This window comes from Saccopteryx bilineata, chromosome 2, assembly GCF_036850765.1.
Source record: "Saccopteryx bilineata isolate mSacBil1 chromosome 2, mSacBil1_pri_phased_curated, whole genome shotgun sequence".
Classification (NCBI taxonomy): domain Eukaryota; kingdom Metazoa; phylum Chordata; class Mammalia; order Chiroptera; family Emballonuridae; genus Saccopteryx; species Saccopteryx bilineata.
In genome coordinates, this window is record NC_089491.1 from 107,657,049 (window position 1) to 108,649,405 (window position 992,357).

The window sequence follows — 992,357 nt, forward strand, 5'->3', positions numbered from 1 at the left end:
CCAGTAGAAGACCAGATTCAGTCTAGGTTGTCAGCACCCAATAAGGCATTTTGCATCCACTAACACCCCCAACTGCTCTTCTCAAACCTTTGAGAGGGATTATACATCAATGTCAGTTTCCTCTGTGGAACTTTCTGCATTTTAAAAGTATGCTAGGAGAAAGAATTCTTCAGATGCTCAAAAAAAACCAAACAAAAAACAAACAAAAAAACAAAAAACCCAAAGTATTTGATTATTACCAGGAACAGGCTTTTTGAGATGGAAAAGGGGCAAGATATAGCCCAGTACCCGAAGGGGGCGCTGCCTGTGGCAGTTCTAGAGCTTGTATTGTGCAACAGAAAGGTCCAGAATGGAGTGTTAGGATGCAAGCTTGGGCTGGGAAATACTGAACACGATTTGAATTTTACAGTTTTCACCGGAGGACTAGCAGTGACTGGAAAAAGAAGGAAAGTAGAAATGGGGAAAGGGAGTCAAACGGAACACGCCATTTACAGAATGGAAGAGAAGCGGCAGTTCCGAAGAAATGGCGAGCCCCTCTCCTCTGCTCTCCTCTGCACTTGGATTCTTGGTGGTCATTTCTGCCCGAGGTCACAGGATAAACAACCTGGCACACGTTGTAAAACCCTCACCCCGAGGAGCTCCTGGGGCTGCAGGCCTCTCTGGGGCTTTGCTATTTGGCCCAGCTAAGAGGTTTCATGTGTGTTGTTGTTGTCCTTTGCCCTCAGCCATTTAACCCTTCCATCCCTGGGGCAGCAGCCTTTTCTCCAAGGAAACCTGCCCCACCTCAACAGACAGATTGTCCTCTTCTTTTATCTTTCTTTTTGGAAAACTAATCCAGGCCACACGAGGCCTTGAGGACATTCCAGTCTTCTAGTCACCGGTCTAGTTCAAGAAAACCGGGGAGGGAGTCCTGGCTGGGAGGGCAGGGCAGCCCCCGGGGACTCCGGATGAAATGCTTCTTCCGTGAGAGCCGCGGGCTGGGCCTGCAAAGTCAAAGAGGGAGAGTAATTGGGGCTAAATTAGCTGAAGATTTTTTAGAAAAATAAGCAGAGAGTTTTTGTGGGCAATTTCGTGTAACGATGAGATTTTTACTGGATTGAAAATTCAAGTGTGAACTTTGGGGAAGCAAATCTCATCTAAAGCTCCAGGTGGAGGACAGTTAAAACAGAAAGAGAAAGTATGCTGATAGGAGCCAAAAGGACAGCTTTCTCCTGGATATTCCTCCCTTATAGAAAAGTGAAGAGTTTAATTCAGACATAGGAAAACAACCTAATTTCCTCCCTTTTAATTAGCCTTTAAGAAACACCCAAATATACGGGCTGGTGTGTGGTGTCTAAATTAGGATATGGCTCTCTTTATGTATATATGTTTCAAACATATATTTTCAGCTGACTCAAAATATGACCAACTTTATTCATTTAGAAAGTTATCTTTTAATATTACAATACCAGGATCCTCTCACATTGTTTTACAATACATCTGCCTCTTTACATTTAAAATATACTTCTTAGGTTTACATATAAAATGAAAGTACTAGGATTATTTACAAAAATATATTAAATACCATTAACATTTAAATGCAGCGTTCCCACTTTGTTTCAGACAGGAATGAACTTCTTTTGATGATGGCAAAAAAAAAAAAAATCACAGTAAATAAAAGTAAATATATTACAAAAACCAACCAAACACAAAGAAAGTAAGGCTACTAGACCTAAGTCATTTCCTGTTCCAAAAAACTAAAGCCCCAAACCAAAGGACTTTTACTTCTGAGCGTGCACAACTGTTTCGGAGAAGTTTCTTTGTGAATGTCTCCCCTTCATAAAGTCCTGCGTCTGGGTTTCTCAACGTTAATGTAATGTGATCTAATCCAAAGGATTAGGCGAAGAAGGGAGGGTGAGATCTTCCTGCTGCGGTGCACACCGCGAACACCAGCTCCGAGTTACTTCTCCACCACCTCCTCCACGCAGGGGAGTTTGCATTCCTCCGAGGAAATACTGTCCACGATGGAAGAAAGGCACCGAAGGCTGCTCGAGGCCGACGAATCGATGCTTGCCCCTCCTGAGTGCAGAAAACACACACACACATAGCACCCAAGGAAGGAAGAGACAGCTCCGCGTCCTGCTCCAGGCCTCTTAGGGAAACCAGGGAGCTCAGGGTCCCCTCGCGAAAGGAGCGCACTGCGCCCGGGGTGCGTCCCTGCTCTAGCTCTGAGCCTTTCCTGCCCCGAGGAACCACCCAGCCCCCTCCCGGGGTGTTCCCTAGCACAGCCCAGTGCCCTTTCTTTTACTTTACCTTCCTTAGCATTTATCACGAGCCCCCTGGAATGATCCGAAGCACTTGGCCACTGGGAGCTGCAGGTGCGCAGGAAATCCGCACCCTCGAGCTGGAGGAAAACCAAGCCAGCAGATTAGGAGAGAAACCTCGGTTCCGGAGGTTGGGGGTGCCTTCGTGGAGACGGCTCCCCTGCTTCCTCGAGCCAGGTGCTCATTTCCTGCCGATTGCAGGCACCCGGCGCCCACGGGTCACTGGGGGTTCACTACAGAAGGAGCGGGAGGGGCGGGAGTAGAATGGGGACGGGAAAGGAGACCAACCAGCTGGATGTTAAAGCCCCAAGGAAAGCGTCTAATCAGACTGTGCATTCCCCTACCCGGGCAGCATCTGGGCTTACGTTCTCTTGCTTGGGTCTGTAGTTGAAGGGGTCCACCCCTAGCTCCTGCATTTTCTCCTGCTGATCCAGCCGGTGCAACAGGTCCTGCAGCCGCTCAATGTAGTTGATGGCGCTCCGTAAAATCTCCACTTTGGGCAGCCTCTGGTTGGGGTTGGCCACAGTCCGCCGCTTCAGGGCCTCGAAGGCCTCATTGATTTTCTTTAGCCGCCTCCTCTCGCGCAGGGTGGCGGCTTTCCGTCTGTCGGTGGGGGCAGATTTTCTCTTGCAGGTCTTGCAAGCCCAGATCAGGCATTGGCCTGGACAGTGGGGAGGCTGTAGGCCTGGGGGCGCCAGGACATGTTCCTCTCCGCTGCTGTCGCTCCCAGCTTCAGGGGGCATTTGGTCCTGGCAAGGGGATAGGGTACCATCACTCCCTGGATACAAAGGAGAGCCTTCTGCCACTTCTAATGGCTGCAGGGTAACATTTTCCCCGTCCAAGTAAAAGAAGTAGGAGCCAGTTTCAAAAAGGTCCATCATCATGTTCTCCTCCTTGGCCTCTGACTCGGTCTGAACTGGGTGATGGGCTCAAAAACCCAGAAGAACCACGCAGATGGCATTTAATTAGTGCGGTGACATAAGTCACCCCAGCTTTATATATAGTAGCTCCTGAAACTCAATCCAACATTAAGTGTCATGGAGCATCAGTCTCCCAATGTGGGTACAGCCAGGGTTCTTAGAACATCTAGTTTGAAAGAAAACTTAGAAATGTCACTCCCAGGATGATGTGACAATTTATATGCCGAAAAGGTTAAAACAAAATATATAGAGAAAGGCCCAATTTAAACTTAGCATTGAATGCTTCCATTTGGGACAGTTTAGATGCTAACCTACTTACAGGACAACTTCAAAACAACTGGGGATTAACACTACCCCATACCCCTCCCCCAGGCTCCTCTGAATTCTAAGTATAGACCCATGATGAAAGATTTCAAAGGCAATAGCCATTGCTCCAAAATAGGCTGCTTAATATTTGCAGAGTGGTTCAGTTCTTTTCTCTCCTGTCTGTCAAAAAGATGTTATTAAAACCATTACAGTCCTTCAAAGGTTTTGCATGACGTTCAGGCTGCAGCCTCAGTAGCATCAGGTAAATCTCTTTCCCTTCTTTTAAATAAGACTGAAGATAATTTGGGAGCCGAACAGAACACAGTGACTGGAGAGTGCTCAGATTTCTTCTTTTGCCTTTTTTTTTTAGAGTAGGTAATCAAGAGCTGAATTCGGTACCTCTCCATGGTGGAACCTATGAGGTAAGGGGTGGAACAAAGGATGTGAATGCAAAACAGGTAATAACTTCTGTTTAAAAATAGTTTTTAGTGGAAACAAGACTCACACTAAAGCTAGATGATGTTTCAGGATTCCATGTGGCCCTGACTCCAGGTGCCTCTGTTATGGCTTCTGTTCTGCACACCGTGCTCATAGCATTTTCATTGGTGTACTTGCTCTCCATTACCTCCACATTACTTGTTTCATAGGAATCAGATGAGGCACAAGCAAGGCAATAGAATTTTTAATTGCAGCTTCCCTGTAGTCCATGACACACAAGTATGGTGGTTGGGAGACAATACAACATAGGAGGAAGTGCAGGGGCCCTAGATTCAAAGGACTCCCTTCAAGTCCTAGCTTAGTTCATTTCTGTTTGTGTGTGTATAGGAAAGTACTAGATCTCAATTTCTTCAAGATAATAGTGGTTGCCTCCTAGAATTTTTGTAAAGACTCAATCAAATGATAGGCATGTGAAGCATATAGCCTATGCTAACTGCTTGATGAACGTGAGTGCGTAAGGCTGTGTCAAGGCTAAGCCCATTTTTTATGAAGGAAATAAAGCACAGCTATTGCAGAGGCTCTTCTTTTATTCTTGTTTGTTATTGTACTCTTTCTTTTCTTGTTGTTCCTTTTACTTCTCTCTGCTTTCCTTTCTGTTTTTTTCTTTTAGAATTTTGGAAGGACCCACTCCACCTATAAGTGGTCTTTGGAATGCAGTCCCCTTTGGTTTTGGTCTTTATAATCAGTGCCTGAACAACTAGATGGAAACCAAAAGTCTTCCTATTCTACTCCAAGCAGTGACAATTATAAGCCATGTTCAATATGACATCATTTTCCTAAGTGAGAAGAGTGAAGACAATGTCAGAAATCAGTGGTCAGACAACGTAGAAACTAGCTACATTTTTGAGTCAAGTCACTTATTCTAGAAGGTGATTCTTCATGTCTCTTTCTATTGAGTCACAGATTTGAGGCATTACGTTGACATTTGGGATTTTTTTTGTGTGTGTGTGCAGTTGAATAATTCCTATCAAATTTGAGAATCATCCTTAGGTTTTTGGAGAAGTAGGAAGCACAGGAAAGAATAAGAAGAAGTCAATACCCCATTTCTGATATTTTCTCCTATTTTTACCAGCCCGCTGGTTGTGGTATTGTCAGCAGTTAAGACCGCAGATTGGAGGCTTTAATAACTCTGGGTATTGTCTAACATCCATTGTGGAAACTTACTCTATGTTCTTAAACAAATATTATATACTACATTTTATATTGTGAAGATAAATAACTTGAACAAATCATATTTGACTAATAAAATTGTATAGTATAATTGCAAAGGTTACTAAGATAATAACTGACATTTGTTCAATATTTTGTGAGTACCTTCTAAAAGCCAGATAGTGTCCTGGATGCTGAGGATAAAGCAGTAAAAAATGATTCCTTTTCTCTTGGAGTTTGAATGCAGAAATATGAGTGAAATTGAGTAAGGTATAAAAAAAACGAGGAAGAATAGCCCTGGAATTAGGGTATGCACAGGCTAGATTCTAATCATTTGGGGCCTGTGAGAATTTAGTCAATCCTAACATCTCAAATTCTCAGGGTTTTTTTTTTTTTTTGGACCCATAAAATTAATACAATGACAAAAGACAGACTATTCTTATAGGCCGTGATAAACATGAAGTTTTTAAAAATGTAAAATCACTTCAAAAATGTTGCATACTCTATAAAAGTACTCTTACTGCTGAAATTAGTTATAGAGAAAAATGAGACAGGAAAAATAGTCTTACTAAGAAATTATGTTGCTTGGATAATTTAAGGTGGTACTATTCTTAGACTCACCATTGATTTTAAGATGTAACAGATAGATGTGAGAGTCTACACATCATGAACTGCTAAAGAATAAGAAAATGTGCTCTTTCTTCTTTATTTTTAATTCATTCAAGTGTCACCACTGGAGAAACAGTGAGTTCAAAATGTAGAAAAAGAAGATTCTAGAAAACAGTAGAAAAAATCTCCAAGGTGCTGAACAAGAGTAACCTCTCAGACTGATGTGGCATTTCCTGTGTTTATTCAACCTTCACTATTGAATTATCATTTCTTTTTAATTTAAAAAGCCCCTTAAGTCATGGCTGCATTGCTTAGTGCATAGAACCTCCCCTCTCTCTGGCACCCTGGAGGTTGTGGGTTCAATCCTAATCAGTGCACATTCAAGAAGCAATCAGTGAGTGCACAACTAAATGGAACAATGGATTGATGCTTCTCTCTCTCTCTTTCTCTCCCTGTTTATCTCTCTTGCTTCCTCACTCTCTCTCAAATGAGTGAAAAATTAAAAAAAAAAGTTACAAAGCCCCTTTACCAACATTCTGTAAAACTTAGGCCAGTAAAATTAGTGGTGGTGTTCATCTTGGGCTAAAAAGACATTTCTCTCTTGTGTTGTTTTGAGGTGAGAATGAGAGGAGAGAAAAAGGAAATGCCAGCTTGAGAAATAACCGTCCTTTATTAGATTAGGTAATGGGAAAATACACAATGATTCAAACAACAAGCTAGTGAACTCTTGGAACTCAAACTGTTTGCAAAATATGAGATGCCTGTAATTGCAATTACATTATTTCTCAGTAGAACTTGAGAGCCACAGACCTTGACAAGTGGTCAAAACAAGTTTGTGAAAACTGAAATACCCCAGGCTTTAAATAATTCAAATGTATTTTTACATATTGCAGGAAAAGTAGGCAATAATAATAAGATAATAATATTAAGTATCAATAAATCACTTTGGGAGCCTAGATTCATTCAAACAAAATCTGAAACTAGGTGAGTGATAGAACTGAGTTCTCAACTTGTTTGCCACCCGATTATTCTTGCTTCATACTTAGTTATTTGTGAATGCATTTTTTCCCCACCATTTCCACAAAAGATTGAATAGGTCTGGTTCCTGGTTCTCTCCTTGAGAAGGAGCTGGAGGGAAGAACTATGGCTCTTTCAGTCAGTGGTGGATTTTAACTCAGCCTTTGGAAAAGTGCTGTATGTGATGGAAAAACAGAGCTTTGGAGTAAGACAGAATGAAAGTCCTAGCCATTCTTTCTTGTATGTTCCAAGCTTCAGTTTTATAAGTGATCACATACATCACAGGCTTGTTTTTAGCATAAAATAAAGTAATATATGTTTAACTGTGACATGAAATAACTCAACAAATGTTAATTTCCATTCTTCCCCTACTAAATTCATAAGGCCTCTGATTGAAAATAGCCCTAGTGAATTTAATAAAATACCTAGATTTGGTGAGACAGGTGTTTATAATAAATTAGAAATTTATAATAAAATTAATATTATAATGAAAGCAAAAATAGTGAAACTAGTGACTTCATTGTGTTTCAGGTATTTATGCCCTCAACACATTTCCAATTTACTGGGGGACAGACACTAATTTAAAAATCACACAAAGAAATAACTGAGCTAGGGACTTTGGAGGAAAAGAATGTGGTTCTACACAAGTGTGTAACAGTGAAGAGTTTGGCATGAATGGGAAGCTTGGGAAAGGGGACAGAAGTTCCTGAGATGTTGGGTTGGTATTTCTAGGGAGCAAAGGTGAAGTTTCTTCACAAGCCTGTGGATTGAAACAGTGACAGTAAGAAGATGCTCCAGGAAGAAACAGACACGGATGAGGGTTTGTCAGAACCTGGCAAAGAGACTTTGGTGAGTTAACATCTAACAGATAGGACTATTCAGAGAAAGCAGTTTCAGTTATAACTAAGCAAGTAGAATCGAGAGGCCTGGACAGAAAAGGGATGTCCCTTCCTTCAGTACTGGAAAGAAAGAGAAGAGAGAAAAGTGTTAGAAGAAAGAGGGGCTTAGGGGAAGGAGAAAAACTGAGCAGAAACTAATCGATCCTTCAGGTGGAAGAAGGATCAACCAGCAAGGCCAGCGAGCAGGGAATGGAAGGTGGAGGAGGGCCCGCTAACTGAAAGGGAAAATTCTGACGAGTCAGACGAACGCTTTACACTTGTGGCAGCTAAAAGGTAACATGAACCTGTGCACCTGTAATTTACCTAATCTGCCGACAGTTTGTGCCCAGAGATTCCCAAGCACTGTGGTAAAAATAGTTTTGTGCTTAGACTGACAGAACATTCCAGTCACTTCAGAGACGCTGGGGGAGGGGCACAAGCCAAGCAGAGGAAAAAGGAGAGGTTTTAAAGACAAATCCCTGGCAGACCGTGGCGGTGAGAAGTTATGCGGAGAAATGAGGCAGCGGTGCAGCCGCCCTTTTCTGTTCCGAAGAAATGAGCCTGTGACAGGCGCAGGAGGAAACAGGGAGGCTGCTCTGCAGATCTTCCAAGAAATATATTTTTTATTCTTTGCTCTCACCTCTAATGCCCTTCCTTTGGGGGTAGAACTTCCACAAAAACCTGTGTTCGGTTCACAGACTAGCTGCAAAATGTTACTACTTAAGAAGGCTGCTTGCTGTTCCTTTCTTAGTTTCTCGCCATAATTTCCAGGGAAAAAGACAATGAGTGCTCTTCTACCTGAGAAACATTCCTTGGTGCTTAAAAATGAAGTTCTCTTCATAATTCCTCATCTTCCCTATTTTCACTTGGATTTACGAATTGTGAGAGTGAAATTTATGAACCAGTAGATTCTTTCCAGGTTAAGTATCGCTTCCTGGTGGGTTACCAACTGGCTGGCATAGGTTTGCTTAAGGTGGGTCCCAGGAGGGTCAATTTATACTCTAAAGCTGGGAAATCCCAGACAAATCAGAATGAGTTGTCACTCTATTTCCCAGAAAAACGGGATAGGGTGCTATTCACAAATAAGAGCAATGAACAAAGTGCAGGATATATAAAGTAAACTTTTTGATTACAAAAATTAAAGTACTTTCAAATGCAGGGTTTGATGTTAGATTTTAGGTCCAGTTCTGCCACTTGTAGATAGTTAACCTAGGAAAGTTATATAACTTCTCTAAGTCTCAACTAGTTCATAAAGTGGAACTAATATTACCTTATAAGGTTGATTTAGAGATGAAAATAATGCCAGTGAAATACTTAATGGACAGTGTCTAGTAGATAATAAATACAAATAAGTATTATATTTAACTTTTGATTGAGGAAAAGAATCATCATCTACATGTTGCCTCAATAAAACATACTTTGCTTGTTTTTGTTTTCTGTATGAACAAAAATTGTATATAGTGCAATATTACATAATGTAAAATTTGTATTATATTAGTTTAAAAATATAAACATAATACAGTATTATGTCTATATTGGCGCTGTCACTGAAAATACTACATAAATATTTTTCCATGCTATGTATAACTAATATTTAAAATGTTTAGGATATCTAAAATGATTTTTCAAAGTTGTTTACATCTTTTAAAAACTAAATGAATTGTGATATTCAGATGATCCAAATTACAGTAGTATCTGGTGTTACTAGCTTGCTAAGCTAAACAGATGTCTCTACTATACAGTAGTTAGCCAAGTATTTTGTTACTGCCCTCCAACTGGCTGGTTATGACATATTGTCTAAAATAGTTGGTGTGTTAATACTTATGTCAGAGCCTACTGTGACAAATAACCACCACTGTACAAACATATTTATTCCATAGTTTTTCTACCAGTTCGGAGAAAAAAAGTTGTTTAATCAGACATACACATATTTTACACTTTTCAGCTCAGACAATTTTGCCTTTAGAAAATACATGTTAGTTTTGAGACTATTAAGTAATAGAAAAATATTGAAAGTTATAATATGTTTAAATTGCATAGAATATGAAACTTTTAAATCATATGCTTTATATACCTGATTATCCTAATTTTATGATGTGGGCTAGATGTGATTGGTAAAGCCTTGCTATGTAATTTTACCATATAATTATGTTCTTTTTATTAAACCATGTAAATAGAATTTTCATTTCCTCTATTTAAGTGTAAACTATTATGCAATTTAGGATGTTTGACAATATAGATTCAAGAACTGGTGCTTTTAGAATATAGAACGAAAAATATGTAAATGTTATTACTTTGTAAACTGTTAGCCATTGTTTAGCCATCTTTTCACTCTGAAAAAAAGGCAGCAGGCTCTGTGTTGAAATGCTTTAAATGAGTGATCTTATTACCAAGTATGTTATATAATTATCTTCTTTTTAAAAAGAAAAAAAAAAACAAAGAGAAATTAATCTCTTTGCCCAAGGTTACATGCTTATGAACCAAATCCTGGCCCTTCTAGCAGGGATTTACATGATAAAAAAAAATGTTTATTCTGAGCTCCTTATAGTGAATAATAAAAGAATGGTCTTCAGTGAAAAAAAAAATCTAGGACAAACTAATTTAGAGGAGTGTTTGAGTATTTATTTGCCCACCTGCAGGGTAACTTACATTTTGTGTACTAGAGTAGCCAAAACAGGCACCATCAATAGCTGTTTTTTTCTAATGGAGTGACTAAAAGAGGAAGTGCTGATAGCTGTTGACTGAGATTTGGAGCTGCATACTGTCACACTGGGAAATAAAGATGCAATGGTAGTTTTCATGCGTACTGCCATGTACAGAGCTCTGCCCTCTAGGACAGAGTTTAATTTCTTCTAATTTCTATTTGCCTCTGTTTATCCCTTGTTCTTTGTTTATTTTTGAAAGTTGGCATTTTACTTATTTATAGTCCCCAAATCCAAATCTATATTCTTACATGTAATTTATGTATCCACTAAAGAAAAACTATTACTCACTAAAATCCTTGAATTTTTAGATTTTATGTTATATTACAAACATTGATATGGTTAACTATTGAGCAATAGATCCGAGTTTATATCATCATGTCTGCATTCTGTATTTATTATATATTTCTTAAATTTCAAGATAACTTTTTCCTTTAAAAATGCATCCTTTCCAGTTTTTTTTCTTTAATTAACAGACTTTTTAAAGGAGCAGTTTTATTCATAGACACAGTCAACAGTACGGTAATTACCAGAGAGAAAGGTGGTGGTAGAGTAGTAAAGGGGGTCACAGAAGTGATGGTTTAAGTCGAATCAAAATGCTTGAAACCCATGGTCTATTTCATTATTTAAAAATACACAGCAAGAAGCAAAGGGGAAAAGATGGAGTAACTAGGTTAGCACACTTACGATAGGGTAAAAGTTGGGTAGAGAAACCATACCATCCAAGTCTTGAGTTATACAATGCTCATATATCCTGTCTTTCTCCCTTACCCTTTAGTCTACTCCACTTACAATAGTTATAAGGACTAGAATTGTGGGATTTCAGAAGATGGAAGGTATCTGGAGCCAATACGCAAATACTCTATATACCTACTCAAAATTGATGTGCTATATGCCATTGAATTGGCTCTAACTTCTGGTGACTCTATGAACAGAGTAATGTCTACAGTGTCTTTCCTCAATAGTCCTCCTCAGCTTCTGTTGACTCATTCTATGGCTTCTATTATAAATCAATCTATCTCATATTTGGTCTTTCTCTTTTCCTGCTGCCTTCTAGTTTTTTCCAGAATTATTGTCTTGTCTAAGAACCCTGTCTTCTCATGATGTGCTCAAAGTAGGATAGATTTAGTGTTTTTTTGTTTGTTTGTTTGTTTGCCTTTAGCCATGGTTCAGGCTTAATTATCTCTAAAACCCACTTTTTTTTTTTTTTGGTTCAGGGTATCTGTACAGCCTTCCACTAACACTCTATTTCAAATGAATTAATTACATTCTTCCTATCAGCCTTCTTCACAACTTTCACATCCAGACATAGTAATTGGGAGTAAGAGATGATCTTAGCTTTAATCTCTAATGACACATCTTTGTTCAAAGGCTCTAACTCCCCAATAATCTATTGGGCAGCCATGGCTTTAATTTATGTGCTTCAGAATAGATTTTGCCAATGAGTGGTTCAGTATTAGACCTCCTGAATATTGGGTGTCTCTGATGTATTTGATGATTTGATGCTTAATCCGTCTCTTCCTGTGTTGACAGGCATAGGCTACACCTACTTTATCTATGTCTAACATGTTTACCAAGCTATTTGCTTTCATGTTTAGCTTCATCTATTCTCCTTGTTTTCTCCTCTCTTCTCTATGGTAGAATTGAATAATTTTATATAACAGAAAATGCATATTTTTATAACCGTGTCAACTAGAACTTCTATTTCTTGATGTTTTTAGTTTCTTAACTAATTTGTTTGAATTACTTAACATAGATCTGTCTTTATAAAAGTTAATTTTGTCTAATTTCTATTTGCCTCTCTTTATCCCTTCTTTGTTTGTTTTTGAAAGTTGATATTTTACTTGTTTATAGTCCCCAAACCCAAACTTATATTTCACATATAGTTTATGTACTTGCTGAAGACAAATTATCACTGTAATCCTTGGATTTTTAGATTTCAGGTTATGTTACAAACATTGATTTGGTTAACTATTGAGCAATAGATCAAAGTTTATTTCGCCATGTCTGCATTCTGTGTTTATTATATATTTTTAAAAATTTCAAGATATCTTTCCCTTTTAAAAATACAGCCATTGAAATGTGGGGTTTTTTTATTTTTTAAATTAACAAACATTTTAAAGGAGCAGTTTTACTCATAGACACAGACAAAAGTCTGGTGGTTACCAGAGAGAAAGGAGGTGATAAGGTAGTAAAGGGTAAAGGGGATCAAATATATGGTGACAGAAGGTGATTTGACTTTGGGTAGTGGGCACACAATGCAATATGCAGATGGTGTATCATAGCATTGTACACCTGAAACCTATATAATCTTATTAACTGTTGTCATCTCAATAAATTTAATTAAAGAAACAAAATAAAATAAAATAAATAGACAAGCAGTTTTAGGCTTACAGAAAAATACAGTAAAATGTACAGAATTCCAATAAAACCCCTTAGTTCTTCCCCCACATGGAATATTTTTAAAATTCTCCTTTTATTATCATTCCCTTTTTTGTCTGTTCCTTAATATGCCTTCATTTTATGCAAAATTTGTTAATTTCAGAAAGATCAACATATTACTTGCTTTCATATAGTTTACAATCTAATTAAAGATATGAGATGTATCTTCTGAAGTATTTCTAATTAGTAGTAATAGTACTACTAATTAATATACTGTAAAGTGAAATTCCAAAATGAATAATGTAGGGAATATGGCATAAATGAAGGGCTATTTGAATAACTAGAGGATCTCATGGAAAGATGAGATTTTTTTTAAGGACCTAGAAAGATGGGCAGTATCTGAATAGGAGATGACATGAGGACAGGACATGACCAAACTGTGATGAGAATGGTGAGATAGACCTAAAGGTATAAATATTCTGACTATTGGAGTTAAGCTTATAGGGAATAGAGATCCATTAGACATTTTTGAGATTAAAAAACTGCATGTTTCTACTGGTCTTCTGTGAAAATTTGTCATGGTATCTATTGTGGTATCGTCAGTAAGAAAGTCTTTTCCAATTGGACATCATTTATTTTTAGGGTGGTTTCTTTGAAATTATTGAAATGTCTGAATGCAAATGTGGTCAATGAAATAAAGAAAGATACCAAAACAGATACTGATCTTATCAATTTCTATGAAACACCACATTGGAAAAAAAAGCATTTCAGGATCTTTTGAAAGAACAATTTCATTTTTTAAGCCCCCCATAATTTCCATGTGCTGAATGAAGCAAATTAAATTTCAGTATAATTGTTTTTGACATATTTGGTTTATTGATGTAAATTACATTGAATTTTAACAGATTATTTCATATAAGCCACTCATAAAGAAAACCTTTATTAAGAAATCCCTTTAATATCTTCCTAAGATAAAGAAGAAACACACTTTAAATTTTCAAACAGTATTAACTAATTCTATAGAAACTTTTAATAATCAACGTGAAAATGTTTATTTACTTTTATTACTTCATTTATTATTAGTTGACAGAAAAGACAAGACTTAGGTTTCAATGGGTTACTACTAAAAAAGGTTAGAATTTAAAACATTTTAGTTCCAAATATTTTTTAAATTCATTCAGAAATAGTTTGGGCTTGAAAGAGTCTTTTATTTCTCAAAATGGTGGGCACATTTTGGTCCAAGAATTACCACATTGGCTGAGGGTAGAATTTCTTTCTAAATTTGTGTCCAAGAAAACAATCATATGCTGTTGGAGATCAAGAAAATGAGTTGCTTACGTGGCCCGAAATGAAGTATTCTTTTCTGCTAAACACAGACTAATGTGGATTGTGACAAGCATAACTCTTATGATGGATATTTGTGAAGTACGATGTTCTTTTCATACAAACAGGAGCTCTGTTAACTTGGTTGTCTCACTCCACTTCTTACTTCCAAATCCTCTAGGAATTGACACCAACTGTCCGTTTTGACACTTGTTCATTAATTTCCTTTCAGTTGAACTATTATCTTTTTCTCAGCTGTTGCAATTTAACGTTTTAAAACTTTTGTAATATAGCTCTTCATTGAAGACCGTTTCTGTGTTCAGAAGACTGTCACCAGCGCCGTAAAGTATGTCACAGTCATTAGTGCGTTTGCCACTTGTTCCGTCACCCATTCTCACAGAGGGAAACTTTAGCTTGACCTCTTAAAACGTGAAAAGAGCACAATTAGTTCTCTCTACCAAGACTCAGTGGTCTTGATGGCAGTAAATCTGTGCCAACCTGTAACGTTCCACACACCTGACCTGAGTGGATCCAATAGATCCCTACTTATAAATTTACAGAAAATCCCCCTCCTCAAATTGGGAGACAGTGTGCGCATGCTCTGTGTGAGCCAAGACTGAAAGCACTAAATCCCAGAAAACGGAGAATGATTGTGTATCCCTTTGTGAAATATGATGAACCTTGCTAATTTTTATTTGTGATTGTGAAACCCCAGCATTTTGAGGATGTAAGAGCATAAAAAATGAATAATAAAAATAATGGCTGTAAATAGTATATTTGTTTTGTAATAAAATGAAGTTGGACCCGGCAATGAGTGATGTGATTTTTCCATGGCAAAAGCTCTTGTCTTGTGTCTCGGTTTCGTTCTGGATTAGTGAGAAACATCACATCACAAAGAAAGAATGCAAGTATCAAGGGTTGCTTTGCACTTGACCAATCTGTTGTGCCAGGCAATTTTTGTATTTCAAGTTTGCAAAAGGTAGCAAATTTTTTTGTTATTATGTTTAAAAATAATGTAAGTGTAACAATTGATATTTGATTGTTTTTATATTCTTTTATCATTTTATGCAGATAAATTAACAGGGTTTAATCTTTTAGACTTTGTAATATGTTTTAACGTAATAGCACAAAGAACACATCCTACATTTTTTAAAAGAAGTAAATAATTTCAAGATATTAATTCTTTATTGTTTTTCATATGATTTAAGACAGCCAGACTTCTTAGGTTTCCAACTTTATTTTTACTTCTTTGAGGGTTTGGTATTTTATATAGCTTTCTAACACTCCCATAACAGAATTTTTTTTTCTTTAATCTTACCCATTTCAATTCACCAGAAAGCTTATTTTTTTCTGACTTTGAAGAAAATCCCAGTCTTCTCCATGGAATAAGTTATCTTTTGAAGATTAAAGTGATGATTAAAATCAGCTTTTGGACATATGATAATACTATAATACTATTTTTGGCAGTGGTGTGTTACTTAAAGAGTTTTATAAATACATTATCTGAGCAATAACTTCAGCCACAGGAAAAAATGAAGCATGATCTTATAAAATCTTATAAGATTAGTGTGAGATTTCCTGAGGGTGCAGTAATTTAGCTCTGCCTTCAGAAGTGGGCAGCAAGACTCTTCTGGGGCTCTGATGCTTTTAATAGTCCATCTAGAGTAAAGGCGAATGATTGAGAGAGAGGAGGGGGAACAGGAGGAGAGGGAGGGGAGAAAAAAGGGATGAGAGAGGGAAGGTTGGAAAGGGGAAAAACTAGGATTGTAAAATCATTCTGAGTTCAAAATTGACCACCTTAAATCAGCTCTTTAAAAAATTACATTTTATATTTCTTAATCCCTTTATGTTTTCACCTAGCCCCCAACCTGCCCTCCCTTCTGGCAAGCATCTGTCTGTTCTCTGTATCCATAGTTTCTTTTTATTTTGTTTGTTCACTGATTTCACTTTTGGATCCCACATATAAGTAAAATGATATGGTATTGTCTTTCTCTGTCTGACTTATTTCCCTGAGCATAGTACCCCTAGGCCACAGAAAAGTCCCAGGAATGTCAAGTACAGCATAAGAAATATAGTCAATAATATTATAATATTTATGTATTGTGCCAAGTGGGTACTTAAAATATCAGAGGGGAGGGATGCTTTGTAAAGTTTGTAATTGTCTAATCACTATTCTGCACACCTGAAATTAATACAAAATAATATTGAATGTAAACTGTAATTAAAATATGAAATAAAATAAATTGTATGTGATACAAAAAAATCACATTTTAAAAAAGATTTTATTTATTCATTTTAGAGAGGAGAGGAGAGGGGAGGAGAGAGAGAGAGAGAGAGAGAGAGAGAGAAAGAGAGAGAGAGAGAGAGAGAAGGGGAGGAGCAGGAAGCATCAAGCAGGAAGCATATGTGCCTTGACCAGTCAAGCTCGTGGCTTGGAAATGGCGACCTCAGCGTTCTAGGTCAATGCTTTTTATCCACTGTGCCACCACAGGTCAGGCTAAAAAAAATCAGTTTGAAAATAAAAGCATAACTTGGAATTAAAATGTGCAGCATTGCTAGATTGACACAAGAAACCTTACAGTAAAGTACTTTTTTTAAAAAATTATTTTCCTCCTTTGACTTTATTTTTTTAAAAGTATTAGTGGATTACTTGTTCCTGGCTACCTACCTCCTGAAGACCTGGCCTTTCTTTTTTTTTTTTTTTTTTTAAATTTTTTTAATTCATTTTAGAGAGGAGAGAGAAAGGGAGAGAGAGAGACAGAGAGGGAGAGAGAGAGGAGAGAGAGACAGAGAGAGAAGGTGGGGAGGAGCTGGAAGCATAAACTCCCATATGTGCCTTGACCAGGCAAGCCCAGGGTTTCGAACCAGCGACCTCAGCATTTCCAGGTCGACGCTTTATCCGCTGCGCCACCACAGGTCAGGCACCTGGCCTTTCTTGATGTTCCTGTTCTCCCTGTCAATGTGTTACTATTTCAGCTAGCTGACTGCAAGAGGGAGAGCCTCAGCCACGTGGCTATCTTACCCTTGGGCACTCTTCAAGGCACTCTCCAGAAGCTGATCTGTGTTTCTATCTTTTTACCTCTTGAACCCTGCTGATTCAGGCTTCCCTGGGTACTTGAAGGTGGTAAGAATAGTAAGGAAGCCAGCATTGGAAACAGTAATCCTAACTCCCCTCTTTGTATTCTTCAACTTTCTCTGCAAAAAGTTTTGTCTTTATAGTAATCAAAATATTTTAATTTACTTTAAAATAACCCAATTTCATAAAATAATTGCACCCTAGCAAAGCCTCATTTTAAAAATATATCATAAATGTTACATACTGGATAGCCCATTTATAAGGGGACTTTGACATAATCACAGTAATCTATTGTATATAAGGTGCTATTGAAATAATCAGGTTTCAATAAACTTAAAGAATCCATAATAATGGAACACTCAGTGAAGAAGGCCTTTCCTTTCAATTGACTTAATGTAGTAGAATTTTGAATGGATTCATTTATTACTTTTTTTTTTGTAAAAGACAAATAATTCAAATCCAAACTTTGAAAGCGAAATGGTTACATTTCTAGCCAATGTCATAAACTCACCAATTATTAGGTATCATCATGAAATCTTGATGCACTTCTTTCAGTGACCATAATCAGAATAAAAGAATAAAAATCACCACTCAAGACTCTTAATAATAGCTGTCCTCCGGCCAGGAGATTTGCAGCAAAGTTCTCTTGATGCTGATGATCCAAGAGTATTGAAGGAATATACCTTTAAATTCTCTAGACAAGGACTAAATTCTTCCCAGAGGTTAGAGTGAGGCTGAGCTTTCTGGTTAAATGGAATTGCTTCTGATACACAGCGATGTGGATTGTGGGAACAAAGAACCAGGTGGCTTGCTCCAAATGATAAGCTACTATTATATAGGAAATTCAGTCATATGACTAAGAGCCTTCCTAATTTTTTTTTTCTTTTCTTTATTTATTTTCTGAAGCTGGAAACGGGGAGAGACAGACAGACTCCCGCATGCGCCCGACCGGGATTCACCCGGCATGCCCACCAGGGGTGACGCTCTGCCCACCAGGGGGCGATGCTCTGCCCCTCCGGGGCGTCGCTCTGCCGCGACCAGAGCCACTCTAGCGCCGGGAGGGGAAGAGAGAGACAGAGAGGAAGGGGGGGGGGTGGAGAAGCAAATGGGCGCTTCTCCTATGTGCCCTGGCCGGGAATCGAACCCCGGTTCCCTGCACACCAGGCCGACGCTCTACCGCTGAGCCAACCGGCCAGGGCCATCCTAATTTTATAGGGATTATGTTTTATGTGACTTTAATTAAAGTTATTGGACTGGGAAGTAAGGTTGCTTAAAGTAGCCTACTAGTCTAAACTTCAGCTTTTGTTTTTGGGACATACTTCTTTAAATTTTTATAAATTGTGAAGAAAGTGTAAATGTCTCACGTGTGGTGAATTTTGATTTTTTTTTTTTAACCTCTAAAATTTCTCTAATACTCTACTTATTTAAAGCATTTACTCATTCATTCACTCAGTTAACATTTATTTAGTAATTTTAAGCACTATGAAGGAGCGATATATATAGATAGAGGTCTATCAGATAGAGGTCTATCTATCATCTATCTACCCATTCATCTATTTATCTGTCTTTAGGAAATGAGAGGTCTGCCCTAAGGAAGAGAGCCACCTCTGAATCTTGTGGTGAGTGGAACCCTGCTTCCTGCTGAGTCACTCCCCTGCCTCTGGCATTTTTGGATCTTTACAGGGCTAGTTCTTGGATTCTCTTTAGCTTGCCTGTTACGATATGTTACCTCTTCCTAGTCCACCCTCATGTGTCCTGTTGGCCTGGTTTGCCACCTGCTGCTTGTTACTGTCTTCTCTGAACCTGTGTCTGCCTCTGAGTATGTGCACATTGGCCATAACTCCAGACCTGCCTCGACCCTGTGGGCTATCTTGTTCCAAACTGCTTCTAAAACAGGGGTCGGGAAACTTTTTGACTGAGAGAGCCATGAATGCCACATATTTTAAAATGTAATTCCTTGAGAGCCATACAACGACCTGTGTACATTACGCATTATCCAATAAAAATTTGGTGTTGTCCAGGAGGACAGCTGTGATTGGCTATAGCCACCCGCAACATGAACATGAGTGGTTGGAAATGAATGGATTGTAATACATGAGAATGTTTTATATTTTTAACGTTATTTTTTTTTTTTATTAAAGATTTGTCTGCGAGCCAGATGCAGCCATCAAAAGAGCCACATCTGGCTCGCGAGCCATAGGTTCCCGATCCCTGCTCTAAAACCTCCTCGCCGTCTTAATCTCATCAGCTTTATAAATTCTTCAAAAGAACATGTTAAACTCATTCCTGTCTCCTTAAAGCAGAAATATAATGTAACTTAAAGAGGGGAAAAATGTGTTTTCTCACAAAGGACTTAGATTGTAATATTTATTTTTGTTTTATTTAGTTGCTATTTATATATGTTGGATTTCAATAAATGGTCCTGGTTTTTTATGTTTTGAAGGCCTATGTGCTTTTAATAGAAAGGTGTGTGTGCATGCACATATGTATGTGTATGTATACACAATATAATGATATAAACCCATTAGCTTTGCTGTTTCCAAACTCCTTTAACTGGAAAAGTCAGTATGTTGAAGTATCTATGATGTAAGAAAATTAAAAAGATTTGATGAACTTTTTAGTAAGTTGCCAGTTGTATAGAACTCCTTCTTGTCAACTTCAGTTGTTAAAGAGTTTTTGCATTATATTAAGATCTTGGTTTCGTTCTGGATAACTGAAAAACCTGAAAAAACCACACAGGACTGCAGGTCAGTATTCTCTGCTCTCCCACTGACGTTTTTCTCTAATCCACCAGTGTGTGTTTGCTCTTTGATCAAAAAGATATTCTTGCATGTGCAATATACAGTCACATAAGAACATTATTTTACTTTTGCTAAGGCAAATTTTCAGTTGAACATATTTGCTTACTTTATCTCATGTATGAGATAGTACGCTAAGTGCTAATTGGTTAAAATCATGAGAAAGCCTGACCTGCGGTGGCTCAGTGGGTAAAAGCATCAACTTGGAACACTGAGGTCGCCGGTTCAAAACCCCGGGCTTCCCTAGTCAAGGCACATATGGGAGTTGATGCTTTCTGCTCCTCCCTCCCTTCTCTCTCTCCCTCTCTCTCTCTCTCTCTCTCTCTGTCTCCTCTCTTTAAAATTAATAAATAAAATCTAAAAGATAAAATCATGAGAAAAATCTAGTCCTTGTTCACAAGTAGCTGACAATCTAGTGAGTGGGGAATTCCAATAGATAAGAGCTATTGAGGAAATTGTAGGCCTGAAAGCATGATACTGGGAATGTGTAGGGTGTGTCTTAGTACAAAGCAAATATTCTAGTTTGGTTTTAGTACTTGGAAAAAGGAGCAATATTCTAGGGAAAGAATCATCTATGAGTTTAATTCCATAGGCAATGAAGGGCTACTAAACAGCAGTAAAATGACCAATTTAGAGCTAGGGAGATTAATCTAGCAACAAGTTGTAGAAGAGAATTAAAAAATAATACAACTTGGTTTGGACCAAATATATATTGGAGAAGACAACACATAACAGAAAGAATATTAGACTTAATACATGAATTCAAAAGGCTAGTATTTTCACTGACTGAGTATAAAGTGGTCTATTTTTGAAGTTATCAGAGAAATTTCATTTTTTGAAGATGGGAGTAATTAGAGTTCAAGTGTGTTATACATGCCAGTTGGTAATATCAAAGATATTATGATAAACCTGATGGTCTCTAGGTAACATAGTGAGGTATGGGCTTTTAAATTAGGCCTCTCGCATCAAGTCTAGGATCGTTCATTTACTTAATGAGTAACCTTGAGCAGGGTATTTAAAATTTCTTTTTTGTTTTTGCTTCTGTTTTCTTACGTGTAAATGGCAGATTGTAGCACCCACTTCCAAGAATTATCAGTAATAATTAATATTTGTAATGTCTTTAGAAAAGTACCAGCACATAATGATTCAATAAAGACAGCTGTATTAATTGCTGTAAATAAAACTATAATATTCTATTTCCTGCAAATAATCCATACCGCAATTTTAAAGTATAATCCTTAAAATGTAAATTTGTAAAATTTCTGATGTTAACAGCCAGGAAGTAGCCATTAATCCTGTGAGCATGCATCATCAGCCTTAGTGATGATATGGTGTGCTCAGCAAGTGACGTCATTATCTCTTTCGTGGGAATTCACCTGATTATAAATGCTAAGTGAATAAGAACTTTGCGAATTCTCTGAAGAGCATTCGGAGCACAAGTTTTATTTTTAATATTAGAACACTAATTGTTCGTGCTTTGGGAATGGAATCACTACGTAACAAAAGTATGTAAAGATTTCTCTCTGTATCACACTCATTCAAGTAGGAGGGCATGACACTTGGATAGATCTGTGAAAATAATCCATAAACATTTTATGTTACTTTAATAAGTTGTTAAAGTTTAAATTTTACTCATATTTTAAAAATGATAAATTATTTCAAACACAAAGAAAACTTTTAAAAATAATATAATAAATATTTTTGCTCATTATTTAATTTCAACAATCCATGCTACCACATATGCTTTAAGTTAAAAGAAAAATTTTACAAATGCATTTGAAACCCTGTTGATCTCTGATTCCATGGCAATCTGTCTCCCTGCCTGCATTGTTCCCATATGAGAGGAAACCACCATCTGACATCAACACTTACATTCCCATTCATAATTTTATGTATGAATCCATAAAACGCTCCTTGTGGTTTTAAAACATTATGTAAATGGCATATTGTAAATGTCTTGAAACTATTTTTTCATTATCCCTGTTTTTTTTAAATTAACCTTACTGAATTATAATTTACATGAAATAAAATGCACTCATTGTGTGTACAGAATTTAAAGCATTTTGACAAATGAAGATATCAAACACTAATCGCTCCCCAAAAGTTCCCTTTTGCCCACTGCAGTCAATCTCCACATATACCCCACTCCCGGTATTCACTGATTTGATCTCTATCACTATAGATTAGTTTAACCCGTTCCAGAGCTTTACTTAAAAGGATTTTTACAATAAGTATTTCTTTTTGTCTGTTGTTCCAATCAACATGTTTTTGAGTGTTTTCCTGCCTGTTCTATGTGTATCAATAGTCCATTCCTATTTTATTTCCACGTTGTATTTCATTGTCCAAATATACTACAACCTACTCATTAATTCCTGCTGATGGGGATTTGAACTCTTTTTTTTTTTTGGCTATTGTGAATAAAGCTGCTAAGAATAGTATTAATATATTGTGTAAAAATACCATGGAAATATTTTCTGAAAATGTACTTTAATTTCTCTTGGATAAATGAGTAGGCATGCTGGGTAATATGGTATATGTTTAACTTTATAAAAAATTACCAACTTGTTTTCCAAAGTGATTATACCAAATACTTTCAGGATGACTTGATAATAATAGTCATTTAAATTTTTATAACTTTATTGGTATAATTATTTAATTCTTATTTTAATTTGAATTTACTTGATGACTAATGATTTGAGCATCTTTTCATGTATTGGCCATTTATGCATATATTGTTCTGTAAATATTTATGTATTCTGCAAATGTCTCAGTACTTGTATCTTGTCACATGTAGTGTGAATATTTTCTCTTCTTCTCCCAGCCTATGCCTCGACTTTGCATTTTCTCAATAGTGTCTTTTAAAGAGCAAATGGTTATAATTTTGAGAAAGTACATTTGATCAATTTTTTTAACATTTTATTTCTTGTATTCTAAGACATCTTTGCCTATCCCAAGATCATGAGGATTTTCTCTTAGTTTTCTTTTTTCCTATAGGTTTCATAGTTTTAGCTTTCACATTTAAACTCATGTTCCATTTCAAGTTAATTTTTGTATTTGCTATATGAGATAGAGATGAAGATTCATGTTTTTCCGAATGGAATACCAGTTGTTTGAACACTAGTTATTGGAAAGGCTACTCTTCCTCATTGACTTAAATTTTCACCTTTGTTGAAAACCAATTGACAAGTAACATGTAGATTTATATTTTTAACTTTCTATTTTTTCTTTGAATGAGAAATAGTATATATCTATACTGTAAATCATTTCTTTCTGTTCTATTTAAAAATAGTTTTGCCTATTTTAGGTCTTGTGTAGCATTTCTATAGAAATTATAAAACAGGTTCATGATTTCTAGGGGAAAAAGCCTTATGGAATTAAGAATTATAACCTGTTGGATTTATATATTAATATAAAGGGAATTGACATCTTAATATGAAGTAGGTATTTGAGTTCATGGGCACGCATTTTAAAAAACATTGAGTCTTCTTTAATTTTTCCCATCAATATAATTTTTGGTGTATAGTTTTTGCACATATTTAGTTAAATTTATCTGAATCATTTCATGTTTATGGGTGCTGTTGTTAATGATATTTTTAATTACACTCTCCAGATGTTCATTGATAGTATGTATAAGTAAAATTAATTTTTGTATCTTGGTCTTATATCTATTAATATTTTAAAGTTATTTATTATACTTGGCAGCTTTTTCTTTGGTACATTTCTCAGTAATTTCTTCATACATGATTATATCCTCTATTCATATAAACAGTTTTGTTTCTTCTTTTATAAATCTTATGCATTTTTTTCTTGCCTTATTGTAATAGCTAAGAACACCACTGCAATATTGAATAGAAGTTGTAAATATTGGCATTTTTGCTTTTTTCTTGATTTTAGGTTGAAGTCTTTTATTATTTCACCATTAAGTATGTTATTAACTCTTTATGTTCTTAGCTCTAACTTTTTTATAGTTGCCCATAATCAGGCTTAGAAGGTACTTTCAGCACTTAGACTATGTCATTCCATTTTCTTTTGGCTTTCATTGTTTCTAAATAGAAGCTGAAATAATTTCTTATCTTTGTAACCCTGAACAGGTCCCTATTTTCTTTGTTGCCATTAAAAATTTTACATTTATCGTTGACTTTCAGTAACCTGATTGTGATATGCAGCTTTGCCCTTACTAAATGCAGTCTAGAGCACAATTAAGACTTATCTGTAATATGGAACACTATAAGTCTTAAAGGATTTTGTAAGCATTAATCAAGATGATGAATGCAAAAGTATTTTAAAAAGTTTATTTGTTACTATAATTACTTCCCAATCCAAGAACAAATGGTCTTGGACTCTAGAATCATAATTTTGTTAATAGAAATAAATTAGGCCCTTTGTTACCTTCTGTTAGGTTACAGGTTTATTTTCAAGTGGTTATATCTCAGACACTGATTCAGAATGTCCTGTCAGAATGTCTGTAATGAAAATTTTCTTGACTTGTTTTCCAAATCATATTTTATGTTGTGTACATGTTTGCCTACTCATTTTAGTCCAAAAATTCCTTGAGAATGCTCTTAATCATTCATAGAAATATATCAATGATCTTATTCAGCAGAAGTCAATATAATGGCCAGAATTTTCTCTTTAATCCCTACATGTGAAATAGACATACAAATATAGCACTAAATATCACAAAGAACAAGACAATCCTAAAATTGGATACATTATCTTACTGATAAATATTACACATTGACCAGCCTGGATAAAATATTACATTAACTTTAAAGAATTGATTGTACTTTTTAAAAATACTTTCATTAAGTGTGAGCTAATCTATTCTTCAGAACATCTTCATGAGCTGGTGTGCATAGAAATCCTGATTCCACATGGACCCTCAGGCATATTTATGAAGTCATTTACCATGAAATATTACCGATCCTAAGAAGGCAAGCTTTTTTGCCAAGATTATGCTTTATAAACTTTTTCATATTTTTATTTTAATACCATTCTGTTGAGACTTTCAGATCATTTTGTATTCCCAGCTTTATCAAATATTTTACTGTGACATTTCTAAAAGCTGACCCATGAAAATGTACTTATCACAATAATGTCATAGACTTGTAGAATATTTTGCTGAACTTAAATCCCATTTCAAAAATCAGTGTTTGGTACCAGATTTGGAGAGTGAATCTCCCTTACAAAAAGAGAAAGATTTAATTAGTATATTTTTTCTCAAGAAAAACCGATAAACAGTTTACCTATAAACCAAAAGAAAATAAAATTATGCATATTATAGGATGAAAGCAGAGGTGATATCCACAGCTGCTCTTTTCTCTGGCAAACCATTCTGAGAGGCTCCAGTTTCATTCGTTTCAGCTGAACACATGTTGCTCATTTACTGTACATGTACTTCAATGTATTTTGACAAATCAGATCTAAAAATGTTACAGATGGTCCTCGTTATTTTAATTTGAACATAATAGTCACTAATGGAACTTGGTTTTAAACTAGTCCTTTCACAACATAATTAAGAGAAAATTTAGCTATAGTTAATAAGTGATTATCCATTCAATTTCAGTCATAGTTTCAAGACATAGCTAGTAAGCTACGCACACTTACCAGGTGCTCTGTAGTAATTTTTCTGATAATAAAGCCAAGCGTTTTTTAACGTGTTTCAAATAATTTCAGGTGAACACAGAATTATTCTGATCCTAGTGTCTTTTAGAGATTTTCTATTCAATCTATGGCCTGAGATCAGGCAATACTATTATAATTTTAGTAGTTGCTAGAAATGAAGACTTCTCCAGTTCTACCCTAGAACTTCTAAAGCAGAATCTGCATTTTAATGCAATATTCAGGTGATCTAAAGATATGATAAAGTTTGATAAGCACTGTTTTAGAGGAAGCCTTACATTAAATCTCCATTTTATACTCACATATGTGTGTGTGTGTGTGTGTGTGTGTATATATATATATATATATATATATATGGGTCAAACCTGGTACTGTATGTTGCGCACACCTGTTTTATACAGATATAACAGAAAATTGACTGGCCTGCACATGGAACTATTTTTTTTATCATTTAATACATTAAAAATAATCTCATCAATATTTTTCACAGGCTGTACCTGTCTTCCACAAACACAAAAACACACAAATATCAGCACTGGTGTGCTACGTATTTTCCATGACTGACACATGAAACAAAGTGAAGAACTTCTAATTCCAACCTGAGTCTTTTAGAGTTCTCACCATATCTTATCATTTTCTGAAAATTTCTATGAAATAAATTGTTGGTTGGAGCAATAGAGGGCTTATATTTACTTATACTTCCTTGCCCTGAAAAAACAGGAAGCAAGGGTTCTTGCAAGACTAAAGGATTTAATTTCTTGAATAATAAATTCAACTTAGAAATCATCTGTATGTGCCATGGGAAATGATAATATCTTAATTATTTATACTATCTTATACTGTACTTACATAATATACTTCATTATATTATAATAACTGTATATAGAAAATCAAATTTATATTTATAAGGATCTCTTAAATCACACCGCAAAGTAACTCAAATCCTTAATTCAATTTTATTGGCCATCACATTTCCTATATTTATATTCCAGCAGAAATATGCAGAAGATATCATTCCTATCATAGAATTAATAAAATAATTAATATTATTTTGTTTTATGACTCAATTGAAATTTGACAAAATAATAACATATAGTTCAAAACTTACTAAATACATAGTCACTATCTAACAAAAAGGAGGTTGAAATATATATATATTTTTTAATCTCTAATTTGCTGTAACCTGGTTGATTTCTTTGTTTTTAGTTCCACCAAATCCACTCCTCAATAACTGAACGTGGGGAATAAAATAAAGACTGTATTCTGTAACCTATCTGAAGTCTCTGTTGGCACCATGGGAGCACAGCATTAGTTTACAAGCTTGCAACACATTACATGTTTTTATTATTGTTTTTATACATTTCTGCTGAAGAAAACCTTCAGAATTATAAATATTAGGTTGCATATATATTTAATGGACAAATACTCTGATACATTTAACTATAAATTTAAATATACAATATAGTGGTACAGTTTGTGCCTGAAACGTACAAATGTACACAGGCTAGAAAAGTCCTCTACAGCTTCATACGAGCGATTGTACTGCCTAATTTTTCTTTCTTGTTTTTTCAAACTAAAGATCACAATGCAATTTAAATAGCCCTCAGTGTCCCCGAAGAGCTACTGTGTGTTGTATAAAAGCGAAGTAATCCCAGCAGTGTCAGGGGTTACTGTTCAGCTGTTCGAGATCATGAGATGATATCTCAGCACTCATAAAACAGAGGATTCAAAACACAGCGGTGGACATGGAAGTACAGATCATTATGACAGTCCTGGAAGTTATCCACAAGAAACGTCAACACCCTGGAGGCCAAAATAGCACTACTGAATCAACATTTACAACTTTTGTTCAAGATTAAATCCAATACATAGGGAAAATTCACATGGAAACAATGCTATTATAATAATAATTTTATATTTGGCTCATTTCAAAAATATGGAAGACTTCAAAAACCTCTGGGATATTTTTGCTTAAACATTCTAAGCACATAATATTTATTTTGTACAATACAAATAACTATCCCAAATTAGCTACTTATGAGAACTGTTCATAAAATGTCACTGTATTTAGTAAGGCACAATTGGGAAAGCATAGAAATTTCTTTAAGGTAGCACATTTCATGATTCAGAAGAATGAGGGGTAATTTTGGCTTTGGGATTTGAAAATATCTTCCAGTTATAATCTTTGGTCTGAATATTTACATGGTGGTTTCTTCCCATTCAAGCTCAACATCACCTATAATATAAAGAAACATATCACAAGAGAAAACTGAAGTTAATTAACAGTTTAAAAGATTTAAATATTTCACAGCAAAGGTATGGTGCAAATGGAAAAGCTAGTCTCCTAACTTGAATTAGAAATGAAAAAATTGATGAGTGCACCAACCAAGCTTCTCAAACATTTTCAACATATGGTTATTATTAAATTAATATTCCCACTGTATGTGGCAAAGGGCTAATAAATTGGGTACACATTGCCTCTGTTTACCTTCCATGGCATCCAAAGAGTCCATCTTCTGAAGGGCTGAATAGTTAACAAAACAGATGGGCTGATTACTTCCTTTACTTGATAAGAGATCCAGAATGCACTGGTGTAAAAAGATATATTGTGCCTAGACACAAAAAAGGGTGATTAAATACATGGATATGGTGGAGATATTACCTATAAGGTAAGCTACACTGTTACAATAAAAATTAATATTGAATTTCACAAATGTTAAATAGCTACATTAGAGGCACAGAATTTATCATGTGTGTAAATGATTTTCTACCATTTCAAAGGTAAGGTTTTCCAAATTCCTGTAGCTTCATATAGCTTCAGGTTTCTCTAAAAATTCTTATCATTGAAATCCAAATGTTAATTTACTCTTTCTTGCTATGATTATAAGAACTGGCAAACTAGATTATGTAAATTTGTTTACAAGTTTCCTTTTTCCTATTAGGTCTAATTAAGTAATTTTTCTTATAATAGTTTTCTTGTTAGAATGGTTACTGGGATGCAGATGATACATTTACGTTCAAAATCTGGGAGTGAGCATATCCACACACCATCAGCATATATAAAACATGTTTATCAGTTCTGGTAATCACGTAACATTTAGCCTACCTATTGTCAAGTACCTTGTCTCTAATTGTAAATAAAATGCAGTAGACCATTGAACTATCCAAATAGCCAAGTGCTGGACAAGAACTCCCAATTCATCTGAATGCTTTGGCTAAATTTAGTTCCATCTGAGTGTTTTAACTTTATTCAATAAAATTTAATAACTTATTAACATTTCTGAGTTTACAATAATAAAAATCACACTTTTACATAGGAAACATACCTGACATTAAAGGGAAATAACTGAATGCTTAAGATATATAAGTATACAAATAGACAATTGATTTAAATAGAATGTCCTCTAAGTGACCATCTTAAGAGGTTATATTTATATCTATTGCTACAGTACCACAAAACCTTTTTGAAATCTTTTATTGAAATTGTCTTAGAAATTGTTGGTCATTACCAGAAATATCTATTTCTTTGTGGATTACACAATATTTCCACAAACATCTCATGACCAGGATGTTACTTCTATGAGGGCAGAACTCTCATATTCACTGCTAAATTCCCATAGCCTGTAATAGTGCCTGGCATGTCATAGTTGCATAATAAATGTTTGTTGACTTAGTCTCATTTAATTCTTACCACTAAGCCAATCTTAACCATTTAAGGACAGCTTTTATTTGGAGAACATCCAGAAGTCATTAAGGATCAACTTTTATAAGTGAGGTGGATGATCACGTTACAGAATTCAATTTTCGTAAGAAATGAAGTGTTGTTATAAAGTAATGCAAATTCTACTGAAATTGCTAGTAAATCATTTCTCAAGGTAATTCTGAAAGAGTATTTTCAAACAATTATCCAACAATGAATAACATTATTGTTAGAAATATATCGACACACTATAATTTCTTTGAAAACACCAATCGAGATTTATGAGGTCTGGTATTTTTTTTTTAATAATAGCATTTGAATTTGAAGTCATATTTGATATGTGAAGCTTCTGACTGTCTCCATCTCACCTCCACTGGAAAGAATGATGGGCGGAAACTCTGCCTGCAGGGCAGGCTGTGCTCCATGGGGCAGCACTCCGTTTTCCAAGGTCCCTCAGCCACGGTGTGTTAGTGCCAAAGAGACAGTGAAGAGTGCAATTTCATATTCTCCCCTAAAGCATTATGTTACCCTAAGAATTAAACTTGTTGATGTTCAGTTTTCTCATCAGAGGATGATAAAACCTAAGTGGTAAGATTTAAGGGACTTAACATGTAAAGTGCCTGCCAAAAAACCGGCACCCAAAATATATTAGTCTTTTTTCCTTTCACTTTCTTTACATCAGTAAATTTCCAGGAGATCCTGAGCAAGACAGAGGCTCATACAAACTAACTCTTATTTTGAAGCATCAGTAGTAAATATCTCAGGGTATTATATCACCATAGAGTACTCTTTCAGAAAGTCCTTTCAAATCTCTTGAGGTTGCAATGAACTCTTTTTGCTAGACAGTGACAGATGAAGCTCTCTCCTGGGGTTTGGGCTGTGCCCTGCGGGTGCCTTTTTGTGGCAATATTTTGCCAGGGTCCGCATTCCCCTGCCCCTGCCCATGGCTACTGTAATATGTGCTGAGATGTGAGCATTCTTCATAGAAACTGGCTTTACTCCCTGGTGCAAGAGAAGAAAATAAGAAACCACTCTTGTGCAAGGCAATGCTGCTTTGTACGGATGGGAGCCAAGGTGTGCTCAATTTCCTTGTTTTCATCACAGGGAAAGGACAGTAAAGAGCAAAATCTCTAGGAATGAAGGTGGGTGAAAGAGCTTCAGAGGACCAGCTTTTCAGAAAGGAGGGACTTGGCAGAGTCTTGTCGGACATTTACTGTACACTGGGCTTTGACTACATGCTTGCTGTTTTAGATACTTTTATTTAATACTGACAACGAACTAGTGAAAAGCATAACATGACTATTTTACAAAAGAGAATTAGCCCAAAGAGGTTGATTTCAGAAAGTTGCAGAGCCTGTAATTAGCAGGACTGAATTCTTCTTCTTCCTCCTCTTCTTCTTCCTCTCCTCTTCCTCCTCCTCCTCCTCCTTCTTCTTCCTCTCCTCTTCCTCCTTCTCCTCCTCCTCCTTCTTCTTCCTCCTCCTCCTCCTCCTCCTTCTTCCTCCTCCTCTTCTTCCTCCTCCTCCTTCTCTTCTTCCTCTTCTTTCTTCTTCTCCTCTTCCTCCTCCTCCTCCTCCTCTTCCTCCTCCTCCTCCTCTTTCTCCTCCTCCTTCTTCTCTTCCTTCTCTTCTTCTCCTCTTCCTCTTCCTCCTCCTCTTCTTGCTTGTTCTCTTCCTCCTCCTCCTCCTCTTCCTCCTCCTCCTATTCTTCCTCCTCTTTCTTCTTCTTCCTTCTTCTTCTTTCTCCTTTCTTCTTTTTTTTTTCTTTGTCCAAGTGAGAGGATGGGAGATATAAAGACAGACTCCTACATGTGCCCTGACCAGGATATATGTGCTGACCCCTGTCTGGGGCCCATGCTCTGCTCATCTGAGGCCATGCTTGCAACTGATTTTAGTAACACCTGAAGGGGAGGTTCCAGGGAGCCATCCTCAGAGCCTGGGAAGATGTGCTGGAACCAATCGAGCCATGGCTATGGGAGGGGAAGAGAGGCACTGAGAGAAAAGGGGGAGAAAGGTGGAGAAGCAGGTGGTTGCTTCTCTTGTGTGTCCTGACTGGGAATCGAACCTGGGATATCCATACTCCAGGCCAATGCTCTACCACTGAACCAACCAGCCAGGGCCTGTATTCTGAACTCAATTCTCCAACTCCAAAATTCATGCTCTTTCCATTCCCCTACCCAATGGCAACATTTTGCTCTGGTTGTTTAAATAAGTATAATATATGAAGATTATAACATATACTGAATACTAAATTGTGTGACCTTATTACTAGACATTCTTGAATACACTCTTTACAAAGTTCAGTTCTACAAAGTTGTACAGTATGGCAAAATTATTTTCAACTTTTATTTTTTGATTGACTCTAACCTCTAGAAGGATACAATATCTGAATCAGTCTTATACTCTATTCTATTCAAAAGAGCCAACCAATCTTGATTAATGTCAATAGCATGGTCACCAGTGCACATGTGCATATGTGTACCCAAACACATGAGAGGAAAATCAGCTTTCTATTTATTTATTCTTATTGTTAACTAAAAATATGAAACAATTTGAGTTTTTTTTTATTTTATTTTTTATTTTTTTTTCATTTTTCTGAAGCTGGAAACAGGGAGAGACAGTCAGACAGACTCCCGCATGCACCTGACCGGGATCCACCCGGCACGCCCACCATGAAGCGACGCTCTGCCCACCAGGGGGCGATGCTCTGCCCATCCTGGGCGTCGCCATGTTGCGACCAGAGCCACTCTAGCGCCTGAGGCAGAGGCCACAGAGCCAGCCACAGAGCCATCCCCAGCGCCCGGGCCATCTTTGCTCCAATGGAGCCTCGGCTACGGGAGGGGAAGAGAGAGACAGAGAGGAAGGCGCGGCGGAGGGGTGGAGAAGCAAATGGGCGCTTCTCCTGTGTGCCCTGGCCGGGAATCGAACCCCGGTCCTCCGCACGCTAGGCCGACGCTCTACCGCTGAGCCAACCAGCCAGGGCAACAATTTGAGTTTTAATAATGATTAACAGTGTCTTGATAGTGGAGCCCTTATAAGACCTCTGGATAAGAATCAGCTACATAATGTTGCACGGCCCACTGCAAAACGAGAAATGTTCTCTTTCTCAAAAATTATTAGATTTTCAAGATAATGGAAGCAAACATTAAACCAGGCACAAGGCCCTTTTGAGCATGGGGAGCTGTGAGCTGCATAGGTTTGCATTCCTATGAAGCCAACCCTGGTCATATTCTATTGTGGAAGTAATGGAAGAGAAGAGTAATATTTATTTGCTCCTTTTAGCATATAAAGGAATGGATATGGATTAAATTTACACTTTACCTAACTATCAGAGCATTGATGTGGCTTAAAAAGATCCCTACTAACAGACTGTAGATAATATTTATTATATAAGCCCAAATGAATGACAAGATAATGGCAGGGGTGACATTCTTTGTGCTTGTAGAATAGGTAATCCATTTGTAGTAAGCTAGATTACTTAAAAAAAAAATAGAAATAATTTAAAATATGTATTTAACACCACTATCAAAACAGAATTAATCTGTGCTAAGTAAATATCTTTTTTTTTTAATTTTTTTTATTTATTCATTTTTAGAGAGGAGAGAGAGAGAGAGAGAGATGGGGGAGGAGCTGGAAGCATCAACTCCCATATGTGCCTTGACCAGGCAAGCCCAGGGTTTCGAACCGGCGACCTCAGCATTTCCAGGTTGACACTTTATCCACTGCGCCACCACAGGTCAGGCCTAAATATCTTATCTTTTAAAAAGACCTAATGATAACTAACATAAAGCCATCACAATTAGCAAGATTTTCAAAAAAATAACTTACCTATCTTATTTATGTTTTTATCTTATTTTGTATACATTTAATAATTTATGTAACTGTACAATCTACAATTAAAAAATAAATACATATGTATTGGAGTTGACTGCTCAAACATTTTTCTTAAAAGGGATGTGCAGTCCAAAAGGTTTGAGGTTTCTGGTCTAGAGCAACATCTTGCTAAGAACATTATGTCCTTTGATGTGGCATTATAGGTTCTGGTATAAAAAAAGGTTCAAGGATTTCACAATCATAGGTTTAGGAAAGGTAGCCCATGTGGGAGACTCATTTGTAATTTTCAATGTGCATTAATATAGAGGCTCTAAGAAATTCTAAAAAAACTAATTTAACTTCTCAAACTTATTTAGCACACTTGTTTTCTCATACTTTTAACAACTTTGATGCCCCTCACATTTTCTAGGATGTACCTTGGAAAATACTGTTAGAAAAGATCTGTATATTTACTGTGAGAAAAATCTCTACCTGTATAGCATACAAATTCAATCCAAAAATACAGATAGGAACATCTTGTATATTATAGTTAGACTTGGGTTTGGCTCTGATAGTTATGAATAGTATAACCTTGGCATATCACTTCACTACTTGAAACATCTGCTTCTGTGTTTGTGAAGCAGAGCCAATAATACTCAGTCTACTGATTAGTTTTATTGGACCTACTTTACAAATAAAGGATTAAACAAGATAATACATGTAAAGAATCTAGTACAGTACTTGGAACCCACTAGATGCCCCACAAAGGAGATTTTAGTCTTATTATTATTATTATACTATGTGATTTTTTAATGAAGAAAAATCTACCTATTGTAGGAATATTTTTACTTCCAAACCAAAACAACAAAACAAAGACTCCCAGTCAGTTAATACATAATATAATAATAATTATTGGCACTAATATGCAATTGGGATAAATATAGACAAGTGAATGAAATGTGTAGTACCTCAAAACAGCCAGTATTGTAAACTTTTCCCCTATTATGATTGGAAGCATGTTTACAAAAGAGATTGACTTGATTCATTTTCTAAACTACTCAAACTTGCTAAATGTTAAAAATAAGTCAATTTTATTAATTATTTTCTCTATGCCTAAAAGTGTGAACAAGTTCTGATGATGAGTCAAGTAACATTGTTGAAGGATGACTGTGGCACATGGGCTTTAGTTTTCCCACAATCTCCATCAGCTGCTCTCCCTAAGACACCCCCTTTCCTTCACACCTTCCCCCAAGGAGGTTCATGGCATAGAAGAAGAGACTTTCTGCTATGCAAAGACAGTTCAAGTCCACATCCGGCCAGACCGCTGCCACTAAGATCCTCCCACATAGAAATTTGGGAGTTGACGCTGCACGCAGTGTTAGATCTTACCAGGTTCTGTACCATGCACATTCTTTCACTTCTCAGTTCAGCCACCAGTCCATATATATCCACAAAATCATGATCGTTTATATGCTGTGTCAAGTGGTCCAGTGCAATAAAGACTCCAGTTCTTCCAACTCCAGCACTGCAGCAGAATGACAGTACATGAGAATTATCTAGCAAGAGGTGGTTCATGTTGATGGTGATGAAAAAAATAAGCTACAGTAGCAATACATTCTAAACAGTTTCTTTTTTATTTGGAGGTAGTTGTTTTTGGGGTTTCTTTTTTTTTTTTTTTTTTTTTTTTTGCATTTTTCTGAAGCTGGAAACAGGGAGAGACAGTCAGACAGACTCCGCATGCGCCCGACCGGGATCCACCCGGCACACCCACCATGGGGTGACGCTCTGCCCACCAGGGGGTGATGCTCTGCCCATCCTGGGCGTCACCATGTTGCGACCAGAGCCACTCTAGCGCCTGAGGCAGAGGCCACAGAGCCATCCCCAGCACCCGGGCCATCTTTGCTCCAATGGAGCCTTGGCTGTGGGAGGGGAAGAGAGAGACAGAGAGGAAGGCGTGGCGGAGGGGTGGAGAAGCAAATGAATGCTTCTCCTATGTGCCCTGGCCGGAATCGAACCCAGGTCCTCCGCACGCTAGGCCGACGCTCTACCACTGAGCCAACCGGCCAGGGCATTTTTGGGGTTTCTTTGGATTTAAATTATTACCAAGAGTGTTCAGACAAGGCAAGATCATTATTATCAATACTCTTTCAAATATGGTTTTTTAAAAAAAACAAGTAACACTTCTCTTTTCATAATATTTTAAGGGTTGTAGATGGAGAAGTATGGAACAGATTTTTAAAAATATTAAAATTCTTAGCCCTGGCCAGTTGGCTCAGTGGTAGAGCGTCGGCCTGGCGTGGAGTCCCGGGTTCGATTCCCAGCTAGGGCACACAGGAGAAGCACCCATCTGCTTCTCCACCCCTCCTCCTCTCCTTCCTCTCCGTCTCTCTCTTTCCCTCCCGCAGCCAAGGCTCCACTGAAGCAAAGTTGGCCCGGGCACTGAGGATGGCTCCATGGCCTCTCCCTCAGGCACTAGAATGGCTCTGGTTGCAGCAGAGCAATGCTCCAGATGGGCAGAGCATTGCCCCCTGGTGGGCATGCCTGGTGGATCCCAGTCAGGTGCATGTGGGAGTCTGTCTGACTGTCTCCCCATTTCCAACTTCAGAAAAATACAAAAAAAATGTATATTAAAATTCTTAACACCAGAAACTTTGTATTGAACATATTTTTGGTAACTAATAGGAATGCTAAACATTAAAAATGTCAAATATTGGACCCTGGCTGGTTGGTTCAGTAGTAGAGTATTGGCCAGGCGTGTGGATGTCCTGGGTTTGATTCCTGGTCAGGGCACACAGAAGAAGTACCCTCCCCCCCTCTTTTCTTTCTTTTCCTCCCTTCCTCTCCCACAGCCATGGCTCAATTGGTTTGCATGCATTGGCCTTGGGCACTACGGATGGCTCCATGGAGCCTCTGCCTCGGGTGCTAAAAATAGCTTGGTTGCAAGCATGGCCCTTGATGGGCAGAGCACCGACCCCAGACAGGGTTGCTGGGTGGATCCCAGTTGGGACACATGTGGGAGTCTCTGTCCTTCTATCTCCCCTCCTCTGACTTGGAAAAGAAAAGAAAAGAACATTTTAAATGTCAAATACTTAGCCCAGATAGCATTTTCTCTGCATGATATTGAAAATTTTTCTCAGGTGTTACTACGTTTTCCCACAGGATTTTTTTCTTTTTTACTTTCTATACATAATAAAATTGACAAGATATTTTCTTTTAAAATCTTATTTTAATACCCAAGGACAGGTATGTGCTCCACAGAAACTTTTAATTGATAAACCTGACAAGATTAAAAAACTCTCTTTAGAACAATTAGTATTTAAATGATTACTATAGTAAGTAAATATTAAAAATAAAAAAGACATTTTAAAGGTCACCTACTGTTATAAATGTTACTTTAAACAACATGAAGTGCCATTTTTGTAGATAAGAAAAGTTTGAGAAGTCATTGATTTCCTATGATTTGACCTAAGAAATAGTGAGCATTATAATATAAATCCAATTACATAACACATATGCCAGAACAGAGTAATAACTGATTACATCATTCAATATATTGAGTGTCAGACACTGTCTTAGGCATCTAGGGGTGTAACAGCAAACAGTACAAAGTCCATACACATATGAAGCTTGTATCCTAGAGGATGGATTATAGTGTTACACAAACAAACTTGAATAAGTTAGAAAGCGCACCGTGTGGGTATCTGGGACAGGAGCACAGCAGCTGGAAGGAACAAAGAACAGACCTGAGCAGGAGAATGTTCCATATGTTCAGAGAAGAGCGTGGAGATCAGGGTGAGGACAGTGGAGTGGAGTGGAGTGGAGTAGAGTGGAGTGGAGTGGAGTGGAGTGGAGTGGAGAGGTGACAGGGGCTGGGAGTCAGAACTGGTGATTGGATGTGGAATATAAGAGGAACAGGAAGGTCAGGATGAGTTCAGGTTTCTGGAGCAAGCAGAGGAAACTTGCTGTTTACAAACAGGACAAGGAGGAATGAGTTTGGAAACTGAATCAAATGATCAGTTTTGGACACATTTAATTTTCAGAATTTTCTGGTCTTTCAGGTTGTCAGCTGAATTGAAAGTTAACTAAGTAACTATATATAGTTGATTGAAGTGAGAAGTCAGATTTGGAGATAAAAGTTTAGTAGGTTTAGAATGATATTTAAAGGTGATTATTAATATAAGCATACTTTCCCGCCTTTATCTCTTTTATTTATTTAAATCACAAGGGTGAAGGGCTTTCCTTTTCCGATGGGTTTTAGTACCAGTGGCAGTGTATATAGAAGATACGGAGAAGTTAAAGGCAACTACTATCTATAATTGTTAATGATGCCAGTTTAAAATCAATCACTAAATTTAGAAGTCGTGTCAGTTATACAATATACTACTTTGTTAAAAATTGTATGTATATGAAAGGAAAAATGGAATTGATAGCATAAAAATGAGGCCTTTACTTTTTGTTCTATGTGCTTTTTTAAATATAAACATTGTTCAGGTATTTTATCTTGAGCAAGCATTTATGTATTACGCTTATAACTAAAAGAATCCAAAATATTCCTGAAAGATGTATGATCATTTAAATTACATATTGAGTCATTTCCCCTAAAAAAAATAAAAAGACTAGATAGATATTTTCTTACTTATTTAACCACACTAATTATAGTATATACACTTATTAGAAAAATATTAATAAACTAATTATTGGAATTATAATTAATGATCAAATTGATTATTAATGTGCTCAAAAGATACTGCTAATTAAAAATGTTTTTAATGTAAAAGACATACAACATAAAACTGACTGTTTTAACAATGTGTAATACATAATTCAGTGGCATTAAGCATACTAACACTGGTACAATCATCACCACTGTCAATTTTCAGAACTTTTTCATCATCCCAGACAGAGGCTCTGTATCCATTAAACAGTCATTCCTCATTTCCTTCTCCCCGAAGTCCCTGGTAACCACCATTCTTTCTGTCTCTATTAATTTATCTATTCTAGGCATCTTATGTAAGTGGAATTATAAAACAGTATAATATCCCCATTTTTTATCTAATCTCTTAATGCCAATTGTTGAAGAGAGTCAAGTTGAAATTGATTTAGATACATAATGTTAGAAAACACAAGTCATATCCTTCTGTCCAGGAAAACTCTGAACACTAACCAACCTTAAGTTTTATTTTTAAGAGTATTAAAATTTTATATTTAAGAGTTTTAATGAGAAAAAAATCTCTTTTATACTCATAGTCTATTAACCATGTTCAGAAATTCAAGTCAAAGGAAGACATTTGAATAGCAAAAATATTGTAAAAATTTGGAATTATACTTGGCTTGGTTATTTAACTTGATCTTCATTTTCTTTTATCATTTTTACTCCAGTCTAGAAATTTGCTTTTAAAGAAATGTTTGAATTATAATAACAGTATACTAATACCAATTCAAATAAAAGATCAGATGTTTATTCATAAAATTCATAAAATCTTACATAAACACACTCACATTAATGATGGCCTATAATTTTTAATTTTTAAAAAGCCTGTAAATGCATAATCCAATCAAGAATAAAAGAAAATTTCTGTGCTGCTATATATACTTTTTCTTTTCTTAGACACACTCATCACTCATTTCCGCCATCTGAACTTTTAAAAAGCTACATCTTCATTTATAATGGCCAGTAAAATATCTGAAATGTTAAAGTTGGAATGAATCTACATTAACTTCTGCCAGAAAAATAATCAATGGTATCATGATAATAAAAAGACCACACTAAATTTAAAGACTATTTATAGTATCTCATATAAGGTTTGAACAATGTATCTTTCTTACCTGCAGTGGACAACCATAGGTGTGGTGTCATGTGCTCTGCTTGCTCGAACCAACTTCACAAAGTGAACTAGAGGGGCACTGTTTTCAGGAACCCCATGCTCAGGCCAAGCAGTAAAGTTACACTGTCGAACAGTCATGCAATCCCCATGCTAAACAAAGTGACAGGTGAAAGAAGCATGATACAATTATTTAAATACCACAATAAATGCTGAAGATAGCTGATATCTTAGCTTTTGAAGGTGATCTTTAAAAAATGACTGTTTACCATACAGAAGAACTGTGTTCTCTTTTATCCTATAAGAAGGGTCTTTTATTACTGCTACCAAAAAGAAAATCGCCTTTTAGTGTGAACAGAAACAATATGAAAGCTTGCAAAGAGATAACAATATAGTTTATATTCAAATGTAGCATAACATTTTGTAGAATTGGACTAGTAAATTTTGAAACAATTTTGATCCCAAACAGAAACACATTCACCAATTATTTAAAACCCAGTATTGGTTTCTATTAATGTCAGAAAGTATAAAGATCCTTATATTAATTTCTGTATATATACATATATAAACTGATAAAGTGGGATCCTATACAATCACTTCTGCATTGGTTCTGAATTAAATAGAAAATCAAATTATTAGGATGTAAACAGAGATAAGTGACTTGAGAAATTCTTGCTTTGAGTCAAAGATTAAAGTTTCTTTATTAAATAAAATAAACCTAATGATCTAGTTGTTTCTTCCTTTTCTTCCCTTATCTACCAAAGAATTTGATGCTTATTGGTTAATATAAACACTAGCCACATGATTTGGAATTCAAGCGCAATGACATAGATACTAAAGTCAGATAACAATTCTAAACTTCTGTTCAAGAAAATAATAGGAAAGCATTGTTGACTATATAAGTATCATTGCAAAAAAGATTTCTAGAAATTAATTTTACTTTAGATATTTAGAGCACTCATATTTAGTCAGGTTTCTGACCCTATCATTTTTACCCTTTCAATTTTCAGATCCCTGATGGTCCAATCTATTTGAACATCTTCCATTAGCTTTGTAATCACTATATCTCCAAACACAGTCACTGGTTTGTTGTCCTCTGGCCAATACTGGTGGCATCTGATCTATATTCAGAGAAAATCACTAGTTATAAGAACCGCTATTATATGGATATATATCACAGTTATTGCTACTAAGTTAAAACTGCCTTATTGATGAGTCACAGTATTAGCTAAAATGCCACACATATAATAACACAATTGTAAAATAACATTTTGTAATAAGATTTTCAAAAAACTTACCCGCCCTTTTTCAAAACACTGTGTTAGCATTACTAATGTTTTTGCTCTGGTTTCCCAAACCATTCTCCAAAAATCCCCAACTGTTCCTGGTAATGGACCTTGAGTAGCAATAAATTCATTTGGACATAAGTAACCCTGGAAGGACATGAATACACATTGCATCAATATTTACATATATATAATAGTTTTAAGTTATTGAGCATTATATAAGAAATATACTAGTTGTAAAATGATCTAAAATATTATGTAGTTTGACTGATAAGTAATATTAGATACTCAAAATTTCCAACATCAGACGAGATCGGGCGTGTTCAGGGTGGTATGGCGGTAGACATAATAATTGAATGACAAGATAACCTGGAGATGTCTTCTTTGAATATATGTACCCTGATTTATTAATATCACCTCATTAAAATTAATAAAAATTTATTTAAAAAAAAAATAAATAAAATTTCCAACATCAAATTTTAACCTCACAATGTGATATACTATACAACTAATTGTTCTTAAAACTTATATTCTAACTTTTCAATAAAACATTTAGGACTACATAAAGAAAACAGCAATAAAGGCGACCTTAATTAAATGCTTAATATATATATATATATGTCAGACAATATACTAACCAATTTATAGTTAGTATTTTAATTCATTTATTTTTTATAAAACCCTTGTGAATTAGTATTATTATTGTCCTCATTTATGAGATGAAGATGCTGAAGCTTAGACATGTGAATCTGCTCAAGGTTTCACAGTTGTTATGAGTCCAGAGCCGGCATTCTTGCTCATTTCACTATTTTGTCATATATTTATGGGTTTTGCAGATATTTTCATACTCTTCTTCTAAGAACTTACTTATCTACTTAACCTGTGGCATTAGTAGTTGCTCTCCAGAGCTCTAATCCAAGAGTAATGTGGGGTACAGATCCAGAGACCAGACAGACGGCTGCCAGAGGGAAGAGAAACGGGTTGGGGGACTAGGTGAAAAAAGTGAAGAGATTGCAAAGTACAGGTTGGTAGTTACAGAATAGTCATGGGACGTAAAGTGCAGCACAAAAATATAGTTAATAACATTGTAATGACTATGTATGGTGCCAGGTGCGTACTGGAAATATCAGGGGGATCACTTTTAAAGATGTGATTGTGTAAGCACTATGCTGTTCACCTTAAACAAATACAAAATATTACTGAATATAAAGTGCAATAGAAAAAAGTAAAAAATAAAAATAAAATGAAGAGGATAAAGAGTAATGTGGGGTAATATAAAAGTTTATTTAACTAATGTAAGACCTGAGATTTGTCTCAAACTCTATTGTGACAGCTGTTGTACATTTTATCAAATTATTCTAAGCCTTGGTCCATTCACCTGGAATGTAAGCAGGCAACTTGAGCTGAATCTGTGGGTTTTTCTTAAAGAAAGGTACTATATTTTAAAAAAAAGGGTAGTAATGGAATTATACCTATTCTAAAAATAAAAATGTTTAAGGAATAGGAATAAAAGGTAAAATTTCTTTTCAAATCAGAATTATCTCAGAAGTCAAAATAGAGTGTTATGCAAAGATAATATACATTTTAAATTTCAAGCAATTTATTTTACTTGAAAGAATAATGAGGCACTTTCAGTGATTCTTGCAAATCACAGTGCTAGCCAGTAACAGTCTCTGGGATAACACTTGGAGTTTCTTAAATACATTATATGTTAAAGCATTTCTGTTTTTCCAGTCTTGGTTGAAGTAAATATGACTATTAAATTATTTTACATTGAAAAGTTTAGGATTTTTTAAGCTAAAAAAGAAATATATATTCAGTACATAATATTTCTCCCAATCATTTGCATTTCACTTTTTTCAGGGACTCAATGTCCTTAGGTATAATACTTTCTCATAATGGGAACAAATTTGATATTTCTGATATTATTATTGCTCTTTTGCATCATAAACTTTTTTAGCATCATAACATTTTTTTGTGTATGTGACAGAGAGAGAGAGACAGAGAGAGGGACAGATAGGGGCAGACAAGCAGGAAGGGAGAGAGATGAGAAGCATCAATTCTTTGTTGCAGCTCCTTAGTCTCCTTAGTTGTTCACTGATTGCTTCGGGGGCTATGGCAGAGCAAGTGACCCCTTGCTCAAACCAGCAAACTTAGGCTAAAGCCAGCAACCTTGGGCTTCAAGCCAGCAACCCTGAGCTCAAGCCAGCAACCATGGGGTCATGTCTATGAGCCCATGCTCAAGCCAGTGACCCCACGCTCAAGCTGGTGAGCTTCTGCTCAAGCCAGATGAGCCTGTGCTCAAGCCAGCTCCTTTGGGGTTTCAAACTTGGGTCCTTCACATTTCAGTCCAATGCTCTATCCACTGCACCATTGCCTGGTCAGGTCAGCATTATAACTTTCCATCTTCTATCTTTAATTATGGTAAAATTATTCTCAAGTTAATATAAATTTCAGACATCCAGTTGACAAGATAGATAATTTTTAGGGTTTGGGATCTTCTTCTTGTCCCATTACACAGTGTTTTCATTGTTAGCATTCTTGAAAACATTGCTAAACTCATTCGTATACTTAGTGGCTGTTTTCAGGATGCAATATATCTTTTCCTCCCTACCTCTCTCCCATAGTCCATTCTTCATAAAAGTTTTCCAAGCTCTCTGTGAGTCCTAGCTCCAGGAGCACAATTCCCAAGAACACCCAAAGGCAGAGGGATGCAATATTTATATTGATGGTGTATATGTGTACGTATTTAGATAGATAGATATGTTATGTATTTTTAATTAATTAATTTTTAAGTGAGAAGATAGGAGAGAGTGAGACAGACTCCCATATGTGCACCTACTGGGATCCACCATGCAACCCCTGTCTGGGGCTGATGTTTGAATCAACCAAGCTGTCCTCATTGCCTGAGGCCAATGCTTGGACCATCTGAGCTATCCTCAGCACCCCAGGCTGACACTGGAACCAACTGAGCCATTGGTTGCAAGAGGAGAAGAGGGAGAGAAGAAGGAGAGAAGAGGGAGAGAGAGGGAAAGAGAAGCAGATAGTTGCTTCTTTTGTGTGTCCTGACCGGGATTTGAAGCTGGGATGTCCATATGCCAGGCCAACACTCTATCCACTGAGCCTATCAGCCAGGGCCACACTGATGGAATATTTATCTAGCTACAGACCCTGGCCTGGAGTTCCCCAGCCTTGAAGTATATCCCTCAGACCACTTGCTGGTGCTCCCCTTTCCCTTTCTGAGACCTCATTTCTTTGCTTTCCGATCCGCATATACTCGTGGTTTTGCTTTCTTCCCTACCTCCCTCTATAATTCTCCTTCCCTTTCCTCTAGCTTCTGAAGAAACAAGCATCCAGAATCCATTTGCAGATGGAGTCTGTCTTTTGCTCCTGGTACAACTGTTCATGAACTTTCAGATGGATGCGCCATGGAACTAAACTGGGGAGTTGGGGAAACTGAGATGTTGGACTCCTTTCTGATGTGAAGACTGCCTGAATTTGGAGATGGATAGGTGAGGGCCACCATACTGTCATGGTTTTGTCTACTTCTATCTGTTTTTGTCATCTCAAGCAAAGGAGACTTCCCTGAAAGTAAGACTACAGTACATATACTGCTCACTCCAATACTGACAGCTGCCTTAATGTGCTTTACATTTGGGCCTGCTTACCATGCAGCTCAGTAATGAGGCATGCCACTGAATTTGGGTTATAGTGATCTTGTTGTAAGACTTATATTATAACATCATTTGATTACATATATATATATATATTCAGATTTCTAAGTTTATTGTTTATCTTGCATTATCATCTTCTCATAGTTGTCTCCTGACAACCTATAATATTAGAGCTCATAGTGGGGGTTCAAGAATATATTCCTTTGCTTATGTCATCTTTGTGTTCAGTTAAACCTACTAAAACTCTCTGGTGTCCTTCCTAATCATATTCATATCTTATGCTGTCACCCCTTATATCTCGTTAAAATTAGAGCAGTGGTCCCCAACCCCCGGGCCATGGACCAGTACCAGTCCGTGGGCCATTTGGTACTGGTCCGCAGAGAAAGAATAAATAACTTACATTATTTCCATTTTATTTATATTTAAGTCTGAACGATGTTTTATTTTTTAAAAATGGGCAGAGTCCCTCTGTTACATCCATCTAATACTAACTCTTGACGCTTGTCTTGGTCACGTGATACATTTATCCATCCCACCCTAAAGGCCGGTCTGTGAAAATATTTTCTGACATTAAACCAGTCTGTGGCCCAAAAAAGGTTGGGGACCACTGCATTAGAGGATGTAAAATATTAATTTGTATCTATTTATTAGTAAATTTAAAAAATTGTACTATCTATAGGTTACTGATATAACTATTTGCTTTTTCCTGTTCCCATGTTTTCACAAGACATAGGATCATTAGAACACTGATTAAATTTAAATATCTAAATGCATATATGCCTCAATATGTGAATCAAAGTAAAACTTCAACATGCTATAGTTTAGGCTACAATGAAAATTAGTAAGCACAGGATTTCACCAAAATCTTTAGAGGAAAATTATATTTTCAAGAGAATCAATCACTTGGTAAATAGATAAAATATATATCATAATAATAAACTTTTTTTTAAATACAGATTTAAAGTTCTAGCATAAAAATAGGGTGACATTCAAAGGATGCCTTAACTTCCTCAATCCCCCTACACTGCTTTCCTATTGAATAATCTTAAATTCTCCCATTCTACATTCTTTTCACAGTAAGACCCAATATATGATTGGTATTTTGGAGAGATTGTCAACCAATATAGAATTTAGAATAAATCACCTACTCAAACTTGGAGGTAATAGGACACAGAACACTTACATTTGATGTTGGAGAAAGGATTGAGCATTATTACATAAACAGAGCCCCAATGGAACCAAGGGAAAGGCAGGCCTGGGTGAGAAGGCCCATGAATAAGAAAAAAATAAAAGGCCTATAGGAGTGTGGGAAGAAGAAGAAACCATCAAGTATCTGTAAGATCGCCATGATAAAGATGATAAACCTAGCTATGTATTAGAATTGAACCCAGTGGGAGAAAATATAAGGAATAGAGCTCATCAAAGAAACAAACATCAGTAAGAGTTGATCAGAAATAGAATCATATGCCTTAGAATGCAGTGGATGAAACATTGCCAAGAGAAGTAACATCTAATTATCAGAAATTTTAGAATACCAAAGTGAATTGTTGAATTAACCACAAAGGCAATTTCTATTCTGAAATTTTGTGGATGTATCAACTTAGGTAGAGATCTTGTATGCAAAGAAGGTTTCTATGTACCTCTGATAGTGATGAGGATTGATAGAACAAAAGAGCCATGGAGAATGAGAGGGAGAGAGATCCCTAACAACTTGGTTTCATTCCATTTCAATCCAATTCAGCAAGCATTTATTATCTGTAATTGTGAGACAGTAGACTAGGCATGTCATGATTCCCCCATGATGGTTCATTTAAGACATATTAAAATTTTTTTTTAAATTTTATTCATTTTAGAGTTAGAGAGAAAGAGAGAGAGAAAGAGAGAAGGGGGGAGGATCAGGAAGCAGTAACTCCCATATGAGCCTTGACCAGACAAGCATAGGGTTTTGAAATGGTGACCTCAGCATTCCAGGTTGATGCTTTATCCACTGCGCCACCACAGGCCAGGCACATTTAATATATATTTACTGAGTAACTACAATACAGTTCACATTTGACAAGAAGGTGAGGATAGGGAAAAGAACATGGCATCATAGACCCCTTAAAGGAAAGTAAATCTAGAAGGGAAGAAAAATATAATAGATTTTCATATTATATAAACATGACTGTCTATTCGACTAATTTTTCTTTGAGATACTGGCAGGACTCGTTGTACACAAAGAATATATTGAAAAAGCATATGAAATAGTAAAAAGAACAAGCGGCTATGTAACCTGCCAGTTACTAGTGAAATGATTGTTGGGATATTGAAATCTCTATTAGGAGCCTCCATTCCCCATCTATAAAATGGGAGTACACAGCTGTAAGGAACTGGCACCTCAAGATCCAATGAGAGATCTCAAGGTTGTAATGAATTTGTTGTTTTAAATAGTTGAAAGAGTAATATAATTTCAATATTTCTGTTGTAAAAAAATATAACATATACAAAAATAGCAACTTACAGAAACATAGCTGGCATTAATATAATCCGATCCTGGAATACTGGCATCGGCTATCAGCTTCACTCTGTTGTTATTATCTGAAAAAAATATATAAGAAATCAATGCTAACTCAATTTTAAATGTCACTACTTTTTCTTAACCATAAACATAATACAAAGTTTATGATATAACATTCTATATTACAGGTGGGTGTACAACTAAAGTGAAAGTTCTCTCAGCCTATATTGCCGCCACCTAGAAACAAGAACTATTCTTTTGTACTTGCATATGTTTCCAGAATTTTCTGTGTATCCTAACAGAAAATTAATCACAGGGGAATGATATACACTTTGTTCTGCAAAATTGCTTTTTTCATTTATCTGTATCATTCCATATCAAACTAAACAAAGATACTTAGCTCATTATTTTAGGGAGCCAGGTAGCATTTCATTGTTTGAACATGTCATATTCAAAGATTTAAATTAATCTCATTTTACTTTATAAAATGCTGAATAAACACAAATGAACATTTTGCATGTGTGTTGGAACATATTTTCACAATACATTACCAACAATAAAATTTCCAAATCATATTATGCATCTCAAATTTTGAAATATATATTCCAAAATTGTTCTCTAATTATATCAATTCATACTCTGAACAAAAATGTTTTAACAATTCTGTTTCCTCTTACTTTTACTACCACATTATATTATCAAATATTTTAATTTGTGATCTTTTGATGGATACAAATTAATATCTCATAGTATTTTTTTAAGTGAAAGGAGGGGAGATAGTGAGACAGACATCCCCCATGTGCCTGTACCAGGATCCACTTGGCAACCCCCATCTGGGGCCGATGCTGGAATCAACTGAGACACTAGTTGCAAGAAGAGGAGAGAGAGAGAGAAGGGGGAGAGGGAAGGGAAGAAAAGCAGATGGTCACTTCTCATGTGTGCCCTGATTGGGGATCGAACCTGGGACATCTGCATGCCAGGCAACACTCTATCCACTAAGCTAACCTTCCAGGGCCAGTATTTCATAGTATTTATTTATTTATTTATTTTTAATTAATTAATTTTTTTTTTGGTATTTTTCTCAAGTTGGAAATGGGGAGGCAGTCAGACAGACTCCTGCATGCGCCTGACCGGGATCCACCCGGCATGCCCACCAGGGGCGATGCTCTGCCCATCTGGGGTGTTGCTCTGCTGCAACCAGGGCCATTCTAGTGCCTGAGGCAAAGGCCATGGAGCCATCCTCAGCACCCTGGCCAACTTTGCTCCAATGGAGCCTTGGCTGCAGGAGAGGAAGAGAGAGACAGAGAGGAAGGAGAGGGGGAGGGGTGGAGCAGATGGCGCCTCTCCTGTGTGCCCTGGCTGGGAATCGAACCTGGGACTCTTGCACACCAGGCTGACGCTCCACCACTGAGCCAACCGGCCAGGGCCCATAGTATTTATTTTTATCTCAAGTAAATTTGAGTTTCTCTGCTTATGTATTGGCCATTACAAATACCTTTTATATTACTGACTTTTTATATTATACCATTTTCCTATTCTAAATACTAAAATCAAAGGTTATATGTGGCCTATTGGAGTATGTATTAAACTTTTCTTCTTAGTTTGTCGTTTGTCTTTGAATCTATCAATCTAGCTAGCTATCTTACATTCATATAATTTATTTTTGTAATCAAAATTTTTATTTCTTTTCATTATGGCTTCATTATAGCTTCTTGTGTCATTTATGCAAAGGTTTTTGTCAACAATATTCTTATTTTTATTTTATCCTATATTTTTTAGCGAGACAGAGAGAGGGAGAGAAAGAGAGAAATGCAGACAGGCAGGAAGAAAGAGAGATGAGAAGCATCAACTCCTAGTTGTAGCACCTTAGTTGTCCATTGATGGCTTTCTCATATGTGCCTTAATAGGGGGATAGAGTGGTGGGAGGAGCTCTAGCCGAGCCAGTGACCCCTTGCTCAATCCAGTGGCCTTGGGCTTCAAGCCAGTGACCATTGGTCATGTCTATGATCCCATATTCAAGACAGTGACCTTGGGGGTTTCTAATCTGGATCCTCAGCATCCCAGGCTGACACTCTATCCACTGCACCACCACCCAGTCAGGCAACAATATTCTTATTTTCACAAATTAATTCATAGTTTCTTCTGAAACTTTAATGTGTTTTCCTGCTTTTGTTTCAAATATGTCAATGTTTAAGCCATTGGGATTTATTTATTTGTTTATTTACCTACCTATTTATTTATTTATTTTTCACAATGAGGTAAATCTATTCTTTGTTGTTTGTTTGCTTATGGCCATTTGAAGTGACATATAACAGATTTTTAACATTTCACCTTTCCTCTTATTCAAAATATCACATTTCTCATATACTAGATTTTTTTGTATATTTAGGTCTATTTCTAGACTATTTATTCTCTTCTATTAATATATCTGCCTATTCTTTATTTAATACCAAACTTTAATTTATGATTCTTTAGAATATTTTAGAATCTGCAAGAATCCATAAAAGAGTAGTGTCCTTAACATGTTCACCAAGACCAAGTTGGCCCCATCAACATGCCAAATCCCTGAAAAATGCAACCCAACCACAGTTCAGGCTGTTAGGAACTGTCACAGGGGGCAGGAGTCCAGGAAAAGTCCACATCCAGGAAAAGTCCGCATGGCACTGGAGTTGTTATCACCATTCTATACTTTGCAGCTCATGTCCAAGTCCCAATGACCGCTGCTTCTAGCTGGTAATGATTCAGGACAGGAGTGTGGTGGTTACGGGGGGTGGGGGGAGGGAAGGAGGGAGAGGGAGAGGAGGAGGGGTAACAAAGAAAACTGGATAGAGGGTGATGGAGGACGATCTCTCTTTGGGTGATGGGTATGCAACAGAACTAAATGAAAATATAACCTGAAAATGTTTTCTTTGAATATATGTACCCGGATTTATTGATGTCACCCCATTAAAATAAAAATTTATTTATATATATATATAAAAGAATATTTTAGAATCTGGAAAAAGTGAATAACCCCTATTTATTACGTTTCTTCAAAAATATACTTTTCCAGAGAAATTTTTTTACTAACTGGTATTATAATTACAATGTCCAGTGCTAATTTTAACTAAACATGAAAATGATAAAAGTAAAATATCCATTACTACTTAATTCTTTGAAGGTTTATTATTCTTTCTTATGTCTCTCTCTCTTTTTTTTTTTTTAACCTCAATGGGAAGGCACTCAATAATGAAGGTAAAATAGGTAAATGGGTTGGGGTGTGAATTCCAGATGATCTATCTACCATAAATACAGCCTTAGTGAATTGTTTGGCTTTTCTGCTCATTTGTTACCCCAGCTATAATATGTAGCTATCATATTTATTTTATAAAATCCTCTTGAGAAAAATTTATTTGAAAGCCTATAGTAAGCACTCAGTACATTTTCTCATATTCTTAAACCTAAGCACATAATTATATAGTAAAATGATGTAGCCATATTGTTAGTAATTAATTTAGACCTGCCCAATGGGCTTAAGGTTAGAGATGGGAATGTTTTAGCAAATTCATGCCAATAATTATGTCTTGAAATTTTTGAATTTGGTATAATCTAACTATTTTAATCGTGGCTAGTCCTCTAACTAAGAAAGGGAAGCCATCAGGTTTCTATCACTTGATATACCTGCTTATAACTATCTGAGTCAACAAGTTAAATATTTTCTTCATAGTGTTGGAACACTTCTGAAGGTCAAAGTGTCCTGTCAAACAGAGATTTGCAAATCCCTTCTGCAAGTATTTGTTGCTAAGTCTAGTATCTTAAAGCCCTGTAAGCCAATATCTTCTAAATGCACTGGGATATTTGAAATCCTACTTCCTACATTACTCAGGGGAAACAATGCACCTCACTTAGCTGGCTCCAGTTAAAATTCAGACTCTGTTAAAATGAATTCATTCTCTACAGAAGAAAACATGTTTCTTCGGCATTACAGCTTCCCTGCAAGCACAATGGGGAAATATATTTAGTCTAAACATCTTATTTGCTTATTCCATGTGTGAGGGGGGATGGCTGTGAGTTTACCCCTTGCCTTTTAACCCAGGCTAGGAAAGTGGGCTTGTTATCCCCAGACTATAAACCATAAAGGCCTATTACTAAATCTTATTTACCTGGAAAATTAGTAGTTTTTAAAAATAAGCAATCTTTTGAAAACTAACATTTATTGAATGTTTTCCTTGTTCCACTACTGGGCAAAGTGATTTATGTGATTATTTCATCTGATCTTCACAATAACCGTGAGAGATAGAGACCAGGAATAATATGTCCGGTCACTAAGATAGTGGGTAAACAGAATCACAACTCAGGGTGTTCAATTAGAAGCCTTGTGTTCTTAGCTTTTTTTTTTTTTTTTTTACTATACAGCTGACAGTATGTATTAGTTGAATTAATTATTCTAATAATATTCTTGAAAAATATAAAATTTTACTTAACAAAATTATTTCTTATAGAACCTCTCATTCTTTAAGAGAACAATTAAGGAAAAGTTTTTCCTAACAAATTTGATAAAGTATTTGACGTAGATGTAATATATTATTTTAAAAATTACTGTAGGTTTTCAGTACTGAAATTAAGAAGAAAGCAGAAAACAATTGGACATTACTATTTGACTCTAGCAAAAAAAAAAAAAAATCATGAAATGTCCATTCTAACATCCTTGGTTTATAACCTAAGTTCATCATGAACAATTATTGTTTGTCTTAGCTTCAGAAATGAAAGGTTAGGGTAGTCATACTCTTCAGTTCTTCTGTTATTCTAATGTAATTTAGTCCTATCAACCATTATTCTCTTTTTATCCTATAAGTAATAAGCTAATATTGTCCAATTTTCTTAATAGCTATGATGTGAATTCAGATAATGCAGCAAAATCTTAATAACAAAAGATTTAAATATCACATTAAAAAAAGTTCTCTAACATCTGAAATTTTTACATATTTAAATTAGATATGTTTTGATCCTTGGCAACTAGTTAGACATGCCTGAATTACTTATTTTTTTTTTTACTTTTTCTTTTTTTTTTCTTTTTTTTTTTATTTATTCATTTTAGAAAGGAGAGAGAGAGGGAGAGAGAGAGAGAGGAGAGAGATAGAGAAGGGGGGGAGGAGCAGGAAGCATCAACTCCCATATGTGCCTTGACCAGGCAAACCCAGGGTTTCGAACCTGCGACCTTGGCATTTCCAGGTCGACACTTTATCCACTGCGCCACCACAGGTCAGGCGAATTACTTATTTTATATGTACTGATATATAATAAATTAACTCAGCCAACTATGTAATTATAAATGAGTATCACATATTACAGTGTAACTGTCCTTCAATTAGACTTCAATTATTATTTATTTTTACAGAATATCTCTGAGTAAACATGAAGCAGACAGTCTGAAAGAAATTTAGGTACAGATGGGCATAAAAACATGAGAATTTCTGTATCTCTTAAGCTTATGATGCATCCAACCCAGGTTAACTCTCTGAAAGAAAAAACAAGAGCCTTTTCAGAAAGGTTATGCCATAGAGATTTGGAGTTGTAGAACATTTCTTATTTCCTAGAATAATGTCTTATTTGTCAACTGCTCTGAAAGTAATTTACTTATGATTTGTTTTGTTCCTGAAAGGATTTTAGGATTAAAGCTATTTGTGTTTTCATCCTATTTTAATTCTTGGGTATTAGCAGATTCCATTAGATTACTACCTCCTATATCATGTTTCCTTAATTTTTTTTATTTCATGTCTCAGTTATCCTCTAGTTCTAAAATATCAGAATTTGCTTCATTTCTTCCTATTCATATACATACTTTATGATTATACATTCTGTGATTGTATCATTCTCTAAGTCTCTATCTTTTTAGACTAGAACACACCAATTTTTAAGTATGGAATCTTCTTCAATATAGCTTTGAAAAGGCATAACACAAAGAGAAAATTATAATGTTAACTCTAACATTAAAAATATTTCAAAACTTTAGATTTGAAAAAATATTGACAATATTTTTAAACATCAAAATAGTCACTTTTTGGTTTATAATATAAAGAGTATAAAACTAGAATACAGATGGCATAAACATGTTAAAAATATAACATCAAACATAGCTATTATTAACAGAGGTGTGTCATGTTTTTTTCTTTAATTCTTAAAGCAACAATACGGTTTCTTTCCTTACTCATTGAAAAGCAAAGCCAATTTTAGTATGGTAAAGCACAACTCAGTCTTATTTGTAAAACCAATCATGATAAGCATATATATAAATATGTATAATATATATTAATAAATTTGATCTTCAATGAATATTTTGTAATGTATTCTTATATTCCATAAGAAAACACTGCATTGCTCTTAAGGAAAACAATTGCATGAAGTTGCATGTGAACTTTCTCTTTTCATTTGAAAATGAGGTCTATAAGAAGATGTTAGAGAGTTTTGTTACTTGGATTAGATTACAAAGCTAAGAAACTATTAGGTCTACAATTTCTTGCACCTGCATTAAGTGAACCCTGTGTGAGCATGCTGAAAACCATGTACATTAACTTTAACAAAATTAACAAAGCAAAAAGCTACAATTTGAAAGTTGCTGCTAACAAAAATATAGCATTATAATTTAATTAATATGCAGTAAATACATTTAATAAATTAAAAAATGCTAAAATGTATTTTGTGGGCATGTTAAAGCATTTTACAGCTAAAACCAGAGACAAAAAGTGCACATACATGGTTTTATGTTCGGAAAGCGGTTTTTTGCTCTGTTCCATGGCAGATCGGCATCAGTGGAAGAAAGATCCTGAAGAAATTTTGGTAATTCCTGCGGGATGAAGTCATTGCAAAGTTTACACTGATTTCAGCGGTAAACAAGAAATTCCACGTAGTAAAAGACAATTCTTTTTTCTAAACCCTTTTAGTTTTAAATTGAAAATACCTCTAATAACAGTGAAATTAACCTTAATGAACTTGGGTAAACTTTCACTATAAATATCCTGAATAAAACTGGTCAATTGAGCTGTTGCTCTCTGGTATAATATTTTTTTTTTTGTAACTTAGAAAACTCTAATATTTGGCAACCATATTAGTAATCCTTTAATATATTTTTCTTAATGGTTTTGTCAGGTACACACATAATATTATTTAACATTTTAATGTCTACTTAGGAGGAGAAAGGAGTTCAGTGATTTATTTTTTGTTTTTTCTCCTCAAGCAGTGTGATTTCATGCCTATTAATTGGTACAACACTGGTCAGTTTAAGAAGATGCCAAAAGTCAAATCTTGTCCTCAGAAGGCATTGTCAATTGGTAGTAGAATGCAAAGGTGTGATTAAGAATTATCAGACACAGAGGAAGGGTCAAGGAGACCTATTATTGACATTTTGGTGAAAAATCATGATATCTAATCATCATTAAGAAATCTGTTGCAAAATATACGTATATTCATTATTTTGTTAAGCTAAGACTTACATTTATGAAATTTTTACTTTTTCATTTTAGAAATGTCTCCACTTGCAAAATTCCTTAAAAACTATTACAAACATTTGGTTTTTACAATTAATTCAACCTCATTATAAATCACTTATTTTAACTGGATAATTCTCCCTTTCCACCTTATTTTTCCTCAGAAGGAGAATCTAGACAATCTGTTGCAAGTGGATATGTATGTGTTAGAAGAGAGTGACAGTGTAAACATCTGAATTCTGGTGTGTTGGCACCAGAGGCTTAGAAAAAAATTAAACAACTGAGGAATCTAAAACAGCTTTCATGTGTCAAGGTTTTAGGAGCCTACTTATAAGAGACAAAGAACTATGCGGGGAAGGGGGAAGAAAGGTGAACTGGAAATGACCTAAAGAGTAGTACTTCTGTAATAATTTCACATAGAAATGCCCACTGATAGATTTAAAGGACTCTGGCCTTGATAATCAACAACCAATTACCAGATTGACTGCCTGGACACCACTGTTACACTTGGCGGCCGTATTCTTATCAGGGCACACAGGGCTTCCACCATCCTCCCTGCCATTAGCTCTTTCTCCTACTGTTTCCTGTTTCCAGTGGGATCACAGATGAGTTGGACTGTTTTTGTGTCCTTACATTTTTACATTCACTCCATCTCTCTGGAATACCTTTTCTCCTTTATCTACTCATTGGATTTCTGCTTTTCTTAAAGTTCATCTCAAAAGTCACGTGTTTGTGAAGTCTTTTCTGACTGCTATCCAGGTTTGATCCACATTTCTTTATAAATAGCTCTCTCATGATATTTTCTTATACATGTCTGCAGTTCTTATCATAATATGAGCTTCTTTGGGGTAGGAATAACTGTCACAATAGCTAACACTTGTGCCAACCACTATTCTTAGTACTACATGCATTTAATCATTTTAGCATTTACAACTCAATGAGGTAGATACTATCATTTTAGATATGAGGATATAGAGGCACAGAGCGTTTAAGTGATTTGCCCAAGGTCATTTAGCCATTAAATGTTGAATTGATATATATCAATGTGCCAATACAATGCCTATCATGTATAATAGGAGGTTATAAATATTGAAAGCATAACAAGTGAATATAACCTAAGTTATAAAGTTTTTTAAATATATGCATCAAATAGGCATTTGTTTATTAAAACATAATGTTACTTAAAAAATTTAACAGCATTAGGATAAAAACAATTTTAAAAAGCAATTCCATTTATATTCTATATACATAAAACCTAAATATTTATATAAAAATACACCAAGATCTTAAAACCATAATCTCCACAAAGGCTAAACTAGAAAGTTTCTCAATATAATCTATGTGAAAATGTTATTAGTAATAACACTTTTCATCTACTTCAGTCATGCATAATGTAATTATATTCGCTTCTATTCTAGTGAAATTGTACTTTTGCTTCTGAACAATTGAGAGTTTTCAATGCGTAAATGCTAAAAGGAGTTTTATGGTACCCCTGATTTTGTTAAGTCCAGACCAAGATTACCTAAGAAGCATAACCAAAAAGCTGTAGGAAATACCATTAATCTTCCCACATTTTTTGATATTATTCCCTGAGAGACTGAAATATTATAATCCTGAATTATTCAAGCCAATTGCTTGATTCTTTGTTTCATAAGTTCACACACCATGTGAATTTCATAGGAAAAAAACCCCCAGAAAGTTTTGGTGACATTTAGAAATCTGTTTTATTTTGATAATATAAAATAATCATGTAAGTAAGGAAAGATGCTTACAAATTTTAAAATAACTTGCAGACTTGATATTTACCTTATGTTTTAAAAGAATTTCAATTTTATAGGATATGAAATTGCGCAATAAAATTATTCTTAACTTTTCAATAGTTTTTAGGTGACAAGTTCTTTACTTACTCTCCATAATAGGAATTAGCATTATTTTCATAGTAACTTAAAAATAGGCCCTGTAAAACACTGACATTGCTTATCTATCTTTATTATTTTGGATAGTTCTAGAAGTAACATTTGTACAGTTCCTAGAAACATCAACTTCTGCTCTCAGGTTCACCTATACTGCAAACATAGACTAAGCAGTCAACAATAAATTGGAATTCATTAGTCTCTCTATCTAAAATAATTGTTTACATATAAACTACAGGCCTTGTACACAAACAAAAACTAAAGAATACAGCATTGTAAATTAGCATCTACATCTGGATGAGAGAGCAGCGAAGAAATGAGGCCAGGATGCGTTCCCCGGGAGGTCTGAAGAAGTGCACCTTTTTCTGACACAGTAGGTGAATAATTCTGTTCAGGTTGCACCAGAGGCCGCCCAGTATAACATTACTATCCAAACACTCAACCTGGTAATTGGGTATTGATTATCAAGGCCAGAGTCCTTCATGGCCTTGCATGCTTAAAATGGACATGAAATGTGACACATGAAACGACTGGAGGTCTGGCAATGTTGTGACAACTGCTAGTAACATACCAAAAATTCTTCTTGAAACTTTAGGTTGTTGTTTGTGCAAAGCTCTTCAACATGTTGTAGAAAGGATTTCTTGCTTATCGGCCTCCAAGCAAGGAAAGGTAAAAAATGGAGTCATGTTAGATTGTGTTCTTCCACTTTAGCATTGGCACTGGTTAACCAGTTAAAAGAACAATGGACATTTCAAAACCCATAAACCACCCAGCCCCAGAAAGTCACTCTGTCATACTTACAAAATTAACTTTTCTCCTTTAAGTGCACTTTCTTTGTATTCATGGTTCAAAATTCCTTCTATTTTTTTAAGTGACTTTAAGTGAATGATTTAACATTTTAATGAAAAATTTTCTCAAGTAAATGTAAGGGCATAAAGTTATCATTGAATCCTAAAGCACATAATACCTCTTTGTCATACAGAAAACATTTTATACATTACAAGGTTTTAGAAGATATAAAATATTGCAGTGACCTCATTCTCATAATGACATGGTTTCTAAACCCCAAGGAGTTTAAATATCCCCGTATTACTTCCCAAGCTAAAATACAGACATGCAGACTTCACCCCAGAGAGGGAGAGAGCATTTCTCCAGTTACCATGCAATTAGTCATGCTTTTATGATTTATATCCAGCTTGGAGGTTTTTCTAACAAACATACAAAAAAGGAACCACACATTAAGATTCATCAAATCAGTGAGTCTAGTTGATATTCAAAAAGAAGAAAAGATATTTGACAAACTTACTTGATGGATTTTCTATAACTAAGTAACCTGCAATAGAGATTGTGTTAAATGTATTATGAGTTGAGGGTATGGCTCTGTCTAAGAAGAGTTCTAAATTAAAATCAGAAAAAATATAAAACCAGTATTGTATAATGTGGAATGCCTTTAAATGACATGTAATCCCTTCTTTAAGTTTACATTTTATTTTAAAATATTATATATTATTTGGACCCAAATATAAACAAATAATAATAAATTTAGCTTTTCTCTCAAGCTAAGAACTTTTCTATATTGTTAGGCATTTTGGGTACTACATTAAATTTGAGTCACTTTTTAATATATTGCATAGTATTTAATGGTCTAAGAAAGTTAATAATGATTTAAAAGAATATTTTCTTTGTCCATAGAGAGTGTTGAACCAAGAATGGATTATTGAAAAATGGAATAATATTGCCTAAGTCCTGTTTCATGAGTGAGTTTTGATGACTACATAATCATAACAAAATCACTATCATTTTAGGTTCCTTTAGATATACCATTTGGGACAGTTCATGGGTCACGTTATTCATACTCTGAAAAAAATTGAAATTATTTTTAACAGCTAAATAGACTATGCACACATAAATTCAGAGATGGGCACATCTTTAGTAATACATTTGTCATGCACAGCAAATTAGCACTGCAAAAACACAAAAGGCACAAAGAAATATGAAATAAAACACATAACTTATAAAAGCTTAAAAATTTAAATATTATTAAAGATAATTTTACTGTATTTCTTTAGTGAAAACTATTTATAAAAAGATGTGAACTGAAGTAAAGGATGAATGAAAGAAAAATAATTAGATTGAAAAATGTGGCATAATGAATATTAAGAAAATGGTCACAAAGGGGAGTGTTCAATGATGAAAACGAGACAAAAAGAAGTCTTTTTCATTTTAATGCAGGGATTGGTGCAAATATGGGGGGTAGTAGAACCAGTATTATCAAAAAGAATGATGGAATCTTGGTTAATGCTATATAGGTGTTCTTAAGAAGGAGATATCTCCCAGATTCTTGGGCTATATAACCTGGTTGAGCATCCCACTATCTGACATGGCATGACAGTGATAAAGTAGCAGTGTTTGAGCAAAGTCTTGGTGGATGAACTTGTGGGCTTTCCACAACAAGCTCTAGTGATTCTAAGAAGGCCAGAGAGAAATCTTGACTCTAACCAGATGGATATGGAGATGGCTGGAGGGGCCAATGAATCAGAAATATCCTTGGTTTTGGAACAGGAAGACAGAATCTAAATTGGAGGCCTTGGAAATCCTCTGACATAGTAACAGCAGGGACTGAGGAAACAACTGGAAATAACTACCCCTGATCAAAGACCACCAAGAAAAAAAGACATGATGGACTGAACACACATTCTAAAGACACACTACCCAAGCCCCCTTGGATGTCTGATGCCTCTATGTTCCTTGACCATAATGTTCCTCAGAAACAAAAATGGAAAGGGTAAGGTTAGCTTGGGCAAATCTTAGTTAACTGAGCTTCAGATGGAAATAAATGAGGTACATAAATCAGCAAATCAATTTCCCTGCTACCAAACACATGGAAGTTCTTGAATTGCACAGAGATCATTTGCACAGTAACGAACATTATTTGGTTTGTGATTGGTGAAATTCAAACAAACTACATCAGATTTAATTACAGGCTGATGGTCCATCTATTCAAGGACAATCAGACTGCAAATATTCTCTCTTTTCTCAGAAGATCCAGGATTACATGAGGATCCAGGCTGGACTGGTAAAATATTTTGACTAGAATATCTAGAATCTAAAATAGAGTTAGTTTCTGGGCAGCTATCAGTAAGTCATTTGAAGAATTAGTTATGTTAATGAAATTTCCAAGAGATGTTAAACATGAATAATCAAATTAAAATATAAATAAACAAGAAATAGCTAAAGCACCATGTTATTACTCACATCCTTGCTTTTTCTTTTATTAATGCTCTCTATCTCAAATAGAAATTATAATTGAATAATTATTTTTCTTTTAAATCTGTTTCTTTTCAGTGAAAAATACTACAGAAAGTTGATTTTACTTTACTCCGCATTTGAAAGCTTTCTCTAATGATACTAATTGGACTTAAGTAAATATTTGTAAATTCATTTCTTTTAAAATATGATGCTATTAATGGCTTCAAATACCCATTCCAACAAATACCAGTTACATTGTCTTGAGCAAGTTATTTGGTCTTTCTGTGCTAGGTGTCCTAATTTGAAAAACGGTAAAATTATATAAATCAAGATCATATACATATGTAAAATGTTCAGAAAAGTTCCTGGCTTTAGTAAGCAATACATAAATGTTAGTTACTATCATTAGTACTATACTTTTTCTAGTTCATTTTGTATAACTCAAGCTCCTCTTACGCATTGTTTTTAAAATTTATAATGATATAGAGAAGTTTTTTCTGTTCCTACAAGAATATTCTGTCTTAAATTTACTCAAAAAAGGGTAGACTAGATTGTGCTAGATTAAGCAGTAAGATTTCAGATTTTATTCTTCCTAATCCAGGTTTCTCCATAAAAAGTGATTAAAAATATCTAGATTTCAAATGCAAGTCTGATTTTTAGTTCTTATTTCAAGATCCTAAATGAATCTGTTATATAATGGCTATAATAACTGTTTTCATATAACCAATGAAAGCATTTCTAATCATGCCCACATTTTTTGACATCATTCCTTACAATTCCCCTTCATATTCTGTGTTTGAATTCCAGATGCTCTCTTGGTATTTCTCCCTCTCAGGACCACATTCCAGGTGTTTTCTCACAACCAGAATTTAATTGATTCCTTAATAGCTGACTCAAATGCTAATTCCTCCATGTAATTTTCCCTATTTTATGACAGAAAAAGTATCTTTCTTCTAAGAAATCAAATTTCTTAGGAAAAATATCTTCTATCTTGTATTGTAGTTATTTAACTATATATATTAAGGATACATGCATTACGGTTCATGTATACTTTAAGGCAGGGGCAGGATTAACACTTAATTTACTACAAGTCCCTCATAACCTTATATTAGACAATGAGTAAATCATTGTTAAGTATACAAGTGGATAAATTCAGATCAAGATACACAGTAAGTTAGATATAGGTGCTCTGATTACTATATGAGTATCTGAATTAAATTAATTTTTTATTAAAATATTAAGCCATTGAGAATTTTCAGAAGGTCCTAACTCAAAGATCTGGATAAGTATGATCACTATATGTATCAACAAACAATATAGAGTATAAACAAAGCCCAAAGTTTATAACCTAACATTAGAAGTTAACAGATGCTAGATACTTTGTTAAGAAATTAGATATAGGAACAATACACTGCTCTTGCCTACTTAAGTAATAAAATTAGGTTTTAAAAAAGGTAGGGTCTGTTTTGGCTTTATTTTCTTTTGTAGTACTCTCTTTATCTAAACACAATCACTTTATTTTTTAAAATTTTATTTAGAAAATTAAATCTAACAAGATGACATTGATCAATAAGAATACATAGGTTTCGGGTAAACATTTTTATAGCATTTGAACTGTTGATTATGTTGTATACCCATCACCCAAAGTCAAATCATTTTCTGTCACCTTATATTTGCCCTTATTTATACCCTTCCAACCATACCCTCCCTGAACCCCCCCTCCCCTAAGTCATCCTCCCTCTGGTAACCACTTAACTTTTATCTATGTCCATGAGTCTCAATCATTTTATGTAATGTCTTTCACATTTAGATTTATATAATGAAAGAAATAAGGCTCTAATAGTCTAATTCTTATGTCATTGCCCCATCTATGCTTATATCTCAATTATGTTTGAAATAAAATCTTCAAATACCTATTTGGATAGCTTAAATTTATGCCAGAATGGGCATAAATTACTTATTTCACATAATAGTTAATTGTTTTCTTCTTGTAGTCTGTGGTATCCACAGACTCATATGTATGCCTCATTATAAGGTTTTATTCTCCTCTTAATTATTGGCTATGTTCTAAATTTTGTATTTCTTTGAGATTTTAAAGTTTTATTTTTTAAATAATAAAGGTTATTAATTTGGACAATTAGTATAGAAAATTTGAAAAGAAGGTGGGACATAATATGAGAAAAATAAATTGACTTATCACTGATGAGGTCATTGAAGTTATTTAGAAAAAAGTGTTTCATTAAATACATGTAAAAATTTACACAAATTGATGTGCATGAAAGTCAACACTGTTATTTTGGAAGAAGAGTTATATTCAAATCAAGTGTTCTGTGGAGACCACTTAAAGAAACTCAAACAGAACACTTATTTTTATTAACATTTAAAAATTTTCTAAAAAATGTAATGGAAAACATTTTACTGGTATGGTACTCTTGTTTTACTCACTTATAATATTTAAGGTTGTTGTTAAATCATATTCAGCTCATTAGTATATAAATCAATTTGGGAACTGTCCAGATTTCAATAAGATAACTGACCCCTTTTCCAATATTAAAGGCTAAACAGTTTTATTACATGAATCTTAGCTTTCTTAAATCCTGTGCCCTTTTGCCGAAAAGGGTACTATTTCATGTCTGGTCTCATTTTTAAAAGTCTATCAAAAACTTAAATTCCACTCAGATTACTCTTGATAGATCCAGAGAGGAACCATTTATTTATGTTGGCAGTGGTGATTGAAGACCATATTGTCACAGAGACTCAGCTTTCCCTCAAGGTCAATTAGTTGAAATCTATAGGGAATTATAATATAGTCCAAATAGAGAGCCATAGATGATAGTGTATAGATGAGTAGCTTAAATCAGCACTACCAGTGGCATAGGACAAATTGAGAAACTTTGCGTTTTCTGCTAATCAGTTAGGCAAAAAAAGAAAAAACCCTCAAATTTTATTGCCTTGATGTAAAAATATGTAATTTGCACACACTAGTATGTACTTATTAGTCAAATAAAATTTGTGAACCCTCTATCTTTCTGATAAAGCAATGTAACGCTTTCAAAGGTGTCTAAATTTATGAATTTTTACTGTTTTTATCTAGCCTTTAAAATAGCATCCTTTCAGATTCTTTTTCATTCTTTATAAAATTACCAATAACTTTTCTGTGGTCTTCAATATAAATTAAAAATATTATCCTAACCAATGGCTGGTACTATTTAGCTGATGCTAAAACTTCATTTTATAAGGTAAACATACAATCTAAATAACTCAGTAATGTAATGTTTTCCTTATTTAATTAGAAAAACAATCAATTAGTAAGTGATATCCAAGTATACTTTTTCAGTATGTCTCCTCATATCTGCAAGGACAGCTTGGATAAAAAGGAGCTGAGCTCTTTGAAAGCAGCTCCTTGAAGGTAATGCCCCTTTCTGTTTTATCACAGTATTTCCAGAGTCTGGAACAGTGCCATGCACTCAATAGGTACCCAATCATTACTTCTTTATTCAAGCAAGGTGAAATGGACTTTGGGATATAGATGGGAAGGCAACCTTCTTGCTGATGTCAAAGAGCTGAGATGAGATTCCCAGGGAGCAGAAGTCGTATTTTCCTAATTACTAAGCCTCTCCACATTAGCGCATTTGAAAACAAATTCTTGACACTTGTTTTGTCAACCATGTATTCTAAATTAAAACCATGGATGTGAGCTTGGCTACCGCAGGGGCAATAGGGCTAATGTAGTACACAGAGAGGATGAGGAGACTGCTGACAGCTGTGTGATGAGATTGGCAAAGTTCTCAGTGAGGACTTAATGAAGAGGAGACAGATGGCATAACACCATTGGAAAAAACATCCTTACAGCCAGAATTACTAGTTAGTGAGCCAGGTAAGCACTGAAGTTCTGGTAGGGGTTAGAAGGCAACTTCAGAAAACTAAACTTGGAAGAAGACCACATCTACTTTAATAAATATGGTTTATACTGAGGTGTTCTATAAAGATTTTCATTAGCCCAAACTATTATGTTTAGCTCTGTCAAAGTAAGGCTCTGACTGAGCAGGAAAACTATTCAGGATGTTGGAAGAAAAAAAAATTGATGCAAGAGGAGAGACAGGATTCTCTGAAAATGGAAGCATTTGTCTCTGAGGTACTAATGGCATAAAGCAAAAGAGGTCAAAAGATCATATTTAATGATGATGAAGAAAGAAATTCAACAGAGTTGCCCAAATAGACCACTTGTGCTTCTGGAATGCTGAGAGGTCGGCTTTGAGGGCTGGTTAGGGATGGGTTTTTTAGATGTGACATGATCGCTTCAATCTTCAGCTCCACAGTGTCTCACCTTGACAAATGTTTGAATCTAATCAATCAGATCATTTGAAAAAAAGGTATTTTCATAAAACTATTTTAATTATGTCAATGGGAACTTGACAATTAGTGAACATAAAGTAAAACAAAGTTAATTATAATTCCAAATTATTAATGTGATTAAAGTGAACTAGATGTGCTTTCCTCTGTTTTGATCATGCTGAGTACTATTCATGGTCGATAAGAATGTCAGGAGACTTGGCCCCATTCAGCATTGTGGCTCATGAAGACCAATTCCTCTGTAGTAGATTTGAGATTTTGAAATCAAATGTGTTTTCACTGTCTGACTCCATTCACATCCTTTGCCAGAATTAACTATCTCTGGTGTACTCAATCAGTTGATGGGGACCAATCTATTGTTGACATTTTGTTATCAGAATACATAAAGCAATTCTTGTGCTAAGTTCAAAATGACATTTCAGAGAATCACAGGAGTGCCTGGGAGCATGCACAGTTGGCTATCCAGTGATCAGGGTAGAAGGAAAGACTCCATGAAATGTACTCTTGTGTATGCCCCAGATTCAGAGAACAGGAAATGTCATCGTCTTGGTCCTTACAGATTACCACCTGTGGTAGTTGAAATGAGTTTGTGCAAAGTCTAATAAACCCAGCCTCCACTTGTCAGATGGCAAATTCAACTCTTGTATCAATGTTATAATAAGACAAGAAAGCATGTGAAGAAATTTAAGTGAACACTTGTTTTACTATCAAAGCTAACACAACATGAGAACACAGCAAATTCTCAGGATACGCACATTGGGAATCAATGTGCATTTTGACAAGATCAATTTTACCATATCAATAGCATGCAATGCTATAGAATACATATTACAAGTAGGAAGCACAGAGGATGGTTTTGGAAAAAAATGTACAGTAAACAACAAAATGCTCAATAATATGTATTTTAAAATACAGAGCACAGCACTTGACAAGATTAAAATAATCACAGCAGAGCTCTGCATCACCACAGTAACTTACTGAATGACAAAAATCTCCTTGCGTCTAAAGAAAAACGAAGAGTATCTGGAAGTAAAGATTCATTAATTTAGTATACAAATACTGCATTACTTCTGATTTGCTACTACAAGAACAAGTCCATTAGATATCTTAAGCTTTTATTCTACATATTGGTCACACATTTCTTATTTGGATTCTTATATTTTTGCCATTGCTTGTAAAATAGTTTATGATAGAAGTAAGATTAACAATTGGAATCTTCCAAAGAACTGATGGCAATGAAAATACTATTTTATGTAAATTTCCTGTATCAAATACTATGTATTCTTATTAAAGCCACACAAAAAGTTATTATACTACTGAAGATTTTCCAGTTTCTACAAGTTTGAGATTATGCTCAAATTCCATTACTGCTTTGCTCCATGTCACTAGAAAATAAAAAATTCAAAATAAGTTTTTCCCTTAAAATTATCTCAATTTAAAAAAAAATGCTGCTTGAAGAATACCATGAGCCATTGTCTATTTGAATGGGTTTACGTATATTGAACTCATCTACTATGCCTCAGAGCTAAATACTCTCTCTCTCTCTCTCTCTCTCTCTCTCTCTCTCACACACACACACACACACACACACACACACACACACACACACAATCTTGATATCCCAGAATCAAACAGACCTGGCTAGGATCATAGCTGTCTTATTTACTAGATGTATGACTTTGAACATTTACTTAAAATCTCTAAGCACCTTTTGGTTTTCATTTTCAAATTGAAGACAAGAGTACCTATTACACAGACTGAAAGAGTTACTTGAGATCATTAACACACAGAATTTAACACATAGTGACTACTCATAAACAGTAGCAATTATTGTATTAGAAATTCCTATATGAAAGTAGTTAGAATAATTTTTAATTTTATAAATATTATAACTAACAACAAAACCAAATGTATTTTGATTTATATTCAATAGTTTACAAAACACATTCATATGATTCAAATGGTAAGCTTCCTGAGGACCCAGCTATACATTTAATAAAAATTCAACATGCAAATATCTAAAGTTATTAAAGAAGAAAAGATACTCTTAAACTAGCAATTCATCTATTTGCTTCATTTTGTTGAGAATTTTAATTCCATTCATTTTTACTGGATTGGACCTTGAGTCTTAAAAAAAAAAAGTACAATTATAGTTATTCAACTAAAATAGGCAAAATCATTAGCATAAAAATGATGCACAAAATTTCTGAAAAAAATTGAGGTTTAGAAGTAATTGTCAAGTAAGAATACTAAAAACCCCATGTTCATAGCAGCACTGTTCACAGTGGCCAAGACATGGAAACAACCAAAAAGCCCTTCAATAGAAGATTGGATAAAGAAGATGTGGCACATATACACTATGGAATACTACTCAGCCATAAGAAATGATGACATTAGATCATTTATAGCAAAATGGTGGGATCTTGATAACATTATACGGAGTGAAATAAGTAAATCAGAAAAAAACAAGAACTACATGATTCCATACATTGGTGGAACATAAAAACGAGACTAAGAGACATGGACAAGAGTGTGGTGGTTACCAGGGGTGGGGGGAGGGAGGACGCAGGAGGGAGGGAGGGAGAGATTTAGGGGGAGGGGGAGGGGGAGGGGCACAGAGAAAACTAGATAGAGGGTGACAGAGGACAATCTGACTCTGGGCAAGGGGTATGCAACATAATTTAATGAGAAGATAACCTAGACATGTTTTCTTTGAATATATGTACCCTGAATTATTAATGTCATCCCATTAACATTAATAAAAATTTATTAAAAAAAAAAGAATACTAAAAACACTGATTAATATTATTCTACTATTTTTTTCTGATTAGGTCACCATAATAAACAAAACTTCTATAACTTAAGTTTGAAAAGGAGATGAAAAATAAACTTTTTAAATGAATAAGAACTCTATCTTGTGTTATAACTCTTTGGGCAGATAGTCTGTGTTACATTTAAATTAATTGAAAAACAATCCACAGGGTCAGTCTTGACAATCTTAAAGAAACAGATCTCTGTTTTACCTGTGTGTGTATTGCTGATCTTGCCAATATATTCCCCTGGGAACCTTTTTCACTTCAATGAATTAAGTGGCTGTGTTTTGAAGAAGTCATCACAAAATGTCATTTTGTTCATTTGTTTATTGTATAACAAAACCCAGGGGTCATTTGCTAACCTGGTAACCAAAATTTAAATATTCTTCCTAAAATATAGAGTTCATGTTATTTAAACTTAAATATAAAATACAAATAATAAAATAATATAATGATCATTCCAAATAAGAAATTTTAAAATGTTGTTTAGGGGTAGCCCTGAATGTTCTCTTTTTGAGTTTTGTTCTCCTTTGCCAAAAAAAAAAGTATAAAGAGAATTCTTCAGATCTTCAGTGAGACAAGGTAAATTATAATTAAACAATAAGTTTATATATAGCAATTATAGGCTAAATTTTAAAATGTAAATAAAAAGGTAAGTAACAAAATAGTTAAATAATTTCTGAACTATAAAATCCATCAAAGGATTTAGTACCAAGCATCATAATTACTTTGTTTTGATAAACTAGGTAACTTCCTAAAATTAATATAGACTGATATAGATATATTCTTTTATCATTCTCTTATAGACATGTGGGGACATATAGCACTGAGGAAAACTGCAAGTCCAATTAGCATGAAGAAATTGAGTGGGTTCTATGGAAAAGAACATGCCTGAGCTTCAAGTAGAAAAGAGCATATATTAGCTGGGTAGGCTAAAAGAAAATTAGCTAAGTTCTTTCCAGCAAATAACAAAGAAATATGGCATAAATTACTGCACACTTTGGAAGCTAACTCCAACTCCCTGATTCTTCACTCCCAGAACCAACTATCTACCCTCAATCTCTGTGGTTCTACCCTCATCGGACCTGTATTGTTTTTGAACAGGTTTAGATTTTCCAACACCTAATTGTGAATTGGTTAATAAGTATTTTTTCTAGTTTTATTGTCTAATGTGTTAGTGACTTCATTAAGATGAAAAACATCAATGAACAGTAAAGCTGTAGATAGATATTTATAATGAAAAGCCACTTAATAGCTATCTTAATAAATTTCTATAATAAATCAAGGAAATAATATTATTATATGCCACTGAAATTACAAACTAGAATGTTTTACAGTCACATATACTGGAACCATAACAAACAACTGAGAAAAGTAGAAAACATGGACAGTAAAATTTCCAACTTTGCTATTAATAGGGGTAATATATGCTAATATTTTATGCACAAAAATAAGAGTTACTTGAAATATATTTATAAGATATTTCTACATCTTTTTACAAATAAAGTGACGTATAAATAAATAAATAAATGTGAAAGGCAAGAAATATATATATAACAAGGAGTCAAAGTTAAATAAGGTAGTTCCTGAATTATAAATACCGAATAATAAATAATCTGTACAGTCCGCTCCCACCTTCTGTATTAACTGCCATGACAATTATTGTTAAAACATCAAATAAACAAGCAAAACCAACCCTCTACCTTTGTGACAATGGCTGTGTTCAGAAATGGAGGAAGGCACAAACTGAAGAAATGCAGAGATCAGGGGCTCTGACCCCACCAAAGCCTACATACAATTATAACCTCCTTAATAAAGGATACTGTCTTTGATACTGCTTAGCTTTTTTATCCCCACGTAATTATTTTATATCTGCTAAAAATCTGCTTACTAAGGACTTTGGGAATTAATAAAAAAGTCTTTTAAGAAACTCTCTAAAAGTATACACTTAGAAGTTCACATTTTAGTATGAATAGATTCAACAAAATTGTTTCAACAAGTAAAATTAATGGCACTGAGAGATTTGAAGTTTTATCACTTGCACACTTTGGGGTGTAGAAGAAGAGAGTGGGCCCCCAGGCTGGTGGAGGGGCACCACGACTTGAGAAAGGAGCGCAGAGTGATGGTCGGAAGAATACAACTGAAATTCAGTTGGTCCACAGGTGAAAGGATCAGAAACTTCCTTTCAGTCTGCAGTATGAGCCTTCAAAGACTCAGAGACATAGCCTCATAGCAGCCATGCTCTACTCTTCCTATGATGTGGTTTCACTTTGGCAGGTTACCCTGGGGAGCTGCTGATCTTTTATACATAACATTTCTTGTGTTGAAAATTATGTCCTGGGTAATATATAACCATCTTATACATAGTCTTTGGAGTAATATCCATTTTAGATGGGAACAGCCTGTATTAGAATATTAACACAAATGTCTCAATAAAAGTGAGTTTTCATATCCAAAAGACCCCACAAATTTCCATGTAATTTAGTGATAACACGTAATAACTTTCATTCTGTAGCATTTGGAAGGCCCCTGCTTATCAGATAACACTTCCCTCTACAGCACATTTAGACATGCCGAAAATACTTTGCAAAGTCAATCTATTAGGAAAAGGCCAAATTTTGTGAGAGATAGATAGATATATATATCTATATATATATATATCTATATATATATAGATAGATATATATATATAAAGGACAGCTATAAATGATTGATTTCCTTTTAAGTTCAAGATCTTTGATGCCATATTTTCAGAGTTAATGATTTTTAAAATTTCATTTGAGTGGTTTGGTAACAATTGCCTTGTGTTTGCTTAAGCATTACACAATATTGGCTATTAAAAGAATCTAAACTTGTTAAGAAAGCCTGATAATAGTATTTATTAGTAATTTGATGTTATCTTAATAGACAGAATTTTTTCAAATGCGCCAATATTTTGAATGATTTATGATGACAGCAGTGTAGTGATTGATGGGGGGTGGGGAGGTGAAGGAGAGTATGGAGGGATAGATGGTGGACAGAGACTTGACTTGGGGGAGTGAACACACAATACAGTGTACAGAGATGTATTGTAGAATTGTGCACCTGAAACCTGTATAATTTTTTAAGCAGCGTCACATTAATAAATTCAGTTAAAAAATAAAAAATAAAAGAAGTCAATATTAACTATTCTTTAAAATTAAGCACTTTGCCATTTCCAATACAATTAATAAAACATACTTAATGCATACATATTTACTTTTCCTTCCAAAGGTAATTTTTACTTTGTATTTAATTTTTAAATAGTAATTTAAAAAATAAAGCTGCAATATATAATTTATGGTTTTAAGGTAATTTCATACTAAAATAAGGAGTTATATAGAAGGGTTTTCTAAAAATAAACAATATCAAGTAGCTACATATTTAATTATCTTAAAGTTGTGATTACAAATGTGAACACCTCCAGTAAGTCTGCTGTAAAGAAAAGGTCTATCATATGAAGTGAATCATTAAACATAATTTTAAAGGTTTAACATGTAAAAATATGTCTCAGAAAAAAAAGCTTGGTTGAACACTGTAGTCCGAGGTTCATATTGAACTTTGAGCATTAAGAAGATTAAGTGATTCTCCGAACATCAGTGAGAAGTGTGCAGAAGATGGAGGTCACCCTTTGAAAGAAGATCTCTGTGACCTGTATAAATAGGAGCCCCACAAACACTTCCAACAAGCATAGGTCAGAGTAGGGTCATGGCTCCAGGCCCTTTGGACCACTGTCCGCCCAGAGGAGTGTGCTCACCGCGTTAATCTCTCGTCCTTCAGTTCCAGGTCTGCCACTGTGATGAGCTGATCCAGCTTGAATTTAGTGTCAATGATTTCTGCGTCTCGAGGAGAATATGTGCCGCCTTCTTTCTGCTTCTGACGAATTCTAAAATAAGTGTAGTAAAGTTCAAGAATGGAATGCCACAGAAAGCACCTGGAGTTAAGTCTAGTTTTCTTTTTGAGTAAAGACATGAGTCAAATAACTTCTTTGTTGGAATTGCCTCAATGAATATACTGCAGGTTTATAGTGACTCAATTTCTTTTTCAATTTGAATATCATAGAACCTATTCCACTACATATTTTTTAACATGTTATTTTGTTCACATTTCAAATTTTAATGAGAATTAGTTGACGAAGGCCTGAGCTACTGGCACATTTAAAATATAGAGCAAATGGGACTGATTTTGTGAGATTTTTTCTCCTTCCCTCCAGCTGTCTTAATTTATTAATTATTACTTAGTGATTATTTGTTAGTTAATTATTGTTTGCTGCTGCTGAATTGTATGTAGTCATGTGAAGTCCAGGTCTAGTCAATGATAATATGAGCAGTTATAGGCTTTGCTGCTAGCAATATTGAAAGAGCCCTCTCTATATTAAAGTGCTAAGAGTCCAAGTTCGTTAAGACTGAACTAAATTTTCCTTCGTTTTTCATATATTGTTATTTCACTTTTCAATAGAATTTATGAAAATCAAGTATAACTATGACAATGTATTAACAGGAGTGTATTATCCATATCTCCTTATCTCAATCAGCAGACTCTGTATGTCTTTTTAAAACATTTTTTCTCAATACTTTATTTTGTTATGAATAGAAAATATGCCCAAGTGAAAATAGCTCATTGCTTTTAGTACTAGTGCTAAAAGACAATGCTTTGCTTTTACATGCAAAAAAATTTTTTTTACATATATAACACAAAAATGTGTTTTAAACTGTCTTACTGACTTTTAATTTTTTGAAGTTTTTTTATTGATTTGAGAGAGAGAGAAAAATGAGAGAGAGAGAGAAATTATTTGTTGTTCCACTTATTTATGCATTCATTGGATCATTATTGTATGTGCCCTGACCAAGATGGAACCTGAAACCTTGGTATATTGGGAAGACTCTCTAACCCTAACTGAAATACCCGGCCAGGGCTCTCTAATTGATTAAAAAATATTGTGATATATATTATTATCTTGATTTACAATCAGAAAACTCAGGTTCAAAAATAAAAGTCACATAAATCTGAGAATCAAATTTAAAATCTTTTCAGGTTAAGTCATTAACATGATTATATTTTGAGGACACAGTATAGAATACTACAAAGTATTATTTAGATATTTTATCTATACTGTATGTTTCAAACATGTATTATTTATTATGTTATGCATTAAAGATGACAGAGGAAGTATAAAATATTGTCCTTATCCTCAAGCACACTACAATTTAGTTGAGAAACAGGACCTAAATTTAGAAACAGCAAATTATAATTCATATAACAATACCTGGTTAGTTAAAAAATGCTACATAAGTGGTTAAAACTCATTATTTTGAGGAAGAAGTGGGGTTTGACTTGCATGTTCTAGAATGAGAAGGAGGAGGATATACATTTCTGAATGACTGAACAAAAACAGAGTTGTATAAAAAGTCCAAGGTATGTTTAGGTGAGAACAGACCTGTTTGACTAAAGAGATGTAGGGATGTTGTAGGGAAAAAGGGAAAACTATTTCCTGCTCAAATAAGGGATTCATTCTATAAGGATATGAAAAGTCAAGAAAGATTTTAGAGCAGGGAAACAATATAAATATGGCTGACGTGTGCCTCCTTAGGGACAATGCCACATCTTACACAATATAGCTTTAAAATGCCTAAAGTAATGACTTTCTCTCAACCTCTGGCTGAATCTGAGAGCAGTATATGGTATAAGAAAAATATCTTTTCCAAGAGCCTTTCAAATTATCCCTCAAAATGATTTAAGAGATTTGAGATGAAATAGATCGTGTGTGGAATACAGAATGCAGAACAATGTTCTTCAGATAAAATTAAAATATAGCCTAGTGAATTACTACTTAGGAAATTAGTAGAATAATATTTTTTACAAATATAGGGTCCTTTCAACTCAGCAATCTATATTATAAAAACAGATTTTAGGGTCATCACTAAGATTACCCCTGAGGTCCTGTAAACAACAGATGAATTAAGAGATGAATACTCAGAATTTGGAAGGACATTTAGAAAATATAGTACAGACATGTTGATAAAGCAAATATAAGAAAAGGGCCCACAATAAAAAGAAGTTGGACAGCTTTAATGTTGTACTTACTGTAAAAATTACCTGTTCTGTACAAACATTAAATTAAACTTAAAATATTTCTAATTAAACCTATCACTCATAAGGGATTCAAAAAATGTAGAAAGTGAAAACTACCACCATGCTAAGAAAACTGAGAAGAAAACAAACAAATCAAGACTTCAAAGCAGCTCTACTAGAAAAGCCAAATCCGACAGTGGATTACAAATAACAGCTGATGCCAACCCAAGAAGACCTAGAAATAACACAACTGAAAAATTGGAGGCAGGCAACACCAAGCCTAGACTCAACTAGCTCTACGACACACCCAAACACAGAGACATAATGAGAAGACAGAGAAGTGCAATCCAAATAAAACCACAAGACAAACCTGAGTGATATGGAAATAACCAAACTTCTGGATGCAAAGTTTAAAATAATGATTGTTAGGATGCTTAGGGATCTTAGAACAATGGATGGTCATTACAAACACCTAAATAAAGAAATAGCAAGTATAAAAAAGGACATTAAAATATTAAAAGAGAATCAGTCGGAGATGACAAATACAATATCAGAAATAAAGACCACAATGGAAGGAATTGAAAACAGGATGGATGAGACTGAGGATTGAATCAGCGAGTTGGAGGACAAGTTGAACGAAGGCATGGAAGCAGAGCAGAAAAAAAAAGATACTCAAAAAGTCTTAGGAAACTCTAAGAGAGCTCTGTGACAACATAAAGAGAAATAATATCTGCATCATAGGGGTTCCTGAAGAAGAAGAGAAAGAACAAGGGATAGAGACTTTGTTCAATCATATCATAGCTGAAAACCTCCCTAAATTAATGCAGGAATAACTCTCACAAGTTTAAGAAGCAAAGAGAACTCCACTAAAGAGAAACCCAAAGAAATCTACACCAAAACACATCATAATTAAAATACCAAAGCTAAGTGATAAAGAGAAAATATTAAAAGCTGCTAGAAAGAAAAACTCTACCACCTAAAGTCTCAGTCAAAAAACTACTGGACCTGATAAATGAATTCAGCAAGGTGGCAGGATATAAAATTAATACTCAGAAATCAGAGACATTTTTATACACCAAAAATCAATCTGCCCCCATAAGGCTGACATCTGACTTCTCAACAGAAACACTTGAGGCCAGAAGGGAATGGCAAGAAATATTCAAAGTAATGCATAACAAGAACCTAAAACCAAGACTACTTTATCCAGCAAGGCTATCATTTAAAATTGAAGGAGAAATAAAAAGATTTCTCCCCCCACCAAAAAAAACTAAAAAAATTCATTAAAACCGAACCAATGCTGCAGGAAATGTTAAGGGGCCTGTTGTAAACAGATCAAAGGGGAAAAAGAATATAGCTAAAGACAAATACAGCTTTAAAGAATAAAATGGCAATAAACAACTACATATCAATAATAACCTTAAATGTAAATGGAATAAATGAGCCAATCAAAAGACATAAGGTAGCTGCATGGATAGGAAAACAGGACCCAAACATATGCTGTCTACAAGAGACTCACCTTAGAACAAAAGATGCATATAGACTAAAGGTAAAAGGATGGAAAAAACCATTTCATGCAAATGGAAATGAAAAAAAAGATGAGGTAGCAATACTTGTATCAGACAAAATGGACTTTAATACAAAGATAAAGAGATAAAGAAGGCCACTACATTGTGATAAAGGGAGCAATCCAACAGGAAGATATAACCATTATAAATATCTACGCACCTAATATAGGAGCACCTAAATATATAAAGCAGACTTTGATGATATAAAGGGCGAGATCAACAGCAATAGTAGTAGGGGATTTCAATACCCCACTAACATCACTAGATAATTCCTCAAGAAAGAAAATTAACAAAGAAACAGCAGATTTATTGGACACACTAGATCAACTGGATTTATTTATTTATTTATTCATTCATTTTAGAGAGGGAAGGAGAGAGAGAGAGAGAAAGAGAGCAAAAGAGAGAGAGAGAAGGGAGAGGAGCAGGAAGCATCAACTCCCATATGTGCCTTGACCAGGCAAGCCAGGGTTTTGAACTGGCAACCTCAGTGTTTCCAGGTTGAAGCTTTATCCACTGTGCCACCACAGGTCAGGCTAGATCAACTGGATTTAATAGATACCTTCAGAATCTTTCACCCTAAAGCAGCAGAACATATAATACATTTTTTTCAAGTGCTCATGGTACATTATCTAGGATAGACCACATGTTAGGGCACAAAAGCGGTCTCAACAAATTTAAGAAGATTGAAATCATATCAAGCATTTTCTCTGATCACAATGGCATGAAACTAGAAATCAACCACAACAGAAAAATTCAAAAATTCTCAAACACATGGAAACTAAATAGCAGGTTGTTAAATGATGAATGGATTAACAATGAGATCAAAGAAGAAATTTAAAAATTCCTAGAAATGAATGATAATGAGCATACAACAACTCATAATTTATGGGACACAGCAAAAGCAATACTGAGAGAGAAGTTCATAGCACTACAGGCATACTTTAAGAAGCTAGAAAAAGCTCAAATAAACAACCTAACCCTGCATCTAAAAGAACTAGAAAAAGAACAGCAAGTAAAGCCCAAATGTAGTAGAAGGAAGGAAATAATAAAGATCAAAGCAGAAATAAATGACATAGAGGCTAAAGAAACAATACAGAAGATCAGTGAAACCAGGAGCTGGTTCTTTGAAAAGGTAAACAAGATTGATGAACCTCTAACTATACTCACAAAAAATAACTCAAATAAATAAAATTAGAAATGAGAGTGGAGAAATAACAACTGACAACAGAAATACAAAATATTGTAAGAAAATACTATGAAGAACTGTATGCCAAAAAACTAGATAACCTAGATGAAATGAACAAATTCCTTGAAACATACAATCTTCCAAAAATCAATCTGGAAGAATCAGAAAACCTAAACAGACCAATTACAACAAATGAGATTGAAACAGTTATCAAAAAACTCTCAACAAAGAAAAGTCCTGGGCCTGATGGCTTCACAAGTGAATTCTACCAAATATTCAAAGAAGAACTAACTTCTATCTTTCTCAAGCTATTTCAAAAAATTCAAGAGGAAGGAAGACTTCCAAGCTCCTTTTATGAGGCGAGCATAATTCTGACTCCAAAACTAGGCAAAGACAACACAAAGAAAGAAAGTTATAGGCCAGTATCCCTGATGAATATAGATGGTAAAATCTTCAACAAAATATTAGCAAACCGGATCCAGCAATATATAAAAAAAATCAAACAACATGATCAAGTGGTATTAATTCTGGTGAGGCAAAGCTGGTATAATATTTGCAAATCAATCAATCAATGTAATTCATCACATAAACAAAAGGAAGGAGAAAAACCACATGATAAATTCAATAGATGCAGAAAAAGCATTTGATAAAATCCAGCACCCATTCATGATCAAAACTCTCAGCAAAGTGGGAATACAGGGAACATACCTCAACATGATAAAGGCCACCTATAACAAAACCACAGCCAACATCATACTCAGTGGGCAAAAATTAAAAACAATCCCCTTAAGATGAGGAACAAGGCAGGGGTGCCCCTTTTCACCATTCTTATTCAACATAGTTCTGGAAGTTCTAGCCACAGCATTTAGACAAGAAGAAGAAATAAAAGGCATCCAAATTGGAAAGGAAGTAATACTATCATTATTTGCAGATGATATGATATTGTATATAGAAAACCCTAAAGTCTCAGTGAAAAAACTACTGGACTTGATAAATGAATTTAGCAAGGTGGCAGGATATAAAATCAACACTCAGAAATCAGAAGCATTTTTATACACCAACAATGAACTGTCAGAAAGAGAAATTAAGGAAACAATCCTTTCCCCTATTGCCATAAAAAAAATAAAGTACCTAGGAGTAAATTTAACCAAGGAGATTAAAGACTTGTACTTGGAAAATTACAAAACATTGATAAAAGAAATCAAGAAAGATACAAACAAGTGGATGACTATACCATGCTCATGGTTAGGAAGAATAAACATCATTAAAATGTCTATATTACCCAAAGCAATTTATAAATTCAATGCAATACCAATTAAAATATCAATGACATACTTTAAAGATATAGAGCACATATTCCAAAAATTTATATGGAACCAAAAAAGAACACAAATAACCTCAGCAATCTTGAAAAGGAAGAATAAAGTGGGAGGTATCACACTTCCCGATAATCTAGTTATAGAACAAGACCACTGTACTCAAAACAGCCTGGTACCGGCATAAGAACAGTCATATAGATCAATGGAATAGAACAGAGAACCCAGAAATAAACCTACAGCTTTATGGACAACTGATATTTGACAAAGGAGGTAACAGCATACATTGGAGTAAAGACAGCTTCTTTAATAAATGGTGTTGGGAAAATTGAACATCTACCTGCAAAAAAATAAAACTAGACCAGAAACTTACACCATTCACAAAAATAAACTCAAAATGGATAAAAGACTTAAATGTCAGCCATGAAACCATAAGCATCTTAGAAGAAAATATAGGCAGTAAGCTCTCTGACATCTCTTGCAGCAATATATTTGCCAATTTATCTCCACAGGGAAGTGAAATAAAAGAGAGGATAAACAAATGGGACTATATCAAACTAAAGAGCTTTGCACAGCTAAAGACAATAAGAACCGAATAAAAAGACAAACTACACAATGGGAGAACATATTTGACAATACATCTGATAAGGGGTTAATAACCAAAATTTATAAGGAACTTGTAAAACTCAACACCAGGAAGACAAACAATCCAATCAAACAATGGGCAAAAGAAATGGATAGACACTTCTCCAAAGAAGATATATAGATGGCCAATAGGCAGATGAAAAAATGTTCAACATCACTAATGATTAGAGAAATGCAAATTAAAACCACAATGAGATATCACCTCACACCAGTCAGAATGGCGCTCATCAACAAAACAACACAAAATAAGTGCTGGCGAGGATGTGGAGAAAAGGGAACCCTCCTGCACTGCTGGTGGGAATGCAGACTGGTGCAGCCACTGTGGAAAACACTAAGGAGATTCCTCAAAAAATTAATAGTGGAACTGCCTTTTGAGCCAGCTATCCCACTTTTAGGAATATACCCAAAGAACACCATGGTACTGTTTCAAGAGGAGAAATGCATCCCCATGTTTATGGCAGCATTGTTCACAATAGCGAAGATCTGGAAACAGCCCAAGTGTCCGTCAGTGGACGAATGGATTAAAAAGCTTTGGTATATAAATACTATGGAACACTACTCAGCCATAAGAAATGATGACATCGGATAATTTACAACAACATGGATGGATCTTGATAATATTATACGAAGTGAAATAAGTAAATCAGAAAAAAGTAAGAAGTATATGATTCCATACATAGATGGGGCATAAAAATGAGACTCAGAGACATGGACAAGAGGGTGATGGTTACAGAGGGGGGGCATAAGGAGAGGAGGGGATGGGATGAGGCAAGGGGCACAAAGAAAACCAGATAGAAGGTGACGGAAGACAATTTGACTTTGAGGTATGCAACATAACCAAATGTCAAAATAACCTGGAGGTGTTTTCTCTGAACATATGTATCTTGATTTATCAATGTCACCCCATTAATATTAATAAAAAAATAAAATAAAGTAAAAATGTAGAAAGCCTAGCAGGCTCTGCTTTTATGTTATCACTTTTTTGTCTCTCAGTTCTCAATCACTCTTCTTTGTCCTGCTTTTTGATATTGGAGCTAGACAGTAGAGCATTTTTTTCTTTTCCAGGAAGCGAGACATGAAGCTTTGTCAATAGAAGAGACTGGACTGATGCTGCAAGGATATAGGGACAGGGAGACACTTCCCCTGTGGCTCCATGCCACAATATTATCATTCTCTGTCGGATCCCAGCAGCCCACCTGGATGAATTCCTGCTGCCTATGAAGTGCATGCTCTTCCCACAGGTGAATGACAAGTAGGTCCAGCTCACCATGACATCCAGCAAGAGCGGGCTGCTTCTACAGACTAGCTCTGGTGGTCTACCCTCTGATAATGCCAGGCAGCTTCTAAAGAACAGCTCCAGCCCCTTCCCTCCATCAGAGTTCTCTGCCCACTAAGAGGTAATAGGCCATAGGTGCTTGCAATAGCCATTCTTTGTCAGTCTTGGGAATGGGACCTTTCTAGTTCTTAGTTCCTTTATTGTCCCCCCCCCCTCTCAGCCTAGAGAGAGCACCTGTTTGGCTGCACTTACTACTTCTAGACCTCGTAAAGTTCTCTTTATCCCCTCTAATAATTAACTATTTCTGCTAGTTAATGAGCCTTCTAATTCCATATTTCCTATTCAGTTGTGGCTTCTGTGTTCTGATTTGACTGTAACTGAATAATGCCCACAAAACGTAACTAGAAATGTGAATGCAAGTAATTCTTACCTTGCAAATGCAAAAATAGCTGTTCCAAGAAGAATAATGGAGAGGATACACAAAGTGACTGAAAGAATAATCTCCACAGTTCTTTCTGAAAGGCCTTCACCTGAAAAGGAGGAAGAATGACATCATCATTCATTATGATTATATAATACTGTCTTGGATCTCAAAACAAAAAATATTTCCTTGGAATATTGCTCAAGAATGGTAATAAAATGTACAAACTTGTTTCCCTTCTTATCCTAACTCTTCTAATTTTGGGGCTCAATCCTTGCACCTCCTCTTCTTTTTTTTTTTTTATCTAAACTCACTCCCTTGGTGAGCTCATCCACCCGCATGGCTTTAAATTTTATCTATATAATTTTGACTACTTAATTGTTACCTATTGAACTTACTTTAACAACCAGCTGCCTCCTAGAAGTGCAATTAAAATCAAAACATCACTTTTTCCAAAGCTAAAATCCTCTATTTTTTATCTTTTGAGTGTATCCCTCGACTTCTAGTTGATGGCAACCCTATGGCTCCAGTTGCTCAGGCTCAAAACCTTAAAGTCATACTTGTCTCTCTCTTAGAACATATCCAAAATCTTTGAGAAAACCCTGTTGGCTTTAATCTTCAAATTATATACTATTCTCAATAAAAAAATTAGGAAAACTTGGATGATAATTCTAAAGTGAGAGTAGGGAACAAAAGGAATTCACTTATCTAACGGGGCACAACAGCTAAGAAGCATTCAAAGACTAATAATATGAGAACAAAAGGTCCACTTGAAGAGGTTCTTATTGGCCAAAGAGGAAACAATTTTAACTTTACAATAAATAAAAAACTGAAATTAATTGAAATAGTCAGTATATTAAAATCCATACATTCTAATATTATTCAATGAAAGAAAAATAAAAAATAAGCAAAAATGCTAATTTGTAAATATTAGCCATAGCTAGAAAACCATTCCTTTACTCTAAAAATTGGTAATTAAAGGGGAAAAATTAGGCTTTTTTTGTGGCAGAGAGAGAGTCAGAGAGAGGAACAGATAGGGACAGACAGAAAGGAAGAGAGAGAGTGAGAAACATCAATTCTTTGTTGCAGCTCCTTAGTTGTTCATTGATTGATTTCTCATATGTGCCTTGACCAGGGGGTTACAGTAGACCGAGTGACCCCTTGCTTGAGCCAGCGACCTTGGGCTCAAGCTGGTAAACCTTGCTCTAACCAGATTAGCCTGTGCTCAAGCTGGAGACCTTGGGGTCTCAAACCTGGGTCCTACACATCCCAGTCTGACACTCTATCCACTGCAGCACCACCTGGTCAGGTGAAAATTAGGCATTTTTATCTGGCTTTCTCATATGAACTGTAATTTATGAATTTACAACAATAATTTTAGTTAAATAGATCAAGCTCCTAATTAAAGGATAATTCTGTTTAATAACAGTGGAAGAAATACTAAAATTAGAAATTCACAATATTACATTTCTACTGAAATACCTGATTCAGGTAACAATCATAACTACATCCTTAAATGATTAGGAGGAAGGTTGACAGGAAATTGGACATTTATAGAATGCCAAACTAATACCCTGCAGATGATTTGCTGGTTATAACAAGGGAGACAACAACTTTCCAATGAAGGACCATGCTGTCACAACTACTAAACTTACTGATCAATTTTAGTATCATTGAAAATGTGACAACAAGATACTATACACCTTCTGAAGTAAGGCGTTTTGATGTGGTAGCAACACCTTTAAATTATCCCTGCCAAAAACATTGATTGTGAATATTCAAACCTTTAGATCTTATTTCTAATTTAGATGAAAGCACTGGAGGTAAAAAAGAAATGAAGCCAAGTGAAAGTAATCAGACAAATTCAGAATATGGGACCTCCTACAGAACAAGTATCTGGTTGCTTCAATTAGTCTGTATCATAGGGAAAGAAAAAAGGGAAGAGAAGTCTCTTTTATGTAAATGAAAAGAGATTAAGAAACTCAACAATCAAAGATAATGCGTGAATTTCTTATGTGGATTCTGATTCAAACAAAATATAAAGAAAAATATCAGAGGATAATTTGAAAATGTATGCAACATTATGCACTATCAAGGATTTATTATTTATTTACATGTGACAACATGATATGTATGTATGTAGTAGAGAAACATTGTTCAAGTATCTCAGGGTGGAATATGATGTTTTCTGTGATTTACTTTAAAATACTTCAGAAGGAAAATAAGTAATGCATAAATAAAATAACGTGGCAAAATGTTAAAATTATTATTCAATTTAATTAGTAGGTTTAGGGGGGTTCATTATATTCTTCAAAACTTTTGGGTATGCCCTTCTCATTTCTTACCACCTCTGCTGGTCTTGATCCAAGATATCATCCTGTTTTACATGAAACACCCAACAAGTCTTCCAGTATCTACCTTTGTCTTTTTTCCATCTATTCTCAACAAAGCAATAAGAATCGTCCTTTTAAAGCATTACCTCTCTACCTAAATCCTCTTCTCTAGAGAAAAGTAAAAAGTCCTTATATTCAAATATTTGACCTGGTCCCTCATTCGCTGTCTGGTTCTCTGTTAACTCTGACTCCTCCCTCTAATCCTTCCCTTGTTTGCTCCTCTGGAGCCAGACAAGCCTCCTTGTTCTTCCTGGAACACACCAAGGAATTTTGCACCAGCTTCTTCCTCTGCCTAGAAAGATACCTTCTTGTATATCTGCCTGGAGAGCCACTGCATTACCTTGAAGGGTTTGCTTCTCAATGAGGCCTATGCTGATTGCCTCTGATGAAAATACAGGTGCTTCCAAAATTCTTATGTTGAAGCTTTAAGCCCCAGAATGAGTACATTTAGAGTAAGGAAGTAATTAAGTTTAAATGAGGTCATAAGAGTTGGGCCTCTAGGATTATTACCTTAATAAGAAGAGACACCAGAAAGCGGGCTTTCTCCCTCTGTACACATACATTAAAAAAGGCCATGTGAGCTTAATGGGAAGGAGGCCTTCTACAAGCAAGGACAAGAGTGCTCACCAGATACCAAATTGACCAGATACTAATTTGCAATCTCAATATTGCACTTCTAACCACAGAACTGTGAAAATATAAATTTTATTGTTGAAGCCACCCAGTCTATGGCATTTTGTGAGGGCAGCTCCAGCCAGCTGAGACACCACCATTTAAAACTGAAAGATACAACTAGCTCACTTCCTGCCTCCTCTCTTCTACATCCTTCATATAATTTTCTACTTTTTCTTTTTTCCATAGCCCTTGTCACCTTTAATTTACCTCACAATTCATTTATTTATTATCTTTGTTGTTTATTGTCTGCCCAGAATGTAAGCTCCCTGAGGACAGGGGTCTTTATTTTATTTAAAACTACATTTCAAGTCCTGGCCGGTTGGCTCAGCGGTAGAGCGTCGGCCTGGCGTGCAGGGCTCAGCGGTAGAGCGTCGGCCTGGCGTGCAGGGGACCCGGGTTCGATTCCCGGCCAGGGCACACAGGAGAAGCGCCCATTTGCTTCTCCAACCCTTCCCCCTCCTTCCTCTCTGTCTCTCTCTCCCCCTCTCCTGCAGCCGGGGCTCCATTGGAGCAAAGATGGCCCGGGCACTGGGGATGGCTCCTTGGCCTCTGCCCCAGGCGCCAGAGTGGCTCTGGTCGCAGAAGAGCTACGCCCCGGAGGAGCAGAGCATCGCCCCCTGGTGGACAGAGCATCGCCCCTGGTGGGCGTGCCGGGTGGATCCCGGTCGGGCGCATGCGGGAGCCTGTCTGACTGTCTCTCCCCGTTTCCAGCTTCAGAAAAATACACAAAAAAACCCCCCACAAAAACAAACAAACAAACAAACAAAAAACTACATTTCAAGTTCTGAGAATAGTACCAGGCACATAATGCATGCTCAATATATATTTGATAAATTGACTAATGAACAAAAATGTAGATTTTTTAAACAGATATTAAATGTTTTCAGGTTGGAGATCAGGCATGGAACTAAATAAGAATATATAATTTATTAATCATATATTTTAGACAGCTACTAATTAAAACTGTAATCAATTTTAATTTATTGATTTCAAATTTTACTGTAAAAACCATTAAAGCCAACTGAAAAAATCAAGTAGGTTAACTAATTGTAAAGTAGGCAGGATTAATGTTTTATATTTTTCCCCTGGATTAAGGCTTCTGAAATGTTAATATGAACAGGTTCCTATAGCCATCTTGCAGGTAGATTTGAATGAACACTAAATCTTAGAGTTACCATAGTTTCATGGTCTTCTAGACTCAACAGCAACATTTAGAAGACACTAAAGCAGCAAGTACCTTGTAAAGTATTTTGGATATATCTTTTTTGTAAGTTAAAATACGAGTGGTTGGTTTGATGAATTTTCACATGCGCACTTTCATCACGTGTGCTTGGGACAGGAGCACGAAGATGAGAAAAGGCTCTTTATCGGGTAATATTGAATCACTGGCCCTTAGGACTCAGTAGGGAAAAAAAATTATTTCATAGACCACAACAAGTTTTTTCAGATTAGATTACCATTTCAAAGCATTAGCCAAGTGAAGTGAAGAAATGACATATAGTGTATTAATAAACAAGATGTAATCCCATGGGCACATGTATTAAAAAGGACAACTAGGGAAGGACAAAATGTGCCCTGACTGTGAGAACAAATTCTGACTCACTGCTCTGCACGCACACACAGAGCTCAGGCAGCAGAGAATGAAGACGCTCTATAAATCCTTTTGTTGGGAATTAAATTCTTTCACCTAAACATATAAACATAAATCTTTTTGAAATAAGCAGAAATCATTTCCTCGCTGGAGTTAAAATTTGGTAAAAGGTCAAATTAAATGATGTCATATTTGCATAATAAACTGTACTACTGTAATTAAGCAAATCATAATTATGAAATACTAATTAGGTTTTCATCAGGATTATCTTTTGATTGAAATTAACATTATTTAAAATAAGCATATGGATCTGATTTATTAAACCAGTTTTATATCTCTAAGAAACTTAAGTTAAAAGAGTTATATAGGCTTTATAATGCTTGGCTCTTGAAAGAGGTGCATAGTACATGATCTTATTAATATTATTATTAACCCTAAAAGAAGACAAATTCTTTCCACAGAACTTAACTATAAGGGACCCTTCTCCTTTGACATAGTTATCCTGGGTATTCTAATAGTACACAAAAATTTACCAAAAGTTACTCAATTTTAAAATTCAAGAAATATATAAAATAAAAAGAAACAACAAAAAATAACCTAGACAGATGTAATTTTCACACATCAGATTGGCAAAATTTTAAAAGTGGATAATAGATAGTAGTTTCCAAGGTATAAGAAAAGTCACACTTATTTGTTGCTGAAAAAAAAATAAAAAAGAATGATTGTATCTCTATGTGTGAAAATAAAGCATACTCACTTGTGAACGTTAACCTCAAAAGCTAAGACAAGAAGGTGAAAAGAGAACAGCTAGAAATAATTTAAACCGATGTGAAGGAAAAATGGTACAGCAAGAATAGGAAGTCTGTGGGAGCAGAAACACATCAACAGTAATGAAATTGAAAGCTCCTAGGGCACTTAATGATTTTCAGGCAAGGTGGCAACAGTGGTGACAAGCTGGTGCTGCCACTTCCTAGCTCAGGAACCTTGGGCAAGTTGTTTAAAAAGCCAGCTTCAGTTTTCTTACCGATAAATAGATGATATTTATAAGATGGAGATCATGTTACAGGGTTGTTGTGAAGAATGCGTGAGGTTACATATAAAAACTCTGAAAACTCTTAGCACATAAATAAAGACTATTTAGAAATTTTTAAATTAAATTCATTGGGTGATATTCAGAGTCATTCATCCATTTATCAGATTTAATGTCTCAGTTATTTTCTAAGATCAGTATTATTCTTCTCATTTTGGAAATGAAATTTCAGAAGTTAATTTTTAAATAATTAACCACAGGTCGCATAAATTCAATATATGCCCAAAGTCTCTGATATATGCCAGTTTATGAAGTCTACCCCTGCATTACCACTACCTCTTTAACATAATAACATTTTCCCTATATCTCTGCTGTTTGAGGGACAAGCGATTCTTTTGCAGCAAACAATACATAAAGATTCCCCATTTCTGTTTCTACAATAAGTGAGCATATTGGAAATTTTCATTATTAGCTTAGTAATTAAAAGCAATGTGTATGACAGAAGAAAACAATCACAGAGTACCTTCACCATGGGGTTTAAGGTTGCATTTTGTTTAGCTTTGATGAAGCCCTGTAAGGTGCAGAAAGGAGTGTCTGTTTTTCAAAGCACAAGAATCCTCTATAATTAAACCTTGTAATCAAAACATTGTCTACAAGCAGTTTTCATAAACTGATGTGCCTAAGGAGCATTTTCAAAATGAGTTTAATGGGGATTTTTGTGAGTTTTGTTAATAAAAATGCTAATGCTTAATCTTGAGTGAAAAAACATCCAATAAATTGTATTTCTTTAGGGTTAAAACAATGGTGCATGTCATTCCCACGTTTATTCTTTCACACCATAAAGATTTCCCTAAGTTCAAACTCCTCTTACACCCACTCATCCTCACCCAGCTAAGCTCTGCCTGCTTCCTTTTTACTTGTACTTTTGTTAGCCCTTTTCACTAAAGTACCTTTTAGTCTATCAGTCTATAGAGATTTTTTTTGTTCATAATTTTAACTTCTGAATAACGTGTCTGAGAGGCATAGCCACTATCAAAACGGCCTGTTTTAGAAGTGTATGCCTTGTACTAATTTGGAAACACAGCCTTGCAAAGGCTCTTATATCCTAAAGATTGGCTTGATAGGCACCTCTGCTTGGAGCTCACTGCTTGTGGTATGCAAACTACCAGAGAATGAATGCATTCCTACTGGTGGTTTGATGGCCTAAATGAGACCTATCCTTTCACTGAGGGTTGGGATCACATACACACATAAGTCGTTAGCAGGCTTGTTAAGAATGTTGAGAGCCTCTAGCCCATTGTGAATGCTATTATTGATATAAATCCCAATGCATGGCCTATTTGAGAGTAAAAAAAGGATTTGAACATGTTTTGTAATTTTATGATGACATCAATGATATTGTATAAATGCATTTTATTATTTGCTTGCCCCCATTGTCACAGTTATGAAATCATTTTTGGCTAAGTTTACTTTTTTAATCCCACAATACCTTTCTCGGTAATGTACTTTTTCTAAAAACTCTTATGACTTCATGGCCTTTTATTAATGTCAAATTATGGACTAGGGCTGTTTCTGGAGGGTGTTCTTTTGTGCCTGGCTCATCAGGGTTAATCTGATCTCTAAAGAACCATAATAAACAATAGCCAGGTAGAAAATAGATGTGAGGACAGAAATTGATGGTGTTAAACCCACACATCAGTAAAGTGGCTGGACTGCTTTGCTAATCATCAAGGAAATCCACTCTAATGGTGCACTCCCTTTTCCAAATATGAACATATCATTTCACCAAAACCCAGGGTTGCAGTCTTAGTAATTTCCACGACTCCAGCCTGTCACTGTTTTACTAGCCATAAATGACAACAGAGAACTCCACGCGGTCAATCCAGAATAAGCATTCAGAGCAGAAGCCTACTTATTACAACACCGTTATTTATCAGAAGAGATCTCATGGAAGACCCTCCAAGGAGGAACCTGAAACACTGTCCTCATGTCACTGGTTTACAAATAATGTATGAAATTTGATCATAGATGTATGAAACCCTTTCTTGTCACCTCCCGTTACCAACCAGCACCTTTATACCTACTGCGTCCAATATTTCCTTCTTCCCTAGCCTTGGCAGGATCTTGTGCTCTGCCCTTCATTCCACATTTTAACATGCCTTCTAGATGCCCGTTGTTACCAGGGCACATAGGCATTAGTACCTTGACAATGGACAACGGGGGTGGTGGTAGTTATGACTCCAAAGAAAGAACCCAAAACTGTGTATTTCTGTTATTTTCTAGAGTTAATTATTGTGTTCCAATCCCTAGTCTGTGAGAGAAAGGAAGAAAAAAAAGAAGACAATTGCCAAGGAGAACCTTGAGCCAAAACCCCATCCTTGGCCAGAGGGAAGTCATTTAGCTGTATCACAAGAATTGAGTCCCTGTACACCACGGTCCCTGATGCTTACCTCCCCCCCCCCCTTTTATGGCTTTTCATTTTCATTTCTATTATCTTGCATGTCCCAACTTTGTCTCTCAGAGAACAGACTGAATGTGCTGTCCTCTCAACAATAATTTGAATGAAGCCAGCAAGCTATGAGAGATGCAGCACATGGCACATGATGCAGCACGACACAGTCATCTCTTTTCAGCACTGTTACTGCAAACTGTCATCTCCATAAGACATATGAGCCATGCACTTTGTCTTTGTCTCTTCTCTTCCATCACTAAGAATACCAGGATTACTAGTTAGCTGTGGTAATAGTCTTTGAATGCTGTAATCTCAAGGAAATTATGTTGATGCCTCCAAGGCATTTACCAGGGTGGTTTGTATCACTGTGTGATAAAATCACCTATCAAATGAAGTAACACACAACATTATTTCAGTGTCAGGAGTCTAGTTTGCCAGTTTTTAAATGACTAATGTGTTGGGTAATGTTAATCAAGCCAGTGATTTTATGAAATTAGGATAGCCAAAGAAATATGTTATTCCTCTAATAAACATTCTTGTAGTGAATCACATGCCCTTTCTTTATTTCTTCAAGATCCAAAGTTTTATTAACTAAGTGGAGGCGGTAGAAGCTACACCCTCTACACAATTAATGTTGAAAAACTTGGTGAGAATTTATAACTAAGAATGATAGATAATTTATCTTCTTCTAGCTAACCATCTCATGGAAATCTACTACAACTCATGATATACCATGTATCTGAGCAAAATACAAAGTTCCAAACTCTCGAAGCTTGGTGCAAGCAAAACTGGAAGTTGTGATCCACTCAGAGAAATTCCAGGCAAATATTAGTATATTGCTAAAGTCTTTAGTTGTAATCTATCCAAAAATAAACTATTAAGCATTTAAATTTTTTATAACTCTAAAATATGAATGCCTTTATATATGTTAATTTATTTAAATCTTTCAAAGTAGATGTGATCATCACCATTTTTCAAATCGGAAACTGAGCTTTACAGATATTAAATTATTCTCCCAAGTGGAGGAGCCATAATTTGAATTCAGGTCTAAGTCTTGTATTTGTAGTATAATTTGCTATGAAATCTGTGCTGGGAACCTGGTCTAGACACTTAATATGGGCCTTCGTTTCCTCCTGTGTATATTGGAGTTAACATTAGCATACGACAGGGTCTCTAGGCCTCAGCTCTACTGACTTATGAGTCAGATAAGTTTTTGCTGAGAGAGGCAGTTCTATGTATTGTGGGATGTTCAGCAGTATCCTTCACTTCTGCCCACTAGATGCCAATAGCTCAGCCTCCACGGTAATGACAAACACAAATGGTTCCCACCATTATCAAATGTCACTTAGAGAGTAAAATCACTTTCGTTGAAAATCACGGATCTAACTTAAAGGATATTTGGTGAAGAGCTCATCCATTAATACATTCAAAAAGCTTAAAAGTATGTCTGGCATAGATATTTAATGTTAGGTGATGGTGGTAACAAAGAAGAAGAGGAGGAGGAGGAAGAGGAAGAAATATACTTGCATCTGACTAAACTGTATTTGTGTTTTACTCAGATATAATAAAAAAAACTCATGAAAGAGTTGATTAGAAAAAAAACAAAACTAAAGAGTACCAATAAATGTCTAGTTTTTTAGATTTCAGAAAAAAATGCCATAAGCCTTTTTCTTTAATTAAATAGAAACATTCTACTGTAAGAGTGTCTATTAAACAGACAATAAATATTTTCTTAGTATAAAATAAATATTTCCTTAGTATGTTAGTCCACATCAGCATAGAACCAATACCATTTCAAAATCAATGTTCAGATTCAAATGGCTAGAACATCTATCTTTAATAGGATATTACAAAATATTAGTTTTTCTTAATCAGGTTAATTAACCTTGAAGTGATTTTATACTTGAGAACATTCAGTCATGGATGAATACATTTACTAATAAATGTCGCACCATGATTAGCATATTGAGATTATAAATGAAAGTGAATGACAAAATACATCTTACCTAAAGTCTTAACAGGGTCAGAGTAATCAGAGTCAGTAAACTGTCCCATGACATTTGTGGCTCTAAATTTAAATCTGTGAAATAGAAAAAATAGTAAAGACAACAATTTCCATGCCATATAACCTTTTTCTATGACTAATTTAGCAAATGGCTATTAAAAACACTTTTATTCAAGATAAAATGAATTTTAAAATGTAAACTTGAAATTTGATTACTGTCAGGTCAAATATACGCTATCTTTCTGTGAGATGAGAAATTCTCCTGTACATGAACCTCATGAATTTTATGAGAGAGTGACTAAGAATTTGGGCTGATTTGTGAGCAGGTAAACAGAAGCAGATTACTTTCTTCACAGACTAGTTTGGATGAAATAATTTAGTGTCTCTGAAAATGTATTGCGCCTGACCAGGCGGTGGTGCAGTGGATAGAGCATCAGACTGAGATGCGGAGGACCCAGGTTCGAGGCCCTGAGGTCACCAGCTTGAGCGTGGGCTCATCTGGTTTGAGCAAAGATAACCAGCTTGGACCCAAGGTCGCTGGCTCGAGCAAGGGGTTACTCGGTCTGCTGCAGCCCCATGGTCAAAGCACATATGAGAAAGCAATCAATGAACAACTAAGGTGTCGCAACGATAAACTAATGATTGATGCTTCTCATCTCTCTCTGTTCCTGTCTGTCTATTCCTGTCTATCCCTCTCTCTGACTCTTCCTCTGTCTCTGATAAAAAAAAAGTGTATTGCATGAACATACTTTATAAATATAAAGCATAGTAATTGTTGTAACCTGACCACCTTTGAAAATACCAGTGAACTAGATTTAGAATCATATAAAACTGTCTTGTTAATATGTACATAATTAACAACAGTATTTCTTAATTTTGTGTGTGCACAGCTGTAGTTTTACTTCCTATACTTTTATGACACATGAAGAAGAGAACCAATCTCAAAAATTACCAAGTGATTCTAATATCTGCAAAGACAACTGAAACACCTTATTTGAAATCTATAGATATCCAGGCATTTAGAAATATTAAATCAATTAACATTAATTTATTGCAATGTATTTCATCTTAATTATTTTTAAATTCTCATGATTATATTGATTATATGAAAAGTATTGATATTTGGGAAAAATATGCAAAATAAAAATATCTGAATAAATGTTAAACTCTGATATACCATTTCATAACTGCCATACATATAATGATTACTTTGCAACCAAAGTAACTGTACTTAATAATAGAAAGAGCATTTTTAAAAATTACCTAACTTCTCTAACTTTTCTAATGCTAATTTGGAGAAGGATGTTTATAAAGAATTTGATCATGCTTACAGTAGCTGGCAAGATGTGACTAGATGCATTTTTCAAATTTAGTAGTAAAATATTATATTTTGAAAATGAAATAACTTAAGAGTTGTGTTTTTTTGTTTGTTTGTTTTTTTTTTTTACAGTGACAGAGAGAGGGATAGATAGGGACAGACAGACAGGAATGGAGAGAGATGAGAAGCATCAATCATTAGTTTTTCGTTGTGACACCTTAGGTGTTCATTGATTGCATTCTCATATGTGCCCTGACCGTGGGCCTTCAGCAGACTGAGTAACCCCTTGATGGAGCCAGCAACCTTGGGTCCAAGCTGGTGCGCTTTGTTCAAACCAGATGAGCCCGCGCTCAAGCTGGTGACCTCAGGGTCTCAAACCTGGGTCTTCCGTATCCCAGTCCGACACTTTATCCACTGCGCCACTGCCTGGTCTGGCAACTTAAGACTTTTTTTTTTTTTTTCATTTTTCTGAAGCTGGAAACAGGGAGACACAGTCAGACAGACTCCCGCATGCGCCCGACCGGGATCCACCCGGCACGCCCACCAGGGGCAACGCTCTGCCCACCAGGGGGCGATGCTCTGCCCATCCTGGGCGTCGCCATGTTGCGACCAGAGCCACTCTAGCGCCTGAGGCAGAGGCCACAGAGCCATCCCCAGCGCCCGGGCTATCCTTGCTCCAGTGGAGCCTTGGCTGCGGGAGGGGAAGAGAGAGACAGAGAGGGAAAGCGCGGCGGAGGGGTGGAGAAGCAAATGGGTGCTTCTCCTGTGTGCCCTGGCTGGGAATCGAACCCGGGTCCTCCGCACGCTAGGCCGACGCTCTACCGCTGAGCCAACCGGTCAGGGCAACTTAAGACTTTTTAAAAGATGTCATTTTATGACAGAAAGGTAATAGTCAATTTAGTAGAAAAAAATAAATTTAACAAAGAAGTTAACAAAGCAAAATATCAGCACTGATTTTTAATGTTATTCAATTATTAGGCTCTACAAAATGCCAAATATTAAAGTGAGTTGTAAAGATTTTAATCACTCATTCAGATATTTGATGCTATAAAGAGCACAAAATTATCGCTGTGAATAAGGTAAATTAAAATCATCATTAACCAAAAGTCTAAGATAGTGTTTCTAAAAGCCTGCACATTAGAATACATGGTAAAATAATGAGTAAAAAATACAAAATATTACAAATTAGTCACATTGTCCTCTGCAGAAAGAATTAAATTCTCCTATCTATACATATTTTCCAAGTGCAGATTTTTCATATTGACCTTATTTCACTTCTCAGATCAAATCATAATTACATTTAGTTTGCCTGCTTCTCCTATAGAACTGTATGTCTATGCAATCTGAGAACAATCTTCTGTTGATCTTTACATTCCTAGGGCCTAAAAAATCAGGTCACATGATAGATGCCCAGTGCTTACTGGAAAGATAAAAGAATAGGCGGATGGCTAGATGAAAGATGTCAACCAGCTTGCTAACGTGCATGGTAGGTATAAACTGTACTTACAAGTATTGCTTTTTTGGCTTCAGAGGCCCATTGCAAATTTTGTCTTCATTGCCAGGAATCATACATGCATGATCAGCACCTATGATGTAGATTTCTTCATTGCTACTGAACTTTGTCTTTCCTTCTGTACACGGAGGGTTAGGAAAGCCTTCGTTTGTAAAATATGGCCTTGGCTTGTTAAAATATGCATCATACCACTTTGTTACATTTCCATCATGCTGAGCTATTTTCAGGAAAAAAAATGGTGATGATTACAATAATATACACATATATGTTCACATTTACAAAGGGTGCTTTCACTTGCATGAGGAAAACCTGGATGAAATATCTCTCACTCTATGAACCACCAGGGATGATTCAGCTGATTTAAGTGGATATGAAGCTAGAGAAAAAAAACATCCCTCAGTCAAAAGTAACTCTTGTGTGCACACTTCCAAAGAAGCCACCAACACTCCATCTTGTCAAAGGTGGAACAATCTTACCAGCATATGGAAAAAATAAATTGCATACTTCAACTATGCCTTCTCTTACTTTTATAAAAATTAGGCATAAATATTTATATATGATTAGTATACTTATTGATAATATTGACAATCTATGAAGCTCAACAGTTATGTGATATAATAATCAGGAGTCATATTACTAATTTTGTACTGAAATTCAGCAATTAATACTTTATAACTTAACAAGATAAGTTAATATGATATTTGATGATACCTCCGACCTCTGTGACAAGCACTTGTACATTTTTGATTGGTCCATGATCATCATTGTAGAAACATATTGGCATTCTGATTGTAATTGTTGTTGAAGTCACAAGCAATTTTCCTGTGGCATCATAAATAGGGGCTGGTTTGGTTTTTGGTCGTGCTGGAGCTATAAACAAAGAAGAAATATTATAATTAATTTTTTGTTTCTGAAGAAAAAAAATATTTAAAATTTTTATTTTGTGCAAGTAATTGACAGATAAAGTGATGACATAGAGAACAAATGAAACAGTTTCATTTTAATAGAGCAAATATTTAGCAATTATTATCTCCTGATGGTATAATTACACATTTGAGATTCACTTGAAATAATGGGACTCAGGTGTGATTTTCAGATATCTGATTTATCTTCATATATTAAATAAATTCAAATTATATAGGTTCTCATTCATATGTAATTTTCATCTAATAGTAACAAATACCAGCTGTTCGAGTACCAGCAAGCTGCTTAATCAAATTTCAATTTCCATACTTATCAAATAGTAAAAGCCCTTTCAATAATGCTATAAAATTGGCAATATTATTTCCATTTTACACATGAGGAAATGGCCTTGTGTCACTTAGCTATAAAAGGGAACCAGGTCTTTTTGACTTGATCCTTTAGCTCATTCCTGATCCTGCAATATTAAATGTGTAGCAAGTTTACTGGGTAAAAGATCTTGAAGAGCAAAAGGACAGTGAGCAGAAGTAACTGGCGAGGGCTGTTGGACCCACTTCCCGGGTCTGACACCTGTGGAAGGGGAGCAGGAAGAAAGAATGCAGCAGGAAGAGCCTCAGGTTTCAGGGAGTCCTGAGAAGCTCTCAACTAAGCACCTGCAGAGTCCCCAAGAAAAATCTCCCGGTTAGAAGAACCTGGCATTGGACATTCCTATCCAAACTGACACCATCTGTCAAAGGAAAACTATTAATGAGACTGCTATGAACTCAATGTCATTCCATGTTACTAATGAAATCATTCACAGTCCTGAGGAGAAATGAATGTCTCCAGGACCTCACCACTGTCGCCAGTCCTCCTACACCTTCTCTAGTTAACTGGTCACATGTCTGTCTTCCCTGTCTGAAGAGTGGACAGTCAGAATTAATCCTCTCTACCTGGGATGACCAAAGCATCAGAAATGGGAAATTTTTACTAAAAATTAACATAACACATCCATTGTTAACTGTATGCATGTCTACTGCTGAATAATGGAGATTATTCCTTTATCAGGAAGTCACTTTTAAAATAGCTGATATTTGAAGACTTTATGTCTTTGGATAGTCTAAGCACATCATTTATCACTTAAAAGCAAATAATAATTACATGTGCTACTTTATGTAAACTACTTATTGATGAAAAGATAATATTTATCAGCTTCATCTTATTGAGGATATTTGTTATTCTTGATATTACTAGGTTCTGGGCACTGTCCTGAGGGTTTTTCAAAGATTATCTCCTTTAATCTTCACAATAGTTATGAAGTAAGAACTAGTATTATCTCCACTATACAGGCTTATAGAGGTTATGACACTTGTGCAAAGTCAAATGGATATTAAGAGGCCAATCCAGGATTCACTATCAGCAGTTTGACCCTCCACTCACCCTAGAGCTGGCTTTTCTTCACTGTGCTCTGCTGTCCTTACCAAAGACTAAGAAGTTAGTTCTTGCTTTAAGTAGAAAAGCATCAGACGGTGAGATTCTACTAAAGGTCTGCTTAAGTAGAATACACTTAAGGTTTTTTATTGTTGTTGTTTGTTTTTATTTTTGTAGCTCTCTGCAGGTTTTATACATATTTTTAGAGAGATGCACAAATACATTCATGTTTTCTTTCTTTTTTTTTTTTTGTATTTTTCTGAAGCTGGAAACGGGGAGAGACAGAGACAGTCAGACAGACTCCTGCATGAGCCCAACGCCCGACGGGGATCCACCCGGCACGCCCACCAGGGGCAAAGCTCTGCCCACCAGGGGGTGATGCTCTGCCCCTCCGGGGCGTTGCTCTGCCGCGACCAGAGCCACTCTAGTGCCTGGGGCAGAGGCCAAGGAGCCATCCCCAGTGCCCGGGCCATCTTTGCTCCAATGGAGTCTCGCTGCGGGAGGGGAAGAGAGAAACAGAGAGGAAGGAGAGGGGGAGGGGTGAAGAAGCAGATGGGCGTTTCTCCTGTGAGCCCTGGCTGGGAATCGAACCCCGGACTTCTGCACACCACGCCGACGCTCTACCACTGAGTCAACTGGCCAGGGCCCATGTTTTCAATCTCAGGAAGAGAAGGCATTCTGAATAACTGTATGGCTCTAAATTCTTCCTAACAATCTTTTTTAGTTTTTGTGGATTTAGGGTGAGGGGCTCCAAATTTAAGTTATATTTTCTATAAAAATTAACCATCAGAACAATAAATTGATGGATAAAAAATTTTATAGTCAGAATCATAGAGCTGAATACATGGTAGTTCAGTAAACACTATTTGATTAACTGTAAAGAACCTGACTTTCAATGAAAATAAAGGTCATTCAAGGACTCTAATTAAAATTAGTCAGCTTCTAGCCATGGATAATTTAAAGAATGAGTTTTGAAATATAATGGACTATAAAATTTGTCTCAGAAAAATTTAAATTTAGAGGAAAAGAAATATACAAAAAATAGCAGGTGCGCATTCTCTTTACTACTTAACATAGTAATATGTATCATCATTTAGGCATTTTAACTATGGCTTTAATAAGCATACATTATTATTTAAATATGTTTATTATATGCACATGCATCATTTAAAAGCTGGACTACATCCTTAACTTTAATATAGATTAAGACAACTGCACTTGTGAAAAGGCAGCTCGTGTATGTACCTTTAATATCCATGGTTATTCTCATCTGAACCTTTGGACCTGCGCCAGCACTATTGATTGCATAGACCTAAATAAAAGAAACATCTTGTTAATATTTTCAAATTATGGCTTGTGTATACATAAAACTGACATGGTAATATGTAATTTTAAAATGATTCTACTTTTAAAAACAATTGCATATAGTCTATCAACTTTATTTTTCTTGTATTCACTTAAATGCTTATTATATATGGAGGAAGAACATTAACAATAAAGTAATTCTTACAAATGATCTTATGTAAGTAAATCCTGAGAACACAGGTTGAGTAACCTAAACAAGTCCATCACAGAGACTAGGAAAGGACTGTGCCTTCAATCGGAACCCAGAGGAGAAAGGAAAAGAAAAGACCTTGGATGTATTCTCTCTCTTTGTCTCCTCTAACATCTGTTCCTCCTCTCTGTAAGCTGGGCAACTGACTTTCTGTAAATTCATATTCAAGATCCCCTTTTTTCCTTCTCTGAGATGAAATCCTATGCCTTCAGCCTCCCAGTTTTCCTGTATTAAATCATCCCTCTGAACATTGCCCTTTATGCCCTTCTTCACCCCTGCCCCAAAGTATCTGACGCTATAACCTGCATAATGCAGCATATACACATAAAGCATTTCTGTTTGTATATACAGAGGGTGATTTACACAGATGTGGATCCTTTCAATTAACTTTGCGCTTAGGAATCTGTAGGAACAGAATCTTCCTTTATTCATGTTATCTTGCTCTATAAAACAAAGACTATATTCTTGGTTAGTTTCATGGTACTTCATAAAAAATTCAGAATATAATTAGTTTATTGAAATTAATTAATTTGTTTACCTATATATTAGTGACACACACTCCATACTATAGATAGTTTGATTGAATTAAATTATAATGATATATAACATGTGGTAGTTATGCTAAATAAACCAAGGCCCAAATATTTGGTTAAAAAATATCTAAAGAAAATACTTACTGGCATTTGTAAATTTAAGAAAGTATCTACAAAAAAAATGATATAATGGTGTCCTTCATTAATTTTATTTATTGTACAACCTATCATTTAAGTGACACAATAAAGGATGAGTGCTTTACAGACTGCATTGTGGAAAGAAGTCTCTTGGAAATCCTGTTAAATAAAGAGATGTAGAATTTGATTCAGCAGATGGCTACAGGTGCTAAAGTTATACATTTCTTGTAACCTTAGGAGTTGAGGATGCTGGAAATTGCACTTGGAGAGCAATCAGAGAACATATTTCTTATTCTTTAAATTATGAATTAGTTGTGCTTTTTTCCTATGTATTTTTTTCTTGCATTCACAATCAGCAAAACGAATAGCATATTCGCTAATTATCATTACTCATTATCATTTAACACTCACAACATTCTCATAAAGAAATTATTATTCTTATTACTAATTTTTCAGATAAGGAAACTAAGATATAGATTTAAGGAAATTGACCAGATACAGAAAACAGCAAAGTCAGCATTAGAACCAAGGTCATTTTATTATCTTATCCACCGCTCTTACTCTAATAGATCTTTCACAATGGTAGCCTATTAAATGATACAGGCAAAAAGAGTTCTAACAAGTCATATCATATAATAAGATACATAGTAAGCAAGGGAAGAGATATAAGATACAAACACAAATCATTGATGATAATATTCAGTTAATTTTAAAGGGTTGATAGAATTAGTTAATAAGCTAATGAAAGATCACTTTCTGAATCAGATAATTCTATTTGAAAATTGAAAGACATGCTACAAAAAGCATCCAAGGATAAAACAAATTGTGTGTGTACATGTTTGTATATAAGCATATGAACTCACGTACATGCTTACTTCCCAAAATGGATAATTTAAGAATAAACACATAAAATGTTGCTAGCTTTTTGTAAGAGTTATGAGAAATACCTGTGAATTAAAATCATGTAAATAGTAATTTCTGCTCTGTCTGTGTACTTTGCTTTTCTATTTTCCATTTATAATAACACATTAACAGTTTTCTATTTGGCAGGATTATCTCTTTATATCACTGCTCTTGCTCTTTTGCTTTTAACATGCACTTCCTTTCTCATCTTATTTCTGCATTTCTACTATAATCATACAAATGATTTGATTATCTACATATTTCATAGGGTTTGCTGTATTATAGTAGGAAATCAACATTTCTCTAAATCGATTTTCTGCTAGCATATCTTAAACATCTCACAAAAAGCTAGGAAAAATATAGTGTGTACATAAACTGCAATGTTTTTGAATGCTGAGCTTGTAAACTGACTTTGTAAAACAGATGAAAAATTAAAAGCTATGAGTGCTTACGCTGATATTGTATGTATGTCCGCCTTTTAGTCCCTCCAACATTGCAATGACGGATGTGTCAGTTTTCTGGATAATACTGAGGTTGTGAATCTGGACAGCAGTAGGATCATCTTCTTGGTAAACTAAAGCTTGATATACTTGGATATTTCCATTCGGTTGGGAAGGAGGAAGGAATGTTAACTGAAATTTTGTAACTTCATCTGGTATCTTCTGAAATGTCATGTTGTTAGGTGGATCCTTGGGGACTAAAATAAAATATTTAGCAATTAAATTTTACCAACAAAATGTGTTCTTTTCCACCTGCATGTAAAACTTATTTCAAATTTCCATTTGTAAAGACTATTACACAGGTCATTTCAACCCTAAGAATTATGGAAACAAGCAGAATGGCTGGTGCATTGTAAAATCATTGACATCTATAGGTCACAGGAACCATAATGCTGATCCAGTTCCTTTGCTTATTTATCTTTTATTCATTTAGCTCTATGTATGCATTTTTTTATACAGAACACACTTCCATGACTATTTGAATTGAATTAAAAATAATATAGGCTCATAGAAACTTGCAAAAGTAATACACAGTCCCTAGTAACCTTCTCCTAGCTTTCCCTAGTGATGAAATCATATATAAATGTAGCTTAATATCAGTCCTGGAAACTGACATTGGTACCACGCTGTTAACTACAGAACATAATCAAATTTAACCATATTTTCATGCTTCTTAGTGTGTAGTTCTATGCAATTTGATCTCACGTATAGATTCCTATAAACATTACCATAAAGGAACTTCTTCCCAGCACCCCTTTGTATATGGTCCCCATGCCTCCCCGCACACTAATCACTTTCCATCTCCACAATTTTCTCATTTGAAAAACACAATTGAGAAACACAATGCATAATGACTGTGAGGTTCATCACAGCTGTTGCATATATCAATAGTTCGTTCCATTTTTATTGTCCAGTAGTGTTCCCTTATATGGGTGTACCACAATTGGTTTAATCATAAAATTGGGGGCGTTATTTTCATTTTTTTGGTTATTACTAATAAATCTGTTCTTAATATTTACATACAGGTGTTTGCATGAACACAAGTTTTCAGTTCTCTACGATAAATCCCCAAGAGTGTAAATTGCTGGATCATGTGCTAAGCACATGTTTGGTTTTTATAAAAGATTACCAAACTACTTCCGAATGTGGCTCTACCCTTTTATATTCCCACTAGAAATGTATGAGAAATCCCGTCTTTCTGCATCTTTGCCAGCATTTGGTATTCTCACTGTTTTTAAAGTTATTATTTTATCTGTGCTCGTAGACACATATTAATATCTCATTGTGCATTTTAATTTGCAATTAATATCTCATTTGCATTTTCCTAATAAGTAATGATAGTGAAAATCTCTCTTATCTTGAGTTTATTTGCCAATCATATTTTCTCTTTGGTGAAATGTCTTCTGTCAATTTTCTAATTGGATTTTTGAGTGTTGATTTTTGAAAGTTCTTTATATAGTCTAGATATTCAAATTTCTTTTTCTTTTTGGATTTTGAGAGTATGTTTATTGAAGCCGGGACAGTGAAACAAGGAAGGATGCTAGACAGAACAAGCAACAGGGTCAAGCCTGAGCAGGGCTGCTTTGTCTCACTGAGAAGCAGAGTAAAAGGGGCCTCGGAGACAGGCTGAGAGGGTTAGCCTGGGCAAGCTGCCACCGCCCACTGCTCCCCTGGTTGCAAGTCTCTTGGAATCTCTTAGAGTTTAGGACATGCACACCTGTGAAAGAAGAAGTGGCAAAAAGAACGGCATGTTTGTGCTCTCAGGATAAATGTTAGCAGTAAATTATTGTGAAAGAAAATGATGTATATGAGGATAAAATTACTTTATGAATATAATTCACAATAAAAATATATTTTATAAACTAGTTCTTGTATACTATATATTAGCATTCTTTATTTGATTGAATGAATATATTTATTTTGATAAAACTGAAGTGGGTATATTCTTCCATTCTCAGTAAAGAATTTCCATGAAAAAGGTTGTTAATATTTGGCTGCTAGTAGTTCAGGTACAAGCTTTGTTTTCTGGAAAACATTTTTAGAGATAGTGTCCTGTAGCAAGCAAAAAATATGTTAACAAATAACAGTAAGAAAAAAAGAGAGAATCAGATAACATGTTATGGTGCCAAATATCACATTTCAAGTGCAAAAACTGCATAGCTAAAAATAAAGTTTAAATTGGTTCAACACACATTTTAGCAACATTAACTGTCAAATATTTTTAGGATATATGTGAAATACTTTGTATATTTTCTTCTTACAAGAGATGTTTCCCAAAAATAAGATCAGGTTTAAAGTCAAATAAGTGGAAGAATTATATAAATGCTAGAAATAACTTCCTATTCTGAAAATATATTTGGATTCATATCTAAAATTTAACCATAAGATGTTTAGTAAAATTTTATTAAAGTACCATATCCTTGGAAGAGGTAGCCCATTAAAATTTGCAACCAATGCTTTATGGTACAAATGTGAACAAGTTCAGCGGCCTCTTTCCTCACAGACAGGTAGGATAATCAAGGAAAAGTGCAACAGGTTTAGTAAGAAAATAGATTCTGGAACTTACAGGACAGAAAAATGGAAACAAATGGAGTTTTAGGGTTCAGAAACTAAAATGCACCTTTAATTTAGAACCATAACAATAGACAACATAGTAGATAACAAAATGAAAAGACTAACTAAAAATTATTTTTACCTCCTATACTTACCTTACAGATAGCAACAAATAAACTATAGCAACACATCCCTTCATGTGCTCTTTCCAAAGATATATCTGGTGACAAAGAACATCAGGAGTCTGAAGGAGGATGGGGCAAGCGAGTTCTGGGAAGTTGACTTTCCACATTAATTCTTATTGGTTACAATCTTATTCATTCAGACCCTGTTCACAGAAACTTGAGGAAATCTGTGTGGATTCTGACATTTATCAAATAGATTATATAATAAAACATGTCACTTAACTAAGCGAAGAAAACAGATATGGTAAACATGACCTGGACTCTAACTTTGAATTCTGAATTATTTAGTAACAGAGTATTATTTTAATGTGAATTTAAATCATGAGACAGAAATAATTAAAATGGAATTTTAGGTGAAGCATTATTGGCTGTAGTCAATGGGAAAATGATCTCTTCAGCAAGGTAACAATTTCTGAAACATTTAGTGTTTAAGGAAACGCAAAAAACATCCAATTGAGTTTATTATGAACTAATTTGTGTTTACAAGGATTGATTATTCTACATAACTCCACTTTGCCTCAAAAATAGAAGCTGCACTTTTGTCAATCACAGTGAGTTGCTGAATTTTATATTTATATGTTTAAAATTTTTTTGTAACACATACCTTTTTTTTAGGGTGGGATGTGAAAAACTGTAAGAAAAAGTAACTAGGTTAATTTTTAGCAATAATGAAAAATGCGTCTTACCTGATTCTAAAGTAGTGACAATCATTTCAGCACTCGACTTTCCTTCTACATACGCAGCACTAACATTTCCAGTGAACGCAGTGATCACCACAGCATATCTTGTGAATATTTTTAAATTTTTAATTTCTATGGTCTTATTTTCTTCATTTGACTTGATTAAGGAAATATTAAATTCATCACTATCTACCTATGGAAAAAAAATGAGCAAACAGTTAAAGGAAGCAGCCTTTGATATTCAAATCACCAAAATGTAATAATTCAAAGCTATATAAAATATAATAGTAATTGATATATTTATCTAATCAAAGTTTAAGATAGAGTTGATCCTTGAACAACATAGGTACACACTGCATGGGTCCACGTATATGAAGATTTTTTTTAAGTATATACCTGGACTGTTTATGATCTGAGATTAGGAGTCTACAGAGGCAGTGGGCTGACGGTATGCATTTATCTATGCAATTTATGTAGGGGACTTGAACATCTGAGGACTTTTATATCTGCAGGCGGTCTTGGAACCATCCCTGTGGATACTGAGGAATAACAAGTTTTGGTGGAGAGGAGTAAAAAAATATATGCAGATTCTCAACAGTGGGTTGGGGGGTGTCAGTGTCCCTAACCCCATGTTGTTCAAGAGGGAACCAAATTTCTTAAACAGATTGTCCCAGGAAATCTAAAGTGTTACTTTAATAGTTTTCTAATTAGCAATTATTTCAACAATTAAAAGAAAATAATTAACCCATCAAAAATCATCAACAACAAACAAAAGTCATTTCTGCAGTCAGTGAAACACCAGTTTCTACTACAGTGCTTTACAGAAGAAAGAACACAGCTTTTGGTACCCTCCTTCAAGGGTTCAAATTCCAACTTAGTCACTTAGTAGCTCCTATATAGCATTTGTCAAGTCACTTATGCTCTCTGTCTCACTTTCTGTGTATGTAAAACTAGGGTAGTAATATGTACTTACAGTGTTTTGTTGAGATTTACAAAAAATAGATCTGAAGTATTTTTTTATACCATGGCTCACAGAAAGGATTCATATTTTGTAAAATAATTTAGGATATTTGTGTGCTTATATATTCATATGTATATTTCTTTATACCTGAAAAACAATTTTCAGAAATACAACCTCTTTTTGAAATACACTTGGTGTTTTCTGCTCTTTTTAATTTCATTCTAACTCATTTGAAAATGCATGCCTTGATTGCAATTTGAAAAAATCTGATGCAGCACTATGCATGGCACTGGATAAGAACTCAGTTTGGATGTGATAGTTATTAAATGTGCACAGATTAATACCCATAGGTATACTAAATATAGTTGTATAATATATTTAAACATGGTCTTTCTTTGATGGAGAGTCTGGCCTATTTACTGGAGGGATTAAACATAGCTAAAGTTTCTAATACTTAGTGGGCTTTTCCTGAGATGAACATCAGGAAATGTGATATCCTATTATGCGTGCTCCTCTCAGGTACATGATTTTGAAACACTCTAAAATAGGTTAGACACACTATTTGCAGTATTAAGTTCATTCTCAGCTTGAGATGGTAACTTTGAAAGGTGGCTTTTTATTCAGTATATTGTTTTCAAAAAGTCTTTTCTGAGAGCTTTTTTAACTTGATCCAACATACTCAGCAAAAGGCTGATAAATAATACCCGCATTAAAAAAAAGACTAAGATTGTTCCTACCTTAAGACAGTGGAAGATGTTCCACTACTGTAAAATGGCAGAAAATGACATTAGCTTAGCAATTCAGTTGAGGTGCATATTCCCACTGGTAGAAAGTGTGTGTGTATTTAATTAATTGTCAATATTTAAATATCACATGAACATCTGGCTTTAAAATCTGTTCCTAAAACTAAGCTTATATTCATGTTGGGTAACAATTATCTAGAGATGAGTAACAGTTGACTCTTATAATGGGACATGGATCTCCAGTTCATCATTGCCCCACCCAGTTGGCTTCATTTTGAATGCTCATTAATGTTATTGATTTATAGAGTTGAGGTGAATTCAAAGAGATTCCATAACAACTGAGTAGCTAACATAGGATTTGCACTTAGGTGTTTCAATAGTCCAGAACTTTCTACAATACCATAATTTCATTGAGCATAATCTTATAAAGTAAAATTAATCTATTCAATGCCTTTTCTGAAAATAATGAATAAAAAATCAAGAAGTAAAAATAAAACATAGCATGTATATGATCTACTATATCTTAAAAAATATTTACTAAAATCCAAAAAAGAATGGTATGTCTTCAAATACTACATGTGTAAAATTTATTATCTTTCTTCACTGAACCTCTCTGTCTTTGTTATTAACCAGTGTCTGTCCACTTACCTGGAACTTATACCTCTGACCTTACTTATTTATTTCCCTTTAATCAGTTCCAAGGTTGTTTGCTCATACTATATTTCATTACCTATTTTTATTATGAAATGTTTATATTTATTTTTGAAGTATGGTAGTTTTATATACAATATCAGTAATTAGACTTTTTTCTCTCCTTCTTCTGTCCAATCTTCATCCTTCCCCACTTGGTAAACCCTTGTTTACTTCTCAAGCCCCACAACAAATTTAACTTGCTCTGTGAAGTCTTGCCTATATTCTATGACCCCCCATAACAGAAAATTTAATTACTTTGTTAGATTTTATTACTATTTCCTGCATACCTCAAACTCTGTAATTAGCTGTATATATTCTAGTATCTCACACGTAAGTGTGAACTACTTGAGAACAAAACTACTTTCCATCTTTGTTTTGGTAAATAAAGGTGGCTCAACAAATATTTATTATTTTGAAAAAATAAAGACAATGAGAAAATCACTACAAAGTGCATCACTTTTCAGTAGACTTATCAAGAATGATATCTGTGTTCATAGATTTTTATTTAAGATGGTGAATTTTTGCTTACTTTGATTTGTGTAGGGGGAGACTTGTATGTTCTTGTGGCTAGTATTGGGCAAAGTCCAGCCTATACTAAGAGTCCTCAATTCCATGATATATGTTCTTCCTGGGTCTCGGAGCCAATAATTTTTGAATATAGATAGCTTATATTCATAAAATGAGAGTTAGATCAGCTCTATAAAGACAGTGACCACATCAGCTTATTCACTTTTACATACGCAGAATCTAGATTAATGCTGGCATGTTGGGTTTACTTAAAATTTTGTGTTAAATCAATGAAGGGAGGAAGGAACTAAATTTTGAGAATCCCAGGGAAACTGTAAAGTGTTAACATCTGTGTCAATTCTTGCTATCTTTGATCCAAAGTGGTTCTGGAGAGTGTATAGTTCAATTTGACTAATTTTATTTGCTATTTAATGTTTTTTTTCTTTTTCCTATCACATCATTATCTGCTGGTCTTACCAGGTTTCAGCCATGTGAGAAATTTTTTACCATGTCTGTGCCTTAGTTCTTTATACAAAATGAAGATATTAAGATTTACATTGTGTTGTTATATAAGGTGTGATAATGCACATGAGAGGTAAGATAATGATTATATATTTAGGATATGTTCTTCTAATTCCCTTCTCACTTTTCATTTGATATTGACTCCTTTTCTTCTGTATTTAACACAAATGTATTATTATCAATTTGACCATTTTTCTATATACATCACCTGCATCCTGAGGATCAATATAATGATCATGTTAATAGTATTTTGCATTTATTGAGTACTTATTATGTGTCAGGCAATGTTTTAAGTTCTTTATGCATATTAACTGATTTAGTCTTAACAAAATCTCCATACTCTAGATACTATGATCTATTATTAATTTTTATTTTATAGATGTGGACACTGAAACATCAGTTAAGTAAGTTACTGAAAGTCTAACAGACTGTGAATTAAAATGAAAAGAGTTTGGTTCTAAAAACTGTATTCTTTATTTTTAATTAAATCTATTGGGGTGACAATGGTTAATAAGATTATATAGGTTACAAGTATATGATACTGATACACCATCTGTATATTGCATTGTGTGCCCACCACCCAAGGTCAAATCTTCTGTCACTGTTTGACCCCCTTCACCTTTTACTACCCCTCCGCCCCCTTCCTTCTGGTAACCACCATACTGTTGTTTGTGTCTATGAGTTTTGTTTGTTTTTCTTGTTTGTATACTTCCATGCTTTACACTGCCTATTGTAGAAGGTAAGACAAGCCTTACCGATTTGACATCTATCAGATAAAACGTTGGCCCAGTAATAACAGCAGGTTCATTCCAGCTGATGTTGATGCTAAAGGGTGAAGTTGCCACTACATACACATTTTCAGGAGGACCATCTGGAGCTATTAAAATAAAAAATCATTTACTCATTTATATTTGAGTTAGTAGTTGCTACAATAGAAAATATCATGAAAAATGGATAACCATAATGATTTAATTATGCATTAATTTATTGTGCACAGCATGCTAAATATTTGGCAAATAAAAATTTGTAATCCCTTTGAAAAGTACTATACGTGAAGAACTTCCACATAAGAAAATAATAATCATAAATACAAGATTTTTAAACTAAAATAATATTGAAAAGACAGCTTTACTATTGCTAAAATAAATCATTTTTAAATTCTAAAATAGATAGCCTAAAAATGTTGTTTTAAGAAAACTTGCAAACATATTTGACCAACACAATGTGAAACTTGCACAAAGTAATCAGATTTAAAGTGTACTGTCATGTAAGTGTAATTGGGTTGACTTACCGTTTTCACTGACGGGGTAGCAAAGTAAATAAGTTAAATAACTGCTCTTATTGTTACAAATGTAAATATTTGCTGGATTCATTACAATTACAAACAAATTCTTTAATTTATTCTACTTTTATTATTGTTTTTTCATCAAGAGTGCAAAACAATAGATAATGTTTTAAGAAAATGATTAGTAAAAACCCTTGTGTAAGTTTTCTTTTTTTATTAAATTTATTGGGGTGACATTGGTTAATAAGACCATATAGGTTTCAAGTGTAATTTTATGATACATGATCTGTATATTGCATTGTGTGCCCACCACCCAAATTCAAATCATCTTCCTTCAGTCAGAAAAAGAACCATATGATTTCATTCATTCATATGTGGGATTAAAGTTTTCAATTTGTGAAAACCACTAAGTATCAGAAGGGTTTAAAAATATTAAGAAGTGGAGGATGACGTCAGAGTAATGGCGGAGTAGGAAGCGATACCGATAAATCTCCCCCAAAACTCAACAAGATCTTCAACCAGAAACAGAAAAACCTATACTTGGAGCTTCCAGATTCTTCGCAATACACCCAAAGGTATGATTGAGTGAAAAATTGGCTAAATATATAACCAAACCCCGAAGGAAATAGGGAGTAAGAAATGCTCCGCCTTCCTCACTAACCTAAACAGGGCGGCTTTTTCTGGTAACTGTGAATTTAGAAACTGAGGCGGGCAAAGGGGGTGAATAGATCCAGGCCACCGCAGCAAAAACGGCCGAACCAGGCTGTGGCTCAGAGATCCAAGCCGAGGAAAATCTGATCCTGTGGCAACCCGGGCAATACAAGCTAACACTCGCGCCAAACCCAAACAAAGAAAGACAAGCGGAGCGGCCATTTTACCCAGTCTCCTGGTCGGTGCGCAGTTAGTGGAAGAGAGATTTCTTCCTAAGCCGCGGAAGTGGGTGCCCGTGTTGCCCCACGGAGAGGCAGGGTCAGAGGCCTTTCTGTGGGCTGAGGGCAGAGTCTCTGGGCAGCCCCAGCGCCCTGGGAAAGCCACGCATGGGAGGGAGTGAGAACTAATCCCAACGGTGGAGATTTTCCGTGCTGGAGGCTGTTTCACTCAGAGGGAACCGCGGCCGGCCTCATATCCTGGTTTGCGCGCGCAGATAAGGAGTGAGCGATTCCTCCGAGTGCCTCGGCAGTGCGCGCCCGTGTTATCGCACAGAGGGGCAGAGTCAGGGGCCTTTGTGTGGGCCAAAGCGGAATCTCGGGCTGCCCCAGCGCCTTGCAAAAGCCGCGCACGGGGACGGAGCGAGACTCAATTCCAACGCTGCAACTTTTCCCTGCGGTTGGGGGTTTCACTCAGAGCGTGAGACTGCTGGCCGGATATCCTGGTTGCAGACAGTGAGTGAGAGTTTCCTCCAAGCGCCCCGGAAGTGGGCGCCCGCTTGTGTTACCGGATAGAGTGGCAGAGCCAGAGGACTTCGAGTGGGCGGAAAGCCCGCCTGATTATGCTAGCAGCTCTGACTGACTGAGCCTTACCCAGAGACCTGTGCTGAGTGGAAATAGAGTGGGGAGTTGCCAGCAATTTGAGCCTCTTACTATCCAGGCAGAGGCAGCAGCAACCCCATACCTGGACTATCAGGCTACTAATTGAGGAAGGAAAGACTAGGAGAAAGGCTCCAGGAACACGGACTCTCTCACTGTCGGAGCCTATAAATGCTAATGAGCCTCGACTCCCAACGAGAATAAAGCACAATACATGACATTGCCATAGAGACTTATCAACTGCAAACCTCTACCTGAGCGTGCCAAAGGGGCAGAACCCGGGGTACAGAGTCACCGACCAGGAAGAGGGAGAGAAAAGAAAAAGCAAGAAGATAACCTCTCAAAATCAAGAATAATCTGCACACTTTATAACCTATCCCATTTTATTATATTTGTTCGTTTGTTTCTCTTATCTTCATTCTTGAGACTTTTTTTTCCTCCTCCAATTTGGCCGATTAACTCTCTACCGGTCTTACTCTCTCCTCTCCCTGAACTACACTACCCATAAGTGTTACATCTCCCATTATCATTTCTCTTCTCTTCCTTTCTCTCTATGAGGGTTGCACTCCAAAACCCTTAACTCTCTTTCTCTCTCTCCTTTCTTTTTTCTTCTTTTAGTGGTTCCCTCTTTTTTTCTCTCTCTCTCTTTCTTTTCTCCCTCTATATTAGTTTCTTCCTTTCTCCTTTACATCTCCTCTCATTCAAACCTCAATAACAAACAAATTATCTTATCTGGGACTCAAACCTATGTTTGTGGCATTTTGGGGGGTTTTTACTTCACCTTTTTAACTCACTAGCAGTGCTCCCATCCCTGACTCTCCATATTATCTAGTTCTTGTTCCACTAAATACAATAGTAAGTTTTTAATTTGTCCCCCCATTTTTCCATTTTCCTCTTATTCCTCCCATCATAACTCTTAGAAAACCAACACCTAAAAGCAAATCATTTTATTCTTGACCCAAATTTTTTCCTTATTTGCTTTTTGTGGGTCCATACGCTCTTTTTTTTTTCTTTTTTCTTTTTTTTTTTTTCCTTTTTTTTTTTTTTTTCTTTCTCTCTTTTTTGCCCCTTTATTACTTTTCCCCAATTCAGGCCCTCCATCACAGGCATTGTTTGTTATAACTCACAGTCCACCACAAGATTTTCTCAAGAAAGAGGGGAGAGGAGAGGAGAGGAAAAAAAGAGGGGGGGAATAATTTCCTTTTTTAAAAAATTTTTATTTTATTTTATTTTTCTTTATTTCATTATTAATTTTTTTTTAAAAAAACAACTCTTTTTGATTTGTTATTTTTTTATTTTTTTTAACTTTTTATTCTTTATTAAATCTCATTAATACTATCAACAAAACCACCATCAGATGCCATTAAGGAAGAGAAAATCGAATATCATGGATACAAAAGAAAGAGAGGTAACACAGCTAGATGAGGAAAAATCTATGGAGAAAAAATTTAATATATTGGAAACCTTGGAGCTAAATGACAGAGAATTCAAGATAGAAATCCTAAAAATCCTCCGAGATATACAAGAAAACACAGAAAGGCAATATAGGGAGCTCAGAAAACAACTCCATGAACACAAAGAATATATGTCCAAGGAAATTGAAACTATAAAAACAAATCAAACAGAGATGAAAAACTCAATTCACGAGCTGAAAAACGAAGTAACAAGCTTAGCTAATAGAACAGGTCAGATAGAAGAGAGGATTAGTGAAATAGAAGACAAGCAACTTGAGGCACAACAGAGAGAAGAAGAAAGAGACTCAAAAATTAAAAAAAATGAGATAGCCCTACAAGAATTATCTGACTCCATCAAAAAGAATAACATAAGAATAATAGGTATATCAGAGGGAGAAGAGAGAGAAAATGGAATGGAGAACATACTCAAACAAATAATAGATGAGAACTTCCCAAGCCTGTGGAAAGAACTAAAGCCTCAAATTCAAGAAGCAAACAGAAAACCGAGTTTTCTTAACCCTAACAAACCTACTCCAAGGCATATCATAATGAAATTGACACAAACCAACAGCAAAGAAAAAATTCTCAAGGCAGCCAGGGAAAAGAAGAATACAACATATAAAGGAAGGCCCATTAGATTATCATCAGATTTCTCAGCAGAAACTCTACAAGCTAGAAGAGAGTGGACCCCAATATTTAAAGTCCTGAAAGAGAGAAACTTTCAGCCACGAATACTATACCCATCAAAGCTATCCTTCAAATATGAAGGAGAAATAAAAACATTCACAGATACAGAAAAGATGAGGGAATTTATCATCAGAAAACCCCCACTCCAGGAATTACTAAAGGGGGTTCTCCAATCAGATATAAAGAACAAAAAAAAACAGAGCCACAAGTAAAAGCTCCAAGAAGAACACAATAAAACCAAATTTAAACTGTGACAACAACAAAAAGAAAGAGGGGGAGAAGACGGAGATTAACAGTAGCAAAGGACGATGGAGTGCAAAAGTACTCACAAAATAGTTCGCTACAATGAACAGGGTAGGGACCCTTTTCATTACTCAAAGGTAACCACCATTGAAAAAACCACCACAGAAGCACATGAGATAAAAAAGATAGCAACAGAGGAAAGATGTATGGAATACAACCAAATAAAAACAAAAGATAGAAAAACGAAAGAGAAGGATCAAACAAGACACAAAACTAACAGAAAGCAAGATATAAAATGGCAATAGGGAACTCACAAGTATCAATAATTACACTAAATGTAAATGGATTAAACTCACCAATAAAAAGGCACAGAGTAGCAGAATGGATTAAAAAAGAAAATCCAACTGTATGGTGCCTACAGGAAACTCATCTAAGTACAAGGATAAAAACAAATTCAAAGTGAAAGGCTGGAAAACAATACTCCAAGCAAATAACATCCAAAAAAAAGCAGGTGTAGCAATACTCATATCGGATAATGCTGACTACAAGACAGGAAAAGTACTTAGAGACAAAAATGGCCATTTCATAATGGCTAAGGGGACACTGAATCAAGAAGACATAACAATTCTTAATATATATGCACCAAACCAAGGAGCACCAAAATATATAAGACAGCTACTTATTGATCTTAAAACAAAAACTGACAAAAATACAATCATACTTGGAGACCTCAATACACCGCTGACGGCTCTAGATCGGTCATCCAAACAGAGAATCAACAAAGACATAGTGGCCTTAAACAAAACACTAGAGCACCTGGATATGATAGACATCTACAGGACATTTCATCCCAAAGTGACTGAGTATACATTTTTCTCCAGTGTACATGGATCATTCTCAAGAATTGACCATATGTTGGGCCACAAAAACAACATCAGCAAATTCAGAAAAATTGAAGTTGTACCAAGCATATTTTCTGATCATAAAGCCTTGAAACTAGAATTCAACTGCAAAAAAGAGGAAAAAAATCCCACAAAAATGTGGAAACTAAACAACATACTTTTAAAAAATGAATGGGTCAAAGAAGAAATAAGTGCAGAGATCAAAAGATATATACAGACTAATGAAAATGACAATACGACATATCAGAATCTATGGGATGCAGCAAAAGCAGTGATAAGAGGGAAGTTCATATCGCTTCAGGCATATATGAACAAACAAGAGAGAGCCCAAGTGAACCACTTAACTTCCCACCTTAAGGAACTAGAAAAAGAAGAACAAAGACAACCCAAAACCAGCCGAAGAAAGGAGATAATAAAAATCAGAGCAGAAATAAATGAATTAGAGAACAGAAAAACTATAGAAAAAATTAATAGAACAAGGAGCTGGTTCTTTGAAAAGATCAACAAAATTGACAAACCCTTGGCAAGACTTACCAAGGAAAAAAGAGAAAGAACTCATATAAACAAAATCCAAAATGAATGAGGAGAAATCACCACGGACACCGTAGATATACAAAGAATTATTGTAGAATACTATGAAAAACTTTATGCCACTAAATTCAACAACCTAGAAGAAATGGATAAATTCCTAGAAAAATACAACTTTCCTAGACTGAGTCAAGAAGAAGCAGAAAGCCTAAACAGACCTATCAGTAGAGAAGAAATAGAAAAAACCATTAAAAACCTCCCCCAAAATAAAAGTCCAGGCCTTGACGGCTATACCAGCGAATTTTATCAAACATTCAAAGAAGACTTGGTTCCTATTCTACTCAAAGTCTTCCAAAAAATTGAAGAAGAAGCAATACTTCCAAACACATTTTATGAGGCCAACATAACCCTCATACCAAAACCAGGCAAGGATGGCACAAAAATAGAAAACTACAGACCAATATCTCTAATGAATACAGATGCTAAAATACTAAACAAAATACTAGCAAATCGAATACAACAACATATTAAAAAAATAATACATCATGATCAAGTAGGATTCATCCCAGAATCTCAAGGATGGTTCAACATACGTAAAACGGTTAATGTAATACACCATATCAACAAAACAAAGAACAAAAACCACATGATCTTATCAATAGACGCAGAAAAGGCTTTCGATAAAATACAACACAATTTTATGTTTAAGACTCTCAACAAAATGGGTATAGAAGGAAAATATCTCAACATGATAAAGGCCATATATGATAAACCATCAGCTAACATCATATTAAATGGCACTAAACTGAAGGCTTTCCCCCTTAAATCAGGAACAAGACAGGGTTGTCCATTCTCTCCACTCTTATTTAATGTGGTACTAGAGGTTCTAGCCAGAGCAATCAGACAAGACAAAGAAATAAAAGGCATCCATATCGGAAAAGAAGAAGTAAAGGTATCACTTTTTGCAGATGATATGATCCTATACATCGAAAACCCCAAAGAATCCACAAAAAGACTACTAGAAACAATAAGCCAATACAGTAAGGTCGCAGGATACAAAATTAACATACAGAAGTCAATAGCCTTTCTATATGCCAACAATGAAACAACTGAGAAGGAACTCAAAAGAATAATCCCCTTCACGATTGCAACAAAAAAAATAAAATACTTAGGAATAAACATAACAAAGAATGTAAAGGACTTATATAATGAAAACTATAAACCATTGTTAAGGGAAATCGAAAAAGATATTATGAGATGGAAGAATATACCTTGTTCTTGGCTAGGAAGAATAAATATAATCAAGATGGCTATATTACCCAAAGCAATATACAAATTTAATGCAATTCCCATCAAAATTCCAATGACATTTTTTAAAGAAATAGAGCAAAAAATCATCAGATTTATATGGAACTATAAAAAACCCCGAATAGCCAAAGCAATCCTAAAGAAAAAGAATGAAGCTGGGGGCATAACAATACCTGACTTCAAACTCTATTATAGGGCCACGACAATCAAAACAGCATGGTATTGGCAGAAAAATAGACACTCAGACCAATGGAACAGAATAGAAAGTCCAGAAATAAAACCACATATATATAGTCAAATAATTTTTGATAAAGGGGCCAACAACACACAATGGAGAAAAGAAAGCCTCTTCAATAAATGGTGCTGGGAAAACTGGAAAGCCACATGCAAAAGAATGAAACTGGACTACAGTCTCTCCCCCTGTACAAAAATTAACTCAAAATGGATCAAAGATCTAAACATAAGACCTGAAACAATTAAGTACATAGAAGAAGACATAGGTACTCAACTCATGGACCTGGGTTTTAAAGAGCATTTTATGAATTTGACTCCAATGGCAAGAGAAGTGAAGGCAAAAATTAATGAATGGGACTACATCAGACTAAGAAGTTTTTGCTCAGCAAGGGAAACTGATAACAAAATAAACAGAAAGCCAACTAAATGGGAAATGATATTTTCAAACAACAGCTCAGATAAGGGCCTAATATCCAAAATATACAAAGAACTCATAAAACTCAACAACAAACAAACAAACAATCCAATAAAAAAATGGGAAGAGGATATGAATAGACACTTCTCCCAGGAAGAAATACAAATGGCCAACAGATATATGAAAAGATGCTCATCTTCTTTAGCTATTAGAGAAATGCAAATCAAAACGGCAATGAGATACCACCTCACACCTGTTCGATTAGCTGTTATTAGCAAGTCAGGTAATAGCAAATGTTGGAGAGGCTGTGGAGAAAAAGGAACCCTCATACACTGTTGGTGGGAATGTAAAGTAGTACAACCATTATGGAAGAAAGTATGGTGGTTCCTCAAAAACCTGAAAATAGAACTACCTTATGACCCAGCAATCCCTCTACTGGGTATATATCCCCAAAACTCAGAAACATTGATTCGTAAAGACACATGCAGCCCCATGTTTATTGCAGCATTGTTCACAGTGGCCAGGACATGGAAACAACCAAAAAGCCCGTCAATAGATGACTGGATAAAGAAGATGTCGCACATATACACTATGGAATACTACTCAGCCATAAGAAATGATGACATCAGAACATTTACAGCAAAATGGTGGGATCTTGATAACATGATACGAAGCGAAATAAGTAAATCAGAAAAAAACAGGAACTGTATTATTCCATACGTAGGTGGGACATAATAGTGAAACTAAGAGACATTGATAAGAGTGTGGTGGTTACGGGGGGGAGGGGGGAATGGAGAGGGATAGGGGGTGGGAGGGGCACAAAGAAAACAAGATAGAAGGTGACAGAGGACAATCTGACTTTGGGTGGTGGGTATGCAACATAATTGAACGACAAGATAACCTGGACTTGTTATCTTTGAATATATGTATCCTGATTTATTGATGTCACCCCATTAAAAAAATAAAATTATAAAATAAAAAAAAAAAAAAAAAATTAAGAAGTATTTAGTCCCAGTGAATGGCGGAGTAGGAAGCGATACCGATAAATCTCCCCCAAAACTCAACAAGATCTTCAACCAGAAACAGAAAAACCTATACTTGGAGCTTCCAGATTCTTCGCAATACACCCAAAGGTATGATTGAGTGAAAAATTGGCTAAATATATAACCAAACCCCGAAGGAAATAGGGAGTAAGAAATGCTCCGCCTTCCTCACTAACCTAAACAGGGCGGCTTTCTCTGGTAACTGTGAATATAGAAACTGAGGCGGGCAAAGGGGGTGAATAGATCCAGGCCACCGCAGCAAAAACGGCCGAACCAGGCTGTGGCTCAGAGATCCAAGCCGAGGAAAATCTGATCCTGTGGCAACCCGGGCAATACAAGCTAACACTCGCGCCAAACCCAAACAAAGAAAGACAAGTGGAGCGGCCATTTTACCCAGTCTCCTGGTCGGTGCGCAGTTAGTGGAAGAGAGATTTCTTCCTAAGCCGCGGAAGTGGGTGCCCGTGTTGCCCCACGGAGAGGCAGGGTCAGAGGCCTTTCTGTGGGCTGAGGGCAGAGTCTCTGGGCAGCCCCAGCGCCCTGGGAAAGCCACGCATGGGAGGGAGTGAGAACTAATCCCAACGGTGGAGATTTTCCGTGCTGGAGGCTGTTTCACTCAGAGGGAACCGCGGCCGGCCTCATATCCTGGTTTGCGCGCGCAGATAAGGAGTGAGCGATTCCTCCGAGTGCCTCGGCAGTGCGCGCCCGTGTTATCGCACAGAGGGGCAGAGTCAGGGGCCTTTGTGTGGGCCAAAGCGGAATCTCGGGCTGCCCCAGCGCCTTGCAAAAGCCGCGCACGGGGACGGAGCGAGACTCAATTCCAACGCTGCAACTTTTCCCTGCGGTTGGGGGTTTCACTCAGAGCGTGAGACTGCTGGCCGGATATCCTGGTTGCAGACAGTGAGTGAGAGTTTCCTCCAAGCGCCCCGGAAGTGGGCGCCCGCTTGTGTTACCGGATAGAGTGGCAGAGCCAGAGGACTTCGAGTGGGCGGAAAGCCCGCCTGATTATGCTAGCAGCTCTGACTGACTGAGCCTTACCCAGAGACCTGTGCTGAGTGGAAATAGAGTGGGGAGTTGCCAGCAATTTGAGCCTCTTACTATCCAGGCAGAGGCAGCAGCAACCCCATACCTGGACTATCAGGCTACTAATTGAGGAAGGAAAGACTAGGAGAAAGGCTCCAGGAACACGGACTCTCTCACTGTCGGAGCCTATAAATGCTAATGAGCCTCGACTCCCAACGAGAATAAAGCACAATACATGACATTGCCATAGAGACTTATCAACTGCAAACCTCTACCTGAGCGTGCCAAAGGGGCAGAACCCGGGGTACAGAGTCACCGACCAGGAAGAGGGAGAGAAAAGAAAAAGCAAGAAGATAACCTCTCAAAATCAAGAATAATCTGCAGACTTTATAACCTATCCCATTTTATTATATTTGTTCGTTTGTTTCTCTTATCTTCATTCTTGAGACTTTTCTTTCCTCCTCCAATTTGGCCGATTAACTCTCTACCGGTCTTACTCTCTCCTCTCCCTTGAACTACACTACCCATAAGTGTTACATCTCCCATTATCATTTCTCTTCTCTTCCTTTCTCTCTATGAGGGTTGCACTCCAAAACCCTTAACTCTCTCTCTCTCTCTCCTTTCTTTTTTCTTCTTTTAGTGGTTCCCTCTTTTTTTCTCTCTCTCTCTTTCTTTTCTCCCTCTATATTAGTTTCTTCCTTTCTCCTTTACATCTCCTCTCATTCAAACCTCAATAACAAACAAATTATCTTATCTGGGACTCAAACCTATGTTTGTGGCATTTTGGGGGGTTTTTACTTCACCTTTTTAACTCACTAGCAGTGCTCCCATCCCTGACTCTCCATATTATCTAGTTCTTGTTCCACTAAATACAATAGTAAGTTTTTAATTTGTCCCCCCATTTTTCCATTTTCCTCTTATTCCTCCCATCATAACTCTTAGAAAACCAACACCTAAAAGCAAATCATTTTATTCTTGACCCAAATTTTTTCCTTATTTGCTTTTTGTGGGTCCATACGCTCTTTTTTTTTTTCTTTTTTCTTTTTTTTTTTTTCCTTTTTTTTTTTTTTTCTTTCTCTCTTTTTTGCCCCTTTATTACTTTTCCCCAATTCAGGCCCTCCATCACAGGCATTGTTTGTTATAACTCACAGTCCACCACAAGATTTTCTCAAGAAAGAGGGGAGAGGAGAGGAGAGGAAAAAAAGAGGGGGGGAATAATTTCCTTTTTTAAAAAATTTTTATTTTATTTTATTTTTCTTTATTTCATTATTAATTTTTTTTTAAAAAAACAACTCTTTTGATTTGTTATTTTTTTATTTTTTTTAACTTTTTATTCTTTATTAAATCTCATTAATACTATCAACAAAACCACCATCAGATGCCATTAAGGAAGAGAAAATCGAATATCATGGATACAAAAGAAAGAGAGGTAACACAGCTAGATGAGGAAAAATCTATGGAGAAAAAATTTAATATATTGGAAACCTTGGAGCTAAATGACAGAGAATTCAAGATAGAAATCCTAAAAATCCTCCGAGATATACAAGAAAACACAGAAAGGCAATATAGGGAGCTCAGAAAACAACTCCATGAACACAAAGAATATATGTCCAAGGAAATTGAAACTATAAAAACAAATCAAACAGAGATGAAAAACTCAATTCACGAGCTGAAAAACGAAGTAACAAGCTTAGCTAATAGAACAGGTCAGATAGAAGAGAGGATTAGTGAAATAGAAGACAAGCAACTTGAGGCACAACAGAGAGAAGAAGAAAGAGACTCAAAAATTAAAAAAAATGAGATAGCCCTACAAGAATTATCTGACTCCATCAAAAAGAATAACATAAGAATAATAGGTATATCAGAGGGAGAAGAGAGAGAAAATGGAATGGAGAACATACTCAAACAAATAATAGATGAGAACTTCCCAAGCCTGTGGAAAGAACTAAAGCCTCAAATTCAAGAAGCAAACAGAACACCGAGTTTTCTTAACCCTAACAAACCTACTCCAAGGCATATCATAATGAAATTGACACAAACCAACAGCAAAGAAAAAATTCTCAAGGCAGCCAGGGAAAAGAAGAATACAACATATAAAGGAAGGCCCATTAGATTATCATCAGATTTCTCAGCAGAAACTCTACAAGCTAGAAGAGAGTGGACCCCAATATTTAAAGTCCTGAAAGAGAGGAACTTTCAGCCACGAATACTATACCCATCAAAGCTATCCTTCAAATACGAAGGAGAAATAAAAACATTCACAGATACAGAAAAGATGAGGGAATTTATCATCAGAAAACCCCCACTCCAGGAATTACTAAAGGGGGTTCTCCAATCAGATACAAAGAACAAAAAAAAACAGAGCCACAAGTAAAAGCTCCAAGAAGAACACAATAAAACCAAATTTAAACTGTGACAACAACAAAAAGAAAGAGGGGGAGAAGACGGAGATTAACAGTAGCAAAGGACGATGGAGTGCAAAAGTACTCACAAAATAGTTCGCTACAATGAACAGGGTAGGGACCCTTTTCATTACTCAAAGGTAACCACCATTGAAAAAACCACCACAGAAGCACATGAGATAAAAAAGATAGCAACAGAGGAAAGATGTATGGAATACAACCAAATAAAAACAAAAGATAGAAAAACGAAAGAGAAGGATCAAACAAGACACAAAACTAACAGAAAGCAAGATATAAAATGGCAATAGGGAACTCACAAGTATCAATAATTACACTAAATGTAAATGGATTAAACTCACCAATAAAAAGGCACAGAGTAGCAGAATGGATTAAAAAAGAAAATCCAACTGTATGCTGCCTACAGGAAACTCATCTAAGTACAAGGATAAAAACAAATTCAAAGTGAAAGGCTGGAAAACAATACTCCAAGCAAATAACATCCAAAAAAAAGCAGGTGTAGCAATACTCATATCGGATAATGCTGACTACAAGACAGGAAAAGTACTTAGAGACAAAAATGGCCATTTCATAATGGCTAAGGGGACACTGAATCAAGAAGACATAACAATTCTTAATATATATGCACCAAACCAAGGAGCACCAAAATATATAAGACAGCTACTTATTGATCTTAAAACAAAAACTGACAAAAATACAATCATACTTGGAGACCTCAATACACCGCTGACGGCTCTAGATCGGTCATCCAAACAGAGAATCAACAAAGACATAGTGGCCTTAAACAAAACACTAGAGCACCTGGATATGATAGACATCTACAGGACATTTCATCCCAAAGTGACTGAGTATACATTTTTCTCCAGTGTACATGGATCATTCTCAAGAATTGACCATATGTTGGGCCACAAAAACAATATCAGCAAATTCAGAAAAATTGAAGTTGTACCAAGCATATTTTCTGATCATAAAGCCTTGAAACTAGAATTCAACTGCAAAAAAGAGGAAAAAAATCCCACAAAAATGTGGAAACTAAACAACATACTTTTAAAAAATGAATGGGTCAAAGAAGAAATAAGTGCAGAGATCAAAAGATATATACAGACTAATGAAAATGACAATACGACATATCAGAATCTATGGGATGCAGCAAAAGCAGTGATAAGAGGGAAGTTCATATCGCTTCAGGCATATATGAACAAACAAGAGAGAGCCCAAGTGAACCACTTAACTTCCCACCTTAAGGAACTAGAAAAAGAAGAACAAAGACAACCCAAAACCAGCCGAAGAAAGGAGATAATAAAAATCAGAGCAGAAATAAATGAATTAGAGAACAGAAAAACTATAGAAAAAATTAATAGAACAAGGAGCTGGTTCTTTGAAAAGATCAACAAAATTGACAAACCCTTGGCAAGACTTACCAAGGAAAAAAGAGAAAGAACTCATATAAACAAAATCCAAAATGAATGAGGAGAAATCACCACGGACACCGTAGATATACAAAGAATTATTGTAGAATACTATGAAAAACTTTATGCCACTAAATTCAACAACCTAGAAGAAATGGATAAATTCCTAGAAAAATACAACTTTCCTAGACTGAGTCAAGAAGAAGCAGAAAGCCTAAACAGACCTATCAGTAGAGAAGAAATAGAAAAAACCATTAAAAACCTCCCCCAAAATAAAAGTCCAGGCCCAGAGGGCTATAGCAGCGAATTTTATCAAACATTCAAAGAAGACTTTGTTCCTATTCTACTGAAAGTTTTCCAAAAAATTAAAGAAGAAGCAATATTTCCAAAGACATTTTATGAGGCCAACATAACCCTCATACCAAAACCAGGCAAGGATGGCACAAAAATAGAAAACTACAGACCAATATCTCTAATGAATACAGATGCTAAAATACTAAACAAAATACTAGCAAATCGAATACAACAACATATTAAAAATATAATACATCATGATCAAGTCGGATTCATCCCAGAATCTCAAGGATGGTTCAACATACGTAAAACGGTTAATGTAATACACCATATCAACAAAACAAAGAACAAAAACCACATGATCTTATCAATAGACGCAGAAAAGGCTTTCGATAAAATACAACACAATTTTATGTTTAAGACTCTCAACAAAATGGGTATAGAAGGAAAATATCTCAACATGATAAAGGCCATATATGATAAACCATCAGCTAACATCATATTAAATGGCACTAAACTGAAGGCTTTCCCCCTTAAATCAGGAACAAGACAGGGTTGTCCATTCTCTCCACTCTTATTTAATGTGGTACTAGAGGTTCTAGCCAGAGCAATCAGACAAGACAAAGAAATAAAAGGCATCCATATCGGAAAAGAAGAAGTAAAGGTATCACTTTTTGCAGATGATATGATCCTATACATCGAAAACCCCAAAGAATCCACAAAAAGACTACTAGAAACAATAAGCCAATACAGTAAGGTCGCAGGATACAAAATTAACATACAGAAGTCAATAGCCTTTCTATATGCCAACAATGAAACAACTGAGAAGGAACTCAAAAGAATAATCCCCTTCACGATTGCAACAAAAAAAATAAAATACTTAGGAATAAACATAACAAAGAATGTAAAGGACTTATATAATGAAAACTATAAACCATTGTTAAGGGAAATCGAAAAAGATATTATGAGATGGAAGAATATACCTTGTTCTTGGCTAGGAAGAATAAATATAATCAAGATGGCTATATTACCCAAAGCAATATACAAATTTAATGCAATTCCCATCAAAATTCCAATGACATTTTTTAAAGAAATAGAGCAAAAAATCATCAGATTTATATGGAACTATAAAAAACCCCGAATAGCCAAAGCAATCCTAAAGAAAAAGAATGAAGCTGGGGGCATAACAATACCTGACTTCAAACTCTATTATAGGGCCACGACAATCAAAACAGCATGGTATTGGCAGAAAAATAGACACTCAGACCAATGGAACAGAATAGAAAGTCCAGAAATAAAACCACATATATATAGTCAAATAATTTTTGATAAAGGGGCCAACAACACACAATGGAGAAAAGAAAGCCTCTTCAATAAATGGTGCTGGGAAAACTGGAAAGCCACATGCAAAAGAATGAAACTGGACTACAGTCTCTCCCCCTGTACAAAAATTAACTCAAAATGGATCAAAGATCTAAACATAAGACCTGAAACAATTAAGTACATAGAAGAAGACATAGGTACTCAACTCATGGACCTGGGTTTTAAAGAGCATTTTATGAATTTGACTCCAATGGCAAGAGAAGTGAAGGCAAAAATTAATGAATGGGACTACATCAGACTAAGAAGTTTTTGCTCAGCAAGGGAAACTGATAACAAAATAAACAGAAAGCCAACTAAATGGGAAATGATATTTTCAAACAACAGCTCAGATAAGGGCCTAATATCCAAAATATACAAAGAACTCATAAAACTCAACAACAAACAAACAAACAATCCAATAAAAAAATGGGAAGAGGATATGAATAGACACTTCTCCCAGGAAGAAATACAAATGGCCAACAGATATATGAAAAGATGCTCATCTTCTTTAGCTATTAGAGAAATGCAAATCAAAACGGCAATGAGATACCACCTCACACCTGTTCGATTAGCTGTTATTAGCAAGTCAGGTAATAGCAAATGTTGGAGAGGCTGTGGAGAAAAAGGAACCCTCATACACTGTTGGTGGGAATGTAAAGTAGTACAACCATTATGGAAGAAAGTATGGTGGTTCCTCAAAAACCTGAAAATAGAACTACCTTATGACCCAGCAATCCCTCTACTGGGTATATATCCCCAAAACTCAGAAACATTGATACGTAAAGACACATGCAGCCCCATGTTTATTGCAGCATTGTTCACAGTGGCCAGGACATGGAAACAACCAAAAAAGCCCGTCAATAGATGACTGGATAAAGAAGATGTCGCACATATACACTATGGAATACTACTCAGCCATAAGAAATGATGACATCAGAACATTTACAGCAAAATGGTGGGATCTTGATAACATGATACGAAGCGAAATAAGTAAATCAGAAAAAAACAGGAACTGTATTATTCCATACGTAGGTGGGACATAATAGTGAAACTAAGAGACATTGATAAGAGTGTGGTGGTTACGGGGGGGAGGGGGGAATGGAGAGGGATAGGGGGTGGGAGGGGCACAAAGAAAACAAGATAGAAGGTGACAGAGGACAATCTGACTTTGGGTGGTGGGTATGCAACATAATTGAACGACAAGATAACCTGGACTTGTTATCTTTGAATATATGTATCCTGATTTATTGATGTCACCCCATTAAAAAAATAAAATTATAAAATAAAAAAAAAAAAAAAAAATTAAGAAGTATTTAGTCCCAGTTAATTGGCTTAGACATTGACCTAGGAACACAGTTGTTGTATCCATCCTGTCCCTTTCAGTTCCTAGTTCATTCTAGAGACATAAAATATTTGGGAAATATGTATTTCCCAGTATTTCTAATTTTTAAATTAAATAAGCAACTATTAATGGGAAAATATTATTCCATAAATTCTGAGAAGGTATACAGAAGAAGATAAAATATTTTATTCCTCAAATACTTTATAAAAGGAGAAAGTAATATGATCTTGGTCAAACAACAAAACTTCTGGATCTGTTTCCTCTTCATATGCATATTTCATAGTATTTTAAAAATAGGCCCTGGTCGGTTGGCTCCGTCGGCCTGGCGTGCGGAAGTCCTGGGTTCGATTCCCGGCCAGGGCACACAGGAAAGGCGCCCATCTGCTTCTCCACCCCTCCCCTCTCCTTCCTCTCTGTCTCTCTCTTCCCCTCCCGTAGCTGAAGCTCCATTGGAGCAAAAGATGGCCCGGGCGCTGGGGATGGCTCCTTGGCCTCTGCCCCAAGCGCTAGAGTGGCTCTGGTCGCGACAGAGCAACGCCCCAGATGGGCAGAGCATCACCCCCTGGTGGGCGTGCCAGGTGGATCCCGGTCGGGTGCATGCGGGAGTCTGTCTGACTGCCTCCCCGTTTCCAGCTTCAGAAAAGTACAAAAAAAAGAAAAAGAAATATGAAGACAAAACATGTGAAACTTGCCAGTTTAGTGTTTGGCCCATCATTATTAATTAATATAATAAAGAGTGAAGTAAGATAAGGACTAATATAAAATATAAATAATCTATGAGAAGGCAAAGTGGTGAATATAGATGGGGTAGGAAGTCAAGGTGAAACTGCACAGAGGAGATGGGAATTGAATAGGCTTTGAAAGATGAGAGGGATTTTGATAGAAGAGCAGTTTCAGGGGCACTTCTATGGGAAGAGGATCATAAGCACAGCCGTAAAGACATAAACAATACAGTCCACAAACAGAATTTTATTACTTTAGAGCTGCTTTCTTAGGTTGTCTTCTGTTTATTATACTTTATACATCAAAAATATTAATCTAGGAAAGGGTCCAAGCATTTCACCTTATAGCCAAAAGAGTCCATGGTACAGGAAAGATTCAGAATTCCTAAATTCAAAGAATAAAAGTATCACAGAGAGACCAGTATTCATGGAAGAAGATAGTAAGGAACAAGCTTCAAATAGTATTATGGGAACTAAGTCAAGGAGCATTTGAATATTATACTAAGGAGCTTGAAGTTCATTATTTAAACAATGGGATGCCACTGAGGTTTTTGAGAAAGCACAGGAAGTTTTTAAAAAGGTAAGTGCTCTCAAGCATTAAGTCCATGTAGGCTGCTTCCAAAAAGGCAGGTGAGATATAATGAGACACTAAATTAAAATAGTGACAGTAGATACTAATAAGATGAGAATCCTAAAGTCATTTAGAAATTCTTTTTTTATTGATTGATTTTAAGAGGCAAACAGAGGAGGGAGGGAGAAAGAAGGAGAAAAAGAGTGTGTGTGTGTGAGAGAGAGAGAGGAAAAAAAGCATTCATTTATTGTTCCAATTAGTTTTGCATTTGTTGGTTGCTTCCAGTAAGAGCCCTGACCGAGGATTGTACCCACAACTTTGGTTTTTTGGGATAATGCTCTTACAGATTGAGCTAAACAGCCAGGGCCTTAGAAAAAAAAAAAACAACTCAAAAACTTATAAGCTTATTAGATCTACATACAAACCAAGATAGAGGAATTAGTAAAAAGTAATTCATGTATTAATACTAGGAGAATGCTCATACAGTTCACAACAATAGCACATTAAAAAACAGATAATGGGTTTGGGGAGGGATAAGACCATGGAAGGAGATGATAAATTTGGATTTGTACTCATTGAATCTGAGAAGTTCACAAGGACTGAGGTGCCTACCTGACAATTAGAAAGATGAGACTAAAATGAGAAAGACAGGATGGAAAAGGTTTCTGTTGTTGTTTTTAATTTCAGATAATTTCTTACAAATTGCGATAATATAAATATGGCAAGTATATTTACTTCAAGTGATTTCCATGTTCTGAAGAGAGCTTAAAGGTATTTAAGATGTTAATAGTAGTGACACTCTTCAAACTATGAATGAATTACTGGTACTTAGAACATATTTTTAAGAGAGAAGGTGTATGTGGAATTTAGTGGTAAACTGAACTCAAATATTTTTAATAATAATACAATATTTTAATGATGGTATTTAACTGTTACTATAGAGCAGCAATTTTCAACTGGTGTGCTGTAAGAATTTTTAAAACATACAATAACTGACTATTTAGTCAGGGGCACTGACTTCTTTGTCAAATAAAAAAAAATAACAGCCAACACAACATTCATTTGGTGTAAATGCATCAAAACTATACCCATTTTTGGTCATATCAGCAAAAAATATATTTTATATAATATTTAGAAATTTAGTATTTAGTTTATATGTGCCATGAAAAGATTGAAATTTACTGCTATAGAGCAATCTAGCAAATATGTATAAGAAAGTTTCTGTGGGAAAAATGCCTTTGGGGTACCAAACACATCCTTGCTACTTGTACCTCTTTGGACCCTTGCACAATACTCTGACCACTGACTCAGAGATCCAGTCCAAACGGCCCAGGGAAGCATCCCAGGAGGGAGTGAGGAGGTGATGGATGACCCAGGATTCTGAGATTTGATGAACAAAGAGGTGCTAATAATGATGACAGAATTGGGTCCAATGACTATAGCAGAAAATATGATGGACTCTGCATAACCTACCATCTTCAGTGTTATTACTTCTAGATTTATGAAAACTGACTCAAATTGTACATAATTTATTGTTACTGTACATAGCAAATGAGAGTGATGAGACCTCTTTTGCCACCAGCATAATTAATTGCTTTTCGGTGTCCTCACAGAATAATCCACTTTATTTTCAAGAGTGGCAACCCTTTTCCTTTCAAACTGGATATTCCTTATAAATGCTATGCTCTCCTTCTTCTTAAGAAACACCAGCTCTAAATCTTTTTATTCAAAATGTTAAATGAGTGATAGGCTTCAGGAACTAGTAAAACATTACTGATAATTATTACATACTTTCCCCGTAGAGAAACCTGCTTTGAAGAATAGAAACTGTTTTGTGGATTTCAGTCACCTATCTTCTGCCTTTGAATCTTGAAAAGAAAATGGGCTGGAAGCTAAGTATAAATTTATTAGGCCTCCTGATTATTAATGTTTTTGCAAAACCTGCCTCTAGCTCTGTAGAAATCATTGTGGGAGAAACAATTTCCTGACAGGCCACACATTTCAAGTGGTATAAGACACGGAAATATTTTTCACTTCCTTCTCTTTGTTTGTACCCAAATGTTCTGTTGGCTCTTAGATGAAGTTATGTATTCATTCAACCAACAAACATTTATTGATCACCTTCTATGTTCCTGGCACCAAGAAAACACAAAGCCCATAGAAGCAATCAAGGTAGGTATGGACCTATCCATATACAGTTCTGGTATAAAATGGTTCTCCTTCCCTAAAGAGCTCTTTAGTGAACACCTACTATGTGCTAGGCACTTTGGAAGTGCTGGATATAGAGAAAAGATACAGAGACGGATATCATGGAACCTCTATTTTAGTGGAGGGAGACAAATAATGTATTAGTATAAAAAATTGGATAAATATCAATACATGAGTAAAAACTATACCATGTTAAGAAATAATACGTACCATTGTAAACAATGAAGCGCAGTAATGAGAATGGGATGCTGATAGGAGTTGCTATGTTAAATATTGTGTTCTTTCTAAGCTGGTGATGTTCAAACAAAGCTTTGAAGGCAGTAAGTGAGCATGGGGTTGTTTGGAGAAATCGTGTCATGGGGAGGAAAATGGATAGTGCAAAGGCTTGAGGCAGGATTATGCCTGGCTTGTTCTAGAAATAACAAGAACTCCAGTGAGTCTGGAGTTAAGTCAGAATGAAGGTTGGTGAGAAAATGGGGGTCAAGGTATGTAGGGCCTTAGAAACCACTGCTTAGGTCTTTGTGAGAACTGTTATCACAGGAAAAAGAAGAAAAACTCTATAGTTCATTATCATGAACTAGAAGGGGCCTCTATAGATTTTGGTGCTTGGTATCTGACTTGTACCAGTAAAATAAATCAAAATGTATTAGATCAAAAAGGGCAGACTAGAGGGGCAGCAAGACGGTGATGGAGTAGGTGGACATACCAACTTCCACTTCCCAGAACCAAAGTAGATTACAATTTAATTTTAAGAACAATTATCTGGAAAAACCAACTTTGGACTAAACTAAGAGGACTATTTAACCAAGGAACACTGAAAAAGGCACACTGAGACTGGTAGAAAAAGCAGAAATGTGGAGAGGGCTTCCCAGCTCCTGGGAGCAAATGGCAGCCCAGAGGGACTCGCAGGGTGGGAAGTGAGTTTAGCGGAGAGGGGAAGGGCCTGGGCCCAGGAACAAAGCCCCAGCCTGCAGTCCCAGAGCCTAGAAAAGGTGTACAGATAGTATTTAGCTGCGAAAAAAGCCAGGATACTGTTTATGAGAAAGAGACAGATTTCACAGACCCAGGATTCATTTTAAAGAGACTGTGCAGAAAACCTCTTTCACTACCACACACCCGGGGTTCTGTGGTATGGAGAGAGCTGAGAGGACCAGAGTAGCAGGAAGAGAGTGTAATCTAGGAGGCATAGGGAGAAATACTTTGAGGGATAGCCACCCTAACCCCTGGGCTGAGTCACTCCCCAAATCTAAAGTGAATATTTTCCTGGACCAGCAATACCAGCAAAGGGAAGCAGGTCACCAGCCAAATAGTAGCTCTCCTGCTGTAATCAGAGCAAAAACTCACTTAGAAACAGGGAGCCATCAGGGATACAGTATTGAGTGCTAAGGTCTGAGCTGCATCATCCTGTCCACACTGCTGAGTGCTTGCCAGAGGGTAGGTGGCGGCAGGATGTAGAAGTGCTGTCCTGTTGGTGGGGGTGGAAGCTGGGGGCTGGACACAGCTATAGTCTGGGTGTGAGAGCAGTCTGGCCCATGGGGGTGGAAGCTCAGGTTGGTCATGACTGAGGCCCAGCATGAGCTCAGTTCCACTTGGCAGGGGTGGAGGCCAAGGGTGGCCAGAGCAGTGGAAGGGATACACAAAAGAAGTCCAGCCCGCAGAACACTCCGCCTGTAGTCCCACCTGCAGGGGCAAGGCGAAGGCCATGGAACTGGCTGAGAACATGAAGCTAGGTGCAGGAGCACAGTCCCACCCATGGAGGTGGGGCAAAGGCCTGGTGCCGGCCAAGGCTTGCAGCCTGGACACAGGAGCACAGTCCCACCCATGGGGTGGGGTGGAGGCAGGGGGCCGGCCAGGGCTTGCAGCCCAAACACGTGAATGCAGTCCCACCGTGGGGGTGGGGCAAAGGCCAGGGACCAGCCAGGGCTTGCAGCCTAGGCACATAAACACAGTCCCACCCGTGAAGGCAAAGCAGAAGTCGCAGCGGCTATAGCAGTGGGTCAGTGCCAGCAGCACCCATGCCCAAACATCCAAGGCAGTGGTAGAGGGGATGATGGGTCAGTTGACAGACCACACCTAGGGAACACAGAGGCCACACCCATCAGACTCCTGTGGCCACATTCTTCTTATACAGAGACAAAATGGGAGGCAGAGAAATGCAACCCAAATGATTCAACAAGAGATATCCCCAGAAAAATATTTGAATGAAATGGAAATAACAAAATTACCAGATGCAGAGTTTAAAATAATGATTGTTGGGATGCTCAAAGATCTTAAAGCAAAAATGAACGGACATAATGAGCACCTAAATAGAGATAGCAAGTATAAAAAAGGACATTGAAATAATAAAAAAGAATCAGTCAGAAATGACAAATTCAATATCAGAAATAAAGACCACACTGGAAGGACTTAAAAGCAGAATGGATGAAGCTGAGGATCAAATCAGTGAGTTAGAGGACAAGATAAAAGCACAGAAGCAGAGAAGCAAAAAGAAAAGAAGCTCAAAAAGTCTGAGGAAACTCTAAGAGAGCTCTGTGACAACAAGAAGAGAAATAACATCCACATCATAGGGTTCCTAAAGGAGAAAAGAAAGAACAAGGGATAGAGAATCTGATTGAAGAAATCATAGCTGAAAACTTCCCGAAATTGATGAAGGAAAAAGTCACACAAGTTCAAGAAGCATAGAGAGTTCCACTAAGGATGAACCCATAAAGGCCAAAACCAAGGCACATCATAATTAAAATACAAAAATTAAGAGATAAAAAGAATATAATAAGCTGTAAGAGAAAAGCAGTCTATTATCTACAGAGGAGCTGCCTTAAGGATGACATCTGACTTCTCAACAGAAACATTAGAGGCCAGAAGGAAATGGCAAGAAATATTCAAAGTAGTGCAAAACAAGAGCCTACAACCAAGACTTCTCTATCCAGCAAGGCTATCATTTAAAATTGAAGGAGAAATAAAAGGCTTCCCAGACAAAAAAACAACAACAAAATACACAAGGAATTCATTATAACCAAACCAATGCTACAAGAAATGTTAAGGGGCCTGCTATAAACAGAAAAAAGGAGAAAAAAAAATCTAGTAAAAGAGGAATGCAGATTTAAAGAATAAAATGGCAATAAACAACTACATATCAATAATAACCTTAAATATAGTGGATTAAATGCTCTAATCAAAAGACATAAAGTAGCTGCATGGATAAAAACAAACAAACAGGACCCATACATATGCTGTCTATAAAAACACCCTCAAAACAAAAGATACACATAGAATAAAAGTAAAGAGATAGAAAAAAAATATTTTATGCAAATGGAAATGAAAAAAAAGCTGGGGTAGCAATGCTTATATCTGATAAAATAGATTTTAAAACAAAGGCTATAGTAAGGGATAAAGAAAGTCACTACCTAATGATAAAGGGAGCAATCCAACAGGAAGATATAACCATTATAAATATCTATGCACCTAATATAGGAGCACCTAAATATATAAAGCAGATTTTGATGGGCATAAAGGGTGAGACTAATAACAGTACTCTAATAGTAGGGAATTTTAATGCCCCACTAACATCACTGGATAGATTCTCAAGAAAGAAAATTAACAAAGAAACAGCAGACCTAAAGAACACACTAGATCAACCAGATTTAATAGATATCTTCAGAAACTCACCCTAAAGCAGCAGAATATACATTCTTTTTAAGTGCTCATGGTACATTCTCTAGGATAAACCACATGCTAGGACACAAACTGAGTCTCAACAAATTTAAAAAGATTGAAATAATATCAAGCATCTTCTTGGATCACAATGGCATGAAACTAAAAATCAATTACAATAGAAAAACTGAAAACACTCAAACATTTGGAAACTAAATAGCTTGTTATTAAATAACAAATGGGTTAACAAAGAGATCAAGGAAGAAATCAAAAATTTCCTTGAAACAAATAAAAATGAACATACAACAACTCAAAATAAATGAGACACACCAAAAGTACTGTGAAGGAAATTCACAGTACTACAGGCATACCTTAAGAAGCTAGAAAAAAGCTCAAATAAACAACTTAACCCTGCATCTAAAAGAACTAGAAAAAGAACAGCAAGTAAAGCCCAGATGTAGTAGAAGGAAGGAAATAATATAGATCAGAGTGGTAATAAATGACATAGAGTCTAAAAAAAAATACAGAGAATCAATGAAACCAAGAGCTGGTTCTTTGAAAAGGTAAATAAGATAGATAAACCTTTAACCAGACTCTCCAAGAAAAAGAGAGAGAGGACTCAAATAAATAAAATTAGAAATGAGAGAGGAGAAGTAACAACTTACAGAGCAGAAATACAAAGGATTGTAAGAAAACACTATGAAGAACTGCATGCCATAAAATTAGACAACTTAGGTAAAATGGAGAAATTCCTAGAAACATATAATCTTTCAAAAATCAATATAGAAGAATTAGAAAACCTAAACAGACCAATTTCATCAAATGAGATTGAAACAGTTATCAAAAAACTTCCAACAAACTAAAGTCCTGGGCCAGATGGCTTCACAGGCAAATTTTACCAAATATTCAAAGAAGAACTAACTCCTATCCTTCTCAAGCTATTTCAAAAAACTCGAGGAGAAAAGACTTCCAAACTCCTTTTATGAGGCAAGCATAATACTGACTCCAAAACCAGGCAAAGACAACATAAAGAAAGAAAACTATAGACCAATATCCCTGATGAACTTAGATGCTAAAATTCTCAATAAAATAGTAGCAAACTGGATCCAAAGATACATGAAAAAAAATCAGACATCATGATCAGATGAGATTTATTCTAGGGAGACAACACTGGTACAATATCCGCAAATCAATCAATGTGATTCAACACATAAACAATAGAAAGGATAAAAACCACATGATAATTTCAATAGATGCAGAAAAAGCATTTGATAAAATCCAGCACCTATTTATGATCAAAACTCTCAACAAAGTGGGGATACAGAGATCATACCTCAACATGAAAAAGGCCATCTAAGGCAAACCCAAAGCAAACATTATAATCAATGGGCAAAAATTTAAAAAAAAATCCCTTAAGATCAGGAACAAGGCAGGGGTGCCCCCTTTCACCACTCTTATTCAACATAGTTCTGGAAGTCCTAGCCACAGCAATCAGACAAGAAGAAGAGATAAAAGGCATCCTAGTTGGAAAAGAAGAAGTAAAACTAGCATTATTTGCTGATGCTATGATACTGTACATAGAAAAACCCTAAAGTCTCAGTCAAAAAACTACTGGACCTGATAAATGAATTCAACAAGGTGGCCGGATATAAAATCAATATTCAGAAGTCAGTGGCACTTTTAAACACCAACAATGAACTGTCTGAAAGAGAAATTAAGAAAACAATCCCGTTCACTATTACAACAAGAACAACAAAAATAAAGTAATTAGGAGTAAAGACTTGTACTTGGAAAATTATAAAACAATAATAAAGAAAATCAAGGAAGATACAAACAAGTAGAAGCATATACCATGTTCATGGATAGGAAGAATAAACATCATTAAAATGTCTATATTAACCAAAGCAATCTATAAATTCAATGCAGTTCATATTAAAATACCAATGACATACTTCAAAGATATAAAACAAATATTCCAAAAATTTATATGGAACCAAAAAAGAACATGAATAGCCTCAGCAATTCTGAAAAAGAAGATTAAAGTGTGGGGGGGTTTCACACTTTCTGATATCAAGATATACTACAAGGCCATTGTACTCCAAATAGCTTGGTACTGGCATAAGGACAGGCATACAGATCAATGAAACAGAACAGAGAACCAAGAAATAAACCCACACCTTTACGGACAATTGATATTTGACAAAGGAGGTTAGAGCATACAATGAAGTAAAGACAGTTTCTTTAACAAATGGTGTTGGGAAAATTGGACAGGTACTTGCAAAAAAATGAAACTGGATCACCAACTTACACCATTCACAAAAGTAAACTAAAAATAGATCGAAGACTTAAATGTAAGTCATGAAATCATAAACATCTTGGAAGAAAATATAGGCAGTAAATTCTCCTATATCACTTGTAGCAATATTTTTGCTGATTTATCTCCACAGGCAAGTGAAATAAAGGACAGGATGAACAAATGGGACTATATGAAACTAAAAAGCTTTTGCACAGCAAAAGACACCACTAATAAAATAAAAAGACAACCCACATAATGGGAGAATATATTTGCCAACACATCTGATAAGAGGTTAATAACCAAAATTTATAAAGAACTTGTAAAACTCAACATCAGGAAGATAAACAATTCAATCAAAAAATGGGCAAAAGAAATGAATAGACACTTCTCCAAAAAGGACATACAGATGGCCAATAGGCATATGAAAAAATGTTCAACATCACTAATCATTAGAGAAATGCAAATTAAAACCACAAGGAGATACCACCTCACACCTGTCAGAATGGTGCTCATTAACAAAAACAACACAGAATAAGTGCTGGAGATGGTGCGGAGTAAAGGGAACCCTCCTGCACTGCTGGTGGGAATGCAGACTGGTGCAGCCACTGTGGAAAACAGTATGGAGATTCTCCCTTTGATCCAGCTATCCCACTTTTAGGAATATATCCTATGAATACCAAATCACTGATTCAAAAGAAGAAATGGACCCCCATGTTTATGGCAGCATTGTTTACAATAGCCAAGATCTGAAACAGCCCAAATATCCGTCAGTAGACGAGTAGATAAAAAAACTATGGTACATACACAATGGAATACTACGTGGCCTTGAGGAAGAGGGAAATCTTACCTTTTGTGACAACATGAATGGACCTGGAAACTATCATGCTAAGTGAAATAAGCCAGGCAGAGAAAGAAAAATATCATATGATCTCACTCATATGAGCAATCCAATGAACAATGTGAACTGAGAAACGAATAGAGGCGGAGGTGGGATCAAAGGAACCAGAGGGAAAGCTATCAGAGGGAAAGTAGAAGAGAAGATGGAATCAGACAAGAGAAAGAGATTAATTATATATACATAACACAGCATTATAGAGAACAGGACAGCAAATCCTGGACAGAAGGGGGGAAGGCATTGGGGGGAAGGGGCATGAGGGGGCCGAGGGGAATAAGGGGGTGGGAGGAGATATATTCAGTGGGACACTTGAATCTATGTAAACACAAATTAAAATCATAAATTTTAAAAAAAAGGACAGATTATCTCTAGAATCTATTTTATTCCTGTACCTCAATAGAGTATACCAACTCAATGGCTGTCAGGACTACATTTTTAAACCTAATTCATTTTAACAGGCAGACAGGTGGTGCATGATTATTGTCCAGTCATCACAAACATCTTACTGAGAATTTTTTGTGGCTAAGAAAATTGACAAGATTTTTCTGTGATTATCTTAATAGTAGCTTGTAGTTGGAAATATTTCCAGGGAAATATGTCCATGTCTTCTCAGCTCCATAGTCTAGATCTTTGGGGACTCAACTAAGGAGAGATCCAAAACTATTTCCCAAGGAGAACCTTGGCTAGTTTTGCAAATATGTCTGTACAACAACTCAGAAAGAAGTATAATGCCTTACTTCAACTTCTAGTTTTTCACAGTAAAATGACAATCCTGTAATCATTCTTTTTTTTAATCATTCTTTTAATACTAGCTATCAAAGCCCTCATCAGGGAGTGTCTGCTATCCCAAGCAGATCCGAAAGAAAAATGACATTCAAAAATAACTCTTGGCACATAGTAACTACTTACACTATTAAATATTTTAAGGTCTATACAGTATTCAATCATTATGAAAAGGCAAAGTATTTAGCCTCTTGCTGAGCTGTACTTTAATAAATGCCAGTTCTTGAACTTTTCCCAGTTTCTTTCTTTCTTACTTTTTAAGAAACAATCATTCTACACATTTGCATTTTTAGTAAACTTGATAGAATTGCCTGCAATGTTGCAATGGTGTTTTCATTGTTGAATCCCTTGTGAAAATTTTCTCTTAGAATGTATTATTCAATTTGTATACTTGAAAGATGAGACTATGATGGAAAAAGAACTATTAAATCTGAACTAAAAAATAAAAGCAAACATATATAACTGAACTGATATATGAATATATTATGTGCATATAATATATGATATATATTTCATCTGTATAAAGCAATGAATATGACTATTTGATTAACTCAGGTAATTTGAGAAATATTTAGAATACTTATGTTCAAATCTATGATAAAACAGCATCAAATTGTTTTTGTATTGTCTAAATATTATAGTGTACCTATAAGTATATAAAAAATTCAAGTTTCTTTTAGGTAATTTTTCCTTGGAATTTACCAAAATTCCAAAATACATAATAAAACACATCCAGTATTATCTCTTTTATCACAGTGTGATAATTATTAGACTCATATAAGGAGAATACAAAATTAGAGTTATGAAGGTCAACAATTAAAATAATAGAAGTTGATGGCAGGGAAGGTAGGGGAGTTGAAATATGTCACTTTAAAAGCTTAGTAACTTATAAGCATCCTTGGGAGACTTTGCTTGTCTCCCCATAAACTGTCACGTTCTGATTTAGGATTGTTTGTGAAATGAATCTAGTCAGTAATGAGCCAAGATATCACTATACCCTTTCTCTTATAAATCACAGCAATTTACTCAGTAGGAATGATCTATCCCCCCATAATCCAATCACTTCCTCTCATAAGCACTTTCCCTCTGGTTTTCACAATAATGCATTTTCTGTAACTAACAAGCATCATTTCCTGATTATCATGCTTCTATCCTTGCACAGGAATGTGGGTCTTCTGTGGGTCAGGGTCATCTTTCCCATCCATCTGTGTCCCCATGCTAAGTGTGTTAGCTGAAAGGTGAGTCTGGATAGACCATCATTTTGCCTAGTCTATACAAAAGTTTGAATGCCTCCAAGTCTGCGCCACATTGATTAAGAACCTTCAAATTTTGGTGTGTCTAATACAACACTTTCAGAATAAGCACATTCTAAGATGTATTAGTAACTTTTGACTTCTGCATATCCTTGTGAATTTCATTTAATGATGAAAAACATTGTAGAAAATACTCTGTGGTTTTTAGTGCACCATGCTAAAGTGACATTCCTACAAGAATAAACATAAATAAATGATTTTACAGCATCTCAAAGGATGGAAAATCTTGTGCTCTGCACACAAATGATTTAAATTGTCTGTACAGTATTTGAATTTAAGGTCAGTTTAAAGTTTATTTAAAGGGCCTACCCTTCAGGATATTTTAGTTTCAGAATTTGGTACACTGTACCATCAGATCCCTAGCTATTGTCATCACTAAATAAAAGACTGTTCTTCCTCAACTATACAAATATTAGTGACTTCTAAAATTGTAAATTGGCTTTGAGTCAGCATGCTTGTAAGAATTTGCTTTGAGTTTTAAATTTTCTCAGGCCTAAAAATGTGGCTGGGTAATTTGGGTATATATCTTGTGTCCTATATAATACAAGGCATCAAGGGCCTTGAAGAAATTGAGCCATTAGCTTAACCATATTTATACAGGCCAAGAGCATCTCAGGACAAATCCCACCAGTTATAATACTACAGTAATTGAATGTCCTACCCTAGTGTTAGATGTTTCCCTAGAGCCCAGTGATTTCTTTGCCCAGGATGGGAGACTACTGCTGTCGTATTAAATCTCCTACTGTTTTTACAAAACTTTCATTTTATTTTGTAGTTCCATTTCCCAACAGCAAGATGATATAACAAAGGGCAAATACTATAAGCCTAAGAATCTGTCTGATTAGTCTACTTGATAAGTACTAAGGATGATTCATGGCCATCTAAAGCATTAGACTTCATTATATGACGTTTTTATCTGGTGCCTAATTAGTAGTTTTCTGACTCATTTCAGACTGGCTTAAATTGAATTATCTCTCTCTCTCTCTCTCTCTCTCTCTCTATCTATCTATCTATCATCTATCATCTTCCTGCCACTTTCATTACTAGCTATGCAGATAAGATTGAGCATTTTCTAATATTAATACCATTATTGTTAGAATCAAATAACATCATTTTTGAAATAGTATCATATTTATAAAACAACTTTCTACAACAGTGGTTATCAAAATATGATCTCTGAACCAGCAGCAACAATGTTACCTAGGAAGTTATTAGAAAACCAAATTCTGAGGCCACACCCAAGACATACAGAATCAGTAGCTCTGCGTAGGCTCCAGCACTCTGGTTTTGTTTTGTTTTTTATTTTTTTGGGTTTGTTTTTTTTTTTTCCCACAGGAACAAAGAGAGAGTCAGAGAGAGGGACAGATAGGGACAGACAGACAGGAATGAAGAGAGATGAGAAGCATCAATCTTCAGTTTTTCATTGTGATACCTTAGTTGTTCATTGATTGCTTTCTCATATGTACCTTGACTGTGGGCCTTCAGCAGATCAAGTAAACCATTGCTCGAGCCAGCGACCTTGGGTCCAAGCTGGTGAGCTTTTTGATCAAGCCAGATGAGCCCACACTCAAGCTGGCAACCTCAGGGTCTCGAACCTGGGTCCTCTGCATCCCAGTCCGACGCTCTATACACTGCGCCACACCTGGTCAGGCGCACTCTATGTTTTTTTTTTTTTCTGTATTTTTCCGAAGCTGGAAACGGGGAGAGATAGTCAGACAGACTCCCGCATGCGCCCAACAGGGATCCACCGGGCACGCCCACCAGGGGGCGACGCTCTGCCCACCAGGGGGCGATGCTCTGCCTCTCCGGGGCGTCGCTTTGCTGTGACCAGAGCCACTCTAGCACCTGAGGCAGAGGCCACAGAGCCATCCCTAGTGCCCAGGCCATCTTTGCTCCAATGGAGCCTGGCTGCAGGAGGGGAAGAGAGAGACAGAGAGGAAGGAGAGGGGGAGAGGTGGAGAAGCAGATGGGCACCTCTCCTGTGTGCCCTGGCCAGGAATCGAACCCGGGACTTCTGCACGCCAGGCCAATGCTCTACCACTGAGCCAACCGGCCAGGGCCGCACTCTATGTTTTAACAAACACTCTACCCCTCCTCTACCTCGATGATTCTATTGCCTGTGGTACAAGTTTAAGAACGACTACTCTACAACATCAATATACTATTTGAAAAAATAGTGGCACTGCTTTTCAGATTAGGTTTTAGTTGTAATTCATGATTACAACTCTTGGTAATAAGGTCAGAAGGGGGGATTAAATTTTTGCTCTGTGAAGTCAAGGAAAGTTGTGGTGGAAGGCTTGGGTGCTGGTGATAAACATGGAAACATGCATCTAGCCAACAAACACTCTATGAACTGGTCTCCTCCTACCTTCCATTCATTTTCATTCTAGATAAACAACCAAAAGTTCTTCCTATCATCACCCCCTACAATTTACAAAGTTCCTAGAGTAATAAAAGATCAGCATGTTTCATAAGAACATAAGAAAACATCATTAGTTCTACTTTGAAGCTCTGCGTTTGGAACAACGTAGAATAATTTAGATAAGGCTATTGGCATAAGAGTGTTAGAACCAGGATAACTGTTGCTATTTTGTCTGGCCATTCACTCTATGCAGGGAAATTAAGGGTACAATAAAAAAGGGAAAAGAAACTAAAAGTGCAGTGTGGGGTTATATGAGTTAGGGGAAATCCTATCTAATTTGTTAGGGAAGGAAGATGGTTGAATTACTTATTAAGAGCTTGTATAATATCTCCAGCTCATTTGTATTCCCAATTGTCTAAATTAATATCACATAGTGATAATCCCTAGCATTTCCTTTAACTGTTTAGTTTCTAGCACTTCTGATGAAAAAGATATTCCATTTTTTAAGCAAATGAATTTTCAATTTTTTTTATATTCTGGAAAACTTGCGTAACAACCAGGCAAAAACTTTGATATGAAATAGAATTGAGTGCTTTATTAAAGTTTAATTTTATATGCTTAGTATTATTTCCTTTATACTATGATTCCACCTGAATATCTCCTTTTTGTAATCCTACTAAGCACCCCTCCACTTCCCAGTACTTTCATACCAAATGAAGCTTTGCCCAAGTCCTAGTCTAGATCTAGGATCACAGGCTCTACCCTAGAAAGGAATGAGGTTCATGAATGAATCAAAGTGTGTAAAGTTTTTAGAATAGTACGAGCATATAGCAAACACTTGATAAACTTAACTATTGTTATTATTCTTAACAATCCATGCAAGGGCTCTCAAAGCAATTACTGGGCCCAATCAGAAAATACCCTAAACTACCAGGCATAATAATCCTGTGGTTTTTTCAGAATTGGGAGTTTTCCATAATTAAAACAAAGTTCTCCCCACTTCCTTCGTAAATGTAGAAGAAAATGGAGCTGAAATTTTTTTGATACAGAGCATAGTACTTAACAGACCTCAACTGAGGTCAATGACCAAAATCACAGAGAATGAAGCTTACTGCACACTTCTCTCTAAACCAAGAGCAAGAAGATTCTCAGAAGAGTCAAAATATATTTAACTCAACATGAGATTTGACATTTAAGATGAGAAAGTGAGAGAATTCATTTGAATTTTAAAATGATAAAATACAGCTAGGTATCACTGGAGGAAAGACTCTTCCTTAGGAAAATCAAGTTTTTTATAATATTGATATTAAAATATAATATAGTGATGATTCTCATAATTTTCTTTGAATTTTTGTGATTCTACTGAAAAGAATTTTATATGCTTACATAACGGGGTTTTAAAATATTTTTAATTTAAATTCTGAACTTATTGAATGATCTGATAATAGCTCTTTTGAGTTAAATATATAGTTGAAGGTTTTATTAAATACTTTAATTTTATAAGCTTAGTATTATGTCCTATAAATTATGATTTTACCCAAATATGTTCTCTTTGTAATCATACTTAGCAGCTCAAATTTAGACATTGTTCTCCTTTGTTTTCTTCATGAAATATTGACCTATTATGATCTAGCTTGCTATACAAATTCATGAACAGTTTATTATCTCAGTTAATCATTTAGGTACAGTTAATACTTCAACCTATTTAAAATAGGCATTTATTATTTTTATTTATTGCTTAAATACTTCTCTATTTACAAAATGCATATTTTTCCTATATTCAGTAATTCATACTGCTTAAGTTCATGAAAAGGGAAAATAAAAAATACTAACAATATAAAATAAACTCATCTTATTAAATAAAAGAAGTTGAACATGTATAACATGGCACATTTTAATTTTGGCAATAACCATGCAAGTATTTGAAAGGTAAGTTGGAGAAAAAAAATGATGAAAATGAGTATAAACTATTTTCAAATATGGAGAATTTTGACATTGAAATTTTTTCACATTAAAGTCAAATACCTTCTTGAAGTCCAAATGCCAAACTCATTCAGTCTGAGTAGGCACGAAAGGTAGAAACATATACAAGACATAATCACCTCAGAGTGATATCTTGTGGGACTCAGAGACATAAGAAGCTCTGAGTTCCACAAGAGAGAAAGAAAGAAACAATTATGACACTACATAATTAGTATTTTAGAAACTGATGGGAGAGTGGAGAGGAAAGATGAATTTTAGAAAGCTACTCTCTAAAAGAAAGAACTATAAAAAAATGAAGCACAAAGAAAAAAACCAAGGCATGACAGGGGATATAAACAAAATCATAGGACCTTCTATAACATGTAAAAAGTACGCAATTTTTTTTGGCCCTGGCTGGGTAGCTCAGTTGGTTAGAGCAGTGGTCCCCAACCCTCGGGCCACGGACTGGTACCGGTCCATGGGCCATTTGGTACCAGTTCACAGAGAAAGAATAAATAACTTATATTATTTCTGTTTTATTTATATTTAAGTCTGAAAGATGTTTTATTTTTAAAAAATGACCAGATTCCCTCTGTTACATTCGTCTAAGACTCACTCTTGACGCTTGTCTCGGTCACTTGATGCATTTATCCGTCCCACCCTAAAGGCCGTTCCGTGAAAATATTTTCTGACATTAAACTTGTCCATGGCCCAAAAAAGGTTGGAGACCACTGGGTTAGGGCATTGTATTAATATGCTAAGGTTGTGGGTTCGACCCCTGGTCATACAAGAAGCAACCACTGAATGTATAAATAAATGGAAAACTAATAGTCTCTCTCAAATCAATAAAATTAAAATAATAATAATTTTTAAAGTATGACTTTTACATACACAACAGGAAAACAAAACTATCAAAGATTTTAAGCAGAGGAATAACATAGTCATATAGGTGTATTTAAAAATGAGTTCTGGTGTGGGGGGGTAGAAAAAAATGAGAACAGAAAGACCATTTAGATATCTTTTGTAATACTCTAAGAGATAAATTTTAAGGGTCTGGATTTACAAAAATAAATAAATTTGAGAAATATTTAGAAAGTAAATTCAATTAGACTCAGATATGGACTTGGAGGTGAGGATGGCTACAAAGAATTTAAAATTATTCCTAGATTGCTCATTTCAACTGTCAGATGAATAATTTATAATACACTGAGACAGGCAACACACAGGAAAAGCTCTGTAGTGGGGAAAAGGTCATGGTAATATGGGGTCTGAGATGTCTGTAGAAACCTAAGTAGTCATCATACTACAAACTAGTAACTTCAATCCAGGGGTCTAGAAGAGAGATGTGTTATCTTCAATTGCACATTTGGAAGTTTCAGACAATTAACTTAGAAGACTTTCAACAACATCTAACTGATATCATCATGTCTAGAATAAATTATATTCATTTTCTCCACTGGCAGTAAGATAGAATCTATTCTAAAAATGCATCAAACCAAATGGGCTTCTTTACGTCTTGGAATGTATTCTTCTAGTATTTATGTATGGCTTCTTATCATTCTATAATAGCTTCTTTATTGAAGGATAATATCTACCTCTGTTATGATAGCATTCATTTCATTATAAGTGCATTACACCATAAAGTAATTGAATAACTCATTAACAATTGCTTATTTAAAAAAAAATGTTACAGCACACTTTGCCCTCTATTTGGTTTGTCCTCTTTTTAGATTATAAAGTTGCATTCCTTGGAAGCTTCTTTGATGAGGCATGTTTTGTTGAATTTTTTTTTTAACTTAACAGATGTTTGGGTAGTTAAAATTCCTCATGAGGATGGTATCCTGTGGTTTTTACAAACTAAGTGCTACCCCAGGACTTTTCCTTCCTTGCTGTCTTCCAGGCCTGGTGGTCCATAGGAGATCTACATTATAAGAGTCCCATTTCATCCATACTAATTTCACACCCACACTCCTTTAAAGACGTACATTTCCTCAGCATTACAAGTACCTGGTGTGCCCCGCAGAGCTATTTAGCAGCTTTCTACTCTATATTCTTTCCCCTCCACACACCCAACTCAAATTACTTTTGAGTATAGGAAGAATCAGAAAAACAAGAGATTAGTAAAATGATCTATAAGATTTTAATGTTTCAAGTTAAATATTTCTGTCATTTGTAATTTTTGTGCTTGTTTGTATCTAGATACACTCAACATGAAGTAGAGAGTTATGGCTATTATGCAGATGAGTTAAGGAGAATAGCAATTTGGCTTCAATTATCTAGATCAGATTATGTGGGAGAAAAGAAATGTTACCTTGTGTTGGCTGAATATTGTTTTCCTCATTCACTTTAGTGTACAGTGGTAGATTCAGGTTCAGAAAGTAACCCAATTTAATTCTCAATTGCATTCTAACTCTGCTTCTTGGACCTTTAATTTGAATTTTTTTTTGTTTCTTTTCTTTCTTTCCTCTTATTTTTATTTATTTATTTGTTTGTTTGTTTGGTTGGTTGGTGAAAGACAGACAGGAAGGGGAGAGATGAGCAGCATCAACTCATATTTGTTCATTTATTGCTTTCTCATATGTGCCTTGAATGGGGATTTGCGGCTCCAGCCAAGCCAGTGACCTCTTACTCAAGCCAGAAACCTTGCGCTCAAGCCAGTGACCTGGGTCATATCTGTGATTCCACACTGAAGCCTGTGACCCCATGCTCAAGCTGGATGAACCTATGCCCAAGTCGGTGAGTTGGGGTTTCAACCCTGGGTCCTCTGCATCCCAGGCCGATGCTCAATCCACTGCACCACCACCTGGTCAGGCTGGAATTTCTTCTTTACTAGCTCAGAGAGAATTCTATAAGACATTTTAGAATATTTAAAAATAATACTTATTATACAAACTGGATAGTCTTTTATTTGAATTATTCAAAGTCAGTAATTTGATTTCAAACTAGCTGTCAATGCTAACTCCTTACCAAAAAGCTCCAGGTTTTCATAAGAAGTTCTATTTGACTGAGTTTGGACATAACTAGGTGCCATTAGAATAAAATACACATATCTGAAATAGTAATATTATATTAATTTATATTGCTGTTTTGGCCTTTCTATTACTCAGATAAATTGTTCACTTTCATAAGTTTATCTTCTCATAAATTATGAAGCAACAATTTTTTTTGAATCAGTGATAGATAATAAAAACTTACTAATTTTTTTATCCAGATTATTTATGTTTGCAAAATATCCATGTTTGTTCTAAAGAATCAACATCTAAGCATTATTTAGTTTTAATTTTAAAAAATTACTAATTTCAAGATTTTTGTTTCTTGACTGTTTTGATTTTATTCTTATATCATATGTTAGTACAAATACCTATTATCTCTCAATAATATATGTAGTATTTTTTTCTTTTATATCAAATGTAATCTCAGATGATCTCTTTTTGGCCTAATATAATAAATAAAATTTTTTACTGTAAAATCATGAAATTCATATATTATCATTAAAAAAGTTTCCTTAATTCCTGAAATAAAAGGGAAAGCAACCAACTTATTCTCTTGACTTATACGATTAAAATAATTTACTATTTCCACCTACATATAAATACTCAGATGAAAAGCTAGTAATTTAAAAAATGTTAAAAAATTATATGTATTATTACACATTCTGAAATACCTGTTGGGGCAAAAGTAGGTTTGTAGCTATTCATATGAAAAACAATAAAATAATTAATAAATAGTAATACTAGAATAAACTGTTTTGCATACTCACACATATAAATCTACTTTTGCCAAATCCTGCATATAAATCTTTTCACTGTTTTTTTTTTTAAGTGAGAAGCAGGGAGGCAGAGAAAGAGACTCCTGCATGTGCCACGACCAGGACCCTCCCAGCAAGCCCCCTATGGGGTGATGCTCTGCCCATCTGGCACTGTTGCTCCGTTGCTCGGCAACTAAGCTATAATATTTTAGCACCTGAGGCAAGGCTATGGAACCATCCTCAGAGTCAGAGGCCAGCTTGCTCCAACCAAGCCATGGCTGTGGGAGGGGAAGAGAGAGATAGAAGGGGAGAAGAGAGAGGAGGAGGTGGTAGAGAAGCAGATGGTTGCCTCTCCTAGCTGATGGCTCAGCAGATTAAGCGTTGGCCTGGCATATGAATGTCTCAGGTTTGATTCTTGGTCATGGCACACAGGAGAAGTGACCATCTGCTTCTCTCCTTCTCCCTCTCCCTCTCCCCTTTTTCTTCCTCTTCCCCTCCTGCAACAGCCAGTAGCTCAATTGTCTGGAGTGATGGACCCAGGCACTGAAGATGGCTCAATTGGTCAGAGCGTATCAGCCTCAGGTGTTAAAAAAAAGCTTGGTTGATTTGAGTATCAGCTCCAGATGGGGTTCCCAGATGAATGCCAGTAGGGATGCATATGGGAGTCTGTCTCACTATCTCCCCTCCTCAACAAGAAGGAAAAAAAATTAGCTGCCCATAGGCCAGACCTGGGCTATTGATATACTTGGTTTAAACAACTAAATGTTTATAAATTAAAAAAAAATAAGAAGTGAGTAATATCACATTAAAAACAAATCTAACTTTCTGTTTCTTTGAAAACATCAGAATTCCTAAAAACCCAAGCTGTCTATAAGAGAGTAAGAGGCCAGAGGCGAGTAGCAGCTGTCCCTTTAGATGGTGCATCTCCGTGAATGTCACATGGCTTCCACCGCTCCCAATTGCCTTACATCAACGGCTTCTCTCATTATGGTACTTGTTTGACCCCTTTAAGTAACTGCTGGTTATCCCTGAGATTTTAAAATTTATTCACTCAGTCAATCCCATTTTTCTATCAAATCTGCACTTATGATTTTATTTATTCTTATTGGCTAAAGCCAATAAGTAAAGTCCCTAGCTTTAACTGATCTGGAATCAGTTAAGGACAGGCATGCCTTGTAAAGAAGATGGTCATGGGAAAATAAAGGTGAAAGATTATTCTAGTCAAAAGGAACAGAGAATGCAAAGGTCCAAATCCTAGGAGTTTAGTGTGTTCAGGCAACAGAATAAAATTGTCCAATGAGGGGAGAGTAAGGGTAAGTGAGAAAGTGGTTATAGATGAAGTTAGAGTATTAGGTAAGAACCAGGTCATATAGGGCTTGTTAATCATGTTAACAAATTAAAATTGCATTCTAACAACAATTGGATGGCTTTAAAAAAGGAAGTAAAGTCGCTTGATTTAGGTTTAAAAAGATCAGCCTGCAAGCTCAGCAGGTTAGTAAGGTTAATATAATAACAGTAATGAAGAATAGGACTAACCCTGGTAGTTGGCTCACCACTAGAGCATCGGCTCAGCATGTGGAAGTCCCGGGTTTGATTCCTGGTCAGGGCACACAGGAGAAGTGCCCATTTGCTTCTCCACTCCTCCTTCCCCTTTTTCTCTCTCTTTCTCTCCCCCCCCCCTTCTGCAGCAGTGGCTCGAATGGTTCCTGTGCCCCCCCCAGGTGCTGAGGATAGCTTCATGCCTTCACCTCAGGTGCTAAATTAGCTTAGTTGCCAAGCAACAGAGCAGCAGACCTAGATGGACAGAGCATCGCCTGGTAGGGGCTTAGGTGGATTCCGGTCAGAATGCATGCAGGAGTCTGTCTCTACGCCTCCCCGCCCCTCACTTAATAAGGATAGGACTAATATGTTAAGAAAAGGGCACAGTAGAAATATATTGTTGGCAGAGTTGAGGAAGAAAAGAACACTGCCTAGGTTTTCTTTTCCTGCAACCAGATGTTCACTTTATTAAGTGGTGCACTTTACTAAGATAGGAAATGGTGGTGGATGAGAAGGTTTGGTGTTTAAGACCATGCTAATTTGGGGAGATGTATTTGATACACATGCCTAGTGATATCAGTTGAATAGGTACATATATTATTCTAAGTTCTGAGGAGCAGTCAGAGCTTGAAATAAATAGGTATTTAAGAATAAACACAATATACATAGGATTTAAAGCCATAGAATAAGAACATGTAAGAAAAGATCCCCCAGGGGTTGTTTGTTGATAAAAGAAAAGTGCCAAGTATAAATCACTTGGTGCTCTAAAACTTAAGAGTTTAAAAAAAAGGATAAGCAAAGAAGGCTTAGAAAGAGCTACCAGGAAGGCAGGAAATAAACCAGAAGGACAGACTTTATAGAAACCAAAAGTCAAAGTACTACAAAGAGCAGAAGTTGGACAATTGTGTCAAAGGCTGAGTTGTCTAGATTCTATCTCAAATGTTGAATTGCATTAACATGTATTGGATATATACTATACAAACTTGATGCGAGGTATTCTGGGAAATAGAAACAAGAGACACATTTAGTGGCCTAGAAGATAAAGCCTCTAGATCAAAGCTTATTTCACTCTCTATAAAGGACTACACCAGCATCCATTTATTACTGTAAACCTTGTGTGTGTGTGTGTGTGTGTGTGTTACTCTACTGATAGATATAATAATTTGTAAAGAAAATGTGATTTGGGTTTAAAAGGAATCACCTAGTAAATGTACTCGTTAAGATAGGAGGAAGGTAACATAGGCCCCCACTATATGGAGGGTTTATGTAGGATGGTGTTGGAATGGGTGACCTGGCTACCTAAAATTTGCTCTGAAGAGTTTGGGACAGTAAAGGCATTGCAAAGACAGGGTAGCCACCTCTCAGAGCTCTCTGGCTTGTAGGACTTGTTTTACAACTTATTTCTCTTGCATGGAAGCCATCAAAACGATATACAGATATTATTCTATTTAAGTAATAGAAATATTTACTTAACTCTGGTTAATGTTGTTAAGCTAGTATGGTAACTACCTAGATTTAAAATATAAAACTCATTGCAATCTTTACCTACATTTCGTGATTTCTCTAGAATAGCATTTGAAGAGTGTTTACTTCAAGGCACAAATTCTGAAATATGCATAGATGGCAGAAAAATCTTGAGAGATTATTTTGTGTTTCTTGTCTTTATTTTTGTTCTTCTCCCTATCTCAAGCTGTAAATCATACCCTGGGTATTCCTTTGCTTCAGAATCTTGTGTAAGTGAAAAGCATACACTGAAAAGCTGTTGGAAGATAAATAGATCTGTCTGGGCTATAGTAATTATGTGTGCTCATGTGTGTGTGAGAGTGTGTGTGCATATGTGTGTGCAAGCCTATAGTCACCGAAAAGATTGTAAAGTCTGGCTTCATATCCACCAGATGTAAAGAAAAAATGTAGGCATGGACAAAACGTTCTTGATATCAACCAGTACAGTCTAATGAAGGACCACAAGAGAAGACTAATGCTTTGTTGCAATATAAGACTCTAGCACCTTCACAAAACTGAAAGTTTTTGAGAAAAACCTGAATAATGATAGAAAATGACTTTACCATTGGTGTTTACTTATATTAAAAGTAAATATGTTATTACATGAGTTATTTTGGGTACTAACTCAGTAATTTTTATGTTCAGTGATTTTATACAGAATTTAATTAAGGAGAAATCAATATATAGATATAGAATGCAGCAGAAATCAGTGTGTGTATATATGTTATATATACAAATATATATATGTGAGTATATACTCTCAGGTATATGTATGTATGTGTGTGTGTATACACACACATTGGATGAAAGCCATCACAATTCTATGTAGACAGTACTCAGAAGGTAATAATAGAAAATTATTTACCTAAGGTTAATGATATTGTCACAATAACTAGAACAGTTAGTTTTAGAATAAAATTTAACTTACAAGAGTAATCTTTACCTAGACTCTGAGTAATTTCTATGGAAAGCCATTTGAAGAGCTTTATTTTGAATGCAAAAACATATCCATATATGGGACAAAACTTACGGCCAGGCAGGGTTCGTGTAGATATCCAACAGGAAGCGTTGCCGTAGCCAGCGTTGGTGCTGGCGGCCACTTGGAATCTGTACCATCTAAATTTCTTTAATTCATATACTGTCTCTTCAGTGAGGTCAGCTTCATAGAGGTATTGAATTTTCTGGTATTCAATACATTCTTCAGAATCCCAATCTCTGCATTTTTGAGCCTGAAGTTGAGTGGTAATCTTGTAATTTTGGAAGTAACCAAAGATAGTGTCAGGTCTCATCCATGTCAATGTTGCACTAGTTGACTGAACATTAGAAAAAGTAATATTTGTGGGAACACTGGGAACTAAAAATTAAAAAGAAAAAAGAAAAAATATTTGGAATTACTAGACAATTTGTAGTCAGAAGTTAAAAAGGGAATCTAAAGATACTTATACTTAGTGGAATAATAAAGTACCTTATGACAATTGCCCTTAGATTAATATCCCCACATTTAATAAGCAGAACCTTCAGGTGATGCTTCAGAGACTACTAGTTCTAACAAAATAATTATAGTTAACTTTATTCCTAATTTTTCTCCCCCCCCCCCCAAAAAGTACTCATAATGTAAAATTTGGCTTCATATACAAGCAATGGTACAAAAGAAAATTGCATGCTCATATAACCCTATGTTCTTTTCTAGGTATGGTCTGAGTTTTCAATGTTCAGTTCCTAAGAAAGACATTCTATATTTAAATGTCTAGACAGACACAAATGCATCCTATGTACAATAACTGTTGATTATGAAATGATTTTAAACAAGACTATTAAATGAATTAAATATATAATTAGAGTTGATCTTTATTATATCTTACATATATTTAAAGTTAACAAAACCCTTTCTAGAACATCATCCAGCATACTGATATTAATACACACACTAAGGTATCTGCATATCTTCTATAACCACATGGTCTACTTGGAGTCATTTACTAAATTTCATATTAACCATTGCTTTGCTATACTCATACCATGTGCCAGGCTCTGAGCCTGTTTAAGGCTTAAAGATATATAAAGCTTATGTCTTGGTTTTAGAAATAACCATTTATTAGACAAGAAATATAAGCATGTTATGGTTAGAAATATGAAAGAATAATGTAATAAGTGGTATGTGAACTTTCTTCAACTCTGCTTATATTATATACAAGGGCTTTTGCTCAGAAGGTTGAGATACAGTGAACAGTAGCAATGACATATAAAAATACATAATTTATAAAATCTATATGTCAACATGTACTTAAAAATAAGACAATAAATAAATAAATAACTCATTCATTTCTAAACATATCATATTAATTCAACATTTATTTAATAGCAAATGAGCACCCAATTTGTTTCAAGTACCATTGTAGCTGTCGGGAATACAACAAAACAAACCAAAGTTCTTATTTTTGTGTAATTTCCATTCAGAAGGTTGATATATCATAAAAATAAAAATAATTATTAGACATAGTACTTTGGCTGATGAATTATGTTATAGGAAAAATTAAGAAGTGAAGAAGGAGAGTTCCAGGGATATTGAAATTTTAAATTGAATAGTTAGAGAAGGCTTCACTGATTAGAAGACAGTAAATAACTGATGGAGGTGGGGAAACTAACCATGTGATAACTTGGGGGAAGAACATTCCCAGCAGAGGAAACTGCATTATTAAGGACCCTACATTGGAATCAGGCTTGATATATAGTATTTAAAGAGTGACATGGGGGCTAGAGTGGCCAGTGACTCAAGGCCTGAGAAAAAACACTGAAGGTTAGAATATATACAATACTGTAAGACATCATGACTTAAACTTGAATAGAGGAGTGACAGGCTCTGAGGTATGTTTTTATGGAATCAAATGAGCTACTATGTTGAGAATAGACTAAGGGAGACAAGGATGAAAACAGGGAGAGTAAGTAGGAAGCTATTGCAAGGTCAACAGAAGAGATCATGATGGCCTAGACCAGGAATGCAGCAGCAGAAATGACAGGAGGTATTTATATTCTAAATACAATTTAAATGAAAGAATATGAGATTTACTGATGTGTGACATGTGGGGACTAAGAGGAGAAGAGTAGAGAAAAGCTCTAAGGTCTTTGGATTGAGCAAAAAAGAAAAATGAAGGCATTATTAACCAAAAGGGGGATGTGCGGAAGAAGTAAGCTTCAAGGAGAAAGATTAAGAATTTATTTTGTGTGTTTACTTTGAAATGCCTATCAGATATCCAGAAGATGTCATATAGTGTATAGATACATGGGTCTGGAGTTCTCTAGCGAGATCTAGACTTGACTTAAAATTTTGGATTTCCTCTTAAATTTTTACTGAATTATCTACAGACATATTGCTTGTGTATTTGCCTAAATCTGGAAGTGAAGAGAAAGTCTAATGCAATGGAAAACAAGTAAGATTCCATTGATCAAATACAATTTCTGTTTTCAATATTAATATTTATCATAAAATATTACTGCAATTAAGCAAACATCAACCATTAAAGGAGCATTACACACAGAACACTGACACACTACTTGTAATATCTTTCCTCTTCTATTTTTAGTTATGTAGAAAAACAATTATAGAAAAGTTACTTTTTAAGAAAAATTGACCTTTATAGAAGCAATTAATTTTAGAATGGGCTAAAAAGTAGGATTTCCATAATTTACTTAAATCTCTCAGCCACTAAGTTTGAACTCAGACTACTTGAAGAAAAGATACATCTTCCAGATATTTGAACACAAAGCAGAGAAATGTGACTGGTTTGGGAGTTTATGAAAGATTTTAAGAGAAGAAATGGCATATGAGATAAGACTTTTATTGATTTTAAAGGTAGACATTCTAGAACAGAAGTAATGCAATCTAAGCCAAGTTTGGCCATAACATATAATTCCTATTGGAAATAACAAATAGAAAGACTTCACAATAGCCTGGGACAGACTGTGTCAGCAGGACTTTAGATAGTTTGTCAGGCAATGAGAAGCCATCAGATTGTCAGAATAAGATGTTCAGAAGTACACTTTATCAAGTGCAGTTTGGTAATTGCACAGGAGGAAAAGGAACAATTCATAGACCTATTTGATTTGTTCAGGAAAGAAGAAACAAGCTGGTAGCAACAGAATAAAAGGTAGTTTTAGATCTACTTTGATGGTTGAATTCATAGAATAGGCAAATTAATCAGAAGATCACAGAATCAGAATGTGAAAGAAGTTTTGATGTGATCTTGGTCAACTTGTCCTTTTATGATTGACCTTTTTGTAGGCAGATGTTCCCTAAGATTTAAACAGCTTCTTCCAGTTTTTCAACCAAACACTGAGATAGCTGCTGATGTGATGAAATTGTCCCACTGTAATTGACTCCAAATAAGTTTACTTTCAAATAGGGAGGAAGTATAAAGTGCCCCAAATTTTATAAAATGAGACCTGTAGAAGCAGAGAGTTTTCTTTGACTAGTTATAAAATAGAAGGTAAGACACTTTAAAAAAAGAGATAGATTTAATGCACTGAAATTTCTCCACTGCTGGCTTTGTAGAAGGAGGGGGCCATATTATAAAGAATTTAGGACATTTCTAGGAGCTGAGAGCAGCCCTTTGCTAAGAGCCAGCCAGGAAATGATGATCTCAGTCCTAAACTGTAAGAAACTGAATTCTGCCACAACTACATGGGCCAGGAAGGGGACCTGAGCTCTACCTGAGAGTGATACTAACTGACACTTTGATTGTAGCTTTTGAGACTCTGCATAGAGAATTCAGGTACAGCATGCCCAGACTTCTGACCTACAGAATGGTGTGAATAATTGAAGTTTTAAATTACTAAGTTTGTGATAATTTACAACACACAATAGAATATTAATATACTCTTCCTCTACAAAATGACCAATCTCTACTTATCTAGCCTTTGTTTAAATATATACAAAGAGAAACTCAAAATATATATTTTTATATTAAGTGAGAAGAGGGGAGGCAAAACGACAGACTCCTCCATGTGTCCCAACTGGGATCCACCTGGCAAGCCCACTATGGGGCGATGCTCTGTCCTTCTGAGGTGGTGTTCCATTGCTCAGCAACCAAGCTCTTCTTAGTGCCTGAGGTGGAGGCCATGGAGCCATCTTCTGTGCCTGGGGCCAAATTGCTCCAACTGAGCCATGACTGCAGAAGGTAGAGAGAACAGAAGAAAGAAAGAGAGAGAGAGAGAGAGAGAGAGAGAGAGAGAGAGAGAGAGGAGAGGGGGATGAATGGAGAAGCAGATGGATGTTTCTTCTGTGTGCCCCTGACTTGGAATCAAACCTAGGACTTCTACATGCCAGGTTGATGTTCTACTACTTGGCCAACAGGCCAGGACCAGAAACTTAAAATCTTAAGGGGCTTTATTTTAAAATTTATTTTCAGATAATTCTGTTAGTTTGTTTGGCCTTATTTTGATCTGATATATATCATCCTATAATCTATCTTTCTATAAATCCTAGATCTACACTGAAAATCCACATCAAATAGGCCTAATATAACTGTCATCTCCACTTCACTCCAACATTTACACCAAAGATCTAAAAAGGTTCTGATTTTGATCCTGCATTCATTTCTTTAAAAAAAGATTGAACACCTACATGTATTATATCTATTTGTATGCATACACACACTCTCTCTCTCTCTCTCTCTCTCTCACACACACACACACACACACATACACAAATGTCTGTATATCTATTATATTGTATCCCTGAAGATCTATATTAAGAATTAGAATAAAGGAGGCATTTAATAAATAATGTTGAATGTATGAACAAATAAATGAGAGGGTATAACAGGGACTTGATTTAGATAGATGGTCAGGAAATAATTTTCTGATAAGTTATAATTTGATCAAAGACCTGACAGATAAGATGTAGCTTCCCAGGTGAAAAACAGCAGGATGTGTTCAGAGTCTGAGGGAGAAGAATGTAGTACATTGGAAACACTGAAAGAAGTATGCTGGGCACACAGGGAGATGCACAGGAAGATTGAAAGTCACTGATGTAGGTCAAAATCAGGTAATGTTGAGCCTTCTAGACTAGATTCAAGAGTTTTATTTTTATCTTAAGTGCAGTGGGGAGACTTGGGAAGTTTTAGATTGGCTTTCCATTTGCATTTAAACCATAAATTCTTTTTTCCTCGTGAGAGCTAGGGAATAGAGATTTCCCTTCCTTTTGACTCTACCATCAATCATTACTTCTATGTTTCAGTTTTCTTTACCAAGTATTTGCAAAGCAACTAGAGGTGGGGGGGGGGAATGGATGCATTAACTATCCAGTAAACTGGAGAAGTAATAGGGTTACACTCTTCCCATTCCAGCAGTAGGGATTACTAGAAGTTCATCGTTCTATAAAATATGTTCCTCCCTCTCCTAAATGTTCAGATTTTTTAAAAAAAGACTTCAATGGCAAACTTTGTTCCACAGTAAAAAATAATTTAGTAATATTCTCCTAAAAGTGTTACAAAGAGGTAAATATCTAAGTAGAAAAGTATTTTAGCTTGACTAAGAAACAAGGTCATACAAGAGCTATTTTTAATCTGGCTAAAGAATGAGTAACAAAAATTGCAATTGCCTTCCATGTGACAGGTACAGTGATGGACCCTGAACAGACATCTAGTGTCTGACTCGGTAAATGTTGACTATGTAATCAACTAATGTTTCATGGAAACAGTCATTGAGTTTTCATGTAATACAAAAGGATGTCCACATTTTTTAACCAAATGCATTTAAAAGAGTGAACCAGAATTCTGAGGCCAAAAATTTAGTACAACTCATACACAATTTTTTTAACATGGCTACCTCAGAGGCACTCATTAAGGACCAGCAGTAACTCTCATTTATATCCAGTATCTTCTCTTTTGATAAACTGTGTATTGCACTAGACTATTTCAAGGCAACTGCCCTATTGAATTACAGATACAAAAAGGATTACACTCATTTTAGCATGGAGAATCCGATTTCCATTCTTTAAGAATGACTAAAAACCTCAACCTCTTTCTATCCACAGATGGTACTAATTTGAACACATCATTCCATGCTTCCTGGGGTAATCATGCAGCTTGCTTAGATTTTCTAAACATGACTGAACTGTGATGAAGCGATCAACATTCACTGCCAAGGTATTCTGTAAATTACATTTTTATTCATAAATTATTCTTATCGGTGAAATACTTTCATCATGGTTGAAATAAAAGTCTGTCGGTCTGTGTCAGTAAAATTTGTTACAGGTTTCAATGCATGTCAGTTTTAGTGACTATTTCATAGATTCCACTTAGAGGATGAAAATGTGTGTAAATATAATTATTCTCTAAACTTATGAACATCAATTATTAGAAGTTGCCAACCCTTATGATAGGATTCTTATTGTAGTTTTATTGACTTCTCACTGAGCTGGGTTAGTATACTAACATGAAAGACAAGTTCCCTTAATTCTTTACTTATGACTATATATTTTTTTCTTCAAGCACAGATGTACTACTCTCTTTCAAGCGAAGCAGATGTCTGAAAATGTATATTTATAACAGTACCAATATAGTCTTTCTTAGTTTATTAAGAATATTTTTTGTCTCCTCTAATTTTAAATAATCTACAACCCTTTTAGAAGCACAAGGAACAAATACATAATCTGAGCATACACAAATAAAGGTATAGTTTACTAACACCAACATAGTATGGCTAACTATAAAAATAGAAATTCCTGCAAAGTTGAACGCAAAGAAAAATTCAGCATATTACATATAAATTTTGCGTGAACTTGTTTAATCAATATCATTTATTGGACGTTCACACTGAGTGGTATGGGCAAGTTATCTCTTACTGTATCAGCTCCTTTTCCTACATATATGAAAAGCAATTTAGCTAATGGGAACCAGCACAAATTAGGTGATGACAAAAGGTAAGACTCAATGGGAGGGGAAAATTTGGGAGCTATAATTTGAAAGTACAACTGTGGATTAGTGGAGATTGGGAAAAGATGTTTAAGCAAATTGAATACGACAAGAGATATATAAAAGGAAATAAAATGTTTGTCAATGGCTGGAAAGTATACTAGACTAGAGAAAAGAAAGTCTGAGGAAGTAATATGAAAAATAGGGGGCCATCAAGTGTGATATCAAGGAACTGGAAGTTTGAGAGATGAGTTTAGATAACGACTGTATTCAATAGAGGACACCAGCAGAGATTAATTGGTAAAGTATAAACAAAGAAAAGACTGAGCCTTGATTTGGCTAGTTACTGGAAAAAAAGTAAACTTGCTAAAAACTGATTGGATATTGTATATATGCAGTACGATGAAGTTTAAAATGATGGCAAAGAATAATTAAAAATAAAGCTAAATAAAAGACAAAGGAATGTTGGCAGAATGTGATAAATTATTGGGCATAGAGGAAATAGGAGTACAACAAATGAAATGAGCTCAGGGATTCAGTCAATAGATAAAATATATGCTGCATATTTTCTAGAAGTAAGTTTTGATTTTACTCTGAGTGTTATAGCAAATAATACAAAAAATCTACATAAATCTCTGTGGCAATAAAGACAAATGATCAAGAAAAATGCAATAATCTCTGGTACTAAGATCAAAGATATATTTTTCTCCTGAAAATCACATAAAGGATAGCATGTAATTTACAATGTCTTCAACAACATTCTTACATGGGAAATGATAAGTACTTTTGACTTAACTCTTTCTTATAATATCTCTCGGTGTGAGTAGGCAAAATAATTATCAAATATATTTTTTAAAACTATTTCTTCAGATGTTCTAATTATTTAATTTAGGTATACTTCTCTTGGGTACTCTGGGTTAAGCCAGAGATAGATTTTGGAGTAGCTGGAACAGTATTTACCAAAATATGCTACATAAACATGATTTTAGGTGAGAGTACAAAGCTGAGAATATCAATTGACACACTTATTACTGTGACAAATTAAATCATCTTAACATAACCATTTACATGAAAGGAAACTATGAGGAGAAAGTGTCTATAAGGAAGGCTGAGATTTCCTAAAAATTTTTAACATGTCTGCCCCAATGCATGTATATACACAGACAACTAAGGATCTAAAATTCTATGAATAACAGCTATAATAATATTAGTTTTTAAACCAGGTATTATGATCACAGAACTTATTTATAAAACTATCTCAGTAATACTTCTGGGGAAAAAAAAGGCTTTTGTTTTGGAGACTATTATAAGGAAAACTGATTATACATGTCTTATTTGGAGGCAAAATGAGTTATTTATTTTATAGAGTCATTAATTTGACAGCTATATAGCAAATTATCTCAAAATATCTATCAAAAATGACAACTTTGATTTAAAATAGTTTATATGAAATAGTTTTTAGGGAAGTAATTACATAGTAGAGTTAATTGTCTATTAAGACTATTCCTATAACACCTGGATACTAAAGTGAACCATTAGTACTGATGAGGAATGGGAAAGATGTACTGGTTTATAGGGATTCACACGAGGATAGATATAAGTAAATAAAATGTTTATTTATATGTTGTTAGCATAGATAAATAGAGATGTCTGGGGAGGAGAAGCTTAGGTTAGAGTAAGAGGTCAGGAAAAAAATTGAGGTAAATATGTATACACAAGCTTTGAAATCATAAGCCCTAGCCTGTTGGCTCAGTGGTAGAGTATCAGCCCAGCTTGTGGATATCCCTGGTTTAATTCCCAGTCAGGGCACACAGGAAAAGCACCCATCTATATCTCCACCCCTCCTCCTCTCACTTCTCCTTCTCTTGCTCTCTTTTTCTTTTCCCCTCCTGTAGTCATGGCTTGATTAGAGTGATTTGGCCCTGGGCACTGAGGCTCCATGGCATCTGTCTCAGGTGCTATGAAGAGCTCATTTGCTGAGCAATGAAGCAACACCCTTGATAAGCAGAACATTGCCCCCCAGTAGGCTTGCCAGGTGGATCCCGGTCAGGGCACTTGCGGGAATCTGTCTCTCCACCTCCCCTCCTCTCACTGAATAAAAAAAAAAAGAAGAAAAAAAAAAGAAATCATGGGAGTGAAAGAATATTTAAGAGAAGTTTTTATAGTGTCAGAGCAGCAGATAATTAGAACTCAGTAGTTAATGGACAGGGAAGTAGAATAGGAAATGTGACTAGAATTGTTAAAATCATACAAAAAATAACTTTATAGAAGCAGCCAAATTGATATCAAAATATTTCAATGCACAAACAAAATAAATTTGCAGAATTTGTTCTGATGATGCCAGAATATCTATATCAGACTAGTCCTCCTATAGATAATAACTTTGAACTCTGGGGAAAAGAAAGCAATTTTGGCTTGAGGTGTCCAGAATGGGAAGCAAATAAAAAGAATGGAACAACAAAGGAGTTAAACTACATTCTGGGTCTAAATCACCTGAAATCCTTGGCTAATCTGTTAATTGTGCACATATAAAGAGCAAGAGAAGGAGTGCAGTGGAAAGCAACATATTAAAACTGTGTAGAAATTTTAGTTATTTCCAAATGCAAGAGTGACAGAATTTGGAAATTGATAGATAGCTCAGATCTTATTAAAATCTCAAAAGGGCCACAAATTTACTTTAATGTATGTTGCAGAATTAAAGAATTTTTTATATAAAGATAAACCCCAAACCATACATTTATGAAATTACCATTCAGTAATATAATGATCTCTTAGAATAAAATCCATACACTTCAAAAGATGATAACAAAATCCAGAGTTTCTGCAAACATCACCAACAATATCCAACATAAGTTTAAAAATTACTAGTAACGGGAAAATAAGACTCATATTCAAGAAAAAGGAGTGTTAAATAGAAAAAGATCACAGAATAATTTTGATATTGAAATTAGCAGAAAATGTGTTTTAAAAAGCTATTATAATTATTTTGTTTAACTTAATGAAAACACAGTCATAATTAAAAAGCAAATGGGCAATTTCAGAAGAGAAATGGAAATAATGAAACAGATCTAAATAAAAATTCTATAATTCAAACGTACAATATCCTAAATGAAAAATTCATTGGACATGTTTAACACCAGATTAAAAATGACAAAATACAGAGTTAATCAACTTGCTGACACATCAACAGAACTCCAATCTGAAGAAAAAAGAAAACAAAAGTAAAAAATTTAATAAAGCTTTTAAGAATGTTGCCAAGAGGTATCTATCTAATTGGAGTCCCAGAAATAGAGGATAAAAGAAGGCAGAAAAAATATTTGAAAAAAATAATGGCCAAACATGTCTCCAATTTTGAAAAACTATTAACTCATCAAAATAAAAAATTCAATGAACTCATAGTAAAACAAATACAACAAAATATATATTACCCATATTATTGTCAAACTGCTTAAAAGTAAATATAAAAAAGAAATTTTAAAAAGTGCTATAAAATTATACTTAACATATAAGAACTAACATAAATAAATGGCAGTTGACAATTCATCAGAAACAAAGAGTATTAGAAGAAAAAGGAATGACATATCTAAACTGAAAAATACTGGGAATAATGGAGTGGACAACAATCGATTTAGAATATTACATCTATAAGGAAAAAAAAATTCTTTAAGAGTGGAGGCATACTAAACCTATTTTTTAAGTAACAAACATCTGAAAGAACTTGATGCTAGCATATCTGTACTAGAAAAAATTCAAACTTGTTTACCTAAAAGAATGACTCTAGTTGCAACTCATAACTACTAGAATAAAGAATGCCACAAGTAGTAAGTAAATACAAGAAATATGTAGCCTTCTCTTGATTTATTTAAATATCACTGGCTCAGTAAGTAAAAATAATAGATTAAATTGTGGGTTTTACTATGTACATAGATGTAAATTATTTAAAGTACACAATTTGGCAAATGTATGAAAACAATAGCAACTTCTAAAAATAATTAAATGAGAAAGTATAAACAAAAATCCTATAAAGGAATTAAAATAGAAAGCTAAACTCTTCAATTAACTCACAGAATGGCACAAAAGAAAGAACAAAGGAAGTAAAAAAGAGTGAGAGCTCATTGTCATTCGTTTCTAGGAATTTCTTTATTTCTTCTTTGATCTCATTCTTAATCCATTCATTATTTAACACCCTGCTATTTAGTTTCCATGTGTTTGAGAATTTTTGAGCTTTTCTGTTGTGATTCATTTTTAGTTTCATGCCGTTGTGATCGGAGAAAGTGCTTGATATGATTTCAGTCTTCTTAAATTTGTTGAGAGCACTTTTGTGCCCTAACATGTAGTCTATCCTAGAGAATGTACCATGAGCACTTGAAAAGAATGTATATTCTGCTGCTTTAGGGTGAAATGTTCTGAAGATATCTATTAAATCGAGTTGATCTAGTGTTTCCAATAAGTCTGCTGTTTCTTTGTTAATTTTCTTTCTTGAGGATCTATCTAGTGATGTTAGTGGGGTATTGAAATGCCCTACTATTATAGTATTGCTGTTGATCTCGCCCTTTAAATCCATCAAAGTCTGTTTTATATATTTGGGTGCTCCTATATTAGGTGCATAGATATTTATAATAGTTATATCTTCCTGTTGGATTACTCCCTTTATCATTATGTAGTGGCCTTCTTTATCTCTTACTATATCCTTTGTTTTAAACAACTCAAAATTTATGGGACACAGCGAAAGCAGTGCTGAGAGGGAAGTTCATAGCACTACAGGCACACTTTCAGAAGCTAGAAAAAGCTCAAATAAACAACTTAACCCTGCATCTAAAAGAATTAGAAAAAGAACAGCAAGTAAAGCCCAAATGTAGTAGAAGGAAGGAAATAATAAAGATCAGAGCAGAAATAAATGACATAGAGGCTAAAGAAACAATACAGAGGATCAATGAAACTAGGAGCTGGTTCTTCGAAAAGGTAAACAAGATTGATGAACCTTTAAGTAGACTCACCAAGAAAAAGAGAGAGGACTCAAATAAATAAAATTAGAAATGAGAGAGGAGAAATAACAACTGACACAACAGAAATACAAAATATTGTAAGAAAATACTATGAAGAACTGTATGCCAAAAAACTAGACAACCTAAATGAAATGGACAAATTCCTTGAAACGTACAATCTTCCAAAAATCAATCTGGAAGAATCAGAAAACTTAAACAGACCGATTACACCAAAGAAGATCGAAACAGTTATCAAAAAACTCCCAACAAAGAAAAGTCCGGGGCCCGATGGCTTCACAACGGAATTCTACCAAATGTTCAAAGAAGAACTAACTCCTATCCTTCTCAAACTATTTCAAAAAATTCAAGAGGAAGGAAGACTTCCAAACTCCTTTTATGAGGCGAGCATAATTCTGATTCCAAAACCAGGCAAAGACAACACAAAGAAAGAAAATTATAGGCCAATATCTCTGATGAATATAGATGCTAAAATCCTCAACAAAATATTAGCAAACCGGATCCAACAATATATGGAAAAAATCATACACCATGATCAAGTGGGATTTATTCTGGGGAGGCAAGGCTGGTACAATATTCGTAAATCAATCAATGTGATTCATCACATAAACAAAAAGAAGGAGAAAAACCATATGATAATTTCAATAGATGCAGAAAAAGCATTTGATAAAATCCAGCACCCATTCATGATCAAAACTCTCAGCAAAGTGGGAATACAGGGAACATACCTCAACATGATAAAAGCCATCTATGAGAAACCCACAGCCAACATCATACTCAATGGGAAAAAATTAAAAGCAATACCCTTAAGATCAGGAACAAGGCAGGGGTGCCCCCTTTCACCACTCTTATTTAACATAGTCCTGGAAGTCCTAGCCACAGCAATCAGACAAGAAGAAGAAATAAAAGGCATTCAAGTTGGAAAAGAAGAAGTAAAACTATCATTATTTGCAGATGATATGATATTGTATATAGAAAACCCTAAAGTCTCAGTCAAAAAACTACTGGACCTGATAAATAAATTCAGCAAAGTGGCAGGATATAAAATCAATACTCAGAAATCAGAAGCATTTTTATACACCAACAATGAACAGTCAGAAAGAGAAATTAAGGAAACAATCCCCTTCACAATTACAACCAAAAAAATAAAGTACCTAGGAATAAACTTAACCAAGGAGACTAAAGACTTGTACTCGGAAAATTACAAAACATTGATAAAAGAAATCAAGGAAGATACTAACAAGTGGAAGCATATACCGTGCTCATGGTTAGGAAGAATAAACATCATTAAAATGTCTATATTACCCAAAGCAATTTATAAATTCAATGCAATACCAATTAAAATACCAATGACATACTTCAAAGATATAGAACACATATTCCAAAAATTTATATGGAACCAAAAAAGGACACGAATAGCCTCAGCAATCTTAAAAAAGAAGAATAAAGTGGGAGGTATCACACTTCCTGATATCAAGTTATACTACAAGGCCATTGTACTCAAAACAGCCTGGTACTGGCATAAGAACAGGCATATAGATCAATGGAACAGAACAGAGAACCCAGAAATAAACCCACAGTTCTATGGACAACTGATATTTGACAAAGGAGGTAAGGAAATACAATGGAGTAAAGACAGCCTCTTTAACAAATGGTGTTGGGAAAATTGGACAGCTACCTGCAAAAAAATGAAACTAGATCACCAGCTTACACCACTCACAAAAATAAACTCAAAATGGATAAAAGACTTGAATGTAGGCCGTGAAACCACAAGCATCTTAGAAGAAAACATAGGCAGTAAGCTCTCCGACATCTCTCGGAGCAATATATTTGCTGATTTATCTCCATGGGGAAGTGAAATAAAAGACAGGATAAACAAATGGGACTATATCAAACTAAAAAGCTTTTGCACAGCTAAAGACAACAAGAACAGAATAAAAAGACAAACTACACAATGGGAGAACATATTTGACAATACGTCTGATAAGGGGTTAATAACCAAAATTTATAAAGAACTTGTAAAACTCAACACCAGGAAGACAAACAACCCAATCCAAAAATGGGCAAAAGAGATGAATAGACACTTCTCCAAAGAGGACATACAGATGGCCAATAGGCATATGAAAAAATGCTCAACATCACTAATCATTAGAGAAATGCAAATTAAAACCACAATGAGATATCACCTTACACCAGTCAGAATGGCGCTTATCAACAAAACAACACAGAATAAGTGCTGGCGAGGATGTGGAGAAAAGGAAACCCTCCTGCACTGCTGGTGGGAATGCAGACTGGTGCAGCCACTGTGGAAAACAGTATGGAGATTCCTCAAAAAACTGAAAATCGAACTGCCTTTTGACCCAGCTATCCCACTTTTAGGAATATACCCCAAGGACACTATAGAACGGCTCAAAAAGGAGAAATGTACCCGCATGTTTGTGGCAGCATTGTTCACAATAGCGAAGATCTGGAAACAGCCCAAGTGTCCGTCAGAGGACGAGTGGATTAAAAAACTTTGGTACATATATACTATGGAATACTACTCAGCCATAAGAAATGATGACATCGGATCATTTACAATAACATGGATGGACCTTGATAACATTATATGGAGTGAAATAAGTAAATCAGAAAAAAAACTGAGATGAACCCATACATAGAAGGGACATAAAAATGAGACTCAGAGACATGAACAAGAATGTGATGGACCAGGGGCGGGGGGTTGGGGGAGGGGGGATGGGGTGAAGAAGGGGAGAGGGGTTAGGGGAGGGGAGGGGCACAAAGAAACCCAGATAGAAGGTGACAGAAGACAATTTGACTTTGGGGGAGGGGTATACAGCACAATCAAATGTCAAAATAATCTAGAGATATTTTCTCCCAACATATGTACCCTGATTTATCAATGTCACTGCATTAAATTTAAAAAAAAAAAAAAAAAAAAGAGTGAGAGCAAATAGAAAATAAATAGCAAACCAGAAAACTAAACTTTGATTAACAATGACTTGAAATATAAATAGATAAAACACTTCATTTAAAAGGCAGAGGTTGTCAGACAAGATAAACATAAAAGGCTCAATTAGATGCTGCCCCAAAAAGACATATTTTGCTATCAGACTCATATTAAATATGACATAAATAATTTAAAGTAATAATAGAAAAAAATATATAACATGCAAACAGTAAAGAATGTGTGCTATATTAATACAAGCAAAAGAATCTTTAAGATAAGGAGTGCTCCTAAAGAGATGACAGTTTATGAGTAAAGGGTCAGTTAGGAAATTATAACAATCATAAATATTTATATATTTAATAAAACTTAAATACATAAACCTAATGCTGACAGAATTGAAAGAACTAGACAAAATCACAATTGTTGTTGGCTATTTTAAAATCCTCATATTAGCAACAGATATCTCAATAATAGATAGTATAATAAGCTACAATGTGGTAAGGATATAGATTTATCAACCATGAAACATCAACACCACACTGAACTAATACAAAGAACATTATGACCAAAAGGAAGATGTATTATTTTTAAGTGTACATGAGAGAACATTGAATAAAGTAAATTCTATGCTGAGTCACAGGAATTGTCTCAACAAATTTCAAAAAAATTAAGTCTTACAGAAATATCCTTTGAAAATAATGGCAATAAATTAAATCAATGATTAGAAGGCCTTAAATTTTAGAAATTAAACATGTTTTAAAACAGGGGCCCCCAAACTGCGGCCCCCTGAGGCCATTTATCCTGCCCCCGCTGCACTTCCAGAAGGGGCACCTCTTTCAATGGTGGTCAGTGAGAGGAGCATAGTTCCCATTGAAATATTGGTCAGTTTGTTGATTCAAATTTACTTGTTCTTTATTTTAAATATTGTATTTGTTCCCGTTTTGTTTTTTTACTTTAAAATAAGATATGTGCAGGCCCTGGCTGGTTGGCTCAGTAGTAGAGCGTCAGCCTGGCGTGCGGGAGTCCCGGGTTCGATTCCCGGCCAGGGCACACAGGAGAGGCACCCATCTGCTTCTCCACCCCTCCCCCTCTCCTTCTTCTCTGTCTCTCTCTTCCCCTCCCGCAGCCGAGGCTCAATTGGAGCAAAAGATGGCCCGGGCGCTGGGGATGGCTCTGTGGCCTCTGCCTCAGGCGCTAGAATGGCTCTGATTGCAGCAGAGCGATGCCCCAAGATGGGCAGAGCGTCAGCCCTTGGTGGGCGTGCAGATAGATCCTGGTCGGGCACATGCGGGAGTCTGTCTGACTGCCTCCCCATTTCCAACTTCAGAAAAGAAAAGAAAAAAAAAAGAAGATATGTGCAGTGTGCAAAGGGATTTGTTCATAGATTATTTTATAGTCCGGCCCTCCAATGGTCTGAGGGACAGTGAACTGGCCCCCTGTGTAAAAAGTTTGGGGACCCCTGTTTTAAAATAATCATGGCTCACAGAAGAAACAGCAGTGGAAATTTGAAAATATTTTTTATCTAAAAGCAAAAAAATCAAAATTTTTGATCTTTCTTAGAAAGAGATTTATAGGTATAAAGGATTATATTTGAAAAGAACAATGATTTAATATCATTATAAGTGAAATAAGCCAGACAAAGAAAGATGTGTGCATGATCTCACTTGTATGTCAAATCTAAGAGTCTAACTCTAGAAACAGAGTAGAATAGTGGTTGCTAGAAATTGGGGATGGGAGAAATGGTGGATGTAGTCAAAGGATAAAAATTATATAAGTAAGTTCTGGATAGCTAATACACAGGATTAGCTATGTTAATAATGATGTATTATATAGTTGAAATTGGCTAGGAAATAGATCTTAAATGTTCTCACTACACACACAAAGGTAAATATCTGAAGTTATTATCAGGTTAATTATCTTGACTGAAGAAATCATTTTACAGTATATACATATATAAAAACATCACTATACTGTAAATGTATACAATATTTACTTGTCAATCATATCTCAATAAAACTAGGGGATCAAGACAGAAAAGAAAGATAAAAATAATCATGATCTATATTTCACCATAAGAAATCAGAAAAAAAGCATATTAAAACAAAAATATTCAAAAGAATGGAAATAATAAAGATCAAGGTCAATGAAACAGAAATCAGATTAGCAACAACAAACATTAGCAAATTCAAAAGTTAGTTCTTTAGAAAAATTACTAAAATTCATAGATACCTGTCATACCATGTATAAAATGATTATGCATCTGACCAAGTGTCATCAATCATGGCAATGTAAATATATATAGCATTAAAAATAAAATCATGTCATTTACCATAGTAACAAAATAAAAGACAAAAACAGTATATGATCATGGGCATTTACAGAAATCTTACAGCAATCATCATATAAAATGATGAAGGACTAATGCTTCTCAAGATTTGGAACAATCCAAAGATGTCTGCTTTTACCATATCTAGTATCAAAGATGAATACAAAAAGTCAGAGTTCAGAAAGACAGAGATAAAAATGACTTTAATTGTAGTAAAATATTTTTAATGGAGACAATGCTAAATAATCATATTTTTAAAACCCTTTTAGTACTAATAAGTAAATTTAGCAGTTGTAGGATACAATATCAATATACAAAAGCAAGTATATTTGTATATTCTATATAAAACAACTAGAAAGTAAAATTAAAATAATTCTGTTCATAATAACATTAAAATTAAATATCTAGGTTTAATTTTAACAAAAGACATGAGAAATACATTTGCTGAAAATTACAAACCATTAATGAAGAAAATCAGAGTCTAAAAATGAAGTAATACAGTATTTTTCAACCACTGGTCCATGGACTGGCACAGGTCTGCCAGAAATTTTGTGTGGTTTGTAAAGGAGTTAACCACTGTGAGGTTGTATGAAGATATAGAGTCTATAATTACTGGATCTATATTGAGGACTGGCAGTTGAAAAAACACTGAAGCATACACCATATCTATGAATCATCAGATAACTTATTTATTAGGATATCAATTCTCCCCAAATGCATGTATAGAGTCAATAAAATCCCAATGGAGATGTTACAGAGTTGTTTTTGTTTGTTTCTTTGGAGGGGTGATTAGAAGAAAAAAATGATATAAAAATGCAAAGAACCAAAATAGCTGAAGCAATCTTAAAAATTAACATGTGCCGGGTGGATCCGGGTCGGGCGCATGCGGGAGTCTGTCTGACTGCCTCCCCGTCAGAAAAATACAAAATAAATAAATAAATAAATAACATGTGTTTAGAACTTACACTATCTGATTTCAAGACTTTTTGTAGAGTTATAATGATTAATACAGCATGGTATTGTCATAAAGGTAGGTAAATAAACAAATGGAGTACGTTACATCCCAGATATATAGAAATATTCAAGCCTAGGGTTAATGATTATTGACAAAGCTATCAAGGTAATTCAATAAAGAAAAGTCTTAAAGAAATAGTTCTGAAAAACTGAATAAATATTTGGAAAATACCTTAAATCATGCCTCATACTACATACATGCAAAAAAAATAGAGAAGAACCATGGACTTAAATGTAAACTCTAAAACTATAAAATTTCTAGAATAAAACACAGGAAAATGTCTTAGGATCTTGAAGTTGACAATATTTCTTCAGTAAAAATGTACTAATGTAAACTTTAAAATTGCTAATTTAAATATCTGCAAAATTAAAATCACATGCTCATCCCAAAGTACATTAAGGAAACATAAAGTCAAGTCATTGACTAAGATATTTATTATACATATATTTAATAAAGAACTCATATCCAAAATATATAAAGAAGTCCTATAACAATACTAAAAAAAAATAAAACTGAAGAAAATAATGGGCTAAGACTTGAATATAAACTTCACAAAAGAAGATAGGACAACCCTCACTTAGCATATTCCACCATGTTTGAATTTCTGTTTCTATGGTTTAGTTGAGTAACACTTGTCTGTCCAAAACAGTGGTTAAAATGTGTTACCACTGTATATTAACTATGAGTATTTGCATAAAGTGAACTTTGCTGCTAGCTCTTTGTCTACAAAATTGCTACATAAGTAACAGATGTACCTTATAATCTGTGACCAATCATGGCACTTCATTTAAAGCCTATCATTGATTGGTCACTATGAATCTGTTATTTAGTTCATGTACAGTCACCAAAGTGTGTAGTTATATTGCTTCCTTGTCTCCCATGTGTATATGTCACATGCCCATATGCATGTGACATATTGAATAACAAAGATGGCAGCACAGCATGCTGGAGGTAAAATCTGAATAAAATATAAATGGAGTTTTAGAATAGCTCATCATGGGAATGTCGACATTGCTGCCATTTAAGAAACTTTAGATGTACAGCCAGAGAAACTTAATAAAAACAAGCTAGGTGGTGGTGAACATGGAGGGGAGATAGAGACAGAAAGAGATGTTGCTAGGGGCAGGGGGCACTTGATGCTGTGAGATGGTAATTTGTTGAGTTCTGCACTTGAAATCTATATGGTTTTGCAAACCAATGTAATTGCAATAAATAAAATTTTAAAAAAGAAAACCAATAACAACTACAAAAATTTATGAACATATGAAGAAATAGTTATATTTCATAACATTGAAAGTGTAAGGGATAAAATGTTGGAAGCTAATCTACACTTTGAAAGGAATATAAAAATTTGCCAAGTCATAGAAAAGATGGTCTCTCTGTATTGTAACCTAAACAAAAAATAAAGCAACCACTCAATAACTTGTTTACAAAGAAATCAAACACTTTAATTCTCAATATTTCTAATCTTTTAAATTGAAGAGTAGTAAATAAATAGTGGTCCTATTATTTTTCATTTTTTATATCTGACAGTAAAAACATTTTTATTATAGTGATAAAACATTTTGAAGATCAATGAACAATCAGTTTTCCCCATTGATTATGAAGATTACTTGAGGCATATTCAGATTACAGTTTACACTCTAACATGTTAAGCAAAAATTGCCTATATGTGGTCAATAACCATGTTAAAAATTTAATATACTTAATAATCACTAAAATGAAATTAAATTTATAATGAGACTGACATTCTTTTACACCAACTAGAATATCTAAAATTAAAAATAATACAAAATTCTGCTGATAACTGAGAAATAGCACCTCATACACTGTTGTTGGATATGTATCTAAAATAGTACAACCATTTTAGAAAACTGTCAGTTTCTTGAAGAGCTAGACATTCCACAGAAAAGATTTATACAATAATATTGATAGCAGTTTTAGTGATAACACTTATTTTAAAACAACTAAAAGAAAATACACACACAAATAATGGGATAGTCATATGATGGAAAATCACAACATTAAAAAAGAATAAATTAATGAAACCCTCAACAACATAAGTTTCACAATTATGTTAAATAAAAGACCATATATAAAAGAATACATACAGCTCAAGAATAATTAATTCTATGTTGATTGAAATCAGGGCAGTGTTTGCTTTGGGGAGTGGGTATCAAGAACCTCCTATGGAAAATGGAAATGTTCAACATGATGTTGAGTGGTGGTTACACAGGTGTGTGCATTTATAAAAACTCACTGAATTGTACACTTACGTTCTGTGCATTTCACTGTACAAAATATGATTTCCCATAAATGAAAAACATAAAATCATAAAAATGTGAAAAGAAAAAAGCTTTCCATAAAAATTTCACAATAATGTTTAAAGTGAGTCATATGTTACATTTATATAGAAATTTAAAACACTAGACCGTAATATTTTCCAGCTAATAGAATAACAATCATGAGTTTTATTAATTTCTCATATATCTATACTAGAAATGAAGTTTTGTTAGCCTAAGTATGTGAACTACTTTCAAATACCTTTTAGTAATTATTTAATCTGCAGATGAAGTTCCTAACAGTACTTCTGAGAATAGAATTCTATCCAATTTTTAGGAGTATGTCATATATAATTTACCATTTCTCTGCAATACCATTTAAAAAAAAATTTCAAGTTTCAACTTTAAAAATGTTAGACCTTTTATACCTAACAAGTAGTAATAATATAGTTGCATTTTAAAAATTACAAACAGAATCTTGGTTTTAAAAAAATCCTATTTAGTCCTGGGAGAATAGCTTGCTTAGTTAGAGCATCATTCCAAAGCACAGAGGTTGCTGGTTCCATGCCCGGTCAGGGCATACACAGGAACAGATCACTGTTCCTGTCTTTCTCTCTCTCTCTTGCTAAAATCAATCAATTAAAAATAGTTTTAATCTTATTTAAAGTAGGCTAATTTGATTAGTAACAAACTTAAGAAAATTAGGTTATTGATTTTTAACATATTCTTTAATTGGTATAGATTTCATTGTTACGTTCTCTATGGGATATTTGTTATCTTTCTAACACTGCCATTTTTTTTAAAGTACTACTCTTTCATAATGTATCCAGGCACAGAATAGGTCACTGTTTTCAAGGCTGCAGTGAATAAATAGGTCATAAAAATTTAAGTTAAATGCTTCTATATTTGAATTTTGAAAGTGTTTAATTTTACAGTGTCTGCTATTTATGCATGTCTTAAATTTATAAAATAGCTTCTTCCATCAAAGTTGCTTTTGTATACTATGAAACTTATAATATCTGAAATTTACTAATTTGAGTTAACAGTAATGTGCACTTTATATTCAAAGCTTTTCTTTATATTTATATAGCACTAATTTAAAAACTGAGTTAAATTAAGGTCATGTTAGTAATAAAACTTTGCTGTCATTAAAATCCTACATTCTACAGTTTTTATACCATTAGCAAACATCTTCTCCGGAAGTTCAAAATCTTATAAAACAATAGTCAAGTTTCTGAAGCTTGTAAGTAATATTATTATTAGAAGGAAAGAAAGAGAGAAACAAGGGGGCTTTTGCATGTACACACAAATGCTTAATTTACTTAAAAAGAGAAGTAAAAGAAAGTAAGAAAAAAATGGGGTGAAACAGGGGAGGAGGTTGATATGTAAAGGCTGTTTGAAAAGTATCAGCTACAGCTGCATACTACAGGAATGGAAAATAGTGTAATAAGATATGCCCCAGTTCCTAAATAAGTTAATAAAAATGCTGCTTCAAGAACAGCTGGCTTTAGCTGGAGCTGGGATGGAGAAAAGAGTCAATTCCTGGAGTCCACTTAATGAAAAGTATTAGAGCATCAATGGGGTCAAGAAGAATTATACAGAGGAACTCAAATTCATTTTTTTTTACAGAAAGAATTACATCTAAAAGGACTTTTATATTTATAATTTAGAATCTGATACCTAAGACAATTTCATAACAGCAGACATTACACCTTTGGAACCGATCCAGGATAAAAAATGTGAGATGTCTCAGACCTTTACAATGTTCCCAGAATGTATTTTGCTTCAGTATTTTACAGATCTTATCATGTTAGCTAAAAGAATTTTTATTATCATAGGTTAAATATATAATAATAGAAATTTAGTTTTTTCTGAATTTTAAATCTATATTTGGGTAAGTAAGTATATTTATGCTTACATCATAAATATATCTATCTGTACAAACAAAGAAATTCATATAATGGACCCAAATTTCCCACACTCCATAATGACTTGATTTAGATTCTGTAAAATAATGGGAAAAAAACTATTCAATGATTTGTTGAAATTCTAAGGTAAGAAAGGTATTGTAACATAGTAGAAAGAGTTCTAGATTAGTAAGAATTTTGCTAATAATAAGTTATAATACATTTAGCAGACACATCACCTTTTTGTTTCATTTCTCATGTATGTGAAATCAATGATTGACTTACATTATCACTGAAATCCAATGAAGAGCTAAAATTACATCATCCTAAATTTTAAAAGCATGGGAAATAAATTTGTTTCATAATATTCTTCCTGACCCTGGCCGGTTGCTCAGCGGATAGAGCATGAGCCTGGTATATGGACATCCCAGGTTCAATTCCCGGTCAGGGCACACAGGAGAAGTGACCATCTGCTTCTCTCCCACTCCTTCTCCCTATTCTCTCCCTCTTCCCCTCCTCCAGCCAATGGCTCAGTTGGTTCAAGCAGTGGCCCCTTGAACCACTTCAGGGGGTTGCTGAAGGTAGCTCAATTGGTCCAAGCATGTCAGCCTCAGGTGCTGAGGATAGCTCAGTTGATTTGAGCATTGGCCCTAGATGGGGGTAGCCCGATGGATACTGGTCGGGGCATATGTGGGAACATATCTCTCCTCCTCTCATTTAAAAAAGATTCTTCCAAACAGACTCTCATATAATATGTATTAAATAACTTGATCTTGAATATATGGATAAAAGTGGTGCCACATATAGAGAATAAACATATTCCTATGAATGGACTTCTGCTTTAAAGAAGACAGAGGAGAGGCATTCTCCCTATTCCTCCCATGAAGTGTAACTAAAACTGTGGACAGTAAATATAAAACAAACATAAGATCCTGAAAGGTAGCAAAAGGAAGGCAGTGCAGCGAGGGAGCTCGGGGCCCAAGGAACAACACAGTGGTGAGTTTCCCAGGTTTTCTTTTTGACTCATATATCCTAGAAGCCAGCAACCTGGAAATGACAATCAGCTCAGCCCAAAAGACCCAATAAAAGCTTCTCTCTCTCTAGCCAAAAACAAAAGAGTAAGGCCTAGCAAGATAGAAAACTTTTAGACAATAACAGCTCAACCCCAGTACCACAGACAACAACTGTGACCCTGCTCCCTCCCATAGCAACAAAGGTCAAATGGGGAAACGAGTACACAGCAGAACCTTAAGGCTGTTAAGAGACAGATACTCTTGTTCCCATCAAAATCTATCTACTGTTTGTTGCATGATTTTACATTCCACTATCCCATAGTCCACTTAATATAATTATTAAAATAGCAAATTTACACTTGTCTGATCTGGAAGCAAAACTGACATGTGGTGTGTCTACCACTGCAGAGTCCAATATGGTAGCCACTAGTTACATGTTGGCATTTAAATTTAAATTAGCATAAAATGATATTCTAAATATTTAAAAACCAAATTAAAAAATTTAGTTATTCTGTCTCACTAGTCTCGTTTCAAGTGCTCTATAACCACAGGTGGCTAGTGGCGACCATATTGAACAGTAAGTACCCAGAAAGAGCTAACCCATCACTGCAGAAAGTCCTCTCAGACAGCACGGGTTTAGGAAGTGGCATTACTATGCTTGCACACTCTTGTACTATGGTATCTTATCAAATGTCCAAAATAACACTGCAGGGTTTCATCCATATTTTCCAAGTGAGGAAAGGATCTCAGAAAAGTTAAGTGGTCCTCTGCTCATGTAGGGGCCACTACAGAATCCTGAAAGATGGCTGTAAACTAGGAAATGAGAATGCTGGGATTGTTTGACCATGAAACCCAAATGTTTCCATTATAACCAGGTTCTGCTCCAGGATTACTGCATTTTGAAATCAAGCATTTGTAAAAATTCTAAAACTACTCGTAAAAAGAGAAAGTTTCATTTAGTCTTGAAAGGACAAGATATGTAAGTGGACACCCAGGTTGAGTAATGTAACTGAAGAGTGACTACAAATGGATACAGGGTTTTTTATGAGGTGATAGAAATATTCTAATATTAGACTGGTATAAATTGTGTTTTGTACATTTATTAAAAATGATTGAACTGGCCCTGGCCGGTTGGCTCAGCGGTAGAGCGTCGGCCTGGCGTGCGGGGGACCCAGGTTCGATTCCTGGCCAGGGCACATAGGAGAAGCGCCCATTTGCTTCTCCCCCCCCCCTCCTTCCTCTCTGTCTCTCTTCCCCTCCCGCAGCCAAGGCTCCATTGGAGCAAAGATGGCCCGGGCGCTGGGGATGGCTCCTTGGCCTCTGCCCCAGGTGCTAGAGTGGCTCTGGTCACGGCAGAGCGACGCCTCGGAGCAGCAGAGCATCGCCCCCTGGTGGGCAGAGCCTCGCCCCTGGTGGGCGTGCCGGGTGGATCCCGGTCGGGCGCATGCGGGAGTCTGTCTGACTGTCTCTCCCCGTTTCCAGCTTCAGAAAAATACAAAAAAAAAAAATGATTGAACCATACATTGAAAATGTATGAGTTCTATGGTATGTAAATCATACCCCAATACCCAGACCCTTCCATCATGTCAGTGGAGAACATGTAGGGAACAGTAATAAGGGCAGAGCCTGGAGGCCTTCTGAATGATGGCTAGTGGCTAGTCCTCTTTCCCATGTCCATCCAGAATCCTCTCCTGGGGGGCCAGCAAAGACTGAGATGGAGACTTAGATTCCTACCTCCATGGGACGGGATGGAGAGGTGCCCTCCCTTTGCTTACCAAAGTGGTATCAAAGAAAACCATTAGGAATTTAATGATCTTAATAGTTACAGGGCTATTCAAAGTATCCTTTCTGTTTTAGGACAGCTGTGGTTGTTGTGCTTTCTCAAGAATGAGTCCATTTCATCTAAGTTATAAAATGTATGTACATAAAATCATTGGTATTAGCTCCTTATTCTTCTTTGAATGTCTGCAGTGTGTACAGTGGTTTCATTGCTAAATATTGGTAAATTTATGTCCTCTCACTTTTGTTCTTTGCCAGGCTTACTAGAGGTTTGTCAATTTTAACTTTTCAAGAAGCAGCTCTTTGTTTGTTTTACTGACTTTTCCTACTGCTTTTCTGTTTTTAATTTCACTGATTTCTATTCTTATTTTTATTATTCTCTTCCTTCAGCATGTTTTGGGCTTATTTTCTTTTTCTAGATTCTAGTAGAGGAGTGGAAAAACAAATGATTGATCTGAGGTGTTTCTTCTTTTCCAATATAAGCATTGAGTGACATAAATTTTCATCTATTTACTATATTAATTATATTCCACACATTTTGATATATTATATTTTAATTTCATATCAACTCAAAACCATTTTAGTTTACTATATTTCCTCATTTGTCTTGAGACTTCCTTTTTGACAAATGGATTATTTAGAGGTATCGCTTTTTGCAACTAGTTTGATATCACATTTCAGCTCCAACTTTGTATCCTGAGAGCACTTAAACATAATTTTAAAAGTCCACAAAAGGAGATTTCCAGCCCAGATAGTGTCACTTGAGAACTGTATCAAATGTTTAAAAAATTAATTAACACCAATCATATACAATATCTTCCAGAAATTAGAAGAGATTCATATTATGAACGTAGTGTTACTCTGATACAGAAACTAGACAAAGACAGTGAAAAATAAACCCACAGAAATATAAACCAATATCCCTCATGAATACAGATGTAAAAAAACAACAAAATATTAGCAAATAGAAATTACTAATATATAAAGAGATTATACCATGGTCAAGTGTAGTTGATTCCAGAGAGCAAAGCTTGCTTAATATAAAACAATCAATCAATGTAATCCAACCACATTATCAAATTAAAGAAGAAAATCACATAAACATGTCAATCATGCAATGAAATATTTACATACCATTCTTATTTTTAATTGATAGTTACTAAGTCAGACACCATACATAAGAGGAAAAAGAAAACCTTACAAGATTCATATAAGGTAAGTACTAGTGTCCTTATTTGAGGGAGAGTACATAGGAAAACCAAGGTTGAGATAGTTGAACTATCTGGTTGGTGGGGAATCTCTGACTCACAGCCTTGTTTGTAATCACCAAGATCTACTAATTGCTAATTTTTGTTTATTTGTAAACTACAGAAACTTGCTATAAAAAAATACAGCAATACAAAACTATAAAATCTGGCTCTGGCTGGTTGATTCAGTGGTAGAGCATTGGCCCAGTGTGTGGAAATCCTGGGTTTGATTCCCAGCCAGGGCACACAGGGAAAGTGACCATCTGCTTCTCTACTGCTCCCATTTCCTTTTCGCCCTCACATTCTTTATTTTCCTCTCCTACAGCCATGGCTCAACTAGTTCAAGCAAGTTGGCCCTGGGTGCTAAGGATGACTCCATGGCCTCGCCTCAGGCACTAAAATAGCTTGGTTGCTGAGCAATGGAGCAGCAGCCCCAAATGGGCAGAGCGTCACCTGGTAGGGGGCTTGTTGGGTGGATCCTGGTCCGGTACATGAAAGAATCTATCTCTCTGCCTCCTGCCTCTCATTTAATAATAATAATAATAATAAAACAAAAACAAAAAACTATAAAATCCTAATTTCTCTGAAATCCTCTTCCTAGTAGTAACCACTGTGTTTAAAGGACTTTTATTATTTATTAATTTTTACTTTTATTTTTCAATAACAATTTATTTACTATTATTTTGTATTAGTATCATGTGTATGGCACAATAGTTAGACAATCATATACTTTATAAAGTGTTCCGCCAATATTTCACATTCCCAGATGGTACCACACATAGTTCTTAACATATTATTAACAATATTATTATTACAATATTATTACTCCCTATGCTGTACTTTACATCCCCATAAGTATTTTTCATATAACATTCAAGAAATGACAAAATTATGGAAAATGGAGAATAAAATAGTGATTGTCAAAGGTTTAAGATAAGGGGAGGTGCAAGGAGGGTGGGCATGAACTGTGTCTGGCTGTAAAAAGGCAACATGAGAAATTATTTCCATGAGAAAATTTTCTCTACTTTGATTGCATCTATATAAATATTGTTTGTGATATCGTACTATAGCCTTATAAGAAATTACCATTAGAAGAAACTGGGTATGATTACACAGGATTTCTCTGTATTATTTCTTATAACTGCATGTGAATCTACAACTATCTCAAAATAAATTATTTAATTAAAAAACTACCCCAGAGGTTATGTCTCTCTTAGATATTTTACCACATGATTGTGTAAAAATAAATTTTTTACACAAGTTTCTACATAAGGCACCCAATGTATGCATATTGTGCCTTTCACTCTTCTTGGCCTGTATATTTATTTATTGATTGATTAACTCTTTCATAGTATATTGATGGAGCATCACTATATGCCAGACACATTTCTAGGTAATGGAAATAAATGTCAAGTACATGAAGAAAATTTCTTGTCCTCATTGATAATGCACTGTAATGACTACAGATTCATGGACAATGACACGCGTGTCAAAAGGCAGAGCAGGAAGGGGGATAGAAAATTCCAGCTGGAAGGAAATTCAACTGTAAGTCAGTCAGATCCTCTTTGAAGAGGTAGTATTTGAGGGTAAATTTCAAAAGACGAAGGAGAAGAAACATATTTAAATAAGAGAATGATGAGTTGAAAATAAATTTGTGGGCCATTAAAATGACTGTGGAATTAGTTATTTGTGACTTGAGAGGCTCAGTAAATAGGTAATGAATAAATCCTCCATCTAAAAAGAGGACTACAGTGTTTTAGAAAAACGGCCAAAAAGAATCACTAATTTTTTAGTTACTATGTTATTTCTTACTCTAAATTTAGTAGAATATCTGATTTTTTTTTTTTTTTTTTTGTATTTTTCTGAAGTTGGAAACGGGGAGGCAGTCAGACAGACTCCCGCATGCGCCCTACCAGGAACCACCCGGCATGCCCACAAGGGGGCGATGCTCTGCCCATCCGGGGCATTGCTCTGTTGCAACCAAACCATTCTAGCACCTGAGGCAGAGGCAATAGAGCCTCTGCACCCGGGCCAACTTTGCTCCAATGGAGCCTTGGCTGCGGGAGGGGAAGAGAGAGACAGAGAGGAAGGAGAGGGGGAGGGCGGGAGAAGCAGATGGGTGCTTCTCCTGTGTGCCCTGGCCAGGAATAGAACCCAGGACTCCTTCATGCCAGGCTGACGCTCTACCACTGAGCCAACCGGCCAGGGCCAGAATATCTGATTTTCTATGATAGTATACTTAAATTTCTGCTGCAATTAGGTAAAACTGAGAGCAAAGGCCCACTTTATTCAATATCCCATCTTATACTCTTTCCAATGCTCTCTAGTCAGATGTCCATCTCAGCATGGACCCTTGTATTACCTTCTTTTCTTATTCTGTATGTTGGGGTTCCTATTTACTCTTCTGTATCTATTAATCTCACTATTTTCATAAAAATGAAGGTGATGGTGCCACAGGGTGGTTTGCTATGAATTCATTAGCACACCCATAATCTTCAGATCTCCCTCACCCCCAGCACCTAAAAGAGCTCAATTTTCCAGACCTGTGGTGGCTCAGTGGATAAAGTGTCGACCTGGAAATGCTGAAGTCGCCGGTCCAAAACCCTGGGCTTGCCTGGTCAAGGCACATATGGGAGTTGATGCTTCCAGCTCCTCCCCCCCTTCTCTCTCTCTCTGTCTCTCTGTCTCTCCCTCTCCTTTCTAAAATGAATTTAAAAAAAAAAAAACAGAAAAGAAATAAAAGAGCTCAATTGAAAATAAGAATTTTTTTGGATACGCATAATTGACATTTTTCTCAGAGCTTACTGAAAGAACAACAAAAAAAGAATATTGAGAACGCATGACTACTTTATTGGTATATATCAGACAACCTAAACATTAAGTATACCTGCTTCTGAAATTCAACGTTCAAGACCATATCATTACCTGCCAGTTAGGTTACTGAGTCTAACTTTCTCCTATAAGCAATTCTGAAGCTATCAAAGAGCAAAATCCAATTATTATTCCACCTAATTATGGTCTGCAATAAAATCTATTTCTCTTAAATTCTTATTTGATTCACTCCCTAATATATATAGCAGATATATTTATGTAAGTTTACATTTCGTTGCTCTATATTTATTGGACATGTCTTTACAATAATTGTGGAGTTATCTGGTCATGTAGAACAGAGATCATCAATGCCATTCAGGACTCAAATCTGGCTCTTGAACCCCAAACACAATGCTGCACAGGGTAAATATTAAATATGTATATATTGTCAAACATCCACCACACTACAAGTGTAAAAGATACTTCTCATCTGATGTTCATTCTTAAGAAAGTATTATATTTTAAAATTAAATCTGTGAGAAAGATACTTTGGAAAACACTTGAATTTCAATCAGAATAGCAATGCTAATAAGCTATTTCTCTCTGATCTGTGACAGGCATCTCTAATGGTTTTTGTGCTTTCAGCAATTACTGACTGGTAAGTAGAATGTGTCAATTCCCTTGCTTAAGAACAAATAGGCTCCTGCAATTTTCCTGCATGCTTGACTTCTCATCTCAACTGAGGAGATGGGTGAGAACTGGGGAGGCAGACAAAGGAACAAGTGAACTTTTGTATTAGTGCAATAATTTGCAACCCTGCGAAACACTTTCACCACCTACACTCAATCTATGAAACAGTACTTAAGAAAGGTATGAATCATATAAATGACATAAATATATATATGTATATATATATATATTTTAATCTGGTAAATGGAGATCAGATTTAGTCATAATCACAGTTTGTACACTAAATCTCAGCACTGCTCAGGGAGGTCCCCAAAATAGGGGTCTGAATAAAGTGTATAACAAAGGGCTTTCTTAGCTTTTTCTCCCTTTTATAGTGTATCATTAATATAACTGTAAGTTCAGTGAACTTCCAGTGAGTCCCTACAGGTACCTGATCTCTTAGCTAATAAAAAAAAAAATCAATACTGAAAAGAACATTCCTTAAAACTAAACTGTATATTTCACTTTCCCTCAGTTAAGTTTTGGTCATCTGAAGGACACAGCTCATTTTGTTTTTTTGATTCTAAATTACTGAACTTGAAAGAGCTTTAAATAAATCCCAACTCTAAGGTTATCTTCCAAAAAAAATTAAAAACTCAGTATTAAATCACGACATTTACTAAGATTTGAAAATAATATGGATCAGTGCGTGCAGTTTGGACTAATTTGAGACTCTAAAAGATAAGTCTTACAGGCACATGAACTTGCTGTAATATTTTTTATTGGTACATATGATCTATTTGGACATAAAATGCTGTTAAAAGTACAAGTTTGGGGGCCTTCACCTATATTTGCCCTATCCCACTGGTTTGACTGTGACAATGGAACCAGTTTAGACACCAAACACTAATCTCCTCATAAATTCAATCATCATGATGCATGTTTAACTGTGCTCAGATATGACCAAGTTTACACTGAGAAAAATACCCAATAATCCCTGGAAGGAATGTTAAGGTCAGACACTAGGCAGTGAGAGAGTGAGTCAAATTTGATTTTACTTTATGTCAAAAATCAGCAGTCAGTGACTCAGAGCTGACTATACACTGTGACTAATCTTAGACTGCCATAAATTTCAAGTTTGCAACAGCTATAAAACCGTTTCCATTCTGAACAATGAATCTTTAGTTCTTACTAACATCTACTGCCTCAGCAAACAATTCATGTGAACCCAGATGAAAGCAAATTATTTCCCTAATAAGTATTGTAATCATAAATACAATTGCAAACTAGACCCCAAACTTAATTTTAAAGATGAAAAATATATTTAAATATCTTTGAAGCCACAATTAATATTTATGTTCCATATAAATGACTCTCCTTAATTAAAATAAAACTTTTATATCTGCCTGAGAGGAAATATAATTTTGCCTCACAGTTATTTGGAAATAAATTGTTGCAATGGAGTAGAACCATTATGAAAAATTATGAATTTCATAAGAAAACCCGTTTCTTTTTTCTACAAATATTTGAGTGCCTTACTGAGCCCAAGGCTCTCTGCTAGGAGCTAGGAGCAGAACAAAGACATATAAAACACAGTCCCCCAAAGCAAAGAATTTACAGTGAAATAGAGTGGTTCTCAACCTTCAGCACTGCTTTACCCACATATCCTGTGAGTCATAATTTCCAGATTCTGATTCCAAAGGTCTGGAGTAGGACCTCAGAGATGTGCCCGCATTCTGCTGCAGGGAATTGGAAGTCCAAGTTCTGAGAACCATTTGTTTTTAGTAGCAAGAAAGTTCATAGTACATTGTACAACATATATAACAGCTGCCGAATTAAATGATTTAGAATTTCTTCAACCTCCACTCACAGGTTCTTTCAATCCTGAGGTAAGGTTTAATTCAAATCTTTCATTAAAGAATGTAATAAAAGAAGACCAGACCCTTAAGTTCAGGTGTCTCTGTGTCAAGTGCACATAGTGCACTGTGATCATGTGTCTCGGTTCTATGAACTGAACTTCTGGTTGATTCCTGTGACTAAGTGGTCACCTTAAGTTCCAGTGGACTCAGTAATAACAAGTCATCTCCCTTATTTCCAGAGTCCTGAACCTCTCATTTATCTCAGAATTATTGTTCTATCTTTTCCCCCAAGTTTTCTAAAATTCTGCTCCTGTCCAGTAATCAAGCCCATTTTACCTGTTGCTAGACGACCCTGATGCAGACCACCTGCTTGGCCTTGAACATATTTTCCTCTCCCAGACTGTGCATAAGCAATGATCTGCTGCCCACCCACTGGGGAAACACCTGTCACTCCTTTCTGGACTTCTCTGACACTGTTTGCCTGTCCTCACTGCTACATATCACCTGCCATCAAAGTTTCTGGATAATCTACTTCAGTATTCCCCAAAATGTATAGCACATCATGTCACCTGGAGAGATGCTTAATAGTTAGTACAGGTTCTTCGGCTTTATCTTTTGAGGCAATGATTGAGAAGTCTGGGGTGAAGTCCAGAAATCTGGAGCCTTGGACTTTGCATATCATTGAAGAATTAAAAACAATAACACACATTTAAACTGGGCTTTTAAGAATTAATACAATCATGTGTGACATAGAATGGGAGGACAATAATGTAATAAGAAGTGAAGCAATCTGATCGTGAAAAGTGCTGAGTATGTTTAAAGAAGAGAATCTAAACAATGGTGAGTCCATAGTAGGTACTTAATAAATGTTTTTGAATCAAATACAGGAAATTTAATGGGCCAGATAAATGAAGTTTAAAGAAATGTAATAGAGGGACATAAGGATACAAAGCCGGACAGAAGTCAGATTCTAATAGGTGATGAGTTCTAGGATGCATTTTGTAGACAATGAGAATAAGGGAAACACTGGCTGTATTTGCGGCCATCTCCTATACATTGTGCCTTTCATTATCACCTCTATGCTCAGATACTCAGATCCACACATCTAATTCTTATCCTTCAGATAATAAACTTCAACAGCCAACACATAAATGCTCTAAATTATATACTGGAGCCAATTTAATCAGAGTAAGTGTTAGAAAGATGAGGCTGATGGGCAGTCTGGATGAGTACGGGCGATAAGGCTACTTGAGGGTATTATTACAGGAAGCAGCACAGGTCGGAAATTAGATGGGGGCAGTCAAGCTGGAGAAGGGGAAATCTGCAGAGCCATGGCAGTGATCGGAGTGATAAAATACAGTTATATGTAGGAGAGATGGGAGAAAAATGTCACATGAGAATATGAAGTGTAGTGTCCAACTGATTATAAAGAACAGGCATAGAAAAGTAAGAAAGAAAAGAAGAATTTACGCAACATACATAATTCTATCTTGACTATATTTGGGGTTGTTATACCAACCTGGTCCGCAGTTGAAATTTTCTGTGTGCATGTGTGTGTGTGTATGTGTGTGTGCATATGTTTATGTGTAAGAAAGAGAGGCAGTGTGTGCATGTACAAGAGGAGGGGGGACAAAGGATAAAATGCAGAGAAATGTAGATTAAATTGACAAAGTAATGTTCTGCAGGAAAAATGAGACTGAGCAGCCAGATTCCTGAAAGGAGGAAGGGAACGGCATTGCTGAGGGCATAAATGTACAAGTAAAATTTGATGGAGGGTAAGTCAACAGTAAAATGAATAATAGCATCAAATATGGATAATAAAGGAGTAGACTACATTCAGAACGAGAGCAGAATTTTCCTATGGAAAACTGATGGAGTGTAAAGAAGAGGTGTACAGAAGATTGTGTAGCAATGGGGAGACTTGGTGAATTTATAGCTGAACAAAGAAGAACCATTCTATTTTTTTTTTTTCTAGCACCCTTCATCAGTCAGAATCTGGTAAAAACAACAGTAGAAATCTGTCACAGTTGGGAGTCTCCTGGAAGATGAGCCACAACGACATGGTTTGAGATCTAAGGACCAGGAGCAAGGTGTTGAAGTGTATCCATTGCAGCTGGGCAGGGAGAACAATGAAGTCTGAAGTGATGCTGCATTAGAAAGATTACAGCGGTTCTCAACCTGTGGGTCGCGACCCTGGTGGGGGTCGAACAACCAAAACACAGGGGTGGCCTAAAGCCATCGGAAAATACAAAACACAGGCCCTGACCGGTTGGCTCAGTGGTAGAGCATCAGTCTGGTGTGCGGAAGTCCCGGGTTCGATTCCTGACCAGGGCACACAGCAGAGGCGCCCATCTGCTTCTCCACCCCTCCCCTTCTCCTTCCTCTTTGTCTCTCTCTTCCCCTCCCACAGCCGAGGCTCCATTGGAGCAAAAGATGGCCTGGGCACTGGGGATGGCTCCTTGGCCTCTGCCCCAGGCGCTAGAGTGGCTCTGGTTGCAACAGAGCAATGCCCCGGATGGGCGGAGCATCGCCCCCTGGTGGGCGTGCCGGGTGGATCCTGGTCGGGCGCATGCGGGAGTCTGTCTGACTGCCTTCCGGTTTCCAGCTTCAGAAAAATACAAAAAAACAAAACAAAACAAAACAAAAAACAGGGGTCGCCTAAAGCCATCGGAAAATATAAAACACAGGGGTCGCCTAAAGCCATGTATTTTCCGATGGCTTTAGGCGAACCCTGTGTTTTGATCCTTGGACCCCCTCCGGGTCGCGACCCACACACAGGTTGAGAACCGCTGGATTAGAAGGAAAGGATGCTGAAAGCAGGGAGATGGTACCCGGTGTCTTGACATTCTGCAGTTTATAGCCTCAAGGGTAGAAAAGTGAAATAAAAGGGAAGAAATTGACACTGTTTTCAGAAAATAGTGAAAGGTTAAAATGTTTCCAAGATGAAGGATCTGGATGTGCAAGGTAAGTAAGTACGCCAATATCCACAGTCTCCAGTAGGGAAGACACCCAGGGAAGTGGCCTTACCGGGAAGGAATCAGGTCTTTATTCTGTGAGCAGGTTCAATGTTGGAGACCGTAGAGGATGAAGGAGATTATAACAGAAATGGACCACTGTTAGGGAAAATGAGTTTTCTTTGTATACTAGAGTTTTGTGACCGGGATATTCTCATTCAAAAAATATAAAACATAAAGCCTGGCATACAAGGAAGGATATAGGTGAAAGTGAGTATATAGCCACAGAATGGAGAACATCCAGAATCCCATAAAATCAATTAAGAAGAAAAACCAGGGATATCTAAAAGTTTACATGTTCATTCTCTATTTTAAATTATGATAAAGCAAAATTAAGTAAGTTTGGATAGAAAAAAAATTGGCATTTGTGGAAACACAATAAAGCAGATTTTCTCTTTTTATCTCCTTTCAATCTCCCAATGTTGTAAAGAGGGGTAAAGGTACAATACACCTGGGATTCTGGTAAAATATGGCATAAAAATGTATGTTTTGCATTTTTTAATATTTCTTTCATAGCTTTAAATAAATGTGCTATGAAGATCAGAAAAGGTGGCCCTGGCCGTCAGCCCGGTGTGTGGAAGTCCCGGGTTCAATTTCTGGCCAGGGCACACAGGAGAAGCGCCCATCTGCTTCTCCACCCCTCCCCCTCTCCTTCCTCTCTGTCTCTCTCTTCCCCTCCCGCAGCCAAGGCTCCATTGGAGCAAAGATGGCCTGGAGGCTGGGGATGGCTCCATGGCCTCTGCCTCAGGCGCTAGAATGACTCAGGTTGCAACAGAGCAATGCCCCAGATGGGCGGAGCATCGCCCCCTAATGGGCTTGCTGGGTGGATCCCAGTCATGCATATGCGGGAGTCTGTTTCTCTGCCTCCTCGCTTCTCACTTCGAAACATACAAAAAAAAAAAAGAGATCACAAAAGGAAAAGACAAAAGTATGACACAATCCACGAATAGTTGCCTTTTTCAGGATAGTTATCTCTTTCAGGTAAATTACCCTTCTGGATCAGTTACCTGTTTCAGGGAGCGTGCTGACATTGCACGTGCTTTCATCACCTTCACCAGCTGAGGTTGAAGCTGTGATTTTAAAGACATATGAGGTATTGGCAAGAAGTTTCATGAAAGCATACATGTGATCTTGGGGAGAGACTTTTGTAGAATTCCTTTCAACTCTTATCATATAATGTGTAATAATCCCATTGGCCTTTCTGGGTGGATCCCACCTCACCACAGCAGACTGCCAGCTGGATGCTACACACTGTATGTTCTGGACAACCTCTGGAACTTAAGAGATAAATGCTCAAAGTTAAAATTCATACACATGCAGTAGATAAATCACTTAATTAGGTGATTGCTAAATAAATCATGTTTAGGAGAAGAGACAATAAAAGTTTAACCTATCAATCCTTCCATTTGTGCTCAGGAAGTTCTTTACAAAGCCTGAATCAAATGGCAATTGACCTATTTTCCTTGCTATTATGTGAACCCTTACAATACTAAATCATTTTCTTAATATTTTCCTAGGGCAATGCAACAGTCACTTCCTCAAATCCTCAGAGGGAACTGCATAGCATGAAGTTCAGGCAGCGAGGGACTGAAACATACTCTCTCTCTCTCAATCAGAAAAACGTTTTAGCAATACTTTATTATGGAAACTTTTTGTGCAAAACAAAGATGTAGGTGCTACTCTGATATGGTACACAAGGGCCTCACAGTATGAGCAAACATGCAGCTAATTTAGGGAGGTTGCTTTATATTTAGATGGCTTATTTGGAAGAATCGTGAAGACTGGATTCTTCAGTACCTTTTGATAAATCATTGAAGAAAAAATGTCAATCAGTTCCAGTTTATAATTCAGCCCAAGTTTTTCTTAGAGCTTCCCTGAATTCACCTGGAAGTGACCCAGCTTCTCAGAGGTGCACTCTATCTGGTAGACCTAGTTAAAGAGCAACCAACACCCCAAGACCACCAGAGTGACTGCAGTCTGGAGAGACTGGCTACTTCCCAGGCAAACGTCGAATTATATAATGGCCCCTAATGTTAGCATAGATTTCCCATTACAGTGAAAAGAGGATGGCACAGGGAAATTAGCATATAGTCAATTTGTGGATTGCAAACTAGTAGTGAAAGGAACCAACTTGCTGTCATCATGTAAAACATAGTCATTGAAAGAATCCTGAAGTCAACTGTGACTTGCTGATAGTTCTCTCCCCTGGACTAAATTTCTATCTTTACAAATCCTTCCTCCTCTGGAAGATGAAGGCATCAGAACTAATGGAGAATACTTAACAGGAGGAGTGGAATTTAAAGAAAAGACCATTTCAAGTTTGGTCCAGGACTCTAGCAATCAAATATCACTAAATATTTGCTTCCTTGGTTTCAAAAGCATGTAACAGTATTGTCATAAAATATGCTAAAAGAGACAGCTGACAACTTACTGAAGGTTAGTTTACAAAATTAAATTTGGTGACCATCTATTTGATTAAGTCTGAAGCTAAAAACAATTAACCAACTGATATTATGATCCTTAAAGTTGAAAACTTCCTTTTATTTAACCAATCAGGGCATAAATTTTTTCTTCTTAGGAATTAGGTAATTTTCACAGATGCAGGCATCGCCAAACTACAGCCCGCGGGCCGCAATGTGGCCCCCTGAGGCCATTTATCCAGCCCCCACTGCACTTCTGGAAGGGGCACCTCTTTCATTGGTGGTCAGTGAGAGGACCACTGTATTTGGCAGCCCTCCAATGGTCTGAGGGACAGTGAACTGGCCCCCTGTGTAAAAAGTTTGGAGACCCCTGAAGAGCCTACTTTGTTCCTAAACTAGTCTTTTATTTCAACTTCCTCAGTTCAAAAAGAAAATAAAGTGTGAATATATACGTATGTACATTTGCTAACAGACAAGACTGAACCTAGCTTTAAAGCACTGAAATTTAACTTTCTTTTGAGTGAACTATTAAGTAATATTTTATCACATAAACTGAGAATGAGAAAAAAAAAAAGATTAAATACAAATGAAATATTTTAGGTTCAAAAACCTGTGTCTCACCAGATTCTTGGGTTGTGAATTTTAGTACATTACTAAATTGATTGCCATTTCCAACTTTGGTGAAGGCAGAAATGCTGATAGAATAGGTGCTGACCGGTTCCAGTCCAACAAGTGTGGCTTCAGTTTGAAACCCTGAAATATTCTGAAAAGCAGAAAGAAATTCCTAGTCACAATGCATCATCAAACACTTGTTTGTAACCGGAAGACATATTTTAACACTTCAAAGTTATGCCTTCTATGTTTAACATATGATTTAATAAGCATGGGTATTTTTAATTAAAAGAAAACAAATATTAAATATTTTTTGTGGCAAAAGGTATGTTCAGCTGATGATACAAGGATAAACTGGACATTCTTTCAACCATGAAGAATTTCCATTACTACCATTTTTAAAGAAGCTGTTTTGTTTGCATTCTGCCTCCCAGATTCTTACCCAGAGTTATATACTAATTACTTTCTTTAAATCTGCTAAAAGTAAAGTCTCCAATTTAAATCTGAATTATAGGTATTCCATGACACTTTATTTTTTCTTTAATTTTTTTACTGTCTTTTTTTTTAGGTAAAAGAAGGGGAGCTAATGAGGCAGACTCACACATGCACCCTAACTAGGATCCACCCAGCAACCCTAGTTTGGGCCAGTGCTCAAGAACTGAGCTATTTTGAGAGCCTGAAACTAAATCGAACCTGAGATGTCCATAAGCTCTATCCACCACTGGCCAGGGCTACACTTGACTTTTCTTGAATTCCTCTAAATTTATTTTAAATATCCAGTAACATTTTATGTAAATAAATCTACTCATCACCTATTGTATGCTAAGCACTGGGAATACAGTAATGACTAAAACAAAACCTCTGCTCCTCCAAAGCTTAAGCTATGACTTTTCCCTGACAACTCTTAAATTTCCTATTTTGACACAATCTTAGGAAAAAGAGAAAAGGAAGAAAACAGTACAGTTGCCCAATGAAGAATATGTTTTTTCATGGAAAATTTTTACCATTAAGTATGAAGTTTTCATTCAAAAGTAATTATCCTAACCTAGAGAGTAGATAAGATTAATTGGTTATATGAAGAGTAAAATCTCCAGTGTGGTGTAATTTTAAGAATACTGCATTATATCTGACACCAAATATAAAACACTTTGACATCTCAGTAGCAGAAATTTAGCAAGATTACTAACTCTTGGGATACTTACAATTAGAATCATATTTTAAATTAATCTCTTACAAGTCCTTGACATATATTAGGAGCTCAGTGCTATTTCCTTTCTCTTTTTAATTTATTGATTTGAGAGAGAGAAACAGATGGGGAGAGAGAAAGAGAGATCAGTATGTTGTTCCACTTATTTATTCATTCATTGGTTGATTCTTGTATATGCCCTGATTAGGAATCAAATCTGCAACCATGGTGCATCAGGAGGGTGCTGTAACCAACTGAGCTACCCAGCCAGGGCCTTTCTTTTCATTTTTTTCAAACTTACTATTTACAAAGCATAGTGTTAGATAACCAGTATATTTAAAGATATATAACACATAGTCCCTGTCATCAAGGAATTTTAATAATGATAAAAGTCTACAAATAGTTGTTTACTGAGAAGAAATTAAATGCAATGAAGGTAAATTTAGATTTTGGTTAGAAAGGGCTGGTACCCAGAGAAGTGACTGTAACTCAAGTTCATAAAGAAAGTGTGAGAGTGGATAGGCAACAGACTGACACAAGAATAGTCGTCGTAAGAAGGAGAGATAAGTGAGAAATATTTCTAAATGTAATGTAATAGAACTTCTTACTGAATAAGCAACTTCAGGACACACGAGTATTCTGAGTTACCCACACACCTGGATCTTATCGATCTCACTGTGAACCACCCTGGGATGACCAGGATGGCAGAAACATTTGGAGTGGTCCTAGGATTATTCTGCTGACACAAACCCACATATAGTATTAAAGAATTAAAAGTAATAGAAACCGTACCATTGTGACAATAGGCCAGTGCCCATTTAGATGAAAACATAAAAAGAAATATGTGAAAATGCACTTACAGAGAAAAGGAAAACAGAGGGAGGGAACTAGATAAACTAGATGTTAAGTAAGAAAAAAATAAGGCGCAAGAGTATATTTAAAAGAACTTGAAAGAATACAAAATTATGAAAATTGATGGAAGAGAAAACAGAAGTAAAAAGAATAACTACAAGTAGCAGATTAAAGAAAAACTACATTTTCCATCCAAAAAATGATATATTCAATACTTTATGGTATAAAGATTATATTTTTGCTACTAGTGGAATATTAATGGCAGCATTTCTATTGAGAAAACAGAAATGTCTGAAAAAATATATAACAATATAACTTATTTTCATATTCAGGTAATAGCATATCATTTTAGGCTTAGTGCTATTACATTGCTGGATGGATGTTTTTCATCCTTTTTATACCTTTGTATAATAATAACAATAGCTAACACATTTATCACATGCCAAGGATTGTTCTAAATGTTTTTTATAGATTTTCCCTTATAATCCTCACTTTTTTAAGGTATGCTTATATTTTTTTAGGTGAGTGGAGGGGAGATAGTGAAGCAGACTCCCACATGCACCCCTACTGGGATTCATCCAGCAACCCCATCTGGGGCCAATGCTCAAATCAACTGAGCTATCCTCAGTGCCCAGGCCACGTTGAACCAATCAAACCAATAGAGCCACTAGCTATGGGAGGGGAAAGGGGAGAAAGGGAGAGGGGGAGGGGGAGTGAGAAGCAGATGTTCACTTCTCCTGTGTGCCCTGACTGGGAATCGAACCTGGGACGTTCACATACCAGGCCGACACTCTATCCACTGAGACACTGGTCAGGGCCAAGCATGAATCTTTATAATCCCCATTTTGCACTTGAAGAAACTGAGCCAAAAGAGGTTACACAACTTATCTAATGCAGCACAGCAAGTCTTAAAGGCAGGGCTACAACCAGGCAATCTGATGCCAAAGCCCTTGATTTACCACTATGCCAATGTTGTCAATGCTAGAGGTCGCTGTTCTGAGGAGAAAAGATCACAGATAGATGTCCACGCCCCAATACACAGTCACAATTATCCTTCAGACATGATGACTAAGAAAATGATTCCTTTATCCACTCTGATATCTATTTCCCAGTGACCGACGCAGCCAAAGCAGTTAAAAAGTGGGAACATGTTAAGATTAGACCAGAGATAAATATTAAAGGGATAGAGACTCAGTATCATTAATATAATTTCACACCTTTGGGAAAGAGATTTCACATTTACGGATTAATAAATATAATTCAAATTCTACTCAGCATTTCAGATTTTGAAGTAACACCTTGATTTCAGGAAAGAGCACTGTTTCTTATGACATAACCTTAATCACAGCTTTTGATCCTTTTACCATTCATTCTGTAAGCTACATATGCTACAAAAATGATATATCATCAGTAATATATTCAAATGCATATTAACAACATTGGGAACAATGTTTATTGCAGTTTTTGCACTCTTCTTTGTGTAAGTAAATAAGGGCATTCCGGTGCTTCAATTTGCCTTTGGGGGGAAAAATAATGACATTTTTTTAAGTAAATGCCACATATTATAACATGTTTTGGCAATTAAATGTTAGAAATCATAGAAGTACATTTGATGCCCTTTGCTACATCAGTTCTTTGGGTCTTTCTTTTTCATTGACTCTGAAACCTAAACATGGAGGAGGAAAAGAGTGTTTAGTGTTGCAAACTAATTTGTGTTCAAAGTAAAGGATAAGGATATATTTAAAAGACCAATTAGTGTGGGATTATACCTTATCAGGGAAGATTACCAGAAGTCCAGTAAAAACACTTTTCTGAAAAGATTAAAACCATAAGCTTGGCACTTCTTTTAATAACAAATAGAAATATATTACATTTAAGATAATGACAGGTTTTAGTCTGAAAAATATTTTACTATATACTTTTCAGCATTCACAAAATGGTGCAATTATCTCTTAGAATGTGGACATGTAGATATTAGAAATTCTACATAAATCATTCTACACTCTTCAGCTTCTCTATTTGGCAAATGTTTTCTGTGATCTCCACAAGCATCCTTAAATGGTAGGAAACAAAAAAGGTTTCTTAAAAGAGGGTCCTTTATTCATTTAAAGCTGCCCATTTTCCCCCTACTTGTCAAAAGTTTTAACTCAATTTATGAATTTTTGAAATAAAGACATACTGTCATAATCAACGTACCTTATAAAATATAGTATCAGTTTCATGTTCATGAATTTTAAAACTATATACTTTAACAATACCGCCTGGAACAGGACTCGGGCTCCATCTCAGCCATACAGAGTCTGAAGTGTAGTTGATTAAAGTCAAATTTTGAGGAGGTACTAAAGGCACTGTAGGAAAACACATTATAAAACTTACATTCATAATTTTAACATAAAAATAGCATCGTGACTGTAGCTTCCTGAAGACACCAATTAAGAAAGATTTATAAAATGGTCATATTTTAATTTCAGAAATACATAGCATGAGTAACTATGTCTCCATCCTGGAACTCAGTAGTTCCAAAGTAGCTTTAAACAGAACACTTGGTTCTGAATCTCAAATTTTTTTTTAAAAAAGAAAAAAGTCCAGCAAAGATGAATAGTTGTCAACCTGTTACAAACAGACATTCAAGTTATCCTCCCCTTTTCCATGCGGTTCCTTTCAAAAGAGAGAGCAAGTGCTGCAATCGTGCATCATTGCAAGAAACAGGAAGTCGGGCTTACCTGACTCGTCTGTGTAAAAGAAAAGAACACTGGGAGGACCGAGTCCTTTTCTAGTTCTTGCGGCAGCAAAGATACTATATAGTGTAAATGGTGAAAGCTCCTCCAATATTATATAGTTATCAGAAGTAATGAAAGAGTAATTTTCATTTGGTCCTTGTAAAGTTAAGTCATAACTTATTATTGCACCATTTGGTTTTACTGGGGGATCCCATGATAAGAGAACTGAGGTAGAGGAAAGGTTTTTAAAAGTGTTGATTATTGGTGAAGTTTCTGGGACTATAAAAGAAAAAAAGAATATTAAATGAAACAAAAGTGAATTAGCATCAAAAAGAGGCTTTAATAATAATGGGACTTCATTTTAATAGCATATAATTATTTTTTAATTTTCGGAAATTCAGAGCTTGTGTTTATTGAAAGATTTGTTACTTTAGAACAGATATTCTACATAATTATAAGAACAATGTTTTCTATCAGAAAGCAATATAAATTTTTAAAAAATACTAACAATCTGCTTAATAGTCAATAAAAGGATCCAGCCTACCATCTTCTTCAGTTTTGATGTGTAGCTGGGCAGTATAGGTATCAGAGTATCCCTTTTCTGTTGATGGAGTGATTTTTAATATATAATCAGTGTATTTTTCCAGATTATCAAAATACATGCTTGTCTCATACGTAACTAGAGGATGTCTTACGTGGCGAGGAGTCTGCTGTAAGCTCAGAGAAACATAGTAGAAGACTACACCGTTTGGTTGAGATGGTGGGCCCCAGCTTACATTTATTGCGGTTGATGAAATGGACTCGTAAGTCAGGTTTCCAACAGGCCCTTCAGGTACTATGACAGGTAATGTGCAAAATATAAAAATTATCAGTCACCCTAAATAAATTTGAGTAAATTCACAAACTGAGGATAACTGTTGAAATCGCAGCGATTATATCATCAGTTCTTAAATTATTTACATGAGGACACAGTAAACATCACCTGTTATAAAGTCGCTTCTAAATAATGTTAAAAATCATCCAAATAAAACCTGTCATCTCACACATTTAATATGTGTAAGAACTGTTTTCTATACTATTCTCTTGGCTTGTCTTTCTTACAGCATGGAGATTATGAGTGTATATATACACATACATGTGTGTATGTATAGCATATATTTAAATGTTGTAATAATGTATATTATCCATAAAATATTTTCTGTTTCTATATTCCAAATTATCCTTATTGTACATACAAGGTCATCTAGGACTTCTTAGTACAGGACATGTTTATTATTCATGGTGCTATAATAACTCATAAAAGGTTATAAGCTGGTAAAAATTTTGGGAGAAATCTATATTTAAAGAATGCCTGAAATGATATTGACCACATATTGCACTAAAACACTTTGTTAAAGACTCTATAAACATACATTTCCATATATTTTATCATATTTTATTCTTTTGGTAAACTCATGAACTATTTAAAAGATTGTTCCAACAAGAAGAGTATTCACTCCTCACATATATAGCATCTGTCAATTTATAATCTTAGATAATAACCATGGCATTTTACTCTCAGCAGAAGTATCAGTCAATATCATTTCTCAATAAGAGAATAGTCTTTAAAAAAAAAAGTGGACAAGGTAGGGTTGGAGGACTGGGTGTAAAGGGTAAAGGGAATAGGAAGTACAAATTGGTAGTTACAAAATAGACATGGGGATGTAAAGTACAGCATAAGAAATATAGTCAATGATATTGTAATAACTACATAGAGTGCCAGATAGAAACTTGAAATATTGGAGGGAACACTTTGTAAGATATATGATTGTCTAACCTATGCTGTACACCTGAAACTAATACAAAATAATACAAAAGTAACAACCAGAAGAATAGGCAATAATCTATGCATCACTATATTCTCAAAGTTGAAACCTAAAAAAAAAAAAAAATCAAGAGTTGCAGTTATAGTTTTCTGGATGCTTAGCACAAACAAGATTCTGCAAAAGCCATATACAAGAAACTTCTCGGGTTAAAAAAAGAGAGAGATTCTGGGTATATTAGTCACAAGTACAATAAGAACAAAGATGTTGTGTACGGTCCTATGTGGATTCAAAGACTGAAACAAAACAAGTGGCTGGAGGAAAAAAAATGTAGTTCCTAAACAGATGGATAAGCTATTATAAAATCCGCCCCATGTGCACAACAGTATTTTTCATGCCCATTAACGGATGGCTGTGGCATCTTTTGAAGAAATAACAGCAACACTATTTTCATGAATAGATGATAATTTTTTGAAGAGAAAAGGTTGTTATTTAATAGTTTTATAGCTATGTTAAATGGATTTTCAAACTTCAATAATGACTAGTAAAATATGCCTAAATAAAATGTAGATTTCACTACTGATACATACAAATAGAAAAGTATTGTAAAATAATAAAATTTTAAATTAATCCTATTAAAAATTAGTAAATACATTTCAATTACATACTGTCTTGATCTGTGTATACTTGAACTATGCCACTGCTTTTATTCCCATTTCCAACTGAAGTACTTGCTGTTACCCAAAATGTATAGTAGCTGAATATTGCCAGTTTATCTATTATTGCAGATACGGTCATATTGTCAAAGTCATTGGTGACTTCATGGAGTGCAAAATTCTGAAAAATAAACATATTGTGTTCAGAGTATAGTTTTAGTATACATGAACATTTCAAAATAATTATTTATGAATTGATTGCCTCATTATTTTAATATGTTCATCTTTGAAGAAAATCAACATAGAACATTTTATTGCAATAATTAAACTGGGAATATGTTTATACTAAAAGGGGAATAGATGGTAGTATTTTTTTACTACAAAATTAACTATACACTAGCAAAGAATAAAAATGCCCAGCAATGGAGAAGGCCCAATGGTCAACTGAAAATGTTACAACTGTGCTCACAGTGTTAGTTTTCCTAAGAAACATTCAAGTATTTTTCAGAACGTGAACTACATATTTAAAGAAGTTTGAGAATATCATGAAATTTAATTTTTTCCTTCCTGTTAAAGATGAAGAAATTGTGAAAGTGTTCACCTATTTCTATTAACTCCTCTGGATATAATTATTCATCTTTAATGAGTTCTTTTCCACAACCATGGAGAGAATGGGAAGGCAGTTTGATGCACTTTCCTATATGCAGAGTAAGAGACATTTTATAATTATCTGGCCTGACTCCTAGTTATATTTGTCCCAAGGCATTTTTTGAATTATTAGGAAATTTATGCAATCATTTTCTGTCTGAGCATATATTAAACACAAGACATACTGTCAAACAAAATAAATTTTAAAATAAAGAAAAACAAACTGTTAAAAAGACTTGGCAATTACTGTGAATGATTTTATAATACTATCCATCTACACTGAGAAATCTAAATCATCCAGTCTACATAAACCTGCATTCAGTTCTGGCAGGGTACCTCTGGAAAATCATCTAAACTCAAAGCTTCTCCTCTTCAACTATAAAATAAAAATAATCATTTCTACTTCACAGAGAGCTTTAGAGGATTAGATTAAATGAAGCACAGAAAGCAATTAAAACCATGTCTGGCACATAATAAAAAACCAATAAATGGTTATTAGTTAATTGAAATTAATGAAATTGAATAATCAATTTGACTAAAATTTATCATTAGGATGGTTTTACAAAGTATCAACAAATTAAATTCAGCAAGTTTTTGTGGTTCTTTTGCCAATATTGGGGAGGGGTAGAGAATTAGTTTAATAAAAGATATATTTCAATTTTGTGGTGATTTATTTAGAAATGGACAAGTTAAAATAATATAACAACCACAGAAAATATAATCTGTGAACTTTAATATCTTCTAACATGTCTACTTTACACATGGAATAACAGGCTTATGTAAAGTATCACATAAAATATTAATGTAGCTTCTTGCCCTGGCCGGTTGGCTCAGTGGTAGAGTGTCGGCCTGGCATGCAGGAGTCCCGGGTTCAATACCCAGCCAGGGCACACAGGAGAAGCACCCATCTGCTTTTCCACCCTTCCCCCTCTCCTTCCTCTCTCTCTCTTCCCCTCCCGCAGCTGAGGCTCCATTAGAGCAAAGTTGGCCCGGGCGCTGAGGATGGCTCTATGGCCTCTGTCTCAGGCGCTAGAATGGCTCTGGTTGCAACAGAGCAACGCCCCAGATGGGCAGAGCATCGCCCCTTGGTGGGCGTGCCGGGTGGATCCTGGTTGGGTGCATGCAGGAGTCTGTCTGACTGCCTCCCCGTTTCCAACTTCAGAAAAATACAAAAAAAAAAATAGTAATGTAGCTTCTTGGTGTGACTTTTAGTTTTTCTTTGTTAAAGAACTTATTCTGATTACCTATTACCTTGACGACATTTAAGTAACAAATTATTTTGAATTAGCCAAAAGTCACTCATGCGGAGTGTGCATAGACATGCAAGACATGCACAGACATGTAACAAATTTAGAATTAGATCAATTATCTAGATTATTTCATTCATCTATTTATTTTTAGAAAAAAACATCATGTGGTTCAAAGTATCTAATAAAGATTTACTCTCTTGTATATATAAATGCAGTCAGAAGGTATTTATTAAAAACTTTTCAAATTTGGTTAATCAGCCAGTACTTATTTTGCACTTTATAATATAATAAGACTAAGTCAGGCACACTGAGGAGACATAACATACGTGGGTAAAAGTTAAAATGTTGAAGCATTAATACATTATACAAAACACACATGCAACAACTGAAGGAAGAATAGGATGGATTGCCCAAGTTGTAGTAAAGAGATTAAACTCCCCAAAATAAAAAGTAAAGATCACTACAAACTCAAGTGCTCCAAAATTACCAATAAGTACTGAAAATAATGTTAGTCTATTAAAATAATTATGTTCTTTCAATTAAAATACTTATTGAGCATTAAACCTACATATGATTTAATACCAGAGAACTTCAGGAGATGGAAAGATAAGTGTCACATGACCCTTTTCTTCAAGTTCTTACAGCATAAGGGAGCCTAAGACAGGTCCAAGATACCAGGAATAAAAAGCAAAATTTGATGTGCCACGTGTGAGCTATTCTACAAATTTCGGTGAGAAGGGGGAGGAAAAGAAAGCAGAAGACAAAAAGTTACTTATTCTGCTATATAACTTTTATTTTTAAGGATTTCTTCTATTCTTTAACTCCAAAATAGAAAATTAAATAGTGAAGATTTTGATCTATATTTAACACTGACTTCAGGAATAAATTAAAGCACAGATGAACTTCACGCAATATGAGAAATGTTTTAACATCATTAGTCTGTGTCCTCTTGCAGCTGTCACACTTAAAAGCATTCTTAAGATTATTTAATAAAAGATTACATTTTCTAAGATAGATAAATTGCAAAAGGGATCATATTATATACCCAAGTTCAAAAAAGTAGGTTCATAAGATTGTGTTGAAATCAGAATTAGATGTTTACACTTGATTATTTAGATGTGGACAAAGAGAACTGAAATTGAACCAGATATAAACCATAAAGTAAACTGTACAGAAGCAAATCTTTGCTAAGATTCAGAACTACTGATGCCACTTTGCCAAATATTTATTAAATGGGTGAAGGAAGAAAAGTCTGCAATTCCAATAACCCGCATGACATAATGACATTGTTCAATGTATAAATAACATTGTAGTTAGAAAATAATAATAAATTGCATACTAATCCTCACATATCTTCCCCAAAAAGAGCAGAACAAAAAGGTCTACCAAAAATTGCTTGATGTACGGACTAGGGGGAACAAAAAAGGATCTGCCTTTCTTAGAGAGCCTCCACTCTAGAGGGCCTTGAACAGAAAGTAAAAACCAAACTAGCCCCTGGACTTTCTTTTATTCGCTGCCGGCCCACTCCTGAAACAGCTTGCAAAGTTCTGCTCTGACCCCATTCATCAGTGTAAACTCTACTACTGACACACTGCAGCAAGTCACACTTCAGCCCTAGACTAGAGATTGCTGTTCACCAAGAGTGACTCTAGTGACTAAACCTGGATTGTCAGTCACAGATAAACTCAGGCACCTTGGAACGACTATGATTTGTGTCTATTGTCCTGCGCAAAAAGATACAAAGAAATAAGAATGGCCAGAATCATAACCAAATGCATTCAATAGTTTTTATCAGTAAGGTACATATCAGTATATTGCAGTACTTTTTCTAGATTAATGTTTTCCATATTTTAGTCCAACTTTCCCCATTCTTGATTCAGTCACAACTGTTTCAATTTTATTCTTTTAATATACATTAGTTCTGTAAAATATTTAGTTTAGAGAAATTTTCCTGAAAAATTAAAAAATATTTCTCTAAACAAAATGCATTTTAGCTATTTTCATAACTATCATCACATCCCAGAAATGTCCACCTGCAAGCTGTGTGACCCTAGTACCTTGCATATTACATTTCTAATTTTCATTATATCTGATAATAATAATAATAGTGATAACCTTTCCTGCTAACAATTGAAAACATTTATTTAAATGAAGAAAAACACACAAATACATCCAAACATAAAAAGTATTTCTACTGTACACAAACAAAAGCAATATTTTTTAGTTGAGAAATAATTGAGGGTAAATGAACCATCCACTCTTTACAGAACTCTTCTTGGAAGAATGGAATTGAGGGCTATATTTATGCTCAGAATTTTTAATAAGTAGCAGCTTCATCGCTGATAATACCTTTGAAGCTGATACAGAAATGCATGTGTGTGTATCTGACATTTCTCCACAATGTTTTTCTATGTCAATGGGAGTTGTACAAAATGTCTACATGTAATTATCAACGTAAAATAAAAAATTTTTTATACCATGCCCAGTCCATATTATCAACAAAACTGAAAGATGCAAATAAAGAACAAGGGGATTCACAGGGATGGAAAGTGCAGCATAGGGAATACAGTCAATAATAGCTCGGTAACTCTGTACTGTGACAGATCATACTGGACTTTTTGTGGCGATCACTTTATAAGGAATACAAATGTGAAACCTCACTATATTGTACACCTGAAACTAATATAATATTGTATGCCAACTACACTTTAATTAAATTTAAAAAGAGTTTTACATTCCAGAATGAAATTTAGACATGAGAAGAAAAAAAACAGAACTAGGAGAAAACTCGGGTCTTACCTGTACAAAAGTACCTGAGGTATTTCTGTAATAAACAGAATAATATTGTATAATCCCATTAGGTTTCAAAGGAGGCGTCCAAAAGAGAATTATTGATGAAGAACTGATATTTGCATAATGAACATCTTTGGGAGGATCACTCGGTGCTATATAAAAAGCAATTGCAAAAAAAATCTGAACCACCTGGCTTCAAATAATATCTGAAATGTTCTAAATCTTACCTGCCTTTGACAAGTGATAATTATTTTTTTTAAAAAAAAAAACCTTTAAAAAAACCCTTAAATTGGAATAATATCTAATTACAAGTCAGAAATGAAATCCGTAAGGCTTATTAGGTAGTCCCTCTAGCACTATAGCAATATCCAAGTGGAGAAAAGGTAAATTTCTTATACACAAAACACTATCTTAGCTCTAATATGTCTACTGCTTTGCATTTAAGAACAATGCTATCACAAGTTTCTAGTATAGAATACGTAATATAAAATTTTAACTTAGAATTTTAAAATTGAAAAATAGAAGAGAAAGGCAAAGAGCCAATTTTATGCATTTTATTTTGTTTCATTTAAAAACACATAGAATGCTTACTAAGTATTCAGTTCTGTGCTGAGTGCATTTACAATATCAACTCATTTAATCCTCATAGAACCTTGTGAAGTACATACTGTATTGCTTCCATAATACAGATAGTAAATGGAGACACAGAAATAGCAACTAACTTTACCAATATCACACAGCTAGGAAGTGACGAAAAAGCAATTTTGCATCCAATCATTGATAGATATTAGGTTTTATAATACATATTTATGTTTAACACTTATTTTATATGGGTGGAATATTCTACTTAGCTTACATGGATAACAACTCACCTCCCTCAGGTGTTTGAAAGTTAATGATATTGCTACTTTTTTTTCCATCACCAAATCTGGTACTAGCCGTTACATATGCACTATATTCAACATTATATTCCAAATCTGAAAACTCCAATGACATTTCAGTTACATTAATAGTTTTTAATGATGACCTATCCCTGTAAGTAAACAAAAAAGATTATCTGTATAATTAACTTTTAAATTAAATATTGTCTATATTTTAAGCAGAAGTACATTGAAAATAAACACATATGCACAGAAATTTATCAATCCAGACTAATGAGTAAAGATACCACTTATCCTGAAATGCTAAAAAGAATTTCAGAATAATTCAATAAATGAATTTATTTTTAAATATATTCAGTAAGTCAAGCAAGTGTTAATAAGATCTTTTTTATTAGAGTTGGCTTAGACTGATCTTAATTAATCTCTAGGGGATACTGTATATTCAAAGTAATCATAGCATTTCTTTTCATACCAACATTTTAGTTGTTCAAATATTTGTTATTTTAAGTCTTGGCAAAATCTTATTTATATTATATATTTATCAAACAAACTCATTTTCATATATTGTACAAAAGTAACATCTACTTCAGACAAATTCAAATAAATAAATAGTAAATATCAGAACAGTAGTATCTAAAATAGCCTGTGAGTTATTGTTTAATTAGAAACAAGACTAAAAATAATGTACATATAACATATAGAAAAAAATAGAGTTCACATCTCTCACTCAATTAAAATCTTAAGAGCATTTAAAATGTGAATACATAAAAGAAAGTAAATATTGACTCAATACTCCATAAGGTAGTACCAAAATCTCAGAAGGAAGGGAAAAATGTCTAAAGAACAAAATATTGCTATGTAAAAGCACACTACGGTTATTATCTCATTTCAGTTATGTTAGTTTAGCCTCCATAGCTTTCTATTGGGTATAGATTAGAACTTAAATTAATGAATAAACATGCATATAGAGGTGCCAAAACTATACTTAAAATAATTTAGATTTTAAGAGCAATAAATTATAAAATCATTTAGATAAGGAAATATGACCAATATCACAGAAAGAATACATGTTTTCCTTCAGAAGCACCAGATTTCCAAGATGTAAATGGATATTTCCCTCTGAAGCCAAAATGTACTTTCTTTACTATTGGAATATTTGAATTCTTGAATAATGCAATTATTCTTGAACAATTAAAAGAAATAACAGATTTTTGTCTCTTTGTATCCACAAGGTGACATTTCAGCCATGGTTTTACCATTCCATACATCAATGCACTCCAAATATAAGTATGGTTATCTGAAAAGTAGGTGGAAAGCTTACCATAGTAAGAAAAATATTGATTTAGAGTCTGCTATTGGAGACAGGCAGAAAGAGCCAAGCTATGAAGCAATTTGAAACCGTTGGATCAGATCCCATTTTTCAGAGGCAGTAGGGGCGCTTTCCTTGACTTCACTGACCCTACAGGGTAGGGTCCCTTAACACTCAAGGCTTTGGCTATTAGTCCCATACAAAGAGACATAGAAACATTACCCAATTCCATATTCCTGTCATCAGAACATTACACTATAGCTAATCCAATTCAGATCTCTAAGGCTAGAAAATTAGTTCATCTAATTAATTGCATTATATCTATTTTTCAATTCCTTATCAAACATATTTTTCAATGCTGTCTACTGCTTTGCATCATCTTCTTGCTCTGATTGATCTTCACAGTAAAATGTTGCAGTTAAGTATCTGCCAACAATGAGAAATATCGTGATTATGTTCCATGGATAGTGCAGAATCAAGGCAATTCTCATAAAAATGCAGATCAAAATAAATTTTGTCTCACACTTTTGAGTATTTCAGTAAAAACAGAATGGTATTTATAAATTATCTAAATAACACTCATTAATTCAGCTCAGTTACCATATATACCTACAGTTTCTATAGCTATCCTGGTTCACCTCCAGAGAATTTTTCAGGTTAACAAAATTTTCCAAGTACTAATATGTCTTATCTGTGTAGGGTTTATTTGTTTTTCTTCTGGAGTTCAGGATTGTGGCCAACATTTTCATGACTAAAGTAAAAAAATATCTGAGCATTAATGAACTCTAATTGGAATTTTAACTTTCAACACAACTTGGGAATGTATCCTTTATATAACAGCCAGTTTGCCATAAAAATGAGAATGGAGACACATGGAGAGGAGACATGTGAAGCTGTCCCTGAGGATCTGATTTCCTCTTCCTGGCTCTTATGCTGTTACCTGATTGGAAGAAACATACGTTAACGTTTGTGCTGGGGCCTGAGCTCTCTGCTCTCCAAAGAGCTAGCTCAGTGAGCAGTCCAGCAGTGTAGAGGGCTTATGCTTTCCCTGCAGGGAAGCCCCGCTTTGACACTGCTATAACTAGTTGTTACACTTGGTTTTAACTGGTTTAGTTTTAAAATCTGTTTTGTTCTCATTAGTTTAAAAATATTATAATAGAATTATTATATGTTCCATTATAGCATTTTATTTCCATACAAAAGAATATGCTCTTCTATATCTTGATTATTTTTCTCCTGGCATATGAATAACAATGATCTATAAAACTACGTTTTTGTAGTTGCCTAATTTGAATGTATTATAGGTATTTAGATATTCTTCTTTAAATTAATATTTAAGTTGTCTCTCTTTTTTTCTTTAGTTATTACTAACAATAATGTAATAATCATTTTTACACAAATACTTTTTCATGATGGTAATTTTATTTCTGCAGGCTAAATTCCTAGTAGTGTATATGATGACTGAATCAAACGGCTTGGCTTGAATTTTTTTATTTCAATGATTACTGTTCCAAAACAATTTCTTTTCCAAATTATAACTTATTATAAATTAGAGTCGCCACAATAATGTATGAAAGTACACATTTTGGCAAACTATCACTACAAGACTAGATATTAATCTTCTTAACTTCTGCAAGTTTAATTGACAAAAAAAAAACCTCAATGTAATTTGCACATTTCTGGCCATGAGTATGATACAATGTTTTCTTGTATTTATTGGTCACTGTGGTCCATTTTTAAAATAACTTATTAATGTATTTTCTCTTCTCTATTTTATTTTCTCTTTTAAATGGAGAACTATACACATTAGAGTTTGGGAGGCATTGCTTTTTTAGATAGTGCTCTGAACAAACAAAGATAGCTTCTCCACCCTCTCTGAATTTAGAGATGATATGTATGCAATCAATATTCAGCCAAATTCAACAAAATTTATTGAGTCTCTACTTTATGTCAAGAACTATATTAGACATAAATACAAATAACGTATGGTTTCTATCCTCAAAATAAAAAGGGAAAGCAGTAAATAATTACAAAACACTTCATTAATAACCATGTGACCTAACAATAAAATTTCCTGCCAGTGCCTACCAGCAAAAGAAAAAAGAATGAGCAAAAAAAAAAAATAGTTTTGACTAATGAGTAGAAAAGGAAAATAAAGCCACAAATCCTAAAGAGGCAGAAAATTGTCTACTAGAGAGCTTGTTTGTAAGATCTGAGAGTAGAATAGAGGACTGAGAGGGGTGAGAAGAAGACAGTAGGCCTACCTGTCAAAGCAGGTCTAACCCACACATACCCAAAGTCGCAGACTATATATAGACATGAAAGGAGTGTAAATGTCACACAGTACCACTTAACCTCTAAAACAGCTCACTTTTCAACATCTGCCAAACCTCCTGATTGGTGCAAATTTTCAAACAGAAGCATGAGGAAATCTTCAGTGCAGGTATTGCAATGATTTAATTCCAGGAATTTATAACATTTTTAAAGCTGTTTGGAATTCAAAAAATCTATAGTATTCAAATGACTCAAATTATTTGAAAAATATGTAATTTGGCAGGCATAAATAAATTCTAAAGCATAAGAGCAGTTCCCTTGCTCTGCTTTAACAATTGTTTTGCCTAACTTCTATCACATCAAGACTACGCCAGGCAGCAATTGCTTATGAATACCAAAAACCCAGGGGAAGACTTAAACAATTTTTTTCATTTCCCTAAGTGTGAACATAAATGGCTTTCTACACAAGGTCTGACATTTATTGAAAGGTCATCTTCATTCTAACCTACATCATTTTATATTTTGTTATTTATGGGCAATCTACTCTGATGATACATCCATCTCTGTTCATTTCTATGAATTCATTTTCAAAACTTTAATCTAGATAAATTTTTTCACTCACTAAATACCACTCCCCAAAATAAAGACTTTCAACATCCATTAATGACATCCATTAACTTGACATTTTATCTAATCTTTCTCTCTTTCATATTTTCCCACTCCCAGAAAACTCTTCAAGAAAGCTTTTCTATGTTATACTTTAGAATAATTTCTCTGCACAGCCATGTAGTAGCAATATTTTAGTAGTTATGTATAAAACAGCCCCAAACTAGCAAGGCATAATTAATTTCATTTTCTATGATCCTAAAGCTTTTCTTGTCTCAGAGAAAGTATGAGTCAACATAGGGTATTCAAGCTGTTATTGCTCTTATTGTCATCATTTGGTGTGGTTGATTTGGTTTACTTTTGTTTGTTTGCCTTAAGCAGAAAAAGACACATTTAAAAGATAAAGAAAAAATCCACTAAAGAGAATGAGGTTGAAGCTGAGGATGAATGCACTTAATAAACCAGAATCTGGAGAAGACATCAGAAATTAGGGTCCAAAAGAAAGAGAAGGGATTGTGCTTGGCAGGGGTAGTCAACCTTTTTATACCAACCGCCCACTTTTGTATCTCTGTTAGTAGAAAAATTTTCTAATTGGCCACCTGTTCCACGGTAATGGTGATTTATAAAGTAGGGTAATAACTTTACTTTATAAAATTTATAAAGCAGAGTTACAGCAAGTTAAAGCATATAATAATAATTACTTACCAAGTGCTTTATGTCAGATTTTTGCTGTTTGGTAGAATAAATCTTCATAAAACAACTTACTATAGTTAAATCTATCTTTCTATTTATACTTTGGTTGCTCCACTACCACCCACCATGAAAGCTGGAATGCCCACTAGTGGGCGGTAGGGACCAGGTTAACTACCACTGGTGCTTGGGTTGGAGAAGGGTGTGGACAAAATCCCTCAGGCCAAAATAAGGAATTTGCATTTTATTCTAAGAGTAATGAAAATTCTTGGAATGTTTTCTCCAAGAGTGTGAACTTTGGATGTATAGTTATATTAAACTTTAAAATCCCATGAAATACTGAGATTAATTTTCTCTGTTTCTCTGTCTGTCTTCAGCTCTCTCTCTCTCTCTCTCTCACCTGTGGTGTCTGGCTCACCACCTCTCCAGCTTCAGCTTTTCCCATTTCCTCCTGTGCCATTATACTCGAGACACATAGCCATCTTGTTGTTGTCTTCGCCAAGTTTCTTGCTATTGAAATTATTTGAGGTCTTATATTCAGTTAGTATATCCCTGGGGTTTTTAGGTACATGTGTCAATAAAATCCTATTTTTGCTAAAGTCAATATAGGTTGAGTCCAGTCATTGGAAACTAAGGAATCTTGACTAATTATTATTCCTATTCTTTTAAATGTTTCTCATATGCATTGGTCCTGAGTATTTCCACCCTATCACTCCTCCCCAAAACAAGCTCTTTTTTGTCCATATACTATCTAAACTGTGGGAACCAGTAATCCAACTTGTTTACACATGAAACAGTGAAGTTTTCTCTCATAATAAATACAGTCCTTTAACTAATGCAGACCAGTAGCAAGCCAATGATATTTTTGCTAAAAATATTCCATATGAATGAATTGATACAATAAACAATTTATTTGTACTCTGTATTTACCACAAATCCTTTTATCAAACTATGAATTTCCAAATTCTGTAAGTATACTGCTTAGTTTTTAAAACAAAAATAAATTTAAAATGATCCCTAGTGATGTAAGAAAAGCAAAGCATGGTTTGGGAGTAAGACAGATCTGGGTTTGAATTTGATGCTGTCATATTCCTGTTCTGCAAATTTAAATTACTCATCAAGACTTGATTTCCACATGAGGATAACATGCTTCTCTTTCTGACATTGTTGTGAAAAATAAATTAAGAGACCAAACACAGTATCTGTCCCCAAATGGGAACATCTCTACTACCATTCTTGAGACCTTTTCTTTAGGTCTCCAAGATATTTTGTTTGCCAAATCTGTTGTGCAGGCAAATCACAACCTCTCCCAGTATTGTGCGTTTCACAAATAGAGTGAAGAGATCGCCTAACTTTAGGGATTAAATATCTGAGCTCCAGACAGGCAAAATAAATGACTAAAAAGATTGGCCTTAGAGCAAGTTTTGGTAGAAACTGTGGTAAACCACAGGGCAAATGCTCCATGTAAAGACAGCCTGTATTCAACCCCATGATTTTGTCAGGGGGAATATAGCAGATGTATTCTTATTTTTGTAAGAAACAAAGGAACCTGACTTCTTGCCAGGTGTCTAGTTCTTTTTAAGTGCTGCTGTATTTTTATTCAAAATTCATTAACAGTTTCCAGGTCCAACAAAACATGGGTGGTTCACACATAGCCTGTTAGTGACCTTGTCCCTGAGGCTACAACCAAGTCACTAATTAAAAATGACTAGCAAGAATTTAAAAATACATTTTTTTAATTACAAAAGAAGGTATAGCACCTTGGTCGGCAAACCACCGCTCTGGAGGCACATGCGGCTCTTTGGCCCCTTGAGTGTGGCTCTCCCACAAAGGGTACTCCATCCTAATTAAGTTAATAACAATGTACCTACCTATATAGTTTAAGTTTAAAAAAAATGGCTCTCAAAAGAAATTTCAATAGTTGTACTGTTGATATTTGGCTCTGTTGACTAATGAGTTTGCTGACCACTGGATAGCATAATTTGACATGTTTTAAAATTTATGTACATGGGTTATGCTCACCTGTTCTGCTATTCATCTTTTTTGTTTATCATTATGTCTTGCTATTTATCAAGTACCTGTAGCTCAAGTTTACCCATTTTAACTGTCTTATAGTAGTCCACTGAATAAATATTCCTCATTTTTTACTAATTAACCTACTGTGGTTGGTAACTTAGGTCTTGTGGTGGCTGGGATGAATGCTGTAATGAACATTCATATTTATCCACCTTTCTGCTCAAGAATAAGTGTTTTATGAGGGTCTGTAACAAGAAGCAGACGCATAAAACAATAAAACTTCTATATCCTTGTGTAAAAAAAGACTTGCAAGAAAGAGCAAAGACAGAGCTTTTAACATCTCTCTAGCAACCTCAAGTTGAAAGATCAAGAGCACCCTTCTACTCAACTACTCCCTCTATCGGTGTATCAGTCATCATCTCAATTTGGCTGCAATATTACATTTCTATAATGCTGTTTATCAATTTCTGATACAGTGCATTCATGCTGCCTCTGAGCATTGAGATGTTCTCCTACTTATGAAGCTATCTTTACCCCTTCATTCTAAAAGCAAAGTAAATTCATGACATTTGAAATGTCCCTTTCCCATTTCGTTTATCGATATGTATCTATTATATGCTCAAACCATTGGGTAAAATTTTTTTGTATTTTTCTGAAGTGAGAAGCAGGGAGCCAGAAACAGACTCCTGCATGCACCTGACTGGGATCCACCCAGCATTCCCACTAGGGGGGGATGCTCTGCCTATCTGGGGTGTTGCTCCATTGTAACAGAAGCCGTTCTAGCACCTGAGGCAGAGTTCATGGAGCCATCTTCAGTGTCCGGGCCAACTTTGCTCGAGTGAAGCTTTGGCTCTGGGGGGTGGGGAGAAGAGGAAGAGAGAGATAGAAAGAAAGGAGAAGGGGAAGGGCAGAGAAGCAGACGGGCATTTCTCCTGTGTGCCCTGGTTGGGAATCAAAACTGGGGCTTCTACACGCCGGTCTGGCACTCTACCACTGAACTACCATTAGGGTGAAAATCTTTTAAAGGGCGAAAATCTTTTATAAACTAGAAGAAATAGGTTAAAAATGCTTTTTAGCATAGGAAAGGCCATTTTCAAAGGTTAAATTTTTATACTATAGGGATGTTACTTGACTAGTGAAATTTGATAAAAAAAATTAAAATTTTTCATTAGAATTGTTTTGACTAACATACTGCTTAGCAAGTATCTTTAAATTATTTTACATGAGCATATTTTATCTCCAATTAGTTTACAATCATTTTAAGGTTCTATATATTTTATATCTCCCCAAAGATTTTAATAAACATCCATCAGGCTGATTCAAAATTGCTTTTCATAATTACTGCTAAGAAAAGTGAGAAACAGCCTGACCAGGTGGTGGCACAGTGGATAGAGCGTCGGACTGGGATGTGAAAGGACCCAGGTTCGAGACCCTGGGGTTGCCAGCTTGAGCGTGGGCTCATCTGGCTTGAGCAAAGTTCACCAGCTTGGACCCAAGGTCACTGGCTCAAGCAAGGGGTTACTTGGTCTGCTGAAGGCCTGCGATCATGGCACATATGAGAGGGCAATCAATGAACAACTAAGGTGTCGCAACAAAAAACTGATGATTGATGCTTCTCATCTCTCTCCCTTCCTGTCTGTCTTTCCCTGTCTAACCCTCTATCTGACTCTCTCTCTGTCCCTGTAAAAAAAATTAAATAAATAAATTTAAAAAAAAAGAAAAGTGAGAAACATATCAAAGTCAAGATCCATGCACGAGCTAGAATTTTCAGCATTATTTTGTTCCACAGTCCCTTAGCCAAACCTGATAAAACATTCACTCAGAAGTTTTATAAACAAAGGAGAAATTTGCTGTTACATTTTACTGACAATATAGAAGTAAAATTGCTAAACAAATCCAAGTTGAATTCAACTATAAGTAAATAATTAAGTTTTATATCAGTCTACTTAATCCATAGTGTATAAGTAGAATAAGCTTACAGTGCTCTAATAAAATTTTATTTATTTACATTAGTTGCTCTAAGAATGCAAGGATTATGTATTATGTGAAAATATTAAAGTAAAATTAATATAATTAAGGAAAAATGCTACTTTACCATCTTGCTGTATAATAAAATTTATTCCACAAAGCAAATTTTAGAAGAAAAAATTAATTTAAAATGTCATGAGTTAAGATAGATTTCTGAGCACATCATATGCAAATTATAATTTGTGACTCACATAGTAGTGGATATAAAATGATTACACATATCTCTCATGAGATATTTTATAAAGAAATATTTATGACAGAGAGGTCATCTAATATAACAAATGTAATAAGAAGTCTGCATTTTTAGGACATACAGAGAAAAGTAAATATTCAAAGATGTTATTTTTCAGAAAAAATAAAATATTTGGAATAATTAAACAAGGGAAATAGAATTATGAGACAAATATTGACCTCTGAAATTGGAACCCTGCTAATAATGATAGCCACACAGTATTTTAAGAGAACTATACAAATAATTGTCAGAGTCAGGATTCAAACCCATCTCTTACTGAGTCAAAAAACCCATGTGCATTATGTTATGATATACTTGCCTCCTATTTTCCTAATATAACATATGGCAAAAATCCTGAAAAGCTTGAGTGATTCTGAAAGAACCCCAAGTTATGAGAATTATGATTATTCTAAATGAGCTAAAGCTTCCAATAAGTACCTTCGAAGATGCTGGAAAATTTAAAATATATCTATATACTTCATTATCATTACCATATATGTCAGTCTGTTATAGATAATAATCTTGAACATTTTAACATGCTTTCTCATTTCCATTCTTTCTTTATATGATCTCATCCTACTTAGCTTGAGACATCCCCTGTCTCAAAGAGCATCACTACTCTATGGCAGAAATTCAGAGAGAAAGTCAGTATCAACTTCTAACTCTAAAAATATACCACTACTCCTAATTCATCCATCCATTCAAAAATACTATCTCAATTATGAGATACTATCTCATTAATGAGATTAGTTCATTATAACTAATTAGGTTTCTATTGTAGATACAGCAATGAACAAAATAAATATTGAAATAAAATGGGTCTCAGTCTGTGTGTGTGTGTGTATAGCGATGGTATAGAGAAGAAGAAATATATGAAAAAAGAAAGGTCCTATCAATCAAGAATTAAAAGAAAAAGCTTTACGCTACTGAGAAAGTGGAAAAGGAAGTAAAGGGCAAGGCAGTCAGACTAGAGTGTCCTGGGATCTTAGGGTGATGGTAGAGGTAAAAACACCTAAATAGGCTTGTGAAGGAAATACCACTGTAAAGGGCTTGTTCCTCCTCAGGATGGAGAGCAATGACAAGTCTCTCAGAAAATCCTTGTTTTCTATGTATATAGTATCATGTCCAGTAAGACCTTAGGGCTTCTCTCTCAGGCCATGAAGAGCTACGGAAGGTTGTAGAAGTCACCTTCTCATCATGCATACCACAGATGGTTGCAGAGAAAACAACCAAGAGCATCTGAGGCTCAAGGATAAAATAGAAAATAAAAACCTAAAAATTAGAAGCTATGACTGCAGGTCAGTGACAGGATCATCCACCAAAAGCCAGGTGAGATGAAACACAGTATCACAGACTTGAAATCCCCTCACCCCAGTTCCATTTGGCTTCTTCTTTCCTAGAAGTGAGACAGAAAAGGTATACTCTTAAAAAAAGAAGAGAAAAACACTGTTCGGGAGATGAACTTAAAATTGATTGGATATTTATCCAAAAGAAATTGAATTAAATCCTGGTAGGTTGATAAAAAAAAATGCGTTACCCTGAATCAGTGCCATCACTGCCCACACCAGCATTGCAAGATGCACAAAGAAACAGTTAAAAAACATAAAAAGTAATGTTTTATATATCTGAATTCATATAAACCATACAAAATTCTATAATCTCGCTACATTCCGAAAAGGTAGTATAATATATATAAATGTCACTATTTATTTCAACACATCTTACTAGCTTTATAAAATTTAGAATTAAAAATAGATAACTTAGAAAATTATAGCTAAATTCTTAGAGTAGATGGTACCTATGGACTTTAACAGTTCATACCCAGAAAGAAAAGAAGCAGGTAAACATAGCCTTCAGAATGCTATGTAATCTCATGTGCTTAGGTGCACACGTGCTAAAAATAACATGGAGCTTTAGTAAGACAAGCATGATTACTTCATAGAGAGACAATATTGTTCTCTCAATGTGTAATTATAAACCCCAGCCAGAAAAATGGTAATCCTTAGTTTCACTAATCTCACTTTCAGTTTTGTCTAACTCAGTAAAACAGTGTCAAAAAATTGGAGTGATTGCACCTGATTTAAAAAATCTAGCAGTTATCACTGATTTCTCTTTTTCTATCCCTTCAACCAATCCATAATCAAGTCCTGTCAACTCCTCTTAATAACTAGCTCAAAGTGGCCCATTTTTTTCCCCCATTGCCAATATCATCTATTGCCCAGACTACAAAAATAGTACGCCTACAGGTCCCTGATAAGCCTTTGGCTCCCTACAATTCATTCTCTTTAAAGTATCCAAAATGCTTAAAATTCTCCAATAACTTCCACTGTTAAAATGAAACCAAACCCTTACTGTGGCTTGGACCCTGACCTTTGTCTGCTCCCCCAGTGTTACCCCTCCTGCCTCTGTTACCCTAGCAATGTTGACCTCTTTTCTTGTCTTCAAAATGGTAAGTTGTGTTTCCCCACAGAGCCTATGCAGTTGATGTCCTTCTTCCTGGAAAACTTTTACCTGCAGATCTTCACATGACAGGAAGCTCTATGTTCTCCTCAGATCTAGGCAAAATGACTGGGAATCAGGCAGTAAGAACGTAGGAGATGCCAAAAGTTTAAAGAGAGATTAGGAAATGAACTATATGATTTTATGCGTGGTAGAGTGGAGTAGAGCGGGGACAAATACACGGTGACAGAAAATGATTTGACTTTGGGTGATGGGCACATAACACAATCAACAGTTCAAAAGCTATAGAAATATTTACCTGAAATCTATGTACTCTTATTGCTCAATGTCACCCCATTATATTTAATTTTCTAAATAAAATTTTATTTTAAAAATCTGAATTTAGAAGAAAGGAAAGTATATTTCTTTAAATTGTTGTAGCTTCTAAATGCTGGATCTTTCAAGTCAGGAAACTAAAAGTGAGAAATGCATATGATCTATGTTCATAAAATATTGTATAAAATGTATTTTCTAAGTTATGTTTAAAAATGCCCTGGCCGGTTGGCTCAGCGGTAGAGCGTCGGCCTAGCGTGCGGAGGACCCGGGTTCGATTCCCGGCCAGGGCACACAGGAGACGCGCACATTTGCTTCTCCACCCCTCCGCCGCGCTTTCCTCTCTGTCTCTCTCTTCCCCTCCCGCAGCCAAGGCTCCATTGGAGCAAAGATGGCCCGGGCGCTGGGGATGGCTCTGTGGCCTCTGCCTCAGGCGCTAGAGTGGCTCTGGTCGCAACATGGCGACGCCCAGGATGGGCAGAGCATCGCCCCCTGGTGGGCAGAGCGTCGCCCCATGGTGGGTGTGCCGGGTGGATCCCGGTCGGGCGCATGCGGGAGTCTGTCTGACTGTCTCTCCCTGTTTCCAGCTTCAGAAAAATGAAAAAAATAAATAAATAAATAAATAAAAAATAAAATGCACTAGGAAATACATTACATAACCGATGAATCCTTTAAGAGCATTAACATTAAATGAATTTAGGATTTTTATCTATTGAGTTTTCATGAAGCAGTATAGCCATGTTGTTAATTGACATGGGACACACTATGAAGTTTCATCTTTTTCACAATTACACAAATAGATAATGAGGTGAAGGTGATTAGAAAAAAATAAATCCTCTGTCCACATGGCAATGGAAAACTGACCTTAAATAACATTTTTAAAGAACTATCTTCTAGTAAAATATCAGTTAAAATTATGTTCAAGGAAACCAAAAAAAAGTAATATAGAGAATATTTGTATAAAACTTCCAAAGAGTTGAAAATTATATACTGTATTATTTAAATTAATCTAATCTTTAAAGAGCATAAATTTAGTATAATTATGCATAATACATAATTGTTTTTATTTTAATTATAAAAACTATATTACAAAAAAATTTATATTCCTTGACTATGCTTGGATCTCTACATGTAAAAAACTTGTTTTTTAATAACAGCATATTAACTAGCCTATTAATAATCAGGTTCCTAATGGGGTATCATATTTTGAAATAAAAAAACTACATTCCTATTATGTTACAGATTAATACTTGTTCTCAGAACTATTTCCAAAAAAAAAAAAAAATTCTTACCAGACATAAACTGTATAATAGAGGATAATTCCATTTGGCTCTAGGGGTGGTTGCCATGACAACTTCACTGTGACACCAGACAACTGTTTTACAGAGAAGTCATGGGGAGGAGAATCAGGAGCTGAAAAGTTAAGAGTATAGAATAATGTATTTTATTAAACGTATATAAAAAAGGTTGAAATAAAGATGCACAAAATTTTTATTATACACTTTCTGCTAAGTGAATCAGGTATAGCACTTTTCTCCATGGACATGGGCAACTGATGTTTACTTTCAAAATGAGATGATAAAAGAAGATTTTGCACGGTGGTGTTAGAACATCTGTTTCTGTGATTCAATGGAAAAAAACATTTCATGAGAAAAAAGAACAAGGGGTATGTCACAGTGATTCACCTACTGCTCAAGTACATCTTGGTAAATTATCAGTCTCTAATAAAAATAAAACTATGAGTTAGATAAACATAATATACAGCAAAAAAGCTCCTCCCAAATAAAAGCAGATAGAAAAAAGTCATACATGTAAGAAGTAGGAAAGTTGTAAGCAGAACATTAGGACAGTAGTTAAAATAACTAACCTCATAGCCCTGGCTGGTTGGCTCAGTGGTAGAGCGTGGGCCTAGTAAGTGGAAGTCCTAGGTTTGATTCCCAGTCAGGGCACAGATGAAATGACCATCAGCTGCTCCACACACCTCCTCCATCTTCTCCTCCCACAGCCATGGCTCGAATGAGCAAGTTGGCCCCAGGCACTAAAGATGGCTCCCTGGCCTCACTTCAGGTGCTCAAATAGCTCCACTGCTGAGCAACAAAGCAGCGACCCCAAATGGGCAGAAAATCAGCCCCAGATGGGGGTTGCCAGGTGAATCCTGGTCAGGGTGCATGTGGGAGTCTCTCTCTCCTCCTCTCTGCCTCTCATTTGATAAAAAAAAAACTGACCTCATAAAAACTACATTCCTCAATTTCAATTTTATCAATGAAATGTAAAATAATACCAAAATCTGTTCATATAATCTTCAAAATTGAATGGTTTAAAAGGACACACCGGGCCTGACCTGTGGTGGCGCAGTGGATAAAGCATCGACCTGGAAATGCTGAGGTTGCCGGTTTGAAACACTGGGCTTGCCTGGTCAAGGCACATATGGGAGTTAATGCTTCTAGCTCTTCCCCCCCTTCTCTCTCTCTGTCTCTCCCTCTCCTCTCTAAAATGAATAAATTTAAAAAAAAATAACAAATTTTAAAGAAAAGGGCACACCAATGCAGCACATAAACAGGAAAATACAGTTTAAGGTCTACTTTTAATTCTGCTATAATACTATAAGGATTCAAATACTTTAGCCATTCTGTATTGAATAAGCACTAAAAACATCACTGTAAACTAGCTGGCCAAGTTTATATCTCCATTTAGATCACAGAACTGCTGATTTAGATAAAACATTTAGAATGGCATTTCTCAGCTCCTATATAACAGTAATGTCTTAGAATATTAATAAACAACTTTTTGCATATTAAAGGGTATAAGTTACTAAAATCTTGATCATTGTTATAGTTTTATATGTAAAATGAAGAAATGGAAAGCTAACAGAAATTCTGATAATTTTTTATATCTTCAAACAGTGTTTATTTATTAATTTGTATATGTGCACAACACTTTTACCAATAATTTGGAAAAAATACTACCTAAATTATTTTAATTTTTATTTTCTGAATAATCTCAGTTATAGTTGTGTATGTACATATGTCTCTCTGTGTGTTTTCATTATTTTGGTAACAAAAGTTTTTCAAAGATAAAAGTACATTGAGCAGAGAAAAGGTTTATGAGATAGTTCTAATGAATAATGGTGACAGCTGATTTATATTTTTCAATTGGTATTTTCACTGGCACTACAATAAAAATGCTAACAAATTCTAATTATCACAAGAATCCATATATCATTTGGAGCTGTCTTTTTCCCAAGATAGGCATAGCCTATGATATTTTCCCTAATAGATTTACAGAACTTAACTTTTGTTTATTATTGAAAAAAAAGAGATTTCAATCAAAAATAGCACTGATTCAGAACTTGATTTGATATAAGTTAGTATTTTTATTATATAACATGCCTTAAGATATTTCTGAGAAATATGAAATAATTCTTAGTGTTTTATATATAATCTTTAGAATATCCTTGGGTGTTTTCTTTTTATGTAAAACTTTGTATTGCTTAATAAATGTAATTAACATGCCTATCTAAACAAAATACTGCATATCTATGACAGCAGAAAGTTTTGATTATTTTGGCATTTGTATTCTAAAATACAATCTAAAAAATAAAATTTGAAAAATAAATGCAATACATTTTGCAATCTATCCAATTCATCACGACAGAGCAGATGAGAATATATGAGAAGGGTCGCCATAAGCTTCTTACTCTCTCTGCCGGGCATGCTCTTTCCTATCTCTCAGGCTCCCTCTTACTCATCTTGCTTCAAATCACAGCATCAACATTAACTTTCTCAGCTACACTTTGGCGATTGCCTCAGAATTACTAGAGACCCTCTATTGTCCTGGTGAATACTTTTGGGCAACATTTATACCAGTAATTGAATTATAAAAATTACTTGTTTACACATTTATTAAAATTATATCTCTTCTACTGAACTGCAAGCTCCAGGAGGGTGAGGAGCTCCTAACACCCAATAAAGCAAACTTTCTCAGGACTCTTGTAATTTTTTGATAAGTTCACACTATTCCTTAGCAATTAGAGTGATGACTATGTCAAGGATTTAGATGACAGTTTACCTTGACTCCATATTTTTAACAGCCCAGGTGTTCAGATAATTAGAATAAGTTGAAACTTGAGAGGTAAAAAAAACTCTGATTGTTTGAAATATATGTTCATTATGTTATTTCACATAGGACCTCAACATCTCAGAACAATTTAATTAGATTTAAAAAAAGGATTGGATAATACATCCAGAACCACCCTGCTAAAATGTTTATATATCTTCCTTGGGTATTATCTAAGATAGAAAAGAAATCTAACATTTGCTAGCATTTAACTATTGTCCCGTGTGGGAGGAAGAATTGATTGATTAAGTCATTTTCACTTTGAGAACAAGATAAATCTAACTATAAAAAGTACAAATTTGGTTCCATTTCTTTCTTTTTCAATTTCTTCAGTGTCTTACAGTTCTTCGAGTACAGATCTTTTACCTCCTTTGGTTAAATTTATTCCTAAATTGTGGGGTTTTGTTTTTGGTTGTTTTTGGTTTTTTTGATACAATTATAAAAGGGATTGTTTTCTTAGTTTCTCTTTCTCATAGTTCATTAGCGTATAAAAATGCAACCAATTTCTGTATATTTATTTTGTATCCTGCTACTTTACTAAGTTTATGAGTTCTAGTTATTTTTTGGTAGAACCTTTAGGGTTTTCTATATATAGCATCATGTCATCTGGAAATAATGACAGTTTTACTTCTTCCTTTCCAAGTTGGATGTCTTTTATTTCTTCTTCTTGCCTGATTGCTGTAGCTAGGACTTTTAGTACGATGTTGAATAACAGTGGTGAAAGCAGACATCCCTGTCTTGTTCTTCATATTAAGGGAAATATTTTTAGTTCTTTCTCACTGAGCATTATGTTAGCTGTGGGCTTGTCATATATGGTCTTTATGTTGAGATATGTTCCCTCTAGATCCATTTTGGTCAGAGTTTTTTAATTTTATTTTATTTTTTTTTTTTTTCATTTTTCTGAAGCTGGAAACAGGGAGAGACAGCCAGACAGACTCCCGCATGCGCCCGACCGGGATCCACCCGGCACGCCCACCAGGGGCGACGCTCTGCCCACCAGGGGGCGATGCTCTGCCCATCCTGGGCGTCGCCATGTTGCGACCAGAGCCACTCTAGCGCCTGGGGCAGAGGCCACAGAGCCATCCCCAGCGCCCGGGCCATCTTTGCTCCAACGGAGCCTCGGCTGCGGGAGGGGAAGAGAGAGACAGAGAGGGAAAGCGCGGCGGAGGGGTGGAGAAGCAAATGGGCGCTTCTCCTGTGTGCCCTGGCCGGAATCGAACCCGGGTCCTCCGCACGCTAGGCCGACGCTCTACCGCTGAGCCAACCGGCCAGGGCCGGTCAGAGTTTTTAACATAAATGGGTGATAGATTATGTCAAATAATTATCTGCATCTATTGATCTGATCATATGATTTTTACCCTTCATCTTGTTTATGTAGTGTATCATGTTAGTTGATTTGCAGATATTGTACCAATCTTGCATCTCAAAATTAAATCTCACTTGATCATGGTATATGATCTTTTATTTGTATTTCCAGATTAATTTTGCCAAGATTTTTTTAACTTCTTTTCCAAGTGAGAGGAGGGGAGCTAGAGACAGACTCCCACATGTGCCCCAATAAACTACACCTGGCAACCCCCAGCTGTGGCCAATGCTCTGCCCATCTGGGTTTGTGCTTACAACTGAGCTATTTTTAGCACCTGAGGTGGAGGCTTCACAGAGCCATATTTAGCTCCTGGAGCTTATGGACTTGATCCAATAGAGTCATGGCTTCAGGAGGGGAAAAAAGAGAGAGAAAGAAGGGATAAGAGAGGGATGGAGAAACAGATGGTCGCTTCCCCAGTGCGTCCTGACTGGCAATAAAACCTGAGACACCACATGACTGGCCAAAGTTCCACCACTGAGTCAGCCAGCCAGGGCTATTTTGTTAAGATTTTGTTAAGCATCATTGCATCTATGTTCATCAAAAGTATTGCCCTATAATTTTCTTTCTTTGTAATCTCTTTATCTGCTTTTGGAATTAGAATAATGATGATCTCATAAAATGAACTTAAAAGTCTTTCTTCCTCTTGAACTTTTTTGAAATAATTGAAGAAGGATAGGCATTAGTTTCTCTTTGAATGTTTGGAAAATTCCACCTCTGAGGCCATCTTGTCCAGGACTTCTCTTTGCTGTAAGTCTTTCGATTACTGCTTCAATTTCAATAGTTACAATTGGTCTGTTCAAACTTTGTTTCTTCTTGATTTATTTTTGGAACATTGTACATTTCTAGGAATTTATCCATTTCATCCAGATTGTCCAATTTGTTGGTATATAGTTGTTTATTATATTTTCTTTTAATCCTTTGTATTTCTTTGGTGTCAGTTGCTGCTTCTCTTTCATTTCTGCCTATTTGATGAGTCTGGTTAAAGGTTTATTAAACTTGTTTATCTTTTCAAAAGACCAGCACTTGGTTTCATTGAACTTTCATATTTTTTTTACACTCTATTTCATTTATTTCCTCTCTGACATTTTTTGTTTTATGCAGATAGAGAAAGAATCAGAGAGAGGAACAGGTAGAGACAGAGAGACAGGAAGGAAGAGAGATGAGAAGTACCAATTCTTTGTTGCGGCACCTTAATTGTTTATTGGTTGCTATCTCATATGTGTCTTGACCAGGGGCTACAGCAGAGCGAGTGACCCCTTGCTCAAGCCAACAACCTCAGGGTTTAGACCCTGGGTTCTCTGCGTGCCAGTCTAATGCTCTATCCACTGCACCACCGCAAGGACAGTGGTGTCTACTCTGACATTTATTATTCCCTTTCTTCTACTTACTTTGGGCTTGCTTTGTTCTTCTCTTTTTAGTTCCTTTAATTGTAAAGTTAGGTTTTTTTTTTGAGACTTTTCTTGTTTCTTGAGATAGGCCTGTAATGCTATGAATTTCCCTATTAGAAATGCTTTCACTGTGTCCCATAGATTTTAGGTTATTGTGTCAGAATGGCTATTATCAATAAATAAACAACAATATAATGGACATAGAAGGAATTATGCTAACTCAAAGTCAGTCAGAGAAAGATAAATACCATACGATTTCACTTATATGAGGAATCTGAAAAGCAATATATTCCTACAGCATAGGAAAAGTAGTCAATAATACTGTAGTTACTATTTACATTGCCAGGTGGGTACTGAGAATATGAAAGGGGACAATTTGTAAAGTGTACGATTGTCTAACCACCGTGCTGTACACTTGAAACTAAAATAAATTAATATTAAATGTAAACTGTAATTAAAAAATAGTTTAAAATTTAAAAATACAGGTTTGGGCAGATACAATTTGATGGCAAAACAAGCATAGTAAGTAGAGGCAATGACTAAGGCAGACAAACCTTTAAAAAGACTTAGAAACTGGGGCCACCCAGAGCACACTACCACCGTGCTTGGTGAAGTAATCTGGGGGAGGCGAAACCATGAGGGACCGGAAATGGAGGAAGAGCACTCCAAAGACGTTACTATGGTGAGTAAAATAAGAGCAACGCAGAGAAGAGCCTTCCTGTAGAACTGTACAATGCACTTTTTTTTTCTGATGAATGACTAGAATCTGAACATCCACAGGGTACAACCTAAGTTGAAGTTGGGAAAACTTGAAAGAGAGAGAGAAAAAAATGATACCCTACAAATACTTATAATACAGACAAGCCCACCTTGAGTGGCAATGTGGCTTCCTTTTACAGGAAAAAGGTAATAGTCCCAAAGCACACAATGTATGAAACATAAAATGCAAAACCAAACCCAGTGTATATTATTCAAAAGTAATTTTCTTAACATGATATGCCTCTAACGGTGAGGTACCGACGTAAAATGGTCTCAGTAATAAAGTTAATTTTATTCAGGTTAAGAAAACGTATGTTTAAATATTCAATAGGAAGGCAATTAACATTCAGAATTACCATGTTGCAAATTATGTAGCAAGCCTAGAAAATAGCCTGAACTCATTAGCGAACTAATTGTAATATGATAAAAAAAAGATGGCTGCATGTTAACCTACAGAATCTACTATAAAACTTATATAAATATCTAGTCTTATGAATATAAAAGTTGAAAAATAGTTAGATATTCAAACCAAAATTTTGACCTTAAAAATTTAAATAAAATATTAGTGATCTTTTTAAAGAGCACAAATGACTCCAGAATAGTAAAGGAAAAAAAAAGGCATTTTACTTCTAATTTTCTTGAACATATTGATATATCTGACTATGCTAGCTTCTTTTACAGCATGACAATGAAATCTATGTAATGTGGTGTGGCACACAATAGATAGTCAAAGACAAGGGGTTGGGGCGGTTTATAAGTTACATCTTCATCTACATTCATACCTTTATGAAATGTGATGTATTCAAGATACATCACAACCCCCTACTATACTTACCATCCTCTTCTGTCAGCACACTTATGGGTGTACTCCGAACCCCTTCCCCTTTGAGGGTACTGGCAGACACCTCGATCGTATATTGAGTATATTTCTTTAGTCCTGAATACAAATAAAACTGATTAAATTGAGACTTAAAATATCCTTAAATAATATGTATGAGGCAAACTATAAAATGTCTCTTACCAATCTTTCAAAAGTAAAAGCTAAGTGAAATGCAGAATTTTGAAATAGTAACTCCTATTATGAAGATAAAATAATACAGGGTAATGTGGACAAGGCTTGACCTAGAATATTTTCTCACGTGACCTGAAATAAGCTCCTAGCTTATTTAATCAGAAATCCAGAATTACTATAGTCTGTATAAACCTACTCGCTCTTACCATTTCTACTATAACAAGCTAATCTTTTGTGGCCACTTTGTCAATATAAATATCTAATATGTTGTGTATGTGTGTGTGTGTGTGTTTTACCTTTAATGCTCTGGGTCAAAGAGGTTGTCTCTATAGTTCTGTCTTCATTTCCATTACTTCTCTTGAGATAAATTGTATACTTTTGTATGATTCCATTGGGACTACTAGGGGGAAGGAATGATAGTTCAATCTCTCCAGAGGAAATATTTTTGTAAGTAATATTTTCTGGTGCAGTATCAGGCACTAAAAATAAATAAATAAAATAAAATAAGTGCTTAAAACAATTTCAACCTAAAAATCGATTCTTCTGAAGTTCTCATCCAAGGGCCCTAGGATGTGACCGTAGAAAATATCCTAAATGAAGAAAGGTGAAGATGAATTACTCACTAAAATGGGCATAAGAAAAATTACATCTTGTGAAAATATTCATACTATGATTTTACAGAATAATGTTTGTAGGATAATATTTGAATTCAAATACTTGTAACAGTATCATGCTATCCTGTACTGCAGAACACAAAGATGAAAGAAAGAGGACTGAAAAACATGTTAAAATGATTCTATATGTGTAATCTTTTATATATATAAAAGATTAATAATTAGTTTTGGTCTAAAGCAAGATTTATGACAAGGCAAGTAATTTTTCCTAGATATATTGCCACATATTATGACCTGGAAGGAAAAAAGTCTCCTAAGGATACAGGATATCATTAAATAAAACACTAGTTTTTTGTGCCTCTTAATGTTTTTACTGTTCTAAATTAAATTGTCGTAAATGGTTCTCTACATGTATTCAAATACTAACATGACATGTAGGATTCCAATTCTGGCAAAACACTGGAATAGATACTCTTAACTAAATGACTATTTTAATTAAAATAATTAAAAACTGAATAAAATTAAAATAATATTTTCTTTTAATTATTTCTGAGTTGACAGGAAAGTTAGAAACCTGTGAAATAAACAAACTAACAAACAAACAAATAAATAAATAAAGTAAAAACAGGTGTCCTGCAATAAATGCTGGTACTAAAGACAGCTTTGCCTTAGGATATTTGTCAATCCTGGTGACTTCAAGTTCCTGTCTTAATATCTGTGTGGAGTTCTAGAGAATGCCTTGGACCAGAAGGATGACAAGAAATATTCTTGCATAAAGAGCTAGAACCTGCCTGACCAGGCCATGGCGCATTGGATAGAGCGTCGAACTGGGATGTGGAGGACCCAGGTTTGAGACCCTGAGGTCACCAGCTTGAGTGGGCTCATCTGGCTTGAGGAAAAAAAAAAAAAAAAAAAAAAAGCTCACCAGCTTGGACCCAAGGTCGCTGGCTTGAGCAAGGGGTTACTCGGTCTGCTAAAGGCCCGTGGTCAAGACACATATGAGAAAGCAATCAATGAACAACTAAGGTGTCTCAACGAAAAACTAATAATTGATGCTTCTTATATCTCTCCCTTCCAGTCTGTCTGTCCCTATCTATCCCTCTCTCTGACTCTCTCTCTGTCCCTGAAAGAAAAAAAAAAGCTAGAACCCAGAAAGAATGCAATTTCAACCAGAACCATTTTCTTGGACAACTCTAGGCAGCACCTTGAATTCATTTGCAGAGTGCCATAGAATTCACTGTGAGTGGAAACTTTTGGACTAGTGCAATGTTCATTCACTCTCAGGAAATGAAAAGTTAGAAGTAAACCCACTATACAAAAGAGGACAGAAAACAATTTTTTTTCTCTTGTCATTCCTCTAAAGAGGTGGGAAAGGAAAAAACCAATTATGCAATTTTGGAACTGCAAGTTTGTCCCTATGAACCTATGTGGCCCAATTCCATGATGTCTATACAGCCTGGAAAAAACCTCTACTTCAGAATTTAGATTAAAATAAATGTGTAATCCTGAGTTGCTATCATTCAAAAGCAAATAGCAGAAGTGAACATAAATCTTCTTTGAAGAAACTGAACTTCAAGTCAGGTCACATAAATTTACCACAGATAAAGTTTCAAGGAGTATGAGCTCACTGATAAAATCACTGAACACCCAAGCAAATCAGGCACCAATAGCTAAAGCCAGCAAAGCAAAAGAAAAGAAAAGAACACATACACACACAAACACACAAAAGACTTCAAAACACACAAACACTTCAAAAGACTTTAGCTATTGAACTTACTAAAAAATAAAAATATAGATGTTTAGTATATTTCAAGAAAGAAAACATATTTTAAAATATAAACAAAGAATCTTTAAATAATAATATAAGTAACCAAGCAGGACTGATAAAGAACCAGACAGGCTTTCTAGAAGAGAAAAACAAAATAACTGCAATTAAAATTCTCTTGATGTATACAAACAGATTAGATAAAAATGGAGAAAATTTTAGTGAAAGGGATAGTATTAAAGAAATTATCAGAATGTAGCTCATAGAAAGAAAATATGAAAAATATAAAATGTCAGTTAGACATACAGTTTAGAATAAGGGAATCATATTTGAAAATATAATGGCTGAGAACTTTCAAAATCACTGAAAGGTATCAAACTTCAGATTTATTAATTCCAATAAATCCAAAGCAAAAATTTAAAATAAAAATAGTATTTAGAGACTTCATTGTGAAAAAAGAGATTGTCTTAATAACACCAGGAAAAGACCTGAAGTTATTCCCTCTCAGATGGATTATAAGCTTTCTTTTTTATAAGTTATTTCTATCATTTTATACATGTGCTAAACACACACATTTTATCTATCACAGTAGAAAAAGAAAGGACTGATGATTCTACTTGTTCTTTCAATGATTGCTCTGGTCAAAATTCCTCAAAATTTACTTTATTCATTTTATCCATTTTCTTACCTATCATTCTCCCTTAATTCCACATAAGTTAGGCATTCACCACCCTACTTTTTCCATGAAACCTACTGTTGTGAAATCATCAATGGTTGCCATGTTGCCAAATCAGTAATCAATTGCATGTACCCTCATCTTACTTCACTGTCAGCAGCATTGACATAGGAAATAAATTCCTTCCACTTGAAAAATCGTTGCCTTTCATAACATGACATTGTCCTGATTTTCTTCCTACCTCAATGGCCATTTCTGCTAGTCCTTGAAAGGTTTCTTCTCAACTTCCTAAAGTCTATAGGTTATATTGCCCCAGGACATAATTGTAAGTTTCTTTTCATATTCAGGACACTCACCCTGTTGTTACTTCATCTCATCCCTTGACTTTTATTATGATGATGCCTCAAATTTATGTTATCAACTCTGGATTCTTTCCCTGACTTTTAAACATATCACACACACACACACACACACACACACACACACACACACACACACAACTTATAGACACAGATAAGAGTGTGGGTAATGCAGGAGGGAAAGTGGGGAGGAGAGATGGATGAAGGTAGAGAGGGAATAGATGGTAATGATGGGGGACTTGACTTGGGGTGGTGAACACACATGTAATACACAGATAAAGTATTGTGGAATTGTGCACCTGAAATCTATACAATTTTATTAATCAGTGTCATCTCAATAAATTCAATTTTAAAAAATTAAACATATACCCAACTGCCTTCATGTCCGGAGCTTGAATATTTCAAACAAACTACCAAATTCCTCCTAAGTCACCTCTTTCTTACCTTCCCATCATTTATTCACCCACATATTCAGACCAAAACCCTAGTAATCTTGATTTATCCCTTCACTCCCAAATCCAACATATTCTGCAGCAGTCTTCTATAACTGCCAATCACAGTAGGTTCTTATCTCATCATTTTTTAACAGTTTCCCATTAGAATTAACCAAACCTCCTGCATTGTTGGCCCAAAGTCTGCATGGTCCACCTCTGTCTGTCTTTCTCAGATGATCTGCTAATTCCCTCCCCCATAACTCACACTGCTTGAATGACAGAAATAGTCTATTCTTCCTCAACTGTATAAAGTGTCTTCTTACTTCAGGAACTTGGCAATTACTATTCCTCCTTCTGCAACACTCTTCTTTCTCATTCTCCTCTAATTTAATCATAGAAACTATTAATATCTCTGAGTATATCTAACATCCTCAGAGAGACCGTTTCTTAGACCTCTATCTCAAAAAGATGCTCACTACTCTATAACTCTATTTTTTCCCTCATATTTTTTTGTAGTAGAATTTACCACTACCAAAAGTCATATGTATTATTTTTTACTGGCTTATTTTCTGTGGCCCTTCTAAAAATGTGAACTTCCAGGAGGTAGGTATTTTGTCTTATTGTTATATCCACAATGCCTACTGGAGTGGTAGTATATGATATGGAGTCTATAAATATCTGTTCAATGAATGAAAAAATACATTCAACATGATATGGAATGTATTAAAAACAAAGCAGAAACTCACAACTAAGAAAAATAAGTAAAATTGAATAGCTCTTTAATAGTAAGAAAAAAGGACTTAGTGATGTTATGCTCTAATTTATACCTCCAACTTCTGATTTTGAAAAATATCATTGACATTTTCTAAGTTGTCCCTCTGGAGTTGCCCGCCTCCCAGTAAGTCAGGATATAAATATGCACCCCTGACCGAGTCTGTCATTCTTTGCATTTAATTCATTAATCCTTAGAGGATCACCAGTGTTGTATCTTCAGGAGAAATAAAGCAAGACCAACTTGATGACATTAATTTTGGAGATTGATGACGCACTCTTCAGTTTTCTGAAATGGCATAGTATTTCCAATTATAGTAGTGTGTAAAATAGATAACTCAAGAATAATAGGTAATTATTATAGTTAGCTGAAATAAGCTAAACTGCCTGACCCGGTGGTAGTGCAGTGGATAGAGCATCAAACTGGGATGTGGAGGACCCAGGTTCAAAACCCCAAGGTTGCTGGCCTGAACACAGGCTCATCTGGCTTGAGCATGGGCTCACCAGCTTGAGCATGTGGTCATTGGCTTGAGCATGGGATCATAGACATGACCCCATGGTCACTGGCTTGAGCCCAAAGGTTTGAAGCCCAAGGTTTCTGGCTTGAGCCCAAGGTCACTGGCTTGAGCAAGGGGTCACTCACTCTGTTTTAGCCCTTGGTCAAGGCACATATGAGAAAGCAACCAAAGAACAACTAAGAAGCTGCAACAAAGAATTGATGCCACTCATCTCTCTCCCTTCTTCTCTGTCTGGCTCTATATGTACCTCTCTCTGTCTCTACTGTCTCTATAAGAGGAAGGAAGGAAGGAAGGAAGGAAGGAAGGAAGGAAGGAAGGAAGGAAGGAAGGAAGGAAGGAAGGAAGGAAGGAAGGAAGGAGCTGAAACTATATAAAAATTAAAAATGAATAATTTAGATCATGGGGATACTAAAATAGAAAGTGGGAAGTCATCTTGTGTAAGCCAAAAGATTGCTGTTTGGCATACATAGTTGTAATCTCATGTAGATAAGTTTAAAATGTTATTAATTAATATAAATGCATAGAGTCCTCCACAAAATTTTGGTCAACAGTTAAGTTACTATCCACTGATAGTTGTTGCCCAAAGTCAGCCATATTCAAGGCATTTGGTTAAAGGTTTACTGTAAAGAAAGTTATGTCTTAAAAAGGAAAGAGAATATATAGATCATCAGAGGGTAATTTGTATGGAAACGGAAGTTCTTTATGTGATTATTGCACAGTAAGTATAATATAAATAAAATATAAACTAAAATGAAGTTTGCTTATCAACTGTACATTATATATGTAAGCATACACACAGAGTCCTGTATTGATCTTTCCTGTTTCAACATAAGAGTTTAGTATTTTACTTTCAAGCATTAGTAAACTCTGATTCCCCAACCAAAATAAAACATCTGAACAAATAATTTACTCCTTTTTGTAATTAGTACTATTAACACATTACTGAATTAGAAAATTTCTCCATTTCTCATGAAACAATAATGAAAAGTGGGCTCTTTTTTTTTTTCTATAAGAGTAAGGATAAAATTGTTGTATTTAATAAGCATAGTGAGCCCTGGGAACAGAAAGGTTTTTTTTTTTAGCATATCCTGTTTCAAATGACACTTTAAAATTCTAGCCTCCTCTTTTGCAAAAAGATATATACTGGCGGCTCAATAGTAGTAAAGATGATCTAGGGAAAGTCACTAATGTAGATTTCATTGTCCATTATTTCCATCCTGATGGAGAATATTTCACAAACTTTGTCAGTACCCTAATTTAGGACAGAGAACTAGAAATTAGGACTATGAGCATTGAGTCCTATGCCCTACTTTTAGACTTCTTTTGATTCTGAAGTGTCTAGTGTAAAGATGACCCAATTATATAAATACTAACAGGGGGGCGAGCTAGTAAACCCTACCCTTCTCTATTTTTCTCCCTTCTCTATTTTTCTCCCTTCTCTATTTTTCTCATGAGCTCAGGAGCCTTAAATGACTGTCAGGACTCTTATTTTCAAGTCTAAACATTACTTCTTATCTACAATAATTTTTGAGTCATTTTATCCAAACATGCCTAGGTCTCCTCATTCATGAAATGTTTCCTAAGATACTTCCAATACAAAAATTTACATTTTAAATGACATTTCAAGTTAAAGTCTTATATTCACTTATAGTTTACTATTATCCCTACCTTAGAATTAAGCTCATACAAAAAATAATGAAATAAATATCCAATTTACTTTTAAATACTAAGTAACAAACTGTATGTATGTAATAATTAGCGACCAAAAAAAAGATTTTCTATACAGAGTCATAAAAGTAAGTTATTCGTGATGCTGTGACCACTTAAGTAGTGAGAGATTTGATGTGTTCGTGAATATGGTTATAGTTTAATATCATAACAAAGCTTTTTTAAATCTCACTTTCCTTCCTAATGCTGTTTAGACCCCAAAACAGCAAAATATCACTGGTAACACTGAACAGAAAGATCCTAGACATATTTATGTTACCAACTTTATTGATGACTTCTAAAACAGCACATGTTATGAAATGGACTTTACAGTCAGAGAGATTTGGGTTCCAATTCTAGCGTCATCACTTACCAGCTGTATAACCTTAAGCTATTAAATACCCACCAATTATTATTAACTTTAGGTGGGTAAAAATTCATTCTATTCTCCAGTGATATTCCCACTGGGATAAACTTCTCAGATCTCCATTTTTCTTTAGGCAAGGAAGATAATAATACCTTAATACTTTATTCTAGAATACAATTAGGAAATTTTTGAGAAAGCCAATAGCAAAACTAATGACATTATATCAGTACTTAAAATATGCTTGTTTCTTTCTTTGACCAAGGGTAAAATAAAGTAAAACTAGCCCTGGTAAAGAGTAGATTTTTTTCACAAAAATATTTAAGTACAATATCTATATAAGCAATGAAATATGAAAATGTGGAGTTTAATATCAAATATGTTTTGCTTAACAGGAGGAAACTCTTAATGAGACAAAAATGCTCTTTTCATCACTCTCTTGTTTCTGCAATTATAACCAATGCCACTCGCTATGGGCACGGTGCCATTTCATTTAATTAATTTCTTTGGCCAGTTTCAAAAAGATACTTTCACTGAAAGGAAGGTGGTTTTGCTAGATTTCATGATCCTCAAGGTCAGCGACGGTCATAAAGGATCTGGTGGAGCCATTGAAGTCGCTGAGATTTGGGCATTAAGCTACCGTTCAGCCAGTTGCTAGTCAATAAATATATTTTACATATGGGGATAAAACAGTAAATTTATATTTAGTTCTTAATTCTCAGCACACACAATAAAGTTGACATAAGAGCAATGCTCCAATACATGATTATAAACATAAACAAAAGAACTAAGACCGTCAAGTAAAATATCTTCCTTTGTGCTGTCTGTCATCGCATCAATGAAACTCAAAACACAAGGAAGTCCTTGCCTGCAGTAGTTCCTTTAGATGAGATATCCCCTCGCCATCCACCATGCGGCCACTAGAAGGTCCTCCTGCCCATTCCAATTGATTCCTTAAGCTACAGGTCAAGGCTCCCTCCTCCCTTAGGCTTCCCCAGGCGTGCCCTCTGGTGCTCCCGCTAGGCACTTCTATGGACACACCTCTTCAGAGTATAGGGATCTATTTCTATAAGCCTGTCTCTGCTTTTGCCACATTTGAAAGCAAGTAGATATTAATTCCCAAATTTACAGCCACACTAAGAAACATCTTTAGTTTCTCAAGACCTTTCATTTATAAAATTTGCTGATTTTTATTTTGGAGTTCTCTTTTATGCAAATCATACTTTTAAAAAAAATTGCATGGCAAAGCCCTTTCCCACACTTTTGCCAGAAAAAAAGCAAATAAAATTTTGGATTACACAGATGGAATAATGGGGGGTTTTAGGTTAAGTAAAATAGAAACAATATAGCAACTGTCAGCCATGTTTACTTCATTACTACATATTATTAAACAAAGAACTTACCAGTCTCAGAAGTCCTGACAGAGAGTAAGGAAGATAACTGATTGCCATGACCTAATCTGGTATACGACCTCACAGAAATGTTATAGAGGGTGTAAGGTTTTAAGTCCCTTAAAATTATATTTGTTGTTGAGGTGTTCTTCATAAATAAGGTATCTATATTTTTATAGAGAACTTCATAAGCAACAATAATGCCATTGGGCTTCTCAGGTGGTGACCACTTCAAACTGATTTCATTTGCAGTAACATCAATAACTTCCACATGTTGAGGTGATGATTCTGGTTCTGGGGGAAGAAAAGGAAATTTGAAATACATGTATTTTTTTAAGCTTATGGCTTCAGACACAAAAGGCAGCATGACCTAGTTGGCAGTGAGTTTGGAATGCCACTTGCTTGTTTGTATTAAAACTGCCCCAATAGTCTTACCATCTTCCGGAGTTCTCACAAAGATGTCATTTTCTTCAGACAAAGAACTCTCTCCAACATGGGTTGAGGCAGTCACTCTCATTTTATATTTTGTGTATTTCTTTAACCCTATAAGAACAACAGGCAATTTGTTTAAATTCATTAAAACAACACTCTTATATTAGTGCCACTTGTCATAGGAATAGTGAAAATAATTTACTTGGGAGACTGACTCCGCAAATCAGTTTCCTTATAATCCCAATCTCCCACAATTCCTTGGGCTTGAGAATCTTTCCATGTTGATGATGCTTTAGTTCTTTCCTAAAATATTACAGAATAATTTGAGGCTGGAAAGTAATTTTTGGCACACTGCAAAGGGTATATAGCTGATTTGGCACAAACACCATGTTGGCTCATTTACTTGAGCTGATTTTCACATTTATTCCTTCAAGCCTTCAATACTGAGTTATTCTAATATACCAGAAATAAGATACCCAGGATTAAGTAAATTCCTAAAATACTTGTTATTTGATGACTTTGCTTCTTTGTAGATAAATATAAAGAAAACACATTTAATCAAGTTATTTCTTCAGTATTTTTAAAGATATCCATGGCAGCATAGCACAACAAAATCTGAAATGAGGAAACACCATTCCTGCAGGGCATTAGGTATCTTGTCCATCGGAATAGAAATGGTTTTTTTAAAAAAGCAAAGCTTAGTTCTACCTGTGATGAGAAAGCTGTTATCTACAGTGGTCATCTGGAATGCTCTGTTCGTATCCAGTTCCATTGCATAAATGGTATAGTGAGTTATTTTTCCGTTGGGATATTCTGGAGGATCCCAATATAGCAAAACAGATGAAGAACTAATATTTTTATAGTTTATAATGTGAATGGAGCTTGGCACTTGAAAAGAAGAATGAACAATTAATATGAATGAAAAGAAAAATGTATTACAATGCGCAAGAGCAATATTTGCAGGAAATTAATTCAAAGGAAACGCATTCCTACCTTGCTCAAGTGTCCTAACATTGAGAACCGTTGGTGGTCCTTCTCCCATGATGGTGAAAGCAGATACACTAATCATGTGCTCAGTGAAAGGTACGAGTCTCCTGATAACGTAAGACAGCTGTTCAGCAGTGATGTCAGTGATATACTGATTCCATGTAGTTCCTATTTGAAATCAGTGTGTTTTTTTAAAAAAAAAAAAAAAAAGGTGTTTGGGTTTATGATCAAAATTATTTTTGGTCACACAGTGAAATCTTAAACCTGATTTCACATTATTCATCAATCTCTTCATTGCTCTTTTATATGATAGGTTGATATGTAAATAATATTAACTATGCTGAATTCTGTACTCTCCAACAATATCTATAAATATTTTGTGCTCATAATATGGTTTTGCTAGTTTTTAAACACTATCCTAGAAACATGAGATTTGTGTTTTGAGAACATATAACATGCTAAAAGGGACTAGCTAGGAATTTTTTTTCTGAAAAGACAGACTAGACAATGATATCAAATTGAAATATTATAAATCATTGCTAGATTATAATGTGAAATATAAAAATGAGACCTTTATTTGAACTCAAAATTTACCATACCTTCAGTAAACCCAGTAATATTTTAAAGTAAGCATGATTGGATAACTGATACATAAATTTGCCTGAATAAGGATTTCAAAAAGCGTGAAATTCTTTTATTTATTTAGTACTTGTACTTCCAATAATGTTAATTAACAATTAGGCCAAATTTCAAGTGTTTAAGGAAACACCTGTATCAGAAAACATGGGTCTCTTCATTTGTAACATTGCCTCCATATTTCTTTGTACAGAAAAATGAATAAATCAATAAATGAAATAAATGTATACTGAAGGTAATATGATTTTTTTTTACTAATTTTACCATCAATAAAAAAAACACTTTTAATTTGGAACAGGACAAATATCAATCAGGGAAAAGATAAGGGAAAAATGTTCTTCTCACTTAGCATTTCAGAAAAACCAGAGATATCATTTAAATCTGTGTTATTTAACCAAGTATTTTTAATTTGCTATAAATGGCATTCTTCTTTTAGAAACAATAAGATCCACTGACCCTCAAGAGCAAGTGTATATACTAATGACATCACCACATCACTGGGGTCACCTACACCTGTTTATTACCGCATGCACTAGAGTTGTAACTTTCTGACCTATTTACCCTTAGTGACATTTGAAAACCTATTAGTCAAAAGCTGCAGAGTGTGTGAGGCCTGCAAATGATTTGAAGATATGTTAATCCCTCCTCATCACACCTGCTTTGGCAACTGTAATAACTGATTGTCTATGCAGCTTGGCCAAAGACTCTAGGGTGCTACTTTCTCTAGGAGGAAGGTCAAATGGGTTAGGAGGGGCCAGCTCCTGCCTGTGTGGCATTTCCATTTGTTGCATGAGGTTATCCGACAGTTACAGAAGAAAAAAAATCTGACTCCAGCCTATGAACCATTAATAATTTGGTGGAACTCTATGCTAAGGTTGATATCTGTGATAGCTCGTACTGATGGTTTAAATGCACTTCATGGAACATAAAAATTGTACCTACCAACTGCAGAATGCCGGTCTTCAACTCTGTTCCTCGGAGGAAAGTTATTCTGTGCATGATTGTTATACATAACTGAAGCAATCGCATACAGGTCAGAAGATATCTCTGCTGAACCCTCGAATAATCCTGCCATTGATTCCACAGTTTCTGGAGTGATGGGATCATTTATAAACTGTAATTAAAAATAGTCATTTACAAAGACTGCTTATAGCCATTATATTTAATGACTTTACTCAAGTATTAAGAAACTAGTAACTTTGGCATCACACTTTTCTTTAAAGATAATATTATTCCTCTAACTCCTGTCTCATTTACATTCCAAACTTTCATTCTGAAGATACTAAAATCTTGTATCCCTGTTTAACATACTGCGGTCACTCCTATGTTGTAAGGGATCAATATTGTATTATGGGAAGAAGTAGATATTTGCTTCTGACTGCAGTTATTGTAAAATTCAACATCCTTATGCAAAGATGTCAGGGCTAAAACATTTTAAGTGCTTTCCCCAAAAAAGTTAAGTATTCTAGGCATACTGCCTTAAACCAGATGTGAGAGGCCTGCATGACTGCTTAATACATAATAGTAGTTTATCTAAGACCAAGTGAAATTACAGACACAACCCAAACTACACGGCAATAGTTTTCAAACGGGGTTCATGGCAGACTTAGCCAAAGCTAAAGACCTAAGAACTATTTTAAGTAACAGCTATTATTCCTAGGTCCCACAATGTATTTCATACATGTCAAATTCACCAAAGTGGCAGATATTGAAGTAAAATGTAGGAGGAGCAGAGTATGAATATTTAAATGTTCTTGTTGGGATAACAAGATGACTTTCTCCCTTTTCCCTCCCCAAACAGCATAACTGATTACACCAGCATGAGAAAAGGGTGTTTTGGCCAAATACTATTAGGTATTTTGCATAGACTGTCAACCTTGAAAATAATACTAAATATTAATAAAAGAAAATGCTGCCTTAAGAGACTGAATCACCAAATGCAATGTGTGGGCTCTGGATTCTAATTAGAACATACCTCCAATGCAAGTTTTAAAGATAATTGGGGCCCAGGCCGGTAGGCTCAGTGGTAGAGTGTCAGCCTGGCGTGCAGGAGTTCCGGGTTCAATTCCTGGCCAGAGCACACAGGAGAAGCGCCCATCTGCTTCTCCCACCCTCCCCCTCTCCTTCCTCTCTCTCTCTTCCCCTCCCGCAGCCGAGGCTCCACTGGAGAAAAGTTGGCCCAGCCACTGAGGATGGCTCCATGGCCTCTGCCTTAGGTGCTAGAATGGCTCTGATCGCAACAGAACAACGCCCCCGATGGGCAGAGCATCACCCCCTGGTGGGCATGATGGGTGGATCCTGGTCGGGTGCATGCAGGAGTCTGTCTGACTGCCTCTCTGTTTCCAACTTCAGAAAAATACAAAAAAAAAATTATTGGAAAATTTAAATATTGTCTAGATCAGTGGTAGTCAACCTGGTCCCTACCGCCCACTAGTGGGCATTCCAGCTTTCATGGTGGGTGGTAGTGGAGCAACCAAAATGTAAATAAAAAGATAGATTTAACTATAGTAAGTTGTTTTATAAAGATTTATTCTGCCAAACTTAGCAAAAATCTGACATAAAGTACTTGGTAAGTAATTATTATTATATGCTTTAATTTGCTGTAACTCTGCTTTATAAATTTTATAAAGTAAAGTTACTTCCCTACTTTATAAATCACCATTACTGTGGAACCAGTGGGCGGTTAGAAAATTTTACTACTAACAGAGATACAATAGTGGGCGGTAGATATAAAAAAGTTGACTATCCCAGTCTAGATGATTCCAAAATAATATTAATAATTTTGTTAGTTGTGGTACTGAAATAATTGAATGAATTAAAACGTCCATGTTCTTCAGAGATTTGTACTTAGATATGTAAGATCAAAATGATGTGAAGCCTGGAATTTATTTAAAAATATGTTCACAGCCTGACCTGTGGTGGCGCAGTGGATAAAGCATCGACCTGGAAATGCTGAGGTCGCCGGTTCAAAACCCTGGGCTTGCCTGGTCAAGGCACATATGGGAGTTGATGCTTCCAGCTCCTCCCCCCTTCTCTCTCTCTGTTTCTCTCTCTCCCTCTCTCTCTCCTCTCCAAAAATGAATAAATAAAATTAAAAAAAAAAAAAAGAAAAGAAAATGTTTAAAAAAAAATAAATAAATAAAATAAAAATATGTTCACAGCCTGACTGGTGGTGATGTAGTGGATAGAGCGTCGGACTGATATGCAGAAAACCCAGGTTCGAAACCCTGAGGTCACTCACTTGAGCACTGGCTCATCCGGCTTGAGTGCAGGGTCACTGGCTTGAGCGTAGGATCAGAGACATGACCCCATGGTCACTGGCTTGAAGCCCAAGGTCGCTGGCTTGAGCAAGGGGTCACTCGCTATGCTGTAGCCCCCCAGTCAAGGCACATATGAGAAAGCAACTAATGAACAATTAAGGTGCCGCAACAAAGAATTGATGCTTCCTATCTCTCTCCCTTCATGTCTGTCCCTATCTGTTCCTCTCTCTTTCTCTCTGTCACAAAAAATAAAATAAAATAAATAAAAATAAATAAAAATATACTCACAGAAGTAGCAACAGCAATAGCAGAGAGCTAAGTCTAGAATGGTAGACTGTTGATAATTATTCAATTCTGCTAATGGATAACAGAGAGTTCCTTATTCTCTTTTCTCTACTTTTAGGACTGTTCAAAATTTTCCAAAATGAAATATTTTTTTTAAAAGTACAAAAGCTTATCTCTTTTTGTCTATTTCTTTTCAAGTTGTGCTTCAAAATTCACTTCAAAAACTTTAAAAAAAGAAAAATTACCTTATTTATTCTAAATTATAAATTTCCTCAGAATTTATAATTAATTCACAATATAGCTTTTATTTATTTATAAGTTACGGTACAGCTGTCTTTTAATTATCTTATATGTTTTTGGGTTGTCTTTACTCATAGACCCAGAAACAGGGTCTATTTTTATTCCTTTTTAATATAAAACACTTAGTATAGTTTTTCAAAAAACAGTAGATGCTCAGGAAAATACATCTCAGGAAAACAAGATATTTTAAGGCAGTTTATTTATTTAATTATCTACAAAGGGAGGTTATTTAAAATACTAACTTTTTTGAGAGATGAAAGAATGGAGAAAAGATTCAAGAAAATGTCCAATTCTCCAAATGATATTTTTGAGATTAAATGATCTAAATCTTGTTACACATTTATCCAGAAAAGTATCTTGATGAAAAGCAGGAAGACACTTAGATGCTCTACTCAACAAATGTAATAAGAAAGCTCTGGGAAGGGAACTGTATATGGAACAAGTGAAAGGTCTCGTGTCTTCCAGCGGCTCGCTTCAGCTCTACCTCCACAGGAAAGTCAGGGAGGATGTGCACCACACACACGTCATTCAGAGATGCTCTGCTATTTCAGTCAATGGTTTATGCCCAATCCACACAGCTGTTTCAGCTATCAATCAGCCCCTCTGAGAATCTCATGTACAAACCACTGTAGAAGGCGCAACATGGTACTACAAAGAATTTCCCCCAAACGATGATTTTGCATTAAATCTTTCAATAGTAATACCCATGTCAGATAAATTATTGAGAGTAAACCATAGCATCCCATCAATTAACTAGGTTAAGCATCTTTGTTGACATACCACCATTTCAAGGTAAGAGTTGGCCTGAATCTGTAATTCTCCCCAGTTCTGGAATTCATTGGAAAGACCTTCCTTAACTTGGGCAATGATTTGAATAATAACTGGTTTAATAATAATGCAGAATGTTATTAATTATCACAAAGGGTGCCATGAAATGATATTTCTCATACTTTGCCTCTATAAAAAGAAGAAACATTAGATATTAATCAGGTTTTTTAAAAGATGAAAAAATACTTTTTTTTAAATATGGCTTTTTTTTGGGGGGGGCATTTTTCCAAAGTTAGAAGGCAGAAGGCAGTTAGACTCCCACATGTGCCCAAACGGGATCCACCCGACATGCCCACTAGGGGGCGATGCTCTGCTAATCTGGGGCGTTGCTCCATTGCAGCCAGAGCATTCTAGTGCCTGAGGTGGAGGCTATGGAGCCATCCTCAGTGCCCAGGCCAACTTTGCTCCAATGGAGCCTTGGCTTCAGGAGGGGAAGAGAGAGAGAGAGAGAAAGGAGAAGGGGAAGGGTAGAGAAGCAGGTGGGTGCTTCTCCTGTGTGCCCTGACCGGGAATCAAACCTGGGACTTCCACACACTGGGCCGATGCTCTACCACTGAGCCAACCCTCCAGGGCCTGAAAAAAAATTTAAGAGCAAAAATGACAGGAAAGAATTAGATCCTAAGAAGTAACAGGAAGGGGCAGTGCACAGCAGAAGTAGAAATAAGGAAAATGCAGAGGAAAAAAATCCATTGCAATATCTGAAAGTCTGGGACTCATTGAATTTGCCCAGGGTTCTCACCTGCAGCACCACTGACAATCTGCTGTGTGCACTGTGGGAAGTTTAGAAGATCTCTGGTCTCTACTCACTAGAAGCATCCTTCTAGCAGTGATCACAAAAAATTTCTTCAGAGATTGCCAAATATCTCCTGGATAGCAAAATCACTCCCAGCTGAGAACAACGAAGTCAGGGAATGTCACAATTAATCAACATGAAAGGCCTCTCATAAACTACCCAGGAATCTTAGGAATTTATGTGAAAGAATTAGAAGTCCTTAGAGTTAAATTGCAAATCCACCTGAATAAACCAACTTGATTCTACATGCAATAATCTTTTCCTTTTAAACTTTATTTTATTTTTTATTCATTGATTTCAGAGAGAGAGGAAGGGGGAGAGAGAAAGAAAGGAACATTGAGATTTTCCTGTATGTGTTCTGATCAGGGATCGAACCAGCAACCTCTACACTTCAAAATGATGCTTGTAATGCCAATGGCGGAGGCCAGGCAGGCGTACATTAATTTCGGGCAAGGTAGAGAAACTGCAGAGCCAGAAAGCACTGGGCCATTCCCGTTTAATAGAGTTTCAAAACGGCTGATGAATGAACAAGCAGGGGAAAAGCTCTTCTCATGGCAGCAGGCGAACAGACAGCAAAAACACTCCTCACTGTGGCGGGCTGGCAATACACCATCCACCCTGAGGGAAAGCACCCATAGCCTTACATAGACTGTGCACACATGGCACAGCCATGTGCTCATGCACTAATCACGCAAAGTACAAGCGACCAAGCCTAAAACACCTGTTTTCCCCAAAATGCTCTAACCAACCAAACTATCCAGCCAGGGCACATGCAATAATCTTCATTATAGTTATTCTGATTTATTTAATACAAATGCAAAATATATATCTATCTATATTGCTCTAAATTATATCTTTCGATTAAGACTCTCTGGAAGTATGCAGAATCAATGAAAATTTAGATTTATTCTTAAGAAATGCTTCTATATTTTATTACAGTCTATATCAGGATTTATGTTATCTATTTTTAAGCAATGATAAAAAGAAAAGTTTGCAATTAGCATATGTTTGGAAACATCCTAATGGATATCACATCATTCCACACATTATTTGGGCAAAAAGAGCCATAAGGCTTTATTCTGTTCATGTTCTTAATACTCAACAGAGTAAACTTATCTCAAGCATTCCTAAACTCTATTTGAGTACTGTCCTCAGCCTCATTCCATAACAGCTGGCCAGCATCGAGCTGGCCTTCTTCTTATGTTCACCAGTGACAAACAGCGATAAACTTGAGAAATATTTTGGATTAAAAAAATGTATCTGTATGAATCTTAGAAATTTGTAACGCTGGGTAGCAAGAAAATGTCTTTTGGGAAAAACTGTCTCAGGGTTCTACCAGAAGAAAAAGTACGAGATGAGATCTGTGTATAAAATTCAAATAACAAGCAGTCCATGGAGAGATGACTTTAGGGTACTTCAGACTTCAGTCTCAGTAGAGTGAGTCCCCCACCCCAAAATTAATTCTGTTCTTTGAATTAATAGAAGCAGGAAATCTACACCAAAGGAGAAAATACTTGTGTTCAGTTTGACTCTAGTAAGAGTACAAATGGAATACTGTGTCCAGCCAAGTAAGAGGCTTCATTGACGAACAGGAAGATATATATATATATATATATATATATATATATATATATATATATATACACACACACACACACACACACACACACACACACACATACACACACAGTAGAGTGATCAGAAACAGGGAGGACCTATGAACCATGACTGAGGATAGACTGAAGATGTTCCTCATCAGTCTTCAAATGATAAAAAGTAAAATTGATATGTCTTATTATTACTACTGTAAAGATAAACATTTAAAGTTACTCTGTGTCAAATAACAGTTCTAAACACTTTTTTTTAACCCATGAGCTATCATTTCACTATAGCACAAAGACATGAATATTCGTATCTCTATTTCACAGTCATTTGTTCAAGTTCCCATTACCAGTGAGAGCAGAGGCAGGATTGGAACACATTTCTCTAGTTTCAAATCCCAAACTCAAAGCTACTATAATCTACTGCATGGGTCTAGAGAAGAGAGACAGGACATACCAGTAAATACTACAGGACAATTATTTAGTTCAAAATAGTAAAAGAACAGGGTAGTTTCCTATTCATCTATATATTTTTGGACCTAACAAAATACCTGAAATTTTGTAGTTCATTAATAAATACTTATCTCAAGTATTTATACTTATCTTCTTTATGAGACCATAAAGAAGAATGTCTTAAAGTTTATTGACAGAATCCAGGCTTGTGGTAGTGGATGCCCTGTGATCAGAATTGACCAAATATTTTAGCAAAGGCTGGATTTTCAATTTAGTAGGAACATTATAAATGAGATTCATAGATAAGTTTGGGAATTAAAATAAAAATCTTCACACCCTGAGATTTAAGTTTCCAATGTATTTTTTTTAATTTTTCAATATTGAAAGTAACATCTTACACATATTTCAGCTTGCTTAAGTAACCCTTATTCATTAAGAAACAAATAAATGATTAAGGAGTCACTGGAAATTTTTTTCAGAAAGTGATGATACTAGATTAAGCCTAGCATAAGAGTATATTTTAATATATTTTTAAAGTTTCATCATCATAATATGTGCACATGGTTAAAAACAAAAGAGATGATGAAAGATTAAGATAAAAATTCCTTTTCATGCCTTACTAACTTCCAGTATTACTCATGACTAAAATCACTAAATAATATGCTTATTATACTTCCTGCTAAGACTTACTTATTTTAGACAGTATCTATTGACTTTCTGCTATAGTGAAGACTTAGATTTCATAAATAGATACATACATACCTTCCCTAGCTGTTCTTAATTTTTGTTTGATTACTTTTATAATTAAAATTAACATACTTAAATCTGAAAAAAAGCTATGCTAATAGGTATGTGAAATATAAAGTAGTATACCGAGAGAGTATGGTGGGTAGTCTCTCTTCCCCCATTATCCTTCTTTTTTGCTCTTCACGGTCCTGTGTAATCCCCTACTCTGGACCTGGGTGGGATGTATGGTTTGCAGCTAACCAACAGAATAAGGCAAAATGATGGACTATCACTCCCATGATTGCATTATATCATATAGACTCTCCTTGCTGGCTTGATAAAATGAATAGCCCTGTAGGGGAAGTTCGTGCGGAAAAAAACTTCCATGAGCTGGAGTTAGGGTAGTCTCTCCTCTCAACAGCTAGCAAGAAACCAGGTCCTCAATTCCATAGCCAAAACAGAAACAAAATCTGCCAAAAAAAACTGAGTGCCCCTAAACAATGCATTCTTCCTTATTCAAGCTTTCAGATGAGCATACAGCACAGTCAGCCCCTTGATCGCAGCCTGGTACAACCCCAAGCAGGAAACCCATCTACATTGTCTGGACTCCTGACCCACAGAAACTATGAGATGATAAATGTAAGTCGTTTTAAGCTTATTGCAAATTATTATACAACAATGGAAAACTAATGTAGTGAGATAGCAACAATAGTCTTGGCAAGAGACAATGCAAAATCTGGGGAGGAGGGGGACACAGAAATGAAATCTAGATGTTTGAAAATCACGCTCTGGGGGTAGAGATAACTGGCCTTAGCACTGAACGGCAGATGGATGCTAAATATAACCAAAGTCAGAGCCAACCCTAGGGTTTCCAGCCTTGTGACAGAGAATATAATGGTATCATTATCCAAAAAGAGAAATATAAGGCATATAAAAATGCCATAAAAGCCTTCTAAACACTTAGACAATGACCTTCAGGTCAGAGCTCTGTGTTGTGTCCAGTACAAGGAGTGAGGGAATTCGAAACCTGTTATTTGGTCTCTTGGCTTTCAGTCAGCTTCTCTTCCAGCCTTGTTCTTGAAACCCTGCAAGTATTAATTGCCTGGACATACTTTCTTCTCCTGTGTCCCGTGGAGATATTCACAGGTCCTCTTCACTCTCCCAGGATCTCTGCTCCTCCTCCCACTTCATACTTTCTGACTATGAACCAGATGCCATTATCCCAAATAGCACTGGAGATCATTATGGGAAGCAAGGCAAAGAGTCATGCAAACAGAAAGCAGTGACTGACATTGGGAGACCATCAAAAGAAAGGGTAACGAGATAGCTGAAAACAAAAACCTATGTACTCTGATTGATCAATATCACCCTGTTACATTTAATTTTCTAAATAAAATAAAATTTAAAAAAAACCCAGAAACCTTTGGAATATCTTTATAAGGAAAGAGTTAAAAAATTGTACAGAGAGAATTAGCTTTTTTATTTTCTTCAATGTCTACTTCCAAGGACTAAATTTATCAAAGCACAGTATACAAAAGTGAAAGGAGTTTTAGGGAGCAAATAATTATTCAATATGTCAAAAGCGGAGAGTAGGGGGCTGAGTTTGGAGGAGACAGGAAGATAAGGATGGTTAAAAATGTGTGTAACCACTTATTTGAAACTTAGGAGGTCACCAGTGATTCTAATAAGATTTCAAGGATTTAAAGAATTCTTAAGACAGGATGTGAAGGCTACACTTTGAGAAGTTTAAGAATAAACATGGGATGGCTGAATAGATAACAAAACAAGACCCTTACATATGCTGTCTAAAAGAGACTCACTCACTTCATACTGAAAGTAAAGGGATAAATACAATTCAAGAAAATGGAAACAAAAGATAGAAAAGTTGGGATAGCAATACTTACATAAAACAAAATAGACTTTAAACCGAGAGACAGATAAAGTCCCAGCAATTCACCTCTGGGTATATACCCGAAGAAACCCAAAACGCCAAACTGAAAAGGCATATGCATCCCTATGTTCATGCAGCATTATTTACAATAGTCAAGATATAAAAGTGGCTTAAGCTTAAGTGTACACCAACAGATGAATGGATTAAGAAGTGGTGCATATACTCAACCGAATATGACTCAGCCATAAAAAGAATAAAATGTTGCCATTTGCAACAACTTAGATACAACTAAAGGGTATTGTGCTGACTGATATAAATTAGAGAAAGACAAATACTATAGGATTCCACTTTTATGTAGCATCTAATATAAACAAACAAACAGACCAGAAACAGACTCATAGATAAGATCATTTTGAAAGTTGCCAGATGGGAGAGGAGTGGAAGAGATCGGTGAAAATGGTGAATGGATAAGAAGTACAAATTGGTTGTTATAAAACAGTCATGGGGATGTAAAGTTCAGCATAGTCAGTAATATTGAAATAACTATGTATCATGTTAGATGGGTACTAGATTATTGGGGTGATCAATTCTTAAATTCAATAAATGTTTAATCACTGGGTTGTATATCTAAAACTAATATAATATTGCATATCAACTGTACTTTAAAATATATAGTATATATATTATATTTTTAAATAAAAAAGAGTAAATGGAAAAAGGAGTCCTTATTCTAAGGAAGATAGCAAGGTCAAAAAGAATAATAAATAAATACATTAAGCAGAAGTTTTATCTGTTATCTCATGTATCCTTCAGCCTATGACGTTGATATATACATCTATTACCAGATATATAGAGATATATATAAGTCCTGCTTTAAAAATGAAGGTGCCAGGGCTAGGAGGCTGGTCCATTTGAATTTAGAACTTAGCCAGAGCTGTCTTCCCACATCAACCACTTGCAAGGTGAGCCCAAACACCAATAACAGGTCTGACTTATAAAGAAAGATATAAAAATGAAAGAGAAGTGTAATGTCTCCTTTTAGAGAAATTGAGTGCCAACCAAGGTGAACAGTTCAAAACCATGATTTAAAATCAAACAAATTGCCAGTTATAAAAACCAGTCATGGAGATATAAGTACAGCATAGAGTATATAGCCAATAAGTTTGTAATATCCATGTATGGTGCGTCAGACTTATCGGGGTGATCACTTCATAAGTTATATAAATGTTTAATTACTATTTTTACTGTATACCTGAAACTAATATAACACAGTATGTCAACTGTAATTAAAAACATTTTTAAAATTAAAAAAAAATTCTTTGCTAAAAAGGTAATCACACACAATAGGTCTCAGTTATTTAGCATAGCACTTATTACATGCCAACTACAGTTCTAAGTTCTTTATCTACATTAATCCATGAAATCCTCATTGTCAACCTTTTGTTTTAGGGATTTATAATCTCTATCTTATAGAGTAAACTGAAGTTCAGAGATGCCAGACCAACTTCTCCAAGCTTAAATCATCAGCAGAGGCAAAAACAAGGTTTAAACCCAAGTACTCTCTCTTAGGTCAGGGGTAGTAAACCTTTTTATACCTACCGCCCACTTTTGTATCTCTGTTAGTAGTAAAATATTCTGGCCCTGGCCGGTTGGCTCAGTGGTAGAGCATAGGCCTGGTGTGTGGAAGTCCCGGGTTCGATTTCTGGCCAGGGCACACAGGAGAGGCACCCATCTGCTTCTCCACCCCTCCCCCTCTCCTTCCTCTCTATCTCTCTCTTCTCCTTCCGCAGCCAAGGCTCCATTGGAGCAAAAGATGGCCCGGACACTGGGGATGGCTCCTTGGCCTCTGCCCCAGGTGCTAGAGTGGCTCTGGTCGCGACAGAGCAACGCCCCGGATGGGCAGAGCATCGCCCCCTGGTGGGCGTGCCGGGTGGATCCCGGTTGGGCGCATGCGGGAGTCTGTCTGACTGCCTCCCCGTTTACAGCTTCAGAAAAATACAAAAAAAAAAAAAAAAAAAATTCTAACAGCCCACCAGTTACACAGTAATGGTGATTTATAAAGTAGGGAAGTAATTTTACTTTATAAAATTTATAAAGCAGAGTTACAGCAAGTTAAAGCATATAATAATAATTACTTACCAAGTACTTTATGTCAGATTTTCACTAAGTTTGGCAGAATAAATCTTTATAAAACAACTTATTATAGTTAAATCTATCTTTTGATTTATACTTTGGTTGCTCCACTACTGCCCACCATGAAAGCTGGAACGTCCACTAGTGAGCGGTAGGAACCAGGTTGACTATCACTGTCTTAGGTCCATGCTTTTCAGCTCTCTGCTGTAGCCCAGTAAGTGACCAAACCCAGGTTTGTGAGGTTCCAAAAGATCATGTTCTCTACACTATGTTACAGGGATTGCAGAGGCAAACTACAAATTACAAAGAAGCCTCTCTAGAACCTCTTCACTTAAACAGAAAAACAAGTGTGGCTATTTAACAGATGTCATTACCGAAGCGGGAGACCTGTCACTCAAGTCCCAGAGAAACTAAGTATCTAATTCAAGACCTTCTCAGCAGGGTTCAAGGGCTGAACTTTTGCCCTTTACCTGAGCATCAGAGAAAGCATAACTCTGCATCTTTTCCCAGAAGAAAGGAGTAAACATAGAATTCAAATGTAACCTTCGTCTGGAGATGAACAACTTGGCATAGTAACTTTTGGGAGGCCAGATTGCACTGAGCACCTAGTAAGGTTAACTTTCAAATAGACGCCAGAAATAGAAAAAAAGACTGGGACTAGGAATATTGTGAAGAACATATGTAGGAAAAACAGCAGCGCAATTAGAAGAAGCAGTGGCTGTGAACCAAATCAGTGGAAGCCAACTACTGAATACCCATTGGGCAGTGCCTCCAAGGTGCTCTGCCTGATGAGCTCACTGGTCTTGAGTACATTTATTCTTTGTGTGCCCAGGGACTTGACAAGTCTGGAGGCTTAGAGATCTTCGGAGGGGAAGAGCTGGCTAGGTGAGGTGAATGAAAACAGTGATGGGAAATCAGTGTTGCCTGTGCTTTTTAACAAAAACAGAGGGAAAAAAATATGGTTTCCAGTATAAAGCAAAAACTTTGTCCTCTTATTTTATACCTATGGAATGATTTAATTTCTTTTATTTAGTTATATAATTTCTTTAATAAAATGTATTTTTTAAAAAAATAAAGCAAAAGGCAGCCGTGAGAAACTGATCTTCCTAAGACTAAAGACATAATCATTTGTCAACAACAGCTACTAAGATTATGTATCCTTATTTGCAACTCTTCCAATCGCAAGCATAACCTTATAAGTATTATTTAAATCATAATAGGGGTTTCCAAACAATTTATTAACTGAATTACCATAATAATATTCACGTATAAAAGTACCCTTTGTTCTGTTTAATTGCTCATTTAACATTTTTCATATGCTGGAAAGGAATAATAGCATTTAACTAATAATATATATCCTAAAATAAAATATGATCCAGTGACATTAGCAACAAAGTCCAAATTTACTTCACATTCCACTATAGAGCTTATCAGGTATTTTGTTTAAGCACTGGAAAATCTTCCAAGTTATTGGGCCCAGAACCAAGCAGAAAGCGCTCACCAAAACATAAAATCAAAGGGCGGTACCTCATCTTTTCCTGTGAGCAAAGTATTTTCCAAAACTACTCCTGTCTCTGAAATCAGCACTTTCACTCGGTATTGGTTAATGATTCCATTCGGTTGTCGTGGTTTCTTCCAAGTAATTCTTATTTGCGTGGCTTCTACTTCAGCAAGCTGTAAATCCAATACTGCACCCGGAACTACAAGTGAAAATAAAAATAAAGAAAGGAGACATATTTAAAATATATTTTCAATTTTAAAATATCCTAATTTTTAACTCAATTAAAGATATGTAAAACATTCTACTAGAGAACAGATTAAAACAATTTACTAACTTATTAATAATTTAATATGTGTAAGACTATTTATTTATTTATTTATTTATTTTGTGTGACAGAGACAGAGAGAAACAAAGAGAGGGACAGATAGGGACAGACAGGAAGGGAGAGAGATGAAGAGCATCAACTCTTCATTGCGGCACTTTAGTTATTCATTGATTGCTTTCTCATATGTGCCTTGACTGGGGGGCTACAGCAGACCAAGTAACTCCGGGCTCAAGCTGGTGAGCCTTGCTCAAACCAGATGAGCCCTGGCCCAAGCCAGTGACCTCAGGGTCTCGAACCTGGGTCCTCCACGTCCTAGTCTGACACTCCAACCACTGCACCACTGCCTGGTCAGGCTATGTAAGACTCTTTAAATACATATTTAAAGTTAAATTTCTCTACAGTGTTCTCAAAAAAATAGAATAATGGGGAATAATTTCTCCAAATAAAAATGTTATAATATTTGTTCAATTTCACTAATATAAATAACTTTCCAGAGGAAGCTGCTTCTGTTGAAGGTTTTACAAAAATTATCACAAAATATCAAAAAATAATTCTAGAAGACTTGGAATACAATAAAATGTAGTTGGTAAATTCAATTAGGCTATCTTTAAATTTATTACATTAGATTATTATTATTATTTTTTTTTTTTTGCATTTTTCAGAAGCTGGAAACAGGGAGAGGCAGTCAGCTGTCTCCCGCATGCGCCCGACCGGGATCCACCCGGCACGCCCACCAGGGGGCGATGCCCTGCCCATCCTGGGCGTCGCCATGTTGCGACCAGAGCCACTCTAGCGCCTGAGGCAGAGGCCACAGAGCCATCCCCAGCGCCCGGGCCATCTTTGCTCCAATGGAGCCTTGGCTGCGGGAGGGGAAGAGAGAGACAGAGAGGAGGGCGCGGTGGAGGGGTGGAGAAGCAAATGGGCGCTTCTCCTGTGTGCCCTGGCCGGGAATCGAACCCGGGTCCTCCGCGCGCTAGGCCGACGCTCTACCGCTGAGCCAACCGGCCAGGGCCTATTACATTAGATTATTTAAATAGTTGATTGATTGTTAGCTGCTGATTTTACAAATTACATGAGTCTCAAATTTCAGGTGCTTTTACCCTTTGCAGTAAAGAAAACAGGGACAAAGTAACAATTGGTTTAAGACAAAGCCCCAAATCTTAAACAAATTCTAGATATAAAGTCACCAAGAGTGACAGCTAGAAAGCCATCCAGTGCCAAAGGAGGAATGGATCAAGAATAAACATGCCCTGCTCTACAGACAAAGGCTTAACCATTATTGCAGAACATAATCATAGAAAAGGTATCATTTTTTTAATTTTAAATTTATGTAGGATCTCAACTTAAGAAGCCAATTTAATGACTATATTGATCAGATTAGTTAGGCAATGAAACCCTGCCTCCTAGAAAATAAGTGAAACAGTCAGTTCCATTTGACATTAAGTGTTCATGTAGTAAGATACCCCAAACGACCCAGTGCAGCAGAAAATAAAATGTACGTTTCACTGTCTCTTAGTTAGTCAAAAATAGTCATCAACAGTTTCATCTTCTAATTTATAAGCTGTTTCTAATATAATTTAGGATTGCCCCATGACACAAATGCCTAAAATTATAAGTCAAGTAAAAATTAAGTGTTTCTGTATAATCTTAACAATGTACCTTAAACTTGTATTAGAATGACTGTAAACCTATCTCTTTTTCTTTTCGTATAAAAGAAAAAGCTTAGAAGGTAAAAGAAATGAAGTAGATAGCACTGTATCTTGTCTTTAGAGAGGTATTGGATCTGTCACATTACAAATTTTTAAAGGGAAACCAGAGACATGAGGATAGACCAAACTCCTTTAATATTGATTGATTCTAAATTAACTAAAGAAAATCAAACACACGAGGCAATTATTCATAGTTCAGCATCAATTCTGAGGGTGTTGTCAACAGGGACTACCTAAAACTCATTCTCAAGTCAATACATCTATAAATTTTACTCATAAATGAGAAAGAGAGTAAAATATATTTTTAAATGATTTTAAGTTTTCAAATAAAATAATATTAGAAAAAAAAACAAAATAAAGACAAATGACACTGGGGTAAAGAAAATATATTAAAATAAGTTTTGCCATTATGAAATAAATTAAATTTCCATTAAAAGTGCATTTGAAAAAATCGGTTGAAAAATCAAAGTCATTAAAAATCCTGAAAAACAGAAAGTTGACAGCCTCTCAATGATTTCCCTGCACAAGATTTTACTACAATTTGCAGAAAGTAGCAAGTTGAAATCACTGAAAACAAAAGGTTTCACTTCCAAAGCCTATTTCTGGGGAAGTAAATATGGCTTTCAATATTTAGTTTGCGTTTAAGAAATGATGTTAAACTCCTTAAAAAATATGTGACACTTGTGACAAAAATGTTATTAGGGAATATTGAAACACAAAGTTTACTCAAGATTTTTTTAATCCCCATATAAATAATAATAATAAAATGCTGTTGCTTATATTAGATTCAGCAGCATTGTCTCATTTGGGAATAGGTAACTCTATGACATTTTATAGCACTGGAGATTATTAAATTTTTAATTTTTTCCAAAATCTATTTTTTCATGCTTATATAAATATCTTTTCAATAAAATACTAAGCAAATATACCAATCTCATGAAATATATAAGAGAATTGCTATAACAACATGGCATTGATTTTCTTTGATGATCAAAGTAGACTATGAACCATAACATTCTCAGTGTTAATGAAATCAGCTCCATTATAAAGTAATAGCAAATATTATGTTCTATGAGAGGTCAATTCAAGATTTTTCTATAAATATCTGGAGATTTGTTAGAATCCCAGTTATTTTGAAGGACATTAATTGAAAAGTTTGTCCTAATAAATTTTTTAAATAAGCTATAATCTACTTTTCAATATAGAGAAGAAAATAGAGTAACCTTAATAAGACTAGAAAGAACTCTGTTGTATAACAAAAAATTATCTAAAATTAAGATACTGAATTTTAATTGAAAGGATATAGTCCTAATGAGTTATTAGAGTATTCTCATATAATTTAAAGATTCCTATATTACAATGTTTTCATTAGTGGCTCCAGGATTCATTCGTGTCATCAGACATAGAAAGCTACATTCACTGCATTTGATAAGAGTATTCCAGTGAAGCCCTTCCTTAAGCTGAATTATCCCCCAAGAACGCCATAGAGGAAGCTGACATGCAGAGGCAAGAACCATATTATTCCTGCCTTTACTAGAGTCCACCTGTTGTCAATGGACTCTCCTGAGAGCCAACTAGATGACTACACCACGCATACTAGATGTATGGTGCATAGCTCAAGAAGAAGGTCAGATAAAACTCAGGATAAAGTGCCTATTATAGAGGTCATGAAGAGTCATCTACTCAAACTAATTTGCTGTGAAAAATAACCCATATGATAGATATTGAACAATGTCCTTAAAGCTATACTTATTATTTTATGAATAAAAATGCAGAAATAAAGGAAGGGAATTGAATATTTAAATGATACTCAAAATAAACAACGTGGCATTTTAGGTGGCAATATGTTACCTATTTTTCTATTTTTGTCAAATGCTGTAGGCCAAGAAAGAGAACAATAAAATAATAATCTTAAATTATGGACTCAGTTCAGAACTACCAAAACTGGCTTGACTTGAATAAAACAAAAGTTTTGACTTTTCTTAATTGTATAACATAAGAATAAAAATCAGTTGGTCAATGAGGTTGATTGAGAAAATGCTGTTGTGACCAAACTCAAGCACTCTAGTCTAATGAGGGACAGGTCATTCTGCTGTGTTTGAAAAATACCCATAAATCTGTCTAGCTTTTTTGGAAATTCTTAAGAACAATTTTTAGGTGGAGACAGAGAAATATTACAGTCTGATGGAGAAGACATAAAGCCATGATTCTTTTGATAGAGAAACACAGTAAAAAACTTTTAATATAAAAAATATGAGAACATTTTGCTCATGAGTATGTATATTTTAATAAGTATATTGAAACTATATACACATTAACATTTTCATATGAAAGTGATATAAAACATAATTTTTATGTTCTGTAAATAACAATTTATTATCAAGGTTGAGCTTTTTTGAAAGGGAATACAAAATTCCCTAATAGTTGCTGCCCTCTAATGGTCAACTGCTTGAATGACTCTATCTGATGATTGTATGCCCAATCTTGTGTGTGTGTGTGTGTGTGTGTGTGTGTGTGTGTGTGTGTGAGAGAGAGAGAGAGAGAGAGAGAGAGAGAGAGAGAGCGCACACGCCCACACACACACACACATGTTCACACAAGTATGTATTTAATTCTTACGTTACTCTATGTTAGGTATCACAGAAACAAACACTGCTAAATTTTTCAAGTGTGAATATGGTCACAAAAAAAATTACTGTATTTTTTTTTTCAGTAATTACAATCCCTAAATAGAAATGAAGATATTTAGCAAGTTTGATGTAGAATGAGAAAACAGGATATGAAATCGTGTGGTAATATTTTCTAAATACTGTATTTCTCCTAAAACTGTGATGTTTAATACATACAAATAAAAACGCTTCTAAAGGAGAAATATTGTTGTAATAATTTCAGTATATGCTTGTAAATTTGTATTGTGCACCCTCTAGGATTTCTTACTTACTTAAAATACCCCTTTGATTATAAATATTTTTATTTTTTAAAATTAATTTTAATATTTTTATAGGCACTGTAAATATATAGATTCCTCTGACATTAGTCTGTAAATATAGAAATATATTTCTACACTAAATAATATGAGTTAAACAATGTTAAATGCATTTGCTTGTTTATTTTAAGATTTCTTGAGGTTTTGCCAGTATTCATTGTGAACTTCTAGCAGGTTTCTTAGCATATCCATATGCAGTACTTGCTACCCTTGCTCAATCTTCAGTCCCTCTTATTATGAAGCATGCTATGTATGGGTCTAATGTTCTGAGAGACAGGTTCAAATCTGATAAGGAAACATAAGAATTAAGTAAAGATAAGCCATCTAGCTTCTAATGTAATGCTTAACCAATACAATAAAATTCACCAGCAGAGCACACACACCTTACTAACACACTAAAGGAGATTTTTTTCTTACCTTCTGGGGGAGTGAATATTGAAATATTTGATTTAGGTCCAATCCCTGCACTGGTTTCTGCCGCAACATACACATCATACATGGTAAACGGCGTTAGGTTAGTGAATGCAAACTTTAAGTCTTTTGTGCTGTTATCTAAAATTCGACCTGCAAAAAGCAAAAAGTACCTGAGGATTATTTTCTCATTGAGCATGTATATAATTATTCTCACATTTAAGTATAGAGCCAAGGTTAGCAATTGAAGTGCTAGCTTTTCTACTCTTGGTTAATACAATTTTTAAGTAAGCGTACTTTAACATTTAGCATAATCATACATTGATATCAATTTAATTAAAACAAAATAAATAACATAAAAAATCTTCCAGTGTTTAAAATGACTTTTATTAAATTATAGTCTTGTTCAATTGCCATGTTAATTTTTAACATATTTAAAAGAACCACATTAGATTTTTACCAGGATAAAAACAGTAATGGTATTTTATACTCAGTTAAAATGCTAAATGTTCTCATTATCATCTACAGAAAGATTTATTTTGAAATTAGTAATAATTTAGCTTCTGAGAAAAATTCCTTAAATAGTTCAATATCAAAATTTCATAAACTCTCAACTTTACCAATAGTTTTTTCACCCTATTTATTGTTCCAGTTGAAACCTGCCTGTCCCCTAAGAACACTTCTTCTGTTCCTTAAGCCTCCCCAATGGTGACAGTCTACTTTTTCCTCATTACCCTCACACAACTAGGGCTTCAGGTGTGGTAAGTGTTCTCCTTGCTCATGACCCTGTCATAGACTATTCTAGCACCCTCCATTATAAAAGCCCACAGTTTTAAATCTCCTGCTATAACGACATCCACTAGTCCTCACTGTTGTAGTGACTTTCTAGTCCCAGGTCTCTCACAGTCATTCTTGATGAAGTAGTTTTGAATTCAATGTCACCATCTTAATTAGTGGTGATATTGAAATCACCACTAATATCACCTGGTGATAATCCTTAAATCACTTAGAGCTTTTTAAAAAATAATGTCATCCTTCACCCTATCTCAGTCACCATCTCATGGTTATAATTTGGTTATCACTATTACCAATAACTGCAAATCCCCCATAATCTTAATTTCATTCAACTCTCTCTGACAATTTTTTTATCTCCTGTTCACTTACTCTAGAACCCTGAACCAACAATTCTTTGAGTCCACTGAGACCTCCAATCCATTGATCTTACAACCTCTTCTATTTTATTTCATTTGGTCCCTCACCACTTGATTCCCTCAATGTCACTGTCAATTATAATCACTGCCTTACATAAGCCTTCAATTCCCCTGCCCTCCTCTTATTAAACGGAACTGGAGAAGAACACAAAGCCACTCTGACTGATATCACTTGATTCATTACCATATCTCAAATGAGCCTTTAATGGTGCTTAGCACTTTACTTAGTTTCCGTAGTCCAACTACCCTCTACTCTTATACATGATTATTTTGTACCTCCTATTTCATCCTCAGACTTCAAAAGTCTTTCTGCTCCATTATCATTCCCAATTGATAGTCTTACTTCCCATTTCATTAAAAAAATTAAACCAATCAGAAAAGATCTGCCACAAAGTCCCACCAACAAAATTACCTATTAACCAGCCTCTGTACCCAAATATTCTGTCTTTCTGTCTGTTACTATGGGCAAACCACCTGTATTCTTTTTTAAAAAATTATTTATTTATTTTTTAACAGAGACAGAGAGAGAGTCAGAGAGAGGGATAGACAGGGACAGACAGACAGAAATGGAGAGGTGAGAAGCATCAGTCATTAGTTTTTCATTGCGCATTGCGACACCTTAGTTGTTCATTGATTGCTTTCTCATATGTACCTTGACCGCAGGCCTTCAGCAGACTGAGTAACCCCTTGCTCGAGCCAGCAACCTTGGGTCCAAACTGGTGAGCTTTTGCTCAAACCAGATGAGCCCGTGCTCAAGCTGGCGGCCTCGGGGTCTCGAACCTGGGTCCTTCCACATCCCAGTCCGACGCTTTATCCACTGCACCACCGCCTGGTCAGGCCCATCGGTATTCTTATATCAAGCTAATGCCTTCATTCAAGCAAAAGATCTCAACTTCTCTCTACACAAAGACATCTTCCCAGTAATTCTCTACTTTCTTGCATCATTAATTTTTTTCTTTCTTCATTCACATCATCCAACAAACAAGCATTACTTGTTTCTTCTCCAAACAAACTTGTTGCCACTGCTTATACCCATCACCACTCTCTTTCTTTTATTGCCCCTCTTTGCAACAAAACTCAAGACTTGTCTGTTAATCATAGCTCCAACACTCTTCTCCCATTCTCCCTTCAATCCACCCTAATCAGTCATTTACCCCCATCCTTCATTGTAACTGTTGCCCTGTCAACATTTTGTAAAGTAATACCAGATAGAAAATGTATGTGTCAATGTATTGTATCTGTTACTGTGTATGGGGGAGAGAGAAAGGGTTGGAAGGGAAAGAAAGGACTATCATTTCTTTTAAAAACTGCAAATACTTCAGAACTTAGGGATAAAAAATATACTCATATGATTGATGAGATTCCTAAAAGTTTCAAAATGAATAATTTGGAATTCTATTTTTTCATTCTTTCAAATAAATGATAATATGTTATTTCATTTTTATATGAATTTAACTTTTTTTATAAAACTATGAGGTCTCAGATTAGGAAATAGTTTTAGATTTTATTTAACTTCCAATAAGATAGTGTTTGAACCCCTCAAAATGTCTCTGAAAAGTAGATGCCCAAGTCTTAGTTGTTCACAAAAATGGAGAACTTGACATGTCATAAAGTTGTCTATGTTATTTTCAGAAAACTCTATTAGAGATGGCTTCCTTACTCTTTTTTTTTAAAGATTTTATTTATTCATTTTAGGGGAGAGAGAAAGAGAGAAGTGGGGGAGGAGTAGGAAGCATCAACTCCTATATGTGCCATGAGCAGACAAGCCTAGGGTTTCTTATTCTAAGCAGAAATCTGATTTAGTATATCCTAAGTCAATTATTCTCCATAAATATATTTGTAATTAGAGTAAGTCAAGGTTCTCTTGTTCAAATATTTAAAGATATATTTTCGCTAACATTTTCTTCATGAGGGGTTATCTCTAATTCTTTTAGATCTTCCTTGTCAAATATGGAACCTTGATATTGTTTGGCCATCCTTATACTTATTTATGGTTTTAAACAAAAAGTTCAAAGAGCCTTACTTTCCTTAATAATTTTCAGTTATTTTCTACAATTGAGTCTTTAAAAAAGAATTTGATACTTGAAAATTTTTATACCAGTAACATATTTTATAAATTCTTACTCCAAAAGGTAAAAAAAAGACCAATTAAGACTTACCTGATGGTCCATATAATTCAACTCTATAACTAAATTTCCCTGTTACTATCGTTGGTGGATCACATGAAATTGAAAAGGACTTTCCTGTGATGTTGCCTGTTACACAGTTTTGCGGTGGTCCTTCGGGCACTAAAATGATCATAGGAAAAAAATAAATAAATAACAGATCTATATTTATCATTTAAAATTACCTTATTAATATACATAATAAAACATGAAGTAAGTCCAAAACAAAATAAAATATCACTATAACAGCAAAGGGTTCTCTTAAGAAAAAAACAGAATTGAAGCAATTGAATAGGACATGCTAGACCATCAGATGAACTTATTTGCAACAATTACTAGTTTTATTTAATGCTGTACATAAGTTTTGTTCCTATATAGTTCAATGTAGAGTTACACTGTCCTGAGACATTTATATGTACTTTTTATATTGCATTCAACAAGGCCTGGGTATCTGATTTGATAAATACTCCCCTCCTAGTAGACACAGGTAAAAGGGTCAGTGAAATAACTCAACTTCAGAATCTAAAGGCAATGATCTTTACTTTTTAAATCAATATTTGCATTTGGTTCTAAGAGGAAATTTATAATCTATAATTAGAAGATTCTAATATAACACTGGTACCATGTAAGAATAATAATGATAATTTATACTAGACTATTTTTCATAGATGTTTTTCTACATTTCACCCTTTCTTTTACTTGAAATATTTCAAATATCTTTTCAAAAAAAATTGTCTACTAAATCTCATTTTGTGTGACTGACCCTCATGAAATTATTTTATCTTATAAGAAGTAGGAGTATGGAAATAGGAAAAGTTTGTTTTCAAAGGTGGTTATTGAAATCAAGAAAAAATTAAAACTTACATGTTAATAAAATATATATAAAGCTAACAGCTATGACCAGAAAAAAATACTATGTTTTAATGAATTTACCAGTAATAGTTTCCAGTAACCTCAAATATTACCACCAATCACAACTGAATGTCTGATACTATACATTAGTATGGTATTATGTCAGTATCCCCATAAATTCACATATATATCCATAATACCATAATTAAATGTATTTTCTCATACCTAGAAATAGTCAGTACTTTTTAAATTTAGTAGCAATGATATCTAATTATACTTATTGAATCCTACCACCACTGCCATAAGGAGTGCCCTATTACAGTCTCCATTTCTCACATGAGAAAACTGCAGAGCAAAGAGGACCCTAGTAGGTCTATTTGTTAACTATACTGTGTTATTATCTAATATGGAAATGCTAATCACATGACATTTCTCTACTGCAGGTGTTATTCTCACTTTTGGTAATAGCAATATCAGGGAGAGGATATAGGTGATTATATAAGATGTAGAAGGAAAGAGATGATTATGAAAAATTGTTGAGATCACAGAATAATAAAAGCTGATCTTATAATCATGGTTATTAGCTCAAGAATCCTTTCTTTATGACATTTATCCTTTTAGATGCTTATGTTATAAAAGAGAAATAAAATTGAAGATGCCGCAGGTGAAATGCCTACCATCTGCTACTAGGCGGAAAAAGTTATTGAAAAGAAAGAACTATTTTAACAAAAATATCTGTATTGAAATAAATAAAAGACCATTCTCTCAGTAATTTAACTCCCTCCCTCCCTACACACATACACACACACACACACACACACACACACACACACAAATCATACCTGATTCTGGTGTTCTGACAATTGTACTATCAATATAACCTGCTTCCGTTGTAACAGCAGAAACTTCAAAAAGATAAGTCGTATAAGGTCTCAAATGTGTCACTACAAAACTGATAGGTTCTTTCCACACAGAGCTTATCTTACTCCGTGCCAATGTGCTCGATGAATATGTGGTACGTGATGGAGGTGTACCTCTACTAAGGGTCGGAGAAGGGCTGGTTGTACTCCATAAAAATGATTCATTATTCTCCTAGTAATGAATAAAATAAATATTAATGAAAAAATGTGCTATGTTTTCATAGACATGAGAAGTGTATTTTTTTCTTTATACTATAAATATTCTTAAATTTTGGTATGTGTATGATCATTTAAGATTTTAACAAATTAATCCATTCAAGTTATGAAAAAATTTGCTAGACTTATACCCATTTATGTCTACAGTTTTAGAGAATAATGTATATATGTACTACATTCTTTACACCTTAATCTTTCTGAAAAATAGGATTTCAAGTGGCTTAGAATAAAGGTAAAACTCTAGAAAAATTGTTAGTAATGTCTGACCAGGAAAGTGGTGCTGTGGATAGAGCACTAGCCTAGGACACTGAGGACCCAGGTAGGAAACCCTCAGGTCACTGGTTTGAGAACAGATTCATCTGACTTGAGTGCAGGGTAGCCAACTTGAGTGTGGGATCACAGACAGGATCCCATGGTCTCTGGCTTGAGCCCAAAGGCCACTAGCTTAAAACCCAAGGTCACTGGCTTGAGCAAGGAGCCACTGGTTTGGCAGAGCCACCCGCCCCGGGTCAAGGCACATATTAGAAAGCAATCAATGAACAACTAAGATGCTACAACTATGAGTTAATGCTTCTCATCTCTCTCCCTTCCTGTCTGTCCCTCTCTTTCTCTTTCTCTCTCTAAAAAAAATTGTTAATAAGAATTTTAAGGCCTGACCTGTGGTGGCGCAGTGGATAAAGCATCGACCTGGAATACTGAGGTCGCCGGTTCAAAACCCTGGGCTTGCCTGGTCAAGGCACATATGGGAGTTGATGCTTCCTGCTCTTCCCCCTGTTCTCTCTTTATCTCTCCCTCTCTCTCTCTCTCTCTCTCCCTAATAAAAATGAATAAATAAAAAATCTAAAAAAGTAAATAAAAAAATTTAAAAAAAAGAATTTTAAAAAATCATGTTACAAGTATAAGAGCCAAAAAGATGACATAGTTCCTTGTTTGTAAAATTTCAGGCATAGGTCACTTTTTTGCTGCTACTATTATTTTTTTCTCATAAACACTCAAAAGATAAAACACATTGTATATGTGAGTGTATAGGCATGTGTACATGTGTGTTTGTATTAGAAATATATCCTAATTTTTAAAATATTTTGGAACTTATAAAACTTGAAGTATTTAAAACAAACAAAATTCAGTTTGTATCTCCATCAGCATTATCACAAAGATCAACAAAATTATTTTTGGAAGAGCATTATTACAGTACTTCCAGGAATTTCTCATCAATGACTAGAGCAATAATAAATTCTTCGCTAAAAATATGCACACACAAAAAAATCTACTTCCACAAACTTAACCTTCTTGTCACATTTTTTTCTACTGATAGCCTACACTTTCATACTTCAGAACTTTATAAAGCATCCTTCACCTAAAATGGGCCCATCAAACAATTTCTACCTGTCCTTATTCCAAGGTCTATCACAATGCTACTCTTGTCATGAAGTCTTTCAAGAGTTCCCTAAGCAATCCTGATATCTTACTCTTAAATTTTCAAACCCTTCTCTTAATCTACCTTGCATAACATGATACTATAACCCAATACTATAAGTAATCAGAAGCTATACTTTGGCAAAATATATATATAGTATCCAGGTGCTGGAAACTTTAAAATATAAGTTTAATTAAAATTCTTGAGACATATAAAGTGTTTCATGATACTTACGTTACATTCTGGCAATTTCCCAGTCAAAATGTCCTCCACTCTGATTGAGACATCTTTCACTACTATCCCACTTCTTGCATGTTTGACACTAATCTTGAAACTGGTAATTTTGCCATTTGGTTGCTGAGGTAAATACCAAATCAGGTTTACTGCTGAGTAGTTAAAGGCTTCAACTGTCAGATTCACCACTTTTCCTGGAGCTGAGGAAGTAAGAGAGATTAAAGGGAGAAAAATACATTGTTATAAAACTTAGAATGGCATTTATATAATTTTGGGATATTAATTTCCTGGGTTATATAAAATTAAACATACAATACATTGGGGTAAATCTACTTGGTTGAGATGGTTTAAAATATATTTAATTAACTTTTGCCTAAAATAAGGACCTAGAAATTAGGCCCATAGAGTTGTGTTTAAGAGGCAAATAAGCTTTACTTTAGGATTATTTAATCAACACGTCCATTGATAAACTATTTCAAATATGTCTGAAAAAATCAATTAATAGTTGTTTATGAATATACAAAAAAACCCTGAAAAATAAATCTCTTTTTGAAATTATCTTGGAATTATATAGATTCTTTAAATAATTTGAAACAAATATCTGACCATCTATACTAAAAAACATTTCTGGAATATATCTAAATATCTAGTATCTAACATAAAGTTGATACCACTCAATTGGTGTGGTTATTACATTTTTAGATTCCCTCAAAATTCACTTTCATTCAGAATTCATGATATTTTATCAATTATTAATAATCTTCAACAATATTCATCAGTACACTATTTTAATTGAGATGAAACAAAAGGACAGAATGAAAGAAAATGATGCCCATTAATTTTAAGATAAATGATACAAAACTAACAACTAGTAAATAATCAAGATGCTTTAGAATATTAAACAAACATGAGAAATCACTAATGAAAGAAATAAAAACAAAACAAGATATTTGGGGTAAAACTTTAGAAATGATAAGAGAGGTTCCTAGTATTAAGATACCAGAGAGATCCAAGATGGCAGTAGGGTAGGTAGAAGCTACACTCACTTCCTTCCAGGACCAAACTGGAATTACAACTAAATTGTGGAATAATCATCCTGAATAACCAACTGAAGAATAGCTGAAGAGAAGTTTTACAACCAAATGTTCACAGAAAAAGCCACATAATGACTGGTAGAAAGGGCAGAGATGTGAAAAAGTCTGGTCCTGCTCTTCAGGGGTACAGCCGTGGTTCCAGAAAGATATCTCAGTTTTGGGGAGGAAATTCCTCTAAGGAGCACATGGTCTAGAAAAAAGCCAGACTTCTAAGCCCAGAGCACTAGAACCAGTAAGAGGTACCCACCTAACATCTGCCTATGAAAAGCAGTTGGGTTTCTGTGTGGCACAGAGAGAAGGGAGTGTGTAGAAATACAGGTGCCCTCTGAAAGAACCAACACACAAAATTTTGTTCATAGCCATTCACCCAGGGTTCCTGCAGAGAGAGGGAAGAGCAGACTAACGTCACATGAGAAGCTTGGGTTTGAGGCTCTGGAGAGGAAGCTGGAGGGACCACTACCAGAAACCCTGTGCTGAGTCACTCTACTGTATGGCAGATACCATCTTTCTTGGGTAGAGCACTCTGCTCCCTGTGGTATCAGCCTGGAGGAAAGCAATAGCCTCACACTCTGGCCTCCCTTTTGTCCCACCCTATGGAGCTTATGCCTTGCTGTGGAATACAGCCAGAGGCGCTTTCAGTGACTAGCCTAACAGGCAGCAGACAGGCCAAGGCATGCCAAGGTAAAACTAAGAAGGGTGACTTTGGACTTTTGTGAATCTTCCCCAGGAGCCAATACTAGTAAAAGCTAACCTTGGTGTGTAATTTGGTCCTTTCCATGTATACTCACAAACTATGGATTACTTTTAGTTCTAAACAAATTACCCAGGAACAATCAAAGGTAGTATCTTATGTTCGACTACACTAGAGTCCCACCCAAGAGGCCTAGAACTGACACATACAGTGGCCAGCTTCATAAAACATCAGAGCAGGATCCAATTAGCTTCATCATATCCAAAGGGTAATCTCAGCGGGCACCAAACTGTGCTGAGGCAAATTCAACTTTGTATGGTTAGCATCTGCACAGAAGCTCACATGTGTGGTCAGGGTTGAGCCTCCCAATTATCCAGCCTGAGTGTCAATCCCATGCACAAACAGGCCAATAGCATTCAAGACTCAATTACAATAGGAGAGCCCACATAATCCACAATAAAACAATCCTGGAGCACCTAGCTCAGATGATCAAGGCGATTGCACCACCGGTCCCCAAAGGACACATAATATATAAGGCCACCTACAAATGGGAAGTTATAACACATCTATCTAATACATAGAAATAAACACAAAGAGGCAGCCAAAATGAGGAGTCAAATAAATGGGTCCCAAGTGACAGACCAGGAGAAATCTCCAGAAAAAGAGCTAAATGAAATGGAGGTAAGCAATGTATCAGATATTAAGTTCAAAGTAATGGATATAACAATGGCCAAAGCATTGAAAAGAACATAGAAACCATAAAAAAAAGTCAGAAATCAAGAATAAAAATTCTGAAATGCAGAACACACTAGAAGAAATAAAAAGTAGATTAAATGAAGCAGAGAACTGAATCAGGAATTTGGAAGACAAGGAGGAAAAAAACACCCAATCAGAGTAGGGAAGAAAAACATAATTTAAAAAGTTAGGATAGGTCAAGGGACCTTTGGGACAGCATGAACTGTAACTACATACACATGATAGGGATTTAAGAAGGAGAAGAACCCTGGCCGATTGGCTCAGCGGTAGAGCGTCGGTCTGGTGTGCAGGGGACGCGGGTTCGATTCCCAGCCAGGGCACATAGGAGAAGCACCCATTTGCTTCTCCACTCCCCCTCCTTCCTCTCTGTCTCTCTCTTCCCCTCCCGCAGCCAAGGCTCCATTGGAGCAGGGATGGCCTGGGCGCTGGGGCTGGGGATGGCTCCTTGGCCTCTGCCCCAGGCGCTAGAGTGGCTCTGGTCGTGGCAGAGCGACGCCCCGGAGGGGCAGAGCATCGCCCCCTGGTGGGAAGAGCGTCGCCCCTGGTGGGCGTGCCGGGTGGATCCCGGTCGGGCGCATGCGGGAGTCTGTCTGACTGTCTCTCCCCGTTTTCGGCTTCAGAAAAATAAAAAAAAAAAAAAAAAAAAAAAAAAAAAAAAAAAAAAAAGAAGGAGAAGAGAGCACAAGGGATCTAGAACTTATTTGAATAAATAATGACCCCAAACTTCCCTAACCTGGTAAAGGAAAAAAACATGAAAGTACAGGATGTGCAAAGAGTCAGAAACAAAATAAACTCAAAAGGCCCACAGTAGGATACATCATAATTAAAATGTCTAAGGTTAAAGACAAGTGGAGTACCTTAAAAGCAGCAAGAGAAAAGCATTTAGTTAGCTACAGGGAGCTCCCATAAGACTGTCAGCAGATTCCTCAACATAAACATTTCAGTTCATAAAGAACTGGCATGAAATAGTCAAAGTGATGAAAAGTAAAGATCTAACACCAAGACTACTTAACCCAGGTTATCAGTTAAAATTGAAGAAGATATAAAGAGCTTTCCAGACAAGAAAAAGCTAAAAGGAGTTTGTTAACACCAAACCAGTTTCATAAGAAATGTTAAAGGGTCTGCTTTAAGGAAGGAAGGAAGGAAGAAAGGGAGGGAGGGAGGGAGGGAGGAAGGGAGGGAGGGAGGGGAGGGAGGGATGGAGGGAGGGGGAGGGAAGGAGGGAAAGGAAAGGAAAGGAGGGAGAGAAGGAGGGGGAAAAGGAGGGAGGGAGGGAGGGAGGAAAGAAAGGAGAAAGAAAACAGAGTAACATAGTTAAAAAAATAGCAATAAATATATAACTATCACTAATCACTGTAAATGCAAATGGCTTAAATACTCCAATCAAAAGACGTAGAGTAGCTGAATGCAACAAAAGCAAGACCCATATATATACTGTCTACAAGAGACCCACTTCAGAATGAAAGACAGACACATATTAAAATTAAAGGAATAGAAAAAGATATTTCATGCAAATGAAAATGAAAAAAAAAAGCTGGGGTACTAAAATAGACTTTAAAAGAAAAGCTAGGCCTTGGCTGGTTGGCTCAGTGGTAGAGCATCAGCATGGCATGTGGAAGTCTTGGGTTTGATTCCCAGCCAGGGCACACAGGAGAAGCACCCATCTGCTTCTCTAACTTTCCCCTTCTCCTTCCTCTCTCTCTTTCTCCCCTCCCTCAGCCAAGGCTCCATTCAAGCAAAGTTGGCCCGGGCTCTGAGAATGGCTCCATTGTCTCTGCCTCAGGTGCCAGAATGGCTCCGGCCACAATGGAACAATGCCCCAGATGGGCAGAGCATCGCTCCCTGGTGGGCATGCTGGGTGGATCCCTGTTGGGTGTATGCGGGAGTCTGTCTGACTGCATCCTGCTTCTAACTTCAGAAGAAAAAAATACAAAAAGAAAAAAAAAACAAAGGCTATAGTAAGAGTCAAAAAGGAAACTAAGTAATGATAAAGGGAACAATCCAACAAGAGGATGTAACCCTTGTTAGCATTTCTGCACCCAACATAGGAACACCTACATATGCAAAGGAAATCTTGAATGGATATAAAAGGAGAGATAAACAGTAATATAGTCATAGTAGGGACTTTAACACATCATTGACATCAATGGATATATTTTCCAGACAGAAAATCAAAAAGGATATGGTAGCCTTAAGTGACACATTATCAGATGGATTTAATTTATATCTTCAGAGCATTTTACCTCAAAGCAGCAGAATATACATTCTTTTCAAGTTCACATGGAACATTTTCTATGATAGACCACATGTTAGAACACAAAAGAAGTTTGAAATCATATCAGGCATAATCTCCAACCATAACAATATGAAACTAGAAATCAATCACAAGAAAAAAAACTGAAAAACACATGAAGACATGGAGGCTGAATAACACATTACTTTAAAAAATGAATGTATTAACAATGGGATCAAGGAACAAATCAAAAGCTACCTTAAAATAAATGAAAATGAGAACACAACAACCCAAAATCTAAGGGACACAGCAAAAGTAGTCCTAAGAGGGAAATTCATAGCATTAAAGGCCCTATTTCAAGAAATAAGAGACCCTGGCCGGTTGGCTCAGTGGTAAAGCATCAGATCATTGTGTGGTTGTCCCAGGTTTGATTCCCAGTCAGGGTACACAGGAGAAGCGACCATCTGCCTCCCCACGCCTCCCTCTTTCACTTCTCTCTCTCTCTCTCTCTCTCTCTCTCTCTCTCTTCTCTTACTCCCCTGTAACAAAGCTCAATTAAAACAAGATAGCCCCAGATGCTGAGGATGGCTCCATGGCCTGCACTTCAGGCACTAAAAAAAATTGGCATCGGTTGCAAACAGAGCAAAGGCCCAGGTAGGCTGAACATCACCCCCTAGTGAGCTTTTCAGGTGAGTCCCGGTCAGAGTGCATGTGGGGAGTCTGTCTCTGCCTCCCCTCCTCTCACTAAATTTAAAGAAAATAAAGAAGTGAGAAAAATTCTCAAACAAACAATCTAACTTTACACTTAAAGGAACTAGAAAATAAAGAACAAACAATACCCATTCTGAGTAGAGAAAAGGAAATAATAAAGATGAGAATAGAAAAAAAAAATGAAATAGAGTCTACAAAAGATACAGAAGATCAGTGAAACCAAGAGCTGATTCTTTGAAAATATGAACAAGATTGACAGACATTTAACCATACTTATCAAGAAAAAAAGAGAGAGGACTGAAATAAATAACATCAGAAATGAAAATGGAGAAGTAACAACTGACACCAAAGTAATACAAAGGAGCATAAGAAACTTGTTACAAAAAAATATACGCCAACAAATTGAGCACTCTAGACAAAATGGAAATTTTCTAAAAACATGCAATCTTCCAAAACTGAATCAGGAAGAATCAGAAAATCTTAATAGAAAGATTACAATTAGTAAAATTGAAGCAATAATCAAAAGATTCTCAACAAAGATTCTCTAAAATAAAATAAAAAGTCCCGGACTGGATGGCTTCACAAGCAAATTTTACAAAACATTCAAAGAAAAGCTAACACCATTCTTAAACTATTAATAAAAAATTCAAGAGTAGGAAGACTCCCAGCTCTATTTATGAGGCCAGCAGTATCCTAAATCAAAACTAGATAAAAACACTATAAAGAAAGACAATCACAGGCCAATATTTCTGATAAACATAGATACTGAAATTCTCAATAAAATATTAGCAAACAGGATCAGGCAATTCAATCAAAATCATCATATACCATGATTAAGTGGAATTTATTCCTGGGATGCAAGGTTTGTACAATATCTGCAAATCAATAAATGTGAAACACCACATAAATAAAATGAAGGCTATAAATCACATGATCATAACACCAGATGCAGAAAAAGCATCTGATATAATCCAGCACCATTTATTATAAAAACTCTCAACAAAATGAGAATAGAGGGAAGATACCTCAACAAAATAAAGGCTAAATATGACAACTATACAGCCAACATCATACTCAATGGGCAAAAGCTAAAAGCTTTTCGCTTATGTATAGAAAGAAGACAGGGATGTCCACTTTCACCACTTTTATTCAACATAGTACTGGAAGCTCTGGCCAGAGCAATCAGACAAGAAGAAATGAAAGGCAGTCAAATTGGGAAGAAAGAAGTGAAACTGTCATTATTTCCAGATGACATTATACTATATAGAGTGAACCCTAAACACTCCAGCAAAAGGATTAGATACAGAAGATGTGGTACATATATACAATGGAATACTACCCAGCCATAAGAAATGATGACATATTGCCATTTATGACAATATGGACAAACCTTCAGAATATTATACTAAGTGATTAAGTAAATCAGAGAAAGCTAAGAACTATATGATTTTACACAGAGGTGGGATATAAAAATGAGACTCATGGACATAGGTAAAAGTTGAAGTGGTTACCAGAAGGATGGGATGGGACAGAGTAAAGAGGGACAAATATACAGTGACAAAAAATGATTTGACTTTGGGTGATGAGCACACAATCAATAGTTCAAATGCTATAGAAATGTTTATCTGAAACCTATGTATTCATTGATCAATGTCACCTCATTAAACTTAATTTCTAAGTAAATTTAAAAACAATAAAACTATTAGAATTAAAAGAAATTAAGTAAAGTAGTATGATACAAAATAAATACTCAAAAATCAGTGCCATTTTTATATACTAAAAGTGAACTATCAGAAAGGGAAATTGAGATAAAAAAAAATCCCATTCATAATTCTTTCAAAAAGAATAAAATACCTAGGAGTAAATTTAACCAAAGATGTAAAAGACCTGTACTAGGAAAATTATAAGACACAGAAAAAATAAATTGAAGAAGACACAAGTGTAAGTAAAAGCATATACTGTGTTCATGGATAGAAGGAATTAACATCATTAAAACATCCATACTACCCAAAGCAATCTATAGATTCACTGCAATTCCTATCAAGACAGCAATGGTGTATTTCACAGAACTAGAACAAATATTTCAAATTTATACAGATCCATAAAAGACCTTGAATAGCAAAAACAATTAAGAAAGAAGAACAAAGATGGAGGTATTATGTTATCTAACATCAAACTATACTACAAAAGCATAGTAATCAAAACAGGATGGTACTGGCATAAAAACAGACATATAGCTCAATGGAACAGAAAAGAGAACCCATTAAAAAAAACCAATGCTTTTATAGTTTTGTATATAGTCGATTAGTTTTTGACAAAAGAGGCAAAAACATACAGTGGAATAAATATAGTACTATATATTTAATAAATAATATTGGTAATATCGGGCAGATATTTGCAAAAAAAAATAAATCAAACTAGACCACCTATTTACACCACACAAAAGAATAAACCCCAAATGGATCAAAGACAACTAGTAGACTTAAAATCATAAAAATCACAGAAGAATGAATAGGCAGTAATATCTCAGCCATTTCTCATAGCAATAATTTTTTATATATCTCCTTGGGTATCAAAAACAAAAGAAAAATAAACAAATGAGACTATAAGCTATAAAGCTTTTGCACAACAAAGGAAACCATTGACAGAATGAGAAGACAACCCACTGGATGGGAGAACATAGTTGTCAATTATACATTTGATAAGAGATTAATATCTAAACTTTATAAGGAATTTATACACTTCAACACCAAAACAAACCCCAACAATTCAATTAAAAAATGGCCAAAGAACCTGAAGAGACTCTTCTCCAAATAGGACATACAGATGGCCAAAAGGCATATGAAAGATGTTCAATCATCAGAGAACTGCAAATTAAAACCACAATGAGCTATCACTTCACACTTGTCAGAATGGCTATTATCAACAAACAACAAGTTTTGGTGAGGATATAGAAAAAAGGGAACCCTGCTGCACTGTTGGTGGGAATGCAGATTGGTACAGACACTATGAAAGCAATATGGAGTTACTTCAAGAAATTAAAAATGAAATACCTTATGACCCAGTAATTCCATTCCTGAGAATATATTCAATAAAGCTTGAAACACTAATTCTAAAGAATATATGCACACTTATATCCATTGCAGTGTTATTTATGATAGCCAAGATTTGGAAGCAGCCTAAGTGTCCATCAATAAACAAGTGGATAAAAAAGCGGTGGTACATTTATGCAATAAAATATTACTCAGCTGTAAAAAAGAAGAAGAGCTTACCCTTTGCAACAACATGGATGGACCTGGAAACCATTATGCTAAGTGAAATGAGCCAGGCAGAGAAAGGCAAGTAAGTACCTTATGATTTCAATCATATAGAATCAGATAAACAGAATGAACTAATAAGCAAAATAGTGACAGACTCTTAGATACAGCATGGTGAGGGGTGGGTGGAGAAAGCCAGTGGAGGGGACAGTAGAGCGAATGTGCAAAAATAAAAGAAAAAAGAGAGAAAAAAATCCGTGGATATGGAAAACAATGTGGTGATTTCTGGGAGGAGTATAGGGGTATAAATGGTGATGAAAGGAGAACTTGACTTGGTGTGGTGAACACATAATACAGCATAGATGATGTGTTGAAGAATTGTGAAACATATAATTTTGTCAATCAGTGTCATCCCAATAAATTCAATAAAAATTTAAAAACAAAAATAAAAGTAGACCCAAACATGCAATATCTTTTTAAAATTAATTATATAATTTCATCACTTAAACAATAATTAGTGAGAAAGATGATATTTTTATTAACTCGCTTTAAATTAACTTTTTTCTCAATAAAATCTGTGTGTTTTCCTTTTGAGCCAGAAAGCAACTGTATGAATTCAATACAGAGATTTTTAAATGCATTTTTTTCTGCATTTCTAAGAATACACTGAGTTGGGAATGAAGGTGCAAGAGTTATTTTTAATATTGTGAAGCCAAAATTAATTCTATGTTTACCTGAAATAATGTTGCATGGAAGTTGAAAAGTTGAGCTTTTGTGCTAATGGATGAAATATTAGCTCAATATGGTACAACTGGTTACCTTGTACACTCCCCCAAACAGTATTTTTATTTATGGGGAAAGAAATTACTCCTGATTGAATAATAATAAACGCACAGAAATTTTCCTTAAATCTGGATTCTATGCAGCATGAATAATAAAAAGAGTATTTTGGGGAAAAATATAGAGATCACTATTCTAAGTAAATTTAGATTTACATTACATTTTTACCTCTTTTCATTTACCAGAAAAAGAAAGAAAGAAAGAGGAGGAGGAGGAGGAGGAGGAGGAGAGGAGAAAAGATATAGCAAGATGGATTATGTAGATTATGTAATTATGCAATCTACCTGAGAACACATAGCCAATGAGAAATAGTGAGATACCTACTCCAAGATTATCACTGCCTCCTAGAGTTTCTCTGGTTTCTCTCAATCATAATTTGCCAGGACAGTTAATATCTCTAGAAATGATGCAGAAGTATGGGATATATAAAGTTCACAAAGATCAGTGTGGCTGGAGTAGATGGAGGAAGGGAGAATGGTAAGAGATGAGGTCTGAGAGAGGAAAGAGCATACTGAGCCCGTTAGGTCATGGGCAGGACATGGTCTTATTCTGAACCATAGAGAAGCCATGTTAAGAAGAGAGAAGTAACATAATCTGGCTTGTGTTTCAAAAGAGGACATAGCTCTTGTAAAGAGAGTAAACTCTAGGCAGGTAAACTGGAAAAAAAGAAAACCAATAAGGAGACTTTTGATTGTTCAGACAGAAAATAATAATAGGTTTGAGTGATTAGCAATAAGAGTGAGATTCAAGCTGCATTTTGATACAGTGCTGGCGGCATTTGCTGATAGAATAGAATATAGTGTGCAAGTCAATAACGACTTCCAGATCTTTCCGCTCTGTCACTGGCAGAAGGAAGGTGTCTTTAATTGGTTTGGTAATGACTACATGTTGTGGATAATAACTGTTAGAACCCATATTTCCAAAAATGTAATGTCATATATATATATATATATATATATATATATATATATATATGCGCGCTTATGGCTTGATGTTAACAGGAAAATGCAGGATATTAATGTGTATAAGTAGCACAAGCCTACTTTCATAATCTAAGTTATATAGAAATACATTCATGGGGGGAGGTGAGGAAGACCAGCTGGATATGCACCAAAATGAGAACAGGATTTTCTTTCTTTTTTTTTTTTTTCATTACAGAGCAATAGATAATTTTTATTGCACTTTTTTTTCCTGGGTTTTATTTTTTCGGTTTCCTAATATTGCTTTTATAATCAGACATAATAATATATATTTTAATGAAAAAAATGAACCATTTTAAAAATTAAAATAATTAAATGGTCCTGCTGTTGAAAATTTTATGCATTTTAGCATCAGATTTTGTTTATATATTAAATGACAAAAAGTCATAACCAAGTTAATTCAGAATAAAAGATGTAAGAAAATTACCACTTTCTGCAGTTTGGAAGAGAAATGGGTCACTAAACACACCAATGCCAGCGCTGTTTTCAGCAGCAACCTAGAGTAGATCAAAAGAATATTCCAGCTTTTTATTCTCTAAAAAGAATCTGAAATAATAAAACATTGACTTGTCTTATTTGTCAAGTGGTAAGGATATTTTCCTTCTAATTCCTACAATCCTCCCAAAGTGTGAGGCACATACAGACCTAGCCCATATTTACATTTCCCCTAGAGATATATTTGCAGCATAGTTTGATTCAACACACTTCTCATATTTCTAATGAAAAAAATAATAATCAAATTTTACAGTCTGTTAATAGTAAAAATAACAATTGTTATTCATGGGCAACGTCTATGCACCAGGAAATCTTTGAGTAATTTTAAAAATCTAATTTTAGCCATATAATCAAAACATGAGGTATTGTTGTCAGTAATCCATGTATTAGAAAACTGGTTAAGACAGGTCAAGTAACTTATCTGAAATCTTACAGAAATAAGTAGTAGAACCAGAATTCAGCTGAAAATGTGCTTATTTTTAAAATTCAACCTCTTTCTACTATAGTCACTCTACACAAGACACTACAATTATTTCTGTATCATAAAAATAAAAGACCATAGCTATTGTATCCAGCTTTAGGGTTTACAATTTAATCAGGCAAATAAATACTCAGGAAAACAATTTTTAAAATAAGTAGGTCTGATTAACCATTTAGACTGAGGACTCTACACTTTAAAAGACAGAAAAGTTGTTTTTGACTTGGAAAGCTATTCAAATAAATTGGAAAAGGTAGAGAAAGTGTCATAAAATACATCAAGACTCTTAAGGTCTTCCAAATGCCATGACTGGAGTCAGACTCCCTTGGTTTAAATTGCAGCTCCACCAATTCCCAAATGAATAGATTTGATCAATTAAATACATTGTTCTAAGTCACATTTCCCTTTACTTTAAAATGGGAATAATACTGTATCTATGTCATATAGAGAACTAAATAAAATAACACCTGTAAAGTACTTGACAGGATTTTCCCATTATAATGTAAATTTAATATATGAAATTTGAAGATATCAAATGGAGTGTGCCAAACCCCCTTTGGAATTCTGCAATGGTGAACATTTATTTGAACAGTGTAAAGGACACACCATGATTTATAAAGGGTGGGATGGAAAGAGGAATAAATGTTTCCCAAAAGGTCTAAAATAAGAGATATCAAAGGAACAAAAAGTCAAACTCCATAAAAATAGATCTAAGCAGAACTAGGTTGGCTAAATCTCCTTGCTGTCAACAATAGCTTCTTTTATCACATTGAAATTTAATCATTGTTCATCACCTTCAACCAGATATTTTAACATATAAATTAACCTGAATCTTTTGTTTATAAAGAAATATCTGTAGTGTGTCATTTTCAGCTGTCTGTTAGTAAAAGGTTTCTTATTCTTTAATATATCTTTCTACAATGAAATGACCATCACAAATCTTTGATTTTGACCTCTGTATCAGTAAAAGTTTGTTTTTTACTTTTCTCTTTTGGAGGACCCGTACTATTGATACATGCTCTCAAGGCTCTTTTTATGTTCGTTGATTACACAAAGGCAATCTTTTAATTGTAAACATTTTCATATGACCTAATTTAAGAGGGCTTTTTAAAAATAGGTTCTTCATTATTGAATTTTTAAGTAAGATACCAAGTTTTGGCTATTAAATATTGTAAAGGACTAAAAAATTTTAAAGTACAGATAGTAAATCATGAGGAAACATTGGTGAAAGAAACTGATTTATATTCATGGTTCTTCAAGAAACTGGGTCATTAGAAACTTTCATTTTATTATCCAATATTTCAATAACAGACATACAAATACAATAGGATTAAGAGAAAAATAACAAAGCTAATCTTGATTTTAATTTAAAAGCAGCATATTTTCACTTATAAAACCTAAATTATTTAAACTTGATTTATTCTTTTGAAAAAGTCCCTAAGCTAATGCTTTTGAAAAATAAATTACATATATGCACATAAAAATGAAAAAGGCTGATACATTTGTTTGTTTTAAAAGCCCAGATGGGCACTGAAGCCGTGACTCAAATGATCATTTTTCAGGCATTTGTTCTGTTCAGTTGTAAAGGCTTGGACAGGTGGGGAAAATTCCTTCACTTTTAAAACAGATGATTTAGCCAGAGAGAAGGGGGGTGTGGAGTATGTGGAGTTTGGGAAAGGCGGGGAAAAGGGGAAGGGAAAGAGACTTTGCTTGGGGTGATGGGCACACAATGCAGTGTGCAGATGTTTTATTTAGTTGTACAATTGAAACCTGTATGGTTTTGTAAGCCAATGTAATCCCAATAAATTCAATTAAAAATAAAATAGATGAAATATTTTAATACAAAATACAATTAACAAAATAATTACCTTAATTTCATATGTTGTTCCAGGATTTAGATTAGTAAGAAGAACTTCCAGACTGTCTGGCTTTGCTCTAACTTGTGTATATACCGTTTGCATCCATGGACAGACTTCTTTATATTTCACCATGTAAGATATAATCCTTCCATTTGGATTAGGTGGTGTATTCCAAGACAGAAGAATCCCAGCAGATCCAACTCTTTCTCCAGCCAAGAAGACTGGAGGTCCTGGTTCTAATTAAAACAAAACAAAACAAACAAACAAACAAACAAAAAACATGGTGTTAAAAGGTCAAACAAATATTGTATTTTCACAATCACTGGCCAAAAAAAGTATTTACAAATGTAGACTCTTGAAGTTCCCAATGAGTAACAGTCTCTGATATGTGAGTTTATCCTCCCTAGAACTTTGCTACCAAAGAAAAATAAAAAGATTAAGTGGCTTTGGAGAATACCAAAACATTCTTTTTTAAGAATGTAAAAAATGGAATGCTACTAAATACTACATGCCAAATACAGTTTTAATGCCAGATTATTTTCCAAAGAAACTTACTTATGCCAGGCGTGCACACAAAAATGAAGAAAACAAATAGTCACACAAAGTGAAGAATTCTTCCTTAGCAAGTGAAGTAAGTTTATTTTAAGGCTGGGTGCTATTGAAATATTACCACTAACAGTCTCTGATACACTTCACAAGCAATTACGGAATAAAAATCTTTAGTTTTGGAAAGAAAAGAAAGCTAAAGAACCAGTACCACGCAGGTTCTAAATAGATCACTTTCTTAAGTATATATTTTGCTTTAATTACCAAAATGTTTTTATGCATAGAATGTACATACTGCTGATATAAGTATTTCTATCCACAGAATTATACTGGCTCCAAATACTTCATTTAAAAACAAAGTTAATTGAAAGCATATACTCACTCGTTACATTTGTTGTCACTGTTCTGCTAACGGGTGAGCTGAAGGTTGTTGCAGAAATGGAAGAGATGGTTACATCATACCTAGTGCCAGGAACAGCATTGGAAACATCAACCTAGAACACCAAAAACAAATAAGAGCAATAAAACTCTTCCTGGAATACAAGAAAGCTAAAATAATGACTGTATCACAATCAGAAAAATAACTTGACTGTAGAACTCTGCAGTTTAGAATAGCCTAAGTTTCATATTATTGTAAAATAGAAACGTGTTCTGTATCACATAATTATTCACCAAATAAAAACTTACCAAACATACTGCATTATCAAACACTAAATCAGTATTTCTACCTATGCTGGTTCATTGTCACAAGAAACAACTAGTTAAGAGTCTAGAAATCCATAGCCCCTTGCTTAGCCCTAGTTTTTAAGAGTGGAACTGAAATACCTGTGTCTCTGAAGTTCCAATAAAAACTAAAAAAATAATGATAAGAACATCCATCATTATTACATTTTTCAGGCAGTGGAATCACATTGATGGCTCTAGAGAGACATGTTGCCTGCATTAATGATTTAAAGACAGATCCTCCTGGCAAGTACACAATTAATGAGCCTGGATTACTCAATAGCTCTGCCCTTTCTTTGTTAAACTATTCATGAACCCTTGGATGGCTGGCTAGGTTCAGGGTAGACTTAAAAAAAAAAAGGCATAGACGTTTCTAAGGTAACAGTCTACCGATGCTGAAACTTACACTCATCAATTGGGCTTCAGATGTTTTTGTCTTCCTCTTTTGCTTCTAAAAATTCTCAAAGGAGTAAGCTTTCATGGTGGATGAGTTTCATAAGTAATTTTCCTAATAGGACCAAATATAAATGCAAGTTGGCTCAGCAAGTATAATAATGAAAACTATACCTGATACTCTCCGCCTCCAAGATCTCTGATAGTAACAAAGCCACTGTCAGGAACCAGATCCACATGAAACCCTTCCGCACGGCCAGAGAGCAGGCTCCAGTGCAGAGAAAAGGAATGCGCAGAAATATTAAAGGCTTCAAGTTTCTCGGGTTTTTCCGGTTCTGATATTGAAAAATAGAGGTTTGAAATAGTTATTCTCCTGAAGATGCAAAGAAAAACTGAAAATCAATAGTCTGTGGGTCAGGTCTCAAACTAATCACATTGTCAGAAAGCACCGAGTCCTTAAATTACGTTTAGCTATACTGAGGTGTTAGACTTGCTTATCTTTAACAATCGCTAATTTTAAAGTATAATCATCAGAAATATCAATTTTAGGTGTCTGTTTCTGGGGTATTTTTTACCCACTAAAATCTGTTCGTGGACCACATTATTTTTTAAAGCTAGGTTCTCATAGAAAAATTGAATCATTTTATAGCAAAGTAAGTACAAACTATCCAATTACCTGGATATTTACCAAATAGAAGACAATTAGAAAAAATATAACCAAAATGTACCACGTTTTTTTAAAGAGTGTGAAATTCTGATAAATATCTAGTTAGGTGTTTCTTTTAAAGGAAAGAAATGTTTTCAAATAGGCAGAGGAAATATCATCATTCTTAAACAATAAGTCCTAATTATCCTAATTATTTCCATCATTATTTTCTACCTTTGCTACCTTCATTCCCAAAGTTTGCTTACATTGCCTGTACCTCTTTGAGGGGAGTTTTGTATGTAAAGTTCTTCTGACTGGTTGCCAGTGAGTCAGGTTTTCACTCTGCTTTATCTTTAGTGCAGCTTTTAGACAAACAATATATGGGAAGGAGAGAGATTATGAAGCCAAACCAGTGAAAACATACCTGATACAGACCCAATTTAACACTATTTTCAAAAACAGGGGACTGGATTTAATACTTGAACTCCACTTGTCATTGTAAAGCCTGCCCACGCCCCTCCACCCCCTGCCCCAAAGACGATTTTAAATGGATATAATTTTTTTAAATGTACATTTCTTAACAAAATTGGTAATGGCACACTGCATAAAATAAAAACCTTAATGTAACAAGTCAACTTCTCTTTTTTGAAGGGAAGAGGGAGACATTTTTAGAATGATTTTCCCATATTCCCTTTGAAAAGTTCCTTCAATGCAGTGGTAGTCAACCTGGTCCCTAGCGCCCACTAGTGGGCATTCCAGCTTTCATGGTGGGCGGTAGCGGAGCAACCAAAGTATAAATAAAAAGATAGATTTAACTATAGTAAGTTGTTTTATAAAAATTTATTCTGCCAAACTTAGCAAAAATCTGACATAAAGTACTTGGTAAGTAATTATTATTATATGCTTTAACTTGCTGTAACTCTGCTTGATAAATTTTATAAAGTTACTTCCCTACTTTATAAATCACCATTACTGTGGGCACCGGTGGGCAGTTAGAAAATTTTACTACTAACAGAGATACAAAAGTGGGCTGTAGGTATAAAAAGGTAACTACCCCTGCTTTAATGCTTATAAAGCTTCCCTAGTATTGTACCTGAAACTAATATCAACTGATTAACTTCCACCATGACATTTCCAAAATTACAGTCATTCTCTCAGCATCATCTCCAAATTGTCCATGCAGTGAACACTGCAGTTTACAACTCTTTAGAAATACTGTAAACCTCAAGATAAAAGACGAGAGAACTACCCAAGTTTGTGATAGGTACAGTTTCTCTGTTGTTCATGGCTGCTGGCATTCTTCCTGGGTCATTCTGCACATATTTTTTATCCTTGGTATTCTGAGACTTGAGAGAAAAAAGCTTGATTCTCCTCACCAGCCCTCATTAAAACAGACAAAATTCTAGTACGACAGAAGTCCAATGAACTACTACTAACATGTACTAGTTTACATAAGGGTTAAAGCTGTTTCTTCAAGGGTTCAAGGAAATAACTAATGATCATGTAAACATAGATGAGACACTAGAAAAAGACCTCAGTTGAGACTTTGTAAGAAAAAGGAAGATCAGAGCAGTAAAGGTCTGCTTACTGAGATGGTGGTAAGATAGGGTGCAGTTTCCTAGACTGTGGTTTAAGATTACACACTGAAGAACTCTTGGCTAAGGATGGAGCATGTCTCACCAAGAGGAGGAAGAATATATTTGTCTGGAAATTTGCCGATCTGATCAGGAGGAAAGGCTTGAAAACATGAAGACAGTTTGGTAAAAAACCTTTCAAAGCAGAGTGGATAGAGCCCCTGAAAATGGACAAAATTTAGAGTAACTGAGAAAAACCAGCCTGAGTTTCTGAGATCACATAAGAAAGTAAAAACAGTCTGATTAACATGCAGGCCATAATAAAGGTTTTAGATTTCTTTCTTTTCCCTGAATACAATGAAAATTTATTTTAAAAATTTTAAGCAGGAGAGTAATATGACCTGTTTTTATCATTTTAAAAGATCACTCTGAGATGATATGTGAATTGTGCATGATTTGGAGAGAAGCAAAAATGGCAGTGAAAGGTCAGCAAGTGGGATATAGTAGGAGTCAGGGCAAAGAGGAGTGAGGCTCGCCCTCAGAAAAAACTAGTGGAGGTGGAGCTTCAATCTTGTAAGAGTGTGGCTTTCTGAATATGAATTGGAATATTCAATTCCACATCGGCCTGGCATGTGGAGGTCCTGAGTTCGATTCCTGGTCAGGGCACAGAGAAGCACCCCTCTTTCTCCCCGCCCTTCTCACTATCTCCCTCCTCCCCTCCCGCAGCCATGGCTCAAATGTTTTGAGCAATTTGGTCCTGGGTGTTGAGGATGGTTCCATGGCCTCACCTCAGGCACTGAAATAGCTTGGTTGCTGAGCAACGGAAGAGTGGCCCTAGATGGGCAGAGCATCACCCTGTAGGGGGCTTGCCGGTGGATCCCAGTCTTGAGGCACATGTGGGAGTCTGTCTCTGCCTCCCTGACTCCCACCTCTCACTTAATAAAAAACAAAACAACAACAACAAAAAACTCCTTATCCTTTTGCAGATATTACCAGGATCAAAGGATCTTTTCAACCATGCTGTGGAGCTAGCCATTCTCTTTCTGTGTAACCACATTGTTTGAACACGCTTCCATTACTTTACCTATTAGACTAATACTATGTGTTTCCTTGCTTCTTCACTTCCTAAGACTATGCTTTTTCATGTGTACAGCACATAGTAGGGCATCAAAGACAAAGATCAAGTTTTTAGGAATTTGGATAATACCCAAATCAACACTTGATTTCACTAGCTAGACCTCTAATCTGATGTGAAACTAAGTGTAATATTGGCCACATTTATTGAGCACTGACTATGTGCCAGATACTGTTTTATCCAATTTACACGTTATTTCAAAAATCCTCAGAATATTCCAGCAAAATAAGTATTTTTACCCTCTGAAATATTCTATAAATTGTAAATTTTCAAACTTTAAAAAAATGCATTGAAATTTTATCTTGAGTCCTGGCTGGATGGCTCACTTGGCTGGAGCATTGTCTTGCAATGCACAGGTGGCTGGTTCAGTCCTTAGCTGGGGCACATACAGAAACAGATCGATGTTTCTGTCTAAACCTTACTGCCTTCCTCTCTCAGGATTCAATAAAAATTAAAAATTAAAAAAACTGAAAAAAATAAAGTAAAAAAAAAAGGCAACAGAAATTTTATCTTGAACAGTACAATATGCAATATAAAAGTGAATTTTAAGAATATCAAAAAGAATATGTATACCTGCAACAACTCTGATAAATGTTCCAGATCCTTCTACAGTGTCTTTCACTCTGTGTACTGTGATGTTATATATTCCACCAGGAGTCAGATCTGTAACTGTGTACTCAGTCATCATTCCCCAAATGAGATATTCTTGTGTAAATGTTCTGTTTGATATATAAATCTTATAATGAGTAAAGTTGGTCTCTGTTGGATTCCACATTAAATTTGCAGAAGAAGTATTCACAGCTTTTAATGTTAAGCCGCATATCTTAGATGGTTCTATTGAAAAGGTAAATTATATGTAAATAAAATTATACATGTACATAAAAATATAGCAAACATAAATAATTTAAATATCTATGTAATAATCCTTAGATTTATTCATGTGTAATGTCCAACATGTTCAACTTTACAAAAAGAAAAAAATGAACATTTTATACACATATGTATATATGAGTTTTAAGTGGCACATTAACATTCTCCCCCATTCCGAAGTATTTTCCCTTAATCAATCATAAATCACTTTGAATATCATTTTCCTAGACTTGTGTCTCCTGAATGCTCATAAGCTTATAACCAGAAGTATTTTTATATGATATAATTACAGGTTTATCAGCTACTGCCTAGCAATTAGCTAATGTTGAGTGAAGCTGAGACAGAACAAATAAGAGAGGCAGAGAAGAACCGCGTAAGGGCATTTTCAAATGTGGTCTAGTTACGTCAAAGTTTTTTATAGTCTTATATCACTGTCTTTCAATCAGCTCATTGATAGAAGTAATGTTGTTTCTTGCCATATTGGTCCCCACTGAGATGGGAATCCTACAGACTTTACAATCTTTCATAAGAACTGTTGATAACAAATACCTTAACTCTTCCCAACCCCAAAACATTATAAGACTGATATACAATAAATTTACAAACATCAAGGAAAAGAAGCATTCTCTGTTTATCAAACTCTACCTCAGGAGAAAATAAATTATGATTATATTATTATGAAATATAGTGTTTGTATGTATATATATATACATGCATATATATAACATATATACATGTTCAATACATATGACATACATGATATCTATACATACATACATGTTGACTTCAGCATTAAGAAAAGACTGTAGTTCCCAATACATTTATGCATACAAAATTTTTTAATTCATATATTTTTGAGCAATCTTTTAACATATTTTTATGATCATCATTATTCTTCTATTATCAGACTTTTGATTTTTAAAACTATGAAGCAAAGATTTTATTTATAATCTATCCTTACTTGTAGTCACTTTTTTCATTACAGGTACACTGTAATCTTTCCCTCTAACTGTCTTCACATGAAACATGTAATCCACACCAGGAGTCAAATTCTTTACTTTGGCTTTGTTGTCATAAGCAATAACTTTAAATAGCTTTTCCTTTCCAGGTGTCATAAAATAAGATACCTAGAAGAAGGAGAAATAAATGTATGCTTTTCATGGTTTAAAAAGTGTGTACTTAGCACCACAGTCACATAAATTGCTACTGCAAAGTAGGGGCCATGACCCTTGCTATCTTGACCAAGTAGTAATTTGACACAAGTTAAGGCTGAATAACAGTCAAGTTTACATAGAATAAGCACAGAAGACTGAATCAGAAGTTATTCACTGAATAACCAATAGTCTCAAACTGTTCTTACATTTCATTTATGAAAGTTCTGATTTTAATGTGTATATGTATATAATAGATACACTACATAATAATTGGAGCCTTTTCTGTTGGTTGCCTGAAAGCAAAATACATTATTTAAAGATGCATACTCACTTTCCCTACTTCAAGTAAGCAGAAGACAGAAGAGAAAGCTGGACCTACAGAAGTCCAAGTCCTGTGTTTCTGGCCTAGTGGAAATACCATGACGTTTTCCTGGCTACCCACGAGGTAGGAAGCAGGGCTTCTGCTCACACCCATACTCCAGCTATATGAGGAGGCCCCATATATGTCACCACCATAAGCTGAGTGCCTGCTAGAGAAAATAACACCTCCTAGTAGGTCACAACGTAGGCAGCAGACTTTTTGCTCATGTGTTGGTCTCAGAAAAAAAAAAAAGGAAAGAGAGAACAGAGGAGGAAAAAAAAGACTCTGTAAAAATTTGTACACCAACCTTTGCCCTGATAAAGGTGCCAGGGTCTCCAATGGGTCAAGTAGGACCAGAGAAGGTGGTCAGGTTTGAACTCTCTTCCCAGTGACCCACCCAAGACACATAGCCTGCATGCAAAAGACCCTTACAGCAAAAAGTGGCAGTATATAGTGCCACAGTGAAAAATTGAGGAGAGTTAAAAAAATAAAGTTGAACCACAGCTGGTCTGTCATATCAATGAAGTGGGCAGTACAGATAACCCCACGGACTTTCAGAGAACTCATGCATCTGCCTCAGGAGAGAGCTAGTATTTGGAGAACTTTTAATCAGATGCCACTGAAAGTCAGGCAGTGTCAGGGGAGCAGACAAAACCAGCAAGAGAGAGAACAAAAATAGACACTGGAATAAAGAAGGCGCCTCAATTATTTGTTAAATAAGTGAATGATAAATGTCACACTCCGTGCCAGCCCACCTTTTACCATAACTTGAGTCAATCAATTATTCATTCAGACTTTGAGAATCGCATTGCCATTAGAAATTTTCAGTAATCAGATAGTCCCAACACTGTGAAGATTTTTTTATTCATTAAAGGCTACTTATAACAATCTTTACTCCTCCTTACTCCATGTTTTATGTTTGTAAAACAGAAAGATATTCCTAGATGAAATTAATCATACTAATTTTATAAATTATTTTAAATGTATTATGCTCTAAGAAAACATTGCTATGCTGTAGGAGTCAAATTTTCTGAGCAGACACATTTATCGCAGTCAGGTGGGAAGAGTGTTTGTTACTGGAGGAAGATAATCATGAGGTCTAGAAGCATATCAATGCTTACTGATTTATAAGGTGTCACTGACAATTACCTTACATGTCTGGTGTATGAAAAGATAAGAGAAGTGAGTAGAATGCTGAGTACTTCTGGTCTGAAAAAGGACAGTAAGAGAACATAACATGTAATAGCAGAAAAATATTGTCTTCACAGAGTGCTAAATTAAGACATACAAAGAGTCATATAAAGATGTTAATGAAGGGGTAGAAGGAAAGAAATTGTTCCCAATGATAGAATTATAAAAATAAGTGAATTTTTTTAAATGCAAGTTGAAGAACAGAGATTTATTACCCAAAGTATGTGCACTACATATGCTTAATAGAAACCAAAAGAAGAGAACCTCATTTGTGCTTTATTTTTACTTTTAAAACATAGTTGGAAGATCTGGAATGATTAATTTTAAATGATGAGGAAAATGATCCCAATTATACAAGTACACTCTGCTAAGCAACCAGGATACTGTTGCTTAATTCATTAAAATTTAACAGATAATCTCATTGGTTGAGTAAGACTAGGATAACCATTAGTAATATAATATAGTTAATAAAAAATAATCTGAGTCCTAAAGATAAATATGATCCCTTAAAATAAATTCCACTTAATAACAGCTATATAATGTACAGTCTCTGAAAGAAATGTGTTCATTCATATAGTAAAAAGTAATTCTATGGTTATGTATTTTATTCAGCAACATGCAATTGCATGACCTCTGTTAACCCCAAAGAAAGATTATTCTTTGGGCATTTGCCTTGAAATCACGTGAATCAGGACAGAAAGACAAGTGTAAAAAATGAGGAGCTTTTACAATTAACATTTAAAATGCTTAGCTTTTTCACTAGAGAATACCTACACTGAATATAGGAATGAATTGAATCATTCTAGAAGGATAGAATTTTTCATAAATAATTTATTATTCAAGATGCCCCTATCATTGAAAGCCATTTACAAATAACAGATAGAATGCTCACTCCTGACTTTGTGAACTTGCTAGTGTAGAATATCCTCTCCTTTCCATGAGTCTGAATCCTACTCACTATTAAGAGTTCAAGTTCCATCTTTTCTTGATAATTATGTTCAGTATTGATATCTTCCCCCATTGTCACCTTAATCATTTATGGGAACACGGGTATGTAAAGTTTTATTTATTCATTAAATATCTATAGAGTATCTATTATGGGACAAGCATTATTCTATATACAAGGAGTACCATAGTAAATAAGACAGAGAAGGCTTTTGATTGCAGGAAATTACATTTCTAGTGGTGGCATCTAACAATAAGCAACTCAATAAATAAATGAGTGAGATAAATCTGTGACACTGTGAGTGAGCAGAAAGAGCAGTTTTCTTTAGACCTGTTAATTAGAGAAGAATATGAGGAAATGATATTTGAGCTGTAAACTCAACAATAGGAACAAGTTAACCAAAACTGGAGATAAGATACCTATGCAGAATGAAAGTCAAGCACAAAAACCTTGTAATGGTGATATGCTGGAGGAACAGGAAAAGTCAAATATGGCCTCAACATAGGACCTGAGTAGGCAGGATATATGGATAAAAGCCCATTCAGGTGAAGACTTAGGGACCACTGCAAGTTTAGACTTTATTTGAAAAGCAATGGAAATCTATGAAGGGTGTTAAACCAAGGAGAAACACTGTGTTTTTAATAATTCTCTCTGGCTCTTATATGGTAAGTAGATTGTAAGGTACTCAAGAATGGAAACAGACCAGTTAGGAAGTGAGAGGTTGTTACCTGTCACCTAGGCTGCTGGTCTCAGTAAGAAATGATAGTACCTAGGCCAAGAGTGGTACAATGGGGATGGGGAGAAGAGGATATATTAAGGATCTGTTTTAGAGGTAGAGGAGGCAGAACTAACTAGCTGATGAATTAAGAGAAGAGCAAATGGGAAGAACTGAAGATAAGTAAGCAAGTGATTGCAAGACTGTGTCCTTTCCTGAGCTGGGAGATACTGTGAAGAACAGGGTTGGTGTCACAGGGACAGGTAGAGACTTGTAAGCCATCATAAGGAATATTTGAAGCACAAAAATGATATATTTTGTCTTACTTTTAAGAAAGAGGATTATGATTGCTATATGTCTAGGAAAAAAGAGTAAGGAGAGATTCACATTAATATTGAGCTTCTTTGATTCTGAAAAGTAAACAGTGTAAACAAAAAAAAGAAAAAGTAATAATTTAATCATTCACTCATCAGAATATTGATTACTGTTGTATGTCAGACAACTAGTCTCAGTAATGGTACCAAAAGATGGTCAAAGCAGACAAAAGACTTGACCTCACAAAATTTACACAACAGAGCAGTTGCCTAACATATCTCATTGAATTCTCTCAACAATTCTATGGAACAACAATATTCTTCATTGACGGATGAAATAATAGGACCAAAGAGTACAAAAAATTTCCCAAGATCTCACAGTAGAGGTGAAGTTGGGATTGAAAGCAAGAAATTTGAAAGCCCTGGCCTAACCAAGTGGTGGTGCAGTGCATAGAGTGTTGGCTTGGGACACTGAACACGGGTTCAGTGTGGCTGGATTGAGTGCAGGCTCATCCAGCTTGAGTGAGGGCTCACCAGTTTGAGTGCAGAGTCTCTGTCTATGAGATCATAGACATGACCACACGGTCACTGCTTTGAGTCCAGAGGTCACTGGCTTGTAGTCCAATGTTGCTATAAGGGGTTACTGGCTCAGCTGGAACCCCCCAGTCAAGGCGTGTATGAGAAAGTAATCAATGAACAACTATGTGCAGCAACTATGAGTTGATGCTTTGCATCTCTCTCCCTTCCTGTTTGTCCCTGTCTGACCCTCTCTCTCTAAGAAAATATTTTTAAAATACACAATAAAAATAAGAAATTTCAAGGCCTTGACCCTCTGTTCTACCATATAGCCTACCATGCCTTGTAAAACCTCAGGATAACTGAATACAGGCATATGCATCAAAGTGGCATCATATTACAGTGTGTCTGTAAAGTCATGGTGCACTTTTGACCGGTCACAGGAAGTAACAAAAGATGATAGAAATGTGAAATCTGCACCAAATAAACGGAAAACTCTCCCAGTTTCATACCTATTCAGTGCAGTTTGATGTGGGCTCACGTACAGATTTTTTAGGGCTCCTTAGCTTGCTATACCATATAGCCTCTACAGACTCATCACTGACTGATGGCCTACCAGAACAAAGCTTCTCCACCAAACTGCCGGTTTCCTTCAACTGCTTATCCCACCGAGTAATGTTATTCCTATGTGGTGGTGCTTTATTATAAACACGCCAATATTCACGTTGCACTTTGGTCACGGATTCGAATTTAGCGAGCCACAGAACACACTGAACTTTCCTCTGTACTGTCCACATCTTGACTGGCATGGCCGTGGGCTGCTCCACTGTATACACGGTGTTTGTTACATCATCATCTGCACATGCACACATGCTGCCACATCATCCTACAGAAACTGGGAGGGTTTTCCTTTTATTTGGTGCAGATTTCACATTTCTATCATCTTTTGTTGCTTTCCTGTGACCAGTCAAAAGTGCACCATGACTTTACGGACACACTGTAGAAAGCTAGTACATGAGTTGTAGGAGACAGAAACAATGGACAATATAAGGAAATGCTGCTTTGTTTAGTATATAATAACTTTGGAATTCTACCCCTAAGGAGAGCTACAATGTTCCTCAAGAAAGTGGCAATGTTAGCACAAGTGCATCAACAACAGCCACACAAGACAGCATGTTAAAAGTAACACAGAAAAACTAAGAGACATTGATAAGAGTGTGGTGGTTACGGGGGGGAGGGGGGAATGGGAGAGGGATAGGGGGTAGGGAGGGGCACAAAGAAAACAAGATAGAAGGTGACAGAGGACAATCTGACTTTGGGTGGTGGGTATGCAACATAATTGAACGACAAGATAACCTGGACTTGTTATCTTTGAATATATGTATCCTGATTTATTGATGTCACCCCATTAAAAAAATAAAATTATTAAAAAAAAAAGTAACACAGAAAAGATTAAACAGAAGTTTCATAAAAGCTTTGTGCAAGGAAATGTTATTCTCTGATGATGGATGGGATTGGAGAAGGCTTCAAGAAAGAAGAAGAATTTGAGCTGGGCACTGATGGGCCAGTTTTTTCCGTCTTCCACCTTATCTTTAAATGCAGATGACAGTAGTAACTCTCGGTAACTGTGCAGTCCAATATTATAGCCCCTCCTCACATATGGCTATTGAGTACTTCAAAGGTGTCCAGTCTGAGTGAGATTTTTTTTAAGTCAATTTTTTTTAATTTTTATTTTATTTATTCATTTTAGAGAGGAGAGAGAGAGGAGGAGAGAGAGAGAGAGAGAGAGAGAGAGAGGGAGAGGAGAGGAGAGAGAGAGAGACAGGGAGGAGCTGGAAGCATCAACTCCCATATGTGCCTTGACCAGGCAAGCCCAGGGTTTCAAACCGGTGACCTCAGCATTTCCAGGTCGATGCTTTATCCACTGCGCCACCACAAGTCAGGCCAAGATTTTTTAAAAATATAAAACAGACACTAGATTTTGAATAGTAGAAAGAATAATGTAAAATATCTCATTAATATTTTATATACTATTTACATGTTATTTTAAATATGTTGGGGTAAATAAAATACATTACTAAAACTAATTTTCCTGGTTTCTTTTTTAACTTTTTTTACTATCTCTATTAGAAAATTTAAAATTACACACATGACTTTCATTCATGGTTCACATTATATTACTATTGGAAAGTGCTTGTCTATAACATCACGCAGAGTTCATAAAAATATGTGAGAAAGGAAATGGCAAACTTCTATGAATATTCTATGTCAACAATTTGATTTTTTTCCAAGTTGACAATGAATTTTCTTAGGTTTTAAATAATCAAGCTAATATTTATTTTTATGCTTTGAATAGGTTATACCTTCAGTTCCATTACAATTCTGAGATTTTTTTAAAGATATAAATATTTTTGTACTGACATTGCTCATGAAAAAGAAAATCAGTAATCTAATACTTTCTAAGGATTACTAACTAGAACAAATATTCAGTGTATAAATGAATTTCACAGTTTGTCCATACTAATAAATGTTCATTATTTTTTGAACTCTCAGAATGCTGGGCAAAACAAAATAAGGATTTCTGTTGTATAAAGAAAACTCTATTATAAATTCTCTTTTTTTTTTTTAGTGAGAGAGAGAGAGGAACAGACAGGAAGGAAGAGAGATGAGAAGCATCAACTTGTCATTGGGGCACCTTAGTTATTCATTGATTGCTTTCTCATATGTGCCTTGACCCAGGGTGGGGGGCTTCAGCCAAGCCAGTGACCCCATTGCTCAAGCCAATGACCTTGGGCTCAAACCAGCAACCTTGGGCTTCAAGCCAGCAACCTTTGGGCTCAATCCAGAGACCATGGGGTCATGTCTATGATCCCATGCTCAAGCCAGCGACCCCGTACTCAAACCATCAACCTCAGGGTTTTTACTCTACGTCCTCAGCATCCTAGGCTGATGCTCTATCCACTGTGCCACTGCCTAATCAGGCCCCTATAAAAGAAAATTTATTATCAGAATATTTTGCATAAGTATATCACTAAGATCTTTTTTCCTCTTCTGCAGAAAAAAAAAGATTGAAATTGTCCCAATCTCATAAGAAATATGATACTTATGTTCTCATGCTGTTGATGACATAGACTTTAATAACCTTGTATGACACACTGACTCCATCATTTCACACAGGTAGAAAGCTTTTAGATAGTTTGGTTTTCTGAGGACCCTATAAGAGCCAAGTGGAATTTATACTTCCGTGGTGGAACTGATAATTCTTGGTGACTCAAGATTTTACTTAAGACAGTTTTTGAAAATTTTGCCTTGGTGAATAAACCAGACCTTAATACATAGCACTCTCCTTCCTTTTGTTTTAGAGAATTCGGAGACTTGATCTTACCTCCTCCAGTCTTTATTGAGATATTAGTCAAGTAACTATCCTTCTAATATCTGCACTACTTCTAGACTATAAGTAAACATTGCAAAAACACTAATTTTTTGTTGAAGGAGTAAACTTTTTTAATATTAAACACTGAATTGGTTGACAATGAAATTGTTTCTGTTCTAGGAATTTTTCAACTCAGCCTGAAGGCACACATAATGAAGGCATACCCTCATCTTTTAAGACACAAACAAGCAAACAACCCCCCACCTTATTTCTCCTAATTTTAAACTACAGATAATTATAGCATTGTAATTAAAAATAACAAGCTCCATTTTTTATGTTTGAGAGTTGACAACTGTTAGATCCCTGCTTCTCTTCCCAACCTACCCCACATCCGAACAACCAAGATAAGAGAGGCCCTAGCTCCCTCTGCCTCTAAGCTTCGGGTACATTTCTAACAGCATAGCCTCTAGTCCTTCCAGGAATCCCCTACACCAGCTCCATAATCTCTCCACAATAAAATCTAAAAGCCAACCTTTTTTTCCATTCCATTTGCTTCCCTTCTCAGGGCGCCCCCTACATGAGCCTGTCCCCTCCTAGGAATTCTCAAAGTGTTGTGAAAACCCAATTCAATTTATTCTTTGTCATAGTGTGTTGTGTCAAATCCCTTGACACCCAAAACATTTCTGGTGGGCAATCATGCTTGTTTATGACCAGACATCAAAACAAGAGTATTATAAAAATTCCATGACAAAAACATAAAAATAAAGTTGTGTGGGTCAGAGAAGAGAGTAAGTGACTATTTTTGGAAATAGCTTGGAAAGCCATCTCCCCACTTAAAAATGGGTAGAGTGAAGCATGCATAAATGATATTTTAGGGAGGAAAGAAAACTGCACAGATAAATCTCAAAGAGGTGTGTACTACAAAAAGAAAAAGAAACTGTAAGATGCCTAATATATTTACAATGAGTTTGGAATTTAAGATGAGGGTAGAGAAAGGTAAATACATGATGGTTCAACAGATTTAGAATCATTCTAAAAGTCGGCTTGATCTTGCAGGTAAGCGGGAACCAACAACAATGGTAAGAGCCTGAACCAAGGCATATAAAACAGAGATGGAAAGGAAAGGAAGGATTTCTACAATCATTCTAAGTTAGAATCGCTACAATTCAGTGAACAAGTAAATCTAGACATAAAGGAAAGATAGTAGTCAAGGGATGACACTAAAATTTCTAGTATGAGAGGAAGCTTTGATGGAGGAATATCAGAGCAGGTCTTGAGGAACTGTCAAAGAAAACCATGGAGAGAACGTATTCTGTTGGAAGAGAACAGTATTTCACTACCTTACAAATCAAATCTCTTTGGATTTGTAAGGACTTTTTTCCTTAATACTTGCTTCCTAAAAAATTCAACCATTAATTGACTACTATCAAACTGTGGTTAAGAGCTAGTCTAGAATATTAAAATTATCAGACACCTTCAAAGTCCTTACCTTTTCATTATATAGATTCTTAAGATAATACTGTTTTGATAAGTTAATCATAAAGCATTGACAATACTATCTCAACACCCATCCAGAAAAACAGAAACCTTTCCCAGCTTCGACATACTCCCCACCTTTGGTTTACAGTCTCCTTCCATCCTTGTCACGTGGCTTCCTCCCTCTTACACATTTAAGATCCTTCTGCCTGACCAGGCGGTGGCATAGTGAATAGAGCATTGGACTGGGACACAGAGGATCCAGGTTTGAAACCCTGAGATCACCAGCTTGAGCGCAGGCTCATCAGGTTTGAGCAAGGCTCACCAGCTTGAGCCCAAGGTTGCTGGCTTGAGCAAGGCGTCATTTGCTCTGCTGTAACACACCTTCCCCCCGGTCAAGGCACTTATGAGAAAGCAATCAATGAACAACTAAGGTGCCACAACAAAAAATTGCTGCTTCTCATCTCTCTCCTTTCCTGTCTGTCTGACCCTATCTGTCTCTCTCTCTGTCTTGCTCTGTCTCTGTCACACACACACACAAAGAAAAATCCTTCTAATTACACTGCATCACCCAGATCAATGGTAATCTCATTTTAAAACTTTCTAATTAGCAAACTTAATTCCATCTGCTACCTTCATTTCCCTTTGCCATATCATATAATATACATATAATATCTATATTTCAGATTCCGGGAGATAACCTGTGGGTGAAAACCATTATTATGACTACCACATCCCTCTTTGTCTTTCATGGAAGGTACTGTAAAAATGTGGATTCTTTTGTCAAAAAATGACCAATACCTTGTTTCTCATATTTACCTTGTTGTTACAAAATTCAAACTCAAATATAAAACTCAGGTGTACTAATTTATTTCAAGTGCCTCACAATATTTTTTGCTCTGGTTCCTTTTAGACTGCATTGATTTTATAAATTATTAAATTTTATGTTACTTTTTATTTAAAGGAAACACTTTTTATTGTATCTGCCCAAATTCTAACGATTGTTTTACATCACTTGTCACTCACAGACCTGTGGCCACCATTTTAACATGACATGGGACCTACAACCACTGTTGACAGGAACTGAACTGGGTGTCTAATCCCATTCAGAATCATCACAATCCCTTCCTTAGGTATAGAGGGAGAATCTTTTCTTCTCTGTGGCTGGAAATTGTGTGCGGCACTCTTCCAGTCACCGCATAGGTTACTTAACAGAGAAAACTGTTCATCAGGAAAAAACAAAAACAAACAAAAGAAACCTAAGGCCTGGATTCTCAACGGGCTTAAAATATTATATTCCAGTTCTTCCCAACACCCAGTTATATGTTTTCCCTTAATCTCCACGAGGCGCACTCATTAATACAATACATGTTTCCCTATTGCTTAAACTATTACTGTTGTTTTCTGTTATTTAAAACTAAAATTACCGGCCCTGGCCGGTTGGCTCAGCGGTAGAGCGTCGGCCTAGCGTGCGGAGGACCCGGGTTCGATTCCCGGCCAGGGCACATAAGAGAAGCGCCCATTTGCTTCTCCACCCCTCCGCCGCACCTTCCTCTCTGTCTCTCTCTTCCCCTCCCGCAGCCAGGGCTCCATTGGAGCAAAGATGGCCCGGGCGCTGGGGATGGCTCTGTGGCCTCTGCCTCAGGCGCTAGAGTGGCTCTGGTCGCAACATGGCGACACCCAGGAGGGTCGCAACATGGCGACGCCCAGGATGGGCAGAGCATCGCCCCCTGGTGGACAGAGCGTCGCCCCTGGTGGGCGTGCCGGGTGGATCCCGGTAGGGCGCATGCGGGAGTCTGTCTGACTGTCTCTCCCTGTTTCTAGCTTCAGAAAAATGCAAAAAAAAAAAATAATAAAAATAAAAAAATAAAATAAAACTAAAATTACCATTTCCTACTACAATGTAAGTACGGAAAAGTGGTTTGCCCCATAGAGTGCGAAGCACCAATGCTATCCCTGGAAGCTTATTCCCTCTGCAAACCATCCAACATAGGGTGTGTACAATATGTCCTTATGTGATTCCAGGTTACATATTAACAACAGAAAGTGATAATAATGGACACATTTGCCGTGCAGACATAGTTGGAAACTGTCTCTTCTGTACAGCTTCCTCTCCTACCCTCTGGGCTAGAAGTCTCCATTCTTAACTACATACATGTGTAGGACGAGGATGAGAGGCAGCCTGCCACACAGCACCCAGCTTTAACTCTGGAACGGCTGTCTGGCCAGTGCTGTCACGGAAGCACTGTCCTCCAGCACCCTCATTCCTTCCGTCACTTTTTGTACTACGAATGTAAACGCCTATCTCGAAAATCCAAACTCATTTAAAGTCAAGTAGCAGGTTTGACGGACATTTGAACACCTCCCCTGACAACTTTGTACTTTTAAAGCAGTAAATAGAAGAGCTATTTTGAAGGAAAATCTTATATTAAATGAGTGCTATTAAAATCTCTAAAACCACTCATGTAAAACGAAGGACAAAAAGAAGGAAGGAAACGGAGACCTCAATAAACATCAAGGTGTATGACAGCAGCACTGTTCTTTACCTGAAACTTTTCAAAACCTCCTTGTGGGAGTTTCCAAGACAAATATATTGTATTTTCTTCCTGCCCCAAAATCAGCAAATCTGATGGTGGGTCTGGATCTAGGGCAATAAAATAAGACACAAAATTGATATATTTAAAAACAAGTTCGAACAGTATGTCATCTATAATAGACTGATAACGTTAGACTGTCACACTATAAAAGAAAAGACAGAATACCTAGGTTTTTCTAGCATTTTTAGTATGTTATCTTGTCCAAACTATTTATCCTGAGTCTCAGTCTCATCTCTATAATGAAAAGAAAAAAGGAATGTTCTAAAAAACCTCTTTTCCACAATAAAATTATATGAACTATGAATTTTCACATTTATTTTTCTCATAGCAGAATTCAGTATGCAGTTCTTACAATTGAGATTTTTAACTTAAAATTTTATGACACTGTATAAAGTGAAAGATATATCTATTATCCATCCTCAAGTTCACAAGTTCCTTTCTGCTTTAAGCATTTTATATGAGAAGATTCTAGAAACATTTTTCTAATCAGCAATATGTCTTTAATTCTAATTTTTATTTCAAATTGAAATGCTGCATTGCTTTTCTTAACTGGAGGAAATGTAGTATTAACATATTGTTGGAATAATTTCATCTCCAAATTCAAATTTTGCATGAGACTTTTGTTCCTTCTTACATATTGATTTAAGTTTATTAGAATTCAGCTCAGAATTAAAACTATCTCACTGATTCATAATCCTTTCTATTCCGTTTTTTTCTGATGCATATTCTTTTCCTACTGAAATTAATTTATTATCTCCCCCATTCCCATAATATGCTTTAGCTCTATTTTATACATTTTTAATATTCCATCTACTTCTAAATGGATTTGAGGTGACTTTCAAGGAAAGGGAGGTAAAAAAAAAACCCAAAAATATATATACAGTAGAAGACAAAGTGAAATTTAAAGTGGGAAGGGTGAAAAGAAAGGTTACCAGCCTTGTCTGGGAAAACAAAACCAAAGCAAGAACCTCTAAAAATAAAGAAAATATGATTAAACATATAGAAATGAGGAACTTGAGGTCCAAATAGAATAATGATTTGTACAAAGTCACAGAACCAAGAATGGGTCGAGTCAGTCCTTCCTATAACATATTCGCTCTTCTACAAGTACAGAACTCGATGTTAGGGAAAGGTGGGTTCAGATCTCTGTCACCTTGTATTAGCTACGGAAATTCTCTAATCCTCGGTTTCCACATTTGTAAAAAATATAAAAATATGCATCTCATTATGATTAAGAGGACAAAGGTGCCTGACCAGGCAGTGGCACAGTGGATAGAGCGTCAGACTAGGATGCGGAAGGCCCAGGTTCGAGACCCTGAGTGAGGTCGCCAGCTTGAGCATGTGCTCATCTGGTTTGAGCAAAAATTCACCAGCTTGGACCCAAGGTCCCTGGCTCCAGCAAGGGGTTACTCGGTCTGCTGAAGGCCCGCAGTCAAGGCACATATGAGAAAGCAATCAATGAACAACTAAGGTGTCGCAATGCACAACGAAAAAACTAATGATTGATGCTTCTCATCTCTCCGTTCCTGTCTGTCTGTCCCTGTCTATCCCTCACTCTGACTCTCTCTCTGTCTCTGTAAAAAAATAAAATAAAAAATAAAAAAATAAAAAAAGAGGATAAAGGTTATCATTGAGAATTAGGTGATATAAATCATTTTAAAATGCTTAGCAAGGTGCCTGACAAAGAAAAAACACTTGATGTCATGAAACAACAATGATAGTGATGATGGCAATGATGATGGTGACCTATAATGACACAACCCAAATCTAAGCAACAGTCTAAGAAGAGTTCACATATTTAAGATAATGAGCTATCATTTGAATAAATGAAGCCATTTCTCACTTATTTCTGATTTTTTTTTAAGGATGGTCTCTTTATGAGAGACAGTGTCTTATCAGTTGTAAAGTTAGAAACCTGGGTTAAGACTCACTTTAAATTATGAGTTATGAACGCCTCTGAGCCTTACCCTACATTTTAGGGAATCTGGTGAGATTCAATGTGGTAATTTAAGTACACACCATGTTGATATATAAGTGCTCAAATGTATTAGTTTATTTTACAAGAATTGTTTTGACTGCTGCTGCATTTCCCAGGGCTTTCCCTTCCTCCACATGGCAAATTCTGAAATTAAGCTGCCTCCTCTCATACCCCTGGGGTATTGGTACTTGAGCACATATTCATGCAACTGACCGACAAATGACAGGGCTCTTTGGAATGTCTGAATATGTTCATACATGTAAGCAATGCCAATAAGGTCATAAGAGGCAAACTGAGCCCAAATAATGCAACTGAAAATGAAGGCCCACCTGTTGTTATCATATTACAAAGTTTTGTTTTTCATAGTATTTTATAGATATGGTTAAAATGTTAAAAAAAAAATCCTAAGTATTTCATAATGACAGTGCCCTAGAGTTGTAGAGTACCTTAAACTAAATAAGTTTACTGAGAACTTTAAATTTCACGTTAGTAATAGGATTTTAAACCTAGAAAGAATAATTATTCTCACTTTCTAAATGAGACCATATTCGTTCTGCCCAAGGTAACATAACTAATCAGTGACTGAGGCAGGACCATAACTTGGGCTTTCTCCATATAAATGAAGTGCTTCCTCCCTTCAAGCATGTCATAGACTACTTCCAAATTCATTCATCTTAAATTAGATGTTGGCTTTAAACACAAATATTCCCTTTATTTTTACCCATGATAAGTGAATTAAATATAAAATAAACTTACAAGTGCTGACCATGAGGACAGTAGGATGGCTTCTCTTCAGTCCCTTGGTAGTTACAACACTAATGGAAAAGTCAGTCCCTGGAGAAAGGCTATCAAATGTGAACACCCTACACAGTAATAAAAGTCACATTTTAAGATATGTAGCTCATAAACATTTGGAAAACTCTATCTTCTCACACTACTTGAAGAAAGAATTATATATATATATATATATAAGTTTTATTTTTATTTTCTATCATGGAAACAATTTGCTATGCTTAAACACAAATGGCTAATTAGAAATCATAGTTTCTAACATAGAGGAATTTTATATATATTCAAGAGTGTGTATTATACATCCACGCATGACAATATTCTGAAATAATTCATTATTATTTCTTTTCAGAAATAAGTTTGGCACTATATATCAAATATTCATTCTAATGACACAATAGTCCAAAAAGTTGTCCTGTAAAGTTTTGTAATTTTTGATTATATTAAACCACTTACATAACTTTATAAAATACATAAAAATGATAATTTGGCATTCCATGCAACTTGACATATTTTTTTTCAATATTATCATACCTTTTTGTGGAAGACAGGATTTTTTCTTTCAGTAAGCCTTCACTAGATATTGAGATAATGTATCCATCCAGAAGACTTCTAGGTGAAGGCCAGCTAACAGTCACTGTATCCGAATTTCTACTGTGGTTCAGAAATTCAACTGCACTTGGGGCTGTGGCATTGAGACATATACATGGAATAACATTTGCTACCACACTAAGCACCTGCCTTAAAACAATCCTGAAAAACTGTCAGGATTCCTTTGACTTTCTTCAAACTCCGAGGATAGTCAAGACATTCCTCTTCTTTTTCAAAGTAGATATGAACAGTTAAAAGTCAAAAGAGGGGAAAAAAAAGAAACCCAGCAAGGATCATTTTACACTTTGAAATAAAACTGATAGATATCCCAGTGGTATTGTACTCAATATTTGCCTTGACTCTAAAATGTAGAGAGAGATTATATCTTGATTTTGTACAATCACCACCCTCAGAAATAATGATTTTTAGAAATTCTAATTAAATCCCCAAAAATAACAAGGTTAATCATTAGGAAAGTTAATTGCAATCTAAATATCAAATGCTTCCCTTCTTTCCCAAGGAAAAAAGTTAAATTAAAGAGTATATAATTGCTCTGGCCAGCTTGCTCAGTGATAGAGCATCAGGGCAGCGTGTGGATGTCCTAGGTTTGATTCCTGGTCAGGGCACACTGAAGAAGCACCCATCTGCTTCTCCACTCCTCCACCTCTTTCTCCTCTCTCTCTCTCTCTCTCTCTCTCTCTCTCTTTCTCCCTCTCTCTCTAACACTTTCTTCTCCTCCTGCAACCATGACTTGGTTGGAATGAGTTGGCCCCAGGCACTAGGAATGGCTCCATGCCTCTGCCTCGGGTGCTGAAACAGCTCAGTTGCTAAGCAATAAAGCAAGTGCCCCAGATGGACAGAGCATCATCCCATAGAGGACTTGCAGGTGGATCCCAGTTGAGGCACATGTGGGAGTCTGTCTCTCTGCCTTCCCACTTCTCACTGAATAAACAAAATAGTATATAATCTATATTTCTTTCCTCTCCAAAATTCTTCCATGTATAAGAAAGAAACAAAATTGCCTAGATATTTCCCTCCATTCCATTCCTTGTTTTAACAGTAAAAGAATACCATACATGATCAGTATCTAAATATATGGATTATATATATAGATTTTTATATATATATATATATATATAGAGAGAGAGAGAGAGAGAGAGATTTTAGTGTCAAGAAAATCAAAATAGTTATTTCAGTAGACCAGTTGACAATTTTACTTCACCTAGGTATGAAAACATACATTTCGTATACATCCTTTCCAATCTTCCTTTATTCTATATGACTACCATGGAATAAATTACATCTGCAATTGAGGACAAGCTGCTATCCCTGGGGAAATGGCACTTAATTTTCTCTAACCAAACAATGGAAAAATTAAATCAGAAATGGAGAAGTTGACCAGACCTCCGGCAATTAGTCACCCTGTTATATAACTATGCACACAAAGTTGAGGTTGTGCTAACCCATATAAGGGGAAACAGATAAAAGGACAAGAGAGGACACAGCCAACCCATTAAAAAAATCCAGGAAAAATATACTCTTTACTAAATCTTCCTTAAAATATATAGATAAATACTTGAACCCTGAATAAGACCTAGCATGTGTCCACGGCTGTACCTGTTTGTATTTCTTTTATGTTAGGAGTGCTGTCTTTAAAACCTTCTTGTTCAGTACGAATTGAAAAGGTGTATACTCTAGCTGGCTCCAGGTCAGAGAATGTTGCCATTTCATGCACCACCTTCTGGACCTATAAATCCAAACGAATACATTAGCAAATTTTCATTTAAGAAGTGCTCCACCACCGAACATGAGCAAGAAAGCTTGGGGGCTATTTCACTGCACTGCTATCTCATGTAAAAATGCGGTAATATTGGATTCAGCATGAAAGACTCAAGTTTAATTCCTCCAAGAGCCTTTTATCACGCACCACGAAAGCGGCAGCACAGTTTATGCATGTGATTTCATAATGCTGAAAATTCCCATCAGCTCGAGTCCAGAGAATTTCTATGGAAGAGTCTGTCACTTTGCCCTCAAGGATATTGGATGGTGCTTCCAAACCTATGCAAAACATATAACACATTTAAATTCTTATTGGATGTTTTCTGAGTTTTTCTATTAATTTATCCCTTTAAAGGGAGAGAATAAAACACAATGTAAAAAAAAAGAACAATAAAGCTTATTAATTAACTAGATATACTAACTGAAAAGTTATTTATACATACAACGACAGTGTATGAAATATGCTAATTAGTTGCAATACTCAGAGTCATTGTAAACACCAACACAGGCAGCAAATTTGGATACTGCAGCGAAAACTACAGAGGAGCAAATTCACAGGAGCAAATAAATGCACAATATTCAAAAGAGATGAAAGCTTTCTGGAAATATTAGCATAAACTGAAAAGACAACAGAAAGAAAAATATGGAGTCTAAACAAAGTAAAAGAATTCTCTTTGTCCCAAATATTAGCTGACACTAAAAATGAATTTGTATCTGCAGAGCTTTTATAGTTCTTTTTCTCATTTTAAAGTTTCATCTAGCATAAAAAAAAAGAAACTATTCCAGAAAAACTGAAAAACTGGCAGCTCTAAACTATGATCTTCTATATTGATATATTTTGGTGCTTGATGTCATAATACTGATATATTTAGATGATCAAGTTCTAATTATTTTCAAAGACAATGCTACTCATGATGATTTGTAGTATAAAGAAGAGAGGCAGAGAATGCTAATATTAAAAGTATATAAAAATTGCAAGCAAAAATAAAATATACGCTGACCTGATTATAAATATGTTAAGACACTGTTGGAATAATGTAATTTATGACATCAGTTTGGGAGTATTTTATAAAAAATTTAAATTTAAACAATAATGAAATGATTAGAATTTGGGAGAAAGAAGACACATGGTAGTAATGATATATGTGATGATTTATAGACAGAAAGAGCAAATCTTATAGAACCTGGACATGGTATAGTCAAAATTGTAATGTTTTTAGGAATCCGTGTGACAGCTCTATGGCATTATTATTCTGTACCGTTCATTTCTACATTTACTAGATGGAGAGCTTAGATAAATTACACATATCTCAAATGTTCAAAATTAATACTTGTAAAATTTTTGAGTGACTTTTACAAAGCTAGATCAAAATCAATATGAATATCAAAATGTAAGTATTGGTGTAAACAAATATAGCATGTATTAATGGTAAGTATTCAAAGAGGTAAGGAAAATATGCACTAGCTCTTTTTTCAGACGAATGGCAGCATGGGCAGAGCAAACACACTTAGATATTGTACTTTGGGAGACACTTTTAAAAAGTGTAATTTAGGTTTCACAATCTGCCTAAAATTACATTCCTCACTTTTGGATTAAGTCATTGAAAGCTCTGATTAATATGCAAGCATGTTTTTTGTTAATGGATTTAAAAATCCCTGACCTCAATTTTACACAAGGCTAACTCTATCTACTTATCTATCGGGAAATAAAAGATTAGGGTTAGTAGTGAGGTATTTGCAATTATTCTAAAAGATCTTTGAAAACTATTTCATCACAATGAATGTAGCCAACTAATTTGAAATAATACACAAAATCAAAATCAATATAGAGCTTATGCAAGTCCTAAAATACTTACATGTTTTTACTGCAGGCACATAATATACATCACTTAATTTAGTCCCACTGATGATGGAAAGAAAGAAATTATATTCTGTGCCTGGGGTTAAATTGTCAACAGTTATTTTATTGTCATGTTTTAGAGGCATGGTTATATTTGGTCCTCCTTCAATTACAATATGTATGCCATCAAACACTCCAATATCAGGTGTTTGAACAAATAAGATTACGGAGGTACTATAACTTTTATAAGGAATAACAATTTGGACAGGTTTGGGCTCTGAAAGATAAAAAGAGAGATTTATAATTAGTATTTTTTCAAATGCCAAGCATATTTTTCTATGTTTTGTCTGGCATGTTCTAGAATCTGATAATATTACATGTCTATGTGCTAAACTTATGTTTACTATGTCAGCATCTGCCAGGGAAACAAGGTGGATATTTTGACATACCATATGTATACTAGAAGTATAAAATTAACTTCCACTATTTGATTTGTAATAATAGTTTCAAAAAACATAATTTGAGACTTTCCAAATATTTATTTTTTTATTTGTTTATTAAACAAAGACTTTTGAGAACCTATATACTAGAACAAGTATTCAAAATAAATAGGGCCAGATTCTTATGTTCAAAGAGCTCCTATCTCACTAAATAGACGTACAAATCACTACCTAGAAACCCAAATGGTCAGAGTAGAAACCCCAGAGAACTTTCCAGACAGATTTTATTAAGCTTATGCTCAAGCACAAGGGAGGCAGCACAGAGGAAAGGAAGGTCCTCTGGGCTGGCTGGGGGATGCTCTGCTTGGCTGCTTTTCTAAGCTGGGAGCAATGCAAGCTTGCATGAAAATATGAGTTTTAAAAAAAGGGAGGTTTGCAGAATTTTTCATTTCAGGGTCAGGTGACTTCTTTCTGCACCTGCATTGGCTGGTAACTAAGTTTGCTCCTCACTGTTGGGACAAGGTAACTGATTAATCATTACCGTCAGCCTAGAGACATCATGTAGCAGTTAAACCTTGATCAGTACTGTCTACATTGGAAGTTAGAAAGGAGATAAAAATCAACTTCCTCTGTGTCTTTTGAGTAGGGAGTGGAGGGGTGGTACATTCTTAAGGTCTGCTTATTCAGCATTCCTTCTGGCCATCTGGCCTTACTTTGGCTTCCTAACCACCCAGTATTTTCCCAACCCCAGATCCAAGTCCCTATTCTGTCTCAAAACCTGAGCTGGTGACATGTACAAAAAGCTGTTGAGAATAAAGTAAGACATTCTAGTTCTAGCAGAAATAATTAGGAGAGGCTTTCCAGAGTTGGTGAACTTTTATCTGAGTCTTAAAGGATAATACATTACCAGAAAGAGTGTGTGTGTGTGTGTGTGTGTGTGTGTGTGTGTGTGAGAGAGAGAGAGAGAGAGAGAGAGAGAAGGGGAGAGGTAGTAAAGAGAATACATAAGCAAGCCATGGAAACCAAAGATGGCATCATCATGAGTTTAGATATGCACTTTCTGCTCTTTCTCAGTAGAGTGTCTCTGGCAAGGTACTTAGTCCATGTGCGCTTTGGTTTCCTCATCCCTAAAATGGGAAGAAACTAGTATGCACTTTGCAGGGTCATTATGATGGTTAAATGAGAGGTGTGCTTATCCATAAAGTGCTTAGAGCTGTGCCAGGCACATGCTCAGGCTGTTTAATGCAACGTCGTGTGTGTGAGGGAGCAGGACAAGGCACAGAAGGGCCACCTCTGAGGCTGGACAAGCTTTGTGACAGGCTCTGCGTGTCATGCTATAAACATCAGACTTTAACCTGTAGGCAGAGGGATTTTGAGCAGACATTTCATTTCATTTTTAAGAACATAGTTCTGGCAACTGCTCGGAGGACATTTTATACTCTCTCTGAACTCTAGTAAGTAGCTGTATTTTTCCTAATTCTACTAATGGGCTATTTAGCGCAGATTTGAAATCTCAGACAATTTCTATTCACATTATTTTTTCTCAGGTCAATTTTTAATCTCAGTTCTATCTGTAGATTATTGGGATACTGTTCAAGATATCCTTATACTTGTCTTTCTTCCCAGTAGATATCTTCTAAAATATATATTCTGAAAAACTACTTTTTTCCTACAGAGAATAATTAGATGACCTTTTCAGTTTTGTTGGTGAAATCTAGTTTTATGCAATGGAACTTGTTCTAAATCAATTGAAATATTTGATAATGTGATTCTGCTATTTTAGAGAGAGCCAGTACTGTGTTAAAGGAGTTCAGCACACACCTATAATTATCATTCTAGAGCATAAACTCTGTGCAATATATATCCATCAATTTACTTAGCTTCAATATACAACTTTCTTGCCGCTTGTATCCTTAGTGGTTATGAGAAAATGTTCAATACACTAACCATAAAAAATGTCCATATGGTTTACTACTAGGTTTCAAGGCACTTTTCACATGTTTTTCCTTTCCCAGTATATTATCTTAACTTCTCTTTTTCTGTCTTTAACTAAATTTTTTTCTGCAACTTTCCTCTTAAAATTCCTTCCAGCTCTCCTCAGTTACAGAGCTCATTAGAAAATATGGCTTTCCTAAGGCTTGAAAGTCATCCCACAAGTATCCAATTCATCTGAATCTGTGGGTAATGGGCTGCAAAAGCTTCTAACTGTGTCTTGAGCAGGACTTAAAAGATCTGGGGATTGGAAATGAGTGACCAGTGTAGTTATGGAAAAAATCATTTCCATGTTCTTGGGTACCAAAGACATTTTCTAAGAGGAGGCACAGCATTAAATAGTCTAGTTTAAGTGCTAAATGTATATGGAGTGAGAGACATTCCCACCATTGGGAAAATGGGGTGTTTTCCATCCATTTTACTTATCTGGGGAAATGGAACCAATGGCATCAATGCATGACACATTAAACCTGTGGGTTCACCAAAGCTGGAAAGGTGTAGAATAGAACAAAGTCCTTTCTTCTCTTCAAACTTATATCCTGAATCTTTGGAAACTCAACCTGGAGAAGATTTCATTTGAAAAAAAAAATAATAGTAAAGTATTGACATAATTTGGGGACTTCTGATCAGTCTCCACCAGTTACTGTGACTTCTATTCTTACCCATCTCAGAAGAAGTGTAGCACTGGGCACTGTGTGAGGTATTTTTTAATATGAGATAAACTGAACTAGACCAAATTCAAAGGCTTTTATTACAGACAAGGTAGACTGAGGTCTCAGGGACACCCAGTCTACCTTAAAATTTATTTTTCAATACCAAGAGGTAAAAAGAAAATGCTAAGACCAGCTCCTACAGCTCTCCTTCCATCAAGAAGCCCTGGGCAGAGTTAGTGCCTCCCACAGAGAGAGACTGCATGGACAGTCAGAATGGCTTCACTTCCCACTAAGGATGGCCACAGCTCCTCAGAGCCGCCACTCTCTCCTACTTAAAAAGAAAAACCACAATAACAGACACCCTCACCGTGTTGGCTTGATGTCTGAGCCCTTACATTATTTTCATTTCATAAAGTTGATAATATCTTTATCTTTATCATTTTAAAAAAGAAGAAAACTAAAGACCAAAAAGTTTGAATGACTTCCCAAAGGATGGAAACTGGTAACTGTGGAGCTGGAATTCTAACCCAGGCAATTCAGTTCCCAGGTCTGTGCTAGAAGCATTGCCTTCTCCCGAAGGACATATTTTATGTTTCAGGGCACTTAATAATAACTGGAAATTAAGCTTGCTAGCTATTTTCAGAATAATTTAGAAAGACAGAGAGATATTTCAAAGGGGAAAGGAAAACAAATGGATGTGTACATTTTATTTTCTTCTACATGTCTGTAAAAGCCCATTAAAAGGAAAATACCCTTTTATGCTTAATTGCCTCAAAGGGTGTGGGAGAGAGAAAAACAAGGCATAGTAAGTAACAGTTATCAACAAATATTGGTTAAAAGAATACATGGAAAGCATTCACTCTAGCTCTGTACCCTGGAATAGTTTTATATATATATTTGTTTTATCATCTTGAGACAAGTAAAAATGATGAATGATAAATAATCTGGTGATGTCAAAAGTGATTATCAAACTTAAGAACTGAATAGAAAGGCTAATAGGAATATAAGAAATAGTTGAATGTTCGAAAAAACTAGAAATTCACCAAAAGGAAAGAAACTAGAGATGCCAGGAACACAACAGCAGTTTCCAAACATTTGATGGCCTCTCCTGTGACTCCGGGAGTAGATCTGTTCTGCAGTGCCCTGGAGGACAGACGGAACGCCATCATAGAGGAAAATTATAGTCATGCGTTACAAAATGATCAGAGGCACTATGCTGGGAACTGCTTATCAGATTGGCAGAAAGATCTCCGCCCTACCTTCAAACCCCAATATTCTATTATTCTTCCTAAAATGTATAGATGTTAATCCATGTTTTGGCTTCCATGTTGGACAGCAGTTTCACAAATAAGTGTTCAAATCAAACAAAATCAAGAATTGTGCTTATACCTGAATACATAGAGTTGGGGAAAAAAAATTCAAAAAAGATCACTATCAAGAGAAAGAGGCAGAGTAATGGCGTGGTAGGAAGTGATACTAATAAATCTCCACCAAAACTCAACAAGATCTTCAACCGGAAACAGAAAAACCTATCCTTGGAGCCTCCAGATGTTTCGCAATACACCCGAAGGTATGGTTGAGCGAAAAATTGGCTATATAATCAAACCCTGAAGGAAATAGGGAGTAAGAAATGCTCCGCCTTTCTCACTTACCTAAATAGGGCTGCTTTCACTGGGAACTGAGAATTATAGAAACTAAGGCGGGCAAAGGGGGTGAATAGATCCAGGCCATGGCACAAACGGCCGAACCAGGCTGTGGCACAGAGATCCAAGCCGAGGAAAAACTGTGACTGCAGCAACCCAGGCAATACAAGCTAACACTCACACCAAACCCAGACAAAGAAAGACAAGCGGGGCAGCCATTTCCCCGATCTCCTGGTCAGTGCGTGCAAATAGTGGGCGAGAGATTCCTTTGAAAGCCCCGAGAGTGGGCGCCCATGTTATCACAGAAAGGCACAGTCAGAGGCCTTTGTGTGGGCCGAAAGCAGAACCTCTGGGCTGCCCCAGCACCCTGAAAAAGCCACGCACGGGGAGGGAGCAAGAGCCAATTTCAATGCTGGAACTTTTCCGTGCGGGCGGGGGTTTCATTCAAACTGTGAGGCGGCCAGCCTGATATCCTGGTCTACACGCACAGAGAGTAGGCAAGAGATTCCTCCCAGCACCTCAGGAGTGGGAGCCCGTGTTATCCCACAGAGGGGCAAAGTCAGAGGCCTTTGTGTGGGCCAAAAGTGGAATCTCCAGGCCACCCCAGAGCCCTGAAAAAGCCGCACATGGGGAGGGAGCGAAAGCCAATTTCAATGCTGGAACTTTTCCATGCGAGCAGGGGTTTCACTCAGAGTGTGAGACTGCTGGCCTGATATCCTGGTCTGCGCACAAATAGTGACCGAGAATTTCCTCCAAGCGCCCCGGAAGTGGGCGCCCACCTGTGTTACCGGACAGAGTGGCAGAGCCAGAGGTCTTTGAGTGGGTGGAAAGCCCGCCTGATTATGCTAGCAGCTCTGACTGACTGAGCCTTACCCAGAGCCCTGTGCTGTGTGGGAATAGAGTGGGGAGTTGCCAGCTCTTTGAGCTTCTTACTATCCAGGCAGAGGCAGCAGCAACCCCATAGCTGGATTATCAGGCTACTAATTGAGGAAGGAAAGACTAGGAGAAAGGCTCCAGGAACACGGACTCTCTCACTGTCGGAGCCTATAAATGCTAATGAGCCTCGACTGCCAACGAGACTGAAGCACAATACATGACATCACCATAGAGACTTATCAATTGCAAACCTCTACCTGAGCATGCCAAAGGGGCAGAACCCGGGGTACAGAGTTACCGACCAGGAAGAGGGAGAGAAAAGAAAAAGCAAGAAGATAACCTCTCAAAATCAAGAATAACCCACAGATTTTATAACCTATCCCATTTTATTATATTTGTTCGTTTGTATCTCTTATCTTCATTCTTGATTTTTTTTTTCCTCCTCCAATTTGGTCGTTTAACTCTCTGCCGGTTTTACTCCCTCCTCTCCTTGAACTACACTACCCATAAGAGTTACATCTCCCATTATCTTTTCTTTCCTCTTCCTTTCTCTCTATGAGGGTTGCACTCCAAAACCCTTAACACTCTCTCTCTCTCTCTCTCTTTTTTCTTTTTTCTTTTAGTGGTTCCTTCTTTTTTTCTCTCTCTTTCTTTTCTCCCTCTATATTAGTTTCTTCCTTTCTCCTTTACGTCTCCTCTCATTCAAACCATAATAACAAACAAATTATCTTATCTGGGACTCAAACTTATGTTTGTGAAATTTTGGGAGGTTTTTACTCCACCTTTTTAACTCACTAGCAGTACTCCCATCCCTGGTTCTCCATTTTATCTAGTTCTTGTTCCACTAAATACAATAGTAATTTTTTAATTTGTCCCCCCATTTTCCTGTTTCCCTCTCATTCCTCTCATCATAACTCTTAGTCAACCAACACCAAAAAGCAAATCATTTTATTCTTGACCCAATTTTTTTCCTTATTTGCTTTTTGTGGGTCTATACCTCCTTTTTTTTCTTTTTTTTTTTTTGCCCCTTTATTACTTCTCCCCAATTCAGGCCATCCATTACAGGTATTGTTTGTTCTATTTAGTACAATATAATTCACAGTTTACCACAAGATTTTCTCAAGAAAGAGGGGAGAAGAGAGGAGAGGAAAAAACAAGGAGGGGATAATTTCCTTTTTTTTATTTTTATTTTATTTTTCTTTATTTAATTATTAATTTTTTTAAAAAAAAACAACTCTTCAATTTTTTATTTTAACTTTTTACTCTTTATTAAATCTCATTAATACTATCAACAAAACCACCCTCAGATGCCATTAAGGAAGAGAAAATCGAATATCATGGATACAAAAGAAAGAGAAGTAACATAGATAGATGAGAAAAAATCTATGGAGAAAAAAATTTTTTTTTGTATTTTTCTGAAGCTGGAAATGGGGAGAGACAGTCAGACAGACTCCCGCATGCACCCGACCGGGATCCACCTGGCACGCCCACCAGGGGTGATGCTCTGCCCCTCTGGGGTATCGCTCTGCCGTGACCAGAGCCACTCTAGCACCTGGGGCAGAGGCCAAGGAGCCATCCCCAGCGCCCGGGCCATCGTTGCTCCAATGGAGCCTTGGCTGCGGGAGGGGAAGAGAGAGACAGAGAGGAAGGAGGAGGTGGGGGTGGAGAAGCAAATGGGCACTTCTCCTATGTGCCCTGGCTGGGAATAGAACCCGGGTCCCCCGCACGCCAGGCCGATGCTCTACCGCTGAGCCAACTGGCCAGGGCCAAGAAAAAATTTAATATATTGGAAACCTTGGAGTTAAACGACAGAGAATTTAAAATAGAAATCCTAAAAATACTCAGAGATATACAAGAAAACACAGAAAGACAATTTAGGGAGCTCAGAAAACAACTCAATGAACACATAGAATATATTTCCAAGGAAATTGAAACTATAAAAACAAGTAAACAGAGATGAAAAACTCAATTCATGAGCTGAAAAACGAGGTAACAAGCTTACTAATACAACAGGCCAGATAGAAGGTCGGATTAGTGAAATAGAAGACAAGCAACTTGAGGCACAACAGAGAGAAAAAGAAAGAGACTCAACAATTTAAAAAAATGAGAGAGCCCTACAGGAATTATCTGACTCCATCAAAAAGAATAACATAAGAATAATAGGTATATCAGAGGGAGAAGAGAGAGAGAAAATGGAATGGAGAACATACTCAAACAAATAATAGATGAGAACTTCCCAAGCCTGTGGAAAGAACTAAAGCCTCAAATTCAAGAAGCAAACAGAACTCCGAGTTTTCTTAACCCCAACAAACCTACTCCAAGGCACATCATAATGAAATTGACACAAAGCAACGGCAAAGAAAAAATTCTCAAGGCAGCCAGGGAAAAGAAGAATACAACATATAAAGAGTCCCATTACATTATCATCTGATTTCTCAACAGAAACTCTACAAGCTAGAAGAGAGTGGACCCCAATATTTAAAGTCCTGAAAGAGAGGAACTTTCAGCCACGAATACTATAGCCATCAAAGCTATCCTTCAAATATGAAGGAGAAATAAAAAACATTCACAGATACAGAAAAGATGAGGGAATTTATCATCAGAAAACCCCCACTCCAGGAATTACTAAAGGGGGTTTTACAATTAGATACAAAGAACAAAAAAAAAACAAAACAAAAAAAAAAAAAGCCATAAGTAAAAGCTCCAAGAAGAACACAATAAAACCAAATTTAAACTGTGACAACAACAAAAAGAAAGGAGGGAGAGGATGGAGATTAACATAAGCAAAGGACGATGGAGTGCAAAAGTATTCACAAAATAGTGCGCTACAATGAACAGCGTAGGAACCCTTTTCATTACTTAAAGGTAACCACCATTGAAAAAACCACCACAGAAGCACATGAGATAAAAAAGATAGCAACAGAGGAAAGATGCATGGAATACAACCAAATAAAAACAAAAGATAGAAAACCGAAAGAGAAGGATCAAACAAGACACAAAATTAACAAAAAGCAAGCTATAAAATGGCAATAGGGAACTCACAAGTGTCCATAATTACACTAAATGTAAATGGATTAAACTCACCAATAAAAAGGTAGAGTAGCAGAATGGATTAAAAAAGAAAATCCAACTGTATGCTGCCTACAAGAAACTCATCTAAGTAACAAGGATAAAAACAAATTCAAAGTGAAAGACTGGAAAACAATACTCCAAGCAAATAACATCCAAAAAAAAAAGCAGACATAGCAATACTCATATCTGATAATGCTGACTACAAGACAGCAAAAGTACTCAGAGACAAAAATGGCCATTTTATAATGGCTAAGGGGACACTGAATCAAGAAGACATAACAATTCTTAATATATATGCACCAAACCAAGGAGCACCAAAATATATAAGACAGCTAGCTACTTATTGACCTTAAAACAAAAACTGACAAAAATACAATCATACTTGGAGACCTCAATACATTGCTGACGGCTCTAGATCGGTCATCCAAACAGAAAATCAACAAAGATATAGTGGCCTTAAACAAAACACTAGAGCACCTGGATATGATAGACATCTACAGGACACTTCATCCCAAAATGAATGAGTATACATTTTTCTCCTGTGTACATGGATCATTCTCAAGAATTGACCATATGTTGGGCCACAAAAACAACATCAGCAAATTCAGAAAAATTGAAGTTGTACCAAGCATATTTTCTGATCTTAAAGCCTTGAAACTAGAATTCAACTGCAAAAAAGAGGAAAAAAATCCCACAAAAATGTGGAAACTAAACAACATACTTTAAAGAAATGAGTGGGTCAAAGAAGAAATAAGTGCAGAAATCAAAAGATATATACAAACAAATGAAAATGACAACACAACATGTCAGAATCTATGGGATGCAGCAAAAGGAGTGATAAGGGGGAAGTTCATATCACTTCAGGCATATATGAATAAACAAGAGAGAGCCCAAGTGAACCACCTAACTTCACACCTTAAGGAACTAGAAAATGAAGAACAAAGAAAACCCAAAACTTGCCGAAGAAAGGAGATAATAAAAATCAGAGCAGAAGTAAATGAAATAGAGAACAGGAAAACTATAGAAAAAATTAATAGAACAAGGAGCTGGTTCTTTGAAAAGATCAACAACATTGACAAACCTTTGGCAAGACTTACCAAGGAAAAAAGAGAAAGAACTCATATAAACAAAATCCAAAATGAAAGAGGAGAAATCACCACGGACACCGTAGATATACAAAGAATTATTGTAGAATACTATGAAAACCTTTATGCCACTAAATTCAACAACCTAGAAGAAATGGATAAATTCTTGGAACAATACAACCTTCCTAGACTGAGTCAAGAAGAAGCAGAAAGCCTAAACAGACCTATTAGTAGGGAAGAAATAGAAAAAAAACATTAAAAACCTCCCCCAAAATAAAAGTCCAGGCCCAGACGGCTATACCAGCGAATTTTATCAAACATTCAAAAAAGACTTGGTTCCTATTCTACAGAAAGTCTTCCAAAAAATTGAAGAAGAAGCAATACTTCCAAACACATTTTATGAGGCCAACATAACTCTCATACCAAAACCAGGCAAGGATGGCACAAAAAAAGAAAACTACAGACCAATATCTCTAATGAAGACAGATGCTAAAATACTAAACAAAATACTAGCAAATCGAATACAACAACATATTAAAAAAATAATACATCATGATCAAGTGGGATTCATCTCAGAATCTCAGGATGGTTCAACATACGTAAAACAGTTAACGTAATATACCATATCAACAAAACAAAGAACAAAAACCACATGATCTTATCAATAGACGCAGAAAAGGCTTTTGATAAAATACAACACAATTTTATGTTTAAGACTCTCAACATAATGGGTATAGAAGGAAAATATCTCAACATGATAGAGGTCATATATGATAAACCATCAGCTAACATCATATTAAATGGCACAAAACTGAAGGCTTTCCCCCTTAAATCAAGAACAAGACAGGGTTGTCCACTCTCTCCACTCTTATTTAATGTGGTACTAGAGGTTCTAGCCAGAGCAATCAAACAAGACAAAGAAATAAAAGGCATCCATATCGGAAAAGAAGAAGTAAAGGTATCACTTTTTGCAGATGATATGATCCTATACATCAAAAACCCCAAAGAATGAACAAAAAGACTACTAGAAACAATAAGGCAATACAGTAAGGTCGCAGGATACAAAATTAACATACAGAAGTCAATAGCTTTTCTATATGCCAACAATGAAACATTTGAGAATGAACTCAAAAGAATAATTCCCCTCACGATTGCAACAACAACAAAAAATACTCAGGAATAAACATAACAAATAGGCCCTGGCCAGTTGGCTCAGCGGTAGAGCATCGGCCTGGCGTGCGGGGACCCGGGTTCGATTCCCGGCCAGGGCACATAGGAGAAGCGCCCATTTGCTTCTCCATCTCCAACCCCTCCTTCCTCTCTGTCTCTCTCTTCCCCTCCCGCAGCCAAGGCTCCATTGGAGCAAAGATGGCCTGGGCGGTGGGGATGGCTCTTTGGCCTTTGCCCCAGGCGCTAGAGTGGCTCTGGTCATGGCAGAGCGACGCCCCGGAGGGGCAGAGCATCGCCCCTTGGTGGGCAGAGCGTCGCCCCTGGTGGGCGTGCCGGGTGGATCCCGGTCGGGCGCGTGCGGGAGTCTGTCTGACTATCTCTCCCCATTTCCAGCTTCAGAAAAAAAACAAAAAACAAAAAACAAAAAAACATAATTTAGAATGTAAAGGACTTATATAATTAAAACTATAAACCATTGTTAAGGGAAATTGAAAAAGATATATTGAGATGGAAGAATATTCCTTTTTCTTGGTTAGGAAGAATAAATATAATCAAGATGGCCATATTACCCAAAGCAATATACAAATTTAATGCAATTCCTATCAAAATTCCAATGACATTTTTTTAAAGAAATGGAGCAAAAAATCATCAGATTTATATGGAACTATAAAAAACCCCGAATAGCCATAGCAATCCTAAAGAAAAAGAATGAAGCTGGGGGCATTACAATACCTGACTTCAAACTATATTATAGGGCCACGACAATCAAAACAGCATGGTATTGGCAGAAAAATAGACACTCAGACCAATGGAACAGAATAGAAAACCCAGAAATAAAACCACATATATATAGTCACATAATTTTGATAAAGAGGCCAACAACACACAATGGAGAAAAGAAAGCCTCTTCAATAAATGGTGCTGGGAAAACTGGAAAGCCACATGCAAAAGAATGAAACTGGACTACAGTTTGTCTCCCTGTACTAAAATTAATTCAAAATGGATCAAAGATCTAAACATAAGACCTGAAATAATTAAGTACATAGAAGAAGACATAGGTACTAAACTCATGGACCTGGGTTTTAAAGAGCATTTTATGAATTTGACTCCAAAAGCAAGAGAAGTGAAGGCAAAAATCAATGAATGGGACTACATCGGACTAAGAAGTTTTTGCTCAGCAAGAGAAACTGATAACAAAATAAACAGACAGCCAACTAAATGAGAAATGATATTTTCAAACAACAGCTCAGATAAGGGCCTAATATCCAAAATATACAAAGAACTCATAAAACTCAACAACAAACAAACAATCCAATAAAAAAATGGGAAGAGGACATGAACAGACACTTCTCCCAGGAAGAAATACAAATGGCCAACAGATATATGAAAAGATGCTCATCTTCTTTAGTTATTAAAGAAATGCAAATCAAAACTGCAATGAGATACCACCTCACACCTGTTAGATTAGCTATTATTAGCAAGACAGGTAATAGCAAATGTTGGAGAGGCTGTGGAAAAAAAGGAACCCTTATACACTGTTGGTGGGAATGTAAAGTAGTACAACCATTATGGAAAAAAGTATGGTGGTTCCTCAAAAAACTGAAAATAGAACTACCTTATGACCCAGCAATCCCTCTACTGGGTATATACCCCAAAAACTCAGAAACATTGATACGTAAAGACACATGCAGCCCCATGTTCATTGCAGCATTGTTCACAGTGGCCAGGACATGGAAACAACCAAAAAGCCCGTCAATAGATGACTGGATAAAGAAGATGTAGCACATATACACTATGGAATACTACTCAGCCATAAGAAATGATGACATTGGATCATTTATAGCAAAATGGTGGGATCTTGATAACATGATACGAAGTGAAATAAGTAAATCAGAAAAAACCAGGAACTGCATTATTCCATATGTAGGTGGGACATAAAAGTGAGACTAAGAGACATTGATAAGAGTGTGGTGGTTACGGGGGGAGGGGTGAGAGGGAGAAGGAAAGGGGGAGGGGGAGGGGCACAAAGAAAACTAGATAGAAGGTGACAGAGGACAATCTGACTTTGGGTGATGGGTATGCAACATAATTGAATGACAAGATAACCTGGACATGTTATCTTTGAATATATGTATCCTGATTTATTGATGTTGCCTCGTTAAAAAAATAAAATTATTTAAAAAGTTAAAAAAAAAAAAGAATGTCACTAGTCACTAGAATTTCAAAACGAAGGAAAATCTAGTCAGGATTACCTCCTATGGTGTTTTAAACTGCTGACCATGGGTAATGAATGAAGTTCTTCATGAGCCAAGAACTCTGGTGCCCAGAAAATACTTTTACATACTCAAAGGTCGCCACTATCATTTGAATATGAATAATTTTATAAACAATCTGATGTCATGGATGGAATTCGCGGTTATTTGAGGGGTTTATTGTTCAAGACCCCCTGCTGCCTTAGCATGTACACACATATATGCAGCCTCTAAAAGTAACAATTTATATTGTCTTAGGTTTCAAGGATTTCCATTAATTTACATTAAGAATGTCTCTTTTGGAACAACCTGAGTTATCTTTGAATATATGTATCCTGTTTTATTGATGTCGCCCCATTAAAAAAATAAAATTATTAAAACACACACACACACACAAAAGAAAAAAAGAGAAAGAGGCAAAAATTTTATATTTGAGATGGAAGATGGGTTAAAATATGCTAAATTCCCTAGCCTCAAGGTCGAGTAAGACTTTCGAGCTGTAAGGCAGTTTTAAAATGTAGTTAATGATCTAAATTTTTTAGAAAACTTAGGCACCGAGACAATATGGGGACTTCCTACTGCTGATAATTGGTAAAACTAAGACTACAGTTCATTTCCCATCTGTGCATTTTAATCTTAGTACTTTCATTCTGCCAATAAATCACAAGCATAGAATAATTGCTATTAGCAATATCTCTTTCTTAGTTGATTTTTTATAACTATTTCCTATGATAATGATCTCTAGGTAGGCTTTCTCAGAAATTTAAGTCTGAAAATACCATACATAAATTTAGTTTTAGTCTTTGGAGGATGAAGCAGGATGACTCCATGCTAGCTCAGTAGACACTGCTGCTACACTGTCTTCTGGACCAATTCACTTCTTGCACTAGACTGCCCTTGCTGATACACAAAAGGCCTGTGAGGTCCAATGATCTTTTGTTCCTAAGAGTCATCATTATCCACCCGGATTGCTCAAATCAAAACCTCAAGTTTCTCAGAAGCACTTCAGCATCAAAGTTTGGACCACCTCCTTCCATAATATAAAATGTGTCTGCCCTTCCCCATCTTGTCCACCACAAACTTTTTGTCTCCATTCTACAACAACCGCTTGCCCAGTTTCCTGGCCCTGTTACAAATCATTCTTTGCACACAGCCACAAGTAAACGTTTGGAACACAGGTTGCACTGTCACTCTCCCGCGTAAAACTCTCCACGGCTCCCCATCGCCTCTGAAGAAACTCAGACGCACCGACTGTAAAACCTCTGTGATCTGACCCCTGAATATCTCTCCAATATCATCTCCTAACACCTTCTCCCTGTTCATTAGGCAGCACACATCCTGGCCATTGTGTTTTCAGATACAACAGACTGTTTTCCTGTTGCACAATCTTCATGCTAGCTGTGTATGCCTAAAGTACCTTTCTTCCATCTAATTCCACTCTGGCTCCTTTGTACCCTTTGGGTATCCAGCAAATGTAACTCCTTCTATTGCAGCCTGTTTACACTACAACCCTCCACCCCTCTTCAATTTCTCTTCATCATATCACTTTGCATCCTCCTCTCCTAATGTTTATCACAATATATAAATATCATTTCATGTATTATTTTTAAGGTGTTTTTTCAGATTTTATTTATTGATTTTTAGAGGGAGGAGAGAGAAAGAAAGAGAGAGAAAGAGAAATAGACAGAGAGAGAGGGGAGAAGCAGGAAGCATCAACTCACAGTAGTTGCTTCCTGTATGTGCCTTGACCAGGCAAGCCCAGGGTTTTGAACCAGTGACCTCAGCATTCCAGGTCAACACTTTATCCACTGTGCTATCACAGGTCAGGCTTCGTATATTAATATTCATATAGTTTCTTTTTACTTTTTAGCTGTTTTTCTTTAACAGATTATTCAATGATTATAAATTGAGTAAATTAAACTTATTTGAAAAAAGACATATAAAATTTTTGGTGGTTTGATCCTAAACCTTTTCTATACTTGTCAGCATTTCCTTCTAGTGTGCTACGGCCTGCTTTTGTTGATAAATTGTATAAACAATAGCTATGTGTCAGGTACTGTTCTAAGTCTTCACATTTACCAAACCAGCTATTCTCAGTGAATCCTACGATACAGACTTTTTCTTAAATACATTATATATTATTTTCTTATATATTTTTTCATAAATATAAAACCCGAGGCATAAACAGGATAAGCACATTGCCCAGAATTATCCAAGGAGTTGAACGCAGATTCAAAACTAGGTAGGATGGCTTTAAGATCAAGTTCTTAATAACAAACAATGCTGCCTTATACAAGCAGGAAGCATATTCAGGATAAAAAAAATAAAAACTGGCCCTGCCTGGTTGGCTCAGTGGTAGAGTGTCGGCTCCATGTGTCGAAGTCCCAGGTTGATTCCCGGCCAGGACACACAAGAGAAGCGCCCATCTGCTTCTCCACCGTTCCCCCTCTCCATTCTCTCTATCTCTCTCTTCCCCTCCCACAGCCAAGGCTCCACTGGAGCAAAGTTGGCCTAAGCACTGAGGATGGCTCTATGGCCTTCGCCACAGGCGCTAGAATGGCTCTGGTTGCTCTGGTTGCAAAGGAGCAATGCCCCAGATGGGCACAAAGCATTGCCCCCTGGTGGACTTGCCGGGTGGATCCCAGTTGGGTACATGCGGGAGTCTATCTCTCAGCCTCCCCACTTCTCACTTCAGAAAAATAAAAAAAAAATAAAAAAAAACTACTCTAGATCTTGAGGCTTCCATTAGATAAAGCACACCAACAATCTACTACTACCAGATGAATCTATATGGAATGATTTACGGTACCCCAAGATCAGCAAATATTACTTAAGAATAAATGAAATGTATTTGGTTCTCACTTAGAGTTTGTTGAATAGTTACCAGCTCACTCAAATTTCTATTCATTACTGTTGCTAGTCCAATGTCGTATGTCATTCCAGGGATTAAATTCTCAATCTTGAATCTATTAGCATCCTTTACAAAAAGAGCTATGATTTCTCTTTTATCTGGTATGGATTTGATTTGAATGTAGACCTCGTGGCTATCTTGTAGAGATTCCCATTGAAGAAGTACACTGTCTTCTCCCACATCTTCAGGTTTAACATAAACTTTCTGAGGTGGATTTATACCTGAGAGGAACAAATATATACACGTATCTTAGTTTCTTTTTAGCAGTACTCATTCTACTGAGTAGACATATCTCAGTTTAATATTAATTAGTATTTAAAGTCATTTAAACAAATACATATGTTACCATATCTTGAAAAGAACTCACAGTGTCTTGTTATTACTATATAAGATGAACCAATATGATTAGGCACAAGGGAAAATAGATAATATTTTGCAAATTCTCTCATTTTTAAGAGTTTTATCAGAGTAATGTTCCCATGATTGAAATCACTCAGTTATTTATCAAATATACATAGGCACCTATTATGTACCAGGCATCCTCCTGGGCATGTAGAGTACATCAATAAAAAATAACAAAGGTCACTGCCTCATAGAGTTTACATTCTAGTGAGCAGAAATGGACAATAAACAATACATCTAACAAATGTTTACATTATATAGTGCTTTAGATATGGTAAGTGCTAAAGAAAAGAGAAAAACTAGCTAGGAAGATCAGGAGTGTGGTACCTACAGGAAGGAAATCATGGTACTACATATGGAATTCAGGGCAGGTGTCTGAAAAGATGAGATTTTCAGAAAAACACTTGAAGGAGGTGAGGGAGTTAGAAACAGATTTCTGGAAGAAGAAAATTCCATGGGAAACAAATAAAAATAAAAACAAAACAAACAAACAAATAAGCCAGCTAAGCAAAAAAAAAAAAAAGCCCTGTGATAGGAGTTTACCTGGCACTTCAAACACTGAGAGAAAGGCAGGGTGAACAAAGCAAAGAGTGATCTCTGACCTCGGGGTTAACAGAGAGCCAGGTCACGTGAGGCTTCCTGGGCTTTCACTTTGAGTAAAACAGATAGTGACTACAGGGTTATATGAAAAGGCATCAATCATCTTTTCTAAATTTTAAAGAATCACCTGGGCTGCTAATGTGAATAACAGACTAGAGAGAGGACCAATGGTAGAAACAGGGGAGGAAAGGCCAGGGATCTAGGTGAGAGAGAGTGGTGGCCTGGAAGACAATAGCCCCAAGGGCAATGGGGACCAGAACTGGGATTCTGAATTTATTTAAAAACAGAACCAATAGGACTTCCTGAAAGGTTGGGTGTAGAGTGTGAAAGAAATGCCAAGGGTTAAGAATACCTTCAAGGTTTTGACCTAAACAACTGGATGAATGAAATGGCCATGAATTGATATGGAAAGGCTACAGGTAAAGCAGATTTGGGTGGGAACATCTGTAGTTCAGTTCTGGATATATTCATTATAAGATAGATGACTCTTAGATTGCCAAATCAGATGTAGTAAGCAGGCAGTTAGAGATTTAAGTCTGGAGTTCAGGAGAAAGGTTTGAGCTAGAGATAGAAACTTAGGCATTACTACATAGATAGTTCAAAATTTGGAAACTAGTATTTATCATAAAGGTAGTTTCAACTTTAAATTCAATTATCTCTTTAATTTCTGAAAAGCATGACACATTTAGAAATAAAGAGAAAATTATTGTGCTTACAATTCATGTAGAACATAATCGGAGAAAATTTTCTCTCTCTTTCTCTCTCTCTCTCTATATATATATATATTAGATTTATTTTTTTATTTTCAGAGAGAGAGGAGGGAGGGTGGGAGAGAGGGAGAGGAAGAAGGAGGGAGAGAGAGAGAGAGAGTGAGAAAGAGAGAGAGAGAGAGAGAGAGAGAGAGGTGGAGGAGCAGGAAGTATCAACTCCCATATGTGCCTTGACCAGGCAAGCCCAGGGTTTTGAACAGGCAATCTCTGGATCCCAGGTCAATGCTTTATCCACTGCATCACTACAAGTCAGACAGAAATTTTTCTTAATATTCTATTGCAATAACTGAAGAAAATACTTTGGCTTATCTGCTTACACAATTTATTTGAATATCAAGCTTTGTGATTTTTACTACTGGAAATTGTAATGCCTTTACTTTATTCTTATTTGTCCTATGTTAATGTTTCCATGAACTTGTAATGTTTCCCTGAACTTGTAATATTCCGCCAAAAATGATAAATCCTTAATTCATTAAGATAAGGATGATTATGGAATTTTAAACTGTTCAGGAGTTTTACTTTAAATAATCTTTAAAGAAATCATGGTTTTCATAATTACATTGTATGAAGAAACTATAATTTGATTTTAAAACTGTTCCTTATCAATACAATTAAACACCACATTTTAATTTTTCAGGAAAGTATCATTCTTAGCCAGACTCATAGACTGTTCATCCCATAGCTAATGTCACAAAATTGTGGTTGGTCTGACGTTAAGTGTCGAAACTAATGATTTGTGTAAAATTATCAGAAAATGCCATTATAATCCAATTAGAAAAACTGTTCACAAGATTCCAGGGTGAAACAACTTCAAATCTTTTTTCTTCTGTACTTGTAAAACTTGTAAACCTATTAAAACATTTTCTTTAGTGAAAGCTACTGAATGCCACACAAGCAGAGATTGAGGAAATGATGCTATTCCGTAAGTCTGTGCTCGTCCTGGAAGCACAGAATTCTCCGTGCATACCTGTGCATTTTCATGGGAGAGGGTCCATTCATGTTTCCACATTCTCAAAAGGCTACATGGCTCCAACATAGTTACATTTTACTAAATAAAAAGATGCTCCTTAATATGTATCAAGGCCCTTCCTGGTTATGCGTCTAGTGTACATTTTCCAGACTCTCTCCACGTGACTCTCTGTACTCTAGCTTTGCAAATCTACTTTCAATTTCCTATTATTTAAATGCCACGGTCTTCAAAAAGCCTTCTCTGGTTTTCTTGGGTATGGCTAGATAGGTGCCTCGTCGCTGGTCCTCTCAGCCTATGCATGTGTTTGCTGTACTTGCAATATTCTTCTGCGTCTCCGCCCCCACCTGGCGAACTCCCTCTGCTCCTTTGTGACTCAGAGCACCACTCCCCCACGGGAAGACTTCGGGAACTATCCCTATACCTCGAGTCTGGGTTGAATGATCCCTCTCTCTGCTTCCAGTGTCCAGATCATAGCCCCCAAAATAGCAACTGTATTCAGCATTATTTCTGTTTTTTTAACTTATTTGTCTCACTCTATTTATGGAAGGTAGAAACCAGGTCTTATTCATGTTTGCATCTCTGGTACTACTGCAGTTCCAGATATTAAAAATAATTTGTTGAGTAAATAACAAATGAAAAAATATATATATATTGCCTCAACATCAGGTGAGTAAAAATAACACTGGATTATTAAATCTTGGACATACATCATGTGTCAGCTTATACTTAATATACCGAGCAAATCACCCAAAATTACATGTGCAGACTCACGTGGACTTTTCTCTTGTCTATTAAACAAGTAGGTACACACCATGGGAGATTTTAATATGACTTTCAAATTAATGTATCTGTGAGAAATTCCCCAAGTCTGCCTGTCAGTTAAAAATGAGACCATCTTCCTAAAGTGTAAGGAACTCAACTAAACATTTATCAAATGAAGGATGCTTTGTCTGAATCAGGAAATAAAAAAAAAATCTGCTATCTAGTATCCAGTTGGAAAAATACCTTTGGTTAGGATTTGTGACACTGAAGACACACTGGTTGTGCATTTGCAATTTTGTAAACATTAAATAATATCTTTTCTTATTAAGAACCTCAAGTATTTCTGGTAAGTATGAGAAGGTTGATTAAACCATGGCAAGGAATGTGTAAGCCTTTCAATTCAGCTCTTGTGTGTTTAAACTTTGATAAAATTTCAAAGAAAAACAAAAAGCATGTTAAGTACACACACACAAACAATACACACAAAACAATATGTGTTTAGTTAAGCATTGTTTTTTACAATTGTGTTTTATCTTTTCAAAAAAGAGTGATTTATACTTCAGAAGTCAATAGAATGCTTAAATAAAAGATAGATTAATTATTATTTTCTAGACAAGGATTCAAAAACTGCCATGCAGAGAGATGAGTGGAAATGCATTGGCCAAAAGTCCTGGGACGAGACTGCCCCCTAGTGGTCAAGTAATCAGTTTGAGGAAAAGAACGAAGTAAAACTGATTACATGTGCAGACCTTAATATTTGTTGGATCTAGAGTTATTAAAGAGCATTGGTTGAACTAATCTTCATATATTATGATAATTTATGTTCTAGTCAAGGCTACAATAAGGAATATGTCTTCTAGGAATTTTGGTAGGAACAATACTGATGTTTAAATCTAAATGAATTTCGTTATTTAAAATCCATGCTTAAAATTGTGATTCAACATTCAAACAAATATTCCACTTTGAGTATTTGTACCTAATAAAGATAAATATAATTAAATTTTATCAAAATAATATTCCAACATGTGCAATTTATATTTTTTATTAAAAGGCAAAGTATGTCACACTCACCTGTAATGGCTGAAATAGGATTCTCAAAGCAGCTTAGAGTTCCTCTTTCTGCTACACTGAACAGATAGATCAGATAATGATGGAAAGTTTTGAGACCTCCAATTGCTGTTGATGTGTTGTGTTTTTCAACAAACACCTCTTCTGATTTATTACTTTCAACATCCAAAGTAGTTAAAAGATAATGGTGGAAAGACTCAGGATCTGGAGGATCCCAGTGTAAAAATATTTCTGTTGGAGTCACATGAGTAACTGTAAAATTCTGGGCTGCTAATGGGCCTACGAAATAAAAATACATGATATTCGTGATATAGTTTGCCAAAATAATCACCCACTTCTCAGTATTTCTTTAGTCTAAAGTGATAGAAAAAACTCGGTTTGAGTCTCAGTTCTTATTCTTTCTAGCACTTTCTAACTCCACTCCCTGGATAGCTTACTATCTTTGAGTCTCACTTTTCTTGACTATAAAATAAAAATTATAGTAGTAGCTGCCTCATAAAATTATTGTGAAGATTAAGTGAGGTAAGGAAAGTAAAGCACTTGGCAGTTTGGCATATGCTATTGTATGATCATTATTTTTAATACAAGCACTACTAAAATAGCGCTGTTGGTATTCAGTAATCACATTATTACACGTCTTTCCCCTGTCCTGTCTTGTCAGACTGGAGGGCACGTACTTCACATATTCCACTCTTCATGCCTACCATCACTGGAACTCAGGCACCCAACCTCTTACAGAAATATCTCTCCATCACCAACTGTTTCATCCAGTGCCAGGGATTTTCCTAGTCCATTCCTACAGCCTAATTTTCTTAATACAGTACCTTGCAAGTATCAGGCACAAACCCATATCTGTTCCCTGCCCTTCCAACATACACATTCTTCCTGATTCTTTCTTTAAAAGCAATATCTCAAGAATTAAAATAAGATCATCTGGGTTCCTGTCTGGAGCTACTAAACAAATCATGTTACTCTAGTCAGTTTATATAACCTTTCTGAAGCTCAGTTTTCTCATTTCTACATAGCTATTCCCAGAGTTGAGGGAAGGACTGAGTAAGATACTGCATTAACAGCGTTTTATGGAAGGTAAAGTAAGTATTTAAAAACTAATGTCTTAATTGATATCCACGGCCTATAAGGTCAAGTCCAACCCTCTGAGACAGAGATATCTGGCGCCACCTGCCTGCCAAACAGATTTTGCCCTCATGCCCAAAGCCACCTTCTCCAGTCTAATGCTTTTCCCACAAATTCATATTTGCTCATATATTTTTCTTCCTTAAGATTGAGTCCAAGCCTCTCCTTTTTGCAAGTCTCCCACTGCCACCCACTCTCTGAATTCTAGAAAGCATTCATTAAATACACCACTAATATGGGAATTTAGGTTATATTTTGTTAGGTAGTTTTGTTTGCATTTACTTTTATCCCTCATTATTTCTCTCCCTAATAATCCTCTTAAACTCCAGACACATGTCTGTTTATCTTTTGCTATTAGCACTTATCAAAAATCAATTTCCACAAAAATGCTTTGATTACTATGGACTGGGCTCCAGGCTAGTTGGCACTATAAAACAAATAAGATATCATTCCTTATAGACTTATGGTTTAACAGGAAAGCCAAACATATAAACAGATTCATTGTAATTTAAAATTTGTAAAATTGCAGGTGTATTCAAAGTGTTATGACAAATACCAGACTCTCAGGAAATATCTGCGAATGATGATATAAATACTTGAAAAATTATAACTTCAGATGTCTTGTAACTTACGTGTTTCAACAATGAATATTGGGCTTAGTGTAGTTTTTGCCTCCCATTCATTCATTGCAAAGAGTAAAAATCTGTAAGCATGGCCAGGAGACAGCTGGGTAATTGATTTTTCTGTGGTATTTGGGGATATGCTCTCAAAATGTTGTTCAGTGTAATCTAAATAGTATTTAATGATAATTTTAAATCCTAATTTCAGCCACTTATTCAAAATATTCCAACCATTCAAAGAATCCCAACTAAATACCACTTTAGTTGTTCCAACATCCTTTATGTAGGTCAAAAGGTTTTCCTGTAGAGAAAGTGCTGAAAGAAATATTTTAAAATAATCATTTTAATTACAAATTACAATTCTATTTTAAAATAATGAAGGTGAGATGCATAAGCATAAGAATATTAATAAAAATAATTACATTTATATTTGCAAATATATGGCAATGGAACATAACAGAAAAATCTTGCAAAAAAATAGTTAGATCCACTTGCATTTTGTTGTAAAATGTAGCAATCTGTGTCATTCTTGGGTAGCAGTGGAAAAGAAAAGAGTTCATTTTCCTTAAGGCCAAAAGATGACCCATCTGTCCATGTGAGATGACCTTCTTTCTGTAATAAGATGTACAAATTAAGTCAATTTAAAGGAAAACTGTCATATGCTCAAATAAGTGTACCTGAAGAGTTTTATTAGTCACACCTACAGTATAAAATTCCCTAAGATTGTTAAATAATCAACCAGTTTAATACATATTTATGTAGATTCTCTTTATTTGAAAGATTCTGAGCTGGGGACAGAGTTCACTGCATTTACTCATAGCCATATGCATTCAGGCAAATTGCTAAATCTCACACTAAGCTTCTATTTTCTCACTTGTAAAGTGGGTATAATAATAGAATCTACACATAAGTTGTGAGAATTAAACAGGCAGTACATGTAAAGGGCTCAACACCATGCCAGGCATAGACCCATTATTCATTAGATGTTGGTTATTTTACTTCAAGTCGCCATACAAGTTGTATGCATTAGGAGAGGTTTTTAATACTTTTTGCTAAGTGATATCACTAGTGAATATCACCAACTTTAATTCTCACAAGTATTAAATGTATCTCTAGTCAGGTGGCTACCCCCCCTTAAAGGGGTAAAAGGAAAAATACAATCTTTGACAAAGATATAGCTGTATTCTAATCAATATTTCTGCCACTTACTGTCTATTCTTGGACAACTGTCAATATCTTAAGAAACTAAACTTTTTCACCTGTACAATGGAGATAGTCATGACTACTTTGTATGGTGGTCAACAGGTGTAGAGTGTTCACATAACGCCAGGCACATAATAGCTCCTCATACAATAAATACCACTCTTATAGAGATGACAAGCTCAATGAAGACAGAAACTGTGTCCTTGTTTTGATTAGCATGCCATCCCAGCATTGAGCACAGCTCCAGGCTAGTTGCACAGATAAGGATTAAAGGGAACTGCTCCCTCCAGATGTTCTAGAGATTTTTTAAAACAGCACATTCCAATTCTACCTAACAAAATGTTGTTTCCTCAAAGAATCTGCTTTGTTGCATATATGGTACCACAGTTTTGAAAACAGACAGAGGCTTGAGGAAAGTATGTTCAAGTGGTTAGGGCATGAGCACCGGTCAGACAGACACAGGTTCAAGGTCTGACATGGCCAACTATTAGCTATGTGACCCAGAGTTGTTCTGAGCTCCACGTTTCTCATCTATAAAATGAGAAGAATGATAGTGCTTACCTCGAAAGGTTGGAATGAGAACTCAATGAGGGTCACCCATATAAGCTTCACAAAGTAGATTACAGAGACAATGAATTTTTCATTAATTAAGTTCCTCCTGAGTGCCAGGCCCCAGGGGAAGTTAGGAATTCAATGATGAATAACACAGTTTACCCTTGAAGTCCAGTAACAAACACACTTATTCAGCAAGGGTGAAAGAAGGGATTACTTTCTCACACTGCCACATGGATTATAACCCAGCAGGTGACTTTGATGTGAAGCTCCAGAGACCAGCTTAATGCCGAGGTCATAGAGGACAGTGGTTAAGAGCAGACTCTGATGGTTGCCCACGTGGACAAGCTAATCTCCCTGCGCTCCAATTTCTTATATGTCGTATAAAGTGCTAAGCAGCATTCCAAGAAACCACATGAAATGCTGCTCAGCACTTAGGAGATACTACAGGATTCAGCTAGTAGTATAAATAAAACTGTCAGAGTTACTTTGATGTTTCATTTACCTCCCAAGTTATTTTTAAGTATCTTGAACGCTGGGACTATAGCTTTGACACTTTTGAAAAATTCACAGCAACCACAGGTTGCCTCTAGAGAATCTTTGACAATTATCACCAGATGACCTGAACCTTTAAAAGAAACCAGTAACCTTAACTATTGGAAGGGGAAATTCTAATTTAAACAGTTTATAACAATCACACTAACAGCAGAAAACAATAATATATACACTAACTTGTATACTTTGAAAGAACCTGGCATGCTGGGAAGGGGACTTCTAAGATGTTATAAGAAACTGTGGTTTGAGAAATATATATTAGAACTTCATTCTCTGCCTATTAAAAGATAAAGGAAGCTCAATAATAAATGCAATTAAATATTGGCAATAGTTTTTCCTCAAGCTTATGCAAAGTTCCACAGGGGAAAAAAATTGTATCAAACGAATAGACTTTGCCTTGGGTCACTAGAGTTCTGGGTATCTCGTGGAGAACAGATTTATCTTTGAGTAGCAGGATGTAAAATTAAACGGATCATCAGGAAGAAAACACAAACTAGACAGAAATAATTGTTTTAGGGCTAGGTTTTTCCTACAAAATGCTGACCAAAATGAAATTTATGAGCTATCCCATAATGTTAGGGAAGTTGGCGGAAAATGTCGCACATTCTTCTTTACTGGTATTGAATAAAATCTTCAAGTCTTTATGTATCATTTTTAGTAAAATTAAACTTCACAAACCAGGATGCACGGAGTGAAAAAAAGAAAATGGAGAAGACTCCTGCGTTCTCGGGAGCAATACTACTGTTTTGTCCACAGAGGTGAGCAATAGAAGAAGTGAAGCCGGTTTGGTTGGAAGGAGATGACAAGTCAGTCTGGGAACGTTGACATGTCTGTGGATGATTTCACAAGGCATAATTAGAAGAAAATTAGATGTCTGGAGCTCAGAAGGAGAAAGTGGGCTAGATAAATGTTTGAGTCATCGGTTTAGGTGATAAATAATGTAAAGAAATGGGTGAGGTCAATTAAATGAATATAGAGGGGTCTGAGGAAGACCAAAATTAAAGGAAAATTAGGTAAAGAATAGATGCCTACAAACGAGTTTGAGGGAGGTGGGAGAGGGATAAATCGGCAGAGTACAGAGGGGTTTCAGGGCAGTGAAAGTGCTCTGTATGGGCCAAAATGATGGGTAAATGTCATTACATATTTGTCAACACTCCCAGAATGTACAACACCAAGAGTGAAGTCTGGATGATTAGGATGGGCTTATGTAAATTTTTCAGTTGTAACAAATGTACCACTCTGGTGTCGATAACGGGGAAGCTATGGGTGGGTGGAGACAATGAGGTATATGGGTAATCTCGGGACATCCCCCTCAGTTTTGCTTTGAACCTATAACTGCTCTGAGAAAAAGAGAAAAAGATTGAAAAAATAAAAAGAGAAGTTGTGTCTGGCTTATAATAAGTACTCAATAAATATTTATTGCATAAAGGAAGAAGCAAATGAATAAAGACTAATTTAATGAATAAAAGAACATAAACATTTTTGTTTATCATGTAATGTGTGTCTCTTTACATTTACTGACCTTCAAATCATTAAGACCAGTCCATGATATTATTTGATTCTTTGACCTGAGATGGGAAAATATAAATTGTTTTTCCTCTTCATTTTTAATATCCAAAAGGTGTGCAGAATTTAAGGATAACCCACAGTGTTGCTGGGCTATATTCCACGGTTTACTCTCCTTGCTAATTCTGTAACAGCTGTGTTTTAATGCTACCCATCCTTGTGAACATGAACCTACCAAAAAAAAAAAATGCTTGGTTAAAGATGAATTCAGTAATATAACAATTCAAAATTACATTTAACATCTATAGAAGTTAATTGTGAAAACTGCACAGTATTAATAGTGCACTTGGCCTATAATTCTCCCAAACTAATAAAAGTGCTAAACCTGTTATTATTCAAGTAGTAAATGAATTACTACCAATTAAAATAGTTTAAGTGGCTGTAAGAATTAATTATGCAGAATTATTGTCCAATTAGAACTTAATTAAAACAAAACCACAGATGTTTTCCGTTTTCTAAGTTACTTTAGGTTTCCCTTCCTCTCTTTTATTCTTAATACTGGTAGAAACTATGTAAGAATATTTCATGTTCCTTTTTATTTTTGAGAACTAGACAAAAACGCTTACTAAGAATTCTGTTCTCTGCCACTTCAAATGCATTCACCCTCCCAGAAAAACTAGAATGGCTGCCTAGCATTTTTCTCTAAGATTGTATGCCATAGAAAGATTGAGGCAATCTCAGCCTCATCAGAGAACGTGCTCTACTTTAGTTCTCATTGATGCATCACCCATGCCTCAACCCACAACACGAGGAAGATGCGAGAAGGGTCTTTCGAAGAAACTGTTGTCTTCTCTTTTCACAGGGGAAGGAGGAGGATAAGCAGGGGGATGCTTTAATTACTTTGCTGTCTTTTTCTTACTCTTCAAGTGTTTTTCCACTTCGCTTGTAAATATACTTTGTGGTTCACTGACTGTTCCTAGAGTGAGTATAGAATGGGATTCTGCCCATGACAGTGAGTGTGTTGCTTTCATCAGTTATTTTTGACTATGGCCTTTTATCTTCCCTCTTTTCCCACTATGTAGGAGAAGGAAAAGTGGAACCAGGAAAGCACACAAAAAACCTGAACACATTCCCTTTCCCCTTGCAGCAATCTAAATTTGGTGGTGTCTAATCAGGAATGAATAATGAAAAAGTTTAAATTATATTTTAATGGAACTTCTAATACCTGAAAATGTGACTATTCATTGATATTTTAAAGTCACTTAAAAAGCTATGGAATCTATACAAACCATTGCTACAATAGAAGAGAGAGAGAGAGACAGAGAGAGAGAGAGAGGACCCACTTGGTTCAATTTAAAAGAAGTGGTGGAAGAAAAAGGTTCTTCTCCTTATACTGCTAAATGCAGCTTGTTCACTAAATCAGTAAAATATCATAATGATATTGTTAGGGTGGGGACTAATTCATAAACAGGTAAGTTGTAGTGCTTAATAATCGCTCAGATCATTTTTTAAAAGAACATAACTGCCAAGATATCTACAAAATATATAATAAATATATTGATTAATAATGAAGCAAATATCACTATACCTGTTTCAATTTGAACATCCAGTCTCTGAAGTATGTTTATAAAATCCAAATGCAGCTGTTTAAATCCAAAAGTAAAAGTATATAAAGTGTCAGGTTTCAAATCCTCCCACTCATAAACCATGACATTTTTTTGCATAATTTGTGAAGAATTATGAAGTGATATTGACACTGAAATGTCATTGGAGAATAGCACACTCCAGTTAAAAGAAACACTTGTACTAGTTGCTATTGTTTTAATATTTTTAGTTGATATTACACCTAAAAATATAAAAAACAATAATTAGTAGTTTTTTTTCAAATAAAACTGAATGAAACACAAAGAATATAGAATTACAAAAATTGGCCATGGTAGGAAAACATTATTTAAGTATAAAATAATTTTTGAGGCCGTATGGAAATTTCTTGTACCCTATTTAGAAGGAATGGGATACAAATCCAAATTATAATATTTTTTAGAATAACCTGAACTATGTGTAACATTTCCACTATACCTACATATTTATATTATTACACATTAAATGTCAAAACTGAAAATGTTATTCTTACTTTAGTTTATGATTTCCTTTAAGTATTGAAATTTACATTATATTTAAAGAACAGAATATTATTATCATGGTGTGATTTTCAACTACCATTGCATATCTGTTAATCACTGTAAAATTCAAGTTAGCTGGTATATTTCCTTTTATAATTAAGTAATGTAGTGAACAACATATACATAACATTTTACTTACGAGTTTGAAATGACTTTTCACTTAAAATTTGTCCATATTTTATGGACTGTATAATAATGTGATAGTCTTCATTTTCTTCTAGTGTTATCATTGATTGTGGAAGTTTTTGTGGTTCGGCAGAAATGCTTTTGACATTCTGTAAATGATGTGATACATCTGCTTAAGAAATGTTTACTAACTGTGCAGATACATTTAAGTTTGACTTTTTAATATTTCTTTTATAAAAAACAATTTTTCCAATATGGAATATTTATTTTAACATAAAATTTTACTTTTTAAATAACTACTCTTTCTATAGTTTAAAAAAGAAAAATTAATCATTCCTATGGAAAAGTTAAATATTATTTTGATCATCTATTTATTGAAGATACTTCATAAAATGCTAATATTTTATGTATTAATAAAATAAATGTAAGAAGTCACAATAATTATTAATTTCTATTACTGATGTGGCTTTTAGTTACACAGATTTACCCTGTGTTTACTTTTCATCAGTGCCAAAAAATAATGATGCCTTACTTTTTGAGCAAAATTATTAACAAGTTGGTATTTTAAAAAATAAAATTCAGGACTTCCTCCCTTAGGAAACTCTTCCCATTCAACAAAAATTGGTGTTGTTTCTTTATTTATTGGTATATAATAAAAACTTTTTGAGATCTGAAATGAGAAAGAAAAGTAATGGTAAAAAATAAATAAATAAAAATGCATTCTTGGTTATTATTTTATAAGCCAATTTACAAAAATGAAACCTAAACTATGCCAAATTAGAACTGAAAGATATTTCAGCAATATCAATTTTGACACCTAACGTAAAATAACATTCATTGGATACTCTATTTCTAACCATAATTTTGAGAATACTTTAGGAAAAGCAAGTAAAATAAGAGCAAGGAAATTTAAGACCCAACATTTCTCAAACTAGGAAACACTATGTTCCCAGGGTCAGAAGAGGCAGGAGAAACTCAAAGTCACAGGAAAAGCACAGCACACCTTCCTGGCACCTATGTCCCTTGATGGAAACAACTACACAATTAAATTATTTCACAGACATTCTTGATTATACATTCACAATGAAAATCAGTTTGAATGCAAAATGTCTGACTCTCAGTCACTTTATAGCTTTGGTTCATTTATAAGTAAAGAAAATGTTACCAACTGAAGCAAAAAATAAAAAATAAAAAAAGACTACAGGATTAGAGACCTTTCATGTTTCCAACAACAGAAAAAAGTGTTCAACTCTCAGAATGATATATTGATCAAAATTCCTATCAAAACAACCATAAGTTGAGTCTTCAGACCATGTTTTTTATCAAATTCTTCTCTCTCTCCCCACTGAAAATCCCCAATACACTCTGAAAGCAATGCACCAATTTGTGCAGCACCTAGCGAAGAACTTTTTCTTAGGTAGTAAACCTAATATTTAGTGTATTTAAGGAATATACTGAAGAGAAATACACTACATTCCAAAATGGATAGACTCAACACAATATCATTCTGCCTATTAACTAATTTTCCCAAAAAGGGCACATCAAAAATGTCTTACCTTAACAACATATTGTATCCAAAGCAGTAGAATAATTAATTTCTCCATCTGGAAAATAAATATATTTAGTTCAATTAAATATGTATACTTTTAGATTCAGTACTAAACTATTGGACATTCTTTATGTAGTGTGTGTATGTTTGCATGTATCACTTTAATGTCATGACTTTTCCATTTCGACTGACTGCTCATCCAACTGATTATTAAGGAATTAAAATGCAGGTGCTTCATGATATTTGCCACCTATTAAAATGGTAACATCAGTACCTTCCCACAATTACCAAAATAATTTGCTTCTAAAAGCTGCCATAATTAAATATAAAAGAAGTATTAGAAATAAAATGAATTCACACATTGAACTGTGTGAAACTAACCTTAATTGATGAAAATCTAGAACACCACCTACACACTACTTCATTGGAAGTAATTCCATACATTTTATAGTCATGAAAAGAATTTCAATATACTATTCATGAAATTGCAACCTAAATGGGGGAAACATTCAAAATCTATTTCAATTTATTTTTTAAATGTTATTTAAGTTTGTGTAAATTCTCCTAGGAACCTAGAGTCCCTGGGACCTAAGAACTTTTACAATCAACTTAAACTAAAAAGAAAAAAACAACTTGTATTTGAAATATATTTCTAAAACTGAAAAAAAAAATGTCATTTTAATAGTAAACAAGTACCCAGGATGTTTCAAAGATCTCTAAAGCAGGGTTCTTCCTACAAAACACTCTTTAGTTATTATTAAGCAAGTATTCACCTCAAATAAAATGCACCCAGTTAAAAAGAAACACCTAATAGTCAATCCAGACTCCAAAAAACTGTAAAGCTTGTTCAATTTTCTCAGCAAAACTGCCCTATCCTCGGGGTTGTGGTATTACCCTCCGCAGGAAAAAAAATAAAATAAAAATCAAAGTGTAACGTAGACTGTGGAAGTCCCGTGTGCAATAATGAAGATTAAGGAAGGAGAAAGATCGCTCCTGCAGCCTGTCCTTCGAGTCCCAAAGTCCCCGCTCAAGTTCAGTGTGAGTCACAGGATCTGCGCCCTGAGTGGAGGAAAGGCGGGGAGGAGCTGCTCTGAGGCGCACTGTTCTAGAAAGAGTCCGAAGGAACCAACTTGTAACCGCTGGAGAGAGGAAGAGTATAAAGGAAAGAATGGGGATTTCAGAACGGTGAGACTAGTGAGATTTGGAGGAAAGAACCGAGACCTAGAAATCAGAGCGCGGCGACGGTGGGGCGAGGATGGTATACAGCAGCGGAGCCCGCAGGCGCCGTGCGCTCCCGCAACCCCCGGGACCCCACTCTGACCCTGACCCTGACTGCGGGCCGCGCCGCCCGTGCTCTACAAGTTCCGCGAGCCGAGTGCTGCGCGCGGTGACAGGCCCCGGGGACGCGGCGGCGCGGGGCTTGGCGGCCGAGGTTGCAGCCCACCTGGAGGGCTGCTGGCGCGCCGACTCCGCCGCTGCTCTCCACGAGCCCGGCTCTGCTCCGCTCCTCCCGCCCGCTGTTCTCCCCGCCCGCGGTGCCCTCTTCCGCGCTCGGGTTAATTAAGTGGAGGTCTCCGTGGCAACCGCAAGCAGCTCCCTGAAGCAAGAGCAGTGGGAGGCGAATCCCAAAACATTGACAGGTGGAGGAGAATCGTACTCTTTGTGGAAGGGGGAGGAAAGGGTAGGCGAGACGGGGAACGCAATTAGGAAATCTTGGCTTCTCTTGAAAAAGAAACAGAAGTCGACCGTGTGGCTGGGAAAAGCCCTGGTCCGGGGGTTTTAAGTTCACCAACGTGGCAATGTGTGATGCCACATTCTTTCATTGCTAAAATTTTAGGTGGTTGATTGGTGGTTTTCTGCAACATTGGACAGCTTTAATTGAACCCTTTCTCTTTCCTGAGATCCTCTCAGTTTCCCTGACGTCACCCTCACCTGGTTCTTCCATCCATCTTCCTAGTCCACACCATCCTGTGACATTTCCAATTTAAAAATTGACTTGATTTGTGGTCTCCTCCTTGAGTTTGGGTTAATTTGTTCACTGATGTGATTTCAGGCATATTCAAGCCTCCCAATCACTTTGTCTAGGGCAGCATTTCTTTCCAGGGCTTCAGGTCTTATTTAAGGCTCCACACTGGCCTCTCCCTGGATGTTCCCCACATGCAACTCCAAACCGTCTTCCAAAACAGAATTCATAATTTTCCTCTCCCAGCCCTTCAGAGCTGAGGGTCAGCCAACCAAACCAACAAAAAGTCCACCAATTCTGCATCCTCATATCTTTCTTTCACTACCTAAAGCCGACTTGTCCCACCAAATCCCTTTGATTCTACTTCTAAAACGTCTGTTAGGGTGATTACTTCCTCCCTATTTCCACAGCCATGGCTATAACTGAAAACCTTCATTATCTCTCTCTCTTTCTGAGCTATGCCACGTTTAAGAGTTGAAACTTCAGATCCTAGTTTCTTTTACTAGCTGAGCATCTCTCTGAACCGCTGACTGTGATCAAGAGTAAAGTTGCAGAGTGCTTAGTAGAGTATGAATACTTAATACACTAGAGTGACAGTTGGTATTGGTTCATTGCAGTTTATTCCAACAAACTCATAGTTGGACTATGTCTTTTTAAAAATAGTATATGTGTATGTTTAGATTGTATTTATTCATTTTTAGAGACAGAGGAGAGAGAGAGAGAGAGAGAGAGAGAGAGAGAGAGAGAGAGAAGGGGGGAGGAGCATGAAGCATCAACTGCCCTATATGCCTTGATCAGTCAAGTCCAGGGTTTCAAACCAGTGCCCTCAGCATTTCTGGTCAACATTTTATCTACTGCACCCCCACAGGTCAGGCCTGGACTATGTCTTCTTGTGTGATATCCCAGTCTCTCCTACACATTATTAACCAGTGTGATCTTTCTAAAATACTCACATGATCATTACTGGGCTGCTTACTTAAAAGCCTATTCTGACTCTTGGTTGCTTACAGTGTATCTCTAACCAAATTTGTTTTCCATCATCCCCTCTCTCCTCTCATCCATGGCACCCTAACTTATACCCTCAATGAAGTATAAGCTGTCAACATTTCCACTTCTGTTCTCCTAGAGAACTTTGTTTATATTGTAGCACAAAAATTTACCCTTTATGTACTTATGTCCTCAGCCAGGTTATGAATTCCATAATGGCACAGACTATGTCTTAATTCAAGCGCTGGAATAGATATGAACTATTTATATGTTGTTTATTTTTTGTTTAAAAGTAGCAAGTGTCAGGCCCTGGCCTGGTAGTTCAGCTAGTTAGAAAGTTGTCCTGATATTCCAAGGTTGTCAAGGTTTGGGTTCAATTCCTGGTCAGAGAAGATACAAGAATCAACCAATGAATGCATAAAATAAGTGAAACAACAAATTGATGTTTCTCTCTCTTAAAAAAAAAAATCAATAATTTTTTTAAAAAGTAAAAAAGTAAAAGTAACAAGTGTCAAAGCAGTATATCACAAAATGATTTTGTTGCCAGTGAATTACCTTCTAGGCTTTGGGAAATATGATCAAATATAAATTCTGTCAAGGATGTTAACTATACTTATTGTGGTAAGCACTTTGCAATATATATACATATATCAAATCATCATGTACATTGTAAATTTTTATAATGTTATATGTCAATTATATCTCAGTAAAATGGGGTAAAAAAAGAAAAATCAGAAATTGGTCATAATTAATAAATATGCCATCAAGTGAATTGAATAAAGTACATATATCTTGATATGGCTTTTTTGTCATATATATGCTTTGCAATAATGGCATTTTAAATGGGCAGCCGTCATAATATTACCACCTTCTGTACTATGTCAGTAAACTTAATAAGTTAATCAATAGGGGTTCCTGAAAATGTTCTCCTTTCTGAAGAGATCTCCTATGAAACAGTGTGACCTTCTTCTTGCCTGACACTTGTATTTGGCCTAAGAACTTATGTATAGAAAAATTGAGTGAAAGATTCAAGAAAATTATGGGTCATTTCTTTTAAGAAAAGAAAAGGTAGATTTATTATTAGTTCTAAGTATTTATTCTTAAGGAAAACAATTTACTTTTCAGACAGGAGCCATTTAGACAATAGTGGATATTATTAATATCTTATAACATGAATTTCCTATTAGAAAATATGGTGTTTGGGGTCTTGTTTACTTACTTGTCATGAAAGAAAAGCCGTATCTTCACCAAAGGTTAGGTGGACATATTTGTATAACCTCTTCCTGGTAGAAATGTGACAAATATGCAAGTAAACATAATACCCACCCCTTCCTCATCTTCAACTTCCAGTCATTTATTCAATCAAAATATTGAGTGCTTGCTAAGCAATGCTGGGATACCAAGTAGGTGTCCTACAATTCAGCTTAGTTCTGGTATTATCTACACAGAAAGAGCATCAGATTCTATAGATAAAGAATTCAGTCCTGCAAGACTCTTTCCTCTCCCATCTTTAGATGCTAGTAATAGGGGAGCCCAAAAGTTAGAAATTTGGATTCAGGAATAGTAGCTTTTCAGTTGTATTGAGTAGGAGATATGTAAGGGTTAGGATATAGTTAATCTGCTTGCTCTTCTCTCTCAATGGCTCCCTGGTCTTTACTTTGAAGTGTAGCGAAAAGTTTACCTTTGCAGGAATGTCAAAGAAAGCTTACATTGGGGAGGGACCTGACCATTAGGGGATGTATATTATAATAGTTGTTTGTGAAAGTCTAGCCACAGAATTTACTGTGAAAGTTAGGGCCTATATATTAATTAGAAGCTCAGTTCACCAATCTTAAATCTTTGTTTTCTAAGAAAATAGGGAGTCTTTTCACAGGTAATTCCCAGAGGCCGATGGTCCCAGAGGTGGCAGGTCCCAGTTGTTCCTGGGAGACACCTGCCCCCTCTGCCTTGAAGATTGACCAAGGATGCCAGATAGGACCCTGCTGATTGGGTCTGTGTTACATAAAAAGAACTTGTAGAAGAGTCATTTCTGCAGCTGAACCCCACCTCCTGCACATTGTTATGTGACTAACTGCATGGACTTTTACTTTTTTCCCCCTTTTTCCCTGAACCTTATAAATACTGGCAGCACCAAGGAAGTGTTAAGGGAGCTTTGTGGACTGGATTTCCCTCCCTTCTCAGGGTACCCACTATATCTGAATTAAAGACACTCCTGTACACTCAGTCTGATTCGTCTCTTTGATTGTGACAAGCTGCCCTGAACCTGGTTCATTTGGTAACACTAGTCACAAGCCCAGGTTATGTCTTCTTCTTAACCAACCAGCTATAGAGTGGAGGTTCCCATAATCCCATTCTTGTGTTGATTAATTTTCTAGGGCAACTCACAGAACTCAAGAACTCTATTTACTCACTGGATTGCTGGTATATTATGAAAGGATAACTCAGGAACAGTCAAATGGAACAGATACATGAAGCAAGGTATACGGGGGTGGGGGTGGGGGGGTGCAGAGCTTCCGTGCTCTCTCCAGGTGGCCCATCCTCTCAACATCTTCATTTGTTCACCAACCCAGGAAGTCTCCAAATCCTTTCCATTTTGGTTTTGTGGAGGCTTTATTATGTAGGCATGATTGAGTAAATCATTGACCACGGGAGACTGATTCAACCTCCATTCCCTCTCCCCTCCTTGGAGGTCAGGTAGGAACTGTAAATTCCAGCCCTCTAATCAAAGGTTGGGCTCTCTCTAGGCAAACAGCCCCATCTTTAGGTTTGGTCAGAAAGTAGCCTCATTAACATAACAAAAGACATCTTGAATGTTCTCATCACTTAGGAAATTCCAAGGGCTTTAGGAGTCCTTTATGTGCCCATAAGAGGGAAGAATACCAGGTATATACTTATTTTAAATCACTGTATAATGTCTAGATACCTGACATTCTTTTATCACTTCTTAAAGTGATCTAAAACATTTCTCCCTATCTCTAGTTTTTCCTACTTTAACCTATTTTCAACTGTCTTCAGATTAATCTTCCCTAATAAAAGCATGCTCTGTGAATGGCACTTCCTAATCAGGATGTCTTCCAGGCTCTTTAGCCTCCCGAATTTCTTACTTTTGAAGTCATCAGGCACATTTGCAGTTTCCGTCATACATTTTCAGTTCACTCTGTTTTCCCCCTAGTTACCTCCTATTTCACCTTTTTCACAAATTTTTCCTGAGTACTCCTAAGAGGAGTCACATCCCCTCCTCTGTGCTTCTGTGGCATTTACAAATATTTTTTCCAATAAACACTTGTTCAAGGAATATTATAAAACTTTATCCTTTTCCAGGTTACACTTGGGATTTACCACATCATAAAGATTTTAAAATGTTTTCAGAAACAGCAAATATAAATTTTAACATGCGTCCTGTCAGTTTGGAAGAATTGATGCACAATTTACAAGTTACTATAAAAACCCTTCTGGTTCTGCTCTCAACTCCAGGGGTCTTTTTCAGAGTCCTTTGCAGTGAACCTGAGAACCTCTGTATCCTGATGCTTTACACTTTACCATAACGGTTGTCACATTCTCCAGTGTGGAAAAGTATACTGTTTTGAAGTTAAAATAGAACAAAGACCAACATAAAAATATTTTTCCTTAAAACTCACCTGGATGAATTAATGGTACTGTTTTATTTGTTTTTGTTTTGGGGGTTTCTTTGGGGTTTTTTTTGTCTTTACTATCTTAGGTTTCTTGTTCTTTTTGAATGTCTTCTTTCAAAGATGACATGTTACTCAAAATTTTCTCACAAAAGTAACATTTTTGTAAGCTGATATGTAATCAAAATAAGACATATTTCTAGCACTACTTAATGGAAAGCCACCGTTGCTCTAGAATCCCAAAGTGTAATTTTCCCGGCATGTGTTATAAAAGAAAATAAAAGATGGATTAGCAAAATTTTCTTTCCATCTGTATTTGGTTTTTTTAATGTGATACCAAAAAGACTGGTTTTTGTTCTGTAACTAAGATTGGTCTTCTCTGCAAAGTAGAATTTCCTCAATACTTGTGGTATGATCTTTTTAGCATATTCATTTATATGATATGGAAAATAGTTATTGCTATAGCTCTTTTATGAAACAATATAATCACCCAAATCAATCCAAATTAACTTACTTTGAGTAAAATGGTACATTTAATAAAGTGTTATTGGCTACATTTCAGAATCCAAGAGTAAAATTCAGATTTATCTATGTCCATTGATGTGGACAAAAATGCAAATGTCATGTTGAGACATGGAACAAAACAAAAATGATCTTCCTCTCCAGGGTGGGAGTGGCTGTGCAGCAATTCAGAGGTCTGGTCCATTAAGTTTATGGATTTCCTGCTAGATTCGTTAACAAGTGTGTCAGGATGGATGGGACTCATTTCTAAAGGAGATTATCAGCACAGTTAACATATTTAATGAATCTGGTTCAATAACTTTCACTGAGAAACTTTGATGAAGTATCTTAGCTGGAGGGACAGAGTTGAACCCAGACTGACGACAAGGGCTTTCTATCAAATGAGAAGCTTCATTATCCTTACACCTTGAAAAATCACAGGAAAAAACAAAGGCCAACATAAACACATCCTTTCTTAAATAACTCACCCTGGATAATTAGTGGTACTGTTCTGTTTCTTTACAGGCAAGCAGAGGATAACAGAGCTCTGTGAACTCACAGGGATGACCAATGGTTCTCACTGTAGCTGAAATTCTAGGAAGACACCTGAAGTTCCCACCCCTGATTGTCACACCCTGTATAATCCCCTCCCCTTGAGAGTTGGTGGACCTGCAACAATGAAGGAATAGTCACTTCCATGATTACATTACATTATATAAGACAAGGGAGGAATTCTCCTGATAACTTTGAAGAAGAAAGCTATCATAGTTTAAGAGGATCAAGTTGTTAGAACATGAGTATGGCCTCTAGGAGCTGCGATTGTGCCCACCCTACAGCCACCAAGAAAACAAGGAACTCAGTCCTAAAGTTACAAGGCACTTAATTTTGCCACCAACCTGAATGAGCCTGGAAGAAGAGGAACCCAAGCCTCAAATGAGATCACAGTCCCAACCGGCAAATTAATTTCAGCTAAATGAGATCCTGAGCAGAGAACCCAGCGAACCCCTGCCCAGACTCCTGACTTACAGAAACTGACAGATAATGAACATTTTGTTTCAAGCCACTAAATGTGTGGTAATTAGTTTCACAGCAGTAGGAAACTAATACATGCCTACTGTCAACGTGATTGGTCAGGGATAAGCAAGCCTGCACAAACATTGCACAGGATTTTTTTTTTTAATGGGGTGACATCAGTAAATCAAGATACATATATTCAAGGATAACATGTCCAGGTTATCTTGTCATTCAATTATGTTGCATACCCATCACCCAAAGTCAGATTGTCCTGTCATCCTCTATCTAGTTCTCTTTGTGCCCCTCCCCCTCCCCCTTCCCTCTCCCTCTCCCCCCTCCCCCCGTAACCACCACACTCTTATCAATGTCTCTTGGTCTCACTTTTATGTCCCATCTATGTATGGAATAATGCAGTTCCTGGTTTTTTCTGATTTACTTGTTTCATTCCGTATAATGTTGTCAAGATCCCACCATTTTGCTATAAATGATCCAATGTCATCATTTCTTATGGCTGAGTAGTATTCCATAGTGTATATGTGCCACATCTTCTTTATCCAGTCATCTACTGATGGGCTTTTTGGTTGTTTCCATGTCCTGGCCACTGTGAACAATGCTGCAATGAACATGGGGCTGCATGTGTCTTTACGAGTCAATGTTTCTGAGTTTTTGGGGTATATACCCAGTAGAGGGATTGCTGGGTCATAAGGTAGTTCTATTTTCAGTTTTTTGAGGAACCACCATACTTTCTTCCATAATGGTTGTACTACTTTACATTCCCACCAACAGTGGATGAGGGTTCCTTTTTCTCCACAACCTCTCCAACATTTGCTATTACCTGTCTTGTTAATAATAGCTAATCTAACAGGTGTGAGGTGGTATCTCATTGCAGTTTTGATTTGCATTTCTCTAATAACTAAAGAAAATGAGCATCTTTTCATATATCTGTTGGCCATTTGTATTTCTTCCTGGGAGAAGTGTCTGTTCATATCCTCTTCCCATTTTTTTATTGGATTGTTTGTTTGTTTGTTGTTGAGTTTTATGAGTTCTTTGTATATTTTGGATATTAGGCCCTTATCTGAGCAGGTGTTTAAAAATGTCATTTCCCAATTAGTTGGCTGTCTGTTTATCTTGTTATCAGTTTCTCTTGCTGAGCAAAAACTTCTTAGTCTGATGTAGTCCCATTCATTAATTTTTGCTTTCACTTCTCTTGCCTGCACAGGATTTTTTAACTAGCGCTCAGAGATAGCTGTCTTCCTTTTGTTGACAGATATAAAAAGGTTGTTTCATCAGAGCTGCTGTGGCCATGAGAACAACAGAGGCCAAAGTTGCACATGGAGCAACCTGGGACACAGTGGGAGAGAATAAAGCTGACAAGCAAGGGAAGTCAATATTAATGCACATTTCATTCTTGTGCCAATATCAATGTTTGCTTGTCTCATGTTCTCAAATTTTTTGGAAGATATCCTTTAAAGTGGCACTCATGCGCAGCTCCTCCCCCAAATTAGTACATAACATCATTGGGATTTGAGCCTATATAGCCTAGTTCCAGAGTTGGTTTTCCTAAGCATCGATCACATTAAAAACTATAGAATCTCCTTGCCCATTAATTAAACAATTAATTTTGTTTTATCTGATGTAATTTAGAGCAGCTACAGCTAGATCAAAGAAATGAATATAAGTAGAAAATGTATAAGTGTGGACAAGTCTTGCCGAGGGTGAGGACGATGGAGATGCAAAGACCTGACTCCAGGGACCAGGTTCAGTGACGCAGATCCACTTTATTCAGGAAGTAAGCTAGCTTATATACATGGGTTCAGCCAATAGGATGTTACAGCGTGTCCTTCATAGCCAATGGTTGAAAAGATCAGGGAGCTACGTGGTTGGCGCTAAGTCACTTCCTTATAGTGGGAGAGCTTCCATCCTTGGTATGCCCAGGATGCTTCTGGGAGCTGGAGTATTCTCACAGCATTGTATCAGCCACAGCTGCTAGGAGTGTGCTCTGTGCTCCACCCACATATAAGTATTCAGGTACTACTTTTAACATAACAACTATTGATAATATATTTATATCCTGTCACTGCTTTCTAAAGTTAAGAAATCATGCTCTGGTTTCTCTTCAGATTGTATAAATCTTTTGCCTTTTACTAAAGTTAAGAAATAGTTTCGTAAATGTTGATTTTATTGCAGTGTCATTCAATAATTCTCATGTGTTTGTTTAAGCATCTATTATCCTAAGATTATTCTTCTTTTAGCCTTCTATTCCCTTGGCTACCATGACACCCATTAAAGCTCCAGGTTTTCCTGCACTCTGTGGCTGTACTTCGTCAGCCTCCTTTCCTAACTATTCTTTTACATGTGATCTCTAAATGTTAGAGGTCTTTAGGACTTGATCTTAGATTGTTTTTCTTTCACTGTTCTCTTGCCCTAGCTAACTATATTGATTGTCATAGCTTTATACCATTTATATATATATATATATATATATATATATATATATATATATATATATATATATATATATATAAAATCCTAATTTATAAAACAGATTTCTCATCTTGGAATCAGACCAATAGAAATAGCCATGTACTTATAACTTCACTCAGTTGTTTAACTGGCCATATCAACATGTCCAGCATAGGATTCTAAATTTGCCTAATCATCCCCTAAATGCTCTTCAATCCAACCAGATGCCCATCAAACTAGAGGCATTCTCAACACACTTTTCTGTACCATAGATATCAAGTCCTCTTGGCTTGACATCCAAATATATCTTGTACACTACAACTTCCTCTGTCTGTAATGTCACTGCCATTTCTCATCTTTTCTATGTCAATAGAATTTAACCAATTTCTTTATTTTTTGGTTCCCTGCCCATCTCATTAGCTCCATCCTGCTACACACTTCTCATTTTTCAAAAAGCACAAAAGACATTCCCTGACTTGTCCTGGCCCTTCCCTCACAAGACCTTAGTACACACTATTCACTTTGCTTGGAAATGCTCCATTAGCTATATTCATCCTTCAGTCTCAACCTGCATATCATTTCAGAGGTCTCTCTTTATTTTCTACTCAATCCAAACTAGATTTTTCTTTATCACTTTCCCATAGCAACCTCTACTTTTCCTTTATAACAGTTGTCAGTAGTTAGAATTGTTTACTTATTTATATTATTATATATTCATTTTATAACTAATTTAAATGTGGAGTATATGATATATAGTTCAAAAATCAAGATATATTAAGTTGTATTTTGAGAAATCTTTTTTATCTGTCTCCATAAATCTTAATCCACTTCCACCATTTATTTATGCCATTTTACTACTTTATTATTTATTTTTTCTATGTCAATATAAGTAAATATGATGGTATTTTCTTATTTTTGTCCATTTCTTAAAAGAGCTAGCATTCTATGTATGTTGTTCTATACTTTATTTCATTTAAAATATATTTGAGATAATTTCACAGCAGTATAGAAATTTCTTTTTTCATTCTTTTTTTATACTCACATAGTACTATATGATATAGATTCATATAATTTATTCCAGTCTTGTTTCTCCAATCTTTTGTACTAAAAACAATACTGCAATAGATAACTTTGTACAAGTGCTATTTTGTGTTTGTACAGTTGTTTGGGATATTTATCCTAGACAACTTGGTCAGACCAAAAAGCACCTCTAAATTTTAATAGACATTGAAAAATTCTCAGGATTTCTACTGTTTTGTGTCATCACTAGTGACATATGAAAGTACTTGTTTTCCTAGAGCCTTAAAAAAATAAAAGTATAATTAAATTTCTGAATTGTTACTAGTATGGGAGGTAAGAAATTGTATTTCAGTGTAGATTGAATTTGAAATGCTTTTATTAAATTATCTTTTCATTGTTAAAAGGTCTACTAGTATTCTTTCTTCGTTCTTTCTTTTTTTCTATCAGTACAAGTTCCCAGCTGAGTTTCTATTAGGTTGTTAATAATGTTTTGGAGCTCTTTATGACTAGGAAGATTAGCCCTTACCAGTGATACATTGCAAATATTGTGCTTTTGTTTTACATTTCTCTTTTGTGTCTCTGGCATTTTTGTTTTGGCAGAATTTGTTTGTGTGTTTTTAGTTTCCTTATTAAATTTATCAGTCTTTTATTTTGGGCTTCTTAATTTTGAGGCAGAAGGGAATGCCTTTTCCTACTCTAAGGTTATAATGAATTCTTCCCATTTTCTTTTAGAAGTTCTACCCTCTTTTTCTTTTTAACATTTAAACCTCTGATATAGTTAGAATTTATCCTGATATCAATAGGTGTATAAATCCTGATGTCAAAAGATTCAAATTTCTATTTGTCCAAGTTATTATCTAATCGGTCCAATACCACTTACAGAAAGTTCATTTGTATTCCTCTGATTAGAGGGCCATCTTTATCATATACTACATTCCAAAAACAGTTGTGATCTCTCTCTATGAACTTTCTCATAGGTGTTTATCCACCTAATGTCTGCTTTCTTACCGGACTGAAAGGTGTGTGAGGATGAGCCTTGTGTCTTTTTTGTTCACTAGTGTCCTCAGAGCTTAGAACACGCCTGGCATGAAGCATTTGCTCAAGATGTTTTCACTGTATAGAGAATATTTATGAAGTTCTTGGAGAATGTTTCTCCTTTTCCCAGAGATAGGTTTAAAGATGACTTAATATTTTAAATTTAATAATTATTTTACAAAGTATGAAAATAAAGAAATGTGTGGTAGACAATATACAATATTATGTGCATTGCTTGAGGCACACCATAGTTTTTCTTAAGCAAAATGTTTATTTTAAACAAAAACATTTGATTCAGCCTATATATAAACAGGAGTCAAAGAATATTGAAATGTTAACATCTAGACAAAACACATTAAGCATAAATAAGATAAAATCAACTTTTATATAGAATAGACACTGGAACTTTGAAGATGTTCATTTCATTTTTTCACCCATTTCTAAGTAATCCTAGAGATCCAAAAATATCTGATACGTTGCAATTTTTCTGGGAAGCATGATTTCAAAACTGAAGATGTCTCATTCATTTCTGAGCCACATCTGCTTTTCAATGCAATTTGACTCTTCTCTTGTTGATATCTAACTTCATTTGGTCCTCACAACAATACTATCAAGTAGGGCATTCTCTCCTTTTTACAGACAAGGACACTCAAATAATTATAAACTATAAGTGTCAAAAAATTTGGAGATTTTGAAAGATCTCGAGATATATTCCTTGCAATTGTCAATAGTCTACTGTATGTAAAAGTGCAGCATTTTGTTATAGAATTAATTATTAATACATTCATATAATTTTATCTCATTCTTCATTGGCAAAGCAGCAGCATAGAAAGCAAAGTAGCATGCAACTTCAGTAGTATGCAAATACATCTCAAAAATCAGATGTGCATGAGACAGTAAATAACTAATAAAGGTACTAACAACATATTTAATAATATTTTAATGGTATAAAAAATAAAAGCCCAACATATCCCTCCTCTATTTAGAAACTGATGCTACATTTCCCCATTCCTTATTATTGGAATAACTATTATGTGTATGTATATACATACATATGCATGTCATTGTTAGTCCTTTTTTTTTGGTAAAGGCATCAAAATTAAAATTCTTAATTCTATGCAAAACTAACTCTTTAAGAATGAAAGATTCTTTGATAGACACCTTATTATATTGTTCAAAAGAAAAGAACATAAGATTGGAATATAAAAGATCTAGACTTTATCCAACTGTTAATGTGAATTCAGTATATTATTACAGTGAATTAATTTGTAGAAGTCACCAGCTTCTCTGATTATCTGCTATACCTGCAAAATGAGGGGAATTTGCAATAATATCCCTAATATCCAATTAGGCTTAAAAAATCCTAAAATCCCATATGATATCTCGTTAAGCATACGACTCCTTATACAGATACCAATTTTTACTGATTACATTTACCAGACTAAACAGTAGAGAAAAAATAGTATCTTAATTTGTATAGCTATGGCAGACTTTGCAAATCAAAAAATAACTATTGAGTGGAATTGCAAAAATTCTCCAAAATAACCTAATTAATGAGCATATCTCAGGTTTGTGGTATGTTGCAATGATATGCAAAATAGTACTTCAGCTGAACAACTTAAAATGATTTGCTTTCTAAAATAAAGTAAATCAATACATCTAATTTTTTTGTAGAAATTGTGTATATTTTGCAACACGTGTTAATTTCTGTATCCTAATAGCCTGAAAAATACATTATCGGTAAACAGTATAAATCTGCCCAGTGCCTAAATAATGGTGCTAAAAGTTAACTCCATTTGATTTACGATGTTGCATAGAGTTCTTGGAATCCAAAAGTTTAATTCCACTGGCAGGTGCAGTCTATAGGTTCCTGGAGAGTGTACATGATCTCAGTGCCATTTCCTGAACAATACAGAGGCACAGTCAAGTTTCTCACTCCGTTTTCACGACAACACTTGCAGAATCTTAGCTGGCTCTCGATATTGACGTTATATATGGTAGCAGATGGGCACTTTCCATCACAAGATGCAACACCTATCTGTAAGGAGAATCAATGAGAAAAATATCTTAAAATTTAAAAATCGGGTTACTAGATTCTACTGTCAGATGAAAGCAAAGCTTTCTTTATCACTTTAGCTTTCAAGCTTCTATATTTTAAGACTGCAAACACATTAGGTTGAAACTTAGGAACTTAGGTGCATGGCCATGCCTAAAACAACAATACTGACATAACTCAATGTATGAAATGTGCTCACATAACTAGACAGGTATCAGCAATGTATTTATCATAATCGAATGAGTCTATTAAACACACATTATATCGTGGCTCAAGTCAACTATAGAATTGGACAGGTCATATTAAAAGAGGTGAAATGAAAACTAGGACTATTTTTGCTGAGTAAAATTGCATAGTTAAGAAAATACATAGTCAAATATATTTAAACTTAATTTTCATTCCTCTGGATTGCAGTTATTCAGAACTTTTTATTACTTATGCGAAGAATAAATCATACTTCTTCACAAAAAAAATATTTTAATAACCAAAATTAGGAATAATCTCAAAGGTAAATATTGTAAGTGTTGACATTTTGTTGGCTTAACAACTCATTAGTGCTCTGACATGTATACTGTACTTTTGGAAAGACACGTGACCTTTATGTAGCAAATATTTTCCCACTTACAGAGCTTTGGCTTATACAGTCTTGTTTCCTTATGACTGATTTAATAACCACTTTCTGGCATACTCTTTCTTCTCGTTTACCTGATAAAATATAGAGTGTATTTATTCATTATAAGGCCCATGTCAAATTGTTTCTTAATTCAATTAACATATGAATATATTTTAAATTGATATATTTACATAAAATATATTCTTATATTAAGATATTTAAAATTTCACTCATGGTTTATGTTCAATATTTACTTTCACCTTCTAAATAGATTTTCTCTTATATTTCTAGCTCTATGCTTATCTCTTTATCTTAATATCTGATTAATTATCATAATCACAAATCAAAAATAGTCCACACATACAGTAATTCAAACATCAACCTCAGTGTGGTATACAGATAAATAAAATAAATACTTAAAATTCTAAAAATTAAAATAATTTTAAGAATGAAACATCATATGTAGAAGTAAATATACTTGTGCATAATTAAGACATCTGTACATATATACATAAATCTATTTTATAATTAAAAACTAATCAATTTAAAACCACATTATCCTAATGTATATTAATTTAAAAATCAAGCATAAATATAATTGAATTATTTATCAACCATGTTTAAATGTATGGATTAACTTGATTTTATGGATCTGAAATGATCTCGTAGGACTTTAAATAAAAACATTTTGCCTGACCGGTGGTGGCACAGTAGATAAAGTGTCAATCTGGGATGCTGTGGACTCAAGTTTAAAACCCAGAGGTTGCCGGCTTCAGGGCAGGCTCATCTGGTTTAAGCACATGCTCACCAACTTGAGTGCAGAGTCACTGGCTTGAGTGTGCGATAATAGACATGATCCTATGGTTACTAGCTTGAGCCCAAAGGTGTCTGGCTTGAAGCCCAAGGTCACTGCCTTGAGCAAGGAGTTGCTGGCTTCACCAGAGCCTCAAATCAAGGCATGTATGAGAAGCAATAAATGAACAACTGAAGTGTTGCAATGGTGATGCTTCTCATCTCTCTTCCTTTCTGTCTGTCTCTCTCTCTCTCTTGCTAAAAACAAACAGATAAACCAAAAAAAACCCCAAAACACTTTGTATTAATTATTGGCATATGAATATGCCTGTGTGTGATGGATTATCACATGGTAATACACCAAGAACATATATTTAATGCTGTATGTAGTGGATATGGGTGCAAAAGTCCACGGTTTATTTCACTCTGATACTAACTTGCTTTGTCATTTTAGAAAAGCCCCTAAATCATTCTTCTGAGTTTTCTTGTTTGCAAAAAGATTGGGTTTAGACCTCCAGTTTTCAAATTATTTTAGCTACAAAAATCTTTATTTAAATAAATACTTTTGTGAAATTGCAGCATGTAAAGTATATAAAAGTTAAGCTACTCTTGTTCCAGCAAACAGTTGTTGAAATTAAACTGTCTTCTCAAGGTCACCCTTGACCTTCAAAAGGTCTCATCTTAGTTCTCATTCTATCTCACTTCTCAGTAGCATTTGATCCAGTCTGTCACTCTCTCCACCTCGATGTACTTTCTGCACTTGGCTTCCAGACACCCTCTTTGGTTTTCCTCTCATCTCTTTTGTGGCTCCTCCTCTGTTTCCTATGCTTGTTCTCTCTTCTTTCATGACCTCACAACTATTGTGTGACCGGAGGTTCAGTGTTGCTGACAGAGGGCATACTGTTTTGTACCTTAGGGTGCTTTCACTTACATGAAGACATGTAAATTTAAGAAGAATAGTCTAAAAAGAAAGCAACTTCAACATCACCTGTAACATACCTTACTCTCTTTTTTCTATTGCCTCATCCCTGTGCTTTAGCTACACCTGCTATTTCCTTTGCTCCCAACACCCTTCATTCTTCCTGTGGGCTTCCTGAGATCATTCGGTCTCTGTCTCTCTGTCTCTCTGTCTCTCTCTTTTGAAAGAGAGGAATAGGACAGGAATGAAGAAGAGAAGCAGGAATGGACAGGCAGTAAGGGAAAGAGATGAGAAGGATCAAATTGTTGTTGTGATACTTTAACTGTTCATTGATTGCTTCCACATACATGCCTCGACAAGGGGGCTCCAACTGCACCAGTGACCCTTTTTCAAGCCAGGGCCTTTTAGGTTCAAGCCAGCAACCATGGGGTCATGTCTATGATCACATGCTCAAGCCGGTGACCCTATGCTCAAGCCAGTGACCTCTGGGTTTTGAGCCTGGATCCTCCATGTCCCAGGCTAATGTTCTATCCACTGCGCCACCACCAGGTCAAGCAGGATGTTCAGTCTTTTAACTCAATGACACCTCATTACAGAGAATCTTAAACCACTCACTTTAATTAGCAATGCAGTTCCCTTCACTTTCCATCTCTTTTGTTCTTCACTACTTTACATTACTCATCACTACCTGATGTATAGCATATACTTATGTGTTCACTGTGTCTTCCCCTTGATGATGTGCACTATGCATGAAGACACTCATGCATTCACTATCATTGTCCAGGTGCTAAAAGGCTGTCTGGTACATGGTAGGCACTCAGTAAAAATTGAATTGATATGTTAATTCATTCACTGAATAAAATTGGGACAGCACAAATTTATTGTTAGTATGCTGACTTTGTACCAAGACGATTTTCTTATTCATGCCTCAGAGACTTTATTGTAACACATTTTATTTAGCTCAGCACCCATGATAGTATCCAACATCCACAGTCTCTCTAATATAGCCCGGTCACACAAAAGCAAAGTCTGCAGAAAAGGGTGCTCGATATCAAAGCTGAAACTTCTTTACAAGTCTTTCCACATGAGATTGAAGAAACTGAGGTGGCTTGGTACTATTCCTCAAGCACGATCATTTTTCAGAAGCCAACCCTATTCCTTGGCATTATTAACCTGACTGTGTTGTACTCTTTTGCCTGAAAGCTTCCCTAAGCAATTTTAAAATTACTGTTTATGCTAAGTTTCCCAAAACTCCTAATTTCATCTTTACATAAATTCATAAATACTTTAAAAAGAAAATAAGTAAAAATGACTGCATTAATACCTCTCAATTCTACTTCAGTCTTTAAAATAATTTTTAACTATCACTATAAAATAAACCTTATAATTTAGACTAATATAAAACATATTGCATGCACATAACTTTATCAAAAGACCTATTGGGGAGTTTCATATATAGGATTTAAATATATTCATTAAATTGGCATTTCTTAAATGTAGCATATAGAACCACAGACTTTTTCTAATAGGTTTGGAAGATACCACCCTCTTTGGAAAGACAAACACACAAAATAATCAGCCACATGACACAAAAACATATACCATAAGTAATACAAATTATAAAATTTGTTTCCCTCCTTCCTTCACAGAAACTGCATTTTACAAGGAAAATCATAGAACAATGAAAACTAAGCTTATCAAATAAATGATGTAATATGTCCTCACTTACAGATCTTGCAACAGCCTTCATTATAAAGTTTTACAACTCCTTCATTCTAGGGAGAGAGAAGGAATAAAGTCACAACCCACAGTGTTAATTTCCTCTTAGATTAGAAATAGAAAACTAACTTTCTCAATATTTTTATTAAGTATCACAAAGTCTCTATAGGAAAATAGAATTTATCTATTTCTAATAAGAATTCATTTTTTTAAAAAAATTAGAAACAGATATTTGTTTAAAACTTTGTTCTTTATTAGTAATCTGAAAGAATGTAAAAACATTAAAGTATTTTAAAGAACACATTTTAAATACTACAAAAACATTTCTTAGCAAAGCAAAGACTTAACAGGTACTCTAAAGAGAGGCCATTATATTTTTTCAACCCTCAAAATAATGTAAGCTGCTCTATGAGACTAGACTGAGTTTCTGAATGTAATCAAATGTAAAAATGGTGTATCTTTTTCTTTACTATTTAATTATTCCAAAAAATTTTTTCTTCTTCAAGATCACTCCTGCCTAAGGCTAAATTATGAAAATCTTACTGATATCTTTTGGAATGCTCACAGTAAGTTTCTAGTAGCTTTCCGTAACTTGATAATTGCAATTCAGATTATGGAATAATTTACTCTATAAAAACAAATCTGGGAAATAAGATGATGTGTAAGATTCTTTCCAGATCTGAAATACTACTATTTTAGTACATATTTAATCTAGCTAGCCTGCTAGCAAGCTAGCCATCATACTTAAAAGACGACATCTTGAACAGAAATTAATGAGACCATGCTGTTTCTCTACACTTAGAAAAATATGCCCCACATAGCAGAACAAAGCTCACTTTTATAATCATTAAGGATTATTACTACTAAATAATTCAATCTACAGAGAATCTTTTTTAAATTGTATCATTCTCACATAGGAAAAAAAGTTGTTCTAGCAACTTTCAAAGTTAGTAATAAAAAGGAAAAAAAAAATTGTATCACTTTAAAAATTCTAGTCTCCCAATGGACACTTCTCTGAGAGAACAAGGAATTGGGAGAACTTAGCAACGATGTGGCCTGTGCTAAGTTCCACAGTGGCCTGTGCTCAGAGAAGCTAAGACAAATGTCACTTAAGGCAGCATGCATTCAAAAATGAGTTACATCATAAATCTGGCTGTGTTTAAGAAAGAGAAAATTGTCCAAGTCTGATTGGTTTATTGACCCTATCTATAGTGAGAAAGAGTCTAGTTCATGATTCAAATGATTTTGATTGAATAGATTCAATCTATTCAAATGATTTTCCAATAATCCTTTATCTATACATTAAAAATCCCGAGATAGCATCATGTCTATTAAGGGAGAGTCACAATTACTGAGAATATCACATATAATTCAAAACAGCAAAAGGAGGAAATATAACAGAGCTTTTATGTAAATATGAAAATAAAACACTCACCAAAATGAATAAGCTACAATGTTTGTACGACTTTGAAAAACATATTCTTTTCTAAATCATATTTAATACTACGTTGTCTTAGATGGAACAGAATACAAACCATTTTGCATTCAGTCTCATTAAAAGGGGGACAGACCATACTGTAGTTCAGAATCATTGTTCCTTCATCAGTCTTAACACATTCATATGTGGTACAATTATAGTGCCACATAATCCCCGCCTAAAAATAAAAGAGAAAGTCACTGTTTTGTTATTAAAACCTTCTATATTTTTTAAGTAGAATAGTTACTATCCTACTGAATCAAAAGTCAAGATGCAGAAAGCTTCTTGTGACATAAAATGTCCATCTGGATATATCCACAAATTTAACTTATATGATTAAAAATACATATATATATAGTGTTTGTGCATGTGTGTGTTTGGTTTAATACTAGAACTGCTATGTAAATTGTGAAGTAAAACAACAGAGGGGAAAGAAGGAAAAGGTGTCTATTTCTACTACAAAATTAATTACCTAATTTAATCAAGTGTCAAAGGTCTTGCTCTATTATTTCCCTCACTAATTATAAAACAACATATCATGTTGTAAAATGTACCTCCTTCCTTTTGATTTGTTTATCCTTCTACTCCCTTATCATCAAAATATTAAAAAAATCTTCAGAGTATAGTGATTATTAACTTTAGTTCCAGATTTTTATACCTAGTGATTATTTTAAAATCTATTCCTATTCTTTCCATTTTTAAACATAATAACTGCTTATTTCATTCCTGATGTCAGAATTCCTATTCAGAAATAAAGTCAGCTAAACATAATTGTTACATAATTATTGAGCTATAATTATTGATCTATATTTTCATTTCTTGTAACCTGCATTTTGAAATGCTAGTCAAACTCTGGCTTGAAGATCTTGTGGGCCAGAATAGAATTTTAATTAACTTCCTTTCTCTAAATTTTATTTTAGTTTATGAATGGCTTCAGATCTTTCATGAATGTTAATTGGAAAAAAATATCTAAAAGTCTAGGTGTAAAAGAGGATAAAATATTCAAATTCAGAATTATTTGATTTAGCTGAAATAAAATGATTAATTGTTCTATAGAAATTAGAGTTCTGGATAACTAAAGTTTATCTTGGAAAGAGCCAAGAATTAATGATCTTGATGTACTATATTTACCTACATTGCATTTTTTGCGTTCTGGAACAAATATTCTGAACCTAACTTAACCTTTTATTTAAATTTCAGATATATCAACTATGAATATTAATTATATACACCAATGGTTCCTGGATTATCGAGTTTGTTTTCTTTTTACTAAAATCCCCAAATTACTGTATTTTTTAAAGAATTCTTTGACACCTTTTCTCTCACTGTTATCAATATCTCCTCATTTTGTAAGCTTTCTTTTTTAAGACTCACTCTTTAAAATATATATATATTAGAAAACAGAAACACTGCTAAGATAAATAGATAAACATTATCAACACAGCATAAGTCAATAATATTATTTTGCACATCATTATAAAACAATAGATAATGGTACAAAAATATAATTGTTCATTTTTCTTATTTAATAAAATGTAATCTCATGTAATTAATAAGAACATGAGAAATAATACCTACAGATGATTAAACTAGTAATGAGAAAAATATATAAGGATAGCAATAATAAATTGGAACTACCTTCAGATAAATAATAAACACAATTTGTGACCTTTCTAAATCTGATCATACCATCAACAAAATTATAAAGTTTTATTAAAAATTCTAGGGAAGAAGTAGTCAGTCTGTAAACCTATATAAAGTTATTATACATAGAGGAGACAAGATGGCGCTGGAGTAGGCGAACGTACCAGCATCTACCTCCCAGAACCAATGTGGATTACAAACTAATTTTATGAACTATCAACTGGAAAAACCAACTTTGGACTAAACTAAAAGGACTCTTCAACCCAAGAACGCTGAAGAAGCCACCCAGAGACTGGTAGGAAAAGCGGAAACGCGGAGAGGGCTGCCCAGCTTCTCGGAGCGAACGGCAGCAGGGAGAGACTCGCGTGGCGGGAAGTGAGTTTAGCAGAGGGGAAAGGGCCCTGAGCCCCAGGAACAAAGCCCCAGCCTGCAGCCCCAGAGCCCAGAAGAAGCATAAGGACAGTATTTAGCTGGAAACAAGTCAGGATACTGTTTGTGAGAGAGTCTGATTTCTCAGACCCAGGATCCTTCTTAAAGGGACCACGCAGAACATCTCTCTCACAAACACTCACCCTGGGCTCCTGGAGATGGAGGGAGAGGGGAGAGAACCACAGTAACAGGAAGAGAGTGCAATCTAGGAGGCATAGGGAGAAACATTTTTGGGAGATAGCCACTCTAACCCCTGGGACGAGTCACTCCCCAAAGCTGAAGTGAATATTTCCCCCGGAAACAGCAATACCAGCAAAGGGAAGCAGGAGAGCAGCCAAACAAGCTCCCCCGCGGCATTCAGAGCAGAGTCGCATAGAAGGAGGGAGCTTTCGGGTCTACGGTAGTGAGTCTTAGGGTCCAAGCTGCAACGCACCCACCCACACGGCTGAGGGCACACCGGAGAGCGGGCGGCAGCGGGAGACAAAAGCGCGGTTCTGCTGGCAGGGGCAGAAGCCGGCTGGCCACCAGTGGGCTCAGGTGTGAGCTCAATCTTGCCTGGCTAGGGAGAAGGGGGCGTGCAAAAGCGGCTAAGCTCAGCTGCCGGCAGCCTGTAATCCAGCCTCTGGGAGAAGGGCGGGAAACCCAGAAAGGGTAGAAACCAGCCCCGGAGCAAGGGCAGAGGAGCACATCCCTGCCCCGCCTGTGCAACCCAGGCTTGCGGTCTGACTTGGTAGCAGGCTCCTCCCGCGGGGGTGGAGCCAAAAGCCCAGAAGAGGCGGAGTTCCACTACGAAGCTGAGCTTGGGCACGCAGCCTTTCCTGGTGGTAGAGCCAAGGCTAGCAGCTGTTCCTTGAGTGGGATCATCCTGCAAAGGCAGGGCGAAAGCTCGGAAACAGGCGGAGACCCGCAGCTGAGCAAAGGTGCTCGCCAGTGCCCTCAGGACCGAGCATAACATCACACACGGGGGCGGGGCAAAGGCCAAGGCCACCAACCCTTGTGCACCCGAGCACGTGATCACAGCCACTCTCGTGAAGAGAAAATGCGGAGGCAGAGAAATACAACACAAATAAATCAAGAGAAATCCCCAGAAAAGGACCTAAGTGAATCAGATATAACCAAATTACCAGATGCAGAGTTTAAAATAACGATTGTTAGGATGCTCAAAGATATTAGAACCACCATAGATGGCCATTACGAAAACCTAAATAAAGAGATAACAAATATAAAAAAGGACATTGAAATAATAAAAAAGAATCAGACAGAAATGACAAATACAATATCTGAAATAAAGAATACAATGGAAGGAATTAAAAGCAGGATGGATGAAGCAGAGAATCGAATCAGTGAGTTAGAGGACACAATAAATAAAGGCATGGAAGCAGAGCAGAAAAAAGAAAAGAGACTCAAAAAGTCTGAGGAAACTCTAAGAGAGCTCTGTGACAACATGAAGAGAAATAACATCCGCATCATAGGGGTTCCTGAAGAAGAAGAGAAAGAACAAGGGATAGAGACTTTGTTCAAACATATTATAGCGGAAAACTTCCCCCAATTAAGGCAGGAAAATATTTCACATGTTCAGGAAGCACAGAGAACTCCATTAAGGAGAAATCCAAAGAAACCAACACCAAGACACATCATAATTAAATTACCAAAGCTAAATGATAAAGAGAAAATATTAAAAGCTGCTAGAGAAAAAAAGACAATCACCTACAAAGGAGCCCCCATAAGGATGACTTCTGACTTCTCAACAGAAACACTTGAGGCCAGAAGGGAATGGCAAGAAATATTCAAAGTAATGCAGAACAAGAACCTACAACCAAGACTACTTTATCCAGCAAGGCTATCATTTAAAATTGAAGGAGAAATAAAAAGCTTTACAGACAAAAAAAAACTAAAGGATTTCACTACAACCAAACCAAGGCTGCAAGAAATGCTAAGGGGCCTGTTGTAAACAGATCAAAGGAAAAAAAGAATATAGCAAAAGAGAAAAACAGTTTTAAAGAAAAAAAATGGCAATAAACAATTACATATCAGTAATAACCTTAAATGTTAATGGATTAAATGATCCGATCAAGAGACATAGGGTAGCTGCGTGGATAAGAAAACAGGACCCATACATATGCTGTCTACAAGAGACACACCTTAAATCAAAAGATGCACACAGACTGAAGATAAAAGGATGGAAAAAAATATTTCACGCAAATGGAAATGAAAAAAAAGCTGGGGTAGCAATACTTATATCAGACAAAATGGACTTTAGAACAAAGACCATAGTTAGAGATAAAGAAGGTCACTACATAATGATAAAGGGAGCAATACAAAAGGAAGATATAACCATTATAAATATCTACGCACCTAATATAGGAGCACCTAAATATATAAAGCAGACTTTGATAGACTTAAAGGGCGAGATCAACAGCAATACTATAATAGTAGGAGATTTCAATACCCCATTAACATCATTAGATAGGTCCTCAAGAAAGAAAATTAACAAAGAAACAGCAGACTTAAAGGACATATTAGATGAACTCGATTTAATAGATATCTTCAGAACCTTTCACCCTAAAAGAGCAGAATATACATTCTTTTCAAGCACTCATGGGACATTCTCTAGAATAGACCACAAGTTAGGGCACAAAAGCGGGCTCAACAAATTTAAGAAGATTGAAATCATATCGAACACTTTCTCTGATCACAATGGCATTAAACTAGAAATCAACCACAATAGAAAAATTGAAAAACATTCAAACACTTGGAAACTAAATAGCACGTTATTAAACAATGAATGGGTTAACATTGAGATCAAAGAAGAAATTAAAAAATTCCTAGAAACAAACGATAATGAGCATACATCAACTCAAAATTTATGGGACACAGCAAAAGCAGTCCTGAGAGGGAAGTTTATAGCATTACAGGCATACCTCAAGAAGCTAGAAAAAGCTCAAATTAACAACTTAACCCTGCATCTAAAAGAACTAGAAAAAGAACAGCAAGTAAAGCCCAGAGCTAGTAGAAGGAAGGAAATAATAAAGATCAGAGCAGAAATAAGTGACATAGAGGCTAAAGAAACAATACAGAGGATCAATGAAACCAGGAGCTGGTTCTTTGAAAAGGTAAACAAGATCGATGAACCTTTAACAAGACTCACCAAGAAAAAAAGAGAGAGGACTCAAATAAATAAAACTAGAAACGAGAGTGGAGAAATAACAACTGACACAACAGAAATACAAAATATTGTAAGAAAATACTATGAAGAACTGTACGCCAAAAAACTAGACAACCTAGATGAAATGGACAAATTCCTTGAATCATATAATCTTCCAAAAATCAATCTGGAAGAATCAGAAAACCTAAACAGACCAATTACAACAAATGAGATTGAAACAGCTATCAAAAAACTCCCAAAAAAGAAAAGTCCTGGGCCTGATGGCTTCACAAGTGAATTCTACCAAATATTCAAAGAAGAACTAACTCCTATCCTTCTCAAGCTATTTCAAAAAATTCAAGAGGAAGGAAGACTTCCAAACTCCTTTTATGAGGCGAGCATAATTCTGATTCCAAAACCAGGCAAAGACAACACAAAAAAAGAAAATTATAGGCCAATATCCCTGATGAACTTAGATGCAAAAATCCTCAATAAAATATTAGCAAACCGGATCCAGCAATATATGGAAAAAATCATACACCATGATCAAGTAGGATTTATTCTTGGGAGGCAAGGCTGGTACAATATTTGCAAATCAATCAATGTGATTCATCACATAAACAAAAGAAAGGAGAAAAACCACATGATAATTTCAATAGATGCAGAAAAAGCATTTGATAAAGTCCAGCACCCATTCATGATCAAAACTCTCAGCAAAGTGGGAATACAGGGAACATACCTCAACATGATAAAGGCCATCTATGACAAACCCACAGCCAACATAATACTCAATGGGCAAAAATTAAAAGCTATCCCCTTAAGATCAGGAACAAGGCAGGGTTGCCCCGTTTCACCACTCTTATTCAACATAGTTCTGGAAGTCCTCGCCACAGCAATCAGACAAGAAAAAGAAATAAAAGGCATCCAAATTGGAAAAGAAGAAGTAAAACTATCATTATTTGCAGATGACATGATATTGTATATAGAAAACCCTAAAGTTTCAGTCAAAAAACTACTAGACCTGATAAAAGAATTTGGCAAGGTGGCAGGATATAAAATCAATACTCAGAAATCAGAGGCATTTTTATACACTAATAATGACCTGTCAGAAAGAGAAATCAGGGAATCAATCCCCTTTACCATTGCAACCAAAAAAATAAAGTACCTAGGAATAAATCTAACCAAGGAGATTAAAGACTTGTACTCAGAAAATTATAAAACATTGATAAAAGAAATCAGGGAAGATACGAATAAGTGGAGGCATATACCGTGCTCATGGTTAGGAAGAATAAACATCATTAAAATGTCTATATTACCCAAAGCAATTTATAAATTCAATGCAATACCAATGAAAATACCAATGACTTACTTCAAAGACATAGAACACATATTCCAAAAATTTATATGGAACCAAAAAAGAACACGAATAGCCTCAGCAATCCTGAAAAGGAAGAATAAAGCGGGAGGTACCACACTTCCCAATGTCAAGTTATATTATAAGGCCATTGTACTCAAAACAGCATGGTACTGGCATAAGAACAGGCACATAGATCAATGGAACAGAACAGAGAACTCAGAAATAAACCCACAGCTCTATGGTCAACTGATATTTGACAAAGGAGGTAAGACAATACAATGGAGTAAAGACAGCCTCTTCAACAAATGGTGTTGGGAAAACTGGACAGCTACCTGCAAAAAAATGAAACTAGACCACCAACTTACACCACTCACAAAAATAAACTCAAAATGGATAAAAGACTTGAATGTAAGCCATGAAACCATAAGCATTTTAGAAGAAAACATAGGCAGTAAGCTCTCTGACATCTCTCGCAGCAATATATTTGCTGATTTGTCTCCACAGGCAAGTGAAATAAAAGACAGGATAAACAAATGGAACTTTATCAAACTAAAAAGCTTCTGCACAGCTAAAGACAATAAGAACAGAATAAAAAGACAAACTACACAATGGGAGAATATATTTGACATAGCGTCTAATAAGGGGTTAATAACCAAAATTTATAAAGAACTTGTAAAACTTAATACCAGGAAGACAAACAATCCAATCCAAAAATGGGCAAAAGAAATGAATAGACATTTCTCCAAAGAGGACACACAGATGGCCAATAGGCATATGAAAAAATGTTCAACATCATTAATGATTAGAGAAATGCAAATTAAAACCACAATGAGATATCACCTCACACCAGTCAGAATGGCGCTCATCAATAAAACAACACAGAATAAGTGCTGGCGAGGATGTGGAGAAAAGGGAACCCTCCTGCACTGCTGGTGGGAATGCAGACTGGTGCAGCCACTGTGGAAAACAGTATGGAGATACCTCAAGAAATTAAAAATTGAACTGCCTTTTGACCCAGCTATACCACTGTTAGGAATATACCCCAAGAACACCATAGCACTGTTTGAAAAAGAAGAAATGCACCCCCATGTTTATGGCAGCATTGTTCACAATAGCAAAGATTTGGAAACAGCCCAAGTGTCCATCAGAGGATGAGTGGATTAAAAAGCTTTGGTATATATATACTATGGAATACTACTCAGCCATAAGAAATGATGACATAGGATCTTTTACAACAACATGGATGGGCCTTGATAACATTATACTGAGTGAAAGAAGTAAATCAGAAAAAACTAAGAACTATATGTTTCCACACATAGGTGGGACATAAAGATGAGACTCAGAGACATGAACAACAGTGTTGGGGTTACAGGGTGGGGAGAGGAGAAGGAGGGTGTTGGGGGAGGGGAGGGGCACAAAGATCATGGCTTTTCAGCATTGGCCATATTCCCCCCTTAATCTATAGACAGACAGCAAATATTTACGTATGGTGTTCCCACTATAAAGACTGCTGTCTTAGGGACAAATGCTGACAAACTATTTCAGCAGTTCCTCCTTCTTCAAAGACTTATATGTAAACATAGAGCTCCATGTTTCATAGGACATACTCAAGCTCACTCCATGCTTCCTGGTGCTTTAGCACAAGGGAATGCCCCCCCCCTTTTTTTTTTTGTATTTTTTTTTCTTGTATTTTTTCTTTTATTTATTTATTTTTTGTATATTTCTGAGGATGGGGATGGGGAGGCAAGCAGACAGACTCCTGCATGCGCCTGACTGGGATCCACCTGGCATGCCTACCGGGGGGAATGCTCTGCCCATCTGGGATGTTGCTCTGTTACAACCGGAGTCATTCTAGCAACTAGGGCAGAGGCCATGGGGCCATCCTTAGTGCCCAGGGTGGATTTGCTCCGGTGGAGCCTTGGCTGTGGGCAGGAGGAGAGGGACCGGGAGGGGGGAGAGGGGGAGGGGTGGAGAGGTAGATGGGCGCTTCTCCTGTGTGCTCTGGCCGGGAATCGAACCCGGGAATCCTGCACACCAGGCCAATGACTCCGACGGGTCTACCATATCATGCTTTTTACTTAAAAAAAAAAAAATTTACATTTCTTTTGAAAGCTGATGAACAGGAGACACCAAATCTACCTTCTTTATTAGATCTAGCTAATAACACTGTTCTGTCTTTTTTCCAAATAGCTCCAGATATATGGAAAAGATTTATATAGGCGGATGGGGATCCTCAAACCCCTCAGCGAGATCTTCTGAGAATGGCTTTTAAGATACCTAGAGGCAGAAAAAGCCCAATAGAGATCAGGGGGAACTACCAGCTTTTAGGATACACCCTTAAAGGCTCCAGCACCCCAAAGGGGTCTCATAGGATGCCATCTGGGTCCTGCTTCAATAGTGGAAAGGAAGGTCATTGAGCTAAAGCCTGCCAGGCTTACACACCTCTGCTGTGAGGAAACAGGGACACTGGAAGGTGGGCTTCCCCCTCGCTCCTCTAAGGGAGGGTTCAGTCTCTTCCAGGCCTGCTCCAGCCACCTATGACCTAACCTTGCCCAGAATGCTGGGGTTTGCCACTGAAGGCTGAAGGTGCCCAGGGCCGTCGACCCCATCTACGACACTGTGGACGAGCCTAGGGTATTTCTTCCAAGAAGCAGGTAAACTGATCTCATTTGCACAAGGGCCACTTAACTATGTTTTGCCTGAATAGTCAGGTTCTTTATTCTTCCCTCAAAGATCTCTGTTGTGAGTGTTGATAGTCCTATTTTCTGCTGCTTTGCTTAATATATAGTGTTTCCTTTATTCCTCCTACCTCAATGCCCCACTCATATTTCAGGCTGGGACCTACTCTTAATTTAGAGCTCTCTTTCCTCCTTTTGCCAACTTGTATTATGAATTTACCTTTGCCACCCAGCTTAGTGTATCCCAAGGTTCTCTTTACCAGGCCACAGTCACAGAGCTCCAGGGAAAAGCAACCTGGTCTCAACTCTCCAGGCAGAGGAGAACAGAAGCTCCATATCCACGCATGCTGCAAATGGCTTTTTCCAGTCTACCTGAATCATTACCAGCTAGAAGCAGCGGTCATTGGGACTTGGACATGAGCTGCAAAGTATAGAATGGTGACAACAATTCCAGTGTCATACGGACTTTTCCTGTGGGGAACTTTCCTGGACTCCTGCTCCCTGTGACAGCTCCTAACAGACTGAACTGTGGTTGGGTTGCATTTTTCAGGGATTTGGCATGGTGAGGGGGCCAACTTGGACTTGGGGAACATGTTAAGGACACTACTCATTTATGGATTCTTGCTGTATTGGCCAAGAGTTTGCTTAAAGGCTTTTAATCACTGTAAAAAAAATAGAGGACTAGATGAAGAAGATGGGGCACATATACACCTTGGTATATTATTCAGCTAGGAGAAATGGTGACATTGGATCACTTATAGCGGAATGGTGGAGTCTTGGTAGCATTGTGCGGAGTGAAATAAGCGAATCAGAAAAAAACAGGAACTGCAGGATTCCATACATTAGTGGGACATAAAAGCGAGACTGAGAGGCATGAACAGGAGTGTGGTGGCTATGGGGGTGGGGGGAGGGAAGGAGGGAGAGGGGGAGGGGAGAGGGAGGGGTACAGAGAGAACTGGATGGAGGGTGGCAGAGGACGATCTCTCTTTGGGTGATGGGTAAGCAACATAACTAAATGACAAGATAACCTGGAAATGTTTTCTTTGAATGTATGTACCCTGATTTATTGATGTCACCCCATTAAAATAAAAATTTATTTATAAAAAAAAAAATCTGATTATGAACATTTTGTCAGTTAATTCTCTTAGATTAATTTATTTCATGTTGAAAACCATATTGTATAAAAATGTAAAATTCTAGCTTTTTATAAAAAAAAGAACTAAAAAAAAGTTATTATACATAATGGGAGAATTTGGAATAATTATTTTATTGTTTTTGATATAATGGTGTGATATACCATTAATATCTCTTAAAATATTTTTTAATTGTCAAATATTCTAAATCTTTATTTTTAAATATTTATTGAAATCATCAATAGCTGAAATATACTGTTAACTTCTTGAGTTTTAGATATCTATTTCAATGCTTAATATCAAATGAATAATAAAATATAATTTTTTCCTATGTAATGATTTGAAATCAGAATTTCTCAAGGCACATTCCTCAGATATAACAACAACAAAAAAAGGTGAAGATCTATGATAACATAAGTTTGAGAAATGAGTTAAACATGTTGTTTTACAACAGAAATTATCAGATAGTTTAGAATGTAAATGTAACTTGTCTACTGTAAATGTGCTATATATGGGTATGTCTGTTGTATATAGAACTCTGTGTGTGTGACATTTTTCAAACTTATTTGACCTAAGAATGTTTTCTTGGACCTCACCAGATAGCTCAGTTGATTACAGCATTGTCCCGACATCAAGGTTGTGGGTTCAATCCCTGGTCCGGGCACATACAAGAATCAACCAAGGACAGCATGAATAAGTGTAATGACAAATTAATGTTTCTCTCTCTTTAAAAATCAGTTTTGTTTTTTTTTAAAGGGATGTCTTCTTCAGAAAGTAGCATAATGAGTACCATCCAAGGATCATATTTTTGGAAATAATTCATACCTCATATACAACTACGGTTCCATTTTCCATTTGAAATTTGCAGGATACATTTCTGCAAGTACCACAGCAATCATAATCACTTGGAGCTGGAGTATATTCCTGGTGCTGGGTATGATAAAATCATTGAATTACCCCAAGAACAATGCCAATAGATAATTAATTAGTTCTGAAATTGCTTCCCAACATAAATATGCTCTCTCAGAACACCAGTGAGCATTGCTAAGGTTGAATTTGAAGTACTTCATACAAAAATTGACTTTATAGAGCTATATTAGAAATGAAGCAGATGCAAGCCTTCACATCTACCAGCCGAGATTCACCAAGCAGGTGTAATAACTTCAGGTCAAGCAAGCTGTAGATACTATAAAACTCCAGAACTCAAGGTCACCCATAGGAAAAGGAAAATTTGCATTTAGTAGATATGTTACACAGTAATAGATTATTGAAGAACTATTCAAGTGTATATTTCTAACTTAAACTGTATTCCCTAGTTCAAATTCCATAGCTGTCATTTTAAGATGGATTAAGTCTCACCAGAATGATTTATAAAGAATACTTACAATGTCACATTCTTTTGAACAGTTCACCATTGTAAAATTCAGAGTATGAAAGCCTGTTTGGTTATCTTTTTCTTCCAGACACTCTATTGTGTGACAAAAGTCCCCTTCCAAATACTTTATCATAGATTGGCCAGGATTCAATACTGATACTTCTTGAAACACACACACATCATCTTTTTCTAAGAAAAGAAAAATAGTCAACAGAAAGTACAATATTGAGTTTTTAATCAATCAATTAATAGAATTTTTATTTAAGTCTATATTTTCATTGTGATGTGCAATTTATTCAAAATCAATAAAGATCTTCACCTTTCTATGTGGCTAATAAGTCAAGAGTTTACTTAATAATGAATGTAGCATATTATTTTCTTTAACATACAATAAAACATTTGTCTGTAAACTGGCTATTTGATTGAACTTCCTCCAGAAGCTATACTTTAGCGTAAATTCCAGAGTTTTAGACCTAAGATATTGTCAAGATACTTGCTGTTTCCTCTTGCAGAAACATAACATGACAATTTTTAACTTTATCGTGTTGGAAAGTAGTCACATAAATCATACTTCATGATGAAGACAGCTGATACAATGTGCTATCATATAATTAAAAGTGGCATGTTAGGATAAGCTAGATAGTGATGAAGAAATCAGTTCAGAAAATTTTTGTACCACATTAACACTGAACTTAAGCCTTCTCTTAAACAAAATACAAGTTTCAAGCTTTTGGACAGAAATTTTACTTTCTATTAACCTTCTTACACTTAATATGAAGATTTGTTATTTCATAGAAAAATCAATTCTCTGCTTTGCAAACAATAATATTAAAACAGTGAGCCGCCCTGGCCGGTTGGCACAGTGGTAAGAGCGTCAGCTTGGCATGCAGGAGTCCCGGGTTTGATTCCCGGCCAGGGCCCCCAGGAGAGGCGCCCATCTGTTTCTCCACCCCTCCCCCTCTCCTTCCTCTCTGTCTCTCTCTTCCCCTCCCGCAGCCAAGGCTCCATTGGAGCAAAACTGGCTCGGGTGCTGAGGATAGCTCTATGGCCTCTGCCTCAGTCGCTAGAATGGCTCTGGTTGCAACAGAGTGACGCCACAGATGGGCGGAGCATCACCCGCTGGTGGGCATGCCAGGTGGATCCCGGTTGGGCGCATGCGGGAGTCTGTCTGACTGCCTCCCCATTTCCAACTTCAGAAAAATACAAAAAGAAAAACCAAAAAAAACCCACAAAAAACCAAAAACCAGTGAGCAAAAAGTTCTCTCACAGATGTCTTTTTTAAAAGTTAAGTATATATAAACGCTAGCATTTTTTTTATTTTTATAAAATGTTTTATTTATTGATTTTTAGAGAGAGAGGAGTGTGTGTGAGAGAGAGAGAGAAGCATCAACTCCCATATGTGCCTTGACCAGGCAAGCCCAAGGTTTCGAACCAGCAACCTCAGTGTTCCAGGTCGACATTTTATCCCACTGTGCCACCATAAGTCAGGCCATAAACACTAGCATTAAAAAACCTACTTACCACAGATATACTGTACACATCCACAGTCACTCTGAAAGTTATGATCTATTGTAATAAATTCTCCCTATTAGAAAGATATTATTATTATTATATGACATCTTATGACTTCTTCTCAACTGTAAAAAATACACAATATAATATTTAATAAGTTGCCTACCGCATAGTCAAACACATAGCTTGTGCTTAATAAATATCTGATAGTGAATAGTCTTGGATTAAGTCGGTGTTCATCTATTTCGTAGCTCATGGTAATTCACAATAAACAATGAGAGCATGGATCATTTACTCTCTATAAACTTTAATTTCCTTATCTATTAAATGAGTGAAGGTGGATAAAATAATCTTTATAATCTGCCTTAACTTTAAAATATGGTTTGATTCTGAGCTTCTAGTGGACAATTAGAGATAAGAAAATGCTTGCTAATCCTGGAAACTTTGTTTGCTGGAAACGATCTTGATCTGCTCTGTAGAAGTGGTCCAGAGCTCTGATGTCTGCATCTGAGCAAGGCTGCTATAGCACACAAGGCAAGAACAGAAGAAGATAGTATAGCGATTAACAGCACAGACTCAGGAACAAGACTGCATCAGCTTTTCCTGGGTACATTTAATTTTCATAAGATCAGTAATAAGATGAATTTGATTCTTGACATAAATGATTCAAATAAAATCATAGCAATATTTCAAAGGCTTTTCATAGGGCTTTTAGAAGTTGTAAAGTAGTTGCATAAATATTAACTCATATCAGTTTTTATGATTTTTAGTCATTGCACAATTCCAATGATATTTGAAATAAAGTGTTAGAAATATGGAACTAAAAAAATAATAAATTAAATTCTCTCACTGCATTAGCTACTCCAAAAGATAAGCTGGTATTAAGTTCTTATTAGCAAGTATCCACATATTTAGTTACACTTTTTTTCTCCTAAGTACTCAATTTCACCAAAGAGGAAATAACTCCTTAATTGTTCTGCCAGTAGTAAATATTACATCAAATATGGTGGTGTTTTTCTTTTATGCTCAAGCAAGAATTCCTCTTCTTTAACGTCAGTAAAATCATCTAATCTGTTTCTACTTTCGTCTTTATGAATAGTGCTGCTATGAATATTCATGTATGAAGTTTTGTGTGGACATGTGTTTTCATTTCTCATGTGTATATACATAGGACTGGAATTGCTGAGTCATATGATACCTCTTTATTGATCCTTTTGAGTAACAACTAGGCTGTGTTCCAAAGCAGCTGTACCATTTTACAGTCCCACCAAGAACATGTGAAGTTTCCAATTTCTCCACACTCTTCCCAACATACATTAATATCTGTCTTTTTAGTTAGTATAAAGTGGTATGCCACTGTGGTTTTGTATTGCATTTAACTAATAGCTAATGCTGTCAGTTAAAGAATCTTTCCATATGTTACTGGCCGTTGTATATTTTTGCTTTGGATAAATGTCTATGTTTACTCAAACAATGGAATATTATTTAACAGTAAAAAGAAAAAACTACTGATACATGGTGCAGCACAAAACAGCCTTGAAAATCTAATGCTAAATGAAAAGAATTACAAAAGACCACATAATATATGATTCCATTTATATAAAATACTAAGAATAGGTAAATCTATAGACATAAAAAGTAGATTAGTGACATCCTATGGCTGGGGAGTTAGGACAGATGTGAATAATGACTACTAATGGTGGAATCTTTTCGGTGGTGATAAAATTATTCTAAATTAATTGTATTGCACAATTTTATGATACACTTAACACCACTAAATTGTACACCTTGAATAGCTGAATTGTATAGTAATGTGGATTATATTTCCATAAAGCTGTTACTTTAAAGAAAAAGAATGAAAGAAATACTGCAAAAGCCCAACATAGACTCTTTAGGTTGAAATACAGTGGTTGTCTATGTAAAAAGCTAATGTGATGTTAAATATACATATATTATGTTACACACTGAAACAAACACTTAGCCATCCCTCAAAATAAGTACTCAGGAATGATGGATCAGGTCAATGCTTGTGTAAAACAATGAATGTTAAAAATAAATTATCATGCATGGATAGGTATGTATATTCAGGTAAAATATATATAAGTATATTAAAAATACTGCTTATGGTGTGTGTGCTCAGAATAATGCTAATATATAATCTATTCAATAAATACTTGCAATGGTAATGTCAAAGCCTGATTCATAAATAATATTAAGACATTGAAAGTTGACCTGGTAAAAAACTAGATGGACCAGCATCTAGCACAAATGTTGGGGAGGAAGAAGAACACAGAGAAAGGGTGGAAAGTGGAGAATGGTAGAAACCCACTAAAAGAAGAGGGGACAGGAAAAGAGAAGGACACATAGAAATGTGATTTTTTTGGTTGGTGGCTAGACCAATATAGGCAGTAAAGGCAGAAAAAAAGAAGAAAGAAAGAAAGAAAAAGAACGAAAGAAAGAAAGAGAGAGAGAGAGAGAGAGAAAGAAAGAGAAAGAAAGAAAGAAAGAAAGAAAGAAAGAAAGAAAGAAAGAAAGAAAGAAAGAAAGAAAGAAAAAGAAAGAAAGAAAGAAAGAAAGAAAGAAAGAAAGAGAGGCACGGGAGGGAGGGAGGGAGGGAAGGAGGGAGGGAGGGAGGAAGAAAAAAAGAAAAAAGAAAGAAAGAGAAACATAGTTAAGGTAACAACCACACCAAGGTTAAAGAATGAATATAGAGGATCCTATGCAAAGAAACTTCAAAGGACCCAGAACATAGAAGCATAAAATTCCATAAGAAAAAGGAATAGTTTTTATTATGTTGAAAGTCATTGAAATGCCTCAGGACATTGGAGTAGTTCCGAATGAGGTTGGGTACCAGTAGAAGCCCAGAGTAACTCTGAGCTGTTCCTGTGGCCATTTAAGGATTCAGTACTCTTGGGCTCTTAGTGTCTGAGCCTTGTAAACTTAAAGGCATTTTAGAGCTCTCTCTATATCCCTCTCTCTGTCATTCTGTTTCTCTTTTCTTCCTCCTCCTCCTCATGCTTCTTTTCGTCCTCTTTTCCTCCTGCATTCTCTTTTTCATCTCTCTCTCTCTCTCTCTCTCTGTCAAACACACACACACACACACACACACACACACACTCATAAACTACATTACAAAAGGCCTAGAGTCTTCTGTTTTGCCTCCTAAATTCAACTACCCCAACGCCTTCTCTTCTATACAGACATCACTGCACTCAAGGCCTTTATTAATGAACACCTTTACCAGTCTCTTGCTGCTCTCCTGCCCTCTAATGTTTTCCTGCCCTGTCCTGCTTCACAGGACTATCAATGTCTATTCCCTCAAACACCATTTTTATAATAATTCTTATCTGATACAAGACCCTTTTCATCTCCTATCACATTAAATCTACACTGAGTTCCACAGGGAAGAGCTGTGCATTTTCAAGTGGCTGGCACCACGACCAGACAGAATGGGTTTTCAATAAGTATTGTTTGAATGACTAACTGAAAAGAATAAATGAATAAATCAAATCAAAATTTTTCAGCCTTGCCTGTGAACCCCTCTCAGTTCACCAATTTGGGTAGTTCTTTATTGCTCATTGTTCCTCCCTCTTCAACTGAGCTGTCTCTCAGGGAACGAGAGAGGTCGTGATCCTTCATCACAGATACCTTATCTGACTCCTTTGTGCTTTTACTCATGTTCATACTAGCCCCTATCTGGAATAGTTCCCCTCTTTTTATTATTCCTAACCTGATTTTCTTCCAAACTTTCCTGATGGTCTCTTTCCCTAGAAAGTTCTCCATGACGATCTGTATCTTGTGGTTAACATTCTGAGTATCATAAGGTAGTTGTAATAATAATTATTACTAACACTCATTGAACCCTTTTTATGTGTCAGATATTATTTAACTGGGTTATATTAAGTCAATTCACTCACATGGCAGAAGTGTTATTATTATTTTCATATTACAGTTAGGAGAATGAGTCACAGCTAAATATAGGCAATGCCACTAATAGCAAAAAGACAATCTGCACTTGCTTTTGTTCTTGTGTCAGCTTATTTCCTGACTGCACTTTGTAAAAGAAATAAAAGAATTGAGACAGAACAGAAAGAATAAGGGAATACACACACACACACACAACAACAACAACAACCATAACAACAGTTTGAGAATGAAGATCTCAGTCAATCATTCATTCTCATTAGACCTAAGTTTCCTTATTATAAAAAGAGCTAAAACACCTTCATGATGAAGATTCATTGAGATAAGATACTCAACATTTTATATGAATTATTAAGAACCTGAGAAAAATACAAAATAATAATTCTACTTTATTCTATATATATATGCATATAACATATCAAATAAGAGAATTTTTATAAAAGTAATTTATACATTCTATGCAAATAATAGATAACTAATCATTACAGTAAATGTTGGATTAATGCTTTTTAAAAATATGATTATTCATTTGGTCTACAAAAAAGCTGTACATAATTAACATACAATTTGATGGATTTGGAGTAAATATACATTTATGAAACCATCACAACAATCTCTGCCAATATTGAGATAGTGCTTTGTCATGTATTGCTTCCTTTGAAGGCCAGTGAACTTAAGTAGATATGACTTTAGTAGATTCAGTCAGCACAGAAAAAAATAAGGCATTGTCCTTTCCTGTCTGACATACCATATAAAATATTGACAGCTCCCTAATATAAGAGCACATCATTTTCATCTACTTCAAAACAACTTAAAAAGGATTAATTCCATTAACTTTGAGAATTCAGAAATAAGAGTGATAAAGGAAGAATATAGTAGTTTAAGTTATATGACAAGTCAACCAAAATACTTGTTCTTACCACTTCACAAGTTGGTATAACAAGGTTTTCACAGCTACATTCTAAAAGGCAAAAATCAACATTTATATTAATCAGAATACACTAATGTATTGTAATAAAATTTTAAAATATGAAAATTAATTACCACAATGCCATATTGGACAACATTGACCAGATACATTTTCTTTCACAAGTTTCATATCTTCTGCACAGTTGAGTAGTGGCGTAGGACAAAGATTTGGCTCACAAACTAAATAGAAAAATTATATGAGTAAAGATTAACTTCATGTAATCACTAGTTTTCATTACCTACCATTTAGTTCACTACCATTGCTGATGTAGTACATGAATTCATATCTCTCCGGTGCCTCTCCCATCACCCAACTGCCATGTGTTGGTGAGGACAAACAAATGATTTGTAACACATGCAAAAGTAGCACTCGGAGACCTTATCAAGTAAAGAGCCCTGAGAAACAGCAGGAGTGTACGATGAGAAAGAAAGAGAGGAGAGTATGGAACCAAATGGATTACTAGAAATTCTAGGATGACAAGACAAATCATAGCTGATCTACTTTTGGTAGGTAGTAATATTATACAAGAAGGGCTCTTGGATGTATGAAAATATTACATATGTTTACTGTGTAGTTTGTGCACTAGAATTCAGCTATCGTCTGACATGACAGTATAACTAAGATGCACTGAACTTCTTAAACATTGGACACATGTAAATATTTTAAATTAGTTACAAATATACTTACCACAGTAATACTGAGGACAACAGAGGTGTGTGGTATTTAGATCCACAGTGAGAAATTCCCCATCAGTACATAGTGGGATAGGATCAGTGCAAGACTCACAAACTAAAAGTAAAACAAAAAGCCAGAAGTTACAGCTGAGCTAAAAAAAAAAAAAATCAAAAATAAATTATTAGCTCAGATTACCTTATGTTTATAAAATCAACATAAAATACATTATGTTTAAGAAAATAAAAAAATAAGGCTTTAACATTTTTTATTTGGTCATGAAAACAATAATATTGCCTGAGTGTATTGCTTTAGGTTTTCCAAGCACAGCGACATAAAAATATAGGGCATGAAGATTTCTAGAATTACTTGTTCTTACTAGGATGAAAATGTTATTGATTGATTGAAGTTTTCTTAATTCACTACTCTTGATTACTCCAACTTATAGGTAAATGATAGAGTAGAAACTTGTCCTTTCCAGATGTTCAGGATCCTTCTACCAACTTCGATAACAACTTTGTAAGGGACCTTGAGGAAATGCCCCACCCACACAGACTTGAAGTGACTGTTATAAAGGCACCTCATTCTCATTGGCCTCGGTTGGCAATACACATTAGTTGAATCAGAATCTCTTTCTATGGCATTTGAATCATAAATGGAAGCACACCAGGATAAGAAATAAATGTTGCTGACTCAATAATTAGTAACTGACTGATGCAGAACAGCTGGTTTCTCTCTTTCTTAGGTCTTAACTTGTTCATCTTAATCCTACAAAATCTTGATCCCTAAATCCTTCCAATTTAAGCTAGCTAGAATCAACCAGTTTTTGCTACTTGTAGTCAAAGAACCTTAACTGGTACAAATGTGTTTTGATTTTCTTAAGTACATCTAAAACCTACAATGATCACCAATTTTTTATATGAGAATTCACTTGAAATAGAAAATAGAGAATTCTTTATTTTGCAATGTCCATGTCATTAAAATATATAGCTCCCTATACAGCATTTCCTAGACAACCTTCACTTCTACCATTCTCTCTCGAGATCATAGCTTACACATAATATACAGGAGATAACATTTTAAAGAGGTCCTATAATGTCTTGGCTCAGTTCATTATTCTACTTGGTTTTTGAAGAAAAGCCAAGGTTAGATTTCTTTTCAAAAAGAACTAGATGCTGGCTTTATTAAAGAATAAAACTACTCAATTATGTTATCTTGATCATGTTTTGACTGATACATATATTCTTTGTGGATAAAAAAAAAAGAAGTACTAACTAATCATTGTATCATTGTAAGAGTCATTTAAAATGTTGGACTTTATTTTTTTTTTTTTTTCACTTTTCTGAAGCTGGAAACAGGGAGAGACAGTCAGACAGACTCCCGCATGCGCCCAACCGGGATCCACCCGGCACGCCCACCAGGGGCGATGCTCTGCCCATCCTGGGTGTCGCCATGTTGCGACCAGAGCCACTCTAGCACCTGAGGCAGAGGCCACAGAGCCATCCCCAGCGCCCGGGCCATCTTTGCTCCAATGGAGCCTTGGCTGCGGGAGGGGAAGAGAGAGACAGAGAGGAAAGCGCGGCGGAGGGGTGGAGAAGCAAATGGGCGCTTCTCCTGTGTGCCCTGGCCGGGAATCGAACCCGGGTCCTCCGCACGCTAGGCCGACGCTCTACCGCTGAGCCAACCGGCCAGGGCTGGACTTTCTTTTCTATTGTTTTTATTCAGCTGAGTTCCTATAACAGCATAATACTGGTTTCCATCAGTCCCATGAAATTCACATCAAGTAAGCGATTTACCCTACATCCTTCCTATACTTTCAAGAAATTATCTCATAGAACACTCACCACAGAGAGGACCAAAACAGCAAGGCTCATCTTGTTCAACTTGAATCATGAATTGGTCTTCTCTGCATTCTGGTATTGGAATACTGGGGCATTTCAATGGGTCACATTCTGCAGAAACATAAAGATATTTGAAAAACTGTATAGTGTGGAAATAAAATAAATAGTGTGGTTTAGTTATCCTTGAATATATATTTACATAAAATGTTTCATTTGCTATATCTCTCCATAAGATTAAGATATTTAAAATGAGTTCATTACCATACATGTATATAATGTATAAATTTAATCTATATAGAATATTGCAGGTTAAAAAACTATCTTTTGGAAGACAATTCCACACTCTTTAGGAATAGATTATTTCTTTATAAACAAAAAGAATGAGAATCCACAAATCTGAATGAACAATGACCCTCACTCTTATTTTTCTTAATTAATTACTCACCACACAGGTACTGTGGACAGCAAGAAAGAAAGCTATAGCCAACAGTCAATTTTTGACGTTCTGTACATGTCGGAATGGTAGTGTCACACAAGGTCATGTCACATCCTGCAAATAAGAAAAGAAGCATTAAAATATTAGTGAACATGACTAAAATCTTGTACTTTTCGAACTATAGAAATGATTCCTGAAAGTATAGTCTTAAATCTTATACTTTTAACTCAAAGCAGGGAAATGATTCTCACTATACAGGTTTTTACACTGCAATTAAACCTAAGTTCACCAAGTGGGTTATGTGTGAAAAGGCTGCAGATACAAGGTTAATTTGTTATTGTTTTTCACCCTTGGTTGTCATAAATCAAAGATCTCTAATCCTTTGTATTGTCATGCATCACTGAATATTATCGCTTGCTAATAGCCAGAGTTTTGCATATGTATTTACAAAATCAACAAAACCATAATGAGGCAAAACTTGTTTTGAGAAAGTGCAAGTGAAATTTATGGGAATACGTCCCCTGTTACCTCAGACTACATTTTTTTATACCAAGCATCATGCATCTCTGCTTTTTCAAGATTATAAACATCCATATCTTGTGGCACTGAATGACTGCAAAGCTTCAGCCTGAATACATACCACAGACTTCCTTTGAACAACAGGACTCCTTATCAATGAAGCCCAAGACAACTTCAGCCTCTCGTTCACAAACTGGTGAGGGCTCTTCATCACAGTCAGGCTCTATTGGAATAATGCTTCCATTCTCCAAACATTTGTATAGGGCACACTCATCAATGCCCCCATTCCAAATCTCCCCAGCAGTGTGGGGTTGATCTTCACTATCAGTACAGGCTGAAAAAAGATTGACAATGTTACTCATAGCCTGGACATTAAAATCAATCAAGCTGTTACATTTTGAGTTCAGACTGTGACTTTGCCCACGGGCATAGAGCATACATCACATACTTATCCTTTCTCAGATTTCTCTTGTCATTCATCAGATACTAGTTTATATTTTTCTTTAATGAAATTTTTTATGTAGTCCACAGAAAATACATTTTCTCTCTACAACTTTCTGTAAATTTGTATAACTTTCTTTATAAATAAATAATTGGTTAAATATTTTTCCCTTTTAAGTCTTGTTAACACAATTTAGTCCACTTGATATAAATTTAATATGATATTAATTTAATATGAATTTAAATGTTTTAAAATATTGTTAAAAATGAGTGCTATTAGAAAACAAGGTAAAAATCCCTACCTCACATTAATAGTTTTGCCATATGAAAATTCAAAACACTGCAACTTTAAAATCTAAATGAGGGAAGTAGGCAACAATGAAAAATGTTATTTAGTGACTCTATGAGTTCTATTATGAAAGTTTTACTTAATAGTAAATATGGTTCTCTAGTACTTCTTTCAAGGAATAACAAAGACAAATGTAGTAACCAACCATATCCCAGCCTCCAGTGAACTTATTTTATACCGTTCTATTTGCTAAGAAATCAACCTCACAATTTTCTAAAATAAAACACAAGCATGCTTGTATATCCTCAAAGTCTTCCACAAATACTTTCTTCAATGGCAAACACAAATTTGTTTCTGAAACTATATATGCATTTTACTTGACTTGCCTTTTTTCTTTAATTATTACCTAAATCTCTTCTCTTTTGACTATAACGATGAGCCCTATGACTGAAAAAGTACTGTACTGAAGTTTTCTCACTTTCATCTTTTTTTCATCAGAAACTACCATGGAGAAAATGCGTCAGAATAAAATGGTTTGAAAATGAAAGTAGAAACATTAAATATTTTCTCTCAGATAAGAAAACTATCTGACATTTCTCAAGTGCTATTTTTCTCCAGATACTGTGGCGAAATGCTTTGTATTATTTTGTGTAGCCCCACACTAACCTTATGTTTTTTTCTCCATTTTACAAATGCATAACTTAAATTTACAGAGATAAAGCTGAATCACTAATACTTGAAATAATTGGAATTTGAATTTAGTTCACGTACTACACTTTTTTTAAACTGAATTTGTTGGGGTGGCATTGGTTAATAAAATCACAGAACTCTCATGTGTACCATTCTACAATGCATCATCTGTACACTGCATTGTGTGGTCACTGTCCCAAGTCAAGTCTCCCTCCATCACCATTTATCCCCCTACTACGTTCTTCTACCTCCCCCACCCAGCTTTCCCTCTTGTAACAAACTCTTAGCTCTTAATTTGCCAATTCTCACCCAGTTAATAGAAGCATAGGCAGAGGTTAAAACACATCACCACCAAAGCTCCTATTTGGGTAACTTCAAGTGAAATCCTATTAAAAATCAAGCTACAAACAGCCTCATTTCCTTTCCAACACTTAGGTTACCTTTGATCAATCTTTCTCAGCAAATCTCTTCAAGAACTAACAATGTTCTGTTTGTTTGCCAAACCTGGAAGAGGTCATTTTGTACTTTGCTGCTTACCACATTCTTTCTCTGGAATGCATTGAGTTGAATATGGCCTGTGGAGAATGGTTCCGTTTTTGCACACACAGTCCTCTCTTAAATTCATACACGAAGAATGTCCATAGAACCATCTGTTCAGACATGTTCTTGCTTCGCAGGGTCGCACACAGGGTTGATATTCCTTATCCTCTGGGCAACTCAGAGCTATGAGTAATAGAGGACAAAATTGCTAATGATAAATGTTACCTATCTGAATTCTAACAAAAGGGAGAAATGTTTGATTTCTTTCTAAAAATAACTCTTTTCACATTTTACTTTCTTCAAAGTCTACATTTTTTCATTTATTATATAATCAGAAAATTTTAAATATCAGTGGGTATTTTGGAGTATCTTCCAGGTATCCAACTACTATTATGTTATGGTAGGAAAAGTTCACCTGGTTTATATCAAATACATAAATATGACCAACAGGCAGCCCAACTCTGGTAAGCATAAATGTACAGTCAACAATTATGAAGTTCCTGCTCTGTGCAGGGAGCGGATATATGACAGTCCACTCAAAATACGCAAATACCCTGTAAATATGTATTTCAACCAAGTTATAAAAACAAAAAATGCTGCATGTTTAGGTTGAATCCTTCACTGTCAAAAGGAACTACTATTGTTGAGCAGTTTCTAAATGATGATGTCTTAGGAAATTCTTGTATATTTTCATCGATCTTTAAAAGTTCTACTGTTAAAAAAAACTGAACACAGAGCTGGTAGGGGTACGAACTGATAAAATCTCAGTAGAGAACAATTTGACAGTATCCTGTAAAATTGGTGAGTTTATAAATTCCCTGTGAATCAAGCAATCCCACTCTTGAATAGTGATGGCATCTGAGAGGCAGGGAGACATAAGAGGCAGAAGGGCACGCTGGGAGCTGCTTCCTTTCTGACAAGGAGTCAGGTAACTGGTGTTTGGAATATGTTAATCATTCTAATGCATCTTATGCATCCCTCCCCCCCCCATGGGGAAATAAAAACTTTTATTTTGAATCATTTGAGTAACATTCATTTTGCAAATCTTCTACCATTAAATCAATTTAGGCCCTGGCAGGTTTGCTCAGTGGTAGAGCGTCGGCCTGGTGTGCAGGAGTCCCGGGTTCGATTCCCAGCCAGGGGCCACAGGAGAGGCACCCATCTGCTTCTCCACCCCTCCCCCTCTCCTTCCTCTCTGTCTCTCTTTTCCCCTCCCGCAGCCAAGGCTCCACTGGAGCGGAGGATAAAAACAGAAGTTGCCTACGTGGGAAAGCTGACCTCTTAACCTCTAGGTTAGACTTATATGCACTTACTCTTACCAAATTACTTTGTGATGAAAAATAAAAATAAAGATAAAGAAGTGAGTGCAAAAATGGACTGTTATTCTGCTGTTGGAAAATATTATCTCAAGTGTACTACTTACAACAGTAATCAGGTGTTCTCCACTGAATACAGATGTCAAAATTGTTGCACAGAGCCACATATGCAGAAGGTGCATCACATTCATGGTTCCAAGAATTGGTATAATTGATCCACATCTTTTCACAAAAGTTTTGTGGCGGAACCTAGAAATACGTTGTACCTTGAGATAAGTTATGTTGTTCTATTTCTCTAAAGGCCCTAAGCTAGACCAATGCTATGTGGAGAACCAGAGTAGCAAGTTAATATTCATTATGGTTCCTCTTTGACCTCAAAGTTGCAAAACTTCATAGTACTAGATGTCACCTCTAAATTTATAATATTTTAAAACACATTTTAGAGAACATATATATTACCTGCATTAATCTATGCAAATCTATCTTCTAAAGATGAAAAAGAATCCCACTTTGGGGTATTTATCCAGAAAAATACAAAACACTAATTTGAAAAGATATATGCACTGTGATGTTCAATGCAGAATTATTTTCAATAGCTAAGATATGGAAGCAACCTAAGTTTCCATTGATAGATGAATGAATAAAGAACAGCGGTACATATATACAATGGAATATTATTTAGTTATGGAAAAGAATGAAATCTAACCATTTGCAACAACATGGATGGAACTAGAGAATATTATGCTATATGAAATAAGTCAGACAGAGAAAAACAAATACTGTATGATTTTGCTCCTGTGTGGAATCTAAAAAACAAAATAAATAAATGAACAAAACAGAAATAAACTTATACATAAAAAGAACAAATAAATGGTCACCAGATGGGAGGGGTTTAGGAATATGGGTCAAAAAAAGTAAAAGGGATTGAGAAATACAAATTGAAAGGTAGAAAATAGTCATGAGGATATAAACTACAGCATAAGGAATATGGTCAATAACTTGGTAACACATAACTATATGGTGTTAAGATTTATTGAGCTGAACACTTTGCAAGGAATATATATATCTAATCACTATGTCATACACTTGAGACTAGTATAATATTGCACATCAGCTGTAGTGAAAATAAATTGATTTAAAAAGGTGGAAAAGAATCAGGGCATGTTGATCTAGCAAAAATCCATTTCTGATATTACAGTTTGGGTAATAATTGTCTTTTCTGTATACTGAATAAGACTTTGATCTATTATAGATAAAAGTGGAAGCTCTGGAAGCTTTCTGTAATGATACATGGCATTCCTCACTAAATGAGGTTATAAATGCTTCTCAAAAAAAGTATATTAATATTATATGTTGCTTAAATAATTTATTTAATTTCACACACCTCAATTTAGTTAGGTTCCCATTTTTTTCTACAGATTGTTATATTTTATCTAGAAATGCCTGAAATCTAAATAACTTAACTTGTAATGACCTTTATTCCAATTTTTCTCTGTACTCATTCTTTCAGCAAACATACTAAACATCTACATCCAGGTTGATTATTCTATAATTTAGTTGTAATCCCAATTCAGACCTGGGAGGTGAGCGTAACATCACCTACTCTGCTGCCATCTTCTTCCTCCCCGAAGCATCTACATTCAGATGCTAAATTCTGACATAGGTCAAAGTGTTCGATAAAATGCTTAGTATTTTTCATGGCACATCATTTCTTCTTCAAAGTCCATATCTATAAAAATCAAGATTCTACTTCCATTTTAATCTCCTTTATTGACTCTCCTCAGTTTCTAACCACTTTACTTTGTACAGAGTATTTGCAATGGTCATCAGGGCTTCCTAATTGTCAAATCCTGGGAGTACTGATATTCTAAACCTTCCCCAACCTCTCAGAGGGTGATGATGCAATTAGCACTTCCTGTTCCTTAGAACCCTGTCTTTTGCCTTAAAGGGTATGGTTCCCTACTGCCTGTTCATCAGTTCATTTTTCTTCTCTTCTGCCTCTCATTGTGAGGATTTCTTTAGACTTCGTCTTCACTGGTCATGGTTACTCATTACAAATGCTCTTCCTGAGATGACCCATTTTCACAGTCTCTACCACATCTTGGGCATTTAAATCTTTGTGTTGGTTTATTCAACAGCTAGAGTTTATAATAAGCCTACTGCCCTGGCCAAGTAGCTAAGTTGGTTAGAACATCATCCCAATATGCTAAGGTTGCAAGTCCCATCCCCATTGAGGGAACATACAAGAATCAACCAATGAATATATAAGAAAGTGGAACAACAAATCTCTCTCTTTCTCTCTCCCCCCTTCCTTCTTTTCTCTCTAGAATCAATAAAAATAATTTTAAGAATAATAAGTCTACTACTTCTTAAGATTGTTGTTAGTTAATATATGTTAAGTGTATAGGAAAGAGTCTGGCACACCACACATTAATTATTATTTTTTTAAACTTTATTAATAACTCCACAAATCTGATCTCAGGCCTCAGCTTATCTCCTGAGTGCCAGAATTATGTTTACAAGTATTTTTATTCCTGGATGTTTTTGCTTTAAAGTCCCACACACTTAAACTTACTCAAAATAAAAAATTATAGCCCTTTTCCACTTAACCCCAAAATGCTGATTCTCCTATATCCTCCATCACTCGTTATTTATGCGTACTTTCATAACTTATTAAGCACCTAACTACACAGCAGGCACTATGCTATGCATGAGGAACTGAATATACAGTTCTCGGCCTTGTGAGTTTCAGTTTAAGAAAACCTTTTAGTGAGTCAAGAAGAATCACCCTGCCATGCTAAAATAGTCAAAAGAGGGAAGTATTCCAGCCATGGTCATGGCAAGCAGAGAGGTCTATGGACAGAAAAACCTTGGAATATTCAAAGAGTTGAAAGGAAAAAGTCTAGAAATGGGTGGGCCAGCACATAGAGAAAGAGGACCTGGTAAGCCCTGAGAAGTTCAGAATATACTCATAAGCTTAAGTGAAAGACATTGGCAGGTTTCAGGTAGAGGAATAATACAATCCTGTTTCCATTTTTAAAAGATCATCTGCCTACTACAAGGTGACTTGCAAGAAAAGACAAAGGTTAGAAGTAAGCAGTGGTGGGATTCAAATAATTTTGTAACCAGTTCTCTGCCCTAATGACAATTTTAAGTATAAAAAATGATATACCAAAAGGTAATTTGTTTCATGCATTTAATACTTAAATAAGAATAAAAGAGGTACACAAAACTAGATTATGCTATCAGAAAGTTTTAAAATATTAATGAAAAAATATTAAATAATACCTGACAAAAAACAATAAAACTGTTATTTTAAGATATTTTCGAAGACAGCTTGTCACCCCCTGGTTCTTTGGCACTTTTACTCTTTACATTATGTGTTTGTTTGCTGAATTAACAAACAGGAGGGAATAAAATGTAGTATCTCATCAAAAGGTATAATGAGTTTTATGAAATGAATAAATGAATATTACAAACGTAGTTCTGTCAAATTTTTTTCACCTATGGATGGAATGAACATTACTACGGGCGCTTAGAATACACTGCTGTGCAGATGAACATTAAAAAAGAGTAAGGAATGTAAATTTGTGATTTCCACATTGGGCAGCAGCCCAAGCACCACTCTAGAAGAACCCTGATGACAAGTGCCATTTTAACAACCCATTAGCCAAACTCAACAAAAAATTGGGTATCAGTTCTGCCAAACCGGTGCGAACCGGCTGAATCCCACCACTGGAAGTAAGGCAATTGAAATATGAGCATTCCTTTCTTTTGCCATCAGATTTACTGGAAAGAACCCAAGGGAAAAGCTGAGGCCATCACAGAGCAAATGTTATCCTGTATTCCTCCCTATGCCCTGAATAATAACCTGAAAAGTTTCCTGATTTAATCAACCTTCCACATTCCCAGTTAAAAATGCAATCTTCAAAAATCAAGACAGAATAAAATGACACTGAAATTAGTTAAAAGGTATTTCCAAATTCTTTTTCATTTTTGTATGCATGCATTGAGAAATGGAAACATTTAAAACTTATTTGCATCCAAGTCTCTAAGTAAAACCGAAGCTCCAGAAATATTGTCATTTTCGTCCCTGATCTCACACTCTTGGCCGTTGTCCTCAGGGAAAGTCAGAGGGCGGCTGAAACTGCAGCTTCCGTCTGCACTTCACAGCGAGCTCCTTTCTGCTCTAGCAGTTCCCTCCCTCTTCTTCCCAGGCCTTCCTGTCCACCTGTCCTACCGGAAACTTCCAGTGTTTTCCTAATATGGGCTGGTACACCAAGCTTGCTCTTACACATGTGGTTTTATCTGCCTAGGTCTCCATTTCTCCCTTCTCTCTCCTGGAAAATACATTCTTCCAAACAATTCAAATATCTTTAATGCTGGGGAGTTTTGTCCAAACCTGGGCTTCTCTGTACCTCCATAGTGTATCTTGCTATGTATCTACTCACAGGCCTTCCTTCCCACTAGATTCCTTGAGGACAAGGAGAAGTCTTATTCATCTTAGGATGGCAGGAGTATAACCCAATGCTTAATCGGTGCTAGATGCTCACTATCCTTTCATTAAATAATTCATGAAAGGCTGTATTTGTCCTTTGTGTCTAATAATGGATCTTTTTTAATGTACAGGTTATTGAAAATACCTAATAGTCACCTGAAGTCAGAAAGTTAGAGACTAATAAAGAACGATTAAATTGAATATGTGACAAGTTCTATTCCAAGTATACATACACCTAAGAGGCCAAAATGCTAGGGAATTGATTATACACTCATTGTCTTGGTTTCTATACTGGGTTAGCAACTGACATGGATCTCTTTCCCCTAGGGGCATTGATTCACAGGATGGAATTTCATGTTTCTGGAAAGCTGTAGGCATAGCTCTGAAAAAAACATAGAGAGAAGAAAGATAATTATTCTTTCTGTCTCTATAAATCTACGAACAGGAATTGATTGTGAATTCCAAAGCATAATGACAGAAGGCTGGGGGGTACACTCTTCTGGGTAAAAGAGCATCATGGCAAGAACAGGAACTTATTGGCATTACTCTCAATATGTCTAACATGACAGTTCTTATTTATGGTCACTTTCAACTTACTTTATCATGGCATGGAACGAAAACTCTTCTATTTAATAACTCCAGGCACTGAGTGCAATCATGCTCAGTACAATTCCTAACAGGTCTTCTTGTTGTTACTTTGAATAATTTCTCAATTTCCCAGCTCTCAATAAATAATTCTATGTCTTCCATATTCGTAATAATTGTGCCATTTTGCATCCTTAGATCATCATCTGGATCATCATTGCAAATTCCTAAAAAGATATGTAATGTTTGGAAGAAAAATTTTTTTTTACTTAAACCAAATGTAGGCAGCAGAATTAAATCATCATAATAATGGATTAAGGTTAGTGAGCCTAGAAATCAAGAACTATGAAAGGATTGTAGAAGGTAAAGAAATAGGGGATTGATTCTGTCCTAATTCTTTTCCACTATTAGCACTACCTCTTAATTTAAGAACAAGTTCTTAGATCTGTCAAATATTCCTCATAATAGTGGACTTTTGGTGATTGCCCCCTCAAGCATCCACTTCCCCAAGAAAACCCTGCCTGAAAACATTAAGTTATTCCTTGAGAAACCATCCCTGCCCTATTACCTCGTGCATAACACCACTCCAGAAAAGGGGCCCGGCTGACATAAAGGTAATCTTTACACCTTATATTAAAAATTGTTACAAGTAATCCAGGGAAAAACCAGACAGCAGTCACTAGACACATAGATTTGTCCAACATTAAGATAAGTATTGCCAAGCTGAGGATTTGACCTGGAAATTCTAGGACATAAACAATCTTCCTTCCTTGGGATGACATGGCCAAGTGATGGCTATTGTGCTTTGACCTGCTATAGCCTAACTTTCTTGAGGAAGGCCAGACGAGGATAGGGCTTACTCTTCATCCAGTGTAGTGCAGAGCCAAGGGAAATACAGAGAAATGCATCTGGAACCCTGATCACAATTTACCTGAATCCCACCCTAGCTTAAGACATTATTTCCTTTAGTCCCCATGGCTCCAGTTATAAAAGAAGTGAGTTAAGCCCTGGCCGGTTGGCTCAGCGGTAGAGCGTCGGCCTAGCGTGGGGAGGACCCTGGTTCGATTCCCGGCCAGGGCACACAGGAGAAGCGCCCATTTGCTTCTCCACCCCTCCGCCGCGCTTTCCTCTCTGTCTCTCTCTTCCCCTCCCGCAGCCAAGGCTCCATTGGAGCAAAGATGGCCCGGGCGCTGGGGATGGCTCTGTGACCTCTGCCTCAGGCGCTAGAGTGGCTCTGGTCGCAATATGGCGACGCCCAGGATGGGCAGAGCATCGCCCCCTGGTGGGCAGAGCTTCGCCCCTGGTGGGCGTGCCGGGTGGATCCCGGTCGGGCGCATGCGGGAGTCTGTCTGACTGTCTCTCCCTGTTTCCAGCTTCAGAAAAATGAAGAAAAAAAAAGAAGTGAGTTAAACATTTTTTCCAGAATCAAATCTTATATCATTATCAATACATGCTGCTGCTGTAGATGTCCCAGCCCCGTAAATATACAGAGGACTGAGTGCAGTACAAAACAAAAAACACTCAAGTGAACTATACTATAAAGCAGCTACTATTTTTTAAGCCTAATTCTTCTAAAGATAGGTAATTGCTAGTAAAATATGTTTTCATTGTGACTTCAACCATCACCTCTGCAGACTTCAGTGCTGTGTAAATCAAGGAGTCAGTATAGACCTCCTAGTTTAGTGTCCATGCTCAACTTGGGTCACACACTAATCCACTACAACTTTATTAGCCAGCACCCAAGCTAGGATCCCAACAGCACCCAGATTTCCCTTTAACTCCTTCCCCAATGTGGAGGTTGGGAGTCTGGGGAGCGACCCTTGGTTAGCCCCTTCTCTACAGTGATTAGCTCAGAGAATCTAGTTATCAAAGTGTCTACCTTCAAAAAAAGCACGAACTGAGATGGGAGAAAAAAAATCAAATAATTCATAGCAAACAAATGATAGATCATAGTAGAAAATATGTATTTGCAAAGTCTCTGAGTTATTACTTCATAAAAACTATTAGGTTGTTTATATTCAATACTCTATATTCAATAATAACTATTTTTACAGTAAACTTGTTTAGTCATCATAGCAGTTTATGCCATGTGTGACATACTCTAAAAAGGAATGAAATATAAAACCATTTTGACCAATCTTTCCACTAAATGCTTTACATTTTAAAAAAGAAATATAGGTATTTTGTTTAATTAGTGAGAGCAAGGACTGCATTTATTTTGAGTTGTCTACATCAAGCTTAGTGTCAGATTTTCAGAAGATAATCCATAAACTTTTATTCAAATATATTAATGAGATCAACATAGATATATTTGCATTAACATTTGTTGACTATTAAGCAATGTGTTAAGTGTTTTTACAATCACTTTCACAAGCAATTCTAGCAACAATCTTGAAGGGATATTACTATTCCCATTTTAAGCACGGCGCTGAAAAAAGGAATAACGTTTCGTAACTTTCCAGCAGACACTAGAGCCAGTATTATTCTTTTTTATTTTGTTTTGTATGAAGATATGTTTCTAATTTGTTTCCTTTGGCTTGAAACTTTTTGTATCTATGTAACATAAAGGGCGGGGCAAAAGTAAGTGTACAGTTGTGAGTTCACAAAACAGTTTATTCTTGTATTATTATTGCTTGTATTACTTTCCATACGAACAGCTATCAACCTACTTTTGCCCTACATTGTATTCTGATATTAAATTTAGGTGTAAAGGTATATCTAGGCTTTACACTTTATAATAAAACTTTAACAATTTGTCAGAATATTGTATTTCTTGTCTATAGTTTTCAAGATTTCAAACTAAAAAAACACTCACCAGGCTCTGGCCAGTTGGCTCAGTGGTAGAGCGTCGGCCTGGCGTGCAGAAGTCCCGGGTTCGATTCCCGGCCAGGGCACACAGGAGAAGCACCCATCTGCTTCTCCACCCCTCCCCCTCTCCTTCCTCTCTGTCTCTCCCTTCCCCTCCTGCAGCCGAGGCTCCATTGGAGCAAAGATGGCCCGGGCGCTGGGGATGGCTCCTTGGCCTCTGCCCCAGGCGCTAGAGTGGCTCTGGTCGCAACAGAGCAACGCCCCAGAGGGGCAGAGGATCGGCCCCTGGTGGGCAGAGCGTTGCCCCTGGTGGGCGTGCCGGGTGGATCCCGGTCGGGCGCATGCGGGAGTCTGTCTGACTGTCTCTCCCCGTTTCCAGCTTCAGAAAAATACAAAAAAAAAAAAAAAAAAAAAGTTATTTCAAGACTTTAAAATTTCTATGCCTCATTTTCATCACTTACAAATTAATACTAGTGCCTACTCATAGAGCTATAGTTAGAAATAATTGAGTTAAAATTTGTAGAATAGTGCCTGACACCTCATTAATGCTTAATGAAGATGACCTAGTAAGAATATAACAACTGTTGTAATAATAGTGGTAGGCATATAGCTCCATAAAATACCCATAATTGAACTGTTATTTCTTGCTTCTTAGCATTGGAAGCCATTACTTCCTTCAATATTCACCTGGGACACTGAACATGAATATCACATCTTAAATCAAAAATAGTATGCATTAGGGGTCAAAACAGTGTAATGGGAACAGGAAAGAAAAGAAGAAATTGAAATTTGAAGAGCTGTGCTTACCACAAAGCCCCTCTGTATAAGATGACAAGTTAAATTGAAAGCCAAAATGAATGTCTAAGATTCCTGTAAGATGAGCCCACTTTACAATTAGTCCAGCTGGAGTTGTAATCACGTACATAGTACCAGAGTCCTCTATCAACAGGTCTTCATTTGAAAAGGGCAAAGGTACCACGATAGAATCCACTTCTACCTGCAAGTACATGATGCATTTACATCTGTTAGAAAAATGTTTATTTAAATATACACATATTAAAATTAGGAGATCTCAGATTTTTCCATTTCTTCTGAATTGATATAAATTATATTTTAAGTTTTTTAAAAGTTTGTTTCTCTGGTTCTGCCACAGCTCCTCATAACATCTAAGTTCATTTATTTTATTTTTTTTGCTGTGTCTTGCCATATTCAGTATTTTATTTAACCTCATTGACCCTTATTCTCTTCAAAATTTAACTTTTTTCTGTGATGTAAGTTTTTCTGTCTACTTTCCCCAATATAAGTTGATTACACTATTACTTATAACTATAAATTTAAGATAATAAAGTTACTTTCAGGATATTTTCTTTAATCTGGTTCTTTCTTTGGTCTTCTAAATCAGTGTTTAATTAACTATAACATTTATAACAACATCTGTCAAGGTTGGCAAAAATTAGAATTCACAGCTCTTCTAATCCTTAGGTTTGGATGGGACTTCAGACTGTATTTTTAGCATGTACTTTTGGTAATACAAATGTAGTCAATCCAAGGGTTATTCTTTGGAAAACAATGCTGTGGAACCACAGCTGTAACCAGGAGTTAGTTTGTTGAAGTTATACCTGACTAACCATCCAATTGCTCATCTTTATATCTTTCTCATATTGCCACCTTTGAACTAAAACATCCTTCTACTTGCCTGTTAATTTCTACTCATTCTTTAAAATTTATTCTATGTGTCAACTCCTCTAAAAATACTTATTTGACCCTCCTAATAAACTGCACTAAATGACCCTTCTTTTTTTATTTCCATAATGTCTTGGCCATAACTCTGTCACTATACCTCCTACTGCTTTCTAATTTGCAGATGATTACATTCATGCAGCCCACACACAACTACAAGTAACTTGAGGTCAGGACCTGTGTTGTTTTTATCATGTAAACTCTCACTAAATGATTTTTAAGATTAATTCGTTTTTAACTGAATATATGACCAGTGAGAGTTCATTCAGCTAAGGCCAAAAATAAATGCCCAAATGTCTGCCCATTGCTTACAATAATAGCACTGACCAGGTTTGAGTCTAATTCCCATTCACCTAATCCCATCAAAATCAAAGGCATATACAAATGCTACCATTCAAAAAGTACCTCAATCATATATTTTCAAAGTTTTACTTAAAATTAAACTAATACCTTATCATATTTTAATATTATTTAAATACTATTTCTAATCTAGAATTAATGGTCCTGTGCTAATAGAATTATTTCCAGAAAGCTTATAACATCTCAGCCACTTTGAGCAAAATCTTGACACATTATTTTCTTATATTTTTGAAAGAACCATTTAGAATCAGCTTATACCTCATCCTATCCCAAGGAATATATACATTTTTTATATTATAAATTATTTTTAATTTTTTTTTACTATAAGACTAAATCTGTTCCAAGTTTTTTTATGATACCTAGTTCTTCTTCAGTATATTTCAATAAGGTTAACTATTCCTTTATATTTTCTTATTTTAGCTATCACTTATTCACTGAAAAAATTAATGGCATCAACATTTCAAAATTCTTCCTTCTTTATTATCCTGGTGGTCTTCATTCTGGTGTTCTGGCTACTGCTTTTTCCAACCATTCCCAGTCCCTTTTCTTTACATCATTTCCATTTTATTTTATTTGTGGCATGAACATGAACTCTGACACCGAGAAGATTGGCCACCCACTTCATCCAAGAAGGCTTTAGCATAGCTAAAATGGTTGTTAGAGTTAACCGTACAAGGGGAGTAATATTTGCAGCAGTTAGCCCATTATGGAAGGAGAAATATGTGTAATATTAAAAAACCCTTCTAGACTTCCCATGAAAACAATGACTAGACATAATAGTAATAAAGTGCCACTAAGTTCAATTCTCTCTCTTTTTGGAAATAATGGTATTTATATAATTTCTTAATTTCATCCAATGTAAAGACATTTTTAAGCTTTGTATTCTTACCTTTCTTGCTGCTCGATAGACAAGTATTTTGTGTACAGATGTTGTCAAATTTAACTTCTTAAAACAAAGTCCAGAGATTCTTTCAGAGGAAGCCTTAATTTGAAAAATAAATAAATAAACAAAACTTTGTAAAGTTAAACATACTTTTTTCAATAAACAGAAGGAGTTTACTAAACAGTTTGTAAATACTCACTGGCTTTTTAAGTGAGTTTTCATTCTGAAAAAGAAGCATAAAAATACTTTTGAAAAAAAATACACTTGACTTTCACAAACATTATTTGTATTACTATTACATGTCTCTAAATATATTCAAATAAAACATTTTTTTAATTGCCAGAAGAAAAATCTCAGTAAGTTATTGAGCCTCTTCTTGAGAATAACTAATGTTGCAACACACTTCAGCTATAGATTTATGAAGAAAGGACAAAAGAAAGTATTATGACTTACCAGATTTACGGAACATTTTTCAATATGAGCAACTATAATTTCTTCAGGAATTCTTACTAAGATATAAGAAGCCATACTATATAATGCTGCATTGTTTCCATCAAATGTAATAATGCTCAGTTCTGACAACATGGAACACCGACCTAAAAAAATAGGTGGAAAGTAAATATAGCTTATTAACTAATTATTTGTATTTGCAGTAATAATATCTCCTTAAAAATCTTTTACATTAGTCTTATTATGTTTGACAAAAAGCAAATCTAAAAGTTACATACTGGGAACCAATATCATAAATCAAAAATGAACAATGTTCAACAGGAACTTTGGCTTAATGAGGTGACTGATGGGTTCAAAATAATAACAGTCTCCTCCTGATCAAAAAATGATTGCCATGCAAGAAATGCAAACCTACAAGGACACTCCCACTCAGGGCAGCAAATATCAGCGTTCACTTGAACAGGCCTTCCCCGGAAACCACAGTCGGGAACTTCCAAGTCCTTCGGGCAATTAAGAGACCAGTTGTACAACTTCCATTCTGTATTAATACATATATATTGGCTACAATTATAAACAGGATCAAATTGTTGAGGCTGTTAATAGAAAGGAAAAGAAAATTGGTGAGGTTTTTTTTCTCCTATTTTCAACTAATGTTTTCAATGTGTTTTTTTTTTTTTTCATTTATCCCCCTCAGGCAACCCTCAGCTTGCTTTCTGTATCTACGGGTTTGGTTCTGTTTAGACCGGTTTAGTTCATTCACTTGTTTTGTTTTTAGATTGCACACATATAAAGTCATATGGTACTTGTCTTCCTCTGGCTTATTTCATTCAGCATGACACCCTCCAGGTCCACCCATGTTCTCACAAATGGCAAGATTTCATTCTTTTTGTTGCTGAGTAATATTTCATGGCATATATTTTAAAAATTTCCTTTCCACATTGCCTATAGTGTACATTTCCTAAAAATGACTGCTTTTGAAAGATAAACAGTTCACCCATTTCATTACCACAACAACAACCCTCTGAGGTAAACTCTATGTTAACCAGATCTGCGTATCCACAGAGTTTAGATACTAAAAGGAACCTCAGTCTTTACGTGGCAAAGCTGAACTCTTGCGATATATACCCTCCAAGACTTTCACTTCCTACAGTTTTGTCATCTGGATAAATGTCCACTTTATCTTTCAGTCACTGAAGGCAAAAATCTTAGAATTCTTGATGCTTCTCTTTCACTCACACTCCACATCCAATCATTCAGCAAATTTTGTGCCCTATATTTTCAAAATAGACCCAGAATCCAGGCCATTTCTCATCACCGTCCACTGAGTCCAGGCCACCGTTATCTTTTGCTGAAATTCCCGCAATAACCTCCTACTCATTCTGTTGTCTCCTTCACCTTACTCTCAGCATAGCAGCTAAAATAATCCTGAAACAAATTGTCTTGTAACTTCTCGGCTCAAAAATATCTCATTCCATATCCCATCATTAGAGAAAAAGCCACGGCTTTTATAATCATCATTAAGGCCTTACATAATCTAATTAATGTACTTGCTACTATTTGATTTCTTGCTACTATTTGATTTCTTTACTTAATGACCTCCTTATTATTCTTTTAATATTTCAGGTAAGTTCTCACCTCAGAGCCTTCTCAGGCCTTTGCACTGGCAGGTCCCCCCGCCTAGAACACTACTGTTTTGGTTCTCTGCAGAACTCACTCTCTCAGCTTCTTCATTTCCTTTTTATCTTTTTTTTTTTTTTTTGTAGTTTTCTGAAGTGAGAAGCAGGGGGGAGGCAGACAGCCAGACTCCTGCCCAACCGGGACCCCCGCCCCTCACTAGCATGCCCAGCAGGGGCCATGCTTGCCCCATCTAGGGCATTGCTCCACTGTAATGGGAGCCATTCTAGCGCCTGAGGCAGAGGCCATGGAACCATCCTCAGTGCCGGGGCCAACTTTGTTCCAATGGAGCCTTGGCTGTGGGAGGGGAAGAAAGAGATAAAGGAGAGGGGGAAGGGTGGAGAAGCAGATGGGTGCTTCTCCTGTGTGCCCTGACCGGGGGTCGAACCCGGGACTTCCACAGGCCAGGCTGACGCTCTACCGCTGAGCCAACCGGCCAGGGCCTTCTTCATATCTTACATTCCAAAATCGCCTTATTATTTAGCGTTTTTTACTATTTCACTGAAAATAGTTTTATTATGCTCCTTAGCAGTACTCTCTAAAATTGTATAAGACACAGTAACTTATTTTGCTTATTAGTTGTCTCAGAACCTACAACAGAACATCAACTCTATAAACACAAGAATTTTTCTCTGCTTTTATATTGTTTTATCCATGGCACCTAATACTGCCTGGCAAGAAATAATGCTACATAAATATTGGTTGTATAAATAATTAAGTTTATCAGAACAAGTGACATACTTGGAGTAAGAATGTAAGTGCTCAAATGTTAGCCCAGACAATTACAGGCTCTGAAGTTCAATCACCTTATCTTTCTCTGATAAAGACTGTATCTTTGTTATCTTGCACAGTGCCTGACACATAGTAGCTACTTAATAAATACCTTTGAATGCCTGACTTATAAAAAAAACCACACTAAATAACTTTTTATTAAAGAATCACACTTAAGGCTCTGGCTGGCTGGCTCAGTGGTAGAGTGTCAGCCCAGCTTGTGTAATTCCTGGGTTCAATTCCCAGTCAGGGCTCATAAGAGAAGCAACCATCTGTTTCTCCACCCTTTCCCCTCCCCTTTCTCTCTCTCTCTCTCTCTCTCTCTCTCTCTTTTTCCCTCCTGCAGCCATGGCTCAAATGAGCAACTTGACCCCAGGCAGGCACTGAAGATGCCTCCATGGCCTTCACCTCAGGCGCTAAAAATAGCTCTGCTGCCTAGCAACAAAGCAATGACCCCAGATGGGCAGAGTATTGCAGGTTAGGGGGCTTGCCAGGTGGATCCAGGTCGGGTGCATGTGGGAACCTGTCTCTCTGCCTCCCTGCCTCTCACTTGATTTAAAAAAAAACAAAAAAATTAAGAAAAGAATCACACTTAAGGCTCCATTCCAAATTTTTTTTAGTGTAGCCAGAACCTAATTGATAAAATAATATCTGAATCACTTTTAAAAATAATTCTTAAAATGTAATACATATTTCGTATTATCCTTTAGCAAAGAAAAACTAGCAATCACACTGAAAAGTTTAATGACGTTTAAATAGAGATACAGACACTTGAACAGATCAAGGAAAAGACAGAATAGCTGAGGAGATTACCCAGTCATACCTCACAACCCAAACCCGGAGTGGGTGTTACCAAGTCCGGACTGACCGTTTCTGGACCTGTTGAAAATGAATATATTCTCTCCATTAGTGAAATGGTATCCATCATGTATGGAGTTCATATATGGTTGAAACTGCACTAAGAAATTTTATATAGATTATTTTATGTACTCCACACAAGAACCCTGTGAAGTAGATAACAATACCCTTGTCATTTTGTAACTTGGAATAAATATGCTGTATAACTGCTTTACTGATATTGGTCTGACTAGCCATATACTAGAGCTAAATAAGAATGTACTAATAAAGAAAGTATATAAAAGGAGTCCTGAAAAAAATGTTAAATCCAGTTTGTTAGTCTTACTAGTTTGGTAATCGTGCTTACTCTATTTCCCCATGTATAAGACACTCGCATGTATAAGACGCACTTTAATTTTGGGGCCCGAAATATTTTAAAAATGTATTACATAAAGTTATTGAACTCAAGTTTTATTCATCATAAAATTCATACAACTCATCCTCACTGTCCAAACTCCCATCCATTAATTATGCTCGTCCTCATCAGTGTCTGATGACGAATCACTGTCTTCAACAATGAGCACAAAAACAAGCATGAAAAAGCGAGAAATGCAAGTAAAAAATATATATAAATACGATTTAAGGACACCCAGTTTTTAGACCCCAAATTTTTCTTGAAAAGATTGCATCTTTTGTATTTTTCTGAAGCTGGAAACGGGGAGAGACAGAGCCACTCTAGCACCTGGGGCAGAGGCCAAGGAGCCATCCCCAGCGCCCAGGCCATCTTTGCTCCAATGGAGCCTCGGCTGCGGGAGGGCAAGAGAGAGACAGAGAGGAAGGGGGGGGGGTGGAGAAGCAGATGGGCGCTTCTCCTGTGTGCCCTGGCCAGGAATCGAACCTGGGACTTCCGCACGCCAGGCCGACACTCTACCACTGAGCCAGCCGGCCAGGGCCAAAAGATTGCATCTTATACTTGGGGGAATACAGTATACATTCTGTAACAAATCAAATGAATATAATCAATCCTGTATCTTCACCGTTGGCCCAGCTCTCATTACAGTTAAAAGGCTTGTTCGCCTTCGGTTGGCACATCAAGGGTGAACATCCCAGCAAGGAGAAGCAGCACAAGCCCGGCCCTTCCCCTCACTCCCACTCCACCCCACTGCACTTGGGCTTGCAGTTCTCAGTTTTGGCTCAAGGCCAAAGAAAGCAGCTTGACTGTGAGAATTGGGACACTTGTTAAATGAAACAAAAATCCCAAGTTACTTACTAGCTTCTGTTCCTGCAACAACCAAAGGAATGGGGACTTTAACTTTCAGATATGCCAGCTCTGGAAAATGTGTGGCCTTCCATCAGTTACCTGAACAAACTGGGATGAGTCTCTTCAGCAAAGAACTCTCAGCCCCTCCTGCAGATTCCTTTGTTCTATTCTGTTCATTCCTTCCTCCTTGCCCCACCTTATCAAATCCCCTGCCTGCCCAGAGAAGGATGGGTTTTGGAGTACAGAAGACCCCCCCCCCATCTTCTCAGTGCATGAATAAACCATTTTCCTTCTCACCAGCACCTGTGTTGTGTAATTGGTTTCCATGGTGACAGGCAGCCAGACCTGCAGGTCATTTATTGGGTTTCAATTTTACAGAGAGGGAAACTAAGGTGCACAGAGATGAACTGGTAAGTGTCTGAGGATGAATTCAAATTCTGGAATTTTGATTCCAGAGCCCTGGGTTTTAATCACATTTATATATATAAGAACACCTCTCTCGTAGAGTTCTTATAAGAATTAAATGTATACAAAGCACTTAGTGCAATGCCTGGCACATAATAAGTACTCAATAAATGGTAGCTAATTAGAATAGTAGTGATGGTAGCAGGGAGATTATTATTTTGAAGTTGGCACTGGACTCATTAAAATCCTTCAATGATTTGCCGTTGTCTCAGGGAAAAAAAATCCTTGAAGGGCTCTTACCATGGACCCTTTGTGATCTTGCTCTGATACTCTCTTTCATCGCAATTCCCCTCAAACTATACACGCAAGATACTCTGACCTGCTTGAAGTCTGTAAGCTATAATACAAATGGAGCCACTTTAAAATGGAGCTAAAGCTGCCACACCAGAGGAACTGTCTTCCTCCTTTTATGTCTCACATCTTTGGATTGTTACAAGTGGGTAAAATAACCTTTGGATCAGGCCTAGGGCAACACTGTGTCATGAAAACTGTTTGCAAAGATAGCATAACAAGAAAACTGATACTATGACTACTGGCCTTAAAATTAAAAGCATTGTTTAGAATTAACATCACTATGTTACATTATCTGCACCAATAGAAATGCCTTCCTTCTATTGATACACTTGTTCAGAACCCCTTTCCTTTTTCATAAAAGCCCACTGCTTTTGTCTCCAAACTGGAACACTATTGAGCTTCTGCCTGAATCAGTGCCTCTGGAATTGCTGTTCTTACTGATTTTGATCAATGTCTGGTACCTCTCACTTTGAAAGACCTGTTGTTAGGATAGCAAGGGCCTTTGTGTGACATAGTCCCTCTCAGTTCCAGGCCTTTGCACATGCTTCCCCTTCTTGCTGGAACACTCTTCCTCCTTCTAGTAGTCTATCCAAGTTCCACCTTCCATTACCCTTCTGAGACCATATGTAATATCACAATAGCCTTTGGAACAGTAGCTGTTGGAGGGTCAAGGCTGTGACTTAATCATCTTCTTCCCTTCCTTCCCCCAGTGCCAGGACACAGCCTGGCAGAGCTGATGCTCAACTAAAGCTTGTCAAATAAATTAAAGAATAGGGTTCTGGCCGTTTGGTTCAGTGGTAGAGCATCGGCCCAGCATGCGAAAGTCCTAGGTTCAATTTCCAGTCAGAGCACACAGAAGAGGCACCCATCTGCTTTGCCACTCCTCCCCCTCTCACTTCTCTCTCTGTCTCTGTCTCTGTCTCTCTCTTTTCCTCTCCTCCTGCAGCCAAGGCTTAAAAAAAAAAAATGGCTCCAATTGCAATGGAGCAAGAGCCCCAGATGGGCTGAGCATCGCCCTCTGGTGGGTTTGCTGGGTGGATCCTGGTAGGGGCACATGCGGGAACCTGTCTGCCTTTCCTCCTCTCACTAAAATAAATTTTTTTTAAATAAAATGAAATAAATTAATAAAAGAATAAATATCTGAGCATTTCTGAATTATAATAATCTTGGTTGAAATAATACATTAGATTTGTCAAGCCTCACTGTGAGTGGATTTGTTAAATCCTTTTCTGAGGCAATAGCAAGGGAGTGAAACCAGGATATGAGATCAAAGTGCCCCTCCCAAAGCTGGGGCAGAGCACAGGAACAGGAATGGAAGCAACTGAAGGATGATAGCATTTGCCCTAACAGCTCTTTAAAGTCTACTTAATCTCTGAAAATTTAAGTTGGGTTTAATAAAACCTTAATTCTAGACCAAGAGAGAGAGAGAGAGAGAGAGATATCTTTGTTATCTACACCTAACAGAGAAGAAGAGGTAGACAAATGTAGAAGCCATTTAGAAATTGTGACACGCTGTACTGCAACTTAACAAAACAAACATGACAACTAGGTTTTCCAGCTGGTGACATAACACTAACACCAGCAGTTGCTACAAGTGTGCCAAGACTTAAATTGTATAATGCTATTTTAGTGTCTAAAATTGTAATGATTCCTGTATATGTGGATAGAGATGGCTTACCTGGTGACACTAATTCATCTTCTATGGGAAACAGAGGTATGCCTACAAAGAAAGAAAGATACTCTTCCTTAATCGGTTTTGCTTAAAGGGAGGTCCACAGAGTTCATATGGCAAGCTTTCGCTTGAAGGAAAATGTTTGGGTAAAGAGAACAGAGAAGGAATGCTGGAGATAAGGGTTATTGAAGAAGACTTATGAAAGTATATCATGCATCTAAGACTTCTGTTTACAACCACTTGCCATCATACAGAAAAAAAAATATTCAGATGTTTTATTTTCCAGAATAAATTAAGTAAGGTTCACACTTACAGTCTCCTGGATAAACACATTTGAGGGTGATCTCATCAAGGATCATATTTTTGGGGCAGTAGGGCAAGCATCCTTCAACCCTTTACATGGAAAGAAATCAAAATGAAAAATGTTTAAATATTAAAAAAAAATACTGCATTTAACATACACAATCAAGTTATTTTCTGCCAAAATTTTTTCCATTCTCCTTGTCAAGCACTAAGGAGAGCTATACTTGTCAGCACTCTATCATACTCCATATTACAAAATCACTAGCTAGTGGATCATAAAGGGATAGCATTCGTGATTAAAGCAGAATTTGAACACAGAACATTCAAAACATAGACTTATGTTTGGCACACATTAAGGCCATCTTAGTAGAAATGCAAAAGAAATTATTTATTGTGATTTTAAACTATCTTCATTGTACTTTCCATTCTCAGACTTCTTCTTCACCCAAGCTGACAGGCATATCCTTTGAATATCCTTGCTTTAAAGATGTTGGTAGGAAAAATAAGAATTTCAGTGTCTTGACTCGCCCATTATTAAGCCCTAAATTCATTGAAAGGATATTAGGAATCTTTGAGTGGAGGGGATGGAGGTGGGACATGGTTATAGTTCTTTAAAATCGAGGAGGGGGAAGGGCAGAGGCTGCAGTTCTGAACATTAGGGCCTGTGACCAAATTTGTACAGGGGTGGCCTGGGAGGAGATAGTTATATGAGTCTAAGGAGACCATATTTCAAACCTCAGATTGAGTGGTCTTCCTAAAACCCCCAGTCTCTGTGCATGGCATAGATGCAAATAAGAGTCCCAAATTTCAAGAACCCACGGACTTGAGCATCATGGGCCAAAGACAGGAGGGACCATACAGAATGCTTTCTTCTCAGGTAATGAAGCCAAGATAATGACTGAAATTACGTGGTTTTTTTTTTTCTCATCCTGTTTAAGCTCAGAATCCAATTCATTCTGATCTAAAGGAAATAAATGTAAATCCTTTGTGTACAGCCAATTATTAGATTCATCCATACTAGAGAGAGTTATTGCAAATATTGCTATAGAAAGCCTTGCTTATCTGCTTCTCAAATACACTAGCCGGTTGTAATATATTTTTAATTCTAATTTTAAAGTATTTCCAGTTGCCTCGTCTATAAAGCAAAGAATTTGAACTGAAAATACTCAAGGCCTCTTTCCAATTCAGAATGGAAATGAACTAACTTGAGACGAGGTGTAGGGGTTGCCACCAGAGGGCGCTTGTTAGTGGAAGGAAATCTGGACCACACTTAAAAACGAAGAAGAGCTCGTTTCTCTTTTGACACGAGACACATAGAGCCACCTCTCGGATAGCTCCTTTGCAAATGAGTTTTTAAAACATAAACAGTTTAGCTTATATGACTAATAGTTTATTTCATGAAATGTATTTGAAAAATACAATTTTAGTCAGTATATGGTATTCCTCTTCAATTCTAAACTTGTTATACAAAAAAAAAAGTTACCAGATTGCTAAAAGACTAAGAGCAATTGGTTTTCATTAAATTAAATAAACGTTTTTTATGCAATGCAATCATTTTGCAATTGTTTTATGCAAATCAAAACCACAGCCAGCCTCTTAAAATATTTTCCAAAAGCCACTAACTTATTCCTTTAAAATGGCTTCATAGCAGGTTTCTGTTCATTTTTGACATACAACGGGTAACCTACTCAAGTTGTAATTGGTAAGTAGAATATCTCTGATGCATAATGGTTCTTTTAATGGGTATATCACATAATTGAAATAACTGTATTTACATGTGGACTCTATGGCATGCTAGCTGGCATCTTTTCTCATCAAAGTTATTATTTACACTATATATTTTTATTTCTTAACACTTGCTGTAATGCCAGAAGCTGCAATCCAGAACAAGGGATATTCTGTTGGAGACGTGCAGGAGGGGTGCAGCGCCTTGATGAAGCCCCAGCTCAGCACCTGAGTCTCCCCTCAGGACTGAAAGTGTTAGTGTAGCTAGATATCAATAAAGGAAGGGAGTGAAGGGAATCAGACATTAAGAAGCCTAATCAACTGGGAAGCTGAATTGGACAAGAAGCCTGATTAAGTCTGGAAGTTACAGCTTCAGTCACCCCAAGGGATAGCAGCATTGCCCCACCAAGGGGATTAACTTTCTCCCTCTCCACTCAGGAAGGAAGGACCAGTTTTCCAACTCTCTGGCATACAACCAGCCATTATCCCAGATTCCCAAGAGAAAGATAAAACAATAAAGGGGGAATTCCTCTGCTGAGCACATGCCCAGTAGAAGCCAAGATGGCACAGGGGGAGGTGCTTCTACTTTGAGGCATGTGCAGTAGGAAGTAAGATGGCGCCATAAGCGGGGGGGGGGGGGGGGGAGCCTAACCTGGGGAAAAGATTGGATTGCGTAAAGGACACAGATCCTGGAAAATCTAGGAAATGAGTTAGTTCAGGGGAGGACTTAAACCTAACCCATGAAGGATTGGAAAACTGATTGGTTTGTTTGAAAAAGTACCTGGTCCTTCCTAAGCCGGAGATACAGTAATATAACCCAAGCTTAACAAAGCTGGGTTTCCCTGGCTCAGTAGCACATGCTTGATGTTAGCACATTCTCTCTCCATGTGGCCACAGCAGCTTCCTGGGTCTGGCAGCCCAGGGACTTCACGTGGGCTCCAAGCACAAGCCTGAGTACAGCAATGCAGCACTAGCCAAAGCACAGGCAGGAGCAGAGACCACACCAGCTGGACAGGGACAAAGGCTGAAGCCAACTAAGGTTTGACATGGACTGAACCACTGGCACAGGATCTCTGGACTTTGGCCATTCTCCTGGGATCGATGAAGACAAGACTGGACTTTTTCCACAGCCGGACAAGCAGAGGTGAGACCCTGGGAACCCGAAGGCAGCCTTTTGGTTTTGTTTCTACAATAAATCTTACTGCTGTACCTTATCCTCCATACACTGCTCCCCAGAATGGTTCCCTTGAGGCTGTGGAAGGACCCCACTTCCACCCAGCAACAAAAGTACAAGGAGAAGTAATAATTCGGCTCCTCAGTGTAGGGAAGGGAGAGGTGTAGAGATAGAGAAAAGGAAGAGGTGAGAAATAGCTCTGCAGGGGTGAAGTTTCATTCTGAGCCTCTTCTCTGCATCTGGACCATACCAAAAGGGAAACCTCAGGAGAGCCACAGACCAAACAATGGAAGCACTGAGGATCTGAGTTCAAACAGGCTAGTTTATATGGCACAAGAAGTAACACACTAGCCAAATGCCATTTGAAAATATAGTTCCATTCCCTCCCCAGTGCCAGGGTGGGCCATGCCCTGTTTCCTCCCTCCCTCCCTCTCTTCCTCCCTTTTCTCCTTCCTCTCTTTTCCCCTCCCTCCCTTCTTTTCTTCCTTTGTTCCTTCCTTTCTTCCCCTAGCACACCCCTCACTAGGGGGCCCCTGTTATTTCCAAAGTCCTAATGGCTACAAGGAAATACGTAGGTTTGTGAATATGAGGGGTCCCAGAAAATGAAGACATCTCTTTTTCAGAAAAATTTGGTTGCTTTTCTTTTTTTAAGAAAATAAGGGTGCATGCGGGAGTCTGCCTCACTATCTCCCCTCCTCTCACGAAAGAAAGAAAGAACGAAAGAAAGAAAGAAAGAAAGAAAGAAAGAAAGAAAGAAAGAAAGAAAGAAAATAAGCAAAAATATTTTCTTTTTTGTTCCCATAACACTTTATACACAATAGGTTGTAGTGGCTTAAACGCTGATTCAGCAGCCTACACTGTGTGACCTGGGACAAAATGTTTAACTTCTTTGTGTCCCAGTTGATTTTCTCCCCTGAAAAGAGGAGTGGTGAAATTACCATTTATATCATTTAGCACAGTGCATGTCATGTTGTCAATACTTCAATGTGCTAGTTGCTGTCATTCTTCTAGCCCTCTTTCATGATTTGCTTTCGTTTCTGTCTCTTTCCCAAAGACACTGGGCTCCTTGAAAGAGGGGCTATGTCGCTCTCATTGATGAACCAGAAAGTTTTCTGTCGATGTTTGGCATAGAATAGAAGCTCATTAACGCCTAATGCAAAATGATTCTATTGAAAATGGTCCTTCCTGCTGTCATCCCATTTCTCTGTACTCCTTTACAGAAAAACTCCTTAAAAGCAAACAGGCCAAAAATCATTTGCACCTTTTCCCCATTTTGCCTCTTCCTAGTCTCCGATTGCCAAATCCAATGAATCCAATGAATTTAGTCTCAAATTTAAATTCCTCAGAACCACATTCCTGATTTTCCCTCCAAGCTAGTCTTACTCACATTTCCTTACCTCCATAAATGGTAATCCAGCCCTTCCATTAAATTGAATCATTTGAATTTGGGTTTGATTATAAAGATGGCAATTTCATATGGTTCCCCTTAAAAATTGGTGAGACCAAAACTTGAGTCTTTAACTCCTCTTTCTCTCATAAATAATAGTAGATCTATCAACATACTCTACAACCCTAAATTCAAAATATACCCAGAATCGGTTCACTTCTCATAACCTCCAGGACGACCAGCTTACCCACTTCCCCTTGGTGTCTTATTTGTATTACTGGCCAGTCTGCTGTCGTCTTTCTCTTCCCCCAGTAGTTCACTCTCACTACAGCAGCCGGAGTCAACTTTCTAATAGTCAGATCGTGTCACTCCTCTGCGCAAAACACACCAGGGCATTACTCAGAAAAAAAAAGACAAAGTCCTCCCAACAAGATATAAGGTCCTGTATTATTTGTCTACCACTGTGATTCTCCGGTCTTATTCACTTTGCTCCAATTAGTGGGGCTCCTTACAAACCTCAAACACGTTCTTTTTTTTTTTTTTTGCATTTTTCTGAAACTGGAAAAGGGGAGGCAGTCAGACAGACTCTCGCATGCGCCCGACCGGGATCCACCCGGCACACCCACCAGGGGGGATGCTCTGCCCACCAGGGGGCGGTGCTCTGGCCCTCCAGGGCGTCGCTCTGTTGCGACCAGAGCCACTCTAGCGCCTGGGGCAGAGGCCAAGGAGCCATCCCCAGCGCCCGGGCCATCTTTGCTCCAGTGGAGCCTTGGCTGCGGGAGGGGAAGAGAGAGACAGAGAGGAAGGAGAGGGGGAGGGGTGGAGAAGCAGATGGGTGCTTCTCCTGTGTGCCCTGGCCGGAAATCAAACCCGGGACCTCCGCACGCCAGGCCGACGCTCTACCACTGAGCCAACCAGTCAGGGCTTCAAACACATTCTTACCACAGGACTTTCGCACTGTTCTCAAACTGAACAGCTCTTCCCCCTAGATATTCACATGGCCAGTCCCTTCGCTGCCTTCAGATCTCTGAGCAGACGCCGCCTGTGAACATGTGCTTCCCTGACCCTGTGTGGCAGATACACACGCACGCCTCACGCTGTCTCCCTTACCGACCTTCATTTTCTTTCTATGGCACATATTGCCATCTGACAATATATTACATTATATATTTACATTTTTGTTTGTTTACTCTCTATCTCACTCCAGCAAAATTTAAGCAACAGAAGGGCAGACAATCTATTTTGTTCACTACCATGTCCCTAGCAGCTAGAATACCTAGCACATAGCCAACCCTTAATAATTCTTTCATGAATTAAAGAAAACAAACTTGTGAATGAATATATAGCACATACAAATTATTCTTGAGAATGCATTTCTTTTTCAAATCTAAAAAAATATTCATTGAAAGAAGAGTCTGCTAGTGCTGGAATGTGCTCATTCGATGTTTAAACATGACTTACGGTGGAAGAAATTGACATGCTAATGCTTCAGGGTCGGTACATGTTTTAAAACAGGGAGTGGCACACGGTTCATATCGCCATTCGCACATTCTCCTGTAAGGCACCGCTGCTTGGATTTCTAATGAAAAAAGTAAAGTTTAGATTGTGTATCTATTTTTTTATGGACAGCTTGAAAAATAATGAGTTATGATAATCATTCTTCTAGGGACTGACCCCTCTTTGATCAATAATGCTGGAAAATAATGTGGAAAAGACAGGGCTAGGGGAAAGAGCACTGTAATTGCTTGGTGATTAAAGCATTTTATACTCAGGTTGAATATCTAAATGTTAATCTGTCTTCCAAATAGTTTAAAAAGCAAGGTTGGAAAAGGCCAAAGAAATTTTTTTTTAAGTCTTCTTCCTTTCTTTATGTTAGATGGCTTCTCTTTGATCTACATACCATAAGAATGCTAAGCACTTGTTTGAAATTTTATTTCTTGCAAAGTAATTTTTATATTATCCTTATGACAACCTTGTTGAGTAGGTATTATTTCCATTTTATAAATGAAGAAGTTGAGATGCACAGGAGCCCAGTGACTTGCCAAGTTCAAACATTGGGAAAACGTCAAGACCAAAGACATGTTGCCTGACATCAAACTGAGGGAGGACACTCCATATTTGTTCTCACAGAAACTAACAGATTACCTTATGCATGGCGAGTGTTATCTGACTAAAAAAAGAATGGATTTTAATGATAATGCTTACAGTTATAAAACCTCCCTTGATAGAAGATTTATCTCCTGTAAATTCTGCTCATATTCTCCCTTCTCCACATCATAGATCAATCCTTCAGCAGCAGTCCCAAATTATCTCTGGAGAGCCCCATGAGAGATAAAGTTGAGGAAACAGGTTATGTCTCCTGGACTCTGAATACAAAATTGAATTCCAAGGTATTGGAAAGAAAAAACTTTTTGGAAGACATCTATGTATGTAACGATTGGAGTGCATGAAAAGATTAGAGTGACAGTTAGACCTGGGTTACTGGGATCGTGGGTTCTGGGAGAGCCACTTCAGAGGGTAGAGCAGACCTAGGGTTTCTTAGGGTTTAGAAGCCCACAACACTCAGTTTCTGAGATTTTGATGATGCCATCAGCTATAGGTATCCACAGCTCAGGTGGAACTGCTGGGTCTAGTTCTAATGGAGCAAATTTCTAGGTTGGGAGAAAATATAGGCCTGTAAAGTTTAACTTTTAGGTAAATTCAAGGAAAAATATCGCATCCACTCTGTTGAATGATGTATAGACACGCCAGTAGCTCTTTTTCTCATGAGTACAGAAACACTTTTTTTAAAATCTGAAGCTCAGTTTGAATTATCTAAAACCCAAAGACAGTCATGGCATACAGAAATTTATTCACAACAGAAAAGGCAAACTATTAGTTTTCTTAGTCTGATTGAGAAGGGTCAGTTAGACTGAAACAACTTGTTTGGGAGACCTAAAATGGATATTAAGTTCCTGGGTTTTGAAAATAGAGCATGAGTTTTAAGCACTGAATGAGGCAGTGAGAATTCTTTTCTGAAACCTGGAAGATTCAATAGCTATAGAACTATCAGGATCTTTAGAAATAAGATCAGGTTCCCGCTGAACCCGGGAAGTCTTCCAGAAGTCAGTGGAACCAGACACCCTACTGTTCAAAGGACAAAGATAAACAAGTTGTCTTTATCATTAAGAATCAGGTTATCGAGAAATTGTCTTCTAGGAAACAAAAACTAGATATAAACACTAGACACCCATGAGACATGGGTAAGCTCTATTTCCAAAGTCTGGACAGTACTGAAAGCAATAATTGAGTCAACAATTAAAAATAACATAATTCAAGGTTACCCTAAGCAATTTATTAATTAACTTATACTACACTCTAACTCTATTAAGTAGGTATTAGTATTTCTATCTACTTATAATCCATTCAAAATGATTTAAAAATTAAAACTTTATGAATAGTCTACCATAATGTAAATTATCTATTTATTCTCCTTTTGAAGAAAACCTCAGGAAACATACCTTCTATGCTGAAGCTACTTGAATGTTTAAATTCTTCAGAATCATCATATTTTGATGCTTTGACAATAAGGTTTGTGAGTGTGATGAAAAAGCCTTTCTTGCTGCATAGCTCAAATGCACTGTAACCAGGAATCCAGATGTCCTGGTGGTGAAAAAACGTGGCTCTCCGTTGAAAGGCTGAGTTCACCCGCCACTGTCTCAAGCTCAGAGTGTTGTCGTCATGGACATAGAGAAAGTAGTTGGGCCGTTCAGCAGATTCCAAGGAAACAAGAGCCAAGGCTGTAAAACAGAGAGCAGAGTGTTTGACGGCTCCCTGGTCCTCTGCAGAAAGCAAACGGTTAACACTGGCATTATAAAATATGTCTGTAGAGTTGACAAAAATAAAACTGCAAGATTGCCATACATAATCAATGCCCATCTCAAATATTTCTGAAATGACTTATAAAATCTCTAAAAGAAAAAAATGGTATTTTAATGCATTGAAGGATAGTGATAACTTGAATCAATTTTTAAATTAAATTTAAAAGTTCTATTTTTTTTAAATCATTTATTATGTCTTGGGGGGGAAAGATATATCAACTTAGGAACACAGAATGCACGATATCATAAAAACAATTAACTGATTAATCGGACACATATTTGTACTTGTAAGTTTTAACATTGTCAAATACAAAATGCATAGTAGCTACAAATGGCTAAGCTGAATAACAGAAAAGAGTAAGGTAATAGAGAAACAGGTTGATTTAGGCATGTCGCTGAGTTTCAATATCCCTGGATTCTCAATGATCAAATGTTCTTGCAAGTGATTTTGCTGCATTAAGAAAAAAAATTGCTCAACATTGTCAAATTGCTAATGAACAATGACAAAGCATTTGAAAAGTGTCATTCTTTTCATTAGATGCTTTAAAATTTTCCCTTATATTTGCAAAACCTATGATATAAATATTTTTTTAAACTAAGATTTTAGGTTTAATTACTTAAGTATTAATTTCTTCAGGTGATTTACTGACCGGGAGAATATTTTTGCAAATTATTTATTTAATAAGATATCTTAATTTAAATCCATTAGGATTTTTTTATTAAAAAGGCATTATTGTGAATCATATGATGAAAAGCTCTTTTTAAGTCAAGATATATTTCCAAAGATATTTGTTGTGTCCCAAAACTTAGAAGCCCCCTTGTTGAGCACTGGAATGTGCAAATAAGAATAAAATAAAACTTTATAAGAGAAAAATATATAACTAATATGTAAATTAGAACCTGCCTATGATAGCTGTTTTTATTTTTAAAAAAAAACTAAGGAGCTCTTTTTCAAAGAAAGAAGCAATTCATTCTAATTGGAAAATCAAGAGATTTCTCAAAGCAGCTGACATTTAAATTGGATTTATTCAACCAATAAATATTTGCTAAGCTTATACAACACACCATGCATGGTTCTAAGTAGGTCTCATATAGTAAACATGTAGCCTGAGCCTCACAGATCGGAGGAGGACGATAATCACCAGACAGGACTGGTGCCAAGTGGCTAGAACCAGTAGATGAGACGTGAGGCCAGGCGCCAAGACGTACAGGGCGGCGTAAGGATAACAGATTGTCTCAATAGCTCTCTTGGCTCTGATTTATCCTCTTAATATTTAACAACTTTGATATCAAATCACAATTTTTTTCTTCTACTTTAACATTAAAATTCTTCAAATGTTAGTTATCAGTGGATTGTTTTCCAGTTTTTTCAAATTAAGTTCTATGATTAATAATATAAAAGATTTAAGCTGTGTCTCGCTTAGGACCTAACACTCAATCAAGTAATTGTAATTCTAACATATAAATGCCAATAGATAAATAAAAAATCTATACAGAAGAGATAGATGGTTCATGTGCCAGCATCTTATTTTATATTGTTGGAGCACCTAGAAAAATGTAATAAACATATTAGATCCTAAATTAATATTTAGTGAATGAATAAATGAAAAAAGTAAATAGAAAACTAAAATCTTATTTTCAATTGGAAATTATACTTACATGATGCCCTCTCTTTGAAAAGACCTGGAGTGATCATAAAAATAAAATATAAATCACCAGGCATACCACCTCTTGGCAAAGAGAAAATGCTTTTACTGGTCATATTGACCCCCAGAACAAGGCCAGTCTGCCCATAACTTGCCAGCATATATGGACCTTCTCCAAGCCCTATATAAATCCAAATAAGAGAATTAAAAACTGGTATAGAATTTTTACATTTTAAGTTGTCATTTCAATGAGATAAATTTTAATAACAAAAGATACTCCAAAATTTACTGTGCATGTAAAAATTTGTCACTAATAAAACCATTGAACTTTTTTTAAAAATATATATTATAATGATTTGAAATCTATGCATACATATGTAAATTAACTTAGTATATATATAGACATGAATGTGTATATGTATATATGTATGTATAGTAGTGTTAGATACAAGGTTGACCTTTTTTCTGGACCTTAAATTTTCCCACCTCTATGAAGAAGTTTGTCTAGTTAACCATCTACTCTAATACTCCAGATACTAATCTACTCTCAATAAACATAACTTTAGTTTTCTATCAATGGCCAGGCATTCTGATAGTTCTCTAAAAATCATCTCTCCCTAGAGGGTTACATTTCATGAAAACAGAATTCACAGACATAATATACAACATTTTACTATTCTGAGAATTACTGAATTTCAGCAGGGAGGCATGTCTAGAAAAGAAAATAAGTTGAACCTCAATAGAGAAATCAAAGATCTTTTTATTTCATGCTATCATTTCCCATACACTTAAATGGTTCCATATAAATTAGGAAATATTTACTATAGTTTATATAGAACCAAACCTGAAAATCAGAATAATTTTTCTGCAAACTTATAAACAGAAATATATATATTATTAACAAGTTTACTAATTTTTAAAAAAATATATGTTAGGTTTATGATAATAATGTCAATTTACCTTCAACCTAATCTCTGTCATTTAGTATTCTTAATATAAGTGAGATACTTTAAAACTTAGAAGTTTAGCCTGACCTGTGGTGGCGCAGTGGATAAAGTGTCGACCTGGAAATGCTGAGGTCCCCGGTTCGAAACCCTGGGCTTGCCTGGTCAAGGCACATATGGGAGTTGATGCTTCCAGCTCCTTCCCCCCTTCTCTCTCTCTGTCTCTCCTCTCTCTCTCTCCCTCTCTCTCTCCCTCTCCTCTCCAAAAATGAATAAACAATAAAAAAAAACTTAGAAGTTTATTCTAAATCATCAAAATTACATTAAAAATTACAAGCAGTATATTTTTTACAGATATATGCATATTTTGTTTTAAATTATATAAAATGCTAATACATATGTAGTAGGTGGTATCAAAAAAAATTGATCTGATTGCTGTCAGTGAATTTCACTTTCATTTTTTTCTCCAATTGTTATCTCAGAAACAATTCTCCTTTCCCAGCCTACTCTTTTTTTTTTATTACTGATTTTTAGAAAGAGAGAGGAAGGGGGAGAGAGATACATTGACTTGTTATTCCACTTATTTATGCATTCATTGGTTGATTCTTGTATGTGCCTTGACCTGGAAACAACCTGCAACCTTGATGTATCAGACAATCCTTTAACCAACTGAGCTACGTGGCCAGGGCTCCCAGCCCACTCTTAAGATGGAAGGAAGAGGCACCTCCTCTTCCTCTCTGAAGCATACCATGCTTTCCCCCCTCTACTTCCACAAGGTGCGTTCTTTCTTTCTTCTAAGTTCCAAGAGCCTTTCTTTTACTTCTGTGCCTTATTTCCTGAGCCCACACAGCACAGCTGGCTCACCCTTTTTACCTCGGACTTTCTAAATAAACTTTCTCTTATAGTTAGAAAAGAAAAAAAAAATGGAAGGAAGAAAAATTCAAAGAAATCCAAGAACTAAATTGTCTCCTTTCAGGATGAAGACCAGGCCTGAAAGAAGGAAAAATCATTGAAGTAGAAAGTCAAAAATCTTTCAAATAGAAAGGAAAACAAGAACCAAAGTTTTCATCATTAAAATCAGAAGAAGCAAGGACTCACAGCATAAGTCATTGTCAAGTGTTGTCCCATCCACTGATTCATCAGCTGGGACAACTCACCATTGAACAGCTAGGGACACTTATAAGCTAAGAGGAAAAGAGTTTTCTTAGGAAATTAGACACCATGAGTAGAGATGGAGACTTGAAAGAACTCTGTCCCTCACCAAGATGGAACTGGGCAGGTACAATGGAGAATTTCTCCATGAGCCTGGCTGCAGTGGACACGTCACACTTGTTACAATGAACAGTGTTTCTCTATGAGACAAATCTACAACCACCAGAGAAAACCATATCATTAGTCTACACCACCTACTGGTTTGTTTTATGAGAAAAACAAGAGCAACAAAACTTCCAAAGTGCCTGACCAGGTGGTGGCGCAGTGGATAGAGCATTGGACTGGGATGCGGAAGGACCCAGGTTCAAGACCCCGAGGTCGCTAGCTTGAGCGCAGGCTCATCTGGCTTGAGCAAAGAGCTCACCAGCTTAGACCCAAGGTTGCTGGCTCCAGCAGGGGGTTACTCGGTCTGCTGAAGGCCCCCGGTCAAGGCACATGTGAGAAAGCAATCAATGAACAACTAAGAAGTCGCAACGCGCAACGAGAAACTGATGATTGATGCTTCTCATCTCTCTCCGTTCTTGTCTGTCCCTGTCTATCTCTGCCTCTGTAAAAAAAAAAAAAACTTCCAAAGATGCAAAATTTTTCAATTTATAAATATGTTGATTTGTAAAAATACAGGGGTGGGCAAAAGTAGGTTAATAAGAATAAATAAGACAATAATTAATAAATAATAATATAAGAATAAACTGTGTGTCCAGTACTCACAACCGTAAACTACTTGGCCCACCCCTGTATGTAAATAATGTACAAATGAGTAAATGTGTATATTATAAAGAGATGCAATTTAAATTGAAGACATATACAACTACAACTTAAGGGCTTGAAGACTCTCACAGATATTCAACATAAGAATAGAAAAAAGGAAATAGACAACTAAATAAAATCTCTACCCTACTGCACACATCCTTTACTACAGCAACCTGAAGAGACAATTGCCATCTGAGAAATATATATAAATCAAAATTGAGTTGATTCAGTTGATTGATAGTTTGTACCTGAATAGTTTTCATGCATTTTCACCAATTGAGAGACAAAAGTCACTGACTTTATCATTAACTTTTTGTAGGATTTCACCACCTATCAAGCATAATCATTTCTTGCAGTGATCACTTAAACATGGTGTTAAGCCTGACTAGGCGGTGGTGCAGTGGATAGAGCATCGGGCTGGGATGCTGAGGACCCAGGTTCAAGACCCCAAGGTTGCCAGCTTGAGTGCGGGCTCATCTGGTTTGAGCAAAAGCTCACCAGCTTGGACCCAAGGTCACTGGCTTGAGCAAGGGGTTACTTGGTCTGCTGAAGGCCCATGGTCAAGGCACATATGAGAAAGCAATCAATGAACAACTAAGGTGTCGCAATGCGCAACGAAAAACTAATGATTGATGCTTCTCATCTCTCTGTTCCTGTCTGTCTGTCCCTGTCTATCCCTCTCTCTGACTTCGTAAAAAAAAATAAAATAAAATAATAAATAAACATGGTGTTAAGCATATCCCATCTAAAAAACACTCAACATAAAATTTGCACAACAATTTTTAACAGGATATGGAAGTCCTTGCTCCCTTACAGCGATAACAACAATAAAATCTTTATAGTTTTAGTAAATGCCATAAAATGAGCATATAGACAGTATATACAGTCTTTGTATTAAGTATTATTGAGACCTCAGCTGTAACCAGTGACTTCTTCTCCCATTTTTAAAAAATCTTCCTCTGACAGAATCAATTATTTATTTATTTATTTCATATTTTTCTGAAATGAGAAGCAAGAGGCAGAGAGACAGACTCCTACATGTGCCCAACTGAGATCCACCTGGCATGCCCAAAAGGGAGTGATGCTCTGCCCATCCAGGGCATTGCTCCATTGCAACCAGAGACATTCTAGCACATGAAGTGGAGGCCATGGAGCCATCCTCAGTGCCACAGCCAACTTTGCTCCAATGGAGCCTTGACTATGGGAGGGGAAGAGAGATAGAAAGAAAGGAGAGGGGGAAGGTAGAGAAGCAAATGAGCATTTCTCCTGTGTGCCCTGGCCGGGAATCAAACCCAAGACTTACACGTGCCAGGCCAATGCTCTACTACTACTGAGCCAACCAGCCAGGGCCGAATCATTTATTTATGCACTAATTTTAAATAATAAGTATCTAAATAACACAGTGTCCATTATTTGGTAAGCAAAGGAAGAAGTATGTCAGTTATGAATATCCACAGAAGACTAGGTAAATTTACAATAGCTCTAAAATTGTTTAAGGTGCAACAAATTGAAAATAATCATTTAAAATGATTTTCTTTCTTTACTACTATCACCAATATTCACAGTTCTATATTCCCTCAATCATCTATATATTTATTGCATTATTATCACAAACTTACTCTCCTCTGCAGATTCTTTTTTTCTGTTACTTTGATCATAGGAAATTGAATTCCCTGTCACTTCAGTAAGTCCATTAGTGTCCAATGAAGGCCAAATGCTTCATGTTCACACTTTTATTATGACCAATATAGTCTTAAAAATAAAACTAGAAGAACTGGTTTGAAACATCCTATAATATTCTAGAGCAGGGGTCAGGAAACTTTTTGGCTGAGAGAGCCATGAACACCACATATTTTAAAATGTAATTCTGTGAGAGCCATACAATGACCCGTGTACATTACGCATTCTCCAATAAAAATTTGGTGTTGTCCTGGAGGACAGTTGTGATTGGCTCCAGCCACCCACAACCATGAACATGAGTGGTAGGAAATGAATGGATTGTAACACATGAGAATGTTTTATATTTTTAACGTTATTATTTTTTTATTAAAGATTTGTCTGTGAGCCAGATGCAGCCATCAAAAGAGCCACATCTGGCTCATGAGCCATAGGTTCCCGGCCCGTGCTCTAGAGGAAAGGACCATCAGCAGAAGTTCAGCAGCAGACTTCTTGACAGAAGGGAAAATGTACAAAGTAGCAAGAGCTAGGAAGTCAATAGAGTACTCAGAGAATTTTGCCTCTGCATCCAAGGGCCTGCAGAAGAAACACCAGAAAACACAAAGGCACAGATGGAGACACTCATGACAGAACTGAATGAGGGAAGAATTTGTAACTGAGGAAGTTATTGGAATGGCTTTTTTGTCTTTTTTCTTTGTAAGTTTATTGGGGTGACGTTGGTTCATATGGTTGTATAGGTTTCAGGTGTATATTTCCATGATGCATGATCTTCATTTTGCATTTTGTGCCCACCACCCACAGTCATTTTCTATCACCATATATTTGACTGCCTTTACCCTCTGCTCCCCTCTCCCCACTTCCTTCTGGTGTGTAGGGCATATGATAAACAACACGTGGTGATCATTCTTAGACTAGGATGTGTTAACCAGACACTAGGCAGTGTAGCATAGAGGTCAAGCTCCATGCTTCTGAACTCAGAGTGTTTACAAATCCTAGTGTACCACATTTTGGCTAAGTGACTATGGCCAAGTTAACCCATCTGTGCTTCAATTTCCTCTTCTATGAAGTGTTAACAACAATACGTATCTTAAGCATACTTTGAAATTTAAATTATATAATATAGGTAAAGTAGTTAATATAATAAAAACTATTGTTCTTGCAATTATAAATATTAGGCAATCAGTATCACTTTAAGCATGAAATCCAAAAGATTGATGTGGACTAAGTGTGAATGCATTTTGAATCCTGAACAGGAACTACTTTTCTTTTAGATTTTTCTTTAACTACCACAAAATATTTTTGATGTTGAAAGTTTCCTCCATCAAGCTTCCATGACTGTAAGAAAACAACCAAAAAACTAAAATATTTTCTTTTTAATTCATCATTTCTATTTTTCTAAAATTTTCTGGCCTCCTTTGGGTTGTAGCTGACAGATTTCTCCCTGGCTCAATAAAGCACCACAAATGCCTTCGATTGGTTGCTTGATCATTGTTGTTTTTTTAATGGCTTAGCTTTCTTATAACTATTACTCTAATTTTTTCCATCATGGGTTCAGACTTTGTCCAGTCACTGACAAAACAGATACCTTCCTGAATCATTTTACTTGTCTGAAATTTGCATTACGTGGCTATGCCGTTCTCATTAAACAGGTTTGATAAATAACAGGTTCCAATTCTGCCAGCTTCAGGCATTTTCACTGAGAATACAATTCTGTCTCATATCTACTAACTATAACTTAGTTTTAGCGAGCACCATCTGTTAGACTTCTCATTGCAAATTTGGATGCTTGTTGAAGCTAAGAGATTTACAATATTATTATTATTATTAAATTAATATGTTTTCATTCTTATAATATATAAATATTTTTGCCTTAAGTTATAACTTTATAAATTTCTTCTATTATCATAATTATGGTTTGTTTCTTTTTTCTACAACATAATAAAAGTTTGAATAATATCTATTTTCTACATAATATGTAGTAAAAGGTATGTATTTGGTATATGCCTTTCTTCCCTCTTACATAAAACATTAGCTAACTTCACTCATTCATTTATTCATGGAATTCAAAAAATATTGAGGGCTTCCTAAGTGCTGAAAAGGTAGTTACACCATTTATTTTTCAGGAAATAAATTTTAACACAAATACTTAAAAATTTAGATATTTTAGAAGGCAAAGGCTTTTATTGAGTTATAAACCAAATTATGAACTGTTCATACTTTGTTTCCATCAAAATTGTTCAAAAACATTTAATCTGAAGAGACATTTAATATAGTACTATACTGATATTCTTTAAATGTCACATACCTTCATTGTAATATTCACAATCAAGTGCTAAAAGAAAAAAAAAGAATTGTTAAACTATGTAATATAAGACTCTGACCAGTTATCTAAATATGTGCAAGATATGGCCCTGTGTTTATCAATGACCATGATAAAGAACACAGAAGTGACATCATTATAAAGTCTTCAGATGACTTACCATCTACACAAGTACATAAAAAGTTTAGATTCAAATCAAAGTAAATGCAAAATAATGTTTTAAAAAATAAGTTTCTTATAGTCAGAACATGGAAACTTCATAGACAGAAGAGGAATAGAGTTCTAAACACGTATCTGAAGATGGTATGTAAATAAAGTATAGTTCAAATGTTACAGTGACAACAGTCAAACAGAGCAGAAAAAGTTACCTCAAATTTTTCTTCGTACAAATTCTTTAGCTTATACTAAAATGTATCTCCATTGCCAAAGGAATATAAATTCAATCATCTTAATGATGGGTTCCATGGTACAAGTTCTATGAGAAGACAATATGATTTTCTTATGAGGTTTCCACCAAATGATGTTCTAAGTGGGGTACTTACAACAAACAGTGGATGATCTCCAGTGAACAGATACTCCTTCCTGACAACACTTATATGCATACGCTGCTACGCTTGTACATAAGCATTCACAATCCCCACCAATATTACAGTTACACGTGTCTTCATGGCAATTTTTGGCAAAAGAAGTAACATCAATCTGAAAATAAAGTGAATAATTCATTTCAGTAACTATAAATGGTTGAAATTCAATGTTCTAAAATGAAACTAACTGGTAACCTTTTAATTTTTGATATTATCAGCTTAACACTGAGACCTAGAGAGTTCTCAATATCTCTTATCTCTATTGCTCAAAGAGGAAAGAAATTAATTAGGCAAATGTAAGATCAAAGAACTACAAAACATGCAATGGGATTAACATAAAATATAATTTCAACATATGCAATATAACATTGGTGTTTTATAGAGGTTCATTGTTTCATTTTTGGAATATTCACATGGCAATAAAGAATGTTCTGGTACCAACTGTACTTTTACTGGACTATTATTAAATTCTTCATCAATTTAGTGTCTAAATACATTACATTTCTTTTTGTGAAGCAGTTCTAAAACCATTTTAAATGTGCCTCTAGAAATTCTTTTAAATTATACTTTGGGTTGAGGAAAAAAATGTCCATTTGGCAATGTTCTCTGACGAGAACCAAACTAGCTTTAATCAATCTTTTATGGCTTTGATGATTATACAAAAGATGCTTAATAAACTAGAAGAGATTACTTCAAAAATTAGGTACAAATATATGCTGTTAAGTAAGGTGGAGTGAGGGAGAGAGTAAATCACCTAAATGCATCACTTCTCCAGAAAACCAAACTGCCAACTTTGTCTTCCTAACAATGGATAGCTAAATTATTTTTCTTGCTCGTCTCTATATTATAAATGCAGCAGTACCCACTTAAATTCAAAAGTTGAGTAAAATATTCATTTACCACATTGCGACACGGAGCAAAAACATCGCTGTACAAAATGGAACATTCTTTCTTGGCATAAGGAAATTTGTTTTGATGCGCCTCGCAGGGTTTAAATAATTCATGTGCATTTTCACACTGTAGAAAATATTAAGGGAGAAAAGAGTTTTTATTTAATTAATTTATTTATTATTTATTTATTTATTTATTTATTTATTTTAGAAAAGAAACTTTTTTTAAAAAAGGGGTGCTCTCTGAAGCAGAAACCAGAGTAACTGATCCTGACTCCATCCATTACAATCACATCTAATATAGATTCTCATTCATTCCGCAGTACCCAAAGCGCCTGTGCTCACTCAGCCAGCTCAATGTTAATAGCATGTAGTATTTTTGAAAACAACCGAACATATGAAAAGCACAGTGATATTAGAGAGAAGTAGAAATTTCTTCAATTGTCTTCAATGCAGCATTTAAATAATTAAGTAAATACATAAGCAAATGATTCTCTTTCCTTTAATTTTCACTTTTCATTTCTGTCACAAGCCACCCTCTGAGGAGTTGTACCTACTCAAGTGTCTATAGGCTCACTTCCCTTATACTCAGCAACTGGTCTCTGCCTCTTCCGATCTACCTCCCTGAAATGCCCTAGGGAAAGTCATCAGTGGTCTCTTCATTACTTAATATAAAGGCTATTTTTCAGTTTTCATCTCACTTGATCTTTTGCTACCTTTGACTCTGTTTATTACTTTGACCTTTTTCAATGTCTTCCCTCATTTGTTTTTGGTGGCACCATTTTCTGGAGGGTTTCCTCATTGGCTGCTACACCCCAGTCTCCCTCCCTCTGGCTTCTTTGAAACCTTTGATCTTCAATTCTCTCCTTTTCATATTGTATACACTTCTCATGGCTTCAACGACGCGAATACACTAATAACTGCCAATTCCACACTGCCAGCCCAGTGCTCTCTCCTGAATCTACTGGACTTTCCCAATAAGTGTCTCTGTCACTTCCCTCTCAGCATCTCCTACCCTGTATTTATCTCAACACCACTGTCCTGTTCTCACTGTCCCCAGCCACCCGCTCCCCTTTGCCCTGCTCAGGGAAAGCACACCAGTATCTGCCCAATAAGCCAGGAAGATAGAAGACTTTCTTGAACTTGCTAAATTTATCCTTTCTACTACAATCGTTCATAGTATTTATCTAACATTGGACAAATCATTTAACCTTCCTGAACTTCAAGTTCCCTACTTATAGTATGAAGACAACACCCGTTATGTTTTATGATTGTTCACAAGAATTATATGAGAAGATAAATATAGAAGTAGTTTGTCAAATGTGAATCACTATATGAATATTACATAGCATTACCCAAATAAATTTTCCTATAAAATATTCCAGTGAATAAATATACCAAATAATGTGTTTACTTCTAAAGTAAGTGTTTAGTTCAACTTACCTGTCCTAATGCCCAGCTATCTCCAAATACCTGGGCATTTCTCACTTCTAAGTTGTTAGATGTGGTCATATCATTTGAAGTACATTTGTCAAAGTTTCCACATAATCCTGATACTTTGTTCTAAAGTAAAAGAAAATCGCCATGAAAAATTCTATTCACTTCACCCTTTAGAGTTTATAATTATTAAAATATTTTAAGTATTTAAAATAGACATTTAAAAAATTTCTATATCAACCATTTAAAATACATTTCAAAAAAGTGGAGTTTTATATCTATTTAATTAAATTATAATTAACAATTATTAAAATTTAAAAAATGTTTTAGCATCCCCCAAATTTTATCTTTTCACACTTACAAAGGTTTTAGCATTGATACAACTAATAGCATAAAGTCACTTGGAAAAGTATACAACAAACATTATTATATACCTGTGTGTATACATATATAAATAATTTTTAATTATGAAAACCCTACCTTGTGGTATATTTAAGGCTTTGAAACACTATAAATGTTGAAACAATATTTATTTTTGTCTAAGTCAGACTGAAAATCCAAAACATTCAAAATATAGTTTTAAAGAAAAAATTAACTTCAACACTGCTGTATCATACCATCATGAGAGACAATAAATGAAATCTAAATTTTACTTAATTTTTATAAAGATCATTATGGGTTGTGAAATGATTATTTAAAGTATTCAGGTAAAAACACCCACTGCATTTTCTCAAATAATGTGAAAATCTTTATTCTTAGGCAAAGAAGGTAGACTAAAAGTACAAAGAAGAATGTTTCATAAACAATGGAAATCCTCCTTAATAATGTAAAATTAAGACAACTGAACTCTTTCTTGGTGTGCTGAGTAATAATAGAATGTAGCCGTCTATTAATGATACACTAAAGTGCCTGTGTCCCTAGCAAAGCTGACAATAGCCCCAGGACTGTAACTGCCATGGCCACTGCTTACCACAGTGCCTCATATCTCTGAAGCCACAATGTTTATCCAAAGAGACTGGCCAATGCACACAGGAAAGAGGCAGAAAAATAAATGGTTAATTGGTTTCCAAAAAGTAGGGAAGGGAGGATACATGATGAAGAATGGCAGAGAAAAATAGCAGAAGTACAGCCATTACTAAACTATTTCAACTTCGTGAAAGAAATGCAAGAAACAAGAAAACACGTAGGAGTAGATTTGGGGGCTTTATCGTACTTAGGAAAAAGAAAATGACTTCAATATGCAATCATATCTTAAATGTACAACAGATTAAAACATTTTAAAATATGTATCTTCTTCATAGTGTTCTGAAAATCTATCGTTACTATCCTAATTTTTTCCTAATTCACCATAGATTATATCCATGAGTCTCAATTTCAATTTTAGAACAACTCAATTTTAAAAAATCATTAATATATCCAAAATAACATTAATTTCTAAGTTTAAAATACTTAATAAAATTTTAAATATTTAATAATATTTAATACACTATTTAATAGAAAACAATATTTAAAATAATTTAAAATACCAAAATTATAAACAACCCCAATTGAATTTTCAATCATGAATAGATAAAACAAATTTGCACATGCAAAGAATAGAATACTACAGCAGCATAAAGGAATAAACTGTTAATTTTTTCAACAATGTGGATGAATCTGAAATGTAATTTATCAAGTCAAAAAAGCCAACCCAAACAGCTGCATATTGTATAATTTTATTTATGTTGTATCCAGAAAAATTCTAGAGATGGAAAGTAAATCAGTGGTTGCCAAGGGTTAGGGACTAGAAGGAGCAGTTGCCAATAAGGAACCACGATGGGAGAAATTGGGGAGTTGGCTGGTTCTGTGTTACATAGGAGAATGCAACTCCATGTGTTTGTTAAAATCTGTAGAATTGTAAACTGGAAGAATAATTTTTTTTATTTTAAAAATGATTTTACTATATATCCAGAGTATGGAGGAAAAATTTAGAAATATATCCAGAGTATGGAGGAAAAGGTGGAATGTAGAATGTAATAAATGAATCACACTGTATTACAAACATATCACACAACCATGGTGAAGGAGGTGGAAAGAAAGAAGTTGCCCTAAATAACTTTGGAAGACTAGATCCTGTAAGATTAAGGCAAAAAGAACTGTATACAACACTTTACAGGGAGTTCTTGGGTTATGACATAGTACCGTTCCTACAACAATGATGTAACCCGAATTTTGGTGTAAGTTGAAACACACCCTAGCCTAACTCACTTACCTATCCTAACACAGCTGTAAAATCATAATGTAGAACATAAAAACACACTGCATTACTGAGAATCCTTACGCCACGTGCAACCAAACTAGTTTGCTCATGTAGTCTGTAAATAAGATGCTAACTGCGTAAGCCAAAACACTCACATCTCAGTTTTTTTAAGTTTTTATAGGAGTCAGCATTGTAAACTTGAAACATAGAATGTCGAGACTGTCATAAACCAAAGACCCTCTGTACTCTAGTTCGTAGTGACTCTTCACTGGCATATGAGTTAGTAATTTTAAAAATATAACTTATTTCAGCCCTGGCTGGTTGGCTCACTGGCAGAGCATCGACCTGGCGTGCAGGAGTACTGGGTTCGATTCTTGGCCAGGGCATACAAGAGAAGTGCCCATCTGCTTCTCCACCCCTCCCCCTCTCCGTCCTCTTTGTCTCTCTCTTCGCCTCCCACAGCCAAGGCTCCATTGGAGCAAAGTTGGCCCAGGCACTGAGGATGGCTCCATGGCCTCTGCCTCAGGCGCTAGAATGGCTCTGGTCACACCACAGCGATGCCCCAGATGGACAGAGCATCGCCCCCTGGTGGGCATGCCGGGTAGATCCCGGTCGGGCACATGCGGGGAGTCTGTCTGACTGCCTCCCCGTTTCCAACTTCAGAAAAATACAAAAAAAAAAAAAAATATATATATATATATATAACTTATTTCTTGAAAGAAAACATCATTTTATTTCCACAAAATAGTGAAAGGTAATTTCATGTCTTGCATCTCATTTGGATTGACCCATCAAAGAGTTTGACCTACCTTCCACTGTGGTCCAATTTTGATATGAATGGTTGTCTTTTTATCCCAAAGAATAGTGATATCTTTCTCCGGAAAGTATACTACCATGTAGTACCCTGCTTTCCAAAGCTGGTATGTAGGTTCATTTTCCAGAAAAAAACCTGATCGTTTCTTTAAAAAATAATAATAATGATAAAGAAAAAAGTGAATTCCTGTTCTCTAACCAAAAATGTAAACATTAAGTTACTATCCACTAATAAGTATATATGTACTAGTATTTTTTGCTTAATCCCATCTTTCTGAATTCTATAGTAAAAGACAAAATAAATGCATAAAATAGAAAATACTTAAAATTAGTTATAAGACACAAACTTCTGGATGGGCTTAACATAGATAAATGAGCAAAGGGATAAAGGTATTTCAGTCATAGAAAAAAACATGAGCAACAGCACAGATATAGAGTAAATTGAGGGGGTGTACCTATTGACTCAGAAGTTCTATATTGATGATGAGCAAATATGATTGGGTGCTAAAAATATATGTCCTTACCTACAAACATAATTGCAAGATAAAAGCACAAAGTGTGTGTGTGTGTATATATATATGTATATGTATGTATATTTGTATATGTACATACACACACACATGAAAGAGAGTAAGACAGAGAGAAAGGAAAAATGATTTTTCATCAAAGGGACTGAAGAAGACTTCTTCTAATGGTGGGATATGAACTGCTCTTAAGAGGCCATAAATAGCAAATACAGAGGGCCAGAAATGAGACTGGAGAAGAAACTATTCCAAGCAAAAGAAATCACCTGAATATAGATTTAGAGGCAGGCAAATTCAAGACTTGGTCAGAACTAAGGAGAGTACTAAAGGACTAAAGCATGGATTCTGTGACAAGTATAACCTGAGACCCTTTGAACCATGTTACCCACAATGGCAAAGGCTGTTATTCCATGGGCAAATTGTATTGAATACAGGCTTTTGTATAGAAAAGTGACAGACTGTATCAGTATATTAAAAGAAAATAATTTATATGCTAGAAAGGATGATAGTAGGAAAAAAAAAACCTAGAGATAGAAACCATTGGGAAACTTTAGTGCCTTTAGCCTAAAGAAAGAATAGACAATGATTTTTATAAGCCGGGTTTATTTCCTATAAAAGATTATATTGAATATGACATTGAAATTAACTCATATAACAACTTCAAAATTATATAGTTAAATCAAATTAAGTAAAACAAATATATCCAGAAGCAAAATAAAAGTTATGAAGGAGCTATGGAATCCTTTGGTTATAATTCTCTACCCAAGTAATAAAAGCATACTTCAGAAATATTCTACTATAGTAGACACTTTTATAAATACTCCATAGGACAAATTTTAAATAAACTTTTAAATAAACTCTTATATCCATAAGATTTACTTTGTCAAGTTCATGGCAGTATCCACAGCTTCCAGATCAAACCCTGACTCAAAAATTTTTAACACCTTCCCGCACCAACCTGTTCACGGCTCTCATATTCCAGCCTGATCAGCAACAATTAAAGCATGTAATGTGGCCTACAGCTCCTTTTCAATCCTGAAATACTCTTTTGTCTTTTTTCTTATTAAAGTTCTTTCAGACTGACTGACATATCATTAGAACATAAAATGAATTTTTGGATAAGGCAGCTTATTATTAGACTTCCTTCAGGTTGGTTCTGCATTAATTACCCTGATGAAAAAGACACATCTTTTCTATTAGCCTGCAGGACAGTTTTTATTAGACAGCACAATTTACTACAAGGGATAAAATTCTCTTTGATCAAAAGAAGATGTATATTCCTTTCATTTCAGATCAGGAAGTAAGGATGCCCAAAATAGAGAACTTCACTTTAAATGAGAATTACCCGAAGTTTACACAAACTCTAGTGATGTTATAAATATGAAGAATTAAAACATTTAAAGTACAGCTTAAATATATTCACAAAATGTTTATGACTTACATTTTTTTTAGGTGAGAGGAAGGGAGATAGTGAGGCAGACTCCCACATACACCCTGACCAGGATCCACCCAGCAACCCCATCTAGTGCCAATGTTCAAGTATTGAGTTATTTTTAGCACCTGAGGCTGATGTGCTCCAACGCAGCTATTCTCGGTGCCCAGGGCCATGCTTGGACCAATAGAGCCTCTTGCTGCAGGAGGGGAAGAGGGAGAGGATGGGAAGAGGTAGAGTAGAAGCAGATGGTCACTTCTCCTGTGTGCCCTGACAGGGAATCAAACCTGGAACATCCATATGCCGGGCCAACACTCTATCCACTTAGTCAATGGCCAGGGCCTATGTCTTACATTTTATTAAATTAGAAGAGTGCATTTATTGAACAAATGGGGCTTATTTTTACTTTTGATATTCAATAACAAGATTAGCAAGAGATTTATCATGGTTGAATTATCTTTAAGACATTCCCTCATGAATCTATATGAAAAAGATTCATCAGCACCTACATAATGGTGAAAATTGGATTTGGAAGTTACACAGAGCTATAATCACCACTTCAAAGATGTGTTAAATTGCTTTTTTAAGAGCATTTACTACTTTTTTTTCATTTTTAAAAACATATCCTTGTTCTTATAAAGAACCTTCACCTATAAATGACTATCCAAAACTTGTTTGCTGCCTGTTTGGTCTCAATGTTTCTGACTGAGATGTAAGCTATGTTCTAGGACAGTGTTTCTCAAACTTTAGTGTTTGAAAGAATTTGGGGTACCATTAAAAATACTGATTTTCATTCTCAATCTCAACTATTCTAATTACTGAGTTAAAACCCAGGAGCCAGCTTTTATAACAAATATTTGCAATGATTTTAATGAAGAAATTTTGCAGATTAAAATTTAAGGAACACTGTTCTAAAATCTCAGAGCCCACTTTTTAAGGGCCATATGTCAAATCATGTCACTTCTCAACTCCAAAGTTTCTTATTTGTAAAATAAATTCAAATATTCAAGAGCCTCCATGATCTGGAGCCAGCCTCCTTGTCTACTGTCCTTGCACCACATCCCCTGCATTGGGTCGATCTGGATACCTCTCCCTGAAACCCTTTGCTGTACTCTCCCTCCAACAACCCCATACACTTCAGCTAAACTAAACCACTTGGAGCTTTTCAAATATGCCATATTATCATTCAACTCTGTTCTTTTTCTCTGTATTGATTGCCTTTCTAATCTCTATCTCTCTTCACCTGCCTAATACCTACTCATCATTTAAGACCCAGTTCAAGTCATTTCATCCAGACCATGTCTTCTGAGCCTTCAAAATGAAGAAAGGTAAAGAACAGGAAAAAAGCCATTTTTGAAATTCACTATTTTGTTGAATCTTCATATGGACATAAAAAATAAAATCTCAAATTAACAAATGGGAAAGCTGCAGCTTTCCCAGAGTGACACAGCTAGTATATGATAGAATAGGGGTTCCAGCTGAGTACTGTCTGACTTCAAAGTCTATGCTCCTAATAACTACCCTAATTGTCCAAGATTGGTTTAGGTCTTCTTCCCAGGGGTTCTCATACAACTCTATCCATACTCTTGTCATACATAACACATCACATTGCTAACTTACATGTTTTCCTCACCTGAGATAAGGTTCTTAAAGGCAAGTACATTGTCTTTTCACTATTGTTGTCTCAATAATTAACACAGATTTTGGTATATAGTAGACATATGAATGAATAAAATTTGTTCATTCGCCTGACCAGGTGGTGGTGCAGTGGAGACAGTGTCAGACTGGGATGCAGAGGACCCAGGTTTGAATCCCTGAGGTCCTTGACTTGAGCGTGGGCTCATCCAGCTTGAGCACAGGGTTGCCAGATTGAGCATGGGATCATAGACGTGACCCCATGGTTACTGGCATGAGCCCAAGCTCACTGGCTTGAGCAAGGGGTCCCTAGCTTTGCTGGAGCCCTCCAGTCAAGGCACAGATGAGAAATCAATGAATGAACAACTAAGGTGCCACAATTGATGCTTCTCATCTCTCTTCCTTCTTGCCTGTCTGTCCCTATCTATCCTTCTCTCTGTCCCTGTCTTTCTTGTTAAAAAAAAAATATTTCTTCTTTCAAACTGAGAAAGCTCTAAGAATGCAAGAATAAACAGGGTAACAGGAGTCAGGGGTTCCAATTCTCATATAACTCAAAGACAAGTGGAAAAGACAACCACACCCAATTTCTGTAAAGTGTGGTGCATGAGGAGATCTCCAAAAGAGAAAAATTGAGACCTCTCGCATAAGAATAAGTTTGATGGAAAGGTTGATCCATGTAGAAGCAATGACACCTAGGAAGAAACAGAAGTGAGAGAAAGAACACAGTACTTGAAGAATGGATAAAAGCTCCAACTTCTAGAACATGGGCTTGAAGCAGAGTGATGAGAAGTAAGTCAGGGGAGGTGGCAATGGTCAGATTGGTGAGGCCTTGTAAGAGCAATAGTAATTTATTTAAGCCTTGTAGCAATGAGATGACAGATTAGACTTCCATTTTACTAAAACTTCTTAATGGTAGAGCGTCGGCCTGGTGTGCAGGAGTCCCAGGTTCAATTCCCAGCCATCTGCTTCTCCAGGAGAAGCACCCATCTGCTTCTCCACCCCTCCCCCTCTCCTTCCTCTCTGTTTCTCTCTTCCCCTCCCGCAGCCAAGGCTCCATTGGAGCAAAGTTGGCCCGGGCACTGAGGATGGCTCTATGGCCTCTGCCTCAGGTGCTAGAATGGCTCTGGTTGCAACAGAGCAATGCCCCAGATGGGCAGAGCATCATCCCCTAGTGGGCATGCCAGGTAGATCCCAGTCAGGCGCATGTGGGAGTCTGTCTGACTGCCTCCACGCCTCCCTATTTTCGGCTTCAGAAAAATACAAAAACAACAAAAATTTTAAAAAAAGCAAAAAAACCAGCCTGACTGCACTGCAGCAGGACCGATTAAAAGACAAGAATTAAAACTGGAAGTCAGGAGTCTAATCCAGAGGATGTTGAAGTATCCAGGTGACTGTTGCTAAAGCCAGAAAGATAACCATGGGAATGAAGAAAAGATAAAAGGATTGGAGGGTAAACAAAACAAAAAAGAAAAGTAAAGTATGACATTAAACCACATAAAATAGCACAGAAAAAAATCTAAATCTAGTAAGCACTTATAAAGAAAAGTACCCCATAATTGTTTCTATTTCATTTTCAGTATCCTCAGAACAAGTTAAAATGATACTAAAAGAAACAGTTCACTAACCTCTTTGTAAGGAGTATCATTCAGGTAAATGTCAGTGTCTCCAACTGAAATCAGAACACTTTTAGAGCAAACAATATCATTGTCAAAGCATTTCTTGTTCTGGGCAATGACAGATATATCTGCATCATCTGCACTCTGAAATGTCAATAACATTATATTCGTACAATTGTATACTATATTTAATTGTTAGCTATTTTTTTATTAACAAATCTTAAGGAAAACCGAGATTTACTATGGTGTATATTAGAACTGAAATACAACTTACCTCTAAAATAAGATTATTTTGATCTAATAATATGAAGAATTTCATGGAAATATGTCAAAATAGCTCAATTTTTAAACATTTATCTCTAATGTCTTCTGTTAATTTTTTTCTAGCAAAGCTTTTAACCATTTTATTATTATAGTTTAAATTTATCAAACAATGTATTTTCAATAAATACCCCAAGAAATGTCAGTTAGGGGATTTAATTTTTTTTTTCATTTTAGGCAACATCTTTTATTTTATCTGAAGGAGTTTTCTGGCTAGATAATTATATGCCTACAAGTTATAACTGAAATAGGTTCAAAACTTTTAACATGTTGGTAAATAAAACAATGCATATCATTTGAGGGATTCCTTTGAAATTTACATATGTCCTCTCAATTAATAAATATTATTTCCATTTTATAGTTCAGGAAACTGAGGTGGAGTAGGATTAAATGACTGTCCAAGGTCACTTAGCTAAATAAGAACAGAGAGTTCAAATTTTTTTATGCAACTTGTAGACAAATCAGGAAGACTCTAGCATTGGTTGAAAAGAAAAATCAACATTAGAATAATAGGTATATCAGAGGGAGAAGAGAGAGAAAATGGATTGGAGAATATATTCAAACAAATAATAGACGAGAACTTCCCAAGCCTGTGGAAAGAACTAAAGCCTCAAATTCAAGAAGCAAATAGAACACCAAGTTTTCTTAACCTCAACAAACCTACTCCAAGGCACATCATAATGAAATTGGCACAAACCAACAACAAAGAAAAAATTCTCAAGGCAGCCAGGGAAAAGAAGAATACAACATATAAAGGAAGGCCTATTAGATTATCATCAGATTTCTCAGGAGAAACTCTACAAGCTAGAAGAGAGTGGATCCCAAATATTTAAAGCCCTGAAAGAGAGGAACTTTCAGCCAAGAATAGTATACCCATCAAAACTATTCTTCAAATACGAAGAAATAAAAACATTCACAAATACAGAAAAGATGTGCAAATTTATCGTCAGAAAACCCCCACGCCAGGAAATACTAAAAGGGGATTTCCAAACAGATTCAAAGAAAAAAACAAAACAAAACCACAAGTAAAAGCTCCACCAAGAACACAATAAAACCAAATTTAAAACTGTGACAACAAAAGCAAATAAAAGGAGAGAGGATGGAGATTAACAGTAGCAAAGGACGATGAAGTGCAGAAACACGCATAAGATAGGGTATTACAATGAATATGGTAGGTACCCTTTTCATTACTTAATGGTAACCACCCTTGAAAAAACCACCACAGAGGAAATAGGTGGAATACAAACAAACAAAAACAAATGATAGAAAAACAAAAGAGAAGAATCAAACAAGTACAAAACTAACAGAAAGCAATTTACAAAATGGCAATAGGGAAACCACAAGTGTCAATAATTACACTAAATGTAAATGAATTAAACTCACCAATAAAAAGGCACAGAGTAGCAGAATGGATTAAAAAAGAAAATCCAACTACATGCTGCCTACAAGAAACAGATCTAAGCAACAAGGATAAAAACAAATTCAAAGTAAAAGGCTGGAAAACAATACTCCAAGCAAATAACATCCAAAAAAAAAAGCAGGTGTAACAATACTCTTATCTGATAATGCTGACTACAAGACAGAAAAACTACTCAGAGACAAAAATGGTCATTTCATAATGATTACAGGGACCTGAATCAAGAAGACATAACAATCCTTAATATATATGCCCCAAACCAAGGAGCACCAAAATATATATGATAGCTACTTATTGACTTTAAAACAAAAACTGACAAAAATACAATCATACTTGGAGACCTCAATATACTGCTGATGGCTCTAGATTGTTCATCCAAACAGAAAATCAATAAAAATATATTGGCCTTAAACAAAACACTAGAGCACCTGGATATGATAGACATCTACAGGACACTTCATCCCAAAGTGACAGAGTATACATTTTTCTCTAGTGTACATGGAACATTCTCAAGAATTGACCATATGTTGGGCCACAAAAATAACATCAGAAAATTCAGAAAAATTGAAATTGTACCAAGCATATTTTATAATCATAAAGCCTTGAAACTAGAATTCAACTGCAAAAAAGAGGGGAAAAAAAAACCCAAAATGTGGAAACTAAACAACATACTTTTAAAAAATGAATGGGTCAAAGAAGAAATAAGCGCAGAGATCAAAAGATTCATACAGACAAATGAAAATGACAATATGACATATCAGAATCTCTGGGATGCAGCAAACGCAGTAATAAGACGAAAGTTCATATCACTTCAGGCCTATATGAACAAACAAGAGAGAGCCCAAGTGAACCACTTAACTTCACACCTTAAGAAACTAGAAAAACAAGAACAAAGACAACCCAAAACCAGCCAAAGAAAGGAAATAATAAAAATCAGAGCAGAAATAAATTAAATAGAGATCAGAAAAACTATAGAAAAAATAAAACAAGGAGCTGGTTCTTTGAAAAGATCAACAAAATTCACAAACCCTTGGCAAGACTCACCAAGGAAAAAAGAGAAAGGACTCATATAAACAAAATCCAAAATGAAAGAGGAGAAATCACCACAGACATCATAGATATACAAAGAATTATTGTAGAATACTATGAAAAACTATATGTCACCAAATATAACAATCTAGAAGAAATGGATAAATTCCTAGAACAATATAACCTTCCTAGACTGAGTCATGAAGAAGCAGAAAGCCTAAACAGACCATTAGCAGGGAGGAAATAGAAAAACCTATTAAAAACCTCCCAAAAATAAAAGTCCAGGCCCAGACGGTTATACTAGTGAATTCTATTAAACATTCAAAGAAGACTTGGTTCCTATTCTACTCAAAGTCTTCCAAATAATTGAAGAATAAGTAATACTTCCAAACACATTTTATGAGGCTAACATAACCCTCATTCCGAAACCGGGCAAGGACAGCACAAAAAAAGAAAACTACAGACCAATATCTCTAATGAATACAGATGCTAAAATACTAAACAAAATACTAGCAAATTGAATACAACAACATATTAAAAAAATAATACGTCATGATCAAGTGGAATTCATCCCAGAATCTCAAGGATGGTTCAACATATGTAAAACGGTTAATGTAATACACAATATCAACAAAACAAAGAACAAAAAACACATGATCTTATCAATAGATGCAGAAAAGGCATTCAATAAAATACAACACAACTTTATGTTTAAGACATTCAACAAAATGGGTATAGAAGGAAAATATCTCAACATGATAAAGGCCATATATGATAAACCATAAGCCAACATCATATTAAATGGCATAAAACTGAGGACTTTCCACCTTAAATCAGGAACAAGACAGAGTTGTCCACTCTCTCCACTCTTATTTAACGTGTGCTAGAAGTTCTGGCCAGAGCAATCAGACAAGAGAAAGAAATAAAAGGCATCTATATCAGAAAAGAAGAAGTAAAGGTATCACTTTTTGCAGATAATATGATCCCATACATCAAAAACCCCAAAGACTCCACAAAAAGATTACTAGAAACATAAACCAATAATAGTAAGGTCACAGGATACAAAATTAATATACAAAAGTCCATAGCCCATAGCCTTTCTATATGCCAACAATGAAATATTAGAAAACGAACTCAAAAAAATAATCCCCTTCATGATTGCAACAAAAGAAATAAAATACCTAGGAATAAACATAACAACGAATGTAAAGGACCTATATAACAAAAACTACAGAGCACTGTTAAGGGAAATCGAAAAAGATACAATGAGATGGAAAAATATTCCTTGTTTTTGGATAGGAAGAATAAATATAATCAAAATGGCCATATTACCAAAAGTTTATATGGAACTATAAAAAACCCCAAATAGCCAAAGCAATCCTAAGGAAAAAGAATGAAGCTGGGGGCATTACAATTCCTGACTTCAAACTATATTATAGGGCCACGACAATCAAAACAGCATGGTATTGGCAGAAAAATAGACACTCAGACCAATGGAACAGAATAGAAAGTCCAGAAATAAAACCACAATATATGGTCAAATAATTTTCAAAAAAGGGGTCAACAACACACAATGGAGAAAAGAAAGCCTCTTCAACAAATGGTGCTGGGAAAACTGGAAAGCTACATGCATAAGAATGAAACTCAACTACAGCTTGTCCCCTTGTACTAAAATTAATTCAAAATGGATCAAAGACCTAAATATAAGACCTGAAACAATAAAGTACATAGAAGAAGACATAGGTACTAAAATCATGGACCTGGGTTTTAAAGAGTATTTTATGAATTTGACTCCAAAGGCAAGAGAAGTGAAGGCAAAGATAAATGAATGGGACTACATCAGACTAAAAAGTTTTTGCTCAGCAAGAGAAACTGACAAAAAAATAAACAGACAGCCAACTAAATGGGAAATGGTATTTTCAAACAACAGCTCAGATAAGGGCTTAATATCCAAAATATACAAAGAACTCATAAAACTCAACAACAAACAAACAAACAATCCAATAAAAAAATGAGAAGAGGACATGAACAGACACTTCTCCCAGGAAGAAATACAAATGGCCAACAGATATATGAAAAGATGCTCAGCTTCATTAGTTATTTGAGAAATGCAAATCAAAACTACAATGAGATACCACCTCACCCCTGTTAGCTATTATCAACAAGACAGGTAATAGCAAATGTTGGAGAGGCTGTGGAGAAAAAGGAACCCTCATTCACTGTTGGTGGGAATGTAAAGTAGTATAACCATTATGGAAGAAAGTATGGTGGTTCTTCAAAAAACTGAAAATAGAACTACCTGATGACCCAGCAATCCCTCTACTGGGTATATACCCCCAAAACTCAGAGACATTGATACGTAAAGACACATGTAGCCCCATGTTCATTGCAGCATTGTTCACAGTGGCCAAGACATGGAAACAACCAAAAAGCCCTTCAATAGAAGACTGGATAAAGAAGATGTGGCACATATACACTATGGAATACTACTCAGCCATAAGAAATGATGACATCAGATGATTTACAACAAAATGGTGGGATCTTGATAACATTCTACGGAGTGAAATAAGTAAATCAGAAAAAAACAAGAACTACATGATTCCATACATTGGTGAGACATAAACACACTAAGAGACATGGACAAGAGTGTGGTGGTTACCAGGGGTGGGGGGGTAGGGGGGTGCAGAAGAGAAGGAGGGAGAGGAAAAGGGGGAGGGGGAGGGGCACAAAGAAAACTAGATAGAAGGTGACGAAGGACAAATTGACTTTGGGTGATGGGTATGCAACATAATTGAATGACAAGATAACCTGCACATGTTTTCTTTGAATATATGTACCCTGGTTTATTGATGTCACCCCATTAACATTAATAAAAATTTATTTATTAAAAAAAAAAGAAAAACTTTAAAAAAAATTAAAAAAGAAAAGTCAATTTTAGATTAGGAAATCTTTAGTTTGAGCAAATATTATTTAGCCCCAATCACTCTAAATCCAATCCCCTTACCTCTCACCTCACCCTCCCCTTCTTTTGGCCACTCTCCCCTCATCCACTATGAACATGCTATCTAGAATCAGGTTTCTAATTTTACATCTTAGTTTCATGGATGGGCTTCTGTAGTCTTACCAACCCTGAAAATTCATTGTAAAATGTTGTTTTTTAATATCTGTATTTTTCTTGGAAGAAAATTCATGGTTTTCATCAAAAATGAAAATAAAGTCTGCCAAAATGTTTGTTTTATGACTTAAAATAATACCAATAAAAAGCATCTTTAACTAACATTAACAATACCTCCAATGGAAACATGTCATGTTTGACATCATATTGTCAACAATACCTGTGTTTCCCCACATGTGACTTAAAGTTTACTATTTAGAATAAGAGGGAAGTTTCAAAAGTAATTAAAATCAGGTTCTTAAAGAAGAAAATGCTCTATCTCCTTGCTACTTAAACAGTGGGCCCCGGACATAGAAAAATGTGATTGCTTATTAATAACTGTAGAATCCAAGATCTTGCTCCAAATCCATGGAATCAGAATCTGTATTATACAGAATCTTTAGATGATATACTCTAACACTAATGTTTAAAAAGTCCTGCTCTCTGTATATTTTGTGCTGAAAGTATTTATATCCATTTATAGCAAACATTAGATTACTTCCGTATTTTTCGCTCCATAAGATATACCTGACCATAAGACACATCTAGGGTTTTAAGGAGAAAAATAAGAAAAAAAATATTCTGAGCCAAATGGTAATGTTAAAATATTTAATAAAATACTGTATTCTTTGCTCCATAAGCAGGCATTTTCCCCTTCACTTTTTGGGGTAAAAAGGTGCATCTTATGGAGCAAAAAATACAGAAATTAAGTGTGAGCTTGTGGTTTTTCCCTCTAGTAGAGTCTTAAAAAAATTGAACTGGCAATTTTTCAGATTTTAGAATGTCACCACAATTGTGCTAGTCTGTACGAGGAACTCAAAAATAATGGACATACAATGATGCATAATCAGGTTGAGCATATATAAAGTAATCAGAGTAAAATGAGCTGCTGACTTCTGACATGATGACTATAAGTACAATGGAATGCAAGAACAGCACAGATAAATGTAAACCAGAAACATCATTTTGATACAGAAAATACCCTGAGAAAGTGCATCAATGTACAGAAAGTCCAAATAGAGTAAGCATATGAGAAATTTGAAGGATTTTTATCAAATACCCAAAGCCTGGGGTTTACCAAAACATAGCAATGTAACATGTCTAGAATTGAGAATAATGAGTTTTGATTGCTACAACCATAAACAATACATAGTCCAATACATTATTTAATGGCTTGTAGTTGCATTCACAAACTAAGACAATAAAAATAAAAAATGACATTTATTGTGTAGTAACTACCTATCAAGCACTATCTGAGAGTTCTGCATATATTTATCTCAGTTAATGCTAAGAACTAACTCCTGGAGATAGAGCCAATTATTATCTTCATTTTACAAACGAGAAAACAGAAGCACAGAAAATTTCAGAATTGGCTCATCATTTATAAATAAGTTGAACTTTTTTTAGTCATAAAACCAATTATTTAATTGAAGCTATAAAAAAGGAGGCAATATAATTGATATAATTACTAGGAAGTGAAATTTAGCATGTTTTAAAAGATCTAAACAGAAACAGGACACTTTATAAAAAGTTGCATGGGAAATAAAGTCTTAAACTATACATGGAAATGTGACATTACAGAGTATCTTATAAAATACAATGGCAGAAATATAAAGGACTATATGTGTTCTAAGTCTGGAAACTATTAGTACTGGTCAGATATTTATGTTTAAATTTACAGTTCCTGGTTATGAGAATCATAATATCAATACCATTGTATATATAACTTTTATAGATTATATTAATGATATACAGATTTGATATACCATAGCCTGGCATACTTGTTTTTTATATTGTCTTTATAGAATTACAAATAAAAGTATAAGTAATTGTGTAAAAGTATAAGTAAACATACCTTTATTAAAAATACCTGGCAATCACCAATATAGTCGTATTCTAGTCCATCAAAAGAATGATAATGCCGATCCCCATATATCGTACACACTGCTGGGCATGGATAGTATGTGCAATTAAACATTCCTCGTCGACAGACACTATCAGAAAATAACACCATTTACAACTGGAGAAACATGACTTTAATTAATGTTTTTTTAAGTAACATAAACATCTTTGCATTCAAGAGCATTTGTTGAGCCAATAGCCTTCATAAATTTTGCCAATTTGTTCTCATAACATTACACTGACAAATTAGGCATATATTTACCACTTTGCTTAAATAAATTATCAGACACTTCAACCAAGCCTAGAAATTGTGCCGGGGTCACACCGAAAACAGTGGAATGAAATATTGAACACAGGCATGCTGCTAGCCAAAAGATCACAATGCCATCTTCAATACTTGAATCTATTTAAATTCATTAGGTGTGATTTTATTCATGAGCTTAGAATCTTGATCCATATTTTAAGAAAGTTATATTTTAATTTATTTTATGATATTATTTTGGTTTATTTCCAAACAGAAAACCCTCCATTAAATGTGACCTTCTCTTTGAAATATTTACCATTTTCTTATAAACTTGAGATATTTTTTCTTATTAAAATCTTCAAATTGTCATATTTTACATTTTCCCTCTGAGTGAAACAACTATGCATAAAAATAATGGTAATGATGCCCCTGTAGACAGTAGCTCTCTATTGATGCCTGAATACTTTTAAAATCTTACTCAAGCTTGATTTTTTTTTACTGAAGTCAGTCCAAGTAAATACACGATGATCAAAACTTATTAATACAATTGCTTAGGACATTTATTTTGTGGAATAAATGAATCTCATTACCAGGTATAACATGGTGTAGCAATCACTTCTCCCGAGAGGTACTCCCAGTCTTTCCAGATACACGGACAGCTTTCAGGAACATAACACTTTCCTTTGTGCTCTGCCATTCTTCCAAAAGAAGAATAAATGCTATATAGTATAAACTACAAATTTCAGTTTTAAAAGAAATCAGTAATAGTGTCATATTTAAAACATCTCTCATAGGCATGTTCTATCTATCTAGCCTATTGAAGGGTTGAATCCAGACTTGATCCCCCGCTTACAGTACCTTGCGTATCACAGTAGAAAGTAAATGCCAGGCAAATGATTGGACATGATCATTTTAAACCTTCATCATCGGCCCTGGCCGGTTGGCTCAGCGGTAGAGTGTCGGCCTGGCGTGCGGGGGACCCGGGTTCAATTCCCAGCCAGGGCACATAGGAGAGGCGCCCATTTGCTTCTCCGCCCCCCCCCCTCCTTCCTCTTTGTCTCTCTCTTCCCCTCCCGCAGCCAAGGCTCCATTGGAGCAAGGATGGCCCTGGCACTGGGGATGGCTCCTTGGCCTCTGCCCCAGGCGCTGGAGTGGCTCTGGTCGCAGCAGAGTGACGCCCCGGAGGGGCAGAGCATCGCCCCCTGGTGGGCAGAGCATCGACCCTGGTGGGCGTGCCGGGTGGATCCCGGTCAGGCGCATGCGGGAGTCTGTCTGACTGTCTCTCCCCGTTTCCAGCTTCGGAAAAATACAAAAACAAACAAACAACAACTTCATTATCACTGAATACAATAAAAGGGAGAAAAAGCCTAAATTCCTGAGTAAAGTAAACTATTCTGGGGTAAAAAAAAAATCATATAAAGAGGTAATAAGTGACCCTTTGTTCAATATATAGTACTTAAAAATAGAATCTGTGAGTCTATTTTTTGATAAAATAGTGAATTATAAAATGTACAACATTTTTGTTATGGAACACACAGAGAGGAATCAAAAGCTTCTTTTGTCGGTGTTTAAAGTTAAAATTATAAGAATTTAGTTCAGGTGTGTTTTTAATAAGAAATCATTATATCAACGCTTTCACATTCTCTATTGTTAAAATATCAAGTTTTGAATGTTGGTTTTATTTAAGGTGTTATTGTCTTCTAAAATATTACTCCATAAAAAATATTTTATTATACCTATGAATATAAAAATTAAAATAAAATATCCAATTTCAAGGAAGACATGATATATTATCAAAATATTTTGAAGGCCCTGGCTGATTGGCTCAGTGGTAGAGCGTCGGCCTGGCGTGTGGGAGTCCTGGGTTCGATTCCCGGCTAGGGCACACAGGAAAAGCTCCCATCTGCTTCTCTACCCCTCCCCCTCTCCTTCCTCTCTGTCTCTCTCTTCCCCTCCCGCAGCCAAGGCTCCATTGGAGCAAAAGTTTGCCCGGGCGCTGAGGATGGCTCTGTGGCTTCTGCCTCAGGTGCTAGAATGGCTCTGATTGCGGCAGAACAACACCCCAGATGGGCAGAGCATCGCCCCCTGGTGGGCATGCCGGGTGGATCCCAGTCGGGTGGATCCCAGTCGGGTGCATGTGGGAGTCTGTCTGCCTCCCCATTTCCAACTTCAGAAAAATAAAATAAAAAAAAATATATAAATTATGGACTTTATGCCATAAAGTCCATAATTTCTCACTTCAACCCTCTCATAGACATGAAGATGAAATAAATATATATATTTCAATAATCTTAATATATATATTTTCCATTATTATTAAAATATTTTTCAAAAATTATTTTCATAAAAATATTAAATATAATTTAATTATAAAATAAAATAATAAAAATTAAATATATTATTGATAAAATAATAGTAAAATAATAAAAAATAATTACTAAAGTAGGTAAATGATATAGTTTTTTTCTGAATTTGTTTTAAAATGTTATAATTCAATGCTTATAAAAATTAGCATAGACATAGAGAATTCTGAATTCTTACTTCTCTCAAATAGAAACAATCATAGTCTTTTAGTGTTCTGCTTTCATTCTCATAGCTCACCTAACACAGCACTTTCATTTCTTATTCAATGTATATTTTGTCATTTGACTTTAAGCTCCACTTGGGAAGACCCTGAATATCTTGCTAATGGCTACATCCCAACATTTAGTACATAGCAGATACTTAATTGTTAAGTAAAGGTAAATAAATGAGCTTATCTATATAAATGAGGCATTATCTCATTTAGATTTCTTTCAGATAATAATGCCATAAAGTCCATAATTTCTCACTTCAACCCTCTCAAACTTTTAGCCACTTTCCCTGGACAGTGCATTTCTCCTGTGCCTAGAAACACTTCCCCTCCCCTGCTTTGCCTTAAAGACCTTGTCTCATCATTTAAGATTCAATTTAATTTAGCACGATCGTTTCAGTGCAATCTTTTATGTCCCACACACTTTATACATAGCAATTTGTACACTTTTTATACATAGCACACTTTTTATACAACCATTTATTAGAGGATTCATCACAATGAATGGCAAATACTTCATTAAATGTCTAACAGAGATTTAAAAAATAACTAATATTTTCCAGTGTTTATTATGGCTCATTCACTATTCTAATCATGTTAAACACATCACTAACTCATCTAATTCTACTGACAACCTTATAAGGTAGATTCCATTGTTCTATATGTGCTTTTGTGTCCACCATCCTTGTAGCTTAACAGTGTTCCACACATGAAGTGCTTCATAAGCATGGGCTGTCCCATTCTTTAAATGAGGGATGCTTTGCCTGAATGAACCACAATCTCTATATACCCAGCCAAAGTAGTACCTTCAAGTGATTATACTGATGGTTAATGAGTTTTTTTATAACTAATCAAAACTGAAAGGAGGAAGGAAGCTCTAAATTACTTGTAAGTTATCTGTTTAAGCAGACTCGGGAAGCAGGGTAAGTAATAAAACATTTCCTGAGCACCTACCATATGGCTGGCGTGCTGCAGGCATGAAGTAGATTATTACACTCATTTTTTAAAAAAAGAAAAGTTCTGACATACTTCTGTTAATAAGAAAGTGGACCAGTATTTGAACCCAATTTTATATGACTCTACTATATTACTTTGTCTTTCTTTAATCCACAGTGACTTCTAAACTAAGGTATATAGTTCTTTTATAATCAATGAATTGTTGGCACTATCAAGAGCTTCATGAAAATAAGTTATAAGTTTATTGTTCTAAAATAAGCCAACACAATTACACAGAAGACAATATAAATCGTATTACCATAAACAACTTTATAATAAAAAGTTTGGAATAACAAAATTATTTCTAAATCAGTCAGAGGCCTCTTAGTCAATCCTAATAATATTTATTTAATACAGTAATAGAAAGCGGGAGAAAATATAAGATTTTGTGATAAGACTTGACTAGTAAATAAATAAATCATTTTTGAACTCAAAGAGAAAAAGTGACAGCAAATAGATATTTTAAAAAAAATAATAGCATCAACCACAAGCATATGAAACAAAATTAGTATGTACTTTTAATCAGCCATGCATCTGTAATAATCATAACCAAATCAAATAAATAAGCAATGATGTAGGTTTCAATTATTTTATCATAATAAAGGTTTTATCTTCCTTGTTCTTTTTACTAAAATGTCTTCCTTGCTCATCTACTCTACGACCTGATTTCTACCTGCCTTTATTCTCCCATGTATAGGCTGTTCTTTTAATCTCCACCTGTGTTCTTCCTTTCTAAAGAGATTGGTAGAGTCCCAAGTACTTTGCTCTTCAACCTCCTCTAGATGGGGACCATTGAGACAAATGTGACTCTCCTGGGAAACAGCCCACAAAACCTCTCTCTTCTTTGCTTATGCTTTGTATGAACTGAGCCCAGGAACCCTTTTGTGTTAATATGCTCATCGAGGAAGAATGACTGACCTATTTGCCTTAGGTGGCCCTCCCTCTGAGCACAGCCTCTATTCATTACTAGAAAAGGCAGGGCCAGTGAGGCCATATTGTAAGCAGGCCTGCCAGAAAGCAAATAGCTCTGACTACAAATTCCTGCTACTAAAGAAAATTTACAAAGGTAAGAGAAGATTATGCTGCCATAAAATAGTGACCCATATTTTTTTTAGTGTACACACACACACACACACACCCCGCATCTCATAATGCCTAACTGAGACTTTAAGGAAACTTGCAGAAAATCACTCAGCTAATATAACCAGAGCTGGGTTTTCAACTCTGGAGTATCTGAGCCAGAACTGCCCATGCTAACAGTAAGGTATTTTTTCCCGCCGAGAAGGAAGGAATGGCTGGAGCCACCAAGTGTGGAATAGCAATGGCTTTATTGAGTACAGAGCGCGCATCCCACCCGGCAAGGTTCCCTGGCCCCGAAGAAAGAAAGATGGAGGCCAGGGAAATTGCACAGATTAAACCACATGGGAGATATTTAAAGGGGTCCCTCTAGGGAAGTCGAGCTAACATGACGATGAAATCCCACTGGCTGGTAGATGGTTGCTTTTTTCCAAACAGTTCCTGTGAAGCCTCCTTTGGCGCACTTGGTTGTGGGTGGTCCTAGCCAAAGTTCGCGAGTCTGAGTTCCCTACGTGACCATCCCCCATTATCCACCGACCTTACACTAACCACTGCTCCATACAGCCTCAACACACCACTTTCTTTATCCTCCATTAGATAAAGAAGTTGGCATCATCAGTATAATTTAAGGCCAACAGTAATAGCACAACAGAATACACAGAAGATAGCACTAAAGTGTAGGGAATGAAGAGTGGTTGAGTATCACTTTCCCAAAATTGCAGTTGCATCAGGGAATAAATGTTAAGTTCATCCTAAAATGAATTCTCTCATCAATTCACTGTATTACTTATTGCTTCAGTGATCTTATTTTACTTTAATACTATATTAATACTGCATTAATATTTTAATATTGTATTACCCAAATAATATTCACATATTGTATTACTTTAATATTGCACACCTAACATGGGTGACTTTATTTAACTACATGTTACATTAATATGTATATGTAACATCTTACAGATAACATATGTGAGATGTTACATGAACACAAAACAATGATTACAATAGTCTTCTAGTTACCAACTGCTTAACCACCAGTCAACCAGAATAACAACTTCTGTAGATAACGTTTTAAGTGCTTTTGTGGTTTTTATTAAATCCTGAACGTTTTGCATTATCAAGAAAAAGAGGCTTACCCCGGAGCACAAACACAGCCACTTATGCAGGGTGAGGAGGGGGCACAAGTGAAGTTCATGGCCAGGTTTGCACACGTAATCTCACAATTGACACCACCAGCTGGTAATTCAGGATCAGGAAGCCTGCAGTCAAAATACACTTTTCCCTCGGGGCAGGCATGAACTTTAGGGACAAGGCACAGACAAAATACCCATAAGTTTGTATTCACTCCATAGACAATCATGTTGAAGTGCATTTGTATCAAACTATAAGTCACCTTAGAATATTTTAGCAGTTGTTATTAAGTGATTCTCTTACGCTGCGATGTTTGGTTGATGAGCTTAAAAACATTCTCTAGCCAGATTCCCTTTATACACACCTAAATTTCCAAAACCTATTTTGAGTTTAGCTTTCTTTCCATAATGAAATAACTAAACAACTAGTATATAATTTTCTAAGGTCAAAAAACAGGATATTTTGATTAATCCAAATACATATCCTCAACTTTTGAAGAATAACAATTAGTATGTTTACACTTTACAAATCTGTGTGTTTACAACAAATACACAATACTTTTAGATCTTGCTTCACCTCTGCGCCGTTATTGACATCAGTCCTCACTAGACTGTGGAAGCACAGAAGTGAACATAATTATACGTAGGGTAGGAACTACAAATTCCTCCCGAAAGATTTTGGGCTTGGAGAAATTAAATACGATCCCTAATATGGGGTCTAAAGGACCAAATCTTGTGGATTCCTCTGTAAGAAATCTGGCCACCTGGATTTCTCCTTCTTTAAGTCTGAGCCACCTTGGAAGCAAATGGGGCAAGAAGCTATCAAATATGTTTGTGCTCCATGAACATACACTAAAAAAAGCCCTAGATAAACTGAATCCTTAGAGAGTAAATCCAGGATATATAATTCAAAGCTAATTTGTAGTAATATATATAAGACCATGCAAATAAATAACAAAGCAATAGCTCACAATTAGTGTTAACTGCTTATGCTCTTTCTATTAAAATCAATGAAAGTAGTGTTGTTGGCCCTGGCTAGCTGATTCAGTGGATAGAGCATTGCCCAGCATATGGATGTCCCAGATTTGATTCCCAGTCAGGGCACATGAGAGAAGCAACAATATGCTTCTGTCTCCCTCCCTCTCCCCCTTCTCTCCCTCTTTCCCTCTCACAGACAGAGGCTCAGTTGGTCCAAGTGTCATCCCCAGGCACTAAAAGTAGCTCTGTTGATTTGAGCATCAGCCCTAGACTGGGGTTGCCAGGTGGATCCTGGTTGAGGGGCATGCAAGAGTCTGTCTCACTATGTCCTCTCCTTTCACTTAAAAAAAAAAGTAGTGTTTTTTATTATTTGCCTAGAATTTCTCCACAGTGGCTAAAATTTGGAGGCTTTTTGTATGGTGAAAATAAATAATATAGCATCACCAAATATATAAGATCTTCAGGAATGATATACAAGTACAAAATGGCAATCTGAAGAGAGATGACAGCAGGTCATTTACATGCCTCTTTTAAAGTGAGGGGTGCTGGAACCTTGACCTTTGACAGAAATGTGGACTCTCAGGCATCACCCCAATCTGCTGAATCAGAATCAGTTCCTAACAAGATCCCCAGGGAATTGTATGTGCATTAATATTTGAAAAGTGCTAGTCTACAGTAGTTTCACAACTTCTGTAGCACAAGTGGGTTATGACAGGTGCCAAGATGCATATCCCTAAAGTCTGGGGCACCAGGGTTGATTCTGGAATAGGCAAAATCTAGGCAGCATCCTTGGGTTGACCACCTCTGCCCCTAAGCAGCCTTATATGTTCAACCCTGACTGTCTTACACAAATATTATAATTTACAATGTGAAAAAAGTTAGGAAGCACTGGAGCACCAAGCTGAGAAACTTTCCCCAGGCTACTTTCATGTACATTAACACCGAGGGCTGTGATGGATTATACTCTGCCAGAAAAGTGGGAGCAGTAAGAGAGCCACATTCTCCTTAAGGAAAAAAAAAGTGTCTAGATCTTACCAGTAGAGGGCGTTGCTAGCTCATCACACTTCACAGTACCATTTGAACATTGGCTGGTAAAGATAAACAAATATTATCATTCCAAATCTATTTTTTTGTTTTTTGAAAACAATAAACTGTGTAAAAATTGATTGAATATATATATATATGCTATTTTTTTCCCATAGAATTTTTATCTACAAATAACTTACTGGCTTAGGTCCAATTTGAAGAGAGCTATTTCAGTTCAACACATTTTTATCAAACACTCACATGTATGGGGCACTGTGATAGGCATGAGAATGCAAAAACTGAAATTCATAGTCTTTACTCAAGTAGGAAGGCTATAATCCTCAGTGGAAACATAGTATAAACCACTCTGACGTAGAGCAGAATTCTTGGTAACAAAGTGCGATGCAAGAAGTGGCAGGGGAAAGAGGCAAAGGCCAGCTGCTACTCAGACACTAAGACTTTGCCTGGGAGGTGCACCTTTGACCTTAACCAGAGAAGTGATATGGTTGGTCTGAACTCTAGAAAAACCCTTCTGGCAGCAGTAGTGAAAATAGAATGAAGTCACGTCTTTCTTGCAACTTAAATTCTAAAGTCATGGCATAGGAAAAAAACCAAATACAAGCAAAAATTAATCCTGAAACTCCTTTAAGAAGTTATCATGAAGCCTAGCCCAGTTGGTTCAGTTGGCAGAGCATCAGCCTGGTGTGTGGAAGTTCCGGGTTTGATTCCCAGTCAGGGCACACAGGAGAAGCAACCATCTACTTCTATACTCCTCCCCTTCTCTGTCTCTGTCTCTGTCTCTCTCTCTCTATTCTCCTTCTACAGCCATGGCTTGAATGTTTAAGCCAATGGGCCCTGGGAGCTGAGGATGGCTGCATGACTGAGCAACATGGCCCCAGATGGGCAGAGCATCACCCGGTAGGGGGCTGGCTGGTTGGATCCTGGTAAGGGCATATGCAGGAGTCTGTCTCTGCCTCCTTGCCTCTCACTTAATAAGGGGGGGGGGGGAAGAAAAGAAGAAAAGAAAAAAAAAGAAAAGAAAGGAGCTATTATGATAAGGAACAACACACCAATTCACAAAAGCTCCAACATAAACAGTTTACCTCCAGCTTTGAACCAGATCATATGTTCTATGTTTGAACCCAGATGAAGAAGCTGACTAATATATAAGGGCTACATCACATGAAAAATATGCTTATATGTCATCTAACACTAGGATGACACTCGCAGGTGTGATTTACTCATACTGTAATGGCAGAGAGGAGCTGACACAGACAGCTCTGAGTACAGAGCCAGCTTTTCTATGCCCTACTCATTCTGGGACATTTTTCAGAGGAACGGCAAATGAGGTCATTAACATTAATAGGATTTTTGTTCTCATTGAGGAGGAATGATTCCTTCATTTGCTTTGTTTTGTTTTGCCAATTTACTAAAAATAACTTCAATTATCTTCAATTTAAGAGAGCAATAACACCATGGCAAAATGAAGGAGACAAAACTAGAGGCAAAAAGACCAGGTAGAGATAGGAAGTCCGGGAAAGAGAGGGGAAGAGACAGGAAGAGGAATTGTGAAGGCAGAGCCCAAGGAAAGAAGAGATTTCAACTGTTTAGCAGAAACTAAAATCCACAATAGTTGGGGATTTATTGGTTAGGGGAGTTGAGCAGGAGGAAGGAGTCAAAAAATGACTTTCAGATTTCTGGCTTGGAAAACTGTGCCTAGTAGTTCAACTTGCTAGAGAAAGATCTAAGAGCTGACTGCCTTTGCATCTTGATTGAAGGGATAGAAGAAAGGGAGATGGAGGTCACAATAAAGATAAACTGAGAATGAACAGTTTACTGCTATGCGTATAAAACAAGATGCTGAGCAAGGTAGGCAACGGAACAATCACCGCAGAGCCCCGTTGCTTAGGCTTGAATCTTGGCTTTGTCCCCCCCGTTACTTAACTGCCTGTGCCTCATTTTATAATCTGCAAACTGGGGATACAGCAACAGTATTTATCTTTGAGGGTTATAGTTATGAGTGGTTTAGTAATAGATATAAAACACTTAGAATGGTGCCAGGAGTACAGACAATGTGTCGTAATGGTGAGATATTATTATTCTTATCATTGGTTTTACTATTATCCACTGTCTATTATTATCTGTTGGCACCTATGGCAGAACTAAAAAAAGGAATATCAGGAGCTGGATGTAGATCAATGTGGACTGCTGCAGGGACATGTCTGGATATCTAACAGACAGGTTACAACCCAAATGAGTGTTATCCTAGTAATAAGTGTTATCTCACCAGCATCGATGTTCCTAAGAGGGCAGTACACTGACTCCGGCATGTCACATGGTAGTTAAATACATTTTAGAATTGCTTTTTTTTTTTAAGCCCATAGATAAACCACAAAACAAATCCCCTCAGTAAGTTGCATTATTACAGTAGTCATATTTCAATTTACAATTTTGTTCAAGAAATTACATCATATATGTTATTTATCAAGTACAATCACCATCACTAAAATCTACCATAAGCCTGAGGCTGTTGGGATAAGCTCTCCAGGTTGATAAACGCTGCCCCTGTAATGACACCGGCAGTGAAATCTAGAAATAAAAAAAAAAGAAGTTAAATTAATAAAATAGGCCCTGGTCGGTAGTTCAGTGGATGAAGCATTGGCCCAGCGTGTAGAAATCCTGGGTTTGATCCCCAGTCAAGGCGCACAGGAGAAGTGACCATCTGCTTCTCCCCTCTCCCCCTTCACTCCCTCCTCCCCTCCCACAGCCTGTGGCTCCATTGGTTTGAGCGTGGCCCCAGGCACTGATAGCTAGGGTGGTCTGAAGCATCGGCCCCAGATGGGGATTGCAGGGTAGATCCCACTTGGTCCCATGCGGGAGTCTGTCTCACTGTCTCCCCTCTTCTCACTAGATTTTTTTTTAAATTAATAAAATAGGATATATACATTAAAATTTAAAAAACACTAAAACTCAAGTGGTTCCCATGCTCTGTATTGGTCATTTTAAGGCACACCCTAAGGATAACATCATTTTATAAGACTACTTGCAGTTCTGTCATATAAATGGCAGAAACCATTTGAATGTGAAGTCCTGTATAGCTTCAGATTTTGTTTCCTAAAATAAAAAAAATCTGTATTGTTTTAGTCACCATACAAACTATGCTATGTTAATCCCTGAATGTGACTCAGAAAAACATAACTGACACCTCATTTAACCTGATGTACAAAACAAAAGTCTTTCTCTCATGCAAGTTTTGGGAAATTTCCGAATGCTGACAGACATTGCAGTGCTGCTACTAAAATTTGTCCATGACAGTGAAACATAAACCTTGTTATTAATTTTGATATGATAAGAAGAAGTAGAAGTATACTCCGGAATTAGCCATCAGATTCCTTAGCTCTTTCTGTAGCTATTTGTCAATAAGTACAGGGTTAAAAATAAATAAGGTAAAAACATTAGGAAGTATTAAAGAAATGGCTCACACAGCGATCTTTTCATCTATGCACAATTAATTTAGTGGGAAAAGCGACTGTTCTATAGTGGAGAAAATTATTTTTTTCCAATACATGATGCTGAGTCAGAGTTAAAAAGGAAAGAACAGAAACAGGCATGAAGCTCATTTAACCTGGAAGAGAAAGAAGAGATCCAAACTGGATGCCGTCAGCCCATGTCTGTGACTTACATGGGCACGCAGAAGTGAAGTGTGTCTTCATAGTATTTGCCTTCAGGACAGTTGCAGCCTTCAGCACAGTCTTCAATGCAGGGCTCAGGGGAGGAGAGGGCAAGGCAAGACCGAGGACACAGGGAGGAGCAGTGGTGGTACAGCATGCCTTTCTGACACACCACCCCTGCGGAGGAAGGAGCAGCGTGAGACAGAGTGCCATGGGGTACAGAAGCATTTTGTGCTGAGTTATAGGTCATTACAGAATCCTCTAACAGATATTAGCTAATTAATTACAAGCTTTGCTTTCACAGAAGTATCACAGGAAAAATAAGATTTGGATTTTGAAAATATTTTTTAAAGAAGACATTCTCAAATAGTCTGTACTATCATTTTTAAAAAACATTTAAGGTATTTTATTTGTCTAAATCAACTCCCTGTCCTCACATTTCAAATCTACAGATGGCTATCCTGACATCATCTTCTTTCTGGCTTCACTTAAGCATTATCTCAGTAAACTTTCTGTCTTCTACAGAGAAGACAGAACTCAGCTTTACTGATCCATATGTGGTAAGGTACCAAAGAACTGAAAAATTAACATTAATAGTTTAGAAAAAAGAGTCAAGTTTTTTGCTCTCTCCTTTCTGTAGAAAGGAATGAGGGAGTTTTTCTGGCATGCAGAGACAGACTGTGTAGAAAACCCCCTTTACTAGGAAGCTTAGAGGGCATTTTATAATTGAGCTAAGCATACAGAGAGATTTTGTAAATATGATTTCTATACTTGTGTGTGATTTGCACCAACTCAGGATAGATGACAGCACTGTATTATAAATAAAAAGATTTTGTGCTAGGTTTTGAATAGAAGTAGAAAGAAAACTTGAATTCCCTCCCTTCCCCCACACCTGTAAGGAAGAAAATAAACACCTAGCCAGGTGCGGGGGAAGGGAAGAGGGATTAAGTGAAGCCTTTCCTTGCCCTGTCTGTCTTTCTTTAAATGGTCCATTCACGGATGCTTATCCCTGGTGCCGTATAGGCTCCCTGTTCCATCCTGAAGGCATATAGTTAATGTATATACCTCTAAACAAAGGAATAGCAGATACACTGAAAGATTTGAAAATGTCTTTTAATATGAAAAGCAACATTTTTTGCTACTGTGTTACCTTATATGTTTTAACATATAGAAATTTTTTTATAAATCCTATAGATGAATATTATAAACTTGCTAATGAATTCTGTCACCTTCCCCTCCTCCTCCTTTACCCACTAACCTGTGTGTGATCAAAGGTATATAACCTGCCTCAGGGCTATATTCTGGAGGGCATGATCTGGGTCAGCTTTGCCCCATGTTTGTCATATGCGGCTGGCAAATTAATAAATCTCCTCCTTTTAATAAAACTCTTTAAAAATTCATTTAGACTTGGTGTCTCTACGTAAACCCAGCAGAACATTACTTTACAACACATATTCATATCTCTTACTTTTTGACTTCTAAATCATGCTTATACATTTTTCTAAACCCTTCAATTTTTCTCTAGATCAAACTGAACTGATTACAGTAGGCAAAGTAAAGTAATCTAAAAGAAATGCTCAGAAAGTGCTAGATAAAACATAATTGAAATTATGTTAAACATATCATTGATCTTGTAATAAAAAAAGATGGAACGGGGCAGTAACATCGCCCGATGCCAGAGGTAAAGAGGGAGAAACACCCAGAAATCTGAATAGAGAGGAAGACCGAGCTATTGAATTGAACTCATGTAGGAATATAAAATGCAACTTGGCCCTTTATCAGGCAAGGAATTGGGAGACCTTTTATTTGGACCCTCCTAAAAGCTCCATCCTCAGTTGCAAAGATGGGCTACAGCAGACCTTTTGTAAAGGGCCAAATGGCAAAAGATTTTGAGCTTTGCAAGACACACAGTCTCTGTCAAAACTACTCAACTCTGCCCTTGTCTGCTCAAAAGCAGCCCTCGGCAATATGGAAACAAATGGGCGATAAACTTGACTTACAAAAACATAGGAAGCCCAAACGTATGTAGGTTGCCAACTCCTGGACTAGAAATCTGCTCCTAGTACAGGAAGATGCTAGAAGGGTCTGTGTGATTCTGCAAGGGGTAGCGGGTGGGTGTCAGTGATGAAATCAAGTACTCGCTGAAAAATCAAAATCCCAGACGTACATCCTGCACAGGTTTCTTACATGGATTTGCATTCAGTGCATATTTACATTATTGTTCTTAGAAAGTACAAACCAGGTAACAAAACATTAATACTGACTAATAAGCCTTCTGGCATGACAGGGAAAAGCTTGGTGAAGCCATGGTGGGGGGTGGGGGGTAGAGGTGGAGGAAGTAATGCTCTTGAACTCCAAGTCACAAGGGATTCTAATGGGGCGGTGGGGGGAAGGGGAGTAGAGCCCTAATAAAGATTAGCTCATAAAAAAATTACAGAATGACTAGAAAAGAAAACAATCTACCATGAATGACAGCAGCAGACACCATACCATGAGGATCAGAGCCCCAAGAATTTGAGATAATTCTTGCTTATTCCATAACTTGTCTATTCAACTACAGATCAATTGTGTCACTATAAAACTTCATGCTTTTCCATATTTTGATATGACATTTTATAAGAATTTTTTCAACTTTTTCCCATTATTTCTGTTACCTGTTTCAAACCATAGTTACAATAAAGGAAATAGTCAAAAGTTACCTTGATCTTATCCAACATATCTTCAATTTTAAGAAACAAAGCACTTTATTTGTTTTTTTATGTTTGTGTAATATTATAATATTTCAAATAACTTAAGCAATATTGACTTTCCACTTAAAAAAATAAAAATAGTAATTACAAATGCAAAAATCTCCAAAGTATTATCAGATTGCCCTCATCTGCGCAACTGACATCACACTCACCACAAAATGAAACGTGAGCTCTGAAATCAATGAGAACACCACGCTGGCTACAGAGGTAGGCATAGTGGGCGAGGGCATTGCAGAGGCAGACACTTCCACACTTGCATGCATCGTGGCGACATAGCTGATAGTACAGCCCAGGGCTAATGTAGAAGTGGCAGGGAGCAAAGAGTTCCTGGTGGATGACATCACAGTGTGCTGCATAGCCAACTAACAGACAAAGAACCCCATTAGCACCTCATTTACTAGTTCTGATCTTAACCCTAAGTATCGAGTTCCAGAACTAGCCAAGCATCTTTGTTTTCCTAGAAATATACTGTATTACACATTACTTTTAATAAGAGCCAATATTTTTAGCTTAAAATGGGGGGGGGTTGGTTTGGTTTTACTTTTGGTAATATTTGGTGATAGCATTTAATCTATATTAATAATATTTTAGGAAAGTAAGTACTGTTTTATCTGAATCCCATGAGTAACAGAAGGGTTGATTACTTCAGTCACCTTATTGCCTGAGGATTGTCTTAGAAAATTACTGCAATTCTACTATAAAGAATTGGTAAGTAGTGGAAGGCTTGTCTCCAGACATCAAACCATGAAAAAAAACGGTGCCATTTGTGGATGTGATGGCAACTTCCTAGAATGCACAATTATCAAGGAAAGTTTGGGTATCATCTCATTGCAATGGAGTCTCTAAGGTGAATGGTAATGTGACAATATCACGAAGTAATTGCATGTAATGCCTGCAGAAGGTGCAATGCAACATTTGATAAGTGAATCTATGAATGCATAAATAAATAAATGATAAATAGAAATTGGGATTGGAACATATCCTATAGGCCATGAAATAGAACTACCAGGCCTTTGGGAAGGAGGGGCTGTGCAATTATTTCTTAAAATTTGTTGATTTTTTTTCTTCTAGAAAGACTGATCAGAGCTAATTATTTATGAGAGCAACCAAATCTGACCATACAATCTAGATCCCACTTTTCTGAAAAAGGCTATGTGATTCCTTGATATAGTGGACCTAGGTTGCACTGATTTCCTCATAGCTAAAATTAACCAACCTTTGCACTGTCATTGTCTTTGAGAGTCCAGAGGATCTCCCAGAGATTAGAGTGTTTTCAAACTAATGAATTATACTCAACTATTTTGCTGAGGATTTTAAACATATTTATTATTGGTAAGGAGACACTGGTAATTATCTGAGTGTTATATTTTTGCATTGTTATGCCTACGTATGTGAAAACAGATGATTTGGATTCTAACAGCATGCTGCTGGCATGTATACCCCAATCCCCTGGAGCCTCAAAGCAAAGCAATACATCAACGAACTTTTGCTGTGTGCTCTGAGCATTTGTAGATGAAAAAGTATTCCTACTGACATTAAGTAAAAGGGTGAGTCAACAAGATTCTTCTGAAAAATATCCTTGAGACTCCATATCAGAGTTATTGGCTTTTATCTATTTATTTTCCTTCCTTTGGGGATTTTTCTGAATTTACCTATTTGAATTTCTTTTTAATAGTCCATGGCAAAGGTGAAGAAAGAAAACATCTAAAATATGTATTGGAGAAGACATGAGATACAGACATAACAGTGAGAAAAGTATTTATATATAAAACAAAATGGTATGTACTAATGGAGGTAATTAAGAAAAGGAAAACTGAATTTATCTATAGTACTCTACTCCAACTTTTACATATTACTAAACACTTAAAAATAAGTTACTGCAATATGAAGAAGGGAACTGAGAAAATTAGAAACAAACTGCACAAAACTAATTGAAGGAGGAGTAGAATTATTAATACAGTTAAGCACAAAATGAGAGACAGTGTTGTCAAATGAGAGTAAGATAAAAGTATTCAACCAGAGAGGCCAAAAGACTTTAGTGTAGTCCCATTACTATAGGTATAAAAAGTGTCCGAAGAGATTAACAGTCATCTTCAAGTTTAGAGGTTGGTGTAGATAAAAAGAAAGCACTAAAAAGAAGTATTAACTTAAGTTTTTTCCAGTGCATATGACAATCAACAGAATCTTACCAAACAACCACTACAAAAACCAAAAATTATACTGCTTCTCATGGGTACTCAACCAATATTAATAATGAATATTTTAACACTACACAAAAACAGTAAACCAGCCAAAATAATTAAAGAAATGCACTAACTTTTTTTAAAATCTATTTAAGCATGCACATTTTTTTCACTAAGTAATTTAAAAATAATAATAATATAATCTTCTTTTATTGAACAGTGAAATAGCCATCGACATGGTATGCTGTTGCTTTACTAAAAGATACAACCAAAAATTCTTGGCGTGTGAGCTGCATTGTCATAAATTGCAACCCAGGAGCATGACCATCTCAAATTGTTGCATGCTGGACAGCACAAAGCTTCCATGGATCACTGGTTTCCTATTTATGAAACCAAAATATATTCTGTGAGTAGGAACTCATAACAGGATAGTAATAAAAAGGAGAATCTGCATGAGCTGTCATACTATGGAACTGATGTCAAACATCCCAAGACTATACCACCATTATGAGAGATTTTTCAGAGATTTTTCTTAAGCATTTAAATAATGTCAACTCTCTGAATCGCTAGCTCATATTTCGTAAGAATTGGGGAATTTCTAAATACCTAAAACAAGTAAATTTATAAATGCAGAGTAGTAAATAAAATAGCCATTTTCTAGAGTTCTTTTTAAAAGTAATCTACATTATATAAAGAGGCATATGTAAAGGCATAATATTAAACAAAAATACATAAGGAATGCCGTTGATATTATTCTCATGAAGAAAGTCACAATTTAAAATCACTGTTAAATTTTACAAGATTACATTAATACCTAAAACTTTCCCCTAAGTTTACAAGTAGAAAGAAAGACTTACTGTTTTGTTGATTGATGTTACAGGGGTCCACTATAGGAACATGAACAGGTGCAAAGCAAGTGGTGGAAACTCTCCATGCATTTGCATGAAGTTGTGGTGTACCCTCTATCATGCCTGATGGAGAACTGGAAAGCAAAGATAACATTCATCTTAGTCTCTCTCATTCATTTGTTTTGGTCATATCTATAAATATTGAGAAAAGATGAAATACTACATGGCAGTGAAGAAGGAAATCTTACCTTTTGCGATGGCATGGATGGACCTGGAGATTATTATGCTAAGTGAAATAAGCCAGGCAGAGAAAGACAAATATCATATGATCTCTAATAAACATATGGACTCTAATAAACAAAATGAACTGAGGAATGGAATAGAGGCAGAGGCGGAGTCACAGGGGACAGAGGGACAGCTGTCAGAGGGAAGGGATTAGTGAAATTATATATACATAACACATAGATATAGATAACAGGACAGCTAATCCCAGAAGAAACGGGGTGGGGAGTGAATTAGGTGGAGGTGGGGAAAATGGGTATAATGAGGGACACAGGGATGGGGGTGAGGGAACTATATTGAGTGGGACATTTCAATCCATGTTAATATAATAAAGTAAAATTAATAAAAAAAATTTAAAATAAAAAAGAATGCTATTTTTAATTTTACAAAAAACACTTTAGAACTTTAAATGTTCTATTATTTTTTAAATATACATGGTATTAATTTCTTATTATTAAGATCTTATAAAGTATCAAATTGTGGACTCATATGGTTTTATTTAATAATCATCTCAGCCTCATGAAAAATAAAATCATTATCCCCTTTAGAAAGAAAGCAAAGAAGAAACTCAGGTAACTATTAATGTTCACTTAACTGATAAGTATCATAGCCAAAATTTAAATTCAACTTGCACTGATTTAACAAAATATCACACAACCAAAATATTAATGTGTGTATGGTTTAGAACGCATGGGAAGAGAAAGAGGTAGGTAGCTCACATGATTCTTTTCAGGGTAAAGACAAATGTCTTAAAGAATAAATAGTTTGTAATTCTAGTTCAATATTTCAATTTTCATTATTAGGCCTAAAATATTGAGGTTCCATCATAAAGATGCAAAAACAAACCAAATGAAGATTGAAGGAAAATGGTATAAAAAGCACCCTTCATCCAAGTTTGCTCATTTCTTCAACTCCCTCAGCAAGCCAAAATGGAAAAGAAATATCTACCCTCTGAAGCCAGGCTTATAAATCACAACATTGTTTAACAGCCAAACACTAAAATGCCCCCTCTATCAGCCATCGCGATTTATTAACTCATCAGCCAAGATTTAGTAAGTGAGAATTTCTGTTGAATACTGAGCCAGACACTGTCAAAACTATTTAGAGAATCAGGTTGAACTAAGTCTTCTGTAGGAAACTTTGACTAAGCAAAACTTGACTAAGGCAAGCTCTAAGAGCATTCATTGCTCCAATACGGCTAAATTGGCTCTCTGTGGTGCCCTAATAAATTAACTGCTTTGGTTAGCATTAAGCTCAGACCTCATTAACTATATGGAGCATCTCATCACAATGACTGAGATGAGAGAACAAAGGGAGCCGTACAAGTCATTCTACAATTCCCATCCTTGTTCCCACCCTGTTCCCTTTCCTTTTCCTGTTCTTACGAATTGAACCATTCTAAAATTATAAAGCACTTGAACAAAAATCCTAATCTAAAATCTTATTTTGTTCAAATGAGAACATTAGAACTCAAAGAAATTGTATGACTTGCACTAGCTCTTTCCCTTCTTTCCCATCCTTTCCTCTTCATTCCTACAAAAGACAATAAAATAGGTCAAGGTAATGGGTGGAGTCAGGGTTCCCAGGAGGAACTGACTCAGAGCTTAGCTCTCTTATCTCATTTAGTTCACTTAATACAATAAATACAAAAAAAAAAAAATAGGAGTTAAAATGTTGACCCATTTACTTACTGCATTTCATTTTATAAAATATTCTTTCAGCTCACCATAACTTACTATAACAAGGCATGCAAAATAAATTTTCAAGTAATTAAAATTGTTTGTTCCATTATGTTTGCATGTTCTCATTAACATTTGTGCAGTAAAGAATTTTAACTGCTTATTCTGGAAAGCCAAACAATGTTAGAAAGTTATCTCGAACTCTGAAATATTATCCTGCACTGTTATCATGCCTGAATGTTTATACATGGAGGACACTGGTGCCTTAGGAGGAGGGAGCAGATCTGCCATCTGTTAAACATTGACTGCTAACCCATTCTGATAAACAAGGAAGAGAAAAAAGCCTTTAACATCTTTTCTGCACATCTTGGCCAAGCCACTTAAAGTATCATTTGCAAAACAGAAGATATATGTAAATCTTAGTTTTTCTATATTCTGACCTACAAATAAATGAAACAAAAAGAACAACAACATCTAAATAACCTAAAAACAACTTAATTGCACAGAAGACAAGATAGAAATTTTGAAGTTAAAATTTTTAAATGCCAGTTCTCTTTGCCCATTCTAACTCTCTTCTTGGTGCCCCATTAAAAGTACTACTTTTGTTCAGTTTAACTAGCTACTGCACATAATGTTCTGTACACATTCCTAAGAATGCAAGGATCAAGGATGCTATTCTTATTCTCAAAGCCCTCACAGGTTTAAGTGAAAACCAGACAGATAAATGAGATTCTCACTGTAATGGAGTCAAAATTAACTTTGCTGTGATATGAACTTGCTTTTTGAAACAAAAAAAGAGTTCATGAGAAAGATTAGAAAGCAGAGAAAACCAAAACAGGAGAAATACACAGGAGTGGTTTTTAAAAATGGCTTCTCCATAAACCATTCCCTGGATACCCAGCCGACACTAACCTACTCAGAATTCTGGCTGTGCTTCTACCTCTGATGGGACAACTCAACACTTAACTTTTGGAAATTACCTTAATATTTATGTGTGTATTATTGATTAACATCTTGCCCAGAACTATTTCTTAAAGGTTGTTATCCCTTCCCAATCTGCAATACAGGCTACTTGAGGATAGTAACCATATCATACTACTTAATTGCCCCACCATGCTTAGCACAAATGCTCAAAGAATTTACATTAAATTATACACTGTATCTCTTCACATGTAGGTGAATGTGTTTGTAAATAGGAGGGGTATAAATGTATTTTATTGCTTTTCTTCTAATTAAACACCAACTATCACAAAATCTAATTAACTTAGATGCTAAAATGTTGCTTTTGAGGTATCATTAATACTAAATGATATTTTTAAGTATAATTTACTATTGTTGATACCAAATGATATTAAAAATTTTAAACAATACTGTTAAGTTTGATGGGTGTCAGGAGAGAGTATAACAGATAGTTATTCTGTAGCTTAACCCATAGGTTCTGAGTCACACTGTCTAAATTCATAGACCAACTCCACTCTACTTGAGCTAAGTGACACTGAGCTATTTATTTACCACTTTTTGGGCTGAGTTGGTTTTCATATCTATGAAAGAGAGATGCTAATCTGTGGATTGCTGCAAAATTTAAATATGATGATCCATGTGAAGCTCTCAGAACAGTGATGACTAAGCTATTAGTTAAGGAAACATTTTTAATGAAAGAATTTAGATCCCTCTAAATTCCTAGTCATTAAATCATGTTAGCTATACAGAAATCATACTTACAGAAAATCATCCCTTATATTCCCATTAAAAGTGCCACACAGACCCAGTGTTCTTCTTTTCCATGTACTGGTGAGCTGAATATAAATTCTTTCTCCATCTATGGCAAACAGAATCTTTAAACCAAATGTAGTTTTTAGAAGTATAAATAAGGATGACAGAGTTTGAATTTGAACAATCCCTACAAGAAAAGAACATACAGACATCAGCTTTGAAATTCATAGACAGTGTTCCCAAATGCTAGCATATATCACCGGGGCTCATCTTCTAAGGGTCCTGGATATGGGGGAACCAGGTTCCCAGTTCCTGCCTCTGCGCCCCAGAGCCAGTTTTTGTCACCTTGCGCCTGCTTCCTTTTCTCCCATTTCCCTTCTGGCCCTCTTTTCTGGATCTTCAGCAGATATTTTTAATAGATTGTTAGGTCCACATGTAGTTTCAGTGGGCAATCATCTCATGGCCGGGTGAATAGTCCTTAGACATTTGAAATCTGATCTCTCATCTTCAATGTACGTACATGTGTGAGTGTGGGTGTGAGTTTTTCCTAAAATTCATCATGATTCAATAAGGAAATGGCACTTTCCTCAAAAATTCTCTGTTCCCTTGAGCTTGTCAGCAACAGGAGGAGCACAGCACTTGAGAAGCACGTGATATAAAACAAAAAACTCGTGTTCAAGATTGAACTGATGACTTTTGTAACCAGGAGAGTTGCTTCTGTATCCCTATCAGAATTTCTGGTCACTAAACCCAGAAATCCAAGAATCACTCTTTGATCACTTCATCCCCCTTGTTGTCCTTCTCCAACCAACCCCAATCCAATTCATCATGTAGAGCAGACCATTTTTTTTTTAGTGAGAGACAGAGAGAGAGACAGATAGGGATGGACAGATAGACAGGAAGGGAGAGAGAAGAGAAACATCAATTCTTTGTTGCAGCACTTTAGTTGTTCATTCATTGCTTTCTCATATGTGCCTTGACCTGAGGCTCCAGCAGAGCCAGTGACCCCTTGCTCAAGCCACCGACCTTGGGCTCAAGCCAGCAACATTGAGCTTTAAGCCAGTGACCTTTGGGCTCAAACCAGTAACCATGGAGTCATGTCTATGATCCCACACTCAAGCCAGTGACCCCGTACTCAAGCTAATGGGCTTACCCTCAAGCCACCAACCTTGGAGTTTTAAACCTGGGTTCTCCATGTCCCAGGCCAATGTTCTATCCACTGTGCCACCACCTGATCAAGCCAAATAATTTCTTAATCTGTCTCTTATTTCCATCTCTTATCATGGCCTGAGATCAGTTCCTTTTCATTCCTTGCATGCCCTACTTTAATAACAACCTATCCATTCTCCATGTTAGTTAGGAATGTCTAGCATCTCTCGAAACTACTTATACACTCTTCTTATAGGATTGTACCCTTCACACCCCCAAAAACTAGATCAGTCTTCTCATAAAAACTACTTGGTTGAACAACCTAAGATTGTCATTTTTGTACACAAATAATGATCATTTTATATTCAATTTCATATCTAGGTCAACTTCCTTAGCATGACAATTAGTACTGTGGCCATATAATTTCTAACACAAATTGGGACATATCTGGGAGTAACAGACAGTATTACTAAACAATGCTGGAACACAGATATGAACAGAGCCTGTCCCGTGTGTGTAAGGCCTTCCTCAGTCTCACCCCCACCTATTTCCCTATTTTCATCTCTGGACATTCTCTATTTATCCTCTTCATGCTTTAGCAAAGCCAAACTATCCCAGCAATCCTCAGTTTTAAATGCTCAACAATGCATCACTTCCTTCAGAAAACTTTCCTGACCATACCTGCATATCCCTCCCCAAGACGGGGAGAGCTGCACACCTTTAGACCCCCAAAGTCATATGCATATCTTTGAGTTTATTATATTTTATGTAAATGGTTGTTTGTCTCTATCTTTCCCCTTCCAAACTCTAGGCCTCTTGAGGTAAACACTGGGTTCCATAAACATGTTGTCTCTATTATGTCTAGTTGAGGATGTGGCAACATAGAGACACTCAGATGTTAGGCTAGGCAGTGAATGGGAAAAGTCTCTATTTAGATTGTTTTGCTGTTGCTGATGCTGCTGTTATTGCCATAATGTAAAGAAAACACACCATTAGCATTGCTTCTTACCATTCAGACTGAAGCCTTGGTTAGGACTGGTAAGGATTTGTCCCCCCCTATTAAGGGTCACTTGTTTGTTAAAATCATCATCCAGGATTAGAGTTATAGACTGAAGGCAGACCAAGCCAAGATTCTGCATAAAATAAAATCATCAGTTAAAGAGTTGAGAGAGATTAAAAAAAAAAATAGAAAGAGACATGGACAGTGGGAGAGAAAAACAGGAGCAGGTGAAGGAGTGAAAGGAGAGAAGAAAGGAGAAACAGTCTACATAACCAAGAATATCTAGTGTGTAGAAGGCTTGAGATAAGTAATATAATAATTATTACATAATCCATCTTATGTAGTTACTAATAAAATGTCTTTACATCGTGTATTAAATATACCATGTATACATATATTTTACATAAAACATTAAATAATGTTTTCAGTGAAGTAGCAATAATTACGTTTTTCATAGCCATTGTTAAAATACCTCTCTAAATTCATTTTTTATTGATTAAAATATCAAAGAAGAAAAAAATTATTATTCTATGGAGAAAGCTTATTCAGACTGATATATTACAAAGAAAAAAATCAAACTGAAAAAAAAGCAAATAAAGTAGCTGAGAATTTTTTATGGAAATAACTATGTTATATTATAATAAAATCAGAAAATTGATGATTTCTAAAAAATTTTGGCTACCTGATTCAGGGAAATGAAAGATCCAGGTGTTGTTATTTACAAATTCTTGATGTGTTTATTTAAAGAAAAGACCTAAAATATATGTTTCAGTATGCCAAGAAGTTTATTATATTTATTTAAGATAATATAAAACCTGTCCAATCCTGTCAAAATCATCTCTTTAAAATAGTGGCTCTGAAGTAATCAAATACTTAGGTCCATTGTGTTATTATGCATTAAATGCTCAAAAAAACTACACATATGAATATTATTTTTCAAAGAAAGAAAATGCAATTGAATATACATTATTTAATCTAGGACACATTTGTTCTCATATTTTAATATCTCTGAAATCAGGATGCATCATATAATCAACAACATAACAGATTAATTATCAACACTTTTTCTTTCTTTGTAGTACATAGGACAATGTTGCATCTTAACAATAAATGGTGTCTTATTTATGAAGAAAATTACTATCCCCGTTCATGTTATCATTCTTAACCTAGCGATAAGGCTGGATTCAAAAATGAGCATTTCTGTGGTCATTCTGAGATAGGCTTACCTGCTCACAGTGAGCTTTCTGCAAAGTAAGTGTGAATTTATCTTTCCCAGTTCCTTTCACAAGGACATACTGGCACATTCCAATAAAAGAATAATGTCGACCATCAAAAGTTGTAAAATGAGAATCACCTACAACAGAGCATTGAACTACCAAATATATATATTTGGAGGAGAAAGAGAAGGAGAAAAAGAAATTACTCTTAAAAAGAAGGTCAACTTCAAGGTAAAAAATAATAGTTAAAATTTAAAATTTATTAGTTTGACAATCTTATTAAATTATGTTATTCAATTTAAAGTTTGCTAACTGATAGTTCTTTCACATATATTTTAGATTTTGTCATATTTTCACTATTTTAATAAATTTTTACCAAAATTGCCTACTCAAAGCTATCATTCAATTTTTCATTTATCCTTTGACTATCTGAATTTGTACATCATTACATCTCTTCTGTTATATATGAGATGACCTCATAAAAAATTAGTGCTATGATCCTCCTCACTTAAAAAAAAATGAGACATTTTCTTTAAAAACATTTTAAAAGATTACCTGGACAGTCATGCTCAGTGCAGTTCCAAAATCCACCAATACATACACTAAATAAAATGATACAAGTATTAATCTATTAGAATAGAGCAACTGTATTGTTTGCATCAATGTACTGGTTAGTGTACCAAAATATATCATGTTTTATATTATAATAAAATCAGAAAGTTGATGATTTTTACAAAATTTTGGCTACCTGATTCAGGGAATAATCTGACTAGAAAAACATCTCCATACAAGTTAATTAACTGATAAATTTATGCTGGCAACACCTAAATTATTATTTATTATGTATCATAGTTAAAATTACTAAAGATGATATAAAGTGAGTACTAACCAGAGAACTTCTATTTTTGTCTTCTTCTTACTGCTTAAACTTAAAAAGGTCACACACACACAAAAAAAGTATTTCCTTATATCATTAGAGAACTACACAAAGAGTTCAGATTAATAAATCAACTCATCCTCTACAAATTAAGAAAACTGGTTTTGAGGATTACCAGACATTTAATAGAGAGCAAATATATCTTTTTACGTAAGATAGATTTTGCCTTCTACCATCAAAAACATATGAGTTTCAGAAGTCAGAAGCAGTCTCATAGAAGTGGGAACTCAAATCAGTATTTAAGAACAGGGTTAGTTATACATTTGGATTTCCATTATATGCACTGACACCAAAGGGGAAGAAGCCTGAGGACATTTAGATCTCTGTTTCTTTTTAGGACTGCTCTGCCCTGAAGGGAGTAACACTTGCCTACAATAGTCTTAGCTAATTTAATAAGAAATTCTAAATGTTTCTAATCATGGCCAAAAACTGGAGGGTCACTATTTAAAATACTCACTAGAGAAGGCAAAGAAAACCAACAGTTCTAAGTGTAAAGTATGTTCAAATTAGTGATAAAAAATAGTAAGAAAATGTAACATAGGTAAAGATTATATGGAATTACCAAGGGAAGTGAGAAGAACTACATTATAAAAGAATGTGCAGATGGTTCCCACCCCTGTTCAGACTTTCAATAAAATGCAAACTGAATCTTGGAATTTCTGGAAGAAAATCAGTAATAAGTATATATTTTTAAACATGTCCAGGTAAAGTTGTCAACTAGTCAGGTACTCAGAAAAAATTGGTTGTGCATTGATCACATACCATTCAGTGCATTCTTGTTCAATTTTTGAACCAACTGAATATGCTAATCCATGAAAACTACATGGGCAATTTTCCAAGGAAATGCAAGTTCCATTTTCCATTATGAGGCCTATGTAAGAAAAACATGTATCAAATTCTCTAAAGAAATAACAAAGATTTTATTCTTTGAATAAAATAATTTAACCAACTTTTATTGAAAACTTGTTTATGCTAGGTAATGAAATACAAATTTCATGGCCCTGGCTGGTTGGCTCAGTGGTAGAGCATCGGCCTGGCGTGCAAGAGTCCCGGGTTCGATTCTCGGCCAGGGAACACAGGAGAAGTGCCCATCTGCTTCTTCACCCCTCCCCCTCTCCTTCCTGTCTCTCTCTTCCCCTCCCACAGCAGAGGCTCCATTGGAGCAAAGATGGCCCAGGCACTGAGGATGGCTCTGTGGCCTCTGCCTCAGGTACTAGAATGGCTCTGGATGCAACAAAGCGACGCCCCAGAGGGGCAGAGCATCGCCCCCTTGGTGGGCATGCTGGGTGGATCCCGGTCAGGTACATGCGGGAGTCTGTCTGACTGCCTCCCCGTTTCTAGTTTCAGAAAAAAAAAAAAAAAAAGAAATACAAATTTCTTTACTTTCAAGGAGGTTACTGATAGCCTAGTTGTCCAGTCACTAGCTACCTTATAAATATCTGCTACAATGATTTTCAACTATCTTATTCCATGACTTGTCATCAAAAATTCAAGGTTCACCATATAGAATAAAGGCAACAAAAAAAATACATTCTTGGTTTAATCTCTGCTCATCTCAAAATGAAAGATTTACATCATTATTTCACATATAACCAGTAGCCAGGTCATGCTACTCAAAAGGCAAGTACAGTGGAAATGTGTTTGTTACTTCTCTCTAATGAGTATAGATGGTCAAGCCAGAATGGAAATCAATTGTGTTACTAAGAACATTGTTTCATTCGGTTGACCTTTTTTATTTTCTGAGGAAGACTCTAGATGAAGGAAGCATTGACTTCTGTTTTGGTGCATTAATTTATATTCTGATGCAAACCCCTCATCTCATCAGTGAATGGTAGCAACCAGTTTAGATCTGGCCCTGGTCCAAAGAGCATACTCTGAGTAGCACTAACAGAACAATGGGCTGAGGTAAACAAATCTGGTTTGAAGTAGTCCTTGCTCATATTAACTATGCAACAGTGGTAAAATCACTTAATATCTCTGAGATTCTTTTTTTTTATTTTCTAATCTGTAAAAATAAAAGAGTTTGAGTAAATTCTGTGATCTTTATAAAGATCTATCAGTATAGGAGTGGTTCCTAAATTTAAATCCCACCTGTATCATTTTTATGTTACTTCAAATTTCAGATATTAAACCTACACTAGGACTAATCTTGTACTTCCAAAATTTGGAGGTTTTTCTCTGAAATTGCTTTCATAAATTATTAAATATTTTTAAATATTCAAAAGAACAAGCCCTGGCTGGTTGGCTCAGCGGTAGAGCGTCGGCCTAGCGTGCGGAGGACCCGGGTTCGATTCCCGGCCAGGGCACACAGGAGAAGCGCCCATTTGCTTCTCCACCCCTCCGCCGTGCCTTTCTCTCTGTCTCTCTCTTCCCCTCCCGCAGCCGAGGCTCCATTGGAGCAAAGATGGCCCGGGCGCTGGGGATGGCTCCTTGGCCTCTGCCCCAGGCGCTAGACTGGCTCTGGTCGCAACATGGCGACGCCCAGGATGGGCAGAGCATCGCCCCCTGGTGAGCAGAGTGTCGCCCCTGGTGAGCGTGCCGGGTGGATCCCGGTTGGGCGCATGCGGGAGTCTGTCTGACTGTCTCTCCCTGTTTCCAGCTTCAGAAAAATGCAAAAAAAAAAAAAAAAAGAAGACAAAAGAACAAAATATTTTCTATGAGTAACATCAGGATTCTAGATTCCAAATTTCCTGTGGAATTTACAAAGCAATAAGCCTTTTTATTAAAGAAAAGCAGTCTTTTCTCCTAGTCACTTCAAGGACCAAATCTTATAGGAGCAGAAAATTGCAACCGCCCTAATGTCCTGGGAGAAGATGCTGTGACATGATTCTCAGATTACAAAATGCTATTTTCCATCAGCGAAGACGTGATTTTTTTTCCCATGAAACACTTACCATCTGCACAGTAACATCCATCAAGACAGTGGAGATTGCTCCCAAGACATTGTTTCTCAAATGTGCAGGTGGGTGGGCAACAGCTGATACAGTCCCGATGGACAAAGCTATCATCGCATTTATCCGCTGAAATGGGCAAACAGGGGAGCTGTGAGTCAAATTTATTCAACTCAAAAAACAATTAGTGTTTCAAAAAGTTTGCAAGTTTACCAATGTTACTGCATCAATAACAAATCCCTGGAACTTATCAGTTGTGAATAGTTGGGGAATTTTTGAATACTAGAATAAGCCTAAACTTAACAATTGACACAGGGCTTAGAAAATAAGAAAACACACTGCATGCTGGGAAGTCATCTCTCCAGTCTTGAATGGGGTAGCCAGCGTGGGAACAGGCTCGCGCATACTCAGTGGCTGCCCGACAATAGGTATCATCATCATCCGTTCTGAAAAGTGAAAAGACAGAGTCAGAATCACGCTGGACATCCTGGCAGAGTCCACATCTCTCAGCTCCCGACCTCCAGAAATGTGTAGTGTGCAGTGAATATTCCGATATTAACTGATGTCAGCATGTACATAATATGACATTTAAGAATGCAGAAAACAAAACAAAACAAAAAGGCCTCAGTAATCTGTCCTCATCAAAGTCTTAAATTATTTGACTACTTTTTTTTTGATTCAAGGGTGTCCCTATACTGAAAAAGATTTTGATTCTAATGTTGACGTTCTTCTCAGATTCCTTGTGTGTATTTTCTGGCTCCCACACAAAGCATTCCAGACCTTTTAGAATTTAATAAATCCTATTACAACAGATAAAATGGTATCATAACAAAAGCACCAAATATAAAAATTATTTCAAAAATACCATGCTCTCGAAAATCTACGTACTGGAATAAAACCAACACTAATAATCTGCAGCACTTTTGAAAGATTGAATAAACAGCATCAAATTAAGATTTAATTTTTTTTAATTCTTTCAAGTTTAAATTGCTAAAGATAGTTATTTTTATAATATTGCCAAAAATAAATAATCTCTAATTATTTTGTTTCAATTACCCTAGAAGCTTCCCCAAACAAATAGAAGAGGTCAGCCAATTCCCAAAGCAGATTAACAAGGTACACACAAAATAAGCAGGGTTTATAATAAGATAGTGGGCTTGTTTCTCAACTCAATTCAACTCCAAATACAATCATTAAATATCTTACAAGATAATGGCCTTAAGAATGTTGTATTTTGTGAACCTCAGCTTTTTCAGTATCTCTATTGTAAAAGCCACCCATCTCCAATTGCACTTATCCTGTGCTACTGTAATTGAAGACATGCAGCTTATCTAGTTCAATTAACTGAGCTTTAGCAGGAAAAGGGGGAAGAGCATATAAACATCAGAAATCGAAAAAATATTTTAAACCTCAGCAGAAAAGTCTTTGAAAATAGAGTGAGCTAAAATTATTCAATTGTTAGAAAGACATGAAGTTTATGATTTCTGTTAAAATACGTGCACTGTTTCCTACAATTCATAGAGGCTTTCAAACTTAACAAAGTAACCAAATATTGGTTTTCCAACCCAATGCAACTAGTATTAAATTAGCTACCATTTGTAAGTGTGTATGTTTCTCTTGGATTCGTGCTAGGCACATTGTATATAGCACCACACCAAAACTCACAACAATCAGGATAGAAATTATGATGCCAATTTACTGAGAGAAAATGAGTTCATTTTTCTCTTTTGGATGTAAACTTTAGTAAGGAAAATGAGCATGAAGAAATAGTTGTCTTTAAATCAATCGACTTTGTTGTGGTAGAACAAATATCATTTCCTTGCTGGTAAGTTTATCATTCTTAGAAATAGAAACAGGGTTTTAGTTAAAGGACTAGTATTGTATCACTCTTCAAATTTCAACTGCGATGCCATTTCCTCTGTGGAGCCTTCAAAGGCATTCCCTGAAAAAGTTAGCAATTCTCTCCTGCATGACCACAGCACTTTGCATTTAGAGCATGTGTCATTGCTGAAGACCTGTTTCTCTGCCCCCATTAGAATCTGAGTTCCCAGGGCAGGTTTCTAGTCTAAACTGTTTTCTATTTCCCCGAAGTGTGGCACAATGCTCAGTTCAGAACAGATGCTCAGAAAATTGAATTGAATTGATTCAAATTCAATATCCTATGATAATTCAAGCAGGAAATTAATTTGAGTTCAGTAGATTCACGGTGCTATCTCACAATATAGGCCAGGGTCATTGTGATGCAGCCCCTAATATATAGGGAATGAAGAAAATCTCCTCAGGGAGAAAGAACGGAGTAGGTCTAGTCCTGGGTCATATACAGAGAGGAGTGAAAGGCTAACTCTAGCTCCTCACTTCCACTCTATCAATGACCCTTACTCGATTTATAATGCCCTTCTTTTGGTATCAGATATCTGCTTTGCTCCGAAACCTGGCCTCTCTACCTCAAACATATCTCTGAAAGCAGCAGGTGATTTTAACCAGTAAAAGATGTTTCACTACCTTTCTACAGTGTGTCCATAAAGTCATGGCGCACTTTTGACCGGTCACAGGAAAGCAACAAAAGATGATAGAAATGTAAAATCTGCACCAAATAAAAGGAAAACCCTCCCAGTTTCTGTAGGATGATGTGGCAGCATGTGCACATGCACAGATGATGATGTAACACCATGTATACAGCGGAGCAGCCCACGGCCATGCCAGTCAAGATGTGGACAGTACAGAGGAAAGTGTGTTCTGTGGCTCGCTAAATTCGAATCTGTGACCAAAGTGCAACATGAATATTGGCACATTTATAACGAAGTGCCACCACATAGGAATAACATTACTCGGTGGGATAAGCAGTTGAAGGAAACCAGCAGTTTGGTGGAGAAACCCGTTCTGGTAGGCCATCAGTCAGTGCTATATGGAATAGCTACCTAAGGAGCCCTAAAAAATCTGTGCGTGAGCCCACATTGAACTGCACTGAATAGGTATGAAACTGGGAGAGTTTTCCTTTTATTTGGTGCAGATTTCACATTTCTATCGTGTTTTGTTGCTTTCCTGTGACTGGTCAAAAGTGCACCATGACTTTACAGACACACTGTATTTTTATTTTCCCTTGGAGAAAGCTATTCAGTTTCAAAATCCAAAGCCTACAGATATCAAAATTTTATATAGTAACTTCACAGCGATGAAATTTCAGACAAAGTGAGTGTGGCAAAGACTCGATTTGTCCCCAGTTACCTCTTCTCCTCAGTATTAGAACCTCTTAATTCCATGGCCAAAACTGGCTTATCAGTCCCATGTCCACATTTTAGACCTGAGGGAGGGGGGTAAAGGACTTAGAGGGCTGCCAGCCTTTTTAGGATGTGACCTGGAAGTCTTATACACACCCCAGCTTTTAACTCTTTGACCAGAACTTAAACACATGGCCACATCTCAATTCAAGGACTGCTGGGAAATGCTCTTTTTGGCTGGGCAGCCATATGTCTAGCAAAAATTTGGAGGTTCTAATACTGAGGAGAAGAGGGACCTGGGGACAAATACAATATACAGCTGATGTATTCTAGAATTGTACACCTGAAACCTAAATATAATTTTATTAGCCAGTGTCACCCCAATAAATTCAATAAAAAAGAATACAATAGCCCTGGCCGGTCAGCTCAGTGATAGAGCGTCAGCCTGGCGTGCAGAAGTCCCGGGTTCGATTCCCGGCCAGGGCACACAGGAGAAGCACCCATCTGCTTCTCCACCCTTCCCCCTCTCCTTCCTCTCTGTCTCTCTCTTCCCCTCCTGCAGCTGAGGCTCCATTGGAGCAAAGATGGCCCGGGCGCTGGGGATGGCTCCTTGGCCTCTGCCCCAGGCGCTAGAGTGGCTCTGGTCGCGGCAGAGCGACGCCCCGGAGGGGCAGAGCATCACCCCCTGGTGGGCAGAGCGTCGCCCCCTGGTGGGCGTGCCGGGTGGATCCCGGTCGGGCGCATGCGGGAGTCTGTCTGACTGTCTCTCCCCGTTTCCAGCTTCAGAAAAAAAAAAAAAAAGAATACAATAAAATAATAGAGAAAACTTTAATAATGGGCAGTTTATGGTAAGTTCTACATTAATGATCATATTATAATGAATCTCGCTGAATTTGGTCCCCAGAAACCACCTAGGCTAGTAATCTGTGACCTTGGATGGGCAAAATGTTATATGTTTATTATCAGTAATTTCCAAATAAAATTTAGCATTTTCTTCAATTATACATTTAGGTAACACATCACAATGTTCTTAGCAGTATCTCTGACTTTGTCACTAATATATCTCATATGTCATTTTTCTAATGTTTTCATTCTAATTAAAATTGTTGCAGCTATCTCAAAATATTATTTACACTCATCACTGTGTCAAACAGCAGTAGTTATTAGACCTGAAATACATATAAAAGAAGTGCATATATCAAAATCTCATTTCGTTTACTATATTCATAAGTCTATTTCAATATAGTTTCCTTTGTCAACTTATGAATTCTATTTTGTGCATTTAAACATTATTTTGAAAAGGAATCTACAGACTTCTCTAGATTCCATAAAGGGATCAGTGGCCTAAAAAAATACTTAAGAATTGCTGTGTTCTGTTCATGCTGCTTATACAAAACAGACTGTACCTGTTATCCAGTAATCTTTTAATAGCAGTTAGTATAGTTTTCGCTTCACATTTCCCATTCAATTTTGTCAATTGATGAGATGCCCAAGTTACAAAAGTTTTTGTTCTTTTTTTTTTTTGGATAAACAAAATTTTATTGCAAATACTGATCATTTCACTTACTTGCAAAGATCATTAACACAGCTGGCAATATACAAATATGGGTCAATATATTCATGGCAGCTCAGAAAAGGAAACTGCAACAGTATCTGGCACTTGAAGAAGATTGCCTGTGCAGAAAAAGATGGTGGTCACCAGATACACTCTATGGCAGGTGTGTACTCTCATTATTTTCTCCTGATCTAACTACAAGACTCTCTGTTCTTACTAGGAAACAGAAGATAATTTCTGCTTACATATTTTAACCAACATTTTTATAACTTTATATTTTTGTAATGAGTGCTTTTATGAAATTCATTATATTCTCACTATTTCTGAAATAATTTGAAAGTTATTCCAAATGCAGTTATATTTTCTAAATTTAATAGCTGTAATTTTGTAGTGTTTGTGCTAAAAAATGTTTAACGTTAAATATACAAACATTATATATGGGTATTATATCCAACACACCCAAACTTTTCACACGAAATTTACCTCAAAGGCTGGCATTCCACTGGAGCATGGATTTGGAAAATCCGAGGGTGTGGGCACACATTTGCTGGCATCTGGAGTTTGCACCCACCAACTATTTGCAAACATGGCGATATCTTCTGTATAGTCCTCTGTTTCACACAAACACACAACACAAATATGTGTGATCATATCACTTCCCACAAACACACAGTTCATCATCAGAAACTCCCTGGTCAAAAGTTAAACTCTATAACTTTATAATGATCAATGATGTTAAGACTTCACAAGGGTGGGCAAAAGTAGGCTTACAGTTGTGAGTATGTGAGATAGTTTATTCTTGTGATATTAGTTATTAATTATTTATATTATCTTCCATAGGAACAACTGTACACCTACTTTTGCCCACCCCTATAACATTACTTTAGCACAACAAAAATAAATTGAACAAAGTGTCAATACCTAATAAAAGTTATTATCATTGAAGAGGAAAAACTTCACTTAAGCCACATGGGGAAGGGTTGAGAGTGAGTGGTACAACACACACTTCAGTAAAGCACTGATTAGCCCACAGTTAGTGCCGTAGAGAGGAGAAAACTATGCATAAATCTGAGAAACATAAGTAAAAGTTTGATATGCAAATCTTCAGAAAGCCCTCTCATTATAGTTGACATTAGTCCGAAATTAGCTAAAATTGTAGTTCCATTTCGGGGTAAACAACAATAGGGATAAAAAACAAAACAAAATTCTGTTGAGCCCTTGAGGAGATTTCAAAGGAACCATACACACTGAAAAGCTGCTAAAGACTCCTGTTGGACGGAAGACTGAGAAGTGAATTCATTTCATCTGAATACATTGAAAAGTGTTTCTCAGCACATTCAGGACAGATTGTTAAGAATCCTGACACTACCTCAGCATTACTCAGAGGCAAGCTTCAGGAGCTCGTGTGTCCATAGGGACAGTTGGTGGCAAGCACTCTGGGCTCTCTGCTCCAAATCAAATTTAAATTGGCTCAGGATCTGGCCTGAGAACAAGTTTCACAGTCAATGAAAATGAATCCTGCCCTACATTCAGACAAAGGCTGAATAGCAAATCTCAAAGACTTAGCAGAACCAAGCAAGAGGACATCTCGAAGTTCCATCTACAACTGTTAGCCTGAGATTTGAGCTTCCAGTCCTCCACCATCTAGACTCACACAGCCGCAAGTCAGCCTGGGAAGGCCTTTGAAGCTACCGCATCACTAGAATCAAAAATCTCAAAACAAACCTTTGACAACTCTCTCGCTGTATCTTCAAGATAGGAAGATAATGCTTGTAGGGAAAACAGCTATGTTAGACTTGCTGGCTTACATTTTGCATGATTAGTGCATAAGCTATGAATACTTTCATTCAGGGTGGATGGTGGATTGCTTGCCCAACACTTCGAGGGGCCGTTTTCCTGATTGTTCCCTGCTGACTTAAGAAGCAGTTATGCCTGCCTGTGTGCTCAATCACCACTGCAAGCCTCCAATAAACAGTAATGGCCCAAAGCTTCCCAGCTCTGCAGTTTCTCTACTGTCTGCCTGAATCCAGTGTGGACCTACCTGGCCCTGGCCACTGGCCACTGGCCTTACAATGCCAATGTGCTGTTACCAATTGTTAGGGAGATTGTGGGAGTTCATCCATAAAAATGTTTTGTTCTTTTTCATAGTGTAAAACCCCAAACTTAATTTGACCTTGAAGATTTCTTTTGATTGGTCCCACCCTCCTCCAACTCCCAATCTTCATCACCTACTTCACCCCATCCCCTCTTTCCTATAGGAGAGCCTATAGGAAATATCCTATAGGAAAGAGCCTCCTATTGCTCAATCTACTGTAGTCTGCTGCCTTTATCCTGTGCTTCACTCGGACTCCTTCCTGCTCTAGTACTTGCCTTGCTTGTGCTGTTCCTCCTTCAGAATCACTCTTCCCTCCAACCTTCTATCTGCTCTCTCCCTCATTTCCTTTAAGTGTCTACTTAATATGACCCTCAGAGAGCGTTCGCTGTCCCATGATCTGGACTACCACCAAATGCACACTGTTTTTATCACTTTTGGCCTCCTTTCCTAATTTTTTTTTTCCGAATGGCTGTTTGTTCTCACAAAATATATATATATTTAACTATGCTTTATTTATTTTGTTTTTCTCTATAATATCTACTATGAAAAGCGAGAGAGCTTTCCTAAGTTGTCCTTTTGTTGTGTCCCTAGGTTAGTATCTGGTATACAGTGGGTGTTCAAAATACACTTGCTAAATAAGTGAGTAAATACAAGGTAGTTTGTAATATTTATTTAAAAGATTATTAGAATCCTAGAGCTTTCTAATTTGGCCCACTTTATTATCTCTGATGCTGTTGGGAATGTTACACACAGAACTAAGCATGGGCTTAGTCTAATATACTAATTTTAAAAGGAAAATATGGATGTTCTCTTAAAGAAAATTTTTAGTCACATTTCATTTTAAAACATCATATTTTTTAAGTCTAAAGAACCAAAAACATTTTCTAAAGGTCCACTTATTTTAATGTTTATGCACTTTAATTACATATTAAACCTTTTCAACCACATATTTAGCTATTTTTACCTCATTATATTGATAAGAGTCACAAAAATTGGATATTATGAGATAATTGGTGGTCTTAGAGACTATGGAACTAAAATTAAAATGTTTTATATAAATTGTTTTACATAAAGTATTTTATATAAAAGATACTACAAAAATACACAAAGATAAAAGATATTACAAATGTCTTATATAAAAGACACTACAAAGAGTAATTTATTGTCCATAGTGGGACATTTCTGAGAAATAAAATGAAGCATTATTGACTACGTTAGAAAAAATGAGTAAACCAGGTTTCTATGTTAATATGTAGCTAACTAAATTATGGAACCAAAACTCTCAACTAGACAACAAATTAAAATCTTTCTATAGTCACAAAAATTCTGAAAAAGCCTTTCTTTGTGATGTCATTCCTGAAGAATGAGTAGAAATGCAGACAGAAATACAATTTTAATCACTTTTAAGAAATTATGTATTCAATGGCATTCAGCTGACCTCACTGCTTCTAAAGATTTAGCTAATCGGCAAAGTACAGGCTGAGTTTTAAGAGAAACGCCAGGATCTTACAGCTAAAGGCAATATAGCTCATCTGTAGAAATCTTGTTGCATTACTAGAGTGTGGAAGAAAAACAGAGGGCAGGGTCTAGTCACATCCTTATAAATTATTAGTTTTTTTTTAATTACTCTGCTTTGCACAGTACAACAAATAAAATTGTAAAAATGCAGAAATCTTTCTTTAGGCTCTTCCCCCCATACTCTGCAGGGTCCCTGCCTCCCGCCAGTTTAGTCATAATTCAGTCCAACTGCCTCCAGCCAGTCTTCTTCCACGTATAATCTGCTAACAGCACTTGACTGACCAGTTATCTCACTGTGAGCAACCATTTTATGTTGCAGGTTATCAAGGTCTGTTGGACTCTTAACTCAGATCCTAACCCAAGTCTCTCGGGCTCTAACAAGAGTAAATGCTCTTCTCTGTCCATACCTCCATACCATGTGCCCTCCATACCAATCGCCCACCACAGTCTTTTCTAACTCTGATACTAAGACCTGAATTGAGTATTACTTTTTTTCCATGAACCTTTCATTCAAAAGAAAAAGAAATCAATAATTACCATTTGATTGGTTCTGCTTAAATCCAAATCCTTACTCTCCAGATTCCAAGTTTATGAGCTCTCTCATTTTAAATCCCCAACTGAATGGAAAACACTACTTTATGGTGGTCTCAATACTGTACATTCATGTGTATTGTGCTCATGGACTTTTGAACACATTCAGTTAGATGTTATCATTTGAGCCTCCCAAGCTGGAAGTTCTCAGGGCCGTTACTATTATCTCCATTTTACATATGAGGAAATTGACTCCTTGGAGCCCTGCTTTTTATACTAGCCACTAATGGTCTAATCCTGATGATGTGTTGTATATCTTGGGTAAATGTTTGCACTTCAACAAGGGCCTCTTAAAGCAATGTCTCCATCAAACACTTTTATTTCAGCTCCATTGTAGGCTTATGGAGACCACGTGGAAATGTTTATAAATTAGCTCAAATGTATTGAGCTTAACTATGTGCCATACATTGTACTACATGTTTTGCATGGGTTGTCTCTTTTAATCTTTGCAACTCTATGAAGTAGACAATATTAGTATATCATTAAGTTTAGAAAGTTTAATACATAGCAAAGCAAAATTTGAACCCCGCAGTCTGATCCCAGAACCCACACTTTAAGTAGGATTTTCACTGTACCTTAAAACACAACATATAGTCAACTCTTCTCTATTAAATTTATAATATTAAAAAGGTATTATATAGCACTTTACAGATGTAAAGTCAGTTTTTTACACATTTACCTAAGCATAGGACTGAGAGCCAGTCAGATCTGTAATCCAAACCTGATGACAGCATTTTACAAGCTGTGTTACATTGGGCTCAAGCCTTGCTTCACTACAAAATTAAGGAAATGCTACCTACCAACCTTACAGAATGTTATAAAGGTTGGGAATAATATGGCTATAAGCTCATATTAGCAATTATCATTATAAATAATATCAAGATATTTTTTATTTTTCATGATAACTCAAGGTTCAGAATGAGTATATCTATTTTTCAGCTGAAGAAACTGAGTATCTGATAGATTACATGAGTTGCCTCAAACAAAAAAACTTGTTCACAGTCATGTCTGCGGGTACAAGAACAGTACCCGTTTTTATTTCACTTTTCCACGTGGACCTAAGTCATGATTATGTCTAGTCACTCTCTAACTCTGTTGTCAGTGTGCGTTAGTAACCAAACTGAAAGATAATACATCTTTAATAGTCACAGAGATTAGTTTCATGACTTTGAATAAATAAATGAATGATGATAAGTGCCCCTTTATACATAATAAAACATTTCCATTATTATTCAACTTCTATAATACTGTTCACATTTAATTTTCTTTACAAAACTATTATTTGGAAGGCATTTAATTTATTCCTATCAAGACTGAATGCAAAATAGCTTCTGCTGAAAGTGAACAATTTTACCTCAAATAGGTTTGAATCACTAAAATGTAAGCCCAGAAAAGGGAGGAATCTGTTTTTTTCACTGATATACCCCAAGCTCCCACAAAAACACCTGGCACAAAGTAAGTGCTCAGTAAATATTTGTTACATGAGTAAGTTCTGTATCTTACTTTAGCAAATAGAAACTATGACAGGATTTTCAAGAATGTTACAAAAATATTTTTCTATTCAATCTTCACTTAAAATCACTAAAACAGGCAAGTGATAGCTATCAATTTTACTCAATCTTGGACAAGTTGTATTCTTCTGGGTACAAACAGCTGGATTGTTGAAGAATAGCTGAGAAGGACTCACACATTCCTTCTACTCCCCTTACCTTGATGAATGATGAAATCGTCAGATTGAATGCCATTGTAGTTTCCACATAGGCCACATGACCTTCCTTTATGCTCTTCAGATATTTTGAGGTAAATTCCAGATATTCCATCCCAAGCCAATGAAAAACCAAAGGTTGTTTTCACCAGAATGTAGTCAGCAAGTTTCTCAAAAGAAACCTGTCCAATTGTCTGAGGCAATGTTAAACTTGAAAAATGGAACAAAAGCAATCTAAGAATTATAATGAAAGATCAATTACAGATGATTTCTTTCTTTCTTGTAGTAACTGAAACCATTAAAGATAGTTATTCAAAATTATTAAACTATGCAATTAGATTTCCCAAGCAACCACCCTATAGGAAATATTGATTTACAAAAAAATTTACTACCGAGTCCCTGGTCAGGTGGCTTAGTGGACAAAGTGTTGTCCTGGCACACAAAAGTTTCGGGTGTGATCCCAGGTCAAGGCACATATAAGAAGCAATCAATGAGTACACAACTAAATGGAACAATTACGTGGAACAACAAGTTGATGCTTCCCTTTCTCCCTTCCCCCCACTTTCTCTCTCTCTCTTAAAATCAATGGAAAGACTTTTAAAAATTCAATTTTGAAGTAAAAAACAAGAAAAATTATATCTGTTTCTCTATATTGATTTAGATTTTATATGTATATGGATGATTATTTCAACCAGCCAAAAACATACTTCTGCTAAATATCAGTGATTTTTATAATCTGGAAAATAATCTAGTTTATTTTGAGTAATGAGAGATTAAATGTATTTATTTTTATCTAGAGAGTTCAAAATAATCAAAAGATACTGCTCAAAATTTTAAAGTATGAACATGGTCAAAATATGTAAACATGCTGTACAAATTCTGATTTTGTTTATTTTAAACTTGGCTGTAAGGAAATCGGAACTTCTCTCCCCAAAGTGTCACCTTGGTGTAAGTCATTGTTTTCCACAAGAAAAATGTCAAGACATAATATTATAATTTACATTTTTATTGCTGCAAAGAAGATTATTAGGAATATAGAATACTCTATCCTCCAGTATTGCATAGGGCAGTGGTTCTCAAAGTGTGCACCAGGGTGCACTGGTGTGCCCTAGAAGATTTCCAGGTGCTCCCTATGGTATTCCAGAGAAATATGTGCCTATTGGGAACCAAAAAACCAACAGGGTTTTTGGAGTTTATATTTTTGGGGGACAGAGGTGTGGGGAATTGGCTGTAAGCTGACAGTCTGCCCCACCCTCACCTCACTTGCCTGATTAAGTTGCAAAAGGCTGTTAAGCTGTGGTGCTGGATTGTTTACACTACCCCCCATGTTCCTTGGAAAGACTGGAGGCAAGTTTCTTCTATCCTTTGTTTGGTGTAATGTTAAAACGATATGTATGGTGGGGGTTTTGGATTGATGATTAAACATAATGGATTGTCTCTTGAAGCCTTTTGGATTTCTATAAAAAAAGAATATGTGGCAATATCTAAAAAAGCTTTGAACATTTTACTAAATTTTCAACATCCTATTTATGCAAATTAGGATTTTCTACCCTCAACACAATTAAGAGTAAAAAGAGAGGAATTCTTCAATGTATTGATGAGGAAATGAGAGTTTGCCTTTCAAATATATGCCCAAACATTGAAGAAATCACTAGGACACATCAGGCTAATGTTTCTTATAAACACAGAATAAAAAAACTTAACACATTTGTGCTAGAACCTGACAAATTTACTAAATCTTACTAAGAATGTATCTATATATATATATATAAAGATAACTTTTTGGTCGTTTTTTAATTTTTTAACCCGTCTTTTTTACTAATTCCAAAAAACATAACAAAATATGAAACATAAAAATGTTTTATAATGTTGAAATAAATTTAATTTTTTCATATTTATTCATTTAATTACCATAAAAGCATGCTTGGACTTTATAGTTTTTCTTTAGTATTTGACTTAATTATTATAACATATTTCTCAGGAATTTGTAGATAGTGTGCCTACAATTATTTGTAGGATTTTAAATGCACCCCAATGCATAGGGGTTATAGTCATAATTTTTAAATTAGATAAAATATGGCCTATTTAAAGAGGGTCACAGTGAATATTTAAATTCCTGATCCAATGTCTAGCCTTTTCATTTTCCACAAGAATGTGCACATACAAAAGAAGTGGGAGAAACATGGGAACTAAAGAAAACTAATCAATTGGACATTTTAAAAGCACAGTAAGTTGCCTGTAAAACTTTGGAAAGAATAGTGTTTTCTTCCCACTCAAAAGAATTACAGAAAAGAGCAAGTGCTAATAATTACTGAAAAGGAAGGAAGAAATCATTTTTATTAAGAAAGCCATGCTAATTGAAAATAATAAACTATTATGTAAGTGAGCAGGAGGTTAATAGGCATATTCAAACACTTCTGTTAAAAACTTGAATTTACTGAGTTCCATTTCAGAAAAGAATAGCTACATAGCACTAAAACTATAAAACTAAACATAATTTATTAACAAAACGGTAGTCCCCAAAGAAACAATTCACATTATCTAACCATTTGCCCAAAGACATTTGCAGTTAAATTTTTACAGAAAATTAGTAATTAGAATAGGAAAATAGTCTAGACCAGTGGTGGCATAGTGGATAGAACAACAACCTGTGACACTGAGGACCCAGATTCAAGACTCTGAGATTATCAGCTTGAGTACAGGCTTATCCAGCTTGACAACAGGCTAACCAGCTTGAGTGCAGGGTCACTGGATTGAGCATGAGAACAGAGACATGACCCCTGGTTGCTGGCTTGAGCCCAAAGGTTGCTACCTTAAACCCAAGGTCACTGGCTCAGCTGGAACACCTTGGTTAGGGCACTTATGAGAAGCAATCAATGAACAATCAAAATACTGCAAATACAAGTTGATGGTTCTCATCTCTCTCCCTTCCTGTCTGTCTGTCTTTCTCTCTCACTAAAAAAAAAGGAAATAACTAAAAATTTACATTGAAGAATAAAAAGACTTTAGCTAATTGCTTACATAATCTATTCATATTAAAAATTATTAACATGAGAGGACCTGAAGATGGCAGCAGAGTAAGCAGATGCACAGACTCCCAGGTCACACCACCTAACTGGATTACAAATTAATTTATGAACAATCAGTGTGAAAAACCAACTCTGGACTACAAGAACAGCTCTCAAAAACCAAGGAGCAAAGCAGAAGGCACATCAAACCAGGTAGGGAGTGAATCTCCCCTGTTTACAGGAACAGTGGTGGGGGTGAGGCTGAGAGCCCAGAAAGGCTCCCACTCCAAGGAAAAGAGCAGAAAATACTGCTCACAGCCACTTGCCTCATGACCAGGGAACAAGGTATGTTGAAAGGGCTGGCTTGTCTTCCAAAAAGAAAAGGGAGAGAGAGAGACAGGGGCAGAGGAATGCAAGGGACAACCTGAGAAGCTGACTCATCCAGTGCTGGAGGCGGCCATAGCTGGGGGAGGGGCTGATCCTTCCACAAAACAAAAGACTAAAGTGCTTCCAGGTCACACATCTCCAGACATCTCTCCAGCTCCAATCAGTGCAATAAGAGACAGCTGAAAACAAGAAGTGGGGAGGAGGGGCAATAACTCAGGTCTCCATGGAGATCTGAGATACACCTACCCCTACTGAGCTGAGAAGACACCCTGCCCCTAGAGAGAGTAACTGGAAGATTAGGCCTTCAGAGTTTCAGGTTACACCCACCACATTCTTGGATACAGTTTCAAATAACACCTGCTGAGATCAGTAAACAAGACTATCACCTGTTAAGAAAACAAACAAATCAAGACTTCAAAGTGGCACAAATCCAAAAGTGGATTACAAATAATAGCTGATGCCAACCCAAGAAGACCTAGAAATAACACAATTGAAAACTAAAGGCAGACAGCAACAAGCCTAGACTCAACCAGCTCTACAAACAATACACCCAAACACACAGACATAATGAGAAGACGGAGAACTGCAATCCAAATGAAACCACAAGCAATACCTCCAGAAAATGAATGGAGTGATATAGAAATAACCAAACTTCCAGATGCAGAGTTCAAAATAATGATTGTAAGGATGCTTAGGGATCTTAGAACAACAATGGATGGTCATTACAAACACCGAAATAAAGAAATAGCAAGTATAAAAAAGGACATTGAAATATGATATTAAAAAAGAATCGGTCAGAGATGACAAATACAATATCAGAAATGAAGACCACAATCCAAGGAATTAAAAGCAGGATGGATAGAGCTAAGGATCAAATCAGTGAGTTGGAGGACTAGTTGAATGAAGGCATAGAAACAGAGAAGAAAAAAGAGAAGAGACTCAAAAAGTCTGAGGAAACTCTTAGAGAGCTCTGTGACAACATGAAGAGAAATAACATCCGCATCATAGGGGTTCCTGAAGAAGAAGAGAAAGAACAAGGGATAGAGACTTTGTTTAATCATATCATAGCTGAAAACCTCCCTAAATTAATGCAGGAGAAACCCTCACAAGTTCAAGAAGCACAGAGAACTCCATTAAAGAGAAACCCAAGGAAACCTACACCAAGACACATCATAATTAAAATACCAAAGCTAAGTGATAAAGAGAAAATATTAAAAGCTGCTAGAGAAAAAAAGGCTATCATCTACCAAGCAGCCCCCCATAAGGATGACATCAGACTTCACGACAGAAACACTTGAGGCCAGAAGGGAATGACAAAAAACATTTAAAGTAATGCAGAACAAGAACCTACAACCAAGACTACTTTACCGGCAAGGCTATCAATTAAAATTGAAGGAGAAATAAAAAGCTTTCCACACACAAAAAAACTCAAGGAATTCATTACAACCAAATCAATGCTGCAAAAAAATGTTAAAAGGCCTGTTGTAAACAGATCAAAGAGGGAAAAGGATATAGCAAAAGAGGAATACAGCTTTAAAGAATAAAATGGCAATAAAAATCTACATATCAATAATAACCTTAAATGTAAATGGATTAAATGATCCAATCAAAAGACATAGAGTAGCTGCATGGATAAGAAAACAGGACACGTACATATGCTGTCTACAAGAGACACACCTTAAAACAAAAGATGCACATAGACTGAAGGTAAAAGGATGGAAAAAATATTTTATACAAATGGAAATGAAAAAAAATCTGGGGTAGCAATACTTATATCACACGAAATGAACTTTAAAACAAAGGCTGTAGTAAGAGATAAAGAAGGCCACTACATAATGATAAAGGGAATAATCCAACAGGAAGATATAACTATTATAAATATCTACGCACCTAATATAGGAGCACCTAAATATATAAAGCAGACTTTGATGAACATAAAGGGTGAGATCAGCAGTAATACTATAATAGTAGGGGACTTCAATACCCCACTAACATCACTAGATAGATCCTCAAGAAAGAAAATTAACAAAGAAACAGCAGACTTAAAGGACACACTAGATCAATTGGATTTAATAGATATATTCAGAACCTTTTACTCTAAAACAGCAGAATATACATTTTTTTCTAGTGCTCATGGTACATTCTCTAGGATAGACCACATGTTAGGGCACAAAAGTGGTCTCAACAAATTTAAAAAGATGAAATCATATCAAGCACTTTCTCTGATCACAGTGGCATGAAACAAAAAATCAACCACAACAGAAAAACTCAAAAATTCTCAAACCCATGGAAATTAAATAGCAGGCTGTTAAATAACAAATGGATTAAGAATGAGATCAAAGAAGAAATAAAAAAATTCCTAGAAACGAAAGATAATGAGCCTACAAAAACTCAAAATTTATGGGACACAGCAAAAGCAGTTCTGAGAGGGAAGTTCATAACACTACAGGCATACTTTAAAAAGCTAGAAAAAGCTCAAATAAACAACTTAACCCAACAACTAAAAGAACTAGAAAAAGAACAGCAAGTAAAGCCCAAATGTAGTAGAAGGAAGGAAATAATAAAGATCAGAACAGAAATAAATGATACAGAGGCTAAAGAAGCAATACAGAGGATCAATGAAACTAGGAGCTGGTTCTTTGAAAAGGTAAACAAGATGGATGAACCTTTAACTAGATTCACCAAGAAAAAAAGAGAGAGGACCCAAATAAATAAAATTAGAAAAGAGAGTGGAGAAATAACAACTGACACAACAGAAATACAAAATATTGTAAGAAAATACTATGAAGAACTGTATGCCAAAAAACTAGACAACCTAGGTGAAATGGACAAATTCTTTGAAACATACAATCTTCCAAAAATCAATCAGGAATAATCAAAAAACCTAAACAGCCTGACCTGTGGTGGCGCAGTGGATAAAGTGTCAACCTGGAAATGCTGAGGTCGCCGGTTCGAAACCCTGGGCTTGCCTGGTCAAGGCACATATGGGAGTTGATGCTTCCAGCTCCTCCCCCCTTCTCTCTCTTTGTCTCTCTCTCCTCTCTCTCCCTTTCTGTCTCTCTCCCTCTCTCTCTCCTCTCTAAAAATGAATAAATTTTAAAAAAAGAAACAAATAAAAAAAAAACCTAAACAGACCGATTACAACAAATGAGATCGAAACAGTTATCAAAAAACTCTGAAAAAGAAAAGTCCAGGGCCTGATGGCTTCACAAGTGAATTCTACCAAATATTCAAGGAGAACTAACTCCTATCCTTCTCAAGCTACTCCAAAAAATTCAATAGGAAGGAAGACTTCTAAGCTCGTTTTATGAGGCGAGCATAATTCTGATTCAAAAACCAGGCAAAGACAACACAAAAAAAGAAAATTATAGGCCAGTATCCCTGATGAACTTAGATGCTAAAATCCTAAACAAAATATTAGCAAACTGGATCCAACAATATATGGAAAAAATCATATACCATGATCAAGTGGGATTTATTCTGGGGGGATAGGCTAGTACAATATTTGCAAATCAATCAATGTGATTCATCACATAAAAAAAAGGAAGGAGAATAACCACATGATAATTTCAATAAATGCAGAAAAAGCATTTGATAAATCAAATTCAGCACCCATTCATGATCAAAACTCTGAGCAAAGTGGTAATACAGGGAACATACCTCAACATGATAAAAACCATCTATGACAAACCCACAGCCAACATCATACTCAATGGGCAAAAATGAAAAGCAATCCCCTTAAGATCAGGAACAAGGCAGGGGTGCCCCCTTTCACCACTCTTATTCAACATAGTTCTGGAAGTCCTAGCCACAGCAATCAGACAAGAAGAAATAAAAGGCATTCAAGTTGGAAAAGAAGAAGTAAAACTATCATTATTTGCAGATGATATGATATTGTATATGGAAAACCCTAAAGTCTCAGTCAAAGAACTACTGGACCTGATAAATGAATTCAGCAAAGTGGCAGGATATAAAATTAATACTCAGAAATCAGAGGCATTTTTATACACCAACAGTGAACAGGCAGAAAGAGAAATTAAGGAAACAATCCCCTTCACTATTGCAACCAAAAAAATAAAGTACCTAGGAGTAAACTTAACCAAGGAAACTAAAGACTTGTACTGGGAAAATTATAAAGCATTGATAAAAGAAATCAAGTAAGATACAAACAAGTGGAAGCACATACCATGCTCATGGTTAGGAAGAATAAACATCATTAAAATGTCTATATTATCCAAAGCAATTTATAAATTCAATGCAATACCAATTAAAATACCAATGACATACTTTAAAGATATAGATCACATATTCCAAAAATTTATATGGAACCAAAGAGAACACGAATAGCCTCAGCGATCTTGAAAAGGAAGTATAAAGTGGGAGGTATCACACTTCTTGATATCATGTTATACTACAAGACCATTTTACTCAAAACAGCCCTGGTACTGGCATAAGAACAGGCATATAGATCAATGGAACAGAACTGAGAACCCAGAAATAATCCCACACTTTTATGGACAACTGATATTTGGCAAAGGAGGTAAGAGCATACAATGGAGTAAAGACAGCCTCTTTAATAAATGATGTTGGGAAAATTGGACAGCTACCTGCAAAAAAAATGAAACTAGACCACCAACTTATACCATACGCAAAAATAAACTCAAAATAGATAAAAGACTTAAATATAAGCCATGAAACCATAAGCATCTTAGAAGAAAACATAGGCAATAAGCTCTCCTACATCTCTCACAGCAATATATTTGCTGATTTATCTCCATGGGCAAGTGAAATAAAAGACAAGATAAACAAATGGGACTATATCAAACTAAAATACTTTTGTACAGCTAGAAACAATAAGAACAGAATAAAAAGACAAACTACACAATGGGAGAACATATTTGACAATACATCTGATAAGGGGTTAATAACAAAAATTTATAAAGAACTTGTAAAACTCAACACTAGGAAGACAAACAATCCAATCAAAAATGGGCAAAAAAAATGAATAGACACTTATCCAAAGAGGACATACAGATGGCCATTAGGCAGATTAAAAAATGCTCAACATCACTAATCATTAGAGAAATGCAAATTAAAACCACAATGAGATATCACCTCACACCAGTCAGAATGGCGCTCATCAACACAACAACACAGAATAAGTGCTGGTGAGGATGTGGAGAATAGGGAACCCTCCTGTACTGCTGGTGGGAATGCAGACTGGTGCAGCCACTGTGGAAAACAGTATGGAGAGTCCTCAAAAAATTAAAAATTGGACTGCCTTTTGACCCAGCTATCCCGCTTTTAGGAATATACCCAAGAACACCATAGAACGGTTCCAAAAGGAGAAATGCACCCCCATGTTTATGGCAGTATTGTTCACAATAGCGAAGATCTGGAAACAGCCCAAGTGTCCGTCAGTGGACGAGTGGATTAAAAAGCTTTGGTACATATATACTATGGAATACTACTCAGCTATAAGACACGATGACATTGGATCATTTATAATAACATGAATAGACCTTGATAACATTATACGGAGTGAAATAAGTAAATCAGAAAAAACTAAGAACTATATGAATCCATACATAGATGGGACATAAAAATGAGACTCAGAGACATGGACAAGATTGTGGGGGTAATGGGGAGGGGAGAGGGTGAGGAAGGAGAAGGAGGGGGTTGGGGGAGGGGAGGGGAACAAAGAAAATCAGATAGAAGGTGACAGAAGACAATTTGACTTTGGGTGAGGGGTATGCAACATAATCAAATGTCAAAATTATCTGGAGATATTTTCTTTGAACATATGCACCCAGATTTATCAATGTCACCGCATAAAAATTAATAAAAAATTAAAAAGTGGTAAATTTTAGAATATGCAAATTATATCTTCATAAAGCTAATGTTTTTTCAAAAGCTAAAAAATTTATTAACATGAGGAATTCATAGTAAATGCCTAATAAATATAATGAATAATAATAAACAGTAAATAGTATGAATATTAAGTTGGCAAGTTTATAAAAACTATAGATAAAAAAGGAAATTATGTTTTATAAAGATATTTCATAGCAATGGAATATTAGTTGTATGGAGGTATAGTTATTTTGTTGTGAGTAGTTTTTGATTTGGTCACTTATCAGTTATCTCTGTCACAGTCAACTGTTTAAACTGCTTTTTAAAATAAAAGGTATGTGTGATCATTCTGACATCTATAACATAACATGATGCTGGTAGAAATAAGGCATAATGGGAAAAATTAGATAGTCTCCCAAAAATCTAAGAAAACTCCACTCATCCTAGGCAGGAAACAGGAAGAGTGTAAACTAAAATGAATATACTCGTTAATACTGAAAATTATTCACAGATTCACGACAAAACTCTTCATTTCCCAAGGGAGAGAATAGAAGTCCGAGAAGTAAGGCATGATGATCAAAGCCTCACATATTTGATTTCATTTTGGCAAACATTTCTCTAGCACTTGCTATGAGTTAGGCCCTAGGCCAGCTTCAGTATTAATATATATGATTTAATTGGTTAGTAAGAAAACCATCCTTTTTCTGTCATACAATATTTCCTAGTTAAAATTTAAATATTATATTTTTGATTTAACCAAGGGTTAGTATTCTTGAAAATCTTCTTGAATGTAATTTCTGTTTTATAAAACATAATTGTTGAAGTGCTCATTGTTACCTAAAATCCCATATAAGCAAGCCTCAATTACTATATAATTTAGTTCCAAAAAATACATATATAATGCATTATCTTCCCATTCAAATAGCTAAGCTTTCTTTTATAAGGAAATGAGAAGTACAGAACCGAAATGATCAAGAAAATAAGCTCAGAAAGACAGAGAGGCCAACTTGGGTTGCCTGACTTAGCCAATGCCTGGCCCCAAAGGGCTTCATCCAAAAAACCCTTTCTGCTACCATCTGTTGCCTCTTAAGGAATCTAAACTGATAGGGAAAGCATACAGGTCAGTAAGGCTGGAGTACTGGAAAGAATCCCCTGGTTCAAAAACTTGCTGGTGAATTCTAAATGATGAATAGAATTGTTTCATCCTGCATTTGACTTTTAATGGCCTAACTCAGCTAGGAAATTGTTAAAACTAAATATCTCTATAATTATTTACATTGGAATGTAGATTATTCCACATATTCCTAGTTTAAAGTGTATAAAACTTCCACCAAATCAGTCAATCAATAAATCAATTAATTAGTCAATCATTCAATATACTCTTCCCTAAAACTCCAGATCTTTTTCTTGGCAGACAGAAAACCAGAAGTGGCTCCCTCTCTGATCTATTCAAAAAGACCAGCTACTATTGGCTCTGAATCTTTGTCAGAACTAACGAAAAATCTCAAGTGACAACTAAACTTTATTCACATAAATATGGAAAGAACTTGAAGAGGTTTAGTTTTATTTAAAATTTCTGCTTAAAAAAGAAAGGAAGGAAGGAAGGAAGGAAAGAAAAAGGAAAGAAGGAAGGAAGGAAGGAAGGAAGGAAGGAAGGAAGGAAGGAAGGAAGGAAGGAAGGAAGGAAAAAGGAAAGAAGGAAGGAAAGAAGGAAGGAAGGAAGGAAAAAGGAAAGAAGGAAGGAAGGAAGGAAGGAAGGAAGGGGAGAAAGAGAGAAGAAAGAAAGAAAGAAAGAAAGAAAGAAAGAAAGAAAGAAAGAAAGAAAGAGAAAGAAAGAGAGAAAGAAAAAGGAAGGAAAAAGGAAAGAAGGAAGGAAGGAAGGAAGGAAAGGGAGAAAGAGAGAAGAAAGAAAGAAAGAAAGAAAGAAAGAAAGAAAGAAAGAGAAAGAAAGAAAGAGAGAAAGAAAAAGGAAGGAAAAAGGAAAGAAGGAAGGAAGGAAGGAAGGAAAGGGAGAAAGAGAGAAGAAAGAAAGAAAGAAAGAAAGAAAGAAAGAAAGAAAGAGAAAGAAAGAGAGAAAGAAAAAGGAAGGAAGGAAGGAAGGAAGGAAGGAAAGAAAAAGGAAAGAAGGAAGGAAGGAAGGAAGGAAGGAAAGAAGGAAGGAAGGAAGGAAGGAAGGAAGGAAGGAAGGAAGGAAGGAAGGAAAAAGGAAAGAAAGAAGGAAGGAAGGAAAAAGGAAAGAAGGAAGGAAGGAAAGGGAGAAAGAGAGAAGAAAGAAAGAAAAGAAAGAAAGAAAGAAAGAAAGAAAGAAAGAAAGAAAGAAAGAAAGAAAGAAAGAAAGAAAGAAAGAGGAAGGAAGGAAAGAAGGAAGGAAGGAAGGAAGGAAGGAAGGAAGGAAGGAAGGAAGGAAGGAAGGAAGGAAGGAAGGAAGGAAGAAAGGAAGGAAAGGAGGGAGGGAAGGGAAGGGAAGGGAAGGGAAGGGAAGGAAAAAAATAAGAAAGTGAGCAAAATAACTGAAGACTAGAACTAAGATATCTCTTGAATCTTTCTTAGAAAAGATATGATCATCTTTTCTCCACCTATATTTGTATCTTACATAGGCATCAGGGAGTATAAAATAGTTAGATTCTTGACCTGGTTGGCCTTGGAACCTACTGAAGTTTTGATATCTGTATGATACAACTTTAAGGTTACTATTAAAAAGAAATTCTCTCTTCCTAGTCTCCACAATTTACTTTTAGTGTGAGAAGTATGGAAATACTACTAATCCATGTTGTTATTTTAATTATATCATTTGTTATATCTTACCTGATTCCATTCTTTTTTACTTCATGTCCATAAATTAGAATTTCCTTTTGGTCTGAAAAGAACAAGCTGATTGACCGGTAACAATAATACACTGAACCAAGGCATTTAGGGCTATTATGAACCTTAAAGAGAGAAAAACAAAAGAAAGAATAGAAACATATATATTTGAATTACTAAAACTATAATATATGTCTATAGTTTTATAGTATTATTAATTCTATGACACTTTACAAAAATAAAACTACATTTTGCATTTTCAAGAGAAAACAGATATTCATCTCAGAAATCAGACAACAAAATTAGCTTCATAGAGTACAAGATAACTTAGCATTTTTTAACATGGCATATATTAGAAAAAAATAGTGTAACAGGAAGACTGTAGAGCAACACAAAAAAACTCATCTGTCATTTTCATGTCCATATTTTTTACCTGTTAGACAATCATGAAAAAGAGGCTCAAATAGAGTGCTACACAAAGCATGTATAAAGGTTGCAACAGTGACCATGACCTCACCAAAAATAAATTGCCCAGACACTTTAAGGAAAAGAGATTGTTTTCCCCAAACTTCATGGGAAAACTAGTAAATTCATAGAAAGAAAAAAAAGATGCAAGGAAAAAAAGAAGAGAGAAGAGGCAGAAAAGAAGAAAGAGAACACCCTATTCCAAAATTAGCTTCCCAAAGTCCACAAAGTAATGCATAATTATGAAACCATAAACTGAAAGAAAATATAAATAACTACATAGATGAAACTTTCTAAGCATAAAAGTGATAAGAAAAATTACCAATGATAAAATAGATGTTTAATATTGTAAGAATAAAATATATATTTATTTAATGAATAATCAGCAATTATTTTTTTTTTTGACAGAGACTGAGAGAGTCAGAGAGAGAGATAGATAGGGACAGACAGGAAAGGAAAGAGATGGGAAGCATCAATCATTCGTTGCATCACCTTAGTTGTTCATTAATTGCTTTCTCATATGTGCCTTGACCAGGGAGCTACAGCAGACCAAGTGACCCCTTGCTCAAGCCAGAGACCTTGGGCTCAAGCTGGTGAGCCTTGCTCAAACTACATGAGCCTGTGCTCAAGCTGGCAACCTCAGGTTTTCGAACCTGGGTCCTCTGCATCCCAGTCCAATGCTCTATCCACTGTACCACCACCTGGCCAGACATTAATCAGCATATTTTATTGATCTCTTATTATCCACTAATCACTATTCTAGATTCTAAGGATTTAACAATCAACAAAACAGACAAAAACACTTGCCCTTATAAAATTTATATTTCATTAGAGGAAAACAGTTAGTAAAAAATATATAACTAAGTGTAACTAAAATATGTAGGATGCTAAATAACATGAGGAAGGGACATTAGGCAGACAAAGGGGATAGAGAGTATGTGTCAAGGGTTGGGGGTTAATTTTATATTGAAGGGCCAATGAAAGTCTCACTGAGGAGGGGACTTTCTAGTAAAGATGAAGGAGGTGTAAGCACAGGGCATGCGGATATTTAGAAGACCACTCTAAGCAAAGGGAATAGCAAGTGCCAAAGCCTACGGAAGTGTGCCTAAAATGTTGGCAGTGTCCAGGAATCCAGGTATTTAACCCCAGTCAGGATACTGGAGGACATTTCTTTGGAAAAACTAAATGAAAGAAATGACATAGAGATACCCCTATCTGAGGCATATCTAAGGGAACCAGAGGCTCCCTGCTCGATCTCCCACCAGGCAGGCAAGCCCTATCCATACATTCAGAGATTTCTGATCAGCTTTTAAAGACTAATCCTCAAATGTGAATAAATATTATGGATTATGATGAAATACTTTATGACATGAAAGAAATAAAGATCAAGGGAATCAAAAATAATACAGTAAAATAAACTTCCCAAGATCTATAATTAAATATTTTCAGAGAGAAAAGTTAGTAAGTTACAGCATTCATGAAAGAATGACAAAATTCTGTTAAAAATTAAATTCAAAGAATTAAAATAATAACTGTATATTTATACTATCATAGGAAAAGCATATACAGTCGTTCCTCATCATACCATGGTTCACTTCCACAGTCTCAATGTATCATGGATTTTTAAATTGTATTTATCTAATTTTGTATCACAGATTTTTGACTGCATCATGGGATTTTGTGGTATATATGTTGGTATATATGTGGTATTTTTATATGTTGTTAAAATTACATAGGTTTAAGAGTGTAGAAAAGTGTTTAAGAGCATGGGAAGTGTTTATAAGAGTGTGGGAAAGGTTAATAACAGTGTGGAAAAGGTTTATAAGAATGTGCGGAGGGTTTATAAAACCTTAAAATATATATAAATAATAAATAAATATAAGGTTACTACTTCACAGATTTTTGCCTATCGCGGGGCGTTCTGGAACCTAGCTCCCACGATAGACAAAGGACCACTGTAACTGAAATATAATGGTTAGAAGATAAATACCTAAGAGATTAAAAATAAATCTTTCAAAATGTAGATAGAAAAAGATGAAAAATAAAGAAGAATCAACAAGAAAATTAAGGGATCAATCACTCAGTTCAGAAGCTCTAATATCTAAATCACAGAATTTCTTTTTTTTTTATTAGTTTTACTAGGGTGACAAATTTTGAAAGAAAATTCTGAAAGAGGAAGAAAATTAAATACTATTTCAAAACTGAAGGATTTTTAAGCTTAAAAGGGTACATCAAGTGTCTACAATAATTTGTTTTAACTTATAAAATTATGAAATCTCACAACCCTAGAGACAGAAAGAATATCTAACAATTTTTGGAGAGGTTTAGCAAAGACTATATATAAAATGATCAGAAATCAGAATGGACTGAATTTCAAAATTCTAAAAGTGATTTCCAACTTATAAACAAGGTTTCAAAATGTTCACTTTCATATACATTCTCCAGGACAGCATCTTTTCTTTCCAGAAAACAACTCAAAGATAACATCAATTAAAACAAGTGAGTAAAACAAAGAGGAAATGAGTTTCTGCTCAATCATCACTACAAATCAGCACTGTTCTCATACTTGGAGCACCCAATAAGCTTTTAGAGCAGGGGTCTCAAACTCGCGGCCCACCGGCCGCATGCGGCCCACCGAACAATTTTGTGCGGCCCGCAGACTAATCCACGAAGTTCAAAATATTTTGGATAAAATTAAGTAAGCCTAGGGGCCTACTTGTATTTTTCATTTCTCTAGCATCCTAGCTAGATATTAGCTTAGTTAACAGCAGTTGTGATGCTAACTACAGTTTCTGGTCATTTTGTGACACTGAGTAAACTGCATGTACGATTGTGCTTGTTGTACTGATTTTTTTTTTTTGTTTTCAACTGCAGTGAGAAAAGTGTTGCGGAACAGTTGCCTTTTGTAGACCTAGTGCGGCCCGCCGAACGGCTGTGATCTTGCTCTGCGGCCCACATGCTGAGTTGAGTTTGAGACCCCTGTTTTAGAGTCTATCTTCAAGTATGAATAAAGTTCAAGGATCACTAGACATTTCATGGGACTCGAGAAACAGGGAACTCAACAGGAGACACAAGAATAAAATTCTCCAGGAGAATGGTGAAGAAAAATTCCAGGTGCTAGGTGTGCAGGAGGCTACAAAGCAACCAGTGTCAATTGGGGCAGAAGACAAAGAACTGGGGAATGGACACCTCATGGGGGAAAAGGAAATCATCTATTTCCTAACATATCTGTCCATAAGAAGAGTTTTACAGTGATAAAGAGTTTGGAGGGAAAGGCCCTGGCCAGTTGGCTTAGCAGTAGAGTGTTAACCTGGCGTGTGGATGTTCTGGGCTTGATTCCCAGTCAGGGCATACCAGAGAAGCAACTATCTGCTTCTCCAACCCTCCCACTTCCCTTTCTCTTTCTCTCTCTTTCTCTTCCCCTCCTGCAGCCACGGCTTGATTGGTTCGAGCACATCAGCCAGGATGCTGAAGAGCCTCCACCTCAGGCACTAAAAATAGCTCATTTGCAAGCATGGCCCTAGATGGGCAGAGCATCAGCCCCAGACGGGTGTTGTGAGTAGATCCCAGTCAGGGCTCATGTGGGAGTCTCTTTCTCTATCGTCCCTCTTCTTACTTGGAAAAAGGAGAAAAAATAAAAAATAAAAGTTTGGAGAAAAAAAATAGTGAATGCAGTACAGAACATGCAGCAAACCAAAATTAGGATAACTATGAACTCTATACAAATGTACAAAGTAGAGAAATAAAGTCATTATAACCTTTCAAGCTCAGTTCTAGATAATATTTATATAAATATAATTAATATATGTACAATATGTAAATGACATTGAATGTAAAAACTATGTATGCTTTCACTAAAAAATGGTGCTATACCTCCGTTAGGAGGAGGGAAGGAAAGTATGTGTGCGTGTTAGGGGTAGGAAGGGTTATGTACCTGAGATGATTTCTCAATTTTCATAGTAGAAATTGAACAAATAAGGCCTAAACTTGAAAAGTAAATAATAATAATAATAATAATAATAATAATAATAGCATATTTTGACAAGTAAAAAAAAGCCAGAAGAAGCAGCTGGATCAGCTGTAGTAGTTGCCTTTGGAGAGCCAGCTTTCAGCTGGAGCTGGAAGAGGAGAAAGGCAGAACTATTTTATCTTATCTTATTTTATCTTATCTTATCTTATTTTATTTTATTTGCTTTGTATACATTGATGAAATTTTTTAAACTCTGTACATGTATTATTTTCTTTCTTTCTTTCTTTCTTTCTTTCTTTCTTTCTTTCTTTCTTTCTTTCTTTCTTTCTTTCTTTCTTTCTTCTTTCTTTCTTTCTTTCTTTCGTATATTTCCGAAGTGAGAAGCAGGGGAGAAGCAGACAGACAGACTCCCGCATGCGCCAGACCAGGATCCACTTGGCATGCCCACCAGGGGGTGATGCTCTGCCCATCTGGGGCATTGTCTGCTGCAATGGAAGCTATTCTAGCGCCTGAGGAGGAGGCCGTGGAGCCATCTGCGGGTCTACTTTGCTCTAGTGGAGCCCTAGCTGTGGGAGGGGAAGAGAGACACAGAGAAAGGAGAGCGGAGGGGTGGAAAGCAGATGGGTGCTTCTCCTGTGTGCCCTGGCCGGGAATCGAACCTGGGACTTACACACACCCGGCTGACTCTCTACCGCTGAGCCAACCGGTCAGGGCCTACATGTATTATTTTCATAAAAAAAATAAAATCAAAATTAAAGGAAAAAAGGAATCAAGACGATTAAAAAATACATGAATAAAGATGTTTACCAATATACGTTTTAAAATACTGAAATTATTTTTAAAACCAGTCTAAAAACAGGGCATAAATAATTTGAGTGTTCCATAAATTGAAACAAACATAGCTAATAAAATTTGTGTTTGGCAAGGATATTTGATATGTAAGAAATTTCTTTATATAAAGTAGGTGAAAATATAAGACAGCAAATTACATGTAGTGTGATTTTAATATTATAAATAGTGTACAAACCCAAAGGAAAAATGTGTCAAAGGTAATAGCTAAAGCTGTTAGCAAAGATAACTCAACTGATAATTCTAGTATTATTTCTTAGACTTTTCAGAAGTTAAATTTTTTTTTACAAATGAAGTGAACTTCTATAGTCAGAGGGAAGATCATATTTAAAATAAGTGGATTTGCTGATTTGAAAGCCAATTCCACCCAGAAAAACAGGGCTAAGTAGAAACAGTTATCTGCTGGCTCTGGAAGCTCAGTTCAGCATTGTGTGCTATTATCAAAGGATAGATTATCTAGTTGACACTTTAGTCCTCAAAAGGGTGAGACTCTGGACAAGAACATTTCAATGAGAGACTCAGAAGGGGTTTGAGTGATAAGTACAGGGAGAGAGTGAAGGCAAATCAGACAATACGTGACTGAGAAAAGGAGCCCTGTCAGTTCTGAAGGTGCGTCCCACCAACTCTCCCATCTAAAGAAACCTCTGGTTTTTTTATCTTTGTTCCCCGTAAGTTAATTTTCAAAAGACTCATTTTTTTTTCTGGGTCACTAGGATTTATTCTTGAAAAGCTTCAAGGCCTACTTTTTAACACTTGCCTCACCTAAGAGACAAAAAACAATTTAGGCAACTCCTATGTAAGTGAGAAGAGAAAAAAACAAAAAACAGGTGGAAACAAAGGATAACTATGAAGAGTTTAGTTCTTGAATGAGATGCACACCAGTTTCCTGGGCGTGCTTTAGGATACATGGAAATTCAGACGAAGATAGTTGCAGGGAAAGAGGGCCCCGAGTTTCTTACTTCAACTAGAGCAACTCTGCAGCTTACATTTTGAGAGTTCTCCTAAGATACTTTTAAAGCAAGAATTCTGAAACTAGAAACTAATTGTCTGAGCTCAATCATATAGTATCAATCTACATAGCAATGAGATGCCCGGTCCATATCTTCTTGTCTGTGTTCATACTAAAGAGTGATGTTTTCAAAATTAATCACACTGGAAGTGTGAAGAAGGAAACATTCGTGAGTAATATGGTTGATGTCTAGACCCACCCCCTTTTTAAAATGATCAAATACAACCTGAAGAATAAGGACATAACTGGAGTTCATATTATAATACTCATGATACAGACATTTCTGCATTGCCTGAAAGTCCCTTCCACATGGACCCAAACCTTCCTTCTCCCTGTCCTAGGCCCCATCTTGAGAGATTACACTCAATATAGCTGCAAATTTTATCTATCCCATCAAGAACCAACCTCTTTCCTTCCCTAGTCAGACCCCTAAGTATTCATATACAATGATTATTATATATAAATATTTTCCATAATTTGTCTAGCACTTTAAAAATACAGGCTTCGCCAGAAATAAATTTTAAGTTAATTATGTCCTTGGACCACTTACCCATACAGTGTATCGAGGCTCCAAATTACCACAATCTTTTGCAAAGATGTAAGAACAGTTTCCTGGGAAATAATAGTAGATGCCATCAAAAGTTTCAAAGTGGTACTGTCCCCAGGATTTGCAAATCCCATCTCTGCCATTGCCCATGTTTGGCACTGAAAAGACAGAGAGTAAAACTTTGTAGAATAAAATAAATTACACACATTTCTGGCAAGGGTAAGTCAGGGCAGGTAATTCTATTTCATCAAAATAAATATTTTCTTCTTTGGTGGTCAATATCACAGGAAGAAGTAATTAACATAAAATTACTGGTTGCTCTCAAAACCATTAAAATTTCCCAAAGAAAACATGGCCAATGGGTTGTTTTGAAGAAAGTATTTATGTTAGAAACTTCCTTATTTCTGCTTCCAAAGGAAGATTCTGGAAGACAGGAAGAGTAAAGAGAATGATACCGTGAAAGTGATAGTGATAAAACAATAACATGGCCCAGAAAAGATAGAAATGTCACTGCTAAGTATCCTAAAAATTAGCATAGGCAGCATAACAGCATTCCAACCCCAACTAGTCTTTCAAAAATATCTTACAGTATTCACAGAGAAAAATGACCATTGACAAAAGATACCATGGTTATATGTCTAGGGATGGGGAACATTAATCATCTAAAGTACAGGAAATCTAAAACTTTGTAACCTCACGCTGGCCAGATTTTAAGCAATGTTTGTCTTAAATTATACATCATCTCCTATTGTCTTCCCTCTTACCCTTGTGGTAACCCTCTATTCTATTTGAATTTTCTAGACCCTCCCCTTTAGAATATGAAAGCCAATGATATTTATTGAATAATCAATATGTGTAAAATACTTTACATAGGAAGCATAAAGATGAGGTACAATTGTGTCATTTCTTTTTGTAATTTTTACCTAAATTTATTAGCCTTGGCCAACTTTGGCTTTTTCAGGAAAAAAAAAAGAGAAACAGAAAGAGTGATTCATTATTCAGTCAGTCTTCTTAAACAGTATGCCTTACCACTGTTGCAATTTTTCATAGAATCTTATACTTTAAAGCACATGTCAGAAATGTGATTAATTATGTCTCTGTTGTGTGTTAGTCCCCCCCCCAGGCTATAAATTCCAAGAGAGCAGAAACGTGTCTATATTATTTATATTGTATCTCCAGTGCCTAGCTTGAGATCTAATAGTTGCTCAATAAATACTCATTATAGCAATGAATATTTATTGATTGTGATTACATAGGATCTTAACCTAGACATCGTGGATAAAAATATTTTTAAAAATCCTCTGCTTTGAAGAGCTCTCAATATTATTTCCATTTTATGTACAGAATGTCCAATTAACTCAAAGCCAAAAAAGAATGTGTGGCTTTAAATAATAAATATAATTTATCAAGCCAAAGAGAGATGAATGAGAACTTGGTTTTAAAGGGCTAGTTAGTACCATCTAGAATAGAAAAAAAAATACCTGAGGAAATAATAAAGATAAGCAAGAACAGAAAGTGCGTATATCTATTTTCTTTTACGTTTTTTCTAAAATACTGGAACTGAATTGTGAGCACTCAAGTTAATATACTTTATGATTGTTCCAACTCCCAATAGATGAACCCTAATATAGCAAATTATGCCTTAATGTTTTCTTGAGCATCTCATAATTCTCTCATAAGTGTCCCTGAAACTTACCAATCTGGCACCGTGTCCCAAGTGCCTGAAATATTTGGCAGTCACATGTACCAGAGTTAGAACAGAAAGCTCCGTTAAGGCATTCATGAGGACAAGAACCTGGAAGGGCAAAGAAATAAGTTATCTCCTGGCATGCATCAGTTCTTATAAACACAATATGTCAAGATTTAGCATGGACTAACTGTGACCACTATTAACTCAAACAGAACCCTGGGCTTCTTGCCTTGATGAGCTAAGGAATTAAGCCCATCAAGTCTTTATCTAGTTCATTTCATTATGTGTGCTGTGATACAAGAAAGGCGGCCTTTCACATCTCCAGCTACCCTGAGAGCAAAGGTTAGCTTCCTTCAAACGACTGAAAGGTCAAGTTCCCATGTAAGGAATCCCTGTCCCAGATGATGAGAACCAGAAACACATAAGCTGCAGATGATTCCGTTGATGGAGTTTGGCACTGGCTACATGTCCAATGGGGTCCTTCCCCAGGAGCAAGTGCTATATTAAAGAATAGGATCAGCCCTGGCCGGTTGGCTCAGCGGTAGGGCGTCGGCCTAGCGTGCGGAGGACCCGGGTTCGATTCCCGGCCAGGGCACACAGGAGAAGCGCCCATTTGCTTCTCCACCCCTCCGCCGCGCCTTCCTCTCTGTCTCTCTCTTCCCCTCCCGCAGCCAAGGCTCCATTGGAGCAAAGATGGCCCGGGCGCTGGGGATGGCTCCTTGGCCTCTGCCCCAGGCGCTAGAGTGGCTCTGGTCGCAACATGGCGATGCCCAGGATGGGCAGAGCATCGCTCCCTGGTGGGCAGAGCGTCACCCCCTGGTGGGCGTGCCGGGTGGATCCCGGTCGGGCGCATGCGGGAGTCTGTCTGACTGTCTCTCCCTGTTTCCAGCTTCAGAAAAATGCAAAAAAAAAAAAAAAAAAAGAATAGGATCAGGCAAAGTATAAAACTCAAAAGGAAATTCCCATTTTTAAAGAGAATAATGAAAAATCTCATTTAAAGTTTGTATATTAATCCTCGGGTTTAATTGCAAATGATGCATTTTGTTTCTGACCCATATTTAGTTTTAATGAAGCAGAAGCCAAAATCACTGCTGGCCACCAAAAATATATTTTTCTTTCATGAAAAGAAAAATTGCCCCAAAGGATTATGTTGAAAAGAGGAAGCAAGAAACTATGAGCTCCTGGGCGAGTTTTAAAAACGCAAATGAATCACAGTGAAAATTTTTTCTCTAATAAGGAGAGGACAGAGGCAACTGGCAAAACTCAAGCAAGAAGCACTTAAGTAACACATCAAGAGAACTAGAGGACATCTTTGAGTCATTATAATGTATTACTAGAGACTGTGCCTTTCTGGAATATGTTAAGGTCCTGAAAGCATTTATCTAACTGCAGTAATTTAACCATAATGCTGCCCACGGCAAGAATTAGGGAACCCTATTATTCTTCCATATTAAGATCAATTGAGCTAAGGTTTCTATTTACACTTGAACACAGACAACTCTATAAGTAGTGTATCTTTTTTTTTTTCTTTTTAAGTGAAAGAAGGGGAGCTAGACATACTCCTGCATACACCTGACCAGGATCCACCCAGCAACCCCTGTGGGAACCAATGCTTGAATCAATCTTTCAGCTAGCTCCTCAGTGCCCAGGTCTAAAGCTCGAACCAATCGAGCCACAGGCTGTGAGAGGGGAAGAGGGAAAGAAGGGGGAGAGGGAGAAGAAGAGAAATAGATGGTTGCTTCTCATGTGTGCCCTGACTGGGGATCAAATCTGGGACATCCGCATTCCAAGCCGACACTCTTTCTGCTGAGCCAACCTGCCAGGGAAGTCGTGTACCTTAACTGAAGAAAAAACAGGCTGTTTCAACTTTGATCATAAATATAAGTAAAAGCATTTTTCATAATTTTTTAAATTGAGAGCAGAGGAGGCAGAGAGAGAGAGACTCCCACATGCGCCCGGACTGGGATCTACCCAGCAAGGCCCCATATAGGATGATGCTCTGCCCTTCTGGGGCCAGCACCCCGGCCCAACTTGCTCAAGTCAATCAAGCCATGGCTGCCTGAGGGAGAGAGGGAGAGCAAGAGAGAGAGGATGGAGAGTAAGAGAAGGGGGAGGAGTAGAGAATGAGATGGTCACTTCTCCTGTGTGCCCTGACAGGGAATCAATCACAGTACATCCACATGCCAGGCCAATGCTCTTCCACTGAGTCAACCAGCTCGGGCCACATTTTTCATAAATTTAAGCATAGTCTTTTATGCATTAGGGGCAACACTATCTTTAAATTTTATCTTATATTACAATCTTGAATTCTTAAAATGAATATATGTCTTAATATTTAGATAAACAAATGTATCTCCTTCAAAGAAGTATTCACAGTCCTGTTTATTCCGTAAAAACAAATATCAAACCAAAACCAAAATCCTTGTTATTTTAAATGCAATGGAAAACAAATTAAATTTCAAACTGCCAACAGCATTCTGCTTAATGAAAATGGGAAGTTGCTGAGCAAGAATAGGATGGCAAAGTAAATCAAGGAGCAAGTAATTCCTTTGGAAAAGAAGTTTCTGATACCCAATATCTTTCCTGGTCCTGTAGTTATCATCCTTGTCTGAGAGTTTAACCCTGCTGTTCCCAAACATGAAATTATCCTAAACTATTACTAAGTGTTCTTACCATGCTGCCTCCATCTCTTTCTTGGATGATATGGAAATAATAAAGAGTTGGTTCAAAATAGCCCCCAAAAGGAGTCTTTTGAGAAAGCATATACAAAACATAGATGTAGCACTAACCTTTTATTTTGCTGTCACCCCAATTAATAGCTTCATGGAAGAAGTATCTTGGAGATGTTGCTTCAAACTTTGAAAGAAATAAGAATTCAAGAGAATTAGATTATTTAATGCCAAAGAGGCAAATTAGATAATCTGAAACATAGATAAAAATATGGAACTTATAAGGTATTAAATTTCTATTTCCTTGGATTATTGAAGCTACCTTGGTGGGCAGAAAGGGCTCCTCTGGGGTTGTGGTTAAGCCTCAGACATGACTTTGACAAGTTCTTGATACTATCTGAACTCAGTTCTTCTGCCTCCTTTCCCTCTTTAGAAAAGAGTCCAGCCGTGGCAGTTCTCTGATACTTCCAAGTGTGGATGGGGCTGGAGGAAATGTATGAGGCCAATGAACCAACAATGATTTTCCCACTGCCTGCAGACCTATCTAGGCAAACCCCATCCACAGAAGTTGCTGCAGTGTAAGGATGTCACCTTCTCTTCAAAGAGCTAACACTTTAAAGTTTATAAACATTTATAGATATTTTTATAGACACCCAGGCACTTTAAGGTAGTGGTTAAGAGCATGAATTAGTGAAGCAGACAGACCTGGATAAGAGTCCTAATTCTGTCACAACTTACTCTTAGGTAAGTTTCTTAACCTTGAAGGCTTCCTTTTACTTGTCTATAAAGTAAGAACAATGCTGCTTGCTTCATTGTGTAGTCATAACAATAAATGAAACAGTGTATGTAGAGATTCCACCATAGTACCTCACACACAGAAAATCATCCAAGAGAGAGATTTATGTTAATTTAAGCAACTCTGATAAAACCTTAAGACTTTTAGAGGTCAATATGGATTAGTAGCAAATAATTGTGGCTTACTAAAACTAATCATTAAGATTTATATTCCAACTCAAAGCCATGGTAGTATATGGTATACAGCAATGTATATTCCAGTAGCAATTTTATGTTCACAGAAGAATATACACTGCAAAAACTTGCCACAGAGTTGTCAAATTAAGTACTAGAGGATGTTAGAAAAACCTGGAAGGGTGAAGGATAGAAAGAAAGAGTGACAGGGAGTATGATTTCAGATACAAAATCCTTTCTCCACACATTCTGGTCTCCTTCCTACACATGTTAAGTTTTATCGTGGCATTTCCCAACAACAGTCTTTTTCTTTTAACAGGCAAACTTGACCCATGCCAGTTAAATAAACTCCCATACTCACCACCAATAAGACTTGTTTCTAAACTTGGCCCGCACCATTGTTCCAAGTTCATTATTTCCTGCTTTCATTGCCACAGGGTTTCATCCTCACTATTTAATCTCCCAATTTGGCACTTGCTTTTCTCTTCAAACTAAGTCAAACTCAGAATAGGCTGAGATCTTGATTACCTCCAATAACGCAAGTATTATTCTCTCTTCAGATTTCTTTTTCCAGCTGCCTAGATCTAACAAAACCTCCAATATTACTGAGCACCAAAATCTTCTTTGGCTCCAATGAATTATTTCTGAAGCTCCCTAAAATGTATAGTGACTTCCACTCTGCCTCATACAGGCTTATAACTTGAATAAATTATTTAACCTGCTCAGCTTCAATTTCCCAGTCTATAAAATGAGTAAGAGTTGCTGCCTCACAGAATTATGAGAATTAAGTAAGATGGGATAAGTAAAGTACCAAGAAGTGCCAAGCACATAACAAGAGTTATAAACATGTTACCTATTTGTGTTATTAGACAAAAACTGAATACACTGGACAACACTAGACCAAGGCAAGGATATATAACTTGTTTTTTGCTTCCTATCCTCTCATTACCTAGCATGACGGGTTGTCACTACCTAGAACACCAGTTTCCTGGTTATCACAGTGTTCCACGCATCATCCCACAACATTTCAACAATGGTAGGACATAATGCAAAGTTTTCAGTTTTTAAGCAGACCTGAATTCAGAATGGTATTTCAATATTTCCAATTGGGAGTACTTTTACTTTCTGTGTCATAAAAATAATGGCAAATAATTGATGATGCCTTAGAATTAATGAACAAGTCACATAGAAATGACTTTTTTACAGGCCTCCACTAGACATTGAACTTCTACATAACAAGCTCTGCTATTCATGTTCATATCTCTAGTATGATCTCTCGTACGTCATCAACAAACACCAGAAGCCCCTCATTAACACAGCTGTATTGAATTTTCTCCTCCCTAGACTTACTTCTCTCTCTTTCTCTGGACACTTCCTAAATAAATTACCTGCACCTGAGTCTAGGTCTCAGTCCCAGCCCCTGCTTTCAGAAAGAGAATCTGTAAGTGTAATATGAATGGAAAAAAAAATCAAGCAATGGGTGCAGATATTCACATAGTCATAAAAAAAAGAATAGCTCATTCTTCCTTCTGGCTGATTACATCTCCACAGGAGGGTGAGAAGCACAGAGAAATGCAGTCTTTAGATGAGAAATCACCGTAGCACACAAATACACCATTGAGAGGAGTCTCTGGCTACCTTTCCTTTGCTCATTGTTCATCTCATTGCCAACATATTTCTAAATCCTTGCTTGAACAGATTCTATCCATCAGCATTCTGTCTTGCTAGAGCAGAGGAGTAAATCTGCAGACAAGGAGGGCCTTACAACACATGAAATTTTAGGCCTAAACAGTGCAATGCATAATTATGACTTCATTGTCCTTCTTTAACATTTATTCCTTTAAAATTTGTTCAAATATTAAATTCTGATGCATGTTTGTTAGCTACAGGAAATAAAAGGGCTTACTGTTCTTTCTCTCTAAAGGGAAATCAAAATAAGGTGAGTTTCTAACTTACTAACAAAAAGGAGGTACTAATGTAACTCCTTTGGAGTAAATTATACAAATTCTAAAAACATCTATATGGACAATAGTATTATAACCCCATCAATAGTTACTTCATGTGACAACCATAGGTTATATCTCACAGGCTCTTCAATCTAGTGAGTTCATTAGAAGCAGTTTTTCTCAACATTTCTCAACATTGGATTTTCTACTGAGTCAAGATGATGTTTTTTTGCAGTTAATATGGTCTACTGGCAAACATATACTTAAAATTTCTCAGAGAGAAATCATTTTAACCACTTCACATTATACTTAAGTACTAAGTACACAAAACACTCTTCATAAGGAAAAAGAAACTATTTCATTTCCATAGATAATTCTTGTCCTATTTTAATACAAAAAAAATCACTCGATTAAAAAAAAATAGTGGTTTTCTAAATTGTCACAACAGCATGTCATATCTGTCTTTAATTCTCTTTAACACCAAAAAATATAAAAATTCAGGCATTTCCTGGAAATATTAGCAAAACATTGCTGCATTTCAGCATTTGACATAGGCCTCCTTGAATATATATGCAGTTTGCTATCTAAATACTCAAATCATACTACTTTCCCAAAAAAGTGCCTTAAATTAGGATTCTCTAGTTTGCTTTCCATCATCTACAATGTTTTTTAAACCCACTCATTTGAACATTTAACCATAGTTTGAAGATATTGCAATTCTATTATCCAATACCCTTTATAGAAAAGGACTGAGGCAAAAAGACATCCTCAAGTTCACTGCTACCCCTCCTCTCATAAAATAAAGGTACCAACAGTGCCTGTAATTTAGATATCAGACAATATAAAAGTTGTCTGTCAGGACATCAGGACACCTCTGATGACCTTTTGTGGTATTTAACTCAGATCATTTACAGTTTTCTCTGTCCTGTTTGCTTGTATTTGTTCTGTTGTCATTGTCCTAACTAATATTGGGCTCAACTTTTAAACCTATTTAAATTTTTTGGCAAGGAGATGACATTGAATCTCCCACAAATGCTGTGCGCCTAACGGTAGGAAACTGAGGTGAACAGCAAAAAAGCATCTGACCATAAACAAGTAAACGTGAACTAGGCATGAGTTTGAGGGTCACAGAAAAGCAGTAGAGAGAAGTTACTTTGCCTCTTCCTCCTCCTTCCTGTCTTGTTTTTAGGATTTCATTCCCCTCCACAAAGGTCTCTTTGTTGAAGTGACAGCAGAGTCCCAAAGCGGAATGGATTATTTCTCTGCCTCTCTCTCCATCTGAGGCATAACCTACCTGTGCTGCTAAAAGAGCTCTTTTCTGTCGATTTTCATTAAATCCGTTTCTGGAAGAAAACAAAAAGAACTTGTATAGTCAAAGGCCCCAAGGCAACCTGAACAAGCCTTTCCCAAGAGAGGGCTGGTGTTTTCCTCCTGATTTCCATCACTTTATCAAAGAGGTCTTTCTTGGTTTAACATTTAAAAGGTCCCCCTCCCCCTTCTGGAAGGGTTAGATTTGGGTGGTGGTGCTGTCTCATTTTACAAAATTTGGGAGTGTCCCCAAATCTCTTCAGTCTCTGATGTAAACTGAATTTTAGGAAGAAACTTCAAGCTAGAGAAATAAACAAAATAGTATAATATTTTAACACCAACACACATGATTTCTTTTTCTCCACATGACTTCATAAAATTGGTGAGATAAGTATTCACCAAGAGCACATTCACTGTTATCAAACATATACTTAACTTACTCCTTTACCATGTTATTAAAGGCAGAATAGTATTAATATGAATAAGCACATCATAATGTGTTTTATCAAAATCAGTGGGGAATAAGCTTCTCCTTTTCATTAAGCAGATCAGTTTAGTCCAAAGAATGATTTTAATTATTTTGTGTTAGTTCACTTTTTTTTTAATCTTAAAAATTGTTTTACTCTATGTTAAGATACAACACATTTATAACCAGCAATGTACATTGCCAATAATAATATAAAAGGAGAAATTATTGAGTATAACATCTTTACGAATCTTTGAAGTAAAAGTAATATCTCCTTAATATCTACAGTCTTTGGACACCACCTAGAATTCTTCTTATGAAAAGAAATTGAAACATTTTTGCTTCACAAAAAAGAAACTGAATGTTGGATAATTTTTAATTTATGGATATGTTTTATAGAACTACTCATAATGTCTTTATTTTGTAAAATGTTCTTGTTTATTTTTTGCATAACAGATATAGTTATCTATTTAAATTTGCTCATTTGTATTAATTTTATGTTTTAGGAGACCATAAAGAACCAGAAATACTTACTTTGATGTTTCCGTCAAGATGGAGGATGCACAAATATATCCTGCCAGAGAAGATAAATATATATATATATATATGAATTTAAAAATTATACAAATATCTTGGTCACATGTTCTGCTTATTAAACAGACTATTTTAATCTAAATTCTAAAAGTTAAACTGAATGTTACTGTTAGTTATTTTACATTTTCTAAAATATTTGACCAGCAAATTCCTGTGAACATCAGAATGACTGGTAATTCAGAAAGAAGCAGTGTACCTAGATTTACACAGAGACATAATACGGAAGAAAAAGTACTAGACTTAGAGTCCAGAAGTCCAAGTTTTAGTCTGGGTCCCACCACCAAGTTGATGCCAAATTTAAGCAAGCTACCATTTACATCACAAAACAATATTAGACAAGTTCATCTCCAAAACCCACTGCAGCTCTCTATGTTCTATGACATTTTTTGCATTTTTTCATTGAATTTATTAGGGTGACATTGGTTAATAAAATTATATATTTCAGGTGTACATTTTGTCCCAGGAGTTTTAGTCACTCCTAGGATTTGAATATAGAATCTATGACCTCACTAGTCTTTAATATTTTAGTAATTTCTCCTTCTCCTACAAGCTCCAAAATCTACAGCTTTTTTCAGAGATAAGAAATTAAAATTGATTGTAAATAAAGGCTTTCCCTATAAAAACTTTTATAAAAATTAATTTGTAAATAAAATTGCTATAAAATAATTGAAAACCAGTTCTTAGCACCAAATGTTGAAGTCCTTCTTAAAACCTCTTTTTCCTATTCTTCAGGCTGGCGTGAGGTAAGTTTTCATACTGGGTTTCTTTTCAGTTATTATAAAATTTCAAATGGTTAAATTATAGAGACATATATTTTAAATTTGTTTTTAGAAAAGTTAGAATCAGACCTTTTATTACAATTGTATAACATAAAAGCATGATTTTAGCATTTAAAAAAAAGACAAAAAGATTTAAAGTCCCAAATAATCTACACTATTAAGAATTTTCAAAAAGATGATCTGATTGTAATTTAATATACATATATCTACTCTAATGACTCCAAAATAAGTGCTTTACAGTATAAGTAGAAACTATTCCTATCATTTGCAACAAAGAATAAAATATAATATAAGGTAAAATTTTATATGAGTTCTTACCTTGTAATGAAAAGAGCAGTATATGAAGCAAGAATATACTCCAAGGTATCATTAAATTGAGTTTTTTCACAATGTTCATTTCAGTGTAGAATTTCTCCCTGAAATGTAACCAAATTGTTGGTCTTTACTATGATGGCATCTTAGAAGGATGTGTATATGTAGAGTGGTCAAATTCTTAAAAATACAACTTTGTAATAAAGTAATTCATAAAGGAATTCCTGTCTTGCTAACTACATACAGCATCTGAAGCTTTAGAAATTGCAGGCAACCTTTTGGCTGAGCCTCTCATTAGTAATGCATGGCAGCCTCTTACCTGAGCCGGTATTAGTTACACCCCACCCCGATCCTGCACATCATACGCCTTTTTAGCCTATATTAGCCTTTTATCACTTGTAAAGACAGCAACATCAAAATAACATATGATAAAAAAAAAACCTGTTAACTCCTGATGTCATTTGAAATCATCATTATTCTAATTTGTTTATCTATTCTGTTTTATTCATAAAATAATTACTGTCTTTTTTTAAGTGAAATAAAATTTTATCAATCATTCCTATAGTGTCTGGATGTTCTCATAAATTTTTCTTTAAGATTGAAAAGTAAACTAAAATTATGTGCATATATTTTCAACTGAAGTCCCATTACAGTGTAGTTTAAATTGATATATTTATGTTCCCACAGATATTTCTATTAAGCATTCTGCAACAAATGTAGAAAATAATACACAAATATGATATTCTAATATTTGACTTTAAAAAGAAAATGAAGTAAATCATCTACTCCTGAAAGACTTTTCTTTGCACCTCATTTTCCCATCCTCTCTAACAAGTATCTAATTAGACAACAATGAAGATCTTCATAATCCTGTAGTAATAACATTTTTCTCTGAAAGCGACCGACCACTTAGATTGGCATCAGAGGACAGTTTGAATATTGCATAAGGAACTCCATAGAGGTGATCTAAGCACCTTAAGTGAATGAAAGTCATGCTTTCTAATGGATACACATTTGCTATAGCAGACCCCATGGAATTACCTGCATTATTATCAGACTCATTTAAATAAACACAGCAGTAAAGAATGTCTAACTACAGAGGAACAAACTTGTAAGACAATAAAAGCTCACCAGTTCTTAACATCTTGCATTCAGACATTTCTTCTGCAATGACTTCCCAGTCTTTTCTGTGAAGTTCTTATTATTGCATTCCCAATATCTATTATATAAACAATTCCTTATCTGTGCCCCAAATTTGATGATTGTTTTATCTTGCTCTATATGATTTATTTTATTTTAATTTATTGAATTTACATAGATTCTAGTGCCCCCCCAAATAACTCCCCCCTCCCCCGTGTTGCTCTATATCAGTGGTAGTCAACCTGGTCCCTACTGCCCACTAGTTGGTGTTCCAGCTTTCATGGTGGGTGGTAGCAGAGCAACCAAAATATAAATAAAAAGATAGATTTAACTATAGTAAGTTGTTTTATAAAGATTTATTCTGCCAAATTTAATGAAAATCCAACATAAAGTACTTGAAAAGTAATTATTATTATATGCTTTAATTTGCTGTAACTCTGCTTTATAAATTTTATAAAGTAAAGTTACTTCCCTACTTTATAAATCACCATTACTGTGGAACCAGTGGGTGGTTAGAAAATTTTACTACTAACAGAGATACAAAAGTGGGCGGTAGGAATAAAAAGGTTGACTACCCCTGTGTCTATATGATCTTAATCACTTTCCACTGCTTACATGATTGCTAATTCCATGAGGCAAGAGGATATGTTTCCCTATAAATTAATGTTTAAGCATGAAGACACACACAGACATTAGTAAAATTATAAGTAGCTATGTGCATATGTACACACATAACATATATGCATATTCATTTTATAATTTTGATAGATTACTTCAAATAATTTAAGTATAGTATGTGATTAATAAATATATATAAGAAGGTTATTAGTCATCATTCATACTAATTAGATAATAAATTAAAATAATTCTAAACACAATTATTTATAGTTACATCTTAAATATTGGTCTAAAAACATATATCTACTATACTCACAATGAAAACTATAAAACAGATACGAAGATGTGACTACAGAATAAAAGGTTCAGGTTGAAATTTGGAGAACAATAATTTTCCTCCAAAGAAATTTTGAAATTAAAGACAACAATTTTGGCCTGACCAGGCGGTGGCACAGTGGATAGAGCGTCCAACTGGGATGCGGTGGACCCAGGTTCGAGACCTCGAGGTTGCCAGCTTGAGCACGGGCTCATCTGGCTTGAGCAAAAAGCTCACCAGCTTGGACCCAAGGTTGCTGGCTCCAGCAAGGGGTTACTCAGTCTGCTAAAGACCCACGGTCAAGGCAGATATGAGAAAGCAATCAATGAACAACTAAGGTGTCGCAATGAAAAACTAATGATTGATGCTTCTCATTGCTCTCCATTCCAGTCTGTCCCTATCTTTTTTTTTTTTTTTTTTTTTTTTTTGCATTTTTCTGAAGCTGGAAACAGGGAGAGACAGTCAGACAGACTCCCGCATGCGCCCGACCGGGATCCACCTGGCATGCCCACCAGGGGGCGACGCTCTGCCCACCAGGGGGCGATGCTCTGCCCATCCTGGGCGTCGCCATGTTGCGACCAGAGCCACTCTAGCGCCTGGGGCAGAGGCCACAGAGCCATCCCCAGCGCCCGGGCCATCTTTGCTCCAATGGAGCCTTGGCTGCGGGAGGGGAAGAGAGAGACAGAGAGGAAGGCGCGGCGGAGGGGTGGAGAAGCAAATGGGCGCTTCTCCTATGTGCCCTGGCCGGGAATCGAACCCGGGTCCTCCGCACGCTAGGCTGACGCTCTACCGCTGAGCCAACCGGCCAGGGCTCCAGTCTGTCCCTATCTATCCCTCTCTCTGACTCTCTCCCTGTCCCTGTAAAAAATAAATAAATAAATAAAGACAATTTTGTTTATGCAGACTGCTTATTGACTCTCTGGAAAGGGTGGAAATGTGCATAATCAATATATATTAAAAAGTCTCCTCTTAATTTACAGTAGTTTCTCTTAGCTTCATAAGTCAACCAAAAATATAAAGAATCTATAAATTCTACTTTAATGTTTTTTTCTAATCTAGTAACTGCTTGACTTTTTCAACTCAAAATTTTTTACAAGGAGCACACATATGGAAAATTTCCAACTAGAAACCAAAGTTAAATTTTATGGTTCAAAAATAAACATTTTAATAATACTCATAGTTATTTCTAAACATTAAAACCATGTGAAAAGTATTCCCAATATAAACTTAGATATAGTATATACTTAATTCAAATATAATAACTTTGAACTTTTTGCCTCAGATTCCAAATACTCTAAACTTTTTATTCGAAAGCATTGCAGCCATTTTCACTGGTTAAGATTGACATTTCTAGGCTATATCATCTGGCATTTTTATTACTGTTTTTTTTTGTTTGTTTGTTTTAAACTATATGCATTTAAAAACTACAACTTGATGCATCTAGTAAAGAAAATAGTGGAAAATAAAACAGGAATTCTCAGGGTGACCATTCTTTCTTAGATAGGTTTGCTATCTTTCCATGTCTTCTCCTTTCGGGCTTGTAATAGGTACAAAATTAGTAAAGGAGAATAAACAATGACAAAGCAAACAATGACAGAAATCCAAGTTCTTTTTCAAATAACTACAGTATGAGCTCATTACATTAAAATGTAGCCTGCATGAAAATAGGCAAAGTAGACTTCCATGAATAGGTATAAGAGAACAGAGAGTTTAGATGAAAGATTAGATCCAGAATCAAACAAAAAAGGAATTTAGGACTGTGCTCCATGTCATTATCACTGTCAAAATGTAGTTGACAGCTTTTATATTTCATTCTCCTCTGACAAAGGAACTTTGACAAAAAGTGAGTCAGCCATCAGCCTGTGAAGTGATATTAGGTTCATAAGAAGTCTGAGGCGACTACATAATGCATGCAATAAACAGTTCCCTTTCTGCTACAAGAGCACTGCGCATTTTCCCACATGGAATATGATCTTTAGAAAGTTGACACCTGACAGCCTATTGGCCTCACACACCACATTAAAAACAGTTGGCAAGAATGGGAAATGCTAGCTTTAAGTTTATACATCAATGATAAAAAAAATAAGGGGGTGGTGTTTTTAATGAAGTTCCTCATCTTTGGGAAATATTAATATTATTGAGAATGTATATACCACTCATTTTTCATTAATTGAGATCAAATCTAAAGTAGATAACATTGGATTCCCATCATATCACATTCTACTAGTGAAATGCAATTATTTCTCACTTGCTTTACTAAACCTAACACATTTCAGGTTTAATGATTTTATCCAGAATTTATGTTATCACTGAGCAAGCAAAAAGAATCCTATATCTTTGACATGGCTTTAACCATGCTAAACTCAATTGCCTTATTATAAGATAGTTTTGCAGTATTCTATTTATGCTTTCAGGAGGTGTGTTGCTTGATAAGTTAATTTACAAATGGCATCTACCTTAGCTTTTTCTTTTTAACAACATAAATATTGTTTATTTCCCTAAACCTTGCTATTATAAAGGGAGATGTAAGTGCTCAAAACACACACACACATATATGTAAAAAAATATTCTTATAGCAGAATCCAATGTTTACTAGAACTATAAACACTGTATTGCTAGTTAAATTTTTAATCAAATTCTCCTGTTACTGTACTTTTTATTTTAAATTATTTTTTTATTTTTCAAGTCCAGTGGACATACAATATTATACAGTGATATCTTGGTTTTCATCGATAATCCATCTGAAAACAATCGGCAAAATCCGAAACCGACAAAAATCAAGGTAATTATTTCCATAAGAATCAATGTAAATCCAATTAATTCGTTCTAGACACTCCAAAATGCATACCAAAAACACATTTTATAGAAAGTAAAAGTAGTGTTTAATACTAAAAACAATAAGAAATTAATATAAAATGAATATAAAAGAACAAGAATAAATGAACATTTAACATAGCATTTACCTTTCTGAAGACTTTTTTTGGTGTATGGGAGACAGCGAGGACGGGAGAGAAAGCTGCGGATATTATTGTTTGGAAGGGGAATCCCCCTCTGTAGGGACCTTAGGTATCAAGGCACTATCTGGGGTCACTTCCCTTCTTGGTCTTTTGGCACTAGAACTAGCTTCAGTGTCAGTGGACCCATGTCGCACAAGAAAGCTGTCCAAAGAGGTCTGTTTCTGCCACTTCTTTAAGATTTGCCTAAAATGGGGAAGACATTATCATTAAACAAGTTGCAGACACGGCCTGCAACAGCTTTGTCTGGGTGATTTTTCTCCACAAACCCCTGTACCTTACTCCACATGGAGAAGATGTCCTTAATCTGTGAAGAAGGCACATTCCCCCTGTCTCTTCCTCCTCATCTGAAGCAACTTTCTCGTCTGCCATCTTCTGCACTTCTAGGTGAAGGTCTTGCAGCTCTTCAGTGGTGAGTTCTTCACTGTGGTCATCCACCAACTCTTCACATCCTCACCACTCACCTCCAGACCCATGGACTTCCCTAAATCAACAATGGACAGCACCACTTGTGTAAGGTCATCAGGGGAAGGCTCAAACCCCTTAAAATCTCTCTCGTGCACACATCCTGGCCATAATTTCTTCCAGGCAGAGTTCATCATCCTGGATGTCACCCCCTGCCAAGCCTTATTTGTGAGGCTAATGCAGTTCAGAATGTTGAAATGTTTTTTCCAGAACTCTCTTAAGGACAATTCTGTATTTGATGTCACCTCAAAGCACCTTTGAAACACTGCTTTTGTGTACAGTTTCTTGAAATTTGAAATGACATTCTGGTCTGTGGGCTGGAAGAGTGGTGTGGTATTAGGGGGCAAGAACTTCACTGTGATAAAACTGAATGCCTCCAACAATGTGTCTTCCAAACCCGGAGGATGTGCAGGAGCACTGCCCATTACCAGGAGGCACTTAAGGGACCACTGATCATCCTGCAGGTATTTTTTCACACTCAGGCCAAACATTTCACTCACACACTCAATGAAAATTGGCCTTGTGACCCATGCTTTCAGTTTGCCCTCCACATCACACACAATTTACTTTCAATCACATTGTTTCTGCTAAACACTCTAGGAGTTTCTGAATGGTACACCAGTAGGGGCTTCACTTTACAATCACCAACATTACCACACAACAAAAGAGTTAGCCTATCTTCCACAGGCTTAAGTCCTGGCAGTGCCTTTTCCTCCTGTATAATGAACGTCCTCTTTGGCATTTTCTTCCAAAAGAGGCCAGTTTCATTATAGTTGAAGACTTGTTGGGGGATGAATCCTTCAGCCTCTATGTAATCTTTGAATTCGAACACAAATTTTTCGGCCTCAGACTTGTCCAAACTCGCACCTTCACCATGCCTAGTAACACTGTGTATGCCAGTGCGCCTCTTGAATTTTTCAAACCAGCCTCCTCTGGCCTTAAAATCAGTAAGTACACTAGCACTCATCCCAGGCATTTTCTTAATGAGATCAGCATACAACAGTTTGGCCTTTTCACATATTATAGTCTCCCAAACAGAATCACCATCTAACTGTTTTTGATTGATCAAATTAATAACTGTTTGACATCTTCAATTGTTTGCAATCTCTGTTTCATTAGCACATTCGTGCCTTTGACTACATTAGCCTCCTTTACTGCTTCCTTTTTCATCACAATGGAACTTATCATGGATGGCGACTTCCTGTACATGCAGCCGATTTCAGCAATCTTAAAGCTGCTCTCGTATTATTCAATGATTTCCTTCTTCAACTCCATCGTGTTCCTGGTCTTCTTCTTTGAAGGGCTGCTGGCTCTGGAAACTTTCTTTGTTGCCATTATGGAGCTAAAAGGAAAGGGTTAACTTATTAGTAAGGGAAACACTTAACAGGGACAAGGAGATTTAAGCACATGTGATTTTATCTTATGTACATTTTGAAACTGAAAAACGCAAAATAAACACGTTACACCAAATATTGTTTATGCAGTAATCACTTACCTGTAATTGTAGTATTAGCGCTCGCAATCAATTTTTTTAAAAAAAAGCACAAAAACACTGGAAAGCAATGGAATTCTTAGGCTAGATGCATGGGGTGATGCTCACAAAATGAGAAACAATGCCACACTGAGCGGAACGCATGGGTCACCCTTTGTTTTCACAAAATTAGCAGCGAGGTCACGTGAGCACGCCGATGAAATCCGAGGCAACCGATGAAAACCGAGACCAAATTTCTCACAGAAAAAAAAAAAATTAATGAAAACCAAAACTGACAATAACCAAAGTCAACACAAACCGAGGTATTACTGTATTAGTTTCAGGTGTATGCTTCAGTGATTAGACATTACAAAATTTACTAAATACATGATAATGTTAGTAAATCTCACACCCATCTGACACTATACATAGTTATTAAAGTATTATTAACTATGTTCCCTGTGCTGTACTTTACATCCTCATGACTGTTGTCACAACCAGTTTGAACTTCCTAATCCCTTCATCTTTCTCACCCATGCCCCCAATCTCTTCCCAATGGCAACCATCAAGATGGTTTCTGTATCTATGAGTCTGTTGTTGTTCTCCTTTTTTATTTTGGTTTTTAGATCTAATGTTGATAAATATGTATTTGTTGCCATTTTATTATGCATACTTAATTGATTTTAGAGAACCAGGAAGAAAGAGAGAAACATCAACTTCTTGTTCCATTTATTTATGCCTTCATTGGTGATTTTTGTTTGTACCCTGATCGGGGATCAGACTTGCAACTTTAGTGTATTGGGATGATGAGTTAACTGTCCAGAGCAATTTATTCAGAGGAATAAATGAGCTCAGAGGGAATGAGTTCAAGTAAGTCCATGCAGGCCCTTTAAGAGGAACTTCCAGGGACTCCAGCTGACCTCTGTCTCCCTCAGGTTCAATCCCCACTGGCCTTTGCAGTCAGAAGTAATGGAGACTTCTCTTCCTGTCACTAGAACCCTGGGCTGGGGAGCCTGTGTGGGCCTGGGACTCTTTGCTTCTCAGGGGGACCTCCATAGCCAAGATAGCCCTCCCAATTCTTATGTCCACATGTGGGTGTGGGACTAGCCCATTTCTTCCTACCAGTGTCAGTATGGCTTTGTCTTTAGTTCCCTAGTTGTAGGACTACTATTCAGCTGAATTTCAAGCAGTTCCAAATGATAGTTGTTCTGTAGTTTAGTTTTAGTTTTGATTTAGATGCAGGAGGATGGGAGTACCATGTTTACCTTTGTACCAATCTTGACCAGAAGTTCTGTCTTAGTGTTTCTGAATAAAGATGTGATTATGTGTCATTAACAATTTATGTGTTGGTAATGATTTCAAGTTAAAGTTTACCTCTTTGTGTTTCTCTCTGTTGTTTTTGTTTGGTGATATTCTACACTTCTTTCTTCTGTTTTTTTTTAAGTTATTTGTGTCTCAGTTTTGGGTTTTTTATGTGTGGATACCATTAGGTGTATGAAGAAGAAATTTTCATATATACAGAAATATTCTTACTTTTGAAGGTATCTATCCACCTTTGGAAATTCAAACTTTACCACCTCCTTTTTTATGTTTTTGTTCTCACAAGTTATTCCTGTTTATGCTGTTAGTTTGTTGGTGATACTACTGGTTGTTTTGTGACATTGTTCTTTATTTCAGGTAGAATAACCCCCTTGAGCATTTCCTGCTAAGGAGGTCTTCTAGTGATAAATTCCCTTAGTTTCTGTATGTCTGGAAAAATCTATTTCTTCTTCATATTTAAAGGATAACGTTGCTGGATATATTATTTTTGCTGGTAATTTCTTTCAATAGTTTGAATATTTGGTTCCACTATCTTCTGGCTTGTAGAGTTTCTGCTGAGAAGTCCAGTGATAACCAAGAAAGTTTTCCTTTATAGATTACTTTCTTCTTTTCCCAGGCTGCCTTGAGAATTTTTCTTTGTCATTAACTTTGACAGTTTTAATACAATGTGCTTTAGAGAACAATTTTTTGAATTGAGGCAACTATTAATATGTGTTCTGTTTGCTTCTTGGATTCAATGATCCAGCTTTTCCCATAGGTTTAGATAGTTCTCATCAACTATTTGTTTGACTAGGTTCTCTGTTCCCTTCTCCCTATCTTCTTCTTCTGGTATGCCTATTATTCTTTTATTGCCTTTCTGATAGAGTCAGATAGTTCCTATAGAATTTATTTAAAATTCTCAAGTCTCTCTTTCTCCTCTGCATCATTCCTAGATTGCTATCTTCACTATCACTAATTCTTTTCTTCATCTGGTCTGCTCTTTTTCTTATGCTCGCTAGTTCATTCTTGACCTCGTTTATTGACTTCTTTATTTCCAGAATTTCTGTTTTGTTCTTTTTTAAAGTTTCAATTGCTTTGATAAAGTACTCATTTTGTTCCTTGGTTTGTTTTCTGAGCTTATTAAATTGCCTGTCTGTGTTCTCACACATCTCATTGAATATTTTCATAATGGCAATCTTGAATTCTTTGTCAATTATATTACATATTTCCATGTCTTTATGTTTTCTTCTGGATATTTTTCATTTTCTTTCTGAGCTCCCTCACTACTTTGGTTATTCATGGTATTTGATGGATTCTTTCTCTGTCTAGACATCTATGTATGAGTGGCCCTTTTCTAGCAGATTAATATAAAGAAGTCTTTGTATTATTTTCCAGTAGGTGGCACTGAATCACAATTTTTTTAACTCTGTGAGATCCCAGTGCTGACTTTCACAACCAGATGCTGCTGTCAGTGTAGCACAGTGAGTAGGATGGGGTGTACAGGGGAACCCAGGAACCTTCTTTGTTGTTTTATTATCCCAGCAATGGTGACCTCAGATCCATGGGGTCCTCTATGCCATGACTTCAAGATCAGTCACAAAGAATATCCTTTGCTCAGAGAAAAAAAGTGATTCTATAGTATGGGTTCTTGGGTTTGCAGGTAATGTGCTCTGCAAACTAACAACAATGGTGAATAGAAGAGAGCTCTGGGAGGCTATGGGTGGCAGGGTTCTGTGGTGTTGTTTCTCTGTCCACAATGCCAACTGCCCAACAATCATGGCTATACCCTTGTGTTGTGTCCTAGCCCACATATCTAGGCTCAGCCACAGCTCATACTGCTTGCTCCTGCAGAAATGCCCACGAACTTTTTTGCTCCTACTGGCTGAAAGGAGTACCAGGCCAGAAAGATTTCTCCCTTCTCCAAGCTGAGCCCTTCCGGCTACAGTGGTGTGTCTGTGGTTCATCTCAACCTTTCTCATTTCTCACCTCCCTTGTTTGTTCCCACTTGCCCAACTTTAGATATTTCAATGTGCAGATATCTCAGGCATGTTTTTGCATTAAGCAGGAAATTCTTTGTTGAATTATAGCTCAAATTGTTGGAAGTTCAAGAGGAAAGATCAAGGGGATCTCTCATGCTGCCATTCCTCTGTTTTTTCAGATTTTTTAATATCTAGGAACCCAATGATTATCACCATCAAGGCATTTTCCAACAGTGCAGAGTAATGGAAAACATTACAGATGAGTCACAAACTGAGATCAAGCCCTTCAAGTGATGCGCAGTACTAATATCCTGACTCATCAGGATTTAAGAAACTTGAATGATCACTCATGAGCAATCGTCATGGCAGGGCCTACACAAACTTGTCTTAGAGAGTTGCAAGAACAGTAGAGCTTCCCGCTTGCTTAAAAAACTCTTAGAGCTTATATAGAGGCTGAAATCAGTTTCAATCACATATTCTGTCTAAAAAGTTTCAACAATACTTTAATATTTCAGGACTACCTCCTTGAAAGAGCCCCTAATGTGGAAGTGGTGGACCAAAAGTATATTCCACGGACAGGGGAGAGGATGAGGAGCCTCTTAATTCCTGGGTTTACCTGAGGGGTCCATGAGTTTTGTCGTTTTGATTTTGGCTTCATTTCTGGTTGTGCATTTTCCATGAGAATGAATCCTTTACTGCCAGGGTTGAGAATGAACTCCTCCAAAAAAGATTTTGCATTTACATCTGCCAAATTGCTACTAGGAATTCTGTGTTAGTTACTCAATTTGAGGATTCTCAAACTACAGACCATAAATTCAAATCCCAATCCCAAAGTGAAAGAAGGCCAAGTTTAATTTCTGCTTTGTTTTTTGGCTTCTGGTAATTATCCCCACATCCTTGTGAACTAATATAACTATTTACATGCATGACTATTTTATTTTTTTTTATTCAGCATGTACAACTATTTTATAGATGGCAAATTTTTAGATTACCTAACACAGTGGTTTTCAACCACCAGATCATGACAGGTGCCGGTCCATAAAAGAGTTAACCTCCTTATTGTTGTATGAAGATTACAGAGTCTATAATCATTGGGTCTAGAAATCTTCATAAAATTCATGGACTGGGACAAAATTTCTGACAGACTGACACCAGTCTATTGGCCAGCGGTTGAAGGACACTGGTCTAATCTGTTATATTCTCAAAAACAGAACCATCAGCTATCAAAAATAATGTGCTCATTTTCTAGGTAACTAGTTTATATATTCTCAATTTTTTCAACTGAATTGCAAACTTGTAACATAGACACATCCATGACTCATAAGCAACTACTTATCTAATTTAACTCTTCTAATTTTACCTGTTATTCAAAGTAGACAACTATAAATCTACCAAGAAAGTATATAAAAACATCTCACACTTGGATCAAGTTTTTGAAAAAAATTTTAAAAATCTTTCAAATCCCTAAAAGTCATGTTTATATGACTTTATGTAACGCCAAGGTTCCAACTCAGATATCTGGCCACCTGATTTATGACAATAGCCACTGCAACCACTCTAGGGTGTCAAACATCAACTTATTTTCTTTTATCTTTCCTAAACTGGGAAGGTTGATACAAAAACACTGCCTTTGGAGACGCTGGACATTGTAATTTTCAGTAGAGTCATATCAGTATGAAAACAATCAAGAAGAAACTGAGCCCTTCACTGTGACTTGAGAGTCACATAAAGGTTGGATCAGCCCCCCAAAATGTTCTCCTTTTATCTTGACATGACCTTTTCTCCAGCTCCCAGTTTCAATTAGAGTCTTACTGAGTTACATGCAAAATTGTTTTCATTATCTCCCAAAAGTTGCAATGAAAACACACTAGTTTTCTTGGAAGGTTTTCTTTAGTCTTCTCTTCTAACAAGATAAGTTTATCAGCTTTACCTTAGAATCCAGTGGTGATTCTCAAACTTTGTTGTTTGCAAGAATCACCCAGGGAGTGTATTAGAAGCACAGATATCCAAGCCCACCTCCGCTACACCCTGTTTCATGAGTCTGGACATCTGTATTGTAATACAGGATCCAGCTTTGAGGAAAATTAAACACCAAAACAGTTTACTCTAGCAGGAAAAAAAGAACAGTTCCAGTAAATTACAAACATGAGAGGACTGACAGATCTCATTGGAGAGGAAAGAAGCAAAGGTTGAAAAAATTAAGTGGAGATTGAAGGCACCAGCCTCATTTCATATTAGTGAGCAGATCCTAGCTTGAGAAGATAAAGTAAGTGTGTTATTTACATTGCCTACTCGTACCATACTCCTTATGCAGAAAAACTCTTGCCATTGTGGAGATGGCATCATTGTGGTTTTTAGCGAGTACAAATCAGTATAAAAACATACCATAGAAGAAACTAAGCCCTTCACTGTGATCTGAGAGTCACATCAAGATTGAATCAGCCCCTCCAAAAATGTCCCCCTCTTTTCTTGATGCAACCTCATTACAGAGCTACACTGCCTCTGTTTCATCAGCAATGCTTCTTTATGACTCTCACTATGATAGGTTGAATAATGGCTTCCAAAAAATATTCATGCCTTTGGAGAATTCATTCCCAGAACTTATGAATTATTCTGAAAAGAACAAATAAATAGGGAAGAATTCATAATGTCTGCCTGACCATGTTTCAGCTGGGACAGGAACATCAGTCTTCTCCTCTCTTCAAACTTGGACTCCAACAAAAACTATACCATTAGCTCTCCTTTATCTCCAGCTTTCCAATTGCAGATCTTGGGACAATGACCTACTACTAAGACATATTATAAATTAGATGGGGTCTACTACTCCAAGGCTCTGAAAACATCCACTTAGATATAAATAAAACTGGAGAATAGAGATGTACATGTACTGAAAAATGTCACATTTTTCCAGAAAAACCTCCTTGAAAGGTATTAGATAAGAGCGAAAATGAGAGTTATGAGTGAGAACTGCAAGAGAAACAGAAATCAGGCACTGTGAGATGGTCTCATTACCCCACATATTGTGTGAGTCCGGCTTACCTTTCTGCCATCCAATAGAGCCAGGACCAGGAGAACCTATAGGTTAGACTTCTATTACAGTGCTCCCCTTCTGGGAGTAAGGCTACTCCAATGACACGGGCAAGTTCTGACATGAAATGGGGATTTGGGAAATCTTTTCAAAACCTTTTTCTTGTTTGGTATTTTATTGCATGGCCTCATCCAATGGACCAGGCTAACTTCTCAATGTAGAAGAATTCAAGCTTTTCTCTCCATAGGTCAAGCTAATATATTTGACCTTGTAAAGTTAGTAAGTGAAGGACTCAAAGAGATTTAGATGATGACTCTCAATCAATAATAATGTCTGTTCCTTCATGTTCTAAATTTAGGTTGCAATTACACTAGTTTTAAAAATAAGAAAGAACTACACAAAGCAATGAATAAATCATAAGACTTGCTTTCATAGAAAGAAGGTAGAATATTAAATATCTTCTTCTATCCTTCTTTGTTTCCCAAGAGTGACATTATTTATGGAAACATAAAACTAAAGCAGAACACTAGTTCACACCTCAGGAAATTGCATTCCTGGTATTTAGCACTGACTATGTAATTTGTATTGCTATTTATCTTTTATATGTAGACCTTTCACTACTACTAGGTTAATAGGTGATTGAGAGCTATGATCCTGATTAACACATCTTTGTATGTCCCCACTAGCCCTCATCTAGTGTTGGATACAGACTAATAATCAATAAATATTGCTAGTGGTGATGATAATAATGATGTTGACAATCTTCTCCCTTTCCTGATATGTTTACAGTGCTTGGTGATCATGTGATGGGAAATGAGGCTAGAAATGGAGACACAGTTCCAATTATGAAAAACTTTTATGTTCTATGCTAAATAGTATGGATTTGCTCTTGGAAGCAATTGAGATTCATTAAAAATTCCAGTGCCCATTTTTTAAAAATGCTCTCTGATAACAATATGCCACATGACATTTAATTCAACATTCCAGAATCCAACATCTGGATTACTTCTGGTTTGAGTTTGATTGCTTTCTTCTTCACACAAATATCACATACACACACACATACACACACACACACACACAAAATAACCTCTCCCTTTTCAGATAGATGAGAAGACAGAAATCCTCAGAAGCAGAGAAAGGGACAAAAATAAAGGATAATTAAAATTATAAACAATTATCAATATAAGGTCTAGGACACTTGCTATAAGTAAAACACTATGTTAGGTGGAATGAAGATACAACACATACAAGTCATCTCAAACTAATTTAGTGAGCACTATAGTTCTAGGCAGAGGAAATAATAAAACAAATATGATAGCCTCTCTCTTGAAAGATTGCAATCCAGTGGGGTAAATGACATTAAAAATAATTATAAAACTAACTATTTACTTAAAATTGTGGTACATGTTCTTAAAGAAAGTATGACATGCCCTGAGAAAGTCTTACAAGAAGGACTTCAAGAGAAAGTTCATTTTGATTTTGAGAACTAGAGGTAGCCTGAGAGAAGCAAGAGTTTACCAAGCAGAGAAAAACAGCTTATGCTTCTGGAAGGAATGAGCTTGGGTTTGAAGAAATGCAGGTCATAGTGCATCTAGTCAGGTGTGCTGGGGAGACAGTGTGGCAAAACTGGAATGGAAGAGCAGCCAAGCGAGGGTGCTCACATGCTGCACACCATCGGGAGAATTTTGGACTTCACCCCAAGAAAAATAAAAGTTAGTGGGGAGTTTGAAGCAAAAACGTAACATAAAACAGAATTTTATATGTATATATGTATGAGTGTATCTATACATATAAACATATTATATGTATAGTATACACATGTATAACTATATTAATATAGTTATGCATACATACACATAAATATACACACCTACATATTATAAATTATATATATTTTCCTTTTTTGTTTATTTTAAGATTATTCTGTATTCCAGAAGAACAAAGGTAAAGGCAGGGAAAATAGCCGCCAGAGACCATGAGAGTCCAGTTTAGAGTTGATAGTAATTTAGACTACAGTAGAAGATATAGACATTGGGAAAAGAAGTTGATTCAAAAAATGCTTTGTAAACAGAGTAACAGAATTTGCTAGCTAATTAGACGTTGAGAATGAGAGGAAAGAAGATATAAAGAAGGATGGTAGCTGGCATGATTAAACGAACGGTGATGTCACTTACTGAGACAGGAAACATGAGAGAAAGAACAAGCTTGGACAGATGTGAAGTCCATGGATAGTCGTTCTATTCGTGTATTTAAAGGGGTGCAGGTACTGATTTAAAGGCTGACAGGAAGAATACCACAGAGCAGGAGATATTGAAAACAGAGATATAAGAGGCTGCTTAAAAGAAGATAGTTCTTATCAGTAGGAGGGCCTTCTCCTGAGGAGCTTATAACCCAGAAGATGACAGAAGTATATGAGACAAGGATAATGTGTTAAATATATTAATACATTTTACCTTTTTGCAGTTTCATGTGTGTAACCTTCGCCAAAGTCAGAATGAGGCATGAATCTGCCTCAGGAGAATTCATATTATTTCATCCAAGAAACAGAGGAAAAAGTAAAAAATATAAAATTCAGCCTCAAACATACAAAGTAAGATTTTTGTCTGTGTAAGAACAACAAATTTAAAAGCCAAGTCTTTTTTCCCCCAAGAAAAGAGATTTTCTATATATTTATCTCCTCTTATTTATATAGTAAGAGGCAAGACTGAGGAGCTGGACCTTAGCGTTCATATGATGATGTTCCCAGGGAGGTAAGAGGAAGAAGTTACAACCCATTATTGCCAGCCAGAGGGCTATGGGAAAGAGAAGGAATCAGAGGAAAGAAAGAAGGTGGCCCCCAAAGGGCACACTACAGGGAGGAGCACCATGTGGATAAGCAAAGGGAGGAGCTGAGTTCGCTCTCTGGGGCAGCCCTCAGATGCCATTCAACAGCTGAAACCACCTGCCTGCACTGAATGCTGGAGAAGGGAGTTGAGCTTACAGAAGGGCTGCTCTCTTAAGAAAGAACAACCACCTCAGCAGCAGAAGTCTTAAGGTGGGACTGTGCAGTCAAGCATCTCAAATCAGACTTTGGATGGATCCACAAAGCCAATAAAAGCTGAAGGACAACCCAAAATCATCAGAGAAAATAACCAGAAGAACAAAGCAAGAGTTACAGCAGCCTGTACCAGCAGTACAATCAGCAGCCAATCACAGAGCCCAGACGGAGGAGAAGCCCAGACCAACCACTCGCTGCAGAAACCAGCACTCCTCCAAGAACACTGTACGGACGTAGAAGCCAGTCTCTCAAAGATGGGCAGGAACAAGTGAGCCCCACCCTAGCCCTACATGGAGATGCCAGTGGGAAAGGAACTGAAATGCTGAAGGACATTTACTTAAGCCATCCAAATAAAGCAGTGAATGGTGGTCATAAGGTCAGCGATAACAAAAAAAATTAAGAACCTCATGTTTCAATCCATATCTGAGTGCGGTTTTAGTAAATCTGAGGCCCCACTACATTTATAAACAACAATATTATTACATGGTCAGTGATAGATGCCATGTGAGGTGTGTAGTTAAAAGATATTATTTTAGAAGACAGAACTGAGACGTGGGTTCGCCATGCCTAGAACAAATGTATTTACAGTAGTCTCCACTTACCCAAGGAGGATACCTTCTAAGATCCTGAAATAAATACCAAATCCTGTGTATACCATGTTTTTTTCCTCCACATACATATCTTTGACATTGTTTAATGTATAAATTAGACATAGTAAGAGATTAACAATAATAGAACAATTATAACAATAGCCTATAATAAAAGTTATGTGAATGTAGTTCCTCTCAGAAGATCTTGCCATACTATTCTCACCTCTTCACTTAAAGGAAGCACTTTACAGCTTCTCTTTGGCATATTGAATCGCCAGCATCACTCTCGCTCTTTGGGGCCATTAGTAAGTAAAATAGGGTTACTTGCACACTAGCATTGCAAAACCATGACAGCTGATCTGGTAACTGGAAGTGACTATTGGATACGCTGGACAAAGGGATGGTTCACCTGGTTGGTGGGAGGGCTTGGAAGGACAGAGATTTCATCTCACAATACAAAACAGTACTCAATTTAAAACTTAAGAATTGTTTATTTCTGGAGCTTTCTATTTAATATTTTTGGAACTCGGTTGACCGTGGGTAACTAAAAGTGTGGAAAACAAAACTGCAGATAACGAGGGCACTATTAAGCCATATCCTGTGACCAGAGGGGAGAAAGTAAGCAGCGTGTCAGGGGAGAGGGACTGCAGCTCACTGCTTACAGTTATCCTGAGGCCTCTCCTCACCCTCGCATCCACATACATCTCGCTGCACAGCAAGCCCCAGGGGCAGCTGCTGAGTCCCCCTCCAGGTCTCACCTCACCCCATTAGTGGGTAAAGAGCCAGGTGGAGCTCCCATTATTTAAAAGACTAGAAGCAAACCTGTGAGAATGAATTTTCGTGTGCTCGGCAGGGCTGGACAGAGCAGACACAAACAGGCATGAAGATGGTGTGAGATGGCACAGTTCCCAAGAAAGTCCCCCTTGTTTGTTACATTCAGTGAGGTGCTGGTAAATGTTTAACAACCATCTCAGGGGGAAGTAGAGGGCCCAGATTAATAGCTTTTACAGATTTTCATAGTGTAAATATCCCCACCGTGGTCAATTTTGAATTACTGATGTGATTTCAACTGACTCATAAAATTCCTGCAAATGGAATAATAAGCTTTCATGAGCCTGTAGGAGTGGGCCCCAGCATATCACTGTGGTTCAGGAAAACTGCCATGATAGGGCATATAAAAGTCTAATTCAAGGCCTTGACCAGGTAACTCAGTTGGTTAGAGCATCGTCCAGATATGTCAAGGTTGTGCATTCAATCCCCAGTCAGGGCACATTCAAGAATCAACCCAATGAATGCATAAATCAGTGGAACAACAACTCAGTGTTTCTCTCTCTCTCCGCCCCCCCCTTCCACTTTACCTAAAATAAAATTTTAAACCTAATTTGAGGAAACCTCACAAACTGGTGAGATTTTATCTGTACTTCTACCTGATTGACACACATCATGACCTTCAGAGGACATTACAAGTCCAATATTAAATTGATTAGATTGAATTAAATCATAGAAACTTCATTCTACTAACCAGTTTTTCTATTTTAGTTTTATTTAAACTAGCTTAGATCCAGGACATTGATTTCCCTTTCACCTGAGTTTATATCATATAAGAAAATTTCTCTTCAATTGCTCTATGAATGAGTCTAAAACAAGACAATTTTAGCAAGCGCAGAAAAGCCCTCTGCTGGCTCATTTTTGAAAGTCAATGTGTTGCTCCCTGGCTTTGCAGTGCTGAGCCAAGATGCAAGTTCAGCCTTAAAATGTTATTAAGATAAGAATGGCCTGTTTCTAGTAGATTTCATTGTTAAAACTTAAGATTAGTCAGCTTATAAATCATATCATACTACATTATTCCAAAGATTAGTTATGATAGCCTAAAGAAACTTCTATAAACATCAAACTCTTTTTAAAAAAATATATTCTGAGTTATAGAAAGGTAGGGGAAGTGTCTACTTGTTGGGTACATTAAAAGGAATTACATTAAAAAGAAAAATGAGGTTTATCTAATACATTTTTTATTTATTTATTCATTATAGAGAGGGGAGAGAGAGAGAGAGAGAAGGGGGGAGGAGCAGAAAGCATCAACTCCCATATGTGCCTTGACCAGGCAAGCCCAGGGTTTTGAACCGGCAACCTCAGCGTTTCCAGGTTGACACTTTATCCACTGCGCCACCACAGGTCAGGCCCTCTAATGCATTTTTTAAATAGCAGTGTTAAGCCAGATGCTTTTGAGAAGGAATTTGAATGGGGGAAAATGTAAAGGCCTCAACATCTCACTGTTATTTTACTCTGACACAGAATTTTGTGGCTATTGCTTATACTACTTCACCCGCTTGGAGGTTTCTTTTCCTCTCATTTCTAGTAGGAAAACAGCAAAGTTTATTTGTTTTATATAATTTTTAAGATCTTGAAAGAATCTGGGCAAAATAAATTAGTATTACTTTAGTTTTAGAATGCTCTCTGGTATAATATATAAAAGGAAACTTCTCTCACTTATTACAATAGGGTTGTCAGATTATTCTTGCTATATTTTAAAAGTTGTCATAGTTCAAAAGATCTAAAACATGGTTACAATATTATGTTTCTGGTTGGTACAATTAGTAAAAGGCGAAAGATTTATACGACCTGAAGAGAAACCAGATTTTTTTGGCTGGTACAATTAGAAAAGAGTATTTTTATTGTCCCTTTAGAGATCAGTCTTTTTATTTCTTAATTAAATTTATTGGGGTGACACTGGTTACATAATTATACAGGTGTCAGGTGTCCAATTCTACCACACATCTCTGTACAGTGTGTGTGTTCACCCCCTCAAGTCAGGTCTTTGTCCATCACTATTTCTTTCCTATACCTTCTACCACCACCACCACCACCCCGACAATCATCACATTGTTGTCTGTGTGCATGCATTTTTTTTGTCCTTTTTTGCTCAATCTCTCCATGCACCTCACCCACCCACTGTCCACAGCTATCAGCTGGCTCTCTATATATCAGTCTGGCTCTAGTTCGCTTGTTAGTTCATTTTGTTCATTAGATTTCACATATAAGTAGAAAATACAGTATTTGTCTTTCTCTGACTGGCTTATTTCACTCAGCATAATGCTGTCCAGGTCCATCCATGCTGTCTCAAAAGGTAAGATTTCCTTCTTTTTTATGGTCACATAGTATTCCATTCTGTAAATGTACCACAGCTTTTTATCCACTCATCTACTGATAGGCATTTGAGCTATTTCCAGATTTTGACTATTGTAAATAACGTTGCAATCACAATAGGGGTGCACATATTCTTTCAAATTAGTGTTTCAGGATGCTTAGGATATATTCCCAGAAGTGGGATCACTGAGTCAAAAGGAAGTTCCATTTTTAATATTTGAGGTAATTCCATACTTCTTTTCCACAGTGGCTGCACCAGTCTGCATTCCCACAGCAGTGCACAAGTTTCCTTTTCTTCTCACCCTCACCAACATATCAATCAGTCTTAAGTTACTCTCAGTAGATGGTAGTTTCTAGAATCACTTAAGTTTCTTTAATTGCAAGTATCAGAAACTAATCTGACCAACATAAGCAAAAAGGAAAGTACTAGGTGATTAGAACTTGCACAGAACTAACAGGAAGGTTAAAAATCATGCTGAGGTTTTGCAAAATATATGCACACATCAAATCATTACACTGTGCGCCTTAAAATTACACAATGTTAGAAGTCAAACACATTGCAATAAAACTGGAGAAAATAAAAATTGTGCTTAGTAAAATGAATACGAGGTTATCATCCAAGGTAAATGAATTCCAGCTGTTTCACATTTCCTTACCAAAACTCTGCTTGAGATTTGAAATCCCTCAAGTGACTGATTAGGTCACATGCCTAACCCTTGGCTATACAGAAGCAGTTTCATGGGACACCTCAGGTTCCGTTACTAGCTTTCCAAGATTCCATACCATTGGAAAAATGTAATTTCCAAAAGAACATCAGCGTCTTAGAAAAAGGGAACAGAAGCCAGACAGCTAAGGCAACAAAGCTTTGCTACACTGCCTCTTCAGGTGTGTCTGCGCCATCTCCGACTCCATCAGTGAAAGAGAAAGACACCTACTTCTCTCCATCTCAGTTGCTTCTTTCGTAAAAAAGAGAAGAATGCATTAGATGATTTCAAACTTCCTTTTCATTTTTCACCACATGATTATGACTTAGGCAGACACTGGAGTTACCTTTGAAAAATGCTTCTGTCTAGACAAAGAGACTTCTCCCAACCCTTGTCCTTCTCAGCACCCCGCCCCCCACCCTGTCACTCCCTCTCAGTTATACTCAAGTCTTTTACAGAATATCTGTAGCTTTCCTGGCTCTCGGCCAAGTCTCCAGAGTCAGTGGACCTCACTTGTACAACTTAAAATCAAAAACATTTTACTCCAGCACATGTGAAGACAAGTTATGTTGTCTGAAACACAACATTTCCTTCATCAAAGAAGAGACGTTCCAGGAAATGTGTGCAAAGATGAGGAATAAGGTTGTTTACATTACTTTCTGTTTAAAATGAAGTTCTTAAATTCCTTGTACAAAAGTGAAGGAACATCATTGTTCTTAACAAAGAAAAGGTCTGGTGCTCCACCTAGAGGGCTGTTTGTGTTTTGCAGATGAAGGGAGTTAAAGGGTCTGTAGAGGCACCCGAGCCTCGAAACCTGGCTATGAGGATCGCACAACATTTCTAAAGCTCTACAATATGTGTTTTAAACATTTTGAATAAGCCTGTATTGTGTAAGAGTGAAGAAGGCATATTCCTCATCTTCTAAATTCAACTGTTGTCTAAGTAATCATTTTATTACTTTTTATTCATAAAATATTTAGATACATATTAGGAACTTACTCACTATACTTACCTTTAGGAGTTTCATGGTTAAAAAAAAATAATATGGTTCCTAAGAACCCCTTATAATATTTTAGTCGTTTTCACCAATTATCCAAAGATTTTATTGACAGATATTTTTCCTAATTTAAAATATTATAATACATTGGACAAAAACATACATGTTCTTCTTTTTTGCTTAGAATTACAGAGCATTTTTCTTAAAGAAAAAAAAATTAAAACTACCAGTTAAGAGAACATGCTATTTTTATTTCTAGTGACCAGAGTTTTAGTTGGTAATGCTTCAAACAACCTTGGAGAAACTCCCTTTTTACGTAAAATCTAGGATCTTATTTTGAAAGCAATGTTTCCAGCATGGAAATTTACTTTTAACCAAATGGAACACATACACAGCTCCTATTTTCCCATAAAATTCTGTGAGAAAGTAAGCATAGGGTGAAGCCAAGAAGGAGGGAGCAGGACCCGAGATCTGAAACAGAGTCCTGTGGGGGGAATGACCGGCTGACCTTGACCACGGCCATCTCAGGCAGGGCAGTGTCGGCTGGACAAGAGGCTGGCCCTCCTGTTACTGCCCTGGTTTCGTCAGAGGTGAAAAACCAACTGCACAGCAAGGTCTGTGAGAACGAAAATCATTGCTGAGTAGAAAATTTTACTCTGGGGTCTGACTTGTCATAGTGGTCTCATTGCAAAGTTTACCGTATGTCCTGAGGGTATCCAAGTATGACAAAATAATGTATCTGAACTTCCAAGATACACAGGCCAGGGAAGTCCATTTTTTCCCATAAAAGGAAAGAGCAAGGCGTTGGGGGAGGGAAACAGTGGCCATGGGTCTGTCTTGAGACCTCTTTCACAAATAATTTCCTATGTAGTCTTGAGTATAAGTTGTGGTTCTTCTAAGAAATGGCTAATGTAATCATTTGTACACAGATGTGTTTCTTGAAAACAAACTTGGTTGCAATTTCATTTTAGAATCCCTTCATTGAAGTGTAAATCGTAAGTTTACCGTAGCATATAAAACTGGTTTAGCGTATTGTAGACCCTGTGCCCCCTCCTTTCATGGGAACAGAGATCAAGATAATTTGCTCCATGTCACAGAGCCAGTGAGTAGCAGAGTTGAGACCAGAACTCATTCATACTGGCTCACTTGAGCCATCACTTTCTATCACAACATAATCATTATGAAACTAGTGTAACACAAGTTGTCATTAAAAATCTTAATACCCCATCTCAGTAAGGGGTCAACAATGAAAGAAAGTGGTATTTTTCTTTTGAAGTAGAAATAACAAACAAAACAAAGCTTTATAAATTATAACCATATTTGTTTCTTTTGAGTATATCTGACTATATTAAAAAACACATTAATGGTTTTTAAAAATTCATTTAGCATTTCCTTGCCTTGTTCCAAAACAAGATCTGGACAGAATCCAATAATTTTAAAACCACGATATAAAAACAAACGAGGGATGTCTTATGGCCAGGATGAGTCTATCCCAGAAGGTGAATTGAGGGTGGCCTTGGGCTTCCAGGTGAGTCCTTCCCCTTCTCCTCCCTGCCCGCTCCCTTGCTAACAGAAGTCGGTGCCAGGCTGGCCTTTCCCTGCCCCCTGCAGCCCTACCGAGGCTCCTCTGCACCAGCCTGGGAAAAGCATGAATTACAAAATAAAGAAAGAACTATTTTAAAAAGGAAACACTAAGAATACTAACACTAAATAAAACTTGGATTAACTCTCAAACCGTGCTGCAAGGGTTCACTTTGCCCACGGTTTTGGCAAAAGATAAACTCATGAAGAGATTCTTCCCAAATTGCAAACACTGGTTTGATTTCAGTGATATCCTGATAATCAAAATAAAAAAATAAACATCTGCTTTAATTAGTTCATGCTTCTTTAATTTATTTTTATTACTTCTGAGCATTAAAATATATATTTCAAAATTGTACTAGTTGAAGTATGTATTTTATTGGACAGGGAAGGCTCTTTTGTGGGTCACTTAAGATGCAGGGTACATCCTGTTCCCAAATAGCTCAGCAAATATTAGTGCATGCATAGAATGGCCTAATAAATTACATCCAAATATAATTTCAATGACGATAGTTGCTATGAAGGCCATTTTGTGCCAAAATAACTCACAAAAACAGGAGCATTGTTATACATCTGAAGTTAAAAAGCAGTGTCTCTAATATATATTTTGGCCTGCTATAAAAATGGTGCCTGAGGAGCTGGGGCTAGCTCTAGTGAGAGCCACAGCCAAGAGGCCCTGTCAACCTCAGTTTGCTATGTTTGATAACCCAAGCCAAACTAGAGGTCTGGTCAATCCTCAGGAAGAAGCCCAAACAGTTTTTGGTGAGTCTTTTCATTACATTCATTTGTTTTTGTTGTTGTTTTGTTTTCTTTCTTTTTTTCTTTTTTTTTTTTTTTTTTTGACAGAGAGAGGAACAGATAGGGATGGACAGACAGACAGGAAGGGGAGAGAGACGAGAAGCATCAATTTCTCATTGTGGCACCTTAGTTGTTCATTGATTGATTGCTTACATGTGCCTTGATGGGGCAGGGGGACTCCAACCAAGACAGTGACCTCTTGCTCAAGCCAGTGATCTTGGGCTTCAAGCCAGTAACCTTTGGGCTCAAGCCAGTGACCATGGTGTCATGTTTATGATCCCATGTTCAAACCAGTGACCCGGGTGCTCGAGCCTGTGATCTTGGGCTCAAGCTGACAACCTTGGAGTTTCGAACCTGGGTCCTCTGCATCCCATTCCAATGCTCTATCCATTACAAGATCACCTGGTCAGGTACATTCAGCTGTTTTCTATCCTCCCAAGTCTTCTCTCATATTTCTATCTTATTTCTTAACTTCACACAAAATTACTTCAAAGCAAAGAATTAATTAAAGAGAAAGATGGGAATCCATAGGCTTATACTGTCCTGGTGAAATAATGTGATTCAGGTGCATGATACAGTGAGTCTCAAACCTGCCCTGAACATTTAGAATTACCTTGGAAACCCTACCCAGATCAATGAAATACTATCCTCTTTTTGTAGGACCCAGGCGTTAGCTCTGCTTTTTAAGTCCCCCCAGTAAGTCTAATACAACATTGTGGATGGAGACACTCTCTGGCCAACATCCAATGACACACTTTTGCAATCAATCCCTTTTGGTCTTCTAGTCAAACATATTGTACTTTCAGAAGCCTGCTGGAAATTTGCTTTTTCCAAGAAATGAACTAACACTAAACAATTTTTGCTAAAGGGGGCAGGCAAGGTTAAAGAAAAAAAGAAAAGCAAAAGAAAGCCAATTTGATTCTTATGAGTCTTAACCAATTTCCCAGCTGCCGGGTCTTGTTTGGTCACTTGGTCAAAGAGTGAATTCTCTGTTTTACTAAGAAGCATGCCTGCTATCCATGCTTCAAAGAAAATAAACATTATGTTGAAGACAGTGTTGAGAAAAACGATTATTCAACTGGGATTCATATAATCTGAATCATGTTTAGCAGTTAGTAGTGTGGGACATGGGACCTTGAACTTATTACTCAATGTGTCATTTTCCCATCAGAAAAATGGAATAACATTCTAAACTCTCCATGAATGTAAGTATCTATTTGTGATTCATTCATCAAAGTATTTTAAAAGTTTTGTTGTTCTTCACCTTGTCCAAAGTGGTGAAATTTACTTAATGTTATTAATCAATGTGACCTCAATATATTTATTTTTTTAAAGCACAAAGATAAATGAAATATATATATATATATATATATATAACATAGAATTTTTCCTTATGTACTAATATAAAAACATTAGATTATAGAAACCAAATTATAAAATCCCTGGAAGATCTAAAACAGATAAAATAATGAAAGCAAGGCTGTGGGAATTCTTTGCTCAAACTAAAATACTGAAAGGTCTGTGGAGAATCGATTGTATATGATCCTGTTCTCCTGAGACTGAAATTCTTTGGATACACCAAATGGTTTTATTTATATAGCAAAAGTTCAGCTCAGGTGCTGCTGGCAAATTCACACACAAATAAAAGAAATTACATTTGTGGATATATACCTATCCTTGCTTACAGGAGGGATATGCTATTGTTTCTTATGGACCTTTGAATAACTTTATATTTATAATATTAAAGAGAAGGGCCACCACACATTGAAAAGGAATAGCAGTCTCTCAATATAGCAAAGTACTCCACAAACCCAAAATTTAACACAGAAAAGTTGCAGACTTTGGTAGATCTCCTCTATCCAAACACAGGACAAATCTCATTTAATTTACTCTGTGATGACCGTATATCATCCTATTTTGAAATGAAAATGAAAAAGAAAGCCCAACCCTCTTCCCATCTGAATATTTCAAGCTGCTTCCTATGTCAACTCCTGGCACCGAGTCAGCCTCCTCTGCCCAACTTAGAGCCCATGGCAGTGATCCAATTCATTGTGGTTGTTTGTAGTCCCCAGATCAGGTTTCAAAAAGAAGGGACAGAAATCCGGTGACCTTCTCAAGATAGTAGAGAATGACTGGCACCTGATCTTTCTGCTAACATTAGCTTCCCCTCCAAGTCCGTGCCAAGATTGCTTCAGACATCAGCCTGCAGACCTTTCTGTCCTCCTCCGGGGTGGGGAGCATCCTGCCATTTCAGTTTTGGAATGCCTTTCCCTTTCAGGTCTAAGGAAGTTGGGTTTTATTGACATTTGTCATCAAACTCAGGCCTGTCTTCATTGAGCTTTCCTGTTATTTATAGTATATACCTGTTTACTACTCATTGTCTTTTACACCTAAAAAGGTTTAATGTGATTCATAACAAAGATATGGGTATACAGCTCTAAAATTAACAACCCAGACATTCATATAATGAAAAGACCTCATTCACTTGGGATCATTTTCCTGCAAATCTTTTTTTCCTGTCATACTTCCTTAAAAATGTGACCAGTGGTGGTGCAATGGATAGAGCATGGACCTGAGATGCTGTGGTCCCAAGTTCGAAACTCTGAGATCACTGGCTTGAGCGCAGGTTCACCGGCTTGAGCTTGGGGTCACCAGCATGGGCATGGGATCATCAACATAATTCCAAGGACACTGGCTTGAGCCCAAGGTCGTTGGCTTGAGCAAGGGGTCACTGCTTTGACTTGAGCCTCCTCCCCCATCAAGGCATGTATGAGAAGCAACCAATGAACACCTAAAGTGATACCACCATGAATTGATGCTTCTCATCTCTCTCCCTTCTTCTCTCTATCTCTCTCTCTCTCCAAAAAAAAAAAAGTAAAATAAAAATATGTGACCATCACTCTTCCTGGGCTCCATCTTATCTAACTTCTGTTAGATCAAGACCATCTCAGGTGGAGTCACAAACTGGGAACCCAGTAAGGTCCATAGAAATAACCATACCTCCCAGGCCAGGCCCCATTATTTTTTACTTGACTAAATACCAAGTATCAGTGTGAATAAACAACCTTGTCCCTCGCCTCAGTATCCCTTTAATCAAGAAGTTGTCCTTAACCTTACTAGGTTTTTAAGGAGTACCCGTTCTTTTCTCATTCCCTAGCTTTTACAAAAAATATTCTCTTTTGAGACCTGAAGATTCTTGGAGCTTTGGAACTGTTCAAAGCAACTATTGGTTTTACCTCAGCCTCAAGTTTACACATATGTGATTTGAATCCGTAGAGTTCCAAGTTTTCTATACAGAATTTTATCTTCTTTCTATCTCTTTAAACAGTCTTTGAAGCTAGATAAAAATGAAAAAAAAAAAAAGGATGGAATTATTTCAGCCTGCCTTGTTTGTTTCCGTGAGGGCTCTAACCAAACGGAAAAGATGAGTCACTCAGCTTCATTCCCTGTTTGGTGGTTTAGACTCTGGGCTGTTTCAACCAAAAGAGGGCAGCACTCAATGGGTTTTCAATTTTCAGGAAGCAAAACCCTTCAAACAGTTTTAATTAAACTCTCTCCCTGAGGCCAGCACTGCATCCTGTGCTGCATGGGATACGGAGAAGAGTAAGACGCAGCTCTAGACTTGCAGGTATCAGAAAAGGAGAAAGCTCCGGGGATAACAATAAAAACGTAGCAACGTGCTCCGACGTGGCGACAGATAAATCTGGAAACAAAGAATGTAATTAGATTGTGAGGGTCCCCTGAATATCAGGCATAGACCCTTTAGTTGAAATGCAATAAGGAGCCACTCAAAAGGTTTTAAGCTAATGAGTAATATGATAGAAACATGCTTGGAGAAGATCCGTGTGATGGGGGTGTACTGGAGAGACTGAAATAGGCTAAGACTGGACTTCAGAGGGAAAAGCAGAGAGGAAAATAATACAAAGGACATCCAAGGAGTGATGACGATCTAAACCAGAGGAAAGGTGGTAAGAATGGGCATACGTTAGAGCCTTTAAACAAAATTGGGAAGACAGGAGGAAAGAAATTTGGAAAACATTTTCCCTTCAGGAAGAGTAAGCATCACTATGTCACCGAGATGCAAAGGGGGCAGAGTGGAAATACAGGAACAGCATGACTTCAGGAACTATCTTGCACAGAAGAGCTCCAAATGTATATACTCCATCCTCTTTCTCTTTGCTGGGTTCGCCTGAATATATGGCCAACTGGTGGATTTAGTGTTTGACATGATAGCCCGTGTTAACATGTTCCGTGTTTCTTGGCTTTATTTGTCCTTTTAGTATCATCTCTTTAAATGTGTGTCTTATGGTCATGCTCCCTCAAATCCTTGTGTGCATAAAGTGGATAAATGTCAATTAATCAATCCTGATTATTACATATTTATATAAGACTAAAGAGAGCCATGGGGAGCAAGAACATAGCTTCCTTATGTAAAATGCATATCTCTCACATTTACTAAAAACTAATGTGCTAAACAGTAAACTCAGGGCTACGTGTGTGTGTGTGTATGTATGTGTATGTGTGTGTGTCACTACATATATCCTTTGAATAATAAAATAATTTTATGCAGTCATTTTATTATTATTCCATTTTAAAAATTAAGAAATTGACACACTGAGGTTAATTAACTTGTAATATAGTAAGAGGTAGAGCTTGTTCAACAACTCCGGCAGTCTGAACTCAGAGTTAATGTACCTAATCACCAGTCTACTGCCTCCCTGTCCAGATTGCCCTTGTCATTGTGTCATCCCATTCTCTTGAGATTTTTCTGTATGTCTCTTGTCCCACGGTAGGGTGTCACTTTCTCAAGCTGAAGGAACACAGGCCTCTAGAGCCAGTGTCTTCAACCAGACAGCTTTGTTGCCTCCATGAGAATATGAATTCACAGGTCTAAGAAAAGGCACATTCCTTGATTTTCACAAAATTCAATATAATCTGTCTCCCCCACACATCAGGGTAGGGGAGTAACCAATCATTTGGGAGATTCAATTTTTGCCTCCATGAAATCATACAAGAATCCTGAGTTTATAAGATGTCAGGAGAAAGGGGGAGGAGGACAGCCAGGAGCCATGCTTTCTGTTGGCTCGTTCAGCCATCTAACTTACGTAGAATTAAGCATCACATGTGCACATGTATTTTACAATTGTCAATATATTGGTGACTACCAAGTCTACGGCCTCAACCCACTTTGTTTTCTTGAGCTCCAAATCAATATATCTAATTGCCTATAGGTAAGTCCATAAATACTATAAATTTAGCATGTCTAAAACCAAATTAAACTCTTTATTTCTCAGCACACCCTTCCAACCACCATCCTGTTTCCTTTACTTCTATACATTTTATTGAATATGTAAAAACTCACCCAGTTTCCTATGTCAAAAAAAAGGAGCCATCTTAAGAGTCCTACTATGTCTTCAAATATTACAACTAGAATGTCAAGTATAAGAAACCATAGAGCCCCAGGCCGTTGGATTGCCCCATCTTAGATAGTTGTTAGAGGCAAATCACAAATATATATTTGTGAAAATTAAGAAGAGGTGGTTTTTCAAGTTACTTTATTTATTGGAAAATATTCATATGACTGATTATCTTAACATAGACATTTCACTGTGAAGTGATATAAAGAGAGGGGGATACTTACATACATATTTTGCTATTACCTTGGTAGGACTGTCATCTCCAATCTGAACCATTACATTAATTACTTAATTAGTCTCCATAAGGCCACATGCACACATATACAGTTTGAGCCCTGCACAATCACCACACTTGTGATTGTTGATAAAGGCACCATTTACATTTTGGGTATTATTTTTTACAAAAATTTTTTCACTTCACAGTAAAAAGACTGTTATAAGATAATCAATAATATAAACATTTTCCAATAGATAAAGTACCTTGAGAAAGAGTACCTTTTTTTTTTAATTTGCACAGAAGTTCCAGAAGGGTGAATAGTAGCCTGGGTCTCCCTGCTGCTAATGTTCCCTCCTAGCCATCCATCCACATGCATAGTATTTTTTCCAAATGAAAGCTTTATCATGATTTTCCTTCAGTGGAGTGCAAAGACCTTCATTATTTGCTCTTTGCTTTAATATAATGATTTACTACTATTTAGCTTTTATTTTCTTATGGTGATGCAAATTGGCAGAAAGAGAACTTTTTGGGTAAAAAATTCTTAGCTGTCTCTGCCGCCTGCTGCCTCGCACGTTCCTTGAGCCGGGTTGCTGCTTACTGGCAAGCTTGCATGTTGAGCTGAGCTGCATTTTGCTGAGCCTACTGAGACTCTGTCATAGATTTAACTGACTTAAATAGGAAGTTTTGATAACTAACATTTAGGGACAAGAATATAGGATCAGAGCCCTATTTAAAGTAGTCCTGTGTCATGTGTCTTGGACCAGACTTAGCTGTGGATTTTCAATTAAGTCATATGTCCTATTTCAGCATACATGTAGGCTGGTGCTAAGCTCAGGAGAATAACTCTTACCCGGTGACTATTGGTGATATGTCTCAACCAGACATTGGCCCTAATTCTATAGAAAGCTTAAGGGATAGGCTGATACCCTGTGGAATATACAGACCCACTTATATCAGATACAGGTCATTTGTGGTTGGTCATTTTTGTGAGGAAGAGTGATCCCCATGAGTCATGCTGCTGTCACATTCCTAAAAGCAGATGGCTCCCGAGGACCCTAAAAATGCCATTGCTGATGCTGTTGCCTAAGCCTCCATTGCTAGAAATTTCTGACCATCAGGATTATAGAGAAAATATGCATGCTATTCTGTGGCACTACTAAATGTATAAAATGATAAGATAAAAGGGTGCTGATTGGCTTTTGTGCCTCTGCAACAGAAGATCTAAATTACCTTTAACATCTGCTAAAATGTACCAATTGGCAAACTTTAATGACCTTAATCACTACTGAAGCTTAAATTTGTTATACCATGGGATAGCATTAAATTTGAACAAAGTACCCTCTGTACTTTACTGGACAATTACTGAACATAAAATAGAGAACAGCCCTGGCCAGTTGGCTCAGTGGTAGAGCGTCGGCCTGGCGTGTGGGAGACCCAGGTTCAATTCCCGGCCAGGGCACATAGGAGAAGCGCCCATTTGCTTCTCCACCCCCCCCCCCTTCCTCTCTGTCTCTCTCTTCCCCTCCCGCAGCCAAGGCTCCATTGGAGCAAAGATGGCCCGGGCGCTGAGGATGGCTCCTTAGCCTCTGCCCCAGGTGCTAGAGTGACTCTGGTCGCAGCAGAGCGACGCCCCGGAGGGGCAGAGCATCACCCCCTGGTGGGCAGAGCATCGCCCCTGGTGGGCATGCCAGGTGGATCCCAGTCAGGCGCATGCGGGAGTCTGTCTGACTGTCTCTCCTCGTTTCCAGCTTCACAAAAATACAAAAAAAAAAAAAAAAAATAGAGAACAAATCCATATGCCTCACTTTAACCATCAAAAATGTTGCCTTGCCTCAATTCCCCGTAACCATGGCACACTGATGACATCCTCCTCCTAGGAGCTTCTCTTGACACACTCATTCAAGAAATAGAAATATTCACAAAGGACTCACAAAAAATGGATGAGTCATTGACCCACGCATCGTATAAGGTCATGACACCTTTGTTAAATTCCTCAAAGTCAGTGATAAGCCAAGGGCCACACCATCCCTGATGCAGTCAAAAAATAGCTATTAACCCCTAAGCTCTCAGAGTAAAACAGGCTCAACATCTTTTAGATCTTTATGTGTCTGAAAGCTACATATTATCATTTTAAATTTTTCTTATGCCACTTATGCTATTTCCCACAAATTGACCCACCTAAAACTGTACTCCCCATAACAAAAGGTTCTAAAATATGTCCAAATTGTAATATAATAGCATTTTTCTTAGTGTTCCCCCAGATATTTCTTTATTGTAGAGACTTTAGCAACCTCTTCGAATGATCTGAAGTTGATGGATCATCCACGATGGCAATAACTTACTCATCCACTGCTGGTGTAAAATATTGCTCTCTTCAGTCACACACTATATGCCATTAGAGAGGCGATTGCTGATGGCATATTGGGTTGTTCTGGAAAAAAAGGCTTTCCCATGGCTTGACTGTGACTTTTCATACCCAGCTGCCTTTGGTCATGAAAGCAGCACTCTGGAACCTCAGCAAGACCGCCAAACCCCCCACCCTGTACTCTACTTGCTAAAACAGAAATGATAACACAGAATACAGCCCAACCTGGACCTTCTGGCATAGCCCACCTGCAGGAGGACCTGCTCTCCCCTATCTCCAGTCCCTTGCTAGATGCTACAGTTCTAAGGGAAGTCCCTCACTGACTCCTCAGCTACCTGGGAGCCCCTCAAGAACAAGTGCATGATCAGCAAAAGAAGTCTGTGTTGTCTGTCATAAGATAGGAGCACCACCAACATGTGATGGGTACTCATTGGAGAGCCGCTGCCTTAACTAGAGGCCTTGAATCATGGAGGGAACCCAAGGGTCAGCATAACTGGCCAAACATCACACACTGGTTGCTTGCACCAACAATTGGCACCATTTGCACATTTTTGGAGACTCTTGAGCCAATGGCATTGGTTTGTCCATCTAGTCCAGCAACAATTCCTTATAGATACCCAAAATATAAATCAAGATTTCACACATCTCCACACATACAAAAGCTACAAGGTAAGGTCTCACTAAGACACTCCTTATCCCCTTAAGAGTTCCAAAACTTACTGAAAGTGAGCAAGACACTCATTTTATTTCACCAAATACCTGATACTGGGCTCTTGTAAAAAGCATTAGATACACCTTTCACCTTTCTTACTGGCCTCAGGGAATGGGATTTACAGAGTGCCATAATGATGTACTTATAAGAGCTCTAATTCAATTAAATGAAACATGGCCCATCTCAGTCATCAGTCAGCTATCAGGGGTGAGTACTAATCAAGAGTCTTACTCCATTTTTGATGTCTGACTGCTGACAGCTTTCAAATGTCACCACTCTTACTTCCCCTTCTGTCCCACATGTGGTCAAGCTGATAAGAAAACTCTCTCCTTTGGCCCCGGCAGGAAGTTCAAACCATGTAAGCCTGCTCCAGTGAGTTGTTACTTTACCCAGGCCCCATCCCCTAATCACAACGAAAACCAAGCCAGTCTCCTTTCCCCTGCTTTCTCAAGCTATTTTTAGACCTGCTTGGTAGCCTGCCTCATTGAGTTAGTAATAAACCTTTTCACACCCACAATAGTTTCTATGTTATATCCCAGGTCACTACCAGGACTGGAGTCTTACCAAAACTTCCACTTCAAAAACAATAGTTAAAATACATTATATGGATATACCTATAGATATGTACATTGTATAGATATACCTTAACAATAAGAGGAAAAAAATTTATATATGCAACAACATGGATCTTAAAAAAAAAGTTATACTGAATAAAGAAGCAGACAAAAAAAAAACACACCATACTGTATATATTCCATTTTTTAAAACTTCTAGAACACACACTAATCTATAGTGACAAAGCAGATCAGCAGTTGTATAGGGAGGAAAAAGGGGGTCCTGAAGAGAGTAGAAAAGAGAGATTAAAAAAAGATATAAGAATGGGGGAAGGGGGAAGGGAGTAAAGAGGGACAAATATATGGTGACAGAAAATGATTTGACTTTGGGTGATGGGCACAATCACAGTTCAAATGCTATAGAGATGTTTATCTAAAACCTATGAATTCTTATTGACCAATGTCACTCCATTAAATTTAATTTCTAAATTTAAAAAAAAGGTGTAAGGAAACATTTGGAAATGATGGAAATCATTATTTTATTTGTCATAATGGCTCGATAGATTTATACATATGTTAAAATGTATCAAATTGTACACTTGCAATGTGTAATTTAAAACAGGTCAATTATATTGCAATAAAACTTTAAAAATAACAGAGTTTGGCAGAAAGTATTATACAGCAGTGGGCAAAATTAAGTTAATAAGAATAAATAACACAATAATTAATAAGTAAATAATACAAGAATAAACTTTTGCATACTCTCAACTATAAACCTACTTTTGTCCACTCCTCTATATGTAAAATAGGGCTTTAGAAAATACAGCCAAGTCTGAAAATTTCTGTAGCTAAAACTCTGCATATTCCTATTGGAACATGAACACTAGTTGTTTCACTTTGGTTAAAAATAATAGAAGATAGAAAATTGGGACTGCTATATCCATGACTAAAATGTCTATCTCCTCTGAGGAAGAGTGGTTAGCAAGTGTAGATACTGTAATCAGTCGCTTACAAACCTACATTTACTATTTTAAAACTATCTTTAAATCATTGATAGCTTTATTTTGTGTCTTCAGAATCAAGCTTAATTCTTCCAAAGTCTTATTTGAAAGAACTCCATTCAGCCATTGTTGGATAGATACCTTATCTGAGTAACGGCAAGGAAACGTCTTGGTGTATAGAAAGGGGCTATTTCTAACTGAGCACAAGACGGTACTCCAGTCCTGATTCTGGTTTCATCACGAGCCCCCAGACAAGGACCACACCTAAAGTGCGGTTGCCAAGTTCCCCAATCTGAGACAGTTTACAAAAAAAGAGCTCAGGATGGGCGGGGGGAACCCCTCAAAGGCAGAACCTGAGATTGCCTGGAAAGGGTTTGCTTTCCCAGGTGGAGCAGGAAGGCTCACCTAGGAAAGCTGTGGGAAGGCCCCTGGGTATGAGCAGACCTGAGGAATTGACCAGCTTTGGGGCTCAGGTGGCCCCAAGATCCTCCCTTGGGGCCTCAAATGATAATGATCAGAAAACAGAAACCTCTCCAGCCTGTTGACCCATATTCCTCTGCAGGATGGTGTGTTTCATCTGACCCAGCGGCTGGACTCTGCGAATTGTGGCTGCTTCCGGTCCCCGAGCTCTCACTGGGCACCTGGCTCAGGTGTGGCAAGTGCTAGGGCCTGGCCAGTGCTCAGGGACTGCCCGTGACACCGGCAGTGGGCCAGCTCTCCACGGCTCAAATGCTAACAGAGGTGACTGGACATGTCACAAGTTTCTTGGTCCACTGGTGGGTCAGTGAGGCCATGGCCTCACAGCTGGGGCTGAGTCCACTTCCTGTGTCATGACCTCAGAAAATAAATTTCCTTGACTTAAAAAAAATACAAGTTCCCCTACGTAAAAATGTGAATCATGCTTATTGCTTTCAGCTCCATAATCTCTCTAAAGAGCCTTAATCTGAGAGGCTTTTAATAGAACAAGGCAATACTCAAGGTGATTTCAGTAAATCCTCGTGTGCCACACAGGGAAACAGTTCAGCACATTTCCCTGAATAAGACATTTTTGTTTTAGATAATATAATTTTCTGAATCATTTCAATATGCCAGTACTATTTTCAACTTATATTTATCTGAAAGTTTCACACATAAGATTGAGAAATTTGTATCTAGCGTGTGATGATAGGCATCCTTTGGAAGCCTTACTATGTTTTATAAATAGATATTAAATTAAGTACCACATCACTTAAATCTACTAAATAGATCTATATAAGTGGCTCAGATACCTTCTTGCTATTTATTTCCATTAGTAATGTATTTAGATAATAGAAGATGAATTACCAACTTTGTGGAAAACTGTACCATTGTTCTTTTATGTTTTCTCTACCTGAAAAATTTCTAGGTAGTCTACTTGCTCTTTTTTTTAACCATGTCTTAGTTTTATTAAGCCTTGCCATTAATTGAGGACAAACTAAATACATATCTAGCACCGTGGCAAGTAATAAGTGGGCAACACATAGATTTTTTTGTGTGTGTGTATTTTTCTGAAGCTGGAAAGGGGGAGGCAGTCAGACAGACTCCCGCATGTGCCCAATTGGACAGGGATCCAATCGGCCCGCCCACCAGGGGGCGATGCTCTGCCCATCCGGGGCGTGGCTCTGTTCGACCAGAGCCACTCTAGCGCCTAGGGCAGAGGCCACAGAGCCATCCTCAGTGCCTGGGCCATCCTTTGCTCCAATGGAGCCTTGGCTGCGGGAGGGGAAGAGAGAGACAGAGAGGAAGGAGAGAGGGAGGGGTGGAGAAGCAGATGGGCGCCTCTCCTGTGTGCCCTGGCAGGGAATCGAACCCGGGACTCCCGCACGCCAGGCCAACGCTCTACCACTGAGCCAACCGGCCAGGGCGCAACACATAGATTTAAATGATTAATTTATCTACACCTTCAAGGAATATTCTAATTTGGTGCATATATGTATATAAATATCATATATGCTGAAGTACCTTTCCTTCTGCTCACTGTAGTCATGGGGTAGGGAAAAGAAACACAGAAATGTGGCAAAGGTAACTAGACCTGGTTTCTCCAAAGATTAATCTAATAGAGTTGTGAGAGACATAAAGAGAGCATATGAATTTTATAAGGTAGATGTTGTGACTGACTTTTTTAAATACTCAGGGAAGTCAGAAAATATCATATATGTGAAATGGGACTTTAGCAAATGCAGCAAAGTCTGAAATTTTCTGCAACTAGGACTAAGATGTGAAAAAGAAAGCAAGTAAAGGTATGAGGCAATCCCAGTGCCCTCTCCACTCACCTTTTGATCTGCAAGACTGTAGCACCCACCTCTTCGGAGTCAACCCATGAGAATACCAATGACTCATATTGTCAATTCTTCATCCATGTTATGTGAAAGACATAAGATAAAGCAAGGGCCTTGTTAGCCGCAGAAAGAAAGACTGTGACTTGGGACAAGAGAGTAGGTAAATACCTGAAGCTGTACAAAAGAAGATATAAAAATGACAAAAGCATGGTGTGTTGGAGAGAAAGGTAGTAGAAGAGGAAGAAAGAGAAAAAGAGTTGAAAAAATATATATATGGATTCTTATTTGGTATATAGGGATGCACTAGCCTACAGGGTACAATACATACTTTTCATAAACATGTCCAATATGTACTCCCTTGACTTTATACTTAGAAGCATTGAGCAAAGTACAAACATTCCTCAGGATTTTGTGTGTATTTGTGTGTGCGTACCATGCAAAGAAGAATTAGTAGATCTCTTCCATCACTATCATTGACCCAGGTATATTAGGCATCTGTTTGAGTAATAGATATAGAAAGAAACCATTCAAGGAAATATCATAATCAGAGAATCTGGAAAACTTGTCTCATCTGACCATGGTTTGTCTTACCCAGAATAAAGCCAAATAAAAAGTGCTATATTTCATGACGTCAGAGTAATGGCGGAGTAGGAAGCGATACCGATAAATCTCCCCCAAAACTCAACAAGATCTTCAACCAGAAACAGAAAAACCTATACTTGGAGCCTCCAGATGCTTCGCAATACACCCGAAGGTATGGTCAAGTGAAAAATTGGCTAAATATATAACCAAACCCCGAAGGAAATAGGGAGTAAGAAATGCTCCGCCTTCCTCACTAACCTAAACAGGGCGGCTTTCTCTGGTAACTGTGAATATAGAAACTGAGGCGGGCAAAGGGGGTGAATAGATCCAGGCCGCGGCACAAACAGCCGAACCAGGCTGTGGCACGAAGATCCAAGCCGAGGAAAAACTGATCCTGTGGCCAGCCGGGCAATAAAAGCTAACACTCGCACCAAACCCAAACAAAGAAAGACAAGCGGGGCAGCCATTTTACCCAATCTCCTGGTCGGTGCGCAGTTAGTGGGCGAGAGATTTCTTCCTAAGCCCCAGGAGTGGCTGTCTGTGTTACCCCACAGAGAGGCAGAGTCAGAGGCCTTTCTGTGGGCCGAAAACAGAATCTCTGGGCAGCCCCAGCGCCCTGGGAAAGCCGCGCACGGGAGAGAGCGAGAACTAATTCCAACGGTGGAAATTTTCCATGCTGGTGGGAGTTTCACTCAGAGGGAAACACGGCTGGCCTCATATCCTGGTCTGCGCGCGCAGATACTGAGTGAGAGATTCCTCCGAGTGCCTCGGCAGTGCGCGCCCGTGTTATCGCACAGAGGGGCAGAGTCAGGGGCATTTGTGTGGGCAAAAGCGGAATCTCGGGCCACCCCAGCGCCTTGCAAAAGCCACACACGGGGACGGAGCAAGAGCAAATTCCAACGCTGCAACTTTTCCATGCGGTTGGGGTTTCACTCAGAGCGTGAGACTGTTGGCCAGATATCCTGGTCTGCGCACGCAGATAGTGAGTGAGAGTTTCCTCCAAGCGCCCCAGATGTGGGCGCCCGCCTGTGTTACTGGACAGAGTGGCAGAGCCAGAGGTCTTTGAGTGGGCGGAAAGCCCACCTGATTATGCTAGCAGCTCTGACTGACTGAACCTTACCCAGAGCCCAGTGCTGAGTGGAAATAGAGTGGGGAATTACCAGATCTTTGAGCCTCTTACTATCCAGGCAGAGGCAGCAGCAACCCCATAGCTGGATTATCAGGCTACTAATTGAGGAAGGAAAGACTAGGAGAAAGGCTCCAGGAACACGGACTCTCTCACTGGCGGAGCCTATAAATGTTAATGAGCCTCGACTGCCAACGAGACTAAAGCACAATACATGACATTGCCATAGAGACTTATCAACTGCAAACCTCTACCTGAGTGTGCCAAAGGGGCAGAACCCGGGGTACAGCATCACCGACCAGGAAGAGGGAGAGAAAAGAAAAAGCAAGAAGATAACCTCTCAAAATCAAGAATAATCCGCAGATTTTATAACCTATCCCATTTTATTATATTTGTTCATTTGTTTCTCTTATCTTCATTTTTGATACTTTTTTTCCTCCTCCAATTTGGCCGATTAACTCTCTGCCAGTTTTACTCTCTCCTCTCCTTAAACAACACTACCCATAAGTGTTACATCTCCCATTATCTTTTATCTCCTCTTCCCTTCTCTCTATGAGGGTTGCACTCCAAAACCCTTAACTTTCTCTCTCTCTCTCTCCTTTCTTTTTTCTTCTTTTAGTGGTTCCCTCTTTTTTTCTCTCTCTCTCTTTCTTTTCTCCCTCTATATTAGTTTCTTCCTTTCTCCTTTACATCTCCTCTCATTCAAACCTCAATAACAAACAAATTCTCTTATCTAGCACTCAAACTTATGTTTGTGGCATTTTGGGAGGTTTTTACTTCACCTTTTTAACTCACTAGCAGTGCTCCCATCCCTGGCTCTCCATTTTATCTAGTTCTTGTTCCACTAAATACAATAGTATTTTTTTAATTTGTCCCCCCATTTTTCTGTTTTCCTCTTATTCCTCTCATCATAACTCTTAGACAACCAACACCTAAAAGCAAATCATTTTATTCTTGACCCAAATTTTTTCCTTATTTGCTTTTTGTGGGTCCATAATCCCCCCTTTTTTTTCTTTTTTTTTCTTTTTTTTTTTTTGCCCCTTTATTACTTTTCCCCAATTCAGGCCCTCCATTACAGGCATTGTTTGTTATAATTCACAGTTCACCACAAGATTTTCTCAAGAAAGAGGGGAGAGGAGAGGAGAGGAAAAAAAGAGGGGGGGAATAATTTCCTTTTTAAAGAAAATTTTTATTTTATTTTATTTTTCTTTATTTCATTATTAATTTTTTCTAAAAAAAAACAGCTCTTTGATTTTTTATTTTTTTTAAACTTTTTATTCTTTATTAAATCTCATTAACACTATCAACAAAACCAACCTCAGATGCCATTAAGGAAGAGAAAATCGAATATCATGGATACAAAAGAAAGAGAGGTAACACAGCTAGATGAGGAAAAATCTATGGAGAAAAAATTTTATATATTGGAAACTTTGGAGCTAAATGACAGAGAATTCAAGATAGAAATCCTAAAAATCCTCCGAGATATACAAGAAAACATAAAAAGGCAATTTAGGGAGCTGAGAAAACAACTCAATGAACACAAAGAATATATGTCCAAGGAAATTGAAACTATAAAAACAAATCAAACAGAGATGAAAAACTCAGTTCACGAGCTGAAAAATGAGGTAACAAGCTTAGCTAATAGAACAGGTCAGATAGAAGAGAGGATTAGTGAAATAGAAGACAAGCAACTTGAGGCACAACACAGAGAAGAAGAAAGAGACTCAAAAATTTAAAAAAATGAGATACCCCTACAAGAATTATTTGACTCCATCAAAAAGAATAACATAAGAATAATAGTTATATCAGAGGGAGAAGAGAGAGAAAAAGGAATGGAGAACATACTCAAACAAATAATAGATGAGAACTTCCCAAGCCTGTGGAAAGAACTAAAGCCTCAAATTCAAGAAGCAAACAGAACACCGAGTTTTCTTAACCCTAACAAACCTACTCCAAGGCATATCATAATGAAATTGACACAAACCAACAGCAAAGAAAAAATTCTCAAGGCAGCCAGGGAAAAGAAGAATACAACATATAAAGGAAGGCCCATTAGATTATCATCAGATTTCTCAGCAGAAACTCTACAAGCTAGAAGAGAGTGGACCCCAATATTTAAAGTCCTGAAAGAGAGGAACTTTCAGCCACGAATACTATACCCATCAAAGCTATCCTTCAAATATGAAGGAGAAATAAAAACATTCACAGATACAGAAAAGATGAGGGAATTTATCATCAGAAAACCCCCACTCCAGGAATTACTAAAGGGGGTTCTCCAATCAGATACAAAGTACAAAAAAAACAGAGCCACAAGTAAAAGCTCCAAGAAGAACACAATAAAACCAAATTTAAACTGTGACAACAACAAAAAGAAAGAAGGGGAGAAGATGGAGGTTAACAGTAGCAAAGGACGATGGAGTGCAAAAGTACTCACAAAATAGTTAACTACAATGAACAGGGTAGGGACCCTTTTCATTACTCAGAGGTAACCACCATTGAAAAAACCACCACGGAAGCACATGAAATAAAAAAGATAGCAACAGAGGAAAGATGTATGGAAGACAACCAAAGAAAAACAAAAGATAGAAAAACGAAAGAGAAGGATCAAACAAGACACAAAACTAACAGAAAGCAAGATATAAAATGGCAATAGGGAACGCACAAGTGTCAATAATTACACTAAATGTAAATGGATTAAACTCACCAATAAAAAGGCACAGAGTAGCAGAATGGATTAAAAAAGAAAATCCAACTGTATGCTGCCTACAGGAAACTCATCTAAGTAACAAGGATAAAAACAAATTCAAAGTGAAAGGCTGGAATACAATACTCCAAGCAAATAACATCCAAAAAAAAGCAGGTGTAGCAATACTCATATCGGATAATGCTGACTACAAGACAGGAAAAGTACTCAGAGACAAAAATGGCCATTTCATAATGGTTAAGGGGACACTGAATCAAGAAGACATAACAATTCTTAATATATATGCACCAAACCGAGGAGCACCAAAATATATAAAACAGCTACTTATTGATCTTAAAACAAAAACTGACAAAAATACAATCATACTTGGAGACCTCAATACACCGCTGATGGCTCTAGATCGGTCATCCAAACAGAGAATCAACAAAGACATAGTGGCCTTAAACAAAACACTAGAGCACCTGGATATGATAGACATCTACAGGACATTTCATCCCAAAGGGACTGAGTATACATTTTTCTCCAGTGTACATGGATCATTCTCAAGAATTGACCATATGTTGGGCCACAAAAACAACATCAGCAAATTCAGAAAAATTGAAGTTGTACCAAGCATATTTTCTGATCATAAAGCCTTGAAACTAGAATTCAACTGCAAAAAAGAGGAAAAAAATCCCACAAAAATGTGGAAACTAAACAACATACTTTTAAAAAATGAATGGGTCAAAGAAGAAATAAGTGCAGAGATCAAAAGATATATACAGACTAATGAAAATGACAATACGACATATCAGAATCTATGGGATGCAGCAAAAGCAGTGATAAGAGGGAACTTCATATCGCTTCAGGCATATATGAACAAACAAGAGAGAGCCCAAGTGAACCACTTAACTTCTCACCTTAAGGAACTAGAAAAAGAAGAACAAAGACAACCCAAAACCAGTCGAAGAAAGGAGATAATAAAAATCAGAGCAGAAATAAATGAATTAGAGAACAGAAAAACTATAGAAAAAATTAATAGAACAAGGAGCTGGTTCTTTGAAAAGATCAACAAAATTGACAAACCCTTGGCAAGACTTACCAAGGAAAAAAGAGAAAGAACTCATATAAACAAAATCCAAAATGAAAGAGGAGAAATCACCACGGACACCGTAGATATACAAAGAATTATTGTAGAATACTATGAAAAACTTTATGCCACTAAATTCAACAACCTAGAAGAAATGGATAAATTCCTAAAAAAATACAACCTTCCTAGACTGAGTCAAGAAGAAGCAGAAAGCCTAAACAGACCTATTAGTAGAGAAGAAATAGAAAAAAACATTAAAAACCTCCCCAAAAATAAAAGTCCAGGCCCTGACGGCTATACCAGCGAATTTTATCAAACATTCAAAGAAGACTTGGTTCCTATTCTACTCAAAGTCTTCCAAAAAATTGAAGAAGAAGCAATACTTCCAAACACATTTTATGAGGCCAACATAACCCTCATACCAAAACCAGGCAAGGATGGCACAAAAAAAGAAAACTACAGACCAATATCTCTAATGAATACAGATGCTAAAATATTAAACAAAATACTAGCAAATCGAATACAACAACATATTAAAAAAATAATACATCATGATCAAGAGGGATTCATCTCAGAATCTCAAGGATGGTTCAACATATGTAAAACGGTTAATGGAATACACCATATCAACAAAACAAAGAACAAAAACCACATGATCTTATCAATAGATGCAGAAAAGGCTTTCGATAAAATACAACACAATTTTATGTTTAAGACTCTCAACAAAATGGGTATAGAAGGAAAATATCTCAACATGATAAAGGCCATATATGATAAACCATCAGCTAACATCATATTAAATGGCACTAAACTGAAGGCTTTCCCCCTTAAATCAGGAACAAGACAGGGTTGTCCACTCTCTCCACTCTTATTTAATGTGGTACTAGAGGTTCTAGCCAGAGCAATCAGACAAGACAAAGAAATAAAAGGCATCCATATCGGAAAAGAAGAAGTCAAGGTATCACTTTTTGCAGATGATATGATCCTATACATCGAAAACCCCAAAGAATCCACAAAAAGACTACTAGAAACAATAAGCCAATACAGTAAGGTCGCAGGATACAAAATTAACATACAGAAGTCAATAGCCTTTCTATATGCCAACAATGAAACAACTGAGAAGGAACTCAAAAGAATAATCCCCTTCACGATTGCAACAAAAAAAAATAAAATACTTAGGAATAAATATAACAAAGAATGTAAAGGACTTATATAATGAAAACTATAAACCATTGTTAAGGGAAATTGAAAAAGATATAATGAGATGGAAGAATATACCTTGTTCTTGGCTAGGAAGAATAAATATAATCAAGATGGCTATATTACCCAAAGCAATATACAAATTTAATGCAATTCCCATCAAACTTCCAATGACGTTTTTTAAAGAAATAGAGCAAAAAATCATCAGATTCATATGGAACTATAAAAAACCCCGAATAGCCAAAGCAATCCTAAAGAAAAAGAATGAAGCTGGGGGCATAACAATACCTGACTTCAAACTCTATTATAGGGCCACGACAATCAAAACAGCATGGTATTGGCAGAAAAATAGACACTCAGACCAATGGAACAGAATAGAAAGTCCAGAAATAAAACCACATATATATAGTCAAATAATTTTTGATATAAGGGGCCAACAACACACAATGGAGAAAAGAAAGCCTCTTCAATAAATGGTGCTGGGAAAACTGGAAAGCCACATGCAAAAGAATGAAACTGGACTACAGTCTCTCCCCCTGTACAAAAATTAACTCAAAATGGATCAAAGATCTAAACATAAGACCTGAAACAATTAATTACATAGAAGAAGACATAGGTACTCAACTCATGGACCTGGGTTTTAAAGAGCATTTTATGAATTTGACTCCAATGGCAAGAGAAGTGAAGGCAAAAATTAATGAATGGGACTACATCAGACTAAGAAGTTTTTGCTCAGCAAGAGAAACTGATAACAAAATAAACAGAAAGCCAACTAAATGGGAAATGATATTTTCAAACAACAGCTCAGATAAGGGCTTAATATCCAAAATATGCAAAGAACTCATAAAACTCAACAACAAACAAACAAACAATCCCATAAAAAAATGGGAAGAGGATATGAACAGACACTTCTCCCAGGAAGAAATACAAATGGCCAACAGATATATGAAAATATGCTCATCTTCTTTAGCTATTAGAGAAATGCAAATCAAAACGGCAATGAGATACCACCTCACACCTGTTCGATTAGCTGTTATTAGCAAGTCAGGTAATAGCAAATGTTGGAGAGGCTGTGGAGAAAAAGGAACCCTCATCCACTGTTGGTGGGAATGTAAAGTAGTACAACCATTATGGAAGAAAGTATGGTGGTTCCTCAAAAAACTGCAAATAGAACTACCTTATGACCCAGCAATTCCTCTACTGGGTATATATCCCCAAAACTCAGAAACATTGATACGTAAAGACACATGCAGCCCCATGTTTATTGCAGCATTGTTCACAGTGGCCAGGACATGGAAACAACCAAAAAGCCCATCAATAGATGACTGGATAAAGAAGATGTGGCACATATACACTATGGAATACTACTCAGCCATAAGAAATGATGACATCGGAACATTTACAGCAAAATGGTGGGATCTTGATAACATGATACGAAGCGAAATAAGTAAATCAGAAAAAAAAAGGAACTGTATTATTCCATACGTAGGTGGGACATAATAGTGAAACTAAGAGACATTGATAAGAGTGTGGTGGTTACGGGGGGGAGGGGGGAATGGGAGAGGGAAAGGGGGAGGGGGAGGGGCACAGAGAGAACAAGATAGAGGGTGACGGAGGACAATCTGACTTTGGGTGGTGGGTATGCAACATAATTGAACGACAAGATAACCTGGACTTGTTATCTTTGAATATATGTATCCTGATTTATTGATGTCACCCCATTAAAAAAATAAAATTATAAAAAAAAAAAAAAAAGACATAACAATTCTTAATATATATGCACCAAACCAAGGAGCACCAAAATATATAAGACAGCTACTTATTGATCTTAAAACAAAAACTGACAAAAATACAATCATACTTGGAGACCTCAATACACCACTGACGGCTCTAGATCGGTCATCCAAACAGAGAATCAACAAAGACATAGTGGCCTTAAACAAAACACGAGAGCACCTGGATATGATAAACATCTACAGGACATTTCATCCCAAAGTGACTGAGTATACATTTTTCCCAGTGTACATGGATCATTCTCAAGAATTGACCATATGTTGGGCCACAAAAACAACATCAGCAAATTCAGAAAAACTGAAGTCGTACCAAGCATATTTTCTGATCATAAAGCCTTGAAACTAGAATTCAACTGCAAAAAGAGGGAAAAAATCCCACAAAAATGTGGAAACTAAACAACATACTTTTAAAAAATGAATGGGTCAAAGAAGAAATAAGTGCAGAGATCAAAAGATATATACAAACAAATGAAAATGACAACACGACATGTCAGAATCTATGGGATGCAGCAAAAGGAGTGATAAGAGGGAAGTTCATATCACTTCAGGCATATATGAACAAACAAGAGAGAGCCCAAGTGAACCACTTAACTTCCCACCTTAAGGAACTAGAAAAAGAAGAACAAAGACAACCCAAACTAGCCGAAGAAAGGAGATAATAAAAATCAGAGCAGAAATAAATGAATTAGAGAACAGAAAAACTATAGAAAAAATTATTAGAACAAGGAGTTGGTTCTTTGAAAAGATCAACAAAATTGACAAACCCTTGGCAAGACTTACCAAGGAAAAAAGAGAAAGAACTCATATAAACAAAATCCAAAATAAAAGAGGAGAAATCACCACGGACACCGTAGATATACAAAGAATTATTGTAGAATACTATGAAAAACTTTATGCCACTAAATTCAACAACCTAGAAGAAATGGATAAATTCCTAGAACAATACAACCTTCCTAGACTGAGTCAAGAAGAAGCAGAAAGCCTAAACAGACCTATCAGTAGAGAAGAAATAGAAAAAACCATTAAAAACCTCCCCAAAAATAAAAGTCCAGGCCCTGACGGCTATACCAGCGAATTTTATCAAACATTCAAAGAAGACTTGGTTCCTATTCTACTCAAAGTCTTCCAAAAAATTGAAGAAGAAGCAATACTTCCAAACACATTTTATGAGGCAAACATAACCCTCATACCAAAACCAGGCAAGGACTGCACAAAAAAAGAAAACTACAGACCAATATCTCTAATGAATACAGATGCTAAAATATTAAACAAAATACTAGCCAATCAAATACAACAACATATTAAAAAATAATACATCATGATCAAGAGGGATTCATCCCAGAATCTCAAGGATGGTTCAACATACGTAAAACGGTTAACGTAATACACTATATCAACAAAACAAAGAACAAAAACCACATGATCTTATCAATAGACGCAGAAAAGGCTTTTGATAAAATACAACACAATTTTATGTTTAAGACTCTCAACAAAATGGGTATAGAAGGAAAATATCTCAACATGATAAAGGCCATATATGATAAACCATCAGCTAACATCATATTAAATGGCACTAAACTGAAGGCTTTCCCCCTTAAATCAGGAACAAGACAGGGTTGTCCACTCTCTCCACTCTTATTTAATGTGGTACTAGAGGTTCTAGCCAGAGCAATCAGACAAGACAAAGAAATAAAAGGCATCCATATCGGAAAAGAAGAAGTCAAGGTATCACTTTTTGCAGATGATATGATCCTATACATCGAAAACCCCAAAGAATCCACAAAAAGACTACTAGAAACAATAAGCCAATACAGTAAGGTCGCAGGATACAAAATTAACATACAGAAGTCAATAGCCTTTCTATATGCCAACAATGAAACAATTGAGAATGAACTCAAAAGAATAATCCCCTTCACAATTGCAACAAAAAAAATAAAATACTTAGAAATAAACATAACAAAGAATGTAAAGGACTTATATAATGATAACTATAAACCATTTTTAAGGGAAATCGAAAAAGATATAATGAGATGAGAGAATATACCTTGTTCTTGGCTAGGAAGAATAAATATAATCAAGATGGCTATATTACCCAAAGCAATATACAAATTTAATGCAATTCCCATCAAACTTCCAATGACGTTTTTTAAAGAAATAGAGCAAAAAATCATCAGATTTATATGGAACTATAAAAAAACCCCGAATAGCCAAAGCAATCCTAAAGAAAAAGAATGAAGCTGGGGGCATTACAATACCTGACTTCAAACTCTATTATAGGGCCACGACAATCAAAACAGCATGGATTTGGCAGAAAAATAGACACTCAGACCAATGGAACAGAATAGAAAGTCCAGAAATAAAACCACATATATATAGTCAAATAATTTTTGATAAAGGGGCCAACAACACACAATGGAGAAAAGAAAGCCTCTTCAATAAATGGTGCTGGGAAAACTGGAAAGCCACATGCAAAAGAATGAAACTGGACTACAGTCTCTCCCCCTGTACAAAATTAACTCAAAATGGATCAAAGATCTAAGCATAAGACCTGAAACAATTAATTACATAGAAGAAGACATAGGTACTCAACTCATGGACCTGGGTTTTAAAGAGCATTTTATGAATTTGACTCCAATGGCAAGAGAAGTGAAGGCAAAAATTAATGAATGGGACTACATCAGACTAAGAAGTTTTTGCTCAGCAAGAGAAACTGATAACAAAATAAACAGAAAGCCAACTAAATGGGAAATGATATTTTCAAACAACAGCTCAGATAAGGGCCTAATATCCAAAATATGCAAAGAACTCATAAAACTCAACAACAAACAAACAAACAATCCCATAAAAAAATGGGAAGAGGATATGAACAGACACTTCTCCCAGGAAGAAATACAAATGGCCAACAGATATATGAAAATATGCTCATCTTCTTTAGTTATTAGAGAAATGCAAATCAAAACGGCAATGAGATACCACCTCACACCTGTTCAACTAGCTATTATTAGCAAGACAGGTAATAGCAAATGTTGGAGAGGCTGTGGAGAAAAAGGAACCCTCATCCACTGTTGGTGGGAATGTAAAGTAGTACAACCATTATGGAAGAAAGTATGGTGGTTCCTCAAAAAACTGCAAATAGAACTACCTTATGACCCAGCAATCCCTCTACTGGGTATATACCCCAAAAACTCAGAAACATTGATACGTAAAGACACATGCAGCCCCATGTTTATTGCAGCATTGTTCACAGTGGCCAGGACATGGAAACAACCAAAAAGCCCATCAATAGATGACTGGATAAAGAAGATGTGGCACATATACACTATGGAATACTACTCAGCCATAAGAAATGATGACATCGGAACATTTACAGCAAAATGGTGGGATCTTGATAACATGATACGAAGCGAAATAAGTAAATCAGAAAAAACCAGGAACTGCATTATTCCATACGTAGGTGGGACATAAAAGTGAAACTAACAGACATTGATAAGAGTGTGGTGGTTACGGGGGTGAGGGGGAAATGGGAGAGGGAAAGGGGGAGGGGGAGGGGCACAAAGAAAACAAGATAGAAGGTGACAGAGGAAAATCTGACTTTGGGTGATGGGTATGCAACATAATTGAACGATAAGATACCCTGGACTTGTTATCTTTGAATATATGTATCCTGATTTATTGATGTCACCCCATTAAAAAAATAAAATTATAAAAAAAAAAATTTAAACGAAAAAAAAAAGTGTTATATTTGGAAATAACTTTAAGGTAATAGATATCAAATGATAAGAAAGAAGTATAGTATACATTAAGAGCTCATAAAAAGAGATATCATTATCCACTATGGTGATCAAGGAAAGCTTCATGAAGAATATTACATTTAAGGAGGAGAAGGCTAATGGATTAATAAAAGGGAACAAAGGCATTACCAATAAAGGAGACAGCAAAAATAGAAAATTACACAAGTATGACAAGAACACATGGTACATGACAGAAGTTTTAGAAGATGAGACTGCAAAGGGAGATTAGATTTTAAAATATTTTGGATTAAATAAAAATGAAGATTAAAAAATATTAGAGTATATGAAATGCAACCAAAGCCGTTCTTAGAGAAAAACTGATAGTAGTAAGTGCTTATGTTGAAAAGAAGAAAGGTCTAATTAGAGATGAGAAGAGCAAACTAAATTCAAAGCAAGCAAAAGAAAAGAATTAGTGAAGATATAAGCAGAGATTAATAAAATTGAAAAGAAAAAAACAATAGAAGACATTTATAGAACCAAATGACAGTTCTATGAAAAGATCAATAAAATTGATAAACCACTAGCCAAATTGACCAAGATAAAAAAGAGAAACACAAATTATTAATATCAATAATAAAAAGGGGCCATCATTGTAGTCTCCACTGACCTTGAAAGAATAATAAAAGAATCCAATGAACAAGTCTATGCTCTAAAATTGGACAGTTTAGATTCAATAGACCAATTTTATAAAATAGGCAGTCTGCTAAAACTCACTCAGAAAGAAATAGATAACATAGACAGTCATATATCTATAGAAGAAATAAAATTTAAATATCAATATATTTCAACAAAACAAATTTCAAGTTCAAATTGTTTCACTGGCACATTCTACCAAGCGTTTGAATAATAAATAATACCAACTCTACACAATCTTTAATAGAAAATTAAAGTTGGAGCCTGACCGGGCGGTGGCGCAGTGGATAGAGCGTTGGACTGGGATGCGGAAGACCCAGGTTCAAGATGCCAAGGTCGCCAGCTTGAGCACAGGCTCATCTGGTTTGAGCAAAAGCTCACCAGCTTGAGCCCAAGGTCGCTGGCTCGAGCAAGGGGTATTCAGTCTGCTGAAGACCTACGGTCAAGGCACATATGAGAAGGCAATCAATGAACAATTAAGGTGTTGTAATGCGCAACAAAAAACTAATGATTGATGCTTCTCATCTTTCCGTTCCTGTCTGTCTGTCCCTGTCTATCCTTCTGTCTCTGTAAAAAAAAAAGAAAGAAAGAAAGAAAGAAAGAAAGAAAGAAAGAAAGAAAGAAAGAAAGAAAGAAAGAAAGATGAAAGAAAGAAAGAAAATTAAAGTTGGAGATAACACTTTCAAATTAATTTATTAGGCCAGAATTACTACCATACCAAACAAAGTACAACAATACAACTACAGAACAATATTTCTCATGAATTTGGACACAAATGTCTTCAAGAAAACATTAGCAAAATGAATCCAGTAATATTTTAAAACCATAATACAGCAAAACTGAGTTTCACACTGAAAATGGAATGCTTTTTCAATTGTTCAACATTCAAAAATCAATGTAATACATCACATTAACATACTAAAGAAGAAAGCACATTATCATATTAATAAATGCAGAAAAGGCTCCCACAAAACTCAAAGTTTATTCATGAATTAAAGAACTTTTAAGTATAAATAGAAGGAAACTTCTTTGACCTGATAAAGGAAATATACAAAATACGAATGAGTAATATAATACTTAATGGTGAAAAACTGAGTGTATTTCCTTTCAGAAAAGGAACAAGGCAAGAAGTCTGCTTTCAACATTCTTTTTCAATATCCCTGGAGATTCTAGCCATAGCAATAAAGTAAGAGATCAAAAAACAAAGGCATTCACTCAGTTTGGAAAGGAAGAAATAAAACCACCTCTATTCACAGATGACATGATTTTCCATGTAGAAAATTCCAAGGTTTATTCAGAAAAGCTCCTGAAACTACTGAGTTTAGCAGGGCCACAGAATACAATCACAATATGGTAAGTTAAACATGTTTCTATATACTATGAATTTAAAAGTGAAAACTGAAATTTTAAAAAGAACTATTTAAACAGCTACAAAAAAAAAAAGGAATCAAATACTGATTATAAACCTGATAGAAGACTTTCATGACATATCATGAAATTCATTTATCATGACATTCATGTGTCATAAAAACTCCAAACCACTGATGAAAGAAATCAAAGACCTAACAAGATAGGAGATATATAGCTGTTATGTGTTGGAATACAAAATACTGTTAAAATGTCAATTCTCCTCTAATAGATCTGTAAGTTTAATAAAGTCCCAAAGAAAAACCCAGAGAAGTATGATACTTTTTCCCAGAAAATATAAACAAGCTGATTCTAAATTTATATGGAAAAGCAAAAGAATTAGAACCAAAACAATTCAAAGTCAAAGGAAGATCAAAGTTGGAGAACTCACAATACCTGATCTTTTCAGACTTACTATAAACCTACAGTGATCAACACAGGGTGATATCAGTGACAAGACAAAGATCAATGGGACAGAATAAAGAATCCAAAAGGACATAGGCATAAATATAGTTAGTTGATATTTGGCAATGGTGCAAAGGCAATTAAATGGAAAAAGAATTTTTTTTCAACAAAGGGGGCAAGAACAATTGGACATACATATGCAAAAAAAAGGAAGGAAGGAAGGAAGGAAGGAAGGAAGGAAGGAAGGAAGGAAGGGAGGGAGGGAGGGAGGGAGGGAGGGAGGGAGGGAGGGAGGGAGGGAGGAAGGAAGGAAGGAAGGAAGGAAGGAAGGAAGGAAGGAAGGAAGGAAGGAAGGAAGGAAGGAAGGAAGGAAGAAAACAAGGAGGAATATAACCTTAAAAAACTCAAAATGGATCATAGACCTAAATATAAAACTATAAAATTATAAAAGAAAACAAAGGAGAAGGGAAGGATGACTACAGAACCCCAATTAACATCTGCTACAGATGCCTATTCATTTTCTTAATTGCTTAGAAAAGGTTTTATTCTCCAAACTGAGAGGAGCTTCTCAACAATTCATTCTCTGTCCACTGAAATAAGAGATAATAAATTTCAAGATAAGGCACTTGGCACTGAGGTTCATGACCAAGATGCCCCTAATAGGCATCTATTACATACTATTCTCCAAGTAGGCCAGAAGTCATTACCAAAATAAAGTTATTTATTACCTCCCAAAGTAACTCATATTTTTCTAGGACAAACTTACTGTAGCCTTTGCTCTGTTCTTTTTAACTTCATACTTTTATAGCTATGACTCTTACCGATGACACGGTACAAACTGATCGAGAATGTTAAATGCCATCACCAGCTGACCTTTATCATTTTCATATCTTAATTCCTCAGTATAGTTACTCTAAGTCCTCTCTCAAAAAAAATAATAGTACAATTAATAATAAAACATGACACAATCCTGGTCAACCTATATTTGGGCAAATTGCCCTTCAAGAATGCTTCTTTTACTAGGTAAATCAACGTGTACTCCTTATAACCTATAATTGAAAAAAAAAAAAAAACCCTTTCAAAGACAGTTGCTAAGTCAACAAATGAAAAACTTACAGTAGAATGAGATGAATATTTATGTAGTGAAGAAGCTTTCTCCTTATTAGGGTTGAAAAGAGTTTGTAAAGTTTTGAGAGTCAATTCTTGAGTGACTAGAAGATACTTTTAATTGCTCACAGTTTTTTGCATTTATTTTGCCTTTTGTTTTGTTTTGTTTTATTTTTAACTAGGTAGTGGCATGCTACACAAAATGAATTCTGAGGTTTCCTAGAAAGCAATTTTTCATCAGGTAACACATTATGTAGTGGAAGAATAAAATTGCACTTTACCATCATTTTATAGCTTGGTTAAACACAAGTAAAATATTAAAAGATAGAAGATCAGATGATGATTTTTTTTTAATCTTGGCCAAATGAGTATTTCTTGAAGAAAAAGTATTAATTTCTAATTAGCATGAAAAATTTTTATTTAAAAATGAAATATAAGATCTTATTATCTCCAATATAATACTTATCTTTATTGCTTCTTTTTAGGTTTTCAGTATTTCTTATTTCTTATCTTGAAAACAACCCTTAGTTTATTGTTATTTTCAAGTCTTGCTCCCTCCACTCAGCCCTCTATAAAGTGATCTTCCAAAAAATGAAATCTGATTTTATCATTCTTGATTTTTAAAAAAGACTTCCAATAACTCTTTTGAAAAATCAAAACCAGAAATCTAGGCTGATATCACCCACTTCACAATCTGACTGTCGCCCTGTCTCTGACACTCCAGCTCCCCTGCACCGCCACCTCTCACCCTTCACTCTACCGCTCTAAACTGTCACCTTTTCAGGGAAAAAGTTCTGTCTTTCCCAACTCCATGACTGTTACGGAAAAAGAACTAGGATGAGAAGAAAGAGCAAGGCATTCACTTCAAGTTTAAAAGAGCACCAAAAAACTCAGAAACCATGACAAATATTTTAATGTAATTTCTTAAAATCTAAATCAAGGCAAAAATTTTCATAATAAACATACTATCAATTTTTTTAAAAAGACAGTATCAGTTCTCCCCGCCCAAATTCCATTCTGCTTAGGAAAGTCTTACTTATATTTGAAGACTATAACTTAAATATTATCTTTTTTAAAGAGATTCCCCTGCCTTCCCAGAGGGTGCACGTTTCTCTGCCTTTAACTCTCCCGCCATTTAATGTTTCTCCAATTGGTTTCACACTTACATGCCTTTTCAGATGAACTGTGAGAACTTTTAAACCATCTCTGTATTTCCATTCCCGTGATTAATGCATATTAGGAGTTCCACAAATATCTGCTGTCTGAATAAATGGGGCATAAAGAGACTTTGCCTCGGGCGATGGGTGCACGATGTGGTATGTGGATGATGGTTTGTTAAGCTGTACACTTGAAACCTGTATGGTTTTGTGATCCAATGTCACCTCAATAAATTCAATAAAAAAACATATATATACATAATAAAATAAAGATTAAAAAGGACTCAGCATACAAATAATCATCTTTCAATTGATTATCAGTTTTCCTCCTTGCTCGAGCTGTCTGTGGCCTCCTACCAGCCAGCAGATCCATCACATCTATTGGACAGCGAGCTTTCCATCTGGTTCTTAGGACACTCCACAGCCTCATTCTATGTTGTTGTAGGGCCTAAGGATTCATGAGTCCTAGGGACATGCCTTATGATGTGTGTTGTTATGGACTGAATTGTGCCCCCCCCAAAATATGTTGGGGTTCTAACCCCCACTACCTCAGAATATGACCTTCTTTGGAGATAGGGTCCTTAAGAGGAAATCAAGTTAAGATGAGATCATAAGAGTCGGCTCTAATCTAATCCGACTGATAATCCTTGTAAAGGGGGAAGCATGGATACAGAGACATGTATACATAAAGGGAAAACAGTGTGAAGAGACAGAGGGAGACAGCCATCTACATGTCAAGAACAAAAGCCTGGAATAAATTCTGCTTTCACAGACCTCAAAAGGAACCAACCCGCTGACACCTTGATTTTGGACTTCTAACATCCAAAACTATGAGATATTGTATTTGTTTATGGCAGCTCTAGCAAACTGATATATGTATTTGCTGCAGCAAATCCCACTCCAGCCACAAGGAGACCCACTTAAAAGGAACTAGTCTTAATATTGAAACTGTTTGCCTTTAAGCAAGATGCTTTCTCTATAATTAAAGAAGTGCATCTGTTTCTATGACACTGCAGTTTCTGTGGTACTTGAGCAATGACAAAAATATGACTGGTTTTGTGACTGACATTTCACAAAGGAAAGGGATAAATGTCTATTTAATACACTACTTTTGAAGAAGAATAATTTTTGTATCATCTTAAAATGGTAATTCCAAATTCACAAGAAGTCAAAACCATAGAATTCACTTTAGAATTTTTTTTGTAATTATGTATTTATTGAATTTGTAATTCTGGAAATGTGGTATATGTGCTGAGAAAATTAATTGTTAATATGAAAAGAGGAATTTCTGGTTTTAGTTAAAGGGTATTTATATAAATTCTAGCATTGGCAAGATTTTTGTTTTGAAGAGCTTTACCAAAGCAAATTCATCAGGTCTGAAGTTAGACCTTTATATGTTGATTTCAAATGAAGAACATACTTGAAATTGCTTTTCTCACGAACTCATAAATCCATAAATGACTACAGTAAAGTTAATGTTTACTTAACATCTTTATAAACATTGCATCATTTCCTCTGTCTTTAATATGTCACAACTTAAACATACCATCTTCCCCCAAACTTCCTCTTCCTCCTCCCTTGCATATTGCTAATGGTAACACTATTCTTTCAATTTCTCAGGCAAAAACTTAATCATTCTAAATAACCTTCTGTATTAGTCAGGGTTTTTCTGGGAAACAGAACTAACAGGAGATATTTAAAAAGAGATTTATCATGAGGGATTCTTTCATACAGTTATAAAGACTGAGAAGTCCCACCATCTGTCGTCTGCTAAATGGAAGCCCAGGAAAGTCAGTGGGAGAGTTCTAATTCAAACACAAAGGTCTGAGAAGCAATGGAGCAGATAAGTCTTAGTCCAAGTTCAAAGGCCCTACGACCACAAACACAAATGTCCTGGGGCAGAAGAAGATGGATGTTCTAGCTCAAGCAGAGAACAAATTTTCTCTTTGCCTTTTTGATAATATTCAGTCTCTCAATGAACTGGATGATGCCCATTCACATCAGTAAGGACAATGTTCTGTGTTCAGTGTACTGATTCAAATGCTAACCTCTTCTGGACTCATCCTCACAGACAGATTGAGAAATAATGTTTACCAGCTATCTAGGCATCCCTTAGGCCAGGAAGTTGGCACATAAAATTAACCTTCACACTTTCTCTTCCACATATGCAATCAATTATCAAGCCCTGTTGATTCCATATGTATACTTTGTTTGGAACACCATTACCTTGCTTCTATTGTAGTTATCTTATTAAGCAACCTGTTCAATGTTTCTGCATCTTCAAAAGTTTTTCTCTTTAGGCCAACCTACCTAGTTTAATGTTCCTTTAAGCACAATGTAATATAAGTTACTCTTCTGTTTAAAATTCTCCAAGGGTTCGCCATTTCTTAACAATGTAATCGAATATTTAAAGACTTTTTTCATTCATATCTTATTCATTCTCTATTCTTTATTTTCTCTGACTTCTGCTTAGCATTTTTCACATCATTTTTTCCTGTTTCCATATTTTTCTTCATAACTTTTATTTTTTTACTCAGAATGCCCCTATCTTCTATTTAATCCATTCTACCAATGCTGTATGGCCCATTTCAAAGATAACTGTTTCTTTTTCTGAAATCTGATATAGCCACACAATCCCCTTGTTCCAAACCCTGGGTCCAATGGATTTATGAATTCAGAATATTTTGAAGTGCATACAGAGAGTATGTACACATTCTGTTGTTATGTAACATCCCCAGTGGACCTTGGTCAGTCTCTTGAAATCACACACATCAATTTTTATGCAATAGAACATAAGTAAAGTCACACTAACTGGCATAAATAAATACTCTAGGTAGCTTCATGTCAGGTCAGGTCAGAATTTGCAGTCAAATGAGTTTGCCACAAACTTATTTTTTAAAAATTCAAGTTTTCAGAGCTTTATGGATTTTGGAATTGTAGATAAGGTTTTGTGAGCCTGTGGTTTTGTTTCCTATGCTTAAAATGTTTATGGATTTACTAATTACTACTTGGTTTATATTTGTTTATACCTATCATATAAAAAGAACTTATTATTGGCCAAGTACTATACTAAATATTTTATACAGATGCATCAGTAAGAAACTTACCAGGAAAATAGAATCCACTATAAGAATTTACAACAGTAATATTAATTTAGGGAATTGGTCATATGAGTGACTGGAGGAACTGAAAGCCAAACTGGGAAGAGTGAGGTTAGCCAGACAGCGATAGCAAAAAGCCACTGTCAACCCTAAGATGGAGACACAAAAGGATGGGGTCATGTTGCAGGAGCTCTGCAGATTAGGAACACCTGAAAGAAATAAGAGGTTAGGTGGGTCCTTTCAGCAAGTGCTGGTGCCATGTACCTGCTACCCAATAATATCCCTGAAGCAGAAAGGGATGGGAGAAATGCCCTGGTTTCTTCTTTCTTTCCACCCCCTCAATCTTCAACCAGTCAGCAGTCTGTCAATACAGGAGCCTAGGGAATACAGCCTGGAGGAGTCAGCCCCCTCTGTGATACAAAGTAGAGCTAAGAAGGGCAAGGAATGGATTGAACACAGTCACAAGATCAGCCTGATATCTTATGTTACTTAACTCTTTCACCTCTATAAGGAAGGTACTATTATTGTCTTTTAAAAACAAAGAAACTAAAATACAAATAGGTTAAGAACTTGCACAGCTAGTTAGGATTAGAAACACATTGTCAATCCAGTTCTATATCCAGAGCTTATTCTCAGCATCCCATTGCCCTAGAATTTAGCAGATGCTTAAGAGGCTGGTTAACTGAGCACTTCCTAGGTAGATTCAGGAAGTGTCCTCTTGTTATATTTAGACAAAATGACAATTTTTTATTGCATGTGAAAAAAAATTGCAAAATAAGTAGCAGCAACTGCTGAGGAATATAATAACTTCTAACTTAAAAAGCCAGCATTTGTTTATGGGTAGATATAAGAAAAATTTTATTTACTACCTACAAAATGCAACTTTCTAAGAATGAATAAGATTTAGAAAGGTCAAGCATGCCCTCCTCTAATCACTTGAGGTCTGATTTCCTTCTCTTTACAATAAAAAGGGTGGAAGAAAGGAAAGCAAATGAGAAAAAGAACTAAGAGGGAATAAATAGGCAAATTTATTTCTTAAACTGGATATTTATAATGAAAAAGATAAGATAGAATGGAACTTTACAAGTATACAACCCAAAATTACATGGAGTTTTCTATAATGTGTACTCATTCTATGTGGTCTTAAAGTTAAAAAATAAACAAATATGTTGAAAGTCTGTTATGGCTGTTGTTATCCTGGTCCCAGGAACAGTTAGGGGGCCCTACCTCAACTAAAATTAAGAATACCCAAGTGTGACTCTTATTTCTTCTTCTTCGCCATAGGACCTCTGTCTTCCCTGTAGAGCAGGGAACAGAAATTGAGCTTCCTTTATAGGTCAGTGTTATTTAAAGAGAAAAAATATATTCATAATTTCTATGGTTGCAAAAATATGTGTCTGAATTGTTGCATTTGTATAACTATCAATGATAATGCCTTTTCACCTACATATTGCTTTTTAGGTAATGTCTTTATTGCTAAATATTCTATCAAAAGTCTTTCCTGATTCTGATAGCCTTGCAGGTTACTAAAAATTATGAAATAAAAGAACTTAAATCTTTGTACCAAAAGACTTCAATTCAAAGCATTCTATTCTTCTACAGAAATTCTAGGTAACTATTTCTAGTTTAGCAGTACAGAAAAGAAATGAATATATAGTTTCCTATAAACTTCATTTAAAATTATCATTCCTAATTAGAATAAATCAATATGATATCATCTCTTATGTTACTTGGGAGAGTAAACTAGACTAATTTGGAGGAAAAGCATGAGAATCTGCTCTTTTGCCTGCTCTCTGACAGTGCCATCACAGCCTCATGAGAGCCCAGTATTGTAAGCTTAATTACTAAGAATCTGGAATATGTTTCCACTGTTTTGTTTTCAAATATAGATTAATTTTCCTAAGTAGTATTTTTTACACTGTATCATGGGTTTTGGATATTGGTTTGTAATTTTATTTTCCTAAACTGGTAGTGTTAACTTATATTAAAGTCCTGAATAGACAGGCTCCTAAGTCTATAAAGAGTCTTGTGAAGACTCTAGGTATTGGTTGAACTTTCTAGAAATCTAATCAGAGATGATGTCAAAATAGTGGCAGGTCAATGATGTCAGAGTAATGGCGTGGTAGGAAGTGATACCAATAAATCTCCCTCAAAACTCAATAAGATCTTCAACCAGAAACAGAAAAACCTATCCTTGGAGCCTCCAGATGTTTCGCAATACACCCAAAGGTATGGTCTAGTGAAAAATTGGCTAAATATATAATCAAACCCCAAAGGAAATAGAGAGTAAGAAATGCTCCGCCTTCCTCACTAACCTAAACAGGGCTGCACTTTCACTAGGAACTGAGAGTATAGAAACTAAGGTGGACAAAGGGAGTGAATAGATCCAGGCCGCGGCACAAACGGCCGAACCAGGTTGTGGCAAGGAGATCGAAGCTGAGGAAAAACTGTGCCTGTGGCAACCCACACAATACAAGCTAACACTCACACCAAACCCAGACAAAGAAAGACAGTGGGGCAGCCATTTTCCCCGACCTCCTGGTTGGCGCACGCAAATAGTGGGCGAGAGATTGCTCCGAGTGCCTCAGCAGAGGGCGTTCGTCTTACCCCACAGAGAGGCAGAGTCAGGGGCCTTTGTGTGAGCTGAAAGTGGAATCTCCGGGCTGCCCCAGCACCCTGAAAAAGCCGCACACGGGGAGGGACTGAAAGCCAATTCCAACGCTGGAACTTTTCTGAGCGGCAGAAGGTTTCACTCAGAGGGTGAGGCGGCCGGCCTGATATCCTGGTCAGCGTGCACAGAGAGTGGGCAAGAGATTCCTCCAAGTGCCCCAGGAGTGGGCACCAGACCGTGTCACTGGACAGAGTGGCAGAGCCAGAGGTCTTTGAGTGGGCGGAAGCCCCGCCTGATTATGCTAGCAGCTCTGACTGACTGAGCCTTACCCAGAACCCTGTGCTGAGTGGGAATAGAGTGGGGAGTTGCCAGCTCTTTGAGCCTCTTACTATCCAGGCAGAGGCAGCAGCAACCCCATAGCTGGATTATCAGGCTACTAATTGAGGAAGGAAAGACTAGGAGAGAGGCTCCAGGAACACGGACTCTCTCACTGTCGGAGCCTATAAATGCTAATGAGCCTTGACTGCCAACGAGACTGAAGCACAATACATGACATCGCCATAGAGACTTATCAACTGCAAACCTCTACCTGAGCATGCCAAAGGGGCAGAACCCGGGGTACAGAGTCACCGACCAGGAAGAGGGAGAGAAAAGAAAAAGCAAGAAGATAACCTCTCAAAATCAAGAATAATCCAGAGACTTTATAACCTATCCCATTTTATTATATTTGTTCGTTTGTTTCTCTTATCTTCATTCTTGATTTTTTTTTTCCTCCTCCAATTTGGTCGTTTAACTCTTTGCCGGTCTTATTCTCTCCTTTCCTTGAACTACACTACCCATAAGTGTTACATCTGCCATTATCTTTTCTTTCCTCTTCCTTTCTCTTTATGAGGGTTGCACTCCAAAACCCTTAACTCTCTCTCTCTCTCTCTCTCTCCTCTTTTTTCCTTTTAATTCTTTTAGTGGTTCCCTCTTTTTTTCTCTCTATTTCTTTTCTCCCTCTATATTAGTTTCTTCCTTTCTCCTTTACGTCTCCTCTCATCAAAACCTCAATAACAAACAAATTATCTTATCTGGGATTCAAACCTATGTTTGTGGCATTTTGGGGGGTTTTTACTTCACCTTTTTAATTCACTAGCAGTGCTCCCATCCCTGGCTCTCCATTTTATCTAGTTCTTGTTCCATTAAATACAATAGTAATTTTTAAATTTGTCCCCCCATTTTCCTGTTTCGCTCTTATTCCTCTCATCATAACTCTTAGGCAACCAACACCTAAAAGCAAATCATTTTATTCTTGACACAAAATTTTTTCTTATTTCCTTTTTGTGGGTCCGTACCCCCTTTAATTTTTTTACTTTTTTGCCCCTTTATTACTTCTCCCCAATTCAGGCCCTCCATTACAGGCATTGTTTGTTCTATTTAGAACAATAAAATTCACAGTTCACCACAAGATTTTCTCAAGAAAGAGCAGAGAGTAGAGGAGAGGAAAAAAGGGGGGGGAATAATTTTCTTTTTTTTAAATTTAAATTTAATTTTATTTTTCTTAATTTAATTATTAATTTTTTAAAAAGAACAACTCTTTTTGATTTTTATTTTTTTAACTTTTTATTCTTTATTAAATCTCATTAATACTATCAACAAAACCACCCTCAGATGTCATTAAGGAAGAGAAAATCGAATATCATGGATACAAAAGAAAGAGAAGTAACACAGATAGATGAGAAAAAATCTATGGAGAAAAAATTTAATATATTGGAAACCTTGGAGTTAAACAACAGAGAATTTAAAATAGAAATCCTAAAAATCCTCCGAGATATACAAGAAAGCACAGAAAGGCAATTTAGGGAGCTCAGAAAACAACTCAATGAACACAAAGAATATATTTCCAAGGAAACTGAAACTATAAAAACAAATCAAACAGGGATAAAAAAACTCAATTCACAAGCTGAAAAAGGAGGTAACAAGCTTAGCTAATAGAACAGGCCAGACAGAAGGTAGGATTAGTGAAATAGAAGACAAGCAACTTGAGGCACAACAGAGAGAAGAAGAAAGAGACTCAAAAATTTAAAAAAATGAGATAGCCCTACAGGAATTATCTGACTCCATCAAAAAGAATAACATAAGAATAATAGTTATATCAGAGGGAGGAGAGAGAGAAAAAGGAATGGAGAACATACTCAAACAAATAATAGATGAGAACTTCCCAAGCCTGTGGAAAGAACTAAAGCCTCAAATTCAAGAAGCAAACAGAACTCCGAGTTTTCTTAACCCTAACAAACCTACTCCAAGGCACATCATAATGAAATTGACACAAACCAACAGCAAAGAAAAAATTCTCAAGGCAGCCAGGGAAAAGAAGAATACAACATATAAAGGAAGGCCCATTAGGTTATCATCAGATTTCTCAGCAGAAAATCTACAAGCTAGAAGAGAGTGGACCCCAATATTTAAAGTCCTGAAAAAGAGGAACTTTCAGCCACAAATACTATACCCATCAAAGCTATCCTTCAAATATGAAGGAGAAATAAAAACATTCACAGATACAGAAAAGATGAGGGAATTTATCATCAGAAAACCCCCACTCCAGGAATTAATAAAGAAGGTTCTACAATCAGATACAAAAAACAAAACAAAAAAAAAGCCACAAGTAAAATCTCCAAAAAGAACACAATAAAACTAAACTTAAACTGTGACAACAACAAAAAGAAAGGGGGGGAGAGGATGGAGATTAACAGTAGCAAAGGACGATGAAATCCAAAGGTACTCACAAAATAGTGCACTACAATGAACAGGGTAAGAACCCTTTTCATTACTTAAAGGTAACCACCATTGAAAAAACCACCACAGAAGCACATGATTTAAAAAAGATAGCAACAGAGGAAAGATGTATGGAATACAACCAAATAAAAATAAAATATAGAAAAATGAAAGAGAAGAATCAAACAAGACATAAAACTAACAGAAAGCAATCTATAAAATGGCAATAGGGAACTCAAAGTGTCAATAATTACACTAAATGTAAATGGATTAAACTCACCAATAAAAAGGCACAGAGTAGCAGAATGGATTAAAAGAGAAAATCCAACTGTCTGCTGCCTACAGGAAACTCATCTAAGTAACAAAGATAGAAACAAATTCAAAGTGAAAGGCTGGAATACAATACTCCAAGCAAATAACATAAAAAAAAGCAGGCGTAGCAATATTCATATCTAATAATGCTGATTACAAGACAGCAAAAGTACTGAGAGACAAAAATGGCCATTTCATAATGGCTAAGGGGACACTGAATCAAGAAGACATAGCAATTCTTAATATATATGCACCAAACCAAGGAGCACCAAAATATATAAGACAGCTACTTATTGACCTTAAAACAAAAACTGACAAAAATACAATCATACTTGGAGACCTCAATACATCGCTAACAGCTCTAGATTGGTCATTTAAACAGAGAATCAACAAAGATATAGTGGCCTTAAACAAAACAGTAGAGCACCTAGATGTGATAGACATCTACAGGACATTTCATCCCAAAGTGACTGAGTATACATTTTTCTCCAGTGTACATGGATCATTCTCAAGAATTGACCATATGTTGGGCCACAAAAACAACATCAGCAAATTCAGAAAAACTGAAGTCGTACCAAGCATATTTTCTGATCATAAAGCCTTGAAACTAGAATTCAACTGCAAAAAAGAGGGAAAAAATCCCACAAAAATGTGAAAACTAAACAACATACTTTTAAAAAATGAATGGGTCAAAGAAGAAATAAGTGCGGAGATCAAAAGATATATACAGACAAATGAAAATGAAAATATGAAATATCAGAATCTATGGGATGCAGCAAAAGCAGTGATAAGAGGGAAGTTCATATCACTTCAGGCATATATGAACAAACAAGAGAGAACCCAAGTGAACCACTTAACTTCACACCTTAGGAACTAGAAAAAGAATAAAGACAACCCAAAATCAGCCGAAGAAAGAAGATAATAAAAATCAGAGCAGAAATAAATGAAATAGAGAACAGAAAAACTATAGAAAAAATTATTAGAACAAGGAGTTGGTTCTTTGAAAAGATCAACAAAATTGACAAACCCTTGGCAAGACTTACCAAGGAAAAAAGAGAAAGAACTCATATAAACAAAATCCAAAATGAAAGAGGAGAAAACACCACGAACACCGTAGATATACAAAGAATTATTGTAGAATACTATGAAAAACTTTATGCCACTAAATTCAACAACCTAGAAGAAATGGATAAATTCCTAGAACAATACAACCTCCCTAGACTGAGTCAAGAAGAAGCAGAAAGCCTAAACAGACCTATTAGTAGAGAAGAAATAGAAAAAAACATTAAAAACCTCTGCAAAAATAAAAGTCCAGGCCCAGACGGCTATACCAGCGAATTCTATCAAACATTCAAAGAAGACTTGGTTTCTATTCTACTGGAAGTCTTCCAAAAAATTAAAGAAGAAGCAATACTTCCAAACACATTTTATGAGGCCAACATAACCCTCATACCAAAACCAGGCAAGGATGGCACACAAAAAAGAAAACTACAGACCAATATCTCTAATGAATACAGATGCTAAAATACTAAACAAAATACTAGCAAATCGAATACAACAACATATTAAAAAAATAATACATCATGATCAAGTGGCATTCATCCCAGAATCTCAAGGATGGTTCAACATACGTAAAACGGTTAATGTAATACACCATATCAACAAACAAAGAACAAAAACCACATGATCTTATCAATAGACGCAGAAAGGGCTTTCGATAAAATAGAACACAATTTTATGTTTAAGACTCTCAACAAAATGGGTATAGAGGAAAATATCTCAACATGATAAAGGCCATATATGATAAACCATCAGCTAACATCATATTAAATGGCACTAAACTGAAGGCTTTCCCCCTTAAATCAGGAACAAGACAGGGTTGTCCACTCTCTCCACTCTTATTTAATGTGGTACTAGAGGTTCTAGCCAGAGCAATCAGACAAAATAAAGAAATAGAAGGCATCCATATCAGAAAAAAAGAAGTAAAGATATCACTTTTTGCAGAGGATATGATCCTATACATAGAAAACCCCGAAGAATCCACAAAAAGACTACTAGAAACAATAAGCCAATACAGTAAGGTCGCAGGATACAAAATTAACATACGGAAGTCAATAGCCTTTTTATATGCCAACAATGAAACATTTGAGAAGGAACTCAAAAGAATAATCCCCTTCACGATTGCAACAAAAAAAATAAAATACCTAGGAATAAACATAACAAAGAATGTAAAGGACTTATATAAAGAAAACTATAAACCATTGTTAAGGGAAATCGAAAAAGATATAATGAGACGGAAAAATATTTTTGTTCTTGGTCTTGGTTAGGAAGAATAAGTATAATCAAGATGGCCATATTACCCAAAGCAATATACAAATTTAATGCAGTTACCATCAAAATTCCAATGACATTTTTTAAAGAAATGAAACAAAAAGTCATCAGATTTATATGGAACTATAAAAAAACCTGAATAGCCAAAGCAATCCTAAAGAAAAAGAATGAAGCCCTGGCCGGTTGGCTCAGCGGTAGAGCGTCGGCCTAGCGTGCGGAGGACCCGGGTTTGATTCCCGGCCAGGGCACATAGGAGAAGCGCCCATTTGCTTCTCCACCCCTCCGCCGCGCTTTCCTCTCTGTCTCTCTCTTCCCCTCCCGCAGCCAAGGCTCCATTGGAGCAAAGATGGCCCGGGCGCTGGGGATGGCTCTGTGGCCTCTGCCTCAGGTGCTAGAGTGGCTCTGGTCGCAATATGGCGACGCCCAGGATGGGCAGAGCATCGCCCCCTGGTGGGCAGAGCAACGCCCCTGGTGGGCGTGCTGGGTGGATCCCGGTCGGGTGCATGCGGGAGTCTGTCTGATTGTCTCTCCCTGTTTCCAGCTTCAGAAAAATGATAAAGAAAAAAAAAAAAAAAGAACGAAACTGGGGGCAGTACAATCAGTACAATACCTGGCTTCAAACTATATTATAGGGCCACGACAATCAAAACAGCATGGTATTGGCAGAAAAATAGACACTCAGACCAATGGAACAGAATAGAAAACCCAGAAATAAAACCACATATATATAGTCAAATAATTTTTGATAAAGAGGCCAACAACACACAATGGAGATAAGAAAGCCTCTTTAATAAATGGTGCTGGGAAAACTGGAAATCCAAATGCAAAAGAATGAAACTGGACTACAGTTTGTCTCCCTGTACTAAAATTAACTCAAAATGGATCAAAGATCTAAACATAAGACCTGAAACAATTAATTACATAGAAGAAGACATAGGTACTAAATTCATGGACCTGGGTTTTAAAGAGCATTTTATGAATTTGACTCCAAAGGCAAGAGAAGTGAAGGCAAAAATTAATGAATGGGGCTACATCAGACTAAGAAGTTTTTGCTCAGCAAGAGAAACTGATAACAAAATAAACAGACAGTCAACTAAATGGGAAATGATATTTTCAAACAACAGCTCAGATAAGGGCCTAATATCCAAAATATAAAAAGAACTCATAAAACTCAACAACAAACAAACAATCCCATAAAAAAATGGGAAGAGGATATGAACAGACACTTCTCCCAGGAAGAAATACAAATGGCCAACAGATATATGAAAAGATGCTCATCTTCTTTAGTTATTAGAGAATTGCAAATCAAAACTGCAATGAGATACCACCTCACACCTGTTAGATTAGCTATTATCAACAAGACAGGTAATAACAAATGTTGGAGAGGCTGTGGAGAAAAAGGAACCCTCATCCACTGTTGGTGGGAATGTAAAGTAGTACAACCATTATGGAAGAAAGTATGGTGGTTCCTCAAAAAACTGAAAATAGAACTACCTTATGACCCAGCAATCCCTCTACTGGGTATATACCCCAAAAACTCAGAAACATTGATACGTAAAGACACATGCAGCCCCATGTTCATTGCAGCATTGTTTACAGTGGCCCGGACATGGAAACAACCAAAAAGCCCATCAATAGATGACTGGATAAAGAAGATGTGACACATATACACTACGCAATACTACTCAGCCATAAGAAATTATGAAATCGGATCATTTACAGCAAAATGTTGGGATCTTGATAACATTATATGAAATGAAATAAGTAAATCAGAAAAAAGCAGGAACTACATTATTCCATACATAGGTGGGACATAAAAGTGAGATTAAGAGACATTGATAAGAGTGTGGTGGTTACGGGGGTGGGGGGAGAAGGAGAGGGAAAGGAAAAGGGAGAGGGGCACAAAGAAAACTAGATAGAAGGTGACAGAGGACAATCTGACTTTGGGTGATGGGTATGCAACATAATTGAATGACAAGATAACCTGGACATGTTATCTTTGAATATATGTATCCTGATTTATTGATGTCGCCCCATTAAAAAAATAAAATTATTTAAAAAAAAATAGTGGCAGGGTGAGAGATACTCCTGATCTCTTCCCTTGAAATTGCAACAAATTGAACAACTGTAACATCACAAAGAAACCCCAGCTGGACTCACAGGCATGCCTGAAAGATCCACACACCGAATAGACTAAAGGTGTGACAGATTGAAAAGGGGGGTGAAAAATAAAACATGCTCATGGTGGGCTCTGGAGAGTTAAGGAAAACCTGGAGTGACTGGGTATTCTTCTGCCAGGAGGAATGATGAGACAGAGGACAGAGAGGGAGATAAACCAGAGCAGCCAGAGCACAGGGTCATGGCAATGTCTCCAAGGTCTCCCTGCAGCCCACACTTGGTAGAGACAGAGAAAGTTAAAGTGCAGCCTCCCAGTCTCCCAGATCCTGCCTCTCTCACCTCATGGTACAGAGACAAAGCCGACAACTAGCTCTTCAGAGCCACTCTCTCCCCTGAAGAACAGAGGTGCTCTCTGTCTGATCTCCAGGTCTACAGAGAAGTGAAGAGGAGCACCCTGAACCCTGAGATCACCATTACTAAAGACATGAAGCTGGAAAGCCAAAGACAAAGCTATAAAGCTGAAATCATAAAGCCCTCAGAACTTGCCCCAACCACCAATGCCACTGTGGGCCCACCTACATCATTGGGACAGCAACATCTCAGTGGAGAACGGCCCAGGGACTTCACAAACCTAAAACCTATAATACAGCAATTCCTATTGGAAGAAACCTCCCAAAACCAAATTTTATTTTTTATTTTTTATTTAATTTTTTCCTTTATATTCTTTTTTCTTCTTTTCTCTTTTATTTTTTTATTTCTATATTTTATTTTTGTGGGTGTTTTGTTTTTTTTTTTATTTTTGATCTTTTTTTTCTGTGGTTTTACTTCTTGTCATAATTTTTAAAATTTTTATATTCTTATTGTATTTTTTATTTTAATTTTCTATTTCTTTAGTTGTTATTATGTTAGGTTTCTTAACACTACTCTCAAATGCTATCAAGGAAGAAGAAATCAAATACCATAGCTATACAAGATAGACTTAGTTCAAAAAGAAAATAAGGAATCTCCAGAAAAGAAATCTCAATCACATGGAAACCTTGGAGGTAAATGAAAAAGAATTGAAAACTGAACCTCTGAAAATACTCAGTGAGATACAAGAAGACACCAACAGGCAACTTAAAGAGCTCAGAAAACAGAACAAACACCTCACGAAGGAGATTGAAACTTTAAAAATAGAACTCAATATATGAATTAAAAACTGAGGTAGCAAATTTAGCTAATAGAACAAGCCAGGTAGAGAAAAGAATCAGTGACATTGAAGACAGGCAACTAGAGATGCTACAGAGAGAAGAGGAAAGAGACTCATAAATTTAAAAAAAAAAAAAAGGAGGAGGACAAGATGGCGATGGAGTAGGCAAACGTACCAACTTCCACCTCCCAGAACCAAAGTGGATTACAACTTAATTTTAAGAACCATCATCTGGAAAAACCAACTTTGGACTAAACTAAGAGGATTCTTCAACCAAGGAACACTGAAGAAGCCACACTGAGACTGGTAGGAAAAGCGCAAATGCAGAGAGGGCTGCCCAGCTCCCCAGAGCAAATGGCAGCCCAGAGAGACTCATGTGACAGGAAGTGAGTTTAGCAGAAAGGGTAGGGTCCTGAGACCCAGGAACAAAGCCCCAGCCTGCAGCCCCAGAGCCTAGAAGAGGCATATGGATAGTATTTATCTGGAAACAAGTCAAGATACTGCTTGTGAGAAAGAGACTGATCTCTCAGACCCAGGATCCTTCTTAAAGGGACCGTGCAGAAAACCTCTCTCACAACCACTCACCTGGGGCTCTGCAGGATGGGGAGAGAGGAAAAAAACAGAGCAGCAGGAAGAGAGTGTAATCTAGGAGGCACAGGGAGAAACACTTTGAGGGACAGCCACCCTAACCCCTGGGTTGAGTCACTCCCCATATCTGAAGTGAATATTTCCCCTGGAAATAACAATACCAGCAAAGGGAAACAGGACACCAGCCAAATAAGCTCTCCCACGGCACTCAGAGCAGAGTCGCTTAGAAGGAGGAAGCTTTCGGGACTACAGTATTGAGTGTTAGGGTCGAATTGCAGCGCTCCCACCCACACAGCTGAGGGCTCACCTGAGGGCAGGCAGCGGTGGGACACGGAAGCATGGTCCATCATCAAGGGCAGAAGCTGGCTGGCCACAACTGAGGCCCAGGTGTGAGCTCAGTCTTGCTGGGGTGGGGTGGAGGGAACACGTGAAAGTGGTCAAACCCAGCTGCGGGCCGCCTGCAATCCAGCCTGTGGGAGAAGGGCAGGAGCTCTGGAAGGGGCAGAGACCCGCCCTTGAGCAAGGGTGCAAGAGTGCAGCCACGCCCGACTGGTGGGAACCAAGGCATGCAGCTTGATACATGAGCTGGCTCTTCTCACGGGGGTGGGGCAAAAGCCCAGAACAGGTGGAGTCCCATTACTGAGTGAGGGCACACAGCCCCGCCCAGCCATGGAGCCAAGGCTTGTAGTCTTCCCAGGAGCAGGCTCCTCCTGCAGGTTGGGGCAAAAGCCTGGATTCAGGCAGAGACCTGCAGCTGAGCAAAGGTGCTCAACCCTGCCCTCAGGGCCAGGGCCTGTGGCCCAGCGGGGTGCATAACACCACCCACAGGTGCAGAGCAAAGGCCGAGGCTACCGAGGTTTGTACACCTGAGCACGTGATCACAGCCCCTCCTGTGAAGGAGAGGCGGAAACTACAGCAACAGCCCCAGTGGGCTAGCACTGGCAACCCCCATACCCAAACGCCCTAGGCAGCACCAGCAGAGGGTGTGGTGGGCCTGCAGACAGATCACACCTAGGGAACACAGAGACCACACCCAGTGGACTCTGTGGCCAAAACCTTCTTTTACACAGACAAAATGGGAAGGCAGAGAAATGCAACACAAATGAATCAAAAGAAATCCCCAGAAAAGGAACTGGATGAGTCAGATATAACCAAATTACCAGATGCATAGTTTAAAATAATGATTGTTAGGATGCTCAAAGATCTTAGAACAACAATAGATGGTCATTACGAACACCTAAATAGATAGCAAATATAAAAAAGGACATTGAAATAATAAAAAAGAATCAGTCAGAAATAACAAATACAATATCAGAAATAATGAACACAATGGAAGGAATTAAAAGCAGGATGGATGAAGCTGAGAATCGAATCAGCAAGTTAGAGGAAAAGATAAATGATGGCACAAAAGCAGAATAGAAAAAAGAAAAGAGACTCAAAAAGTCTGAGGAAACTCTAAGAGAGCTCTGTGACAACATAAAAAGACATAACATCTGTATCATAGGTGTTCCTGAAGAAGAAGAGAAAGAACAAGGAATAGAGACTTTGTTCAAACATATCATAGCTGAAACCTTCCCTCAATTAAGGCAGGAAAACGTCTCACACATTTAAGAAGCACAGAGAACTCCATTAAAGAGAAACCCAAGGAAATTTACACCAAGACACATCATAATTAAAGTACCAAAGCTAAGTGATAAAGAGAAAATATTAAAAGCTGGTAGAGAAAAAAAAAGGCTTTCACTTACAAAGGAGGCCACATAAGGATGGCATCCAACTTCTCAACAGAAACACTTGAGGTCAGAAGGGAATGGCAAGAAATATTCAAAGTAATGCAGAACAAGAGCCTACAACCAAGACTACTTTATCCAGCAAGGCTATCGTTTAAAATTGAAGGAAAAATAAAAAGCTTTTCAGACAAAAAATAAAAACTCAAAGAATTGATGACAACTAAACCATACTGCAAGAAATGCTAAGGGGCCTCTTATAAACAGATCAAAGGGGAAAAAGAATATAGCAAAAGAGGAATATAGTTTTAAAGAATAAAATGGCAATAAACAACTACATATTAATAATAACCTTAAATGTAAATGGATTAAATGATTCGATCAAAAGACATAGGGTAGCAGCATGGATAAGAAAACAGGACCCAAACATATAATGTCTATAAGAGACACACCTTAAAACAAAAAATGCACAGACTAAAGATAAAAGGATAAAAAAAAATTTCATGCAAATGGAAATGAAAAAAGCTGGGGTAGCAATACTTATATCAGACTAATTGGCCTTTAAAACAAAGGCTATAGTAAGAGATAGAGAAGGTCATTACATAATGATAAAGGGAGCAATCCCAACAGGAAGATATAACTGTTATAAATATCTATGCACCTAATATAGGAGCACCTAAATATATACAACAAACTTTGATGGATTTAAAGTTGATAGATCCTCAAGAAAGAAAATTAAGAAAGAAACAGCAGCCTTAAAGGACACACTAGATCAACTTGATTTAATAGATATCTTCAGAACCCTTCATCCCAAGCAGAATATACATTCTTTTCAAGTGCTTATGGTACATTCTCTAGGATAGACCACATGTTAGGGCACAAAAGCAGTCTCAACAAATTTAAGATGATTGAAATCATATCAAGCACTTTCTCTGATCACAATGGCATGAAACTAGAAATGAACCACAACAGAAAAACTGAAAAATACTCAAACACATGGAAACTAAATAGTATGTTATTAAAAAATGAATGGGTTAACAATGAAATCAAAGAAGAGATAAAAAAAATTCCTAGAAACAAATGATAATGAGCAAACAACAACTCAAAATTTATGGGACACAGCAAAAGCAGTCCTGAGAGAGAAGTTCATAGCACCACAGGCATTTCTTAAGAAGCTTGAAAAAGCTCAAATAAACAACCTAATCCTACATCCAAAATAACTAGAAAAAGAACAGCAAGTAAGGCCCAGAAGTAAAAGAAGGAAGGAAATAATAAAAATCAAAGCAGAAATAAATGACATAGAAGCTAAAGAAACAATACAGAGGATCTATGAAACCAAGATCTGGTTCTTTGAAAGGGTAAACAAGATCGATGAACCTTTAACAGGACTCACCAAGAAAAGAAGAGAGAGGATTCAAATAAAATTAGAAATGAAAGTGAGAAATAACAACCAACACAACAGAAATACAAAATATTGTAAGAAAATACTATGAAGAACTGTATGCCAAAAAATTAAACAACCTAGGTGAAATGGACAAATTTCTTGAAACATATCATCTACCAAAAATCAATCTGGAAGAATTAGAAAACCTAAACAGACCGTTTACAACAAAAGAGATTGAAACAGTTATCAAAAAGCTCCCAAAAACAAAACTCCTGAACGCTATGGCTTCACTGGTGAATTCTACCAGACATTCAAAGAACTAATTCCTATCCACTCAAGCTATTTCAAAAAAATTAAGAAGGAAGTAACACTTCCAAGTTTCTTTTATGAGGCAAGCATAATTCTGATTCCAAAACCAAGCAAAGACAACATAGAAAGAAAAATATAAGCCAATATCCCTGATAAATTTAGATGCTAAAATCCTCAACAAAATATATATTAGGAAACTAGATCCAGCAATATATAAAAAAATCATATATCATGATCAAGTGGGATTTATTCTGGGGAGGCAAGGATGGTATAACATTTGTAAATCAATTAATGTGATTTACCGCATAAAAAAAAAAAAGGAGAAAAACCACATGATAATTTCAATAGATGCAGAAAAAGCATTTGATAAAATCCAGCAACCATTTATGATCAAAACTCTTAGCAAAGTGGGAATACAGGGAACATACCTCAACCTGATTAAGGCCATCTATGACAAACCCACAGCCAACATTGTTAAGTAATAGACAAAAATTAAAAGCAATTCCCCTAAAATCAGGAACAAGGCAGGGGTGCCCCCTTTCACCACTCTTATTCAACATAGTTCTGGAAGTCCTAGCCACAGCAATCAGACAAGAAGAAGAAATAAAAGGCATCCAAATTGGAAAAGAAGAAGTAAAACAATCATTATTTGCAAATGATATGATACTGTATATAAAAAACCCTAAAGTCTTAGTCAAAAAACTGCTGGACCTAATAAACGAATTCAGCAAGGTGGCAGGATATAAAATTAATACTCAGAAGTCAGAGGCATTTTTATACACGAACAATGAACTGTCAGAAAGAGAAATTAAGGAAACAATGCCCTTCACTATTGCAACAAAAAAAATAAAGTACCTAGGAGTAATTTAACCAAGGAGGTTAAAGACTTATACTCGAAAAATTATAAAACATTGATAAAAGAAATCAAGGAAGACACAAACAAGTGGAGGCATATACCGTGCTCATGGCTAGGAAGAATAAACATAATTAAAATGTCCATATTATCCAAAGCAATTTATAAATTCAATGCAATACCAATGACATACTTCAAAGATATAGAACACATATTCCAAAAATTTATATGAAACCAAAAAAGAACACAAATAGCCAGAGCAATCTTGAAAAGGAAGAATAAAGTAGGAGGTATCACACTTCCTGATATCAAGTTATACTACAAGGTTATTGTACTCAAAACAACTTGGTACTGGCATAAGAACAGACATATAGATCAATGGAACAGAACAGAGAACCCAGAAATAAACCCGCACCTTTATGGACAACTGGTATTTGACAAAGGAGGTAAGAGCCTACAATGGAGTAAAGACAGCCTTGTCAACAAATGGTGTTGGGAAAATTGGACAGCTACCTGCAAAAAAATGAAACTAGACCACCAACTTACACCATTCACAAAAATAAACTCAAAATGGATAAAAGACTTAAATGTAAGCCATGAAACCATAAGCATCTTAGAAGAAAACATAGGCAGCAAGCACTCTGACATCTCTCGCAGCAATATATTTGCCACTTTATCTTCACGGGCAAGTGAAATAAAAGACAGGATAAACAAATGGGACTATATCAAACTAAAAAGCTTTTGCACAGCTAAAGACAATAAGAACAGAATAAAAAGACAAACTACACAATGGGAGAACATGGTTGACAATACGTCTGATAAGGGGTTAATAACAAAAATTTATAAAGAACTTGTAAAACTCAATACCAGGAAGACAAACAATCTAATCAAAAAATGGGCAAAAGATATGAATAGACACTTCTCCAAAAAGGACATACAGATGGCCATTAGGCATATGAAAAAGTGCTAAACATCACTAATCATTAGAAAATGCAAATTAAAACCACAACGAGATATCACCTCACACCAGTCAGAATGGCACTCATCAACAAAACAACACAGAATAAGTGCTGGCGAGGATGTGGAGAAAAGGGAACCCTCCTGCACTGCTGGTGGGAATGCAGACTGGTGCAGCCACTGCGGAAAACAGTATGGAGAGTCCTCAAAAAATTATAAATTGAACTGCCTTTTGACCCATCTATCCCACTGTTAGGAATATACCCCAAGAACACCATAGCACTGTTTCAAAAGGAGAAATGCACCTCCATGTTTATGGCAGTATTGTTTACAATAGCGAAAATCTGGAAACAGCCCAAGTGTCCGTCAGTGGATGAGTATATTAAAAAGCTTTGGTACATATATTCTATGGAATACTACTCAGCCATAAGAAATGATGACATCAGATCATTTACAACATGGATGGACCTTGATAACATTATACTGAGCAAAATAAGTAAATCAGAAAAAACTAAGAACTATATGATTCTATACATAGGTGGGTCATAAAAATGAGACACAGAGACATGGACAGTAGTGTAGTGGTTATGGGGGGGTGAGAGGAAGGGGGTTGGGGGAGGGGAGGAGCACAAAGAAAACCAATTAGAAGGTGACGGAAGACAATTGGACTTTGGGTGCTGAGAATGCAGCATAATCAAATGTCAAAATAATCTGGAGATGTTTTCTCTGAACATATGTACCCTGATTTATCAATGTCACCCCATTAAAATTAATAATAATAAAAAAAAAAAACAGAGAGCTCTGTAAGAATTGTCTGACTCCATCAGAAAGAGCAATATAAAAATAATGGGCATATCAAAAGAAGAAGAGAGGGATAAGGGAATGAAGAGCCTATTCAAGCAATTAGTAAATGAGAATTTCTCAAGCCTAATAAAAGAGTTAGAGCCTCAAATTCAAGAAGGAAACAGAATGCCAAGTTACCTTAAACCAAACAACCTACTCTAAGGCACATCATAATAAAATTTTCAAAAATCAGTGACAAAGAAAGAATCCTTAAGGCAGCTAAGGAAAAGAAGAACATAACCTATAAAGGAAAGCCCATTAGGTTATCATCAGACTTCTCAGCAGAAACTCTATAGGCCAGAGAAGAGTGGACCTAGGCCCTGGCCGGTTGGCTCAGTGGTAGAGCGTCAACCTGGCATGCAGGAGTCCCAGGGTTGATTCCTGGCCAGGGCACACAGGAGAGGCACCCATCTGCTTCTCCACCCCTCCCCCTCTCCTTTCTCTCTGTCTCTTCCCCTCCTGCAGCCAGGGCTCCATTGGAGCAAGGTTGCCCCGGGCCCTGAGGATGGCTGCATGACCTCTGCCTCAGGCGCTAGAATAGCTCTGGTTGCAACAGAGCAATGCCCCAGATGGGCAGAGCATTGCCCCCTGGTGGGCATGCCGGGTGGATCCCGGTCGGGCGCATGCGGGAGTCTGTCTGACTGCTTCCCTGTTTCCAACTTCAGAAAAATAAAAAATAATTATAATAATAATAAATAAAAACCATCATAAAAAAAAGAGTGGATCTAAACATTCAATGTATTGAAAGAGAGGAATTACTAGCCAGGAATACTATATCCATCAAAGTTATTCTTCAAATATGAAGTAGAAATACAAACTTTACAGACATACAGAAGCTGAGAGAATTATCACCAGAAAACCCCCACTGGAGGAATTCTCAAGGGGGTTATTTGACCAGACACAAAGAACAAAACATATCAAAATTACAATAAAAGCTCCAATAAGGTCACATAAAAACAAGGATAGTCTGTGACAACAATAACATAAAAGGAGAGAGGATAAAGTACTACAGTAGCAAAAGAGGACAGAGTGCAGATTCCATCATAAAACAAAGGACTCCTGACCAGGTGGTAGTGCAGTGGATAGAGCATCAGACTAAGATGCAGAGGACCCAGGTTCAAAACCCCAAGATCACTGGTTTGAGCACAACCTCATTCAGTTGAGTTGATTGTTGACTTAAATGTGGGAACATAGACATGACCCCATGATTGCTGGCTTGAAACCCAAGGTCACTGGCTTGAGCAAGGGGTCACTCACTCTGCTGGAGCCCCCTAGTCAAGGCACATATGAGAAAGCAATCAATGAATAACTGAAGAGCTGCAATGAAGAACTAATGCTTTTTATCTCTCTCCATTCCTGTCTGTTTCTATCTATCCCTCTCTCTCTCTCTCTCCCTATCTCTGTCATACCCACAAAAAAAAGACAAAGCACTCTTCTTGTACATATGAACATTTTTCTCTTAATAACCTAATTGTAACCATCCACAAAAAAGAAAGCCACTACTGAAATATACAGCTTTAAAAAAAAGAAGAAGAAACAGGGGAAAGAAGTATGGAATACCACCAAATAAAAACAACTGACAGAAACTCAAAAGAAAAGACCCAAACAAGACAGAAAGCTACCAGGAAACAAAACATAAAATGGTTATAGAAAATCCTGAAGTGTCAATAATTACCGTAAATGTAAACAAATTGAACTCACCAATAAAGAAGCACAGAGTAGCAGATTGGATAAAAAAAGCAAAACCCGGCCCTGGCCGGTTGGCTCAGGGGTAAAGCATCGGCCTGGCGTGCAGAAGTCCCAGGTTCGATTCCCAGCCAGGGCACACAGGAGAAGCACCCATCTGCTTCTCCACCCCTCCCCCTCTCTTTCCTCTCTGTCTCTCTCTTCCCCTCCCGCAGCCGAGGCTCCATTGGAGCAAAGATGGCCCAGGCGCTGGGCATGGCTCCTTGGCCTCTGCCACAGGCGCTGGAGTGGCTCTGGTCGCAACAGAGTGATGCCCCGGGGGAGCAGAGCATCGCCCCCTGGTGGGCAGAGCGTCGCCCCCTGGTGGGCATGCCGGGTGGATCCTGGTTGGGCGCATGCGGGAGTCTGTCTGACTGTCTCTCTCCGTTTCCAGCTTCAGAAAAAAAAAAAAAAGCAAAATCCAACCATATGCTGCCTTCAAGAGACACATCTAAACTGCAAAGACAAAAGTAGACACAAAGTAAAAGGTTGAAAAATGATTCTTCAAAATAATATTAAAAAAATAGCAGGTGTAGCTATACTCATATCTGACAATGCTCACTTTAAGACAACAAAGGTAAATAAAAACAAAGATGAATATTTCATAATGATAAAGAGGACATTGTATCAAAAAGACATAGTACTTCTTAATATACATATATGCATGAAACCAGGGAGCACCAAAATATATATATAAGACATCTACTAACTGATCTAAAAATAGAAGCAGACAAAAGCACAATCATACTTGGAGATTTCAACAAACCATTGGTAGCTTTAGATAAATCAATGAAAAAAAGATCAGTTTTAAATGACACACTGGACCAAATGAACATAATACACATCTACAAGACATCTCATCCCAGAACATCAGATTATACATTCTCCTTTAGTGTGCATGAAACATTCTCAAAAATATACCTTATGCTGAACCACAAAACTAACACCAACAAATTCAGGAAGATTAAAATTATACCAAGCATATTTTCTGACTATAAGGCTCTGAAATTAGAATTCAACTACAAAAAGGAAGTAAAGAAACCCAAAAAAGGTGGAAATTAACATACTTCTAAAACATGAGTGTGTCAAAGAAGAAATAATAGCAGAGATCAAAAGATATATACAGACAAATAAAAATGACAGCATGACATATCAAAATTTCTGGAATGCAGTGAAATAAATAATAAGAGGGAAGTCTATATCCTTACAGGCTTATATTAAGAAACAAGAGAGATCCCAAGTAGATAACCTAAGATCACATCTTAAGGAACTAGAAAAAGAAAAACAGAGGCAACCCAAAGTCAGCAGAAGAAAGGAAATAGTAAAAATTATAGCAGAACTAAATGAAATAGAGAACAAAAAACTATAGAAAAAATTAATATAACAAAGAGCTGGTTCTTTAAAAAGATCAATAAAATCAACAAATCACTGGCTACATTCACTAAGGAAAAAAGAGGATGGATTCATATAAACAAAATCTGAAATGAAAGAGGAGAAAGTATCACAGACATAATCGATATACAAAGGATCATAGTAGAGTATTATGAGAGATTATATGCCATCAAATTTAACAATGTAGAGACAATGAATAAACTCCTAGAAATATACAGTCTTCTTAGACTGAGTTATAAAGAAGTAGAAAACCTAAATAGGCCTATAAACAGGGAAGAAATAGAAACAACTATCAAAAACCTCCCCCAAAACAAAAGTCCAGGACCAGATGGCTACACTAGTGAATTCTACCAAATATTCAAAGAAGATTTGGTACCTGTCCTTTCCAAAGTCTTTCAAAAAACAGAAGAAGAAGTAATACTCCCTAACACATTTTATGAGGCCAACATAACCCTGGTACCAAAACCTGGCAAGGACAATACAAAACAAGAAAACTATAGACCAACATTTCTAATGAATAAAGATGCAAAAATCTTAAACAAAATACTAGCAAATTGAATACAAAAACACATTTTAAAAAAATAATGCATCACAATGAAGTGGGATTCATTCTAGGAGCACAACGATGGTTCAACATACAGAATTGATCAACATAATGTACCACATCAACGAAACAAAGAAAAAAAATCATATGATCCTATCAATATGCAGAAAAGGCATTCAATAAGATACAACATTCCTTTATGTTTAAAACACTCATAAAATCGAAATAAAAGGAAAGTACTTCAACATAATAAAGCCATATATGACAAACCATCAGCTAATATCATACTAAATGGTGAAAAACTGAAGGCTTTTTCTCTAAAATCAGGAACAAGACAAGATCGCCCACTCTCTCCTTTCTTATTCAACATAGTTCTGGAAGTCTTAGCCAGAATAACCAGGCAAGAAAATGAAATAAAAGGCATTTGTATCAGTAAAAAAGAAGTAAAGGTATCACTTTTTGCAGAAGACATGTTACTGTATATGGAAAACCCCAAAGACCCAACCAAAAAACTATTAGAAACAATTAACCAATACAGTCAAGTCACAGAAAAAAAATCAATATACAAAAGTCTATTGCTTTCCTATACACCAACAATGAAACTTCAGAAACTGGACTCAAAAAACAATTTCTTTTACAATTACAACAACAAAAAAATAAAATACCTACGAATAAACTTAACAAAGGATGTGAAGGAGCTACAAAACCTTATTGAAAAAATTGAAAAAGATATAATGAAATGGAAAAACATTCCATGATCATGGATTGAAAGAATGAACATAGTTAAAATGGCCACATTACTCAAAACAACATACAAACTTAATGCAATACCCATCAAAATTCCAATGTAATTTTTAAAGAAATAAAACAAAAAATTACCAGGTTTGTATGAAACCATAAAGAACCCTGAATAGCCAAAACAATCCTGAGGAAAAAGAATGAAGCTGGAGGTATCACACTACCCGACTTTAAATTATACTATAGAGCCACAATAATCAAAACAACATGGTATTGGCAGAAAAACAGACACACAGACCAATGGAACAGAATCGAGAGCCCAGAAATAAAACCACATATATATGGACAAAGAATCATTGACAAAGGAGTCAAAAACACACAATGAGAAAAAAAAGCCTCTTCAATAAATGCTGCTGGGAAAATTAGTCACATGCAAAAGAATGAAACTTGACTACAATTTATCCCTCTGCACAAAAATCAATTCCAAATGGACCAAAGACCTAAATATAAGACCTGAAGCAGTAAATTACATAGAAGAAAACATAGGTACTAAACTCATGGACCTTAACCCTAGAAGACAATTTATGAATTTAACCCCAAAGGCAAGGGAAGTAAAGGCAAAAATAAACGAATGGGACTATATTAAAATAAAAAGCTTCTGCAACGCAAAAAAAACCTGACAACAAAACAAATAGGCAGCCAACTAAATGGGAGATATTTGCAAACAACAGCTCCAATAAAGGGTTAATATCCAAAATTGTATATAAAGAACTCACAAAGCTCAGCAACAAACAAGCAAACAATCCAATTAAAAAATGGGGAGAGGACGTGAACAGACACTTCTCCCAAGAGGACATAAAAATGGCCAACAGATATATGAAAAGATGAGAATCTTCACTAGTTATTTGAGAAATGCAAATCAAAACTACTATGAGACACCACCTCACACCTGTTAGGTTAGCTATTATCAACAAGACAGGTAATAGCAAGTGTTAGAGAAGCTGTGGAGAAAAAGGAACCCTCATCCACTGTTGGTGGGAATGTAAATTAGTACAACCATTATGAAAGAAAGTATGGTGGTTCCTCAAAAAAAGTAATAGACCTATGATATGACCCAACAATCCCTCTACTGAGTATCTACCCCAAAACTCGAAAACATTGGTACATAAAGACATATGCACCCCATGTTCATCACAGCATTATTCACAGTGGCCAAGACATGGAAACAGCCAAAGTGTCCTTCAATAGAGGACTGGATAAAGAAGATGTGATACATATATACTATGGAATACTACTGAGCCATAAGAAATGATGACATTGCCATTTACAACATGAATGGACCTTAAGAACATTATACTGGCCTGACCAGGTGGTGGCGTAGTGGATAGTGTCGGACTGGGATGCAGAGAACCCAGGTTTGAGACCTCGAGGTTGCTAGCCTGAGCATAAGCTCATCTGGTTTGAGCAAAGCTCACCAGCTTGGACCCAAGGTTGAGCAAGGGGTTACTCAGTCTGCTGTAGCCCCACGGTCAAGGCACATATGAGAAAGCAATCAATGAACAGCTAAGGTGTCACAACAAAAAACTGATGATTGATGCTTCTCATCTCACTCCGTTCCTGTCTATCTGTCCCTATCTATCCCTCTCTCTGACTCTCACTCTGTCTCTGTTTAAAAAAAAAAAGAACATTATACTGAGTGAAATAAGTTATTCAGAAAAATCTAAGAATTGTATGATTTCACACATAGGTGAGATATAAAACTGAGATTCATGGACATAGATAAAAGTAAAGTGGTTACCAGGGGGAAAGGAACATAGAAGATGAGGAGGGAGAGGGGGTGGGGAAAGGGTATAAAGAGGGATAAATATAAGGTGACAGAAAATGATTTGACTTTGAGTGATAGGTGTATAACATAATCAACAGTTCAAATGCTATAGAAATGTTTACCTGTAACCTATGTATACTTTTTTATCAATATCACCCTGTTAAATTTAATTTTCTAAATAAAATTTTTAAAATTAAAAAAAGCTAATCAAAACAATTGAAAACTTAAAACCATAATAATCTCATTAGATCTCACACTTGTTATTCTATGAACATTTGTGAATTATTTTTTAAGTAAAAATGAATACAGATTGATAACAAATGTCAGTTTTTTGTAGCAGGGGATTGGATTTGTTACCTGTCCTCAAATTCCAGGGTCATCTGTGGCTATGAATTGACTTAGACCCACAGACTATTTTACTCTTGAGTCCTCTCAGGTCTCTTGGATGAGAGCCCTACAGCTCCAGTTCTTTATGTGCATCAACTTTGTCATTAGGTTTAGAACATACTGTGCCTTTGTCACTATTTGTTTTAGTACCTCCAACCTTTCGGCGTCAAGTTGGAATTTGGAGGACAACAATCTTCTTAGCATCTTTCTTAGTAAAGAATGAAGCACAGAGTTGATTGGGCCTCTGCTTATCCGCCCCCCCCCCCCCCCCTCATTCCTAAGGAACTCTTTCCCTTCTACATCAAATCACACTGTGTTAGATTAGGCTCTGACGGAACTGCAAAGTAAGGAGATCTATTTTCTACATTCCTTTGCTACCAAACCGCTAACCCCCAGGAGCCACTACTCCTTCCCACACTCCAGCTGTCAGTGGTCCTCTCAGGTGACCTCAGTCCTTCCTACCCTAGATGAAGCCGGTGTGGTTTTACAAATTCACTGATAATCATAGCTGGATCAAGACTGTGGAGTGCCGGGTGACTCTGGCATGAGCTGTCTAGTTCTTGATTGAGTAAAAAGGAGAAAAATCAGAAACCTTGATTAAAGAACCAGATTTATCACAAATGGGATTTGGGGTGGTTAGGGCAAGTTATTTGTCCTCCCTGACCTGAATTTTCTCATTCAAAAAATAAGAATGGTAATAACTTCCGTAGATGGTTATAAAGAGAATTAAATATGACAGTATCTGAGAAAATGTCTATAAAGTGAATTGCAAGGCACCAGAAAGTTGATGTTTTTGTATTATTGTTAGATTCTATAAGGCACAGATAACATGAGGCTCTCTGGGTTAATGGAAACTTTTACATGTCTTATGAAGAGCCATTCATAGTGATATTAGTAACTAGTTAGCTGCTTCCCCTGCTCTGGCCCCCATTATTCCCTCCACTATGAAGCATTTACAATTCCCAAGAAGTCCATCTAAAAGAGGCAGTGACTATCTAAATGTACAAGTCCATGCTCTGGAGTAGCAATACTGATTCAAGTACAAATGAGATGGCCCTACTCCCACAGATTTTTTTTATAGAATTTTTTTTTAATATTTCCAGATAAACTCACATTTTAGACCTTAGAGAAATCTCAAGATGGTTTGTTTTGTTCTAACCTGTCTCACCGGAATTTTAAAATTAATGTTATTGCAATTTCTACCATCTATTATTTCAGCCCTGTACAATTCCAGAATTAAATAACTGAACATTATTTTGTCTTTTTTCCCCTTGTTACTTTTAAAAAATACAACTACAAGAAAGCATAATTTTTCAGAAGCAGCTTTTAACAGTAAAAATATAAAAAGGATCCATTTATACTACTTTCTATAATTTTCTCATTCTACTGATCCTGGGATACAAACAGGGCTTTCAGAGGATCCACACACTTTTTAAAATTATATGAAATTGTGCATACATACATTTTCTTGGGGCAAGGGCCTTTACCCTTTAATGCTCATCCATGATTCAATCAATGTGAATAATGACCACTCTACATGGCCTATGACCAAAAATCAGTCACAATGGGTGTCTGTGAACTTAAGACTTACATTTGAGTTTTCTTTTATCTACCATAAGGCTGCCAGTCTTTTCTTCAGTATTTGTAGTATTTGCTGCCTTAGTAACAGCCAAATGTCAATGACTGGCACATCACATGTGATGAAAGATAAATGCAAATGGATGAGTCCTGAATGTTACCTTCTGATCTTCCAGTTTGCTGCGGTATCTTTATGGATTTCTTTTTTTTGCAGGGCAATTTAGAAGCTTCTTTTGAACAGCTTCATTTTTTCATTTTTATTGGACAAGAAATTACTCTACATTCTGTTCAGCAAGGAACACATTATTCTGTCATAGCTGCACTGAAAGAGAAGCATTTTCGAAATGAATATGACATAGAGGAGAGATAATTCTTGAAAGAAGTTTGGCTTGGTAAGATAAACAGAAAAGAAATTGTTATGAAGAGATTTATGTAGAACAATGACAGTGGGCCATGCAGGACTTTCCTTTTGAGAAAGAGCAAACTTCTTTCTATAACTATTGATATGCATTTTTGTGTTTGACTCAGACATTATATTAGGAGAGATACAAAAGCACTGTGGATGCCTCTGAACACACAGAAGAAATATATTTTCTTCTGGTCAAGTAAGTTATTCTCTTAGTCTAAATTAGCTCCATCTAGAGTACCATTAACTCTTTTAGATAAAAGAATCTCTAGATATAGGTAGTAGACTGAATAGCATATGACATGAGCAGCTTACCTCCCCAATAAGATTAGAATCACTGTGCTATAAATAAAATGGTGCAGGATGCATAACTTTGAGCACATATTTACCACCCACATTCTACCTTCTTTGTGCCTTCAAGAGCAAGCTTAATTAAGCATGATCAGCCTAAATGAAAAAAATCTCTTCTCTGTCTAAAAAAACTCTGAGGGGAACTTCTAATTAAAAGTACCCCTCAACTTGAGACTCAACAGTTTCTCCCAAATGCTCAGCAATGCTAGAACTTTATGTGGTAACCTATTCACAACCCTACAGAACTCCAGGAAGAAGAAAACAAACAATGAAGAAATGGAAACGACTAAGGAAAGGAGAAAAAGAGTACTCGCTCAATTAATGGGAGAGAAGAGGTTTGTCTATCAGCAGAGATCACTTTAAACACAGACAAGTCAGGCATTAACCTCTAGGCTGATTTGAAGTGTGCTACAAAAGCTTTTCCTATTCATCCTACTCCGAACCCCACCCACCTCTAAATTCAGTTCCACAGTCCCTTACTGGAATTTGGAATTATGACTATTTTGGATTTCAGAAAGTAATAGAGTGCAAATACCTTATATTATAAAACACCAATAGTGGGGTTTGGGCTAGCAGCCCTTTATCAACTACATTATCAAATACATATGTATACATATGAAAATAAAGACTATAAATAGGCTATGTCAACTTATGCCAGGTTTGTATCCGAGTAGGTCAGACCAGGCTTTGTCACCAAATTATTTTCTCCAGGTGCAATATTGCTACATTAATTCATTCTCCACAATTTTTCCCACCTCATATCTATGCCTTCTCATGAAAACACTAATTGCTTGAGTGATCCTAAGTTTTATAGATTTTTTTAATACTTGAATAAAAATTTTGATGCGCTCTGTCACCCAGCCACGTCTCCAAGCCTTCCCTGAGTTGTTCTTTGTGCAGTTTCCCATCACATCTGGCTTGTGATGGTCGTCTTATTTCCTCTGCTTTTTGCGGCCTGACTATAGAACAGCATTTTACTTAAAGTGTCCACTGAGACAAAAGCAAAGGGGGGATAGAGAGGAGGAGACAGATACAGGAGATGTTAAGGCTGTTAGAGTGAATTAGACTTGGCTCTACTAGGCTGCTGGAAATGAGAAAAAGACATAACATGCCTGGCTTCAGCAAACACTTAAGAAATAATACTTGGCCCTGGCCGGTTGGCTCAGTGGTAGAGCGTCAGCCTGGCGTGCAGGAGTCCCGGGCTCGATTCCCGGCCAGGGCACACAGGAGAAGCGCCCATCTGCTTCTCCACCCCTCCCCCTCTCCTTCCTCTCTGTCTCTCTCTTCCCCTCCCCCAGCCGAGGCTCCATTGGAGCAAAGATGGCCCAGGCGCTGGGGATGGCTCCTTGGCCTCTACCCCAGGCGCTAGAGTGGCTCTGGTCGCGACGCCCCAGAGGGGCAGAGCATCGCCCCCTGGTGGGCAGAGCACCCCCCCATGGTGGGCAGAGCATCGCCCCCTGGTGGGCGTGCCGGGTGGATCCCGGTCGGTCGCATGTGGGAGTCTGTCTGACTGTCTCTCCCCGTTTCTAGCTTCAGAAGAAAAAAAAAAGAAAGAAAGAAAGAAAGAATACTTCCTGCCAATACAGATACAAAGGAGCTTCACTGAAAATATCTTACATGCAAAACCATGATTTTATTGAAGATAAACAAATAATAGAGAGGAGGTTATATGTTGGCAAAATACAGAAAATTAACTAAAACTTTTAATTTATAAAACCTCATCCATTCCCACCATTCAGATCGTTAACAATCTCTCTCTTCCCAGCACTGTAGACTCTGGCCATGGTGCTGGGGTCCTCCCACTGCATCTGTACTGCCCAGTAGAGCATCTGCTAGCCACCTGTGGCCACTGAGTGTTTGAAATTTAGCTAGTCCAGGTTAGGGTATGTGTTACTAAAATTTGTTGGCCTTGTTTCCTTATTTAACCTAGTTACTAGAAAATTACATATATATAATTTTATTATATTATATATTATATCTATTATATATAATTTTATTATATATATTTCACAGATTTTTAATGGAAAGTGCTCATCTAAGTCTTCTTCATATATTCCTTTTCCTCAAGAGTCTATCTCCCTCTCTTTGGTCTTCTTTCAGAAACTTGAAAGTTCTCCCATTCACATACTAAGCAATACCGCTCCCTCTGGTTCTCAGTTATCCAATCTTGCCAAGCCCACTGGACAATGAGAATGGCTATTAGGGTACTTTCTTAACCATAGTCTATTCTTATTTAAAGATGAATTCTGCCATTGATCTTATAATATAAAAATATTATTTGTACTATAAACATAAATAGAAAAACATATTTATCAGTCATTAACTTTGAAGACCGTATGTAGAATATGAGCAATGTGAAATTCTTTTTTTTAATAATAAATGTTTATTAATTTTAATGGGGTAACACAATAAATCAGGGTACATATATTCAAAGAAAACATGTTTAGGTTATCTTGTCATTCAATTATGTTGCATACCCATCACCCAAAGTCAGATTGTCCTCCGTCACCTTCTATCTAGTTTTCTTTGTGCCCCTCCCCCTCCTCCTTCCCTCACCCCGCACCCCGTAACCACCACACTCTTGTCCATATCTCTTAGTCTTGTTTTTATGTGTCCCTTTGTTGACAAAAATTTCTTGAATGGTGGTTGATTATCTGAGTCTCAGAGATCTTAGGAACAAGGCTTGGAAGGAAAGCAAAAAGAGGTTGACACTCTTTAGAGAGATTTCACTCAGGGCATGGCAAGGCCTCCTGAAACAGGTCAACCTGTTGTTAGAGAATAAGTTTTTTCTTTACTCAGTGAATACGCACTGAGCTCCTACTAGGGTTCAGTAGGGAGAGTGCTGAGCAGTAGGTGCTCATAATTGCCGAGTTCTCTGGAAGCAGTATTCTTCTATAGCCATCAAGCACAATAAATGTGTCTCATTTCCCATATTTTCATACCAGAACATGTCACCTTCTGATGTATCTTGATGATTAAAGAATGAGTCATTAATATTCACCTTTCCTTTAGAGGAGAAAAATTAAGATAAGACACTATAAATGTTAAGTTAGTCTAAAAGACTAATTAGGCTAAAAGACAAGAACAAAAGAAAGACCATTCTACAGCCTACTTCTATTTCTATAGCTAATAAAAATTATCTGGCCTTGATACTTTTTTTTCCCTTGAAATCACCGCCCAACTTTATTCAATTTAAGAACTCAGGAAATGTGACAGAGTGTAATTACCTACTTCTTCCTTTTTAAAAAAAAGGTACAAGAATAAAAATATCATTAGTTCCAATAAACATCCACAAGAGCTATTGAAATATCACCGCTTCTTTACGACTTGTGGAACAAACTATTTTTTATTAACAATTATCAGGACAATTCAATTTTGTACATTTTTCTGAAGTTATATATAGTAAGGTATGTAAATATTAAGAGGTTATTCTATATGATATTTATGTTTATTGTATATGTGAAGAAAAATTAATCAATATAGAAACTGAAGTCTCTATATATTCCCAGATTATCAATTTTTTCTCCTAATTAGTTGGAATTGCACATCATTTAGATCCTTTAAAACCTCAAATTCACATTGAATAAATAGTAAAGATAATCGCTAACACCACATATTTACTTTAAGCGAGACACCATTCTAAGCACTTTACATTTACTGTCTCAGTCCTTACAACAACATTCAGAGGTAAATATTATTATCATCCATATATTACAGATAAGGAGACTGAAACACAGAGAGATTAAGGAACTTGTCCAAGTTCATCAGGTTGCTAGTGACAGGGCCTGGGTAATCCCAACCCAGGTATCACTTTCCAACTTCAACCAAATTGTGCTCTACTTCCTAATTAAGTAACAACAACAATAATTGACATATGATATGGTTATTTGTTTAATAGGTGATGATAAGACTGCCTGAAAATGCACCTCCTGGCAAAACTAATCACAAGTAAACAAAACAGATTCAAAACCAATTTGCTTCAAGACTAAATCAAGGTACTGTCACTCAAAACAACCTACCCATGCCAGTAACTTACGCCTGCACACATATGCAGCTGCATCATTCCTAAAGTTGAAATGAAGAGAACTGTTGATAAAGCTAAAAAACAACTCAAAAAAAACGTGATGGGCTTACTGCACCAAAACCAGTCTGCAGTCGTACAAAGGAAATCAGTGCCACAGTCCACGTGAGAAATAACACAGACCCGAAATGTCCACAGTAGAGGGAATAGAGAAAAGCGAACAGGTGAGGTAGGTGCCACTTGAGTGAATGTACCTGCTTACTGATTGGATATAACAAGAAAAGGAGCCTGATCTGTGGTGGCGCAGTGGATAAAGTGTCGACCTGGAAATGCTGAGGTCGCCGGTTCGAAACCCTGGGCTTGCCTGGTCAAGGCACATATGGGAGTTAATGCTTCCAGCTCCTCCCCACCTTCTCTCTCTGTCTCTCTCTCCTCTCTCTCTCCCTCTCTGTCTCTCTCTCTCCCTTTCTCTCTTCTCTCTAAAATGAATAAATAAAATTAAAAAAAAAAAAAAAGAAAAGGAAAGGAAACAGTATTTGAAATTGTTGCCCAGGGACCTGGCCTGAATGATGGCAAGACAATGATGCCTGCTGTTTGTTAACATAGGGGACGGGATGGAAAGGCAGGTCTGAGGGCATAGATAAGAAATCCTGCCCAGAAAATATTTGGCATAGAGTATAAGTGGAACATCAAATGAAACTGTCCTGGAATTGGTTGTAGGATGGATCTGAAACTCAGGGGAGAGGTCTAAGTTGAAGACAGAGTGCCCATCAGCATGTACATCATAGTTTAGTCTCGAGGCACACTGCCCCTAGACAGTGTTTCTACAGGCAACCTTCCTAAAGTGGTTATATTTAGTTCTTCTAATATTCAAAGTGCCTATGCCTACCACACCTATGGCACTATGGTAAGTGATGTGGGATTCAAAAAGCCTTAAAGTATATTTTAATTTTACACTCCCTTAAAGAAATGGCATTTGAACAGAGTAAGAAGACTAACTTGGCCCTAGCCGGTTGGCTCAGTGGTGGAGCGTCGGCCTGGCATGCGGAAGTCCCGGGTTCGATTCCCAGCCAGGGCACACAGGAGAGGCACCCATCTGCTTCTCCACCCTTCCCCTTCTCCTTCTTCTCTGTCTCTCTCTTCCCCTCCCGCAGCCGAGGCTCCATTGGAGCAAAGGATGGCCTGGGCGCTGGGGATGGCTCCTTGGCCTCTGCCCCAGGCGCTGGAGTGGCTCTGATCGCGACAGAGTGATGCCCCAGAGCAGCAGAGCATCACCCCCTGGTGGGCAGAGCATCGCCCCTGGTGGGCGTGCCGGTGGATCCCGGTCGGCACATGCGGGAGTCTGTCTGACTACCTCCCCGTTTCCAGCTTCAGAAAAATACAAAAAAAAAAAAAAAAAAAAAGACTACCTCAAAATCAAGGTATAATATGACAAAAACCATAACAGAAACACAAAATCTTCCAGTGGATCAAATAAAACTCATTAGTTGGGGAAAATAAGAAATAGTTAAGGAAGGAAGTGGCATTTGGACCAAGGCAAGAGGAAAGGTGCCAAGAAGGATGCAGTTTTGACGTGGAGGTAGGAGGAAGCATCATCTTAGTCAAGGCTTAACTGAACAGTCAAGGCTTTTTTAAACAGAAGGGGATTGCTCTAATGCCCAGGTATTAATAGGTCTACAGAGTAAATTAGGAGAGCTCAATAAACTCTGGTCAGGATGACTAGGAAAAAACCCCAAGTTCCCACTGCAGGAAGGGGTTTCCAAGACAGCTGCTTCACCTGCCAAAGTCAAGGAGCTGCCACTCCCAAGGCCAGCCTCAGGGCTGTCCACTTTCACAGTAGTCAGCACCTTCAAAGTGGATGGTCCTTGTTCTTCCTATTTTGACTGCATAAGTCAGGTCAAAATTCAAGTCCTGTGTGGCTTCATCTGACTGACCAGACCTAAGTTTCATCTGGCACCCTTACTACATGAGAGTCTGGGAGATGTGGTTTTTAATCATTCTAGTGATGACAGTGTGAAAATGGTCTTATTTTGAGTTAAATACTTGAAACCTGTATAGTTTGGTATACCATATCAATTCAATAATTTTTTTTTAATTTTAAAATTAAAAAAAAAAGAAATTGGAAAAGATGAGTAACACAATCTATATATCTTACCAAAATGGACACGTGCAGAGGCTTGTGATTAGTATTTAGACCAACCATTTACCTACCAACTTTTTTACTCCTTTACTCAAAAAAAGAGTTTGGTGTTAATGATGTATCAATAATCAATATTAATCTCACATTTCCACCTTCATCAGACTTCTGTTCTCTGAGAACACATCAATTCACTATTCAACTACAGGCTATTTTTGTATTCTTGCACTTTTAAATCTGAAATATGACTTTATATTTTCTTGACATTTGTTTTACAGCTTAAAATTTCTAATTTAGCTGTTGGCTCTCCATGTCAGAATCCTTTGATTACTAACATAGTTGTTTTTGTCTTGCATTGGATAGCAAAAGTTCTCATAGCCAGTCTTTACAGGACTGGAAATACAGGAGAGGAAAAAAAAAAAAAACCAAAACCCTCACAATTATCATTCCTATTCATCTAAAGTTCATAGGTTCTCATCTTCATTTAAGGATTATCATCACTTGACAATGGCAACAACAGAAGAAAGAGGAAATGAGAGGAATAACTTAACAATTATGTAGTTCTTGCCATGTACCAAACACTATGCTAACCATTCAATGTAGATTATTTCATTTAATTTTTATAAGTTCATTAGAGATTCTACAGTGATCATTATTTTATAAATGAGAAAATTAACATATGAATGTATAAGAAAATAATTTATCAACTAATGAGCAGTTTTAACCAAGGAAAATTGTACTTCTAAGCCCTTATCTCAAACATAAAGAAGTCCTTGCCCAAAGGCAAGGTTCAGTAAGAATCTCCTATACCTTATATTTTGATTCACAAGTTACTCCACATCTGTATAACGGAGTGTGTGGTTGTCTAAAAAAAATGATTCCTAACTTGCCTCTACCTTCTTTAAGAAGAAAACTCTAACCTTAAATTGACTTACAAAACTTAATAATCCATTGTACTAACTATAGAACATGTAGAACTCTTTTCCATTGAGCCTGTCATTTTACCCCTAAGTCTAAAAGGTGGAAGACAGTAAAATGATACACTCTTCCCAAATAACAGGACATAGATTAGAGTTCCAGTTTTTATCAATGTGAAACAGGTCTCATTTCAGACCCTGAATTTTAATGGGGAAGTCTCCAGTTATCATAGCAATACCCCCAGAGATAAAGTATGCCCCTTAGGCATGGATTCCAGTGATTAGCCTGACATCAGATATGACATTAATAAACCTAGAAACATGAGACAAGAGTGCTGGGGCCAGAGTCTTAGCTTGCTGTTAATTTGTAATGTGGCTTTAAATAAGCCTTTTAACTTCTTCCCCTTTTGCTTCCTCATCTGTAAAATCAGGATTAAAAATAAATTCTCAGAACTTGGTCAGCATTAATTAGTGTTTTGAAAGCATATTAAGGTCTGAGCACTGAGTAGAAGAATAATGTTAAAACATCCAAATCAGTGTCCTGAGTCAAATGTCTAATCTGGCATAAGATCTTGGTCAATTCCATTTCTCACAAGTTCATCAAAATATTGTCTAGGCAGGTTAAAGTGATCCATTTGAAAGACCACATCAATGCCTTTTATTATGTAAACACAAAAAATATAAGTATTCATACTGATTATGCCAAAAGCATATAGAACTAGAGGGTAATTAAAATTTCAGAAAAATATCAATTCAGTGACATTTTCTTCTTTGCTGTCTAGAAATTCCTTTGTAACATGAAATTACAATAACCACTGGGATTTTATTATAAATACTACACAGAGCTTTCAGACTGCTACAGTTGACTTAAGAAAATAAAATTTGAGAGATTACCATTTCCCCATGTATAACATGCACCTTAATTTTAGAGCCTGAAAATTTAAAAAAAAATGTATTATCAATGTGAAACAGGTCTCATTTCAGACCCTGAATTTTAATAGGGAAGTGTCCAGTTATCACAGCATAAAGTTATTGAACTCAAGTTTAATTCATCATAAAATATACAACTTCTCATCGCTGTCACAACTCCCGTCCATTAGCTTGTCCTCATCTGTGTCTGATGATGAATCCCTGTCTTCAACAATGAGCTCAAAAATAAGTGGGAAATGCAAGTAAAAAACCATATAACCACTGTATAAGACGCACCCAGTTTTTAGACCCCAAATTTTTAGGAAAGGGTGTGTCTTATGCATGGGGAAATACGGTAACTATTTCTTGCTGATTATATTTTAAACAATCTTGTCTTCTTACACTAGAGGAAAATAGCCTTTTAGCATTAATAAGATCTCAGCCCTAGCTGGTTGGCTCAGCAGTAGAGCGTAGGACTGGCATGTGGAAGTCCTGGGTTCAATTCCCAGCGAGGGTACACAGGAGACGCGCCCATCTGCTTTTCCACCCCTCTTCCTCTCCTTTCTATCTCTCTATTCCCCTTTCCACAGCCAAAGCTCAATTGTATCAAAGTTGGCCTGGGCACTAAGGTTGGCTCCATGGCCTCCATCTCAGGTGCTAGAATGGCTCCGGTTACAACAGAGCAATGGCCCAGATGGACAGAGCATCACCCCCTGGTGGGCTTGCCAGGTGGATCCCTATCAGGTGCATGCAGGAGTCTGTCACTCTGCCTCCCTGCTTCTCACTTCAGAAAAATACAAAAAATTAAAAAAATTTAAAAATAAGATCTCATTTTTAAAACCATCAAAATATCCACTTTTTCCCTGTTAGTGGGAGCAGGCATTCGGACAACAAACAGTTATTTTACATTTTCATGTGCCAACCAGTATTCCTGGTATTAAAAATAAAATAAAATCCTTATCCTTAGGAAGCTTACATTCTAGTAGAATAGAAAAGGGAACAAAGGCAGAAAAAGAAGAAATAAACATAAACAAATACTTAGAATGTCGGATGCTAATAAATGCTATTTAAAAATAAAGTAGGAGAAAAATTATCGAAAATGATGAGATATCTGGAAGGGTTAGAGTCAGGTGAAGATAGCAACTGTAAACCTTATGGTCAGAAAAGGCCTCCCTGGTGAAGGTGCTATTTGGAAAAAGACTCATAGGCTGGGGTCATCTGGAGAAACTACATTCCAGATAGAGAACATTCTGGAGTGTTTAAAAATCAGCAAAGAAGCTAGAATGGAAGGAGCAGAGAGAACTGGGAGCAGAGGAGTAGACAAAGTCAAAAAGTATATTGTGAGTTATACCGCATGGGGTCAAAAAAGTATCAAATTCTACTGTATGCCAAGAATAAAGTATATGAGGACAAAGTAATGGCAGAGAGACCAGGTAGGAGGCTATCACACTAATCCAGGTAAAGGGGGAGGTGGCTGGGACCGGAATAATTGTGCTAAAGGTGATTGGACTCTCAATGTATTTTAAGTGTAAAGCTAAAAGAATCCCCCCCACACACAAAACTGATAATAGTTTGTCAAAGAAAAAGATAAGGATGGAGTTAAGATTTTTAGACTGAATACATAGGATAGCATTGCCATCAACAGAAATGGGAAAGACTGCTTTGGGGAAAAGCAAAAGTTTATTTTCAGGCAGGTTTAATTTGAAAATGTTATTAAAGATCCAATTGAGACAGAGTAGACACTGGTTATACAAGATTGGAATTAAAGGTAGAAGTCCACATTAAAGAATCAAATTCAAGCCTGACCAGGTGGCGGCATAGTAGTGAGAGTGTTAGTCAGCCTGGGACACTGAGGACCCAGGTTCAAAACCCTGAGGTTGTTGGCTTGAGCCCAGGCTCATCAGCTTGAGCGCGGGCTCAGCAGCTTGAGCATGAGATCATCGGCTTGAGTGTGGGATCATAGACATGACCCCATGGTCACCGGCTTGAGCAAGGGATCACTGGCTCAGCTGGAGTCCCTGGTCAAGGCACGTATGAGAAAGCAATGAATAAATAACTGAAGTAACACAACTCCGAGTTGATGCCTCTCATCTCTCTCCCTCCTATCTATCTGATCCTGCCTGTCCACCCTCTCAAAATCTCTCCTTCACTAAAAAAAAAAAAAAAACACAAATTCAAGTCTTATCAGTATATACAAAAAGAATGTTTCAAGCCTTGAGGCTCTATGAGATTGTATGAAAGTAAAAATAGCAAAAACATAACAAGATAATTTAGAATAATACTTTTGCTAAAAAGCAAATGCTTACCTAAATATAAAAACACTCACAACTTCAGAAAAGCATCAAAGAACATTCAGTTTTAAATCCTCTAAATAGTCCAGAAAAATATCAAACTTGGCACTGAATTAAGGTGGTACTGGATTACCTCTCCCAGGAACTTAGTAAAAACCATGAGTTCTTCATTGATGGGTATAATATATACAGCCTCATTGTATTTCTGCAATCATTTTCAAATGTAATGTCTGAAACACAAAGATAACAAGACACCTAAGGAGATCTGGAAGAAACAGCTGACAAAGAAAGAGATCCACAGGGGCCTTAGACATTGAGATTTCCAAAATCAGACTTTAAGACAACCATGCTTGCTTTATTTATGGAAACCAGACAACTGGAAACTATAAAGAGATATCATAATAAACTTGAAAAGAGATAAAAATATAATTACTCAAATTAAAAAATTATGAAAGGATTTAAAAGCAAATTATATCTGGCTAACAGGGAAATAGTAAACTGAAAAAAACTTGAAAAAAATAATCTAGAAAATAAAACTCAAAGCATATGGTGAGAATGTTAGAACATACTGTGAAGTCTAACATATATAATTGGATTTCCAAAAATAAGGGGACAGAAACAGTATTTAAAGAGATAACTAAGAGTGACGTCACGGAAATGGCGCCGTGAGCAGCGCGTCCGACAGCTCTCCCCTAAATCACAACAAATTTATCAACTAGAAACAGAAAAATTTATCCTCGGAGCATTCCGGAGTTCCACACAAACTGATAGCGAAAGGACTGTTATCACTTGAATCTGAGAGACGAGGGTGTGGAGAAATCTACCGCAGCTACGCTCATTCAAGCCGCGAGGAAGTGCGCCTGTGGTGAGTCAACCCACACTTGGGAGCCGCGAGCCGCCGCCGGGAGCCACCGCGAGCAGCCGCCGCCACGAGCCGCCCCCGCGAGCCGCGAGCAGCCGCGCGCGCATGCCCAGTCCGGTTAGGCACCGCTAACGTTCCCAGCGGCCCACACACTGCGAGTGAGAGTCGCCAGCCACCGGTGCCCGGAGCACCCCATTTGCGCGCATTCCACGCGCCCAGAGCGCCCTACTGGCCTGCACACCCAGGGTGCTCCATTATCCTGCGCCTGGTGCGATCCAGCCGCCAGCGGCAGGGCGAGCGGGAGAGGCTTGGGAGATTCTCTCCGTGGGCGGGGCACCCCACCCAGCCATTCAAGCTAACAATCAAGCGTTGGGGGAGGGGCGCACGCAGGCAGCCTAAAATACCTTCGGAAGCACAGCTGCGACCCAATCACTGAAATTAGCTTAACCCATGAAATCTGCGCACCCTCGGTTCTAATTGATAAGATCTCTCTCAGTTCAGCGATCCAAGACAAGAGGCGTGATATTTTTTTAGTGCCTCTCGCTAAAGGGGCGGGGGCAACTTCTGATTGATAGAGCCTCCATATTCAGGGATAAACGCTAACAAGAAGGACTTGGCAGATAATAAGATCTATACTACACTAGTCGCAAGCAGAGACTAGTGCCTCTTCTTCCCTGCAAAAACAGGCTACAAAGTGTGGAAAGCCTGGGTTGAGAGGTCCAACTAAATGATAGGCGCTGAACAGTCACCTTGACAACAATTGACTCCCACCCCCGCCTGATTAATCTGGAGGCCCTGACTGTCAGAGCCTTTCCCAAAGCCTTGCACTGAGTGGGGATAGAGTGGGGATTTCCCAGCTCTTTGAGCCTCTTACTCCCCAGGCAGAAGCAGTTGCAGCCTTATAGCTGGATCACCAGGCTGCTAATTCAGAAAGGGGGGACTAGGAGAGAGAATCCAGGAAAGCAAACTCTCTCATCGTTGGACCCTGCAAACGCCAACAAGCCTTGACTACCAGCAAGACTAAAGCCAATTATATGACATTGCCATAGAATCCCATCAACTGCAATCCCTACCTAAGTGTGACACAGGGGCAGAGCCTGGGGTACAGAGTCACCGACCAGGAAGAGGGAGAGAAAAGAAAAAGGAAGAAGTTAACCTCTCAAAATCAAGAAAAATCCACAGACTTTACAACTTGATCCACTAATTTTTTTGTTGTTGTTGTTTGTTTCTTCTATCTTATTGCCTTTATTTCCTCCACCTCGATCCTTCTATTCTCTGCCCATCTTATGCTTCCCCTTTCTTGAACTACACTACCCATAAGTGTTGCATTTTATTTCTCTTCTTCATCCTCACCCTCCTTTAAGGTTATACTCCACAACACTTAACTCTCACTCTCTCCTCTTTTGTTTTTTTTTTGTCTTGCTTTATTTTGTTTTTTTCTCTTCCTATTTTATTTCTTCCTTCGTTTTTCTCTTTTTCTTATTTTTTCCTTTCTATTCGTTTTTTCTTTTCTCATTTTACTTTCCTCCCATATAATCCTCAATCATGAACAAATTAGTTAATTTGGGACTCAAGGCTTTTTTTTTGGCTTTATTTCTCTTTTTTGCTTTTGTTTTTATTTTTTTTCTTGTTTGTTTATTTTTGTGGCATTTTGGGTCCTCCCAACCCAAGGACTCCATTGTATTTAATCTTCGCTCCACTTAATACAACAGATTTTTACTTATTATTTTTATTTTTTTCTTCTTTATTATTCTTTTTTGTTCCTTTTTTCTGGTTCCCTCTTATCCCTCTCATTATTTCTCTTAGTTGACCATCACTTACAAGCAAATCATCTTATGCTTGTCTAAGATTTTCTTCCTTTTTTTTTTTTATTTTTTTTTTGCATTTAGTAGGTCCCTACTCCCTTTTTTTGCCCCTTGAACTCTTCACCCCAAATCAGGCCCTCCATTATAGGCACGATATTTCCCTGAGGAGGGAAGAGGAGGGAAAGAGAAGAAAGAAAAAAGGAGGAAATAATAAATTATTACTGTTTTTTTCTTGTGGGGTGTTTCACCTTTTTTTTTCTTTTTTTTTTTCTTTTTCTTTTTTCTTTTTCTTTTTTTTTTTACTTTTTACTCATTATTAATTCTAATTAGTGCTATCAACAAGACCACCCTCAGATGCCGATAAGAAAGAGGAAATCGAATATTATGGATACAAAAGAAAGAGAGGTAACACAAATAGATGTGGAAAAATCTATGGAGAAAAGACTTAACATATTGGAAGCCTTGGAGCTAAATGACAGAGAATTTAAAATAGAAATCTTAAAAATACTCAGAGATATACAAGAAAACACAGAAAGGCAATATAGGGAGATCAGAAAACAACTCAATGAACACAAAGAATATATTACCAAGGAAATTGAAACTATAAAAACAAATCAAACAGAAATGAAAAACTCAATTCACGAGCTGAAAAACGAGGTAACAAGCTTAGCTAACAGAACAGCCCAGATTGAAGATAGGATTAGTGAAATAGAAGACAAACAACTTGAGGCACAACAGAGAGAAGAAGAAAGAGACTCAAAAATAATAAAAAATGAGAAAGCCCTACAGGAATTGTCTGACTCCATCAGAAAGAATAACATAAGAATAATAGGTATATCAGAGGGAGAAGAGAAAGAAAATGGAATGGAGAATATACTCAAACAAATAATAGACGAGAACTTCCCAAGCCTGTGGAAAGAACTAAAGCCTCAAATTCAAGAAGCAAACAGAACACCAAGTTTTCTTAACCCCAACAAACCCACTCCAAGGCACATCATAATAAAGATGACACAAACCAATGACAAAGAAAAAATTCTCAAGGCAGCCAGGGAAAAGAAGAGTACAACATATAAAGGAAGGCCTATTAGATTATCATCAGATTTCTCAGCAGAAACTCTACAAGCTAGAAGAGAGTGGACCCCAATATTTAAAGCCCTGAAAGAGAGGAACTTTCAGCCAAGAATACTATACCCATCAAAGCTATCCTTCAAGTATGAAGGAGATATAAAAACATTCACAAATACAGAAACGATGAGAGAATTTATCAACAGAAAGCCCCCACTCCAGGAAATACTAAAGGGGGTTTTCCAACCAGATTCAAAGAACAAAAGAAAACAACACCACAAGTAACAGCTCCACCAAGAACACAATAAAACCAAACTTAAACTGTGACAACAAAGGAAAAAAAGGGGGGAGAGGATGGAGATTAACAGTAGCAAAGGACGATGAAGTGCAGAAATACTTATAAGATAGGGTACTACAATGAATATGGTAGGTACCCTTTTCATTACTTAATGGTAACCACACTTGAAAAAACCACCACAAAAACATTTGACTTAAAAAAGGTAGCAACAGAGGAAAGAAGTATGGAACACAAACAAACAAAAACAAATGATAGAAAAACAAAAGAGAAGATTCAAAATAGATACAAAACTAACAGAAAGCAATTTATAAAATGGCAGTAGGGAACCCACAAGTGTCAATAATTACACTAAATGTAAATGGATTAAACTTACCAATAAAAAGACACAGAGTAGCAGAATGGATTAAAAAAGAAAATCCAACTATATGCTGCCTACAAGAAACACATCTAAGTAACAAGGATAAAAACAAATTCAAAGTGAAAGGCTGGAAAACAATACTCCAAGCAAACAACACCCAAAAAAAGGCAGGTGTAGCAATTCTCATATCTAATAATGCTGACTACAAGACAGAAAAAGTACTCAGAGACAAAAATGGTCATTTCATAATGATTAAGGGGAAGTTGAATCAAGAAGACATAACAATCCTTAATATATATGCACCAAACCAAGGAGCACCAAAATATATAAGACAGCTACTTATTGACCTTAAAACAAAAACTAACAAAAATACAATCATACTTGGAGACCTCAATACACCGCTGACAGCTCTAGATCAGTCATCCAAACAGAGAATCAACAAAGACATAGTGGCCTTAAACAAAATACTAGAACACCTGGATATGATAGACATCTACAGGACACTTCATCCCAAAGCGACAGAGTATACATTTTTCTCTAGTGTACATGGAACATTCTCAAGAATTGACCATATGTTGGGCCACAAAGACAATATCAGCAAATTTAGAAAAATTGAAATTGTACCAAGCATATTTTCTGATCATAAAGCCTTGAAACTAGAATTCAACTGCAAAAAAGAGGGGGAAAAACCCACAAAAATGTGGAAACTAAACAACATACTTCTAAAAAATGAATGGGTCAAAGAAGAAATAAGCGCAGAGATCAAAAGATATATACAGACAAATGAAAATGAAAATACGACATATCAGAATCTCTGGGATGCAGCAAAAGCAGTAATAAGAGGAAAGCTCATATCACTTCAGGCCTATATGAACAAACAAGAGAGAGCCGAAGTAAACCACTTAACTTCACACCTTAAGGAACTAGAAAAAGAAGAACAAAGACAACCCAAAACCAGCCGAAGAAAGGAAATAATAAAAATCAGAGCAGAAATAAATGAAATAGAGAACAGAAAAACTATAGAAAAAATCAATAAAACAAGGAGCTGGTTCTTTGAAAAGATCAACAAAATTGACAAACCCTTGGCAAGACTCACCAAGAAAAAAAGACACAGGACTCAAATAAATAAAATCCAAAATGGAAGAGGAGAGATCACCACAGACATCATAGATATACAAAGAATTATTGTAGAATACTATGAAAAATTATATGCCACCAAATACAATAATCTAGAAGAAATGGATAAATTCCTAGAACAATACAACCTTCCTAGACTGAGTCATGAAGAAGCAGAAAGCCTAAACAGACCAATCAGCAGGGAGGAAATAGAAAAAACTATTAAAAACCTCCCCAAAAATAAAAGTCCAGGCCCAGATGGTTATACTAATGAATTCTATCAAACATTCAAAGAAGACTTGGTTCCTATTCTACTCAAAGTCTTCCAAAAAATTGAAGAAGAAGCAATACTTCCAAACACATTCTATGAGGCCAACATAACCCTCATACCAAAACCTGGCAAGGATGGCACAAAGAAAGAAAACTACAGACCAATATCTCTAATGAATACAGATGCTAAAATACTAAACAAAATACTGGCAAACCGAATACAACAACATATTAAAAAAATAATACATCATGATCAAGTGGGATTCATCCCAGAATCTCAAGGATGGTTCAACATACGCAAAACGGTTAACGTTATACACCATATCAACAAAACAAAGAACAAAAACCACATGATCTTATCAATAGATGCAGAAAAGGCTTTTGATAAAATACAACACAATTTTATGTTTAAGACTCTCAACAAAATGGGTATAGAAGGAAAATATCTCAACATGATAAAGGCCATATATGATAAACCATCAGCCAACATCCTATTAAACGGCATAAAACTGAGGACTTTCTACCTTAAATCAGGAACAAGACAGGGTTGTCCACTCTCTCCACTCTTATTTAATGTGGTGCTAGAAGTTCTGGCCAGAGCAATCAGACAAGACAAAGAAATAAAAGGCATCCATATCGGAAAAGAAGAAGTAAAGGTATCACTTTTTGCTGATGATATGATCCTATACATCGAAAACCCCAAAGAATCCACAAAAAGATTATTAGAAACAATAAACCAATACAGTAAGGTCGCAGGATACAAAATTAACATACAAAAGTCCTTAGCCTTTCTATATGCCAACAATGAAATATTAGAAAACGAACTCAAAAAAATAATCCCCTTCACGATTGCAACAAAAAAAATAAAATACCTAGGAATAAACATAACAAAGAACGTAAAGGACCTATATAATGAAAATTACAAAGCATTGTTAAGGGAAATCGAAAAAGATACAATGAGATGGAAAAATATTCCTTGTTCTTGGATAGGAAGAATAAATATAATCAAAATGGCCATATTACCCAAAGCAATATACAAATTTAATGCAATTCCCATCAAAATCCCTATGAGATTTTTTAAAGAAATGGAACAAAAAATCATCAGATTTATATGGAACTATAAAAAACCCCGAATAGCCAAAACAATCCTAAGGAAAAAGAATGAAGCTGGGGGCATTACAATACCTGACTTTAAACTATATTATAGGGCCACGATAATCAAAACAGCATGGTATTGGCAGAAAAAATAGACACTCAGACCAATGGAATAGAATAGAAAGCCCAGAAATAAAACCACATATATATGGTCAAATAATCTTTGATAAAGGGGCCAACAACACACAATGGAGAAAAGAAAGCCTCTTCAACAAATGGTGTTGGGAAAACTGGAAAGCCACATGCAAAAGAATGAAACTCGACTACAGCCTGTTTCCGTGTACTAAAATTAATTCAAAATGGATCAAAGACCTAAATATAAGACCTGAAACAATAAAGTACATAGAAGAAGACATAGGTACTAAAATCATGGACCTGGGTTTTAAAGAACATTTTATGAACTTGACTCCAATGGCAAGAGAAGTGAAGGCAAAGATAAATGAATGGGACTACATCAGAATAAAAAGTTTTTGCTCAGCAAGAGAAACTGATATAAAAATAAACAGACAGCCAACTAAATAGGAAATGATATTTTCAAACAACAGCTCAGATAAGGGCCTAATATCCAAAATTTACAAAGAACTCATAAAACTCAACAACAAACAAACAAACAATCCAATTAAAAAATGGGAAGAGGACATGAACAGACACTTCTCCCAGGAAGAGATACAAATGGCCAACAGATATATGAAAAGATGCTCAGCTTCATTAGTTATTAGAGAAATGCAAATCAAAACTACAATGAGATACCACCTCACTCCTGTTAGATTAGCTATTATCAACAAGACGGGTAATAGCAAATGTTGGAGAGGCTGTGGAGAAAAAGGAACCCTCATTCACTGTTGGTGGGACTGTAAAGTAGTACAACCATTATGGAGGAAAGTATGGTGGTTCCTCAAAAAACTGAAAATAGAACTACCTTATGACCCAGCAATCCCTCTACTGGGTATATACCCCAAAACCTCAGAAACATTGATACATGAAGACACATGTAGCCCCATGTTTATTGCAGCACTGTTCACAGTGGCCAAGACATGGAAACAACCAAAAAGCCCTTCGATAGAAGACTGGATAAAGAAGATGTGGCACATATACACTATGAAATACTACTCAGCCATAAGAAATGATGACATCAGATCATTTACAGCAAAATGGTGGGATCTTGATAACATTATAAGGAGTGAAATAAGTAAATCAGAAAAAAACAAGAACTACATGATTCCATACATTGGTGGAACATAAAAATGAGACTAAGAGACATGGACAAGAGTGTGGTGGTTACCAAGGGTGGGGGGAGGGAGGACATGGGAGGGAGGGAGGGAGAGAGTTAGGGGGAGGGGGAAGGGCACAGAGAACTAGATAGAGGGTGGCGGAGGACAATCTGACTTTGGGCGAGGGGTTTGCAACATAATTTAATGACAAAATAACCTAGACATGTTTTCTTTGAATATATGTACCCTGATTTATTAATGTCATCCCATTACCATTAATAAAAATTTATTATAAAAAAATAAAAATAAAAAAAATAAAGAGATAACTAATAATTTTCTAAAACTAATAAAACATATTGATCTATAGATTCAAAAATACCAGTTGTAAGCACAGTAAACAAAAATAAAAAGAATATTTTCATTGAGTAAACGCTGGAGAACTTCTATATTTAGAAGTCAGGATATCAAGGGATGAATGGGTAAAGAAGATGCAGTTTATATATACAATGTAATATTATTTAGGCATGAAAAAGAAGGAAAGTCTGACACTGGCAATAACATGGATGGACCTTGAAGGCATTATGCTTAGTGAGATAAGCCAGACAGAGACAAGCACTGCATGATATCACTTGTATATGGAATCTAAAACTCATAGAAAGAGAAGGTAGAAAGGTGGTTACCAGGGACTGTGGGGTGGGGAAATTGGGAAAATGTTATTAAAGTCCATAGGAAAGTGAGAGCTCATCAACTAGGAGGATGAGAACAGGTCTCTGAAGATGATAGCATTTGAGATGAACGTTAAAGGCTGGACAAAATTTCAGTAATTGGAGATAGACTACTTATCTGAACTTTATTTGGAATATAATATGAAACCATTAAATATTTTAGAGCAGGAAGATTGAATAATCTTATGTGGTTCAATAAGATGAATTAAAGAAAAAGAAATCAGTAGTGGGTAAAGTGATGACCTGAAGTGCTGAGGTCACTGGTTCGAAACCCTGGGCTTGTCCAGTCAAGGCACATACAGGAAGCAACTACTATGTGTTGATGCTTCCTGCTGTTCCTCCCCTCCTTCTCTCTCTCTCTCTCTCTCTCTCTCCTCTCTCTAAAATCAATAAATAAAGTCTAAAAAGAAAAAGGAAAAGAAATTAAACATTAGAAGACTTCTCAGTAGTCTACAGTAATTGTTCCAGTGAAAAATGCAAGAAATAGAATGACTTTGTAAAGTATATGTCTAACCACTATGTTGTACACAGTCAAAATAATGTTGAATGTAAATTGCAATTGAAAAAATAAAAAAATCAATGGAAGTGAATAAATAATAGAAAGGAAAACAAATTAGGTGGTAGCATTGAAAGAATGGAAAAGAAAAACTAGAAAACTGATTGCATCAGTAAAAAAGTTTTTAAACAAACAATGTTGAAATTTAGTAGCTCTGAAAAAAAATTTTTTTTATCACAATCACGTATCTGTGCCTTGTCTAGGGTTGGCTGATCTAGTCTAGGCTTAATTGGTCTTGAGTCCAACCTGTAGGTTGGATCCAAAACTGTTTCATGTGTTTCCTTGGATCAATGGGATGTGAATAAACCACAGAAATGAAAAATCTTTGTCGGGTAGAAAAAAATAAAGAAAAAAAATTGTAAACCAGTTGAAGAGTTGGTTGAATGATTAGACTACAGAGAGACCAGAGACAGGTGATCACAAATTCTAAGAAGTTACATTAATTTTCAAGTATATTCTATATGTAAGCACTTCCAATATGTATCTTAAAATGAATGTAATGATATTTCATTGATTTAGAAGGCATTCTTTTATTCACTTATTCACTTATTGACTAAATACTTTCTATATATCAGGTGCTAGCATAAACACTTCCAATAATATAAGTAGACATTTAAATAAATAAATACAATGAAATATGACAATATAACTAAATATAAAAGTGTTGTAACACAAAAGATAGAATAATAGCTTTGACTTGGGTGGGGGTGGAAGGTGGGAGGGACAGGAAATTCTTGAAAAATTGCTTTGTATGATTTAGGTTTATGTGAAGAGCGATTGAGGTTAGGTTGAAGAGCAAAGACATTCCTAGAAGAAGAATCATCATGAGCAAAAATTTTTAAAAAGCATGAGAGTATGTTTCAAAATCAATACTATGGTGTGGGGGAAAGTAACATGATCAAGTTGGTAAGGTAGGAAAAAACCAGCTTATAGAGATCAGAGCAGTCTATGTTATTTTATTTTTATCCTGGGAACAAATAAGAAATCATTAATGGGTTTTAGGCAATTGGAGTAATATCTATGTCATGCTCAAGTTGAAACTTATCTGGAGAATCATCCTTGACTCTCTCTCTGTTCTCACTGAACCTAACAGCCATTCAATCAATTATGATTTCCTAAAGATTTTAATGCCTATGAGTTTTTTAAGTCTGTACTCCCATCTCTATAGCTACCAATAAAAGACCATAGAATAAATCATTGACTAGATTTGCATGTTGCAAAGATTATTTTAATAGTGATAAAAATGTCTGTGCACTAGAGGCTGGAGATAATGAAATCAGGTAAACCGTTTGAGAAGCCATTTAGATAGTTAGGCTGAAAGCTGAGTTGATCAGTGATGATAGATTAATAAGAATAGATGTAAGAGATGTTTATGAAGTTAAATCCATAGAACTAAGTAACAAATTATGGAGGGAGAAGAGATGAAATTTTCATTAGAAAGGTAATGGTTGAATCAGTGAGCAAAGGGAAGGTTACCAACAACAAAATAGATGAGAGTAAAAATCCAAAGTAGTACAGTTCTTAGGACATAGTAAATGCCCAGATGTTAACACATTTCTGTTGGTTTTCTTTTCTCTTTAAATAATCAGAGTGGAGAGGGGAAGTGGGAGTAGACAGACAAGAAGGGGAAAAGGGAGGAGAAGGAGGAAGAGAAAGAGAGAGAAGAGAATAAAGGATGGGGGGATGAGAGAAAGAAGTTATGGTGAAAGTAGGAAGAGGAAGTAAAGAAAACTTTTTTTATTAAGCAAATTTTAAAGACAGAAGCAAGATCTTAGTGATAAACATTAGGGTTGTTTTCTTTAAAGATATAAGAAAATAAGTAACTAAAACCTAATCTTGGCAATTTACACAAATTTAGTCACTTATATTTTAAATTCAAAGATAAGAATAAATGAGCTGAGTTATCATCAAGTAAGGCACAGCAGGGTAGGTAAATACGTACTGGAATCCTTCACAACCACATCAAAGATACAACTAGAGCCTGACCAGGTGGTGGTGCAGTGGATAGAGCATCGGACTGGGATGCGGAAGGACCCAGGTTCGAGACCCTGAGGTCGCCAGCTTGAGCGATGGCTCATGTGGTTTGAGCAAAGCTCACCAGCTTGGACCCAAGGTCGCTGGCTCCAGCAAGGGGTTACTCTGTCTGCTGAAGGCCCGTGGTCAAGGCACATATGAGAAAGCAATCAATGAACAACTAAGAAGTCACAACGAAAAACTAATAATTGATGCTTCTCATCTCTCTCCATTCCTGTCTGTCTGTCCCTATCTCTGCCTCTGTAAAAATAAATAAATAAATAAATAAAAATACAACTAGAATACAGAACAACCATCATTCAAAACTGCCTGAAATCTACCTAGACAGAAGTCCTATAACTAACAATATATACATGAAGCCACTTGAAGACTGGTAGGAGGGGCAGAGATGTGGAACATGTGTGGCAGATAAAAATCAGGAAGGATATCTCAGCTGTGGTGGTCACTCTGAGAAGTGAAGGGTCCCAGCCCCACACCAGGCTCCCCCAGGACAGGGTTCCAGTGCCAGGAAGAGAAGTTTCCATAACCTCTGGCTATAAATTCCAGTGGGGATTGTGTCTGAGATGGAAGGCAGCTGGCATCCCAGGTGTTCCTCTTAAAGGGCCTGAACACAAACTTACTTGCTGAACAACTCACTCACTCACTCACTCAGTGCTGGGACAGCACCCTTAAGGCACCAGGGATATATGGGGGAGAATTAAACTATCTGATATCAGGGCAAGAGCTGGAGGGGCAGCTTTCTCCCAGACAAAAGTGTTGGTAGAGGTCATTGTTCTTTTGATGAGCCCCCCGCCCTCGGCAAAGAGCCAACAGGCAGGCTCTATATTTGAATCTCCATCAACCTGGCTCTTACTGTTTGTCCCACCCTGGTGATACCCTGAGAGCCCACCCCACCCAGTTAGCTGGCCCACCCAAGCCATTGATAGTAGTCTTCCATATTGAAACTGTATGTTCTTTCAAACTTTATGCTTGCTATTTAAGCAATGGACTATATTAAAGGGCTTTGGAGTCAGACTGAAATAGTTTCAAGTTCCAGCTCTACACATGCCTGCTGTGAAACTTTAGGACAGTTACTAAACTTCTCTAACCAATAGTATCATCATCTGTCAAACAACCAATATTATGGGCTCTATCACACTATCATTATTAAATGAGATAACATATCTAAATCACTTTATTTTATGCATGACACATAATAAAGCTAAATCAATGCCAGCTGTTATTATTATCATTATCATTTCAAGAAAAAATGCTTTGCATGGTCCAAACACATAATATGTTGCCCTTTTCTGGTTTATCCCACATTAAACTAAATAGGACATGAAGCTGATTCTCATGTGACACCATCCACCGGAAATTAAACAGTTGGTCAATATCCTTTCAAAACCTTAATGTAGTACATGCTGTGTGCAAAGTCCTTTTCTGAGTTCTAGGATACAAAGATAAGATCTTTCCATCTTCTTAAGAAAATTAAAAAAGACACATAGAAACAGTATTCAGTGTTGGGACTAAACACCAAATTAGTGGCTGAGGGGAAAACTCTTTACAAGCAGCAGCAGTCATTTTGAGCTAGGATAGTAGGAAAGAAAGAGACAGATATTAGGAATTTGCCAGAATCTGATCCTCCTTTTTCTAACAATATTTCACTCTTCCTCTTGGGAAAGCCTCCAAAGTGCACAATCTTGGTTGAAGCTACTATTCTCTGCACACTATAGAAATAGAGATCCCTTTCACAAACTGGACCAAACAAATGGACACATGACTTAGTCTGGCCCAGTGGTCGGCAAACTCATTAGTCAACAGAGCCAAATATCAACAGTACACCAAATCTTGGAATTCTGGATGGATGGAAATACAAGAGTAAGAAATAGCTGGAGACTGACCAGGTGGTAGCACAGTGGGTAGAGCATCAACCTGGGACACTGAGGACCCAGGTTCAAAACCCCGAGGTTGCCAGTTGGAGCACAGGCTCATCCAGCCTGAGCATGTGCACACCAGTTTGAGCGTGGGATCGCTGGCTTAAGCATGGGCTCCTAGACATGACTCCATGGTCGTTGACTTGAACCCAAAGGTCACAGGCTTGAGCCCAAGGTCACAGGCTAAAAGCAAGGGGTTACTGGCTCAGCTGGAGTCCTGCAGTTCAGGCACAGATGAGAAAGCTATGCATGAACAAATAAAGTGCCACAATAAGTTGGTGCTTCTCATCTCTCTTTCTTTCTGTCTGTCTCTCTCTCTCTCTCTCTCTAAAATAAAAAAAAAGAAAAAATAGTTGAAGATCAAGGTTATGACACTGACATTGGCATTGATATATCCTTACCAGCCTCTTCTTGCCATGAGGTGCTTGCTGGATTTACTGTTTCTTGACCTTCCAGAGCTTTCTGGGTTCCAGCTGTGTCATCCTTATGTTCTAGCCTCCTTTGGATTCTGTGAGTACTTCTAGTCAATACTGACTCCCCATCCTTTTTCGGGGGGAGGGGGAAAAAAGGCTTATGTTGGTCAGCATTTACTTTCATTGCTTTGAACCAAGAACTGAGAACAGATAAAACATGAATTTAAAGGGAAAAGTAGAATTCATAAAAGCAGAGAAGATCATGGCATGACAGACAATGTATATGGCAGACACATAAGAATGGGCTAGGGAACAGTTATTTGATTCCTTTGATTAAAACAATAGGTTCATATAAGGAATTCCTAGAGAAACCACCCTCCAGCATATCAGCCTAGACTCCTCCTAAGCCCATTTAGCAAAACTTAACTTCTTAGGAAAAAATCACAAAAGAAACCACAGAACTCAGATTGGTCATTCCTTCCACATCCCCACATTGTCTCTAGCCATATAATAACCAAAATTTGCAGACCCTAGCCCATTGGTTGGCTATTTCCTTTGATCACCTGCCATAACATCTACCCTCATCTATCCTCACACTGTCCTGTTCTTTTTGATTTAGAGCCCCTAATATTCTTTACCACATTTCTACATTGGCTCCATTTCAACTTCCAACCCTTCAACTTGATTCAACCCTTTGATTGCACAACCCTGACCTCTATCCCATGCAATCCAACTTCAAGCTTCTGACTAAATTGGCCTATCTCAACATCTACATTCAAGACAACCATTTGTATGTTTTCTCTGCATCTTCACTGGAAGTATTTTTCTAGTTAAGAGAAATATATTATCAAATGGATTCCCAGCTGGCTTGAATCCAGCCGATTCCAAGCACAGAGCATGTCTTCTAACACAGTGATATGTTAGAAAAATAAATGTTTTGGGAGAAAAATCCAGCAGTAGCTTAGTAACAGCTGGAAAGAAGAAAAACCTGAACGCAAAGAGACCAATTAAAAAGAACAAGCATGACATAGGACTTGGACAAGAGTGATAACAGTGGGATTTGAAAGGGAAAAAAAAGGAGATAAAACCTTACAAAGGAAAAGTGGAAAAGACAGTACAAAAAAAAGGAGGCGAGATGAAAATGAATCAAAAATAACTTTATGGTTTTAAGCCATGACCAAAATAAAGAAGTTGAGAGAATCAACTAGAGTTGAGAATCAATTTTATGTAGTGTCACAGAAGTTAAGAGAACAAAGAAAGACTATCAAGACAGTGAGGTCATTCAACACAGCAAAGGAAGGTTCAAAACTGAGTCAGTTTTAAAAAGCCTTTTAGGTATGTTTCCTTAAAGTATGTAAAAACTCAATATCAGGAGAGGTTGACTTTAGACTACAAGGAAATAAAGAATTAAGTAGGTGGGGAAATAGAGGTAACAATTTAAAGCTATTTTAGGGAAATTTGGAAGTGAAAGAGAAGCAAAAAAATGAGACAATAATTCACTATTTTAAAGTTGAGAAAGAATCACATCACCGTCATCATAAAGCTACGAGGAAATTGTAAAATGTCCTTTTCTACTAGTAATATTATGAGTCAAGATTTTTAACCTTAAAAGTGAATATATTCTAGGCCCTGGCTGGTTGGCTTAGTGGTAGAGCATCGGCCTGGCATGCAGAAGTCCCGGGTTCGATTCCCGGCCAGGGCACACAGGAGAAGCACCCATCTGCTCTCCACCCCTCCCCCTCTCCTTCCTCTCTGTCTCTCTCTTCCCCTCCCGCAGCTGAGGCTCCATTGGGGCAAAGATGGCCGGGGCGCTGGGGATGGCTCCTTGGCCTCTGCCTCAGGCGCTAGAGTGGCTCTGGTCGCGACAGAGCGATGCCCCGGATGGGCAGAGCATCGCCCCCTGGTGGGCGTGCAGGGTGGATCCCGGTCGGGCGCATGCAGGAGTCTGTCTGTCTCTCCCCATTTCCAGCTTCAGAAAAATATATTAAAAAAAAAAAAAAGAGTGAATATATTCTAAAGGGGACTGGCCCAATTTCTTGACATTAATACATGTGGGCTTGGAAGATTATGACATAAGAGCTGATTACATAAACACTGTCTCAGAAACATAGAAAAATATACTGAAATTAAAAACTGATCAAGGTCCTTACAAGTATTATTCACACCTTTCTATTCTATAAACGAATTTGGTTTTGTTTGATGTGAAAGCAAGACACAGAGAAAAGCGTTTTTTAAGTCAAAGCTTACACTCTCTCTTCCAAGAACATGTTTAAAACTAATCGCTTTATAAAGTCCAGAGTGCAAGCAAGGACTCCAGTTAGAGACCAGCTAACTCGATTCCTGCATTTGGAAACTTGGTCTTTCCGAGTCATAGAAATGAAAACAAAGCCTGTGTGAAAAATGACTGTCCTGCTCTTATTTGAGTGTTTGATACTGTTTCCCATAAAGGAGCAGAAACCCAGTGTCAGACTTGTGCATATTCAGAAAGTTAAAAGATAGCATCTTGGGAATGAGACTGGAGAAATGTGACGCATCTCTTTTGTTTTTTGCCAAGCTTACCTTGACATTTACTTCTATAAACACAGTGAGCAAAAACTATGCAAAGAAATTATCTTCTGAATGTCTATCTGGATTTTTTTTTCTCCACTGCCACATCTTGACTAGCTAGGAGAGTATTCACCTCTTCTGTTAAAAAATAATACTAATAAATTAGCAATGCGTTGTACCTTATTTCTAACTTTCTCCTTCCTGTAATCTCACTTTAGATTTACCATACCTCTTGTGAAATGAACAAGGACAATTATTTTTGCCTTCCATTGATTATCAAGGTACATCTTGGTGGCTATGCAAAGGGAACACAAAAGTACTTCAAATTATTTTGGTATTGCCTGACCTGTGGTGGCGCAGTGGATAAAGCGTCGACCTCGAATGCTGAGGTCGCCGGTTCAAAACCCTGGGCTCGCCTGGTCAAGGCACATATGGGAGTTGATGCTTCCTGTTCTCTCTCTATCTCTCCCTCTCTCTCTCTCCTCTCTCTCTCTAATAAAAATGAATAAATAAAAAAAAATCTAAAAAAAAAAGTGAGCAAACTAAAAAAATACATTTAAAAAAAAATTATTTTGGTATTAGGTGACAGTTCATTTATTTCTTTTGTTTATACCTTGGAATGCTCTCTTAGAACTACATTCATAAGATAGAAGTGTGTAGGTATATATAAATCTTAAATGTGATCTCAGATATACTTTTTTTCTTTTCAGTTAACTATACAACTCAAAGGAAAAGAATGGTTTTGAGAAATGTTTTGTTGTGGTTTTTTTTTTTACTTGTTTTTGTTTGTTTGTTTTAATCAACCTAAAATGATTCCAATAAGGTCATTTGAGCCACAGATGAATTTTTGGCTTGAATTATTTCTACAAGCTGTATGATGATTTTGCATTCATCTCTTTCTCATGTTTACAAAATCATGTTTGAAACTAAGTATAAATTGTGTGTGTCACACCATACACTCTGCATTTCTTGCATTCTTATTCCTCAGCAACTCAGGCGCACCTCCAACTACTGAAACTCAGTACAAATTGTTCCTGTTTAAGATTACTGAGAAATAAAAGCATCGGTCACCAGTCCCACATAAGCTCACAGAGAACCTTTCATTATGAATACATACTGTCTTATCATCCTCATAATATTAGCTAAACTTTCTTAGCTTAAATATTGTATTATAACATTAAACCAGGGGTCCCCAAACTTTTTACACAGGGGGCCAGTTCACCATCCCTCAGACCGTTGGAGGGCCAGACTACAAAAAAAACTATGAACAAATCCCTATGCACACTGAACATATCTTATTTTAAAGTAAAAAAACAAAATGGGAAGAAATACAATATTTAAAATAACAAACAAGTAAATTTAAATCAACAAACTTACCAGTATTTCAATGGGAACTATGCTCCTCCACTGACCACCTATGAAAGAGGGGCCCCTTCCAGAAGTGCGGCGGGGGCCAGATAAATGACCTCAGGGGGCCACATGTGGCCCACGGGCCGTAGTTTGGGGACCCCTGCATTAAACCATTTATATAATATTAAGTAAAGAGTTTTAGTGGCAGCTATTCTATTTATTTGGTCAATTTAGAAAACCAAACAAAATCATTCAAGCCACTGCTATGATTGATTTTTTTTTTTTTTACCTCAACTGGCTGAATTCACTTTGTGTGTATGGATTCTCTTCTCTAGGGAGGAATTAGAGGCTTCTACAAGATGGTTTCTCGGGATGAGGAGGTGGTTGCTAATTTTCAGTGTCTATACCTGTAGTGTGTTAGAGTCCAGAGTTTCTCTTACAAAATAGCTGATGGAGGAGCTTCAGGGGCAACAGTCTAATTTAAAATAAGGCCTGAGAGTCTCATCTTAAAGCTGGATAGACATAAAAATCACTGTTTTGATTGGATTAAGTAATTTACTTGAGGGGGCTTTAGACATTGTCATGACTCGGTTTCTGAGCCAAAGATTTGCAAAGACGTGGTTTATCGTGGAGAACAAGACTTGCAAGGGAGTAAAGGAGGGGGGATATGGAAGGGGGAGTAGACGAACAGCTGCAATTGCAACAGAGACCTCAGCCCGTCCCATAGCCCCTCAGATTTGGACTAATTGAAATAAGGGGTGGGGCTTTTGTGCCCCACCCAGCACACACCCACACTCATCCTCTCCGCCCTCATTAACTACTTCTAGAAAATATGACGTCCTCGGGAATGGATGCAACCTTGAGCAGCCACAAGAATTGCCTGTGGAAGGAATCAGCTGTGAACCCCCAGCAGCCAACATGTCTGGTCCCTGGGAAAATAAGGGTCGTGGTGCTGAAGGTAGATCTGGAGAATACACCGCAGCATCCACTGCAGGGTGGACAATGGCACAAAGGTCATCCCCTTTCCTTGATTTTGAATGATTCTTTGTTGTGCCACTGCCCAAGGACCCCAGAATTCAAGGACAACTTTGTAAAGACATACGATTTTTAAAGTTTGTGTGTTTAGGCTAATAATGATGGAAATCTTTTAATAATTCATCTTACCCTATTTTAAATTTAAAATGTCTCTTTGCAGTGATAATTCAAATCAAAGGATGTGTCCATAGAATAAATTTTAGTTTCTTAAGTCTGAGATTGTTGGAAAGATCTTTAGGGAAGAGGGCATCCTTAGGAAATTTTTTGCAAGAAATTTGAACAGTATTCAATTATAAGCAACACTGGGAGTAGTGGGACTATCTGGGGTCAAATATTAGAGAGAGTGTGCCCAGGTTGGCTGGCTCAGTGGTAGAGCATCAGCCTAGCATGTGGATGTCCTACGTTCGATTCCTAGTCAGGGCACACAGGATGAGTGACCATCTGGTTCTCCACTGCTCCCCTCCCCCTTTTCTCTTTTTCTCTCTCACTTCCCCTTCCACAGTCATGGTTTGATTGGCCCTGGGTGCTCAGGATGGCTCTTTGGACTCTCCAACTCAGGCACTAAAAATAGCTCAGTTGTGAGCATAGCCCCAGATGGGCAGAGCATTGGCCCCAGACGGGGATTGCCAGGTGGATCCCGATCAGGGTGCATGAGGGAGTCTGTCTCTCTATCTCCTCTCCTCTCACTTGGAAGAGAAGAAAAAAAAAATCAGAGAGAGTGGTGTTCAAATCCCTAACGTGTTTCTGCTTACTAACTGTGTAGCATTAGGGAAATAATCAAGTTTTATTTTAATCCTTCATTCTCATTTTTAAAATGTATGTACTCACAAGGTTGTGGTGCAGATTAAATAAAATAATGGAGCAAGGATTCAGCTTGGGGACTGACATATTTAGAGACACTAAATAAATGCTACATATTATCATTTATGTCACTAAATCTTACAGTCACTTGATCTAACTTGGCACATATTTTTTTTTTGCATTACCTGGAAAAAAACATGTCAATAAGAAGATAATTAGAAATCTGTCATGATAACTATTTCATCCTACAACTGGCCAAATATGGTAGTGATATAATCAAACCATACATACAAATGCAAAAAATTCAGCATTTTTAAACTCTGCTGCTCCAGAAAAAAAAAGGGGGGGCAAGGTAAAAATTCTGAAGAGCCTCATTTAACAACAACAACAAAAAAAGAATGAAAGTATTGTTTTGTAAGAGAAGACTAAAACTATTTTAAAAGGAAAACAAGCAAACAGAAATCAACCTCAGTCACTAACATAACTGGTGAAAGGAAATATTAAGTATAAAAAATCATGAATCAGAGTTTTAAACATATAATAGGCATTCCTTGAATTGCATCATTTACATAGAATGAATATAACCTTGTTTACTATTGTATGCTTTGCTACTGTATGTATGTTTCCTATCGCATTGTATGCTACTTAGCATTTTAAAATGGAAAATTTTAATACATACTTTTCATGTACCAAAAAACATATTAAGGGTTTGAATATATAAAGGCAATTAATTTCCACCGTCACTGAGCTCATTGTTTCGGTGAGAGTGACATATCAACAAGTCAGTACAGTAGAGTAATATAGCATGCATTCAGACACGGAACAAGGGCCACTAACTCTGATGGGAGGGATCATATCATATTAAGGGTTTTTGACATTTTCCTACTCACTAGCAAAACATAGAAGCTTATAAGCAAAGGGGTAGCATTATTTGAATTTGTCATTTTAGAAAGTGCATTCATTCATTAATCTTTTAAATGTTTTTTTTTATTCATTTTAAAGAGGAGAGGGAGAGACAGAGGGAAAGAGAGAGAGGAGAGACAGAGAGAGAGAAGGGGGGGAGGAGCTGGAAGCATCAACTCCCATATGTGCCTTGACCAGGCAAGCCCAGGGTTTTGAACCAGCGACCTCAGCATTTCCAGGTCGATGCTTTATCTACTGCACCACCACAGGTCAGGCCAAAAATTTTTTTTTTTACATTTTATTTATTCTTTTTTTTTTTTTTAGAGAGAGGAGACACAGAGAGAGAAAGAGACAGAGAGAGGAAAGAGATAGAAAGAACAAAGGGAGGAGCAGGAAGCACCAACTCCCATATGTGCCTTGACCAGGCAAGCCTGGGGTTTTGAACCAGCGACCTCAGCGTTCCAGGTCGACACTTTTACCCACTGCGCCACCACAGGTCAGGCCTAAATGTTTTAATATACGTTATTACCAGGTCCTATCTTGGTGAGCAAAACAGATATCCTCTGTCATTACAGTTCTAATGCTAGCGGCACACTGCAGGATGAACCGAAGCCAGGTGGATCTGATGGCAAAGAGACCGGCTAATAAGCTGTTGCATTCACCCTGAGGAGAAATGATGAAAAGAACAGAATGGGTTCAAGAGAGTTGGAAGAGATTCCTGCCTTCTCCTCAGAACTCACAATTATATTTCTTTTGCCTGAGAAAGATCTACCCCTGATGCCTCGTGATACTAACTCTAAAATCTAGGAGTCTGTGGCCGTCAGTTGTGTCAAAGTTCAATCCCTCAATGCTATTTTTTTTCTTCTTCCCAGTGTCTTTTCTGGAGTATAAACAATCACGCTCCCCATGTTCCCATCAGATAGGAAGTGGTGGTTCCAGGGAAACGGGCCAAAAGGAGACAGTTTCCTCCTTGTAAGCAGGCCTCTTCTCAAGAAAGAAAATTCTATTTTCTTTGAAACTAGAAACTTTGTCTAATATTCAATATCAATATCAAAATGCAATCATGTTCCTTAAGATGACTGGGAAAAAAACCAACAGATTCAAGATTAAACACTTCTTAAGATGAGAGGTTTAGGACCTATCTCTGTCACAAGCTGCCTGATAAAAATGACTTTTCCAGGTTACTATTTTTAGCTTTCATCTTTTCCCGAGCAAAAATATGTTCTCGCTAGGACAAAATGTCAGCTTATATGCAATAAAAGTCATTTCTTCCAAATTTTGTTATTAGTAAAAATAACTCCACCCAAATAAAGCAAATGATGTGAGTGCTGGAAATGGTGTCAATTAAGCAATATTTCACAAGACTGTAAAGGGCTGTGGTAGAGATTTACTGATTGAGCTATTGTTTACTATGTTTTATAAATATAATTAAATTTGGAGTTTGTTTATAATGAAACATGTTTGGCACCTGAGCGTCAGTGTCCCCTTTACCTTCCTGAGGCATCAAGGAAAGGAAGGAGGACAGTCCTTCCAGGTTGCCCAGATCAGTAGATACTATAGTTTCCTCTCTTTGCAAAACCTGCCATCATCAAGGTGTCTCAGCCATGCTTCACAGTCTTACAGCAGCTGAGAAAGACCTTTCTGCAGACTTTTATGATCAAGGAGCTCAATCGAGGAATGCAAAACATGGGTGTCTTCGCAGCCTAATTACCTCGTCTGATCCTGCCAAGTTCAACTCTTTCCTGCCTGGAGCTGAGCTCTTAAATGAGACAGCAACTCAGGGTACCTGGTGGTTCTGATAATAGAATAGCCTCATGCATCCAGCTTCCCCACGCACCCCTCTTTAAAGGAAAGTAAAAAAAAATAGCCCAAATAAGAAGTGAAGAACAACCAGGCAAGAGATTGGCTACTGGCAGCGATTAAAAATAACAGGCTTAATTGCCCAGGCTTCCTGAAGAAGATAATTTTAAAGATGTGTTTTGAAGGAAGGCAAATATTTTGAAAAATAGAAAGGTCACTGAAGATTAAGGGACATATGGGCCAGGAATAAAATCAAGAAAGCACGTATATTCAAGAAAACATGTGAAATCCAATTTGGCTGCAATTTGGTACATGGATACGAGTCAAAGAAAACCAGGCAGATAAGGCAGATTTAGTTCATTTGTGGCTTGTTCTAGGGCCTATAGAAAGAAGGTTAAATTTAATTTGGTAAACTCTTGGAAGCAGTTGGTGTTATAAGGAAGAAAAGAACATTATCAGATGCTTTAGGAAGATTATTCTGGCAAGCAGTTTTCAGAGTGAGTAAGAGAAAAAGGAAGCAGAAAGCATGGAAAATATCAGGTGGCTATTTCAGGCAAAATGTACCCAAAGCTCAAGTAAATTGATGGCATAAGGAATGGAAATGACATAACAGATTCAAGAGCCTTCACAGATTGTGGAGGTAGATTCTCTATGACTGGACTTCTAACTGATTGCAGAGTGAGAAGAAGCAGGAGTTATAGATAACTCCAGGGTCTCAAACCTAAATCGGTTGAATAATTCAAATATCATTCATGGAAAAGGCAGAGTTAGAAAAGTTACTTGTTTAGGAGAAAATATTAATTCTATGATATAGTACTTATTGAAGACACCCATTTGCCTTTAGGGTCCTTGTCCAATGAGTCCACCTGAGCAGCCACTTTGACAACAAACTTTATATGTGCTCTGATAGGTTTATCAAATATTACCTGATCCCTTCAGTGACTACATCTTTTACCTTCTATCCCAGAGATTCTTTACTGCCACTGAGGTGTAAGACCTGCCTCATTGCTCAGGACAGACATGAGCATGATCAAAATACAGGAAAGCTATCACTATGGAGCAATCCTTTGAGCAACGGGATACAAGAGCTGATGGATGTCTTCCCAAGAAGGACCATGCAGAGTGCAGTCATTTAGGATGGCCAATTGGAAGGAGGCCCTTTAAGAGTGAGTAGTCAGTTGCACTGAGTGCCTGGTGGTACCAAAGTCAGCTCAGAACATACCATTTGGTTCTTGTTTCTTCTCTGCCTCATTCTCCTTTTAACAGATTCCCTGTTATTCCCTCTAATTCACTCATGTTTCCCTATATTCTCAAATAAAAAGTTTTACATAAGCTTTTGCCTCAGGCTTTGTTTTCTGGGTAACCTTTGCTAAGAGAATAACTAACTAACACCTTAATGAAGAATGGTAGGTCATGTCTTTTATAAACATCTGTAGTCACCAAGACTGATGTGTCAATAACCAGTGGTATGTCAGTTATCCTTCTGGGCATGTAGAAGATTTACACTTCTCTCATTTCTTGAAATTGGGTATACCAGTCAGGTGTCTCCCTGGCTAATAAGAAAATGTACATTAAGAAATGTGGGTTAACTCAAGCCTAAAAGCTTGAAAAGACATTGTGTAATTTTCTGTGTCCCCACAGAATAATAAAGTATTCTTTTTATTTTTTTTCATTTTTCTGAAGCTGGAAACAGGGAGAGACAGTCAGACAGACTCCCACATGCGCCCGACCGGGATCCACCCGGCACGCCCACCAGGGGCGACGCTCTGCCCACCAGGGGGCGATGCTCTGCCCATCCTGGGCGTCGCCATGTTGCGACCAGAGCCACTCTAGCGCCTGAGGTAGAGGCCACAGAGCCATCCCCAGCGCCCGGGCCATCTTTGCTCCAATGGAGCCTTGGCTGCGGGAGGGGAAGAGATAGAGAGGAAAGCGTGGCGGAGGGGTGGAGAAGCAAATGGGCGCTTCTCCTGTGTGCCCTGGCCGGGAATCGAACCCGGGTCCTCCGCACGCTAGGCCGACGCTCTACCGCTGAGCCAACCGGCCAGGGCTTAATAAAGTATTCTTAAATCCAACTTTGTTTAGGGGGGAACCAAGATGGCAACAGAGTAGGCAGAGGCACAGACTCCCAGCTCACACCACCAAACTGGATAACAAATTAATTTAGGAACAATCAGCATGAAAAACCAACTTTGGATTAAAAGAACAGGTCTCAAAAACTAAGAAGCAAAGAAGAAGCCGCATCGAGCCTGGTAGGGAGCTCTGAGCCACAGAGGGGGGCTCCCCTGCTTCCAGGAGTGAAAGTGGGTTGAGATTGAGAGCCCAGAAGGTCTCTCATTACAAGGAGAAGAGCAGAAAATATTGCTCACAGCCTGGGGATCAGGGAACAAGGTGAGCTAAGAGGGTTGGCATGTCTTCCAAAAGGAAAGTGGAGAGAGAGAGAGATGGTGATGGGCAGAGGAATGCATAGGATGACCTGAGAAGCTGACTCATTTAATGCAGAGGCAGCCATACCTGGGAGAGAGGTTGAACCCTCTACAAAGCACAAGCCTAAAGTGGTTCCAGGTGACCCACCTCCAGAAAGCTCTCCAGCTCCAATCAGAGCAAAAAGACAGAGCTGAAAACAGAAAGTGGGGAGGAGGGAAAGTAACTCTGGTCTCCATGGAGATCTGAGATACACCTCCCCCTACTAAAACGGAGAAAGCACCCCACCCACAGAGAGAAGCTGGCAGATTGGGCCTTCAGAGTCTCAGGTTACACCCACTACATTCCTGGATACAGCTTCAAATAAGCCCCCTTCTGAGATCAGTAAACAAGACTACCACTCAGTTAAGAAAACTGAGAAGAAAACAAACAAATCAAGACTTCAAAGAAGCTCTACTAGGTAAGGAGATCACAACTGGAAAAAGCCTAAAAGTCATAGAGAATAATGGGTAGGCAGAGAAGCATAAGTCATATGCTTCAACAAGATAAATCCTCTGATAAAGTCTTTGGTGAATCAGAAGTAATCAAATTACCAGATGCAGAGTATAAAATAATGATTTTTAGGATGCTTAAAGGTCTCAAAGCTACAATGAATGGACTTAATGAACACTTCAATAAAGAAATTGAAAGCATCAAAAAGGACACGGAAATCATAAAGAAGAACCAGACAGAAATGATAAATACAATATCAGAAATGAAGACTACACTGGAAGTAATTAAAAGCAGGCTTAATGAAGCAGAGGAATGAATCAGCACATTTAAGGACAAGATAAGTGAAAGCATAGAAGCGGAGCAGCAAAAAGAGACTGAAAAAATCTGAGGAAACTCTAAGAGAGCTCTGTGACAACCTAAGGAGAAACAACATTTGCATCATAGGGGTTCCTGAAGAAGAGAAAGAACAAGGGATAGAGACCTTGTTCAATGAAATCATAGCTGAAAACTTCCCTAAATTGATGCAGGAAAAAGTCACACAAGTTAAAGATGCACAGAGAATTCCAGTAAAGAGAAACCAAAAAAACTCTACACCAAGACACATCATAATTAAAATACCAAAGCTAAGAGAAAATATTAAAACTTCCAGAGAAAAAAAGGCTATCATCTACAAAGGAGCCCCCATAAGGATGACATTCAACTTCTCAACAGAAACACTTGAGGCCAGAAGAAAATGGCAAGACATATTCAAAGTAATGCATAACAAGAGCCTACAACCAAGACTTCTTTATCCAGCAAGGCTATCATTTAAAATTGAAGGAGAAATTTAAAGCTTCCAAGACAAAAAAAAACTCAAGGAATTCATTACAACCAAAAAACGCTACAAGAATTGTTAAGGGGCCTGCTGTAAACAGAACAAAGGGGATAAAAGAGGAATATAACTTTAAAGAATAAAATGGCGATAAACAACTACATATCAATAATAACCTTAAATGTAAATGGACTAAATGTTCTGTTCAAAAGACATAGGGTAGCTGAATGGATAAGAAAACAGGACAGTACATATGCTGTCTACAGGAGACGCATCTCAAAACAAAAGATACACATAGACTGAAAGTAAAAGGGTGAAAATGCCAGTGGAAATGAAATAAAAGCTGGGGTAGCAATACTTATATCTGACAAAATAGACTTTAAAACAAAGACTATAGTAAGGGATAAAGAAGGTCACTACATAATAATAAAGTGAACAATCCAACAGGAAGATATAACCATTATAAATATTATATATATGCCCCTAATATAGGAGCACCTAAATATATAAAGCAGATTTTGATGTACACAAAGGGAGAGATCAATAGCAATACTATAATAGTAGGGAATTTCAATACCCCACTAACATCAATGGATAGATCCTCAAGAAAGAAAATTAACAAAGAAAAAACAGAATTAAGGGATACACTAGATCAACTGGATTTAATAGATATCAGCAGAATCTTCCACACTAAAGCAGCAGAATATGCATTCTTTTCCAGTGCTTATGGTACATTCTTTAGGATAGACCACACATTAGGGCATAAAACGAGTCTTGACAAATTTAAGAAGATTGAAACCATATCAAGCATCTTCTCTGACCACAATGGCATGAAATTAGGAATCAACTACAATAGGAAAACTGAAAAACACTCAAACACGTGAAAACAAAACAGCATGTTATTAAACAATGACTGGGTCAACAATGAGATCAAGGAAGAAATAAAAAATTTCCTTGAAACACATGAAAATGAGCCTACAACAACCCAAAATCTGTGCGACACAGCAAAAGCAGTCCTGAGAGGGAAGTTCATAGCATTACAGGCATACTTTAAGAAGCTAGAAAAAGCTCAAATAAACAACTTAATCCTGTATCTAAAAGAACTAGAAAAGGAACAGCAAGTAAAGCCTAGAGGAAGTAGAAGGAAGGAAATAATAAAGATCAGAGCAGAAATAAATGACATGGAGACTAAAAAAACAATACAGAGGATCAATGAAACCAAGAGCTGGTTCTTTGAAAAAAAACAAGATCGATGAACCCTTAGCCACACTCACCAAGAAAAAAAGAGAAAGGACTGAAATAAATAAAATGGGAAATGAGAGTGGAGAAGTAACAACTGACAGCAGAAATACAAAGGATTGTAAGAAAATACTATGAAGAACTGTATGCCAAAAAATAAGACAACCTAGGTGAAATGGACAAATTTCTTGAAAAATGTAATCTTTCAAAAATCAATCTGGAAGAATCAGAAAACCTAAATAGACCAATTACAACAAATGAGATCAAAACAGTTATCAATAAACTCCCAAGAAACAAAAGCCCTGGGCCAGATGGCTTCACAGGTGAATCCTATCAAACATTAAAAGAAAAACTAACTCCTATCCTTCTAAAGCTATTTCAAAAAATTCAAGAGGAGGGAAAACTTCCAAGCTCCTTTGATGAGGCAAGCATAACTCTGATTCCAAAACCAGGCAAAGACAACACAAACAAAGAAAACTATAGGCCAATATCCCTGATGAACTTAGATGCTAAAATTCTCAACAAAATGTTAGCAAACTGGATGTAGAAATACATGAAAAAAATTATACACCATGATCAAGTGGGATTTACTTTAGGGAGGCAAGGCTGGTACAATATTCACAAATCAATCAATGTGATTCATCATATAAACAAAAGGAAGGACAAAACCCACATGATAATATCAATAGATGCAGAAAAAGCATTTGATAAAATCCAGCACCCATTTATAATCAAAACTCTCAGCAAAGTGGGAATACAGGGAACATCCCTCAACAAGAAAAAGGCCATCTATGACAGGCCCACAGACAACATCATACTCAATGGGCAAAAGTTAAAAGCATACCCCTTAAGATCAGGATCAAGGCAGGGCTGCCCCCTTTCACTACTCTTATTCAATATAGTTCTGGAAGTCCTAGCTACAGCAATCAGACAAGAAGAAGAAATAAAAGGCACCCAAATTGGAAAAGAAGAAGTAAAACCATCATTATTTGCTGATGATATGATACTGTACCTAGAAAACCCTAAAGTCGCAGTAAAAAAACTACTGGACCTGATAAATGAATTCAGCAAGGTGGCAAGATATAAAATTAATACTCAGAAATCAGAAGCATTTTTATACACCAACAATGATCTGTGTGAAAGAAAAATTAAGAAAACAATCCCCTTCACTATTGCAATAAAAAAATAAAATATGTAGGAGTAAATTTAACCAAGGAGGTTAAAGACCTGTACTAGGAAAATTATAAAACATTGATAAAAGAAATCAAGAAAGATACAAACAAGTGGAAGCATATACCGTGTTTATGGTTTGGAAGAATAAACATCATTAAAATGTTCATATTACCCAAAGCAATTTATAAATTCCATGCAATTCCTAATAAAATATCAAGGACATACTTCAAAGATATAGAACATATATTCCAAAAATTCATATGGAACAAACAGAGAACACAAATAGCCTCAGCAATCTTGAAAAAGAAGAATAAAGTGGGTGGTATCACACTTCCAGACATCAAGTTATATTACAAGGCCATTGTACTCAAAACAGCCTGGTACTGGCATAAGAACAGGCCTATAGATCAAGGGAACAGAATAAAGAACCCAGAAATAAACCCGCACTTTTATTAACAATTGATATTTGACAAGGGTGGTGATAGCATACAATGGAGTAAAGAGAGTCTCTTTAAGAAATGGTGTTGGGAAAATTGGTCAGCTACCTGCAAAAAAATTAAACTAGTCCACCAACTCACACCATTCACAAAAATAAACTCAAAATGGATAAAAAACTTAAATGTAAGTCATGAAACCATAAGCATCCTAGAGGAAAACATAGGCAATAAACTCTCTGACATCACTCACAGCAATATATAAATATTTGCTGATTTATCTCCACACACAAGAGAAGTAAAGGACAAGATAAACAAATGGAACTATATCAAACTAAAGAGCTTTTGCACAGCTAAAGACAATATGGACAAAATAAAAAGGCAAACCACACAATGGGAGAACATATTCGACAATACAACTGATAAGGGATTAATAACCAAAATTTATAAAGAACTTGTAAAACTCAATACCAGAAAGACAAACAACCCAATCAAAAAATGGGCAAAAGAAATGAATAGACACTTCTCCAAAGAGGATATACAGATGGCCAATAGGCATATGAAAAAATGTTCAACATCACTAATTATTAGAGAAATGCAAATTAAAACCACAATGAGATATCACCTCACACCTGTCAGAATGGTGCTCATCAACAAAACAGCACAAAGTAAGTACTGGTGAGGATGTGGAGAAAAGGGAACCCTCCTGCACTGCTGGTGGGAATGTAGACTGGTGCAGCCACTGTGGAAAACAGTATGGAGATTCTTCAAAAAATTAAAAATCGAACTGCCTTTTGACCCAGCCATCCCACTTTTAGGAATATATCCCAAGAATACCGTAGCACAGTTTGAAAAGGAGTAATGCACCCCCATGTTTATGGCAACATTGTTTACAATAGCCAAGATCTGGAAACAGCCCAAGTGTCCATCAGTGGACAATTGGATTAAAAAGCGGTAGTACATATACACAATGAAATACTATGGGGCCATGAAAAAAAAAAGGAAATATTATTTTTTGCGACAACATGGATGGACCTGGAAACTATTATGTTAAGTGAAATAAGCTAGGCAGAGAAAGGAAAATATATGACCACACTCATATGAAAAATCCGATGAACAATATGAACTAAGGAATGGAATAGAAACAAAGGTGGGATCAAAGGATCCAGAAGGAAAGCAGACAGAGGGAAAGGGGATGATAGGGTGATAGGATGGGATGAGAACAGAAAAGCAGATCCTGGAGGGAAGGGGGAGGGCGTTATGGGGAGGGAGACAGGGGGGATGTACGGGGGAACACGGGTGACATTAGAATCTATGTAAAGACAATAAATTAATTTTTAAAAATCCAAATTTGTTTAAATATTTATTTATTTTTCTGAGAGAGAATGAAGCAGGGAGAGCGAGACAGGAACATCGAGCTGCTGTTTGTGCCCTGACCAGGGAATTGAATCAGCAACCTCTGTGCTGCTTGCTGCAGGATGATGCTCCAAACAACTGAGCTATGCAGCCAGAGCTTAATATTTTTTATTCATTGATAGAGACAGAGAGAGGGAAGGGGGGAGGGAAAAGGGAAGCATGCACTTATTGTTCCACTTAGTTGTGCATTCATTGTTTGCTTCCCATGTGTGCCCTGACCATGGATTGAACCCAGAACCTTGTCATTTTAGGATGAAGCTCTTAACTGACTAAACTAACTGGCCAGGGCCTAACTATCCTTTAAAAATCAGATGGATCAACAAGGATAGTACATAAGAGTCTCAAAATATATGTTTATAGCATAACTCCTCTGAGAGTTATAAAATACTGTGAATTTAAAATTGTATGATAAAGCAAATAAGTAAACATAGTAATGTTTCAGGCACTATAATTCTCAATGAGGGACAAAGAAAATTTAAATATGGGGAGCGGAAAAACAACAACAGCCTAGTAGCAGTGAAAACACTTAGTGTCAAACTTTTGTTTCTAAACACCATTTCACACTAATGCCCAAAGACATTAAAGGTTCCAGATCTGGGGCAGAACAAGTACATGATGAGCCTGGAGCATTTCATTGTGCCATACAGCACAGAGGGACCCAAAACCTGATAGAGATGAGTCAGAAAGGCACAAGAGTTTCTGAAGTCTGGCATAATTTCAGCACCAGAAAGAATTATAATAGTAAAAAAAGAATCCATGTGTTCAAAGTGATACTAAAGGGAGGGAGAGTGGGAGAAAACTTCTTTATAAAAGAATGCCAGCTAATGTTTGAGATAACATTTTGCAGCATTAGTAGAAAACCAATATAGCCATTCTACAGTCTACATTGTACGGTCTACATCCAAGGTCCTCTCTGACCTCAGACATTTGAGCAAGCCCAGCCAACATCAACCAGATGTTAAACCATTCTATTTAAAAATTGCTGACCCTGGCTGGTTGGCTCAGTAGAGCATAGTCCTGGCGTGTGGAAGTCCTGGGTTCAATTCCCAGTCAGGGCACACAGGAGAAATGACCATCTGCTTCTCCACCCCTTCCCTCTCTCTTTCTCTTTCTCTGTCTCCTCTCCCCCATTCCCATTCCTTACCCTCCCACAGCCATGGCTTGAATGATTCAAGCAATTTGGCCCTGGGCACTGAGGATGGCTCCATGGCCTCACCTCATGTGCTAGTATAGCTCAGTTATGAGCAACCCAGCAGCAGCCCCATATGGGCAGAGCATTGCCCCCTAGTGGGCTTGCCAGATGGATCTCAGTTAGGGCACATGCAGGAGTCAGTCTCCCTGCCTCCCTGCCTCTCCTCACTGTAAAAAAAATAAATAAATAAAAATTGCTATTAAATTTATAAACAGTTAAAATATACATATTTTTGGTAAATTGAAACACTTCATAAATTTGTCAAATTTGTATTTTAACACAAATTTTTATCAAATTCAAAGACAAAATTCTTCAAAACATGTTATTTTTACTATAATGCTAATAAATATCATCATACATTTACTGCTGAGTCATTTAAACTAAGTAAAAAGGTAGAAACTACAAATAAAACAAGTTTAATGTTCACTGTCACATTGCCTTCTTTATAGTAACAATCAAATATAGCCAAAGCAGTTATAAAATATGAAATAATTCAACCCAAAGTACTATGTATAATGAATACTAGTGAGGCATGGAGTATAGGGTGTGTGTGTGTGTGTGTGTGTGTGTGTGTGTGTGGTGTGTGCATATGTGCACATGCATCTTGCATTTTTGTAAGATGGCTGCCAAAATCTAGGTGTTCTATAAAATACATGTCAGTTGCCTAAAAATCTGAGTGTGCGTCAGCTTAAGAAACATATGGGAAAGAGAATAGAAAGAATTATCAAAACTATATGGAGCAAAGAAAAGGAAAAATAAAGGCAAAGGAAATAAAGAGGGTAGACACAAACTCTGGAGAAATAAAACTATACAACGTTGGTTTCCAATTCAGGTCTTTTTGTCCTTTTTTTTTTTTTTTTTTTTTTTTTACAGAGACAGAGAGTGAGTCAGAGATAGGGACAGACAGGGACAGATAGACAGGAACGGAGAGAGATGAGAAGCATCAATCATTAGTTTTTCATTGCGCACTGCAACACTTAGTTGTTCATTGATTGCTTTCTCATATGTGCCTTGACCACGGGCCTTCAGCAGACCGAGTAGCCCCTTGCTGGAGCCAGCGATCTTGGGTTCAAGCTGGTGAGCTTTTTGCTCAAACCAGATGAGCCCACGCTCAAGCTGGCAACCTTGGGGTCTCAAACCTGGGTCCTCTGCCTCCCAGTCCGACACTCTATCCACTGCGCCACCGCCTGGTCAGGCTTTTTGTCCATTTTTTAATTGAATTGTTTGGGTTTTTTTTTTCTTTTTGGGTGTTGAGTTTTATAAATTTTGGGTCGTCTTTTCATTTTGTTGATAATTTCTGTTGCTGTGCAAGAACTTTTTAGTTTGATCTAGTCCCACTTGTTTCTTTTTTTGTTTCCCTTGCCCAAAGAGATAATCAGAAAAAAATATTGTTACAAGAAATGTCGAAGTGAATGGTGCCATAAGGAGTGATACCGATAAATCTCCTCAAAAATTCAACAAGATCTTCAACCAGAGACAGAAAAATCTATCCTTGGAGCCTCCAGAGTTCCACACTAAACGCAAAGTTATGATTGAGCGAAAAATTGACTAAATATATAATCAACCCCGAAGGAAATAAGGAAGAAGAAACACTCCACCTTCCTCACTAACCTAAATAAGGGCTGCTTTCACTGGGAACTGAGAGTATAGGAACTAAGGCGGGCATAGGGTGTGAATAGAACCAGACTGCGGCACAAACGTCCAAACCAGGCTGTGGCACGAACATCCAAGCCGAGGAAAAACTGTGCTTGTGGCAACCCAGTCAAGACAAGCTAACGCTTGCGCCAAATCTAGACAAAGAAAAGTACTTGGGACAGCCATCCGCTCCGATCTCCTGGTCGGCGCGTGCAGATAGTAGGTGAGAGATTCCTCCTAGAGCCCCGGGAGTGGGTGCCCATGATACCGGACAGAGGGGCAGAGTCAGAGGCCTTTGTGTGGGCCAAAACCAGAATCTCAGAGTTGCCCCTGCACCCCAAAAAGCAGCACGAGGGAAGGGAGTGGGAGCAAAATTCCCTACATTTGAACTTTTCCATGCAAGCGGGGCGCCTCACTCAGAGTGAGAGGTAGCCGGCCTGATATCCTGGTTGGCAAGCGTGGAGAGTGGGCGAGAGATTCACCCGGGAGTGGGCACCTGTGTTCCCAGACTAAAGGGAAGAGTCAGAGGCCTTCCTGTGGGCCAAAACCTGAGTCTTGAGGTTGACCCTGCACCCCAAAAAGCAGTACGTTGGGAGTGAGTGGGAGCAAAATTTCCTACGCTCATACTTTTCCGTGGGGGGGGGCGCCTCACTTGGAGTGAGAGGCTACCAGCCTGATCTCCTGGTCAGCGAGGCAAGATAGTGGGCGAGAGATTCCCCCGGGAATGGGTGCCCATGTTCCCGGATGGAGGGGCAGAGTCAGAGGTCTTTGTGTGGGCCGAGGCCCCACCTGATTATGCTAGGGGCTCTGACTTATTGAGCCCTACCCAGAGCCCTGTGCTGAGTGGGAATGGAGTGGGAATTTGCCAGCTCTTTGAGCCTCTTACTCTCCAGGCAGAGGCAGCAGCAAACCCCATGGCTAGATCATCAGGCTACTAATTCAGGAAGAAAAGACTAGGAGAGAGGCTTCGGGAACACGGACTCTCTCATTGGTGGAACTTGCAAATGCTAATGAGCCTTGACTACCAATGAGACTGAAGCCCAATATATGACATCACCATAGAGATTTATCAACTGCAAACCTCTACCTAAGCATGCCACAGTGGCAGTACCTGGGGTACAGAGTCACCGACCAGGAAGAGGGAGAGAAAAGAAAAAGCAAGAAGATAACCTCTCAAAATCAAGAATAATCCACAGACTTGATACCCTATCCCATTTTATTATATTTGTTCATTTGTTTCTCTTATCTTCTTGTCTTGACTATTTTCTTCCTCTTGCAATTTGGTCGTTCAATTGGAACTTACTCTCTCTCCTCTCCTTGAACTACACTACCCATAAGTGTTACATCTCCCATTATCTTTTCTTTCTTCTTCCTTTCTCTCTATGAGGGTTGCACTCCAAAACCCTTAACTCTCTCTCTCTCTCTCTCTCTCTCTCCTTTTATTCTTTTTTCTTCTTCTTTTTGTGTTTTCCTCTTTCTTTTTTTTTCTCCCTCTATATTAGTTTCCTCTTTTCTCCGTAACTTTTCCTCTCATTCAATCCTCAATCACGAACAAATTATTTTATCTGAGACACAAATTTTTTTTTGTGGCGCTTTGGGGTTTTTTTACTTCACTTTTTAACTCACTAGCAGTGCTCCCAACCCTGACTCTCCATTTTATTTAGTTCTTGCTCCACTAAATACAATAGTACTTTTTTAACTTTTTTGCCCCTTTTTTCTGTTTCCCTCTTATTCCTCTCATCATATCTCTTAGTCAACCATCACCTAAAAGCAAATCACTTTATTCTTGACCCAAATTTTTTTTCTTTTTTGCATTTTGTGAGTCCATACCCATTTTTTGCCCCTTTATCACTTCTCCCCAACTCAGGCCCTCCATTATAAGTAGTTTTTGTTCTATTTAGCACAATATAATTCACAGTTCACCATAAGATTTTCTCAAAAAGGAGGGAAGAAGAGAGGAGAGGAAAAAACAAGGGCGGGGGAATAATAATTATTTTTATTCTTTTTATTTTTATTTTTTAAATTTTTATTCTTTATTAATTCTCATTAATACTATCAACAAAACCACCCTTAGATGCCATTAAGGAAAAGGAAATAGAATATCATGGATAGAAAAGATAGAGAGGTAGCACAGATAGATGAGGAAAAATCTATGGAGAAAAAATTTAATATATTGGAAACCTTGTAGCTAAATGACAGAGAATTTAAAATTGAAATCCTAAAAATACACATATATACAAAAAAACACAGAAAGGCAACTTAGGGAGCTCAGAAAACAACTCAATGAACACAAAGAATATATTACCAAGGAAATTGAAACTATAAAAACAAATCAAACAGAGATAAAAAACTCAATTCACGAGCTGAAAAAAGAGGTAACAAGCTTAGCTAATAGAACAGGCCAGAAAGAAGGTAGGATTAGTGAAATATAAGACAAGCAACTTGAGGCACAACTGAGAGAAGAAAAAAGAGACTCAAAAATTAAAAAAAATGAGATAGCCCTACAGGAATTATCTGACTCCATCAAAAAGAATAACATAAGAATAATAGATATATCAGAGGGAGGAGAGAGAAAAAGGAATGGAGAACATATTCAAACAAATAATAGATGAGAACTTCCTAAGCCTGTGAAAAGAACTAAAGCTTCAAATACAAGAAGCAAACAGAACTCCGAGTTTTCTTAACCCCAACAAACCTACTCCAAGGCACATCATAATGAAATTGGTACAAACCAAGGACAAAGAAAAAATTCTCAAGGCAACCAGGGAAAAGAATACAACACATAAAAAAAGGCTCATTAGATTATCATCTGATTTCTCAACAGAAACTCTACAAGCTAGAAGAGAGTGGACCCCAATATTTAAAGTCCTGAAAGAGAGGAACTTTCAGCCACAAATACTATACCTATCAAAGCTATCCTTCAAATAGGAAGGAGAAATAAAAACATTCACAGATACAGAAAAGATGAGGGAATTTATCATAAGAAAAACCCCACTTCAGGAATTACTAAAGGGGGTTTTCCAACCAGATAAAAAGAACAAAACAAAACAAAACCACAAGTAAAAGCTCCACCAAGAACACAATAAGACCAAATTTAAACTGTGACAACAACAACAGAAAAAGGAATGGGGGAGAGGATGGAGAGTAACAGTAGCAAAGGAAGATGGAGTGCAAAAGTATTCACAACATAGTGCAGTACAATGAACAGGGTAGGAACCCTTTTCATTACTTAAAAGTAACCACCATTGAAAAAACCACCACAGATGCACATGATTTAAAAAAGATAGCAACAGAGGAAAGCTGTATAGAATACAACCAAACAAAAACAAAAGATAGACAAACAAAAGAGAAGAATCAAAGAAGACACAAAACTAACAGAAAGCAATGTATAAAATGGCAATAGGGAACTCAAAAGTGTCAATAATTACAATAAATGTAAATGGATTAAACTCACCAATAAAAAGGCACAGAGTAGCAGAATGGATTAAAAGAGAAAATCCAACTGTATGTTGCCTACAAGAAACTCATCTAAGCAACAAGGATAAAAACAAATTCAAAGTGAAAGGCTGGAAAGCAATACTCCAAGCAAATAACATCCAAAAAAAGTAGGCGTAGCAATACTCATATCTGATAATGCTGATTACAAGACAGCAAAAGTACTCAAAAACAAAAATGGTCATTTCATAATGATTAAGGGGACACTGAATCAAGAAGACATAACAAGCCCTGGCCGGTTGGCTCAGCGGTAGAGCGTTGGCCTGGCATGTGGGGGACCCGGGTTCGATTCCCGGCCAGGGCACATAGGAGAAGCGCACATTTGCTTCTCCACTCCCACCCCCTCCTTCCTCTCTGTCTCTCTCTTCCCCTCCTGCAGCCAAGGCTCCATTGGAGCAAAGATGGCCCGGGCGCTGGGGATGGCTCCTTGGCCTCTGCCCCAGGCGCAAGAGTGGCTCTGGTCGAGGCAGAGCGACACCCCGGAGGGGCAGAGCATCACCCTCTGGTGGGCAGAGCATCGCCCCTGGTGGGTGTGCCGGGTGGATCCCGGTCAGGCGCATGCGGGAGTCTGTCTGACTGTCTCCCCCATTTCCAGCTTCAGAAAAATACAAAAAAAAAAAAGAAAGAAGACATAACAATTGTTAATATATATGGACCAAACCAAGGAGCACCAAAATATATATGACAGCTACTATTTGACCTTAAAACAAAAACTGACAAAAATACAATCATACTTAGAGACCTCAATACACTGCTGACAGTCTAGATCGGTCATCCAAACAGAGAATCAACAAAGATATAGTGGCCTTAAATAAAACACTAGAGCACCTGGATATGATAGACATCTACAGGACATTTCATCCCAAAGTGACTGAGTATACATTTTTCTCCAGTGTACATGGATCATTCTCAAGAATTGGCCATATGTTGGGCCACAAAATTAACATCAGCAAATTCAGAAAAATCTAAATTGTACCAAGCATATTTTCTGATCATAAAGCCTTGAAACTAGAATTCAACTGCAAAAAAGAGGAAAAAAAAAATCTCACAAAAATATGGAAACTAAACAACATACTTTTAAAAGATGAATAGGTCAAAGAAGAAATAAGCACAGAAATCAAAAGATATATACAGACAAATGAAAATGACAATACGACATATCAGAATCTATGGGATGCAGCAAAAGCAGTGATAAGAGGGAAGTTCATATCACTTCAGGCATATATGAACAAACAAGAGAGAGCCCAAGTGAACTACTTAACTTCACACCTTAAGGAACTAGAAAAAGAAGAACAAAGACAACCCAACACCAGCCAAAGAAAGGAGATAATAAAAATCAGCAGAAATAAATGAAATAGAGAACAGAAAAACTATAGAAAAAATTAATAGAACAAGGAGCTGGTTCTTTGAAAAGATCAACAAAATTGACAAACCCTTGGCAAGACTTACCAAGGAAAAAAGAGAAAGAACTCATATAAACAAAATCCAAAATGAAAGCGGAGAAATCACCACGGACATTATAGATATACAAAGAAATATTGTAGAATACTATGAAAAACTCTATGACACTAAATTCAACAACCTAGAAGAAATGGATAAATTCCTAGAACAATACAACCTTCCTAGACTGAGTCAAGAAGAAGCAGAAAGCCTAAACAGACCAATTAGTAGGGAAGAAATAGAAAAACTATTAAATCCTCCCCAAAAATAAAAGTCCAGGCCCAGATGGTTATACTAGTGAATTCTATCAAACATTCAAAGAGAACTTGGTTCCTATTCTACTCAAAGTCTTCCAGAAAATTGAAGAAGAAACAATACTTCCAAACACATTTTATGAGGCCAACATAACCCTCAAACTGAAACCGGGCAAGGAGAGCACAAAAAAAGAAAACTACAGACCAATATCTCTAATGAATACAGATGCTAAAATACTAAACAAAATACTAGCAAATAGAATACAACAACATATTAAAAAAATAATACATCATGATTAAGTGGGATTCATCCCAAATGTCAAGGATGGTTCAACATACGTAAAACGGTTAACATAATACACCATATCAACAAAACAAAGAACAAAAACCACATGATCTTATCAATAGACGCAGAAAAGTCTTTCGATAAAATACAACACAATTTTATGTTTAAGACTCTCAACAAAATGGGTATAGAAGGAAAATATCTCAACATGATAAAGGCCATATATGATAAACCATCAGCTAACATCATATTAAATGGCACTAAACTGAAGGCTTTCCCCCTTAAATCAGGAATAAGACAGGGTTGTCCACTCTCTCCACTCTTATTTAATGTGGTACTAGAGGTTCTAGCCAGAGCAATCAGACAAGACAAAAAAATAAAAGGCATCCATATCGGAAAAGAAGAAGTAAAGGTATCAGTTTTAGAGATGATATGATCCTATACATCGAAAACCCCAAAGAATCTACAAAAAGTCTACTAGAACCAATAAGCCAATACAGCAAGGTCGCAGGATACAAAATTAACATACAAAAGTCCATAGCTTTTCTATATACCAACAATGAAACATTTGAGAATGAACTCAAAAGAATAATCCCCTTCACAATTGCAACAAAAAAAATAAAATACCTAGAAATAAACATAACAAAGAATGTAAAGGACTTACATAATGAAAACTACAAACCATTGCTAATGGAAATCGAACAAGATACAATGAGATGGAAGAATATTTCTTGCTCTTGGATAAGAAGAATAAATATAATCAGGATGGCCATATTACACAAAGTAATATACAAATTTAATGCAATTCCCATCAAAATTCCAATGACATTTTTTTAAAGAAATAAAACAAAAATCATCTGATTTATATGAAACTGTAAAAAACCCTGCATAGCCAAAGCAATCCTAAAGAAATAAACAAAACTGGGGGCATTACAATACCTGGCTTCAAACTATATTATAGAGCCATGACAATCAAAACAGCATTGTATTGGCAGAAAAATAGACATTCAGACCAATAGAACAAAATAGAAAGTCCAGAAATAAAACCATATATATATGGTCAAATAATTTTTGATAAAGGAGCCAACAACATACAATGGAGAAAAGAAAGCCTCTTCAACAAATGGTGCTGGGAAAACTGGAAAGCCACATGCAAAAGAATGAAACTCGACTACAGTTTGTCCCCTTGTACTAAAATTAATTCAAAATGGATCAAAGACCTAAATATAAGACCTGAAACAATAAAGTACATAGAAGAAGACATAGGTTCTAAACTCATGGACCTTGATTTTAAAGAGCATTTTATAAATTTGACTCCAAAGGCAAGGGAAGTGAAGGAAAAAAATAAATGAATGAAACTACATCAGACTAAGAAGTTTTTGCTCAGCAGGAGAAACTGACAACAAAATAAACAGACAGCCAACTAAATGGGAAATGATATTTTCAAACAACAGCTCAGATAAGGGCCTAATATCCAAAATATACAAAGAACTCATAAAACTCAACAACAAACAAACAATCCAATAAAAAAAATGGGAAGAGGACATGAACAGACACTTCTCTCAGGAAGAAATACAAATGGACAACAGATATATGAAAAGATGCTCAACTTCATTAGTCATTAGAGAAATGCAAATCAAAACTGCAATGAGATATCACCTCACACCTGTTAGATTAGCTATTATTAACAAGACAGGTAATAGCAAATGTTGGAGAGGCTGTGGAGAAAAAGGAACCCTCATCCACTGTTGGTGGGAATGTAAAGTAGTATAACCATTATGGAAGAAAGTATGGTGGTTCCTCAAAAAACTGCAAATAGAATTACCTTATGACCCAGCAATCCCTCTACTGGGTATATAACCCAAAAACTCAGAAACATTGATACGTAAAGACACATGCAGCCCCATGTTCATTGCAGCATTGTTCACAGTGGCCAAGACATGGAAACAACCAAAAAGCTCTTCAATAGAAGACTGGATAAAGATGTGGCACATATACACTATGGAATACTACTCAGCCATAAGAAATGATGACATTGGATCATTTACAACAAAATGGTGGGATCTTGATAACATTATACGAAGTGAAATAAGTAAATCAGAAAAAAACAAGAACTGCATTATTCCATACGTAGGTGGGACATAAAAACGAGACTAAGAGACATTGATAAGAGTGTGGTGGTTATGGGGGGGTGAAGGAGAGGAAAAGGGGGAGGGAGAGGGGCACAAAGAAAACTAGATAGAAGGTGATGGAGGACAATCTAACTTTGGGTGATGGGTATGCAACATAATTGATTGACAAGATAACCTGGACATGTTTTCTTTGAACATATGTACCCTGATTTATTGATGTCACCCTAGTAAAATTAATTTTAAAAAAAAGCAAAATAAATAAATAAATACAATTTAAAGGAAAAAAAGAAATGTCTGAGATTTTACTGCCTATAATTATTTCTAAGATTTTTATGATTTTGAGTCCAATATTTAAGTCTTTAATCCATTTTGAGTTTATTCTTGTGTATAGCATAAGTCTAAAAAAGATATATAGAGAGCCAATAGACATGAAAAGATGCTCAATATCACTAATCATCAGAGAAATGCAAATTAAAACCACAACAAAATATCACCTCACACCTGTCAGAATGACTATCATCAGTAAATCACCAAACAACAAGGGTTGGTGAGGATGTGAAGAAAAGAGAATTCTTGTGCACTGTTGGGGGAATGCAGACTGGTACAGTCATTGTGGAAAGCAGTATGGAGTTTCCTCAAAAAATTAAAAGTGGAACTACCTCATGGCCCAGCAATTCCACTTCTGGGAATTTATCTGAAGAAACCAAAGCAATAATTTGAAAGAATATATGCTTGCTTATTTTGATTACAGCATTATTTACAAAAGCCAAAATCTGGAAAGATTTCAAATGCCCATCAGTAAATGAGTGGATAAAAAAGCTGTGGTGCATTTACACAATGGAATACTACATGACCATGAACAATAAGGAAATATTACCTTTTGCAATAGCATGGATGGGCCTGGAGAGCATTATGCTAAGTGAAATAAGCCAGTCAGAGAAAGACAAGTACAGTAGGATTTGACTCATATGTGTAATTTAATGAACAGAATGAACTAACTAGCAAAATAGAGACAGATTCATATATAGAGAGCAGGCTGACAGATGTCAGGGGTTAGAGAGTAAGGTGGGAATTGAGCAAAAAAGGAAAAAAACTCATGAACATGGAGTAAGTTGATTAATGGGAGAAGGGTAAAGGAGGATAAACGGTGATGGCAAAAAAGGAAAAAAACTCATGAACATGGAGTATGTTGATTACTGGGAGAAGGGTAAAGGAGGATAAACGGTGATGGACAGACTTGACTTGGGGGGTGTAAACACACTATAAAGTATACATAGATGTGTTGTAAAATTTGGCACCTGTGCCTGACCTGTGGTGGCGCAGTGGATAAAGTGTCGACCTGGAAATGCTGAGGTCGCCGGTTCGAAACCCTGGGCTTGCCTGGTCAAGGCACATATGGGAGTTGATGCTTCCAGCTCCTCCCCACTTCTCTCTCTCTGTTTCTCTCTCTCCCCCTCTCTCTCCTCTCTAAAAATGAATAAATAAAAAAAAATTTTTTTAAATAAATTTGGCACCTGAAACCAGTATAATTACGTTAACCAGTGTCACTCCAATGAAATCAATTTAAAAAAAAAAAAAGAACAAAAAAGAAGCAAACAAACATAAGAAATGATGACATAGTGACATATATGACAACATGGATGGACCTTGCAAACATTATACTGAGTGAAATAAGTAATCAGAAAAACCTAAGAACTGTATGATTTCACACATAGGTGGGATACAAAACTGAGACGCATGGACATAGATAAAAGTGAAGTGGTAATGGGGGGGGTATAAAGAGGAACAAATATGACAGAAAATGATTTGACTTTGGGTGATGGGTATACAACATAATCAACAGGTCAAATGCTGTAGAAATATTTACCAGAAACCTATGTACTCTTATTGATCACTGTCATCAAACGTTAATTTTCTGAATACAATTTACAAAAAAGAAGTTGGTTGCCAATCCATTGGAAAATAAACCAAGCCAGATTACCAGTTTAGTGACATGGGCCCTAGACACAGTCTGTGAAGACCATGAGGATGCAGTGACATCAGCAAGGCCATTCTGTCTCAGAAGACAGGAAGAAATGATGATTTCATAACAAGATGAATCTGCAAAAGTTGAAGAATCTTCCGTTGTTGTTCCATGCATCGATGTTGTCACAAAGACACTAACAGATAACATCTGAATAGAACAGCTGACAAGGCACCCTGGTCTTGGAGCCAGAAAATGTTCTCATTAATACATCCCAGCAGTTACAATTTGCACCCACCTATCCTTGTGGATCTTGGAATGATTCCTTGTATTTTTAATGATAAGATATTTGGTGTTATGTGTTGATGGAAATGTGTTTATCTACAAATGATTAATGTTATATCTCTAGTACCTCTCGGAGCCAAGCCATGCATGATTTCCATTGGAGTGCCCCCATGTATTGACAGCAAAGTTCCAGTGCTTTGTAAACTTTTCCACAAACCACCTTCCAAAATAATTATTTCAATGCAGTCATGCAGGGGATATCAATTTACCACTTCTTATCAAGAGTCATGTAGTCAGGATAGGAAAAAAAAAGGGCATGCTCAGGAGAAACAAGATAAGGAAGATGGAAAAAAAGTATTATTAATTATCACTTTTTAATTTACTGATTTTTAGAGAGAGGAGAGAGAGAGAGAGAGAGAGAGAGAGAGAGAGGAGCAGAAAATATCAACTCATAGTAGTTGCTTCCTGTGTGTACCTTGACTGGAAAGCTCAGGGTTTCGAACCAGTGACCTCAGTGTTCTAGGTTGACACTCTACAGGCCACCACAGGTAGGTCAGGCTTCACATTTTGTAGTAGTATCAATATTCATGATACTTACAATTCTTGATATATCTTTAAACATTTATGTAGGATGAGCTAAAAACATTAATAATTTTATTCTCCGGGTGGAAAAATAACTTAATCATAACAACTTGGATACCATCTAAGAACAATGATAATATGTAGTGCAGAGATAAACTCTGAGGGATGCCTTAAAATAACATCTTCTGAATTGATATCACTATTTCCATTTTCTTTATAAACTTAGCTAGCACATGAGAAACCTTCCTCAAATAGCTAGCAGTGTGACCTTAGACAAGTAATCTAACTTCTCTTTAAAATGAAAGATGACCCCTACACTGTCTTTTTACTCTAGCATTCTATGACTGATTGATAACTAAATTTATTCTGATGTGATTTCCTCTCCACAGATGTTTGCAGCCCACACTTAACCTCTAGTACATATGTTCTTAGCATAGTTTTAAATAAATTTTCCCCAAACGCAGGAAATTTCTGATTTAGTCACAATTTTTTCTCAGTATATTTTCTTAATTTTAGTTTTTATTTCCTAACAGTTTTTGGTTTATAATTTCAAAACTTATGAACTCACCAGATTTTTAAAAAGACAGGATGCATAGTCATTACTAAAGCTTTTGTGTAACATAATCTATAGACATCTGAAATACTGCCTTGCATTTAAGACATGCTTAACCGGGCAGCTCCCCCTAGCACCTGCCCTCAACCCTGCTCTGCCCGCCCTGATCCAAGGCATGCCTTCTTAAAGAAATAAGAAAGGCAATGGAGAACTAAGTCACTGTCCCCACTCTATTATTAAATATATCCTAGGCCCTAACTAACTGACTAAGCTGGATTTTTCTCCAAGTTAGGTAAGTGCCTATAATGCTGGTGGTTGTGGCTAGACAGGTTCTCACTGAATTCGGCAGACAGCAGAGGAACTGTGGAGCTGCAACGTATCAGGCCATTCTTGTTTATTAGAGGCGAGCAAAGACAGGCGAGCAAATAAACAAAGAAGAACCTGCTTTTCTAAGTGGCAGGAAAACCATACCTGGCAGTGGTGGGAGAGCGATTCGGGAGAATAGCCCTGAGGGAAAGCACCCGTAACCTTGCAGAGACCATCCACACGTGGCGCCATTATGTGTTCACACGCTAATCAGACAAAGAGCTTGCAGCCGGTAAACTAACAAGCAAGCCTAACACAGCTGTTTACCCTACAGTGCCCAATGTCACAGAGAGCAAAGAAAGTGTTCTTCTTGGTATCTCTCCTTTAATTGGCCTTAGCTAGGGCCCAAGTCACAATTTGTTGGAGCTTCCAAGTGATTCTAATGAGCAATAAATGTTGAGAAATGGAAAAACTTGAAGCTCATGGCTTTTCTAAGCAACCTCTGTGGAGTGTAGGTGAAGGGAGGGCTGTAGGCCCAGAATGTTTCCAAGGGGGCAAGGGTTGGCCTTGGGCTTCACCATAGCATATCTGTCCTGTGTCCCATTTAAAGGAGGGTAGTTACTGCGATGTAAACTACAAACATGCAAGCTATTGCATGCACACAGTAGACAAAGAAACTGTTTGGTTTATAACATAATCTTATTTTAGGGTGCCCTTGCTGCCAGAAGATGACATTATATGTAAGATTCAGAATATAATTTAGGTCAGTCATAAAACACTGATCCCCAACCCATCTGGGTAACAATGTAAGTCACATGATATAATACTGGTGGCCGAGGCAAGTTCACATTGGATTTGGGCAGACAGTAAAGAAACTGCAGAGCCGGAAAGCATTGGGTCATTCCATTTAATAGAGTCTCACAAGGGCGAACAAGCACACAGGCAGAGGAAACTGCCTCTCAGGCAAACAAACAGCAAGAATGGCCCCTCACAGTGGCTGGCAGGCAGGCAATCCGCACATCCGCAATCCCCCATGACTCATCTCTCCTGATCACAAGCACCCATAGCCTTATATACGCCATACACACATGCCTCTGCCATGCTCACGCACTAATCAAACTAAGTGCTTGCAGCTGGTAACCCCATAAGCAAGCCTAACACAACTGCCCCACACATGGAGAGCTTTTTAAAAAGATCAGAATTCTGGCCACAAATCTACTATCTTTTTCTGTCTCCTTGATTAGTTCGTAAGCAGCTTTCAGTGTAGGTTCCTTACCTGAGACAACGCTGTATCCTTCACAGCACCTAGCAACTTACACTAGGTAGTGCTTAGTTAATAATTTTAAGATTAAAATAGATGCAAATACTGGGAATTCTCACCTTTACAGCTCAGCTTCTGTAGGTGATCAGAATAAATCAATAGGGAAAACATCATGTTATTTCATATATGAGCAGGATTCAAATTCAAAACCTCTGACAACAGAAATAATCATATTTGAAATAATACCAATGAATCTTTAGAAGCAAGACAAAGATATCCATTATCAGAAGCCTACAGTATATTATTATCTTGAATCCAATTACAAAATTATAGGCCTTTTTTAAAAAAAGTTATAATAGTTTGCAATGTGAGCATTTAAAAAATACTAACAGTATTTCCATTTTATTCAACCAGACTGGGTTCTGAATGGAGAAAGTCATTCAATAAGTATTTATTTAATGCCAAATATATGCAAAGCACTCTGCTGAATAGTGGGTCTTCAGCCGTAACAGCAGAGCTTCATGGGACTTACATTTTATCACTTAAGATAGCTAAGTATTTCTTTGATTACATTTGAAATGAATGTTATGAAGAGAAGTACAGAATGGTGTAAACATGTAACAGGTGGGTTTGGTTTAGTTTTATGATAAAGGAGGTAACATATGAACTACGTTTTGAAGAATTAATAGAATTTAACTATGGGAAGAGAAGAGAGAATATTCTGGCATGGGGAACCGCAAGTAGGAAGATCCTACAGCCAGGAGGCATGTGAAACCAACAAGAAAACACAGAAAAGTCCTTATGTCCGGAGTTCAGAGAGCAAGGAGAGAGTAGTAGAGACAACTCTGGTGAGACAGTGATCATTTGGACCTTTATTAAATTAAAACTTTGGTTTTTTACCTCAATGTAATGCTGGTGGTTGCAGCCAAGCAGGTTTGCACTGAACGCAGGCAGGAATTGGTCTAGGAATTGCAGAGCCAGAAAGCATCAGGCCATTCCCTTTTATTGGAGGCTCGCAAAGACAGGCAAGCAAATAAACAACAAAAGAAAAAGAGCTAATAACAAAGGAAAACCTGCTTTTTGCCATGAAGGGCCAGGGAGCAGGAAAAACCACACCTCATTGTGGCAGGAAAGCCATCTGGGAGAATCGCTACTGAGGGAAAGCACCCATAGCCTTAGATAGACCACACACACATGGCATTGCCACCTGCCCTGTCACATGCCTATGTGCCAATCAGGCAAAGTACTTGCAGCCAGTAAAACAGCAAGCAAGTCTAACACAGCTGTTTTCCTCATACTCAAGAACAATAGGAAACCACAAAAAGATTGAAGCTGGGGAGAAGCACAAACTTGCATTTTTCAAACCACCCTGACTGCAGGAGAAGAATGTATGCAATTGGGGATGGGGGGGGAAATAAAAGGGAACTCAAGAAAGCTACTCAAGCCCTGACTGGATAGATCGATTCAGGGGTCCCCAAACTTTTTACACAGGAGGCCAGTTCACTGTCCCTCAGACCATTGGAGGGCCGCCACATACATAGCTCCTCTCACTGACCACCAATGAAGTGCAGCGGGGAGGGGGCAGATAAATGGTCTTAGGGGCTGTATGCAGCCCATGGGCCGTAGTTTGGGGATGCCTGGTAGAGCATCATCCCAAAGTGCAGAAGGTTGCTGGTTTGATCCCCAGTCAGGTCACATATAGGAGCAGATTGATGTTCCTCTCTCTCTTTCTCTCTCTCTCTCTAAAACCAATTTTAAAATTTTAAGTTTTTTTTTAAAAAAAGGATATTCAAGTAGTCAAGGTAACGGAGATTGTATTTCTCAATTAAGAGGTGACAGATGAAAAGAAGCAGGTTGATTCAAGAAAGAAAGCTAAAATCAGCAGGACTTGGTGACTAATTAAACATGCTGTGAAGGAGGGGAAGGAATAAAAGCTGGCCCCAGTCTCCCGGCTTGGACCACCTGGTAACTGCATGCCAGGTTAGTTCACACAAGAAACGGATAAAGAGGTCTGGCCTTGTGGGAAAAAGTAATAAAGTAGTTTGGATAGTAATAAAGCAAGCAATTACATTGCTCCACAGGCACTGTATCTATATTATTTTCCCAAAGTTACATAGGTTCTATACAATCCCCTGTTTACCAATAAGGCAACAGAGGTATAGCAAGACTAGGTGAGTTGCTGCGTCACACAGCTAGTACGTTGCCAAGTTCTTCAACCGCTATATTCAGCAACCTACCTGTATTGAGTTTGAGGTGTCCAGGAGACGTGTGAGTGAATCTATCAACCAGTAGTGTTGGAGGAGGTCATAGAGAGAATATGACTACTAGTTTACCCATGAACTGCATCCAGACAGCTGAAGGCTACTTACCAACCCTGTCTTTGAAAATTCTGCTCACTGTTCCCATCAATGGAGACATTTCTAAGATGCAGTTTTAAGAGGATAAGATGTTGTTGACACCATCTGGACCAAAAATGTGACTAAACCCAGTTGGCTCTATATAGTCATGTGTCACTTAATGATAGAGATTTGTTCTGAAAAGTGCATCATTGTGTAAACATCATAGAGCACACTTACACAAACCTAGTGGTATTGTCCACTACACACATAGGCTGTATAGGGTAGCCTATTACTACTTGGCTACAAACCTGTACAGCATGGCACTGTACTGAATAATATATGCAATTCTAACACAATGGTAAGTACTTATACATCTAAACATATCTAAACATAGAAAATGTACAATGGGGCAGATCAGAACTGGGAGGAAAGAGAGATAAGGAGATACCGAGGAAGAGGTGGGGAGTTTTCACGCATGAGTATGTATGTGTGTGTGTGTGCAGGGATGGTGGGGGCAGCTACTAGGCTCCCCACCTCTCCAGTCCTCCTCCCTTGCTCACTCACCATCTCCTTGCCCAAGCTGAGCCAATTGCAAGGCAAATAAACAGTATGCTGAGCCTCCTCATTGATTTAAATGACCCAGAACTAGCATTTAATTCAGCATGTAGAGGGGTCCAGACTTTTCTTTAAACCAGGGGTCCCCAAACTTTTTACAAAGGGGGCCAGTTCACTGTCCCTCAGACCATTGGAGGGCCAGACTATAAAAAAAACTATGAACAAATCCCTATGCACACTGCACAGATCTTATTTTAAAGTAAAAACAAAACGGGAACAAATACAATATTTAAAATAAAGAACAAGTAAATTTAAATCAACCAACTGACCAGTATTTCAATGGGAACTATGCTCCTCTCAATGACCACCAATGAAAGAGGTGCCCCTTCTGGAAGTGCGGTGGGGGCCAAATAAATGGCCTCAGGGGGCCACATGTGGCCCGCAGGCTGTAGTTTGGGGACCCCTGCTTTAAACATTGCACACTCTTTGCTTATAATGCATTATAAGCTTATGGGACCACAGTCATACCTGTGGTTTGTAGTTGATTAAAATGTCATTATGCAGTGCATGCACATATAAACTTTTAAGATTCTGAAGGACAGGGACAGAGATCTGTTCATCCTGTGACTGCCCAAGACAAACCTTGTGTGTAACTTCCTTTCTTATTCTGACTACCATCTACTAATCTGGAGTGGTCTGCTGCTTTCTTCCGTCTATCCTTGCTCTCTGTTTAGAAGACCAGTTTCCAAACCAACAAGTAAATTCTTAGGTCTGGAATTAATCCAAGTCTGTATAGCAGAATTAAGAACATTATTGACTTCAGTTGATCCTTGGAAAACAAATACCCTTTTTCCTCTATAAAAAGTTTGAAATGGAACAGATTAATTTTGGAGCCCTTTCCAAAGAATTTTCTGTTTAATTACCCAGAGGACATCAATATTGCACCATTTTACCTGTATCAGTTTCTCTCTTTACCTCTATGATGTAGCACTCAGGTCAACATGGATTCCAACTTTAGGTTTCCCAGATAACGAGTTCTATGCCCTTGGAAAAGCTGCTGTATAAGTGTGAGACTCAGTTTCTTCATCTATTAAATTTGTTTTTATTTTTTAAATCGGCTTTCACACTTATAATGTTTAGGTGACATAACAGATATACAAGACCAGGCACTATTTTTAAAAAACTGTTCCGCCTGACCTGTGGTGGTGCAGTGGATAAAGCGTCGACCTGGAAATGCTGAGGTCGCCGGTTCAAAACCCTGGGCTTGCCTGGTCAAGGCACATATGGGAGTTGATGCTTTCAGTTCCTCCCCCCCTGTCTCTCTCTCCTCTCTCTCTGTCTCTCTCTCTCCCTCTCTCTCTCCTTTCTAAAATGAATAAATTTTTTTAAAAATGTAAAAAAAAAACAAAACTGTTCCCCTTACACTCTCCACATGGCCTCATGGTGAATATATTTTAGCTAGGCTATCATGTAATTTCTTTATTTTACATTAATTGAATTATAATGCCATTGTAAGAGAGCATAGACTATAAACATGACATGGAAACAGTCTCCACTCAGCCTTGGACTGTTGGTGAGCATCCAAACAAGAGCCTTAACATCAGAAAAGAAGGATATTGTCCGGAAGGGGTGGTGAGAAAGAAAAAGGTCCAAAATGAGGAGGTGTGTGACTACCTGATTCTTACACTAAAATATTCAAAGTCCTTATAGCTCATTATGTTAAGAAAACTGGATGTGTCTTCCACCCACTTATCACCACAAAAAGAACTCAGAGGCATTCAACCTGTACTGACTTGTACCATGCCGTTTCATTTGAACTGCTGTGGTAACATCAACCTTTCCCATGGGAGGAGCAAGTCAGATTTGTTAACAGGAGAGAGCAAGATATTCTGCAGGAACTGCTTAAGTGCTTTTAAAGCAAACATTTGAATCAGAGCAACAGACACTTTTTAAATTTAGGGCTTTCCATTTCACCATTCATTGAATGTTTATTCATAAGCATACAGGAATTAAAATTTTTTTCTTCAAGCTCTTATTTAAAGCTTGATCAGTGCCAGCTATGAACCTACTGCTATAGGAATATAAATGTAAAGAAAATTAAGTCATTGCTGAATGTCAAAGGGCATTCATGCTGGAGAGGGGAGTTTTTAAAAATTGCCTTGGTAACTAAGAATTTTTTCAAGTGTATTATTATTTTCTCCATTTGAAACGGGAAACAGCCATGGAGGGAAAAAGTGAAAGTAAAGGAACTAGAAAAACAAAAGTAGGAAAAGATTTATTCATCTTAGCACAATGAATACAGCCAGACTGAATCATTCTTCCTTTGCATAAACATTCTGGAGTTGTAAGAATGGCTCACACCTCAAACCCTGGTTGGAAGAAAAAAAGAAAAAAATAATAACTTCTGTAAAATGAGGTTGTTACCAGTTTTCTATAATATCTGTCCACAGGTTAACATAATGAATTCAATCAAATACTTTCTAACAACTTAAAAAATAATGTGGTTTTAAAACTTGAAATCAACTGCCGTGGCTGGGCAGCTCAATTGGCTAGAGTGTTGTACCAGTACACCAAGGTAGTGGGTTTGATTCCTAGTCAGGGCACATACAAGAATCAATCAATGAAAAGTAAATGAAACAATAAATCAGTGTTTCTCTCTCTCTCCCCCTTTCTTTATCTCTAAAATCGATAAATAGAAATTTGAAAAAAAAAAACCTTGAAATCAACTATATAGGTCTATATGAACCTTCACTACTAAGCTTAGAATAAACTATATTCTTTCTTCTTCTTCTTCTTCTTCTTCTTCTTCTTTTTCTTCTTCTTCTTCTTCATCATCATCATCTTTTTCCAAGTGAGAGGAGGGGAGATAGAGAGACAGACAGACTCCCACATGCACCTCAACTAGGCAGTACCCATCTGGGGCCATGCTCACAAACAAGCTATTTTTAGCACCTGAAGCAGATGCCTGGGGCCTACGCACTTGACCAATCGAGCCATGGCTACAGGAGGGGAAGAGAGAGGGAGAGAGAAAGGGGAGGAGGGAGGGGGGAGAAGCTAATGGTCATTTCTTCTGTGTGCCTTAACTGGACATCCACATGCCAGGCAATGCTCTACCACTGAGCCAACCAGCCAGGGCCTCAACTATATTCTTGAAGTAATAATACTTGTTAGCAATAGGGCAGCTAAAAGTCCTGACTTCTTGGGTAAACTTTGGGAGTATCAGCTGGTCAATTACAAATCTTTCCAGGATCTGGGGAAGCGAAGGAAGTGATTCAAGAGAAAAAGGAAGTTAGCAGGTGCCATGTCTGTAACTGACCTTTTCAGAACTGATTTTTGATTTATGAATTATTTTTATTAATGTAGAAGCAACAACAACAATGGCCACACAGCACATGAGCCCATAAGTGGACCCATCAGAATCGCCAATTTCCTTTTTGAAAGGTGATTGGAACCAAATCACTGATTCTTCTTATTAATTGAACATTCAAGAGTTCTTAGATTTATCAAAGATGGGATTACCCTACAAAGGGAAAAATAAGGTCATCCCTGAGCTATTGATTTTAACAATAAGCTTTAAATGTCTTATACCCACTAGCTAGTGTTGAAGAATATACTGTGAGTACTTCATAAATCTATTTTCATGAAACCATTTTGAGTAGAGCAGTCAGCTATGATGACTTCTAGGTTCATTCTCTTGTAATCGCTCCAGCCTCTGGCCCACATGCCTTATCTGGGGACACTGACTTTGGCTTTATCTCTTAAGGGTTATATTTCTAGAGTGCCTTTGTCTGAAGGTCTGAGAAACCTGCAAGGAAAATACCCTTTATACACTTTCTACAGAAAAGGAAAAGAGCAGTGGTGAATCACTTAAAATATCAAACAGTGGGTATAAATCACTCAGTACCTCACCCCCTTTTTGCTGATGTAAAAAAATCCATTACCATGGAAACAGGGATTAGAAATAGCAACCTATGAGAAACACTGGGTTTATTGGAGCACATGAAAGTTTTAGTTTGGTTCTCAGCCAAATCTTGAAAAAGCAAATCTTTGACTAATACCTACATGCTATTTTTATTACTTTTAAGAAGCAATGTTTGAATTATGGATTAAGGGGAAATCTTTTTTTTTCCCCACTTAAAGGCAATCAAAAGCAATATAAACTAATTTGGGAATTGGGAAGCATTTTAAAATTTAAAAGTTCTCTTTGGTCATTCCCCCCCCTCCAGTTTCCTATCTCTACCCTGCCTACTGTAGGTGTATGACAACAAAATAACAAAAATTTGTCCTGATTTGTAGATGTAGTTCTAGGTTAGACCCAGAGTTTTTATTTGATATCTATCCCCAGTGTGAAATCTCGAAACTGTTTTCATTTACAGACAAAAGAAGTTTACCTTAGATACGAAGAGATAGCCAACAATATTTTATTACATAAATTAGAAGCTTCTCTGCTTCTTAAACAGGATAATATAAAACTCAAAGGTTTGGCTTAGCATACAGCATGGCATCCATGAATAACCAAATCATGTGTGTTCACAAAGGTAAGAGTGGGATCGAAAGTAGACTGAGTAGGTGGCTAGCATCTCGCACTACCCATCCTTCTCAACTTTATTTGCTTAGCTGGCAAACCTACCTCAAAATTCACCTCTTCTATAAAGCCAGTCCTCCAGGTATTCAACACACATTATTCAAAGATTCAGTATTTGCAAATTCACCTGCTAGCTAAAATTTATTTGTAACCCCAAAACCAATACTTTTGGTGCTTTCACAGTCATGGATATGTGCCCAACTAAGGTAACACAAAGCCACAATGTTTCTTCTGTGTTAGCTCTCATATTGTAAACAAGCATCATTTCATCGTCTCTTTAATGCTTTGTATTTTGCATGCTTGTGCTTTTTGCTGGTGGCTTCACTGTTCAAATGGCATTCAAGCACAGTGCTCAAGCGTGGTTTGGTATTCCTAAGCATAAGAAAGTTGTGATATCATACAGAGAAAAGACACGTATTAATCTTCATTCAGATATGAACACCTAGAGCCTGACCTGTGGAGGCATAGTGGCTAAAGCATTGACCTGGAATGCTGAGACCACTCGTTCAAAACTCTGGGTTTGACAGGTCAAGGCACATATGGGAGTTGATACTTCCTACTCCTCCCTCCCTTCTCTCTCTCTAAAAATAAATAAAATTTAAATTAATAAAAAGATATGAACATCTAAACATAAAAAGGTACAATCAAAACATGATATAAATATAAAGTATGTGCACACGCATGTGCAAGGGAGAAAGAGGAAGGGCTGTGGAGGGGGGCTCCATGTGAGGGAGAGTAGTCTTCAGGAGAAGGGAGGGAAGGAGGGAGCAAGGGAGAGAGGGAAGGAAGGGAAGGGGAGAGAAAGGGAAAGCAGAGATTGAGGGGCTGATAGGAAGGAGAGATAAAGAGAAACAGAGGGGGAAGTGTGCACTGGAGTGCTTATGAGTGTCCATGTGCATGTGCAGGTCCGTTCAGGAACTGTCATGGGCAGTGGCAGGCTCCCTTGCTTCCATCTTCCCCATCCCTTGCTGCTTGCTCCCTCCACAACTTCCTGCTCCAGCTGGGGTAGTTGCTGTGCTGGTAGACAGTGTGCTATGTCATTGGCTCTGAGGTCCATACTAATGAATCAATAATATATATTAAATAAAAACACATAGAACAAGATTATGTATTGATCCATTGGGGAAAGTGTTATGACCAGAGGCTTCCAAAAACCTAACCCTGTACTTCGCCTAGGAGCAATGCTTAGTTACTGAAGCAATTAGCATCAGTATTGCATAATTCAGTATTCATTGCTTTGTGGAACATAACTACCAAATAACAAAAATTCACTGTAGCTTAAATTCACACTGCTCTCATTTTAAATACATCTCTGCCTCATAATTAGCCTTTCATTATGCATGGCTAGTTGGGCAATTCTTCCAGCCCAGAACCAGGTATAATTTTTAATCCCATCCCCCACAACAATCTCTATATTATCTTAATTTATCACTCCAGTAAGAATCCCAGAATCTAATTAGTGACATTCTTATGATCACTTAATTAATCTCAAAAACTTTCTGATATCTTTGGACTACTTTTCCTATTATTGTTTATAATCATTCAATGAATCAATCACTATGGTAGTCATTGCTTCTGTTTACCAGTACTCAGATCTCATCTACTACTAGGCACATAGAATGTTACCGTTCCTTGACACCATAAAGTTAAACATTACCATGATATTTCCTTAGGTCAATAAGATGGTAGCAAAAGTTACCTTCCAGTGGAAGAATTTAATTGCTGCTGCCTGGCTTTCTAGTCATTCTTCTTCTCTCATAGTGATCATAAAAGTATTCAATATGGAGGAGTCATAAGATCAAAGAATCTTGTAATGCTGAGCCAACACTGCAGGACAACTGCCCTGAAGAATAACCTTAACCTGAAAAGTAAATAAACAAGACATACATGTATGTTGTATGAAGCACCTGAGATTTTAGTTTTGCTTGTTAATGAAGCATAACTTGGTCTATCCTAACTGATACTGTCACCAAGTTTCATCTAAATGAATATATACAAGGATATTTATTGCATGTGTCAATGAAGATGAAAAACTGGAGACAACTTCAATATCATAATAAAGAATTTGTTAAACAAATTATGCTACAATGGAATAATGTCTAGTCACTGGGAGGAAACATGTAATGACACTGAGAGATGTCTGAGATATACTAGTTAGGTTGAGACCCTGGCCGGTTAGCTCAGTCAGGTAAGAACTTAATTTGAAATGACAAAGTTGCGGGTTTGATCCCCAGTCAGAGCACACACAGGAAACAACCAAGGAATGCACAACTGAGTGAAACATCAAATGAATGCTTCCTTTCTCCCTCCCCTCTCTCTCCCTTCCTCTCTCTGTCTCTCTAAAAATCAATAAAAATTAAGCCCTGGCTGGATAGCTTGGATCGTAGGAGCCTCATTCCAGAGCATGCAAGTTGCCAGTTTGATTCCCCAGCCAGGGCACATACAGGAGCAGCTCAACACTCCTGTCTCTCTCTCCCTGCCTCTCTCAAAAAAAAAAATTAATTAATTAATTAATTAATTAAAGTTTTTTTAAAAAAAATAGAAAAATGTCATTTGCAAAGCAGCAGATATAAGGTGATTCCATTTTTTAAAAAGAAAATACATATACATATATCATATATATACATATAGCATAAATACAATACATTCATATAAGTATGGATGTGAATATATTTTATTCATATTACTACATGCAGAAGAAAATCTGTAAAAATAATTTACAAGCTAAATGAACTACAGAGCATTTTTCCTTTTTAATATGTTTCTGTATTTTTGGATTTTTTTACAAGGATTGTGATTTAGTTTTATAAACAGAAAAATTATGATGTTTCTTAATATGACATTCATGTCTTGTCCTCCTTTGTATCTCATCAACTGTAAGTATAACACATCTCCCATATGTTAAAAAAATTTAAAAAACAAAACAAAAAAACCTAAGTAAGAACATACAGTGTTTGGGTTAAGTATTTTTTCCTTTTTGTTTCATTTGTTTAAAAATGCATATTCACCAGCAGAGAGTAGACATTATGCTCCACTTGTTCATTTCCATTCCTGAATTCTATGAGACAATTTAAATTAGTTTGTTGACATATCTAATGCTTTCAATGCCACCTTATTTAGTTGTTTCACTGGTCTTCATGAGAATTCTTCTTTGCTAGATTATGTGAAATATATGTGTTGATGTGTGCTTTCAGCATCAAATTGCAATGCTTCTGATTATTGTTCTATGTAGGTAATAACTTCAGGAAAAGGAAGAATTCACCACACAGCTGATAATTTGTTGTGTCTAAAATTCATGTACAATATGTAAAATTTTAACAAAATATCAGAACAGAATTTAACAGAATTCATTTATTAAAGAGCAATTGATTTATTTAATTCTATGTGTGACTTTAATTTACCAAATTTATGTAGTTCTCTTTAATTAAGAATTATTATTCTTACTGGGTCAAGTGCCAGCCCCTCCACCAATGCAATCACAGCCATGCATCACAACCAAGCCAGGTGAGAGCCTCACTCATCTTCATGCTGGAGCCATGTCTCAGCCACAATAGGAGGGCACAGGCAGCCCACATAGAGGACATCCTTCTGTCTCTAGTAGCTCGAAGATATTACACTTCTGGACTTCACTGGCCATCTACATCCTACATAAAACTACTCCTTCAAGTCTGAGAGAGGTAGCTAACTTACTAATTCATAGAAATAAGTCAAAGAGTTAGGCAAAATGTGAAGACAAAGAAATATGTTCCAAACAAAAAGAATTTTAAAAAACCTCAAGAAAAGAACTAAACGAAATGGAGATAAGCAATGTATCTGATCAAGAGTTCAAAATAATGCTCATGAAGATGCTTACTAAACTCAGAAGAAGAATGAGTGAACATAATGAGAACATCAACAAAAAGAAAATATAAGAAACTACCAAACGTAAGTTATAACTGAATTGGAAAATACACTAGAAGTGTTCAACAATGAACTAGATGAAATAGAAGAATGAATCAACAAGTTGCAAGACAAAGAAATGGAACTCATACAGACAGAGCAGCAAATTTTGTTAATTTTACAAAAGAAAATAACTTAAGAAAACTTCTGAACAATATTAAGCAGAATAACATTCACATTATAAGGACCCCAGAAATAAGAGAGAGAGCTAGAAAAGTTATTTGAAGAAATAATAGCTAAAAATGTCCTCAATCTGAGGAAGAAAACAGAAAGCCAGGTCCAGGAAACTAGACAGTTCCAAAAAGATAAATTCCAAAAAATGAACAACTAAGGTGTTTCAACGAAAAACTAATGATTGATGCTTCTCATCTCTCTCTGTTCCTGTCTGTCTGTCCCTATCTATCCCTCTCTCTGACTCTCTCTCTCTCTCTCTCTGTCACTGTAAAAAAAAAGAAAAAGAAAACAAAGATAACATACAAAACTAAAAACATCACTGGAAAAGGTAAACATATGATAAATAAATAATAAAGTTAATGGATCAATCACATATAACACAAACAAGGTTAAAAGACAAAAGTAGTAAAATTAATTACATTACAAGAATTACTGGGACAAGCCAGATGACGTCAGAGTAATGGCGCAGTAGGAAGCGATATCGATACATCTCCGCCAAAACTTAACAAGATCTCCAACCAGAAACAGAAAAACCTATCTTTGGAGCCTCCAGATGTTTCACAATACACCCGAACATATGGTCGAGCAAAAAATTGGCTAAATATATAATCAGGCCCTGGCCGGTTGGCTCAGCGGTAGAGCATCGGACTGGTGTGCGGGGGACCCGGATTCGATTCCGGCCAGGGCACATAGGAGAAGCGCCCATTTGCTTCTCCACCCCCCCCTCCTTCCTCTCTGTCTCTCTCTTCCCCTCCCACAGCCAAGGCTCCATTGGAGCAAAGATGGCCCAGGCGCTGGGGATGGCTCCTTGGCCTCTGCCCCAGGCGCTAGAGTGGCTCTGGTCACAGCAGAGTGACACCCCGGAGGGGCAGAGCATTGCCCCCTGGTGGGCAGAGCGTCGCCCCTGGTGGGCGTGCCGGGCACATGTGGGAGTCTGTCTGACTGTCTCTCCCCGTTTCCAGCTTCAGAAAAAATAAAATAAAATAAAAAAATAAATATATAATCAAACCCTGAAGGAAATAGGGAGTAAGAAATGCTCTGCCTTCCTCACTAACCCAAATAGGGCTGCTGTCACTGGGAACTGAGAGTATAGAAACTAAGGCGGGCAAAGGGGGTGAATAGATCCAGGCCACAGCACAAACAGCTGAACCAGGCTATGGCATGGAGATCCAAGCTGAGGAGGAAAAAATGTGCCTGTGGCAACCCAGTCAATACAAGCTAACACTCGTGCCAACCCAGACAAAGAAAGACAAGTGGGGCAGCCATTTTCCCCGATCTCCTGGTCTGCGCGCGCAGATAGTGGGCAAGAAATTCCTCCAAGTGCCTCGGCAGTAGGCGCCCGCCCGTGTTACCCCACAGAGAGGCAGAGTCAGGGGCCTTTGTGTGGGCCAAAAGCAGAAACTCGGGCTGCCCCAGCGCCCTGAAAACGCCGTGCACGAGGAGGGAGCAAGAGCCAATACCAACGCTGGAACTTTTCCATGCGGGCAGGGGTTTCACTCCGAGGGTGAGGCGGCCGGCCTGATATCCTGGTCGGCGCACACAGATAGTGAGCAAGAGATTCCTCTGAGTGCCTCGGCAGTGGGCGCCCATGTTATCCCACAGAGGGGCAGAGTCAGGGGCCTTTGTGTGGGTCAAAAACAGAATCTCCAGGCCACCCAAGTGCCCTGAAAAAGCCGCGCATGGGGAGGGAGCGAGAGCCAATTCCAACACTAAAACCTTTTCGTGCGGGCAGAGGTTTCACTCAGAGTGTGAGACTGCCGGCCTGATATCCTGGTCTGCGCACAGATAGTGAGCGAGAGTTTCCTCCAAGCACCCCAGGAGTGGGCGCCCACCCGTGCTACTGAACAGAGTGGCAGAGCCAGAGGTCTTTGAGTGGGCGGAAGCCCCGCCTGATTATGCTAGCAGCTCTGACTGAATGAGCCTTACCCAGAGCCCTGTGCTGAGTGGGAACAGAGTGGGGAGTGGCCAGCTCTTTGAGCCTCTTACTATCCAGGCAGAGGCAGTAGCAACCCCATAGCTGGATTATCAGGCTACTAATTGAGGAAGGAAAGACTAGGAGAGAGGCTCCAGGAACATGGACTCTCTCACTGTCAGAGCCTATGAATGCTAATGAGCCTTGACTGCCAATGAGACTGAAGCACAATACATGACATCGCCATAGAGACTTATCAACTGCAAACCTCTACCTGAGCATGCCAAAGGGGCAGAACCCAGGGTACAGAGTCACCGACCAGGAAGAAGGAGAGAAAAGAAAAAGCAAGAAGATAACCACTCAAAATCAAGAATAATCTGCAGACTTTATAACCTATCCCATTTTATTATATTTGTTCGTTTGTTTCTCTTATCTTCATTCTTGATTTTTTTTTTCCTCCTCCAATTTGGTCATTTAACTCTCTGCCGGTCTTACTCTCTCCTCTCCTTGAACTACACTACCCATAAGTGTTACATCTTCCATTATCTTTTCTTTCCTCTTCCTTTCTCTCTATGAGGGTTGCACTCCAAAACCCTTAACTCTCTCTCTCTCTCTCTCTCTCTCTCTTTCTCTCTCCTTTTACTTTTTTCTTCTTTTAGTGGTTCCCTCTTTTTTTCTCTCTCTCTCTCTTTCTTTTCTCCCTCTATATTACTTTCTTCCTTTCTCCTTTACGTCTCCTCTCATTCAAACCTCAATAATGAACAAATTATCTTATCTGGGACTCAAACTTATGTTTGTAGCATTTTGGGGGTTTTTTACTTGACCTTTTTAACTCACTAGCAGTGCTCCCATCCCTGGCTCTCCATTTTATCTAGTTCTTCTCCAATAAATACAATAGTAATTTTTTAATTTGTCCTCCCATTTTCCTGTTTCCCTTTTATTACTTTCATCATAACTCTTAGTCAACCAACACCTAAAAGCAAATCATTTTATTCTTGACCCAAATTTTTTCCTTATTTGCTTTTTGTGGGTCCATACCCCCTTTTTTTTCTTATTTTTGCCCCTTTATTACTTCTCACCAATTCAGGCCCTCCATTACAGGCATTGTTTGTTCTATTTAGTACAATATAATTCACAGTACACCACAATATTTTCACAGAAAGAGGGGAGAGGAGAGGAGAGAAAAAAAGGACGGGGGGAATAATTTCCTTTTTTTAATTTTTATTTTATTTTATTATTAATTTTTTTTAAAAAACAACTCTGATTTTTTTTTATTTTTTTAACATTTTATTCTTTATTAAACCTCATTAATACTATCCACAAAACCACCCTCACATGCCATTAAGGAAGAGAAAATCGAATATCATGGATACAAAAGAAAGAGAGGTAACACAGATAGATGAAAAAAAAATCTATGGAGAAAAAATTTAATATATTGGAAACCTTGGAGTTAAACGACAGAGAATTTAAAATAGAAATCCTAAAAATACTCAGAGATATACAAGAAAACACAGAAAGGCAATTTAGGGAGCTCAGAAAACAACTCAATGAACACAAAGAATATATTTTCAAGGAAATTGAAACTATAAAAACAAAATCAAACAGAGATGAAAAACTCAATTCACAAGCTGAAAAATGAGGTAACAAGCTTAGCTAATAGAACAGGCCAGATAGAAGGTAGGATTAGTGAAATAGAAGACAAGCAATGTGAGGCACAACAGAGAGAAGAAGAAAGAGACTCAAAAATTTTAAAAAATGAGATAGCCCTACAGGAAATATCTGACTCCATCAAAAAGAATAACATAAGACTAACAGGTATATTAGAGGGAGAAGAGAGAGAAAATGGAATGGAGAACATACTCAAACAAATAATAGATGAGAACTTCCCAAGCCTGTGGAAAGAACTAAAGCCTCAAATTCAAGAAGCAAACAGAACTCCGAGTTTTCTTAACCCAAACAAACCTACTCCAAGGCAATCATAATGAAATTGGCACAAACCTACGGCAAAGAAAAAATTCTCAAGGCAGCCAGGGAAAAGAAGAATACAACATTAAGGAAGGCCCATTAGATTATCATCAGATTTCTCAACAGAAACTCTACAAGCTAGAAGAGAGTGGACCCCAATATTTAAAGCCCTGAAAGAGACGTTCAGCCAAGAATACTATACCCATCAAAGCTATCCTTCAAATAGGAAGTAGAAATAAAAACATTCACTGTTACAGAAAAGATGAGGGATTTATCATCAGAAAACCCCAACATCCACCACAAAAAGGGGTTCTCCAATCAGATACAAAGAACAAAAAAAAAAACAAAGCCACAAGTAAAAGCTCCAAGAAGAACACAATAAAACCAAATTTAAACTGTGACAACAACAAAAAAAGAAAGGGGGGGAGAGTAGAGGGAGATTAAGGACGATGGAGTGCAAAAGTACTCACAAAATAGTGCAGTACAATGAACAGGGTAGGAACCCTTTTCATTACTTAAAGGTAACCACCATTGAAAAAACCACCACAGAAGCACATGATATAAAAAAGATAGCAACAGAGGAAAGATGTATGGAATACAACCAAATAAAAACAAAAGATAGAAAAATGAAAGAGAAGGATCAAACAAGACACAAAACTAACAGAAAGCAATCTATAAAATGGCAATAGGGAACTCACAAGTGTCAATAATTACACTAAATGTAAACGGATTAAACTCACCAACAAAAAGGCACAGAGTAGCAGAATGGATTAAAAAAGAAATCCAGCTGTATGTTGCCTACAAGAAACTCACCTAAGTAACAAGGATAAAAACAAATTTAAAGTGAATGGCTGGAAAACAATACTCCAAGCAAATAACATCCAAAAAAAGCAGGCATAGCAATACTCATATCTAATAATGCTGACTACAAGACAGGAAAAGTACCCAGAGACAAAAATGTCCATTTCATAATGGCTAAGGGGACACTGAATCAAGAAGACATAACAATTCTTAATATATATGCACCAAACCGAGGAGCACCAAAATATATACGACAGCTACTTATTAACCTTAAAACAAAAACTGACAAAAATACAATCATACTTGGAGACCTCAATACACTGCTGATGGCTCTAGATCGATCATCCAAACAGAGAATCAACAAAGATATAGTGGCCTTAAAACAAAACACTAGAGCACCTGGATATTATAGACATCTACAGGACATTTCATCCCAAAGTGACTGAGTATACATTTTTCTCCAGTGTACATGGATCATTCTCAAGAATTGACCATATGTTGGGCCACAAAAACAACATCAGCAAATTCAGAAAAATCGAAGTTGTACCAAGCATATTTTCTGATCATAAAGCCTTGAAACTAGAATTCAACTGCAAAAAGGAGGAAAAAAATTCCACAAAAACATGGAAACTAAACAACGTACTTTTAAAAAATGAATGGGTCAAAGAAGAAATAAGTGCAGAGATCAAAAGATATATACAGACAAATGAAAATGACAATATGAAATATCAGAATCTATGGGATGCAGCAAAAGCAGTGATAAGATGGAGGTTCATATCACTTCAGGCCTTTATGAACAAACAAGAGAGAGCCCAAGTGAATCAGTTAACTTCACACCTTAAGGAACTGAAAAAAGAAGAACAAAGACAACCCAAAACCAGCCGAAGAAAGGAGATAATAAAAATCAGAGCACAGGCCCTTGCCGGTTGGCTCAGCGGTAGAGCGTTGGCTTAGCGTGCGGAGGACCCGGGTTTGATTCCCGGCCAGGGCACACAGGAGAAGCACCCATTTACTTCTCCACCCCTCCGCCGCGCTTTCCTCTCTGTCTCTCTCTTCCCCTTCCGCAGCCAAGGCTCCATTGGAGCAAAGATGGCCCGGGCGCTGGGGATGGCTCTGTGGCCTCTGCCTCAGGCGCTAGAGTGGCTCTGGTCGCAACATGGCAACGCCCAGGATGGGCAGAGCATTGCCCCCTGGTGGGCAGAGCGTCGCCCCTGGTGGGCATGCCGGGTAGATCCCGGTCGGGCGCATGCGGGAGTCTGTCTGACTGTCTCTCCTCATTTCCAGCTTCAGAAAAATGAAAAAAAAAATCAGAGCACAAATAAATGAAATAGAGAACAGAAAAACTATAGAAAAAAATTAATAGAACAAGGAGCTGGTTCTTTGAAAAGATCAACAAAATTGACAAACCCTTGGCAAGACTTACCAAGGAAAAAAGAGAAAGAACTCATATAAACAAAATCCAAAATGAAAGAGAAGAAATCACCGCAGACACCGTAGATATACAAAGAATTATTGTAGAATACTATGAAAAACTTTATGCCACTAAATTCAACAACCTAGAAGAAATGGATAAATTCCTAGAACAATACAACCTTCCTAGGCTGAGTCAAGAAGAAGCAGAAAGCCTAAACAGACCTATTAGTAGAGAAGAAATAGAAAAAACCATTAAAAACCTCTACAAAAATAAAAGTCTAGGCCCAGACAGCTATACCAGTGAATTTTATCAAACATTCAAAGAAGACTTTGTTCCTATTCTACTGAACGTCTTCCAAAAAATTGAAGAAGAAGCAATACTTCCAAACACACTTTATGAGGCCAACATAACCCTCATACCAAAACCAGGCAAGGACAGCACAATAAAAGAAAACTACAGACCAATATCTCTAATGAATACAGATGCTAAAATACTAAACAAAATACTAGCAAATCGAATACAACAACATATTAAAAAATAATACATCATGATCAAGTGGGATTCATCCCAGAATCTCAAGGATGGTTCAACATACATAAAACGGTTAACGTAATACACCATATCAACAAAACAAAGAACAAAAACCACATGATCTTATCAATAGACGCAGAAAAGGCTTTCAATAAAATACAACACAATTTTATGTTTAAGACTCTCAACAAAATAGGTATAGAAGGAAAATATCTCAACATGATAAAGGCCATATATGATAAACCATCAGCTAGCATCATATTAAATGGCACAAAACTAAAGGTTTTCCCCCTTAAATCAGGAACAAGACAGGGTTGTCCACTCTCTCCACTCCTATTTAATGTGGTACTAGAGGTTCTAGCCAGAGCAATCAGACTACATAGAAGGTGACAGAGGACAGTCTGACTTTGGATGATGGGTATGCAACATAATTGAACAACAAGATGACCTGGACATGTTATCTTTGAATATATGTATCCTGATTTATTGATGTCACCCCATAAAAAAATAAAATTATTAAAAAAAAAGAATTATCTAAGAAACATATACACTAAAAAGATATAAAATGTGTCATTAAAAATATAATACAGGGCGAGTGGAGTAAAAAAGGAAAGCTTTGGAATGTGGTCAAATCTAAATTGTTACCAACTTAAAACAGAGTGTTATTTACATAGGCTGTTGTATGTGAACCCCATGGTAACCAAAGGAAGAAACTTATAGTAAATACACAAAAGATAATGAGAAAAAAATCTAAACATAACAGCAAAGAATGTCATAAAACCAGAAGAGAAGAGAGAAAGGGAAGAAGCAAGAGACATTAAAGAACCACAAAAACATCTGGAAAAACAACAAAATGTCAATAAGAATGTACTTATCAACAACTACTTTAAATAAAAATGGACTACATAAATTCATCAATCAAAAGACACAGAGTTGCTGAATGGATAAAAAAAAAACACAAGACCTATCCATATGCTGTCCACAAGAGATTCACTTCAGAAGTAAGAATATATACAGACTGAAAGTGAAGGGTTGGAAAAAGATATTCCGTGCAAATGGAAAAGGAAAAAATTGGATTAGTTGTATCAAACAAAATAGGCTTTAAAATAAATGCTGTGATAAAAGACAAAAAATACATTATGTTGAACCATGAAAGTAGAACCATAAAGTGTTCAGTCCTGCAAGAATAAATAACACATGAATACATATGCACCCAACATAGAAGCACCAAAATATATAAAGCAAATATTAATATACCTAAGAGAGAAATTGAAAGAATTATTCTCAGTTATGGTAAACTTAGTAGCTAGGGAGAATGATGCCATTTTATATACTTTATTGGCAATGATATTTTCAGTACTCCAATTTAAAAACTAAAAGGTGGTGGCTTTATTTAATACAGACCATGTAAAAATGCAAATTGAGGTGGGGTCATTAGTAGGACAGAAAATTTTTTTTTAATAAATACATTTTTATTAATTTTAATGGGGTGACATCAATAAATCAGGGTACATATATTCAAAGAAAGCATGTCCAGGTTATCTTGTCATTCAATTATGTTGCATACCCATCACCCAGATTGTCCTCCGTCACCTTCTATTTAGTTTTCTTTGTGCCCCTCCCCCTTCCCCTCCCCTCTCCCTCCTTCCCTTCCCCTGCCCCCCGTAACCACCACACTCTTGTCCATGTCTCTTAGTCTTGTTTTTATGTCCCACCAATGTGTGGAATCCTGCAGTTCTGATTTACTTATTTCTGATTTACTTATTTCACTCCATATAATGTTATCAAGATCCCACCATTTAGTTGTAAGTGATCCGATGTCATCATTTCTTATGGCTGAATAGTATACCATGGTGTATATGTGCCACATCTTCTTTATCCAGTCTTCTATTTTTTTTATAGTTATTAAAGCCTTTAAGCAAACTCTTGGCCAATACAGCAAGAATCCATAAAAGAGTAGTATCCTTAACAAGTTCACCAAGTCCAAGTTGGCCCCAACACCATGCCAAGTCCCTGATAAATGCAACCCAACCCCAGTTCAGTCTGTTAGAAGCTGTCCCAAGAAGCAGGAGTCCAGGAAAAGTCCACATCCAGGAAAAGTCCGGATGGCACTGGAATTGTTGTCACAATTCCATACTTTGCAGCTCACGTCCAAGTCCCAATGACCGCTGCTTCTAGCTGGTAATGATTCAGGTAGACTGGAAAAGCCATCTGCAGCATGTGTGGAGATGGAGCTTCTGTTCTCCTCTGCCTGGAGAGAGAAGACCAGGTTGCTTTTCCCTGGAGCTCTTTGACTGTGGCTTGGTAAAGAGAACCTTGGGATACATTAAGCTGGGTGGCAAAGACAGATTCATAATAGAAGTTGGCAAAAGGGGAAAAGAGAGCTCTAAATTAGGAGTAGGTCCCAGCCTGAAATATGAGTGGGGCATTGAGGTAGGAGGAATAAAGGAAACACTATATATTAAACCAAGCAGCAGAAAATAGGACTATCAACACCCACAACAGAGATCTTCGAGGGAAGAATAAAAAACCTGACTATTCAGGAAAACATAGTTAAGTGGCCCTTGTGCAAATGAGATCAGTTTACCTGCTTCTTGGAAGAAATACCCTAGGCCTGTCCACAGTGTCATAGATGGGGCCGATGGCCCTGGGCACTTTCAGCCTTCAGTGTCAAACCCCAGCATTCTGGGCAAGGTTAGGTCATAGGTGACTGGAGCAGGGCTGGAAGAGTCTGAACCCTCCCTTAGAGGAGCGAGGGGGAAGCCCACCTTCCAGTGTCCCTGTTTCCTCACAGCAGAGGCATGTTAGTCTGGCAGGCTTTAGCTCAATGACCTTCCTTTCCACTATTGAAGCAGGACCTAGATGGCATCCTATGAGACCCCTTTGGGGTGTTGGAGACTTTAAGGGCGTATCCTAAAAGCTGGTGGTTCCCCTGATCTCTATTGGGCTTTTTTTTGCCTCTTGGTACCTTAAAGGCCATGCTCAGAAGATCTCACTGAGGGGTTTGAGGATCCCCATCTGCCTATATAAATCTTTTCCATATATCTGGGGCTATTTGGAAAAAGACAAAACAGTGTTATTAGTCAGATCAAATAAAGAAGGTAGTAGTTTGCAGGAGAAAAAGATTTGGTGTCTCCTGTTCATCAGCATTCAAAAGAAATTTAAAATTTTTTAATTAAAAAGCATGGTATGGTAGACCCATAGGAGTTCCAGGATATGACTCCCCCCTTTTAAATTGTTTTTAAGTTGACCTTAAAATATTTGCTGGGTACACTTTAATAATACCTTGACTTTAAAGATTGTAAGAAATACACATAATTCGAAAGGTTTGACAAAATACAGTAAATGCTTTTGCTCCATATGCAGGAGCATTGTCAGTTTAACCAGTTTAAGAAATCCAATAATAGAACAATGAATACAGACAATGAGCTATAACATGCTTAGCAGCCTCTCCTGTTCTGACAGAGGTTACTATAAATCCACAAAGTAGTGCACACCCTCAGCGCCTAGAGCACACAGGAGAGTGGAGAGTAGTACACCGTGGCTCTGAGGGCGCAAACCTAAAATAGCCAGCAACAACACTGTCATTAATGTTAATATATATTTTATATGTAATCATCCACTCAAGCTAATTATCTCTGAATAGTTTTCCCCCAAAAGGCTCTATACCTAGAATTTTTCTTAAGTTCACATTTAGAAAAATAGTTTTTTTCCTTCCTTAATTTTTCTAAGTCACCCTTCCAGTGAAAACTTTCTAGGCCACCCTACCTAAAACTACAAACACTCAAAACTTTTTCTTTCCTTCCATTTTATTCACTCTGTGCCCCTAATGCTTAGTATAGTGCCAAGCACAAAAGAGATTTCTAAACTGTTATATTAAGTAATAAATTGTTTACTAGCTGTGTGACCTTAGATAAACTACTTAACCTCTCCATGCATCAATTTTCTTATCTTACAAAGAGGATAATAAATAACTACCCCATATGTTTGTGACAAGAATTAAACAGATTAAAATATAGCAAGTGCTTAGAACAGTGCCTTGCATACAATAAACATATGAATGTTTGCAACTCTTTTATTAAAAACTACTAAATAAAAATTTTTATTTATGTTTGAGAATACTTAAAAATACTAGTAACTGGCCCTGGCCGGTTGGCTCAGCGGTAGAGCGTTGGCCTGGCGAACGGGGGACCCGGGTTCAATTCCCGGCCAGGGCACATAGGAGAAGCGCCCATTTGCTTCTCCACCCCCCCCCTTCCTCTCTGTATCTGTCTTCCCCTCCCGCAGCCAAGGCTCCATTGGAGCAAAGATGGCCCGGGCGCTGGGGATGGCTCCTTGGCCTCTGCCCCAGGTGCTAGAGTGGCTCTGGTCATGGCAGAGCAATGCCCCAGAGGGGCAGAGCATCGCCCCCTGGTGGGCAGAGCGTTGCCCCTGGTGGGAGTGCCGGGTGGATCCCTGTCGGGCACATGCGGGAGTCTGTCTGACTGTCTCTCCCCATTTCCAGCTTCAGACAAATACAAAAAAAAAAAAAAAATACTAGTAACTAATTAATCTCAAAGAAAATAAAAGCTAGTTTTATGAACTCTAATATTTTCCTCCCAGTGTTTTCATTAAATCAATTATTAAATTACACAAATTATGCATTCATAGCACATACAGTGTGTCCGTAAAGTCATGGTGCACTTTTGACCGGTCACAGGAAAGCAACAAAAGAAGATAGAAATGTGAAATCTGTACAAATAAAATGAAAACCCTCCCAGTTTCTGAAGGATGATGTGGCAGCATGTGCGCATGCACAGATGATGACGTAACACCGTGTATACAGTGACGCAGCCCACGGCCATGCCAGTCGAGATGTGGATGGTACAGAGGAAAGTTCAGTGTGTTCTGTGGCTCGCTAAATTTGAATCCAGGACCAAAGTGCAACATGAATATTGGCACGTTTATAACGAAGCACCACCACATAGGAATAACATTACTGGGTGGGATAAGCAGTTGAAGGAAACCGGCAGTTTGGTGGAGAAACCCCGTTCTGGTAGGCCATCAGTCAATGACGAGTCTGTAGAGGCTTTACAGGATAGCTACCTAAGGAGCCCTAAAAAATCTGCGTGAGCCCACATCAAACTACACTGAATAGGTATGAAACTGGGAGAGTTTCCCTTTTATTTGGTGCAGATTTCACATTTCTATTATCTTTTATTGCTTTCCTGTGACTGGTCAAAAGTGCACCATGACTTTACGGACACACTGTATATCAATCGGGGTGTTAAATATGCATTTTCCTATATGCATACAAGTTTATATTTTATTAGCCATAGTAGAAACCAATAAATAAAGCAAACAGAAGATTGCTTGCTTTCTTCTTTTTTGCAAGTATAATGAGCAGAAATTTGTCAAGTAGAATTTGTCTCTAGCAATTACATTTTTTAAGCAAATTTGACTTTGACAGTGTTCTCTCCCATCATCTAAAAATAAGAGACAATGACATACAGTTACATATTTTTTAAATTTATTTTGTTTAAACTTAAGCTTTATTTATACTTTTTAAAAGCTATAAAAATTTAAATGCTATTCAAAAAGGTACAGTTTTACAAAAACTTAATGGCCTATTTTCTCAGCCAAAAATAATATTAGCCAGACTTATACAGTGTAGCTAATGTTTAAAATTTTAACATTTTATTCACCTCAGGATTATAAGAAATTTAATATGGAGGCTATGCTTATTTTAATGCTGAGGTCTTACCTTTATATCTTTAGCAAGAATGACAGATGACTAACACGTATGACAGAGGAAAACACAAATAAATTATCTCTTTTTCAGTGGATAAGTGATTTGTTTTGTGCTGAAATACATATATCTATAAAACCTGAATTGTTTTCCTGACCTATTGAAAATAATATTCATTCTTTAATTAAATGGAGTATTTGAATATTATCAGCCAATGATAAGAAAACACCACCACTGTTCTTAGAAATATTGGTGTAAATATTCCCTTCAAAGGAGTAAATATGTCCCTACTCCTCATAGAGAGATGCATTGGCAAAAATTTTAGATTAATATATACTGCTCACAAAAATTAGGGAGTATTTCAAAATGAATATGAAGCGATAAAAAAGGAAGCATTTGAGATTTTTTTATTAAATAAGAACATCAGAAAAGTAAACGACAAGTCAAAGAAAGTTGTTTGATTATGCAAATGAGATGCAAAACTGAATTTTATTTCATTGGTGAAAATGCACTATACAAAAGGCTGAAAGTACTATCTGCATGTTCCCTGATCCCCTAATTTTTTTGAGCCATGTAGTTTTAGTATTGATTCAAAAAGTAATATGAAATAACTACACATTCACAAAATTTTCCAAAAAATTGAATAATCATTATTTTTTAATTCCAGTAAATTACAAAGTATTTTTTCTTTCACTTGGCCATGCAAATTTACAACAAATTAACATTTCATTTGAGGCTTTTTTTTTCAGTTTTTTGATAGTATAATTACAATTAATAACACTGATAAAAGTATAACATTAACATCTTTTAGGACTTTTTCTTATAGCCTCTTTCCAGTTTTCTTCTTCCTAGAACCCCTTCTCAACCTTATTATCACTATCACTATAAGAACAAACTGTAAGGACCATTAATTGAAACAGACATTTATGATACACTTTGTACATTTTGTTTACTTATATAAAGTTTCTGTCAATTAAGTTCAATTGAATCCTGACTTAGGATCACTCAATATGCATTCATATATTCATAGCAAAGCACTGTTTCAGGTACGAGAGATACACGGTGAATATGACAACCTTACCCCATTCTCACGACCATGCCTTCTTCCTTCCATGCTGCTTCAGTGAAAATGAAAATGATCACCACTTACTAAGCACTTCTTAGGTAAAGACCATGGTGATGTTTTTAACAGAATGATCTGTTTAATTCTCACAGGCAGGTAAGAGACAGTATAGTATGGTTTGGTTCAACTTCTAGCTCTGCCATTTACTAGCTGTGTTCCTTGTGCAAGTAATTTAATCTCAACTTAAGTAGATCTCAATGTGTGTGTGTGTGTGTGTGTGTGTGTGTGTGTGTGTAAAATTGGGCTGATAATAGTAGTATCTCTTCTTTATCTGTAAATCAGGAATCATAATAGTAACTAGCACAAGAAATTCTTGAAGATATTAAATTACATAATACAATGTAAAGTGAATAGAATAGTGCCTGGCTCAATAAATGTGAGCTATTACTATAGTTGCTGTTGCATCAATAAGGAATCTGATAAATTTAAGTTACCTACACATAATCAATAAACTGAACCATGATCTCTAATTCCTAGCCTGACTCAATGAATAGCTGAATGAGGTTTTAATTGTACCAGCTAACAATTTGCAACAGATTTTTCTCTCTCAGAAAATGTGAAATATATTTTAAAAGAGAAAAAAAGAAGACATCAGAGTAATGGCGCAGTAGGAAGTGATACCGATAAATCTCCCCCAAAACTCAACAAGATCTTCAACCAGAAACAGAAAAACCTATCCTTGGAGCCTCCAGATGTTTTGCAATATACCCGAAGGTATGGTCAAGCGAAAAATTGGCTAAATATATAATCAAACCCTGAAGGAAATAGGGAATAAGAAATGCTCCGTTTTCCTCACTAACCTAAATAGGGCTACTTTCTCTGGGAACTGAGAATATAGAAACTAAGGCGGGTAAAGGGGGTGAATAGATCCAGGCCGTGGCACAAATGGCCGAATAAGGCTGTGGCACAGAGATCCAAGCCTAGGAAAAACTGTGCCTGAGGCAACCCAGTCAATACAAGCTAACATTTGCGCCAAACCCAGACAAAGAAAGACAAATGGGGCAGCCATTTTCTCCGATCTCCGGGTCGGCGCATGCAGATAGTGGGCGAGAGATTCCTTCGAAAGCCCCGGGAGTGGGCGCGGGTGTTATCCCACAGAGAGGCAGAGTCAGGGGCCTTTGTATGGGTGAAAAGCAGAATCTCGGGTCACCCCAGCACCCTGAAAAAGCCGTGCACGGGGAGGGAGCGAGAGCCAATTCCAATGTTGGAACTTTCCCGTGCGAGAGGGGTTTCACTCAGAGTGTGAGAATCCCGGCCTGATATCCTGGTCTGCGCACAGATAGTGAGCGAGAGTTTCCTCCAAGCGCCCCAGGAGTGGGCGCCTGCCCGTGTTACTGAACAGAGTGGCAGAGCCAGAGGTCTTTGAGTGGGTGGAAGCCCCATCTAATTATACAAGCAGCTATGACTGACTGAGACTTACCCAGAGCCCTGTGCTGAGTGGGAATAGAGTGGGGAGTTGCCAGCTCTTTGAGCCTCTTACTATCCAGGCAGAGGCAGCAGCAACCCCATAGCTGGATTATCAGGCTACTAATTGAGGAAGGAAAGACTAGGAGAAAGGCTCCAGGAACACAGACTCTCTCACTGTCGGAGCCTATAAATGCTAATGAGCCTTGACTGCCAACAAGACTGAAGCACAATACATGACATTGCCATAGAGACTTATCAACTGCAAACCTCTACCTGAGCGTGCCAAAGGAGCAGAACCCAGGGTACAGAGTCACCGACCTGGAAGAGGGAGAGAAAAGAAAAAGCAAGAAGATAACCACTCAAAATCAAGAATAATCCGCAGACTGTATAACCTGTTCCATTTTATTATATTTGTTCATTTGTTTCTCTTATCTTCATTCTTGATTTTTTTTTCCTCCTCCAATTTGGTCGCTTAACTCTCTGCCAGTCTTATTCTCTCCTCTCCTTGAACTACACTACCCATAAGTGTTACATCTCCCATTATCTTTTCTTTCCTCTTCCTTTCTCTCTATGAGGGTTGCAATCCAAAACCCTTAATTCTCTCTCTCTCTCCTCTTTTTTCTTTTCACTTCTTTCAGTGGTTCCCTCTTTTTTTCTCTCTCTCATTTTCTTTTCTCCCTCTATATTACTTTCTTCCTTTCTCCTTTACGTCTCCTTTCATTCAAACCTCAATAACGAACAAATTATCTTATCTGGGACTCAAACTTATGTTTGTGGCATTTTGGGGGGGTTTTACTTCACCTTTTTAACTCACTAGCAGTGCTCCCATCCCTGGCTCACCATTTTATATAGTTCTTGTTCCACTAAATAAAATAGTAATTTTTTTAATTTGATGCCCAATTTTCCTATTTCCCTCTTATTCCTCTCATCATAACTCTTAGTCAACCTACACCTAAAAGCAAATCATTTTATTCTTGACCGAAATTTTTTCCTTATTTGCTTTTTGTAGGTCCATACCCCCTTTTTTTTCTTTTTTTTTTTTGCCCCTTTATTATTTCTCCCCCAATTCAGGCCCTCCATTCCAGGCATTGTTTGTTCTATTTAATACAATATAATTCACAGTTCACCACAAGATTTTCTCAAGAAAGAGGGGAGAGGAGAGAAGAGGAAAAAAGGAGGAGGAGAATAATTTTCTTTTTTTCTAATTTTAATTTTATTTTATTTTATTTATTTAATTATTAATTTTAAAAAAAAACAACTCTTTGATATTTTATTGTTTTTAACTTTTTATTCTTTATTAAATCTCATTAATACTATCAACAAAACCAGCCTCAATTGCCATTAAGGAAAAGAAAATCGAATATCATGGATACAAAAGAAAGAGAGGTAACACAGATAGATGAGGAAAAATCTATGAAGAAAAAATTTAATATATTGGAAACCTTGAAGTTAAACGACAGAGAATTTAAAATAGAAATCTTAAAAATACTCAGAGATATACAAGAAAACACAGAAAGGCAATTTAGGGAGCTCAGAAAACAACTCAATGAACACAAAGAATATATTTCCAAGGAAATTGAAATTATAAAAACAAATCAAACAGAGGTGAAAAACTCAATTCCGGAGCTGAAAAATGAGGTAACAAGCTTAGCTAATAGAACAGGCCAGATAGAAGGTAGGATTAGTGAAGTAGAAGAAAAGCAACTAGAGGCACAACAGAGAGAAGAAGAAAGAGACTCAAAAATTTTAAAAAATGAGATAGCCCTACAGGAATTATCTGACTCCATCAAAAAGAATAACATAAGAATAATAGGTATATCAGAGGGAGAAGAGAGAGAAAATGGAATGGAGAACATATTCAAACAAATAATAGATGAGAACTTCCCAAGCCTGTGGAAAGAACTAAAGCCTCAAATTCAAGAAGCAAACAGAACTTTGAGTTTTCTTAATCCCAACAAACCTACTCCAAGGCACATCATAATGAAATTGGCACAAACCTCCGGCAAAGAAAAAATTCTCAAGGCAGCCAGGGAAAAGAAGAATACAACATATAGAGGAAGGCCCATTAGGTTATCATCCGATTTCTCAACAGAAACTCTACAAGCTAGAAGAGAGTGGACCCCAATATTTAAAGTCCTGAAAGACAGGAACTTTCAGCCACAAATACTATACCCATCAAAGCTATCCTTCAAATATGAAGGAGAAATAAAAACATTCACAGATACAGAAAAGATGAGGGAATTTATCATCAGAAAACCCCCACTCCAGGAATTACTAAAGGGGGTTCTCCGATCAGAATCAAAGAAAAAAAAAACAAAGCCACAAGTAAAAGCTCCAAGAAGAACACAATAAAATTAAATTTAAACTGTGACAACATCAAAAAGAAAGGGGTGGAGAGGATAAAGATTAACAGCAGCAAAGGAAGATGGAGTGCAAAAGTACTCACAAAATAGTGCACTACAACAAACAGGGTAAGAACCCTTTTCATTACTTAAAGGTAACCACCATTGAAAAAACCACCACAGAAGCACATGATTTAAAAAAGATAGCAACAGAGGAAAGAGGTATGGAATACAATCAAATAAAAACAAAAGATAGAAAAATGAAAGAGAATGATCAAATAAGACACAAAACTAACAGAAAGCAATCTATAAAATGGCAATAGGGAATTCACAAGTATCAATAATTACACTAAATGTAAATGGATTAAACTCACCAATAAAAAGGCACAGAGTAGCAGAATGGATTAAAAAAGGAATTCAACAGTATGCTGCCTACAAGAAACTCATCTAAGTAACAAGGATAAAAACAAATTTAAAGTGAAAGGCTGGAAAACAATACTCCAAGCAAATAACATCCAAAAAAAGCAGGCATAGAAATACTCATATCTGATAATGCTGACTACAAGACAGCAAAAGTACTCAGAAACAAAAATGGCCATTTCGTAATGGCTAAGAGGACACTGAATCAAGAAGACATAACAATTCTTAATATATATGCACCAAACCAAGGAGCACCAAAATATAAAAGACAGCTACTTACTGACCTTAAAACAAAATCTGACAAAAATACAATCCTATTTGGAGACCTCAATACACCACTGACAGCTCTAGATCGGTCATCCAGAGAATCAACAAAGATATAGTGGCCTTAAAACAAAACACTAGAGCACCTGGATATGATAGACATCTACAGGACATTTCATCCCAAAGTGACTGAGTATACATTTTTCTCCAGTGTACATGGATCATTCTCAAGAATTGACCATATGTTGGGCCACAAAAACAACATCAGCAAATTCAGAAAAATCGAAGTTGTACCAAGCATATTTTCTGATCATAAAGCCTTGAAACTAGAATTCAACTGCAAAAAGGAGGAAAAAAATCCCACAGTAATGTGGAAACTAAACAACACACTTTTAAAAAAGGAATGGGTCAAAGCAGAAATAAGTACAGAGATCAAAAGATATATACAGACTAATGAAAATGACAATATGACATATCAGAATCTATGGGATGCAGCAAAAGCAGTGATAAGAGGGAAGTTCATATCACTTCAGGCATATATGAACAAACAAGAGAGAGCCCAAGTGAACTACTTAACTTCACACCTTAAGGAACTAGAAAAAGAAGAACAAAGACAACCCAAAACCAGCTGAAGAAAGGAGATAATAAAAATCACAGCAGAAATAAATGAAATAGAGAACAGTAAAACTATAGAAAAAATTAATAGAACAAAGAGCTGGTTCTTTGAAAAGATCAATAAAATTGACAAACCCTTGGCAAGACTTACCAAGGAAAAAAGAGAAAGAACTCATATAAACAAAATCCAAAATGAAAGACGAGAAATTACCACAGACACCATAGATATACAAAGAATTATTGTAGAATACTATGAAAAACTTTATGCCACTAAATTCAACAACCTAGAAGAAATGGATAAATTCCTAGAACAATACAACCTTCCTAGACTGAGTCAAGAAGAAGCAGAAAGCCTAAACAGACCTATTAGTAGAGAAGAAGTAGAAAAAATCATTAAAAACCTCCCCAAAAATAAAAGTCCAGGCCCAGATGGTTATACCAGCAAATTTTATCAAACATTCAAAGAAGACTTGGTTCCTATTCTACTCAAAGTCTTCCAGAAAATTGAAGAAGAAGCAATACTTCCAAATACATTTTATGAGGCCAACATAACCCTCATACCAAAACCAGGCAAGGACGGCACAAAAAAAGAAAACTGCAGACCAATATCTCTAATGAATACAGATGCTAAAACACTAAACAAAATACTAGCAAATCGAATACAACAACATATTAAAAAAATAATACATCATGATCAAGTGGGATTCATCCCAGAATCTCAAGGATGGTTCAACATACGTAAAACAGTTAACGTAATACACCATATCAACAAAACAAAGAACAAAAACCACATGATCTTATCAATAGACACAGAAAAGGCTTTCAATAAAATACAACACAATTTTATGTTTAAGACTCTCAACAAAATGGGTATAGAAGGAAAATATCTCAACATGATAAAGGCCATATATGATAAACCATCAGCTAACATCATATTAAATGGCACTAAACTGAAGGCTTTTCCCCTTAAATCAGGAATAAGACAGGGTTGTCCACTCTCTCCACTCCTATTTAATGTGGTACTAGAGGTTCTAGCCAGAGCAATCAGACAAGACAAAGAAATAAAAGGAATCTATATTGGGAAAGAAGAAGTAAAGGTATCACTTTTTGCAGATGATATGATCCTATACATCGAAAACCCCAAAGAATCCACAAAAAGACTACTAGAAACTATAAGCCAATACAGTAAGGTCACAGGATACAAAATTTACATACAGAAGTCAATAGCCTTTCTATATGCCAACAATGAAACATTTGAGAATGAACTCAAAAGAATAATCCCTTTTAAGATTGCAACAAAAAAAAATAAAATACCTAGGAATAAACATAACAAAGAATGTAAAGGACTTATATAATAAAAACTATAAACCATTGTTAAGGGAAATCCAAAAAGATATAATGAGATGGAAGAATATTCCTTGTTCTTGGTTAGGAAGAATAAATATAATCAAGATGGCCATATTACCCAAAGCAATATACAAATTTAATGCCATTCCCATCAAAATTCCAATGATATTTTTTAAAGAAATGGAACAAAAATCATCAGATTTATATGGAACTATAAAAAAACCCGAATAGCCAAAGCAATCCTAGAGAAAAAGAATGAAGCTGGGAGCATTACAATACCTGACTTCAAACTATATTATAGGGCCACGACAATCAAAACAGCATGGTATTGGCAGAAAAATAGACATGCAGACCAATGGAACAGAATAGAAAACCCAGAAATAAAACCACATATATATAGTCAAATAATTTTTGATAAAGGGGCCAACAAAACACAATGGAGAAAAGAAAGCCTCTTCAATAAATGGTGCTGGGAAAACTGGAAAGCCACATGCAAAAGAATGAAACTGGACTACAGTCTGTCCTCCTGTACTAAAATTAACTCAAAATGGATCAAAGATCTAAACATAAGACCTGAAACAATAAAGTACATAGAAAAAGACATAGGTACTAAACTCATGGACCTGGGTTTTAAAGAGCATTTTATGAATTTGACTCCAAAGGCAAGAGAAGTGAAGGCAAAAATTAATGAATAGGACTACATCAGACTAAGAAGTTTTTGCTCAGCAAGGGAAACTGACAACAAAATAAACAGACAGCCAACTAAATGGGAAATGATATTTTCAAACAACAGCTCAGATAAGAGCCTAATAACCAAAATATACAAAGAACTCATAAAACTCAACAACAAACAAACAATCCAGTAAAAAAAATGGGAAGAGGACATGAACAGACACTTCTCCCAGGAAGAAATACAAATGGCCAACAGATATATGAAAAGATGCTCATCTTCATTAGTTATTAGAGAAATGCAAATCAAAACTGCAATGAGATACCACCTCACACCTGTTAGATTAGCTATTATTAACAAGACAGGTAATAGCAAATGTTGGAGAGGCTGTGGAGAAAAAGGAACCCTCATGCACTATTGGTGGGAATGTAAAGTAGTACAACCATTATGGAAGAAAGTATGGTGGTTCCTCAAAAAATTGAAAGTAGAACTACCTTATGACCCAGCAATCCCTCTTCTGGGTATATACCCCCAAAACTCAGAAACATTGATATATAAAGACACATGCAGCCCCATGTTTATTGCAGCATTGTTCACAGTGGCCCGGACATGGAAACAACCAAAAAGCCCATCAATAGATGACTGGATAAAGAAGATGTGGCACATATACACTATGGAATACTACTCAGCCATAAGAAATGATGACATCGGATCATTTACAGCAAAATGGTGGGATCTTAATAACATTATACGAAGTGAAATAAGTATATCAGAAAAAACCAGGAACTGCATTATTCCATATGTAGGTGGGACATAAAAGTGAGACTAAGAGACATTGATAAGAGTGTGGTAGATACGGAGGGGGGAGAGGGAGAAGGAAAGGGGGAGGGGGAAGGGCACAAAGAAAACTAGATAGAATGTGACAGAGGACAATCTGATTTTGGGTGATGGGTATGCAACATAATTGAACGACAAGATAACCTGGACATGTTATCTTTGAATATATGTATCCTGATTTATTGATGTTGCCCCATTAAAAATATTAAATTATTAAAAAAAGAGAAAAAAGAAAAAACTGCTCTCTGAATGAAGCTAAAGAAGGTCTTCTAAACAGCTTAGTTTAGAATTACAATTGTGGATGGAGAGAGAAAAGATTTTCAAATACCTTATTGAAAGAAGAGAAAATGAAAATGTCAGGGACATTTAGAATTATAACAGAAGTGGACAATATAATGGCAAGAAATTCCTTTTATTTTCCATATGCTCGCTCATCCAAACACAGGTCATAATATATCCCTGTCACAACATGCAAAATGAAAGGAGCAAACTCCATGGAACCTATCACCAGACACGAGTAATTCAGTGTAAACTAATGCAAACATAGTCAAAGCATAACCTGTTTTTGTTTTTGTTTTATTTTTTAGTTTTCTGCTTATATAGCTGCCTTAAACCAGTATCTTAGCATTTAAAGAAAATTAATCAGTCACGTATTAAATCTGTTTATGAAATGCCTTACTTCTTACTAGTCTGTAAAATCACAGTAAGTGAGACTATTAAGCTTAGTTTTAAAAGATAAAAAGTGACTTCACTTCTACAAACATATTTTTCCACATTGTTTACATATATAAATAGTTCATGGAATTTTAAATATTGGCTGTCACTGTATTACATCCCAAACCCTATATTAAAGTTAAAGCATTTATTCTCAACAAAAGATTATCTTTTTCTAAAGGCTTATAAAGTTCTTAAACTACATATTTCTAGAATACTAGTTTAGAAACTGCTTAATATTACATATGGTATTAAATAAGTCCTAGAAATTAATGGACAGTAAATATAGGCAATATATTGTACTATAATAATCAAGCTTGCTAAGAAACTAGTTGTACTAATTATTTCCACCACAAAAGAAGACATAATAGTCCTGGCCAGTTGGTTCAGCGATACAGTGTCAGTCCAGCTAGTGGAAATACTGGGTTTGATTCCCAGTCAGTACACACAGGAAAAGCGCCTATCTGCTTCTCTACCCTTCCCTCTCTCCTTCCTCTCTATCTCTCTCTTCCCATCCTGCAGCCAAAGCTCCATTGGACAAAGTTGGCCCGGGCGCTGAGGATGGCTTCATGGCCTCCACCTCAGGCGCTAGAATGGCTCCCGCTGCAAGGGAGTAACGTCCCAGATGGGCAGAGCATTGCCCTCGATGGACATATTGGATGGATCCTAGTTGGGCACATGCAGGAGTCTGTCTGATGGCCTCCCCGCTTCTAACTCAAAAAAATACAAAAGAAATACAAAAAAAAAAAAAAAAGACATAATAATTGTGTGATGTGATGGAGGTGTTAATAATCACTGTAATTATATATCACAATATATAAATGTATCAAATCAACATGTTGTACGTCTGAAACATACACAATGTTATGTCAAATGTCTTTCAATTAAGAGATTACATATCTATCAATCTATTTATTTGTCAGGAGTCCCACGGAAGAAGAACAAAATATAAGTCATTTTTTCCTGCCTTGATGAACAGGCTGGCAAGTGTGGTTGTTACTTGATAAAAAGGGTAAAGGGACAGCTGGAGTATATGAGTAATGTAAATGAGAAGTAAATTAAGTCATCCAAACACATGAAGACATTATGTGGGGCATTTTGCTTGCATATGTTCACATAACATTTCAGCTGGATAATGCTAGCCTTTAACTTATGCATATCTGTGGGATAGAGGAATCCCTCAAAGAATGAAGAGAGACTATTCAAAAGTGTACAGTGGAAAACTGTTGCTTACAATGGGCTTCCTTTACAGAATCACTGGGTTAGCTGTATGTATTCCATCACACATGATTTTCTAGGTTTTGATTCAGCTGGTCCAAGAAGGAATAACAATTAGAGCACTGTGCAACAGTAATTGCTTGCTGTGGCACTAATCATTTGCTGTGGCACTAACTGAAGCAAAATCCACCCCATACCCCACCCTAGAAAAAAATGTTAAGCAAAAAGCTATCTTTGAGTACCATGTCCATGAACAGTGTTTAAACATGAGCAAATAAAAGCAGTCACCTTTTGAGCAATATAATAGTACAGGTACTTCTAGCTGATGTGCTCATGGCATTTGGATAAAGAGAAAAGAGAACAAAACACACTTGAAAAGAACTTTATTCAGACCAAGCATTCACTTTTGAGTAAATTCAGGAAATAAAGATTTTAATCACTATATTTATAAATTTTGAACCTGGAATGAATAAAAGTATCCTTAATACACTCAAAAATAAATTCTGCGTGAGAAGTACATGTAGACTATATGGTCAAAAAATAAAGAAAACCTCTCTATTTTATTGGAAAGATAATGAATTTTCTTTGGGCATATAGGATCTGAAATAGTTGATTATTAAGACAATATCAGTTCAGAAAATCATTTGTCAGTAACTACTGAAATCAATATAGGTATGCCCCATGACCCAGTAGTTCTACTCCTGAGTGTATAGCCAATAGAATTGTAAAAAAAAAAAAAAAAAAATGTTCATCAAAAAATATATACAACAATATTCATAACAGCATTATATTTTACAGAAAAAAATACAGAAACAACCTGAAAGTCCCTTCAAGAGAAGAATGGATAAATGGTATATCTACACAATAAAGTACTAAAATGTAATTATGTAGTAACAACAAATGAATTTTTCTTACATACAACTTCATGAATGAATCTTACATATATATCCTGTATGATTCCATGATCCATATACATGTAAGAAGTAGAAAAACAAGCAAAATATCTATGGTGTTAGAAGTTCACACATTGGTTACCTTTTGTAGGAGATTAGGGGTTTCTGGGGTGCTGGGAATGTTCTGTTTCTTGATCTGTTTATAGGTTCCACAGATGTGTTCACTTTGTGAAAGTTCATCAAGTTATTCATTGTTCTGTTCGTACATTATTGTTGTGGAGACAGTAACTACTCAGAGACCACATGGAGTGCCCTAAGGGACCTAGTAGAGACCACCTCACAATCCCCTATACAGGTTTCATGAGATGGCCCCTACCCCCAGTCCTTGTGGGTATTTATTGACACACACAAAATAGAAGCAGAGACGAGAATGAGGAAGTCAGGAAGCAGAGATGAGAATAAGGAAGTCAGGAAGAGGAACTTCTTTAGAGCAGATTAAAGAGCAAGTGAAGTACTCAAATGTCCCCACCTATTGATTAACTAGAATTGCTAATTCTATTCTTATTGTGCTGCATTCAGCATGGTACTGTGTTCAGTACTTTTGTCAGTGGAGCCACAGTGGTCTTTGACTCAGGGCACTGAACTCTGTCCTTGTTCTATGTTCCTATTCAGGGCCTCTACATATTATACTTTATCAAAAAGCTTTTAAAAATACAAAGGAGCCCTGGCCGGTTGGCTCAGTGGTAGAGCGTCAGCCTGGCGTGCAGAAGTCCCGGGTTCGATTCCCAGCCGGGGCACACAGGAGAAGCGCCCATTTGCTTCTCCCCCCTCCCCCCCTCTCCTTCCTCTCTGTCTCTCTCTTCCCCTCCCGCAGCGAGGCTCCATTGGAGCGGGGATGGCCCAGGCGCTGGGGATGGCTCCTTGGCCTCTGCCCCAGGCGCTAGAGTGGCTCTGGTCGCAACAGAGCGATGCCCCAGAGGGGCAGAGCATCACCCCCTGGTGGGCAGAGCATCGCCCCCTGGTGGGCGTGCCGGGTGGAGCCCAGTCGGGCACATGCAGGAGTCTGTCTGACTGTCTCTCCCCATTTCTAGCTTCAGAAAAATACAAAAAAAAAAAAATACAAAGGAGACTGGATTCAAGTCCTGGCTCCATATCCTACAAGCTGTATAATCTTAAACAAGTTACATAACATCTCTTAGCCTCAACTTTACAATTTGTAAAGCATGGATAATAATAATGTCTACCTTAAAGAGTATTTATAATTACATAAGCTAATGGGTCTGGCATAAAATAAGTGTTTTACAAATTTGTTAGTACATGTCATGAAGCAGGCTGATTCTTTAGTGCTGAGTATAGAAGAAAGCAACCTAAAAGCTAGAAGGAACATCACTGGAGAGAAGTCTCATGGCAAATACGGAAAAAGATGATTTCAAAGCAAGAGCCATCAACAATGTCAAGTGCTGCAGATAGCTCAAGGAAGAAAAGGAGAGAGATTTGGTAGTATGGATTTCACTGGTGACCTTCTGAGCAGATTGAATGGAGTTAGAGGCAGAAGGCATACTATAATGAATTAAAACACAAATAAGAGGTAAAGAATTGAGTACAGATAATCCCCAGGTTACAAATGAGATAGGTTCTGTGGGTTTGTTCTTAAATTGAATTTGTAAGTTAGAACAGGTACTGTTGGGCAAACAAGTGTGTTAGGCTTGCTCACTTGTACTTTGCCTGATTGGGCATGAGCACGGGGCAGCACCACGTGTGTATAGTCTATGTAAGGCTATAGGTGCTTGCCCTCAGGGCGGCAGATTGTAGATTACTGATTGACTGCTGCCATTGGGAGGTGCCCTTGTTCGCTATTGTTTGCCAGAGAAGAGGTTTTTCCTCTGGCCTGTTTTGCTTGTGAGTCCTGAGATGGAGAGGGAAGTGGTTTTCCCTGCCTACTTACTCTTCCACCATTGTGAGACTCTAATAAATAGAATGGCCCATCATTTTCCGGCTCCACAGTTCCTTTACCATCTGCCCGAATTCACTAAAAATTGGCATGGCTATGGCCACTGGCCTTACAGGTACATTTACCTTTAAATGTTACTTAGAATTTTGACTTAACATAATATTTCTTTTTACCTTTCTGTACACATAAATACTTAAACATTTTCAGATACAACCTTGAATTATCTTGGGTGAGGCAGCGAAGATGGACTTGTTGGAGATGATGGGACTGGTGTTAGAGTCGGGGTTTAATTCTGCTGCTGAAGTTAGTTTTCTGAAGTAGGCATCAAGGGAGGTTTGTACTGAGCTTTCCTTTTTCACATGATAAATGTCCCTGTAGCATCTCAGGCCTTTGGTAACTGTACAGAGCATTTTGGTAAATCTCTCTGTATCAGAATCTTGCTCCTCAAATTTTGCCATTTCTGCTTTAATAAGATGAAAAGCAACAGCTAACTCTTTTAGAACACATTTTTTGGTTCTGGAATTTCCAGGTTCCTGTTTTCTTTCCTAAATCCCTTTCAATTTTTGTTGCACTGTACCAAGTACCTTTCACTGACATCTCTTGACACAGTTGTAGTTTCACAACTATTTGTGAGATTAATTCATTAGAGTCTGTCATACTCATCGCAGTATAAATGCCCAGAAAGATGGAGATTGTATAATTTTGTTCATAGTTGTATCACTAACACCTAATACATTGTCTTGCACATTGTTTTTGTTTTTGTTTTTTGTTTTTTGTGACAGAGACAGAGAAAGGAATGGATAGGTACCCACCGAAAGGAAAGGAGAGAGATGAGAAGCATCTTCATTGCAGCACCTTAGTTGCTCACTGATTATTTTCTCATCTGAGCCTTGACTGGGGGGGCTACAGCCAACCAAGTGACTCCTTGCTCAAATCAGCAACCTTGGGCTCAAGCTGGTGAGCCTTGCTCAAACCAGATGAGCCCATGCTCAAGCCAGCGACCTTGGAGTTTCAAACCTGGGTCCTCTGCATCCCAGTCCAATGTTCTATCCACTGAGCCACCACCTGGTCAGGCTTGCACATTGTTGTTACTCAATAAAATGAACACATATTGAATGAACCAATCAACTTATTTATAAATTCTTGATATAAATATACGTATTTTTCAGTTGATCCCATGGCTTCCCAAGAAAGATAGACTATAAAATAAACTAAAAGAAATTTTCCTGAGTTCAGAATTTCATTTAAGGGATAAAAGAAGTTATAAATATATATTTATTAACATTTACTTTCTAAATATTGTTTTTTTTGTATATGTTCAACTAGATATTTTTCCAAGCCACTTTCCTGGAGACAAAATGTTAAGGGATGTTAACCTTCTGTCCACTATTACCAGGGAGTTGTTTAAAATACAGAAATAACAAATTTATGCATAGCAAAATTTTTAAATCTTGGCTACAGCTTAGTATCATGTAATTATATGTAGTATAGTTGTCTGTTTGATAGCAGGTGCTATATGCACCTTATATCTATATTATTGTTTACATATTACTGATTCTCCATGAACCATTATAGAGGACTTATTGTTTCTCCAGGGGCAGATGGAGATTATATATAAAAATTGATAATAACACTCTTTGCAAAATTAAAGATGTTGGCCAACTTTCTCTTTAGCAGCTGTCCAATTTGCATAATTGCATTTGCCTTTCTAAATTTTTCCTGAAGCTTCACTTGAATAAGGTGTTCTTTTGCATTTGCATTTTGAAAAGGCTTAATTGTACTGCAATAAACAGCTGCCCCCAGCTGCAGTCACAGACCTGGCTGGTGTTGGTGAACTTTCTGTGTTACAGCAAATCACTTCGAGAGTTATCTAATTACAGAAAATCCATTAGTATTCATGAGCTTATATAAGCAAAATGTTTAGATTTTATGCAATGTTACTTAGCTGCAATTAACATTCCTAAGGTAAATTTCCTATAACTCTACACAATCAGAGTTAATAGCACATTCAATAGGGCTTGCTTACTGAGATTTGGGCTTAGAATGGCACTACACAAAATAGTCAGGGAAGGGAAGTATAGGTATGTTTTACTCCTCTTATATCCACCAAAGACTCTGATTAATGTCATCTAATTTTTAGTGTAAGTAAACTAGAAGTCTGAACTGGTGAAGAGCCTCTCATTCTCCAAGACCTGTTATACTTATAGGCACCATCTGAAAATGCAACCACACGTAATTCCTAACTGATAACTGGCTGAAGTTGGTTTCATGTGATTAGACTACTCAAACCAATTAATTCCCCTGAAGCAACTGATAGGCTTAATCAAAAGCTTCTTAGGTAGCCTGGGACAAAAATTTTACAAAATTTTTACAAAAATTTATGATGAACTCATATTGGATAGCAGCTAATAATCCTATTACGTGCTCTAGCTTAAGTATTTTGATTCATTCAACAAGCATATTTTGAAAACCATACTCGGGATCAAGCAGTGTACCAAATAGAGTAGACATTGAAGAATGAACAGTGGTTTTCTGTACTCATGGAGCTTACTAATAGGGAAGCCAAATAATCATATGAATGAGTATATATAAAAATATATTTACATTCTAAGACTTGTGCTATGAAAAAATAAAACCAAATGCTATGAGGGTCTGACTCAATATGGGAGGCTCAAGGAAAGCTTACCTGAAAAAATGAGGGTTGAGATGAGAAATGGAAAAGAATTGAAGCTAACAAATGGAAGAATGGGAGAGAATTATTCCTAGTGGAGAGAACAGTATTGCGAGATTCTTGTGAGTCCATTAGAGAAACTACATAATGAATAAATGAAAAATTAGTGCCACTGAAATGCAGGGATTGAGGAAAAGAGTAGAGTCAGCTTAAGCTGGAGACATACATAGGAGTCAAACCCCAGAATCCCTTAAGATATAAGAGGAGTAAAACATACCTATACTTCCCTTCTCTGACTATTTTGTGTAGTGCCATTCTATGCCCAAATCTCAGTAAGCAAGCCTTGTTGAACGTGCATTATTTTGGACTCTGTTCAAAAGAACAATGTTAAGTCCCTGAAAGAATGAATGTCAGGCATAAAGAGGAGGTAACAAAATCAAAGTTGTATTTTAAGATACTACTCTGAATGCAAAGTAATAAACTAGTGAAAGAGGTTGAGTGAATATGGAAAGACCAAATAAAATCACTTTGCAAGCGTTCAGGCTAGAGAAAATGGTAGTACTAGAGTAGCTGCAGTAGAAAATAAGGAAAGTGAATGGATTCATAGAATATTTGGGTGGTAACTTTGACAAGATTTCTTATAGGGTTTAGACATATTGAACTTGAGAACTCTTTGAGACATTCAAGTAGAGATATTGAATAGGCAATTGAATATATAGGTCGGGAACTCAGAGGTCTGGTCTGGAGGTATAAAGTTGGGAATCATTGATGAAAATTGAGCTGATGTGAAAATTATTATCTAGAGAGAGAATATGTGATAGACACAGAGATGCACCATTCACATCTCCCAACAGACGCTCTCTGGCTTTCAGTTCCTTCAGAACTTGCCTCAACTGAGAGTAACTCCTCACAGGACCTCATGGCTTTCCTGAGCACCCCACATCTGGTGGTGAGGCAAGAGTATGAAGTCTCAGCCACTTCAATCCAAATCCAGCCATGGTGGATGAGTCCATGATTTAAAATGCATTCCCACCCCCTACCAAAGCTTTGTTGAGACTGTGTCACAGTTCAATTTTTTTCTCCCATCTTCATCTTTTCTTCCAGAAGTGTTGGTTCATAATGCAAGTTTGCCCTCTCAAGTAACAGAGAAGGGAATGCTAGAAATTAAGAAGGAAAACACGGGTGGCATAGTGTCCTGGGATCTAAAATAAACCCTTGTTTCAAAAAACAAAAACAAAGAGTGGGAAAGAGTACTAAGAGACCATTAAAAATTACTGAAAAGTGTCCACGGGATTTAGATCATGCAGGTCATCAGCAACTTTAGCCACAGTTGTCTTGGTGCAGTACTAGAAACAATGGTCATAATGGAGATTGTGGAGGGGTGAGTCAGAGGTGGGAAAATTGAAAATCGACTCACCAAATAGCAAAAAGCTCTTTAGATATTTTAGATTTAAAGAATGGGAAAGATAGGAAGAAGTTAGAGGAAACACAAGGGAATTAAGAAAAGGTTGTTGTTTTTAAGATGGAAGGGATATGAACAGGTTTAAATGTAATTGGAAAGAATCTAATGGAGCAGGATGTGTTGAATAAATATCAGAGTGGAGGTAGAGAGGAAGAATTGATCATGTAAGACACTTTATAAAGCATCAAGAAATGAGATCTAAAACATAGGTAGAGAGATGGGCCTTAAGTGATTAGAAGACTATTTTCTAAACTGAAAAAGAAGAAAAAGGAAAGAACGTGTGTACAGATGGAACTGTATGAATTTGATAACAGGAAACCGAGGGAGTTCCCATCTGATGCCTCCTTCTATTTTCTTCAGGAAGTAGGTGGAGTCATCTGCTGTGAATGAGGAGTTAAGAATATTTAAAGGTTTAGGCTACAGAATGTTTCAAACAATTGTTGAAAACAGGGAGACATTTTACCAGGTAAATACAGAAAAAATGGCAACCTTAAAGGTCCCAAAGTATTAGCACCAGTCTTTCCTGATGGATGAGTTGGGTTTTTGTCAAATAAATGGGGCAGGGGTACGTTTAAGACACAGAGGGGCAAGGGAGTTAAGAGTATTGCTGAGAGTATTATCCAAACAATGGACTGTGGGATCTAAACTAAATGGTGATGATGAAAGAATAAAAAGAGATGATAAGGTGGGAGTTGATGGACTTGGAGTAAGTAAAAGAGTTAGCACATTAAAGCAATGCTTCTCCAGATCTGAGGATCTTGTTAATATGCAGACTGTGATTCAATTCTGTAGGGGGAAACTGAGACTCTGCATTTCTAACAAGTCCCCAGTTCATGTTGATACTGCTGGTCTGAGGACCAGACTTTGAATAGCAAGTCATCAGAAGTTCAAATAAGATCAGGGTAGTTTTTAATGTGAAAATGAGAGTGCTAGAGAAAGAGCAGTCACAAGAAAGCAGGAGCAGTAGGAGAAAAGCAGTTTACAAAGAATCAGAGAAAAAAGAGAAGCAGAAACAAAAGAAGGCTGAGGCATTAGAGTTTTAGAGGAGCTATGTGGGTGCCCACTTCTGAGGGTGGGCTAATCACCAGGTCACCAAAGATGCTCTTAGGTCACTAGACCTACAGTAGCTGAACACTGAACTTGATGAATGGGGTTTCATGAAGGACAATCTGTACAGTTGCTAAAGAGGCTCCCTCCGTTTCTGTTTATCCCCTCACATTTACACAAAATCTCCTCAACCACATGAAATTGCCTCAGTGACTCCATCCTGGCCATCTGTGCCTGTCTAAGTGAAGGCAATGCCTTGCTGGTTGTGGCCAGCAAGGTTGTAGGTCACTGTGGGAGGGATACCCACACTATAACTAGGGAAACAGAGAAGGCAGCACTAGTTTTTTTAAAATAACTCTTTTGCAACCAGAATTTTAAAATTAAATTTCAACACATCCCAAAGCCCCAAAAGACAGCATAAGCCAATCTGTAAGGCAATTTTTTAAAAGAATTGGAGTGTTTGGGGCTAAAAACATATGAAAATATAGGAAAGAGAAAAGGAAGGTTTTACTCTGATTTACAAGAGACTGTTAAATCTAGATGGCTCAAACAGGGTCATCTAACTGTAAGCTCAGGTGACACATATGAATCCACAAAAACCATTTTTCTATCCTTTCTTAGGAGCCAAACCTTCCCACTAAATTGTAACTTGTCTTCTAGTTCCTGAGTAAGCAGCTAAAGATTTCCTCAGATGCTGAGTGGAATCAACCACAGAGTAATGAACAACAACAAAGTAATACAAATAACAAACAAAAACAATGTTTGTAATTCAAGGTGAATTGATCAAACTCAAGTTTAGGAGACAAAACAAGATTGGATTAAACAAATATTGATAACATCTCATTTTTTGTTAAGCACTTTTCTTTTCATGAGAGGAGAGAAGGCAGAGACAGATTCCCACATGCACCCTGACAGGGATCCACCCAGCAAGCCCACTAGGAGGTGATGCTTTGAGCTCTTCCCAGTGCCTGAGGCAGAGGCCATGGAGCCATCCTCAGCCCCAAAGGGCCAACTCATTCCAATGGAGCCATGGTTGCAGGAGAGGAAGAGAAAGAGAGAGAGAAAAGGAGAGGAGGGGGTAAAGAAGCAGATAGTCACTTCTCCTGTGTGCCCTGACCAAGAATTGAACCCAGGACATCTACACACCAGGCCAACCCAACTCTCTACCACTGAGCCAATTGGCCAGGGCCTTTTGTTAAACTTGAACTGTGCTTAATATTTGATTTCCTTTCAGTCCTGTCCTGTTTAATAGCTCTTCCTTGGATGTGTAAGGATAAGATATTAGTATTTGTTTTGAAGAAAAAGTTCTAAATTTTATGAAAAAGAAACAATTGACCATAAAAACAGGCTAGAACCAGAACTTCAAAACCATACTTCAGAAATTAAACTCTCTGAACCACAGACAAGCATCTGAACCTGGGCACAGGCAAGTCATAAAAATATATGAGTAATAAATGATAGTGTCATAAGCTTTCTGGCAAGGTTCAGGCAGTACAAACAACATGATGTAAACTGCCCTCACAAACTTGAAGTCTTCAATGAAATGACAAACAGAAGAGGATTTATACGCTATTCAACAATAGCTTCATTGTGTCAACCTGAATAAATGAGCAATATAGTCATTTCTGGCACCCTGACCCACTTACAGAGTGAACATGGGGAGCAAGAGTTCTTTCTGATACTCTACAAATCACATAAACTAGGCAAATGCCATTCCATGGTTACTCCTGTACAAACCCGTTCATTTTTAGACAGAAGTCACGAATTAGTATAAACCAGAAATTTATACTAAATCATATTTACTTAGTACTTATACAGAAATAGAGAAATACCTTAAACTGGCCTGAAAACTGGCCACAGTGTCTGGGAAGAATAATACTTGTAGTAGTTTGGGAAAGAAGCTGGTTACTAGATTCTCATGTACATGAAAAATCTGATTCTTATAACTACTCAGTTTATGTTGGGAAGAAAAGTTTGTCATGATCATCAAATGAGTGAGTTATTTCTTGAATGAGAGAGATCTTACCTTGACAGAAGTAGACACGCAACAGTCTCAGTGCTCTGTTACTCACTGTGTAATGGCGTCACTAGATTCCATGGGATTCCTTGATAAAAATTTTTTATTCAAAATGTAATATATTTAAGGGAAGAAGTCTAGCCTAAAAGGGAAAACTTACAGATTAGTAGGTATGGCAATTTGAGACCCAAGGAAATAGAAAATTTATACACTAAGGAGAAAAATATATATATTTATAATCCTCGCTCTCTTGTTTTCTCTCTCTCCTTTCTTCTCACTCCACTGCTTATAAACAATTCAAAATAAAAACTACTTTTGGTTTGGTGGCTTTTATTCTTCAACTTCTCAATAAATTACCTAATACTTTAGCTCATCGTGTACTCAAAATAGGGACCACAAATTAAAATACCTACGTTAAGCAGATAAGCCAAAGGAGTGAAGTCATTTCTGCCAAGTTTAAGAAAATATGCAGTGGTGAGAACTTGGGAACTTGTAGAGTACATGACCCATTGAAAGGTCTTACTATTTATTTACTTACCTCCAATCAGTTGTTATATGTCAAAATGCAGGCCAAGTGTTGCCAGATGTTACAAATTTTCATGATAAACTGTAAATCTGAATTTTTGTGTGCTGTTTCCTAAATTTTTAATTTGGCAACAATTTGTACCTTGCTTGGAAATGTGCGGAGATTTTTAATCAAGACGGGTAAGTGAGTTCTTAAATTACCATGCCCTCTCTATCCCAAACCCTCAACCATGACTGGAAATATAAAAAGATAAAAGCATTGTGATATTAGCTGAAATCAAGATAAGTATTTTCATGGACCTGACTCAGAATGGAAAGGCAATGCAGTGGGCAAGTCTCAGGCCAATGAGTAGCCCTAGCCAGAAGCTGCATCTGGGTAACAACTACCATGAAGATGGAGGAGGCTTTAAAAACTTCCCTTGTTGCTAGTGCTCATGGTTTTGTTTGTTTGTTTGTTTGTTTTTTGTATTTTTCTGAAGCTGGAAACGGGGATAGACAGTCAGACAGGCTCCCGCATGCGTCTGACCGGGATCCACCCGGCACACCCACCAGGGGGCGATGCTCTGCCCCTCCGGGGCGTCGCTCTGTCGAGATCAGAGCCACTCCAGCGCCTGGGGCAGAGGCCAAGGAGCCATCCCCAGCGCCCGGGCCATCTTTGCTCCAATGGAGCCTCACTGCGGGAGGGGAAGAGAGAGACAGAGAGGAAGGAGAAGGGGAGGGGTGGAGAAGCAGACGGGCGCTTCTCCTGTGTGCCCTAGCCGGGAATCGAACCCAGGACTGCTGCACGCCAGGCCGACGCTCTACCACTGAGCCAACTGGCCAGGGCCGCTAGTGCTCATGTTTTATTAGAAAGTGTTATATCTGAGAAAGTAGGAGGAAAAAGATAAAGTCTTAAGACAAAAAAACTGATCCAAAGATTCCCTACCTTCGTAAATATACCTACACAATTCTTAATACTACTATGACCAGGAGCTCCAAAACTAAACAAGTCTAGAGATTTTATAAATGTGATCTACTGAACCAGCAAGACAATACCTTAACCATTAAAATATTTTCATTTACCTACACAATTATGTATTCAACAACAATTGCTGAGCAGCATGGCATGTCAGGCAGTATTCTAGGGGCTTGAAAAAAATGAGTGAACAAATCAAAATCCCTAAATATTGAGGTTATGTTCTAGTTGTGGGGCAGTATGGGAAACAGATCACAAATAAATGAGAAACTATATTATATGTCAAAGGGGGCATAGAACTAGGAAGAAAAAATAAACTAAAGTAAGGAGGAAAAGGAGCAGCAGAGTGTAAGGGAAGATGTTATTTTATAGAAAGAGCCAAGAAGTTAACTTTGAGGAAGCCAAGTTTCCCAGGCAAATGATGCAGGATGCCTAAAGGCTTTAAGGCAGGGCCATGCATGATACTCTCAAGGACGAGCAAAGAGACGACGACAAGAGTGGAGTGAGCAGGAAGAGTGGAAATAGCAAAGTCAGAATTGTAGCAGGAGGCTGGATTACAGCCTTGGTCGGCAAACCATGGATCGCAAGCCACATACATGCAGCTCTTTAGCCCCTTGAGTGTTTAGCAAAGACCAGCTTAGGAGTACCCTAATTAAGTTAATAAGTGTACCTACCTATATAGTTTAAGTTTAAAAAATTTGGCTCTCAAAGTAATTTCAATCGTTGTACTGTTGATATTTGGCTCTGTTAACTAATGAGTTTGCTGACACTGGGTGGGTCATTGACCCATCTAGGCCATTTTTAAGTCTTGGACTTTAACTCCCAGAGAGATGAAAAGTCACTGTGGTATTTCAAAGAGACGAAAGACATAATGTGACTTAAACATCACCTTGGCAGCCTTGTTGAGAAGACTGGACTAAAATGTAAAGAACATGGAAAAGGGCAAGGAAACAAATTAGGCACTTATCCAATAATCCCGGCCAAAGAGGATGATGGCTTGGACCAAGGTGGAAACAGTCGAGGTGGTGAGAAGTGGTTAAAATCTAAATTATTTTTGAAAACAGACTAAGAAGATGGCTGTTAAAGCAAATGGAGAGTGTGAAAGAAAAAGTCAAAAATGACTTCAGACTTTTTTGGCTCCCATAGCTGAAGGAATTATATTACCACTTTCTGATTGGAAAGTAAAGGGAGAGGTTAGTTTGAGGTTGGAAGTTGGGTGAGAGTCAGAGTTGGAGGTTTGGATGTTAAGTTTGAGGTATATACAAGATATACAAGTGAAAATTTCAAGTAGGAATCTCCAGGGGGAAGAGGTCCAGGGTATGGATGAAAAGTTAGGAGTCATCAGTGGAATCATAAAATTTAAATCTGTAAATCTAGATGAGATCACCCTGACCAGGTGGTGGCACAGTGAATAGAGTTGACCTGGATGCTAAGGACCCAGGTTAGAAACCCAGAGGTTGCCAGTTGAGCATGGGCTCATCCAGTTTGAGCATGGATCATAGACATGACCCCATGGTCACTGGCTTGAACCAAGAGGTCGGGGCTTGAAGCTCAAGGTCGCTGGCTTGAGCCCATGATTGCTGGCTTGAGCAAGGGGTCACTCGCTCTACTGTACCCTGCCCCCAGTCAAGGTACATATGAGAAAGCAATCAATAAACAACTAAAGTGCTGCAACAATGAGGTGATGCTTCTCATCTCTCTCCCTTCCTGTCTGGTCTGTCTCTCTGTCTCTGTCTCTTTCTCTCACTAAAAAAAAATTTTTTTAAATAAAGACTAGATGAGATAGCAAAGAAGAGCATGAAGATTTATTAGTCAGTCCAAGAAGCACACCGCAATCATACAATCTTGAGAAGAGTTTAACAAAGGATCTATTTAAATGGTGTGGCAGAGTTTAGGGTAGAGTAAGTGATAAGGTACTACCCCAACAGCCACAAGCCTAAAATGGGTAAGAGGAAGGAGAATTTACTAAGAACCCAGAGGTGATGACTGAATGGAGAGAACTCTCTGACAAGACCTGTAACCTTTGGTTAAGGGAAGCTAGCGGAATAAATAGCCCCCACCTCCACTCACTTCCCAACTTCCTGGAGTTCAAGCAAGGGAATCTGTCACCTCAAGATCACAAATCTAGGCCCTGGCCGGTTTGCTCAGTGGTAGAGCATCGGCCTGGCGTGCAGAAGTCCCGGGTTCAATTCCCGGCCAGGGCACACAGGAGAAGCGCCCATCTGCTTCTCCACTCCTCCCCCTCTCCTTCCTCTCTGTCTCTCTCTTCCCCTCCCGCAGCGAGGCTCCATTGGAGCGGGGATGGTCCGGGCGCTGGGGATGGCTCCTTGGCCTCTGCCTCAGGCGCTAGAGTGGCTCTGGTCGCAACAGAGCGACGCCCCGGAGGGGCAGAGCGTCGCCCCCTGGTGGGCGTGCCGGGTGGATCCCCGTCCGGCGCATGCGGAGTCTGACTGTCTCTCCCGTTTCCAGCTTCAGAAAAATACAAAAAAAAAAATCACAAATCTAGGAAGAGAAGGGAAGAAGGCAAATACAAGAGCTCCAGCACAATAGATAAAAGAAGAGAAGAGCCCCAGGAAAGAAACCACTAGGGAATTCTAGTTTCAGAGATCAAACAGATGAGGAGTATGTGTTGAAAAGACTATTAGTTCTTTATTCAGTTGACAAAATAACCTTTGTCAAAAATCAATTGATTTTAAATAAAAGAGTTAATTTCTAGATTCTCAATTCTCGTCCATTGATCTATATACATTTATCTTTATGCCAGTACCACACTGCCTCAATTACTATAGCTTTGTAGTCAATTTTGAAATCAGGAAGTCTGAGCCCTAACTTTTCTTTTTCAGGATTGGTATGACTAGTCTGGGACTTTCGTATTTACAAATAAAATGTAGAATTATTTTGCCCATTTCTGGGGTTTTTTTTAAGGCAGCTAGAATTTTGATAAGGATTATATTGAACCTGTAGATCAGTTTGGGGAGTATTTCTATCTAAATAATAAGTCTTCTAATTCATAAGCAAGAGATATTCTTCTATTTATTTAGATCTTTCTTAACCTCTTTCAAAAATGATTTATAGTTTTTAGTGTATAAGTATAATACTTCTTTAAACCTTATTCCTGAATATTTTGTTCTTTTGAAGCTACTGTAAATTAAATTATTTTCTTAATTTTCTCTTAATTGTTCATTGCTGGTATATAAAAAAATACAATTGATCTTGTACCTTGAAATCTTGCTGAATTTTCTTATTAGCTTTCACAGGTATTTTTTGTGTGTGTATGAATTCTTTAGGACATCACATTATTTGCAAACTTAGTTTTACCTCTTCCTTTCTAATCTAGATGCCTTTTATTTCTTTTTCTTGCCTAATTGTCCTAACTAGAACCTTCAGTACAATATTGAATAGAAGTAAACTCAAATATGATTTGTCTCAGGAACTTAAAAGGCTATTCAATGTAATAATATTAAGTAATATATTGAATGTGAAATTTTAAATGATCCTCTCAATGAAGTTATGTAAGGAACACTTATATCATGCCTGCAACATGACAATTTTAAGCATTTTATATATATTAATTCATTGAATTGTTAACCAACTCTATGGTTAAGTGCTGTCATCCTCAATATCACACATGAGAAAATCAAGCCAGAGTTAATTTGTCTAATACAACAGAGCAGTGACAGAATTGGAATTTAAATTCAGGCAGATTTGTCCATAGTTGTAGCTCTTAACCATTCAGAATGCTGACTCAAATATATACTTATTCAGCAAGTAGCTTAATGATTAAATTTTAGAAGCATTCTTATAAATGTCAGGAAAAAGACAAGGATGCCAATTATTACTACTTATACTGAATATTTTTAGCATAGGTTCAGTAAGTGCAATCCAATAAAAATTTTTGTCATAAAAAATTGGAAAGGAAGAGACCTGTCATTATTTGTGAAAATATGGTTGCCCACACAGAAAATTCAACAGCCTCTAAATTCAGCCATGACAATTTTAAAATAGCAGACTTATGGATATCAAAGCCATATACAAAAAAAATAGTATATTCTTAAGCACCATTAATTGTCCATCTGATAATATAACAAAAAAAATTTCATTCAAAATAAATACTATAAGATATCTAGGAATACAGATCGAATGAAAGATAAAGAAGTAGGAGAATGAAGTGTTTGAGACAAGAAAAAGAAAGTAGACCAGAGTGACTATAATATAGGTTTCTGCTGGAGGAGTCCAGAAAAGGGAAATTGGTCAGATTTAAAAGGGTAGGATGAACAATCCATAGAAAATTTGTGAGCAAGGAAATAATAAAATTAAGGTAATAGTAGGGAAATGTAGTCTGTTACTAGTTAAATAAAATCCACTGGTCTAAGCAGCCCTGAGAATGTGGTGCTGATACTCAGTTGTGACCACATTTCCATGTTGGAAATCTTTGCAACCAGAGCATTCTCGGTGAAGAACAATATACTGCCATTGGCCCAAATAAAAAGGAAACCAGTGTTTTAGATCTGAATGTTTCATGTGCAAACAGAGCATCAGAAAGCCCTGTGGTAGAGCTGACTCTCAGACAAACTCAGTTTGGCCCTCATATTTTTAATATGAGGTCAAATGATGGAACCTTGAGTCATCTGGGGGCCTGGTTGATGACCAGACCTTCTATCTAATGACTAATTTTGGCATTTAGAGAAAAGACTAAAAATATAACTGTGATCATAGGCAGAATGCATTTATTTAAAAAAAGAGAGAGAGAGAGACTTCTGGCCAGTTTCATAAAACTGTAATGAAACCATGGTGACAAGAAGCGATAGCTCTAAGGTATAAAGCACAAATTAAGAAGATTTGTTAGTTTGGCATTGTATAGAGGGAGACCTAAATAAGTATATTTAGGTCCTTATCTTTTCTGACTTTTCTATTTATTATATTTTCATTCACCAAACACTCGCTGGGCACCTCCTATATATCAGGCACGGTGCTCTGTCCAGGAAATTGAGCCAAAACAAAGCAGAAACAGCCATGCCGTTGTGAGGTTCACATGCCGGCCTGAAACTCACAGTGCAGCTCATTCCTCCTGCACTGCCCGGGCTCCATTCTGTCCCTATCTGCCCCCTGCCTCCCTTCTCACTCTGCATCCTTTGCTGGCCTATTTTCTTTTGCTTTTCTCTTAATATTGGTTTCCCTCAACCCTCAGCCCTCCTCTCTTCTCTCCCAATAGTCTTCCAGAGTAATCTCATATACTTTCAGTTTTCTATTTTGTTTATTGAGCACAATTACATATGTGGATTACTACATATATGGATCACATACATATGGATTAATATACATGGATTACTGCATATATGGATTGATATGTGTGCATTACTATGTGCCAAGCACTATTCTGAGCATTTTACAAATATTAATTTATGTATCCCTCATAACAACCACTTGTGGTAAATATATATATTTTTGTATTTTTCTGAAGCTGGAAACGGGGAGAGACAGTCAGACAGACTCCCGCATGCGCCCGACCGGGATCCACCCGGCACACCCACCAGGGGCGACGCTCTGCCCACCAGGGGGCGATGCTCTGCCCCTCCGGAGCATCGCTCTACTGCGACCAGAGCCACTCTAGTGCCTGGGGCAGAGGCCAAGGAGCCATCCCCAGCGCCCGGGCCATCTTTGCTCCAATGGAGCCTCAGCTGCGGGAGAGGAAGAGAGAGACAGAGAGGAAGGAGGGGGGGGTGGAGAAGCAAATGGGTGCTTCTCCTATGTGCCCTGGCCGGGAATCGAACCTGGGTCCCCCGCACGCCAGGCCAACGCTCTACCGCTGAGCCAACCGGCCAGGGCCTGTGGTAAATATTATTATTTTATCAATTTTCCAGGTGAGAATGTCAAGGCACAGACTGATTAAGAAAGTAGCTGAACTAGAATTTGAACCAAGGAAGACCATGCCTAAGCCACTATGCTACGCACTCTCCTCGCATCCACCTGGGCCCCTCTGCATCCTCCCCGCACCAGGGTACTTAGGCAGTAAATATCACCAATGCAAACATGAAGCTTATGCTGCTTTCTGTGCTGTGAGTAATAACCCAGTAATTTTATGTCTTCTGCCAGTATCCATGAAACTGCAGCAGGCTAATGTGTTAGCTTATGAGTAAAATAAAATCTCAGACTCCTTGCAGTTACTGATGTACAATGAGTGATGAGAAAATCTTTTCACTAAGTGAAGTGACCTTGTGAGGCATTCTGGGGAAAACAGTAAAATGATTAGGATAAAGATGGTCTGAGAAGGATCACTTCTACAGATAAAGTGTTTAGCATGAGTAAAACATGACAAAAGTGTTTGTTACTTTAATAAAATTAATCTGAATTGGCATTTAGAAAAATACTGCTAATGTACAGCACCCACAGTAATTAACATTTACTGAGTATTTATTGTGAAGAAGGCATTGTGATACAAATTCTATTTAATCCCGATTATAACTAAATAGGGTCATTATAATAAATATTAGCACATATAATACTTACTATTTGAGCAGCTTTAAATACATGAACTCACTAAATGTACATAACAACCTTATAACGTAGATACTACTATTACCACTATTTTACAAATAAGGAAACTGAGACACCTACAGATTAAATAACTTGCCCAAAGTCACAACAATCTACAAACAAGTAAATAAATGGTAGAGACAAGATTTGACTCTAGAAAGTCTTCCTGCCAGAGACTATGTTCTTACTCATTATCCTATACTACCACTTAGGTAAGGCAATACAATCATTATACCCATTTCATAGCTATGTAAAGAAGTATAGCAAAATTAAGTCATTTACCCAAAGTCATAAAGCCAGTAAGTGGTAGAACCAAACGTACCCTGTTAAATATAAAAAGAGGAAGGCTACATAGTCAATTATATAAATTCAACTTGTATACTTACTCTGGTCCTGTTTACCTAATCCTTTTGTGTTCTGGTTTAAAGAGATTCCTTTGGATAGTGTTATAAAGAGGAGCCTAACTCAGTCTTAAAGGAGACCTGCAGTCATTGTGTTGGTAACCAAAATAAACAAATGAGGTATGCAATGCCTTACAGGATGACATCACTTAATTTAGCACTCTGACTGAGAGTGATGGGAACACAATTCAAAACTCAATGTCAGCAACAACTGGAACCAGAACTTCACTCTTCCTCTTTCTCTCTCTCTTTGGCATCTCTGCTTCTCTCTGACCATTGACATCATTCTCATAATGATTTTCTCCCTGATCCTTGGACTACATCTAGTATCATTCCAGGCTCATCTCTGACTAGCTTCATAACCAATGCACACATGCATGCGCACGCGCGCGCGCGCACACACACACACACACACACACACACACTTTCCCCAACTCCAGTTCAAAAAATAAACAGAAAAGGACTCCATTTAGTCTGGCTTGAGTCATTCCCTCACATTACGACCAATCCTTGTGAGCAAAAGGGTACTATCTTGAAATAACCCAGGTCACTTATTCATCCCTAGAAAGGGGGCAGGGTTGCGGAGTGTGTAAAGAGCAAGTCAGGAAACAAAGACTGATAGTCCCCTCTATGACCATGTAATTGTAGTTGAAGGGCTATTTCCTAAAAGGTATAGGCAGAGAAGGGGGACAGTGGTCTCAGGCAACCAAGAGCAATTGATCTTTACAATATCTGAACAGAGACTCTTTCCATTTGGCTTTGACACCCTCTATATTTGGAACACATTTTGGAATTCAGTACGTAATTCAGTTCAGTACATGGCTGGGTTTCATGGCTTTATTCTGTGAATAACTTAATTTCACTAATGAGACAATCATCTCTTTGGAGGAGACTGAGCTCACATTGAGTATTTTCATACATTTAGTAAAGTCCTGTTGAAATGATATCCAGCAAATGTCATTTCCATGCTATAAATGTGGAGACCTTTCTCTGGTAAACAGCAGCACAGTGTTAGGGAGACTGTCGCTATTTGCAATTCTTCCTCTTTGATTCATAGCTGGCACAACGCTTTTGCTCGCAAAGTAGTGGCCCTCGCACCATTTTGTCTTCAGAGCACTAACAGCTCACTGTCACGAACAGCTTGATGTAGTTGAAGTAAATGTTCATTGATTTCTACTCTGTAATGGTACTTGACATTTCCAGGTTTTTAATGTTTATATTATATTCTTACCACAGCCAATTTTTAAACCTGAAATAGTATCTACTGTTTTTTAAGCATTTAGTTTGGCATTGATGTATATTTTAGCTAATTAAACAAAGTTAGCATTTCCACACACAAACAAACATACACACAAATACAGTTAAAATGATTAAAGAAACTGAGATCTAGAGAGATTAAGGATTAAGGGTTAAAGCGACCATTGTATGTTGTTTAGCCCAAGTTCCTAACCAGGTCTGTCTGACTTCCAAGGCTGTCTTATGGCACTATTTGGCTGGAAAATCAAATGTTAATTGCATCCTTAATTACTAAACAGCTAAGATTTCCTTTGCAAGACATTAGCATATATTCAGCTGAAGCAGAAACATTTACCTCCTAACATAAAGACACTTTCCCCTTCACACACCCAACATGGACTTTCCAAACATTCATAATCATTTTCACGTTAAGCGACTTGTTTGGAGAAGTCCTCATCTTGAACACTCTGGGCTGTCAAGAACAGAAACAAATCTGTGTTCTCATTGTGCAGAGATGATTTTCTAAAATTATCTTCAGGAACAAAATCATAATAAAGATTTTAGATAGTGAAGGAAAACACTTTTTTATTATTATTTTGTTGCTTCTTTTATACCAAGAAAGATTTCCCTCACTTATTCTAAAAACTTCACTTGAGGAAGAAATCAAACCAAAGTCAACCTTACCCAGAAAGAGAGAGAGAGAGAGAGAATAAAAAGGCATGTGAGCAATAATAGTTGATTGCTAGCTGATGGCCATGAGCACATCAGTTATATGTCAATACCTCTGATTTTGGTAGCTATGTCAGTATAGTCACCACTAAAAGCAAAAGAAAAAACTTTTAACTGAGTCATGAGGCCCAGACAGGATGACCGAGAGAATGGTAGAGTGGTGTCAGATAACAGGATAACTGTGGCTAAGGGGGGATCCAGGTGGCCTAATACAAAACTGTTTTTATTTTACTATAACTACAGAATCAGTGAGATAAAACATTTGTTACCAAAAGAGAAAGTGTTTCACCTTTCTTAATTATGGCATAAATTAAGTAAACATGCTCTGAATCCAAGAAGATTATATCACAGAGAAAATTCCCTACATTTGCTTCTGGGACTAAAGGGACCCAAGGAGTTTGAACAATGCATTTTTTGGTTGTTGTTGGGCTTATTTTTCCTTCCTTTTCTTTTCTGAAAGAAGTTATAATATGAGGTGAACACACAATCCAGTATACAGAGATGTGTTGCAGAATTGGGCACATGAGCCTGACCAGGCAGTGGCTCAGTGGCTAGAGCTTTGGTCTAGGACACTGAGGACCCAGGTTTGAAATCCTGAAGTCGCCAACTTGAACATGGGATCATAGACATGACCCCATGGTCTCTGGCTTGAGCCCAAAGGTCACTGGCTTGAAGCCCAAGATCACTGGCTTGAGCCCAAGCTTGCTGGCTTGAACCCAAAGTCACTGACTTGAGCAAGAGGTCACTGGCTTGACTAGAGCCCCCAGTGAAGGCACATATGAGAAAGCAATCAATGAACAACTAAGGTGCTACAATTACAAGTTCATGCTTCTCACTCTCCCCCTTTCTGTCTATCCCTGTCTCTTTCTCACACACACACACACACACACACACACACACACACACTAAAAAAAGAAAAGAAAAACAGAATTGGGCACCTGAAACCTATATAATTATGTTAACTAGTGTCACCTTAATATTAATAAATTTAATTAAAATTAGCAAAATGCAAAAAAGAAGTTGGAATGGATCAGCTGATGTCACTGATATATCTTGATACTACTGAGGGAAAGGAGATAGAAAAGACACAAAAATAAGACATAGGTACTCAACTCATGGACCTGGGTTTTAAAGAGCATTTTATGAATTTGACTCCACAGGCAAGAGAAGTGAAGGCAAAAATTAATGAATGGGACTACATCAGACTAAGAAGTTTTTGCTCAGCAAGAGAAACTGACAACAAAATAAACAGACAGCCAACTAAATGGGAAATGATATTTTCAAACAACAGCTCAGATAAGGGCCTAATATCCAAAATATACAAAGAACTCATAAAACTCAACAACAAACAAACAAGCCAATAAAAAAATGGGAAGAGGATATGAACAGACACTTCTCCCAGGAAGAAATACAAATGGCCAACAGATATATGAAAAGATGCTCATCTTCTTTAGTTATTAGAGAAATGCAAATCAAAACTGCAATGAGATATCACCTCACACCTGTTCAATTAGCTATTATTAGCAAGACAGGTAATAGCAAATGTTGGAGAGGTTGTGGAGAAAAAGGAACCCTCATGCACTATTGGTGGGAATGTAAAGTAGTACAACCATTATGGAAGAAAGTATGGTGGTTCCTCAAAAAACTGAAAATAGAACTACCTTATGACCCAGCAATCCCTCTATTGGGTATATACCCCAAAAACTCAGAAACATTGATACGTAAAGACACATGCAGCCCCATGTTTATTGCAGCATTGTTCACAGTGGCCAGGACATGGAAACAACCAAAAAGCCCGTCAATAGATGACTGGATAAAGAAAATGTGGCACATATACACTATACATTTACAGCAAAATGGTGGGATCTTGATAACATGATACGAAGCGAAATAAGTAAATCAGAAAAAACCAGGAACTGCATTATTCCATACGTAGGTGGGACATAAAAGTGAAACTGAGAGACATTGATAAGAGTGTGGTGGTTACGGGGGGGGGGGGGGGGGGAGGGGGGAATGGGAGAGGGAAAGGGGGAGGGGGAGGGGCACAAAGAAAACAAGATAGAAGGTGACAGAGGACAATCTGATTTTGGGTGATGGGTATGCAACATAATTGAACGACAAGATAACCTGGACTTGTTATCTTTGAATATATGTATCCTGATTTATTGATGTCACCCCATTAAAAAAATAAAATTATTATAAAAAAAAAGAAAAAAAAAGTTGATTAGAAAAAAGAAAAGACACAAAAATAAATTTAAATTGGCATTCTCTTGGCAGTACCAGCTAGCTGAAAAAAATATTCTGCCAAATAACTTGGAGACAGTTGACATCCTAACTATAATAGAAGAAAACCCTATGTGAGCTTAAAGAAATGTACAAATAGCCTGACCAGGTGGTGGCGCAGTGGATAGAGAGTCAGACTGGGATGCAGAGGACCCAGGTTCGAGACCCCGAGGTTGCCAGCTTGAGCACAGGCTCTTCTGGTTTGAGCAAAGCTCACCAGCTTGGACCCAAGGTTGCTAGCTCAAGCAAGGGGTTACTCGGTCTGCTGAAGGCCCACGGTCAAGGCACATATGAGAAAGCAATGAACAACTAAGGTGTTGCAACGAAAAACTAATGATTGATATTTTTCATCTCTCTCCATTCCTGTCTGTCTGTCCCTATCTATCCCTCTCTCTGACTCTCTCTGTCTCTGTAAAAAAAAAAAGAAAAAGAAATGTACAAATAGCAATTACATTATGATGGTTTTCAATTGCTCTTATTTATCTGAATATTCAAGTTCATAGAATGACATGTCTATATGCTGTGTACAAACATATATATATTCTAATAACTTTAAATAATAATTTATGTATTTGGAAGGAGAAAATTCTTTTGTTTTATGTATGGTTCTGGTTTGGGGATGTTTGTATGTATATTTTTAAGCCATTCTTTAAAAGAAACATTCATGTATCTATACAACAACACATTAGAAAATACAATGAGAAAAAGTCATTACAGTAGCACTTTAATAGCAGCAATAGAAGAAAAAATTTCGACAAATAAATGTAACATAAAATTTTCAAAATCTATATGAAGACATTTTTTTTGAACACTGAGAAAGGGGACCAAAGAAGATTTGCACAGTTGAAAGGACATATCATATTCTTTGATAGGAGCACATAGTAGTATAATGAGAATACCAATTTGTTCTACTATAACTTAAAAATAACATGATCATTAAAATAACTGTAGGTTTTTTCAACTGGAAAGCTAATTCTAAAGTTTATATGCAAAATAAACAGGAAAGACAGAACAATTCTGAAAAACAAAGGTGTAAAGTGGAGGACATAGCCTTATTAGATATTTAAAGCTTACCATAAAGCTATGATGATTAAAACAGTCTGTATCTGCACATGACAAGACAGAAATCAATGAAGGATTACAGAAAGTCCATAATTAGAGCCAAACACATGCCAGAATTTAGTCTATAATGAAAGTGGCAGTATAAATTGTGAGAAAAAGAATTAATAAATGGTGATGAGAAACTGGGTAGTAACTTGAAAAACGGCAGCACTTTTACACAAAACAAATTTCAGATGTATAAATTATAAAAATGTAAAAAATGAAATATAGAAGTTGTAGAAGAAATTTTTGTAGATTTTTTAAAGATAGAGTGTGGGACACTTTCTGAGTAATATTCATAAACATAATGGAACAATAAGTACAATTATAAGAAAGTAAAATTTTCTGCATGCAAAAACTACTATAAGAAAAATGAAAGGATGCCTGACCAGGCCATGGCACAGTGGATAGAGCATTAGACTGGGAGGCAGAGGACCCAGGATTGAAACCCCGAGGTTGCCAGCTTGAGTGCAGTTTGCTAGCTTGAGCCTGGGATCATAAACATGACCTCATGGTTGCTTGCTTGAGCTCAGAGGTGGTTGACTTGAAGCTTAATGTCATAGGCTTGAGCCCAAGGTCATTGGTTTGAGCAAGGGATCACTTGCTCTGCTGGACACCCCCCCCCTCAAGGCACATATGAGAAAGCAATCAATGAACAACTAAGGAGCTGCTACAAAGAACTGATGCTTCTCATCTCTCTTCCTTCGTGTCTGTCTGTCCCTATCTGCCCCTCCTGTCTCTTTCTCTGTCTCAAAAAAAAAAAGAAAGAAAAAGAAAAGAAAAAAACTGAAAGGACAAATGACAAACTTAGAAAATATATTTTCAACAAGTATCACAACAGGTTATATTAAGTGAATAGCAAAGCCATTTACCAAGAAGAATTTTTTAAATGAAAGAATAAATGATATCATAGAAAAGAAAAGAAAAATGAGAGAAATGCAACCTAGCCTGGTAGCTCAGTTGGTTGGAGCATTATTCCAAAGCACTGAGGTTGCTGGTTCAATTCCCAATCAGGACACATACAGGGACAGATGTTCCTGTCTCTCTCCTACTCTCCCCCTTTTTCTCTCCAAAAATCAATAAAATAAACCTTTTTTTTTTTTTAATGAAAAGCCCTGGCTGGTTGTCTGAGTGGTAGAGCATTGGCCCAGCATGTGGATATTTGGAGTTCAATTCCTAGTCAAAGCACACAGGAGAAGTGACCATCTGCTTCTCCACTCCTCCCTCTTCCCTTTCTCTTTCTCTCTCTCCTTCTCTCTCTCTTCCCCTCCTGCAGCTATGGTTCAATTGATTCAGGTGAATTGGCCTGAGCCACTGAGGATGGCTCCAGGGAGCCTCTGCTGCAGGCACTAAAAATTCCTCAGTTTATAGCATGACCCCAAATGGGCAGAGCATTGACCCCAGATGGGAGTTCTGGGTGGATCCCAGTCACGGCGCATGTGAGAGTCTCTCTCTCTCTCTACCTCCCCTCCTCTCACTTGAAAAAGAAGAAAAAAAATTTTTTATATTTTTTTAAATTTAAAAAATGAGAGAAATGCAAATAAACTTTACATTGAATTATCATTTTGCACCCATCAGATAGTCAAATATGCAGAAGTTTTATTGCATACTCCAGGGGCATATGTATGAGGAACAGGCATGATCATGCATGCTAACATAAGTGGACAAAAGGAAAATCTCTCTGGAGTATAATTTAGCAATGTTTATCACAGCTACAAGTATTAATACTCTTCAGCCTAGCAAAAATTATCCTACAGATTTACTTACACATATGCGTTGAATATAAAGGCATAAGAGTATACACTGCAGTTTTTTTAATAGCATACTATTAGAAACAGCTTAATACTTTACAATAGCTGGCAAATAAAGTAGGTATGTCTATTTTACTGTACTTACTTTACACAACTCCAAACAACAAAGAAAAAGACGAAACAGCAGCATAGCATATTTAAGGTAAACCAGAATCCTGGTTTCATGGACAGTTTCAGTTCATGCTCATTGCCCTGGTATGCCATCCATTTTTGCTCTCAAAAGTGTCCTGGTCATCCTACTTATACATCTTAGGAGTGAGAGGAGGAGGTAGGATGACGTATGGGGCAGAATATGAGGTTTAGATGAAGGGGAATAAGAAGGCAACCTGATTCTTCCCAGGCAACTTGGTACTACTCAATTCTCCTCCTCTTGACCCAAGTCAGTCCACAAGTCTCTGGAACCAAAGTCTAAGTCCAAATCCTGGCTCCACTACTTTTTTTTTTAATGTTTATTTTATTGATTTCAGAGTGAGGAACGGAGAGAGAAGGAGAGATAAGAACATGAATTAGCTCCTGTATGTGCCCTGACTGGGAATCAAACCATCAACCCTTGTGTTTCAGTATGATGCTCTGGCCAGGGCCTGGTTTTACTACTTATAAACCATATGATCTTGGAAAATTCCTTAAACTCTTTCTGCCTCAGTTTTCTCATCTATAAAATAGAGATACTAGTACCCATCTCATAGGATTAGATGAGTTAATGTATGTATAGCGCTTATAACAGGATCTGATACCTACAAGGTACCATAGATTCATTACTATTACTGTGATTCCTAGTGCTTCTGTGTGACTACCACATCTAGACCTTGACAAAGTCAAAACATGTAAAATACTAACCACTAAAAAATATAAGTGCTCCATGAAAAATTGTTAAATGAATGAATGACTCAACAATTTTTCATTGAGCACTTAAATAAGGCTCTGAGATAAGCTCTAGGGGAATAAAATTATGTAAAACATGGTAGAAAACTAAGGTGAGTTGGTTTATAGCCCACATGTATAAGATAACACTCTTTGTTTCATCATAAGATTTATTGATTTAGCCTTACCTCAATTAAATTCAGCAAAAAACAAAGGAGCTAGTTTCCAGTAAATGTGTTAGTCTCTTGATTACCTGGCAATTTTGACAAAATTCCAAAACAGAATAAAAAACCTATTAATATAGACCAATTAGCTAATACCAAACAATGAATGAGGATTTAAACAGACTCTCATAGCCAAGAATGATACCTCTGGAACCAAGACAGGCTCAGGTTTGAGACTGATTCTGCCAATTCCCACGTGTAACACTGGGCAAGGTACCTAAATTTTTTGTCTGTTAATTTTTCATATTTAAAATGAGTAACTATAGCTACCTACTTCAAGTGTGGTAAAAAAGATTAAACCCAGGGCATTTACCTAGTTCTTAGCACCTAATAAATGCTAAGTAAATAATTGCCGGCACCCTAATTTTTATTTCTCTGAATTCATACAAACAGCACTTATTTTTTTCTCCATATTACATCTTCTCCACCTGATTTGTCTCCATTTCTCTCCCAGCCAATGAAATGAAAAACAGTTTATTATGATTAGATTATTCAATATTTTTAACGTATTTTCAAAAAAAAACCCAGCAACTTGCTCATATTTCTCATAACAGGAGTATAAACTAATTCCCCCTCCAGGGAGTCACATACTCCTTCTTTGTTTAGGTGATTTCTAGATTTCCTATTTAGGCAAGGCCCTGATAGAGAAGGCAACTTCCTATAATCCTGCCCTGAAGACACAGCGTGAGTGATGGAGCTATAAAGCCTCCCCTTTCCTCCTGCAGGCACTTGTATCTGGAGAAGGAAGACCCAGTTAGTGGGAATTTACTTGTAAAAGAAAACTATGATCTACTTCTTCCTTCAGCACACATCAGTAGCACCTACACTCTTCAGCTATCTGTCATCTCCCTTGGCAATGACTGTCTAGCCAAAAGAAAAATTTTGCTAACTTCTCTATGTTTATAGGCATTTGACTTTTCATTTTCGAGTACAATATTAAAAGCAATTTAAAGTTATTTGAAAATTAAAAAGAAAAAAATGTTTAAGAAATACTGATATAATTATTTAAGTGGATCTTAGGAATTTCAATGTCACATGATCGAATAGGGAAAAAAAGTATACTTGAGAACTAAAAAGATTAACTGAGACCTGAACTCTGAGGCAGGTATTTTTAGGAATCTGGTAGGGTTTTCACATCAGTTAGCTTAAGAAACTGAAGTGTTTGTTTCTCATAGTTGCTAGGCAACGTATTGGGTTTGATTTGGTTTCCAGTCATTTTAAATAACAGTGCCATGATTATAACAATACTAAAACAGTATCATCTTTTTTAAAATTTTTAATATCAAAATACATAAGAACAATCGGCTTTGATAAAGTCATTATTACTTAATAGATTCTCTTTTCATATCCTTATCTCAGAATCCCAGAACCACAGTGTACTCTTAAAATAATAACATGGTCCAATTGTGCATGAGGCTGTATTTCCATTTTAGATTAGAAATTTACATAAAATTTAAGATACTAAACTTTGTTCCTTTTTTTCTGAGTTTCTAAACTCTCTGATCATCATATTCCTGAATCACAAAATATTCTCTTTTTAAGAAAGCAAGGGAACAGCATGTACCTTAGAGAGATCTTCACTCAAAATAATTAAATACTGCTGTTGAAAAGGAATAAACCTTAGATAGTTTAAGACAATACACACACATGCTAAAACCTAATACTCCAACCAGGCGAGAAATATTAGGTGCCATTACTAATGTGTTTTCATGAGTTTTAACGTAAATGATTTGTTATTTTCTTATAATCTACTTTTTAATTATGATATTAAAAAGCTATGATAAGTTATATTCCTCCTCTTACTCCCTCCTAAAGTTCAATTCTACTCCCCAGGAATAATCACTGCTAATACTTTCTTGTGACTATATATGTTTTTAAGTTCTGCTTGGAAACTGACATTTTAGATTTTTTAACTCATCTACTGTTAGAGGTGGGGTGCACTCTTTGTTACCACCCAACCAAGAAGTATTTTGTTTTGTTTTTGCTTTGTTTAAGAGCAACTTTTCCCAGCAAAAACTGTATCCCTGAACCAAACCTGTCCCTTCTGGCTGTCCTCGTAGTACCCCTTTCTCCGGCCGCCTTTCCAGACAACATACACGTACAATCCAAACAACCAGCTAACCTACCATCTTGGATGGGAATTTCCAGATATATGTTTTCTTAAGGTTAATGTTCTAAAGCAGTTTTTCAATACTTAACTTGTTCTAAATTTAAAGTACCAACAATCTCTTTCCCCCTCCTTTTCCCTTTCTCCCTCTCCCCCCATCCCCATTATTTATTTATTTTGATTGACTTTTTTGTTTTTATTATTTATTCTCATTTACACATCACATAAAAGGCTGGAAGGCTGGAATGATTGGGTCCCTTAGTAGTATAGGAAACTTATTCTAGATACACATACAAGCTAAAGTTGCACTAAGACATCATTTTTAAGAGCCCTTGTCTCACACACACACCTCTTAAATCAGAAGGCTTTTCCTAGGTCCTCTCCTCCTCCAGGTTCCAGTTGTCTGGCTAGTCTAAACAATTTCCCTCCTCCGGCCCTAGGACAACCTACTGTTCTTAGATCCATTTTTGGTATATGAATGATTAATTTCCTTCCTGTTTAGTCCTGGTATTTTTCTATAATGGGAATTCTGTATTCTCTCTGTCTGTCTCTCTGTTTGTCTGTCTGTCTGTCTCTCTCTCTCTCTCTCTCTCATAATCACACACATTTGGAACCTCTGACATCAGCTGTTTTTCCAAATCATTTCTCAGCAACCATACTCTGAATTAACCCGTCCTGGATATTTAGCGTACTGCTTGTCATCACCACATTTGAGGGTGCCTGCCCAGCCCATGTTCTCTTCTCTGTGAGCTGCCTCATCTCTCTACAATCGCAGCTGTTTATATCACGCAACCTCATTCTTCCTTGACCAACAGCTGATTGTATCACAGGTGGATATCTGACCTTTGTGTTGGTTCCATCAGACCGGCTTACTTGAGAATTTGAACTAAGAGTTGTCGCAGAAATTGGAAGCCGGCTAGAGCTAAAAAGATACTGTAGTATCAAGAGCTCAGGTGGCCGTTTAGGTGTAACTGCTGATGAAGTAGCAGAAGGAACCAGATTTCAGAGAGAAAAAAGCAAGGTAACATTCACAAACACACAGAAACAGGAGGTCATGTGACAAAAAAAGAAAGAAAGAAAAACAAGACCAAGAATATAAGATAGAACAAATCTCTTTCTTAATTACTAAAAATCTTCATTTCTTCATGAAGCAACAGATGTTATTTCCTGACACTGACTTCTTTTAAAAATTCTGGAATTTTGGCCTGACCTGTGGTGGTACAGTAGATAAAGCATCGAAGTCGCCAGTTTGAAACCCTGGGCTTGCCAGTCAGGGCACATATGGGAAGCAACTACTACTGAGTTGATGCTTTCTGCTCCTCCCCTCCCTCTGTCTCCTCTCCTCTAAAAAATCAATTAAAATATTTAAAAAAAATTCTGGAATTTTTATCATATACTCACCTTGTTTTAATGAAGCTTAAATTGAGCTTTATGTCTTAAAAAGAAAAATAAACAGAAAAAAAAATCCCTTATTATGATCTCATTTACTCTCTTCTCTTTCTTTCTTTTTGTTCTTTTTGTTTTCTTCCTTGGTTTTTCCTGACTTAAAGGATAATGCTATCTGAATATTTTCTCTTAATCTCTAAACCATGCCCAGAAACTGCAAGACAAATTGTCAATAAATGTTGACAGACCTCATAGCATCAAAACACAGAAAATAGGATCAATTGCACAATACAATATAAGTTCCCAAATTTTAGTACTAAGTTTGAGGTGCTGCATTATTCTTTTTTCCTTCCTATTCAGAATATGTCAGTTACTTTCTGTCTTTCTGTTCCTAGGACTACATAAGATCTGAGAAGGGAGAAAGCAATAACTCTAAAACACACACACACAATAGCTCTAAAACACACACACAAATTAATATTTGGATGGAACATGAGGCATGAAAATAAAAATGATTAATCACCATGATGGAACAGTGGAAAGTATCAGGGTGAAGAGAAGAATTTTTAAAGATGCAGGACACTTCAGTATATCTGAGTGAATGAGTCAGAAGAGAGAAAAAGGTTAAAAATATACATAAGTATGCATAAAATTTCAATTACATATTCACCCTGAAATAAGCAGATTTAATTCACCTTATTTAATCAAAACACACTCTATGTTATAGTCAAAAACTAGAACAACGAAACAAAACCAGAAACAGAAACCTGTCAAATAAAAACTAATATTTCTTCTTTTCTTTTTTTTTTTTTGCCTATGTTATTTATTTTAAGTACATAAGTACTATTAGTAGAATCAAAATGTGTTAGACCAGTGGTGGTGCAAGGGATAAAGTGTCAACTCGGAAGGCTGAGGTCCCCAGTTCAAAACCCCAAGGTCGCCAGCTTGAGCACGGGCTCATCAGCTTTAGCACAGTGTTGCCGGCTTGAGTGTGGGATCATGTCAAGCCACTGGCTTGAGCCCAAGGTTGCTGGCTTGAGCAAGGGGTCATTGGCTCGGATTGAGACCCTCCTACCTCCATCAAGGCACATTCAAAGAGTAATTAATGAACAACTAAAATGAACTACAGTCTGACCTGTGGTGGCACAGTGGATAAAATGTCAACCTGGAACGCTGAGGTCACCAGTTTAAAACCCTGGGCTTGCTCACTCAAGGCACATTTGGGAGTTGATGCTTCTTGCTCCTCTTCCCATTCTCTCTCTCTCTTTCTCATCTCTCTCTAAGAGTGAATAAATAAAATCTAAAAAAATATATTAAATAAATAAATAAAATGAAGCAACCACAAGTTGATGATTCTCACTCTCTCTTCTCCTTCCCTTTTCCTCTCTCTCAAAAATCTATTCTTTTTAAAGAGGAAAAAAATAATCAAAATGTGTTATACAAATATAAATAATGTATTCCTTATATTACTATTTACTCCATATAAATGAACTTAACATTTTCTGAGACCTTCATAGAATATTTGCAGCATAGGGAATGAGTCATCAGCTCGTTTCTCACAGCAACCATTCAAGATGGGGGTTACTGGTCCCTTTGATAGATGAGAAAATAGGAGTCTGGGTACCATATAGAATAATGCTACCCAAAGACACATGGTTAACATGCTAAAAAATCACGATCATAGCCCCAGCTTATCTGGCTGCCAAATAAACTCTACTACTCCAACTCCATATATTTTCAATATACAGACTTAAAAATGCCCAGTCTCCCATTGGATTGCTCTCTCTCTCTCTCTCTCTCTCTCACACACACACACACACACACACACACACACACACACACAAAATAGACAAGAAAGGACAAAAGCAACAAGTCTTCAAAGCTGCTAGAACCTAATAGACAAATTTCGCAATACAGCAATAAGAACTATGGAAGGAGTAAGCCCTGTGCAGTAGAGAGAAAGTGGGTTTTTTGTTTTTTTGTTTGTTTTTTTTTTTGCTCCTACTTCAATGCCAGGGCAGAATAGAAAAATCTCTCTCACCTCATCAGCATATTAGAGAACATACAGAACAAGGAGACTGGGTAAGGAAAAGTGCCTCTCAGACATCCAATCCCAGAGGAAGGAGTAATTGTACAGGCATTATAATAGCCTGAGGTCACTCTGGAAGCCCCAGGCGGGCAAGAACCCTATGCTGCCACACCTGGCACAGCGCCTAGCACATATCAGAATCTCGGGGAATCCTGCTGAAGGAATGAGCTCCAACCTCTACAAGTTTCAGCAATTGTACAGATGCTTGTATAGTATTATAAAGGAGGACAGCTGATACTGACTACAGTTGAAAGCTTGAATTCTGCACAACTGCTGATGGAAAAACTGATTGGCAATCTTCTGTAAGTAGGAAAAAGAAAAGATGGGGATGTTACCAGGAATGCAAAGTAACCATTTCAACATAGACAAGAATGGAAAATGAATTAGCAAGGAATACAGAGGACAGTCAGTAACAGTGAACAGGGGGAATAAACTTAGAAAGAACTACAGGAAAAAAATCAACACATTTCCCAAAATGATTCCTCCATAAGAATTTTGCCAATATTCTAGTAGAAAGATTCAGGAGTTAATGTTGTGTATCACATAATATATATATATTATATCTTATATCATAGTATGTCATATAATAATGATAATATAATAACAGCTTATATTTTATGAAAGATTCAAGGAAGTATATTAAATAAATTCATTCATTTAAACATTGAACCTTGACAACAACCATCAGGTACCTACTATTATTATTCTCATTTTTGCAGATAAAGAAAGAGAATTCAAAGAGGCAATAAAATTTCTTCAAGACAAAAAACAATTAGTAAGTTATAAAGCCAAGTTTCCAGCTCCAGAGATATAAGACATTAGGGTACATTTTCATAACCACTGAGCCACACCACTCTTAGTCATGCAAACTGTGAGTCTATTTCTCAGTGTGATTTCTGTTTTTCTCAACCCATTGCATTGTCATTATGAACTTCTAAGTATAAAGGAATGAACTCCTTTTAGGCCTTGCTATAGATCCTATCTGGAGCCAAGTGGACTCTACTTTTATCTGTAGACTGATATAGTAGCCAGACCTTCTATCCATTTCTTACCTTGAACCTCTCAGAACTTGCCCCTCATCCATGACCACAGGACATGAATACAATCAGAAATAGGAAGTCATTTCCTTTAAAGAACCTTTAAAATTATTCTAGGTCTGCTTTTGGTCCTCTTTCATTATCACTGAACCAAACCTCATATACAATCTGTGTCTGTTTAAACCTTTCTAGACTCATGGATTTCAAAAGTCAGATAGATGATGATAGATAGATGATGATGATGATAGATCAGGGGTCAGGAACCTTTTCGGCTGAGAGAGCCATGAACGCCACATATTTTAAAATGTAATTCCACGAGAGCTATACAACAACCCATGTATGTTATGCATTATCCAATAAAAATTTGGTGTCGTCCTGGAGGACAGCTGTGATTGGCTCTAGCCACCCACAACCATGAACATGAGCAGTAGGAAATGAAAGGATTGTAATACATGAGACTGTTTTATATTTTAACGTTATTATTTTTTTTTATTAAAGATTTGTCTGCGAGCCAGATGCAGCCATCAAAAGAGCCACATCTGGCTCGTGAGCCATAGGTTCCTGACCCCTGTGATAGATAGATAGATAGATAGATAGATAGATAGATGATAGATAGATAGATAGATAGATAGATAGATAGATAGATAGATAGATAAGAGAGAGAGAGAGAGATAGAAAAATGATAGATGATTGACAGACAACAACTTGTCTAGTTTTTGGACTATCTTTTTATCTTTGGTAACTGGACTTTTGGCTCAGGAACTTGAGTTAGTAGTTAAGTCTTAATTCTATGTACTCTTCTAGTTTTGTTATAATTGCTAATTTTGCATGTTTTGATTGGTTTGGTTTGGTGTCATTTTTCCATGTCTCCTGTTTACATTTGCCCATTTAGGCAACAGGTTCAGCGGCTTAGCACAAAAAACAACAAAAGTGTCAAAATTTTTAACTTTTGAGCTTCTAAGGCCTGGGCTTTATATTCAAAAGTAAAATAAGTAACTCAGGGCATAAACATATGCTATAAATAATATCTCTGTGAATTGATATTATCAGTTAGAAGCAGTACTTATAGCTCATTGAAAATCAAATATGAGAAAAAAAAAGAATATGGACTCTGGGTCTCTACAGGAGTCTTATGTCCTGACATTACCTGTGGACTAAATCCAGAATTTTGGTCAAGGCAATGGGAATAAGAGGGGCTTGGAGTTTTCTTTAACAGGTTGATACTTAAGAAAACAGCAAGACTCTGAGCTTCTAGCACTCAGTACAGTGCAGGACAAGATGAGTAGTATTGGCTAACAGGGAATGTAGAGGCAGAGAGAAGCTAAGTCAGTTCACAAAGAGACCATGCCCCTAGAGGTCTCAACTAGCAACCAAATGTTCTTCCTTCCCACCATGCTACAAACAAGAGATAATTCAGTACAACTTGCAAGGGATGATGAGCAGGACCAGATAAATAATGTCTATTTCAGCACATGCTACAGTGAATTGGTCAAAACCATCAGGCAAGTTGTAGAACATCCACTTACTGCACTGGTACTCCATAAACAGAGCTGGAACTTGGCCACTAGCTTGGGGAAAGGGTGGTGTCATCCTGAGCTGACTGAAATGCTATTTTAACCACTCTATGTAACTAGTGCTCAAAATGAATATTCATTCCAATCACAGAAAATATATACATGGTGTGCTTCTGACATACACGTTTGTGAGCTGATACTGCTCTCTTGCTATCATTCAGCTTTTTCCATCCATGCCTTTATGAACTGTAAATACTTTGGGGCACTATTTCTTCTACCAACTCCTGGATTTAACAAGCATCAACTACTTTGCCACAATTCTAAGATAAATTAATCAATACTTTTATGTAGTCTTACTGCTTTGCATTTTCCTGATAATCTGGTATCCAAAAATGTTCGCCCATCCTGTATCAGCTTCAAAAGTAAGAATGTGGCCTGACCTGTGGTGGCGCAGTGGATAAAGCGTCGACCTGGAAATGCTGAGGTCGCCGGTTCGAAACCCTGGGCTTGCCTGGTCAAGGCACATATGGGAGTTGATGCTTCCTGTTCCTCCCCCCCTTCTCTCTCTGTCTCTCTCCTCTCTCTCTCTCCTTTCTAAAATGAATAAATAAAAAAATTAAAATTAAAAAAAAAAAAGTAAAAATGTGTTCTAAATAGAAAAAAAACATAAAGAAAATAAGCTTTTACTTAACTGCAAACATAAAAAAAATATATTGTGTATTTCTGAATCATAGAGCTATAGCCATTAAGTACTTCTTAAAATTATAGAAAGAAAGGTATAAAAAGGTTTTAAAAGTTCTCTGTGGCCTGACCTGTGGTGGTGCAGTGGATAAATACATCAACCTGGAATTCTGAGGTTGCCAGTTCAAGTCCCTGGGCTAGCCTGGTCAAGGAATATATGAGAAGCAACTAATATGATTTGATTATTCCAGCTCCTCTCCTCCCCCTTTCTCTCTCTCTCCCTCCTTTATCTAAAAGTCATTAAATAAAATCTTTTTTTAAAAAAGTTTTTGAATGTCCTGGGTTCAATTCCCAGTCAGGGCACACAGGAGAAGCGACTATCTACTTCTCCATGCTACACCCCATCTCTGTCTCTTTCTTCCCCTCATGCAGCCATGGCTCAAATAGTTTGAGAAATGTCAGTTGGTCCCGGGTGCTGAGGATGGCTCCATGGCCTCGCTTCAGGTGCTTAAATAGCTCTGTTGCCAAGCAGTGGAGCAGGGGCCCAGATAGGTAGAGTATCACCTGGTACGGACTTGTCAGGAGGATCCTGGACAGAGTGCATGCGGGTGTCTGTCTTTGCCTTCCCCCTTCACTTAATAAAGTAAAAGAAAGGAAGGAGGGAGGGAGGAAGGGAGGAAGGGAAGAAGGGAGGAAGGGAGGAAGGGAGAAAGAGAAAGGAAGGAAAAAAGAGAGAAAGAAAAGAAAAAAGTTTTCTGTGGTTATTAAAGTCAAAACTTTTGACTAAATGAACATTTTGTTACTTTTTTTTTTTCTAAGATTTACTTTTATGGATGTGTGGAACACCCAGCCAGGAGGAAGGTCAATTAAGTAGCTTTTTTAGAAAAGATTTTCTCAACTGACAACATACAAGGTGGAGTCTGGGCACGAGACATGCCTGCAGCAGGCCTGGGGGATTAGGAGGGCCTTGCTGGGAGGGCAGGCTGCATTACCAATAGCCAGTGGATTGTCTAAAATTGGAATCAAGGTCAAAGGTCCAAACACACACCAAATCCATGCTTCTAATCCACACACCAAAATCTAGGGGTTAATGGAGTGGTCCGACAGTAAAACAAGTTGGCAAAGCCAAGAGCTGAGAAAGAGATAGTGCCAGTCAGATCAGATTAAAGCCCACTCTAAGGCCTCTTTTTAACTTAATTGCCTTTTTAAAGTCCCATCTCCAAATTCAGAAGTACTTGAGGTTTAGAGCTTCAACATATGAATTTGGGGCACAATTCAGCTTATAACACTTGCCTTCTCTAAAATTAGACTAAGAATAATAACAAAAACATAAGAAAAAATAATCTCTTAAAACAGCCTTTTCTTCTGACTGAGTAGCTCAGTTGGTTAGAGTGTCATCCTAATACACCAAGGTCACAGATTCAATCCCTGGTCAGGACATATACAAGAATCAACCAATGAATGCATAAATAAGTGGAACAACAAATCAATGTTTCTCTCTCTCTAAAATCAATCAATAAATAAAAATCCAAAGTAGCATTTAATACATTCAGAGTGTTGTCTACCACCATCTCTATTTTTAAAGAAAAACAGGTTTTTCTATAGTTGACAAAGTGTTTCAGGAAGTTGTACAGAATCTTTTGGATTAATGGTGTCCTATAGAATACACAAAAACATTATATTACAGTATTGCTCTACTAAAACCTGTGCAGCTACCTAGAAACTCTTAGAATGACAAAACGCTTTATATCTTGGGAACACCTGTATTATTCAAAACTATGTTTATTTTGAACATTGTATTATGGAATCCAGTATGTGCTTTATACTATCAACTCTTATTTGATTTCTTTGGTCTCTCAGCCTGTTTTTCTATTCTTTCATTCATTTTTTCTCTGGGCTTCAATTCCCAGGAGTAGGGACTCCTCTTTCTAAAACATATGCTCTCTTCTTAGGGACTAATAAGGTTGATTGGTGGAAAATGTACTGTTTGATATTCGCTGCTTGCTCATCCATTTATGATTTTTTCAAGGCCAAATTCTTGTAACTGACCTCACTCCAGTGAAAGCCAGGCCCAGGGAAAGGTATCATGTATCCAGAGAGGTCATGATCAGACCATGGCACCCACATTCACTTTCTACATTTTATATGAATATATTAGTGCAACAGGGCACCAGTATAGTCAAACCTTTGTTAGAAGACAGATTCATTCTGTGCAAAGCCATTCACTGGGGAGTAACATTTCACTTCTTCTTTCCTTCAAAAACGTTTTTCATTGCTTCTGATTTAAAAATAATAATAATAACAGCTAAATGATTATTTTTTTATTCTTACTGCCTCACTCTATTTCATGCTATTAAATGACTGTAATTCCATCAGAATACATACTGACATCAAACAAAGAATCCAGATAGCCAAGTCATAATCATTTAAAATTTAAATAAGTAGATAATTTACTAGGCATGAGACTTCCTACAAAGTAAGTAGAAATTTTACTTTGTAATTCTCTGCATTTTTAAGAAACTACTTGAAATTTTTTATTTATTTTTCTCATTGTTCATCATGCTTCAGAAAAGTGGGCTATGGGGGTGTAATATAATATATTTGGGCATTGTCAACACTGCTGCAAAGGAATGAAACTGTACGTATTTAAGGCCAGTCTCCAAATATTCTGGGAAGCTGAACCACATAAATATAGAACAGCCTCACACTTTTCACCAGTCACTACATAGTTGGGAAACTATGCATCAGTTAAACAAAGAAATTAAACACATAGGGCCTGCTACATTTAAATATTTAAGTGCCATATTTTAAACAAATCATATTATTGTAGGCCAGAGGATTTCCAAAGCAAAAAGTAAAGTCTGGACCTTTCATAGAACACTTTTTTTTTCCTTGAGATTTTGAACTTCACACAATAATGCTTTTCATTTCTGAACTTTCTCCAAATGTTTCAACTTCTTAGAGGCTACATTGTTTTGTAAGAATAAACTGTAGGTTTTCCAGCTGAGCCTCTCTCTCTCCCACTCAACTGCCCTGAGGGAGTTACAGCTTCTGCACACAACTTATTTTCATTTCCCTCACTCTAAAAAATGATCAAATAAGGACTGTTTCCCCACCAACATTTCTAGGACAAGAGGCTCTGACAAGTGCAACCTTTATCACCACAAACATCTCTTCTCTTTCCTGCTCTGGCATGTCCAAAGAAAAAGATTATTTAACACACACCAGCAGTGTTAGGTTCAGGGCTCTAACAATTGCAAAGACGCACAAGGTGAATATACAGCTTTAAGCCATTGGAAAGTGGATACTTTGAGCATCTCTGGAATTCTGCCACTGACAATTGGGAAACCTCATCAAATGCTACAGAATCGGTACAATCTCTTTTCAGAATCGGCCCCTTCTTGCAACCGAAATAGACATTTGGTGGCTGCACAATTCTCAGCATCCTGGTTCAAATCAGGATACTGCATATTACATATTCTTTACTATTTTGGAGTTGCCATGGCAAAGAAGAGAAGAGATATTTTTGTTGATGGAATGTCTCCTAACAGAGCTTCTTATTTTGGCCTTCCTGACTTTCTGACGCAGTTTTTAGATCTACTTTAAAATATTTCCCTGGCTTTTTTTTGTTTTTAATTATTTAAAGCAATCAACATCCCAGAATTTCAAAAAGAGTGGAAGATACAATATTAAGTGTGCAAATGGGCAAATGATTTAGATTTGAAAGCACAGGGTTCAGATGAAAAGAATGGATACTCTTTCAGGCTTTTAATGAGGTCTTTAACTTTCAGTCCAAATTCCTCCTGGTTCTTTCTCAGCTTCTCTTTCCCTTTTTCTTTTTATTAACTTTTGTCTTCTTGTTATTCATGCTGCCTTATTATTAAAAAGAAAATAGTGTATCAGATTGGACTAGGTTATGCTGTCGTTTGAAAAAGAATCCTGGCCCTGGCTAGTTGGCTCAGTGGTAGAGCATTGGCCTGGCATGTGGATGGTGGGCATGTGGATGTCCCAGGTTCAATTTCTGGTCAGGGCACACAAGAGAAGCAACCATCTGCTTCTTCACTCCTCCCCCTCCCACTTCTCTTTTTCTCTCTCTCTTCCCCTCCCATAACCATGGCTTAAAATCTAGTGAGTTGACCCCAGCTTCTGAGGATGGCTCCATGGCCTAACCTCAGGTGCTAAAGAAAATAGCTCAGTTGCTGAACAATAAAGCAACAACCTCAGATGGGCAGAGCATCCCCCAGTAGGGGCTTGCTGTGTGATCCCTGTCAGTCAGAGCACATGCAGGAGTCTGTCTCTCTCTGTGTCCCCTGCTCTCACTTAATAATAAAGAGAGAGAGAGGGAGAGAGAAGAGAAAATCCTAATGGCTTGAAATATCAAGTTTTATTTTTTCACACTCCAAATACCCTCAGTGGATTACTTGGGAGCTTCATTCTGTGTTAGCCTCCCCTTAGGAATCAGGTGAACAGTGTAGCCTCCAATTAGAATGAAGACCAACAGAATATGGTTTGTAGATCAAACCTGGCATTCTGCCTGATTTTGTGTGTCCCAGGAGATAAGACTGGTTTAAATATATTGAGTTAAAATAACTTTTTAAAGAATAATATTTTCTATAAGAACTATATAAAAATAATGTGAAATGTACATTTCAGTGTCCGAAAATGAAATGTTATCAGAACATAGCCCTGTTCATTCATTCACATATTTCCTACGGTTGTTTTTGCTCTACAACAACAGAGCAGTTGCAACAGAGACCAGACTGCCTACAAAGCCTAAAATATTGGTTCTGTGGTCTCTGACAAAAAAATTCTGCCAACCCTTGACCTAGAGCATTGCTGCTCAGCATGGCAGACAGTAAAAGAAAAAAGGACAAATCATACATTGGTTCTTAGGGCTTCCACTGAGAAATGGCACACAAACTTCTCACTTTGCATTGCCGAAAGCAAGACATCTGACTACACTGAACTGCAGCAAAGAGGTGAGGAAGTATAGTCCTACCCTGTGCCCAGGAGAAAAACCAAAACTATTATAATGATCGTGGATAATTAGGACAATCAAGAAAAATAAATTAAAAAATAATTAGTGACATGGTAAATAGAGTCTCCATTTTACAATAATCTTCTAGTTGTCATAGAAAAGATGGCAAATTAACAAAAGCTTCAGGCTACCTTCCCTGAAACCCAACTCTGAAGATGTTACAGGAATGACATGAAGGTTGAGGAATCACAGAGCTCTGCACCAAAGTATGACAAGCTCTTAAGGATGGAGGTCAGAGCCCGTTATAACTGGGAGAGGGAGATTGAGTGTAATACAGTGACCAAATGAAGAAGACTGAGATGCAATAACAGAGAAAAGTCTGGCCGAGAACTTTCTAATGGTGCCCATATACTTCCATAACACTAACCTAAAATGCCATTGCTCATCTCTTTGCCAGAGTAAAACAGATCAGCACAGAACCAACAGAATGGAGGAGAATAGCCTTAGGAGAGTTCAGCTAGAGTTACGATGAAAAACTATATTAGTACTAGTGGGCTGGAACCCATCATAAGCATTTCTTTCCCTCATTTCTTTACTCTTTTTCCTATTCCTCTCTGCCACTCTGCCATAATTTGCCATTACAGCTGAGAAAACATCTTCTTTAAAAGATCCATGCACAGGGAAAATCCACTGGCCTGAACACCAGATGGGAGACGGTGAGGGAAAAAGGACCACATGAATGAAAGTGGTCCAGTTCAGAGTTCCTCCACACTGAGGATTACCTCCTCTCTCCCACTCAGAGGAGTATAATTTAGGCCTTTTAAAGTTAAACAAAAGAAGAGGCAACAAGATGGCAATGGAGTAGGCAGACGTACCAATTTCCACCTCCCAGAACCAAAGTGTATTACAACTTAATTTTAAGAACCATCATCTGTAAAAACCAACTTTGGAATAAACTAAGAGGACTCTTTAACCAAGGAACATTGAAGAAACCACACTGAGACTGGTAGGAAAAGTGGAAATGCGGAGAGGGCTGCCCAGCTCCCTGGAGCGAACGGCAGCCCAGAGAGACTCACGTAGCGGGAAGTGAGTTTAGCAGAGAGAAGAGGGTCCTGAGTCCCAGGAACAAAGCTCCAGCCTGCAGCCCCAGAGCCTAGAAGAGGTGTATGGACAGTACTTAGCTGGAAACAAATCAGGATACTGTTTGTGAGAAAGAGACTGATTTCTCAGACCCAGGATTCTTCTTAAAGGGACTGCACAGGAAACCTCTCTCACAACCACTCACCTGGGGCTCCAGGGGATGGGGAGAGAGGAGAGGACTGGAGCAGTGGGAAGAGAGTGTAATCTAGGAGGCACAGGGAGAAACTCTTTGAGAGACAGCCACCCTAACCCCTGGGACGAGTCACTCCCCAAATCTGAAGTGAATATTTCCCCTGGAAACAGCAATACCAGCAAAGGAAAGCAGGACACCAGCCAAACAAGCTCTCCTGTGGTACTTAGAGCACAGTCACTTAGAAGGAGGGAGCTTTCAGGACTACAGTAGTGAGTCTTAGGGTCTGAGCTGCAGCACCGCCACCCACATGGCTGAGGGCTCCCTGAGGGCAGGCAGCAGTGGGATGTGGAAGTGCGGTTCTGTCAGCAAGGGTGGAAGCCGGCTGGCTACCACTGAGGCCCAAGTGTGAGTTTGGTCTTGCCCAGCAGGGGAGGAAGAGATGCGCGAAAGTTGTCAAGCCCAGCTGCGGGCTGCCTGCAATCCAGCCTGTGGGGGAAGGGCAGAAGCCCCAGAAGAGATGGAGACCCGTCCTTGAGCAAGGGTGCAGTAGCACAGCCTTGCCTCCTGGGGGAACTGAGGCTTGTGGCCTGACGCGGGAGCCGGCTCCTCCTGCGGGGGTGGAGCAAAAACCCAAAACAGGTGGAGTCCCACAACTGAGCATGGGCACACAGCCCCACCAGGCACATGGAGCCAAGGCTTGCAGCCATCCCGTGAGTTAGCTCCTCCTGCAGGGGCGGGGTGAAAGCCCGAAATCAGGCAGAGACCCACAGCTGAGCAAAGGAGCTCACCCCTGCCCTCAGGGCCAAGCATAACCTCACCTGTGGGGGCGAGGCAAAGGCCGAGGCCACTGAAGCTTGTACACCTGAGCACATGCTCATGAAGGAGAGGCAGAAACCAAGCAACAGCCCCAGTGGGCAGGCACCTGCAATGCCCATACCTGAACACCCTAGGCAGCAGCAGCAGAGGGGATGGTGGGCCTGCAGACAGACCACACCTAGGGAACACAGAGACCACATCCAGTGGACTCCAGTGGCCAAAACCTTCTTTTACACAGACAAAATGAGAAGTCAAAGAAATGCAACACAAATGAATCAAGAGAAATCCCCAGAAAAGGACCTGAATGAGTCAGATATAACCAAATTACCAGATGCAGAGTTTAAAATAACAATTGTTAGGATGCTCAAAGATCTTAGAACAACAACAGATGGTCATTATGAACACCTAAATAAAGAGATAGCAAATATTAAAAAGGACATTGAAAAAATAAAAAAGAATCAGTCAGAAATGACAAATACAATATCAGAAATAAAGAACACAATGGAAGGAATTAAAAGCAGGATGGATGAAGCTGAGAATCAAATCAGTGAGTTAGAGGACAAGATAAATGAAGGCATGGAAGCTGAGCAGAAAAAAGAAAAGAGACTCAAAAAGTCTGAGGAAACTCTAAGAGAGCTCTGTGATAACATGAAGAGAAATATTATCCTCATCATAGGGGTTCCTGAAGAAGAAGAGAAAGAACAAGGGATAGAGACGTTGTTCAAACATATCATAGCTGAAAACTTCCCTAAATTAAGACAGAAAAATGTCTCACAGGTTCAAGAAGCACAGAAAACTCCATTAAAGAGAAACCCAAAGAAACCGATACCAAGACACATCATAATTAAAATACCAAAGCTAAGTGGTAAAGAGAAAATATTAAAAGCTGCTAAAGAAAAAAAGACTATCACCTACAAAGGAGCCCCCATAAGGATGACTTCTGACTTCTCAACAGAAACACTTGAGGCCAGAAGGGAATGGCAAAAAATATTCAAGGTAATGCAGAACAAGAGCCTACAACCAAGATTACTTTATCAAGCAAGGCTATCGTTTAAAATTGAAAGAGAAATAAAAAGCTTTCCAGACCAAAAAAAAAAAAAAAAAACAACTCAAGGAATTCACTACAACCAAAGCAATGCTGCAAGAAATGCTAAGGGGCCTGTTGTAAACAGATCGAAAGGGGAAAAAGAATATAGTAACATAGGAATACAGTTTTAAAGAATAAAATGGCAATAAACAACTACATATCAATAACCTTAAATGTAAATGGATTAAATGATCCGATCAAAAGATATAAGGTAGCTGCGTGGATAAGAAAACAGGACCCATACATATGATGTCTACAAGAGACACACCTTAAAACAAAAGATGCACATAGACTGAAGATAAAAGGATAGAAAAAATATTTCACACAAATGAAAATGAAAAAAATGCTGGGGTAGCAATACTTACATCAGACAAAATGGACTTTAAAACAAAGGCTATAGTAAGAGATAAAGAAGATCACTACATAATGATAAAGGGAGCAATCCAGCAGGAAGATATAATCATTATAAATATCTACGCACCTAATATAGGAGCGCCTAAATATATAGAGCAGACTTTGATGGATTTAAAGGGCAAGATCAACAGCAATACTATAGTAGTAGGGGATTTCAATACCCCACTAACATCACTAGATAGATCCTCAAGAAAGAAAATTAACAAAAAAACAGTAGACTTAAAGGAAGGACACACTAGATCAACTCAATTTAATAGATATCTTCAGAACCTTTCACCCTAAAGCAGCAGAATACACATTCTTTTCAAGCACTCATGGTACATTCTCTAGGATAGACCACATGTTAGGCACAAAAGCAGCCTCAACAAATTTAAGAAGATTGAAATCATATCAAACACTTTCTCTGATCACAATGGCATGAAACTAGAAATCAACCACAATAAAAAAACTGAAAAATACTCAAACACTTGGAAACTAAATAGCATGTTATTAAATATCGAATGGGTTAACAATGAGATCAAAGAAGAAATTTTTAAAATTCCTAGAAACGAGTGATAATGAACATACATCAACTCAAAATTTATGGGACACAGCAAAAGCAATACTGAGAGGGAAGTTCATAGCATTACAGGCATACCTTAAAAAACTAGAAAAAGCTCAAATAAACAACTTGACCCTGCATCTAAAAGAACTAGAAGAAGAACAGCAAGTAAAGCCCAGAGGTAGTAGAAGGAAGGAAATAATAAAGGTCAGAGCAGAAATAAATGACATAGAGGCTAAAGAAAAAATACAGAGGATCAATGAAACTAGAGGCTGGTTCTTTGAAAGGGTAAACAAGATCGATGAACCTTTAACTAGACTCACCAAGAAAAAAAGAGAGAGGACTTAAATAAATAAAATTAGAAATGAGAGTGGAGAAATAACAACTGACACAACAGAAATACAAAACATTATAAGAAAATACTATGAAGAACTGTATGCCAAAAAACTAGACAACCTAGATGAAATGGACAAATTCCTTGAAACATATAATCTTCCAAAAATTAATCTGGAATAATCAGAAAATCTAAACAGACCGATTAGAACAAATGAGATCAAAACAGTTATCAAAAAACTCCCAAAAAAGAAAAGTCCTGGGCCTGATGGCTTCACAAGTAAATTCTACCAAATATTCAAAGAAGAACTAACTCCGATCCTTCTCAAGCTATTTTTAAAAATTCAAGAAGAAGAAAGACTTCCGAGCTCCATTTATGAGGAGGTGACAGGACAACTTGACTTTGGATGATGGGAATGCAGCATAATCAAATGTCAAAATGACCTGGAGATGTTCTCTCTGAACATATATACCCTGATTTATCAATGTCACGCCATTAAAATTAATTAAAATAAATTAAACAAAAGAAGAGAAATAAAAATAAAACAACTACAAATATGACAGTGGTTGAAAAAATATTATAAACAACTATATGCCAATAAATATTAAAAGTAGATAAAATTTACAAATTTAATTTAAAACTAAAATACAAATTAAAAACTTGAATAATTTAATATCCATTAAGTTAAAATATTAATCAAAGACCTCCTGAAAAACCATAAAGAAACTCACATGTAAACTCTTTTACATGTATATGCTCCCAAAATTTTATTTGAGAAGCACCAGTAATCCCTCCCTTCTACAAATTATTCCAAAGAATTAAAACAACTAACTCATATTATTATTCCAAATTCAAATAAAAAAATACCAAAAAATAATAATTTAAGTTGATCCAAAAAAAGTATTTGATTGATCTAACACATATGCAGGAAGAACTACAAACAGTAGAAGTAGAAATTCATTAATTTGTAAAGGCTATCTACAAAATAACTAAAGCAAATATTACAATTAATGGTGAAAATTTAGATATCTGTTGTTAGGACCCAGAGAAATACAGGGCATAGTGCTATCACTGCTACTATTCAATATACTACTGAAGATCCTACCAACCAAATAAGACAATATATAAAACAGAATTATAAAATAAAATAAAAAAAATTTTTTTTTTTTGCATTTTTGCATTTTTCTGAAGCTGGAAACAGGGAGAGACAGTCAGACAGACTCCCGCATGCGCCCGACCGGGATCCACCCGGCACGCCCACCAGGGGACTACGCTCTGCCCATCAGGGGGCGATGCTCTGCCCATCCTGGGCGTCGCCATGTTGCGACTAGAGCCACTCTAGCGCCTGAGGCAGAGGCCACAGAGCCATCCCCAGCGCCCAGGCCATTTTTGCTCCAATGGAGCTTTGGCTGCGGGAGGGGAAGAGAGAGACAGAGAGGAAGGCGCGACGGAGGGGTGGAGAAGCAAATGGGTGCTTCTTCTGTGTGCCCTGGCCGGGAATCAAACCCGGGTCCTCCGCACGCTAAAAATAAAAAAATATTAGAATGGATTAGAAAGCAACAACTATATGCTGCCTAGAAAAGACAACTTTAAATATAAATACTGATACTGGATGAAAGTAATTAGGTGGGGGGAAAATATATTATATAAAAAACAAGCATAAGAATACTAAAGAGGCATGTCAACATCTGTCCAAACAGACTTCAAGACAAAGACCATTACCAGAGATAAAGACATTTCACAACAATTTAAAGCTCAATCATCAGCAGTGTATGATAATAAAAAGTGTGCATGCATAAAATTATGAAACAAAAGTTGACAAAATTAAGTAGAAATATAAACAAGTCACCATTGGAGATTTTAGCACCCCTCTCTCAGCAACTGACAGAACAAGACAAACTCAATAAAAACATGGAGAATTCAACAACACTATCAACCTGCTTGACCTAAAGATATTTATATAATACTACACCCAAGAGAAGAAAACACATTCTTTTTAAGTGTATGTGGAACAATGACCAAAATAGATCGTGTTTTAGGCTCTAAAACAAGTCTAAGTAAATGTAAAGGATTGAAATATAGTCAAGAGTTTATTTTCTGACCATATTATGACCATAATGAATATAATTTAGAAACCAATCATAACAATATCAAAAATACCCCCAATATTGCAAATTAGGTAATACACTTTGAAATAACTTTTGCATTAATAAAAGAATCACAAGGGAAATTAGAAAATATTTTCAAAATAATAACAATGGAAATACAACATTTCAAATTTTGTGGAATTTCAAAGGAAAATACAACAGGTCAAAATTTGTACTTAAAAGAGAATTTACAGATGCTTATCTTAGTTAGGGCACAAAAGTGCTCTCAACAAATTCAGATGCTTATCTTAGAAAGGAATAATGATACAAAATTACTGTAGGACTCCAGAAAATCAAGAGCAAATAAAACCTAGAAAAAGAAACAAAATAACAAAGAGAGGAAATCAATGATATTAAAAACAAATACTACAGAAAATTTACAGAGCCAAAGCTGAGTCTTTGAAAAGACCAACAAAATTGACAACCCCATAATTAGGCTGATAGAAAATACAATGAACACAGTTATCAATATTAGAAAATAAAGAGGTCATACCGCTACATATCCTATACATGTTGAAAGAACAATAACAAATATTATAAGTAATTTTATGTCATACATTAAACAACTTCAGTGAAATGAACAAATACCTTCAAAAATGTATCATAAAACTAACACAGATGAAATAATAATTATGGATATCCCTATATCTATTGAAGAAAACTACAGGCCCAGATGGCTTCACCAGTGAATTCTACCAAATATTTATACTGAATTTTTTTTAATCTCATACAAAACTCTTTCAAAATGACCAAGAGCAACTAATGTATTGAAGCAGAGGAAAAAAACAAAGCTATATAACAAAGAGTTTCAAGAACCTAAATATAGGTGATTTAGCCAAAACACCTCACACCAGAAGTCACACAAGACTGGCAGATAGGTAGTGGTGAAAGTGGAAAAGATTGATTGAAGTTCTGTGTCTCCCTCCTCAGCACACCCACCTCCAGCTCCCAGAAAGATAGGCCTGCCTCACTCTGGGGAGCAGGGGCCTGGGGAAGCCACCTGCCTTTGCTCTGGAGGAGGCGGGGCCTGGCCTACCCTCCAGGGTTTTGTCCAGGAGCCCAGACCTGTGGTGCTCCCAGCCTATCTGTTAGTGCAGTGCCGGGCTGCGAGGCCCAGAGAAAAGGTGACTTCAAGGAGCATTGCAGAGCCACGGAACTATAGAAGAGAGTGTGGGGCTGGCTCTAGGGCTTTCCAGATTGCCCTGCCCCTTGATGAGAAAGGCAGGGCACCAGGGCCTACAGAGACCAGTGCAGAGTACCCCGGGGTACCCGGGGCGGAGAGCAGGGCTGGACTCCCCGCCCTGGAGGTACAAGTACTCATGAGCAGGTGGGAAGGAGACTCTGGCAGGGCTCAGAATAGCCTGGAACAGCATTGTGTCTGAAGTCTGAAATATGCACCAGAAGAAATTGATTTCTATCTCTCTCTAAAAGAAGAAGAAGAAAGAAGAAAGAAGAAAGAAGGATGAGGAGGACGAGGAGGAGGAGGAGGAGGAGGAGGAGGAGGAGGAGGAGGAGGAGGAGGAGGAGGAGGAGGAGAAAGAAGGAGAAGGAGAAGGAGAAGGAGAAGGAGAAAGGCCTATTTATCAGGCCCCCTTCCCATCAGTTCACATCCTCCACACCCATCACAATGCTGCACCCTAAACTTTCACTAAGGAGTCCCTAATAAACTGACCATTTCTATTTATTTAATGCCATGATCACTACTGAGGCTTTATCCGTCAGGTCCTGAGATGAGGGAACTTAAACACTAACTCACCTTAGCTCCCATTCTGTAGTCATTTAGAAAATCTCTGAAAGTCCTAACTCCCACAGCTTGTATCCAGGCAACATAATAGACCTCATTTTATGTAACATTTATTTATCTTGTTTATACTTAATCTTCTGGATTCTGTTTTCTCCACACCAATCTGGTATATTATGTGGCTTGAGGGACACACACACACATGTACACACCATTCCTTAGGCTGTTCAAGGGCTGTTCACCTCCAGCAGACCCATTCTCTGTGCACCTGCCCCATGATCAGGGAGGCACATTGCCCAAACCAGAGAAGAGTCCTGTGCCTACATAGCATACTTTCATTTCCATTCTGTAACCAGAAACAGTACCAGATTCCCATGGATTTCTAAAACTCTGAGGCATCCATACATACCCCAGGAGAGATGTACTAGCTACTTCTCTCCCCCATTCCAACTTCTTGCACATCCACACTTAGAAAGGGTACCTTTGGCTCAGCGCATGGTGTAGGCCACCAGTGAAAGGCTGTTACCCATTGAAGTCTCTTATTCTTGCTATTTGCACTCTCAGGCAGCAAAATTTCCAAAGGATCATATTTGCTTTTAAAATGGATACAAACAATGTTTTAATCTACAGTTCTTAATCGTTATTGTGGGAAGGGAGTGCTGACTTCACAGCACCAGCTAATACAATTTCTCGTGCACAACAATATCTGGAGAACAATATACCTGAGCTTCCTTTCTTCACTACAAGGAAATCTTGTTTGGAAATTTGGACAAGTTAGTTGAGCTTCCATTTAAATATCTGTAAAATAGGAATAATGATTGTTTTCTTACATGCTGGTGTAAAGATTATAAAGTGAATGTGAATTCATTCTTCATACATCATATAAAGTCAGGTAATGAAATTGTAATTGGACAGACAACTCAAAGTCTCCTCTTGGATGTCCTGATTTTCTTAGTTAGGTTTCATTGATTACAAGTAATACAAATGATATAAAACTAGCTTTTAAAAAATATAGAAATATTTTATAATAATGCTGTGGTAGCTGGGGATATAAAGCACACACAGGGAATATAGTTAATAATACCATAATAATTATACATGGGGCCAGATAACTACTAGACTTATCAGGGTGGTCATAAGGTAGATAAATGTCTAGTCACTACATTGTGCACTTGAAATTGTTATAATATGGTATGTCAACTGTAATTAAAATATAACTATAAAAAAGAGAGAAAATACCTTGATAGCTTAAAAGAAAAAGGAAAAGAAAAAAACTAGAGCAGGAACACAGCAGAGCCTTACAAGTTACTAGAACCAGAAACTGGAAGATCCTTAGAACTCTGTTTTGTCTCTTATTTTATTTTATTAGTTCAGCCTACTTGATTCTTTTCCAATACTGCCCTCGGACCCAGGCAGGAAGGATGTCTGCCCAGGCTCAGAACTTTAGAGGGCTCTGCTCTTGCTCTCCCCTTACCATGCCCGTCCCCATGAGGCAAGGGGTAGATGGATTTAAGAAGATACGTCCTCACATGTGCACAGCTTCCCCCATGTATGTGTGGAGGCAGGGAGTGCATAGGAACTGTCTCTGCCTTCTGCTCAGTATTGCTGTAAGCAAAAAACTGCTCTAAAAAATAAAGTCTAATTTCTATTAGAGAAATGCAAATCAAAACGGCAATGAGATACCACCTCACACCTGTTCGATTAGCTGTTATTAGCAAGTCAGGTAATAGCAAATGTTGGAGAGGCTGTGGAGAAAAAGGAACCCTCATCCACTGTTGGTGGGAATGTAAAGTAGTACAACCATTATGGAAGAAAGTATGGTGGTTCCTCAAAAAACTGAAAATAGAACTACCTTATGACCCAGCAATCCCTCTACTGGGTATATATCCCAAAAACTCAGAAACATTGATACGTAAAGACACATGCAGCCCCATGTTTATTGCAGCATTGTTCACAGTGGCCAGGACATGGAAACAACCAAAAAGCCCATCAATAGATGACTGGATAAAGAAGATGTGGCACATATACACTATGGAATACTACTCAGCCATAAGAAATGATGACATCGGAACATTTACAGCAAAATGGTGGGATCTTGATAACATGATACGAAGCGAAATAAGTAAATCAGAAAAAACCAGGAACTGTATTATTCCATACGTAGGTGGGACATAATAGTGAAACTAAGAGACATTGATAAGAGTGTGGTGGTTACGGGGGGGAGGGGGAAATGGGAGAGGTATAGGGGGTGGGGCGGGACACAAAGAAAACAAGATAGAAGGTGACAGAGGACAATCTGATTTTGGGTGGTGGGTATGCAACATAATTGAACGACAAGATAACCTGGACTTGTTATCTTTGAATATATGTATCCTGATTTATTGATGTCACCCCATTAAAAAAATAAAATTATTAAAAAATAAAAAATAAAATAAAATGGGATGGAAGTGATACAAAAAAAAAAAGTCTAATTTTTTAAAATCTCTTTTTCCAGAACCCATATAGCCCCTTCCCAAACATGATCTGGGGCACTGAGGCCCCAGAATTCCCTACCCTCAGTGGGGTCTGAGTTTATTTCTAAGTCGTGCACCAGCCTCCTTCCTGGGTCTGTCTTCCCAAGGACAGACTGTTCGGCGTGTGTGTCCCTCTGGTCCCAAAGCTTGGTCGAGATAGATAGATGGTGCCTGAATGAGCTCCCAGTGTCCATGCACGTGTAATGTATGGCTCTTTGTGGTACTGATAAAAAAGAGGAGAGTCTATGGACCAGCTCTCTCTCCCAAAGTCACTTTTCATTGTGGAATTCTAAGGCACCTCAATTCAAAATTTTCAAACCTCACCTCCCAGGTTGTTATAAATTATATTTGTCAAGATAGAACAATGGAAAATATATAATTTAATAATTTTTTCCTAATTTATAACTCTTCAATACTTAAACATGATATGAGGGGGCACAATCTATACTCTTGCTCTTGGTCCCTTACCGTTAAGGATAACTGAATTCTTTTCAAGAGATAGGTTGTATCCCCAGTGCCAAGGTGACAAGTAATAGGCTCAGTCACCCATGAAGCACAAACTCCAGTTTCTCCGCTCTGGCTCCAAAGGAGTCTGGAAGAAAGTCTGACTGGCTCAGTTCAGGTTGGGGAGGATGGGAGGGATGCCATTCCTGGTCTGTTCAGTTCAGTAGTTTGGAAATGGGTCTTTTCATAGACATAAGACTGTTTAGGAAGGGAGACATCCTTGTGGGAGAATGGAAAGTTCCCAGAGAAATTTGGCCTAAATAGATTCCCCACTGAATATCCAACTTCACAGCTAAAATAGATGCAAATTTTATTTCTCTTAGTTCAATAGAACAAATTGGTGTAAAACCAGTATGTTCCAATTAGAAGACAAATTACACCATCCTCTTTTTTAGTCTTTTCCACAGTTGGCTTTAATAAGACCAATTACTATGAACTATCATGGAGAGGACATTTCTATTCAAGAGAAATTAAAGATTTATTGAAATGATATTCAATCTCCATCTGCATATATTTTTAAAAAGTGATCAGTGTGCTTAATACAAGTCTAATTCTTTTTCCCTTATTAGAAAATCAAGCTACGGTGTTTTTAAAACATTCCATTGACTTATTCTTTCCTATCTCCTTTATTAAAAAAAAAAAGTAACAAACCTAATAAGGTGTACAATGTTTTATTAAAAAACACTTGCCAACCCTTCTAGCTATAACAGAATGAATACAGTTCATAACTGGGATCTCTTAACAGTCCTATTTGAAAAAATACAAAGAACTGGAAACTAGTGTTTGCTTTGGATACAAGAAAAGCATGTAGAATAACATTGTTTCAGCAAGATTATCTCCATGTGACAGTATGAAATATGGGACAAATGAAAAAGTATACTTTTAACCTTTTCCAAAAGAAAAGGGAAACCTCATCAAAAGAAGAAAAACACAGACATGCATTGTTACTGTTTCCATATAGTATATGTTTCTTCACCTCAAATAACTTAACGTTACTGTTTATACTTAAACTGAAAGGTCCATCCATTCTACCCAAGTCTGAATCTTAACCTCCTCCACCCCTTATGCAGACAAAACTTCTGCCGATTTCATTTGGCTCCCATAGACAATATGCAACCATCCAGAAGTCATTGGCAATTCTAAACAAAGGCAATATTTGCTTGTAGAAACAGAGAGTCCCTAATTCTATAGGAAGGTATTATGGGCAGTGATCCAGTTACTACAGCGACTAGCAGGGAGGTTGGCAAAAATTTTTGCTTTGAGTATACATTAAAAGAACATTTAAATACTATGAAGACCCTATCAAATATTTAAATCTAAATATACCATTTCTTTCTCATATAGGTTTATATAATAACAAAAGATGCAAATCCAACACATAGTATTTTTTGACATTTTAAAAATAAAATGGTTAAAGTCTTAAATATATCAGAAAGAATGTAAATAAGTAGTGATTTGACACCACTTTCATTCATTTAAAAAACGTGAACAATTTCTTTAATGGTTCCTTTTGTTCCTTGAATTCTTATTTCTTTTTCACATCCTTCACAAAATTGTATAATGTAATATATTCAGTGTTTTCTGCCTCATATCAATCACCTTAGTAATGTTTCTTTGCAATAAAACTATATATGTATATAAACTGACATTAAGTGGGATTCTTTTCCCTATAATCATAGTAATCTAATGCTTCATTAAAAGTCTTCTGGTTATCGTTAGTATTAATTATCAATAACTGCAATCATCATACAGTATTGCATATTTGCAATTGGGAGATGGGAGAGAGTTAGTAGAGCTTTCTTAATCAATTGGGAAGAGGAAAATTGTGACAGAAAAGGCAGAAAAAAATACAGTGATTTGACCATGCAGAAATTCTCAAGTAGCTCAATTTTTAGAAAAAATAAACATGAAAGTTTAATATCTATAAATTGGCCTTCATAAAGTCATATGTGCCCAAGAACCCACAGGGAAATCTTGTATCCCAGGCATCTTTGAGCTAGATAAATTTACCTGAGACCCCATTTAAACAGTAAGCATATTATTTTATACAGATTGTTTGTGCCAATCAATAAACCATTAAAGTTTTGCAATGCTGCTTTTATTAAACATTAAAAAACTGACTTGGAAATGTATTAATATTTTTATCTGGACTTGCTTCAGATGCATTGGGTCGAGATAAATAAGATACTAGACCCAGCTTTTTGCCACTTCTGTTCATAGCCACACTTCTCATTCCTACCATTTGGTCTGCAGATGCAGTTGATTCTTCCAATCCTTCCTAAATTACTCAGTGCTTAGTCAATTTACAATTGCTGGCCTAAGTGGAGAGATCTTCTCGTAAGAAAGTTATATTCCCTCCTGTCTGTGCTTGCAACTGATTCAATCCACTCTGAATTTATATCTTACCTTAAACATTTCACTGAAAGAAATAAACAACCAATACATCCCAACACCCTAAATTATTTTTTAACTTTTCTCTGAGAGTTATGGTCTTCATGAGCGTTTGGTCCAAGTTACTTCAGATGACAGCTTTTCAAATGTTTTTCCTCTATATAATAATAGTATCCGGCTTTCTGGACAGCGGTAACTGTGCTCGTGTACTCGCCACCTGATCACTCAGCCAATGCCCACTTTTAGGTACCAAATTCTGTTGTTGTTTTTTCAGATGAAGTTTCAGTTGCTATAATAAAACCCAAAATAAGAGTGGTTTAAATAAAATAGGGGTTTTTTAATGTAACAATCCAATTTTAAGCAGAACTTGGTTGATATGGCGGCTTCATGGTATTAGAAATCAAAGCTTATGTTATCTTTTTACTCTGTTCTCCTAAGTAATTGCCCTCATCAAAGAAGTCTCAGTATTACATCCACTTCTCAGATAGCAAGAGAGAAGAGAAGCAGGGAAAGTTATGCCTCTCCCTCCTAAGGGCATGACCCAGAAGTTGCACCCATTACTTATGCTCAGATCCTTTGGCTTCATCATAGGGCTACACCCAGTGGCAAGGGAGACAGAGAAATGTAGTCAGTTAGTGGGTGGCCACATGTCCTACCTAAAAATCCAACCACATGGAAAAAGAGATGGGACCAGATATTGGGGGGAAGCTAGCAGACTCTGCTACAATGATTATTGGAAAAAACTGACCACATTACCTATTCAATGTCAAAGTAATCATTTGGATTACTACTCAATTAAATACAGTGACAATCACTGCCACTTGATCAGGTCATGTACAATTATCTGTTCAATGATTGTTTTCTCACTTGACTGGGTAAAAATTACCCTCAAGTAATAATTCAAATTGTGTGGCATGACTCTCTATCACATCAAAAGAACTGCTGAAAGCAAATAGATCAATATTCTCTCAATAGAACCGTGACTTACTTCAAAGGACACTGAAGAAAATACACATTTCCCTCACATAAGCTTTTCTTTTTATTAGAATGTTATATCCAAAAAGCAATTTTTTTCTTTTCCTTCCTCCTTCCTGTTCTCTTTCCATCCATCTTCCCCTTTCTGGGTTAATATTAACAAGGGGTATAAAGGACCTATTTATACCAGGAAATGAGAAAATTAAAATCAGAAAAATTTACTAACTAGTTTAAGATAACATCACTAATTTACACAACTCTGAGAGCAGCTTGCTAGAAACTTCTAGGAAGTCATGTGTCTCTGTCCCAGCCTAAAACAGATGATATGCTTATACAGCTTTCTGTGAGAGGGCCAAACATTGCAATTCAATAGATCAGAAAAAGTAATAAGTGTAACTGGTTTGAAGAACAATTTTAGACCACACAGCAGAGACTGCTTGCTGTCACCCAATTGTTCATTCCCTCTTCCTTAGTAACAGAACCTCTAATTTAGCTGGGCACAAAGCTGGCCCTTGTACCCAAGTATGACCCCTGTAAGCAAAATATTTCTGTATACCATATTGAAAATGTCCTTAAAAGAAAGAGGCAAAGCCTCTGTATGGCGAGTAGCAGCACCCATCACAGCCTCCAGGCAGGTGCAGGATCCCATTAGATTCGAACAGATGGTAAAGAAACAACGAAGCCAAGAAATGCTGAGCCATGCCTTTATTCTAGCCTAGCAACTGGCAGGCAAGAAAGAAACACACACAAGGCGCCAAAACCCACTCACACATTCTCTGGTTCCACAACCAGGAGAATCTTTTTGGTTTTTCCTAGAATCAAAGACCCCCCCACAAGCCTCAGTCCCCTCTGGTTCCTCATCTCCTTCTCTCTGCACAAACTCTCTTCTCCTTCAGCACCCTGCCATCTTGGCTGCTGCTGCTTCTCCTTCTTCTTAAAACTTTTTGGTGCAAAAACCCTCCTCCAGCACACATTAGCATAACACAGCCCCTTCCCAAGCAGGAAAGTAATTAGCAGTTTCACCTGGGCAGTGCAATTCACGTGGGTAGTGGCCATTTTTAACAATAAAAGTGAGCAAAACCAGAAAATACAGATTTTACAAACTCATTTGCCCAACAGACTCCTTCTTCCATTATTATTTTTGCAGGATCAAATGTAAAAATGATATTAAAGTCTTTTGTGGGTTAAACTGTACCTCCCTCCAAAAAATAAAATATGCTAAAGTCGGAAGTAAAGAGGGACAAATATATACCCTACATAGGTGGGATATAAAACAGACTCATGGGCCCTGGCCAGTTGGCTCAGTGGTAGAGCGTCGGCCTGGCGTGCAGAAGTCACGGGTTCAATTCCCGGCCAGGGCACACAGGAGAAGCACCCATCTGCTTCTCCACCCCTCCCCCTCTCCTTCCTTTCTGTCTCTCTCTTCCCCTCCTGCAGCCGAGGCTCCATTGGAGCAGGGATGGCCCGGGCGCTGGGGATGGCTCCTTGGCCTCTGCCCCAGGCGCTAGAGTGGCTCTGGTCGCAACGAAGTGACGCCCCGGAGGGGCAGAGCATCGCCCCCTGGTGGGCAGAGCGTTGCCCCCTGGTGGGCGTGCCAGGTGGATCCCGGTCAGGCGCATGCGGGAGTCTGTCTGACTGTCTCTCCCCGTTTCCAGCTTTGGAAAAATACAAAAAAAAAAAAGAAAACAGACTCATGGACATAGACAAAAGTGAAGTGGTTACCAGGGAGAAAAAGTTGTGGGCAAGGGGCAGGGGCATAAAGAGGGACAAATACACAGTGACAGAAAATGATGGGCACACAACACATTCAATAGTTCAAATGCTATAGAGATGTTCACCTGAAACCTATGTACTCTTATTGATCAATGTCACCTTGTTGAATTTAATTTAAAAAAAAAAAAAAGATACACCAAAGCCCTAACCCTCAAAACCTGTGAAAAAGACTGTATTTTGACTGTACCTTTTCTTTTTTTTTTTTTTTTTTTTTTTGTATTTTTCTGAAGTTGGAAACAGAGAGGCAGTCAGACTCCTGCATGCACCCAACCGGGATCCCCCCCCCCCGGCATGCCCACCAGGGGGCATTGCTCTGCCCATCTGGGGCATTGCTCTGTTGCAACCAGAGCCATTCTAGCGCCTGAGGCAGAGGCCAAGGAGCCATCCCCAGCGCCCGGGCCATCTTTGCTCCAATGGAGCCTTGGCTGCAGGAGGGGAAGAGAGAGACAGAGAGGAAGGAGAGGGGCAGGGGTGGAGAAGCAGATGGGCGCCTCTCCTGTGTGCCCTGGCCAGGAATCAAACCCGGGACTCCTGCACACCAGGCCAACGCTCCACCACTGAGCCAACCGGCCAGGACCAACTGTACCTTTTCTATGCTGAGGTGTTTACTTACCATTGCATTATAATTGCCTACAGTATTCAGTAACACCCTGTTCAGGTTTGTAGCCTAGAAGCATAGGCTATGCCACACAACCTAGGTGTGCAGGAGGCTATACCCTCTAGGTTTGTGTAAATGTACTCAGTGATGTTTGCACAACAACATTGCCTAATGACACATTTCTCAGAATGTATCTCAGCTGTTATGGAATACATGACTGTATTAAATACTTCCATTTACATGAAGTATCCAAAAAAATCAAATTCATAGAATCAAAGTGTGAAATGGTGGTTGCCAGGAGCTGAGGAGAGGGGAATTGGGGAGTTACTAATCAATAAAGTTTCAGACATGCAATATGAATAAATTCTAAAGATCTGCTGCACACCACTGTACCTATAGTCAACAGTAATATAGTTTACACCAAAAATTGATTAAAAGACTAGATCTTACATTAAGCAGTCATCTCACAATAAAATAAAATAGAAAATAGAACTGATCTTTCATCACAGGTCGTTCAAGAAGCACTTGACTGCACCAGAGGTCAGCAAACTTTTTCTGTAATAGGTGGAATAGTAAGCATATGGACTTTTTAAGCCATATAGTCTCTGTTCAAAGTTCATAATGCTGCTCTTTTAGCATGAAAGCTGTCATAGACAGTTTAAATGAATGAACATGGCTGTGTTTCAGTAAAGCTTTATATTCAGGAACAGATGGTGGGGCCTTGGCCAGGTGGCTCAGTGGAGAAAGTGTTCAAACTGTCCACCAGGAGTCACAGGTTTGATCCCCGGTCAGAGTACTTACGAGAAGCAATCAATGAAACAAGTTGATATTTTTATCTCACTCTCCTCCTCCTTCTCCTCCTCCTCCTCCTCCTCCTCCTCCTCCTCGTCCTCCTCCTCCTCCTCCTTCTCCTCTTCCTCCTCCTCCTCCTCCTCCTCTTCTTCTTTTTCTTCTTCTTCTCTTTCTCAAATCAATGGAAAAAAAATGGTGGGCCAGATTTAATCCCCAGGCTGTAGTTTGCCACACCCTGTCATAGACCAAACTTCCAAGGAATGGATGTATTATTTGTTTAATTCTTTATTGTCTCCCCAGTGCCTAAGATAATCTCTCACATAAAAGGTGCCCAATAAAAATGAATTGAACAAACCAATTGTCTACTCTCTGTTACAGGTACAGAACTTGCCTGTGTTGAGGTAACATTTGTTATATCCAGGGTCACCAATGCCGTGGGTGACCATCATTGGGTATGAACTGGTCCTAGTTAACAGGATGAAAACCACAGATGTTCCAAGGAGCAAATAGAGTCTGGGAAGTGAAGGTGATCACCTGTTGCCTGAAAGAAAAAAGGAAGAGGAGATTGGCACTGGCATGGTTTTAAGGAAGCTCTGAAGTGGGAGGAGTAGTGGTGGGGGAGCTAAAAGGAGATGTGATAGACTTCTTGGCTGAGGCTGGAGAGATGAGTGAGAGGTGGCAATGACTCAGAGGGTAGCAGTCTCCTCTAACATGGGTGAGGGTAAGGGTGGGGTCGGGGCTGGGTTTAATGGCCCAGAATGATTAGCCTAGATGGAAGATTGCTTGGTATATCCATGGCACTACACTCCAAAAACTGCAGGAGTGTGAGGGAGACTGCAATGTCCATTTCAGGGCAACTTTAAGCTGCTAGGTAGCGCCATGAGCATAGCTCACCCTCCAGAGTTGAAAGATTTCAGGACAAGAAATCATCATGAAAATTTAACAGTGGGAGACATGTCCAAGGAATATTAAGGGGATTTGATCTCTTTATGAATCCAATAGATGAGTGTGTAGAGATCAAAACTAGGGCCACAGAACAATACTGGAGCAGTGGTAATACAAGGAAGTCGTAACCTCATGTTAGAAGCCTCAGAGTATAAACAATGACTGGGTTCTGCAGAGAAATAACTGCTTCCACATGTCTCCTCTCCAAAGGGCCTGTTTTATTGTGGTGTGAAAATCAGGTCATGTACATTTGTCATATTAAATTCTTTTATTAAAAATAAAAACTCTGATGATTGCTAAGAACAGGTCCAAATCCTCTGACTGACATATAAAGTACCTTCCTACTTACTTCATGCCAAAAACCCCTTTTCCGATATATATTTTTCCTAGAGCCACACCAGACCATTCATTGCTTCCCTCAACATGCCCGGCATGGCCACACACAAATGCCTTTGCTCTAGCTGTCCTCTGGCCTGTGATGCCTTGCTTTTTCTCTCCCTGCAGCAAATTCTTACCCCTCTTTGGGATGTATACTGTGGAGCTTTCATGGCTCACTTACCCAGAGAGCGTATCTCCCATTCCACTGCTCTGCCATGATATTATCATATATTCCAATTATTCATTTGCAAGTCTGCCCTTGTGCTCAGACAGGGAGGTCCTTGAAAGCTAGTTTTAATATTCTGGTGCTTATGCAGAATTGCCAAAAATGCAAATCACCCATGATGCTGCATTTAAAGCAATGGTAGCTTTAAATTGTCCTGTGTTCTTGCTCCACCAATTTTTCTTTCTGCACTTATCCCTTCCCTGATGACTCTTCTATTTTGCTACTCTCACACCTAGACATAAAAGAAAACATCTCTGTACAAGGTTGATAAGCTTATCTGTAAGAAAGGCCAAATAAATATTTCAATTGTGTTTTTAAATTATTGAATAACCAAACCCACAAACACCCTTTAGAGAACTTTTTAATCTTGTGTGCATTTTCGAGAAAATGTAACTAAGATATCCTTATTAGTCAATTTACCTTTAACTTACCCACATAATGCACCCCGTCATTGCACTCTGAATCTAACGCGTTTCCTTAGGAACAGAAAAATCTGCTTTCCCTCTGTTAACAGAATGTTGTCTTTCCAACTGAAATTTGGCACATTATAATACTAATTAAACCAAATTTTTTGTTTCTTCAAAATAGTGTTCCTAAATAAACACCATAGAGTTCACAATCTCTGCATTAGTGAATACCATCAGGGGACTACAATGGAACCTGACTTTTTTCTTTTCTTTCTTACTTTTTCTTCCTTCCTTCTTGCCTTCCTTCCTTTCTTCCTTCCTTCCTTCCTTCCTTCATTCCTTCCTTCCTTCATTCCCTCCTTCCTTTCTTCCTTCCTTCCTTCCTTCCTTCATTCCTTCCTTCCTTCATTCCCTCCTTCCTTTCTTCCTTTTCTTCCTTCCTTCCTTTCTTCCTTCCTTCCTTTCCTTTCCTCTCTGTCTTTCTTTTTACCATTTACTTTGCTGTGTTTTTCAGTTTCATATCATAATAATATAATGTTTTCACATTATAATAAATATATTTAAAGCTATTTTAAGTTACACTAACACACTCAAAAAGTTTAAATGTTGAGTTAAATAAACATCCTTTTGAACTTGATCTTTTTTACATTTTATTTCCTAATCTTAAAGTAGACCCATCTTCTCAAATTTCTCTCACTTAAAACAGTTATCAAGGTACAATTTTATCAAATCTACAACATTTAAAGTTATAAAAAACAAACAATCAAAAAGAGGCAACTTATTAAAAAATGACTGGCTAAATTTACTGTTTTTAAGTTTCTTTACAAAAAAATATTTTATGAATTAAAAATTCCATTGTGATTAAAAGCAGACAAAATACATGTATTCCTCAGAACGTGTTTCCCCACATCCGTCCCTGCCTTCCCTGGTGGCCATTTTCTTCCTTGGGAGATCTCATTTCCCTAAGGCACTGGCCTAGGAAGTTTTGTAAGAATTCTGTTACACTGAGATTTTCATGGTGAATTCTAGTGATGAGATTCAGACTTTCTTGTCTTTCTGTTTCTTTTTCCTCTCTTATTTTCTCCCTCATGCCTTATGAGGTATTCCAGTGGGGAATGCAATACTAGAAATATATTTTCAAGAGAGAATGAAGAAAATAATGCAAGATCTTGTATTTTTCATGTAATGATATTTTCCTGTATTTATGAAGAGGACCACTTAATAGAAAAAGGAAAAAAGAAACAGATGACAAACAGATTAATTTATATATGAGCATCTATAAGACCCATGATCTTTTAAACTCTCCAGACCCAGAATTTTAGTTCAAAAGTTAAAATAAGGTTATAAATAAAATATGTATTCTGAAAAAAGATATTTGGTTTAAAAAAACCTTTCTTTTGTTTATTTTAAAATCGATTTAAGAGAGAGAGAGAGAGAGAGAGAAACACCCATTTGTTCTGTATGTACCCTGACCAAGGATTGAACCCACAACTTCAGTGTATCAGCACAATGCCTAACCAACCGAACTAACCGACCAGGGTGACAAATTTTCATTTTGTGAGTCACTCTAACCCCTCCAACAAAATAAGTGTAACAAATGATACTAATTTTCAGCTGCTTTTTCATGTTTTTTAACCTCTAATTTCTGAGCAAGGTATTATATTAGAAATGGGGAAAGATAACAAAAATTTAGCTTCATATATCTTGAGATTCCATCAGATATGGTCCAGTTAACAGGAAGGAAATAAAGGAGGGACTTGGCTCTGATAACAGACTAATCCATAGGAGTGGAACCAACTCTGCCACAGGTGCCAGGAGAAGGCCCAGTGAGAGGACTCAGTATCTGTAACAACAACAGGAGGTGGCCTAAGGAAGTTGTCCCTGAGGTGACCTTCACAAGGAAACAGGAACATTCCTAACCGTGAGATGCCTAATGACTGTCATCTCATCCTCCAGAAACTGTCAGAAAAAAATAAGAGAGCCAGTAAGTCAACTTATCAGTACCAGTGAGACAATTCAGTCATAATCTGTCTCTGGGAACAAACAAGAGTAAGGTAAAATGTTAGATTTTCAGGGACAAATTGCATACAGTGACTAAGTCCCAGATGTCAAGCTGAGTGGCCCATTATTAGAATCGAGGCACACAGTCAGAAACCAATTTAGGAGCAAAAATCATAACGCTGCATCACAAAATTTTTTAGAATACTGTTCTCTCTCCTCAATATTGGTCCTGAAGGTTAGGGCAAGGTTGACTGTGCCTTGGGGTTAAAGTACAATTAGCACTAAAGAGAAAATTTTTGTAAAATCCAGCCAACAGCACTGAGAATTGATCCCTAACCTCCTGACTTACACTGTAAGACCTAGGAAGGGAAGGGGGGGTAGGGTGACGGTTCCCCAGAAGGAACATGAGCAACTGTTTTAGCAAAGGAAGTTTGTGAATACTGAGCTGGCAAAAACAAAAGCTGTCCCCTGCTGTGAGTTTCCACACAGTGCTGTTATCTAATGAAAAAAGGTAGAAACATGATGCTATGTATTATAAGAGGTTTTAGCTCCAGATCTATCCAAGATCATTAACTGCTGTAGAATTCATGTGATTTTAATTTGTTGAATAGGATTAAGGTCTTCACAGTTTGTTGAAACTTCTAAGTGAACTTTGGACTGATGATTGAGTTTCATGTGTGAATGCAGTAATGAACTTTGCTCTCTTTTAATTTCTTTCTTTCTGGCTATTAAAAACTATAAACAGTTCTGGCCGGTGACTCAGTGGATAGAGCATCATCCTAGCATATGGATATCCCAGGTTCAATTCCCGGTCTGGGCACACAAGAGAAGCAACTATCTGCTTCTCACCTCCACTCCCTCTCCTCCTTCTCTCCCCTTACCCCTCTGGCAGCCAGTGGCTGACTGATTCAAGTATGGCCCTGAGCGCTGAGGATAGCTCAGTTGGTCTGAATGCATCAGCCTCAGGTGCTAAAAATAGCTTGGTACTCAGAGTGCATGCGGGAGTCTGCCTCACAATCTCCCTTCCTTTCACCTAAAAAGAAAAAAAAGAAATAAAAAACAAACAAAAAACCACTATAAGCATACACTTACAGATTATAGTAAACAGCAAGTGCTTCAACCTTGCATCTGTTTTTTCTTATACCTCAAAGTTAATTCAGCTAATTAATGACACCAAGAATAAAGAGATAAGAAGATAACAAATACAAATTTCATGGCTGTTACCCATCTAGCCCAGGAATAGAGAATAGTTTAATTTTATGATAACAACAACCAATGCCTAGAAATATAATCCCAAAATAAAAAAGCTTATTTTCATAGTAATCGTGACTTTTTATCATCATTAGCCAATTTTTCCCTTTAAAATTATGCCTCTTTTCTACCTATGAATTAAGACTCATTGTGTGGGATTAATAAAAATAATTTCTGTAGGTTGGAACTAGAGTTCTTAATGAAACAGCAAATAATAAAATAGATCTAAAGGGTATAAAAGATAAACAAATAGAAGAAAGAAAACTTTAGGTTTAGTTGTATGTGTATGTGCATGTGTATGTGTGCTGGGTCCTAATATAAAATATATTTATTTCTGTGAATAAGTTTAAAAAATAGATACAGATATAGACATAAATATGATTATAAATATAGAGATAAAAATATATACAAGAAATAGTTGGCAAACTCTCCACAAAATGTTATCACCAACCCTATGGAAGGTACTCTCCACCACAATATTCATGGTCATCTACAAAAATATAATAACAATGATTACCTTAGACAAGCTCAGTAATAGCTGTAAGTTAGAACAAAGAACAGGTTACCTGAAATTTGGAAGACAAACTTTTCTTTTTAATATTTCCTTGATTTGAGAGAGAAGAAGGAAGAGAAGGGGGAAGGGAGAGAGAGAAAGAGAGAGAGAGAGAGAGAGAGAGAGAGAGAGAAGCATCAACTCCTCTTTCCACTTAGTTGCTCCACTTAAATTGTGCAGTCATTGATTGCTTCTCGTACGTCCCTGACTGGGACGGAACCTGTGGCCTTGGTGCACCAGGAAGAAGCTTTATTCACTGAGCCACCCAGCCAGGACCTGGAAGACAAACTTTTAAGCTTAACTTCTCCAATTTAATTTTTTCAGAGAATATCTAAGCTCTCAAAATACTTGATTCTATTCTATTACTCTGTTCTATTCTGTTCGACTCTTCTGCCTGCCAACCCCAAATCTGCCGTTTATTTCCATCCAATTCTAATGTCAGATGTTTTCCACAAAGATTATTTATGGCATCATCCTTATTTTAAGAAGGTTTTTCCCCTCACTATGGAGTGAATTCCTAATCAACAAATAAAATGTAAGAGAAAGAGCACTCTTGGGTCTAACCTTTAAAGCAAATAATGAAGATTTTTTTTAAACATGTAAATTAGCCAATACTTTCAGAGAGATTTGCTTTAAACCACAAAGTAGGGACAAGTTTGGAGATCAGATTATGTAGGGTCTTCTGTTTGATTTATTTTTCATGTCGTTGAGTTAAAAAGAGGTATACAAATGTACTTCCTGATAAAGTGAGGAATGAATCAGTATAACATTGCAGTGTAAACCTTTGTGTTGGCATAAATACCCCCTGATATTTTGGAATGGGGGCGAACACTGGAATTCCTTTTAAACAGAGCATCAGCTGCATAATTCTCCTCTGATCTCACACCTACTTGTGCCGGTCTTCCTTTTTCTCCGCCCAGGCAGAGTGGAGAAAAATCAGAACAGAATTCTGACAGGGAGGCCGTTTGACCCTCCACTCCCAATTGCTCAAACTGCAGTTCAAAGGTAGAAATGAAAAGCAAGCAGGGTGTGGTTAAACTGTGTGATGTGAGTTTGGCCAGAGCCTGTGCATTGTTATCTCATCCGCTTTACCTACTCCCTGAGCTCTCAAAGTTCTGTCTCTGATTCATTCTTTCGCAACCCTTTGAACCTTGAACAGGAAGCACTAGCATTTCTAGGACTGAATCATAGTGACAAATATCATTGAACTCAGTGTCCTCACTGTGGTCCAGGAGATGCTTCATCATCAAGCCTCTGTCTCTCCCTGTGGCCTCTTCCCCGCAGCACTCCCTTCCCTTGCACTACCCTCCTTGAGGGCATCAAACACAGTCAGCATGGCCCTGCTGCACATGCTGTTCCCTCTGCCTGCGAAGCTTAGGTTTCTTCACGGCCTAATTCAGATCCCTGTTCTACCTCTGGCCCAATCACTCTGTACCCTATATTCCTTGTTCTTTTTTCTTTATAATACTTAAGTGCTTAGTTTGATTTCTTCTGCTGCAAACATGGGCTTTAGAGTCAGATTCCCCTGGGTTAGAATTCTGCCTCTGCCTTTGCTCTGATCTTGGACAAATTACATACCCATACCCCTTAGACTCCATTTCCTTATTGGTAAAAATGAATTATTGTATAGTTCAAATGGAATTACATGAACATTTCTGAACTCAATGCCCTGTTATACTATAATGCAAGTTTCATAAAGACAAGAATATTGTATGTCTATATCTGTTCTTCAGCCTTCAGAACAGTACCAAGAATCAGTTTAATAAATATATTTTAAAGGGATGAGAGGAGGGAGGGAGAAGGAGAGAGAGATACAGGGAGGGAAGAAAAGAAGGAGAGAGGATGATTATGTGCTTAGTCAATATTAATTTATGATCACTGTTATTCACTTCTTTTTTCCACCAATGTGGCTCTGAAATACTTCTATGAAGGAATACATGTATGATAAATGAATATGTACCTAACTTCTCCTAACTCTTCACAGTTCCCACCTTCCTTCTCATTATGTGAATTTTTAAAGTAATAATTCAACTCTTATTTTTTAATGACATCTGAAACCAGCAAATAAAGTGAAACATGAAGAATACCATTCTGAAGCTAGAATAGCAGTAGTATAAGTCAGACAGGTAATAGTTGAGACCCTGAGTCTAGAAAATCTACCAGAGTGAGATGGCCCACATTGCTGGTGGCCTACAACTATGAAGCTCTTCAGACAAGAGAATAAATTCTTTGCATGTTCAGTGACAGACACTCTAGAAGACCTGGTAAACCAAGCCAAGAACAGAGGTCTCTGTCAACAGAAGACCTGGCAAAAGTCCAACCATGCAGGAGGTCAATGTCAGGAAAATCTAACTGTGGTCCTACAGTCAGCTATGAGCTGCGCAAAGACGGGAACTGTCTCTAGTATTCTTTCCCATTTCCATAACACCTAGCCTATTCTTTATATTGGTCCATTATCAGTGATTATTTATTGAACAAATTAACTTTTTTTCAGTTGAAGATAACAACCCCCGATGCAAATTCTTTTAACAACAATCAAAGAACATAACTGAGGAGTCCAGGTTTAGATCAGACTTCAGAAGCAGTTAAATGCACGGTCCAGATATTATCACCAGATGTGATTTCTCCATTTTCCTTTGGATAACTCCATTCTCAGACCACCAGCACTTCCCAGGATTACAAGCTTCCCTCGTCTCATCCAATAGAAAAAAGGAGAAGTCCTTCACACACATGAATTAGAGCTAAAGCATATTGAATTACCTCTGCTTGAATTATACCCCCTTTCAGAGCCAATCACAGGAGTTAAGAGAATGCAAAGTGCCGACTGTCTAAAGCCAATAGGGCACGAGGGTGCCACCCTGAGTCAAGAACCTCAAAATTAGGTTTAGGTAAGGTTTCAGTCCCTGGAAGGATTGATAAGAGTAAAGCAATACTGGCACACTTATAGTATAGGTTGAGATAACCACAGAATTATGGCTCAGTCATGAGCCAGTGTAACTAAGAACCATTACTAAAGCTAAGGGGAAGGGCAAGACCATGGATGAAGTTAAAATGAGACCAGCCTCAGTCTGATTTGATGTTCAGTTCTCTCTCAGATGCTTCCTTTGAATAAGAACATGGTTGGCTTTGGTGAAGCCAAGGAGGTGGTAGCATTCAGTGATGAATTAGAGAATGCAGAAGCATTTAAGATGTTAGATGTAGATAATAAAGGTCAAAGTGTCACCATAGGGACCCCTTTTCATCCTCTTAATTTGCTATGTCTTAAATATCTCTCCAAATACTGTTTATTAAGCATGTTTCAAACTTTTTTTTTCTTTTTTTAGTGAGAGAGAGAAAGAGTAACACACAAATGGGAAGGGGGAGAGATGAGAAGCATCAATTCATACTTGTGGCACCTTAGTTATTCACTGATTGCTTTCTCATATGTGCCCTGACTGGGGGGCTCCAACTGAACCAGTAACCCCTTGCTCAAGCCAGCAACCATGGGGTCATGTCTATGATCTCATGCTCAATCTGGCAACCCCACACTCAAGCTCGTGAGCCCACACTCAGGCCGATGACTTCAGGGTTTCAAAACCTGGGGCCTCAGCATCTCTCCACTGTGCCATCTCCTGGTAAGGCTATTACAGACGCTTAATACTTTCTTATAGGGTTTTTTTTTTAATTATTGATTTGAGAGAGAGAGAGAGAGAGGGGAAGGAAGAAAAAGTTGAAAAGCATCAACTCATTGTTTTGTCACTTTAGTTGTTCATTGATTGCTTCTCATACCTGCCTTGATGGGGAGGGGGTGGGCTCAGGAAGAGCCATTGACCACTTGCTCAAGCCAGCAACCCCATGCTCAAGCTGGCAACTTCAGGGTTTTGAATCAGAAACTTCAGTGTCCCAGGTCAAGGCTCTATCCACTGTACCACCACCAATCAGGCCAGACTTTTCTATTAAACTGCATGTCGGCTATTATCTATAAAGATGTGCCACAGGTAACCAATATCAACTTCCCACTTTTTCTCCCACATATTTTTTTATTTTATTGAATTTATTATTGGCTCGATCTTGGTTAATAAAATTATACAGGTTTCAGGTGTGCCATTCTATAAAACATCATCTGTATATTGTATTGGGTGCTCACCACCCCATGTCAAGTCTTCCTCCATCACCATCTATCCCCTCACTTTCTTCCACTCTAGCCACCCCTTTTTTCTCCTGCAATTCCCATATTGTTTTCTGTGATAAAAGGTTCTTTTTCTTTGCTTAATCCCTTCACCTTTTTCACCTAGTCCCCCAACCTCTAACAGCTGTTAGTCTGTCCTCCTTATCTATAAGTCTGTTTCTATTTTGTGTGTTATTTTGTTCATTAGATTCAGATGCCACATATAAGCAAAATCATATCAATAAATCAACAAACAACAAGTGCTGGCCAAGCTGTGGAGAAAAAGGAATCCTCATGCATTGTTGGTGGGAATGCAAACTGGTACAACCACTGTGGAAAGCAGTATGAAGTTATCCCCCAAAATTAAGAACGGGACTGCTTTATGACCTGGCAATTCCACTTCTGGGAATATATCCAAAGAAACCCGAAACACTAATTCAAAAGAGTATATGCACCCCTAGGTTCATTGCAGCTTTATTTACAGTAGCCAAGATTTGGAAGCAGCCCGAGAGCCCATCAGCAGATGAGTGGATACAAAAGTGGCAGTACACTCACACAATGGAATACTACTCAACCATAAAAAAAAGAGAAAGACATCTTATGTTTTGCAAGAGCATGGATGGACCTGGAGATTATTATGCTGAGTGAAATAGGCCAGTCAGAGAAAGACAAGTATCACTTCTTCTTGCCCCAACCAATACAGTATCTCTCTCAAAATTTGGTTATTCTCCTCTATTGCCAGTCTTAATTAACAGCACTCATCTAAGCCAGAAATCTGTTTATCGTCTATCTCTCTCTGTCTCTGTCATTCTCTGTATTTCTATTTTTTCTGCTATCTGGTCAATCATCAAACCCTTCCTCTTCTATACTTCTTGATTCCATCTCATTTCCTCCACCCCCCAAAACTGTTGCCCTGCTACAGGCCTTCAGCATTTGTGAAAAGCACTGCAATTGCCACCTGACTGGATCCCCTACTTTGAGACACATTCCTGAAAACCACGGTCTACAGAGTTCCTCTATGTTCCCATAGCATTCTGTAACTACTTTCTATTTGACATTTACAATATCATATTTTCATTATCAGTTTAGGTGTCAGACCTCCTAATAACTAAATGCTGAATTTCTCAGATGTTAGACTTCATCTTTGAATACTCAGTACCTAACATAGTATCTATTGAAGTGAACCTAATCACTGAGTATTTATATCCTTAAAAGCAAGACTGGATTAGTAGATACTTTCATCTCTCCGCTAATCACATGGGCATACACAAAACATTAACAGTGGGTTGTCTTGGGACCATAGTGTAAAAGCTTTTTCTTGACACTCACAATGCAATGGACCAGACTGTTTCTGAAATAACAGACAAAATTCTAGTTTATTAGAATTTTTTGCTTCAGTGGCATGATTTATTTTCATCAACAATCTGTGAATGCAATTGTCTGTGGTTCTGTAATATGCATACTATATCTCTGAAGATGAAAAAAAAAACATTCCAAACTTGGGCTGTCTCCCTTGATTATAATTATAGATAGCCTACTTTGCACCATCCTTCTGGAGAAGATCCAGGGTCTCTTGAAGCATTAATTTAAAAACTCTACCATAATAGTCTAACCTCATTTAAATAATCAACCAAATCTCCAAATAGATGCAGGAGCATAACATTTTAACCATGAACAGACATTAAATTTTCTTCTGAATTTATGGATTAATACACTTAGTTACATGTAATCATTTTGGCTCACCTACTTAAATGATGTTTTGATTACGTAAGATAATGAAATTTTTAATCATGTTTCTAAGTTACCACATGTGTTTATCTTTGTTTTGATGTGATATGTGACCTGCTTAAGCTATTCAGACAAGATACATTACATAATATGTTTATAGGTATGTACTTTGTAGTAAATTTGCTTAGATGAATTTGTGATAGGCTCTAATTCTAATAATGAGAATTATTTTAATGTGCTTTCTTCTTACTCTTCTCTGCAAAAAAGTTCATTTGAAAATTTAAAAAACTATCATTTTGAGAGGGTAAAAGTATTTACTAATATTTATACATTTTCAGGTACTGTGGCAAATGCTCCTTCTTTTATATTTTTTAAAGATTGTATTTATTTTTTTTTTTTTAGAGAGTTAACAGAGAGCAAGAGAAGGGCTGGGGAGGAGCGAGAAGCATCAACTCATAGCTGCTTCTAGTTTGTCCCTTGACCTTGCACGTCCGGGGTTTTGAACCAGCAACCTCAGCATTCCAGATCAATACTTTATCCTCTATGCCATCACAAGTCAGGTTAAAATGACCCTTCTTTTTAAAAAAATAAGTGTCATATTAGAGAATGTTGATGTTGTAACTTCAGTGTATAACTTTGAAATAATATTGATGAATTTGCTTCAGATGCAGCCTTCGTGTTGTGTTATGAAAAGACTGTAGATGATAGATGCTTCATAGACACACCAAAGGGTTAATGGCAAAACAAAAAGGCACAACTTCCAGATAATGATATTTTCAGAGGTAAACAAATCTGTAAAATGCATTAAGCCATTCCAAAAGATTTAAAGTTTGATCCTTTGAAAATAATACACAGCCTTGTGTTTACTTTGTAAGATATTTTTAAGCTATGTAATGATTGATGCACTTTTCTGTATGTATGCATTATACTTGAAAAATGCACACCTTCTAATACATTTAATAGGCACCAGTGATGATGACAATTCTAAACTATCAATACAAAAAATAAAACTCATCATTCTTTTTCCTCAGCATAAATCTAAATCTCTTTAATTGATAAAACAAGCTCATTTATTTCTGGCAAGGACTGCCTGTTTCTAATGATCCATAATCGTGTTAAAAGTTAAATGAAGAATTTTAAAGGTAAGATCTCTGTCACTTTCAACTGGCCTGCTCTCTTAAATTCTTAGAAACTCTAATCACTAAATGTTTGCACATGTTTTACTAGCCACCCAACACTAGGCTGAAGATCCTATAGTAGAACTTTTTCTTTAAGAATATGGACCTTGGCCTTTTAGACTTGCAATTGCACAGTGACTTCTACGAATGTATGTACTGTTACAGTGTGTGTGTGTGTGTGTGTGTGTGTGTGTGTGTGTGTAGGAAGGAGGAGGAAGGACTGAGAGAGATGGTAAGACCAGGTTCCTCCCCCCTACCCCCCAGTGATTCAGTGGTGTTAGGTCAGTAAAATTAACGTTCTTATCTCATTCATTCAGTGGAAACAAGCTCATATGTTTCATAAGTTCATATGAAGTGTGTGCAGATACTGATGAAGGCTTTGCCAAAAATATACAAATTGTATCAGTATTTCTAATAACTATTCAGCAAATATTAAATAGTGGTGAGTCTTTTCCTTATATTTTACAATAACTTGTGATTACAGTATCTACATCTGGCATTTAGGGTTTTATGTGGCAGGGAAAGATAGGTGAGAATACCACAATTTAGGGTTGAAATGAAGGGTCAATTGAAACTGGTAGATCAATTCTTTAATAGGGCAAATCTATCCAGTGGATATATTTTGTTTGACACAGTATTTTTAAAAACTGCTTAACTCTCAGCATAAAATGATTTGCAGATTTTATTTTTTAAAATCTACATTTGGAGTTTCTCTTGACAATCAAAAGATCTGGAACAATTGGACACTCATTCCTGTATAGACTGAGCCGAGTAGGTACTGCTACTTCCATTAGGCTGGGTATGACTCTCCAGTTCAAAGACTGGCCCCATGCTGTCCACGGGTTGCTTTGTCATTCATATTACCTGCCTGGCTCCTGCGATATTTGAGGCTCCAACCCCTTGTTTTCATAGGGAGTCTAATTTGCTTATCTAGTAGATTGGTTAATCAAAAATTAATTTTCTCTGTTTTCTTCCTACCCTATAGTGGAGCATATTGATACCTTGACTAAAGTATCCTGTTATTAGCTTTCAAAATAGTCTTTTGTAAGGCTCTCTTATCCTAAAACAAAAAGAAAAAAAATTCTTTTTCTAGTTGTTTTAAAAACCAGAAAGTCAAGCCTTTCTACTCAATGGATTATCAATTTCTTAAAAAATATATTTTTGTAAGTTCAAATTTCCATATAATTATTTACCCTTTTACTAGAAAAAGTCTTAATGATAGTTGACAAATAGCATTATTCTTGTATATGAAGCATTGAATATTTCCATGAAGCATCCTAAGATCAAACATCCAGCCATCAACTTGTGGAAGTATCTATGTGTGTATAAACTTGCTTTATATTTCTTTAAAACTGATTTTTTTAAAAGCAATCTTTGGAGTTTTTCCTTAAAGTATGTTGATGATGGAAAAATATAAAGAAAAATTTCTTTTTTGCCACTGACTTTCATTATTATTATTATGTCCACAATGAACTTTTTATATTTGTTCCAGCATTACATGCAGGGGCAAGCAGGCATATGAATACACCACCACATTGTCCATCTTCATGGTAACTTTAAACTCAGAAACTTTATAAAACAGTCTGCTGAAAGATAGATGAATCATTGAAGTTTTACCTTGAGTCACTTTCCTAAGGTTGAGCTAGGAAGAACATTTTAAATAGAAAAATTGTGGCATCCTTAACTAACTAATGTTTGTGGATGCCATCTGCTATATTTAAAAGTGTGACATTTATTTTCTGTGTCCTTATAAGGATGCAAGAGATTAACCCCTAAATTTTTTAATATCTTTAAAACCTCTTTCATATGCAGAGAAAAAGAGACACATGGTTATGTGCTGATATAAATATTTAAATAAACTAATTTTACAGATGAAACATTTTAGAAATTATATAACATAAAAATAATAAAAGATTAAGTTAAACATTAATAACTTTCTGGGAGAAATTATGATGTTCTTTCTTCATAAAGGTAAATTTGCCTGAAGAAAAAAACTCTTTGTACCAATGAAAGCTATGGGAAAGAATTTGGGAGATTTCCCTTTTATTATTTACTATGTCTTACAAATGTGGTGCTAGTACCTACCTTCAGCAGCCTTCAGTTATTTGCCCAGGAATAGAGATGAATGTAGAATGATCTACAACCTTCCGAATGCCACATTCCACCTTGGATTGTGAGACATAGACTGGGGCCAAGAACAGGAATAATTTCTCTAGTCTCTGTAGGGAGCTGCCCTCGGTAGAAAACTAACCAGCTGAGTCTACAGCCTAAGGACAGATAATGCTTTCACACAGACTATTCATAATTTAAATTTTCCCTTCAAGCCAGATCATCACAGTTCTACCATTTCTCAAAGCTCTCTCTTAGTTTCCCAATATGAAATAAAACAGGGTCTTTTTTTTTTCTACACTCAGAGTCTGAAAACTCCCCCTTTATCTTCAATCACATCAGAAGCTGTTCTTTTCTACACCACATATGCCAGGTTAGTCTCCTCACCATTGGCTACCGTGGTTCATCCACTCGTGCCTACAGAAGCTAACTTGGAAACACCCAGAAGTTGGGATGATTATAAGAGCCTGCTATAGCTTTTTTTTTTTTTAGGGTTTTTTTTTTTTTTTTTTCTGTATTTTTCTGAAGTCAGAAACGGGGAGAGACAGTCAGACTCCCGCATGTGCCCGACAGGGATCCACCCGGCACGCCCACTAGGGGGCGACTCTCTGCCCACCAGGGGGCGATGCTCTGCCCCTCCACGGCGGAGCCTGCTATAGCTTTTTGTGTGAACCTGTATCTCTATGCACCATCTTCCTACTCTCAGGACAGAAGTTGTTATATTTTTTTAATGGATCATAGTACACAGAAGTGATTAAACATACTTGCTGACTTAATAAAGGAACATAGGGGATCTCATGGCTTAAACAGGTTCCCAAAATTTAGTGTCCACAGGAAACCACCTAGATTAAATGTCTGTTAAAATACAGATTCCTTGGCTCCGTATCCAGATTCCTTGGCTCCATATCCCTAAATTTTGCTATTTTAACCAGTTCCCAGATGATGCTGATGTTGCAGTCCAGAATTACACACTGAGAACTATTATCTCAGACCATAAGAGTACATGATTGTAAGGCTACAAAGAGCTCTATCCATATATACAGGTAGCCTAGTTCTTATATATGCCCACATACACAAGATAGAAATGCTACTTAAGATTTAACATGAATGTAACAAGATTATAAAATTGATTTCTCTGAACTATAAAAAAAGTTATTTAATTAGTATTAAACAATAATGACATATGCAAACCGGTAGGGGAAGAAAATGCATAGTTTGAGAAGAGGAGAAACCAGAGGGTGTTTCTGGGAGCGGCAAGGGTGGAGTTGCCAATGGCAGAATTAGGGCAGTTCTGCTCAGAAGCTATGCTGCCTGGCAGCTCCAAAAGGGTGAGCCTGAATTTCATCCTCTCCAAAACAGGATGTAGCTGCTCGGCCATCTCCCCAGAGCTCTCCCCTCCAAACTGAGGAGAACTCTTCCTCAAGGCTCTCACCATCCTGTGGGGAAGGACAGAATCATATGCTTCTCTGCTATTTTACCTGAGCATAAATATAATTTAAGATGATATTCACTAAGTCCAAATGTCATAGCAGTGTAACAGCCTCAACCAGAAATGATCCAGTTAAAAGTCTAAAGAACATTTTAAAAATCAATGTTGGAGATTAATTTGCTTTCACTGCTAAGAAGGCAAGTGCACATTCAATGAGTGCTTAATGGAGCAAGCAGCAAAAAGGGATCAGTGGAACCTCACAATCAAATGCCCGTATTTAGACAAGAACAGTTTCTTCTTTTATTTGGAGAAAGGTCTCCATTCTAGGAAGAGCTCAATGTTTCCCAAATTTCAATTGCTTCCTCGTGTTGAAATTGCACTTGTTTTCTGTATAACATAAAAATATTTCTTTACATTTGGATAAAACACCCCGACCAACAGCAGCTGCAGCACGCCACCCAGATGAAGGAGTAGGGGCTGTGAATAAAAACCGAGGGAAACAACCCTATTTTCCTACCTTCGAAATGCAAATGTCCTTCATGTTTCTCTGCTCAAAACCCTCAACCCCTTGCTAGCTATGTACAAAAACTGCCTTTTGGCAATTTGACCTGCCTTCTGGTGTCATTAAACTTGAGCTTTTTTATTATATATATATATATATATATATATATATATATATATATATATATATAACTGAGACTGGAGTCTAAAACTTGATTACATTTAATTTAAATAGTTTTGGGCACAAATACTTCATACTTACACTATAATCCTGCTACCACACACCCAGAACCATGGAATTTAACTTGTCCATCACTGACACCAGGTTTGATCGCTAAATTAAGAGCTCAAGTATCTCCATTGTAAAGCTTTTTCCCTTTGCAATCAACAAGTAATGTGTGTATTCTTGGATACTATAGAATACCCTCTTTCCCAGCAGCTTCTCACCGAATGATTTTGGTTTCTATTAATGATCTTTGCCCGAATCTCTAATTGCATTAAGGATTCCAAATGGTGATTTTTCTAATTCTATTATTTCTTACATATTAATGAGCTGGCATTCTTTTGTTTAAAAAAAGGGAGGAGGAGTTTTCACACATTAATGATTTCAATGGACAGTATAAATACTTTTTTACCTATTTCCAGAGTAAAGTGTTGATATAATATATAATATTACCTTCAAAGTTGGAAAGGTGGAAATGAAGCTTCTCTCTCTCTCTCACTCTTTCTCTCTCTCTCTCTATCTCTATCTCTCTCTCAGAACTTATGGATTTTTTGTGTGTCTGACCAGGTGGTGTTGCAGTGGACAGAGCATTGCCCTGAGACACTGAGAACCCAGGTTCAAAACCCAAGGTGGAGGCTTGAGTGCAGGCTCACCCTCTTGAACGCAGTCTCTGGCTTGAGCGTGGGATCATAGACATGACCTGATGGTCGCTGGCTTGAGCCCAAGGTTGCTGGCTTGAGCGAGAGGTGAGCAAGGGATCACTGACTCAACTGGAGCCCCCAGGTCAAGTCACATATGAGAAAGCAATCAATGATCAACTAAAAGTGCTGCAATTATGATTTTATGCTTCTCATTTCTCTCCCTTCCTGTCTGTCTCTCTCTCTCCCACCCTAACCACCCTCTAAAAAAACAACAGAAACAAAAAGCAAGTCTGACCAGGTGGTGATGCAGTGGATAGAGCATCGGACTGGGATATGGATAACTCAGGTTTGAAACCCTGGGGTCGAGGGCTTGAGTGTGGGTTCATCTGGCTTGAGCGCGGGGTCCCTGGCTTGAGCAAAGGGTCACTTACTCTGCTGTAGCCACCTTGACAAGGCACATATGAGAAAGCAATCAATGAACAACTTAGCCACAACAAAGAATTGATGCTGCTCATCTCTCTCCCTTCCTGTCTGTCTGTCCCTATCTGTCCCTCTCTCTGTCCCTGTCACACAGAAGAAAAAAGCTTATCAATTTTTTTATTTATTTAGTATTTTATGGTTGTTTATTTTAGGGGATGCTTAATTGGTTTCACATTTAATTATTGGAATCCATAAAGCATGGATTAATTTTATTCAATGTTTTATAATCATTTGGGTATTATTTATGGGTGGTTGGCTTGTCCTAAATGTAGTCGACGGAAGCTGTCTCAAGAGGGTTCCTGTATTGGAGAACTTGCATGCTTTCGGGCACAAGATCTGCATGCTCAACTTTTACCTAACTGCCTCAGACTTGGAATCAGCCATTTCTTTAGGTAAATCTGGTTTCTTTCAGAGAATTTAATACTCAAGATCTAGGTACCCCAGAGTTGTCATTGTTTCTAGACTGCCTAGTAAAAAGACATAAGACATATCATGCTAATATTTTCAATTCAAATTAACATTACAGGGATTTTTTTTCCTTAACTTCTTTGACTTCATATTTGTGTGTTCTTTTCTTACATAAAATCCTATTTTCCAAAATACTTATTATTCTCCAAAATATACAATAATGAGTAAAAATTATAATAGCAATATCACTACTAACACTAAAATCATGAAATAGTACTTAACTTTTCTTTGTCGTCCTTTTAGTAATTAGATTATATCTCACTAAGGGTGCACAGAGTAAATACTACATTCAAATTTCACTGGAAGTATTTTTTTTCCCTCTGGGTGGTTATGTTAGCAATTTGATATACAGTTATAGTTTATTTGCTTATTTTCAATTTTAGATATTTTAAAAAATTAATCCTGTCTTGTTTAATATATAAAATATTTACATGATTCAAATACTAAATTAAATTTAAAAGCATTCTTAGATTTCTAAGTCTTCCATCTTTCCCTTCCCCCTCCACTCCATTCTGAAATCACCCGATGAATAACCATTATTTTAGTTCCATTGTTATACTACCAACATTTCATTTTGCAAAAATAAACAAAATATATGCACTTTGAATTTTTTCACTTAGCTACATATCATGGAGACCTCTCTCATTCTTTTTATAGCTGAATAATAATTAAAATGGCAGTATCATACTTCATTACATCAACCAGTCTCCAGAGTTCATTCCTAGAAGTAGAATTGCTGGGTCAAATGGCAAATACAAATGTAATCTTCCTGAATTAGAGTCCATATTTTTTAAAGTTTTCCTAAAAACTCTGATCATCAGCCTGGTTTAATAACCAATAACCTCCATATTAATAGTCATAATATAATGTTTTAATCACAACACTAAGTTTTAACTGAGTCACTGCTTTGAGCTGGACATTATGAGAGAATACATGCATTCACTCAAAAAAGCAAACATCATTTGAAATACAAGGAGTGGGAGAGAAAAAGAGCAGAAAGTTGAGGTAGTTTATGTGAAAGAAACTATTTCCTGGTGGTTTACTGAAAGGAAAGAGTGAAGAAAGGAAGATAAAACACAAGAAAAAGTTTGAGTTACACAAAAGATGGTGAATGTTGGAATAGCTAAGGAAGAGCATGAAAGAAGCAGCTAGATTGGGGTGTAAAATCAGAATGTCCAGGAGCCCTCTGGGAGATGCTCAAATTGGACACTATATTGTAGTGGTAATGATCACAATCATTGCTTTTCCCCAGGACTCTCCCTTTCACCCAGAAAGAAGTATGCCTCCATGTTCTATCTTTGTTTAGCACTATGCTCCTATAGCATTTGCTGTACTTTATTATAGCTTTCTAGTCTACCCACCTTTACACACTGAATTCCCCATCTTTGGATTGCCAGCATCTGGCATACAACCTGCCACACAGTAGGCACACAGTCAATGTTCAGTGGAATTGAATATTTACATAAAACTCTCCCGCAGATTGTATTCTGAAAAGCAAACTAATTAAATACTTCTTTCCATGGGAATATTAAAAGGTGTTTTGGGGGAACCACTGAGACTTGACGGCAAAAATTTATCCGCCCAATGTCATTCAAAAGTGGTAAACTTTAATAAGCAAAAACCTTGCATCATGGATTGCCATGTTGTTGCTTTTTATTGTATGTAGCTGTACTTCCTCCTGAGATAATCATCAAGTTATGTCAGACTGTCTGTTTCTTGTGTAATGCCAAGGTTAACTGGCAAAATATTTTCAAAAGTAAAAAATGGGTTCACAGTAGAACTGTAGAGCTGTAATCATTCACAATGTTTGTGTTACTTTCATGACTCATCTAGAAATATTTAAAGCTCTTTATGGATGGTCAGTTTTGTTAAAAATTTAACTCTTCTGTTAACTAGGGAAAGCAAACTAGATCTAAACATATTAGGTGTTTATCTATTTATAACCATAAGACGTGATAAGGTAATTATGAAAAGGATTAATTCAAAGATGCTAACATTTAAAAAAAAGTTTTATAAATAAAATTTAAGCAGAGTTTAAAGGAGATTTTCTGGCAAGAAGAAGGGAAAAGAACACTGTAGGAAGGAAATAATGCCGTATGAAAGGGCAGCAAACTATCCAAGTGAGGAGGAGGGTTGATGAAGTTTAAAGTCACTGATAAGTCAGTATTGGCAGTGAGTGGATTTCCGAGTGTTAAACATCAGAGATAGGGGCTCTGTCTGATTTCTCCCCTTTCCAGGCCATCGAGATTTAGCACTAAGGCTGGCCCAGAATGTCAGAGGCTTAATCAGCTAGCTCATCTTGATCTCACACTTATTTTGGCTTAATGTGACCAGAATAACATTAAAAATGTGAGTTTGGATGCTAGACGGTGCTTTGGCCTAAGGTTATTTAAATCCAATTAGATTAAGAAAAGGGTTATCCCCTGAAACTCTAGTTTAGTGTATCAGAGTCCTTTTTGTTGAGATGAAGGGCCAAAATGCTGAACTTACTTGCCCATTGCTTCTTTTGCATATTGCTAGCACAGAAACATTTTGGAGGGTTCTTCAGATAGAATTTTACTTGTGCCTGGCTAAAACACCCAAATTATACCAAAATGGGGGACGGATGATTGATGCTTCTCATCTCTCTCCGTTCCTGTCTGTCCCTCTCTCTGGCTCACTTTCTAAGTAAAAAATAAATAAATAAAATTTTTTAAAAATTTATAATAAATAGTGATTTATTTTAAATAGTATGCATTGTCCTAGGCAACTGGTTTGGGCTGGGTAATGTTACTAAAATGATCTTCTTAAGGTTTGTTCCCTCTTTTGGGCTACTAGTTTCTTAAGGAGAAGGGCTGTGTTAAGTCTACTTTATACTGCTGGGCTGTAACACAGAGCCACGCACATAGCAAGCACTCAGATGTTTGTTGAGAGGGACTATTTGTCCAGTGCCAGTTGTATAATTAGAATTTCTTTCTATCTTGCAGAGTTAGGGACAAAGCTGCAGTGACCTGTTGCTATTTTGAGCTGCTGACGATCATGAACTTTTTCCCAACCTGCTTTGTTGGGACAGCCTGGCCACAGGAGCTTTAGTACATGTGAAAAGTATACCAGGTATCTTTTGTAAAACCTTCTCGGAAGTATGTGTGAGGCAATACAAGGAATACCACATTGGAAGTGTTCTAACCTTGGCTCTATTACCAATTTACGTAAGCCACTCATCTCTCAGAGGCCTTAAATTCCTCCTCTGTCTGTTAAGGGGTTTGTTTTAAATTATCTCTCAATTCCCTCCTAGCATTAACTCACAATATGAGCTTAATATATATTTATTAGTTGAATTAGACTGAAGTTGCACCAGGATCTCTAATACATTGTTTTACAGTGTTTTAGTTCAAAACTAATATTGCTTTCAATGTTAAGTTTAAAAATGAAATATAAATGGCCTCAGAGAATGTTATTTTTCACCCATTTTTTTAACCCAGCTTATATAAGGAACTCTCACACTGTGAGAAAATCACAGTAAGTCAACTTGTGCTATTTAAAATATGGATTGAAAAATTTTGTCTGTAATTGTGAGTAAAATATTCTATAAGAAAATGAGGTTTGGGGAGAAGAATGTTTTATATTACTTTTTCAGGTGTGTTGGTACTGCAATAAGTATCAAGAACACACAATAACTTACGAGGAATCTGGAAGAGCAAAAGCACTAGTTTTACTTCTATAACAAAATCTATGCCCTGAAAGAACTTACTGACAACCCTCCTTTAGTTTACTTAAAGTCATTAAACAAATTTAAATGTAATATAACTATTTTACTTTTTAAAAACTCTAATTCATGCTTTTTCCTAATTCTGGATTCTTTATAACAATCAATAAAATTAGTGTGGTTTTACATATTTATATGATTATACTAAAAAAGGATACAAAAGGCCCTGGCCGGTTGGCTCAGCAGTAGAGCGTCGGCCTGGCGTGCGGGGGGACCCGGGTTCGATTCCCGGCCAAGGCACACAGGAGAAGCGCCCATTTGCTTCTCCACCCTCCCCCTCCTTCCTCTCTGTCTCTCTCTTCCCCTCCCGCAGCCAAGGCTCCATTGGAGCAAAGATGGCCCGTGCGCTGGGGATGGCTCCTTGGCCTCTGCCCCAGGCGCTAGAGTGGCTCTGGTCGCTGCAGAGCAACGCCCAGGAGGGGCAGAGCATCGCCCCCTGGTGGGCAGAGCTTCGCCCCTGGTAGGCGTGCCGGGTGGATCCCGGTCGGGCGCATGCGGGAGTCTGTCTGACTGTCTTTCCCGTTTCCAGCTTCAGAAAAAAAAAAAAAAAAAAAAAGGATACAAAAAAGTATTCAAAACTCTATATGCATAATGAATTAATTTAATGTTAATTAATTCAATAATCATTAAGTTTGTACAGTCATCTCTCAATAACATTAATGAGTTGATGTAGACCATCATTATGATTATAAGAAAGAGAGTAATATTTTTTAAATTTTATTGATTGATTTTAGAGAGAGGGGAAGAAAGAGAGAGAGAGAAAGTAAGAAAGAGAATCATCAATTTGTTGCTTCAGCCATCTATGCAATCATTGGTCGATTCTTGTATGTGTCCTGACCAGAGATCGAACCTATGACCTTGGTGTATCAGGTCTATGTTCTAAGCAACTGAGCATCCAGCCAGGGCGAGACTAATATTTTGTGACTGTTTACCATCTGGCTGGTACCTTGAATTATTTAATTTGACCCTCTCACCAACTCTAAGGTTATATTATTATTCCACTTTTAAAAATGAGAAAACTAATGCTTAAAGAAGCTATTACTTGCCCTAGTGAAAATGGGAGGATTCTATCCCAAGTTGCCAAATATCAAAACTTATCCATGATCCTTAACATTATGTTAATTTTGTTATATTAACTGTCTCACATAATACTTTTAAGAATTCATAAATTTGGCTGACTATAAGTTTATTAAAAAGCTATGTAGAAAACTAAACAAACTATTAATAGATCGTCACATAAGGGTAAAAGGTCAATATCTGCTCAAGATCCTTGAGTTACCAAAAAAAAAATTTAATTTGAATTTACTACTTCCACTGATATGTGAGAACCCAACTACAGTTATAATGAGTGAGCCTATCATTGGTGGGGAACATTATTAACGCTTAACATCACAGCTCTTATCAGCCACAAGAACTGTGGTTTCATATTTCCCTATTGCAGATGTTGATATCCAAACTTTGATGGTTAACAGTGTATTGAGTTTATCTAACATTTTACCACAAAGATTCTCAATTATTTTCCTTACTAAACAACCATTTCAAACTACTTGTCAATGGAGCTAATTAGAAGTACCTCAAAAATGTACTTTTATAATATATCTTCATATGACTAAAAAATTAACCATTCTAAGTTAGCTAAACAATAGTTGTATCCCTAGAATCAGTCATATAGTCTAATGATCAATCAGTATTTACTGATCTTATACTCAGATCTTAAACTTCTCTTGTGCATTCCATTTCAAGAAGTTTTTCTTTAAGAAAGGTAAGTCAAAGATGTTAAACTATCCATTTATTTTTAACAGGGGAGAACATGAATGCAGTCCCTCACTACCACAAGTAATGCAATTGAGTTTCCCACATCTGGGGAAATTGTAGGGGTCAGCACACCTGGAATGCAATGGGTTAGCCTCACCCTGGGAAAACTACCTTCATGATCATGGTATCTCCTCTGCCAGTTAAGTATAACTTTATATTTTTTATAATAAAGAAATCTGTAAAAAGCCTGAAAAAATCATCAAAAGAATATCGATTAAATAAAAAAAGTACACAGAATGGCATATCCATTGTCATCGACATAGAAAGATGTCCGTGATATATGGCTAAATGAAAAAGATGGTTAGTAACTCTATGTGTAAAATGTTATCATTTTTGTTCCTTTAAAAATAAACCTGTTCAAAATCACAATGAGGTATCACATCACACCTGTTGATTATTATCAAAAAGACAAGAAATAACAAGTGTTGGCATGGATGTATAGAAAAGGGAACCCTCATGCACTATTGGTGGGGATGTAAATCGGTATGGCCACAATGGAAAACAGTATGAAGTTCCCTCAAAATATTAAAAATAGAACTACTATATGATCCAGCAATTCCACTCCTGGATACTTATCCAAGAAATATGAAAACACTAACGCAGATATATGCACCCCACATGTTTATTGCAGCACTATTTACAATAGCCAAGATATGGAATTAAACCAAGCATCTATCAGTGGATGAATAAAGAAAATGTGATATCACACACACACACGCACACACACACACACACACCACATATATATTTATGATTGAATATTATTTAGCCATAAAAAAGGAAGGAAATCTTGTCATTCATGATCACATGGATGGAACTTGAAGATATAACGCTAAGTGAAATAAATCAGCCAGAGAAAGACAAATAAATATCTTATACGTGAAATCTACTTGAAAAACAACAACAACAAATAAAGTCATAGGTACATATTGGTGTTGGCCAGAGGCAGGACTGAAGTGGTGGGAGATGTGTAAAGATACAAACTTCCAGTTATAAAATAAATGTCATGGGATGTAATGTACAGCATGGTGATACAGTTAATAATATTGTATTGAATATTTGAAAGTGACTAAAAGAGTAAATCTTAATAGTTCTTTCCATAAGAAAAAGAAATCTGTAGCAATATGAGGCAATGGATGTTAACTAGCTTCACTGTGCTGGTCCGTTGTAATATATACAAATATTGAAATCATTATGTTGTAGATCTGAAACTAATTTATGTCCATTATACCTCAATAAAGATAATAAATAAACAAATAAGCATGCATGAGTTCATGAATATATTCAAAGAAAAAAATCTGAAAAAAACATTTTGTATGAAAATGTTAGCAGATCTCTGAATAATAGAATTGTAATGACATTATTTTCTCCATTTCATTTTTGTGATTTTTTTGATAATTTTTCAATGAAGATAAAATTAGCCTTATAATCAGAAAGAAAACTATTAAAAACAAGTCTGGCCTGGCTTGTGATGGTGCAGTGGATAGAGCATGGACCTGAAATGCCAAGGTCACCAGTTTGAAACCCTGGGCTTGCCTGGTCAAGGCACACACAACAAGCAACAAGTAAGCAAAGAAGAATTAAACTGAAGCCATATTTCTTGCCCCTCCCTCTGTAAAATCAATAAATAAAATCTTTAAAAAAATAACTTTGATGGGCATTTGGGAAAAATTATTCTATGGATCCTGAGAAATAATTGCAATGTCCATGTATATAGCACATTTGAAAGGAGTCTATTATGTTTGATGCAGCTCCAATTGCAAGCTACAGTATATCGATTAATCAGCTACAAGCAGTTGTCAAGCCTGTACAATGTAAGAAACATGATATTTCACAACATAGGAGCATAGAAGAAATTGAGTCTGCCTTAAAGGACCTTATAACCAACTAGAAAATGAAAACATACCTAATTTTTACTATTAACTAGTAAGGAATGTAAAACTTGCTAACTTACATTCATGAGCAGAAGGAAGTTTTAGCTACTTGTTGAACCAGTTTCATGTTTGTACATAAAATGGGGTTGATGCAGATCTCCCATACTTGTGTATCATTTACTATGTCTAATTCTAAAGGCATTAGTGTCTTCGGATGTGTTACATTCTACTTTACCAAAAGTTAAATTTATGAATTTATTACTTTTTTCTCCTACAATAATGGAGAAGCTCTCACAGACTTTGTTAAATATAATCAGTATTTTATTTAAATTATCTGAAGGTGCAATATTCCTTACATCTAAATTTTCTCAATGTCCAGAGCTTATATGTAAAGGATCACACTTTTTAATATTTTACCAAAATATTCAAAGTATATTTCTTCCTTCTTAATTGTCTAAATAAAATGTGATACTTTCCCCACAGTTTATTATAATGAGTGTTCACTATGAAACAAATATTTGTTCCAGACTACTGAAGAGTATAGGTCTGTTTGCCCGTTCATTGATTGGACTCCTGCTGTTATATTTTCCCAGTCCTTGTTTCCGCTTTTTGCTGTTATAGTTTTTAATCTATATAATCTTTTGCTTTTCAGGTGTTACCTGTCATTTGCTGCCAAGAACGTGACTTTAGGAACACCCTTCTCTCACTTCTTTTTCTAATTTGTGGCAGGTTAAGAATGAGAACCTGAATAGGAAAAGGTAGGAACTCTCTTGTGTCAGGTACACAGGTTCATGGGCTTTTGAGACATTGACATTGGCTTCTCTGAGGCCTTTCTCATCTTCCAGACACTAGATGCTGCTGTAGACCAGTGGTCCCCAACCTTTTTTGGGCCATGGACCAGTTTAATGTCAGAAAATATTTTCACGGACCTGCCTTTAGGGTGAGACAGATAAATGTATCATGTGACTGAGACAAGTATCAAGAGTGAGTCTTAGACGGATGTAACAGAGGAAATCTGGTCACTTTTTAAAAATAAAACATCGTTCAGACTTAAATATAAATAAAACGAAAATAATGTAAGTTATTTATTTTTTTCTCTGCGGACCGGTACCAAATGGCCCACGGACCGGTACTGGTCCGTGGCCCAGGGGTTGGGGACCACTGCTGTAGACAATTGAGTGTTTCATCATCTTCAGAGTTCTGAGGTGTTCTGCATTTCAGAACACTTTGATGGGAGCTATTAAATTGACTTTAGAAATCTTCCTAATATTTTAAGTTTGAAGGCAGGCATCCTTCAGAAGAAAAGGGTAAAGAAGACACATTGAGTAAGTGATAAAAGATGACACAAAATATGGATAGGCCTGGAGAGCATTATGCTAAGTGAAATAAGCCAGTCAGAGAAAAACAAATACCATATGTTTCACTTATATGTGGAATGTAATGATACATTAAACTGACGAACATAATAGGACAGAGGCATGGACACATGGAACAGACTGACAGTTGTTAGAGGACAGGGAGGATGATAGAAGGTGAAGGGATTAACAAAAAAAAAATATATATATATATATATATACACACATATATATATAACACATATATAAATATATATGTATATATATTTACATAACACATAGACACAGACAACACTGTGGTGCTAGCCAGAGGGAAAGGGGGTGGGGGTAGGAGGTGAGCAAAGGAGGGTAAATGGGAACAAAAGAGACTTTGAATGGAGCAATAGCGTATGACGCAGTGTGCGGATGATGTTTTATTGAGTTGTACACCTGTCCCTGCACCCTAGTAAGTGAAATTAAAACAAAGGTGATGCAAAATAAAAAAAGAAATACAAAAGGAAAGGGGGAGAAGAGTAAAGAGAATAGGGAAGGAAGAGGAGAAGGCAAGAAGGAGGGAAGAGGAGGTGAGGATATTAGGAACAAAGAGAAAGGGAAGGAGAGATGGAAATATTCAGAGAAGAGGAAGAATGGATGCAGAGAAAGGGACAAGAAAAGAAGAGAAACAAAAATTAAAGCAACAGTGGGGAAAGGAGAAACAGATGTGGAGAGAAAGAGAGAAACAGACTCAAAGAAAAAGAAATATAGGGAGAAGAAGGTAGAGAAATAAATGCATAAAGACAGTATAATAGATAAAAGCAGGGATAAAAGGAAGGAAGACATATACTACCTGATGACTTTCTAATTCCCAAGAATCCAGGTATTTCTCTTGGATATCTTTATGAGGTTCATCCTTTCTATGTATCCTGTTTTTATTTAAGCTACTTTGATTTTCAGTTCTTTATGAATAAACATTCTCTGACTAAAAATATATTCTCCGATGATTGCATATTGACCATCTTCTAAGTACTAGAAATTAGACTCAGTGCAAGTCTACATATTGTAGTATCCTCACTTTATCAATTAATATAACAAAGCTTAAAATTCCAGTGGATTGCACTCCACATCAATGCAGTATGGCCTGGAATATTTAGGTTTAAACACGTTTCAGAAAAATAAGATACTAGTGTTTTTACTGTCACTATGTAACAAACTATTCTAAAACTTAACAACTTAAAACAATAATTAACATTTATTATCTCACAGTATCTATGGGTCAAGAATTTAGGAGCAGCATAGCTGGATGATTCTGGCTCTAGATCTCTTAAGAGTTTGTATTCAAGACATTAGTCACTTAGGCTAAAGGATCCCTTTCCAAGAGGATTCCCTCATATGGAAAATTTCATGAGTGTTCTCACAACATGGCAGTTGGCTTCTCCCAGAGCCAGTGATTCCTGAGAGAGCAAGTCAGAAACTTTAATGCTTTTTTGACCTAGGCTATCCTATTGGTTACACAGTCAGCCCTTTTCACTGTGGGAGTGAACCATACAAGGGTGTGAACTCCAGGACGTGAGACTCACTCGGGATTCCCTTGGAGGCATTCTATCTCAGTTAACCAGTCTGATATTGTAAACTGGAGTTTAAATTTAAACTTCTAAAAAACAAATGTAAGATGGCTTTTGAGAACTTCACTGTTTTCTTCCAAAGCTCTCAATAGGAGAATAAGCTCTCCTGAAGGTTATATTAGTAGTATTTACTATCTGAATGGGAAAACTATCATCTAAGTTATGTATGTGACTTTATGAGTATGGCTTGGGTTTTTCTAGCTGCAACACTGACAGTCTTAGAACCTAGTTGGCTGTTTCTTAATGAGGAGTAATTTACCTATAGGAAATTTCACTCTTTTTTCACATACACTTCTATGAATTTTGACAAGTGTATGCCATCAGGAAACCACCACCATAATCAAGATACAGAACAACTTCAAAAGATTAGTATTACTCTTTTTTATTTTCCCTTACCCCGGCAAGAGGAAACATCTGTCTCCAGAATTAATAACATACCAAAAGCCTTTACATTAGAGAAAACTACACTATATTAGCATTCATCTCTAGAAATGAGGTACACAGGATTGAACTGTGATGGAGTGTTGAAGATTAAGGACGCCGGAGAGAGTGCCACAGGAAAAACACCAGAACGGCTCTCGAGTACAAGACCCATGCTCCAGAATCTCGTTTCATTTCTTCATGGCAGCCTTTCCGTATGCCTCAGAATCTAACCTCGATGTTTTTTTCAGAATTATCTTTCTGACCCAATATCTGATGATACTACTCCCCTGACAGCTGTTCTTCAGTGGCTCCCCATCGTGTGAAACCAAAGTAGCAATTGCTGATGGCCACAGGGACCATGCAGGTTGCCTAAGTAACAGTTGAATAAAGCAGGTCAGATGGAAACTACTGCAGAAGGGTGAGCAGAGTCTGTCAAGTTGGGGAAAATGTGGTCAGAACTCACAATTCTTCAGGAGAGGCTAGAAATCCAGATTTGTATGTGAAATTTCGCAATTTTTGGGGGGTATTTTTTCCGAAGCCAGAAACGGGGAGGCAGTCAGACAGACTCCCGCATGCGCCAACAGGGATCCACCCGGCATGTCCATCAGGGGGCAATGCTCTGCCCCTCTTGGGGCATCGCTCTGCCACAACCAGAGCCATTCTAGCGCCTGAGGCAGAGGCCACAGAGCCATCCTCAGCACCCGGGCCAACTTTGCTCCAATGGAGCCTTGGCTGTGGGAGGGGAAGAGAGAGACAAAGAGGAAGTAGAGGGGGAGGCATGGAGAAGCAGATGGGCGCTTCTCCTGTGTGCCTTGGCCGGGAATCAAACCCGGGACTCCTGCACACCAGGCCGACGCTCTACCGCTGAGCCAACCGGCAAGGGCTCTCAATTTTTAAATGTTGACAACTAATTCAGTTAATACACATACACACACATACAGTATAATCCAGAGAAACCACTTCTGTAACCTGTGGGCAATCAATCAATTCTGACCTGATTGATAGGACAAAATCCAAACTCCTGAGCATGGCATAAAAGGCTCTTCATGGCCCTGGCTGGTTGGCTCAGTGGTAGAGCGTCGGCCCGGCGTGCAGGAGTCCTGGGTTCGATTCCCGGCAAGGACACACAGGAGAAGCGCCCATCTGCTTCTCCACCCCTCCCCCTCTCCTTCCGCTGTCTCTCTCTTCCCCTCCCACAGCGGAGGCTCCATTGGAGCAAAGATGGCCCGAGTGCTGGGGATGGCTCCTTGGCCTCTGCCTCAGGCGCTAGAGTGGCTCTGGTCGCAACAGAGCAACGCCCCGGAGGGGCAGAGCGTCGCCCCCTGGTGGGCGTGCCGGGTGGATCCCGGTCGGGCGCATGCGGGAGTCTGTCTGACTGTCTCTCCCCATTTCCAGCTTCAGAAAAATACAAAAATACAAAAAAAATAATAATAATAAATAAATAAATAAATAAATAAATAAATAAAAGGCTCTTCATAATCCATATCCTGCCTACCTTTTCAACCCTGTGTAATGCCAGTTGTTCCCCCAAAAAAGATGTGTGCTTCATCAATTGTGAATTTCCTTCAGTTCCAGGAGATATGAGTTGTACTTGCTGTTGTATTTCTGCCTCTGACTCTCTGATGAATTATCATTTTTCTCACACTGCATCACTGCCAAACACCTCATGAAATTCCTCTTTGAGGAATTACCTCCCTTAAGAGTCATCTCCTTCCAAAAACCACCCCTGTTCCCACTCCTAACCTCCTTTGTCTTCTAGGATAGGTGTCTTTACAGGGGCTCCCAAAAGATTAAGTAAAATCCAACCATTACTTGAAATAAAGACTAAGAGAAGAAGCAAATGTATGTAAGGAGCAAAGTTTCATTTTGTGTTTAGCACTTGGGTATTTTATGTCAGCAGGCAATTGTAGAAATAGGTATTGAAATTAGATGCAATATCTGGCCTTGAAGTGGGGATCTGAGAAAAACTTCGTAAAGGGGAAAAAAAGAAGGCTACAAATGAAATCCTGTGAAATAAGATGTAAGCGAATAAAAGAGTGTATGAAAGGAGTTTTAAAAGAAGTCAGAAAATTTGGAGTAAATCTTACAGAAAGTGGTGTCATGGAGTTGAGGGAAATTTTCAGGAAGGAGGAAGTATTTATCTTGGCAAATACTGCAAGATGTCCATGGCATTTAGCAATAACATCAGTGGCCATCTGATAAGACCAGTTTTTAAGGGAAGGTGGTTGTGAAACCAAATGAGAGTGAATTAAGGAATGAGTAAAAAATGAGAAAGTAGAAACTCTAAGTAAAGTTACTCTATTTTGTCGCAATGTCAAAAACTACTTGGAGACCAGATGAAATGAACCAAGGGGCCAAGAGGAGACAACAGTCCTGGTCAGCAGATCGAAGGACTGAAGCCCCAAATAACCCAGCGAAGCAGAAGTTTTCAGGGGGTGAAATAAATAAAGGACAAGGAACATGCTGATTCCTAATCTCTGTTCTGAGAGCCTAAACATTTTTTTGTTGCTAAATCTTATCCTGCTGTTTTGCTATTTCCAGCGTGCACTGTGTCCAGTACAGGGTCAGAGAGGCCCCTGGACTCCCGTCCTTTCTGGGCTTTCGCCCTAGGGCACCTTGCTGTCTCTTATTGTTGTCCTAACTCTGCATGTTTTCACAGCACATTCCCATAATATCTGATTATTTTTTGTGGATTAAAAGAAACACTAGAATTGTATACAGTGTTAAGAGAAGATTTTTTGGAAGAGCTATTTATTAGTTTACTTTTAGTATTTCTCAACAGGGGAGGTATTGGCATTTTGAAAACCTGATTCATTCTTGTGTGGAGAATTCCCTCACATTACAAGTTATTTAGCACCCTGCCACCTCCCTTCTCAGTAAAACCCAGTAGTGCTCACCAGTCATTTTGATAACCAGAAATATACCCATTCTCATTTCCAAATGCCCCTGGACATAAAAACAAACAAAACTACAAACCACACACAATAGGATCTTTTTTCTCCCAATATTTTTCTATGAAAAAATTTAAAAAAAATAGTATAATGAACACTTGAATACCCATTAGCTAGGTTCAGAAATTGTTAATATCTTGCCAATTTGCTTAATCTACTTATGTATGTTTGTATATATTTGTTCTTTTATTTTGCCGACCAGTTAAAACAAAGTGGTCAAAATCATGAGACTTTATAGATGCATCTCCCAGAATTAAGGACAGATTCTATAATCACAACATTATTACCACATCTTAGAACATAAATAACAAAAAAAATCTTTTTTTTTCTTAGCAAGACAGAGACAGACAGGAAGGGAGAGAGATGAGAAGCATCAACTCATAGTTGTGGCTCTTTAGTTGTTCATTGATTACTTTCTCATACATGTCTTGACCATGAGGCTCCAGCTGAGCCATTGATCCCTTGCTCAAGCCAGCGACCTCTGGGCTCAAAGCAATGACCATGGAGTCATGTCTATGATCCCACGCTCAAGCCAGCAACCCCACACTTAAGCTGGTAAGCCCATGCTCAAGTTGGATGAGTCTGTGCTCAAGCTGAGGGTCTCAGGGGTTTTGAACCTGAGTCCTCAGTGTCCCAAGTCAATGCTCTATGCACTGTGCCACCACCTGATCAGGCTAAAAATATTCTTTAACTTAAAATCTCAAAATGTAATTTTTTAAAGATTATCCTGAGTGGGCCTGACTTAATAGAAAAGGCTCGTGAAAGAGGAACTTGGCCTCCCTGGAGGGAGATTCTCCTGCTGGCCTGAACACTGTGTTGTGAGCTGCCCATGAAGGAAGCCACCTGGCGAGGACCTGAAGGCAGACTCTAGGATCTGAGAACAGCCTCCAGCTAATAGCCAGCAAGAAAATGAGGGCCTCATTTCCACAACTACAGAGAGGTGAATGCTGCCAATAATCAGTGAGCTTGGAAAAGAACCCCAAGCCTCAGTTGAGGAGGTAGCTGGCAACATCTTGATTTCAACCTTAAAATATTCTAAGCAGATGTTACAGCTACAATGTGTCAGATTCCTGACCCCCAGAAACTGATTTAAAAATTTGTGGTTTTAAGCCAGTGATACTCAACCTGGTCCCTACTGCCCACTAGTGGGCATTCTAGCTTTCATGGTGGGTGGTAGCGGAGCAACCAAAGTATAAACAAAAATATAGATTTAACTATAGTAAGTTGTTTTATAAAGATTTATCTGCCAAACTTAGTGAAAATCCGACATAAAGTACTTGGTAAGTAATTATTATTATATGCTTTAACTTGCTGTAACTCTGCTTTATAAATTTTATAAAGTTACTTCCCTACTTTATAAATCAACATTACTGTGGAACTGTTGAGCAGTTAGAAAATTTTACTACTAACAGAGATACAGAAGTGGGCAGTAGGTATAAAAAGGTTGACTACCCCTGTTTTAAGCTATCAAATTTGTGGTCATTTGTTGCACAGCAATAAAATAGTACAAATAGACAGCATTAGCCTCTTATTTGCAATCTAAAACCCGTTCATGTATCTACTTGTGGCCAGAGAATCTTAACAGATAATTCCAAAACTCTGTGCCATGAAATAAATAATCTCCTCTCCCTTCCAGGAAAACCTATTGTTGGGCAGATGAAATACATTATGCTCACTTTGTTAAAGATGGCGCTGCCCACATGAAATCCCGTCACCCAGGTGTTAGTATTAATTGCCCTTCTTACTTGGGATAGGCGTGATTGTATTAATGTGTGTTGGGGGAGGGCTTTCGCACCAAAAGGTTTTAAAAAGGAGAGATCAGGGTTGTTCGGGAGAAGAGGGATTATATTCTAGGAGGAGAGCAGAGAGGAGAGCAGATAAAGGGCACATGGAGGAGAAGATAGAAGCAGCCAAGATGGCGGAGTGCTGAAGGAGAAGCCAGTTTGTGTAGAGTTTGTGCAGAATTTGTGCAGAGAGAAGGAGATGGGAAGAGAGGTGAATAAGGCTGGTGAGCTAGAAACCTTTGATTCTAGGAAACTCGGATAAGTCAGTGGTTTTGGGAGCCCGGAAGGAAAGGGAAGTGTTTTCCCACTGTGTGTATTTCTTGCCCACCAGGTGCAAGCTAGGATAAAGATGATGGCCCACCAGTTCTTGGCTCCATTGTTTCATTACCGTTTGTCCGAATCCAATGCAAACCTGCATGGGCCAGGCTGCTGTGATGGTGGCCGTGGCAACTGGCTTTACACCTATGCATTACTATTAATGGATGAGGAAAAGCATGCCAGCCAGGTGAAATTTAAAAAACAAAACACAGCCTGACCTGTGGTGGTGCAGTGGATAAAGCATCGACCTGGAATGCTGAGGTCGCTGGTTCGAAACCCTGGGCTTGTCTGGTCAAGGCACATATGAGAGTTGATGCTTCCTGCTCCTCCCCCTGTTCTTTCTATCTCTTTCCTCTCTCTCTCTCTCTCTCTCTAAATAAATAAAAATCTAAAAAAATAAAAAATAAAACAAATCAGATGTATGTGTGTATATGTATATTTAACTTAAACTTAATTGGTTATCTACATATTATTTTATATCTCATCTTCTCTTAGTTTTTTAGTATTAATTTTTAATCACAAGTCTCCACTGTCTTATACTGGTGCTCCAAGTCTTTGTTTGTTATCTATAAATTCTGAGGGTGAGGTAGAAATAAATTTTTTCTGCAAGTTCCAATGAACTGTGAGGTCATGTAGTGGAGCCAGAACATTTGACTGAAGTAGGAACGGGGACAGCCCAGTAGGATATGCCCAGAATTCTACATGCAATTAGAATGGACAAATGAACAGAGAAAGAGAGCAGGACACACAGTCCTCAGATCATCCCATTAGTTTCCCTCTACAACTCCAGCTGCCATTTAAACTAGTCTTTCAAATATAAAGAAAAAGCACTTTCCATTCTTGTCAAAATATATGAGGGTTTTGGTGGCTTGTCATCGTACCAATGCCATTCTTTGAGAATTTTCTTTTAAAGTGAGATAGGTCATATTTTAAGCTTCATTAGCTAAGATTTAAATTATTAGTTTATGCCAATGATTGATTTATCTGCTAATAGTAAGAATGAGTCACAGGATAAATGCTTGGGAAGGAGAGAAAAGTTTCAAAGACAAATTAAGTTTTCTTCACATTTTATCTATAGCTATCTGAGCTACGCTGACTAGTTCTGTGTAATTCTTTAAAATGTCCTCAGTCAGCTCTATGGTTTTTATGATAAATATGCCCCTTGGCATACAAGATCTTCCATGATAAGGTTACTTTCTATTTCCCCAGCTTTGTACTGCTATGATTTTCTTGATTTATTGTGTTCTCATAGTATTTAACAGTCCCTTTCTGCCTTTTCATATATAATCCCCACTCTCTACCTCCTACACACATACACATCATATTTGTACCTAGCCATTTTCTACTCTTCCTTAAGGATGAGTTTATGTATCATTGCATTCTCAAAGATTTCCTTAACAGGTTACACTCCTCTGCCCTTCCGTTTAGGCCCTCCCACAAAGTACACGCTTCTGTGCTACAACAGTATACACTGCTTCATCTGTATCTCTTCGTGTGTGTGTGTGTATGTGTGTATTGCTTAATATAAAATGAATAGGCACTTAGTACAATTAGTATAACTATTAACTCTTGTCGCATTTAAATTATGTTATTCAGCCCTGGCCAGTGGCTTAGTGGATAGAGCATTAGCCCAGCCTATGGACGTCCTGGGTTCGATTCCTGTTCAGGGCACTCAGAGTGATCACCTGCTTCTCTTCCTCTCCCTCTCTCCCTTCTCTCCCTCTTCCCCTCCTGTAGCCAGTGGTTCAATTGGTTCAAGCATGGACAGGCACTGAGGATGGCTCAGTTGGTCCAAACGCATCAGTCTCAGGTGCTAAAAATAGTTTGGTATTCAAGCATTAGCCCTGGGATGGGGTTGCTTAGTGGATCCTAGTTGAGGTGTATGAGAGAGTCTGCCTCACTATCTCCCTTCCTCTCACCCAAAAATAAAAGAAAAAAAATTATGTTTTTCAGTGTCACTTTCTTCTACTAATGTGTAAACTCATTAACCTAAAACACAATGTCTTAATTCATTTTTTAAAACTTAGTTCTTGGATTATAGTAGGTGATCAAGGAATTTTCACTGAAACATAACATGTTAAGGAACTATTATTTATTGAGCCTGTGTCAATCAGGATTTCTAAAACAGTCCCTCAGAGATGTTCCTGCTTAAATCCTTGGAACCTGTAAATATGGTATCTCTCCTACTATTAGGCTCTGCTATAGGGTCAATTGACCTTAAAATAGGGACAATATCTAATCCCAGCAATTATTAAAAACAGATACCTCTCTCAGGTATCTGAAAGGGAAGGGGAAGTCAAAAAGAGGAAGCATAGCATGAAAAGGATTTTACCCCTGCTGGCTTTGAGGGTGGAAGGGGTGATGTGTACAAAACAGAGGCCCATAGGCGCTGAAAGGGACTCACGGATTACCACCCACAAGGAAATGGGGACCTCAGACCTACAATTGCAGATTGAATGAGCTCCAAAACACCTCCAGATAAGAACCCAGCCCGGCTGACACCTTGTTTTTGGTTTTGTGATACCCTGAGCTCAAAACCCAACTGAGCCCATCTGGACTTCTGATTTACAGACCTGTGAAATAATAAATGAATATTATTACTAGATGTTACCTAGATGACATCTTATACTAGTTATTTCTTATAGCATCAATAGAAAATGAACTGTATGTCCACTACATATGTATTGGGAGTAAATTTCACTTAAAGACTCATCTTTTCTAATTTTCAATAAAGAACTTAATTTCAACCTTCACTGCTGGCTAGTAAGAAACTCTGTATCAGTCATTCTTGGAGGTCTTTCACCTCTACCAGAGATGTGACAACTTTCTGAGATCATGCCACATAGTGTTATTATGGTCACCAGTCATGTTTGCACACTAGTTAATGTGCAAACTAGTTAATGGAACATTTATTCTAGCCTGGATGACCTCTTCAGATATATTCCTGATGTTTAAGTCCCAGCTAAGGACAGATTTACTGTACAACGTCAAGGCTTCTCAATTAAATGAGTTCTTTCCAAAGTCCTATACTTAGTTGAGAATTTGCGATTGTATATCCTTTTTCAAGAAGAATCCCAAAACTGTACCAATGTCAGGCACCACAAAACCTGGATACCCCCTCAGCTCAGAACTTGATTGATGAACTAATTAAAGTAATTCTTCTTCTGCCTGGCTGTATAGCTCAGTTGGTTGGAGCATGGGCCCAAAGCACAGACGTTGAGGTTAGGTTCCCTGGTCAGGGCACATACAGGAGCAGATTTATGTTCCCGTCTCTCTCTCCCTTCCTCTCCCTATAAAATCAATAAAATTTAAAAAATGTAAAGTAATTCCTCTTCCCTATCAGCACATCCCTTTAACTGACAAGTGTTGGTCAAATAAGTTTACAAACATGATATATAGGTTTGCTTGCTTATAGTTTGCATTGGGTATGGGGGACAGGCTGTAAGCAGGCAGGATTGTTATACTCTAAGGCTTAGTTTTAAGACTAAGCCTTTCCTACCCTAAGTGACTTTGTATCAGAAACTTCCTTGTTTGTATATTGGGTAAAGGTTTTTATTTCTACACTATAAAATGGGGCAGACCAGGAGCTTGCTCTCTCTCGGTTCCTGAGATTAGCACTGGAGAAGAGAGCAGAGAAAGGAGAGCAGAGAAAGGCCATATTGAGGAGAGGAGAAGCAGCCAAGATGGCGGAGTGCTGAAGGAGAAGCCAGTTTATGCAGAGTTTGTGAAGAGAGAAGGAGATGGGGAACAGAGCTGAATAAGGCTGGTGAGGTAGAAAACTTTGATTCTAGGAAACTCGGATAAGTCAGTGGCTTTGGGAACCCTGAATGGAAAGGGAAGTGTTTTCCCACTGTGTGTATTTCTTGCCCACTGGGTGCAAGCTAGGATAAAGATGATGGCCCACCAGTTCTTGGCTCTGTTGTTTCATTATTGTCTGTTCAAATCAAATGCGAACCTGCACAGGCCAGGCGGCTGTGATGGTGGCCATGGCTACTGGCTTTACAAGTAACTTTAAACATTGTCTTTTACTTTCTCTCTTGACCTAATTTTTTCACTATACTTATATTTGAATAACAACTGATAAATAATAGGGGTCAGTATGTACTGACCAATCTATATCATGTCTACCAAACTGCTACATTCCAGCTATATATTTTAGTCCATTCAGACTGTTATTAACAAAATACCCTAAACTAGGCAGTTTATAAACAAATATTGATTTCTCACAGTTCTGGAAGCTCATAAGGCTTGGTGTGTGGTGAGAGCTTACCTGAAGATGGTAATCTTTACACTGTGGCCTCACATGGTGGAAGGAGCCAGGGAACACTCTGGGGCCTCTTTCGGTAGGGCGGTAATATGACCTAACAACCTCTCAAAGGTCCTGCCTACTAATACTACTGCCCTGGGGATCAGGATTTCAACATGGAGTTTTTGGAGGACATAAACATTCAGACTGTAGCACTGGCCAAGTTTGTGGCACAACCATGTTTGGCTAGTAGGAGTCCCTAGTGGGAGATTCAGGCCTAGGTTCCAGCCTGAGATCCTGTAACATTCTGAGGACACTTCCAGGGATCAGGGAGCAAATCTGCACTGCTCTAAAGATACATCACCGTCCTTCTCATCCTGTTAGCCTGGGCATCAGTTCTTCTCTCAGTGAATCCTTCTTGCCCATGACAGTACCCAAGTATGGCTTGGCAGAATCTCTCTGTTTGGTCCTTCTTTCTCCACCTTAAATAAAAATATTATATATTATAAATTAACTTTTTTTTGAGAGAGAGAAGCTGGGAGAAAGAGCTCAAGAAATTGAGCTCCTCCTGTATGTACCTTGACCGGGAATGGAATCGCCAATCTCCACGCTCCAGGGCTATGCTTCAATTAACCCAGCTATCCGGCCAGGGCTTCTTTTTTTTTTTTTTTTTTTTTTGAGACAGAGAGAGTAAGTCATAAGTTGCTTCCTTTGTGTGCCCTGACCAGGGATCAAACCTGCAACACTGTCGTTTCAGGATGACGCTCTTAACTGACTTAACTGGCCAGGGGAATTAACATTTTCTAAAGTGACAAAAACAAATTTAGAAAATATTCCTGTTTGCATTGATTTATAATACTATACAACTAAATTTCTAGCCACGTGGTACACTACTTCCAACCATATTACTAGCCCTAAACTCATTAAATAGAAATTAGGGGGTGACCATTTCAAGTTAGGAGGGAAGGAGTTTTGAAAGTGACTTCTGCTTTCTTCCCTGCCACAAACATCCCCTGAGGCAAGGAGGCAGAGTTGCTATCAGCTTAAATGAGGGAAGGAAAAGAGGCAAATACACACACAAAAAAAGAAACAATTAAGATCTCTATTTTTTCACATACATTATTCATTTAATCTTAAAACAACCACATGGCGCTGATATTACTCCCACCTGCCAAAACTAAACATAGTCATTACCAGGGATGCTATGTTGATTACCACGGTACATGTTTATTCTGAATAGTGCCCCACTCTGTCCGGTTTTGAACTGTGTTCTCTGGAGGTATTTAGAAGCTTTCCCTAGGATTTAAGTTGAAGGACATATAAATGAATCCGTCAACTGAATGCTGGTATACCAAGATAGTACTCGTGCACCTAAAGTCTCCCTCCAGTTGTTGAAGCAGCTTTTAGTTATTCTTGTAATTTCAGCGCTCCGGAGGATGATTCTTAATTGTTAAATTCCCTTCATCTTTTCACCCAAAGCCCACAGATACTTTCATATAAATTGGCCTTCCAGTAGCTTGCCATGGTATCCCGATATGGGTGTGCCACAAAGGCCTTTCCTGTAACCTTCACTGCATTAATTATAATAATTATTATACATAGTAATTTAAACCAGCCAGTGCTTCCTATACTTGGTGGTACATGAGGTAATTTTATTTATTATTTTTTAAAGTGTTCATCTGTTTTATTATCTGACTGGAAAATTAGACACTCCCCCAGTCCAGAGGGGATGGGTGGGCTTAATCCTCCTCCTTGTCATTTGGCTCCTGCTTGCCCTGATCTACACGAGGTAATTTTAGATGGATGGGACATTAAAACAGCAGTGAAGCCACTCAGCAAAAATGCTTTTCTTTTTCAATAATCTTTAATCTACCTAATTACATTAAGTAGGAAAATGTCAGGTTGAAACTAATATGTACAAACCTTACCAATCCTCTGATAAAAAGGATTGAGAGCTGTGAGCTCAGATCCTTGATTGGCTCCCTAACTGAAGTAACATTTTGTTTTCACTGCACTTGTTTTTAAGGTCTTTTCTTTCTGCCAATTGGAAATTTTTTCTACTTACAAAGGATATGTTCCCTTTTAAAATAAAACTAAGTTTCTTAAAAGATTTTTAACAATGTTTATTAATAATATAGTATTTGTTAATAATGTTTGTACTTCCTGGATCAAGCAAAAATGATGACAGTTTTGGAAACACTAAATTAAACAATTTATATGAATGGCCACGTGATGTTCTGACACTGACAATGAAACAGGTTGCAGGTCATGTGCATGAGAGGCAAGTTATCACCTTAGAAATATGCCTGTACTTTGGAGTGTTGTCAGACACTCATCTGATTCCCTACTTGTGGGGACCAAAAGAGCTTCGTGGATATATCAGCCACAAGAAATTGCCCTGGGATTAGGTTGTTGGGAAGAAGATAGATGGAACAGAGAATATACAGTGAATAGGTAAAAGCGAGCTGACTTTCATAGTGAAAGAGCTATTGGGTCTGGGGAATGAGGCTGACATCGTAACCCACAGGTAAGGCAAAGGGTTAGATGCTATGACCCAGAAATTAGGATTGGTCTAAAAGTGAAGTCTAAAGTAATTTAGGGTGGTTCAGTGTTGGTTTCAGTCAACTACCTGGGTAGAACTATTTTATAATGCTAGCAAATTATAAACTTTTCTTCAAGTTCCTAAGAACAACATTGGAAAGAAATAATTATACAGTGGAAGAGAGCCTAGCTCAGGTGTAGAGTACAGGAGAAAAGACCAAACTGCCTGCTAACTATTCTATTCTCAAATGTATAAATGTAAGTTAGAATCTCAGGTTTGGACTGGGGTAAGAACTTAAATATATGACTTAAAAATATCTATCAATATATAATGTACATTTTTGTACCAAAATACATTTCCAACTGTATAATAAAAATGGGAAAAAAAGATTTACTGAACAGAAAGTTGGTTTATAAGAACTTTTAGTATATTACATTGTATTAATTATACATACCTTCATAATTATTTTATAAAGAATGTAATGGTCAGCAAAGCAGTGGACTTCCAATTAAACATGCAAAGAAACAACTTAGATCACAAGAGTTGGTATTTTCTTTACAACAGAAACTAAATTATTACATGTAAAAAAGGTGACTTTTTTTGTTTTGTTTTTTACCAAATGGCAATTAATTAACCTTTTATGAACAAAAAATACAAACTTCTGAAGTTTGTATTTTTGCTTGGGTTGACTTTAAAATTTTCCTTTTCTTGTCCATGTTCACATATTGCAACATAATCAAATAATATTTTCATGTTTAAGTTCAGTAATAAATGGATAAATAAACCTTCACATTGCTTAAATTGGTACTAAGGCCTTACATACAGATTTGTATTACATTCTCCAGTTGTTTTGCTAAAAATAAACTTGACTCTAACTATAGCAACAGATTACACTGGACTCTTTAGGTGATGGTCCATCAGAGAGAGAGCAAAGAGATAAGATCCAAGCTTTGCGTGTGTGCATTTAAATTTATAATTTAATTAAAAGTTCTTCAAATTGAACATAATTAACAAATAAATTGATGGTTAGTAGGGGATATCTGTAATGTAATTAAGCTTTGATAAAGATATGCGTGGATTACCCCAACATGATTAATGATTTGCTGCAACAAAGAAAAACAATTAGCAAATTAATGTTTGACTTCTATTTTAAGGCTTCAGTTGCTTTGAAGATGCTAAAAGTATCCTCACACCCCAATCTACTTAGAGGCCATTAGGAAATGAAAATATTTGCATTTCTCAATTTCTTCTTCTGCTAAAAATTTTAAGTTCACTTAGCTACTCAGGTTAACAACTGGCTCTGTGTGGTTTTTTAAAGTTTGACCTGTTCTGGAATTAGCCATAGGTCTTCAATGTCATTAATTCAATAACAACATTACAAAAAAGAAAACCAAAGCCAGTGGCAGTTGAAGAGTGCTTCCAATGAGATGAACATAGAACTAGGAAGTAGAGCTGGGGAAGGAAAGTGATAGTGAAATTTGCATACATTAATAGCCCAGGTGGGTTTTTGTTTTGTTTTTGTCTGGTCCCTTTTGGGAACTGATACTTACCATGTTTCCCCATGTATAAGACGTACCCTTTTCCAAAAATTTAGGGTCTAAAAACTGGGTATGCCTTATACAGCAGTTGTAGATTTTTTTTTACTTGCATTTCCCACTTTTTCGCACTTGCTTTTACACTCATTGTTGAAGACAGTGATTCGTCATCAGACACAGATGAGGACAAGCTAATGGGAGTTTTGACAGTGATGAGGAGTTACATGAATTTTATGATGAATTAAACTTGAGTTCAATAACTTTATGTAATACTTTTTTTTTTCAAATTTCGGGCCCCCAAAATTAAGGTGTATCTTATACACGGGAGTGTCTTATACATGGGGAAATAGAGTAACTATTCATTAATGAGCTCGTTTTGTTTATTAATTTCATATCCTGAAGTGCTTGAATAGAAATAGCATACTTCCCACCAAACTGATACTTAAATGAAAACCTGAGATAGCAATCTATATTACAAAGTACTTTAAAGAGCTATTAAATAAACCATAACATTCTTGGAAAAGAGTAAGATAAGCTGTCAGTTTTTATAGGTAGAAGGAGTAGCTGACAAGGTAATCCTCAAATTCCTATCTTTTAAGAGCTATAGTCTGGAGTTTTTTTAAGTGAATAGCAATTTTGTATTTTAGTGCTAGCAGAATTCATCATCACCTAACATCATCATATTCAAAAGTCCGATATTACCACTGATGCATTTTATGCATGTTATACTCACTTTCTATTTCTACAAACTTTCAGAGTAAATACTTTCATCCTAACGGGTTCTATTACTATCTCAGTAATTGCAGCTTAGAAAATTCAGTCTTACAGGCAGGTTGTTTCCTAGTCACATTTTACTCGACTATTTTATTTCTCAACAGGATAGGCTGTGATTACTCTGTTGGAGAATAAGAAAAGCTTAATTGTCACTGCTGTATCTGCAGAATACAGGCGTACCCAAACTATGGCCCACTGGCCGCATGTGGCCCCCTGAGGTCATTTATCAGGCTCCCCGCTGCACTTCCGGAAGGGGCACCTGTTTCATTGGTGGTCAGTGAGAGGAGCACTGTATGTGGTGGCCCTCCAACGGTCTGGTCTGAGGGACAGTGAACTTGCCCCCTGTGTAAAAAGTTTGGGGACCCCTGACCCTGTCCAGGTGCATATTTATTGAACAAATTCTGTTCCTGATGCTGAGTAAGAAATTATGTCAGTTAGTCTTTCGGAACTCAGTCTAGTGATCCCTAAAGTTCCAGTCAATGGTACAGTGGTCAAGTTTTTATTTTGCCTCTAAATGCTCTGAAAAACAGTAGATGAAAACAGTGGCACGTTTAGAACAATATCAATTGGTGGAGATCGAAAATAGCTCAAAAACATTATTGGGGGGTAGGGGGTGTGGATAGGGTGAAGGGATTAAGTAGTACAAATTGGCCGTTATACAAGTCCTGTGGGTATAAAGTACAGCATAGGAAATACAGTCAATAATATTATAATAACTGTGTATGGTGCCAGGTGGTTAACAGACTTCTGGAAAGGATCACTTTATACTCAGATGTCTAACCACTATTTTGTATACCTGTAACTAATATTGAACATCAACTTTAACAGAAAAATTAAAACAAAATTTAAACACATTAGTATTTGTTACAAATGGTGTGTGGTATCATCATAAAGACAAAATTAAAAAGACTTCTGTGTGATGAATTATGTCCTTTTTTTGAACACGTGACCTCAAGAAGTGGTTTAAATATGTCATTATCGTGATTCTTCTATCCATAGTGCCTAGAACAATGTCTGGCTAATAGTAAGTATTCAATAAATACCGGTTGAATTAATTGTGTAATATTAACTTTCCTTTTGAACTTGAGAAGCAGCTGGGTCTTTACCCATCCTTAGAAAGCGATGGAGCAGGAACAGAAATCCCTAAAAAGGTCAGGACTAGTAACAGGGCTGAGCTCACGGGTAATAACAGACAAGCTTAAAGCACTGAAGAAAGAAAAAACAAGAAACAAAAAAGTAACAAGAAGAAAAGGCGTAAGAGGAAAGACGTTTCTATAGTGGAGGCTGGCAGGAAGCCACCGCAATTACCGCAGGGCGCCCCCCGGTCACCAGCGGTCACCTCTGCTGAGATCTGGATACCACCAAAGCCCTTCGCTACAACAGACCCCACTTTCAAAAGGTTCTTATCCATACTGACAGGCCCAAATTCATCCCAGTTCCTCAGAAAGAGAAATCACAAGCGCTTAATTCACAACCTATCCTCCATTCCATTCAAATAATGCAGCCGACGACTCGGCAGAGCCGTGACAGCCCTGGCAGCCAGACTGCCCCGTACGGCCGCCGTACCGCCCGACTGCCGGCCTCCGGAACCACAGGAACCTCAGCCCGGTAGAACCACCTTCCTCCCCTGTCTCCGCCCTTCCAGGTTGGTCCCATCCCCAGCAGCCCCGGCGGCCTGGACCACACCCGCTTCCCTCCGGTGGCCTGGCCGCCCCCGCCGCAGTTCGCGGGAGCGCTCTTCCTGAGGCGGCGCGGCCCGACGGCGCATGCGTCCTGGCCGCTGGGCGCCTCCCTGCCCGGATCTCGCGAAATTACGTTAGATTGGCGGCCGGTGACGGGTGGCCGGCCGGGGGCGGGAGGGCTTCTGTGGTGGAAAGGGAGGTCCGCTCGGCCGGGCGCGCCGCCCCAGTGCTCTGTGGGATACTGGAAGTCTCCGCGGCTCCTCCCGGCTCCCAGCCCTGCTCTGGCCCGCACTCACAGAAGCAGTCACACACCCCCTGCCTCCCCTCTTTTCCCTCTCCGCCTCCCCCTTCCCCCCGCGCGATAAGAAGACCCGGCGGCAGGAGAGGGGATGAAGATGGCGGACGCGAAGCAGAAGCGGAACGAGCAGCTGAAGCGCTGGATCGGCTCCGAGACGGACCTCGAGCCTCCCGTGGTGAAGCGCCAGAAGACCAAGGTGAAGTTCGACGATGGCGCCGTCTTCCTGGCTGCTTGTTCCAGCGGCGACACGGATGAGGTCCTCAAGCTGCTGCACCGCGGCGCCGACATCAATTACGCCAATGTGGACGGACTCACCGCCCTGCATCAGGTCTGTGCGCCCTGCGCCCGGCGCCCTGAGCTGCGGGGCTCCCTTGGCCTCCGCCCGGGCCTCCGCGCGCTGCGGGCCGCCCGAGGCTGGGGGCGGCTGCCCGCGGTGGACGAACGGAGGGAGGGAGGGAGAATGGGTGTAGGGAGGGCGCCGGGCTGGAGGCCCCCTTCAGACCAGTTGGTGGTGGAGTTGGGTACCGGCCGATTTCCGGGGCGGAGGGGAAAATGGACTGTGGTCGGCTTGGGGCCCCCAGGCCGTACGTGAACGTGTGTTTGGGACTTGGGGTCGAGACCCGGGGTTGAGACCCGGGGTTGTAGTGTGGCTGTGCCTGGGCCCCGACGTCAGTGATAGACTTGCAAGGACGGGGGATGCTACCGAAAACGACCCACAAGGGGCACTGGGGACACTTGGGCAGTTGGACGTCCCTGGCTATAGGGGCATTGGATTTGTTGTGGTGGGGAGGACTTGATTACCAACGATGATGGTGATGATGTTGATGATGGTAATAGTATAATCAAGAGCTCTCACCCTAGTGCCCTGAGCGGACGATTTCCTGTTTTCTCCTTTATTACTCTGGGTCACTGGGGAGGGGTAGACGGGGTGTAATTAGCTGATCTGCACCGTCCGAAAGGGAGGGATGGGGTAAGGAAGGGTGTGCAAGGGCTCGCCAGCCGCCGGACCCGAACGTTTTGAATGAAGAGTTTGCTGCAGTGTCAGAGATCCTTCAGCCCAGGTCCTGGGGTGTGCGCTGGGGTTAGAATGAGAAGAATAAACACGGGACACTCTTTTCAAAACCAGTTTACCAGGCTCTGATTTTTCTTTCTGGGATGGGATAAAAGAAAGCTGGTCACAAACTTTTCTCAAAATGGATGCTTTGTGCATGTTAAAGTTTTATAGTAGTCTGATTGGGATCTCTCAATGTTAGCCAAATAAGGAGAAACTATTGGCAATCCAGAGATAATGTTCCTTTGCCTTTAACAGGCCAAAAGCAACACAACCACAGAGAGTTCTGCATAAAAAGCAATTTTAGTGATGGTAATAGGTGACAAGACATAGACACTTTCCATTTTCTTAGTGGGCAACTTGGAAAACGACTTTATAGCAAAGCCTCCCCTTACATTGTAAAGACTTGTACAGTATCTCAAAGTTGCTTTGGTTATATGTAGAAGTTTGTCGCTTTATTTTGATTAATACTGTAACAGAAACTTGTTTGGGAAGTTGAAAGTTAAGACTTTATAATTTGTGCATATCACCTTGCCGCCTTTTAAAAAAGAGGTATATAGTGGCATTTTTCCTTTTATTTTTTCCTGTTTAATCAATGACAATCGCTTTTAAGTTTTAATTGAATTTTCATATCAAACTTGGCTTATAGCCTTTGTTTACAAAGTTGACTAGATGAACTGAAATGACTGACAGATTGCGGGACAAATCTGGAATTCAGAATGTGGCGCCCAGTGAAAATATACCATGGTCTTGAGAGCTTTCTCTGTTGCACTAATTCAGAGTCTGTGATGTAGGTGAAGGTTTTTATTTGGCCGAGGTTTATTTTAAGGCATAACATAGCTCTAAATTTTAAAAACATGGTGTTGAGAGTGAAAATAAGTTTGGCATTGAAAACGATGATGTAATTATATAAGATGAATCTTTTCAAATTTCTTTCAAGTGCGAATAACACATTTTTATATGGAATTGATTCTGAAAGACGGTTACTGTATGCCTGAGGTCAGGATACAATTGGATAATGGTTTACATCAATATGTTCTATTAAAAGTGTCAAATAGAAATGTAAAGTTATTACTGTTGTATAGGAGTCCAATTTGTGGAGGAAAATTTCTAATAATATTATTGACTTAGGTAGGCAGAGAAAAAACATTTAACAGGCTCTTTAAAGTTTTTTTTAATTTTCTCTCAATTTGGACATGTTGCGGACATACCAGGGTCTTCCTGAATAACTGAATTCAGTGGTTATTTTGGCATTATATAGGAATAGTATATGGCATTATATAGGTATAGTATAGTATAAGCTCTTCAGCAGAAGTTTCCAAGTTTATGCATAATAATTTGCATAAAATTTTTTGGTGATTTATCTGCATAGTTCTTAGATCAATGAAACCAAAGTCTTTAAAATATCAAGCATTAAAATTTTTATTATGCTTTCTCCACTCTCATTTCTCCTTTATTAACTCTTGTACTTTTTCCCCATTTTGATTGTGAGCACAAGGAGTTTGCCTGGGGCAAATTCAGGACAACAGATACTGAAAGGTGATAAATAAAACTTTTTTTCAAAGAATTGCAAGAAAAAGAAAGTCAAGAAAATGTTAAGGTATATGGAATCTCTTGAATGCTGTTTGTTTTAAATAGTTAAATTATAAAACCTAAAGTTGACATACTGTTTTAATAGTCCTTGAATAGTTTTTTTTTATTTAGCCTCTTGAAAGATTATAAAATACTTAAAATGTTTTTTACTAGATTAATCACTGGTTAGTCTTGGGATATTCATTTACTTATTTGGTTCTGATCAAGTGTCCTAAGTTTCACTGTCAGGAGGAAAGTTTTAGGGATGTGACACCACACAAATACGGTTCTTAATCTAATATACTTCTTAATCTAATATTTTACTTACATTTAGAAATTCCTTTATTAATTGGTTATATGTATCTCCTTAGAAGTTACAGAAGAGTTCTGGCCAAATAGCTCTGTTGGTTGGAGCATCGTCGTGATGCACAAGGGTTGTGGGTTCCATCCCCGGTCAGGGCACATACATGAACAGATGGACAGACTGTCTCTCTCTCTTCTTCTCTCTAAAAAATAATAAATAAATAATTTTTAAAAGTTACAAAAGATAATCAGTTTTCAACTATTCTGTATAGAAATCCGTCATGCATATAGGGAAATAAACAGTTTATTGTCAGACTTCCTATCTTGGTCTCTAGAATAGTGTCCCCACTCCCCCATAGCTAGAAACCCACATTGCAATTATGATACAAATATCTATTTTTCCAGAGCTAAGGACTAGAATAGATTTTACAGTGGGCAATAATCAGCTCTGATTTTATAGCTACCTGGGGGAGTTTTACACTTATATAGTCTATATTTCAGTTTACTTTATAAAGGTTTTAGGAGACTAATAATAGAGTTTTCCATAGAATACTTTATTGCTGAGTCTTACTAATATTGGTGTGAATAAAATGCAGGACTGAGATTTCTTCCAATAATTTTGTTTAGCCTTTTGTTTTTTACCTTAAAAATCCTGTCTGCTTCCTCTGTGCGAATGATTCTCAGTTTCCAGTACTCACAGTTTTGCAGAGCTCCTCCAATTCCTCAGTTCCATTTTTCTACTGATGAAGTTTTGATTTAAAATGAAATATTTGTTATTTAATGTATTGTGATTTATATTTAAAAATATATCTTTAAGTTGTAATACAGTAAATAAAGGTCCATTCTTTTGCCATAGAATAACAACTACTGTACTGTATTTACATATACTTTAGTGATTTCTTCAAAGGATCTTATTACTCAAACATGGATGGATTTTCATACTTGTAATTCACTTTTATAATCTACTTTTTTCGCTTCAACCTAAAATTAAACTTATCTTTCTTCACCAAGTCTACTTTTCTCACCGATGCCTCTGTATTAACGATGTCATTAATCTCTAGATCAAGCTTTAAACATTTTAATTATTTCCTCATTCCCTTGTCTACATTAAATCCAATTGGTCTTCTTCACACTCGCCTTTGCATCAGTTATTTTCTTTGCCACTCGCGCTGTCGACCTAAGTTCATCCCTTTATTATTTTTATGCCCAGAGTATAGTAATATCTAATTGCTCTCTCCATTTCTCCTCTCCCTGGTCCCATTGAGCATTCATATTGCTATCTGATTAATCTTTCAATGATACCACTTTGTATCACTCTTCATAAATTTAGATTTCAAGTGTTTCATTATTTAGCTTATACATGATATATGTTCATTGTGTTATAACTTTTACTCTTTATTTTCTATTTCCATGCTTATGGTCATGCCTTTTCTACCACTAGAGTATCATATGGCACTAGAGAGACACTCCTGTGGGGTGCTCACTGTACCTTACATTTTGCCTCGCTGTTGCTATTAAAACACTTCTTACCGGATAGTGTTTGTAAGTTTGTCTTTCCTGGATGGCTCTACGGACCCAATCTTCCACGTTTTGTATTTCCAGAGCCTGACACATAATAGATGCTCACTAAAGATTTATTGAATTCTATCCTTTGCCTCGTATCATAGATACGAAGTTTTATAGTTATTTGTATGCTGTGAGATTAATCTTTAAAACCTTTATATTCAGATACTTAGAGTATTGTTCTTGCACTGAGTAGAACTTGTGGATCTTCTACAAATCTCTTTATTATCTTGAGATTTAAAAAAAAATTTATATTAACCCCTTTCTATTAAAAAATTCAAAACCTGTTTAAATCTTGTTTAAGTGATAGAAAAATATTCAGTTGAGTCATTAATTTGCTGCTTTCTTTATAAGGGTCTGAACTAGGTCCTGTGGAGGAATACAAAGTAAAATTAGATTCGTATTCTATACGATTATAATTTTAAAATACTGAATTTATACTTTTCAATACAGACTTGCAGATAAGTTTAGTATTAAGTCCCTTTGCCCTTAAAATACAAATTTTATCAACTTCTAAGGGAGCCATTTGAAGCTTCTTTGTAATAATATGTGACTCCCGTCTTGTCAGTAACAGGAATACTTTTGTGCAATCTTTTCTTAAGCGCTTAATCTTCTCAGCCAATCCATTTTCACTAAACTGTAATCTGAAATGTAACTCTCTTTTTAAAAGTATTCTAATAGGGCTACTTAAAGTGTTTTCCAAGCAGAAGGAAAAGAGACTGGAAGCAGCTGAGTCTCTTGTTAGACAATCGTGTAATTGGTGTATGTGAGACATCTATTTAAAACTGAATATAGAGTTTATAATTGTTTATCCCTTTTTTTGTTGGAGGAATGTTAAAATCTTGGGAGAATCTGTGGAATCACTTATAAATATTGTTAAATATGTGTTTAAAAGTATGTGCAGTTTAAATTATTTTTCTCTACATACTTTTCTTGTTAGAAAGCTGATGGCTCTTAAACATTGTTTTATTGAAATTATACTAAATTCATTAAAAAAAAATCCCACCTAAACAAACAAGCAAAACTTCTAACCTTATACTGGCCCCTCACTTCCTGCAACTGAATGGACAGCCCTAGCCATATATGGGGTGTGCTGGTAGGGCAGCAGTGCCCACACTGTTGCTGTTACAATGCCTTCTCTGCAGTTGCTGCCTTTGTGCTTCCTGGCAACAGTTTGTGGTCTGACTTTGAAGTGTCACAACCAAGACCATCTTTCATGTGCTTCAGCTACAGTGTGATTGCAGGCGGTGACTGAGCATTTTCTAATATAGCCAGGTAGAAGAAGCACTAAATGGAATAGAGAATTTTTTTTCATCATGCATTTCTTACCATATTTTACAAAACACCGTTCAAATAAGAAAAGTACCTGTACTTTAAAAAAAATCTGGTTAGATGATTTTTAATATATAACTCTTTAGGGAGGGGATAGAAAATATTGTTTTTGTTACTGCTATAACATGTTACTTCTTGATACTTCCTAAAGTTGCTATTTTTATTGCATCTCTGCCTGCAAAAATTTGCCATTTACCCCCACCTTTCTTTTGAAAGTTTGTGAGGTTCAACAATTATGTTGAAAAGTTGGAGTATTGCCATTTCGGTATACATCTTTGAAAGGTTGAAAACCTCCAACAGTCATCTTTGTGTTTATTCTAATTTGAAGTTAAATATGTGTAGCCGTGATTTATCACAGTGTTTTATTGAGGAATGGAAATGGCTGGTGAACATTTACTGGGGATTTTTTATTTGTGAAACACTATGGTAGGTACATTTGCAACCAGTATCTCATTTAATTCTCAGAATGTTCCGTTTTTCTTGATCAAGCTTACTAGGGTAATAAACAGCATAGCTTGGATCTAACAGGTCTGTCTGGTTACAAAAGCCAAAACTTAACACTATGCTAGATATATTTTTTGTTTTGTTTTGTTTTTGTTTTTTTAGAGAGAGAGAGAGAAATGCACAGACAGACAAACAGGAAGGGAGAGAGATGAGAAGCATCAATTCTTAGTTGCAGCACCTTTGTTCATTGATTGCCTTCTCATATATGCTTTGATTGGGGGGGGGCACTCCAGCGGAACCAGGGACCTCTTGCTTAAGATAGTGACTTTGGGCTCAAGCCAGCAACCCCTCTGACTCCCCCCCCCCCCAAGCTGGTGAGCCTGTGCTCAAGACAGCGACCTCAGTGTTTCGAACCTGGGTCCTCATTATCCCAGGCTCTATCTACTGTGACACCACTTAGTGAGGCTCTTCTTTTTTTTTTTTTAATTGAATTTATTGGGGTGCAGGTTTCAAGTGTTCAGCCTAATAAAGCATCATCTACACACTGCACTTTGTGCCCATTGCCCCAAGCAAAGTCTCTCTCTGTCCCCATTTTCCCCTTTTTTACACACCTCCACCTACTTCGCACTCCTCTTTTCCTCTGGCTTTTACCCAGTGTTCTCTATGTGTTTTTTTATGTATACATACGTATATGTATGTATGTATGTATATGTTGGGGGATTTTGCTCAATCTCTTTACCTTATTTCATTCAGTTTACCATATCCCCTCCCCTCTGACAGCTGTCAAACTGTTCCATTTGTCCATGTTTTGTTCGTCAGTTTATTTTCATTAGGTTCCGCATGTAAGTGAGATCATATGGTGTTTGTCTTTCTCTGACTGGCTTATTTCACGTAGCATAATCTCCAGGTACATCCATGGCTGTCGCAAAAGGTAAGATTTCCTTCTTTTTTACAGCCAAGTAGTATTCCATTGTGTAAAAGTACCAGAGCTTTTTTTCCTCCTCTCATCTACCATTGGGCACTTGGGCTCTTTCCAGATCTTGGCTATTATAAATACTGTAATGGTGCAGTGAACATAGATATGCATGTATTTCTTTCGAATTGGTGTTTGGGGTTTCTTTGGATGTATTCCCAGAAGTGGGGTTGTTGGATCAAAAGGCAGTTTCATTTTTAATTTTCTGAGTAAACCCATACTTTTCCATAGTGGCTGCACCAGTCTGCCCAACATTATTTGTTAAGTAGCCATTCTGACAGGTGTGAGGTGATACCTCATTCTAGATGGCTTTTAAGTCTGAAAAAGAAAATACATATTTTTTAAGTCTTCCAGTCATTATATTTGATGATTAGTAGTTGGAAGTTTCCCCCATTAGTCAGCAGAGAATCAAATAATTTTTTTTTTTTTTTTAGTGGCAGAGACAGGGAGAGTCAGAGAGGGACAAATAGGGACAGACAGGCAGGGAGAGAGATGAGAAACATCAGTTCTTTGTTGCGGTTCCTTAGTTGTTCATCGATTGATTTCTCATATGTGCCTTAACGGTGGGGGTGGGGGGAGCGCTACAGCAGACCGAGTGACCCCTTGCTCAAGCCAGCGACCTTGGGCTCAAGCTGATGAGCCTTGCTCAAAGCAGATGAGCCCGCACTCAAGCTGGCGACCTTGGAGTCTCAAACCTGAGTACTCCACATCCCAGTCCGATGCTCTATTCACAGCACCACCGCCTGGTCAGGCAAATAACTTTTTCTTCATCACTTTTGTTTTACCTAGCCAACACTTTTAAGAACTTCCTATGGTAGTTTAAATGCAGTGGTATTATACCTAAATTAATCTCAGAGTCCTAAAAATTAAAGACTGCCAATATTGTGTTTAACTAGCCATTCTATGCAGAATATTTGATCAAGTGCTTTGGGACCTTTCAAAGGAAGTTAAAATAGCAACAAAAACTCTATTTTTTATAAGACATAGAGTTTAATCCTTAAAGATCTTTATGTTTTTATTGTCATAATTTGCATTATTGCTTAGGCATTTTTACATATTAAAAGTGGTGAATATACACATATTCTTAGTTAATGAAAAGAGATAACTTTTTTTATTTTTTATTTTATTTTTTTGTCATTTTTCTGAAGCTGGAAACAGGGAGAGACAGTCAGACAGACTCCCGCATGCGCCCGACCGGGATCCACCCGGCATGCCCACCAGGGGGCGACGCTCTGCCCACCAGGGGGCGATGCTCTGCCCATCCTGGGCGTCGCCATGTTGCGACCAGAGCCACTCTAGCGCCTGAGGCAGAGGCCACAGAGCCATCCCCAGCGCCCGGGCCATCTTTGCTCCAATGGAGCCTTGGCTGCGGGAGGGGAAGAGAGAGACAGAGAGGAAAGCACGGCAGAGGGGTGGAGAAGCAAATGGGCGCTTCTCCTGTGTGCCCTGGCCGGGAATCGAACCCAGGTCCTCCGCACGCTAGGCCGACGCTCTACCGCTGAGCCAACCGGCCAGGGCTCAAGAGATAACTTTTAGGTAAACTCCTATCACTGATAGTAAGAAAGAAAGAAAAATAACCTCTAGTTTGTCACTACCATTCAACTTAACCTGCAATTTACTTTCTGTGCAATGATTATTGATATTTATAAATAGGACTTGAGACACATGAAAAGCTAATAAAGTTACTTGAATTAACTCCTTAGTTAGTAAATCAAACTTTCATATGTTAATCAGGTTTGATTTTAATTGGAAGCCTTTATTATTAGGAGTAGCCAGGTTAAAAGGATATTCTATTCATTAAATTACTTTGCAAACTTTAGTCAAATTATATTTCAGATCTTAATTTGGAAAAAGCAATAGAATATTTTTTCCTTTTTACTTAAATGTGAGAGCACTATTTGAAATGTGATTTGCTTGTTGCCCATCAAATCGATTCTCAGACTTTTGTATTTTGTAAACCAATAACTTGCTTTTTAATTTTTTGATGACTAAGAGAAGATAGTCTAATTTTTATTTTGCCATGTTTGGGAATTAAAACCAACAATCTGATCACCTTCTAACATCATTTCATAAAGAAAAATAATATTTTAACAACAAAAGAATATAGTATGTTAAAATAAAGGACAGTGCGGGTCTTATATTAATCGAAAAGTATTGAAATACTGATAGCATATTCTTGATGCTCTTTTGTATAAGTAGAAAGAGTAGTTGAGGGTGAACAGATTTCATAACTATTCCTTATGTTCTTTTGGTAGGATATCAGAGTGCAGGTGGTGTGACAGGCTAGGTCATCAGGGTGCAAGCACTTGGCACTGATCACCCAATAAGGAGCAGAAATTACAGTTTGCCTGATGAGATTCAGGAGGTTGGTGAAAGCTTTCTTTAGGAACAACTGGTTTTATTATTTATTTGTTTATTTATTTATTTTGTATTTTTCTGAAGTGAGAAGCCAAGAGGCAAAGAGACATACTCCAGCATGCGCCCCCAATAGAATCCACCTGCAAGCCCACTAGGGGGTTATGCTCTGCCCATCTGGGACATTGCTCTGTTGCAACCAGAGCCATTTTTGCGCCTGAGGCGGAGGCCAGCTTTGCTCCAATGGAGCCTTGGCTGTTGGAGGGGAAGAGAGAGATAGAGAAAAGGGAGAGGGGGAAGGGTGGAGAAGCAGATGGGCACTTCTGCTGTGTGCTCTGGCTGGGAATTGAACCTGAGACTTCCACACGCCAGGCTGGAGCTCTACCACTGAGCCAACCAGCCAGGGCCAGGAATGACTGGTTTTATATTTATACTTCCATAAGCTTTTATACATGTAATTTTTCTCTGGAATATACTTCCCAGCTTATTTATATTAAGGCACAGCTCAAAGCACAAAGAATGGACTTGCTTAACCAATGGGCGCACAGTGATTCTCTAACTTACTATTTAAACCCTAAATTTGGCACTTATACACTAACTACTATACTTAGTGTATCTTATCTCCTGATAAAGTAGTGAATTTTTTCAAGTAGGGACTTTGTTTCATTTTTCTATAAATTCCCTTGGTGACTGCATGTTTTTTGTAGGTGCACAGTAAATTTTTGTTGGTTTAAAACATTTAAACAAAATGTCAACTAATCTGCCAATGAGCTGAGTTCGTAGACAACAAAATGATGACAGCTAACATTAAAAATGTTCTGATAAAAAAAATATATACCAATAACCTTTATAATACTTGTAAAGGTATCTGTTATTACAGTCAAAATTTGTCAGGATTTTGGATTTATTTTTGAAAGAGAATATATTCCTGATTGCCAATACAAGTAGAATTTTGCCCAGTTTATGTAACATTTTAAAAATGAATTTCTTTAAACAAATCATTGGGTATTTGTTTAGAAAAGGAATCCCTAGCATACTGACATTTGAAGCTAACTTATGTTTTCTAACAATTTTAACCATACTTTTTTTCTCAATAACATTTTTACTATAGGTCCCTGTATATCAGTATTTTCTGACCTTATTAGTATTTTGGTTGTTTATCTTTTCATTGTTATGCTGGCTAACCATAAAAAGACAAATATGAGCTCTGTGTTACTGCCCTAAGTGTGCTTGTTTGACTTGAATGTCCTTTCATGGGTGGAGACATTCCACATTGTCATGTGTCATGTAGGCATTTCTGAAATGACACTCAGTAGAAACCATGGAAAGAAATGAAGCATTCCTCAGCTGCCACCTTTTTAATAATCTATTTAAATGCATTATATGCACTGAGTGAGATATTCTGCAGGGAGCGCTTCACTGAATAAAAAGCATTACTTTTACATGATTATTAACTTATATGAGATTACATTTTTTTTAAACATGTTCTTTAACAAAAGAAATCTAAGGCTGTAGAAAGTTGTGTCATTTTCATGAATACTTGCATAGGGCAAAAGAGAAATTTTATGAGATATGAATTGAGAACCTCTTAGAAGTTAACCATGTGGGAAAATATAATATTTTCTTATATTAAACTGTTAAAACACACAAATACACACACACACACACACATACACACCAATTATCCTTTCTTTGTATTAAGCATACTAAAGTATATTGTTTCAGAATTATTTTACACAGTTATAAACTTATTTCAGTATTTATACTTTTGCTTGGAACTTTTCTGGAAATCTTCTAGTTGAGCTTCAGTTCCAGGGCATTCTTTTAAATATTTTCAGTGTTGAGGTTTTATGTTTATTTGTTTAATTTTTTCAGGAGACTTGTTTAATTTTGAAAATAATAGTCATTTGGAAACAGGTCTGGTGGTTAGGTAGATCATGGGTAATCATGGTTAGTATATACTGCCGTGATTAGATGATGTTTTCTATAAAGCTTATTCTTTTTTTTTTTTTTTTTTTTGTTTGTTTGTTTTTTAATTTGAAAACACCATTTATTTCTTTTTCTTTTTTTTTTATAAATAAGGTTTTATTTTAATGGGGTGACATCAATAAATCAGGGTACATACATTCAAAGAAAACATTTCCAGGTTATCTTGACATTTAGTTCTGTTGCATACCCATCACCCGAAGAGAGATCGTCCTCCGCCACCCTCCATCCAGTTCTCTCTGTACCCCTCCCCCTCCCCCTCTCCCTCCTTCCCTCCCCCCCCCCCCCCCGTAACCACCATCCTCTTGTCCATGCCTCTTAGTCTCGCTTTTATGTCTCACCAATGAATGGAATCCTGCAATTCCTGTTTTTTTCTGATTCGCTTATTTCACCCTGCACAATGCTACCAAGACTCCACCATTCCGCTGTAAGTGATCCGATGTCATCATTTCTCCTGGCTGAATAGTATACCATGGTGTATATGTGCCCCATCTACTTCATCCAGTCCTCTATTTTTTTTTTTACAGTGATTAAAAGCCTTTAAGCAAACTCTTGGCCAATACAGCAAGAATCCATAAAAGAGTAGTGTCCTTAACATGTTCACCAAGTCCAAGTTGGCCTCATCACCATGCCAAATCCCTGAAAAATGTAACCCAACCACACACAGTTCAGTCTGTTAGGAGCTGTCACAGGGAGCAGGAGTCCAGGAAAGTTCCCCACAGGAAAAGTCCGCATGGCACTGGAATTGTTGTCACCATTCTATACTTTGCAGCTCATGTCCAAGTCCCAATGACTGCTGCTTCTAGCTGGTAATGATTCAGGTGGACTGGAAAAAGCCATTTGCAGCATGCGTGGAGATGGAGCTTCTGTTCTCCTCTGCCTGGAGAGTTGAGACAGATTGCTTTTCCCTGGAGCTCTGTGACTGTGGCATGGTAAAGAGAAACCTGGGATACACTAAGCTGGGTGGCAAAGGTAAATTCATAATACAAGTTGGCAAAAGGAGAAAAAAGAGCTCTAAATTAGGAGTAGGTCCCAGCCTGAAATATGAGTGGGGCATTGAGGTAGGAGGGATAAAGGAAACACTATATATTAAGCAAAGCAGCAGAAAATAGGACTATCAACACCCATAACAGAGATCTTTGAGGGAAGAATAAAAAACCTGACTATTCAGGCAAAACATAGTTAAGTGGCCCTTGTGCAAATGAGATCAGTTTACCTGCTTCTTGGAAGAAATACCCTAGGCTAGTTCACAGTGTCGTAGATGGGGCCGACGGCCCTGGGCACCTTCAGCCTTCAGTGGCAAACCCCAGCTTTCTGGGCAAGGTTCGGTCATAGGTGGCTGGAGCAGGGCTGGAAGAGACTGAACCCTCCCTTAGAGGAGCGAGGGGGAAGCCCACCTTCCAGTGTCCCTGTTTCCTCACAGCAGAGGCGTGTAAGCCTGGCAGGCTTTATAGCTCAATGACCTTCCTTTCCACTATTGAAGCAGGATCCAGATGGCATCCTATGAGACCCCTTTGGGGCGTTGGAGCCTTTAAGGGTGTATCCTAAAAGCTGGTAGTTCCCCTGATCTCTATTGGGCTTTTTCTGCCTCTAGGTATCTTAAAAGCCATTCTCAGAAGATCTTGCTGAGGGGTTTGAGGATCCCCATCCACCTATATAAATCTTTTCCATATATCTGGAGCTATTTGGAAAAAGGCAAAACAGTGTTATTAGCTAGATCTAATACAGAAGGTAGTAGTTTGCAGGCGAAAAAGATTTGGTGTCTCCTGTTCATCAGCATTCAAAAGAAATGTAAATTTTTTTTTTTTTAAGTAAAAAGCATGATATGGTAGACCCGTCGGAGTCATTGGCCTGGTGTGCAGAATTCCCAGGTTCGATTCCTGGCCAGAGCACACAGGAGAAGCGCCCATCTACCTCTCCACCCCTCCCCCTCTCCTTCCTCTTCATCTCTCTCCTCCCGCCCCGCAGCCAAAGCTCCACCAGAGCAAAGCCACCCCGGGCACTAAGGATGGCCCCATGGCCTCTGCCCCAGTCTCTAGAATGGCTCCGGTTGCAACAGAGCAACACCCCAGATGGGCAGAGCATTCCCCCCTGGTAAGCATGCCAGGTGGATCCCAGTCAGGTGCAGCTTATTCTTAATTGGAGCATGATCATAAAAAGGCCATCTTGGATTTTACATAGTTAATTCTTTTCATGTTGTTTGACCTTGAGTATGTTTCAAAGTTTCTTTATGATTAATCTAGTGTACTCTTCATTTGTTTTCTAAATTCTGCATGAAACAATTCAGGGTTGTAGCTTGTCATTTGAACATGGTCTTTTTTGTAGATGTTTGTGTTTTCCATAGATGAATTTAATGCTGCTTTTGCCAGATAATGACACTGTATTTTTATTAAGAGCTTGTTTTCTCAGAGATATTTTAATTGTACAGGTTTTCTTAAAAAGATTTGAACAGATGACTTGTTCAGCAATTTCTATATCCTTTCCAAGTACATGAAATAATCTGCATAAATCTTTGCCTCATCAAGGTTTTTTTAAACTTTCATAATATCTATCGCTACTTAACTCTTCCAATCATAATTTTTTACAGTAAAATGCCTTTACATTTCTTATCTGTTTTTATTTGTCTGTGTTGTACATGAACGGCCTTAAGTAATTATTACATCTTCAATACCATCTACTTTTTGTCTTTCTCATATTCATTTTATTATTTATTTATTTATTTATTTTTGACAGAGACTGAGAGGGACAGACAGGAAGGGAGATGAGAAGCACCAATTCTTTGTTGCAGCACCTTAGTTGTTCATTGATTGCTTTCTCATTTGTGCCTTGATGGGGGGGGGGGGGAGGGGGCTACAGCAGAGTGAGTAACCTCTTGCTCAAGCCAGTGACCTTGGGCTTCAAACCCAGCAACCTTTCAGCTCAACCAGCGACCATGGGGTTATGTCTGTGATCCCGCACAGGCCAGCAACCCCCTGCTCAAGCCGGTGAACCCGCGCTGAACCTAGCGACCTCAGGGTTTTAAACCTGGGTCCTCTGCATCCCAGTCCCACTCACTATCCACTGAGCCACTGCCTGCTTAGGCCCATATTTGTTTTATTTTTAAGCATGATTTATTTTCAAGTTGTTCACAATTCTATATGTATTTTATCTAAAAAAATTAAGAAAAATAATTAAGTAATTAAAGCATCAAGAAATATAAATAAATAAATTTAGTGCTATCCAAAGTTTCAGGCATGGAGGTTAGTCCCATTTAAAACTTTGGTAAACTTATTTTACCTTTCTCTATCTAATAAAATTTTCTATAATTATTTAATTTTCTTGTTTATAACTTGCTTTTTATATTATACATTTTTAGAAATATTTCTGTTAATGAATATTGATTCCACTGTGTATATATGTGTGTGCGTATACATGTATATCCCAAAATTTATTTTCTTAGTCATCTGATGATGAATACATATTTAGTATATTTCCAATTTTTTTATATGATGAATATTATACTATGTACACCAGCATTTTCAAATGGTGTGCCACAAGAATTTTTAAAACATACAATACCTAGCTAGTCAGAGACACTGACCTTTTTTCTCTTAAGACTGTCAAAAAGAATGATAACACCCAATGCAACAATAGCTGTCTGGTACAAATGAATCAAAATTATGCCAGTTTTTTGTTTCTGTTTTTGGTTATTTTGGCAGATCAGCAAAAAATATGTTTTTTGGTGTGCAACAGAATTTTAGTAATTAATTTATGTACACCATGACATGAAAAGGGTTGAAAATTGCTGATGTACATCTTTTCTCCTTTTTGACATTGTATTGCTAGGATTGTTTCTCAGAAATTTTACTGGCAATTATATATGTCTGTTTGCTCAAAATACAATACTGTTATAATGTTTATTTGTGTAAAATACATTATTAGTAAAGTCTCTAGTATATCTAGTGTAGAAGATTAACTTCAGATGTAGTCCTGCTGACACATACCTGTTTCATTCATAATGTGATGATAACATCTTTCTTCATTACGTCACCCATAGAAAAATCTGTTTTATTACTTTGTTAGTCCATCTATGTTAATAAAATTTTTGATATATAAATAAGTTTTTAATATAGTGTTTGTATTTTACAGATTATGATGCTGTTAAGTTAGTTATTCACTCATTCATTCAACAAATAGATAAATTATTATTTATAGTATGCCTGGCACTGTACTAATCTCTAAACACAGTGATCCCTGCCTACATGTGGTGTACAGTCTTATAGAAATGGCAGTGTAAACAAATAATTTCTAGTTTAATAAGTTACAATAGAAGTAAAGGGTGAGATGAAGTTTTTATTAGGAGGTTTAACCTAGACTGTTAGGGAAAACATCCCTGAGAAAGTTATGTTTAAATTACAGGTAATTTAACAGATGTTTTGAGCCCCATTCCTTCCTTGTTTGTCCTCTGAATGCATCTGTTCATTTTTTTAACCTATTTCTTTCTTTTCTTTTCTTTTCTTTCTTTTTTACTTCTGAAGTGAGAAGCAGGGAGGCAGACAGACTCCTGCATGCGCCCGAGTGGGATCCACCTGGCTTGCCCACTAGGGAGCGTTGCTCTGCCCATCTGGGGTGCTGCTCTGTTGTGATCAGAGCCATTCTAGCACCTGAGGCAGAGGCCATGGAGCCCTCCTCAGTGCCCTGGCCAACTTTGCTCCAGTGGAGCCTTGGCTGCAGGAGGGGAAGAGAGAAATAGAGAGAAAGGAGAGGGGGAAGGGTGGAGAAGCAGATGGGCGCTTCTCCTGTGTGCCCTGGCCAGGAATCAAACCCGAGACTTCCACACACCGAACAGACTCTACCGCTGAGCCGACTGGCAAGGGCCTGATCTATTTCTTTCTTAAAGAATGTTTCAGGGTTGTTACATGTCTACTTTTTCCATATTATTCATTCTTACAGTTTCTACAGTTTTTATGTAATCTGTTCTCGTTCCTATGTAATCCACTTCTTATTTTTTACATCATCATTTATTCTTCCTTTTACTAAACTAAAATCTCAGGGTCTTCTGTTTTCTCCTTTACTTCCTATGTACAGTCAGTAACTATTACATGAACTGCTACAGAAGAAATATTCCCAAATTCAGCCCTGGCTGGATAGCTCAGTTGGTTAAAGAGCAGAGGTTACCAGTTTGATCCCGGGTCAGGGCACATTACAGGAACAGATTGATGTTCCTGTCTCTTTCTCCCTTCTCTCTCTAAAATCAAGAAAATAAATATTAAAAAATAAAAAATACTCCCAAATTCATATTAGCTTTTAAATATTTCTTATTTCAGTTTTTAAATTTTTATTGAATTTATTGGGGTAACATTGATACAATTATGCAGGTTTCAGGTGTACAATTCTATAATACATCATTTGTATTTTGTATTTTGTGTTCACCACACCAAAATATTTATTTAACAGAATTAAAGTCCTACTCTGTGCCATACACTATTAAGTGCTGGGGGGGATATATTTTAAAGCAAAACAGATAGTAACCCGATCCTCATGGAATTCACAGTTAAATGAAATTACTTAGCCATCAGGGAAGTGCAAATCAAAATCATAATGAGTTACTACTCCATAACCACCAGGAAGGCTATAATAAAAACTATAGGTAATACCAAGTATTGAGTAGGGTATTGGAAAATTAAACTTTCATACACTACTGATGGTAATTAATATAAAATGGTGCATCTACTTTCAAAACAGTCTTACAGTTCCTCAAAAGGTTAAAATAGTTACCGTATACCCCAGCAATTCTACTCCTATGAGACTAAAAAATAGATCTGTGAGAATTAAAAAAGGATGTCTACACAAAACATGTACATTAATGTTTATAACAGCATTGTTCATAATAGCCAGAAAGTGGAAACACCACAGGTGTCTATCAGCTGATGAATAGATAAATAAAATGTGTATTTTGTTACTGGAATCAGCGGAATATTATTGTACAATAGAAAGAAACAAAGTACTGATACTTGACTTGCTACAGCATAGATGAATCTTGAAGACATTATGCTAACTGAAGGAGACCAGTCACAAAAGACCACATACTGTATTATATGATTTCAATTTATATGAAATGTTCAGGAGATTAATGGTTGCCAAAGGGTGGAGGTCTTGAGGGAAAGTGGGTAGTGACTTCTGTTGGGTATAACATTCCATTTTAGGGTGATAACAATGTTCTAAAATTGATTATAGCAATTGTACAACTCTGGATATATGAAAACTCTCTTAACTGTACATTTAAATCAGTTATTGTGTGATGCATTAATTATATGTCAGTAAGCTGTTATATTTTTTTGTGTGTGTGCTTTTAGAGAGAGAAAGACGTGAAAGAGAGAAACATTGATTTGTTGTTCTACTTCTATCCATGGACTCATTGGTTGTTTTTGTTTTTTTTTTTCATTGGTGGTTTATTGTACGTGCCCTGACCAGAGATCAATCCAACCTGCAACTTTGGTGTATCAGGATAGCACTTCAACTTTTTGAACTACCCAGCCAGGGCTGTTAAATTAATTAAAGAATGAAATTGTTTATGTATTGATGAGTGTTCACCACTAAAAATTGAGGCACTGGCAGAGGCTATAATTTTATTCTGCCCACCCCCCCAATCCCAGCATAAGATTAGTGTTTATCACTGTAGTTATGATGACAAAGAATACATTATTCCTGACCTAACACAGCTTGTAATGCACTTGGATATATAGATAGATACACAAGCATTTCTACATTTATATCAGTTATGTGTAATGATATTTAATGGTGGTAATACAGAGTGCTATGGAAATTTATAAAGGCACATCTCACATAAATTTGAGGAGGGGGAAATTCTTCCTGGAGTGATCAGGAAAAGTTAGTCCAGGTTGTGAACGAGAGAAGGGTATGGGAAACTATTTCAGAAAAAGGGAATAACTTATGCAAAAAGCCAGAAGTGAACAGAAGTATTGAAGGATTTTAATCAGGTTAAAGGAACAAGCAAATTTTCTCTTTAAGAAAACTCACCTGGACTGCTGTGTGGAGAATGCAGGGAAAAAAGGACAAGACTGAGGCAGGGAGACTAGTTTAAGAAGTTGAGTACTATAAGGAAAATGAACTAGCTTAATGTCAGTGGAATAAAACAATAACAGATGGACTCAACATATTCAAGAAATAGTAGGAATTGGTAATGGATTGGCTTGAGGGAATAGAGGTGTGTGGATTTGGTTTCTGGTTTGGACAGCTGGGTGAATGAAGGTGTTTTTCACAGCATGCAATCCCTTAATAAATACTTAGTGTGCTTACTCTATAGGTCAGGGACAGGGTATATTTGAATGATATTGGGAAAGATAGGCAGTAAACAAGAAATTATAATCAAGTGTGAAATGTATGCTGAAGGATATATAGGTTGTTGAACTAGCATGGAGGAGGGGTGGCCTAACTATAAATAATATGTCAAAATCTTGTTTGGAGATGGTTTTTTGTTTTGCTTTGTTTTGTCTTGTACTTAGCTTGTTGGATATTTCTGGTTATCTGAAAGTGTGACTACCAAATGCAAAAAACAATTTATGAGGCTACAGGAAAACCACAGAAAATTGATAGATGTGTTTAGGGTTTGGTGAACTGTCGAAAAATACATGCAAAATTTTGTTTTCCTGTACTTTTCAGTTTAGAAAAATTAAGACCCCTAACTAGGACCAAGTTGACGTTTCTGATATAGTAGGAAGGGCAGAGTACGCGATTAAGAGGTATGGGAGTGGTGGGGTGCAGACCTGTTGGAGAGTAATAAAGGAGTGGCAGGAACAGTCTAAATGACTTTATTGCCTGAAGTAGTGCACTGTGAAAATAAGGTCAGAGGTTAAAATAAGAGGTGAGAGTACATTTTCTCATAGCATGTTGGATTTTGCTAAGAATAAAATAGTTAAAGAATTTATTCAATAATCTGTAACTTCCCTTGGTTTCTAAATTTAATGAATAGTGTTTTCAGGTGAAAATAAAGATAAAATGTTATAACTAAGAAACTTACACCTTGATATATTTTTTGTTTTACTTAATATATTTTAATAATTTTTCTTGCTTGAAATATTTGAGTAGTTGAGTAGTTGCTTTGAGTACTTGTATTTGTGACTGTTGAAATTTTAGTCTTTTAAAGTTGCAAAGTTAATGAGGAAAGTAGCAGTTGTACAAAAAGACTGTGGGTTATCTTGACTGTCAGCAAGCAGAATTCGACTTGTTTCAAATTAAATAAAACAAGTGGTTATATATCTTAAACTTTAAATCAAAATTAACGTGGTATCTTTTTCCTTTTTTAACTTACCCTTGTCATTTAAAGCCAATCTTAAGGTTGAGGTGTGGGGAGGGGAAGGTAATGTGTTTGCTTGTTTTATGTGTGAAATGGACTGACAGTATATAAATTGTTCTTCAAAAACCACGTGTCAAAAAGATAGTTGCAAGGCAACATGTGTGGAATGATTCCATTTGGAGGCAGAAGTTGTTTATATGGAAAAAAAGTTTGGGGAAATTACCTTAATTATTATCAGTGCTTTATTGGGAGGAAAATATAGCAAATTTTAAATTATACTTGAATCTTTTACAACAAGCAGAAAAAAAGATGATGAATCTGAAATGGAGAATAATGCCTAAATGACTGCCTCCGTTAAGGATTAAATGTAGAAAAATTAACATAATTAATGAATTTTAGTCTTTAGCCACTCAAAGAAACTAGTATTGAATTGATGGTTAAACACTTCTATGTTACTGTCTTTTTATGTCAGAAGGAAAGACTGTGTGGCACTGTGATGGACACCTTGGGAGAGAGTTTAAAACAAGGAAGAAAATGAATTAGAAGTTTTGTAAGATGCATTTTGAGGCTTTTGACAAGTGGACTACATATAAGCATGATTCCTCAAAAGGCAACTAGTTTTTGAGGGATAAAGGGATTTTAATAGACATAGTGTAGATTTCAGAATTTTAAACAATTCCAGTGTAAGACAGGTAGAGGAAAGATCTAGAAAAGCAATTGTGTTTAAATACAGTGAACTCTTTTGCTCTGTTTTATACGATTATAAAAAGCATTTAATAATGAATCTCTGTTTTAAGAATGAATTGGAAAAAAAGTCCACAAAACTCTAAGAATAGATTTTAAAATGTTGAAGTTCAGAGTTACATGAATTTTGTGAAAATATTTTCAAATATAATGAAAAAAGGGCTTTTAAGAATTGTAAACTGGAGCAAGAAAAGAAAGTAACTAGCAGCAAGGCAATTAATTTACATGAACATTTGTTTAAAATGGTCTTCTATTCTAAAGGGCAAAAATACATTCATTATTATTCTAAATACATTCTAAAACAGGTAGTTTTGGAAGATAATGTCTGGATCACTAGATGCCAGTTTGAGGTTTCAGAAAAAAGGTTATGTTGATCTATCCTTACTTCCTTTTCTTTTTTTTACAAGATTGGTGTATTTAAATGAGGGACGTTTACCCTGGCTGGTTAGCTCAGTGGTAGATCATCGGCCTGGCCTGTGGATGTCCCCAGTTCCATTCCCAGTCAGGACACAAAGGAAAAGCGCTCATCTACTTCTCTCTCTCTCTCTCTCTTTCTTCAACTCCTGCAGCCTTGGCATAATTGGAGCGAGTTGGCCCCTGGTGTTAAGGATGACTTCATGGTGCTAAGAACTCGATTGCTAAACAACGGAGCAGTGCCCCAGACTGGCACAGCATCCCCCCTAGTGGGCTTGCTGGGTGGATCCTGGTCAGGGTGCATGCGGGAGTCTGTCTCTGCCTCCCCTTCGCTCACTAAATAAAAAATAAAAATAAATAAATGAGGAAAATGTTGTAAATGTTGTAAACTGAGTATAGCTTGATTTTTAGTAAAACAGTTGGACAGGCTCTTGTTAGATCTTTGATGTTAACATGACAAAAATGTGGCACAGATGAACTACTGTATACACGTCATCCTACTGATTAATCACTCAGTGTCAACCCATAGGGAAGACTAAAGTAGTGATCTTTGTATTCTTAATTTTGAACCTATTCTGTTCAATATTTTAGTAGATAAAACTGTAGAGCTGAGAACTTCAAAAAAGATGAATGTAAAATTCTGCATTAAAGCATTGATGAGTATAGTTTAGTAGAAATCATTGGCAAACATGAGAAAAAAATTACTGAAAGTTTAAAATCAAGTTCAGGGTCTGACAACAGTATAATAATTTTAAAATATTACTACTTTGGTGTAAAACTAAATTAAATTTAGCCTTTAGCCTATATTTAAAGAAAAAAATTATTCCTTTTTACTGTGACATCCTATCCATAAAACTGTGTCTAGTTCTGTCACCTGATATTTGCTACTGTTTGAGCAGCTCTTATCACAGCCCTCTTTTGATTACCCACCGGAGGAATGGCTTTTGTTAACAAAGCTCTACAGAGAAGAAAAAAAACTATATTCCAATACTGTTTTCTAGAATTAACAAATTTGTACATAATTACACACATACTTGCAGTTATTCATACGTCCTAAGACCACCCCCCCAATATCAACTCAACTATTTCTTTTGAACCCCTTAAAAAAAGAAAAGTGTCCATTTTCAAAGCAGCTTACTTACACCAACCACTAGTAGGAAAATGATAGAAGGATCTCTTGCATATTATTGTTAGGGGTTTTTATTTTAAGTAGTAAAAGGCCATCACTAGCCCAAGTAAAGTTAATTTACTCTAAAATTATAGAAATAATCTCATAGAATTTGGGGTGTTTTTTTTTGTTTTGTTTTGTTTTCAGACAGCGAACTTTTTTTTTCAACATTTTATTTTGTTTTTATTTTATTTATTCATTTTAGAGAGGAGAGAGAGAGAGAGAGAGAGAGAGAGAGACAGGGGGGAGGAGCTGGAGGCATCAACTCCCATATGTGCCTTGACCAGGCAAGCCCAGGGTTTCGAACCGGCGACTTCAGCATTTCCAGGTCGACGCCTTAATCCACTGCGCCACCACAGGTCAGGCACTAGAATTTGGGTTTTTGAAATGAATTAGAACAAGGAAATGTATGCAGCCAGGTAGTCCTCTAAGTTTTTCATTGTTTCCAACAAATTCACTTTATTCTTTTTTATAGCAAACTAGATTTCTTATTTTCCCAGTTCAGAAGTCAAAATATAAGGTCACCAACAATTCCAGAGTTTATATTCTCTTCTCCATATCTAGAGATGTTGAGCTTCTGAACTCTAATTCTAGATTTGAAGGAAGGGACCAATTGTTCCACCTTAGGTTATTCCTGTATCACCTTAGGTCATCAGCAGTGGTTGGTGGGACTGGATCCCTTTAAACAGACATACCTACTCTAACTATATAATTCTAACTGTATGTATTTTGAAGAGATGAGAGAGACATAAAGCTAGAATTTAAGGAATGAATTTAGAAAGATGCAAATATTGGTTGGTACATCACAAAAGAAAATATACAAATGGTGATCAACATACAAAAAGTTATTCAGTATCATTCATCAAATAAATGCAAGTTAAGACAACAATAGGTGTCAGTCTATATCCACCAGAATGGCTGAAATTAAGACTAATACTACATGCTGAGGAAGATGTGGAGAAACTCGAGTTCTCATACACTGCTAGTATGAGAAGTATGTGACTTTTATATGTATTCAAGTATATTAAAACTTGTTTCTCCAACTGAGTTGGACATACATAATACCAAAGGAATCATTTATTCTGTGGATTAATGCACATTTGAAAGCTAAAATTTCACAAAATTCTGCTGAGGCTTTTTGTTAAACTGATTATATAAATTTAAGAATTTCTCATTTGAGGAATTCAATGAACAATGTGAACTGAGGAACGGAATTGAGACAGAGGAGGGATCAAAGGGACCAGAGGAAAAGAGGACAGAGGGAAAGGGGATGATAGGATGGTATAAACCTGAAGGGAAGGGGGGAGGGCGCTGTAGGGAGGGAGGCAAGGGAGATGTTGAGGGGAGGAATAGGGGAGAGGGGGGATGCATTCGGGGTGACCCTAGAATCTATGTAAACACAATTAATTAAATTTAAAAAAGAATTTCTATTTATAAATGGTAGATATTCTCTTATACTGATTAGGTGGGGATTGAACTGTCACTGTTCATGAATTTAATGACTGTTGAGTGTCTTGTATGTACCAGGCTTGTTTTTAGGGGCTAGGGAAATGCAGAGATTAGCAAGAGACTTTGCTCTCAATAGTACATATTCAATGTGATTTGTGTTAAGTGTTTTGAAGGGAAAGTATAAAATATTTTATAGGGTAGGGCTAAATTAGATTTACAGTTCATATGGAAAATAATACAATAAATATCTGTGACCTTTGTGACCTGTGGTAGCACAATGGATAAAACGCTGACCTGGAATGCTGAGGTCGCTGGTTCAAAATTCTGGACTTGCCCAGTCAAGGCACACACGAAAAGCAACTACTGAGTTGATGCTTCCTACTCTTCCCTTCTCTCTCTCTTTCTCGCTCTGTCCTCTCTCTAAAATCAGTAAATAAAATCTTAAAATAATAACATTAATTAAGAAATAATAAGAGAATAAACTTTCACATTCTCACAACAGTAAACTACTTCTGCCCAACCTTGTGTATGTCAAGTGTATATCCCTAAATAAATAATACAAATATTATAAGGGAGCAGAGGGTTTCGAGATTTTGGATGAGATTGAAACCAGAAGGCAGCATTCATGCTGCCTGTCACTGTGTGCCAATAGGCAGAGGCAGGAATTGAATCTTTGCTTTATTCAGAGTGCTTGTGATCTGAGAAGACAGCAGGTTTGTACCCTAAAAACTGTCTTAACATCTTATCTCAGGCTGGCCTTTTACAATGAGAAGTTAAGAGGTTTGAAACAGAAGGAAAAGGTTTGCTTCTAGGCCTCCTTGAAGGCAGATTCAGATTGGGCACTTCAGATACTATGTACTTTGATCGGTTTTTAGTCCTCCTCACAACAAATGGTTAATTGCTTGCTTGCTGGCTGCAGACCTCTGAACAAATGCTTAATTGCCTGTAACAGCAAGTACTCTGTTTATTTACATGCATGAATCCCTAAACCCATTCATTAAAACTAAAATTTAAAGCGTTAAACACTAAGTCTACAACTAAAGCTAAAAATTTAAATTCAAGAGTTCCCCTATCAGGATCACTGTAGAAGTGATGATTGAACTGAGAAATGACATGAATAGGTATCATTTGGTAAAGAGTTGGTAGAAGGTGGAAAAATAAATTTTTGGTGGTAGAAAGTAGAGAAATAGTTTCTGGTTAAAGGAAATAATATATAAAGGCCCTTTATAAGAAGGAGGGAAAGGGGGCAAGGCTCAATAGCAACACTAGAAGTGTGACTGGACACAGTGGTAAGGGGAAGAATGGTATGTCAAGAGATCTGGAGAAGTTAGGGTAAGCCTCACATCTAGTAGGACTTAGAAAGCCTTGCTAAATCCATTTTATACAAAGAGCTCTAGAAATGCATTTGAGACTTGTAATTACCTTAATGTAGTCAGATTTTCATTTTTAACAGACAATTTCCACCTATAGAAAAGATTAGGATGGGGGTGGGAATGGAGTTCAACGGGGAGACTAGTTGCTAAGGCTATTGCAGTAGTTTAGACTAGAGATATGTTCACAGATGGCTCTTCAATTGAACGCTGATATTTTACAAAATGTTAAAAGGCATGCTGAAGTGGCTAGAAGTGGAGAATTTTTTGGTTGATATGTTTGAGATGTTTCATAACAGAAGTTTAAGCAGATTTTGTCAGAATTATTCAGTCTTTAAAATGTGCTGAAAGGCATGAGTGAGGAAGGTGAACCCAAATGACAGAAATGGAATGGGTGTATTTGCCTGAAGGAGGTTTATTTTAGGTAATGGAGGAATGGTCTGCGAAGAAAGGTTGGGAGGACAGATCCTGGGAGGTCTGGAAACATACACTTGATTGATAAATTGGTAAAGAATTTGTAACAGTAGAGTGAATACTAAGGTCTATGTAGGAGAATTAATTTAATAGTTATGGAAAATAGATTAGGACATAGCAGCTGGGAAGCCATTTCAGTAGTTCATCTCAGACAAAGACATACCTTTGGGTCTTCCTTTGATTTTATTTGATACTGTAAGTTTCCTATTTGCCCAAAGAGGGTTTTTTTGAACCAATACTTTTTTTTAATCTTTAGAATTTTGTGCTTAAGTTACAAAGTGATTTGTATTAGAAGCTATAAGAAGTTATGAATTGATTGATAAATCTTTTTCTGCTTTCCTCTTCAAGTCAGTAGTATTAGCTTTCATAGCCATTAGCTATGTTCTGTGTTTAATAGAAGGTCATATACTTGTTTCTAAATAATTGGAACTGTTATTTCTCATCTTGTACTATGCCTAACCCTTGAAGTTGAAGGGTTTTTAAAAATATGTTCACTAGTATATTATACATTTTTATAGTAGAATAAACCAGATTTAAGGCAGTATAATTTTATGTACCTCTTAGATCATAAAAAAAATTTTAATAACAAAGTAATTCATGTAGATTATCTTTTGAAATAGACTTTTAAGGTTTATTTTAATTAGATGTCATATTTATTCCATCTCATTTTGTTTTAGTTAAGTCTTTTAGACTAACTTACATGGGCGATTTTCTCACCCAATAAACTCCTTTGTCTGTACTACAACCCAAGTGATAAATATGACTTATCAGTTTAAAAAATGATTCTTCTTTCAATTGTGAAAACGATATGGCTTTAAAAAGGGCTATGGTTAGGGCGTAGAACTTTTATAACAGGCTCTTAAAACATTTCTGTATCTTCAGAGGGACCTAGTTTGTTGGAATAATAAATAGTAAAAACACTTTTATAAAGTATTATATAATAGGCATTGTTTTAGGCAGTTAAAATATTGTCTCAAAAATATGAAGTAAATATCTTTTATTCTATTACTCCATTATACAAATTAAGAAACTGAGGTACACTTGTGACTGCAAGGTCACAACAAAGCCATTAAATTGCAGAGCTGGGAGTTAAACCTGGGAAGTTTGACTCAACACTGTTCTCTTAAACAGCATGTTTATTCCCTCTGGACTACTTGAATCACCAGATTCTATCTCTATAGTATCCTCAGGGAACGCAGAGGCTAACTTGTAGGGCTATATGATGGGCCAGAGCAGATCCTCTAAGGTCAGTTATCTTCTAAAGCTGTACCAATGAAGTGTTCCAGGAAACTGATTGGATACAGGTAGGGAATGGGAAGGTCTAGCTTTTGCCACTTCACATGCTTTGCTCTCCCAGGGCTTGCTGTTAGGATCTTAGGTGCTATTAGACAAGAAATTTAGGGCTCTGGTAGGTATGGTTATATTTTCAGTCCTTGGTTCTAAATACCATTATCTAAGAAATGTTAACTGAACATATAATGCCTAAAATATAATAGAACTAGCAGGTCACAGATCTTAGGTATTTTACGTTTTTCATTAAGTTCTTTAAAATGTTCCTTATGTTAGAAGACATTGTATAAAAAGCCTTATAAAATGCTTTTTATTTTTAATTTACGTATATGAGATCTCATACCTGATTTTCTGTTCGCTTCTGCTCCTGCATTAAGTAATTTTTTCCATTACTAAAAGCTTGTTTGTTTTTATTGGATAATCTGATTCCAAGTTTAGAACTTCTACATTTTATAGGACTGTGGATGACAGGGAGATAAAAAACTAAAAGACCACAAGAAAAGCAGTTCCTAGTTTCAGCAGAAAATTCAAAGGCATCCTTTTTTTTCTGTTATTAACTATTCTCTTCCTATTTTGGAATAAAAGTCAAATTAGTGCCTAGTTTAGGTATGGGTAGTTATAGATCCAGTACTGCAAAGCAGTATGCTCTTTGAAGATCTGAAATAACTAAATGCTTTGGTTCATCACCCTGTTTTAAATAGAAGTGAATTTTCAAGAAAGAATCTGCTCTTTAACTACTCTGCAGGACACTGTAAAATATAACATTGTTTAAAGATAGCCTTCTATAAGAAAAATTAATTGTGAGGTAGTAGTATCCTAATTAAATGTTTTTAGTCCCGGAGACCCATTTATATAAAGAAATAGTCTATTTTTTTTTCAGAAATTTACTATAGCAAGCAATCTAATTGATGCTTTACTTAATAATGGAGGCTACTCCATTTATAAGATTGTAAACCCTTATTGACTTATATACCAAACAGTATCGCTGTTTTCCAACTTTTAAAGAAAATAGATTTTTATTCAGAGCAGAGGTTTTCAACTTTGTTCATCTCTTGCCGCATTGGAACTAATCACAAAAATTTGACAGCACACCGAAATACATATTTTTTGCTTATCTAACAAAAGTGTAATTTTGATTTATTCACATCAGACGGCTATTGTATTGGTTGTTGTCATTTTTTTTATTTGACAATCTAAGGGAAAAGAGGTCTATACCCATGACTAAATTGTCAGATTTTCATGTTTTAAAAATTCTTCCAGCATACTGATTGAAAATCTCTGATTTAAAGTAATAAAATTAGGGTATGCCTACCATTAAGTAAACAGTAGTAGAATGAACTTTTATTTTATCTTCCTTTGAAGTTGCTTGCTCTGTTTACTAATTTCGCCTTTCATTCCCTCCTAAGGAAGTAGTCTACACTTTAACTTTGTTGTTTTATTTTGTTTTCTTAAACTTGATGATCTTTTTGTTAGCACAGGCTAAATATCTTCAGACACTCAATTTCCTCCCCCAGTTTTGAAAATGATAATATTAGTGTTCTGTAGTGTGTGTGTGTGTGTTTTATTTTTTCCGAAGTTAGAGGCCAGGAAGCAGGCATACTCCGCATGCACCCAACCGGGATCCATGTGGCATGCCCACCAGAGGGCGATGTTCGGGCCCCTCTAGGACATTACTCCGTTGCAGCTGGAGCCATTCTAGTGCCTGAGGCGGAGGCCATGGAGACATCCTCAGCGCCTGGGGCCAACTTTGCTCCAATGGAGCCTTGGCTGCGAGAGGGGAGGAGAGAGAGAGAGAGAAAAGAGAGAGAGAGAAAGAAAAGAGAAGCAGATGGGCGCTTCTCCTGTGTGCCCTGGCCAGGAATTGAACCCAGGACTTCCGCACGCCGGACCAACGCTCTACCGTTGAGTCAACCAGACAGGGCCTAGAATTCAGTTTTATGTTTTTAGTTGTCTTTGAGAGCCAAGGTATGTTTATTGTAAATTAAAATTCATAAGCAAATGAGTTCCAGTAGAACCAAGAAAAGGATTAAGGCTTGAGGTCAGTTAACTACAACCAATCTAATTGACCTCTTGAAATGAGAGTTTGTTTTATTTTTACTCAGATAAATGTAGAGATATGCTTGATTTTTAGCATGTATATTATTATTGCTAGATTATGTGAATTAAAAATATGTGTATATGATACCATTTCATAATTTATTTCTGTGGTGTCTTCTCCAGAAAATGCTTTATTCAGAATCATAATTAAAAATGTATATAGAAGAGTTAAGGACAAAGCAAAAACACAAACAAATGTGCAATCAAAATGTATTTAATTGGAAAGAGAGCTATAATAACAAATAATGAGTCAAATTTAAAACTGCAAGTAGAGGGGAGATAATTGGAAAGAACACTAGTTCTGTGTTAGGTTTAACTCTTTCCTGTGCCATTTATTCCCTCTCTGTTCTTAAAAAACCCCTCTGAGCTCATCTCTGCTTTTGTAAAATGTGGATGATGAAAGCCTGGAACATGATTGCCAGGAAAAGCAGGAAAGAACATTTGGAATACATAGTTCCTGTGTTCCTCCCCTTTCAAAAGAAAGAAAAAAAGATTCCAGAGTAGAATATTGGAACAACTTTTCTGTATGTAGCATCAGTTCTCGGTTAATATTTTTGTTTTAGTGTATTAAGCTCTGGTTATGCTATCTTTAGATTAGTGGGATTATCAGTTTTATTATGCTAGAATGCTTACACAGAATTTTGCAGAGTAGCCTATAAAAAATTACTTGAAGGCTTTGAAGTATATCAGGCAGTAAAATAATAGCTATAGTAAAACATGAATAGAATTAGTGGAAAAAGATTATTTTAGTAACATGGCAGCTGGAAGAAAGATTAGCCAAGCCATCTGTGAATTAAATTACAGTATAATGTGTTAAAGTGGATTTTCAAACATGAATTTTGCTATTTTAGGTTTTGGAAATGTTTTTATATTTTTATTTGAACTTTTGCATGGTCTTGGTATTCAGTTCAAGCAAAGTAAAGATGCTTCAGTGTGTCTTGAAGAAGTAAAATATGTAGTTATTTCTCTCCTTGTGTTCTGCTTGCTTCTATACCACACACACTTTTCTTTGACCCTTCTGTATAAGCACCTAGAGCTGTTGCCTTTTGAAAATTTGAGTAGAGCAAATGAAATCTGGTATTTTCAAGTTTATTAGACAGTCAAATGTTTAATAAAATGTTACATTGTAGGGTAGCGTAGGCATTTTAAAAATACAGGGCTAGTGAAGTGTAAAGGGAAGAACTTGTACCACTGCAGTGAGCCACTTAATCTTTCTGAGTCCTTTGCCCTTCAGAGTTTGTAAAGGAAGTGTAATAATGTTCTGCAACACGGTTGTCAGAAGATGAAATGAGATAGTATATATATGTGAAAGTACCTAGCACAGCTTTTCCCACTAAAGGGAAAGAGGGTTAATATTTAAGTCACTACTCTGTTTCAGACCTTTTCTATTTATTTGTTTTTATTGATTAATTGAATTTTAGAGAGAGAGGTGGGGGGGAGGGAGACATCAGTTTGTTATTCCACTTATTTATGCAGTCATTCGTTGATTCTTGTATGTGCCCTTACTGGAGATGGAACTGGCATCCTTGATGTTTTGGGACAACGCTCTAACCAATTGAGCTATCCAGCCAAGGCCTCCAGACCTTCAGGTGCTGTGGCACGTAGCTGATGCCTTTGAGTTAGTAGTCTATTTAGTGATACAAAATGACTGTATCTGAAATGACTTTGGAGCATTTTCTGTTTAACTAAACACCATATGTTATACCATTTGAAACCATATAAATTATATCCTTTTATTCTAGTCCAGCAGAATTGGGAAGAAACAGAGTTTTTCCATAAAAGTAATTACTTTTATGTTTGTAGATGATATACACAAGCAGATTTTCAGTGGGTGGAAATCAATGGGATGAGGGGGAGGCAGAGGGTCAACTGGATTAGCTATATAGTAATAGTTGTGTAGTGTGGTAAAAGAAAGCATATATGCATGAAACTAGATAGCAAGATGGGGACTTTTATTAAGATCCAGATTGTGGTATTTAGAATAATACAAAAATTTAGGTTCTGCTTTATTGGTATTTTAGGTAGAATCGGGTAAAAAATAACTTAAGAGGTAAACAGCGTGGATGCAAGACTTTCTAGAAAAAGTAAGTTACTTTTAATGTCCACCATTCATTGTTTATATTTTTGAAAGACATCTTTTGTGTATCAGATAAATAAATGTTTGTTGAACTGTATTTTATAATTTAAAAATAAGAATCTCTTACTTTTTTTTTTTCAATTGGGAATCAAAGATTTCAGAAACCTAGCATGTGCTAGAAAAAAAATGGACCTGTTGTATGGATTAAATGAAATACTAAATGTATAAAAAGCAATACTAATAAAAAAGCTTAAGAGGAAATGTCAAATTTTCATCTTAAACATTGGTACTGATATTATCAGTAACACTTGAAGCTTAAAGGAAATGATGTTCTTTGTTAGAGAACATTTATTGTAGACTTGAAATTGAAAGCCACTTCAAATTTTGTATCTCTCTTAAATGAATTGTGAGGTGTACAGGTATAAAGTATTTAATGAGATATATAAAGTGGTTCATCTCTATCCAGTTGAACAGACTTGTTAGGGAATAAGATTCCAAATCCTTAACAAAACCTATTGGGGCCTGCTGACTTTTGTGGTCTCTTACCCTTGTTTATCTATATTCTAGCTACACTTCCTTCAGTGCCTAAAATATGCTAAGCTCTTTCATACCTTCAGCCCCTGTATATTTTCCCCTTGCCTGGAACAACCTCTTGACCTCCTGACTAACTCCTCTTCATTAATAGCCTTCACTGACTCCCTGGCTTATTCTCACAAACCTGTCTTTCCCTGTTAGCACCCTGTTCTTTCACACTTATTCTCTTAGTATGTAATTATACATTTATTTGTTTACTTGTCTACCAGTGAAGTTCATGAATATATATATCATAGTGCTTGACTCACAGTGAACACTCACTAAGTAATTGTTGGGTGATTAAGATTAAAAACTCAGTAGCTTCAGTCCTGTTAAGAAATGAGCAGAGTATCTGAACAGACACTTTTCCCAAGAAGACCTACAAATGGCCAACAGATACATGAAAGGTTGCTCAGCCTCACGAGCCATAAGGAAATTGTAAGTCAAAACCACACTAGTCTGACCTGTGGTGGCGCAGTGGATAAAGTGTTGACCTGGAAATGCTGAGGTCGCCGGTTGAAAACCCTGGGCTTGCCTGGTCAAAGCACATATGGGAGTTGATGCTTCCAGCTCCTCCCCCTTCTCTCTCTCTGTCTCTCCTCTCTCTCCCTCTCTGTCTCTCTCTCCTCTCTAAAAATGAATTAAAAAAAAAAAACCACACTAAAATACCACCTTATACCTGTTAAAATGGCTTTTATCAGTAAGACAAGAAATAAGTGTTGGAGAGGATGTGGAAAAAAAGGAACCCTCATTCACTGCTGGTGGGAGTATAAACTGGTGCAGCCACTATGGGAAACTGTATGGATGCTCCTCAAAAAATTATGAATAGATCTATCATATGACTCGGCAATTCCTCTTCTGGGTACCTGCCCCAAAATTTTGAAAACATATTTTGTAAAGATATATGTTCTCCTATGTTCATCGCAGCATTATTCATGGTGGCCAAGATATAGAAGCAGCCTAAGTGTCCTTCAGCAAATGATTGGATAAAGAAGATGTACAATGAAATACTACTCGTTTATAGGAAAGGACAAAATACTGCCATTTTTGACCATATGGATGGATGGATCTTGAGAGTATCATGCTAAGCAAAATAAATCAGATGGAAAAGAACAAGAATCATATCATTTTACTCATATGTGAGATATAAAACAAAAAGCAACAAATGGACAAACAAAATAAACTCATTGACACAGACACTAGTATTAAGGTTGCCAGAGGGAAGAGGAGTGGGAGTAAGATGAACAGTGAAGAGAGTCAAATATATGTAAAGAGGGTGAGCATACAAGGCAGTATACAGATAACGTATAATAGAACTGCACGCTTGAGACGTATGATGTTATTAACCAATGTCACCCCATTAAATTAAATTTATTTTTATTTTTTAAGTGAAAGAGGGAAATAGACTCCCGCATGTGCCCCAACCAGGATCCACCTGGCAAACCCCATCAGGGGCCAATGCTCAAATCAACCTAGCCTTCCTTCCTCAGCGCCTGAGACTGAGGCTCAGACCAACCAAGCTCTCCTCAGTGCCCTGGGCCGACACTCGAACCAGTAGAGCCACTGGTTGCAAAAGGAGAAGAGAGAAGGGGGAGAGCAGATGGTTGCTTCTCATTTGTGCCCTGACCAGGCATTGGACCAGGGACATCCCATCCTTACGCACACTAGGCCAACGCTCTATCCACTGAGCCAACTGGCCAGGATCAAATTTAATTTTTTAAAAAAGAAAAATTCAGTAGCTTCTCCCTGGATCTTAATCTAATTTTTACTTTTCTTCTTTTTCTCTTTCTTATTTTGTTGTTGCTAGATTTAGTTAGTAAATAACTTATTACTGCATGATAATATTTACCTTTACATTTTGGGGGGATTTGGGGTAATGACTGCAAAAACTAAGCAGCGTGTTATAGAAAGCTTACTTTTTTGCCTCTTCAAGAGAAATGAAAACATATAGTCATACAAAAAATAGTACGAAAGTTTTTATAGTGGTTTTATTTATAACTGAGAACTGAAAACAAATTGCCCCTTAGCTGTCACATCAAGAACCCAAATGTCCTTCATTTACCCTTCAGAACACTATGAACAGTCTGAAGAGTTTCAGTTGCTCTAGAGCAGGCGTCCCCAAACTGCGGGCCGCAATGCGGCCCCCTGAGACCATTTATCCAGCCCCCACTGCACTTCTGGAAGGGGCACCTCTTTCATTGGTGGTCAGTGAGAGGAGCACTGTATTTGGCAGCCCTCCAATGGTCTGAGGGACAGTGAACTGGCCCCTTGTGTAAAAAGTTTGGAGACCCCTGCTAGAGAAAGCTGGCTTACGCGATTAGGTATATCATGCAGACACTTTTGCCAATAAACTTATCCTAACTTGTTCCTGATCTAGAGCCTTTCTTATGTGTTGTCCTTGAACTCTTACTACTGTTAACAGTTAATTTACTTGACTGTTTGTTTCACTAAAATTTAAGTTCTTTTGTTCTGTCTTTGTAGCCCTAGTACCTAGCACATTACCAAGAATACTGATTACTAGACATTTAGGAAATGGTTAATGATATGAAGAATTTTCTTTACAATCACCTATTTCAAAGATTTTAATCTTAGGGCTTGGAATAGAAATGGACATTTGAAAATCTTTCTAGTTTACTTGATGTATAGATATACAAGAAAATAGTTAAATTAAGATATTTTAATAGGTGGGATATTTTTCTATATTATGGTACAGGACATCTCATTAACTGCTGGCTTGATTTGTTACATCTGCTGTGACCATTCAGAAGCCTTCTCCTTTCTTTAAAATTCAGAGAGTGCACTTCCTGAAGTCATATTCTGTACTTAAGGAGAATTACCATTCCAGATTGTGTGAAGACGCATTTTGGAAAATATTTTAAATCCCAGAAAGGAACCTAACTCTACAGTGTGTCCCTAAAGTCATGGTGCACTTTTGACCGGTCACAGAAAAGCAACAAAAGACGATAGAAATGTGAAATCACCAAATAAAAGGAAAACCCTCCCAGTTTCTGTAGGGTGATGTGGCAGCATGTCCACATGCACAGATGATGATGTAACACCGTGTATACAGCTGAGCACCCCAAGGCCATGCCAGTCGAGATGTGGACAGTACAGAGGAAAGTTCAGTGTGTTCTGTGGCTCGCTAAATTCGAATCCGTGACCAAAGTGCAACGTGAATATTGGCGCATTTATAACGAAGTGCCACCACATAGGAATAACATTACTTGATGGGATAAGCGTTGAAGGAAACCGGCAGTTTGGTGGAGAAACCCCCTTCTGGTAGGCCATCAGTCAGTGACGAGTCTGTAGAGCAGGGGTCCCCAAACTTTTTACACAGGGGGCCAGTTCACTGTCCCTCAGACCGTTGGAGGGCCGGACTATAAAAAAAACTATGAACAAATCCCTATGCACGCTGCACATATCTTATTTCAAAGTAAAAAAACAAAACGGGAACAAATACAATATTTAAAATAAAAAACAAGTAAATTTAAATCAACAAACTGACCAGTATTTCAATGGGAACTATGGGTTTGCTTTTGGCTAATGAGATGGTCAATGTGCTCCTCTCAATGACCACCAATGAAAGAGGTGCTTCTTCCAGAAGTGCGGCGGGGGCGGATAAATGGCCTCAGGGGGCCGCATGTGACCCACGGCCGTAGTTTGGGGACCCCTGCTGTAGAGGCTATACAGGATAGCTACCTAAGGAGCCCTAAAAAATCTGTGCGTGAGCCCACATCGAACTGCACTGAATAGGTATGAAACTGGGAGAGTTTTCCTTTTTTTTGTTTTTGTTTTTTTAATTTTATTTATTTATTTATTTTATTTTTCTGAAGCTAGAAACAGGGAGAGACAGTAAGACAGACTTCCGCATGCGCCCAACGGATCCACCCGGCACACCCACCAGGGGACAATGCTCTGCCCACCAGGGGGCGATGCTCTGCCCCTCCTGGGCGTCGCTCTGTCGCCAACCAGAGCCACTCTAGCGCCTGGGGCAGAGGCCAAGGAGCCATCCCCAGCGCCCCGGCCATCTTTGCTCCAGTGGAGCCTCGGCTGCGGGGGTGGGGGGGGGGGAGACAGAGAGGAAGGAGAGGGGGAGGGGTGGAGAAGCAGATGGGTGCTTCCCCTGTGTGCCCTGGCCGGGAATCGAACCCGGGACCTCTGCACGCCAGGCTGACGCTCTACCACTGAGCCAACCGGCCAGGGCCGAGAGTTTTCCTTTTATTTGGTGCAGATTTCACATTTCTGTCGTCTTTTTGTTGCTTTCCTGTGACTGGTCAAAAGTGCACCATGACTTTATGGTCACACTTTAAATTGGAGGGTAGTTACCAAACCTTGATTGTCTGTAGCCCTTTTTCACAGGTGTGCCTTTTGGATTTTTATTTCCCCTATGGCTTAACTAGAACAGCAAGAACAAGTAAATTTTAATAAGCAATTTTTTTTAATTCATTTTTAGAGAGGAGAGAGAGAGAGGAGAGAGAGACAGAGAGAGAGAAGGGGGAGGAGCTGGAAGCATCAACTCCCATATGTGCCTTGACCAGGCAAGCCCAGGGTTTCGAACCGGCGACCTCAGCATTTCCAGGTTGATGCTTTATCCACTGCGCCACCACAGGTCAGGCTTAATAAGCGATTTTGATTAAACTGATATTTATTGATCCAGCATGTAGCACTCTGCTATAAACATTGTAGGAGGACAATGAGGGTACAGTAAATACAGTTTGTAATAGTATATAATCTAATAGAGGTAAGTCCAGTGCACATATAAGTAATACCATATATAACAAGATGGAAGGTACAACCCAATGCCAATTATATCAACAAAGGGGGATGTTTTATATATATTAATTAGTGGTTAAATGAAAGTAACTCAAATCATCAAATGTTGGCAAAAATGTAGAATAGTTGGAACTCTCATTGTTAGTGCTGTAAAATTTCTCACAATTACTTTGGGAAAATGTTTACGATTTTCTTTAAAAAGTAAATGTACACTTGCCCAGAAATTATATTCCTGATGTTTACCCAAGGCAAGGGAAAACATGTTCTAAAAAGACTTGTACCAGAATGTTCATTTGAAGCAGCTTTATTCTTAATAGTTGAAACAACTATTCTTAATAGGAAATAACCCAGGTATTTATTAATAGGGAAACAGATAAACTACTAGGCAGGAAAAAAAAAAAACCCACACACAAACTACTGGTACCCACAGCTACATGAATGAATCTCATAAATATTTTGCTTAAGTCTTTCCCAAATTACAGATCTGCTCTAGTATTCTACTTTTATGCATTTTAGAATGGCCACATCTTGCATTTATGGTGGGAAAAAAACAGAATAGTGGTTGATTCAGGGTGGGGGTGTTATATATAAAAAAGAAACTAAGCAAATACTCCATTGCTGAAGTATTTAGGGAGATAATTTACTAATTACACTAATTTCTACTGTTTTATACCTCAGGTATACTTCAAGTAGCTAGACTAATACTACATGGATAAAGGAATGACAGGGTAGATAGATATATGCCAGAGCAAGTAATAACTAGTCAATAGTAGTATCTAGATGGTGGATACATAGGTATTCACAGTAAAATTCTTTCAGCTTTGATGTATGTTTGAACAATTTTATAATAAAATATGGAAAGAAGAAGGGAATATTACATGTAGAAGGTAGTATCTGGAAGTATTTTTATATTTTATTTCGTTTTTAGGATGTAAAGGCATGTAAAAGATTTTGGGGTGGTGAGGTATAGGGAAAGCATTGTAGGAGAAAGGAGCACCATTAAAAGAAATACCAGGATAAGAATTAGACTGGTGAATAGTTCAGTTTGGCTCCACAGGATAAAATATTAAAACATGAACATAGAAAAAGTAGGAGGCATTTGTCTAGGAAATCATTAGGAATTTTTTATTTTTAGGAAGTAGGACATTTCTCTAGTCCAAAGGAAAGGAAGAAAGAGTGAGATTCTTAGAAAATTACCATTGATCATTTCTGTTTTCTTGATAGTGTAAGAGTATATAGTAATTTTGTATTTTTCATTAAGTGGCATTGTGGAGCAGTAGGATTTAATATCAATGGGATCTTAAAGAGACGGGAGGAGAATTGGAGTGCTAAATACAATGTTATAGTAATTCAGACAAAAGACATTTAAGAATAAGGTTGGAATATTACAGTGAGGTTAGGGTGAAGTTATAGTGGACCAAACCAGCCTGGTCTCATGATTTGTCTAGCATTGCTTGGCAGCATCTGCATACGAGCACTGAGAGCAAATGGATGATATTACTCAGCCATAGAGATTTTGGTAAAAGATATAAAAAATTCTGGGGTGGTGAACGGATAGTTGAAATAGAGAGTAGGCAAGTAAAGCCTGTGGATGGTGGACTTGAAAGAATTGGAAGGGGTCAAGAATCAGGAATTCAAAATGAGGACCAAAAAAGGGGGGGGGGAGATGGGAGGATGTGATATGGTGCTCTTAGTGGTGAGGCATTTGGAAGTGGTGGCATTATCTTTCACCTAATCATATTAGCCAGAAATTTATGAGTCTTAAAATTCTTTGTTTCTTAATTTCCATTTCAACAAGAATGTTGTAATTCTTTAGTTTTCATTGTGAAGATCATGTAAATGATCATACATAAGCATGAATAGCTACATAGATGGGGAGATAGACAAACGAATGACTGATTGTCTTACAACTGAATACCTCTTTATTTTCAGTTGCTTACATTTGCAGTTATGTTGGAGTTGGTACCAATATAATAGATTTAACTGTCATAGACAAATGAGGAAAGACCTAGGTGAATTTAATGAAAATGTCTTAGTTGCGATGGATGCGGTTCAATTTGTAGACAAATGAGAATCACAAGACTCCTTTTGCAAACTAAAGAAAAAAATGTAAAGAACATTTAGAAATTTGTTTTGATTTATATATGTACTAAACATGTATAAAGGCCCAAGTTTATGTTGGTAGCTATTTAAAGAAAATGAGAAATAAAATTTCAGTCAATTTTAGGGAAATCTGTGGGAATTTTTTTTTTAGAGGTATTCCTTATAGTCATTTTTGACATACTGTTGTCCAGAGTCATTAGTTTCCTGAGCCTGGTTTATAAGGCCAATCTTCTTCTTCTCATCTCTACTACTTAATTCTTCCTACCATCCATTCGTGCACTTGTATGATCCTTCAGCAATGCCAATGCTCTCTATCTTATATACTGCTACTCCCCCTTTAGGAAAACATTTAGCATTCATCATTTTTTCTTATCCTTAAAGACACAGATTTAGTTTCTATCAATAGCCCTGACTCTTTCCTAGGCTATTTCTATTCTCTGAGTGCCTACAAAATACAGCACTTGCCATATATTGATCATTTTTTTTAGGGTCACCAGTATTTTGTCCATAAGCTCTGAAATGATCACTATTTATGTTACATGATTGTTCTTAGTTTCTTCTTCTTCTTCTTCTTCTTTTGTCAGTTTTAATGTTACTTAGTTTTAGGTCAGCCCTCTACATTTTACCAGGCATAATTTCTCTGATAATTTTTTTGCATATTAGAAACTTTATGACCTAAAAAAATAACTGGAAAATAAGCATTACTCATAGAACTGAAACATACATTGCAGAATCCACACACTTAAGCCTAAGTGTTTTAATTTACTTGGAGAAGCCCTTACATGGTTTATATATACTTTTGTTTTGGCTCAATTTTTTTTAAACGTTTGGCAAATTAAGAGCTACAAATTAAAATGAAGATTTCATTAAAGAGCTTAAAGAGTAAACAGATGAAAGCAAGATAGAGGGCAGAAAATCTGTTAAAAGCTAATACTCCCAAAAAGCATTTTAGTTATCATTTTAGCTGCATAAACTTTTGGCAACAAGGACATTTTATTGGAAAACATCAGAGTTTAATAGTTGATACCATAATGAGTTAATAAAGTTAAATACATCTTTTTGTACTTGTTTAAAGTAACAAAGGAATGTATAATAAGATGAAAATTTTCCATTAAAACTTTGTGTTTTAAGGAAATTTCAGTGTTTAATATGTACTCTTCTTTATATATTTATATTTGTGGACTTGATCATATTTTACAGGAACACTTTTGATATTATCTATGAGAATATATTTAAGTGAAGCTAGAATTTAAAAAATTAAAATTTTATCATAGTAGTTTAATGCCTGTGTTTCATGTATTTTCAGGTTATTAGATTTGACTAGGCGTTTCCATCCATGGGAATCCCAAGCCCTTATATGGTCAAGAGTTAGCTTTTAGACTTTCAGTGAAATGCAAGGCACCACTCCAAAAAAGAAAGAAAACCAGAGTAGCTGGCTTTCACTTTGTCTTCGGTGCTCTCTTGGCTGCCTTTGTTAACACAGTAGCTAACTTACTAAGAACTTTATGTGCATTGGGAGTCTAGTCTGTCTTACTAGTGGAAGGAATTCCTTTTGTGGCAGTAGTTTTATGCTAGATTGCTAATGCTGTTGGTTATATAATTTGATTTTTTTAAAGGAAGCATAGAGGCAGTTCTGGTTTATTTTATGAGGGGAAGGAGGGGATCATATCTACATGTGGTACAGTGGGAATTCTAGTTTCTTTAATGGCAGGTATTAGAGAAAGTGAAAGTGAAATTATTTGCTTCCAGTCTTTCTTACCTTGGAACTCCTGCAGCCTGGTTAGGGGATAGGTAAAAAAGGTAAACATCCTGGCCCTGGCTGGTGGCTCAGTGGATAGAATATCAGCCCGGGGTATGGATGTCCTGGATTTGATTCCCAGTCAGAGCACACAGGAGACACAACCATCTACTTCTCTCCCCCTCTCTCCCTCCTCCTCCTCTCCCGTTCTCTCCCTCTTTCTCTTCCACAGCCAATTGCTCAGTTGGTTCAAGTGTAGCCATGGGCTTCCGTTGGAGCACATCAGCCTCAGGCTCTAAAAATACTTGGTACTTAAGCATTGACCCTAGGTATTGTTGTCAGGGGGATCCCAGTTGAGACGCATGGAGTTGGCCTCACTATCTCTCCCCTCTTCTTACCTAAAAAACAAGGGAGGAGGGGTGAACATTCAAGAATGGCAGTGATAGCCAAGAAAAGGCTGCTAAAACAATAGCTTATTTCTACACTGGTATGATCTAATTTTTAGACCTAGTCATCTTTCTTATTTGAAGATTGTGATTTATATATATATATACACACACCTACATATATACCATACACACACACACACACACACACGTGTGTATGTATATATATTTAGAGACGGAGGGAATATTCATTTATTGTTCCGTTTCATTGCGCGTTCATTGATTGCTTCCCTTATGTGTACTATCCAGGATCAAACCCACAACCTTGGTGTTTAGGGATGATGCTCTAACAAACTGAGCTAACTGGCTAGGGCCTGAAGGATGTGATTTCTTTTGAGTGATTATAAGTATCGCTCCTCTGTACATTTAACTCCAAGATTGTTTAATATTTTGTAGATATTAAATTTCTTAGTATAAATTACATATTTTTCCTGTAGGGAAAGAGAAGGTATTATTCCCCTCAACATAATAAGATTACAAAATGTATTATAACTAATCTATCCTCCTGTAGTAAGAAATGGCAGGGAAAAAATTAATTTCTCTAATATTACCATCTACAAGTCACAAAGAATCAGCAACTTATCTCTGAATCCTACCTGTGAAGCTAAAACCATATTTGTAAGCTCCTCCTTTCAATATTTGATAACTGTCATTTGTATTCTAGATACTGTTATGAATATATAATGGGGTATTCATATATGTACTTGCCTTTGAGAGCTCAGAATAGTAGAGGCAAAAGGGAAATGAATGCAAAGAAAGTACATATTGGTAGATTATAATAGAGTGTTCTAAGCACTGTATTATATGCATGCGCACTGGCATATTATCAGAATATTGTTTTTTATTCTGAAGTTTTAATTTCAAATAGTTTTTGAAATTTCAAGAAATGGAGGATGGGTCGGTGTCTGACATGTTGTTAGAATAGGTTATTTTCATAATATTACAGAAAATGGAAAGAGAGAATGATTTAACTCGAGTTACATTTGCATAGGCTGGAGAAGGCCTTAGAAAAAAGGATTACGATGGTTAAAAGACTAAATTGGGGAGCAGTCTGTTGGATCCAGCAATGCATCAGCCATTAATCAGGGTTACTCTTTCGTCTTTCTCCTGCAAAGTTATAAAGTTTCACACTACCTTAGTTAATTCTTATGGTTAGAAAGAATTGAAATTTTATTATCAGGTTACTTTTTCTTGGCAATGACTCAACCCTCTCCTCCCGCCAACCACTCTTTGTGATAGAGTAAAGAATGTGCTTTTTGTAGGGTTTTTAGTACTGGGTTTTATTTTATCTGAAGACCCTTTCTTTGCCATGTGTACCTCAGCAGAATTTTGTAGCTCCTGTCTTTCTGGCAGAAATACCTATGTGTGTCCAAGTTTTTTAGATAGCTTGGGAACCATCCCAAAAGAAGTCTTTTAGATCCATGTAGTTATCGGAGCATAAAATGTATGTCCAAAGTTTTCCTCCTAAAGGTGAAAAATAGTATAAAATGATGAAATTATTAATTACCAGTTATCTGTATCGGAGAGAGACTTAGAATTCACAGTGCAGTGATATATACATTTATTATACAATAGATAGATTGTATGGTACAATGATTACCAGACTGTGAGCTTCAACTGGGACATAAAAATTGATTTTGGTAATAAAAATAGTGGGAAAAGGGATTTGTTGATAAGTTCTGAAGTAAAGCTGTTTTATTCCAGTATTTTCTAAATCTAGTTTTTTTTAAGAACCACTTATATTGGCCCTGGCCAGTTGGCACACAGGAGAGGCAAGCATCTGCTTCTCCACCCCTCCCCCTTCTCTCTCTCCTCCTACTGCAGCCATGGCTTGAATGGTTTGAGCAAGTTGGCCCTGGGTGCTGAGGATAGCTCCATAGCCTCGCCTCAGGCTCTAAAATAGCTTAGTTTCCAAACAACGGAGCAGCAGCCCCAGCTGACAGAGCATTACCCAGTAGGGGCACATGCAGGAGCCTGTCTGTGTGCTTCCCCCCTCTCATTTAAAAAGGAAAAAAGGAATCATTTATTAACTTTTCTAGTTCAGTAGTTTCATAGAAACAGTTGGAAATATTGTGGTAAATTTTTGTAATAAACTATTTGTAATTGTAAAAATAATGGCATCTTTTCATAACATTTTGGGGAAAAGTGATTAAATTAATAAATTATGCAATACAAAATTCCTTTTCTTCAATGTAAAGGATTTTATAATTGCTAGTCATATGCCCTCCCTCCTAAAAAGTAAATAGAAAAGAAATAAAAAAATTTTATTATTTATTAATTAGAAGGGTATTTTTAAGCTCTTTTACTCATCAAGCATGAGCACTGACATATTATCAGATGATTGTTCTTTATTATGAAGTTATAATCTCAGATTGTTTTTGGAATTTCAAGAAATGAAGGATGGTTCAGTGTTAGAGCTTTAAATATGTGGAAACGGAGAGATAGGTTTAAATTTAGATAGCTTTTTAATGTAAGGACTAACTGATGGTATGTAAGGGGAGTTGAAATGCAGGAGAAAAGACGGATTAGAGATTAAATAGAGAAGAGAATATGATGCTTGAATACATACAAGCTAAAGTAATAAAAACTGCTAAGAATAAATGCCTTTTGTGTTAAAAAATCTAGCAGTGTAGCCATTATTTATTGCAGCATAACAAATTACTCCTATACTTCAGGCGAGATCGAGCGCATTTAGGGTGGTAGACAGTTACCCCTATACTTCAAATACTAAACATTTATTATCTCACATTTTCTAAGGTTCAGGAATTTGGATGTGACTTAACTAGGTGTTTCTAGCTTAAAGTCTCACATGAGATTGCCCTCAAGCTATTGGCATGGACTGTGGTCACATCTGAAGGTTTAACTAAAGGGGCTTCAAAGCTCACGCGTGTCGTCATTATTGGCAGACCTTGCTTCCTTGCCACATGGGCCTTTCAGCATGATTGCTTCTTGACATGGCAGTTGAGTTCACCCAGGTTGTGAGTAATCCAAGAGAGGGCAGGAGAGTGCATGACAAAATGAATGCTATAGTCTTTTATAATCTAATCTCAAAAGTGACACCCCATCACATCAACCTCATTCAGTCTGTTAGAAGCAAGTTATTGGTCCAGCCCACACTCAAGGCAAGGAGTTTGCACAGGGTGTGACTACCTTGAGGAAGAGCATTGCCTTCTTAGAGGCTACCATAGTAGCAAACTACAAATAATTTTTTATGGAGTTTTACATACCTCCATTTATATTAATAAATATTTAACAGTTGGTTCCTATTACTATGCTTGCTTACTAGAAACATTTTATTTCTGCCTTTCTTACTGTTCAACAAAACACTTGGAAATGAATTATCTGTATATCTTTGCTTGTTCTTTTCCCTCCTCTCTCCATTCAAATGTTTGGTGCCCTTCTTATTTTGTGACTTGAATTATTAACTTCTGCTTTCTTAATTCCTTTATCAGAGGTCCCTGAAGTACAGAGTAGCTTAGTAGTCCAAAATGGGAAATAATATTTGGTTAAAGTAACCAGATAAGATTATTTTCAGTTTTCTTCCCCAGGACCCTGGATTATATATTTTTTACTTCATCCTGATATTTTTTGCTAAAGAATATCTGAATACAGCAGGAAATTACCAGGTTTGGAGCCCGTTAGATATATCTTTGTTCTTTCCTTTCTGAAGAAGATTTAAAAATAGAGCTCTTTTCCCTCCTTTTAGTCCTCCTATTCATGTCATGGCATGACAAAAAATTATCTCTCTCTTTTCAAACATCTCTTCTTTTACCTCAATTTGAAGTTATATATACACACACACACACACAAACCTAAGTTTCCTTAAAATTTAACATTGATTCATGAGGTTTTATGAAATAATTCATGTATTCTAGAATGAGGAGAAATAGAGATTTAGAGAGGTTGTGTCATTTTGTAATTTTATCTACATTTAAGTTTATTTTAATTAGACTATGAGTTTATTGAAAGCAGAGTTTGGCTTTTTTTAAACTTCGAACCAAGCACTGTGTTGTATGCTAAAACATATTTGCTTATTGGATGTTGAATATAACTAATCATTCATTTAGGGAACATCATTTCAGAATGTGCAAATCTTTTGACATACTTCTATGTAAAAGGACACATTACAAACTATTTTAATTAGATTGCATTAAATTTAATTTGCCAAAAGAAAAATAGAATAATGGTTAAATTTTAGTTTTCTTTACAACTGGAGAATATTTTCATAATTTTTTTTAAGATTAAGAAAATAGGCTATGAATATGTTGCAATAGGATTTTTTAAGCCATGTTCCAATTTAAGAAAGATACTAGGAAAGATGAGGAAATTGACACGCATATATTTCTACTTTTTTCCCCCTCATCTCATTTTGTTAGTCATATTAATATTTCTACCTTGCTAGAATTTATAATCTTTATTAATGCATTATTTTATTTTAGATTTTATTTATTGATTTTACAGGGCAGCATGGGTGAGAATTATCAGCTCATAGTTGTTTCACTTTAGTTGTTCATTGGTTGCTTGTCGTATGCGCCATGACAAGGCAAGCTCAGGGTTTTGTACTTGCAACCTCAGTGTTTCAGGATGACGATCCACCACAGACCAGGCTTACTTTCTTTTTGATTCAGTTATGATTAGTTTTTTAACTACCCTGTCTTCATTTCTGAATTTATTTTGTTCTTTTCATTGGCTAGATTTTATTCTTAAATAGGGTTTATCATCTTACCTTTGATCTTGTGTTTTATTCAGTATGTTTTAAGTAGCACCAAAATGTTGCTCATTTCCTGTTTTGTCAATTTATATTTTCTCTCATACTGTTCTTTCTATCTGGATTTCTGCATATTTACATACTTTTTACCCCTGCCCCCCCATTTTGTTTTGTCCCTACTTTCTCAAATAGTCATGGTCCTTCAGATTTGACATATTCTTTTTCTTACTCTTTTTACATATGCAGCTTATGCCGTGTCATTTATTTCTCTAGATTTAATTATCATGGATATCAGTGTTTCTCAAGCTAGTGTGTTTTTATAAATTAGGGAACTTCTTTAAAGTGGAAATTCGTGGTGACTACCCTTGGAGATTCTGATTTCTATTCTACAGTATTTCTCCCAAATCTAGGGTTAGTACTCTAGTTAAGTAGAGTACATATCATTTATCCTACCTCTTCTTGTTATTGTTTGTTTACTTATCTGTCTTGCCTACAGGATTCTGCCGCTCTTTGAGTGCAGAAATCTGGCCAGTATCCTTTACCAATGTTTTCCTAACAACAAGCATAATATCTGGCTTTAGTGGGCACTCAATAAATATGCTGCTCACAAAAATTAGGGGATATTTCAAAATGACTGAAGCGATAAAAAAAAAGCATTTGATTTTTTTAATTTAAGCAAGAACATCAGAAAAGCAAATGACAAGTCAAAGAAAGTTGTTCAGTTATGTAAATGAGATGCAGAACCAACTTTTATTTCATTGGTGAAAATGAACTATACAAAATGCTGAAAGAACTGGCGTATCTTCACGTCCCCTGATCTCCTATTTGTTGAATTTATGAACAATTGTGCTTTTTCTTGGCCACATATTTTGCTAAGCATGGAAGAAATTCATCAAGAAACAGGTAGTTGAGAACTATATGAATATTTTGATTTGTTTTGGAAAACCATAATAATTTTATGTTCTTACTATAGACAAGCTTTTGGAAAATAACTCAATGACTTTGACTTCTACCAATTAATATTTTAGCATATATTCTTTCAGTCTCTTGACTCAGCATATCACTGGCAAGAAATGTGTCATATAATGCATACTCTTGTGACCTATTGGGGTTTTTTTTTTAACTTAATTGAATAAAATAGTAAGCAGATGCTTTTATTTTGTCTCCTAAAACTAAATTCTTTTTTATTAGTATATATGCAGTGATTAAAGCCTCTTAGTTTCTGACCATGTCTGATTAAAGAATTCATCAAGGGTCCCTAACCAGGCAATGGCGCAGTGAATAGAGCATTGGACTGGGATGCAAAAGACCCAGGTTCGAAACCTGAGGTCACCAGCTTGAGCCCAAGGTCGCTGGCTTGAGCAAGTGGTCACTTGATCTGCTCTAACACCTCCACCCTCACCCCGTCAAGGCACATATGAGAAAGCAATCAATGAACAACTAAGGAGCTGCAATGAAGAATTGATGCTTCTCATCTCTCTCTCTTCCTGTCTGTCCCTATCTGTTCCTCTCTCTGTCTCTCTCTCTCTCTCTGTCACAAAAATAATAATTTATCAAGGAAAACAGTTGTCTGTAGCTACTTTCTTGTCTCTTGTCAGTGCTTAGTAATGAAACCTGGCAAAATATTTATTTTCCCAAAAAAGATTTTTTTCTTTAGCTTATCTCTGCTCACATATCGACTCTTACTTTATTAATGCTATATTGCCTATATAAATTGTTTTGTATTTTTCATCTGTTTATTTTGATATCCTAATTAGATTATGAGCATCCTAAGGAGAGTACTACATGATTATTTCAGTCTACTAACAAAAATGTATTGGTTAGCACTGGTACATATTGTGAAGTATCTAAGGCACTTAACATTCTTTTTTTTTTTTTTTTTTTTTTTCCTGTATTTTTCTGAAGCCGGAAACGGGGAGAGACAGTCAGACAGACTCCCGCATGCGCCCGACCGGGATCCACCCGACACGCCCACCAGGGGACGACGCTCTGCCCACCAGGGGGCGATGCTCTGCCCCTCCTGGGTGTCGCTCTGTTGCGACCAGAGCCACTCTAGTGCCTGGGACAGAGGCCGAGGAGCCATCCCCAGCGCCTGGGCCATCTTTGCTCCAGTGGAGCCTCGGCTGTGGGAGGGGAAGAGAGAGACAGAGAGGAAGGAGAGGGGGAGGGGTGGAGAAGCAGATGGGCGCTTCTCCTGTGTGCCCTGGCCGGGAATCGAACCCGGGACTTCTGCACGCCAGGCCGACGCTCTACCACTGAGCCAACCGGCCAGGGCCTAAGGCACTTAACATTCTTAAGGGACTGTAATCTAGTTGGCAGAAAAAATTAGAATGCTTGAAACAATAATAAAGGCATCATATTTTACACAGTACTTAGTACAGTTTTATGTACTCACATTCATAGTGGGTCATAAATGCCTACTTTTTAATGAGAAATTGGCATTTTATTTAATTCATTCCACATATATTTATTATATGCCTGCTGTATGCCAGGCATTGTGCAGAAGAGAAACAGAGAATATACCGGTACATGTATACTCTCTAGAGCTGATCCCTATATCCATCAAAATGGCTAACTGAATCCATTATATATAATAGGCAACCAGTAAGAATTATTTGTAAGAGAATGATTTTGCAGTTGATTTTTTAAAATGACCTCAAGAATTCTAAACTCTAGAGGAAATGCTGTTCCCTTACTAAGTCCTCATATTATAGTATTGGCCTTTAGAGATCTAGATTCAGCTTAGTCCTCTATTTACGGATACTCATCACTAAAGGAAATACCAATGCTATGTGGTAAAAGTAGATAAAGGAAAACTTTAATCTTTGAATATGTTTTTCAGTTTTTGGCATTCTCATTCAGGTACTTAGTATTTATTGGGTAAAGTATGAAAGTTTAAGCAATCCCTAGGTTACTTTTACTCAAGACACTTTCATTCTTTTTTTAAATCTCAAAAAAAAAATTTTCAGATTGTCTTATAGTCTATTTGCCATATCTAATTCATTAATCCACAAATATATATTATCTTTTATATTTTCTCTAGGACGCTGTTTATGCATAAGTCTGAACTTTTCTTAACCCAAATGAAGAATTTTTCCATGGTCCAGCCATTGTATATAATCTATTTAGAATTTATTGTTTCATAATTTTATCATGTGAATATGATTTATTATGAAGACAGGTTTTTATTTTTACATCTAAATTTCCAACTTGTATATGTGATAAGAGTAGAAAGGCGAAAACATTTCAATTAACCTTAAATGCAATGCTAATTGTTAGCTGTTTTCATAACTGAGTATGATAGGTGACGTCCTGAGATTATCCCTACTCTTTTATTTGCCAGTCTTAATTCTAGACCAAGGTGTTTGTTTTTATTATTTAGTGTGAGAATACTGCTTGCAGTTTTTCATTGTTTTTGTGTGTGTGTGTGTAAACCATACCCATAATTTCTCTTGATATATCCAAATCCAGTTTTCTTTAAAATAGACCAAAAACTTGCTGGGATATCTTTAGTTAACTTTCTCTTTAAGTGTACTCACTGACTTCTATGTTGCCCTGAACACTTAGGGCATGGGCAGTTTTCTAGTATAGCTACAAATTCCTGCCCCTACCAGTTGAACAGAACTGACTTTTCCTTACTAAGGAGTCTTAAGAGTTGTAATTTTAAAGATTTTCTAAGATAAGAATTTAATCATCCTCTTAAAAAGCATTGGTGGATGAAACTTCAACCAAAAGTAGTCATACTAAAAGGAATATTTGACCACTCTGCACTATATATCTTTGTAATTTATAGAAGGATGAAAAAGGAAGTTTTGGATAAGAATATAAAAAGAAATTTAAATGCATGATATAATACATGGCTCATGTATTAATATAAACATAGTAGCATTAGTGTTTGACAGGTAGTACTCATTAAGTGCTGTATGTATTAATTCATTTCTCATAGTGAACTTTTGAGATAGGTACTGTTACTCTCCTTTTCCAGAACAAACGGTGGCACACAGAATTTTAGGTCATTTACCCAACAACACCCAGCTAGTAAGTGGCAGAACTGGATTAATCCTAGACAGTAATAGCTCTAGTCTGTACTTTTAACAAAACGCCTTTCATGAAAAGGAACATAACGGTACTAGAATATATTTTGGATGCCACTAAATTTGTTACTGTGATTTTACTCAGTTAAATTCCATAGTTGATAAACACATTTGTTTCTATATTTTCTAGGAATGATTTTTTTTTTTTTTTAAATGAGAGAAGGGGAGATAGTGAGGCAGACTCCCAGATGCACCTGGACCGGGATCCACCTGGCAACTCCACCTGAGGCCCATGCTTGAGTACTGAGCTATTTTTAGCACCAGAGACTGACCCACTGACCTATGGAGCTATCTTCAGTGCCTGGGGTCACCCTAAAACCTATCTAGCCACTGCCTGCTGGTGGGGAAGAGGTAGAGAAGGCGGAGAAAGGAAGAGGTAGAAACAGATGGTCTCTTCTCCTGTGTGCCCTGACTGGGAATCAAACCCTGGACATCCGTGTGACAGGCCGACGCTCTATCCACTGAGCCACCAGCCAAGTCAAGGAACAAAATTAATGATTTTTTTAAGATACACATGCCACACCTAAAATCTGTCTTTAAGCTACGGACTCTCTACTTTGAGCCAACATTATATAGATCCTTTATTCAATATTTTGTTATTAGGCTTCTCAACTTTTTCCTTAAAATATGTAGGGAATAAAGTTTGTCCTTTAGCTAAATTCCTGAGAAAAATAATAGGCCCCTTTTAAAATAAAAACTGATGTTTTATATACTTGAACTAGTTTATTGAATTAGTTTACAGCTCAAGTTGACAAAGCTGTCTCTACCTCGATTTAAATGACAAAAATGTCTTCACACAGCCATTCATTATTGGTAATTGCTCTGGATATGTATTCAAGAAAAACTTAAGATAAACCATGTCAGATAAGATTTTGGAAGTTTGAGTTCTGTTTCTTTCCATATTTAGTCAAATATTTAAAGTTAGCAAATCATGTGTCTCTTAATGTGCTGCATGTGCTAGTTTTTGATTCTCTTAGCAACAATATTTTTATGGACATGCTTTGCCAGTTCCTTGTGTATGCTTTATAAATCTTCAAGAGAATACTTAGAACAATTTATACCACAAACTTGAGATGCATATATAATGTATATTTTGTGACATTGTTTTTAGCACTTAATTCATATTAAAACATTTCAAAAACTTGTAACAAAATGAACATGTATGTTTAACAGTACTAGGTATTTTTGTTGGTTTTTCTTACATTATACTGAAAAACATAAGTGTTCTTCAAATATCTAGGTCAGTCACCTTCTTAAAATGGGGACACTTTAAACTTAACAATTCCTTCTAAAAATTTTTTATCTTCAATGTGAAATAAATACTCAGATAAGGCAAATGCGACTATTTTGGATCCTCCCTTCCTTTACCCTCATAGTGTGCAACTTTGCATCTTCGTGTACCAGGAAGTGTTTGTCACTTGTTCATATATTAAGCTCAGATGCAGTGCCTCCTTAGTTTTTCCCCCCCCTAAACTTCCAAAGTAAGCAGTGCACAGTTCTATAATTGTATTTGTAACATTCCTTTTGATATAATCATCTACTTATTTGTCTATATGTCTTCTTACCAGATGGTAGACTTGAGAACTTTCTATCTCTTTAACTAAATGAATAAAATACCACAAATGCCTCATCTTCCAAGTAAAATTACTGATCATGATTTAATCTTATCCCTTTTCTTAATGTTGTCATAATCACTTCTGTACATTTTCTCCCAAGTGATTTCAGGTCCACTTGTTTATTAATTATTACCTCAGTGCAGATCATTCCCAAATTGGTATTTTCATTTTACATTTATTTTCAGAGTCTGCATATCCAACTGACCACTAGATATGCATGGTTAGATAGGTATGCAGATACCTATAAACCCAAAGCTAAAATCATCTTACTTTTTCCAACCTGCTCCTCGAATCTGTGGTATTTATTTCCATGAATTGACTTCTCTCTGTCCTTCAGTTTTCATATTCAGTCTTTACTTAATCTTGCACATTGTCTCCGAAGCTTTTCTTAATATATTGATAGATCCATTCTGAGTAGCTGATATTGCTCAGTTCAGACTTTTCCCTCTTCATATTCCTTCCAGTAATTTTTCTGAAATGACCTTATCATGTCATCCCCGCTGCTTAAAAACTCTGAGTAGCTATATGGCCAGTAGTCACGGCCATCACAGCTGCCATCACAGCCAGGCACGTGCAGGTTCCCATTAGAGATTCAGACAGATGGTAAGGAAACTGCGGACCAAAAACTGGTTGGCTGTTCCTTTATTCTAGCCTCGCACCCAGCTGGCGAGTAAACACAAACACACAGAGGGCTCCAAACCCCACTCATTCAGTGCTTACAAAGCTACTGACACATCCGGGTTTTCCTAGAATCAAAGACCCCACCAGCTCAGTCCTCTCTGGTTCCCATCTCCTTCTTTCTGTACAAACTGGCTTCTCCTTCAGCACCCCTCCATCTTGGCTGCTTCCTTCTCTCACTCTGTAAAAATAGCCTCCTCCTTCTTCCTCCTTCTCTTCTTCTCCTCCTCCTCCTCCTCTTCTTCTTCTTAAAACTTTTTGACATGACAACCTCTCCTCCAGCACACATTAGCATAACAAAGCCCCTTCCCAAGCTGGAAGGTAATTAGCCATTTTACCTAGGCAGCATCAGTCACGTGGGCAGCGCCATTTTTAACAAAGTGAGCATAAAATCACATTTCAGAAACTTATTTGCCCAACAATAGCTTTTCAGACATCATCATCTTTAAATTCTAAAATAATTTCTCCTATTTCGCCCTACTGCTGAACTAAGCCACTATCATTGATAGGAATATAGCATTTGCCCTTGATGTATAAGAGTGAAAAGCAGATTTAAAACAACCTATAATGTCAAGTCTAGTCATCTTTACACTATATTCAGATTTTTTGCCTGTAATATATTCAGACCTTTTACCATTTAGTCCTATATTGTTTTGCAATCTATAGATACTTTATACCACTGGATGACTTGCTGCTTGTTTATTTCTTGAATTTTAAAAATCATAGTGCATTTGCTCATTGAAGTTTTTTGCAGTTAACTTTCTAAGTGAACAACTTGTACGTGATCTTTAGAATCTTGCTCAAATACATACTTTTTAGTGAGACCTGTATGGATGATCATAGTTATAAGAATATTTGGTTATGTACCCAATGATATTTTAGAACTTTCTAGCCTATGCTATTATGCCCTTATATAATCATTGTTATTTATGGACTAGTCTCTTATATTATAATGTGATCTTTTCCATTCCCTGTGTTCCTAGGGCATTGGCATTTACAGTTTTTAAAATATGTAATTTGAAGAGTAGCTAAAGAAACTAGGGATATTTAGTCTAAAAATACATGGGAATTGTTAGGGGGAGAAAGTCTTTATAATATTTAAGGTTATCAGTTGAAAGAGGAATTCCACTTGATATATGAAGCTTCAGGAGGCAGGAGATAGAAATTAAAGGAAGCTATTTTAACATATTATTGAGGAAAATTTTCTTCATTTAAAGAAGTAAATAAAAAGTATTCAGTCTCACACCAATGATAATGATTATTAACATTTAGTATACGTATAATCATTTTGTATACAAACTTTTAGTAAAATTGCATTCATTAGGCAACTTGTTTCACATCCTCTTTAAAATCTTAATATATTGAGACATTTTCCCATATTCCTTTATAAAGAATCTTTTTTTTTTTTTTTCTAGGTGAGGGGAGGTGAGATAGTGAGGCAGACTCCTCCATGCACCCCAACTGGGACCCACCCAGCAAACCCATCTGTGGCTGATGCTCAAGTACCAAGCTATTTTTAGTGCCTGAGGCTGGTGCACACCAACAGAGTTATCCTCACTACCACGGCCATACTCAAACCAATCAAGCCACTGGTTGTGGGAGGGGAAAAAGGAGAGAAGGAGAAGCAGATGGTCGCTTCTCCTGTGTACCCTGACTGGGAATTAAACCCGGGTTGTCCATACGCTGGGCCAACGCTCTATCCACTGAGCCAGAGCCAAGAGTCATTTCTTGTTTGCTTGGCATTCTACATATACACACACATATGTAAATTTTTTAAATTTTTATTTATTGATTTTAGCAAGAGAGGAGGGGAGAATGAGAGAGCTGCTCCTATGTGTGCCTTGGGACCAGGGATCAAACCAGCAACCTCTGTGCTTTGGGAGGATGCTCTAACCAACTGAACCATCTGGCCAGGGTGACATTCTCCACTTTTAAAAACCAATAATCATATTTGTATTAGATACATTTACTAAATAGTGTTTTATATTTTTATACTGATGATAAAAATCAGAATACTGCTTTGAAGCCTATAGGAATTAAAAGAGGTTGAGAGAAAAGAATACAATTTAATCTCTTTTTTCAAGAATAATTAATAAGCCCTGGCCAGTTGGCTCAGTGGTAGAGCGTCAGCCTGGCGTGCAGAAGTCCCGGGTTCGATTCCCGGCCAGGGCACACAGGAGAAGCGCCCATCTGCTTCTCCACCCCTCCCCCTCTCCTTCTTCTCTGTCTCTCTCTTCCCCTCCCCCAGCCGAGGCTCCACTGGAGCAAAGATGGCCCGGGCGCTGGGGATGGCTCCTCGGCCTCTGCCCCAGGCGCTAGAGTGGCTCTGGTCGCAACAGAGCAACGCCCGGGAGGGGCATAGCATCGCCCCCTGGTGGACAGAGCATCGCCCCCTGGTGGGCGTGCTGGGTGGATCTGGGTCGGGCGCATGCTGGAGTCTGTCTGACTGTCTCTCCCCATTTCTAGCTTCGAAAAAAAAAAAGAAGAAAGAAAAAAAAATTAATAATTAGCTTATAAATAGGTGTTATTTTAAGCCACTGTGAGTCGTTAGCTATCTTTAATAGCATAAACTACTTTCTAATACAATAGAATTTTTATTCCTTTGTTATTACATAGCTATAGTTCTCAAATCTCCTACCATTTCTTTAACCACTGTTGTTTGAAAAAAGTTCTTTTTCCAAGCACTATATACTTAAAGGTTGCTTATAACTTATTTCAAGAGGAAGAATCATGGATACATAAGAATGTTAAATTTGTTAGGGACTTTTAACTTTTTTTCTCCACTCGAAAGAAAGATACCAAACGCCAAAACAAATTACTTGTCCGGAGCCACAAAATTTGTGGCAGAACCAGAACTAAAGCCTAGAGCCAGAAGCTGTGATTCCCAGTCAGTGCCTTTTGACTTTACATATAAGATTCTTTGTCCCTACTGCTTTTCTTCACATCAGTGTTACCGTTTTGATTGCTTCTGTGATAGGGAAAGGAAAATTGGTTTCATTTATACAACAAACACTTAAGTGCCTAAAATGTATGGTATCCTTTTACAGAGACTACAATAGGTGAGAAGTACATTGATGAATACGAGCATTTGTGGAAAGCAGTGATAAGTTTGGAAAGAGCTTATTTTTTGGAATCTGAACATGTGCATTGGAATCTCAAGCTCTATCATTTCTCACCTGTGTGGCTTTTTCATTATACTCTCTTTGAATCTTCATTTTCTTGTTTATTCATTCATTTATTGAGCCCCTACTACATTCTGAGAACTGTATGTGGTGCTAAGGATGCAGCAAAATTCTTGTTCTTACGAGAGTTTTTGTGAGGATAATGCATATAAGTAAATAAAATAAAGAACAATCACGCTACTTGACACAAAGTAAGCATTGGTAAAAGTCCCCTTATATACTATAGGCTGAGGGTCTCAAACTTTTTCACCTAAGGACCCCTTTAAACTCTTAAAAATTATTGAAAAGGGCTTTTGTTTCTGTGAATTTACAATGCTAGAACTTAAAACTGAGAATTTTAAGTATTTATTCATTTCAAAATAGCAATATTTATCCATATTAACAATTTTTAATTAAAATAACTATTTTGCTCTTTTTAGAAGTTTAGGTTTTATTGGCAGCAAATACTGTTGATTCTTTTTCTTGAAATGCCAGAAATTCAAGTTAGACTAACTGTGGTTTGTCATTTAAGTACAAGCGATATTGCATGGGAAGGTGGCGGTTTCAGCTTGCAATTCAGCCGTACAAGTATCAATACTTTTCATCAGGGCAATTGTAATACTCATAAGAAGTACTTTATGCTTACTTCTGTCAAGTTCAACAGAATATTAAAAAAGTATGTATTTAAGAGTGAAAATTTACTGAAACTTATGATTTTTACTGCTTTGTAATAATTTGTGCTACCTACCATACAAGCAGTTTGACCACTCGTGTTTTTGCACCCTCAAATGCAAATGTCAACACAGTGAAAAGGGAAAATATCATCTTAGTATTATTTTGAAAGTAGTTTTGTCCATGTCAGCTCTCTGAAAGGATCTCTCCCCCCTCAGCAGACCACATTTTGGGAACCATTGCTATAGAGCAGGGGTTGGAAACCTTTTTGGCTGAGAGAGCCATGAACGCCACATATTTTAAAATGTAATTCCGTGAGAACCATACAACATTAGGCATTATCCAATAAAAATTTGGTGTTGTCCCAGAGGTATTGACTTCAGCCACCCACAACCATGAACATAAGCGGTAGGAAATGAATGGATTGTAATACATGAGAATGTTTTATATTTTAACATTTTTTTTTTTAATTTTTGCACTTTTTTATTTTTTATTCATTTTTAGAGAGGACAGAGAGAGGGAGAGAGAGAGACAGAGAGGGAGAGAGAGGAGAGAGAGACAGAGAGAGAGAGAAAGGGGGAGGAGCTGGAAGCATCAACTCCCATTTGTGCCTTGACCAGGCAAGCCCAGGGTTTCGAATCAGTGACCTCAGCATTTCCAGGTCGACGCTTTATCCACTGTGCCACCACGGGTCAGGCTACGTTATTTTTTTTTTTTTATTAAAGATTTGTCTGCAAGCCAGATGCAGCCATCAAAAGAGCCACATCTGGCTCGCGAGCCATAGATTCCCGACCCCTGCTATAGAGAATGTTTTTAGTGCTTAATTATAATGTTTTGATTTTTTTCATGTTAATGAAGTGTACTTGTTTTCCTCATGGGGTTGGCATAGTAGTCACATATACTACCATTGTACATGTATCTAAGCAAGAACTCTTACCTATTGATGGCAGTTGCAAACAAGATAGCAGACTTATTTACAGAGAATATGTTGTAACAGCTGCAAAGTAGGAATTTTATTCCATTGGTATATTATTGGGAGTGTTGATTCAAATCATTTGTAATCTTTTGTGTTTTTAGGCTTGCATCGATGATAATGTTGATATGGTGAAGTTTCTGGTAGAAAATGGAGCAAATATTAATCAACCTGATAATGAAGGCTGGATACCACTACATGCAGCTGCTTCCTGTGGATATCTTGATATTGCAGAGTAAGCCAGTTCTCTGTTTACTTTTATCCAAATACAATTATAGAGACCTGAGATTTTACAGAAATTGTTGTTAAAGGTAAATGAGTGATATTTTATGTTTCTGTAACTCACCAAAAATAATTATTCCTAGGAAAGAGAATAAGTGGTTCTTGGACATCCAGATATTGAGTCTGTTGATATGAGATCATCTTCCTGGCTCCCCACTCTCTTTGGCTTTTAGTACTATGTATTAATATGTAATTGTATATATGCTCCACCCCCATCTCCTTTTTTTTTTTTTTTTTTTGAGTATATGTAGAGGATTGTCAAATGATTCAACATTTAGTTTATCCCAATGTAATTATGATTCAAGGTTAACATTTAGTCTATCCCTATGTAATTATGAATTGTTAGGGGAAAGTAGTGTTTGTTTTCAATTTGATTACTTTGCTATCGGGGAATATAATGCATAGTTCTCCATTTAGTCAATTTATGCTGGCTTAGTTTTTATTGTTTTCTCAAAATACTGTTTTTGTAAAATTCAGTAAGAAGTAATCGTTGTATTATCTATCTTTAAAGAGTGGGTACTTTCCAAGAAAATTCAGTTCTTTAAGCTTTTAACAGGAAGTATGTATATCTTGAAAAAATATTTTTTCTTTGTTAATTTTTTTCTTACTATGTATCAATACTATGAATGCTTTTGTTGTATATCTACTCACATCAAAGCTTTTTAACTAATAAATATTGAATATGAGAGTTCTACTCTGTGTATTTCTCTCAGTAAGCCTTCATAGTTTTATTTCTTTATATGTTTCCCTCCTACTCACTCCCCTACACTCCATGTATATTGGAGATACAATATTTCAATTTAAATGTGGAGATACAATATTTCAACTTAAAGGGGCACAGTGTCTAGTGAAATGGAAAAGGCTCTGGCCTGGAAATCAAAAGATCTGCATTGAGTTTTATTACTGACTTTTTTTTTTTAACAGGGACAGAGATAGAGAATCAGAGAGAGGGATAGATAGGGACAGACAGACAGGAAGGGAGAGAGATAAGAAGCATCAATCATCAGTTTTTCGTTGCAACACCTTAGTTGTTCATTGATTGCTTTCTCATATGTGCCTTGACCGTGGGCCTTCAGCAGACCGAGTAACCCCTTGCTCGAGCCAGCGACTTGGGTCCAAGCTGGTGAGCTCTTTGTTCAAACCAGATGAGCCAGCGCTCAAGCTGGCAACCTTGGGGTCTCAAACCTGGGTCCTTCACATCCCAGTCCGATGCTCTATCCACTGCGCCACTGCCTGATCAGGCTGTTACTGACTCTTAACACTAATTGCACTGCATCTTTTTTTTTTTTAAAGATTTTATTTATTGTATTTGGGGGGGAGGCAGAAAACCAACTCATAATAGTTCCTTTTCGTGTGTGCCTTGACCAGGCAAGTCCAGGGTTTCAAACTGGCAACTTTAGCATTCCAGGTCAATGCTTTTTCCACTGTGCCACCACAGGTGAGGCTGTACTACGTTTTTTAGTAGTTTGTTTCCTCTTTCTGCACCTTGATTTCTTTATGTGTAAAATGGGATCTTTTTGCCATTGCAAAGCAATAGTGGTCGTTCATAATTGTAATCATGGTTCAGAAGTTTCTTACTCCCCTCTATTCTTCTCATGCTCATCAGAGGACTTGAACTTCTTCATTATAGAAAAGAATAGCTAATGTGCATTTATGTTTAGCTGTCTTTAAATATTTGGTACTTAGCCCTGGCAGATTGGCTCAGTGGTGGAGCATCAGCCCACCATGTGGAGGTCCTGTGTTTGATTCCTGGCCAGGGCACACAGGAGAGGTGCCCATCTGCTTCTCCACCCTTCCCCCTCTCCTTTTTCTCTCTCTCTTCCCCTCCTGCAGCCAAGGCTCCATTGGAGCAAAGTTGGACCAGGCCCTGAGGATGGCTCCATGGCCTCCACCTCAGGCGCTAGAATGGCTCCGATTGCAACAGATCCACGCCCCAGATGGGCAGAGCATCACCCCCTAGTGGGCATGCTGGTTGGATCCCAGTTGCGCAAATGCGTTAGTCTGTCTCTCTCTCCCAGCTTCTCACTTCAGTAAAATACAATATATATATATATTTGGTACATAGGTTCTGGAGTCAACTGATGTGGATTATGAAGGCTTCCTCAACTACTCTCAAGCAGTCTGACCTTGTTTGACTTTAACCTTCAGTTTTCTCTGCTATAGAATAAGAATAATATAATATTTCCTAGGTTTGAGGATTAACTGAGGTAACTCATTTAGCATAATTGGCGTATAGGAAATACTCTGTATATTAACTTTTAACCATTTTCTCATTTATCTCTTCTGGGAAAGTGAAAACCCAATTTCTTTCTTTAAATATTTAATCCTTATGTTTTCTTTTTTTTATTTATGCTTCTAAGTTTGAAAAGACAATAACAATTGTCCTGAATTTTTTTCTGTGGAATAATTTCCGGAGACTTGATTGATAACCCATTGTGTCACTTGGATAACTTAGCTTCAAATAAGTGTTATCAAGTTTAAAAGGCACTAAAGAATAAGAGCTCTTGTTATACAGGATAAATATACTTTAAAGCAGTAGTCAACATTTTTATACCTACCGCCCACTTTTGTATCTCTGTTAGTAGTAAAATTTTCTAACCACCAGCTGATTCCACAGTAATGGTGATTTATAAAATAGGGAAGTAACTTTACTTTATAAGATTTATAAAGCAGAGTTACAGCAAGTTAAAGCATATAATAATTATTTACCAAGTACTTTATGTCAGATTTTCGCTAAGTTTGGCAGAATTAATTTTTTATAAAACAACTTATTATAGTTAAATCTATCTTTTTATTTATACTTTGGTTGCTCCACTACCACCCACCATGAAAGCTGGAATGCCCACTAGTGGGCGGTAGAGACCAGGTTGACTACCACTGCATTAAAGGAAGGGCATTAGGTTTATTAAACTTCTCACTGATGTCATCAAGAGCCTGGGGTCTTTTAGTGTTTTTCTTCTGACTTTTCCAAATATAGACCTTATTTTTACCCCCGTTCCCTCCTGGTCACAAAGTGATTGTCACAACTCCTAAATTGTGTGTTTCCATATGCACATCCCAAGAGCAAAATACAAATTGAGTAGTAAGTGGGAAATATCTTCTCCATATTCTATGCATGTCAAGAAGACCTCAGGCATACTCTGTTTTTGACATGCCAGTAAACAAGTTATGTGGGGGTGAGCAGTCTGCTCAAATATTAATGTTTTCAAAAGACTGACTGCAGCTTTCGCTTTTTGGAAGGTGGGACATGGAATATGTGCTTCACAGGACTTGTGCAAACGAGAGGCATGTGTTTTTACCAAGGTTGCCTGGAATTTCGCTGATCTAACTCCCTTCCATTGAAGCAGTTAGAGTTTATGGCTGTGGTATAACTGAAGTATTTAAATACATAGTTTCTTTGAATCAAATTAAAATTAAAAAATGATGACTTTGCCTTTTTTGCTCTTTCTGCCATCTGAATTTTTAAATAATGACAGTGGTTTATAAAAATTAATTTTGCTAATACATATTGAGTTATTTATTAAGGTGATAATACCTTCCAGCTTTTCCAAATGCATATTTATTTCTATCTGCATTATCTCTTTAAACAATTTCACTAATGAGTATGAGGTGTTAATGAAACTCTAGTTTTCTTGGGCTTAGAAAAATATAGCATAGTGGCTTAAGAAGAGATAAGGTAAAGATATCCCCCAAATCAGAGCATTTGTAGGGTAAAAGGCTCTGTTAATAATAATGTAGAGGCAACAGTTATAAAGTAGAAATATGATAATTGAGTCACTATGTTAAGTGAAGTATTTGGTGTTAAATTTGTTGCAAATTCTGCTTCTGCATTCACTAATTCTGTGCCATTGGCCAAGCTACTTAGCCTCTATGATTAATATTATTTATGAAATAATATGATTATTAGGAACAATGTGGCATCTTCCTAGTTCTTATTTCTCATACTGCTTTCCATATTTTTTTCTGTGTCAATACTGGGCTATTTTCAGTTCCTGCCGTTACATCATGATTCACATCAGAGTGTTTTTGTGTATAGTGGTTCATTTGCCTCATTTCGTTACTTGATCAGTTCTTACCATACTCTCTAGATGCAGTTTGTGTAAGGGTCACTTCTTCCAAAACCCTTTCTGATGTTCCTGACTTACTCATCGTCATCTCTCTCTTACCAGTTGTTTATATGCTTCTTTACCAACTGTATTATGCACAGAATAGTGCTAACTCATCCCTATTGAAATGAAAGTTGAAACAGTGAAATTGATATAGTTTACTGTGAGAACTTGAGGCTTATTAGCATACAGTGAGTTCTAAATGTTTTACTTTTATTGGAGAGAGTAGAGCAGAGAGTATGAGGTTACAGTTTAGTTTTTAGAAATTTAACAATTTCATATCTGGTCTGTAGCCTAGCAAAAGCCAAGAGAATAGATAAATGATAGTTCTTCATATTCTGGCTCAATTATCTCACCTTTCACCAAGATAATTACCCTCAACCTCTATGCTTTGAATAAGGTAGAAGTTGTAGGGAACTAAAAATAGAGGTTGTTTAATAATGCCCCTTCTCCAGAGTGGCCTAAAGAAAGTATAAATGAGGTGAGTTTAGGAATATCATATTAATTTTCAGCATATGATTATTTTACTAAACACTGGTGGGTCAGGTATTGAAATGTGTGCATTAATATCATTCTCTTCCTTTGGTGTGCCAAATTGACAGTGTTGCTGTTGGAATTGTGTCCCAACAAAATTTATATATTGAAAATTTAATCCCCAGAGGTGACTGTAGAAATAAAGCTTTTGAAGAGATGATTATTTTTGAATAAGACCTCCAGGGTGGGTCCTAATCCAGTCTGACTAGTATCCTTTTTAAGAAGATACATATACACAAAAAGAGACTCCAGGGGTGTGCACACAGATGGCAGCCATCTGCAAGCCAAAGAGAAACCAAACTAGCTAACACCTTATTGGACTTCCATCCTCTAGAAGTATGAGAAAATTAATTTCTATTGTTTAAGCATTTAATCTATGGTATTTTGTTTTGGTGACACTAGCAAACTAATATAGGCAGTACAAAATTCTCACTGTCATATCAAGGTATTCTTCCCTAATAATTGTAGTGTAGCCTGACCAGGCGGTGGCGCAGTGGATAGAGCATTGGACTGGGACGCTGAAGGACCCAGGTTCGAGACCCCGAGGTTGCCAGCTTGAGCGCCGGCTCATCTGGTTTGAGCAAAAAAGCTCACCAGCTTGGACCCAAGGTCGCTGGCTCGAGCAAGGGGTTACTCTGTCTGCTGAAGGCCCGCGGTCAAGGCACATATGAGAAAGCAATCAATGAACAACTAAGGTGTTTCAGTGCACAATGAGAAACTAATGATTGATGCTTCTCATCTCTCTGTTCTTGTCTGTCTGTCCCTGTCTTTCCCTCTCTCTGTCTCTGTAAAAATAATAATAATAATAATAATTGTAGTGTTGATGTCATTGGGTTATAGTTTAGAAGTAAAATTGAATAGTATGACTTTTTTTTTTTCCCCCATTTTTCCGAAGCTGGAAACGGGGAGGCAATCAGACTCCCGCATGTGCCTGACTGGGATCCATCCAGCATGCCCACCAGGGGGCGATGTTCTGCTCCTCTGGGGCGTCGCTCTGTTGCATCCAGAGCCATTTTAGCTCCTGAGGCAGAGGCCACAGAGCCATCCCCAGCGCCCGGGGCCATCTTTGCTCCAGTGGAGCCTCAGCTTCGGGAGGGGAAGAGAGAGACAGAGGGGAAGGAGAGGGGGAGGGGTGGAGAAGCAGATGGGCACTTCTCCTGTGTGCCCTGGCTGGGAATCGAACCTGGGACTCCTGCACGCCAGGCCAACGCTCTACCGCTGAGCCAACCGGCCAGGGCCAAATAGTATGACTTTTGAACATACTAGGAAAGGCAAGTAAATGTGGAGCTGAAGAAAACATGTATTGAATTTATTGTTCGAATCTGTAACAGTCAATTAGTTTATAGCTCTCCAACCATAAATGATAACTAAATTATATATGCAAATCATTATGTATAAAGCATTGAAAACCAAGTCCTCTGAGAAAATAATCAGGTGAAAACATAAGACCTATCAATGGCAGCATTTTAATTGTTATTTTTTTATTTATTAGCTAGAATATTTTTTTAAAAGAAACTTCCTCATATCTACTATTTGGTTACTCCCTAGTACAAGTATTATAGGAAACACAGGGCATATTATTTATTCTTTTCTTCTTTGTGTGTGTGTGTATCCACATATATACATATATATATAGCAAAATTATATATATTTATATATAAAGATTATATATCTATATATATATAGCAAAATATATATATATCCCCCAAAGATAATGAGTTGGTTCTCTAGTTACCTTCAGAATAGACTGATTGGTCTTTTGCGATCTAAGTAACTTTAGAAGTTCCTGCATTAAAACATAACTTATGTTTCACTCCACTGCAGTTATATTATCCTTATTGATTAGTAAATTGTATCAACTTTGGTCATTAAGAGTATCTTCATATTAGCTTCTGAGTCCTGGGGACATAACCAAATAAAGTGAACTTTTAAAGCTTCCTTGTATTTTAGCCTGACCTGTGGTGGTGCAGTGGATAAAGCGTTGACCTGGAATGCTGAGGTTGCTGGTTTGAAACCCTGGACTTGCCTGGTCAAGGCATGTATAGGAGTTGATGTTTCCTGCTCCTCCCCCTTCTTTCTCTCTCTCTCTCTCTCCCCCCCCCTCTGAAAAATGAATAAATGAAATCTAAAAAACATGTTTTTAATAAAAATAATAAAAGCTTCCTTGTATTTTAGTATTACAAGATATTCCAGGCATCTTTTACATTTCCTGCCCTGGGTCTAGACTTGCCCTTTTTCCAAGGAGCCCCTTCTTTGGAATGGGTACTACAATTGTTTCCAATTTAACTTCAGCATCAGGTGTTTACCTTTAATCTCTTCTATCTTGTATCAATATTTCCTTTCTCCCTCATTTCATTGCCAGGAAGTATAAGATTAAAATAACACATAATTAGTTTGTTTCATGATATATTACAACACATACATTATACTACTTAACAATACTACCAACAGCAACAATATGATTACTAAAAGTAGTTTGAAGGTTGGTTGGTTGGATGGTTGGGTGGGTGGGTAGGTGGGTGGGTGGCTGGGTTTTGTGGGAAGAATTTTCTTTTTGTCCTTAAGGTATCACACTTGAAATATACCATGAAATTACTGTGTTGAAGTCATTGGAAATAGTTCTTGTTTGTTTGGTCATGCCACCAACTAAATGTATCATTAGGTTCATTGTTTTATTTAGTTTTTTAGAGTTTGCTTTTTTAACATTTAATTTTGTTATAATTTATATAAAATACCTGGTTCTAATGGCTATCACTGTTCTACCACCCACTACCCTCCCACATCCTATAATTTTTAAATTTTATATTTTAGCTCTGTTTTTTTAAATGTGTTTTTTAAAATAAGTATTACTCATTCTTTGTAGATAAATGGTAGAACATCGTACACATATTTCTGCACTTTGCTTTTTTCACTCAACAGTTTATTATGGAGAATACTATATAGTGGAATATAGACATATTTCTCATTGTCCTTTTTAGGGTTAATATTGCGTTGAGTAGTAAAAGTCATTGTAGTTTATTCAGTCTGTCCTTGGTTGACCAATGAATGAATGTTTTTCGAATGGCTACAGTTTTAACCTTGTAACTGGTTTTTCTTTGTTTGTACTTTTTTTTATTGTTAATGATAGGAATTTTTATATTTTTGTGAAAAATATTTTGTATTTGAATAATAAAACTTAAATGACTTGTTTTATTAACGTTTTGGTCATTGATGTGTTTGTTATTCTGATGTAATCTTTTGTATTTTAATTTCATCACTCCATTTCTTTTTTAAGCCTTCATTACAGATGCTTAAGGAACACTTTAATCTTGAGTTGCTTTAATGTTTGCTATAATATTTTACAATAGAGAAAATCAGCCCTGTATTAGGCTAACATTATGTAGTTTCATAATATATAGAATAAAATATTGATTAAATAGTATATTTAATGTACTTTTGTTTGAAGTAGTTTTAAAGATACTACTGTTGATTTTGTATCATTATAAAATGATGATAAGATTATATTCAGTGGTATTTTCATGGTTTCTTTTACAGCTTGGAAAAAGTTTCATTAGGTTTGTAACCTGATTATTAAAAATTTAAGGATATTAAATTTTTTAAATACTTTTGGTGGCTTATTTATAGCTTGACTTTTTTTTTTTTTAACCTTTATTCCATAAACATCCAACAGTATCCTCAAGATTTTTCTTGGCTTTACCTTCAAAATATACCCAGTAACTATTTTTCATCACCTCTTTCATTTCTCCTTGATCCAGGATACTGTTTTTTTCACTGGAATTACTGCATTTGCAATAATTCTAAACATACATCCTCTTCTCCCCATGTGTTTGGCATATAGCAGCCAGAATGATCCTTTTAAAATATGGTAAGTGGCGTGGCATCACATTGTTACTCAGAGCTCTCCGGTAGGTTCAGAATGCATTCAAGATAGAAGCCGAAGTTCTGGTGGCTGACAGAGCTATTGTTTGGTCTCTTTCACCTTTCTGACTTCATTTCCTTCACTCTTCTCCAGGCTTTCTCATTTAGTCACACTGGTCTGGTCTCCTTGCTTAGCGTTTAAACTAACTAGACATCTTACTTCATAGTCTGAACCTGCTGATTTCTCTGTCTGTAATTAAATACTATTGTTATTTTTAATAAAAGGATCAGAAGTTCTTATCAATTAAGAACTGTATAAACTTCACCACACTAATGAGAAACATTATAATATCCTGAGTTCAAGCTCAGGCATCAAACAACTCTGTTTAAATTTTAACTCTGCCAATTATTTGCTGTTAACTTTGAACAAATTATCAGCTTCTCTGAACCACTTTTTCTTGTCTATGGAAATTTAATATTTGTCCCTACTTTTATAAGATAGTTTTGAAAATTGAATGAGATAATATGTGTAAGACAATTGGCACAATGTATGGTACATATTTAGTATTCAGTAAATGTTAGCTAAATTACTTCTTATTGATAATGCCATTTTGTTTACTACTTTTGGTGCAAAAAGATAAGCCCCTAGTTCTCCTGGATTATAATTTTCAGTTCAAACCTAACTAGATAAGAAGAGCAGAGGAGAAATGTAGTCATTTATCATAATTATTTTGATATGTGGATATTATGAGCCTCACAAGTGGGCTAATCTGTGAGTTTTGGTTTTATTTACATATTTTTGTCAAAAATGATTCTTTGTTAGTGTAAACCAGACCATGTGTTTTGATTAAAAGTCTCAGAAGGTGAAACTAAATCTAGGCTCCTGTGAAAATAGTAAGATTTTATTTGAGAGGTACTCTCATCTTGCTGTAATGACAATGAGGTATATTTGTCTAAAACTATAAAGATAATGCTCTCATCTGCATTCTTATTCCATTTTTTAAACGACTTTATGGGAATGTTCATTATATTTCCATTTCACAGTCAGACCTGGATCCTCATTCTCAAGATACAAATTCTGATATTCTTTCCATTGTAGCACAACTGTTTCCTACTGTCATGCATTGGGAGATATAAAAGTGACTGCAACAGTCTAATCTTTGTGCGTAATTACAGATACATGTGAAGTCAATTAACTAGATAGAATGAATGGATCAAGTGATGAATAAGAACATTGAGGAAGAATTGATTGATTCTATTTAGGCCAATAAGAGAAAGATTCTAAAGAAACAATAAGTAGAGGCCTTGGCCAGGTTATTCAGTGGTTAGAACATCATCACAGTGTGTCGAGGTTACGGGTTCGATCCCCGGTCAGGGCCTATAACGGGAAGCAATCAGTGAGTGCACAGCTAAGTGGAACAAGGAATTGATGTTTCTCTTTCTCTCTCTCTCTTTCTCCCCTCTTCCTCTCTTTCTCTCAAAACCAATGAAAAAAATAATAGTAAAAAAAAATAAATAAAATGAGTAGTTTTTGCCTTTGAGAGTTGAGAGCTGTTTGAGGGAAGTCATGTTACTCCTGAGTGAGAAATAATATGTGTAAAGCTTTTAGCTGTCTTCTTACTGTATTTACTGACATTTGCCTTTTCTTTTAAAACATTCCCATAAAGTTACTGATTCCCATGAAGTTTTAAAAACTGAACATTGCAGCTAATAGGCTATTTCTTTCTGCTAAGCTTACTCACTTTCATTCCCACCAATAGAAATGCAAGACTACCAAAAGTTAGTTGTGTATGTTTTAGCCTGTTAACACCTGTTGAACTTGCTAGTGATTATATAATTTTATCAGATAACCCTAAACTGAGGAAACATATACAAAAAAGAAAACTGTTGCTATAACTGAATTGAACATTTGGACAGAGTCAATAAAAGCAAGGCCCTAAAATTATAGTTGCTTAAATTAAATTAGTTAGATGTGTGCTGTCAACTGAAAGACAAAAAGAAAAAACACCTAGATTGTTTTTCTGTTCACTTCAAGTTTTTCCTTCACTTTAAAAACACGTTAAAGTCTTAGAACAGGGTCCCCAAACTTTTTACACAGGGGGCCAGTTCACTGTCCCTCAGACCATTGGAAGGCCGGACTATAAAAAAATCTATGAACAAATTCCTATGTACACTGCACATATCTTATTTTAAAGTAAAAAAACAAAACGGGAACAAATACAATATTTAAAATAAAGAATAAGTAAATTTAAATCAACAAACTGACCAATATTTCAATGGGAACTATGCTCCTCTCACTGACCACCAATGAAAGAGGTGCCACTTCCGGAAGTGCGGCGGGGGCTGGATAAATGGCCTCAGGGGGCCGCATGTGGCCCGCGGGCCGTAGTTTGGGGACCCCTGTCTTAGAACATTAGGGGTATGGTTTATGGCAAGGAAAGTAGCATGGATTTAAGTCATTGGAGACATTCTTCGATATCTTTTATATTGAAATAATTGTCTTTACATTTAGTTATTTTATATATGTATTATGTTTTACAATTTCTTATTTTAATCAGCTTTTCTGGTTAACTAAATACTGGGCCTGCTTGTATTGGATAAAAAGATTTCTTTGTAGATATAGTTTTTCATGGAGAAAAGCATTAGTGGAGAAAGTAGAAGATAAGACTGGAAGTCTTTGTTTATTCTGCTTACTGTAATTTATTTTTTGTAACAATATTGTGTTTTTTGTTATAGAGTACTGTCTCACACTCAGTGGAGTTGTTACTTAATCTATAGTATCTTTCTAACATGAATAATTTTATATTTTTGGATGAGTGATTGTTTTGGATGAGTGATGATAGACCTACATTATAATTCTTATTTTATAAATGAAGAAACTGAATCTTAGAGGGAAATCATACAGTACATGGCAGAAATAGGATTTGAACCTACACAGTCTGACTTTTCATGTCTGCACTTTTATCCCCTATACTATCCTGCCTTTCTATCTTGCCTTTGTAGTTGGGAAAATGATTATATGATATTAAACTTATTAAAGGATCTAAAGAGCAAGATAGGGAAAGCAGAGGAGAGAGGGTAGTGGACTGTGGATTTATATTGGCCTAATCTGAGATCCCAATGGTAAAGATGCCATAGGAAACCAGAATATTTTGGATATGTTTATAATGCATATACTAGATTTTATCAAATCTAAGATGCTATTGTTGTAACACAGTACCAATATTTTATGTATTAATTTAAAAGGTTAAAAAAAACAAACTATGATAGTGTTGTTCTTTTAACATTTAAATCACCTAAGGTTGGTTTGTTTGTTTCTACACATTTTTATTCTTTGGGCAATTTAGTGTTACTGGTGTCATATTGTGTAGGAATGTTCTGTTGTTACCTTTGGGATTTTCTTCTAAGCCACTGATAGCGTTCTACAAGATATGATTTTGGTGCTTTCTTGACCTTACCAGAAGTTATCAAAAAAAATGTTTCCGACAACATCCAAGAGATCATTTTAAGTTTCAGACAAGCTCAAAAAATAAGAAATAACAATGCACATAAATCAGTTGAAGTAAAAATAATATGAATAGCAGTGACCAGCCAGGGTCATATGAAGACAGAGAGGACAACACATGTCTACAGCCTGGCTAGTATCCATTTTACAACATCATTTATTTTAAGATTTATTGATTATATAAGATTTCAGTGATATTAAAATGTAAGGGAAATGTACATCTTAGAGTTATTATACAATTTGTAGGATTTTTGCCTCTGAGAACTGGGAGCTACAGTAATAAAGTCTTAATTTATTTAAACACATGTTTCTAGTAGTTAGTGCATGATCATAGAAATATAGAGGCACTGTTCTCCGGAAGAATTGAGAGAAATTGGAAATGCTAAAGACAGAATCTTCAGGATTTTCTTTTTTTTTTTTTTTTTTTTTTTTAATATTTCCATATTGCTTCTTTTTTTTTTTTTTTTTTTTTTTTTCATCTTTCTGAAGCTGGAAACAGGGAGAGACAGTCAGACAGACTCCCGCATGCGCCCGACCGGGATCCACCCGGCACGCCCACCAGGGGCGACGCTCTGCCCACCAGGGGGCGATGCTCTGCCCATCCTGGGCGTCGCCATGTTGCGACCAGAGCCACTCCAGCGACTGGGGCAGAGGCCACAGAGCCATCCCCAGCGCCCGGGCCATCTTTGCTCCAATGGAGCCTCGGCCGCGGGAGGGGAGGAGAGAGACAGAGAGGAAAGCGCGGCGGAGGGGTGGAGAAGCAAATGGGCGCTTCTCCTGTGTGCCCTGGCCGGAATCGAACCCGGGTCCTCCGCACGCTAGGCCGACGCTCCACCGCTGAGCCAACCGGCCAGGGCCAGGATTTTCTATACTTAAAGGTGGTTTTGCAAAGAGAAAAGAGGAATTAAAATACTTTCCCACATTTTGAATTTGTTTACAAATTACAACCCAGTTGCCTCAACAACTGGAAAATAGAGCCTAGTTTCACAAATAGATTCATTTCTCTCATAGGTATTTACCTGGTCTTTTCTGTTGGCATAATCAATTATATCTGTAGTGTAATTGTAGAATTCTGATGTCAGAAATTAAGATTTGGCAAGGTGTCAGTCAGGACTACTAACAAATGTACTAATAACATGACATATACAAAAATAGTACTTCGACCTATGTGTTTCGGCAAATTGAAATTTTTAAAAAGTTAAATATTGGTAACGTTATAAACTTTGCAATTTCTTGACAGTTAAAAATGGGAGAGAGAATTTCTGCCTCTGGGCAGTTAGAATAGTTTGATTTTCCCCTATTATTTCTGCTAAGTACAACTAAAAACCCTAATATATATATAAACATAAGGAAACTAAAAGGTGGAGGGAAGAAGGCAGAGCATCTAGGCATCTCAAGAACTAGAGAATGATAGGGATGAGTTTTCTGGCTTTTCTTTTTGCCTCATGTGTCCTATACATGGAGTTGAAAAAGCTGGTAACCCAAAGCACTTAAAGATGCAGACCAAAAAAAACAACAACAGAAGCTTGATCTCTTTAGCCAGATATGTAGAGAGGGACACACTTGCAAGGCAGAAAACTTAAAAGTAATAATAATATAACCACTCTACTCCAACAATATACTTTGAAAAAAGTATCTTAGTTACACACATCAGCAAAAACCAGCTGGGGAGTGTAGACTTCCACACTTACCAGACTGTAACAAGGCACCCCAACACACACACTGTAGTGATGTCAGATTAGGCTAGATACAGAGCCAGATAAGACTTTTATCCCCATCTGATGATGATTAATTCCCCCCCCCCCCCCGCATGTGTAGTAGAGACCATGTGGGAAGCATGACTTCCACCCCCACCTGCAAATAATGAGGAGCTCCTGCTCTTTCCTGGCGGGGTGGTGGCCTAATGGACGGTGTGTACTTATTACCACCAACACCAAGCAGTAAAGAGTCCTACCTCTCTCCCCTTGTACTGGAGGCTACATGGCGAATAGTAGTGAGACACTGATATCCTTCTCAGCCAGGAGGTATCAGTGTAGGTTTGACAGGGAGCCAGAAGTAATAAAGAGCTGCCCCATCTCTGGTGTCTCTGGAGGGTGAGTGGGGAGCCTGGACTTACACTCCGGTCTTCCTCTGACAGAGCAGGGCCAGACAAAGCCAGCTGACATAGAAGATTTCAGCAAGGTCTGGAGTCACAACACATTACCTGAAGTGTTCATATTTCAACTGAAAATCAGTTGTCATACTAAGGAAAATCTCAAGAGAAGATAATCAATAAAAACCAACATTGCTATGACAGCAATATTAATCTTAAAATTGTGACAATGATTATAGAGCAAATACCGTGGAAATATACCAATAAGCAATTACAAGCATGCTTAAAACATGAAAAAATTAAGTCTCAGCAAAAAATAGAAAATAGAAAGTCTGAAAAGAAATACAAGGAAGATATTAGGAAGAACCAAATGGAAATTTTAGAACGTAAAAATTAATAACCAAAATAAATAAAAATTTAGTGGATAGCCCCAGCAGCAGAATGGAAGAGATGGAAGAAAGAGTTTAGTGACCTGAAAAGTAGAGCAATAGAAATTAACAAATCTCAGCAGCAGAGAAAATAGACTAAAATAAAATGAGCAGAGCATCATGAGCCTGTGGAGCTATAACAAAGAGCTGATATTTGTGCTATTGGGTGATACAAGTTTTCCTGCACTACATAAGAAACTCAGTATTCATTCAGTTTGGACACTAAATGTATTCAGCTCTTGCTGATAAAGTTACTTTTCTCTTTGTTTCTTTTTTTTTAATTTTTATTTATTTTTTATTTATTCATTTTAGAGAGGAGAGGGAGAGACAGAGAGAGAGGAGAGACAGAGAGAGAAGGGGGGGAGGAGCTGGAAGCATCAATTCCCATATGTGCCTTGACCAGGCAAGCCCAGGGTTTCAAACCGGTGACCTCAGCATTTCCAGGTTGACGCTTTATCCACTACGCCACCACAGGTCAGGCTCTCTTTGTTTCTTTGATCATTGTGTTCTCAGCTTCCGATTTAAAGAATTTTAATTAAAAGATCAAAATTTTTAAAAAAATTTTCCCTCACTTTCATCTGTTGTTTGATTTTTGACAAAACTCAGAATCCAAGATAATTAATAGACTCAAAATTTGTTTTATAAATTTAGTTAACACCTAGTGATTCTTTTAAAAAATTGTTTTGAATTACAGTTGGCATTATTATATTAGCTTCAGGTATACAGCGTAGTGGTTATAGACTTTAACATTTATATAACTTATAAAGTTTAACACCTACCTGGCACCATACATAGTTATTAACAATATTATTGACTCTATTCCCTATGCTGTACTGTACATATCCCCAGGACTATTCTCTAACTTAATCCTTTCACCTTTTCCACCTACCTCCACCCCCCTCCCATCACTGTGTAATTCTAACACAGATAGAATTCTACCTGCTTATTTAATATGCCATATTCAAATTATAACCAGTGACTTGGTTAACAACTTTATACCTTTTTTTAGTTTTTAAAATAATTTGGTAAAAATCCATTTGGATCATGTCTTCATTTTGAGATCTGTTATCCAAAATTATTTATTGACTCAAAGCTGCTAGATTATTATAAATCTCAATAACCTGGTAGTTTGCCATTTTTCACTTATACAACTCATAAAGAATGTCATCATTTACGAAGTGACATTTTCTATTTTCACCTCCTTTCCATTACTTGAATAAATTATTAATCATTTACCTGAGGTATCAAAAAAATTTTCCATCTGAGAAATAGCGCAATCATCCAGCTCAGTTTGGAACTCATATGAGAAATCTTGGGGGGGTTTTCTTTCCAAGAAATCTTAAAGTAAATAGTATATTTTTTTCTAATTAGCAGTTGCATGAGCTACTTGTAATATTCCAAATTATTTTTTCTAAAGGAAATTAGCCATCTGTTTTTAGTATCTCTAGGGTCTCTCAAAGTGAATTTCTGTTATTCCAGGTAGCAAGTTTTGTTTCACATTACCTTAAACACTACTTTCTAACTGCCATGATTTTGTATGACGTGATTAAATTTTTTAATATTTATTTTAATTGAATTTATTGGGGTATAGGTTTAGGTGTGCAACTCAATAAAACATCAGCTACACACTTCACCATGTACCCTCCATTCCAAGCAAATTCTTTTTTGTCCCCATTCCCCACCTCCTTGTCCACCCCCACCTCTCCCACACCCCTTTCCCGCTGGCTGTTGCTACACTCATCTGTCTCTATAGTGGTAACAAATTGTTTATTTTACTTTTAGACATTACATGTGTTAACTCATATAAACTTCACACAGCCCTGTAAGTGACCTATAAATGAGGCTTCGAATGTTTTGAATTAGTGAATGTCACACAGCTGTCCAGGCAGAGGTGGGAGTCTAACCCAAAGTCTGTAGAACTTAAAACATTTTTGCTTTTTATCATACAACCAACATTTGAATGCTTTTTGAGATTATTCATGGCAGATAGGAATTAATACCATGGGATTTTATGTAATTTAATATACCTTTTTAAATGTATATTTACATTTGAAAACACTAGTTCTGGAGTATAGGAATGGTTTGTGAATTGTATACGTGCATACATACACACACACACACACACACACACCCACACCTACCTAAATTTTTGGCTCAGGGTTTGCTCCAGGCCCTGCTTCCTGCCTGTAGTTTTGGAACTTTACTCTTGTTATTTTCTCTTAACATCCTTCCTGTTTATATAAATTTTGGATTGTCTGTATTTGGCTTTGACCTGGTATTTCCTTGAGACTCTACTTCCCGTCTGCTGCAAGCACAGCAGCAACATTGAGATATTCCTTTTCTTTCCCCCATTGATTTGAGAGAGAAAGAGGAGAAGGGAAAGAAAGAGAGAAACAACCTGTTCCATTTAGTTGTACACTCATTGGTTGCTTCTTGTCTGTGTGCTGACTAGAGATCAGCCCTGCATCCTCAGTGCACCCAGACGATGCTCTGTCTACTGAGCCACCGGGTGGGGTTGAGGTGTTTCTTTTATTCTCGGTCTTTATAGCCTGTGAACGATTTCTAATATTGTACCTAAGAAAAATAAAAGTGTTTTTTTGTGTGTGTAAATAGCCCTATTGATCAAGATTTTGCCTAGCAGAGTAGTTTCATATTTTCTTGGAGTATATATATTTTGCTTCATATTCATTTATCAATATTTGTTATATATAAATGCTCTTGTTTAGTTTGGATAACAAAAATTTCTTCTCACCAAAACCCACAGCTAACACAAATCCCTCCTAATTCCTACCTCATATAGGTGATCTCTGTTAACTTTAATGTATATCCTCTTATTTTTCTTTGTCTTTCTGTGTGTATGTATATGTATCTATGAAAGTTACATCTCCACATAAATACATATAGCTAGATGAGTAAAGGCATTCTTAAAGCAAAAGATTGACAAACATGACTTTGTAAAACCTTCAGAATTTAACAAAACACAAAATACTATACTTTTTTATTTAGGTGAGAGGAGGGGAGATGGTGAGGCAGACTCCCACATGCACCCTGACCAGGATCTACCTGACAACCCCATGTGGGACCAATGCTTGAGTACTGAGGCTGGCTTGTGCAGACCAACCAAGCCATCCTCAGCTCCTGGGGCCGACACTGGAACCAGATGAGCCACTGGCTATGGGAGGGGAAGAGAGAGAGAAACGGGAGAAGGAGGGGGAGAGAAGCAGATGGTCATTTCTCCTGTGTGCCCTGACTGAGAATTGAACCCAGGACGTCCATGTGCAGGGTTAACATTTTATCCACTGAGCCACCAGCCAGGGCCACAAAATATGATAAAAAAAAGTGGTGGGATTTTTTTTTTTAAATGCAGCGATAATATGAAAAATATTTGCAACACATCTATTAGTCAAATGCACAGAATAAGTTTTTGTGTGTCATTAGTTAGTTCCATTATCCACCTATCACATCATGTAAGTCAAGAACTTTAGGCTGGCCTGTGGTGGCACAGTGGATAAAATATTGACCTGGAACACTGAAGTCGCCCGTTTAAAACCCTGGGCTTGCCTATTCTAGTCACGTACAACAAGCAGTCAGTGAGCACTATGAGTTGATACTTCTCATTGCCCCATCCCTCCTCTCACTGTTACAATCAATAAATAAAATTTAAAAAAATTTTTTTTAATGACTCTTATCTTAGATACCTTTTTCATCCTCACTTTATATATCCAGCTACTCTCCCAGTATCTCCTAGGTATCTCTGGAATTGATCCATTTTCTCCATCAGGTTCAAGCTTCCACCATAATTGTTCTGTACTACTGCTATATCGACTTAACTGGTTTGCGTACTTTCATTCTTTCTCATTCTAATGTGTTTTCCATACCACACAAAGTGATCTTTTTTGAAACGCATACCTCATCATGTAAGCATCTTACAAATACAGACATTACTAACTTTGATGGATGGGTGTGTGTGTGTGTGTGTGTGTGTGTGTATTAGCAACAGAAATAGAGATTGGTCAGTCATTTCAGTTGTTTTTGTGAAAATGAAACTGGCCCCTGTCTAGCTGTACACATTTCTTGTTCCAAGATTTGGGTTCCTTTTGTTTTCCTTGGAAAGCACTCTTTTAGTTATCTTTGTTAATACTTATATATTCTTCCTAGAATTCTTTCCTAACCACCAAATTGTTATTCTATTATTCAGGTTTAGATATGACAAAATTCTCTGTCGTAAAACTTACCATAATTTTACATTTGAGTGATTCATCTGACTCTTGTACTAAACTATAAGTTCTGTAAGGGGAGGGTCCAAGTTTGTGTCTGCTTACCATTGTATGCTTGGCATGTAACATAATGCTAGATACATACTGGACACCTGTTTTAGTCAACTTTATCTGCTATAACAAAATACCGTAGACTGGGTGGCTTAAACAATAGGCAATCGTTTCTCACAGTTCTGGAAAATAGGGAGTCCCCTGTGCTGGTCAGCTCTGTATATGGTGAGGACCCCTTTTCTATCTGTCTTACAGATGGCTGCCATGTTGATGTGTCCTCCAACATACAGGTACTGAGCTCTAGTCTCTTCCTCTTCTATAAGAATGCCAGTCCCATCAGGTCTGCTCCACCTTCATGACCTCATCTAAACCTAATTACCTCCCAGAAACCCAACCTCCTAATACCATCACATTAAAGGTTGGGATTTCAACACGAATTTTAGGGGAATAAAACATTGAGTTCATAACAACAGCCTGTAAGTATTTGTTTTAATTAACACATTAGAAATACAAGCAAAAAATATAAATAAGTTCACAAAAGGAGAGAATACCAATGCCAGTAAACATATTTCAACCTCATGTGTAATCAGGAAATAAAACAGTGATTATTTCATCCCCATCATGTTGAGGGAATTTTTAAAGATTGATAATGCCAACTAAGTGTTTCACAAACTATAGAAATGATCCCTGAAAGTATAGTCTTAACTAAGTGTTTCAAAACATGCCCATTAGGAGGATGTTATTAAATAAAAGTATCAGCCAGCCATACTGTGGAATATTTTCAGCTATTACAAGAGAAGCATTACATTCCCATGCATTTAAAATAGTCTCATTAGTTTTTGTTTTACAAAAAGAACCTGAAAAAGTGACTATGTATATATGTTTTTATACTCATATAAATTCATAACAAAGGTACTGGGAAGATTTTTGCCATGCTGTTGGTAGTGTTTATTTCTAAGTGATCATGATAGTAGAAAAGGTTTAAAGGATATCTTTCCTATTTCTTTCTCACTTTGCAAGCTTTTATTTTTACTGTTTTTATGAGAATATTATGTAGTTTGTGGAAAAAAATACAAATGAGTTAAATTGTTTATGGAAAGAGAAAAGCAGCCATTCTTTACATATAAAAAAGGAAAATCAGAGATGCCATGTGTGTTTTCTCCTACTATGGTACAACCATTCAGACATTTTTTAGTTGGGAATTTACAAAGGTCATGTTAAATAGATGATTCTCGATATGCAGTAGACACATGAAAGTGACTGAAAACCTTTTGTGTCTGAATCCCGTTGGCAGGTTTGATGAAGCCTGTGATTACTTCCACAGGGTTGTATTTGGGATGCATAAAATACAGAGTACAGTGAAAATCAATTATATTGGATTTCATTTCTCAAAATATTAGAAAAACACATTTGTGGTATAGTTTTATATGTACTATTTTTTTCTTTTTTAAGTTAGGGGAGTGGAGATAGTGAGACAGACTCCCACCTGCACCCCGACGGGAATCCACCTGGCAACCCCTGTCTAGAGTGGATGCTCAAATCAGTCAAGCTATTTTTAGTGCCTGAGGCTGATGCACTAGAACCAGCTGAGCTATTCTTAGTGCCCAGGGCCAACACTCAAACCAGTTGAGCCACTGGCTGTGGTAGGGGAAGAAGGAGAGAAGAGGGAGGGGTGAGAAGCAGATGGTCATTTCTCCTGTGTGCCCTGACCAGGAATTGAACCCAGGACATCCATATACCAGGTGACACTGTCCACTAAATGAACCCACCAGAGCTATATGTGCTTCTTTATTAACATATTAAATGAAAAGCCTTAATGGTTGGTCTAATAACTACCTTAATTTCAAAATAGTGGCAGGCATAAATAATATTTTAAGATATCTGCATCAGTGGAATGGTCTTCAGAATTCTGTCCATGGACTCCAAGTTAAATCTTGGTTATGACACAGGATAGGGAGCATGGAAATTAGTTAGAAAACCAGTCAATATGGAGATAATAAAAAAAATCTTAGTGGAGGCAATCTGAAATGATCCTGTGAAGGACTTTCTAAGTATTATTTAAAATCACCATTTTTTTTTTGTATTAGTAAGGCAATGTATGTATACATTATAGAAAAATTAGGAAATATAAATTTAAAAAAATAAAATGTTCTCTGTGGGTTTTTTGTTTTTTGGGGTTTTTTTTATAGTGACAGTCAGAGAGAGGGATAGATAGGGACAGACAGATAGGAACGGAGAGAGATGTGAAGCATCAATCATTAGTTTTTCATTGTGACACCTTAGTTGTTCATTGATTGCTTTCTCATATGTGCCTTAACTGTGGGCCTTCAGCAGACCGAGTAACCCCTTGCTTGAGCCAGCTACCTTGGTTCCAAGCTGGTGAGCTTTTTTGCTCAAGCCAGATGAGCCCGCACTCAAGCTGGCAACCTCGGGGTCTTGAACCTGGGTCCTCCGCATCCCAATCCGATGCTCTATCCACTGCGCCACTGCCTGGTCAGGCTTTTTTAAAACTTAAATAATATATATCCTGTCCTTGGGGGGGGGGTTGTTTGGTTTTTTGTGGGGTTTTTTTGGTATTTTTCTGAAGTTGGAAACGGGGAGGCAGACGGACTCCCGCATGCGCCCAACAGGGATCCACCCGGCATGCCCACCAGGGGGCAATGCTCTGCCCATCTGGGGCATTGTTCTGTCGCAACCAGAGCCATTCTAGCACCTGAGGCAGAGGCCATGGAGCCATCCTCAGCGCCCGGGCCAACTTTGCTCAAGTGCAGCATTGGCTGCGGGAGGGGAAGAGAGAGACAGAGAGGAAGGAGAGGGGGAGGGGTGGAGAAGCAGATGGGCGCTTCTCCTGTGTGCCCTGGCCGGGAATCGAGCCCGGGACTCCTGCACGCCAGGCTGACGCTCTACCACTGAGCCAACTGGCCAGGGCTTTCCTTGTTTTTTTATTGCTGCTCTTACATAGTTTTCCTCATTGGCTATGCATTTAGTCTTGTTTCAATGATATCATTACTTAACTATCTTCCCTTTGATTTTACAGGTTTTTGATTGGTCAGGGAGCACATGTAGGAGCTGTCAACAGTGAAGGAGACACACCTTTAGATATTGCTGAGGAGGAGGCAATGGAAGAATTACTTCAAAATGAAGTTAATCGGCAAGGTACTATAAAAGCAGCCTGAATGGGAAAATGTTTACAACTATTTTAGAAAGACCCTGATAATTTTTCAGTAAAATATTTGTTGACGTCGAAAGATAATTATAATTTGAATGAAAAAAATCAGCTTACCTAACAGTGTGCAATAACATTCTATTTGAAAAATTTAGTATATGCTTATCAACTCTACATCTTATTATTTTTAAAGTTGAAAGAAGTATTATTGGGCATAGAATAATAAGAGCTTTGGAGAGAAATAAAATAGGCAAAAAGGGTAAGATGTGGGTAGGATAAATGTGACACATTGTAAATTTAAAGCAGTCAAGCAGTTCTCACTGAAGAGTCTAATGAACAAAATAAATTAGTATACAAAATAGAAATAGACTCATAGATACAGAGGACATACTGACACTTGTCAGAGGGAGGTAGATGGGGCCTGAGTGAAAAAGGGGAAGGGATTAAACAAACAAAAGCTCATAGACTCAGACAGCAGTCTGGTGATTACCAGAGGGACAGAGAAGTGAGGGGATGTGGAAGAGGGTAGAGGGAGGGTAAGTAGTCAGGGAAAGAGACCTGACTTAGGGTGGTGAACACACAGTGAAGTGTACAGATGATGGGTTTTAGATGTGCACCTGAAACCTGTATAATTTTATTAACTAATGTCATCCAAAAAAAGTTGTCACTGATCAAGTGGTATCTGAATGAGGTGAGGGAATGAATCATCTTGGTATGGGGAAAAAACATGCCAGACAGGGACCAACTTATGCAAAAATCAAAGCGTATCTCATGTATTCAAAGAAGCAGCAAGTAGACTTGTGTGACTGGAACAGGCAGAACAAGGAAGAGACCGGAAGGTGATGAGGTCACAGAAGTAGCAGTGGACCACATTATGTAAGGCCTTATGGCCCATTGGAAGGACTTTGGCCTTTAATCTGAGTGAAGTTGGGAGCCCAGGGTTTGGGTAGAGAAGTGACATTATCTGACTTACCTCAGGCAGGATCTCTGTGGCTGCTGTGTTGAGAACAGAGTGTAGGAAAGCAAGGGCAGAAGTAGAGTGATGGTAAACAAAGTGATGAGAAGAGGTTACATTTTTATTTGGAAGTTTTGGCCAAGAGGATTATTGAGTGATTTATGTAAGGTGTGTAAGGCAAAAGAAAGCAGGGAAGATTCCAAGATTTTTGTTTCAATTTAAGAAGTGAGTATTGTGGGAAAAGCAGATTTTGTAGTGAAAGTTTAGAGCAGAGGTTCTCAACCTCTCAGCAGAAAATACATATTTATTATACAATACATTTTTAAATAAAATATTTAAATATGTATTTCCGATGGCTTTAGGCGACCCCTGTGTTTTGGTCATTCGACCCCCACCGGGGTCGCGACCCACAGGTTGAGAACCGTTGGTTTAGAGCAGGGGTCTCAAACTCAACTCAGCATGTGGGCCGCAGAGCAAGATCACAGCCGTTCAGCGGGCCGCACTAGGTCTACAAAAGGCAACTGTTGGCCTGACCTGTGGTGGCGCAGTGGATAAAGCGTCGACCTGGAAATGCTGAGGTCGCCGGTTCGAAACCCTGGGCTTGCCTGGTCAAGGCACATATGGGAGTTGATGCTTCCTGCTCCTCCCCCTTCTCTCTCTCTGTTTCTCTCTCTTTTCCTCTCTCTCTCCTTTCTAAAATGAATAAATAAAATAATAAAAATAAAACATCGTTCAGACTTAAATATAAATAAAAATGAAATAATGTAAGTTATTTATAAAAAAAAAAGGCAACTGTTACGCAACACTTTTCTCACTGCAGTTGAAAACAAAAAAAATCAGTACAACAAGCACAATCATACATGCAGTTTACTCAGTGTCACAAAACGAACAGAAACTGTAGTTCGCATCACAACTGCTGTTAACTAAGCTAATATCTAGCTAGGATGCTAGAGAAATGAAAAATACAAGTAGGCCCCTAGGCTTACTTAATTTTATCCAAAATATTTTGAACTTCGTGGATTAGTCTGCGGGCCGCACAAAATTGTTCAGCAGGCCGCATGCGGCCCGCAGGCCGCGAGTTTGAGACCCCTGGTTTAGAGGTTCATTTTCAAGAAATGTTAAGTTTGGACTGACCGGGCAGTTGCGCAGTGGATAGAGCATCAGACTGGGACACAGAGGACCCAGGTTTGAAACCCTGAGGTCGCCAGCTTGAGCACAGGCTCATCCGGCTGGAGCGGGGATTCACTAGCTTGAAGATCAAGGTCGCTGGTTTCAGCAAGGGGTCACACTGGCTCTGCTATAGTCCTCCAGTCAAGGCACATATTGGAAAGTAATAAGTGAACAACTAAGGAGACTAAGGAGCCGCAATGAAGAATTGATGCTTCTCATCTTTCTCTCTGCCTGCCTGTCTGTCCCTCTCTCTGTCTCTCTCTCTCTGTTTCTGTCATACACACACACAAAAAAAAACATTGTTTGTTTGTTTTACTGTTTTTTCTATTTTTGTTTTACCTATTAGTTATCCAAGCAATTTAATGTGTGAGTAAAGAGAGGTACAATTTGAAATATGAATTTGAGAAGTGTCAATTTATAGATGAGAATTGATTACTTACAGAGTGATGAGTGTTCCAAAACTGTAATAATCATAGCACAACTCTGCTATAATTTACTAAAAACCACTGAATTGAACACTTTAAATAGTATATCTCAATAAAGCAGTAACTTTATATATTTATATATATTATAATATATATTAAATATTACATATTATACTGTATATATAATTCAACAATTCCTCCTCTGGGTTCATACCCAAAGAATTAAAAGGAAGGTTTCAAAGAGCTATTTATACCCCCATATTTATAACAACATTATTTACAATAACCAAAATATGAAGGCACACAAAGTGTCCAGCAAATGAGTGGATAAACCAAATGTAGTATATACATACAATTGGATACTATACATTTAAGGAGGAAATTTCAAAACATGCTACAGTATGGATGAACCTTGAAGGCATATTAAGTGAAATAAGCACTCACAGAAAGACAAATACTGTATGGTTTATTTCACTTAATAAGGTGTATATACCTCAAGTAGTCAAATTTATTGAGAAAGTGGAATAGTAAATGTCAGGAGCTGGGAGGAGATGAAAATGGGATTGAGTCTGATGAGTATAGCATTTCAGTTTTGCAAGATGAAAAGTAGTTTGGAGATTGGTTTACGCAACAATATTAGTGTACTTAACAGTACTAAACTAAAAATGGTTATTAAGATGGCACATTTTGTGTTATTTTACTATTAAAATTGTATATATATATATATACATATACGTGTGTGTGCGTGTGTATAAAACTACTGTGTGTGATTCTCACTATATTTTATTATGGCAGTGATTAAGTGGGTATTACCAGAAGAGAAATGTGTTTTACTAAGGTTAAAGGATAAAGGAAAGGTATGAATATTGGTTTAGAGCATTGGTTCTCAAACTTTTTGAAGTCAGGGCGCATTTAAAATCCTACAAATAATTGTAGGCGCACTATATACAAATTTCTGAGAAATATGTTATAATAATTAAGTCAAATGTTAAAGAAAAACATGTATAAAGTCCAAGCATGTTTTTTACGGTAATTAAACAAAATTAAATATGACAAAATTAAATTTGTTCTGACATTAAAAAACATTTTTATGTTATATTTTTTGTTATGCTTTTTAGAATTTGTAAAAAAGAGTTAAAAAAAAACAACAAAAAGGTTATCTTTTTATATATATAGATACATTCTTGGTAAGATTTAGTAAATTTGGCAGGTCTCAGCATGAATGTGTTAAGTTTTTTTATTCTTGTGTTTATGAGAAACATGAGCCTGATGTGTCCTAGCGATTTCTTCAATGTTTGGGCATATATTTGAAAGGCAAACTCTCATTTCCTCGTCAATACATTGAAGAATTCCTCTTTTTAGTCTTAATTGTGTTGAGGGTAAAAAATCCTAATTCATATAAATAGGATGTTGAAAATTGTAGTAAAGTGTTCAAAGCTTTTTTAGATATTGCCACATATTCATCTTTTATAGAAATCCAAAAGGCTTCAAGAGACAATTCCTTATGTTTAATCATCAATCCACAATCAGTGGATATAGTTGCCAGTTCTTCTTCTGTTAATGTTAAACCAAAATCACTTGAAGCTTTCATGAATAGTTTCTAATCCAATCATATTGTTCACTGTTAAATGATGGAAAATGCTGTAAATTAAATTCTGCCCATCAGCCTTCAAGTCCTATTTTGTTTACACTTAACTTTTGCTCACTTCCAGAATTGGATTCTTCAATATCATGCTTCTTTTTGAGAAATCTATCCATTTTATTTAGGTGTATTAAATAATATAATGATGTGTTAATAATAAATATAAGGATGTATTAACAAAAAGAGCAGTATTTTCGTAATGAAATGGTATATTAGAGTAACTATATTTATTTTTTTATCTGGGCACATGCCGCAAACCAGCAGAGCTAGTAATTCCAGGTCCCGAGTGGGAATGGTGCGGAATTAAGAAAATACGGGGTTTGTAGGGCCCTGTAATTGCTGTTGGCAGGAACAAAGAGTGCCCAAAAACCATATCTTGCTTTATTTATAGGGCAAAGTGGGCCATTAGCAAATCAATGAGATCTTTGATCATGTTTCCAAGGCAACCCAAGAATTTTACCAAGTGCAGAAAACCCCCACCATACATATCATCTTAACTTTACACCAAACAAAGGATAGAAGAAACTTGCCTCCAGTCTTTCTGGGGAACATGGGGGGTAGTATAAACAATCCAGCACCACAGCTTAACAGCCTTTTGCAACCTAATCAGGCAAGTGAGGTGAGGGGTTGGGCAGACTGTCTGCTTACAGCCAATTCCCCACACCTCTGTCCCCCAGAAATCTAAACTCCAAAAACCCTGTTGGTTTTCTGGTCCCCAACAGGCACATATTTCTCTGGAATACCATAAGGTGCATCTGGAAATCTTCTAGGGTGTATCAGTGTGCCCTGGCGCACACTTTGAGAACAACTGGTTTAGAGGATTGACTCCTGCTGAAGTGTATTTCATTCAGTAGGAAATAGAAGTTAAGCTAGTTCCTTGGAAAGAGGTTTTTTTATTCCTTGGGATTAGGAAAATTTATAATGACTATTCAGTTGTCCCTGGAATAGAGTTTTTATTACTTGGGATTAGGAAAATTCATAGTGACCACTCAGTTGTTTAAAAAGAAAAATCTTAGGCACTAAAACTTAAGAAAATAGTTAAATGCCAAAATAGAATTGAGGCATTATAACAAGTGGTTGAAGATACCTGGAGTCCAGGTGCTACAGGACACATTAGAATTGTTGTCTTAAACTGAAGTTTGAGTAAGTACAGAGAGGGTTCAGGCAGGCATTTTGGAGTAATGGGACAGATAGAAAGCATCATGAGCTAGAAAGAGGAGTACCTCATTTGCCATCGTGCCCTGATGAGTGCTCAGATAGTTAAGTTTCCTGTAAAACAGTGGTTAAAAGGCATGGAGATGTACTGGAAACTTCTTGCCTTTAGCTTCCTTTTATATAAAAGAAACTGTTAGCAATACTGGTTTTAATTGTACTGATTTATTCAGTATTGATCAATGTGTCAGCAAATGTTCTGAGTGTTGAGTATTGAAGGAAAAACGTAAGGCAGTTTTTGTTCTCAAGAATTTTACGGTGGCAAATATATAAACAACTTCACAATGCAGTGTGTTATGTGCTGAAATACAGATAGGAACAGAATGTTGTGGGAGAACAGGAGTGGCTATGACTTACTGCAGTAGTCAGGAAAAGTTTCAAAGTGATGACATTTGAGGAGTTTGCTTGGCAGCGAAGAGAGGCAGTGGACAGAAAAGGCAGGTCAGGAGGGACTAATAACGTGTAAAGAAAAGGAATTGGAAATATAGTATATGTAAAGAATTCATTAGAATTGTAATGGAGATAGGAAATCAGGATGGAATTACTAGGAGTTGGAGGTGAGGCTTGAAAAGTATAGGCTGGAGCCAGATGGTAAAGGACATGTATTTTGCAGGCATTAGATAGATGCACCAAGAATCTCAGCAGGAAGTTAATTGGATTTGGTTTTTAGTATTAAAGCTGATGATGTTTTGGAGGGTGAATTTAAATGGGGGTGGGGGTGCATGGTGACATGCCTTCTTTTAAGAAGGCTATTAGCCTGACCTGTGGTGGTGCAGTGGATAAAGCGTTGACCTGGAAATGCTGAGGTCACCGGTTCAAAACCCTGGGCTTGCCTGGTCAAGGCACATATGGGAGTTGATGCTTCCAGCCCTTCCCCCCTTCTCTCTCTCTGTCTCTCTCTCCTCTCTAAAAATGAATAAATAAATAAAAAAAATTAAAAAAAAAATAGAAGGCTATTAAATCCAAGTAGAAGATGATAAGGACCAAAACTTACATTTCAAGTGGGAAAGTAGGGCTGTTTTGAGGAAATGTTAAAGTAAAATTAAAAGTGTGGTGAGGAACTGAATGTGGAGATGAAGGAAATAAATATTTGCTTCCTGAAGTTTCCAGTGTATGAAGCGATTGGATGAATTAATATGCAAAATGTGAGATGAAGCGGGGAAAAGATTTAATAAGTGCATTTGTTTTGGTATATATTAAGTTTGTGGTGGGTAAACATTTCTAGACAACAGTGGCTGGTTGGAATTTAGGAGATGTCAGGATACAAAATGTAAATCTGGGAGATTAATACATGAGGAAGAATTCCAGAAAATAGTAGATGAGATGACTGGAACTGAAAAGTGAACCACTATTGCTAATAATAGTAGCTGACTCTTATTAAATGTTGGTTATATGCCAGGTATGGAGAGGAGAGCTTCATATGCATTATCTCGTTTCATTTTATGCTCATAACAATTTAAGAGGTTCATACTACTATTATCCTCATTTTTCAGATAAGAAATTGAGGCTTAGTGATTTGCCCACAGTCATATGGGTAGGAAATGGTGTGTAGTTCAGTCCCAACAGTGTGATAGACTTCTTGAGCTCACATTCTACATCACTGTCTCAGACTGCATTTATTAGGGAGGTCTCCTAGAAAACTTGATGTTCATTTTTTATATAATAGGAATATATGAATTTATATAGCATAACTATACACTTATTCCAAAGAAACAAAGAGATAGAGGCAGCTCTAATAGATTTTAATAATTATGAAAAAGAGCACCCTAAATATATCTTTAGTAGTGATAAGGCTTTTCAAATTGTTTATCCTGGCATGAAAGTTATTTAATATTTTTAAATTCTTTAATCATTTTTTTGGCTCTTATTTCTTATTCTAATATATTTTATCAATAATAAGTTAAAGTTTAAATAAATATCCTTTGAAAGTAGTAATGATTGAACACTAGCTAAACCTATTTCTGTTTTACATTTTAATGCAATTCTATTTCTTTCACTTGGGATACAGTCATGTTTTTGTATCTTACCTGACCAAATTTCAGTTTGTTTGTTTTTACTGAGAAATTTGGCTACATATCAATCTAATACTTGTTTTTCAGTAGTAGTGACAGATGTTAAATAGTCTAATCACTTTGTTATATTATACCCAATTTAGTTGTAGTATCTTTTTTTCATTGTTTAAAAACCTTGCAGTTATAGTAGGTAGATTAAAAACCAGTTGATGCCTTATAAGATTTACATTCTACTAGACAATAAAGCAAGATCACAGACTTTTAGATCTGATAATAGTAGTTAACACCTTGGTGCTTACTTCTGATCTAAACATTTCATATACATCAATTAATTTAATCATCACAACAGCCCTAATGGGTGAGGTACTTTCATTACCCCTATCTTAAATACAAATAAAGAAACTGAATATTAACATAGATTAAGTGTCTTGCTCAAGATAAAACTAGTAAGTGTCAATTCGCAGATCAGGGTTGAAACCCAGCAGTCTAATTTTAGTATTTGTTCTTAACACATTATACAAATATTCAAAGAACTTAGGCTTTCTCAAGGTCACTGACTAGTTAAAGCACTGGGATAAGAAACAAGTATTATAATATATAGTACAATGAGAGTATGTTGTTTTTTCCTTTTTAATGAACTAAATAGGGTCTATAACTCTCGTCAGTAATTTCTTTTATTAATTTTAAGAACATGAGTTTTTTTCTAACTGAAGTTTCTTAAGCACAAGGGATTTCCCTTTACATATACTTTAATTGTAAACTTGCGTGTTTTTTTGTTTTTATGTAATTCAAGTTATGAGCATGATTTGGAAATAAAAAGATCATTTTTTTATAATTAGATAAACACATTATGAAATTAGATAAATCAATAAGTAAGAAATATGTTTTCTTTTTTAAGTTCAAGTCCAGAGGAAATTTAGAATAGTAAAAGTAAAACTCAGAATGTTTATTAAGATGGTAAAGGCAAAAAAGGGATAAAGAAAATAAAGAGGTTTATGATTTAAAAACATAGTAAAAGAATAAAACATTTAAAAAATCAGTCTGAGAAAAATCACTTAGTGAAAAGGTTATTTTTAATGTATTACGATGCAGTTTTATAATTTTTTCTGAATAACATTAGAAGGCATCTTAAATAAAATGGGTTGAAAAATTATAGTATGTTTTATTCATTAAAATTATCGAATATATAGTGTATATGCTTGATTATTTTTATAAAGTACGAGGAAAAGGTGTTATTTCATGTGAGAGGGGGAGTCGTGGAGAAGCAGATGGGCACTTCTCGAACTGTGTTCCCTGACCGGGAATTGAACTTGGAACTTCCACACACTGGGCTGACGCTCTACCACTGAGTCAACTGGCCAGGGCCTGGAAAGATCTTTGGATGAGAAAAACCAGGGTATCTACATGAGCAAGGTGACACTATATGACTTAGTTTAAGAGGATCCCTTAAACTAAAGTTAAGGCAGAAACAAATGTTAATTTGAATGCTATTGCAATCATCAAGGGAAGAGATAATGGTTACTAAAACCAGGCTGATAGCAGTGAAGATGGTAAAGAAGTAAGATACTGGGTTCTTCGAGGGACACCAACAGAATTTGCTGTTAGTTTGGACATAGGAGAAAAAGAGAAGTCAAAGATGAATTAAAGGTTTTTAGCCTGAGCAATATGAAAAACAAAGTTTTTAATATGAAAAATGTGAAGTTTGAGATGACCTAATAGACATCTAATTGGAGGTATCAAGTTGTCAGTTGAATATCAGAGTCTGGAGAACAGAAAAAAGGTCAAGTCTAGGCAAAAAAAATAAAGAAAGAAAAGGTAAAAAGAGGATCAAAATAATATTGTGGTGCAAAGACTAAAATATCAGTAGAAAATTCTAATAAAATATAATATTCCCATATTTTTTATTTACCAACTTATTATAAGCAGCCCATTTTTCAAAAATATAATTTGACTTTTCATTTGAACTTGGAATATTTTGTGTAATTTTGTTTTCTAATATAGAAAGAACATTTTCTATAAAGAAAAATAAAAACAATTTTAATTTTATCAGGGGTTGATATAGAAGCAGCTCGAAAGGAAGAAGAACGGATTATGCTAAGAGATGCAAGACAATGGCTCAATAGTGGTCATATAAATGATGTTCGGCATGCTAAATCTGGAGGTACAGCACTTCATGTTGCGGCGGCTAAAGGCTATACAGAAGTTTTAAAGTGAGTACTGTTTTTCACAATTGTTCTACTTTGTTTTGGTTTTTACTCTGGTACTCCGGTATTCCATTTCTTAAGATACTTGCAAACATTTTGAAACAACTTATGAAAGGCATTTAATATTCATTTACAAAAAGAAAAACTACCTTGAATATTGTTGCTTTGTTTCTAAAGCTTTTTCACTCTCACATTTTTATTATTTTACTGTTGTTTTCTTTAGTTGCAATTTTCCAATAAGTTACTAAGTGTCAGACAACCATAGTATGTTACCACCTGGGCTAATAAATTATTAGTAATTTTGAGGTTCACAGATTGGCAAACTCTGATTTCTGACACTAAGATCAATATCATATATTAACATATTTTTGTTTATATATCCAGAGAGCTTAATTCTCAGAACTCTGAGAGCTTGGTTCCTATTGAATATTTATATACATGTAATTTATCTAAAATACAGTTTCTTTTTACTACATGAACACTGGGATTCAAGTGTTGTTAGCATAATACTATATTAAATATCAAGCCAGAAGCAATTTAGACTATATAGGACAATGTAGTGATCAACAAATTTGCTTGGAGCAAAGATTTTTTATGACACAGTAAATTTTTTTCTTTTTTTACTTATGGAATGCAAAGGTGTTGACAACTACATGAAAATTCAGTGCAGAACTTTTATCTGTGTATGTGAGAGGAAATGAGACTGGCCCTAGCAAACTATACTATACCCTTTAATACTGCTTTTATTCCTGTTGCGTTTCTAATGTCATGTTCTTATTCCCTCTTCTCAGTAAAAAGTGAAGCAGTTTAAGTGTATCAACTATCCCTAAATTTCTTCCTTTTTCCAATTTCTACCACTTAAGTAATTTAAGCTTTCACTATACTAAGTAGTACAGTTAACTTCCAATTAGTTTCCTTGTCCTCCATCGGTTTCTCTAATCCAAAACTTTTCAAACTTTTAAACCCCATTAGCAGGTTATAAAATAAACTTAGTGACTTCCCAACAGCATTTTTAAAAGAAAGAATTAGGAATATTAAAGAGTGTTACGTATAAACATAAATATGATTTAAAACTTTTTTTTTTTTAGAGACAGAGAGAGAGTCAGAGAGAGGGATAGATAGGGACAGACAGACAGGAACAGAGAGAGAATAGAAGCATCAATCATCAGTTTTTCATTGTGACACCTTAGTTCAGGGGTAGTCAACCTTTTTATACCACCTACTTTTGTATCTCTGTTAGTAGTAATATTTTCTAACCGCCCACCGGTTCCACAGTAATGGTGATTTATAAAGTAGGGAAGTAACTTTACTTTATAAAATTTATAAAGTAGAGTTACAGCAAGTTAAAGCATATAATAATAATTACTTACCAAGTACTTTATGTTGGATTTTTGCTAAGTTTGGCAGAATAAATCTTTATTAAACTTACTATAGTTAAATCTATCCTTTTATTTATACTTTGGTTGCTCCACTACCACCCACCATGAAAGCTGATGCCCACTAGTGGGCAGTAGGAGCCAGGTTGACTACCACTGACTTAGTTGTTCATTGATTGCTTTCTCATATGTGCCTTGACCGGGGGCCTTCAGCAGACTGAGTAACCCCTTGCTCAAGCCAGCAACCTTGGGTCCAAGCTGGTGAGCTTTGCTCAAACCAGATGAGCCCACATTCAAGCTGGTGACCTCAGGGTCTCGAACCTGGGTCCTCTGCATTCCAGTCTGACGCTCTATCCACTGTGCCACCGCCTGGTCAGGCTAAAAATTTTTTCTATAAACATATACTTGAGTAATGGATTACACTGTAAAATAGATTTTAAACTGCTTTCAGATGGTCTTTGTAATTAGGTTATCCAGGCTTTTAAAATTCTTCATTAAGATTCTCAGTGAGGATCAGGATATATGTTAAACTCCTCAATTTAACATATAAGACCATTTGTCATCTGGTCATGGGCTCCTCTTTTAAACTAAGCTGCTATCATTGCTCCTCAGGCATGCATTACTCCGTCTATATACACTTGAAGTTCTTTCATGATGTCTTAATGCCTATTCTTGTTTCTGTCTAGATACCTTTATTCACCATCTCTTTAATTTGGAGTCACATTTCTATTGATCCTTTGACTTAGTTCAAGACCCTTAAGCCTATGAAAAGTAAAATGCCCAACCTCATTCTTAATAAGAGCAGATAAAGCTATAATAAGCAATTTTATTATCTGTCATACTAACAAAGATCAAAATGCCTGGCATCAAATACTCTAGCAATTAAAACACTACAAGATATGGAAAGAGCATTAAGATGTTTTGTTTGTAGTTTTGTTTTTATTCACTGAGGGGAGGGGAGGCAGAGACAGACTCCCCACATGTGCCTGGACCAGATCCACCCAGCAAGCCCATTAGTAGGTTGCTCAGCAACTGAGCTAGTCTTAGTACCTGAGGTGGAGGCTAAGGAGCCATCCTCAGGGCCTGGGGCCAACTCACTCCAATTGAGCCATAGCTGCAGGAGAAGAGAGAAAGAGAAGCAAGAGGGGAAGGGGTGGAGAAACAGATGGGAGCTTCTCCTGTGTGCACTGAGTGGGAAACTGGTTAAAGGTCAGCAGTGAAAGAGTGACTTCCCTATATAGCCATTTATTTTTTTTTATTTTTGAACCTTGTGAATGTATTACATATGATAATACATTAATAAAAATATATGTGAAATGAAAAATAAATAGAGGGTATCTTTTTCAAATACCCCACTTACCATTTTCCCCCAAACACACACAACCCGATTGCCTCTCCATCTTAGAACCTGTCTGTGAGGGTTAATTGTTGTTTTACTTGACTTTTGTCCTCCATTAGAAGCTCTTTGAATATAATGAGTACTGTCTTATATTTTTTAGTGTCCTTGTTTGGCCTAGCATATACAAAGAACCATATATGGGGGGGGGGGCTATATCTATTTTCCTGACTCTTTTCTTGTCCACATAGGCTCCCAGGTACTTATAATTTTATATTGTTCAGGATATTTAATATTATTATAGTTCACATTTTTTGATGGGGGATATATTTTATCTTGTATCCCAGTATTAATTCTATCATTATAAACTTTCTGATAGTTTATATGTTTTAGCCTGTTTTTTACAAGATTGGTGGCTCTTTAAAGTTGGTTTTCAGGCAGACAACAGGTAGTGGTATGAGAATCATATGGGGGACTTTAAAAATATGGATTCACAGGGCCCATCTTGCAGTATGCTGCTTGATCCAGTAAGTCTGGGGTGGAACTGGGGAATATTTTTTTTAAACAAAATTTTCAGATGGTTCTGCTACAGAGCCAGAATTGGAAACAGCTGCTGTAGATACTGTTTGGAATTAGGGAACCAGTTCTTAAACCATAAATAAATGAAGGGTTATGTATTAGCTATCACTACCACCTTCTGTAGGTAAAAAGAAGCCCTTCTCAAGCTCAACATCTTGGAAAGTAAGGTAAAGGTCACCAGATTTCCTGGGTTGTAAAGTATTTAGTGTTTTGCCTGTGTGTGTTGGGCTGTGCTATGTGCAATTTATAGACCCATTCTCTTGCTCTCTGTGAGCTTAATTTCTAAGTAAAATAAAGGTTGATGTCAGTATACAGTTAGAAGGGCATACTAACAATTTGTGCAACTCTTTGTGTTGTATTAAAATGTATTCCTGTTTTCTAGCTTTCTTGATGATTGGAATATCTGCTTTCTATGGCTGTAGGAAAGTAGACTTGACCCCTTGGAATACTTATTCTGCTTTGTTTTGTTCCTAATAGTCAGAAGGTCACTGTCCTAGGAAAATTTCCCATGGTTGATCACGAAGGTTGTGAAAGCTTTCACAAACCAGTTTCTCAACTGTAAAGCAGCAAACAAAATCACTATAGAGTAAGCTTGTTTGAACCAGGTATATACTTTAGAATACGTTTAGCCTGAGATAACTTATTGTATGGATACTTGAAGGTTTCCCTGCAATAAATCCAACATACAAATTGATCCAGTAGTTTTTGATCTCACATTGAAAAATTATAGGCTTTCCTCTGAAAGTTTTAATTACAGGTTATATTAACAAGCATTAATCAGTGTCATACCAAACCATAAGACTTATAGTCATTAGGAATGAATTAAAGCTGAATGCATTATTATGGCAGTAACTCAAGATGCTCTTTGCCAGTGTTTTCTGAGAATTACTTTCATTTGCCGTATTTCATTGATGAGAGGGGGGATTTGAACGATGAAGAGAGAAATATATTGCAAATACTTGTTAACTTGCATGGTATAAAGCTATTGATTACATTTGTTCATTTCTAGATTTTAATGATCTAACTTACTATAATTTCTTTAGACTTTTAATACAGGCAGGCTATGATGTTAATATTAAAGATTATGATGGCTGGACACCTCTTCATGCTGCAGCTCACTGGGGTAAAGAAGAAGCATGTCGAATATTAGTGGACAATCTATGTGATATGGAGATGGTCAACAAAGTGGTAGGCCTTTTAAATGTATTCTAAACATTTAGAAATATAATTTTAGTCTTAAGAATATTAAAAGAATATAAGTTATATAATTGTATTGTTTTATTAACTATATAAAACAATATATTGTCAATTACTTATTGACTTTTATTATTAATTAATTGTTGAAGTCTTTTTCAGCTACCTGTGAGGTGGTTTTGGCCTTATTCTGCAAAGAAAGAATTACTACTTTTTCAGTGTTCATATTACCATACATAGAAAATAGATTTGGGTACTTCAATTGAAATTATATTAAGAATTCATAACTTGAGAAAATTTTGCATCTCTAATGAATTTTTTCTTCCATTATTATATTTATGAGTTGGAATACATATAGAAGTAAGTTTCTAATTCTTTGCACCTGATTGTCTTATTAGCTTGCATATAGTAGCTTTTTAAGTGACATGAATAGTAGGGTATTATATCACGTAAGATTGGTAAAAACCATAAATTTTTATGCTAAATAAGATCATTGAGAGACCTCATCTAGTCTCCTTGTTTTGTGGATGAGAAAAGTTTAGTGAGGTTAATGATTTACGAGGGAGTAAATGTCATATTACAAGGGCTTGTCACAAAAGCATGAACATATTCAAGCTATCAGATTCCTTATTAGATTAGATTTCGACTCTGCTCCCTTTCAAGTGCCATCGGTTAGTCACCAGTGTCACCAGTATTCTTACTAGTTCCCTCCCACGCCATGTCAGTAGATGTTAAGGATCATGCACAGTTGCAGAACTCAAAACATATTTCTTTTAGTGAGCTTAATTATCCTTAATTTCCATTGAATATTCCATATGTATTGCATTTGATAGGCTAGTGTAGTAAATTATACTTAGCATAGGTCCCTAAAATGATCTCATCTTTATTCAAATAGGGACATCTCATTCTGTTGTGTTCATTAACTATGAGTGGTGGTGCTGTCGTTTCTAGTTGGGGATCTGCAAAGGGAAGAGATATATATCACATGTCTGAGATTCTCCCATGGGTCACAGATAAGTATTTGGAGGTTAAGGGTACTAGTGCAGATTTAGGATCTAGACCAGTGGTAGTCAACCTGGTCCCTACTGCCCACTAGTGGGCGTTCCAGCTTTCATGGTGGGCGGTAGCGGAGCAACCAAAGTATAAATAAAAAGATAGATTGGCCTGACCTGTGGTGGCGCAGTGGATAAAGCGTCGACCTGGAAATGCTGAGGTCGCCGGTTCGAAACCCTAGGCTTGCCTGGTCAAGGCACATATGGGAGTTGATGCTTCCAGCTCCTCCCCACCTTCTCTCTCTGTCTCTCTCTCTTCCTTTCTCTCTCCTCTCTAAAATGAATAAATAAAATAAAATAAAATAATTTAAAAAAAGATAGATTTAACTATAGTAAGTTGTTTTATAAAGATTTATTCTGCCAAACTTAGCAAAAATCCAACATAAAGTACTTGGTAAGTAATTATTATTATATGCTTTAACTTGCTGTAACTCTGCTTTATAAATTTTATAAAGTAAAGTTACTTTCCTACTTTATAAATCACTATTACTGTGGAACCGGTGGGCAGTTAGAAAAGTTTACTACTAACAGATACAGAAGTAGGTGGTAGGTATAAAAAGGTTGACTACCCCTGACCTAGATGCTGACACAAAGAGATAAAGAAGCCCTCTGAACTTCTTTGTACTTCCTAGAGTATTTCATTATGTATTTATAAATATATTTTAAATTAGAAATGTACAGGCAAGAAGATCATAGAAAGTTGTGAAAATCTTCAGGAAAGTCAAGATAAAAAATGTTTGAGAATGATTCATCTAAGTATAGATTGGCCCTTTACAAATAGTTGTCTTCAATCTAAATTTTTATCAAAACTTTTTTTTTTTTTGTATTTTTCCAAAGTGAGAAGTGGAAAGGCAGAGAGACAGACTCCCACATGCGCCCAACCAGGATCCACTCAGCAAGCCCATCAGGGGGCGATGCTCTGCCCAACTGGGGCGTTGCTCTGTCGCAACCAGAGCCATTCTAGCACATGAGGCGGACGCCATGGAGCCATCCTCAGTGCCCAGGCCAACTTTGCTCCAATGGAGCTTTGACTGTGGGAGGGGGAGAAAGAGATAGAGAGAAAGGAGACAAGAAAGAGTGGAGAGGCAGATGGGCGCTTCTCCTGTGTGCTTTGGCCGGGAACTGAACCCAGGACATCCATAAGCTAAGCCAATGCTCTCCACTGAGCCAACTTTTGATAATTTGCTTTGTCTTTTTTTTATTATAACAGTTTCCTGTTTTATAATCAGCGTTACAGGACAGGTAAATGCTGATACTATTTCAGTTAAAGGCCAGCAATTTTAGCTTGACAATTTATATTCTTCTGTGTAGAAATTTTCCCCAGCAGTTGAGATTTTAATGAAGAAATTAGCAAATGAATACTTGTTACTTTCTGATCACTGTTCTGCATTCCTGCCTCCCACATTTTGCCCCATACAGAGCACTTGTCCACTGACATGGGTAGTGCCGATACTGGTTCATTTAGTGATAGTGGTCTCCAAATAAAGACCCGAAGAGAGAAGCTTGTTATTTGAAATGGTTTTCCAAAAGATTATAGCACTTTTTACTTTAAACACATTGTTTTGCTAGTGAAACCTACTCAATATGTAATATGTATGAGAAAAAAAAATTTATCTTTTATCTGTTCTATTATTATCTAACTCCTATGCCAGACAATTCATGATTATGCCCTAGGAAGAAAACTACATATGAAATCATTTTGCTGCCTGACCAGGCAGTGGTGCAGTAAATAGAGCATCAGACTGGGATTCAGAAGACCCAGGTTTGAAATCCCGAGGTCACTGGCTTTAGCGCAGGCTCATCCAGCTTGAGCACAGGGTTGCTGGCTTGAGCATGGGATCATAGACATGACCCCATGGTCACTGGCTTGAGCCCAAGGTTGCTGGCTTCAGCAAGGAGCCACTCACTCTGCTGCAGCCCCTCGGTCAAGGCACATATGAGAAAGCAATCAGTGAACAAATAATCAATGGACAACTAAGATGCCACAGGGAAGAATTGATGCTTCTCATTTCTCTTGCTTCCTGTCTGTCCCTATCTGTCCCTCTCTCTGACTCCCTGTCAAAAAAAAAAAATCATTTTGCTTTATCTTCGTTTCCATGTTACTATATTAGCAGTTCTTTGAGTCACCCTATAATTTAATATCTCATTTCCTCATCACTTTAGTGCATCGTAATATGATCTTAAAAAAATTATGCCTTGTAATTCCTTACAATTTTTTGGTTTTCAGCTTGTTTCAGGACAATGCTATTCTTTTAACAACAGTATAAAGTTGTTACCTGAGTTTTGCAGATTCAGGAACATGATCAGAGAAGTCGAGTTATTTTTATAAAGCCCTAATAATTGTTTCCTTTGGTCTGCTAAGTTCTTCTGTAATAACATTTCTTAGTTTTTGAGCTCTCATGTTTTATTTTTCCTGATACTAACTCATAAGTTGTAAAAAATATGATTTTAAAATTTTAATCAAAATAGGATTTTTCTTTTAAAATACCAAGATTTTTGCCCTGGCCAGGTGGCTCTGAATAAAGCATCATCCCAGCATGCCAGACATCACCATTCAGGGCACGTAAGAGAAGCAGTCAAATAAGTACACACTAAAAGAAGCAACTAGGAGAAACGAGTTAATGCCTCTCTCTCTCTCTCTCTCTCTCTCTCTTGCTCTCTCTGGCTCTCTCTAAAAAAAAGTCAAGATTTTTAAGACCTCTTTTCAGAGCAAGGGGCTACATAATATACAAGAATTCTGAAGGCTTTTGTGGCATAAATATACCCAGGTACAAGTTTTGTGGGGTTTTTTGTTTTTGTTTTTAGAATTATAGTTTATAGTAATGGAAGATATTTTTATAAGACTTTTAATTTTTAATTTGTTGTTTTGCCTATGTGACTTAGGCTGTATCTGTTTTCACTGAGTAAATTTTAAATTAACATGTCATACTTCATGTTCAAAGCAAATTAGTCTTAATTGTGTAAGCCTGCCTTTGAATTTATCTTGTCATTTGATACTTTCTTCAGTATATGTAATTGAAATTTTTTACTAAATTTTTTTTAATGATATCAAGAAATGTAGTTAAGGTACTTTCAGTTTGGGATGAATTCTTTACTAATAGAAAACATGATTTTGGGAAATGTATAATATAGAAAATGCAGTATATTATATTATGAAAGCTTAAAAGTTTTTCTACATTAAAGTGGGGAAATTGTTCTAAAGTTACAATATTTAGAAATTTTTGTCTTGTTTAACTTACTGGCAGACTCTAAAACATATTTGCTGTCATTTTAACTTATTTTAAATTGTGTGATACAGATTTTAAATAGAAATATTTTTGTTTCTTTAATTAAAATAATTGTTTTACTAAAATATACCCAAATATTGGCTCTTTTAAAATATTAACTCAGGTGTCTTTGTAATTGGAATTTTCTCTAACTGCAGTATTACAATCAGTAGTAAACCGCTTTTTAGCTTCATAGCTGTCATAAAGACTTAAATGAATAACAGAAGTGTTGCTGTTATTAATGGACACAAGGATTCTTTTTCCTGATTCTATCTAAGCTTATTCTTATTTTCTGTAAAGACAATGGAGCAATAGAAACATAGACTCTATTCCCTTCATTACCTGCATGACCTTGGGCAAATCTGGGTTTCCTCTTCTGTACAATGGGAATCTTAGTAATGCTTGTCCTGACTACTTCACTGGTTGTTGTAAAGATAAAAGAGATCATACCTGCAAAAGCGATTCAGTTAGAGTAAAAAGGAAGGAAGAATGAAGAGGCACAGTTAAACAATGGCTCTAGGATAACTAGTAATTTACAGATGTATTGAACTAATTTTTTAAGCAGTAATTTTTTAAAGATAGTTTTCTTGATTGATAGAGTTTTTGTTTCCTCATACCTCAGCATTGTGCCTTAGGTTTCCTGGTTGCTTTGAGTGACTGCTTATATGCCCTTCTTCTATTAGTACTCCAATAATGAAGCATATTAGCCTTATAGTAGTTATGGTGGTTAGCTTCATAACTGTCCTATCAATTGTTTAAACAGCATGGTTAAGTGATTGAGTTAATTGATGTGCTCTTTTGAAATTAGAAACTTTTCTGTGTTTATAGCCTACTTTTTACTCCAGGTTTTAGTCTGTATAAGCTGCTGTTTGCAAAGTATACTCATTTATTAAGGGAGAAAGTACAAGAAAGAGTAAAGTAAGCCTGTTTCTTATTCTTAGGAAAATTTTTTTGTTACTAACATGAGCACATTGCATTTAATAGTGCTAAAATTTTATTAAAATTTTTTTAAATGTTCAATCTGTGGTATTTCATTTATACTAGGGTTGATAAATGCTTCAAATAATAGCCAATGAGGTATTTCCACATAACATAATCTTGAACACAGTTTGCTTAACAAGTACAGCATGTGTAACATTATAGAACTAATCACACAGACAGTATGATATTGCAAAACTAGGATTAACATACACTAGAAATCTAAAAGCCATTTTCTAATATTGAGCCAGTTATTTTTGTCTCAAAGATCAGTATTCTTCAGGAATTTGATTCTTAGCATTTAATACTCATGGTGGAAATGGGGAAAATGTTTATTAAAGCTAAAACTTTTGGTCTATTTAAGAAAAGATAGACTGCTTCTTAATTCCCCACTGGGAACACTTTCTAACAAGAAAAGGCAGGTATAAAAGTGTTTTTGAACCTTGTTTATTTTAAATACATTCTCCAATCTTGATAAAGCAGTATTTTATGTACTTTTACTATATATGTCATAGCAGGCAATGGAAAAACTAGCTCAACTATTGAGTAGCTTCTATTTAGCTTCATAGTGTAGGGAAATGTAACTCCTAAGTAAATGTCAATATCTTGATATTGCTATAGAATTGAGGTTGTAGTTTTGTTTGTTTTTAAATGAAGCGTTTGTGTGATTTTAGCAGTTATTATTGTCTACCCATCTGACTTTGTCGTGGATAGGGAACACCTGTTAGGAAAGAAATTTTAAATTTCCTTTTGGAGTGATTTCTAGTTGAAAAAAATTAAATGTTTTCTAAGAAAGGATCATACACTGGCTAACATATAGGTTAGATTAGAATATACGTATTATAAATAATGAACTTCTTGGCATTTTGGAAACTCATACCAGTGTGGTTATTCTGAAGTCTAATGCAGGCAGCAGGAAAAATCTTACGTTTGGTCAGCAGCTCTTTTAAATTTTCTTTTTCATCGTGAATAAAAATGGATTGACAGGTGTTCTATCTGGATTCATTTTTGAAACTAACCCATACCTGTGGGAGGCTAAACTTTAAGTGGTTTAGAAATGCATATTTTTATTTTATTACTCTAAAGAATTTGGTTAATTTTTATAGAGGTATCAAAAAATAGTAAGGTCTCTGAATATGGAGTTATCATATGACCCAGTAATCCTACTTGTAAGCTATACACCCAAGAAAATGAAAACAGATATCCAAACAAAAACTGGTACATGAATGTTCATAGCAGCATTATTCATTATATATGGCAAAAAGCGGAAAGCAAAACAAATGTTCATCAACTCATGAATAGATTATTAGCAAATGTGTATCATGTAATGGAATATTATTCAGCAATAAAAAGGAATGAAATAGTGACACATGCTACAACATGGATGAACCTTGGAAACATTATGCAAAGTGAAGAAAAGCCAGTCAAAGGATCACATATTATGTTTCCACTTATATGAAATGCCTATAATAGACAAATCCATAGTAACAGAAAGTAGAGTAGAGTTTGCTTGAGCTCCTGGGGATGGGTAAGCAGAGAGGTGACTGCTAATGCGGATGTTGTTTCCTGTTGGGGCAATCAGAATGTCCTAAAGTTGATGGTGTTGATAGTTGTAAAACTGTGTGACTATTCTAAAAAACCATTGCATTGTATACTTTAAATGGATTATTTGTATGGTATGTGAGTTTTATCTTAATAAACTTTTACCAAAAAAGTAAGGAAACGTGTGTCAGCTGCTTCTCTCTTGTGTGGATTTTTTATACATCTCCTTAGAGTCATGTGTACTGTGTTTTATAGCTACCATAAAAATGTTATCTTAACTTTTTTCTCTGTAATCATACAGAATCACCAAAGGCATTTTATAGTATATTGACTTTTTAACATCACCACTGGCCCTCTTGTTTCCTATATAGGGCCAGACAGCGTTTGATGTAGCAGATGAAGACATTTTAGGATATTTAGAAGAGTTGCAAAAGAAACAAAATCTGGTATGTTTGATGACTATCTAAAAATTGTCAACATTAGTGAATTATCTTAATAGCTTGAATATCAGACAAGTTAAAAAGAGTATTTTTGTGATGTTTTGTACTTTCTGGCCATCAAACTATGACAGTGAGAGAGAATGGAGAACGAGTGGTGGGTTTTGCCTGTGTGTTGCTTATCCCCATTTTTCTCACTTGCCCTTCACAAAATTAATGTTTCTATAATGTATATTTCCTGAAGTTTAACATGTTCTTCTAATTTCATAAGAAAGTTTACTTAGAACGTGGAGGCTGTAAAATCTCAGATTCGTCAAATAGCAGGCCCTTGATAAGGAAGGAGTAATTAATTAGGAAACTTTTTTTGTGTGTGTTTTTCTGAAGTTGGAAACAGGGAAGCAGTCAGACAGACTCCCGCATGTGCCCCGACCGGGATCCACCCGGCACGCCCACCAGAGGGCGATGCCCCGCCCATCTGGGCCATTGCTCTGTTGCAACCAGAGCCATTCTAGCGCCTGAGGCAGAGGCCACAGAGCCATCCTCAGCGCCTGGGCCAACTTTGCTCCAATGGAGCCTCGGCTGCGGGAGGGGAAGAGAGAAACAGAGAGGAAAGAGAGGGGGAGGGATGGAGAAGCAGATGGGAGCTTCTCCTGTGTGCCCTGGCTGGGAATTGAACCCGGGACTCCTGCATGCCAGGCCGATGCTCTACCACTGAGCCAACCGGCCAGGGCCGGGAACAGATTTTTAAGTAAAATATCATCAGACATACTAAGTGATGATTGGATGCTGACTTTTTAGTGAACTAAAGTTGACAGGGATCTAAAAGAATCTAACTTTGTCCTTCATGGAGTTTTTTAACTACAATTTTTTTTATTTATCCAAACCCCCACCCCCTTTTTTTTATGTTAAAACGTAAATATTTTCTTTGTTTTATTGTGTTTTTGTTTAATGTTTGGAAAACCACTTTGTTATTATTTTAAATTTTGTATTTTACTAATTAATATTTAAATAGTATTCTTATTTTCTTTTGCTTTAACTTTTATGAAGCTCCATAGTGAAAAACGGGAGAAGAAATCTCCATTAATTGAATCAACAGCCAATATGGACAATAATCAATCACAGAAGACCTTTAAGAAGTGAGTAAAATAATAAAGTAGGTTTTCTTTTTTTTTTTTTTTTTTTTTTTTTGCATTTTTCTGAAGCTGGAAACAGGGAGAGACAGTCAGACAGACTCCCGCATGCGCCCGACCGGGATCCACCTGGCACGCCCACCAGGGGGCGATGCTCTGCCCATCCTGGGCGTCGCCATGTTGCGACCCTCCTGGGTGTCGCCATGTTGCGACCAGAGCCACTCTAGCGCCTGGGGCAGAGGCCACAGAGCCATCCCCAGCGCCCAGGCCATTTTTGCTCCAGTGGAGCCTTGGCTGCGGGAGGGGAAGAGAGAGACAGAGAGGAAGGTGCGGCGGAGGGGTGGAGAAGCAAATGGGCGCTTCTCCTATGTGCCCTGGCCGGGAATCGAACCCGGGTCCTCCGCACGCTAGGCCGACGCTCTACCGCTGAGCCAACCGGCCAGGGCAGGTTTTCTTATTTTAATGAATGAGTTGGCATGATGGCCACAGGCATGATTGTTAGATTTTAAAAGTATTTTTCTTTCACAGCAAAGAGACATTGATTATTGAGCCAGAGAAAAATGCATCCCGTATTGAATCTCTGGAACAAGAAAAGGTTGATGATGAAGAAGAAGGAAAGAAAGATGAATCTAGCTGCTCTAGTGAAGAAGATGAAGAAGATGATTCCGAATCAGAAGCTGAAACAGGTAAAATTTAAAGGAATAAAAGACATTCAGTGATTTTTGATTCAGTGTACAGTAAGATGAGATCAGGCTTTAGTTTTGACACTTTCAGACTGATTTTCTACTTGTTTTGGATACGTACCAAGCCAGTAAATTACCTTTTAGGGACTCTAGTTGTGATTTTATTTTTCTCTAATTACCTGGAGGCTTTAGTTCAGAACTCTTTTTTCTGACCATTTTAGGATTGAAGGCTAAGAGACTTCTAAGTCTCCCTCAGAAAGGTATAGATAGGGTATAAATGAACTTGTAGCAATTCAAGAATGTTTCTGCCATTTTCTCAGGCCCAACAGTTTAGAAGCATGTCCTAGCAGCATCCCAAATATACCTAAGAAATAGTAAAATTTTAGAAAGTTGGAGATCAGTAAAGATACTTTCCTGTGGGGGTGTAGGGAAATGTACTTTGAGAAATTTTAAAGACACAGAAAAGTACAATATAATGAACATTCATATTCTAATTACCAAACTTAATAGCTGTTGACATTTGGCTATATTTGCTTTAAATTTTTCTTTTAATAGAATTAAAACATTACAGTTGTCTTCTATTTGTACCCTAGTCTACTTCCTTTTTCCTTTTCCCAAGGCAGTCACTCTCATGAGTTTTTTTCCTGCAGTCTTCCAGTCCATTTTTATACTCTTGTCTTACATGTACATTCAGAAATAAATACAAAGTAATTATAAGGTTTTGTGTTTTTATTTTTTCAACCTAGGAGTTGTTATGCAACTTGCTTTTTTTCACTCAAAAGTTGTATTTTTTAGATTTGTTCATATCTATAGCTTTATCTATGTAACATCCCTTTAATTTCTTATAATGTTCATTAAATATATCTGTTCTGATAAATATATACCTTATTCCAAGTATTTTGTTGTTGCAAATAATACTGCATTGATTATTTATGTAATTGCTTCCTTGTGTGCAGGAGATTCTCTATTAGTTGTACCTTAAAATTGAATTATCAGTCAGATTTTCAGTTTTCGTCGATGCTACCAAATTGCTTTACAAAGCTACTATAACAATTTACATTCTTTTCCTTTTTATTATCAAGTATATTGTTTCTGCATTTCTTCCTCTCCATGTTTTCATAGATTTTTACCAAGTTCCTTTTATTAATTAATATTTATTTTCTTATTTTGTATCAGTCACTCAAACTTCTGAACAGCATGAGATTCTATCTAATTTTGCCATCTTTGAGTTGCATAACCTGATGTTTTAACATAACTATCAGAAAAAATATATACCATTTCCATTAAGATTTTTGTTTAATGAAAAACATATCATTATCAAAACCAGATTGGTGGTCATGGGGAACACAAATGGAGCCTTATAATTTTTTGGACTACCTATATGTCTTCTAAAAACAGCAGTAACAATTTCGAGTCATTTTATTTTTACTCAACAATATATTTCATTTAAGAAAAGGTGAGAATGTAAAGTTTACCAAATAAACATATGTCAGGGGACATATACTATTGATAACTCTGGTTCCATTAAAAACAAGATGTTGCTAAACAGAATCAGGCTTTGTTGCCAGGTAAAATGTTTGGATTCCTTTTTTTTTTTTTAAGTTGGCTAATCATACAAGTAAATTATTTTTTGGTAATACATACACAGTTTTTAATATATACAAATAACTAGTTTCTATTTAGGGCTTTAATTTATTTATTTATTGCTGTCACATTGCTGGTCAGATGAGGCAATATATCTTTTGCCTTGGCAAGACAGTAATATGGGTAAAATGAAGCTAAAGCAACAGGTAGGCATTGAATATTATAATTTATTTCTATAATGTGCTAATTCAAGTATTTCTAATTATAAAAGCAAGATATATGAAAATCAGCATGCACAGTTTTTAAGAACACAGACTATTCATGCATGTAATTGTAGACTGGGTAATTTATTTAATCTCAGATTTCTCTTTAAAATCACAGTAATAATACCTGCATTGTATGGGTACTACATAACAATCAGTTGCTGTATGTGTTGGCTTTTTTATAATAATTGTATAAAATTCTACACTGCTGATTTAAGTATTACCAATATACATGCATAACCTAGTATCACTTTAATTAAATTTATGCTATTTCCCATGTTTGATATGAAATGATAGCATTGAAATTTAAATAACCTCAGATACTTTTGCTAGTATTTAGTTATTTTTTATGTAATCTCCTCCTTGTATGACATGCTTGGCCCCTAATCTACAGTAAAATACATAATTATGAATTGAACTATATGGACATGTCCACAAGAAAGCCAAGACTAGCACCCAGATCTCCTAACTCATGTGTCACATCTTTTTTTTTTTAATTTTAATTTATTGTGTTTACATAGATTCGTGTTCCACCGAATATATCTCCCCTCCACCCCATGTTCCCCTCAACACCCCCTTGCCACCTCCTCCCAATGTCTTCCCCCCTTCACTCCAGGATTTGCTTTTCTGCTCTCTATAACACTGTGTTATGTATATATAATTTCACTAATCTCTTTCCCTTCTCTGATCTTATCCTCTCATCCCCTTTCCCTCTGTTCGTTTTTCCTCTGGTTCCTTTGATCCCACCTCTGCCTCTATTCTGTTCCTCAGTTCACATTGTTCATTAGATTCCTCAAATAAGTGAGGTCATGTGATGTTTTTCTTTCTCTGCCTGGCTTATTTCACTTAGCATAATAGTTTCCAGGTCCATCCATATTGTCTCAAAAAGTAAGATTTCCTTCTCTTTCATGACCATGTAGTACTCCATTTATATGTACCACAGCTTTTTAATCCACTCATCCACTGACGGACATTTGGGTTGTTTACAGATCTTGCCTATAGTAAACAATGCTGCAATAAACATGGTGGTGCACTTCTTCTTTTGAATGAGTGATTTGGTACTTTTAGGATATATTCCTAAAAGTGGGATGGCTGGGTCAAAAGGCAGTTCCATTTTTTAATTTTTTGAGGAATCTCCATACTGTTTTCCACAGTGGCTGCACCAGTCTGCATTTCCACCAACAGTGCAGGAGGGTTCCCTTTTCTCCACATCCTCGCCAGTACTTATTCTGTGTTGTTTTGTTAATGAGCGCCATTCTGACAGATGTGAGATGGTATCTCATTGTAGTTTTAATTTGCATTTCTCTAATGATTAGTAATGTTGAACATTTTTTCATATGCCTGTTGGCCATCTGTATGTCCACTTTGGAGAAGTATCTATTCATTTCTTTTGCCCATTTTTTGATTGGATTGTTTACTTTCCTTGTGTTGAGTTTTACAAGTTCTTTATAAATTTTGGTTATTAACCCCTTATCAGACGTATTGGCAAATATATTCTCCCATTGTGTGGTTTGTCTTTTTATTTTGTTAATGATGTCTTTTGCTGTGCAAAAGCTTTTTAGTTTGATATAGTCCCATTTGTTCATCCTGTCCTTTATTTCACTTGCCCATGGAGATAAATCAGCAAATATATTGCTGCAAGAGATGTCGGAGAGCTTACTGCCTATGTTTTCTTCCAACATGATTATGGTTTCACTACTTACATTTAAAGCTTTTATCCATTTTGAGTTTATTTTTGTGAATGGTGTAAGTTGGTGGTCTAGTTTCATTTTTTTGCAGGTACCTGTCCAATTTTCCCAACACCATTTTTTAAAAGAGACTGTCTTTACCCCATTGTATGCTTTTATCTCCTTTGTCAAATATCGATTGTCTGTATACGTGTGGGTTTATTTCTGGATTCCCTGTTCTGTTCCATTGATCTATATGCCTGTTCTTATGCCAGTACCAAGCTCTTTTGAGTACAATGGCCTTATAGTATAACTTGATATCAGAAGTATAATACCACCCACTTTAGTCTTCATTTTCAAGATTGCTGAGGCTATTCATGTTTTTTTTGGTTCCGTATGAATTTTTGGAATATTTATTCTATATCTTTGAAGTATGCCATTGGTATTATAATAGGAATTGCATTGAATTTATAAATTGCTTGGGTAATATAGGCATTTTAATGATGTTTATTCTTCCTATCCATGAAAACGGTATATGCTTCCACTTATTTGTATCTTCCTTAATTTCTTTTATCAATGTTTTATAATTTTCCAAGTATAAGTCTTTAACCTCCTTTGTTAAATTTACTCCTACGTACTTTATTTTTTTTGTTGCAATAGTGAAGGGGATTGTTTTCTAATTTCTCTTTCAGACAGTTTATTGTTGCTGTATAAAAATGCCTTTGATTTCTTTTTTTTTTTTTTTTTTTTGTATTTTTCCGAAGCTGGAAATGGGGAGAGACAGTCAGACAGACTCCCGCATGCGCCCGACCGGGATCCACCTGGCACGCCCACCAGGGGGCGATACTCTGCCCCTCCAGGGCATCGCTCTGTCGGGACCAGAGCCACTCTAGCGCCTGGGGCAGAGGCTAAGGAGCCATCTCCAGTGCCCGGGCCATCTTTGCTCCAATGGAGCCTCGCTGCGGGAGGGGAAGAGAGAGACAGAGAGGAAGGAGAGGAGGAGGGGTGGAGAAGCAGATGGGCACTTCTCCTGTGTGCCCTGGCCGGGAATCAAACCTGGGACTTCTGCACGCCAGGCCGACGCTCTACCACTGAGCCAACCAAAAATGCCTTTGATTTCTGAATATTAATTTTATATCTTGCCATCTTGCTGAATTCATTTAACAGGTCCAGTAACTTTTTGATTGAGACTTTAGGGTTTTCTATGTACAGTATCCTATCATTAGCAAATAATGATAGTTTTACTTCTTCTTTTCCAATTTGGATGCCTTTTATTTCTTTTCTTATTGCTGTGTCTAGGACTTCCAAAACTATGTTGAATAAGAGTGGTAAAAGGGGGCACCCCTGCCTTGTTCCTGATCTTAAGGGGATTGCTTTTAATGTTTGCCCACTGAGTATGATGTTCACTGTAGGTTTGTCATAGATGACCTTTATCATGTTGAGGTGTTTCCTGTATTCCCACTTTGCTAAAGAGTTGTGATCATAAATGGGTGCTGGATTTTGTCAAATGTTTTTTCTGCATCTGTTGATGTTATCATGTGATTTTTCTCCTTCCTTTTGTTTATGTGATGAATCACATAGATTAATTTGCAAATATTGTATCAGGCTTGCCTCCCCAGAATAAATCCCACTTGATCATGATGTATAATTTTTTTCATGTATTACTGGACCAGATTACTAATATTTTGTTGAGAATTTTAGCATCTAAGTTAATCAGGAATATTAGCCTATAGTTTTCTTTCTTTGTAGTTGTCTTTGACTGGTTTTGGAATGAGAATAATGCTCGCCTCATAAAAAGAGTTTGAAAGTCTTCCCTCCTTGATTTTTTTTGAAATAGCTTGAGAAGGATAGGTGTTAGTTCTTCTTTGAATATTTAGTAGAATTTGCCTGCAAAGCCATCTGGCCCAGGGCTTTTGTTTGTTGGGAGTTCTTTGATAACTGTTTCGATCTCATTTGTTGTTATCGGTCTGTTTAGGTTTTCTAATTCTTCCAGATTGATTTTTGAAAGATTATATGTTTGAAGGAATTTGTCCATTTCATCTAGGTTGTCTAATTTTTTGGCATAGTTCTTCATAGTATTTTCTTACAATCCTTTGTATTTCCACTGTTAGTTGTTACTTCTGCACTCTCATTTCTAATTTTATTTGAGTCCTCTCTCTGTTTTTCTTGGTGAGTCAGGTTGAAGGTTCATCAATCTTGTTTACCTTTTCAAAGAACCTGCTCTTGGTTTCATTGATCTTCTGTATTTATTTTTAGCCTCTATGTCATTTATTTTTGCTCTGATCTTTTTTATTTCCTTCCTTCTACTTCCTCTGGACTTTACTTGCTGTTCTTTCCCTAGTTTTTTTAGATACAGGGTTAAAGTTGTTTATTTGAGCTTTTTCTTGCTTGTTAAGATATGCCAGTAATGTTATGAACTTTCCTCTCAGGACTGTGTCCCATAAACTTTGAGTTGTTGTATGTTCATTTTCATTTTTTTCAAGGAAATTTTTTACTTCTTCTTTGATCTCATTGTTAACCCATTTGTTATTTAATAACATGCTGTTTAGTCTCCAAGTGTTTAAATACTTTTCAGTTTTTCTATTGTAGTTGATTTCTAGTTTCATGGCATTGTGATCAGAGAAGATGCTTGATATGATTTCAGTCTTCTTAAATTTATTGAAACTGGTTTTGTGTCCTATTGTGGTCTATCCTAGAGAATATACCATGAGCACTTGAAAAGAATGTGTATTCTGCTGCTTTAGGGTGAAATGTTCTGAAGATATCTATTAAATCCAGTAGATCTAGTGTGTCCTTTAAGGCGGCTGTTTCTTTGTTAATTTTCTTTCTTGAAGATCTATCTATTGATTTTAGTGGGGTGTTGCAATCCCCTAGTATTATAGTATTGCTGTTGATCTTGCCCTTTATGTCCATCAAAATCTGCTTTATATATTTAGGTGCTTCTATAGTAGGCGCATAAATATTTACAATGGTTATATCTTCCTGTTGGATTGCTCCCTTTATCATTATGTAGTGACCTTCTTTATTTCTTACTATAGCCTTTGTTTTAAAGTCTATTTTGTCAGATATAAGTATTGCTACCCCAGCTTTTTTTCATTTACATTTGCATGAAATATTTTTTTCCACCCCTTCACTTTCAGTCTATGTGTATATTTTGTTTTGAGGTGGGTCTCTTGTAGACAGCATATGTATGAGTCCTCTTTTTTTTTCTTTTTTTTTTCTTCTTTTTCCAAAGCTAGAAGGGGAGGCAGTCAAACAGACTCCTGCATGTGCCCGATTGAGACCCACCCAGCATGCTCACCAGAGGGCAATGCTCTGCCCATGTGGGGCATTGCTCCGTTTCAGCCGGAGTCATTCTAGCACCTGAGATGGAGGCCTTGGAGCCATCCTCAGTGCCTGGGCCAACTTTGCTTCAATGGAGCCATGGCTGTGGGAGGGGAAGAGAGAGACAGAGTTGAAGGAGGGGGCGAAGGGTGAAGAAGCAGATGGGCACTTCTCCCGTGTGCCCTGACAGGGAATCGACCCCTGGACTTCCACAAACTGGGCCAATGCTCTACCACTGAGGCAACCAGCCAGGGCCAAGTCCTCTTTTCTTCAAATTCTTTTTTATTTTTTTTATTTTATTTTTTTTACAGAGATAGAGAGTCAGAGAGAGGGATAGATAGGGACAGACAGGAACGGAGAGAGATGAGAAGCATCAATCATCAGTTTTTCGTTGTGGCACTTTAGTTGTTCATTGATTGCTTTCTCATATGTGCCTTGACCAGGGGCTGCAGCAGACTGAGTAACCCCTTGCTCAAGCCAGCAACCTTGGGTCCAAGCTGGTGAGCTTTGCTCAAACTAGATGAGCCCGCACTCAAGCTGGCGACCTCAGGGTCTCGAACCTGGGTCCTCTGCATCCTAGTCCGATGCTCTATCTACTGCGCCACCGCCTGATGAGGCGGGCCCTCCTTTCTTATCCATGCAACTACCCTATGTCTTTTGATTGGGGCATTTAATTCATTTACATTTAAGGTTATTATTGATATGTAGTTGTTTATTGCCATTTTATTCTTTAAATCTACATTCCTCTTTTTCTAGATTTTTTTCCCCATTTTTCTGTTTACAACAGTCCCCTTAACATTTCTTGCAGCATTTGTTTGGTTGTAATGTATTCCTTGAGTTTTATTTGTTTTTTTGTCTGGGAAGCTTTCTATTTCTCCTTCAATTTTAAATGATAGCCTTGCTGGATAAAGAAATCTTGGTTGTAGGTTCTTGCTTTGCATCACTTTGAATACTTCGTGCCAATCCTTTTTGGCCTCAAGTGTTTCTGTTGAGAAGTCAGATGTCATCCTTATGGGGGCTCCTCTGTTGGTAATTAACTGCTTTTTTCTTGCTGCTTTTAGTATTCTTTCTTTGTCTCTTAACCTTGACACTTTAGTTATGATGTGTCTTGCTGCAAGTCTCCTTGGGTTCCTTTTTTTTTTTTCTGAAGCTGGAAACGGGGAGAGACAGTCAGACAGACTCCCGCATGTGCCCAACCGGGATCCACCAGGCACGCCCACCAGGGGGCGACGCTCTGCCCCTCCTGGGCGTCGCTCTGTTGCGACCAGAGCCACTCTATCGCCTGGGGCAGAGACCAAGGAGCCATCCCCAGCGCACGGGCCATCTCTGCTCCTATGGAGCCTTGCTGCGGGAGGGGAAGAGAGAGACAGAGAGGAAGGAGAGGGGAAGGGGTGGAGAAGCAGATGGGCACTTCTCCTGTGTACCCTGGCCAGGAATCAAACCCGGGACTTCTGTAGGCCAGGCCAACACTCTACCACTGAACCAACCGGCCAGGGCCTCCTTTTTAATGGAACTCTGTACGTCTTGAACTTGTGTGACTTTTTTCTTCATTAATTTAGGGAAGTTTTCAGCTATGATTTCTTCAATCAGGTTCTCTATTCCTTGTTCTTTCTCTTCTCCTTCAGGAACCCCTATGATGTGGATATTGTTTCTCTTCATGTTGTCACAGCTGTCTTAGGGTTTCCTCAGACTTTTTGATCCTCTTTTCTTTTTGCTGTTCTGCTTCCATGCTTTCATTTATCTTGTCCTCTAAATCGCTGATTCAATCCTCTGCTTCATCCAGCCTGCCTTTAATTCCTTCTAGCATATTCATTTCTGATATTGTATTTGTCATTTCTGTCTGATTCTTTTTTATGATTTCAGCATGCTTTTTGATGTGTGCTGTCTATTTAGGTGCTTATTATGTCAGTCCATTGTTGTTCTGAGATCCTTGAGCATCCTAGCAAACATTATTTTAAACTCTGCTTCAGGTATCTTGGTTATTTCCATCTCATTCAGTTCTTTTTCTGGGGATTTCTCTTGTTGATTCATTTGGACTGCATTTCTCTGTCTTCCCATTTTGTCTGTCTATAGACTTCTCCTTTGGATGTGCTGTTTGTGTAGCTAGCTGAGTCTAGGGTTGGTGTTGTCTGCCTCAAGCTTTCAGTTGTGTTGTTTCTAGATCTTTTTGGGTTGGCCTCAGCTGTTGTTTATAATCCACTGTGGTCTACCTGTCTGTTGCTACTACTCTTTTTGCTATGTGTCGGCGTTTTCTATGCCTTAGTTGGGTCAGGTCTGAGCAGCCCTTCCTTAAGATACCACTCTAACTAGGGTTGTTAGGTCCTGAGCTGATGCTCTTCATATCTGGCCACTGGATGTGCCCGCCCTGGACTTCCCTGGCCGGAACTTGATGCTGACTAGTAGGGGGTCACTGCTTATGACTGGCCCTTAGCAACCTTCTTAGAGCTACAAGCAATCCACAATTTGTGGCTGCTTCTGTTGGGTCAAGATGCCGTTGTAAATATCAGCTGCACTCCTAGGCTGGCTTTTATTTACTCTTGGCCAGTGGGTGTGGCCTCTCTACTCCTGAGGTGTGGTCTGTCATCCGGCCCACCACCGCTGCCGCCTCCTTGGGCGCTCCAGCACCACTGGGCACAGCCTAGGCCTTCACATGGACCACCTTGCCAGGCACCATGCTCTGCCACCACAAGCAGCCGGCCCACCCACTGTTTATAGTGTACTCAGCAGCATGTAGGGATGTTGTAGCACAGACCTCAGTACTTAAAACCTATGTCCCTGATGCACCCCCTGCTTCTAAGTGACTCTTTGCTCTGACTGCAGTAGGAGAGTCTCTGGTGGGTGGGGTAATTGCTTCCCTTGACTGGTGTTGCTTTTCCCAGGAAAAATGGCCACTTTAGGTTTGGGGAGTGACCCAGTATAGGGTTTAGGGTGCCTGTCACCCACAGTCTTTCCCTGTGCCTCTGAGACTACACTCTTCTCTCAAATCTTCAGTCCTCTTGGTGTTCCCCACTCCCGGAGCCCCAGATAAGTGGCTGTGAACGAGGTTTTTTGTACAGTCCCTTTAAGATGGAGCCTGGGACTTAGAGTTCTGTCTCCCTCTCGCAAACAGTAACCCGGCTCTTCTTTCAGCTAAATACTGTCCATATGCCTCTTCTAGTTTCTGGGGCTCCAGTCCTGGAGCTGAGGACCCACAACTTTCTGAGCTACCCACCCCACCATGACAGACCCTCTGGGCTGCCCCTCGCTCTTTGGAGTGGGGCAACCCTTTCCACATCTCTGCCCTTCCTACCAATCTCAGTGTGATTTCTTCGGTGATGTTGGGTTATAGATTCCTCTTAGTTTAGTCCAAAGTTGGTTTTTCAAGATGATTGTTCCAAAGTTAAGTTGTAATCCACTTTGGTTCTGGGAGGTGGGAGTTGTAACATCCACCTACTCCGTTGCAGGCTTCTGGATCCCATGTGTGACATCTTTTACTACTATGTAGTAAAAATTCAAGAACTGGAAGTCCAAGTATCTCACAGAGTTTTCTGAGATTTTGTTTTTTTTTTTTTTTTTTTTTTTTTTTTTTGCTCTTCTATGATATTCACTGTTTAGTGGTAGGCAGTGGGAACAATTTAAAACAAACAAAAGACCAGATTAGGCCCATTTTGCTACTGGCAATGTTTTGATTGAAATTTCCTTGCTGGTAAAAAAGAAGCATTAGACTAGATAATCTGTATAGTTCTTTAAACTCTACTGTTGTATAAATATAAACAGAACTAATTACCATCAAATTGCATTGTATTAGTTCCCTGTCTAGGGCTTAGGCATACTACTCTCTGCTTGGTGGTTTTTGTTTTTGCTTTTGTTTTTTCTATTTTTTTAATCTTTTATTTTTATTGAATCCAGAGAGAGGAAGGGAGGGGGTTAGGAGGAGATAGAAGCATCAATCTGTTTCTGTATGTGCCCCGGCCAAGGACTGAACCAGCCACCTCTGCATTGCAGGACAATGCTCCAGCCAAGCCAACCATCCAGCCAGGGCTCTGCTTGGTTTTTTACTGAGCTAACTTTAAATGTTCCTCTAAAGCATTGTAGTATGTTAATTTTGTTCTTCCTGTTGCTAACAGTGGGCTGTGCCAGGAAAATTTGACTCTATCTCAAGAATTAATCCATGTAAATGCTGTGTGGTTCCTTCTCTCTCACTCTTAATATCAACAAGGCTTTATCATACTTTATTTGGCAAGGGTAAGAAAGCAACCATTTCCCTGTAGAGCTACAGCTTGATTTGACAATTTCTAAACTGTTTTCTTTTTCTAAGTTTTGTATGGTTATTTCCTTGGGAAACTCTTGGACATAGAATAACTAGTTTGCTGAATTTTATTTCATAAATTATTTATCAAACCAGTTTTTAATGGGTGTTTTTTAATAAATCAGATGAAAATAGGAATTTAAAGAAAAGTTTAATATCCTTTTAAATAATTTATGAATTTGAGTGAAAGTTGAGGAAATAAGAAAATGGAAGCATATTTTTGCTTTTACGTTTTTTTTCCCTCCAGACTGGGAAAATTTTCATTCTTTATTGAAATCAAATGAATAAAAAGACTTCAGCAGTATTAATAATGTTTATTTGTTTGATAGTGGACACCTGCGTTATTTTTTTTTCATTATTATTTTTAAACCAAATATAAATGTTTACCTACATGCATATACATTCTTTGGTGTAGATTCACTGATATGAAACCAATTCTGAAACCAAAAGGAGAAAAGGAAAAAAATAAACTGGAAGAAAATCTATTGAATTTTATCTTTATTATTTATTTCTTCTAATAGAGTGTAAGCTCTCTACAGTTAAGATAGTTTGTCTTTTCAGTGATTGATACATTCCTTGTACTTAGGACAGTGCTTGAAGTATGGAGACAGTAAATGTTTGTTGAATTACTTTCTCCATTAAGTGGAATATTTTCAGGAATATGATCTTATTAATTAGGTTATACATGATGTGCATTTAACTGTGCTAATAGGCTTAGCTTCTGTTGAAAGAATAAAGGTATTATTTAACAGTGACAATAAAATTTATTAGACTGAGTCTAGCTAATTCCGTTTATTTGGAAACCTGAGGTTTTAAATGTGATAGTTTGGCCTTGTCCCTTGGTATATTTTGAGATACATTTTTCACCTTATTAACAACTTATGGAAGTTTTCTGTAGTCACAAATAGAACTAAATTAATCATTGTAAATTCAGAGTATTGTGGTATGTTTATTCTTGCCCTAAAGATAAGGCTTTTTAAATATTGTCTACTCGTAAAGTATAGTAGCATATAATAATGATATCTTAAAATGAAATATTTCTTTGGAAAACTGATGATCTAAAGGAGGAGGAAGGTAGTATAATGAAAATGAGTATCTCATAGGGCTTTAAAGCACTAACTATACTTCTTCCATACAAAGTATAAAAAGATAGCTATCCTACCCCATTTTGAAACCAAAGGAATACCTTAAAACTAGATAAAATGACATTTGACTATTTAGAAAGTAAGCTTTTCTAGTTCATTTATAAATTATAGTTAAAGACTTAAATTATATGGCAACACTTTGGTAAAAGTTAGTCTGATTTGTATGTTCAAAAATAGCCTTTGAATTTTTTTCTAGTGTTAAATTGATTTTTCTAATGTTTACAAAAAATTTTTTTCTAACTCATTACCATTTGAAATTGCCTCAATCAATTGTGAAAAGAGATTTAACCTGATAATGTGCTCATTTAACTCTTAGAGGTGAAAACATGCTCTTTGTGACATTGAAGCATACTTTTTGTCAGGAATCTAAGCTGTCTGTTGACCAAAAGCACTTTTAGATTTCCTGGAATAAAGAGAAGCCATCAGTTTTAGATATATAAGTTGTTTATCCATTAGAGAATTGTACAACTCTTGTAATTTTTTGAAGTTAATATAGTGTATTTATGCATTCAAATTTTAAATATTAGCCTGACCTGTGGTGGCGCAGTGGGTAAAGCATCGACCTGGAATGCTGAGGTCGCTGGTTCGAAACCCCTGGCTTGCCTGGTCAAGGCACATGTGGGAGTTGATGCTTCCTGCTCCTCCCCCCTTCTCTCTCTCTGCCTCTCTCTCTCTCTCTCCCTGTGTACCTTCTCTCTAAAATGAATAAATAAAATCTAAAAAAAAAATTTTTTTTTAATTTTAAATATTAATTTGATGGGTTTTTAAAATTTCCACTGTATTAGAAATACAAAAGTCAAATTCTAGTTATTCTTTTAATTCTTTGAAGCTTTGTTGTATTTCTTTATATTATCTTGTTTATATTAGCATACAGACTGAGACATTTCTAGAAACTCCTTAAAAATTCACCTGTTAAAATGAATAATAATAGTGGGAGAAGACTTTGGACTAACAAAACCTTAAACAAAAAATAGAATATAAAATAGTGCTTCCCAGCCATTAAAACCAAATTCATATAGAATCTTGACTCATAATGTTCTTTTTTTTTTTTTCTTTGTAATAGATAAGACAAAACCCATGGCTTCTGTAACTAATGCCAATACTTCCAGTACACAAGCAGCTCCTGTAGCTGTTACAACACCTACTGTGTCGTCTGGTCAAGCAACGCCTACATCACCTATAAAAAAGGTAAGCCAAAATTATGTTTGCTACAGATACATATATCCTGTTTAAGTTCCATTTGGACTAAAGCATTGAGACAGTTCTAAGTTTGTATTGTTTATTCCAAAAACATTTCAGGTTTTAGAAGAATATATTTTTCTTCCTTTAATTTGGCTGAGATTTTCCTATGAAGCATACTATATTCTTTTTTAATGCTTTTTGCAGTTGATATTATAGTTGATAGTTATTAGAAATAAATGGTATAAAGATTAAAATATTCATATGAAAATTAATCATGGTAGTTTTTATTTCAGTTGAAACTTTGAGAAACACAGGCTTTTTATCTTTTATCTATTAAGGAAAGGTACATTTTGATACTTTTCATGTGAGTATTAAGTTAAGCACAGAAAGTACCATGACAAGTCAATGGGAAAACTAGATTCTAGATTCTCTAACTCAATACAAAGCACCAACCAAACATGCAAGTATGGCATACCAGTAAGGGTATGATCTTTGATGAAAAACCAGAGATTAGCACCTGGCGCCACCTGTTGTAAATTTATACCTTGACCAAGTTACTATTTTTTTAATCTGTCCCCCCAAGAAAAGATAATAAACAAAGTTAACATTATAAGCTTTGGTTGAGAGAGCCTGGCTAGTGACTGAAGTTTCTAAAATGTTTCATATCTTCCTTTTCTCCCTTACTCTGTTTTCCATTTGTTCTATGTCCTTCTTGCTTCCTCTTCTCTACCAAACCGCTCTTTAACTAATGTATTAGTCTTTTTAAAGACTTTCTTTTTCCCCTGCTAGTCTAGAACCTGTACTTCTTTAAACCCAAATTAAAGATTTAAAGATTAAGCATTCGGGTGTGTGTGTGCATGTGAGAGAGAGAGAGAGTGTGTTTATTTACCTGCTTATCTCTTTTTAAAGACTTCTTTCTACCAGCCCCTTAGTTATCCTTTAATGAGCACACTCATGCCCCTCTGTATATGTGCACACAAACTAACACACTTACACACATACTTATTTTTGCAGAACCATATAAGAATTGGTTGCAAGTAATGTAACCCTTGACTTCTAAATACTTGAGTATGTATCTCCTAGGTACAAAGTCATTATCTTTTACTCCCGTACTAAAAATGTCATACTCAGGAAAAATGACTTTGATATGATACTATTATCTATGTTCACTAATGTACAAACTGCACTCAAGATTTTCCCAGTTTCCCTTCAAGTTGCAGTTATATCTTTCTGTTTGTTTTCAAATCAAGGATACATTCAGAAATTGTACATCTTGTATAATTGTCATAATTCTCTGCCTTTGGATTTTTATTTTGTTGCTTGTCTGACATTATTTGAGTTGCTTGGGTTTGAGGTCTGATATTAAATCTCTATAGTGTTTCTATCACAGTGTCAGTCTTGCTATTCTTTGGACTTGGCTTCAAGTGGTCAAAATATGCATCTTTTAAAATCACAAAGTAGAGAAGTATTTTTTAAAATCTTTATTGTTAGTAATAATCCTCTTCTCAGACTTTCCCTAAGGAAGGCAGTAATGTGAATTTTTAGTGGTAGAAATATATGGGTTTCACTGGGACAGTTTGAATATCCATAAAGTATACGAATGAGTAGTTGTCTAAACTTTTTCTAGAACCTAAAGGCTTCTTGAATTCAGCCAGATCTCATGTTCATATGATCAAAATTTTCTATGCTTGAACATGGAATTCTCCAGAAGCAAACTGTCTGTCTGCAGAATTTTTAAGATCGTTATCGTGCCATACATAAGTGGTGTCACCATGTACTGCTTTAAAGTTGTATTTAATCCTAGCACTTCTGTATACTTAATGAATACTAAACTTCAGCTCTTTTGATTTATTATCTGTTGGAACAGGGATTATAAAAAGCTCCCAATAGCTCCATTCCTTTAGAAGTTGGCCAATAAACTGGCTGTCGTTCTTTTTTTTTTTTTTTTTTTTTTTTTTTGAGAGAGAGAGAGAGAGAAAGAGACAGAAACAGAGAGGTAAATAAGAAGCATCAACTCATACTTACATCACTTTAGTTGTTTTTTCATTGCCTTCACCCGTGGGCTCCAGCTGAGCCAGTGACCCCTGCTCAAGCCAGCAACCTTGGAATCCTGTTGATGATCCCATGCTCAAGCTGGTGAGCCCTCATTCAAACTTGATGAACCTGCAATCAAGCCAGCCTCCGGGTTTCAAACCTGGGCCCTCAGCTTCCCAAGTCAACGCTCTATCCACCATACCACAACCAGTCAGGCGGGCAGTCATTCTTTTGCGTATTTATCTAAGCTGTGTCTTTCTTACCACAGTCAAATAATTACAATAGACTTCTTGTGATTAATTACAGTTTTTTCAAGCATAACTCCAGATTTATGGCAGTTTACTTCTTGATTTATACCAGTTACCCTAATTGAAAGCAAATACTTAATAACTCTGTTAGATTCGTGAGCTAAAAACCTGTTTATAAAATTCTTATTCAGAATTACTTATGATTTTGTAATTGAATAGATCTAATGACAATATTTGCTTCTATAATTTGAATATTTAGAAATTCCAATATTCGATTTCAAACATAACTTAATTTAAAGATTATATTGTTTTAGTCTTTGTTTTTTAAAGTTTGTAGCTAAATTTTATTCAAAACAATACATCCCACCTGACTGGAAAGCTCAATTGGTTAGAGCATTGTCCTGAAGCACAGAAGTTGCCAGTTTGATCCCAGTTCAGGGTATATACAGGAACAGATGTTCCTGTCTCTCTCCTGTTCTCTCCCTTTCTCTCTCTAAAGTCTATAATAAGATAAACATTAAAAAAATAAAATTAAAATAAAGCAATACATTCACAGTGTACAAAAAATGTGAAGTATTATTTTAATGGATAGAGCAATCTTTTTATCAGTATTGTATGATACTTAAAGCATCTTACTAATGTTCAGTAATATTAATATATTTTGTACTTTTAATTTAGTATTTTTTAGTTTGTTGCAAGGTTTTTCCCATAACTTTGAAACCTAAGGGATACAAATTTCTTTATATGAGTTGTTAATTTGTAAAATTATTTTTAAAGATTTTACAAATGAGTTCTATTTTTAGATTCCCACTCACTATTCTGCTTCTAATATTTAGACAGAGTTATCTTAAGTTCTCGAGTTTTCTCTACCAGTCCATAAACTACACGTGAGCCCTCACATACACGCATATGGTAAGGGATAGATCACAAACCAGGAAGCTCTAAAACAGTATTAAATATCATTTTTATTCTATATAATAAGAGTAACTACAGAGAAACATGAATGTATTTATTTTGAACGATCTTCCTTTAAGCTCTCAACTTCTTCAGTTAAAAATAAAGAACTATTTCTGTAGTAGTCAGGCCAATGATTTGTGGAAATGTTAGATATAAAACCATCACTTTGATTTTATGATTAAAATTTTAACCAACAATAAGTTTATATAGCTCTCTAGTCAAATAAATGTTTCTGGGATCTCTGGAGACGATTACCTACTTTGCTGTATGCTTTTTGATTTCAATAAGGCAAACTATTTTTTCTTTACTAGGTGATAAAAATCAGAATTTACTTGGAATTAAATGTTTTAGTTGCCTGACCTGTGGTGGCTCAGTGGGTAAAGTGTAGACTGGAACGCTGAGGTTGCCGTGTGGAAAGCCTGGGCTTGCCTGGTCAAGGCACCTACGAGAGTTGATGCTTCCTGCTCCTCTCCCCACAGCCTCTGTTTCCTCTCCAAAATTAATAAATAAAATAATAAAATTTAAAAATGTCTTAGTTAATTGAATCTAATTATTTAGCGTAATAGTAATTTAAGAAAAGACTACTGTGCACTGTAGGTATATGAAGTATGCCAATAAAAGTATACAAATGTAGCCCTGGATAAGGAGCTCAGTTGCTTAGAGCTTTATCCCAAAGCATAGAGGTTTGATCCCCAGTCAGGGTACCTATAGGAACAGATTGATGTTCTCTCTCTCCAAAATTAACTAAGTAAAGTTTGTTTTTAAGTGTACAAATGTAGAATTATAGTTTAAAAGTGGAAGAAATCATGTTTGAGGTAATGGAATTAGGATATGTGAGATATTGAAGAATAAGTAGGCAATATTTCAACTAAACAGAGAAGGAAGGTTTGTACAGTTTGTTGAAAGAGAGAAACGAAAATCATCTGAACCAAATAAGGATAGAATATTTTGCATGAAAAATGAGTTGTCTAGTTTGATTAATTTATAGGGTACATATGCAAAATAAAACTGAAAATGTAAAGCCAAATTGTGAAATGTTTTTATTTCTTTGGTAACATTCATTTACAGTTTGACAGAGAGTAGAGAATTATGGGTGTTTGAACAAGGCCATGATAGAATTATTCTTTATAGAATATTATTTTGAAAACTTTGTACAGGTGCATTTGAAGGTAAGAAGCTGGTTGAGTGAAGGTCTATTAGAGAATCAGTGAAGTTGCCCAGGATAAGAATACAAACTAGAGAACTGACAGTGGCCTATAAAGGAGAGGAAGAGATTTAGATGCTTGGCACCTAATTTCTAAATGAAGGAAGATGACAAAAATCTAACAAAAATAAAGGTGTTTTATTTCAGACATGCTGAGTTTCAGGTTCCAATTATCATTCTAGATAGGCCATGCTAAAGGTAAATTTCAAGAATGAGAATTTAGGAGTTAGGACTGAGCTGGAGAGTAACATATTGGAGAATAAGCTGAACACAGTTAATATTTAGCCTGAGGAAATAGAGAACACCCTACTTCCAACCTCCAGGGGAAGAAACTAGAAAGACAGTTTAAGAGATCTGAGAATACTTTTGGAGTATGTACTTACGTTGCAGGGCTATGACAAGGGAAGTTGCTAACAACAAAAAGACCAAAAAAGAGGGTGATCAGAACAGTAGGAAGTAAAATAGTGACCTATTATAAAAGCCAAAATAAAAGTTTGAGGGAGTGGGTACAGTTGAGTATTTCAAAGAGATTCACTTATGCACCAAATAAAATCGAAAGGTGCTTTTGAATACATACACTAGAACTTAAATGCAAACTCATGTTAGGAAGAACGGAAGTATATCAGTCACTATAGGGTGACAAATGTTTAAAAATTGATAATACTGCCTCAGTTTTCTCAACTCTAAGATAGTAGTGATAGTAGTATTTCACTGGGTGGTTATAAGAATTTAATGAGATAACCCATGTGAAGCACTTAGCTTATGGACTGACACCAGTAAACACTTGTTGAATGTTAGTTTCTGTTACAACACTCAGTAAATGTTACCTGCTGTCTATTTTATCATGGAAAATAACATTTGTTTCTGTTTTGGGGAGGTTATAGGGCAAGAATTGGTAATCATGGTCTGTGGACCAAACCTGGCCCACACTACCTGCTTTTGTATAGCTTACAAGTCAGAATGGTTTTACATTTTTTTAATGGTTGTAGGGGAGGGAATCAAAAGATGAATCTTTTGTGACATAAATTTAAATTCCAATGTCTCTACATAAAGTTTTATTGGAACACAGCCACATTTTTCACCTTTGGCTGCTTCATGTTACAACAGCATAGATGAGTAGCTACAGCCAAGACTCTAGTCTCAAAGCCTAAAATTTACAGTTTGACCCTTTACAGAAAAGGGTTTGTCACCTCTGTTCTAGAGGACTACAGCTTTAAATCTCAGAAATCAGTTCCAATCACCTGTCTTGTGGCATAAAACATTACAGAGGTTCCTGAACTTTTTCAATCATGAGCCCTTATCATTTTACTAATTTTGTTTCACAGTGCTACTTGGCTGAAAGAAATAACAATTTGTTTCATTTATTCAGTAGTTAAGTGCAAATAAGTTAATAATAACAGGTTGTACAATGCCCAACAGATGTCACTGTGCTTCTTTCACAACTTTAAAGCATCCCATAGCGCCCCTGAGGTCTCGTCCTGGCGCTCTGGAATGCCTCAGTGCTCACTTAGGAATCTGGGGATGCTGCATATCACGTGTCTGTTTCCAGGCCTACTGCTATTGATAGGAATTAACTACCGCAAGTACCAGAGGTATCTTATAACACTTTTGTCTATGAAGTAACCTTCCAACATCATGGTGCTCTAACAAGCTCTATTAAGCTGCTGATTATAGCAAACTTCAGCAATAAATATGAAAAAAAAAAGGGATTTTTTTTTTAACTGTTAGATATCCTATGCTTGTAGCAGCTGCTTAGTTTCTGTATTCACCCATCTATACTTAATTCTGATGGAATATTTAAATTCTGTAAGTGAAGTTGTTGACACGAACTATTTAAAGATAACGGGTTTCATTTTTAGGGCTATTGGAAGGAAAGCCCTAGAAATGAAATAAATATTTGTACAAAATAGTTTTCAGTTAAAATGTTTAATATTTAGTGGAAAATCAAACAGTAAATATAAAGTTATAATATTTAAAATATTACTGAAAAAATATTATAACTAGAAAATGTCACATTACTTTTTTTGTTGATTATGCTGGATTTAAATTTTTTAACCCAAATATATAAATGAATAAAAATAAAATTCAAGTGCAGTAGTATGTTTACCCACATTCTATAATATTCTCTGCTCTATATGTCTTTAACTGCTTTAGAAGTTTTTCTGTTAGATTCTTTCTGATGATCTCATGCTGAAAATGGAATTTGTTCCCAGTAACTTTTAAAGATTTTATTATTATCCAGTTATTGGGTTTTAATTTATTATAAAATTCTTTTATAAAAGAGAAAAGTGTGTTTTGTTCATAACTTCCTTTTCTGTGTTCATGCTTTCAACCTTTATCTCTTTACCTGTCTTATTTTAATTGGCTTTAGTATGATTTCATTGCTCCTATCATGCCTGTGGTGGAATCAGTAGATCCCGCATCATGGAGGCAGGGCTTGCGCAAAACTGGCATTGCTCTTGTGCCCACTAAGGGTGAAAAATCTATGGTGAGGCATTTCTATGTGCAAGGGTTTATGTTAGGTTACGCCATAACAAGTTTAATGTGAACATTGGTTCCAAAGATGCATGGTTTTAAGTTCTTACGGTGTGTCATTTCTGTTCTCTGTATTTGCATCATAATTTTTCTGTGTGATATAAAGTGTGGAGTGTGTTTTCTTAAATCTAACTTCTGGAAAGGTAACTCATTCCTTTTTACAGTTTTAGATTTTTTACACTTTTGACTAAGACATTAACTAATCTACTTAGTAAAAGTGTTTCTCCTGAAACTATTAACTGTAATCTTAAACATTTTTTCTCTAAACTTATTTCTATTAAGGACTGATGTCTTGATAATTATTTTTTCTTTTCCTTTAAAATATAAAACAGTTTCCAGCCTCAACTACAAAAATTTCTTCCAAAGAAGAAGAGAGAAAAGATGAGTCTCCTGCATCTTGGAGGTTAGGACTTAGAAAGACTGGCAGTTATGGTGCCCTTGCAGAAATCACAGCGGCTAAAGAGGCTCAGAAAGAAAAAGATACTGCAGGTGTTATGCGTTCAGCTTCAAGTCCCAGACTTTCCTCCGCTTTGGATAATAAAGAAAAGGTACTTTATTTCACAATCTGGTTTCTAGAAAAACTATGATTTGTTTTCCAGGAACATCAGATTTGTTGGATTTTCTACTATGTATCAATCATTAGATTTATGTATCAACCTAATTCACCTAACTTAATGAATTACATGTTAATACAAATGTACCTAGCTTAAACAAATATATATTTTTTGATTCCATATATATATATGGAATCAGATTTGAGTACATACTCATTTAAAAGAACCCTTTATCTTGAGAATTTATAATAAAATGTATCAAGGAGCAAGTTTATTTTATTTATTAGGAGTTTTTCTAAGTTTAGAACTTGAAATGTACTTGAATTATTGATAGACATTTGTTTTAGAGTTTAGCTAGGAACTATGGAAATATAAAGTAAACTGAGGGCTGTGTAATTATACATTTTTGAATATGCTTTCTTTAATAAGTACTCTTGCTTCTAACTATCACACAGATTTTATTTTCATTCATGGTTTCTTTTCTACTGTGTAGGAGAAAGATAGTAAAGGAACTAGGCTTGCATATGTTACACCTACAATACCAAGACGACTAGCCAGTACATCTGACATTGAAGAGAAAGAAAACAGGTAGATTCATTATAATTTGCTTTATGTTTTTACTGTGGTATCTTTATGATCTAACATGAGAATTAAAACATGACCATTATTGTAATTATGTGGGATATGGATTATGGGAAGAGATGGAGGGTATTTCTAATATAACACCGAAGACTACTGAGAAGTTCTGGGTTGTATGTTCATGAGATAACAACAACAACAAAGGGATTGTGGTTGGCTCAGAGTGAGGGGTAATCGTGGCAAATGATGTCACAAACTAGTACATGCTCTCCAATTTTGTGGAACATATGGAAGGAGAAAGAAGAAGGGTGGGAAAATGCCCATAGTTAATTTAATTTGTTTCTTCCTAGTTTCTGTACATAGAGTGTGTCTGCTTTTCAATATATGTAGTTATAATCATGATACATCCAATTTTGTATCTTGACTTTATCTTACATCTCATACATAGTCTTATATGCTAATACAAGGGTCCCCAAACTATGGCCCGCGGGCCACATGCAGCCCCCTTAGGCCATTTATCCGGCCCCGCCGCACTTCTGGAAGGGTACCTCTTTCATTGGTGGTCAGTGAGAGGAGCATAGTTCCCATTGAAATATTGGTCAATTTGTTGATTTAAATTTACTTGTTCTTTATTTTAAATATTGTATTTGTTCCCATTTTGTTTTTTTACTTTAAAATAAGATATGTGCAGTGTGCATGGGAATTTGTTCATAGTTTTTTTTATAGTCCGGCCCTCCAACGGTTTGAGGGACAGTGCACTGGCCCCTGTGTAAAAAGTTTGGGGACCCCTGTGCTAATATGTATTTTCAGTTAACATTGTTTTCATCAGTACATAATGTTCCATAGAGTAGATGTGTTGAGGTTAAAGTAACCATTTCCCCTCTTCAAACTGAACATTTAAATTATCTAATATCTTGTGATCATAAATTAAACTTGTGTAAACATCTTAATTTTCCCCTATAAATAGGATTATATCTTAGGGATAAAATCTTAGAACTGGAATTAATTTCACTTCTTACTAAATAATCCAAAGTATTTTCCCAAAGGATTTTCTAGTTTCTACTTCTGCTAATGTTTATTAATGTACAGCTTTGTTAACCCTATTTATAAAATATCTACCAGAATCTGGGGATATTCTTTTTACAGAGACTCTTCAAGTTTGCGAACAAGTAGTTCCTATACAAGAAGAAAATGGGAAGACGATCTCAAAAAGAATAGCTCAATTAATGAAGGATCAACTTATCATAAAAGGTAGTAATATAAATCTTAAGTAACTTTTAGGTATTTATAAAAATATGAGCCAATGGACCCTCAATTTAATATCATAAGAAAAATATGTGCTTTTCTTAAATATATTATTTGTTATTTAAATAAAACTTCATTAAAGACACAGAATATATATTTAAAGATGAGTGAAACTGCTCCTAGTAATACCTTCCTATTATATTACAGTGAGTCCTCACATGAACAGGTTCTGCTACTTTAAGCAAAATGACGTTTGACAAAACCAATTTTACCTTAGGCTAAGTTTCTATAGCATCTCATCAGTCTTACAAGGAAAAGATATTGAGTGAAATGACATTATTTAAGGACCTGCTGTATATCTATTTAATTAAATTTGATATATTATGAAGTATTATTTATATAGTAGCATATTAAAAAGAACTCCTTATATAATTGACTGGAGCAGTTGAAGTAGATCATTGTCTTGATTGATCTGGTCATCATTTTGTGACCTGGAATGTTTTCACTTGTCTTAGAACTCAGAACTATGGTAATGCCTTGAATTAGAATGTTGGTAATATCATTGGGGGGGGGGGAGGTCTATAAATTATTTCATGGCTTAAAGCAACCAAAAAGAAGAGTAAAAGACAAGTATAATATAGGCATGGATCGCTCCTGAGGTTGTGACCCATTGCTGCAACAATTTTCTTCAAAAATGTCTGTCTTAGCTTTCCCAAATAAATCCAAACCAAAGTGTTTTTCTCAGAGCCAGCCTGGCATGACCATGTGATCTGGAACAGTTCCAGAAATGTAAACCATCAGATCAGCTCATCTTTGAGCCAGCCTTGTTGGGGAGGTGGGGAGGCAGTAAAATAATACACTACCAAATGAGTGAAATCATCTAAACTCTAGCAGGTCGTAGGTGCAACTCTTGGTGCTGGAGCTGGTGGAGTATTTAGGAACACAGTTTTTGGACTTTCCTTAGCCTTGTGACTCTGTATAATGTATAGACATTAACTAAAGAATACACATACAAACACATCCTATATAGATATGACTCTTTCCTTTAGTTGCTCCTTTGGTAGAAGACAAGATGATTTGATTAGTTCTAGTGTTCCAAGCACCACATCAACACCAACAGTTACCTCTGCAGCTGGGCTTCAGAAAAGCCTGCTCTCCAGCACAAGCACTACTACAAAGATTACCACGGGTTCTTCCTCAGCAGGCACACAAAGCAGGTGAGTCGCAGATACATTTTGTGTTCAGGCCGACTATGTGCTTATGTATGTGCATGCATTTTTGTTTAGAAGATTGTGGGGCTCTGGATTTTTTCATTTACCTTGTTAAAATGATTTACAAACAAAAACTTATTCCAAAAAGAGGCTGATATGCATGTCTGGGGGAAATAAATTAGATTCCTGAATTACAAACATTCCTTGAATTAGGCTGCTTAAAATATAAATTCCCCTTCTTTGACAGCTCTGGTTGAGCTTTTTGGTTCATAGTTAAAAGCTGTGTTGCCTTGTGTTTTAAAAAAATCCATCCCTGTAGTCACATGTTTTCAGCTGCTAGAAAGTGCTTTCATTGTTTAGCTGTTTTCCTTTTCTCTTTTTGTGTTGCTGCTTGTGATGCTATAGTACCTCAAATCGTTTGTGGGCTGAGGATAGTACTGAAAAAGAAAAGGACAGTGTTCCTACGGCAGTGACCATTCCTGTTGCTCCAACTGTTGTAAATGCTGCAGCCTCTACCACAACCCTGACTACAACTACTGCTGGCACTGTCTCCTCCACATCAGAGGTCAGGGAGAGACGCAGGTGTGTAAAGGTCCTACTAGGACTGCTGCTATATCTTGCCCAGTGTGAAAGTTGTTTGTTTTGTTTTGTTCTGTTTTGTTTTAATCTTGTGAAGTTGGTTACCATCTCTTCAGTAAGTTAATAAATGAAGTAACCTGTATCAGATCAGAATTATGTAAATTGGTATAATTAGCCATTATTAGTGTTCAGGCTTAATAACCCACCTTGAAGAAAAGTGACGTCTTTGTTTAAAGGCATTGAGCCAGACAGATGCCTTCTTACTTAGTTAGCCATCTTACTTTTTTTAATGGTGCTTTAATTTAAGACATTTTTGTAATGAAGATCCTAACACACAGGCACACTCCTAGAAAACCAAATACAATAACAAAAACAGGGTTTTTTATTCCCCTCATTATTAAGAATTCTGATGGATATTAAACTGTTATGTTATTATTTTTGAGAGTTTTATTTTAAGATTCTCTTGGTGAAAAATGGCTTCTTGTAGATATGTATAAGCCAAATAACTTTAACTGTGTTGAATACATTTACTTAGCTTTAATTCTGGTATATGAAAGGCACTCATTAATTAAATCTTTTTAAGAGTCTATAAATTTATTTTGTATGCTGCTGTCAGGGTATGGAATCAGAGATGTAGAAAGGAACTTATCTATTCTGTGATATCCTCAATTTACAGAAGGAAACTGAGACTCAGAGATACTATGTGAATTTTCCACTTTTCTAGAGTGTGAAAGCTAAGGCTACACCTGAGATTACAGAAGAGGCCGTCTGGTCTCCTTTCTGCTATATCATTCATAGTCCCTAGCTTTGAATTTTGCTTTTCCTCTTGACAAAGAAGAAAATCTTAGGCTAAATGTAACCTTTTTTATATTTTATTCTTGCAAAGTTAAATTAGTTACATAACTGGTATTTTCTTAGTAAAATACCGACCAGATTAACTCTGTTTTATTTCTGGCACATAGTGTTCCTAGACAATCTTACACATCCTTGGTCTCTGGTGCCTCGCTCAGTGCATCCTTACATGTAGATCCTTACAGCAGTATTTGTGGTGAATATATAAAAAGTAACAAAGTGTTGAATTTTTAAATGTTAAATGTTTTCTTTTCTTTTTTTTTTTTTTTTTGGTATTTTTCCGAAGCTGGAAACAGGGAGAGACAGTCAGACAGACTCCCACATGCGCCCAACCAGGATCCACCCGGCATGATGCTCTGCCCCTCCGGGGAGTCGCTCTGTTGCGACCAGAGCCACTCTAGCACCTGGGACAGAGGCCGAGGAGCCATCCCCAGCGCCCGGGCCATCTTTGCTCCAATGGAGCCTCGCTGCGGGAGGGGAAGAGAGAGACAGAGAGGAAGGAGAAGAGGAGGGGTGGAGAACCAGATGGGCGCTTCTCTTGTGTGCCCTGGCCGGGAATCGAACCCGGGACCCCTTGCACGCCAGGCCAATGCTCTACCACTGAGCCAACCGGCCAGGGCTTTTTCTTATTTTTTTATAAATTTAAGTCAGTTTTAGGTTTTTGAAGTGGTTTTTTTTTAATTGATTGATTTTAAAGAGGGGATTTTAGAACAGGAAAGAGAGAGACAGGAACATAGATCTGTCCCATTTGTGCCCTGGCTGGGGATCAAACCAGCTGCCTCTGCACTTTGGATAATGCCCTAACCAACCAAGTTATCCAGCCAGGACTGAAGTATTCTTAATGAGATCATGCAGCCAACAAAAATTAGAGGAGCATAGTCATTTGTCATTCTCTTCTAGTGAAAATACATTTGAGGATTTCACTTTTATGAGGTAGGAGGGAGCATAAAGAGGGAAAAGTATCAGAAGTCATTGGTGTTTTTACTCCTTGCTCTGCCTTAATCCTAAAGTTAGGAGTCTTTTCTAATCAGAATTTTTTTTGTAAAATGAGGTGTTTGATTTATATAATTCTTAACTTCTAGAATCCTTTTTTAACTCTAGCATTCTATGCTTTATAAAATTTTTCCAATAACAAAGTCTAATGAGTATCTATCTCCCCAGAATCATATGTTGTTTCAGAACAAATTATTCTTAATCTCAGAATTTTTAATTTTTTTATGTTATAGAAAGTTAAGTTTCAACTTTTTAGTAATAATCCTAGATTGAGTATTAAGTATTTGGAGATTTGTAAGGACAGAGCAGATTCTAACAGCATTAGAAACAAAATGTGCCTATTGATATGTTTTCTGGTTTCTTACATATAATTTGTTTGTCTTACCTTGTTTCAGTGATGTTTGCAGTAATATTAATGTTTGTGTTTTGTTTCACGTCAAGTATTTGTTTGCAATTTTGAATACATTGTTTGCCTCTTCTGTTTGTCTTTTAAATAAATTTATTTAATTTTTTAGAAATGTATATGGTTGAAAATGTATCCCCAAAATGTATATAAGATGATTTAAGAATATATTGTGGCCTGAAAAAAATTAGTTTCAACACCTTTATGCCATTTTGGATATCATTACGTACCTAAAATGTACTTTTAGATATTATATACTTTTGGATATCATGTAAAATGACCATGCACACTGTTCATATCCACTGTATTTTAGAATTTTGCTGCTTTTATTGATCAGGATTGGATAAGGAGCCCTGTTTTTGTTAGATAGGATTTTCATTGGATTAATTTTGGCGGGGGGTAGAGTAAGGAGGAAAAGCTGGCTTTAAACAGATCGAGCACGATGGCAAATTCTTTCATTGTCTAAGTATTTCTAATTCTCCATAGTCTTTTCCAACTGCAAGACTGCACCTTCTTAATAACTTAATAACTTCATGTTTGTGGCATGGAGTCACATGGAACTGTTGCTTTAGTATAGCAACTCTTTCACCATTTTCCCTTTGCTCAGCCAGCTCCCATTTGTCCATTTAGCTTCCCTCTGGAAGGAAAGAAGCTAATGACAAACAAGGGTTGGTATTCAGGTTTTTAAAGATGTAATTTGGTTGACTAACCAAAATACAAACATTATAAAGAAATATAGCCTGACCAGTGGGTAAGGAGTCAACCTGGAACGCTGAGGTTGCCGGTTCAAGACCCTTGGCTTGCCCAGTCAAGGCACATACGAGAAGCAACTGTGAGTTGGTGCTTCCCGTTCCTCTTTCTCCCTGCCTTTCTCTTTCTCTCTTTCTCTTCTCTTTAAAGCAATAAAATAAAATCTTTAAAAAAAAATTAACTTTCAGCCAATAAATGCCAGTGAATTAAAAAATACATATGGAATATTTGAATTTATTGGAAAAATTCTTAATTTAAAAATAACCTTTGGATTGCTCAGAAAATTGTAAACAATGTAAGACTACTAGGGAGAAAGTTTATATACCTTATGTAATAATATGAAAGAGATCCATTCTGACAATAGTATACAGTAATGATTAATGCAGTGACGGAGTTTGGCTGGTATAGTCTTTTTGATGATCAGCTCTTTGGAATTAAAAATACATAAATAATGAAACATTTTTCTTTTCTGCATCCTATTCTTAGAGATCTTGCTCAAATAGGCACTCCCAAGGATGGAGAAAGGAACTAAATATTTTATGGAGACTATGAAATACAGTATATGTGTGTTTTAGAAATTGATAGGCTAGATTTTTATGCTAATCTAAGGCAAATGTCTTTTGAGAAAAGTAAATGAACAGATCTTACAGGTCTTCTAACTACTAATTTTTATCCCCTTAACCTGCATATATTAAACCAGATATAAGAAATAACTTTATTAATTTTCATGGCAACTTGAAAAAGAATCATGGCTCCTCTGAAGAGAGTATGATGGTTGATTAGTAATTTAATGGGAATAAAAGGGCAAAGCGGCAATGCAAATTTCCCAGTTCTAAATTAAACATGAAAACTTTGATCATACAAATAGTAAGTGTTAGAATGCACTAGTTAATTTCATGCTTACTTTTATAGAAGTTATGAAATGATGAAGTGCTATGTAGCCATAAGGGCTGCTATAAACTTCTGTTTAACCGTATTTGCTATCACATTTAGGTTTCATCTCCTTTTTTTTATTTTCTTCTTATATGATAGAAGTTCAAAAAGCAATAAATTGCATAGGGCCAGTTGTTGCATAAAGTGTTAAATGAAAGGATGAAAAGAATGGCCATTGGACCGTATTTATCCAAGCTGATATCTCATGGAACACTTTTCCACATTTAATAAGTATACCATCAAAAGGGGAAAAAAAGTATCCCCTACTTAAATGATTTTGGGAAATGCAGGTTTAAATATAGTAAATCCAGTTTCTTCCCTCAGTAGTTTGCAGACCTTTAATATGTTGTGATTTTCCTGTAGACATATTTGAATGTATAGCATTTTCCAAATTAAAACACCAGTATCAACAAACAAGCTCCTCATTACATTCCAGAATTAATTTTTCTGAAACTAATAACAAGTTTATTTGTTTTGTTTTGTTTTGTTTTGTTTTGTTTTGTTTGGGGGGGGGGGGAGACAGGACAGGGAGAGAGATGAGAAGCATCACTCATAGTTGCAGTATCTTAGTTGTTCACTGATTGCTTACTCATATGTGCCTTGACCAGGGGGCTCCAGCCCAGCCATTGACCTCTTGCTCAAGCCAGTGACCTTGAGCTCCAAACCAGCGACTTTTGAGCTTAAGCCAGCGACCATGGGATCTTGTCTGTGATCCCATGCTCAAGCTGGTGAGCTGGCGCTGAAGCCAGCAACCTCAGGGTTTCAAACCTCAGTGCTCAGCATCCCAGGCTGACACTATCCACTATGCTACCACCTGGTCAGGCAACAAGTTTCTTGGTTATTTCTTCTTCTTTTGTATTACTTGTCCCAGAAAAGTCATTAGCATATTATAAAAATAGGAAGGGTCTGTCATATCTAAAATAAAAAGCCATATAACTGTAGAGTTGATGTATAGACAGTATGAAAATAGTAAAACAGTCTGTAATACAAAAAGAAAACTTATCAAGTATTGCAGGGTTCTGTGTTATCTTTGCTGTTCAATCCTTTAATTACTTAACTCTTGATACAAATTTCATGCTTTTGAAATTATTCATGTCCTATTACAGGATAGAAGATAGGCTGAGATTTATAAGATAAAATTTAGTGAAATAAATGCCAGGTTCTCTTTTTTACATCAGAAAATCAGTTTGCAAGAGTTATGCTGATTTAAAGCAATGCATATATAAAACCACTTGAGTTTTTAGAGAACTCATAGTATGAACAAGAATATGATGTCTGCCAAAAACTTCATTAATAAGTGCACAGTAATATGAATGCAAGGAGTACTACTTAGTCACTCATCATCCCATAGCCTAAATATTGCATTGAGTCCTAATCATTGTACCATAAAGACATTTAGCCACATAACTTCACATATGGTCTAGGAAGGGGAATTTTAAAAGGTGCTAAGAGGAATGACATATAATTTTTAAAAAACTGTAGTTAGGAGGAATTTGAAAAATGTGTTATGTTAATAAGATTAGTTCTTTCTCATATAAAAATTATATTGCATTGTTAAATTTCAGAATGGATGTAACCATTTTCTGAAGACTCTTAAAATCTATTAAAATGCTAAACTTGTATGTATCACTCACATATTCATATGTAATAACATTGACAGGTATTGTATTTCCAACTAACAATTATTATATATTACTGTAGATCATACCTCACTCCTGTTAGAGATGAAGAGTCAGAATCCCAAAGAAAAGCAAGATCTAGACAAGCAAGACAGTCTAGAAGATCAACACAGGTATATTTAATGTGGATACTATATATATGAAACTTAAAAACAAACTACCTTATCTTTTTCACTTTTTTGTGAATATATTGATGTCTGCATATAATGTGAGTAAATCTTTAAAAGTAGCTTAAGTACTCCTTTTTATAATATGGTTACACTGATAATATTTCATCTAATTAGCAGATGTCTACCTTGGTGTATTTTTTTATTCATAATATAGTATCTGACAGTATTTGATAAGTGTTAAGATGCTTTAATCATATTTGATGTCTAATAATTTTAAATGAATTCCATGAATATTTGGAGTTGGGGGGAAGTAGGTCTATTCAGTATATAAAATAGTTATTGTGCAAGTATAAGAAAAAATGTGTCATTCAGACTAGTTAGCTATCATCTCATTACCTCCTTCTTGCCAGTGTAATTATATTCCGTATATCCCTTTGTATCTTTCCTTTCCTCCAATAGAGCACCTGAGTTCAGGTTCAGCTGTTTGATCCTTATTATTTACATATCAAGCTAAACTATTAGCTAGAATCTCAACATTGTTATTAATGTTTCTGTCTTTAAACCTTTACTTCTTGAAATCCAATCTGTTCTTCAAGCTTAACCTTCAAAATTATTTCTTTACTAAAATCTCTGTGTACATATACATGTATAAAAACAAACTGCTCACAAAAATTAGGGGATATTTCAAAATGAATATGAAGCAATAAAATATCCCCTAATTTTTGTGAGCAGTATACATATAAATTTAATATAGAGAAATGCATTTTTGGCTTTTCCTTCTTTTGCTGAACTTATTGGGAATATTTATATTCATATGGTATTTTTGTCATCCCATGCTATTGAATTAATTACTTGAATATAGAGACATTACTTACACATATTTTATTTCTTACACCTGTTATTGTGTTTGCTGCTAATGATTCTTTGTAGAATAATATGACTAGGTAAATAGAAATGTTTCTGTTTGCAAACCAATTCTAAACATGCATTTTTGACTTTTAATACATTCACATTTACTTTATCTGCTTATAAAGTATTCCTTTGAAACGAGCTTTATTGCCTCTCATAATTAAATTTATCTTTTTTGTGTGCAGGGGGTGACATTGACTGATCTTCAGGAAGCTGAAAAAACAATAGGAAGAAGTCGTTCTATCCGAACCAGAGAACAAGAAAATGAAGAAAAAGAAAAAGAGGAAAAAGAAAAACAGGATAAAGAGAAGCAAGAAGAAAAAAAGGAGTCAGAAACATCTAGAGAAGATGAATATAAGCAAAAGTATTCCAGGACATATGATGAGGTAATAGTATACTAATAACACAGCTAGGTCAAATGATGGCAATAATTCTGGTGATTTTCAAAATCCAAAAGAGATTTTATTCCAACAAGCCATATACAAAATACTCAAATGTATTTTAATTAGAAATCTAAATTATTTTGGCATGAGTAGAACATTACTTTTCCATTAAAATGAATTTGTGTTTTGTTTTTAAGTGTGTTAAATATTTCAAATGGATTTTGAATCTAATATTTCAGACTTATCAGCGTTACAGATCAGTATCAACTTCAAGTTCAACCACTCCATCCTCTTCACTTTCTACCATGAGCAGTTCACTGTATGGTTCAAGTCAACTAAACAGGCCAAATAGTCTTGTAGGTATAACTTCTGCTTACTCAAGAGGATTAACAAAAGAAAATGAAAGAGGTAAGAAGAACAAATTTTGAAAACACTTTGTTTCCTTCAAAGAATCCTTTGATTTTGTTTTTCCTAATTAATATTTCAACAGAAAGGAAACAACATTCTCAACTGGGATTCATTTTACCTAAATGATAAGATGGTTGAGAATGAGTAAAGTAGAAAATGTAAAAAGAAAATTGTATGAACTAACATTGATACGTTTATCTTTGTAACCCAAGGTGTCACAAAAATCTTTATGTCTACAATATATAAAAGTCAACGTAGAAGAATTGGTGGAGCAGTTTATTAGTGCTTTAAATTATTTCTTGCCTTTTACATGTTTTTGTGAAATTGTTTTAAACTAAAATCATTTAACACATACAATGTCCTTGCTGAAGGAAAGTTGTTTTTATGCTTATTCTTGAGGGGGGTTTTTTCCTAACTTTATTGGTTTGCATGATGCTCACTATTATTTTCTATTTCACATAAACTATTTAAACTCTAATGTCTACTTTAAATCAGAGATGGGTACTAATAAAATTATTTCTAATTATAGGCATTTTATGTTTTAAAAGCAAAATCTCATAGTTTTAGTCATGATAATAGCAATAATCATGTAGGATAGACTTCAGAAAATTAAATTTGTTTCAATTTTTAGCTGCTTTTTTTTTGTTGGTCATTAAAATATTTCAGTTCTTTCATCCACTAAGTTGAAAGGGCCACATAATGTTTATAAAAATCTTGAGCCAATGTTTAAAATTATAGATATTTACACAATGGTTCAAATTTTTTCTTCTGTTGAAAATGTGAAGATTTAACGTCAGTGGGTCTGAACTCCTCTCACATGTCAATTGGCTGAAGCCAAGTAGTAGCAGCCCCAACCCCCTTGGCCCATTTTATACATTTTTATTACCTGATTGCCACTTGTAGGTGTTGGAGTTTTAGATCTTTGCTCTAAACTGATTCTAGAAATAACTTTTAAAACCCCTCTGAATACCATACTTTTGGGTTATCTTTTGCTGTGACTCTTTGCTAATAAAACAATGAACCTTTTAAAAATCATTGCTTTGTTCCATATATGTGTACTTCTTAAATCATATTCACAGTCCCTAAAATTCTTCTAGTGTGTATATCTGGAGCCATTTTAACTGTCTCAAGAAGGAAACAGATTTTAAGACTAATATTTTACTATGTTGATTTTTTTAATAAAAGATAAATATTTTTTTGCAAAAAGAAAAGGATTTGCTCTTAGGTGCTTTCTAGTAGAAATGAAATGGCTACTGTATTTATTCTACTGAACGAGGGGTCTAGGAATAGTAGAAGCAGAAACTGATAAAGCTGTAGGATACATCCTAGCTGTTCCATCATTAAGAACTGTCTTGTTTTCTTGAAGTATTAACTTCGGGTATAATAACTATCTCCCTATCAGACATTAATAAGTGGAGCCCCATTCTCTTCTTAGGATTCAGTTATTTTCTGTTCAGCAAATATTAAGTGTGTCTTTTGAGCAGAACTTTTGTTCTTGTCTTGATCCTCATGAATGTACCTGATGAGATACAAATACATGTTTAAACCAAGTGTTATAGGAGCAGTGAGGGGCAAAATTTGATAGATTAGAGAATTTTAGAAGGCCTCACAAAGGAGGTAGACTTAGAATTATTTTTACATTTGCCTTGGAAAATATTGTCAAGGTACATTGCTACCATGTCTCGCATTGTAATCCTTAACAGAGGGAGAAAAGAGAGAAGAGGAGAAAGAAGGAGAAGATAAATCCCAGCCTAAATCAATCAGAGAACGACGGCGACCGAGAGAGAAAAGAAGATCTACTGGAGTTTCATTCTGGACACAAGATGTGAGAACCTATTAAAATAGAACTCCTTGATAGTATGCTTCTTTTCAAAAGTACATTCTAGTAACTTTTTACATGCCTCAGGTTGTACTCTTTAGATCATCACTATGTGTTTTTGAGCCACATTATGAATTAGGAAAAGTTCTTTTATAAAGGATAGTTAACAACTACTCAGATTTTTGTTATTAAAAGCAGGAGCTCTTTTAGAATAAAAATTATAATGGCTAAACTGCTCTCTTAAAGATTCTTGAGCCTGACCAGGTGGTGGTGCAGTGGATAGAGCTTCAGACTGGGATGCGTAGGATCCAGGTTCGAGACCCCAAGGTCGCCAGCTTGAGCGCGGGCTCATCTGATTTGAGCAAGGCTCACCAGCTTGGACCCAAGGTTGCCGGCTCGAGCAAGGGGTCACTCGGTCTGCTGTAGCCCCACAGTCAAGGCACATATGAGAAAGCAATCAATGAATAACTAAGGTGTCACAACGAAAAACTAATGATTGATGCTTCTCATCTCTCTCTGTTCCTGTCTTTCTGTCCCTATCTGACTCTCTGTCTCTGTTAAAAAAAAAAAAAGATGCTTTATATTTGATTACATTCTCATGGATATGACCATAAGATATGTATAATATTTATTTCCATCTTCAGTGATACTGAATAGAAGCAGTGCTTTAATTACCAAATTATAACAATGAATTCTGTGGAACTGAATTTGATTCCTGATCCCAGGTTGTATGCCTGTCATTGCCATTCACATGCAGGAAAAATAACTAGACGATAGCTCTATTAACGAGAAATTTATACTATTTCAGTGCAGCATACTACTATAGTAGGGCAAACAGAATTTGTCTTGTTTAATTTTTTTACCTCTTGATTCTTTCCATTTTATTTTATTTTATATTACTTTATTTTATTTTTTAGTGAGAGACAGACAGGAAGGGAGAGAGATGAGAAGAATGCTTTGTTGTGGCACCTTAGTTATTCATTGATTACTTTCTCATATGTGCCTTGATGAGGGAGGGTGCAGGGCTTTCCAGCTGAGCCAGTGACCCCTTGCTCAAGCCAGAAACCTTTGGGCTCAAACCAGCAAACATAGGGTCGTGTATATGATCCCGCATTCAAGCCAGATGAGCCCATGCTCAAGCAGGCAACCTCGGGGTTTCAGACCTGGGTCCTCAGCATCCTGGGCTCTCGTGTACCCACTGTGTCACCACCTGATCAAGCATTTTTTTTTTCTTTCAATTTTTTTTTTTTTTTTTTTTTTGTATTTTTCTGAAGCTGGAAATGGGGAGGCAGTCAGACAGACTCCCGCATTCGCCCGACCGGGATCCACCCAGCATGCCCACCAGGGGGCGATACTCTGCCCATCTGGGGCGTTGCTTTGTTGCAACCAGAGCCACTCTAGCACCTGAGGCAGAGGCCATGGAGCCATCCCCAATGCCTGCGCCATCTTTGCTCCAGTGGAGCCTCAGCTGCGGGAGGGGAAGAGAGAGAGAGGAAGGAGAGGGAGAGCAGATGGGCACTTCTCCTGTGTGCCCTGGCCAGGAATCAAACCCGGGACTTCCGCACACCAGGCCAACACTCTACCACTGAGCCAATTGGCCAGGGCCTTTTTTTAATTTTTAATATAGAAAAATTTAACCACACAGAAGTAACAGAAAAGTATAGTGATCCCACCCCAGGTATACATTATTTAAGCTAATTTCTACCACTTCCCCAACTCTCATATTATTTTGAGAAAATCTTAGGTATATCATTTCATTTATAAAATTTTCAGTATGTATTTTTAAAAGAGATAATGACATCTTTTTTAAAATTAAAATAATAACCACAATGTTATCACATAGTAATCACAATACTATGATCATGCTTATTGTTAAATAAATTAACATTAATGCCTTAATATTGAATATCCAGTCAGTTTTAATGTCTAGTTAATTTGTATGTGCCATAAATGGTTTGTTATAGTTTTATACTTCGCTGGTTTGGTTAGGATTCAAATACGGACCATATATGGTAATTAGTTATCCCTTTGAGTCTCTTTTGATTGCTAAATTTCTCCATCTCATTATCTTTTTTTCTTATGATTATTTTCTAATGGACAGGGTTTACATATTCCTGAAGTGTAATTTTTTTCTATTTCCTATTACCTGGTAGTTGCCGGTAGAGAAATGAGCAGATTCTGGTTCACGGTTCTTTTGGCAAGGTATTTCCCCTGTATTATTCAGACTAGCTCTCCCTTCAGCTCTGGATTCTGGCACTATAAGGATCCTTTCTGAGATCCATGTTGGCAATCCTCATCTTTTCAATTTGAGCCTGCATTGAATTGTGTACTAATCAGACATCAAAGCATAGCTCTCCTTTCCCCTGCATTACCACACCTATATGATACAACATACAAAAATATAGTCTGTGTCATCACAGGGTGGTGTGAACTTTTCGTTCTATTGTATTATATTAGATTCCTTTTTTTTTTTTTTGCTACTTTTCAGGACTTCTGAGCTCCTCTCCCTTTTTTATTTCCAATTCCTTTGTTCTCCCATGAAACTGCAGTGCATAAAAATAGCTTATGTTAATGGAATTAACATATTACATTAATAATAATAACAGCAGCATTGATTTCTCCTGTTTCCAGCCTGATATTCACATATCATTTTTACTAGGTACCAAAATGTTAGTTCGTACAGATTCTCTTGACTCCTTAGAACAATTCTGTTAAGTTTTCATCTTTACACCTATGTATGAGGTAGCTATTGCTCAAAGAAATTTAAAATACATTTGCATAAGCCACATAGCTGAAAATAGCTATGCCAAAGTGAAACTAGGCTGATCTAGTTTTAAAGCCTGTGCTGTTTTTATAGTGAGCCTAAGACAGATACTTTTGAATGCACATTTCCCTTTTCTTTTATCCTTTTAAGGTTTGTTGAGATGTTCAAGACCTTATAATAGGACATTCCCATATCCATAGTCTGGAATTCTAGGCTTTTAACCTGCTGAGACTTTGGTTTTCTGTTTGGCATGCTGTAAACTCCCAAGGAATTTCCAGATGGATAAACTACCTAAACATAACAGGACTGTTACATACACCTTCCTAAGCTTATAGAATCTAGCTTTTCTTCCTTAAGATGATGGATTTCTATTTCTGCTGCCTCGTTATGGTTTAAGAACTAAATGGTACTTATATTGACTATTACAAATGCATTATTATTACAATATGAAGTGGAATATCTTCTCCTTATGCTTAGCCTCCAGCTTTCTCTTCTTCATTATGAGTATTTCCTAAATCCAGGTTGTCTTTTTTCCCATATGTGCTAAACTACTTAGATTCTACCATGCAGACAAATAGGCTTCCTCTAAATAGGGTAGGAAAATTTCCACTTGAAAATTCCTTTTGATCCATTTCCTTGGTGGATTTTTCTCCAGGGTCATTTTAAATTAGAAAAGCCCTAAAGTATTTAAATATTAATTGTTTGAAATGTATCTTAACTTTTCTAAAATAAATTGAAAATCTATTATAGAGCGATGAAAATGAACAAGAACAACAGTCAGATACAGAAGAGGGATCCAATAAGAAAGAAACACAGGTAAAATCCTTTTTGTGTTTAGAATTGTTCATATTTTCTAAGGATATCTTTACTTGTGTTCACATTTATTCATGCAAGACAGTTACTGCACACTGGACATGCGTGCCGGGAATGGACTCATCAGTGGTTTGCTGGGGTCAGGGTGGAGGGACTGGAAAGGGGCACAAAGAATGTTTTCGTGAACATTAATGAAAATGTTCTCAATCTTTATTATAGTGGTAAATTTATGGATGTACACAACTGTCAAAACTCATTAAAGTGTTTAAGTGAATATGGTTTCTCATCTATAAATTAGTCTATCAAGTAGAAAAGGAAAACAAAAAAAGAACGATACCATTGACCAAAGAAAAGTATGTAGAGGATACCAGAAGTAGTGCATACCTTACCAGACCCAGATTTTAGTTTTCTAAATGGCAGAATTATATTCTAGCGAAGACCTCTGTCATTTTCTTCACATTTGTTTAGAAATTTAGTATCTCTAAGGGACTTTGGCATTCATTATTGCAACTGATCTTTCCAACTGTCTTCTGAAAAGGGCAGTTTTTTTCTCACTACCGATGGAAAATCTAAGGCAAGTTTGAAAGACTGGAGGTTTCATAACTAACAAATGGTGCAGATTTCTTCCAACTCATCCCCTGCCCCACCCCGTTCCCAATTGCTTGGTTGTGCAGAAAGCTGGCATACTTTAAAGAATTCTATTCACAAAGGGTAGAATCATACAACATGAGTTGGCTCTAATCTTATATACTCAGCACTGTCTAGCCTGAAATGTCATTCTGGTCATATCTTCTTCGTTTTGACTTGGAGTTCCTAAATAGAACTGTTAAAATTTCTTTTAGTCAGCAAGGATCTATCATAATTTAAAGTGACCAGAAGTAGGTTACTTGTAGTGACTATGGATATTACTTTTGGGGCCAAGTTTGCCTGTTTTGACACAAAGGATACTTTTATCTTCTTTATATATATATTTTTGGACTTTATTTATTCATTTTTAAAGAGAGAAAGAAGAGAGAGAGAAGGGGGGAGAAGCAGGAAGCATCAACTCCCATATGTGTCTTGACCAGGCAAGCCCGGGGTTTTGAACCGGTGACCTCAGCGTTCCAGGTCAATGCTTTATCTGCTGCACTACCACAGGTCAGGCCACTTTTATTTTCTTTATGTGGCCTGACAGACACATTGAGAAATAAGTTACTTATAAAGGTAAATTATTTACAGGGCTAAAGCTTTGTCACTTTTAAACCTTTTGTATATCAATTGTCAGCACTCCCCTTATTATATATTCTATAAACTTCCAAGTCATTTTCCCAGTAGTACCATATGAATTGCCATATTCTAAGGAAAAACAATGGATAGTTCCTTAGGAAACCATCCCCAGCTGCCACTTCTCACTGTCATATCACACATGGGACGTCCTATGTCCCACCAGACTAGGGTAAAAGGAAAGATATTCTGGCTTCCAGAGTTGTGACTTTTAAACATATTGTTACATGTTGCATTAAGTTTTACTGTTAAAATTATACATGAAATACAGTAAAGTTGAACAGACCATTGTTTCAAGGAAAAGTTTTCTTAGTTCTAGAAAATTTAAACAGTTAAATTGTTAATTTTAAATCTAGGATTGTTTAGATCTTGCTTTGTGCTAGCATTCTTTCAGTTACAAGTAACAGAAAACACTACTCAAACTGGATTAAACAAAGAGAATTTATTGCACTCCAGTTATATTACACAACTCTATGTCAGCTCCATCATCAGGCTGGTTCATCTCATAGGGCTGGGATAGTACGCAGGCCAGACAAGGCCTACTGGTGCAGTGTTGCAGCCATCTTCTACTAATGTGGCTGCATATTATCTCACCTAAACCCAGTGACTGCTACACCATGAGGAAAAGGAGGAAGGAAGTTAAGACGTACTACAGTGTCTTCTATGATAAACTAGAAAAGTACTCTACCCCATAAGTGTGCTACTCTCTTTTTGAAAACTTATAGAATTAGCCCTTTCATTTCTGTGAAAAATTATGAGCAACAAAGTTCTGTTCATTTTCTGAAATAGTGTCATCACCTCTAAAGTGTGTTTGATAACAAAACTGCTATTGAGTTGACAGAAGAATCTAAGTTAACCATTTTGAAAAATGGTTTTCTGGCATGTACATTTTTTTCTTCAAAGAAAAGTATTATGGCAGATGCCAGAAAGTTCTTGAATATTCTAAACTGCATATGAAGCTCAAGCCGTTTGCCTTCAGAATATAAGTTTAAAGAAAATTAATTTTATCACAGAAAATTTGAATTACTTTAACATAATTTATTATTTCAAAAATGGGGCTACTGTTGCTTCGGTTATTATGATTTAAACAAAATATGTATATACTATATATAGCAAATACCTTAGACATTTGTTTATCTTGCATGTTGTCACCTCATAAACAGAAAAATGAGAAAAGTAGTTGCCTTGAGTTGGCACATAGTAAACTTGACATTTTTTTTTTTTTTTTTTTTTTTCAATTTTCTGAAGCTGGAAACAGGGAGAGACAGTCAGACAGACTCCTGCATGCGCCCGACCGGGATCCACCCGGCACGCCCACCAGGGGCGATGCTCTGCCCACCAGGGGGCGATGCTCTGCCCATCCTGGGCGTCGCCATGTTGCGACCAGAGCCACTCTAGTGCCTGAGGCAGAGGCCACAGAGCCATCCCCAGCGCCCGGGCCACCTTTGCTCCAATGGAGCCTTGGCTGCGGGAGGGGAAGAGAGAGACAGAGAGGAAAGCACGGCGGAGGGGTGGAGAAGCAAATGTGCGCTTCTCCTGTGTGCCCTGGCCGGGAATCGAACCCAGGTCCTCCACACGCTAGGCCGACGCTCTACCGCTGAGCCAACCGGCCAGGGCTTGACATTTTTTAATATAAATATATTACGTTTCCTGCTGAGTGGGTATAATGCATATGTGTCTTATTTTTCATTTTTTTGTAATTTAATGTCTGGTGGCATTTATAGGAACTCATAAAAGATGACTATAAATTGTCAAATGTAACTATATGGTATTGTGCATGTAAACACACAGTAACTCTTGTTCTAGAACTTCTAAGAACAACCATGTTAAAGTTAAAACGTGTATAGGAAATAGATGTTAGTTTAATAGTGTGAAAACCATATTGATGTTACATTAAATTTATTTGATTAATCAACAAGTTACTTTAAGAAGCATAAAAATTTAGTATGCCTATGTTTGCTTTTCTCTTTTTTTCTAGACGGATTCCATTTCTAGGTATGTCTTACCTCTTACCTTTTTATTACCTTCTCTTTTTTATTCTTTCTAAAAATATTGGCTAGATATTTATGGATTTTATAAGTTGATGAAATATTTTGAGTAATAAACATCTATCGATATTTAGATGATCTAGTAACTGTTATTAGCTTTCTTTGTCAAAGTTTAATTTTAGTTCAATAGTCACAATTTTTCTTAAATCTTTACAGGCGTGATAACTTTTAAGTTTTCCTAAGTTAGTTCAACAATGACTATGTCATTATTAACATAAGAGGCTGATGAAACCTGCCATAAACTGATTTCATTAGGTCCCTGGTCGGCAAACTGCAGCTCGCGAGCCACATGCGGCTCTTTGGCCCCTTGAGTGTGGCTCTTCCACAAAATACCATGTGCAGGCACTACCTCGATAAGGAATGTACCTGCCTATATAGTTTAAGTTTAAAAACTTTGGCTCTCAGAAGAAATTTCAATCATTGTACTGTTGATATTTGGCTCTGTTGACTAATGAGTTTGCCAACCACTGCATTAAGTATTCAGAATCCTCTTTCTTTTCTACTTTATATAAGATAAAGCCAGTGAAAACAAAGAAGTGTCATCTAGCTCAAAATTGTTGATCTTTTTAGAGAACTTCCTTGAGTCTAATCTCTATTTCATTTCTCTTACCCATCATTGTTATCTAAAATATTATAAAACAAGGAACAAATTTTGTGTACTGATGATTGTATTGAGTTGAAATGTAGAGGCAATAACATTTATTAGAAAATTTAACCTGAATTCAAAACCCAATAAGAAAATTCTCATTTTCAAATAAGATAATGTTTTTCTTGTTTAGGACAAACCTGTTCATCACTTCAGAGAAACTGTAGTTACATTCATCAAATCAAAAATATTATAATTATAAAGCACAATTTTGTACTACTTTTAAAAACAAGAAAAGTACTACTAAATAAATCAATACACCATCAGTTGTAAATGATGTTCTGGTTTTAGAGATATTAAAATGTGAAAAAAATGTACAAATAAAATTTTTTTGAAATTTATCATAATGTGAAAACCAGTTTTGACTTTTAATATAGAAATATTAAATCCCTTCCTCAAATATTGGAAATTTGTAGTATTAAAAATAACTTCCCATTTATTATATTTGATAAAAGTTGATTAGATAATATATGAGGGGGAATGTCACCTGCTATTGGGAAAGCAAGTTAATATATAGTAGGATGCATGTTAATGTAAGTTGTGAAAGTCTATAATAAAACTTTTCACTTAAACTCATCTTTTGAAGATATGAAACCAGTTCCACATCAGCTAGTGATCGGTATGATTCCTTGCTGGGTCGCTCTGGATCATACAGTTACTTAGAAGAAAGAAAACCTTACAGTAGCAGGCTAGAAAAGGATGACTCAACTGACTTTAAAAAGGTACTTGGGTTATTTAGTTAAATTTAATTTAAAATCTGTTTGTTAAGTTATATGTTGAAATATTCTGATATTTATTTCAGAACAATTAATGGTAAGTAGAATATAAATAGCCGTTCATTCATTGGTTTGTATTTTAAAGGAAGGGGGAAAGTACCAGGACTTTATTTCACATGTAAGAGTCAGACCAGTGCTGTAGTGCTGTGATTGAGCTGAAAAGAGGCATTGGGGCAGGGCACACATGCACATGTGTACAAATGCACAACATATACTTTGCTTATTACTAGGAAGCAGCCAAAGAGTACTGTTTTTCCTAAGAGAATATATGGTTTTCCTACGTAACTGAAAAACTTGTAGTAGCTAGGGTTCTGACTGTCATGATTCTTCATATTATGAGCTTGGAATGAACCTGATGATTTTTTTGGTGAGAAAGAAGGCTTGTGAAATTTGTATATGTTCCCAGGTATATGGCATCTATTTGAATTACCCACTTTCTTACAAACCAAATCTGCAAGAGAAGGTAGGAGATCAGTTTACATGATAGATAAGATTCAATCTTTTATTCATTAAAGAAGTAAACACCGAACTGTGCTACAAGATTGAACTTCCACTTGTGGGTAATGGAAATGGAGATAAATGTCCCTGCTTTTATGAGCATCTTCCATCTATTGGGAGAGACAGACATTTTCATACAATCATACTAAAATATATATATTTTTTAAAAATTATAATAATTCTTAAACAGTTTTATAAAGTATATAATGAAATTATATAAAGTTATATACAGTAGGGAAACAGTTTTATAAATGTATATACAAAGGAAACTGACAGGGCCTGAAGATGGATGTCCTAAGGAAGTGAAGCTTTGACCAAAGAACAGACAGGTGATTAATAGTTAACTGGCAAAAATGGGAGAAAAAAAGTGTTTCAGATGGTGTGAACTGCAAGCACATAGACATGACGGTGGAGTACATGACACTTTTTTTTTTTAATTAAGCGAGAGCAAGGGAGGCAGAGAGACTCCCACATGCGTCCTCCCATACTGGAATGGTGCAATGCGCTGCCCATCTGTATCGTTGCTTCATTGCTCAGCAACTGAGCTATTTTTAGCTCCTGAGGTAGAGGTCACAGAGCCATTCTCAACACCTGGGGCCAACTTGCTCAAACCATTTGAGTCATGGCTGTGGGAGGAGAGAAGAATGAGAAGGAAGAGGGGAAGGGTGGAGAACCAGATGGTCGCTTCTCCTGTTTGCCCTGACTGGGAATTGAACCCTGGACATCCACACTCCAGGCCAATGCTTTACCGCTGAGCCAGCTGGCCAGGGACACACAATGCATTGAAGTAGTTAAATTTTTATTATGGCTAGTAATGGGAAGAGATGATGATATAAGATTATAACTAGGTATGTAGTTTGGGACCAAGACCATAGGGTGCCTTACAAGCTATTGTAAGGATGTCCTCATACTGAGAACATTGGGTAGCTACTCAGGGGTTTCAGTGCATGAGGTGGAGGTGCTCATGGAATGCTTGCTATATGAAAATGAGATTGTCATTTTGAAAAGTTAACTTTTGCTGCTATGTGTAAAACAGATTAGATGGAGATCTGAAGAATAATTCTAGCATTTTAGAATAATTTAGGTAAGAGATTGATTATATTCATTTATCTTGGTAGTAGTAGAGATGAGGGGAAAAGTTTAGATGTTAAGGAAGTGTTCGAGAAATAGTTCACTTGCCATTTAACTTTAGGAAAAATAATACAACTGTCATGATAAAAGTAACTGATACTCCCTCTTCACTGTCAGAAATTTAAGATCGCATGATAGGCAAAAAGCTCACAGACCACAAATAAAGATCACAATGTCTCCTTAGCTTCCACTGTGGTCCCTCTTTATTAGAAAACTGAATTTCTTTTCATGAAAACTGAAAAGTCAGATTTTTCAGCAAAGTCTTAAATTTTAAATAACTGAAACTAGTTTTTAAGAGTTGATGTAGGGCCCTGGCCGGTTGGCTCGGCGGTAGAGCGTCGGCCTGGCGTGCGGGGGACCCAGGTTCAATTCCTGGCCAGGGCACATAGGAGAAGCACCCATTTGCTTCTCCACCACCCCCCTTCCTCTCTGTCTCTCTCTTCCCCTCCTGCAGCCAAGGCTCCATTGGAGCAAAGATGGCCCGGGTGCTGGGGATGGCTCCTTGGCCTCTGCCCCAGGCGCTAGAGTGGCTCTGGTCGCGGCAGGGCGTCGCCCCTGGTGGGCGTGCGGGGTGGATCCCGGTCGGGCGCATGCGGGAGTCTGTCTGACTGTCTCTCCCCATTTCCAGCTTCAGAAAGATACCAAAAAAAAAAAGAGTTGATGTAGGACAAACAACTATGTAATCAAAAATTTCTGCATTATAACTATAGAACATTAAAATATGTTTTAATGGCCTGACCTGGCAGTGGCGCAGTGGATAGAGTGTCGAACTGGGATGCGGAAGGACCCAGGTTCGAGACCTCAAGGTCGCTAACTTGAGCACGGGCTCATCTGGTTTGAGCAAAAGCTCACCAGTGCTGGCTCGAGCAAGGGGCTACTCGGTCTGCTGAAGGTCCGAGGTCAAGGCACATATGAGAAAGCAATCAATGAACAACTAAGGTGTCGCCACGAAAAACTAATGATTGATGCTTCTCATCTCTCTCCATGTCTGTCTGTCCCTATCTATCCCTCTCTCTGACTCTCTCTCTGTTAAAAAAAAAAAAAAAAAAATATGTTTTAATGTATCTCTTAATCACTCATGTTACATTAATCTTTCTGTACAACTTTTAATATTACAAAATAATCAATAGGAAATCTTAATAAAGATGAGGAAAGCAGAAAAGTAATTTGGTTTCTTTCCCTATTTTTACAGCTTTATGAACAAATTCTAGCTGAAAATGAAAAGCTGAAAGCACAGCTACATGACACAAACATGGAACTGACCGATCTTAAATTGCAATTGGAGAAAGCTACCCAGGTTTGAACCTTGTTTTCTTTGTTATTCTAAAGGTACTTTTGGCCATGAACTGGTTTAATGTCAGAAAATATTTTCACAGACTGGCCTTTAGGGTGGGATGGATAAATGTATCACGTGACCGAGACAAGCGTCAAGAGTGAGTCTTAGACGGATGTAACAGAGGGAATCTGGTCATTTTTTAAAAATAAAACATCGTTCAGACTTTATAAATAAAATGGAAATAATGTAAGTTATTTATTCTTTCTCTGCGGACCAGTACCAAATGGCCCACGGACCGGTATAGGTCCGCGGCCTGGGGGTTAGGGACCACTGATCTAAAAGATTGCATTGAAGTATTCTCTTATAGAGTTCTAAAAAGAAGTTTGATCACTTATAATAGCTTATGAATTAATCAGAAGGAAACAAAATAATATAGTTTAATAATTTTATCTACTTTTTTCTAAAGTGAATTAAAAATACAAAAGTGTAGCATCATAATGGAAAGTCTATTGTTAAGCCTTTTAATCCCTATGTTTTGGTATGTGAAGAACTGAAGGGCTCATTTTTGATGTAGCAAGGCATTAAGCACATCTATACAGAATCTCCTTAAAGTTATAGTTTCCTCATAATAATTTTTATTCATTATGAGCATTTTCTATTCAAAAAAAAAGGTGATTTGATGTAGTAATGCTGGAAAAAGATAATTTTAGTTATAACTCATTTTGCCTTCTTTCTGTGCAGTGGCCTAGGGAGAGTATTTTAGACCAGAAAATTGGGATAGCCAAGCAGAATCCACAACCTTGTTTATTTGATCTAGGATGTGTATGATCTAGGAACTGTTTCCCACGCTCTTTTTCCATGTAACACTGGTCCTGAAAGACAGTAACAGGCACATTCCCTCCTCCTTTTTCTCCTGCCTCCATTTAACAACAACAAAAAAGCTTTATGATCCAAGAAACTTGGGAAATACTATATAGTCTGCATCTCAGAGATTTTACAGAGTCTATTTATATGTTAAAAGGTCTAAGAGGTCTTGTAATTGTTAAGAAAACAATCATGTTTAAATTTAACATGGGACTTTTTAGCATAAACATATCTGCAGTACAACTCTTGGAATCCAGTTAACCACACTGACCTAAAATGCCATCTCCACTTCTGTAAATGATTCTGCATACTTTCTTTGGACATTTTTTTACATTCATCTTTTTTATAATTTTTAAAATTAGTTTTCTGTGTTGAACTTATACTTGTTATCAGCTTCCCTTTTTATTGTTGTTATTACTCACTATTATGTTGTGGAGCAGTATCAATGCCGAATGGAAGTTGTGCTAGAGTTCCAGGGCTCAGGCTAAGCCTAGAGGTTTTGAAGGCTCTCCACAGCCCATTAGTTACTGAGGATTTGCTCGCAAGATACACAGAACAGAGCATACAAACTCATAGACACAGGTCAGTGTGGTACTTACCAGAGGGATGGAGGGTGGGAGGAGGATAAAGAAGGTAAAGGGGTCAAATATATGGTAACAAAAGGAGGCAAGATTTTGGGTGGTGAGCACACAATGCAATGTACAGATGAGGTATTATAGAATTGTAACTCATAGAGTGTTATTAACCAGTGTCACCCTAATGAATTTAATTTTAAAAAGGGAAAAAAGAAAGCTCTGCAGAGAAGTAAGGCAGAACAAGAACACATTTCATAGTAATGTCAAAAACTTGTAATGTTATACAAGGTAAAACTTGCTGGCTAATACTTAGGCTTCATGGTAAACTGGAATGTCATCATTTCTCATGTTGAAAGGTAGCTTAATGAGCCTCCATACATAAAAATATATAGTATAACTAGCTTTTTGAAAATAACTTTATAGAAATTTGGTAATAATGTTTTCCAAATAAAAATGTTCGCTGCGTCCTAGCCGGATAGCTTGGTTGGTAGCATCATCCCAATATGTAGAGGTTGCCAGTTGAGTCCCTGTTCAGGGCACATACAGGAACAGATTGATGTTTCTGTCTGTCTCTCAGTCTCCCTTCCTCTCTCCCTAAAATCAGTAAATAAAATAAAAAGTTCACTGCTCCATAGTGTAGTGTTCTATCATACTGACTCAGTCACTCTGTGTTCAGCTACTGCCTTCTTGGTTTGCCTCTCTGTCCTCAACTGTTTCTTCCTCTGCGTCTCATTTAAACTCTGTAAGAGAGGAGAACTGTTAGAATTAGCCAGTTATCAGTGTGGAGCCATCCTGTTAGTACTCATGGCCTTCTTAGTGACCATTTCATGGGACACTGGATAACTTAAGAGCAAACTGTTTTTCAGTCATAAACCAATTTCTGGTCATATCGACTGGCCAGAGAAACAAATCACTGTATTAGAAAATATGGGCCCTGTACGGTTGGCTCAGTGGTAAAGCGTCGGCCTGGCATGCAGGAGTCCCGGGTTCAATTCCCGGCCAGGGCACACAGGAGAAGCGCCCATCTGCTTCTCCACCCCTCCCCCTCTCCTTCCTCTCTGTCTCTCTCTTCCCCTCCCGCAGCCAAGGCTCCATTGGAGCAAAGTTGGCCTGGGCACTGAGGATGGCTCCATGGCCTCTGTCTCAGGCGCTAGAATGGCCCTGCTTGCAATAGAGCAATGCCCCAGATGGGCAGAGCATCGCCCCCTGGTGGGCATGCCGGGTGGGTCCCAGTCGGGCACATACGGGAGTCTGTCTGACTGCCTCCTGGTTTCCAACTTCAGGAAAATACAAAAAAAAAAAAAAGAAAGAAAGAAAAAGAAAAGAAAATATGACAGTTTCTGCCTTCATAGGCATTGAGTATCATGTACACTGCTGAATTAATAATAGGAAGGGTATTTCAAAGTGTAACATATTGAGTAAATATTCAAAGTTAATATCTTAGTTGGAAAAACTATAAATATTATTTTTAAAATTTAAGAATATATGTAGGATTAAAAACTGATAGCATTAAACATTTTTTCTACTTTAGATTATCTTGAGTGTTTTAAGTCTACTGTGAATACCTGATTTCTCTCTAAGCATTACTTCCACAACTATTCATGAATATACACTATGTAGCAGTTTTGATAGTAGTATGGGATTGTTCCAAGGGAACTATGCTTCTACTAATAATAAATCTTGAAGTTTGGATGTACTTAATAGTATTCAGCCAGTGGACTCTAGAATCCTTGAATCCTGCCTCAGCTCAGCTACCCTCCTTCATGTACAGTCTTCAAGGGAGAGAAATGAGCTAACTTACAAGACACTGGTTTGATGAATTTTGTCCAATGTCAATTCACCAGATTTACTAATGGCAATTTTTTTTTTTTTTAACAGAGACAGAAAAAGAATCAGAGAAAGGGATAAATAGGGACAGACAGACAGGAATGGAGAGAGATGAGAAGCATCAATCATCAGCTTTTCATTGTGGCACCTTAGTTGTTCATTGATTGCTTTCTCACATGTGCCTTGACCGTAGGCCTTCAGCAGACTGAGTAACCCCTTGCTCGAGCCAGCGACCTTGGGTCCAAGCTGGTGAGCTTTTTGCCCGTGCTCAAGCTGGCAACCTCGGGGTCTTGAATCTGTATCTTCCGCATCCTAGTCTGACATTCTATCTACTGTGCCACCGCCAGATCAGGCACTGATTGTGATTTTAATATAACACTTAACTAGACTGTTTACCAAAAAAAATTTTTAATTAATTTTTTTACCTAAGAAATTGGCAAATGAATCATAAAATTGCTAAGACATTCCTATATGAAAAAAAATCCCCAATAAAGTACTAATTTTCCATCTAAAATTTATTTTACTTTTATTTGGTTATATTTTTCCATCTATTTCTGATTTCTTTCAGGTGCTTTTGAATGTAATTTTTAAATTCTTCAATCTTTTAAATGTTTTTAGGATTCATTTACATGTTCTAAAATGGTATTTAGCCTTTGTTTTACATTTCTAGCAATTAAAATATAAATATAATTTTTAAATGTCAAAGGAAAGCAGAATTAGCTGAAACAGTCTCATCATAATAAGAATTCTGAGTGATTCATTACAATTAGTAATTGAAATGATCCCCCCCTTCATTTTCATTACACTTACATCCTTTGTGTATTTACTTTTCTTTCAGAGACAAGAAAGATTTGCTGATAGATCACTATTGGAAATGGAAAAAAGGGTGAGTGTCCATTTTATTGAATATCATTTTTCCACTTTATTATTTTGGGTAAGCAATGATAGGATTTTTTTCCTTTAGTGTTTGTGGTTAGTAGTTTTAATGAGTTTACAATAACACTCATTAATTTAATTAGAATGTTTTCTAGCTTACCTTCTTTAGATAAGAATTCTATGGGGTCCTTCTAGGTGTGAAATTGCCTTGTTAAATAACACTTCATTTACCAAATTATTCTTTAATGAATTAAAACTATCTTGCCTTGATTCCAAAATGTCCGCATTGTTATAGTAATCTGCTCTTTTTGAGATGCTGTTTATCTCATTGATTATCTGTGGTAATACACTGAAAACACTGGAATCTTGTCTACATTTAGTTTAATTCTTTGCAAAATTAAAATACTTCCATTCTTGAAATAAATTTTTTAAAGCTTTGGGTGATATCAAATTTTCAAATTCTTTTTAAAGTTAATTTAATAATAGTTTTATTTTTACTTTAAATATTTAACTTAAGTAAACTATTTTAAACAAAGAAATTATTATAAGAAAATTTCTTTTGCCATTTTGTACTTTCCTGCAATTTGTCATCTGGGTATGATATATTCATTTGTATTTCTTTCCATATATTATTATTATTGCTCAGGGCCTAAGGAATAATTCTACACGTTTAGTCTGAGCAGTTGAGAATGTATAAGTTAAAAAAGGTAAAGGACAGGTGCTCAGAGAGTGTCAGTAATGCAAGTGAGCAGTAACTGCACTTGTAAAGGTTCAGCTAGAGAAGAAATGACATCTTGGGTATGTGCAATCTCTAGATCAAAGAAGAAACAGTCAAGAGCAGGTGATATTAAAACGTTTTTTTGCATTTCATTTTTAAAATAGTCAATTAACCCTTCTCACCAAAAAAGAGAAATGACACAAAAATATAGAATATATAAATGTAAAAAGTCTATGCTGTTTACTAAATTATACCATGAAATAACTACTTGTTTTATGATTTCAGCTGTTTCTAGGCTATTTTAAAAAATATTGATATAACTAATAATTGCTAAAAGTTTAGAATCACTTCTTTTATTAAATTTAGTATTATATTTTTTTATAATATAACTTATTGAATTTTATTACTAAAATATGTAGAAATCTTAAAAACCATTAACTTCTGTTATACAAATGGTTGAGATAAAAAGGCATAGGTAACAGAATACACTTAGTCAAAAAATAATTTTTGAGTCACATTTTTAAAGAATAATTTTTCTTGTGAAAACTATATATTAATCACAAAAATTTTAGCAAAAGAAATAAAATTATCCATAATTCTATGATGAGAGAGAACTGATATTTCGATGGATATCCTCCGTTTTATCTACTCTTAGACACATGATGCACGTTTTCAGATTCTGACATTCTTATAGGGACCTTGACTTTTTTCTGCCTGTTAAATGCAGATAAATTTACAAAGTGACTAATTCACTCAGTTTAACAGACATTGATAATCATAGTATTAGTAATAACTGCTAACATTTACTCAGCACTCTTATGTGCTAGGCAGGTTCTGGGCTACCACTTCACATGCAGTTTCTTTTAATCATATTTTTTAATATTAATAAGTTTATTTGTAATGCATAAAATATTGTTCATAACTTTACATGCATTTACTTGTAACCATATATACATATTTTAATAAAGCTAATTTTTTTTCATTTTTATTTATTGATTTTAGAGAGACAGGAAGGGAGAGACAGACAAACACCAATCTGTTTCTGTATGTGCCCTGACTGAGATTGAACCAGTAACCTCTGTGTACCAGGACGATGCTCTAACCAACAGAGCTATCTAGTCATGGCAATAACCGTATTCTTTAATGTTAATTAGTTTATTTGTCAGACATAAGAAATTGCCTATAACTTTACAGTTGTGATTTTGGCAACAAAGCAGTTTGGATGTTCTTGTCTTTACCACTGGGTAGGAAAACCTTGAAGACACCTAATAAAGTTGAAGATAATAGGGCAGTTATTTGTCAGTTGGTGAAAATACACTATTTCTGATACTTCACAAAATTAGGGAAATTAAATATGACACTGTATGCCCTAGCATTTGAGAAGTGCAGTGGTTTTTATGAATTTGTTGTGACTTATTAACTAGGAAAAAAGTCTGTTTATAGAAAATAACATTTTTGTCTATGTAATAATGCTTAAACATGCTGATAAAGAATAACGTACTTATAAGACTGTTAGTAGGATTCCATTTGTTTTTTAAAATTACCGTAAAAACATTAACATACAGTAAATGCTTCACTAAATATTAACATTAATTATTAATCTGGGAAAGAATGTCTTGGAAATAGTTTCAGTGTGATTAAACTAAATTTAAATGGTTTGTATCTGAAAGGTGACCGGCAGGAGTCAATATCTTCTGGGCGGTATGACCTAACCACAGTTTTACAGCACATTAATTATTGCTGCTTGCTTTTTGCGTACACCCTGAAATGCTTTTTATTTGAGGGAGAATAAAATAGTACACTGCAATAATGTGTGTTGCCTTTGCCTGTCACTCTTTGAAATAAGGTAGTTTGAAATAAAATAAATGTTGCAGTTGCTTCTTCATTAGATTCACTGCATTAATGCTACATAGTATCAACCTAAATACAAAGTTTTGAAGTCTGTTAGATAAATACTGGCCAGTTAATAATGTGCGTGGAAGAGATCAACTTCTCTCAGAAGTTGAAATTTTAAAGCACAGATATCTTAGGCACGTTTGCTTCTTGCTTTTCTGCTCCTGTCACTGTAGAATGATTGCATCTTCATGGTTTCTTTTTTCCCTTTTATACAATCCTCAATTTTCAGTTGTATTAGTTTACTCTATCCTTGAGTTACATGAGCTAAAAAAATTGTTTGAACATATTATGTAGCATCTTACCAGAAAGTCAAAGCTTTAAAGAAAGAGCTTATGGAAAGTAATGGAACAAATGACCTTCAATTTATTTCTATCAAATTTTGGAAAGCTCTTTACACATCACTGGCATCACATCTATTTCTACACTGCTCTTGATTTGGTTTTTGATTCTAAAGCGGCACTATTTCACAATTTAGAAGATAATATAAGAAGATAATAACTATATAATTAATGTGTGTACCTTAAATTGATCTAGGAACGAAGAGCTCTAGAAAGAAGAATATCTGAAATGGAAGAAGAGCTCAAAGTAAGTAAAGCATGCTACTTATAAAGATAGTGCTGTTTATGAACTCAGATTTCACAATACTATTATAGATGTTATGTTTACAATAATTGTTCTCAGAGCTGTTTGTGATTTACGTATAGCTGTGCTTCCCTTTCTTCCTAAATCCAGGTCTTAAGTGGACTGGGAAAGTATATGAAACTCATCTTTTTGTTAATCAACTTTTATGGTACTTTTGAAGTTCAGGTATAGAACAAATTAAGCAATAATGATTATAAGATTTGGGATTTATTATTCTTTACATTCACATGCTCTGTTTTCTTGGAGAGTAAGTGGTAGAGAGGTTTCACTATAAAAATATTCTGCTCTGAAAATAAAGGACATTAGAGTAGTAGACAAGCAGAGCTGTAGTTTATCAAACTACATTACCTGGGAAAACAGCTCTTTTTTTTGGAGATTGGAAAGAACACACTTGCAGGGGGGAAAAAATAGCATAGTTAATAATGCATTAACTCTTATCCCGTTGTCTTGCATAAAATATCCGTATCACATTATGAATTAAGGAACTAATGCATAGGAAATTGTGCCCATAGAATTAGAATTTCAAAATTTAAATGTTTGTTTTGATTATTAAATCATTTGATTACTTATTAGAACATTTTTATTGAATGCCTTTGGGAAAGATTTGTTTGATTTGTTTGCTAATGTATTTTGTCTGATACGGAATTTTAGGATTAAATTTTAGGATAAATTAATGGGATTTTTAATGAACTTTCTTTATTGTCTGTGAGTCTTGATACTTTTATTGTACTCTTTTCCATTTTCTTATTTTTTATTTTCTATTTCTTTATGTTCTGATTCCTGCAGAATCTGCACCAAATAAAGCAAATTCAGACTCTGAGAGAGTTAAATGAACGACTGCTGACTGAGAATAGGGCCTTGACCAGAGTGGTAGCCAAGCGCTCAGGGTTCTGTAGGAACCTGCAGTCTGTGCACCTGTAATTTATAGTTTCATCATTTCTTCCTGGCAGAGCCAGGCAGGTGTTTCTGTATTAGTAAGCGTGTCTTGACTTCACTTTTACAAATTAATGCCATTTTGTCTGGAGCTTATCATATAACTTTAATTATGCATGGCTTTTCAGAACGTTAGAAAGTGTCACTAATTGTATATTTAAACTGATAAACTACAGTAAACTTAGGAAATGATTTTGGAATTTAAATAAAAGACTTGTCTGCACTTTTGCAAAGTTTGTGCATATTTTGGCTCTACAAATATTTTAAGGCTTAAAAATATGGCTATCATGTTTAAAATTCTTAACTAGACAGAAAATGGAACATAAATAATGTGGCATGTATTTTACACATATGTTGAAGCTGAAGATTATGCAGTATCTGTTTTTTAAAATGTCACTTTCAGTCAGAGGCATCGTTATCTTCACCTCGTTCTCTGTTACAAAGGTATCTTAGTACATACACTTCAGATTACTGTATCTTATATTCATACATTTCAAACACAGATAGGAATTGATTGGGTCCACATAAAATTAAACTTCACATAGATGTTGCTTATATTTTGCTAGATGTCTTGAAAAGTAGGGACCAAAATATAAGCTGTTCCATGTCCTAGCAAATCTGGCAGAGCACATGTAGTTTCAATCATTCTTAGAAAATCCAGGTAATTTATAATATTTTCACCCCCTCCTTCAGTTTGTCTGTAAAACAAAATTGATTTGCCTTATTTTGAAGCTGCGAGGGTATGTTTTTCTGTTTGCTCCAAATAACTGATTATTTTTTATGCTTGAATTATTTTCATAAATACAGGCTTACTAAATTGGCTTATAAATTATTTTATTCTAGCCTTATTATAATAATAATTGCTTTGTTACCATTTAATGACCCTATTTTTGGATCAGACATTGTACTAGGCACTTAAACTTAGTACCATAGGTGAATTCATTTAAAAATTTTAATAGTTTAGAACAAGTTGACTCCCCCAAAACTTTCCCAAATAGGTTTGTTTCCTTGTGAAATGTGTAAGTATTATGTTTGAGGTCTCAAGTAAATTAAATTAAAGGCCTTGGTTTAGGTACTGATGGGAACTTTTAAAGGCTCTCCCTTCCAGCTCCCTTTTCTCCTAACCAAAAACAGGCTTCATTTTCTTGGCTGCTCTAATATGGTGTGCTTGTGAGTCATAATATCAAGTGATTTAGTACATTTCAGTTGATAACTTTGAGAAAATAAACCTTTCATTCCATCATTTATGAAACTAATTAGCTTCATACATTGGGGGTTGTGTTTTTTTCTCTTCCTGATATATGTTGTAGTCACTAGAAAAATATATAACTGACAAAGCTTGTTCATGTGTCTTGTGGTGAAAATATAACATTTATTAAGAGTAATATTTTATCTTTATATTGAAGTAAAACATTGTCTTCGTTTTTTTTCCTCCTAGATGTTACCAGACCTAAAAGCAGATAACCAGAGGCTAAAGGATGAAAATGGGGCCTTGATCAGAGTTATAAGCAAACTTTCCAAATAAAAAAAAAAAAGCAGCACGAAATGAAATTGCACATATTAGTAACCCAGTGAACCATAATTGACAGTCACTGGAAGCCTGGAGTGAGTCCTTGGAGACTGTCATTTTTGGATATCCTGCCAAATGCCCTCTTATCTTGGAGTTTTGTTTTGTTTTGTTTAATATTCTGGGGTTGTTGTTTTTTTTTTCTTTCTTGTATCAAGACCATTGTTTCATGTTAATGCAGCTGCTGAGAAGATTTTTTTTAAAGACTGAGAAAACTTGTTTACAGCTCCAGCATACAAGGAAAGTGTTCAAGGCCAGATATGCCTCAGATATTTAACCAGTAAGCCTTAGTTGTACATAAATACTTTTGTGTCAACAGAAACTTTCAGCTCGCACAGAAGACAGTTATTCAGCATTTTTTGATGTGCCACAGTTTCCAGTTTTTCAATATTTAATTTTTTTTTTTTTTTTTGCTTTACATCTAAGTTTGGGTTTGTATGTTTTTCCTTCTAACTCTTCATGTGGCAGACTCTTCTATGTTCCCACAGCGTTTTCATTTACAGAACACTTGCTCCTCTGAGGTCATTGTCATGTACTACGCTGATGCTGTGTTGTCTCCCACCTGGAACTGAATGGCTTGGTGGAACATTTGCTTTCACTGTTTGTGCAATATGCATTTATTTCTTATATGAATGCTTTAAAGTCAGTTGAGATTAGATTTTTAAGTCCTTTTTTCTGCGTTCATTGGTCACTGTTTTTGTTTTTTTACTAGTGTAGTACAAGATGTTAGATTCTATAATCTTCACATTCATTTTAGCAGGTACTGAGTGACGCTGTATATATCAATAAGTGTATTGCTTTGATTTTTAGACCGCCACATGGCATGCTTGACTGTTTTCTTATTTCAGATGTCTGTTAATGCAAAGTAGGCTACTCCATCATATTGTTGAAAACAAAATTTGCTAACAATGTGATATACAGACTTTAGAAGTAACACATTATGTGGAGCCCTATCTTTACAAAAGTTTTCTACTGTAAAGTGCTTTTACTTTTATTTTCAGTTTTTAATTGATAGCATTCAACCATAATTAAAGTTGCATAAGGTAATTGCTTCACATTTCACATACTGATATTTATCTGAGTGCTGTCTAGAACTGTTGTGCTCGCCAAAGTAATGCGATGAAGTCCTTAGCAGACTTAACCCCGTGAGTTTTCCTGTTAAATGCACTGTATTGCCATGTGAAGAGGCATTGACTTTGATACCACCATCATGTTCAGACCATTTTATACATTTCAGTGGCCTTTAAAAAAAAATAGTAAAATCAAGTACATAGTGGAGATGGCTTTTATTTGGACAAACAGCTTTTATATTTTCATTAAACCATGCAAAAAATATTACATCTTTTCTGGCACATAACTGTCTCCTTAACCACTGAACAGTTCAGCCATTTGAAAAAATTGTACATTGTAAAGCTTATAGTAGCTAATTGTATTATTGATTGTATACTATATTAAATGTGAATTTGTATCCCTTCATTTTAAAAGGTCATTGTGTTCTACTGCCTATTTTAGATTACTTTGGGGTTGGGAAAAGGTGTTTTGGTAAGCAGGATTTCAAGTCCTTTCTCTCTTGATTGGTTTTATGAAGATATAAGGTTATGCTCTTACTACCAAGCTCAGGATTCTTGATTTTTAAAGGTACAAGGATAGTTGTGGGAATTTTATTTTTGGTTGTATTTGAACTGTATGAGTGGTGGGTCTGAATAGAGAGGATTTCCATGGTCTTATGTGGACGTCACATATACAGATAGTTGATCAGCTTGAGTGGCCGCAACATGTTCTGCTTGCACAGTGGTGAGGCATGCTAAGGTTATATTTGTGAAGTTTGGATGCCTGTGAAGATGATTAAATACGTGTTTCTAATATTTTAGTGTTTTGTATTTAGGTTATTTATTCTTTGTATCTAAAACTGAACAGCTACTGTGCTATATTGATTTTATTGGTAGTATTGAGCAGACCTTGTTTCTGCATGAAACTAGTTGCAAACCCCACTATTTTGAAAATAAAAATGTATTTTGACATATACAAATAAAATGAATAAAACTATTTTAAATGTGTGAACTTTTACTGAGACATTTTAAATTTTGTTCTGAGATATTTAAATTCTGCATGGGTATTTTTTTACTAATTGCTTTACTTTGATTCCAATTGGAATAATTTTTGAAATTGTAATATTGTGATAATTTGCATAACATTGTACATGCACATCTGTAAATGCAATCTTAATTGCCATATTTATGCAATCTGTGTACCAATTTGGACAAATGTTTATATATTTTACATAAAGCTGTCTGTATGCAGAATCTGAGAACTAGTTTTTTATAAGTGGGTAAAAAATACTAACAGTGAATTTCAAGATAGTAGCTTTGTAGCGTAAGACTTCATTTACTCAAATATTTGGTGGTTTCTGAATTTGACCTGTACTTCTTCTGAGCTGCAAACATAGGCTTGAGAATACATATAAAGATAATATTCCATTGAAATGTACAATATTAGATCATTTTCCAACCTATTGATAGATTTGTTCAACCCCAGTCTACTAACGTGTAACTAAATTAAGAGTTGCTTTCAGTTGGGAACTTCGGTAGAGGATTTGTAGTAAGCCTGTGTTTAAATTAAAACCAAATGGGATCTCTCCTTTCTGCTTACCAGTATTTTTCCCATGCATGCCCACAGATTGATAGATTTTACTGTTGTTGTTTGTCCTCCATAAAAAGGTAATTTCCCATGCAAATACTTCAAAACCAAATGAAAAGCAGCTATAGAACTATCTAGAAGGGTATTCACTAAAAAGTAGATCTTCATTAATCCATTAGGCTACTTTATTCTCTTGCTTAAAGATTTATTACCACTTGGTCTTTCCTGACTAATCTGAAACAGTCATGACTCCCAGTGTCAACACTCAGTGTGTTTTAAGAAGAAAATACCCAAGCCCTGGCCGGTTGGCTCAGCAGTAGAGCGTCGGCCTAGCGTGCGGAGGACCCGGGTTCGATTCCCGGCCAGGGCACACAGGAGAAGCGCCCATTTGCTTCTCCACCCCTCCGCCGCGCTTTCCTCTCTGTCTCTCTCTTCCCCTCCCGCAGCCGAGGCTCCATTGGAGCAAAGATGGCCCGGGCGCTGGGGATGGCTCTGTGGCCTCTGCCTCAGGCGCTAGAGTGGCTCTGGTCGCAATATGGCGACGCCCAGGATGGGCAGAGCATCGCCCCCTGGTGGGCAGAGCGTCGCCCCATGGTGGGCGTGCCGGGTGGATCCCTGTCGGGCGCATGCGGGAGTCTGTCTGACTGTCTCTCCCAGTTTCCAGCTTCAGAAAAATGAAAAAAAAAAAAAAAAAAGAAGAAGAAAATACCCAGAGTGACAGGTTTTCTTCAAACTTGGACCTGTGTTTCCCATAGGACATAATAGCCTTGTACCTTGTCCTTTGCTTTGTCATTATATGCAGAATACAGAGCACACCCCATTTACAGTTATTAACTATCCATTCGCCACATCTTGCTAATGAAAAGTTTTGGTTGCAGAGATGAAAGCTGGCTGATAAGCAATCTTCTCTGTGATGGTTCGTGTTTTACGCTGTATGTATTCGGTCTCTGTATCTTGAAGTATGCCTGCTCAACAGGGATAATGTACATATGAGAGCTGCTGTCCAAAAGGATTGGGTATATTTATTTTCTATTTATGTACATAAATAACAATACATTTCTTGACTTTCGTTATGGAAAGAGTCTAAAGTTAAGTTCTGTATGAGCAACCAAATGCCCTTTCTCTTAGCCAAGTGGTAGACAGAGTCATTGCTTGCCTACAGAATGACCAGATTACCAAGTCAGAAATGCAAAATAAAAACATAGGGCCAGAAATGTAAGATTCTTTAATGAGGTAACAATTCTGTCTGGTTGTAATTTTATTTCAAATTAACTAGATTTTCATTTCAAAAGGCTGAAGAGAAAGAAGGGAGAAAAAGACAAGTTAGAAGAAATGAGCAATATCAATGGACTCTGGCCTGAAGAATACACAGCGAGTAGGATCTGTCCTTGGAGGTCAGAGAGTGGTAGTGGGAAAGAGGCGAGACTTGCTTTCTTTCTCATCCACATGCTTAGTTCTTAGAGTAAGTCCATTTCAGTAGAATATCTCATTTGATCCTTAAAACAGGTAAATAAAGTCTACCTCCATTTTATACGTGAGAAAACTAAGATTTCTAGACAATTAACTGATCCAGCATTCTGTCATGCGGAGTAGAGCTCTTAATTAACCCTATTAGTGGTGATGGTGATTATCGCCAACTCTTTATCTGGGACTTTTCCCACTGTGTCAGTTTGATTGTTTATTTGATTGTGAACTTGCATAAGTTACCTATGAGTCTATATTTTAGGCTTAAAAACTTGGTGATCTTTGAGAAATGTGTTTCTTGGATTTTTTTTCTTTCCACATTTTTTCTCTAATCCCACATCCTCACCTTCACATCCTATTACTAAAACATTTGCCCTATAATGGGACTTAAGGATAAATGCTATAGTGCCCAAGAAGCTAGTTGGTTCCCTGTAGAAAGTCTAACTGTACCTGGTAGACCATCATAAGTTTGTAAAAGATTTTACATACCTACATGCAAAAGAACTTATTTAGCATTCTTCAAAAACATGATTTTAAATTCCCAAGAACCTTTTTTATTCCCAAGTAAGATAGATAATATTAAAGTGCTGTGGTATTAGGAGCAAATTTTTCTCCTCCAATGAAAAAGTGGAATACAGTACCAATGTGTAAAACAGATAAAATGTGTATTTACATCACTCATAGATATGACCACACCCCAAAAGAATACTCAGAATAGGTCTCTCTTAAGAGCATGATGTCCTCACTACTTCCTGTATGGTTTTAGGACCAGTGTATTGCTGAGCAGGTGCACCTTATCCTCACTTGATTTTATAATAACTGCTCTAGTACTATACTGGTTTATGTGAGTCAGTAAGTTCTGGCCTAAAGAAAACCAAAATCAGCCCTGGTCAGTGGCACAGTGGATAAAGCGCCACCCTGGAGTTCCAAGGCCATTGGCTCGAGCCCAGGGTTGCCTGCTCAGTCACAGAGTCACTGGTTCAAGTCCCGTTCACTGCACGTATGAGAAGCAACTAGTGTTATAACTAAAACAGAACAAGTTGATGCCTTCTCCCTCCCTTTTTTTTTTTTTTTTTTTTTTTTTTTAAACAGGAACAGGCAAGAAGGGAGAGAGATGAGAAGCATCAATTTGTTGCGGCACTTTAGTTCACTGATTGCTTTCTCATATGTGCCTTGACCGGGGCACTCCAGCAAAGCAAGTGACCTCTTGCTTAAGCCAGCAACCTTGGGCTCAAGCCAGCGACCTTTGGGTGCAAGCTAGCAACCATGGGGTCATGTCTATGATCCCACGCTCAAGCCACCAAACTCAGGGTTTTGAACCTGGGTCCTCTGCCTCCCAGTCCGACACTATCCACTGTGCCACTTCCTGGTCAGGCCCTTCCTCCCTCCCTCTTTAAAAAAAAAAAAAAAAAACTACAGGACAGGAAAAGTTCCACACAAAAATGAGATAACTAGGCAGTCTAAATAAACCATTAGTGCTCTACAGTGTTATACAGTTGTGTGTGTGTCTTAAGTGTATTTTGTGGGATCCAGACAGTACCTTTGTAAAATCAATGGGGTACTGATTTTTAAACACAAGGTAGAAAGAGGTTTGGATTCAGTCAGATTTAGACATAAATCTCAGCTTTACCACTCTAGAATGGTGTGACACTGCCTGCTCAGATTGCTTAATCATTATTGCATCACTTCTGGTGAATGACATACCTGTATAAAGTGCCTTGAGTAGTTCTTGGAGTTTGGTCGGTAGATGCTGAACAAATGGAATTATGTTAGTGCTTTGAAGAAATTATGTTAATTATGACTTTTCAAGGTACTAATTTACTTTGAAACATAATTTTTGCTAGGATCATTTGATAAATGTTAGTAACAGGTAATTCCCAACAGTTTTGTGGTGTTAAATGAAATTAATAGTATTATTTCTTAAAATACATTAAAAGAAAATATTGGAATAATTTATAGTTATCATAAATACTTAATTTTTTTTAACTTGAATTAGGGAAAAAGGAGGTAGATTTCAAAGAACTTCCTTCAATTATTAGAAAGGAAAGTACACCTTTGTAACCATGTCAAATCTAAGGGGCCCCAGGGACACTGACTCCACTTGTGTGAATCTAACCCATTTATGGACCCCAGTTTCCATAAGCAGAGAAGGAGAAATATGGGGAAGCGGCAGGGAGCTTACAGGTGTGACGTACAACAATGCATTTGCTGTAGAGAATAATTAGTTAATTGATGGTCAATATTTCTTGTTTCCATTAAAACTTACAGTTGTTGGAATGTCAGGGTTGTCACTAATTTGCATGCTTTTAAAGTTTACATAATAATTGTCATACAATACCCTGAAGTTATCTGGGCCATTTATCAGCCTTCACAGACTAACCTTGTTAACATAATGATCTTCTGCATAAGATATTTATAATCTCACCTACTGGGTCTGAAATTAGAGTCTTGCCCATACCCCATGCTAGATTGCACCTTCTGGTGTCTGCACTTACTTTAGGAAAACCATGAGGGAAGGGAGTGGAATTTTAGTACTTTCTGTATATCAGACCCTATACACAGCTTGGTTTTCTAGGTTTAATTTTTTTAAGCTATTTTACTCTACTGTGAGCTCCTTGATAGGAGGTCTTTTCCATCTTTGTTATTAGCAGTTAGCACACTGCCTGGCACCTACTTGGTGTTTACTGAATGTTTTTTAAAAGGAAGGAGTAAATCTGAACAAATTTTGTGGAGGAACAAATCTTTGCTAGCATCTAAATTTTTTAAATCCTCAACTTCGGGTAGGGGGACATCAATTAGTTGTTTCACTTATTCATGCATTTATTGGTTGATTCTTGTATGTGCCCTGACCAAGGATCAAACCCGCAACTATAGTGTATCAGGGTGACACTTTTTAACCAACTGAGCTATCTGGCCAGAGTATGGCATCTAGATTTTTAAGAAAGTTTTTTAAGCTTCTAAATCTAAACATTCTGATTTCTGCAGACTTGTCTCTGTGATTCAGTAAGTACTTGCCTTTGTGGTAGGAATACACCCAGAAGCAAAACAGGCAAAAATAAAACCCCTGCTTTGTGGAGGTTGCATTCAAAGGTAGATTGAAAAGCAATTCCACTATTTTAGGCGTGAAGTGGGATAAAGGAATTCAGGAGTGAGGAGAGAACCAGTCAGAGAAGGCCTCATTGAGAAAGCAACATTGAGCCAAAACTGGAAGAGGGGAAGGGAAAACTGCGGGTCCCTGGAAAAGAGGACTGCCAGGCAGAGGCGGCGACAAGAGCAAAGGCCTTGTGTATACTGTCCTCAAACAGCAGCACAGTGGGTATAGCAAGTGAGCGAGAAGAGCAGGAGAGAAGGTCAGAGGGGCAGCAGAGTGGGGCAAGGGACTTGGCTGAGTCATTCATTGACCTCATACTGTGTGCTAGGCTCTTGGGAGTGATAGACTCCCTCAAGAACTTTACTATTCTTACCCATAAACTAAAATCATTTTTTATAAGAGATGAGAATTGTCTCATTGATTTAACCAGTGGTCTGTACACATAAATATAGTCTTCATTTGTCTCTACTTTTTTTTTGCGTAGTATTTCTGTTCAGAGGCTGATTTCTTAATTTTGTTTTCAAAAGAAAAATCTGAAATATAAGGTGTACTTCCAAAAATGTCATGATGTAGTTCCAGGAGGGGTCAGAGTATTATAATCCAAGGGTTTTTTCTTGTCCTAGCAGTGTCCCAGGGATGGTCAGCTTAATCATTACAGCAGTGGCTCTCAGACTTGAATCACCTAGAAAGCTTGTCGCAGACATAGTCTAATTCAGTATTTAGGTTCTGGGATGGACCAGTGAATTTTCACGTCTCTCAAGTTCCCAGGGGATGCTGATATGGCTGGTCCAAGGGCCATGTTTTGAAGACATACAACATTCTAATGTCCACTGTTCATCTTCTGAATAGAAAGAGAATTCAGAAGTAGAATCCCTTGTGATAACTTATAATGTAGGTACAGTATCCTCCGTTAATAGTTAAGAGATCATATAGACATCAAACCTTGAATAAGTAACACCAAGGATAGTTTAAAAGATCCCGTGTTTCATCATAGCACGTATACCCTGGCTGGGGAAAGATTGTCAAATGCAGACATACTGAATCCAGTTTACCAGGAAATCAAAAGGACTTTTTTTGTATGAGACAAGCATCCTGACAACAGTTCCACACACTTGGTCAGGGTGGTGGGGAGGGAAGCAATCCCCTTACCTCTTAGGTAAGTCTAATACTATCGGGTGGAAAGGCAAATGTCCTAAAAATCTAGGTGTCTTGCAAACTTAGATCAAGAAAACCAACAAAAGTGCCCTCTTACCTGTTAGACTCAAGCTGCCTGCATTCCATGTAGTGCATTACAAATACCACGCAGTGTGCTGTGGGGGGGCTGCTTCATCTGAATGCATCCATTTAGATCAGGGGTCTCAAACTCAACTCAGCATGTGGGCCGCAGAGCAAGATCACAGCCATTCGGCGGGCCGCACTAGGTTTACAAAAGGCAACTGTTCCGCAACACTTTTCTCACTGCAGTTGAAAACAAAAAAAAATCAGTACAACAAGCACAATCGTACATGCAGTTTACTCAGTGTCACAAAACGACCAGAAACTGTAGTTCGCATCACAACTGCTGTTAACTAAGCTAATATGTAGCTAGGATGCTAGAGAAATGAAAAATACAAGTAGGCCCCTAGGCTTACTTAATTATATCCAAAATATTTTGAACTCCGTGGATTAGTCTGCGGGCCGCACAAAATTGTTCGGCGGGCCGCGAGTTTGAGACCCCTGATTTAGATGTAGCAAGGCTGCTACTTACTATAGCTAAACTCCCTTGGATTAAGGGAAGGTGAATTTAAGCAGTTCATTCATTCAAGTTTTCAGGTTCTTCTGGGACCAATATCAATCAACACCTGGGATGTGTTAGAAATGCAAATTCTTGAGCCCCACCACAGACACACCCCAGACCTGCTAAATCAGAAGCTGAAAATTGAGCCCAGCAATCTTTTTCAGTAAACCTTACAATGGATTATGATGCAAAGTTGAATTTTAAGAACTACTGTCCTGCATGTTTTAACTCTATATCACCTGGGCTGAAATAGAACATATACATTTATATATATAAACATACACTTTTTTCCTCAAAGACTACGTTTACTGGTGGAGAGGCAAGAGAATTATTAGTGGAGTGTGTGAAAAACCTCTAGCCATGTCAAGAATGTGCTACCACCCTGGCCGGTTGGCTCAGCGGTAGAGCGTCGGCCTAGCGTGCGGAGGACCCAGGTTCGATTCCCGGCCAGGGCACACAGGAGAAGCGCACATTTGCTTCTCCACCCCTCCGCCGCGCCTTCCTCTCTGTCTCTCTCTTCCCCTCCCGCAGCCAAGGCTCCATTGGAGCAAAGATGGCCCGGGCGCTGGGGATGGCTCTGTGGCCTCTGCCTCAGGCGCTAGAGTGGCTCTAGTCGCAACATGGCGACGCCCAGGATGGGCAGAGCATCGCCCCCTGGTGGGCAGAGCATCACCTCTGGTGGGCGTGCCGGGTGGATCCCGGTCGGGCGCATGCGGGAGTCTGACTGTCTCTCCCTGTTTCCAGCTTCAGAAAAATGAAAAAAAAAAAAAAAAAAGAATGTGCTACCGTTTCCACTCAATCTGGAAAATACCAAGCAAGATATTACTCTTGAAACTGAATTGGATTGGGCAGGTTTCCTAATCAGATGAATTAAGCTGAAGTGGAGCAGATTCACCTTAAAGTATAGGAGCATCACCTTCAATGAGTCTTCACAAAAGGAACCCAACAAGATTTATTATTTTTTTTTTTTGGCAGGGGGAGATAAGGTTATACTATAAAATATGGAGTTTATTATTCAGTGCTTACCAAGATGCAAGTGAAGTTTCAATCCATTAGGGGGTCTTGCCTCTGAGTGAGATACTGGATCACTGAGAAAACTTAGTGCCTAAAACCAGGGATACAGGGTCTAGTGAAATCTGAGGCAAAAGGAGAACCACATAAAGCTCTTCTGGTCTCTCTCTGCCCATCCCACACCCCAGCAAGCACCAAATAATGTCCAAGTAAGAAGCAGCAAAAGTGTATGGTTGGGGAAGGGTCAAGAGAATGGAGACCCCCTCTGAAGCACTAACTAAAAGAGAAGTTTTAAAAGCCCTGGCCAGATTGCTCAGTTGGTTAGGGCGTCATCCCAGCAAAGATTGCCTATTCGATCCCTGATCAGGGCACATGCAGAAACTGATTGATGTTTCTGTCCCTCTCTCTTCCCCTTTCCCTCTCTCTAAAATATAAATGAATACATACATACATACATGCATAAATTAAAAAGAAGACAAGGGAGAAGCGGAACATTGAGAAAGTCTGATAAACCAATTCCCACCCTAATGGAAGTAAATCCAATGAAATGTAAAATAAGTGATCTATGGAAGGTAAACAGCAACCATAAAAGACAAATCCAGTTCAGTGCCTAACTATATTTATATTTTTTAAGTGCCTAACTATATTGACTCAGCACTTCCCAGGCCTAACAGTAATACATACATTTACCTTATTCTCTACTGTTCTACATATATGCATCAAGAAATAAGAAAAAAAAAATTTTTATTTTAAAGAGAGAGGTAGGGAGAAAGTGAGAGAGAGAGAGAGAGAGAGAGAGAGAGAGATAGGAACAACAATCTGTTCCTGCATGCATCCTGACAGAGAATGGAACCGGCAACCTCTGCTCTTTGGGACGATGCTCTAATCAAACAAGCTATCTGGCCAGGGCCAATATTTAAAAAATTTCAGATCCATTGTCAAAAGACAAAGAAATCAACAGAACCAGATTTAGAGGTGGCATATAAGAACCATGCAATAGGAAATCTAAAATCATTATGAGATTAATATCCCGTTTTTAAAACAATAACCAAGAAAACCTTTATTTATCATAATAATATGAAATCATTATGACTAACACAGTAGAAAAAGTGGGCAATATGAATGAACAGACAAGGAAACACAGCAGGTATAGAAGCGATGGGTTGAAAGGGTAGAATAAAAAATCATGGTAACATACAGAGAATGCCTTCTAAAGACATCAGATTTGGCACAGCGAAAGAAAGTAAGGTTGAAGATAGAGATTATCCAAACTAAAACTCAAAAATAAAATTAAAAAAAGATTTAAAAATTAGACCATATTAGGCCCTGGCCGGTTGGCTCAGCGGTGGAGCCTCGGCCTGGCGTGCGGGGGACCCGGGTTCGATTCCCAGCCAGGGCACATAGGAGTGGCGCCCATTTGCTTCTCCACCCCCGCCCCCTCCTTCCTCTCTGTCTCTCTCTTCCCCTCCCGCAGCCGGGGCTCCATTGGAGCGGGGATGGCCCGGGAGCTGGGGATGGCTCCTTGGCCTCTGCCCCGGGCGCTGGAGTGGCTCTGGTTGCGGCAGAGCAACGCCCCGGAGGGGCAGAGCGTCGCCCCCTGGTGGGCAGAGCATCGCCCCTGGTGGGCGTGCCGGGTGGATCCCGGTCGGGCGCATGCAGGAGTCTGTCTGGCTGTCTCTCCCCGTTTCCAGCTTCAGGGAAGTGCAAAAAAAAAAAAAAAATTAGACCATATTATATGGTCTAATATATGCATAATTTGAATCCCTGAAGGAGAAGAGAGTTAAAATGAAGCAGAAGAAATATTTGAAGCACCAGTGGCTGAGATTTTTCCAAAAATAATGAAACATATCAAACCACAGGTGCAAAAAGCTCAAGAGAATGCCAAGATGGATTTAAAAATAAAACTAGATACATTATATTAAATTGCTGACAACCAAAGAGAAAGAGAAAATCTTGTAAGCAATCAAAAGGGGGGAAAAGATCCATTATCTACAGAGCAAAGATGAGACTAATAGACTCCTCTGAAACTGACAAATAACAGCAGAGTGACATCTTTAAAGTGCTGAAAGAAAAAAACTGATTTCTAATTACTATGCACAGCAAAACTATCTTGGAAAAACGCTTTTTCAGACAGTAGCTGGGGAAATTCAATAGCAGATCTGCATTACAAAAAGTTTAAAGGAAGTTCTTGAGGCAGAAGAAATACTACGTTATACAGTAATGTGGATCTCCACAAAGAAATGAAGATTTGAGGAAGTGCTTAGACTATAAATCTAAAGGACATCTTTTCTTATATGTAATAGCTCTTAAAATAACTGACTCAAAAATAACAACAATATATTGAGAGTTTATAACATGTAAAAGTAAAATGTGTTACAACAATAGCACAAAAGATGGAAGGGAAGAATTCAGAGCACATCAATGTAAAATTCTTAGACTATATACGCTTTACTATACTTTTAATTCTGAGTTGAACTTGGGATAAGTACAAATTTCATTTTTACCTGAAATAAATAAGCTTGTTCACATGTGAAAGCAGTTGAAAACTGCAGTGAGATGTTCATTATTTTTCTATGAATTACAGGATTTGTTTTTTGTTTTGTTTTTGTTTTTAAAGAAATCCAGAACTTGTCCCGGGGCAGATCAGTAAATCTCACCCACCCAGATGTACAGAGTGTACAACTCGGAAGTTCTCAAGCTGAACAGATTTAGAGTAAGGGACCCTCCTGAATTACCCTGTTCTGGAAGAGAAGAAAAATACTGTTTAGTTATTGCTGCAATTCATCCAGGTGGATTCAAGAAAATTGACACTTGGTGATACCCCTCCTCACTTTCAAACTCGAGGAGTAGAAACATTTCAAAATTTCCTTTTGCAACATGATTTTTCCAAAGATTCCCTTTCAAATCCAGGAATCTTGTCACTTGATATCAAAACGTTTTCAACAGGGTCTTGCAGAGATTTGTTCAACTGGTTATGTAAATTTTTTTTCAGGTCTGCACAGTAGGCCTATTTCTGAAACTCTTCTTCCTTTCAAAGCACTGAGCAACTCCAGATGCCAACAGAGTCCCTTTAAGACAGATAAATAAAACACTATTTTCTTAAAAGTACTCCTGCAATTCTCTTAAGCTCCGACACCCTATCAAGAACTCTTCCTCTGATAAGCCTCAGGGTTACTGCATATGGCAAGAAATACATGCACTCTTAGCCCAGGTTTCCTTGAATAAATTGGTCTTTGTTTAATAAACACAACCATTTTTTTGTAACATCATTCCACAGTTCTGCATTACATCTTTAACAGTTTTGAATGGCATGCACCTCTCTGTAGAGAAAAGTGCATATTGTGACAACATCAACACCTGGCTTTTCTTTTCTCTTTTTTAACAAGAGGCTGCAGCCAACCATTGGTAGCGCATCATCACTCCAGATGCCAACAGAGTCCCTTTAAGACAGATCTTTTGTTTCAGACAGGAAGACAAAAATGTAATGTAGCTTGTCTTTTGTTTGTTTCAGGCATCTCATGAAATCATGACCTCAAACAAAACTAGCAACACCTTGCAGAGACAGAGGTTCCATGGAACCCCAGTTGAGAGAATCTGATCTAGGATTGCGGTATGTATCTTTAACCATCCTAGTCCAGCACTAATAATATTATAGCATTTCATATAAAATGGAAGCCTCTTGCAACACTTTATTCCATTTACCACCCTTCAGTCCTTCTGCTTTTGCTATCCTACACTCTATATCTAATTGTCTATAAATACCACAGACTATGTTGGAATTTTTACAATAATAATCAGTTATCCTTTAAATAAATTAAGAAGTAATAAAAGTGTGGAAGGCAAAATGATGACTTCCAAAGCATTTCCATGTCCTAATTCCCAGAATTTGTGAATAGGTTATATGGCAAAGGGGAATTATGGCAGACAGAATTAAGAATGTTAATCAGTTGACTTCAGGACAGGGATGTTATCTTGGATTTTCCAACTGGGCCCAATGCAATTCCAGGAATCCCTAAAATGGAGAAACGGAGGCGAAGCAGAAATGGCAGCATGAGAAGAACACAAGTTGACATTACTGGCTTTGAAGGTGGAGAAATGGGGCCTCGACAAGCTGGAGAAAGCAAGGAAGCAGATTCAACTCTAAGCTTCCAGAAGGAACATAGCCCTCCTGACACCTTAATTTTAGCCCACCTACTGATACCCACTTCAGACTTTTGACCTCCAGAGTTATATCTTAAAAATATATTTGTCTTGGCCCTGGCCAGTTAGCTAAGCGGTAGAGCGTCAGCCCAGTGCGTGGAAGTCCTGGGTTCAATTGCCAGTTAGGGCACACAGAAGAAGCAGCCATCTACTTCTCCACCCCCTCTCCCCTTCTCTCTATTCCTCCTGCAGCCATGGCCCCAGGCGCTGAGGATGACTCTATGGCCTCGCCTCAGTCACTAAAATAGCCTGATTGCGGAGTAATGGAGCAGGAGCCTCAGGTAGACAGAGCATCAGCCCCTGACGGGGGTTGCCAGGCAGATCCCAGTTAGGGCACATGCGGGAGTCTCTTTGCCTCCCTGCCTTTCACTTGATAACTATATATATATATATACTTGTGTGAAGACAACTTCGTGGTAATGTATTACAGCAGCAAAAGGAAACAAATATAGCCTTTCATATTTGCTTTTTCAGAACTGGTATTCCTGTAGATGCAAATTCTCATATCATGCCTTTTAGTTTAAACTTGAAGAAAATCTTTTTGTATTCTTTGTAGTGGAGGCCTCTAATGTTAAATCCTCACCGCTAGCAGAGTTGTGCAGCAGAAGCATGCTGGACCCATAATGTTAAATCCTCTTAGCTTTCATTTATCTTTATGACTTTACCTTTCATTATTGGAGATTATTTTCTCTGGGTATAGAATTCTTAATTGACTTACTTCTTTTCTTTTTTTCAGCCACTTGTAATTGTTATATTATTGTCTTCTAGTCTTTGTTTTTTTTCTGATGAGAAAACAGCTATAATTTGTTTACTTTTCCCCTATATATAATACATATTTTTTCCTTTGGTTGTTTTAAGACTTTTCTCTGTACTTTTTGTTTTCAGCAGTTTGGTAGTGCATTGGTTTAATTTTATTTATTTACTTATTTTTGTATTTTGGCTGCTAGGAGAGCACTGAAGTTTTTGAAACTGTAAATTGATATTTTCACTAAATTTGAGAAATTTTCATCCTTTTTCCAAATATTTCTTATTCCCATTACATTATTTCTGCCTTCTTATAGATTCCAATTGCATGCATGTTCGGCTGCTTGATGTTGTTTAACAACTTACTAAGGCTTTGCTAATTTTTCTATATCCTTTTCCTTTTTGTTATTCAAATTGGACTTTTTCTGTTGATGTTTTAATTCACTGACCCTTTTGCCATCTCCAGTCTGGTATTAGGCCTATCCAAAGAATTTTTCATTTCAGATACTGCACTTTTCAGTTCTAGAATTTTATTTAATACTTTTTTTAATGGCTTTAATTTTTCTTCGGAAATTCCTCCATCTGTTCACTCATTATAAATATTTTTTCCTGTAAGTCTTTGAAAATAATTATAACTGCTTGAAAGTCCTTGTTTGCTAATTCTAATGTATGAGTCATCTCAGGGTCTCTTACTATTGACTACTTTTTCTCTTGATCTTGAGTCATATTATCCTATTTCTTTACCTCTTTAATATTTTTTATCCAAGACATTGTCGATAGTGTCCATGAACATGAATTAATTCGTCTTCCTCTAAGAGATCTGATTTCCATTCTAGCAGGCAGCTAAGATATTGGCTGATGACTTTGAACTTCTGTAAGTTTACTTTATATATATATATATATATATATATATATATATTTTTTTTTTTTTTTTTTTTTTTTTACAGGAACAGAGAGAGAGTCAAAGAGAGTGATAGATAGGGACAGATAGATAGACAGGAATGGAGAGAGATGAGAAGCATCAATCATCAGTTTTTCCTTGCGACACTTTAGTTGTTCATTGATTGCTTTCTCATATGTGCCTTGATCACGGGCCTTCAGCAGACCGAGTAACCCCTTGCTTGAGCCAGTGACCTTGGATCCAAGCTGGTGAGCTTTTTTTTTTTGCTCAAGCCAGATGAGCCTGCACTCAAGCTGGCGACCTCAGGGTCTCGAACCTGGGTCCTTCTGCATCCCAGTCCAACACTCTATCCATTGCACCACCGCCTGGTCAGGCGACTTTTTATATTTTTAAGATGTATCTAGGTCCTGGCCAATTGACTCAGAGGATAGAGCATTGGCCCAGTGTGCGGACATCTCAGGTTTGATCCCCCGTCAGAGCACACATGAAAAGCAACCGTCGGCTTCTCTTCCCCTTTGTCTCCCCCTTCTCTCCCTCTTCCCCTCCAGCAGCCAGTGGCTTGATTGGTCTGAGCATCAGCCTCAGGTACTGAGGATAGCTCAGCTGATTCAAGCATTGGCTCCAGACAGGGAGGGGGTTGCTGGGTGAATCCCTGTAGGGGCGCATGCAGGAGCCTATCTCTCTATCTCCCCTCCTCTCACTTAAAAACAAAACAAAACTATTTTAATTTATTCTTAGTTTTAGAACAAAACTTTAGTCCTGGGGAATGGTTTTTCCTCCAAAGATGTGGTCCCACTCTTATTTTGATTGAGAGCTTGAAGTGTTTACTAAGCCCTCTGACTTGGTTGGTACTTGTGGTCTGAATGTTTGTGTCCCCCTAAAATTCACACGATTTAATTCTAACATCCAATGTGATAGTGTTAGGAAATGGGGTCTTTGGGAGGTGATTAGGTCATAGGGGTAGAGCTCTCATAAATGGGATCAATGCTTTTATAGAAGAAATCCTGCAGAGCTCCCTAGAGCTGTCCACCACATGAGGATTCCATGAGAAGTCTGTGACCTGGAAGAGGGCCCTCACCTGACCATGCTTCCTGATCTTGGACTTTCAGCCTCCGCAACTGTGAGTAATAAGTTATTATTAGTTTTAAGCCAGTCTGTGATAGCTGTTATAACAGCCCAAATGGACTAAAAATGTAGATACGATAAAAAAATCCAGACTCCGTCTCTTTTCTGGTAGGCAGCAACCAAAATTCCTCCTTAGCCTTTTCTAGTCGTTGCTATCCTGGGCTTTTTTGAGACCATGCATGTGCAACGAAGAGGTCATCCAAGAATTTGAAGGAAGTTTATACACAGATTTTGGGACTGTCTTTTCAATGGCTCTTATTTCCAGAAACACCCCTCGGTTTTCAGTTGTTCTGGCAGTGCCAAACTCTGTCCTTTGACTCTCAGGCTTCAAGTTCAGCTTAAGCTCTAGCTATGCTCTGCTGCACTCAGGAGTAGAGTAAATCTGTTTAACCATGGGTCTCACCAAGTGTAGTTCCCTTTTTTCCAGGGTTGAGGTCTCCCCAGTTTGTGCCTGCTTTTGGTCACTCTCTAGTTATTTTTTATGTTTTGTCCAGAGTTCATAATTGTTATTTGTGGGAGGCTTAGTCCAGGGTAAGTGCTCTGTCATTACTGGAAACAAAACCTCTGTATCACTTCTACAATTTAAAAAACTAGCTTTAAAAAAGGCTCTGCCGCCTGACCTGTGGTGGCGCAGTGGCTAAAGCGTTGACCTGGAAATGCTGCGGTCGCCGGTTCGAAACCCTGGGCTTGCCTGGTCAAGGCACATATGAGAGTTGATGCTTCCAGCTCCTCCCCCCTTCTCTCTCTCTGTCTCTCTCTCCTCTCTCTCCCTCTCTGTCTCTCTCCTCTCTAAAAATAAATAAATAAATAAATAAATGGCTCTGCCAAATAGACCAAAATACAGTACTTGGAGTAGCTATACAGGTAGTAGTTTTTTCTTCTATTTTCCAAATTTTCATTATTATTGTTTTAAGTTACACTTTGTTTAATGGATAGCATTTACATGGAGTGACAGGCATCCCAGTAGGACATGTATAAGATGGTCTGTGATCTGGCATTTATTTTTTTAGATTAAACATTTTTTTTAATAGAGTTGCAATGGACTAAGAGGCATCTCAGAGGTAGGAAGTATATAACTTTAAGTTAAAGGTGTGTTTGTGTGAACAGCCTGAGTCATCTTTGGGTCAGCTGTTAGGCGGGAGTTGGGCGGCGGTTTTGCAGGGGCGGGGAAGGGAAATGTGAAGGAACTAGGAAACCCTACCTTACACAAGGTAATTATTGTCAACTTATCACCTACTGCCAGCATTTAAAACCTGCTGAATTACCTTACATCGGAGAAGAATACTGCCATAGAAAACCTTAAATATTTTATTCTAAGTTTCCAACTTAATATTATACAAAATAATGAATAAAAATACATATCTAACTAATAGATGCCTTTGGGTGCAAATCAGAAAGGGATATGGATAAAGGAAAACAATTTATTTGTTGAGAGGTGAAAATTGGGGATGTTTTTAAAGCAGTAGATCTCAAATTCCTGCTGGCTTTTAGGAAAGGGTTATATAGGGGGGAAATCATTAATCATGATGACTAAAGGAGAGAGGGTCATGGTCTCAACTGAATGGTTGAGGCCAGGGCAGGGGTGGGTGACCAATGCCTCTGGTCCCAATGTCAGCCATAGCATTGTTCTGTCTGGCTTTGCAGGGATACGGACAGTGGGGTCATTCCACTTTTCTGGTTCTGCAGCTGAAACACAACGGGGCCCTCGATGTTATCTTTAGTTTGACTTCAACTCTATTTCTGTGGTCAACAGCCTGGAGGCTTTGTTCTTAATACTGGTTGATGCTGACCAGAACCTCATTGTCCTGAGGGCTTAATGATTAAAGCCCCTCTGCGCTCCATTCACACTAACATCGGTGCCCTCTCAGAACAGGTCTCAGACTTCCTATGCTTTTCTCATGATCTGCGCTGTTTCCTGCATGGCCGGCAAGGCTCGGCTAAAATGGGCCTCCTTTTGTAAAGCCTGTTTTTGTTTTGTTTTGTTTTCCAAGTGAGAAGAGGGGAGATAGAGAGACAGACTCCCGCACACTCCCCAACCGGGATCCACTGGGCAGCTGTTGCTCTGCCCATCTTGGGCCATGCTGGCAGCCAAGATATTTTTAGTGCCTGAGGTGGAGGCTCCATGGAGGAGGGAGGGGGGGGGAGGGGTGGAGAAGCAGATGGGTGCTTCTCTTTTGTGCCTTGACCAGGAATCAAACCTGGGACATCCACATGCAGGGCCTATGCTCTACCACTGAGCCAACTGGCCAGGGCGGAAGTCTGGTTCTCTTTGGGCCCCCACCGCACTACTTTTTGCTTCTGCCCCAGGAGTTATAGTAGGCCATGAGCTTCATCAGTTCCTCCTGTGAGGCCGTGTCAGCAGCACGTCTTATTTTTGTCGAACGCCCTGAAATGAGTCATTTCTTCCCTTTATGCTTAATCCAAGTTGAATCCATTTTAGAGGCTATTTTAAGCATAAAAATAAACAAAATGTATGATACACTAAGAGGTAAAACTAGTTCAGTAATGGAAACAAAAGATACTCATTGAATCTAACAAAATAATATTATAATAATAGCTATGTTTAATGAAGTTGTCATTTATCAAAAATTAATAAAAAGTTCTAGTTAGCACCATAAAATTGCAGAGTTGGGATTACTCTTGTAGCCTGCATTGGCATCTCTTCCTCAGGCCAGAGGACTGGAGCAGGTGGGCTGGAGTGTGGCAGAGGTGTGAATGAAGAGGGAAGAGCAAAGATGGGGGAGGAGTGAGTGCTGCTAACCTACAGTCGAGGTGTCAAAAGGCCCCCTCCATTCTCACACCTTCAGAGCTTCCTTGCACTTCCCAGTTGTGACTGTGCAGCTCACCCCTACACATGTCCTTTTTTTTTTTTTACATTTGGATCTAGGGTATCAGAGCGACATTCGAAAGCTTTTTTACTCACTTCCGTACTTCTCTTCCTGAGACAAGAAGAGAAAGAGGACTGTAAAACTAGCTAAAGGCAAGTTCTGACGAGTGCTCAGAATAGTTAAAGAAATGCACATGTTTCTCCAGCTGTCATGGCTAGAATTATGCATAATCCAAACTTGTGAGACACACCCAAAATGGAGTGAATGAATAAATGATTGAATAAGTAGAATAATATTAGATGTAAATAACAAGAATAATATAAATTTTTTTTAAAAGCAAAGAACAACATTGAGGGGTTTTAATTTTTTTTTTTTTTTTTTTTTTTTTTGCATTTTTCTGAAGCTGGAAACAGGGAGAGACAGTCAGACAGACTCCCGCATGCGCCCGACCGGGATCCACCCGGCACGCCCACCAGGGGGCGACGCTCTGCCCACCAGGGGGCGATGCTCTGCCCATCCTGGGCATCGCCATGTTGCGACCAGAGCCACTCTAGCGTCTGAGGCAGAGGCCACAGAGCCAACCCCAGCGCCCGGGCCATTTTTGCTCCAATGGAGCCTTGGCTGCGGGAGGGGAAGAGAGAGACAGAGAGGAAGGCGCGGCGGAGGGGTGGAGAAGCAAATGGGCGCTTCTCCTATGTGCCCTGGCCGGGAATCGAACCCGGGTCCTCCGCACGCTAGGCCGACGCTCTACCGCTGAGCCAACCGGCCAGGGCCCGAGGGGTTTTAATTTTTTAAACGATCTACTTGAAAAAACATAAAGAGACAAAATACATTGCGTGGCTTAAGAAGGAAAATGTTAAGCAAAATTTCAAATGCCAAACTATATAAATAGGTATACTTAAGGACTATTTCATTTCTTTTTTTCTTTTTTTTTTTTAACAGAGGCAGAGAGAGAAGGATAGATAGGGACAGACAGACAGGAACAGAGAGAGATGAGAAACATCAATCATTAGTTTTTTGTTGCAACACCTTAGTCATTCACTGATTGCTTTCTCATATGTGCCTTGACCGTGGGCCTTCAGCAGACTGAGTAACCCCTTGCTCGAGCCAGCGACCTTGGGTCCAAGCTGGTGAGCCTTGTTCAAGCCAGATGAGCCCGCGCTCAAGCTGGTGACCTCGAGGTCTCGAACCTGGGTCCACCGCATCCCAGTCCGACGCTCTATCCACTGTGCCACCACCTGGTCAGGCAAGGACTATTTCTTATAGATAATTATTACTCAAAGTTTTAAAAGTTTTAAATTTCCATTATAGTTTTACTTTAAATATTGCCAGATTGTTTTTAAAAGGGCTGAATTTGCCCTTTCTCAATATGACAACCTTTTTTTTTTCTTTTGCTAAATTCATCAGTAAACCACTGAGTTAAGAATGGATATGTCTATAAGCACAACTTATTAATATGAGAGTGGGTGAGTATTAAACAGTTGTTGAGGATCCCTAATGTAGACATTACATCTCAATAGTGACATTTATTCAGTGATAGCACGTTTATGTTCTGGAATTTGGATGGTAATAACATCAGAAGGGTTAGTGAGTCAAATAAAATCCTTAATAAGCATAATCTGTCTTAATTTACACATCTTTGTACGTGTTCATGGAAGCAAGAGTGTTTTCTCAAATCTCAGTACAAAAATCTTGTTAAACACTCGCAGCATTTCACATTTGGTTGATACCGATTCTAAAACTAAAAGTGCTCTTTTTGTAGCCTACGTACTTACCGTTCCTTATTCTTTAAGAAGTTCCATGTGGGCTCTAAAACTAAGACAGTAGCGACCTCAAGTTAAAATAGAACAAGCGAGTTTTGCTCTCTTATAATTATTGTATTTAAAAATATAGATCCCTAGACACAAAATCTAGTTGTTATAATTATGTGCAATAATGGATTCTTAGGGCATTATGAGTTTTATGTGGCACTTACTAAAAACAGCTCGTGACTTCTCTGCCAGTGCAGGTCTGTGCTGCCAGTGAAAGCAGAGGACCACAGGAAAGAGCTGCGAATGCTTTGCTGATTGCTTTTATATATTGCCTGGTATGTTTAGTCTCAAAGAGGAAAGACGTGAACATTTCTTGATCACCTACTGAGTGCCAAGCATTCAGAGTCACCTTGCACACAATATATTTATATCACTTAATCCTCACAATGACCATAAGAGGAAGAATAATTCCCAGTTTACAGAGGGAAAAGCTGGAGTCATGAGCTCAGGGCATACAAAAACCATGAAGCCAGCATCTAAACGTTCACTATCTGACTCACACCCATTCCACTTCTTGTAACTTCAAAAAGTCAACCTGAAAGGCTTCACGTACTTTCCTTTTGAGACCTACTTTTGTTCCTACCTGTCTCCAATATTCTATCTGAACTATTTAACTGGAAAAATATGAAGATATTCCAAGAGTGTTCAGATATGTTTTTTAAAGCAGGAAATAACTTTAATTGGTCAGTTGGTAATGTACAATAAGAACTTACTACTGCCTGACATAACTAATGAGTGCTACCTGTAAACTTCATCGCTGACTTTAACATTTGGAAATGGGCTACATTTGCTTCATATTTTTTAAAAATATTTATTTATTCATTTTTAGAGAGAGAGAGAGGAAAGAGAGAGAGAGAAGGGGGGAGGAAGAGGAAGCATCAACTCCTCTATGTGCCCTGACCAGGCAAGTCCAGGGTTTCGAACTGGCGACCTCAGCATTCCAAGTCAATGCACTATCCGCTGCGCCACCACAGGTCAGGCCTGCTTCATACTTTCTTAGTAATTTCTTTTAATTTATTTTTTTTTTCATTTTTCTGAAGCTGGAAACAGGGAGAGACAGTCAGACAGACTTCCGCATGCGCCCAACCGGGATCCACCCGGCAAGCCCACCATGGGGCGACGCTCTGCCCACCAGGGGGCGATGCTCTGCCCATCCTGGGCGTCGCCATGTTGTGACCAGAGCCACTCTAGCGCCTGAGGCAGAGGCCACAGAGCCATCCCCAGCGCCTGGGCCATCTTTGCTCCAATGGAGCCTTGGCTGCGGGAGGGGAAGAGAGAGACAGAGAGGAAGGAGAGGGGGAGGGATGGAGAAGCAGATGGGCGCTTCTCCTGTGTGCCCTGGCTGGAAATCGAACCCGGGTCCTCCGCACGCTAAGTAATTTCTTTTAATTGGCAGTGTGGAAATAAACATCTAGTCAATGGTTTAAAATTTTTAAATTATTAAGTCCTGGCCGGGTGCTCAGTTGTTTGGAGCATTGCCCCGATATACCAATGTTTTAGGTTCAATCCTCCATCAGGGCACATACCGGAGTCAGCCAATGAATGCGCAGATAAGTAGAATGGTAGGTTGATGTTTATCTCTTTCTTTCTTCCTCTCTCTCTTTCAAATCTATAAATAAACTTTAAAAAAATCAGCTATTAAAATAAATCTGGAACAACGGAAAAAATAATTTGCATGCGTTGAAACTTTTAAATGGGCACATAAAACTGTTTTCCAAACGTCTCCTGTTGAGCTCTGTAAGCCCTCCCAAGCATTGTCTCAGACCTCTCTGCCTCTGCCAGGCTGGTGCCTCGCCTCTGTTCCAAACACCTTTCTCTCTTCTCTTTCTGTCACTGGTCTCATTCCTTTCAGTGGCTGTTTCTGAAACCCATGTTCTTGGGTTTATTCAAGTTCCCTCCACAGACTTGTTAACAACTTCCCTTATCCTTGGCTACCAGATATTTCTTTATGTACTGAACGATTTAGTCATCATTGGCATAATTGTTCTGAGAAGAGCTCTGATAAGTGGGCCATCCCAGAAGACCAGCAATTTCTAAAGTTAATAACACCTTGGGCAAACAAATTATTTTATGATTCACTCCTTTCATGACCCCTCATAAAAGAAAGAAAATTGTTATATGGTGAGAATATAGATGTAATTAAGTGTTGTAAGGATTCAATAGTTGTTAAGATGGGTTTGGTGTGCTCAAATAATTGCTTTGATGTTAGGAGGAGGATTATATCTATTAAGTATAGGTTTTCATTGAAAGAAATATATGTTCATTAGAAAACTTCAGTTAAAACACTTTTAATGGTTAAATTGTACACTTATTTATAATTGTACACTATGACATGAGTTTTCAACACGATTGAGAGATTTTCTTTTACACAGAGTAAGACTTAAAAGTGTAGATTGCGGATTCTTTTTAGAAAAAGACTGTGTTAGGACTTTTAAGTTCCTAGTGTAACCTACCTACTAGTTTTACAAGAATCTTAAGGATCTGGATTAAGTCAGCATTCACTATTCTGATTTAAAAATTAGTTGGAACTATCAAGTAATTTGGCCTTAAAAATAGTTCCTCTAAGTAATTTGCTGTCAAAGACGAACGCTTTTCATTAGCAGAGATTAACTTTATAGTTAAACCAAGAATGAGACATTTCCATTGCATTCTCAAAAGCATTTTCACCTAAAACATGGAAATAAAGTGGCTGAAGTAGTTGGCAATGACTTTTTGTATATTAGTATATTAATTGAAATAGCCTTAAAAGGGGGAATCTATTAATAAAATATCTTTTGAATTACTGCTCTGTTGTCTATCACTTGGACCACTAGGTGGCACTAACAAGCTTTTTTTCAAATATGTGCTGACAACTGCTAGAATTCTATCCACCTATAAACAATACCACCACTACAAATTTGTCTACAGCAGGGGTCCCCAAACTATGGCCCACGGCTGCATGTGGCCCCCTGAGGCCATTTATCTGGCCCCTGCCGCACTTCTGGAAGGGGCACCTCTTTCATTGGTGGTCAGTAAGAGGAGCATAGTTCCCATTGAAATATTGGTCAGTTTGTTGATTTAAATTTACTTGTTCTTTATTTTAAATACTGTATTTGTTCCCATTTTGTTTTTTTACTTTAAAATAAGATATGTGCAGTGTGCATAGGGATTTTTTCATAGTTTTTTTATAGTCCAGCCCTCCAACGGTCTGACAGACAGTGAACTGGCCCCCTGTATAAAAAGTTTGGGGACCCCCGGTCTACAGATTCAATCCATTTGTTTAAGGAACACTGTATAAAGTTATGGTTCTAGACAGTGATAAATGTTATTACTTTAGCAAGTTACTAGCTGTTTAAGAAGCTATTTGCATTCTTGACAAAAATACTGTATTGAGAATTCAAGCAAAATACAAGGGCATCAGTGAAAAAACGCTGGACTGGGGTCAGTAGTCCTTGTGTTGTCTTCAGCTCCACTACCAACAATCTTCGTATCTTGAGTAAGTCATTAAACCTTTCTGGTTATCAGTCTCCTAGTCAAGGAAATGGGACGACCCACCCCCCACCCCCGCGCCTCCCGAAACAAAGAAACAGCCCCTCAGAATTCTAGTATGGAAAGCAAAGGAGAGCAGGGCTGTGGGGGTGGGGCACATGGGTGGGACGTTAGGCGCAGCATGTACGGGGCACTTTCTGCTCTACCTTCCCATCCCGCTCCACACTGTCCAGCTCCTGGTCTCCAGGGTCCAAAATAATAATAATAATCTGGAGACCAACAAAATAGAAAATTACCATGGTTCCTTCTGTTCCAGAAGCCTGGTGCCAAGTATGTAACTGTGTGCAAATTCTTAAACACTCTCTCTTTATTTGCCCAATTCCAGGATATAGTACATACACATGTTATTTCCTCCATTAGACAAATGAGTAACCTGAGGCTGAGTAAGTGGCTGTCTTTCTAAAATTACCTGCACATGGGATTGGAATCCAGAACTGGGTTGTTGTTGGTTTTTTGTGTTTTTGTAATTAAACTTTTTGTTTTGAGAAAAGTATAAGTTTGCATGCAGTTGTAAAAAGTAACATAGAGAAATGCCAAGTACCATTTACCCAGTTTCCCCCAATGGTGATATTTGCAAAATGTAGTACCGTGTCACTCCCAGGATATTGGCATTCGGACAGTAGAGAGCAGTGGCACCCGCACAGGCGTCCCTGTGTTGTGCTTGTCCAATGGCACAGACTTCCTCCTCCCCTCCCCCTCCTTCACAGCCCCACCCAGGAACCGTGTCTCTGTTGTCCAGTTCTTTCATTTTTTTTATTTCAATAATATGATGTATGTGGAATCGTATGTAACTTTTTAGGATTTACATTCTCACTCATCATAATTCTCTGTCGATGTATCCAGCTTGTCCCGTGTATCACACATTCGTTCTACTTTATGGCTGACATGGATGTACCAGAGATTTTTAACCACTCACCCACTGAAGGGTATCTGGGTCTTTTTCAGGTTTTGGCTCTTCGGAGTAAAGCTGCTATAACATTTGTTTACAGGTTTTCATGTGAACGTAAGGTTTCGTTTCTCCAGGATAAATGCCCAGGAGTGTTTTGTTGAGTCATTATGTAGTTGCGTGTTTAGTTTTTTTAAGAAACTGCTACACTATTTTCCAGAACAGTTTATACTATTTTACATCCCCCCCCAGCAATGTAGGAATGATACAGAACTTGCTGTTTTCACTACTTTTTTTATTTTAGCCATTCTGATAGGTTTGTAGTGATACATCATTGTGGTTTTAATGTGCATTTGCCTCGTGGCTAATTATGTTAAACATCTTTTTAGGTGCTCATTTGCTATATATATATATATATATATATATATATATATATATATATTATATGTTCTCAGTGAAATGCTTCTTCGTGTCTTTGTTCGTTTTCTGACTGGATTTTTTTTGAACTGTTAGTTTTGAGACTTATTTATGTATTTAAACACTAGTATTTGTCTCTTCATTCTTTTAACAGGAACTTTCACAAAGCAGAAACTTTTAATTTTAATGAACTCAAATTTATCAATTTTTTTCCTATGGATCATGTTTTTGGTGTCAAGTCTAAGAACTCTTTGTCTCTAGATTTCAAAGATTTTTTTTATTGTGTGTTTTTCTAAAAATTTTTATCATGTCTTTTTTTTTTTAATGCAAAGAAACCAGTCTTCTTTTTTTTTTTACAGAGACAGAGAGAGAGTCAGAGAGAGGGATAGACAGGGACAGAGAGATGAGAGGCATCAATCATTAGTTTTTTCGTTGCACGTTGCAACTTCTTAGTTGTTCATTGATTGCTTTCTCATATGTGCCTTGACTGCGGGCCTTCAGCAGACTGAGTAACCCCTTGCTGGAGCCAGTGACCCTGGGTCCAAATGGTGAGCTTTTTGCTCAAGCCAGATGTGCCCGCGCTCAAGCTGGTGACCTCGGGGTCTTGAACCTGTGTCCTTCCACATCCCAGTCCAACGCTCTATCCACTGCGCCACTGCCTGGTCAGGCTATCATTTCTTTATTACACTTGTGTAGTTGATCTATTTTGAGTCAATTTTTAGATAAGCTTTTCGGTTTAGGTTGAAATTCTGCTTTTTAAAATGAATTTGCTCCAATTGCTCCAACGCCATTTTTTTAAAGTGATATTTCTTTTACTAAATTGTGCTTGTAACTTTGTCAAAAATCACATAAGTGCCCTTGCCGGAAAGCTCAGTTAGTTAGAGCATCATCATAATATATCAAGGTCATGGGTTCAATTCCTGGTCAGGGAACATACAAGAATCAACCAATGAGTGCATAAATAACTGGAACATCAAATTGATGTTTCTCTCTCTTTCTCTCTCTCTCTCTACCTTCCTCTCTCTCTCAAACCAATCAATAAATAAAAATTTAAAAAGTCAGACATTTATGTGGACTTATTTCTGGGCTGTTTTTTCTATCTCATTGTTTATCTGTGGATAGACACTGTCTTTATCAATGAAGTGTATAAAAAAATCTTGCAATTGTGTAAACTGATTTCTCCCACTTCTTCTTTTTCAAAATTGTTCTAACTATTCTACTTTCTTTGATTTTTCATATACATTTTAGAATGATCTTGCTTATATCTATAAAAATCATACCAGAATTTAGATAGGAATTGCATTAAACTTATATATCAAATCCAGGGAGATGGACATTTATTATATTGAGTTTTCCAATCAATGAGCATGGTATGTCTCTCCATTTATTTAAACATCCTTTTGTTTCTTTTACCAATGTTTTGTCATTTTCAGTGTAGAAATCCTGTACCTGTTTTTGTAATATTTATATCTAAGTATTTCAACGTTTTGAGTGATTGTAAATGGTATTGTGTCTTTAATTAATCAACTGTGTAATAACATATTAATTACTAGTATATAAAACATAATTGGTTTTATTATGCTTATTTTGAATCCTGTGGCTTTGATGAATTCACTTATTAGTTGTAGGAATTTTGGGTAGATCCCTTGGGATTTTCTATGTAGACAATTATGTCACCTGTAAATAAGAACAGCTTTTTTTTCTTCTTTCTTCTTGATCCATATGCCTTTCTACTTCTTCTTGCTTTATTGCCCTGGCTAGAACTTTTAGCTCTATGGTGAGTAACAGTGCCAGGAGTAGACATTCTTTATTTGTTCTTGATATTAGAGGAAAAGCATTCTCATTCATCATTAAATATAATGTTATCTGTAGGTTTTTTATAAAGGCTCATGATCATATTGAGGAAGTCCTCTATTTCTATTTTTCTGAACATTTTTATCGTGTGTTGAATTTTGTCAAATGCTTTTTGTGCATAAACTGATATAAACATGTAATTTTTTGGCTTGACCTGTGGTGGCGCAGTGGATAAAGCGTCGACCTGGAACACTGTGGTCGCTGGTTCAAAACCCTGGGCTTGCCCAGTAAAGGCACATATGGGAGTTGATGCTTGCTGCTCCTGAGCTTCCTTCTCTCTCTTCTCTCTCTCTCTCTCTCTCTCTCTCTCTCTCTCTCTGTGTGTCTCTCTTCTCTAAAATGAATAAATAAATAAAAATAATTTTTAAAAAAACATGTAATTTTTAAATTTTTAGCCTATTGATGGCAAGTTACATTTATTTTCAAATATCACATCAAGCATACATCGCTGGAATAAACTTCACTGTTACCATGTATAATTCTTTATGTGTTTAAGTAATATATATATTACTTAATATATATATATATATATATGAATGGATTTGGATGTTTGAATTTTATTTGGTAACATTTTGTTAAGGATCTTTGCATCTATATTCATGAAGGATACTGGTTTTCAGTTCTTTGTTTTTCTGTGTGTGTGTTTTTGTTGTTTTTTTTTTTGTTTGCTTGCTTTAGATTTTATTTATTCATTTTTAGAGAGAGAGAGAGAGGAGAGATGAAGGAGCAGGAAGCATCAACTCTCATATGTGCCTTGACCGGGTAAGCCCAGGGTTTTGAACCAGCAACCTCAGCGTTCCAGGTCGACGCTTCGTCCACTGTGCCACCACAGGTCAGGCTTGTTGTGTGTATTTTTGTTGTTGTTGTTTTGTACTGTCTTTGTCTGGTTTGGGCATCAAGATAATAATAGCTTCACAAAATGAATTAGGAAGCATTCCTTCTATTTTCTGGAAGAAACTAGAGCTTATGTGTTGGGTGCTAGTTCTTCTAATAGTACCTATTTTGTTTTCATTCAGTTTGATCTTCCTGGTTCTTGGTATGGTGACTGAATTTCACTTGAAGTGGGAACATTTTATTTTATTAAAATTATTTTTATTTATTTATTCATTTTAGAGGAGAGAGAGAGAGACAGAGAAAGAAAGAGAGAGAGAAAGGGGGAAGGAGCAGGAAGCATCAACTCCCATATGTGCCTTAACCAGACAAGCCCAGGGTTTTGAACCGGCAACCTCAGCGTTCCAGGTGACGCTTTACCCACTGCGCCACCACAGGTGAGGCAAAGTGGGGACATTTTAGACATTGTGTTATGACACTCTGAATCGTATTTAAGCCCGTTTTAGCTCGCTTCCTCTGATAGCACTCTAGCAGCGGAAGAGGTGAGTGGGAGTGCTCCCTGTTAGTTCCAGGTGAAGTGGGAGTCTAGTACTCAGCCTCTATTGGCAGCACAGGTGGGGGCTCCTTGTTACTGCTGGGTGGGGGTGGGGGTGGGGTGAGGGCTCTCCCTTCCCACCTGACCTCCATTGATACCTCCTTGGCTGGGAGAGATAGGAGTGCCTCCGCACTACTTTCCACGGGACTACATTCACACCGAGGTAGGGAAGGGAGAATGGCCTTGTAACCATTATCACTGGGCAGTGGTGGCAGTCCTGTCTTTCCGCAATGCCTGCGCGACACCACCACAGTGAGGAGGAAGAAGAAGTCTGCGTCACCGCCAGGCGGGAGTGGAAGTCCAGGCCCCTCAATGGTTCATCCTGTCTTTGTGGGGTATGGGGGGTGAGGGCTCATCACTGCTTCATGAGGTAAAAGTTCCCACTTCCCTGCCTCGCCTTCTCCGACCCCACGCTATTGGGCCGGTTGACTATGCGTCATTTCAACCTGGAGAGGATGGGTGTCTGGGCTCCCCATCTAGCCTTGCCTGATGTGGGTAAAGGTGAGGAGACTTTTGTCTGTGGTTTTGGGCTGGAATAGACTAGTTATTGTCTCAAAGTTTTCTATCATGCTAGACTGCCTTTTCTTGATAGTTTGGTCAGGGGGTAGTCAACCTTTTTATACCTCCCGTCCACTTTTGTATCTCTGTTAGTAGTAAAATTTTCTAACCATCCACTGGTTCCACAGTAATGGTGATTTATAAAGTAGGAAAGTAACTTTACTTTATAAAATTTATAAAGCAGAGTTACAGCAAGTTAAAGCATATAATAATAATTACTTACCAAGTACTTTATGTCGGATTTTCACTAAGTTTGGCAGAATAAATCTTTATTAAACAACTTACTATAGTTAAATCTATCTTTTTATTTATACTTTGGTTGCTCCACTACTGCCCACCATGAAAGCTGGAACACCCACTAGTGGGCGGTAGGGACCAGGTTGACCAGCACTGGGTTAGATAAAGCATGGGTTTTTGTTTATTTTTGTATGTGCCTGTTGGTGTTCCTAGGCAGAAGGCTTCTCACCCTCATATGCCAAGGTTGGGGGTTCCATTCCCAGTCAGAGCACATAGAAGAATCGACCAATGAATGCATAAACAAGTGGAATAAACAAATCAATGTTTCGCTCTCTCTCTCCTTTCCTCTTTCTATAAAATCAATTTTAAAAATTTTTAAGAAAAAGAAGGAGAACCCAGGGAATTCACCACTATGTCATTTCTTGGATCCTGAGGTCCCCAGGTGGTCTGCCTTCTCTCCACCTTTCAGAGTATATTTATATTTGTTTTATGGATGATGGGCATGGTTTTAAGTTATATTTAATGGAAGATGTAGGAAGAGGTATATTTACTCCCTCTTCCCAGAAGTAGAACTCTCATTTATGATCTTTGCAACTCATGCCATGAGGCAATAATCTCTACCCCATCATAAAAATGATAATAAAGATATCTTAAAGCATGCAATTAGTGTCACATGCAGAAGAGATTGTTATAGCTTAGGAACACTTCATGAAGCAAGGACTTGACTTAAGTTCCTATCCTAATAAATAAATGCCATCATATAAGTCCTAAAGTCCTTCAAACTTTATCTAATAAATAGTTCAAATGTAATTATTGTACCTTTAGCTTTCTACCATGCGCCAGACACTGTGTTGATTGTCTTACACACAATTAGTGCTCTTAACAACCAAATGCAGTAAGCATTGCCACAACTCTCTATTGAGTAAAGTGAGACGTAGAAACTTGAACTAAATAAGATAGGTCTTGTGTTTGAACTGGTGTTATGTGAAACTAAATACTAAACTTAACTACCTCGCCATAGTGACTCATTCCTTTCAAAGCAAAACAAATGCATAGAGAAAGGACCTCCAGGCACAGTCTGCCTAGTCCAAACCCAAACTAAACAGTTGCAGACTAATAAATATCGAAAACTATATAAGCACCCTGTAATATTGAGAGCAGACATTTTAAAGTGAGGTGTGGAAATTCCAAACAGGAAGCGAACATGGATATATATATATGGATATATATATAAATATATATATATTTATATATATATTTATATATATATATTTGTGAACATGAATATTTAATGTAGAGGTGAAGACTGTATTTCTGACAATGTCACTCGCCTTTGCATTCCTCAGTTTCTCTGTAGGAAGATGGTGCAGGGAAACAAGCACTGTTCTTTAATTGAACGTGATGTAAGATGTGCCAGCATTATGAGTCACAAGGCAATGAAATATTTTATGTGGCTTTAGAGCTCTTGAGCCTCAGGGGAAAATACATTCTTGGTCAATGAAGTATGATGCGGTTGTGTAGTAATTCTACCTTTTTCAGTTATATAAAAGCACTTTTCCTATAACCATTAATGTCGTCCTCTTCATTAATCAAATTCATGGCAATGATATCATCTTTGAATTCATTCTTTTTCTCTTTGAACATGTAGATCCCTATAGGCGTGTCTTCCTAAACAAACATCTCTCATAATTATTTGAAGACTCAATCCGAGCTGATCTTTTCTTGTTCATTTTCTATCTGCTTACCTTCTCGATTTTCTGAGCCTGTCTTAATATATGTTCTTGGGATGTCCTTGTTCTTTCTTCCTTGCCTTTTAAATTATATCACTTATAAGAGCATTCTAGTTGAAAGACTATCTCCTTGGAGTTGAAGCCCGTGAATCATGACAGCACTGTGTCAGAACCGTACAGAGATGTAAGGGAAATGAGCATGAGCTGCCTCTCGGATGTATAGCTGCCTCTCAGATGTATAGCTGCCTCTTGGATGTATAGCTATCTCTCAGATGTATGGCTGCCTCTTTCCCAGACTTCTGTCAACCCTTTATTGCCTTTCTTCATTGTAGAGAACAATAAAATATGCTTTCTTTACCAAAAGACCAAACAGTATTTTTTTTTTACTGTTTTGCTACATAAAACTTCATAACTGTGATTTTATGCTGCATTAAATAATGTTTTTACTGTTTTCCTATAGTATTCATTTTGAAATTACAACATTGTTCATAGATCTAAATTATATAAATTGAGTGCATGTATGGATTTTTTTTAAAATTCTAATTAATTTTTTAAAGAACTGAATAGGGTAATGGCTATTATAGAATATTCAAGCATAGGCCCTGGCTGGTTGGCTCAGTGGTAGAGCATCGGCCTGGCATGCAGGAGTCCCGGGTTCGATTCCTGGCCAGGGCACACAGGAGAAGTGCCCATCTGCTTCTCCACCCCTCCCCCTCTCCTTCCTCTTTGTCTCTCTCTTCCCCTCCCTCAGCCAAGGCTCCATTGGAGCAAAGTTGGCCTGGGCACTGAGGATGGCTCTGTGGCCTCTGCCTCAGGCACTAGAATGGCTCTGATTGTGGCAGAGCGACACCCCAGATGGGCAGAGCATCCCCCCCTGGTGGGCATGCCGGGTGGATCCCGGTCGGGCGCATGCGGGAGTCTGACTGCCTCCCCGTTTCCAACTTCAGAAAAATACAAAAAAAAAAGAATATTCAAGCATAGATTTGTAAACACTTGAATCTCTTTTTGAGTTGGTTAATTTTAGAAAACTGTAAGAAGATATATTTGTGACATTCAGTCAATGTAGTTATTTTTATTATTAATGGTAATAGCTATAATTTATTAAGCATTTAATGACTTATCTGTTGAGGATTTTACTTACATTTTCACAACAACCATATGAATTAGGTATAACCTTTTGTCTACTTTCCAGATGAAAAAGATGATGCTTAGAAAAGGTAAATAAATGCCCCCAAAGATAACCTAGATCTGTTTGATTCCAAAGACTGATCTCTTTATTTTTCCCTTTTACAGGTGAAGAAACTGAGGCAGAATAAATAAAGAACTTTACTAAGATCATACAGTAAGTTCTATACGCAGGATTCAATTAAAGGAGGTCTGACTTGAAATTCATATCCTAACCAATATGCTACAGCCACTGGCTGATTCTGATACTGAAGGGTGCCTCCATTTTTATAGAGGCCTTCAAAGCATTAACAAGTATTGACCATATCTTTTATTTTTAAAAATAATTTTCCTCCAGTTTCCCTTCCTTTTGCTATTAGGTTGAACCATATGAAATTGATGATATTCAACCATTTACAAAATGGCAATTTTATATAAACATTTTAAAAATATATATATACTTGATTTTTTTTTGACAGAGACAGAGAGTCAGAGAGAGGGACAGATAGGGATAGACAGACAGGAAGGGAGAGAGATGAGAAGCATCAATTCTTTGTTGCAGCTCCTTAGTTGTTCAATGATTGCTCTCTCATGTGTCTTGACGGGGGGCTACAGCAGAGCAAGTGACCCCTTGCTCAAGCCAGCAACCTTGAGCTTCAAGCCAGCGACCTTGAGCTTCAAGCCAGCGACCACAGGGTCATGTCAATGATCCCACACTCAAGCCAGTACCCTCTCATTCAAGTTGGTGAGCCTCCGCTCAAACCAGCAACCTCGGGGTTTTGAAGCTGGGTCCTCCGCATCCCAGTCTATCTACTGCACCACCACCTGGTCAGGCATACTTGATGTTTTCAACATATCATAATTCTTTTCCCTTCCTTGAGAAGCGAGGGGATGGTGCTTTGAACCATTGCAGTTACTTTATGATTTGAGACAAAAAGCACAGTCCTGCCACCTGGCCTGCTGCCCAGGGAGTGCCTGGTTATCCCAGGCAGATGAAGTGTTCAACTCCGGAACCGGGCCTGGGGGTGGAGGTCAGGCTGCTGCTGGAGAGCCCACCCTGGAGGCTGGGTTCATGGAAGGGTGAGGCAGGCTGTTACATCTTGTCACTGACTTACCTATTGTTAAACTGGGCATCCTACATCGTTAGACGTCAGTTATCAGCCAAAGCTCTTCATAATAATGAGTATCTCCATATTTTCAACCTTATAGTACTTGAGCAGCACTGAATGTTTTCACTTCTCCCCTGTTCTAAAAAGATGTGGGCACAATCCTATCAGTGGAAACGTCAGTAAGGTCTACCGCTGGCATGCCCTAAGCAGCCTTTATATTTCTCCTCGTGTCCTTCTATGGCACATTCACCTCATGGCCACCAGTGTGGTCATTTGAAACTGACCTCTTATATCATTTCCCTGCTCAGAACTCTCCGGTGGTTCCCCTCTCCCTTAGAATAAAACCCAAACTTCCTCAGCCTCCACGGTCCTCCATGATGAGAGCTGACCTGATGTTTTCTCTCTTCCTTACACCCTCCGGTCGGACCTGTCTTCATGCCAAACCCGACCACTTCCATGGTTTCCCAACCTCGGGACCTGTGTCCTTGTTCTCTCTGCCGGAACTGTCCTTCTTCTGGATCTTTCCATAGTTTTCTCCCTCTGTCCGGGTCCTGGCAGATGTCGCTGGCCCAGGTAGATGCTGCCGACAACCTAACCTGAGGCCGGCAGTGCCCGTGCGCCAGCCCCGCCTGCACGGCGCCCCTTCGCTGCGCGTACGTACTGCCACCTGGAAGGATAGATTTGCTTCTTCACCCCAATAGTATATAAAATACAAAAAGAAAAGCATTTTTTTTATTCCTGGAATTGGGCCTCGCATATAGCAAGTGTAAAACAAATATATTTTCATTAACTGGACGCTTTGGGTCTTCACTATCTGGACTAAACGGAGCTGCGCCAGATCAGACGCTGTGCTGCTCTCAATGCTGACCCTGACCACAACGCTTTCCCAAAAAAGTGACGAAAAATCTTTGTGCATAGATTGCCATGCTTTATACTTATATTAAGATTCTAACACCTTTATCTCAGCTGATTAAACTGGAAATTGGGCTGCAAGAACCAAAAGCAAATATCAGGCTTGCTTCTCCAAAGTGTGGTCCACAGATCAACAGCATCAACATCACCTACTAGATTGTCAGAAATGTAAGATCTCAGACCAAAAGGATCAGAATTTGCATTTTAACAAGATCCCTAGGTGGTCTGCAAGAGCATTAACATTTGAGAAGCATGGAACTACATTCTTTTTTTTTTTTTAATTTTATTATTATTTTTTTGAGTGAGAGGAGGGGAGATAAACTCCTGCATTTGCTTTGACTGGGATCCACCTGGCAACCCCCCCACCCCATCTGGGGCCAATGCTTGGACCAACCAAGCTATACTTAGTGCCTGCGACTGACGCTCAAACCGATTGAGTCACTGGCTGCAAGAGGGGAAGAGGGAGAGAAGGGGGAGAGGGAAGGGAAGAAAAGCAGATGGTCACTTCTCATGCATGCCCTGCCCGGGAATCAAACCTGGGACATCCATATACTGGGCCAACACTCTATCCACTGAGCCAGCCAGCCAGGGCAGTATCCTTTTCCTAATTGCAGACTTATGAATCAATTTAGCAAGTCACAACTAGTAATTGGTTAAATGAAGAGAGCAGAATGAAATAAGTTTGGATAGATTAAGAACAAAACATCCGGTATAAAACATGTAGGTGGCTTCAGTTTTAAGAAATTGCATGCATGCATAAGCTCAGATTGTGACAGTTCAATCAATCAGATCTTCTAAATAGCGTTTAGAGCAGGAGTCGGGAATCTATGGCTCGCAAGGCAGATGTGGCTCTTTTGATGGCTGCATCTGGCTCGCAGACAAATCTTTAATAAAAAAAATTATAACGTTAAAAATATAAAACATTCTTATGTATTACAATCCATTCATTTCCTACTGCTCATGTTCATGGTTGCGGGTGGCTGGAGCCAATCACAGCTGCCCTCCGGGACAACACCAAATTTATATTGGATAATGCGTAACGTACACGGGTCGTGGTATGGCTCTCATGGAATTACATTTTAAAATATGTGGCATTCATGGCTCTCTCAGCCAAAAAGGTTCCCGACCCCTGATTTAGAGAATTAAACCAAAGAGGTTGTTTTAAAAAGCCTTTTCCAGACCATTAAAATTTTCCTAGTTTTGTCTCTATCACATGTAGAGTATTACATAAATTATTCAAGTCTTTACTTCTACTATTACAACTTGAAAAATATCAGACACTAAAACCTTTAAAAGTCAACAACTTGGAACTTTGGAAATGTCCTTACCTCAACATACAAGCTGTTAATTAGTTACAGATTTAGAGAGTTACAAGTGCCTTCTGGGCATTTTAACAGGAAAATTAAAAGTAAAACAGCAAAAGATAGAGTAAGTTTTAACAACAATGATTGATAAAGTCTCAGTACAAATCCAATTACTAGCAATCCATAAACATATCTTTATAGTAATATGACACTTTGAAACCATCTACATTCATCATCTTTTCAAAAGCGGATGCAAAAGTCAGAGTAACTAAAGCTTTTCCTTTTGTCCAACAAACATTGCAACACATCGCTAATATAAAACCACACAGGGCACACTAATTACCTAACACTCATTCATTCAACAATTTTTTAAAATACCTGCTATATTGAAGGCATTGTGCAGGATAAAGATGTAAGCCTTTGCACAATCTCAGAGCAGTTTTTCTAGACAGGAAAAGTTGGGCATTGACAGACTAGGCAAGGAGGGGCCAAATTTTTTTGTGTTTGAGATGAAAAAGAAATAGTCTCTTTTAGGCCAAGTTTTGGCTAATTATAGGCGTACTAACTAGGTTATTTGGATCTCATACTCCCTTTCTCTCTCTCTTTTTTAAATTTGTTTGGCAATTTTATTCTCCTCTGGTACATTCATTAAAGAATGAGAAATTTCAGAGCAAGACCCTGCAATTAAGTTTCCTTTGGGGGTATTTTGCCTCCACATTGTAACTCTTGAAGAGACTGGTTTCAGACAACCTCATATGCAGGGTGAGGTGAAAGTAGGTTTACAGTTGTGAGTACATGAAACACAGTGTATTCTTGTATTATTATTTATTAATTATTGTATTACTTTCCATAAGAACAACTGTTACCTCTTGCCCCATACTATATATAAAAATGTTAGCATAGCAGTAGTATAGGGGAGGAAATGAGACAAAGAGTAATTAGCAACCCCACTGCCGTCCTTGTTTCTCTCACTTTTCCAAATATCCTTATGATAAGTCCCCATCACTAGAAAGAACCTCTGCTTTATAAAACTCTTTACTTTTAAATAGTTTGATGTCTGGTGAGCACCCCAAATGTTTATTAAAAACTTCTGCTTCTAGCTATGACAAAGAAGTTTGTATTAGAGTAGCATTCCTGTTAATATTAGGAATAGGGTCTTCTTTATAACCACTGTTATTTAACCAAAATATTTAAATAATAGAAACAAATAAAAATTTAAAAAGTAAAGCAAAGTGATAATTATTTGCTGATGATATGATTTTTTAGCCAGAAAATTCAAGAGAAGCAAATGAAAAATAATTATAAAAAGAGAATTCAAAATTTATATATGGAAACTAAGGGCTTTTATATGACCACTTAATAAGAAAAAAACTGAAAAAGAAAGTAAGACATAGAATGTGTGAAAAGTTTATATGAAAAAAACTAAAGCACTACTGAGAGATACAAAAACAACATACTAAATCAGGGGTCCCCAAACTACGGCCCGCGGGCCACATGCAGCCCCCTGAGGCCATTTATCTGGCCCTCGCAGTACTTCTGGAAGGGGCATCTCTTTCACTGGTGGTCAGTGAGAGGAGCATAGTTCCCATTGAAATACTGGTCAGTTTGTTGATTTAAATTTACTTGTTCTTTATTTTAAATATTGTATTTGTTCCCATTTTGTTTTTTACTTTAAAATAAGATATGTGCAGTGTGCATGGGGATTTGTTCATAGTTTTTTTTACAGTCCGGCCCTCCAACGGTCTGAGGGACAGTGAACTGGCCCCCTGTGTAAAAAGTTTGGGGACCCTTGTACTAAATGATATCACATTCTTGTTTAGGAAATTTCAGCATGACAAAGAAATCGATTCTCCCTAAATGAATTTATAAATTTCATGTAATCCTAATAAAAACACCAATATTATTTATTTATTTACTTTTATTATATTGATTTTAGAAAGAGAGAGGAAGGAAGAGAGAGAGAGAGAGAGACATTGATTTGTTGTTCTACTTATTTATGCATGCCTTGCTTGATTCTTATATGTGTCCTGACCAGAGATCAAACCCACAACCCTTGGCGTATCTGGACAACCCTCTAACCAACTGAACTACCCAGCTAGGGCTCCAAGATGATTTATTTTGGGACTAGACAAACAGATTCTAAAGTTCAAATGGAAAATGACCAAATAAAAAGAGCCAGAGAAAGTCTTTTAAAAAATAAGATGCATTTTCTGCCTGACCTGTAGTGGCACAGTGGATAGAGTGTTGACCTGGAATACTGAGGTCGCTGGTACTTACCCAGTCAGAGTACATATGAGAAACAATTAATGAACAACTAAAGTGAAACAACTACAAGTAGATACTTCTCGCTCTCTATCTCCTTTCCTTTCTAAAATCAATAAATAAAATCTTTTTCAAAAGGATGCATTTTTCCTTCAGATAGTAAAACATATTTTATAAGCTAAAATATTTTAAAATGTGGCACTCATGCATATACAGTGGTACCTTGAGATATGAGTTTAATTCGTTCTGTAATGAGCTTGTAAGTCAGTCAACTCGTATATCAAACAAATTTCTCCCATTTAAAATAACTGAAATAGATTTAGTCCATTCCAGTCCTGTGAAACATCCCCAAACCATCCTAAATTATGAAAAAAGACATGTTTTTAATTAAGAAACACACATGTATACTTTACCAATGCATAAAAAAATATATGAAATTAAAAAAAAGTGTTATTTAGTACTTACCTTGGAGATAGACGAGTGTGGCTAATAATGGAGGTGAATGGCGGAGGAGGAGGGAAGGAGGAAGAGATGCAGGCACTGTAGACACGTAAACTAAAACTGCACTTTCTTATTTATTTATTTATTTATTTATTTTGTATTTTTCTGAAGCTAGAAACGGAGAGAGACAGTCAGACAGACTCCCGCATGCGCACGACCGGGATCCACCCGGCACGCCCACCAGGGGGCGACGCTCTGCCCACCAGGGGGCGATGCTCTGCCCCTCTGGGGCGTCGCTTTGCTGCGACCAGAGCCACTCTAGCGCCTGGGGCAGAGGCCAAGGAGCCATCCCCAGCGCCCGGGCCATCTTTGCTCCAATGGAGCCTTGGCTGCGGGAGGGGAAGAGAGAGACAGAGAGGAAGGAGAGGGGGAGGGTTGGAGAAGCAGATGGGCGCTTCTCCTGTGGGACCTGGCCGGGAATCGAACCCTGGACTTTGCATGCCAGGCCGACGCTCTACCACTGAGCCAACCAACCAGGGCTAAAACTGCACTTTCTTAACACTAAATGTAAACTAAAACTGCATTTTCTTTACTTTAAACAAAACTGAAACTGCTTTCTTTACTCAAAATGAAACTACAAAAACTTAATTGTAAAAAAATGCACTTTCTTAACTTCAAATTTAACCTAAGCTTAACATTACATATTTTTCATTTAATCATCACCTGTTTTTGCCTTTTTGGCTGCACTTTTGGCACTTTCACTTGCAAAACTTTTGGATAGAAATCTATCCAAAGAGGTTTGCTTTTGCCTGCCTTTTAAAATGTTACAGAAATGTGACAAATAAGTGTTATTAAAAAGTGCTGACGGCCCTGGCCGGTTGGCTCAGTGGTAGAGCGTCGGCCTGGCATGCAGAGGTCCCGGGTTCGATTCCCGGCCAGGGCACACAGGAGAAGCGCCCATCTGCTTCTCCACCCCTCCCCCTCTCCTTCCTCTCTGTCTCTCTCTTCCCCTCCCGCAGCCGAGGCTCCATCGGAGCGAGGATGGCCGGGGCGCTGGGGATGGCTCCTTGGCCTCTGCCCCAGGCGCTAGAGTGGCTCTGGTCGCAGCAAAGCGACGCCCCAGAGGGGCAGAGCATCGCCCCCTGGTGGGCAGAGCGTCGCCCCCTGGTGGGCGTGCCGGTGGATCCTGGTAGGGCACATGCTGGAGTCTGTCTGTCTCTCCCCGTTTCCAGCTTCAGAAAAATACAAAAAAAAAAAAAAATTGCCGAAGCACGGCCAGTTGAAACTTTTTCTGGGTGTTTCTTTTCAATGAAACTTGAGAGCTTCTCCCACATTGCCAGCATGTCTTTAATTTCACTTGTAGAAATCACTTCCTCCAACTCTACCTGACTCTACCTCCTCCTCACTACTAATCTCTTGCAGAAGCTCTGTATGTTGCATCATCTGTAGCTCCTTCAACTCCTCAGTTGAGAGTTCTTCCTCATGTTCCTCAATGAGCTCATTTACATCACCCGCATCTACCTCCAGACCCATCGACTTTCTGAGGGACACAGTCTCCTCCAATGCTTCTACCTCGGTCTCGGTCTCGGTCTCTGGTTCGAATCCTTTGAAGTCCCTGTCTGCAACAACATCAGGCCATAACTTTTACCGTGCTGAGTTCAAGGTTCTTCTTGTAACCTCATGCCATGCCAAGTCAATAATGCATAAACAAAGCGTCGACCTGGAAATGCTGAGGTCGCTGGTTTGAAACCCTGGGCTTGCCTGGTCAAGGCACATATGGGAGTTGATGCTTCCAGCTCCTCCCCCCGTCTCTCTCTCTTCTCTCTCTTTCTCTCTCCCTCTCTCTCTGTCTCTCTCTCTCCCTCTCTCTCTCCTCTCTAAAATGAATAAATAAAATAAAAATGAAAAAAACACAAAAAATAGGATTAAAAAAATAATGCATAAACATATCACGATGTTGTAGTGATCTTTACAAAACTCTCGAAGGGTTAGATTTGTATTCTCAGTCATCTCAAACCAGCGGCGGAACAAGTACTTTGTGTAAATCCTTTTACAGTTGGAAATGACCTGCTGATCCATAGTTTGCAAGATTGAAGTTATGTTGGATGGGAGGTAGAGGACTTTCACAAATTTGAACTCATCAAGAATGTCATCTTCAAGACCAGGTGGGTGGGCTGGAGCATTATCAAGGATTAGTAATGCTTTCATCGGGAGTTTATTTTCTTGAAGATATTTCTTCACTGCAGGACCAAAGACGAGACTTACCCATTCAATAAAAAACTGCTGCATAACCCATGCCCTAGCATTGGCGTGCCACATAACCTACAGTTTTTCTTTAAGAATCTTGTGAGTCTTAAAGGCTTGTGGATTTTTGGAATGATATACTAGCAGTGGCTTTACTTTACAGTCACCGCTAGCATTTGCACACAATGCAAGGGTCAGACGTCCCTTCATGGGTGTATGGCCTGGTAGCTTCTTCTCCTCTGCAGTGATGAAAGTCCTCTGGGGCATTTTTTTCCAAAACAATCCTGTTTCATAATAGTTGAACACTTGTTGGGGGATGTAGCCTTCCTTTGCGATAAGTGCAGCAAAACGTGTGATGTACTTCTCAGCTGTCTTAATGTCCTCACTTGCAGCTTCACCATGCCTCACCACCAAGTGGATGCTAGATATCTTCTTGAAATTTTCAAACCAGCTGTGACCTGCCTTAAACGTATCTTTTGCTGCCTCTTTTGAGGTGGATGGTTCTTCAAGTCGCCGTAAATAATACGTGCCTTTTCACATATTACAGTCTCCGCCACTGTATCTCCTGCCAGCTCCTTCTCTCACCCACATCAGCAGAAGCTTCTCCATTTCTTCACGGATAATTTGTCCTTAACTGGGACAGAATTGTAGTTCCTTTCGCTGGATTTGTGCTTTTGATGGCATCCTTTTGTTTAAGGATGGTACAAATTGTAGATGTATTGCAGTCGTACAGCCTTGCCAGTTCAATCACTCATACACCATGCTCATGTTTTTCTATTATTTCTTGCTTTACTTCTTCGACTTCTTCTTCTCACCACTGTCCTTTATACTCACTTTCTTCAGCCCCATGATAGCACACACAAAAAGTTATTAAAAAATGCAAAAATGGTGCAAGAACGAGTACAGCACACTAGATTCCACTTGACTCTGTGGGTAACAAGTGAGAAAGAACGAGATGCTGGTGTTGTGCTGCCGACACTGGACCCGTGCGCCAACGCGCCAACTAGTGGCAGCTTCCCAAATCATGACTTGTATCTTGAAATTTAGCTCAGATCTTGAACAAAAATACGGACTGAGTTGCAGCTTGTATCTTAAAAAAAGTATGTTGGTCTGCTCGTATCTCAAGGTACCACTGTATATAATGATGCTTGACACATATAAAGCACATTTGCCAATGAATTTGATAGGAAATCAAATTGCATACACATGCCTAATTAATTTGGCATGTGAAAAAGCGGGATTTAAAAATCATGGAGGCCCTGGCTGGTTGGCTCAGTGGTAGAACATCAGCCTGGCGTGCAGAAGTCCCAGGTTCGATTCCCAGCCAGGGCACACAGGAGAATTGCCCATCTGCTTCTCCATCCCTCCCCCTCTCCTTCCTCTCTGTCTCTCTCTTCCCCTCCCGCAGCCGAGGATCCACTGGATCAAAGATGGCCCGGGCGCTGGGGATGGCTCCTCGGCCTCTGCCCCAGGCGCTGGAGTGGCTCTGGTTGCAACAGAGCGATGCCCCGAAGGAGCAGAGCATTGCCTCCTGGTGGGCAGAGCGTCACCCCTGGTGGGCGTGCCGGGTGGATCCCGGTCGGGCGCATGCGGGAGTCTGACTGTCTCTCCCCGTTTCCGGCTTCAGAAAAATACAGAAAAAAAATCATGGAGAAGTGAGAAATTATTCAGTAAATGGCATTGGGATAATTGGGTAACCAGCTGGAAAAAAATAATTGGAGTGATGCCTTACGTATTACACAGAATGAATTCCAAATAAGTAAAGTATTTAAATATTTAAATGTTTTAAACACATGTATTAGAAGAAACAGCAGGGAATTAAAAAAATAATTTCTGAAACCATAAAAATGATGATTTAATAGGACTATATAAAAATAAAAATTTTCTGCATCACAAAGTCATTAATTATAAGCACAGTCAAAAGAGAACTGACAAATTGGGTAAAATATTTGTTACCCTACATCCCAGAGGAGATATAAGTTCTTTGCTAAGTAAATGCTCTATTAAGAAGAATTTCTACAAGTCAGAAACAAAGCAAAATGAAATACCAATACCACCCCCATGCACACAGACATATATAACAGAAAATTTGGCAAAGTAGATAGAAAAAATGGCCCTTAAACACATAGTTTACTCATTAGATAGGGAAATATCACGAACTTTGACAACACTCCATGCTGATGATGTGGCCCCCATTTTAAAAATATTTTATTTATTGATTTTTAGAGAGAGAAGAGAGGGAGAGAGATTGGGGGAAGAGTAGAAACTCAACTCACAGTAGCCTCCTCTTGTATGTGCCCTGACCAGGCAAGCCAGGGGTTTCAAACCGGCAACTTCAGCATTCCAGGTCAACACTTATCCACTGCGCCAGCACAGGCCAGGGTTATTTGGTTTTTCTCTGTCTTTCATGTCCTCTTCAACTAGAATATAAGTACTACGAAGGCAGAGATTTTGCCTATTTTGTCCAGTGCTGTATCTTTACCACCTAAGAGTACCTGGTACAGGTAGACACTAAATAAGCACTTGTCAAATGAATAAATAAAAGAATGAATAAATATGAAAATATCTCCAAAATCTGTTTCCCCCTTCTTTTCCAAGTGAGAGGAGAGGAGAAAGAGAGACAGACTCCTGCATGCACCCTGGCTGGGATCCACTGGAGACCCCTGTCTGGGGCCGATGCTCTGCCCATCCGGGGTCATGCTACAACTGAGCTATCTTTAGCACCTGAAGTGGATGGCTCCAGCACCTGGGATGATGTTCTCAAACCAACTGAGCCATGGCTGTGGGAGCAGAAGAGAGAGAGAGAGAGGGCAGAGGGAGGGATGGAGAAGCAGATCATTGCTTCTGTGAGCCCTGACTAGGAATTGAACCGGGATATCCACACGCTGGGCTGATGCTTTACCACTGAACAAACCGGTCAGGGCCCAAAGTCTTTTTTTTAAAGATTTAATTTATTCATTTTAGAGAGGAGAGAAGGAGAGAAAGAGAGAGAGAAAGAGAGAGAGAGAGAGAGAGAGAGAAGTAGGGGAGGGGCAGAAAGCACCAACTCCCATATGTGCCTTGACCAGGGAAGTCAGGGTTTCAAACCAGCAACGTCAGCATTCCAGGTTGATGCTTTATCTACTGTGCCTCCACAGGTCAGGCACCAAAAATTTTTTTTCTTTTATTTTCTTTTCTTTTTTTATAGGGACAGAGAAAGAGTCAAAGATAGGGACAGACAGACAGGAATGGAGAGAAATGAGAAGCATCAATCATCGGTTTTTCACTTTAGTTGCGACAATCATCAGTTGCGACACCTTAGTTGTTCATTGATTGCTTTCTCATATGTGCCTTGACCACGGGCCTTCAGCAGACCAAGTAACCCCTTGCTCAAGCCAGTGACCCTGGGTCCAAGCTGGTGAGCTTTGCTCAAACCAGATGAGCCCACATTCAAGCTGGCGACCTCGGGGTCTCGAACCTGGGTTCTTCTGCATCCCAGTCTGATGCTCTATCTACTGCGCCACCGCCTGGTCAGGCCAAAAATTGTTTTTAAGTGAGGAAAGTAAGACATAATAGTATATTATTCTTTGTGTAAATAATTATGTACTTATGTACAAACACATACACACACACACACACAACACACACACCTGTGCATGCATGAGCATATACACTTGTCTATCCAGAGACTTTCTGGAAAGCTATGCAGAAAATGGCACAAGTGGTTGTCCCTGAGACTAGGAGAGCAGAACTGTGCAGCTGGCCACCACAGAGGGGAGGGAAACCTGATTTTTCACACTTTGCCCCTAGAGCTTTTAAATATTGTTCCGTAAATACGCATTAAGTACTCAAAAACTATTTTTTCTTAAATCACTGATTTAAAGAATGACCCAAGAGGCCCTGGCCGGTTGCCTCAGCTGTAGAGCATTGGCCTAGCGTGCGGAGGACCTGGGTTCAATTTCCGGCCAGGGCACACCAGAGAAGCACCCATTTACTTCTCCACTCCTGTGCCATGCTTTCCTCTCTGTTTCTCTCTTACCCTCATGCAGCCAATGCTCCATTGGAGCAAAGATGGCCCAGGCATTGGGGATGGCTGTGTGGCTTCTGCCTCAGGCGCTAGAGTGGCTCTGGTCGCACCATGGTGATGCTCAGGATGGGAAGAGCATCGCCCCCTGGTGGGCAGAGCGTTGCCCCTGGTGGGTGTGCCGGGTGGATCCCGGTCGGGAGCATGCGGGAGTCTGTCTGACTGTCTCTCCCTGTTTCCAGCTTCAGGAAAAAAAAAAAAAAAAAAAAAAAAAAGGAAAGAATGACCCAAGAAAAGCAGAAGCTTCTGAAAGAGACAGAAATAACAGCCAGAGGCTCAGTAGGCACACACGAAGAGTCAAGTGGCCCACGGGTAGGAGAGAAGGGGCTTCTGGGTGGTGAGAAAGCTGTCCTGCACCTTTGACCCCGGAGAACTCGAGAGCCTCATCCCTCTGTCTGTATCCCCACCAATCACCTCCGTCTCCTCCCAGCACCAGGGGCTCTACCTTCTCCATTCCTTTTACATTTCTGTGCCTTAGCATATGTTGTTTCATCTACTGAAACACACTTTTCTCTCTTGTCTACCTAAAAAATTTCTTATTCATTCTTGGTGAATATTGCTTCCACAGTCATTTGTTCTCATGTCTATTTAGAACTAAATACCATCATTGTGTTTACAAGTCTTTTTGTATAGATATTCTTTTATGCTGTTTATTTTTCCTAACAGATATGTTTACACACCTACATGCTCCTTAAGGGCAGGAGCTGTCACTGATCTTTGTACTCCATTGCTTAACAGGAACATGCGTGGAAGAAGTCTGGCACACAGTAGGTGCGTGTCCAAATGTTCATTGAGAGAATGCTAGAATCCTTTTCTTCATGAAAATTATGTATTGACTTTAAAATTAGAAGCAATTTTCTATTGGAAGATCAAGGGACTAGACCTTTTTGAGTGGCCTTGGAAAATGGTAGTCATTACGCCTGACCAGGCAGTGGCACAGTGGATAGAGTATTAACCTGGTATGGAGAGGACCCAGGTTTGAAACCCCAAGGTCACCAGCTTGAGTGTGGATTCACTGGCTTGAACGCGGGCTCACCAGCTTGAGCATGGGATCATAGACATGACCCCATGGTCACTGGCTTGAAGCCCAAGGTCACTGGTTTGAGCCCAAAGTCGCTGGCTTGAGCAAGGGGTCACTGGTTCAGCTGGAGCCCCCCCAGCCCGGTCAAGACACATATGAACAATCAATGAACAACTAAAGTGCTGCAGATAGAACTGTGCTTCTCATCTCTCTCCCTTCCTGTCTGTCCCTATCTGTCTGCCTCTCTCTCACTAAGAAAAAGAAAAAGAAAGAAAGAAAATGGTAATCATTATTACTCTGAAGTTATAGTAGAATGCCCACTAATAAAATTGCCCTGGAGAATTATTTAAAAAGTCAGTGGCCTGACCTGTGGTGATGCAGTAGATAAAGCATCAACCTGGCATGCTGAGGTCTCTGGTTTGAAACCTGGGCTTGCCCAATGAGGGCACATATAAGAAGCAACTATTATGAGCTAATGCTTCCTGCTCCTCCCCCCACCTTTCTCTCTCTCCTTTCTCTAAAATCAACAAAAAATAAAAAAAATTTTTAAAGTCAATGAATGAATTGTATTGGGAGATGCAAATTCATCAGAAAGAGGTCTCACCAATAAAGCATGACCATAACCAGATTAAAATCATCGGCGCAGACAAAGAAACAACTGCCGTCAGCGGCAGAGTGAGCAGCCACCTCGGCCAACAAGCGTCGGAACGCAAAGGTCCTGAGGAGAGCCATTCCATTCTGCTAAGCTTGGCAGGACTGTCCTTATTTGTGGAGATGAATGTCTCAGTCTCTCTCAGCAGAGGCCGATAAAGACTGAATTCCTCTATTTAACGCCTCTTGTTCATCCATATTTACCAGGTAAGTTTCCAGTTATGCCTTCTCTGCTATGTAGGTCTGCCTTCTTGGAGAATACCCTGTTATTCACAATTTCAACATTCCTGTGTTTCTGGCCTTGCTATTTTTCATTATAAATCAGTGAGTTTTGGCTCTTAAATATTAGGCAAGCAGGCTACATTAATGTGACTGTGTCCCTCAGATATTAATACGCTCTTTAATTGCTGATAGAATCAGAGTTCTGAATCTGCAAAGCTGAGGATCAAAGGCTGGCTAGGGTACAAACACCAAGGAACACTTCCAAACCCTGAACTGCCCCCACCTCCCAAGTAGAGCCCTGGGAGGCAGTCTACTTCCTGGGCCACCTGAGGACAGCCATCCTGCCTGTGTGCCATCTGACAAATATTTGTACATAGAGCACCTGCTGTATGCCAGGCACTATAACACAAAGAGAGGGAAGGGGCCCCATAGGGGCCCATGGTACGTGGCTTGTCTCATCCAGTTGTTCTTAGCCCTAGGATCACTGATTAGGAAGCTCCAAAATTCTAATGAAATCCAAACAAACTTTTTTCAGAAATGCACAGAAACTGAGTTGATTACATTCCATTTATTTTATTACATTGACAATTCCTTTGACATAACTATCGGCTGTATCAGGTACTGTGTAACACTGGACAAGTTACTTAATCTCTCTCAGTGCCTCAGTTTTATGTCTGAAAGGAAAGTAATAAAAGTGCTATCCTTATCAGACTCTGTAAAGTTGTATTAATATATGAAGTGATAACACAGTATTACCTTCTTTTAAAAGCAATAAATTACTGCTATAAATATAATTATGCAAAATATTATCTTCATTCATGTGAATTAAATCCAAATGTCAATAAAATAAAAGGCAACCATAACCTTTCTCAACAGTAAATTCCAGTGAAAGGCTACCTTAAATTTAAAAAAAATTTTTTATTGATTTTAGAGAGAGGGGAGAGAGACACAAACATCAAACCTGCAACCTTTGCATACTGGGACAAAACTCTAACTGAACTATTTAGCCAAGGGAAGGCTGTCTTTTTTATTTTGTTAAATTTTTTCTGAAGCGAGAAGCAGGGAGGCACAGGGACAGACTCTTGCATGCGCCCGACTGGAATCCACCCGGCATGCCCACTACGGAGCAAAGCTCTGCACATTTGGGGCGTTGCTCCGTTGCAACTGGAGCCATTCTAGCACCTGAGGTGGAGGCCATGGAGCCATCCCCAGAGCCTGGGCCAACTTGGCTCCATTGGAGCCTTGGCTGTGGGAAAGGAAGAGAGAGATAGAGAGAAAGGAGAGGAGAAAGGGTTGAGAAGCAGATGGGCACGTCTCCTGTGAGTCCTGGCCGGGAATTGAACCCTGGACTTACGCTGGACCAACGCTCTACCACTGAGCCAACCGACCAGGGCAAGGCTGCCTTTGAGTTAAATAAGATACTGGTTTATATCATCCATTTGATTTATTTTAAATGGCAAAAAGTGCAACAAACATTAGTTTACATAGGTCAAAGAACAGACTCCAAAACTGAGTTGAATTCATGCCTTATTATTGTAAATCAATGGAATCATATTAGGTGAGGTATACGTTATTGAAGCTTTTTGTGAGCCAAAAAAGGATGATGAGTTCATGTTTTAATTTTAAAGCTATTTGAGTGGAAGTAACAGTCAAAAGACTATGATGCTGTTCAGTGGTATTGATGATTTGTGCTTGCAGAAAAACTAACAAGACGTTATCAATGGACTTTAGTCCACAGAAAGTTTCTCCTCATTGGAAAGGTTACAATGTTGCTTGAAATCCATCTTCACTTCCTGAAATGGTGGCTGAACTATAAGAGTTGGTGAGGTTTCCTTTAGCAGCATCCATAATGCTCTATGTAGGGCAGGGGTCCCCAAACTACGGCCCGCGGTCCACATGCGGCCCCCTGAGGCCATTCATCCGGCCCCCGCTGCACTTCCGGAAGGGGCAACTCTTTCACTGGTGGTCAGTGAGAGGAGCATATTGACCATCTCATTAGCCAAAAGCAGGCCCATAGTTCCCATTGAAATACTGGTCAGTTTGTTGATTTAAATTTACTTGTTCTTTATTTTAAATATTGTATTTGTTACCATTTTGGTTTTTTTACTTTAAAATAAGATATGTGCAGTGTGCATAGAGATTTTTTTATAGTTTTTTTTATAGTCCGGCCCTCCAATGGTCTGAGGGACAGTGAACTGGCCCCCTGTGTAAAAAGTTTGGGGACCCCTGATGTAGGGCCTTGAATCAAAAGATTAACCTTAGTCTCATGGTAAAAGATACCTACAATGTAACAAAACTGTAAATGAAGGCCTTGTAGTTAAATGTTCTGAGAAAGCTTTTCTCTCTCTGTTTCTCTCTTTCTCTCTCTATCTCTCTCCCTTTTGAGCACACATACAACTTATTCATGAAGTTCAATTACATTAAGATTTGTTCTTTGGTTTTTAGACAAGAAAAAGCTGAAGGAGTTCATCACCACCAAGCCAGTGTTACAAGAAATTTTCTTCTTTAAGAAGAAGAAAATAAAATATATAAATTAAAAAATATTGCAATGAAAAGAATTCTCCCTGACAAAGGCAAACATATAATAAAAGCAGTGGACCAACTAACACTAAAGCTAGTATAAAAGTCAAAAGTAGGCCCTGGTCCATTGGTTTAGTGGTAGAGTGCCAGCCCGCAGCATGGATGTCCTGGGTTTGATTCCCAGTCAGGGCACACAGGAGAAGAGACCATCTGCTTTCCACCCCAGCCCCTCTCACTTCTCTCTCTCTCTTCCTCTCCTGAAGCCATGGCTTTATATTCCATTGAGTTGGTCCCAGGCACTAGGATGGCTCCATGGCCTCCGCCTCAGGTGCTATGAAGAGCTCAGTTCTTGAGCAATGGAGCAATGCACCAGATGGGCAGAGCATCACCCCCTAGTGGGCTTGCCAGGTGGACCCCATTTGGGGCACATTCAGGAATTGGTCTCTGTATCCCCTCCTCTCACTGAATAAAAAAAGAGGCAAAAGTAGAAAGATCATGTGTAATAACAACAGTAAGTCAAGGGATACACATACACGTACATACATGAAAGAAGTTTAAAATAATGGCAAAGGCCCTGGCCAGTTGGCTCAGTGGTAGAGCGTTGGCCTGGCGTGCAGAAGTCTCAGGTTCGATTCCCGGCCAGGGCACACAGGAGAAGTGCCCATCTGCTTCTCCACCCCTCCCCCTCTCCTTCCTCTCTGTCTCTCTCTTCCCCTCCCGCAGCCAAAGCTCCATTGGAGCAAAGTTGGCTCGGGTGCTGAGAATGGCTCTATGGTCTCTGCCTCAGGCACTAAAATAACTCTGGTTGCAACAGAGCAGTGCCCCAGCTGGGCAGAGCATCATCGCCCTTGGTGGGTATGCCGGGTGGATCCCGGTCAGGCGCATGCAGGAGTCTGTCTGACTGCCTCCCCGTTTCCAACTTCAGAAAAATACCAAAAAGTTTTAGAACATGTTCAAACTTAAGATACATAAACTTAAAATAGACTGCTCTAACATAGCTTTGTATGTGTGAAACATATATAACTATAAACCAAAAATCTACAAGAGATACACAAGAAATAAAGAGAAAGGGATCCAAACACAACACAACAGAAAATCCTCAACCTATAAGAGAAGAGAGCAAGTGAACAATAAAAGGAACCGAGAACTACAGAAACAGTCAGGAAACAATAAAATGGCAATAACTACATATCTACCAACAATTACTTTAAATGTAAATGGATTAAATATTCCAATCAAGCCCTGGCCGGTTGGCTCAGCGGTAGAGCGTCGGCCTAGCGTGCGGAGGACCCGGGTTCGATTCCCGGCCAGGGCACATAGGAGAAGCGCCCATTTGCTTCTCCACCCCTCCGCCGCGCTTTCCTCTCTGTCTCTCTCTTCCCCTCCCGCAGCCAAGGCTCCATTGGAGCAAAGATGGCCCGGGCGCTGGGCATGGCTCTGTGGCCTCTGCCTCAGGCGCTAGAGTGGCTCTGGTCGCAATATGGCGACGCCCAGGATGGGCAGAGCATCGCCCCCTGGGGGGCAGAGCACCGCCCCTGGTGGGTGTGCCGGGTGGATCCCGGTCGGGCGCATGCGGGAGTCTGTCTGACTGTCTCTCCCTGTTTCCAGCTTCAGAAAAATGAAAAAAAAAAAAATCCAATCAAAAGAGGAATGGATAAAGAAACTGTGGTACATATATACAATGGAATACTACTCAGTCATGAAAAATGAAGTATTACCATTTGTAACAACAAGGATAGACCTAGAGGGTATTATGCTAAGTGAAATAAGTCAGAGAAAGGCAAAAACATATTATTTCACTTTTATGTGGAATCTAAAGAACAAAATAAACAAAACAAAGAAAGTCATAGATATAGGGAACAAACTAGCTAGATGATAGGGGTGTTGGGGAGTTGGGTGGAAAAGATGATGGGATTAAGAAATACAATGCTAGTAGTTACAAAATAGCCAGGGGGAGGTAAAGTACAGCACAGGGAATAGAGTCAATAATATTGCAATAACCATACTTGGTGTCAGGTGGATACAAGATTTATTGGGGGATGACTTTGTCAGTTATATAAACATCTAACCACTACACTATACACCTGAAGCAAATATAATATTGAATGTCAATTGTAATTAAAAAGAAAACCTAATTTTTAAAAAGATTTGCTCTTTGGAAAGTCAGTGGACTGTGTGTAAGAGACAAGACCTTTCTACTCTGATCTCTTTTCTAGTCAAAATTTCTTGAAAAGGTTGAGGTCAGGACTAAGCTCTGATAAAGTCAATGACTCTCACAGTGGTAGACAAGACTCCTTTCACTATTTCTGGCACAGACCAATTCCTGTTGATGCTGAGAGCCTGAGTCATGGCAATGTGCAGAGCATCATCAAGAAAGCAGCCCAGCCTGACCTGTGGTGGCGCAGTGAGTAAAAGCATCGACCTGGAACACTGAGGTTGCTGGTTCAAAGCCCCGGGCTTCCCTGGTCAAGGCACATATGGGAGTTGATGCTTTCTGCTCCTCCCTCCTTTCTCTCTCTGTCTCTCTCTCCCCAAAATGAATAAATAAAATTAAAAAAAAAAAAAAAAGCTAAAGGCCTGACCTGTGGTGGCGCAGTGGATAAAGCGTCGACCTGGAATGCTGAGGTCGCCGGTTCGAAATCCTGGGCTTGCCTGGTTAAGGCACATATGGGAGTTAATGCTTCCAGCTCCTCCCTCCTTCTCTCTCTCTCTCTCTCTCTCTCTCTCTCTCTCTCTCTCTGTCTCTCTCTCTCTCCTCTCTAAAAATGAATAAATAAAATAAAAATAAAAATTAATCAAAAAAAAAAAGCTAAAAAAATTAAAAGAAAGAAAGAAAGCAGCCCAACCAGGTGTGTTACTGAGCTCTCAAGGTGCTCCATCTCAAGGTGCCCAGAGAACCAAAACATTCTGTCCACATCAAGTTTTCCTTCATTATTTGGAAGGTGACAGTGGCTTGTTGAGTTTCTAAAAGGAGATCAGAAAAATTGGAATACTTGTTCAATGGCACCAGGGTGCAAATAAACAATGATAATGAAGAGCTAGTTATAATGAGAGGCATCACCTGTTTCATCCAGTGCTTTGCCTGTTGAAGGAAAGTGGTTTAGCAGCAAGTTTAGGGACCTGTTTCCAGACATTACAAAGATAGATTAGTGATACAAAAGGGGAAGGTACCTTTTGAAATTGACATGGCTTCAGTTTTTTTCCTTTGCTGCAAACCATCAACGAATTCAGGTATTTACAAGATATAGGGATTCATTAAGCTTTCTAAAATTTTATGTCTTTTTTTTTTGCTTGACAAAAAAAGAAAAAGAAAAAGAACAACATTTTAAGGTTGCCCGAAGACATGTTGGGAAAGTCCAATTTTGTTAAAGTTGCAGCCTTTTAAAATGAAACCTTTTCTTATGGGACGATTTCTACATATTATTGTACATTTTAGAAATTTCTATGAAGTCTCATATTTTACATATCTATTTGAAATGTTTTTTATGATGTTTCTGAGATACTATAAATGTTGTACTAATAAGCTATAATTGATATAGCCACTCTGCTGCTAACGACAGGTAGTTTTCCCATTATTTCACTATTAAAATCAATGCTGCATGGATGGATTTAGAGGGTATTGTGTTGAGTGAAATAAGTCAGACAGAGAAGCACAAATGCCGTATGATTTCACTTCTATATAGAATCTAAAATACAAAATAAATGAACAAGCAGAACAAAAAGAGACTTTATAGATACAGAAAACATTTTGATAGTTGCCAGATGGGGAGGGGTGAGGAAAAAGGTGAAGGGATTAAGAAGTACAAATTGGTAGTTACAGAATAGTCATGGGGATGTAAAGTACAGCACAGGGAGTATAGTGAATAATATTATAATAACTATATATGGTGTCAGATAGGAACTAGACTTATGGGGTGATCACTTCGTAAGTTATATAAATGTCTAATCACTGGAGATATAGGACATTGACTAGATTAGATTCTAGAGTCAAGGATAGGTGTTTTTTGTTTTTGTTTTTTCTAAGAGGGTGTGGTAGTCAGAATAATAGCTTCCAAAAGAGTTCCGGCCCCAATTCCTGGAAATAATGAATATATTGTTACATGACAAAGGAGAATTAAGATTTATGATGGAATTAAGATTGCTAATCAGTTGATTTTCAAAATAAAGGCCCTGGCTGAGTTGGTCAGTTGGCTAAAGCATCCTCCTGACACACCAAGTTTGTGGGTTCAATCCTGGGTCAGGGCACACACAAGACTCAACCAATGTGGCATAAGTGGAGCAACAAGTCAATATTTCTCTCTCTTTCTCTCTTCCTCTCTCTCTAAAAATCAATAAAAGTTAAAAAAAGAATTCAATCACTACTTAATCTCCTGCAATTAAAAAATAATGAAATAAAACAGATTATCCTAGATTATTCAGGTTGACCCAGTGTAATGTTAGGGAAAACCACAGGCCCAAAATTGCATCACTTGTACTAAAAGCCCACGATACCAAACCTGAATTTAACACCCTAATTGCAGTTTTGACCTTTTCCAGAAATGTAATCTTAACCAGTCTGAAATTTTCTGATCATTCCCAATGATGTTACTTGTCACAAGGGCCATCTGCATTCCCCCAAAGAAGAGGCAATTTGTATAATAAAATCCTCCTTCTTCTCTGGTACAAAAAAAAAAAAATATATCCTGGCTTAAAATAATCCTTTCTTTTCTTTTCCTTATAGCTTCCTTGCTTCATCCTTCTTTTCTATAAAAACCTTAAATTTTGTAAAATCCCTCCAAACACCTTTCTAGTAAGCAAGAAGTTATGCTGCCTGATTTATGAATTGCTTAGTAAAGCCAATTCAAATGTGTTCACTTGAATTTTTTATAACAGTAATCCCAGGGATACATACAAGTGGAAAAGAGAGGCAGAAGAGGTAATCAAGGATGTGTGACTGGAAAAAAGGCACAGGAGGACATTGCTTACTTTGAAGATGGGAAACAGGACCATGAGCTGAGAAATGTGGGTGGCTTCTAGAGGCTGAAAAGGGTACAGAATTGGGTTCTGCCTGAGAGCGTCCAGAAAGGAAGGCAGCCCTGCTGGCCCCTTGATTTTAGCCCAGAGCCATGCGTGTAGGACTTCTAGCTACAGAACTGTAAGATGATAATGTGGTATTGTTTAAGATGCTAAGTCTGTATATTTATTACAGTAGTAAATAGAAGACTAACACAGAGGACATTACCAGTTCTTTTGTGTGTTGAAGGGAATGATTTCATAGAGAGGAAGGAATTTATTATGAACAAGAAGAGAGCATAATTGTAGGAACAAAACCCTTTAAAGAGGAAAGATACAAATGGCAGAACTGCCTTTGAGAGGAGTAGAAAACCTTAAATATATAATAAGAAGGCAGAGAGTAGATGCAGATAGAGGAAAGTGGGTAGAATTGTCTTGGCAAGATAAGGTGCCCTACTCTGATGGGTTCTACTTAGTCAATGAAGGATGAAGGCAAGTTCATCAACAGACAGTGAGGTTAGGATGAAGAGGGATGGAGATTTAAAGAATTGATGTGAACTAGTTATTTTGGAGCTCAGGAGAGCAAGCTCATTAGGATTACAGGATAGCCAAACAGCAGGAACTGCCTAGTTAAAACAATGATCATGCATTTATTATTATTATTATATTATTATTATTATTATTATTGACAGAGACAGAAAGTCAGAGAGAGGGATAGATAGGGACAGACAGACAGGAAGGGAGAGAGATGAGAAGCATCAATTTTTCGTTGCAGGACTTTAGTTGTTCATTGATTGCTTTCTCATATGTGCCTTGACCGTGCGGCTACAACAGACCAAGTGGCCCCTTGCTCAAGCCAGCGACATTGGGTCCAAGCTGGTGATCTTTGCTCAAACTAGATGAACCTGCGCTCTCGAACCTGGGTCCTCCACGTCCCAGTCCAACGTTCTATCCACTGCGCCACTGTCAGGGCAGGCTGATCATGCATTTAAAGTAGGGTTAGGGAGCATGTCATGCTGTGTTTTTGTTTTTCACATGGGCAAGGCTTAAAAATTTTTTTTTTTACTTTTATTTTTCAATTATAGATTAAATTCAGTGTTATTTCCTATTCATTTCAGGTGTACAGCATAGAGGTTAGACAATCGGATGCAATTACAAAGTGTTCCCACCTGATATTTTCAGTACCGACCTGGCCCCATACATAATTATTGCAATACAGAGTGGGGCAAAAAAAGGTTTACAGCTGTGAGTATGCAAAGGACAGAGTTTATTCTTGCATTATTTTTAAATTATTGTGTTATTTTCCATACATACAACTATAAACCTACTTTTGTACCCATCTGTATTATTGACTATATTTCACATGCTGTATTTTACATCCCTGCGATTATTTGGTGTAACTAAAAATCTGTACTTTTTAAAAAATTGACTGGTTCTTAGAGAGAGGAAAGGGGAGAGAAGGGAAGTAGAAAGGAAGCATTCATTTGTTGTTCATTCATTGGTTGCTTTCTGTGTGTGCCCTGACTGGGGATCGAGCCTGCAATCTTGTTGTTTCAGGATGATGCTCCAACTGATTGAACTAACTAGCCAAGGCCGATTTGCATTTCTTAAGCCCTTAACCTTTATCATCTAGCTCCCAACCCTCTCTCCTCTAGCAGCCATCAGTCTATTCTGTGTCTGTGAGTCTGTTTTGTTTATTTTGTTCTTTAAATATCACATATAAGTGAAATAGTATGGTATTTGTCTTTCTCTAACTACTTTACTTCGCATCATATACTCTAGGTCCATCCATGCTGCTACAAATGATAAGATTTCATTCATTTTATGACTAATATTCCATTGTATATATGTACCACAGCTTTTTTTTTTTTTTTTTTTTTTTTTTTTTTACAGAGACAGAGAGAGAGAGTCAGAGAGAGGGATAGATAGGGACAGACAGACAGGAACGGAGAGAGATGAGAAGCATCAGTCATCACTTTTTCATTGCAACACCTTAGCTGTTCATTGATTGCTTTCTCATATGTGCCTTGACTGTGGGGCTTCAGCAGACTGAGTAACCCTTGCTTGAGCCAGCAACATTGGGTCCAAGCTGGTGAGCCTTGCTCAAACCAGATGAGCCCACGCTCAACCTGGCGACCTCAGGGTCTCGAACCTGGGTCCTCCGCATCCCAGTCCGACACTCTATCCACTGTGCCACCCCTGGTCAGGCTGTACCACAGCTTTTTAAAAATGTTTATTAATTATATAGAGAGGAAGAGAGAGACAGGAACATCAATCTGGTCCTGCACATGCCCTGACTGGGGACTGAACTGGCAACCTCTGTGCTTTGGGATGATACTCTAACCAACTGAACTATCTGGCCAGGGCTCCACTTCTCTAATGATGGGCACTTGGGTTGCTTCCATATCTTGGCTATTGTAAAATCACACTGCAATGACCGTAGGAGTGCACATATTTTTTAGAATTAGTGTTTGGGTATCTTCAGATATGTACACAGAAGTGGAGTATCTGGGAAATAAGGCAGCTCCATTTCTTATTTTTTGAGGACCCTCCATACTGTTTTCCACAGTGGCTGCACCAGTCTGCAATCCCACCAACAATGCAAGAGGGTTCCCTTTTCTCTACATCTTCGTCAGCACTTGTTGACTTATTGATGACAGCCATTCTGATTTTCCTAGGTTTTTAATAATAGGAACATTATATAATATAATGAGCCACATCTTCAAAACAGCCTACAATACAACACATTTCATCGCACTCTTTCTTTTTTATTTTTAAAGATTTTATTTATTGATCTTACAGAGACATGAGAAATAGTTGCTTCATTTTTTTTTTTTTTTTTTTTTACAGAGGCAGAGATAGACAGGGACAGACAGACAGGAACGGAGAGAGATGAGAAGCATCAATCATCAGTTTCTCGTTGCACGTTGCGACTTCCTAGTTGTTCATTGATTGCTTTCTCACATGTGCCTTGACCGCGGGCCTTCAGCAGACCGAGTAACCGCCTGCTAGAGCCAGCGACCTTGGGTCCAAGCTGGTGAGCTCTTTGCTCAAGCCAGATGAGCCCGTGCTCAAGCTGGCGATCTCGGGGTCTCGAACCTGGGTCCTTCTGCATCCCAGTCCGACGCTCTATCCCCTGCGCCACCACCTGGTCAGGCTAGTTGCTTCATTCTAGCTGTTCATTGGTTGCTTGTTGTATGTGCCTTGACCAGGCAAGCTCAGGGTTTCAAACCAGCAACCTCAGCATTCCAGATTGATGATCTTTTTCCCGCCCCCCGAGTTAGAAGCAGGGAGGCAGTCAGACAGACTCCTGCATGCGGCTGACCTGGATTCACCTGGCATGCTCACCAAGGGGCGATGCTCTGCCCATCTGGGGTGTTGCTCCATTACGGCCAGAGCCATTCTAGGGACTGCGGTGGAGGCTGTGGAGCTGTCTTCAGTGGTTGGGCCAATTTTGCTCCAGTGGAGTCTTGGCTTCGGGAGGGGAAGAGAGAGACAGAGAGGAAAGAGCAGGGGAAGGGTGGAGAAGCAGATGGGTACTTCTCCTGTGTGCCCTGGCCGGGAATCGAACCTGGGACTTCCACACACAGGGCCAATGCACTACCGCTGAGCCAACTAGCCAGGGCCTACAGGTCAATGATCTTTTCATTGCGCCACCACAGACCAGGCAATCATCGTGCTCTTTCTAATAATATTAATCAGTAGGGGCTATGATTTTATTTAATGAGGAGAAAAATATGATGCAGTAGTCTCCACTGATCTGGCTTCATTATGGATTAGATTTCAAAGTATCTGGAAATCTTCAAAATTAATGGATTGGACTTTTTGTTAAACATAACAGACTGAATACATATTTTATCTCAACTTCCTCAAGTAACTTCATAAAATAAGAGTAAAGTGATAAACCAACTAAAAACAAAGAGGACAGGAGATGACAAGAAAATTTTGGAAGATGAAAAACAAAAAAGACAGACTTGAGCAGAGCAGAGAAAGGTAAATTCTAACCCCCTGCAGGAGACAAAGCAACTAAGGAATAATTCTTTTACTTTGAAGAGCCCTTTAAAAAGAGCCCTGAAATTGGAGGCAGCAGCATATACTTTTGAAAGAGCAAAAGTTGGAGGGTGAAAACGTAAGTACTGGTTAAAAATCAACATCAGAAAAAGTTATATTCTTAAACCAGCTCTTCAAGGCTCAGTAGCAAGGAGGCTATTTCTCCTGACCCTAGCAGAGGACTGGAAGTTCATGCTCTGATATTAAACCTCAAATGTAATGAACTTGAGCACACCAGGCACCGGCATGTTGAGTAGTGAGGCTCCCTCAGTGCCTTTTCTTTACTTGGCTCCTGAAACAGTTGACAAGTAGCAACACAGGCAGAAAGCACAGTTTCTTTCAGGGAAATTGATATGGCCAAGAGAAAAACTACATAGATGCTGATATTTGACACATGCTTCCACAGAATGCCTAGGTCCAAACACCAGCCCCCTAAAGGACCATCAGTCAACAAGTGCTGCCTTTTCACAGAAGAGCATCCAATCAACTTTCAAGTGCTTACACCTCAAAAATAAACAAATAGCAGACTGATGAGCAAATCCTCTAACGTGAAAGATGAAAAATAAAGCAATCATAAAGTAAAAAAGAAACATATAGATTAGAAGCACAGTGTAGGATCAGCAGAAGAAATGTTAAATTTCCCTAGGGACAGAAAAGATGATGGTTCTGTGACACAAGAATAGGATACTATGAAAAATAAATTTAGAGAATAAGAAACATGTTAGAAAACAATGGTGGCAGCAATAGAAAATTCAATAGATAGATTGGCATATAAGCTGGAGGAAAGTTCAGTGAAATTCCAAAGAGATGGAAACAAGAAGAGAAGATTAAAAATGTATTAGGACACGCTTAAAAGTCTAACACCTATTTAATAGGAGTTCCAGAAATAGAGAACAGAGAACATAGAAAGGAAGAATTATCAAAGCTATAGGCTAAGGAAATTGCCCAACTGAAGGGCAGATAGTAGATTGAAAGGGCCCACAAGTACCTAATAAATGGAAAAAGACCAAATCAGGACAAAACTTCAAGATACTGTATTTCAGAAGATCTGGGTAAGAAGATCCAAAAACTTCTAGGAGAGAAAATACAAAGGAATCAAAATGCCATCGATTTTCTTAAAAGCAAATCTGGAAAGACAGATGATATGTTCAGAATTATGAAGGAAAATGACATCCAATCTAGAGATCTATACCATCAAACTATTAATCAAGTGCAGAGATACATTAAAAATGTTTTCCAACTGCAGGACCTGCAAAACTGTATAATCCTATTTCCAGAATCTACTGAGGATGTAGTCCACTAAACTGAGGGGGTAAAATCAAACAAGAACAGGGACAATGTGGAATTCAGGAAACAAAGGGTCAGCAAATAGAAAATTATTCCAAGAATGTTAGGGAAGCATAGTTCCAGGATGAGCACAGAGCAATAAACCTTAACATCCATCCAGACTACAGCAGGGAATGAAGAAGGGCTCTGGGAGAGATGTCTCCAAGAAAAAGAGAAATACGATAGAATACCTGATATGATTAATGTTGAGATGAGGAAAGTTTGAGTGTAAATTTGTGACTAGGATATAGAAAATAAGCCAATGGTAAGGAAAGAAATGACAAGTTTTAGCTGAGGAAAAAACAGGTAGTTTATGCAACAGGAAAAAAGTTGTTAAAAAAACTAAAGAAATACAATCATAGTACATTTCATGGCTCACTGTAAGTAACATTTGAATACTCATTACACTATAATAATTTAATGTTTATTCAATAAAAATCATTAAATATAGTGGGAGTTTAGGGGTAAGAAATGTGTATGTGCAGTTAGTGTAAGAGAGCTAAATTTTCTTCTCTATTAAGAACTCAATGAAGAATGTCTAAAAAAGAAAAATCAAGAAGTTGAATAGCAAGTAAGGACATTAAAAATTAAATATAGGCCCTGGCCGGTTGGCTCAGCGGTAGAGCGTCGGCCTGGTGTACGGGGGACCGGGGTTCGATTCCCGGCCAGGGCACATAGGAGAAGCGCCCATTTGCTTCTCCACCCCCCCCCCCCTTCCTCTCTGTCTCTCTCTTCCCCTCCCACAGCCAAGGCTCCATTGGAGCAAAGATGGCCTGGGCGCTCGGGATGGCTCCTTGGCCTCTGCCCCAGGTGCTAGAGTGGCTCTGGTCAAGGCATAGTGACGCCCCGGAGGGGCAGAGCATCGCCCCCTGGTGGGCAGAGCGTCGCCCCTGGTGGGCATGCCAGGTGGATCCCGGTTGGGCGCATGCGGGAGTCTGTCTGACTGTCTCTCCCCGTTTCCAGCTTCAGAAAGAAAAGAAAAAAAAAAGAAAAAAAAATTAAATATAGCCCTGGCTGGTTGGGCGGTAGGGCATTGGCCCGGTGTGTGGAAGTCCTGGGTTTGATTTCTGGCCAGGGCACACAGGAGAAGCACCCATCTGCTTCTCCACCCCTCCCCCTCTCCTTCCTCTCTGTCTCTCTCTTCCCCTCCTGCAGCTAAGGCTCCACTGGAGCAAAGTTGGCCCAGGCGCTGAAGATGGCTCCATGGCCTCTGTCTCAGGCACTAAAATGGCTCCCATTGCAGCGAAGCAACACCCCAGATGGGCAGAGCATTGCCCCCTGGTGGGCATGCCGGGTGGATCCTAGTTGGGCACATGTGGGGGTCTGTCTGTCTGCCTCTATCCGGCTTCTCACTTTGGAAAAATACACACACACAAAAAAATTAAATATAAAAATCTCAGCAGAAACAGTTAAAAGAGTTCAACCTTCTGGGCATAGTTTTGGGAGTGGGTAGGGTAGGTTGCTGTCTTTTGCTATAATCCTTGCAGGACTTGAACATATAAGTTTTAAAACTGTATACATGTATTATTTTTATTTTAGAGGATGAATGCATGTGCTCCAGAAATATCTGCATAGAAGACAAAATGGCTATTTCCTAATATCCTATTAATTATTTCAACATATACAAATAGGCTATTTCACATCCTAGTTAGTCCACCGACTGGAAAATATTAAGTAAGATTTAAACATTTAGAATAAATCTCACTGTGACATATTAAAACAAATCTGTTTTGTTAGCATCATCATATTTCTTTTTATTATTAAATGCAAGTGAGTCATCAAAATTAAATTATTTTAGGCTAGCACAGAGCTTGTCAACTGGGGGAGATTTTGCCCCACCCTTGGGAACGTTTGACAAAATCACAACTGGGGCTCGGAGGCAGACACTGGCATCTGATAGGTAGAAGCCAAGGATACTGCTAAACATTCTACAATTGACAGGACAAGTCCCCAAACAAAGAATTCTCTAGTCCCAAATGTCAATAATGATGTGGTTGTGAAACCAAGCTCCAAGGTTATTTCATCAGAATGCTCTACATAAAGATTGATGAGATGCAAAACATTTTGCAACTTAGGACTGACTCAGCTAAATATTTCGGTGCAATATTGGAAGCAGTCTGGCTGTGAAATATGGGTATATTGAGAATGGTAAGGTAAAGACAAAGGTATAATAAATGATAACAATAATAACATATAGTGCTTTGTACCTCAATAATTTCTTTCATCCACAGTTCCTAAGGGCACTTTATAGACTAGTAATAACCACTTTGGTCCTCACATATTACCTTTTATCCAAGGATCTCAGGCACTCTCACAACACTCTCACAATGTAGGAAGTATTATTATCCCCACTTTATATGTAAGTAAACAGGTACAAAGGTTAAGCAACTGAGTCAAAGCCACACAAGTCAGTAATAGCCAACATTCCTGATGCAGAGCCTATTAAGAGAACTGTTCTAAGAGATGCAGTGACACATTTGTGACATAAGCATTATGCTAGTTCATTCAGCCTATTGTTTCAAGTTCAATTTAGTATTTAGTACCTCATCTGTTTTTGCCTAACTTCCACCAACACCCAACACATTGGAAACCCAGAAAGGACTAGAAGGACTGCTTTATATCTTATTAATAAAAGAGACTATTTACTGAGTGCCTTCCTTGAACCAAGCACACTTAACACACTGTGTCAATTCTTGTAACAGCTTAAAAAATACAGTGTGTCTATAAAGTCAAGGTGCACTTTTGACCGGTCACAGGAAAGCAACAAAAGACGATAGAAATGTGAAATCTGCACCAAATAAAAGGAAAACTCTCCCAGTTTCATACCTAGTCAGTGCAGTTCGATGTAGGCTCACGCACAGATTTTTAGGGCTCCTTAGGAAGCTATCCCGTATAGCCTCTACAGACTTGTCACTGACTGATGGCCCACCAGAACGGGTTTCTCCACCAAACTGCCAGTTTCCTTCAACTGCTTATCCCACCAAGTAATGTTATTCCTATGTGGTGGTGCTTCGTTATAAACGCGCCAATATTCACATTGCACTTCGGTCACGGATTCGAATTTAGCAAGCCACAGAACACACTGAACTTTTGTCTGTACCGTCCACATCTCGACTGGCATGGCTGTGGGCTGCTCCACTGTATACACGGTGTTACGTCATCATCTGCACATGTGCACATGCTGCCACATCATCCTACAGAAACTAGGAGGGTTTTCTTTTTATTTGGTGCAGATTTTACATTTCTATCATCTTTTGTTGCTTTCCTGTGACCGGTCAAAAGTACACCATGACTTTACGGACACACTGTATATGCTGTTGCCCTGGCCAGGTAGCTAAGTTGGTTACAAAGTTGTCTCTGGCATGCTGGGGTTATAGGTTTGATCTCCCATCAGGGCACATACCAATGAGCTCCCAGGGAGCAACCAAGGAGGGCATGAATAAGTGGAGCAGTGAATCAAAGTTCCTCTCTCTTTCTAAAATTAATAAAAAAATTAAAAAGTACATTGTTATTGCTGATTTTTATAGTAAAGGAGAATTTAAACACATGCCTGAGACCTCTCGCCACTGATGTCTGTATCCAGGCAGACTAGATCCTCTTTCCACTGTATCCTGCAGCCCCTCCAAGCTCATCAGTGTGAATCCGTTTAAGGCCAAAACCTCCCTTTCTTTTTCTAAAACTCAGAAAGCGAACTAATGAATCTGTAATGAGGAATTTCAGTGGTTGCACCCAGGTTGGTACCAGCCAGACTCAGACTTTCAAACCCATTCCCTAGGATGGACATTAATTTTCTAAGAATTTTTCCAGAGTTCCCTTCTGGTTACCCATATGGTCACCCCCACAGCCAGACCATGGACCAGAACTGTGTGACTTTCCCTTTGAGAAATAAAAAACAAGTGAATCACTTTCTCCTGTTCTCATTCCTGTCACAGGTACACACTGACTGCCTACCAACCATGCGTCACCTGGGCAAAATAGGCATTAGTAGAAAGATTGATGTTAGGTGAGAATGTGAATCAGGGCTCGCTTACTTTTTGCAAAATGCTGACCTGACATTTATACCTTATGAAGGTGGTGTGTCCTGGCATTACTTGGATAAGGTGAGTTCAGTCTCCTCAGGTCCCTGTCAGCGGCAGCCCACCCAGTCCTGACCTAGAAATCTTAGACGACTTGCATCTGAAGATAAGATTTACCCTACGGCGCCGTAAGGGTAAAAATTGAAGGCCCTGGCTGGGTAGTTAAGTTCGTTGTAGTGTCATCGGCTGCACCAGAGTTGCGGGTATGTGGGTGGAACAAAACCCTATATTTCTCTCTCTCTCAAACCAATAATAAAAAAAAAAAACCCGATAGAAAAATAGAGCCGATCACTGCCCAGCTCCTATCAAAAAGTATCAATGCCGCTCTCGTACGTACTTCGGTAGGGAGCTTTTGTTGCTAAATTCACTATCTGCAAAGAGGTGTAAAGACAAAAGCTTAAGAGGAAATCTCCAAATACGACTGAGATAGCCAATACACATTGTCGAAATGTTTTTAATTTTCTCCTGTAAGCCGAAGATAATAGTAAACTCTTGATAATTCACCGTCAACGTAAGCCCCTCCTTTTAGGTGACCCTTTCACCAGGAGACCACAAACGTTTCTTGCAAGGAGGAGGCCAGGTTTGTTTCAGTTCCTTCTGTTCTCTACCTGCCATCCCAATGCATCTGGCAAAGGGGCAGCCAGGAGGCACAGTGACGCGGATGTTTTCCCGTCTTGGCTAGGCAGGCCCTGAATCATCCTCACTTGATTGCACTTTTCCGTCAGCCAGCTGCATTCGAAACTTTCCCTCGAAGACTCTGTCTTGTACTTAAAAGGAAGAGTGGTGGGAGAAGGGAGAGGCGGAGAAGAGGAGCGGGCTAAGGGCGTGGAGGGCCGGTCCCG

General features: G+C 36.9%; 4 protein-coding genes, 1 long non-coding RNA gene, 1 other non-coding gene and 1 pseudogene across 16 annotated transcripts; 3 read left to right on the top strand and 4 right to left on the bottom strand.

Annotated features, from left to right (window-relative positions):
* Positions 1–1,423: 1,423 nt before the first annotated feature.
* MYF6 (myogenic factor 6) lies at positions 1,424–3,284 on the bottom strand. Its single transcript, XM_066254770.1, has 3 exons — positions 2,669–3,284; positions 2,293–2,383; positions 1,424–2,058 (listed from the first exon to the last, which is right to left on the bottom strand). The coding sequence occupies exons 1-3, from the start codon at positions 3,185–3,187 to the stop codon at positions 1,940–1,942; spliced, it is 729 nt and encodes a 242-aa protein (XP_066110867.1). The 5' UTR covers positions 3,188–3,284; the 3' UTR covers positions 1,424–1,939.
* A 375-nt stretch (positions 3,285–3,659) lies between these two features.
* On the top strand, positions 3,660–18,782 carry LOC136324548 (uncharacterized). The gene is made up of 4 exons (XR_010729113.1): positions 3,660–3,791; positions 3,900–3,951; positions 7,535–7,651; positions 18,735–18,782. It is a non-coding gene; the product is annotated as an uncharacterized lncRNA (long non-coding RNA).
* Positions 18,783–25,724: 6,942 nt separating this feature from the next.
* On the bottom strand, positions 25,725–314,168 carry PTPRQ (protein tyrosine phosphatase receptor type Q). 2 transcript variants are annotated; one of them, XM_066257584.1, is made up of 54 exons: positions 314,088–314,168; positions 309,464–309,733; positions 293,435–293,695; positions 291,727–291,857; positions 291,417–291,546; positions 289,743–289,893; positions 289,176–289,282; positions 286,391–286,488; positions 274,760–274,925; positions 273,502–273,762; positions 269,748–269,908; positions 268,840–268,951; positions 267,921–268,147; positions 265,507–265,576; positions 254,518–254,717; positions 252,573–252,822; positions 250,873–251,001; positions 247,509–247,655; positions 242,098–242,270; positions 229,243–229,414; positions 227,671–227,832; positions 227,386–227,565; positions 226,681–226,788; positions 226,258–226,539; positions 217,943–218,125; positions 217,470–217,571; positions 210,298–210,418; positions 197,070–197,230; positions 196,204–196,349; positions 191,519–191,687; positions 189,593–189,883; positions 189,052–189,327; positions 188,525–188,676; positions 184,300–184,441; positions 182,266–182,535; positions 146,501–146,824; positions 105,201–105,322; positions 101,026–101,212; positions 97,554–97,798; positions 95,218–95,284; positions 92,353–92,511; positions 91,636–91,858; positions 88,812–88,885; positions 78,674–78,773; positions 69,941–70,069; positions 56,322–56,403; positions 53,107–53,197; positions 46,378–46,454; positions 40,216–40,350; positions 39,913–40,038; positions 38,922–39,070; positions 34,485–34,620; positions 28,072–28,195; positions 25,725–27,819 (listed from the first exon to the last, which is right to left on the bottom strand). In XM_066257584.1, exons 2-54 carry the CDS (start codon positions 309,537–309,539, stop codon positions 27,782–27,784), a joined length of 8,355 nt encoding a protein of 2,784 aa, XP_066113681.1. In that variant the 5' UTR covers positions 309,540–309,733; positions 314,088–314,168; the 3' UTR covers positions 25,725–27,781. The 2 variants fall into 2 exon arrangements, with proteins under 2 accessions (XP_066113681.1, XP_066113682.1); XM_066257585.1 differs by lacking the exons at positions 189,052–189,327; positions 189,593–189,883.
* Positions 314,169–336,375: 22,207 nt separating this feature from the next.
* On the bottom strand, positions 336,376–496,688 carry OTOGL (otogelin like). The gene is made up of 59 exons (XM_066257586.1): positions 496,586–496,688; positions 491,555–491,652; positions 490,398–490,437; positions 489,384–489,432; positions 485,295–485,361; positions 482,512–482,610; positions 480,819–480,973; positions 473,979–474,100; positions 461,933–462,138; positions 456,503–456,630; positions 456,032–456,138; positions 451,586–451,692; positions 451,250–451,375; positions 449,118–449,226; positions 447,974–448,020; positions 447,428–447,573; positions 446,211–446,334; positions 444,062–444,239; positions 440,388–440,512; positions 437,500–437,709; positions 434,609–434,774; positions 433,441–433,515; positions 430,936–430,988; positions 428,929–429,091; positions 423,735–423,842; positions 422,854–422,992; positions 415,087–415,221; positions 409,867–410,016; positions 406,825–406,944; positions 405,392–405,508; positions 404,450–404,606; positions 403,893–403,919; positions 397,018–397,185; positions 394,999–395,277; positions 392,960–393,077; positions 387,223–387,302; positions 386,916–386,957; positions 383,204–383,259; positions 380,351–380,528; positions 379,939–380,081; positions 379,685–379,708; positions 379,492–379,584; positions 377,310–377,499; positions 373,707–373,921; positions 368,719–368,860; positions 367,293–367,478; positions 365,457–365,669; positions 364,826–364,930; positions 364,384–364,491; positions 362,555–362,656; positions 361,942–362,046; positions 361,818–361,858; positions 356,983–357,046; positions 355,472–355,650; positions 354,912–355,016; positions 343,759–343,878; positions 342,234–342,279; positions 338,806–338,885; positions 336,376–338,162 (listed from the first exon to the last, which is right to left on the bottom strand). Exons 2-59 carry the CDS (start codon positions 491,631–491,633, stop codon positions 337,962–337,964), a joined length of 7,017 nt encoding a protein of 2,338 aa, XP_066113683.1. The 5' UTR covers positions 491,634–491,652; positions 496,586–496,688; the 3' UTR covers positions 336,376–337,961.
* Positions 496,689–725,328: 228,640 nt separating this feature from the next.
* Positions 725,329–725,556, top strand: LOC136322290 (small nuclear ribonucleoprotein G pseudogene; annotated as a pseudogene).
* Positions 725,557–748,658: 23,102 nt separating this feature from the next.
* On the bottom strand, positions 748,659–748,822 carry LOC136327658 (U1 spliceosomal RNA). The gene has a single exon (XR_010729835.1). It is a non-coding gene; the product is annotated as a U1 spliceosomal RNA (small nuclear RNA).
* A 21,005-nt stretch (positions 748,823–769,827) lies between these two features.
* PPP1R12A (protein phosphatase 1 regulatory subunit 12A) lies at positions 769,828–928,979 on the top strand. 10 transcript variants are annotated; one of them, XM_066257590.1, is made up of 27 exons: positions 769,828–770,385; positions 826,655–826,785; positions 848,661–848,779; positions 858,256–858,415; positions 862,744–862,888; positions 870,104–870,178; positions 871,217–871,305; positions 871,828–871,985; positions 885,317–885,441; positions 892,250–892,366; positions 892,746–892,961; positions 893,461–893,555; positions 894,669–894,797; positions 895,841–896,008; positions 896,408–896,584; positions 902,214–902,304; positions 903,396–903,596; positions 903,833–904,001; positions 905,705–905,826; positions 909,335–909,400; positions 912,639–912,655; positions 913,941–914,076; positions 916,952–917,056; positions 921,140–921,187; positions 923,566–923,596; positions 924,326–924,376; positions 926,805–928,979. In XM_066257590.1, exons 1-26 carry the CDS (start codon positions 770,149–770,151, stop codon positions 924,355–924,357), a joined length of 3,159 nt encoding a protein of 1,052 aa, XP_066113687.1. In that variant the 5' UTR covers positions 769,828–770,148; the 3' UTR covers positions 924,358–924,376; positions 926,805–928,979. The 10 variants fall into 10 exon arrangements, with proteins under 10 accessions (XP_066113687.1, XP_066113691.1, XP_066113685.1 ...); XM_066257588.1 differs by lacking the exon at positions 923,566–923,596 and having other exon boundaries at positions 769,830–770,385; XM_066257589.1 differs by lacking the exon at positions 923,566–923,596 and having other exon boundaries at positions 769,831–770,385; positions 894,693–894,797.
* Positions 928,980–992,357: the final 63,378 nt, after the last annotated feature.

Coding starts and splice junctions, on each gene's coding strand:
- MYF6 (XM_066254770.1), bottom strand. CDS start 3,187: ATGATGATGGACCTTTTTGAAACTGGCTCCTACTTCTTTTACTTGGAC. Junction 2,384..2,668: donor ACAGACCCAAGCAAGAGAAC/GTAAGCCCAGAT, acceptor GTTTTCCTCCAG/CTCGAGGGTGCGGATTTCCT. Junction 2,059..2,292: donor CGTGATAAATGCTAAGGAAG/GTAAAGTAAAAG, acceptor TTCTGCACTCAG/GAGGGGCAAGCATCGATTCG.
- PTPRQ (XM_066257584.1), bottom strand. CDS start 309,539: ATGACATACGACATTGGACTAGCAACAGTAATGAATAGAAATTTGAGT. Junction 227,833..229,242: donor AGACCGGCATTCTGCAGTTG/GTAGGTACAATT, acceptor GATTTCAAATAG/GAACTACATGGAATCAGTAT. Junction 189,884..191,518: donor AGTATACACAGATCAAGACA/GTATGTAATTGA, acceptor TACCTGTCATAG/TACCTGAAGGGCCTGTTGGA.
- OTOGL (XM_066257586.1), bottom strand. CDS start 491,633: ATGAACATTGTGAAAAAACTCAATTTAATGATACCTTGGAGTATATTC. Junction 377,500..379,491: donor TCTATCGAGCAGCAAGAAAG/GTAAGAATACAA, acceptor ATGTACTTGCAG/GTAGAAGTGGATTCTATCGT. Junction 355,017..355,471: donor GTTCAAAAGAATGTGACATT/GTAAGTATTCTT, acceptor TATCATACCCAG/CACCAGGAATATACTCCAGC.
- PPP1R12A (XM_066257588.1), top strand. CDS start 770,149: ATGAAGATGGCGGACGCGAAGCAGAAGCGGAACGAGCAGCTGAAGCGC. Junction 870,179..871,216: donor TGCAAAAGAAACAAAATCTG/GTATGTTTGATG, acceptor ACTTTTATGAAG/CTCCATAGTGAAAAACGGGA. Junction 894,798..895,840: donor GGATCAACTTATCATAAAAG/GTAGTAATATAA, acceptor TCTTTCCTTTAG/TTGCTCCTTTGGTAGAAGAC.